The sequence below is a fragment of the Marmota flaviventris genome, chromosome 10, assembly GCF_047511675.1.
Source record: "Marmota flaviventris isolate mMarFla1 chromosome 10, mMarFla1.hap1, whole genome shotgun sequence".
In the NCBI taxonomy this organism is placed as follows: domain Eukaryota; kingdom Metazoa; phylum Chordata; class Mammalia; order Rodentia; family Sciuridae; genus Marmota; species Marmota flaviventris.
The window spans coordinates 63,983,170-65,136,602 of NC_092507.1; the positions used below are offsets into that span (position 1 = coordinate 63,983,170).

The following is a 1,153,433-nucleotide window of genomic DNA, read 5'->3' on the forward strand; positions in this document are numbered from 1 at the left end:
TGAGAAGAAGACTACCTCTAAATAGGAAAGAGAGGTGGGAGGGAAAAAAAGGGAGAAGGGGAGTTGCACGGAAGATGGAAGGAGAACCTCACTGTTATACAGAATACATATATGATGTTGTAATGAGAAAAAGAAAAAAAGTGTGTCACATTAGATTGGATAGAGAGAAAGGAGGGGAGAGGAGGGGAGGAGTAGGGAGGATAGGAAGGGCAGCAGAATAGAATAGACAATATGACTGATGTATGTACATTCCATATATATTATATGTCAAAATACATTCTGCTGTCATGTATGACTAAAAAAAAAACACCTGCTGAAAAGAGAAAAGAACTGTCCCAGAGTAGCAAAGCAAATGTTCTTTAGGAGCAACCATCCCCTGTGCTGAGTGGATGTTAGAAGCAGAATAGGTAGAGTCCCGCTCAGCAAAAAGCAAAACACTGACACTCTTTTCTATAAGCTAGGCAGGCCACGTATGGCATGCCTCACATGTATGGCTTTATTTAATAACCCTTAAGAGGGTGTCCTCTCTTGCTTATGGTGTTGTCTGTAAAATCCTAGCAGTCAAATTGACCCTTCCACACTCAGAAGAGGGAAAAGTGAATGTGGACTGACTCCATAGGACTAGTATACCGGAGGCAAAGCTGAAAGTCCTCACAAGTCTCTGAGAATGTGAGCAGCAAAGGTGAAACAAGAAAGACAGCACCACATTTCCGTGTTTGGAATAAATGAATTTTTAATAACCAGTTTCTTGGTTACACCCTCACTGATACCAATTTTAACAGTCCACACAGTTAAATAAAAATGTACATTTTAAAACATATTTCCAAAACAGTAATTTTTTTTTTGTACCAAAAGGGGGAAAAAAAAAAAAGCCTGGTTACCACTATCACGGTGTATTGTCCATGAACTGAAAGACTTTCCTATTTCAGCAGCAGGTACATGTGTAATTGGGCAGGTAGCAACAGAACAGCAATCCTGACACCCCTTTCTTCATGGTAAATGTCTTTGGGTTGAATCGTAACAATAAAGTAATGAAGCTGGATACCATAAAGCAAAAATGGATACTGATCTCATTATTTTATAGTCGTCCCTTGTGATATATTTATAAAATATTTCTTTCACATGTACAAACAATTTACTACAGATGGGCTTAATTTTGATAGAATCAACTGAAAAAGGTTCTATGTTAATGCAACATTCATTGTAAAGATTCCAGAAACACATGAGTCAAAGTTTCAAATGATAATTCCCACAGTAACTGTAACTCTGCTATACAACATACATAATGGAAGAAAAGTTATCAACATATACCATAGTAGAAAATACTCAGTAAGCAGAAGCAAACTGAGTTATGCTTGCTATGGGAGTCATCACTTTCAACTAGCTGAGAAAATATAAAAATTGAAACCATAAATGCATGCATTATATTTGTATTTAATTCCAATTTTTTGATCCAATTTAATCAGCTTTGCATTCAAACTACACTTTCCTTTCATAAGCTGCATATAAATATCTTTTGTAATTTTAAAATTCACATCATTTGGTTTCTTTTTTTCACACAGGCTGCCTTTGCAGGATGGCATCATTATACCCTGGCCCTCCCTGAAATGTCAGGACATGTCTGCTGGGATCTATTTATCTATATTTCTTTTTTCCCTGAAGGACATGGTGGGGGAGGAGAAAGAGAATAGCAAGGAGAACAAGAATCACATTGAATAGCTTTAAAAGATAAACAAGTAGAACAGAACAGGGGGGCACTGTCACCATTAACTCCCGCCTTAATATCTTCCTAAGCAGAAATAAGAATACCACCACATATTTACAATTTTCCAAAATCTTTAGTCATAACATCATCTCATTTGATCATCACCACAACAACAATATGAGAAAAGGGGGGAAAAAAAAACAAAACACTTCTTTGTTGTTCGGCTCTTTGTGGCTCAAGGAGAATACATATAAGGATGTGCTTTTATATTATCATTTAAACTCTAAGCCATTTAATTGCACTTAAAATATTTCCTAAGTATACTCACTTACATATGCACAGGATTTGCTTATTATTAAAAGCAGAATATACTTTATGTAAAAATATTATGGTTATGAGCTAAACTTAAACATATTTTAAGCTTTTTCCTTTAACTATATTCTGAAAATTCAATAGTGAAAGAGAAAAATTTAATTGCCCTTTGAAACTCTGTCTAGGCAAAATTAATCCTGTATATTATATCCAGCATTACTTTTCCCAGTTTGGTTTTAACTAAGAAGGGCACCTTCTATAGCCTCTGAAGAGGAATCTTTTTACTTTCCAGCAGCCTTTACCATTAGGGTATGTTTCATTATATTCAGGCTAAATTACTTTGGCTCAAGAACAATCATAATTCCTTTACCACTCTAACTAGCTCCACCCCACCATGATGCCTATGACCTTGTGTGTGTGTCTGGAGGGTGATATGCTCAAACTTTGTCTTGCACCACTAAGATGAGGTTATTCAGATTTAAGTTTGTTTTTCTTCCTTTCTAGGTACAAAAAGATCCTTCTTTATATAAATTAGATGTATTTTTTCTTCTTCATTTATATAATGTACCAATAAAAAGATCAATTAAAATATCAGCCAGCAAAAACCTCAAAATTATTTGTCCTAACTATCCTTTGCCTGTGAAAATATAACAATCCTACATGTAACTAAAGTACAATATTTAACTGTTAAAAGGTAAACGAATTCTTAGGAATATTAAGAGGTTTTATTATGAAAGAAGTTTGTCTTCTTGATCTTACTTGTAACTATAAAACTCATCTTTGCAATGAAAAAAGATTAACACATAAATTCTTGAACAAAAACAGATAAAACACATAAAAGTTTCCCTGGGACACGAATACCGAATTTTCAGTCATTCCCTTCCACCCCATATGCAAAAGTTTGAAAAGAAAAATCAGTGTCTGGCATTAATCACAAAGCACAATCTCAATACTATTTCCAGTCATAAAGAAAAACGTGAAGATGACTGGTAGGCTTAAAAATCAGTGATACAGACAAGAGCTCTTGCATCTTATCAAAGGCCAGGAGAGAGGTGATATATCTGTCAGATAAGAAGGACCACAGTGTGTATGTTTCCATGAAAGTCATCTACTTTATGGTACTGTCCTGAGGGAAAGGGTAGATCTAGCCAGTGGGCAAGACTTAGCTTAACCCAAATGAAATAAAGTCCTTGTTGACCTTCTCTTTCAAGGAGAAACTTGAAGAGGAGGTGATCAAGTCTAGAGAATCACAATATGCTTAGAAATGAAAAACAATAATGTATATTTATTTGGGAAGTCAGTATGTGATTTACAAAGGTTGAAAATTTCTCAGATCAACTACTGACAGCAAAAAAGTCCTTAAGATTGTCAGTATTATAGATAAAGGAGCTGATTTTTCTTTTTATTTATAATTAAACCTGAAGAATTTCTGGAGTAACTGATGGCAAAATAATAATACAGGGTGCCGGTGGGGCGGAGGGGGTTATGAAAGATGGTGGAATGAGATGGACATCATTATCCTTGGTACAGTATGACTGCACATATGGTGTGACGCTACATTGTGTACAACCAGACAAATTCAAAGTTGTGCTGCAATTGTGTACAATGAATCAAAATGCATTCTGCTGTCATATATACCTAATTAAAATAAATAAATTAATAAAAAAATAATAATACATTTAAGAATAAACCAAAGGAAAGCTCTGGAAACTACCTAAGGTAAGTGGTCCAATAACAGAAGACTGTTAAATAAATTGTTATAAACTCATACAAGGGATATTATGCAGTCATTCACAATGTATTCTTGAAGAATATCCAAGGAAAATGAAAAGGTAGATAATATACTATAAAATGAAAAGTTATAAAATGGAATATTTTATATGAACTCTACTTTGGGAAAGATATATGCATAATTGGTAGAACATACACAAAATTATTAACAGAAGTTACATCATTTACTGAGAATTTAATGTCTCACAATTTTTTCTTTTCCAAAAGAAAAGAGGGTAAGATTAGAGGAAACTATTATTTTCAAAAAGAATCAATCTACTCTGATCTGTTTGTCCCATTTGTTTCTATGATACACAAAATGAAAAAAATGAAATATATTTATGGCCAATAAGCAATTGCATTACAAATATTTTTTAAGTTATGAAGTCAATAGTTCATTTACATTTAGTTTTCTTATACTTTTTTCCAATTTACACAAGAGTAATGTATTTTAAAAAACACATAATAACAAATTCGTATCCAAGGTTGAAATTTTCAATATATTCTTCTTCATATGTCCTTCAGTTTAAAAAATGAATTTCATATGCTTGATTCCATAAGTTTTGAAGAAAACCATGATAATGAGTGCCCATAATCCCAGAATAAAACCCCCAGGAGGATGCCAGTCTTTCAGCTTCGGTTTCTGCAAAAGAAGGATAACATTGTCAATTTAACAACAGGCAAATAATTCATCAATGGATAAAGCTAATACTAATGGAAAAGAGAAATTTCACTGTCCATGTTTTAAAGGGAAGTAAGTTTAATCAAATTAAATCTATTGGGAGAGCAACAATGGTAAAGACTTCAAACAAAGTAAATATTCCAAAGGGTAAACTGGCTCCTAACAAAGATCCGTTTTAGCTTATATTCTATTTTCTCAATGGGGCTTTCCTTGATTAACCAATTCACCAACTCTCCTCACCAAAGTTATTCAGTAGTCTTATAGTCCTTCTCACTTTTGAGTTGAGATATTCATTAGTTTTTCAGTTTTATCTGTTTCTCCTAGACTATAGTTCCATGAGGGTCACCTTGTTAAATTCCCAGCACTGACCTACCACAGGGCCTGCCACACAAAAGGAACTTGTGTGTCATACTGAATAAATCAGTGCAAGAACAAATGCTACCCAACTTCAGTCATTCCTTCAGATATTCAACAATCACTTGTCTGGAGGCCAGTGTCTTTGATCATGTTTCTCCCTTGATGTAGAATGTTATGCCCTTTCAAAACTCACTATTTCAAGTAATGCCAACTCCTCCAGATTTTTCTTTGAATTCTCATAGTAACTGATCCATAACTATCGACTTTTACTGCTACCTACTTCCAGTTGCCTTTATTGTTTATCTCTATGCAATACAACCTAAGGTCAAAATTCATCTGAGTTCATTTTACATGCCCTTCTCCATTCCCCATCCCACAATACCCAGACAGGTGTCTTCTATGTTTTTTTGCCCAGCAAGGAAGGACCAGTCTTCTCCACTGAGTTAACTTTTCAACAGTCTAATTATGGCCCAATAATTGGAGACTTGTAACAAAAATCTCTTAATGAGTCTACTTATTGAATTATTGGTCAAGATTATACTAGTTATGAGAATCAACTTTCATCAATTCAAAATTAACTTCTCGAACAAGGGAGCCAATAACACCTTAATATCTTAATTTGGATTATAATATTAGAGTTTTAGGAGTTTTTAATCAAATGCTTAATATGAACTGAATTGACACATAGTTTACAATAGTTATATTCTATCTTCATTCCTTTGCCTGTTCTCACCTTCTACCACTTCTTTCAGAAAACTCCCCCAAAATATTATCCATTAAGTCCAATTTTCCTCATGTTACTTTCCATTCAAAAGTCTGCGATGGCTTATGGTCATATGTGTGATAAGGATGATGATAAAAGTTCTTACCCTCTGCTATCTTTTTTGTTTGTTGTTCTATTTAGTTACACATTACAGCAGAATGCATTTTTGACTCATTGTACACAAAACAGAGCACAACTTTTCATTTCTCTGGCTGTACATGATGCAAGGTTGCACCATTCACGCAATCATACACATACATAATGTCCATCTCATACCCTCTGATATCTTAAAGAATAATAAATTCAGCAGTTCTCAAACCATTCAAATAGCAGAGTGCCTGGAAGTCACCGTGCTTTTTGCGTAACACTGTAGCAAACCTTAATTTCAGTAGAAAACCTAGAGTAATTAATGTAAAGCACAGTTGTATTAAAAATAGGTAATGTAAATAAAAATATCAGAAGCATGTGTCAAAGAAAAAACAAGTATGTGAACCATACAGCTTACTACTCTGTTTTTGTCCTGTTTATTTTCTACTAATCAAACAATTGATAAGTCACATGAAAGCACTAAAAATGCTTAAAAACAAAGATTACTTTCCCACAAACTAGAAAAAGATTATCACTAAACATTATTAGTGGAAGCCCACCTTTATATAACAACCTGCAGATGTTCCCTGGGAACCCAGCTTAAGAGCACTGACCTAGGTAGGGAGACAAAGTTCTTATTTCCCCTAACTAGGAGGTTCTGATTTAAAAGACTGGTAATATACCTACTAATATACCCTACTAAAATAAAGTTAACCTTTAATGAGAAACCTGATAGTTTCACTATCTGAAAGTCTGAAAAGCCAGGTCTAAAATCAAGTTAATAGTTGGCCTAGTTTTCTAATTGCTACATACCATGCAAATTATTGCTTTACTCAAAGAAACATAATAATTCTGCTGCTGAAAGAGACTTTAGTTCACTCCTTTTTTCTGCCTGCTGTTTGGGAGCCTTCCATATAGTAAATAGATTAGTTTACTATGTAGCCAAGTTGTGGAACTCATTCCAGCCTCCTCATGGCACACCTCTTTATACTTCTATTTAAATACAATTCCCAGTAAACAACATGACAGAGGTGGAGAAGCACTAAAAATGGTTCAATGCATCCTAGAAGTTTCAATGTTCATATGAAAATCTCTGCAGAGAGGGGAAAATATAGGAACAACCTTGTAAGTAGTGTGTGTTAAGAAATATTTTACCTTTTTTTAAAGTGCCCCCGAATCAGACACAGAAAAGGCAGCATTTGATCCTACTTTAGTTCAGCAGAGTCATATTTGATCACTACCTGCCAGTTACTGGGAACAGTATCACAACCTATCAAACACAGATTAGAGAAGACATTTGTATCTCAGTGGACAGTGAGAAGCATCCACACACTGTTGGCAAATACCAACGTCACCCAAAGAAAAACAAAAATCCAAGGTAGGCTCTATGAGGAAAAATACTCTTATACATGAAGGAGAAATTATATCCTGAAGATGCAGAGGAAATGTCTCCGAATATAATTTAATAAGGAACCAAAATAATGTTTGAGAAAATTTGCACTGGCACAGATTCAGATAATGATACACAAGCAACCAAAACCAAGATAATATTATAAAGAGAAAAAGAATACAAGATACAAAAACAAAGGCTAAGATTAAAAGGAAATTCAGTATTATAATAGCAAAACTAAAATCCACACAGACTAGGGAGGAACATGTTCCCAGAACATCTTTGAGTCTTTCATTTACCCTATTGTGTTAGACTGATGAAAAATTTGTCCCTAATTCTCCATGCATCTCTCTGTCTATACCTTTCCAACATGGTTCCATAGAAGCTTAAATCAAGAATCGACATCCCTACCTCCTTGAATAAGCTGGTATAGTAACTTCTTTTGGCCAACAGAATGTAACACAAGTAACAGTCCATTCCAAGTAAAGCCTCAAGAGGCTTTTATTGCTTCTGCTCTTTCTCAGACCTCCCATGAGAAAAAGCCTGAGCTTCCTGAAGAAAAGATACCATGTAGAGAAGAACTGAGGTCCTCCTGGCCAATAACTAGACAACTCCCAGAAAGACCTGCTAACTAATCCAAAGTTGACCACAGGCTCAAGAGAAAGCAAACAATTGCCCAGCTATATTCAGCCTATATTTCCAACCTCCAGAATCATGAGCTCAATAAATGTTTTAAGTCACTAAGTTTTAGAGTGGTTTGTTATGTATCAAAAGCTATGACATATATCAAATGAGGTGACAATGTGGAAGGCAAAACCTTGATTCTTAAAATCATAATAAAACAGAAAATGTTCCCATATACATTCTTGTAACTTTCTGCAACAACAGTATAAATAAGAATAGTATGAAAGGCAGGTAATTGATGCCCTGTCCACCAGGAACTTTACTGGAATGAGAAAGGTTCATCAAGATAATCCCTTCTGAACTTCTTACAGTGAGAATTCTAGCCTCATTACCAAATCAGCATTAAAGTCCACAACCCAAGTATTTCCACAGGTACCTGACTCATCACTGTTGGACTCAAAGCCATCCATACAAAACACCTGCTGTGCTAAGTTTTGTGAATGTTCTCTACTACTCTCCTCACTAAGGGGATCTGCAATGCTACTCACCCTTACAGTCTTCCTGGAGAGACTCCAGCTGTCACCATGCCAGAAACTGCTCTCAAGGAAATGAAGTGGGGAAATCTGAAACTAACTCACCCAGCTTCACTGTAGCCTCCTTCTCCCGACCAGAGTCTAGAGCTGAAGTCCAGCTCCTTTCCTTTTAAAATTACCAATTAGTGGTAATCAGATGTTGCCCCCTGATGGATAAATGTACATCTCCTAAGATCTTTATGCACTTTATCCATGATAAACCTTCGATGCAGTTAATCTAATCTCTGATTAAGGATGACATTTTCAAATACGACTTTAAGTTTAATAAAGATTGACTAGAGTTTTCCTTAACCATGATTTTAACTTTTCTGTGACAAGAATATCCACTATTAGCAATAATAATTTTTTTCTTAGTTGTAGTTGGACACAATATCTTTATCTTATTTATTTAGTTTTACGTTGTGCTGAGGATCTAACCCAGCGCCTTGCACGTGCTAGGTGAGCACTCTACTGCCGAGCCACAACCCCAGCCCCAGCAATAACTATTTTTTAAATGTTATAAAGGAAATTCTTTTTATTTTGATACACCAATCAGTGAAAAAATATAGTCATGTGTCATCATGCACAAAACAAAAATACATTAAAATATATAAGTCAAAAAAGAGAGCAGATGTGAGATGAGAAATTAAGGATGAATTTGGGGCATGGGCATTAAGAGATGCCAGTTGACTAAATGAACTGAGGTGGGTACAGAAATGGGCCACAAAAAGTGTTGGGGCAGGTGCTGGGGCTCAGAACAAAATATCCCAAAATATGGTGCTTTGACATGCTGGAAGGTATTGGCACCCTGAAGGATTCAAAAGCAAGGTCTCTCTCATCTCCTGTCCAGGATTCCTCTTTCCCCAGGCAGAACCTACAAACCAGAACCACTCTCCCCAAAGTCAGCCCTAACACCTAGAAAGGTCACTCCCTCCCTTCTGCCTCATCCTTGAAGACCTTCATTCCAGAGGGGTCATCCTTCACATTAACTATTAACATTTATTGGCCATTTTACTCTAGAATTTCTGGCCAATCCTATATAACCCTCAGGAAAGAAAGGTAAATTTTCATTATTTGCAGATATTATAATTAGATATCAACACACAACTCTCATAATTACTAAGGATAAATTAGAGAACTCAGATTTGAGATAAATGTTTGAACACTTAATAGAATAAAAGTGAGTCAGAATGCCCAAAGGACTTAAAAACAGCATACTACAGGAACACAGCCACATTAATGTTTATAGCAGCACAATTCACAATAACTAAACTGTGGAACCAACCTAGATGTCCTTCAAAAGATAAATGGATAAAAAAAATGTGGCACATATACACAATGGAATATTACTCAGCAATAAAAGAGAATAAAATCATGGTATTTGCAGGTAAATGGATGGAGTTAGAGAAGATAATGCTAAGTGAAGTTAGCCAATCCCCAAAAACCAAATGCTGAATGTTTTCTTTGATATAAGGAGGCTGATTCATAATGGGGTAGGGAGGTAGAGCATGGGAGGAATAGACGAACTCTAGATAGGGCAGAGGGGTGGGAGAGGAAGGGAGGGGGCATGGGGTTAGAAATGATGGTAGAATATGATGGACATTATTATCCAAAGTACATGTATTTTGAAGACACAAATTCGTGTGAATATATTTTGTATACAACCAGAGATATGAAAAACTGTGCTCTATATGGGTAATAAGAATTGTAATGCATTCCGCTGTTATATACAAATAAAAAATTAATTAAAAAAAAAGAAAGTCAGAAACGGAAAAAAATTCATTCACAATAGTAATAAAAAAGACAAAACGAAATGAAAAAAAAAAAAAAACAAGTGGGAATACCTCTAACATGAAATGTCAAGTACACAATCTATATTCTTCTATAGAAAAGGGTAAACAGTAAACAGTAACAAAAAAGATATTACTCTATAAACAATAATATGATTCTGATGTAAGGACAGAAAGATAAATAAAACAGAACAGAAAGTCAGCAATTACTCCAGTATTCAAGAATTTATATATGACAAAAGAGCTATCACAAATGAGTGTGCAGGGAATATTATTCTTTCCAGTACCCTAACAATGAATAAGAATTTGAAAAAAAAAAATCAGCTTTCTTCCTAACTCAACACTAGAAACACCAAAATACACTTTACATGATTTAGAATTAAATGTAAATACAGAAAATAAAAAGAGATAAAATGTAGAAGAATCTGAACAGTAAAGAAACTTATAAGCCTAAATCTAATGAGTGAAAATAAAAAAATAAAAGATGAAGAGATTTTTAAAACAAATTTTTAAAGATTTGTATTTCACAAGTGTATGTCAAATAAATGGGAAAATGTGACAGGAAAGGAGATAAATGAATTTTCCCCAAGTCAACAAGACATAGGATTTATTAATAAGTGGAACAGGGAAATGAAAATTTTCACAAAATAACAATTACAAATGACAAATTCACATTTGAAAAACTTCAAGTTTCTTAATCAAAATATGTTAAGTATTTCCTCTTTTTAAACTAGTAAATGTTAATTAGGATGGCCAACTTTTCAGAAAAGTAATCTATTAGCATGCTCAGAGGTCTTTAAAATATATTCATTTCTTCTCACTCCTAGATCTAACTTGGAAATGCTGATAAAGGTTTGGCATGACTACTTTTGTCTCAGTCTTATCTACATCACAAAAATCAGAAAAAAACCTTTGTAAATAAAAGGGGAAATACTGTATATCCACATATCAAACAATCATAAAAATGTTTTCAAACCATTTGAATGACTTGGAGAGATGCTTATCCTATAGTAATAAGGATATAAAAACAAGATACAAATTGAATATGAAATATGATCTGTGTTTCTATGACAATATTCAAAGAAGGAAAATACATTAAAGTCTTAGTAGTGTTCCTCTGGGAGAAGTAAGATTTTAGGTGGATTTTAATCTCTTTGCAAAAGGTAGACATATAATGGATATGTACTTTTAAAATTTTGTGGGGGAATATGCAGAAAAGTTTTTATTCAAAGAATACTGAATCTTCACACATTCTTTTCAAAATTGGGAGGTGCACAGCAATAAAACTATTCAGCACTTGATATGCTACTTTAACTAAGAGTAACATGAATAGCATGACAGCAATACAATATGATAAAATGCTTTTTCAGTATGTGTTTAATGATATTGCTGCCATATAACAATATTGCTATTTTTAAAACTACTATATGTAACATTTTAGATATTCTACAATGATTTTACTTACAATCAAATGACAGATTGATATAATTATTACATTTTGTAGTACAGCTGTTATTTGAGGTAAGTTCATATTAAAGTATATCTTATAATTTCATTTGTGTCCATTAAAGTTTCTTATAAAATGACTGATTTTATGCAGTTAAGGTACTCTACTGACTACTATTAAATACACTCCTCCTTTTTTTAACTTTCAAAATAACAACTATAATACAAAGGTGAAAAGCATACATAAAACATTGCAATGTGTCATGAGCAAACACTTAAAAAGCTTAAGGGCTACCTATTATTGAAATGCCTAATATTTCAAATTAAAAAGATAGGTAGTAGCTAAGCAACACTGCACTTCTACTTGTGAATAGTATTCAGGTTTTCCCCTTCATATTGCTGGGAGAACATTACCATATAACTTCAAAATATTTAAGAGATCATAGACTCAAGTATTAAAATTATGTTAAAAAAGAGAAAACAAGGATTTTCAAAATTGGACACAAGTATTAGTAAGCAAATGAAAAATAGGAATTCCTGAGTTTCAATGTTATTCTTTTCTTAAATTATAATCAGTAGCTCAGTTATGCTATACTTTAAGGAAATAAAAAAAATATAAAACAATCTACTAAGGTTCCAGTTATACTTCAAGAAAACAACTGCTTTCAACTATCTAATCGGCGATAGTTTATTAGTATTTCCAGTCCATTTATGCCTTTTACATAAAATATGATTTGTACTCTTCAAATAATATTAATATTATAAATCAAACAGTGGTAGGCAGAATTCTAAGATCACCCCCAAGTTTCCCTCTTCTTGAGGTACATGCCTTATAGAATACTTGTTCCTTGACTTGTTCACTGGACAGGATCAGTGAATATGATGGGTATCCCACCTCAGGGTAGACTGCATTAAATGGCAAAAAAGAAGAAATTCTGAGGATGTAATTAAGGTCTCTAATCAGTTGATTTTCAGTTAATCAAAGAGGAGATTATCATGGGGTAAGGTGGGAGAGCAAGTGGGTGAGGATGTGAAACTAATCAGATGAGTCCATTAAAAGGAGGTCTAGATATGAGGGACAGAATTCAGATAGACAGATATTTTAGAAGCAGTCAAGATGATCTCCTTTTGGTCTTGAAGAACTGAACAGCCATACTGTATAGTGGACCATGGACAAGAGGGAATGGCAGACACGCTTTAGAAACTGAGCTGAGATGGCACCTGGATTAAAGCCTTGAGATCTAAGCAGAAGACCCAACTGAGTCATGCCTAATTCTCCTGACCCATAGAAATTGTGAGATAATAACAGTTTTAAATCACTAAGTTTGTTACAGAGCAAAAGAAAATTAATCCACAAACTTGTCCAACAAAGATGAATATATTAATAGAACATAAAATTATTAATTACATATAATATTTGTTTCTGGGGTGGAAAAACCCTTAAAGTCATTGTTTCATCAGCTTTTTCACCACTGTGTGAAAGGACCTGACCAGAACAATAGGATCCATTCCTCACTGCTTGAGGTGAGGCAGAATAACATGGCCAGGGGAAGCTGCTTACATGATGATCAGAAAGCAGAGAAGAGATCTCCAGCTGCCAGATACAAATATACACCACAAAGCCACATCCCCAATTCCCACTCCTCCAGCCACACCCTACCACTTCAGTTATCACTCAGTTAATCTCTATCAGGGGATTAATTCACTGATTGGGTTAAGGCTCTCAGAACCCAATCATTTCTCCTCTTAACTTTCTTGCATTGTCACATTTGAGCTTTTGGGGGACACCTCACATCCAAACAATAACAGTCATAATATTCAATTTATGTTAAAAAATAGAAAAGAGAATGAAATATTTCAATCTAATTCTTCCTACTCTTCCATACCTATTTATTTTCTAAGTCCTAGATCTAGTATCACCTCTAAGTAAAGTCTATTCTAATATTCCAGCAAGAATTAATTTCTTTTCTGGGCATTAGTTTTGTATCTCACACAATAATTTATGAGTTGATTCCACTATATTCTGATCTGTTTTTGATATTCATATCTAAATTTTATCAAAATATCCTCAGCTTTGAATACAATAAGGCAATCAATTATTATTTTATTATTTCTTTCTTGAAAATAAGAACTATAAAATATTCAAATATGAAAATCATATCAAATGCTAATTTACTAGCCTATGCTTTGGTTTTAATAACAAGAAAAAAATAAGAATTGCAGTAATCAAATAACAATCTATTTTAGGAGTTCACAGTGAGAAGTCATCAGTTAAAAAATATTATTTTAAATGTGTGAAAAACATTTTGAAGCTTGAAATAGATTATCTAATTTTAGTTCTTACTAAGTAACCTATCATTCTCTCAAAGTAAATAATAACATTTCATTTATCAATGGTGTCTGTGTCTGTTCAGAGGTAATTAGAATTGTTACTACCTATGAAGGATTAAATGATACAGGAGTTATCTCTCCATCTAAATAACTAAAAAAATCAGACAAAAATAAGAAAAATTTTCAGACACTGGGACAAGTTGCAGCAGTTTCTTGGATTTTTTTTTTTTTTTTTAATGCTGAGAGAATAGAAAACTAGTCCTTTAATTGCCCCAAGCTTACTGCCTGGAGGCAGTTCCCAAGCTGCAGCAGCATGGGGAGGGAGAGTCAGACAGAACCAACTAATCTTGCTGAGTTGAAAAGACAGAGATTAGAATTCAAGGAGGCTTAGGTGGCTAGAATTTGCAGGGTATACACTACTGGAGTCACAAAGAAAAACAAAATTATTTTTAAAAGTCCAGGGATCTGCAAATGGGGTCTCCTTAAAATTTTAGCAGCTTTCTAATTCTGCACATGCATGACACTAAACTATATATAAGGCCAGGGATGTAGCTCAGTTTTAGAGTATTTGCCTAGCATATGTGAGGTCTTGAGTTCAATCTTCAGACCACTAAAAACAAACAAACAACCTGCAGCTGGTAGAGGGGGGAAAAAAACACCAAAGGCTAAACAACTCCCAGAGCTGGAAAACAGTTCATGTTCACACTTATGGAAGTAGACAGAACTTGTAATACACAGAGCATCAGGTCAAAGCTTATGCTAAATCAGAGTATCAGATATGGTGAGACTCTCAAAAAAAAAAAAAAAGAAAGAAAAAGAAAAAGACTATTCTGGATCTTCCTAACACAAGCTAAAAGCATCCACAAAGAAATCAAAGGGACCCCAGAACAAAATCCATCACTTACTACTTAAAACCAAAAATGCAAAATCCAGCAGCTAACAACAAAAAAATATAAAAATGTAAAAGGCAGGGGGTGGGGTTGCAAGCATGCAAAGAAGCAAGAAAATATGATACACAGCCAGAAGAGAAAAAAATAATTAAAAGACACAGACCCAAAAATAAAAGAATAGATTGAGTGGACAAGACTGTAAAATAGCTATTTTAAATTGGATGCAGAGGAAAATGTGAACATATAAGGAGAGAAACAGAATGTATAAATAAGACCTGTATGGGATTTTCCAAAGCTAAAATATGATATATGATGCAGAAGCTAAAGAGGAATAAATAAAAATGGAGGTAGATCTCATAAAAATCAAAGGGAGATTAGTATAAAAAACGGACCAAGTAGTGGGAGGCAGGGAGGGAGGGGGAAGTGCTAGGGAAGGATATTGACAAAATTGTATTGCTACATTGCATACATGTACAAATACGTAACAATAAATCCCATCATTAAGTACAACTATAATGCACCAATAAAAAATGTGAAAAATATGATATATGAAATGAAAATGCTTTGGATGGAATTAACAGCAGATTGCACACTACAGAAGAAATATCAGAATAGGTAGCAGTAGAAATCATTCTAAAAGAACCACAAGGGGAAAAAAAAGAGGCAAGGAAAAGAATAAACAGAGTCTAAGTGACTACAGCACAATATCAAGTAGGATAACATTTGTACAACCGGATTTCCAAGAGCAAAGAGAGAAAAAGAACTAAAATAAATAATGGTTGAAATTCTTCCAAATTTCAAAAAACTATAAACTATCAAATTTACAAGCTCAATACCAAGCAAACAAAAACTAGAGAAAACCACACAAAGGGACATCACAATCAAAATGCTGAAAAACAATGAAAAATGTTCTTTTTAAATAGACATGACAGTAGAGTGTATTTTGACATATACATATAAGAACTTCCCCTTCTTATGGTTATACATGATGTGGAGTTACACTGGTCATGTATTCATGTATGAACACAGGAAAATTATGTCCAATACATTCTACTGTCTATCCTATTCCCATTACCCATCCCTTCCCTCATTCTCCTTTGTCTAATCCAATGAACTTCTATTCTCCGCCCTAGAAACAAACACAAACAACTTATTGTGTGCTAGCAACCGCATATCAGAGAAAACATTCAGCCTTTGGTTTTTGGGGATTGGTTTATTTCATTTAGAATGATAGTCTCCATTTCCATCTATTTACCAGCACATGTCATATTCATTTTTTATGGCTGAGTAATAGTCTATTGTGGATACATACCACATTTGCTTTATCCATTCATCTGTTAAAGGGCACCTATGTTGGTTCCATAGCTTAGCTACTGTGAATTGAGCTGCTATAAACACTAAGTGCGGCTGCATCACTACAGTATGCTGGTTTTTAAGTCCTTTGGGTATATACTGAGGAGTGGGATAACTGGGTCAAACGATAGTTCCATTCCAAGTTTTCTGAGGAAACTCCATTCTGCTTTCCACAGTGGTGGCACCAATTACCAATCTGCAGCCCCACCAGCAATGTACGAGTGTACCTTTTTCCCCACATCCTCACCAACCTTTACTGTTAACTTATATTCTTGATAATTGCCATTCTGACTGGAGTGAGATGAAATATCAGTGTAGTTTTAATGTGCATTTAAGAGACTATTCTTACAGAACAGGATTTAGCAAACTATAGTACCTGTGCCAGGCACCTGATTTTATAGTTTCACTGGAACACAGCCATGCCGATTAATTTATAGCTTTTCTACTGCAGTTTTCACACTACATCAAAAGTTGAGTAGCTGCAACAAGACCATATCAAATGTATATAGCAGCATAGAGTATAGAAAGGAAAAATTGGAAATATAAATTTCTTATGCTATACTTTAGTATAATAGTAAACAGATAAATTAAAGATGTATAATATAAACTCTAGAGCAACAAAGTGAATTCACTAATAAATTAATAATAGAGATAAAATAGAATCATACCAATAAAACCAAAAGGCAAGAAAAGAAGACAAGGAAACCAAATGGGCAAACGGAAACAACAGCAATATACTTATACCCACACATAATTACGTTAAGCAAAAGGGTCTAAACAATTAAGAGATTATCATACTGAATGAAAACAAAACTTATTGATATGCTGCCTATAAGATACTGATACTTACTTTAAATTTAAAGCAAAACTGGTGCTCACTACAAAACTTTCTGATTATGAATGTATACCAACTAGTCATATTCTTGTCAAATGAAATTTCTTACATGTACACCTAGTTTTACCAATCAGATATAAATGGATCAATGATTTATTATTTTAGTCACATAATAAATATGAGCTGAGTGCCTACCATATGTCAGGCATTGAATTAGGGACTAGACATAATCCTTGGAGTTTACACTGTGGTGAGAGAGATCAACAACCAAATAGTAAAATACAAAAATAATTATAAGTAAAATTCCTTTGCAAAAGCCCTCTGATAGAAGGGATTCTGGTTATTATTTTCTTTCTAAGAGGGTTTGCAAAATTCCTTTGAGCAGCAAGTAGATGTTAGAAGGAACTGATATTTAAATCCCCAAAGAAACCTGCAGAACATTATTCTTTATTTGATTCTGATCTTCAATAGAAATTACCATTTCCTGCCAATTTTAAAATGAATGTAGTAAAAGGGTTAAGTGCTGGTGAATTCTCTTTGCCCAATAATTGGGCAGTAACTAAGTAAGTGATCAATAACACTTCCTTATTTTAACCCATTTGTGTCCTAATAAATAACATTGTGCTCTTAAAAACACTCTTCTAAATATGGAGGAGGAAGGGAGGACTTAAAAGGAGAGAGGAAGAAGAAGAGGAAGTTAACATTAGTCAAAAACCAGTATTTGGGTGGATACCTTGCTCAGTGATAAAGCAGTTGCCTAGCATGCATGAGGCCCTGGGTTCAATCCCCAACACCACATAAAAAATAAACAAAAAGATTTTAAAAAGAAGAAAAAACCAGTATTTGTTGAGTGTCAAGAATATGCCAGATGCTCTAAATACATTATCTTGTAGCAATTCTTCATTGAAGTTATCATTTATCCCAGTTTACCAGATGAAGAAGTAGACTAACAGGTAAGAAAATTTCCCAAGGTAACAAAACTATTAATCTTGGTTTGAACTTAGTTCTGACTCATTCCAAAAGCTTTTTATTTTTTTGGTGGGGGAAGCAGTACTAGGGATTGAACCCATGGGTGCTCCACCACTGAGCCACATTCTCAACCCTCCCCTCCCCTCTTCTCCCCTCCCCTTTCCTTTCTTGAGACAGAGTCTCACTAAGTTGCTAAGGCTGGCCCTAATCCTCAGCCTCCAGAGTTGCTGGTTTTACAGGTATGCATCACTGTGCCCCATGATCAAACTCTTTTGACTATACCACAATGTTTTCTAACTTTAAGACAGACACTTGAAAAGTTGAGAAATGGTAATTTTTTCAAATATCTGAAGATGGTTGGCAGATGGAACCAAGATTGGACTTGTTTTATAAAGCCTTTGGTGCTAGAACTAAAATGAAGGAGTGTAAACTATGAGAGATTGTTTCCCATTAAATATAAGAAAGAATTTTCTAACAAAGCAGTCCTCTAATAGGGATATGAGAGGATTTTCCACCATTTAGAGATGTTTTAATCTATACTTGGCAACCTTTGGTGGGATATAAGAGATTCAAGGGTACCACAGATTTTTAAAAGTCTAGGATTGTCTAACATTGAGATATTATTCTATGAAAACAGTGAAAAATCAGTATGTCTACTATTAGATTTTTCTATAATTGCAAAGCATGAGGAAATTTTCTCAATCTGTAAAAAAAAATGTCAATTACTTGCCACAATTCATTCTACCTGAGAAGTCAAAAAGTACATTAAAACTATATGTAACACAAAAAGAAAAACCCATCAACATATCAAGAACGAATAATGCTTCTTATCAGTAGTAGAATTTTCCTACATGAATAAACAATTAAGGGAAAAATTAAAATGTATATAATGGGCTTCTGTTATTTTCCTGTTTAATAAAGTTAAAGTCCAACTTCTTGTTTTCAAGCAGAATTTTTATAACTTCTTTAATGTGGGTTTCCCTAGAGAATCATCACAATGCTTTCAAGTGTTAAAAGTTCGAGTATGGCATCTTCTCTTTTGAGATATATAGGCTGAAAAACAAATCAGTAAGCCTCCCTCTGTGCTTAAATAAAATCATTCATGGGAGAAAAAAATTTAATTCCTTCAAATTAATTTTTTTGGAACTCTATTTGCTTGTATCAAAAAAGTTCAGACTAAATTTCTTTTAAACTAAATTATCTAAAGTTTGACAGTATATTGTTAATAAAATAGTCACTTTTAGTCACAGCAATCATTATAAAAATGCTTAACATATTTTTACAATAAAAAAATCTTGTAATTATTTTTCATATACTTTACTACTGTATATAATGATCTTTTCCCTAGATAAACACTCTCTATGTGATTTAATCAATAACAATGATCTTCAACAGCTCTTTTCTACTTTTATCCTAGTTGAAGACAGGAGGATAAGGCTTACAGCATATCACAACATCATCTTAGCATAGGCTGAAACAGCCAAATACGATACACCAGAAAAGAAATTAAATAAAAAGTATGAAAATTCTAAAAAATTAATTGTGTGGGGCTAGTAATTTAGCTCAGTGGTAAAGTGCTTGCTGAACATGCAGGAGACCCTGCCTGAATTTGAGCCCCAGCACCACACACACAAACATACATACACACACACACACACACACAGTTGAAATGCCAATTACTATTCTATAAACTTTAATAATTTGAATAATTTTAGTAATATGGAGCTATTTAGGAGAAGAAAAAAATTCAATTAGTGTATAACATATCCATTTATAATTATTACATTTCTCTCTAGCAATGTTATAGGCTGAACAACACTACCTAAAGGTAGACATGTTTAATTATTTCACAAGATTAAGATGTCTGTTGCCACATATTAAGCCAGAAAATTCTTAATTAGACAAAATTAGGAAAAGTGAATACCATTTTGCTTTCACAAGATACTAAGAACCTCAGGTATAGAACTGGTAAATTAAAAAGATAAGCAAACAAAATGAAAAAATTAAATAATATTGATTAAACACTGATAAATACATTTAAATATAAGTTAAAGTAAAATAATCTTTAAAACAAAACTATCTGCTTTTTAAGAAATTAGCAGAAATTATAATCTGAGATAATCAAAAGAATAATACACAAATTACCCATCAAACATGATCCGTATACTAAAATAAAAGTTAATCCTTAAGGTTAAAAATCAAGGGCTAGGGTTGTGGCTCAGTGGTAGAGCGCTTGCCTAGTATGCGTGAGGTACTGGTTTAATCTCCAGCACCACATAAAAAATACCAAATAAAGGTACTGTGTCCATCTATTACTAAAAAAAAAATCTAAAAATCTATTGCTAACGATACGGAATACTTTCATACAAAATAGGAACTTCCTGACATGCATATATCGATTTTAAAGTGAATAACCTCAACTCTTATTGGGAAGCACATTAAGGTGATTTCAGGTCAGTTTAGATGACAGACTAAGTAACTCCTACTTACACTATTTTAGTCTGTTGCAAGTCAGTAAACACTGCTTCATATACAGCATGAAGGGACAGGATTATATTTTAATGACTATATCTAAACACTTTCTATATATTTATGAGAAGAGATTCCCTAGGGCTTTATTTTTGTTTTTCCAGTGATATGTCTGGTACTAATTTTGGTGGATCCCTGGGTTTGACAGGGATCAACTTCATTAAGATGGTCACGTAACAATGAAAGTCAACTGATAAAAGCAACAATATATATTTTTTCTTTTTTTTTTTTTAACTAAGATGTTAATTAGTTAAAAAAAAAAAAAAGAAAAAAAATATTGCACTGTAAATTAAAATCTTCCCACTAGCAGCAGAGGATCCACTGGGGGCATAAGAGGGCATAAGTGGTTTGGTTCTATTTTCTTCACTGTACTTTTTCTTCCTTGTATATTTTCTACCTTAAGAGTGGGTACAAATATATACCTTGAGGACTATCCAAGGAGCATCATTTTCCTATTTCTTGGAGCTGAAAAAGGGCCAACTCTTTATTTCTAGTAGTGTTTTACTTTAATCCACAGAAAGACTACATTTATTCAAAAACCTCCAACGAAGGCCATATTTATGCCTTAACACCACAGTATTAGTCTGTACTTCACCCTTAAGTCAAATATAGTCAGAAAACCCAAGAATACACCACAAGCTATGTAACACAACATAATATAAATGAATACAGAAAAAAAAAATTCTTCCTATTTGGCATATTCACAAAATTACAATGAATTTTAAAAGATCAAAACTCAATTTAAAACTGTCACTGTGATTTTATCATGGCACCTGTTAATATTCCCAGTCTTTTTATTTTTGTATTGAGAGATAGGGTCTCACTAAGTTGCCAAGGCTGGTTGTAAAACTGTAATCCTCCTGCCTGAACCTCCCAAGTCACTAAAATTACAGACGTGTGTCATCATGACAGCTAAAAATATTTTTTTAAAAAAGGAAAAAAAATCTTTATAATATATTCTCTAGGAAGCACTAAAAATTCTCAAAGTTTTTTGTCTTATTAAGATGATGAAACTATAATGTAAAGAGAAGGAAGGTATTTACTACTATTTATCATAATATTCAAAGCAATACAAAGGATCAAATGCCTAATATTCATTAGGGATGTTTACTTTCTAAATGTGACAAACTCTAAATTACTTTGACTTTTAAGAGAAATGTGTATTTTCCTAGATGTTTTTAATTACCAATGGTTTTAGTTGCATGTAGCTAATTCTCAAGTATTCAAGGTCCACTCATGCAAGTTAATGATCATCAAGGTTCTTGGACACTCATTTTTCTTACAAATTTGGATATCCCTTTATCTACTAGGCTGTCCACAGTAATGGAGAACAGATAAAAAAATTAGTACAGGCAATCTTTGGTGAATAAGTTATAGTCTAAACATTTATTTTATTATGTTTTACAAAAATCAGATAATAGTGTTCTTGAAAATCATGTTATAAATGGTAGCTAGCTTACTTGCATAGTTCACAGATGTCTTATATCCTTAAGGTCACTGACCTGTTTGGAATAAATATGGATTCTCAGAATAAGTAATCACATAACCAAAGTGTTTCTTTCAAGTAAATAATCTGCAGGTAATTTTTTTTTAATCTGATGTTATTTTTTCTTTCCTTTTTCTGTTTTTTAAAATATTTTTTAATTTTATTTATTCTAATTTGTTATATATAATAGCAGAACGCAATTCAATTCATATCATACAAATAGAGCACAATTTTTCATGTCTCAGGTTGTACACAAAGTAGATTCACACCATTCATGTTTTCATACATGTATTTAGGGTAATGATGTCCATCTCATTCCACTGTCTTTCCTACCCCCATGGCCCCTCCCTCCCCTTTGACCTATCTAAATTTCATCTATTCCTCCCATACTTAACAACCCCATCCCCCCACAGGTAAAATTTTAAATAAGCAAAGTTATTATTCTTTAGCAACCTTCTCCATCACTTTCTGTATCCATGACTCTTCAAATTTCTACTTGTCTCAAACCTCCTTAAGAAGTCAGGTGCAACTGAGGTAAAGAAAGAAGTTAAAACTAGAATTATAAAAGGGTGATTCTCTTTAGGTCTGTTTTCAAATAAAGGAACTCATCTGCTGAAACACACTGAACTGAATCTGTTGATATTTAGTTCTTTCAAAATATGGTTTAATTAACTAAAACATATATTACACCTGTTGACACTTCAATCACATTTTCTGAGGACAAAGAATGAAATTTTAAGTGTCCAAAAGAAGGGAATGCAGCGTAGTATTCAACAATATTGACTTTAGAGTGAAACTAACCTATATTCAAATTTTGGCCTTACCACTTTAAGATGGAAGACCTTTAACAGACATCTACAGAATATTCCATCCAGCAACAGCTGAATTCACTTTCTTCTCAGTGGCTCATGGAACTTTCACTTGTCCACAAAGCAACTCTTAGCAAATTACAAAAAAAAAAAAAAAAAAAGAATATAATTCCTTGCATCTTATCAGATAATAATGGAATGAAATTAGTAATCAACATGACAAAACACTACAGAAACTATATAAACACATGGAGATTGAACAATACAATTTTGATGATGTAGTGGGTGATAGAAGAAATCAAGGGAGAAATAAAAAAATTCTTAGACTCAAATAAAAATAGTGATACAACATTCCAGAACCTCTGGGACACTATCAAGGCAGATCTAAGAGGAAAGTTTATAGCTATATGAATGACTACATAAACAACTTAATGATGCATCTCAAGGGCCTTGAAAAAGAAGAACAAAACAATTCCAAAATCAGTAGAAGGAAGGAAAAAAATTAAGATCAGACCTAAAAATCAGTTAAAATAACAATAAAAAATACAAAGAACCAATAAAACAAAGAGTTGGTTCTTTGAAAAGATGAATAAGATAGATGAACCATCAGCCAAACTAACCAAAAGAAAGAAAACCTAAATTAACAAAATTAAAGATGTTTTAATAAAAAAACAATATATCAGAAAATGATGTGATGACACATTTATATATGGATCAAACATTTCAAACTTTATATATCTAGAATATATAAAGAACTTAAAAAACTTAACACCAAAAAGATAAAAAAAATCAACCAATTAATAAACTGGCCAAAGAATTAAAGACACTTTTCGAAAGAAGATGAACAAATGGCCAACAAATATATGAAAAAATCAAAATCATCAGCAATTACAGAAATGCAAATCAAAACTACACTGAGATTTCATCTCACATCAGTCAGAATGGCATGGAAAGGAGGTACATTTAAGAGATATTTAAGGAACAGGATGAATAGCAACTAAAACCAACCCATGTGCAAAAAATTATAAAGGAAGAAGGAGGAAGGGACAGAGAGAAGGAAAGAAAGGAGGTAGGAAGGGAGAAAAGGTGTGAATATATCCACCTCATTGCCTCCTCATTAATATCACTATTCTCCTTTTAAAAATCTTCACAAATTTGGTAAAAATGGCAGGAATCTATTTTTATTTTTGGAAAATGTGTAACTAGTCAGGCTCCCATTTTTCATTTTTAATATAAAACAATATATCAGAAAGTTATATGATGACACAGTTATAGATGGATCAAACATTTCAAACTTACATAAAGTTAATGAAATATCATTATTGAAATTTTTGATCATTATTTCCAAACAGTTTCATTTATTCCTCGAGAAGTGACATTTTGGAAGTGATATCATAAGTTATAATATGAAAGCTGGGGTTAACATATTAATTTAAAAATATATCATAGTCAATATTTAAAAACTAGCACACGGCCTCAAAGTAGTTTAATTTTCATTACTTGCCTTACAATTTGAATGAAAATAAATGAACAGTATATTGTTTTTCACTACAGTTTAGTTTTAAAGTTGCTATGGTTAAGGGAAAGCTCTGTAAGATTTTAAAGTAATTTAAGTCAATCCCTAGGCAGAGAGAGTAAATGGACTTGGTAACATTTGTTGAGTTTCCTGATAATGATCATTCAATAGACACATTTTAAGAAAGGTATCAGAGACTTTCTATTTGATAAAACATTTCAGTAAACATTTAGTAAGGATTAGCTATAATGGGTAGACATTACTAGAATAGAAAAACTCTAAAATGTCAAAATGGCTACAGTAGAACAAAATGAGGACTAATCATAAACAAGGATAAAAGAACTGAAAAATTACCCCAATCCATGCCATATAATGACAGAAGCTAGAATTGCAGAATTCAAGACAACATTTCAGATGTAGATAAGTGAGAAGAGACTCTCAATTATAAATAATTTGAAATGTCACAATAATAAGGGGCTGGAATAGACAAACAAAAGTTTCTATGGGCAGAAACTGCCAATAATGACCTGCAGTGAGCCTCAACCTGAGGTGGTATTGTGTTTTGTGTCAGGTGAGGAGTCCAGAAAAGGTGAGGGCACATGTATGTTTTGGGTTTTTTTTGGTTTGGGTTTGTTTTTGGAGTCATGGTGCCTAAGCAGTGCACCTGTGCTACTGGCAACCAGTGTTTGGAAAGACCAAGGATGCCAAACACCCTGCAATACACAGACCAATCCTGCACACTGAAGGAACTATCCTACCCAAATGCCAAGAATGACCCCATGGTAGACAAAAGATGTACCAAGATATTATATAAACTGGTGATGCTGGAAAAAAAATTATCTCTAGGACTAAAAAAAAGAACAGATTAAACAAGACTCTGAAGATAATCTTCCACATTTTAAGCAAGGGCCTAGCAGAAGACAACCAATACTTGCCTACAGAAAACTAAATCCATAATGATATATAGCTCTATAGTAACCTTTTATACAGTTTGTCTGAATAAGAGAGAATAGTAAGATTACACTCTAGCATCATTATGTACAAAGATGCATTTAAAAACAGATCTTGTAATCTACTAACATTGTCAAAATATTGAAAGATTTGTAAGAGGTCCTGTGATCAAAATAGGGGATCCAGAGAAGGCCTTGGAATATGGATAGAAACAGATGAGGGGCAGAGGGACTGCCAGTTCTCCATCAAGGCAGAGTATTCACTGGCATAAGAAATGAAGTTTGGTTTGTTTTTTGTTTTTGTTTTTTTTTTAATTTTTTATTGTTGGTTGTTCAAAACATTACAAATTTCTTGACATATCATATTCCACACTTTGATTCAAGTGGGTTATGAACTCCCACCTTCACCCCATACACAGATTGCAGAATCACATCAGTTACACATCCATTGATTTACATATTGCCATACTAGTGTCTGTTGTGCTCCGCTGCCTTTCCCATCCTCCACCATCCCCCCTCCCCACCTCTCCCCTCCCCTCCCCTCCTCTCTCTCTATCCCCTCCACTGTATAACCCTGAGGGTCTCCTTCCATTTCCATGCAATTTCCCTTCTCTCTCCCTTTCCCTCCCACCTCTCATCCCTGTTAAATGTTAATCTTCTTCTCCTGCTCTTCGTCCCTACTCTGATCTTAGTTACTCTCCTTATATCAAAGAAGACATTTGGCATTTGTTTTTTAGGGATTGGCTAGCTTCACTTAGCATAATCTGCTCTAATGCCATCCATTTCCCTGCAAATTCTATGATTTTGTCATTTTTTAATGCAGAGTAATACTCCATTGTGTATAAATGCCACATTTTTTTAATCCATTCGTCTATTGAAGGGCATCTAGGTTGGTTCCACAGTCTTGCTATTGTGAATTGTGCTGCTATGAACATCGATGTAGCAGTGTCCCTGTAGCATGCTCTTTTTAGGTCTTTAGGGAATAGACCGAGAAGGGGAATAGCTGGGTCAAATGGTGGCTCCATTCCCAGCTTTCCAAGAAATCTCCATACTGCTTTCCAAATTGGCTGCACCAATTTGCAGTCCCACCAGCAATGTACAAGTGTACCCTTTTCCCCACATCCTCGCCAGCACTTGTTGTTGTTTGACTTCCTAATGGCTGCCAATCTTACTGGAGTGAGATGGTATCTTAGGGTGGTTTTGATTTGCATTTCTCTGACTTCTAGAGATGGTGAGCATTTTTTCATGTACTTGTTGATTGACTGTATGTCCTCCTCTGAGAAGTGTCTGTTCAGGTCCTTGGCCCATTTATTGATTGGGTTGTTTGTTCTCTTATTGCCTAATTTTTTGAGTTCTTTGTATACTCTGGATATTAGGGCTCTATCTGAAGTGTGAGGAGTAAAGATTTGTTCCCAGGGTGTAGGCTCCCTATTTACCTCTCTTATTGTTTCTTTTGCTGAGAAAAAACTTTTTAGTTTGAGTAAGTCCCATTTGTTGATTCTTGTTTTTTGTTTTTTTAAGTAAATATAGTTTGTGGCTTTGTTTGCGCAGAGTCTTTGTCTTAGTGGAGAGATCGGAATTACTGAAGATAAAACTATTTCAATATTTTGAGTCCCAGAACTGAATTTCTTACACACCTTGACCCTCCCCCAAAAAATATTGTACCAAAAGATCTCTAATCAAGAGGTTTTAATCATGTGTATATATACTTACATGTATACATGTGTGTGTGTGTGTGTGTGTGTGTGTTTGCTTAATTTAGGAATAGGTTTAGAAAGTAAAGATAAGCTAAATGTAACAAAGGAAAACTATAATCATCAGGACCAAGAACAGAGAGACTCCTGGAGGTTTAATTCAGTACTTAGTATTTACTGAGTTCACACCATGCCTTTGTTCTTTTCATAGAAGTGTACTCTTCTCTAGGCATTTATACCACAAATTTTTATTAAATCATTAGTTTCATTTTTATAACTATGCAACTATTACTTGAGGTTAGCCACAAAATACATCTGACAACATATATTTTATTATATAACTTTTATTACTGATGTTAGTAGCTACTTCATTCTCCTGGTGGCTTAATTTTCTATGTAGTTATCACTAAGTTAACTCTTATATTTAAATGTAACAGTTAACTTAGTGATAACTAATTATACACATCAGATAATTTATCATCATTCCATGAATTCAAGACACCCATTTGGGTGCCCTCCATTGTCTTATCCCAATTTGTACTCTTTACTATTTAAATTCAACATAACTGTTACCCCAAATTCCCTTTACCATCAATCTGGAAATTTCATTAGCATCTCACTTTGATGGAACAATCTCTTGTGCCCTGGATAATACATTACCAGGTTTTTGTTTACTCTTTCATTTAATGAATCATATCTCCAGTAGTTTCTTAAAAAGAAAAAAAAATTCTAAGACCTAGAATATTTTTCCTATATGATTATATTTGCAGGACAATTTGGTAGTTAATGGAATCTTAAGTTGGAAATTATTTCCTCATATAATTTTGAAGATATCACTCCATTACTTTCTTACTTTAAATATTAATAATGAGAAATATGATGAGATTGTGATTCTTATTCCCTTATGGTATTTTTTTCATACTAAAAGATTTTATAAGTTTTTAATATTTCTGCTGTTTTAATTTTTCCAAAATTATGATAATTTGTATAAAATACATTTGTTATTCATTGTTTTGAGTACTCAATGGACCACTGGGTTCTGGAAAAGTTTTCTTGTATTATTTCTTTAATATATTCTCCCCTCCATTTTCTCTTTCTTACTTTTCTAGTACTTTTATTAGTCAGATGTTAGACCCATTGGTATTATCTGAAACAGTGAAGGGTCCGAAATTTCACCCCATTTCCAAGCTAACAAATTGGCCTAACATTTTCATGGACATAGGCAGAATAAAGAAGTTTATTACTCACAGCAGCATGTACTTCATGTTTGTACCAGTTACCCTTTGCCCCCCAAGTCCCACAAGGGCAGTGGAGTAGTAGGCCCAGGTTAAATATTAAGCACACTGTAGGTGTAGGTAACTAACAAATTTATAAGAAGCTGCAACAAACTGTCCAACCTTTCCTTTGGAGATAGCCATTTATTTTACTGGACAGCAACCAAGCCTACCCTTTACCCAAGAGAGTCACTATCACTGTCTTCCAAGGTCGTTCACTATACATCTTATTTATTTATTTATTTGGTACCAAGGATTGAACCCAGAGGTGCTTTACCACTGAGCCACATCCCCAGCCCTTTTTATTTTTCAATTTTGAGACAGGGTCTCGCAAAGTTGCGTTAAGGCCTTGCTACATTGCTAAGGCTGGTTTTTGAACTTGGAATCCTCCCTGCCTCAGCCTCCTGAGCTGCTAGGATTACAAACCTGTGCCACTGGCACGTGCCCAGTTTATATAAACATCTTTGACAAGATGATCCCAAAATCAAAAGCTATCAGTGCCTCTACTAACAAGAGGTATAGATATATAATAGACCCATGGAGTACCAACAGTTATTCCTATATTTTAAAAATCTTTTTCTTGGGCTGTGGATGTAGCTCAGTGGTAGAGTGCTTGCCTAGCATGTATGAGGTCTAGCTTAGATCCCCAATACCACACAAAAAAAAGCAAGCAAGAAAAAGATATCTAATTTTCCTTCTGTTTGTCCTTTTGTTCTACTTTCGAGGATTTCCCTTAACTTCTCCTTCAAATCCTTCTACTGAAATTGTTATTTCTACTCAGATTTTCAACTGCTGAGTTTTTGCTTGTGTCTTGAATACTCCTTTTTGTAAGGGATCCTGGGTCATAAACATCTTCTCATTTCTTTCTTAAGTTGTTACTATTGTTGTTGTTTTCTGTTCCTGGCATTATATGTGTTTGCTAAATTCCCTTTTCTATTTGTTTATACTGATCTTTGTCTTTCATAATGAATATATTCCACAAAAGTCTTATGACCCTTGATTGTATCTTCATAGTTAAAAGGCAATAAAAAAACAGATCATAAGCTCTTCATATATTAGCAATATTAACTAAACACTGGGTTTATGAGTGGGATAAACAGACTGGGACTATTAAACTGAGGTCCTGTAAATTTCAAATGTACTTTTTCTCCACCCTCCCTCCCTGCCCCCCTTATATTTTAAAGTGCTGGGGGAATGAACCCAGGGCCTTGTACTTTCTAAGCAATCACTCTACCACTGAGCTAGAACCACAGCCCTGTACATTATTTTATATTAGAATAGTATCTTTAGTGAAAAATTCTCTAATCTTCTGCCTAACAAAATATAAGCCTGAAGACAGTGTTCTGAGGGCTAAATAGGAAAAGGACAAAGGAGTTCCATTTTAGACCCAACTTTTGAGATGCCTAGTATCTACCATTTTAGGGTTCTGCAGTAAGAGGGCTCCCCTATGATGAAAGTTACAGCTCAGTTTTTCTATTCTGCTAAATTGGTTACCATTTGTATGACTATTTTCTTCTTCCATATTTTTTTGCCTCTCTCACCTGCTAATTCATTTATCTTTTATTTTCTTTGTCTTTTGGAGTTTACACATTTTTTGTATCTTATCTTTCATTTTAGGTTCTAAGAAAGGAAAAGAATAAATGTGTGTTCAATCTGTAATGTTTTAACTAACTTACAAACAAATTTACAAATTGGGGTACAAACTACCAAATTATACTCAGTTTGTACCAATTTATACTCCCCTGCAGCCATACCAATGATTTAATCATTACAACTACTACCTTTCATATCTTTGCTAATCTAAGAGGTTTTTTGTTGTTGTTTATTTAGTTTTGAAGGTATTTTCTGGTTGAAATGAACAATTCTTAGGTCATTAATGAACATCAACACAGTCACTTAGCAATTTGTATTTTGATTTTTTTTTTTTAACATAAGGATCCTGCTATTTTGCTCAGGCTAGTCTCAAAATCATGGGGAAGGAGATCCTCCCACCTCACCTTCTCAAGTAACTAGAACTAAAGTGTGCACCACATGCTTGGCTTTGTATTCCATCTTTTAAGGCATGTCTCTGTAAGTTCTTAACTCCTTCCCCCACCTGCCTTTTTTTTTGTGGTCAATCAGTAAAAGTTCTTTATACACTATATATATATAAAGATGTTAAATACTTGTGGAAAATGTTTGCTTATTTTGATATCTACCTTTTTAATTTTGATATATACAAGTTTTACATTTTTACAAAGTCAGGTGTATAATTTTCCTTTGTAGTTCTTGCCATTATTTTCAGGCTTATAATGACCTTACCTATAAATATTTGCCAGCAATCTTTTATAATTATTTTGATATTTTCCATTTTTTATTAACCTATAATCCAAATAAAATTTACTTTTCCCATGTGTTATAAACAAGAATCTAGTATCCCTCTCCCTACAAAGAGTTAATAATTATCTCAGCTTCATTTACTGAATCTACCATTGAACTGTAATGTCACTTTCACAATTTACATAATCCATATACATATTAGGGTTTCTAGGTCACCTAGGTAATATATCTATTCTCATCTGCTCATAAGATCTACCAAAATTTCTTACATTAGTGTCACTTTCAATATCTAAAAGATACTGACCTAAACATTTAATATCTGCCAGAAGCAACCAAAATTGATTCCTGATACAAAATAAAATAAATAAAAAGACATACATAACTAGATAAGACTAAAGAAAAAGTATTATAATAATAGCTAAATTATGTATATATATATGTGTGTGTGTGTGTGTGTGTGTGTTTTTCATTCATTCATTACTTTTTCATTTCTTTGTATATTTCCTTTTTACTCCAAGTAAAGTTTAAGCAACATCTATATTTGAAACTTATATTACTGTTATGGGCCAAGCTCTATGGGCAATGGCAAAACAGACTCCCTTTTACCCTGAGGCTCCATGTCATGTAAGAAATGCTTCTCCATGGGAACATCCCATCTCTGTACCCATCAACAGTTGTTTAGCACAGCATGTTTGGCAACACAAAATGGCAATTCTTATACAATGTAAAATTGTTTTCTTTTTGGTTCCCATTTTTCTTGGACAATGTACCCTGTCAGAGACTGTGTAGACGTTAATAACCATTATTTAACTTGTATTCAACTAGGGATGTTTTGATCCACTCCTCCTTCTGCTTATGATTTTAGATCTCATGATGCTTTGTTTATGATTTTGAATAAAAGCAATAGCCACTTATGATTAATAAGGTTTTGAACTATAAGAGGTGTACTCAAACCCCAGGAGGGGGTCAAAGGGTGTAGACTTGCAACCTGCCCTTTGGCCTGCCAGCTGGTGGATCCAGACTGTTGGCTGGTGAATAAAGGTTCTGTCTCCTGCTTTAAGATTGACTTTGCAATTTATTATAATCTCACTATAACCACAGACATATGCATATAATGTATACTAACTACATACAGATTTCTCTTTTCAAAAGACTTTTTTGTGTCTTGATTATTTTTAAATCACTAGTTTGTAATTCAATAAACTCTTCCTGGTACTAATTTTTTTTTTTTTTTTTAAGTTGTAGATGGACACACTACCTTTATTTTATTTATTTACTTTTATGTGGTGCAGAGGATTGAACCCAGTGCCTCACATGTGCCTGGCAAGCACTCTGCCGTTAATCCATGACCTCAGCCCCTAATCAATTTTTTTTATGCTTACAAATTAATTGAAATAAATCTATTAATTGCACAAAAACATTTGACCCATCAGCAAGATGGTCAAGAAACCAAAATATCAACTTTTCATAAAAATTCCATATTATATTCAACAGTTTTAAATCTGAATTCAAAATATAAGCTATTTTAAAAGTGGTTTAATTTTCAAATTAATATTCGCAAAGTATATATAAAGTTTACTTATATGGAAAAATCATCTGCTTCTCTCTGTATCTGTTTCAACATAGTACTACATGTTCCTTCCTAGTGAACAAATTTCAAGGAAAAAATAATCACCTTTAAAGAGAAATTACCAACATAAGCATGCGAGGTTTACCAAACCACTTTCTTTGAATGCTGTTTGTTCGTAACATTCTCAGTTCTAATAAGCTTAATAAACTCTTAAAAGGATTAGTTGTACTTTCATATGTGGTAAGGCCCCTTACATCAATAATAGCAATTTACACTTCCTATGATTTGCACCTTTGTATTTTGCTGCAGAACCACTAGACTGCCTAAATTGTTAATATAATGAATGCTACAATTTGCATACCTTCTCAGAAATGTTTAATAAATACTACCATTGTTGGGTATGAAAGGAATCTAAGTTTATTTATATAGCAGGTTTGTTGACAAGCACTTTGGTGACTGTTAGAGATCCCTTAACTCTCTTCTCTGTCAGTCTGAAAGAAACCTACATTCAACATCAGTGATCACCATACTTATTAAAAGTGTACTACAGATAAGACACTCCATCTAATTAATTTTTCAACAACAAAAAAATAAAATTCACCAAACACTTGGGAAGGATTCATATCACATCGACTTACAATATTGAAATAGAAGGAAATATGGGTCAAAGGAGAAAAAAGAAAAGTGAGAAAATCAGAAGACAGAAAAGTCCGAGAAAGAATGATAGCAAAGAGTTGTTCTCTCCTGTTACTCTGGCTTCTTGCTTTAACTTTACCAGAGTTATGCAACCATGTACAGAAAAATGATATGTTGAATATTAATGTGTTGTTCATGCTTTCTCAGTGGTTATCAGAAGAGATAAATGCCAATCCATTTACAACTATAAAAAATTTTTTTGAAGAAATCCTTTCCTACTTCCACATTATTCAAGCAGTGGTCTAAATGTTCTTCTAAGATTTTTATTTTTTTATTTTAGAATAAGTCTTTAATAAATAAAATTTATCTTGTATACATTATGGTATGAAATAGAATTTTAGCTATTTTCCTGCTGAGATAAAATACTATTTTTATCATATATTAAATTTTCAAATATAATAAATTTTGTTCTGGATTCTATAGTGTCTTTTGAGTCATATGTCTTTTGAGACCATTTGTTACTTACAACATCAATTTTGTGGGCTTTACTTGGCATTTTAAAAAATATAAAATGGAACAGGAAAAGAAAATACCAGAGTATACTATACATAATGAGGGTAAATGGGTCATGAAACTTTTGTTTTAACACATGTACACATCCACATCAAGGGCCAAGATGCGTGTAAAATATATTTCTTACTGTGAATCAGAACCAAGAATGCTTCAAATCTACTCCTCCATTATGTTCCATTGATCCATTTGTCTATTCCTTATCTATACCACATTTACCTAATTATATTTGTTTTCAGAAAATATTTTGATGTTTAGTTAAGCAAGTCCCTTCTCCCTTTTATATACTTTATTTGATTATTCTTGGACATATATTCTTACACATAAATCATGTGGTTGTTTTTTCTTAATATTAAAAGAAAACTTGTTTCCATTATAATTAAAATTTCTAATTTGAGGGAACAAATGCTTTTATGATATTGTTTTTCCCTCACCACCACTGGGTAGTTGTAAAGAACCCAATCCATTTCCATGGTTCCTACTATAGGTCATATGGTTTACTTGTTAAATTTAATTGTAATTATTTAATATTCCTTGCATTGCTGTAGCTGAACATTTTTCCCATTTCCATTTCTGTGTGTTTACTGTAAATACAAAGAAGCTGTCAATTATTTAACTTCTATCCTGCTATCTCACCAGTTTCTCTTATTAGTTTTATTGTTTGTAACTTGAATCTTTTGGGTTACTCAGATGTACAATCAATCATATTTGCTAGGACCACTAAAAAAATGGTAAATAATTTGGCAATACCAACTGGTAAATAACGAGAATCCAAACTTGCTCCTGATTGTGGAACAGTTTAAGTATCATATACAAGAAATGAATTAGTCAAAGACTAAAACTCATTCCTCTCTTCTATTTCTCAAGTTGCTCCTCCTAATATAGACACTGTCCCTCCCTGTCCCCTCTCTTGGAATCCTCCATTTCTTCTGCAGCTTCTAAATGGTGCTATCAGTGAGAGTCCTGGGCTTCTAATGCCTGGGTAGTAGAGAAGAGACAAAGAGAGCCTGCCTTGGTTTTCAAAGTACATATCCAACCATTCAAATTCATGTATATATGGAACAATACAAGATGCTGAAAGGAATATCAATCAGTCAAGAATGTCCAGAAAGGGCTGGGGTTTTGGCTCAGTGGAAGAGCGTATGCCTAGCATCTGTAAGGCACCAGGTTCGATCCTCAGCACCACATAAAAATAAATAAAGATATTGTGTCCATATAACACTAAAATATTTTTAAAAAAGAATGTCCAGAAAGATAATCAAACAGGATGTGTACAGCATGCAAACAACTTTATATCAAACAGAAATAATCTATGCTCTAAAACAGGTAAATATGATGCAAGATTATTTTTCATACAAACAGAATCAGGTGGAGGCTAGTTATATACAACAATAATGCTAAATTTAATTGTAATTATTTAATATTTAGATACATTATAGATTAATATAATCTAAATACATCAACTTTTGGCAACATAACTCATACATTTCTTTTGTTTGCTTGTAGTACTGGGGATCAAACCCAGTGTCTCCTGCATGCTAGGCAATCACTCTACCACTAAGCCATGTTCTAGTTCATAACTCATATATTTCTTAAAGACCACTTAAACAACTCATTGGCAACAGTCCCTAAGTTATAGTACAGTCAAAAAAGGGAAATAACAACAGGAATAAATGGAGAATCTGATATTAACAATGACCTTTTCTGACTACTCCTTGAGAAAAAAATTTTGTTCAATAAAAATAAAAATTGAATTTAAAAATTCCTACCCATGCAATATTTCTTAAAGATTGAAATTTTATAAAATTCAGTACTACATAATTTTAATTATAATGTTTATACTTCAGTCTTAAAATTAACAGCCTTTTATACTGAAAAAAAAAAACTAAAATTTTCACCAGGCTCAATATACTTCATCTTTGAATTCACACAGTGTATGACTATAAAACACAGATGTTATATAAACCAGGTTAGTTTATTGGTTCATTCATGCTATAAAAATATTACTGACATTTCAACTGGTCAACCATCTTAAAGGTTAATTCTTATTTCCTCTTCAGATTTTATTCTAGGTGAACTGTTCTAGGCAGATTCTATTTACCTATTCTGAACAAACCACAAACTGTTTCACTGCTCACTCTTACTGTTAAGAACATATTGACTTGCTGCCTGCTCTGCTGTTTAATTCATTTATGCTGAGAGTCAGGCATGAAGACAGAATTTTAAATGTGACATTTGCAGACTGTTAGGTCATTTAAGCTCTGACAACACTGGGGAATTCCTGACATATAAACTGGACCTGATTACCAAGCACAGATGAGCTCCCCAAAGGGGCAAACATCTGACCATTTTTTAAAAATAATTTCTCACAGAATTTTAATACTAAATTTTTATATGGGTGAAAAGATCTATATAGCCAACATTTGAAAGTAAAAGTCCCTGTTTCTTTTAATAAACTCAAACTGCCATTTCTAATCAACCCATATCAGCTAAATAAAATTTCTTTTGAATGAAAAAGACATATAAAAAGACTCACAATAATAACTAATACTCATAAAATTCTAAGAAATTCTAACATGTAATAGGGCTTTTAATATTTCCTATCATCTGTAAGGGTCTAAAAAATCTTCTAGGTGTAAAGGCTATAATGCTAGTCAACAGACCACTTAGAAGTATTAGATTCTGGCCCAGCAGGACAGAGGTTATATGCTGCCAAAATTATAGTACAAAGTCTAAGCTTAAATACTTACAACACTGCCTTTTCTAAAATTATCATTATGTAGAAGGGATGAGAGAGTCATTATAATTGGAAATGAACAAATTGCCCACATGACATTTAGAATTATACTTTACAAGGGTTGATAATGGAGAAGGGTGGAAGAAGTAGGGCAAGATTGTTTTCTCTTTTTAGCTACTCCAAAAAATGACATTGTTTCAGGTCTTTCTCCTTCTCACTAACAAGTACTATACATAATGGTTCAAAATTAAAGTTTTCTAAAATTAAGTTTTGTTATTAAGCAATATACAAAAGATAATTCCAATTACCCTGTATTTCACATAAGTAAGAATTCTAGTGTTGCACAGTAAGTAGCCTTTTAATATTGTGCTTTGAATGAGACTTAACTGTAATAAGTGCAGCCAAAGTAGGGATAGATGGCCTGGAATGCCTTTCAGCTATAGCACAATGATTCTGGGGAAAAACTAACAAAAGCAATTATTTTTCAGAGATTAAAAATCTTGTTTCTTTCAAAAGAATAAAATGAAAAGCAAACCTGGTGTATTATTTCAGCTACAGGAAGTTGTTCAGCATATTTCAAAGGTTCCATTAGATCTTCATCCATCCTGTCTTCCGTATAGCTAGAACAAAAGAAATAAAAAACACAAATCTAAGGCAAATACTATTTTTAAATATGGAAAATATTTAAATATGCCACTAGTGAAATATATTACAATACACATATTTAACATAAGTTTTTGAAATAATCAGTATGTATCAATAATTTTTGAAAACTACCCAATGAAAAATTTTAAATGTCATGACCAAAAATGTATTCAAACTGCAATTATTATAAAATTAGCTAATTTCACCTAAAATTCTCAGTTCCTATCTTTTACTCCGAGTCCTGAAAATGTTGAAGAACCCTCTGGTTCATAGGAGGTAGTTTTTATCAGCATTTAAAGACCTTCAAAACCTGGCTCCAATCTCTTGCAAGCCTTGTCTTTAGCAACACCTTCGCTATATACCAGTCTATTGTTTTAGCCATATCCAACTACTCTCCACCCCAGAGTAGGCCTTCCATCTCCAGAACTCTTACTTTTCCCACACTATTACATCTGTTAGGACCAACCACCAATTCTTTTCTTTGTTTGCTCTTAACAGTCTAGGTATACTATTTTTATCTCCTTAAAGAGAAAAATCATGCTTTTTCTTCTTTGTATATCTAGTGTTCACCATATAATACTCAATGTTTGTTGAATGAATATATGAATAAAATGAAATAAAAACAATTGGTTGTTCATAATTCTTTAATTTTTTTTAGCTGTAGATGGACACAATATCTTTATTTAATTTATTTATTTTATGTGTTGCTGAAGATCTAACTCAGTGCCTCACGCATGAGAGGCAGGCACTCTACCACTGAGCTATAACCCCAGCCCTGATTGTTCATTTTATATGAAAAATATTTCCTTTAAATATATACATTTAAAATTAGATGCAAATTGACATAATACAAATCTAATACAATATAAAATAGTAAAGAACAGGAATAAGAATGTTAGAAAACCTTCCTAAATAAAAAAAAAAATCTGATAAAAGTTTTTTTAAAAAGTTATTGAACTTTTTAGAAATAGCAAACACTAGATTTCAAGATGAGAACTTCACATATTTAAATTTCCTTTCTATTTTTTTCTGTGAATTATACATCAACTTATCAAATTAAAATTAGAATTTAAAAACTTAAAACTTTGAGTTTTCTTGAAAAATATAGACTGGCCCCAAATTTCAATGGCTACAGTAAAGGAATCTGGTAACTTTGGCATCTCTCCCAAGAAAAAGGGCAGATATACAAATAAAGACAAAGTTTTAGACAGGATTAAAGAAATTCAAGTGTATTTTATCTAGGTGAGAGTTTGTGTATATCTTAGGATTAGCATAAAAACGTAACAATTTCGAGAAACTTTGAAAATTCTTACAAATTATGAAAAATAAACTGTCTCAAAACATGTTTTACAGAAGAAGAAGGTAGAAAGAAAGTTGTCAGGGGCTAGGAGGAAGAGCCAATGGGCAGTTATTGTTTCATAATTAGACTTTTAGTTTGCAATATGAAAAAAATTGTAGAGATGGATAGTGACAATACATGATAATGTAAGCATACTTAATACCTGTGGACTGTGTACTTCAAATGGTAAAAATAAACTAAACAAATTAAATTTTATGTTATTTATCTATTACAAGTTGAATTATGTCCCTCTTCCCGTATTCCAGAAGCATATTTTAAAGCACTTACCTCCAGTAACTCAGGATATAACTACATTCATAGACTGTGTCTTCAAAGAGATAATTAAGGTTAAATGGGGTCTTTGGGGTTAGTCCTAGTCAAATATCACAAAGTGTCCTTATAAGAAAAAATTAGGACACACCGAGAGAATAAAGGCCATGTAAAGACAGCAGAAAGGAAAACAGCCATCAAGCAAAGAAGAGAGACCCTAGAAGAAATCAATCCTGCAGACACATCTAGCTTCCAGACTTCAGGAAACACTTTTGTTGTTTACACCACCCAGTTTGTGATACTTTATTATGGCCATCCTAGCAAATCCATATAGTATGTTTTATCACAGATATATAGTCACTCACAAACGAAAACAAAACCAAAAACAAACCAAAACATTGCTCTAAAACATTCCACAATGTACATTTCAAAAGTCTATCCGTGTACAAAAAACAAATGAAGGCAAAAAAAGAAAAAAATTAATTGGACACCATCAAATTCAAAAAACTTTGTGTTTCAAGAACACAATCAAGAAAGTGAAAACACCTATAAAGTGGGAGAAATTTTTTTGCAAATTATCTATCTGAAAAGACATTTATCAAAAATATGTAAATACTATAATTCAGGAATAAAAAGATAAATCATTCATTAAAAGTTTTCCTTCCTCAACCGAATTCTTAAGTAAAACTGACATTGTTTTTTGTTGCTTTCTTTTTTACTGTGATCTTGAGTGGCAAGAATACAGTGACAACTCAGTTTGATGCCACTATCCTAACTCCTGAGAAAGCACCAGCAGTTTCAGTAACTGCTGAAAGAGGTATTAGATCACTAAAAATAATTCTAAAAATACAGAGAAATATGAAAAAGTCACTCTTCATTGACTACTGCAAAAATCTAAAATAACAACATAAAAGATGAATACGTTTTACTCACAAAATATTTCCTTTCACTATAAAAGATAGTTCTTTAGTTACACGAAAGTATTTGAAATTTGGCAATTTGTTTTAAATGTCAAAAAACTGTTAGACATGTGTGTGTGTGTGTGTGTGTGTGTATTTTTTTTGCTAAATCTCTTGAAAGTAAGTTGCAGATATCATGACAGTTCACATCTAAATATTTCAAATACTGAACAACAAAGGATACGTTTGAAAATTTTCTTCCTAACTGCATCTTTTTTCCAAAATCACTCATATGCAATTCATTTGTGATCTTGAGTATCACTATGAACACATGACTTTTTTTACTTAATGCTTCACAATCAACTAAAATGACTGTTCATTTTGAATGTCTTGAAAATGTTGGTCTGTTGTTTTCTTGCTTTATGTGTTGTGGTCAAGAGGTATAATGCCAGCTTGATATTCTTTCCATTTATTTTAACTTTTAATGTGTTTTTAATTTTTATCATTTTTATGTTACTTGCTATTTTTTTACTTGTAGGCTCAGATGGACTTTTTCTCCCTTTTTATTTTAGGTCTAATATTAAGATATTTTGAGTCGGTTTATTCTAAATCAATTCTCCCAGATGCACAGGAGACAGGCATCCTTTCAATATAGAATTTCAGTATTCTACTTCTAAAAAGTTTTTTATTAGATTTTTAAGTACTACTTCTGTTTATTTTTCATTTGTTTTTATAGTTCAAGCATGGAACTAAATATAATAGAGCTTCTCTATCATTTTATCTCTAATCCTTTTTATCTCTCTTATTTCAGTGTCACTTTCTTGACTATTTCATTTCTATTCTCTTTGTCCTTTACTGAACTTTGGGTAATATCTATCTTCCCTTGGGTATCTTGTAATTTAGTTTTCACTTCTAAGATGATTTTTGTCAATTTGCAGAGTTGAGTCAGCTCCTGTTTCACGTACTCTCCTGTTGTTTGTCTATTTCAGCTGTGATTTTTTAAAATATCTGATTCATAGTGCCCTTTTATATTGCAATCGCTTATTTAATACGGGTTATTCATGTTCAAGTATTGCATTTCAGTTTTCCTTTGTTTTGTAGTTTTTCTTTGACATTTTTATTTTTGTTTTCATTTTTTGTGTCTGTGTATACATATAACTTACAAACTAGACTTGATCTTAATTTCCTATTTTATTCTTATAATAACTTCATATAGATGCTGGTTTCTTTTCCTATTGAGGATTATATACATTGGCTCTTTCAGGATTAGTAATGGCAATTTATCTTGAGATGGGGAAAAAAGGAGAGAAGCTGGCTTATTTGGTTTCTCAGTTCAACAGCACCCTCTTCTGTGGCTGTGCTGAAGTGTAGTATCTTTAATAAATGGTACTATTTTGTGTGGTGGCAGTGGAACAGAATTTGTATTGTTTAAATACTAGTTTCCATAAAGCCCTTATCTTCAGTTGTTTTCTTCTTTCCCTTCAGCACTTACATTCCAAGAGGAACCTTTCCCTTTTCAAGATGTCTCCCATCTCACAGAATTGATGCTTTCCCTGAGACTGCCACCTAAGGTCACCCATACTTTCTGATCCATGCTTATAGTACAATTCAGACAGAGAAAACTGCAAATGCTAATTTCAAGTTACATGTGGCTGTCAACCCAAGGAAACTTAATAATTTTTCTCTTGAAAGTCAGTTCTCTTTCTTAAAGTCATCCTAGTATTCCTTTTTAAATAAAAAGGAATTAAAAAAAATTTAATTAATAGTTTGAGGCCTTTCAAGGGACCTTCCTAAAAGGATATCCTTTTTCCATTTTCTCTTTCCATGGTCATTCACTAAGAAGGTTTATTTAAATAATTCAATATGGAAGTAATTTCTGCATTGAAAAAGCCATGAAATCCTAATTTTACTTAATATTTTCCTGTTTTTATAGAAGACAACAAATGAAATTTGTTTACTCTATGAAAGAATTTGAATCCAATACACTAATGCTACCATCGAAAATGAAAACGCAATTAAAATTATGTCCAAATCCTCTGCATAAATAAAATACAGCTGGCAAGTTACAAAGCCTATGAAATTAGTCTTCACAATCCCCTTTTGTGTCCTTTTTCTTTTTCAGAGATGCTCTCAAAATTCTTTCTCCTCTGTGCTATCCAAGTACTGAAATAACACCGTAAAATTATTTATAGTGCCTATTCATAAGGTCATCTCTGACTCAGAAACAGTAAAGTTTTTATTCTATAATACCATATTGAGATCAGATTATTCATGTATAAAATGACAAAGCTTACTGAAGGCTAAAGGCCAAAGCATCTTTCCAAACACAGAAAATAAACCCAACAAAAAGAACAGGAAAGCAAAGATATGATGCTGTTAGATAAAACTAAAAATTAAGATCAATAAACAATTCAAAATATATCTAGAGTAATCCAAAATTATCAGGAAGAAATTTCCTAAACATACCAAAAATAGGAATCCAACACACACTCAGCGTAACCTCTTCAATATGACAGCTCAAAAGAATTACTTGAAACTAAAAGTATACAATATAGAAACTTAATTTATTCTTATGATCTTTTAACAAGGCACAGAAAAGTGTTCATTCCTAAACTGCATTCTTTGATTTTTTTCAAGTAGTTGTATAGTTGCAACACATTGTGCAAGAAATTGACAAATCTGGGGTTCTGATATTCCTAAAAATTTAAAGACACTAAGAGTAAAAAGAACTCTAGTCTACTAGTCAGTGGAGACAAGCACAAAATACTACTAAAACTCCAGAAAAGTCCCAATGGTCAATAAAAATTATTAATTTTTATGAATATAGATTATAGCAATGAGAAAACAATCTAATATATCATCTCTTATGAAACAAAATTCTCCATCCCAAACTCCCTGCATCACCATTCCTTCTAATTAGCAAACTAAAAACTTATAAGTGAAGATAAGAAAATAGGACCTTGATTATAACCTGCTCTAAAGGGCAAAAGGAGGGGCTGAGTTGTGGCTCAGCAGTAGCACATTCACCTAGCATGCACAAGGCCCTGAGTTCGATCCTCAGCACCATATAAAAATAAATAAATAAAAGGTATTGTGTCAAACTACAACTAAAATATTTTTTTAAAAAAAAGCAAAAGAAAGATGGTAAGTCAGGCAGAGGAAGTGTAATATGAGGTAGAAAACAAGAAGTTAACTCCCAAACAATTAAGACTATACTAATTTGTGATCTAACTGTCAAATGTATTTTATTTACTATCAGCTAGCAATATAGTACAAAGAACCTCCCAACAAACTCAGTAAGATGACATAATAAAATCCCAGAAATCCAAGCTCTAGTTCTCATTCAAGGGACATTAAAAGTAACTTCATATCTGGAACAAGTAGAAAGCAGGCTTTCTAAAAGTTCACATAACATGCCAATTTTGTATACATAAGGAACTATCTTTGGAGCCTAACTGTAATCAGCTGAAAGAGCTGAAGGTATCAGAAAAAAATACTGCCAAAATTATTGAGTATTTATCCTGTACTCTATGCTTCTGTTGTTACAGTTGTTTTATTTTTGCCTTCACATATATATCCATGTATACATGAAAAATACATAGAATATGCATATTATTTCATTACTAAATTATACTATGTATTATTACTTGTTTATTCAATTACATAAGGCAAATACATCAATTGCTTTTGTTTGTTTCATGAGCTAAGAATGGCTTTTCCATTTTTAAATTATTGGGGAAAAAAGTCAAAAGAATAAAATTTCATGACAAGTAAAAACTGTACCAAATTCAAATTTCAGGGTTACACTACAACAAAGAGTTGTTATACCACAACATACATGGTCACAACCAAGACCATGTGTGTCTAACAAAGGCTAAACTATTTACTATCTGTTCCTTCATAGAAAGTTTTCCAACCTCTGTGCTAGAATAATTATGTAGAAGGGAGTTTGCTGGGGCACATAATATGCACATTTTAAATTTTGCTAGAAACAACCAAATCATTATCCAGAGTGGCTGTATCAATTTATACTGCCACCAGAAATGTATAATTTACCATTTCCTTTCATCATTACCACTTATTTTTCTACAAGAAAGAATATATTATTTTAATTTCCATTTCCCTACTAAAAACATCTTTGTATGGTCACTGGAAATGAGTCTTTTCTCCATTCCAAATGTGTTATCTTTTGCTTATGTTTCTGTTGGGTTTGTCTTTTTATTAAATCAATGTGCAGTTATTTACATAATCTGTACAGAAATTCTCTGGCATTCATGTTGTCAATCATTTCATCCAGAATTTCTCTTTACCTTTAACTTGGTTTTTGTTGTTGTTGTTGTTTGTTTTTCTACATATTTTAATTTTGTTTCAGCAAATACTGTTGATTTTTTATTAGCTGTGCTTTGGGTTAGCATGACTATTCTCCCTAAATCAAAAAGATATTCTTCAACAGTATTGATGTTTTCTATTTTACATTTGTATCTTTAATCCATTTGTATTTTGTGTTTATGTAAAGTGAAAAAGGGAAATCTATTTATTTTTTTCTGTATGGCAAACCAATTGCTTCAACATGAATTTTTTACTTATCTATCTTTTCCTCCAATTTTTCATAAAAGCTTATCTATTATATATTGTTATGATGGATCTTTGGGGAGCTTTATAATCTGTTACATATTTATTTACCTAACAGAACCAATACAACATTCTTTGAATCACTATGGCTTTAAAAGACAAAGTCTTAGTATCAGAGTAAATGCCTCTCCCACCACAAGTGCCCTTACTCCTTCATCAACCAAATAGCCTTAGCTATCCTTGCTCCTATACTAGTCCATGTGAATTTGATAGCTAGCTTATTATAAAGTTCCATGAAAAACTCCTTAAAGGAACAGAATATGGTAATGGTTAAGTGTGCATTTTTGGAGTCAGCTAGCACTTTCACTTTTTCATTATGTAACAAGATACAAAGCTTTCTGCATCTGTAATCATCTGTAAAATGACTACATAACCCACGGCTATTCTGAGGATTAAATAAGTTTTTAAATTCAAGTGTTTAGAATGGTATTAGGTATTTATTAAACACTGAAAATTTAATCCAAGTTACATTACATTCACAAAGTTATTCGAAGTTATAATTCTCATCTCTAAATATGGTCTGGCCTCTCCATTTAAGTATTCCTTTATGATCTATAACAATTTTATAATTGTCTCCATAAAGATGATCAGCTTTAAAGATCTATACCCAAGTAGATTATAGGTGCTGTTGTTGATGTTTTCCAAAAAGTATATGACATACATAATATGCATATATATATCTATATACAATGTACACATCTAGGTTTCTAAACACATGTTTCAAACAATCTTTTATGCTACTGATTTTAACAATAACATTGAGATCAGAAAAAAATGTTCTGAACACTTTACAGGTATGAAGACTTGCCTTTTTGGTTACTATGAGTCAATATTTGTAAATACTTTATCTTTTTTTAAGCAATATCTTTATTTGCAGAGGATATAATATCATGATATCAAATCACCACTCCACAGAATCAGGGATAAAACTAAAGAATTCATTCGAGTAACTCTTTATGCAATGACATACAAAATAAGTACTCTTTGCATAAACAAACAATAAATAGGGAACATAATGGTAGTGAAAACATTATTTGGGTGCAGCCATAGCTGCCATCTTTTATTTATTTATTTATTACTTTTTATTTTTTAGGTCTAGATGGACACAAGACAATGCCTTTATTTTTATATTGTGCTGAGGATGGAACCCGGGTCCCACCCGTGCTAGGCGACGCTCTACTGCTGAGCCACAATCCCAGCCCTTGAAAACATTATTTATGATAGTAAGTACCTAATCTTGGGAAGGATATTTATTCCCTTACTTTTTAATCTATCAGATCAAGCTTATCTATTATGTTGCTCATATAGTCAGTTTAAAATTATGAAAGGATCTTTTTTCAATTTCTGATAATATGATACTAAAATATTCCAATACAATCGTGAATTCATCAACCTCTTTTATTTGAAGTATGCACACTTGTTTATACAATATTCTGTGGACATGTTTCTGAGTAATTACAAATTTGTATGCTTTTCTCCCTGATGACCTAAATCTTTTACTATTAGTTTATTTCTTTATGCTTGATGATGCTCTTTTCTTGAGTCTATTTTGCCTAATATTAATATACTTATATAAATTTTCTTTTGGTTAGCGGCTGCCTAGTAATAGTTTTTCAGCTATTTAACATCATTAATTTTCTGTCTAGTTACATTTATTTTTAATCCTAATTTGATCTCCATTTTACTGTTATAGTTTAAATTTATTGTGATACAAAATATTATTTTAATTATTTCTGCCTTCTTACTTTGTAATTTTATTTTTTCCTGCTTTTTCTATATTTTATCTACATTCCTTTGTTGCCTTCTCATTGATTTTTCTTAATCCCAAGTTTTTCTCCTGTATGGTCACTGATCTTATTTCCTCTATTTCTATTCATTTTGTGGTCCCTCTCAAAATGTCAACTGTGTCTTTACCTCACTGTCTAATGCTATTATAACATATGACCCTTTTCCCAAAACAACATGAAAAACCTCAAAATAATTTAAAACCAATCACTTCTTCTTCTTACATGATTACTACATATATTAATAATGTTACTTACCCCTAAATAATTATCATCATTGTCATTATTATCATCAAAATTATGAAATACACTCAGTTTTTGCTTGAATTTATTCACATTTTATCAATTTATTAGCTCAGCATTCTTACTTGCAGTCAGATCTCCCTTCTGGCTTTTTTCCTTCTTCAAGAATTACATCTTTTGATCAGGAAGCAGTTTGTGAAAGGAAAGCGAGGAACAGAAAGACGGATAGAGATTGAGAAGATGGCGGCGAATAGAGTGCATCACCCCCGTGTACCGCGTCACTGCGCAGGTGAATAACGAGTTAGAACGGCCAAAAGCTATCTTGTTAGGAATTTCCAGCAAAATTGGGGTGCACCAAAACCTAGAGGAAGGATTTCCATCACCCGAGCATCAGTTACTGGGGCTCAATCTCGAGTGAACCGTGCGCCTGGAGATTCAGGCTGATTGATCGGTGACGTGCCCCGCTGCTAGAGACTGCGGCGCACCGGGAAACGGCGTGTCAGCAACGCAGAGGAACAGTGCTGCAGATTCTGTGGGGTCCTGCCGGCTGTGCCTCAATGTGCTCCGGGCTGAGTTCTGGATTTGAGACAGGGAAAGGAAGCGGTCCAGTTCTATCCTCCACACCGGACAGCCCACCGAGGAAGCCAGCGGCCACCATCTTGGAGAGCTGACATCACCATCGCCAGTTTTCGACAGATTGCAGCACGTTCAGCGATAAAACAGGTGTGTGTCATTTAGACCATCTCCCATACAGCGGGAAATTGCATAAAATCTCTCCCCGGCTTTCCAGGGGCATGATTAACAGAGTGAGCGTGAATAGAGGCGTGGGGAAAGGTAAAGGCACCTGACCTCCAACTCCCCCCTTCCACCAGCGGCGAAAACGAAACCTGTCTCACCAGCTCTCAGAGGAGTGGCTATCGGAGGGAATAAAAACAATGGGGGCCAGTTCCCAATAGCTGCGCTCCACATCCAAGAAACTGCAGGCCCAGAGTGTAGCTTGAACTGCCGAGAGGTATCACACTGGAGAAGGCCTGGCTGGCAGGAGAAGCAAGGTGACTAGAGACCAGGAATAAACCTAAGATAACGGGTTTTGAGAGACACCAGGTGGGGAGGAGGGAGCGGCCTCACACGGATTGTTTCCTACACCCGGAGGGCAAAATCTTGGCCCGGAAGGCACAGCACCACCTACTGGAAGCGAAGAAAATAGAAGCCTAACAGTGCCTTCTTTTTTTCTTTCTTTTTTTAATTGTAATTTTTATTTTACTGCATTTTATTATTTTTTTATCATTTCTTTTTCTTTTCTATTCTATTCTCTTTCTTTCCTCTCTCCCTCTCTCTTTCTTGGTTTGCTTCCTTACCTTTTCCCCATCTTTCCTCTTAAGCATGACCACCCAGATTACATACAACTTACTAAATGCAAATAGATGAATACTACGAATCGGTCTATAGTCCGCCTAAGCCCTTAACTACCCCCAAGTACTCCTGCCTATTCTCTTGTTAATATCTGCCTGCATTTGAGCAACCCCCCAAAGAAGCTAACATATACTAACCTCCATACCATCAAATCAGCCGACCTCAACATAAAATCCTAAGTTCAAACCTCAATTCTCTATATGCCATCAAAATCTGTAGGCCTTTAATGAAACTAATAAATTTACCTTAAATCACAATTAAATCCAACATCTCTAAACATTGTCCCCCAACACAAAGGAGAGATATTGGAACTATAAAAACCAAAACAAATTTAAAGGAGAAAACAGAAACACAGCAGTCAAACAGAGTTGGAAAGTAACGTGAGCACCATGAAAAAACAAGGGAAAAAAGGATTACAAACAATGCAGGACAACTTAAATTCACAGGAGAACCTAGAGGCATCAGAAAAATGGACAGAGAAAGAACTCAAGGCATACCTAACTCAGATGGAACGGATTCTTAGAGAAGACATTAGACAGCAAATCCAAACAATGAAAGTATACTTTGAAAACGAGTTACATAAGCAAATTCAAATGGCAAAGAATGAGCTCTACCAGGAGATAGAGATTTTAAGAAAAAAATCAAACAGTAATCCTAGAAATGCAGGAAAACATAAACCAAATTAAAAACTCAAACGAGAATATTACAAATAGACTAGATCAAATAGAAGTCAGAACATCAGATAATGAAGACAAAGTTTATCAACTTGAAAAGAATATAGTCAACACAGAAAGGATGCTAGAAATCACGAGCAATCCATCCAAGAGATATGGGATGTCATAAAAAAACCAAACTTGAGAGTCATTGGGATAGAAGAAGGTATAGAGGTTCAAACCAAAGGAATGAACAATATATTGAATGAAATAATCTTAGAAAACTTCCCAGATATGAAAGATGGAATGGATTGCCAAATCCTGGAAGCCTACAGGACCCCAAACATACAAAACTGTAATAGACCAACTCCAAGACACATAATTATGAAGATATCCAACTACAGGACAAGGAGAGAATATTAAAAGCTACAAGAGAAAGGAGGCAGATTACATTCAGGGGTAAACCAATTAGGTTAACGGCTGATTTTTCATCACAGACGTTGAAAGCGAGAAGATCCTGGAACAACGTATTTCAAATGCTGAAAAATAATGGATTCCAACCAAGAATACTGTATCCAGCAAAATTAAGCTTCAGATTTGACAATGAAATTAAAATATTTCACGATAAACAAAAGTTAAAAGAATTCGCAGCCAGAAAACCAGCACTGCAAGGCATTTTGAGCAAAACACTACAAGAAGAGGAATTGAAAAACAGCACCCAAAACTAACAGTGGGAGATATCTCAGTAAAGGGAAGGAAAAAAAAATAACCAAAAAGGAAAAACTAGCCATATTAAAATAAATAAATAAATAAGCATGACTGGAAACACAAACCATATATCAATAATAACCTTAAACGTTAATGGCTTAAATTCACCAATCAAGTGACATAGGCTAGTAACCTGGATTAAAAAAACAAATCCAACAATATGCTGCCTTCAGGAGACTCATATGATAGGAAAAGACATACACAGGCTGAAGGTGAAAGGTTGGGAAAAATCATACCACTCACATGGTCAGAGAAATGCAAATCAAAACCACCCTAAGATGCCATCTCACTCTAGTAAGATTGGCAGCCATTATGAAGTCAAACAACAACATGTGCTGGCGAGGATGTGGGAAAAAGGGTACTCTTGTACATTCCTGGTGGGACTGCAAATTGGTGCGGCCAATTTGGAAAGCAGTATGGAGATTCCTGGGAAAGCTGGGAATGGATCCACCATTTGACCCAGCTATTGCCCTTTTCAGACTATTCCCTGAAGACCTTAAAAGAGCGTACTACAGGAATACTGCCACATCGATGTTCATAGCAGCACAATTCACAATAGCTAGACTGTGGAACCAACCCAGATGCCCTTCAATAGATGAATAGATAAAAAAAAAAATGTGGCATTTATACACAATGGAGTATTATGCAGCCCTAAAAAATGACAAAATCATGGAATTTGCAGGGAAATGGATGGCATTCGAGCAGATTATGCTAAGTGAAGCTAGCCAATCCCTAAAAAAACAAATGCCAAATGTCTTCTTTGATATAATGAGAGCAACTAAGAGGAGAGCAGGGAGGAAGAGCAAGAGGAAAATATTAACATTAAACAGAGACATGAGGTGGGAGGGAAAGGGAGAGAAAAGGGAAATTGCATGGAAATGGAAGGAGACCCTCATTGTTATACAAAATTACATATAAGAGGTTGTGAGGGGAAAGGGGAAAAAAAAAACAAGGGAGAGAATTAAATTACAGCAGATGGGGTAGAGAGAGAAGATGGGAGGGGAGGGGAGGAGGGATAGTAGAGGATAGGAAAGGTAGCAGAATACAACAATTACTAATATGGCATTATGTAAAAATGTGGATGTGTAACCGATGTGATTCTGCAATCTGTATTTGGGGTAAAAATGGTAGTTCATAACCCACTTGAATCTAAGGTATGAAATATGATATGTCAAGAGCTTTGTAATGTTTTGAACAACCAATAAAAAAAAAAAGATAATATTTTAATGGTAACCTGACATTCCATAGTATTGACATATTTTTCTTAAATATTTCCCTATCTGACATTTAATTATTTTGTTATTATAAATGATGCTTTTATAAACACACACACACACACAAAAAAAGAATTACATCTTTTAAATGAAATAAAACATTTTTTTCTCTATGTTTGAAATGTTACTTGTTCATTCTTTAATAGTATTTTAGTTGGGTAATAAATTCTAATCTAAGTTATTTTTTCTCAGTACTTTATTAATTTTGGTTTCTACTCTTGCCCATTAAGGTTTTTTTACATCAACATAGTGGTTATCCCATTGTAGATATAGTCAGCCTTCTGTATCCATGGGATATGCATTTGCAGATTCAACTAACCACAGATCAAAAAATATTTGCAAAAAAAAAAAACTGTACTTAACATGCAGACTTTTTCTTCCTTCTAATTCCCTGAACAACACAGCTAACAACTATTTAGACAGCATTTGCAGTGTATTAGCTATTATAAGAAATCTAGAGATGATTTAAAGTACATGAGAGGGTATAAGTGAGTTATATCAAAACCATTTGAGCATATGCTAATTTTAGTATCCATGGTGGGGTAGATCCTAGAAGACAGTGACAGCCTTTGGCTAATTTTTTAAATCCCTTTGTTTGAGGGAAGAGTTTCTAAAATTTTAGTATGAAGTGTGAACTTCTGTATATTCTGCTTTGGAGCTGTTGAACTAACTTTAAAATGCAAAAGAATAAGCCATTATCTCTTTGAGTAACACCTTTTACTTGTTTTATATTTTCATTCTCCTTTGGAACTCTAATTAGTCAACAGTTTCCAATGCTACCTTCATGCCCCATAACCTATCTTTTAAACTTTCCATTTCTTTGTCTTTTTTTCACACTGGGTGCATCTCTTCAAATTTAACTTCTATTTCCCTTCCATTGTGCCTAATCTTACAAAAATTGTTGGAATCTTTTACTCCTTCCTACATATATCCATATCTTCTATGATGTGAATTTGTAGCTCTTTCCAACAAAAGCTAAGGTTGGCTTTGTGATTCCCTCTGCACAACAGGATGCAGCAAAAATAACAGTACTACAATTTGAAATCTAGACTTCAAAAGGTCTTGCAAACTTTTGAGACCTCTGTCTCCGCCATGTGAACTTGCTGAAGCTAAACTCTTAAAGGATAAGAGACCACATGGGAACTGAGTCAACATCAAAAGTCCCAAAAATGTGGATTTCAGAAGCCATCCATTCAACCCAGAGATGACTATGAGTTCTGGAAAGAACCAATAATCTAAAAGAATCATGCTTCTGAACCCACCCTAAATTGTTGGTCCTCAGAATCATAAGCTAAATAGATGTTTGTTATTTAAAGATGCTAAGTTTAGGAACAGTGTATTATGTGTCAATATGTAGAGAACATAATTACTTAACCTATTAATTTTTAAAATTTTAATAACTGTGGTTTTCAAGAAAGGTTTTGGTCTTTTTCAAAGTGCCTGATCATTTTTAATCATCTTGTAATACTTTTGAATTTCTTCATTTCCTTCTTTCATTTTTTAAAATAATTTAAATGGTCATTTCCTATTTTTTGGTTGATAATTCAAATATTAATGTCCTTGTAGGTCTAAGTCTGTTGATTCTTCTATATTGTGGTAGGTGGAATTCTGAGATGGCCTTTAGTATTCTCATCGCCTGGTATTTGTGCCCTATATAATCTGTTTCCTTAAGGATGGGCGGGATTGTAAGGATGACAGATTTCATTCCTATAATAAGGTTATAGTATGTGACAAAGGTGAAGGAATTTTGCAAATATAACTAGGGTCCCAAATCAGTTCATAATGAGTTAATCAGAAGTGAACTGTCCTAGGCAAGCTTGACCTAATCTGGTGATTGATTCATTAAAAGTATCCAGGCCCTTTCTAAAGTCAGAGAAATTCAAAGTGAGAGAGACTGTACTGCTGGCCTTGAAAGAAGCAAACAATCATACAGGAAACTGCTTATGGAAGGCAGCCTAACGGAATTAAGAAATGTTCTTGACTGACACTTGGGAAGAAAATGGGAATTTCAACCATCTACGTGCAAGGCACTGAATGTTATCAATAATACATAAACATGGAAGAGGGATGTCAAGCCTCAGTTGAGATCACAGCATTGGCTAATATTTGATTTCTGCCGGTAAAACTCTGGACAGAAGACCTGGCTAACCCATACCACGCAGACTTCTAAAGTACAGGTACTGTGAGGTAACACTGAGTGCTGTTTTAGACTAAGTTTATAATAGTTTATTGTACAGCAATACAAACTAATACCCTTGTGATGGCTTGTCTTCCCAAAATTGTTTGCAATGTAAGATTATAAGCAATATTTGACTGACCTTAATCTGTGAGGTTCTGAGGAATCTTGATTGAAGGCAATTCCTCCAAACAAAATTTGAATTTGCCTCTGCTTGCTTTGGCTAGCTATCAACCTAATATCACTTCTATTGAATTTCTTGGGCCAAGAAGGAAATTACAACCCTAAACCACGTAAGAATATGATTTTGGTTACATATTTTAAGAGAAACCATTTCCTTTTCTCAACTGTAGCTAAAGCACATCAGAGAAATTTCCATATTTTCTTCCTCTAAAGGTTGTTAAGAGTTTTGTTCTAGTCCCTAATTTGATTTGAGTTTAACCTTGGAAGTTAAGGGTTTTATGCAAAGGCCTTAAACCCAACTATCCACCATAGTTTTTTGTCCTGACCTTTATTATAACTATACTAACTCAGAACTCTAGGTTTCTATCAGCAATTATTACCTTAGGTACCCATACCTTCCCAATTCACTTAATTATTGGGATTTAGCTCCTTAAGTATTCTCCAAGAAATTTCCCTATTGTTCAGCAAAACTCCCTTAGAGCTCCCTCTTTAGAGCTACTATTCAGCAGTAGGCTCTTACAATTAATTTTTGTTCATAAATAAACAGACCAACATCAAGATGAGGCACAAAGTCCCCCCCCTAAAAAGGCATGTTTGAATCAAGATACTGTTGGACACATCATAGAATGAACCAAGAAGGAAATTATAATACTAATCCACATAGGAGCCTGAAACAGGAGACAGACCCCACATACTGATGATACTCTCCTTTCACAGTAAACCTAAAGTGACCTTGCAAAAAGAGATAATCTGTGCTTTGCTGCCAAGGCATGTTTGGAAAAACCAACAGCCACCATCTAGAAACATTGTAAGAAGGTAAGTCCTTGTAGTATCTTTTAGTCAGCTTTCCTGCTGTGACCAAAATATCTGACATGAACGAAGTAGAGGAGGAAAATGTAGAGGTGGAAATTTTATTTTGGCTCACAGTTTCAGAGGTTCAGTCCATGGTCAGCTAACTCCATAGCTGGGGGCCAGAAGTAAGGAAGAACATCATAGAGGTAGGTGTAATGGAGGAAAGCAGCTCAGAACATGGCAACCACAAAGCAGAGAGAGACTTCTGCTGACCAGGGACAAAATAAAACCCCAAGGCATGCCCCCAGTGACCTACTTCCTCCAGTCACTCTATACTACCCAATTAATCTAGATCCAATGAATAGATCCACTAATTAGGTTACACCTCTCACAATCCAATCATTGCACCTCTGAATATTCTTGCATTGTCTCATACATCAGTTTTTGAGAGATACTTCATATTCTAACCATAACATAGTCCCTTAAATAAAGGGGGCTCACCAACTCTAGTTCAATCTGGAAAAAAACAGCAATGCTATTCATAAATCAATGTTGTTTATCTCTATACACCTACTCTTTTGGCAGTGTGGCTATGTATTTAAAAGCATATTTGTGTAATTTATAAATCTAGGTATTTTATAACAAGTTTTTCAGAAAAAACCCAGTCAGCAACAATCTCAAAAGTGAAATCAATTATTCTTTATTATTAATTCACACCATCTATCTCATTTACATTAATTTCTTATTGTAGACAAAGTGAAATATCACATCTCATCCTGAATTCTGAGTATTCTTTTATTGAGAACTGTTTCTTTCTAATGCAATTTCAAACTCAGAATGCCAAAGGCCTTAAAGTCAAGTTGTGTTTTAATATAAGGTAAAATTGGGATTTCTGGCATTCAGTGTTAACTCACTGGCAACTTTTCAGATGTAGATGTAACTTTTGTTATTACCAAAAGTTACCTACTTTCTGGATATTCAAGGTTTTATTATCCTTAAATTAAAAAAAAAGAAAAAAAACTATCTTTAACACTAAAACCATACATGTTTTAATCACTTTCTATGATTTAGGAGATAAGTATTGCAGTATTTGAGCATACTAAACAGAAATAATGATGAATATCACTTACTTTTTTAAAGCTTAAGAGCTTTCCTTTTAGTTAGACATAAGATTTTAAATGTATATGTCATGTTTATGCAAAGCAATTAGAATAGTTACAATTTTATGTCTCACCATATAGCTTATTATCATCTTTTGCAGTACCTTAAGGCCAAAATGCAAAAGATTGTCATGAAACATTCAATATTTAAAACATACAATAGAAATCTAAAATACTTTGTTCCTAACTCTCAATTTTGATGCTCTAAATATGTGCATCTTTGGTATAAAGAAAAAAATATTTTAAAAAATTAGATTAAATAGTTTTAATAAAACCCAGTTTAAACTGCTCACTAACTATTTCTAAATCTTTAACTGGCAATATAGTTCTGATGAAGCAAACTAGGTCCATTACTACTATAATGAACTAAACTTGTATGAGAATAATTAGAAAGATAAAAACATCAAGAAATAAGCATTAAGTCCTAAAACAGAGTTGTATAGATTTTCTGTTTGTCTTGTGGTGCTGGGGATCAAACTCGGGGCCTAGTATATACTAGTATATACTACCACTGAGCTTCATTCCAGCCCCCTAAATAAGAGATTTTAAGAAATTAACTATGGAGGTAAGTGTGAGGATGCCAAAATATAATTGTACGCCAATATTCCACATTTAATAATCATGTTACAAATTCAGGTATCCTGAGATCATATCCTATGAACCCTGCATTTCATTAATTTTTGTTTGTTTTTCATTTCTTGGGAAATAATAGTGCAAAATATTAATCAACATTAGAAACTGATGCCATCAGATAAACAGCAAAGAAAGGCTTTTTATATTAAAGTTAAAATGAAGTTGATCAAATTCATTATAAAAGGCATTCCATAACAATATTATGGTTTCCTTAAGAGATTGTCAGAATAATGTTGCAATTTGATCAAATTAAAGAAAGTACAGAGTATAGAATATTACTCAGTATGATAAAAATTTCACAGATATCATCAGTGAGTTTTCAAGATGGTAGAATAGAGGAGGTCATGTTCCTGGCTGTTCCATGGAGTGAAACAAAGAAAGCAGACAGGCAGCTTCTCCGCAATGTGGGTGAACAAAAGAAAAGTGAGGGGGCTTTACTGAAATTTAAAACTAGACATTCAAAGCAGATTGGGGACTCAACAGGTCGGACATATAAAATAAGGAAGAAATCCCCACTGCCACAGCTGGGTAGGAAGCTCTACCCAGAGAGGTCCCTCCCTGAGCATAGTGGAGGGATAAGGGAACCTGCATTTTTGGGAAGCCCAAGGTATGTCTGGGTACAGAGCGTTTAGAAATCAAGTACATTGCCTGACAAAACTGGATCAATATCCTTACGCTGCTCGATATCCATGTGCGGGAAAAGAAGCAGCTCTCCTCAGGTGGCATGCAGAGGACAAAGGAAGGAACCATTTTGCAGTTACTACATAGGGGCTAGAAGCTGAGGGGGCTGATTCCTGGCAAACCCAAGTTTGGCCAGAAATACAGACCCAGTAAACACAAACTGCATGACATAGAATGTGCTTAAGCAATCAGGAGAAAAATTAAACACGAAGAGACGTTTACACAGGTAACAACTAGTTATGGAAACCTACCCAGCTCTACTCCTCCCGCTGCAACCTAGCTACTTGCAGGACCAGCTGGGAGAGACCAATCTGGCCAGGAACTCAGAAAGGTGAGGACAGGAGAGATTGTTTGGAGACTGAATCCAAGACCAGGAAACATAGGGTCCAAAGGGGACATAGGAGACTAAGAACTGGGTCCCCCACCAAACAAGTGGAACCCTGGGGAGATTTCTGGGATTCAGTCTACCAGCATGGACTAGCAAGTACTGGGCACGGAAGGAACACTGATTTAAAATCTTCAGACCAATTAGCATTCAGCAAAGAGCCTGAAGCCCACTTAAGCTTAAATCCTGCCTCCAGGAATTCTACCTCCAGGATACCTCTCACACTTCAGCAATTCAGAAGGTGGAGAATCATGTCCCAAATAACCCCATCTAAAACTACTGAGAAGGGAAAACAGAATCTTTTAAACTCCAACAGAAAGAATTCTTTAACTTTTCATCAAGATTTTTTTTTAATTCTTTTTTTTCTGCTTAATTGTGACCTTGATGGCATGGATATTTATACATACTCATTTGGTTTTGTTCTCATTTCTAGCATTTTTGAAGCCAGTTATTTTTCATGGATTAATTTTTTGTGAATTAGGATGTTTGATTCGTATATTTTAGTTTTATATATTTTTTATTTTTATGTTATATATTTTTTCTTCTACCTGTTTCCCTTAATTCTCTTTTCTTGTGCTAACAGCCAATCTCTATTTTTCTTTCATTCTTCCTTTAATTTTTTTGCTACTTCTCTCCTCCTCCCTCATAATCATCACATCCTATATCACATCTTTTCTCTCCCTGTCCACCATTTAAAATTATAAACCCTTTTGCAAACTTGCTGTTTTAATTGTAGGCAATAAATGATCATATCATTTCTGTTTATTGTGGTAATTAATACTGTAGATGACATAGTAGAAACTATTTGGTTTAATGCAGAGTATTGTTTTCTTTGGTGGTTATTATTATTTGTCACTCTTTAAAGAGTGAGGTACTAGAAACCTTCAGGAACACTATAAGTCCACAGGATAGAAACTCTACTGCTTCAGATCCATACTGTCAGATGGGTAGACACACAAAACACATGAAAAAGCAAACCAAAATACTCCCAATAACAAACCAAAATACTCCCAATAACAGAATCCACTGACACCACAGTGGAAGAAATGTCGGAGAAGGAGTTTAGAATGTACATAGTTAAACTGATCTGCAAAGTAAAGGACAGTATAAAAAATGAAATCAAAGAGAAAATATAGGAAGTGAAATATCACTTCAATAAAGAGGCAGAGATTCTGGAAAAAAAAAAACAAGCAGAAATCCTCGAAATGAAGGAAACAATAAACCAAATTAAAAATTCAATAGAAAGCATCACCAACAAACTAGACCACTTGGAAGACAGAACCTTAGGCAATAAAGTCAAAATATATAATCTTGAAAACAAAGTTGACCACGGAGAGAAGATGTTAAGAGACAATGAATAGAACTTCCAAGAACTATGGGGTAACATAAAAAGACTAAATTTAAGATACATTGGTATAGATGAAGATACAGAGATACAAACCAAAGAGTGTACAATCTTTTCAATGAAATAATATCAGAAAATTTCCCAAACCTAAAGAATGAAATAGAAAATCAAACACAAGAGGTTTACAGGACCCAAATGTACAAAATTGTAATAGGCCCATACCAAGGCACATTGTAATGAAAATGCCTAATATACAGAATAAGGATAGAATTTTAGAGGCTACGAGAGAAAAATATCAGATTACATATAGGAGGAAACTTATTCAAATCTCAGTTGATTTCTCAACCAAGACCCTCAAAGATAGGAGGTCCTGGAATAACATATACCAAGCTCTGAAAGAAAATGGATGCCAACCAAGAATCCTATATCCAGCAAAATTAAGCTTCAGATATGAAGGTGAAATAAAAACCTTCCATGATAAACAAAAGTTAAAAGAATTTGCAATTAGAAAGCCTACACTACAAAATATTTTCAGCAAAATATTCCATGAGAAGGTAATGAAAAAAAAAAAAGTGAAAATCAGCAAAGGGAGGAACCCAAAGGACGAGGAACACAAATCATGTCTCAGTAATAATCTTGAACATTATGGCCTAAACTCATAATCAAAAGACAGAGACTGGCAGGTTGGATTAAAAAACAAAACCCAACAACATACTGTCTCCAAGAGACTCACCTCATAGACAAAGACTGAAGGTGAAAGGATGGGAAAAAACATATCATTCACATGGATCACATAAAGCAGGGGTTATTATCCTCATATCAGATAAAGTAAATTTTAAGCCAAAGTTAATCATAAGGGACAAAGAAGGCCATTTCATACTACTCAAGGTAATTACACATCAACAAGACAAAATAATCAAAAATATACTCCAAACAATGGAGCATCTATGTATCTCAAATAAACCCTTCTCTATTTCAAGAATCAAATAGACCACAACACAATAGTGCTGGGTAACTTTAATAAGCCTCTGTCACCACTGAATGATTCCTACAAACAAAAACTAAATAAAGAAACTATAGAAGTAAAAGATACAATTGATACTTTAGACTTAACACACACATATATTATGTGAATATATAATATTTCATAGAATATTTCATCTATCAATGACTGAATATGCTTCTCAGCAGCATACAGATCCTTCTCTAATACAGATCATGTTATGCAAGCCATCACATATGTTGGCATACAATTGTAATATTAATATATTACCTTCATATATTTTTAGCATCTGTAGGGTTATTTTGATAGCACCCTTTCCATTGATATTAATTTCTGTGTTTTGGTTTCTTCTTGATTAAACTTGATTTTTATCAAATTTTAGCTATATTATTCTTCTCTATTCCATATATTTTTACTCCTACTCTTACTTTTTCCTTCCTAGTACATTATTTGAAAATAATTTGATTGTATTCTAGCTTCTTTCTGATAGAAATACTTTAAGTTATATATGTTAATTTGGGTACTGTTTCATCCTTGAGATCCTAATATTTTAAGCTTTTATTATCACTTAGTTCAAAGAGCTTTTTCTTTAATTTCCTTGTGCTTTTTCCTTGACCTCTTAGATATTTATAAATATGCTATTTAATCTTGAAATAGTTGACGTGGGGATGGGTTTATATTTATCTTAAGGTGACTGATTTCTAATATAGTAAATCATGCAGGAAACACAGTTTGAATAATTTCAAATTTAAAAAGTAGTAATAGAAATACTTTTTATATTGATTGTATTAGTTACATACATGTCAAATTGATCAAATTCCATACTTCCAATATATGCATTTTATTTTATTTCAATTTTACCTCAATAAAGCTATGGGGGGGAAAATTTCACAGACATGAATTTAAAAACAAAGATGGGGAATAATGGAGCTAGACAGTATTGGTAAATTAATGTCATCTTTAGCTCAAATCAAATTTGTTGATAAGTCTTTGTTTCATGAAGAAACATGTTTCTCTTTCTTATATAAATATTTAATTATTATTCACAGTAACAGAACATGGCCAAATCAAACATGACTGTTATTCAGTCTTCTGCAATTTCTTTTTCATGACAAAATTAACTGTGAAAAGAAAATTTTTAATTACCTCATAGGAATATATCTATTACATTATTAAAAATATATTTTAAATAATACTATATCAATTTAATGAAAACTCACTAAATGACTTTACTTTCAGGTTTTGGTTCCATTTTGGCTTTCTTCTTTAAAGTTTATTGTGAAATTTCAATTTACTAATTAGCAATGACAATGATTGTTTTCCAATAAATTTAACAACAGTGACCCAAAATTTCCATCAATCATAAAGGACATTATTACCAGCAAAAACCTCAGGGCCCCATCTCTTACCAGGTTAATTTCTGTCCCACAATAAAACCTATAGTAGTTGAATATGAATATTATGATATCAACTATGGATATGTAAAATATGTAAAAACCAGGCTAATGATGATTCCTGTCCAAATGGGCCACATATGGTGTTTTAGTCAGCTTTTTCGCCGCTGTGACTAAAAGATCTTACTAGTACAATTGTAGAGGAGGAAAATTTTATTTGTAGGTTCATGGTTTCAGAGGTCTCAGTCCACAGGCAGCCAGCTCCATTCCTCAGGGCTTGAAGTGAGGCTGAACACCATGCAGGAAGAGTGTGGCAGAGGGAAGCAGCTCACATGGTGATCATAGAGCAGAGAAAGAGGGGTCTCCATTTGCCAGATTCAAATACATATACCAAAGCCACGCCCTAATTCCCACCTCCTCCACATACCCTACCACTTCAGTTACCACTCAGTTAATCCTATCAGGGGATTAATTCACTGATCGGGTTAAGATTCTTATAACCCAATCTTTTCTCCTCTGAACCTTCTTGCATTGTTTCACATGTGAGCTTTTGGAGGTGACCTCACATCCAAACCGTAACATATGGCACGGCTGATAAAAATCGAAATTAAGCTATATAAATGGCACTGTAGTATACCAAATAAAGAACATAAAAATCCACTGTGTCTCTTTCACTACACAAGACATCAACATGACTGCAATGAGTTTTAAATGCTTAGTATGCTCATTTTATATACATTATCCCCAATCCTCAAAATTACTCTAGAAGTATCCTTTTAAAGATAAACTATCTGAATTTCAGGAAAACTAAATAAGGCACCTGAAAATACAAAGCAAGTAACTAAACCAAAATATAAATGAAGTCTTATTCACTATCATGCTATTCCTACTATATAGTATTGCGTCAAAGGTTTCATGGAGCGCTAGGATGGGCAACGTGTAACTGAAGAATACTTGGAAACCAGGTAAAATGATATGCCATGATTTCTATAAAAATGACAATTTCTAAAACTGGGATTATAGATTTACATTATTAATATAAATGTCTTCTGTTCCTTGCTTTACCTAATCCTAGTGTTATATATAATATCTTCTAAAAATTCAATCTACTCTTCCCCACAGAAATAAAAATTACTTTACCCTTATTACTAATGAATTACAAATAATCCTCACACATTTTTTTTTTTTGACTCTTGAATTTCTTGGTCAAGTATTTAATAATATCCAAACTAATATAAGAAAATACCAAAAAAGTGATAATTAAAAAGCATCCTATAAATTTACCTATTTTGTGGCTAAAATCACATATGGTTAGATTTCTTACAGCAGATCAACTTACATACACAGAAAAATTCTTATCATTCTTTTCCCATATCTACAAATACATGATATTACTGCCACCTTCTGGTAAAAACACAATTTCCTAATTCATAGATTTCTACAAATGAAAATCCTCCAGATATGAAATAACTAGTTTATAGTAATAAAAGCATAATAGATAATTTAAGCAAATAACTAAAATGTAGTATAAGTAGAATTCTAGCAATAATTAATTTCTATCAGTACATGTGATAAGCTTTCTTGATGTCAAACACTTACTAAGCACTTAACTCTATTTGAAGCAAAGAATTAAGTGCTTTATAAGCAAAATTAAAATTAATTATCTTAAAAACTATATGATTATTATTCTCGTCTTACAGCTGAAAAAAGTTCAAGTACTTTGCCCAAGGTTAAATGGCTAGGAAATGGAGAGGATCTGAATTCACAAGTTGATTCCAATGGCTTTGCTGTTTATTATTAATGCTGTAATATCTCCTATAATGTCAGAGGATAAACATTAAGTTACTTACTTTAACTTATTTAGAACATTAAGGTTTAACTTGATGACATGAAATAATTATTATGGCAATCAGGAGAATCACAGAACATACAGTTAAAAATTTTAAAAAGGAAGCTGTCAGTTGCAGTGGTGACAGCTATCCAGGAGGCTGAGGCAAGAGGATTACAAGTCTGAACCCAGTTTGATCAATTTAGGGAGACACTGTCTCAAAATAAAAAATTAAATTTTAAAAAGACTGGGTATATAGCTGGTGGTAACACCCCCAGGTTCAATCCCAGTACCAGAAGCAGGGGGGCGGGGGGCAGGGGGGGGAAGACTTAAAAAGTTATAGAATGTATGATTTCATCTATTTGATAAGGGAAAAACTAGGGACAGAAAACAGATCAAGGGCTTAAAGAACATAGGGAAAGAGTGGATAGAAAGGGGCATAAAAAAGAGTTCTTGTGGTGATGAACAGATATGGCATTATCCAACTATATGCATTTGTTAAAATTTAGAAATGTAAACTCAAGAAGGTCATTTTACTTAAAGTAAATTATATTTCATTTTTAAAAAGCTGAAAAAATGAGCAAACTTCAACTATGTACAATAATATAAATGAACTACACAAAGGCAATATTAGCAAAAGAAGCAAAACATAGTGTTTAGGAACCCATGCTTAGGGGATAAAACTAAAATGAAGAACAAGAAAATAAATTCCGTAAGAGCTGAGAGAGTGGTTACCTCTGAGTTGGGAGTTGACTGGGTAGAGGAAAAGGCAAAAGGGATATGGAGTTTCTAGTGTATCATCAATTTTCTGTTTCTTTATCTGGTCATTACATGAATATCTGCACTGTGAGAACTTACTTTTAATCATATCCTTTACATATTGTATCCTTTTATACAATTTACAGTTTGTATCTTTTTGGGTTTGTATAATAGAAGAAATGATTTGGTGGAGGTTACTAGGGATTGAACATATGGGCCTTAACCACTGAGCCTTTTCATATTTTATTAAGAGACAGGTTCTCAATGAGTTACTTAGGGCCTCACTAAGTTGCTGAGGCTGGCTTTGAACCTGTGATCCTCCTGCCTCAACCTCCCTAGCTGCTGGGATTACAGGCATGTGCCACCACATCCACCTAGAAACAGATTTATAAGAAAGCAAGCCAAGTTGTTCAGAGTAAATTATGAAAGAATAAAATTAAATACTTAATTTTTAGGAGTGTGGGACATTCCTGGATTTGTATATTGGTATTACTGTTTGTTAGATATGTGACTTTAGGCAGGTTTCTTAACCTTTTTCAGTCTCAGTTTATACACCTATAAAATGGAGAAACTTCACATGCTGCATAAAGTTATCATGTGGATTAAATGAGATTGATTTAAATATCCTTCAGGTATCTGCCTAATTCCAAGTTAACTTCTGGGAGTTCACTTTACTCACATGGAATAGGTCCCAAGCAGTCATATTTTTTGTGTTATATGATTCTTATTACTTCCCAGTTGGACTAGAGGTGGGCACTTGAACGAGCTGAGTTGATCACAAAGTCTTTTGTAAAATTTAGAATGGGCAATGAGCAATTTATTCTTTGGGCTTTATCATGAACAGAGGAGATGTAAATCTCCATAACACTATCAATGAACATCCGCAAAGAAAGTCAAGAAATTGATCTCATCTACAAAAGTATAAAACATAAATAAAATACTTGGGAATAAATTTCACCAAGAAAGTGAAAGATCTGCACACTGAAAACTGTAAAACAAAGATGAAAGAAATTGAAGATATATATAAATGAAAACATCCCACATTCATGAATTTGAGAAAGATGTTAAAATGTCAACACTATCTAAAGCAATCTAAATATTCAATGCAATCTGTATCAAAATTCCAATAATGTTTTTCACGGAAATAGAAAAATCATATTAAAATTTGTATGAAACCACAAAGACCCTCCAAACAACCAAGGCAGCAATAATAATAGTAACCAAGGCAATCTTGAGCTAAAAGAACACAGCTGTGAACATTACAATGGCTGTTTTTAAAATAAATTACAAAGTAACATGGTACTGGTGGAAAAACAGATACACAAACCAATGGAACACAAGAGAAATCTCAGAAATAAATCCATACTCTTATAAAATCAACTAATCTTCAACAAAGGTAACAAGAACACAGAGGAAAAGACAGTGCCTTCAATAAGTAGTGGTGGGAAAATTAGATATCCACATGCAGAAAAATGAAACTGAAACCTTAGCTCATTCCAAATACCAAAGTCAACTTAAAATAGGTTAAAGACTTAAAGACTTAGAACTGCAAAACTACTAGAAGAATTAAAACAAAACAACAACAACAAAAACATTTTGACACTGGTTTTGGCAATGATTTCTTGAATATGATCACAAAAGCACTGGCAACAGAAAGCAAAAACAGGAAAATGAACTGCATCAAATTACATAGCTTCTACACAGCAAAGAAGACAATCAATAGAGGGACTGGGGTTGTAACTCAGTGGTAGAGTGCTCGCTTAGCATGTGTGAGGCACTGGGTTTGATCCTCAATATCACATAGGAAAAAAAGAGAGAGAGAGAGAGAGAGAGAGAAAGAAAGAAAATCAATACTGCAATGAGACTACCTACAGAATGAAAGAAAATACTTGTAAACCATATATCTGATAAAAGGTTAATGTCCAAAATATATAACTCAAATAACTCAATAGTTAAAAATCACCCAATCAAAAAATGAGTAAAGAATCTAAACAGACATATTTCAAAAACATATAAATGGCCAACAGGCATATGAAAAAATGCTCAACATCATAATCATCAGGGAAGTACAAATTAAAGACACAATGAAATGACACTTCACACCTGTTAAAATGATTACTATCAAAAATGCAAAGATATAGATAAAAGGAAATTCTTATGCACTGTTGGTGGGTATGTAAATTAGTACAACTATTACAGAAAATAGTATGAAGTTTCTCAAAAAATTAAAAACAAGGCTTGAGGTTGTGGCTCAGTGGCAGAGTGCTTGCTTCGCATATGTGAGGCACTGGGTTTGATCCTCAGCACCACATTAAAATAAATAAATTAAATAAAGGTATTGTGTCCATCTACAACTAAAACAAATTGAAAAAAATTAAAAAGAAAACTACCAAATAATACAGTAATACCACTTCTGGGTTATATATCCAAAGGAAATGAAATTCAAGTTTGTCAGAGATATTCACAATCCCAAGTTCATTATACCATTAAAACTTTATTTTACTCAATATACCTAAGTTTCAGAAAACAGTAATACTAAAATAATTCTTATTCCATGAAACTACATCAGTCAATTTTATGTATTAATATCTTCTATCATATCTGATTAGTAGTATATACTAGACTATTACACAAAATATTTTTTAAAAAGCCAATTTCAACCAATGGATTATACTGTTTCCTTAAAATATATGTAGAAGTAATATTTTTAAGGCACAACTACCAATTTTAACAATATTGTATTGATATTTTCAAACTAAAGTTTGAAAAAAATACATAAACATTCTAGGCTATAACTTCCTTAACAAAATAGTTGATATCTGATTTTTGGTGAATATGCTGTTCTCTAAATAAGCTTTCATGTAAAGGAAGCCTTTAACAAAATTCAACATCTATTCAAGACAGAAACACTGAAGAATCTAGGGATAGAAGTAAGCTACCCCAGCACCATAAAGGCTATATGTGAAAAACCCAAAGCATAATAAATGGGGAAAAACTGAAAGCATTTTCTTTATAATCTGGAAAAAGAAAAGGATATCCTACCTCACTACTCCTATTTAATATACTACTAGGAATTCTAGCAAGAGCAATTAGGCAAGAGAAGGAAATAAAAGGGATAAAAATAGAAAAAAGTCAAATTATCACTATTTGCACATGATATGATCCTTTATAGAAGATCCAAAAACTTCACCAAAAGATTGCTAGAACTAATAGATTTGGCAAAGTAACAGGCTACAAAATCAACATACAAAAATCAATACCTTTCCTATAAACCAGCAATGAATTCTGCTGAGAACGAAATCAGAAAAGCAATTCCATTCACAATAGGAATAAGTTTAAACTAGGAGGTAAAAGAACTCTACAATGAAAACTATAAAACTTTGAAGAAAGAAATTTAAAACACACAAGATGGAAAAACCTCCATGTTCACAGATAGGCAGAATTAACATTGTTAAAATGGCCATACTATCAAAACAAGATATACAAAATATCTTTTTAAAGGCCAGTGTCAAACAATGGATTACACTGTTTGTAATCCATTGTAAATGCAATGTAAATCCCATCAAAATACAAATGACATTCCTCCCAGAACTAGAAAAAAACAATCCTAAAATTCATTTCGAAGAAATGTAAAATTATGTCATGCAGGAAAATGAATGGAAATGAAGAACATTATGTTAAGCAAAATAAGCCAAACTCCAAAAGGTCATGGATCATATGTTTTCTCTTATATGTGGAAGCTAGAGAAAAAAGGAAAAGAAAGGTGAGAGAAAGGGATCTCATTAAAATGAAAGGGAGATCAGTAGAACAGAGGAAAGCAACCAAGAGGTGAAAGGTAGAAAGGGAAGGGCAAAGTGCCGGGGAGCCAAACTGACCAAATTATATTGTTATATTGTGTATACATACAAATATGTAACAACAAATTCCACCATTATGTACAACTGTAATGCACCAATAAAAAGGGTAGGGGAAAAAAGATTATTAAAAGAACTTCCAATTGTCATTCATAAATACATGTAAATAGAACCTTTATACAATGAGATAATATCTGTAACATTCATGTAAAAAATTCCTGGGAGCACAATGAGAACTAAATTCTCATACATTAGTTGAATAAAGTATACAAGTAAATTTGTTTTAAAAAATGGAGTCTCTTATATTGTCCTATTACCCCTAATGCCTAGACTACAACACTCCTCCTGCCTGAGCTTGGGAATGGCTAAGATTACAGGCCCATGCCACCAGATCCAGCTTAGGAGTTATGAAACTACCTGGTAAACAACCTAAATAAAATTCATCTACAAACACTAGAGGGTGCTCTAATTCAACAATGCTTGCTGTCTGGCTTTAAAGCTTAAAATATTTTCCACAAGAATAAATTAAGATCTCTTCAGCACTAACAATTTTTGCTTTCAAATTAATACATAGAGAAAACTGAAGAGGCAAATTTCCATTCTTCCAGAACATACAACAGAATTCCAGTGTAACAATTTTTTATTGTCCAATCACTATATATTTAATATTGTATGTTGAGAGAACAGAAAATAAGTAAAGCAGTAAAAAGATGGTCCTTGCCTATAAAGGAGATTAATTCAATGTTCGGATGGTTCAGAGAAGGGCAAGGGCAAATATTATCTTTTATAGGATCAAGTTCAAGGAGAATTATAGAATGAATGTAGTAAAAGACATAATACTCATTTGTTAAAGTACAGTTTAGCCATTTTTACAGAGGCAATTTGAAAGCTGTTATTTAAACAAAAAATAAAGGTAATAAATATTGCTGTAGGATTTTAATCTACTGCCTTAACACCTTTTTTAAGACTATAGCAATAGGAAATTGGGAAAGAAAAAATATAAGACTTTGAATACCTAGAACAGGTAGCAATATCAATTCTAAATATTCATAAATAAATAAGTATTTTGTGCTAGTTTCTGGATTTATTCCTACCACATTCTAAGTTCAAATAGAAATCTCTGAAATGTTCAAAACTGTGAGAATTTTATATGTTGCCATTTAACAAGCCAGGGAAGTTCCCTAGAGGATGATATCATGAGACAATAGCATTAGACAATAACAAATTAAGTTATACAGCTAACAAAATATATTGTTACATATTTCAAGAAAGTGGCTATTAATCAAGCCATTATTTAATTTTAATGAGATATTTTTGCCTTCCAGGAAAAAAAGAACATTATAAATATTTCTAAAATTAATTTACCCAAAGTTAACCAATTTCTTTCAACCTGTCTCACACAAATATACATGCACAACAATCCACTCCTCAAAAAGGAAGTATCTGGCTTATAGCTCTCTTATGCCTCTCCCTAATGAATTACCAAGAGTTCCAATAAAGTGAAAAGTATAGTTCTATAATGGCCAGTTAGGGGCAAAGTTTTAGGTCTTAGCAAGTCTCACACTGCATTACTACCAACACTGCATTTTAAAATGCCAACATAATCTTAATCATAATCATAACTTTCCACTAATATTTATTATTAAGTTTTTGTTAATAAATCTGTAAAGCATGTGGCCTATATAAAATGAATATTGGGTAGAAATGTGAAACTACAGACAAACACTAACTTTTATCTCTTGATGTGTTTCATAAAAATTTACAAATTATGAGAATAGACTATTCAAATAACAATATTAGATGAATACCTGCTTTCCATGATTTCTGAATCCTGTTGCAAACCAATAGTTTCTGTTGTAATTTCCACTTTCCGTACACTCCCAAAAAAATCAGTTATCAGGACATTTTTAGGATCCCTCTGAAAAAGATCAGTACGATGTCCAGGAGTAGAAACACAGAGACTTTTGGGACATACCTGAAACTAGGAAAAAAAATACTAATAAATACACACATGCACATATATACATACAACTTTTATTAAATCCAGTGACACAATATAGAAAACTGTAATGTATCTTTAAAACTCTCCAAGCCAGGCATGGTGGCATATGCCTATAATCCTATTGGCTCAGGAGGCTGAGGCAGGAGGATCACAAGTTCAAAGCCAGCCTCAACAACTTACCAAGACCCTAAGCAACTTAGTGAGACCCCATCTCAAAATATAAAATAAAAAGGGCTGAGGAGGTGATTCAGTGGTTAAGGCCCCTGGGTTCAATCCCTGGTACAAAAAAAAAAAAAAAGATCCCCAAATATAAAGAGGCTACTGGTTCTAAAGATTAAAGTCTCATTGGGCACTCCTATCTATAATCCCATCAATTTAAGAGGCTGAGGCTGGAGGATGGCAAGTTTAAGGCCAGTTCAAATTCAAGACCTTGTCTCAAAATAAAAAGGAATGGGAATGTAGCTCAGTGTACCCCTAGTACAATCTCTAGTTTCAGGGGGAAAAATAAATGTCTCATTCCTATTATAATATTTGATATTCTAAAATAACAACTATACAGATATATAGACATCAGAACAATGAAAAAACAGAATTTTTTGTTTGTGTATATCTAAGTCCACTTCAGAAGGGTACTCTCTCTACCTGAATGGTTTTCAGACATTTTGAAATCATGACCCTAGACTCAAAGTTCAAATAAAATGTAACATGATAGCCAAGTACATTAAAAAAAAAAAGATTTAAGTGGAGAAAGTCTGGGTTTCAAGTAGGTGACATATAACCTCCCCAATACCTAACCCCTTGCTCTTGCTGTGCAATTTTGTACCATTTTATAAATCAATTAATTTTGTTTATCAATGATGAAAATAAACCCAAAACACCTCTACAGCCACTCTACTGTTCCAAAGAATATAATGTGAAAACCATTATAAATGGTTCACCACTTATACAGATGCCACAAAAATTTCTGTTAATCTTATATCTGATATTCAACATCAGTGAATTATCAAGAACAGACACAAATTATTCCATTCTGCAAAGCATAAAAAGTATCTGTTTCATAGAGTTCCCACTGTTACCTTCCATAGAGAATTCAAAGAATGATAAAATTTCCTGTAAAGGCTTTATGTCTTAGGTTAGAGATAAATAAAACATAACAGGGTAGGGAAAATGACAGGTTTTACTTCAGAAAAAGATGAATTTCTTATAGTTTGAGGAAGAGAAAAAAAGATATTGTGAGAATTAAGCTATGTTTGAAAAAGTAGTCTTTATAGAAAGGAAAATATAGGAGCAGTGCAGAGATGCATAAAACAATCTATTTTGGCTGAAGCACAGGGTATAGGAAAGACACAATCACAAGCCTACCAATAAGTACTCAGGCCCACAGCACCTCCCACCTGTGAAGACAAGACCAGCTGCATAGGTAATTACCAATAGGAAGGGAAAGAGGTGGGGAAGAACTGAGCATCAAGTTTATGAAACACAAGTGTTCCAAGAAACGTGATAAGCAATTTGAAAAGACTCTCATTTAAGCCTACTAATAGCTCTGAGTATACATCTCCACTTTAAACTAAGGCTCAATGAGATTAAGCAATTTAACTAACATCACATTATCAGTAATCTTTGCCTTCCCTGTTCAGAAAAGGAAAATACAAAATAAATACAAAGAAGGAAATAAGACATAAATTAAAAGCAAAGGAAGGGAAAAAGAAAGAAGCTCAAAAAGGTGAATGCTGGGAGCCATTAGCCAAGTAGGTATGACAATTTCCTTGCCAGCGTACCCCATGTTGCAGTGACACTGAATGTAGGCGACCTTGCTCAAGGACCAAGGTGGATTAGGGTGTTCCCGGTTTAGGTTCCAGGTTTAAGGTTTAAGATTATTCCTGCTGGGAATAGGGCGTATCCTGCTGCCTGAGTTCCCCTTGAGTTCTCACGGGATTTAGACAGTATATTTTGGGAGACAGAAGCCCAGTGGAGGTGAATTTGGGCAGAGAACGTGGATTTCCCCAGAACGTGATTGTAGACGGCTGGTGTGAGTTCGGGAATAAAGAGTTGCTGTTTGAATCTACAAGCTGTGTGGTGGCTCATGATTGTGTGCCCAGCCAGACTGCGGCATTTGTGCCCAGCCAGACTGTGGCAGGTGAAATGTCCAACAGGAAGGACACAACACATGAAAGGTTGAATAAACAAAAGATAAAATAAACAGAGATAAGACTGAAGCCCCAGGTATACTGAATGCCTCTGAGAGCATTCCTGTGAAAGCAATTTGATAGGCTTTATTAGGTACCCCAGCAGAACAAAACAGAAAAAGTAGTCAAATGAGCTTGAGAAACACTGAGAAGTATTACCATACTGTTTGATACTAAAATAAATATACTTCCACTTATTATGAAGTCATTCTTCCCTTCAAGAATGTTTCTCATATCAATCTGATTTCCTTAACCTCTACAATAGAGACCACAAATCCTACATTACTAAGTTTAATTTTCAATAATCCTCCTTACTAACAGAATCTCCATACTCCAGACAGGCTATATGTTTACTATTGAAGAATCACCTGTTATTGCAACTTTTGTCCATCTGCAAGTATTCCATTTCCCTAAAGTGTGCTATATTTCTTTCCCTTCAAACTTAAAAATTTACCTCCTCCAAGAAAAAATGTATTTAAAAGAACTATATACATGTACACTGCTGTTATGTTTATTCATTCATTCAATAAATATTCAATGAGCATCTACAAATAGACCAGGTACATAATCAAGTTAAGTGGTTATTAAGATGCATAAAGCATAGTCCTTACATCTTTTATTTAAGAAGGTTAGACCCAAAGTGGAGGTATTGGGGAATGAAACTGACCAAATTATGTTATGTGCATGTATAATTATATCATAAGGTATCCCACTATTGCATATATTGTGCCAATTAAAAATTAATTTAAAGCCAGTCATGGTGGTGCACACCTGTAATCCCAGCACCTCGGGAGGCGGAAGCAGGAGGATCACGAGTTCAAAGCCAGCCTCAGCAATTCAGCGAAATGCTAAGCAACTCACTGAGACCCTGTCTCTAATAAAATACAAAAAAATAGGGCTGGGGATGTGGCTCAGTGATCTAGTGCCCCTGAGTTCAATCCCTGGTACCAAAAAATTAATAATAACTTAAAAAGTTGAAAAATTAACAAAAAAGAAAACACTTTCTTGTGCAGAAGGGTACATCACAAATCTAAACATTGATATTGTAACAATAAAAGTATAATAAAAGCATATGCAGGAGTTATATATTCACAAAGGAATATTACCTAGAGGGTTCAGAGACTTCATATAACAGGTAACAATTTATAAATGTGCTAACTGCTTTCTATGACATTTAGGGGCTACACACCAAGCCCTCTAATTTTGTGGTTACTGAAACACCCAATATATATGGTACTCAGAATGCAGCTGATTCTCAGTAAATTTTACTGCATACATATAATCCAATAAAAAATAACTATTATTACAAAAATGATATAGAGATATGTCAAATCACTGTACTAGTATACTGCAACAATATGGGCCATTCTGATTGAATTAAGATTAAAAAAGTTATCATTAAATTTTAAAATGGAACTGGGCATATTTGTGCATGCCTACAGTCCCTGCTACTCAGGAGGTTAATGCAGGAGGATGTAGAGTTTCACACAGCAACACCATCTCAAAACAAAAAAAAAAAAAAAGGAGGGGGTAGAGGTTGTACCTCAGTAATGGAGTGCTTAGATCCTAGATTCAATCCCCAGTACCAAAAATATATAGTGGTTTTTTTTTTTAACAGAGGTAAAAGGGAAAGATCAGATATTAGCAAGGAATGTTTATTTAAAAATAAATCACAATTGTGAACAATTAAAAAAATAGTTTCCTCACTCCCACAGAATTTCAATGGAAGAAGTACTTTTTAAATGCATTAGACATTTAAAATATAAAGTTCATATATTTTACACTTTTGAGAATACGTCAAGAATTATATAAAGTATACAATGTAGAATCCAAAAGCAAGACTAAACTTTTAAAGTAACTGGAATTTAGGTAATTATTATTTATTGAAATTAAAGCATCATTGTCATAAGTTTTGTTTTAAAATTCAAATCAAGACTTAACAGGCATCAAAATATATAATCTTAAAACTGAAGTAAATAATTCTATTAAATTTGATAGGCTATAGCAGTCGTTTTCAGAATTTTACTGCAGAACCCCCTTTGTAAAAGAAAATTTACCAAAGAATGTGTTTCTATATAATTAAAAAGATCAATGCAAAGGTGCTGGGCTGATGTGGATAAGAGGGAGCCTGCCTACTCAGTCTCCGTTCCTAAACTCCACAAAAGCAGGAACAGTGTATGCCTATTCATTGGGGAATAGCCACTGATTAGCACTTAGTAAGCACTCAAATGTTTGTGAGTAAATGAGGAAGGTATAAGTTAAAAGAAACAAGAAGAGAAAGTCATTTACACACAGTAATTTATTCAGCCTAGAATTGTTTCAAGCTTTTATTATTCCTGCTTTTCAAAAGCAACTTAAAGTTCATTTAATTAAAAATACATAATCAGCACAGAAAAGTCTGAAAGATTTTTGAGTGAAATTCAACAAATGATGTCAAAAGATTATAGCAGAAGTTGTAGGGCACATAAAAATAGATAACAAAGGTTCCTTTCATTTAGGAGTTTCCCATTAAATAGAAAGGCTTTCACGCTGGTCAATAAAAGATAAACTGTAGGGAAAGGGAGGGGGCATGGGGTAATTAATGATGGTGGAATGTGATGATCATTATTATCCAAAGTACATGTATAAAGACACGAATTGGTGTAAATATACTATGTATACAACCAGAGATATGAAAAAATGTGCTCTTTATATGTAATAAGAATTGTAATGCATTCTGCTCTCATATATAAATTTTAAAAATTTACATTAAAAAAAAAAAAGATAAAATGTAGGGCTGGGGCCGGGGCTGGGGCTCAGTGTTAGAATACTAGCCTAGCATGTGTGAGGCATTGGGTTTGATCCTCAGCACCACATAAAAAAATAAATAAACAAAATTAAATTAAAAAATAATGAAATAAATTTAAAAAAGAAAAACCGTAATAATGGTCACAAAATAAATAAAATTCTATGGAAATTCTGAAAAGGTAAAAAAAAATTCCAAAAGAAAGCATTTGAATAGACGTCTTAGAGAAGATACGTCTGATTTGACCCCAGAAGAATAGATAGAATTTCAAAAGATTAATCTTTAAAAAATTACATTTCTGATAGGGAAAAGAGAATGAGTAAACCAATGAAAACAGGGAAATACCTCAGGAATAGCAAGTTAACTAGGCTGAAGCTTTGGATCTTTTGTGATAAAGAGAAAGATACTAATAGGAAGGAAGATTCAAAACAATTTAACAGGCCATAATTCGACATTAGAAACACTAATCCAGAGGGTTCCAAAGAATAATCAACTTAATTTATCACATTAACATACCTATGTGTTATAATCAAATCAAAGGCATACTTACAAGGTCATACATACTAGTTTCACTAGCTGGATTAATTTCTTCCAAAAATTCCAATACATAAAATGTATACCTGTCCATAAGATGGACTCCAATTGCAGGATCAGGTTGATGCTATGAAAAGAGAAAAAAAAAAGCATATTGTCCAACAGCATCATTGTAACAAAATGCTTAAAATATAATTAAAATTTCCTCTGTGTTAAAAAGTATAAGAATGAAAAATAATAGGAATATTCTAAAACTATTCAAGTGATTTCAGAAATAGTTACACATTCCAAAAATAGTATCATTTACAAATTGGGAAAATATACATACTGAGAGTGAATCTTCTCCGACTTGGCTACTAGCTAGAGCCATTATGTTAGGAGAATAAAATCGTTCATACATGGATGCTCCTTGACAAGTATCAATAATGAATAGTAGCTCATTGTACCTGAAAGAAAAGTGATAATATCTTTTGTCACAGATCATGCTGTATTAATCATACAATAATATTTTTACAATACTTCTATTACATAAGATATTTGTGTTGTCTTAGCTATTTCATTAACTAAAAATGTGGAGTCTTCAATAGAAATTTATCATTTGAAAAGTTAAAGGTATAATCCTATGCAGGGAAACCACCTGAACAGGTAGTAGTTGTGCCTCAACTTAAGTTCTTCTCCCTTGTCAATGTCACATTATTCAGAACCAAGTGAATATTCAACTCAACAACCACTAATTTGGCACTGTCCTAGAAACTGAACGAGGTTCAGAAAAAAAAAAAAAAAATGTGTGGGGAAGAGGAAGGTGACTTAGTCACCATACTCAAAGAGCTTAAAATAAAACTAAATTGAAATGAGGTAAGTGTTACAAACATATATTGCATCTACAATGTCCCTGACATTACGCTGGGGATACAAAAACCCCTGACCTCAAAGAGTTTACAGTCTAACAAAGCAAAGTACTCTATGAGCACTGTGAAAGGAATAGAGGGAGCTGAAAAGAAAAGGTTCACAGAAATGTGATACCTGGCATGGGCAATGAAGGGTGAGCATTATTTTATCTCTTAGGGAAAGAACAGATTCCAACAGAATAAAAAGCACCTAATGTGAACAAAAACAATGTAAAAATTTAGAAAGAGTAAATTTGAGGTATTGCAGAGAAGCTGGTTGTTAAAAAGGTGGGGTAGGGTCAATTTGTAAAGATACCATAGTCTCTTTCAATAAGATTCTGTATATTTGAGGAAGCCACCAAAGTGGTATTTTATTCTCTTTTGTTTTGTTGTTAAGTGAAAGAATAACACAATCAAATCTCTTTTTTAAAAAAATGTAGATAACTGGTGAAGGTGAAAGTAAGAGGTAGATAGGTTTTGGTGGAAGTTTTCCTCAGACATTTGGTCTGAGTAAACAGCTAATAATGCTCCTAGAAAAGGATATATAGAATCTTGAACCACAAAGTCCAAGAGAATGACAGAAGATACAATTAATATGACATATTTGTTCTGCGACAATATTTGTGCAGGATCAGAAACCTCTGAAATTATTAAGGCAGTATAGTAAAATAACTAAAAGCAAGCTCTGTGATCAGACCACTTGGGCATAAATCCTAGCTCTGGCACTATCAGCTGCATAAAGTTTAGTGAGTTACTTAACCTATCTGTGCCTCAGCTTACTCATTTGTTAAAAACTGGAAAATAATAGTACTTATCTCACAGAGTTGCTACTGAAATTAAGATAATTCATGAAAAACACAGTGTCCAGTACCTAATATGCAATAAATTTAAGCACTAGATAAAACAACCAGTACCAAATAAAATTTCCTCTTCAATACTTCCATACATTCTGTTTATATTTCAAAAGTGATAATTTTTGTAGTATGCTTATGTATACATTTCTCTCTTATGTTAGATTTTAAACACTTTGAAGGCAGAATAAGCATCATATTTCCCTTTGTGCCATGTGTACAGAAGGTAACCCATAAGTGCAATCAAGCTAAAAGCAGTTCTATTGTTTACTCTGAGTTCACGTAAGCTCATATATACAACAATTCTCAAATAAAAGAATGCTTACAAAGGACTCTCCCCCAAAAAGGATGCTAAATTACAGGAGAGTTAATTTTAAAACATCGATTTTTTTCATGTTAAGTAATAACCCTTGAGTTTTTCCTTTAAAAAACACAGTTTAATGTATAACAAACAAATTTTAAATATGGAAGAAAAGATCAAAGTAAGGTAAAATTTATTAAATAAGAACTAGGAATCTATCATAAAAAAATAGGTATTTAGGTATTAATTTATTTTATGAAAAGAAATCATTTTCTAATTACCGTCTTTTCTGCCACATTTGTTCAAAAGCATCTGCAAGTTCTATGTTGGTAATTTCTTCAGAATCTTGAAATTTCAAAAAACCATTTCCACCATGTCCTTGTAGGAAGAGTCAAAAAGTCAAGTCAAAAATAGATATATTTTTTTAATTGCAAACTGCACACATCCAAACATGTACACTTACTTCATGCATTGCAAATTTTTAATATCACTTGTTTTATGCTCTAAAATATTTACTATGGAAACAAATAATTTTCTACCATATCAATTAAGAAGAGGATAATGATAGACTATGTAAAAAATAGTAGAGAAATATTGAAGATATGAGTTTTTCTATCATTCAATTCCAGAAACCCATATTTATACTCTTCCACTGGCTCCATTACTACATCCAAAATTTATTCCAGACATAAAATTTTTTCAAATGCCATGTAAACATTTTTGATGAGGAAAGAGTTCAAGACACTAGCTAGTCCCATGATATGACTATACTATTCACAGTGTATATACTTAGAATGTTATTAATACTAGGAACTGCAGTTCTCACCTAGAAATTGACATTTTTACTATCACTGACAATAATCCCATAAGACTTGGCTAAAAGACTGTGACATTCAGTATGTATGAAAGAACCAGTCTGCCTAGATTCAAATCTAGCTGTGCCATTTACTGTGTTATTTTAGGCAAATAATTTAATCTATGCCTCAGTTTCCTCAGCCATAAGTGAGAAACATACCAGCAAGATCACACCTAGTTTGCTTTTATAGTTCCTTTGTGCAGATTACTAAAATTGTACCTTCCACTGAATAAAAACTACAGTAGTTTTGTAGAAAAGATCGACTATTTTAGTGTCTTCCTCTGGATATTATGCATTCTTGTGAGGTCATAAGTGGTTAGTGACTATGCCTATGTGGTGAGGCAGGGGGAATATTCTTCCCTCCTATTAGACACAATTCTGCAGCATGGCATGCAGTTTAATAAGTATAAACATACACTAAATTTTAACTCCCACTTAATCCCAAGCCATATGCTTGTGTGTAAAACCCTTATTACCATATATGGCAGCCCTGAATATTAGCACTTAAATCATCAAGCTGCTATGAGGATGAAATATATGTGTGTGTTATTGTTTTTTGTATTTTTTATTTATATATAAATTTTATGTATGTAAAATTTAGGATATTACATAATGTACAGTAAGTCTTAATAACTATTAGTTATTATCTTTTTTATCACATTATAATTATCAGCCTTTATATTCTCTTACAGAGGTTGGCAACTTTTTTCTATAAACTGTAAATGTTTTAGGATTATGAGCCATGTGGTCTCTGTCACAGCTACTGAACTCTGCTATTATAGGGTGAAAACAGTTGAGAAAAATATGTAAATGAATAGGTGCAACTGTGTCTCAATAAGAATTTTTTCCAAAACAGGCAGACATTCAGGGGTGATAATTTATCAAGCTGTATCTTAAACTATTGGAATGTCTTCTACATCATGAGTTATTCTAAAAAAGAACCCACATAATTAGAAGAAAAATGTGTAAATCTTTTAACACATCAACTAACGTTAGGCTATAAAACTATATTTCATTTTCTTTGCCAACAAAGCATATAATTTTCTTATAATTTTCACATAAGATAAAATGAAAGATTTTGGACTTCATTAATGCTGTTGAGTTAATTTATAAAATAAATAAACAGGATCTAAAAAGTGGTAAATAAATGCAACATGATAAAGAAAAGCCACTAAGCTAGGATCATTACCTACCCTGCCATATGACATCTAAGAAATTATTCTGCAGCTCTTTTACTATCAATTTAATGAAAAGCTCTCTAAAATATTTATTGAATACCTTTTCATAACATTTACTGAATACTACTATAATATTCACATTTACTAAATACTACTATAAGATAGGTACTGATCATAAAAAGATGAAAAACATAATTGATGATTATATCTTAGAATTCAAAATCAATAATTATTGGGACAAGAGATATAAACTAGGGCTTTCTAGGCAACTGGAAACAAAAATCACCTTAGACTTAGAAAGGAAACTCCTGAGCTAACAACAAAAGATAAGCGATAGTCACGTAGGCAAAGTGGATTGAGAGGACGTCATAAGCAAAAGCAACAGTTTAAGTAAATATCTGGAGGACAGAACAGCCAAGAGCTTATACTTAGAAAAAGTGTAAGAATTAAGACTGAAATTAAATAATATGTAAAATCATAACATATTATTATATATAGTATTTAACTATTATATTATGGAGAACATTATGTCCAATAAAGTTCCTTAACATATAGTCAAAAGACTACTACATCTTACATTTCATAAGTATGTTCACAATGCAATTTCATGAACCCACACTCCAGAACAAAACTGAATAAGAATTTTAAGATAAGGTCTAAGTGTCTACATTCAGTTAATCTTTATACTTTATACACACAAAATCTGAGATTCAATCAATAGGAAATCATTTGAAGTTTTAAGCAGAGGACAGACAAATTTGCAACTTCTAATAAACATTTTAAGCAGGATGACTAACAGGAAAACAAAACTGAAAGAGAGATGCTTTAGCAGTGTACAAAGTAAAAGGTAGTAAACTTTACCAAGGCAAGAGTAAAGAGCAAAAGGACAAGAAAACAGCAATAGCACAAAATGTTATAAAGGCTGAGTATTGCTGTTCCAAACTGTTAGAAACAGAAGTACTTCAGATTTCAGATTCGGAAATATTTGCTTCTACATAATTAGATATCTTTGGGATAAGATCCTTGTCTAAAATAAAATAAATTTTATGTTTTAGGTATACGTTACACACATAGCCTGAAGGTAGTTCTATGCATTATTTTTAGTGTGCCTACTTTCTCATGTGAGGTCAGTGTGGAATTTTCTACTGGTGGCATTCACATTGATACTCAAAGTTTGATTTTGAAGCATTTCAGATCTCAGATTTTTTATGAATGCTCAACCTATACCATTTTCAAATGTCATTTCAAATAGTTTTGTATCGTGAGAAGACAAAACTACATGACAAAAAACTATTTTAACCCCAAATCATTTAACGTGTTTAATGCCCATGAATTTCTCTTCAAAGAGTTTCAACATATTATACTAAGAAATCTCTAAATCCTAAAATTACCTGTCATATAAATGAGAATATTGCTTCTATCATCAGAAAGAAGTCGTTTTGACCGAGGAGTACTAGATGGGATCCTCCCAGTTAATACCCGCAAAAAATTTTCCACAGTTACCTTAAGAAAGAAAGAAAGAGAGAGAGACAGAGAGAGAGAGAGAGAGAGATCAGTTGAAATGGAACCTGAAAAAAAAATACCTTAAAGAAAAAATAAGTTAAATCTCATTTTAAAATTTTAAATACTACACAAAATATTGTCTTTAAAAATTATTCAAAAGCACCTGACGTGGTGTCACATGCCTATAATCACATACCTATAATCCCAGCTACTCAAGAGGCTGAAGCAGGAGGATCATCAAGTTTGAGGCTAGACTGGGCAACTTAGTGAGACCCTGTCTCAGGGGGAAAAAAAAAAAAAGGAGTGGGGATATAACTCAGATGTAAAGCACCCCTGGATTCAATCTTCATACTGTAAAAATAAAATAAAAAATATTTACCCAAAAGCTTAAAAATTACTAGTCTGTCTGAATAGGTAATTCTTTGGAAAGACACAAAATATAAGAATTTATACATAAGTACAGTTACATTATTGCAACTTATATGTACAACTACTTAGTCAATAACAAATAATGAAAAAAGTTCTATTAATCATCCCCCAAAATTATGTTTCATTAATTTTTGAATGAATTATGTAAACTTGGATTTCGTTAGGAGCATCTTTATGGGGGAAAGGGGTTGTTCCAGGGACTGAACTCAGAGGCACTCAACAGCTAAGCCATATCCCCAGCCCTATTTTGTATTTTATTTAGAGACAGAGTCTCGCTGAGTTGCTTAGCTCCTGGCTTTTTCTGAGGCTGACTTTGAACTCATGATCCTCCTGCCATAGCCTCCAGAGCCACTGGGATTACAAGCGTGAGCCACCACACCTAGAAGGAGTATCTTTAACATGCAAAAAATTCGTAACACTTTAAACCACATTTCCCAACCTGGAATTTATAGCTCTCTAGAATTCTTTGAGGGCATTATTTAAACCTCCAGAGGGTAAAATGTAAAAATCAAGAGCTAAGTCATATATTATGCATATATAACTTTAAAGAATAGAAAATCAATCCAGCTTTCTTGTGGGACTTTTCTCTACATCATGGGTACATAAATGTGTATGAATATGTATGTATAAGATGTTTAATCTATATTTTGCCCAAGAGACAGCAAAATGTCAATTTTAATAGGACCTCTTGCTGACTAACAAGGAAGAAATATTTTTGGTCAATATTTTAAGGCATCTAAATAAATAAAAAGTCAAATATTCATATACATTTAATTCATTGAAAAATATTTTTAGTATCTACAAAGGACTACATAGGTACTTGCTAGGTACAAAAGAATGTACATTTAGGCTATGTCCTGGAGGAGTTTACAGTTTAGAAGACAGCTATGCTTTTAGAATTGCTTCAGTAAAGATAAAGATACTGTGTCTTACTTTTGGTTAGCTGGTAAAAGAGGAAGAACTATCTAGAAAGACTTCAAAATTTAAACACTGTCATAATCTGTTAAATTTAAAAATTTCAAAGGAAGAAAATATAGTTAAAATAGCATTTTATACACATTTTACTTTTAATTATATATGCATAAAAACACTGGAAGCAAAATAAAAGTGGTTTACTCTCTAAGCAGTGGACATATGGTGTTTTGTTAGTCATTACAATTTTTCCACAATTAATATATTTATAAAAGTACTAAACTTGAAATTGCTGAGCAAAGGTAAAACACAAGTAATAACATTTCCTGTAAAAGAGAAGTAATACATCAAACCTCACTAAAATGCTTTAATTAAAAGCCAATATGAAGTTTCCTATCTTAGAAATACATATGAAACATTCATACTTTAGTAGTTTTACTCATATTATTTCTTTAATATGAACTACAGAGACAAATTACATGAAAGCTCAGCAAAAATTAGGTACTAAATTTAAAGAAAAAGAATAAGACAATTAATGTATTCTTCTGCTGTCTCTAAGACATAAAAGTAATAACATCAGTTCAAAAATTTTGCTGGATTAAACAATTTACCTCATAGCTTCTATAATCCACTTCCACATCATCTCCATACACATTTAGTTCCATATTCTTGTGACTAAACACTGTAGCTGGTTTGGGATTTCTAGGATTGCATGCCATATCATCAGCAAGCATCAGGACAATGTGACTAGGGGAAAAAAAAGTTCCAGTAAATATACTCTTTAAATAAAACCAAAATGTTAAACACAGACATTTTATTTATATCATATAGCAAGTATGTTCGTTCTTTTCCTCATTAAAACTAACTAAATTTTCAACTACATATTTAAAGGGGCCTTAATTATGTTTTTTTTTTTCATATTCTTACATAGCATAAATTTTAAAGTAGAGAAATAGGGCAATTTAGCATGAACTTATGCACAGAACTTGAAGTTGCTAACTTAATTTTTTTTTCCCAAGAGATTACTTTATGTCATATAGCCAAGGGAAGCTAAAGAAACTACACTGTCTTCCCTAATTTTTTTTTTTTAATTTTAGTAACATTAGACATTCTCTAGACTTAAAGAGTTCACATTAAAACAATGATATTCCAAATAACTTAACTTTTAAATTCCCAAAGCATGCAATCCATTAGCATGTGGGATCAGTGTGGCATGAGAACACATTTCCACTCCTCCCTAATTCCAGCTACCATCATCTCTGCACTAGATGTTGGAATATCTCCCTACCTGGTCTCACCCTCTTTTAGTTCATTCTCCTGATAGCCTCCAGAGTGATCTTACTTAAATAAGCCAAAACTTTTCCATTTAAAACCTTCCCAGCTTTTCACATTATAATTAGAGTAAAATTGAAATAATTTACATGGTCTTAAAGGTTCATTTAATCTGGTTTCTGTCTTTAGCCCCTACCAGCCATTGTCACTAGATTCTTTCCACAACTGGGCTTTCTATACCAGAAATACGCCAAGTCTTTCTCACTTTAAGGGCTACTGACCAAACTTAAAGCTTCTTTCCAAACAGATATTCAAATCATTCCAATTAGTTAAGCTACTCATTTTGTTTGACTTTATATACGACATTTATGAATCTGAAATCCCCATCATCTCCCACCATCATTCCATTAGAATATAAGCTCTCAGAGGGACAGTACTCTATCCATCCTATTTACTACTGTCACACAGCCTTAGTAATAAAGCCTCTCATATAGTAGGAATTTAATAAATAATTTTAAGTAAATAAAACATTTTCATTTTTGCAAATCATTTCTTTAAGAGGAAATTTCAAAATACCTCTTACATATTTCTTATCTTGATCCTACCATTAAAACTAGTGAACATGAATCAGGAAATTCTTTATTCTACCATATACTTGTGCTTCCAAAACTTAAGGGAAAAATTAATGTGGCATACATAATTAGTTTGGCAGGAGACAGCAAGAAGAAAATGTTCTGCTGCATATGTTCCAAATACATTAAAGTTCAAAATTGAAACATTGTGATTTTTTCTTGAAAATTGGCTAGATTTCAACTTTGAAATCATTCCAATCCTGCCACATTCAAATATCAGATCTTCAGCTGTTACTGATTCATACTCCCAGAATGATGAAAGTTATTCCTCTTAAAATAGAAAATATATTTTCTTTTTTTGTATCTTAAGATCATTAATTTACATTAAGTTGTTATCAATCCTATAATTTTTATTAAACAAGAATGAACTGATATACAAATGTCAATATTTAAATGAATACATTAAGGCCATGTCATTTGTTTATTGTTAATTTCACTCTATAAAACTAAATGATTATTTAATATCTATATATCAATATTAACCAAAAAGAAGTAGTAATTTTGGCTTAAAATTATAAATTCAATCAACATTTTTCCTGCAGATAATTTTGAGCCTCAGGATAAGTACTATGACCCTTGATCAAACATAATATATCTTAAAAATCATCTTATCTGTAATAATGTGGGTAAATTAGAAAAAGTCAGGAAATGGAATGGATTCCAAAGGTTTAGAAGTCCAACCACATATTCTAGTTCACTGTTTCTGAGATTGTAAAAAAAAAAAAAAAAAAATGCACAGAACTTTTTTTCTGTAGAAAATAAAAATTCTTACTTGGTCTAAGTGCTAATTTTTCTCTATAATGGTACTTAATATATGCATGCAAGTAAGCTACTTAGGTTTGCTATACTTCTTATAAAACTACAGAATCAAGATAAAATTATAAATTAAAATCTAACAAAACTACCAAACTAGAAATACTCTTAAAAACAATAATCCTATTTGAAAGATGATATTATTTTTGCTAAAATGAAATGACTACTGTTATGTTTAAAAGAAGAGCTTCAGGTCTGGTCTTACATTTAATTTCATTCTATATTTTGACATCAACATTACAAATATAATTCAATAACATACGAAATACCTGTTCACAAAAGTACATTGTACAATACACAATTCAAAATTTCTAAGCCTCTGCTTACTGTTAAAGACAATCAGATCCTTATATTTAAGTAAGTTTTTGCCAATAAACATTCCTTGAATGCCAGGTATGAGATCTCACTTACTCCTTAAAATGTATTTTTCAATTAACTATCAAGGTTAGCACCACAGCAATTATTTAAATCTGCACATAATGGGTATCAAATCCATCACTGCTAAAATCAAGACCAAAATAATTTACCTTAAAGACATACTTAGACATGCCTACAAATAACTAACAAGAAGTTGTCTTCTATCTTATTAAAACAAAAACCCCAAAATACAACCAATTCATACAAGAATATGATATTCTTTGGCAAGCCATATGTGATGACTACCATATGTGATGACTCAGCTCTCACACTTTATTCTTTTCAAGCCCCTGTAAAAACTTTTTCACACAACAAAGCATATGTAATGTGGCCTTCTCTCAACTCAAAATAAAAAAAAGTGAGCAACTGTATGGCAAGTTAGTTATATAATAGTTATTTATATAAACAAATGGTTTCCACATTTTTTTAAATCGTACACTACCTATTGGTTAAAAATTTGTGAGGACACACTCATATATACTTATTTATAAGTCATATGTATTTACTTATTAATTATAAAAGACCCATAAAGCATAACTTCTTTCTTTTCTGATAAAAACAAACATAAAGAAAACTATCAATGTGTTTTTCCTTACCATTTGTTGGTATCTACCCTTATCATACTTACAGATTTTTTTAAAGATCATGATTGATATGAAAATAAAATTCTAAAACTTCTCTAAAAATAAGTTTAAAATCCCAATATGAGAAATATACAGAGAGGGGTGATCTAAAATAAATGCTTTTCCATCATTATGTTTGCCAAACACTGAATGAACAGGTAAATCCTGCATTGAAGATGCAAGGCCATTCTTTGACCTGCTTCCTTGAAAATCTTCCTTAACACAATCAGGAACCCAGGGATCAAATGAGTTAAAAAATAAATTCATTTGAATAAATGAACACTCTTTCACAGTTCTTGACCATAAGAGTATAATATTTCAAAAAAAGCATAAATTTTCACTTAAAATAGACTGGTGTTACTTTAACAAAAACTTTTCACTGAATGAAATTTAAATAAATTACTATTTCAGTCAAAATGTTTTTAAATTCTTCCCTTAAAATTGTTTGACATTCTCTAGTCATGCTATTAATCAGATACTACTACGTATAGCATCTTTAGCTGCTGTAGCTAGGATTACTGGGCTCACCTTCATTAATATCAACATTCCAAGCTATAATAACAGCAGAAATTAAAGCAGCAGGAAATATGAGTGTCTTTAGGATCTCTGATGCCCTCTTTAAATCTGGCCCTCTAGGTTTCTGCCTTGTAGACATTGCTTTTTTCACCTTTAACACAAATTATTTAGGATACTCAGCTTCTGCAGCAATGTCATGACTAATGGAACAAAAAAATTCAGCAAATCGAACTAATCAGTAGCTTGATATTAAGGTAATTTACTTTTAGGCTTTTCCTCTTCCTCCTCTTCCATGTCCTAAAGAATCTCCAAATTAATAATTCTTACCACCAATGTACAATGAAACTAATCATAAGAAATATGCTAGCCACCAATGCTAGACCATTTAAATTTTCTGAATTACTTTCAACTTGCCAAATATCAATTAGCCTTCCCAGACTATATGATGCCAGATATCTGATAATTGTATTAAAAATGAAAACTCAGTCAGGCACAGTCGTATATGCCTATAATCCCAGGGATTTGGGAGGCTAAGGCAGGAGGATTTCAAGTTCAAAAGCGGTTTTTAAAGTTCAAGAGCAGCTTCAGACACTTAGTGAGGCCCTAAGCAACTTTAGTGAGACTATATCTAAATAAAAAATAAAAAGGGCTGGAGATGTGGCTCGGTGGTAAAGTGCCTCTGGGTTCAATCCCTACTATCAAAAATTTAAAAAATAAAAACTCAACCACACTGCAGACATGTTATCTATCATACTGACAAATTACATGAGGCTCATATAATTAAATTCATATGTCGTTTAGTATAATAGCTAACATCTAAAAAAATAGGTAACATTTATCAAGCACTTGATATATCTCAAGCAATATACTAATAAGCACATTATATATATTATCTCATATATTATGCCTATGAGAAATGTATTATCACTTCTGTTTTACAGGTTATCAAATTGGTTAAGTAACATGCCCCAGGTCACAGTTATCAAGTTAATGGAGTCTGAATTAAATCCCAGATTTGTTTAATATGAATGTTTCCTTTTAACAAATCTAAAGTACCCTGAAACTATATGAATTGGCATTTAAAAAGATTTAATATGTATTTTATCTCATACTGATAATTTAATTGTCTCAGATGATTAAGTTAGATACATGAACTCATTATCACTGTTCAATATTTATGGCACATATCTAGAATAAAATAGGCCCTTGAAATTCTAAATGGAATTATCCAGAGACCTTAGCAAACTCTCAAATCAAAGAATAGCGGCACTAAAGCATGTAACTCCTCCTATAAGTATAACAAGACATAATGAAAAATTTCAGGGCCTCCTTAAATGTGAAAATCAGAGAACAGAACTTCCAAGAGATGCAGAAGCTAATATTCTAGTCTGTCTCCAATCATTTCGCCAAAGCCATCTTTTCTACAGAAAGAAATAAGGGATACAGGTTGCTCCTGGCCCTGCTCTCATTAGATCTTTTCAGTCACCAAGCCTACCACTTGGTCACAGTCACAACCATCTCTACCAGTAGCTTCTACCCTCATATAATTAAATTCATAATTAAGTCTTCACTGCTTCATCTCTACCTCCAAATGCTCCTGCAATATTTACCACTCTTCCTTGATTGCAGGAAAGGGCAAGTAGCACAGACACCCTTATCCTTTCCTCTTGGGTTTAAAATCAGTATTATGTAGAGAAATTCTCATCCGTCTGTTTTCCATTGCTTAACTCCTAACTAGGTTAATGACTTACTCAAGCACACCAGCTTTAAGATTTGGAATTCAAATCTGCACATTACATTACCAAAATTATAAATTACCATATTTCTTGAATATTTTGGATGGTTCACAGAAATAATCAAAATAAGGAATGTTGTATTCATGAACGTCATTGACCTAGCATAACCTATATTTTGCCAAAATATACAGAATGGAATTTTAAAAATCTGAGTAAAAAAAATCCAACAATGCTTAAAGAATGAGCAACACTAATGTTTTAGTCAGTTTTTTTGCTGCTGTGATTTAATAAGACTCCACCAGAACAACTGCAGAGAAGGAAAAGTTTATTTGGGAGCTCATGATTTCCACAGTCTTAATCTATAGACAGCAGGCTCCATTCCTCAAGGCTCAAGGTGAGGCAGAACATCAAGGCAGAATAATGTGTAGCAGAGGGAAGCAGGTCACATGATGATCAGAAAGCAGAGACAGATCTCTACTCCTCAGATAAAAATATATGCCACAAAGCCATGCCCCAGTGCCCTATCTCCTCTAGCCACGCCCCACCTCTTTAGGCCATGCCCCACCTGCCTTCAGCTACCACCCAATTAATTCCATCAGGTGATTAATTCATTGATTGGGTTAAAGCTCTTATAACCCAATCATATCTTCTCTAAACCTTCTTACATTATCTCACACATGAGCTTTTGGGGGATTCCACATATCCAAACTATAACAGTCCACCCCTGACTCAGAAAAGCTCACTCATCTGACAATGCAAAATATATTCAGTCCATCCCCAAGAGTCCCCATAGTCTCAACTATGAGATTGCTTAAAGTTCCAAGTCTAAAGTCTTCTCTGAGGCTCAAAGCAATCTCACACTGTGTGCTCCTGTAACATTAGAGCAAATTTACAAGTATCCAATATATAATATTACAGAGTCAACATTTCCTTTCAGAAAAATAGGGCATAGAAAGAAGGGATAGGACCAAAGCAAGAATGTAATCCAGCTGGGCAAACATGTCCTGTAGCTCCACGTCTGGCATCTGGTCACATGGTCACATGGCATCATGATGTTCTGTCCAAAGGGCTTGTGTATATCCACTCCTGTACCCTTGTTGGTTGCAGTCCAACTAGCCTTTCTGTTGGCTTGTCTCTGCTCAGTTCCTGCAGCTTTCTTAGAATGATGTCCCATGTTACTAGCAATTCTTTAATCTTGGAGATTTCTGCTCCACACTCTGCCCTCTCAGGGAGTGCCCACAGGGACTCCAACCCTGCTACACTTTGCTTGGCCTCCCAGGCCCTCCTTTGAAATCTTGGTGGAAACCTCCATGATCCCGTAACTCTGGAATACCATGGTTGACACCAAGGTCTGTCACCATCTCAAGCAGTAGCCAAGCCTCCAGGGACCCTGGATGCAGCAGCCTCTGAGTGCCTGGGTAGCTAAACATGTTGAAAAAATTTCCTAGACATCCTTGTGCAAGAAAGGTACCCCACTGGTCTCTTCTCAGAGAGAATTTTTATTTCTACTTCCTTGAGTCTGAGATGGGTGTGGTCTTGCCAGCTCCTGAAATGCCTTCAAGCCATCTGTCTCATTGTCTCATTAGCATTTCTTCAGTGTGTTTAGCAACTGCAATTTCCTTAGGCCCAGTCTTACTCTGGCCTTTCAAGTTTCTCAAATCTTTCTGCTCTGCTTTCTGCTCCTAAATACCACAATAAACTTGGCTGGGAGCCACAGCAATATCCATGCCCCTTCCTGAATGCTATGCTGCCTAGAAATTTCTTCCTCCAGATTATGAAGTCTGTCACTTTTAAAATCAGCCTCACAGAAAGTCTCAGGACATGGGCAAAATGCAGACAACTTTTCAGCTAGATTATAACAATGAAAGGCCTCTACTCCAATAATAGTGTCCTCCTTTTCCTCATGAGCCCTGTTTTCACTGTCCACAGTCCCATTGGCATTCTGGTCTTCTGAGTTCCCATCAGAATCATCCATTAAGCTCTGCTTACAACAATCGAAAGCATTTCCATATCTCAAAATTCATCCAACAAACCCCTATAGCTTTGAACCACACGATCAGGTTAGTCATAGTCATTTGTCACTACCAATTTTTGTTTTAGTCAGTTTTTTCGCCACTGCAACTAAAAGACCCCACCACAATTGTAGAGGAGGAAAAGTTTATTGGGGTTCACAATTTCAGTGTTCTCAATTCATAGACAGCAGACTCCATTCCTCAGGGCTCAAGGTGAGGCAGAACCTCATGGCAGAAGAGTATGGCAAAAGGAAGCAGGTCACGTGATGATTAGCAAGCAGAGAGATCTCCACTTGCCAAATACAAATATATATCCCAAAGCCATGCCCCCAATGCCATACCTTCTATAGCCACACCCTACCTGCCTTCAATTACCACTTAATCCCATCAGTGATCGATTCACTGATTAGGTTAAGACTCTCACAACCCAATCATATCTTCTCTAAACCTTCTTGCATTGTCTCAAACATAAGCTTTTGGGGGACACCTTATATCCAAACCATAACAATTGATTGACTGATTGACTGATTTCAGTAGTTGGAATTTAATCCAGGGGTACTCTATCACTGGGCACCTAGCCCTTTTTAGTTTTATTTTGAGACAGGGTTCACTAAGTTGCCCAGGTTGGCCTCAAATTTATGATTTGCAGGCATGCACCCCTGTAAGCAGCTCAATTCTTTTCCAAAACCCTATTATCAACCTATCTCCCCAACCACCACCTGAACCACCTCTACCTTGTAAATGACCATCATGGACCTCTGTCCTGCAGCCACAGCCAGAGTCACCCCTATCAACATCACCTTGGTGTCACCTGTATCAATGCCACCATTGTACTGAGATAGGAATTTGAGAAAAAGAAAGATATACTGAATCTCAGAAGTACCCTTGAACTGTCCGAAATTAGAAAGTGTCCATGAAACCTTAAAATGCAAAACAAGCAACTCATGAGCAAACCATCTGACTCCTTAGCCCATATCCTTACCTGTAAAAAATTAACATAATGTGAGTGCAATACACAAGCAAAACACATAGAAAACTGGTGTGAAACTGTGTGATTCTGCCCTGACTTCACTTGTAGTTTAGCCCCTACCTACTATCCCTCTAACACCCTTAAACAAAGGGGTACTGCCTCCCCCTGGAGATGGCCTGCATTCTCTCTTGAATGTATATACTTGCTTCTGTTTTCCTAAATAAATCTGTGCTTCTGACTGGCAAGTGCTAAAATTCTTTTCCATCACCTACATCAAGGATCCCACTTGTCCAAAGTCAAGGTCCCTCTCTCTGGAACTCCTCTGGTTACAGCACCAGCTATATGGTGAGGCTACAATTTTCAATGAGTAAACACATTTCTCTATGTAATCTATATATTACAGAGTTACTAAAAACCAAGAGAGATTAGTGCCAGGCACAGAAAGACCTCTATGAGGACAAGTGAACCGTAGAAATTCATTACTACATCAAGAAGCCCTCATAAGAGCAGTTAACCTGGACACAGAAGTGTTGAATTGACATTGTCCAGGCATTTTACAGTTCTGACCTAGATGGGTAAACTTCGGTGTACTTTCTTCCTATTACCTCAGTATTGCTGAAGTGAAGAATCTTCGTGTTAGAAGGTCATTTAACATCCCATTACTCATACACAACTTTATACTCAAAACACTTGAGAATTTCAACTGGAGTGTATGGAAGTAGATTTCAATTTCTTTACATTTGTACTAGTTTTAATTTCTTCATGCTGATATATGCATTAAGTGTAATGATGTAAGTTTTTAGTGTACAATTTCATAAATAATTAGTATGGAAGCAATAAAACAAAATCAAAAAATTCTTTCATAATTCTTGAGTATTTTTTAAACTAAACATGATTTAAATGAAGCACCCAAGTCCTATAGGAATCACAAACAAAAACATATTTCTTATTAAAGACAATTAAACCAAAGCATTCTTAAATTTTTTTGATAAAATTTGGTATGAAGTTACTAAAATAATTAAGAACATGTGAAACAACTTATGATACTGTTTTGTGGAGAAAAAAACACATACATGATTTTCACTGGCCTTTTGATGAAGGTGTAACACCATCCAACCAGACTACTGATGTCTAGCTAAGTCTTATAATAATTAAGTTTCATGAAGAAGCTGGTTGTTGTACTGCTACTGACTATGTTGCAGGCATTAGGAGAACTTCATTGCTTATTGTTCTGGCATTATTAGAAGGTAGAATAAAAACATGAAGATGTAGAATAGTTCAAAAGACAAAAGCAACATAGAACTTTGAACATCAAGGAACTTATGTATTTAAAGAACTATCACCCTAAAACACATCAGTGTTGCAGAGACTTCAATGGTTTTAGAAACATAAGTTGCATTCAACAAAACAGGTTGTTTGACCCTATTATCTTAAAAAATAGAATTTTAAAGTGTACAGTGTAGCTTTTCAAAAAGAAAGTTTTCTGTAGCAGCATAAAGGGAGATTGATATAAAGACATTAATTGCATGATAATTGAAAGACTTGGTAAAAAAAAAAAAAAAAAAACTGATGAAGTTTCCATAATAACTGAGAAGCAGTTTTACAAGTCACAAATATGACAGAAACTCTATGGGCATTTAGCAAAAGAGTCTTCTTGTTCAGCATTTAAAATTTACTTATAATTTGCACCAGCAGACCTTTCCTGAAATCATGCAGTACTGAATCATGTCTTCTTTAAATTTATTCCAATGCCAGAACCTTACCAATACATAAGAAAGTTAAACAAATAGAGTACTGAATACCCAGCATAATACTTGTATGTTTTTAGTATCATATCAAACTAAAACCTTAGGAACTCTGAGTATTTTAGATCTTATGTGGTTTATTCCTTAAGTAATTTCAAACATTGAAAGCAGAACCTACATGGTTATTTACCTGATCATTTCACATTTGTCTCTCACATTCATACCACTACACATCAGGTTTACACCAACTTTGATTCTTGCTGGATTTTTTTTTTCACCAAGTCTTTCAGTTATCATGCAATCGATGTCTTTCTATCAATCTCCCTTTATGCTGCTACAGAAAACTTTCTTTTTGAAAAGCTACATTGTACAGATGCAAGTCTTTAATGTTTCCAGGTTTAAAAAAAAAAAAAAAAAAAAAAAACTTGACACTTAATTTAATGTTTGGAGGATCCAAGATAGCAGGCTAGAGGGAGGCTGCATTCCTAGTCACTCCGTGACCTGGGATTCAAGCAGTGGGAATACTGTCTCTCTGCAAGTTATTAGAGAACCCACAACTGCAGCTCCCATGCAGGAATCTGGCCCCCATCACTCGCCCACATCAGTACCCATGCAGAACCCCCAGCTGCCACTCCCATGTGGACCCCCATCTACCAGTGTGGGGCTTCCTCAGTCACCTCCATCTTGGAACACTGCAACCACTGCCATAGTTGCCTGCAACTGGGGACACTGGACAGGGTCAGGAGACAGCCACCAGCCACAAAACAACTCATAGTTCTTAAGGTTTTAGTTTGATATGAGCAGCATCTCTGGACACACCACCCAATGCTATTGCCCGGCCTAATCTGACACCCCATCTCTGAAAGCAGCCACCTCCATCTTAGGATACCTTTGCCACCAACTTGCGTTAGCCTTGCTACCACCATAACCATCTTTAATTGAGGTAACTCCTAGCTGGGGACACCAGTTGAGGCCTAGAAGCAATATCCAGGTACCTACAGTCCCCTAACATGCCCCTCTCTGTCACAGCCACTAACACGGTACAATGCTTGCATCTATGTAGCCTGTCCGTCCTGACCTGCCTGATATAAAACAGCTCTCTGCGACAGGTGTGCAAGCCCCAGAGGGCAGCTCACAAGGAAAGAGAGGTTCCTGATTGGGAAGTAGAAAGGGAGGGGATGAGCGAGATACAGTTGAGAGACTAAATTAGAGACCATGAATTCTGAGGTCTACAGGTGATATCAGGACATAAGACCAGGCACCCACATCATACAAGCAGGCCCCAAAGGAGATCCTTGGGGTACAGTCCTCGAACAGGAACTGGCAAGTGCTATACCTCACCTCCGAGTTCTGCCTCCAAGACCAACCCTCCCACCCTAATAACTTTCACCATCCCAAGGGTGGAGATACCAGCAAACATCAGACAACCTCACTACTGGATGAGAAGGGAAGCAGGAAAGATACTGAACTCCAATCAGAAACAATCCTTTAGTTTTTCTTCGAGATTTTTTTTTCTTTTTTCTTTTTTTTCCTACTTTTCACACATTACACTACTGATAACTGGAATGTCTGAATAGTATATTACAGTTATGTTACATATTCTTTTAACTTTTACTTTTACTTTTTCTTTTTCTTAATTTTTATGTTTGCTTAATTTTTGTACTCTACTGTCCTCCCACTTACTTGTCTCCCTAAAATCTCTTTCTCTCTTTTTTCCCGCTACTAGCCAACTTCTATTCATTCCTCTTTCATGCTTCTTAAGATCTAATAACTCTATATCCTCACCTCCTACCTCCTTAACATCTCATCCTACACTCCTCTCTTTGTCCACCATTAGAAACTGTTTACATTGTAGATAATAACTGAACTCACCATTTCTGTCCACTGTGACAAAACTGTAAACATCTTAATAGGAGCTTTAAGGCTATATATTGTTTGTAGTGGGATCTGTTAATATTGATCTCCCCTTAAAAGAGAGGTATTGGAACCTTACAGTGACACTATAAACCTATAGGGTAAAAACTGTAACACCTTAGATCCACAGTGCTAGAAGGGAAGACACATGAACAACATGAAAAAACAAGGTAAGAAAGTGCCCCAAACAAACCAAGATACTACATAATTAGAATCCATGGCCAGCAGAGCAGAAGAAATGCCAGAGAAGGAGTTCAGTATGTATATAATTAAAATATTCTGAAAATTAAAGGATAATATAAGTAGAAAGCAAATACAGGCAGCAGCAAAAGATCATTTCGATAAAGAGCTACATAAGCAAATATAGAAAGCAAAGGATTACTTCAATAAGAAGATAGAGATTATGGGAAAAAAACAAACAGAAACCTTAAAATGAAGGAAATAATAAACCAAATTAAAAACTCAATAGATAAGATCAGTTGGAAGACAAAACCTCAGACAATGAAGACAAAATATATAATCTTGAAAATAAAGTTGACCGCACAGTGAAGATGATAAGAAACCAAGAGGAAAACATTCAAGAATTATGGAATAGCATGAAAAGGCCAAATTTAAGAATTATTGAGATAAAGGAAAGCATTGAGTTACAAATCAAAGGAATAAACAATCTATTCAATGAAATAACATTGGAAATTTTTCCAAAAATGAAGAATGAACTGAAAAATTGAATACAAGAGGCTTACAGAACACCAAATATACGAAATCACAATAGATCTATGCTAAGGCACATTAAAATGAAAATGCCTAGCATACCCAGAATAAGGAGAGAATTGTAAAAGCCACAAGAGAAAGGAATCAGATTACATATGGGGGAAGCCTCTTAGGATCTCTGCAGATTTTCTCAATCCAGACCCTCAAAGCTAGAAGAGCCTGGAATAATAATATATACTAAGCTCTGAAAGAAAATGGATGCCAACCAAGAATTTATATCCAGCAAAATTAAGATTTAGATTTGATGATAAAATAAAAAGCTTTCGTGATAAACAAAAGTTAAAAGGATTTACAACTAGAAAGTCTGCACTACAGAACATCCTCAGAAAAATATTCCACCAGGAGGAAGCGAAAAACAACAATGAAAAATCAGCAAAGGGAGGTGTTACACCAAAGGAAAAACCAATCAAAGGAGAAACTAAGTCAAGTTAAAAACCAAAAATAAACCAAAATGAACAGGAATACAAATCATGTCTCAATAATAACCCTGAATGTTAATGGCCTAAAGTCATGAATCAAAAGACATAGACTGGGACTGGGGATGTGGCTCAAGTGGTAGTGTACTCGCCTAGCATGCATGGGGCACTGGGTTCGATTCTCAGCACCACATAAAATCAAAATAAAGATATTGTGTCCACCTAAAACTAAAAAATAAATATTTTTTTTAAAAAAAGACATTGGATTTAAAAAATAAAAGACCCAACAATATGCTGCCTTCAAGACACTCATCTCATAAGAAAAGACATTCATATACTGAAGGTGAAAGGTTGGGAAAAAAGGTTGGGACTGCATAAGCAAGCAGGAGTTTCCATCCTCTTATCAAATAAAGTAGACTTCAAGCCAATGTTTATCAAAAGAAATAAAGAAGGACATTTCATACTGCTTAAGGGAACAAGACATTACAATTATAACTATACATGCCCCAAACAATGAAGCATATACATTCATCAAACAAACTCTTCTCAATTTCAAGAGTCAAATAGACCACAACACAATAATTCTGGGTGACTTTAACACACCTCTTTCACCACTGGATAGATCTTCCAAACGAAAGATAAACAAAGAAACTATAGAACTCAATAATACAATCAATAACTTACACTTAACTAACACATATAGAATATTTCATCCATCAATAAGTGAATACACTTTCTTCTCAGCAGCACACAGATCCTTCTCTAAAACATACCATATATTATGCCACAAAGCAACTCTTAGCAAACACAAAAAAGTAGAGATACTACCCTGCACTCTATCAGATCATAATGGAATGAAATTAGAAATCAATGATAAAATAAAAAACTACTCCAACACCTGGAGACTAAATAATATGATACTGAGTAAACAATGGATGGCAAAGGACATCAAGGAGGAGATTAAAAAATTCTTAAAGGTAAATGAGAACAACGATACAACATATCAAAACTTCAGGGATACTATGAAGGCATTACTAAGTGGAAAGCCCATTACATGGAGTTCATTCCTTAAAAGAGAAAAAGTCCAACAAATAAATGACCTAACATTACATCTCAAAGCTCTAGAAAAAGAAAAATAAACAAACACAAGTAGTAGAAGATAGGAAATAATTAAAATCAGAGATGAAATTGAAACAATTGAAAAAACTGACAAAACAAAATGTTGGTTCTTTGAAAAACTAAATAAAATTGATAAATCCATAGCCATGATAATGAAGAGAAGGAGAGAGACAACTCAAATTACCAAAATCCATAGTGAAAAAGGAAATATCACAACACTAAAGAAATACAGAAGATAATTAGAAATTATTTTGAAAATTTGTACTCCAATAAAATAGAAAATATCAAAGGCGGGGCTGGGATTGTGGCTCAGCAGTAGAGTGCTCGCCTAGCATGTGCGAGGCTCTGGGTTCGATAAAATAAAATAAAGATATTGTGTCCAACTACAACTAAAAAATAAAAAAAAATATTTAAAAAAAAGAAAATACCAAAGGCATTGACAATTTCTACAGTCATATGATTTACCTAGACTGAATCAGGACGATATACACAAGTTAAACAGATCAATTTCAAGCAATGGAATAGAAAACACCATCAAAAGTCTACCAATCAAGAAAAGCCCAGCACTAAACAGATCCATAGCTAAGTTCTACAACACCTTCAAAGAAGAACTAATAACAATACTTCTCAAATTTTCCATGAAATATAAAAAGAGGGAACACTTCCAAACTCATTCTATGAGGCAAATATCACCCTGATTCCAAAACCAGGTAAAGACACATCAAAGAAAGAAAACTTCAGACCAATATCTCCAATGAACATAGATGCAAACATTCTCAATAAAATTCTGAAAAACTGAATACAAAAACATATTAGAAAGATAGTGCACTACAATCAAGTGGGGTTCATCCAAGGGATGCAAAGTTAGTTCAACATACGGAAATCAATATATGTAATTCATCACATCAATAGACTTAAAGATAAGAATCATAGAATCATCTCAATAGATGCAGAAAAAAAACATTTGATAAAATACAGCACCCCTTCATGTTCAAAACACCAGAAAAACTAGAAATAATAGAAACATATCTCAACATTGTAAAAGTTATCTATACTAAGCCCAAGGCCAACATTATTCTAAATGGAGAAAAACAGCCACTTCTATTCATAGTCCTTAAAACTCTAGCCAGAGCAATTAGACAGACAAAGAAATTAAAGGGATATGGATAGGAAAAGAAGAACTCAAAAGTATCACTATTCACTGATGACATGATTCTATACTTAGAGGATTCAAAAAATTCCACCAGAAAACTTCTAGAACAAAAAATAAATTCAGCAAAGTAGCAGGATATAAAATCAATACCCATAAATCAAATGCATTTCTGTACATCAGTAACAAATCCTCTGAAAGAGAAACAACCACATCAACGTTTATAGCAGCACAATTCACAAAAGCTAAATTGTGGAACCACCCTACATATCCTTCAATAGATGAATGGATACAGAAACTGTGGTATATATACACAATGGAATATTACTCAGCATTAAAAGAGAATAAAATCATGGCATTTGCAGGTAAATGGATGGAGTTGGGGAATATCATGCTAAGTGAAGTAAGCCAATCCCAAAAAACCACAGGTGGAATGTTTTCTCTGATAAGTGGATGCTGATCCAGGGCGGGGGTGGAGGCGGTTGTAGCATGGGAGGAATGAAGGAACTTTGGATAGGGCAAAGGGAAGGGAGGGGAAGGAAGAGGGTGTGGGGGTATGGGAAAGATGGTAGAATGAGATGGACATTATTATCTTAAGTACAAATGGTGTGACTCTACTCTGTGTAGAACCAGAGAAATGAAAAACTGTGCTCAATTTGAGTAATATGAAACGCATTCTGCTGTCATGTATAATAAATTAGAACAAATTAATTAATTTAAAAAATAATAATAATTTAATGTTTGGACTTTGAGGTACAACTTAATAGAAAAAGCTTTAAAAAAAATGGGCATTGTACTTCCCATGAAGAATATACACTTTAACTTAGTCAATATGTTTTAAAGATAGAGATATTTTGTTACCTTTACTACAATAACTCTTATCATAAAATTCTGGCAATTTTTAATTTTTTTGCTTTGTTTTATTTTTTGTTTTTGCAGTACTAAGGATTGAACCCGGGTGCTTTACAACTGAGCTACATCTCTAGTCCTTTTTTATTTTTTATTTTGAGACAGGGTCTCACTAAGTTGCTGAAGCTGGCCTCAAATTTGTCATCCTCCTGCCCCAACCTCCTGAATATGTGGGATTACAGGTGTGTACCACTACACTCAGCTTTTGTTATTTTTTGTACTGGAAATTACTCATTATCTATTATCTTTGTTTTTAGTATAATTCTCCTCTCTTCTCAATTCCCTTTTACAAAAAAAAAAAAAAGTGGGATTCTGCTAGTGAATTAAACAGACCCAATGTTTTACATGCCTTGTGAGGTGTGCAATTTAATATCTGGAGACTTGATAATTTGTTTTACTATGTAATTGATAAATCATGATGTGCACTAATGTTAGTTAAACCATATATTTATACTGTCTGGTAATGTGTGATTATAGTTCTGTGGGAAAAATAATTTGTCAGTGTTCACCAGCTTATAAAACCCAATATGAAAGCTAAACATAAATATTGAAATTTTTTTTAAATCTAAACTATTTTCTTGAGTAAATACATATATAAAACATATCACATGTAAGTATTTATCAGTATAAAAAAGTTGACATTTGAACATCTATTTTTGTTAAGCATAATAATTAGAAGTAGGCTAAATCCAAGAAATTAGGTTGGACTTTATTCGCCTGAAAACAAACTCTAAAATATATTTGTAGAGAATGTTCCCTAAAAATATCTGATGGTCATTTGCTTCTTTTCTTTAGAAGACCAGTATGGTTGAGCAAAATTGACAGTTTAGGTGAATTAAGTTCCAAATAATATAGACTTTACTTTCTAAATATCATATCTAAATTTTATGATTTGAAGCCTTAGAAATGAATATAATTTTTAAATTAAGTTAATGGATGAGTGTAGTGCCTTTTAATGAATTAAGTAACTTCCCACTCATGCTCGGGCTAAATTCTTGGAAACTATTAATATAAAACTCTGTGAAATATCTTCTCTCCAAAGAAATCAAATTACATTCATAAATGTTAATTTCACTTATGCTCTCAATACTCTTAAAAGTGTCAGATATAATAATGAGAAAGAACATTCTATCAATTCTCCATTAAATGTCCTCAGAACTTACTTAAAAATATGTATTATTATCACCACTTTCCATGGTGAAATGTCAAATTGGGTCTGACTTATTCTGAAGTCACTCCCACTGCCACCACCCAAGCACTAAATTCCTTTTGGGGGGGCTATAATTTACTCTCCTAACTCTTTCTCTAACTCTATCATGTATCCCCACTACAGTTAAAATTACACACACTGGCAAATGTGTTATAAATAGCAAAGATTCTCAACAGGGACAACTGTCCAGGACTTACTTTCTCTTTCAAGTCAAAGGCTGTAATTGACAGCGAAGTACCCGTGCATTTGTGTGTACACACATGCATATGTCTGTGTGTATGCACATGCAGGAGTGTGTACGTGGGAGACAGTGGGGTGCAAGGTAAACAGAGAGCGAGAGCGAGAGCGAGAGAGAGAGAGAGAGAGAGAGAGAGAGATCCTCCCAAGCTATTCTATTCAGTTCTTCAGGAGACAACTAGAGGAATAAGACTTACATTGGATAGGCAGAATACCCACTTCAGCTTAAAAGATTCATGGCCCACTATTGTTGATAGTCTATATGATAACTCCATAGAAAAAGTTTTCAGAGTTCCTAAAAGGAACAAGTCCAGTTAAAAGAATCATCACACTCAGAGAGGCCCAAAGATATATTTCTCCTAAAGTATTTTATCATTTATTTATCCCAGACCAGTTACAGTTATTTAATTTACACAACTTTACCATAAACATTTCCTTTGGAAATGTGATAAAGACAGAAGTCAAAAGAAAACAAACGTCAAATTCTAATGAAAAGGACTTTTTGTAACCTCTTTACTATATCTTAATATGTACTCTAGTTAGGCTCTTCAATTGCAAGGAATTACTAAAACTAGTTCAAGTAAGAAGGATAACTATCATCCAGGCCCAGTGGTGCAGGTATGTAATTCTAACTACTTGAGAGGCTGAGGCAAAAAGATTACAAATTCGAGGCCAGTCTTGCCAACTTAGCAAGACCCTGTCTCAAATTTTTTCAAAAAATTATTAAAAGGGCTAGGGATATAGCCCAGTCTATAGTAAAGCATACCTCTGGCTTCCATCCGCATTGCTGCAATTAAAAAGAAGTAGAATAGCTATTTAAAAGGCACACAATTTTTACAGTTTTGTGGAAATTCAAGAATGAGGCTTGGGCTGAGATGTAGCTCAGTGGTAGAGTACTTGCCCAGTACCTGTAAGGTCCTAGGTTTAATCCCCAGCACTAGGAAAGGAAAAAAAGAATAGAAAAGAGGGCATCAAACATTCAAAAGTAGTGTTAGACATAAACATTCCATAGTCTATGAAACATTACAGACTTCAAGGTTTTTCCACTAATATGACTTATTTACTATTTCTCCATTCACAACTAATAGGCCTACATTTCTGTCTCATCTACACACAGGTAACTCATCACTGAAAATGGCTAAATTTATAAACCTCCACCATTTTATGACCTTTTTTATATTAATATCCTTTTAGTAATAAACTAATATTTCACATCACTAAATTAATGCCCAATTAGTAAATGCTAGGCCTATGTAATCAAAGTAATTAGAATATGAGACAGGCTGATTCAAAAAACTATAATAAAGTAAGGAGAAAAGAAGCTGGAAATTACTGTTGAGTCAGCCAACCAACAATATTAACCCCATTTAGGCACTTTTCTGTCTCCCATCTTATACATAAGAGAACTAAGGCTGTGAGAGATGAACTTGTCCAAGATGAAAAAACTCATTTTTTTTGACTGTCTCAGGCCATTTTCAAATTTACTGAACAGCTGGTGATGCAGTAAGAAGTAAAACATGTAAGTATGAATCTCAGGCACAGCAAAGATTGCTTTATGTGATAGCAGGTAGAATTCTGAGCGACTGTTCTGGATTAATCTGACCTTTCTGACTTCTCACTCTCTACAGGCTGTGCCAACTGCTAAATTTTGAGATCACCCCAGTGAGAAACTAGAGAATTTTTAAAAAGTAAACTGTAAGCTACTCACTAATATTTTTATCTCATATATTCTTTGTGTTGCTTCCCTGTTAGTCTGATAACAACCTGAAGCAAAAGCCACTTAAGTCATCATTTTTGCCCATCTCTTTCTGGTTTGGCCTAGCTCAAAAACAGAACAATTACTTAAAGTCTCTGACACTAAAACCTATACTCTTAAACACTATGTTAACTCCCTCTTATCTAAGTTGTGGTATCCTTAAGTTTACATAATCCTTGAAAGCTCCTGAATTTTAAACTGGGTTATAGTTTATTTAAAAAAAAAATCATTAAAGAAAGTTATTTTTTTTTTAAAGAGAGAGAGAGAGAGGGAGAGAGAGAGAGAGAGAGAATTTTTTAATATTTATTTTTTTTTTTTAGTTCTCGACGGACACAACATCTTTGTTGTATGTGGTGCTGAGGATCAAACCCGGGCCGCACGCATGCCAGGCGAGCGCGCTACCGCTTGAGCCACATCCCCAGCCCTTAAAGAAAGTTATTTAACAAGGGCATTACAAATACTCAGGAAAGCGAGTTACTGCATGTTCTAACCTAAATACTGGATGTCAAATGCCAATAGGTTTACTTTATGGGGGAATACCACAGTGAAAATAAAAATAATTTGCTCAGCTATCCTCAAGCTGAAATAAATGGGTAGCTCTACAGAAAACTTATAAGAGAAAGCTATGAAGATAGGCTATCGTTAATTTCAGTAAAGTGATCAGACTATTATTTATAACAATAAATCAAGAATATTATCATATGAACAGCAACTTCATAAGTGATATCAACATTTATTTTTATTTTAAATTAATTGCTTTCATTTATCTTTTATTTTTATTATTTCATTTATTTATACTGAATTGGGCAACATAGTATAATATCATTGCTACACTCATTCTAGTATTAGATCTGCTACTGTGCCATTTTTGACTCTAAACATCACTTTATTTCTCAAGTACACATTTTCTCATGTGTAAAATAATGGATTTTTGAGCTATTAATTTTGAAGTTTTGAAGACAATTTTTATGCCAAATTTTTCACATTTGACCTTTAAGTTTAAAAAAAAATTTTTTTACAGGTACAAAGATGTGAAAGGAAGAAAACTATCATTGTTTACACATTTCATAGCTATCAAAAATGAATTTATAGTCATGTTATAAAAAGTAATTAGGCTCAATAAGTTGCTAGAACAATGTTAACTGCATGCATAGCAAGAGAAGTTAGAAAATGTATTGTGGGTATTCGGAGAAAGGTATTATTTACAATATTAACAACAACAAAAAAGATAACTAAAAAATTCTACGAAGGTTTATGGGAAAAAAAATTAAAAATTTCAAAGCTTTATTGGATGCTATAAAAGACATAATTAAATGGAGATATATTTTATTCATAAATGAAAAGATTTAATACCCAAGAAAGCCACTTCTCTCTAAATTCATATACAAACCCATGACAATACAAATCAAAATCCCAACAGGGTTTTTTAAGAACCTGGCATGCTGATTCTAAAATTAATGTGGAAGTGCTGGGGGTACAGCTTAATGGTAGAATGTTTACCTAGGAATTAGAGGTGCTGAGTTCCATCTCCAGCACCTCCCCCCCTCCCCCCCCCAAAAAAAAAAAAAATGCAGAAGAACAAGACCCAAGAAAAGTCCATTGGTAAGAATAAAGTCAAGAAAATCAGATTACCAGGTATGAAAATAGTGTAGCATTTCTCTATTCTTCAACCCAAGACCTTCTTGTCTATTTACTAATAAATAAAATTTCTTCTATGCTCCATAAAACCCCTTCAAGGTCTTCTTAAGTCTTATAAATTGTTGCTACTTATAAACTAAATAAAAGAGCTTAAAGGTAGTAGCCAAAATGTTCTTTTATTTTGTCACTATTCTCCTTAAAGCACATTTCCATTTTCAAACCATACCAAATGTTTCCCTACCCAAGATATACACTTCTCCACCCAGAACATCATGTGGAGTGTCAGACAGATCATCTGCCAACATGAGACTAAAAGGACAGATTGTTCAGAATATATAAGAATCCATATTCAAACACTATTATTTGTATTTTTAAGGAGTATATGAGAAAAAACTGTTGGTAAGTGACAGGAGACAAGAGAAAGAACATTCAAAGGCATGACTTAAAACTATCTTGACAATGTTAGTATGTTGCAAATTATTTTCAAAATATATTCATACAGCTCCAATCCTTTTGTTCATTATAAATGAGGCAAAAACATAAATATATGATTATCAATATATTTGAAAACTATAAAATTAGCTATAGAATAAAATTTTTAGGCTACTTATAAATTATTTTAAAATTCTACAATTGTAATAACTTGAAAAATCAGTCAATTCAAATCCTCTGAAAGAGAAATTAGGAAAACCATCCCATTTACAATAGCCTCAAAAAAAATAAAATAAAATATTTAGGAATCAACAAAAGAGGTAAAAGACCTCTACAATGAAAACTACAGAATGCTAAAGAAATAAATTAAAGAAGACCTTAGAAGATGGAAAGAAAGATCCGCCTTGTTCTTGGGTAGGCAGAATTAACATTGTCAAAATGACCATACTACCAAAAGCACTATACAGATTTAATGCAACCCCAATCCAAATCCCACTGACATTCCTCACAGAAATAGAAAAGGCAATCATGATATTCATCTGGAAAAATAAGAGACCCAGAATAGCCAAAGCAATCCTTAGGAAGAAGAGTGAAGCAGGAGGCATTACTATACCAAACATTAAACTATACTACAGAGCAACACTAACAAAAAACAGTATGGTGTTGGCACCAAAATAGACTTGTAGACCAATGGTACAGAATAGAAGACACAGAGGCAAACCCACATAAATACAGTTATTTCATATTAGACAAAGGCACCAAAAACATATATTGGAGAAAAGATAGCCTCTTCAACAAATGGTGCTGAGAAAACTGGAAATGCATATGCAATAAAATGAAATTAAACCCCAATCTCTCACTATGCACAAAACTCAACTCAAAGTGGATCAAGGACCTAGGAATTGGACCAGAGACCCTGCGCCTAATAGAAGAAAAAGTAGGCCCAAACCTCCATCATGTCAGATTAGGCCACAACTACCTTAACAAGACTCCTATAGCACAAGAAATAAAATCAAGAATCAATAAATGGGATGGACTCAAACTAAAACGTTTCTTCTCAGCAAAAGAAACAATCAGTGAGGTGAATAGAGAGGCTACAGAATGGGAGCAAATTTGTGCCCCCCACACATCAGACAGAGCACTAATCTCTAGGATATATAAAGAACTCAAAAATCTTAACACCAAAAAAACAAATAATCCAGGGTTGTGGTTGTGGCTCAGCAGCAGAGCGCTTCCTAGCACATGCACAGCCCTGGGTTCAATCCTCAGCACCACATAAAAATAAATAAAGGTATGTGTCCAACTACAACTAAAAAATAAATACTAAAAAACAATAATAATAACCCAATCAATAAATGGGCCTGAACAATAAAAGGAACTGAACAGACACTTCTCAGAAGATAATATACAATTAATCAACAAATATATGAAAAATGTTCAACATCTCTAGCAATTAGAGAAATGCAAACCAGCTATAAAGAATACAAACAACAACAAGTGTTGGTGAGGATGTGGGGGAAAAGGCACACTCATACATTGCTGCAAATTGGTGTAGTCACTATGGAAAGCAGTATGGAGATTCCTTGGAAAACTTGGAATGGAACCACAACTTGACCCAAATATCCCATTCCTTGCTTTATACCCAAAGGACTTAAAAACAGCATACTACAGGGACACAGCCACATCAATGTTCATAGCCGCACAATTCACAATAGCTAAATTGTGAAACCAACCTAGACGGACTCCAGCAGATAAATGGATTAAAAAAATGTGGTATATAAACACAATGGAATATTACTCAGCATTAAAAGAGAATAAAATCATGGCATTTGCAGGTAAATGGATGGAGCTGGAAAATATTATGCTAAGTGAAGTAAGCCAATCCCAAAAAATCCAAGGTCGAATGTTTTCTTTGAGATGAGGATGCTGATTCATGATGGGGATAGAGGGAATGTCTGGTAGGAATGGAGGAACTTTAGATAGGGCAAAGCAGAGGGAGGGGAAGGGAGAAGGTATGGGGATAGAAAAGATGGTGAAATGAGATGGAAATTATTACCCTAAGTACATGTATAAAGAAACAAATGGCATGACTCTACTTTGTGTACAACCAGAGACATGAAAAATTGTGCTCTATATGTATAATATGAATTGAAATGTATTCTGCTGTCATATATAACAAATTAGAATAAACTTTTTTTAAAAATTAGTCATTTAAAAAAATACCAGTCAGAAAATACCTCTCTATACAGATTATTTTATGAAGGTTCTACACAGTGAAACAAAATTAAGATATACAGATAGGAAAGGAGCCCAGAGAAGACTCTATAAGTGCCCTAGGTAGGAAGGATAAATGGTCCAAAAAAATGTGAATTACCAAATATTATATAGTTTAAAATGTCACAAGAGACCAAAAAATTGAACATAGTGTGTTGCAATTACAAAGCAATAATGCTGAAGAGCTAGATGGAAATTATGGATTTGTTAGAAAGACAACAGAGATTCACTACAGGCTCTTGATCGTGGGAGTAAAAGAATGAAAGCAGTATGAGAAAGATTATAACAGCTGTGTGTAGGATGAGTTGGAAGGGAAAAGACACTAGAGGAAGGAATAAACAGCTATAAAGCTGCTGAAATACAAAAGCATGTTCAGGTTGAATATCCCTATCTGAAATACTTGGGCCCAGGGATACTCAACCTGGACTCATTATATGTATATATAATGAGCTATCTTGGAGAGGAGAAAGAATCTAAACTCCCAAAATTATTTATGTTTCATATACACCTTACACACATCACCTGCATTTTGTGTTTGCATTTTGACTGCAACCTACTGTAACATAGACTTAGACTCTTCACTTTTGCTTACAAATGTTCAATGGGTGGCTAAAAGCAAGATTAAAGGATTGGTATCTCTCCCTCCACTTTTCATCGTCCTTCTTTGGTCTGAGTCACCCTGGATTCCAGGAATGAGGTTGGATGGATATACATCTTGTGAGGAGTCAAAGCTACTCCCCAGGCAACAGCAACTTTCTTATTGTGGGTAAGTACCCACCTGTTCAATCTGAGACAATGATGAATCCAACCACATGTGATCAAGATCACTAGCGTTGGCACATATGAAAAGCCTCCAGCTATGAAAAACTCCCAACTCTGGCCCTCATTATCCTTTCCACAAAACCTTAGTCATCATTAGCCACTGGAAGACAGAACTAAGAACATGGGCATTTTGTCTTCCCAGTATAGCTACACTAATTCAAGTTCCTTTCATGCTCTTCACCATCACCTTCTCTGGATCGTGAGGCCAGTGGCAGGACGTAAATTGTTAGATGTCCTGAGAGTTGGTCTCTGACTTAGGACTCCAGGAACATTATCATGTAAGGTCAGATGTGGAATTTTCCTCTTTGAAGTATCAATGCTCAAAAAATTTTCAGAATTTGGAACATTTCAGATTTTCAGATTAGGGATGCTCATCCTGTACTATAGCTACAAAGCATGCTGAAATGCAGCATGAAGTACATGAGCATGAAATAATGAAGATTTATACAACAGTAAAAACTATGGAAAAATAAGAAAATTAGGGAGGAATTCCTCATATTTACTTAATTTTCACAACCCCCAGTTACTATATCCAACATGTAGATATGCCTTTTAGAATTTAATTAGGTATCTTTTTAAATTTGTTATTATTATTCATGATAGTATTCATGATAGAATGTATATTGACATATTATACATATATGGAGTATAATTTCCCATTCTTCTGGTTGTACATGATGTGGAATTACATTGGACATGTATTCATATATGCATATAGGAAAATAATGCCCAATTCATTCTACTACCTTTCGTATTCCCATTCCTCCCCCCTTCCTTTCATTCCCCTTTCTCTAATTCAACTTTGGATTAATTAGGTATTTAAATTCTGAATATGTTTAATTATACTAATATCTATAGATTGTCATAAAAATAAAATGAAATAATGTATATTAAAAGAATTCTGTAATTGTGAATGTTCTATAAATATTAATTACTATAATTTCTTAAGGAAGAGATATGTGATTATAATAGAAATGTTCTGTCTATAAAGTTAGACCTGAATTCAAATTCTCACTCTAGTTTTTTCTCAATGCTATTGATAGGTAACATAGATATGAGTGGTACGAACATGAAGTTAAAGGAATAATTCTATCAACTAGGCCCACTATGATGAACCTGCATACTCTCTTCTAAAAAGCAATTTACCTGCAGCCCTACCTAGCTTAAGCCCATAGGATATGTTACATTCCTCAGTAAACAACCTGTTATCTCCAGGAGAAATGCAGCCTGAAAGCCTCTTCCCTACCAATAAGAACACAAATTACCTGTCCATCCCTCATTCCCCTATACACCCCCAGCTGTGACCTTTACACAGAGCAGATTCCAAAACCCGAAAAAGATAATTAGGAAAAAAGTCCCCAAATCATAAAACTGGTTAAGAAAAAGTTTCAATTAGAACAGTCAGAGTGAGCTAGTGACCCAGAATTGCCTTGGATCTTTACCATACACAGTGAGGACTTGAAAAGTCTGACACAATCCTACTATTAGTCAAAAGTCAAGAGGTGGACCTGGGTTGAATTCTTTGGAAACTTCCCAGGGACCCCCAATAAAACTGGTAGCCAAGAGGGACATGCCATCCTTCTCCTCTCTAGGACCCACTCTCTCCCTTAAGAGTGTCCCCCTTTTTCCACTTTATTATTCCTTCTCATAATTCATGTCCACTACTCTGGGCAACATGTCTTAAATCTTTCTGGTATGACTGCAAGAACCAGTAACCAAAGACCAACACAGCTGCCTCAGCTCAGCAGCAGGCCCTTGCTCTGTAACATATATTTAATGAATCTTAAGCAAGTCATTTAATCACCCTAAGCCACCATTTTTTTTAATATCTACATTAGGAAAAGGCTATTATAAAGATTTCAAAGAATACACTAAATAATTCATTATAAAATCTCTGACATGGTCTCTGAATTATGGTGGGTAGTAAATGTGTATTGCAGGAAATGGGAAGGAAGCCAGAAATAGAGATCCGTTTTGACTGTCCTTATTGGAGAGAAAGCCACAAGCATTTACAAACATCCATAATAGCAATGCCCTTCTCCATACTATTATAATAAGAAATTACATGCTGGGCTCAGAGGTGCACACCCTGTAATCCCAGCAACTTGGGAGACTGAGGCGGGAGGATTCTAAGTTCAAAGCCAGCCTCCGCAAATTAGTGAAGCCCTGAGCAACTTCATGAGACCCTGTCTCAAAATAAAATTGTAAAAAGGTCTGAGGATGTGGCTCAGTGGTTTAGCGCCCCCAGGTTTAATCCCTGGTACCAGAAAGAAAAAAAAAAAAAGAAAGAAATCATACTATAAGAGTGCTAAAATATCTTATTAATGCTGTACCTTAGAAAAGGCCAAATCCACAGCAGCTAAAGAACAACAGTTAATTCATATTGCCAGTATGATTTAAAAATCAACAATAATAACAGGCAAATAGTGATTTTTTTTCTTTTTCAACTTACAGAAACATTACTAGAAATCACTAGACTGTCTACATAGCTCCTACACTTATGAAAAATGTTAAATGGGACAAGGGATGAAAAGGAAAAAGTGCATCCAGTGGAAACTTAAGTGGCAGCAAGGTAGGGAATAAATAAGGTTGAAGTTAACTTGCTTAGGCAAGACTCTTATGAACTTCTATCTCGTAAAAGAAACCAGTTTGAAATGTCCTAGTGAAACTGTCCTTCCCATGGATTCCTAAAATAAGAGTTATAGAATAGTTTATGAAATTGACTACAGAGCACTTTAAGCTCTGTGGGATTTGAGAAACATAAGAACATAAACAGTATTGATAAATGTTTCCTTTCCAGTCTAGACTAATGAGGTTCCAATTAGCTAAGAGTCTCTAGCACACTATGCATTCATTCACTAAATTCTGCACAATATAGCAAAGAATGCATCCTAAGGAATGTAAAAACTGTATTACATCCTGTCTTCAAGAAAACAGATCGACATATTTAAGAAAAATGCCATACGAGATATATATAAATAAAAAATTACTTATGCAAGAAGGACCAAGAAAGTTTTAGGAAATTCATGGATTGAATACAGACATCAGAAAACCAGAAAGGAGGGAAGAAGGAAAAAATTGTAGGTGAAAGACTAGTTAAGGCAATTAAATAGGCTAATACAAGCACTGACAAGTAGGAATTGGCTGAAGCCTAGGCAATTGAAATGATCTGAGTGTTAGATTTGGAATGAGATTGTAAAAATATTTTTGGATAGCAGGAAAAAAAAATTAAACCTTATTCTGTAAAGACTAATAGTTTCAAAATAAAGGGAAATGAAGAATTAAAAGTTTAAATTAGGAAAATTAGTCTTGTATAATGATTTAAGTATGAAATATGGAAAAAAAAATAGTGTTAGGTAGGTTAAGAAAAGCTATCAGAGTTAATGATAGAAATAGACAAGTCATCAAACAGTGATAATTATATAAACTCATACCCCCAACTCGAAGTAGAGTTAAATCATGTTTTCAGAAAAATTATGTACATATTTTAAATTTCATTCCCTAAGCTGTTAAACAAAAAAGTTTTTAAAATCTCTCTGAACCTACTACTAAAATGCATTTATTTCCCAGAGTAAACATGTAAAATTAAAATTATCTCCAGAAGAAATGCAGCCTGAAAGCCTTTTTTTATTATTAGTTATTCATGATAGTACTCATGATAGAATGTATATTGACATATTATACATATATGGAGTATAATTTCCCATTCTTCTGGTTGTACATGAGATGGGCGCTATAAATCTGTTCCCTAAACCAGCCTTAATTCTAGAGTTAAAGATATGTATATTTTTCATATAACACAGCCCTACTCATAAGTAAACCACTTTATCCAGTGCTCAAAATAAAAATAGTAATCTATTCAAACACTGGAGGAAAAACTGGCTGTTATACTTTATAAAACACAATACTTATACTATAATTTATATGCTATTTAAAAAGTTTTTCTGAGGTATTTTGGCTCAATTTTTGCTTCACATACAGATTTTAGAACCTATTCTCTGCTTAATGCCCTTTTTCTCTTATCTTAATCATAGTAAGCACACTTGAGGTAGCTAAACCAGGATTTCAGTCAAAACAATTATTTGAGAGCAGAAAAATTAACTAAATATAATGAAACATTTCAGGAAGCTAAAATCGGACAAATAAAAACAAAATCTCCAAGCACTGGGTATGGTTACAGAAAACAAATGTGGGCACCATGTGGAAGAACACAATTCCTGCATGGAACTTAGATATTATTATAGTCAAGCTATAAAGTACTTATGAGGGTTTTACAAGTAGGTATTTTCACTTACCCACAGAACTTTTGTTAGATAGGTAGCTAGACAGACTTGAGCAAGGGAGATAGGGAAAGGAAATTCAGGCTCCACCCCATGGCACTCAGCTTGCCATTACACTGCCCAAGTACCAGCTCCTTACAGTCAGATAGCTCCCTGTCCATCTGAAGAAAATGAATATACTCTAACCTTGGGAAACTGCCAAAATGGCCAAGTTCGGGAGCAGGCACATTAAACTTAGGCAGGAAGGCTATAACCATCCCAAATAAATAATCCTTGGGATGGGAAGAGCCCAAGAAGGCCATAAAAGCCCACAACTCAAAACATAGGAAGCTATCCCTCTCATAAAACTGCCTACTCCATGCTCTCTGGAGCATACTTCCTTTTGGCTAAATAAACCCTTTGCTTTTTCTATTTGTGTCTCTCAACAGAAATCTTTCTTTTGGGAAGATAAGAACCATGGGACTCATTGCCCAATGACACTATTAATATCTCTTTTCCCTGAGTAAATATTTTCAAATAATAATGTAAAATTCTGGCAACATATTTATTAATGTCTTTTTTTATCTTTTAGTTGTAGTTGGACACAATACCTCTATTTTATTTTTATGTGGTGCTGAGATTCAAACCCAGTGCCTCACATGTGCGAGGCGAGTGTTCCAGCACTGAGCCACAACCCCAGCCCTTTATTAATGTCATTAATATCAGATAAACATTTTCTGAAAACCAAACTAATACAATTTAAGGAATATAAGTATTTTTAATTTTAAAATGAAAGCTTGTGTTTGTTATGTATAAGTGATAAAATGTTTCAAAGTCATATATTTTTTATGTAACTTCTGTTGAGTACTTACCTGTGTATTAGACCCTATAGTAGATGCTAGAAATACAAAATGAAATAAAACACAATCCTTGGGGACTGCAAGTGTAGCCTGCCTAGTGTGTCCAAGACCCTGAGTCTGATCTCTAGCACAAAGGAAAAGAAACACAATTCTTGTTCCCTTCAGAGTTTACAACCTAATGAGGAAGACACAAAATACTTAGAACACCCATGTTAACATAAACATTTACACCTGTAGAAGCAAATAAGGGAGTCAGGAAATGCTTTTATAAGAGTCACAAATTGCATGAGTAAAGTAAATTTAGCAAATCAGGTAAAAATTAAAGCTATGCTCTGTCAAAAGCCATCCATGACAAGAATTATACCTGTATATGTGATACAACAAATCAACCTCTTTCTCAGACTTAATTTAATGTAATTTTTAAAAGTTTTAATTTTTTAAGTTTCCAAACTTAAGACTAGTTGCCTTAACTTCCAGATGAATCACAAGAATCAAATTATAGTTTTGTTGGTTTTTCGGGATTAAATGATCTGTTTACACAGAATGTAGTATAGCTTCGTTTCCTGAGTCATATACTACTTGCCTTCTGCTCCAGCAGCATTTTATTCATACCTCCATTTTTTTTTTTATAGCAAGAACTTGAATTCTGCAAAGAAGGAACTATCAGCACCAGGTAAAAGATGAGAAAATAGGCTTAGTATGTGAAGTGATGTAATCAAAATCATCTTAAGCCAAATTTCAAATTCAATCTCACTACAAAAGCTCTTTCTACACAGGTACTAAATAAATCAAATAAATAACTCAATTGACTACAGTTTCTTGTTATCACTGCTTTGTTACTATCAAAAACAAATTTACCAAAGGTAAACGAAATGGAGAGGACATGATCCCAGTGGAGGTGTGGGGTACTGCCTAGTATCTGAACTCCCTCCCTGTAACTTGGAAATGCCCCCACTTTATTAATCTTCATAGAAGAGACAGCCCATAAAAACCAACAATGCCACATACTCCTACCAGTTACTCTTCTTATCTTACCCAGTAAAATCTGGAGATAGCACAAAGTTGGAACAGAAAAGGTTGGATTCTGGTAGAAGGAGGCAGCATCAACATTAAGTTTCCAAAGGCAAAAGGAGCAGCCATGCTGTAGTCAATTCTAGCCTTCCTCAATTTGCAGCCACACTGTTTGTCACAAGACTGGTTTTATGTCAAGATTTCTAGCTATGTCTTTTCTGCTATCTAGTCTTTCTTGTTTCTGACTTTTTAAGGTTATGGCCTTCCCAGGTTTTGAACTAATCAATATATTATCAACAGTCCCTTTTCTCCTAAATCAGTCAGAATTGCCCTGTTACCTGCAATTAAAAATCCTAAGCATTTAGTAAATATATAACACTAAATAATTGTACTTTATCTAATTTTTAAGCTGTATTTTGATTGTTCTTCTATGTAATATGTCATTAATATCTTAAGTAACATCTGCTTTACACATAAAGGTTTGTTCTAACAAGAACAAAAACAATTCAAATAAGGTTTCTTTACCTCTTTCAAAAGAAACACAAAGTATAGTAACAGTCATCTAAGGGTTATCTTCACTGAAGTTCAGAATTAATTAAGACTTCTTACCTGTCAGGAATACCTAGCCTCTTGACACTTCTGTAAACAGAAAGAGTATTTGCAACATGTCGATAATTAAACCAGAATCGGGATGTACACACCTAAAGTATTAAAACAAATATATGATTTTTATGAGTCGAAGTAAGCCATGGATTTACAGAATTATTTTTTTTTAGGTATGACATAGAAATGCCTGAAGAAAGAATGTCAGGTTTAGAAACAAGAAACAGTCAATAAACCATTTCTCTAAAGATAGGCCTTTCATACCATAACAAATACAAAAAGACCATTCAGTTTAAGAGAAAAAATCTTCAAGGAATTTAATCAAATATTGAACCAACATAGTTACACTCAATTTCTGCAATTCTATAAGATCCCTATTTGTAAAAGATTAAATTGTTTAGAATCAAAGAAAATGCCCTTAACCTCTTCACAGAATAGAGAAAATTAGCTACTTTAGGTTGTATATTTGTTTCACTCTTGATTGCTTCCTTATTTGTGAGACATTGAGGATAAGACTAAAACATCCTATACAAAGCAGTTTTAAATATACCTAATACATAATAAGCCCAATGAACTATTAGAAAATAAGAAATAATTCAACACTTAAAAAAAGATTAACTAAAAATGATATCAATGGTTCTAGCAAAATCGTACACTATAACTCAAGAGTTAGTGTCTTGAGAATCCATTATATAGGAGGTAAACAGAGACTAGGGTCAGTTAATAGTGTATCCAAGTGAGCACACTCCTTCTTGTGCTTATACTATATATAATGACAATTTTGAGAATAATATAAATGTTCTTGCCTCTGTCAAATAAAAAGGAACTATATGATATCTTTTAATTAAAGTGAATTTTCATCCTAGAATCCAATAAGGAAAAGACAACAATTTTGATCACATAAAAATATAAAACTCCATATGTCAAAAATACCATTAAAATCCTGGCAAATGAAAAACTCAAAATTATAAGGTATAATTTTCTCAATTATAATTTATTAAGAAAAAATGAACAAACTAATTTTTAAAAAGAGGAAAGGATAAGAACAAGCATTTCATATCAAAAGCATTAAAAATGGACAATGAAATTCAAACTTGCTCACTCGATTTCAGCCATTCTTTAAAAAAAAACAAATCAGATTGATAAATATCAAAAACTCTTCTAATGAATATCATTGTCAAGGATGTGAGGAAATAAGTACTCAGAGCTGACTGATGGATATGTAAAAATTAATATAAACCTTTTAAGAAGGTAATCTGTAATATGCATCAAGTTTGAAAATGTACATATCTTTTCATTTAGCTCATGCAAGTATGCAAAAATATGTACTGAAGGCTTTTCACTATAACATTGCCTGTACTAGCAAAACTAAAAACCAAAGAGCTGGAAAACAAATTACTGTCCAAAAAAAGCTAGCAAAAAAAGATCCACAGGTTCCCTTATTGAAGCAGAAAAAATATATAAAACAATTTACATCTGAATTAATCATAATAAAAACCAATATTTTCATTGCATTTTATGCATACACAAAAGCTTTTTGCATCTATTATACTGTCTAATAAGCAGAAACCTAAAAAACTACCCTCTTTTTCACATCCAATTTATTAGACAGAAAATTAAGATGGGAAAATGGAAAGGACCAGGAAAATACTAACTAATATAAATTGTCAAATATTCACTGAATGGAATTTTTTTAAAAGCAAGGGCATATGGTAATGTCATTTAGAAGACCAGTAGTTTTTTTATAAAGAGAGGACAGATGGGCACGGTGACACATGCAGTTCAGGAGGCTGAGGCAGGAGGCTCACAAGTTCAAAGTCAGCCTTAGCAATTTAGTGAGACCCTAAGCAATTTAACAACACCCTGGGTCAAATTAAAAATTTTTAAAAAGGGCTAGGGATGTGGCTCAGTGGTTAAGCACCTCTGGGTTCAAGCCTCTATACCCAAAATAAAAGAGAGGGAGAGAGAAAGAAAGAAGTGTAGATACAAACATGATTGTACACACTGGAAATTTCTGAAAGGATATACAAGAAACAATTTATAGTGATTACCACTAGAAAATAAAAATGAGGGTCAAAAGGGGTGAAATAATTTTTCAGTTTATACCCTTTCTCACTATACTCTTTCTTCCCATGAATATGGATTATCTTTACAATATTTCTTTTAAAACAGAGTCAGAAATGTTTATGCAAAACAAATTAGAAACCAAAATGAAATCCAACTTTCCTTCTATCTCCCTCTTGTGGCAAAAGTTCCCTCAGTTATTTTACAAGAGTAAAATCTGATCATTGAACCAATACTAACTTCCAATTAATCCAAACTGGGGGGGGGGGGGGGGGGGTAGATTTTTTTTAAAACTATAAACAATGTAACATTGAAAGAATTCATTTTTAGTACTTTCAGTTGGTCCTGTTCACATTTCATAACTTTCCATTTAAGAAAGTTCAATTTATTAAAGTTTCACTATACAGTATTAAGTCTAATGTATAAAATACTGGACAAAATATGAAAACTGAAGTTGTCATGAATTTATACAAATGTCTCTTTTTTTACCCTCTATTCTTCATCTGGAACCCAAGTTACTAAAACTCAAAAGGGACTTGCTTAGAGGGTACCCAAGTGAGGACAGCTTTAATGTAGTAGTAATGTAAGCTAAGCTAATAGGCTCTTAGTTCTAAAAAAGAAGGAATTTGGCAACTGATAGACATTCCCTCTTCTTAGATTTCCTTATAGACTTGTAATAGAAGAGCCCTGATTTTCCGGTAGAACAAATTTATCCTTTCAGTTTGGTAGACCATGTCCTGGCTCCTAATAATTTTCCTCATTTTTTAAGTAGTTATTGAAAACCTCTCTCCTTGTCTCAAGCAGCTTTATTGAAAACCTCTCTCCTTGTCTCAAGCAGCTTTTGTTAAATTCCTTCATAAAATCTCCTATGAGGAATAAGAAGAATATGAGACCATGTTATACTATTCTATTTAATCAGAATAAAATTACAATTGATACGAATATGCATAGCAACCAGTAGATAATTACATACTTTTACAAAACAATTCTTAATAAACTTATAAGGTCTCAAACATTCAAACATTCTACTTTGGTGTTAGTAAAGTTAATTATAGTCTTTTATGTTTGTTCTGCATGTTAGCTGAATTCTTCTACCCACCTCCTTAAAACTCCCACTGCTCTTATAATCTGTGCTCCCATTTTCTTTCCTTTCCAGCATGAGTTAATGGCTCTGAGATGCTGTGCATTCTTTGTTCCCTTTTTCATAAAAATCAGCTTTCTTTCCTGCCTCTTTGAACTTACTCTTTACATTCTTTCTTCTAGTTCATTGCTATCATTTGAATGTGACATCCCAAGTTCATGTGTTACAAACTTAATACCCAATTTCATATGTTGATGATATTTGGAAGCCCTTCAGAGGTAATCAGAATTAAATAAGGTCATCAGGGTGGGAGCATCCCATCCAATGATGGCATCAGAGGAAGAGAGAGACCTGAGCTAGCAAATTCACCTTTCTCACCATGCAACACCCTTTGCCATGACATAATGCAGTAAGAAAGCCATTATCCAATACAGAGGAGATGCCAGGACCATGTTCTTGAACCTTCAAGTCTCAGAAATGTGAGCCAAATCAACCTTTATTCTCTATAAATTATCCAGTCTCTGCTATTTTTTATAGCAAAAGGGAATAGAGTAGGATAACCTTTTTATATCTTTTTTCATTAAGTCAAACTTATTCTATCTTCTAATCATGTAAATGTCATTAAGTAAAACCTCACAAGTGAAACTATCATCCAAATATAAGAAAAGTAAAATTGATAACATGCATTCTGTTCAGGGAATGAAAAAATACAAATTTCTTAATCCAGATAAATTAAAAATGTTAATTCACACAAAGCAGAAATAAGGCAAAAGAAAAAAATAAGCCAATAAACAAATCTTAGTAAGAATCGAACCAATGCAAACTGAGACAAATTTAATTGTTACTCAGCAGCCAAAAAGAAACAAGTTAATGCACAGTTTACTTAGGTTTAGAAGAAAGGGCATAACCTTTCTGGAGACAATCATGTTCCACAACTTAGTATTTTTTGCCTAGGAATTTATCCTAAAGAGAAAATCAGTTAAGCTGTGCACAGTGGAGCACTCCCGTAATCCCAGCTATTTGGGAGGCTAAAGCAAGAGGATCACAAGTTCAAGGCCAGCATGGGCAACTTAGTGAGATCCTGTCTCAAAATTAAAAATAATAAGGGTTAGGGATGCAGCCTACTTGTACAGTGTTGCTAGGTTTAATCCATCAAAAAAGAGAAGAAGAAAAAAAGAGAAAAATCAATCAAGTTCACAAAAATGTATGTAAAACAAAAATATTCAACACAACTATGATTAAATAATGAAAATTTTAGCATCTAAATACTTATCTTCAGATAATGGTACATTCCTAACAGAAACAATACAGCCTATAGAAAGGATACATATCTGCATATCTACCAGCAGAGAAGGTATCCCAAAATAAGCTAAGGTACTGTAAAACAGCAGGTATTTTATAATCCCAGTTATATAAAATCTTGAATCTATTTTATGCTTTATATTTTTCTTCTTTAAATGGAGAGGGGGTTACCAAAATACTGACTCTGAAATATGTGAATTGAAGATATTTCCCCTCTCTTTTTTCCTTTAACTGAGGTAAAATTCACAACATAAAATTAATCTGTCTTCTTTTAAACCTTTCCGTATTATATTTTTGAAGTTTTTACAATTATCATTAACTGTTTTGTAAACAGAAAAAACAATTATAAAAATAAAACAGCATAAATAGAGCAACTATAAACTAATGTTAGACATAGAAGATATATCCACTCATTTCCAGCTTAAAATAATTCTACATTTTATAAAATGCTTCCTTTAACAATAGCAGCCCTAGTTTATTCTTATATTTATTTACAAATTACCGCCTAACAAGTAAATTTAGGGCAAGGAATATTATTAGAATAGTTTTAGTTGATGTGGTCAATTTAAAATATAACCAACTCAAAATAAAGAATTTCTTCTAAAAAAAAAAGAAAGAATAAATTTTATTTTCAAAAATTTGATGCATGCAAAATATTTCAGACACATAACTAATGTGAATGGCAAGGTATACAATTATAGAATATACTTACCAAAACAGCCCAGTTGTTTGTATGGCCACTTCTAAAGAATTGTTCTGCTTGATCCTATCAGTCAAAAACAGCAAAATGATTAAGAAAAAGCTCCAATTTTCCAGATAAAGACTGTTAATGGACAGTGAAGACTCATGGACTTTAATCAATATATGGAAGTTTCTGAAGATACTAGTGTTTGACCTTATGAACAAAATAAAGAACCAACTTAAATAGAAATTAGTACAAGATACTATATTGGGGGGGGGGGGGAAGCCCTAGTTTAAGATACTATGTGGAGGCTGGGAAGAATCCCTAGTTTAAAATACTATGGAAAAATAGCCTTGAACTAGAAATCTGGAGATCTAGATTTCAGTCTTGCTTGAGACTAATTAAGCAGAGTAACCTTAATTAAGATGCTTGACTCCTGGACTGAGTATATAGCTTAGTGGTAGAGTCCTTGCATACCATGTATCAGGTCCTTACATCCTCAGCATCACCAAACAAACAAACAAACAAAACACACACACACACACACACACAAAAGGCGGAGGAAGGGGGGGGGGAGGGGGAACCTCCCTTGATACTCACTCTCTTTCTATGTGAAATCAAAGGATGCCAACTCTATCACAGTGCCATTTTACTGGTCTATAAAGATATGTGTGCCTCTGCTTTAAAAAATTATTAATCATTATACAAATGAAAGTTTATTATAGAAATCACATTTTACTCTTTCCATACCTGAGAACTATTAGAGTGTTCTTTACAGAGAATATAGAATATCTGTTCAAAAGATTTTACAAGATTATCGTTCAAAACTGCAACCTCACCAGAAGGATCACTAGTTCAAGAGCAGCCCCAGCAACTTAAGGAGACCCTGATTCAAATTTAAAAAACAGAAAAGGCTGGGGATGTGGCTTAGGTGTAGAGCATCACTGGGTTCAATCCCCAGTTCTAAAAAAGAAAAACTGCAATTTCACCTCATCATTTTCTTTACCTTATTTTCCTCATTATTATATACCATTAATTCATTTACTATGCATACTATTATTTTCCCATAGGGTGTAAGCTCCAGTAGGTCAGATGCTTTAATTATTTTTCAAAAATTGGCACACAGTAAATTTTGAGTAATTTTTTACTTTTTTATTGGGGGAAGGGGCATGTAACTAGGGGTTGAACCTAGGGGGTGTTCTACCACTGAATTACATCTTTTTTTTTTTTTTTTTTTTTTTTTTTTTGGTGAGACAGGGTCTCACTAAATTGCCCTCTGGAGTAGCTCATATTATAGACATGTATCATCATACCAGGCTTTGAATAGATATCTTTTGAATGAATACATAGTACACAAGCCTTTACTGACAGTGAACAAAACAAGAATCCCCTAGAAAACTGAAACTACATGAATGATGGGTTCAGAATAAGAAACTATTACATAAAAGTTGTACCATAAAACTAAAAATTTCAAAATCTCCTTCTAGATTGTACTCTGATAATCTCTCCATTAAACTCATCACTCTGCAATGAAAATGTTTATGCCAAGAACTTCTCAAATATTAATATTTCACTTTTAGTAATATCATAGTTTTTAATCCCCATAAGAAAAAACTCCCTACTTCCCCAACCAAAACAATCACTACTCAAATTTCTCATAGAAGTCTTTTTAATAATTTAGTAATCATTGCTGTTCATTTATTAAAATCTCTGCAATTATGTTCACTCTTTAATATTGGTCACAATATTAAGTCAGACAGATGTGTTGATGCATCCATAAAAATTGCTGAATTTGGTGGGGCTGGGGCTAGGGCTCAGCAGTAGCACCCTGGCCTGGCGTGTGTGAGGCACTAGGTTTGATTCTCAGCACCATGTATAAATAAATAAAATAAGATCTATCAACAACTAAAATATATATATATATATTTTTTTTTAAAACGACTGAATTTTTGTTTTTGTTTTTGCTGGGGGATATTATTGTAGGACTATTTGTTTTTAAAATATTTTATCTCAAATGCAGCCAAATCTTCCTCATATGCTTTTAATTTTCCATTCGGTTTTTTAAAACTGTGAATGATTTCTCTCATGTCTTGATTCTACATATAACAATTCATATCTTTCCTGTCAAAACTTCATTCACTACCTATTCCTACTATGTGCTGGGCATTTTATTCAAACTCACCAATATATTCGATTGAACACATAGTCTAGCATACTGCCACGTACCATTTCACCCATCTGTTTCACCCATGAATGGCAATAGCGTTATTTAACTCACCAAATGCAGGAATAGCGATTAGAACATAATGCACAACAAATATTAGCTGTTTTAATTATGTGGCTAACAGAAAAATTTCAGGGAGAATAAAATAAAAAGTTCTACTCAAATATGTATGAGTAGAATATACAGTTTTTTCCTCCCCCTACAAACCCTTGTCTATACTATAGTTGTCTATACTATAGTTGCCCAGATGTTGAAGAAAGCAAAGTCCTATAGTGGATAAAGTATTGGCTTAGTAATTTGACGACCTCAGCTAAAATATGACTGGGTGAGATTGATGTAAGTCATTTAGCTCTTAAATGACTTTTCTGATGCAGAAAATGAGACTTGACCCAAAAAATCTCTAATGTACTTTTCAGCCCCAATATTCTTACTTCATTAAGACTTTAGTGAAAATTTTGAGGTGGGAACTCTAATTTTTTTTTTTAGACAATATAGTCATTATAAAGTTATTTAAACTATGTGTAGTTAATGAAGCACCTCATATGTTCCAGGTACCACATAATGTACAGTCTTAGGAAAATCACTAAAAAGCATGCTGTTTCTCTTAAGAATTCCAGCATTTAATAAGGAAGACAAGCATACAAACACATCACTTTACTATGCAACATTCATTTATTCATCACATTCATTGGACATCACGTACCAACCACTGCCCTGAGTGATTAGAATACTATAATGGGCAAAAATAGCCATAGTATTTGCCTTCAATAGGATAGCACATACTAAGCATAAATAAAAATGAACTATATATAACTCCTATAAAGCAAAGAAAATCTCTATAAAAAAAAGTATAACACGGGGACTTGGCAGAAAACATTTCCCTAAAGAAATGGCATTTGGGTTAATCAAAAGATGAAGAAAGGAGGGAAGACAATTCCAAACAGAGGAAATATGGACCAATGGCAGAAGAGAGCTAAAAGGTTTGAGAAACTGAAAGAAGTTTAGTATAACTAGAAATTTGAAAGGAAGAAACAGCAAAAGAATTCTAGATGTAAGCAGGGGGGTCTATGGGTATTGATGAAGATTTTTTTTAATCTGAATTATTTAAGATTTGTTCTTTACCTTTAGAATAGCAGAACAGCATTAATGGATATAACAATGACATTATCAGATGTGGATTTTAAAGTTATTCCAGCTGCAACTTGGAGAACAGATTGGAAAAAAGACTGACTCCTGACAAACCACTTTGGAAATTACTGTATCCTAAGTGAGAAGTATGAAATAACAATACAAAGAATGCATGGTTTGGGGGAATTGGCTCAAAAAAACAAAGGTCGAATGTTTTCTCTGATAGACACATGCTAATTCAAAATAAGGGGGGGGTGGGTAGGGAAGAATATAGAGTTACTTTGGATTCCATAGAAGGGAGTGAAGGGAAGGGAGGGTTTGTGGATAAGAAGGATAGGAGAATGAATCTGACATTATTACTCTATGTACATATATGACTAGATGGCTGGTGTTATTCTGCATCATGTACAACCAGAAGAATAAGAAATTATACTCCATTTATGTATGATGTGTCAAATGCATTCTATTGTCATGTATAACTAATTATAACAAATTTTAAAAGATAGAAAAAAAGAAGAAACAAGTAAAAAACACATAAAGAATACATGGGCTCTAATGGGTAACTATTATATTAGTTGAATGTACCAACTACAACAGTAAAGGGAAAAGTAAGAGACAGGGAAAGGTTCTACAGAGGTTGTTTTTACTGAAACTTAATAAAGGAACAGACAAAAGAAATTGGAGGTATAAAACCTGAAACTGTGAAAAAGCACAGCAACTGTGCAGCTACAAAAAACAACAATGGGGTCAGCCACAATGGCACACACCTGTAGTCCCAGGGACTCAGGAGGCTGATAGGGGAGGATCACAAATTGAAAACTAGCCTCAGCAACTTATGGAGACCCTGTCTCAAAGTTAAGAAAAAAAAAAAAAGGGTGGGGAGCGCTGGGAATGTAACTCAGTATTTAAGCTCCCCCGGTTCCGGGATAGAATCTAACTGAAAAAAAAAAAAAATGGGATTTAATGTAAAGGAGAACAGAAGCCTAAAGGAAACAAAATAAATTACAATAGTATAGACAAGAAACGACCATAGCCTGAATTACACCAGTGAAACTACAGAGGTAAAGTCACTTATAAGAGTTCAGAACACAAAATTTAGCGATAATTAGGACTCCCGGGTATCTAGTTTACCAGCAACACTTTTGGGCTACGAAATACAAGAGAAAAGAGATGTTTAGTTTTTCCTTGCCTGCCTTTCTAAAAGGAGGTGAGATAAAACTTTGGACACTGATTTCCAAACGTCTGCTGACTATCTGGGCCCCTTCATCAGCTGAATATGCAAATCTGAAAATGATGCTAGAGATCAAAATTATAGAACTGAAAAACCATCTGAGTACAGTGTTAGTAAACACATTAAAGAAGGGCGGGGAGGGGGGCGGCGCCTGGAAGGCTAGTATAAAAAAGAGTACCCATCTGACTGTTATCAAAAGAGCCTTGTAGCCGGGTGTGGTGGCGCAAACCTATAATCCCAGCGGGTCCGGAGGCTGAGGCAGGAGGGTCAAAAGTTCCAAGCCAGCCTCGGCAATTTAGCGAAGCTCTAAGCAACTTAGAGAGACCTTGTTTCAAAATTTAAAAAACAAAAAGGGATGTGGATGTGGCTCAGTGATTACGAGTCCCTGGTTCAATCCCTGGTCCAAAAAAAAAAAAGAAAAGAAAGAAAGGAAGAAAGAAAATCCTATTAAGTAGGAGGGAAGTAGGTACTGCACTCCGGTGTTGACATTCACCTGCCAGGAAAGACTGCACACACGTAGGAGTAAAGGCAAGTTCTCCTCTGTCTCCAAGGATTTGATTCCTTTCAATGGCCATTTTTAAAGACTAAAACTGACAGACACGATCCTGTCCGGTTCCCAGGGACACCCTCCCCACCCGCTAGCGCTGGTGAGGTTGAAGATTCCAGGAGGGAGGCTGCTGTCAAACTACTGTGTATAGGACATCTGCTACGCGCTCGCGGCCACTACACAGCCGTCCTCCTACGGCCAACTCATCAAAATAGCCCAATTCCTACCTCGAGCTGACTAGCTGCCAAGCTTCCGAAAAACAAGAGCAACAAGGTGGCCAGGGCAGCCGCCAGCCGGCCGGGAAAGCAGGCGGCGGCCATGCTTGCCGGCTCCGCACTTCCCGTACCTGGAGGGGCGGGACGCGTGCCGTAAAGCAGCGCGGCGGGTGCGCCTGCGTTTTATTTGTTGCGACCTCCTGGAGACCCGCCCTCCGCCTGCTTTTAGGACTCAGCATTTTCAATCAAGTTTTCCCGGGAAATGAAGCGAGAATACTGGGGGATGCTGGGTTTTTAATCCTTAACTGCGTTTTCGATTTTTGTATTATAAAGTAGATGTAATATTTAAGGAAAAAAAAATGAAAGGGGAAAGAACCTATGAATCCACAAATTTTAAAAAGCGATTTCACTTTTTGCATAGTACTGCCAGTTCTTGAGAGTATATGAAGCAGGTTATGGTGGGAAGAACAAGTGTTTTGCCACAAAAGGTGATAAATTTCAAGGGGAGATATGGGTGAATGCTGCAATTCAGAGACTTGAGGCCTAATAGTAGAAGGATGTGAACATGTTTTGCTTCTTTAGTTAATTCTCTAATGTTAGAGCTAAAACCTATCTGAAAGCAACAAAGATCACATAGCTATGTGCCACCATTCTCTATATATACAGTTTTAAATTCTTGTAGTATGACCATGTTTACAAGATGCTTCATAGTCCTTACAATTTTAACATTTAATGGTAACATGAAATTCCATCCATTATTGACGCTTCAAATAAAGAAGGAATTGCCCCTCTATTGAGCAATACAGCTATTCTAAGTTTTACTGAGAAAATAATATTATATAAGGAATATTTTTTTACACTTGGCATTATATCTGTTGAGTTATTTTCTTTTTGTAATTTTCCTCGAATAGGAGTCGTGGGTCAAAATATTTAAAAATGTCTTTAACAAGTACTCAGATGTTGCTTTCCAAAGTATAAAAGCTTGCAATGCTATCAGAATACACAGGCTAACACCAAATTACACCATTTTTTCCTTTAAACTCCTTGATACAAAATGTTACCTCAAGGTTGTTTTACTTCTAATTCTTTGATTACTGTCAAGATCTTGTTATTGTTTCCAAACTATCTGTGTGTCCTCTGATATAAATTTTATGTAAAACATAAATGTCTTTATAAAGCAGTATCATTAACTCTTGCGTATTTTATGCTTTTGTTTTTCCCATTCCCTGTCTCTTTCCCTTTTGTTTCATTTGCTATTGTACTTTATGAGAGGCTTAATGCTAATTACTCAAATTTAGGTTTTATATTATATGAAGCCTAGAAAGTTAATACACTACCAAGAATGCCTTTCATTTACTCATTAATTCAACAAAAACTTATTGAATGATGATAATATACAAGCAAGAAATACTAGAACTTCTTGCACTAATGAACCTCACATTCCTGTAAGAAAAGCAGACAAAAAGAAAAATGAATACAATAAATTCACATAATGATACAAATAGGAGAAAGTGATAGAAAATGGAGAAAGGAGACACTCTTTCAGTGGTGTAGTCAGGAAAAAACTAAGGCAACTGTTTTAGTCAACTTTTTCTCTGGTATGACTAAAGATATGACCAGAGGAGGAAAAGTTTATTTGAGGGCTCATGGTTTCAGAGGTCTTAGTCCACAGAAGGCCAGCTCCATTCTTCAGTGCTTGGGGTGTGGCAGAGGAAAGCAGCTCACATCATGGTGACCAGAAGGCAGAGAGACTCCACTCAACAGATACAAATATATACCCAAAGCCACACTCTGATTCCCACCTCCTACAGCCACACTCTACCACTTCAGTTAATCCCTATAGGGGATTAAATCACTGATTGGATTAAGACTCTTACAACCCAATCATTTCTCTGAACTTTATCATTGTCTCACATGTAAGCTTTTGGGGGACACCTCACATCCAAACCATAACAGTAACATTTGATCCGAGACCCAAATGATGAGAAAGAGCTAGAAAGGCAAATCTCTGAAGGCAGCAGATTTCTAATGTTTAATTTCTTGTTTTCTTTTAATTTTGTGTTTAACTCTTAGTATCTGGAATATACTTTGGTCTGTGCTATAAGTTACTGGTGAATTATCTATTGCTATATACAGGCCACTCAGAACTTTGTGGCATGTCCTCAGAAACTCAGGGTGATGACCAGTACAGGGAGACGTGAGTTTATGGGGGCCAGAAGGCAGAGAGAGAGACTCTCTGCTATACCGACCGGGTACTACTTTTATCAAAATTGGCATCCAACAAAATTTTCTACATACTCCTTACCTTTCTTTTGTCTCATGGTACTCCTTTATTAAGTTCTATTAAGTATAGTATTTCTGGGTATTCTGTTTTCTTTCAATAAAACATGTCTATTTTGAGGCTATTTAGTTTTAAAAGTAATGGGTTTAGCACCTTAATCATTAGCTCTTGGATTAGAATATTCATTGTCATATTAAAAGAAGTAGATTTCTATTCCTCTCTCTTCTCCCCCCCCTCCCCATTTAAACTGTTTTTCAAGTACAGGCAACAGCCATCTTTACCCAGAAATGAAGGACATGTGAACAGTTGTAAACACATTCCCTATTAGAAATACTTTTTATCTATTAAAATATAATATTGTTTATAATTTGTTTGGTTAGAATTATTAGCCATAGTCTGTGTTTAGATAATTTGTTTGGTTAGAATTATTAGCCATAGTCTGGGTTTAGACTGGAATTCCATTCAGTTATTCATTAACTGAAATTATCCTGAAAGTGAATTAATTAAGCATTAATTTTATAACTGAAAGAGAAAATGGGCATCTTATTGATCAAAATTACACTAGGGGTTGGGGTTATGGCTCAGTGGTAGAGTGCTTGCCTAGCACATGTGAGGCACTGGGTTCAATCCTCAACACCACATAAAAATAAATAAATAAAATAAAGTCATTGTGTCCATCTACAACTAAAAGAAAAATATTTTAAAAAATTACACATAGATGCACACATTTCTAGCTTCTTTAATAAAAGTTTTATAGCTGAGCATTATAGTAAGTCACTCCACAAAGTCTGTCCAAGCTGTTTTTACTGATATTCTTCAATCAAATGATAACTAAGGTTGACCTTCCTAATTCCAAGATCCCTAGTGATCATAGATTATTCTTGCCTTCTTCTTTTACCTGTATGGCTTCCTTATCTTTCCTCCCCCACTCCCTTTCCTTTCTGCATCAAGAAAATTACTATGTTATTTTATTCATTCAACAGATACTCATGAAACACTGTTGTGATTTGGGTATGAGATGACCCCCCAAAAGCCCTGTACTAATGCAGGAGGTTAAATTATTAGATTATGATTAGCCAAAACCTAATCAATAGATTAATTCATTTGATGGATTACTAATTTGAATGGTCTAACTGGGTGGTAACTATAGGCAGGTTGGAGGAGGTGGGTCACTGAGGGTGTGCCTTGGGGATTATATCTTGCCCTCTGGCTCCTCCCCCTCTTTTTTGCTTCTCAGCTACCATGAGGTGAGCAGCTTTTCTCTACCATACCCTTTCACCTGTTATGCCTCACCTCAGGCCCAGAAAAATGGTATCAACCCACTATAGACTGAACCTCTGAAACCATAATCCAAAATAAACTTTTCCTCAGGTTTTTTGTCATATGAAGAAAAACTAACAAAAGCACCAGCTGTATACCAGGTGTTGTGCTAGGCACAGGCAACACATAAGAGCAGAGACTGAGCAAGTTCCTGTCCTGACAGAGTTTACAGCCTGGGGGAGCCAAACATTAAAAATAGAAGCATTTAAACAACTGTAAAATACTAGTAGGAAAGTTCCCAGTGGGAGATTCAACCATTTAAAGAAAATCCAGAGTAGGTTTCTCTGAGGAAATGAATTGAGCTGAAATTAACAAGTTACTGAGGCAAAGGAGGAGGACAGGGAAGAGATGACTGTAAAGCAGAGCAAACAATCCTTACAGATCCTTTGTGGAGGAAAGGGGCTTGACTTGTTAGACAAGCTTTTAGAATGGCATTAGTCTTGCAGTTCACAGAAGAGAACAGAGAGTGCTACAAGATAAGGGCTGAATTGCTAAGCAGGTACCACCTCCCTTGAAGGCTAGTTATGAGCCTGGATCCTAAACCCACTGGGAAGTTCCAGAAAGGGAGAGAGCATACTGACTCCAAAGAGGAGAATGGGTGCAGAATTTAGAAGGCTATTGCTACCATCCAGGCAATGGTAGCTTAGACCAGAGTATTAAGAATAGAGATAATGAAAAATGGAGGTAACCAAAAGGGATTTTAAAGTTACAACATCAGAACATGGGGATGGATTCTATTAGGGAAGTCATAAATGACAGTTTCAAAGATGACTTTTGGAGATCTGATCTGGCCTGTACAACTGAATGCACAGTAGGTGTGCCCTTTTTTTTAAAACATAGAGATCACACACATTACCTGTATACAAGTAAAGGATTTGTATACAAGTAAAGTCTGGTTTAAATATTTACCCAGAGCAATTTGGAAGACAAACTCGTGTAAACCTACTGTAAATACTTTTGTGACTAATAAAAAAATGCTAAGAAATAAAATGAGTGGAAAGGATACATTTAATCAGGATCAAAACATGACCCTTGAGAGAGATTTTTCAGTGTGTTTTGTAGTATACATTTAGTTCCTACAGGCAAGTCTGTTTGCTGCAACAGTCAAAACCCAAAGTATTTGATTGAAGCATTTTGTATCAACAGCCAAATATATTTCTTTGGGCAAGATTAAATTCAATTAAAGTAAATTAGATATATAATACAATACAAATAGAAAAATAATTAAAACAAAAGGGTTTTATTCTAGTGTATTTGTATCATTTTCTAGTTCTGATTTTGATACTAGGCCACCTTAAATTCCATTTTCACTTGGCCTGAATATGTTTCTTCCCTGCTTTCAGTGAACCACTTAACAATAGTTTATTATTCTACTGTAATCCATTTCCATCTCATGACCTTCTAATTAGCTTCAAACTAACCCTTAATAACATTGCTGCAATGCAAAAGTAGAACTTGAAAATCCTGTGCTGTCATTAAAATGCCATAGCGACCCGGTCATAAAGTTATGTCAAATGCTTTAGCAGTTCAACGATTGCTTCCTCGTATAGTTCTCTCTTGTCCATCAAGAACCCAGTGGTTCTATTGAAAAAAAGCTAATTGATAAAGAATTCAGTGCTCCATGAGCTGAGAATTTTTTACAAGTGCAGTTGATTTTGTTTAATTGACTTTTAATTATACATCGATTTTATTCATTAAGCATCTGGTGAAATTCTCTAAAATTGCAGGGACATTTAGTAAATATTTTAATGACACCATGTTTTGTAAAGTTTTATAGAAAATTGCTAGATGGATATCATTGTAGGCAGAATAATGGCTCCCTAAAGATATCTGTGTCCGAGCTGAGTGTGGCAGTGCCCTGTAGTCCTAGTGGCTAGGGAGGCTGAGATAAGGGGATCACTAATTCAAAGCCAGCAACTTAGCCAGGCCCTAAGCAATTTAAAGAGAACCTGTCTCAAAAATAAAAAGGGCTGGGGATGTGGCTTAGTGATAAAAGGCACTTGGGTTAAATCCTTGGTATCAAAAAAAAAAGCAAAAAAGTTATCTATGTTCTTATCCCTAGAACTTATGACTATGTTGCCCTACATGGCAAAAGGAAATTTGCAAGTGTGATTTATAGATAGTGAGAGGGAGATATTATACTGGATTATCAGGATTGATCCAGTGTAATCACAGGAGTCATTAAAAGAAGAAGGCAAGGAGGTCAGAGATGTGAAGATGGTAGGAGTGGTCAGAGTGATAAAGTGCCATGAGTTTATTTTCTAGAAGCTGGAAAAGGCAAGAGAATGGATGCTTCCCTAGAGCTTCCAAAAGCAGTGCAGCTCTGCCAACCCATTTTGAACTTTCAACCTCCAGAACTATAATGCATTTGTTTTAAACCACTAAATGTGTGCTTATTTGTTAAGACAGCAATAGGAAACTAATGAAAGTACTTAACCTTTAACAGTGGTTACCTCTTGAGTGAAGATTGGGATCTAAGAGGACTTTTGTTCTCCATTCTTTGTTATTATTTAAAGCTTTGTGTTTTATCATGGATTGACACAGCTTTTTAAGTTAAAAAAATCATTAAAAATAGACATTATGATTGCTGTATGTATATAGGTGACTCTATGACCAGTGTGATTCTGCAATCTGTACAATTAGAAAAATGAGAAATTATACCCCAATGATTCAAATATGAATTGCCAAGATCATTGTAATGTCATGTGTAGCTAATAAAAAAATAAAATTAAAAAAAAACCTTCAAAAAAAATCATTAAAAGAAAAACTAAGCCAGGCTTGGTGATACATACCTGTAATTCCAGTGATTCAGAAGGCTGAAGCAGGAGGATCACAAATTTGAGGACAGCCTCCCCAACTTAGTGAGACTCTGTCTCAAAATTTTAAAAAGAAAAAAAAATTTTAAAGGGCTGGGAATGTAGCTCAGTGATAGAGTGCCCTGATTTCAATCCCCAACACCCCAAAAAATAAAAAGGAAAAACTAGATAACATTAAGTGAGAAAACTAGAAAATTGTACATAGAGTAATTTCTCAACCACAAAAACATAGAAAAAATAAGTTTACTAAAATGTTATCCATTTTTATTTGGGAATTAAGAATATAGGCATTCTATTTTTATTTATCCTTATTCACTGAAGTTATTAACTGATCAGACCTGGGCTAGAGAATGTGCCAGGAAGGAGAACACAGTGGGGAATAAGACACAATTCCTGCCCTCATGGAACTTATATACTGTAGGGAAGCATAAATTTAAAAGATAATTACACATATTATTATTTATATTGTAATAAGTTCAGTGAAGAAGTACAGGTTAACATCCTCATGTACTAGGGCAGCCTAACCTAGTCAAAGAAATTTTTCCAAGTAAACTTCAGCATAGTTTACTAAAGGGTAAGTGGGAATTTGCCAGAGACAATTTTTTTTTTACAAAGAGTATTATCTTCTTTATCATAAAAAGAACAATTTTCATTTTGTTCTAGAAAATAACTGACATTCTTCCTTCCCTTTGTATCTGCTAGGCTGCTCAGTGCTGGAAATGGCCTGCTCTCTCTACTTGATTTAGCCAAATTCAGTTTAATGATCAGACATTTTTTTCTCTCTCAAATACTTCAGTCAAATGAAATATTTAAGCTAATAAATTGAGACTGCTAGACAAAAAAAAAGTAAAATTAAATAATGGTTAATAGCCTCCTTGCCCAGAGCTTACATTAGGAAACTATTAGATTTATGACCTTTTGGTAGTCAATCTATCAAAAAGAGCTTGTGAAACACATTTAATGTTGACCTTAAGGAAAATAAGGCCCAGCTTCCTTGCCAGTTGAAGTTCTTTTTTTATGGGATCAAAATTAAGGAACACAAGTGAAGGAACAAAGGACAAGAATTAGTTTGAAATCCAACCCAAAATACATCAATAAAGGATTTTTTCTCAAAAGAACTTCATAAGTGAAACAGATTTCAATGAATATTAAAAGGAAAGGACTCCAGGTAAGAACTCCAAATATTTGAACATTAGAGACTTTGGTTATAATTCCAAAAATGAGTAGTAATTTTCCACACTAACTTGATACTACCTTTGAGAAGGAGAGGTGAGTATAACATCTCTACAATAAATATGATTATTGATTTTTGTAGTTAATATTATCTCTAGGAAAAGCAAAATGAAAATGTTAAAATAGACTATTAAAAAATACCATTCCCTCAAAAGTCAATAGATAAGAAAAAATGTTATCAATTTAATTTATTATTTTTGTTTGTTGTTTGCTTGCTTTGCAGTATACTGATGTATCTGTGATACTTTAAGCAGTAATGTCCTTTAAGGAGAATCAGGATATATGTGCCTGCGTTTAACAAAAATGCAACATAATGTAGAATTGCCTTATAATGATTATGCTTTAATGAGAAGTTAAATGCTATTGTGACAGGAGATCATCAGCTAATAAGAGAGACTGTAACTAAAGATATCAATGAGAATGTCACTAAAAAATGGAAGACTTGGAGTTTAAATATTCTGGCCACAGATAAAATGAATAAAATATTTAGAATCTGTGATGGGTTGAATAGTTCATGTATACTCAGAACTTCAGAATGTGGTCTTATTTAAAAGCAGGGATTTTTGCAGATGTAATCATGGTAAGGATCAACATAAGCTCCTACTGGTTTAGTGTGGAACCTAAAGCCAATATCTGGTGTCCTGTAAGAAGAAAAGACTCAGATATCAATTACAAAGAAGACCATTTAAACATGAAGGTAAATATTGGAGTGATATAACTACAAACCAAAGACTTCCAGTAACCACCAGAAGCTGGAAAGTTGGTACTAGAAATCAACTTAGGGCCTCATGCATGTTAGGCAACCAAGGGTTCTACCACTGAGTGACACCCTTAGTCTTTTTTATTTTAAGCCACACAATGTATAATAATTTATTGCAGTAGCCCTATAAGACTCAGCTATTTTAGTTCAGTGTTATGCTATCTGCATTCATCACTCCTCCACTTCTTTAACTTTTTCAATGGCAGAAATAGAGACCAACAAAGAAAATTGTTTCTTTTGTGATATTGATAACAATCTGCTCATTTGACAAACATTTCAGCACTGACTCACTTAAGAATGATTTTTTTCCCAGAAGTAACAAAACCCCATTAAAAGGCATTTAAGCCAGAAGGATATTTAATTAATTAAGTAGCAAGACAAGAAAACTAGCATTCCACTGAAAGTTGTTTTCAAGCTTGGTATGCAAACTCAATGATTTCTTCAAAGGCCAAGGTCCTCCTGCTCCATCATCTCAACATTTTTTTTTCTCTTTTTTGAGACTGTTTTTTTTTTTTCTCATTGTAGCATGATGACAGCTGAAACCCCAAATTTCATAGTCTTGCATTATCAGGAAACACAAACTTAGTAACCTCCTAGCAGACACCCATTTGTATTTGACTATGTGGCACATGCCCATTTCTGTACCAATCACCGACAAAGGGGCACAGGCTTAATAGGATTAGTCAAGATAATCACTGTTTGAACCCAAGGACTGGGTAACATTGCTTCAGAAAAGCAGCAAGGGGTTCACAAGGAAGGAGGAAGGACTAGAATTGCTGTATTTAAAAAAAAAAAAAATATATATATATATATATATATATATATATATATATATATATATATATATATATAATTTAATCAGGTGGACATGCATTGCTTTCAAAATAAATACTCTATCTAATCTACAATCAGTGTACTAAGATTCCTATATCCCCACACTTGGCATTCCTTTTATTTTTTTCCATTCTAACAGGGGAAAGTGATAGTTCATTATTTTAATATGTGTTTCTATGATTACTAATATTTTTCACAAGACTTTATATGCTTGTTAATCTTTTGTATTTTCTACTTTGTAAATTGCCTATTTATATTTTTTATTCATTTTTAAGTTGTATTTCCTATTTCATTGTTTACTTGCCGGGGTTCCTTACAAAGTTCAGATATTTAATATTTTGTTGGTTTTAGACATTGACATTTCAAATATGTTCTCCCTATTTTATCATTTGTCTTTCAACTTTGTCCATGTAATCCTTCTTGAACAAAATCTTTAATGTAATAATATTAAAATGTACCTACATCATAGACTTTTGTGTGTACTTTAAATATGATAATGTAGGTAAAATTTTTGACCATGGTGCCAGGTACCAAGTAATAGCTCAATAAATAAATCTCAGCTATTACTTGTTGTAGTTGTTACTCATTTGATCTTACCTATCCCAAGAAAGTTACAACTTTCTTTTGTATCTATCTGTAACAACCTACGCGTATTTCTAATGTATCCCCTGTTATATTCTCTCTCATGATGGACTGATTGAACTCTTTGGAGCAAAGACATCAAGTGCCTTTATTCACCTTCTATTACTAGGACAATGCCAAATGCAGATGTTTTTGTTAAATATATGAACATAAGAGTTTTCAAAGAAATTGAATTAATGAAGAATATTCATCAGGGGAAAGAATAACTAAACACTTTGAAAATGTGTAGACTTAAAAAAATAAATAGAAAATATTTGCAAAAGACACATGCGATGAAGATTTGGGCTTACTTTTTCTTCTATTAGGCACAGGGTCTCTGTTCTAGTGCCTAAATCTTTTATCCACTTTGAGTTGAGTTTTGTGCAGGGTGAGAGATATGGATTTAATCTCATTTTGTTCCATATGGATTTCCAATTTTCCTAGCACCATTTGTTGAATAGCCCTTCTTTTCTCCAGTGAATGTTTTTGGCACCTTTGTCTAATATGAGATAACTGTATTTATATAGGTTTGTCTCTGTGACTTCTATATCATTGTTCTACGTGTATATTTTGGTGCCAGTACCATGATGTTTTTGTTCCTATGGCTCAGTAGTATAGTTTAAGGTCTGGTTTTCTGATGCCTCATGTTTCACTCTTCTTTCTAAGGATTGCTTTGGCTATTCTGGGTCTCTTATTTTTCCAAATGAATTTCATGATTGCTTTTTCTATTTCTATGAAGAAAATCATTGGCATTTTAATAGGAATTGCATTAAATCTGTGTAACGCTTTTGGTAGTATGGCAATTTTGACAATATTAATTCTGTTTATCCATGAGCATGGTAAGTCTTTGCATTTTCTAAGGTCTTCTTCAATTTCTTACTTTAGTCTGTAGTTTTCCTTGTAGAAGACTTTCACCTCTTTTGTTAGATTGATTCCCAAGTATTTTCTTTTTGAGGCTATTGTGAATAGGGTCATTTTCCTAATTTCTCTTTCAGTAAATTCATCACTGATATACAGGAATGCATTTGATTTATAGGTATTGATTTTATATCCTGCTACTTTGCTGAATTCATTTATTAGTTCTAGAAGTTTTCCAGTGGAATTTTTTGGATCTTCTAAATAAAAAAAAAACACATCATTGGCAAATAGTGATAGTTTGAGTTCTTCTTTTCCTATTCATATTCCTTTAATTTCTTTTTCCTGTCTAATTGCTCTAGCTAGAGGTTTAATGTTGACAATGTTGACTAGAAGTGGTAAAAGAGGGCATCCTTGTCTTGTTCTAGTTTTTAGATGGAGTTATTTCAGTTTTTCTCTATTTTGAATGATGCTGGCTTTGGGATTAGCATATATAGCTTTTACAATGTTGAGGTACATTCCTACTATCCCTAATTTTTCTAATGTTTTTCACATGAAGAGGTGCTGTATTTTGTCAAATGCTTTTTCTGCATCTATTGAGATGATCAGATGATTCTTGTCTTTAAGTTTATTGATGTGGTGAATTATGTTTATTGATTTCCATATGTTGGACCAACCTCACATCCCTGGGATGAACCCCACTTGATTGAAGTGCACTATCTTTTTAATATGTTTTTGTATGCAATTTTCCAGAATTTTATTGAGGCCCAAATCTTCACCATGTCAGCCTAGCATCTAACATCCTTAACAAGACTCCTAAAGTGCAAGAAGTAAAATCAAGAAACAATAAATGGTATGCATTCAAATTAAAAAGCTTCTTCTCAGAAAAGGAAACAATACTGTGAAGAGAGAGCCACACACACATCAAATAGAGTACTAATCTCCGGATATATAAGGAACTTAAAAAACTTAACACCAAAAACCAAATAACCTAATCAATAAATGGGCTAAGGAACTGAACAGATACTTCACAGTAGAAGAAATACAATCAATCAATAAATATATGAAAAAATGTTCAACATCTCTAGCAATTAAAGAAATTCAAATCAAAACTACTCTAAGATTTCATTTCACTCCAGTCAGAATGGCAGTTATCAAGAATACAAGCAACAATAAATTTTGGTGAGAATGTGGCTCCTACTTTGCTGATAGGACAGCAAGTTGATGCAACCATTATAGAACGTAATCTGGAAATTTCTCAGAAAACGTGGAATGGAACCACCATTTGATCCAATTATCCCATTCCTAGGTTTATACCCAAAGGACTTAAAATCAGCATACTACAGTGACACAGCCATATCCATATTTATAACAGCTTAATTCACAATAGCTAAACTATGAAACCAACCTAGGTGCCCTTCAACAGAGGAATGGATGAAGAAAATGTGGTATATATACACAATGGAATATTATTCAGCTTTAAAGAAGAATGAAATTATGGCATTTACTGGTAAATGGATGGAGCTGAGAAATATTATGATAAGTAAAATACACCAATCCCAAAAAACCAAAGGCCAAATATTTTCTCTGGTATGAAGATGCTAATTCACAATAAGGGTGGGAGCATTAGGGAAGAATAGAGTTATTCTGGATTAGGCAGAGGACAGTGAAGGGAAGGGAGGAGTATAGGGGTAGGAAGGATAGTAGAATGAATCAGACATTATTACCCTATGTATATATATGCTACAAAACCAGTGTGATTCTACATCATGTACAACCAGAAGAATGAGAAATTATACTCCATTTATGTATGATGGGTCAAAATTCATTCTACTGTCAGGTATAACTAATTAGAACAAATAAAAAATATTTTAAAAATAAATAAATAAAGGGTAAAAATGAGACACATATGGTAAAAGAAAGTATTCAAGACACAGAAGTCATAAAAATCAACAATAAGAAAGTAACCTGATTTTTAAATGAACAATGGTTTGGGGATATACCTCAGTGGTAGAGCATCTCGTAGGCCCAAGGCCCTGGATTTGATCCCCAGTACCTCCATGGGGAAGAAAAAGTAAAAGAGATGGCAAATAAGTATATGAAAAGATGTTTAGCATGATATGTCATTAGAGAAATGTTAATGAAAATAAGAAGATCTCACTACACACTTGTTAGGATGGCCAAAATTCAAATCAATGAAAAATACCAAATGCAGGTCCTTCTGTGGAGCAACTAGAGTTCTCATTCATTGCTGTTGGGAATAAATGATACAGCCACCTTGGAAAGTCAGTTTGACTTTTTCTTACCAAACTACCCTCATCAGACCACTTAGTAATTGCAGTCATTATTTACCCAAATAAATTGAAAACTTATATCCACATGAAACCATGACATGGATGTTTGCAATGGCTTTATTTTTTCTAAATGTATTTTTAGTTGTTGATGGACCTTTATTTTTTATTTATTTATATGCGGTGCTGAGAATCGAACCCAGTTCCTCACACGACAGGCAAGCACTCTGCCACTAAGCCACAACCCCAGCTCACTGCTTTATTTTTAATTGCCAAAACTTGGAAGCAATCAAAGGTTTCTTTCAGTAGTTAAGTGAATAAATAAACTAACCAAATAAATAAATTTCATCCAGACAATGAAGTATAGCACTAAAAATAACTGAGCTATCATGTGATAGAAAGAAATGGAAGAGCCTTAAGTGAATATTATTAAGTGAAAGAAGCTAATCTGAGGAGGCTATACATTATATGACTCTAACCATACAACATTCTAGAAAAGGCAAACTATGGAGAGAATTGAAAGATCAGTGGTGAGCAGAGATTAGAAGATAAGAAGGAATGAAGAGACATAGCACAGAGAATTTTTAGGGCAGCAAAACCATTCTGTATATCACCATGGTAGATACATTTCATTATCTATTTGCTAAAACCCATAGTACAAACAACACCAGGAGTGGACTCTAATTTATATAAAGTATAGACTTTGGGAGATAATTATGTGTTAGTGTAGGTTTACTAATTGTAACAATGTACCATTTCAGTAGGGAATGTTGATAATAGGGGAGGCTATGCATGTGTGAAAACAGGAGGAATGTGATGACTCTACTTTCCATTCAGTTTTGCTGTGAGCTTAAATTATGCTAAAATCAAAGTATTTAAAAATGAAATGCATCTGTTTAAAAGTACAGACCATGTTATTACCACACAAGAATAGACAACTGTTATGAACCAAATTCAGTGAATTAATTTAGAACAACGTGACATGGTATGTCAAAGAAAGCAAAATGAGTCAATTATTAGTAAGCAAAAGGAGACATTTTTAAAAAGATGACTTTATGTGTAATATATAATTTTGACTAAATATTATTTTAACCCTAACAAATATGTTTGACTATCTGCTAACAATGAGCAAGGTGGATGGATTTTAATTGTGAATAAGCAGAGAAATTATAGGGGACAGTTGGCCAAAGGGAGAAGGGGCGAATCCCCACATGCATAATTATTAACTAGACTTTTAGAGTTGGCTATACATCAATGCTAGGCAGATTCATCACTACTGAGAAATTATTCGAGGCTTATAAAAAAATTAATAGCCTGAAGATTCTGCCCGGTAATTAACCTGAATTTACCCAAATGTCAACATTTTGTATAGTTTCCTTGAACATATATGGATCATCTATGCTTAAGTAAATCAGGAGTTTAAGTTTCAGTTTGATAGATTTAGCGTAGACATTGAGGAGAAATTCATGGCCATAATGTTTGTCAGGGAGGTTATAAACTACTGTCTCTGAAGTTGTCTGAGATTACTGTAAAGATTGTATCTTCATAATGGTTTTAGCAGTACAACCTCTTCAGTTGTCATCTAAAATTATATTTTTCCTTGTGTATGCCTTAATTTTCCTATTTGTGCATTTAGTTTTCTTATTGTCTAAAGAGCATATCTAAAAGATGGAGCCCCTAACCTCCCCCAAACCAACATCAATCTTGACCAGAAATGTTTTTCTTGATTTCCTATTTGTTGCATTTCTTAAGTTGAATCCAACAATTGAACATTTTTTCACCATAAGTTCCTATTTATGAAGGTTAATGCTAAGCAAAGCCACTAGAGCCTTGTGGTTTAACCCTTATGGTTAAAAGTGCAACCTCTGAAGTCAAGATCGTGTCAATTTTGCTCTTACCTGGATATTACTAAACTATGTTTCCACGAATAAGTGCTATAATTCTTCTAAACTTTGGTTTTCTCATACATAAAATAGGGATAATAGAAATGCCTACTTCATAGAGTTATGGCTTTAAATGAAATAATTCATGCTAATTAGCCCAGTGTCTGATCATGAGCGCTTGATTAATGTTAATATTATTATTTCCTTCATTTCATTCCCAATTGTTGGCCCTATTGCCCCTCTCCAGCAAATTCTCTACCTTATTGTCTGCCCCAAATAGAAAGCCACATTGGAGGTCCGTGGGGGCAAAAATTATTGTGGTAGTCTGACTTATAACTGCACTACAAAATTTACTGCATTTTAAATTTCATTTAGTTATAAAATAAGCTGTTTTCAATGCTCTTACTATTCCCATAACTTTAAGGAAATTTTTCCAAAATTCAAATTCATATTTCTGATATTTATATCCATCTAAATAGTAGAATAACTGGAGTTAAGTTATAATTTGCATTGCCTGACATCTCTCTCTATAGAGGCATATTCTGGCAAAAATAAATAAATAAACTAAAATTTTCTCCAAAACTACCTCTTTGATAGAATTTCTAATTTTATCTGTCATGTTTGACAGAAAAGCCTAATCTTTTCATGTGTTATTTCAAAAGCTTCTTTGCCAATAAAATAAAAAATGGAGACTGTTTTGAATAGAGAAGTACTCATCAGTGAAAGATATGTAGGGCTATTATACTAGTAAATTTCTGTAGCTGCAGCCTTATTGTTTCAAAAAATATAGTACTGAGGGTATCATTAGAAGTCTCAGAATTAATTTAATCATAATAAAATCCATTTTTACTCCTTTCATGTCAATACCACAAAATGCATATGAATGCTTTTTACATTTTATTTGTTTTTACAGTGGAGCTTTTTGTCATTTGTGTTTAAAGTTGATTTTTTAAAAAAGTAAAGCAAAGCCAGGTGCATGCCTGTAATCTCAGTTGCTCTGGAGGCAAACAAAGGCAGGAAGATTAAGTGGTCAAAGCCAGCCTCAGCAATTTAGTGAGGTGCTAAGCAACTCAGTGAGACCCTGTCTCTAAATAAAATACAAAAAAAAAAAAAAAGAGGAGGCTTGTGAATGTGGCTCAGTGGTTAAGTGCCCCTGAGTTCAATGCCTGGTAACAAAATAATAATAATAATAACAACAACAACAACAGCAGCAGCAGCAGCTTAATATCTCCATATCTTAATATCTCATTCTCTCCATTTTATTTTTTTAAAATAAACAAGGTAATTTTAAACCAGTTTCAAAGGTTCAAAGGGAAATTTTAGACATAATTAGAAAAAATTATCTTGGTGAAAACACAATTCAGACAAGAGGAAGTACTTCCTGACTTATTATTATGTACCAGGTATCCCAGGGAGCCAAGAAGATAAAAAGGTGAATGCAGGGTTCTAAGCTACAAGGGCTTACTGTGCAAGAAGGAAGGCAGAGAGCAACCCTTTGAATAAATAGTAGTATAACAGGGAACTGTAATGTAGGGATATCCAAAATCCTGCTGAAGAACAAAAAATTGTTAATTCTAATTAATCTCTCTAACTCTGGTTCCCCCATGTGTATAATAAAAACTAATATTTACCTTACTCATAGGGTCATTGAAAAGATTAAATTCATTGTATAATAAAGATGAAATGTAGCACAGGATCTGGCATGTGGCAAATACATAATAAGTGTAACTAATTATTATTTTTAAGTATTGATAATATTATTAGGAGAAAGGCTTCACTGAGCAGGCAACATTAGAACTACATGTTCTGGGACAGAAAGAAAGAATAAGAATTTTCTGGTTCATAAGGGCCAATGGGCATTCCAGGCAAAAGGACAGAATCAGGGAAAGTCATACCTCTGGATGAAGGATGAGTAGCCCAAGTAACTGGAAGACAGAATCATTGGCCTGAAAGGTGGGAAATGATGAAGAATCTTGTATTCTACACTGCAGGACTGAACTTCATCCTGCAGACAGTGCACATCTGTCAACAATTTTCAAGCAGCAAAATAACATGATCATATTTATGTTTTAGGAACACAGAGCAATAAAAGGACTAAAGGCAATTTGGAGGCCATGAAAATAGTTTACATGAGAAAATAACAGTTTACCCAGAAGGCTTATTATATGCATATGCTAATTATTTACTGTGTTAGTGAGTTTTTTGTTTCTGTGATTAAAATATCTACAAGAACAACTTAAGGAGGGAAAATTTATTTGGGCTTATGGTTTCGGAGATCACAGTCTATAGTTGGCTGACCTCAAGGCAGAAACGTTATGGTAGAAAACCATAATAGAGGAAAGTTTTTCAGCTCTCGGCAGCCAGAAAGCTCGGGGGTGACTCGGAGGTGGGGGTGGGGGTCCTAGGACTAGTCTTGCTATAGAAGAGTCAATGGCAGACTTGTGAGTCATAAGTTTGTCCTAAAAATCAGTGGTGAGTCACTTAGAGAACACCAGCAGATCAGGTTTTAAGCAGAAAAAAGTGAGACCCAGTCAGAAAGGGAGCATTCATTGAGAAAGGAGGACCAAAGGCAGGGAATTAAGGGAAGAATTGGAGGAAAATACAGGGAGAACAGATGCCACAAACCTCAGGGAGAGACCTAGGAAGAAGAAATAGATGTGGGGTTTCTGAAGTCATGCTAGACCTTTGCTAGAACAATTAAAAATCATTTGCCACAGAAACCCACCAGAGCTAGGCCAGTCAAGTTGCTATAACAATCAATAAAATTATTTTTATTCAACTAGTATGTGTGGATACCTTTATATTTTATCTTTCTGTTTATTTGATTATAAAGATCCATTGTTTCACTTCCTATTATTATTTTATGGTTTCAGTGGGAGAGAATCAATAAGCTAGTGGAAAAGCTTTTAGGCAGTCATTTAAGCTAAAATATGAAAGAAGGGTATGTTTTCCAAAGAGGAGTTGGGGGCAGGGTAGGGCAGGGTAGGGAATTTCAGATATCTGAAAAAAATAGACATCCCAAAGCAAAAAGTTCTGGAGAGATAGTAATTAGATCCATTTAGTGGACCAACTGAGGGTTCTTTTATGAATCTTATAAAGCTAGAAAGCTAGAGATGACAGAATGCAGAGGATTTTAAATGCAAGCCCAATATGTTTGAATCTTCTCCTGTAGGTAGAGAGGAATAGGAAGTAAGGAAGAGACAGGACAAAACTATCATTAATCTGAGGATGTTGTGCAGTGGAATTAGTCTGATGCCTTTTCCCAGTTAGGAAGAGGCCAGGTGAGGACTAGGCTCGATCATTTTCATCTGTCAAGTTTGCATCCAGGCTTAGCTCACAAAATTGAAGAACAAAAACCCTGTAAGATCCTCTGAATCAGAGCCAAGAGAGAGCATTTAAAATCTAATCATTCATTTAAGAAGCAAGATGGAATGTGAAAGCCAAAGTGTACAGCCAAAATAAGATAGAGGTAACCAAGAGATCCAAAGAAGATGGATGAGGCAGGAGAAGATGAGGTTCAGGAAATTCTTTAGTCAGAGCACAAGCACTGAGATAAAAGGCTGTCACAGTCTCGTGGTGAGATTCAGAATGGAGACAGGGGTGCAAATATAAAAGAGATATATCAAAAAATAATGCATGACATTTGATGACTGTTAGAAGTCAATAAATGAAAGAATTTTGAACATAATGATTAGAAAAAATGGTGGTAACTGTAACAGAAATGAATAAAAAATCGGGGGTTGGTTTTGAAAGGTAAAGAAAATATAATAGGTTTGATTGTGGACATGTGATTTTGAGGTGATGGTAGATCCAAGCAGCAATGTCTTTAAAGCCATTGAAATGTGAGATTAGAGGTCGGGACTGGAAATAAGGCACTATTTTATAGATATGCCAAGTGATGGTGTAGAAATACACAAAAATTCAAAGAGGCAAAGGTTAAAAGAGAAAAATAAAGAGCCAAAAACAGGGCTTCTCTGTTTGAGACAAAAGCAGGAATGGAGAAAAAGGATTGGAGAGGAAGGAAAAATTTATAATGTACTAATGGAAGAGGTCAGAAGAAAATTAGAATAGGCTCATGTCTTGGATTCTCAAGAGGAATATACAAATGGCAATGTTCACCAGCTCAGAGCAGAGGGTGTGGATAATAGCTTCAGGGACTCACCAATGTGTCTTCCAGTCTACAGTCTCCTCTTTGACCCATCCCCTGCTCTTCCTCATCTTGCTCAGCTCCCTGTACTTGATCGGAGCATCCCTTGCCTCTAGGGGTAGTAGATGTAAAAAGAAACAGTCAACACTTATATTTTGGATTCCTAAGTAGATTCTAAAAACTGGCAAGTTTTTGAATTGTAAAAAGTTGTGCTCTAGAATAACTGAGGCCTAAGATTTCTTCCAAGAAAGAACCAGAGTAACATCTACTTGCCATCCTCTGAAAAGAATTCAAAAGTGGAAGAAGAAAGCCTAGTGTAGATTCTTATGGGGGGTCTTTACCCTGTCCCCTCCTACAACTGGTCTTTGGGAAGGGTGGTGGACAACAGGCCCACCATGCAAAACTTTGGGGGTGTCTATGAAGAAGACTTGTGTCTGCTTCACATCTGGAGCTTTGGAAGTGATACACAAATGATCTCAGCATAGTCCTTTGGTCCTCAGTGAGATGAAGGCAGTGAAACAGAGCCCTGTGATAGCAATGGGACACTTACAGCTTCAGAGAGGTGAGAGCAATGGCCAGACCATCCCTTGCTTCAGAGAATATATTATACAAAGGAAACATCTATGTCTCAGAGGTCTTAATTAGCCTTCAAAGAGGCCACATCTGAAGATACCAAAGTGGAACATATAAATGAAAAACCAAACGTAAACCCAGTGTTTGCAAGTATGAGCAATTTCCAGCTACATCAGTGAATTCCAGAGCTGAATTCTCTGCTTATCCCATGCCATAATGTTATTTATGACCCTCTAGGCCTTACCTCTACCCACAAAGGATACTCCATCCTGGGGTGAGGGGAAGAGAGGGGAGTACGCTGAACTGCATTTTAACCTAAATTACTGTATTTACCTGAGTTGACCTCAAGTAACAAGATAAAGCTTTCTGCCATCAGGTGGAAACAGGAGCTAGAGGTAGAAATTAATTTTACTTATGGGGGAAATAAAGTGAATTGCCATCTTTGGCACACCTGAGTTTGTGTCTATGAAGCTTCAATGTGTTACAAGTTGTATAAGCCTACAACTATTTTGATCCTTGATTAATCATAATATTCTATTTTTGACGCAGGCCAAAAAGGGCACAAAATTTAAAAAAAATAAGAATAAAATTGTGTCTAAGCAATATGTAACATTGCCACATGGTTATATATGAAGTTATGTATGCCAAAGAAAACATAAATATTGTGTTCTGTCTGTGTACTTGATTTTCATTACTGCTCTTCTAATGATGGCTAGGAACATATCAAATATAATATGTAAGATGAAATTAAGTCAAATATCATTTGATATCTATTCTAAGAATGTAGAGATGAAATATTCCAGAAATAAGTCAATAAAAAGCTTTTGAAATTACTTGGACAAAAGAACTTGGTTTCTATCCCAAAATATCAGATCAGGGAAGAAAATGCTTTTAAAAACCCATTACATTATTCCAACTGAAGGATGTGCATGAAGTGTAGTGATGATTTAGTATAATATTTTTTAAAAAGCATTATGAAGAAAACCTAACTCCATTTACTGCTCTGAATTAATGGCATAGAATACTTAATAAGAAAAAAAAAGCAATGTGCTACTTCAGTGCCAACGTATTGTCAGATTTAATCAATTTAAGATTTGAAGATTTATGCAACCCTAGCTTTCTCAGGTACCCCAATCAGTTAACAGAGGTACAAGGGAGTGAAAATAATAAAAACTAGGTAAAGATTAGTCCTTGGCTCTGACTTTTACTCAGAAGAATTGCTGAAATTCATCACTATTTTGCCACAGACTATCCCAGGAAGCTCAATTATTTTCTACCTCAGTGTTAGTCCTTTATCAAACTGGGGATTTATGAGAGGTTCAGAGTGGCTCTGTTCCCCACTATTTGCTCAGTAGTCCTAATTCTAGGATGTCATCACCAATCCAAATGGGTCTCTTCTCTGTATCTGATTAGTCCCTTCAAGTGCCCATTGTAGAAAACCTTCAATAGGCCAGGCATAGTGATACATACCTGTAAGCCCAGGGACTTGGGAAGCTGAGGCAGGAGGATTGCAAGTTCAAAGTCAGCCTCAGCAATTTAACAATGCCCTAAGCAACTTAGTGAGATCCTGTCTCATAATTAAAAAATAAAACTAGCTGGCGATGTGGCTTGGTGGTTAAGCGCCCCCTGGGTTCAATCCCTGGTACAGAAGAAAACGAAAAAGAAAACCTACAATACATATGTGGATTAGTTTTGCTTCTAGGGACTTTCTGTACTAGGCAAAATGTATTAAAAAGTGCAAAGGCATTCCCACTGCAGAAATACAAAAGAATATATATTCTGCTAAACAAAATTCATGATTCACCAAAGTCTGGAAAAATTCTGCCTGCTGAAGGGGCTTTGAGAATAAGACTTTCATGCTTACAGCCTCTACTAGTCAAATGGCAGGAACTAGTAGGGAGACTCCGGGCCTGCGGGACTCAAATTCATCATTAGTGAACATTTATTTTCTCAATATTTTCTTGTTTTATTATAAACCTGGCTCTCCATTAGATTCATGTTATATTGTGTATGTTCTATACTTCTTGAAATGTTGGGTCTGAAGATACAGTAAAATATGGGATAATTGTCCTCCTTCCCTTACTCCAGGTCATTCTCCTTTTCTTTCCCCTAAAATTCTCTGACATTTTTATCTCATGTCATCTAACTATCCTACACCTTTGCCTTTTCTTTTAAAAATTTTTTATTTGTTCTATTTAGATATATATGACAATAGAGTATATTTCAACATATTATACATTCATGGAGTATAACTTATTCTAATTAGGACTGTATTCTTGTGATTGTACATGATGTGGAGTTACACTGGTCGTGTATTCATAAATGAACATAGGAAAGTTATGTCCAATTCATTCTGCTGTCTTTCCTATTCCCATTCCTCTCCCTTCCCTTCATTCCCCTTTGTCTAATCCAATTAACTACTATTCTTTCCTCTCCATCCCTTATTATGTGTTAGCATCCACATATCAGAGAGAAAATTTGGCCTTTGCTTTTTGGGGATTGGCTTATTTCACTTAGCATGATATTCTCCAGTTCCATCCATTTACCTGCAAATGCCATAATTCCATTCTTATTTATGGCTAATATTTCATTGTACCATATTTTTTATCAGGCACTTCACAGAAGAAGAAATATGAATGCCCAAAAAAATATATGAACAAATGTTCCACATCTCTAGCAATTAGACAAATGCAAATTAAAACTACACTGAGATTCTATCTCACTCTAGTCCAAATGGCAATTATCAATAATACAAGTAACAATAAATGTTGGTGTGGGTATGAGGAAAAAGGTTCACTCATATATTGCTGGTGGGACTGCAAATTGATGCAGCCAGTATGGAAAGCAGGATGGAGATTCATTAGAAAAGTTGGAATGGAATCACCATTGGACCCAGTTATCTCACTCTTCAGTTTATACTCAAAGGACTTAAATTCAGCAAACTATAGTAATGCAGCCATCTCAAAGCTTATTGCAGCTCAACTCACAATATGAAACCAACCTAGGTGCCCTTTGCCTTTTCTTGTTGATGACATCCACCACATTTTAATTCTGGCTCACAACCACACACCTCAACACTACTTCTTTCTTAATTCTTAGTGACTTCAAAATCTGTATGGATGGTTCTTCCAGGACTCTAACCTCTCAATTCCCATACCCCTTTCTTCCATCATCTTGTCTGTCACCTTATATCAGCCACTCATTTCTATGGTATAGCTTAGACCAAAAATTGCAGTCCCATCTAAATTTTCTCCATCCAACTTCCCACCACCACTAATTTTTATTAGAATCCTTTCTCCAAAGATCCCTGACAATATCAAAACCAATAATCCATTGACTCTACTACCTTTCTACTTTCCTTCACCTCATCTAAGATTCTTGAATCCTTCTTTATCTAACTTAACTTCCATGTTCAGTTTGTGTGTGTGTGTGTGCACGCGCACACTTGCACACGCACGTGATGATATCAAATACACGGAGGGCCTCACACATGCTAGGCAAGTGATCTGCTATGAAGTACACCACAAGTTCTTCATGTTCAACTATTATAATTAATTCTCTTATATTCATGCTTACTTCATCATATTGTAGCATACAGTACACATACTTAGCTAAATCCTAACACCTGTTTAAATCCAACTCTCCATCTATAACATCATGCTCATACCCCACATCTAATCCATCACCAAACATGTCTTCAGATTATATCCTGAATATAACGGATTTTTATCACCTCCACCATCATCTCTTTCTAGATTATTGTAATAGCCTCCTAACTGGTTTCTCTGCCCTTGTTCCCTCAAAGCTTATAGCAGCTCAATAGTTCACAATAGCTAAGCTATGGAACCAACATAGTAGCCATAGTAAATTTGTTAACATGCCAGAACATATCATTTTCAACTCTAAACATTCCAATCACTTCACCCAGAGTAAAAGCCAAAATCCTTACAGTGAACAATAAGAGCCTATAAACCAAGATATTTGCACCATATATACGCAGTGGTCCCTTGCTATGTATGGGGGAATTGATTCTAGTCTCCCTCAGAGATACCAAAATATGCAAATGCTTAAATTCCATATATGAAAGGTTGTAGTATTTGTATATATCCTATGCACATTCTCCTGTATATTTTAAATTATCTCTAGATTACTTAAAACCCCTAAACCTTGTAAATAGTTGTTATACTGTATTGTTTAAGGAATAATGACAGGGAGAATTCTGTACATATCCAACACAAAGGCAATTTTGTTTTCAAATGTTTTCCATCCACATTTGGTTGAATCTGCTATTGTGAAACCCATGGGTAGGAAGGCTGACTGTATTGTTCAATGAATGTCTATGAATAAAGGAACCATTTTTTAAAAGTCATCCATAAGGATGCCCTCTCTACACCATCCTTCCTACAAAGTTCAGAGCTCCAGGCTCAAAGCAGAAAATTAACACACTCTCCAGAGCACTGAGGATGACTTTTTAATTTGACTTGAACTCTGTAAAGTCAAGAACCAAGTGTTGGTTATTTTTTTAACCCTATTTCTTAATATAATGTCTGGCTCAGAGTAGACACTCATATATTTGCTGTTTATACTGAAAGTTTTCATATATGAGGGGGAAGAAAGTTGTACATAGAATTAAGAAATTGCTCAGAGAGGTTTGAGAAGTTCCTTAGCCTATACAAAATAAATGAGTACCTGCTGCTACTCATCCTAAAGGACAGTGTGATAATCTCTTATCTGGGAAAGAGTTTCTGCAGAAATTAACACCTGCAATTTAATGTGCCTATTCTTAGGAATTTCCATTTGGGATCCATGTCTAAAATCCCAGTTTGCCTTCTCTGTCCTTGATATTTTAATCTATACAACACTTCTTTTCAAAGTTGGCAAAACAACATAAATTTGTACTTCAGTGTCAGTAGCCTTAGAGTATCACTGCATACTTCTTTTGGATAACCTGTAGTTCTCTCCAAAATGAATTTTATCTATCACAGAGCCTATATTTTAAGTCAATCCATTCTCAATGAGTTCTTCTCAAATGCATTGAAATCTCATTAGAGTGTTTTTGTGTGATATAGTAACAAAGATACTAACAGGGATTTCATTTTACTTTGTAAAATACAAAAATATGTGCTCTATATTTGTAGACAGATACTTTCTGGAAGGAAAAATTAAGGCACACTATTAATAGTGGTTATCCTTTGGCAATGGAATAAATTGTTGGTGCAGGGGAAAAATGTCTTTTTCACTTCTTTACTTTTAAAAGTTTCAAATCCTTGAGTCTATTAATATTTAATCCTTGAGTCTGTTAATATTTTATTAAAAAACATTTATCAAGCACCTAATGCAGGCAAAGTGCCTACTTGGCTCAACCAAACATGTCTGTCATTCAGCAGAAAATAGGACTTCATGTATTTCAACAATGAGAATTAACTTCATGTGCATGTATATTAGAATGGATGAGATAGGAGGAAGAAATCTCAAAAGGGATTTCAGCTCAAAGAACAAGGTCATAAATGCAATTTAGCTTAAGTTCTAGCAAACAGTTAATGTCAGTGAGCCTTTCTCCAGTGCTCCTGAATATGGGACCTGGCTCGGATTTCTTCATCCATCCTTCACAGTGATATGGGAGGTCAGGCTAACTTCTAGTTGTGCTAGACCACATGCTGGCCTCTTCTTTGTACCAGCTAAATGAAAAAAAAAGAGGCCACCTGGTACTCCAAATCCTGCTACTGCACCCTGCTCAGCTCTACTGGGAGTTTCCACCTCCTACAGATTCCCAGAGCACAGCTGAATTTGTACTTTTCTTTGCTCCTAGAGTGGGGAAAAGAAGTCAAACTCTCATTCCATGGTGACAGGACCTCACATGAGCTCAAAATCGACCGTCCCAGTAGGCAGTGGTTATTTATGCTTCCCAAAGTGTATGCCCTTACAACTGGACCTCTTCTCCTTCTAGAGCCCCAACCCAGAGTTCTCTTCAACTTGGGAAAAAATGATTTATTATTTTATGAATTTTGAAAATAGCCTAAACGAAAAAAAATGGTATTAATATTGTTTAGAAACTCTGCAAATACACTTCGTTTCTGTCTTGGCGAATCCATTGAACCCATTCAAGCCTCTGCACGATAATATTAAAGGTTCAGTATTCATTGAGCCCTGGCCAAAATGCTTTACATTTATTAATTCCTTGAATACTCACAACTCAACTCGCTAAGGTAGTAGTATTCGTACTCCCACTGTTGAGATGAGGAAATTAAGGCATTGAGAGTTTGAGTGACTTTCCAAAGAGTTTGAGCAAGTAAGTTTAAGTAAGTAAGCTATAGAGGGTAGAACCAGATAATTTAAACCCCAGCAGGTAGACTGTAGAGAGCCTGTTGTTTGTTTGTCCTTGCCATGCTAAAGATTGAATCTAGGGCCTCACAAACACTCTGCAAATGCTCTACCACTGAGCTACATCCCCAGCCCAAGACTTTCCCCCTTAACTACTGTGTTAAGCTGCCTCTTTTCATCCAAAAATTAAACAGGATTTTCTGTGAATAAAAAAAAAATATGAAGAAGTGGATTTTAATCTATTTCTTTATAAGGCTTTCAAAGTAAGATTTTGGATAGCTAATTTTTATTCCTTCTTAGTTACAAGCAACATCAACACTGGTGTATATATTATCAAGAAAATTTTAATTAAAAAATTCTGAATATTCTACATAGGAACATCATAGCTATAGCACTTTTGTGAAAAACTGAGAAGCGATGGCTAGGGAGTGGCCTAGGCGTAAATTGAATGATAGATGTACAAGGCAAAGAACTGACAGGCAACAGCATCTTTGCTATTGCCCATTGGGCCATGAAATTCCCTGAATTCTCTGCAAGTCACTGGCTAAACACTGAAAACCCACAGTGGAAGGGGGTCTTCTTTATACCGAACAGATTTCCAGTTTAGTAGAGGTGATAGAGAAGTAAGCTGACAATTTCAATAAAATGTGATAAGTACCTCAAATTTGCACAGATTTGAGAACTTGGTCTAAGGAGTTCTTAGAAGGCCTCTTGGTGGAAAAAAAAATGCAAATGCCTAAGCTGAATCTTTAAAGGATGGTTTTAAAATTCCAGGCATATGAGCAAAAGCAAAGAGCTGTGAAACAGCAGTGTGTGTGGTGTGGGGGAGCAGGGGTCAAGTAGATTGTATAAGGCATTTTTGGCCACTGTAAAATACTTTTGGCTTTTTTGTCTGAATGTAATGAGAAGCCACTGGAATGTTTTCAGTAAGGAATGACATGATTAGATTTAATTTTTAACTGGCTCACTCTGTTGCTGAGTTGATAGAGATGGGCAGCAGGAGATGGAAGCAGGATGACCTGTCAGGAGACTATTGCACTAATGTAGTTGAGAAATGGTGATCCTAGGACCAGGGTATGGTGGTGTAGGTGGAAATAAGTGATTAGATTCTGGACCCATTTTGAAGCTAGAACCAATAGGATGTGGAAGATAAAACAAAAGAGAAAAGTAAAGATGACTCAAAGCTTCTGGCCTAAACAACCACAAGGGTTGAGTGGCCATTCACTGAGGTATTAGTCCATTTTCTGCTGCTGAGGTATTAGTCCATTTTTTTTGTTGCTCATAACACAATACTACAGAGTAGGGGCATGAAAAAGAAAAGAATTTGGGGAGTTGGGGTTATGGTTCTGGAGGTCCCAGGTCAAGGGGCTATATCTGGTGATGACCTTCTTGCTTCCAGAATACCCAAGAGATGCAGGCATCACATGGAATAGAGAGGGAGCATGCACATGTGTATGTGTCCTCTTGTCTTTCTCTTTGTACAAAGCCACCATTAGTGACCTTATTTATTCCTAATCACTTACCAAAGTGCCTCTAAACACTATAGGTGGATTAAGTAAGTGTCCACCCTCTCAATGGGCATTAAACTCCAACATGAGTTTTGGAAGGACAAACCATATTTAAACTGTAACAGTAAAGAAGACTTTACAAAGTTGTAGGACAGGGAAAATGATCAGAAATTTGTCTTTGGAGCTCAAATTTGAGGTACCAATTGAACTTTAGGATGGAATTATTGAGTAGACATTATATAGAAGAGTTTCTCTTGTTCAAGTAAAGGTCTAGGCTGGGGAGACAAGTTTGAGAGGACTAAAGGTTCATACATGGCATATAAAGAAGGTCATGAGACGGGATGAGATCGTAAAGGGAGTGGTTCACAGAGACAAAGAAGGGGTCCAAGGACTGAGTCCTGATACTCCCCACAACTCAGCACCAGAGAGATAGAGAAACCAACAAAAGTAAAGGAGTAGTGGGAAAACTGACAGATATATTATTCTGTCACCTCTGAGTTTCTTGCTTTTTTTTTTTTTTCCTTCAGAACCGAATATTGAACCCAGGGGTGTTCTCCCACTGAGCTACATCTCCAACCCTTTTTAAGTTTTATTTTGAGTTAGAGTCTCACTAAGTTTCCCAGGCTGGCCTTGAAATTACCATCTTCCTGACTCAGATTCCTGAGTTAGTGGGATTGCAGCTATACGCCAGAATGCACAGCCTCATTGCTAATTTTATTATTAAATGTTCATATGATTAGTATTATTGATAATCAACAACTGATTCTGGACTCCATCTAACTTTTTCCTACCTCCTTTTAAGGATTCATAAACCCTTTATCCCAAGTATGACCTAAACACAAGGTGAGATAGAATCTCTAAGTAAGAAGTATTTAGTGCTTATAGATGAATGGAGATGAGGGACTAACAGCATATTGGAATCGTCAAGGGTTTGAGAACATGCAGGAGTTTGGTGTAGTAGGTAATGTGGAGCAGATGCTCATTGTAGTCATAGCAGAAACACTGGGGCAATATCAAAATTGTGAGTCTAAATGATTAACCATGGAGATAAGAACTAAGAAAATTCAATTAAAAAACACGAATGTCTAAGTTACCCAATAAAAGATCTCTACATCAATAGTCTCTCTTGAGTTGTGGCTCAGCAATAGAACACTTGCCTAGCATGTGTGAGGCCCTGGGTTCCATCTTCAGCACCACATAAAAATAAATAAATAAAGGTATTGTGACTAACTACAACATATATATATATACACACACATACATACACACATATAAGGAGATATATATATATATATATATATCTCCTTTATTCATGGGGAATACATTGCAAAACCACAACATGTGCCAGAAGCTCTAGATAGTACCACACACTTTACAAACTATATTTTTTCTTATAACACATAGCCATTATAAAGTTTAATTTATAAATTAGTCACAGAAAGAGATTAATAACAATAACTTATCATAGTTCTTAGCAACCTTACAATTTTTTTTTTTTTACGTTGAAAACTTTTGCCTTTTCACTTAAAATAAGCACCTTATAGCTTCTCTTTTGCCAGCTTCATTACCTTTGTGCTTTGGAGCCATTATTAAGTAAAATGAGGGTCACTTGAACACAAGCACTGCAATATTGACAGTCCATCTGAAAATCCAGAGGGCTACTAAATGACTAATGGGGCGTAGTGCACACAAAGTGGACACAACGGACAGAGGGATGATTCACATCCTGAGCAGGAAGGAGAAGGAACATGGAAAATTTCATCGTGCTTCTCAGAATGGCATACAATTAAAACTTATCAATTGCTTATTTCTGGAATTCTCTATTCAATATTTTCAGACCACAGTCACCCTCAGGTAACTGAAACCATGGAAAGAAAAACCACCGATGCGAAGGGACTCCTGTATAGGAAACGTCTGTTGCATTACAACTTCTCTAATGTCATTCTGAATTAGAATCTTAGGAGATTTTTTAGTTGATTTTTTTTAAAAAAGTATGTTGGCAGACATCTTTTTTTAAAATATTTTTTTAGTTGTAGTTGGACACAATATCTTTATTTTATTTATTTTTATGTGGTGCTGAGGATCGAACCCTGTGTCTTGCATGTGCTAGGTGAGCGCTCTACCACTGGGCCACAACCCCAGCCCTCCCAAAATCTCAGTACTGTTTTGCTATTTGTGTATTTATAGAACTAGTAAATAATGTTATTTTAATACTTTGTTGGTATCTATGACAATTTTCACAAATGGTCTATGTTTTCTCTATACATTTTCTGTCTAAACAGATATCTACTTAGTTCTTTAAAGGGAATTAAAGTAATTTTTTTGATGTTTCAGGACAAAATATTCCTACTCGTCTGGCAAAAAAAAGGAACTGGGAGCTAAAAATAACCTAATTGGCTACCTCTGAGGATTAAATAAACTCCCAACTCTCCATTTTCATTGTTTAAAAGACAAATCTAAAGCATTTCATTGAGTTCTTAAAGTTAATTTTCACATTTTGTTCTCATTTCTTTTCCTAAGGTTCAACGAGAAAGTATATTTTAGTTTAAAAGAATCTGCAAAGTAATGACAACAACAAGTAGAATTTAACCCTCTGTGTGATATTTTAGTCAGCACAGGCTATCCATAATAAATAGTAGAAATGTCTGTAGCTAAGAGATTTATTAGGACTTATCATGAAAAACAAATGGTGTACAGGGGCCAGAGATTCTGATTTCTCTGTTATAGAAAAAGTAAGAAAGTTAGTGATCATATTAATGGTAATTACCAAGACTTAGCACCATTTGTGTGCCAGGGACTGTATCTGTATCATTTCTAACTATTATAATAAGTCAACAGGGCAGTTATTTACTTTATCTTTTCTAAAGATAAAGAAATTGAGGCAGAGAAATTAAGCAATGTGCCCAAGGCCACATAACTAATAAGTAACAGCTGGGAACCAAGGCTGCTCTATTTCATTTACAAATAGTTTCAGGCATAGATGCTTTTTCTGCATCACGTAACTCTACAATGTATTACTTCATAAAATAGAAGCTTTTCAGACTTTTCTTATACAATGATTTAACTCAATAATAGTATGTAGTAAGTCAGACTTGAAATCTAGGAACACAAAGTCAATTTAAATATTTTCTTTTGTTTATAATTATTTTACTTTTCCCCTGATTAGGGAGGAACAAAATTAACACTTAGTCCAATGTCTTTTTTGTTGTTATCACTGAGTGGCGGGATTTTCTTTTTTCCTCTTTCCACATTTATTTATTGGTACATTATACTTGTATGTAACAATGGGATTTGTTATTAACATCTTCTTACATACAAACAATATGACAATATAATGTGGCCAATTCCATGCCCCAGCACTTGCCGGTTCCCTACTCCTCCTACCAACTGGTCTCTTTTCTTTACTGATGTCCCTTTGATTTTCATGAGATCCCTGCTTCTGCCCCCACCAACTCTCTTCCTTTTTCCTCTTTAGCCTCCACGTATGAGAGAAAAATATGACCTTTGACCTTCTGAGTTTGCCTTATTTTGCTTAAAAATAATGGTCTCAAGTTCCATCCATTTTCCTGCAAATGGTATAATTTCATTTTTATTTATGGCTGAATAAAACTTAATTATGTATATATGCCATGTTTTCTTTATTCATTCATATGCTGATGGATACCTAGGATGGTTCCATAGTTTTCAATATGTCTTAAAGCTTAATATCACACAATCATTTAAATGCCCATTTGAGTAGTGTCTGGTTTCTTAGATAAACATATATTGTCTCTCAGTCTTCCCCTGTTTCACTCCATAAATGGCTCTCATGATGAGAGCAGAGCATGGCCTAGGTGAGGAAGTGACAGGAAGAAGTTGGGGTCCTCAGGTCTTAGATCTTTTTCTTCCTTTGGCCTACTGGGTAATGGCATTTGTTTTGCTGCTGTTTGACCCAGAGTCACTAGAACCCAAGATCAGCTGCTGGTCAACTCAGGCAAGAGAAAGGGACAATTGTTTCTTGTTCTGACTGGTCAGGCTTACTCAACTGATTTCATAATTATTGGATAGAACCCGTTTCCTTTTGTAAATCTTTCTTCCAGAATCGTGGCAGCATTGTTATCCCCTGTCTGTGATTATCACCACTCCTGTGGCTTATGATCTATTGTCTCAGTATGGGTGAATGGGGGACCCAACAAACCCCCCCCCATGTTGGGATGTTCAGATCCCCAAAATTCTCCTGTCACTGGTGGTACCTTGCAAGACTGGCCTTACTCAGTAGGAGGATCCCATTTTGCACTATTCTACATCCTTTCATGTAGAATCCCATTTTGCAGTGTTCTGCATCCTTTCATGTCAGCTATAAAGGTAAGGCCAACCTGTTCACAGGTATCTGCCGTGTCTCATGGGAGTAGTGAATTTGTAGGAAGGGAAGCATTCAAGTGAAAGACAAGATAACCCCTACAATGTTCTATTCTCCAAGTTGCCTACCTTTCTTGTCTTCCTACTGGTAAAGATCAGTTTAGCCCCTTTCACCTGGGAATAAACCAGAAAAGTATCTTACCAAGTTGGAAAAACTCAGTATTGGAGAATTCAATAATTCTATTCTTAGTAAAGTATTATTTTTTTGTAAACCTTGCACTATTTGTAACCTTCTCTAGCAAGAAAAGGTCTCTCAATACTTTACACCATCCTGTTAGTCATACAAAATGTTGCCAAGACATTTAGGACTCAGATATTTTCTTCCTTCTACTCTAATTCTCAATTTAACTGTGTTTTTGGTTTTGCTGCTGTTATTTATTTCTGTGTAATGAGGTTTCCATTATTATCAATGAGAGTTTGAAAATTTATAAAATTAATACCTTTGGATCATGGCTACTGATATTGTTATTTAATGATAATCTTAATCAGATGTTCTTTGTACAAAACAGTTTTTCACAAAGCAAGCACACAAGGATAAAGTTCAGGCCCAAGAGGGATTTTGACATTAGTTTCTACAAATCTCTTATTTTTCAAATGAAAAAACTGAAACTTGAGGCCCGCTTTATATTGCTAGTTGATTGCAAGATTGTGTCAGGATTCCCTAGTCCTTCAGAGCACTTAGGAAATCATTTGTATAATTATTAATGTATAAACTGAATTTCTCCACCCCAGACACACACACACACACGTGTGCGCGCAATTGAATTCTGTCAGGTTCAGGACTGTTTGTTTTGTTCTCTGCCACAACACCAATGCCAAGCAAAGCTCTTGAACATTATAGGTGCTTAATAAAACATTGTTATATAAAGGAATGAATGAATGGGTGGATGGACTCAATAGAATAGTGCAAATTCACCTGTAATTTGGATACCAGTGTTGGCTTGGGAGACATAAAGCTAAATAAGAGAGGGTACAGAAGACAGGCAGACAGAGAAACATATGGCTACAAAAGCCCAGAGGAATAATTCACTCTGGAAATGATGTTTTCCTGCTTCTGGATTGGTAAGACACCCCTAGGTAATATGGGCTGAAAGCCTAACCCTGGAGTTCTTCATCACTTGGACCCTAGACATAGAGCTCCTCTTAAGAACAGGCACAGCATTTCCCCCTAGACCACAGCATACTGCATTTCTGTTCAGTTTTAGTCTAGAGGAGTGGCTCATAGTAAGTTAAAAATACACCAATGTGTCCACAGTTTCAGCAGAACAGATGACTCACAGTTCAAATCACATGAAGGGAAATAATTATAAGTCAGCTGTGAACTTATTGATTCCAGAATAATTTAAGGCACTAGCCTGCCTGGTTCAATGAAGACATTGGTGGAATCTTCTCCAAATGTGGTCCATAATCATGGGTAGAATTACTTTCCCAGTCTCCTTAGGATCCTTCTGATATTGCTATGTGGTGCTGCAAAGCTGAGGGGTTCCATAATAGTCAGGTTGAAGTCTTTTTCCCATTGAGGAGGGCACCGGAGGAGAGAAATGAGATTCCTTCTCCCCCATGTTTACATTCAAACTTCCAGTCAGTAGGAGTCAGAATTGGTGAGTAAAGCAGTACTCTGAGCTCTTTCTAGCCACTACACAAATTATTGTCAGAACATGTTCTAACCTCTAGTGAGAAAGTGCCAAGTGCCAGTAAAGAAGGATGAATACTTCCCAGGGGCACAAGTCCAACCTATCAAATTATATCACTGTCCTCTCTTTCAGAAGGGTGCCAGACTGGTAACTAACTCCACCATATGACTCAGGTAAGGGTGCATATGCAGTTGTTGATATGGTTGTAGTGGAAATAGAAATAGCTTTATAGAATTAGGTCATCAGTTCTCTCACATTATTGTGGTTAAAATATTTCTAAGTGAATTTCTTCATATATAAATTTATCAATGAGCAGTGACTATCAACAGACTATTATCCATGGGTTAGTTGGACAATACAGGCCTTTTGTATAGAATAACTTCGAATGGAGCTAAATGAAAAGTTAGGTAAATAAGAAAAATAGCATGTCATATCCTAAAGAATGTAGCAGAGATGTTCAGTTTAAAACTCTTTTGTTAATAGAGATTTTAAAATCCTAAAGAACTGGAACAGTAAAGAATTTAAATTCTATGGCAGTCTCAACAACAAGAAGAAGGGATAGTTTTGCTATATAGTTGGTTTTAGCTGACAGAGACAGGCAAAGTGGTCAAGACTTTGAAATTGAATGTATAGAAGTACTAAATCAAATGTATAGAGTTTTTATAACTCCTAGTAGTGGTCAATGTAGAAATAACACAAGAAAGCAAACAAAAAGAGTGCATTGACTTCATTGCATGGAGTACAGAAGTGTAACTGTGAATTGGGATTAAGAAGGAAGGGTTGCTCACAGAGTTTATTTGTACGTACTTGTATACATCATAATATATACATATTCACAATAATGGGGAATGGAGATTCTTGCAAAAGGATGACCAACAGGTAGCAGCAGTGGACATGTAAAATTATAAGCTGTCATTGGTTTGGTCCCAGTTGCACTGGTCCTTGTCCTGTTGTTGATGGCTACCACGAAAGTGGTAAAAGCCGATCAAATCATATTAACCTGTCAGAGAACCCAAGTATTTCATAGAGATCAGTGAACCATACTAATATTTGCATAAATGCAAAAAATAAAGTTATTTTGGTAATGAATAATTTAATTCATTATGTATTCTCAAAGTTCTTAAAAGTGAACTTTACAAACTTCTGACATGGAAAATATTTCTTATTTATCAAGATTCAACATATTTATTGGTTGAATGGTCCAATGGCATATGAAGCAAATGAGAGAGATTACCAGTGGAACCATTCTTTCTTCAATATTTAAAACATTTCCACACTCTAGAGATTCACATCTTTTCAAGAAAACAAGACTTTTGATAGTTCAAAGAAAGGTAAGCCAACAAATCCATGTTTATCAAGAACCAGAGTGACAACTAAAGCTTGAAAATGCCCAATTTGAAGTCATTCAAAAGGACTTAAAATTAGGGAGTTTTTTAAATCCTCGTCCATTATCACCATTTCTTATTTACTTTAAAACACAGAATTAGCTACATGAAGAGAACAAAAAAGTAAATGTGGTGAAGTAGAAGCAGCAAGGACACTCTAAGGGTTGGCTATGGGGAAGACTGATTATCCCTTTTCCACACTCCGTTAATTTCATTTCAGAGTTAAGAGTATGCTACCACATCCTCCTCAAACTCAAATGACAAATTTTTACTACAGTTATAATATTTTTGATGCACTCTCATTCTAGTGTTCCATGTACCTTGTCTCTTAAAAATAGATTTTTTTAAAAAAGATTGAACAAAACACTATAAGATTTTATGAGAAGCAGTTATTTCACGGTGCAGAGATCAAGTAAATCTTTCTTATGAAGATTATTTTTCATCAAGATCCTTGAATCGGGAAGAAATTTAGCCATACAGAATAGGAGAGTGTAATCTAGGAGAGAGCTGAGCCCAAGCAAAGACAAGTAGGCGACAGGCAAAGAACAAATCAGTCTAACTTGAGCTTACAGTGTGGGAAAGGGAAGAAGGGATAATCATGATGAGGGTCTTAAATTTGGGGTCAGAATAAGAAATTTGGGAAGCAATAAACTAGAGAATTCCAAAATCACTCCAATGAATTTGGAGACAGAGAATTAGGGTAATTTTCAACTCTGCACTTTTCAGCACAATTAACCCTCACAATAACTAGATAAATTAAAGATTAAGAAGTCAATTTTTAAAGAGAGAAAAGTGAGGTTCAAGCTAGCTAATACTTGTGTACATAGATACTTGGATAGAAGGTGACAAAGCTGGAGATTATGACCCCACAGCATATGCTCCTTCTACTATGCTACACTGACCCTGTTGTATTGACATCTTTAGTTTAGTAAGCATTCCGTCTGCCATATGACTGTGTCTTTGCTTCCCAAAAACATAGCACATGCTTGGCATATAGCATGTGATCAATAAGTGTCAGCTGAATCAAAGAATGAAAACCTAGCAACCTGTTGTCGTGGTAGAACTAGAGCATGGGAGGGAGGCAAAGGTTTAAGATACTCAAGTTAGGAAGCCTTCTGCTGAGTTGTCACTGGTGTAGCTACAAGATAGAATAGTTGAAAGGCATTTGTCATAAATTCAAATAGCACTTATTGAATACTTTGACTTCAGGCTAAGCAAAAGGGTACTTTTTCTTTCCACTCTTATTAAATGGTTGCTATCAACCCCAAAGAGATCAGATTATTGTCCCAAGAAGCCATCGGGGCCATGTAGGGAAACACCTTCTTTTGAAAGTGTTTGCTCAGAATAACAGAGAGACACAGGAACTACCTCTTCTCCCTTCATATAGTTAACTCCAACATTGAACTTCCAATGTTTTATTAGCATAAAATAATCACAAATAACCATGCTGATTTCTGAAAATTACAAAATGAGTGTTTCTTGGAAGATCAGAGGATCACAATTCAAAATTTCCTTAAAAGGAACATTCCGTGGTTTTGTGATATATCTTCTGGAGATAATAGGACCAATGACCTCTGGTAATCTGTTTGGAGCTTGTAACTTGAAAATAGATTAATTGATGAGTGCCTTTGTTTTGCTCTAAATAATGGAAGTGTAACAGTGGGCAAGTTTTTAGAAAGACATAAAAATGGTCATAAAAACCTTTTTCTGTCCTGTTGACAGTGATTCTGTAAAAACCAGTGACCAGGGACAGCAGGATGGGAAAAATACGTATCACCTAGCACCAATTATCAGGGATTAGTAGACACTGTTTGATTGATTTAAATTACCTCCTGTTTGCCAGCTACAGGCATGAGAGATAATAGTGAAGGCAATTCAAATGCTCAAGCATCAAATTACAGTCACAAAAAGAGAATCTTGTGTCTATAACTTGGTGCAATTAATTCTCCCTCTTTAGTCAATGCTGATGAGCTTTAAAAATTAGAGTCCTAGACAATAATAGAGCAAATAAATTTGAACATATAAAGCATACCAAGTAATGGGGCCATAAATGCTCACAAACAGAAGTAATAAACTTGTTTTAAATTGCCAAAATCATCATTTTAGAGTATTTATTATATACATGACACTGTGATAAGCATTGTAAGGGTACAATCATGAAGAAACATTTTGGGGCTGGGGCAGATAATATAACCAAAGGTACATAAATAAGGTACAAAGCAGAAGAAATGTAAGTAATATTCTAGAGAGAACAAAGGAAGAAATTGCTTAAATCCATTGGGCTAAATAAAGATGGTTCTTATGGAGAAGGTTGCCATTAAGTGGGGCTTTGAAGTTTAGGAAATATTTCACTAAGTGGAAAACAGAAGAAAATATTATATGCTGAGAATCAAGTATAGATTTAGAAGCAAAAAAGTACAGGATGCACGGCTTGTATATGAGTGGTATAGTGGAAGATATGCCTACTGAGATAAACTGGAAGAAGATTATGGAGGGCCTGAAACTTTGTGCTAAAAAATGAGCAGTTTCAGCCAATCTTTCTGTGATGATGGAAATGTTCTATGTATGTACTATCCAATATGGTAGCCACTGGGTGTATGTGACCATCGAGCACTTAAATGTGGCTAATTCAACTAAGAAACTAAAAATTTAATTTATGTAAATACAAGTATCCACAGTGGCTAGCGGGTACCATATTGGGCAGTGCAGATAATGGCCTCCATGTACATTTTTGCACAGGAGAGTGACATGATTAGAAAAGTGCTTTAGTATTAGTTTTGCTTCACACCAATAAAAATTTTATATATATTTGGAGGGATAGTTCTCTGCAAATTACTTACTGCTTATGTAACTCCACAAAATCTTTAGTTTTATGATTTCATCTAGATGGAAAAACAGTGTGAAAGTTAATTAATTGTATTACAGAACAATTAATAGAAGAAATGTAGCTAAATAGCCTTGATAAAAACAGGAGCAGATGGTAAATTCTGGTAAATTTTAAAATTTTCTAACACTCCAATATGAATGGCTTATGACTGTTGAGAAATAACATATTTTATTCCTTGGATGGAAAGATATCTTACTTATCCTAGGCTGATTAATGTATGCATTACTAATACATTGTTCATAAGACATACAGTAAAGACATAAAAATAAGCCATGTAAACACTCGAAAGGGCATTCCGAAATATATGTGAGATTTAAAATTTTCAGGCCTCTAGGTTCACAGAATTGCTATTTGTCAATAATGATAAAAAGGAATAAAAATTCATAATGTGTTGTTTTCTGTGAAAACAAAATTTTTTTAAAAATTCATCTCATTTGTTTGCTTTTGTCTGGTGTGTCTATGGAACTTAAAAAAGCCTTTACTTAAAAGCATATGGCAGAATATTTATGTAAATCAAAATGAAAATGCTTCTCTATTTTACCTGCAGCTTTGAAATTGAAAAATTCCTTGGAATTCAAGTTGATGCCTTATTTACATCTATAGTAGCCAAGTTAGGCTGACCTGTTGACTGATGTAGACTAGATTTGTTGGAATTACAGATTTCCCACCAACAGGTAAAATATTTATGCCAAAGGATGCACATTGAAATTCTAATGAATTTGCAAATATGTTCAGGAAGCAAGTAGAAATTCCTCTCTTCAACTTACACAAGAGGTTGCCCAACATGAAGGCCAAATCTAACATGCAAATTAACTTTGGAGCTCAAATGGCTGCCATACACCAAGGGTTGTGGATGAAAACAGAGAGATGTGGTCAGTAAGCAGTGTATGCCAGGTCCCCTTCAGAGCAAGTTGTCCTGTAGCTCCTCTGGGATGCACAGAGTTCCTCACTGTGTATCTATTTTTGTAAGTTAGTAAGCTGCTTGAGTCCAATTGATTGTCTCCATTCTATCCTCAGACCAAAAACCATGAAGTCATCCTTGATATTTTCTTTTTCTGTCACACACCATACCTCATCTGTCAAGAAATCCTCTTGATTTTATCTTATTCTATGTAGCTAGAGTCTAACCAGTTCTCCCTGGCCTCTGCTGCCAATGTCCCAGTCTGTGCCTCTGCCATTTCTCTCCTAAGTCACAGTAGCCTCCCAACCGTTCTCCCAGCCGCAACCTCTGCTCTTCTACTTATGCTCAAACCCCAAAACAGACAATCCTTTTAGTTAGTTTATGTTAGTCTTGGCTCAAAATTCTTCACTAATTTCTGGATTAATACAGAGTAAAAGTCCAAGAACATACAGCAGTTTACAAGTTCCTGAGTGACTTGGCTCCATTGCTTTCTACTTTTCTCTCCCCATTCCCGCTCCTGCCACATGAGCCTCCTTGCTGTTGCCAGAACATGCCAGAAATATCCACCCTAAGATATTTGAAGTGACTGCTCCCTCAAGTTCTCAAATCTTTGCTGGAAAGTCATCTTCTCAATGAGGCTTTCACTAACTACCGTATTTAAAACTGTAATCAGCAATCTGATTCTCCTTTACTTTTTCTTTCCTCATGGTATTTATCTCTTCCTGACAACCATATGCTATACTAACTTATGACATCTTTTGTTTAAATTCTCCTTCTAGATAGGTGCTCTAGATACGTGTTTTTTCACCTTGTTCCTGGCAGTAGAGCAGGTATATAGTGGGTGCCTGAAACATAGTAGGTGATCAATTCATTGACAGAATGAACACTATCATCAGGAAACACTATTTTTTGTGACTTGTGTAACTTAATTTTGTATTTATAAACTATTATGTTTCTAGACATTAGGAAGACACCGCCTTAGCTAGATTTCCTCAGCACCTAAAGCTACTCTCCAATAAACAAACAAATAAACATAAGTTTGGAATCCCTATAAGTGGCATTAATTCTTTCAAGTCATCAGAGTGCAATTTTAAAAGACTTCAGTATGTTTGTCTTTTAAAGGATTACAATGCTTACTTTTTCCTGTTAGAGTAAGTTCTGAATTACTTTGGCTGAGTCCTAAGCATTCTATAAGTACAGATATAGATATGGGCCAGGCATTGTTCAAAGCACTAGGAATATAAACATTTCTAGGACATAGTCCCTGCCTGTGAGGAGCTAGAAGCAGTGAGAGAGACTCAGCTGTAAACAAAGAATTACCTACATATAATTACCTACATGTTTATAGCAACAATTTGATTCTAAATGCAACAATGAAGTCCCAAGAATTGCAGATTAATTTTGAGAACTGTTCATTAAATGATAAACTAGCATGGAAGAGTTAGGAGGACAAAGAAGGAAATGAAAAGAGTGAGATGGTCTTGGGTCTGAATCCCATACTTCACCACCTTGTATTCTTAATGAGTAACTCCTTATCAAGTATGGTACACATACAGAAAAGCATAGTACCTATTTGTATAGCTGAATGAATTTGCACAAAATTAGCAATCCATGTGACCTTCCCCCAAATCAAGGAAGAAAATGTAAATTTTATATTCCCCCAAATCTCCTTGAGCTCCCTGTCACTTCTCTTTCTTGTTGATAACCATTGTCCTGATTTCTTTCTCCCTGACCCCTGGAGGACTGGAGATTGAACCCAGTGGCTCTCTGAGCTATCTCCACAGTCCATTTTATTTTTTATGTTATTTAATTTTTGCTAAATTGCTTAGGGTCTCACTAAATTGCTGAGATTGGTCTGGAACTTGCAATCCTTCTGCCTCAGCCTCCCAAATTGCTGAGATTATGGGTGTGCACCATTATGCCTGATTTCTAAGGACAGCTTAGTTTTGCCTGTTTTTGCACTTATGTAAATAGAATCATAGAGAATGTATCAATTGTGTCAGATGCTTACTCACTATCATATTTGTGAACCTCATCCATATTGTTATGTATTCTTGTAGACTATTGATTCTTGTTGCTTATGGCCCTGTATTTTGTGAGTGTAATACAGCTTCTTTATATATTTTATAATTGATGGCCATTAGGGTAGTTTCTAATTTGGGGCTATTCCAAATAGTGCTCTGTGAAGGATCTCATACATATCTTTTGGTGAATATATATATTTACCAAACATATGTACATATGTACATATTCAGCTTTAATAGTTATTTACTAATACTTTTCCAGAGTGGTTGTACAAATTGACATTTCCTCAGAGGGTCATGTGAATTTTGATTGCTCTATAGCCTAACTTTGATAACTACTGTCTTTTTCCAATATAACCATTCTGAGGGGTATACAGTGGTATCATGATATTAATTTTCATTTTATATATGATGACTAATAAAGTTATTATTTTTCATTTATTTGTTGACCATTTGAATTTCGACTGGGATATCATCTTTTTTGAAGTGTCTTCTTGAGTCTTTTGTCTATTTTTCTATTGGATCTCTTTTTTTCTTATTGAGTTTTAGAAGTTCTTTATATATTGAGTCCTTCATTGAATATATGTATTAAAAATATTTCACCTTTCAATAGGGTTCCTTTCATTATCTTAATTGTCTTTTGAGGAACAGAAGTTCTTCCTCTTAATGCACTTCAATTTATCATCTTTTCATTATTAACACCTTTAGTGTCCTATTTAAGAAAACTTTACCTGCTGGTTATAAACTTTTTCTCCTCTGTTTTCTTTTAAAAGCTATGAATTTACCTTTTATATTTAGAACTAAAATCACATGGAATTGATTTTTGAGTATTGGGTTAAATCACTCTTTATCAGTGTAATCTAAAATTTAGTTTTGATTTCTTCTATCCAAAAGAGGGAAACAATGCCTGTGTCAACTTATCATGTAGTTTAAATGAGACAACATGATAAAGGGCTTTGTACTTTAAATTCCAAAACGTGTAAAACACTGCATTATACCCTGTGGCAGATGCAAAGATAAATCCCTTGCAAAAGTCACTGATGGCCTATTAAAAGACAGAATTGGGGAAATAATCATTCTGTAAGACAGAATAGAATAAATACCACAACAGAGTCATAAATAAAAGCATGATCATGGAAGAACAGCAAAGGTATAGACAATGGAGCTGGGCACCATGACACGCTGCAACCCAGTGACTCCAAAAGCTGAGGCCTGAGAATCACAAGTTGGAGGCCAGTCTCAGCAATTTACCAAGACTCTGTCTCAAAATAAAAAATAGAAAGGGCTAGTGGTGTAACTCAGTATTAGAGCACCCCTGGGCTCAATCCCTCAGCACTACAAACACAAGAATGGACAGTGGAGGAAAAAGGAATTGTGAAAAAAAAATGACCCAAAGTATGATTAGGCAAGGGAGATGGAAATTAAATTATGATGGAGTTGTTTTAATGTGTAATTTTATCTATTAAGATAAAATTAAGAATAAAAATATAGCTCCTTATTAGAGAGCGTGTGGTAGAACTGGAACTTTCATCAACTCAAAATACAGTTTATGGTACTACAAATGGATCAGATCCTTTTGGAAACTTAAAAAACAAGACCTACAAAATGTGTTTTCCATTTTATCCATCAATTCCACTTTTGGAAATTTATTTTAAGGAATAAACACATGTAGAAAATTATGCACAGAGTTTATACCAGAATTGCTTATAGTAGCATAGCAGTAGAAGCAAAAGTGTAACATAGAGGATATGGTTATATAGTCTATGTCGAAGTATTTTGAGGAGCTCTTATAAACCCATTTTTTAAAATTAGCTATACAGAGCATGGAAATGTGTGTTATTACAGTGTTATGAAAAGCTACGTATCTGGGAGAAAAGCTAGAAGGGGAAGCAGCTAAAATACAAATAGTGTTTGTGCATGGAGACAAAGTTGAAAGAAAGTTTATTTTTAAAACTTTCTGGTTAAGTGCTTTTTTAGTCACATGCATGTTTGTTTGACATTGTCCTTTGTGTACCTGCTGTAACAGTCCTCTTTCACAAATCTGCTTCTTTCATATATTGAAACAAAACATTCATCTATACTTAATTAAGTAAGTTCATCTCTTCCTCTTGAACAGGGAACCCTTTAGTCTTTGTCTTTGTACTTCTAGTTCCAAACAGATTTGGAATATAGAAGGTTATTTCATAAATGTTTGGAGAATGCTTAATTATTGAATAGATAGGTGATGTAGGACTTTCCACATTATAGCTATTTTTTTGTATCAGAAAAAATTATGTTAAAAAATTCTAATCTTTTAAGACATTATAGAAGAGTTTTCAATCTCCTAAACTCTAACCCAAGAAATCCTAGTGATCTTTTGGACCTAGAATCTCGTGTCTGTTCAGTGCAGGGTGAAAAAAAAAAATAGAACATAGGGAACTCTCCCTCTGATTGAAGATTTGTGTTACACAACATTATTCTAGCCAGTGTTTACCCTAAATTTCACAGGCTAGCCTGTACATTCTATATTTACTAAGAAAAGTAAAAGCCTTCTGAAAGACTCCTAAAAAGAACACTTGTAATTAGTATTTTTCTATGCAAAAATGTTTTCAAATTTCTCACAGACACAAATGGTCCGGTGCATTAAAACTTAATAAAGGAAATAGAATAATCAGGAAAGAGATAACTGTTTTCTGTGCTACATGAGAGAAATTCAACACTCACAAGTATAATAATTAGGAATGGTGTCTTGCCTGTACAACCTCTTACACCAAGGATTTTCAAACATAAAAGGACTTTGAGCAATTGAAAAATCCACTGAGATAAATTTGTCACCACAATTGTTTTGGGTAACACATTTTTCTCCAAATATAAAAATAACATCTGCTGAAAAAACAGAAAGGAAGGAAGGAAATTGGGAAAGAAGGATGAAATGACCCTTAGAAAACGGTGAAAGGTCCAAAGAAAACTTGATGATAGGTATTATGATGATGATGCTTTAAGCGATAAGGACATATGGGGCTTAAATGGCAGTTGCACTGACACTTATTGAGAATAACCTTGAAATTAGGTTCTGGGAATCTTGGTTACTTCTTTTACACGAAAGGAATCATACATCCACTACAGATTGTTTTAAATATGACACATGCATAAATTTGTAATAAACTATACCTTATGTATAATTCTTAGGACAATTCCTGATTTATAGCAAGTTTTTATTGTGTGTTACAGCCCAATTTATCATGGCATCATTACTATCAATCAGACTGGTACTTATTTTTTTTAAATATTTATTTTTTAGTTGTACATAATACCTTTATTTTATTTACCTATTTTCGTGTGGTACTGAGGATCGAACCCAGGGCCTCACACATGCTAGGCAAGCACTCTACCGCTCAGCCGCAACTCCAGCCCCAGACTGGTACTTATGATTGATCTCCTTAGGCTCCCATGTGGGGGCAAGGGACTGCAACATGAGAAATAGTTTGCATTTTTTGTCAAAATTGCCACAGTTAGATTATAGATGGCATAAATATCTGTTAGGAGTAGATGAGGGTATGAGCTTTAGGCTCCAACTCTCCTGGAGGGTTGAAGGAGCACTGGCCTGGGTACAGAGTCCTCAGGCCTTCTTTGTGTACATGCATAAATGGTTCCTCCTTACAGACACTTGAATAATAGAGTAGAGCAGGCTGAGATGTGTGTCAGCAACCTGTGTGTCAGCAGTGAGACTTTCTAGGGATGGCTCAGGGAAACATTTCTACCCAAAGTCTCCTCCTCAAGGATGTCCAGCCCTTTGGAAGTCCTACTCATCTTTCCCATGGCCACTTCTATTTCCTCTGCCATTTCCACAGAATAGATCTAGATCCTCAGACCCTGATTCCAAACTGACAAAGTTCATTTTGATTTTCATATTTAATGTGTCATATTTAATGATATATTCACATATGCATGTGTCATATTTAATGATATATTCTTGTTTGTCTTTTTCTTTATATTTTTGTTTTTCTGCTACTTGTTTATCACTCTCTGATGTTGATGTTGTTTATGCATTTTTATTTATTATTGTTCACTTGCACTTCTACTTTTTTTTTCTCCTCCCCCCGACCCCTGCAGCTAGGGATGAAATCCAGGGCCTCAAGCATGCCAGGTAAGCTGAGCGACAGCCCAGCACCTAAGTGCTCTTCTTACATACTCTCCAGCAGAACTAAAGTTCCTTGAAGGCAGCTATCATGTCTGCCTTAGTCACAGTCAGATCTTAAAACCCAGCACACTTTCCCAAAGGGCGACCAGAAGAGACATTTTAAATAAGGCTTCTTTAGTGGACAAGATCTTTTTTATGTTTTAAAACTCAAATGTGCTCAAAATCAAAGTTTCAGCTATTTGAACAGAATTTGAAATGGAGACAACTGTAATTGTAATAAATGTAAATCAATCTTAGTTTGTGTAACCTTATTCAGTCATGACCCATTTATATTTTTATCTATATGCAGTATATTCAGCACAGGGAATGACATATTAGCTTTCTCATGACAAGAACCTATTTAGTGTTCCTTGACCCTTTCCTTCCCTCTCTTCCAAACCCTCAGCCTGGCTTTTAAGCCCTGTATATCCCTCTGAGGGAACACATTCACTTTGTGGAAGTACTTATGAACATCTTACCTTTTTCGCTCATCTCTCTCCACCCTGAGACACACCAAAAAGCACTGTCAGTGCCTAATGCTACACAAATGTTTTTGCTACATCTCCATCTGCTACATTTTTCAGGCTATCTACAATTTGTAGTGCAACAATTTTGTTTTGGTACAGGGGATTGAACTCATAGGCGCTTTACTACTGAGCCACATCCTCAGCCTTTTTAATGTTTTATTTAGAGACAAGGTCTTACTGAGTTGCTTAGGACCTCACTAAATTGTTGAGGCTGGTTTTGAACTCTCAATCCTCCTGCCTTAGCCAAAAGGCTGGGATTACAGGCATGCCCCACCACACCTGGCCATTACTTACCTAGCTATAATAAAAGACACTTAGAATTGTGCATCCATTCAAAGAACCAGGAGAGAGAGATGTGAAATGTGCTCTGCCATATTTTTGTCTGGAAAGGATGGCCTTGAAGACCCCTACAAGAAGGGGTCTCTTCAGTCCTGTGTGCTTCACTTCTACTGTGTCTGCTCACAAAGTAGGCCTTCATACCATGGACCCTGGAACTTTTTAAGTACTGTGTCAAAGTGAAGAGACAGCTCCCACTCCTTCTGTAGCTTAGTCTTAAGTAAGGGAGAAAAGTGAAACCTGGGGCTGTAAGTGATGTGGCACATTCTACGAGCAGACACCAATTTCCATGAATTGAAATACGTGCCTCATTTAAGTCTACCACATGACACAACGTTGACACATGTTTTCACAAGTGTCCTCAAAACTTCATTTACCTTATAAAACTCAACTAATTAATTTTTGAGTTCCCTTTCTTGGGTAAAACAAAGTTTCAGCTATAGTCAAGCTTGATTAGAAGTTGCTTATGTGACAAGACATAGAACAACAACAACAAAAAGTTCCGCAAAGATGAACTTGAAACAGTCTTTTTTGTGTGTGTGGTGGTGGTGGGGGGCGGTACTAGGGACCTAACCCAAAGGCACTTTACCACTGTGCTACATTCCCAGTCATTTAAAAAAAAAATTTTTTTTTAGTTGTAGTTGAACACAATACCTTTATTTTTATTTTTATGTGGTGCTGAGAATGGAACCAAGCGCCTTGGGCATGCTAGGCGAGCACTCTACTACTGAGGCACAACCTTAGCCCTTCCCAGTCCTTTTTTAATGTTTAATTTTTAAGACAGGGTCTCTCTAAATTGCTTAGGCTGGACTTAAACTTGTGATCCTCCTACCTCAGCCTCCCCAGCAGCTGGGATTACAGGCCAGGACCACCTATTTTGAAGCAGTTGGAGTGTTGTTTTCTCTTTCACCCAGGTCCCAGATGCCAGCACCCATCAGAGCATCCTATCTCTCACACAGCCTCCCACAGAGTCAGGCCTTGCATTCAGAAATCATATTCCCAGAGGGCATGGACCATTTCTCCAACAGGCAATGAAAAGATATCTTAATGGAGAAATGAGTCATCTTGGGAGCAAGCAGGAGGATGGGTACACCTTAACAATGGTCTGCAACAGGAAGAGGATCTATTACCCATTATGCCTTAGGCACCCACCTATATTTCTTCATACTTCCCATCAAGGAGGGGGCGTCTAATAACCCATAGGCCACCGACTGCACACTCCTCAGATCTAATTAATGATGCACACCCACTCCACCTACTAAGCCCTTTCCAATTCAAGGGGAATCCAGCACTCTACCACTGCCACCCCTATTCTGCTCCATCTTCCCATTCTTCTAGGTGGAAATAATTAATTGTACTTACTAATCCTTCTATTAATGAAGATTTCAGGCTAACACTAAGGCCTTATACTGAAATGAGCAAGAATTTGTGACACAGGCAGAAAAAAAAAATCGAAACCAGCTAGCAAAACTTTCTTGAAGGGTAACAACACCCGAAATAATAGAATTATTTTAAGAGGGAGGATTCTGAACCATGAATTCCCTTTTCTCCTACCCCCTATCTCTCATGACTGAAAAACCAATAACCTTAAGAATAAATGATAAAATTCTGTGACTATTAGGTGCCCCCCCCCCAAGATCCTAGGGGACTCAGGGTAACTGGGGTGTGTGTGTGTGTGTTGTGTGTGCGCGCGCGCACGTCTGGGAAGGTCTGGAAAAGCAAAAAGGTCTAGAGTTCCAAGTGACCCCGACCCTGTTCCCTTGGACACCTGGTCCCGGGGTGGCTGCGGCCTCGGGGCGGCATGCTCAGGGAAGAGCAGCGCTCTGGCGGCTGTGCAGCACGGAGGGGTGTGCCTGCGAGTTCCCTGCGAGCGCCGGTCCCCACCCCCGCATTCTGTGCCTGCCAGCGCAGCGTGACTGGCCGCCGCCGCAGACCCTGCTCCGGGAGGCGCGGAGCGCAGCGCGCAGAGCAGGGAGGCGGGCGGGCGGGCTGCTGCCTGGCGTCCGCCGCGCTGTCCTCCCTCCTCCTCTCCCTCCGCCCCTCCCCTGGCAGTCGCGCTGCCTGGGAACCTGGGAACCCGGGAAGCCGCCTTGCCGCTGCTCAGAGCCCGCAGCTCGGGAGCGGGGACCAGCATCCAAACCGGGAGACGGGAGCGCGGAGACCACAGCCCTCGGGGGGATAGGTGGAACAGGGCCCTGGTCTGGCAGAGAGTGTGAGAGTGCGCTCCAGATCTAGGGCTGCACTCGTGCGCGCGGACCCCGCCAGTCCCAGCCTCAGCCCCAGCCCAAGTGACCGCAGCCAAGGAACCTCCCCGCCTGCGCCCCAAGGCACGCGTGGTACAACCATGAACACCAACGAAGCCAAGGAGTATCTGGCCCGGAGGGAAATCCCTCAGCTTTTCGAGGTAAGAGGATAGAGCCAACAGAGGGGTAGGAGGAGCTGGAGAGAGAATAGCCGGCGGTTCAGGGTAAGGTACTTGTGCCCTGATACATCTTCCCCGTGCGGGGCACGGAAGTGAAGGCGCCTGCTGAGGCTCACTCGCCCGAGGGTAGTCCCCTTTCCCGTGGTTTGCCGAGGTCGCTATCGGGCGGCTGGGCTTAGAAGCCCGCCTGTCACCGATCAAGTTTCCGTCTCCAGACAGGGTTCTGAAAAGCAGCTGCCCCCTGAGCGCCCCTCGATGTGGACACCCAGGGTGGGTTGCAGAAAGCGGCCTGGCCGCACTCTCTGAGGGCGAGAAGCAGTCAGGCCAGGTGAGTAAATTGTCGCCCAGCGAGAGACAAGGACAAGAAACAGAGAGGTCCAAAGCCCTAGTCCCTCTACATGCTAAGGGTCCGGACCCCTGGAGAGAGGGGAAAGATGGGCGGAAGCAGCTCTCCCTAGGTACAGCTTGGAGGAGAGGGATGAAGATGCAAAAAACGAATCCCAGCCCATCAAGTGCAGCACTACCTCCCGGGTGGCAGGCACCCAAAGGTGCTGTGCGCTTTCGGTGAATGAACTCCTGAGCACGTTTTGCCTTTGCCTTGGAAGGAATGGTTCCCCTCGCTTGCCCCAGAAGCTGCAGCTTTTCCCCATCGCTGGCCAACCCACCTAGAGATAGCGGGTCGGGAAGGGAGCGGCGAGACGGGCGTGACTCCTGTTGCTGTCCTCAGACCGCATCACAGCATCATCTGCACCAGGGACCTGGCAGGTGGAGGGACTTTGAGAATGTGAGAGAAGAGGTTTGAGAAATGAGCTAAAGGAACCTTGGTTAGTTCTAAGCCACAGCCTCCGTCTGGGGTTTTTCTATTCTTCTCTCCATATTTGAATTTTTTTAAAAAAATTGCTAAATCCTAAATGCTTTTGCTTACATTAAAAAAGAAAACAAAAAAGAATGGAACAGAGCCAAGCTTCTCTGTAGGCAGAGCATTGAAAGAGGAAATTCATTCACTGCAAACCTGGCCTCCCAATTCTAAAACCAAAATGATAGACTGATGAACTAAAAGTCATGAGTTTGTATTTTTCCTGTTTGGCGGATTTGTTCGGTTAAGAGGAATTTAAAATACTACTGGGGAAAATAATTTTGCCCCAATTTCCCCAACTATCTTTAAAATGGGCTGCCATAATTACATATCTTCCTTTTCTCTCACCTCTGTAAGTCACTGTTTTCAGGTCAAAGTCAAGATTTACAGGTAAACCTGAGTTCAAGCCTGGCATATGAAGCCCAAATCTAGCAAGTGTGTTATTCCTGTATGAAAGTAATCAGGTGGTGTTGCATAAGGATAGGTCTTAAGAATGTTTGGGAATTGTAAGAGTTTTGTTGTTGTTGTTGCTGTTAATTTTCAAACGATAAATATGGAGATGAAAAGCTGATGGATTTTAAAAATTGCAGATGTTACTACTGAGATCAATTTTATTTCTACACTTCTTAAAAAGTAATATGTAGGAGAGCCACCTGATTGCAAAATACTGCTAAATAGTAGTCATTTTTCTTTATGAATGTGGGTACTGTTTTTCTTCCTTGATGAAAGGCAACTCCAGAGAATCTGGGTAGTTAGTTCATGAAAATCTATGCTGCATATGAAAATAAGTGATTGCTGGTGTTCCTTGTTCAGGTTTGAGGCTTTTCATTGACTTTTCTGAATATGAATGGAACAATTTTAAGTAATGAGACCAGAAAAAGAAGACCACTTGCTTAGGTGAAATGCAGTAATACAGTGTACTTAGAATCAATCCTGGACAATAGGAAGATGGAAGGAGACTGATGGTGACCTCAAAGGCTCCATCCTTCCAGTAAAATGCATCTGTGCTGTGCACAGTACAAGAGAATAGCAAAATCTGGCAGTTCTCCATGTGATGACTGTAGACAGCAAAACCAAATACTTTAGGTTTCTAAACTGGATTTTCTTCATCAAAACCACAATATTCCAGGTATGTGAAGTTTAACAATTAGGTATCTATCAAACCCTGAAATGTGGACATCAGACACCATTATAGGCCAAGTGAGTGTTGAATTTACATATTACCAAACAATTAGATATAACTGACTTTTTCAGAATTTTTCCAGATGTGACACATCACTTAGGCTAAATGAGATATGGTGTATCTCTGGTAGGTTCATATATGAAATACATTTCTATCTTTAGATTAATTTTTTTTCAAAAAATTACTTTCTCACGATTTCATCATAATTTTTTTTGGGGGGGGGCTGGGTTACCCAGGATTAAACGCAGGGGCACTCAACTCACTGAGCCATATCCCCAGGCTTATTTTGTATTTTATTTAGAGACAGGGTCTCACTGAGTTGCTTAGCACCTCGCTTTTGCTGAGGCTGGCTTTGAACTTGTGATCCTTTTTCCTCAGCCTTCAAGCTCCTGGGATAACAGGTGTGTGCCACTGTGCCCAGCATGAAATCTTAATTTTTTATCACTTTATGTGATCTATTTTGATCTCATACCTTAGAGCAGAGCTTTGGCAATTAATTTTAATACTGTGGAAAGTCAAATTGGATTATTCAAGTTCTCAAAATATTAATTCAGAGACTGAATAATAATGTTTACTGGTTAACTTTAATTCCTATTAGTGGTTAGCTATTCAATGACTGAGGAATGGAACCCATTGTCTCCTTTTTAGAATTTATGCCCTTATGTCATTTTTGTTTGGAAAGTTAGAAATGAACATTTCCCAGTCAGAAAAGCTTCAATTGATTGTGTTCTCTTATTTGAGGCATTAGTAAAAGGCAAAACTAAAAGACATGATCTTGAGTGATTCATATTGTAGTTGGATTATGAATGGTGCATAGAGAATATGGTATTTTATGACATTTTTGCAAGATGCGCAGAAGCAATGTATGGGTTTTGGAATCAGAAACTGAGTTGGAATCCTGGGCCTAGGAGTCTTTAGCTGAGTAAACTTGAGTAAGTCATTAACATTTCTGAGCAGCAATTTACTACTCTTAAAAATGGGGATAATAGTGCCTCACAGGGCTGAGATTACAATGGGTAAAATAGTGCATGAAAGACACAGAGGTCTTTCTGCATTGATTTGTCTGTTTCTGGCTCATTGTATAGGAAGAGTGCAGGAAGCTTAACTGCCACATCTGGATATACAGCAAGATCGCAACACAAACTGGATATAGATACCTAGCTTATTTTTTTGCTCCTTCAGCACCTAAACTCATCCGATGGAGTTTCATACTCTAACCCACTCTACATAGGATTTCAGAAAACAAATGTATCCAGTAAGAATTGTCCACCATTATGGGCAAAATTTGCAATTTGAAAGTAAAATATTGTATTTAGGAAAGCTGTTAACCTTTCCAAGAGTGTATGTTTTGTACATTAATAGCATATATTGGTAACTATAATCACCTGATTTTTCCATGAGAAACCTGAAAGAAATGTTTTGCATATCAGTCATTTTCCAAGGAGTCAGCATTTCCAAACTAGTAGCATTTAAATACATGTGGCATCTCACACAACATAAACAGAAAAAGTAATAGCATCAAATCTTGTTTCCCTCTCTTTCTGTGTAATCTCAGTAGATATTGTGGTTGCTTGTTGCATAGAAAATAACATCATTTTTTTCTCAGACTTCAATTTTTTGAATCACACTCAGACTTAAATGTTGAATGATTTTTTTTTTCCTAATCAGAAAAAAAAAAATTATTATGCACCCACTACCTGCCAGTTAAAGTGTTAGATGTAGAGGTCTGGAAGAAAAAAAAAATGAAACCTACTCTGTGTCATTTAAAAGCTTATAGTTTAGAAGAGACAAGAAACACAGCAACCAGTGTTTTCAGTATAAATAACAAGCGTGATATTTTATGCCAAGTACCATGGGAACACAGAAGAGGGGGACCACAGGCCAACCTAGGGGCTCAGGAAACACTTCCTGATAATAATGATGATGGTAATATCTAATCCCACTAAAATTTGTGCAGTTTACTACAGGTCAGGAACTTACTATGCACTGTACAAATATTTTATTTGAAAAATTCTTTACAATCCTTCTGGGCACCAGGGCATACACCTGTAATCCCAGCAGTTTGGGAGGCTGAGACAGGAGCATCACGAGTTCAAAGCCAGCCTCAGCAATTTAGCAAGGCCCTAAGCAACTCAGCGAGACCCTGTCTCTAAAATAAAAAAAAAAAAAAAAAAAAAAGACTAGGGATGTGGCATAGTGTTTAAGTACCCCTGAGTTCAATCCCTGCATATATACAATCCCTGTGAGGTAGATATTATTACATCCATTTTGCAGAAGATACTAGGGCTTAGAAATTTAAAAGATGAGTAGGAGTAAGATAAATAATGCCTCAGGCATTTTTACATCCTGCATTTTGTCTCACTTTGATAGGACTTTTCTATTTTAAACTATGTAGTTGCCTGAATTATTTAAAAGGCAGAGAATGCTGAGCTGATATCATTTGGTCATCAGGAACTTAAGGGATTATCCTAATTGCTCAATTTCAACTTTTTTAAAATTAAAAATAAACATTAAGGACAAAACAAATAATTCACAGATGGGACATAATAGTATTTTATCAAAGGTGGTTTAAAAACATATTTTATTGGTATGTATATTTTTGTATTTCAGAGCCTTTTGAATGGACTGATGTGTTCTAAGCCAGAAGACCCAGTAGAATATTTGGAAAGTTGTTTACAGAAAGTGAAGGAACTAGGTGGCTGTGACAAGGTGAAGTGGGATACATTTGTCAGCCAGGAGAAGAAGATCTTACCTCCACTAAATGGAGGACAGTCACGAAGATCCTTCCTAAGAAATGGTAATGTATATGTAGAATAATAGCCAGTTTACAGGTAGAGCAGTTCTCTTTAAAACATGCCATATGGACTGTAAGCAGTAATTTATTGGGTTTATAAATGGCTGGAAGGCTATGAAGCCCTGGAATATGATTAATCTCTTTCTGCTACTAATGCTAATCGCCTTCATGATAAGACAAACACAATTACATACCATTGTCCAGCAATTTGCTAAAGACTTAATGAAATTTTATATTACTGACTTCGTTATTTTGCAAAATGAATTACATTAAAAACCAATGGATTATTTTAAATTGCAAGTAAGCTTTTTCCAACTACATGAGTAGAATACTGATAAAATTGGTAGTTATTACATAACCACTCACCATTTGTCATTAGCTAGAAAGAGATTTAGCTTATTAATATGTTTCCAAGTCCAGAGTTCATATTAATGCATCTGAATAAATGAATGTAAAGTTTATGCTAGTTTATTCAATAAGGATTTGTTAGGCAGCTGTCTAATGCAATGTATTAGAGTAGGCATTTGGGTGCTATAAAAGAAGGAGAAGAAATAAACTTGTTTCAATTTAGGAGTAGTTTATAATTAAGAACTGGAGTTTGTTAGACAAGAGGTGCTATTTGTTTCTGAAATATGTACTTCTCAAAACCATGAATTGGACATGAGCCAACTAGCCTTTCAGGCTCTAGATGAGTTGTGATGTATAGTAGTTTGTAAAAAGTAGAATCAATTCCAATCAGGGGAAACAAATTCTTTTCCAGTGGCCAAGATCATTATATTTTCAAAACTTAAACTGTTTTAAAAATTGTACCACAAAAAGTTTTCAGCTAAACCAACAAAATTTGAAGTGGAAACAATTCTATTTGCAATTAATATGTAGAGGAAACAAACCTTAGTTTGTTTAACCTTATTCAGTGATGACCCACTTAGATTTTATTTGAATGTGGTATGGGAAAAAGTCATGGTGTGATAATTTTTAAGAAGCACAAGCAGAAAATGGAAAGTAAAAGTACCATTTCCTCAAAAACAGTACTAAAGGGCAGAAGAGTCCTTCTCTGTCTATGCAGGAATCAATGCCAGGTAATGCCAGGTTTTACTGGAAGGTGATGTGACTCCCTCCCAAATTTTCCAATGTCATTGAAAAACAATTGAAATATCTGATGTTGTTATTTAAAACTAACTTCAGAAACTCTCAAAAGTTCTAACAGACCCCACAAAACAAGAAATAATTAGAAAATAATTTGGTGTGACCATAAGGTAATAAGATTCGTGATCAGAAGTCAGGTGTGGTGGTGCACACATGTAATCTTAGCTTCTTAGGAGGCGGAGGCAGGAGGATTACATATTTAAGGCTATTTTGTCAATTTAGCAGAACTGTGTAATCAAATAAAAAGTAAAAAGGGCTGGGAATGCAGCTCAGTGGTAAAGTGCCCCTGGGTTCAACCCCCAATACAAAAAAATAAACTAGCTCTCAGAATCAGCAATTGACTTCATCACTCTACAAGGCTTCTCACGCCAATTCATCTTAGATAGATGGTAAAACATCCCTCACTACATACTAAACCATGTCATTACATTCTGTGGTAAGTCCTAAGGTTGAGGTCATGTCTTCCTGTGCTTACAAAATTAAATTTGTACTGAATATTTCAATTTGACTCTTAGAACCATTACAATTCTACAGAGATTTTTATTCTTTGCATAGAGTTTACTCCTAGACCCAGTTCCTGGCTAATAACAGGTGTCAGTTCCAAACTGAAAAATTTATTCTTTGTAAATTATGAGGTTGCTGGTTCACTGAGAACAGTGTAGGATACACAGAGTAGGGAGTAAATAAGATTGATATTTAGGGCCCCAATTCAAACTTAACAGTTTAGGTTTGGCACCTTTGTTGGCTACAGTCACCAGAGTGACTTTAGCCAGTTATTGCTATAGCACACTTTGCACATTATTGCTTTTGGGTGAGCAAAATTATATTTTAGTGGGCTTTTAAAGTTTATACACCTTCCCAAAATGGCTAACTTATTTCCAGAGGTGTTATCATGCTAATAAAATTTGGCCCAATGTTCAATACATACCTCATGCCCTTGTTAGATCAAGTAAGGTAAATATGGGGAATTCTTTTCCTAAATCTTAAAGCACTGCTAAAACTTCAGATAGTTCTGGATTTAGTCTAATGTATTTTTATATTTTAAGAATTAAATCTAAGAGGTTATGACCTTCAATTATAGGTAAACTGCTCTCAGACTGGGTATAAAAAGTGTTTTCGATACACTTAAGCCTTGATACTGTTTCTTGGCTTGATAATATGTAGAAACCAGGCAAGCTAACAGTGGGGACTAAACTAGAAAACAGAACTAGATAGTCAAGTAGAAATTTTACAAAAATATCAAGGTGAACAAAACACATCTATGGGATTATATTGGGTTCATAAATAGCCAGTTTGGAACTCTTGAGTTAGCAAGATAAACTAATATGGCAGTAGGTATAACTGTTATCAAAATAAAATTGCTTGCTAATTTTAGGGTTTCCACACCTTCTAATGCTTTACTATATTTTCCAGCCAGAGATCTTTTCATTAGTAATCAGATAAGCCTTTCTATGTACTAGGGTGACAAGAATGTTATACTCTAATGTCCTATTACTGGAATATATGCTAAAAGATGGAAATTGTTTTCTAAACTGATTTATTTTGTAATAATAAAATTTTGTCTTATGAAATGCTTTACACATTTGTGCTTTGTCAATTTTAGCTATAATTTGTGCACTAGGTTATTAAGTTCAACAACATTGCTAACTGTTCAGTAACTTAAAACAAAATGATGATTTTCAAAAATAGATTACTCATGAAAGTTTTGCATAAATATTGATGTAGATATGCTAACATATAATTATCCAAAAAAGTGTTCTATGACATAAAACATTTTTATTATCTAAGCAATTGCTTTCGTAAATTAGAATATAATAAAGCAACAATAAATTATTGGTTGACAGTTCTTAACATGTTAAATGTGAGACAACCATCCTTTTTTCCCTGTCATATGCATATAACTGAACAGATAATAATCTATGAATAAGAGTTCTAGTTGCAAACATTCATAGTTATCTTCTGAAATATCTCATTGTCTATTCAACATGTTGAAAACCAAATACACCCTATTTGCATTAAAACTGCCACTCACATCTCCTTTTCTTTTTCCTATAAAGTCAGTCAGTGAGTCAGTGGTGCAATAAAATAACCATTTCTTGAGATGACTGTGTACCAGATATTCTTTTAGGACTCATTGTGGCCACCAAAAAAAGAACAGGCATGGTACCTGCCCTCAGGGAGCTTACAGTCTGGCAATGAAATCAGGCATTCAACATATAATTGCTATAGCAATGAGTGCTGTGGGAAATAATACGTGGTGGACTAGACCAGTGAGCTGACCAGTGGACTGGATACAGTATAGATGGGGTTCAGGATAAGCTTCCTGTGAATATGCTAATACTTCAAGTGAATATTCTAAGCTTCAAGTGATATGCTAATACTTGGAGACAAAAAGTTGAGTGTGTGATGGCTAGAGAAGGATGGAAGAGATTGCAGATATTTCTGAGGTAGAGAAAGAAGGTGTGATATGGTCAGGAGTGAAAGAAGCCCAGTAGTTCTGGAACAGAAGGTAGAGCAGAGGAACACTACATGAAATGCAGATTTTTGGACTTGAGACCTAGAAATTGTTGCTAAGCCATCATCCCCTTTGATTTCTTGTGTCCTGAACCATGTCTTTACATGCAGCCTCTCATTTCCATTCCCCTTACTACTACTCTAGCCCAAACCCTCATTTCTCACCTTTGTATTGCTTTAACAGCCTCCTACTCACTGCTCTTCTGCTTAGTCTTTCCCTATTCAAACCCATTCTAGCCACCAGCAGATTAAGTTTTCTAAAATTGTGTGCCTTCTCTAGCCCCCAGAACCTCTGCTGAATTTACAACAGATCAAAGCTAAACCTTTTACCTTGATATTCAATGCTATTCACACTGTGGCCACACTTAAGCTACCCATCTTATCTTCTGGGTTTTCTCTATAGAAAACTATTTTAGTAAGGTGTTCTCTTTCTTATGGATTCAGCAAATGTTTATTGGGCACTGGTTACCTGTCAAACTAGATGCCAGGGATGCAGAGTTCCAAATAATAGGTAAGGTCCCCACTATTGTGGAACTTATGGTCTAGTAGAAGAAAAACCATGAATGAAATGGAAAACTTTCAGTTGGTGAAGAGCATTAGTAATAGCCTTAAGAGTCACTGGTTGGGGGGGCTACACTAGTTTAGAAAGTCAGCAAGGTGCTCTTACAAGAGGAGGTATTTAAGCTGAGGTGTGAATGACAGTCAGCCAGCCAAGGACCAACAGAGAAGGAGCATTTCAGACAACAGATTGGACGGGTAAATGTGGAAGCAGGCAGAAAAGTCAAGTAGTCAGAGTAAAAGACTGGGAATAAATGGGAATAAGTGGGCAAAGTGAGAGAAGAGAGTAATCAAGGATAATGCTTAGAGTTTGGTCTTACGTTAACTAAAGCTATTGAACTTCAAGGCAGAGCAGGTTACTGTTGTCAGTGCCTTATCTGACATGGCCTTTCCCATCGTTTTCTACAGACTATCCACTGTCATCTGTATACTCATCCACTCCTTTCATGAAACTAAAGTGAGCCCAGAGGGGTGGTGATCAGTAGTCTCATTCAGTTTATCAGCAGAGAATGGAAAGATCTGATTGATACACCTGAGGAGATGTGAGTTTTATGCTCTGCTTAGATATGGTAGCCACCCTCGTAGAACCCCTCAGGGTGGTCTATTTTCTTCTTTTCTGCAGGGGCTGTTTGGGTAGTTAGGGCTTCTCTGAGCCTTCTGAGATACTGACACATGGAGTGAAGAAAGAGAGAGCCATAAACTACATATTGATAATTGCCTGATTTGGGTTTGTTAGGACTGATTTCTGTCCTGTTGAATATGTCAATTGTATTTTCTGAGTCTTTGTATCGCGTGCACCAACTGAGATATACTTTCTAGATTTTTATCTCTGTGTTTGCCTTTAAAAATAATGGTCCTGCCTCTTTCGCAAGTCCTTTCCTACCACTCCAGATCAAATGGATTTACCCATTCATCTATCTACTGTGGTGTTTACCATGAGAGATTTTCATTTTAGCAGTTCTCCTGCCTCATGTGCACACAGCTGTCAGATATAAGCATAGGAGCTCTAGCTTATAAGCACTGAAGATACAGGATGACATCTTATTCTTCTACTGAATCATCCTTAGTACATTAACATGCCTGGCAATAAAAGGCAAATATCTGCTACTGTCATATATGTAAAGTTAAATCACCATATTTACATCTTTAAGTCAAATAAATTAAATATAATAAATACTGGAAAAATAAAAGTAAATAATGTTGAAAACATTCCACGTATATAAATTGCTTGCACCCTTCCACCTAATTGGTAACCAACCCTAATTTTTTGTTCATTATGCTACCAAACCATTCCACTAGACCTCCAGGGTTCCTGGATCATACTGAGTACACACATGTGCATTTGTAGAATGAATGAAATATATGATGCATAAGCACTGGCTCCACAGGCAGCTACAGATGGTTTTGAAGGTTATGTACTGCAAAACTCCAGAGAATACTTTTTGCAGAGGCCAGGATATACACAACCTACCAAGCAAGACTAGGCAGTGTTTGAGAAGGTCTCTGTAGGCCAGGGGGTGGCCAAGTCTAGTTCAATGCTGTTTTAACGAATAAAGTTTTATTGGAACACTCATTTGTTTACCTATTGTCTATGACTGCATTCATGCTATCATGACTGAGTGGAGTACAAGATCATCTGGCTTTCAGAGTGCAAAATATTGTCTGTCTGGCCCTTTATGAAAATGTTTGCTGGCCACTTGGAAAGTCTTCTCATTAATAAAATTCCGTCTACTCATAGTTTAAATGTGAAAAGTGTTTTGTTTTGCTTTTTTCCCTTTTCAAAGTTATCTTACTCTTTTGCAGTAATGCCTGAAAATTCAAACTTTCCATATCGGCGGTATGATCGACTCCCTCCAATCCATCAATTCTCCATAGAAAGTGACACGGATCTCTCTGAGACTGCAGAGTTAATTGAGGAGTATGAGGTTTTTGATCCTACCAGACCTCGTCCAAAAATCATTCTTGTCATAGGTATGAGAACAGAAAGCAAAATTCTCTACTATTGCTAATTTTGTTTATATTTTTACATTTTAAAAAATGCCAATTATGTATCATATTTGAAATGCTTAGCTGAATAATGATGAGGTATAGAAACAAAGGTTCAAGGGAAAATTGAAATATTTTTAAAATAATTTTCAATAAAACAAGTTGTTATAATGTAACCTAATGCTTATTGAATTTTCTTAGATTTCTATTACAATGTCATAGGAATTCTTTATAATGAATTCAAAGCATCTCTTCAAGATTTATTGCTCTGTGGTTTTATTTATTTAATCTTTACTAAGATTACATTAGATATTTTCTAAGTATGATGTTTTTCCCTTTAAATCAGCAAATTGAAATTTTATTCACTTAACTTCAGAGGGAAAAGTAAATAATAATATGTTGGTAAGGATTCATATAAATGAACTTCCTTGTGGCAAACTGGTACTTACAATAAAATTTAAATTTCCATGTTATTAGACAAGCAAATAAAAAGAACAGTGTTTTATACAGCATAAGACATCTGAGGATTAACCAAAATAACAAAGATAACCATTCATTTTTAAAATTACCACTGTGAATCTTACACTGAATACAAAAAATATCAGCCTGATGCCATTTCACAAGGAATAGATAATGAAAATGTTTTAAGTAGTTTTGCAAAATGCATTTTTTTCTCACTCTTGCAAATTCTAACTTTCTCAAAATCTATGAAAATCATGAAGAGTCCTGTGAACAAGCAACATATATAGTCATTGTATCACTTTCCAATTTAACTGGGCCTTCATGGAGATGATCAAAAGCAAATATGTAGTGTGAAATGTTCTAACCAGTAACTATTAACAGAAAACTAAATGTATACAGCTCCCAGGCTGAGAAGTAGTGCTCCAGAGAACATAATGAAGATGGCAACTAGCATACAAGCATGCGCATAAACGACTGAGCTATATAGCAAGAACTTAGGTTGACCAATGTTTACGTTTATGTTAATTAGTAGTGAAATTTGTACATTGCAAAATGAAATGACAAATATATTTCTCCCCAAATTGTTAACAGTATTGCTGGAAGAGATTTAAAAATCAGCTGAGGGTGTAGTAGCTCTGTGGTGGTACAAGGCTCTAGGTTTTATCCCCAGAGCATTGCAAAGAAGCAAACAAGCAAAAACAAAACAAAACAAGAAGAGGCAGAAGAAATCAGCTCTCAAAAAAGTCAAAATATTTGTATGGCTTATTATAGCCATTATTATACCATAAACCTCTGTTTTTGCAAATGGAATACTTTTCTGTGTCTAGAAATTTGGAGTTCTTACCCAGAAGGCAAGGAAATAACTAAGAGAGAGCTATAGGTAAAGTGTAATGGAATTCTCTTACCATTTCCTGGTTTAAAGGTGGACTGAATATATTCCTTCAATTTTGTTTTTCTTGTTGCTATTAGTAAAGTTATTGGTGATTATAAACAAGATGAATAAATGGAAGTTTGGTTGTCCATGAAAATGGTATAAGACCAAGTTGCTCTTGTATAAAACGGCACATATGATTTTTTGTTTATTGTGAATTTTATATGAAAATGACTAAAATATTTTAATAAATTAAATTTTTGGAGAAGGTGTAAAACCCTCATATCTCACCTCTTTCACAGTTCTTTTTTGTTTGGTGAAATCAGCTTACTTCTCTGGATTTGATTCTGGTTACAGATTTACATGCTGTACATTTTGCATATTATAAGAGTGACACAGAACCAATGTGAATACATAATATTTAAATGATTGAGACAAGGCAGGGAAAAAAGATTCTTAATTTTTCTAAGAAAACTAGAGCAATTTTAAGACTTTCTGGGGAATTATAAAATAATTGTACCTAAATCTTACAAATTTTAATTCCATCCAGAAAAATGTATGTGGGAGAAGGTACAGAGGCCCACATAGTATTACATCTAAATAAACAAAATTTCCCTTCTGGCACTACAGATTTATTTTAAACTGGTCTTCTTGGTACAGATATGAATTCCTTTTATGTGAATGTAATCATAAAATCTCAGAGTTAATATTAACTAGAGATGAATAGAACAAAACAGCTCATTCTGGCTTTAGAGAAAAGAAAATAAAATTAATTTGTTAGCAAGTTTCAGTAATCAAACTCATCTAATAAATTAGTGTTATTTTCTATCAGTTTTGTCAGTCTTATTTTGTTATTGTTATTGTTGTCTGATATTGCCTCTATTATTTAACAAAATAAAAATTTTTTCCTTGAAGTTTTCATAACTTTCTCAATGTGTTTGATTTTTAAAAATTCAAAGGAATTTGTAGGCTCTGAATTTGATGGTTTCTGAGATCAAGCATGGAAATATCTATATCCTGAATTTTGCTTTTTCAGATTAAACCAGATTGGATTTGTCAATGGTGTTGATCATATTATATTTTTCTTGAAGCCAATCCTTGAATAGCCTGTGATAATAGATCAAAAGCAACTATTTGGAACCTTACTTTTTTGTTGCTGTTTGGTGCTTTTTTTGTTTTTGTTTTTGATTTTTCTTGTACCAGGGATTGAGACAGGGTCTCACTAAGTTGCTTAGAGCCTTACTAAATTGCTGAGGCTGGCTTTGAACTTGCAATCCTCCTGCTTCAGCCTCCTGAGCCATTGGGATTATAGGTGTGAACCACCACACCTGGTTTGGAATTTACTTTTGAATTGCAAAGTAAAGAATTTAATCTGGTAGAAGCAGAGGTGGTTTATGATATTAAGTGTAGACAGATAGAATGTATAGTATCTTAGAGAATGGTCAAAAATATTAATAAATTCCTATATTAAGTTTAATAAAGCAATAAAAAAAGCGAAAGCTAGATATTATTTGGTGCATTGTTTGGTTCTGGGGCTCAGAAATGGTTCTAGTCATATTAGTTGATCTTATAATTCTGCCAACCAAATCTGCCCACTCAGAAATTCTCTTCACACAAGAAAAGTAACTTTAAGTTTTACTTATATTATTTGAAAGGATAAAAAATACTTATTAAATGCATAGATATAAAATGACTTCAATATGCAAAAACTTTGACATTAGTAGAAAAAAATATGAATTCACTTTTCTTTTGATTTGATTATTATTTTTAATATTGCTTAATAATTATAATTATGTTTCGGTGGATATTACTAATACATATCACTACTTTTAGGCATTGAATTTTTAAAATATATTTTTGTTGGTACAAATTATAATTATACATAATATTGGGATTCATTATGCCATATTTGTACATACAAATAACATAATTTGAACAATCTCCTTCCCCAGTACTTCCCTTTCCTCTCGTCCTCTCTCTCTTACCTGCTTGCTCTACTGATCTCCCTTCCATTATTATTATTATTTTTATTATTATTAATTAGTGAATTATACATATAAGCAGGATTCATTATAGTATGTTCATACATGGGTGCAGCAAAATTTGGTAGATTTTGTATCCTGGTACTTCCCTATTCCCTGTCCTCTTCCCTTCCTCTTGATCTCTTTCCTTTACTCTATTGGTCTTCTTTCTATTTTCCTGCAATCCCTTCTTTATTATTATTATTACTATTACTTTTTTTTCACTTTCTGTTTAGCTTCTGCATAAGAGAGAAAACATTTGACCTTTGACTTTCTGAGTCTGGCTTAGTTCACCTAGCATGATGTGCTCCAATTCCATCCATTTACCAGCAAATGACATAATTCTCATTCTTTATAGCTGAGTAAAACTCCTTTGTATATATATACACCACATTTTCTTTATCCATTCATCTATTGATGGGTATGTAAGCTGGTCCCATAACTTGCCTATAGTGAATTGCTGTAAACATTGTAATGCATGTATCACGACATTATGCTGATTTTAGTCTTTTGGATAAATACCAAGGAGTAAGATAGCTGAGTCACAAGTGGTTCCATTCCTAGTCTTTTGAGGAACCTCCATACTGATTTCCATAGTGGTTATGCTAATTTACAATCCTTTGTTTCTTTTTCTCTACATCCTCTCTAGCATTTATTGTTGTCTTCTTGATGACTGCTATTCTGACTGGGGTGAGATCAAATCTCAGTATAGTTTTCATTTGCATCTCTCTGATTTCTAAGAATGTTGGACATTCATATATGTTTTAGCCATTTGTATTTCTTCTTTAAAAAAGGTCTGTTTAGATCTTTTGTTTGTTTATTAATTGGGTTATTTGGTTTTTTTGGTGTTAAGTTTTTTGAGTTCTTTATATATTCAGGATATTAATTCCCTGTTAGAAAAGTGGCTGGCAAAGAGTTTTCTCCCATTCAGTAGGCTCCTTTTCATGCTCTTAATTGTTTTCTTTGCTGTGCAGAAGTCTCTTAATTTTATACTATCCTATTTATTAATTCTCAGTATTGTTTCTTGATATTTAGGAATTTATTAAGGAAGTTGTTTCCTGTGCCAATATGTTGGAGTATTGACCCTATGTTTTCTACTTATTAGGCATTGAATTTTTTAACTGTTTTTCTTACATTCAATAATGCATGCTCAATTCTTTGAAAATATCTCATTTGATATTGCCATCAAATAATTACAGATGGGGTGATTGCCATATATTTTATTTTAAAATTTATTCTAACTATAGAATCTAGTTTGTCTAGGTTGTTTACAAAACTAAATTAACTAAAAATTAGCCTAATATTTGAAAATAAAATCTGAGATATATTTTGTGATTCTTTTGTTATTTGTTTTTAAAAAGTGAATAGCAACTACTTTTCAAAAATAAATAAAAGATGATTAATATTCAGTTATGTTGCAAAATGTTGATATTTCATACAATTGTATTACAAACTCAAAATTATTAGTTCTATGAATATTTTCTACCTTGAGGACCTTCTCCATTCAGTGTGCATATTCTTTGCATAAAATTTTAATTCAAAGGAAATAAGGCAAGGATATGCATGTGCAAACAGATTTCAAGAAAAGATTTAAATATGTCATGTTTATTGGTGTACCTTTGGTTTAAAAATAATTGCTACATTTTACCAGATTACATGGTAACTCTTTGTTGGCATGAAACACATTTCCATTATTTTGATCATTGTCTTTTGAAACCCATAGGTTTTTCTTTGATTACAGAGGGGAAAACTATAAGATTTTACATAGAATAATAATCACAGTTTCTGTTAACTGCATTAGTTAAAAAATTTGTAAATTGATTTTGTTTTGTGCTTGTGTGCTAGGGATTGGACCCAGGAATTTGTGCAAGCTAAGCAGGCACTGTACCACCGAGCTAAATATCCCCAGCCTAATTGTTTATATACTAAGATAGGTAGAGGGGGAAAACATCTCCTTCACCTAATATAGTTGGTTAAGACATCTGCACCCTTTCCTTGGATAAGTCTGCACTTGCTCTGCATTCAAAAGAAAAGTAGCACTGAGAATGTCACAAATGAAACAGCTACCCACTCTGTTACTGGTGATCCAGAACCCTCATCTCAGATTAAAGTAGTAGTTGTATAAAAAGAAGTTTCTTATTATATCCTAAAGTCACAGTTTTGCCTCTTTTGAATAATAGGTGGTCCAGGAAGTGGAAAGGGTACTCAGAGTTTGAAAATTGCAGAACGATATGGATTCCAGTACATTTCAGTGGGAGAATTATTAAGAAAGAAGATCCACAGCACCAGCAGTAATAGGAAATGGAGTCTTATTGCCAAGATAATTACAAATGGAGAATTGGCCCCACAGGTACTGTTATACAATTTGCTTCTATTCTGCAAAAATTTTGTACCAGTTATGAATATACTAAGTTTAACTGTGGTTTCTTTTCATGTTTTTTTTCTTTATAAAAGGAAACAACTATCACAGAGATAAAACAAAAATTGATGCAAATACCTGATGAAGAGGGCATTGTTATTGATGGATTTCCAAGAGACGTTGCCCAGGCACTTTCTTTTGAGGACCAAGTAAGACTGTCTCTTTATATTTTAAACGACCTACTTTTTGCTTAAAATTTTCAGATTTTTTTTTAAAAAGATTTCTTGGAAGAATTGCTGTTTTTTAATGAATTCTGGTCTGGAACAAGCAAATCCATCAGTATGGGTTGGCAGAGGGTTATTTCCTTGGCAAATGCTTAAAAATCAAAGATTGTCTTCTCTGCCAAAAAGAGATGAACACTAATAATAGAATTCATTATTTTTATTAAATGCAAAGCTTTATAAAATTAATTTCAAAATACTTTTCCTAAGATTGCTTTTTTATACTTAATTACTAAAAATAAGCCTTATTCAGTAATGTCCAGAGACATAAAAACATCGCCTTGTACTTACATTCTTGCCAAATGAGGAAACTCTTTTTATTGGGTTGTAAAATATTGAACTTCTTACCTTTAGTAAGATAGGGTTTGTTTGCCAAAATATACTCAAAATTGAGTAGACCATGCCTGCTCAACACCTATTGCATCTATTTTAAAGGGAAATAAATAAAATATTTACATATCTGTTTAATCTTTATAAAGCTCATATGACTGATTTTTCCTTAGATATTTTTAATTAAAAAAAGTAATATATGCTATACAAATTTTATTCATTCTAGAAACAGTGAAAATCCATGAATACCCTCTTTTCATCCACTGCCCCTCCACTGCTAAAAAATAAAAGTATTGTTAAATTTGTTATATACTATTCCGGGATTTTTTCTAGAGTTATACACATATACACACAAGCACATCCACACATGAGCACTTGCTCATACATAAATGAATTTTAAATAGTCATACCTATTTCCAAATTGTCCTCCAGAAACACTTTCCCTGGTTAGATTCTCATCAATGTTGAATGAGAATACCTATTATTCCTGACCCTTTTCAGCCAGATAGTATTCATATTTAAAATTTCTACCAACCTTACAAGTGAGAAATTGCATTTCAGGCCAGGCATGGTGGCACACGTATGTAATCCCAGTGGCTTGGGAGGCTGAGACATCAGGATTGCGAGTTTAAAGCCAGCCCCTCAGCAAAAGCAAGGTGCTAAACAACTCAGTGAGACCCTGTCTCTCAATAAAATACAAAAAAATAGGGTTGGGGATGTAGTTCATTGTTGAGTGCTGCTGAGTTCAATTCCTGGTACAAAAAAAATTGCATTTCATTTTTTAATTTACATTATTTGGGTTACTTTCAAGGTTAGTATACATTCATATACTCAGTAACCATTTGTATTTCTTCCTTATGTGAATTGCCTGCTCTCCTTCTCCCATTTTTCTACAGACTTATTTTCCTTTTCTTATTTAGTTGAAGGAGCTTTTAATATGTTGCAGATATTGTATCAGACAAGGTTAGGTGAAATAAGAAGTCTCATATAAAAGAAACCTGGAATTGGCCAGTTCAAGGCCAGAAGTAGCTTTATAAAGCATACCTGAACACTCCAGTTCACTGTTTAAGAATACCTATTGTTTGGGAACATCTTTCTCTCTTCCTCTGGTTTCCCCTTCACCTTAATGATGTTCAGTCAGTTTAAGGGTTTAGTCTATTTGCCATGGCCTTTCTGAGGAGAGGGACAAATAGCATCAGTTTTTTTTTTCATTGCTATTGCTGCCATGTCATTTTTGTTGCAAATGGGTGTGCTGTAATAACCCATCCATGTGATTCTTGGCTAAGCATGACAGCCAGGCAGACATACATCATCACCTAAATCTGGTCTACGCCCAGTATTCAATGAGCTGAACTTGGTAGGCACCAACAGATGAACCTACTTGATTCTTTCTTTCTCTGTTGCTTTATTTGTTTGTTTGTTTTGTAGGGCTGGGATTAAACCCAGGGCATCGGCATGCTAAGCAAGTTCTCTACCACTGAGCTATACCTCCAGTCCCCCTCTACTGCTTTGTAACATGCTATGTCGTGTACCTCTCTTTTTCTCTGGGTAATAACTTGGGCAGAACCCGTGGCTCTTCTGATCAATTATAAAACCCTAACAAATAATCTCATTTTAGCTATTAAAATGTTTCATCCCATCTAAATCAAAATTTCAGTTTCTTATTCAACTTAACATACCTCTGCCATCACCAGCGTGGGCTTGGTTCAGGTTCAGAAACATAGAGTATCAGAATTCTGCAGTTCTGCCTCCTGTAACTTGCAGTAAAGTTCTTTTACAGTCTGCATAGGAGTGATGGGTTAAGATCACAGTACTCATTTGGGAACACCTGTCAGCAAATTCTTTCTTAGGGGGAGGGAGTGCTGGGGATTGAACCTGGGGGTGCTCTACTACTGTGCTTTACCCCCAGTCTTTTAAAATTTTATTTTGAGACATGTTCTCATGAAGTTGCTGAAGTTGACCTTGAATTTACAATCCTCCTGTCTCGTCCTCTGGAATAACTAGGATTACAGGCATTTACTATCACACCTGGCTCTGTCGGCAAATTCTCTAGGATAATCTGCTACCTCTGTGTAGAGGGTGCAGTCACTTGCATTTATTGTTCTTGATCATGCTTTTGAGGTTGAAAAAATCCAAACTTAACAACTTCTTAGATTGGCATTGTAGCTGCCTAGAGTTTCTTGGCCCATGGACAGTATAGTGCTCCCTGAGGTTGGTGCTGCCTTTAGTGATCCTAGAGGGTTCTGCAGGTGCAGAGGCAAAGCCAAGGTGTCTACACAAAGTGTTGGGGTCAGCCCCATAATACTCCACACTATATGTAGGGAAGCTCCTGTGGTGTCTTGTTTTTTCTGCTACCACTTCTGATAACACATGTCAGGGATTGTTGCATCAGTTCTCTAGTTCTCTGACACCATTTGGTTGTCTAAGAGTCTGATTCAACTCAGACATTAACCATACACAGTTAACATAGACCACACAGGTTAAGGCTCAGTCCCACCTGTCTACTGTTGTCTCAGACACTGCTTGTAAGTCCCAGCAATCACCTGCACCAATGATTAACTGATTACAAATCAGAGGTTCCAACAATGCCCTCCACAGGTGGGATGATTCATTGGAGTGACTCACAGAAGTCAAGATAAACTTTATTTGTATTTACTGGTTTATTACAAAGGGCACAACTCAGGAACAGCCAAGTGGAAGAAATGTAAAGGGCAAGGAGTATGGGTAGTACTGGGCATGGTGATGCATACCAGTAAATCTCAGCAACTCAGCAGTCAGGCAGTCAGAAGCAGGAGGATCTCAAGTTGGAGGCCAACCTCAACAACTCAGCAAGATCTATCTCAAAAAACAAAAAAATTAAAGTAAGGGCTAGGGATATAACTCAGTGGTAAAGAGTTCCTAAGTTCAGTACCAAAAAAATAGGAATAGGGGTAGGTGTGCAGAGTTTCTATATCCTCTTTAGGCATGCCACTGTCCCAGAAGTTCAATATAATCACCAGTTTTCAAGCTCTCTAAACCTCTTGGTTAGAGTTACAGAATCTAATCTCTACCTCCTTCCCCCCATTGGAGGTCAGGAGTAGACCTGAAAGTTCCCACTCTAATCCTCTTTGGTCCTTCTGGCCAGCCTCATTCTTAGGCTATCTAATCCTATCCTCCAGTCACTTTATTAGCATAGGCACAGTGTGGTTAGAAGGTACTTTATGAATAACAGGAGATATTCCTGTCATCCAAGCCATCCCAAGGCTTTTGGAGGCCAGTACCAGGAACAAATACTATATATTTTTACTATACCACCATTCCTCATTGGCTTTCTTTAATTTAGTTTTTTTTTTAAACTTACACACACATGCACCTAGGCAGACATTTTCCCCAGATCCTCATAGGTTCAGGATGAAAGAAGAGGTGGATTTCTGATGGCAGCCATATGTAGGTGATGGTATAGCCATTATAAGGAAAAGACTTAACACTGAAGTGTCTCAGAGAATAAAGCAGTGTTTTTCTCTTAGGTAATAGTCTCCATGTAAACAGTCCAGATTGGCTGGAAGCTTTTTCCTTCAGGTCATTTAGCAATCATGATTCCTTCCCAGTTGTTATTCTGCCATTTCCTAGGACACTGGAATTGTCATCTGTAAGGTTGAAACAGGGCTGCCATCACATATGAGTTCCAGCTGGCATATGAGGGGAAGAGAAGTGAAGGTCTGAAGCCCCAGATCTGGGGGTGACATCCATCATTTCTGCTCACATGGCATGGTCAAGAAGTTAGCCATGCTGCAATTGTGAAAATTCTAAAGAAGACTAGAAAATATGGTCCATCTGGGCAGCCAGGTGCCTGGCCACAGCTTCATTACTGTGGAAAGTTTGGGATAAGTGCTGTGCATGGTGTTATCTGTTCTTCCCACTGACTTCTCATCCCAAGAGCTGAAGTCTCCTAGCCTGGGGCCCAGCATTTCAAGAAAGGAAGAGGAAATAAGACTCCCTGGCTACACTTATGGGATTTGTGTAGTAGTTCATTTCTATCTGAAAAATATATTCTCACATTTGACCTGATTATTAAAACATGGTAACAGATAGTGAGGGGGAAAGCATCAAGGTAGGCAAGAGTACAAAGTCCAAGGTCTTTTCACTACCAACTAAACATATTGCTCAGCCAAGATTTTACTAGGTGACCTAGAGCTCCCAGTGAAAATCCAGGCAATGTTTTGTTTTGTTTTGTTTTAAGGTTTAGAATTTCAGATTCCATGGGGTGCAAATGGAGAAAAAAGCTGGATTCCCAAAGTGGGGATTTGTAAACCAAACAAACAGTGAAGTTGAAACCAATAAGAACTCTATGGTGCTGTCATTGAAAACATGGGCAAGACCCTAGATCAAATCTCTAATAGACAAAACCCCTAATTTCAAAAACCCCACAAACTGATAGTAATTAACAGCATAGTCAATCCTCTGGCCCCAACTGATTTTCTGGTTTCATGTATCTATCTGCACATTCTGTATGCTGCACTACCTCTTATTCAGTGACCTGCTCCTGCCGTTTCCTCATTGCCCTTCCTATCGTCTCATAACTTGGTTTTTTCACTGTGCATTATTGACATATGCAGACCTACCTGATCCATAATGATACATCAATATCATATTTTATTAGTAGATATCCCAGTTCCTTTAAAATCTTGGCTGTTACCAAGCAAGGTTACCATGACCAACAACCTTTTGTACATCTCCCTTTGCATATATCAAAGAGATTTCTAAGGAATATTTCTGCAAATGAATATTTTAAGCTAGAAAAAAATCTGTGCTAGAAAATGTTTATATAACCCATATAAATAGATATTATGTAGTTTTGAGTCTTTGTTTTAGATTTTGTTATTAAAAGGCAGTATTTAAAATTTATGATTACTTTTTTCCTATTTCCCCACAACTCATTAATACATAATTCCAGCCCTTTTTATTTTAGACTATCTGATGGATTAGAAAAGTTTCTGTATTGCTATTTGCATTTGCATTTTACTAATTATTAGTGAACTCAAACATTAAGAAATGTATTTATCAATCATTTGTATTTCCTCTTTTGGGAATTCATTAACTTTACCCACCACCCTGATTCCTATTAGATTGTCTGATTTTTTTAAATTGGTTTGAACTTCCCAGATACTAATTCTTTGCTGTATATCTTATAATATTTTCTTTTATTTATATCTTCTTCAGTTATGTTTAAGACATATTTTGTCCTACACAAATTCAAAATTCTGCTATGGAAAATATATCAGTATTTTCACCTTGACTTTTTATTTAGTTCTTAAGAAAGTGTTCCCTATAGTCTCATAAAAATATTTCATATTTTTCTAGTTATTATTAGTTCTTCTTTGATGATTCAGGTATTTATTTGCATCAATTTTTGTATATAGCATGAAGTAGAGATAGAATTTTATGGTATATTTTAAATGGAAATTTTAAAAAGTATCGGTGGTACAGAGATCATTTGCTGACTTCTACACCTTGTCCCCTATTAGAAGGACTTATTCCTATACAGACACGGGTCTGCTTATGGTTTCCCTATTTCATTTCTCTTGTCTGTTTATGTATTTCCAGTATAGTACTTTCAACTGATGAAATATAAATCATATCCTGATATCAAGCCTCTCCTGCTATGGTTTGAGTAGCTGAAATTTCTGTGAACTTTTAAGAGGTGGGGCCCTATAGGAGGTCTGTAGGTCACTGGGGTGGGATAGCGGGACCCCAGCTAGTCCTCTCTCTTCCTGGCTTGTGATGTGAGCACTTGTTCCAATATATGCTCCTGTTGTGATGTGACAACCTCACTAGAGACCCAAACCAATGGAGCCACTGATCTTGAGTTTGAGCCTCTAAAACCATAAGCCAAAATAAGCCTCTCTTCACAAATTATCCGTGTCAGGTATTTTTTATGGTGACACAGACCTGACTGATATACCACTCCTTCTTCTAAGTTGGCTACATTTTTCTACATTTATTTTTTTTTCATAAATTTATTCTCAATTTTGTAGACCTGGAAAAATCTGTTGAAATTCAGTTTAAATTTCAATATTTTATAGACAGGAGACAGATTAATTTTCAGAGAACATCTTCTCATCACTCCATTTAGATCTAGTTTTACATTCTTCATTAATTGAAGTTTTATGGTTTTCCACATAAAAGTCTGTATAATATTTTTGTTAGTTATGTTGCTAGTAGTTTATAGTTTTTCTACTACTATGCACAAATGATTTTTTTTCTAATCGGTTCTTCTTAGTGCTCAACTGATCTTTATGGAATTCTTGATTGTGTTTGTGGGTGTGTCTGTTTGTCTGTCTTCCCAACAAGCTTCTGTTCTGTTCTCTCTAGGGCAGAGCTGACTCATTTTTGTTGTAAGTGTCCCTCCTTTCTTCTTCCCTTCACTACCACCCTGAGGACCCTCACACCTACCCTGCCAACTTAGGATGTTCCTTTACTATGTTTAGTCTTAGTAGATGTATGTTGATTTGAGGTGGTAAATAAATATTAGTGCCATGGACATCCAGGCAAAGGGATGATTTGAGCAGCTTTGTAAAAAGTAATCTTCAGTTTCTCGGATCCTCATGTAAGTCAGAGGAGATAATTATAATGCCAGTGGAATAGTGGTTTTCGACTCTCATTTACTCTGTGCTCTTGGCTAACTTTCTGACCCTTTGAAGCCTCGGTGTTTTCCTTTGAAGAATGAGGATAGTGATGCCTCACAGGATTGTGGGGAAGACTGAGTAAGGTACAATACCTACAGTTCTTGGCACAGTGTGTGCCTCATAGTAAACACCCAAGAAAATTAAGTGGCTATTACTGTTACTTCATTTTAAGGATAAAAACTTGGGATGGGGATATAGTTCAGTTAGTAGAGTGCTTGACTTGCATGCATAAGGCCCTGGGTTCAATCCCCAGCACCACAAAGCCTTTGAAGGCAAAGGTCTAGACTCCTTCTAGGGGCTGTTTTTTAAATTGATTGATAAATCCCTCACAGGCAACTTGAGGTATTAAGGCTACGTAGGACAGCTCAGCTTTTATTCTGTGTTTGAGGTTCCACCTAAGCCTTTGTTTGAAGAAAGTTTTCCACTGCTAAAAATGTCTGGAAATCACTCCAGAGACCTGTCAGCTGGAGCCCAGGGGACATTCATGCTGCTGGGCAGGAGGCATTTTGAAGTCCACTAATTAGCACATCCTGTCTCCCCAATCCTTCGTCCCTTTCCTGCTCCTGAAGCAAAAAAAGAATTAATAATTGATTATTTGAAGCCAGAGGTGATGATAATCCAGAGTTACAAAATGAGCCCATGGTAAGAGAAGTAAATCTGAGGAAGTAGGTGCTAAGCACCAGACACTGGTGCTGTGGTTTAAATATGTGATCTTATTTAATGCCAGACCTCTGAGGGGGCTGCTGACCTCTGAATGGACAGTCCTGGTCCTCCTGGTTGCAGGGAGTCACTGCTCCTTTCACTATAGTCTCCCTTGAACTCTGCTTCCTAAGAACTTGTCCCCAAAGCAATCTGATTCGATTGTCCACGTGGACAACCACAGATGCTCTCCAGCATATATCTTGGGTTTACATATTTAAACAAAAACAAAACTCCGTCCATTCTGTGTAAGTTTTCCTCCCTAGGAGTTGATCATGCATCACTGCCTCCTTCCCTGTCCCAATTAGGCCTTTGCATCTACACCCATGTGATTTTTCACATGCACTGTGGTTTGCTGTCCCTGGCTGCCTTGTTAGCAGACCTTTCTTGAAGATCCCGATTTTTTTTTCTTCAAAGTATATATAATTTTTTTCTATTTCTATGACTCAATATGATGAAGATCCAGACTTTTATTTTCTACTGTATCTATAGTTATTATACTGATGGATGTAAAACTGAGTTTTCAACTATGCCTAAATTTTTTATTCTACTTTTTGGTACAGGCCAAGTATATTATTGTTAGAATATTATTTATATTCGAACACATATTTTATCATTAATTTTTATCTAGTTATCACCTCCTACTCCCCAACACTAGCTGCTATTATTCCACTTTATAGGTCAGGAAACTGAGGATCAAACAAGTTAAGTGACTTGTCTACAGCTACCTGCAAGGCAAGAGCAGAACTAGGATTCCACCCTTGGGGCCATTATGGACTGTAGAACACAAGCTCTTTCTGAACTTGAGATCACCCACAGGCAACCTTCAGACTGAATGTGGGCTTCAGACCATTCTTAAATAATGTGCGCCAAATTTTAAAATTGGAAGATTACAAAATGAGATTTTTGCTTTTCTTGAAAATTTTGAGGACTTGGCAGCTCTGAGCCCACATTCTTACATCTGAGTAGGATGCATTGTTAGGCAGAGCAGGTGCTCCTGAGTTCACTTCCATTGCCCAACGGCAGCCCAGCCCTCCTCTCCATCACCAGCCTGGGCCTTATGAAGGCCTTTTAGGCCTTTTCATCCCTTAAAGCCCCACCTGTCCTCCGCTCATCTCAGCCATGACCCTGTGTTGCCAGAACCGAGTCCAAAAGGCTGCTCGGTATTCCCTGCCTACCTGTCCTGCCTGTGTGTTGGGATGCTGTTACTTCACTATCAGTACAGCCTGGGCCTGAACATGAAGAGGACTACACAGTTCCCCTGTGTCAGGCTGTGCCCTGCAGTGCTTCTCCAGTTCTCCAGGATTCTCCTAAAGACTCAGCCTGTTGGAAAGCAGTCTTTGCCTATGTCTGTCACACATCTATGAAGGACAGGTCTAGTTATTTACTTGTTTGATGTGGGGAAGGAGAGAAAAATAACAAATTAATTGAACAGATATCGAGAATTTGCCCTGTGCCAGACATTGTTCTGAACCATGTATGTTCGTCTATTAATATATATTAATCCTCAAAACAATTCCATGATATAAACAAAAAGTTCTTATTTTACTTATGAGGAAATGGAGACTGTGTTTACAGAGACCAGGGAATCTGCTCAAAGTCATACAGTTATCATAAAGTACAGAGGGGATCTGAACCCAGGCATTTTAAGTGGATACTTCATGAAACTTTAGTCTTAACCACCACCCACATTCTTAGAAAAGATTAATCTGCCAGAATATTCCCTAGTTTTATTATTGCAATGTTATTTTTATAACTTAAAATTGGGTTATGAATGTGGCTCAGTGTGGAGTGCTTACCTAGCACATGTGAGGCCCTGTGTTCAATCCCTAGCTCTGGGGGAAAAAAATTGGGGGAGTATAACCTAAAATCCACTCATACTAAATGAAATAAAAAATGATAGCAAAAAAGGTTTGGATGATGGAGTAAGAGGTACATATGACACAAATATAGTACATTTAAAGATATTAGTTAATTCTAGCAAGACAATAAAATGAATGGGAAAGAGAAGAGAACTGGGAGGTCCATAATGGTCCAGATCACAAAATGATGAGGGTATCTCAGGAAAAGATGAGAGCTTTTTCATTGAGAAATTTAATTTAATAATAGGTGTTCATTGAGTGGCTTATAGGCTATGATACTTTTTTTGAAATAGGTGAATAAGTACATGTGCCCTTATGGTGAAAATATGTGCATAATAGGGTATACATGGGTACAAAGTTTAGTGTGTAGTCTCTCTTATGTTTTTATTTTAAACTTTAATTTTGAATAAAGAACACATTTTCATATCTGAACATTTTAAGGACATAAAATTTCATACTCTGGAAACTCTTTCCTACTCCATTAGTTAACTTCTAGAATACAATGTATCATTCCAGTGATAGTTTATACAAAGAAATGTGCATTTAGATTTTCTCCCGCCTTTTTTTTTTTTACTTAATTTATTTGGATAGTGATCTCCATACTTTTTTGATCATACATATCATCAGTAAAAATGGTTTCAGCATTAGCCCCTAATGTACATTATAATGTAAATTATAAAACATAGTATTTAAGAGGGTGAGATTAAGGTAAAATAATAATTTCAGCAATTCATATTTTACTACAGAAACTATTTGTTTCATTCTCTAACATATGTTAAGCCTAATGTTATTTAAAATGAAACACCATTTTGAAGGAACAGTTAAAGCTTTACAAGTCTCAAAGATTTGATTTAAAACTAAACTGACTTTGTAGTGATAGGAGATTTTAATTGTTGTTTTGCCACATAAAGTACCTCACAAAGAAGTGTAGCCCTACCTAGATGACTAGAGACTGACATACTGGTGACCACAGTCAGTATATGTTCAAAAGGCTGGTGAAGCTTAATTAAAACAACAACAAAAACCTTCAAAAGTAAATTGAAACAGAGACGTAATATTTCATCATGCATCCCATTTCATCATCTCGAACAATCTTCCTGAGTGCTCACATTTATGGAATCACAGGCAAGGGGGTTAAACATGTCTATCCATAACACTCAGGATGGTTTGGGAATAACTAAAACAATATCCTCTTTAACACAAATTCAAACTCTTGTTTAAAGCAGCCGTTACTATGAATCTTTGGTTTTCTGAGGTATGTTTTCACAGTGTTGAGGTATAATGTTCACAGTCAAAGTACTGATTCTTAGCAATAATGGGCACAAAGCAGGTTTATCTGGATTGTAGTGGAGTGGCAATAGAGAGAGAGGTAGTGGGGAGAGGACTGTAAAGCCTCCCTGAGACATCTTACATGCCACTCTTTTGCATATGCATTCCTTTGGGCTTTTTTCTTTCTTATTTATTTGTCTGTTCATTTACTTTTCTGGTGCTGGGTTTGAACCCAGGGCCACCTGCATGCAAAACATGGTGCTATATCACTGAGCTATATACCCACTGCCTGCACTCAGGTTTCTTGAGTAAGGAAGAAAGGTCTCCAGGACTTGTGCTTGGGTAGGTTGTGGCCCGTGAGCAAACATAGCCCTTGTGGACTCCATTCATCACACATTGTGAGATAAAAGAGGGTAAGATGTGATGGAGCAGGCATGTGTGACTATCTGCTGGTTGTTTTGTTTTTTTGTGGGTTTTGTTGTTGTTGTTGTTGTTGTTTTGTTTTGTTTTCCTCTAGCATCTATAATGTAGTCTGAGCTTTACCATTTAAAAAGTATTTAAAAATAGATAAGTACTGAGTTTGACTGAGATTGTATAAATGAAAAAAGCTCAACTAAATAAATATTTTTTCTTTAATAAAAAAAATCTTAGATTGATAAAAGAAATGAATTCTCAGAGGGCTGTCATCATCCTAGTTGCATAGTGAATTGATTTGACAGACTCATAATTTGATTTGCTGTCTCTAAGGGGGACAAATTTTATTTGCTCCTAAGGGGGAATGATTTAATTTTAATTATGCAATATTTTTCCGAAGCATTAGCATGTTCATGCAACATATTTTTAAAAAATGTTGATGCTTTCCCTGGAACTAATGACTTAGAAACTTGTTTATAATTATTTAATAATTAGGTTTTGAAATTGAGAATATATTAGAAGATAATTATTCATTTATTTTTCTTGCAATGTGTTATGATACAATAAAAGATCATTAAAATTAAAAGACTGATGAGATAATTATAATTGTCCCATGTAAACTTTGTACAAAGATAAAATCAGAGTTGTTTTTTACTTTGTCATATATATTACATACATATATCAAATCACTGCATAAACTTAGTGGCTTAAAACAATAGCTATTTATAACTTCACATGTGTTTATGGAACAGAAAATCAAGAACTGCTCAGCTGGTTGATTTTGACTCAGGGTCTCCTGTGAGGTTGCATTTACAAGGGGCTGGGGTCACCCAGAAGTTTTTACTCATCTGTGGATTGCTTGATTTCTGGAGACTCAAACAGCTGGGAGTTGGAACAGCTTCAGTTCCTCAGGCATCTCTTATCATTGCATATATGACTATCTGCTGGTTTTTTGTTGTTGTTGTTGTGGTTGAAGCCCAGGGTAGCTGGGCTTCACAGCAGCTCAGGTCTCCAAAGAGAGCCCTGTCAACTTTTCTAACCTAGCTTCAAACTGCTATTTCTACCACTAAGTAAAAATGTATTCAAGGGAAGGGGAATTAGGATCTACCCCACCCCCTGCAAATAGGAGGAATGTCAAACAAACAAATAAATAAACCTTATTGACATGTTTTAAATCACTACACCATGAAGCTCAACAAGTAATTACCTGCTCTTTCTTCTCCTTGCTTTCTGCCCATTCTTTCCATCTCTTCCTTTCATTTCCTTTCTTGCTAATCTTTTCATGCCAGGTTCTCACTCCTGTCTACTCAGACTTTTAGAGTCTTCTCTTATCTAACTTCCTTGTTCTTATTCTCTTCATATTCATTCTATCTTATACCACATACAGATTAATATTTCTAAAACACTACTCATTGATTCACTCTTCTGATTAAAAGCCATCTAATTGTCCACAAACGTGTTTCCCCCTTTGTGGTTTGAATCAGAATCTGGTACATGTCTTATTTTAAAATGTGGACTCTTCATGTCCCATCACAGAATTACTTGAATTAGAACTTCTGGCGCAAGTGGGGGGCGGGGAGGTCCCATGAATCTACAAATTTACAAGTTAACAGCCTTTAGTAAAGTTGATTCTTAAACACATGAAAATGCAAATTTTAATTTAGTATTTACCAGCAGGCAGCAGTGATTCTCACCCATTTTTGTCGTGGTTTATGGTGCAGGTGGTCTGTTGGTAATAACAGTGAAGTACAGATATGAGAGCACACTCACAGTTACCCTACATTTCCACTGGATAGTTTTCATACTTCTTGCCTTCTGTGGGAGAAAAATTCCTTAAAATATGAGGCATTTCACAGAAGATGTGTTCCATATACTCGTGTGAATTAGGCTCATGGAACTGTGTCTCCACAGAACCCCTGCCCCATGCAGTGGGGTCTGAGATGTATGTGACCATCTATCACCATGCTTGCTCCTCAATGTTTCTGTCTTCAGTAGTCTTCTCCCCACCCACCCACCCCCACCCCCGGCAGGGGCACTTTTCTATCAAGCTACATTCGCAATTCTTTCTATTTTTTATTTTGAGATAGGGTCTCACTAATTTGCCCATACTGGTCTCAAATTTGCAATTCCCCTGCCTCAGCATCCCAAATAACTGGGATTACAGCTGTGTGTGTGCCACGATGATAAACTGTTCCATAGTCTTTTTCTTTTTTCTTTTCTCTTTTTTAAACTGCTTCTCTACTCTCACCCTGTCTTGAACACCTTCCCTTAGGGAGGTCAATTTTTGGAGACTTCTCTCTACCTTTGCTTATTCAGGAAATTATGTTCCAACACTCAGGTTCCAACAGAAACACAGTGGCACACTCCGATAGGTTACACAGAACAGTGTTTAATCAAGGTGCTCAGAGGTCATGAGGAAGCAACAGGTGTTCACAGGATACCTTTAAAAAGATGCGCACAGGACATGAGGACACTGTAAATGGTAGTTCAGAACTATAGGCTAGTAGCAGGGAAATCTGTTTCCATTTCCAAGACCTGTAGGTTCAAGAAGGGGAAATTGTTTTACTTGAGTCTCCTCAAAAGAACAAATGCAGGAAGAGAATTGTGTACAGGATCCTTGACCTTTAGTAGAGAGAGGGAGCCAGCCTCTGGTGATACCACAAGATGAGAACCAAAGGCATAAGTATCCAGGCTTTTCTCTCCTCTCTTTCTTGGATGTCCTGCTCATGTTCACCATTGGCCCAAGATAGCAGGAAACCAGAGGTCAGAAGAACCTGCTGGTGCATTCCAGAAGAGTCACCCCCCCCAGGGCACAGAGGTGAAAAGAAAATGGAGAGCCAAGCTAGAGGGAAAACCCTCAACTCAGTTACAGACTCAGTAAAGGTGGACACTCTCATCAGCTTTTGTGTTTCTCAAAGCTCTACCATGTGCTACCTGATAGTAGTTACCCAGTAAATATATCTTCATTCTTTTGTGCCAGGGGACCTTCGTTTCATTTCCCCAGAGTACTTGATAAGGATGAGTGACACAAGGCTTTCCCAGCACTCACATTTTTGTATTTTCTGCTCAGTGATTCACTCAAACAGAAACTATTTTATTTCTTTAATTTCCAGGCCCAATTCACTTATGTCTTTAACAGAAAAGGACAGTTCCTTGAGAAAATGCAGATATAGCTATAATTTGAGTATCCTAAGTAATTACCAAACAAAAAAAATTTTTTTTTTCAAATTCAACTAGCTGTCCTGTATTTTGGAAGTCCAAGATACTATTCTCAGATCTACCAATTTAGCCTTACTGCATATAAGCACACTGCATTCTGTGAACAGTGAATAAGTGTACAAACGTGCTCTCGTCTTATGAGAAAATGTCATCAACAATTCGCAATTTCTAAAATTAGTAACAATTGTTTATACCACAGAAGGATTCCTACCTTTACAGAAAAATGCAAGTGGGATTTTTGTTATTTGAATAGACATGAACATACTTCATTTTTACAAGAGATTCTTTTAAAATATAAAGATATGGGCTGAAAGTAAAGGGACAGAAAAATATTCACCATGCAAACACGTAAGAAAGCTAAAGTAACTTTACTCCTATTAAAGAGAACTTCAAGACAAAGAGTATTACCAGGGACAGGAATATTTCATAATGAAAAAAGGGTCAATTCATCAGACCCCTTTGAATACAAAGACACACAAATTGTAAATATGCACATACCTAATAAAATTTTCAAAATTATATGTACAATTATTTTTAAAAGTTTTCAAAGTGGTTTAATAAAAAATTGATCAAAATAGACAAATTCATACTTACATTGGAAATTTTTTTAGTTGTCAGTGGACCTTTATTTATTTTTATGCAATGCTGAGAATCGAACCCAGTGCCTCACATATTCTAGACAAGCACTCTACCAGTGAGCCACAACCCATCCCCTTCTCACATATTTAATATAATAATTAGACAAAATATCAGTAAAGAGATAGAAGATTTGAAGGATAGACACATCTGGAACACTATATCCAACCACACAACAGGGTTCTCAAGTACATATGTACAATCTCTAAGGTGAGCAAGGCCATTAAACAAGTCTCAATACATTTCAAAAGCTTGAAGTCATGTAGAGTGTGTTCTTTGACCACGATGGCAGAAAAAAGCATTTGACTACATTCAACATCAGTTCATGAAAAGGCCCAGCAAACTGGGAATAGAAGGGAAATGTTTCAATCTGATTTTTTTTAAAAATCTGCAACAAAACCTATAGTTAGGGGCTGGGGTTATGGCTCAGTGGTACAGTGCTTGCCTAGCATGTGTGAGGCACTGGGTTTGATCCTCAGCGCCACATAAAAATAAATAAATAAAGGTATAAAGTCCATCTACAAGTAAAAAATATATTTTTTTAAAAAACCCTTGATTGATTTTGGTGCTAGGGCTTGAACCCAGGGCCGTGCACACTGAGCCACACCACTGAGCTACCCCCCAGCCCTAACATTATATTTAATGGTGAAACACTATGTGTTTCTCTCCTAAAATTGGGAACTGGAAAGATGTACTCTCTTTCTACTTCTATCTATGGTTGTGCTAGAAGTTCTAAATAGAACAAAGGCAAGAAACATAAATAAAGATAATAAACATAGGAAAGGAAGAAGTAAATCTGTGCTTGTGAATTACATTGTTGTTTACAAAGAAAATCCTAAGGGATCTAAAAAATGACTATCAAAACTACTTAACAAGATCACAGAATGCAGGGCCAATGTATAAATCAACTGTATCTCAACAGATTAGCAACAAATTTCTAAATATTACAAAAGCAAGGTAAGTTACCTTTAGGTTATTGTTCAATTTAACTTTCCATGATAGTTTTTTAAATTATTGAGTTATTCACTTGAAAAATAAAACATCTTTTCTAATACCATTGTTCCAATACATAGTCATGGGTACTTGCTAAATATGTAGGTGGGATAGAGGGTAATATGCTTATGTTTGCATCAGAAAAGTGGGTAGTGACTAATTTTCTAATATGGTGAGTAGCCCTTAATTATTATATTTAATCTGTGTGAAGTCCTTGGCTAATTTTTTTTCCTTTTCTGTGAGTCATGACATAAAGAAAATTTTCCCATTCATGCTTTAAATAATGCTCTCTATAAATACATAGAGTCATAGGAAAACAGCTCAGTTACAAATTTTAGAGGCTACTTTAACTTGCGTCTGGTAACTGGTGGTGCCTGCCTCTCAGGGTGCCTGAGTCATTATAAAAACAATACTAGGCAAGCTTAAGCATTCTCTCCATCAGCTGATACCAAAAATGTACAGCTTTTGCCATATGGAGATTCTTGGGATTTAAAAAAAGACTTTTTAAAGAAAGAAACTAAAGACTGATTCCAGTGTTTTTTCCTCCCAATTATTCTATGTCTGAGCAGTATAAAAAGATGGGAATAGTCTCAAAGGACCAGGGTTTACCGGTCAGAAGAACTTCTCTGGAGTTAAATCCAAAAGCACTTTGAACAGTGTATGACATATAAAAGTGAATTTTTGCTTTCCCAAATGGCCTATTTTGAAGGAGAAAGAACAGTTTTATAAGTTCTCCTGTGTTTATTTCTAGATCTTTTTTTTCTTAATAGTCATCTCTTCATAAAACATTTCCCAAGCATGTTTTTAAATAGTATATTGTCTGATTCTTCCCTGCTGAGTACATGTATTTGTGTCTAAGAAAATAATTTTGAATTATATGTGGGGAAAATATCTCCTTAAAAGGACCAATATTTAAGTGTTAGAGCAAATTATCAGAGCCAACCATTCATTTTTCTTGTCTGGAAATTTTTAGGAATTCTTTAGTATTATTTTGTATACCTTAATTATAAAGAATATGAATATTATTTAGTATATTTACTGAGTGAATGATTGCATAAATGAGTAAGAGAATAACAGAATGGATGGTGGTCTAAAATCTCTAGTGGGCCTTCTCATATCTGAAGGTCTTTGCTTTCTATTAAAATTTAACAATGAGGGCTGGGATTGTGGCTTAGTAGTATGGTGCTTGCCTAGCATGTGTGAGACATTGGGTTCGATCCTCAGCACCACATAAAAAAATAAATAAACAAAATAAAGGTATTATTTACAATTAAAAACATTTTTTAAAAATTTAACAATAAATGTTTTGGAAATTCATCAAGATATGTTTAACTTGAATTTTCAAATATTCTAATAAATGGTATTATTCAGTTAACTTGTGTTATCTATGTGTATATGTATGTGTATAAATATATGTGCGTATAGATACATAAATATACACAGTGGGAGAGGAGAGGAAAGGAAAGAAATATTTGGGAAAATTTTCTAGCTCAGATTAATTAATTAATTTCTTCCCAAATCATTCATACATTTCCAAAAATAAGAAAACAATAAAGCACTAAACTAATGATTTAAAAATATCCTGTGAGAGTGGTTATACTTCAGTGCTCTTGCTCCCTATTAGGGAAGAATGGAAAAGGCCAAGACAGATGTGACTGTGGCCACCTCAGACTGAAAATCTGGGTTTGACTCAGTGGCATCAGCACTATTTGAAAAGACCCATTCTCACAATAGCTTTTGGTTAAAGGGCCTTGGACAATTATCCATTTATTAATGGGAAGGCAACTAAAGATTAGCTTGCCAAAAATGCTAAGTAGAGCATTGAAGATGGGCATCAACAATGTTAGGAATTAGCTTCTTTGATTTTAATAAAAATACCTCTTCTGTCCACCAATGCTTAGCATTAAAAATTCAATTAACCAGGTATGGAACATATCAGAAACGTGTTCACCACCATTTGTGTGTATGTGCATGTGTGTGTTACTCATTGTAGTTCTAGATTGAGACTACAGCTAATTTTTATGTGTGTCTTAAGGAGCCACCTCACCAGTGGTGGCAGAAAAATTTTCTTATGTATCACCTTTAAATGTTAATTGTTCTTCTGACCTGCTCTACTGAGGAGGATTCTGAGGCTGTATCCAGAGAACTGTGATAATTAGCAGAGATGATTCTCTGCCCATCTCCAGATAGAAACCCTCCTGGAAAGAGCCACTCACCTAGTGTAGGAGAGTTAAACACTTTGAATTCCCATCTTGTGTTCTAGAACCCTGAATTTTCCAAACATTTATTATATCTTCATAGGAAAATGACAAACCTCTACCCTCTTACTGAAAGTGGGATTGCATTTGAAGGCACATGGGGTAGGATGGGAAATGATGGATATTCTTTCTTTCTTTTTTTATTTATATATGACAGCAGAATGCATTACAATTCTTATTACACATATAGAGCACAATTTTTCATATCTCTGGTTGTATACATAGTATATTCACACCAATTCATGTCTTCATACCTGTACTTTGGATAATAATGATCATCACATTCCACCATCATTTCTAACCCCATGCCTCTTCCCTTCCCCTCCAACCCCTCTGCCCTATCTAGAGTCTATCTATTCCTCCCATGCTCCCTCTCCCTATTCCACTATGAATCAGCCTCCTTATATCAAAAAAAACATTCAGCATTTGGTTTTTTGGGATTGTCTAACTTTACTTAGCATTATATTCTCTAATTCCATCCATTTACCTGAAAATGCCATGATTTTATTCTCTTATATTGCTGAGTAGTATTCCATTGTGTATATATGCCACGTTTTTTAATCCATTCATCTATTGAAGGGCATCTAGGTTGGTTCCACAGTTTAGCTATTTTGAATTGTGCTGCTATAAACATTGATGTGGTTGTATCCCTGTAGTATGGTGTTTTGAAGTCCTTTGGGTATAGACCGGGGAGAGGGATAGCTGGGTGAAATGGTGGTTCCATTCCGAATTTTCCAAGAAATTTCCATACTGCTTTCCATATTGACTGCTTGCAGTCCCACCAGCAGTGTATGAGTGTACCTTTTCCCCCACATCCTCGCCAACACTTATTGTTGTTTGTATGCATAATAGCTGCCATTCTGACTGGAGTCAGAGGAAAGAAATTAAAGGGATACACATAAGAAAAAGAAGAACTCAATTTGGCACTATTTGCTGATGATAGAATTCTCTACCTAGAAGATCCTAAAAGTTCTACCAGAAAACTTGCAGAACTGGTGGCTCTTCTTGATTATTGGAATCCAAATTTCATACATCCTGCTGGTCTCTTCACTGGGTAGTCTCTCTGGTTTGCTTGCTATTCTAGATATGATAATTATGAAGCCATCAATTTTTAAAATGAACATTGAAATCATTACATTATTTATTGTGTCAGTAATTTATAGCTAGATGCCAGATTATGAACTACTTTTTAAATACAAGATACAACTCTTACATGTCAGATGCTTGGTATAGTACACAATAAAATCTCAACAAGTAGGGGTTGGGGATGTAGCTCAGAGGAAAAGCACTTGCTTGTCTTCAATTCCCAGCACTGAAAAAAAATAAAATAAAAGTCTTACCAAGTGAATGAGTGAGTGTTTGAGTAATAGAAGGATAGTTTTATTTTATTATTTTATTATCAAGATTTCTCATAGACCTCTTTTTGCCTACGATGACTTAGACTGGGATATAACTTCTTTTCTTTCTCTCCGTCCTAAACTTGCCACAGGAAGAGCAGAGCCATAGAGGGTTGCTGGGGAAAGAAGTCATCCTATGTGGTTATGTGGTGCTCACATGGACCATACTCTTGCACATCTCCAGGCCTTTTCTGTATCTCTCGTGTACTCTGTGCAGGCTCCATTTTGGAGCTGCATTCCGAAATAGTGAACTCAGCACACAATTCTACTATATTGAGACAACATTTTATGTATCTGCTTCCATGATGGATTGGGAAGTTCATGGAGGCAGGAACTATGTCTTTTCCATTTTGATCTCTTTCATCTTTTTTTGGTAGTTGGCTTATACTAGATGCTCAATAAATGTTGTCCTGAAGCAGACAGTTAAAAATGCATTTCCAGGTACCACTAGAACCCTACTTGTCAGAAAAGTTTTAAAAAGAAAAAGAAATGAATAGAAGACTAGTCTTCTATAAAACTTGTTTTAACAAGTTTAGACACATGAAACAATAAAATGAGTCTTCCTTGAAATGTCCTCATACTTAGGCAGTACAATAAGATATTGATAGCAAGAGATTCTGAAGATGTGTTCCCACACTCTGGATGGAATTTCTTTGGGTTTCACTAATTACTGATTGTTTAATTACTTAATTTATTTGTAGTACTGAGGATGGAAGCTAGGACCTCAAGCATGACAGGCAAGTGCTCTATCAGTGAGTTATATCCCTCACCCGGTGTATCCTGTGTATTTTGTTTTTATAATAAACAGGGTTTTGTGCTTGCCTCACATACACAAGGCCCTGGATTCAATCCCCAGCACCAAAAAAAAAAAAAAAAAGAAAGAAAGAAAAGAAAAAGAAAGGAAGGAAGGAAGGAACAGGGTCTTACTATGTTGTCCAGGCTGACCTCAGGCTCACAATCCTCCTGCCTCAGACTCCTGAGTAGATGGAATTATAGTCACATACTCACATACTAGCACACTAGCTAGACTGTTTTATGGATTTTTGTGCATGTGTGTGTGTGTGTGTGTGTGTGTGTGTGACAGAGAGAGAGAGAGAGAGAGAGAGAGAGAAAGCACACACACGTGCACGCTGAGGCTCAAACCCAGGACCTGACACTTGCTAGGCAAGCATTCTAATACTGAACCACACCCTAGCCCCTGACCTTATTGCTTCAAATACTGAGTTTGAAATAATTTTTTTCAATCATTATCGGTAGAAGGAAAAGAGTTATTCTGAGATAAGCTAAGCAGAGAGATAATGTCTAATGAATACAGTGGATACCATCACTCCTTCTCCAGCTATTAATAATTTAGTAGTCTTTTCTGAATTTCTTTTCTGATTTTCTTTGGAGACAGTCTTTGTTTTTGAGTGAGTGCTAAGCAATAAATGTGACTAAGTGTGAAATATAACTATATTAGGCATGCATCTTCTTTGAAAGTGTTAACTTCTTTCAGCCACAAAAATTGGGATAACTTATACCCAAGAAAATGATACCAGTTTTCTTTGGAATGACACAAAAGTTTATTTTTTAAAAAAAGAAGAAGAAGAAAGAGAAAGAAAGGAACTTTTATCTAAATTCCTAATGGAAATCTTTTATACACTGTAATGACATTTTGGGGGTGAGTTTTCAGCCTATTTTCTATTCAATAAATTTGTGCACAGAGTATTAATGGAACCATCACACAATTTTTCATCTATTTTCTATTCTCGTAATATCAGTTCACATGTAATACACTCTTGAATTTCATTTTCCTCCAAGAAATGCTTTTAAAAGATTTGAAAATGTGCTTCTTTCTTTAAGAATTTCTCAACCACTTTTCTAATACTTCCTTTGAATGAATGCAGTATGCCTCAAAGCATAAAATCTAGTCGTCTAAAATAGGTAGTAGTTCAGGGAGAAAGATGATTTTCTTCTTAAAATGAGTAGATTTTGGCTTATTTGATGAGACTACAAACATATATTTAGCTCTGAGAGGGTTTTTAAAAAACTAATTGTTGTACAATGGATCAAACAGGGACTTGGGCCACGTGACCTTTAAGGATCTTCCTAATCTTCTTTGATTCCATGAATTTATGAACATAGTAGATGATATAAGTCAGGTTTGTGTTCACACACCAATGACAAGTGTACCTGTTGCTGACATTGTGGGTTTAAATGTTAAATAGTTGAAAGGAAGCAAGGTAGAGAGGGCCTGGCTTAGAAATTGGCTAAAAAGTGAGCCAAACATCCCTCAGCATCTCTAGTGATTTTCTTGGTGGGGCTGGGCAGCATCACCCAACAATAGCTTCCAATTATTTAAATACTTCTTAATATGTAGGGTTTTCTTCTGTCTAATCAGTCATGCATCACATGTGCTAGTGATGAAGAGTCCATAAACTGAACTCTGTGAACCAGGCAGGCATGGCTTACCCCAGAGACGACATATTTCTGGACTCTTCTCACTGGACTTCATTTCTCCCTCTCCTTCAAGCTCAGAAAGTCCTTTTGTTCAATATTTCTTTGCTTTGCTTTTGTTTTTGTTTGTTTGATTTTTGAGATTGGCTTCATTATATTGCCCAGGCTGGCCTGGAACTTGAGATTTTCCTGCCTCAGCCTCCTGAGTAGCTGGGATTATGGGTGCATGCTACCACACCCAGCTAGTCTTCCTGTTCCATTTCAGTGCTGGTTACCTCATTCTGGCACCTATAGTTCTCTGTATTTCCTAAATGATCATTAAAATAAAGCACATCTATAAAGATAATATTAAGAATAATGATCATGTTTTACTTTGTATTTTACTTGACCTCTTCTCTTAAGGATCACATCATTATAGACAGTTCAGACTCATTAGCTCTTCCAGATGATCTGCTTGCTTCCAGTGTCTCCTCACACAATCTGCCTCCTGCACTACCATAGACTCTCCTTCCAAAGTACAAAATAAAATATGATACTCCCATGTGTTTAAGACAATGCCAGCCCATCTAGTCACAGCCTAACTTTCCATAACTTCAATTTCTAGCTTATAATAGGATCTTTGTGAATACTAGACAAATGAATAAATAATCAAAGGAAATAGTTGCCTGGATAGGCAATTAGATGGAATAAAAGAACACTGGGGGAAAAAAAACAGCAGTGTAAGTTACTTATTGTCAACCTGATATATATTAAATAAAAACTTCTTTAAATTCTTACATCTTGCCATTCTGATGTACCCCAGCTGCTTTTATTGAACATTTGCATGTTAAAATCAAATGGCAGAAATGTTCTTTTCATAAGCTAACTTTAAGGAAATATTTTTGAAGCTATTAATGATATGCTCTGTTTAGCAGATATGATTAATTCGGCTTGTGACAAATTGTGGAAGGAACAGAGTAACCTAGATAACTACTTCCCCAAAGTAAGAGATCACCAATTGGGTAGAATATGGTGCTTTACGTACTAGACATCTCCCTAAGTGAAACAGGCAGTATTTTTTTTGTATTTAATCACTTCGCTCCACTTTGGATTTTTTATTGTTGTTATTGTTATCTTTTTAAGACTCTGCACCTCACTAAGCTCCTGTCCTGACCTCTTACAACGTAAAGCAGAGGTTAAAATCCAGTTTCCTGGGTCCCATCACCACCTCTGAAGAGTGGAGCTCACAAGCGCATTTCTGACAAGCTTCCAAGGACAATTAGACTAGAGGAGCAGGTGCAGAGTGCCCTTTCAAAGACATTCCTGCAGAGTCTCCTTCACATCCACATCAGAGTTTTCCTCAACAAAACAGATACTGCTTAATCCACACAATTTCCCATGATTAGAATAGTAATGGGACGGGAAATGGTATTTATCCTGGAGAAAAGAAGACTTAAGGAGAATATGTTAACTGATACCAGGTGTTTTAATTGCCATATGGTAATAGCCCTCCTTCTTACTCTTGTTTTCATAATCATTTTGCTTATTATATTGTATTATAATTGTATATTTTAAAGTGATTTTTAATTGACAAAACCGTATATATTTATTATGTACAACATGGTGTTTTGAAACATAACTCCATTGTGGAATGGCTCAAGGAAGCTCATTAATATATGCATCACCTCACATACTTTTCAGTTTTTGTGGTGAGAATCCTTAGAAGCTACTCTCATCTATTTCATGAATATACTGCATTATTAATTAGTCACCATGTTGTTCAATTTATTTTTCCTAACTAAAATTTTATATCCTTTGACCACCATCTCCATAGTCTGTCTCCATGCATAATTCTCTCTTTATCTCAATTACTAAAATATGAGCTTCCTATGACCAGGAAAAAAAAAATGTCTTACTCCTTCTTTTATTATCAGGATCTAATTCTTAGTGGAAACCACTGGAAACGTGAAAGAGTAAAATGGTATCTGGGGAGCAACCAAATCCTGTCAGTCTACTTCCAACATGATCTAAGTCAAATATGTGAGAGATGACCACCAACAGCAAAAACATCCTTTATTGTGAAACTTTGTTTCCAAATTTTGTATCTGAATCCCAGAAGAAATCCTTTAGTTTGGGTTAGAGACAACCTGAAGCCCAGGGCCAAAGCAGGTCAGATGGTCTTCTCCAATCCCAATCTCGAAGCCACCTGACCTTGGATTGTCTTATTCTTGTCACAGACATGTTGATCCAAACATCACATAGAGTTGAAGACAGGAACTAGAGCAGAGAACCACAATCTCTGTCTGTGATTGGCGGCCCAGTGCAGGCCTTCTGAGAATTAAGTCCAGCAGATCTCACCAGTTCTGCAGAAAAATGCAAGTTCATAAAATCAGATAAGCATAAGCAAGGGAGAGAGGGAGGGAGGGAGAGGAAGGAAAGGGAGGCAGAGAGAGAGAGAGAGAGAGAGAGAGAGAGAGAGAGAGAGAGAGAGAGGGTTAACTTTCTAGCCTCTTGGAAATAAGAGTGAAGCAAACAATCCCTCTGCCTAGTGCTACATAGCATAGTGAAATGTCTTCCTCTCGCCAACTTTAGCCACACTTTCTGTCCTCAAAAGCGAAGAGAGGAGGATGCAGAAGAATGAGAGGGAAGACTGGCTTTTCTGAGAGATTAATATTCTAATTATTGTTCTTATAGGACCAGGGGGTCTTAATAACTCAGGCCATACAGCTTATAACCAAGCCAGTGTGATCGTAGAGCCCATGCGTGTTACTGACAGACAGGAGACAAAGAAAACAGATGACATAACTTCCTGTTTGCCAGGATTCCAGTTCCTTTGTTCTGGTGTCCAGAATCTTCCACCTGTAAACATCAAATTTAATTGGGAAAAATCTAATTAAGACATCTAATCAAAATCTACTTGTTTCCACTCTCTTGGAAAGGAATTGTGTAACTGTTTATCTCCTCTTATGGAGGATGATATCTGAAAGATTCTCATCCTGTGAGCCGCATGCCTCAAGCTAAATTGAGTGTTATGTTCCTCCAAAGGCCACTGCCTGCCTTTCTGTGTGGATTCTTGTTCTTTTGGAAGGACAGCTCTTCCCTCCTCTTTTTTCTCTGGTCAATCCTTTATCGTCAGAGCTTGCCTCAGTTGCGAGTTCCTCATGGGAGCCTTGGATGACCTCCCTGTGAAGGCTGAATCTCCCAGTTTTTTTGTTTTCACAGTATAAGCTGTTCTATCTCTGCCTTGTGGCCCCCTACAACATAATATTTTGACTCTTATTTGTGATACTCTTTGATTGAGGTTTCCTCTTCCAATTGGCCAAGCTCCATAAGTGCAAGGACATGCCTCATTGTGTTCACTGTTCATCTTTGGTGCCCAGAATCAAATCAGGCACATAGGCACAGAGGTTATAAGTATGCTGTTCAACAAATGATCGCAAATTTGCTCCAATGGTTATATAACCTTGTTAACATTTGGTATTGTTAATCTTCCAGATTTTTTCCACTCTAGTTTGTGTATGTACTTTCCATTTGCATTATCTGGATTTTTAATGATGACATGAGCATCATTTATTAGTCATTTATCTGTCCTTTTTTTGTAAAAATACCTGTTCGAATCTCTTGCCCATATTTCTGTTGTTTTCTCTTTTTCTTACTGATTTGAAAGATTTTTTTTTTCATGTTTTTGAAACAAACCCTTGGTTGGTTATACATATTGGAAATATTTTCTCCAAGTGGCTAGCTAATGTTTTCATATTCTTAATGGTGTGTTTTAATAAGTAAGAGTGATTTTAAATTGTAAAGCAGTCAAATTTAGCAAATGTTTCTTATATTGTTAGGTTTTTTTTTAATCCTATTTAAGAAATCCTTGTCTACCCTAACCTCTAGAAGCCATTTTCCTATATTTTATCTTCTTGAATTCTTATCACTTTACCTTTCACATTTAGACTGAAAAATTATTTTGAAATAAATTTGTGTATCATTTAATATTATCATATAATGTAATATCTGTTTTCTATGTGGACATCCACTTGATCCAGCACTGTGAATTGAAGACTGTGCTTTTCCTAACGTGTTGTAGAGCCGTCTTTGCCATGAATAGCATAGCTTGGGGTAGTGGATCCGTCTTAGGTTTCTCTCTTCTGTGCAATGGTCTGCTTCACTTCTCCTACCACCCTCTCTTCATGGTTATAGATTTGAAGTGAGTCACACTATCTGGCAATGAGTTCTATCACTTATTTTCAAGATTGCCTTGAAAATGTCCTGACTATCCTTGGATCTCTACATTTCCAAATCAATTTCAAGATTAACTTTAAATTTTAAACAACAACAACAAAAAAAGTCATCTAGATCTAGAGTTTTCTTTGAGAGTTCTGGAAATATCTTTCAAAAACATCAGACTATTCTGACTTTCTATTTTTAACCAATTTTAAAGAGTTGTATTTTTTTAGAAAACTTTCCATTTCATGTAAATTTTTCAATTTGTTTTCATATTCTTAATATCCTCTGCTATCATCTTAATATCTGTGGAATTTTATTTAGAGATGCATTCCTTTTTGTTCTCAATCCTTATTTGTCCTTTCTCTTTTTCTTAATTACTTTCACCAGGGATTATCAACTTTATTAGTTTTCCAAAGAACCCATCCCTTAGCTATTTTATTTTATATTTCATTAATTTCTACTCTTATCTTTTTATATAATTTTATATAATTTCTACTCTTTTCCTTCATTTTCTTTTTTAGTAAGCCTAAAAGATCTAACTTTTCTCTAGCCATTTTGAGATGGATGCCTAAGTCACTGATTTTCTTCTTCGTTTTTCCCCTAATGAAAGCATCTAAGGCAGTAAATGCTTCTGCAGCTGTGGTTTAGCTACATCACACATGACTTGGAATGTCATGTTTTGTTATTATTTAATTAAATATTTTCTATTTATATTGTGAATTTTTTGACCCAGAAATTATATTAAAGTATTGTTTAATTTCCAAACAAGATTTTCTGGTTTTTTAAAATTTATTTATACATTCATTTATTCATTTATGGTGCTGAATATTGAACCCAGGAACTCATGCATGCTAAGCAAGCTCCGCTCCTGAGATATACCCCAGCCTCTATTTTTTTTTCATTAACACGGAGCTTATGTCTACTATAGTCATCGAAGATACTCTGTGATTTCAATCATTTGAGATTTATTGAAACTTTCTTTATGGCTCAGAATATGTTAAATTTTTATAGATTTTATGTGTTTTAAAAGACTTTTTATTCAACTCAAATACTATTATAAAAACATGAAGCAATTTGTTAATTATGTTGAAATCTGTATCCTTACTGTTTTTTTTTTTTTCTGTTTGTTCTATCAGTTAGTTGGAAAGATATATTAAAATCTCCCATTATGATTATGGGTTTGAGAGTCTCTGCTAGTTCTGTCCAAGTTTGGCTTTATATCCTTTGGGTTTAGATTATTACGTCATGCATTTTAAGAGTGTTTTATTTTTTCTTGGAAATTGAACCTTCTATTATATTGAAATGGCATTCTTTAGCTATAGTAATACTTCTTTCTCTGAGGTCCTCTACTTGGTCTGATGTTTGTGTAGTTTTACCAGCTTTCCACTGGTGAGTGTTCTCATGGCGTGCTTTTTCCCTACCTTATTTTAGCTTTGCTGCATTTTTATATTTAAAGTGTACTGCTATATCAAGCTGTTCTGATGTCCTCTATGTATTCCCTCAATCAACTTTTTACTTGGCCATTTCTGGTTATATTTTTATTTTTTAATTTCTGTGCATTTATTTATGTTGTGTGTGTGTGTGTGTGTGTGAGAGAGAGAGAGAGAGAGAGAGAGAGAGAGAGAGAGAGAAGTTAGTTTTGTGCCAGTTGATGTGCTGCAACTCCCTGTATCTCTTTGGCCTCTGCCCTGAGACACATACAGCCATACATACTCAGTGTGAGAGTAGGAGGAGGTGGCGTGCCAGAAGGCAACTCTTGACCAAGAGGGGATGGGATCTGATGAATAAAATCTCCTCATATTTGTCCCTCAGAAGATCTAGCAGCACAGAGACCCAGTGTCCTGCAGCAGTGACTTATTTGATACTTGCATTGACTTTGACTGGCTCTTCTTTGAACTCTTGCTGGACCCTGACCCAGCCAACCACAAGCAGGCAATCTCTTGTCCTGGTTTTGCTTTCTTTTTCCCTCCTCTGCTCACTTCCTCCCTCCTTCTCTTCCTTTCTTCCTTCTTTCCTTCCTTCCTTTCTTTCTGGTACTGGAGATGAACCTTGGATCCTATGCATGCTAAGCAGGCTCTCTACCACTGAACCACACGCCCTGCCTTCAGGTTTTGCTTTCAAGAGGAGCCCAGGTTAAGACACTATCTTATGAACAGCAAACAGTTTTTTGTTTTTGTTTTTGGTTTTTTTTTTAATCCAATCTACTTCTGTTTTCTAATAACAACATTCAGTCTTTTCAAATTTAATGCAATATCTTATGACTTGGTTTTAAATCTATTATTTTACATGTTATTTTCTATTTGTCCACCCATTTTGTTTTTCTTTTTCTTGTTTTTTTAAATTAAATAATTTTCATTTTTAAATTTTAGATTGCTCACTATATTTTTTTTGTGGTGGTGGGGGGAGGGTACCAGGGATGAAACTCAGAGGCACACAACCACTGAGCCACATCCCCAGTCCTATTTTGTATTTTATTTAGAGACAGAGTCTCACTGAGTGTCTTAGCACCTCGCTTTTGCTGAGGCTGGCTTTGAACTCTCAATCTTCCTGCCTCAGCCTCCCGAGCCACTGGTATTACAGGCATGCACCAACATGCCCGGCTGTTATTTTTTTTAATACAATATTTTAATGCTTATTTAGAGCAGGGATCAGCAAATGAAGGGGCATGTGCCAATACTATGGGATTGATCACCATAATGTAACGAGGACTTGAGTTGGTTCTAAACAGGCTTTAGTCCTGTGAAGGTTGATTCACATACCCTTAGAGGGTATATATAGCCTTTCACTGGGCTAACCAAAGCCTTTCCTGGGTACAGGGTGGTACTTTCTAAAGCCCTTCCTCTATGGTGGGCCATATGGTCCAGTTTTTGTCCCTTGGCCTATGGTCTACTGAAAGCTCTGCTTAGAAATTATCTCCTTGTTAAATGTTAGTGAATCTAGCTCTCCATCTTTTCCCCCCCTTTTATAATGATCTAGTCTAGCTTTTATGATGATAGTATGTGTTCAATAAATGTTTAATGGGTAAAGTAGTAGTAATTTATTTTACATTTTTCCTGTAGGCAGAACAGAGAAGCAAATTTTAGCCCCGTGTTAGAAACTTCCCAGTTAGATTCAAGGAGTGATGAAAGGGTCTGATAACTAAGTACCCATTACAAGAAATGCTCAAGGCAGAACATTGGAGTTTAAATGTTCACGTTTTAAAATCATTAGTCAGGAGACCATGGAGATGATTACAGGTTTTGCATTAATTAGGGTTAGATAACCTCCAAGTTTTCCCCATATTTTAGCTTCTGTGATTCCTGTTTTTATTTCCACTCGGATCTTCCTTTTTCTTTAATATTGTGCTTCCTGGTTTCTGACAGTGTAGCTGATCTGAATTACTGAGCCTAGGCCCTCTCAACATATCTTCTTCAAGAACAGAGCAGTCAAAAGCATTCACAGTCAAAACAGGGAGAATCAGAATGAGCTCACTTTGCAGCATGACGCAGGGAATACAGGGAATCACTGATTCTTTTTAACAGAACGGTGGTTCAAATAAGGGCTTGAAAAGTGGGTAGAAGAAGATTGAATTGTCTGTGTAACAACTGACTTACTTGATTCAATGGGAGAAACACATCAGCAATTCAGAAATTTACTGTCATGTAGACAAAAGAGATAGCTCTGTTATTGCTCTTATGTATGTCTTTATTCTCATTCATTTAGTCAGCTTTGTTATGTTGGGACCTTATGACTTCCCAACATGTCACAAGTGGATTTCATGAACATTTTCTAGGGTTTGAAATGGAATGGTGTCTGCTTTTTTTTTTTTTTTAAGTTTGGGAAAAAAACAAGCATTTAATATTTTCCAATAACAATGGAGCACTGCTGAAGAGCATACGGTGATAATGAGTGGATGTATGTGGGGTATGGGAGCTACTAGGAATCAGATGAGCATGCTTATGTCTGGGGTCACTCTGCAGGGTAATCAGCTCCTTATCCTTAGTTGCTATAGTAGCCAGCTTTATGTTTAAATTTTTTTTTTTAATTCACAAGTGGTTTTGTTTATGATTTTTTGTGTGTTTTTTTATTTTTTTATTTTTTTGTTATTGTTGTTTGTTTTTTGCTGTGCTGGGTACTGAACCCAGGACTTCACACATGCTAGATAAGCTTTTCTTTCTTTTTTTTTTAAATTTTTTATTGTTGGTTGTTCAAAACATTACATAGTTCTTGACATATCATATTTCACACTTTGATTCAAGTGGGTTATGAACTCCCATTTTTACCCCATATACAGATTGCAGAATCACATCAGTTACACATCCATTGATTTACATATTGCCATACTAGTGTCTGTTGTGTTCTGCTGCCTTTCCTATCCTCTACTATCCCCCCTCCCCTCCCCTCTTCTCTCTCTACCCCCTCTACTGTCATTCATTTCTCCCCCTTGTATTATTTTTCCCTTTCCCCTCACTTCCTCTTGTATGTACTTTTGTATAACCCTGAGGGTCTCCTTCCGTTTCCATGCAATTTCCTTCTCTCTCCCTTTCCCTCCCACCTCTCATCCCTGTTTAATGTTAATCTTCTTCTCCTGCTCTTCGTCCCTACTCTGTTCTTAGTTACTCTCCTTATATCAAAGAAGACATTTGGCATTTGTTTTTTAGGGATTGGCTAGCTTCACTTAGCATAATCTGCTCTAATGCCATCCATTTCCCTGCAAATTCTATGATTTTGTCATTTTTTAATGCAGAGTAATACTCCATTGTGTATAAATGCCACATTTTTTTTTATCCATTCGTCTATTGAAGGGCATCTAGGTTGGTTCCACAGTCTTGCTATTGTGAATTGAGCTGCTATGAACATCGATGTAGCAGTGTCCCTGTAGCATGCTCTTTTTAGGTCTTTAGGGAATAGACCGAGAAGGGGAATAGCTGGGTCAAATGGTGGCTCCATTCCCAGCTTTCCAAGAAATCTCCATACTGCTTTCCAAATTGGCTGCACCAATTTGCAGTCCCACCAGCAATGTACAAGTGTACCCTTTTCCCCACATCCTCGCCAGCACTTGTTGTTGTTTGACTTCATAATGGCTGCCAATCTTACTGGAGTGAGATGGTATCTTAGGGTGGTTTTGATTTGCATTTCTCTGACTGCTAGAGATGGTGAGCATTTTTTCATGTACTTGTTGATTGACTGTATGTCCTCCTCTGAGAGGTGTCTGTTCAGGTCCTTGGCCCATTTGTTGATTGGGTTGTTTGTTATCTTATTGTCTAATTTTTTGAGTTCTTTGTATACTCTGGATATTAGGGCTGTATCTGAAGTGTGAGGAGTAAAGATTTGTTCCCAAGATGTAGGCTCCCTATTTACCTCTCTTATTGTTTCTTTTCCTGAGAAAAAACTTTTTAGTTTGAGTAAGTCCCATTTGTTGATTCTAGTTATTAACTTTTGTGCTATGGGTGTCCTATTGAGGAATTTGGAGCCCGACCCCACTGTATGTAGATCGTAGCCAACTTTTTCTTCTATCAGACGGCGTGTCTCTGATTTGATATCAAGCTCCTTGATCCATTTTGAATTAACTTTTGTGCATGGTGAGAGAAAGGGATTCAGTTTCATTTTGTTGCAAATGGATTTCCAGTTTTCCCAGCACCATTTGTTGAAGATGCTATCCTTCCTCCATTGCATGCTTTTAGCCCCTTTATCAAATATAAGATAGTTGTAGTTTTGTGGATTGGTTTCTGTGTCCTCTATTCTGTACCATTGGTCCACCCACCTGTTTTGGTACCAGTACCATGCTGTTTTTGTTACTATTGCTCTGTAGTATAGTTTGAAGTCTGGTATCGCTATACCGCCTGATTCACACTTCCTGCTTAGCATTGTTTTTGCTATTCTGGGTCTTTTATTTTTCCATATGAATTTCATGATTGCTTTCTCTATTTCTACAAGAAATGCCGTTGGGATTTTGATTGGCATTGCATTAAACCTATAGAGAACTTTGGGTAATATCGCCATTTTGATGATGTTAGTTCTGCCTATCCATGAACTAGTATAAAGATGGGTATATTTTTCCATCTTCTAAGATCTTCTTCTATTTCTCTCTTTAGGGTTCTGTAGTTTTCATTGTATAAGTCTTTCACGTCTTTTGTTAGGTTGATTCCCAAGTATTTTATTTTTTTTTTGAAGATATTGTAAATGGAGTGGTTGTCCTCATTTCCATTTCAGAGGATTTGTCGCTGATATACAGGAATGCCTTTGATTTATGCGTGTTGATTTTATATCCTGCCACTTTGCTGAATTCATTTATTAGCTCTAATAGTTTCTTTGTAGACCCTTTTGGGTCTGCTAGGTATAGAATCATGTCACCTGAAAATAGTGATAATTTAAGTTCTTCTTTTCCTATTTTTATGCCTTTAATTTCTTTCGTCTGTCTAATTGCTCTGGCCAGTGTTTCGAGAACTATGTTGAACAGAAGTGGAGAGAGAGGGCATCCCTGTCTTGCTCCAGATTTTAGAGGGAATGCCTTCAATTTTTCTCCATTCAGAATGATGCTAGCCTGAGGCTTAGCATAGATTGCTTTTACAATATTGAGGTATGTTCCTGTTATCCCTAGTTTTTCTAGAGTTTTGAACATAAAGGGATGCTGTACTTTGTTGAATGCTTTTTCCGCGTCTATCGAGATGATCATATGGTTCTTATTTTTAAGTCTATTGATGTGGTGAATAACATTTATTGATTTCCGTATATTGAACCAGCCTTGCATCCCAGGGATGAATCCTACTTGATCATGGTGCACAATTTTTTTGATATGTTTTTGTATCCGATTCGCCAGATTTTATTGAGGATTTTTGCATCTAGGTTCATTAGAGATATTGGTCTGTAGTTTTCTTTCTTTGAAGTGTCTTTGTCTGGTTTAGGAATCAGGGTGATGTTGGCCTTGTAGAATGAATTTGGAAGTTCTCCCTCTTTTTCTATTTCCTGAAGTAGCTTGAAAAGTATTGGTATTAGTTCCTCTTTAAAGGTTTTGTAAAACTCTGCTGTATACCCATCCGGTCCTGGGCTTTTCTTAGTTGGTAGTCTTTTGATGGTTTCTTCTATTTCCTCAATTGATATTGGTCTGTTTAGGTTGTCTATATCCTCCTGACTCAGTCTGGGCAGATCATATGACTTAAGAAATTTATCTATGCCTTCACTATCTTCTAATTTATTGGAGTGTAAGGATTCAAAATAATTTTTGATTATCTTCTGTATTTCTGAAGTGTCTGTTGTGATATTGCCTTTTTCATCCCGTATGCTAGTAATTTGAGTTCTCTCTCTTCTTCTCTTCACTAGCATGGCTAAGGGTCTGTCGATTTTGTTTATTTTTTCAAAGAACCAACTTTTAGTTTTGTCAATTTTTTCAATTGTTTCTTTTGTTTAGATTTCATTAATTTCAGCTCTGATTTTAATTATTTCTTGACTTCTACTTCTTTTGCTGTTGTTTTGCTCTTCTTTTTCTAGGATTTTGAGATGAAGTATGAGATCATTTATTTGTTGGTTTTTTCTTTTTTTAAGGAATGAACTCCAAGCAATGAATTTTCCTCTTAGAACTGCTTTCACTGTGTCACATAGATTCTGATATGTTGTGTCTGTGTTTTCATTTATCTCTAAGAATTTTTTTAATTTCCTCCTTGATGTCTTCTATAACCCATTGATCATTCAGTAACCTATTGTTCATTCTCCAAGTGATGTATGCTTTTTCCTTCCTTCTTTTATCGTTGATTTTCAGTTTCATTCCATTATGATCAGATAAGATGCATGGTGTTATCTCTACTCCTTTATATTGTCTAAGAGTTGCCCTGTGACATAATATATGATCTATTTTTGAGAAGGATCCATGTGCTGCTGAGAAAAAAGTGTAACTGCTTGATGTTGGGTGGTATATTCTATATATGTCAATTAAGTCTAGGTTATTAATTGTGTTATTGAGTTCTATAGTTTCCTTATTCAACTTTTGTTTGGAAGATCTGTCCAGTGGCGAGAGAGGTGTGTTGAAGTCTCCCATGATTATTGTATGGTGGTCTATTAGACTCTTGAACTTGAGAAGAGTTTGTTTGATGAACATAGCTGCACCATTGTTTGGGGCATAAATATTTATGATTGTTATGTCTTGTTGGTGTATGGTTCCCTTAAGCAGTATGTAGTGTCCCTCTTTATCCCTTTTGATTAACTTTGGCTTGAAATCTATTTTATTTGATATGAGTATGGACACTCCTGCTTGTCCGAAGTCCATATGAGTGATATGATTTTTCCCAACCTTTCACCTTCAGCCTATGTATGTCTTTTCCTATCAAATGCGTCTCCTGTAGGCAGCATATTGTTGGGTCTTGTTTTGTGATCCATTCTACTAGCCTGTGTCTCTTAATGGGTGAGTTTAAGCCATTAACATTTAGGGTTATTATTGAGATATGGGTTGTTCTTCCAGCCATATTTGTTTATTTATGTTACTAAACATGGTTTGTTTTCCTCTTTGATTATTTCCCCCCCCCCTTTACTGTCCTACCTCCCACTGTTGGTTTTCATTGTTATTTTCCATTTCCTCTTCCTGTAATGTTTTGCCGAGGATGTTTTGAAGAGATGGTTTTCTAGCTGCAAATTCTTTTAACTTTTGTTTATCGTGGAAGGTTTTAATTTCATCTTCCATCCTGAAGCTTAATTTCGCTGGATACACAATTCTTGGTTGGAATCCATTTTCTTTCAGTGTTTGAAATATGTTATTCCAGGATCTTCTAGCTTTCAGAGTCTGTGTTGAAAGATCAGCTGTTATCCTGATTGGCTTACCCCTAAATGTAATCTGCTTCCTTTCTCTTGTAGCTTTTAAAATTCTCTCCTTATTCTGTATGTTGGGCATCTTCATTATAATGTGTCTAGGTGTGGATCTCTTATGATTTTGCACATTCGGCGTCCTGTAGGCTTCTAGGATTTGGGATTCTGTCTCATTCTTCAAGTCTGGGAAGTTTTCTCGTATTATTTCCTTGAATAGATTGCTCATTCCTTTGGTTTGGAGTTCTGTACCTTCCTGTATCCCAATGACTCTTTAGTTTGGTCTCTTAATGTTATCCCATATTTCTTGGATGTTCTGCTCATGGTTTCTTAACAGTCTTGCTGAGCTGTCTATGTTCTTTTCCATTTGAAATACTTTGTCTTCATTGTCTGATGTTCTATCTTCTAAGTGTTCTACTCTGCTGGTAGTATTCTCCATTGAGGTTTTAAGTTGGTTTATTGCTTCCTGCATTTCTAGGATTTCTGTTTGTTTGTTTTTTATAACCTCTATCTCCCTGTATAGTTGATCCTTTGCTTCCTGGATTTGTTTGTGTAATTCATTGTCGAAGTGATCTTTCATTGTCTGATTTTGCTGTCTAATGTCTTCCTTGATACTCCAGATCATCTGAAGCATGTATATCCTGAATTCTTTATCTGACATTCCATCTGCTGCAGCTGTTACCTCTTCTAAAGTTGAGTTGACCTGCATTGCTTGTGGTCCTTTCTTTCCTTGTCTTTTCATACTGCTTGTGTTTCTTTCTGCTTGGTGAAACTGTTGTGTTTTTGAAATGTTTTTTCCCCCATATATTTATATTGCTCTTGTATAGTTGAAAAGTCTCCCTTGCAGGGTCGGGCGGCGGTCTGCCTACCTTGCAGGTGCGGACGGGGGCTCTGCTCTTCCCCTCCTCCAATTGGTGTGAGGTGTCTACCACGCCCGCGGACCCCTGGGCCTGTCCTGCTGGTCGGTCGCAGGTCTGCCTACCTTGCAGGCGTGGGCGGTGGCTCTGCTCTGCCCTTACTCCAATTGGGGTGACATGTCTACCACGCCGGCGGGTCGCTGGGCTTATTCCGGGCGCGGAAGGCGGCTCTGCTCTGCCCTTACTCCAATTGGGGTGTCGTGACTACCACGCCGGCAGGTCACTGGGCCTGTTCTGGGCGTGGGCGGCGGCTCTGCTCTGCCCCTAGTCCAATTGGGGTGACGTGTGTACCACGCCGGCAGGCCGCTGATCCGCCTGTCTGTCGCAGGTCTGCCTACCTTGCAGGCGCGGGCGGCGGCTCTGCCCTGCCCCTCCTACCACACCCGTGTACCACTGGGTCTCAGGTCTGCCCACCTTGCGGGCGCGGGTGGCCTAGATAAGCTTTTCTATACTGAATTACATTCCCAGCCATATTTTTTATTTATATCAAGGAAAGACAGCAAATTATCCACAATTAAGAAATTAAATAATTTTGCATATTCCCTTCCAGATCATTTTTGTCAGAGCTGAAGTTTAATTCATCCAGAAAAAAAAAAATTCTTACATATGCCATTCAATTTTTTTTTTTTACTTATTGATAGACCTTTATTTTATTTATTTATATGCAGTGCTGAGAATCGAACCCAGTGCCTCACACATGCTAGGCAAGTGCGCAAGACCCTCAGCAATTTAGGAAGTCCCTGTCTCAAATTAAAAACTAAAAAGAGCTGGACTCAGTGGTAAAGCATCCCTGGATTCAATCCCCAGGTTCTCATTGTCTCAGGTTTTGGTTTCAGCTACTACCTTCTGTTGATGGATTCCAAATTGTCTCTAGTACTATAAAACCCAATAGTAAGAGATAAAGTATAGTGATGACTACATATATAAGGCTACCTCTGACCTCATCATGTTATAAAGAAACACCTAAATTGCAGTCTGAAACAAAATGCAAAATGTATTAACATAAACCATTAAATTTGTTTTAAGTGCAAAAGGCAATAATTTTTAGATGCAAGACATTTTTATCTGCATCCAGTACTGATCTGGTAGCTCAGGGTATTGGGTTTCTTTTTTGATTGCTATTGTATCTAACTATACCAATATTATCAAATAAAAACAATATTACATTGTATTTGTCAGAGATTGTCTTCTAGAATTTAGTTAAAGTAAATTTTAAAATGTTTTCTTTATTTTATCAGGAAATGTTAAATATTACTGAAAATTATATTAAATATGAATTTTATGATATAATAGTCAATAAGAAAAAGTTTTAACTTTATGTAATCTCTTCATCATATATCCTACAAAAATTATGTGTGATTTTCAAAATTTTTCAAGCTTCTCAAAAGTGATTTACATGCTTTTAATAACTGGGAAATACATAAGTACCATGTCACAAGTTTCCCCCTTATTTTATAGCTGAGAAACCGGGGTTCAAAGGAATTGAACAGTATGGGTCAGAACAAACCTAATATATGGCAGATTCTAGATTAATATTCAGGATGATCTGATTCTAAAATTCATATTCTTAATCACTCTTTCTAGTGATTTCTTGTGGCTATGCTTATACAGCAGTGAGAATGTGGGAGGGAAGTCCGAGTGGTGTCTCAATCCTAACCCTAATCAATAACCAGTGGTGATAGTTAAATAGACTGAAATTTTGATAAGAAAGACTCAAAGGTGATGCTAAATGTTGGAGGCTTCTAGCTGAGAGGTTTGGGAAAGGAGTATTGCTACAATAAAAATAAACTAACAAATAAATAGGACAGGAATTTGATTTAGGTAGAAAAGTATGAGATTAATTTTGACCTTAGTAAATCAAAGTTAGATTAAGGCGTGCAAATAGCACTGTCACAGACACTTGAAAATACAGAGCTGAGAGACTGTTCAAAGTCAGGACTAAAAGTGTAGATTTGGAATCCATCAACAGAAGGTAGTAGCTGAAACCAAAACACTGGACAATGAGAACCTAGAGAAGGAAAAACATGTGATCTAAGCCTTGGAAAACACCTCCTCTTGGGTATTTGAGAAGGAAAAAATGTAAGCAGAAGGAAAAAATAACAAAATAAAAAAATAAGTTAAAGAAGAACCAAGACCACTCAATCTCCTGAAAACCAAAAAAAAAAAAAGTCTAAACAAGGCTGAAATTTGTTGAATTTATTTTGTGTGAATTATTTAACTTCATAATCACTCAGGGATGTAGATTTCATACCTCTCTATTGACAAATGAGAGAACACAAAAGCTTAGCAAGTTTAAGCCATATGCCCATTACTTGGCTGTTAAGGAGTTTTGGGTCAAAAACTGGAATCCATATCTCCCAGCTTCTGGAGACAAGTGGTCTCCACAGTGCACAAAGTAAAATATTGTGGTGTGTGAAAAAATCTTAAAAATTCTGATGATTGACTGGGTACAGTGGCACACACCTGCAATCCCAGTGACTTGGGAGGCTGAGGCAGGAAGATCACAGGTTCAGGCCAGCCTCAGCAACTTAACAAGACCCTCAGCAATTTAGGGAGACCCTGTCCAAATTAAAAAATAAAAAGAGCTGGAGGTATGGTTCAATGGTAAAGTACCCCTGGGTTCAATCCCCAGTCCCCCCAAGAGGAGTGTATCTCATACACTCAAGAGGAGTGTATCTCATTCTTTAAAAATTTTGTTTTTGAATGTATTTATAATGTGATCTTATGTTAGTATGGTAATGGACACATATCAGATCTACATGCATAATTTATAAGTACATGTTCATTGGGGTATATGCTCAAAAAGTTTATTACTGTGAAGATGCATTTAAAATTTTTGTAAAAGACATATTGAGTTTTTAAAAAAGAAGTTCTTTGATTTGGCAGCAGCTAAATTTGGTATAACATTAAATGTGTCATAAATAAAGATAACTATTTTAGAAAAAAAATGGAGAATATTGCTTCAAACAACTATGCAAGACTGCTTTTTGCCTTGTCTCATACTCAATAACAAACTGTATTTACTTCATCTGGTCATATTATCTTTTAAATTCAAACTAGTTTAATTTAGTTAAAATTGGTATTTTCAGGAATTCATGAAGGGCTTTGGGCCATTTGCTGCTTTGTGTTAGTAGAAGGAACAGAGAAGGCCTTGGACCAAGCAGACATAGTTCAAATACCAACTTTTACTTTATTGACCATGTGATCTCAGACAGGTTCTTAGTTTCTCTGAGGTTCAGTTTGCTCATCTATAAAATGGAGATAATGTTCATTTTATAAATTGCTGCAAAGTTTATAGTATTATAAAGAAATGGTTTGGCATTGGGCTTGGCATACAGTAGATAATTTTAAAATGGTAGGAAATAGAAATAGTAGCTGTAGACAACATTGTGGCCCAAAAGTCATTTCTCCTCTAAAATCAGATTGCACATAGTTTTGACAAAGTTTGTCCTATATTATTCTTAATTCAAGCTGGAAATTTATATGAGCATAGACTAAAAAGTGTTCCATAAATTCTGTAGGACAACTGCATATAGCCAGGTGGGTGGGGGATGCCATTTACATGGACTATGATTGGAATAGCTGCCCCTGGTATGTGTAGAGTGGCAGCCCAGGAGATATGCTGGTAAAAACTAGAGGGCCAAATACATGGCAGCCACAAGGCCAAGGGAAATGAATGCCAGGCCCACGCACGTGTTGGTGGGATACTGAATGCCTCTCTGCTCGTCCAATGCTCTCCACAGATCTGCACCCCTGACCTGGTGGTTTTCCTGGCTTGTGCCAACCAGAGGCTCAAGGAAAGATTACTGAAGCGTGCAGAACAACAGGGACGTCCAGACGACAATCTCAAAGCTACCCAAAGAAGACTAATGAATTTCAAGCAGAACGCAGCTCCATTGGTTAAATACTTCCAGGAGAAGGGGCTCATCATGACAGTAAGTTAGTTCTGCTCTTAGTGTCCACAAAAGAATGACCTGTCAGATTTCTAATTATCCTATGTTCTCATATAGAAATCCCTTTTGCTCTTAAAAGTGGTTTTTGGTGAAGTGTAAAACCAATCAAGAAAATCAATCATTTTTACCTGTTTGCCTTATTAAGACATAATGATTTTTTTAAAAGTCAGTTTGTGAAAGGTGATAAATTCTAACCTCGTCTACAATTCTGTAGTCCCTGAGTAAAAGAGTGTTTTTAAATGATTACTGGGGGTTGTTTTAAGCAATTCTTGCCCAACTTCTTAAATCTTTTGTCTTTGAAAATGTCACAAAATGGTAAGATTTATAAACAACAGTTGGCATAGTTTTAGAGTATATTTGGATTGTAAGTTTTGTTTATTGTGCTACCTAAAGAAATGAGATTCTGATTTGAGAAAAAAAAAATTCTGAGGGTTTGACTTGTCATAAAAAGTGATGATATATTAAAATGGGAGTCATTAATCTTTCTGCTCATTTATCAAATGCAAATATTAACAGATATAATACAGAAATCAGTGTTTTCCTAAATGTTTAGTTTGTTTTCTAGTTAATGGTATTCCATGTGCCAAGGAAAGATGACACTGAATCATTAGTTAATTCAGTTTTTAGAAATAAAAGGCTTAGCTCAATTGATGATTTCCCGCAATATCAGTTTCCAGTATTAAATCACAGGGAAACAAACAAGATTGTAAGCCATCTGAAGGAAGTTCTGTACAGGAAACCACAAAACCACAGCAGTTCCATGAGAGCAGAACCCTCCTCTCAGCCCTGACCTCTTCCCACCAGAACAAAGACCCTTGCGGGGGGGGGGGGGGGGGGTCACAAGCCCCCATAGAGAATTCTGTGAAACCAATGCATGTGTATCCCAATAAAATACACAGACATTTTCCACATTTAAGTAAATCAACTGACGCCCATCCACAGAGCCGCTGTAACCTTACAACTCCTGGGTTAAAACTTTCTTCATTAGACTAGGATGCCCTTAGACCTGAAAGAGACAGTCATGACATTTGAATAATGATCTTTTTGCAGTCTCAAAATATTCATTACATTTTGCTCTTTGAGTCAAAGTTGTCATGTCAGAGAGTTGTAAATTTGATCTGAAAATTATTCACAATGCCAGAGTTCATTTTTTGGTTTAAAACAGAGTAATAATAAAAATTGAGTAATAGGAAAGATTTAGGAAAATCAAGGAAAACATTTCTGTGGCTATTTTTGGTTGGGGGTTGTTGTGTATGTGTGTGTTTTCTCACCAATTACCACCACTGACTTCTGCATTGTATCATGAAAAAAAGAAATTTACCCTGTAGATCAAACCCCAACTGCAGTCTGAAAAGCCAGAGTTTTAATTGATGTTTGCAAGGCTTGAAGGTATTACCAGAGTGTTTCTGATTACTCCCTGCTTGTCACATTCGTCATCACAAGCAGAGCAGATTTCCCAAATGAATGCAGAGTGGGGATTGTTAATTCACTAATATTTTGCATGGAGGTGAAATGCCATTGCCTCTAATTGAGGGAGTCAATAACAATGTGGATGACAGCCTGTAACCTCACTGCTGAGACCAAATGAGCTTTAAGATAAACACCTCTAATTACCGGGAGAAGACTTGCCTTGGAAAGTCACCTTTTGGAAAGCAGTGAATACAGGCTAGGCTCTGGGGAATATAATTTGAAAAACAGTCTGACAAAGAAGCTGGTACTGCATCCTGAAACACTTGTTCTCTTTCAGAACTCAGATCATAGTTCGCTTTCGAAATTGAAGTGCATTTGATAGATCTTCTGCTTTTAAAAATGAGTTAAATATAAAAATAGTCATCCTGTGAATCACATGAATGTTAATATTTTAATAAAAAATCTGCAAGTTAATAGATTAAACCCAAATATATCCTTTTCCCTGTGGTCTCTCCACTGCCTGCCTTTGCTTCTGCCTGCTGCTCCTAGTGATTCATTTATTCATTTAGTAAATGTTAATTGAGAACCAAGATACTCTGTTAGATGCTAGGTAGGCAAAGCTAAATAAATAAGGGGTAAGGATCTTTGCTTTATTCACTGACATATTCTGAGCACCTGGAGTAGTACCTGCCCAACACATAATAACCCCTCCAAAAGTGAACTTGGCTTATAGTCTGTGGGAAAAGAGATACTAAATGATGGATTATCCAGTGTGATGATTGTGGAGTTATTAGGTGAGAGTGATTATTGAGTGTGAGAACGAGCATGGTTTCCTCACATATGTCATGCACTGTGTTAGGGACCAGAAGTCACTGTAGTGAGTAGAATAAACTTTCCCCACTCAGAATAAGAGGAATCATTTATCTCCAAAGAAGCCTTTTAAGAACCACAGGGACCATGTCTGTCCTTAATCCAGCTGAGAAATTTCATTTTGGTACTCGACTTCCTAGGGCTTTGGAGTCTCAACCCTCTCAACTGCAATCTCGACTCCACTGCCATTTAATAATTTCACGATGCCCACAAGGTGCTAAACTTGCTGTAAATTGTAGAGGATGTTACCAACATGGCAATGCTGTGGAGGTCAAATGAGAGAATGCATGTAACGTGATAATGGGTGGCAGTGCAGACACTGCCTGAGATGCACCATGCAGCCTCAGATTCCAGCTGTACCACCTGCCACCTGTGTGGCCTCCTGCAGGTTGCTTATCTTCTCTGTGACTTATCTGTAAAATGGACACAACCACCAAACCTATGCTCATGTGATTTCAAGGAGTAATGGATGTCCAGTGCTTAGAATGATGTTTGAAACATTGTAAGGGTAATTTGTTAATTAATATTATTTTATAGTTTTTGCATTTCTTCCTCTCAGTTCCTTCGCTTTCTCATGCTCATCTTCTGGAAACTATAATTACCATTGACAATTTCGTACTCTTTGAGGGAACTCTGTTGCCTTTTCTCTCATAGATAGATTATTGAATAAATCTAACATTCATAATTTAGGCTGTAAAAACTTCATGCCAAATTTACTTTTCTTTAAAAGTGTTTGTTAATCAGTTTTAAAATTGATCCAGTGTTTTCTTGAACTTCTATATTGCTGATGCAATCAAGCTATATGATGACTGTGTCTGAATAATGTAGTTTAATTGCAACAGATATCAGTCAATTCATTCTTTTTTTCTTTTTTACTTCATCATTGATTGGGCACTTGTTGATGGATTTGACTAAAGAATTAACTTCTTATTTTTTAGAAATATTTTTCCTAATTTTTGTATGTGTGTTAAAAATATCCCTTTGACTGAAGAGAAAAATCTAATAATAACAGCCAGGAAAAACGTGCTGTTGCCTGACTACTGTATCTTGTTGTCATGATTCCCGTCACATGGATCTCTTCATTTCTATTATTATGTTCTGTATACAGCATGAATTTAAATAACATGAAATCATAAAGCTTCTGTATTAGGGAATTCTGCATAGAATCTTCTCTGACATGTTTATGTGTTGTTTTTAACTTATCATCGTATTGGATAAAATTTCTTCTCGTATCTTTTATGGTTTTATGTTAATAATTAAAGATAAGGATGTGGTGAGTTGGTCAGATGTTATTCATGGGAATTTGAGTATTACTGAAACAAGGAAAGTTGCCTACTTAGCGTTACCAAGTGAGCTGTGCCTCATGACATTTTGGGGGACTTGAATTTTATAAAATTACAAAATTCTTGAATAATAATTTCCCTTTAGTAGAAATTCTTTAAAGCCGCAATAAAAGTGTCTATTTTTTAAATGTGATTTTTTAATCTTTATTTTTAAAAGCGTTTTTAAATTTTTTTTTTTAGTTATACACAGACACAATATCTTTATTTTGTTTATTTATTTTTATGTGGTACTGAGGATTGAACCCACACACTCTGCCACTGAGCCACAACCCCATCCCTTAAAAACTTTTTAAAACAAAATTTGTCTTTCTTTTAGTCATGCTTGGGTGGGTCTTTTGTTTTTGTTGTTGTTGTTTTGTTTTTGCGGTGCTAAGGATCAAACTCGGGGCCTCACACTTTTTAGGTAACAGGGAGCCATAATCCCCAGCCCAAGGCTTTGTAAGCTTGAAGCATTCTTTTGAAAATAAATGCAGTTTTGTTTATTTTTTGAAAAAGGAGTCTTTTTAAATGCTTGGAAAATGATAGGACAAGATGTAATGAATCTGCTATTTTTCAAAATATATTCAAAGCTTTACACCATTGAATGTTCCATTAAACTGGAAAAACAGGCCACTCTGCAGGGAAATGGCTGCACAGTTGTGTACATTGAACAAATGCTTCTTAAACGTGGGTGATAGTTAGTGAACAGCCACAGTTAACTTCAGACTGTGAAGTAAGCAAATGGTCATTTTCCTTCAGGACTTTTTGTAGGAGGAAGCAGAGAAGTATACTTAAAATGAGAAGGAAGCTGTAGTCACAGGATGTACAGAGAGGCTGACTAACTCATAGCCACGTTTACCAGCTGCAGCTCTTCAGGCAGGAAAGGTATGGGCTGAAAAATATCAAAATCAAGGTTGTTTCTTATTCACCAACACCAATTTTTCTGCCGAAGTAAACCCGGGCTATAGCAGGGCCCTATACTCCCTAATTTCAGTATTTACTAGATCAGAGAAAATATTTTTTTTTAATGGGGCTAGGATGAACTTGGATTTTTTAGTTTCACAAAGCGAAGGCATTGGAAGAAAAGAACCACTTACTCTTGCTGTTGTTTAAAAGGGATATTTCTAACACAAAAAGATTGAGGAATGGTATTTCTCCAGTTTCTAAACAAATGTTTGGCTGTTACAAAAACTACTAACATCTAACTTATTTTTTCTCATTTTGCTGAGGATTAGGGAACATTTCATTACAAACTAGCATTGGTGCTTGGGAACCACAACATAGAAGACACACTCTTGTGGAAACCTCCTGCATTTATTCTTTAGACATCCACCCTGAGTCCCAGAAAACCCCACTGGCAGGACAATTTTTAATTTGCCCCATATCACTTCCTTAAAATTTTAAACTTACCACTGAAACTAAGTCACATCCCATCAGCCACTCCTACCAAAAGAAAAATAAGCAAGAATAGTAAATTAATATAGACAGAACTGCTGAATAATTATTTGTTAATTAACTTCAAGTGTCATAGGAATCCACACTAATATCTAAAACACAAGTACACTCATTCCGAAACTCCCAGCGCACAGCCAATGGTTAGTCAGGAGTATTGATACACAGAAAAACAAAGAAAGGAAGGAAAAAAGAAAGCTTAGGAAGTAATAAATAGAAATTGCATAAACCTGTAGGAGCTATCTAAATTTTTTATTTTCTTTTGGTACTGAGGATTGAACAACCCTGGGGCGCTTTAACACTGAGCTACATCCCCAACCCTTTTTATTTTTATTTTATTTTTTAAAATTTTGAGACAGAGTGTTTATAAGTTGCTTAAGGCCTCACTAAGTTGCTGAGGCTATCCTCAAATCCTCCTGCCTCAGCCTCAGGAGCAATCTAAATTTAAGAAAGGCAAAGAAACTTGGTAACAGCTTGCCCCAAAAAAACCCATCCTCTTAAAATTACTAGAAGGAAATTTTTGTTGGTGATTCTCAATAGGTAAGAGGTTGGTGAATTTTCAGTGTGCAGCTAACATAGTGAAGCTGTTCCCTTTAAGCAGTACCACTTTCCTATCTTGTTTAAACATCTACTGTGATGTAATCAAAAGTCCCCACTAATCCCTATTCATTGGACTTAGTAACTAAGAAAAGAGTCAAGGAGAAGTCTTCAAAGCTTGATAAAGGATAGACTATGGAGGTATTCTGGAAGATACTTGGATGATGGTGGTGTACATGTGCACCTAGATATCTGGCCCTCTCGATTGTTTTCCAGTTGCCCATAATATTTTTAAATTAAGTAAACAGTACTTTCTGGCATGAAACCCAGTACTGATAGAACCTTGAGTAAACAGCAGATTATTAAGGAACTGCCTTGTCCAGGCAACAGGCATTTATCAAATCCTACAGTGTGCAGAGCTGGGGAGAGGATGTTGCCCTCAGAAAAGTATTATTGTTCACTTCTGGAGGGTAACAGCTCTGTGCATTGCTTGGTGCAACCCTTTAATTCACTTATTTACATTTTATTCCTAGTTTTAAATACTCCAGAAGTAAATTGAAAAGCAAATCTGATTACTTTCATAAACTGTCATTATTGTGGGCTCTAGAAACTGAAATACTATGATGCCAGTTTTATTTTCTGATCTTTTACATAAAAAGGAAAATAAAAGCACTGAGAAATAAAGCCCTTTGCACACCCAGTGCCAACCCACATACAGCAAAGTAACAACCACAGTCCTGGGGAGCACATCGTGCTAGTTCCTAAACAGCATTGAAACAGAACAAGCAGATAATATATTTATAGCTCATTCTGGCGTTCTGTCTCAGAAACCAGCAAACGCCCTGACTCACAACTTTTCCGTTCCCAAAGCTCGCTCAGTATCAGTCATATTCACACTCAGCAGGCAGAGAGCAAACCAGATGACTCAGTGAATGCATCTCCTTTCGAAGTTGGAAATTGAAATGGGAAATGGACGCACCCCTGTTGTCAGCTCTGAGGGTAAGAGCTGGCGTGCCAACAAGCACAGTGTTCTTGTGGTGTGTGATACAGGCACGGTGAGGAGAGCTTGAAGAATAAACACGCTCCCTGCCCTGGAAGGATGGAAAATGTTTTTCTGTTCATTTTCTTACTACAGACACTCATGAAATCAAGTCCAAAAAGTCTCTTGATCAGCCTCTTAATTATCTGAAGTATGAGGCAAAGCCCTCACATGATAACTGTGAAATAAATCATCTAGACCAAAACAAGTAATATTCAAATGAACACATTAGGAAGATTCGTGTTAAGAAAATTCCAGTTTTGCCTCACACAGTGGCACATGCCCGTAATCTTCCAGCAACTGGGGAGGCTGAGGTAGGAGGATTACAAGTTCTAAGCCAGCTTGAGCAACTTAGCATGACCCTGTCTCAAAATAAAAAACAAAGGGTTAGAGATGTAGCTCAGTGATAAAGCCTCCTAGATCCAACCCTTAGTACCACAAAAAAAAAAAAGAAAGAAAAGAAAAAAAAAAAAGAAAATCCCAGGGCCAAGACCTGATATTGACAGGTCTAGGTAAGAATAGTACATTAGTTAAGGCTTATGTATTTCTATGGAACTGGCTTTGATAACAGCTGATCTTTATAAGTTTTTTTTTAATAATAATAAAAAAAGATCGGTATATAGCTGGTAGCTGAATGTCAAGTCCTACTGACAGCTTCCTTTAAACTCTCATTCAACCCTATAGATTCTGACAGGAAAACACACATACCCGCCCCCCACCAAATATTCAGCTGGTTGGTTCTTCAGGAAACACCATAATCAGAACAATAGCTAGCAATAGTGTCAATGAACATTCCAGACTCCTAAAATTAGGTCTTTATTAACTATAAAATGTTATAGTGAGCCTTATTGGAAACATGAGTAAGAAAAGATTTTTGGTGAAATTATCCTACTAGATATTTTTCTTAATAAATCTTAGTAATATTTTTGGCAAGATTATCTTACTAATTTTTTTTTCATGTTTAAAGCTAAATGAATTGAAATTGACCAATATCTTTAAAGAAAGATGCCACTGTAAATTAAGTGAACCTCCCCCTGAAAGAGAAGACAAAAGAACGGGCATTTAAGGTTCCCTAGTCAGGAAAATACAAGAAAAGAATATGAATAGACAATGCCTTAAGAAAACGATAGCTAACAATTCTGAGTGCTTAGGATGTGCCTGGTACTGTTCCAAATGCTTCACCGTAGCTCATTATTTTGCACCAAACCTCCATAAGGCAGGCATTAGCATCATCTGCATTTTCTAAAGGAGGAGGCTAAAGCACATGCAAGGGTAGCTTGCCCAAGATTGCACCAAGAGCAGTGAGGCTCCTGATCCAGAGGCGACACCTGTAACCCACCCCTGTGTTTCCCCCTCCTTAGCACAGGACTAGCACAGGGCACTGGATCTTGGAGAGAAGCTCTTCCTCAATGCTTCCCCAGGCATTTATTCCCTGATATGCATCTCTGTTCAGCTGTAATCTCTTGATTTCATCTTTTCAGAAAAGAATAAATGAGAAAATTAATTCTATTGCTAAATTACATTGAGAGGCCTTTTTTTAAAAAGTCATTTTTACTAGATAATAGATGAAAAATAATTAAGATAATTCATAAAATTGATTAATTTGGGCCCACATAACAAGCAAGGAAGTTTTACCGCAAATACCAATCATTGAGCCTTGTATTTCTATTTATCTGTGTAATGCTATCTCTTTTTCTTACCCAGTCAGTTCTACTAGCCTGCTGTAAGACCTGACTCCAATTCTGCAGCAGGAAAAACAATGTCCTTCTCAATTCTTCAGTCGCGTACTTAGCTCATCTTCCCATTATGATGGTCCTTTCTTAGTCATTCATTCAATTTTATTGAAGGCCTGTGTGCTCATGGTGTCCTTTTCATCAGACAGCAGTGGTCCTTCTTTCATTCAACAACCATCTGTTGACATGCCAATCAAGCTTTCCCTCCTTGGTCCCTATAGGGAACACAGGGATGAGGCAGAGCCACATCCTGCCTTCATGAATCTTGTACTGTAGGTGCACAGACGATGTGGATAAACAATTTCAACAGCACAGGAAAGGGCGTGTGTACCACACAGAGGAGGAACGGGCCCCAAGAATCAGGGCAGGGGAGCATCACTTCAGGAAAGATGAGGGAAGGCTCTCCTGGAAACATTGCCCTTGAGAGGCAGGAAAGGGGTGGAACCCAGAAACAGAGAAGAAAGGCATCATGGTGCAAATAATGAACTACAGTGAAGCATTTGGAACAGTACCAGGCACATCCGAAGCACTCAGAATTGTTAGCTATTGTTTCTTAAGGCATTGTCTCTTCATATTCTTTTCTTGTATTTTCCTGTCTAGTAAACCTTCAGCATGCCGTGATAATTAGAATGGAGAGGGACAAGTACCCTGGGACCCACTGGGAAGGTGCTGAAGAGCTAGGCTGAGTAGTAAGGTTGCTCCATGGGCAGAAGCCAGCTCTAAAACCTCTAAGCAAAGGACTGACATAACTAGGAATATTAAGGTGGTAGCTGTGTGTAAACAATGCTTAGAGGAAGCATCCAGAAGGAGCTGAATTGCAATGGTGACAAGGTTTTACTTCTCGGTAGGGTAGGAGCCACAAACATCTAGAGCCCACCACAAGTGTGGCAGTAACTGAGATAGTGCTCTAAGGAAAAACAGCACTTGTTAATCACCTGCATACAAGGTATAATGTAAATTTTATCAATTTAACCACTTGGATTTCCCATCTGGATAGTGTTCACAGTAGAACTGAAAGGAAAGGGGATAGGAAATGAAAAGTAATATACTGTAGTCCCCCTCATCTGCAGAGGATGCATGGCTAGACCCCAGTGGATTCCTGAAACCCTGGATAGCACCAAACCCTATGTATACTGTTTTTTTCCATATGTACATACCCAGGATAGGGTCTAATTTATAAATTAGGAAAAAAAAATAAATAAATTAGGTACAGTAATAGGTTAACAGGCCAGTCATGGTGGCACATGCCTATAATCCCCCCAGCTCAGGAGGCTGAGGCAGGAGGATTGCGAGTTCAAAGCCAGCCTCAGCAAAAGCAAAGCGCTAAGCAACTTAGTGGGATCCTGTCTCTAAGTAAAATACAAAATAGGGGTAGGGATATGGCTCAGTGGTCAAATGCCCCTGAGTTCAATTTCTGGTACTTCCCCGCAAAGAGATTAACAGCAAAAACTAGACAAGTATAGCAATATGCTGTAATAAAATTGCTAGAGTCACTATTCTTGTTCTTTAGGGCCATTACTAAGTAAAATGAAGATTACTTGAGCAGCAGCTGTGTGGTATTACAGTAGTGTGATACTGGAGATGGCCACCAAGTGACTTCAGGACAGGTAGTATGGATATGACAGACAAAGGGCAGCTTGTGTCCCAGGTAGGGAGGAGTAGAATAATGTGAACTCTCATCACACTTTTCAGAAGGTCATGCTTTGATGGGGCTTCGGTTGTGGCTCAGTGGTAGAGCGCTCAGCTAGCATGTGCAAGGCGCTGGGTTCAATCCTCAGCACCGCATAAACATAAATCAAAAAATAAATAAATAAAGGTATTGTGTCCAACTACAACTAAAAAAAAATATTGAAAAAAAAAAGAAGGGCATGCTTTGAAACTTATGAATTGCTTCTGCCTGGAACTTTCCATTTTATATTATTGAGTTGTGGTTCACTGTGGGTCACTGAAACTACAGAAAGCAAAACCAGGGTTAAAGGGGCAGGGAGTCTGACATGGTAAAGTACTATAAAGTGACATTACTAACAGCAGAGTTAACTGAATCCCGAATTATTCTTTCCATAAATGATTGTTTCAGAATGATTCATTGGCTGAAAAAATTAATGAACTAAGTCAAACATTGTCTGGAACCATTCATTTTCATGACAGGCCTATATATCTTATAACTGTGAAGACATATTCCATTAAAGTACTACCGAGTAATTAATTATCACCAGAAATAAAAGGCTTATATTTGTTGTGATGTGTTTCAGTACAAGTCAGAGAATAACTGAACAGTTATGGTTCAAATAGGTTTATTTCATTTGTGTCAAAATAAGCTTAAGGACAGATAATCCAGGACTGATTCCATGACTAAATGGCATAATCAAGGATCCCAACTCCTACCTTTTTGTTCTACCATCTTTGATGTTTTCTCATTGTGACAAAATAGCTGTTGCTGCTGTCATCATCAAGCCCACCTTCCATACAAGACAAAGATGTTTAGACAAAGGGATAATTAGCCACACCTATTACCCTTCATAAGGAAAGCAAAAGCTCTCTCCCTCTTCCTCCCTCACGGACTCACACTTTAGTCTTATCAGTAGGAATAGGGTGAAATGTTCTCCCTAGCCTTTAAGAGAAGGTACAACATGGAATATTGATGGTCCTCAAATTACAATAATATGATTTCATTTGTTTTTCATTTTACGATGGTATGAAAAGTGATATGTCTTCAAAAAAAAAATAGCATCTCCAGTCTAGCATTTTGATCTTTTCCTGACTACCCACATGTGGCATAACACCCTCTTGTGATGCTGGACAGTGGCACTCAGCCACAGATCCCAGTCAGTCACATGAACTTGAGGGTAAATAACCTGCTCTACAGTATGTTGTGTAGCTAAGCCATGGTATTAAGTAGGTTAGTATACAATCATCCTGGTGACAGACCCCTAAGGATACCAAACTGTAGATGCTCAAGTCCCTCGCATAAAGTGGCACAGTATTTGCTTATAACCTACAGACACCCTCCAGTACACTTCAAGTCACCCTCAGTATTACTTATAATACTAATACAATGTAAATACTATGTAAGTAGTAGTTGTACTATATTTTTTAGGGAACAATGGCAAAATGAAGGTCTATACATGTTCAGTACAGGTATAATTTTTTTTCCAATCCATGGTTGGTTGAATATGTGGACTTAAAATCATAGATTTAGAGGACTGACTATATTAAATTTATTTGACATATTTTCAACTTATGGGTTTATCAGAATGTAACCCCATCATAAGTTAAGGACATCTGTATTTAACTTTGCAGCTTCTGACATAGAAGAAAGCAAAAGCAAAAGAAGCTAGAATAAATGTTGAGTGAGGTAACCCATAATAACCACTGCAAGGTTTAAAAGAAAAATGTCCTTATTTTTCTGTTTAAAAAAGACCTAGTGAAACACTTGCACAAATAATTCTACCAAAAACAGTTAAAATAGAGAGTATGTCTAATAATAAGACAACAATGGCTACTTTTCAAAAAGCACCTTTCCTATGCAAGGGTCTTTACTCACTTTATTATACCTAATTCTCACAGAAGTCCTTGAAGGTTAATGAAGAAACAGAGATTCAAAGAGTTTCAAGAGCATGCAGAAGGTCCCACCATAGCCAGTAAGTAAGGGAGCTGATGCTTGACGTGGGTCCTATCTCACAGTCAAGAACCAAGGACTGAGCCAGAACTTGTGTCTTATCCAAGTTAAACCCCCTTCTCAAAGCAGTCAGAAAATATACTGAGAATGCCACACTAATGTGACCTGCAAGACATTACTGAGTATTCTTGAGCAAACAGTGAGTGATGAATTGGAGAACTCCAACCGGAAACAGTTTGGGAGTTCCAGTGAGGAATCCTAAAGGGAATGCTTCTTATAGGGCAAACATGGAAGTAAAGCAAGAAAATATTTAATTGGTTACAGGTACATTTGCCTTATTGGGTCTATCCTGCTGGAGAGTTCCTAGTTACATAAGTTGATTGGCCTCTGGCCTCTGTTAGTCTGTCTTTCTTTCTTTTTTTTTTTTTTTTTTTTGGTATCAGGGATTTAACCAAGGGGCACTTAAGCTCTAAGCCATATCCTCAGCCCTTTTTATATTTTATTTTGAGAGAAGGTCTTGCTGGGTTACTTAGGGCTTCGTTAAGTTGCTGAGGCTGAACTTGAACTCAGGATCCTCCTACCTCAGCCTCCCAAGCTGCTGGGAGTACAGGCTGACTAGTAGTCTTAAGTTTCATTTTTCTTTAATATAGACATTTATAGGAAATAGTCCAACTTATGTTTCACTTATATTTGCAAATCAAACAGAGTTGACATCACTGATGAAGTCTAAGTGGCTTTGTTCAGGGATTCTTCAGGCCTGATCTCTATTTTTATTTACTCTGACGTAAGTAACTATTATTATTACAAAGAAATTTAATTCTAGAACTGGAGAAAAACTGACATATTCTATCAAATGCTGTGTTACTTTACACATGTTCACCTCTTTCAATTACTCAGTCCTGTAAGGTAGGTATTAAAATTACTTGAAGTCTTATATGTACCAGGTGTTTCTTCTAAGATTCCTCATTTCAGGTAAAGATGAGGACTTGCTGTCCTTCCTGGGATAAATCAAAAAGTGCCCACCTGACTCTGCTAACTCATTCCATGTGTCACTCTGTCATTGCTTCTTTTACCTGGTCTTCCCTACCTCGTGCTTAAGCTACCTGCTATTTTCTCCTGTAGGACTGGCTTCCCTCATCTGTCACTTTGCCTCCCAGCTGGACTCTGGAAGGCTCTTCCTCAGGGACAGCACCAAGGAAAGTTCTTCTACCTAACTTAACCTGAACTATCAGTTGGAACACAGGCAGATGTGTGGATATGCCCCTGCTCTGAAGGAGGCTGCGCAGAAGGGGAGGAGAGGAGCTAATGACAGAGGGATGTGCGGAGGGCTTTGAGGTGGGGTAAACTGCCCCTGTCCTCCCCTTCACAGCTCCAAGGTGCTAGGTAAACTGAGAACATACTAGATGGAGGCTCCTCCATGCATTCAAAGATGTAATCAGGCACTTGAAATTTCTGAGTGAAGAGTCTTAGTCCTTATGAAGCACAGGATTGGAAATGGGAATGGGGGATGGAAAAAACAGAATCAAGGGATGAGCAGCCAGGCAAGGAATGGGGAAGAAAGTCGTTTCATCTTAACTATTCCAATTTCTTGTTGATTTCCTCTCCTCCTTAATTAAGGAATTTAATTTAGCACAGCATAAAATAACTTTGAAAATATACTCATTTATCAATGTCTTTGTAGGCAATTGTTTTGAGATTCCTAGCTAATGTGAAGGACTCACAGATTAATGACAATGTTGATTTGGGGCTTTCAGAGCTCCTGTGTGAGATGACAAAACAACTCTGACTTTAAGAAGATTCTGTAGAAAGGCAACCTGAATGTGTCCAAGGTGTAACATGGTGTAGGCTGTCCTCTTCAGCAACCTGTGAGCAGATCTAATGCAGCCAGCCAGGGGCAGGTGTGCAGTGTGCATTGAACTAACACACACACACTGGGTTGGGTCGCATGAATTCATTCTGAGAGCGAACAAGAACTTGTTTTGACTTCATTCATTTCGACTGAATACATAGCTTTTCAATAATATTTTAAATTCGGGCTTTCAAAAATGCATGCTTTTTCCCTATGGTCTGGCCTCTAACTGTTGCCAATTCACAGGTTATTTGAAGGTGTCAGCAACCGAGAGAGATTTCTCAGAAAATAACATAAAGAGTGTTGTTTCAAATAATTTCCACAATTGCGGTTAAATTCAGGATCAAGGAGAAAAACTAAAAATAATGGATTAGTGAGGGGTAAAGAAAATCTTGTTTCTTACCTGAAAATATCAAAAAAGTGTTATGCCTTGTGAGATGATTTTTTTCTGTTTATTCTGAAACTTCTGTTTAAAAATCTAAACATAGATATCACCATCACTTGGTATATACAGGATAATGTTTATTTTTAGTGTTTCTACCAAGTCTTTAAGAGTTCATATGTTCATGACAAATTAATTTTGGTAGAAGTTCAAAAAGATGATATCATCCATTACAACTGAATCATTAATGCAGCAGTAATTTCCAATTAAACTCTGTCTCAGATCTTGTAGAACTTTAGGTAAAACCCTCTGGTCATATGAACACTCATATTGTTCATTTCATCAACACAATCCGGGGAGATCCGGGCTGACTGATCCGCGCTGCCCGCCCCGCGGCTACAGATGGCGGGGCACCACCGAGAAGCGACCAGCAAGCAGGAAGAAACATTGCTGCAGATTCTGTGGGATCCTGCCAGCTGAGCACCCACTGAGCCCCGGGCTGAGTCCGGGATTTCAGACGGGGAAGGAAGCGGTACAGTTTTATCCCCCACAACGGAAACCCCACCAAGGAAACCAGCGGCCACCATCTTGGAGAGCTGAAGTAACCACCGCCACTCTCCGACAGATTGCAACAATAAAACAGGTGTGTGTTACTCAGCTCAGCTCCCATACAGCGGGGAATTCGCATAAAATCTTTCCTAGGCTTTCTGGGGGAGGGATTATCAGAGCGAGCCTGCATAAATACGCGGGGAAAACTAGAGACACCTGACCTTCAACTCCCCCTCCCATCAGCGGCGAAAACGAAACCTGTCTAGCCAGCGCTGGGGGAGGGGCAAGCGGAAAAAATCAAAACAATAGAGTGATGGGGTTCCCAATAGACACCCTCCACACCCAACAAACGGCAGGCCCAGAGTACAGTTTGAACTGCCGAGAAGCATCACTCAGGGGAAATCTGGTCTAGCAGGAGAAACCAGGGGACTAGAGGCCAGACCCTCGCAACTGGGCGGCTGGAGACCGCCCGCCCGCAGGCGACAGCCCACCCGCTGCCCCTGCGACTGGGCGGCTGGAGACCACACGCCCGCCGGCGACCGACCGCTCGACTGGGCGGCTAGAGATCGCCTGCACGCTGGCGACAGCCCACCCGCTGACCGGCAAGGAGCCTGGGGCCAGCCATAGCAGAGAGGTGACGTCACTGGAGCTCAGCCATCGGAATTCTTTCCCAGCGGATTCCACTTTAGCAGGCATAGTCTACCAACACAAAGGAGAGACAACAGAGATATACAAAACCAAAACAAATCTATAGAAGAGAGCAGAAACACAGCAATCAAATAGAGCTGGAAAGTAACGTGAACATCATGAAAAAACAAGGGAAAGAAGGATTACAAACAATGCAGGACAACTTAATTCTACAGGAGGACCTAGAAGCATCAGAAACAGGGATAGGGAAAGAACTCAAGGCATACCTAACTCAGATGGAAAGGAATATTAGAGAAGACATGAGGCAGCAAGTCCAAGCAATAAAAGTATATTTTGAAAATGAATTAAACAAACAAAATTCAAATGGCAAAGAACGAGCTTTACCAGGAGATAGAGATCTTAAAAAAAATCAAACAGTAATCCTAGAAATGCAGGAAACTATAAACCAAATTAAAAACTCAAACGAGAATATTACAAATAGACTAGATCAAGTAGAAGTCAGAACATCAGATAATGAAGACAAAGTTTATCAACTTGAAAAGAATATAGTCAACACAGAAAAGATGCTTAAATCCCATGAGCAATCTATTCAAGAGATATGGGATGTCATAAAAAAAACCAAATTTGAGAGTCATCGGGATAGAAGAAGGCATAGAGATTCAAACCAAAGGAATGGACAACATATTAAATGAAATAATTCTAGAAAACTTCCCAGAGATGAAAGATGGAATGGATTGCCAAATCCTGGAAGCCTACAGGACCCCAAACATTCAAAACCATAATAGACCAACTCCAAGACATATAATTATGAAGATAGCCAACATACAGAACAAGGAGAGAATATTAAAAGCTACAAGAGAAAGGAGGCAGATTACATTCAGGGGTAAACCAATTAGGTTAACGACTGATTTTTCATCACAGACTTTGAAAGCGAGAAGATCCTGGAACAATGTATTTCAAACGCTGAAAAATAATGGTTTCCAACCAAGAATACTGTATCCAGCAAAATTAAGCTTCAGATTTGACAATGAAATTAAAATCTTTCATGATAAACAAAAGCTAAAAGAATTTGCAGCCAGAAAACCAGCACTGCAAAGCATTTTGAGCAAAATACTACAAGAAGAGGAATTGAAAAATAGTGCCCAAAACTAACAGCGGGAGGTATCTCAGTAAAGGGGGAGGAAAATAACCAAAAAGTAAAAACTAGCCAAACTAAAATAAATAAATAAATAAACATGACTGGAAGTACAAATCATATTTCAATTGTAACCTTAAATGTTAATGGCCTAAACTCACCAATCAAGAGACATAGGCTAGTAACCTGGATCAAAAAAACAAATCCAACAATATGCTGCCTTCAGGAGACTCATGTGATAGGAAAAGACATACACAGGCTGAAGGTAAAAGGTTGGGAAAAATCATACCACTCGCATGGCCCTCGGAAGCAAGCAGGAGTGGCCATACTCATATCAAATAAAATCAACTTCAAACCTAAGTTAATCAAAAGGGATAAAGAAGGACACTATATACTGTTAAAAGGAACCATCCACCAACAAGACATAACAATTATCAATTTATATGCACCAAACAATGGAGCTGCAACGTTCATAAAACAAACTCTCCTCAAGTTCAAGAGTCAAATAGACTACAACACAATAATTATGGGTGACTTCAACACACCGCTCTCGCCATTAGACAGATCCTCTAGACAAAAACTGAATAAAGAAACTATAGAACTCAACAGCACAATCAATAACCTAGACTTAACCGACATATATAGAATATATCAACCATCATCAAGTGGATACACGTTCTTCTCAGCAGCACATGGATCCTACTCAAAGATAGACCATATATTATGCCATAGGGCAACTCTTAGTAAATATAAAGGTGTGGAGATAATACCATGCACCATATCTGATCATAATGGAATGAAACTGGAAATCAATGATAAAAGAAGGAATGAAAAATCCTACATCACATGGAAAATGAACAATATGCTACTGAATGATCAATGGGTTACAGAAGACATAAAGGAGGAGATAAAAAATTCTTAGAGACAAATGACAATACAGACACAACATACCGGAATCTATGGGACACAATGAAAGCAGTTTTAAGAGGGAAATTCATTTCTTGGAGTTCTTTCCTCAAAAAAAGAAAAAACCAACAAATAAATGAACTCACACTACACCTCAAAAACCTAGAAAAGGAAGAGCAAAACAACAGCAAATGTAGTAGAAGACAAGAAATAATTAAAATTAGAGCAGAAATCAACGAAATTGAAACAAAAAAAACCATTGAAAAAATTGATAAAACTAAAAGTTGGTTCTTTGAAAAAATAAATAAGATCGACAGGCCCTTAGCCATGCTAACAAAGAGAAGAAGAGAGAGAACTCAAATTACTAACATACGGGATGAAAAAGGCAATATCACAACAGACACTACAGAAATACAGAAGATAATTAGAAAGTATTTTGAAACCCTATATTCCAATAAAATAGAAGATAGTGAAGATATCGATAAATTTCTTAAGTCATACGATCTGTCCAGATTGAGTCAGGAAGACACACACAATTTAAACAGACCAATAACAAAGGAAGAAATAGAAGAAGCCATCAAAAGACTACCAACCAAAAAAAGCCCTGTACTGGATGGGTATTCAGCGGAGTTCTACAAAACCTTCAAAGAAGAATTAATACCAATACTTTTCAAGCTATTTCAAGAAATAGAAAAAGAAGGAGCTCTTCCAAATTCATTCTATGAGGCCAACATCACCCTGATCCCGAAACCAGACAAAGACACTTCAAAGAAAGAAAACTACAGACCAATATCTCTAATGAACTTGGATGCAAAAATTCTCAATAAAATCCTGGCGAATCGAATACAAAAGCATATCAAAAAAATTGTGCACCATGATCAAGTAGGATTCATCCCTGGGATGCAAGGCTGGTTCAATATACGGAAATCAATAAATGCTATTCACCACATCAATAGACTTAAAGACAAGAACCATATGATCATCTCGATAGATGCAGAAAAAGCATTCGACAAAGTACAGCATCCCTTTATGTTCAAAACACTAGAAAAATTAGGGATAACAGGAACTTACCTCAACATTGTAAAAGCTATATATGCTAAACCTCAGGCTAGCATCATCCTAAATGGAGAAAAACTGAAGGCATTCCCTCTAAAATCTGGAACAAGACAGGGATGCCCTCTCTCACCACTTCTATTCAATTTAATTCTTGAAATACTAGCCAGAGCAATTAGACAGACAAAAGAAATTAAAGGCATAAAAATAGGAAAAGAAGAACTTAAATTATCGCTATTTGCAGATGACATGGTAATATATTTAACAGACCCAAAAGGGTCTACAAAGAAACTGCTAGAGTTAATAAATGAATTCAGCAAAGTGGCAGGATATAAAATCAACACAAATAAATCAAAGGCATTCCTGTATATCAGCAACAAAACTTCTGAAATGGAAATGAGGAAAACCACTCCATTCACAATACCCTCAAAGAAAATAAGATACTTGGGAATCAACCTAACAAAAGAGGTGAAAGGTTTATATAATGAAAACTACAGAACCCTAAAGAGAGAGATAGAAGAAGATCTTAGAAGATGGAAAAATGTACCCTGTTCATGGATAGGCAGAACTAACATCATCAAAATGGCGATATTACCCAAAGTTCTCTACAGGTTTAATGCGATGCCAATCAAAATCCCAATGGCATTTCTTGTAGAAATAGATAAAGCAATCATGAAATTCATATGGAAAAACAAAATACCCAGAATAGCAAAAGCAATTCTAAGCAGGAAGTGTGAATCTGGAGGTATAGCGATACCAGAGTTCAAACTGTACTACAAAGCAATAGTAACAAAAACAGCATGGTACTGGTACCAAAACAGGTGGGTGGACCAATGGTACAGAATAGAGGACACAGAAACCAATCCACAAAATTACAACTTTCTTATATTTGATAAAGGGGCCAAAAACATGCAATGGAGGAAGGATAGCATCTTCAACAAATGGTGCTGGGAAAATTGGAAATCCATATGCAACAAAATGAAACTGAATCCCTTTCTCTCGCCATGCACAAAAGTTAACTCAAAATGGATCAAGGAGCTAGATATCAAATCAGAGACTCTGCGTCTGATAGAAGAAAAAGTTGGCTACGATCTACATACTGTGGGGTCGGGCTCCAAATTCCTGAATAGGACACCCATAGCCCAAGAGTTAATAACAAGAATAAACAAATGGGACTTACTCAAACTAAAAAGTTTTTTCTCAGCAAGAGAAACAATAAGAGAGGTAAATAGAGAGCCTACATCCTGGGAACAAATTTTTACCCCTCACACTTCAGATAGAGCCCTAATATCCAGAATATACAAAGAACTCAAAAAATTAAACAATAAGATAACAAATAACCCAATCAACAAATGGGCCAAGGACCTGAACAGACACTTCACAGAGGAGGACATACAATCAATCAACAAGTACATGAAAAAATGCTCACCATCTCTAGCTGTCAGAGAAATGCAAATCAAAACCACCCTAAGATACCATCTCACTCCAGTAAGATTGGCAGCCATTATGAAGTCAAACAACAATAAGTGTTGGCGAGGATGTGGGGAAAAGGGTACACTTGTACACTGCTGGTGGGACTGCAAATTGGTGAGGCCAATTTGGAAAGCAGTATGGAGATTCCTGGGAAAGCTGGGAATGGATCCACCATTTGACCCAGCTATCGCCCTTCTCGGACTATTCCCTGATGATCTTAAAAGAGCGTACTATAGGGATACTGCCACATCAATGATCATAGCGGCACAATTCACAATAGCTAGACTGTGGAACCAACCTAGATGTCCTTCAATAGATGAATGGATAAAAAAAATGTGGCATCTATACACAGTGGAGTATTACGCAGCACTAAAAAATGACAAAATCATAGAATTTGCAGGGAAATGGATGGCATTAGAGCAGATTATGCTAAGCAAAGCTAGCCAATCCTTTAAAAACAAATGCCAAATGTCTTCTTTGATATAAAGAGAGCAACTAAGAACAGAACAGGGAGGAAGAGCATGAGGAAAAGATTAACATTAAACAAAGACGAGTGGGGGGAGAGAAAGGGAGAGAGAAGGGAAAGCATATGGAAATGGTAGGAGACCCTCAATGTTACACAAAATTACATATAAGAGGTTGTGAGGGGAAAGGGGGGGGGAACAAGGGAGAGAATTGAACAACAGCAGATGAGGTAGAGAGCGAAGATGGGAGGGGAGGGGAGGGTGGATAGTAGGGGATAGGAAAAGTAGCAGAATACAACAGTCACTAATATGCCATTATGTAAAAATGTGAGTGTGTAACCGATGTGATTCTGCAATTTGTATTTGGGGTAAAAATGGGAGTTCATAACCCAATTGAGTCAAATGTATGAAAGATGATATATCATGAGCTTTGTAATGTTTTGAACAACCAATAAAAAAATAAAAAAAAAGAATAACAGAAGGAAAGGAAAAAAAAGAAAAAAAAACACAATCCGAATTCCCCAAATCCTGAAATTTAACAATATCAACCAATCAATTTTCTAAAATTGCTTAAGTAGGCAATGCTATAATGGTTCTGCTCTACTCTCTATTTGGTGAAATGATAGCCGCAATTTAAACTGTAAGAGAAGAAATGTAGGAAATTGCAGCTTTCTCACATTTTCACATTTTCTTCAGTTACTTGCAGTTATACAAAGATTGCATTCTCTTGAGCTAGTGACTGCTTGCCCACGCCCTGCCATTTCCCCAATGTCCTGATTAACCCCACTGCTCTGCCTTGACCATCATATATGGTATGGCTGCTGGAGGCCACACTAATCAGGACAGACACTCCACCTTTGAACTCCCATAACACCTAATTTTGATCCCATCAAGGATACTGTATGATCCCATACAGTATTTCTACTTCTTCATGATTCTTCTTTCTTGCTATCATAATTTTACTGTCTATATAATTTCATTATCTACTTTCTTCTTTGCAGTTCTTTTTTCATCGTCAATATTTTATTTTCAGCATCTGGCTTTGAGATCACTAATTCACCTTCAGTCTATATTTACTACATGAATAGACATATTAGTGCAGCATAAAATAACTTTGAAAATATACTCATTTATCAATGTCTTTGTAGGCGATTGTTTTGAGATTCCTAGCTAATGTGAAGGACTCATCAACTGTATAATAACCCTCATTAAGTGTGTGTGTGTTTGTATAAGTGTGTGTGCACACACTCCCAATACCTAAGAGGGAAGAAAGAGCACAAAACTAAAAAATAAATAAGTAAAAGTAAAAAGATATTTTAGCTTGAAAACCTTCTTTCACATATTCTCTGAAGTTGATCCTAGGCAATACCTGGATTCCTATTCTTCATATTGCCATAAATTTGCTCTGTTTTTCTTTTAAGTCTTAGAACTCTTGGTTCAAAATTTAAATCTTAAATTGCACATCAAATTTTGATTAAATTTTTATTCCACTCTCTTATAAGGTAAATTAGAATTCCTCAAATAATGACAATTTCAGATGTTATATAAGATATGTTGTACAATGTCACTGAAACAAAGCTCCATGAGGTTTTTTAAAATTATTATTATTATTATTATTATTATTATTATTATTATTACTACTACTACTACTACTACTACTACTTGTGTATGGCACTGGGGATTGAACTTAAGGGTACTTACCCACTGAGCCACATCCCCAGCCCTTTTTATTTTTTTATTTGGAGACACAATTTTGCTAATTGCTATTGCTTCACTAAGTTGCTGAGGCTGGCCTCAAATTTGGGATCCTCCAGCTCCACCCTCCTGAGTTGTTGGCTTTCAAGGCATGTACCACTTTGACCAACAAGGGAAAGTATTTTTTAAAATATTTTTTAGTTGTAGATGGGTACAATATCTTTATTTTATTTATTTATATATGGTGCTGATGATAGAACCCAGTGCTTCATATGTGCTAGGTAAGCGCTCTACCACTACAGCCCCAGCTGTACAGGGAAAATATTTTGACTGATTTCTTTACCATTATATCCCAAACTCCTGTAATGCTGCCTGGCATATAGTAGATACTTAATATGCATTTGTTGAATGAAAAGTAAATTTAACCCAACATCCTAATCACATCTTAACTTTGGAAATATATGATAAGAATTTAGAACAAAAGTGAGCATGACCAGTCAAGCGAAAGCAGCACCACCTACTGAGAGAGAAAAACAGGGCCAGGGATTAAAACTCAGAAGTCAGAGGCAGAGAGATCATTGGAGGCCACTCACCAGCTCTTGACCTTGCATAAGTCACTGAACTCTCAGGGCCTCATTTCTACTCTCTGAAAAGTACATCTCACTATTTCTACCTCACAGGTCAACGGTGAGGACTGATGAGAAAGGGTGGTAAGAGCATCTGGCGTAGTGCCCTGTGCAGAGCAGGCATTGGTCAGAAGCCACTGTGGCTGCTCTTATGATTGGATGACACTGCCCCTGTACTGGCCACAGGTTTTAGCAGTGCTATAGCTACCATGTGCCTTGGGTACTTTCTCATCTTGACTATTGCATTGTGTTGGATTTCTGACAGAGAGAGATTCCTGTATTCCAGTGACAATTTTTAAATCTCAATAAGGTGATTTCTGCAGCTCCTATGAAATAATGAACTGAGAAAATTGAACAGAACTTAACAATCAAAAGAAGTGTTGCCAAACCTGTCACCCACTGTAAAAGTCCTTCAAGAGTGTTTTCTTTTTCTTTTCTTTTTTTTTTTTTTGGCTCTTGGTATTGATTTTCTCTCTCCTTTCTTCTCCAATTTTACTTTCATTCTCTCTGCTGACAGTCACCCTTTCTCCCTCTCCTTGGAAGGTTTCAGTAGACAGCAAGAATGTAAGATCTGGCTTCCAGTTTCATAATTTTTCACGCCTGTTCCACTTAAAATCTGGCTCAAATTCTAATATAATTGCTGAAATCCCATGTTGTAGAAGTGCTGCAAGGGACTCAATGATAAATATGATACTAAACACAATGTAATGTGATATTATTGATGGACCAGGGATGGCTTTGTAGACACAAAGATCAGAGCTTGAATCCTGGCAAGTTTCTGAATATCTCTAAGCTGAATTATCTTTATCTATAAAATGAGGGTGGAAATAACCAACTTGCAAGATTAATTGAGGATTAGAGATAATATGGATAAAGTATTTATATCACATGGGTAGCTAAATAAATGTATCTGTAGTTATTGATATATGTAACCGATATTCTAGGACCCAGAACACTTAGAAAAATGAATCCACAAAATATGCTAAATAACGAGTACGGGGGCTGGGGATATAGCTCAGTTGGTAGAGTGCCTGCCTCACATGCGTAAGGCCCTGGGTTCAATCCCCAGCACCACAAAATGAAGAAGAAGGAGAAGGAGAAGAAGAAGTAAGAACTTACATTTATTGAGTACTTCAAAATACTGGACAATATCCTACAGATACATTTAGGAAGATGGCATGTGCCTTGGGATAAATTCTTCTGTCACATGCTCAATCTAAGGTATATCTATTCAAAGTGTGGGGTTCCATGGGAAAACTGAAAATCCAGTTTTGAAAGCTACTTACTCATTACTTTTTAAAATGACTAAATCAAGAGACAACACTAACAGCTACTTATTTTAATGGAGACATTTTTCAGAAGAAATGTCAACCACAAATCTGTCTTGGCAGATGCATGCCATGTTATTTTCTATCATTTTACTTCTCAACATTGGCAAGAAGGAGCTGCCTGTAGGATGAGCAGCTTTCAAGTTTTTATCAAAAGGAGGAGAAATGGAGTCTGTTTACTTCCATTTCTAATTCTTTTTTATATAAAAAATGTTATACTTCCTCTTAAGACAAATAATATTTATGGAGGTGTGTGTGTGTGTTTGTGTGTGCGCACACGCACCCCCATGTGCTTCTGTGTCGGTGGGTGTTGAAGTGAGGAATGCAGAAGAGTGTGAGGAGAAATAAAAAATTCAGCATTATTCTGCAACTCAGAAATAAGCACTGTTAACATTTTGAATTTTTATGCACTGTTTTTCCATGATATTTTAACAATATGATAGTTGAAATCGTTTTGTACTTTGTTTTTAAATTTTTTGATCTTAAAATTATACCATGAGCATGATTTTGCAAGACATCAGTTCTGTAATTTGCCCTCTAGAAGTCTCCTTAGTAATGACCCAGTGTTTCTACTTCACTGAATTTGCATGAGGCTCGAATTAAAGAACATCTGAATCCTTTGGAAGTCACTTATAAAGCACACAAATGAAGTTTTTATTTGTTCTGATCCCCTTGTCTTGGGAGTTGAAAAGTTCATATCTATTAAGCATCATGTCACACAACCTCTGAAGATCTCTTTGGGGATCTAGAACAGAGTCAAGACAACTCCTGAGCCCAGATAGTTTACACTTGGATCCCAGGGACAAAGCTAAAATTTGAAAACGTTAAGGAAACAGAGATTAAGCTTTCTTTTTGACTACAAGTAGAACTTTGCCTTATTTAAAGAGTCCTCTGATCTTGAATTCCTTCTATCCTTGGCTCTTGCCATTTTAAAATGAGTCATGCTTCAGAGCATTATTTTTTTCTTACCTCATACACAATTATAATTTTAACCACAATAATGTGATTTGCCAGTTGAATAGTAAGTTTCCTATCCCCATCCAAAAAAAAAAGAGAGAGAGAGAGAAAACAAAAAGCCTATTTTTATAAACTCAGATTACTTATAATGATTGGTTTAAATAAAAACCAATGTTTACTGAAGAAAAAAACTTCAGTAAAAAATATTTTTAATAAATCCCCTTAAGATAAGGGGAATTTTTGCACAATTAACACATTAGCATGGAAAATTCATGTGTTTAGTTATGCCTGGAAGGTGTTCTTAAGAATTATCTTTTCCTTTGTCATTTTTTACAAATCTTTCTACTATAATACATATTCTGTTGACAATCTGGGGGAAATGAACAAAAATTATCAAAAACTGCATATGTTGAAGATTAAAAAAAAAAAACAGTAAGTCAGCCAGAACAAATAAGTGAAAAAATGGGAGAATTCAGTATAAATACAGCAATGTGATTTATACAGGAAACCATTGAAATATTTTCCATAAGGGAGAAGTGCATAGTGAGCTTATTTGAACCTTTTGTAAAACCTCTCCCTGGGCAGCTCACCAGCTTTACTTCCCGTTGTTTATTTGGTTTCATGGTTTGTCAAGCAACTGTCAAATTCAGTGTCAATGTTTTCTTTTTCTCCCTCAATAAAGTCTACCAGGAATTAATGACGTCGAAATGTGTCCAAAACTAAACAATATTGTCTGAGCCAGGAATTGAATTAATAGACCAAGGGTTGAGATATTAGCTGAGTCACAGGGATAGATTGGTATTGGGACCAAGTGGGATTTAGCAAAATTCAGAAGATGCAAGAATAGCAGAAGGAAAAGGAAAAGATCCAGACAAATTATCAGTAAAGAAGAGAGAAATGGATTTCTTAGAGCCAGCCCACTGAAGGCACTAGGTTGTTCATCCATTCATTAACTCAATAAGTATACTTTGCCATTGGAGAATGGATTGTTATTGAAGGAAGGGAGGTCAAGGAGGAGAAGGTGATCAGAGATACAAGAGAAAAGGAGAATTAGAGATCTGAGAAGCTAAAATTTTAAAAAATGTGTTCCAGAGAGAGAAAGGAGTCAACTAGACAGTTGATTCTCTGAGAAGTTAAGCAAGATGAGGACTGCAAAAAGCCTGTTCATTTTGACAGTTGGGAGGAAGTTCATGAATTTCATCGTCCATTGCTTGTTTGGTGGATAGACAGATACAGACACCAGATTGGAGTAGGCAGAGAAGTGGGAAGTGAGAAAATGGAGTTGGGTGGGTAGGTGTAGAAAACTCAAGACGTATGACTGTGAAAGAGAGAAGAAAAATAAGGCAGCAGTTAGAGTGGCAGGTGCAATTAAGGGAAGAGTTTGGGGAGGGGGAGACTTGAGCAGTGCTTCATTGCTGGTAGAAGGCACACATTTGAGAAGCAAAGACTGACTCTGAACCTGTGAACGTAAGCAGCCTTATTTAAAAGTCTAGAATAATTTCAACAAATATATGGTGTCCTTGTAAGGCAGGGATCAAGAACAAACAAGATAAGCTCTCTGCATTTTAAAAGCTGCATTTTAGTGGAGACTCACTCCTAGGAAGGATGTGTAAGGGCAAGAGGCAGGAGACCACATCATTAATATATGCCAGAATACAGTCAACAAGATTTCTAGAAACGTAAGTAAGATCAAGGTCAGCCCACATGCATACATTACAGTGCAAATGCTCTCTTCCAGCCTGGTCCCCTCCTGTTCCCAAACGTGCCTCCCATGCTCTGCTCTCTCACATGAGTTGCCCTTGCTCTTCCATCCTCCTTTCAGATCCTACTTGTTGCTGTTGCTTATTATTTCACCTGTTTTCCAAGCTCCTCCAGCTACTATCATCTCCTGTCTTAGAGTTGCTTCACTACTGAACACTTGCACCCCACATTTTGGCTCTTAAGGATTTGCTGTAAGGCAGTGAGGGATTAGGAGAGGAGCACCTGCCTGAGTCTCAAGATGACCTGAATCAGATCCAGCTTTCTCACTCACTACCTGTAAGACCTGGAAAGTTCTGTACTTAGTTTCTCTTTCTGTGTTGTTGCAATCCCAGATCTGCTATGGCATCTATAGCAGATTCCTTAACCTACCTGTGCCATTGCATGAAAGGATTTCTAACTGGTATCTGATTCATAGAACTGTTAAGAAGAGTGGGGCAATGGAATGAGGGAATAAAATGCTTAGGAAACACCAGGCATAGAGTAAGTACTATGTAAATATTTAATGTGTTGTCTTCTTTACTGTCATGTATGATACAGTAAAAGATATTTACTTAAAATATTTGCTACTCACCCTCTACCAATATTAATGATATTTCTAGATAATTTCACTGGTAAACACAATGTTTTAATTTTTAAAAACTTTTTTTTACATTCCTTTGAGGCTTTTTTTTTAAATTATGTGATTTTTAAAGGGTTGTATTTTGTATGCTTCCTCAATTGTAGTTCAATACTACACTACTCTAAAACTGCCAAGCATATCAAATGACCTGGAATGTCACAAAGCATGAGTTACCAGAAAAACTACAATGACCTCAGTCTAGACTTCCTTCATAGCCTATACTTTCTTATCCAACACATGAGAAACAAAAACTACAAATGATTGAGTAATAAAGTTACAAATTATGTAAATGATATATTTTTTTAAAAAATACTCAATAAAACTTGTTCGATAAGCAAGACATTAAGAGTCAATGCAACTGGGCACAGTGGCACATGCCTGTAATCCCAGCAGCTTGGGAGGCTGAGGCAGGAGGATTGCAAGTTCAAAGCCAGCCTTAGCAATGGTGAGGCACTAAGCAACTCAGTGAGACCCTGTCTCTAAGTAAAATACAAAATAAGGCTGGGGATGTGGCTCAGTGATGGAGTGTCCCTGAGTTCAATCCCCAATTCCAAAGGAAAAAAAGAAAAAAAGTCAATGCAAAGAAGAAATAAAAATGATCAACATACATTATAAAAGCTTTTTACTAATCATCAGAAAAAATCGAATCAACAATAAGACTGCATTTTTATATGTGCCAAGTTAAAAGAGATCGTGTTAAGACATAATATTTGTTCTTGACTGATAATAAAAATTGTTGCCACCTTGCAAAGTAATTGGGTAATATGAATTGCCTTGCAATATGCACACTCTTTGATTTTAATCCTAGAAATCTGTCCTGATGCCATAACCATAGATGAGGATAAGTGTTTACAAAAAAGAATATTCATCAAATGCACACTCATTTCCTTGGTGATCTTGCTCCTTCTATTTATAAATTCTCGATATGCTGCTGACTCCTAAATTTATCTCTTTAAGCCCAACTTCTGCCTTGAGCTCTGGATTCATATGTGCAACTTCACATTGACAATCTCCACTTGGATGTCTTATGGGCACCCTGAAATGCATAATTGATCTCCTGCCTCCTGATCCCCCCACCCCTCGCCTTATAAACCTCTCTTCCCAGTCTTCTCCATTTCAGTCGCTAGCACCTCAGTCCTATGATAGTTTGAACCATAAACTTTGAAATCTTTGATTCCTTTCAAGCCTCATATCCCCCTCCTCCAATCTGTGGACAAACCCACTGTCTCTTCCTTCAAACAATATCTCAATCCTAGCGCACTCACAGCCTCCTCCACTACAGGTCACCCACCTCTCTCCTGGATTTTGGTGATAGCTTCCTAACTGGTCCTCCTGCTTCCAACCTTGCCCACCAGCAGACTAGTCACATAATAGCCTGAGGCCCCTGTGTGATGAGGTGTCTTGTCCTGACTGACCTCTTCAACTCTCATTTCCTCTTTGTTTATTCTACTTCTCTCACCTTCCTCCCCGACTGTTCTCAGGCACAGTTGCCCTTCAGGACCTGGATTTATTGCTCCCTGTGTTGGACACTCTTCCCTGATATGCCTGTGGCTTCAGGTCTTCCTGCCAATGTTACCTCCTCATTAAGATCTTCCTTTCCTAATTCTCCTTCCCTGTCCCAAACCCCTTTTCTGTTTCATTTTTTTCTCCAGGACTTTTTTTTTTTTTTTGCTGGGGGTAGGAGGGGGGTGGGATGGGATGGGTTGATGATTACCGGGGATTGAACTCAGAGCCACATCCCCAGCTCTATTTTGTATTTTATTTAGAGACAGGGTCTCACTGAGTTGCTTCACTTCACTAAATTGCTGAGGCTGGCTTTGAACTCACAATCCTCCTGCCTCAGCCTCCAAGGCCACTGAGATTACAGGTATGCACCACAGCGCCTGGCTCTCCACGACATTTTATACTCTAGTATACATTTAGTTAATTTTGTTCATTGTCAACCTCTCCCCTATTAGGTTGCAAAACTCCACGAAGGCAGAGAATTTGGTCTTTTTTTTTTTTTTTTGTCTTTTTTATATGTATGACAATATCTTAATCCTAGAATAGTGCATGGTAGGTGTTCAATAAATATTTATTGAATGAGTCAATACATTTACAAGAGCAAAAAAGAAGAAAAAGAAATAGAGTGCAAGAGTAGGATAATAGGGACTTTTTGTTTGTTTTGTTTTCTTCTCTGATAATGGGGATTGAACTTAGGCACTTTATCTCTGAGCTAGATCTCCAACCCATTTTATTTTTCGTTTACAAGCAAGCTCTCACTAACTTGAAGAATAGAATAATTGTTAAGTATATCATAGTACATCTAGAAAGGAAATGATTAGGAACATTTTTAAAGATCACATTTTCAAAGCTATTTAATATCACAGAAATGTAAAAAAATAAAAATCAGCTTAAAAGAGTATACTTATTTTTAATCTTGAAGGAAGTATAACAAAATATTAACTCTGGTGTTTTCTAGGTCTTAAGCTTACAACCTTTTTTATTCACTTTTATTTCCAAATATGCATATAAACCTTGCTTTTAAAATTGGAGGATTATTTTTTTCAAAAGCCATACTACTCAGATGGTTTTTCAAAAACCACTTAATGAAAAGAAGATCATCATCATAGCTTCTATCAATGATATCAAGAGACTTTATCTACAAGTGCCCTTAAGAAGAAAACTAAATAATCAAATTTGTAGTCAAATAGGTTCAGATCCTACCTAGTAGTTTTAGCCTCCATTTTTTGAACTAGGTTAACAAGGCCTCCAGAGAACTTCTCTACAGATTAAATGAGATTCAGTATATAAAAACATTTGGTCTGGTGCTGCCTACCTTGTAAGCCCTCAGTAATTTGTAGGTACTAGTTTTTGTTTTTGTTTTAGTTATCATTATTATCACTCATTTACTTAGCAACCTTTAACTGTAATATGGATATGGTTATTACACTTACAGAGATCGATAATTTGTCCAAGTTCACATGCAAGTGAACAGCAGATCTGGAATTTGTTCTGTGTCTGCTTAGATGCAAAGCCCATGCTCATTCTACCTTTAGCCAAGTATAGTAGTATGTTTTCTGTTATTAAAACAAAACATCTGAGGCTGGACAACGTGTAAAGAAAAGAGATGTATTTATTGAGCTCACAGTTTTTGAAGCTGAAAGTCCAAGCTGCATGGTGCTCACTCTGGCAAGGACCCCCACTAGTCATACCACATCATGGCGGGTAGCATCATGGCAGGAATGTGTGAGAGGGAGAACTCACATGAAGAGAGAGGAAGCCAGGGACAGGAGAGGGGCCAGTCTTCTCCTTTTGTAACAACCCTCTCCCAAGAACTAAGCAGAGTCCCACAAGATTTACACTAATTCCTTTCCAGGACAGCACCCTCAATCACCTAATTACTTCTCACTTGGTCCCACCTCTTAAAGGTTCCACACCACCTTCCAACACCACCACACCGAGGACCAGCCTCCCAACACATGAGCCTTTGGGGGATACAAAAACCATACCCCAAACCTTAACACCTAGGATTAATAGATACAAAGTTTTATTTTCACTGTGAGTACCAAAGAATAAGTTTCAAATTAACTATTCTCAGCTGCTTTATTTTTGATGCTGTGCCTTGGATGAATGTGTGAACAAGAACCACATGTCTTGGAGTTAAATTATCAGGACAAAATCTGTGGTTTTAACTTATGGGCACTTTTACTCCTCAAAAAGGTCAATTCATAATGATAATGACTATGGTAAAGTGCTGGTAAATTAGTGATTTAAAATGGACTTTTAGCTTATATATTTTTTATTTTATTATTGTTTAATTAAAATTAGACAAAATAGTGGGTTCGTTTTGGTATATTTGCATAGGCACATAACAAAATTTCGTCAGTTTCATGGCCCGTTACCTCACCTTTCCTTCCTTCCCTCTCCACCCTCCCTGATCCCCCCTCTCTACTAGAGTCCCTTCTTTTTTCATGAAAACCCCCTTTTCTCCCTTTTTTTCTATCTTTCACATATGAGAGAAAATGTATGATCCTTGACTTTCTGAGTCTGGCTTATTTCACTTAACATGATATTCTCAAGTTTCATCCATTTTCCTGCAAATAACATCATTTTGTTATCTTCTTTATAACTGAATAAACTTCTTTATAACTTCTTTATAACTGAATAAAGCTCCAGTATGTTTGTGTGTGTATGTATATATGTATGTATGTGTATATGTGTGTGTGTGTGTGTGTGTATATATATATATATATATATATATATATATATATATATATATATATATATCACTTTTCTTTATCCATTCACCTGTTGACAGACACTCAGACTGGTTCCATAATTTGGCTATTATCAATTATGCTGCTATAAATGTGGGTATGACTGCATCATTATAGTATGCTGATTTTGGTTCTTTTGGATGAATACCAAAGAGTGGTATAGCTGCATCATAAGGTAGTTCTATTCCTAGGCTTTTGAGGGACCTCTGTACTGATTTCCATAGTAGTTGTACTAATACAATCCCACCAGTAGTGAGTAAGTGTTCCTTTTTCTACACATCCTCACCAGCATTTATTATTAGTAGTATTCTTGATGATTACCATTCTAACTGGAGGGAGTAAAATCTCTGTGTGATTTTGATTTGCATTTCCTTGAATGCTTCAAAATATTGAACTTTTTTTCATTATTTTTTGGCCACTTATATTTCTTTTTTTGAGAAATATCTGTTTACAGTTCATTTTCCCATTTATTAAATGAGCTATTTGGTGGTTTTGGTTGGTTGCTTGTTTTTGCATTTGGTTTTTAAGGGATTTTTTGAGATTTTTATATATATTCTAGACATTAATTTTCTGTCAGAAGAGTAGTTGGCAAAGGTTTTCGCCTATTCTGTAGGTTCTCTGTTCACATTTAACTTGATAATTTTTTTGCACAGAAGCTTTTTAATTTTTATGCCATCCTATTTATTAATTCTTGGTATTACTTCCTGAGATATAGGAGTTTTTTGAGGAAGTCCTTGCTGTGCCTATATGTTGGAGTGTTGTTTTCTTCTAGCAGTTGCAAAGTTTCTAGTCAAATTCCTAGCTTTTTCATGCACTTTGAGTTGACTTTTTTATAGGGTGAGATATAGGGATCTAGTCTCTTTTATCTATGGATATCTGGTTTACCCAGCAATATTTGTTTTAAAAAGGCTGTCTTTTCTCCAATTTATGTTTTTTGGCATCTTTGTCAAGGATCAGATGATCATACCTGTATGAGTTTGTCTCTTTGTTTATTATTTTTCCCTGGTCTATGATTTTGTTTTTATGCCAGTGTCATGCTGTTTTTGTTACTATTGGCTTATATACTTTCTGAGCAGAGGGCTTAGTGTTTTTTCCCTATTTCTTAAATAATGGCAGTGATGTGTTAGTTTTCACCCATCATTGTTTTTTGTTGTTGTTGTTGTTTTGTTTTTTTAATATTTGTTTTTTAGTTGTAGTTGGACACAATACCTTTATTTTGTTTATTTATTTTTATGTGGTGCTGAGGATCGAACCCAGGGCCTCGCACGTGCTAGACGAGCTCTCTACCGCTGAGCCACAACCCCAGCCCTCACCCATCATTGTTAAACATCAGTGATGTATCCATGAGGACTATTGTCACACATCAGAAATGCTGAAGCTCTGCAACTACTTTCTATTGGTGTCAGAAGTTAATTATTTGGAGTCTGGGGTTGTAGCTCAATGGTAGAGCGCTTGCCTCACACATGAGGCACTGGGTTTGATCCTCAGCACCACATAAAAATATATAAATAAATAAATAAAAGGTATTGTGTTCATCTACAACTAAAAATATTTTTTTTTTTAAAGAAAGAGCCAATTGAACATATGCCTTAAAAAAAAAGAAGTTAATTATTTGGTTCTAAAATAACTTTGGCTCCAAAGTTACTTTTTCTCAAGAAAACTTGTGAAATGTATTATAGAACTTTCCTTTTTTCCTTCTGATTGAAACATGTGATAATATTTTAATAGCTATATATGCATTTCTAAAAATTAATAAAATATAATCTTAATTTAATGATCAAGCTCCATTTAGCAATCAAAGGTGGTTATGCATCTCTCCCTAGTCAGCCCATGTTAGTGCCAGTTCTATGCAAGTCTACCAAATGCTTGGTTCATTGAAATGGTGCTCATTTTCATCCTTATTAAATTAACTTTATTCAAAGGAAAATTTTATCTGTTTTACAGATAAGATTGTTGAGGCTCAGGGAGGCTAAATTACTTTTCTAAAATCTGATAGTTGCGTTTAAAGCCAGGATTCAAACCAAGATCTACCTAAATTCAAAGCCTGTTCTCTCTCCAATAGACCATCTCAAGTTTATTCAATAGAGCATATATTTTAGATTTTAGCAAACTCTAGTTTCAAAATTTAGAGAAAAATACAAATATTTCTAAGGAAGTGTTACATTAGTAAATTGGGTTTTTTTCCTATGAAAAAGGTGTTACTTTTATTTTTTCCCTAATTTTCTTCTTTAAATAAATAATATATACATCTGTCTCGTAATGCTATAGGTTTTCCAAAATTATCCAAGTTAGTAGGGTTGTCTTTTACCATCCTAGTCTATCATCATATGTTTTTGATTTCCTGTATCAATTAAACCTGAGAGTCATGTTAATTTTCATCTCTACCATTTGTATATCTGAAAATAAAATGTGACCACACTGCTGTTTATGTAATATGCATTATGTAAAAATGGTAAATGCAAATTGTTTTAATAAGAACCTTTGTTGTGCTGCCTATAATCCCAGTGGCTTAGGAGACTAATCAGTTCAATGCCAGCCTCATGAATTTATCGAGGTGCTAAGCAACTCAGTGAGACCCTGTCTCTAAATAGAATACAAAATAGAGCTGGGGATGTGACTCAGTGGATGAATGCCCCTGAGTTCAATCCCTGGTACCAAAAAAAGAAAAAAGGAAAAAAAAAAAGAACCTCTAACATGATAATTATTTGTAGTATAAGAAAATAGTGTTTTATTTCAGAAGTAATTATTACTTTGAAAAGGTAATGAACATTCATGTAGTCTCAAGAAGCATTTTGTTAAAAGCACTAAGGATAAATTCATCATCAATTATTTAAGGAAGATAGACAAATTTTAGTGTTTAGATGGCAGCCATGCCCTTCCACAGAACACCATGAAGCCACTGCTTTTGCCATGACACAGCGGTTACATTTGCTTTGAGAAAGCCAGATCATTTCTCCACGTTGCTTCTCTTCCTGAAATAGCTTCCAGTGCTGCTGGGAGAAAGTTCTTGTGTCCTTGCAGACTGAGGTTGCAGGGACAGGAGCTGGCCTTGAGAGTCCTGAACTACAGACTAGGCAGATGCCCTCTTGAGGGCTCAGGGCCCAGCCTGCAGGTTCTCACCTGCTCACACTTGTCCAAGCAACTGGTACACAGCTTTTGTCTTCACACCTCACCTCCAGCCCCGTGGAGAATTCCCGCAGTGAGCTTGGCTGCCTGACACTCTTTCCCATAGGTCAATGAAAAGAGATGAAGCTCCACCTCTCAAAGCTGAAATGAAGCAAATTCCACCTCCCAGCCTCTAAAAAATCTTCCCCATGTTCTCTCTGTCTCAGAAATTCTCAGGGAGCCTCAAACTCCATAGTTTCTCTCAATGTAAACTTCCACATCACGTTGTAGAAGCTACAAACAGGCTTGTAAAGAATTTGGATCACAGTTTATTTTCCAACTTCATGTATGACAACTGTTAATAATGTTTTCATGATTGGACTTTAAAGACTTCAAAGATGAATCAAAAGCAGGCCAAACAATGCAGACCGGCCACCTGCAAGCCCCATGTGAGGGACCCTTCCTCACAGCAGGGCACTATTTCAAAATAGCCTCCTTCATCCTTTTTTCCAGCTCTGCTTTCTTCTTTTTAAATCATATGTGAGGCTGCAGTTCACATTTCCTTACCTACTGACTCCATCCATGCTGAACCAGAGGGTGTGGGCATAGGGAGACTATAATTATCCATACTCTCTTTCCATTCACAAGTCCTCACATAGTCAGGGGCTTCTCTCTTGCAGTCAGGATTCTGCTTTGGTTCTCATTCATAACAACGTGTTTTTAGTCCTAACTATCGTCCTCACATGGCCAGAAACTCTTGTTGGCACCACTTAGGGTCTTCCAAGAATGTATTTATGTGGTACTTTGAAGGAATAGTCCTACCTTCTTCAAGAGCTGACTGTCTAGGCTATTTTCTGGGCCAAAGAGGGGCACAGACACAACCTTATAATTTTCTCTGAATCCTAGAGATTCAGCCCCAACGGTGCTGTTTGGAAAGCTGGTTTTAAAGGAGGTAGTAAAAGCAACAGGTTTGGAAGTCAACCCAATAGCGGACCTTCTGGCAAACCCTGCCTGTTGAGGTCCTCTGATGTGGCTCCTTTTTATTCTCATTGACATTCAAGGGTGAATCAAGCCCTGCAGCATCTGATAATCCACTTGAGAGTAGGTGCAAAGAACGTGGGACTCTATCTAACTCAGGTCCTCTTGTGTTTAGATGTTCACGCTGACCTCTGATTCACCAGCTATTAGAGCACTTAACCTTCTATTGGGGTCAGTTTGCTTCTCTATAAAACAGAAATTAACTCCTACTCTGTTTAAAAGGATCTAAACAGATTGCTTGTGCAAGAAACCTGGCATTTTATTTTACCTCTCCATATTTAGTGAGCTAACTTAAGAATAACAGAGGGAAAAGGAGTAAAATTTATAGTTGACTCTTGATATTTATTAACATTCTTTGGAAAGATCCATTGTGAGAAAGGAAAAAGGTCAAAGGAACAGAATTACCTGACTGACTTAGTCCTATCCAGGCTGCTTGACCCCCTCAGAGATGAGAGTGGGGAGACCTGCACTCCTCCTTGAGGGTATATGTCCATCTGAACATTTGGATATATTTTTCATATTTTTTATTAGTGCATTATAGTTACACATAAGATCTGAGTTCATTTTGACATAATAACACAAACATGGACAATTTGCTTCTATTCAGTTCCCAGTGCTTCCCTTTTTCTCCATTTCTCTCTCCCCATTTCCTTTCCTCTACTGGCCTTCCTTCTATTAATAGATATATTAATAGCAGTATTAATTAAATATATCTAAATATAATTATATACAGATATATTAATTATATAATTATATATACATATATAAATACATAATTATATAAATACAATAATATAGATATATTAATTAAATATAATAATATAGATATATTAATTAAATTAGTGCTTTATTTAATCAGTGCTTTATAGGTATACATAAAGGTGAAATTGACTATTGTATGTTCATATAGGTAAATAGGAAGTTTGGAAAATTTTATTCCATCATTCCACCTTTTCCTATCCCTCTTCCCTCCTCATAAATCCCCTTCCCCTCTCCACTGATCTGTTTTCTATTTTCATGGGATTCTCCCTGCCCCACCACTTGATTCTTTTTTTCCCCCTTATTTTGGTCTGACTTTTGCATTTTGGAGAAAACATTCAACCCTTGATTTTCTGGGTCTGGCTTTTTTCATTGAGCATGATGTTCTTCAGTTCCAACATTTGGATTTTTTTCTTATCTGCTTCTGATTTTTTCCCTGCCATTTTTGTGTTAGCTTTCCATTACTGTGACAAAATGTCTGAGAAAAAAATTATAAAAGGACAAAAGGTTTGTTTGGACTCATGGTTTCAGAGGTTTCAGCCCGTAGTCACTTGGCTCCTGTTTGTGGGCCTGTGGCAAGGCAGAACATGATATGAGGAAGCACATGGTACAGCAAAGTTTCTTACCTCCTTGCAGCCAGGATGCAAAAAGAGAGAGGGACAGGAGCTGGAGATAGCATTTAAGGGCACTCCTCAAACTAGGCCCCACCTTCCAAGAGCCCATTAAATTATAAATCCATGGATGAATTAATCCATTGACAAGACCAGAGACCTCATGATCCAGTCACTTTCAAAGGCCCCACCTCTGAACACTGCTGCCTTAGGGACCATGCCTTCAATACATGAGCTTTTGGGGGATGTTTCAGATCCAAATCATAACAATTCTTAACCCTAATCCATACTAATGCAGCATGTGCTGATATCCCGTGCTTATCTTTGATATATTTCTTCAAATAATAAGCCATACTCTTCATACATTTTTAACCACTATCACAGGAACTTGAGTAATAGCACTAGCTTTAAAAGAAAAAAAAAACATTCCTTTGAAATTTTACAATGAATTTTATAAAACTGCTTTACAAAATTCTAAAAATTGGGGGGAGAAGGAAGATGGCGGCGAGGGGAGTGCATTGTCCCCGTGTGCTGCTTCACTGTGTGGGAGTATGACAAGTCAGGACGGCTAAAGGATATTTTGTTAGGAATTTCCAGCAATAGTGGGGTGCTCCGGAACCTGGAGGAAGGATTTCCATCGCACGAGGATCGGCTACGGGGACTCAAACGCGAGAGGTTTGTCGCACGGAGGGTAACACTGCTTATTCAGCAAATCGCCCCGCGGCTAAAGTCTGGGATAGAGACGCAGGGTTACAGCGCTGCAGTTTCTGCCAGCCGCGCAAGCACCGTACTCAGGGCTGAATTCTGGGTTCGAGACGGGGGAAGGAAGCGGTCCATCTCGGTTCTCCACACCGGTCAGACCACAGAGGAGGCCAGCAGCCACCATGTTGGTAAACTGACGTCACCACCGCTGTTTTCGACTGACCGCAGCTCATTCAGCCATAGAACAGGTAATTTCAGGCTGCAATTCGCCTGCGGCTTGCAGACAGATTACTAGGGCTCAGCGCCTGGGTGCTTCTTAGAACCTGATCTTATCAAAGTGAATACGGGGCTGCCGAGTTCCGGCTCCCGGAACTGAGCCCGCGGGGACTGCTTCTTGGAGCTTACATTTATAGGAGCTTACACCGAGCACGGAGTGGCCGAGTTCCGGCTCCCAGAACTTCCCTGGCCCGGGGCTAGGAGCCCGCGGAAACTGCTTCTCGGTCCGGGTCCTGCTGAGGGCCGGTCAGGACTCACCCGGTGCTTTGGTTGCCCGGCAAGGGGAACGAAATGCTGCCATTCGCATAGGATACCAACATGGCAGAGATCTGATGTCTGCAGAAAGCGGCGGAGGAGGGAACTTCATCAATAACAGTGGTGACATAAGCAGTTGGTCTCCTGGTAGGGGGGGTGAGGCACAGTCACCCGAGTCTCCTCAATTTGTCGTGGAGCCAGAGGGAAGGAGCCGGGCCGCCGCCAGCGCCCGGAGCAGGCCCAGCGGCTCGCCAGCGTGGTGACCGCGTGACCCCAATTGGAGAGGGGGCGGAGCGGAGCCGCCAGCCGCAACCGCAAGGTGGGCAGACCCGCGACCCAGTGGTACATGGGCGTGGTAGGAGGGGCAGGGCAGAGCCGCAGTTCGCACTTGCAAGGTAAACAGACCTGTGTCAGCCTGGCGGGTCAGGCCCAGTGGCCTGCGAGTGTGGTACACACGTCACCCCAACTGGAGTAGGGGCAGAGCAGATCCTTCTCCCACGCCCGGATCAGGCCCTGCCGGTGTGGTGGTCACGTGACCCCAATTGGAGTGGGGGCGGAGCGGAACTGCCACCCGTGCCCGCAGGGTGAGCAGACCAGTGATCAACCTGCAGATCAGGCCCAGGGGTCCGCAGGCGTGGTAGGAGGGGCAGGGCAGATCCGCCGCCCGCGCCTCCAAGGTAGGCAGACCTACAACAGACCGGCGGATCAGGCCCAGGAGCCTGCCGGCGTGGTACAAACACCACCCTAATTGGAGTAGTGGCAGAGCAGAGTCGCTGCCCGTGCCAGGAACAGGCCCAGCGTCCTGCAGGCGGGGTAGCCATGACACCCTAATTGGAGTAGGGGCAGAGCAGAGCCTCCACCCGTGCCCGAAAGGTGGGCAGATCTGCGACCGACCAGCGGGACAGGCCCAGTGGCCTGCCGGTACGACAGACACGTCACCCCATTTGCAGTAGGGGCAGAGTAGAGCCGCTGCCCGCGCCTGCAGGGTAGGCAAACCTGCTACCGACCGGCGGATCAGGCCCGGTGGCCTGCCGGCGTGGTACACTCGTCACCCCAATTGGAGTAGGGGCAGAACAGAGCCGCCGCCAGCTCCCAGAACAGGCCCAGTGACCTGCCGGCGTGGTAGCCACGACACCCCAATTGGAATAAGGAGAGAGCACAGCCACCGCCCGCACCTGCAGGAAAGATACGCAAGCAGTATGAAAAGACAAGGAAAGAAAGGACCACAAGCAATGCAGGTCAACGCAACTTTAGAAGAGGTAACAGCTGCAGCAGATGGAATGTCAGATAAAGAATTCAGGATATACATGCTTCAGATGACCTGGAGTATCAAGGAAGACATTAAACAGCAAAATCAGACAATGAAAGATCACTTCGACAACGAATTACGCAAACAAATCCAGGAAGCAAAGGATCAACTATACAGGGAGATAGAGGTTATAAAAAACAAACAAACAGAAATCCTAGAAATGCAGGAAGCAATAAACCAACTTAAAAACTCAATGGAGAATACTACCAGCAGAGTAGAACACTTAGAAGATAGAACATCAGACAATGAAGACAAAGTATTTCAACTGGAAAAGAACATAGACAGCTCAGCAAGACTGTTAAGAAACCATGAGCAGAACATCCAAGAAATATGGGATAACATTAAGAGACCAAACTTAAGAGTCATTGGGATACAGGAAGGTACAGAGCTCCAAACCAAAGGAATGAGAAGTCTATTCAATGAAATAATACAAGAAAACTTCCCAGACTTGAAGAATGAGACAGAACCCCAAATCCTAGAAGCCTACAGGACGCCGAATGTGCAAAATCATAAGAGATCCACACCTAGACACATCATAATGAAGATGCCCAACATACAGAATAAGGAGAGAATTTTAAAAGCTACAAGAGAAAGGAAGCAGATTACATTTAGGGGTAAGCCAATCAGGATAACAGCTGATCTGTCAACACAGACTCTGAAAGCTAGAAGATCCTGGAATAACATATTTCAAACACTGAAAGAAAATGGGTTCCAACCAAGAATTGTGTATCCAGCGAAATTAAGCTTCAGGATGGAGGATGAAATTAAAACCTTCCACGATAAACAAAAGTTTAAAGAATTCGCAGCTAGAAAACCATCTCTTCAAAACATCCTCGCCAAAGCATTACAGGAAGAGGAAATGGAAAATAATAATGAAAACCAACAGTGGGAGGTAGGACAGTAAAGGGGGGGGGGAATAATCAAGGAGGAAAACAAACCATGTTTAGTAACAGAAATAAACAAATATGGCTGGAAGAACAACCCATATCTCAATAATAACCCTAAATGTTAATGGCTTAAACTCACCAATTAAGAGACACAGGCTAGTAGAATGGATCACAAAACAAGACCCAACAATATGCTGCCTACAGGAGACGCATTTGATAGGAAAAGACATACATAGGCTGAAGGTGAAAGGTTGGGAAAAATCATATCACTCATATGGACTTCGGAAACAAGCAGGAGTGTCCATACTCATATCAAATAAAATAGATTTCAAGCCAAAGTTAATCAAAAGAGATAAAGAGGGACACTACATACTGCTTAAGGGAACCATACAACAACAAGACATAACAATCATAAATATTTATGCCCCAAACAATGGTGCAGCTATGTTCGTCAAACAAACTCTTCTCAAGTTCAAGAGTCTAATAGATCACCATACCATAATCATGGGAGACTTCAACACACCTCTCTCGCCACTGGACAGATCTTCCAAACAAAAGTTGAATAAGGAAACTATAGAACTCAATAACACTATTAATAACCTAGACCTAATTGACATATATAGAATATACCACCCAACATCAAGCAGTTACACTTTTTTCTCAGCAGCACATGGATCCTTCTCAAAAATAGATCATATATTATGTCACAGGGCAACTCTTAGACAATATAAAGGAGTAGAGATAATACCATGCATCTTATCTGATCATAATGGAATGAAACTGAAAATCAACGATAAAAGAAGGAAGGAAAAAGCATACATCACTTGGAGAATGAACAATAGGTTACTGAATGATCAATGGGTTATAGAAGACATCAAGAAGGAAATTAAAAAATTCTTAGAGATAAATGAAAACACAGACACAACATATCGGAATCTATGGGACACATTGAAAGCAGTTTTAAGAGGAAAATTCATTGCTTGGAGTTCATTCCTTAAAAAAAGAAAAAACCAACAAATAAATGATCTCATACTTCATCTCAAAATCCTTGAAAAAGAAGAGCAAAACAACAGCAAAAGAAGTAGAAGGCAAGAAATAATTAAAATCAGAGCTGAAATTAATGAAATCGAAACAAAAGAAACAATTGAAAAAATTGACAAAACTAAAAGTTGGTTCTTTGAAAAAATAAACAAAATCGACAGACCCTTAGCGATGCTAGCGAAGAGAAGAAGAGAGAGAACTCAAATTACTAGCATACGGGATGAAAAAGGCAATATCACAACAGACACTTCAGAAATACAGAAGATAATCAAAAACTATTTTGAATCCTTATACTCCAACAAATTAGAAGATAGTGAAGGCATAGATAAATTTCTTAAGTCATATGATCTGCCCAGATTGAGTCAGGAGGATATAGAAAACCTAAACAGACCAATATCAATTGAGGAAATAGAAGAAACCATAAAAAGACTTCCAACTAAGAAAAGCCCAGGTCCAGATGGGTATACAGCAGAATTTTACAAAACCTTTAAAGAAGAACTAATACCAATACTTTTCAAGCTACTTCAGGAAATAGAAAAGGAGGGAGAACTTCCAAATTCATTCTATGAGGCCAACATCACCCTGATACCTAAACCAGACAAAGACACTTCAAAGAAAGAAAACTACAGACCAATATCTCTAATGAACCTAGATGCAAAAATCCTCAATAAAATTCTGGCGAATCGGATACAAAAACATATCAAAAAAATTGTACACCATGATCAAGTAGGATTCATCCCAGGGATGCAAGGCTGGTTCAATATACGGAAATCAATAAATGTTATTCACCACATCAATAGACTTAAAAATAAGAACCATATGATCATCTCGATAGATGCGGAAAAAGCATTTGACAAAGTACAGCATCCCTTTATGTTCAAAACTCTAGAAAAACTAGGGATAACAGGAACATACCTCAATATTGTAAAAGCAATCTATGCTAAGCCTCAGGCTAGCATCATTCTGAATGGAGAAAAACTGAAGGCATTCCCTCTAAAATCTGGAACTAGACAGGGATGCCCTCTCTCTCCACTTCTGTTCAACATAGTTCTCGAAACACTGGCCAGAGCAATTAGACAGACGAAAGAAATTAAAGGCATAAAAATAGGAAAAGAAGAACTTAAATTATCACTATTCGCAGATGATATGATTCTATACCTAGCAGACCCAAAAGGCTCTACAAAGAAACTATTAGAGCTAATAAATGAATTCAGCAAAGTGGCAGGATATAAAATCAACACGCATAAATCAAAGGCATTCCTGTATATCAGCGACAAATCCTCTGAAATGGAAATGAGGACAACCACTCCATTCAAAATATCTTCAAAAAAAATAAAATACTTGGGAATCAACCTAACAAAAGAGGTGAAAGACTTATACAATGAAAACTACAGAACCCTAAAGAGAGAAATAGAAGAAGATCTTAGAAGATGGAAAAATATACCCTGTTCATGGATAGGCAGAACTAACATCATCAAAATGGCGATATTACCAAAAGTTCTCTATAGGTTTAATGCAATGCCAATCAAAATCCCAATGGCATTTCTTGTAGAAATAGAGAAAGCAATCATGAAATTCATATGGAATAATAAAAGACCCAGAATAGCAAAAACAATGCTAAGCAGGAAGTGTGAATCAGGCGGTATAGCGATACCAGACTTCAAACTATACTACAGAGCAATAGTAACAAAAACAGCATGGTACTGGTACCAAAACAGGCGGGTGGACCAATGGTACAGAATAGAGGACACAGAAACCAATCCACAAAACTACAACTATCTTATATTTGATAAAGGGTCTAAAAGCATGCAATGGAGGAAGGATAGCATCTTCAACAAATGGTGCTGGGAAAACTGGAAATCCATATGCAACAAAATGAAACTGAATCCCTTTCTCTCGCCATGCACAAAAGTGAATTCAAAATGGATCAAGGAGCTTGATATCAAATCAGAGACACGGCGTCTGATAGAAGAAAAAGTTGGCTACGATCTACATACTGTGGGGTCGGGCTCCAAATTCCTCAATAGGACACCCATAGCACAAAAGTTAATAACTAGAATCAACAAATGGGACTTACTCAAACTAAAAAGTTTTTTCTCAGCAAAAGAAACAATAAGAGAGGTAAATAGGGAGCCTACACCCTGGGAACAAATCTTTACTCCTCACACTTCAGATAGAGCCCTAATATCCAGAGTATACAAAGAACTCAAAAAATTAGACAATAAGAAAACAAACAACCCAATCAACAAATGGGCCAAGGACCTGAACAGACACTTCTCAGAGGAGGACATACAGTCAATCAACAAGTACATGAAAAAATGCTCAACATCTCTAGCTGTCAGAGAAATGCAAATCAAAACCACCCTAAGATACCATCTCACTCCAGTAAGATTGGCAGCCATTAGGAAGTCAAACAACAACAAGTGCTGGCGAGGATGTGGGGAAAAGGGTACACTTGTACATTGCTGGTGGGACTGCAGATTGGTGCAGCCAATTTGGAAAGCAGTATGGAGATTTCTTGGAAAGCTGGGAATGGAGCCACCATTTGACCCAGCTATTCCCCTTCTTGGTCTATTCCCTAAAGACCTAAAAAGAGCATGCTACAGGGACACTGCTACATCGATGTTCATAGCAGCACAGTTCACAATAGCAAGACTGTGGAACCAACCTAGATGCCCTTCAATAGACGAATGGATAAAAAAAATGTGGCATTTATACACAATGGAGTATTACTCTGCATTAAAAAATGACAAAATCATAGAATTTACAGGGAAATGGATGGCATTAGAGCAGATTATTCTAAGTGAAGCTAGCCAATCCCTAAAAAACAAATGCCAAATGTCTTCTTTGATATAAGGAGAGTAACTAAGAACAGTGTAGGGACGAAGAACAGGAGAAGAAGATTAACATTTAACAGGGATGAGAGGTGGGAGTGAAAGGGAGAGAGAAGGGAAATTGCATGGTAATGGAAGGAGACCCTCAGGGTTATACAGTGGAGGAGGTAGAGAGAGAGGAGGGGAGGGGAGGGGAGAGGTGGGGAGGGGGGAGGGTGGAGGATGGGAAAGGCAGCGGAGCACAACAGACACTAGTATGGCAATTTGTAAATCAATGGATGTGTAACTGATGTGATTCTGCAATCTGTGTATGGGGTGAAGGTGGGAGTTCATAACCCACTTGAATCAAAGTGTGGAATATGATATGTCAAGAAATTTGTAATGTTTTGAACAACCCACAATAAAAATTAAAAAAAAAAAATTCTAAAAATTGTACAATGCAGAGAGAAATGCATGCCATTTTCTCTTTCACAGTAACAATCATAAAAATTCAGGGACATTATCCAATCATAATAATCTTTTTGTGAGCACTTAACCTACCAAAATTTAGACATTCAGAGACTTCCATGTGCCACCCTCACCTCTCTGATGTAAAAAATGATTAATCTTCAGCACAGCACTCTGGGGAATTTTTAAAAAGACATCTTTAACAAATGGATATGTGGTTAAATCTCTGTAGTTAATATTCTAAAACAGAAGTATGACTCTTAGTCATTTTTAATATATTTGACTTACTAAAGTCAAAATAACAGTGAGTCAATATGTGTTTCCAGACCCTATTCTCTCTTTGATCAAAAAAAAAAAAAAAAAAAGTATCTACCAACTCACTCTTAAGACCTCAAAATTACTCATGTAAAATGCAGCACTGGGTAAACTTAAGGAAGTCTTTTGACACCTGGTTGTCCCTCAGCAAAAATCTTTAGCTACAATTTCCAAACATTTTAATTTTATTTGAAAATAAAATATAAATAATATAATATGTGTGTGCATATAAGATGAATGTATCTTATAAATGTGATTGAGTACCCAATTTCTGTACTTAGAATTTTAGCATTGACCAATTAAAAATTCCACAAGAACATCCTTTTAGCAGCTGCTTTGTGTTCTATTGTAAGATTCTGTCTAATATGCTTACCCATTCTTTTATTATTTAATGTTCAGCTTTCCAGTTTTGTACCATTAGAAAGATGTGACAAGCATCTTTTTTTTTTCTATGTCAATTTTTTTTTTTTTTTTGTATCAGGGATTGAACCCTGGGGAAGTCAACCATTGAGCCACATTCCCAGCATTTTTTATTTTTTATTTTGATATCAAATCTCACTAAGTTGCTTAGGGCATCACTAAATTGCTGACGCTGGTTTGAACTGGCGATCCTCCTGCCTCAGCCTCCTGAGCTGCTGGGATTACAGGCAAGTGCCATCAGGTCTGGTCCATATCAATGCTTTTAATTCTTTTTTCAGAATTATTTCCAAGAAGTGAAACTTATAGTTCTTCAGACTCTGGAAACATATTGCAAAATTACTTTCAGAAGAAACTTGTGCAGGCTGGGGATATAGCTCAGATGACAGAGTGCTTGCCTTGCGTGCACAAAGCCCTGGGTTCAATTCCCAACACCACAATAAAAAAATACATAAATAAAATTAAATTAACTCATGGCAACTTATATGTCTACCATCTGTGAAGGAAGCATTCCCACTTTATATCACCCTGGCCAGCCTGGGCATTAGCACTTTAAAACACATTTTATAGTGGAGGCATAGTCTTCCAAGACGTTACAAACCACTTCATGCAACCCTTAATTCAACATAGAAGTTGTCTTCCCCCTAGTGTTGTACTGGGAGGTTCCTTGAGGTGGACTCTAGTATCCATCATTATACTCCCAGTGCCTCACAAACAATGACTTGTTGTGTTAATGGGTGAATATATGAATAACCACCTAGTTGAATAAGCATTCTTCTTTTTTTTTAACACAGCACATTTACTTTATTTATTTTTTTAATGTGGATCCAACCCCGTGGCTCATGCACGCTAGTCGAGCGCTCTACCACTGAGCCTGAACCCCAGCAAAATAGGCATTTTTTATAGTCAACCAATTGCCATATGATTATTCAAAATTTGTGTGCTTCCTGAGGTAAACTGTAAATGCTTTTGAAGTGAGCATATTCTGTATTTTAAAAATAAGCTCCTGAGTCTTCAACATTACACTGTAATCAATATCAGAAGTCTATTTAATAATATTTATAAATATTTTTCTAACTACCATCAAAGAGTCCCAAGAAGCTTTATGTATGTCTTTCAACCCATAATATATATATATATATATATATATATATATATATATATATATATATATATATATATGATAAATGGGTCTTTTCTGAGATTTCCACTTAGAAGATTATTATTTCCCAATTGAATGAATTCTAGCTCAGAGCCTATGAACATTCATCTGAAATTATTTTGGTGTCTCAGTTTCTTTATTAAAGCATGTGCCAAAAATGTAGAATTTAGTTTTAGCTGCATATTTGCCTACCATTCTCAGTACTCTCTCATAAAAATTCAAAATGGATATGCAAATCTCTTTTAAAACTCAAATCCCTCCAAAAAAGCTGCTGTCATTTTGTCCTTGGACAGTTCCCAGCGTTTTTTTTTTTTTTTTTTTTGTTAGCCAAGCAAAATGCCCTTGGGCTTGCTTTCATTTTTTCTCTTTCCCTGTTTGAGGTAAAGTGACCAATTAATTCTTCAAGTGGTTAACATAAAATCCTCCCAAAGAAGAATTTTCTTTTGGGTTAAGTTTCTCTATGTCTTTTTCAGTTCAGTTTTTTTTTTTAATACCAATTGAGATAAAACTATCTTTAAAAACCAAGATAAGGAAGCCACAAGATTAAGGTGATCAATATCTCTTTCAAAAACACATTTTTCATAAGACTCCTTTTCTATAAGGTTTGTGTTAAGGACAGAGCGTGTAATAGGCTTAAAAGAAAGTCTATTGAGAAAACAGTTAACACATTCAATGTTTACTAAATCTATTTAATTCCTTAATTTTAATTATATTTAAATATAAATATAAATTTAAATATAATTTTAATTATATTAGTAAGTACATTCTTATCAAACTGTTAAAATCAATTACTCCGCTTCTTGACAGGGTCCTTAGGTAGACTTGGGTCACCATTTACTTTGTTACGGTGCCAGGTGATGAACTAAGTGACTCATTATCTCATTTTAGTCTTCTCAATAATGCCATATTATATGGCATTATTCGTCTCACTTTATATTGTAGATGAAGAAACCCAGGCTGAAGAGACTTGGAAATACTTGATCAAGTCATTTGCCTAAAGTGCAAGAGTGTTCTGATTCAAGACAGGTCAGACCTTGTACTCAGAGTGCTTCAAGATAACACAAAGTATCTCAAATCAACGGCCTCATGCAGGATCACCAAAATATTTTATCTGGCATGCCAAACTTGATCAGCAGCCCACTTGGATGCTTTTCTGAGGCAGGTGAATGATTGAAGCTCTATCAGAGTGGTGGTCACTTACTGTCATTATCTGTCGGAAAAGGAGGTGATAACATGCATGCCTTCCAGATCTAAAAGAAATAGTATTAGAGCAAGTGGAAGTGAGAACTAACAGCTTGAGAGTCACATTTCCCTGGGATGTCCCGTACCCCAACCACATTCTTCTCATGTTCGTTTTTTAAATGTGGAAAGTGATTTTCTTTTTACAGTTTGTTGGTCACAAATATTTGAATGGACAATGTTTCCAGCTGTTGTGCAAAGCAGTCTTCTAGATCCCCTGTGCAATAGTTTTTCTCTTGAGTGGGACCCATTGGATCATATCCATGCTAGCCTGGCCACTTCTTCCCTATGTCCACAATAGATTGCAACTGTTCAGAGAGGCATCAATAATCAAACAGACCCAAAGTGTTGGTTCCATACTAGAGATGGTGCAATGATCTGAAATTTGGAAGGCTGGCATTCACTCATTCCTCCCACTTGTTCCATGTGTGACCTAATGACTGATGTTCTGAACCTGTTTTGTCATCTGTGATAATGGATCAATCATGTTACTATTTATTTCACTAGACTGCTGTGATGCTCAAGAGCAAGAATTCAGGTATAAATGTAAACTATCAAGAGCTGTGTTTTCCCTATTAGAGATTGTTGCAAAGTTATGAATTTTTGTTTAAGATATAGCAGTTTCTTATGAAAACCACAGCAGCAAATGTCATGCTCCAGTGTTAAGCCCATCCACCACAGCTTCAGACTGCTGGTGCTGCGTGAAAACTCAAAGGGGACACCACTGGTTTATGTCACTTGCAACTCCAGATACCGGACAGTAATTAGGGAATATGACAATAATTTAATATAAAGTCTACAGCCACACAGTTCAGGCTCCATCCTTTTCTCATTCAAGCCCGACAGCCTACTCTTACCAGCCACTGAAGAAAGGGAGCCTACCAAGTCTATGGTTGATGCAAAACCAAGCTAAAAAGCAAAAACTTCACTGCAATCAATGCCCAAAACACTGTTGTTGGTTTTTTTGGTTTGTTTATTTGTTTATTTTTTTAATTATGAATGATTTGATCAGTGGTACATGGAGCTATTCCTGTAAATCTTCTCTGATTTTTTTTTTCCTCTTTGACTTCTGGAAAGAACCAGTCACATTTTTATGTTATATTTACTAGGGAGGTTGTGCAATGTCAACCAAAGTTAAAAAAAAAAAAAAAAGATACAGAAGAAATAAGAAACAGAAGTTCCACTTTCACTGAGTGGCACATTAAATAGCATTGTTATGTACTAAAGCTAAATAAGCATATATCATGCTACTTGAGTGTTTCAAGCAACACAATAATCACTTGCCCCAAAAGTCTGAAGCAGCTCCTGTCTCTGTCTCTGATGGACTAGTTCTTGCCACGACATGCGACTAAGTCATTCAGGTCACCCCAGGTGAATTTGGGTTAGTGCAAAATAACCACACCCAGACAGAAAAAAATATATTTGGGGGGGGGGGTGGTTCTTCAGCCACAGCTCCTCTGCTCCAGCTCCCATAAGGGAGGTAAAGGAGGCAGACAAAAGAGGAGGCCCATGCCTGAAACCACCCTATTTAATCGAGGAGAAAGCACTCTAAAAAGTTCCACCCCAGTGAGGCAAGGGGATCAGGTTTCAGGAGGCTGACTCTAGCTTCGAGATGTCTTGTGGTCAGCAGACAGACAGACATCTTGGAAAGCCACTCCCATCTCAGGTGCTATGTGGTGATCCCACACAGAGTGAATGAAAAGGACACACACATGCACAGCCCAGACACAGCAGCAATGACAGTCCAGTGTCGTCCCCCAGCACCACAAAAAAAAAAAAAACAAAAAAAAGATATTCCTTTGTGTACCTTTTACAGAATGCCCACACACTCTTTAAGATGAACTTGAATGTCACATCTGCAGGAACCTTTCCTTCTTTGGGTTTCTATAGCAACCTGTAAATACTCCCTTGATAGGACTTATCATGTTGTTTTATTAATAGTGTTTTTCTAAAGAGTGTTTTTCTTTCTTATCACAAAATAATTGTATTCAAATTTTTATTTGCATCCTTGACATCAGGGTAATTTGTCATCATTAAAACCACTCTTGAAGCTCTCGGTTTTCCAGAACACATCAACTTCAATTCCATGCAGGCTGTTTGGGAGATAGCACTTTAAAAGTTTATGCAGAGGGTTGACGGTATGGCTCAATGATAGAGGACTTACCTCACATGCTCAGGGCACTGGGTTCAATCCCCAACACCATACATACAAAAAAAGTCAAAAATCCATGTAGGATGCTATCAATGAAAATTTTTCCAACTCTTAAATACTCATTTGAAAGATATTTAATTTTTTTTTTCATTCTTCCTATGAGTGCATATCGGTGATCTCATCAATGTGACTATGTACAGCGTTGTTTTAGGCTTTAAATTGTTAAATACATTACAAAATAAAAGGGCAAAAATCAGGCATCTGCACAATTTAAATAATAAGAGTAAAGCAATCATCCATATAACCACTGTCAGCCCCAAAATAGAACATTAGCAATACATTTGAAGCCCTGTGAGCAATCTTCCCAGATCTCACAACCCCCTCCCCACCCTATGGCAACTATTTTGAATATTTCTTTGCATATCTGCCTCTCCCAGCTTCCTGAAGACCAAGCTATGCCTTTTTCTTTGTTATCTCCAACACCTGGCATATGGTAAATGTTCCATTCATATTTAAACAATGAACTGTCAAGATAGGGAAAAATATGCCATATGGTACTATGAAAATACAATGTAGTAAGGAAAAGTGAGTCATGCGGAGCGTTCATCTGGGAAGGATTCCTTGAGGAAGTGTCTTGTGGACTACATCTTATTAAAGAAGATCAGAGAAACTTCCCATTTCTGCTCAGAACGTAGAGATCAGGAAAGAACTTCACTCCCACTATTACAAAAACAACAAAAATATCCAGACAAACTGCAAGTTCCTGACTGTCCTTGAATATGCTGCAAAACTGAGGTCTGGGGCAACCAACTAGCCAGAAATTTGAGGTAAGACAGGCATCTGCAAGAAGAGGCTTACTGGGCAGATATAGCTAGATATGAGAAGACTTCAGGTGGAAAAGTTCACAATGAGAGACTGCAAAGACTCTTAGTTGGCTACACAAAGGGGTGAGGACAACCTCCTGCAGGCTTTTTCCTTGGATACCAGCCACCAAGTGCTCACAAAGAAAATTGGTGAGGACCCTCAGGAGGCTCCCACTGTGGTGCAGGTCTGTGGGGGGAAAATAGCAGGTGCTGTGGGGGTAATGTGACCCCCTTCCTGGCCCCTTCTCTATCTCATCTATAGGGGGAAAACCCTAAGGAGTAGAAGAGAGAAGAACCTCATCTCAGGAAACTGGCAAAACCCAAGAGCAGCTGAAAGAAAAGAACAGGGAGAAAAAAGAGATTCTGTTCCTGGATGAGGGCAGAAATGCTGCTGGTCCCAGAAATGCAGCTGTGGGAAGGGCTGGTGCATTAAAAAGGCCACGCCCTGAAACCTAAGGTCTCAAAGCCCACGTATCATTGAGACTCAATCAGAGAAACAGAGGATGCCTCCCGACCCCCAGCACCAGGACAAACAGCAGTGCCCAGCCAGTGACTATGGAACCCAGGTAGCAGAGTTGTGAGGATGTGGGGACAGACCCCCTCTGAGGCACAGCACAAAGAAAAGGCTCAGAGTGGAGCAAATACTGAGAAAAAAAATCTCTGAAACATTATTCTAAACACAAGGTATCTCTGGAGAAATCTGAAGCCTTGGTGCCCTGAAGGTAATCGTAATAGCAAGAAACCTTAAATCCGGCTTAAGTCCTTAACTCCTGACTTCACTCCTTAATCCAGGCTCAAATACAGAAGCCTGAGCCAGAGGAAGGGCAGGCCCATTTCCAAACATAAAAACTATCCACATCACCCCCAACACAAGGTGTCTGGCTTTCAACAAGAATGATGGGTCATACTAAATGGCAAAAAAAGGGAAATACTGCCAGGATACAAAGCGGTACTAGAACCAGATATGACACAGATGTTTGAATAATCGGAAAAGGAATTTAACGTAACTATGATAACGTTAAAAACATGAATGGAAAGGATGTCCACACGCAAGATCAGATGGGCACTTTCAGCAGAGAGATGGAAGATAAGAAAGAACTAGATGGGAATGCTAGAAATGAAAATCACAGTACGAGATGAAGAATGTCTAACAAGTTCTCCAGTTGACTCAACACAGCCAAGGTAAGAATGGAAGAACTTCCAGACGGGTCAGGTTTAGAAATTACCCAAACTGAAATACAGACGAGTGGGGGAGACAAAAAAAAGAGAACAAATAGAACTGAACGTACCAAATGGTCTAACATGATGGGTATCCCAGGAGAAAGAAAGAAGAGACAGAATGAGGCAAAAGAATTTAAATTCAATTTAAATTGAGGAAACAATGTTCCAAAAATTAAAGATGAACACCAAACACGATACAAGAAACTCAGAGAACACCAGAGCGCACAGTAAATACAAAAACAAAATCTCAAATGTCATAATAAAACTGCTGTAAACAAGAGACAGCGAAAATACTGAAGGCAGACAGAGAAATAGAGGGGAAAAAATAAAAATCACAGCACACTTCATGTTAGAAAACCTATAAGCCACAAGACAATGAGGTAACTTATTAAAAAGGCAAAATGCAAAAAATCAGCCGAGAATTATGTACTCAGTGAGAGTATCTTCAAAAATGAAGAAATAAGGATTTGTCAAAAAAACAAAGAAAAACGGAGCGCCTTCATAACCTGCAGAGCTACAATACAAGAAACCTTAGAGGAATTTTTTCAGGTAAAGGAATATGACATCAGTCAGAAAATTAAGCCTGCACAAAGAAACAAAGAGAGCTTGAAATGCAATAAATGAGGGTAAAGGAAAATCCATTTTTCTTGTTTTTAATTAATCAAAAAGAAAACTGTCTAAAGAAAAATTAGTAGGTACATATCTTGTGTTTATGGCCTTTGTAAAAGTTAAATGTTTGACAATATAAATTGTAAAATGTTAAAAAATATAAAATGTGTGTGCCGAAAGGGTGCAAGGGAGGAAATGGGAACATAGTGTGGTAAGGTCCCTTGCTTCGTGCCAAGCATTGTCACAGTATTTGAAGGTGAACTCTGATTGATTAAAGATGCATGTTAGCCAAGTTGGACTGATGAAGGAACTGGAGAGATGTTGTCAAGTGAAGGGAGGGGAGGGCATGTGTGTGTGTGTGTGTGTGTGTGTGTGTGTGTGTGTGCAGGTGGAACTCAGAATGCTCGCCAGCAAAGATATCGGAGCTGTTAGGACTAGGGTTGGTGCTACTGAAGTGTTAGGTATCTAGGGCAGCAAATTGCAGTGGATTAGATCAGAGAAGAGGTATGATAGGCAGTGTTTAGGGCCGGTTATTGCTCCAGTTGCTCTTTATGAGATGGATATAGTTTTACAATCTCAGGATGTCTAAGCAGAAATGCACCACAGCAAGCACAGAAAAGAACACAGTGCGCTTTCTCCGGGATCCCATTTGCCTATGCAGCAACATCCCACAATCTTGTGGCCTGAACATGTTGTGTGCCCTTTAACTTTTGTGGGTGTGGGGTGACCCAGCATGAGAAAGTCTAGTGGTTAAACAGGAAGGACAATGTGTGGCAAAGACCTCTAGTTTTGGGTGAGCTGTGGCAGAAAGCTTCAGATGCTATCTCACCACGGATATCTGCCCCTGGCAATGGACAACGTTGGCTTCTTCAGTACTCCTACTGTGGGTCACAGAGAGCATTAGTCATCGTCATTATCACAAACCCTATAAAGGAAAGGGCTCACAATTTCATTGCTTCCTTTGGATTTAGATGGCCTGCAGAAGATCATCAGAGTTTCCCAAGGGAAAACACTCTGCATAGTCTTAAAAGGCCACCGATTATCACATCTAGGATCCTTTGTTACTAGTGATCCAGGTAACCTTCGTGGTGGCAGCAGGAAACCCTGCAGTAAATTGTAGGCGGAACAGCATGTTTTAAGTCATAAGCTTGTGACTTAACTTGTGACTCAACTTGTGACTCCCGTAACTCCAAAACAGGGAGCCCAAATAAAATAAATGAAAGGGACAGAAACAAAAGGTATAATAACACTTCTCCATGCCTTTATTGCATAGGCACTTCTCAGATTATAACTTTTACATGACAGGAACCTAAAAAATCATAAGTAATGTATCTGGGTCAGTGCTTAAAGTAGGCATGTCACACTGGCCTGCCTTGAAAACCACTGGAATGTAAAGCATATTTGATTATTACTTGTGGGAAGACTGGGTTTTAAATCTGTTTCTGTAGCACGTCAACAGCTCTCCGGGATCCAAAGAACTAATAATTATTAATGACAGCATCCTGAAGGTTCCCATTGAGCCCACAGAGTAAAGTGGTTCAAACTGTTAAGAAGGCAGACTCTAAATGGACCAGCTGAAAGGGGACGGCTGTGAGGGCACAGTTCCTGTTTGGCATCCTCCCCAGCAGGGCTGATGAGGAAGGAACTGCTGAGTGGACCATCAGTCACCTTCATCCCTGAGGTTAGAAGGAAAATGCAATAACATGCAAAACCCAGCCCAGAGCACTCAGAGTTTCACCTCAAGATAATAATAGGTCATATTTCTCAAACACTTGCCCAGCACCAGACACTTTGCTAAGCATTTTACAGCCAAATCATCACAAAACCCCTGTGAGGTCAGCACTACTGTTATCTCTGTTTTTCCAGACTAGCAGCTGAGGTCACACAACCAGTAAGTGATGAAGCCAGGTCTAGAACCAGAGACTGACACTGGAGCCTGAACATCGAGCTAGTTGCCCTCTCCCTCTCACTATGTTTTGTCTGGAGACCAGCCACTCAGTTCCTCAAATATGTCCACAGCACTTACTAAACACAAGTACTGGGTTAAGACCCTGGGGATACTGTGGGCATATTTACTCCTTTAATCCACAAGCATTTATTGAGCACCGCCTCAGTGCCAGGCACTGTGCTGAGCACTGGGGGCACAAACATGGCTAAGACATGGGAAAGCTCAGACAAGTAAATTAGCAGTCCTCAATACCATGCACAGTCATGGCGGCGGTATGCCGCATAGAAGATCAGCGAAATCTCCAGGAAGAGGTGGACCTGAGCTTAGAAATGAAGGAAAAATGAGGCTTAGCTGGGCAAGGACGGGAGATCCAGGCTTCTAGCCAGAAAGAGTGTGGAGTGGATATGGTCAGGAAACAGGAAACAGTTGATCTTAGAATGAGGTGAGACTGCAAATCCTAACTCTTTCAATTTAATTCCATCAAGACATTAAGGTTGAAATTCTCTCAGAACATTAACAGAGGAAAATTTCCCTTTCTTAAGCCACAGATTCAGTTTTTCTCTTGCTATAGACTGAATGTGTCCCCCGAAATTCATATATTGAAGCCTAATCTCCATTGTGATGGTATTTGGAAATGGGGCCCTTGGGAAGTAATTCATGCCTTTATAAGAGATGTCAGAGCTGCTTCCAGACAGCTGTGAGCTGAGCAGCTCGGCCCCTCCACGCCTCCCCACCGTGATGTTCTGCCTTACCACAGGCCCATGGCAACAGAGCCAGCCAACCATGGACTGAAAACCCTGAAACTATGAGCCAAAATACATCTTTCCTCCTCTAAGTTGCTTTTTCATGTTTTGCTAGTCATGACAACTGTACAAGGAACATAGTTTTGGAGCAGACTGATGTCAAGATCAATGGAAGAGTGGCACTATACCAGTAAATGATGTGTAACAGACCTACGTGACCCACGTCTGTGCTATTGGTGATATTGTTAGGGCAAACCAAAGCACCCTTCTGTCACTGTAAAGGCAGGCCAGCAGCTAGCTGGAAGACTCTTCTGGGCCTCTTTAGAAAAGTATGATTATGTTAATGTTGCAAGCACAGTGTTTACTCCTTTGGAATATGGTTCATATGGGTTTTTTGAAGAGAAAGGTATATGTAAATATCTAAAAAAGAGCATCTAAAGTGTACCATACTTTGTTCTGGCCTCTGGAATGAACAGTAAGCAACAGAGACAACAGTACTTATTATGCAAAAAAATAATCTGCAATAATTTGGTAGTGATTGAGTGAGAGGATTTCATATTCTTCGACTGAACACTAGTGAGATTACCCAAGGATTTGCAGAGGTAACAAAATGTGAGCTTACAAACCAGCCACTCAGTGACACCAGGGGAATTCACCCCAAATGTGGGGAGGTACTCACAACTTTGGAAATCACTAAAGGGCTGCTGGGATAAGTTCCCTCATCACATTTTCCTTTGTTTCAAAGAATGCTCTGTGTCCATGACACCTGTCTGTTGCTGTAGGACCAGGGCAGGCCTCTTCTTCACAGCACAGAGATGAGAAGGTAGACAAAGACAAGGGCCTGGGTCCTAACCATGAGCTGCATTTACACTGCATTCTTGATGCCCTGGCTCAAAACCCCGTGGTGAGGTGAGCCCAGGCCAACTCCTTGGCACCCTTTTGACCTTCCCTTGGAGAGACCTTTGGTGGCACAATTAACCTAAGTTAACTTTTTCTGTTTGCCAATGTTTTTATTCCCTTGCTTTGCTATTTCTATGAAGGTATTTTCTCAATTGTGAAACTGGCTATAAAGAGGTGGATTTCTAGAGTTCAGGCCTGGAATGCATGCATGCTCCTGGATCAGTGGTGTCAAGAGAGATGTGTTTGAGTAGCTGGCTGCAGAGGACCGGGTGTATTAGCAGGAAGCTGTGCACTGTGGGTAGGTTTTAGTCAATTGTTTTGTCCTTTAAGGTACATTTTAATCTGCTGTCAAAATCCTGACTCAGGCTTCATCCTGTGGTGCATTTCCTGATGGCAATAATCTTGAAGTCATTCTCGTCTTATTAGTATCTCTAGGCTACTGGAACATTTCATGTAAGAGAAAAAAAAATACTTGAATTTCTTATTCATGTTGATTTTAAGAATAATATTTTAAAAAGTTTTCAGTACTGTTAAAAAAGGGGGGACCCCAAATAGCTTGTTTCTCCCTTCCACCGAGTAGGGAAGAAGTGAGAAGGTGGTCACTAGGAACCAGGAAATTGGCTCTCACCAGACATTGAATCTGCCAGTGCCTTGATCTTAGACTTCTCAACCTTCAGAACTGTGAGAAATAAACTTTTGTTATTTATAAGCCACTGAGTCTATGACATTTTGTTATGGCTGCCATAAGGGGCTAAGAGAGTCCAGATTCTAAGAATCCATTTTTCTTTCTTTTTTTAAAATATTTTTTTAGTTGGAGATGGACACACAGTATCTTTATTTATTTGTATGTGGTGCTGAGGACCGAACCCAGTGCCTTACACATGCGAGGCAAGTGCGCTACCGCTGAGCTACAACCCCAGCCCTGAATCCATTCATTTCTTTAACAAATAATTTAAACAGGCCAACTGCAAACAAGATACTGTGCTCAACAGCAGAGGTTACAAAGAAAAACAAAGAACAGTCCTACTTTTCCGAGACATCATTTACAGAAGGGCAAGACAGGCATGCCACCAGGCAGTTACGAAATCTGTCTTTACCAAGCTTACAACAGTGTGGCATCCTTGACTTCGCAAGAGTTCACTTAACTGAACTCTGAACAAAAGAAATTCTGAGCAATCTTCCTTCAGCTCTTAAATTTGGAGGTGCCCAAGTAACTCTATCTTATCATTATCCCCGTTCTACTGTTATTACCCACTAGAGCTCTCAACATTCTCCACCATTGTATATATTTATCCGAATTCTGGAAAGAGCTCTATTATCCCAAAGAACTAACATCTTATTAAGCAAAATACATTCCATGTTAATGTGGAAACAACCTCAGCGAGAACACTAGATAGCATTAAAATATGCAAAGGAATCAATTAATGAGAAAAAAACTAACAGCCAATTATTAAATTTCAGGGAGTGCTCACCATGTACATGCTGCCTCCCCCACAAGCCCTTCAGCACAGGGAGATGCTGGACAGGCAGGTGGTAACTGTTCCAAGGCCCGAAGTATCCCAGGCAGCTGTTTTCACCAGTGACTCCTCCAAGAACTTTAGTAAAACAGATTTTTCAGGCACCCTTTCATTACACTTTTTTTTTTTGCATAAAGATGGAGATAAAATATAAGAGGCTATCAAGTCTTTTCAATCCTTTCCTTCATAAACTAGATAGACCCAGTTATGTCCCATTTTCTCATAAGACTCATTTTCTAATCCTTTAATTTGGGAAGGGGAGGGTCTGTGTTTAAGGATTTTGCTCAAAGTAGATGACTGTGTCATATGATAGTAACAGACTTCAGTGAAATAATAGATTTTAATAATTTTAATATTGCTATTTCTTCTAAGGATATAATGCACATTTTTGTATTTTTAGTACATTTTATGCCACTAACCATCTTAAGTTATTAACATCTTATAGTCTCAGTTTTCTCAAATGTTAACCAAATAAAAATGGATACTTGAGGGGCTGGGATTGTGGCTCAGCGGTAGAGCGCTCGCCTGGCAAGGGCGGGACCCGGGTTCGATCCTCAGCACCACATAAAAATAAAGGCATTGTATTGTGTCCATCTACACCTAAAAGTAAATATTTTTAAAAATGGATTCTTGATGCTTTTCACAGATATTCCATTCCTCAAATTCCATGATGTTGTGATATTATCATTAATAATGTCATTAGTAGTAAAATAGTATACCTTCAGCTAGTATTACAGGATTCTTGAGACACCTGTCATCTTGATCCTAAAAGCTGCCCAATTTATTGCAAAAAGTAAAACTCTTATACAGACAACCCACTTATGAGCCTTAAAAGAAATGCAAAAAGAATAGTAAATATGTCCTTCAGTTCACTTACCATGACTAAATACTTTATTCCTAAAATGCAATTTAGTACCATATGAGAAAACCCATTTTTATTATACATCAACAAAATGATTAGAAAAATATTATGGTGAATATATGAATATATTGCTCCAAAAGACATTTGCTAAACTTATAAATTTATCTAGAGTTTTTGAAAATTAAAGCTCAAGAATAAATGGTTCTTTCTAAATAATGTTTACTTAAAATTAAGAGTCACTATACCTAGCAAAGACACATTTTCAAACAAAGCAAGGGTATGCTTTATTGCACTCAAGCTTGCTATATTTTTAAATAATTCTATCATTGTGATGTCATAAAAAGTGGGAATCAATAATGAAATGAAGAGTGAAAAAAAATTACTATTTGCAAACCATTTATAGATCCAAGGTAATAAAAGCTCTTTGTGGTGATCTAGAAAATTGGTCATAAAATGAACAGTAATGAAGAAAAAAAAGGGGATTTCATTTTCTATTTTATGGAAATATTAAATATCTGCTATTTATGCTAATATGGCATTCTCTAGCTCTGCATAAATAAAATAACCAAAACTTAATGGGAGAAATAAAAGGCAATTTGAATAAAAGCCAATGTGTGCCTGACTCCTGACCTTAATATTTAATAACACTCAAAGTTGTGCAATTCCAAGCAAAATATCAAAATGTTAAAAACTTAAAAGAATAACTATAAAATGCAAAATATAGGTGTACGTTAAACCAAGTATTTTTTAAATGATGACAATGTTCTGGAGAATGATTCTCTGTCAACATAAAGAAAAACAACTGAGTAAAACATCATACCATAGGCCACAATAAACTCCAGCTGAATGACACAGTTAAAGTGTGTGTGTGTGTGTGTGTGTGTGTGTGTGTGTTTAATGCAGTGGTATGGTTGTTCAATTCTTAAGGAGAATATATTTCCATTTACCATTAGGCCAGTAATAATAGGTAGATGAATTATATTATTAAAATGTTAAAAATATATCACACTGGAGATACAATGAAATGATCACAAAGGTATTATAGTTACCTTCATGTCTGAAGTTAGAATTTAAAGAAAAGTCACAAGCACAGGACAGGCCCTTGTTATACAGATGAACATGAACAGATGGTTTTTAGAAAAACAATGTTCCCACTTGGCAGGTTTTCAAGAAAATATTAATCACCAAAATAAGCAGCGCCATTTCACAACTAATTAAATTATCAAAAATAGTGAAGCTTTACATTGACAGCTATACAGTGTAGTCACAAATTGCAGAAAGCTATATAAATTTTAAACTATCATTCTGGAAGATGGTTGTCGTATATAACAAAATCCTTCAAAATGACCATAATCCTTTTTATGCAGCAATATTTCCAGATGTAGGAATGATGATAATTAAAGCCATTATCCCTTTTGGAACCTACTTAAGTACACCTGTGCAAAACACTTTATGGATATTATTTCACATCCTTACTAAAATACTACAGGTGAACATCACTGACCATGTTTTAAAGATGAGGAAACCAAGATCCAGAAAGGTTAGATAAATCAACTGAGTTAGGGAGATCCAAATATTGTTTTACCCAACCTCTTTCTACCACCTTATACTACCCCTGAAACAGGGCAATGAAAAATAAATAAAAAGAGAAGACAAGAACAAACAAAGGAGAAGAGGAAGGAAATAAAATGAAGGAATTTTTGGACTAGTTTTCTTGCTTCGTGATGTAAACCAGAAATAATCCAATGCCCAACAGTCACTTTGGAAGTGAATTGAAAGTATAGAATGGCATCCATCAGATTGGTATCCATCAGAAAGAACAGACCCCTTGAATGCAGCAGTACTTGCAGGTTTACGTAATGATGATACTACAAATGATAACAAATTAGTAAATAGCAGGACTGTGGAGAATTTGGGGGTTGTGGAATAGAGAGGTCTTGGAGTAAGCTGGAAGTGAGTTGTCTGGCTGAAACTCCTGGCTCTGCCCTCAGTGGATGCAGGGACGTAGGTTAAACTCTTGAACTTTCTATTCTTCAGTTTCCTCCCTGTAAAATGGACCAGGATAGAAAGAATATTGTCCACTTCACAGGGATGTTTGTGAACAGAATGAGTGGGTGGATGCTGTTGTGGTCTGGATGTGGGTTGTCTCTATTAAAACTCATGCTGGGATTAATTCCCCAATGTTAAGCATAAAAAAAGGAGGTGGGACCTTAAAGAGATGGCACCTAGTGCAAGGTGGCTAAAGAATGACCACTCTTGTGAAGAAATTAATGCTGGTCTTGTAGAATGGGTTGTGTCTTGCAGGAGTGGATTAGGTCCCAAGAGAACAGGTCATTATCAAAGAGCAGGCCTGGCTCCTCCTCATTCTCTTGCTTCCTCATTGGCCACGTGATCTCTTTTCTATGCACTTAGAACCCATGATGCCATCATTTATATTATGATGTAGCCAGAACGCCCACACCTGGGGCCAAACAGCTGGATTTATTACCCTAAAACTGTGAGCTAACTAAACCTCTTTTCTTTATAAATTACCAGCTGCAGGTGTTTTGATACAGGAACACAAAATGGACTAAGACGAGTGCCAAGCACTTGGAACAATACCTGACCTGTGTGTGATAAATGGAAAAGAATGCAAAATGTGGGATCTCATGGATTATATGTAAAAATGGGCCATAAAGTCAGAAAACTATTTTGTTTTAGGTTGAAAAACCCTGAATTTATTTTTTTTGTAACATTCGCAAATACAATTTGTGTGTATATAAGTTCCTTTTCAAGAAATCATTTATTATTTATTTGTATTGGTGTGTTATGATTATACATAATAGTGGGATTTATTATACAATATTCATAATTTGATCAATCTCATTCCTCTTCCTTTTCCCTCTCCTCCCTCCCTTTGATCTGCTTGCTGTATTCTACTGATCTCCTTTCTATTATTATTTATTACTACTATTATTTTAATCAGTACACTATAAATAAATATGTCACTTATGATATATAAATATATATATATATATATATATAATCATGTATAAGTATTAATATACACATACATGCATATACATATACACCCATAGGATTCATTGTGTTGTATTCATATATGGACATGGCATAAATTTGGTATATTTCATTCCCCAGTACTTCCCCATGCCCTCCCCCATCCCTCTTGATACCCGTCCTCTACTCTATTGGTTTTCCTTCTAGCAAATATAATTTTTGGCAAAGGTAGCATTGTGTCAAGGTCTTATACACAGACTGTAAATGCAAAAATCAAACAGCAATACTCTTAATGGGTTCAAAAGATAATGGATATACTAAGGAAGTCATAATGACTATCACTATTTTATATACCTTCCTTAGCAAATATTTATGCCAAAAAAATGTGTACACTTCACAAATTCCCATAAAAGGCAACTAGTTGAGAAATAGAACTTGGAATCTCATCGTGACCTACTTAATGCCACATAATGTAGAGGAGAAAACAAAGTCTAGAGGCCATTTAAAATGTAGTGGGAATTTGACGCCTAATAGTAAAATCTGGCCAAAATACATTATTGTGGATTAGAAAAGGTGGAGGGGACAAAAATAGAAATGTACACATTGTAAAATCTCAGTTTAATGTTAGGAAGACGGATTATCACTGATATAGGAGGAAGCTGCTCTGTTCTGAGCATCCTACCCACTTAATAGCATATGTTAATCAACAAATATTTGTGACTATTATACTTATTCCTAGTGCTATAATACACAATAACAAAAAGCTATAATAAACAGCCAATTCATATTATAATAAAACTTCTCTAGGCATTTATTGTTCAATAATTTCTGCTATACTAATTATATTATTTATAAAGGAGATCAAATTTGGTTCAGAATTATGCCCTCCTTTTACTGATTCAATTTAAAATCCTCGAATATACTTTATATGGATATAAAATCAAATGATGAAATGTTAAGATTTAATTTCAAATAAAATTTAATCAGAAGTGGGATGCTCATTACTATAGTTAATCTTGCCTTTAAATGTTTATTGGAAATGACTTTCATTTTATTCCTAGTTTTTAACATTAAGTAAACATTTAACTCAGATTAAGCATGATTGTTAGACTCCCTTTGTGTTTATTTCCTCTCCTTCCTAAGAGCTCACTGACAGATGACAAAGGGATAAAAATTGTACAAACTGGGGCTGGAATTGTAGCTCAGTGGTAGAGCGCTTGCCTGGCATGTGTGAGGGTTCGATCCTCAGCACCACATAAAAATAAATAAATAAAATAAAGATATTGTGTCCATCTACAACTAAAAAAAAAATTAAAGAAAATGTAGAAACCAACAGACAACAATAGCAAAAGAAACCATTCATGAACAAAAGATATGTTTTGGGGAGACAGAAAACAGATGGGACACAAGAGACTGACTTAACAGGGAAAAGAAAGTCAGTTTTAAATGTATAAAAGGAGGTGATAAACAAGGATTAAAAAAAATCAAAAACTTGAAAAGGATCAGGATCTGGATGCCCCAGCTACATGAGGAAATAAAGATGAAGACCAACATCAAATTGAAAATTAGCATATAGAAGAGTTGGCTTTTCTCTGCCATTATACATTATTGTGGCCAAAATACAATATTGTCGATTAGAAAAGTTAGAGGGGACAAAAACAGAAATGCACACATTGTAAAGTATGTGCACACCCATGCACAGAATAGTGTCTCAGGCCCTTCACCTAGGAAGAGTTCAGAGGGCTTTTGTTCACAGAAACTTAACCAAGAAAGATTCAAGATGCAAAAACACAGAGTGTGATCATTTGCTGAGGCCACCCTAACCTACTACCACAAACTGGGTGGCTTAAACAACATAAGCTTATTTCCTCACACCTGTGGAGGCTTCAAGTGTACAATCAAGGCGTTGGCTGAGTTGCTTTTTTGTTGTTGTTGTTATTGTTGTTGGCTTTTTTTTTTTGCAGGGCGGGGAGGGGTTCCAGGGATTGACTCAGGGGTGCCTAACCACTGAGCAACATCCCCAGCCCTTTTATATATTTTATTAGCGACAGGGTCTCTCTGAGTTGCTTAGGGCCTCAAAGTTGCAGAGGCTGGGTTTGAACCCAAGCTCCTCCTGCCTCAGCCTCCTGAGTAGCTGGGATTACAAGCATGCACCACCATGCTTGGCCTTTCAGGTTGGTTTCTTCTGTAGCCTCTTTCCTTGGTTTGCAGATGGATGTCTTCTCATGTGTCCCACATGGTGTCTTCTCTCTGTGAGCTTCTGCGTCCTCATCTACTCTTCCTATAAGGACACTGGACATTGGATTAAGGCCCACCCACATGAGCTCATTTTACCTTAATTGTCTCTTGAAAACCTTTATTTCCCAAAACAGTCATGTTCTGAGATGTTGAGGATGAGGACTTCAACACATGAACTTGTGGGGGGACACAATTCAATTCATAACACCAAAGACAGCACCCAAATGAGAGAGGCTAAAAGTAGATTGAGATCCTTCTCACAGGCTCTCAGACCACAGCCTCCTGCCCTACCCCAGCATAGCACCAGTGCTCAAGAGCCTGTCTCTTGACTGAAAATGAGAATACACCTCTCTGATGGAGAAACCAGGGGGCCCCAGTGAAATGCATCCTGATGTTTGGGAGGTCTTTTGACCAAATGGCCTCACTCATGAATGTGCATAGTCAACCAAAAAGCCTTTTAAGGAAAGCTACCCACATGAAAGAGGGTGTACTATAAACCACGGGGGGAAAAATAAACCTAGAAGAGAGAGATGCAGGAGGAGAAAACATTAACACTCTAGTTACATTTTTCAGAGAAATATGAGGAAGTGGTGTCACCATAAAATAGGAACAGGATGTCATAAAATAAGATCAATCATTTAATGGAAAATACTAATACAATATTATTGGGAGATTAAAACAATGAGAGGTGGAAAGTGGTGTAAAAAACAAATCCTAAAATTGAGAAATCAAGAAATATCAATTCAAAGTATATTATTTATAATGGCAATTACTTCCAGAAGAAACAGCTGAAGTAAAAATTGAATTTCTCTGTAAGAGACAGTAGACTGCTATATTTCATTAAGCCTTTTCATGCCTTATTCTTTTTCCTTTAATAGATATATTACTTTCATTTAATTATTTTTAAGAAGACTTTTTGAAATAGTCATAAACTTGCTTAATATAATAGCTATGTCCCTGGCAATCTGTATACTAATTTTTGTAAATCAATCAACATTATCTTTGAGCCTTTAGTAAACCAGACAAACTATTTTAGGCTCTATGAAGAAATATAGAGTGTTACAAGAAGTCAGTGGCTTTCAAGAGTCTATATTTTTTTTCTTGGATGATGTTATAGGGCAGCGTATTCCAAACACGAAATAAGAGTAACCATCTGGCAATGTCTCTGAACTTGAGAGGAGATGGTGTAGCTTCAGTCCTTGGAGGAGAGAGTTGAGCACTAAGAAGAAGCTTGTGTTTAAGTCAAGTGGTGTAAGGACTCTGGTGGAAGTAACAGGAATGACACAGCAGTTGAGGGAGGCAGCTCATGTGTGGTTATGAGATGGGTAGCAAACAGATTGGCGGCAGCACAAGATTTGTGTTGGCAAAAGAGGGAAATAAGTATGAAAGAGTCTGGACAGGCTATGAAGTAGATCTTATCTGATAGGAAGTAATAATCGTCAAACATTTTTAGCAAGATGTAGGCAAGATCAGTGATACGTGGTATGCTATGACCAGAAGACCAAATCAGAGGTTAGGGAGGACCTCTGGTTATGTAATGGTTATTGCAATATTCCAGCTAGGAGATAAGAGTGACTTTAACTAGACCAGTGGCAGTGGATATTAGAACATCAAGGATGGGGGGAAAAAAAACAACTCAGAGATCTACATTTTTATCTCTAAAGAACATTAAATATTATTGTCACTGGAAATTTCTAGAATGTCATTTTAATGAACCAGACAAGACTGTTATTTTACTAAAGTGACAAAGTCAAGCAAAGAAACTTAAGGATTTAATTAGTATTTAGAGTATGTTTGTGGATAAAAATACCATATGCACTAGGCATTCTAAAATGTAAAACACTTAGAAAAGTAACTTAAGGATTCTTATCATTGCTCTCCTAAACCCCAGGGAGACTCCCAAGTTGGAAACCATTGATTAGACCCAGAATGTCTCCCTTTATAGGTGAAAAAATTTAATCAAATGCATCCTAAACATATTCTTAGTTATTAGTAGAACAGAATCAAAATGAACCTCAGAACTTCTGAGCACAAAAGGACTTGGTGTCTGAAGAGTAACCCTTTCAGAAAACAGCTGAGTCTTTTAAAAAGCAAACGGTGATCCCCTCATTTATTTTCTAGACTGGCTTTTCCATTAGTAAAAGGTTGCTTAAAGCAAGATAACCATTATTTCTAGGTTAACATTGTCTACTGAAACCACCACCTGAATACTATTTTCAAACATATATTTCATAGCTACTTCTTAATGTCCTCTGATTTTAAGCAAGAAGAAGCATTTCTGTTTCCTGATCCACGAGGACATAATGACACATTACCAGTCACATTATTAAAAGTCCCATTGTCATACACATATGAAAGTGGGGCTTTAGCAGAGTCATGAATTTTTTTTTCTTCCATAAATCTGCAAATAGAATATCACAAGTGTTGGTCATTAACTGCTTATCCAGACCAGCCTTGCTGGTTTCCATAGTGACATACATATTTTATAGTTCAAGTCAAGCTGCTAGATTATCAGATGTTTGTCCTTAAGAGGAAGGAAAAGTGAAACAGCAGTCACAGGGTCTTTGTTCTATATATGTTCAATGTTAAATGCTGCATTTAGGGAGCACATCAATCTGTGTATTCTGAATTACCATCACCCCAAACTTGCTGACTCTCTGTCAGCATTTAGGTAGAGCCTTTGCCACCAAATCTTTAACATCTGAGTAACTCAAAGCCACATAAAAGATCCTGGATCTTGCCTTTCTTTTTTTGCACTAACCAATGGAAAACTATAATAATTAGAATGAAATGAGGGAGAAATACTTTTGAAATCGTGTCAGCTATATAAAGCCTGACACTTAAAAGAACTAGTATACACTACTGAAAATAAAGTGTAGCAAGAACAAAATCTATTTTTAAAAAAAAATTTAAAAGGCTGATTACAGCCTTGAACTTCACTTGACCAAAAGGAGAATGTGAAGTATTTATGCCTTTTTGGTGGGTTCACTGGAAAGGTTGCTGTTGCAACGGACAGGCTGAGTCACCAACCACAAATAAAGGAAGCAAATTCAGAATAATCGGAGAATGCAGAGGAAAGAAGAGAAGAATGAGGGGACTGGGTCAAAAAAGAACTAATTCATGGAATTAGGACCAACCTGTCTGAGAAACAGGAGGCTTAGTAATAACCACAGAGCATAATTAAGGATCTGTAGAGCCTGTGATGTGGAGTGTAGTAACTGACTTCTTTGACTGAATGCAAACCTGGATTGCAAAGGACTGTATTTGAGAGTTGTTATGGTTTGGATCTGGAATGTGCCCTGAAAGCTCTTACGTTGAAGAGTTGGTAACCAACTCAGCAGTGTTCAGAGGTGGGGACTCGGGGAAGTTATAGGATCATGACAGCTCTGACTGAAAGACACTGCACTACGAATGAAAGACACCACAGGACACAAATCACCGGAAAGGTTCCACTTTATTACAAAAGGCTGTGGGCTTATATAGGTCTAAGGAGAGGTGGCAAGGCTTAGGTAAATGATGGGTCACCTGTTTATTGGTAAGTTCTTCCAGATGTCAATTCCGGAGCCCGAGAAGTTAGTTCTTATTGGGGCTAAGGTTTCCCGCCAGCGGGATTTGAATATTGGCGCCCGCGGGAGAATTGGCACCGTTGGGAAAGGAAGAGGCAGGAAGAGAAGCTCCTCAGGCACCATGTTGGGGTTTTTGGGGTGTGGCTGCCATTATACCTTTTCCCAACACTGACTTCATCTGTGGATTAATAATTTGTTGGAATTATTGAGAGGTGGTGGAAACTGTAAGACGTTGAAGGATCCTTGAGGACATGTGCTTGGGACTATATCTTGTTCCTGGTCCCTTCGCCTCTCTCTGCTTTCCTACTTCTCAGGGGAGCAGTTTTGCCCAACCACTCCCTCTCTACCATGATGCTCTCTGTCTCACCACTGGCTCATAGCAATAGAGCCAGCCGACTATAGACTGAAACCTCTAGAACTGTGAGCCCAAATAAATCATTCTCCTTTAAGTTGTTTATGCCAGGTAATTTGGTCACAATGCCAAAAAAAAAAACTAACACAAGGGCCCTGTAATGTCTCAAGCTTATCCCAATGATGCTTTTCTGGTATTTCCAGAGGGTGACTATAGAATTCCTCTGACATGATATGCTATTGGTTAAAGTCAACACATCTGCCAGAAAGAAGAAAAAGGTGGAGATAATGAGAAACTGGGGCATTCAATTGTAAAACATGTCAGAAAGATGTTTGCAAATTCCTATCTCTAATGCTGGGAAAGGAAGTGGATAAATCTATAGCTACCAGAACAGTGTCCAGGCCCCGTTGATAGGAAAGACAGTAGCATTCTCTGGGGCAAAGATATTGCCTAAAACAGCAGAAGTACTAAATTACATGAGTGCAGAAAAGTGGCAAGAGTCTAGATTGAGTAGAGAGAAGACAAAAGTGAAAAAAAAGAAAGACAGACTACAGTTTTAACCTTTTTTTTAGAAATTGATAGTATGATTAATAAGGAATTTGCATAAATTTAGGAGGTAAAATAATTGCAAATTATAAGTGCTTTAATTAAATATCATTAGTATGATATCATGGTTTCTCTAAAATTCTTTTTAAAAGAATATAATTTCATGTCAGGTAGATATCAGCAGGAATGTATCCAAATTCAGAAGTAAAAAGAGGGCTCAGCTCTATGTTCAGGGTCTGTTTAACACTAGCATTCCATGTTTTGGTGAAGGTCGCCCGTTACCAAAGATAATTTGATAAGACATTTGCAAAATATTAAGAAATTCATTCTGTTCTTGTCCAACTTTCCTACCTAGTTAAAATCAGTTATACTTTATCATTAAAAAGTTACTTTAGCATGATCTCTAATAGTGTGAAATACCTATGCCACGCATTCATAAAAAATTCCCCATAATTGCACTATTTGTCATAGTTTATAAAACAAAGAAGTGGAAGTTTTGACCAGAGCACATGTTTCACTATGTGAAAATTGTTTTTCCAGACTAGTCCATATGTGTGGGATGACCTCATTACTCACTATCAGTACACAGTCAACTATAATATAAAACTGTTTCCCTGGACACTTAGGTAAGAGTGAAAAAATCCATTTTAGCTTCGTTTATGATAAAAAAAAAAACAGCCTACTCCTATACAAAATGACAAGTCCAGACCACTTGTAAGGAGTAAAAGAAAGAAATCAATAGATGGGAATAAACATTGACCCAGAGAGAGGATAAAAATCAACAGTAGGTCCAAAAAAGAATAAAGGTTTTTACTTCCAATTTGGAAAAAAAAAAAAAAGGATATAAAAACAATGGCAAAAAGGGCTTGAAAAAGCTCTTCAGATTTTTGTTCTTTTTAATTTATATCTATTTTAATAGCATGCTTCCTTAGATTTAAAGGTGAAAAAGCTAAGAATAAAAATAAAGAAATTAAGATAATAAAGACCAAGTGAAGCCTTAATAAGAATACTTTAAAAAGTACATGTTCAGTCGCTTTGGAAAAACAATAGATTATTTGTGTCTGTGTATTTTAAAGAGAGCTCTGGAAATATTTAGCCATTGTTTATCTGTTTACTTAAAAGCTGCATTGTTATCAAAATTTTTATCAAAATAACACATTGGCATGCTTTAAACTGAGTTGGATTCCTTAGCAGCAGAGCTTTTGATGAGCTCTGTTCAACAAGTGCTCTCAGGAGATACCTGTCATTGAGTGAGAGAAATAGGAGAGGACAGAGAAAGGGGCCAGGCACAAAGAAATGGGTTCAGAAGCCTAGCTTCAACCTGATGGCACAAGCAACTCTGAGAGGTGACTTACAGAAAAGGCCCAGGGGTTGCTGCTCCCAGGCAGCACCCATAAGTAAGAGCAGACAGTCCTCTAGGAAGGATGCAAGAGTGAGCTGTTAGTAGTCAACATGTAACTACTGGGGGATAGGTGCACTAACCTGGTGTGTGTGTATTTATCTATCTCAGTATATTCTTCATGCAGAAATGTCTTTGGGCTGTTGATGTTGCACAGTTCCTGTCCATAGTAGTTATGCAATTAATATCTAATGAATGAATGAACACATGGATAGATGCTACAGAGAAGACCTTGAAGAACTCAACAATAATAGCTAGCATTTATAAAACAGGCATGATGCATGTATTCTTTTCATCAGACATGAACTTTTTATCATCACTATTGTATAGCTGCAGAAACAGAGATGGCTAGGTTTTCCAGAGCCACATAGCTGGTCTGATGTCTGAACTCTCACATTTAACCTCTTCAGTATACCAAATGCTCAAAAATGAGGAGATGAAATAAACAGGATAAACAGACTTTGAAAACTAATGTCTTCAGTCATTTCTGGTTTCAGGGGGTGGCTTTATTTTCCTGTTAGAATTAAATGTTGTATTCCCCTCCTTTTAAAAGGATAGGTATATTGGTTCCAACATGGTCCTTGGATAAAAAGTAGGCATTCTAGATTCCTTGGATCATACAGAGTGGCTGAAATATCCAGAAGATTCTTCATATTTTTGTCTCTGCTATATGAAAGATTAACCACTGACAATGCACAAATATAATTATACATTCTAAATTGGTTGTTTGTGTTTCGGCCTGGCTGTAGTTAAAAATATGGTGTGAATGTTATTGGAAGGATGAGACTAAAATAGATGTTAATTTTTCAGGATTCCTCCAAGGCACAAGTTTCCAAACTCAAAATCTCATGAATCGAATGTGAAAAGTCTCTAATGCATTTGGGGCCCTTCTAATGAATTGCTTAGTTCTTCTTTGGGGTAATTACTGATTTGTTCTGTGCCATATATGAGATAACTGATGTAAAGTTTAAACCAAATTTCCTTTATAATTTATTTGATGTGTTTAAGAAAAAATAACATTTTAAATGAATACTAACATTACCTTAAAATGAAATAAGCATTTGGCTGCTTACAAATTTTTTTCAAATTTATTTATTTTTACTGGTGCATTATAATACATAATATGATTCATAATGCCATATTTGTACATACACATAATTTGATCAGTTTCCTTCTGTAGTACCTTCCCTTTCCCTCCCTCTGATCCCCTTGCTCTACTCTACAGATCTCCCTTTCATCATCATCATCACCATTTTAACTAGTGCATTATGTTTATACACACACACACATAGGATTCATCGTGCTATATTTGTACATGGATATAGTGTCATTTGGTAGACTTTGTACCCCTGCCTCTGCTCCTCCTTCCCTCTCAATCCCCTTCCTCTACTCTCTTGGTCTCCCTACTATTGTTTATCATACTCCCAAATCTTTAAAAAAATTTTGTACCTGAATATCAAAAAGAGAGAAAACCTGTATTGATTTCTGTCCCGTGTGTGTTCGGGGGATTGTGTTCACTCTCTCACTGTCATTCAGTTGTGCTAATTGTGAATCCAAATCTGCACACTCATAATAATGGCTCTGACTTTTCTGACAAGACAGCTAAGTACGTCATGGTTTTATGCCAAAAGGAAATGGCCTTTTAGTGGCCAAAGGAACAACTGTGGTTTGGGGTGTTTTTTTTTTTTTTCCATAATCCATGGAAACCTGTTCTAGTCATCTAGTTGTTAATGTCATTTGCTGTAGTTTCTCACTTCCAATTCCTCACTTTGCCTCTGATCTCTCATTTTGCCCTTCCAACCAGGAAATAGTGGTGATATTTCTTATGTTTTTTGAAACTCAGAAAAGCATTCAGGATACTACAGTTACTACCAACTTTCAAAGTGAACACGGAAATTCAGCCTGGTTCTTAGCCCATGATTTTTGTAATACCTTACACTTCTTTTTGAGGCAAAAGCATTAAGATAATGACTTATTTATTCCCTTGCAGAGCACCCCTTTTAGGTAAGTGACTGCTTGGTTCAAAACAGACTATTGCAAAGGGAAAGCCAGGCATGGTGGTGTAATGGTCTGTGGCTCTTGCAGCTTTACTTTCCTCTATTGTTGTTATAATGGTAAATACGAAGCCAGTGCAAGGATGGGGCTGCAAAAAGAAGCACTGATGAGACCTAAGAAGTTGTCAGCAAATAAATCATCTGGGGCTTATAAAAATTTATCCTATGTTAAATACTTCCAGAGAATGGTATTCTACATTGACAACTACTTTCCCTTCCCCATTATAGTAATAGGCAACACTTTTCGAGGTAGGTTTGCTGTATGCCAACTTCTCCACTAATAATGGATTCTCCTACTTAACCCTTTCAGTGGTCCACATGCACGTGACACAAGCTCTGCTGTTATTATCACCTCTATCAATGAGGAAAGAGGTTTGTGGATCAGTCAGTCACTCCTCTGATTCATGCAGCCAGTTGTGGTAGGGCTGGGATTTGAACCTCGATAGTCTGCCTCTAGTGTCCTACCCTACATCTTACCACTTCCTTTCTGTCTTGCCTGTGTTCAGAGTAAAGCAATACAGTATTGTGAATATTATTAAGAAACTGATTTCCCCAGCCAGGTTTTTAAAAATGGTGTGCTCTGGTTGTTTACTTTCTGACTCATAGATTGTTATCAAATAAAGAACATCTTTACTAAATCTTGTGTGGCAGCCCCAGACTCAAACAAGGATCTTTATAGGCTCTTTTAACTCTGTAAGCATAAGAATCCTGTTTTCCTGAACAACGAACCCCCAGTGCATGGCATGTAGTGGGTATTCAATAAGTGCTTTCTTTAAAAAAAATTGTAGTTGTAGATGGACAAAATGCCTTTATTTTATTTGTTTAATTTTATGTGGTGCTGAGGATCGAACCCAGTGCCTCACACATGCTAGGCAAGCGCTTTACCACTGAGCTACAACCCCAGACCAGTAAGTGCTTTTTTAAATGAATGAATCCATAGAAGTTCCCACAAACTTAATAGTGTCACTCACTCCTCACTCATCTTTAATGGAAGCTCCTGACTGGTCAGGGAGAAGGGTTCATAAGAGTGAAGATACTATTTGCCGTATTATGTGACACTGAAGGAAAGCATCTTTGCATAGTACCCTCAACAAATGTCAGGCACTCAAATATTTGTTGAGCTACCCTTAGGAACTTACTGTGAGCTTTTATATACTCAAGAATTTGCTGGGAAATGTACTGAGAAACTGTGACTCTCATAGCTTTTAAGAGACACAGGACCTAAGACTACCCAGGACACAAAAATTTTAAACCTGTTTCTCAATAATATTCTCTTATACCATAATTGGAGGGGGGGGGAAGCAATTATGAGGGTCCTCTCTCCCCCCAGCTTCTCCCACAGTGAAGGCTCCCAGTGAAGGAGGGAGAAAAGAGGATCAAAGAGATTAGAGCATGGTGCAGATTCCCTACCCTGCTGGAGGAAGGATGGATTCTCTTAGGATAAGGATGGAACTTTTTCTGGAAGGAAAGGGGTCCTGAAGCTATGATAAGTTGTCTAGATGTCCTGCAAAGCTGCTTTGTCATTCTGTAAAAGCTGGCATATTGCTTGTTTTCATGTGATCAGGTTCACCTCACTCCACAAAGACTAAAGTTTGCATTTGAAATCTGCATTAATTTTGTTTTTCTCAGGCTTAGCTTTTTGTTCTTGAGGCCCCTAACAGATTCTAGTTGGCTTCTGTCTCCATCATCAACCACATGCACCAAGCAGGATCTTCTCTAATAATGTGAAGGAGTCTGTTTCTTTGCAAATACTACACACCGTGGATACTTACGTAAACTCATCAATCTCGGTCTCTTTTAGGAAGAGGTTGATCATGTCTGTGCTTCCAGCAGTGAAAATACAAACAGCAGCTGGCTGGTCCTGAGGTCACAGGAGGCTCAGCAGTTCTTAGGATGCTGAGCTCACGTTGCTTTGAGTGAAGTCACAGCTTCGTAGACCAGAATCTCTAAATGCTGATGTCTCTGGGAGGCTAAGAAATATTTCTTTCAAGGGTTCAAGCATATCTGAAAACAAAAAGGATAGAGGCATATTTAAAAACCTCAATGAGCAAAAAAAAAAAAAAATAGTGAAGAAGGCAGAGCCAAGACAGACATGGACAAGTTTCCTTGGAATGCAATGGAGGCTTATTATTCATCTGTACCTCCCACTCACTCCTCTTCTTTCTCTCTACTGGGGAAATTCAACTACTGCCTGAAAGATCCATCAAAACCATTCCCACTCAGCAAGACCATCACTAGCCACATGCATAACTGAATTTGCTGAGTGTGTTTGACTGAATCATATATGACTGATAAAATTAATTTCTGTATATTCCACTTTAGTTCAATTCAACAGGTAAAATGGAGGTGTTACTTGTGGATGTAATCTCATTTTCTACATGTTGCTTCTTGTCAAAGGTCTAACCATTTCAGCAAAGCAATAAGAAGAGTAATTATCCCTGCAGCTGAGTCAGTTAAATTCACATGAAGTCTAAGCATCAGAAACATTTATAAGGATTTTTTAAAATCCATTTGCACATTAATTTTCTTCCTCTACCCATGGATCTAAACGTAAATCCCATTACTACAAATCTGATTTCTATTCTCACAATTTTTCCTCTTCTTCCTGCTGCATTTATATTTTTCCTAAAAATTGGGGCAAAATGTCTCAATTACCCAAGGCCTAATGTCTATCTAGTTGTTAAACAAGCCTCCACTGTATAATTACTTTTTATCATCAAGCCTCTCATGGCCATCTTGCTAATAAGTCAATTATTTTGAATCAAGATCAGTTTGTTTGGGGGGGGTAACCTGGTACAAACAACATTACCACAAAGTATTAGACCTGGGGATAATGTGTCAAGGCAAAAATGAGGATGGGTATTTAAATGACTCTGAGTTGGAAAATTACCATCAAGCTAAAAATAAGAAAGAGAGAGAAACAGGATAACTAAGTCACAGAATTTTTTCCCCAGACTTAAAATAGTTTAATTCTTAAAAATGCAAACATTATAGCAAGACAGACTGGGGTTCTTATCCAGATCCTTTTCTTTGCTAGATTTATGACTTTAAGGAACTACCTTTCTTAGCCAACTATTTCCTTAGGAAAGTAATACCTCCAGTTGTTCTGAAATTTAACTGCGATGTTTACAAAGTGCATTGCTTGTTACCTGGCATACAGTAGGGCTTAATAAATGTTAACCACTGTTATGCACATGAACTCAACTGTCATATTTCTGTGTGTACAGCACAACACCCACTTACTACATGCATGTTGAGAGCCACAGCCGATCGGAATGGCCCCTGGCATTTTGCCAGAAGTAATGGTTGAGAGGTGAGCCATTAAGATGATGCTGGATTGATTCAATTGTATATAGACCCCTGCTGTCTGCCTAGGCACCTGCTACTTTGGAGTTCTCGAGGGGATTTCCTGGGGAGTTCACATTGGTTGATGAAGTTCCCGTGGAGGGAGTTCCAGAGAAGGGCCACGTGGGTGGTGTTCGGTGGGGGGAGTTTGGAAATAAAGTTTGTTCCTGCTTGAGTGGCTCGTGATTTGTGCCCAGCCAGACTGCGGCACATGCCCAGAGATTTCAGGTAGAAAGTGGTTAACTACCAAAGTAAAAATCCAAAATATTCAAATAATCTCAGAAAGAGAATATCAAGAGTTTAAGAAGGGCCCCCCCCTCAATTCCCTCAAAGACTTTAAGCCTTTCACACCTTTATTCCTTCTCACTGCAGCCCCTACCCCTGCAGAGCCCCTCCTTTCCATGCTACAATTTGCAGGTCTCATTTGCTCAGAACCTGACACCTGCTTCAGCATCCCTGGGAACTCCCTGACCACCCCATGACCTCACTCACACCACAGCAGTACCCTTCCCTGTCACCAGGAGACCCTGCACACACCTCCATGCAGCCCTTTCCACACTGAGCTGTTACCAAGGATTTGATTATCATCCTAACTGACCTTAAACTGCTTGAGAGCAAAGTCTTTGCCATGTTTGACTGAATTGAATTTAATTATTTTCCCAATGTCACACTTACTTCCTGTACACTGTGTAATGGGGAAACATTAGCAAGAGTCCTCTAGCAACTATTTTACTATCCCAGGTGATTATTCACTATTTTTTTAAATATCTTTATTTTATTTATTTATTTTTATGTGCTGCTGAGGATCGAATCCAGGGCCTCACACGTGCTAGGCGTGTGCTCTACTGCTGAGCCACAACCTCTGCCCCTGATTACTCACTATTAAAATGTTTTCATACATGTTAAATGCCGTCCTAAAGATTTGCAAAGAGAAAGACAGATGCTCATAGTAGCAATACTGGATGTGTGTATTAACTTAAAAGAAATTTAATTTAAAATCCAAACCCTTTTTCTACTTTGTTAGTAATGTTTTTCATTATATTGTCCTGTATTCCAATTGCAAAATATTCTTCCCTTAGTTTTCCATTTTCTAAGCTGGTCTCTGATTACATTTGCCCTCCATGGCATCTTCCATATAATTATAAACCATTTATATTTGGCCTTCGTAGCTTAAAAGAAGACAAACTTATTAATTAATTAATTAATTAATTAATTTTGTATTTCCAGGAATGAAACCCAGAGCCTCATGCGCCCTAGGCAGGAGAATCTTTTAAAAATAAAAGGATGGGGGCTGGTGATGTGGCTCAGTGGTAGAGTGCTTGCCTTAGCATGCCTAAGGCCCTGGGTTTGATTCCCCTGCAAAATAAAAAATATAAATATAAATAGAGGGCTGGGGACATAGCTCAGTTGGTTGAGTGCTTGCCTTGCATGCACAAGGTTCAATCCCTAGCACCACCAAAAAAAAAAAAAATGGATAGAGCTGGGGTGGGGCAGTTCACTTATAGAGCACTTGCCTACTATGTACAAGGTCCTGGGTTCAATCCCCAGCGTTACAAAAAATTAAATTAAAAGAATGCGACATCTCAACTAAGAAAAATAATAATAAAAGGAAATAGAAAAGAACAAAAGAAAACAGAATGAATGTGATCATTTAGGACCTAAATTAGCCCCTAGTCACACGTCTGGTGCCTTGGCAGCACAGTGGGTTTGTCAGACTTTCAGGGTGCCACTTAGAACTCTGTAGCAGGGAGACACTTGGGCTTTAGAGAGAACAGAGCCTGTAATTAGGAAAGGTACCAAATGTCACATGAGGCTGAAATCTGGCTTCTTTAGTGAGAAGCTTTCTTGGCAAAGGTTTAAATCCTTACCCCACTACTTTGTAGTTTTGCAAAGCTTCAAATTGCTGGAATCCTGGGAGGAGAGAAGAAGAGAAAAGGGGAAGGGAAGAGGGCTTTTTAATTAATTTAATTTTCTAGTTAATCCAGTTTGTCAAGTGTTTGTTGTCTAACTGCTGCTGGGCTCAGAATTCGGGTAGGTGCAGTAGAGAAAATTAGGAAATGCAAGATGTAATTGTTGTATAACCAGCATATTTTTTTTTCTCAGTTTACTCCTTTTAACCTTTTATTTACCAAGTCTTTTTTTAATTACTTTGGTCTCCATTGGTGAATTAACGAGTCTAGAAAAGCTAGTGTAATTTAATCTTCCTTCCGTGTATCTCTAGTGCCCCAGTACTATGCCTGGCATGAAGTACTTGTTCAATAAATCTTTGTTGAATTGAATTGCATAATGTAGCTGGTGTAAGAGATTGGATAAAATCTATGTTGATTCTAAGACATGTTCTAAAATTTTATTTATTTGACAAGATCTATTGTATCAACCTACTTTCTGGGCAACAAATCTTTTTCTTTGTTAACTTTTGAGTAAGAAGCAATGTATTATCAGCATCATTTTAATATTTTAAATTCTGTTGGCATTTACTAAACAGGGGTTTATTTTAGCTACATTCTTTAGAATATATATGCATCTTTTATGTGCTTTTTGTAACAACTTAGTTTTAAAAGTGGCTTTCATAGCACCCACAGATCATGGAGTAGCATCTCAGGGACTTGATGTCGATTCATGATCTGGGCATTGGTCGGATTAAGGATGTTTGCTTTGGGGCTGCAGCTGAGTCAGCAAAATAATCAGCCTCTGCAGCTGCCCACCGTTCAGCTAAAGAACCATTCCAGACTGAGCTACCCACCACTGATTTGACTTTTTTGTACTTTAGTCCTTCTCTCTCAATAGCACCCTCCCACATGGCCTAAGACCCAACTCGTCTCTTGTGGATGATCTGGCTTCGGACCCACCATTCCCTAAGGAGACATCCAGAGCAAGGAGCTCTGGAAATGGAGGCTTCAGTATTTCCTCTAATCAGAGGAGCCATGGAGAGCAGAAGCCATGACTGAGCTATGGGAAGGGGTGGTTCAGCTGAGCCTATGTCCATGGACACTGGTGGATGGAACCTGGAGACAGAACCAGGGGCACTTCTCCAGGAAGTGCCAGACCAGGGAAGGGCCTCCATTGGAAATCTGTTCTCCCATGTTGGGGAGACCCTTAGGAGGGAGGTGTACTGCTCTTCCTCTGATTCCTGATGGGGATTTGATAATGATGAAAGGGGAAAAACAGACCACACGAGATGATCTCAGTCCTCTCAATAAATTAAAAATCAGGATTGTTTGCAGAGAGAAGTTTTAGAAGACTGCTGTGGAGTACAACTAGAGTCAACAATAGACAAAGAGAACTCTTTTAGGAGCTGGGAAGTCATCTGCCTCTTACTGTCAACTTAGCCTGCCCTTGCCTCTCCTGAAGCTCCTGGCCAGCCTTGAGGGAAGTTCTGCCAACAGCCACAGCCATCCAGCTGGGCACAGTGTCATGCAGAGAAATAAAATGTTCTACTATGTTCCCCAAACAGGGAATAAGATAAAGAATGTGTATTTTGCACCTGGACCTGGCTTGGCTTCTAAGGGTTCTTGGAGTTCCATTTTACAGTACTTCTAAGAGACCTCTTCATCTTGCAAGTCCCCAGCTAAGATCTAAGGCTGCCCCCATGAAGCTGAGAGCTGATCCTGACAGCCTTGGCAGCTGGTAGGGCTCACACTTGATGTGAACAGATGTGGATTTAGATCCTGACTCTGCCACTACATAACCGTGTACAGAGTAACTTAATCTCTTAAAGGCTTAGTTTTGTTTTTGTTCCGAGGTGCTGGGGATTGAATGCAGGGCCTCCTCACGCTAGGCAAGCACTCTACCATTGAGCTCTATTCCCAACCCAGAGGCTTAGTTTTGAATCTGTAAAATGAGAGTGATACATCTTTTATAATGTTATTATAGTGACTGAGTAATTAAAATGTAGAATGCAAACTTCTAATGCAGCATGTGGCACATAGTGGTTGCTCAATGAACATCAGTGTTATCTGGTACTTTATTTAGAGCTTTGTTAGTGCTGAGTGCTGACAAGATTCTGGAAAATGTTCTCTGAGATAAATCTTGTAAGAATATTCAAAATCATCTTGAATTAGCCCTCTTTTCTAGGTTTCTATAGTAAAACTAGCTCAAAGTTACTACATTTTTAAAGCTTCAAGTTCAGAGAGAATCTTTTTTTAAATTTCATAAATATAACAATTTTCTATGGAATCTTTTTATTGTGTTGACTGTTCTCAACAAATTTTCTAGATGCTGTTTATATTCTGAATATCCAGTGAAATAAAAATTCTGTGCAGAAGGCTAAGAAAATAAATCTTTCACTCAGCTATCCACAACTTTCAAGTATTCTGTATCCATCTCTTTGCATACAACCATGTCTATTTTTTGTTAAATCCTTACTATTTTTTAAATTTTATTTTTTATTCTAATTTGTTATATATGACAGAAGAATGCATTACAATTCATATTACACATATAGAGCACACTTTTTCATATCTCTGGTTGTATACAAAGTATATTCATACCAATTTGTGTCTTCATACATGTACTTAGGGTATTTCATTCTGTTAAAAAAAAAAGAATAAGTTCTACAGAACTTGGTTCCATAGGGTCACACACAGGAAAACATAGGGCTTGTCAAAACATAGGGTTGCTTTGGCTTTCTCAGAGACCGTCCCTACCCACCCCACACACCATGCAGGTATTTATCTTTCAAGTTTTATGATTAATTATGAAGCTTTAGAAATATGCTTCTGCTAAGTAATACCAATGGTCATTACCCCATCACTGATAATGACATATTTCACTCCAGGCACCATGAGATTTTAATGTATTATTATTTTAGTGCTAGCTCCAATTTGGGGTTGAAGAAAAATAAGAATACTTCAAAGAGAACACCAACAATCAGTCTTTTAGAGACACATCTCCAAACATTAAAAAAGAGAATATTTGAAGGGCTAGGGGTTTTTTTTTTGTTTGTTTTTTGTGGGATTTTTGTTGTTGTTGTTGTTTAGTTTGGTCTGGTTTGGTTTTTTGGCATATTGAGGGATCTCCAGCAGCAAATGACAGAAACCACTGGTGGAGAGTATGCTTAATTGAAATCCCCTGTATGAATCAAGGGAGAAGTAAAAATTTCAAGAAGCTCATTTGATGCTTAGAGAATGATGCTTAAGGGAAATATAAAACTGAAATAATACTAAAAATAGAGCCATTTATTTCCTCTTCAACTGATGAAGAAGATAAAAAATGAGACAGACCTAAGTTTAATCAAAGATGCAATCATGAAGCAAAAACTGAATTTGTACCATCCTATTGGAGTCCATTAGTATTTTATGGACCTATTGTTGCTGGCTATCAGGGGTAAGAGTATGGAAAGCCCTGTCCAGGTGGAGGTAATTTGGGCAGCCTATTGGGTTCTGAAAATCAGAGGCAAGAAAATAAAAACTCATTTCTGCCACTAAAAATGCAAATCATCATTGCTGCTTCTTGCTCCTTGGGTAGTGAATAATTTTACTCCCTCTACTATGCTATAATTTCCTTTCCTAATCTAGATCTATTGTGTATGCTTTTGAAAGCTGTTACATCATTTGTTATTCAAATTAAAACATGTGTTTTGAGTAAACTAGGGAATTTGGTAAGCATTTCATTTTCAAATGTCCAATTGACCTCTTCAGCCTACCTGCATTAAATGACATAAAACAGATCCTACTGACCTACTGACCTACTGACCATGAATTTTTTCCCTTAGAATAAGAAAAGTCTTTACCTAAGATTGGTAGGCATTAAATAACAATCATCTAAAACCTAAAATTCCCATCTAAATCACAGAATGGCGGAACTAGGAGCAACTTCAGACCTCATCTGCTCTATTGCCACATAATCATCTCCCCCTGAAACTTTTTCTGACCCATGATATATAAATGAATTTTCCTTCCTAGGAACTCTCATTGATCTTTACCTATACTGCTCCTTCAGCATTAACACTTCTTCTATCTTTTATATTTTAAAGTTAGCATCCTAGATTCTTTTAATTCAAAAACTTTTTTTTGTACTTGTAGATTGACAGCATGCCTTTATTTTATATGCTTATTTTTGTATGCGGTGCTAAGGATCAAACCCCATGCCTCACACATGCTAGGCAAGCACTCTGCCACTAAGTCATAGCCCCAGCCCCTCAAAAACCTTTCCTTAAAAAAAAAATTACTACTTGTGTTTCAACATACTGTTTGAAATCCTAAAGCCCCCATCCCATTTATTGATTCTTGATTTTACTTCTTGTGCTTTAGGAGTCCCATTGAGGAATTCAGTTCCTAAGCTGACATGATGGAGATTTGGGCCTACATTTTTTTCTACTAGGCACAGGGTCTCTGGTCTACTGCCTACGTCCTTGATCCACTTTGATTTGAATTTGGCACAGGGTGAGAGGTAGGGGTTAATTTCATTTTGTTACATACAGATTTCCAGTTTTCCCTGCACCATTTGTTGAAGAGGCTATCTTTTCTCCAATGTATGTTTATGGCGTCTTTGTCTAGTATGAGTTAACTGTATTTATGTGGGTTTGTCTCTGTGTCTTCTGTTCTGGACCATTGGTCAAGAATGCCTTGGTGTGTGTTAGGACTTCACAGTTTAGGCCCTAGTGACATTTTAAATGGTCTAATTCTTTGTCGGAGCTAGGCTTTCCTATATTTAGCAGCATCCCTGGCAAGTAGTCTCTCCATTCCTGCAAGTGTTAACAACCAAAAATGTCTCCTGACATTGCCACAATTCTTAGGGGATTGGGGATCACTCCTAGTTAAGAACATGTGGATATAGTTCATGCAAAACAAATAATACATAAAATGTTTAATGATTTAAATGTTTGATTCATTTTGTAAAAACCTTTGCAAATTACATGACAATTTTGTGATAACATTCAATCAGAATGTTTCTCAGGGTCCCCATGGCATGATATTTACTAAAAGAAGGTAGAGTTCCATGGCAGTCTGGAGTTGTAGAAGTGGAATGTTGTAGAAAATGAGGAAACCTATTGTAATTTCCTGGTTCTAATGTGGGAGTGTATTGGCTTCAATGACATCTGCATAATCCCAGAGTTGGGCTGACTATGTGAATGTCGTCTGCACTCTTCATAGCTCCATGTTCATCTGTCCAAGGTGATCAGTTGAAGAGTCTATCCTAGCACACAGTAGCTACTCAAAAAACATTTGTTAAATGATTTCAAGAATCGTGTTGTACATTTGCCTCTTGGATTGGGCAATCAAGTACTTTAGTACTCAAAATATCCTTGTTCATGATGTCCACTCTAACCACTCCTATTCAATATAGTACTAGAAATACTAGCCAGACCAATAAGGAAAGAAAAGGGATAAAAATTGGAAAGGAATGGCTGGGGTTGTAGCTCAGTGGTAGAGTGCTTGCCTTGATTGCATGAGGTACTGGGTTTGATCCTCAGCACCACATAAAAATAAATAAATAAAAGTAAAGATATAGTGTCCATCTATAGCTAAAAAAAATATTTTAAGATAATTGGAAAGGAAGAAGTCAAGTTATCACTGTTTTCAGATGACATGGTCTTATGCTTAGAAGGTCCAAATACAAACAGCCAACAAATAAAAATAGTCTTCAACATCTTTAGCAATTAGGGAAATGCAAATCAAAACTACGCTGAAGCTGCATGCGGTGGCACACACCTATAATCCCTGTAGCTTGCAAAGCCAGCCCAGCAAAAGTGAGGTGCTAAGCAACTCAGTAAGACCCTGCCTCTAAATAAAATACAAAATAGGGCTCGGGAATGTGGCTCAGTGGTCAAGTGCCCTTGAGTTCAATCTTGGGTGCCCCAAAAGAAAAAAAAAAAAAAACACTAAGATTTCATCTCACACCAATCAGAATGGCAGAATGGTGGTCATCAAGAATACAAACAATAATAAGCGCTGGACAGGATGTAAAGAAAAAAGGAACACTTTTACATTTTTAGTGGAATTGTAAATTAGTACAACCACTGTGGAAATCAGAACCAAGGTTCTTCAAAAGGCCAAGCATGGAACCACCATACGACCCAACTATACTACTCTTCTGTATTTATCCTAAAGAATTAAAGTCATCTTATGATAACAATACATGCATACCATGCTTATAGCACCACAATTCATAATCACCAGATTATGGAACCAGTCTAGGTGTCCGTCAATGGATGAACAGATAAAGAAAATGTAATATATATATACACAATGGAGTTTCATTCAGACATAATGAAGAATGAAATTATGTAATTTACAGGAAAATGGATGGAACTTGAAAAACACTACGCTAAGTGAAATAAGCCCAACTCAGAAAATCAAGAGTCTGTTTTTTCTCTCATATGAGGAAGCTAGAGAGGAAAAAGGAAAATAAAGTTGGGGGGAATCTCATGAAATTGAAATCTAGATGGGTAAAGTGAGGAAAGGGACTAGGAGAAAAGAAGAGGAGAGAGAAAGGAGAAATATTAAGGAATGATATTGGCCAAATTATATTGTTATATTGTGTGCGTGTATGAATATATAACAACAAATCCCATCAATATATACACTTATAATGCACCAATAAAAATAAGAAAATAAAAATGTTTTAAAAATCCAAAGCTATGGTGTTGAGAAAACAGCATGGGCATTAGCTCAGGGAGGAAAAAGAGTGGCGGCAGCATTGGGGCAGGACATGAGGGACTTCTAGTATTTCTGCTAAGATCCTGTTTTTTTATTTTCTTGATGAAATGTTTACTTTGTGACAATTTATTAAACAATACAAATTGTATGCTTTTCTGAAATTTTATTGCACATCAAATATGTTTTAAACAATAATAATAAACATAAAAAGTGGGGGAAAAAGAATCTTTTTGTAAGTTCTTTAAACCCATTGACAGAATTGGAACATGCTTGGAGGTCTGTAAAATCTGAGTTAGTGAACTTTAATTTTTCCTAAGTATCATCTTTCCCTCATGACTGTGTTTTAACAGTAAGGAAAGGTGAGGAAATAAATGTCTAACTTAGATTTCCCAAATTTCTCTCACAAGAAAAAACAAAACACTTCAATAGAAAAAAATATAAAGGAATAAACCACTTGAATCTGAACTATCTTCAAGATAATATTTAATATTAAAAGCTAGGAGGTCAGGAGGATAGGCCTGTCCTGGGCCCAGAGATACATGGTGAGCCACCCTGTGCTAGGGTTCCTTATTTACCAAAGCGTGGCTTCACAGCCCAACATCAGGGTACATATAGGCTTGAGGCTGCCACCCCACAAAACTGGGATATCACTGCTTATATCAAGGGACAACAATAAAGACCTGGTAAGATATCATCAAGGTCCATGTGGGCCTGGCTGCACCAAAGGTATCTCTATTCGGGGTGCTAATAGTTATCCTGTTCCTGAGGTAACAGGGAGTCTTGTATGGGGTTGCCTATCTCTTTTTTCTCCTACTAACAGCCAACTTCTTATGATTACCTTCTCAATAGTCATATAATCTAATACTTCCGTATTCTAAATCCTACCTCATAAACATCTCAGGAAACCCCCAGGCCCCCTTCTATCATTAGAAACTGTAAACCATTATGCAAATCTATTGACTATAAGATAGAAGATAACCAAGCTCACTCTTTTTGATTATAGTGAAAAAACCGTAAATGTAAAAACAGAAGCTAACTGATATATGGCTGCATGTTGGGTGCACTGAGTGCCATAATGTTGATCTCTCCCTTAAAAGTGAGGTATTGGTAAGCTGTAGGGACACTATAAGACAATAGGGCAGAACTGTCATACCTCAGATCTACACTACAAGAGAGGAAGACTCATAGGCATGAAAAAACAAGGGAGGAAAGTGCCCCAAACAAACCAAGATACTACAACAATAGAATCCATAGATAGCAAAGCAGAGAAGGAGTTCAGAATATACATAACTAAGATGATTTGGGAATTAAAGAATGACCCAAGTGAGCAGATACATGCAAAAATAGATCATTCCAACAAAGAGATAAAGGAGCAAATACAAGTTGCAAGAGATTACTTCAAGAAAGAGATACTGAAAAAAATAGAAATTCTCAAAAGAAACAATAAGCCAATTAAAAAACTCAATAGATACCATCACCAACAGACCAGATCACTTGGAAGTTAGGACCTCAGACAATGAAGACAAAATATACAATCTTGAAAATAAAGTTGACCTCACAGTGAAACTAGTAAGAAACCATGAGCATAATATTCAAGAATTATAGGATACCATCAAAATACCAAATTTAAGGTAAGGGCAAGGTTGAGAATAACTAACAAATGTTGTGAAGCACCTTTCCTTCTGTAAACTTGGAGAGGTAGGAGGTAAAATAAGAGAGAGCCACTATGAAAAACTTGTAGGAGAAGGTTGACCTAACTGAAGTTACTCCCATCAAAAGCATGTAGAAACCAACTCGAAGTCTAATAGAGTCTTTTAGGGAGGAATAAAACACCTCATTGTACTCTTGTATATTCTAAATTCATCTCTTTGGTGTCCTTTTCTGATGGAATTCAACAAGAAACCACATAACAATGGGACTTATCATGCAGCCTACAGTATATGTCTCACCAAAAGGTGAAAGACGGAGAAAGGAGCCAATATGGCAGCCATTGGTTACATGAGGTCACTGAGTATTTGAAATGTGTCTAGTCTGAATTGAGGTGTGCTTTGTGTTAAATAGACATTAGATTCCAAAGAATTACTAGGACAAAGAAAATGAACATGAAATATCTAATAATAATTATTTTCTTTGCAAATTATGTTGGTAATCATTGGGTTAAATGAAAATATATTAAAATTAATTTCTCTATTTGTTTAAAAAAAAGAAGTAAAGGAGAACAAGGTAACATATTCTATATCTTGATGGTAGTACTATATATCTATAAAATGTTGTCATTTTTTATATTTGTGTTATCAAAATTCATATAGCTATAAAACTAAATGGAGTAAATTGTACCATATATAAATTATACTTCAACAAACATGACTTTAAAAATAAATCTAGTTCATGAAGTGTTTTAACAGTATTGGGCACATACTAACCACCTGATAAATAATGGCTATTATTATGATTCATTAAAACAACCAGCATCAAGCTGTTTCATAGTGGGGTAGGGAGGGCGAGCATGGGAGGAATAGACAAACTCTAGATAGGGCAAAGGAGTGGGAAGGGAAAGGAGGGGGCATAGGGTTAGAAATGATGGTGGAATGTGATAGACATGATTATCCAAAGTACAGGTATGAAGACATGAATGGTGTGAATATACTTTGTATACAAGAGATATGAAAAATTGTGCTCTTTATATGTAATATGAATTGTAATGCATTCCATTGTCTCATATAACAAATCAGAATTTTTTTAAAAAAGATTAAAAACTAATGGATTGAGACTTCTACCCCTTAACAAAATGGAATAAAAAGAGATTGAATTTTCCCTCCCACATGAAATGATCAAAAGTTAAATAAGCAAATAAATACATAAACATGAAAAATTATTTAAAAATAATTTTCAAGACACTGGACATCAAACAATGAAGAGATCCTGAGAGAAAGGAATTAGGTGCAGCGAGCCCTGTGCTTGCCTCAGTTGACTGGCTAGAGAGTTTTCATTCTGCATTGCCAGGGAAAAAGGAGCCCTGGGGAGTCTGGTGGACGTGTGTGTTGAGGAGATGGAGCCGCGAGTCCAAGAGACTAAGGTGGTTTGAGTTCATAGAACCAAAATATCAGAGATAAGAGCACAGCACAGAGAGTTCTGGAGATAAGCTGAGGGCCTCCCTCCTCCAGTATTCAGCAAAGTCCTATTCAGTGAATCCACATGAGGAAATTACCTGAAACCAAGAAAGAACTCCCTGAAAGGGTAAGAAGGAACATTACCTGGTGCTCACACCAGGCTTGGACTTATGCATCTTTCTTCCAGCCAGAGTAGAAAACCTCTTCATTGACAAGACTCTGAAGAGTGGACCAAGAAAAGTCTTCCCTTACTGTTAGTAAGAAACAAATAACCCTAAATTCAATAGTTTTCTGGTCCAGCCTAACAAATCTTAAAATCAAGACTTGAAAGATTGAACTGTTTCCAAGTAATTAAATTACATTCCTGAGCAAAGCTTAAGAATATTTATAGTAATACAAAAATATCCAACACACAACAAGGTCCAAATGTCAATGCTTGACATCCAAAAAAAAAAAAAAAAAGGACCAGGCATAAAAGAAAAAACAATTCTCCATAATGAGAGGTAAAAATCAATCAGAACTGATGTAAATGTTAGAATTAGCAAAGAAGAATGTTGAAATAGCTATTATAATTTAATTTCAATATTGAAACAATTAAATTCATGAAAAACAATTTTTACAAAAAGACTTAGGGCTGGGGGTATAGCGACCTAAGTGTAGTAGAGTATTTACTTAACTAACATGTGCAAGCTCTATCCCCAGAAACACACATACACACACAGATTCAAATCAAACATCTAGAGATGAAAACTACAATGTCTAAGATGAAAAATTACTGGGTGGGATTCAAAATATATACCTGCAATGGAATTCTACTGAGTAATGAAAGGGAATTAACTACAGATATAACATTGATGACCCTCAAAATAATTGGGCTGAGTGAAAGAATCCAGACAAAAAAGATTGCATATTTTTCATTTTATATGAAATTCTAGAAAATGCAAATAATTTAGCAGAAAGCAGATCCATGGTGCCTGATAGGAAAAATTATTCTAAACTTTGGGGAGTGATAGATAATTTTCACTATTTTGATTTTATGATTATTTCCCAGGTATGTATAGATACCAAAATTTAGACAATCTGTACACTACAGAGACATGCAGCTTGTTGTATATTGATTATAATTCAATAATGTGATTTTTAACAAAAAAGAAAGATGTATTTTAAACACTTGAACCTCTTGGGAAACAGCAATTTTGTGCATATAGCCACATTATTTTAAGATATTCAAAATTTTGTAAATGTTATGGAATGGTAAAATAAATATTTAATTTTTGTTACATCTAAGTCTATAGTGTTCACAAACCATATCTGTAATATAGTATTTGTTGTATTCAGGACAGTATCTTAAATTTGATTTGGAGGGGGTTATGCTGGGCACAGTCATACACATCTATAATCCCAGCTACTCAGCAGTCTAAGAGAGGAGGCTGGCAAGTTTGAGGACAGTCTGGTCAACTTAGCAAGATTGTCTTGAAATAAAATTTGAAAAAGTGCTGGGAGTATAGCTCTGTGGTAGAATGCTTGGCTAGCAAGTGCAAAGCCCTGGGTTTGATCTCCAATACCTGCGGGGGGGAAACTTTGCTTTGTATGTGAAGACAATATGGTATGCACTTTTCTTATCCTTAAGTGAATATACATTTACTTCCTAATGCCCTTCTTTATTTGATATGAAATCTGGACTTAAAAACTCTCTAAATGTCTGATTGAAGACTTGAGTGCCTTATTTCCTTTGTCTTTCTTCATCACAGATACAGTTGTGCAATGCACATTCATTATGTTTGGGGATGAACTGATTTATGTATACTCACATTCCACATTTGTCTGTCCTGATTTCCCCCAGTTTGATGCTGACCGAGACGAGGATGAGGTGTTCTATGACATCAGTATGGCAGTTGACAGCAAATTATTTCCCAACAAAGAAAATGCAGCAGGTAAGTTGCTACGTCCTTTGGGCAACAATACACCGTGATCACCTGCCAAATGTCATACTTTGTATTAATGGGTAAAGCCCAACAAATTGCTGTAAGCTTAAAGGACAGCCCTCGTTCTTTCTGGTTTAAAAATAAAGGGATAGACCAAAATAGAATGGAAGGGTTATAAATCTGTCCTTTGCAGTTTGTTAACGTTTTTCTTCCTGTCGTTGCACATCTAAATTAGCAGGTAGTCACAACGTAATAGGAAAAAAAATCTAAACTAATCCATATACTTTGTGCAACAATTAAAAGTTATAATTCCTCCAAGACTCCCCCAGCCTAAAAGGGTTTTTTCTATATTGCCTGAGTAAAGCACTTCCATCCCAATCCACAGCTCCTGTGGGTCCTGCCCCTTCCCTTCTTTAGCACTCCCACCTAGGAGTTTGCCTAAGACAGGTGGCACTCACGGTTCTCTATTCTCTATTCTGACTCTGGTCCAACTCACTGCCCATATAGCTTCACCTACCAGTTCTAAGTAGATGATTCTCTTTCTTTTTTAAAAATAGCACAGAACTTTTGGGTTTTACCTTTTGAGGCCAAAACTCAGAAGAAAGGTCAAGACTGAGAACAACATTATTTTTATAATAAAGTTTTTATTATGTACACAACTGTATTCAAATGAAATGCCCACTCTTCAAACAGCACGCTCTGGCTTTTCCATGAGCCCCCAGAAGAGTGTAAGTTGAGCCTCTGAGAAACAGTTCTTTATCCAGGAAGGAGACTGGGTGAGTGTGAATATGTGTGTGAGTGAGTGTGTGCGGAAAACCTTCTGATCCCATGGCATGTAGCTAGCTCTTCTGAAGCCACACATCCTTCCTTGCCTTCAACACTGCTGGTCCCAGAGACGGGCTCAGCCTGGGGCAGCTGTAAACCAGCCACTCACCCTCCATCTTATTCTTCTGAGAAGAATCGATGAAGGCTTGCCACTCTGCTGGGTAAAAACATTTATAGACATTGATCTTCCCAATGTGTTTCAGAGTATCCTGATAGCAATTCTTCCCATTCCCAGCCAAGGCCTCATATCCCTCCCCATGGCTCTCCACCATGTATTGTATGTACTCAATGAGGCCCTAAGACAGGATGTTTTCTTTCTTCTCTGGATGCTGGCTTTGCCTCCATGTCATTTTGTACATGGGTTTCTACACAAGCTCCTAGGACTCTCCTCTACGCTTGATTCCATGGCCCTCACCTTTCTCTTATGGAGAGGCACCACCTTCATAGGGATCATTGGCCAATTCATCTTGGCCAGCTTCTGTCTCATCAATTTGGTATGGTCACAAGCACGGAGGAAACGGGGGCACATTAGACCTGCAATGCTGCCTTCCGTCTAGCATTTTGGTTCAGGTGCTTCTGCTCTGAGCTTTGCCCTTGGACATCATGCTAACCACAGCAACAGCTGCACACATAGTGCTATCTCACCCTTCAAATCTTGGTCTCAGTCTTGACCTTTCTTCAGAGTTATGGCCTCAAAAGTTAAAAAAAAGTTCTGAGCTATGAAGTACAAGGCAAAACACTTAAAATTTTAAACCACCATTTGAAGCGACCTAAGTGTAGCTGCCAAGAATGGAAGAATTATAAGAAGAAAGAGATGGAGATCTTTCTGGGCAGACCAGCAGAGCACAGATAACTGATGCAAACTCAGCTGTCTAATTTTCTAGTGATATTTCCTGCCTGTTGCAGGAAAGATGGAATATTGAGAACTGTGTTGCATCTTGTAAATAAGACTACTGTTGCTCTGAAAAAGAAAATGCTACGATTCCTGTGCCTTTTAAGTTAATATTTTATTTAGAACATAATTTTAGAAATAAGAACAAGTCTCTAGCTGCTAGATATCCTTAGTTTGCTAATACGGTAGAGTGGAGGAGCTGAATTTTGCTGCCCGCTCTTTACAACTTCGTAGCACCTTATGGCTCACTAGTGGCATTTCTCCAAAGTAGCTTTGTCCTGAAGTCCTACAACGGTGCTGGCTTCTGACAACAAAACAAAACAAACCCTTCAATGACCTTCCTGCAGGCTGGGCACTGGTGTTCCTCACATAGCAGAAAGCCACAAATCCCTAGCTTTCCCACTGTGCAGGGCATCACCTCCATCCCTCACCCATATCAGTTTCTTGTGGTTCCTTCAATGGCTCCAGTACCTTCCTTCTGTAGCTGTTTTGCACCTGTTTTCCCAGTTGCTCAGGAAACTTGTCTTCATTATATCCCTCCACTCTTCCAACTCTATAGTCTTATCCTTCACCTGGCTAGATCCTGGCCTCAGTACAAGAGTGATTTATTCAAGGAGCCTCTCAGACACCATTCCAGACTTGTTTAAGCCCTTGCATAATGTCCTGTGCTTTTCCTGCACGATTTTTAGGTACAGGATTGTTGGTTAAGCAGCAGTTTCCTTTATTAAAGCATAAGATTTCATGAGGACACACAGAAAGAAAAACAGAGAACCAGGGAGGGTTTGATGCCCAGTGTGAATCTCATAAGAGAGGGTACATAAGGTCTTCCTTTTCCAGTTGGCCACCTCAGCTGGGCCACCATCTAAGCATGGGATTTACAGGCACACCAAGTCTTTGCTCCCAAGCTGAGGGCTAACCTTTTCCCATAGGCTGCCATGGCTCCAAATTTTCAGTTTCATCTGCAGTTTCTGCTCTATGGAGTCCTCCATTAGGACTTCTGGAAGAGCCATCTGGCCACATCAATCAATCTCTCTGGCCCTACATTTTCTTATCTATAAAGAGGAAATATATGCATTTAAAAAAAAATAGGCAGAACTCATCTAGGTTAATTTCAATTCCTAGGTGTAATTCATATTTTGTTCAGAGTTGATGGTTGTACTTGGAAGTGGTTGGCTTCAATAGCAACTTTTTATAAAAGGGACTGAGATTTATTTTTTAAAGGAAATAATAGCACCTACCTCATAGGATTGTTGCCAAGAGTGAATGATTTCTATGTGTAAAACGTGGCTGCCACACTAAAAAGGCTATATATGTGGTAGTATTTTTGCTAAGGACTTGAGGGCTCATACAAATTTCCCTCCCTCTTTTTCCTGTATTTTCTTCTACTCTCTTCTCCCTGCCTCTTTTCCTCTTTCCCAACCCTTGTCCTGAAGTATTGAAATAATCCACCCCCCCTCCCCTTCTCACCCAGAACCATCCTGCAACACCCAGATCCCTCCAGGAGCTCACTTCCTGGTTCCAAATACTCAGGATATTTTTCCAAATAATATTTTTCTCTTCCTCAAAGGAATTCTGACACAAAAGCATTGCTAACACTTTCCATGACTGTTGAAATTAGAGCAGGATTCTTAGTGCCTGATGCAGTCGGGCATTTACAAGGAGGTACTTCGTGTTATTAGAGTAAGTGAATGAGAGCAGGATCTGCAAAGGTAAAGTGTAAACATCCTTTTCTTTACTCTCATTCAGGATGTATGCACAGAATGCATTTCATTTCTAAGCTGCGTTTTTTTAGATTCAGGGATGAAACGCAACCTCCTCTTACAGAGCAGCCTGCAGTTAATGGAAATTGGAGCAAGGGAGAGCCTGCTTTCCCTGGAGGACTGAATGGAGGATTGGAGGGGTTTTATTTACCTGCACCTGTCACTGTTCAGGAAGCACTCAAAGTGGAAGGAGAATTCCTAAAACTTTTGACTAACAATCCACCAGGAGGAAAAAAGTCTCTAACATTGTCTCAGGAAGCAATGCATTTAGTCTCTAGTACCTCTAAAGCCAATCTGTCTCATCTTCCATTTAAATTAAAGGAGACAACCTGAAAATAATATTTCCGAAGACCATACCACATCTAAAACTAGTGACGCTAAGTCTTCCCTGTGGGGTTCTACATTTCAGCTAAGACCTTTCCATACTATCTATAGAACAGATATTTTTAAATCTGAAAAGAAATCGAGAAATTCAAAATCAGGAGAAATGAAAACCACACTATCACTTTTTCAAAATGCCCTGATTTTGCTGTCTTTTTTTGAGTAACAAGATCATTTGCAGTTGTTTTACGTGTTAATTTGCCCATTGAAAGAATGCAAAAGTGTGTACATATGTCTGTATTTACCTCCTTGTTTCACATGCCAAATGGTGGACTATTATTAAAGGTCCCATTTTGAGCATACCAAGCAACAAATGCTAAAAGAAAAAAAGAAAGCTTTTCAATCATTATCTGAGCTGCTGATGATATCCTTTGTCTATTGCCTCCTGATGTATTAATGCTGCTGTTGCCAGGAGCAACAATGTGTCGAGAAATTTTATCCCTTAATGATATATTGAAATTTCTGTTAAAAGCACTTGATTAGGAAAGCCAATCTCTTCTTCCTATTATAAGCAGGAGTTTTTCTTAAACAAAAAAAAATCTTTTCATTCTGCTATTGTCAAAGATAATTTCCTAATAAACTTGCTTCAGTATCAAATATTCATATGTGGTATCTGTTAACTAGGTTTTTGAAGAGCCCTTCAGGTTGTACTTTTTGAAAACAATTGAAAGAACTGTTTCCAGTTAAACAAAATAAGTAGGACACAGGCACTAAGAGAAGCTATACATTTAATAAGATTCTGTGCTCAAATTGTGTTTCTCATGCCACATGAATCATTCTAAATAAAGCTGATTTGAAGGTAGTGTTTGAATCCACCTACCTATCACCATGTCACTAGACAGTGGTAGATAACAGCCACATTGAGGAAGTAATGACAGCTAAACAAAATTCATATTACCTTTAATGATGCTACCAATAGCAGCAATGGAACATTGATGGTCATGGTTTTGAACAAGACTCCTTAATTCCACTTGTGACCCTGCCATTTTCACAGTCATCCCAAGATCGAGCTCACTGAGAATTATCACTGATCCTCATTTTCTCAGAATGCAGAATAGACAGTATACCCCTCCAGGTCCTCTCCTGTAGAGACTGAAAGGTAATATTTATAAAGCTATTTGGAGGCAGTGGTGGAGTATGTTCGAAGGAATTAGAGCTAAGGGCCATGCCTTTGATCTCACATACTTTCTGTATTGACCTTCACCAAGTTATTTAACTTCTCTGCATCTCGTTTTCTTCTCTTCTAAAATGACAGAGTGGGATTCTGCAAAATTTTGGTTCTAAAATATCTATGACATATAATGAAAAAAAAAATTGCAATTTACTTCTAACATCTTTACTGCCTTTAACACATAAATGTAAGCTGACTTTCAGACTGGGCTTTGAGACAGTCAAGTATTTTGTCCCCAAGATACACTTACAAAATTCTTTATTTGAAAAATACCAAAGCACAATGATAGAAAAATTACATATAATCCCACTCATTTTAAAAAGGTACACATAAAAATTAAAGTTTCCCACTTCATGCTCTAGTCTTACCCTCTTGGTATCAAGGGGCAAAGACTTCCCAGTGCCATTCTACCAACTGCCTCATTAGCAACAGAATTGGCCAAGGCTGCTCCAGTGATGTGACTGGCAACTAGCATCAGTAGAGTTGTTCTGAACACACCTGTGCCACTACACATGTCAACTCTGCATCAGTTGACTTCTCCAGAATGGCTTGATGGTTCAAGGATCTCCATATGGGAAAACTTTATCTTGTTTTTAAAATTTTTTGAAGACAGAAACAGTGGTGTTGCTGCTTAGCACTTGGTCATGGTAATAGATGGGGGTAGGGGGGCGCTAAAGATAAGAGAGCAAAGAGAAAAGCAGAATGAGGACACACCTTGGCTCTCAATTTTTTTTTTTTTTTTGGTACCTGGGATTGAACTCAGGGACACTCAACCACCAAGCCACATCCCAAGCCCTATTTTGTATTTTATTTAAAGACAGGGTCTCGCTGAGTTGCTTAGCACCTCGCAGTTGCTGAGGCTGGCTTTGAACTCATGATTCTCCTGTCTCAGTCCCGAAAGCCACTGGGATCACAGGCATGCACCACCGCACCAGGAAGTCTTGGCTCCTGTTTTGGGAGAGTACAGAGGCAACATCTCTGGGACAGGTCCATGTCTGAGAAGTGTGCGAGATGCTTGATATTTTGTGAAAAGCTATTTTCACTAAATATTACTCATACAATAGTCTAACCAGGAATTATTCAGCAAGGCCACATTTATAATAAAATATGAATTTGTTCGTTATTTTACAGGATACATAATATTTTAGATTATGGTAATATAAATCTTTTAGATTTTGTATCTATTTTCCTTCCTGGTAAGGTGATGTATATTTTGAGATGATGTATATTTTGAATTATTAAATGAGAACTATGAATAAATTGTGCTTCAGAAGCCCCTTTGTGAAAATCAGTGGTTTAAGTTTGGGAAGAAATAGATAAGTGATTTAATGTAACCTATAATACCCAGGAGAGCAATATTTCTATTAAAAAATTAAGTTAATCTCATTTTTCTCACCTTCAGAGACTGAGGTGACCCCAAAGGCTTGAGGGAAAACATCTCAGGTTTTTCTGGAGTGGGCAGATTCAGCCCATCTTATTTCTGGAAAACTCTTGCTCTTCTCCCACTCCATATGTGGTGTTCCTTCTGCCTTAGTTACTCTAGCACATCTTGAAGCTATTTCTCCTGGACAAATCACATTTTGCCCTGAGTGTTCATGTTCACAGATCAGCTCCTTATGAAGAATCCCAACTCCACCACTTCCTCTACTAGTCACACTTGACTCACTCTTCTTGATTTCTGAATCTTGCTGTTGACAAATCATTCTCCACAGTACTGTCATATTCTTAGGGGTGGACACAGTGCCCTGAGTATCTGCATCTTCAATCTCCAGCTCAAATGCAGTTCCTGGCAGATGGGAAGCATCTAGAAATGTTTGTGAATTTAATAGAATCCTAGAACAATATGGAAACCCAAGAGGGGATTTCTTTCTTTAGAAACAGCCTCCAACAGCTAATTTTTCCTTTTCTAAATTTAGGTTCAAGTGACTTTGATCCTTCAATGATGTTGGACACTGGAGAGATCATTGATACAGGATCTGATTATGAAGATCAGGTAATATAAATCTAAAACTATTTCTCTATTTAAATGTTTCTAATATTAGCCTTTGTGATTTTTTTGTGAAAAATAGAATTATAAGACTTCATTTTGTGAAATCCTTGTGGGTAACTTATAACATATTTCATGATAAATCATAGTAGCCTACAGCTTTCTTTCACCATTTGGCTCTTTGACCCTCCCTTATCTATAGACCCAAAGTAGCAGTTAATTAAGGAAAGATTTGTGGTTGGAAGTTATTTGAGACAGAAGTAAGTTTCTCTTGCCCAAGAATTTGCCCGCTTCTATCCTTCCCACTAATAGATAGGTAATATGTATGAGAATCAGCTATGGGCTCAGGGCTCTGCCAGTCTATTTCTAACCTTTCAATTGGAATAATGACTGAGGAAAACATGGCTAAAAAATAAATATATGTTCTCTTTGAATAAGACTGAAGAACTTTATCTGGGTCATTTTCCCTCTCTGCAGAAGAACTCTCTTTCTTGCTGTATTTTAATGACCCAAAATAGTTGGCAAATGATCCAACTTCTAATTAGCTATTTTTGAAAAAGGATAATGTCTGAAACTCCCCCCAACATCCATCAGTGCTCCTTACCAGTGGCTGAAAACTAAGTGAATATGTTCTAATGAGGGTTTTTTGTTCCCATTTTAAACTGATACGCATCGCAAATAGAGCAAAGAGATCTGACCAGTGTCCATACATAATAATCAACTGTACATTTTGTATTTTCATGAACATCAAGCTTCTTCCTTATATCACGAAACAAGGAGAAAATATTGCCAAGTGTATAATATCTACCAAATATTTATGGTAGTTTTTAATATTTATCAAGTACTCACTACATGCACAACATTATGCTGAGTTCCTTATATTATTTCATTAATTCTTCACGGTATCTCTAAAGAGTAGGAATTTTTATTTCTACTTCACAGAAAAGAAAACTTAAACAAGAAGAATAATTAGGTCAAGGTTAAACAAGTGGTTTCACAGTGGGAATGTGAACTTGAGGCACATTCCCCAACACCCACACTCTAGTGCCTCCGTCCTAGCCTCCAAAGAGGTTGTTCAATGATACATTTTTGGAGCCTTTTCAGTCTCTGACTCGTAAGGCCTCAGCAGAAGCAAATGCCAAACAACCACTCATCATGTGAACCTAAAATTATAGACTGCACAAAGAATTGACATATAACAAGACAGGCAGCAACAAATGGGAGGCTTCACACCCCCAGGAGCTAGAAATAACAGAAAAAAAATCTGAAGGAAATCTTAATAGAGGAATATTTAGAACATTCAAAGAAATAAAGGGAAGGTTCAAAACCATGAAACAAGTCCATGAAAGAATGGAAAGGAACAGACAGGAAAAGGGAAGAAATAGACCACACAACTAACAAGTTACAGAGTCAGAAATCAAACTTGGATCTGCCTGCCACCAAAAATCTATTTTCTTCTACCACTCCAGGAAAGCCATGATGAGAGTCACTGGTAATCTATTGCTAATTCTGTTCAGCACTTTTTAGTTATCTTTCTTGACATTTACTGCATTTGACACTGTAATCCAGGAGTCACCAAACTGTTTCTTTGAAGAACCAGCTTTTCAATATTTCAGACTTTGCTCACCATATAGTCTCTGTTGTACCTACTCAAATCCCATCATTGTTGCACAAAGCAGCCATAAAAATATGTAAACTAACTAGCATGACTGTGTCCCCACAAAAATTTATGGGTACTGAAATCTGAACTCCACGTAATTTTCACATGATTTGTGTGTGTGTGTGTGTGTGTGTATGAAGCAGAATGCATTACAATTCTTATTACATATATACAGCACAATTTTTCATATCTCTGGTTGTATACATAGTATATTCACACCAACTTGTGTCTTCATACCTGTACTTTGGATAATATTGATCATCACATTCCACTATCATTAATTACCCCATGCCCCCTCCCTTTCCCTCCAACCCCTCTGCCCTATCTAGAGTCCATCTATTCCTCCCATGCTCCCACTCCCCACATGATTTATTTCAACCTTTAAAATGTCACATTTTCAGCTAAGAGGCTGTACACAAGTAGGCAGCAGAACAGATCTGACCTGCAGGCCGTTAATCCATGGGCCTCTGCCATAAGCCATTCCCCTGTCCTTGACATTCTACTCTCCCTTAATTCCTAATATTTCTAGAGTCTTTAATATTCTTCTTAGTGCTTCACATTAATTACCTAATTTCATCCTCAGAACACTCTAGGAAATACATATTTATGCTATTATTCCAGTTTTAATGAGGAAACAGGTGCAGAGAAATTAAGCAGTTAATTCAAATCCACCCAGCTGATAAGAGGTTCAAACCCAGAGATCTGATTCCAGAGCCAGGATCAGGGAAAATAGACTCGGTTGTGCGGGGGTAGAAAATAAAACTGAAAATCTGAGTGCTTTCCTTCCAGAGGTCCTTTTATAAGTGAGTCCAAAGGGATCATGGATGGGGAGAAGAGCTTGAGGGTGATGCACCTGCTCTTAACTGCACATGAGCTCGCCTCATGGTCAGGGGCAGCCCTAGTTGCTGGCTCTACGACCATGCAAGGAGCCTGGAAAATGGAGCTTCCTAATGTGCCCAAGGAGAGAGAGATGGGTTTAGTGAACACCAAGTCAGCCTTCACTGCAAAGCTCTGTTCAGGCTGCAGCACCTCCTTACTAACGCTCTCCCTCTCTCCTACTTCTCTGTTCATTCATTCCTGGCTTCCTTTCTGAACTCTCCATTGGTCCATTATTCAAATGTGGGCGTTCCCCAACATCCTGGTAGTGGCCCCCTTTTTTTTTTTCACTGCACACATTCTCCTTTGAGAAGCTCAGTAACAACCATGGTCCCGGCTTCACATGGAATTCCTTGGTAAGCTCCTGTCATGTCTACCTACTACATAGCACTGGTGAGATTTCCCATGTGCATTTCAAACTTACACGTCCAAAACTGAGCTCACCATCTTCCCCCACAAAATCTGTTCTTCCTTCTGTTTTCTCTATTTCAGTAAATGATACCACCATCCCCCCAGCTGCCCAAGCCAGAAACAAGGGTGTTTTCCTAGCCTCTCTCCTTCCCTGTGTCCATTTGGTCAGTTCCGTACAGGAATTGCTCCAACCCTCTCCAATTCCACTACCCCTTCCTTGGTTCACACCCTCAGCCTTCCTCCCTAGGACCACAGGGACAACCTTCTAACCAGTCTCCCTGCCCCAGTCTTCTCATTCCTAAAATGATCTTGTGAAAGCAGACTCAGTCACGGCATTCCACTACTTAAAACCCTTCTTGGCTCCTTGATTTCAGAATTCAATCAGAACCTCTAAGCATAATACATGAAAATGTACAAAGCAGTATCTGACCCCTACATTCCTCTCCACCCACATCCTTGCAACACCAAAGCATTTGCAGTTCCTTGAAGTGAGGTATGCTTTGCAGTCCCTTCCCTTTTTAGGGAAGCTTCCCCAGCTCCATCACCTCTATCCCAGATAATCCCTATTTGTGCACCATCAGGACCAAGTTTCCCTTCAGAAAGCCCTTCTCTTGCTACATGTTGCGTTCACCTTCTTCAGGGGCCATGGCACCTGAGGTTGTGATATTTTAATGCAGGACATAGACTGGGCTCTGCTCTGTGTATCACACTGCCTGCCACACAGCTGGGTATATGGCATACGCTCAATAAATGTCCACTTTTTTGAAAGCCAAGGAAATGAATTTTAGTTCTTTACTTAACTTGTGATTTGGGGGGTAACTTACTGAGCCTCTTTTGCATCTCTCTTAGAAAGTCATGACAGTTCCCTCACTTTGAAGAACTGCTGTGCAAGGAAGGGAGCACAACTGAGCTTGTGTAGAACAACTGTTCGAAAATATAACTCCCTCCCTGCCTTCCCCCAGATCTGACTCAAACAGAACTTTTCAGGCCCCAGTGGTCTCCTGGAGATAACAAAGGCCCCCACTTCTTCAGCTAAGTGGATACTAATTGTCTGAGCACTTCCACTTTTTGGACCCAGATGCAAGGAGCTTAGAAATTGCCACTTTGTCCTAAGAACAAGTAAAAAGCTGAACATGCTGAAAAATCAACCCTGCTTATATCCTTCAGAGAAGTAAGGTTGTAGTCCAAACATACCTCACTAACCCTAAAGAGATAGAGAGGCACATCACAACTTAGCTCGAGAGACAGAAACCCACCAACAGAAACTTCATGGGAACCAGTGCTAGGGTAGGAAGAAATGAATAATTACAAGTGCTAGAGGCTCAGTGTGGACGAATCCAAGAGCTTAAAAACCCCACAGGGACCCAGTCTTGGAAGCCCCCACACCTTTGTGAGAGTCACCTCCAGGAGCTCCATCAGGTGATCGCAGTGAACATCAGAAAAAAATCCTGTCAATCTTCAGGCAGAAAGAGAAGAAAAAAAATTCTGAAATATGCCTGAGCATTCTATTCTTCTTAACAAATCCTACTGTCAAAAGAAATTATTTTACCAGAGCTCAACCTACCTGGAGAAACAGAAGTCCCCAGAGGGATTTTAAAAACAAGAATCACTGGTGAAGTTCACAGTCCAGGTGCACAGGCTCACCAGAAAACTAAAACTAAGATAGGCCTATAGAATGTTCCTCCCCTCCCCTACTTTACAAATACATTACAAAATACTATTTATTACAGTTCCTTTTACCCAGTATATCATATCCATCTATCAATTGAAAATTATAAGGCATACCAAAAGGCAAAAAACACAGTTTGAATAGACTGACCAAACATCAGAACTAGAGTCATATATGGCTGCAATGTGAGATTCTCGAACCAGGAATTTTTTTAAAAAACTTATAGTTAATATGCTAAAGGCTTTAATGAAAAAGAAAGTAAAGGACAACATGCTGGATAATGTAAGCAGAGAGATGGGAATTATAATAAAGAATCAGAAAGAAGTACTAGAGATTAAAAAAAAAAAAAACACTGGAATAGAAATGAACAATACCACTGATGGGTTCTTTAGTCAGCTGGATACAGCTGAATAAAGAATCTCTGAGCTTGAGGATTTGACAATAGAAACTTCCAAAATTAAAATACAGAGGAAAAAAATGAATAACTGAATATCCAATAACTGTGGAACAGTTACAAAAGGTATAATATATGCATAGTGGAAATACAGGAAGGAAAATAAAGAGAAAGGAACAAAAGCAATTTTCAAAGCCACAACGTCTGTGAAATTCCACCAAGTTAATGCCAGACACTAAACTGCAGATCCACAAAGCCCAGAGAATGTCAAGCCAAGGATAAATGCCAAAAAACCAAACTACACCTAGACCTATCATATTCAAACTGCACAGTATTGAAGAAAAAAAATCTTGAAAGAAACTATCGGGGCAAACACCTTACCTATATGACAGTAAAAAATAACAATTACACCTGACTTCTTCTCAGAAGCCATGCAAACAAAAAGAGAATGGAGTATTTGGTGGGGAAGGGGGGTATGTGCACTATACCAACCCAGAATTCTATACCTCACAAAATCGCCCTTGAAAAATAAAGGAAAAGATAAACTTTCTCAGACAAGCAAGAATTGAGGAATTTGTGGCTAGTAAACCTGTCTTAAAAACAATGTTAAGAGAAATTCTTTAGAGAAAAGGAAACTATAGACATAGCTCAGAAACTGAAATCTTCACGAAGAAAGGAAGAGATCTGTTATAGTTTGATCTTTAATATTCCCTGAATCTCATGTACTAAATAATGCAGGAATATTCAGAGGTAAAAATGATTATAAGAGCTATAACCTCAGAAGCAGATTAATCCATTTGATGGATTAGTAATTTGAATGGACCGCTGGCTGGCAATTGAAAGAAGTTAGGTAAGTAGGTTTAGGCAAGACTGAAAGGTTAGGCATGGCTGGAAGAACTGGGTCACTGGGGCATGCCCTTGGGGAATGACATCCTGTCCCTGGCCTTGCAGGCTCCCTCCCCTACCTCTTTCTCCCTCCTTCCTTCCCTCCCTATCCCCGCCCTGCTTCCTAGCTGCATTGAACTGAGCAGATTTCCTCTACCCATGCCCTTCTTCCATGGTGTTCTGCCTCATCTGGGGCCCAGAGCAATGAAGGTAGCTGATCATGGACTGAACCTCTGAAACTGTGAACACAAGATAAACTTTTCTTCCCCTAAGTGTTCTTGTCAGGTATTTTGGTCACACCAGCAAAAAGTTAACTAACACAACATAAGAGAATGAATAAGTAAAGATTAAATGGAAACTTGTGGGGCTGGGGTTGTGGCTCAGTGGTAGAGCACTCCCCTAGCATGTGTGAGGCACTGGGTTCAATCCTCAGCACCACATAAAAATAAAATAAAGGTATTGTATCCACCTACACCTAAAAATATATTTTTTTCAAAATATTTCATATTTTCAAATATATATATAAAATATATTTTTTCAATATATATATTGAAAAAAATAGAAACTTGCTTTTCTTATTCTTAGTGGATCTAACAGCATTTTGTTTAAAATAATAACAAACTATTTAACTATGTGTGCTTATATAGATATAATCACACCCCTCGTGTCTTCTTCAGAATCCCGCTCTATAAACAGGTATTGCATTTCCTTTCTCAAGGCTCTCACCCTAAAAGTATCTTTCTCTATTTGCAAAATTCTCTACCTCTACTTTGAAGAAAGAAAGAGTTGTCAACAGTGCCAAGTGTCTTTCTCATCGCTTTCCTTTAAAATCAACTCCTCTGATGCTAAGTTTCTCACCTCCCATTTTGCCCTATAAACCAATTTCATTTCCCAGTTCTCCCAATATCTGGGGCTGAAGACACAATGACATTTGTGCTTTCTTAAAACTCTGGATTCCCTTGGCTTATGCCACTTATATAGTGATTATTTCTTTATTTCTTCCCCTAACATGATTTTCTTCCTCTGTCCTTCCCTTAAAATGTTGCATTCACCAAGCTCCATCCTAGGCTCTCTTCTCTCACTTTACAGCCCTTCATCCATGCTCAGGCTTTCAACTTTATTAGTTTCTTATTCATGCAACTAATATTGAGAAAATTTAATGTGCCAGACTCTATATGAGGTGCTGGGATACAATGATGAGCAAAAGAAAGCACAGTTCCTGTAGTCATTTATATCAACAGATATAAATGATAATGGAATAACCAACAAATAGAGTTAAAACTGGCAAGTTCTTGGAAGAAGAAGTGAATGCGGCCATGGGTAGATGTGGCCAGTGAATGAGGAGAGGCTTCTCTAAGACAAGAGATGCTCCAATTGAGATGTGAAAGTAAGAGGCAGCCAGGTATGTGTAAGAAAGTGAGAGAACAGGAAAGAATGGAGGGAAGAGCTGGGGATGTTCAGAAGAGGAAGTAGCAGCGTGGAAGCAGGAAGAAGCACAGCATCTGACCAAAGGCCAGTGTAGCTGTACTGCAGGAGGAGGAAGAAGGTGTGAAATGAGCCTGGACAGGAGGGCTTTGCAGAGCAGCTTGGGTGTATGGGCACCTATGAGCAGTGTTGTGGGTCTTTGCCAGGGGAGGGGCTGGTTTTTTGATTGGATGGAGGGAGCAAAAGAGTGTGCTGACATAATTATACTCGCTTTTTTAAAAAGGTTGTTCTGGGGGCTGGGGTTGTGGCTCAGTTAGTAGAGTGCTGGCCTAGCATGTGTGAGGCACTGGGTTCAATCCTCAGCACCGCATAAAAATAAATAAATAAAATAAAGGTATTATATCCATCTATAACTAAAAAAATAATAATAATAATAATTAAAAAAATATTATTCTGAACCAGGTGTGATCCCAGCTAGTATTTAGGAGGCTGAGGCAGGAGGATCACTTGAGCCAAGAAGTTCAAAGTTCAAGGCCAGCAGGGGCAACATAGTAGACCTTGTCTCAAAAAAAAAAAAAAAAAAAAAGATTGCTCTGGCTGCAATGTTGAGAATAGGTTGGAGGAGGACAAGAATGAATCTAGGAAGTCCATTGGTCCATAGAAGAGATGACAGGTGGCACTGGAGTGTGGAGGAATGGAAAGAAAGTACTTGAGAGACAAAACCCACAGGACTTCATATTATAATGGATATGGGAGCTGAGGGGAGCTGTTCAAGATGACACCTGGCCTTTTAACTTGTGCAGCTGGGTGGATGATGGTGGCATTCACTGAGGAAGAACACTAGGAGAATGCCAGTTCTGCAAGGAAAGAGCTCGAATGTAATTTTAGACACGCTGAGTTCAAAGTGCCTTAACACATTCAAGTTGAGAATTCAAGTAAGCAATTAAATATACAGATCTGGCATTCAAAGGAAAGATACAGGCTAGAAGAACCTTTTGAATACAGACAGGACTTGAAGCTGTAAGTGAGGATGAGAAAGAGAACGAGCAGAATTGAGAAGAGAACCAGTTCTGTAGCTGAGCGCTGAGGAAATTCAAAGGCTTGTTGGAGAAGGAGGGCCTCCGGCAGCAAAAAGGATGCAGAAGAAACTGTTAGAGTGAAGGAGGGAAGTCTGTGGAACTTGGTGTTCCAAAAGCCAAGGAAAACAGTTCTTCATGAAGCCGGGAGCATCAGGATGAGGAAGAGGGAGACTAGGAGATAGCCATTGTGCATAGAAATGTGGAGGAAATTGTTGACCTTACAAAGAGGGCATTTGTTTGTAATGGAAGACAAGCAAGTTTCAAACTCATAGGAAGGATCTCCTCATTAGGGAGAAGGAGAATACCAAAGAGAGAGAAAACCTCATCTGGAGGCTGTGAGGCTAGGGTCTAAAGCACATGAAGAGAGGTTGCTCAGAGACCAGAAGAAATCCTGCTAGGATCATCTTAAATCCTGTTGTTTCTTCCTTGTGATCTTCTCTAATAAGTAAAATAAACATTAATTTCTTGCCACTGAACACCTAAAGCTCTTGAGGTTATACCTTAGCACTTGATTGTATTTAATTTTGTACTTCATTATATACCAACTCATATAATTCCCTGTGGTCTCCTGCATGCATCTACATGACTATGGAGCCAGATAGGCCTGGTTCAAATTGTAGGTTTCAAGTTTCCTAACCCTTTCAAGTCTGAATTTCTTCATCTATTAAGTGGATACAACTTGCAGACTATGGATCAAAATAGATGATCTGTGTAAAAGCTCCTGACACTGTAGAACATCCAGTAAATACTACTTCTTTCTTTTCTTCTCAGGAGGGAACACCCTATCATAGACTTCCTTTGTATCCACTGTATTGTGACAGGGACACAGTAGGAATCCAAATAGACTTAGTGAATAAAATCAAAAGACCACATTCCCTAGCCATAACAGATGATAGCTTTTATTGTGTGGAGTGTGTGTGTGTGTGTGTGTATGTGTGTGTGTGTGTATAACTGAATTTCCATAGTGACATTCTAAATCAAGAAACATTACATTTAACTAAAGCATGTGGTAAGTTGTATTTGTATGGCTGATCTAAAATAGTACCATTCCCTCACGGTTTGTGCTTGTTATCCCAGTGACACAAGAGGTTAACACAGGAGGATTGCAAGTTCAAGGTCAGCCTCAGCAACTTAGCCAGACCCTGTCTCAAAATAAAAATAAGGACCGGGACAGTAGCTCAGTGGTAAAGTGCCCTTGGGTTCAATCCCCAGTAAAGGATGAAATATTACCATTCCCAAGGCAGTATACTCCAGTAATACAGCACGGATAATAATTTAGAGACTTAGTGAATTGTAGCTTACACACTGAGTCTAAGTGGTAAGTCAGGTTTTTGTGGTATGTCCTACAAGGATCAGCTGACATCGAAAAGCTGGAGTGCCCAGGTTGCCTCTCAGCTCTGCAGGAAGCACTTGTACTTGCTGGAGAAAGCTGCTGATGGCATGTTGCAGTGATGAGAGCTGGGACGTTAGAGAGAAACAGAGGTCAGGAGGATGCAAGTCTATTTTTCTCCAAACACTAAAACAATAATACCTGCTGCAAATTCGGGCAGCCAGTACTTCCTGACTGTCTTCACAGGCCATGGGGAGTTAGAACTAATTGATTCTGCAAGAAGAAAGACAAATCCCAATTTCAAACCTCATAAAATTCATAAGGATATATTTTCACCATTCTTGACTGCTAAGTTAAGGGTGTGCTTCATATTTTCAGAGTAAATATTAAACAGTGATATGATGTCACTTAGGTTGCCAGTTCTGAGCCAGGGATTTAATATATTTCCACACTCTGAAGACATCAAGTAAATGCCTTATCACTATGTTTGTCAGGCATGCCCCATCACAGGAATATAGGAAAAACCTTTGCAGAACAGATAGAATGAGAACTGATAGATTTTTTTTTTATTTCAGAGCAGTAGGTTATGCTCCAAGGGTAAAAGTATATGAAGAATTGATCAGAAGAGACTGTTTGCTTTTCTCTTTTCAAAAATCTTATTATTCTTGTCAGACAATTTTTATACTTAATTTCATGGGCTCCTGTAACATCTTATTAACCAGAGTAACCTTGAATGTCATGTCATTCTGAAAGCAAAATGAAAATATTTGTGATAACACAATAGTATCACAGCCTAATAAAGAAAAGAAAATAGAACTTGTGTATGGCCCCTCATCTTGTGTGTCTTGGAGCCTTAAAAGACAGTAAATGATTGCTAATGGGAAACTAAATAACCTAGGATTATTATGTGTTTACAGAAGTAAGGATCAGGGCTGTGCAAAACTTGAAAACCCAGTCTAATAGCAAACGAGAATCTGCACAGACTTAAATATGGAGGAAGGAGATGGGTGTAATGAGGTCACTCTCTGCTCCCTGGAGGCAATTGCCAAGGAGCAGTTACCATTGCCCACCTGTGACAAATCTCTCTTACATCCTGTTGGGTTTTGGTCACACTGTGTGTCCTCATTTTAATTTTCTGTTGGATCCATGCTTTTATTAGGGACAGTGGTTGTGGCTAGATCAAATGGAGACTCCCAGGACTGGGGCTCCTACATGAGTTTGAGTTCCCATCTGTCTGCCTTTTAGTGGCTTTATACTGTTGCTACAATTGCTTCTCTGACCTCAGTTTCCAAATCTATAAAATGAAGACAATAGTGGGAAGATTAAGGAGTTAATTACTGTCAAGGCATTCTTTCAAATGCACAGCACTACACATATAGTTACACAAACACATAAAGTCTTAATATGATGAGCATTGTAAATTTCTCATTTGAATCTAGATAAATATATATTATAGAACAGCTTTAATCACTTATGATTTTAAAAGGACTCCCTTATAAATATATTAAATAACCACACAAAGAGGACAAAAATAATAAATAGTGCAAGTGAAGAATTTATGTGGAATTCCAGTGTCATCCTGAAAATTTACTCTCCTAACACTTGCTCCTCTTCCTGTTGTGGACTTATCACATGCATTTTGACTATTTGTGTGTCTTTCTCCCCCACTAGATTATACCTATGGACATGGACAATGTATACTCCATGCTAATTCCTCAAATTCTTGCACAATAACTGACAAATTATAGGAGGGCAATTCAAAACTATTTGCCCCATTAAACAGAATGAAGAAGTCTGATGTTCTGTAAACTGTAAACAAAGAACAGGTGGTAAAACAGATTAAGTGGCAATGATGATTCTTTTTAAATTTACTTGTTTTCAAAGGAGGGTACCTAGGATATTGGAGGACTCTGAAAGCAAAAAGTGGTTGATCTGGTAGAAAGGGCTAAGAGGTGTGTGTGTGTGTGTGTGTAAAACATAAACACTCTCCACCACCATCCAGAAACAACTAAATACAGCCTCCACCTGCCTGCATCAATACCAGAAATCCTACACCTGGGAATCTACCAGAGGTTGATAATTTCACTAGAAGTTCTCTCCCAATTTTTCAACATTAACTTAACATCTATCAAAAGTTACTCAGCTGAATAAAATTTCTATCATCTTAGAACATTGTTAATTATACAATCCTTCTTAGCTTTAGATTCACACCAGTGAAAAGCATTGTATTATCAAATATTAAAAATTTAGGAGTTTTCTTTTAAGAGACAACTCTATTGTACAATAGAAACATATTAAATTATTGTTGGCTGTTGGCCCTGCAGTATGGATAAATTCCTTATCAGTAAGCAGAGGTGGTGGTTTATGGTGGTTGAGACCACGGGCTAGGGGGCTCAGACTCCCTGTGTTTGAGGTCTAGTTCTCCCCATTACTAATTGTATGATCATTTACTTCTGTGTCAAAGTTTTCCTCACTTGCAAACTGAGAGTTCTGTAAGGATTAAATTAGATAACACAGAACAATAATAATGAGAACATACTGAGTACCTACTCCAAGTCAAGAACAATGCTAAGCACTGTACAATTAACAACCCTAGCCCTGGCTCCCTGAGTGGAACAGTGGACATTGGAAAACCTGGGAACCACAGGTTTCCTTTGAATCCGGAGCTTAGAAGGAATGTATCAGAATTCATTTAGCTCTTCAATGATTTTTCTAGAACTTCTCACAAGATCAGGAGTGGGAATGGACCCAGAGGGGAACATATTGGACAGACCTTTGAGGTACACCATGTGGTGCTGGGTTTGGGCTTTTTGTTTGCTTGTCTTCTTTAATTTAGAATCTTGATGACTCAGGAGGAACACGATTGGTTCTAAATAGTAAATGCAACAGTCTCCCTTTAAAACCACTTTGCTTTTTAATTAATCTTATCTTGGGGAAACCAGCAGGGAATACAACCTAAAACTTCCAGTGTTTTACTCTGTGTTTGTAACCTTGAAGAAAGTAGAAATCAACAGTTTTTATTAAGTGCCTATTTCAGAGTGCTCATGATCTGGTTTAATCTTTACCACGATTCTTTGAGGAAAAACATTATCCCCAAGGTCACAGCTAATAAGGTCTTTACTCCAAGTTCATCACTTCCCAGTAAGCTATGTTGCTACCCCAGAATCTATAACAACTACCTTCCCACCAAAAAAGAAAAAAAAAAAAGAATATAAAAATCTAGCTTTTTTTTTTTTACTCTAGTATTGTATTTTACTCAAGATGAATCATAGGAATTCATCTCTTTGCAGGTTTATAAAATAAGCAAGCCATATACAGATGTCTAAGACTAAGAAATATCAAGTCTGGAATTGCTTGTCTTTCAATGTATAATACACTTCCATTTCCTTGTTATTTTCTTAAATTTAATAACTTTTTTCTTATTTATAAAATCAAAACTACATGGTTTGGATAATTTGGAAAATGACAAAAAGCATAAAGAGGAAAATTAACATTAAATTATGGAGTTGTTCTTGACTGACAGATATTAATAAAGTTATAATCAGATGGATAAAGGGAAAAGGTTCATCAAAGGGTATAAAGTTTCAGTTAGAAAGAAGCTTTAGTGATCTATTGTACAGAATGGTGACTACCATAAATAATAATGCATTGTAGATTTCAAATTTGCTTAAATAGTAGATTTTAAATATTTTTTCTACAAAAGAAATGGTAGGTATGGGAGATGATGGATTTTTTAGCCTGATTAGCCTGATTTAATCATGTTATTTCATAAGCTTATGTGAAGACATCATATTGTACCCCATGAATATATACAATTATTATTTATCAACTTAAAATAAAATTTTTATAAGTTATAGTAGGATTTCCCATGTCATAAAATAATTCATGTAACACATTTTAATGGCAGTATAAAATATAATTCTATAGGAATACTATATTTATTTTCATCATTCACCTCCTGCATAGCCTATTTTTCTTTTCATCTACTCAGTGTTATCAAGAATCATACCCTGACATATCATTACATATAAACTTTTCTTAAATTCCTGATTGTTATTCTAGGAGTAATAAGGGTGAAGGGTTTAAAGGTTAAAATTGTAATATTCTTGCTTCTTTCTAATCAGAAATACCTCAGAAATAAAGCAAGGTTTGTGTGTGTGTGTGTATTTAATAGGCTGAAGAATTCTACAGGGAAGATTTTTAGATAAACCTGCTTGTTTAAATGGTTTGCAAAAAGACCTGTTTATATGGGGCTAGGGTTGTGGCTCAGTGTTAGAGTGTTCACCTACCATGCATGAAGCACTGGGTTCAATCCTCAGCACCACATAAATGTAAAATAAAGATATTGTGTCCACCTAGAACTAAAAAATGAATATTTTTTTAAAAAGAGAGAGAGCTGGGATTATGGCTTAGTGGTAGAGCACTTGCCTAGCATGTGTGAGGCACTGGGTTTGATCCTCAGCACCACATAAAAATAAATAAAATAAAAAAATTCATCAACAATTAATAAAAAATACTTTTTTAAAAAAAGACCTGTTGCAATCGGGAAGATGGCGGCGAGGGGAGTGCATTGCTCCAGTGTGCTGTGTCACTGTGTGGGAGTATGACAAGTCAGGACAGCTAAAGGCTATCTTGTTAGGAATTTCCAGCAATAGTGGGGTGCTCCGGAACCTGGAGGAAGGATTTCCATCGCACGAGGATCGGCTACGGGGACTCAAACGCGACAGATTTGTCGCACGGAGGGTAACACTGCTTATTCAGCAAATTGCCCCGCAGCTAGAGTCTGCAGCGCGCGCTGGGAAATGAGGAGATAGCGGCGCAGGGATACAGCGTGGCAGTTTCTGCCAGCCGTGCAAGCACCGTACTCAGGGCTGAATTCTGGGTTCGAGACGGGGGAAGGAAGCTGTCCATTTCGGTTCTCCACACCGGTCAGACCACAGAGGAGGCCAGCGGCCACCATGTTGGAGAGCTGACGTCACCATCCCTGTTTTCGACTGACCGCAGCTCATTCAGCCATAGAACAGGTAATTTCAGGCTGCCATTCGCCTGCGGCTTGCGGACAGATTGTTCAGGCTCAGTGCCTGGGTGCTTCTTAGAGCCTGCTCTTATCGGAGCATGCACTGAGCGCGGGGCGGCCGAGTTCCGGCTCCCGGAACTGCCCTGGCCCAGGGCTAGGGAGCCCGCGGAGGCTGCTTCTTGGAGCCTGCTCTTATCAGAGCATACACCGAGCACGGAGCGGCCGAGTTCCGGCTCCCGGAACTGCCCTGGCCCAGGGCTAGGAGCCCGCGGAAACTGCTTCTCGGTCCGGGTCCTGCTGAGGGCCGGTCAGGACTCCCCCGTTGCTTTGGTTGCCCGGCAAGGGGAACGAAATGCTGCCATTCGCATAGGATACCAACATGGCAGAGATCTGATGTCATCAGAAAGCGGCGGAGGAGAGAACTTCATCAATACCAGCGGCAACAGAAACAGTTGGTCTCCTGGTAGGGGGGGTGAGGCACAGACACCCGAGTCTCTCTCAATTTGTCGTGGAGACAGAGGGGAGGAGCCGGGCCGCCGCCAGCGCCCAGAGCAGGCCCAGCGGCTCGCCAGCGTGGTGATCGCGTGACCCCAATTGGAGAGGGGGCGGAGCGGAGCCGCCACCCGCGCCTGCAAGGTGGGCAGACCCGCGACCCAGTGGTACACGGGCGTGGTAGGAGGGGCAGGGCAGAGCCGCCGCCCGCGCCTGCAAGGTAAGCAGACCTGTGACAGACTGGCGGGTCAGGCCCAGCGGCCTGCCAGCGTGGTACACACATCACCCCAACTGGAGTAGGGGCAGAGCAGATCCTTCGCCCGCGCCCGGATCAGGCCCTGCCGGTGTGGTGGTCACGTGACCCCAATTGGAGTGGGGGTGGAGCGGAACCGCCACCCGTGCCCGCAGGGTGAGCAGACCTGTGACCAACCTGCAGATCAGGCCCAGTGGTCCGCAGGCGTGGTAGGAGGGGCAGGGCAGAGCCGCCGCCCGCGCCTGCAAGGTAGGCAGACCTGCGACAGACCGGCGGATCAGGCCCAGGAGCCTGCCGGCGTGGTACACACGTCACCCCAATTGGAGTAGGGGCAGAGCAGAGCCACCACCCGTGCCCGAAAGGTGGGCAGACCTGCGACCGACCAGCGGGACAGGCCCAGTGGCCTGCCGGTACGACAGACACGTCACCCCATTTGGAGTAGGGGCAGAGCAGAGCCACCGCCCGCGCCTGCAGGGTAGGCAAACCTGCAACCGACCGGCGGATCAGGCCCGGTGGCCTGCCGGCGTGGTACACTCATCACCCCAATTGGAGTAGGGGCAGAACAGAGCCGCCGCCAGCGCCCAGAACAGGCCCAGTGACCTGCCGGCGTGGTAGTCACAACACCCCAATTGGAATAAGGAGAGAGCAGAGCCGCTGCCCGCACCTGCAAGAAAGAAACGCAAGCAGTATGAAAAGACAAGGAAAGAAAGGACCACAAGCAATGCAGGTCAACGCAAATTTAGAAGAGGTAACAGCTGCAGGAGATGGAATGTCAGATAAAGAATTCAGGATATACATGCTTCAGATGATCTGGAGTATCAAGGAAGACATTAGACAGCAAAATCAGACAATGAAAGATCACTTCGACAATGAATTACACAAACAAATCCAGGAAGCAAAGGATCAACTATACAGGGAGATAGAGGTTATAAAAAACAAACAAACCGAAATACTATAAATGCAGGAAGCAATAAACCAACTTAAAAACTCAATGGAGAATACTACCAGCAGAGTAGAACACTTAGAAGATAGAACATCAGACAACGAAGACAAAGTATTTCAACTGGAAAAGAACTGTTTCTTAACAGCAAGACTGTTAAGAAACCATGAGCAGAACATCCAAGAAATATGGGATAACATTAAGAGACCAAACTAAAGAGTCATTAGGATACAGGAAGGTACAGAACTCCTAACCAAAGGAATGAGCAGTCTATTCAATGAAATAATACGAGAAAACTTCCCAGACTTGAAGAATGAGACAGAATCCCAAATCGTAGAAGCCTACAGGATGCCGCATGTGCAAAATCATAAGAGATCCACACCTAGACACATTATAATGAAGATGCCCAACATACAGAATCAGGAGAGAATTTTAAAAGCTACAAGAGAAAGGAAGCAGATTACATTTAGGGGTAAGCCAATCAGGATAACAGCTGCTCTTTCAACACAGACTCTGAAAGCTAGAAGATCCTGGAATAACATATTTCAAACACTGAAAGAAAATGGGTTCCAACCAAGAATTGTGTATCCAGATTAAGCTTCAGGATGGAAGATGAAATTCAAACCTTCCACGATTAACAAAAGTTAAAAGAATTTGCAGCTAGAAAACCATCTCTTCAAAACATCCTCAGCAAAACATTACAGGAAGAGGAAATGGAAAATAACAATGAAAACCAACAGTGGGAGGTAGGACAGTAAAGGGGGGGAAAATAATCAAAGAGGAAAACAAACCATGTTTAGTAACAGAAATAAACAAATATGGCTGGAAGTACAACCCATATCTCAATAATAACCCTAAATGTTAATGGCTTAAACTCACCAATTAAGAGACACAGGCTAGTAGAATGGATCACAAAACAAGACCCAACAATATGCTGCCTACAGGAGATGCATTTGATAGGAAAAGACATACATAGGCTGAAGGTGAAAGGTTGGGAAAAATCACATCACTCATATGGACTTCGGAAACAAGCAGGAGTGTCCATACTCATATCAAATAAAATAGATTTCAAGCCAAAGTTAATCAAAAGGGATAAAGAGGGACACTACATATTGCTTAAGGGAACCATACACCAACAAGACATAACAATCATAAATATTTATGCCCCAAACAATGGTGCAGCTATGTTCATCAAACAAACTCTTCTCAAGTTCAAGAGTCTAATAGACCACCATACAATAATCATGGGAGACTTCAACACACCTCTCTCGCCACTGGACAGATCTTCCAAACAAAAGTTGAATAAGGAAACTATAGAACTCAATAACACAATTAATAACCTAGACTTAATTGACATATATAGAATATACCACCCAACATCAAGCAGTTACACTTTTTTCTCAGCAGCACATGGATCCTTCTCAAAAATAGATCATATATTATGTCACAGGGCAACTCTTAGACAATATAAAGGAGTAGAGATAACACCATGCATCTTATCTGATCATAATGGAATGAAACTGAAAATCAACGATAAAAGAAGGAAGGAAAAAGCATACATCACTTGGAGAATGAACAATAGGTTACTGAATGATCAATGGGTTATAGAAGACATCAAGGAGGAAATTAAAAAATTCTTAGAGATAAATGAAAACACAGACACAACATATCGGAATCTATGGGACACATTGAAAGCAGTTCTAAGAGGAAAATTCATTGCTTGGAGTTCATTCCTTAAAAAAAGAAAAAACCAACAAATAAATGATCTCATACTTCATCTCAAAATCCTAGAAAAAGAAGAGCAAAACAACAGCAAAAGAAGTAGAAGGCAAGAAATAATTAAAATCAGAGCTGAAATTAATGAAATCGAAACAAAAGAAACAATTGAAAAAATTGACAAAACTAAAAGTTGGTTCTTTGAAAAAATAAACAAAATCGACAGACCCTTAGCCATGCTAGCGAAGAGAAGAAGAGAGAGAACTCAAATTACTAGCATACGGGATGAAAAAGGCAATATCACAGCAGACACTTCAGAAATACAGAAGATAATCAAAAACTATTTTGAATCCTTATACTCCAATAAATTAGAAGATAGTGAAGGCATAGATAAATTTCTTAAGTCATATGATCTGCCCAGATTGAGTCAGGAGGATATAGACAACCTAAACAGACCAATATCTATTGAGGAAATAGAAGAAACCATAAAAAGACTACCAACTAAGAAAAGCCCAGGACCGGATGGGTATACAGCAGAGTTTTACAAAACCTTTAAAGAAGAACTAATACCAATACTTTTCAAGCTACTTCAGGAAATAGAAAAAGAGGGAGAACTTCCAAATTCATTCTATGAGGCCAACATCACCCTGATACCTAAACCAGACAAAGACACTTCAAAGAAAGAAAACTACAGACCAATATCTCTAATGAACCTAGATGCAAAAATCCTCAATAAAATTCTGGCGAATCGGATACAAAAACATATCAAAAAAATTGTGCACCATGATCAAATAGGATTCATCCCTGGGATGCAAGGCTGGTTCAATATACGGAAATCAATAAATGTTATTCACCACATCAATAGACTTAAAAATAAGAACCATATGATCATCTCGATAGATGTGGAAAAAGCATTCGACAAAGTACAGCATCCCTTTATGTTCAAAACTCTAGAAAAACTAGGGATAACAGGAACATACCTCAATATTGTAAAAGCAATCTATGCTAAGCCTCAGGCTAGCATCATTCTGAATGGAGAAAAATTGAAGGCATTCCCTCTAAAATCTGGAACAAGACAGGGATGCCCTCTCTCACCACTTCTGTTCAACATAGTTCTCGAAACACTGGCCAGAGCAATTAGACAGACGAAAAAAATTAAAGGCATCAAAATAGGAAAAGAAGAACTTAAATTATCACTATTCACAGATGACATGATTCTATACCTAGCAGACCCAAAAGGGTCTACAAAGAAACTATTAGAGCTAATAAATGAATTCAGCAAAGTGGCAGGATATAAAATCAACACGCATAAATCAAAGGCATTCCTGTATATCAGCGACAAATCCTCTGAAATGGAAATGAGGACAACCACTCCATTCACAATATCTTCAAAAAAAATAAAATACTTGGGAATCAACCTAACAAAAGAAGTGAAAGACTTATACAATGAAAACTACAGAACCCTAAAGAGAGAAATAGAAGAAGATCTTAGAAGATGGAAAAATATACCCTGTTCATGGATAGGCAGAACTAACATCATCAAAATGGCGATATTACCAAAAGTTCTCTATAGGTTTAATGCAATGCCAATCAAAATCCCAACGGCATTTCTTGTAGAAATAGAGAAAGCAATCATGAAATTCATATGGAAAAATAAACGACCCAGAATAGCAAAAACAATGCTAAGCAGGAAGTGTGAATCAGGTGGTATAGCGATACCAGACTTCAAACTATACTACAGAGCAATAGTAACAAAAACAGCATGGTACTGGTACCAAAACAGGTGGGTGGACCAATGGTACAGAATAGAGGACACAGAAACCAATCCACAAAACTACAACTATCTTATATTTGATAAAGGGGCTAAAAGCATGCAATGGAGGAAGGATAGCATCTTTAACAAATGGTGCTGGGAAAACTGGAAATCCATATGCAACAAAATGAAACTGAATCCCTTTCTCTCTCCATGCACAAAAGTTAATTCAAAATGGATCAAGGAGCTTGATATCAAATCAGAGACACGCCGTCTGATAGAAGAAAAAGTTGGCTACGATCTACATACGGTGTTGTCGGGCTCCAAATTCCTCAATAGGACACCCATAGCACAAAAGTTAATAACTAGAATCAACAAATGGGACTTACTCAAACTAAAAAGTTTTTTCTCAGCAAAAGAAACAATAAGAGAGGTAAATAGGGAGCCTACACCCTGGGAACAAATCTTTACTCCTCACACTTCAGATAGAGCCCTAATATCCAGAGTATACAAAGAACTCAAAAAATTAGACAATAAGAGAACAAACAACCCAATCAACAAATGGGCCAAGGACCTGAACAGACACTTCTCAGAGGAGGACATACAGTCAATCAACAAGTACATGAAAAAATGCTCACCATCTCTAGCTGTCAGAGAAATGCAAATCAAAACCACCCTAAGATACCATCTCACTCCAGTAAGATTGGCAGCCATTATGAAGTCAAACAACAACAAGTGCTGGCGAGGATGTGGGGAAAAGGGTACACTTGTACATTGCTGGTGGGACTGCAAATTGGTGCAGCCAATTTGGAAAGCAGTATGGAGATTTCTTGGAAAGCTGGGAATGGAGCCACCATTTGACCCAGCTATTCCCCTTCTCGGTCTATTCCCTAAAGACCTAAAAAGAGCATGCTACAGGGACACTGCTACATCGATGTTCATAGCAGCACAATTCACAATAGCAAGACTGTGGAACCAACCTAGATGCCCTTCAATAGACGAATGGATAAAAAAAAAAATGTGGCATTTATACACAATGGAGTATTACTCTGCATTAAAAAATGACAAAATCATAGAATTTGCAGGGAAATGGATGGCATTAGAGCAGATTATGCTATGTGAAGCTAGCCAATCCCTAAAAAACAAATGCCAAATGTCTTCTTTGATATAAGGAGAGTAACTAAGAACAGAGTAGGGACGAAGAGCATGAGAAGAAGATTAACATTAAACAGGGATGAGAGGTGGGAGGGAAAGGGAGAGAGAAGGGAAATTGCATGGAAATGGAAGGAGACCCTCAGGGTTATACAGTGGAGGGGTAGAGAGATAGGAGGGGAGGGGAGGGGAGAGGAGGGGAGGGGGGATGGTGGAGGATGGGAAAGGCAGCGGAGCACAACAGACACTAGTATGGCAATATGTAAATCAATGGATGTGTAACTGATGTGATTCTGCAATCTGTGTATGGGGTGAAGGTGGGAGTTCATAACCCACTTGGGTCAAAGTGTGGAATATGATATGTCAAGAAATTTGTAATGTTTTGAACAACCAACAATAAAAAATTAAAAAAAAAACTGTTATACTAGGTCCAATTTAGTCTCACATGACACAGGAGGCACTACATTAAATGCTAGCATATCTGCAGTCCTTTGATCAATAAGCTAGTCCTCCAACATAGCAGCCACTGTGTGACAGACAGGTGAGAGGATGCCTCTAGGGAGAGCAGCAGAACCTCCATGCTTTTTCTACAAAATGAGTCCAGTCCTACAGTATCATTCAAAATATCTAAGACATCTTGTCATTTCCAAGCACACATCTGTCTTAAATTCTTCAAGCTTGCACCCCAAACACCTGCATTAATTTTCTTCTGGCCTCACTGTGATCTGTGTGAGGAAACTTGGTTTTACAAGAACAAAAGAAATTTGTAAAAGCAAAACTAGAAAACGTTCATAAGGCATTTCAGAAAAACTAAAAAGCTGTAGAGAATGCTTTACCCACTTCCCAGGTTAAGAAATAAAACTGCAAATAATTGTATCTTCCATTCCTCTGCACCTCCCCAGAGGTTTCCACAGTTCTGAATCCAGTGTTCACCAACCCCACAGGGGTCTATATTTCTACTGTGTGTGTAGGTATATTTCTGGAAGGCAATTTCCAGGAAAGCACACACTTGGTTCACTTCTGTATCATCGACACCTAAAACAATATCCAGCTTATGGCAGGTATTCAAGAAATAAATAAACAATATGTTCATAAGCAATATAAGGTTTTTTTTTCATGTTTTTGGATCCCTTATAAATTTGCCCATGTTGCCCATTTTCCTCTGCAACTTGATTTTCTTGTTCATTCCTTGCAGATCATGTAACTCTGCTTCCCATATTTTCATTGCCATGCAGCATTCCAATTAAGACCATACCATAGTGTAATTCTCTGTCCTTCCAATGGTGGCCTTGAGTTGGCTCCAATTTTGTTGTTGTTGTTGTTGTTGTTGTTACCAGGGATTGAACTCAGCAGTGCTTAACCACTGAGCCATGACTCCAGCCTTTTGTGTGTGTGTGTGTGTGTGTGTGTGTGTGTATTTTATTAAAGACAAGGACTTGCTGAGTTGCTTAGGGCCTCACTGAGTTGCTGAGACTGTCTTTGAACTTGTGATCCTTCTGCCTCAGCCTCCTGAGCTACTGGGATTACAAGCCTGTGTCACCACACTCAGCCTAGTAGTCTCCCATTTTTAATGTCTTTAATTAGGTACAATGAATGTTCTGATAATGTCTTCTTGTTAAACTGAGTAAAGAGCTTCTCTACAACAAACACCAGGAGAGAAAGTAGAAAGGGTCTGTGGCTCCTGCCTCTGCTACATCTCTGCTGGGTGAATGGGAACTTAGGTAGTACTCAGCCCTCTGGGCGTCAGCTTACTCACAAGTGAAATGAGGCTCATTGGCTAGCTGGTCTTTTCAATGCATTTGTGCATCTTTGACTTTATTGTATATTTCCCAACTCCTCTAATTGAATTGATCCTTTTTTAATATTTAAATATAATAATTATATATCAAAGATAATTGGATTTATGAAATTGTGACTTCCAACAATTATACTACACTTGGTGCATATGCCTCAATTCTGAATTAGAAACAACTTTAGCAACATTGGTATCATAGTTAGGAAAGGGATATAGATGTCTTCTATGTAATCTTTCTGTATTTTCTTAAATCAGTTTGGTTCCATGGCCTTTTCATTATAGATACTAGAAGTTCTTTTCAAAAATGGTATGGGAAGGCCCATCTTCCTGACTTCTGGAGTCCCACTAGAGTCTGTAAAGGCTCATCTCACCCAAACAGTTTGAAGAAAAGGCTTCTAGTCTTTAGCTCTGTGTGGTCAACACAAAATGCTAATTGATCAAGCCTGCGTGATCCACTCAAAAGCAAGCTGTCCTGCTTACAGCACCCATGCTACCGTGACCAGCTGGACCAGCCACCCTCCTGTTAAACCTACCAGAGGTCCTGTAATGTCCTGGGACATTGGACAGTGTGGGAATAGGGCTCAGGTCTCCTTTCCTTTGCTAAAGGAAATGTTGATTCATTCGCTCTCCTCAGCCCCCACTCCTGGTAGCACAAACTCTTGGACAATATTACCCCATTCACCCCAAGACCCTGGTCTCCAGTTCTCTCTGGAATAAACCAACAGCAGAAAATGCAACATGATTACTTTTTCAACAGATACTTGGTTATCTTTATTTCTAGAAGTTTTCCTCACTTTTATCTGTTTTTGTTTACTCTGTAATGACTATGCTCAAATAGCATATTTAAATTTTGTAGGTCAAACCATAACTATCTGATTGATTTTTATGTTTTCTAAAGAAATTTAACAGATTTCTACAAAGTTAAATTAATATGTATTACCAAAAAAAAAAAAAATCGTTATCTGGCAAAGTCAAGTTGCATGGGTAGCACTTTCACCTGCACCTGCCCAGAGTGGAATGTTGTGACTGACTCCATCTGGCACACAGCATTGGATGACCGGCACACTTTGAGTGGGTGGAGGTTATATTTTAAAGGGAGACATTCTCTCTCAAATGTTTTTTTTTTCTTTTTGGGGGAATTTAACTTATAGGCTTAAATTTTACCAAGAGTGAAGTTATCAAATTCCATCGTTACTCTGAGAGCCTCCAGCAAGCTGTTGAGCCACGTTGCCCTCCTTTTGCTCTATGGTGGAAAGCTGCCAAAGCAAGAACAGTCCCAGCACTGGAAGTGGGTCAGGCATTACGCTAAGCACTTCATGTACTTTATCCATACCAGAGCCGCTCTGTCTGACCAGTGTTACTAAGCCCATTTCATAGACAAAGAAATTGAGACACACAGTGTGTAAAATTGTTTGGCCAATGTAAAACACCGAGTTATTGCCAAAGCAGGACTTGAGCCAGATGCCGCTGTCTCCAAAATTGCAAAGGTGTGAATGTGTGCGTCTCACAAAACCCACATGCCGAAAGCCAATCACTAATGTGATGGTGTTAGGAGATGAGGCCTCTGGAAGGTGAACAGATCATGAGGGCTGAGCCCTCATAAATGAGATTAGTGTCCTTGTAATAGAAGCTCAAGCCCTCGCCAGATGTCATATCTGCTGATGCTTTGATCTTGGGCTTCCCAGCCTCCAGTTCCGTGATAGATAAATTGGTTATAAGCCACCCAGTCTGTGACATTTTGTTATAGCAGCCTGGTCAGACTAAAACAAAATCCATTTCTCTAAATCCAATAGTCTAAGCTCCAGCTGCACATTAGAAGCATCTAGGGAGTTGGTAAAGCCACCCTGTATCCAAGCCCCACCCTGGAAAGTCTGATTTAATAGGTCTGGGAGTGAAGCCTGAGCAAAATTATGTTCTAAAAGCTTCTCGAGGGATTCTAATGTGCACCTTGGGTGAGACTCACTGCCACTGGCCAAGAAGGATAAATGCGGAAAGGGATCAAGAGTGCAAAATCAGCAGAGCAGAAGCAGCAGGAGCACTGGTTTCCAAAATGTAAGAAAGTATGGTCTTTTCAAATCGGTTTAAATGTGAAGAAAATATGCTAATTCGAGAAGATATAGACCTTATATCTGGGTAAGTGGGTGCCTGGGATTTTGCAGTTTCCATACAGCTATTCAGCTCAGCCTTAACCAGCAACAGCAGGCAGAGCCTGTGGCAGAGAACCACAAGGGGAGCGCCTATAACAGCAATGCCTCAGTAGTAAATGTGCGTGGTAATAGTTTTCAGGGAGCTGTAAAGACTAGACTCTACCACTGCAGTTGTTTTCCCAGCTAAATGAACTCTTTGGGGGATTTTTTTTTTCCAGTGGTTTTGCACCCCTGCTTAAGGGCACTAGTTTCTGATCTCACAAGAAAATGGAAGTAAACCCCGTTCAGACTGCAGCTCTGACCTCAGATCAGGGAAAAGTTTCATGTAGCACCTGCACAAGGAGAAATGTCTCAGGAAGTTAGAAGACTGTGTCTGTTAACACCTTGCTGGAGAAGAAAACTAACTCCACAGGGATGATTTCCCCATCACCTAAGTGGAACCAGGGCTAGTAGGTGAGTAAGGTTGACCATACAGAGAGTGTGTGCCAAAGATAGAGACACAAAGAACAAGGATGAGCTGCAGTTCCAGGAAGGGCAGCCAACCTTTCTGAATGCCCGGGTCTTTCCCAATTTTAAAGCTGAGAGTCCCACATCCTTGGATTCCACTTACCTGTGGGTTAACAGAGATGGTGGGACCCCCTACCTCCTGACAACCCTGTAGAATGGGGAGGCAGCAGAGCACAGTGTATCACAAAGGCTGCAAGCCTGGTCTCTCCTGCCCCATGCAGCCTCTTTGGGGGAAGCAGTAAACTCCCTGTGTGCACCTGTTTGAGCCCCTTTCTAGGGTCTGGGGTGTCTTAGTCTCTGTGTACTGTCTGACATTCCTGTAGCAGATTCCTAAAAAAAAGGTCAATATAGGGCTGGGGTTCTGGCTCAGTGGTGGAACACTTGCCTAGCATGTGTGAGGCACTGGGTTCAACCCTCAACACCACAAAAAATAAATAAACAAAATAAAGGTATTGTGTCCATATACAACTAAAAAAAAAAAAGGCAATGTAATGTCAAGGTTTTTAAAAGTTTTCCATTGCTGAATGGCTTTGTTCTCTCCTCCTAATTTTCTGATAATTTGCCTGAATCTAATCCTACACCTTTCCTGACAATGTTGGAGGCGCTGGGTCATTGTCTTCTATCTTGCTGGGGTGCAGAATCTGAAGCTGTTCTAAATGTCAGACTTGTTTCTCTCAGACATCTCTGGAAGTTTTTAAAGATTCTTTTTTCACGCCTGGTGTTCTGAAGTGTCCCAGTGAGGTGCCTTCACGTGGATCTTTTCTCATTCACGGGCCTGGGCATTTGGTGTGACCTTTCGATGCAGAGATTCAGAGCCTTTAACCCTGGAACATTTTACAGAATTTCTTTTTTCTTTGCTTTTTTTCTATTCTCAGCTATTTCTGTTCTTGCGTTTTAGAATCCAGTGTTAAGCTTCCTGAATTAATCCTTTCATTCTCCCCCGCCCCACTTCATATTCTTTGTTCTGCTTTCTGGGAAATTCCTTAAATTCTCCTTAGCCAACTACTCTATCAAATTTAATTCAGCTATCATATTTTACTTTTTAAGAGCCCTTCTTGTCTAACTGTTCCTTTCCCACACTCTGCTGTTTTTACTTCATAGATCTAATAGCTTCTCATATATTTCTGAGAAAAAATAATATTTAGATTGCTTTTTAATAATCTTCATCTCTTACATTATTTTTATTTTCTTAGGATTATTTCAACTCTTATTTCCAACTCTTCCTTTCCTACTCAAAGATTTCCTCCTAAATTTTGAGATCCATGGTCATTCACTTATATTAAAAATGAGACAAGCAAACAGCTCTGGATGTGTGGGGGTTGCTGGAGTAGGAGGCTCATCCAAAGGTGGATAATTAGTGCAGCATGATTAGGCAGGGTATTGTTAATCATGTAACGAATTACCACAAACTTAGTGATTTAAAGTAACACAAATTTATCATTTAACAGTTCTGCAGGACAGAAGTTCTGAAGCCAACATGTCGGCAGGAGCCCCTTCCTCCTATAGGCTCCTAGGGGAGAATCCATTTCCCTGCCTTTCCCAGCTTCTAGAAGCTGCTGCACTCCTGAGCTTGTGCCTCCCTCTATCATCTTAAAGCTAGCAGATAGTCTCCTCAAGTCTTTCTCCACTACCGCCCACATACACACACAAATGCTTCATTTTATCCCCATTTTGACTGACCTCCTGCCTCTCTCTCTCTAGCATCCCTATGATACACTCTGTCCCCAGATAATCAGGAAAATCTCTCCATCTCAAATCCTTAATCACCTCCGTAAAGTTCCTTTTTCCGTAGAAGACAACATATAGCTTCTGAGGATTAGGCAATGGACTTCTTTGAGGGGCCATTATTCACCCTGCCACAAGCAAAGATTGGTCATTTCTCAGTAGACCCCTCAATGCCAAAACGTAGAGATGTTCCTGTTGTTGTTTTTCCCAAACTACCTACATGTCTTACGTAGGGAATAGGATCCTGGTTTTTGGTTTCATGAATACAAGACGAGTTAGTGATTCAACTGCCCACAAGCAAATTTTAATAGTTTTCAGACTTTAACCTCCCTCCTGAGTGCTAAGACCTGAGGCCTTTGTCTCCTACACTACCTTGTTCCCTTTCTTCAAAGAACACAAGTAAGCTTATTAAAACATAGATCTAATTTTATCACTCTCTTCCTTTAAAACCCTTTAATGGTTTTGCCCTTAAGATTAATTTTAAGCTCCTTTCCTGGGTTATAAGTTCCTAAATGGTTAGGCCCCTTATTGCCTCTCCAGTCTATAAACAATTTTGAGGAATTCTACATTTTCCCTATTACAGTAGGTTAGGGGAATTGTTATTGCCAATTTATTTCTCTGAATGGCCTACAACCACCCCTAACCACCCCAGTAGACTGGAAGATCCCAAAGGCCATTGTCTTCATCCATTCATTCATTAACCCAATGACTCTTTAACCTGAAGGAACATCAGCTCCCCTGGGTCATGGTTTCTTATTCAAGAGGTCTGAGGTAAGGTCTGAGAATTTGTATTTCTAACAAGTTCTAACAATCAGGTGATACTGATTGTCCACACTTTGAGAATCATGGTTTAACAAATATTCATGGAGTATTGCCTTGTTCACCTCTATATCCCTAGCAGCTAATATGGTGTCTAGCACAGAGTAGGGCCTCATTATCATAAATGGTGGCCATCATTATGAATAAAAAGAGTTGAACATGAAGCAGAAAGGAAAGATACTCTTTAAACTTTTCCTATTTTAGCTTCTGAATCATTAAATTGCATTTCATCATATTTTAAAGAAATAGAGCATGTAGGGGCTGGGGTTGTGGCTCAGTGGTAGAGTGCTCGCTTAGCATGCTTGAGGCACTGAGTTTGATTCTCCATACCACATAAATGTAAAATAAAGATATTGTGTCCACTTAAAATACTAAAAAATAAATATTAAAAAAAATAGAGCATGTACTCTTTAATCCAGTATAATGCAAGTACCAAGGAGAAACATTGGCATTCAGGGAAACCTGTTAAGGCTCTAGATCTTATGGTCTTAGGATAAGAAGAGAACATCACTTTAGGCTCAAGATACACATAGTATCTTAGATATATGACAGTTTTAGAACTTGCCCAAGAATACAAATTTTATTAATAAAGTAGTCATTGAGGCAAAAACAAAGAAATTTTCAAATACAGTGACTAGGACTGGTAGACACTAATAACATGATCCAGACGTTATGGGTCACCATAATCACAAAATAAGAAAAGGTATAGATAAGCGATTATATTATTGCTAGCTTTGTTGCAAAAGAGAAATCAAATGAAGAGCATTTCGAATAATAGTCATGTCACAGCAAATATACAAAGCAAGACAAAGAATGAATTTTTACATACAAATGCACTCTTTCCTTTTTATAAAACCTCAATTAAGACTACAACATACATTTATTTTTTCCAAACATTGGTCCCAATAAAAAATGAAAGAAATATCATCTTCACTGTCTTTTGGAAGTTCATTTGCCAATCCTAAAAATATACTGTATTTCATCTTGGTTTAAAATGATTCAGAGGGGTATTGAAAAATGTTTGAGAAATATTGTTTGAAATAGAAAATTGAACATTTTCTTAGTAGGGGGACAAATGATAGTCTTTAGTAAAGCATTTCTGACTTCCCACTAAGAACGTTTCTTGTTTTCCCACACCCTCTTATCCTGTTCAAAAGTCATCAACAAGAGAGTAGGTGGTCTACATTATCCACTACAGTAGCTTCTTGCAGTAGCCTCCACTCAAGAAGGTGATGAGGCCAAGGTGTTTTTCCCTGCCTTGACCTTGGTTAAGTAGGCGAGCACTCTACCACTGAGCCACAATCCCAGCCCCACCTTGGTTAAGTAGGAATGACACATTCTAGGTTCCTAACTAATATTTTGTCAAATGGACAGACAGATGGAAGGATGACTGGATAGATGAGTGAATGAATGAATTTTATGTTTAAATTTTGTGCTTGAGCAAAACATGTTCAATATGTTCTAGAAATTATAAAATATACTTAAAAGGAAAATCATCTTTAACCAGGCACCTAATTTTAAGCTATCTAATATGTTAACACAAGTTTTTATTAAAATTCTTACACACATGTTTTTATAAAACTGGGTCACAGTATACCAACTGTTTAGTTGCCTATTCATAGAATGTTATGAATTTTTCAATATTAATATACTTCCTTAACACCACTTTTGAATAGCTGCATAAAAGTAGTAAAAACACCATTATTTGAATGTTTTGCATGTTTTCTAAGTCTCAATTTCAGAGTCACATTCAATAACTACAGTGACATTGTTTTCTGTGCTTTAAAATCACAAGACTGGGGGCTGAGGCTATAGTTGAGTGGTAGAGCACTTGCCTAGCATATGTGAGGCACTGGGTTCAATCCTCAGCACCATATAAAAATAAATAAAACAAAAGTATTATATCCATCTACAAATATATATATATATATATATATATATATATATATATATATATATATAAAAATCACAAGACTGGATTATTGAAAATACTCTTTGGGTAGGTTAAGATAATTATTACTAATAACTTGAACCTGCTTTAATAAACAAAAGTAATTTGTACCAATTCTGTATAAATTAGGACCTCTGCAATGCTTATGACTAGTTTAATTATGCTGCCTTATTTGCAATTTAGTACCAAATTCCTTTCTTTATTAAACTCAAAGGTTCCACACTCTAATGTGATTATCATAAAAATGTATTCAATGAGTAAGCTAATTCTACTAATTCAGTTAGTAGAACATTTCAAAGAAGTCCTAGAAGCTATGGTAGTTGGAGGGTGACCTTCTCTTAATATTTGAAAGAGTGCTGATAACTAGCACCCTCCTCCTCCTCTCTGCCTGACTTCTGAATCGTGGTGAGGTCCCCAAAGTACTGTCTTTGTCTTCTCCCCCTCCTAGGAGAAATGAGTGAGGGGCCAGAGATCAGCATTACTGGTTCAATAACAAATTTGGTTCCCATTGATTGAGTGCTTTATGTTTTTTTGTATATCATCTCATTTGATTCAAGAAAATATCAATTATGTCAATTCAGCAAGCACATATTGAACACCTACTGAACATCAGGCACTATGCTAGATTTGGAGGCTACAAAACTTATTTAAGATTCACTTTGTCCTTGCTTTCAATGATGCCAGTCTCCTGGGAAAGACCAGAATTGCAAAAACATTCCTTCATTATGTGAGTGTCTTAGATAAGATTCTTTAGTTTGCAAGTCAATTTAAAAAAAAAAACTGTTTAACCTAGCTTCAGCAAAAAGGTAAATTTATTACAGAGCTTTCAAAATATCTCATAAAACCAAGAAAAAGTGCACCTGAGCCCCAGAGACAGTGTGGAGCCAGGTGCTGAAAGGCCATTAAGAATTTCCCTGTATTGTATGTGTGCACCCTTCTATGCATTAACTCATTTTCCTCTGTGCAGGCCTGTTTCTTCTCCTAGTCACATTTCCATGGTGGTAAAAGTATCTACCAACTGGTCTGCCCAGCAGAGAGCCCTGTCCCTCACAGTCTAAATTCCTGGAAAGAATACTAATTGTCCAAGCTTGGTGCAGGTGCATTCCTGATCCAATCCCCTGGGGCCAGCATCACATTACAGAGGAAGGGTGGGTGCTGGGAAGAGTCCTGAGGTTTCTACCAGGTTGAGAAATTGTAGCCATGTTATTAAAATGGTGAGGGAACCACACTCATTCTGCCTTCCACGTTCGTTCAAGGCACTATGAAAGATGAAAAGATGAATAAAGTATACGACTAACTCTAATATAGGGCAGAGCTTGAAGTACACATCATCACAGAGATCCAACACTCTCTGTGAGCACATCAGAGGGTGGAATTAATACCAGTGGGAGGTAGAAGATTGACTCAAATTCAAGCTTCAAATGAGTCTTTTAACAAGAGGAGTTGAGTAGGTAGGTAGAAGTCATTCTAAGTAAAGGTAACAGGTTGAATCAATGACAGCGCATACCCAGGGACATATGGAGGCAGACAGTGACACAGATGAGCCTGGAGATAGGCTGGTACAGGTCAGAAGGGCCTTGTGAGCTGTAGCAGTAGAAGGTCCCTGGCAGTCTTAAGCAGGAAGATACCCTCAGATCTGCATTTTAAGAATATAATGTTGGGCTGGGGATGTGGCTCAAGCGGTAGCGCGCTCGCCTGGCATGCGTGTGGCCCGAGTTCGATCCTCAGCACCACATACAAACAAAGATGCTGTGTCTGCCTAAAACTAACTAACTAAATAAATTAATTAACATTAAAAAATTCTCTGTCTCTCTCTCTCTCTCTCTCTCACTCACTCTATCTTAAAAAAAAAAGAATATAATGTTGCCACCTCGGGGAGAATGGACAGAAGTAGGAACTGGTTTGGGGGGAGGGCATGGATGGGGCAGAGGCAGAGGGAATAATAAGAGAACAAATAATCAGAACAAGGGAGAGTGGCTTCTCAGGGTCTTGAGTCCCTCTGGTTCCAGGATTGAGTTCTGCGGATGGTCTCTGGAAGCTCTTTTGCCAAGAAAGGAGGTGCTGACTTTGTGCCCCTCTTGGAAAGAGGGAACTGCCCCTTCCATTGTTGGCTGGCTGCCCGTCTGAATCCTGATGCCATTTTCCAACCCTCGCCCCTCTTCTTATATTTTTTCTCATTCATGAAAATGAAGAGATGCCACGGCAGGGTCATGTAGAGACAGAATGTTGACACCAGACAAGGGGAAAAAAAAAAAAAGCAACAGATCAAGATTACCTTTTTTTTAAAAGCTTGCTGCAAATTTCAGTAGATGAAAAATGTGTATCTGCAATTCATTGAAGGCAATGAGTAGTCTGTTCTTGAGTTGCCATGGCAACTGCTCAATTAAGTTAAAAAAATGAAGAAGTAAATGTACTATAGTTGCTCTTGAACCTAACATCCCTTTTTAAAAAAAAAAGAAAAGAAAAAGAAAATAATACATTTAGTGGGTTATTTTCCACAAGGTTTTCCTAAGACGTTGCATTTCTTCTCTCTGCCTTTTAACCAGCAAGTCCTAGTCACCCACTTTGTGCTGAGCTGAATGCTGGAGCAGTCCTTTCTGGTTAGGAGCCTCAGGTTTCACCTCAGAATGCTCTTTGATAACCTTTGCGACAAAGAATTTTAAGGCGGTGGAGTGGAGCCTGTATCAGAGGAGTAGGTGGCAATAGTGGGTGGTTTCTAGCACTGGATTGGAGCCCAAACCTATTTTATAACCTTAAACAAGAGACATGATTTTTCTGAAGACATGAGTAAAACATCGCCTGCCTTGACATAGTAAGAATGTAATAACACTGCATTTGGACGAGAACTGACTGTTTACAAAACAATTTGGATGTCTCATTTCCTCTTAGCAACCTACTCTGGAGTGGCCGTTGTTCTCCACACGGTAGAACAAAACCTCCAGGTTCATGCTCTGCATGGAATCCACAGTGATCTTTATAAAAACACAACACAGATTATGTCACAACCCAGCTTGCTGCCCCTCCAGTGTCCTCCTGATTGTCCTGGGATAAAACCCAAGGCCCTACTGTGGCCCACGAGGCTCTGCCAGGTACCTTGTGCACCCTCCCCACAGCTCCGAGCCTCAGCCTCTCCAAGGTGGGAGTGGCTCCTCCTTTGAACATTGGCATCAGCTAAGTGCTCTTCCTGGGGTATTCTTGTCTTTGCCCACCACCCACCTTCCTCTTTTCCCTACTTGGCCAACAGAGGCTACTCCCCAATCCCAGTCCAGATCAGAGCTCCTGTATTAATTTTCCCAGAACTCTGCATTTTATGTACATCCATTTTAATATACATTTAATTAAATGCTTAATATCAATCTCTTTAAGTAAACACCAAGCTCTGTAAGGACTGGGACATTGTCCCCCCAGCCTAGGCATAGTTCCTGACAGAGTGGGCCCTCAGCGTTGAGTAAGGGCTCATTTGCATTCCCCAAAGCACACAGAGAAGACTGGACCCAATCCCAATACTTTTTCTAACATTGCATTGCCAGTAGTTGTGATGAAAATATTCTCCATCTTGTAAAGCATCACATTCATTTTGGACATTGAAATTTCAAAAAAATACAGTGGTTTCTGTGGGATGATATTACTTTGGATTTGGACATACAACATATACTAACTCTTGCGATACATACTAACATACACTTGCGTAAAAATAGTATCTAGTTTCCTTATTTATTAATTGATGGATGGAGCAAAGCACATGAAATCTCTATACAGTCCTGTCTGGTATGGTTAAGGATCAGTGTTAAGGATACACTGACCAGTGTATCATTTCCTTCTTTGTAATGTAGATGCTCTTGATCCGTTCTCCCCAGGATTTCTGGGGACATATTTACAACCACAAGAATCCCTCTTTCCATCCCTTACACTTTTGTTTTATACAGGGCCTGTAGAACAAGAGCGCCCTGTATATCTAAGGCTGATGACTTATAAATGTGATTTCATGAAACTGATGTTCAAAGGTAAAAAATTTTTTTGCAACAAAATATAACTACAGATCATTAGTTCACATATGGTAATTCCATAGCTGATTTTTTCTCTAAAATAATTACAAATGTGTCAAATCCTTGACATAATCTCCTCCATACTTACTCCTCTTCAGAGCCATTAATTCTTTAATTGTGTACATATACAGAAAAGACATGAAGAGGCATTGATGAGAGGACTGATTCTAGACTTCAGAATATTCCCATTATTCTTTAAGGGTTTGGTGTCTTGTAACTTTAGGTTCGGGAGACTGCTCTGAACTCATAAGTTATGTCTGAGAAGACCTGCCCTGCACCTCTCCTGGGGGCGAGCAGTTTCATCATAGATTTGTAGTTTCCTTCTTTTCACACCTCACCCATCCTCACCACCTTATCCTCATGTAAGCAGGAAAGGAATGGGGCGGGGGGGGGGGGGGGGGGGTTCTTCTGCTGCAAATCAACAAAGGAAGCAAAGCAGCAGTGACCTCTCCAGAATGTTGACAGACAAGGCATAAAGCACTGGGGTAGGCTCAGGGGCAGGGGACTTAGAGGACTGGCCTAAGTTCACACAGCAAGTTCCCAGCTTATAAATGGAGTGTGTGTTTATTCAGACTGCCATGGGGACTGAGGCTGTGAGATTGCAGCCTCTGACTGATACCACAGAGGTGTATTTGCAAAACCTGTAAAGTTGATTTGCTTTCTTTCCCCATACTTTCTTTATTTTCTATTCTGAATACTTAAAAAAGTGGTGAGGAGTGGTGATAAAACTTCACCTCAGGATGGACAACTGTTGGCTCATATTGTAACTTTGTACAGATTAGAAAAACACCCCCATCCAAGCATCCACATCTGTTGGGGGCCCATAGGTTAGTGAGATTCATTCCCACTTGGCCCCTTGGCCAAGAATATTTGTGCCGTGTACAATGCAGATCTACACATGGCTGGCAGCTGTGATTCAGAGACAGCCCCATGGAGACAGGGATGCCTTCTCTCAGTCCTGGGGATCCAGTTCTCCATTCTGAATGCCCCAGCTTTGAAGGGTTAACTCTTAAGTAGATTTGTCTTATCCAAGCCTCTATTATTTCTCCTTCTGACGGTTGCATCTTTTCTCTGTACTGCATTATGTATGAAGGACTTCTAGACATAGAAAAGAGCAGACCAGTTTCCTTGGCTCTTGTACCTGCTGCTGTTTTGATGGTGGGTTGAATGTGTGCTTTCCAGATGATGTCATTGTGACTTTTAAACATTCCCCAAATACTCTTTGCCAAAAGCTTTTCAAAAGCCAGAAAAATGTTTCTCTTTACCTCCTGTGGAGTTTTGTGCTAAGATTTTAAGACAAAGAGAAGACACAAAGGCTGGCTTCCAAGTACAACATATTTCCAGGAAGCCCACAGCCAGGCGAGGTCACTCTGGAAACCACCCTGTAGCTGTCCTCTGCGTTGTCTTGGGGAAATTATAGCAGAGCTGAAAAAGAAAGGGCAAAAGTCCTTGGGCTAAAGGATTTTTCAAATGTCATTTCAAAGTAAGAAATGCTATATGTTTAGTTAAGTGCTGCCGTGTCACTACGTGGAACTTCGTGACCTAAAACAGCATCCATTTATTATTTCTCTTGATACAGTAAGGTTGGACACTGGGTTGGACATTAGGTGGTTCTTCTGATTAAGGCGGGGCATGGCTGATCTCAGTCACTCCCACCTCCACAGTGTTATGGTTAGTTTTATGTGTTAACTTTGCTAAGCTGTGTACCCAGTTATTTAAACAAATCCTTACCTAGGTTTTGCTGTGAAGATGTTTTGTAGATGTGACTAACATCTACAATTGGTTGACATTAAGTACAGATTATCCTCCATAACCTGGGGGGAACCTCATCCAATCAGGTGAAACTGAGGTTCCCCACGAAAGAGGGAATTTTGTGCTTTGCCATTGTCAGTTCCTGACAGACTTTCCAGCCTACCAACCTGCCCTATGGATTTCAGACTTGTCTAACCACAATTGTGCAATAAATCTCATAGGTAGAAACAGAGACGTGGACGTAGACATAAATAGACAAGTGGCTCTGTTTTTCTGATAGAACCCTACTCAATACATGTGGCCAGCTGCTGGGTCTGCCAGGGCCTTGGTGGTCTGGGACGACCTCCACTAGAATAACTCAAATTTCTCTCCACGTCATCTCTCATCCATTTTGGAATCTGCACACCATCACCTCTTCTTCTTCCCTTTTTTTATTTTTTGTAGTTGCAGGTGGTCAGCATGTTTTTATTTTATTTGTTTGTTTTTTTTTAATGTGGTTCTAAGGTTCAAACCCAGTGCCTCACATATGCTAGGCAAGTGTTCTGCCACTGAGCTGCAGCTCCAGCCTCTTCTTCATTCCATTGACTGGCACAGGTTCAAGCACAGGGAAAAATAGTCACCTCTAAATGAGAAGATTCTGCAAAATAACAGTGCAGGAAAGCATGAAAATTTGAGATTGTGGTTGCCATTGCTCTACCAAGGAGAGTTTGGTACAATGGTGCAGAAAAGGACAAATGTCAAAACTCTCTTTAAAACACCAATATGCCTTTCCTTCTCTTAAGGTACGTAAAACTGTAAAGTGAAAAATTCATAGCTTTAATCCATTTCATCCCACTGTCCCAGATGTAAATCACCTATCAAAACTTAAATATAGGGGCTGTGGCTGTGGCTCAGTGGTAGCACACTTGCCTGGCATGTGTGAGGCACTGGGTTCGATTCTCAGCACCACATATAAGTAAATAAAATAGAGATCTATCAACAACTAAAAAAAATTTTAAAACTTAAGTATAATATATGATGATATATAGCATAGAATTATATTAATAACATAATTATGCTATAATAAAATAATTATAGTATTAATACATATCAATCAATATAATAAGATATAGATGCTAGATTATGATTTCCAACCTATTTTAATGTGCTTGTGTCAATTTCCTTGAAATATTTTCAGAACTGAAAACTTGGGACTTAATAGAGTAATGTTCTCACTTCTCTTTTTTGTGTGTGGTGCTGGGGGTCTAACACAGGGCTTTGAGCATGCCAGACAGACACTTCACTTTACCACTGAGCCACATCCCCAGCCCCTAATGTTCTCACTTCTAAGTGAAGAATAATAAAGCCAATGTTGTGCTATTAGCATAAGATAATAAGAGAGCTGTGACAGCATCTGTTGTAGTACCTAGCAGGAATTCAATAAGTGATGCTTTTTTCTGCCAGCAACCCTTGAGTACCTACTGCATGCAAGGAAAAACAGGGCAAAATATATTGGAGGCACAGGACTAGAATATGCATGAATAAAAACTAATTTGAATAGAAAATAATTATTTGACAAGTTTGGTCTCTGTGGTGATTCAAGTACAGCTTTTCAATTTGCAAGAGAACGTATACCTTATGGATACAAATACAATATAACTGCCATAATTTGTCTTCATGATTTTGAATTTTCTTATTTTAAGGTCATAAATATTTTTATATATACATACAAACGTGTGTGTATGTGTGTGTGTGTGTGTGTGTTAATAGAGAAAAGATGTCTGGGCTCCCAGCTTGGAAGGTTCTCTTCCATCATCAATTGTCCCCATCACTGTGTGCCTGGCAAGGCAGCACATCATGGTGGGTGCACATGGCAAGGCGCAGCCCCCTGTATCATGAGCCAGAGAGCAAAGGGAAGAAAAAGAGTTCAGCGTCCCACAGTCCCTTTCAAAGGCATGTTGAGGATGAACTAAAGACTTTGCACTAGGCAAAGACATTCAAGCTCCAAACTATAGCAGACTACATCATTTCTTTCTTTTTCTTTTCCTTTTCTTTTTTCTTTCTTTCTTTCTTTTTTTTTTTTTTTTTTTTTTTTGGTGGGGAGGGTACCAGGGATTAAACCCAGGAGTGCTTAACCACTGAGCCACATCTCCAGCCCTTTTTAAGGTTTTATTTAAAGACAGGGTCTCACTAGGTTGCTGAGAGCATCTCTGAGTTGCTGAGGCTGGCTTTGAACTTGTGATCCTCCTGCTTCAATCTCCCGAGCCGCTGGGATTGAGGGTGTGCACACGGTGCCCAGCTCAAACTACATTTCTTGATGGGGGAGTAAGAAGATTCTGGAAGAGCATGTGGGACCATAAATACTGTGATAGCCATTGTATACCATACTACATACTCTCTAAACTTCATTGTAGCCCTCACAAGAGAAGGAATGGGGCCATCCCTTTGGGGTTTTATTATTATTATTATTATTATTATTATTATTATTATTATCACATACTAATTGTACAGATTCAAGGGATTCACAATGATAATTATGTATATGCATGCATCATACACTGATCCTGTTCTTCCCTCTCTCCATACCTCCATACCTCTAGCACCCTTCCTAGTCCCTAGTAATCACTCTTCTACTTTCAGGTCTTTTTTTTTTTCAGTTTCTACATATGAGAGAGAACATGTAATACTTTTCCTTCTGTGCCCAGCTGATTTCACTTAAAGCAATGTCCTCTAGTTCCATCATTTTGCAGCAAATTACAGGATTTCATTCTTCTGTATGGCTGAATAGTAGCCTATGTGTATATATGCCATATTTTTTCTATTCATTCATCTGTGGGCAAGCACCTGAGCTGATTACACATCTTAGTTATTGTATTGTTATTGTATTATTGTACTACTTACCACTGTAGTATACCTGGGCATTCAGGTACCTCTTTAGTATGTTGACTTTATTCTTTAGATATGTGCCCAAGAGTAGACTAGCTGGATCACATTGTAGTTCTACTTTAATTTCTTTTTAAAAATATTTTTTAGTTATTGATGGACCTTTATTTTATTCATTTATTTATATGTGGTGCTGAGAATCAAACCCAGTACCTCACACACACTAGGCAAGTGCTCTACCTCTGAGCCACAACCCCAGCCCAAAACATTCTCTTTTTTGGTGGTGCTGGGATTGAACCCAGGGCTAGGCAAGACTCAACCAACTGAGCTATTTCCCCAGCCTTACTTTAATTTCTTGAAGACTCTCCGTACTGCTTTCAATCATAGCTGTACTAATTTACGTTTCCACCAGCAGCGATGTATAAGGGTTCCTTTTACTCCACATCCTCATAAGCATTTGTTATGTGAGGGGATTTTGTTTGTGTTTTTATTTTTATTTGAAAATAGACATTTTGATTGGGGTGAAGAGGGTATCTTCTTGTAGTCTTGATTTGCATTTCCATGATGGCTAATAATAAATATTGAGCATTTTTTTTCATATATTTATTAAGCATTTGTGTATCTTCTTTTGAGAAGTCTTACCCAGATCATTTTCCCACTTTTAATTGGATTACTTGTTTTTGGTTACGGGTTTTGTTTGTTTGTTTGTTTGTTTGTAGTACTTTACCTATTTATGATATTAACTCTATGCCAGATGAATAGCTGGAAAATATTTTCTCCCATTCTGCAGGTTATCTCTTCACTCTGTTGAATGTTTCCTTTTCTGTGAGGAAACATTTTAGTTTGATGAAATCTCATTTGTCAATTTTTGAGTCCTATCCAAAAACTCACTGCCTGTACCAATATCTTGAAGTGTTCTCCCTATATTTTTCTGTAGTAGTTTCAGGTCTTACATTAATGTCTTTGATAGATTTTTAGTTGATTTTTTTACAAATACAAAAACGAGAGACCAGATCTCTCATTTTTGAGAGATAGGGGTCAAGTTTCAATCTTCTTCATGTGGATATTGAATTCTACCTACACCATTTGTTAAAAGAGACTGTTCTGGGGCTGGGGATGTGGCTCAAGCAGTAACGCGCTCGCCTGGCATGCTCAGGGCGCTAGGTTCGATCCTCAGCACCACATAAAATAAAATAAAGACGTTGTGTCCACCGAAAACTGAAAAATAAATATTAAAAAATTCTCTCTCTCTCTCTCTCTTTAAAAAAAACAAAGAGACTGTTCTTTCTTCATTGTGTGCTTGGCACCTTTGTTAACATCAGTTGTAGATACATGGGTTTATATCTGGGTTCTCTATTCTGTTTCTGTGCTCCAATTTTTATGCCAATACCATGCTGGTTTTGTTACTATGGCTCTGTAGTATGTCTTGAAATCAGGTATTGTGATGCCTCCAGCTTTGCCATTTTTGCTCAAGATTGTTTTGGCTATTTTGTGCTTCCACGTGATTTTTAGAATGTTTTCTCTGATTCCGTGAAAAATGTCATTGTGTTTTTTTGATGAGGTACATGGCTTTGGATGGTATGGACATTTTAACATCCACTTTTCCAATCCAGGAACATGGGAGATCTTTCCACCATTAAGGATCTTCTTCAATTTATCTCTTTGGTGTTTTGTGATTTTCACTTTCTCAGCTAATTGTATTCCTAGGGTTGTGTGGGGAAGGGTGAGTCGATTATGAACAGTATTGCTTTCATGATTTTATTCTCAGCAAACTATTATTGGTGTTTAGAAAAGACACTGATTTTTTTATGCTGACTTTATATCCTACTACTTCACCGAATTCATTATTAGTTCTAATAGTCTTTTGGTGGAGTATTCAGATTTTTCTATGTAAAGAGGCATATCATCTATACTTGCACCATCATTCACCCAAGAAAGGATTTTGCAGTTGTGGGTAAGTTCAACAGGGTTCAGTGACCTTGCTTGCGCTTGCGAGTAACCTAACTAAAAATGTCATAAACAATTAAAAATGCTTTCACCCGTCCCAGGGTTAGCCCAGCCATGATACAGGGTTACACACAGCTCATCTGCCCTCCTCCCTTCATGGAAGCAAGGTGGTGTGGCTTCAAACATGGCATCTCCCACAACCACTTGCAAAACTTAGAAGGGAAGAGTAAGGCTGATTCTCCCCATGCATGTCTTTCTTTTTAAATAGGGAAATTTTTCTTTCTTTCAAAGCCTCTCAAAGATTACTTTTCATATCCTCTTGGCCAATCTAGAGATTGTTTCTAGTGGGAATAACACTTTCTATAACTTGCCTCTTTGATTCCCAAGTCCATCCTGAATGTCATCTTTGGTATCTCTTGGGCTCAAAGCCCAATGGCTATTAATTAACACTGCCCCACTCTCACTCAGCCTCACCCTCTGGAATCTCAGGGAATTGAAAACAGACATTCAGGTGGAGGAATGAGGAAAGTGGGAGACGTAGCAGCAAGGTTGAACTGGATTGTATATTTAGGAGTGGTCGATGGAAAGGTAGAAATCTGTTCATTGCATGTATAATGGTGATGATCATGAAGTAATTTAGACTGCAGAGAAAGCACTAGGGTACACCTGTGAACCTAGCTGGGGAGCCAGAGGGAAGAGAAATGGAGGAGGGGTTGTGAGAGTCCTTCTGTCCTGCACTTGCTCCCCTCATCCAGATGGACCTCCTCTTTTGCTCTTCTTTTTAAAGAAAGTTGGTGACAAAATTACAACTACCTTATATTAGACAAAGGTGCTAAAAGCGTGCACTGGAGAAAGGATAGCATCTTCAACAAATGGTGCTGGGAGAACTGGAAATCCATTTGCAACAAAATGAAATTGAATCCCTTTCTCTCACCTTGCACAAAAGTTAACTCAAAATGGATCAAGGAGCTTGATATCAAACCAGAAACTCTGTGTCTAATAGAAGAAAAAGTTGGCTCTAATCTCCATCTCATGGGGTCAGGCTCCAAATTCCTCAATAGGATACCTATAGCACAAGAGTTAAAACCAAGAATCAACAAATGGGACTTACTCAAACTAAAAAGTTTTTTCTCAGCAAGAGAAACAATAAGAGAGGTAAATAGGGAGCCTACATCCTGGGAACAAATTTTTACCCCTCACACTTCAGATAGAGCCCTAATATCCAGAATATACAAAGAACTCAAAAAATTAAACAACAAGAAAACAAATAACCCAATCAACAAATGGGCCAAGGACCTGAACAGACACTTCTCAGAGGAGGACATACAATCAATCAACAAATACACGAAAAAATGCTCACCATCTCTAGCAATCAGAGAAATGCACATTAAAACCACTCTAAGATACCATCTCACTCCAGTAAGAATGGCAGCCATTATGAAGTCAAACAACAACAAGTGCTGGTGAGGATGTGGAGAAAAGGGTACACTTGTACATTGCTGGTGGGACTGCAAATTGGTGTGGCCAATTTGGAAAGCAGTATGGAGATTCCTTGGAAAGCTGGGAATGGAACCACCATTCGACCCAGCTATTCCCCTTCTCAGACTATTCCCAAAAGTTCTAAAAAGAGCATACTACAGGGATACAGCTACATCAATGTTCATAGCAGCACAATTCACAATAGCTAGACTGTGGAACCAACCTAGATGCCCTTCAATAGATGAATGGATTAAAAAAATGTGGCATTTATACACAATGGAATATTAGCACTAAAAAACAACAAAAATCATGGCATTTGCAGGGAAATGGATGGCATTAGAGCAGATTATGCTAAGTGAAGTTAGCCAATCCCTAAAAAATAAATGCCAAATGTCTTCTTTGATATAAAGGAGGTGACTCAAAACAGCAGGGAGGAAGAGCATGAGAAGAAGATCACCATTAAGCAGGGACAAGAGGTGGGAGAGAATAGGAGAGAGAAGGGGAATTGCGCAGAAGATGGAAGGAGACCCTCATTGTTATATAAAATTACATATAAGAGGATGTGAGGGGGACGGGAAAAAAGAGAGAAATGAGTTACAGTACATGGGGTAGAGAGAGATGATGGGAGGGGAGGGGAGGGGAGGGGGGATAGGAAGGGGATAGGAAAGGCAGCAGAATACAACAGACACTAGTATGGCAGTATGTATAAACGTGGCTGTATAACCAATGTGATACTGCAATCTGTACAAGTGGGAAAAATAAGAATTCATACCCCATTTGAATCAAATGTATGATATATGATATGTCAAGATCAATGTAATGTTTTGAGCAACCAATAAAAAAAAAAAGAAAGAAAGTTGGTGAGAGAAAGGATAATAAACTTAGGTAATGTTTTGTTCCCTGAAAAACACACGAACACACATAGAACATGTTTTATTCTAATACTCTGATTCCCACTTTGCTGAGAGTGTGTATATAGCCCCCAAAAGTTCTAAAAGCAAGCCTTATAATTCCCAGTGATTGAAACTAAGCTTTGCCATTTTCTGTTTTACAATGAAATAAAGGCCAAATCACTCTCCTTTGGAAGCTTCTAGTCAGATGTGATTTTATGACCAACATTAACTTTAAATGGGAAGAAATCTGAATGGGAACTAAATCTCTTCCCTTTAAACCACCAGCTTCACAAAGCTCTTCTTGACCAGGCTGCCACATGGTAGATGAGGACAAAAGAAAAGTGTTCCTTTCATGATTTTCTAGCAGAGAGTCAAGTTGACACATATTTGAGATGGTGAAACAGGAATTTATAGGAAAACAGTGAGGAATTTTTTTTTCTTTAAAATTTCTTATTAGAGACACCAACATTTCAATTTATACATAAAAGAAGAAAACTGCCTCTTCTAGAGAACTAGGTCTGTAAACCACTGTTTAAAGCAGCTCATGCGGAGAACCTACAATTTAATACGACTGAAGAAAGGTTAGCCTCGCATCCACTCCATTCTTCATCCCTGTTTACTCAATTATACAAGTACTTCCACAGCAAGCAGACCTCTAATTGTGTATACTTCAGTGAATGAGAAATGGGACTTGCTGCAGAATAAATTCTTGGGTGTAACTAAATTACATACCACTTCCCATTCTTTTTTTTTTTCAGATTTCCCATTACTTTAAATGAAAACATGCTTTGAAAAGAACTATAAAAACACTCAAAACATTTTTCAAGAGCAGTTTCCTTCTCCCTTCTGATAAAAATGGAGTTATGTTTTTATTTTTCAATACTCTCCTGCTGAAGATCAAGGGACTTCAAAAACCTCCTTCACAGCTAACTAGTAAAACTTGAAAATTTCATTCTCAAATCATCTGATAAGCATGACTTGACTTTGATTTCTCTTTCTCTATTAGCTAATGAACCCCCTCACCTTTATTTCTATATAGATGGCACCATGAGTGTTTATGATCCTTTCCCTTGGGAGCTTCACACAACCACCTGTCATCTCAATTCACGGGGGAGCTACAGGAGAAAGGCAGAATACAGGCCTGCCACTCAGGAAACTAACCAACCCCTGGCCTCCTGTGTAAGCCCCATATCATCCTCTGCAACACAGCTTACTTATCTGAAACACAGAGAATATCAAACCTGCCTACCTCCTAGTGTTTCCTGAAATCACATTCATGTTAAAATCACTCTCAATACCATCTAAGTAACAGTTCCAGCCATCATTCCTAAAACTGTTTACCTGTGAGGTGTTTCAGTGGTTTTTTTAAAAAACAGGCATAATGGAAAGAATCCAAAAAATTCAATTTCAGTTTGCAAAATAGGGAAATAACTCAGTAACCTTTTATTTGGGTTTGTCTTCAGTATTATTTTGTCGAGATTCTGCTCCTCGATGAAATGGACCCTTACAAGAGCTACTGAACATTCTGTGTCCCACCATGGGTCACACTGCTCTGCTGTTACTTATAACCAAAGACAAGTCGCTAGACCAATCTAAATGGAAATCTAGGAAAATCATATGCTAGCATTTTGTGGTTCGTGATTTTTTAGAATTTGTGCTATTTGCTTGGTGCTAATTGAAGAAAAGACATTGTCTCAAAAACTAGGAATATGTTTGAAATCCCTTTTTTTATGTTTTTGTTTTATTTGTGTTTTGTTTTTCCTTTTGAAAAACAAAAACATAGTGGGTATCAGAAGGAAAAAGCAGTCTTTTTTATGTTGCTTTTGGTTTGGTTTTGCAGCATTTGTGAATTTTAGGGCAAGAAATTAATCTTAATTGTAAAATTTTGTTGTCAAGTAAGCCTCTTTCTCGTAATGCCATTTGAGGCCCACGAAATACAAACACTGGCTAATACCAACAAGGTACTCTGAACAGGAAAGACAGCCCCCAAATGACTTACTATTTCCTTCTCCTTCCCAGGGGAGCTTTGATTCTGTGATTCCCTGAAAGTATTTTTAAAAATCAAAGCTATCTAAATAAGGAAGGACAGCAGGCATATGTAAATACATGATCCCCACCTCTGAACGCATTAAGAGGACTCTGCAGAGACTGTAATGATTAATATCAGAATGAGAATTAAACTCTGCCCCCTCCTGGGACATTGGACGAGCAAGCACATCCCATCCAGTGGCTTCTTACAACTCCAGTTACCCCCATTCCCCATCCACAGGGCTGCGATGAGGATCAAGTGAGATCACATCTGCAAACACCTTTTCAGGGATATAAAGCACTATTTGAATGTCAGCTTCTTATTATGATATAATCTGCTTGTGGCAATGCCATGTGACGTTGCTCCTTTAATGAGAAGCACCCACTACTCTGTAATCAAAGCAGCTCCATAAACAGTTCATTACCAAACCCAGGTTCACAATTTTGTCCCACAGAAAAACCAATGTCGGAGAGAAGAGTGTTAGGGAGAAAGATTTTATTCTGTGTCCTAGGAACAGAGAAGTGGGAACCCAAGCTCACCAAGCAACCTCTCCATTCCAAGGAGCTTGAGGAGTTACCGATAGATATAGGATAGGGGGATAAGATGAGGGAGACACAGGCTAATAGAGGGAAGAAAAGTCACGTCTTTTCTGGGAATAGGCAAAACTCTTCCAGGACCACAGCTGTCGCCTCTTTTTGCTCTTTCCATGGCCTGGTGTCTCTATGCCTGGTGACTAGTAGGTGTCTTTTCCTTGAAGGGGGAGGATAGAGGATAAGCATGTCTAGGTCAAATCAACCCTGTTTTACAGTTAGGACAAACCATTTCCCATATAATCAACATGTCTCCATGCAAAGCCGAATAGAATCTGACCCAAAGGTTAAGTAAGGTAGCAAAGGAGATACAATATGAAGACAGAAATGGCAAGCCTTTTATCCCATTCTAGTCACCTATCAGGGCCAAGTGAAGAGTCAGTTTGGGGGCAAACGTGGCCATTAGGTCTCTGAATAGTAACCTAGACAACTGTTATCATCATAACCCACACATCCGAGGTATTACCTACAACAAGGAGATGAATATGTATTACCAGCTGTGAGACCTTCAATATTAGTGATTTTTAAGTCAACTAAGAGCAAGTGAAGCTAGAGGGTCTATTTAGCTTTCTCCTCAGTAACAGTTTCTTAAATTGGTGAACTTATCTGTGTTTCTAAGTAGTTCTGTTTTGTCCTCCTTCACATAAAATTCAATAATTCCAGGCACTGTTAATGACCACCAGACTTCCATATCTTCAGATAGAGGTGATAGGCACTGTGATCCCTCAGGAAAACAAATATACACCAATTATCTGCTCTTCCTACAGATCATAACTAGAATCCAGCTTTGTAGAAATAGTTTCTTGCCTGCACATCCACACAAGAAAGTAAAGTTGAATGTGGATTTCTTTTGCTTTCCTTGTGGCTCTGGGTTAACTATAGAATCAGGGATAGGATCAAAATCTGAGGTCCAAATCCACAGTTTCCCTCACAAAGCCACTAATCCAACCTTGAGGTTCTGAATGCGCCCTTTCAATCAGTTTCTAAATCTCTTCCCCCACAAGTAAACAACATGTTACCCAATAAACAGCAGCGAAAATATGCAGCCAGCTGAATTGCTTTGGTACTGTAGCTGCAGCTTGCCCCACCTGGGCTGGTATTGATGGCATCATTGCAGTCTGTGTACTGGCTCCATACCTAGGAGCCCTAAGTGGCACTTACATAGAATCTGTGCCTATATTTATACTCTACCAGTTCAGAAGAGTTAGTATCCCACTCCACGACGCCCTAAACTAGGAAAGTCAGCTTTGTCTCATTGAACCCACAAAGCCTAAATCTATAAGGCAGCCTCAAGGTGACCAAAGACCTTAAGTGTAAAAGGCTAAATGGAGCATTTGCCTAGGAAGAGGCCATTGCACAGAGAAGCACTCACAGCTCTCAGTGGAAATCGGTGGCCCAAGCATTGTGATTCCTGTAGTTATACCTCACTGAAGATGAAGCGCTAAAGCAACTGGGCACAAACATCTTACTGGATGTGTCCTGAATAAGGCTATTCCTTTCCTCCATATCCAGCTGACATTCTGAAATCAATTAGCATTCAAAATTAATGCCTTTCATGCATAATACACCTAGCATTAAAATAAAATTTTAAAAACCCAAGATGAAGTGTTTCCACGGCAGTTTGGCATTTTTATACCAAAATCAGAAGTGTTTGTCATTCACCCCTCTTTTATATGCATAGGTGTGTGTGTGTGTTTACAATGCCCAGTTGATTTTATTTGCGAAAGAGTCACACTGCAATCATGCGGTGAATTAAGAGTCACTGGAAAATAATTCCCTCCAGTCAAATACCCCATCCACCTGGACTTTCATGTCAGGGTACCACATTCCTAAGAACTAATGATGGTTACATTTATGCCCTAGAAACCTATTAATTATCGATGAATTAATGGAAATAAAGCTGTGTTTCATTCAAAGAATGTGGGCAACTAGAGTAGAAGGCTGTGAATAAGAGTTTTGGATTAAAAACAGGTCAGCCTCCAGAAGCCAGATAAAAGTGAGGTAGGCCCCTTTATATTATGGTACCTTGTTTTAATGAATTCAGCTTAACCTTGGTCAAACTCCCAAGATAAGATAACATGTACAAGAAAAATCAGATATAGCTTAGCTTGTGCAATGGGTATAATCTGATAATCTAACAATTATATTAAAAGGTAAAGGAGAGAACTCAGGTTTTCCTCTTAACATTACCTAGAAGTATTCAACAACTGTTTGACAAGCAACAGACAGATTCTGATTAAATAATCTTTTTCTAGCCAATATTATTGAGCCTCTTACTGTGCAGCTGCATCTTAGACAAACATATTAATTGCTTTAAATAGGTCTCTGGGGTAGGTCCTCTTCCCCAGAAGCAGTGCCTGAGACAGACATTTTTGTGCAAGTGTGCTGTTAGTTTGTGCTCTCAGAAGAGGGGACGGAGACGCAGGATTAGGCAGGGTACATGCTAAGCAAAGATGTGGTCCTGGCACCTTCCCACAGGGATCCCCGGGACACAGATTACACCATGGAGTCATCCCAACTTGAGGCAAGGGCCATATTTTTGTGAGCTTTTAGCAGCCAGGGGCCAGGAGAGAAATGGGACACCAGCAACATCCACTATGGCAGCTACGCTAAAGGGACTAAATCTATAGCAGCCAAATAAGGGAGTAAGAGGTATGATTCTCATTCCATCCCCGACCTCACCAAGAACATGATGGTATGGCCACAGACCTCTCTAAACATCAGTCGCCTCAGCTGTAAAATGGGAGATGGGAAAAGCAGGTAGGGTAGGGTCCATTTGATCATCCCTACACTCCCACTTTGAAGAGCAATGAATTCAACAAGGGAACTGGTGGGGAGGCTTACTGAGGAGTAATGATGTTCTTTCTATTCCTGGAAGGGAATTAATTGATGTAATTGTGTCCCTGAATGACTGCATCATTAAAAGCTCTTCTCTACCTGGAATAGCTTGGGGAAACACGGGCAAATCTAAGAAGACAAGCAGTAAAGTTACCCTGAAGACATATATACTAAAAAGGATGGCAAGACTCTGACTTTAAACAAAGCGCTTTCATGGCAGTTTACCTCAAGGGAGCATTAGTGCAACCAGACAACCTCATTTAACTGACTCCCACATCAAAGTGAATTAGAGGCAAGAGGCTGGGATGAAGTGACAGCAAGAGGCTGTCCCTGCAAAAGGGTATATCCTCTGTGGAGAGCAACTGGGCAAAAATTTATAGAAATTTTAAATACATTTATTCTGTGACCACATGGTCCTCTCTCTCTTGGAATTTATTCTATAGGAGTAAGAGTGTGAAATGACATTTGTATAATTTTATTCTCTGGGCCACTTTGCCAAAAGTAGTCAAAGATTGAAAACAATTCAATAGCCCATCGTTAAAGGGGCTGTTAAAAAACAATGACGACTATGGCACCAATCATAAAATAGAAAGCTATGTAACCTAGAACCTTCTCTACTGAGAACATTCTATATTGACATGGACAGTTGTCAATAACACATTGATTTGTGAAAAAGCAAGGGGGAAGAATAGTATGTTGCAGAAGTATATATCCTATTATGATATGATAGTATTATGTCATATCCAGGTGTAATTAAAATATCCTTCTTTTACAGAAGAAATGGAAGTCATCAGAATACATATGTTTATATCAAGTATATCCCTGGCTATGTAGAAGTTGTTTTTTGTGTACCTAGAAAGAAACTTCTGTACACAACCATCTATAAGGGGTGAGGAAGTGGGACAATAAAATAGATGAAGACATAGGTCGGAATGAGAAAACTTTCTGAATTTTTTCCCCAAACACCTCGGACTACTCTGTAAGGAAAATGGAGCATCTTGTTAGAAATAAAATGAAAAATTTAAAGCATCAGCAAAAGCTGGCCACTCCAGCTTTCCTTATTTCATGCTCTGGCTCAGGGATTGGCAGAGTACGGTCAGTGATGAGATAGTTGTGACAAAGACCATGTGGCCCACAATACTGCAAAGCTTTACTATCTGTCCCTTTACCAGAAATCTTGGCAATCCTCGCTTTAAACTGTAGAGTTATTCATAAAACAGCTGTGACCACATCTATCCATTGATGTGGATAAAATCCTTCTGACACTGAAGGATTTTGTCTTTTTGAGGTCAGATTTCTATCCACAGTTTATACACCAAGAGAGACTGGATACTGCACTAGGTACAAAGAGAACGTGGACAAATGGCCCCGGTTTTAAACCTGAGCTCTGTCCCTCACCATTGTGTGACCTTCATCAGCATAACTTCTAGCATTCTCAGATTCTTGTCTCTGCTATGTTGTCCCTTGTAGAGTTTTTTGGAAGTTTATATATGTTATTGTTAACCAGGAGCTTAAATAGTAACTGTTAGTAGTATCATCTAATATTGTGATTTTTTTTTTTAAACAGGGTGATGACCAGTTAAATGTATTTGGAGAGGACACCATGGGAGGTGAGTTTCCTTTATTGATCAAACCAAAGAGGTCACTTCAATAGCTTGAAACAATTAAACATCAACTAATAGCTAGTAAAATGTCAACAGTGTGTACTTTTCCCTTGGCCAGGGAATATGGATCTTGCTTTTCGTGGCCCATGTGATAAACCAAAGGGATTCATTACTAAGAGATGCATTTCCTAAACGCCCAGAGAACATGGCTCCCAAGGTGCTCAATGAAAAGAGGATGCTTTGGTCAAAAATACTTGGGAAACACTTACCATTCAGTCTCCATTGGAAGATTCACATGTGTAATATCATAACAAGGCCCCCACAAGTTCCAGTAAAGAGAGCTGTCTAACTTTAATTTGGCATTCTTCAACTTATTTGGAATACAAAACTAAACTCTTTCCTATATAGTGGTTACGATTCTGCAGTGTACCTTTGGGACCCAACCCAACCTACACCAAGATTATACTGCTTTGTGATTTTTATCATATCAAAAGTCTCATCAAACTAAAATATTCATCCCAAGTTAGCTATAAATGTAATTGAAAACAGATAAAACTATGTGGATTGGGAACTGTTAAAAAAAGAAAAGGGCCGGGCACAGTGGCACAAGCCTGTAATCCCAGCAGCTCCAGGGGCTGAAGCAGGAGGATCACAAGTTCAAAGCCAAACTCAGCAATTTAGCAAGGCCCTAAGCAATTCAGGGAGATCCTGTCTCTAAATAAAATACTAAAAAGAAAAAAGGTCTGGGGATGTGGCTCAGTGTTTAAGTGTCCCTGAGTTCAATCCCCGGTACTGGGAGCAAAAAAAAAAAAAAAGAAAGAAAAAAGTTCATGATTGTTCTAGGTAAAATATTTCCATTTTGTAAGAAAAGTTATCCTTAAAATTCATGGAAATATTTTAGTTTTGATTGTGAACACATGCAAATAAGTGATTTGGTTTTTTAAATAACCCAGTCCTAACCCTGCATTGATCCATGAACATGAGGTGGCCGATACAGTGTCATTTGATGATAATGGCAATAGCAATATGTGAAAATCACAGTTACCAAATGATATCATTGTGATCCATGGAGAAAGGCACATAAACAGGAACCATATCTTAGCTGTCACTTAGCTAAGTACAAATAAGCAAAAGTCTGTCTCAACTGGATAGGGGTGACTGATTGCTTCATTAAGTTTCCTTTCTTCCTGGTTATAAAATTAACATACACTCACTGTGAAATTTTTTTTAAGGAAGGAACTAAGAGCTATCTAAAATATTATGACCTATAAATAGTCGTGGCTATCATTCTAGTGTATTTCGTTTCAGTGTATTGTCTACATAACTATTTTTGCATAGTTGAGAATACATGTAGACATACAGATATCTCCAAATCTTTGTACATATCGTAACACAATCTGTTTCCATGTCATTAAAAACACTGTAAAACTTAATTTGTAATGACTGCATTGTATGAATTGTACCATCATTAACTAAACACTAACTTTTAAAAAACTGAAATAGGATATGATCATATTTAAGAAAAAAAAAAGACCTACAAGAACGATGGTCATTTTTCTAGACTACAAATAGATTCACAGTTACTCAACTTCATGAAGTAAGCTGGCAGGTGGGAAAGCATGAGATGACCACCTCATCCCACAAGTTAGGGACACCATATCTTTATATATGTGGGAGGAGGTAGAACTGTCACTCAGTCAATGGTGGAGTCCTGCAAATATGTAGCATTATGTATATAAAAAGTACTATCTCAGTTTTGCTAAAAAATAATGTTTATAACTGTCAAAATAATGAGCTATCTTTCAAAAGTAGTTATCATCTGCATAAAATATAAAATGTAAGCCAGACTCCTATCAATTCATTTTAAGAATGAAAATGGCCATTTTATCACTAAGATAGAAAATAAAAACCTACAACCTCTCCAAGTACTCACACCCATCCATCATTTTAGTCAACTCATACCCTGAGGACTGGCAAAAGCGGCCACTCCCAGGACCCAGGAAAGAGCCTAGAACTCCACTTGGACCACAGCTCAGGACTGACTCCATCAGGTCCTGCCCTTCTGTCCTGGACCCTCCCTACTTAGACAGCTTCTCCAGGAACCTCAGCCCAGGATCTGAAATGCACATCCAAGGGCTGGACCTCCAAAAAAAAAAACATCAAACATCTCTGAACTCTAGTTCACTTTAAAATTCCAAGCAAGTTTTCATCCTACATCATGATACATTAATGTCCACTCAGTTGCCTTGCAAATTTGAAGAGTATCTCCCTTAGCATAAGAATTAGCAAGAATAATAAATTATTCAAAACTATCTTCAGTTACTGTATCAGCACTCACATCTGTCTGACTCAGGGAAGAATCTAGCCTCAGATGCATCTAAAAACCTGACTACAAATATTAGCTCTTCCTAACCACAGCCCCCATTGTTAACACCCACCACTTCACTGTAGAATTTTACCTGGCTTGGATTTGCCTAAGTACATCAAGGAAATGCTTCTAGAAGTCAGTGGAATTCTTGCCACCATTTTGATTTTTACACTACTGATACATGTATTATTAAATTTTTTTTGTAAACTGACTCACTGTTTTTAATTACTTATTTTAAAAGAAATTTTATATCACCACGTTAAGTGGAAAATAGCATTATTTACTGTGAAATAAAACTTGTTTTTTTAATATTGTCTTCAAATACCATATTTTAATTCTTCTCTGTTAAAAGGGAGATTATCCATTGTGAAAAAATGTGAAATAATACCAAACTGAGATACTTAGAAAGACTTAAAAACAAGTTTTAAATTTAGCTTTGTGATTCATACTATTTAATATCATCTGTTTTACCACCTAAAAGTAATAGTGCATGTGAAAATAAAAATATATTGCCTGGATCTGGGAATAAGGCTGAAATGGTTATCAGTGCCTATTAATAGCAACCTATTAAGGCATCTACTCAGCTTTGAGCTTCTAATCAAGCAAAACTCTGTAAGGTTTGAATTTTACATGACATGAGTGAAATCAGGGTTCCAATGTAGTACTTCTTGCAATTAACTTATATTGTTCTTATTTTTAAGGCTTCATAGAAGATTTGAGGAAATGTAAAATTATTTTCATGATGGGTGAGTAATAACCCTCAAATTTTCTAATACAATTGCTAATAATAACAAATCAGTAGCAAAAAAAGAAGAAAAAATGGCAATTCATTTATCACTGTTGAGAAGTCATGTTTGCTTTTTGGTCAAAATAACCCCTAGGAGGTTTTCAGATTATGGCTTGCACTTATGCAGTTTTATATTCCTTTTGGCCTTGTGTCTTTTCAGCATAGAAAAAGCAGGATTCAGAAACATCAAACCCCTGAGTTTAGCTCTACAATTACAAAGTACGTCATTACAAGGACAAGGGGATGCTGAACGTTAGTGTCTAAGACACACCTTTTCTGTTTGAACACCAACCCTCTCCTTTTTAAACTAAATGCATCAATGACCACTATGCAAATATACTTCCATAGCCACACCCTGTATTCTACACAGCTAAAGACAATCTAAAGTGGGGCTAGGGTGTAGTTTAGTGGTAGTGCCTGTGCAAAACCCTGGGTTTTCAGCACCAGGAAAAAAAAAAAAGCCAAGAAAAGCACAGATATTGTCAGAACGCCTCCCAAAACTTATGCGCTTTCTGCTAATCATAAAAATTATATTTTTAAAAGTACACCTGCCTGTACATTTAAAAAAAAATATCTATTTATATTCAGAAATAATGAAAAGATCCACACCTCTTCAATGAGTGGGAAGAGAGTAGTTGTCAGCACCACAGAAATGTAATCAGATAAACTTTGAATCTTGCATACTAACTCCAGGACGCCTACATGAAAATCTGAGTAAATCTGTCTCATTGTCAGACATGGAATCTGAACCAGAGAAGCTAAGAGATTTGGTCAAGGTCATTCAACCAACTGGTGGAAGGAGGGGACAGCTTAAAAGAAGTCCCTGGTTCCAGGGTTCCCCACTGCACCACAGGGTCATGTTGGCTGTTGTCCTGAACAGCTGCCTCATACATCCAGCCATTTGAGAAACATTTCTTGAATCCTGGACCCATCTGGGCAGTGAGCAGGACTCATGGAGTTTCTATCCCAGAGGAAGAGAATAATTAAAATATCACAAACCTTGAAAAGTGTTAGGAAAGAAATGAAAAGCTAAAATTGGACAATCGGAGCAAAGCATTTGGAGTAAAAGTGGGTGATGACTTCAGAGAGGGTGACCTGGGAAGACTTTCCTAAGGAGGCAACATTTAAATGGAGAAGGAAGGACCAGAGGCTAGGCATGTAGCTCAGGCCTAGAGTACTTGCCTAGCATGCATGACACCTGGGTTCAATCCCCAGCACCACATACACTAAAAAGAACTTGAAGGAGAGGCTGGACCAGAGAAGGGTCCAATGGGAGGCGAGAGGGGAAATTCTAGTCCAAGAGAATAGCACCTCTCAAGCAGTGGGAATTCCTGAGACCTGCCTTAGTGCAATTTCTCATCTGCATGCCTCTAGTTGATCTAAACCTTGGGAACTGGATGGACTCTTTTCACACTTACTTTGTATTCTTTTCAAAAAGTAAAAGTATATTTCTTATTTCCCTTGCTGAGGAGGAACTCATCGTAATTTCAAAGTTGTGCTTATAGATTACTAAAATTTTCTTTCCACATAAATTTTATTTATCAATTTTCTTGGCTGCAGACAAATACACAATGTATTATATTTTCTGTGCAGCTCTTATGTTAGAAAACCTAAATTAAGAAATTTTAATTTAAATTATGGAGAAACCTTTGAAACTCCATATGTAGACATTCAGAATAGGAATCCTTTATTATCATAGAGAAATCTTTCCTTTTAAAAAAGTGGTCCAAAAAAGCTTCTATCAATAATACAGCCTGTTGTGTTGTTGTTACTGTCTCCAGTAGTAATGTTTCAGATTTATCCACTGTTTATCATTCATAGTTGGATTTTGAAATATATTTTCAAATGTCACTTCTATCTGTCTAGGAATAACTAAAGACCTTGGCTTACCTGTTCTGAAGTTGTGTGCCCTTTAGAAAGTCAAACAGCACAATATAAAATCTTTGACATTAGACAAAGCTTGAGACACTCAAAGATCCACAGACCACACTGAGAACCGGTGCTCTGAGCAAGAGGTTTTTCTTGCATGTAATTGAACATTCCTGTATTTCAACTTATTGGTCAGTCACTACTATGGTAAAATGATCTGAGCCTACTATTTAGGTAGAAGGTACAAAGCCTCTGTGATATGAGGGAAATGACTTCTACATTCCAAAAATCAAGGCCTTGATCCCAAATTCTTCCTTGACAGATGGCAGAATGGATTTGGGGGGCTTCATTATCACAGGTCACTTTGAAGCTTGTAAAAACTCTCAGGATGTCATAGACACACCCATAGCCATTTCAGTGATTTTTTTTCTTTTTTATTATTAATTTTTTATTTTTTTAATTAATTATACATGATGTTAGAATGAATTTATGCACCTTGATATATCATATATAGATGGGATACAATTTCTCATTTTTCTGAGTGTACATGTTGCAGAATCATATTGGTCATGCAATCACATATATACATAAAGTAATAATGTCTGTTTCGTTCTACTATCTTTCCTGTCCCCACTTCTCCCTCCTTCCCCTCATATTACTTCCCTTCACCTAATCTAAGGTAATGCTGTATTTCCCTAGTGTCCCCCTCCTTATTGTGAATTGGCATCCACATATTAGAGAAAACACTTGGCCTCTGATTTTTGGGGATTGGCTTACTTCACTTAGCATGATATTCTCCAACTCCATCCATTTACTGACAAATGCCATAATTTCATTCTTCTTTAAGGCTGAGTAATATTCCATTGAATATATTTATCACATTTCATTTCAGTGAATTTTAATAAACAAAAATCAGGTGATTTCCATGGAACTCTTGTGGTTTTGTCTATATAAGATGGCTGAATTTTTCCATTTTTAAATTATTGTCTTGACATCTACAAGAACCACAGTAGTATTAGCCAGAGCCTAGCTTGACATTCTCACTGTTATTCCTCAGATAAAATTAATATTCTTAAAGCACTCACCCCATGTTTTAAACTATTGATTTTATTTATTAGTTTTCTTGGCACGCAGAAGACAAAAGTTTCCTTTTGTCTGCAGAAAGGTCCAAACTCTTAGACCAACTAAGACTCTCCTGACGGGCCTCAGTGTGTCCTTATCATTTCCTACCACATCCTCTTGTTAGTCTTGAACTCCAACCCCACCTGTATCCCTGCTCTCTCCCAAGCTTGCTTTTTTGTCAATCCTTGCACTTGAAATGTCTTCTCCCCTATCCAATCATGCCCCAAGTTCAGGTTTAAGTTATAGCTCCTTGAGAAGTCTTCTCTAATCACAAGCCTTTCTCCTCTGGGCTCCTCCATCCCTTGAGTCTTTCTGGCTACTTCTGATACCTTATAATGACTATGAAAAAATATATTTGTTGGAATAATGAAATCTTGAGGAAGCAGTGCGGTTCGTTTCCATAACAACAAAAATAGCAACTGAAAGTCCTGGACTGGAACTGACAGGCAGGTTGTGCTGCTCTGACTATTTCTTGCAGGATGGTTTTCAGGTTAATTGTGAGCCTTCTCAGATGCTCCATGAAATGCTACCCTCTCACTGATGACAAGCAACTCTTACCCTAAGCTGGCTCATTTGCAAGGCAAAAGTTACCAAGTGGGGAGCTGATGGCAGGGGCCACCATCCATCAGGAAAAAATGTTCAGGGAAAGTGTTCCATCTGCACCAAAAGGACAGGCCACATGAGCCTAGATGGCCTCTGAGTGTTGTGTGAATGTCACCCTTTTTGTTCTTGAAGAAAGCCACTCAATAGCTGTTTAGAAAAATACCTTTCAAAGAACAGAGCACACACAGAGGGTAGTGCCAGACTAATCACAAGGGTTGAAAGAGTTCTCTGAGCTTTGGTTGCCTCCACACAAGATACAAGAACCTGTGCTGGTGTTCAAGCTGGGCCTCAATCATTGCTGAGAGTATAAAAATTATTTGGAAAATGGAGAAATATGCTTTAAAGACCCTCATTGTGTCTCACTAACAGGTGACTAGTTTTCCACCACCTTTTTTGTTGCATTTCTTTCTCTCCTTCCTTCCTGTCTTCTCTTGATTATTATTGGCTTCTTTTCCTCTTCTCCATTTTCATTGCCTGCCTATGTCCAAAATGTGACATAACCTGAATTCCCATTAATTCATAGCCAGAGCCCGGATACAAGTGCTATAATGTGGAGCACACATCTGACTAATCAGGTGAGCTGTGATGTTAATGGCATAATGATCAAGACATCATTCAATGGCCGTAGCTTCCAGTGTGTCAGGGACACAGATGGCCTTGTGTATGCTGGCATTGGTGCTATGAAAAATTGTTTTTAAGTAGTCAGCTTTGAGAGGTGTACTGATAAATATTTTATGTTACTCTGTGCATTGTTAGCCACTGCACAAATGGTCCTACTTATTTTCCTGAAGAAAACTGGAGAAATAAAAATTTTGACCTAAAACTCAGCATCACAATGCCTGCATTTATTTCATTATAGCCCTGTTGTCATTTCATTATTGCCCTATTATGAAAGAACTATGGATTAATTTTTTTTAATATCTTTAGTTGTAGATGGACACAATACCTTCATTTTCTTTATTTATTTCTTATGTGGTGCTGAGGATTGAACCATATGCCTTACACATGCTAGGCAAGTGCTCTACCACTGAACTATAACCCCAGCCCTATGAATTATTTTTTTTAGAAGTAGTTACTTGGGGCTTAGCATGGACACTTTTTATTTAATTGACTCACATGTTTAGAAAATTAAATTCAATTTTTATTCAATGAAATTAACTTTTACTAATATAAATATGGGGGGAAATCTGATTGTTTGACTAGGTGTGTCTGTAAGAGAAACCAGCATCGAGCACTGAACGCAGGCCAGGCACTCTACAAAGCACTTTCTGACGCTGACTTACTGCCTGCCTATATCCACCCTATGGAGAAAATGCCAGTGCCTTTCTGAATTTTCAAGATCAAATCACCTGTTAATAAGTAGTATATCTGGAGCTTGAAATAGTTTAACACTGGGCTGGGGTTGTAGCTCAGTGGTAGAGTGCTCGCCTAGCATGCATGAGGCCCTGGGTTCGATCTTCAGCACCACATAAATGTAAAATAAAGACATTGTGTCCACCTAAAAATAAAAAATAAATACTTTTTTTAAAAAAAGAAATAGTTTAACACTGGCAACAAATGCTGCCGGTTGTCTTTCTTGAAGAGACTGGTTTTATTTACAGTCAAGGAAATGTCTGCCAGATACTCAAATCTGAAAACCCACAGTTTGTCTGCTAAATGGTCTTTTGAAAAGTAGAAATGATATTCAGTGAAGAAAGTGACTAGTTGAGCAACTTAGTCACACAAGTGCCTTTCCTTGAGGAAATCATTATTCCTAGCTGGGAGCTTTATGCATACTTCCCATTTTGTCAAAAAAAGAATATTTTAAATGATATGCACCTAAGAGTGAAAAATAAAATTAATCTCTTTTACTGCTTCATCAAGATGTTGTTAGGTAACATACATCCCTCCTTCTTTCCTTTCACTCCAAATGCGGAGTAGTGAAGAATGCAATGGCTGGCACACTGGACACTAATGATTCACCAGTTTCACCATCATGCCTTCTGCACCATTCACGGAAAGCCAATCATTTCTTGCTGTTATAATGGAAATAAGGAACCTCCAGTGTCTGGAGGCCACACTGGTAGAACTACAAGCTGGGGTAATTGGGAGGGGGTGGGATGTTCAGTAGGTATACAGGGGACAGAAACAAAACCCAGGCTTAGCATTTTGGGGATCTTAGAGGGGAAGAGTCCCATGTGCCATTTTCACTTGTCCTTTTGAAAGCACAGTTGTGAGGAAGGGATCATGGGGAACAGGGTGCAGCTTCAGAAAGCCTCTTTCTGTTGTCTCCTGGAGGCTGGGTGCTTCTGAAAGTTTCTCTGTACCCAGTGGCACCAGGCATGTCTGAAAAGAAGAAAAGCCTGTGCCTTTGTCAGAAGGTGGAAGAAGAAAGCAGCAGAAGGGCCAACAGGAGGCCCAAGGCTGGGTTAGATGGAAGCAGGGGAGCACCTCAGGGGGCCAACAGCACCAGGACTGGAAGAAGAGCAAAGAAACAGCCCCGACGTGGAGACCGAACTGTAAACTGGACTGTCCACATTGTCAGAAATCACTGGATTGAACTGAGAAACTCAGACTGGACTTGGCTGAGTTTCTATTATGAAGTGAAACCAGATGGCTCTCGAACAAGCCTGAGCTGATGGTTAATTTTCGGTAAGAACTTGCTTGGGTCGGGGGAACCCAGGTAACCAGTAAAACATTATGTCTGGGTGTGTCTCTGAGGATGTTTCCAGGAGAGATTGGCATTTGAGTCTGTGAGCTGAATCTAAATTAGGGAAGACCTGCCTGCATCCAATCTGTTGAGGGCCCAGGTAGAACAAAAAGGCAGAGCAAAGGTAATTTTTCTCCTGGATATGGGTCATCCAGTTTCTCCTGCCCTCAGACATCAGAAGTCCAGATTTTGTTTTCTCTTTCCACATTTTTTATTATTGCATTATATTTATACGTAATGACGGGGTTTGTTTTTACCTATTTGTGTTTGCATGTAATCAAACAACAGAATTTGGTCAGTGTCACTCCCCAGCACTTTCCCCCTCACTCCTCCTATATTGTTAGTTGTAGATGGACACAATACCTTTATTTTGTTTATTTAGTTTTTTTTTTTTTTTCCTGTGGTGCTGGAGAACAAACCCACTGCCTCCCATGTGCTGGGCAAGCGCTCTACCACTAAGCCACAACCACAGCCCTATTATTTGTATTCTTGATGACTGCCTATCTGACTGATGTGAGATGAAATCTCAGTTTAGTTTTGATTTGTATTTCCCTAGTTGTTAAAGATGTTGAAGATTTTTTTCACTTACTTGTTGGCTACTTGTATTTCTTCTTTTGAGAAGCATCTATTTGATTCATTGGCTCATTTATTTATTTATTTTATTGAACAATATAAAGCATTTATTGAATATCTGTCAGATGCCAAGATCTCTTCTTAGTGGGGACAAATGAGGAATGAGCTTCAGATGCTCACAGCAGGAACACATAAGCTGTCCAGGGTTAGGGCTGACTTCATGGGCAAGTGGCCTGTGAAGTCCCAGGGCCGACGTTCATGAGGCCTTACACTTGTTTCCATGTTCTGCTGTAACTCTCTTGAAATTCTTAATTATTTTATTATTGAACTAGTGTTTTTAAGTGAATCAGATGGGGCTGTGGAGCCCAAGCAAACATAGAGCAGATAGAGGGCTGGCAAAGTAAGGCATAGGCCTCACACCCAAAGATGCTGTCCTCATCATCCCCGGCTGCCCTAACAAAATGCCACAGACTAGATGGCTTCAACAACAGGAATCTGTCACTGTTCTGGAGGCTAAGAGTCCAAGATCAAGGTGCTGGCCCATTCAGTTCCTGGTGAGGGTTCTCTTCCTGGTTTTTAGACCACCACCACTTCTTGCTGTGTCCTCACATGTGGGATGGAGAGAGAGAGAGAGAGAGTTAGCTCAATCTCTGGGGTCTCTTTAAAGGACATGAATCCTTGTGGGTCAGAGTTCCAGCCCTATGGCCTCCTTTAACTTTAATAACTTCCTTCAAATAAACTATCATGGAGTTAGGGCTTCAACACACTTGGAGAAGAAACATCTAACTTCATTGGAAAATCAACCTACCTTTGTTTATTATAGTAAAAAAAATGGAAACAAGAAAAGAGATTGTTAGTTAAGTACTTGTATAAGCACTTAATTGAAGCTTACATAGTCATTCAGTATTCTACGTTCCAAGTTTCCTCCATGATCTGGAAAAGGCCATGATATGTGGAAAGAATAGCACACAGTCTTAGGTATGTACAAAATTTATTGACAACTATGTAAATAAAAGACCTCTGATTGGCTCATTTATTAATTAAATTATTATTTTTTTTTGTTTAAGGTTTTTCTTTTAGTTCTTTATATATCTGTATACTAATCCTCTGTCAGAAGAATGGCTGGAAATATTTTTTCTCCCATTCTATAGGTTCACTTTTCATGTACCTAATTGTTTCCTTTGCTGCGTGGCAGCTTTTAATTTTAATGTCATCTTATTAATTAACTCTTTACATTATTTCCTGAGCTTTAGGGATCTTATTGAGAAAGTCATTGCCTGTACTTATATGTTGGAGTGTTGACCCTACATTTTCTTCTAGGAGTTGCATAGTTTCTGTTTTATTATTATTATTATTATTATTATTATTATTATTTCAGTTGTAGATGGACACAATACCTATAATTTTATTTATTTCTTTATGTAGTGCTGAGCATCGAACCCAGTGCCCCACACATGTTAGGCAAGCGCTCTACCACTGAGCCACAACCCCAGCCCTTAGTTTCTGTTCTAATTCCTAGGTCTTTGATCCATTTTGAGTTGATTTTTGTGCAGGGTGAAAAAGAAGGAGCAAGTCTCATTCTTTTACATGTGGCTAGCTAGTTTTTTCTAACACTGTCTTTTCTCCAATGTATGCTTTTGGCTCCATTGTGAAGGATCCAATGACTATAGATGTGTGGGTTTGTCTGTGTCTTCTATTCTATACCATTGGTCTATGCGTCTGCCAGCATCATATAATTTTTGTTACTACAGCTCTGTAGTGTAATTTGAAGTCAGGTATTGTGATGCCGCCAGCATTGCTTTTTGGCTTAGTGTTGCTTTGGCTCTTTGGGTCTTTTATTCTTCCAAATAATATGAGGACTGTTTCTTCTAGTTCTGTGAAGGATGTCATTGGTACCTTAATGGGGATTGCATTGAATATGTATATTGCTTTTGGTAGTGTGGCCATTTTAAGAATATTAATTTTACCTATCCATGAACATGGAACGTCTTTCCATCTTTTGACTTCTTCAATTTCTTCCTTCAGTGTTCTATAGTTTTCATTGTAGAGGTCTTTCACCTTGGTTAGATTTATTCCTAGGTTTTTGTTTTGGTTTGGTTTGGTTTGGCTTGGGGTGTTGTTGCTGTTGTTGATTTTTAGGCTATTGTGAACAGAATTGTTTTCCTGATTTTTATTCTCAGCAGATTCACTGTTGGTTTACAAGAAGGCTACTGATTTTGTAACCTGCTACTTTTCTAAATTTGTTTATCAGCACCATTGTGAAGGATCCGATAACTATAGATGTGTGGGTTTGTCTTGTCTTCTATTCTGTACCATTGGTCTAATGTGTCTGCCAGCATCATATAGTTTTTGGTGAAGTTTTTTGGATTTTCTAAATTTAGGATCTATAATCTGTGATAATCAGAGGAGTCCAGGTTCTTGAGCCTTCGAACTTCAGAACTTACATCAGCAACTCCCCCCTACAAGATCATAGGCTTTTATGCTCAAAACTGCACAACACCCCTGGTTCCCCTGCTTCTCCATCCTGAGGTGGCCTACTCTGCAGCATCTGGGTCTCCAAGATTGAGTGAGCCAAAGCCTATCAAAAATTCCCTCTTACATATCTATATATGCCTTTATTAGATCTGTTTCTCTGGAGAACCCTGACAAATACAGCTGGGTTCATGAAGAGAATTAAGTCTCCATCTGACACCAAGCCATTTGACTTGGTCCACCTGAAGCATTGTCCTTGGGCCAAACTCAGATACAGGATCACCCAGCTTTTTCTCTTCTAAAGGGGTACAGACACTAAGGGTCCCTATAAAGAAGAAGAGACATTGGCCAGCTTTCCAGGGGAGCCTCAAATGCATTACAAACCAATAAGAACTCTCTCTAATGTTGGGAAAAGGTGGACACCGTGTGCTGACAGTAAACCTACTTAATTATATGAACTTTACACTGCAGAAAGGCTCCAAGTGATGCTAAATTAGGATGCAACAATTTCTTAATTTAATCAAGCCAAATTAATAAGCCCTTATCAAGGCTCACTACTCAAGGAACTATGAGATTCAAAAGGACATAAAACAGTCCTTGGGACACTGCAAAACACTGCAGTTGTTGTATATTATTTTTAGGTTCTTAAATTATTTCCTTGAAGAAATGTTGCTAAGTTAATTAAGAGTTCTCCAAAGGGAAAATTATTACTAGAGGGAGAACAGCACAAGTCTGAGTTTACATGGCACCAGGAGTAGAGACCTTGCACTCACTGCCTCCCTAAGTGTTGGATAAAATCTTTTTGGAAGCACTATTAACTTGCCCACTGAGCTGCCGGGTGAAGTTTTAGGGACTTGGTTCACTAAAGGCTAATCAAATGTATTCAACAAAATAGCAGTACCCAGCACTGAAAAGGAAAAAACACCAAAATCTTGTGTCAAGGGAATTTGAATTTCTCTCTCTCTCTCTCTCTCTCTCTCTCTCTCTCTCTACTGGGAATTGAGCCCAGAGGCACATTTGAGCCACATTTCCAGTCCTTTTGATTATTTTATTTTAAGGCAGGATCTCATCTAAGTTGTTTAGGGTCTGGCAAAATTGCTGAGGCTGGCCTCAAACTTATGATCCTCCTACCTCATTCTTCTGAGTTGCTGGGATTACAGACATGTGCCACCACACCCTGTTTTAATTTCTCTTAAAATGGCAAAATATCATTTGTTCTCTGTCCACCTTACACTTGAGCAGCCCATGAGTTAATCCATTGCTAATTATTCTCTTACTGGAATACTTAACACAACTGAGACACAGCTCCAAGAAAGTAAAGTATGAAGGCAGTTAATAAGTCAAAGTCCCATTCTCTACTCCCCAAATATTCATTTAATTATCTAATAACAATATTAAAATTAACACATACAAAAGTGATTTACTATGCCCCAGATTCTATGCTGTCTTTATACATATTAACTTGTTTGATCCTCACATTAATCTTAAGTATTCCTATCGTCTCCATTTTACAGAGGAAGAATTGAGGCTCAAAAAGGTTAAGTAAGTTTCCTAAGTGTTATGGTTTAGATATGAGGTGTCCCCCAAAAGCTCCTGTATATGCAGGAATATTCAGAGGTGAAATGATTAGATCATGAGAGCTGTAGCCTACTCATTCCATCCTAGTTTGAATGGACTGAGTGATAACTGTAGGCAGGTGGGTCACTAAGGGCGTGCCCTGCAACGGTTGTTCTTCCTGGGACCCTTTCCCCTCTCTCTCTGCTTCCAGACCCTGCCCTGAGCTGAGCATCTTTCCTCTGCCTTCCCCCATGATGTCCTGCCTCACCTTGAGCCCAGAGCAAGGAGTCGGCCGTCCACAGACTGACACCTCTGAAACTCTGAGGCCCAAATAAACTTTTCCTCCTCTAAGTTGATCTTGTTGGATATTTTGGTCACAGCAAAACAAAAGCTGACTCAGACTCTAGGGCAAAGAGTTAATAAGTGACCAAGGTAAGGTTCAGAAGGCTCAGAGCGGAGTTTCAGAGACTTCAAAGCTCATGCTCTGAAAGTGTCTGTAGATATTGAGGATGAGTTTGTGGGAGTATAGTGGGTTAAGGAAGGGTTTCCCATATTTATTTGAAGAAATACCTCAATTTTCTATTTTGTTTTGTTGCTATATTAGCTAGCTATTGATGTCTGAAAACAAAGACAAAATAATAAGATAAGAAATGAATATTAATGAAACAGACCTCTGAGTGCCCCAGCCATGTTTCTCCCAATTATGTGACATATTATCTTCAAAATAAGAAACAATTTGGATTCAGAAAAGTGCCCTGAACCATCATTTTCACTCCCCACACAAGCTCATTGAGTTCAGAATATACACCACGTTGTTCACTAAAAAGACATATCGTGGGCACCTGTTGTGTGAGCATTACCAAAACTATTTCAGAAGCCAGGTGTGGGGCACCCACCTGTAATTCCAGTAACTCAGGAGACTGAGGCAGGGGGATTCCAAGTTCAAGTCCAACCTGAGCAACTCAGTAAGACCCTGTCTCAAAATAAAAAATTTTAGGGCTGGGGATGTAGCTCAGTAATAAATCCCCCTGGGTTCAATCCCAGTACCAAAAATATAAAAATAAAAAGACCCAAGTTCAAAACAATTTCATAAGGGCAACAATGAACAAATGTTTGAGAATGTGATGCTGGGTATATCTGAGGGGACCTGGTCATTCTGGAATGTTCATAGCAGTTTGGATGGAGTACCTCAGTTACATATTGATCTTTACCAATACCATATAGTATGAAGGAGGAATAAAAAAGACAGCCTAGACCAGGGATATATAAACTTAAAGGGGACTGCCTAAACTGCTGTAATGATAAATATGGATCTCTCTGCTAAATTAAATTCTTCCACTAAATATATATGCTTTGGGGTGAATTGCATATTTGACACATTGAGTTTCTGCTATGCACCAGCAATGTGATAGGTCTAAGCTTGCACAGATGAAAGACAAGAGCTCCCTAAGCTCAAGAGGCTCGTCTTGCAGAGGGGAAAACAGCACAGCTGGCACATGCAGTGACCAAGGCCTGGACCTGGGGAGGAAGACTGCAGCGGGGGCAAGTCAGAGCCAAGTCCTAAGGAAGAAAAGGCCAAGTTGCAAGTGGGAAGAAAGCTGGGATGGATACCCTGTAGGAAGAGGGAGCAGCGTGTGCAAGAGGAAGCCTCAGAGGTGAGACGGATGGAAAGAGCTGGAGACCAGGCAAAGTCCAGGATGTGAGAGCCGTGAGACCAGACTGAGAAGTGTGAACTTCATCGAGTGGCAGCAGGAAGCCATCAGGGCCTCTGTTCAGTCATACAGCGACAAATTCAGATTTCCAAAAGAAAAGAGCACTCTGGCAGCGGTGAGAGGAAGTTCTGGCTGTAACAGAGAGGCCAGTCATAGGCCATCAGACGGCCATTCATGGAAGGAAAGGGAGGCAATTGAGGTGAGTGAGAAAAAAATAGGTCCAAGAGATTCCAGGAGATAAAATCAATAGGGCACAGCTATCCGTTGTGTGTAGAGGTGAATGAGAAGAATTATGCATGACTCAGAAGTGGCTGGTGTGGACAACCACGTGGACAGAGGTGCCATTCAAGGACTAAGGGATGTGGAGAAGAAAGGGGTTTTGAGAGAGAGATGAAGAATTCAGTGTTAAACGTGCTACCATTGAGATGCTTATGGGACATCCTCTGTTGGTGTCCATTAAACAAGAAATGTTTGAGATCCTATACCCAAAATACACGTTCTGGCTGTAGACACGTGTGGATTTCACCAGGGTATCCATGATGGGTGAAGCCAAACACTAGCAAGAGATCACCCAGCGAGGTTCGTAGAGTGAAGCTAGAGACAGGTGGAGACCTGGAGCCTTTGAAGCTCCTGTTCAGAGCCAGAGGAGGAAGAAGAGAGAGACAAAGGGACTAGCAAGAGCCAATGGCATCATACGTAGAAGGTGAAGCAGGAAATAGAAGAGCTAAACAAAATGTAATGAAGATAATCCGTTGGATTTGGCAACTAAAGCATTATTGGGGGCTTTAATGAAAGAAGTTCCAGTAGAAGAGAAATAACTGAAAGCCATGGGTTAAGGGACAGCTGGAGGTTAAGGAGAACAAGGATATGAACAGACTATACTTTCAAGAAACTTGACTCTGAAAGAAAAGACTTAGGGAGCATTAAAGGGAAGGGAAGGTCAAAGGTGGACTATTTTTTAAAATGAGAGATGCAAGCATATGTGCATAAAGAGAAGCAGCACAGGCTCAAGGCCAGATGCCAGCTTCCCCAGGAACTGGCTGCTATGAGACCTTGGGTAATGTCTTTACACCCACTGTTCCTCCGTCTTCTCACCTGGCATGTAGACTGATGATAGTATGTAGGTCACAGAGGGCAATGTGAAGATGAGCTAGTTAACAGTACTCATTTTTTTTAAGAGACAGAAGAGAGAGAGAATTTTTTAATATTTATTTTTCAGTTTTCGGTGGACACAACACCTTTATTTTATTTTATGTGGTGCTGAGGATCGAACCCAGCGCCCGTGCATGCCAGGCAAGCGCTTTACTGCTTGAGCCACATCCCCAGCCCCAACAGTACTCTTATAAATAATTCCACAAGCCTGGCCCAGTGGCACCCCACTCTCTGGAGGCTGAGACAGGAGGATTTCAAGTTTGAGACCAGCCTCAGCAACTTAGTGAGACCCTAAGCATCTCCAAATAAAAAGATTTATAAAACAAAAATAACTGGGGATGTAGCTCAGTGGTAAAGCACCTCTGGGTTCAATCCCTAGCACCACACACAAAAAAGTATTCAACAGTCATGGGCTGTCATGTTAACAATCATGTTCAGATTCTGAGTGAGAGGAGACAACCAATAAGAGGAAGAGGATCCTGAGAAAAGGGGGAAGAGGATGGATCAAAGTGACTTGGAAGGAGAAAGGATATCCACAAGATTTCTTTTTTTTTTTTTTTTTAGTTGTTGATAGACCTTTATTTTATTTATTTATGTGCGGTGCTGAGAATAGAACCCAGTGCCTCACTGAGCAAGCGCTCCACCACTGAGCCCCAACCCCAGCCCCAAGATGGGGTTTTGAGGTTGGGAAAGTGCCAGTGTCAAGTCTGTTGATGTTCCATATTAAAATTAACCCTCCTGCAGGGCGCAATGGCACACACCTGTAATCCCAGCAACTCAGAAGGCTGAGACAGGCTGATCCCAAGTTCAAGGCCAACCTCAGCAATTTAGCAAGGCCCTAAGCAACTTAACGGGACCCTGTCTCAAAGTAAAAAATAAAAGATGGGCTGGGTTCAATGAACTGGTGTTCAATTGAACACCCCTAGGTTCAATCCCTGGTACAAAAAAAAAAAGAAGAAAAGAAAAAGTAACCCTCCTTCCCTAAGGGCTGAGCTGTTGTTACCTGGTGATTCATCTATACCAGCTGTAGTTGGCTAAGTTCAGAGCTGGCTGAAATCAGAGTATCTCTCGGGCTTTAGGCCTAAGCTGCCTGGCCACTGCTATAAACTGCTGCTCTAGTTGACACATTCCTGCAGTTATTTACAACAACTCCATAAGAGGTCATTTTACTATAGAAGATATTTTCTTTTCTTTTTTTTCTTCTTTTTGCCTTGAAGAATGAAGCAGAGTAACAAGCCAACAACTCTGGAGATAGCAGCCATCTTAACCTTTACAATACAACACCCCACCACTTAGTGAGGCCCTGACCAACTTAGAGAGATCCTCTTTCAAAATAGAAATTAAAAAGGATGGGGGTGTAGCTCAGCAGTAAAGCACCCCTGGGTCCCATCCCCAGTATGAAAAAAAAAATAGAATATAACGTTCACACAGTATTTTCCTTCCAATTTTCTCCAGGTTTCTCTGAATCAAGAATCTCAGGGTCTTTCTAACTGCAAATAAGATATATTTAAACCAACCATCAAGTGGTCAAGGCAATGAAAGATTCTTTCTTTTTGTAACAGAATTCAGCTCTCTTGCTTTAACATGATTTATATTCCTGTGACCCCGGTGGATTTTTTTTTTTTTTCATATTTGTTTGTGTGATAGACCCTGGAGGAGCTATTCCTCATGGTCTTGCCATGCTCTGAGGAATGCCATCTTCTAAGAAGTGACCCCATGTTGGTGTCACACTCCTGCCCATCAACACCACCCAGTGCTCTCAGGAACCTACATAGTCTAGCGACATATTTCCCTGTTTGGACTTTCTCTTGTGATAATGCTTGGGAGCAGGTGTGGTCAGAGCAGCATGTAGAACACACTCTGGTGTCTGGGTGGAGCTTTCACAGCAGGCCTGAGATGGACCTGCAGTCTCACATTTGTTGTTGAAAAAGGAAGAGACTATTCAGCCCTGAGACGCCTGGCCAAAGTCAGCCAGCTGACTCCTGGGATCTGCCCAGGGAGCCCTTCTACTCATCACTCATTTGAGGGCAATGATGACCAGGTGATTGGAGGGAGGTTTTTTGCTAAATATCCTAGAAATCAGGGATTATGCTGTTTTCTACTTTCTTTTCTTCCTTTGTTGTTCCTAAAGCATTTATCAGGATGCCTAGAACTTGGTATGTCTTTAGAAGGAATGGAATGGAATAGAATAGAATAGAACGGAAGGGAAGGAAAGAGAGCTCAAAATCACTGCTCTCAATTCTCCAGAGCTCAGTTACAGCTGATAACAAGTTGTTGTCAGAGGAATTACATTAGGGCTGGGGTTGTGGCTCAGCGGTGGAGCGCTCGCCTAGCATGCTTGAGGCCCTGGGTTCAATCCTCAGCACCACATAAAAATAAGTAAATAAAATAAAGGTATTGTGTCCAACTACAACTAAAAAATAAATACAAAAAAGGAATTACATTATTAATAACTAATAATCATCTTAAAACAATTACATTGAGAGCAGAACTTTGAGGTACATTATGAAGTTCAGCTGTAAGTACTGATCATGACTGAGAGACTTCTCTGGGTGAGTCCCAGGTGAGCGATATGGAATCTTTATAAAGCCTTCTTAACTCCTTCCCACAAAACAATAACTAGGGATGGCTTCTGGTAAAGTATGCTGAGTCAAGTCAAGTTCTAGCCCACCACCATGTAGCTAACTTAATGTCAGGAGCAAAGTAAAAATATAAAACAAATAGCTACCAAACGATTACTCCCATATTGTCTCATAGTTACTCTTTTAATCCCACAGGCTTTTAAAAATATTTTTCGAAAAGGAGAAAGTAGGGATGGGAGGATGCAAACAAACAAACAAAAAAAAAAGATTTGCATTTGAAACAGCTCAGGCCAAAAAAATTGTAGCCCTGTTTTCAAGTCCTCTCCAAAGAAGGAAGGATCCTGAATTAAAACATTAACCCCAGCATGGCACGACATCACTGAAGGATGGGAAAGCAGAGGCTGGGCCCATTTACTCCTCTCTGCCAGGAGAAGTGCAGAACTCACAGAGAATTCAGCTGAATTCCCCAAGTAATTCAGGTAATGAATCCTGGGTGTCATTGACTCATAATCAACCAGTCTTGATTTCAATACCTCAAATGCTAGGATATTCACTATTCTATGAATCATGTTAGAACCAATAACAATTGGTCCTATTTGGAGTCTGTATCAGTTAGGATTTTGTTTAGCTGAAAGTTTTTTTTAAAACAATAACTATAGCTTAACAAGGTAGAGGTTTCTCTTTCATGTAAAATTCTAGATACAAGAGGTAGTAGGAGTGGTATAACAGGCTACATAGTCTCAGAGACTATATAGTTGCTCTTCTGTGTGGTTTTTGCAAAGTCATCTTATGTCCCAAAATGACTGATGAAGCTCCAGCTAAGTTCACTAAGCAGGAAAGAAAATGAAAGAAAGAAAGAAACCTCCTTCTTCCTTTTAAGGACACATCCTAGAAGTTGGATTCACCATTTCCAATTTATATCCCATTGGTCCAAAGGACATTTTTATCTTCAAGGAGGTTATTTAATGTAGTCTGTATTCCAGGTAGCTATTTTCCCACATAAAAATCATAGAAAGAAATCATAAAAAGGAGAAAATGGAGATCATGTTTCTACAATTAAATCTAATGCAAGCCTCTTCCTCTGGCTGCAGGAAAAGTCAGTTTGACTTAGAAAAAAAAAAAAGTTTTAGTTTCAACCTTCCCTGGTAGGGTTGAGCTCAACAAAATAATAGAAGGAAGGTATTTGTGGAGTGAGGGCTACCACCACGACAGCAACAGAACTGAGCTGAGCATCCCAGAGCCAGCAGGCCACACTCAAAGCCAGAACAAAGCAAGAATGCAGAGACTGCTGCCCAGCGGTGAAACTGCTTCTATTGGGGCTTCCAACAGCTCCTACTTGGTCACCCACCACAGCCCCAGGAATGCCACCCACTTTCCCTTCCTCTCCACTGTGGTGTAGGCCAACTCAGGTGAGTAGTCCTGGTGGAGCCCCTGTGGGAGGCACTGGATGCTCCAGCTTGGTCTCCCCTGCAGGCAAGAGGGCCTGCTTCTGCTGAATAGTGCCATACGTAAGAAGGTCCTCCAAAGAGTCCATAACTGCTCTGTCAGCTGCTCCTCCACATAGTCCAGTCCTGCCTGGAGAGCAGCGCAGAACACACCAGCTCTGAGCATCACAGCCCTTCACATATTTAAAGATATGTACCTTTCCTGTGGTTCATGTCTTGAAAACAGCCAGCTTCTCCAAACCAGCTTCTCACGAGCTCCCTGAGAGTAAGGTGCTGCCTTCTCCTCTTTGTGCCACAGTACTTAAATACAGTGTCTAGCTCATACGGAATCTCCATATTCACTTACAGAATTAATTAGGAAATTCTTCTTTATCATTTCCCCCTTTTGTGTCTCTTTATACACCTGCAGCCAAATTCTGTCTTGGTCAGGGCTGGGGATGGAGCTCAGTTGTAGAGAGCTTGCCCATCATGCTTGATCCCTGGGCTTGGTCCCCAGCACTTCAAAAAAAGAAAAAGAGGAAAAAAAAAAAAGATTGGTCAGAATATTTTTTAACTTAAATATTTCTTTCCTTTTTACAAAAATAAAATATCTTTATTCTAGGACACATATATCAACAACAATAATGAATCGCCCAACATTCCAATGCCTGAGGAGAAATGGTATTAGTATTTTTATTTGTATTCCTCTTAGATTTCTTTCCTATGCATATATTTATTAAATATACATTTTTCATTAAAATGAGGTCATGCAATTTTAACACCTACTTTTTGTACTTAACAAAATCTCTGCAGCTTCTTTCCAAGATAGTTTATCTGAATATACCATGCCACTTTTAATTAAATTTAACTGATACACAAAAATAAAAATTATAGACATTCATGGGTACTCTGCAATATTTCAATACATATATGTTGTGTATACTACATCAGTTTTAAGTTTTGTTTAATTGAAATAGAAAAGTGAAAAAGTGCACAAATCATAATAGTTCAGTTTGATGAAATTTCACTGGAAATGTCATGATAAATTGAACATGACCAGTACCCATAAGCCTCTTTAGTGCCCTCTTCTAATCACTGTCCTCTGCAAGGGTGACCAGAGACACTTCTAAAATTTTTATAAATGGCTGGGCATACTGGCGCTCACGTAATCCCACCTGCTCAGGAGGCTGCAGCAGGAGGATTGCAGGTTCAAAGCCAGCCTTAGTAATTTAGCAAGGCCCTAAGCAATTTAGCAACATCCTATCTCAAAATTAAAACAGCCGTGGATGTGGCTCAAAGGTTAAGTTCTTCTAGGTTCAATACCTGGTACCATAGGAAAAAAAAAAAGTAAACTTGTCTTGATGTGGTATATAAGATAAGTGATCGTGTGTATGTGTGTGTGTGTCTGTGTGTCTGTGTGTCACAAGGGGATATATCATATATTCTTATATCTGTCTTCTTTCAGTATATCATTTTAATGACCACATACTGTTCCTTTGCATTGATCTATTATAACTTATTAAGTTTAATTCCTATTCCACATACTGTTTTTTCTAATTTTTGCTTTCATTTAAAATGCTGTAATTAATGTCTATGAAAATAAAACAATAATTTGTTTACCTTTAGAATGAATTCATAAGTATAAAAACTTTTAAGAAGTTATTTTACATTGCCAAATTGCTCTTTGAAAGGTCCTACTGATTTTATTCCCATCACAATGCAGAAGTCTTCCAGTTTCCATGGTGTTGCCCAGAATTGAACACAAAACCTCAGACGTAATCCAACATCCACCACAAATGTCCCCATCTGCCTTACACAGCCTCATTTCCTTTTACTGTAGATAGATAGACTGCAAGCACAAACATTTTCCAAGTTCTCTGACAAAGACAAAAACATGAATGATAACGCTAGAAATGACCTTGGAGTAATAACAAGCTTATTTTCAGCCAGGCAACCTTATTTTGAGATGAAAACGCAGATGCTCAAAGAGGTAGAACATCAGAGCAGATTCCCAGTGAAAACCAGACATAGAAAAAAGGGTTACAAAGAAACAAAAAGTGTCTGGCAGTTACCTTTGGGGACTAGGACTGTTTTTCTTTTCTACTTTTCCAAATTAATCTAAGTCTTCAATAAGAAGTATGTATTTCTTTCACAGTAGAGAAAATATATATCTTCAAAAGAAAAACAGAATAGAAAGGACAGGCTAGGTTATGAATTTTCTATTATATTCATTCAGTACTTGCCTAAGAACCCAGTGTGAAGTGATCTACAAAATAGGGGGGGAAAGGTTCGTATATTTAAGAAAACATATATTTAAGAGGCAGCACATTCTAGAGCAATGAATTCTAAAAAACTGGAAGAGCCAAACAAGCAGGGCCCGACTGAAGCAACTTTTAAAGGTTCCGGTTTCCATAGGTTTGAAAAGATAAATATACTTGGTGAGTTGGGTCTGAACCAAGCCCAGAGACCTCTGGGTAAAGAAACCAAGGACAGGTGTCTTGATGGTGTTTTCTTGGGGGTCAGTTTATGGCTCTTGTCCCTGTCCCTATTTGGAAATGAGGTTAGGGTATGATGGGATGAGGGTAGAGTGCAGGTGCAACATTAGAAATGCTCAGAAACCACTCCATGGTGCCTGCTGTTTCCTGTCACCTGAGACCTGAACCCTCCTTTCATCTGACCACCTAAAGGGCAGAGTCAGGGCATCCTGTTTCAGAGACATGTCTTAATGAGACATTTCACTTAGTCTCTGTGGCTGTGGTAGGTTTTTGACTAAATATATCAAAACCGTAGACTCACCTGTCAGAACAGAGATACAACATTATCCTTCCCAGATAACAAACGATGGGGCCCTGATAGTGTTACAGATTTAACAAATAAAAATATAAGACCCTGTATGTTTTCACTCATACGTGGAAGTCAGAGGGGAAAAGGTGAGGAATTAAGGGGATGGGAATCTCATGAAAATAGAAGGGAAACCAGTGACTAGAGAAGGAATCAGGAGGGGAGTGTGAGGTAATGAGGAATTAAATTGACCAAATTATGTTATTTCCCTTACAAATATGTCACAATGAATTTCACTATTATGTATAATTGTAATGAACCAATTAATTTTTAAAAAAGAAAACCCAATTTGAAATCTATGCATGTGTGTGTTAAATTTGAATTTTAGAATAACACTGGTGGTATTTCATGTAATGATGTGCCAAGCAATATTTAACTGAGCATCCTGTATTTCTTCTGGCAACCACATGGGGACATGATGAAAGCCTGGCTCCTGGCGGCCACTCGTACCGCCTGGCGTTGTGTGGGTGTATTTCTGAACAGCAGGTCTGTCTGATTTCCAGCAAGAAGGGCTGGGAGGGCTTTTGGAGGGGAGCTTTAGAATTTAATGGTACGGAGACATAGTTGGTCCTTGGCACAGTTTTTTTTTTTTTTTTTTTTTACAACTATTATTTGGTTACCAATAGTACCTGTTTCAAATAATTGTAAAAATCAAATGAATTATTACAAATAAAACATTTATTACTTAATGTGTCATTATGCCAGAAGCATGGTAAACCAGAAACTTTTATCTGAATGGTATGTAGAAACTTCTCAAACACATTGGGTCCGCAGACCGCATCACTGATGCTAGAGAACTCACTGTGCCACAACTCTTCTCTTCAGCTTGATACTGAAATATCAGAAAGTCCCCCCTCCCATCTGCAACAGAGAGGAATGGCTCATCTTTTAATAAGGCTGTAAGGAGTTTTATTAACTATCATAACAATTAGTCATTCATGGTAGAACCATTATCTCAGCATTATTACATTGTAAATATGAAAAGAAAGATCAGCTCAGCCTCCCTGCAGTGACCATCAGGGAGTTCACAGCAAATTGCCTTTCTTAGATTATCTAGTCTAGAAGCTCCAAATCAGGCTAATCATCAGAATTGCCTAGGGAATGTTTTGTAAAGATTATCTTTTTTAATAATGAAAATACTTCAAACGTACAACAAAGCTGAAAGCATTTTACAGTAAACACTGGCGTACCCACCACCTAGATTCTGCCATTAACATTTTACTGTATTTTGTTTTATCAAATTATCTGTCCCTCTGTCCATCCATCAGTATCTCTTTTCTTCTTAAAAATTTCAAAGTAGGGGCTGGGGTTGTGGCTCAGTGGTAGAGTGCTTGCCTCACTTTCATCTGTTGATCTATTTCCTACTACATATCAGGCACTGATAAGTAACACAGTTGGCTATCAAGAAGTTTCCAGCCCTATTTAAAGTTCTTCCATATAACCTTCAGCTGACCCTATCACTGGCACTTCAACACATTCACAAATAACCTGAAGCAGTCGGTGCCTTTCAAAACTAATAGAGTTGTTGTCTGTGAGGATAAAGCTCCATTTTTCTTAACTGCTTCTGGTCAGAGAGATTCAGTTACCAGCAACAGTCTGCAGAAACTCAGCATACTGGTGCAGCTCATCCTAGATGCAGGATGTTTAAAGTGATTCATGAGCCCAGACTGCCTGGGGGTCATTCCTTGGGCACCATGGGCTCATGGTCTGACAGCATTAATAGCTTTTCTCTGGAAAGGATCATTCAGTCTCAAAAACCTGAACCCAGCGTTGGGACCATTTTCATTTAGAGAGAAAACTGTTTCAAGGGGCAGAAATATGATAGATTTTTTTAAAACAAATCCTGAATATTATCTAGAAACAGGATGGCTGGTTTTGCAAAAGACATTTAATATCTCACGAGCTATGACTATGAAGAGTATCCATCTTTAAAGATGTTAAAATAGTACCACTATTTTTTTTAAATGCTGTGTAAAATGACGGGGTGTTTGAGCTAGGAAAACTTTCAAGCTTTCACCCCTGCTGGCTGCCTCATTTTACAGACAGTAATTGTGTCAGGGTGTATTTCACTGGCCAGCTACTCTTCAAGCACAGACACGTATCACCTCATTTTGTCCTCACAACCCACAGGCCATCTCCACTCTGTAACTGAAGAGGTTGAAGCTCAAAGAGGATACAGGAACCTGGAACTCAATGGAACAGGGTTGTCATTTTGGTGGGGCCACAAGGCTCCTAGACAGTGGCACTAATTAACAGTTACCTGGGCCCTTGCCCAAGGTGTGGGGACAGTGAAGTAAAGCAATTTCTTCTCTCTGTGACCTTAGCCTGGCTCAGGCCGTAAGCCAGAGGAAGAGAGGGTTACCAAGTGTTTGTCAGTGGTTCCAAAGGTTGCTAAGGAATCAAAGATATGAAAGAGTAGGAGAAAGCTGTCGAATAATATGATGGTGATTCAACCCCGGTGAACTTTGGAAGCTCAATTTCAGAGAATGATGAGAGTAAAAATAGCATCAAGAAGAGAGGGAGTCAATGAGTGGGAAAATAATGAGGAAAGAAAATAATTTTCATCTTCTAGTGAATAAGAGGATTAAAATATCTGTTAAAAGTGAGAAGAATAAGACTGGCGCAGTGGTGCATGCCTGTAATCGCAGAGGCTCGGGTGACTAAGGCAGGAGGATCAAAGGTTCAAAGCCAGCCTCAGCAACTCAGTGAGGCCCTAAGCAACTCAGTGAGACCCTGTCTCAAAATAAAATACAAAAAAAGGTTGAGGATGTAGCTCAGTGTTTAAGTGCCCCTGGGTTCAATCCCCAGTACCAAAAAGAAGAAGAATATGTTTGAAGACAATGGGGAAATATTAGAATCCATTCATGGACACCTAATTCTTTCATTTGTTTGGTTATTTGGTGTTTTCTTTGTTTTGTTTTGGTACTGGGGATTGAACCCAGGGGCACTTTACCACTGAGCCACATCCCCAGCCCTTTTCTTTTTTCTTTTTAATGTTTGAGATAGGGTCTCCGGAAGTCTGTGTTGGGTTTTTCTTCGCTTACAGCTCTGCCTTACTCTGTCTCATTTTGATAGAGGACTATTAATAAGAATTTATATGGAATCTCTGTATATATCCCGCCACATACCCTTGCTGTCAATATTTGCCCCTTTCCCATCTCAAGAAGGTAACCAAGCTTTGAAGTTCCATTTGTTGACTTTCTTGTTACTGAGTAAAAAAACAAAAGTTACCAGATATACGGATGACAACTTGCAGAGACAGATTCATTTAGAAAAGCAGAAACACATTCAAAGGAGAATGTGTTTACCTCAAGGGAGAGACATCTTTCAGGGTAAAACAAGGAACACATATTCAAGGGAGGATGTAGGCCATCTCCAGAGAGAGACAGCAACACCTTGGTGTGGGATGTTAGTATTCCCAGAGGGACCCTAGAAGGGACTGGACTACAGGAGGAATCAAGGGCCAAGTTATACAAATTTTCCCTGCCATTATGTATTGCCCTCCTGTCACTTCTTGCAGAAAAGTGCATGGGTCAAGAATGAGGGCCAAGGGCACAGGCTAAGGATGTGGAGTGGGCTGCTCACCAATACTTACTTTGCATTTCAAAGTTTTGTGGGCAATTCCTGCATTCCAAGGGCTTTTGGGCACTTCTCTTTTGAGACTCAATCTATCTTTCCTCTTCTATATCCCCAAATTCATATCCCAACTCTTGGTGGTCTTCCTTACCACAATTCCCCTGTTTGGCAATTGCTTACCCTTCCCCTGCCTGGGTGTAGAGTCCCCCTCCCAGGGCTGTTTACAGGCTCAGAGCCAGCCCTGTCACACAGCTGTGATAGGGGTCACCTGCCATCTTCCCTTCTCTGGTAGAAAGACCCAGCTCTGAATCTTTTTGTTCCCAGAGCTTTGCCTAGTGTCAGACCCCTTAATAGCTGACCAGCAAATGTTTTTCAAACAAAGAGCTGAATTAATATGCCTTGTGCTTAATTCCAGGTTGCACCAAGCAGTTAAAAGATACAGTAAAATATCAACAAAGGACATAATAACCAGCTCTGTGCCACTGCTATGGAAAGCATGTAAAAATAAAGGTGTAAACCAAACTTAAGTGCATGCATTAGTTTGTGCTTGGGATTCCGCCGATTTCTACCTGACATCTTTATTTGCCTGAACTTTCTCTCGGAGCCCAGAATGTGCTATAACATGCCAGCCTTGTTATAACATTTCATCCTTTTTCCCGGAGGCCAAGTACCTGCAATAACTGTGTAGGAGGCAAGAGCTGTCTTTAAGAGAGAATTTTACCCATAAATAAAAAGCAAAGAGGAAGGGGTGACCCAGGTGGACATGCTGAGGTGACACAGATCATTTCAGTTCCACCTCAAAGAACAGCAGGTGCCTGGGCTCACAAGCCCCCTATTCTGTCCTCTCTCTTCCTTCTGTAGACCCAGGGGGAGTGAGAGGCTGAGCCCTAGGGTAGGACTTCACACCACTTATACTTTTAAGCACCTGTGGTCTTACGTGGGAGATTTTTTAAAAATTACATTTGAAATTGAGAATAAAGGTTTTTCTACCTTTTTTTCCCCCTGAAATATTAGGGACAGACCTCTTCAAAATGGAATTTCATAGTCTAGACTCTGTGTGGTCACCCCGTGTGGCACTATGCACAGGTCTGCTCAGGCGTAGGAGCCTGGAGTTAAGGATACAGTAACAATCCTCGAGATGGCAGGCACTGGGATGGCTCCGTGTCTGTCAGCAGTCATCTTGTCACCAGAGAACACAGCCCACTCATTCCGAGATGTGGTTCCTCAAAGATTTTTTTTCCATGTAACAAATTATCCTGGAGGGATATCAAAGCCACATTGTTTTTTATTTAGAAGTCTTAAGTTAAGACCTCAGAGACATGTTAGTGACAGTATATGAGAATTCATGTTTCCACCAGCAGTTTTTTTGTGCTTTTATTGCAGTGAGAAAATCGCTTTGTTCCCCAGTTTGGAGCCAAGGGAAGAATCAAGCCATTGTATAGATTGCTTAAAATTCCACTGTGCTACACCATTTGGCCAAAAAAAAAGCTAAGAATTTGCAGCTGTTGCTCGAAAGGTTTCTAACTGGGACTGGGGCGGGGTGTGGGGAGGGGTTGCTGTTTAACACACAGCTGTTGTTAATTTGAGTTGAAGTTTTTTTTAATTGCCTTTGTATCCATATTTATTAAATAACATTTTAGAGGAGCAAAAACTATAATAGTCATATTAGTAGGAGGCTGCAGGAAGAAAATAATTGGAACACAACATTTTTGCCTTGTAAGCCAAGTCTGAAAATACCTTTTCCACATGACCAGCTAGCTACCAGCCTTCCCAGGAAAAGAGTTTCCAGGTAAATCCGACCCACAGAAGCCCCACGGCGGCGTCTGCAGGAGCTCAGCTGCTTGCTCCTCTTAGTCATTTATCTGGAAGCACTCCTTCCCCTGAGTGGCCTTCTCTTGTTCCTACACTCTGTGTTCCTATTATATCAGGAGGCAGGAGTCTAGTGCTTGGAGCAAACGTAGCATTAGCTGGGAATTGGCTGCTCCTTTAAGTGGTCTGCATTATTTTTGCAAGGTTCTGTAATTGCTGTTTTCCTATTGCATGTAGCCCATCCAGGACAATATACTCTGAGGGGCCTAAACCCTCCCCACTTGGCAGCTGTATGGACGAGCAGAAGATAGAAAACATGGACCTTTCTACTAATGAAAGACACATCTTAATGTCCTTTAATAGAGAAGTTTGAACTAACCCAAGAAAAGAGTTTTTTATAGGATGAGATAAATCAGTCAATTTGCAGAATAAGTCATAAATCCTAACATGCTAAAATTTCAGTTGTGATTTTGCATTTTTATTAATGTTAAATATTCCCCTTAAATAGGAAAAAAAAAACCCTGCAATTCATCAGACATTTATGAAGCACCTGCCATGTGCAAAGTGCTGAACTGGGTCCTGAAGGTACCCAGAGAAGTCTCTGGGACAGAGGGTCTGGTGAGGGACCCAGGCACCTTGGAAAACAGGCAGAAGCACTAGATGCCATTGGCATCCTGCCCAACAGAGCTGAGGGTGGGAGATGGTTCCTGCAAGAGGAGAAACACCCAAGCTGGACCTAAGGATGAGAAGAGTCTGCATAGTTAGAAAAAAAGCATGAATGGGGAAAGGAGATTCAGTGTGTAGCTGAACACACACGCCATGGGTATATATGTGGACTACAGAGTGAAATATTATTTAGCCTAAAGAAACAGAGAAATCCTACCACTTGGCAACAGATAACATGGGTGAGCTTAAAGGACATATGCTAAGTGAAAGGAGCCAGGCACAGAGAGACAAATACTGAATTATCACATTTATATGTGAAACCTAAAAAAGTCAAATGCACAGAAATAGAGAACAGAATGATGGTTGCTGGGGGCTGAGGGGGGGAAGTGGAGAGAGATTGATCCAAAGGTGATCAACTTTCAGTTATAAGGAAAATAAGTTGTAGAGACCCAGTGTACAGCACAATAACTATAGTTAACAGCAGGGTATTTTATACTTGAAACTAGCCAAGAAAATAGAGGTTACATGTCTTCACTTGAAAAAAGAAATGGTAGCTATGGGGGCGATAGAGGCGTTAATAACATCACTGAGGTTATTTACCATACAGCATGCATCAGATCATCACACTGCATACCTTAATTTATACAGTTTTGCCAATTTAACCTTAATAAAGCTTGGGAATAAAAAAAAGAGGAAGAAGGAGGGCATTTCAAGCCCAGGACCAGGGAGAGCCAGTTTGGTGACTGGGTAAAGTATGTCTTCTTAGAGGAACTGTGGTTAGACATGATGATGTTGGGCGAGGCAAGAAATAGGGAAAGATTTAACATTTCAAGAAACGAAAGAGCTTATTATCCTAATTTGATCACTACACATTGTATATATGTATCAAATTATCACACTGTATCCCATAAAGGTGTACAAATATTATATCTCAGTTTTAAAAAGAAATGGATTAAGGAAAAGATGAGAAGTAGAGTGGGACTTGATTCTGGAGTGTGGAAGTGCCCCTACAAATAGCTTGGATTTTATTGTGTGGGGCATGGGGAGCTACTGAGTGCTATGGAGCTGGAGAATGACATGCTTTTCAGGTAAATCATCCTATGAGCAGGTCTGTTGGACCCCAGAGCCTAAACCATTCCCACATGCAGAGGTGGAACAATTGCCATTTGCCAATCAGAGAACATGAGGGCCCAAACTGTGACTGGTGAGAATCTGGCCACAGAGAGGAAGAGAGAAGGGAACACCTCTGATGCTTACTAGCTATGTAACCCAGAGCAATGGAAGTACTTTCTTCGTGCCTTCATTTCCCATCTGGGCATAATAACAGTGTCTGCCTCTGAAGCCTATTTTAAATTAATGCATATAAAGTGCTTGGAACAGTAACTGGTACAGTAAGCATTTGGCAAACATTAGCTATGATTATTTTCAGATGTAAAATTCTACGATTTAGCAACTAATAGCACTTGGCAGGGTAGGGAAAGGAGTCAAATATCTAGTGTTCATCAAAGAAATATGGAAGGCACTCCAAATTAATAATAATAGTCGGGTGCAGCCGCACATGCCTGTAATCCCAGTGGCTCGGGAGGCTGAGACAGGAGGATCATGAATTCAAAGCCAGCTTCAGCAAAAGCAAGGCCCTAAGCAACTCAGTGAGACCCTGTCTCTAAATAAAATACAAAGTAGGGCCGGGTGCAGCTGGGGTTGTGGCTCAGCATAGAGTGCTTGCCTGGCATGTGTGAGGCCCTGGGTTTGATCTTCAGCACCACATAAAAATAAATAAATTAAATAAAAGTATTGTGTCCAACTACAACTAAAAAAATAAATATTTAAATAAATAATAGGGCTGGGGATGTGGCTCAGTGGTCAAGTGCCCCTGAGTTCAATCCCTGGTATCAAAAAAAAAAAAAAAGAATAGCTAGAAAAAATAGAGAAAAATTATGTTGAGGAATACCTATAGAATACCTATAGTCTTCAAAATTGTCAAGGAGTCCCAGAAAAACTGCTCCTTACTGAAGGAGACCAGAAGGACATGACAGCAGAAGACAATGTGTGGCTCTGAACTCAGTCTGTTGGCTTCAAAGAACATTGAGTCCGTAGGACAATTTGAAATTCAAACAAGGTCTGAAGTTATGTGAGAAGATATGCTTGTTTCCTTGCTTTTAGGAAATGACACTCAAACGTACCTGTCTGATCCACAACAATGTTTCAGAATGTCCTTTGTTCCTCGATTATGAATCTGTAAGGTTATGATTGTTTGCAAATAAAAATAATTTATTCTCAAAATTAACAGCTGGTATTCCCTAAGTACTCACTAAGTATCAGGTCTGTGACCAGTACTTTGCACCTGAGCAGGTTCAATTCCCCAGGAAACCTCTCATACTCCCGTCTATACTAGTAGAGCCCAGGTATAGGACTCTGTGCCCCTGCAGCAGCTGAACCCTCTGCCTCACACACTTGCAACTGCTGTAGCCACTGCTGTGGCTTGTCACTAGTACCTGCCCCCTCCACGGACCAGGAGCTCTTTAAGGCTGAGGACTGTACTATACTCTCCATTTGTATCCATGGCGCCCAGCACAGCTCCTGCTTCATCCCAAGTCCTCAGCACATACTTGGTGAGTGAAGCACTGAGGCTTGCCCACCGTGGTGGCCACAGACACAAGGGAGGCACCAGACTTGGGATGTATATCTGACATATAACTTTTTTTTCAAGGTGGCCCTGGCTCTGGCAAAGGCACACAGTGTGAAAAACTGGTGGAAAAATATGGATTCACACACCTCTCAACTGGTGAGCTCCTGCGTAAAGAACTGGCATCAACATCTGAAAGAAGCAAATTGATCAGAGACATCATGGAACGTGGCGACCTGGTGCCCTCAGTAAGCAATATCAGGAAACTTCTGCCTTCCTTGGTGGCAGAGGTGCTGGGACCTGTTGGGGGGAGTCTGAGCTGCCACAACAAAGAAACCCAGAGGGACAGACAGCAGCTGTTTTCTCTCTCTGACAATCCAGAGGCAGGCAGGTCTACGCAGACAATCCACTTGCCTCTCTGTGTTTGCTTCACCAGCCCCCAAATTGTTACCCTGGCTCATACTTTCCCCCAAATCCAGGCCCCACTTAAGAGTTAAAAATCTTCACAACAGCGGTAAATGTGGTTCAGCCTAGAATTAAAAACCTCCCCCAAAACAGAAAATAACCTTTTGGTCTAGTTCTAGCGAGTGTAATAACATTATCTTAACATTTGTTGTCTTCCTTGTGGAATTTAAGTAAAAATGTCCCTTCTTTCTATCTTTTTTTTTTCTTTTTGAATTACTATTCATCTCTGAGAAGCCAGATGCCATGGCAAAAAAAGAAAAAAAAAATCCGTTCTTGCATACTATGTTCCTTGCTGGGCTCTGTACTTTGGGCTTGTACAATGCAGTCCCTATTGTATAAAGTTTGCCATGTCCTCCTCCACCAGCTGGAGTCTTTACCACCTGGAAGCCGGCATGGTCCTCATGAAAGAAAAGTAGACCCTTGCAGCTGGCCCTAGATGACCCCCTTGCAACCACTCACTCTTTCCCCGCCATCGATTCTTTTCTACAGAAACCAAAGTGATTTTTTAAAAAAAACGTTTATCAAATTAGCTGTTCCTTTCCTCAGAATCTTCAAACCCAGGTTCCTGCCCATAGCTCTGGCTTCCAGCTACTCTCCACTGTTATGGCCCACCCCCACCTTACCTGCTGCCACCAGCCCCTGGCCTCCAAGTTGTTCCTCCCATAGCTCAGGCTGTTCTTGCCCCAGGGTCTTTGCACAGGTCTTCTCTCAGCCCCAAGGGCTCCTCCTTTATATATTCACACAGTTTGCTCTTTTAATTCAGATCTCTGCAAATGTCACAACTGATCAAAGAGGCTTTCCCTGACCATCCCATCTAAAATCGCATCTCCAGCTTGCTTTTCTCTTTGTCTTGCTTTAATTTGTGCCTGGAAGTTATCTTTAGCTCACTATCATGTATTTATTGTCTGTTTTCCCCATTAGACTATAAACTTCATGAGGAGTTAGTTATTCATAATTATCTAGGGAGGATTCTGACTACACTTAGATGCCTACATTCCCCATGCCCTGCCAAAGGCCAGGCAGCAGGGAATGCCTCTGCCTCCTCAGAAGGCAGCTGAGTGCATTTTTCCTGTACTTTTCCCCCAAACTCCTCCCTTATGGCCCATAAGCACTAATTAGATACAGATTTTGAATGGAGAAAATGATATCGCTGGAAAATGCTAGTCACATCTACGGAAAGTCTTTTCAAGTTGGTGCGTGTCAAGTTGTATAAAATATGTACTGGAAAAAATGAACAGTGAGCCAGGTGTGGCGGTGCATGCCTGTAATCCCAGCGGCTCGGGAGGCTGAGACAGGAGGATCGCGAGTTCAAAGCCAGCCTCAACAAAAAGCGAGGCACTAAAACAACTCAGTGAGACCCTGTATCTAAATAAAATACAAAAAATAGGGCTGGGGATGTGGCTCAGTGGTCGAGTGCACCTGAGTGCAATCCCCTGTACCTCCCCCCCCAAAAAAAATTAACAGTGAAATATATTTTATTCCATATTTGGTCTAGTTTTAAATTACCATGATTTCCTAATGCGTAGAGTGCTGCCATTTGAAGTAGGGCTACTATAGTTCATGTACTCTAAGATATCATTGTTTTAAGACCCCCGAGTTGAATATAAAAGTAAGAATGCACTAGTAAGAAAAAGAAAGGGGAAAAAAAAAAAGCTAACCATTATGCTATGACCCAGCACACTGATTTTAAGATACCTACCCATTTAATAGACGTTAAAATATGTGTACAGGGAGTGAGACTAGGAATTGATAAAATATGGGATGTTGCTGTCTGCAGTTGATCTTGTCTGAACCTTCCTCCCTCCTTCAGTGGGATGACTGAAGGAGATTCTGGGAATTCTAGGGCTGTTCATCTCGGGTCTGACCATTCTCTCCCTGCTCCAGGGCATCGTTCTGGAGCTCCTGAAGGAGGCTATGGTGACCAGCCTCAGCAACACCAAGGGCTTCTTGATTGACGGCTACCCTCGGGAAGTGAAGCAAGGGCAAGAGTTCGGACGCAGGGTGAGCTGTGGTGATGGGGATCATTCTAGAAGAAAAACAGGGGACATCATCATTTCGGTTGGGGAGTAAATTCAAAGTCTGTTCCTTTCCCAATTACGTTAATCAACCTTTCCATTTTGAATGGCAAAAACTCAACTCAAACTGGCCAAAAAAAAGAAAGCGGTGGGAGGGCGTAGGGAGGGGGTCTACTGACTTAAATAACTAAAATGCCCAGTAGCAGTTCAGTCTTGGCTGGATCTGGGTATTCAGATTTCAATGGTCTTTCGCTCTCTCTTTCCCTCTCTCTCGGATTTTTTTCCCATTTGTGTTGGCCTCGTTTTCTTCCTGTTCTAGTCTCATATCCTACCATCTAAGCGACTTCACACAAAAGTGTTTCTGTTTCCCAGAGGTTCCAGCAAAAGTTTTGTTATCCTGGATTAGATCGATCAGAGAGCCGTTTACTATGGCCAAGGGAAAGGTGAGGGAAGGCGCTGACCCATTGTGGAGGACCTCAGCCAGGAGGGGATGGGGGCACCACACCTGAGCCACATAGACTGAGCAAGAAAAAGCAAATTACCACAGGAAAAGTAGGGGTACCCTTACACAAGAAGACAGGGGAATGGATGCCAGTCAGGCAGAATCAAAAATACACACAGCTCCATCTCCCATCATCCAAGCTCCCCTACTCCTACACTCTCCTACTAAAGATGGTGGGTCAGGGACACTCCCATAGGAATGGTAAATACCATCCCAGCTGCCAGGCATTGAACCGACTCTGAGCTGGGTCCTGTGCTACACAGTATATGCATTGCTGGTAACTTTACAAAGTCCAGGCAAGAAGGGTACAATTGTCCCAGTTAGAACCTACAAGAAATTCATATTTAAATTTATTTATTTACTTATTTACTACTGGGGATTGAACCCAGGGGCACTTTGCCACTGAACTACATCCCAGCCCTTTTTATTTTTTTTATTTTGAGACAGAGTCTCACTAAGTTGCTGAAGGTGGCCTCAAACTTTTAAGCCTCCTCCCTTAGTGCTGGGATTACAGGCTTGTGCCAGCAAAATCCATACCTACGTAATTATCTCCTTAGAATAGTTTTACAATATTTTCAAATGCATTCTTTCATTTGATGGTTTTAGAAATAACCTTTTTAGATAGATGGGGTTATTGTCCTATTATTAAAGGTAATGAATTAAGCCCAGAGAAGTTTAATGACTTGTCCATGATCACACAGCAGATGACAACTTTCTAGTAAATGACAACTGCTGATAGGAAAGATTTGGAGAGAACCACCCGTAACCTCCTCTAACACTGCAGCATTGATTAAGGCGATTTGTGCTTACGTGTCTCCTGGGATTTATTTTGAGCTCTCTCTGACCCTATTTTATGTAGCTTCCCTACATGGTATCTCAACTATCCACCTTCCCCTGAATTTCCTACTTGCAACCAGAATCAAAGAAAATTCTTCAGGTCCAGCTGGTGAAGGCAGGCATAGGTTGGGGAGGGCCGGGAAAGTAGTTTTGTGTAGTGGAGCCTTATGACTAGATAGATTCTGGGCAGTCCTTAGTGGGGGACCCTCATGCACCAGAATTCTAATGAGCTTCTTTTCACAAAATAAATCACTTTAAAAGTGCAAGCCTCATTATATACTGACTAGTTTTTGACAAAATGGAATTGGGAGAATTGTTCTGCTTTTTATAATTATGGCAAAATATACATCATAAAATTTTACCATCTTAGCCATTTTAAAGTATATCATTCACTGGAACCAACTACATTCCTAGTGTTGTTCATCATCTCCAGAACTCTTTCATCCTGCAACTCCATACTCATTAAACAGAGTTTCCCCCTTCCCTCTCCCGTCCCCCCCAACACACACAACCCCTGGAAACCACCATTCTACTTCCTGTCTGTAAATTTGACTACTCTAGCTTCCCCCTATAAGTAGAAGTAGTAGACTTATCCCCTTGTGACTGGTTTGTTTCACTTAGCAAAATGTCCTCAAGGTTCATTCTTCTTGGAGTACATGTTAGACTCTCCTCCCTTTTCCAGGTTGAATAACGTCCCATTGGCCATAGTAAATGGTTCTGTGATAGGCTCACAACCTAATCCAGGATAATGAAGCTCAGCTCTGGGACTTTTGCTGGACCTGTTGGGAACAGAAATACTTTATTGTGAGGTCCCTTGGATGGTAGAATATAAGACTAGAATAGGAAGAAAATGAGGCCAACATGAATGGAAAAAAAGCTAAAGGAGGGAGAGAGTAAGACCATCATTGGACAAATCTGAGTACCCAGATCCAACCAAGTCTGAACTACCTACCAGTGAATATACCATGTTCTGTTTGTTTATCATCCTTCTGTGGAGATTTGGGTGGCTTCCAACTTTTGGCTAATGTAATTAATGATGCTTTGACTATGTGTGCACAAATATTTGTCCAGGTTCCAACTTTCATTTCTTTTGTGTATTCCCACAAGTGGAATTGATTGATCATATGGTAATTTTATTTTTAATTTTTGAAGAACTGCCACACTATCTGTGTATAGACATATTGCCAGCCAAGGTGGCTGCATCACTTTACATAATGAAAAATAATAATTTCTCCTCTCCTCACCCACACTTGTTATTTTCTGGGGTTTTTTGTTCCTTTGTTTGTTTGATGGTAGCCATCTTGTCCATCATGGATATGAGATGGTATCTCATTGAGGTTTTGATTTGCATTTTCCCCAATGATTAGTGATATTGAGCATCTTTTCGTGGGCTTTCTGGCCATTTGCATATCTTCTTTGGAGAACTATTCTTTACCCATTTTTGAATCAGGTTGTTTGCCTTTATTGTTATGTTATAGAGGTTTTTTTGTTTTGTTTTGTTCTGTTTTTGTTTTTGTTTTGTTAGCAGGGATTGAACCCAGGGATGCTTAACCACTGAGCCACATTTTTATTTTTTTTTTTATTTTTTTTTTTAGTTTTGAGACAGGGTCTCACTAAGTTGCTGAGGCTGACCTTGAACCCGTGATCCTCCTTTCCTCGTCCTCCTGAGTCTCTGGGATTCCAGGTGTACACCACCATGCCCAGCTGTTATAGGAGTTCTTTATATATTATAGATATTAACTCTTTATCAGATTTAAGACTTTGCACATATTTTCCCCAGTTTCACTCTTTTGATTGTGCCCTTTTGCATAGAAGTTTTCAATTTTGAAGTAGCCTAACTTACCTATTTTTACTTTTCTTGCCTGTTAGTCAGCTTTCCATTGCTATTACAAAATACCTGAGAAAGTCAACTTAAAGGAGGAAAGATTTATTTCAGCTCACAGTTTTATAGATTTCAGTCCGTGGTCGCTTGGCTCCATTGATTCTAGGCCTGTGGTAAGGCAGAACAGCATGGTGGGTAGGATGTGGGAGAACAAAGCTGCCTACTTCATGATAGCTAGAAAGCAGGAGCAGTGAGAGGTAGAAGCAGGCTGTGAACAATTTAATGAAGAACAGGGGTATTTTTCCTATACCACTTTAGAAGCAGAGCCTGTGTAAGGCTTGGGGTTTGAGGGGTCTCCAGAGGCAAGGACAATGTGGTCCAGTAGTCAAGGGATTGACAATGTGGAAACACATGCAAGAGAAGATGCCTTCCAACTGCTGCAGGGTCCAGGCTTTAGGGTGGAGAGTACCCTACCAGGGGATTTCACATTTTCTCTGTGAACTTAAGGTCAGAGGAGTCTGAGAGAGCCCCGGGAAGTCAGGACAGGTCATGCACTTGCTTTGAAATGCTGGGAAATAGAAGTCTTTGCAAATTGCTCTCAGAGGTAGTAAACTATTTGTTTGAAACCCTCAAACTGTTAAGGATAAAATACATAGTCGGTCTCTCCTCTCCTTCAGCTACTGGGTGCAAACAACACAAAATTATCATCCTGTCCTTCTTTTGAAGCTTTTAAAACTAGATCCAGAGGCAAATCCCGGAATTTAGACCGATGGTCTTCTAAATCATTCTGAGCAGTAACAGCACTGTTGGGATCCATGTAAGGTTACATCTTTGAAGCACATCACTCATAAGGTCTGGACTCAGAAAATATGGAATTTTACCTCTGCCAAATATTAGTATGACCTGGGCAAGTCACTCAACTTCCTCTTCAGCCAAGTATTATCCAGTTTAGGATCACTCATTTTTTAACCACACTTCATACAAACCTTAAAATCTCTACTTCATGACCTCTCCCTCTATGGCTTACAGCCCAATGAAGCGTTCAGGGCTCTTTGTCGCCAATTGTTCTGCTCCCAGACTTTGGCTACATAGAAATTGAGATCATCCATGCAATCCTTTCTAAAGTAAAGCGAAACCCTCCTCCCATTGGGGCCCCATTCAGACACATTTCAGGATATGGGAGAAAAGAAACCTAACTGGTACTAAAGGTGAGAGAATCACCAGCCTGAGACTAGACAGTTTCAACCAATGCAAAACTTCATGATATCATTTCCAAAAAACATACAAGCATCCCGTTTCACTACTGAACTACGAAGACAGTCTTTTACTGCTGGGAGGAGCTTACAAAGATCAAGAGTGACACTGGTTAGTCCCCAGATACAATGACTTTAGAAGATTATATCAGTTAAGCAGGACATAAGAGAACATGGCTCTCCACAGTTGGGTGGTGCGCAGGTGCTTTAATCCTGACCAGAAAAACAAAGAACCTACAAACAGAAGGAGCTCCTGTAGACATTTTTATGTCCTGCAGGGGCCCATCGTTTGGACAGCCTCCTCCAAATTACAGGCAAGAAATTAATTTGCAATTTGGCAATGATAAATATAGACAATTGATTTTCTCCAAAGTTGCAGAGTAATCAGCTTGGCAGAGAGCAGAGTGAGGGTTTCTTGTCCATGCATCAGGTCTACAACTGCATTTGAAGCCCAATCAGGTCTGTAAGTGGTTTCAAACAGACTACAGAAGCAGCCTCACCAGCCTTTCTGCAGTCACAGAGATTGATGCAAACCATTTGTATTCTGAGAAAATCCAGCTCAGTTAATTAGACTGACATATTTGCATAGCTATAGCGGAGATGCGAGGTCCTTTGAGGACTTAGCTAACTGTATATGACATAGTGAAAGATAAAACAAACTCAAGTCTGTGTGTGCTTTCTCTATTACCTTCCTATCTTCTATCCCTGAGGCTCACACACACACACACACATACACACACACACACACACACACACACACACCCCAGGCTCCTTTTCCCCCACTAAATCAACAATCTGTGCCTTCACTTTCCAGTATGATATGCTGGGGAAGCGTGTGAGAGAAGGGACAGAAGGGATGTGAAGGCAGAGCTGGGCTTTCTGATCACCTTCCCAGTGAGAACCTGCTTACAATGGCTTTGGTCTAACAGGCCTGTACTCAGAGCCTGGCTTGGCAACTCACTGACCCACAGGCAAGTCACTTAACTTTGCAGATCTCCATTTCCTTTTCTATGAAGTAGGATGAAAATAAATGTAGGTTGAAAATCAATCCGTCAGTGAGTATTGGAAAGATGGGGATGGAGTCCTTGAAAAGTGCCTTTTTCCATTTATAAACCTGAGCATGATATTCAATTAATTGTTAAAATTAAATAATATTTTTTCCAGCTATAGAAATAAAAATAATGTGGCTGGGTGTGGTGGTGCATACCTGTAATCCCAGAAACTTGGCAGGTGAAAGCAGGAGGAACACAAGTTTGAAGCCAGCTTCAGCAACTTAGCAAGACCCTGTTTCAAAATAAAAACTAGAAATAGAAAGGGCTTTGGATGTAGCTCAGTGGTAAAGCAACCCAACTTCAATCCCTAGTAAAACTTTCTTAATCATATAAAAATCATGTTTTGTGCATATATAAATATGACACAGGAAATTTCACCTTTATGCACAAGAGAACCAATCAAATATATATATATATATATATATATATATATATATATATATATATATATGCAAAAGGAAGTCTAGTAGAGAAAGGAGAGTGGGGGAAGGGAGGAACGACCAGAAGGAAAGGGAGGATCATGAGCTGAAATTGAATTCCATGTGTGTATGAGTTTATTGGGAGGAACCCAACTACTGTATGTAACTATAGAGCTCTAATAAAAAATAATAAAAATAAAAAATCATATGAATATGAAACAATATGCAAAACTATAAAACAAAGAATAATTAACCACTGATTAACATTTTGATGTATGTTCTTCCAGTCTTTGTTCTGCCATTGTTATATAGTTAAAATCATACAAAATATAAGAATAATAGCCATTATTTTTTGAACACTTACAACATACTGAACCAAATGCTTTACATATACCATTTGATTAATCCTTAATGATCCTATTCAGTAGGTGTCATTACCCCCATTTTATAGATTATCGTCTCTAAGAAGGCTGTGCACTTAGTCTAGCTGCCTGGGGGGAAACTGAAACACTTTCCTGTTGTAACTCCATCCCCTGCTAACAACAGCCAAGATGAACACATAGGTATTGAAAGTAAAAGGCGGGGCAGAAGAGGAGCAGCGGCCTGCTGAGAGGCAGAGCCGCCCCCTCCCCCTGCGCCGGCAAGGTAGAGGGAACTGGGACCATCCACAGAGCAGGCCCAGCGGCCTGCTGAGGGGCAGAGCCGCACCCCACCCCCTGCGCCTGCCAGGTAGGCGGAACTGTGACCACTGACAGAAAAGGCCCAGTGGCCCACGGTGGGACAGAGCTTCCAATCACTCCTGAAAGGTAGGCGGGCCTGCAGCCCACCGGAAGAAGAGGAGCACTGGCCTGCTGAAAGGCAGAGCCGCCCCCCACCCCCCGCGCCTGCCAGGTAGGCGGAACTGTGACCACCAACAGAAAAGGCCCAGTGGCCCGTGGCGGGACAGAGCTTCCAATCACTCCTGCAAGGTAGGCGGGCCTGTGACCCACCGGCAGAAGAGGAGCAGCGGCCTGCTCAGAGGCAGAGCCGGCCCCTCCCCCTGCGCCGGCAAGGTAGAGGGAACTGGGACCACCCACAGAGCAGGCCCAGCGGCCTGCTGAGGGGCAGAGCCGCCCCCCACCCCCGCGCCTACAAGGTAGGCAGAACTGTGACCACTGACAGAAAAGGCCCAGTGGCCCACGGCGGGACAGAGCTTCCAATCACTCCTACAAGGTAGGCGGGCCTGCAGCCCACCGGAAGAAGAGGAGCACTGGCCTGCTGAGAGGCAGAGCCGCCCCCCACCCCCCGCGCCTGCCAGGTAGGCGGAACTGTGACCACCAACAGAAAAGGCCCAGTGGCCCGTGGCGGGACAGAGCTTCCAATCACTCCTGCAAAGTAGGCGGGCCTGCGACCCACCGGCACAAGAGGAGCAGCGGCCTGCTAAAAGGCAGTGTTGCCCCCTCCACCTGCGCCGGCAAGGTAGACGGAACTGTGACCACCCACAGAACAGGCCCAGCGGCCTGCTGAGAGGCAGAGCCGCCCCCCACCCCCCGCGCCTGCCAGGTAGGCGGAACTGTGACCACCGACAGAAAAGGCCCAGGGGCCCGCGGAGGGGCAGAGCTTCCAATCACTCCTGCAAGGTAGGCGGGCCTGCAACCCACCGGCAGACGAGGAGCAGCGGCCTGCTGAGAGGCAGAGCCACCCCCTCCCCCCGCGCCTTCAAGGTAGACGGAACTGTGACCACCATCAGAACAGGCCAGACCTGCAACCGACAGACAGAACAGGCCCAGTGGCCTGAGGAAGGGTAGAGCCGCCCCGCCCCCCGCGCCTGCAAGGTAGGCGGACCTGCGACCCACTGGCAGAACAGCCCCAGAGGCCTGCAGAGGGGCAGTGCCGCTGCCTGCACCTGCAAAGTAGGCAGAACTGCAACCACCGACAGAACAAGCCTAGCGGCCCGCAGAGGGACAGAGCCGCCACCCGCGCCTGCAAGGTAGGCGGACCTGCTACCGACCGGCAGAGCAGGCCCAGTGGCCTGCCGGCGTGGTAGGCACATTGCCCCAATTGGAGGAGGGGCAGAGCCGCTGCCCGCGCTTGCGAGGGAGACTTTGCAACTATACAAGACCAATATAAATATATAGGGGGAAAATTCAATAGCACAACAGTTTCACCAAGTAGAAAGGAACGCGAACAGTATGAAGAGACAAGGAAAGAAAGGACCACAAGCAATGCAGGTCAACTCAACTTTAGAAGAGGTAATAGCTGCAGCAGATGGAATGTCAGATAAAGAATTCAGGATATACATGCTTCAGATGATCTGGAGTCTCAAGGAAGACATCAGACAGCAAAATCAGACAATGAAAGATCACTTCAACAATGAATTACATAAACAAATCCAAGAAGCAAAAGATCAACTATACAGGGAGATAGAGGTTATAAAAAACAAACAAACAGAAATCCTAGAAATGCAGGAAGCAATAAACCAACTTAAAAACTCAATTGAGAATACTACCAGCAGAGTAGAACACTTAGAAGATAGAACATCAGACAATGAAGATAAAGTATTTCAACTTGAAAAGAACATAGACAGCTCAGCAAGACTGTTAAGAAACCATGAGCAGAACATCCAAGAAATATGGGATAACATCAAGAGACCAAATTTAAGAGTCATTGGGATACAGGAAGGGACAGAGTTTCAAACCAAAGGAATGAGCAATCTATTCAATGAAATAATACGAGAAAACTTCCCAGACTTGAAGAATGAGACAGAATCCCAAATCCTAGAAGCCTACAGGACGCCGAATGTGCAAAATCATAAGAGACCCACACCTAGACACATTATAATCAAGATGCCCAACATACAGAATAAGGAGAGAATTTTAAAAGCTACAAGAGAAAGGAAGCAGATCACATTTAGGGGTAAGCCAATCAGGATAACAGCTGATCTGTCAACACAGACTCTGAAAGCTAGAAGATCCTGGAATAACATATTTCAAACACTGAAAGAAAATGGGTTCCAACCAAGAATTGTGTTTCCAGCAAAATTAAGCTTCAGGATGGAAGATGAAATTAAAACCTTCCACGATAAACAAAAGTTAAAAGAATTTGCAGCTAGAAAACCATCTCTTCTAAACATCCTTGGCAAAACATTACAGGAAGAGGAAATGGAAAATAACAATGAAAACCAACAGTGGGAGGTAGGACAGTAAAGGGGGAAAAATAATCAAAGAGGAAAACAAACCATGTTTAGTATCATAAATAAACAAATATGGCTGGAAGAACAACCCATATCTCAATAATAACCCTAAATGTTAATGGCTTAAACTCACCAATCAAGAGACACAGGCTAGTAGAATGGATCACAAAACAAGACCCAACAATATGCTGCCTACAGGAGACGCATTTGATAGGAAAAGACATACATAGGCTGAAGGTGAAAGGTTGGGAAAAATCATATCACTCATATGGACTTCGGAAACAAGCAGGAGTGTCCATACTCATATCAAATAAAATAGATTTCAAGCCAAAGTTAATCAAAAGGGATAAAGAGGGACACTACATACTGCTTAAGGGAACCATACACCAACAAGACATAACAATCATAAATATATATGCCCCAAACAATGGTGCAGCTATGTTCATCAAACAAACTCTTCTCAAGTTCAAGAGTCTAATAGACCACCATACAATAATCATGGGAGACTTCAACACACCTCTCTCGCCACTGGACAGATCTTCCAAACAAAAGTTGAATAAGGAAACTATAGAACTCAATAACACAATTAATAACCTAGACTTAATTGACATATATAGAATATACCACCCAACATCAAGCAGTTACACTTTTTTCTCAGCAGCACATGGATCCTTCTCAAAAATAGATCATATATTATGTCACAGGGAAACTCTTAGACAATACAAAGGAGTAGAGATAATACCATGCATCCTATCTGATCATAATGGAATGGAGCTGAAAATCAACGATAAAAGAAGGAAGGAAAAAGCATACATCACTTGGAGAATGAACAATAGGTTACTGAATGATCAATGGGTTATAGAAGACATCAAGGAGGAAATTAAAAAATTCTTAGAGATTAATGAAAACACTGACACAACATATCGGAATCTATGGGACACATTGAAAGCAGTTCTAAGAGGAAAATTCATTGCTTGGAGTTCATTCCTTAAAAAAAGAAAAAACCAACAAATAAATGATCTCATACTTCATCTCAAAATCCTAGAAAAAGAAGAGCAAAACAACAGCAAAAGAAGTAGAAGGCAAGAAATAATTAAAATCAGAGCTGAAATTAATGAAATCAAAACAAAAGAAACAATTGAAAAAATTGACAAAACCAAAAGTTGGTTCTTTGAAAAAATAAACAAAATCGACAGACCCTTAGCCATGCTAGCTAAGAGAAGAAGAGAGAGAACTCAAATTACTAGCATACGGGATGAAAAAGGCAATATCACAACAGACACTTCAGATATACAGAAGATAATCAAAAATTATTTTGAATCCTTATACTCCAATAAATTAGAAGATAGTGAAGGCATCGATAAATTTCTTAAGTCATATGATCTGCCCAGATTGAGTCAGGAGGATATAGACAACCTAAACAGACCAATATCAATTGAGGAAATAGAAGAAACCATCAGAAGACTACCAACTAAGAAAAGCCCAGGACCGGATGGGTATACAGCAGAGTTTTACAAAACCTTTAAAGAGGAACTAATACCAATACTTTTCAAGCTACTTCAGGAAATAGAAAAAGAGGGAGAACTTCCAAATTCATTCTATGAGGCCAACATCACCCTGATACCTAAACCAGACAAAGACACTTCAAAGAAAGAAAACTACAGACCAATATCTCTAATGAACCTAGATGCAAAGATCCTCAATAAAATTCTGGCGAATCGGATACAAAAACATATCAAAAAAAATTGTGCACCATGATCAAGTAGGATTCATCCCTGGGATGCAAGGCTGGTTCAATATACGGAAATCAATAAATGTTATTCACCACATCAATAGACTTAAAAATAAGAACCATATGATCATCTCGATAGATGCGGAAAAAGCATTCGACAAAGTACAGCATCCCTTTATGTTCAAAACTCTAGAAAAACTAGGGATAACAGGAACATACCTCAATATTGTAAAAGCAATCTATGCTAAGCCTCAGGCTAGCATCATTCTGAATGGAGAAAAATTGAAGGCATTCCCTCTAAAATCTGGAACAAGACAGGGATGCCCTCTCTCACCACTTCTGTTCAACATAGTTCTCGAAACACTGGCCAGAGCAATTAGACAGATGAAAGAAATTAAAGGCATCAAAATAGGAAAAGAAGAACTTAAATTATCACTATTTGCAGATGACATGATTCTATACCTAGCAGACCCAAAAGGGTCTACAAAGAAACTATTAGAGCTAATAAATGAATTCAGCAAAGTGGCAGGATATAAAATCAACACGCATAAATCAAAGGCATTCCTGTATATCAGCGACAAATCCTCTGAAATGGAAATGAGGACAACCACTCCATTCACAATATCTTCAAAAAAAATAAAATACTTGGGAATCAACCTAACAAAAGAGGTGAAAGACCTATACAATGAAAACTACAGAACCCTAAAGAGAGAAATAGAAGAAGATCTTAGAAGATGGAAAAATATACCCTGTTCATGGATAGGCAGAACTAACATCATCAAAATGGCGATATTACCAAAAGTTCTCTATAGATTTAATGCAATGCCAATCAAAATCCCAACGGCATTTCTTGTAGAAATAGAGAAAGCAATCATGAAATTCATATGGAAAAATAAACGACCCAGAATAGCAAAAACAACTCTAAGCAGGAAGTGTGAATCAGGCGGTATAGCGATACCAGACTTCAAACTATACTACAGAGCAATAGTAACAAAAACAGCATGGTACTGGTACCAAAACAGGCAGGTGGACCAATGGTACAGAATAGAGGACACAGAAACCAATCCACAAAACTACAACTACCTTATATTTGATAAAGGGGCTAAAAGCATGCAATGGAGGAAGGATAGCATCTTCAACAAATGGTGCTGGGAAAACTGGAAATCCATATGCAACAAAATGAAACTGAATCCCTTTCTCTCGCCATGCACAAAAGTTAATTCAAAATGGGTCAAGGAGCTTGATATCAAATCAGAGACACGCCGTCTGATAGAAGAAAAAGTTGGCTACGATCTACATACTGTGGGGTCGGGCTCCAAATTCCTCAATAGGACACCCATAGCACAAAAGTTAATAACTAGAATCAACAAATGGGACTTACTCAAACTAAAAAGTTTTTTCTCAGCAAAAGAAACAATAAGAGAGGTAAATAGAGAGCCTACATCCTGGGAAGAAATCTTTACTCCTCACACTTCAGATAGAGCCCTAATATCCAGAGTATACAAAGAACTCAAAAAATTAGACAATAAGAGAACAAACAACCCAATCAACAAATGGGCCAAGGACCTGAACAGACACTTCTCAGAGGAGGACATACAATCAATCAACAAGTACATGAAAAAATGCTCACCATCTCTAGCAGTCAGAGAAATGCAAATCAAAACCACCCTAAGATACCATCTCACTCCAGTTAGATTGGCAGCCATTATGAAGTCAAACAACAACAAGTGCTGGCGAGGATGTGGGGAAAAGGGTACACTTGTACACTGCTGGTGGGACTGCAAATTGGTGCAGCCAATTTGGAAAGCAGTATGGAGATTTCTTGGAAAGCTGGGAATGGAGCCACCATTTGACCCAGCTATTCCCCTTCTCGGTCTATTCCCTAAAGACCTAAAAAGAGCATGCTACAGGGACACTGCTACATCGATGTTCATAGCAGCACAATTCACAATAGCAAGACTGTGGAACCAACCTAGATGCCCTTCAATAGATGAATGGATAAAAAAAATGTGGCATTTATACACAATGGAGTATTACTCTGCATTAAAAAATGACAAAATCATAGAATTTACAGGGAAATGGATGGCACTAGAGCAGATTATGCTAAGTGAAGCTAGCCAATCCCTAAAAAACAAATGCCAAATGTCTTCTTTGATATAAGGAGAGTAACTAAGAACAGAGTAGGATCGAAGAGCACGAGAAGAAGATTAACATTAAACAGGGATGAGAGGTGGGAGGGAAAGGGAGAGAGAAGGGAAATTGCATGGAAATGGAAGGTCCCTCAGAGTTATACAAAAGTACATACAAGAGGAAGTGAGGGGAAAGGGAAAAATAATACAAGGGGGACAAATGAATGTCAGTAGAGGGGGCAGAGAGAGAAGAGGGGAGGGGAGGGGAGGGGGGATAGTAGAGGATAGGAAAGGCAGCAGAACACAACAGACACTAGTATGGCAATATGTAAATCAATGGATGTGTAACTGATGTAATTCTGCAATCTGTATATGGGGTAAAAATGGGAGATCATAACCCACTTGAATCAAAGTGTGAAATATGATATATCAAGAACTATGTAATGTTTTGAACAGCCAACAATAAAAAATTAAAAAAAAAAAAAAAAGAAAGTAAAAGGCGGAGGCCTGCTCTGGGTTCTTCTCTCCCAGGAGACTGAGCTACAATTCTGTCTTTAGCTGGAACATGAACATGATATTCCTGGGTGTGTGAATGATGGCATTACTGTCCCTCTGCCTGACTATTCCTCACTCCCATTGGACTTCATGGGCAGAAACATTAGTTTTGTTCACATATGTAATCTAAGCTGTAGTCTCTTAACAGAAACTTTGAGTCTAGCCAAGGGACTGTGTAGTTGCTTGGGTCCAGTTGCTTGTGATTGTGGGGAGCCTTGAGAGCCACTTTGGATTTTCTACTTGAGATTCTCCCACTCTTCTGACTTCTGTTCACTGCAGAATATTTGTCTGTGTGATGGTGGTGTCAGGGGTCGAAGAGATGGTGGGCAATGGAAGGGGAGCGTTTCCTCTAGGGCAGTGTCCTTCAGACATATGGGAATGACCCAGAGATTCCTTCCTCAGGGAGGTTCCCCAAGGGGCTGTACCTCTGAGTGGGAATCACAGAAATGGGTTTTGTGGCTTTGTTGTCAGTCATTGTGGGGATGTAAGTAAGCATGCTGGAGCCTGCACCTCAGGCTAAAAGCCAAAGTGGGGCTTCTGACTCTGTATAAACCCAAATCTGACCAATGGGATTTTACAGCTCAAAGGATATATATGTTGCAAAGGCCTACATCAAATAATGTTAGCCCCCAATTATGTAGTGTTTGACATAGACACTTTACATGCATGAACTCATTTACCCTCACTATACTCCTGAGAGGCAGAAACTAGGGTTAAATTCATTGTAAAATGAAAGAACTGGGCTGGGGATGTAGCTCAGTTGATAGAGTGCTTGCCTCGCATGAACAAGACCTCTGGGTTCAGTCCCCAGCACCCCCCCACACACACAAATAATAATAATAATAATTGGCAAATCTTACTGTATGTTAATTGTACCTCAATAAAATTGACACAAAAATTATTTTTTTAAAAAAACATGAAGAAACCATTTGGGTCAGAGAGTTGTTCTCCACAGAAGAGAGTTCCTAGGTGCATGGAGAGTTCCTGCCCATTGGTAAACATGGCCTAACCTGTAATCCCACTCCACTGGAGGAAAACTGAGGTGGGGGTCAGAGGAGAGCAGGCAAACATCCCTCCCTCCACTTGCTGGGATTACCAAGGCCAAACCATTGTTCCAAGCCCACTGAGGAGTACAAGGACAAGTGCTGATCCCAATTGAATATCAAAAGGCAGTGAGAGCCAGATTCTGAAAAATAGGCAACACCATGCATGCCAAGTCCCCACTTCCTTTCCCTCCATCCCATCTTCTTCTCCTGCCTCTGTGTGCCCACTGAGCATCTTGCCTGAGGCCTATTCTGAAAGCCCTGGCTCTTCACAAGGGTGAAGTTACAAGGCTTTTGAGGTAAATGCAGGTGGCTCAGGCCTGTCATTAACTAGTTCTTACTGACATTAAGCAAATTAACTCTTTGGAGCTCCCATTTCCACGACTTAAAGTGGAGATAGTAATACCTCCCAGCAGGGGTGCTAATGGGTCTAGAGATGGTTGTCTCTAAAGCCCTTAGCTGAGTCCATTCAGCTGCTGAAATGTTGTTAGAGGATCCCAATAGCCTTCTGTTCTAGAACACCAGATCCCAGTCAATGAGAATCGGCCCCAAAGCACCAAAGAGGCAGAGAGATCCAGGACTACACAGACTACAATTTCCTAGGGACTTACTGCAGAAGTATGGTCCCAAGTACCGGTAAGACCAGGTGGATCCCCATGATTTGGGTCAGGAAGACAGGGCCTATAAAATGGCTGCATCCAAACCAGAATGTACCTGGCTAATCTTCAGCTAATATGAAAGAAAAAGGCCAGGGTCTGGTTTAAGTGCTGCATACCTCTTCAGTGGTTTTGTTTATTTATAGAATGCTGGGAGACTACATAAAGAAAAGTGACCAGGGTGACTCAGAGGCCACCATGGGAGTTACGACTCAAAGTAGCTGCAATCAGTTCAAGCTGAATCCTTACACCTTTGAAGGACATTTGGGCTCCAGTGGAGGGTCCCTGATACCAAAGGCAATGAAGAATCCAAAGATGTGGTGACAGAATTCCAGGGAAGCAGGCAGGGTGATGGTATCAGGGCCTTCGTACAGACAAGGGCAGAGTTCTCTGTTCTCTTGCCCACTTGATGTTAGTGGTAAACCACGGTGTGGTGGACAAAAGGCATAACTAGCAGCCAGAGAACTACTCCAATGGACTTTGTAAAGTTACATATTAAAGCATCTTGAAAAAACAAAACATTTCAAAGATTTTAGTAATAAAATTAAAATGTGGCGCGGGTCCCTTTCAAATGGAATGTGATGGCTTGACAGCTTTGTGCAGAAGAGAGCACTGATTACAGGAAAGAGAGGTCAAGCCCCAGAGTTTCAGCCCAAGGAAATGGCTGGGTAGGGCAGCTTCTCAAACTCTCAGGCTGTGAAGCATCACCTACGGGTCTTGGTCAGGTGCTGGGCCTGAGACTGCTTCTAACAAGCCCCCTAATTATATGCTGATGATCCACCCACCACACTTAAGAATCAAAGCAGCCTCTTTGCCCAGCACTTACTTTAGTCCAGAGGGTCATTAATGCCAGCTCCCACTTAGATACACATAATCTCTCTTTGTGCCTGAATGATTCCAGAATTGTCTTTCCAGCCCCCAAGAATGGCCTGAAAGGGACCCACACAGGAACTGTTTCAGGGAGACCTCTGTGACTGAACTGTGGACTGCCTCCCACACTCGCCCTCTGCTGGTGAACAGGGATCATTTTCTCCCCAACTCTCACTCAGCCTTTCTTGCTGTTCAAATGCTCATTTTTCCCTTCCAATACTACAGACAGAAAAATATGACATGCTCCAGAGGCTTGTTTCATTCTTGTACATTTTGGAGAATTTCTCCACTCTGCTCCTTAAAGGACCTTCCACCCTCAGGGGTGAGTGTGGATAAAACCCTTGTGGCAGCTCATGTTTCTCTGTGTGTCCTAAAAGTCTTCCTGTGCCCCAGCTTTCTTCCTGCCCGACTCCAGGTACTTTCTGTAGGGAAGTGACAAGCCTGCATTCACTCACAGCCTGGGCATGGCCAAATCAGGGGAGCAATGGCTTCTTTTGATCCATTGAGGTTGGGGTGAGTTGTGGAGTCATATATGGTATAATCCAGAGACAACAGAAACAGATCCGTTAAGAGAATAGGGAGCCGGGCATGGTGACACATGCCTGTAATTCAGAGACCTGGGAGGTTAAGGGAGAAGTATGGAAAATTCAAGGCCAGCCTGGGCAACTTAGCAAGACCCTGTCTCAAAGTATAAAGGACCAGGGATGTAGCTCAGTGGTAGAGCACCCCTGAGTTCAATCCCCAGTGCAAAAGAAAGACACACAGAGAGAGAGATGGGGAAATGGAGAAGTTCAAGTTACAGATTATATTATCATTAGTCATTCATTTAAACATAATCTCCTTTTATGTGCAAGAATTTGGACAGGAAACAGGTTTCTTAGCCCCTACCCACTAAGATCAGACCTCACTAGTGGAAATAAGCATAATAGCTAAGCTTTGTGCTTACTATTTGCTATATGCCAAGCAGTGTACTTACATTACCTTCATTTTCTTTAATCTTCACAACAATCTTATGACCACCCTTATTGTACAAATGAGAAATTCAAGATGCAAAGACATTAGGTGACACTTTAGTGAATCATAAAGTCTAGTGGTTTAATAGAACAGCTAGTTATTATTGCTCATGGCTCTGAAGTTTGATGGGCTCAGCTGGCAAGTTCTCATGTGGGGTCCCTAACATCACAGCAGTCAGGTAGTGGCCAAGGCTGGGTGTGCATGTCTGGGGCTGAGGATGGGCTGGGGGTTAGCTGGCATCTCTGCCCATGTGGCCTCTCCACATAGCTAGCTCGGACCTCACCACTTGGCAGTGACAAGGTAGATAGACACTGAGATGGTTGCTGACTTCCCCTACAGCAAGTATTCCACAAAACCAAGCAGAAATCACAAAATTCCTTAGAATCTATATAATAGTATGTGGCATTATACCATTATATTCTGTTGGTCAAAACAGTTATAAATCAGCTCAGAGGGTAGAGGAATAGACTTTACATATCAATAAAGCTTCAAGGGGTAGAGGAATAGACTTTACATATCAATAAAGGAATAGCTTACAAGTAAAGCAAGGTAAGGAATTAATCAAGTCCATCTTGGAGATAAATCACTGTACCAGGATTTGGCCCTAAACAGCCTGACTCCAATCTTTGCATGCTCAGCCATTATGCTCCCTTCACCCCTACACAGTATCTACTGGTGGCTAGAAGAAGTTGTAATGGTGGTATGGAGAAGAGAAGTGATTATCACTGACTCAGAAGGTCAGGGAAGGTTCCTCATAGGAGCAAATATCACACCCCACCCCACCCCTTCAGTGTGAAGGCAGACTGTCTGCAGTGGGAAACATATTATCCCGGCATTGTGTGCCATGATCTTAAAGCTGAGGACAAGAAACAGCTCTTAGACAGCATACAGAAAGGGACTGACCCGGAAATGAGGAACCCTAAAGTCTAATCCCTGCTGTGCCTTGATATCATTCTGGGCTCTTGAGAGGACCCAGAAGGCCAAGAAATGAAAGAGATGAGGGCCCCAAGCCTCTCAGGACATCAGCAGAGTGGAACTTCTGACGATCTGTGCTCTGCTCCATCCACCTCAGATCAGAGACCCACACTTGGTGATCTGCATGGACTGCTCGGCAGACACCATGACCAACCGTCTGCTCCAAAGGAGCCAGAGCAGCCCGCGCATGGACGACGCCTCCAAGACCATCGCCAAGCGTCTGGAAACCTACTACAGAGCATCCATTCCTGTGATCGCCTACTATGAGACGAAAACACAACTACGGAAGGTGAGTCATTTCACGCCCTCCCCCGACCCCCAAAATGAGCCATTTGCCCCTTTTCAAGAAAAAAGTCTGGGAAAGATGGTTATGGGATCTGGAACTGCATGCAACTGCACAATTGGGCCAAGATATGAGCTCCTGACTTTCTTCACCATTGTCTCAATCAAAAACAGTTATCTGTTATATAAACTAACAAAACTTGGTCACAGATGCCATTATACTTGCTGAAAACTGCCTTTTCCAAGAGAGAATGGGTGGGACATAAAGTCTCTGCTGTGGACTCTGGATGACCTCGGCTAGACAGGATTATCTGAAAGGTCTCTTCTAGATCCAAGATGTGATGCCTTCGAGTTCTAGAGTTTACATAGTTCATGATTGGCACTTGGCTCCTTTGCCTCAATTTCTTGCAATAATTAATATTCTGGGGAGAAGCAGCGTATGGGGCCAGGGAAGCAGGTAATAGGTGAAAGAGGGGAGATGCCGTGGGGAGGTGGTAGTTTCAACTTAATGTTCATGAGTTGTCACCAAAGCTCAGGCACCATCATTAATACAGGTATTTGGTAAACTGGTTGGTCCCTTTGCTTCACTCATTCCATGGCTGTGTGTCAGGTGCCCATGTTCCACACGTTGCTCTAGTTGTTTAGACACAGTTCTTGCCTACATAGCTTAAAGGGTTAGTTGGGAGATTGACACACCTGGGATTACAGGATAGGTTCAAAGCAAGCACAGAATGCCTCTTCTCTAGTCTGAGGAAAGGTATCCAGGAAGGCCGCCTGAGAAGTACCAGGCAGAGTGTCCACCAGGTGCTGTGTGGGGAACAGGGCACTCCATGCCGAGGACACCCCGAGTGAAAAGGTCAAGAGGGACACATCACTCCACTTGACTGTGAAACACACCAGGAAAACAGGGACAAAGATGGGTGTGGAGAGGAGAGCAAGGACTAGATCAAGAGGAACCACTAATTGCCCTTTGGGTGATGGGAACTACCAGAGGGGGCAGATGGAATCAGGGCTCCAATCTAAAAGCTCACCCTATTGCCTTGGGCAGAAAGGATACAAGAAGGTAAGGCTAGGATGCCCCCGGGAAGCTGTGGGAGATGTCCGGAACAAAATCCTGAGGCCTTCCAACCAGGTGAGAGAGTGGGGCTCTGCCTCTTGCTAATCATAGGACTTAGAGGCACCAAACAATAAACAGTCAGACTTGTCTCAGAGATGACACTGTCAATTCCTTGGGAAAAACCACTGGGAATGAATTCATATCTTCTAAACCTGCAATGGTCCACTCTCCAGAATACTAAGAAGCCCTGGATATACTGAAAGGTGCCTCTTAATATAACTCGGGATATCAAATGCTTCCTGGAATGCTTCATGTAACCTCTTATTGCCACATAAAGTGAAGACTAAAATCTTCAAAAATAAACAAAAAGTGCATCATATAAGAGCGCAGTCTTAAAAATTCAGGGTTGAAAAGGCCTTTCCAGATAGGTCTTCTAGTGATTTTGTGCAGCCTGGAACACACACAGAATTTTCCAGGTAGAAAGGAATTTCATACTCTTTCAAGATGCATAAAGATGAGAACATCTCTAAGGAATTCGGGGTTTAAACTAATCTCAGAGTCAGAAAATCCCTTTTCTCTCTCTTAAATTGTTCCAACCTGAATTCTACAGATTCACAAATGACTGGCACATGGACACAGGGCTAACAGATCTAAGAGAAATCTGACTTCTGGAATCCACCTTGGAACTTTCTTAAATTCTGAGTTTCTAATGGGAAAGGAAAATTCCAGTCCCCTTCAGATCATCTCTTCAGCTTCCCCTGCATTTTGGAGATGCTGGCAGCGGGGTCTATAGTGAGGTAACATTTATGAGCCACTCTGCAAATATGTAAAACAGACTCCAGCCCTTGAGCCTCCTGGGGGACTGCCAGGAGAAGCTGCTCTGTCCCTCTGCCTGAGCGTGCGGCTCTCTGCCACCCATGCAGATAAAGCCAGAACTTATTACACTCCTGGGGATAGGAGTGTGTGGCACAGGTATACCCCAGGTTTCTGCTTTCGACCTCTCTCATAAAGGAAAGCCTTGCTTACCCTCTGGAAAAGAGGACTTTCTCCATCTTATCCCTTCCTCCATGCACTTCAGGCAGACGCCATCAACCCAGTGGTGGCAGAATCTGGACTCAGCAGCACAGAGCAACCCAGTGGACTAGAGTCGCCCACAGGAGGAAGCTTTCTTTCACTGTGACTGAGAGAATTTATTATTGAATAAATAACTGAGGTGTAGCATTCTGGGTGAAAAGCACCAATGCTAGCCAAACACTCCCTGGTGGAGTCATCAAAAAGCCCCTGACCCAGTTTGGGAACTTTGGTGAGTCATTTCATTGTTTAGCCTCTCAGTTTCTCTTCTTAAAATAAAGTGGGTAGACAGAACATACTCTCCTGGAATTCTCCAAGTCTATCACTCTACAATTCTTGGGGAAAATTTTTTTTTAAATCTAATTACAAAAGTAATTAATGCTTATTCTAGTAGAAAACAGCTGGGTACAGTAGTGCACCTATAGTCCCAGCAATGCAGGAGGCTGAGGCAGGAGGATTGCAAACTCTCAGTTAGTCTGAGTAACTTAGTAAGATCCTGTCTCAAACTTTCCTTCCTTCCTTCCTTCCTTCCTTCCTTCCTTCCTTCCTTCCCTCCTTCCCTCCTTCCCTCCTTCCTTCCTTCCTTCCTTCCTTCCCTCAGTGATTGAACCCAGGGGCATTTAACCACTGAACCACATCCCCAGTTCTTTTTTTTTTTTTTTTTTTTTTGAGACAGGGTCTCGCTAAGTTGTTTAGAATCTTGCTAAATTGCAGACACCAGCTTTGAACTTGCAGTCCTCTTGCCTGGAATTACAGGTGCACGCCACCACGCCCAGATTGCTGTGAGTTTTTAAAGCATGATTGTGACTATAGAGAATATCAATCTGGACTCCTTGTGGGTAATAGGCACCCAACCCAGCTGGTCTGACCTGAAATGCAAGGAATGCCACCAAATGCCGACAGCAGGCCCTAGAGCGGTGGGACCAGATTTAGCAAGCTCCCAGCTGAAGCTCCCAGCTGAAGCCCTCTCAAACATTTCTTTCCCTTCTTCTTTAGAATATGGTCACCTAACCATTTCCACATTCCCATGTTTCCCTGACAATCTCTGATTCCCAGTTCCAAATCCCCAAGGGAAATTTTCTGATGGGCTTTGCTCTACTTAGGATCTAACTGATCCTATTAGGTAGGGACAAGCAGGTTGTCACCGGGGCTTTTCCAAGCTCCTGTGGGTGGGGACAAGGAATTCCCAGAAAAGGAGGGCTTGTGAGCTGAAAGAAACCACAGAGAATCTCTGTACCTGAGAGGTACAGAATTGCATAAATTGGTATTTACAGCCTCCCTTTTGTCTAAGCACAAAAGTAAGCAACTACACATTGTTTAAGAAAGAAACTAAAATATTTGAGCATAAAGACTAAAATTATCCAGGATTCTTCCACCCAAAGATAATCATTAATGAACATCATGATATAATTTCTTATGCTTGTTTTTCTCCATTTTTACATATGATTTGCATGTTGCATAATTAGCCTAGACACACCTCAGGCCATAGATAAAGAGGGCCTGATAACAGGTGAGATCTTACCTTGGGTTACCTCTTACTTTTAATCATTTAAGAAAATAAAAAGAGAACAGTCATTCATTAAATGTGGGGTTTACAGATAGAGAAAATCAAGTTCCTTTGGCAACTCTGCCTCTGTAAAGGAGAGAATAAGCTTTTGTTGAGCTGCTCTTTGGCTGCCATGTCCCCCTTGACAAACAGTGTGGCCAAGTTTAGTCTCCTGACACTGCAGTGCTCAGTGTTGTTCCGGGTGGTCATTCAGCCTGACTGGATGTACTGTGAACTGAGGGAGAAGGAGGGAGGAATGCAGTTTCCAGTAATAGGGAAAAAGTGAAAGTAGAAAATCCAGTTTCACCTTGGATGCAAAATCCACTTGAGAATTCATAAAGTTAGGGTCTAGTAGTAGCAAAGAGAAAACCCCAAATTACTTTTTGCCTTGATTTATCTGTTTTGAATTCTTAATTTTGATTGTTCTCCCAATTGATTAAAGTAACTCTAACTTTTAGTTCAATTTATCTGTGTACATCTGAGAATGTCATTGTGATGGCTTTATACACAAATGAGAGTTTCACTGGATATAAAATCTAGGTCATAATTATTTGTCTAGCGTAAAGCACTTGAATTTACACACATGAGACCCTGGGTTCAATCTTCAGTACCAAAAAAATAACAATTAAATTTTTTTAAAAAGTAATTATTTTTCTACCAAAAGATAGTAAACATTGCTCCCTTGTTTTCAAGTATTCAGTGTTGCAGAGGAAAAGGCAGAGACAAATTTGGAAGTAAACTTGTTCAACTTTTTTTCAAATTTTTAAAAATTTTCTTCAGGTCATGCAGGAATTGTGTCCAGATATAAGTCTGTTTTTGTTGATTTTTAATAGCACTGATGACACTTTTTATAACTCCAAAAAGACTTCTCTAATTAGCTTTGTTTTGTTATTATTGTTGAACTTGTTGTTTCTGTTGTTGATGATAGTTTTGGTTTTGGTTTTGCATTACCCAGGAATCAACCCCAGCACCTTGTTCATGCAAGCCAAGTATTCTACCACTGAATACACCCAGTCCTATTTTGAGTACTTTTATGTACCATTGCTCCTTATTTTTCCTCAGGAACACACCATTCATAGATCTCCATTATTTGCCTCCCATAAAAGCACAGTTCAACAGAAATATAATGTGAGTCATTTGAAATTTTCTACTAGCCACAGTAAACAGTAAACAAAAACAACAGATTTTATCAACTTTTGGTGTGTATTTAACATTTACAGCACATCTCAGTTCAGAAAAGCCACATTTCAAGTACTCATGAGTTACACGTGGCAAGTAACTTCTATATCAGAGAGTATAGTTCTACATTTAGACCTACACTGCTATTATTTTACCATCTGCTTTCTAGGAAAAATCCCACATTTGTCTTCAACATTTTTTTTTAAATTTTTTTAATTGTTGATGGACCTTTATTTTATTCATTTATTTATATGCAGTGCTGAGAATTGAACCCAATACCTCACACATGTGAGGCAAGCACTCTATCGCTGAGCCATATCCGCAGCCTTGTCTTCAACATTATTGATCCAATTGTTTACATCATTCCTGATCTCTAGCCAATATTGATTTTAGTTCTCATGTGTATTTTATTACCTTAGCTCATTCTTTTTCCCACATGCTGTTGTTTTTCCAGCCTAAGCCCATTCTTATTTCATGATTTCCTGATCTTGTTTCATACCAACCATGTCCTCTTACATACTATTTAAGCTAGCAACAGAATACATTAATTGATCTTCCTGTGTGTTTTTATAGCACTCTATTTTTTTTGTCTGTGTCTATCATGCTTTGTTGTAATTACTTCTTTACTTCTTATATCTACCAACAGAAAGTAAATGCTCTGGTACAAGAGTTATGTCTGTCTTGTTCACAGATTTATCACCTCTGTAGAACAGTACCTGGCACAAGAGCAGAAAAATGTATGTTGTATTATTTATTGTTGAATCAAGGTATTTGATTTCAAATTTTTCCAATTTCTGTATTACATGGTTTTCAGAAGTGTTATCTCCTTCTGAATTGTGCATCTTTGCCTTTTTCTGTGGTATTTTTCAGAAACACTAGTCTGTTTTAAGTTTACTTTTGGGATCTGGTTATGTATTATTATATAACAAAGTACCCAAAATCCGGTAGCACAAAACAACAACCATCATTTGATACTCATGGTTTCCATGTCTCAGAAACTTGGGGAAAATATCATGATGTTTGCAGCTTCTGCTGAAATAACCTGAAATGGCCAGGGAGACAGATTCAAAAGGCTTGGAGTCACAACAACAGGAGCTGACTTGTCCACTCCAGAAAGAGTTCTTCTGGCACCTTAGCTGGAACTATTAACCTGAGCACCTATGTATGATGTTTCTAGGATGGTCTGTATTTCCTATATAGCATCACTCTTGGGGTCCAAAGGTAGAGCCCAACTGAGAGCATCCCATGACGACATATTCCAAGGGACCATGGTGGGGATTCACGTGGCATTGCTTCAACTGCATTTTACTGATTACAAGCAAATTGCAAAGGACAGCCCAGGTTCAAGGAGAGAGAGATTATACTTTCTCTCTTGATGAGGGAGGGCAAAGTCTCATTTAGAAGTGTATGTGAAATGGGATATATTATTGCAGCCATCTTTGAAAACTAAAATCTGCCACATCCCCCAATTCAAGTGTGGAGGGGAAGGGGAACCCCCCAGACCTGCTATGAACACAAAGGATATGCAGATCATCTTTAGTGTGATCATCCTTAGTGCAGATCATCTTTATGTGCCTCAACTCCTGGTGGCCCTCAGTACTAGTCATGCTCAGATCTCCCCCGGAAGCAAGTGAGGGTGTATGGCTCCCTCTGCAGCTGCCAGTGTCTGAGAGGCTTTCACCAACATGGAATTGCCGGGCTGAGGTATGGCAAGCAGGGGCCTCAGCCCCCATGTGCTTGCTCCCAGATATAGTCCCGTTTGTCCTCCTGTACTTGGGATGATCCTTCAGGTTTTAGATGGCCCCCCTCTCCCTCGTCAGTTGTTCTTTTGGTAATTACAGTCTTAAATTGGATACAGAAGAAAGATGTACTGTTTGGGCGCAAGGAAACTCTCCCCTTCAAAAGTCAGTTTACTTGGCAGAAGGACAGATGCTTGTTATTCTGGACATTTACTGAGTCAGAAGCACATCATGCCTATGCAAGGCCCTAGGTTGGATCCCCAGAACCAAAAGGAGAGAAATTGGGAAAGAGATCATGGGGTCTAGTTCCATTGGCAATAGGTAACAGTCCAAGTTTTCAAAACTCCTATGACTGTTGACCTTTTTCTGGATTTTCACTGGTGTTTTAGTAGGAAGCTGGCAGAGGCTGTATCAGGGGATGCTTGCAGGCCCCCACACAAGGTGTGGGTAGAAACATTTCCCTAGAGAGTTTCTGAAGATCAGAGGTTAGAGAGGAGAGCATTAACAGGTGACTCAGTGGTCCTACCTGTGTTTAAACTGTCAAGTGTTCACATTAGTGACGGGGATTAGATTTATTTCAGATTTTTTTTTTCAGATTACTTAAGTAATCTTATAATTACTATATTATTACTATACTTATAATTACTATATTATAATTACTATAAGTGAAACGTACAGAGGTGCGTGTGTGTGTGAGCACGTACCCATTGCATAAACTCCTTTCAACTCTACTCCCCTCATATAACCAAAGTGAACAGTTCACCGTGCATCTTCCTACCCTCCTCATGATCTCCTCTTCCCCTCCATGCCCCACCCCACCTTGCACACGCACCCATTCTCTTTCTCTCTTTGACGTCAATCTACTATGTGCACACACATACCCCGGTGGTAAGGGATTCTAATTTCATAAAAATATTTCCATCCCATACACATTTCTCTAAACATCTCTAGGTCAATACATATCACGTTGATGTTTCTTTTTGAAGAGTTTTATAATATGGCATAACATAGATATTCTATGGTTTTTCAACTAAGTTGTTCCTAGTTTAATTTGTCTTTGTCTATTACTAACAACAATGCAGTGAACAAACATCCTTCATTTGACTTTTTTTCTTTTCCTAGAAAAGACTGCTGAGTGATTTTAAATAGAGATTTTTTAAAAATTCGTTTCTACTTTCTTTCCTCTCTATATTTCCCTAAGAAGAGTGCTTTGAAATATAAAAAGGCTTTGGTACTTCCCAGTTTCTTGATGTTTGGCCTCTTTTATCTCTTTTATGTCCCACCTCAGCCAATTTACTTACCAGTTTAGGAGTCTGAAGGCATCTGAGTTTTTTTGTTTGTTTGTTTTTGTTTTTTTAGAATTTTTTAATATTTATTTTTCAGTTTTTGGTGGACACAACATCTTTATTTTATGTGGTGCTGAGGATGGAACCCAGCGCCCAGCTCATGCCAGGCAAGCGTGTTACCGCTTGAGCCACATCCCCAGCCCCGCATCCGAGTTTTTAATCTGGATCTGCTCTGGTTGAAACTAGCAGCCCAGATTTGAACACAGTGCGTGTGCATACCACTTATCCAGTACAGAGAACTGTGTGTTAGGAGACTGACTTAGAGGAGCCCTGATATTCTGTTCCCTCACTTGACTTGACAAGTTAAGCATAAATCTTCACCCTGTTTCTGGGAGACTTAAGGAATTCCTTCTTCATGACCCTGCTTAGCCTTTTCTCTGCCCCCTCCTGTCCTGCTCTTCAGATCTTCCCTAGATTCCTGCAGAGACCTTTGGGTTCCCTGCAAAGTTCACTGCACCCTGGGGGTCCTGTGACCTGAGTTGTGTTACTGAGTGCTGTCGCCTCCCAGAAGAGCTTACAGAAGAGAATCCCAGCCTTTGTGCTCATCTGAACACGTTTTCGACTTTGTTCCTCTGATGTCACTTTAATCATATGGTGGGTTTTGCCTTCGCCTGTCTCCAGGTAGCCCCTTCAAGCTAGCCCCTTCACTTGAACTCAAAACCTCTCCAGGAGCTACTGTCCTGGCTCTACCAGCAGAGAGTGAGTGCCTTCCTAGAGAAACTCCTTCACACAGTCAGCAGACATTTATTGGGCATATCTCCTGGCTAAGGCTTGCTGGGAACTCAAAGAGAAAAAAGCATGTGAAACTCCGTATCCACAGCAAGCTGAAAGTGAAATAATAGAGTTTACAGAATGCTTTAGGTCTTGGGGGACATAGAGCTTGGGCCTAGGGAGGTAGGAAAAGGCTTTAGAATCTGGATTCTGAAGGGTGAATAGAAGTTCCTGGCAGATGGAGAAGAGGACACAAAGGCACTAACGCGAGAAAGAGCCTGGTAACACTGGCACAGGATACAGTGCCAAACAGATGAATTAAAGTAGTGGCAGATTAGATGAAAAGGCAAGGTCAAAGCCAGTCTTCAAAGGACTGAAGAATCCTCCTTCATCCAATAAATTTGCTAGACCAGCACTGCCTGTAGAAATATAAAATTGGTCACATATGTAATTTAATTTTTTTCTAGTACAAGTCAAAGGCCACATAATGAGGTTTTGGTCAACAATATAATGCATGTTCAACAATGATCAGATAATCCCAGCTACTCGGGATGGCAATGCAAGGCTAGCCTGGGCAACTTAGCAAGACCCTGTCTCAAAATAAAAAGTAAAAATAAGAGGCTTCGGTGACTGGGGCTATGGTTCAATGGTAGAGTGCTTGCCTAGCATGTATGAGGCACTGGGTTCGATTCCCAGCACCACATAAAATATAAATAAATAAAATAAAGGTATTGTGTTCATCTACAATTAAAAAAAATAAAATTTAAATAAAAGGGCCAGGGATGTAACTCAGAAGTAGAATCTGCTTAGCATGCTTAAGGCCCTGGGTTCAATTCCCACTATCCAAAAAAGAAAAGAAAAAAAAAAAAAAAAAAAAAACAAAGACTATATGGCCTAGTTTATATAAATATAATCTATGATATTTGCAAAATATCCCTGATGACATATCTCAGAATGTTGTTAAAGCATTGCAGTATAGTCACATAAACAAAAAATAAGAAGCAACAGATGGAATTAATTTATATATTTATTTAACTCCATACACTTTATTTTTATTTATATATTTTATTATCATTTCAACAAGTAATCAATATAAAAATTATTAATGAAATTTTTCTATATTTTTTTGAAAAATTTTCTATATTTTTTTGAAATTTTTTCTATATTTTTGAAATGTGTCTTCAAAATCTGTTATTCTGGGCATATTTCAATCCAGATTCAAATTTTCATCGGAGGGGCTGGGGTTGTAGCTCAGTGGTAGATGCTTGCCTAGCATGTGTGAGGCACTGGGTTCGAGACTCAGTACTACATAGAAATAAATAAATGAAACAAAGGTCCACTGACAACTAATATATATATATTCATCAGAAATACTAGAATCATTATATTTGTAAAATTGACAGTTGGAAAGGTAGATTTCACATGCCCAAGTTGTTCCAAACGTATTTTTAAATTTCATGATAACAGAATTAAACATCAGTTTTTGAACTTGTTTAATTTTAATTGTACCAAAAATCTGGATCCTTGGTTATATTATTCACACTTCTAGTGGTTTAAAGCCACATTTAACTGGTGACTCCCACATGACATGGTCCTAGCCTGTCATAGGAAGTGTGATGTGAATGCTGGAGGGAACCAGTAGGAAGCTATGCACAGGAAAAATGAGCAGATGTGTTCTAGAAAGTCACTGTTATAAAGGATGGATGTTCTTTTCATATCTGTGAAAAGATCTGTTTGAGAGTTAAAACTTAAGACAGAATGGAAAGGAGGTGGAGAAAGAAGGAAAAACAGTACCTTGAGACACTGTCAATGGACACATTTCAAGTGCTTTGGAAAGTCCTGTTCACAGAGAAGCCATTGACGTGCAGATTATAAATCAACCTTATGTTTTTGCTGTGTGTTGTCTAAGTCTCTCTGAAACAAGGTATGTAGAGTCCTCCTCCTTTCTATAGCCTTGAGCATGAGGGGAAATCTGTGGTCTGACTGGACATGGGAAGTGGATAGCTCCCCAGGAGCAGCCTGTCACATTACCTTTGCTTTTGAAAAACACGTCTAATTATGTTCCCCAGATGCGCACAGGGACCGCAGAGCCCAACTGTTATCCTCTGATCTCGAGGGTTCCCTGTGGTGTGAAGTGGTGTCTGGTTTAACAGAGGACAGGATAAAAAGATGGTGGTGACAGACAACAATCCTAATCCACTCCAAGACAGCTTGGGTTTGTCCCAGAAAACCCGTGAAAAACAAAAATAAAACTCAAAGTTTTGAGCAGTGTGGGAAATCTAGGAAGAACACAATTAGATTTGGTCAGTGTTTGAACCAGCCAACTGTTATATGAGTTACAAATTCATAGAGGAGACAAAATGTGCAGGTTTCAAAGTAGTGTACCTGCTGTCTTAATTTAACACCATGTTCTGCTGACTGCTCTACTTTTTCTTCAAGAAGTTGGGTGAAAACATGAAAATTTACTGTCTCCTGTCCATTTGTTTGTGACTTGTTAATAAAAACAAACAAGCAAACAAAAACCAAAAAGACCCTTTTTCCTATACTGATAAGGAGAGCCTGGTGACATAGTGCACACCTGTAATCCCAGCTGCTCAGGAGGCTGAGACAGGAGGATCATGAGTTCAAAGCCAGCCTCAGCAATGATGAGGCACTAAGCAACTCAGAGAGACCTTGTCTCTAAACAAAATACAAAAAAAGGGCTGGGAATGTGACTTAGAGGTTGAGTGCCGCTGAGTTCAATCCCTGGTACCAAAAGAAAAAAAAAAAAAAAGAACACTGAACACTTCACTGAATCAGGACACCACTTGTTAAAGGGTTTTGTAGCAAGTCTCAGACCAAAAAGGATAAATTCTTAGAAGCAAATCTGTCAACCTGGTTTTTAATTAAATACATACAATGAAATACATTAAAACCTTATAAACTTTTACTTTGCTGATTCACAGAGATCTTTTAGGGAAAGGGCATGAGGAAATTTACTTTTGACTATTCTTGGGAAGAGAGGGTTGCTGTTAGTATGATGAGCGCTGACTACAGCAAACACACTCCCTGTGCTGGAGGACATTCTAAATTTTCAAGTTTGCACAGCCACTGAGAAGTCTCATTCACATAAAACAATCAGTATGCTAATTACACAAGATTCTCTGTTCACAGAACACTTGAAACACTAGCACCTTGTTAGCTAACCGTTAAAATCTGCTGAAGCTGTAAGCATCAAGAGAATAGTTTCTCACTTGAATCAAATTGTGAAATATGATATATCAAGAACTATGTAATGTTTTGAACAGCCAACAATAAAAAAAAAAAAAAAAGAGAATAGTTTCTGTAACTTAGAAAGCACTGGTTAGTTGGTTCTTTTCCATTTTCTTTGAATTGCAGTTATATGTTGAAATATAAGAGCCACTTACTTTTTCTCTTAAATTATTCTCCATGCGGGAATTAGAGATTCTGAAAGAGTCGAGGTAACATGTGAAGAACTAAAGGAGAAATATGGAGAGGAGACAAAAGGCTCTGGTCTTACCCAGTCAGCTGGATTCTCTTTTGCTTCTTAAAAATCCATTCCAGGAATCCAGCCTTTCTCACTACACACACACACACACACACACACACACACACACACACACAAACACAAAACCCTTGTGTGAGGAAAAAAGAAGTTGCCTCATTGCCTCTCGAATTTTATTCCCAAACTTTGCTTCATAGGTCTAAGGAGGGTCCTAGATTGCCTAATAGAATTCCCACTCCCCTTTTCCATCTAGAAAGCTTCATTATTTAAACCTCTGTATGTTTGGAGGTTCCACAGAGACAAGCACTGTAGTCTCTTGTTGGGTGGCCAGAAGCAGTTTTATTTAATTAAATAAATCCAGTTAATACTTAAATTACTTAAATAATTAAATAAACATTTAACCCATAAAGCACAATGAGAAGGAAGGGGTGGAAATAGAAGTGAGTCCAGCGAAAGCTCTGGAGACCAGCCACCAGCTTCCCCCCAAACACCTGCCCTGACCTGGTTGGTAAGATCCTACTGAGGAACCTCCGGACCCTCAGAGAATCACACAGTCCCTCCAGACTCTGTGCTCAGTGGCCTTCTGTGCTGGAACCAGGTTGCCTGGTTTTAATGAGAGAGAATCCCTATCCTACCATGAAGTCCAGGATGTGGGCCACAAGACAGGCTCCTAAGAGCATAATTCTGCCCCCACAACAGCTCATTTCTGTGAGGAAAGGAAGAGGCAATGTGAAAATAGTGGACACCATCTTTCACTCAACCTCCTATCTACTAGAGCCAGGCCCTGGGAATTACAAAGGTGACTAACGTCCTCAGAACTTAATGTCTAGCTGGACGTTGGCAAAGATTCTCTGCTTGACCAATCTTCAGTCAGGCTCCTAACCCTTCTTTTAGACCCATGTGTGTTCTTCCATATAAAAAACAATTTTAGCCACGAATTCTGCTAAATCAGTATAGCAAAAGTCCCCCACCCCCACAATCACTGCGGATATCTGATCAGGTTCCTTATTCCCCGCCTCCCCACCCTCACACCTGTGATGTCTGATCATGCAGGCTTGTCTTCAGCAAGAGTTGTTAGGTTTAGTGAGTCTCCCTGGTCTTGATGTTACTCTTAGTAATTTTATATCCACTGACCATCCCCCTTAACATGAATTCTTACTTACCCATGCTGTATTCAGAGTTGAGCCCAGTGTCTCTCCCTCACTGCAGAATCCCATTGCTGTGGTTCCTATACTTATCACAATGGTCCTGAATAAAGTCTTCCTTATTATGATTTAATAAATATCATTGAGTAATTTTTTTCTTTAATGACATACAGATATTTGGGCTAATGCTGGGTTATAGCTGTCCAAGAAGTAAAAAGTTGAACCTCATAGTGAATTGCAACCAGCTGAATGTGTCAAAGGAGCTGTTAGTTCTTTGTGGTGGTAAAAGAAGGAAGGTAACACACTGGATTAAAAGGTTGTTACGATGAACAACTGTGTTTTCAACTACAAGGAATCCTGGATAATGGTCAATCCAAATGATGTGAGTGTAATATAGAACTAACAACTTATCAATTACCAAAAAAAAAAAAAATGGAGAAAACTAGAGCGGACTTAATCAGTGTTCTTTGAAAATTTTTTCTTTTCTACTAAAACCAGTGTTCAGAAAAACATGATGCATTATTTGATGGGAGTTAAGAATATGGGAATCATCAGGCTTGGTGGTGCATGGCATCTATAATCCCAGCGATTAGGGGTCTGAAGCAGGAAGATCACAAGTTCAAGGCCAGCCTGGGCAGTTTAGTGAGATCCTGCCTCAAAAATAGGTTGGGGGTGCAGCTCAGAGGTAGAGTACTCCTGGGTTCAGCCCCCAGTACCACAAACAAAAAGGAAATCATGGGCATGGGTTTCTTTTTGAAGGAAGACAACTTGGGAAATGCATATATACACATGGTTGGAGAGTTTTGGTTAGTATTGATTACAGAAGATGGACTGGCAGAAGAACTATTTCAAAACTAGTTAGTAGAAATAGAACCATGATACACGAGTTAAATCAGGGGATTAGTAGAGTTTAGTAAGACACTGGAGAACAGATAAAGAAGATGCTGCTGCGAAATACTGTCAACATTGTGAGGCCCAGAACAGGGTTGGGGTTTGTCCAGATGGAGCTGAGGGCATCACCGAGGCCAAAAAAGTTTTCATTACAGGCACCCACCAATTAGGTAATGAATAAGGAGAAAACTCAACACGTAGTTGAAGCAGATGGTGACCTGAGGTCAATCCCTAGTCTAATTAGCTTCCACTTCTGGTAAACATCTGAAGTGGATTTTGGAAAATGTGTGCACCAAGGACAAAGAATTGGATCACTAAGGCCAAGAACTTGCATTATTCACCAAATAACTGTACTGAATGTTTGTGTTCCTACAAATTCCTGGGGACCAGAAACCTGATATATTTCCCAATACAGAACCTGATCTTCTCCCCAACTCTTCCACTGCATGTTTTGGCCCCATGAAAACAGTCTGCTTCGACAGCTTACCCTTCCTAGCCCAATTGCACCAACATTATCCTGGCCTTCTGGGTGCCTCTGGTGCTTGGTCAGGCCCCACTTCCTGTAGATGTTACCTGTATGATGGAACAGATCTTAAGCGATGGGTGCTATAGATGTTAGCAAAGAGGAAAGGGCAGTGCCTTCAGGCCCAGAAAACCAGCTCCTCTTCCTCCTTCCTCTGTCGTTGGCTCCGTGGGGAATCAACAATCTCCAAGCAAACTCAGCACTTGAGTATCTCCACATGAAGTCTTAGCTTTTGCTTTCTTTTCCACATACTACCCCTCAACCCCTTCTCCTGCCCTAATCCCACCCCACGTGCTTCAGACCACTCAGAAGCTTCATTTTAGGTAACTCCAAAATATGTCTGTGACCTCTAACAATACTTTGCATAAACAGGGCACTGAGTTTGTTGCTATTATTGTTTTAAATAGACTTTGTACTTTAGAGCAGTTCTAGGTTCACAGCAAAATCAAACATGAAATAGAATCTGCAAATACCACCCCACTATGATCTCCTCAACTAACACCTCCCACCAGATTGGTAATTTGTTATAATAGATCAACCTACATTGACACATCATTATCATCCAAAGTCTAGGGTTTATAACAATACTCCTAGCGTTGCACGTTATATGAGTCTGGGTCAATTTATAGTTGCAACTATACAGTTATGTGCCCTTTCAGATTGGCTTCTGTCATTTGGTAACATGATTGTTTCCTCTGTGTCTTTCACAGCTTGATGGCTCATTTCTTTTTAGGGCTGAATAATATTCTACCCGTTTGTTTACCAAATACTGAAAGACATCTCAGTTAATTTTTTAGTATTGTCAATTATGAATAAAGCTGCTATAACATCCATGTGTAGGTTTTTGTGTGGATTTAAGTTTTCAACTCATTTAGGTAAACACCCAGGAATGCAACTGATGGATATATTTCAATAAACTGCAATGTCTCCCAAAGCGCCTCTATCATTTTTTCATCCCTGCCAGCAGTGAGAGAGTGTTGTGGTCGCTGTACATTCTAGTCAACTATTTGGTGTTTGGAATTTAGTTTAGGAATTCTGATACCTAGTGGTAGCTCACTGTTGTTGTTTTTTTTTCTCATTGTTATGACCAAATAAATGTTTTCCACTGCAGAGCCAAACTATTGAATACCACTGAGTTGTAATGGTGTGCTTTGATCATATCTACTGATTCTTCATCTCATTTCTAATTTTTCCCCCATTGGTACTATGTTCCTTTTCCATGTCTGTCAGGGTTTTGTTTTGTTTTTTTTCCTATGAAGGTATTCTTTTTTTTTTTTTTTTTGAAACAATTACTCTTCACTCTGTGGATTATTTATAATATATATGTATATGTATACATATACATTATATATATATATTAGTTGTTGATGTGCCTTTATTTTTTACTTATTTACATGTGGTGTTGAGGATCGAACTCAGTGCCTCACACATGCCAGGCAAGTGCTCTGCCACTGAGCTACAACCCCAGCCCCTCTCTTATGTTTTTAAATTTTGCCAAGCAAAAGTAGGTAATCTTTTTTTTCCCCCATTATTAAAAATTTACTTTAGCTGGGTATGGTGGCACATGATTGTAATCCCACCTACTCAAAGATCTGAGACTGAAGGATCACAAGTTCAAGTGTTCAAGTCCAGCCTGGACAACTTGGTGAAACCCTGTCTCAAAAAAAGGGGTGGGGGATGGGGATGTAGCTTGTTGAGTGGTAGAGCACCTGTGGGTTCAATCTCCAGTATCGGGGGAAAGAAATCTCATTTACAAACATGTCTTAAGACTTTCTCTTTTTTCCTTTTAAATATAGATAAATGCAGAAGGAACGCCAGAAGAAGTTTTTCTTCAGCTCTGCACAGCTATTGACTCTATTTTCTGAAGGCGAAAAATGCATGTATGTTCAGAATGGAGACAAAAAAACATTAGAAGGTTCATCTTTTAACATGATGTTTCAAGTTAAGCCTTGTGTCCCCCCAAATCGTGACATCACTGTTTGCTTCCCAGCTAGAGTCGTGTGAGAGGTGTCTGGAAACCATGCACGGTGTACTTGGGACCATCAGCCTCTTCACACACACAGCTGCCCTTGCTCCAGCACACACACCTATCATGTAGGCTGCACCTCAGGGCAAGGTCAGGTCGTGACAGTGCAGTGCAGGGACTTGTCTGATCAGTTGGTTCTAGTCTCATCAGAAAAGGAGCCAGCATCCCTCACTCCCCATCACATCTTCCTCCTTCTCCCAAAAATTTATATGCCGTTCCCTGATGAAGGTCCTCAACAAGGAGGCAGGCTTGGGCACACCTTCCTCTGGTAGCTGGCTGATTCTTCACTTCCCATCCACTAGTGGCTCAAAACCAGAGTGGGATGATTAGACAATGCCATGTATAGCATATATAGAAGCATCAAGAGAGTAAAATTTGATTGAAATTTCTTAAAATGTGAAATTGTATAGCTTTTCCAAGATGGCAAAAACCCAGGCCAAGGGTAACCAATGTTACCCATCAGTAACACTGGTTATTTATTCTCTATTTAGCTACTTGGAATATTTTCAAAATGGCTAAGAGAACAAATCTGATCGCTGTGTAATCTCAACTCCTCTGTACACGGTGGTGGTACATTTCAGCAATTATAAATTAACAATTTAAAATTATAAACTGACCAAAGTAAAAGCATCGGATGATTTGTTATTCATTTCTTAGACAAATAACCATCTTATAATTTTGATTCCAAGTTATCATTCACTTGCAGACAAGTAAAAAATACAGTAACAATAACAAAAACTGAATGGGTGGGAGGAGCATGTTAATAAGCAGGTGTCTTACAGATTCCAATGTTGTATTTGTTTCATGTGGGCCCTTTCCTGGGGTTTGCAAACCTTGCATCAAATCAGTGAAGTTCAGGTTCTCTTTTGTGCGCAGTTGTCAAATCAGAGCTTCTATATTCTATTGAAATAACTGTATCTTCCACTCAGTCACTACAAAAGACCAGAGTTTCAGTTTGCATGATTTTTTTTTCTTCAATGGTTGTGCAAATAAGGATCCATTTCGACAAAATTGTATTTTTAAAGTCATTTTTTTCTTGAAATGGATATGTACAAATAAAATAAATGGAAGACAGGATAACTCTTTCTCTATTTATTTAACTCACATCATTCTGGAAAGCATTTGAAGCCTTATTCCAAACAGAATTAGAAGCAAATACAGTAATAGCTGAGATTTATGATCCGTTTATATGGTTTTAATTTTGGCCACAGACCAGATTTGAGCTATTACAAAGAGAATACTTAACGTATTCGTGATACATGGTAATTTTCATATTTCCTTTTTCTCTAACATTCGTTCTTAAACAGAAATGTCAGTGTTTGCTAGAAGAAATTAAATTTCTTTGGTTACAATTACACTTCTATTAACAGAAAGGGTGCAGCATGTTCCCACAACTCACACAATTGTCAAATACTTTATTACCGCCCCAAGTTGTCACACTTCTATAGGGAAGCCTAAAGAGTATTTGAGTGAAGGAGAAAAAATTACAGAATGAAAGTTATCAGTTGTGCCAGAAAACATAAAATGACTCTTTGTAGGGATTAACATTCTTCCAAAACATACCATAGATTGGCAAACACAGTCCGTGCCCACCAGAGCTTTGACAGTGTGGGTAAGGGAAATGAGACAGCAAAGAGGCAGACAGGCCCAGCCAATGGCTTTTATGGCTATAGTCGGTAGCCATTATGAAAAATCAGCAGAGGTAAATGGCTCTACCCCTGAAAAGTACCTGGTCTATTACTAAAACACATTTTACTTGTTTGAATGGCTTGAAAAGTCATCATTACCTTAAAGTCATAGGATTTTAAAACAGGAAAGGACCTCTGCTTAGCAAAAGGCCATATATGTATGTGGACACATCCAAACACAATCCAAACTCCTTTATGATGAGCTATACTCAAGGCCACACCTGAACTGACCTTGCACCCTCTCTGACCCTATCAGCTACTACTTTCCTCCTGCTCATTTGGCTCAAGCTTCACTGGCCATCACAATGCTGCTGAGCACACCAAGCTCCTTCCTGGCTCAGAGCCCTCCCTTGCTGTCCTTCTGCCTCTTCCCACAGATCATCCCCACAGCAAAGTTCCTCACTCTATTCAGGTCTCTGACATTCTAATATACTCTTGTCATGGAAGCTTTCCTTGATTATTTTATATAAAATGGCAATGTTCCACATCCTCCCATTATTATTTTTCTTCAAGCCGTATTTTTCTTCACAGCATGTATCTCTGCTATAAGTACTTTTTAAAACTTTGTTTATTGCTTTTCTTCTACATTAGTCTAGAAGCTTCATAAGGGCAGGGCTTTGTTTCCCCAGTCCCACACAGGACTAAAGGGCTAACATACTTAACATTCTCTGTACCTCCAGTTTGCTCATCCGTGCAGTGGAGATCATGATAGTGACCAACCTCAGAGAGGAGTTGTGGGGATCAAACAAGTTACTGGTTCCTAGAGCTCAATGAAACATGGCTGTCAACAGAGTGCTTCACTTCCACAACTGGACTAAGACCCAGAAGTTCCACTCTAGTGTCTTTCCACTATTCTCACAAAACATTACAGACTGGGAATCCAGAGAGATGACCTAACTGAGATGGCATATTGGACTAAAACCTTCTTAGCCATTCAGGGTAGAACCATATCCTCCAGATAAGGGAGGAGGCAACTCCCCTGTCTTCTCAGGTCCTGTGAAGGGCTCTCCTGATACAAGCCCTGTAGGAATCAGGCACACTCAGGTATTGGGGCTGACTCCTAACTTCCTAGAGAAAAAAAAAATGTAGCTCACCAAAACTTTGGTCATACAACCAACAAATATTTATGGAGAATCTTTAAAAGTCAGGCCCTACACACACAAAAAGACATGGATGGTCTCTGCTCTCATGAAGCTAAATATGACACAACTTCCAAAAATCCACTAATCTGCTATATAAACTAAGAAAAAAAAAGGTTTTATTTCTGGGATCATATGAACAGCAGTACATTTTCATCAAGGTAAACAATTTCAAACAAATACTTTATGGCCTGGAAAGAACAATGCCTCCATAATCTTATGGAAAAAAAAAAAAAAGCTACTTATAATCTGGAGACTCCCAGTTTCATCCAGTGCACCTAGAATAATGGACTTCCAACCTATCATCCACAGTAAGAAACAGTTTATACAGAACATCCACACTTCTTATAACTGAAAAATAAATTCCACAAAACAATTAACATGTGATACTATTTTCCCTATTTTTAAAAAATGTTCCTCACTCCTCAGTAAATTGTTATGTTCTGTGATTTAATTTAAACAAAAGGGGAAGGGGAGAATATGGTCAAAGTATACTACTAAGTAAGTGAGAAGCACCCAACATGCATATGTGTTTTCCTAATTCACAAGAGCAAAATCTTTTAGTGCTTTCCCCCCATCCATGCATAGGCTTCTCTCCTGTGCTACAAACCCAGACATATGCTCAGGTTTATATTCCAGCTACCACATAAACCAGCCCCACACAGCTCCACTCCTATTACTTCAGGGATACCTGACACAACAGGAATATTCTTACTCAGGACAGTGAGGCAGACACTGAGTCTGGACTGATCTGTCTAGGTTAAAGTCAAGCATCACCACTTTATTAATTATATGACCTTGGGCAAGTTATTTAATGGCTCTCTGGCTAGACAGGATACTAAATGAACCTGTCTCATTGGATTGCAGAGAATTAAATTAGTTAGTATATACTTGCTTGGCACATAGTAAGTGCTATGTCAGTGTTTGTCACACCAAAGGAAACCTCTTCTGCCTAAACCTTATAGCAGTGATTTTAGGCATCATTAAAAGTTTCTTCAGTCATTAGTAATTAATTTGAGAATAATATATACCAGGAAACAGATCTGACCTACTGAGAACTACTTAATAAGCAATATTTTAATAAGTAGATCTCCAATCTACTTGTTTTTTAGTAGCCAATATTTCTGTGTAGACAGATGGAAGTCTACGTGCAAATGACAGCCCTGCCTATTCCTGCAACCCTCAACAACAAAACACAACCTTTGCTACTACTATCCTTTAGAACCTCTTAAAGCCAGGAGGACTAATTGCTTTGAGCTGAAGAATTCAAAATAAACACACCTTCTGTTCAGGCAGAAAATAATCCTCTTTAACACCAAAAAGTCTTCTTTGCCCTTGAAAATGCATTCAACTGAGTTATTTTGTCTATTCTATTTATATAACAATTATACCACTCATTGCCCTCTTCCAAAGAACAGTTCATTCTTCATGGAATTTTGAATAGATCTGAATGGTTTTCCAAAACTAACTGGTACTATTTCTATACAAACACAGAAGTTACAGAATTTCCCAACAAGTGCTACTGTCTTGCCTAACTACAGGTTGAAGGCAGATCTTCTGGCATATGCACATAACATTTAATATAAAAATGTCTAGAATGCTAACAATTCCCCTCTTCCACTCACTAATAATTTCAGGGTGAGAAGTTCATCAATTTTTCTTTCTGATTATGATATATTGTATCAACATCACCAATGATCCTTAATTAATATATTACTTTAAAATTCTCATATTTCTATATTTAAAATTTCATTACTTAATTTAAAAAACTTAGGGTAGATTTTTAATACCCTGCTATGTATTGAAGAGAGCTAATAAATAACATTCCTTAGATTTAAAAATACAAAAAACCAAGCAACTCCAAAAATTAGATCTGGAATAATATACTTAATCCATCTTGGAATATTTATACTATCTTTTCCCAGTTAACAATACTTTCCAGGAAACCACCTGTTTAAATCCACGGGACTTATTTTCACCAAAAACAATTAAGAGTAGAGCTGGGGATGTGGCTTAGTGGTAGAGCACTTGCACAGCATGCATGAGGGCCTTGGGTTCAATCCCCAGCATCAGGATGGCGGGAAGCATCTAGAATAAAATATCTCAACTTTTCACATCTAGGCATTTGTAACTGCCTTTTTCTTTAACCACAGTCTCTCTTTCCTTTTTGTAAACACTTTAACTGTTTTAGCACATACTAATTGAAAAGACTACCATCTTTTACAGATGTCAAGTATTTTCCCTAATATATTCTTTACTCTTTATAAAGGACAGAAAAAAACCAGTTTTCTGGTTTTAACATTGGTAAAAAATCCAAATCTAACCAAAAGGAAATCACAACAAGCATTCTATAATATAAACAGACAGTATCCACATAGTTTATTTCTCACAGTTCTCCTGACAAATGAACATTATTCAAGAACATACTGTATACACAGATAAGAAGAAACATACAAAATGTTTTAAATGATGCACAACAAAATCCAGCAGTATAAAAGAATGCATGTGAACTCTTGCTCACTGCGCAGACTAAATTTAATCACATGTTTAAATAGTAATAAAAATACAATCTTTTATGGATCTTGTGCAGACTACAAAAGAGGGAAATTATTACCATATATATGATTTTTATATTAGGCAGTTTTCTTTGATGAGTTGTACAGACAACTCCAAATACAGAGGCAGAAGGCTGTGTATTTTAAAGGAATTAATGTTGTGAATTAGAGACTTTACACAGTTACTACCACTGGCACTTTTCACCATAGTTTGTACACATCACATGATCATCTTATATAACATTACATTTAAAAAATATATCTGAGTGACAATTTCATAACATTCACACACCATGAGCTGGTTAAGGAAGCAATGCCACAATTGCCTCCTGTAGTGCTTCACTGTTGGTAATAAGGACAATTCATTGTGGTTAAAAGAAATTAGATATCAATATGGGGAAGCAGCTCTGATTTACTAAAGGCCAACAATGGCCACCACTGGGACAGTGAGTTCTTTTAGAGCATAGATCCTAGAAGCAAACACCATCATTGGTTAAAACTTTGTCTAAAGAAGTCAGTTTCTGTGCTGAAAACTATTTTCACAAAACTGAAAGCTACTTAACTGTTTTAATATAAATACTTTGTCTTCTCATTATCATATTTATGACCAAGTTCTTTGAAACCTTTGGAATTTACTCTTGCTTTAATGTGTGCTCTCATTTCCATCTCACCCATTTAAGATCGCCACCTAAAAGGCTTTTAGTGGTGAAAAATTCACCAGGGAAACCCTTTGCTCACCAGGAATGTTCAACTGCTGAACGTGATCTAGAGCCACAACAGTGCAGAGCTGTACTTGACGAGAACACTCAGGAAGCTCCCATGCTGTGAGTGTCATTTTAGGGAAAGCAGAGAATCTTTCCAAACTGTGCACATAATTAACAATGATACCATTGCTATGTGTTGAAGAGGACTAGTAAATGATGTTCTCTTCCATGTCATCTGTTTGCTGGAAAGTAGTTTGGATCAAGGTAATTATAACTGGTGCCCTGGGACACACAGTAGTCTCTGTCTAAGAATGTCTCTGACCTATAAATAGGTTCTAATTGGTGATCTTCCTTGTGAATATCTGTTTCATGTAGGCTGAAAAGAAAAAAAAAAACACACACACACAAACTCATCATTACATGGCACTGGATGCATTTTGCCTACATACTACAAAACTTTTTCAGTTCTACCTACTTAAATCCATTCAGCTATTAAAATGTTTAATAGAAAGCTATTTGAGATGGTACAATTAAAATGTTTTAATTGCTTAGAACAAAATTCAACAAAAGTATGGTTACTGTTTTAAAGAAGTTTGGAGATCAAATTTACTGGCTGAGAAGACGTTTACTTGCCACAATTTAAAGTAAAAAATGAAGAAAACACTTACCAATCTGAACAAGAGTCACAGAAGTCCAAAGACATTTCTGGAGGACAATCCTGGCAATGCCATCGAACACCCTGGATAGGTTCTATGCCACAGTTATCACACTATAACAGATTCAGTGGGAAAAAGTATTAAGCTATATTGCTTTACCTCTTTCATTTTCTGCTGGGAAAACATGACAATGCACATAGATGCCTTCTCTTCATCCCCTACCCACTAGAAAGTTGCCGAATGTAGTAGAGGTAAGCAGCTGGGCACATGGTGCATGCCTGTAATCTCAGCTACTTGGAAGTATGAAGCAGGAAGATTGCCAAAGTCAAGGCCAGCCTCAGAAACTTATTGAGATCCTGTCTCAAAAATAAAAAATTTAAAAAGGGCTGGGAATGTAGCTCACTGGTAGAATGCCCCTGGGTTCAATCCCCAGTACTGGGGTGGAGGTTGCTAGTGGATGCAAACTAGGTAAAGGGTCTGTCTATCCACTTGAGAGCAAGATACAGGTGGGTGCCAGGTATACCAGCACATGCCTCCAACTACTCCAGAGGCTGAGGCAGAGGTTCAAAAGTTCAAAGCCAGCCTTTCTCTAAAAATAAAATACAAAAAGGGCTGGGGGTATGGCTCAGTGGTAGAGGCCCCCTGGTTTCAATCCCAAATACTCCCAACCCAGCCAAAAAAACAAAACAAAACAACAACAACAAAAAAAAAACCCACAGGTGAGTGAGAGGAGCATTATAAGGAATAACTTTCAATGTACTATAATTTAAGAAGTTTTTAATCATCTCAAACTCAGCCATTTTGTTCTTAGTAACCATTATTTTAAAGGTACCTCAGACCAGTGTGTGATGATTGTGAACACTGACTTCATTCCATAGTTAAAATTATCCCAAAACTATCCAGACTGTTTTAACAGTACTACCATAACTACCATAACTCAGGCAACTACAAAATGTTCTCTGAATTCTTTATCTTATTGAAGCCCAAAAGAACCTGATAACCAATGCTCATCATGACTAAGAGGCAGATTCAGCTCTTTCTCAATGTGGTGGCACTGTGATAGCCCTCAGTACTTTCCGTGGAATTTTGAAAAGCCAAGTCAATCATGTTTTTAGATTCTATGATCATCAGGCCAACTATGGTGGCTAACAGACTGGCCAACAAGTCGTGGCTGGGTCCTAGAACAAAATAATGACAAGTAGCAAGTTTCCTCTCAAAAAGGCAAGAGCTGCCAGTTAGGAAAACCTGTAACGGAGGATCAAGAGGGAAAATCATTTAATATAGTATAGCTGATGGCTACTCCAGAGACAGAAGTATAATTTTGTTTTCAACTTAGGTGATCAGTCACAGTGTATACCAAGACTTTAAGTATACTGCCAACAGAAATACCAACATCAAGTTTATGGTTTCATTACTTCCTCTAATTTTACCAAATACAGTCAATTATAATGCTGAAAGTTTTCTCAAACCTGTCAATCTCTCCCTCTTTCCACAGGTTATTCTTTTATCTAAATTACTAAAGGAATCTTTAAGCTATCTCCTTGCCTCCAGTCTTGCCTTCTTCTAATTCATTCTCCATAAAATATGACCAGGATGATCTTTCCCTCCCCCTCACTTACATATATTTTTAATTACATGAATAAGACACACAAATAGATTATTGTCTTACAAAATTTAAAAACAGTCAGTGACTATTTCTCAAAGCCCACTGTATTCCTAAAATTATCAAAGCTAAGAGTTAAGTCATTTAAATTATTTTTCTCACATTACTCTCTACTTAAAAGTCTTTCAGTAACTCCCCAACCTCTTAGGATGGTTTAAACTCCTTGGCAAAACTTCCCCAAAGCCTCTGACTACTCTCCAATATGCATTCTTAGTCGTGTTCAATTATTTCATTTGTTCAGCATCTTTAAATTCTTTATGAGAATGAAAACAGCATAAGGGCAGCAACTGAGTCCCCCTTGTATATTCCTGAATCTCTAGCACTTAGCAAAGTGCCTGGAACATAATGGGCATTTCCAAATATCGTGGAATGAGTGAATGTATTTCAATTAGCTTCTCCAAAAAAAAAAAAGCTGAGGTAACTCAACCTGAAGTGAAGGGAGGGCAGGGGATTCTGGTCCATGAACAGCAGCAACAAAAAGATAGACAAAAACTTCTCATATTCTACCTCAACTTATAGACAACTGTATGTTTTCTTCTCTACACTGAATCATAAGCCTCTTGACATCATGAACTGGGGCATACCACTTCTATAAAAGAATACGAGAGATAAACTGAACTAATAAGCTGAAATTTTCCCTGAATGCTTAGAGGTTTTAGATTTTTCCCACTCCAGAAACCACTTTAAGTATCTCTTATCAATAGTAAGAATTTACCTTGAAGCCCACATGTTGCACAAATCCACTTTCAGCTTGCATTTGCTGAAGTTTCTGCTTCTTTAACTTTTTAAACTGTAACAGTTCTTTATATTCAGGTAAATTCCTATACATGATAGGAATACTTTCTTCATCCTATTAAAAAATAGAACAAAATAGAAAACAAAAATGTTAGTTTGATAATTAAAATAAACAAGTGTAAGAAATACAGATATAAATTTTCTATTGATAAGATTTTTTCACTTTTAAGATACCTCATTGTAGATTAGTGCTGCTGTTAACAATATTTTGTAGAGGGCTTTTTAATGCAATACTGATGCTGACTACTTCATAATGTAGGAAGAAGGGGAACATGATATGATTCTACCCATGTCATACACTACGACAAACCTAATCCCATCTCTACGTATTCATGGCTTCTTATGATCTACTACTGAGAACACTACTCATTATCCTGAACAACTTCAACTTGCAAATACCCAATCCTCTACTTCTAGCCTCTATCCTTAAGTTCTACTACAATGACATTCATCTTCACCCTTTATAAGTCTCCCATTCTGAGAATCCTTAGACCTTGCTGTCAACTAGAAATGTTTTGCCTCCAAAATATTAAATTTAGATGTCTTACCTACAGTGTTACTTTCTACTTTTCTCAAACTCTCCTCCCAAATAGGCTGCCCCTGCCCTTTTAAACTTTACTAGAATTACACTCTGCCACCCATTCCTTTCCTTTGATCCCTAATAGCTGAGTCCATGGTCACCAATTGCTTAACTGCATTTCCAATTCACTGACCCCCAAGGTCCATTGATTTCCAATCCTGGACAACCTAACTCCTATCCCTTTCATTCCACCTGTTAGGTTATTATTAACTACCATGTTTATTTTCCCATCAAGGACACTGACGCTTATAAAAGCTGTAACACATGTCCAGAGTCATACAATTAATTAGTTGTAGAGTTGGATGATTTAAACCCAGAGTTTCTGACAACTTTAGCAGCTCAAGACAGAAATCTAAGACTTATTCTTATTTTTTTACTCCCTCCTATCTAATCCAACAACCTCTGTCACTACCTAATACTATCTAAAATTTCTCTCAAATCAGTCCTCTAGTATCCACTCCCTCCCCCCCTTCCCCCATCATTACTTAAATCTCCTAGTAATTTCCTAACTATGGACATCATAAAGTCCAAAGTCCTCAGCTGGATAAAAGATGATTTAGTTTCACACTTCACTACCTTATTTCTCTCTCTCATCCATTTCAAATTCTTATCAACTAAAGTTGTTAAATAATAGGTATTATCTATTTCACCACTCAGAAAGATAATCTAAGTAATAGTATATACTAACAAGTATGATGTGACCCAAATAATAACATAATTAAGAAATTTTATAATAAAATATATTAAATTCAGATGTTTAAAACAAATGAAGAGTACAAAAACTAAAGTTTTTAAGTTTGCATTTTAAATCTAAGGATCTGGCTATCTAGTCTAAGATTAAGAAAAGTTAAACCATCTCATACTCAGTTGAATAGCCACTATAAAAGGAAAGAAAATAACAAAAAGTTGGCAAGAATGTAAAATGTGTGTTGCAGCTGCCTGGAAAACAGTATGGTGGTTCCTCAAACATTAACAGAATTGCCATATGATCTAGCAATACCACTTATGGATACACATCTTAAAAAATTGAAAGCAAGAACTCAAACTGATATTTGTACACCCATGCTCATAGCAACATTATTCACAACAGCCAAAAGATGGAAGCAACCCAAGTATCCATCAAATGAATGGATAAACTGTGTTATGCACATAAAATGAATTATTATTTAGCCTTAAAAAAGAAAGAGGCCTGTGAGTGTAGTTCAATGCTAGAGCATTTGCCTAGCATGTGCAAGATCCTGGGTTCAATCTCTAGTACAAAGAAAAGGGGAAAGAAATTGTGGTACCTGCTGCAAAATGGATGAATTTTGAAGATATTATATTATGTAAGATATGTCATTCACAAGAGGACAAATTTTGTATAAGTAAGTGCCCCTCAGTATCCACAGAGACTTGGTTTCAGGACCAACCAAAATCTAAAGATGCTCAAGTCCCTTATATTAAAAAAAAAAAAAAAGATGTAGTATTTATATATAACCTATGCATATCCTCCTATTTATACAAAATCTCTAGATTATTTATAATACTAATATAATGTAAATGCTAGGTAAGTAGTTGCATACTATATTGTTTTAGGGAATGGTAAGAGAAATGAGTCTCTATATGATAAATATAGACATAATTTTTCCCTCACAAATATTTTCAGTTTGAAGTTAGCTGAATCCACAGCTATAGAAGGTCATCTATTTGCCTCCATTTATCTGAGGTACCTAGAACAGTCAGTCAAATCCATGAAGAGGAGAACTAGAATCAGTGAGGGTAAGCAAAAGCACAACGGTCTAAGCTGAATTTTAATAAAAAATACAAACTAACAGCCAGGCACTATGGAGCATGTCTATAATCTCAGCAACTCAGGAGGCTGAGGCAGGAGAATCACAAGTTTGAGGCCAGCCCCAGCAACTTAGCAAGACACTGTCTCTAAATAAAATTTAAAAAAACGGGGGCGGGGGGCTGGGGATATGGGGATGTGGCTTAGTGATTAAGAGCCCCTGGGTTTGATCCCCGGTACCAAAAAAAAAAAAAAATCCTTATGATTATGTTTTTCATCCTTAAACAAAAATGTAACATATTTCCCAGCTCTGTCCACTAAATTGACACTAAAAACAATAATTAACCCAGAAGCAAGTAATATTCCTCAAGTCAGGATATAGTCTCCAAATGCCATTTTCTAATAGAAGAAAGCAAGACTATCTGCATGTCTGAGGCAGCATATATACACGATGAGCTTAAATGTTCCTTGTTGAAACAGATTATAAGGAAGCTATCAAATGCTACTGGTCTTATCATAAGAACTCAGAAGCCAACTTGGATAGGCAACAAGTGACAAGAGATAGGCCAACCTGAGACAATAACATTACATATATTAAGTCCAATAGTTCAGAAAATTACAAATTTTTAAATAAATTTTATTAGTCATCTTTGGAACATAGAAGAGGATAAATTTGAACACAAGAAAATAAAGGCCAAATTTGATAGGTATCCTGCCATTTCTATATGTACCTCAGTGTACCAAATAACAGTTGATAGTAGGGTTTACTTTATAGAATATTCCATAAATACAAGATCAATTCTCAAGACCTCCTATCAGATTTACAGAAAATTCAAGGAACAGAGAAATAGGCTAAATGACACAAAAGAGATGCAATCAATAAAATCAACACAGGGCAAACTATCCAGTTCTCCAACAAAAATAATGTACAAGGACAAAAGAAAAAAGACTTATTAAGAAACTAAACTTTCTGCAATTTACTGTCTTTATTTAGATCTAAGTTCAGATAAATATTCTGAGATGACAGGGGAAATGGGAACACTCACTAATTTCATTATACAGAGAACCACTTTTTCCTTTTCTTTCTTTTCTTTTTTTTTTTTGGTACCAGAGATTGAACTCAGGGACATGCGACCACTGAGCTACATCCCCAGCCCTATTATCTTTTATTTTGAACTTGTTCCAAAATAATTCAGGCTGGAGTTGGGGTAGATGAAAAGCAGATTGCCAAAAGTTGTAACTATTTAAGTTGAGTGATAGGAGCATGTGGGTTTATTATACTGTTCATACTGTTCTCTTTTCTTATGTATATGTTTGAAATTTTCTTGTAAAAAGATTTAAAACACACTCTTTAAAAAAAAATCACTTTAAATATGACTTGTTAGAAGAAATCAATATTCTCTGAAGAATAGGAATAATTGGAAAATCCTGATACTTTCATAGTGCACTCTAATCTGTATTATAATTGAACAGATAACTTACTGAGGCTTCTTCAATAGCAGTGTTCATGTGGCTATGGAAACAGGATCGGTCATCATCTTCATCCATATACACTGGTGGTTCGTGTGAAGTCATGAAAGTGGAAGGTTTAAAGAGATGTTTATTAAGGGGGTGTTGTCGTCTGCTTGTTGAAGACTAGATGAGAAAACAAATTTTTAGATGAGATAAGAGAAAAGCATTAAAAGAATCAAAACTGTAAGTATTACTTCCAGCAACATCAGAAGGATTTCACTTCTGTCCTTTCACATACCCTTTTATATTATCTAGATTTTTAAAGCACCACTAGCCTTTACAAAAAAGAAAGAGAAAAAAAAAAACCTATACCAGAAATGTAGGTGAAATCCCCAACAATGGAATAATTGACCACATGTTCAGTACTTAGCTTATATTTGTATCCTCAGCATTAATCACTTTTGCATTCAAATGTTGACTGCACTGAACTCCTCTTACAATCTTTGTGTAGTGGGGGCAGGGGGGAGTACTGGGGATTTAAACTGAAGGGTGACTATCTAGTAGAAGGAAAATTTCTATCACTAGATGAATGTATGAAAATAATTACCTTACACTGCTTATTTTATGCCAATATAATTTAATCCTCACAGCATTCCTATAAAGTACTTACTATTACCACCAATTGATATACAGGGAGGTTAAGTTTCTTGTTCAGTGTGTTGCAGCTACAGTGTTAGAACCAGGGTTACAAACTAGGCCTGTGCGGTGTCAAGAAACTTACTCTCCCCCACTGTGAGGACTGCCTTTCATGATCAATTGCACAAATATAAAGAACAATCTGAAAGAATAATATAAGCTACATGGAGAACAATCATTTCCCCCATTTTAAAATTTCAACTCTGACCACTGTAAAAAATTATTGTGATCACAGTTGTGCTAGTCATAGTTAAAATGTATGTTAACTTACAACACAGTACATCCAAACAAATGGACACATTTAGGTTTCTCCAGTATTCCTCTGGTTATCATCATCCAGATAACTGTAAAAGTTTAAGGTGCAAAACACGACACACCTATAAAGTTAGCTTAGAAATTATTCATGAAAATTAGAGCTGTCAGGGAGAACACTGGTTATCTAAAATTATAGAATAAACTCTTCACATCTAATAAGGGTAAATGCTTATTTGGGGGGGGGGTTCCAAACTGTTTTAAACAACTGCCATATTGAAACAAGCCTCAAAAGCTTGGTAAAAATAACTTTTAAAAACTTGTAAAACATGAAGCTATATAGACATATTAAATTACATAAATAGTTCACTTCCATTAGGAAAGGCTACAAAACTGATATATTGATATACTCTTTAGTTTTTCTTTATGTGAAGAATGGCAGTGTTGGGGGAGGGGAAATATCCGAACAATTTAGGAAATAAAAGAAATTCAATTAGCTACTTTTCTTTTTTCCAATTACAACAAAAAGCTGGCTACAATTTAATCTACTATTCTGAACCAAAAAAAAAAAAACAAACAAACAGTAGCTTTTTTTTTTTTTACCATAGAAAAACAGAAGGACTGAGAAGAAACAAAGCTCAGTGGTAGAGTGCTTGCTAGCATGTGTGAGGCCCTGGGCTCAATCCCTAGTTACACACACACACACACACACACACACACACACACACGCACAACAGAAAAGAATTATGGAAAGGGCATGGTATCAGAAACAGTGAATAATGGTTCTCAGATTTATTAGCTACCTGACCAGAAAAAAAGGTTATTACAGAATAATACCTGATCCAAGGGTCTCAAAAGTAAGAATAATTGCTACTTTTTTAGGGATGGTACCAGGGATTGAACTCAGGGGCATTCAGCCACTGAGCCATATCCCCAGTCCTATTTTGTATTTTATTTAGAGACAGGGTCACACTGAGTTGCTTAACATCTTGCTTTTGCTGAGGCTGGCTTTGAACTTGCAATCCTCCTGCCTCATCCTCTCTAGCAGCTAGGATTACAGGTGTGTGCTACCATGCCTGGCTAACTGCTACTTATTAACATTATTTTCAGTGAAGTGAAGGTAAGAATATTACTTACATTTCTACAATTGCAGTGATGATAAGTAAAATATCTTAACAAACATTTCTATTTTGAGATTTATGCACCAGAGCTACAAAATAAATTGTACAAACATCCTAAAAGCTTTAACCTCAAAGGCCTTTCTAATACAGTTTCAATATAAAGTTTTTCAAGTAGCACTCATTTGTATTACGTCCAAGAAAATAATGAAGAAGCATTAAGGCTCATTAATTTTTTTAAAGGAATACTATTTTGCATTTATGCCCAATATAATAAAATGCTTATAATGAACAAAATTTTAAAAATAAAATAATTCTATTTGACAAATAAGCACATTTTTACATAGCAATTCTGATTTACTGAATTTAATCTAGGGTTTGCTTTCATCTATTTTCTTTTTACCTTTCTGGAGTATATATATAAGTTTGGTGTTCTGCCTGGGACTGGAATGCCAGCTTTAGTTAGCTTTATGAAATACTTCTGTACCCGACTGGCAACCTAAGGAAATATGACAATCCTTTTAAAATAATGAGATGACATGCAATACTTGAGTAAATTTAAATGTACATGTATAACTAATGCTAACAATTTAAAACCATCATAAATCTAGAAATAACGTCAAATTGGCACCAAATACATTTTTATTTTAAAATCTAGACAAAAAAAAATAATCTGAGTAAATTTAGATTTGTTTGATCCAAAGCAACACATATATTTTCAACTTGTGAACATCCATGCTTGTAGGATAAAAACGTATCTATTAATATATATGGGAATGTGAAGTAAGAACCTACAAGATAACATTTTTATAAAGGAAACAAGGGAATACTAAAGCAATGTTTTAAATCTATTAACAGTCTAACCAAAAAGTACATAAATTAATACACTTAAAAAGCATTCAAAAGTTACTAAGTCTACTATATTTTTACTTTTTAATAACCAAAACAAGATTATCTCAAGTTGTTTCTGTAATCAATATGAAAATATATAATGCTGCAGCCAATATGGAAACAGTATGGAGATTCCTTGGAAAACTGGGAATGGAACCACCATTTGATCCAGCTATCCTACTCCTTAGTCTATACCCAAAGGACTTAAAAACAGCATACTACATGGACACAGCCACATCAATGTTTATAGCAGCACAATTCACAATAGCAGAACTGTGGAACCAACCTAGATCCCATCAGTTGATGAATGGATAAAAAAATGTTGTATATACACCCAATGGAATACTATTAAGCATTAAAAGAGAATAAAATCATGGCATTTGCAGGTAAATGAATGGGTGAAGTTGGAGAATATAATGCTAAGTGAAGTTAACCAATACTTAAAAAAAAAAAAAATGCTGAATGTTTTCTCTGATACAAGGAGGCTGATTCATAATGGGGTTGGGAGAGTATGGGAGGATCAGATGAACTCTAGAGAGAGCAATGGGGGAGAGGGGCTGAGCTGTGGCTCAGCTGTGCCTGGCATGTGTTAGGCACTGGGTTCCATCTTCAGCACCTCATAAACATAAAATAAAATAAAGGCATTGCGTCCATCTACAACTAAAAAAGAAAATTTAAAAAGCGGGAGGAAGGAGAAGAGAGGGGGCACGGGGATAGGGAAGACAATAGAATGAGCTGGACATCATTACCCTAAGTACATGTATAAAATCATGAATGGTGTGACACTACTTTGTATACAACCAGAGATATGAAAAATTGTGCTGTATATGTGTAATATGAATTGTAATGCATCCTGTTGTCATATATAACGAGTAAAACTGTAAAAAAAAAAAAAAAAAAAAAAAAACACTAAAAAAAATAAGCCAGACTTAGGAAAAGTAAAATATATAATGCTAATAACTTTTTTTTAAAACACCATATATGATTGTATTCTACAGACAGAATAATATGGCAGATCTGATGTCAGCTGGATTATTCTTCATAATAAAACTAACAGAAACATGCTGATGATCTGCAGCCATCTCTTCAATTACCTGTTTTGCTGTTCTGTTACCCAGCTCATCTGCAATCTTCTGCCAACGTCGGGATTCTACTTCTTCAGGGGGGTATTTCAGAAGTAGCTGTTCAAGTTTTTTCTAAGCCAAACCCAAGACCAAATTTTTAAAAAAGTAGTAAATTAAAATCAGTGAATTTCTAAATAAATACACTAACATTTCATTTCAAAGTATAATATTCCTTTCCCAACTTTGGGGATTATGCTACTAGAAACTGTCAGAGTAAGAAAAATTTCTAGTTAGAACTGAAGGGTTCCCAGAGAAAATGAGATTAAAGAAAACACCTATGAAAGATCTTATAAAGGTTTTCTATTCACTTCAGTAAAAAAGACAAGACCAGAAAATAAATTAAACAAACTGAGAAATGAGTAAATCCTATCATATAATATGTATACATCTTAGTGATTTCCACTGATTATCTTTTCTTGCTAAAATATGTCAGACTCTCCCTTATAGTTTTAAGAAAAACACATATAAATTCTTCAAATTTAGAATATTAAAAGAAGCTTTTCCCTCTTTTATGTGGTCCTCCTAATTTTATTGAAGATAATGGTATCTTTATTTTTTTTTTCCTACAAGTTTTTTTATAAACTGCCAAACTGATTATAGCTGTGAGGTTAATATGAGACAGAGATGTGTTTCAAACTTTGCCAATAAACAACCCTCATCATATGCCAAAACATAACAGAGCACTCTGGCTTTTGCTTTATCAGCTTCTCCCCACACACACAAATAATAATAATAAAACAACCTTCCTCATATGCCAAAACATAACAAAACACTCTGGCTTTGCTTTATCAGCTTCTCCCCACAACAAAATTTAAAAATGTACTTGGAGCTTTCTCCCTCTTCCAAAGGTACATTACAAAAACATCCACTTTACGGGACTGGGGTTGTGGCTCAGTGGAAAAGCACCTGCCTAGCATGTGTGAGGCACCAGGTTCAATCCTCAGGACCACATAAAAATGGATAAACAAAATGGTGTCCATCTACAACTAAAAAAGAAATTCTTACCAAAAAAAAAAAAAAAAAACCACCACACACACACTTTATTTCATCCATTTCTATCTCCCTTTCAAAACCCAGGTTTCTTCCTTAAAAATTATCTCTAAACAAGAATTCGTATATCCTAAAAATCCAAAATTCTTGAAATGTGCAAAAAAGGCATACAAAAATGCCTAAATATTTTAAAATCAATATTTAAAAGGGATGACATTCAATAATACACACTTGACTCATAATACCGATTAATAATGGTAACAGTTTATGGGTTGTTTTAAAACCTACACAGTTTAGAAATATCTATTACCTGTTCTTCAACAGTCCATAACTGGTTAAATGTTTCAGGTTTGGTATCATCACAGAGGCGTCCTCTTATCATCTGTATAATAAAATAAGGCTTTTTTCAAATGGGAAATAACACAGTCAAATAACAAAAATTGTGGGACTTCTTATGAATCCCAAAATAAATCTGGTAAATTTATTTTTTAATAATGTATACCTAAGCTTTACTATTCAAATTCTTATATTTCATTTGGTTTGTTTGTTTGTTTATTTATTACTCTTAGTAATGCTGTCATAAACATGCTAATAATTCCTTTTTTAAAAAAGGAAATGTGGATTCAAAATGTAGCATGTCTAACAGTGAAAAGATCAGGATTGAACTCCCGGTCACATTTCACAATATACACTTTACTAGGCACAATACATGTAAAGACCCACTTAATCCTCACAATACCCATTGTAACATTAACTATATATATATATATATATATATATATATATATATATATATATATATATATATATATATATATTTTTTTTTTTTTTTTTTAAAGTACTGGGGATTGAATCCAGGAACACTTTACCACTGAGTTACATCTCCAGCTCTTTTTATTTTGAGACTGGGTCTCACTAAGTTGCCGACACTGGCCTCGAACTTGTGATTCCCCTGTCTCAGCCTCCAGAATTCCTGGGATTATAGATATATGCCACCATGCTGACCTTAGTTACATTTAATAAGAATTGCAGCCTAGAGATTTTAACAAAAACAACACCCAAAGTTTAACAGCTAGTAAGTTTAGACACCAATCCAGGTTCTGCTTAACTTCAAGGTGGATATCCTTACCATTATCTTCTTCTAAAACACTGCTTTAACCAGGTAATCCCAGCAACTCAAAAGGCTGAGGCGGGAGGATCACAAGTTAGAGGCCAGTCTCAGGAACTTACTTAGGAAGACCTTGTCTCAAAGTAAAATATAAAAAAGGACTAGGGATCATAGCTCAGTGGTAAAATGCCCCTGGATTCAATTCCTAGTACCCCCCAACCCCGCAAAAAAAAAAAAAAAGACTGCCTTAATTTTAGAACACAAACTAGCAAAATATTAAAATATTGTATCCAAAACTCAAATTTTCCTACTTCAATATTTAATATTGCTTACCTGAGGACGACTGTTTGAGCCTTCTGGACCATCACTCAAAGGCAACATAGAGTATGAAAGGGACTCTCCATCCTTCTTAGGATCTAAAGGACTTTTTGGTCTAGCAGGTAAACCTACTAAAAACAAAACCATGTACAGAATTGTTAAAGCAAGGCATTGCCATATGTTTCTTTAGTTAAATTCTTATCATGTGATTTCTTACCTTTATCAAAAACTAACTTAACTCTCCTAGTATGTCTTTTACGATTTTTAAATTCTCTTTCAAAGTTCCCAAGGCTATTGGTATATTGGTCCCATATAATCTCAGGCAACTGCACAACTCTCTGTGGATATGGAAGCCCTATATCAGCCTGGAAAAAAGATGAAACAAAGAAAAACAAAGGGAAAACCTAAATTTACTTCAAGAAACAATCAAATATACTCAAATTTTCAGATGACCCCACCTTCTAATTACCAGTGAAGCATTTCCATGCACTAACAGGATCCAATGAATAATAAAGCTAGTTAAGATAATATAGCCCAGATATTAAATGCTAAAGATATTAAATGCTAAAATGATGACAAGGAAAAATGAATTTGGCAAAAAATAAGTACTCCTTAAAGACATAGTTCTAAATATCAACCATACAGACATATTGTACCATCATCACTAACACATTTAAACATAAATGCCAAGGCAAAAATGTATCTAAGAATAGAGTATAAAATGTGTTGACCATAACAAATAAAATATGACACACAGAATTAATTTTAAATACAACCCATATTTATGACTTCTTTGTACACAATGAATTATTTTCACAAATTATGACTTTTTTTTTTTGCAGTGCTGAAGAGCAAACCCATGGCCTTGTGCATCCAAATCACATGTTCTATCACTGAGCTAAATCCCAGACCCAAATTATCACACATACCTCTCCCCCATACCCCACCCAGTACTGGGGATTGAACATAGGGGTACTCTATCACTGAGCATCCCTACTTCTTTTTTCACTTAACCACTGAGCAACATCCCCAGCGCTTTTTTGCATTTTATTTAGAGACAAGGTCTCACTGAGTTGCTTAGGACCTTGCTAAGTTGCTAAGGCTAGCTTCGAACTCTCGATTCTTCTGCCTCAGCCACCAGATGGAGCCCCTGGGATTACAGGCATGCACCACTGCACTGTAATCTCAGTTGCAAATTTCACTTTTAAAAAGAAAGAATTACAGGGCTGGAGCTGTAGCTCAGTGGCAGAGCACTTTTCTGACAGATACAAGGATTGACAGACACAAGATATATGACAAAGCAAAGATAGTAAAATGTTACTTGTAAAATACAGGTGATGGGTCTAAGTGTGTTAATTATACAAAACTTTCAATTTTTCTATGTGTTTAAAATTTTCTATATTAAAATAAGGGGAAATCATCATAAATTATAAAACTGACAAGCAAAATTCTTATGACACAAAATTCTTAATTTTTATTTTGCTTACAACATATTGCATCATCACCATCAAAAAACTACAGATTATTCTAAGGTCCAACTTTTACAAAATTAGAGGATGGAGTATTTTAAAATAATGATGGTAATATCAAACAAAACTAACAAGTCATATATATTCCCTGCATCCTATATACCAATATATCCCAAGTTTCACTAATTTCACACTGGAAATTTTTAGATGTCCCCAAACTAACAATCATATCAATAACTAACATGGTATACCTAAAGAATACACATGTATAAATACAGAACAATGAAAGACTTAAACCTCTACATCAAATCTAGTGGGGAAATTTCTTCTAAAGAACATAATCTTTCATGTTATTAATGTGTCTGAATTTAAAACACTTCTGAATATCTTTGTAAAAAAATTCTTGTACACTCAGAAAAATGAGAAATTATATCCCATCTGATTCAAATGTATGTCAAGATCATTGTACTGTCACATGTAACTAAAACAAATAAATAAAGAAAAGAAAAAGAAGTATCAAATAATCAAGTGCATACAAATCTAGCATATATGCCTAATAGCATCTTTTTGCCTACTTAGAAATATAATTAAAATAAGATTAAGGTTAATGTTTTTATTAATATTTACTTTTCTAACATTAATTTGTTATAAAATACCACTATAAGTACAATATCTTTGTTCACCAGCAATCTTGCTATTAACAAGGCAAAATTGATAAACATTTAAGGGGACTCTATTTAACACAGAAAGTATAATACAGCTCTAAAGTCTTAGAAGTTTTAACAAACCAATATATAGATTCCACATCTATTTTGAAATTTAACATTTTTTGAAAGCATGGAAAGAAGGTTTGCCAAGTAAATAATAGAGCTAGAGGGGCTGGAGTTATGGCTCAGCAGAAGAGCGTTCGCCTAGCACATGCAAGGCCCTGGGTTCAATACTCAGCACCACATATAAATAAATAAAATAGGGGCTGGTATTGTGGCTCAGCGGTAGAGTGCTTACCTGGGACATGAAAGGACCGAGGTTCGATCCTCAGCACCACATAAAAATAAATAAATAAAATAAAGATATTGTGTCCAACTACAACTAAAAAATAAATCGTTTTTAAAAATAAATAAATAGGGCTGGGGCTGTGGCTCAGAGGTAGAGTGCCCACCTACATGTGTGAGGCACTGGGTTTGATTCCCCAGCACCACATACAAATAAAATAAAGATATTGTGTCCACTTATAACCAAAAAATAAATATTTAAATAAATAAAACAAAGGTATTGTGTCCAACTACAACTAAAAACTAAATATATATTTTAAAAAATAATAGAGCTAGAAAAATACAAATACTAAGTTAATACATGTAATGAAATGAAGTCCCCAAGGTTGTTGCCCAACATCTGGTAGACAACACTTTTGTAATTTGGTAAGGGGAAGTAACTAGTAAAAGGTACTAAGTCATATTGTACGAAACAAGGTTTTCTTTTTTTCCAAAGTCATTCCATTTTAATCTTTCCACACAATATAATATTATGCCTCTCAAATTTATTGAGCTAGGCTCAGGGCACATTACAAGCTTAGTTGTACAGCATTTGCCTGTAATGCACAAAGCCTTAGATTTGATCCCCAACACAGTGCCAAAAAATAAACTAACTAAATAAAAATTACTAAATAAAAAAATTTTGAGCAATTAGTGGTTCCCTAATGGAAGGTACTTATTATGTTAATGTGCAAAGTCAACACAAACAAAAGCAGTTAATAAATTTTGAAGTATTTTTTCTTTTAGTTTTACTAACTCTGAAGCCCTGAAAGAAGAAAAAAGAAAATACTAACATGAGACTACTAACAGAAAGAACTAGAAAAATGAATAAGAAATAGGACAAGCTCCATAAAAGCTCATATCTATTTTCAGTTATGTAAATTTCACTGTGTGTTAAGTAGGTATAGAAGAAGATGGTTCTACCTTCAGTAATATGGTTAATTATAGAAGGGGAGAAAATTAAACTTTTAAAAAAGCAAATACTCATATAGAAGAAAACAAATTTTAAGTAATTGTCAAAAATATCTTAATGAATATTAAGAAATACCAATGTATACCTTCTTCTGGAGTTTTTCCACAAATCCAATAGGATTCTTCAATGCTTCTCTCTGGTGTTTGCCTAAACTTTCAAGGTCTTGGACTGCTTGAGAACGCTGAGCCTCAAGTACAGCAATTGTCTGTAGTAATCTCTGGTAACTACAGAGAAAAACATCTCACTAAAATTTTCAAGTAACAACAATATGTAAAAACTGAGTTCAAGCCATGATCTACTATTAAGGCACACAATCTTTTCAAAGTTACCTGAAAGAGTTTAGTAAAACATATTACTGGGAATAAATGAGGTCTTCCTGAGTTACGTAGTACCTAGTCAGAAAACATCAGTTAGAGAAAGCAAAGCCTTCTTCCCCCATCAGTAGCTTTTAATTCTTGAATCTTGAACAAGTACAAAAAAATAAGAAAGTATTCTGACTTTTCAACAATCAGAGTGGTTAAGAAACTGCTAAATAAAAATCATAAAATTTCATCTAGGAAGGATCACCAAATCCAGCTACTTTGTTGTACTCTGTTGGAATATGGGATCTCAAGGCACATTTTCTTAGCCAGAGTCACAGGATAGTGTCACATAATTCAGACATGATCTCAAGTCTCATGGTTCTCACTTACTCTTTCTACTATACCCCTCCCTCATTTTAAAGATTTACTTTTCTATCAACAATTAGCACTTTTTCCCCCTTAGCATTTATGATAAAGACAAATATCTTTAAGTTAATGGGCATTTATAGAGAAGTCATTATTTTTACTTCTCTCCCTGCAAAGTTTTATTTAGCACAGCTAAAATAGTATTTTGCCTATATAAATCTATCACTTGTCACTATCCTGAAATCTCACTCTAGTTCATATATACTAATTAATTCATTCTCATTCATAGTCTTTCAGCATAAGTTGTACTACCCTTCTGACTAATGTCTAATTTCGCATGTCAATATACATTTAGAAACATATTAACACAAAATCCCTGAATATCCAAACACATTTTATAAAAAGCATCAAGAAAAAGTCACTCCAAGTTCACTTTAAAATAAACAATTAAGTCCTTAAAATATGGCAAAGCTTTTTCTTTATGGCGTCAAATGCATCTTGTTTCCCATTAGACTGTATGCTCCATAATGGCAAACTCGTCTGTTCTGTTCACCATTTTGTTTAGCCAAGTATAACATACTTCCCAGCATCTAGATGCTCATGAGTATTTATTGAATGAAGAAATGAATGGACTGATACTTTGTGCAATCAAATTTTGCTTACATCTTATAAAATCAAAAGTAAACTGAATCTTAAATTCAGAAGTCAGCAAATGGACAGAAATATCAAAGGTAAAACAATACAACTTTGAGGTTCAGAGCCATAATTGAACTGCAACATAATATTCTCTTTAAAAAAAACTTTCTTATTCCCCTGCGTAAAACTCATCTTATTCTTCAAGTCTTTGTTAACTAATCTCAATACAATGTTTAATCATTAACGTAAAACTGCTAACACTGAAGGGTAAGCTTCCTCTGGGAAGGTTAGGGCTCTTCTAAATTACTCCTAGATAAGTTATAGAAGTTAAGACTAAACTCATTAAGGCTCCTTTTTAAAAAATTTATTAATTTTTTGGATTTCAAGTCTATTTAAAATGAGTGGTATCAATAGCATTAAATTCAAAAGCTTTTTTCATATAGTATTAGAAAGCAACCCAGAAAATGAGAACTGGAGCTAAGCTTCCTTTTTTGCTTTGGGAAGTATGAAGTACATACAAACCCAGCCTCCATGGCTGGTTGTACTCCATCAGCTCCCCCAAGGTTCAATCTCAGGGCAATGGTATTGAGCTGAGTACCAGAAGCTATCCTCTCTACAACACTCTATTAAGCAGCTCATCTAGAACTCCTATTCCACTAGATGGATACAAAGAAGACCCATCATGGTGTGTCTACCCCTGTTTAAAAGAGGAGTTGTAGTTTCATATCACTTTTTAAAAAGTTCTGAGCTTATTAAGTTTTCAGCAAATTTCAATAGGGAAAGTAATAATGAATGAGGCACAAGAAAGAATGGAATTGTAAAAAAAAAAAAAAAAAGAGCTAATATTTAAAAAGAAGTTAGTTACAAAGACAGCTGTCCTTTGTTATGTTTAGAGCAAACTGACACTGGGAAGAAAGGCCTATAATTGATGTCAATAAATTATAACAACTTTAATGTATGTAAATTACTCCACAATAAATCTGACTTTGAAAAACATTCACATATGGAAAGAATCATAAAAAACAGGAATGACATCTAGAAAACAAGTTAAAAACAGTCTATTTTCAATTCTCTCCCTCCACCCACTCCACTCTCAAAACTACAGAAGTTGATCCAGTCACAGATCCATGGCAAGACTTGTTCATTAATTCAACAATTACTAAGAAAACAAGGTACTATCCTAAAAGTTATCTAATTACTAAGATAAATCAGGCATGGAACTTAGGTATAACAAAAGAGCTATAATTACACCAAAGAAGAAGCAAAGGAATTGGATGGGAATTTTAATGGGCCAGGATTGGTCATATTAAGAAACATGTACTGGAGGATCTATCACACTAGTACATCTCTTTTTGTGTAGCTGTTCAAAACTCTCTGAATTAAAAATTTAAAAACAAAACAACTCTGGCCCAAATTAACAAGGGAATACTGTATGCCTCAAAACTATACAACACAACTGCCAATGTATTCAGTTTGCTCTGAGACAAAGACTAATAGGTTCATAAATAGACAAAGGTGGATAAGATACTATGTAAGAAGAAATAGAAGAAACTATGTAAGAAGAAATAGCTGGGGATACAGCTCAGTTGGTAGAGTGCTTGCCTCCCATGCTCAAGGTCCTGGGCTCAATCCCCAGCACCACAAAATAATAAGTAAATAAATAAAGTTAACAAATATATATATGAAATAGCAACAGTGGCTGGGCACTATAATTTCAGGTGGCATTCATCCATAATCTCAGACACTAGGGAGGTTAAGGCAGAAGGATCGAGAGTTTGGGGTCAGCCTTAGCAATTTGGTGAGTCCCTCAGAAATTTATTAAGACCCAGTCTCAGATAAAAAATAAATAAAAAAGGTTAAATACACGGCTCAGTGGTAAAGTGCCGCTGGTTCAATTCCCAGTACAAAAAAAGAGAAAGAAATAGCAATAGTGCCTAACATTTACTGAACATTTACGGTATACACTATATGCTAGACATTTTCTTATCTTAAGTCTCAAACTTTTGAGATGGGTATTATTATCCTTATTCTAAAGATAAGCACTCATTAAGTAACTTGACAAGATCATACCAGCTATTTAGGGTGGAGCTGTGGTGGATGAGGGCAATGATTAAAGACTAAGAATATTTAGTGAAAAAATGAAAACTTCCAGAACAATATTATTTCAAGTTTTATTTAATGAACAGCTATGAAGAAAAGGAAATAGTTTTGTCTTATAAGGACAAAGGGTCAAACCAGGAGCAAACTGTGATAAAGGCACAATACAAATAAAAACCTTGTCTCAGTCAAAACCAATAAAAGATAGCAGGATAAGCACCCAATCACCAAAGATGTTCCTCCAGATATTTAAAGGAAATTTGAAAACATTAAAAATCTGAAAACTCTTCTATGTCAATAAAACATGCTACTTTCACTTATGCTATTCACTTAATCAAGTAAGAAAATAACTTAAAAAATTCTATATGCTTTTGCACAGATGCAAATACAATTATAACATTCCCATAAGGTCAACTTTGCATTAAAATGATACATCATCTATTTCTAAAGCTGAATCTCTGAATCTTACACAATACTAAGGATATTGAGCTTATCTGTGGCAAAGTGTTTACTTTTGTTTCACTGCCTTCAACATGGACATTAGTTTTTATACTGTAGAATTATATTTGGCTAAAATACAAATGCCCTTATAAATATATCTATGCTATTTTCACTACTTTTCAGTATCTAAGTCTGCTTGAGTTTTTATTTATTTCTGTGATTATAAAAACATTTATATATTAAAAAAATATAGGTAAAAATCCTGATATCTGGGCCTGGGGTTGTGGCTCAGTGGTAGAGTGCTTGCCTCATATGTGTGAGGCACTAGGTTCAATTCTCAGCACTGCATAAAAATAAATGAATAAAATAAAGGTCCATCAACAACTAAAAAAAAATTTTTTTTAAATCCTGATATCTGAGACTATCAAGGAATTAGTAACTTGAAGTTAATTTTATTGTCTAATATCTAGGAAGTAATATTATATACACAGCAATCAATAAGGCAAGGGAGAAGGAGGAGGGTAGGATAAAGTGAAAGGGGAAAGGACAACGGAAAAAAATTATTTTCAACTGCTTCATAATCTTTTTCAAAGAATCAATTCCCATTTCTATGGTAGAAATAAATCTTAGTATTATAGAGGCAATTGTAATTCTAAAAGACAAATGAAACATTTTTTAAAATCCAAATTAGAAACATACGGCCAAAAAAATTGATAGAATTCTTCAAAAGTCATTAAATCATGTCATTAAATACAAAAAGACAGAAGTCTATCTATATGTATAATGGACAGAGTCAAGTAGCTGCAACAGAAACCACACTTATTTAATTTACAAAGGCTAAAATATTTACTATATGGCCCTTTAAGTAAAGGTTTTTTAACCCTTGTTCTACAACATCTATAAAAGGTATGACAAGGAAATGTAATGCACAATTTTGGATTAGTTTCTACAAGAGGAAAAATAGTTATATAATATTTATGGAGATAAATAAAAAAAATTTAAAGAAAGATTGTGGATGAAACCATTTTATTGTACCAATGTTAAATTGCTGAAGTACGATAATGATATTTAAACATACTAAAATGTAAGAGCATTAAGTCTACAAGAGCCAGGGTGCAGCTCAGTGGCAGAGCATTTGCCTTGCATATGTGAGGCTTGGGTTCAATTCTTACACACACACACACACACACACACACACAGAGGCTGCAGTCATTACTTTTTTCCCTCCCTGTGGTACATGCCAGGAAATGCCATAGATCTGCACCCCAGCTCCTCCCCTGCATTTCAAAAACATTTTAGACAAGTAGCCCAAGCTAGCCTTGAACTTGCAATCCTCATGCCTCAGCCTCCCAAGTAGTCTACAACCTATTTTTATGAGGCTTGACAACAACAACAAAATAAATAATTATACAAGATGGGAGGGAAGAGATAACGAAAAGAAGACAACAAATATTAAGTTGTTGACAAGTGATAAATTTAAATTAAAGATATACAGATGCTTATATTACTCTAACTTTTCCAAGTTTTATAATTTTCTTAAATAAAAACATATGAAGGGCTGGGGTTGTGGCTCATAAGTAGAGCACTTGCCTAGCATGCGTGAGGCACTGGGTTTGATCCTCAGCACCACATAAATATAAAACAAAGATATTGTGGTCCACCTATAACTAAAAAAATAAATATTTTTTAAAAAACATATGAAAAAGTGTTTCATCATACTTTGCTAGTAGAAAAGGCAGTTGATTGCCCTATGAACACTGAGAACAGCCAGATGAAGTTAGATGTCATAAGAATTAATGCACTTGTTTAACTACTTTGTAAGAAGAAAAGGCAAAGAGGTTTAGAAAAACTTAGGATCAGATGAGTTAACTAATGATTTTACAAGTGTGTACATTGTACAGGTACATACAGGTGAACAAAAGGAAATAAGAAAAATAAGTAAAGATATATGCTGGATATCATTCAACAGGACAAAACTATGTAAACTGATTTTTAAGAATAAAAATGAGAACACTGTAAAAATAACAAATTCCGGCCAATCTAGCAATTTACCCATTTAAAACAATTCGGGGGTGGTGGTGGTGCCTGAATTTACTCTAACTACCCCACAATTTCAATCAAGAGTAGTATTTTAACTTTCTGCAAAATAATGAACTCACAAAGTATATACATGATTTCAAGTATACAGAACACAAAATTTAAGAATCATCTATTTGGTGAAATAGGAGCTGCATAATATGATACTTTCTACTCCTTTACGAAAGAAAAAATTCTATGGGAACTGGAAAAATCATATTACCTAGGTGGCTCAAAAAAATAAAGCAGGATTAAAGTTTATGACAGGGGTCCTAGACTGATATACAACCCCATCCACCCCACACGCCACCCCACAAAAACATGCAATCCTTTCTAAAGGAATGCATCTTCCTTTATCCTAGGCCTCAAAGATGAACCATATGCAATTTCCCAAAGAAAGCAAACAGCTCACATTCAACAAGCATATAAAGAAAGCAAGACACAAAGAATAAGAAGATAGGCAAGAAAATATCTTCAAAGAATAGGAAGCTACAAAAACTGAGTATGTAACTGAAAAGGAAGCATATAAAAATGTATAATAACTAAAACTAAATGCTCAGCAGGGACAAATTTCTACTTCTGGAAAATACAGACTAGGCAAATTAAAGACAAACTCTCCAATGAAAACAACCAATAAAAGGCTGGAAAATATTATAAAAGTCTTAAAAGCATCAAAGAGCTAAGAAAATTGTGAGTTATTACAAGGTCAAGAGCCAAGGGAAGATAAAAAACAGAATGATAAAGATAAAGAATGTTTTATCTTTCACCCTGAAGCAATTTTTCTGACACAGAAGAGGAGGCTGAGAGGCTGAGCAATGCTTTTGACAGCCTAAAACTGCAGAGGATCAAAGGTGGTGTCCAGGGCCTAACAAAGGCAGAGGCTCTGAGAAACCAGTCCTTACCTAGGACTGGGATCCTGAATGCCCTCTACAAATAAATCTGGATAAGAAGGAAATAAATAGTTCTTTCTGGGTGGAATAGAACATCTGTGACACAACCAGTAAGGCTAAAAAGGCAATCCAGACATTGAGGAACTCTTGAAAATACACAGGGAAAATCAGCCTGGTTTAAATAGAAGAATTCAGTCAGTGACATAAACATTTTTGTACTTTTATGCCAAAGTAAATTCCTCTTAGTTCCAAATTCCTGGTGAACTAGCAAGTTCTCATTCACTTACCCATTAATTCTTTTACTGAATAAAATATTATATTAAGCATTGAGAATATAATGGTGGTAAAAACAGAAAAGGGCCTTTTCCTGTATCAGTCAGGGAAGCAACATAAAAAAGTAAATATGAGGTGTTCAGTGCTGTAGAAAAAAGTGCACAAAGGCTGGGGTTGTGGCTCAGTGGTATTGTGCTCACCTAGCATGCAAGAGGTACTGGGTTCGATCCTTAGCACCACATAAATGTAAAATAAAGATATTGTGTCCACTTAAAACTAAAAAAAAAAATATTAAAAGAAAGAAAGAAGCACACAATATGAGAGGGCATCAGATAAAATCTTTGTGAATCAGAGACAGTTACCTAAAATAATTTCAACTGAGACCAGAAAGAAGACAGAGAAATAGCTGGAAAAGGGAGTAGCAAGGAAAAAGTTCAAGCGTTGTTCCTAATAGAAGGGACATTATGCACAAATGCTTCTGGGCAAAGCATGACACTTTAGAACAGAAAGAAGTTTGGTGCAACTGGTAATGAAGAAAGACTTAATACTCAAAAGGAAGAAAGGGATCAATTACACAGGGTTCTGTAAAGCCAAGACTTGACTTGCTATGAAGGAGTTAAGCTGGGGAACAACAAAAACATTGCAAAAATCATTCACATCAGAAAGAGAATGGATTAGAGTGAAGCAAGGCTCTAAAGGAGGACCAATTAATGAGTTGTTGTAATAACCTGGGGACAGACAGACTATATTAAGATACTATATTGAGATAGTAAAAAGGAGACACAAAGAGGCAAATGGGTAAACTTGAGATTTACGATATGACCTCTACGGCACCTGGTGACTGTTTAAAAAAAAAAAATTACAGAAACTGAAAAAAGTATTCCAAAAAGGAGAGTAACACTACGAAACATACTGTAAATGAAAAATCAATGAGATGAATCCATTGGACTTCATACAAAGATACTAGTGAGTCACCTCAGTGGATTAATGGACAACTAGATTGATAACAGCTAGATATCAATGGTTTTAGAGAAAATGAAAATGAACAGAGTACACATGGAAAGTAGAATCAATTTATTCAAGAAATTTAACTGTGAAGAGAATAAGTAGAATAGTATTTGCAAAAGTAAATGATATGAAATGATTTTTTTAAAAAATGTTTTAGTTGTAGATGCACACAATACCTTTATTTATTTATCTTTATGTGGTGCTGAGGATCAAACCCAGTGCCTCACCCATGCTAGGTGAGTGCTCTACCACTAAGCCATAACCCCAGCCCTGAAATGATTTTTATTTTTTTGGTACTAGATTGAACCCATGGACACTTTGTCATTGAGCTAGAGTCCCCCTCTATTTTTTGAGACAAGATTTCACTAAGTTGCTTAGGACCTCACTAAATTGCTGAGACTGACATCAAACTTGCTAACCTCCTGCCTTAGCCTCCCGAGTCACTGGGATTATAGGCGTGCACCATTGTGCCTGGCAAAATTATGATTTTTAAATGAGGAAAGATTTAAGTGCTGATGGGAAAGTGGTGATTAGAAAGGATGATTAATGCAAAATCAGTCAAAAGTAAAAATAAATAGAACAAGATACCTAAAAAGCAGGGGATGGGACCCAACTCCATGACAGAAGGATTAACCTCCAATGGAGACAGAGTCCTTCCCACCCACATGTTTAAAAATAACTATCATCATTTTTCATTGAAGATTTAGTATTTATAAGATACTACGATACCAGTAGTTCTATAATTATTTTTACCCTTTAAATATTAAGGAACAAGCCAGGAATGGTGGTGCATACCTGAAATCCCAGCTACTTGGGAGGATGATGCAAGAGGATCCCAAGTTCAAGGCCAGGCTCAGGAATTTTCTGAGACCCTGTCTCAAAATGAAAATTTAAAGGGCTGGAGTTGTGGCTCAATGGTAAAGTGCCCATGGGTTCAATCCCCAGTACTAAAATAAATAAATAAATAAATAAAAGATAAACAAAACTTCAAGATTTCATGTGGGGGATCTGAACCTAGCTAAGTCTGACTTCCAAGAGCATAATTGATAGGCTATTATATATGCTTACATAGGATAGGTACACATGCAGATATACATGTAGGTTTCCTGGCAAGACGTTGGCTGAAGAAGTTCAGTTCTATTGCCTTTTACTTTCTCTATGAAGCAGAAGTCAGTTCATCTTGTGGCTTAATAAGAATAAAGAAGATTTTATATGTGATACAAAAGCGAATTATGAACCTAAGAGGCCCCCAAATATAATTAATTGGAAACTCTGTTTACCAGGCTACCAATATGAAGAAGTGTGAGAAATTTCCTCTTCCATTTCTCAAAAGGAAAGGCATTGGGAGAAGAGAGGAAAAAAATGTTGATGAGAAAGCTAAGCACTTAAAGAACAGGACATTGCCAGGGCCTGGTGGTACACACACGTAACCCCAGTGATTCAGGAGGCTCAGGAGAAATGCAACTTTTGAGACCAGCCTCAGCAATTTAGCAAGACCCAGTCTTAAAAATAAAACAAGAAAGTGCTGGGGATATAGCTCAGTGGTAAGGCAACCCTGGGTTCAATCCCCAGTACCAAAAAGAAAAAAAGCAAGATCAGGGAATATATGTCTATGTCAGTGACCAGTTGTCCATCTATTCAGAATAAAGCAACAGCAGCCCACAGTGCATACTGGCTAATGGATAAAATTAAAAAATCTATAGTCCTAAAGCACTGGCTTTAACCAAAAGTAATTACCCCAGCACTGAAATACTTGTTTATTGGCTTGTGTTTGGGTAGTGCTGGGGATCAAACTTCAGGATCTTGAATGTGCTAGGTATTCTACCACTGAGCCACACCCCCAGCCAAGCACTGAAATGCTTGGAACCTTAAGTCACAAGTAACCAAGAAGGATCTCATTATGTTTCAATGGCTGTTTTCAAAGTCCTGGATTCAAATGATCCTCCTGCCTTAGCTTTGCAAATAGTTGGGAAGGCAGGTGCCACCATGCCTGACAACTTATACTTAATTAAACACAATTTATGCAGTTATGGACACAATCAATACTTTTACATTATTTATGAGCATAATTAGCAGGGCACTGTAATTTTTCATTCACTTTCGAGGTTGTGTGAAATTAGTCAAACTCAGGACTGAACACAGATTAAAAATCACATGTCTAGCAAAGAAAAAAATAATTCTAGAGCTTGCCTAATTCTTCAAGATACTGTCAACTCAAGTTTCTTCTAGACTACTTAGACAATAAAAAAAATTATATTTGCACAAACAGTACCTATTTTCAAATTAATCATCAGAAAACCTGCAAGATTTCAACAGTTTCTTAGAATCAAGGAAATGATGAAAGATATTCTCAGGGACCTATCTCTGCTATGTTCTCTTTCCAAAATAATATCTTTCTCCAAAAAAGTAAAGATGTTATTTCTCTTCTACCCCCACAAAATGTAGGGCCACAGCAACATCTTAAAAGTGAAAGAAGTCTATAAGGGCAGGCGGTTTCTCAAAGTGATCCAAGGACCATCTTTATACATATCCTCACGATGAAAAATTAAACCTCCAAGTACCTATTCCCTATCCCAAATTTTCTAAAAGCATTTGAGTAGAGACCTAGGAATCTACATTTTTAACAAGACAATATAAAATTCATACAGACTAAAGTTTTTTCCCCTCAAACTCTTTAGTTTGTATGAACTTAACCAAATGTCAGTTTATATGCTTTTTATTTCAGTATCAAATTCTGAACAGGGAAAGGGAAGAAACCTTGGTGATCTCAGCAAATACTTTCTTATTGACGTAATTAATTTATGTTGTTTGTTTCACCAATTGTTTGTCATCATTCCACACTGAACTTCATGTGATGACACCTAATACTTTGTTTTTATCTCTTTTTACAAAAAGAAAATCTCCAGAAAAATTAATAAACCTGAAAGACAAATGCACACAAAATATACATAGACTTGTAACAAATTATTTATAATACACACATTTCATTAAAGTAGGTGACCCAATTGTTGATATAGCCCAAGTAGTCAACATTCCTTTAACATAAAGAAGGGACTTCTTACATATTTCCTGAATGAATGAACAAATATCAATTGGGAAAAATCTATTCCAGATGCATTACATCACTTAAAATTCTTAGAAACTCTTTTCAGAAAAATAATCTGTTTTACATAGATCTTAAACTAATTTGAGAATAAATCTATATCAACTAATATAATCTTTGATAATTAAAGACACTTCTGATTTTTATTTTCAGTACTGAGATTTTGCCCGAGCCTTAAGCATGCTAGGAAAGTGCTCTACTAAGACACAGAAGCCAATTATTAGTCAAAAATAATTATTATCTAAAAATTTAAATTAATTCTACAAGATATATTTTACTGTTGACTTTCAGCATACAAAGATTAAATGCATGAAGATTAAAGAAAACTGTATTAGATATTAAACAGTAAGTTCTTCAAAATAAGGCTAAATAAACAATCAAAACAACATATTTCTATAAACCCCTCTTATATAACTTTTTGGAATGACAGTTTAAAATTATACTTTGCTGTTTGCTTATAAATATTTTAAGAATGTTTTATTATTATTATAGCTTATAATAAAATTATACTGAATAAATATTAAGAGCTGGATACTTAACTCAGTGATACAGCATTTACCTGTAATGCATGAAACCCTGAGTTCAATTTCTAACACCACAAAAAAATCAGAAGGCATCTGATTTTAATTAGATATCAAATTAAAGATATGCTTTTCCCTAGGCAAGTGTGATGGAACACATCTGTAATATTCACAATGAGTCAGGAGACTGAGGCAGGAGGATCACAAGTTCAAGGCCAGCCCAGGCAACTTAGTTTCAGAAGAAAAAGTAAAAAGGCCTAGGGATGTAGTTCAGAGGTAGAGCAGCCCTAGGTTAAATCCCTTGTACCGCTTAAAAAAACAAACAATGAAAAACCTTTTTCTAAAGCTAAATAAAAAGAAATGCATAACAAAAATATTTCAATTGAAAAACCAACTTAACATGTCTCTTTTTAACTTCAAACTTTGGTCTCAATATGACATCTTAAATAGTTTCTAAAATTATTCTATATATAGCAATGGTTCAAACCAGGAATCATTTGCAGAGCTTTAAAAATAATAATAATACAGATGACTGAGATTCAACAATTAAATCAGATTCTCTGGGGTGAGTCAGGCTAGGCATTCCTATACTTTTACAATATACCAATGATTTCTAATAGGTAGCCAGATTTCAGAATTATTATGCTATGTTAATTTTAAAAATAAATACAAGGGGCTGGCATGTGCAAGGCTCTGAGTTCAATCCTCAGCACTACCAAAAGAAAAAAATATAGTAAAAAGAAATATATTCATTAGGAATTACCAATAGTTCATTCTCTTTACACTTAGAAAAGAAACTGCTAGACTGGGGATGTGGCTCAAGTGGTAGCGCGCTCGCCTGGCATGCGTGCGGCCCGGGTTCGATCCTCAGCACCACATACAAACAAAAATGTTGTGTCCGCCGATAACTAAAAAATAAATATTAAAATTCTCTCTCTCTCTCTCTCTTTAAAAAAAAGAAAAAGAAAGAAACTGCTATTTACAGTTGAGATAAAAGAACCAACTAAAACCTAAGAAGTAAAGGCAATGTATAACTGCAGTATAATTTTAGGAGACAGGTACTGAGGTCTGAACCCAGGGTCACTCTACTACTGAACTATATCCCCAGATCTAAGTTGCTTAGGGCCTCACTAATTTGCTGAGGCTGGCCCCAAACTTTCTAACCTCCTGCCTCAGTCTTCCAAGCCGCTGAGGATACAGGTATGCGTCCCAGTCCCAGACTGCAGTACAATTTTCTTTGTGAGCCACACACAGTGACATGTGCCTATAATGAGTGACTCATGAAGGTGAGGAAGGAGGTTCAAAAGTTCAGAGCCAGCATCAGCAACTTAGCAAGGCTCTGTCTTAAAATCAAAAATAAAAAGGACTGGAGATATAATTCAGGGGTAGAGTGCCTCTGGTCTCAATCCCCAGTATCAAAAACAAAAACAACTTTATAAGATATATTTTTAAAGCCTCCATAAATCAAGAAAACAAAATTATTTTGTCATGACCAGAAGTAATATTTCTAGTAAGCCACGTAAGAACAGGCAATTCAAGCAATTCAATCCCCTATGTTCTGTATCCATTTCCTGGCTCTCATACCTTGCTGAATATGTTTACTTCTGAACGTAAGTATATCTGAGCTTAGTTTATTAAAGATGTTCAATAGGCACTTGATAGTAACGGTTCACTCCATTTACACTTTACCACATTCCTAATGCCACCTATATTGTTTCGGATAAAATTTAACTAAAAAAATGTTGTTATTGTTTATAGTAATATTTTCCATTTTAGTTATTTCACACACACACTCTTTAAGCTAGAACTTATAGGACAAAACTTTTCACTTAGATAGCTTTGAATGAAAAAATCATAAAAGTAAAAATATAATCTAGTGGGCTGGGGCTATGGCTCAGTATAGAGCTTGCCTAGCATGTTTAAGATGCTGGGTTCAATCCTCAGACCACATAAAAATAAATAAAATAAAGGTACTGTTGTCTACAACTAAAAAATATAAAAAATTAATAATATATATAATCTAGTTAGAAAAAAATTAGCATATTAAAGAGAGGAACATTAGTAATATTTTTAACAAAAATCAATGATAAACCAGGAGAGGTGGCACACTCCTATAATCTCAGTGGCTCTGGAGGCTGAGGCAAGAGGATTGCAAGTTCAGAGCAAACCTCAGCAAAAAAGCAAGGCACTTAGCAACTCAGTGAGACCCTGTCTCTAAATAAAAAATACAAAATAACAGGGTTGGGGATACTGCTCAGTGGTTGAGTGCCCCTGAGTTTAATTCCCCAAAAGAATCAATGTTAAAAAGTCTCCTATCAAAGAGAACCCAGGATTAGATTGCTTCACTGTTGAATTCAACCAAACATGTAAAAAAGAAGACTCATTCTCCAACTCTTCCAAAAAAAATTGAAGAAAGAATACTTACAAACTTAATTTACAAGGCCAGCATTATTCTGATAACAATGCCAGATGATACTACAAAAAAAGAAAATTAAAGGCCAATATCATTGATGAACTACAGATGCAAAAATGCTCAAGAAAATACTAGCAAACCAAATTCAACAGCACATTTAAATGATCATTCCCACCATGATAAAGTGGGATTATTCACCAAGTTCAAGGATGATGGTTCAACATACACAAATCTGTAAATGTGAAGTACCACATTAACAGAATGAAGACAAATGACATAAACATCTCAATAGATGTAGAAAAAGCATTTAATAAAACTCAGGATTCTCTCAGGAGAAACATTCTCAACAAATTAGGTATAGAGGAAATGTACCTCAACACAGTAAAAGCCACATATAAAAGACATCTAACATCCTACTCAATGTGAGAAGCTGAAAGCTTTTCCTCTAAGATCAGGAACAAAAGAAACGATGCCCACTCTTGCCACTTATATAACTGTAGTACCTAGCTAGAGCAAATAGGTAATAAAAAGAAATAAAAGGCATCTAAATTTGAAAGAAAAATGTTAAACTGTTAGATACCACAACCTTATACATAAAAAACTCTAAAGCCTACCTACCAACTTGCACACGCGCGCGCGCGCACACACACATACACACAGAACAGTTGAGAACAAATTAATTCAATCAAAGTGAAGGATATAAAACCAGCATACAGGACTGGGGGTGTAGCTCAGTGATAAAAACACTAGATGCCTAGCATGTGTGAGGTGTGTGTTAAATCCTCAACACTTAAAACAAACAAACAAACAACAGCCAACAGCACCATTATCTTCTAACAATGAACTATCAAAAAAAAAAAAAAAATCAAGAAAATACTCCCTTTTAACAATATATGTATTTTAAATGCTTAGGAATAAGTTTAACCAAGAAGGTGAAAGGCCCATATACTGAAAAAAAGTATAATATTAATGAAAGAAATTGAAGACACAAAGAATTAACATTGTTAAAATGTCTATACTACTCAAAGTGAAGCACAGATTCAATGTAATCCTTACTAAAATTCCAATGTCATTTTTTTTACAAACAGAGAAAAAAATAATAATCCTAAATTTTGTATGGAAACACAAAAGACCCCAAATAACCAAAGAAATCTTGGACAAAAAGAACAAAAGTCAGAGCCATAACATGGACATCAAAATACACTACAAAGCTATCATAATAGCATACTACTGACATAAAAAAAAATAGACAGATCAATGAACAGAGAGCCCAGAAATAAATCCATGTGTTCAGAAAGGAGTTTCTTTAACAAAGGATGTTGGGAAAACTAAATATCTACAAGTAGAAGAAATTAGAGGCTCATCATATATAAAAGTCAATTAGCCAATCCCAAAAATCCAAATACCAAATGTTTTCTTTGATTGAAGGAGGTTGATTCATAATGGGGGAAGGGATTAGAAGAATTCTAGATAGGACAATGGGGAGGGAGTAAAAGGGATGGGGTATGGGGATAGGAAAGATGGTGGAATGAGATGGACATCATTACTATAAGTACATGTATGAAGACACAAATGGTGTGACTCTACTTTGTGAACAATCAGATACATGAAAAATTGTGCTTTAATAGTGTAGTATAAATTGCAATGCATTCTGCTGTCATATATAACATTAAAATTTAAAAAAATAAATTTAAAAAATCAACTAAAAATGGGTTAAAAGTATAAACATAAGGCTTGAAATTGAAAAATTAACAGAAGAAAACGTAAGGAAAAAGCTCCCTGACACTGGTCTGAATGATGATTTTTGGACATGTCTCTAAAAGTAGAAGAAACAAAAGTGAACACAGACAATTGGGAATACATCAAACTAAAAATCTTCTTCTGTACAGGGCTGGGAATATAGCTGAGTGGTAGAGCCTAGCATGTGTGAGGCCCTGGATTCAATTGCCAGTACCACAAAAATAAATAAGTTTCTGTACAGCAAAGGAAACAAACATTCAAATAAATACAAATCTATAGAATGGAAGAAAATATTTGCAAACCATACATTTGATATGAGGTTAGTAGCCAAATATGTAAGAAAACAACCCAATAAAAAGTAGGTAAAGGCCAGATGAGGTGGCATACCTGTAATCCAGTTACCCAGGAGGCTGTCAAGGACAATCACAAGTTCAAGGCCAGCCTGGGCAATTTAGAGACCCTGTCTCAAAATAAATAAGGCTTGGGGGTGTGGCTCAGTAGTAGAGAATCCCTGTTAAATTTCCAGTACAAAACAAAAAGCAAAGAACCTGAAAAGACATTTCTCAAAAGATGGCCAAGTATCTGAAAAATGCTCAACATCAGTAATCATGAGGGAAATACAGATCACAACCACACTGAGGTACCACCTCCCTCAAGAATGATTATTAACAGAGAGATAAAAGGGGCTGTAATCATGATCGGTGGTAGACCACTTGGCTAATGTGTGAGGCACTGACTTTGATCCTCAGCACCACATAAGAAATAAATAAAATAAAGATATTGTGTCTATCTACAACTGAAAAATCTAAAAAAGAAAGAAAGAAAAAAGGTAAGTATAAGGAGAATAAGGAAACCTAGGTATACCATGATGGGAATCTAATTACTACAGCCATTATAAAAAACTATTTGGAGGGTCTTCAAAAAATTAAAAACAGAATTACCAGATGATCCAGCAATTCCATTACTATGAGTATGTATCCAAAAAATAAAATTAGTGTGTCAAGGAGGTTTCACCCTTCCATGTTCACTGCAGCATTATTCGTGATGGCCAAGATACAGAATCAATCCAAGGGTCCATATACAGATTAATAAAAAATTAAAAAAACCTGATACATGTGCACAATAGAAAATAATTACTCAGTCTTTAAAAAGAGGAAATCCTGCCATTTGTGACAATATAGATTAATCTTGAGGACAATGTGTTTAGGAAATAAGCTAGGCACACAATAACAAATACCATATGATCTCACACAAGATTAAAAATTCCTGGGCTGTGGTTGTGGCTCAGTGGTAGATCACTCACCGAGCACGTGCAAGGCTCTGGGTTCGATCCTTAGCACCACATAAAAATAAATAAAGATATTGTGTCCATCTACAACTAAAAAAAAAAAAAAAAAGAATTCCTAATCCCCAAAATTCAAAATGTTACAAGATCAGAACTTATTGATCCCTGACATGATGTCAGAAGTGGGGAAATTTATACCTGACCTTGTTTGATAAAAGAACTAAAAATACTATATAAAGTTACCTTCAGGTTATGTGTACAACATACGTATAAAACACAAATTCTGTGTTTAGACTTGGGTTCTATCTTCACTATAAATATCTACATATAAAATCCAAAATCTGAAACCCTTTTGGTCCTAAAATTACAGATAAGGGATATTCAACTTGAATGTAGAATCAAAATAAAGTTAAAATTCACAGAAGCAGAGAATAGAATACTGTTTATCAGGGGCTGGTGGGCAGGAAGATTAGGTGTTTAAAGGATAGAGACTTTTAAATATATAAGAAGAATAAGTTCAAGAGATATATAATTTAGTGACTACAGTTACATATACTTTAAGATCATCAATGGTAGATTTTAAGTGTTCTCACCACAAAAAATAAGTACATGAGGTAGTGCATATATTAGCTTGATTTAGCTATTCCATACTGTATATATTATTTCAAAACACCATGATGAAAACCAGAAAAATATGCAATGTTTGCCAATTAAAACTAAATTTAAAAAATAAAAACCTTATTTTTCATAACTAAAATAACGGAAAAATTATTGATGCCACGGAGTGTGTCCTAATATAAAAAATGTCTGATGATCTTTATTTTAATCAATTCTTTAGGTTGTAAGTTACATTTTGCCTTAGTGAATCATTAAGACATCATTTGCCTGCTAGTAACATCTTCATACTTAATAAGTCTTTAGAACTAAACACAAAAGTCTAATAAAAGAGAAGATAGGGATCACTCTTCCACCCCCAGAAAAATGCAAGAATAATTGACATTTCACTGAAATAAAAACTTGTTTTCACATGTATTCAGCTGTTATACTTTCACATTCTTTTTCAGGGGAGGGGTTACTGAAGAGTTCAATCCTTATTTTTTTTTTAAAAGACAAGGTCTCACTAAGTTGCCAAGTGCCTCACTTTTGCTAAGGCTGGCTTTGAAGGCTCGATCCTCCCGTCCCCCAAGTTGCCGGGATTACTGGCGTGTGCCACCACACTCAGCTTACTTTCACATTCTAACCACAAAATAAACTTTAAAAAACAGGTCTTAAATGATTTTATTGGAATCAAGAGAAATAAAGTTCATTGTTCTTCCTTATTTCCCTCTCTTTAAAAAAAGGGGGGAGGGGAGCTGAGGCTCAGTGGTAATGTGCTTGCCTTGTATGTGTGAGGCACTGGGTTTAATCCTCTGCACCACATAAAAATAAATAAAGATACTGTGTGTTCATCTCCAACTAAATAAATATTTTTAAAAATTAAGGGGTTTTGGCTCAGCGGTAGAGCGCTTGCGTTACACGTGCGAGACCTTGGGTTCGATACTTAGCACCACATACAAAAAAAAAAAAAAAAAAAAACAAGTAAAATAAAGGTTTTGTGTCCAACTACAACTAAAAAATAAATAAAACAAAAAAGGGGGAATGTTAAACCCTCTTCTCAAGCATATATAATGACTTTTACTTTTTCTACCCCCCCCCCCCCCCCCCCCCCCCCCCCGGTACTGACAATTAAACCAAGGTGCTTTACCACTGAGCTACATTCACAGTCCTTTTTATTTTATTGAGTCAGGGTCTCAATAAGTTGCTTAGGGTCTCACGAGGTTTGTTGAGGCTGGCTTGACTTGCAATCCTCCTGCCTCAGCCTCTTGTGCCACTGGGATTACATATATGTGCCACACAGCCTGGCTAAAGTTTTTCTGTGAGTAGCTGGGTAGACACAGAGGAACCAAACTAGTTCATCTCTAGTGTTACTATACCAGTGTGAGGAAGAGAAAATGGGTAAAGAGACTTTTTAAAGGGAAATATGAAATTAAGATATTCCCTTATTAGTATAAAATAAAGATGCCCAGCTAACGACCTTTCCCTGTCTCCTGAACTCCATTACCTGCAACACTTCCTGGCCCCATACCAACATACACCCGAGTGTTATTTCTACTTGATATGCTAAAAAGGGTTAACCTATATACTGACTGTTCACCTAGACTGAACACAATTTTTGAAACTAGGATCCCTTTCAATATACTCCATAATGCATTTTTTGTTTGTTTTAACTGGGGATTGAACCCAGGGGCACTTAACCACTGAGCCATGTTCCCAGCCCATTTTTTGTATATAAGACAGGGTCTTAGTGAGTTGCTTAGGGCTTTGCGAAATTGCTGAGGCTGGCTTTGAGCTTGTGATACTCCTGCCTCAGCCTCTAGAGCCACTGGGATTATAGGTCTGCTCTACTGTGCCCCGCAATATTGCATTTTCACTTTCAAAAATTTCAAAGGGCAGGGCTGGGGTTGTTGCTCAGTGGTACAGAGCTCACCTAGCATGCATGAGACACTGTGTTCGATCCTCAGCACCATTTAATATAAAATATTGTGTCCATCTAAAACTAAAAAATAAATATTTAAAAAAATTTCAAAGGGCAAAAGAAACAGTTAAAGCTCTGCACTAACCCAAATGTGTAAGCTACCCCCCCACCAAAGTTTTGAGTAATGAATAGAAAATTATTTTTAGGGAGGGGGAGAAAATTATTTTTAAATGTACAACTTAACTAAGATCTTGCAGTAATCGGTATTGATTAATGACATGGCACTAATAAATAAAAAATAGAAAATGAATGTGCTTTTCAAAACCTGATTATTTATTCACTGAATGTTTCTGAAAGTAGCTTGCCAAGACATAGCCAATGTTGTAAGATGGACTAGAGTCTACACTTAAGAGAAAAATATTAAGCAAAATTATCAAATAGCAACTATAGGTACCACATTATCATAAATATTGGAACTAGAAATTAACCACTTCAAGGATAAGCTCTGGGGCTGAGGTTATAGCTCAATGGTAGAGCATTTGCCCAGCATGCACAAGATCCTGGATTCAATCCCCAGTGAGTCAAGAGGGATAAGAACAACCTCTTCACCAGGAGTGGTGGCACATGCCTATAATTCCAGTAGCTCAGAAGGCTGAGGCGGGAGGATCACAAGCTCAAAACCAGCCGCAGCAACTCAGCAAAGTCCCAAGCAACATAGGAAGATCCAGTCTCTAAACAAAATATATATATGTATATATAGTTATCAAGGGACTTTACATTGCATTGAATCTGTATATTACTTTTGGTAATATGGCCATTTTGACAATTATCTTTTTTAAAAATATTTTTATTAGTTATTAATGGACCTTTATTTTATTTATATGTGGTGCTGAGAATCGCACCCCGTGCCTCACTCATGCTAGGCAAGCACTCTACCACCGAGCCACAACCCCAGCCCCTAAATGAAATATACTTTTTAAAAGGGCTGGGAATGTGGCTTGGTGGTTAAGCATGCCTGGGTTCAATCTCTGTTACCAAAAAACAAACAAACAAAAAACAACCACCTCTTCATCTCACAATTTAGAATATGAATTTCAAAAAGATTAAAAACTTCTTCACAATGGCTAAGACCCATGCTGTCTCTTGACTGTACAGCTTAATGAGAAAAAGCTGCTTTTTATTATTTTTTTTATTTCTTTATTCTATTTGGTTAAAGTTCTTTTTAAAATTCCTTATAACATCTTCATTAAATTTTATTATTAAAATATTTTCTGGTGCACACCTATAATCCCAGCGGCTTAGGAGGCTGAGGAAAGAGGATCATGAGTTCAAAGCCAGCCTTAGTACTTAGCAAGGCCCTACGGAACTCAGCAAGACCGACTCTAAATAAAATATGAAAAAGGGCTGGGATGTGGCTCAATGGTTGAACAACCCTGGGTTTGATCTCTGGTATCCCCCACAAAATTTCTTATCCTATAACACAAAGTACATAAATGTGAAACATAATTCCAACACCATAAAATAAAGTTATTTTAATCCATTAAGAAAAAATAAATTTTAATAGGTTTTGACATAATGTAACTCAAAATACAGTACATTACTATTTACATTTCTTGTTCTTGGAATGAATGTCTCACTGTTCTTATAATGAAAACTTCACTTTTGAAAGAGATTTAGATAGATATTATAAGGTAATTAATCATGCAAAAAATCTTTAGAAAGTCGATTTTTATCTAATAATATAGCCCTTTAAAAATTCTAAATGGTCAGGAATGCTTCCCTCCTCAGCCCTTGCAGAAATCATGATTTTTTTTTCCCTCCAAAACTATTTTTTTTTAAATATCTAGTGTTCCTATTTGTTATCACTATCATTAGTATTGCTGGCTTCAAAGCTTCTCAGTATCAAGAATATTCACAATTCTCTAATCCCCAAAACCACTTTGGAGCTCTTCTTATGACAATGGTCATATTTTAAATGTCAGTCCAATTATAATACATCATACAATGTGGTGAAAGGCAATTCAAGTTATCAAGTGAATAACAGCTGAGCCCTGTTGTTTCTCTAAGTGTACTACTAGGATTCTACAACCTGTCTACTTCAACAGAATCTGATATTAACTTTAAAAACCTTCCCTAAATTGTAAGGCAAAAAATTGATTCATCTGTAACTGTCCCTTCCTCGTTAAAAACAATGGCTTCCGTATCATTTTTTTTCTCTAAAGTACTTCTACTGGTAAAACAAATAAAAATTGTGGGGCATGTGCCTATGTATACCCACTTATAAATTATTCTACTGTACTTAAATACATTATACATTATTAACATATAGAAAAAAAACCCTGTAAGAATGAGAAAAAACATACAAATCACATTTTCTTCCTATCTCCCAGATTACCTCAACCATACACTAGTAGGCACATAATCCCTTCACAATTTGTTTTTATATTTTTATTGTGGAAAAATTTACATAATATAAAATTTACCATTTTAACGATTTCAAATGAAGAGTACAATTCCATGGCATTTAGTACATTTACAATGTTGTAGAACTATCTAGTTCCAAAACATTTTCATCATCCGAAAAGGTAACCCTATACTGACTAAACAACCTCTTTTCATTCTCTGCCTAATCTGCAGCCCCTGTAAACCATTATCTGCTCTCTATCTTTATAAATGTCTATTCTGGTTATTTCATACATATATAATCATATGACCTATTGTGTCTCAATTTTTTCATTAATATTGTGTTCTAGATTCATACATGTTATAACATGTAGGGTACCTTACTTCATTTTATGGCTGAATAATATTTCATTATACAAATAATATTTATTTTGTGTATCCATTCATCAGTTAATGGACATTGATTTATTTCCACCTTTGACTACTGCGAATTGTGCTACTAGTAACACATGTGCACAAGTTTTTGTTTAAAAGCCTATTTTTAATTCTTTGGTATATATATTTAAAAATGGAATTCTTAGGGCATAAGGAATTCTACCCTTGATTTATTAAGGGATCACTACACAAGAGGTACACTATTGTGCATGCCTGTGAGCAATACATATGAGTCTCATATCCTATTTTATAGACAACTAACTGATCAAGATCATAATTTGATAAAAAAAAAAGAATCATAATTTGACTCAAAGATCAAATGGTCCATAATGGTCCTGTTTTGGCAATCTACATTGCCCATTAATCTTTTTAATTTTGTTTCTTTTTTCAATAACCCTAACCCTAACAATTGATAACCTTACCCAGGATGGATACTTAATCTACAGGAACTAATCGTGCTTAGTCAACAACCAGGTTCCCTTTAGAGAATGTCAAGAGGCTCCTGGAATGAAAGGGCATATGAATAGACTTGGTACTATGACAAGCACTATAGGATCTCAATGTTATCTGCAAATGAAGTTACCAGAAAAAGGAGGAGGAATGTGTGCAAAATAAATAATAAATGAAAATCTCTCTCTCTCTCTCTCTATATATATATATACACACACACACACACACGTGTGTGTGTGTGTGTGTGTGTAACACTGGCAGGTTACAATTGCATGAGGCTTGGACTACACTCTATGTTCTGACCTTGAATGCTTATATATTTAAATACAGCATGCCCCATTAATATGAAGAATTATTACACATTAATGAAAAAATAAAATCCATTTTGCTTGGGCTACCCACAAACTTACTAAAACAAGCTTTGACTACCTTAACTATGTTTATTTTCCTTGCTGGTTTTAAATAGCTTAGAGATTCCTTTCTAGTTGCTGAAAATGAATACCTTCCACAGGAAATTTTAAAAGAATCTGTCAGTATATTTAAATTACATTTTCAGAGCTATCCACCTCCTGAAGACTAGGAGTCTTATGGGAACAGAGCCTGAAATAGGACCTTTCAATCTGTCCCTAGTGTTTGCTTTTCTACACCAATGCAACAAAATTACTGACTATTCTCTTAAAACAGGAAGCTGAATCCAACAATATTGTGGATAAGTTACTATAAAAGTTTCATATTAATCAAGAAAAAATCCTGACCACCAGTCAGATCAAGATTCACATACTTTCTCCACTCCAGAATTTTAGAGCACTCATTCTGTGAAACATCTAAAACACTCACCTCCTATTTTGGTATTGGAAATACACCAGTTTCATGTAATAGAGCCAAGTTAGTAATTACTGATTATAAATTAATAGTGTAACAAGCAATATAGCCACACTGTATCTATTAAACCCTGTGTGTGCTGTTTTTCATAGTAACTCCAAAGGCACAAAATGTCTTTTACATTTCACAGTAAATCTAATCAAAATTAAGAGTTTACACAGAGAAAGTTGAGTACTATCCTCTAAATAAAAATCATTACCATGCATTAAAAAGGCATTTACTTTCTTTCAAGTCCTTCAAATCAATAAAGACAGCCTCAACCGAATTCTTACTATTCTGTAAGCTTTTTAAATGTATTGCAAATTCTAAGACTATAAAAATACATTAACAAACATAAATACATTTTACAATATAATGATTTCTTTGGGGTTTGATATTAACAACTGAACTTAAATTTCTTATATTGCCATAACAAAACTTTACTATCAAGTAACATACCTCAGACAACCCACCCCTAAATATGAGACTCCCCCATACCTTTCTCCATACCTAAGTTTAATGAACTATGTGAATCATTATATAGCTTACTCATCTTTTATTTTGGAAGATTTAAAGCCCAGATTTTTTCAAATTAAAAAAATCATCATAAACACTATATAAGTTCAAATCTTGAAGGTCAAACCAATAGTATTATAAAGCTTCTACTATGAGAAGCATGTTATATGTTTCAAAGGAGGATAAGGCTTCAAATTTCCCCACTGATCCATTACCCAACTAGAAAGACATATTCCCTCAAAAAGTGTGAGGTCTATTGGACACATTCAGTCAATTATAATTTCCTATGAGAGACCACACAAAAAATTAAATAATCAGTCTGGGAAAGAAAAGAAAGATTTCTCAGAAAATATGTCTAAATTGAGATGCTCCTTTCCCTTTGTAGACAAAGAGCAATAACTAGGGGAATGTGATAAAGTAGACCAGAGCGGGCAATTAGGCATATGAGAAGGTCCCAAGTAAAAGAACAATATTCTAAAAAATAAATAAATAAAACAAGAAATTAAGCTTTAGTCTGGTTAGAATGTAGGGTGAGAGGCAGACAGTGAAAGAATGTTTAAAAATGCAATAAAACTGGGCATATTAACACCTATAATTCCAGCTACCTGGGAGGCTGAGGCAGGAGGACCACAAGTTTAAAATCAGACTGGGCAGTGCCACAGGTGATGACAAATGCCTGTAATCCCAGCAGCTGGGGGGCGAAGGCAGAAGTTCAAAGCTAGCTTCGGCAACTTAGTGAGGCCCTAAAGCAACTTAGAGAGACCTTGTCTTTAAATAAAATATTAAAAATGTTTAGAGATATGGCTCAGCAGTTATGATATGGCTCAGATTGAATTACCAGGATCCAATCCCTGGTAGAAAAACAAAACAAAACAAACAAAATCGGCCTGTGCAACTTTGTGAGAACTTGTCTGAAAATAAAAAATAAACAGGGCTGGGGATATAGCTCAGTGGTAGAGAACCCCTGGGATCAATCCCCAGTACAACCAAAAATAGGGGGGGGGGGGGTCATGCAATGATTCATTTTAAAGAGAAGATTTTATTCTAAGACATTTACTTTAAAATATAGGAATCCTTTGGGAAAGTAGTCAACAAGCACCTCAGAAAGCAGATAAGAAAGCATTTACAATAATCAATAAAGAAAGGATAGTGATCTAAATTTAAGAAAAGGAAATGGAGCTGAATCAATAAAACTGGTGGGACAGGGGGTTGAAAGAATACTTCTTTTGTCTTGACTGCCAATTTAAGGAAAATGTGCTATATATTGAGTGTGGGTGTGCAGGAAGCAATGATAAATACATTATCCATTACAAATACACTGGTATTGCATGACATCGAAATGGTCCATCCAGTTCATGGTCTGATGTTTGAGAATAATCTGTGGTAGGAATATACACTTGGAAACCCATCAGCATATGGGCGGTCATTTAAGCCTCAACTTCAAGTCAGTGAGAACATCCAGAGAAAAGCATGCAAAGTTAGAAGAAAGCCAGTAACTGAAACCTAAGCAGTATCAAAAGTGAGAAGGGCAAAGAAAAAAGTAAATTCAAATTCATGTATAAAGCACACTAACTAGAATTACAGAAATCAAAGAGCGGCAACATACATTTATATAGAGAAAATTTACAATAACAAAGTTAAAAGTATTTGCTCAGCATTATACTGACAGCTAAAAATAGTAAATGGAAGGGGTTGGACTGCTCTACAAATCTGATCCAATTGTTTTGCCTTTGTAAATAATTTAAAAATAAAACTGAAATACATAGTCTAGATTTAAATGAGATAGCATCCTAAAAATGAAGACATTATGTTGTTATGATTGATACTTTCAAAAGAACACTATATATGTCATAAAATATGTTTCACTTTAACTTGGTTCTTGATGTACACATGTATATTCTGAAATGTTCATTAAGAAACTGTTTCAAATAGAACAGTAGTTACCAGGGGCCAGGGACCTAAAGCACTAGAAGGTATGGAAAGAAGACAATGTAGACAGGATGCAGTTGGACAACAGTAACTTCTCTACAGTTCTATATCACAGTAGGGTAACTATGTCTGACAAAAACTATATAATTCAAAATAGCTAGTAGAGAAAAATTTTTAATGTTTTCAACACTATGAAGTAAGTATTTGAAGTAATGAATATACCAAGTACTCTGATCTGTTTCTTATTCACAGTATACATGTATTGAAATATCACACTGTACCAATAAATATGTACACTTACATGTCCATTAAAAAGGAAGCCAGGTGTGGTGGCACACACCTGTAATCCCAGCAACTTGGGAGGCTGAGTCAGGAGCATTGCAAGTTCAAAGCCAGCCTCAGCAAAGCAAGGTGCAAAGCAACTCAGTGAGATCCTATTTCCAAATAAAATACAAAATAGGGCTGGGAATGTGGTTCAGTGGCCGAGTGCCCAAGTTCAGTCCCCTAGTACCTCCACCACTAAAAAAACAAAAAGGAAAAAAAAAAAAAAGAGCTCAGTGTGATGGCACATGCCCTATCCCAGCTAACTCTGAAGGCTGAGGCCAGGAGGATTTTGAGTCCAAAGCCAGCTAGTCAACTTAGCAATACCCTATGTCAAAATAAAAAATAAAAGGGCTAGAGATGTAGCTCAGTGGTAGAGTACTTGCCTAAAATGAATGAGGCTCTAGGTTCAATTCCTAGTATTTATAAATGAATGAGTGAATGAATAAATAAATATACTTCAGTTTGGGCAGTAATATTTTTAATCTTACTTGCTACCCTCATTACCAGTAAACTGTTGGCATGAACCTTTCTCTCCAACTAGAAGTTTAAACATAAAATTGTCTTATGCTCTTATATTTTGTGAACCTTTATTTAAAAATATATGACTGTATTAAAAAAAGAGGAATGATAATGTAGAACAAATGGAAAGTAGCAAAGAGAAAAGATGAATCAACTTTTCCCACTTAAATGGTAACAACTGCAGTACCAGGGAAAAGTTAATTTTTTCAAAATACTCTACATAGTTTTTATTTAAAAAGAAAATTATTTACCAGAAACTGGACTAAATTGTTAAGTAATATAATATAGCTTTCTGAAATTATATAGCAAATATGGCCTAGCAAAAAGTCCTGAAGAACCCATGAAAAAATACATTACTCCTTAATCTCTTGGGATGACATTTTGGAACCTAGTAAACACTGTTTCATATTTTCTTTTGAGTCATTTTCTCTTTCACTCTTTCTCATCAAGCCATATCTCAACCAGTACACCAGTTTTACTTCTGCTGCAACCAGAGCAACACCTGATCAACATTAACTAAAAAAAATTTAAAGTTGACTTCATGTTTTTAAATTAAAATTCCTTTTATTCCAGTTCTTCTGACTTCAACTTCTTTATACGACAGTTGTTCAAATGAATTTTTAAGGTATAAACAAAAGTTAGCCTTCAATGTCACAGGTGTGTCAACAACAACAAAAAATTTTCCAGGGCTGAGAATATAACTCAGAGCACTTACTTAGAGGTCCTAGGCGTGATATGATAATTATAGTTGTTATTACCACCACCTGGTCAAACTGCAGGCTGGGAGAACAGTATAATAGGAAGGAAACATACCTAGTATATATTAAAATTAAAGAGTGCCAGGTGTGGTGGCGCAACTCCAAAGGCTGAGATAGGGAGATCTCAAGTTGAAGTTCAACCTGGGCAACTTAGTGAGAACTTGTCTCAAAACAAAATAAAAAAGGCTACAGATATAGCTCAGAGGTAGAGTGGCCCTGAATTTGATAACCACAAATCACTACCACAACCCCCAATTAATTCAGACACATCTCCTTGCAGTAATGACAGAAAGTCTGAAACCAAATGATTTTCCTGTTCTATACAACTAGAAAACTGGAGAAAATACAGAAATAACTATTTTCTGATATTGGGCAACAAATAGTTCACAAATGTGATCTGTGAGAGGGAAGAAATAAATGAGAAAGGTCTACGATTACCCTTATTTTCCACTTGGAAAGATACTCGGTACTAAGGAACAATAAGATGTCTTGCACAGACAGAAAACAGTTTGGGGAAGCTGAAGCAGCTAGAATATGTGGGACAGAGCACCAAAGAAGAAGAAATAACAAAGAAAAAGACAGCACAGAATCTGCATAGAGCCTTTGGCTGAATACAAAGATCCATGCACATAAAATGAAACTTCACAGACCAAACAAAGAATAATTATCATGGAGCTATATACCAAACAACTAGAAGCCTTCAACCAGCCAGAATTAAGACTCTTCATATAACACACAGAAAAGTCATGACATAAAAATAAGGTAAGGCTAAATGAGTCCTAGAGTAAATCTCCCCCAACAAAGCTAAAAGCATAAGCCTAACAGAACCAAGCTTATTCCCAAATAAATGACCTGTCGGAAAAAATGTCAACATTTTTTAAAGAGAATAAAATCCAGCCAGTTGGATCCAGGAGGCTGAGGCAGGAGGATTGCAAGTCCAAGGCCAGCCTCAGTAATTTAGCAAGGCCATGTCTTAAAAAAAATATGAAAGGGGGGGGGGGGCTGAGGATGCAGAGGAGTGATAAAGTATCTTTGAGTTCAATTCCCAAAAGAAAAAAAAGAACTCTAGACCCTCAACAACACATTCATGGTGTCTATTGTCCAACACAAGATTACCAGACAATTGAAAATTAAATCACAATATACTACAGAAAATGTTACCAACTAGCTACACACGGTGGCACACACCTATAATCTCAGCAAGTCAGGGGGGCTAAACAACAAGATGGTAAGTTTGAGGCCAGCTTCAGTAACTTAGTGAGACCCTACCTCAAAAATAAAAATAAAAAGGGCTGGGGGTGTATTTCAGTGATAAAGTACCCTCGGGTTCAATCCCTGACACAAAAGAAAGGAAAAGAGGGGAAATAAAAGGAAAAAGAAAAGAAAACCCTGCCTACTAAGAAGACCCTGAACAAATTATTACTCAGTCTTCTCTGGCCACTTGCAGCATTTCCCTATGTTAAAGTCAGAGATTTAAGAGGCAGAAGCAGCCTTCCATAATAATAACTTTAAAAAAAAAAGGAAGTAAACAAAGATCCCACTAAAAAGTAAGACAAAGAAGAATAAGTTGTCACAAGACAGATCTTTCCATTTGTAACTACTACACATTATGCATCTAATGACCCAAATCATCACAAAAATAGTATATATGGAATACACTAGTTACTAATATATAATAAATACAACATTTTTGAGCCTGCTTATGAAATTGAAAATACACACACACACACACTGGTTTTTACCCCCAGTTTCTAACACAGAATTCCCAAGATCCATAATTTCCTGACTGAAAGGAGTGACTAACAAAGAACTCCAAATCCTTTAGAACTTTCTTGGTAGTAAGAGCAACTTTTGTCCTAATAAAGTGACTCTTGGCGGGCTCCTGGCAAGACCAAACCATGATTAGAAATCTGGAACTTTCAGTCTCAAATTTGTCCTCTGGGTAGGCAAAAAAAAGTTAGAAATTGATTATTAGGCTCCATAAAAGACAGCATTTGGAGGACTTCTAGGTTGGTGAACAAACCTAGGGGATGTGAGGGTGTCGCATCCAAACTCCACAGTGAAATAAAGCTCCCATACTTAGGACCAGATTTTGCCTTGCCTCATGTATCTCTTATCTATTTTAAAATATTCTTTGTAGTCAGGCATGGTGGTGCATGCCTATAACTCCCTAAATGGTAAGTTTGAGGCCAGCTTCAGTAACTTAGTGAGACCCTACCTCAAAAATAAAAATATTTATTTTTAAATATTAAAAATATTTAATATTTAAATTAGCTAGGGAGGCTGAGGCAGGAGGATCCACACTTCAGAGTCAGCCTCGGCAAAAGCAAAGTGCTAAGAAACTCAGGATGACCCTATCTCTAAATAAAAAATACAAAATAGGGCTGGGGATGTGGCTCAGTGGTTGAGTGCCCCTGAATTCAATCCCTGGTACAATTTAAAAAAAAAAAAAAAAACTCTTTGTTATTAATCAGCAATAAATAAAATGTATTCCTGTGCTCTATGAGCTGCTCTAGTCCAGGGTAACCTGATTTTAAAGCCAAGTCAGACAGAAATTATGGGTAACCTAAGGACCTGTTAATAATTGGTGTCTAAAATATAGAGCAACCTGGTGGACTGAGGCCTCAACATGTAGGTCAGCATTAACTCCAATTATTGTTAAGAAATTTAACTGGAACTATAGGATATTCAGTAGTCAGAGAATTGGTCTAAAAGGGAAAAATCGTCTATACATCTGGTCAGAGAAGTGTTGAGTATAAAGATAGCTGATTTTTCCTATATATTTTCCTATATATTCATCTGCTGTCAGAAGAAGTACTAAACATGATGTAAGTATAGAAGGCAAAATAGTGGGTTGTTTCCATTATACTACTTAATACAAAATAGGGCTGAGGATGACTCAGTGGTTGAGTGTCCCCCAGTACCAATACAAAACAAAAAAAACAGAAACTGTTCAGTGTATCAGCAAAATCATGAGACACAATTCTGACATAGTTGGTTATTCTGATTCAAAGAAAACTAAAAGCAATCAATTAAAGAGTTACTATATGAAAGTATCATGACAGTGCAAGTGACTAGTGAAAAGTAAACACAAATGAAGAAAAGAAAATAATAAGAAGCCACAGAAAAAAAAATATAAAAAGAAAATAGCCAAAAAACACTGTAATTGAAGGGGCAATTCTGGCAATGATATCAGAGAAGTAACACTACAAAATCTCTGTCAACGAAGATGGTCCTCAATCAAGAAAAGGTTAAATTATACTTCAGTACAAATATATTTGGATTACAACAAAGAATCACTTTTAGAAATCACTCATATTAGTTGAAATAAAAGATGCTGGCATTCAAAGGAAAAGGCAAAGAATTCACAGAATGTTTGAGTATTCAATGGTTTATCCCTTTTAAATGAAAAATTTTATACTTAAGGCAGCTACCTCCCTCCTCCCATTAATCTTTGTGCCAAATAACTTGAGCTGAATCTTGCTATTCTATAATTTTCTCCAATGAGTTGAGAAAGTTATGAGTCTACTCTAGTAACCTCTGACTTTAGTATAACTACTGCATTCTAAAATTCCCCAGAATATTCTTCTCAAGTTAGCCAAACCCTTTATTTGAAGTTAAGGTATGGGTTATAGTTTTTTTAATTTTCCCACTTTTGTTCTTCACAGACCCACTACCAAGATATTCTTTAAAACAGTGAATATGAAAGTTATTTCATTCAATAAATAAAGCAGGTTACTTACCTATAATGCTGACTCTCTGACAGATAAAAACCAGATCATCATGACTAATTAGAGTCTAACCACTGGATAAAGAATTCTTGAAAACTGAGTCCAAGATCTGCTCAATGAGGATTCTCAACCCTGAAACCCAAAAGTCCATGGAGGAAGTCCTCACTGGATGACGTACGTAAATATAGCTCAGACCAGGAATTAGAAGACAGAAGTTTGATCCTATTTCTTCCACTGATTTGATACTTTGCTCATTTTTGCACTACTGGGGATGTCTCAGGCATGCTAGGCAAGTACTCTATCACTGAGCTAAACCCTAGCCCTCAGTGAATATACCATGAATAACCTAAATTAATGAGTTAGGAAATGTGGATTGTATAATGCCACCTATCCTATGTCAAATGAGAAACTATATGAAATTGCTTCAATAATTTACAATATAGATGTAAAATTATCTGTGGCAGAATAATTCCTCTAGTGCTCTTTCTCTCTAAGGAAATCTATCCCTAGTGAATTTTCCTGAACCCTTAAAAGAAATTATTTTGACCAATAGCAAAAGTAGATTCTTAAAAAGCAAACTTATAAAAATTAGTATAAATTTTCTCTATTCAGGTTCTGAAATTGATGAAAATATCATAGCTCTCAACTAGTAAGTAAGCATGATACAACAGAAGGTCAATTTGTAATTATTTGGTGTTTATAAATGGCTGAAAAATAACATTCTCATCTGGAAACTATCTGAGTAATACACTTAGATAAGCAATAACTATCTTAAGACATTTGGATAAATTTATATAGTGGTACAAATGTTAGCAATCTGTTATCAATGAGTTAACTCTTTGCAAGGTCCTAACAATCTAGATAGAACCCCTATATTCGACTTTTCAATACTCTGAATTATTACAATACATACCAAAGACCCTTAACTGAAGCTATTCAAGGCCTTTCAAATAAAAATAACGTTGCACAATGAGAATTAAGTATCAAATGACCAAATCAAATTTTCATTTGAACACTTATTTTCTAGTGATTACCTTCTAAACTGAAAGAAAAGTTCTGAATATTAAAGCCCAGGACCGAAAATCTTCCATATCTGCACTTCCTAAAGCCGGAACTTCAAAACTCAAGAGATCCATTTCAGGGATTCTGATTCAAAATCAGCAAAAGGTCAATTCCCAAACAGAAAGAGCAACCACAGTTAGGTAAATGATCTCAGTCAAGTGAGCCCTCTAGGCCACAAAAGGAGTCACTAAGCATCATTTAACTTTAACAGAATCTGCCAACCTTGTAGATCAGAGAGCTTTGAGAGAAACTGTATTTCTTTTGATCATCTACTAAAATGATACACAGCTGGAATCTGCCACAAAAAGATTCTCTCTGGTCTCTTTGCCACAGTTCGCCATTTTAATATATAAAAGCATAATATGGGTAAATGTGTTAAAGAGAGATAGCACATTAAAAGGCAACAAGGTAAGTACCCAGAGTATCTGCAGGTTCATTTTCCTGGCCCATACCCTAATTTACCATGTATTGGGTTTAAGATTAGACTCAACACACAGTATCTTTTCAAACATTTACAAGTCACAAAATAACCTTATATGTGATGGCCTTGCAAATGAGATGGATAAATTAAAGGCTGAATGCCAGGATAGGTGGCTGCTGGTTAAATGATCACTTAGTTTAGAGGAAAATTTTTTATTTTAGCTGAGTAAAGTAGGGCTTCCTGCCTCTAGGCAAAAAATTATCTTCTATTAACAAGCTATTTTTAAAATGGGCTATCAGGAAGTACTACTCATTCCCTTCTAGTAGAGACAATCATGGTTAGTCTGGACAGTGCTTGATTCTCAGTTTCAAAGTACAATTATCTAGAGAACTTTTCTAGCATAAGACTAAGGAAAAAAGAAATATTTGACAGCGTATGTATTAATGCATGTTTATTAAAATAAAATAATCCACTGACCCCAAATGCCTTAAAAAAAAAAAAAAAACCCTAATGGCTTTTAACATTATAAACTTTTCAAACTGCCATAAACTTGAGACTTGAAAGCATGACACAGGTATCACATTGCTATTTAACAAGGGTAACTTGGGTAAAAAGAGCTAATATTATATCCAATTATCTCTGGGTTCTAGACAAAAAGCACAGAAATGGGAGTATGCAAGAGAAGAAAGGTACTTTAATGAAAGAAATTACCCTCTTTCAATTTTCCTAAATTCATCTCTAACCAATATGCTAATCATGATGCTATCTCTCCATCTTATTTGTCCCAATTTTCTTCCTTGAAAAAACAAAAGTTAAAAATGAAGTATCATATTGTACCATCTTCAAAAGATTTGAAGCATGGCAAATAGGCAAGATTGAGTGATTGATTTTCCCCCCAAGGTTACCCAATAAAGTATTAATTTGAGAATACTGTCCAAAGTAACCAACACACAAATTCCAAAGGACTCTGCATATTTGAAGGAAGCCATGAAACCATATTGCTCTAATCTAAAGATGAACATGGATGAAGATGGAATATCACCTTTTGATATTATAGACAATATCTTTAGGTAATTTTTTATGGGAACACATTCTTTAGAATCATCATCAGGAAATCTCTTACAAAATACTACAGTGACTATTAATGGAAAAATATTTTCCAAGATCTACTGATGATCTACCAGCCAAGACTTAAGAGAAAGAAACAATGAAAATCAAATAATAAAACAAATAAAGTAACATTTTATACAATTGGGGATGTAGTTCCGTAGTAGAGCACTTGCCTAACATGTGCCAGCCCCTGGGTTTGATCCACAGAATAGAGAAGTTTGGGGGTGATAAACTTTAAGACAGGTGTGGTGGTGCACACCTACTTAGAAAGCTGAGGCAAAATGATCACTTGAGCCCACAAGTTTTAAGAGCAGTCTGTGCAACATAGCAAGACCCTGTGAGAAAAAATCATTTTTGGTACTTCCTCAACAAATTTGTTTTGCATCCTTGTATTTGTAGATTAAACACCTCTACTTTTAAAAATTGATACTATATATGAATAGTAATAACTTAATTCTTGTTTTTAAATTTTCATTTATACAATTATGATGTTTTTCTATCTCAAATTAGACTTCAAACATTTCAAATACATGAGATTCCTAACATTTTTTAAAAGTAAATTTATAAAACTCTCAAATAATATGAACTCTTCATTAAATCCAGTATTAAACATTATTTTAAAAGCAAACAAAAATTTTTTTCAAAAAAAGAAACCTACTAGGTAGGTCATCAAATTACCCTATACAAATCTGAATCATCTCTTAGGCATGGCCAAAAATGTATCATGTCCCATAACCAGGATTTGATACTTTGATCTGAACATAATGGAGTCTGGCAATTGTCACAACAAAAACACTAGAAAGGGTTCTCAATATCAAAGTATTTTTGCACAGCTAATACAATCTGATTATAAGTTTAAAAGCCTACCATTTAAAAATAAAGGTAATTAACTTATTAAATAAGCTTTTTACTGTTGTTGATCACAGTATTTATGATGAGCATTGTTTGTTATAGTTTCTTAGCTTCTTTTAGGATTATTAAGACAGAATTAACTCCAATTCACTTGTGTTACTTTCCAGAATACTTTAAAGTAATTCTAAGCAAAACTGTAAAAAATTTGGACATAGAATTCTTTATTTAGAAAAGTGTCTTTTTAAGTAAAGACTAAGAAGTGATGATATTTTGAAATAGTCTTCCCTTATATTTACTATTAGGAAAAGTTGTGTCAAACAATTTTATGTAAACTAGAGAACAGATAATAACTCTAGCTAATGAGCTAATTATAACATACTATTAACTGTCATGGTATTAACAGTAATATCTAATTTTCTAAGTCACAGAAATCAAAGATAATGCATAAAGCACAATTTTTAAAACCAAAATTTTAATTGGGATTTAAATGTAAGCAACTAAGATAAAAGGAGATTTCTAGCTTGCCAGATTTCCCATATCTGGATGATGTGTACACACACATTATTTGTTCTATACTATCTAAAGGAATAGATTATTACATAAAATTCTACAGCTATAAAACAAATTATATTGTGGTAAGTCAAGATGTTCCCATTTTATAAATTACCCTAAATGGTTTAAAACTTAAGAAAAAATAATAACACTATCATTCATGTTTCTACGTCTTTTCTTGTATATGTGAAATACCAGCAAAACTGTGTTGTCATAGGGAGGAGTAATAAACTTGAGTTTTAAAGTCTTCAGATTTTTTTTAAGAGTTAAAAATAATCATTATGCTAAACCAAAACTTTTAGTTAAAGCATTAATTTTATCTGTAATAAAAATGTACTATGAATAGAATGTATGAATAAATAGTGAAAACTGGGGGAATAATAAACAAAGCAGAATTCATGGTTACCATATTTACACATACTCTTTGTTGTGTTTCAGTGCCACATGATCTGATTCAAAGTAATAAACATCAGGATCATCATCTTCCTCTTCTGTAATGTGCTGATTGGCACTCTCTTTGGCAGATGGCAAATGTCCAATATTAAGTCTTGTCTCTGAGGGTTGCTTACTTAGTCCTTCACTTCCATAGTTTTGAGAGTCACAACATATAGCTTTTTCATTTTGAGAAATTTCATCAGGATTTGTGGGAGACTCACTTACATTATCACTAACAGGTGCATTTGTTTCATTGGAACTATGATTATTCTCCTCAAATTGTCCATTTTCTCTGCAAGGAGAACCATTTTTAGTGGGACTACCTCTGGTAGGGACCGCCCTTCGTGGTGAAGTTCGCAGGGTATAGCGATGTTCTTGAGGCTCTGATAAAGACATCATCTGAGATGAAACACAATCTAGAACAGAAGATGAATCTAGTTCTCCAGAGACTGGCATACTCTCAAGATTTGTGTCCAGGATGTTACTGGTGTTTTCATTACACTGCTCTTTTGAGGCACTGCTATCTCCCACCACATCTACTTCCTCCTCAGAATCCCTTAAAAATGACTGAATTTCAGAAATGGGGCCTGAAGCTGGCTCAGTAGTCAGCTGATTAACATGTTCCACAGGCAGGCAGGTAGTTAATATTTTGTGGTCCTCCAACTTGACCTGCACTTCTGAATTTGTGCAAGGCACGTTATGGTCTATATAACTGTCCTCCTTCCTACTATCAAGGAACATTGATGTTTTGGTTTCTGAATCCCCATTTTCAGCTAATGATTTTTCCTGCAACACATAGGAACCAGTGCTATTTTGTTTAGTGTTCCCATCGGGTTGACAGTCATCACAGTTTATAACAGCTGAATCACTGTCATCAACACCATTGACAGCCAAATAGCCTGTGATTTCTTCAACTACTGTAGAATTAAGTGGCCCTTCCTCATTGAGATTCACCTTTTTAATTTCCCCTTTCTCACAATCATCCAGTATAAGACATCGACAAGCTCGTTTAGTCCCTTGAAAATCTGCATCATTGTCCACTACTGTACTCCTCTGTTCTACTGACTCCTTGTCTGATTTTATAGGTGAATCTTCTTCTGAACTGTTGGGTGCTTCTGATCTAAGACAACGCTTAATTCTTTTTAAAACTGGTGATACAGGTTCTGTTTGCCTTCTCTCACAATTTTCTATGGCCTGCCTTTCTATGTTATCCTTTTCTGAAGAAGAAAGTCCTCTTTTCCTAGGGCTTACCCATGATTCTCGAGTACTTTGCTGTTTTAAATCAGTGGTTCTTCCATTATTGTTTCCTTTCTGAATTTGTACAGGCTCTGGTCTCTTCTTTGGTGATCTTGATCGCACTTGGGAATGAGAAGAGATTTCTTCAGGGTGAGCAATGCTACGATTCCTTAATGTTCTACCACAAAAAGATTCATCCAAGCCGTTTAACCCCACTGTTGATCTTGTAACACGAGTAGATCGGGAAGCAGCCATACTATGGCAAGTCCCTACAATACGGTCATCATGATCCACTCATTGGGAAACCTTCAAAAACGTAAACAAAATAATGAGAAAAAGGTAATAGTTAATATACCTAAAACAAAAGTTTATAAAGCCATAATTTTTTATTGTAAGTATAGCCAACATTAATAAATTATGAGACAAAAGTTCTTTTATTTCCAATGATATGAATTACAGCTAACAATTATATGGAACAATTAATATGTGCCAGGAATCATCTTATTTGTTTAACACACACTAACTCACAAGAACTCAGGTGCTTCTATCACTCCTAATCTACAAATGAGGAGACTGAAGCACCATTTGAGTAATCTGCTCAAAGTCATACAGCTAGTAAGTGGCACTGCAGGGCTCTAGAGACCATGCGTTTAGCCTGCCTCACCATTTATTTCTCTCAGACAAGCACCAAATATCCAGAAACAAAAAATCTATCTTAAAAGATGAGATTTCATCTTGGTTACTAAAATAATAATCTTAAATTTATATAACAGCTATCTTGCAAAAACTATTTCAATCATTTCTAAGATTCTCTCAAAACATTCTTAGGAGATAGAAAGGCAGACTGTTCTTTATAATTTGCTCTTACTAACATACATTTCAGGTCAAATTCCTCCATAAGAATCTATTTGTATCCAAAAAATTTTGGTTGTAGTAGAGGTTTTTTTGGTAATTAAATAGATGGAAAGAAATCACAATCTTAGTTTGTACTGGCTAACACCAAAATAAAACAAAGTCTTCCTAGTCTCCAGAAGAGAAGCCATAAACCAGAAAGTGAAAGGAAGTATTCTAAAAGCATAGAAGGAAATGGGAAAGAAGCCTCTGAGCAAATATTTACATTTAAGACATCAGAAGTATACACATAACCCTACCCTTTCCCTCTTTGAACTCCTGTGTATATAGAGTATGTCAGTTTTAACGCATGGTTTATGACATGAAACAAGTTTTCTGATGCTTGATGTTTCCAAGAGATCAATGTGAGGAATAATGAATAAAAGCCCTGATGATCCATATGGATAAACTCTGAAAGATTTAATGATAGCTTCCAAAGGCTCCCCGATTGAGCACAATAAAGGAACTGTTAACATCTCATGTCTCCATTACCTACTCTTCAGTCTTTCATAAGATACTTTGTAACTTAACTGCAGGATGGTTAGAGAAAGAGGCCAATCGTGGCCATAATACAAAGTTCCAGAGTTTGCTCCTGCCTTTTGCCACCCTTCTACAGCCTCCCTCAAGTATAACCCTCCAAATGCCCTCCTAGCCATTTCCCTTGGCAAATCAAACACAATCTCTTCTTTGTCTCAACTAGAAGAATCTAACAATGGAAAGGTCAGAATTACAGAAGACACTGCAACATGTACCATATACAAAAAAGAAACTTCAAAAGGATATTGTCTCTTCCTGCTGACACAGAGATGTAAGAAAAAAAGGGTTCTGTATCCCTGTTTCTGGATGCCTTCAAATGAATTTTGAGAAAAGTGGCCTGTTAAACTATGTTATGTTGGTTGAATTTTAGTTTTGTTTTAGAGTATGGCATACTTTCAAATTTTTAATTAACATATTTTAAAAAGCTTACAAGACTCATAAAACCAACCCTGGAACTAAAGCATAGTAATTTGTTCTAGATACTTTTGTAGTAATCAAGTGAACAGTAAGAATGGGGCACATCAACCAGAAATTAGAAAGTTTCTTATAGTAAACTTTTACTGTTTGGAAATTCCTTACAGAGATTTGTGATACACCATAAATTTCTGCTTATAATTACAATAAATTTAAGTTAAACTTCAAATGATATTTTAAAAGAACATACACTAAAAAATAGTAAAAGAAATTTATTTCGCGTAACCCAAATCGAAAGCTATCAAATTTGAAGATTAAATATTAAGTACCCATATACATTTACAAATAAAAACTAACAGTAATTTTTATTGAAAAAAACCTAATGCAAATAACTTCAATGTAAACTTGATTATAATTTATGGTTCAAAACTAATATTGACAATAGTAATATTTTACAAACATACACAAAGAATGTTAATTTTTACTTTTAAAATGCGAGGCCAATTAAAGGTGCAGAAATCTCTTAAATGACTCCATTAATAGGACTTCCTAACTTCTCCTTTCTTTCCACACCAAACTGAATAGAAACAATATCTGTTCTGCAGTACAACTTCCCAAAAAGAGACTAGTTTGTATTTTGGATGAAATAAAACTATTATTATTAGTACTCAAAATTACTTATACAGTGTGTGTTTCTGTGTATCATTACAAAATACCTATAATGAGGGCCTATATTATCTCTTCACCATTTCCATGATGATAATATTGAAACGTTCATTACTGTAAAAGATTTACACTTCTTTTTGCGTCTTCGGCTCCCTAAAATTTTTTTATTCCATTCAGTAACTACAATGAAGTCCAAGTTTTAAGGTTCTTAAGGTTGGCATTTAAAGAGAACCTATTTAAAACAAGGGTCTTTTGGTAAACTCTTACAACTCCAAATGTAACCTGAACTGAACATGATGGCACACACCTGTAATTCCAGCTACTCAGAAGGCTGAGGCATGAGAACAGTCTGGGCAACTCAAGAAGAAAAGAAAAAAGAAAAAATTACAAGGACTGAGATGTGCTTCAGTGGTAAAAATGCCCATTACTGCAAAAACAAATAAATACTGAAAAAATATTCAAATGTAACCTGAAAAGCACCATTAACGGAAACTCTTACAAACTTACTAAAAATGCAGAATGGGGGCTTAGAAGTATAGTTCAACAGTAAAATACTTGTCTAGAATGCTGGAGACCATGGGTTTGATTCTCAGAAAATGTGGGACTGTGAGGTCCCGCCCCAAACCTACCACTGAATCAGATTCCCAGATGATTCATGTATATATTAGAGGATGAGATTACTAAACTCAAGACAGTATTCTAATAATATAATCCATTAAGTTTCAAACCAAATTATTTACTTATAATATACCCCTTAATTCTTTACTGGACACTAATTATTCAAAAACATTTATAAATAAAGCCATGATCTCTCTGGCTACAGAAGCATTAAAGAGAAGTCTGTAAAAATCTTCTAACTTGGGCTGGGATTATGGCTCAGTGACAGAGCGCTGGTCTCACATATGTGATGCACTGGGTTTAATCCTCAACACCATATAAAAATAAATAAACAAAATAAAGATATTGTGCCCATGTATAACTAAAAAAAAATTTTTTTTAAATCTTGTAACTTCAATTAACACATTACATACACTTAAGGCAATAAATTGTTACAATTATGAAGAGTAGACTTTAATAAAAATATAACTAATCTTCCCTCTAATTTTTTTTTTCCTTCTGCTCTATGCATTTTCCTTCATATCTTTTCTCTTTTGGATAAGTATATTTAAAGGTACACATTTTCTGTAATTATCTGATAAACTGAATACAAAATTCAATAAGCAAAAAGGGACCAAAAATGTCTACATTACTCAGTGTTGTTTTCCTCATTTTAGCTGCATAACACAGTTACTGAAGAATCCAGTAAAGAGGACTGAATCACGAATTTATATTCCTGCCAAATATTAAGTGGCTAAGGAGAAGATAGACAATGAAAACCTTAGCCAGTACCCATTTGGAAATAGATATTTAATCACCCTGGTTTTAAAATTAAGGGAAATTATTAAGTTAACACATTCATATGGGGAAAATCCAATCCATGAAAATCATGGAAAAAAAATAATCTAATAGACTGAAGATTTTTCAGTTACCCACCAATTAATCAACAGTGGCACTTTCTGGAAGACAGGTAAGAGAATAATCAATCACTAGAATTAAACAGACTCTCTAACCAGTCTTCTCCGTCCTATTCAGTTTTCATTCTATCAAAGGGCCTATTTAAGGAGGGCTACTTTATTCATATTAATCTCCAAATCCTACACCTAATTCCACAAAACTCATTTATTTAACACTGAACCACAAACTTGAGCCAATTATGCCCAAATCTGACTGTGATATTCTGAAACATTACCAGCTGTTTAAAATCATAATTTCCAGCCCCTGTGATCATACTTAAACTCATCAGTAAGAATTAAAAGGAATAATAACTTTTAATAAGAAAGGCCAATATAATGAAATACTGCTCCAGCTATTACATTTACTTAAAAGAGAGAAATCTCAAAAAGCTATTTCAAAAACACTGCCTGTAACTATTCATTCCTACTACTATTATCACTAAAGTTGTTACCATTTATTTTGGGAATCGAGGAGTTGGCAATCCTCTGTTAACACCAATGTTCTGATTGTTGTATATATTATTATAATATTTTAGTAAGTGAACAATTTTTAGGTATCTGATCATGATACTGGTATACGTTCATGTATTAAAACCAAAGTAAGAGCTGGGGTTGTAGCTCAGCGGTAGAGCGCTTGCCTAGCATGTGCGAGGTGCTGGGTTTGATCCTCAGCACCATATAAAAATAAATAAATAAAATGAAGGTATTGTGTCCAACTATAACTAAAAAATATATATATATATATACACACACACACAAAGTAAAAGGAAAAAAAACATGAGAGTTGGGGGAAGTGTCACCAATATGATTATTTTTCTACCTGACTAGAATGTAACTGTTTTAATAATGTTCAGGCTATGCTTGCCAGGTAAGGTAATGCGCACCTATAATCACAGCAACTAGGGAGAGGCTGAGAAAGAAAGACTGCAAGTTCAAGACAAGGCTGGGCAACTTGGCAAGACGTATCTCAAAGTAAAAATAAATAGGGATAGGGATGTCGCTCAGTGTAGAGTGCCCCTGGGTTCAATACTAAGTATTGGGGCGGGGGCGGGTGGGCAGTGTTCCACGCTGAGCTCGTCATACAATTCCTTGAAGACAAATTATCTTAGCTGGGAAATTACCACTATAAGGTAGAAGAGTGATACCTGGGGACCTATTTATACACTTCAACTTAAAAAGTTCTTAATATTCACCTCTGTAAAGTCTAGAAACTCTGATATATACTGTCTTACATAAAGAAAATTCTTCCTTCTCTGCCATTAAGAGACAGATACACGACAAATAGTTCGAAGTGAGTATACACTTGAAAAATTAACTGAGGAGAAACAGAAGTCAAAGATTTTCACAATGTTATTGAAATATCTAGGGTGCCAAAAGATAGGATGTTTGTGCCTTCTTGCCCCAGTACTGGGGATTGAACCCAGGGCATACTTTACTACCAAGCTATATCACCAGTTTAATTTTTTTTTTTTTTTTTTTTTTTTTTTTTTTGAGACAGGGTCTTGATAAGTTAGTTGCTTTGGATGGCCTCTAACTTACAATCCTCCTGCCTCAGCCTCCAGAGTAGTTGGGATTACAGTTGTGAACCACAATGCCTGGCTCAAAGATCCTTGGTTTATTGGTCTAGACATTCCAAAATACTGATGGAAAGAGTGGAAAAATATTTCATCCCTATAGCATTTCCCTCCTATAAATACCTCATCAGACTTTAGTCTTCTACACAGTATGAAAATAGTCTGTCCCCTCAAAAAAAAGAAAGAAAAGAAATCAGACTAAAGTTGTCTTCACTACTGCAAAACTAAATAACTTACCTGTACAACCAAAGATCTATCATTGTGGAAATATTATCTCTTTTCCATATATCCTGAAGGAGTTGAAGCTATGATCTAGAATAGAGCTTAAGCTTCAGGGTTTCAGACTCTCAGCTTCAGCCATGGAGAATACTAGAAACTCTTAAACTCCTTTCTTTAAAATAAAATAATAAAAAAAGAATTAAAGAAGGAAATTAATTTATGCTAATAGATTTACTCCTATGATGAGAGGACACAGCAGGTAATGAATCTCTTTATATGACATCTTCGGGGCTTCTTGATAACTGAAGCCAGGTTACTAAGAAACTAGGATTTTTAGAAATCAACAAAAACAAACAAACCTTCAAAATACACCAAATCCATACAACTTAGTTTGAATCAAAATATGACTTGGTTCTTGTTATAAAGTTCTGCTCTAAGGCGGGTTTTTTTTTTTTTTTTAGGTGACCTAAGGATTGTCCTTGATAGGACTTCTCATATCAGAATTTATAATCTCTTACTCTTATTCTAGAGGATTTTGTTCCAAATATAAAAAAACTTGGGAACTGAGCATAAAAACTATTTAGGTTATACATACCAAAGAATCAACCAAGTCTTCTACACCTACAGAAAAATCTTCATATTTATTAAAGTGCTAGATACTCATTTATTAAAAGAAATTTCTACTATTTTTGACATGTAGATTTTCAACAAGGACAAAAATAATAAGGATTTTCTGGGCTGAGTACCCAGTTAGCCAGATATTTAATTAACCTAAATCATTCCAATTCTTGGAACAGTCTGTTAATTACAGCTTTACTAATGTGTTATGATATCCTTTTCAGAAGATATAATCTGGCTAAATGAGTTATTATGAGTGCCCATCTGCAGACAAAGAGTACCAGGAAAAAGACCGGCAGATGTTTATGATACAGTGTCACTTTATGATAAGCATAAAACTACATATTCTAAAAGTGATACTATTTTCAGTGAAGAATTATAATTTAGAGACTGATGCAATTATCAATAATTGTAAAGTAGGGTTACTGCCTAGTAAAATTATATTACTGTTTTAGAATGGAATAGGATTAAATGTTTCTTCTCTTGGAGGTGGCCAGTTCCACCCACCTTGGAGCATTCCTTCCATTTTACTCAATAAATTTTTTATGCTTTTTATTAAAAAAACAGGGGGAAATACAGTTAATATTTATTATATACAGATGTAACTTCTTCCAGTTTTGCCTTGTAGAGTCTTGGAAAAGCACAAAAAAGGAAAACTGGCTGAATTTAATAGTTCACTACTATGTTAAAAAAATTTTTCTAGCCAGGCACAGTAGTACACGCCACTACTCCCAGCAAGGGAGCTGAGGCAAAAAGATTGCAAGAATGAGGCCAGCCTTAGCAATTTAGTGAGACCCTAATTAACTTGGTGAAATACTCTTTCAAAATAAAAAATAAAATGGGCTAGGGATACAGCTCAGTGGTCAAGTACTCCTGGGTTCAATCCCCAGTACCAAAAAAAAACACACACACACACACACACACACACAAAAAAAAAAAAAGAAACTTTTTTTTAAATAAAAAGATTTTTTTAAAATCTTCTAAATTAACATGAGGAGGGAAAGCACAGTGAAAACATGAAGTACTACTAACTTTAAAATTCACTCTTCTTATACCAAAGACTCAAAACGACAACTCCTCTGTACTCGACCCTGAAACCTTTCATAAACATTACATTCTAGAGTGTGTGATGGTGGTAGCACCCATCAGAGGCAAAAGTAACCTACAAATTAAAATGTGTTTTTAAACATACATGGATGTGCCTGTCCTAGCACTCTATCAAGTTCTAGTCAACAATATTACCACCCTTGTTGAAGAGAGTTCACTTCAAGAACATCATCCTGAAGAACATCATACCAGAAGAGTGTAAGTGCAATTGTTATTTTTACAGAAGGACTGATACTTACAGCTGACTTCTACCAATATTAAGACAGATAGGATCCTGAGGGCATATTTCATAAAAGCCTGATTCACTGAAAAAGAGACTTCAATTACTTCTAACTCGATCCCACCTGGCCTTAATTAAGATTACGTTTTGTTCTTACCTTTTTTAAAAGTGTTTCGCCTAGTATTTGAATCCCAAGCGTCTGTATTTATCTGTCATCACTGTTAATGTCCATGTTACATTGAGACTTCAGGTATGAATTATTTATATGGTTGTACTAGCACAACTTGGTATCTGTGAAGGGAAACCACAATGTCACTATGGCTGTGTTACTGTTTACAGATGTGTGGATAAAAGTGATAATATTTCTAAATACTTACATAGGACATTTCATTTTCTAATAAATTTCATAAATAATTATCTATATTTAGCCATGAAATATGTGATATTTTCAACAGAGTAAGATGATTTGTTAACACATTCTCACAAATTCTTCTCAGAGTATGCCGCAGTCCGGCTGCAGCAAAATAACCGGGGGGGGGGGGGGTGACTAGCAACTTGTGTACATTGATGCAGCAGGAGTGGGAGCCATTTATTGTAGGACCGGAGCGGTATATATACATTCCACACAGTTGATCTTAATTAACATAAACTCGATACAGCAGTCAACCAATAAGGAATCTCCACACTTAATGGCTCGCTGGCGTTACTTCACAAACCACTCCCTCTGGCATTTTGCCAGGCGCCATCTTGACTTGTTTACAGACTCTAACAAGAGTACCCATAAGCAAGTTTTCTAAATTTAATTCTAAATTAAAACTCCTGCAGAGAGATCCTCATTGAGTATCAGTGTAGAAATACTTCATTTTCTAAGGCTGTAACAACTCTGACATTAAAATAAAGCACTTTTTTTGTTTTATTATAATATCTAAGAACTAACTAAATACGTGACATCTTTTATTTTTTCAGTACCAGGGACTGAACCCAGGAGTGGCTCTCTACCACTGAGCTACAACTCCTGCCCTGTTCATTTTTTCTTTTGAAACAGGGTCTTGGCTTAGGGCCTTGAACTCATGATCCTCCTTCCTCAGCCTTCTCTGGTCACTAGGATTAAAAGTGAGAATCACCATGCCCAGCTGTATATCTTTTAATGTACTCCTTTCACCTTAGACTATACCTTTTGTAGGACTAATATGTCAAAGTATTTTAGAAATAAGCAGAAATTAAATGTTATTTAAAATCAATTAAGGAGTTATGGGTGTAGCTCAACTTATATTCAAGACTTTGGGTTCAAAACCCAGCACCCTAATACTAAACAGAAATGTAACTATACAAACATACCTTTAAAATAAACTTCATAAAAACAAATTTGGCTGATTACAAATCTGAGAAATATATTCATGTGACTACAATGATGAGGAAAAGCCTTATATACTTTCATTTAGGCCCAGCTACTCAGGAACCTAAGGCAGGAAGATGGTTGAGCCCAGAAGCTAGGGGCCATCCTGGGTAACACAGAATGACTCCATCTCAAAAACAAAACACAATAATAACAAAACCTTAAGTTATTTTAATCAGCTTAAAACTAGAAAAAATGAGTGACTGAAAAATGCTCATTCATATACATCAAAATAAGCCTTTGAAAGACATTTTAAAATGATTCACCAGGTGTGCTGCTCCAAATTCCTATATGATAAAAACAAAGAGTAAAAATCCATGAGGAAAATGCAGATATCGTTGTTTGTAGATAATTCTTGACAAAATTGTTTTCAAATGTTAAAAACTAACCTTAACTAACACCATAAAAAATTAACCCAAGAGGGGCAGTGGCTTGCACACCTGTAGCCCCAGCTCAGGAGGCTGAGGCAGGAGGATCTCCAAGTTCAAAACCAGCCTCAGCAAAAGTGAAGTGCTCAGAAGCTCAGTGAGACCCTGTCTCTAAATAAAAAATACAAACTAGGGCTGGGAATGTAGTTCGGTGGTCCACTGCCCCTGAGTTTAATCCCAGGTATCAAATAAACAAACAAACAAACAACCCAAATCTAAGTAATCATAAATTTAACAATTTTAAAAAATTTTTATGCTATGAGAGCCAAAACTCATAGCACCTACATTACACTCTTCGTTTCATACACTATAAATTTCAAACTTAAGCTTTCCACAAAAATACTATGTGTTTTCTGGGACAGATAAACTACTTTATGTTATGACAAATTATAACAATTTTTCATTTGCATTATTTAAGCATAGTAACTTTGTTCTAGAAATTTAAAAAATCTAGCTATTTTATCTTTTTAAAATATACAAAACAAAATGAACTACTTATGTCCTCTTCCTAAAGCCTTCTTATTTTATTTATTCCTTGCTACAGACAGAGCTTTGCTTGTTTTCACTAATAAAATTCACTGACTATTCAACCATTCAACAGCAGATCTAAAAACCAATCTTCACTAAAAAAGAATTACTTTTCCTACTACTTTCAGTCTAACACTGGTACCACTGTGCTAACTAGATTACAGGATCTCAGATTCATGGCACACATGGATCACTTCAAAAGTGTACAGAAAATCTCACTAGAAAATATCAGTTCTGGTCATATAGCAAAGTTATGAACCACACCATATACTATAAAACTATAAAGTCCAAGCTAAAGGTAACCTAAATTATGAGACACTACAAAAATTTTGTGGTATTTTCTTATGAGATTGGGGTGGGGGGAAGAAAGGTTATACTATAGACTCATATTTAGTGTCTAATTCTGGTTGTTATAGATGAAAATACACTAAATTTGTATACTATGCTATTGCCTTAACAGGTTTTTTCTTTTTCTTTCTTTCTTTCTTTTTTTTTTTTTTTTTTTTTTTTAATGTGCTAGGGATTGAATCCATGGCTTTACACATTACTAGGCAAGTGACTACCAATGAGCTAGTCCCCAGTCCCCTACCCTATGATTTTAAAAGAAATTGAGAGATATTTAAACCAGGTAAGATAGTGGAATCCTGTAATCCTACCTACTCAGGAGGCTGAATCAGGACAATCAAAAGTTCAATACCAGCCTGGAAAATTTTTAGCTAGACCTGTCTCAAAATAAAATTTTAAAAGGGCAGGGGGTGTAGCTAAGTGGTACAGTGCTTGCCTTGCCTAGTCTATGTAAGGCCCTAGGTTCAAGCCCCAGAACTTCAAAGAAAATCCAGTCAACTGTAAAAAGCATCAACATCATGTTAAAACAGAAACACCTTTCCTAGACAACATTTCACAGTTACTTGCTATAAAAAGCTGAACCAAAGTTTTATTAAGTACAAATTATGATCACAGAGCCCACTGTCCTGGCCCCCTGAATTGTTTAGAATCACAGGTTCTGTTTTGGATGATGTCTACAGATTTTTAGAAATAAGTCTATTTCTGGTCAACAGAAAGTAGAAAGTATCAGGATATGGTGGGAGGAGATGGACATGTGATTCTGTCATCAATGAACAAGCCACTTTGTCTATCTTTGTTTTGTTTTGTTTTGTTTTTTTCATCAGCAAAATGGCAGACAATATCTGCCTACAACCTCACCGGGCTGTTGTAAAGTTCAGAAAAAAAGAGCAAGTCTGTGAGATACTTTTGTATGTTTGTTATCAAACTTTAGTAGGCTAAGAAATTCCTGAAGCCAACATCCCCAAATATCGAGATTCAGCAGGTCTGGACATGAACACATAAATTTTCATTTTAATTAGGTACTTCAAGTCATTCCAATGTAGAATGAAGATCATACTTTACATAAGATTCTCCTAAAACCTTAGTGTTCCTTAACCTAGTTATGTATTTAAAATGCATATTTCTAAACTTCATCCTTAAAACTCCAGATCAGAAAATAGAGCATAAAAATCTTTATTTTATCAAATGCTATAAGTGATTCAGATGTACGTGAGACATGATCCATCTTTTTAGAAAATCTGCACTATATTCTTCCTCCAAAATATTTCTCAAATTGTTCTCCACCTCTGTAATATCATCACCTGTGACCATCCTGCATCATCTTGTATGTTAACTAGCCCAAATGCCCTCTAATTATTTCCTCTACTTTGTCCCTTAAAATGCAGTCTACAGAGTGGCCAGGATGCATACCTAATTATCTCACCTTCCTGTCTAAAAACTTTTCCAAGGGACTTCCACTTCTGGCCAACAGAGAGTAACGGGCAAGATTTTCATGCTCCCACCTGAAACAACTAAAAATCTGTGCAAAGTGTATGAAAATGTTTTCACACACTTAGAAGAAGAAAGGAAAAAAAAAATCTTAGAAGATCTACAAAGGTTACCGTTAAACCTCGAGCTGAATATGGATCCATATCCAAGAAAAACCTAACCATAAGCAAGACTCCACTGAAAAAATGTATAACAACTGAAGAGTTGCCAGCCCAGTGGTATATACCTGTAGTTCAGCTACTTGGAAGACCAAGGTAGGAGGATTTCAAGTTTGAGGTTAGCCTGGGCAACTAAGCAACTCCCTGTCTCACAATAAAAAATAAAAGGAGGGCTGGGGTTGTGGCTTAATGATAGAGTGCTTGCCCAACACTCACATGTTTGAATCTCAACACCACATAAAAATAAATAAATAAAGTCACTATTTTAATAAATAAATAGATAGATAGATAAGTTAGGAAAATTGGTGTATGCCTGTAATCCCTGTGGCTCCAGAGGCTGAAGCAAGAGGATTACAAGTTCAAAGCCAGCCTCAGCAATTTATCAAGGCCCTAAGCAACATAGCAAGAACACCTGTCTCAAAGTTAAAAAAAAAAAAAAAAAAGAGGTTGGGATGTAGTTATATGGTAAAGTTCACTCAATCCCCAGTACAAAAAAAAAGAATATGTTCTAAAAAATGTTTAAAGCATTTTAGCTATTTGGAAACAATTGGGAAGAATAATAATCAGTGAATTTAAAAGGATTTAAATAATATAAATGATGATAACAATTGATTTCAATTAGAAAATAATAATAAAGATGTCTCAAAAATCTCTAAGCTAGGCATGGTGGTGAATGTCTGTAATTCCAGGAATCAGGAGGCTAAGGGAAAACCATTCCAAATTCCAGACCAGCCTCAGCAATTTAGGGAGATCCTGTCTCAAAAAAAAAAAAAAAGGAGGCTGGAGATGTAGCTCAGTGGTAGATTGGCACTAAATTCAATCCTTAGTAACACACATACAATATCTCCAAATACTTGGAAATATATAATATGCTTTGTTAACATAATAATCTATAATTTAGAAAAAAAAAAAAAAAAAAAAAGGTGCTGAGTGTGGTGACACACACCTTTATCCCAAAAACTCAGGAGGCTGAGGCAGGATTACAAATTCAGGATTACAGGGCTGGGGATACAGCTCAACTGGTAGAGTGCTTACACAAGGCCCTGAGTTAAATCTCCAGCACCACCACCACCACAACAACAATAAAAGTTTAGGATTACAACCAGAGCAATTTAGTAAGGCTCTAAGCAACTTAGTGAGACCCTGTCTCAAAATATAAAATAAAAAATACTGGAGATGTAGCTCAGGCAATCCCCAGTACCAGGGGGGAAAAAGAAAAGAGGGAAAGAAAGGTCTCAATGACTTCAGTTTACACCATAAAAAAACTAATAAAGAAAGGATAAAATAACCCATATAAATAGAAGAAAAATGAAATAATAATGAACAGAAATAGAAATAGAACAGAAATGAAATGGAAAACAGAGAAAAATTCATAAGCCCAAAGCTGACTCATTAAGAAAAAACAATAAAATTGAGTCTGGGATTATAGCTCAGTGATAGAGCATATGGTTAGCATGTATGAGGTCCTGGGTTCAAAGCCCACCACAAAAATCAATAAAATTGAGGCTGGGGTTACAGCTCAGTGACAGAGCATATGCTTAGCATGTATGAGGCCCTGGGTTCAAAGCCCACTGCCCCACACCCCATACACACACTAAAAACCAATAAAACTGATAAATCTCTAGCCAGACTAATCAGAGGAAAAGTACAAATTATCAGTATTAATAAAGAAATGATATTAATATAGATTCTGTAAATATTTCTGAAGGCTTTATTCATATTTTAATAGAAAATTATTCTAACAAGAGTAACAAGAGCATTCAATGGGCAATGAACAATCTTTTCAATAAATAGTACTGGGACAACTGGTTATTCACATGCAATAAACAATAAAGTTGAACTCCTACCTCATACCATATATAAAAATTAATTCAAAGTACATTAAAGATTAAATTTAAGAGTTAAAATGATAACATTATTTGTTATGCTAAAAGCATGAACAATAAGGACAAATACTCTATATGATTCTACTTATATGAGGTATCTACAGTGTTAAATTCATAGACACAGAAAGCAGAATAGGAACTGTCACAGAGAAAAGGGAATTATAGTTTAGTGAGTAAAGAGTTTTAGTACAGCGATAAAGAAAAAAATTCTGGAAACAGCAGTGATAGTTACAGTTATACAACAACGTGAATATACTTAATGTCACTAAACTCTACAGTTATAAAACAGTTAAAATGGTAAATTTTTTGAAAACTGTATTCTAATACAAATTTAAAACATTAACAAAGCACAAGGAACCGAAGAAAAATACAGATAAATTGAAATCATCAAAATTAAACCTAGCTAGGTATAATGGTATAAGCCTGTGGTCCCAGCTACTATGGAGGCTAAATCAGAATTACTTGAGCCCAGGAGTTGGAACCCAGCCTGAACAACACAGCAATACCCTGTTTCAAAAAATAAAAAATACATAAAACCTTTCATTGTTTCATGAACTCAAAAAAGGTAACACTTGGGCTGGGGTTGTGGCTCAGTAGTAGAGTGCTCACCACGCACGTGCAAGACCCTGGGTTCGAGCCTCAGCACCACATAAAAATAAGTAAGTGAAATAAAGGTATTGTGTCTAACTACAACTAAAAAACAAACATTAAAAAAAAAGGTAACTCGGGGCTGGGGATGTGGCTCAAGCGGTAGCGCGCTCACCTTGCATGCGTGCGGCCCGGGTTCGATCCTCAGCACCACATACAAAGAAAGATGTTGTGTCCGCCGAAAACTAAAAAATAAACACTAAAAATTTCTCTCTCTCTCTCTCACTCACTCAAAAAAAAAAAAAAGGTAACACTTATTCTATTTTATGGAATGAAGCATTGCCCAATACTAGAATAAAAAATAAAGCAAATTAAGATATTCAAATTAAATTGTTTTAATCTTGCTTCTTAAGCAATCTAGTGTCCAACAAAGGGACTCAAAGAAAAATGCTAAACTTGTAACAGCCCTTAAGGAATACAGGAGACAATTATTCATAACAGTCAGAAAGTGGAAATAACCCAAATATTCATCAACTACTGAATTAAAAAAAAAAGTATATTGATATAAAGAAATTCAGTCATTAAAAGGAAAGAGATACTAATATATGCTACACCATTGATGAACTTTAAAAACAACATGATAAGAAAACAGTCACAAAAGCCTACATATTATGATTCCATTTATATGAAATGTCCAAAATAGAAAAAGAAAGTTGCTGAGACTCTGTGAGGGAAGAAATGGTAGAAAATAAATGAGGATTCTTTAGAGTGATGAAAATGTTCTGCAGTGCTTTATGAGTATACTAAAAATCACTGAATTTTAAAATTTTAAAAGGATTTTAAATTTTAAAAGGAGGAATTTTGCCAGGTGCAGTGGGGCATATTATAATCCCAGAAACTCAGGAAGCTAAAGCAGAAGAATTTCAAGTTCAAGGCCAGCCTCAGCAACTTAATAGGACCCCCATTTCAAAATAAAATGAGCTAGAGATATAACTCAGTGATAAAGTGCCTCTGGGTTCAATATCCAGTCCCACCTCACCTCCCCAAAATAATGAATTTTATAATATGTATTAATCTCAGGGGATTTTGTGTTTGGTATTAAATTCCAGGCTTCAGGCACACTAGGCAAACACTTTTCCATTGAGTTACATCCCCAACCCTTTATCAATTTTTTTAACTTATTTAGGTACTGGAATTGAAATTGAAATCAGGGGTGCCTTACCACTGAGCTATATTCCTAGTCCTTTTAATTTTTTTATTTATGAACAATAAGGACAAATACTCTATATGATTCTACTTATATGAGGTATCTACATATAAGTAGAATCATATAGAGCTAGGTTGCTATGGCTTAAGTTGCTAAGGCTGATCTCAAACTTGCAATCCTCCTGCCTCAGTTGCCTAAGTCACCGAAATTACAGGAATGTGCCAATATGCCTGGTTTTTCATTTTTAAAAAGAAAATATTAGCCATGTGGGGTGGTGCATGCCTGTAATCCCAGCAGCTCAAGGGACTGAGGCAGGAGGATTGAGGTGCAACTTCAAAACCAACCTCAACAATTTAGCGAGGCCCAAAGCAAGGGTGGGGGATATAGCTAAAACATCCCTGGGTTCGATCCTCACTACCACCAAAAAAAAAGAAAGAAAAGGAAGAGAGGAAGGGAAGGAAGGAAAAGAAATGTACTATGGAAGGAAGACAGGAAGGAAGGAAAAAAAAAACCCATACCATTCCAGAAACTTTCTTAGAATACAATGGGGATTGGGGCAGAGGACCTCATCAGTCAGTTAAGCAGGACTATCCTAACTTGTGCAACTCGAGCCATATTTTTCAAGCTTCCTTGAGCTCGTTCCATCTGTAAAATGAAGAGGCTAATTTTTAAAATGTATTTAAAAAATTGATTTGTAATATATATTAATGAGCAATATTTATAACTGGTCCCCCAGAATCTACCTTTGTTCTCCTTCCATTTCTATACTCTACAAGTAACCACTAACTTGACTTTCAATCCCAGATTAGCTTTAGCTAGTTTTTGAATTTGACATAAATAGAACTGTACCATATGTACATATAAAAAAAATGTTTTTTAAATGAGTATACAAAATTATACCTGGTCTTTCCATCTCTACGTATTCTAAATCCTCCCTAATAGCTAACTAGATCTGAACTGCAAATGTTAGGTGAGGAAAGATGGAAGGTAAAGAAGCTTGAGATGTAAATAAATAGTTTTAGTCTTGCTATTATTATACCACCCTTGGAACACTTAAAAATACATACCTCTACATTGTGATAATTCATCAACTATATATTTATTATTTATTCCCCTCTCTTAATGTATATTGTACTTCAATGGAGAAAAGAAAAATTATAAAAATTTAGGGCTGGGGATGTGGCTCAAGCGGTAGCATGCTCGCCTGGCATGCACGGGGCGCTGAGTTCGATCCTCAGCACCATATAAAAGAAATAAAGATGTTGTGTCCACCGAAAACTAAAAAATAAATATTGGGAAAAAAAAAATGTAGCTAAGTATCACAATCATTTGTAGCACTTACAAAAAAAAAGGTAACAGGAATTTCTAATTCCAAAAGTCTGGAATTCAGTTCAGTTGTAATCTATTTTTGTAATTTTAAAGTTTTATAATTTTTCATTTTTCCATTGACGTACAATATACATTAAGAGAGGGGAATAAATAATAGATACATAGTTGATGAATTATCACAATGTAGAGGTATGTATTTTTAAGTGTTCCAAGGGTGGTATAATAATAGAAGACTAAAAGTATTTATTTACATCTCAAGCTTCTTTACCTTCCATCTTTCCTCACCTAACATTTACCTTGCCCTCATAATCACATTATCAGATGCAACCAACCACCTCTTCCAAGACACTATACTGCCAGTGAACCCTATGCATAGCTCTTACCATACCACTGTGAATTTGTAGTATTTTTCAAAACTTTGTTAAGAACATTTTATTAAATTATATCCTAGAGAAACAGAAGAAAGTAAAGCTACTCTAGTCAGAAGTAAGTACAGTGACTGTATGACGGCTTGCCTACCCTTCCTCAAACTATCCCCCTAGTTGTTTGAAAATTATTATTTATTATATTCATCCATTCAGTTTTCTGCTTCATTTACCAAAACTATTTTAATAGAAGATTATTCTTATTTTTTATTTCCATTGTGCCTAGAAATTCATTAAGCATTATTATTGGGACATTATTCAAACTAAGAGTAAATATGGGGGATAAATCAATAAAGGGGGGGAATAAATATGTAGAAGCCCTAAAATAGAAAAGGACTTGGAATGTCAAAGGAACTGAAATGAGGCCAAAGAGGCTAAAACTTAGTGGGTATGAGTTCTCAAGGTGCCAGACCATGAAGGCTGTAGCAAAAACTTGATTTATATTTGCTTTTATGGTTTTATTTTGATTATTTATTCTACCAAAGAATTTTAAACAGAACAATGCTGAGGATTGAACCCAAGACCACTATACTGCTAAGCTACATTGCCATCCTTTTTAATTTTTTGATACAGAGTTTCACTAAATTCAAGGCTGGCCTTGAACTTGTAACCTCCTGCCTCAGCCTCCCAAGTCACTGAGAACACAGGTGCACAACACTGCACCTGGCTTCTTATACTCAAAGATCATTTTGACTGCTGTGTGCACTCAAGTATAATGGAAACGGAACAAATGTATGATAATAAATGTGAATGGGGGAATAAAAGAAAAAAGTCATATGGTCCAATTTTGTTCTTTCCATTCATTCAACAAACATTCAAAGGGACCAATTATGGCCTTGGCACTGTTCTAGGCACTGAGAATGCAATGGGGAACAAAAAGTTCCTGCTTTCACAAAGCTTTCACTTTGTATGAACAAATAAAATATATGTTATGACAGGTGAGAAGTGCTACAAAAAAATAAATAAAGCAAGGTAAAACAAAGAAGAGTAAGATGGTGTTAGGAAGGAATTCTAATGGCCTAACATTTATACTGCAATCATGTAGGGCCTGATAAGCCATAATAAAGATAGCATTTTATATGAGATGAAAGACACTGAATAATTTTTTTTTAGTTGTAACTGGACGCGATACTTTATTTTTGTTTTTATTTTTTAATGTGGTGCTGAGGCTCAAACCCAGCGCCTTGCACATACTAGGCAAGCACTCTACCACTGAGCCATAACCTCAACCCCTACTGGAGAATTCTTATCAAGAGAATAACATGATCTGGCAGAGAATGGAATGCAGACAGCAAAAAAAGTTTTAAAAAATGGAAGATGGTTTGGAAGGCTATAATTGCCATAGGAGAAATAATGGTAAAGTTATTAGTGGAAGAGATAAGAAATTATCCACTTCAATTTAGATTTTGAAAGCAAGCCCAAGAGAATTCACTAATACACTGTCTCTGGGTGGGGATGGTGCAGGGGAGGGAAACAAAGATTCTTACACACTTTACCTCCACCAGGCAGTATTCTTCAAGGTTCTATCCTAGTCTTCTTCCTGTTCCTACTCCTTCATCACTGTACTTCACTTTAGTTTCCCTAAATCTAAAAGGAAAGTTTCTACATTTCTCTTGATCTTCGGTTCTATATATCCAACTGCCTGCCAGACTCAATAAGAATCTAGAATTTACTTGTTCAAAACAATTCACCAATGGGTATACAGCAGAATTTTACAAAACCTTTAAAGAAGAACTAATACCAATACTTTTCAAGCTACTTCAGGAAATAGAAAAGGAGGGAGAACTTCCAAATTCATTCTATGAGGCCAACATCACCCTGATACCTAAACCAGACAAAGACACTTCAAAGAAAGAAAACTACAGACCAATATCTCTAATGAACCTAGATGCAAAAATCCTCAATAAAATTCTGGCGAATCGGATACAAAAACATATCAAAAAAATTGTGCACCATGATCAAGTAGGATTCATCCCTGGGATGCAAGGCTGGTTCAGTATACGGAAATCAATAAATGTTATTCACCACATCAATAGACTTAAAAATAAGAACCATATGATCACCTCGATAGATGCGGAAAAAGCATTCGACAAAGTACAGCATCCCTTTATGTTCAAAACTCTAGAAAAACTAGGGATAACAGGAACATACCTCAATATTGTAAAAGCAATCTATGCTAAGCCTCAGGCTAGCATCATTCTGAATGGAGAAAAACTGAAGGCATTCCCTCTAAAATCTGGAACAAGACAGGGATGCCCTCTCTCTCCACTTCTGTTCAACATAGTTCTCGAAACATTGGCCAGAGCAATTAGACAGACGAAAAAAATTAAAGGCATAAAAATAGGAAAAGAAGAACTTAAATTATCACTATTTGCAGATGATATGATTCTATACCTAGCAGACCCAAAAGGGTCTACAAAGAAACTATTAGAGCTAATAAATGAATTCAGCAAAGTGGCAGGATATAAAATCAACACGCATAAATCAAAGGCATTCCTGTATATCAGCGACAAATCCTCTGAAATGGAAATGAGGACAACCACTCCATTCAAAATATCTTCAAAAAAAATAAAATACTTGGGAATCAACCTAACAAAAGAGGTGAAAGACTTATACAATGAAAACTACAGAACCCTAAAGAGAGAAATAGAAGAAGATCTTAGAAGATGGAAAAATATACCCTGTTCATGGATAGGCAGAACTAACATCATCAAAATGGCGATATTACCAAAAGTTCTCTATAGGTTTAATGCAATGCCAATCAAAATCCCAAGGGCATTTCTTGTAGAAATAGAGAAAGCAATCATGAAATTCATATGGAAAAATAAACGACCCAGAATAGCAAAAACAATGCTAAGCAGGAAGTGTGAATCCGGCGGTATAGCGATACCAGACTTCAAACTATACTACAGAGCAATAGTAACAAAAACAGCATGGTACTGGTACCAAAACAGGCGGGTGGACCAATGGTACAGAATAGAGGACACAGAAACCAATCCACAAAACTACAACTTTCTTATATCTGATAAAGGGGCTAAAAACATGCAATGGAGGAAGGATAGCATCTTCAACAAATGGTGCTGGGAAAACTGGAAATCCATATGCAACAAAATGAAACTGAATCCCTTTCTCTCGCCATGCACAAAAGTTAATTCAAAATGGATCAAGGAGCTTGATATCAAATCAGAGACGCGCCGTCTGATAGAAGAAAAAGTTGGCTACGATCTACAGTCGGTGGGGTCGGGCTCCAAATTCCTCAATAGGACACCCATAGCACAAAAGTTAATAACTAGAATCAACAAATGGGACTTACTCAAACTAAAAAGTTTTTTCTCAGGAAAAGAAACAATAAGAGAGGTAAATAGGGAGCCTACACCCTGGGAACAAATCTTTACTCCTCACACTTCAGATAGAGCCCTAATATCCAGAGTATACAAAGAACTCAAAAAATTAGACAATAAGAGAACAAACAACCCAATCAACAAATGGGCCAAGGACCTGAACAGACACTTCTCAGAGGAGGACATACAGTCAATCAACAAGTACATGAAAAAATGCTCAACATCTCTAGCTGTCAGAGAAATGCAAATCAAAACCACCCTAAGATACCATCTCACTCCAGTAAGATTGGCAGCCATTAAGAAGTCAAACAACAACAAGTGCTGGCGAGGATGTGGGGAAAAGGGTACACTTGTACATTGCTGGTGGGACTGCAGATCGGTGCAGCCAATTTGGAAAGCAGTATGGAGATTTCTTGGAAAGTTGGGAATGGAGCCACCATTTGACCCAGCTATTCCCCTTCTTGGTCTATTCCCTAAAGACCTAAAAAGGGCATGCTACAGGGACACTGCTACATCGATGTTCATAGCAGCACAGTTCACAATAGCAAGACTGTGGAACCAACCTAGATGCCCTTCAATAGACGAATGGATAAAAAAAATGTGGCATTTATACACAATGGAGTATTACTCTGCATTAAAAAATGACAAAATCATAGAATTTACAGGGAAATGGATGGCATTAGAGCAGATTATGCTAAGTGAAGCTAGCCAATCCCTAAAAAACAAATGCCAAATGTCTTCTTTGATATAAGGAGGGTAACTAAGAACAGAGTAGGGATGAAGAGCAGGAGAAGAAGATTAACATTTAACAGGGATGAGAGGTGGGAGGGAAAGGGAGAGAGAAGGGAAATTGCATGGTAATGGAAGGAGACCCTCAGGGTTATACAGTGGAGGAGGTAGAGAGAGAGGAGGGGAGGGGAGGGGAGAGGTGGGGAGGGTGGAGGACGGGAAAGGCAGGGGAGCACAACAGACACTAGTATGGCAATTTGTAAATCAATGGATGTGTAACTGATGTGATTCTGCAATCTGGGTATGGGGTGAAGGTGGGAGTTCATAACCCACTTGAATCAAAGTGTGGAATATGATATGTCAAGAAATTTGTAATGTTTTGAACAACCCACAATAAAAAATTTAAAAAAAAAAAAACACAATTCACCATCTTCCCTTCAACCCCAGCCCAGAACTAAGTATTTAAATAACTGACCTTACAAAATACCCTACATTCCAAAGCAAAACCCTATGAATAACCTTTTTAATTTCCTAGTCCCTGGTCACCATATATACATATCTGATCATTAATAATACTTTTTACTGGGGGGATAGAGGTACATAATATGCACTTCATAATGTCAAAGTACAAAAGTTAAAAAAAAAATTTATTTCTCTGAAAGATCAGTTTCCTGAGATAAAAATTCTCCCTTGACCCTGTCAATGCCTTTCATATCATCTTCCCCTTTTGATGCATTTTTCAAAATCTGCTACCCCCATTTTTTCTTTTTTCTTTGCATTACAGGGGATTGAACCTAGGGATGCTTTACAACTAAACTACATCCCTAACCTTCTTTTATTTTTTATTTTAAGAGAAGGTCACTAAGTTGCTTAGGGCCTCAGTAAACTGCTGAGGCTGGCCTGGAACCTGTGATCTTACTGCCTCAACCTCCTGAGTCACTAGGATTATATACGCATGTACTTCCATACCCAACCATATTTTTCAATATCTCCCTACCGCTATAGACTCTTGCTTAGACTGGAACAACAGTTTCATATAAGGTCTCCTACATCAAATCTTGTTCCTATTCACACCATGATGCAACTCTTGTCTAATCATATCAGCACTCTCCTGCTTTAAACTCTTGAATGACTCTCTATGACAAAGCCCTACCCTAACATTTTCAGTTTCATCTTTGCCAACTCCCCAGCAATGCCTTCAGTCTCAAACTATTTTGAGTTCTTCTGCATTCCTTCTTACCCTTCATGTTTTTTCCTGAACTTTTTTCTACGTAGAACAATATGGTTTCCTGCCCATCCCTCACATTCTATTCAGCTAAGTAAACCTCTACCTTTTCTGTTTCATAATAATATTAATATATTGATGTTACTAATATATGCTAAGCACTTCATACTTCAAGGACCCGAACACAAGCCTTTCATATCATTTAATACTCATAATTACTATCAGATCCTACTTTACTGATGATGAGATACACTGAGAAGTTAACTTGCCCAAGGTCAAAGAACTAGAGATAGAAGACTCTACAGAGAAAGTTTTCTTAAGGATTAGATATCTTATCTTATTTGACATTACTTTATCATTACAGTTCTCCCTTCAGAACAACACTATAATAACACCTTTCAGATTTCCAGTAAACTTTGTAAAAGACACACCCTATCTCTATTTTTGCCATTATATCCCTGGCACTAAATATTGTGCATGGAACATTTTCAGCACTTTAATGGTGATCAACAAATGAACTGCAACAGCAAACATTAAGATGTGAACGTTTGCCAGACACGGTAGTGCATACCTATAATCCCAGTAGTTCAGGAGGCTGAGACAGGAGGATCACAAGTTCAAAGCCAACCTCAGCAAAAGCGAGGCTCTAAGCAACTCAGTGATATCCTGTCTATAAATAAAATACAAACTAGGGCTGGGGATATGGCCCAGTGGTTGAGTGCCCCTGATACCCTGATAACCCCCCCCCCCAAAATTGTGAACATTCCATACCAGGTACTTTAAGAATATGTATTATCTCATACAACTAACTACCCTCTGATATACTCTCTATATTTTTATTTGAATGGTGAGAAAAACTGATGTGATTTGCCCAAGGTCTCAGTGTTCACTGGTACTAAAGTAGGAATGCAAACCCGGGAAGTCTTATCATTAGAATATACAAATGTGTAGGTGGGTAGATGGAAGACAGAAGGAAGGACTTCATGGCACCTGTTTTGATCACTCAGAAGCCTTTTTAATTTCCTAAAGAGCTGAGGTTGTTTGTTTGGTACTAGGGATTGAACCCAGAGGCCTTCTACCACTGAGCTATAGGTATATCCCTAGCCCTTTTCATTTTATTTGGGACAAAGTCTTGTTAAATTACCCAAATTGGCTTTGAACTTGAGATCCTCCTGCCTCAGTCTTACAAACTGTTGGGATTACAGACACTGGGCCATCACACCTGGACATTTGTTTTTTGTTGAGGTTTAAAGAAATAACTTCTAGGTAAGAAAAATTTTATTTCAAACATTATCTCCATCATCAAAAGCTGTAGAATCTGGTTGGAAAGAACAAGAAAAAAAATTTTTTTAAGTGGTAGTAATATAAGATTATGTTATTTCCAAAATGTATCTTAAAACATAGGTCTAGTAAATCGGTTTTTTTTTTCCTTAAGAAGCAAAAATAACTCATACATATAATTTGACCTGGATAAGAACAATAAGAACATAAAAACAAACACTTCCATAGGTTGGGGTCATAGATCAGTGACTTACCTACATGCACAAGGCCCTGACATCAATTCCCAACATAGCAAAACAAACCACAACAAAAATTACACATTAATGATTATTAACAATTTTTCTCTTTATTTTTCTCAATATCTTCCAGGATTCAACAAGAGAATAGTACCTAACCCACACAGCTGCTGGGGTACAGATAATACAATGTTTGTACATTTGTAAATCTTGTTATTTTCCCAAAGCTTCACAAATTCAACTTCACAGATGAATTACCAGTAGAAAAAAAAATCTTTTGTTCTTAAAAACATAAACCTTTAAACCAAGACCGTTTGAAAACTTGAGATCCTTCTGCCTCAGCCTTCCAAGTCACTAGGATTACAGGCATGTGCCACCATGCCCAGTTCTAAAAGTGAATTTCTAATTTTAAAAAAAGAAGAAAATTATATGTTTATAAACATAAACATACATAAACACATATAAATGAATGTTGCCCCATTTTACAACAATAGAGGGAAATGTAAACGGTCATCATGTCAAAGGTACTTGGGTTAAGAAATATTGTAAAATTTTCCATTATTTTTCCAAGTTCCAAAATGTATTGTGGGCTTGGTGCAGTGGCACACACCTATAATCCCAGCAACTAGGGAGGCTGAGACAGGAGGATTCCAAGTTCAAGACTAGCTTAGGTAACTTAGTGAGACCCTATCTCAAAATAAAAAATAAAAAGGGCTGAGGATGTAGCTCTGTGGTAGAGTGCCCCTGGATTCAATCCTTGGTACCACAAAAACAAAAGCAATAAAAACAAAGAAAGAAAGAAAAGAAATGTACTGTGGAAGGAAGAGAGGGAGGGAAGGAAGAAAGAAGAAGGGAGAAAACCTCCATACAGTTCCAAAATTTTTCTTTGACTATATTGGCAATTTCTATTTTCTTAGACTCAGCATCAAAAAACTTCATCCAGCAATATTTAAAGCTGGTATTTTTTCACTTCTGGGTCCATCAGCCTTTTGCCATGGGCTTATAAAGTCATTATAGTTTTGTACTTCAGTTTGACATAAGCTCCTTACAAGGGCAAAAATAAAAGAGTAGTTTTTCTTTTCCAGAGGTGAAATCTAAAGTTAGCCTCTATTAGCTAAATCAGTCAGACTCCAGGAATCTAGTGGTAAACAAACCATAACTGTTCTTAAGTATATATCAACAGAGCATGTTTATTTCTGCAGTACAAATTCTGGCCTATAGAGGAAAATAAAGAAACCTAAGAAGACTGGGATAAAAGACATTTGAAAACATTGGAAATGCACAAAACCCTGTCTGAAAAATTCTGTAACATGAATTAAAGATGATATGTCTGTAAGGTATAGATGTGTCCAGTGCATATATTTGAGAAGCATTTAGTATTGTGAAAAAACAAGTATGGATTCCAATCTCAACTGAAGAACCTTCGTGTTGTGTGACCTTAAGTAATTAACCTCTGATATCCATTCCTCATTGTCAAACACTGGGAAAGCATTCCTACCTCATGGAATTGTCCTAAGAATTAAGCCAAATAAATTATATCAAGTAGCCATAATGTAATAGTATAAAATCAAGAAATGTAATAATGATTACTAACATTTATTATAGAAAATATGCCAGACACTATACTTTATATGCATTATCTAATTTAAAACTCTCAAAACCATATGATGGTTCTTAAGACTGTTATTCTCCTCATATTACAGAAAAGAAAACCAAGGCTTATAAAAGTACTTTATCGAACATTACATAGCTAATTAGGTGGCAGAACAGAGAGTCTTAATTACTCTGCTGATGCCATGGTTTGCAATAACAAAGCACATTTTTATATCTTCATAATAATCTCAAAAGTAAATAGGCAAGCATCATCGTCATTTCCCTTTATATGGCAAGAGACTCAAGGAATGTCAACGATCACACAACTAACAGAGCCAGAGCCAGAGACAGAGCCTGAACCTGAACTTAGGTCTTCCCCTTTTTTTTTTTCCCCCTTTTTGGAGGTAGTAGAGATTGAACCCGTGTGCTTATACATGCTAGGCAAGCCCTCTACCACTGAGCTACACCCCCAGCTTGGACCTCAATCCCTAAACCAGAATTCAATCCATGAGACTAGTACCTCTGCATTATAAAAATAATTCTATAAACACTTTAAAAGAAGAATTTCCCTGGAAAGATGGTGGAATGAGATGAACATCATTACCCTAGGGACATATATGATTGCACAAATGGTACATCTCTACACCGTGTACAACCAGAGAATTGAAATGTTGCACTCCGTTTATGTATGATGAATTGAAATGCATTCTGCTGTCATGTACAACTAAGTAAAACAAATAATTTTTTTTTAAAAAAGATGGTTAAGAAAAAAAAGGAAGGTAGATAGATCTGGAGGAAAAAAAAAAGAGAGATATTATGTGAGCTATATTAAAACTTTTCCAGGCATAATAGTACTCACCTATAATCCCAGCTACTCAGGAGACTAAAATAGGAAGATCACAAGTTAAAGGCAAGTAATTTAGCAAGACCCTTTCCCAAAATAAATTTTTTTTAAAAAACAGGCTAGCCCTAGGCAATTTGGTACATGCCTATAATCCCAGGGACTTGGGAAGCTGAGGCATAATTCCAAGTTCAAGGGAGGCCTCAGCAACTTAGTGAGGTCCTAAGCAACTCAATGAGATCCTGTCTTAAACTAAAAAATAAAAAGAGCTGGCGGGGGGCGGCGGAGGGGGCGGGGCTCAGTGGCTGTAAGGAACATATTTAGCTGATGCCTCATATGTTCTGTAGCTATCAGTAGGGAGCATGCTGAGTGGACCACTTGGGTATAACCAGAAACATCCATGGGCGTAATCAATGAACGTTGAGCTCAGCACCAATATAAACTAAAAGCACAAGACCACCTGCAGCTGCATAGGGAGAACACTGATACACCATCCTGTCATCCGAATGGGCTGGAAGAAACCACCAGAGGACATTTACCTTTCAGCTACCAGAAGTCGCGTGGCCTTGGAGATATTCCAGGACTTGTGGTTATCCTTCGGATTGATTTTAATTATTAATTGAAGTGTTCACTGTATTTAATATCTGTGTGATTGCATTAGAATTATTGCTGTGTGATGTCAGTGTGATCTTAATATACATATTGCACTGAAAGACAATCCGCCTCCAAGTTATTATACAAGTAAGCCACTCACCACAGTGGCAAAGCATCCTGGTATCAAAAAAAATTCCTTCCAGTGGCAGTCAACATTTGAGATAATCAGTAATGAATTCATACTATTTCTATGAAACTTGTGAGAAAAGCTCAGTGCTAATCAGAAGCCAAAGAGAAGATATTTTAACAGGTCTATTGCTGTTTTCTGTGGTAAGTTTCTTGTTTAATGAAAGACATCATTTAAACAGACAACTAGAGATGAGGGCTGGGGTTGTGGCTCAGCGGTAGAGTGCTCGTCTTGCACGTGGGAGGCCCTGGGTTCGATCCTCAGCACCACATAAAAATAGATAAATAAAATAAAGGTATTGTGTACAACTAAAAAAAAATTTTTTTAAAAAAACTAGAGATGATAATTTTATACTTCTTGGTAAGCCATTCAGTATTTCCTACAAAGTCATTCCCTATCTTTATTCAAGGAAAGGAAAAAATTATCATTTTTGGACCTGAACACAGGTACCATATAAGGCCTTGATACTAAAAGTACCTGTCACATTTATTTCCTAGCAGTTATTTTCTACAATAGAAAATTTAAGAAGCAAGTCAAACAATTAATACTGGTAAACTGTTTTTTGGTAAACTGGTTTTCTGTTATAGCAACTCAAATGGACTTGGTGATAGCTGATAAAACAGAAAGCCAAATAGACAAGACTCTCTCCAGTAACAAAAAATAAAACTAAAATTTACAGTGGTCAAGCAACAGAAGGAAGCCAACTACTTCAATTTAGCTCTGCCTGAAGCAAATAAACATCTGGACTTTTCATTTTCATAAGCAAAAATAAGAAAATTGGTGGCACATGCCTACAATACAGCAACTCACTAGGCTAAGGTAAGGAGGATGACAAGTTCGGGGCCAGCCTGGGCAACTCATGAGATCCTGTCATAAAAGAAAAAAAATAAGAGGCTAGGGTTGTGCCTCAGTACTAAAGCACTTGCCTAGCATTACCTAGGCCTTAAATTGCAACTCTCAGCACTGCCAAACAGGCCAACTTAAAAAAAAAAAAAAAACTATGTTTTTTTTAAGCCAGGTACAGATAATAAATGATTATTTATCTGTCCCAAAACACTCAATGGTTTTTGTCAAGACAACAATCAAGTACAAGATTTAAGATTAGAAAAAGCCTTGAAAGCAAATGAAATAATCAAGAGACAAATCAAGATAAATACTTATAACAAAGTAGGATATTTTTATCATTCCTCTCTAACAGGACAGCATTCTCCCAGAAATAAGTTTTGATATCAATGTCAAGGTCTGAATACCAAAATACAGAGACCTTCAATTTTATCAGATAAATAGCTTCCTCTAAATTCTTGTATTTTTTTTTTTACTATCATTTCATAGAGTATGAAATATTTTCACCAGCATGCTAATTAATCTCTAAGCTAGCCTACCCACCACCTCTAAGATAAAGGATGGGGCTGGTGATGTAGCTTAGTGGTAGAATGCGCCTAACATATGCTGAGGCCCTGGGTACAATTTCCAGCATCACACAAAAAATTAAAAATTAAATTAAATTAAAAATTTAAGGGCTGGGGATGTGGCTCAAGCGGTAGTGCGCTCACCTGGCATGCGTGCGGCCCGGGTTCGATCCTCAGCACCACATACAAACAAAGATGTTGTGTCCGCCGAAAACTAAAAAATAAATATTAAAAAATTCTCTCTCTCTCTAAAAAAAAAAAAAAAAAAAAAAAAAAATTTAAAAAGTTGAATAACAATCTGTAGAGGAGGAAAAGGAACTGGGCGCGGTGGCACACACTTGTAATCCCAACCACTTGGGAGGTTAATGCAGGAGGATGGCAAGTTCGATGTCAGCCTCAGCAATTTAGCAAACCTTAAGCAACTCAGGGAGACCCTGCCCCAAAATAAAAAAATAAAAAGGACTGGGGATATAGTTCAGTGGCTAAGCGCCTGAGTTGAATCCCAAGTATCCCCACCAAAAAAAAAAGGGAAAGAAAAGGAGCTCCTGATCTAATTTTCCCAAAAACATAACTGCCAAAACATCATATATAGTCAATTCTCATAACTCATGGTGGTTATACTCTAGTCACCACAAACCCTGAATTAGCTGATATAGACACTAACGGAAAATACGGGTTAAATTCCTGTGAGCCTCTGGTCAAAACATTTTTGTCAAGCTATAAACATATATTATCATTTTATATGTTTTTATTTAAAAACACCTTACCCAATTAATTTATATAGTTGATTCACTGATTAACACTGAACTCACAGTCAAAAGTACTTGGCTGAATAAAACTTAATATATCTAACACATGAATTTTCTTCAAAACTTCCTCGTACTTGGGATCTACACAGAACTTTAGCTCTACATTTAGGGATGCTTTCTTCTTCCCGGATTCTTCCCGCCTTGGTGCTAGTGATTGAACCCAGGTCCTTTTGCTTGATAGGGAAGCACTATAGCATTCTCCACCCCTTTGGGGGTCACTTTAAACAGTGAAATCGATTCCAAAGAAAGCACCAAAGTGGGAAAGACATGGCATTTAATTCACTTCACAAAGGATACTTGTTTACAATATGAGAGCTGAAAACTAGAAGGCTGAGCGTCACCTTGTTTAACCTTAGTTAGGAATGTGCACATCAGGGGATTCAAATTTCATCATTCTGCACATGTCCAAGAATGACAATAAAAGCACCAGGAGTAATGATTTTGGGGTTAGGAATAATTTTAGGGAGTAGATGAGTTTACAATCAGAACTCACAAATAATAAGTCAACTGTATTTACATCATAATCATTAGTTTTACCTACACATCTTGACTTCTGATTACAAAATTATGTGGAAACATTATTTATCTCAATGCTGATCAGAAGTATTCACACTATTTCTGTAACAAATGAAGCTTCTGAAAAAAGTTGTGAGGGGAAAAAAAGAAAACACAGGATGGCTCCTTCCCATAATCCCAGCTATTTGGAAGACTAAGACAGAAGGATCCCAAATTTCAGGCCAGGATCCAAGTGAGACCCTGCCTCAAAATTTAAAACATAAAACCCAAAAAAAAAAAAAAAAAAAAAAATTATGGGGATGTAGCTCAGAGGTAGAGTGCTCTTGGGTTGAATCCCCTACATGGCAAAAAAAGTAATGAATATTCTTGTACATTATAATTATACATCTGTGTCCCTGATTATTTCCTTACAACAAAGTTATTGGATCAAAGAACAGGAAGTTTTTTTTAGGTATTTGATGGACAATGTCAAGCTGCTTTTAAGATAAAAGTGTACTGGTTGCCAGGTATTGTGGCACACACCTATAAACCCAGCTACTCAGGAGAGTCACCAAGTTTGAGGCCAGTCTTTGGCAACTTAGCAAGACCCTGTCTCAAAGTTTTAAAAAGAGGGCGAGGTGGACATATAGCTCAGTATTAGAATGCCTGCATAGCAAGTGTGAAGCTCTGAGGAACTGTTGCAAAATTAAAGGAGACTAGTGAGACAAAATCATTAAATGATCCTTGCTTTTAAAAAGCTATAAAAGCAATTATTAGCATGATTTTAAAATTTTGATTATTAACTATAAACTAGATAATAGCATTAAATTAATGTCATATTTCTGGATTTTAAACATTGTAAGTATAGTTAGGAAATAACCTAGTTCTTAGAGAAAACAGTCTGATGGTATCCTGGATCCAATTCTATTACATGGAATAATTCATTACTGCCTTTCATTACCTGAAAAATAACTGCCCCACCCCTTCTTCACTCATTCTGGCAAAGTCTATTCTTTTCCACAATAAGAACTCTCAATTTCTTCAACAGTACTCAAACACTTCATCATTCTAATTACTCTCCTCTTGATCAATCCAATTTTTCATTTCCTTATTCTTTTAAGTATAGCTTTCAGAAGCAAAGACAACACTGTAAATGTGTTTTAACCAATGTGGAATATATATTATATCCCTCATTATGGGCAGAATCCTATTAGTGCAGCCTGGTACTTTGTTTATTTGGGGGTTTTCTTTTTTAAGCAACTAACACTGTTGGATGTCTGAGATTATACAAAACCAAACTCCAGAAAATGTCTACTGAATTCATCTAGTTCTTCCTCCAAATTTTAATTTTCTCTTCTCAGTTCCCACACCATTAAAGTTTTAAAACAAAAAAACTTCCTCTGAAGCTTTTAACCAAGTCATCATTCCTTCCTTCCTTTGAAACTCCCATCTTTGACTACCTCCATTTCCTCCTGAGAAAAAAATTTTCAAGTTTCTCTATAGGCAAATTCATTAACTCTCATTCAGATAATTTTAATCTACAGTTTTATATCTCTAGCCCCAATCTCCAGCCCCAACTTCACATTTAAAACCAGCATATTCTGCAGGGTGCAGTGTTACACACCTATAATCCCAGCAGCTTGGAGGATGAGGCAGAGGGATTCACAAGTTCAAAGCCAGCCACAGCAATTTAGCAAGGCCCTAATCAACTTGGCAAGACCCTGTCTCAAAATAAAAAATAAAAAGGGCTGGGTATGTGGCTCAGTGATTAAAACGCCCCTGGATTCAATCCCTAATAGCAAAAAAAACCCCAGCATATTCTGAACTCTCAACCTAGATGTCCTCAAATTACCTTGTATTCAACAAGTACAAAACTCTAGTTACTTTCTTTCTATTCTCCCACCAAAGTTATTTTACCCTCCCACCAAAGTTATCTCCTCTTTATATCAACAGTCTCAGTGACAAATATCTACTTATCCAAACTCAAAAACACAAGACATCTTAAATCATCCCTTCTTCTAACAATATACAATCAACAAACTCTAGTCATTCTACCTCCACAAATGGAAATGACTTTCCACTCTTTCATCCCATTTAAACAAGTAAAGCCTAAGTGGTCCAATGTATTCTTTATTAGTCCTGACCAATTTTTCTTTTTTCTCTTTTGCAGTACTGAGCATCAAAACTAGGGAAAAACTTGGCAATCCTCCTGCCTCAGCCTCCTGAGTCACTGGCATGGGCCACTGACCTGACTAATTTTTCAAACAGAAGAAGTAGTAGCAAAAGCATAAAAAAACAAACAATGAAAAAGAAACGATTTTCCCTCATCTTCAATTCTTGGAAAACTTATTCCTCAAAACTCACTCCAATAATCCATCAGAATTAACTCCTCTTGGTGCACGCCTATAATCCCAACAACTCAGGAGACTGAAGAAGGAGTATCACAAGTTTGAGGCCAGCCTGGGCAACACAGCAAGACTGTCTCAAAAGAAAAAGTAAAAAACAGGTAAGAAGCATACCACTGGGTAAAGTGCCCCTGGGTTCAATCTCAGGTACTGTCAAAAACGTTTTTTTAAAAAGCAACTTACAAAACACTCAAAATAAGAAAGGCCTTAAACTTGAACTCAAAAGAAACCAAAGGGCACTGTCTTGAAGTTCTACTGATACAGAGGCAATTTTTATTAAAAGTTTCACTGTGTCCATCTCTAGAGAGAGGAAAAACTACATGGAAATATACATCTTCAAGATCAGTTTCAGACTGATACACAGCCTACCAAGAGATGGTTAACTCAAGTATATCACACTAATCTCAACTAGCTTGAGAAAGCAAAATTGTTCCCTCAATTCAATCTTCAAGACAAATTAGTATTAAATACTAAAATTAAGTTCATCAAAACCATGATATTGCTGGGTGCAGCTGCACACACCTGTAATCCCAGCCACTTGAGAGGCTGAGACTAGGATTTCAAGTTCAAGGTCAGCCTCAGCAATTTAGCAAGGCCCTAAGCAACTTAGCAAAACCCTATCTCAAACAATAAAAAGGGGTGGAGATGTGACTCCATGGCAAAGCACCCTGGGTTAAATTCCCAGTTCAAACAAAAAAGAGAGAGAGATCAATATTGATGTGTTCAGTTTTAAAATGATTGTCTATATGTTTTCTTTAAGTTCTTAAATGCTTAAGAGAAGTTTAACAATGTAGTCTTATGACACTAAATTTAAAAGAGGCTTATCACTTGAGTTTAAAAGTATTTGGTTTGCTTAATAAGTGACACTGGAACATTTAAGAGAATTTGTGACTCACAATATTTATAAGTTTCATTAACTAAATTAATTTGAAAGTGTTGATATTTGTCAATTAAACTCAGTAAAGCTAGGGAAAAAACAAAGTTAAGTACTAAGGAAAATCCTGCTTGTTGAAATTTTACGTTTATTTCATGAGGCATATCAACTGTTTAAAAATATAATAAAACAGAATATTAAATGTGTAAGGAATGCAATTAGTACTTCTAATAGCTAACATTCATACACCATTTTCTAGTGTTCAACTTGTTCTAAGCACTTTATAATATAAACTCATTTATTCATCAAATATACATTGAGGATCTACCACAAAGTAGGCATCAGTGAACAGAACAGTCCCAGCCTTCAAGGATCTTACATGGTACTGAGAAGAGACAAATTTCAGGTGTAAGTACTATTAAGAAAAACAAACCAGACAAAGTGAAGGATTGGGTATCTTCATGAAGGTCACACCAGGTTACACAATTCACATGGAAGTCTATGTAAATGATGCATGCCCCTTAGAAACTTCCTCAGAGAGTTGGCACTGCTGCACATGCCTGTAATACCAGAGACTTGGGAGACTGAGGCAAGAGTACATCAAATTCAAAGCCAGCCTCAGCAAATTAGCGAATCCCTAAGCAACTTTGCGAGATCCTGTCTTGAAATAAAAAATAAAAAGGGCTGGAGAATTAGCTCAATGGTAGGGTGTACCTGGGTTCAATCCCCAGTACAAAAAAAAGAAAAGCCCCTTAAAAACTCATCAGAGCCAGGTGTGGTGGCGCAAGCCTGTAATCCAGGCGACTGTCTCTTAAGGCAGGAGTACTGAGAGTTCAAAACCAGCCTCAGCAACTTAAGGAGGCATTTAGCAACTCAGAAAAAGGCTGGGGGATGGGGCTCAGCGGTTAAGCATCCCTGGACTGGTTCAATCCCCAGTATAAAAACAAAACCGTTGAGCTGGGGTTGTGGCTCAGCGGTAGAGCACTTGCCTGGCAACCTGCGAGGCTCTGGCTTCGATCCTCAGCACCACATAAAAATAAATAAATAAAATGAAGGTATTGTGTCCAACTACAACTATATTTTAAAAAAACCTTCCTCAAAGACAATCTCTCTACATGATATAAAATGTGAACCTGAGAAATGAGGGAGAAATGGATGCAATATTTGGGAAGAAAACAAGTACAAAGGCCATTTAAAGGATATTTTAAGGAAGATTTAATCCATTCAAATGGAATTATTAGGATTAATCAGTATTCTTACTTTATTTTAAATTTGTTACATTAACAGAATAAAATATGTAAATTGAACTTGGAGATTAGTTTTTTGTTTTGTTTTTGACATGGGGTCTTATGTCACTCAGGTTGGTTTGTAATTCCTGGGCTCAAGCAATCCCCAGGCTCCCTCAAAGATAAGGCTGCAAGCATATACCACCAGCTTGAGATCATTTTACTTTATGATTTTAATCACTCCTTGTAGCCTCTGTGTGTGTGTGTGTGTGTGTGTGTGTGTGGTGTTGGGGATTGAACCCAGGGCCTTATACATGTGAGTCAAGAACTATACCAACTGAGCTATGCCCCCAGCCCCTCCATGTAGTCTTTTAAACCAAATGTAAATAAAAGAAACATACTGACATTTCTTTGCTAAGTAACTCACTGGAATTGGCAATCTAATTTATTTAATTAAACTAAATATTCTATCATATAACACAACATGGAATAAAATCTTTCCTCTTTTAATCAAGCAATTTTTATTCCCAAAGTAGTTGAAACAAATACATAAAAAATTATATGTAACTTCAATAAAGTTTTTATTTCAAATGTAGACATTCTCAATTAAGTTGAGCATGGCTCACCATTTTTAGCTTTATTTGTATCCAAATATATCAGTAAACGTTGAGGAAAATTTTTCCTCTTTAAAGAGGTTTTTTTAGTCAGCACAGTGGCACACACCTATAATCCCAGCAACTCAAGACGTTCCAAGAAAGCCTCTGTCAAGTGAAAAATAAAAAGAACTGGGGATGCAGTTCAGTGGTAAAACACCCCTAGATCTCCAGTACCAAAAATACAAAAACAACAACCTCACCTCCTCCCCCGCAAAAAACAGGATTTTGTTATTTTTACTTTTTCCCTTTTAGAATGAAAATCATTCTCCCACACATAAGAAAAGCAAAGCTGGACTTCAGTAGTTCTCACTACTCAGCGTTATATGAGCAACGAACAGGCTTTTCTCCTTTTTTACCGATCTTACTTTTAATTTAGCCAAAACTTTTAATCAAGCAATAAAAACTGCTTGATTAAAAGAGGAAAGATTTTATTCCATGTTGTGTTATATGATAGAGTATTTTTCTTAAGTATTTTTCATTAGTTAAATATAAAGTATTTTTACGCACATAATCATCTACAAAATTTACAGAAAATAAAACAAAGCAGAATATATAGAATACCCTCAAAGACTTCTTAGGAACAGATGATTTTATTGCTGCAGTTCAAAGAATAATTTTTTTTTTTTTACTGGTGAAAGCCAAGATGAACACATTTGAGCTAAATGGTAGCCTTATTAAAAAGTTCTTGTCTTATTATTGAAATTTCAGTTTTATGTTAAGTGAAATTTAAAAGACTGCTCATGAAAAAGATTGCTTTTGAAATAATAATTCCAAAATCTTCTATTAAACAGGTAAAAGGCACCTCCATAACTTTAAAATATTTATGGCAGTCTCAATAGTTTAATTTTAAGGGCTATTATACTACATGTGGCTGTTATACATACACCATTTATCATTAACACCCTCTAAACAGTGAGAATTATAGACTTGAATGTGTGGCACTGCCCCCATGTTATCCTGGTAATGGAGCAGGATGCTGTCACACCTGTGTAGTACTAATATAACAACATTTCCACCATGGCATACAATCCAATTATCTAAAACAATGACTATCAAACCCCTAAACAATAGGTAATTTATAAATAAACTTGTATATTCAGAAGACTCTGCAAGCATTTTTTGGCAAACCTTAACTTACTCAGACCTCTAGCCTCGCCCTTACTGAAGCACAAGATTTTGGATTAATCATTAGTTATATACCATTAATTACATGGGAATTCTTGACATTTTTTTGAAATTTAATTTTATTAGAAATTACATACATGGAAGTCATAATTTCTTTAGATTACTTATTAATTTTTCTAACCTCAATGAAAATATTTTTTTTTTTAGTTGCTGATGAACCTTTATTTTATTTATTTATACGTGGTGCTGAGAATCAAACCCCATGACTCACACATGCTAGGCCACCACTGAGCCACAACCCAGGCCCTCAATGGAAAATTTTTTGTGATTTTTTTGGAGGGTGGGGTGGACTAAGGATTGAACTCTGGGGCACTTAACCACAGAGCCACATCCCCAGCCCTTTTTTGTAGTTTATTTAGAGACAGGGTCTCATTGAGTTGCTTAGGGTCTTGCTGAGTTGCTAAGGCTGGCTTTGAACTCCCAATTCTCCTGCCTCAGCCTCCCAGCCACTAGGATTACAGGTGTGCACCACCACACCCAGCAAATTTTTTGTAATTTTAGTAACAGGTTTTATTAGGAGTTTTCTATTAATACTGATTGCTTTCACTAACTGTGGGCATTGCCAAACTTTTTTCTGGAACTTTCTGAAATCCACTCCAAGATGACTTAGTTACTACTTTGATTTCCATCATTTCAATTTCTAGCTGAGAGGCATGGACTTCCCACTCAGACATTTGTCACTTACTAGCTGTGTATAAACTTTTCTGATCTTCCATTTCCACTTAATGAACACCTATTTTACATCAAGTAACTATGCACTCTAGGCATAAGTAGACTATACTAGATCTATAATAAGAAAAACAAAGCTTAATGATAAGTAACTTCTTAAAGTTACAGAGTTCATAAGGGCTAGAAACAGGATTTAAAATCAGGTCTGATTCCAAGCCCACATTCTTTTTACTGTACTATAAAAAAGTGACTATAAAACTGCACACATAATCCTAGCTATTCAGGAGCCTGGGCCAGAAGGATTCCAGATTCTAGGCTGGCCTGGCAACTCAGCAAGATCCTATCTCAAAATAAAATAAGAAAGGCTGGGGACATAGGCTAGTGGTAGATTGCCTTCCTATATAAGCGAAGCACTGGGTTCAGTCCCTAGCACCACAAAAAATATCAAGATTCATATCACTTTAGGGCTGGGGATACAGCTCAGTTGGTAGAGTGCTTGCCTCACATGAACAAGGCCCTGGGTTCCATCCCCAGCACCAAAAAAAAAAAAAAAAAAAAAAAAAATTCATATTACTTTAATTCCTGTCAGTCAGAGAAAATGATGTGAATGGACAGAAATTAAAATCTAGAATACTAGGCTGGGGATGTAGCTTAGTGACAAAGCACTTGCCTAGCATGGGTGACACCATGGATTCAATACCTAGTATCACAAAAAAAAAAAAAAAAAGAAAGAAAGAAAGAAAAAGAAACTAGAATACCAGTAACTTCCCCCCCCCCCAGTTTCTTAAAATTAAAAAAGTTCATACATAAAGGTTTACAGTTAGGTTTTTATCCCTAAGGTGAAGACTGCTAAAATGCATTAGCTTCCTTCCTTCCTCCCTCCCTCCCTCTCTCCCTCCTTTCTTTCTTTCTTTCTTTTTGTACCAGGGATAGAACCCACTGAGCCCATCCCCAGCCCTATTTATTTATTTATTTTGAGACAGGTTCTTCCTAAGTTGCTTAAGGCCTTGCTAAATACCTGAGCTGGTGCTGCCTTAGCCTCCCGAACTGCAGGGATTACAGGTGTGCACCAACATGCCCAGCACTAGCTCATTTAAAAAAAAAAAAAAAAAAAATCAATAGGCTTAGGATAGGAATGACTTAAAACACACAGATAACAAGTGATATCTTTTTGAGTGAAAAAAAAAAATGTTCTAAAATTGCACTATCATGATGGTTGTGAGGTAGAACAGAAAAGAAATAAAAGCTGAGTGAAATAAAAGCTGCCTGTAATCCCAGCCACTAAAATGAAAAGTGAAAAAGGCAGGGATGTGGCTCAATAGTAGAGTACCACCCACCAGAGTTCAATTCCCAGAAGAAAGGAAGAAAAAAGAAAGGGAGGGGAAAAGAATAAAGAAAAAATTTAAAAGGTAGAAAGATTACAAAAGAAAAGACAAGTAAGCGATAACTTAAATCTGAATGTCTTTTGCTAAATTCCTCATACCTTCACTCCCAAACCCTGAATTCCTCCCAGTCTGTCACGCCCACGTTTCTGGGAAATCTACAGATCTTTACTCACAATCTTAAAGTTACTGAAAATTCCCATACTTATGAAAATCTTAATTTTCATAATGACACCTGCATTTTTAAAACAGACTAAGCAAAGACAGATACAAAACCTATAATATAGAGTACTTTCCCAATGATATCTATTAATCAGATCATAGAGAAGTCATCAACTTAAGAACTGCCAAACCACCATAAACTATCTTGTAACCACCCAGACTGATGTCATCCCGGAATACTTTCCCATGCCCACTCCTCATCAACTATCCTATAAAAGAACATGATACCCCAAAAGGACTTCTCACTAACTCTCCTGAGAGCCTGTATTCTCCCTTGAATGTGCACTCCCTGTTTTCCTAAATAAATCTCTGTGCCTCAGTATGTGATTTGTGCTGAAATTCATTTCTGTAACAAACACCAAAGATCCCACTGTACTAAGGTGAGGTCTCCTTCTCTGGGACCTTGTTACTTTAGTTGAATCCCAAAGTGTAATTTTAGTACAGGAGGTGGGGCACCTCAAAGTACAGAACTGCACTATGGTCTTCTTTAATAGATCAATATGATACTTATCACTGCATTTTTTTTTTTAAATTGAGGGGGTCTCACTATTATGCCCAGGCTGACCCTGAACTCCTGCCTCAACCTTCTCAGTAGTTAGAACTACAGATGCACACCACCATGCCAGGATGTATTCAAAATTTTATCTGAAACACTAACCAACAAAAGCTGTCTTACTAAAACGAGTCACAAAAACAAACTTACAGCATAACAAAAGAGTTTGGACACATAATACTTTGATGAATAATTTAAGAAATTTCTATTTTTCAAATCCAAGTATTCGCATGTGTGGTGGCACATACCTATAATCCCATGATTCAGGGGGATGGGAGGATTGCAAATTCAAGGCCAGACTGGGCAATTTAGTGAGACTCTGTCTCAAAATAAAAAATAAAAAAGAGTTGAGGATAAAGCTCACTGGTTAAGGGCCCCCATATTCAATCCCTAGTACCAAAAAAAAAAAAAAAGACACAAGTATTCAGATCACAGCTACTTCCAGCTGTGATTGTTCTGGTGAATGTAACACCTGGAGGAAAATTCAAAAATCACTGGAAAATGTGGTCCAAAAACATGTACATGCTGGTACAAAGACACATACACACAAAAATGGACTTGAATACAGCACCTCAAAATCACAAGAGCAGAGTCAAATTGCTTAGATTCATATGTCAAACCCTGCATTTAGCACCTATAGGACATGAGCAAAATATTAACCTCTCTGCTCCAATTTGCTTATTTGTAGAATAAGGGTAACCGTAATATTACTTGTAATAGTGTAGCAAGGACTAATGATAATAATAAATTCAATGGTTAGTATGTAGCTAGCACAAAGCCAACGTTCAATAAATTATTAGTATTACTGTTATAATAGTTTTTAAACTAATCTAAGCTAGTCTATTTCAACTTTCAATATACATATAATCTGCCCAAATAGTGGTTGCAAAATGTGATACTCCGACCTACTAAATTTGAAATTCTAAGGGTGGAGTCTGGAAAATCTATTTTTAAAACAAACCATCCAGGTGATCATGAAACATACTAAACTTGGAGGACTACTACCTGACAGTTACAAATGAATTAGATAGACTTTAGTCAAAGTACACTAAATACAGATAGAAAAGTATATACCTATATATGTGGCAAAGGTCAAATTGGAAAATGTTCTGACCAGTTCGCCAGCTAAGTAAAGCATTTATTCAAATTGATAAGTAACTCTATAACCAATAGAAAATTCAGTTACTCTCCCCTCCTCATTCTTCATGAGATACTATTCTCATAAAAAGTCCCCCTAAAATCAGGCATTTAAAATCTCCACGTTGCTGGGTGTAGTAGTACACATCTGTAATCAGCAACACAGGAAGCTAAGGCAGGAGGATCCCAAGTTCTGTCTCAATTTTTTAAAAAATAGATAAAAAGGGATGGGGATGTAACTCAGTGGTAAAGTGCCTCTGGTTCAATCCCCAGTACCAATAAACAAACAACAACAAAGTCTAAAATCAAAGATGATTTGATTTTAGATTTGATTTTCACCCTCACAGTAGTTCTTGAAAACTATGAATGCCATCAGAAAATTCTAAACTGGAAGTCTTATAAGATCTCCAGGTAGAAATCAGACTGAATTCTAGAATTTCTCAGGATACAAGGTGAAGACACCAAAGAGCAGTTAAATGCCACCAACAAATGCTGAGCAAAAATAAGCAGACACAAATCAGTAAACACTGTATGACTCCAAGTTCAAAAGCAAAGAAAAAGCCAGGCGAAGTGGTGCATGCCTATAATCTAAGCAGCTCCAGAGGCTGAGGAAGGAGGATTGCAAGTTGAAAGCCAGCCTCAGCAATACAATGAAGGCCCGAGTAATTTAGTGAGACCTTGTCTAAAAATAAAAAATCAAAAGGGCTGGGGATGTGGAGTGGTTAAGTACCACTAAATTCAATCCCTGGAGCCAAAAAAAAGAAAGAAGGGAAACAAAATTATTCTTCAATCCTATACACCGAAACAGTGGTTTCCTTGTAGCAGGCAGAAATGACTAATGATCAGATGAAGCACTCAATTCTCTGTGTTTCTATTTTTTGCTTTTTCTTTGTGAGTATAACCAAGCGAGCCAATTTAAACCATTTTTTTTCTTTCTTTCTTTTTGTAGTTGTAGATGGACAAAATGCCTTTATTTATTTTTATGTAGTGCTAAGCATCGAACCCAGTGCCTCACACATGCTAAGCAAGTGCTCTGCCACTGAGCTACAACTCCAGCCCCTAATAGCATTATTTCATTTTATGAAACATGTAAACCTGCTTTCTAATGGGAAAGTGTGTAATAGCTTAATCTATTTTTCTTGAACTTCTTTCTGATCAATCCAAAAAGTATGTAACTAGTAAGGAAGGTAAAGAATGTCAGAATATGGGGGCTGAGGCTGGGGCTCAGCAGTAGAGCGTTCACCTACTATGTGCGAGGGCCTGGGTTCAATCCTCAGCACCACATAAATAAATAAATAAAGATATTGTGTCCAACTAAAAAGTAAATATCAAAAAAAAAAAAAAGAATGCCAGAATATAATTAGTAACCCAATTTCCTAGGTCATTTAAGTGACATTTTGTAAGAGCCACTCATCCCTTATGGGTATCAGAATCCAAAAGGTAGAAATTGTTTTCTAATCCCTTTAAATGCCATCACAATCCAAGATAGAAGGATATTTTATCATATCAAGTTTTTCATCTGAAGTTCTCTTTAGGTTATCTCCAAGCACAAGACACATTTTATTTTCAAATATTTATTATTGTTTCACATTCACAAACTCACTTAAATCTGATCTTTTCTTATTAGCATTAATCACAACAATCTGTACACAACAGAAAATGTCAAAGTCATCATTTAATAAAATAGCAGATTTGGAGTCATCACAGTTTTATAATGTAAATAAGTATACTACCTCTTTTTTATCAATTATTTTAAGAAATTCAGTAATTCATAAAAAAGGTCTGGGAATGTGATTCGGTGGCAGAGCCTCTGGCATATGTGAGGCCACAGATTATATTCCCAACTCTGCAAAAAAATATATAATAAATAAAGGGAAAAAACACATACCAATAAACCATAAGCACCTTTTTGGAAGTACTGAGGATTATTGAACCCAGGGGGCTTTACCATTGAGTTACATTCCCAGATCTTTTTATTTTTTCTTTTAATTTTAAGACAGCCCTCACTAAGTTGCTTAGGGCCTCAATATACTGTCAAGGCTAGCTTTCAACCTGCAATTCTCCAGCCTCAGCCTCCTCAGTGTCTGGGATTAGAGGCAGGAGCCACAGGGCCCAACCAAAAAATAAGTACTTTCAATATTAAAAATTATGAATATCCTCCTAATACTCACCCAAAGTTTCATGTTATTCAATTTTTAAATTTCAGTAAATGCATCACACTGCCATTCTTAACAAAGAAGGTATTATGAATATACAGCCTGAGTCCTACTAATTAAAATTTTTTCACTCTGTATATTAAAAAATGTCAAGCTGTGTACTACTATTTAATATACACCCTAAATTGATCTTAGAATTTAATTTCTCTAATTCTTCAATATCTACCAGAGCACTTTTTCTCTTTAGAGCCTCTAGTACTATATTCTTTAGTTTCACATTTTATCTCTGTTCAAAAAATTGCTACTAAAATTCTTTTTTTTTAATGTTGAGGAAAACCCAGAACCTTGTGCATGATTAACATGAACTCTACCCCCAGCTAAAAATATTTTAAATCTTAGCTAAGAAAAGAAATTGTAAAACATTGTTTTATAAAGAATGAGCTTTATTATCCTCTACTTATAAAGTGTTCCTAACAAATCAGTAAGAAAACATCGACCTTAATAGAAGAAAACCAAGGCAAAAGAGTAAACATGCCATATGAATATTCTAAAAATATTAATACTTCTTAAAATTTAGGATAAAAATCAACAGTGTAGAGCATAAAGTCTTTTAATGTAAAAATGAAATGTAACAAAACTTTGGGAAAATAAAGCACTTTGTTGAGATAATCACCAATTTAGAGGAAAACATTTAGATTCTCATCTTACAGAAGTGCCAGATGAAATAAAAGTTAACTATATCAAATCAGTATTAATTTTTTACATTTCTGGAGACAGGAAGAATTCCATAAAATCAGCAGAACAAAAGTATATTAAGATATTTGAGTACATAAGCTTTAAAACTGTTTTAATCATAAGAATTCACAAGAGAAATATGTATTAAGCATAATATGTTTTACTTTAGTAATTAAAGTGGCACAACATGTCATGTCATACATACTATTAAATTTTTATAAATATTTAATGTTGACAATGTATGGAATAATACTCACACCAATGAGAATGTATTCCTTTGAAAAATACTGTGGCAATATGTTCAAAAGACTTCAAAATGTACCTAGAAATCATTTCTGGCAATATTTAATTAGAAAAGCTAATACTACATGCAAGAAACACTAGGTATAAATGTTTTCTCATTTACATATGCAAAAAATTAGAATAGTGGAATGACATGACACATCTACAAAGAAGATCGTATCATCATTTTTTAATATTCTTTTTAGTTGTTGATTGAGCCACGACCCCAGCCCTCTCATGAGTCTTAATAACCACCATTATAAATGATAACATGAGGGCTGGGGTTGTGGCTCAGAAGTAGAAAACTTGTCTAGCATGTGTTAGGTACTGGGTGCGATTCTCAGCACCACATATAAATAAGTAAATAAAATAAAGGTCAATCAACAGTTTAAAAAATATTTTAAAAAAAGAAAAAAAAAAAGGACTCATGAGACTAGGCCAGGCAAGGTGGAGCATGCCTGTAACCCCCATGACTCTGGACCCTGAGGAAGGAGGATCTCCAAGTTCAAGGCCAGCCTGGGCAACTTAGAGAGATATCCTTTCAAATTTTTTAAAAATCTTAAAAAAAAAAAAAGGCGGGGCACCATGGTAGTGCATACCTGTAATCCCAGTGGCTCAGTAGGGTGTGACAGTAGTATCACAAGTAGAAAGCCAGTCTCAAGAATTTAACAAGGCCCTGAAGCAACTTACCTTGTCTCAAACTTTAAAAAAAAAAAAAAAAGGAAGAAAGAAATCTATCTATCTATCTATATTTATATTTATATTGGCTTAGGATGTGGCTAGTGATTAAGCACCTCTGGGGTGGAATCCCAGTATCAAAAAAAAAAAAAAAGGGGGGGGGGCCAGGACATGAAGTAAAGCATTTTATCTCCAAGTGTGTAAATACTAATAAAAAGTATGTTGATTCCTAAGATTTAAAGGCCTCAAGCCAGACTTCGAAATCATTACAATACATTCACATACTTTATACCTAAGTCAAATACTATCACCACTACTGAAGGAATACAAAGTTAAAAATAACAAATTAAAATAAAAGACCAGTGAAAAGGTCAGCAAAGCAACAAGAAAATCTGCAGTAAAATGAAACATTTCTCACCACTGGACAATCTAGGTGAGCTAAGGATAGAGATTTAATATTAGGGTTCAGACTATAGAACTAAATCAATAAACAGGTCATTTCTGAATTCTAACTATCTGATTTGCTAATTTATTCATTAGCAAATGTGTTAGTTGTTTAAGGAATTGTTTATTACTGACAGGAAAATGAACTAGAGCCTTATTTGGGAAACAATCCCTTGAAATATTAAGTAAGTAAGTAAACAGATAAATAGATAAAAGCAATAAAATAAAACAAAGGAAATTCCATACACAAAAAGCCCTTTTTATTTGGCATCATCAGATAAGAAGCTCCACACTTGAATTTTCACAAAACTTTAAATGTTTATAACAACCTTTTCAAGAGGCACCACACAACTTATTACTTTTTTAAAATATTTTTTAGTTGTAGATGAACACAATACCTTTATTTTTTTTAATGTATTTTTATGTGGTGCTGAGAATCAAACCCAGTGCTTCACAAGTGCTAGGCAAGCCCTCTACTACTGAGCCACAATCCCAGCCCAACTTATTACATTCTTAAAGAAATTAGAATAAAAATTTATGATTAAGGTCATGATTGTGACAAATGGACTACTATGTACAATACTGTGATTTCCTCTGGAGTTAATGATGATAGGAATATATGTTTTTATGTAATGATCTTTAAACACTCTTCTTCTATAGTTCCATCTACTTTTTAAATAATTCCTTCTTTTCCCTTGAAATAAGATGACACTTCAGTTGTGAGTATATTTAACCCAATGACTAACACTGTGGGCTTTCATCTGTGGGTTAATTTCTTTTTTTTTTTAATTTATATTTTTTAATATCTTTATTTTGTTGTTTGTTTATTTTTATGTGGTGCTGAGGATCGAACCCAGTGCCTCACATGTGAGAGGCAAGCGCTCTGCCACTGAGTCACAACCCAGGCCTGTGGGTTAATTTCAATTAGCAATTTCTGAATAAAGACCACAGACTTACTGTATATTTAGGACCAACTATCATTTTCTTCTTTTTAAAAAATTTAAATTTGGGGCTGGGGATGTGGCTCAAGCGGTAGCGCGCTCGCCTGGCATGAGTGCGGCCCAGGTTCGATCCTCAGCACCACATACAAACAAAGATGTTGTGTCCACCAATAACTAAAAGAAATAAATATTTAAAAAAAAAAAAAATTTAAATTTATTTATTTATTTTTGCAGTACTGAGGATTGAACCCAGGGTCCCACACATGTTAGGTAAACACTCTACCACTGAGTTACATCCTTAGCAAACTTTTCTTCCCTTTTTTTTTGGTTATACAGAAGATTGAACCCAGAGGCACTCTGTAGTGTGATATATCCTTACTACACACAAACACATTTTTTTTTTTTTTGGAGACAGGATCTCCCCAAGTTGCCCAGGCTGGCCTCCAACTTGCAAACCTCCTGTCTTGGTCTCCTGAGAAGCTGGGATTACAGGTGTGCACCATAGTGCCCAACCTCCTTTTTTGAGACAAGATCTCAACAATGGCCCACTATTAGACTGTATCACCCAGTGTTGTCACAACCGTCTTAGTTTAAGTACACTCTATAACGTTCACGTAACAATTAAATCAATCATATTTTTCAGAATGTATCCTCCTCTCTAAGCAATGAATAACTGCTTGTGTTATTTTGAACACTCAGAGACCTTTTTTTTTGCATTACAATTCTTAATACACTTTTATACCACAATTTATCATATCTCTGATTATATATAAGGTATATTGACACCAAATTCACATCTTCATACATGTATTTTGTATAATGATGAAGGTCTCAGAGACCTTTTTATATCCAGGATCTATGCTGTTTCAAATGGCTGGGATCACTAGCACTCAATAAACAGTGGCTGAATCACTGACTCTAAATTACAAATATACTTATTGAAAAAAAAAGTAATAATAATCGGGAAACTGAATCAGGAGGATCACAAATTCAGGGCCAGCCTGTGTAACTTACCAAGGCCCTCAGCAACTTAGTAAGAAGATATCTCAAAATAAAATTTCAAAAATGGCTACAGATGTAGCTCATTAGTAAAGTGCCCCTGGGTTAAATCCCCAGTACCACACACAAAAAAAGTAATAATAACTAGTTTGATCAATTATGCAACGATATTCTCAACTCACTTATCTCTGACAAATTGAAAATTACCTATATAAATGAGAAAGAAAATCTAAAAAGAAAAAAACAGATCAGACGGAAAGGGCAGGTTCAAACAAAAGACCTAAGTCCATATTTTCATGGTTTTAGACTTAAAGTTTTGAAAGATATTTACCAATAGTTTTTTTTAAGTAGAATGACAATGGTTATCCGAATATTAATTACAGAAATTTGCACCACAGTATCTATAATATTTATATTAAACACTCAATGAAAATGGGTCTTTTAGCAATTATTCCTTGTAGATAACTCCAAATTGAATTTTCATATGAAATTAGTTTTTTTTAAGCACCTGCACCTTTTTTAAGCACCTGCGCCTCTTTTTTAAGCAACTTAATATTTCTGGCCATGTAATTATTACAATATTCTTGCACACTGATTCAAGAAGTAATCAATAAAATCATATATATATAAAATCTTTATTTTTATTTTTTATTATTTTTTTTATGTGGTGCCAGAGATCAAACCCACACAGTGCCTTACACATGCTAGGCAAGGCTCTACAACTGAGCCATAACCCCAGCCCTCATATTCATGATATGTATGATGAGTTATACAGAATAAATAAATAAATACACTTCAATAAGTTAGAAATTTTGAAAATTAGCATGGTGCCAGACTAAAGAAAACATTCACGGGAGGATAAAATCAGTAATACATTATCATTTTTATTAATTTCTTCCCATCGCTGAAGCTTTTTAGATCTCATTACTTCTGTGAGTTAATAATAAGAAAATAAAAATTGTTGTTTAAGTTTTACTCAAGAAAACTAAAACCACGTAAATACTTCTATCTTCCTTGGGTTTTCTCAGAATATTTTTACAAAGAACCTCAAATACATTAGTGTCTGTAAAAGACTGGCAATTTTTAAGACCTACTACCAAAAGCAGTTTACAACACAAAATTGTAAGAGTAAGGAATATATAGTATTGATCTGAGGCACACAAGACTACCAAAGACCCAATTACTATGCTAAACTAATGTAGATATCTTTGCAATGGCCACTCCAAAGAGTGTGATCTTTAAACCCACTATAATTTCCACAATTTCCTACTTCTAAAAATAGTAATAAAATGTACTTAACAAGTGTTATTTAACCTAATGGCTTTAATAAGGAAAAAATTCACAAAAGTTTCAATTAAATATCAACTTCAGTTATTTTTATTACAGGTACCATCTAGTAATTCTGGAAATAGCCTGGAGAAACATCTAAAACAATTATTTAAGAGGAAAAAACTGCCTCAAATACTCTTTCCAAATTCTGTTCAAGTTTCCCTCAAACCATTATGCACATGCCTATTCTTGACTGTGACTTGTGTATTATGTATTACTCTTTTCTCTGCAATTTCTATAATTCAATTTCATTATCACCCAATATTCCATATCATCTTTCTCTCTTTCCCACATCACACCTCAACACTTGCTTCTTTCTGTTCCTCAACATTCCTACTTGATCTATTACAATAAAAAAAAAAAATGCCTAAAGAGTATATACATTTTTAAACATAACAGATGTTATAGATAATATTACTGATAAAAGTTTTGGGGTGAAAGAACACAAAAACCAACCACAAAATGATAGCTTTTTAGCAACTTTTAATTTAAATAGATGTTTTTGTACTTCTGTTATCTACAACTCTTCAGTTGAGCTCACTAATCCAGTCATAACTATTATTTTAATTAAGCTGATAAGCTTCGTAAAAAACCCCTACAGACATGCTTGAGTTACAATTTAGAATATGTAAGTAACATACCATATAAAAATAAATATATGAGCTAGTAGCAGTGGTGCCTATAATACCAGCAACTGGTGAGCTTGAGGCAGGAAGTTTTAGGCCCATCTCAGCAATTAAGTCAAAAAAAAAAAAAAAAGAAAGAAAAAGAAAAAAGGGCTGGGATGTAGTAGCTCAGTGATTAAGTGCCCAAGGGTTCAACTCCCAGTACCTCCCCCAAAAAGTAAATACATAACATAAAACTTCAACATAAAAATATGAAACTCAAGTGATTTTTTAAACCTTTGTTTTATACGGACTTTCTTTTGTGCCAAACTACCAACACACTAAAATCATTTCCACTGCAAAAATAATAGGACTATAATTAGAGATATTTTCACATCACTACACTAGCAAAACACTTTTCTTTTGAACTTAGAAAGCATGTATACATGAGTCCTAAAAATAGGCATATATAACTAGATAAAAATTTAACAGAGTAGAAAATCTGCTGATTGTTATTGTTGGGGTAGTATACATAAAACAATCCCCTCCACTTTCTCCCCTTCATTAAAAAAAAAACTAAAAAAAAAAAAACTAAAGTAAATCATAAAAACATCCACAAACAGTGGGTACTTAGTGGAGCAGATATAAGAGTAAAAAAGGGAACTTGGTGGCAATGGCAATATGAAACAGGGGGAGGTTCCACTCTCTGAATCTCTCTATAGCAAGTGTAGGGACAAACAACTCTATTTATTTATTTATTTATTTATTTGGATACAGGGAATGAAACCCAGGGATGCTTTACCACTGAGACATGTCCCCAGCCCTTTTTATTTTGAAACCAGAGTCTCTCTAAATTGCCCAGGCTGGCCTCGAACTTATGATCCTTCTGTTTCAGCCTCCCAAGTCTCTGAGATTACAAACTTGCAGCTTTACTTTTATAGTCTAAAAAAGACAAAAGTACCAAATTATCTGATTAGTTTAATTCCCCACTCCAAATACTACATAAAATTCAAACATTGCTAAAGGATACTAAAAACACATGCATAAGGTAGAATTATTTGTGAGGGGATATGAGAGGACTAGAGAGAAAATAATTTCAAACTCACTTATGAAAAAAATGAGCTCAAACTTTGCAAAGTTCATGAGAAATATGCTTTTAATTAAAAATTTGGCCTAAAATAATCCATTTCCTTAAACATGTAACCTAAAATAACCATCCCTGAATATCAAGGGTGGCAATCTCAGAAAAGTTGTAATCAAAACCATACGGATAATTTCCAGTTAATAATCACATACATAATGATGAAAAGAATGATTTTATTCTGATCTCAAGTAGTGTCAGAAATTGTAAAGGAATCTCCAAACACTGCTAAAAGTTATTGTAAATATGAAGTCTCAGAGATGAGGAAGTTATTAATGGCCATATAAATGGGAGTAAATGATACCCAGAGAGAAGAGATGGACGGAGTTCTGTTATAGGCGACTGGAGAAAGGTACTACGGCAGAAAGAGTGACAGAATGGTTAACAACAGATCTGGAATACTTCAGAAAATGGCAACAAAGCGAAAAACTGACAAGAACGTTTGAAAGTAAGATGAACGGTATCCAATGGGATCGTCACGTCGTACGAGCACGGCTCCGGACTTCCACTGAGTGGGACGGGGGAAGAACTATCACTGCGCGGGGAACTGCCCGGGCTGAAGGGTGCAAAGGATTCTGCAGGTGGCGGAGCACACGCAGGGGGTGGGAAGGACTGTGCCGCCTCAATAGGGCCACTGTATTCCCTTCAAGATTAGGGGAAGCTGACACAGCACGTTTCCCAGCACCAAGAGGCACACGCCCGAGGCCCCTCCCTAACAACTTGCCTTGTAGAAAGAGTTGCGGGTCCCAGGCCCCCGGAACCCAAGGCTTCGCCATCCAGGACAACTGCTCTGCCAACAACGTCCCGCGAGAATCGAGAGATCTCGCGATACATACTAGCATCTCGCGAGCCTCCTCTAGAACCAACATGGCGGTAAGGAAAAAGCAGTATTTCGGAACTTAAAAAGTGCTTTTATTAACGACTGAAGAACGTGCAAAATACAGAAAAAACAGGAAGTATTTTCCACCTTATGTGTCTCCTCCTAACCTCCTAGAAAAGAAGAACAGCAGCAAGCCATCCCAAAACCTTCGACAATCACGGTTATACTAGAAAGTCCAACCCTATAACTCAGTCTGCTTGCCTGTCACGTGGAAGATTTTCAGCGTGTCCGTCACGTGGGCCGCCAAGGAGCGGGCGCGCGCCCGTCGCCCTCCCAAGAGCCCTCCCCGCCCCCTTTCGCCCGCGCACACGTGCGCGCGCACCCCCGCCCCACGTGGGGGCTTCGCCGTCGCCGTCGCCGCAGCAGCCTCCAGCCCACCCCCTCCCAGCATTTGGCTCCAAATCCGGGTCCCAGAGCAGATCATTTCAACCCCCGCCCTCCCCCTTTCTTCTCCCTCCCCCGAGTCTGGCCCCCACCACGTGCCCCGAGCGCCTGCTCACCTTCCGCGCGGGGCCGGGCGTGACGGGCCACTCCGGGAGGCGCCGCTACCGTGGCCGCTCTCTGCTCCCGCCACGGCACTTGCTTGACTGGCTGCCGCCGCAGGAAGCTCGACAGCGGCGCCGCGGCGCTTCCAGGTGGGTCCCCGCCTCCCGCTCCTGCCACTTCCCGCAGCACCAGCGGCTCCTTCCGGTCCCCTCCTTTCTCCTCCTGTTTGGGACCGGCAGGCAGCGGCGGCGGCGGCGGCGGCTGCGGCTGCGGCTGCAGGCGCGCTCACTGCACCGCCTGCTGGTAATCGTGGCCTGTGCAGCGCCCACGGGCAGAGGGCTGCCGAGGCCCGCCCTCTCGGCGGGTTCCCGCCCTTGGGCGAGGGTTGGTCTTCTGAGGGCAGGACCCAGTCCATCCCCTGCAGTGGTCTGTCCTGTCACTACTCAAGGAGATACCGCCTCTTTTCTCCACTGTTGAACGACTGCTTCATCCTAACCTTTGGTTTCTTTTGAGAATCTAAGCCCTAGCTCCCTTGGTAGTGTGGTATATTTTAAATACTTCTGCCTACCTCATCGCTAACGGGACGACCTCCCTAGCTCACCTCCAAGGTTTTCTGGCTCTCATCACAGCACGCAAGCTCCAACCTTTGCGCTTGCTGTTCTCTCCAGCTAGAGCACTTCCCCCAGATTTAACTCATAGATGTTCGATGCGCATTTCAGGTACCTTTTCAGAGGTCACTATCAGAGAGCTTCCGGAAGAGCGTATCTCCAGGTCACTACTTATCCACTTTCTACCTTCATACAATTATCACTTCCAGACATTACTTGCAAATGTCTTCCTCACCAAGCATGTAGTATTTTTTTTTATTTTTTTTAGTTGCCAATGGATTTTTCACTTTATTTATATGTGGTGCTGAGGATCGAACCCAGGGCCTCACACATACTAGGCAAGTGCTCTGCCACTGAACCACAATCCCAGTCCGGTATTTTTAAAAGCAGAATCTAGTAACTTTAGGGGAGGGGGGTACCAGAAATTGAACTCAAGTGCACTCAACCACTGAGCCACATCACCAGTCCTATTTTGTATTTTATTTAGAGACAGGGTCTCACTGAGCTGCTTGGAGCCTCTCTGTTGCTGAGGCTTGCATTGAACTCGCATCCTCCTGCCTCAGGCTTCCCAGCCACTGAGATTAGGGGCCTGCACCATGGGGCCTGGCTTGGATTTAGTAACTTTTGTTCGTTGCTTTATTCCCAGAACCATGGCACAAAACAGGGCTCAATAAATACTCTCAAAAATTTCTAGGTAGGGGGCTGTGGGTAATAACTCAGTGGTAGAGCACTTGCGTAGTATATGCAAGGCCCTGGGTTTGATCCCCAGCACTACCAAAAAAAAAAAAACATTAAAAAGCTATATTGCTGGGTGTGATAGTACCCAGTGACTGGAAAGGATGAGGCCAGATTGGGCAATTTAGCTATAACCTGCCTCAAAATAAAAAAGAACTGGGGATATCACTTGGTGGTAGAGTGCTTGCTTAATAAGTTCCAGGCCCTGGATTTAATCCCAGCACTGTGTGGCAGGATGGTGCATGCCTGTAATCCTAGTGGCTCTGGAGGCTGAGACAGGAGGATCACAAGTTCAAAACCAGTCTCAGCAATTTAATGAGGCCCTAAGCAACTTAGCAAGACCCTATCTCAAAAAGGACTGAAGATGTGGCTCAGTGTTAAGTGCTCCTGGGTTCAATCCCCATACCAAAAATTATTTTATATATATATATATATATATATATATATATATATATATATATGTAAATCATTTTACATATATATATTTATAAATATAAATCTCCAGGCAAAACGTGGTGGTCCCACCTACTTGAGTCAAGGCCAGTCTAGGCCACTTAGAGAGAGCCTGCCTCAGAATAAAACTTAAAAGGGGAGGTGGATTGTTGGGGGTGTAGATCAGTACTTGCCTTGCATGTGCAGGCCCTGTGTTCAATCCCTAGCCCCATCCCCAACCCCCCAAAATATCCAATGCATCTACCAACCATATTGAGCATACAAATAAGTCCAACACATAATTGCTTCCTTTATGAGCTGTGGAAAACTCAACTTCCTTCACTGTCTGTAATTAGAAGACATATTCCAAAAATATCAAACCCAGTGATAAAAGACATAAAGTGGTACTCTCTTACAGTTGTCAAGTATTGCTTTTCTTTTCCTTATCTCCGAAGCAATTTTTTCAGGCAAATGGATTTGTGTGCCTTCTTTAAACATGGCTAATAAAAGTTACTCAGTGGTTGAAATGGCTCCTGTATTTGTTTTAGTTTCCATTTCAAAACAGCATCTGCCTCAAGGGTACATTTTTATGTTGAGAAATACATTTATTTATCTATCTAACCTATCTATCACTGTATTGCCTAGGCTGGCATTGAAGTCCTGGGCTCAAGAGATTCCCCACCTCAGCCTCCTGAGTAACTGGACTACAGAGAGGCCTGCATACCAGGCTCAGGAAGCTTTCCTTCAGTCTACTTGGTGCTAGTAGCAACATGGTTTCCCTATCTTGCTCTGTGTACTTACAGAGCCAAATTCTACGTAACATGACCACAATAATTGTGGCTTTCTGAGTCTTGTGTGTCCAGCCATATACTTTATATTACATCCCTGTGGAGGCCAAGGCAAGAGGATCATAAGTTTGAGGCCAGCCTGGGCAATTTAGTGAGATTCTGTCTCAAACAATAAAAAGCTGGGGATATAGCTCACTGGTAAAGCACCCCTGGGTTCAGTCTCCAGTACAACAAATAATATTTCCAGAGAGACCACATCCACTAACTAATCAATGCATGGATAAAAGTCCCAACCTACTTACTGCTTATCTCAGCTTGAGACAATCCTCAAGGATCATCATATTTACAGAATTGTAGGATCAGCTGAGGTACTCCATTGTAACTTCTCCCTCTACCTAGCATGTGCAAGGTCTTAGGTTCCATCCCCAACATGACTAAATGTATATCCATAACCACTGTTAACCTTGCTTGTGAATGCCCCATCCTAACTAAGGTATAGTCCTGTATGACTGTTGTTATTTTCATCTACAATCATAGAACTCTGAAGATCTGATTCGATTTGTTTTGTTTTTTTATGCTGGTGATTGAACCCAGGCTTCATAAAATATACTTCCATCCCAGAATATTGAAGAGAGAAAATACTTTAAAATCAAATAATGTAAAGGTTTGTACAATATTTTCTGAAACACTGGCATTCCTATTACAATCTCAGCCTAATACTTGAACCAAATAAAAGAGAGCCTAGAAGTGGGCAAAAAGCTCACGTTTCTCTCAGTCCCCTACTATAACATGTAAGGCACTGCCTTAGAATCCCCTTTGAAAAATCACTAATATAGTTCATTCTTCCTTTCAACATATGCCAAGTACTGTCAAGTACTGTGGATGAAAAGCCCAGGTCATTGGGGTTGTGGGTGTCGCTCAGTGATAGATCACTTCCCTTGCATGCATGAAGCCCTGGGTTCCATCCTTTGCACCATAATTTTTTTTTTTTTTTAATCTGGCTACACTGGCACATGCCTGTAATTGGTTTGATCATTTCCTTTGTGTGTCTGGATATTTGTAGGGCTGAAGCTCTATAATTGGGTAGTTGATTGAATTTGTGAGCATGTGAAAGAAAGCCTAGGATTCCTGACTTGGGTGACTAGGGAAATAGAGGTGTCATTGATGACCACAGAAAATACTAAAGTAGGAGCAAGTTTAGCATGGAAATGATGTGTTCCATTAAGGGTATACCAAGTTTAAGATAACTCTAGTATATCCAAATGAAGCTGCCTAGGAGTCTAATCTGGAAGTTAACTGGAACCTTGGATATAAATGTGGTGGTGGGGGTGGTATGAAGAAAACACAAAGAATTTTAGAAAAAACAAAGTCTTGAGAAATACTGACATTTTTATAGGCAAGGAAAGTGAAAAACAGAACTGAGGGACTAGAACAGTAAAAGAAAAACTGGATAAAGTAGTACCCCAAACAAAAGGGATGAGGAAATTTGAAAAAAGGAATCATCAACATTAACATATTAGACAAATTTACCAGACACTTAGTTTGTGTTACAGACCACATTAAGCTATGGGGGTGAACAAGACAAAACCCTTTTCTTTGGTGCTTATTATATAGTTGGGAAGATATGGTTGTACATCACCAAAATGATTAATATATTTAGCATGTGTTAAAAATTTGTACATTATTTGTTTCTAGGAAAGTACTTATTTCTAAGAAACTTTTTGTGGTTTATGAAAAACTCGGTATACAGATTAAAAAAATAATTAAAATAGGAAAATCGGGGGGAAAAGAAAACAGAAGAAAAATAATGCATAAACATATATGCTCTAAGGTCCTAAACACTTGATTTAGGATTTCTAGCAGGTGTTACAAGGAAAAACAAGATCAGTTATAACAGTCTCAATATCCATATAGATAATAAAACAATTTGCCCAATGGAGGCATTACTATTCCCAATAGTAAAAAGAAGATAAATTCCTCCCATAGTATCTCCTAAAGACAAGATCATGTGACCAGTATTCTCAACAGCATCTTTCTAGTAAATCCAACAATTAATTTGATGGGATCCTTTAATACATCTTTCACTCTAGGCTGAAAGCAATTCAGCTTTGAAAAGATGATAAGCATACCCTAGGAAAGAAACTTCATCTTAGTAAAAGGAAATATTTAAGAAACATTTAAAGGAATAAATTAATTATACATTATTCAAATGATCCTCCATTCATTTAGCTGATGTGATCCATAAAACATGAGTCTTCTGGGTCTCAACTAATTCCTGGAGAACCAAATCAGTTTTGCTTTCAAAACGTAAAAGATTTAGAACTAATCCCTGCCTCCCCACAATTCATTTACTGGTAAAGAATCTTTTGAAAAAGTCCCTCAAAAGGAGAACTAGGGGCTGTGGGTATAGCTCAGTGACAGAACATGTGCTTAGCATGCATGAGGCCCTGGGTTCAATCCTCAGCACTGAAAAGAAAAAACAACCACAAAATCTATTAATTGAAAAGTTGAACAGTAACTTTACAATGGATCAATTAGGCCCTCATCACCCAAACCACTGATCAATCTTCTTATCATTACCAGTGAAACATATTGTGCAAGCCCTCCTCCTTTCCTCTTGCTTCACCAGGCTAATCAAATCAATAAACTCTTAAATTGATAACTCCCAATGAGCTGTGCTTCCTGTAATGCATATTCTTGTGTAGTTCCCTTCCTACACAAAGATGGCAGAAATGGCATTGTGCCAATTCTTGTTATAACTCCTTAGAAGCCTACAGCATTTATTTTTACCCTCTTGGAACTCAGCTACCATAAATTATGCTATCTTGTTGGAGAGAAGTCACATGGAGAGACCCTAGTGGGTGAGATCATGGGGAAAGAAAGGCCTTAAGAGAGATGAATTCTGCACCTTGGTCAACTTGAACACCAACACGCCAGTCCAGTGAGAAGTTTTTATTGATATTCCAGTATAGCTTCACCATCAACTGAATGCACCTTGATGAGTGAATCTGGTCAACACCACAAGGAACACACACAGAATTGTTAAAAATAATAATTTTTTTATCAGTTAAATTTTGAGATACTGTTTTATGCTTTTTGTTTTGTTCTTGTACCAGGGATTAAACCAGGGGCACTTAACCCCTGAGCCACATCCTCAGCCCTTCTTATTCTTTATTTTGAGGCAGTGTCTTGCTCAGTTATTTAGGGCTTTGCTAAATTGCAAGGCTGACCTCAAATTTGAGATCTTCCTCCTAAATTCCTGGGATTACAGGCATGTACAACCACACCCAGCTATAAAAGATAGTCTTAAGCCTGAATGGCATCATGCCTAGTGTTGAACTATCCCTGCTGTCACGTTCACATAGCCTCACATTTATGTACACAGGTTTGTAGCAGAATTTAATGTGGGCAAGAGACAAAGAGCTGAAGGAACTTGAACCCAAAAGGGCTTGTCTAATTAATCTATATCTGGAGAGCTGCTATCATAAATCATGCTTCCATAATTTTGCTAAATTTACACATTTCTGACATGAATCAAGGTTATTATCTGTATTGGAATCCTTGACTTTCTGCCACTGGTGACAAATGAATAGTACTGTAGGACTATAGAACTGGCAGGACATGTTAGTTGCACCAAAAGCTAGGAAGATGGATACTATACCTTCACAATGTACTTTGTATCTAATACAGCATTTAGTTTCAGAACAAACCAATGAAATAAATATTCATTTTGCAGATAAGGAAACCAAGGCCAGAGAACTTGCCAAGGCCTTATAGATGTTGGCAGGACTTAGTATTCAAGTACAAGCAATCTCAGTATGTTACACTGATTAGGTTACCTTATTTACACTTCCCTGTAGCCACACCTTTTGCCATGTGACCTCCCCCTACACACACACACACACACACACACACACACACACACAAGGAATTGAACCTAGAAGCAATTTACCATTGAGCTACATCCTCACTTCTTTTTTATTTTTTGAGACAAAGCCTTGCTAAATTGTCAAGGCTAGCTTCCAATTTGTGATCTTCATTTCTCAGCCTCCTTAGTCACTGGAACAAGCATGCACCACTATACCCAGCTTGCCATTTGACTTGGCAGTTCCTCTCACTGAAAGTAGAATCTATTTCCCTGTTCCTTGATTCTGAGATCAACCTCTAACTTGCTTTAGCCAATGACATGTTAATAGATGTGACACATATATTGGCTTGAAAATGACTTGCTCCTCTGCTATACAGAGAACACATCTGGGTTAGTCTGCTGAAGAATACAAGAAACAGCCAATTTGCTCCAGTCATCTCAGGAGAAGTCAGCCAGATCAGTCAATCCCAAGAAAAATCAGTAAACCCAGGAAAGGTCAGCAGATGCATCAGTGGGAATGGGCCAAAGTCTGATTAGCCACAAACTTATAAAATAAATTCTTCTTACACACCACTGAAATTTAGCAAAAACTGATAAACTAACTCAGGAGCCTATACTTTTTTCATACTTTTTTTCAGGGGTGGAGTATACTGGGGATTCAACTCGGGGGTGCTTTACCACTGAGCTAAGTCCCCAGCCCTTTTTATTTTTTATTTTGAGACAGGGTCTTGCTAAGTTGCTCAGGCTGTCCTCAAACTTGGGGTCTTCCTGCCTTAGCCTCCAGAGTCACTGGGATTACAGGTGTGCACCACCACACCCAGCTGGAGCCCGTATTTCTAATGACTATTCATGCCGCTTTTCAAATTGTTGAGTTTTAGATGACTGACGTATGAGTACATATATCTAGTACAGTTAGAAAGATACATTAAAGCTAGTAAAATATACTGGAGAATCATCTTAAAAGATGGGATAGTGAGGTACAGTGGTACACTCCTGTAATCCCAGCCACTTAGGAGGCTGAGACAGGATTGCAAGTTTGAGAACAGCCTGGGCAATTTAGCCAGATATCCTGTCCAAAAAACTAAAAATAATAGGACTGGGGATATAGCTCAGTGGTAGGGTGCCTCTGGCCTCAATCCCCTGTACAAACAATAAAAACATTTTTAAAAGGTAGTTGGGTTGTTATTAAGATAGTTTAATAATAGTCCATTTTTCTTTTCTTTCTTTTTTTTTTTTTTTTTTTTTTTTGGTGGTATTGTGGATCAAATATCAAACCCAGGGCTTCACACATGCTAGGCAAGTCCTGTACCACTGAGCTACCTAGAAAAATAGTAATTCTTTTTTTTTTTTTCATAGAGAATTAATTCCCCTTCCCAGTGCCATCATTCAAAATAGTAATAAATATATTCAAATTGACCATTGAGGGTCAGAGAAATAGCTAAGACATAAGGAAATTGCCTTTCTGATGTAACTAATACAAATAATATCCTAAAGTTTGTTATGAAAATAGTAATGAGTGCTAATAAGTCATATATATGGGGAAAGTAATTTAAGCAGGGTAACAAAGATAGAAGCCAGATAGATCTGAAAAGGAAAGAGGGCATAAAGTGGAATTAAAGGGTATAGACTGTCACCAGCTGTCGGGCTGGCAACTAAAAAACCACACAAACACAAAAATACCTTTTTGGGGGGTCAGAGATGGCTCTGAGACCTCAGGTGTCAGGTCCCACACTGAAGGCAAGGGGAGCAAGGGAGGCAAGAGAGAGAACACACCTGAAACCCCCTATGTATTGGGGAAAAGCCATTCATAGAATATAAGGCAAGGGATTGGGTTTCAAAGGGTGGAGTCTGGCTTGGTGATGTCTTGTGGTCAGCAGATTGATTGACATCTTGGAAAGCCACACCCATCTCAGGTGCTGTGTGGGATCACAGGCAGAAAAGGCACACCGCCCAATCAGGCAGCAATGTCAGGCCAGTCCCCTCATACTGCTCAATGTGCACAGCTCATACACACAGCCCATGGATGGTCTGCAACAATAGACTGGATACAAAACTTTGTAAATAAAAAAGAAGAAACAGGTGTGGCAGGTTGTTCTAGAGAATATTCATTTCCTTGGCTCGAAATGAGGGAATTTCCCCTGAAGGAAAGGCAAGGTGCTAGTGAAGAGGGAGAGTTAAGAAGCACTGTAGCACGAAGGATTGATAATTGATTTTTAAAAACATAGCAGAAAGTGTAGGGCATTGAAACTAATTAAATGAAGTCAGGCATAGTGGTACACACCTATAATCCCAGTCCTATGCTACTCAGGAGGCCGAGGCAGGATTACAAATTTGAGGCCAGCATGTGCAACTGAGCAAGAGCCTATCTCAAAATAAAAACAAAAGGGGCTAGGGGTGTAGCTCAGCAGTAGAGCACTTACCTGGCATACACAGAGCCCTGAGTTCAATTTCCAGCACTGCAAAAAAAGAAGAAGAAAAAAAAAAAAACTAAATGAAAAAATGAATTGCCAAGGAAGACAGGAAAAGAGAAAGAGTCCCCCTTTGTCAATTATACTTTAATAAAGCGGAGGAGGGAGAAGCCCCTTCTTTCTCTAATCTGGAAAGATATTAAGAGGTGGCAATGAAAGGAAGACAAAGGAGTAATGTTTCAGTCTTAGCAAAATAGAGGTCAGGTTATTTAATGAAGCCAGGAGAAGAGTAAGACTATGGAGAACTATAATGGTAGTATGCTATCCTAGGAAATTGACAAAGGATCACTAAAAATATCACTAAGCATTGAGAACTAAACTGAATGCAAAACTAAATATTATAAAATTACCAAGTAAAAGTATGGAGATATTGTTAAATTATCTTCCCACCTTCCTAAATATTATACAATTACCATGTAAACTTCTATATTTCAGCATATATTTCCTAACAAGGGCTTTCTTCTACATACTAGTTTTCACACTCAAGAAACTTAACACTGAGGCAGGGCAGAGTGGCACTTGCCTGTAATCCCAACAATGTGGGAGACTGAGGCAGGAGGATTACAGGTTCAAAACCAGCCTGAGCAATTTGGCAAGACCCTGTCTCAAAATAAAAAATTTTTAAAAAGGCTGGGAGAAGAGGTAGTTCAGTAGTCCTATGCCTCTGAATTCAATCTTCAGTAACACCAAACAAAAAATTTAACATTTATATTATTTTATCTAAGATCTAAAATCTATCCCATTTCAGCATATATAATGTATATAATTGAATTTCTCAAACTCTTCCAATTATTGTTCCTTATAATCTGCTCCCTCCCATCCAGAACCAAATTAAGAACCAGATATTGCATTTTGTTGTCACCTTCTCTTAATCTTCATCTTTTTTTTTTTTTTTTTTTTTGGTACCACTGATTGAACCCAGAGGCACTTAACCACTGAGCCACATCACCAGCTCTTTTTATTCTTTGAGACAGGGTCTCGCTAAGTTGCTGAAGGCTTCACTAAGTTGCTAAGGCTGGCTTTGAACTTGGCAATCCTCCTATCTCAGCCTCCTGAGCTTCTGACATTATAGGCATGTGCCACCATGTCTGGCCATCTAGCCTCTTTTATGTCTATCATAACACAAAATTTTTGAAGAGTCCAGAGCAGCTGTGTTTGTACAACATGCCTTTAAAATTTTTATCTTGCTTTCCCTCATGATTAGATTCATATTAAACCTTACTGGGAAGATCCTACACAGATAATGCTGTGTCCTTAGAAGTTATGTATTTTGAAAAGAAGAAAGAATAACAGATTACATCACTGAGTGCCAACTATGTTCAGTACTGTGTTCATATAATAATATGTAACAATAAATGTAATTATTATAATCCCATGATTGAGTATGGCAGACAGATTTGTTCAGACTTCTCTCAAGAAAACACTTGCTGTCAGCTCCTGCATTTAGAAATCTGACAGCTCCCTTGACTCCTCCGGGGTCAAGCTGAGTTTCTTTTCCAGATAGTCGCTAGTCAGTGACAAAATAAGGCCTACTTATAGTACAAAGACAAAGCCATTTCTGAAATCTTAGCTCCAGATGTCCTTAGCGGGTTGGCAGAGGCTATCAGGTCTGCATCATTCTGATAGCTCTTGGTCAATCCTGCTTAATCTAATAATATTCTTTCCTTCGTTTTTTTCCCAAGGGATGGTACTGGTTATTACAATTATGGACTCCACCATGCTAAGTACACACTCTACCACTGAGCTATGTGCACCATCCCATTCCTCCACAACAAATTGTATGCGCTGTTAACATCTCAGTATCTGCTTCCTGGGAAATCCAAGGTACAGCATTCTCACTTAACAAAGAAAACTGAAGATGAAAGAAGTTTAAATATTGTTCCAAATCACAGATAGAGCCAGGCGCAATGGAACATGCCTGTAATCCCAACAGTTTGTAAAGCTGAGGCAAGGAAGATCATGAGTTCAAAGCCAGCCTCACCAACTTAGTGAGGCCTCAGCAACTCACTGAGAACCTGCCTCTAAAGAAAATAATAAAATTCAAAAAAGAGCTGAGGATGTGGCTCAGTAGTTGAGCGCCCCTGGATTCAACCTCAATACCAAAAAAAAAAAAAAAAAAAAAAAAAAAATTTAAATTTAAATCATAGTTGGAAGGTAACAGCAACTAGGATTTGAATTTAGGCAAAGTGACTAAAAAACTAATCACTTTCATATTAGAAATCAAAGTACTTTAAATACATAGGCTCTCACTATCCTTTGACTACAATTTTCCATTAGCTAAAAAGGCATAGTGCTACCACTTATTACGTATTTTGACAATCATAATGTAAAAAATTGAATGAACTCTTTTTTGGGGGGCGGGAGGTAACTGGGGATTGTACTCAAAGGATTGTACCACTGAGCCACATCCCAGACCCATTTTTTTTTTTTTTTGAGATAAGTATCTTGCTAAGTTGCCATGACTGGCCTCAAATTTGTGATCCTCCTGCCTCAGCCTCCTAAATTGCTGGAATTACGGGCATGCACCACCATACCCAGTGGGACTAGTATTCTCTATTATATTCCTTTTTTAAAAAATATATTTTTTTAAGTTGTTGATAGACCTTTATTTATATGCAGTGCTGCGAATCAAATCCAGTGCCTCAAATATGCCAAGCAAGTGTGCTACCACTGAGCCACAGCCACAGCCCCAATGCCCTTTTTTTAATAATTTCATTTTTTTATATTCTTATGTGGTGCTGAGGATTGAACCCAGTGCCTCATGCATGCTAGACAAGAGCCTGCCACTGAGTCACAATTCCTGCCCTATTGTATTTCAATAATACATTACTATAAATGAATGTGATGCCATAACCAGTTTCAAGGGAATTCATTAGGGAATAATATATTGTAGTGAATAAAAGCACTGGTATGACGTCACATTGATTTAAGTTGGAATCCCAAACTGCCACTTCTTTGTTATATAACTTTGGGCAAGACACTTAGCCTATATCATAGAATTGTTGCGAATATTAGACATAAGGAAAGCACATTAGTAGAGTGACTAAAACATTGTTAAGTGTTCAATGGCAAATGCTATTAAAAACAAACCTTTTTAAATTTAAATAAGTGCCAAGCATTATACTAAATTCTGGTGATTTAAACACAGATCAAAACCATCTGATTGTACACAATGGATACATGTATCAAATATTACATGGCACTAAATTAATATGTATAAATTTTATGTTTTTAAGTATCAGTAAAAAATTTTAAAAAATCATTCAACCCTTGAGGAGAATCACAGTATGATTATGAGGAAGAAGAAAACTAAAACCTTTTTTTAAAATTTTCAAGCCGGCGCAGTGGCACATGCCTATAATCCTAGCTGAGGATTATAATAATCTGAAGGCTGAGGTAGGAGGATCGATTTAAAGCGAGCCTCAGCAACTCAGCAAAGCTTTAAGCAACACAGTAAGACCCCATCTCTAAATAAAATATTTCAGAAAGGAGCTGGGGTTGTGGCTCAGTGGTTATGTACCCTGGGTTCAATCCCAGGTACCAAAAAAATTCAAATGGATCTTAAACAGCTGATTAATAAACTCATTAAAAACAATAAAACTTTACTGATGGGATTGGGGCTGTGGCTCAGTAGTAGAGCGATTGCTTGGTAAGCATGAGGCACTGGGTTCCATCCTCAGCACCGCATAAATATAAAGATATTTAAAAAAAAAAACTTTCCTGAATGATGTCCATATTTCTGAAAAGAATTACTAAAAAGGCATTAATATTAACAAATTCTATACCCTTTAACTTTAATATCTATCAAATAAATTCAATATTCAATTATATAATTATAAGTCATTTTTATTGAACTAATTTTTAACAATATCACTTTAAATGGTGGCAGCTGCCTCAAACTGAAACAAAGACATCAAGAATGTTATCCAACATCCTCAATGTTATCCAGTATGCTTTCAGAGTATAGTTAAACTTTTAACATTACATAATCAAGCAAATAGTGGTGCATACTACATTATTCAAAAAGACTTTATGCATTTCATTAAAAAAATCATTTTGTAAGTGGCTTCAGCTTTATCAACAATCTCATTGACACATTCCACACTTCATGCTTGCAAAATGAAAGGTGGCCTAAAACTAACTCTAAGGATTTTTACTTACTGACATTAATGAACACTATCCAGGGTTGTAGGAATTGAAGTTTAACATTTTACAATATAAGCAGCAATAAGTTACTGATATCGGCTGACAAGTTCCACTCAAACTAAATATATCTTTGATACATTCAAAAGACATTTTGCACGTTTTAATATGCTAGTTTATATGGTGCAGTGCAAAAGAAGTGACACCCTAATGTTTCCTGAGCTTTGGGAAATTAACAACTTTCTGACTACTACTCTTAATTTAAAATAGGCTCTTTGTTATACCAAGCCATCTCAAAACTATACAATTAAATTAGGATTTTGGAGAACTGAAAAGATTGGTCAGTTATGCTAACACAGAGTAATGAAAAAGTTTTCAAAGCAAAAAATATTTACAACACTACAAAGGATATACAGGATCTGCGTGTAGTAAAAAGATCAAAGACAGCCTACTGATTACCAATCAATCACAACTGTCCCTTCTGTTTCAAAAATATTACACTTAAAGACTTATATGGTAAGTTATTTAGCATTAAATACACCAACCTGTAGTATATTACACATTTTAACATTTTTCATAATGCCCAGTAAGACAGAATAAATGGGATAAAAGATGAAAAAAAATCAAGAAAAAACATGCTTTAAGGAATGTTTTTGAATGTGTATGTCAAGGGAAGTGAAAATGATTTCTCATTAGAACTCCCTATATCCTCCAGATTACAAAGATCGTGTTTCTACTTCAATTTTTTCTTCTGCTTGTAGTATGTCAGGATCAACATGAACAACTGGAGGTCGTAGGATAACTTCAGGTCCTCCACCATATATAGACTGCAGAAAATTCCATGTTTCTTCGGAAATTTGACCAGAATCTGCTCCTAAAATTATGAGTACATAGAGCAAATAATGTTTACAAACATATATATTCATATTGGACATGCTTTTATAATGCACCCACCAGCACAAGTCATCTAGAAATAAATGAGAACTTCTGAAACATCAATCTTCAGACTACCAACTTGTATTGTACAATTTGATAATAATAATTTGATTATATTGTAAAAAAAAATTGATTATAAATAACTGATAAAATAATTGTGCCTGAAATAATTTTCATAACTTGCAATGTATGTCTATTAGAGATGCTTTTTCCCAGCTCCTTTCAATAGCTTTACAATCTTTTTTCAGATTAAAATAAACAAATAAACACTGACTGCTTTCCAACTATTTTGTCTTAGTTCTAGCACGAATAACATTCTTTTTTTCCTCTTCTATTCTTGTAGTACTGGGGGTTGAACCCATGGCAAAATATTATTGAGCTATATCCCTAGCCACTGTTATCTTATTTTGACACACTCTCACTAAGTTACGTAGATTGTCTTCAAATGTAATCCTTCTATTACAGTCTCCTCGGTATCTGGAATTACAGGCATGCACTGCCATACCTGGCTAAGTAAAGGTTTTATTATTAATAAAACTTACCTTGCCTGAGCATCACATTACCACATTTAGTGACTGCAATTTTAGTATTGTCAATAGGACCTGGAGGATCTAAGTTCAAAGGAAAAAAGATTTATCAAAATGCATACGTCAAACAAATTTAACAAATATTTACATAATTCTGTGCATGAAATGATTGAGAGCTGTAACCAAATAATCAAACTGTTTACAAATTATTACAGTTTCTACCTAAGGTAAAGATTCTTTCTGAGTTTCTTCCTTTTTGGGTTTTATTTTTCCCAAAATAGCTCTAGGAAAGAAGGTAAGAGAGGTTCATTAACCTTCCCAAAGTCTGGTAGAATTATTTCTTAACTCTCCATTTAGGGATTGCAGATCAAAATGTTATCTTTAATGTTATCAAAGAACAATTCCTTTGTAACTTCTTCCCCTAGTTCAGAGGACTGAAACCACTGGTCTTCTACTACTGAGCTATATCCGCAGCTTTATTTTGAAACAGCGTCTCATTCAATTGCCTAGGCTAGCCTTGAACTTGCAATCCTCCTACCTAAGTCTCTTGAGTAACTGGATTAAAGACTGTACCATCATGTTCAATTAATTCCATTGTAATTTAAAAAGAAATTTTAAACAATTCTCAATTTGTTTCAGATAGTCATTGAAGCAAATTTAAAAATAAGAATTATAAAATTTAAAAAATATATTCTCTCTTAATTTAAGAAAAAATGTCTTAGCTAGACATAGTGGTACATGCCTGTTATCTCAGTGACTTGGGAGATTGATGCAGGAGGATTCAAAGTTTAACCCAACAACTTAACACAGGCCTTAGCATCTTAGCAAGACTGTCTCAAAATAAAAAAGGATGTAGTTCAGTGGTAAAGCACCCATGGGTTCAATCCCTGATAACCCCCACACACACATACACAAAAAAAATGCAGCAGCTTTGAAATAGGCACAATATCAGAATAGAAGAAATTAATTATTTTAATTGTATTACAGAAGAATAGGCAATTTTTCCCCCTTTGGTGGTACTAGGTATTGAATCCAGTGGTGCTCTTCCACTGAGCTACATCTCCAGCCCCTTTAATTTTTTGAGACAGGGTCTCACTAAGCTGCTTAGGCTGACAAACTTTTCTCTGCCACAGTCTCCTAAATCACTGGGATTACAGACATCCACCACCACACCCAGATAGGCAAACTGCTTTAATATCTATAAGGTCTTTCTGCTTTTACATAATATAATTTTAGCTTAAAAAAAACCCAGAATTCAAACTATGCATATTGAGTTGCAAGCTTTTTACATATATCAAGAACATCTAACTATGAAATCATTGTTATTTTTTTAAAATATTTATTTTTTAGGTGTAGATGGACACAGCACAATGCCTTTATTTTTTTATGTGGTGCTGAGGATCGAACCCAGGTCCCACCTGTGCTAGGTGAGCGCTCTACCGCTGAGCCACAATCCCAGCTCTGAAATTATTAATATTACAACATAAAATTATTTTAAAGTTATACAAAGTATTTCACTGTATTGGATAAACCATAATCAATCTTTTACTGCTATAATTTATTAAATTCTTCAATAATAAGATCACAGGCTGGTAGGCTGGGGTTGTAGCCCACTGGTGGAGCATTTGCCTAGCATGTGTGAGGCAATGGGTTCAATTCTTAGCATTACATATAAATAAATAAAATAAAGGTCCATAGACAACTAATAATAATAATACTGCTGAGCACGGTGGCAGACACCTATAATTACAGAGACTTGGCAGTCTGAGGCAGGAGGATCTGAAGTTCAAGGCTAGCCTAGGCAATTCAGTGAGACACTGTCTCAAAAATAAAAAGGAGTGGGGATATAGCTCATTGGTAGAACACTCTGGGTTCAATCCCTGGTACTGAAAAAAAAAAAAAAAAAAATCAGACTAATTGACTCATTTTGTTCAGTTCTTTTATTCTTGCTGTGAATATGCTATAATTCATAAAATGTTTACCCATTTGTTTACTGTAATGCTGGAGATAGAACCCAGGATCTCATGCTTCCTAGGGAAGCATTCTACCACTGAGATAATCTCTAAGCCAATAAAACAGGCTTATAAATCCCACCCCTCCACCCCCAATCAAAACAAGAATATAGCCAGGCATGGTGGTACACATCTGTGATCCCAGCAACTCAGGTGGCTGAGGAAGGAGTATCACAAGTTCAAGGCCAACTTCAGTAACTTAGATGGCCTGTCTCAAAATAAAAAGGGCTGGGGGCATAGTTGAGTGGTAAAGAGGCCATGGCTTCAATCCCCAGTACCAAACAAACAAACAAATAGAAACCAAAGAATATAAATTAGAATGTAAGTTCTCTGAGGTCAGGGGTCTTTTTTTCTTTTGCAATAAGTATTTCTCAGACACTCAAGATACTTGTTAAATGAATAAACAGTTACCAAAAAATTCAGTTAACCACTCACCTCCATCTTTACCCTTCACAAAACTCTCCCATTCTCTAAACCACTGCATACTTATGCAATAAAATGTCGCTGGAGAGTCTTCCTCTTGGAATGCTCTGTTAAGCTACAGAAAGGAAAAAAATCAGTCATCTTTAATCCACAACTTGCAAAGTCACAAAACAGTAAAATCATTCCACTTCAGTATCTGATAAGGCCAATTTCTCATACACATATAGAGTATGGTACCACAATAAATGTACACTGATGCTAAGTATCTTAGTATTATGATATGTGGTAGAAATTATTAATAAACAATTCTAGTTTGTGTCTCAAAATTTAACAAAATGGGTACAGAAGTCTGTATAAGTGGAAATGATCAAAGTAAAATCTTCGAACAGTAACTACACAACAATAACACATACTTCTTAAAACTCTGATGTGTAAACTTTAACAACATCTAAACTTTGCTTTTGTTCAATTAAGATACTGGTGAACAATCTGCTATTACCAACACAATGTGGCAAAGAATACTCTTGTAGGGCTGGGGTTGTGGCTCAGGGCACCAAAGAATACTTTTGTAGGACTGGGGTTGTGGCTCAGGGGTAGAGCACTTGCCTAGCACATGTGAGGCACTGGTTCAATCCTTAGCACCACATAAAAAATAATTAAATTGCATACATATAAAAAAGAATATTCTTGTACATGTTATTTCACAGGCAATATATATGTGGTACGTATATGTAAATTCTCAAAAGTAGAGGAATTATCCCTAAACATGTTTCACTTCCTCCACTAGCCCTAAGGCCTAAGGAATGAGTATGTGACCCACAATAGGCACAACTCTATTAGAAATGGAATTCTTCAAGAGAATAACCTAATGGCTAGAATGGAGTCACTTTGACATCAATTTTGGTTAGCATACATACCCAGGGCTACCTTGATTTTCAAACTTTTGGATGTCTGATTATTCCGTTTTTTTTTCAATAAATTATTTTTCTGCTTAAATTAATCAGTCTGGCCCCCCACTGCTGGCAACTAAAAAAACCCAACTGATAGAAAAACTGGTATAGAAAGAGCAGTACAGGTAGCAGAGCCTCAGCAAAATGAAGAGTATTTGGGAATTTATCTAATTACAGTAGTATTTCATGATGGGTAACTAAAAGCCCATGGTATGTACTAACTGGACAAAGACAAGTTCAGATTATGTCATCCCCTTAATTAAACAGAAACCCTGCAACTGTCCCCAAAGATCCTTATCATAGCCCAGAAGTACCTCCCATGATCTGACTTTACATTCTAATTTTTTCTTTCTCCATTTCTACATGTAATCACATTAATCTCTTTGTTTTCCTAGAACTAATCAAATAACATTCACATCTCTCAAGGATTTTGCACTGGCTATCCCTTCTTTCAGCAGGTATTGAAATGACTGTGTCTCTCTCGTCCTTTAATTTTTTGTTTAAATGTCACCTCTCATTGAGTCCTATCTTGATTATTCTCTTTAAAATTGCAACTTGTTTCATCCCCTCATACTATAATCCTGATCTCTTACCCTATTCCTTTTTCCATAATATATGATTTTTAATATACAACATTTATTTATTTATTAAATGTAGGTTCTTTGAGGGAAAGGATCTTTCTAAGACAAAAAGTATCTGCTTAACAATGAACAATGAAAGGGAATAAAAGATGCTGTGAGCTGGTAGTGATGGCCCAGCTATTTGGGAGGCTGAACCAGAAGGACTGCAAGGATCTTAAGTTTGAGACAAGCCTCAGTAACTTAGTAAGACCCTGTCTCAAAATAAAAAAATAAAATGGGTCAAAAATGTATTTCAGGGGTAAAGCATTCCTGGGTTCAATCCCAAGTATCTAAAAGACGTGCGTGTGTGTGTGTGTGTGCGCACGTGCGTGCCTGTGTGTGTGAGAGAGAGAGAAAAAAATGCTGTGGCTATCTTTTCTACAGAAATTAAGGCATATTTATCTCAAGGCATGGAATTAGAGTTAGTGCTTTCTGTGATTTACAGATTGCATAAAGAAAGATGAGATTTCTCAAAGATGCTGAATTAATTATAGCATTTATTAAATACACCATTACCAGATTTGGACACTTCTTTCAGGACTTTATCATTGATAAAGATAAGTTTCTTTGATAAAGATTAGTAAGTTTCTTCCTGATACATCTAGGAGGGGGCTTTTTAAAATTTAAGCACAATAACTCCATTAACTTAATAACATGCATTTTTCCCCCATCCAATTTTGGGAAATTTCTCAAAACTACGGCACTAGTAGGGCACATATAATCCCAATGACTCAGTAGGTTGAGACAGGAGGATCACTGTATGCCAGTACTATTTTTATACGAACACACGTGGTTTGTTAAAAAGGGGGTATATTTAAAAAACAAACAAACAAAAACCTAGTGTTATGGAGTAATCACAGATTTTCCTTTTGTAGGGGAGGGCACAGTGCTGGGGATCAAACCCAAGGCCTCATTGCTCTACCACTGAGGTATATATTTTCATTTTTAAAAATAGCTTTATTGGGCTAGGGTTGTGGCTCAGCGGTAGAGCGCTTGCCTAGCACGTGCGAGGCCCTGGGTTCGATCCTCAGCACCACATAAAAAATAAAATAAAAGGTGTTGTGTACAACTACAACTAAAAAATAAAATATTTTTAAAAATAGCTTTATTGCTAAGTGCAGTGGCACACACCTATAATCCTAGTAACTTGGGAAACAGAGGTAGAAGGATCTTAAGTTTGAGACCAGCCTGGGCAACTCAGCAAGCCCCTGTCTCAATTTTTAAAAAGAGTTAGGGACATAGCTCAATGGTAGAATGGCCCTGGGTTTGATCCTTAGGGGTCGGGGGAATAAAAGCTAACAACAAAAATTAAAATGGATTTATTGATATAATCAACCCAATGTTACTGGGAAGTTCAGTGATTTTTCAGTAAATTTAGTTGTGCAATCTTCACCAAAATCCAGTTTCCAATATCTCCAAAACACTAATCAGTTTACAATCACTCTACTGCTCTTAGCTCTAGAAACCACTGATCTAATAATTTATCTTTGTATTTTTCCCCCCTCTTCAGAAATTCCTTATAAATAAAATTAGGTATCAGTCATTTTTATGTCTTTTACTTTTTTTTTTTTTTTTTTACCTTTATTTATCTTTATATGGTGCTGAGGATCAAACCCAGGGCCTCACACATGCTAGGCGAACACTCTACCACTGAGCCACAACCCCAGCCCCCTGTCTTTTACTTGATATAATGTTTCTGAAATTCATTCATGTTGTCACATGCATCAGTAATCCATTATTTTTTTATTGCTGAATAGTCTTCCAATGTATGACTATAACACATTTTGTTCACGCATATGCCACCTGCTGGATATTTCAATTGTTTATAATTTGGGGCAACTAATAAGTTCATTTTACAGGTTCTATGTGAATGTAAACTGACGTTTCTGGAGTGAAAACCTAGGAGTAGATTGTTGGGTCAGATGCTAAATGCTGAATCTAAGAAATTACCAAACTGCTTATCATGTAGCCTGCTGTACTTTGCATTCTCATCATTAATAGTCACCTGAGAATTCCCTACTATATACTATGCACATGCTTATTAGTCATACTTTCTTAGTAGTAATGTCTATTAAAATCTTGCATCTATTTTTAAATTGAAATGTTTGCCTACTTACTCACTTGTATGAGTTCTTCATGTAATTTGGATATAGTGCTCTGGTGACATGTGATTTAGGCTTTGGGTCTACTATCTTACCACACAATGTTTCTCTCAGTACCACCAATCTTGGATTTACTGAACATCTCATTCATTGACTAACATCCACATTGCTTCTGATCATGGAATTAATTCATTATGTACAAAGGAAAAAACATCTCATATTCTAAGATTAATTACCGTACCATGTGTTATCACCCAAAATCTGCTGGCCTATCAAATACTTTTTTTTTTTTTTTTAACTTTGTGATAACATTTTGTGAGCTTGGTACTATCCTACATGATGTGGTATATGCTCTGTAAAGAGACCAATATGTGGTGCCTTTTCTTATTCACTCCCAGTTCTGGGGACCAGAAATCCAAAATCAAAAACTGGGCTCGCTGTGAAGCTCTACAGGACATTTCACTCCCCACCTCCTCAAGATTCTGCCTTGTAGCTGCATTGCTCCAATCTATGCCACTGTCTTCACATGGCTTTCACCTCTTTCTTCATGTATCTTTCTGCTGTCTGTCTCTTGATAGGGACACTTACTAAATTTAGGGTCCACACAGATTAATTCAGAATAATTTTACCCTGAAATCCTTATCTGTGCAAAGACTCTTTGTTTTTCAAATAAGGTCATATTCATCAATAAGATCAATTCATAGAGCTTGAAGCATGGAAGTATATTTTTGAGAACCACCATTCAACCCACTATAGGCATTATTAGTACTTCTATACCCAGAGCTTAAAAATTAATAGACAGCTAGAGAAATCTAACAGATACATGACTACTAAGGATTCATACACTTTAGTAAGGAAGGTCTGGGTTGCTTTCCCAGGAAAACATCCACAACCAGCTGAAGTGCTAGATGAGAACACAGGGTATATGAAATGGATAATGATTAGTTGAAGTCACATATTTCTTCCTTGTACATATTTATAAACATGAACATTTGAAATAATTTTTTCCATTCTTTCATCCGATTAATATTATAAGGTGTAACTGTGGTGGTTAATATAAGTTTTTTTTGTTTTGTTTTCTTTTTTGGTGCTGGGGGTTGAACACAGGGCCTTGTGCGTGCTAGGCAAGTGCTCTATCACTGAGTTACATCCCAATCCCTTAGTATTCCTTAGATTATAAAAAAAATATTTTTAACTGCATTGGCTGAACTAAAAGATAAATGACAACAGCTAGAAATGGATATAGTAACTGATGGAACTTGCCATCTCACAAATTAGGGAAAGAATCAATACAACATGTACTAGTATATGAGCTAGGTGTATCATGTCAAGTAGAAGGATGATACTGTTGCTACTATTTATATGGATATGGAAGGGCATATGGAAGCTGAGTTGACAAAGGATCAAACTGTAGTGTATTATCTATTAAGGAGCATCATTTCCATTTATTCTATACTCTCTCTCTGTTTTGTTTTGTTTTGGTGGAGGAGTTAACCAGGGATTGAACTCAGGAGCATTCAATCACTGAGCCACATCCCCAGCCCTATTTTCTACTTTATGTTTAGAGACAGGGTCTCACTGAGTTGCTTAGCACCTCACTTTTGCTGAGACTGGCTTTGAACTCGAAATCCTCTTGCCTCAGCCTCCCAAGCTCCTGGGATTACTCAATAATAAATAAATAAATAAATATTCAACTAATACTTGTTTTCATAGATTCAAGAAGCAAATGAGTCCTGAGTAAAATTAAGAAATCCACACCTCCAATATCTTCTCTAAGTACGTATTTCTTTACTTTAGACAAGCCCCCTTACCCACTCAAACCCTGAATCAAAAGAGAAGAAGGTAAGGGCTGGGATTGTGGCTCAGTGGTAGAGCGCTTGCTGAGCACTTGTGAGGCACTGGGTTCAATTCTTAGCACCACATAAAGTAAATAAATAATTTTTTTTTAAAGAGAGAGAGAAGCAGGTGGGCTGGGAAGATAGCTCAGTTGTAAAGCACTTACCCAGCATGCAAGAGGCCCTGAGTTCAATTCCCATCACCACATAATAACTAAATAACAACAATAATAAAATGATTTAAACAAAACAAAAAGAGAGGGGCTGGGGATGTGGCTCAAGCGGTAGCGTGCTCGCTTGGCATGCGTGCAGCCCGGGTTCGATCCTCAGCACCACATACAAACAAAGATGTTATGTCTGCCAAAAAATAAAAAATATTAAAATTTAAAAAAAAAAGAGAGAAGCAGGTGTGTTTTTACACATATGGTACACAGTATGGAACACACAGGACATTTAACTTTAGTCTGCTCAACATCTTCTCTCCCACTTTATTAAAAAATCCATTCAGAAACAGATTGATACCAGGGAGCGATATTGGCCAAATTATATTGCTATATTGTGTGCATGTACGAATACATAAGAACAAATCCAGTCATTATGTACAACTGTAATGCACCAATGAAAAAAATGTGGTGGCAAAAATAAATAAACAGATGATAACATGAAAGGCAAACTCCAAGAGACCTAGGACAGAGGCAAAACGACAAGAGGATCTATCTCATCATGAATGTGGAAAACCTGTCTCCCAAGAACAGGTTTCAGAATATGCTAGATGAACTCAAACAAAAGGAAGACAGAAAAGGAGCAGCTTAGTTTTTTGCAAAAGCAAGAATCATTTCTAGAGAAGTGAGAATAATGTTAATATTTAATTTTAGTCCTGAGACTAAAAAGTCTTGGTTTCATCACTTGGACTGATATTAAGAGCTTTCCGTAGTTCCCATTCCCTCTAATGCTAGATGTTCTGTTAAATTATCTCAGTAGCTTTTTAGAATCAATTTGCTATGTATTCATTCTTTAGGAAGTAGGATTGCATATGCATAAAATGATTGCAGGAAAGTTGTGAGATTAGTGAAATAAACAGTTTAGCCTTAAGCAGTTTCATTGCAGGACTTTGCTTCTGTTACTCTATTTTACAGAAGCTGTTATTGCTAGTAGTTCTCTGTTGCCATTTGAAATCAGAAGAAACTGGTCTGGAGGCAGTGAAGCTAGTTTACATACATTTTCTCCTGCAATAGCTAAAGCAATATCCCATATTAAGAAATGCAAATCATTTTCATAAAATTGTTTCTAACAGTAAGAAAAGCAATTCATTTTCTTTGGCATATTATCTCTTCCAATATTGTCCCAGTAGGATTATCAATAAACATGCCTCTCAGGTAAACTAAACTTTAGATTGTATTAAAATAGTTGGAGCTGTGTTATAGCAATACTTTAAAAAGATCTCTTGCTACCTAGACATCTGGAATTCACTGGTCCTTGTCTACAAAAACTGTTAATTCAGTATTTTTTTAAAAAAAAACTTTGTTTCTTTGCACAGTGCTGGAAATTGAACTCAGCTTTTCACATGCTAGGCAATCAATCTACCATTAAGCTACATCCTCAGCCCTTTTTATTTTGAGACAAGATCTTGCTAAGTTGCAAGGCTGGCCTTAAACTTTCAATTCCCCTGCCTCAGCTCCCTGAGTAGATGAGGTTACAGGAATGTACCACAACAACTGGCTTTGTTCAGTTTTTTCATTCTGTGACTAAATTTTCTGCTGTTTACAATCAAGGAATGTTTCATAATATACTATGAGGAAACAGTATATTTGTAAATACAGAGTTCCCGAAAGACAAAACAGCATTATATTTCATAGAAGAATGGAAGTTGAGAATGCCAGCTGGGTATTCTATAGACAATACTAACGAGGAATTTTCCATTTTAATTAGGAGATATCTTATAGTTACAATACCTAAAACAAAATGTATTGCCCAATCCATAAAAACAAAAGCCCACAAAGTAAAACTTAACTCACTAAAATTCCAGTGAAGGCCTTAAGTCATCACTGTTAGGTACCCAGAACACTTGAAATCTATTACAACACTTTCATTCAACCATTTTGTTAATTGTCAGATCTTCATCTTTATCCTACATCATTTACAATTTGAAAAGCATTACTTTTTTTACCCGAATAAATATTTCCAGTTCAGTTTTTCTTCTTTTTTCAATTTTCTCTGCCTCAATTTGGCAAGTATGACAAATGTACAGATGGTTGACAGCTGGTCCTCCTCCATACCTAAAGCATGAAGAATTTAAGAATTAAAATTATAGCAATCTCAAAGCTGATGTTTTACCACATAGTTTCTAGTTTTTTAGTCAATAGCTAAATACCCAGTTAAGAATAAATCCTCACAGGAAAATTCTCAAAGTAATATAAAAAATGTTTTTAAATTACAAGTTCCTGATATTATGTTTATTAGAATAAAAACTTTACCAATGTATTGCCTATGCTGCCTTATCCATAGTTCAACTTTCCCTTGTTCTACCAAATGTTCGCAGCAACAACCACAAAAGGGTTTTCAAAAATTAACATATAAAATAAACAGTCACAGTCAAGTTTTAATCAAATGAAGGTTTCCCCTATTCTCTCAAAGAAAGGATTCCTGGCATGGATTTAATATTTAAAGAAAACATAATTGGTAAGAACATTAGAGTACAAAATATTTTTTAAGATTTAAAACTTTAAAATTTCAGAGTAAGAATATTCAATTTTGGGAGTGCACACATAAGTAAAATTTTAGTGGTGAGTATAGGCAATATCTTTTAAATAAAGTACTTCGGTATGATAAGTATATCTTCACAAACAGATATTTAGAATATGAAAATCAGAATAAATCATCTAGACTAGAGCCACACTAGCTATAAAGTTTGCCTATTCACACTTCAAAATAAATAAATGAATGAAAAAGAGGTATGCAACATAAAGCAAAAGAAGCATCTGGGAAATAATCCAGTCCCCCTTTAGCTACTTTTAAGTAGTTTTCACAATAATACATTGTCTGCTTTTAAAAACAAACCTGCAAAGTGTGGAAGGTAGAGAAGGAGCAAGGAAGTACTGGGGAGTGATAATGGCTACATTACATTGTTGTGTTGTGTACATGTATGAATATGTAACAACAAATCCCATTATTATCTACAACTATATGCAACAATTAAAAAATGTGAAAGAAAAATAAATAAAAACAAACCTGCTATACAAGTTATCCCAAATGTTCTGAGGCAGCATCAAAACCAAGTCTTCAATATAACTAGCTTTTCGTGGAGGAACACCTAAAAATATTTTTGACAGGTCAGCTTCATTCTTTAATTCCTTTCAAAGGTTAAACTCATTTTTAATGACTGCTGACTGACTGGTCAATCATTATTCTCAAGCCTCCCCTCCCAAAAAGTAAAAAGTATTTTCAGCCAGGCATGGTGGTACATTCCTATAATTCCAGCAGCTCAGGAGGCTGAGGAAGGAAGACAGAGAGTTCAAAGCCAGCCTCAGCAAAAGAGAGGGGTTAAAAAACAGTGAGACCCTGTCTCTAAATAAAATACAAAATAGGGATGGGGATGTGGCTCAGTGGTTGAGTGCTCCTGAGTTCAATCCCCAGTACCAAAAAAATATGTGTGTGTGTGTGTGTGTGTGTGTGTGTATATATATTTTAAGTTATTATCCTTTCTAAAGAAGAATGTATACCTTGAAATTCATAAGGAGTTTTTGTTTGTTTGTTTGTTTGTTTGTTTTTAAGTCAATGCTGGGGATTGAACTCAGGGCCTTGTGCTATGGAACATGTGCTCTACTACTGAGGCCCACAAATATTTTGTGGGGTTTAAGTTTCTATATCCAATATAAGATATTCCCATTTCTTGTTGTTTCACTATAAATATAATTAGCAAGAATATTGAGTCTTCAATCAAAGGTTAATCAAAACACCAAAGGTCCTATTTATTCTAGGAATAAACATTAATTTAGCTAATTACAAGGATATAAGTTATGTTTAACACATATGAAGCTTTCTTGTTTAACCCCAAATAAATTTCCATATTTAGGAAAAGAGCCAGCTATTCATTTAGATAAAAGGGATAAGAACTACAGGTACAGGTGGCAGCTGAAATCACTAGTACAGAAATAACTCTCAGGCTCTAGCACAGGGTTTTAAACAGGTACTCAATAAATAAAATGTTTAACAGGCCCATAATTAGAGAGACAAGGCCAAATTTTGAAAACCTAATGGAATTAAATGCATTAAGGTAGAATGCAGATAGAGAAATAAGAAATAAATAGAACAGGAAAATTCTTGGCTTATTCCTAATTTGCAAATTATTTAACAACAAACTTCTACCACTACTTTGCAGACAAGATTTCTTACCTCCGTGAATACAGAGAAAGTCATTATTTGATATAGGGCCAGGTTCAGCAAAGGTCTTAAATTTATTCAGCCACTGTCGAGAAATATAAAACTGAAGGAGGCTAGGTTCCATTATATTCAACAAATTTGATATCCTTCGCCTCTCTTTTTGTGCCTCTTCACTGCTCTTCCTTTTAAAGACAATAATTCATTAAGTCCAATATGTATTTTACTACATTAGACTAGTAGAGTGATTTTTTTCCCTTCCTTATTAGACTCCCAAACATACTAATTCTGTAGATCTCCTCAAGCCTTGGTAATTCCAAGAGAAACATACTTTGCATCACCTCTCAAATACATTTTACACCCCTAAAGGAGATGTTATATATTAACTACTGGTGTCCACAATACTGACACATGGTAAGCATTCACATATTTGTTAATAAGATCAAGCTAAATACCTAATTAGTATCCCTGTTACAGTAGCTAGCATTTTTTTTCATAAAATACTAAAGAATTTTATACTAATACCTCCTTAATCAGCCGTTTTAGCAGGAAAGTTGATATTTAATTCTGATTTATTAAAACCAATCTTTCTAAAACAAAATACATCCTTTGTCCTTCTTATTTATGTTAACATTCTCTAAACAAAGCCTCATTCTATAGAAAACTTTTTACTTTATTTTACTCTAACGAGAATAGAGCAGTTTCTTATCTTTACTGAGCAATCCAACTGAAAAATCTTAGAAGTCACTAATAACTCCAAAGAGTGAAATAAATGTTCTCTCATTATTTGTAAACTAGTTTATATATGAGATAATGACTTCCATTACCTATAGAAAAGAACATAAGCTTCTGCATTTTGTACGGTAGATTCTGAAACTTCAGTAACACTCTGATCATCAAATTCATACCACAGGTTATTTAAATTGTTTCGGCAGTAGGCTATATAGTGTCCACCTGTATTTAAGGGAAAAAAAATCACTATGGTAATACAATTAACACAAAATGGAGGATAAACTTTTTCTATCTCCAGTGTCTAGCATAGCAGCTACAATATACAGCAAGAACTGTGATCTTATTTTTTAATATGTATCATCATCACCACTGCTTGAGAAAACAAAAACACATAAAATTAATCTTTAAAAACCCAGTATAAAAATTATCAAGCTAAAGTCCTTACTATTATCTTATACAATATAATTTCAAATATTCCAAACACCTTAGTAAAAAATATTCCATTCCCTAAAACTGATGTTTTTTGACTACCACATAATAATTGTACATATTTATGGAGCAGAGAGTGATGATTCAATAAGTACATATATACAATGAGCAACAATCAAATTGGGGTAATAAGCATTTCCATTTCCTTATACATTTATCATTTTTTTATACTGGGAGTCTGACATGTTTTTAATAACCAGCAGTAAAATCTACTTTTAGTTTTTTTTTTCCTTTCCAAGAACACCTTATTTAAGCAATTAATTCAATTGTATTCAGACACAATTTTTTAAATCTAAAAACAAACGTCAAACCTATATACTTACTACTTGCAGTCCCATGATGACAAATGACTGACAGAAGATCATATGTCACAATCTGAGTTGGACTATCCTTAGCAAGAAATGGCTGAAGATCAAGGCCTTCTAGTGGAAATGAAACATGGGTGCTGATTTTGGTGGAAAACATCAGTTCGTGTCGGAATCTTTTCAGATGGATACATAAAATCTAAAACAGAATAAAATAAAAAACCCTTATTTGCCATTACAAAAGACTAAAAAGCATTCCAAAATGATAAAACTTAGGACATTAAGATTTTTATTCTACAAGCAAGTAATTGTGGTGTTTGATTGAAGTAAAATTATAAATAAAGTTAAGTTTCATTTAGCTAAAAATTTTTTATTAAGCTATAATATTATTAAATATTCATACTGAACTATGTGTCAAGGTTAAATATCAACCGCATTATAAAGTCATAACCTGAAATGTAGAAACATGATTCTTCCAAAGTTCACTGTTACTTGTTTTTCTAATTTTTCACTTTATACCTGTCAAGTTCCTACAATGTCTAATTATACTATGTCCATCATAGTATACTGTTGAGGGCACTTAAGATATTCAACCCAATATTTTGGAAATAAATAATCCAAATAAGGTATGCACAGCAACTGGTCAGCAGAACCACTTCAATCTTCAAATGTGCTATGAGAATTTATTACTATGTTGTGTTTCATTAATGCTTTACCACATAAAATAAAATGAGTTAAAGTCCATACCTCAGGAAACTTTTGTACTTTACAAAACTTTACTCCATTTCTCAACCTATGACGAAAAAAAAAAAAAACTCAATGATATCTACAAACAATTTAGTATATTTAGGGCTGGAAATGTAGTTCAGTGATATAATGCCTGTCTAGCATGTATGAGGCCAAGGGTTCAATCGCCACTTTCACACACACACAAAAAAAGGCTTGCCAAAAAAAATTAGTATATTTAAATATACAACAAAAATATTTTAGAAATTGCAGAGATTAAATGTTATCAGATTGAAAAAGCTCACTATTGGATTCTCTTACATATTTACACACTAAAGACTCAAATAATCAAAATCAAAATGTTGAAGTGCCTTATTATGAAAAATAACCTAAACCAAGACATCCATAACAAAACTACAGGGAGTTCTGTAATCCTTGGATTTAAAAAAAAATTTTTTTTTTTTAAACAAATGTGCTGCTGTCTATGGCCTGGCTAACCCTTTATGACAAGCAGATAGCAAGTAAAACTGCATAAAACAAAATCCCAAATTTATAAAATTTGTAATTCCAGTCAATATATTAAACCTTTCTTCTGCCTTTTTTTTTTTTTTCTTTTGGGTACCAAGGATTGAACTCAGGGGTAATTGGCCACTGAGCCACATCCCCAGCCCTATTTTGTACTTTATTTAGAGAGTTGCTTAGTGCCTCGTTTTTGCTGAGGCTGGCTTTGAATTAGCAATCCTCCTGCCTCACCCTCCCTAGCCATTGGGATTTCAAGTGTGCGCCACCACGTTTTTTTTTTTTTTTTTTTTTTGAGACAGTCTTGCCATGTTGTGCAGGCTGACCTCAAATCCCTGGTCTCAAGTAATCATCCTCTTCCTCCTTAGCCTCACAAGTAACTGGGACTACAGTTTAGATTACCATATCTGGCTCAAAAAAAAAATTTTTTTTTTTGGGGGGGGGGATGGGGGTCCTGGGGAGTGAACCCCGGGGCACTCAACTACTGAGCCATATCTTCTGTCCTTCCTATTTTTAACTTTGGAAGGATCTAAGTTACCAAAGCTGGCCTTGAATTTGCAATCCTCCTGCCTCAGCCTCCCAAATTGCTGGAATTACAGGTGTCACCATGCCCAGACTCAAAACCTTTATTCATAAATGTAGGAAAATCTTGAGATAAAAGACGGTTATTATTAATAATCAATATTGATATACACTTGAGAGATCTTTCTTTGAGATTTGAGGGTAAATGCAAGGAATGTTCCTCTTTTCATTAATTTTTTTCCTAGCCTGTTTTGCTTTGCAATGAAGGATCCTCTCCAGGCCAACTTCCTCTTCAGCTGTCAGCTAGGGCTTCAAGGACAAACTGATAAAATCTTTCCAAAAGTATAAGGCATCTTTTTCATCTTTATTAATCAAAGAGTGCACCATTCATTTCTCATGAAAAAGACCAACAGCTGCAGATCAAGGTTTCTTTGGATTACTGCCAAAAGCCAAAAGTCTATATAATTAAAATACTAGATTTTATTAAGAAGTCCTTTTTTTTTTTTTTAACAGAATCAGAAAAAAAAAAAAAAAATTGTGGGTTGGGGTTGTGACTCAGCGGTAGAGCGCTCGCCTCACACATGCGAGACCCTAAGTTCGATCCTCAGCACCACATAAAAATAAGTGAAATAAAGGTGTTGTGTCCAACAACAATTAAAAAATAAAAATATTTTTTTAAAAATGTTACCTCTACCTAAAAATAATTGCCTTGGGAGGCTTTAATATCTTGATTAGTAGTAGGAGGATCTCAAGTTCTAGACTAGCCCTGCCAACATAGAGAAAACTGTCTCAAAATAAAATTTTAAAAGGTTAGCATTGTAGCGAAGTGGTAGAGCACTTGCCTAGTATAAGTAAGGGCCTGGGTTCTATCCCCAATATCCCATGCCACTCCCCACAAAAAATATGCCTTTATCAAGTCTCTAATCACTTTGTTCTGACTTACTACCAAGAGGTGTTAAAAGTCTGAATTTATAACAGGGTAGAAAAGGCAGCTGGACTAGGCTCAGTATCTAATAATCCCAACTACTCAGGAGCTGAGGATAACAAGTTCAATGCCCACTTGGGCAACTTAGTGAGACCCTGTATAAATATAAAAGAAAAAGGGTTGGGATTTTAGCTCACAGATAGAATGCTCCTGGATTAAATGCCCAGCACTTAAAAAAAAAAAAAAAGAAAAGAAAAAGAAAAACAAATTGATAAGACAGCTAGTAGTAGATATAAATAAAATCAGGCCTAAGTGTTCTATACTGCATTATAACATCAAAATTGGTACAACCTTTCTAAATTTTATGGAGATGTGAAACTAGACACATTTCATTTAATATTAAACTGGTAACCCAGAAGAGCATATTGACTTATTTTAGAAAATATTTAATGCAAATTCACATACTTATTTCATGCCTTAAAATACTTTTAATATCTTATATGAATTTATTCAACTTCTTAAATTTTTACCTTAATTTTTACAAAACAACTAATCTGTTATTACTAGACCTAAGCTTTCTGGCTGATACTTTTCTGAATATACTGTCAAGTATAACTATCTAGTCCCAATTCAAATAACTAAGAGAAATACAAACTATAAAATTAAAAGTATTATCAATGTCACTTACTTTTTGCATTTTTCACAACTGTACATATTGTCACCTGCAAACAGAACAGATCTAGTCATTCCTCTCTAATTACAGTAAATTACTTTCTTTTGGTTCTGCAATTCTTTGATTTTGCCAGCTGCTGATCTCATAGCACAATAAAACAGGATTTTATTCACTCTTTTAGTCTCTGCTCCCGAGTTGGCTCATAAGGTTTACCTTACCTAAAACATCCTTCAAACTCCCTCTATTTTTAATCTTGAAGACCTACCTCAAATAACATCCTTTTCGTTTATTCACTGAATGAAATTTAGTGACATTCTGTCTTAATAGTCTTTCAAGACACTGAACACACAAAAATAGTGAAGGAACTTAAACGATGTGGAGTTCATAGACAATTCAAGATATACAAATTTTCAGTTATTTTGGTTGAGTTTTTCCTTTTTTAAATATCAGAACACCTTTAAGACATATTATCTGGTACTATAGGAATTTGTATAAATTCCTTCAGAATATGACTTTTCTTATTATATTTATACTGCCATGGTAGATACTGGCCATTATGCCAGTATGGGCAAGTATTATTTAAGCTGCTCTGAAACTACCCATAGATATAATTACACTTCTTACCTTTTAATTCATCTCTGGCAAAGAAGGCAGCAAGACAATCTTGCAAGGTTACTACTGGACCCCAAAACCAGCTAGGGACACATGAGACAACAAACCTGAAACATCATTGACAGAAAAAAAAGGAAGTGTTCTGCCAGTACAGCAGAAACAGCAGTTTCAACAATCGGTTTTAACGAGGAAAATACATACATACCTCTTCACATATTCCATGAAAAAAGCTATCCAGCCTTGTGGAGCATAGGCTTCACCACATGATCCTGCTTTGACTATAGAAGTTGGATGACTCGTTGAATGTAGCTTAGCAAGGTCTTCCTTGCCAGGAATTGGCAAGGACAGATCTTGAAAGGTCTCGAGGGTTACAGATACCTAAAATTGTTTTGTGTTTTAAAAAATGGAATAAAAATAATCCAGCACAAGCATTTATAAAGTTAGATTTCAGACTCCAAAGATCAAAGCAAGATATAATAAGCAAACTCAAACAAAAATCCATACTACTTTTATAGTAGTAATAGCAAAAAAAACACTTATTCTGTACCAGTGCTGTTCCAAATTTAATTTTCATGAAAACCTTGGATAGTGGCCATTGGCAACCCCATTACAGTCATTGATATTGCAGTACCAAGATGTACCCCAAATCCAGCCACAATCGTTTGAAGTCCAAGATCTCACTATGTTGCTCTCAAGGCTGATCTCAAACTCCTGAGCTCAAGTGATCTTTCCACTTCTGCCTCTCAACCAGCTGGGACTACAGGCTGATAATAATCTTTAAATTCTGTTTTGTTTTGTTTTTTTTTTAATAGGAAGATACAAAACCTGGCATCTAATTTTAAGCAAAATCATGCATCACTTAACAATGGGAATGCATTATGAAAAAGCATTGTTTCAGGTGATCTCATCATTGGCATAAATTATAAGAAATGATGTGATTCTAATTTACACCCTGGTTACTGTCTCTGAATTGACATTATATTATCTGAGCATTAATCTTAACATGGGAAAATATTTACAAGCCAGAAGTAAAATCAAATGTTAAGATATACCGTCACTGCCTTGTGCCTATGAATAGCAAGCTTCCCAGCATGCTAATTTCATCAGCTTTGGCAGAATATACATGTGTTACCAATTCCTGTTGCTGAACAACTTCTCACCTTTATGTGTAACCCAAATAGATGAAGAACTTAGTAATGTTCATGCCTGTCCAATGATAGGTCAAGACCCATTCTTTAGAAAAAGCTGCTTCTGTTAGCTCCAAAAAGTAAATTCTATTCATAGAATCAATTTATATTGATGCAAACATGAGAAATGTATGCATGATCAAGAGCAGCAATAAGAAGGAACCAAACATTTCATACCATTTTTTCAAGTTTTTAAAAAAGAGCATTTGACAGAAATTTTCAATTTTCTGTGTTTTCTCATTCCCTCATACTCACCCTATCACAAGTCAGACACTGCACTGAACTAATGATTGTTCCATCAAATATGTCTGAAATAACACTTCTGTATTTCTTATGCTGTTTTTTTCTCTTTGGAGATGCAGACTGAGCTAGGATTGAAAAACAAGTGTAGAACATTAAAAAAAAAAAAAAAAAAATTCAAAGTAGTTTCTTTAACATTCTTCTCCAGAAGGTTTCACAGTAAAAACTATAATAGAGAAATTTTCAAAATACCCTTCGAAAGCATTAAACAGTTAAACCAATCAGACAAGATTTAAGCTCATTGTTTAAAAAAAAAAAAAAAAAAAAAGTATTTTATACTTGGCCACCACAAATGTACATACGGAAAAATAAAAAAATTCTGAATTAGCACAATATTCAAGTCATGTTTTTTCACTGCAAAATGAAGAGTTTAGCCTCATCACTGGGAAATTTACATCTGTTATGAAGGTCAAAAGAAGAGGAAGAGGTTAGAAGTAGAGAAACAAAAGCTAAAGATGAAATAGGAGGCTTCAGTCTGTCCATTTTTATTTCAGAATAATTCTGCTTTTACTTGTTTTTGTTACCAAGTAAAGCTTTATATGAAGAAAGGGTTCAATTATTAAGCTGAGAGCCCTTTATATATTTCTGGATACAAGTCCTTTATCAGCTATATAATTTGCAAATATCTCCTCCTAATATTACCTTTTCTTTCTCCTAACAATGTCCTTTGCCAAGAATTTTTTATTTTTTTATGGATTGTGTTTTTGATGTCTTCAAGAATTCTGCCTAAGCCAAGATCATAAAGACTTTCTCCTACGGTTGCTTCTACCATTTTTAAAGTTTCACAGTTTTTAATACTGGAATTCTCAGACATAGTAAGTGGGAATGCAGAATGATAAGGCACTCTGAGAAACAGTTTAGCAGTTTTGCACAATGTTAAGCATAAAATGAAAATAAAATTCACTAACTCAAGTTCTAGATATTTATCCTAGACAAACAAAAGCATGTCCAGACAAAATCCTATACACAAATGTTTACAGCAGCATTATTCATAATTGGCCCAAACTGAAAACAATTCAAAAGTCCCTCAAGGGGTTACTGAATAAACAGTGTATAGTTTTACAATGAGATATAACTCAATAATAAAAAGGAACGAACCTGGACATGCAATAATGCAACTGATTTCTCAAATATATCATGCTAAGTGAATGAATACTGTTTGAAAGCGTACATACTATATGATTTCATTTCTAGGATGTTCCAGGGAAAAGGAAAACAATAGGAAAAGAGAAGGATGTAGGATCATTACAAAGGAGTAATATGAGGATATTCTTTGGGGTATTAGAATTGTTCTGTAGTCTGTTTTTGAAAACATGTACCTGTGCATGTGCTAAAACTCATCATACTCTACACACACACACAAAATTCGACTGTTAATTTTAAAAAGAATATTCCAAACACACAAAGATTTAATCATGGTTGTGTAGATATCTGTCAATATTAGAAGGTCAAATAATATTTCTTAATTAACACTTTAAATTATTAAAATCAGCATTCTAAATTAAAACCCAAAGCAATGGAATTTGAATAAGGGAAACTTTTTACCTTTTTTGTGTGTGGATGCCAATCCTGGCCACAAATTCCCTGATTTAGGAGGGCTTGCTGATAAACGTGGATTAACACCTTCATTTGACGGAAGGCTCTGTGGTGTAGACAGGTCATTCAAATGGACATCAGTGACATATTCTGTAATATTTAAAATTTATATTTTACCTTAAATAGTAAAATTATTGCACATGTCCAATGCTGATTTTATACATATGCATATTATATATTTAATTTTTATTTTATTTTTTGGTACAGGAGTTGGACTCAAGGATGCTTTAACACTGAGCTACCTCCTCAGCCCTTCTAATGTTTTATTTTGAGACAGGGTCTCACTAAGTTGCCTAGAGCCTAAATTGCTGAGGCTGGCCTCAAATTTGTAATTCTGCCTCAGCCTTCCTAGTCACTGGGATTACAGGCATGTGCCACTGTGTCTAGTCCATTTAAATGTTTAATTACATTTAAAGGTTTCTTAGATTGATGTTTTGAATAAAATTCACTTTAACAAATGTCAAGTCAATTATTTGAAAAACAAAATGCTTGTTGAGAAAATAGCAGTGCTTTTCTACCTAGGAATCTAATTAATGTTTATAATACATTACTGTTTTGTAAGCATTTCAGGAAGTGAGCAGTGAAAATAAAGCCAAAGAAGATCTTATTTGTCCAAATTTAGTAATTTAAAAAAAAAAAAAAAAAAAAAAACCACAAGCTGGGCACAGTGGTGCATGCCTGTAAATCCCAGTAACTCAGGAGACTTGAGGAGAATTCCAAGTTTGAGGCCAACCTCAACAAATTGGCAGGATGCTACCTCAAAATAAAAAAATACAGAGAGCTAGGGATGCAGCGAGTACCACCATACCCAAATGAAAGGTTTTTTAAAGTAGGAGAAAAAGAGATTTTCCCCTCCCCCAGGAATAAAATACTAATCAAAATCAGATAAGAAATCCAGGCATAAAATAATCATCATGTCTGTCCTTACTGTGATACAAGGAAAAACACCTTTTCATTAGGAAAAGATCTTTTTCTCTGATACTAGGGATTCAACCTAAGGACACTTTACTTCTGAGCTACATCCCCAGTCCTTTTTACCTTTCATTTTTAGACAAGATCTTACTAAATCGCTCAGGTTGGTCTCAAATTTGCGATCCTCCTACCTCAGCCTTTACAGTGGCTGCAATTATAAATGTGTACCACCACACTGGCCTCAGGAAAGATCTTTTGTAGAACCAAATTACAAAATCAATCAAGAAAACACCAGTTCCATGACCACTATTTGATAGTTTGTTGTTGGATTCCTAGATCCTAATGCATATTCCAAAGTAAGGAACTATGCTCAATGAATACTTGAATGAAAATTAAAAAAAGGAATTGTTGATAAGAGACCCTGAGATGGAATGCCCACAGGGATTTTTCCAGACAGTATAAATTAATTTTTCACATAGGCATTTCTCAATATGTCAATCAGGATTCATCAGACTGTATAATATTGGGGGTAAAAGATTCACTCTAGGACTTTCTATAGGAAAATCAATTAATGTGATCTAGGTTAGGAGTTGGCAAGATTTTCCTGTAAATGGACAGATAAAAAATATTTTAGGTTTTGCATACCATATGGTCTTCATCACATTTTTTCATCAAGGCTTTAAAATATGTAAATAATCAGGGCTGGGGTTATGGCTTAGTGGCAGAGCACTTGCCTCACACATGTGAGGCATGGGGTTTGATCCTCAGCACCACATAAAAACAAATAAACAAAATAAAAATATTATGCTTATATATAACTAAAAAAAATTTTTTTAAAGTATGTAAATAATCAAACCCCAATTTAAGTTTTACCTAGTTTCTATACAAAAGAAAAAACCTATTATTAAGCAATAAAGTACACTATGTCCTTCAATTAGCTTATTAGGGCTTCTGACAAGAAAGGGCTAGACAGCAGTACAGGCCGTCTTTCAGAACTGAAATTTCATACATTTATTGACTAAACAACTTCTACACAAGGTCAATATAATTAAAGAGGATAATACTCCTAATTTTACTGACTAGAAGGTATACATAATATACACAGGAGAACCCTAAGTCTTCTTAAGGCTAAGGAAATATTATTCCTCCAGAACAAATTTTGGAATAATTTGAATACCTAAACAAATTGTTTAGTAGCTCTCACTCTTCAGTATTATACAGAAGACAAACTTTTTGATATTTGTGGTCATTTATCTTAAATACCACATTACAACAAATTTACTTTTTTGGGGGGGAGGGGGGGAGGGTACTGAAAATTGAACCCACAGGCCCTTAACCACTGAATCACATCCCCAGCCCTTTTTTATATTTTATTTAGAGACAGGGTCTTGCTAGGTTGCTTTAGGGCCTTGCTAAGTTGCTGAAGCTGATCTTGACCTTGCAATCCTCCTGCCTCAGCCTCCAGAGCCCTTGGGATTACGAGTGTGTGCCACCATACCCAGCACAAGTTGCCTCTTAAAGGCATAAATGTAACCTGTAATCCCAGTGACTTGGGAAGCAAGAGAATCACAAGTTCTAGGCCTTGGCAACTTACCAAGACCCTGTCTCAACAAAATAAAAAGGGGCTAGGGATACAGCTCAGTTGGTAGAGTGCTTGCCTCGCATGCACAAGGTCCTATGTTCAATCCCCAGCATCACCAAAATAATTTAAAAAATTAAAATAAAAATGGCTGGGATGTAGTTCAGTGCTCAGGGTCCCTGGATTTAATTGATTCAATTGTATATGTGTGTGTGTGCATGTGTGTGTGTGTGTGTGTGTGTGTGTGTGTGTGAGAGAGAGAGAGAGAGAGAGAGAGAGAGAGAGAAAGAAAGAGGGGGAGAGAGAGAGATGAATGTTATATGCAAAGCAATTTAACTATCATCTGGCTACTTGCTCCTTCTCAAAGGAATACTGAGCAATAATATAGCATGATTTCTTGTAACAGGGTTCACTGAACTGCTACACTAAAACATATCTGATATGACATCAATGACAGCAATCTGAAACTAATAGTGTCTATAACTAGAGAATTGTAATTTGGGTTATTTGGCATTTTCCCAGTGTCTCAACAGAATTTGCTTATAATAAGGCTGTGGATATAGCTTAGTGGTAGAGCACTTGCTTACCATATATGAAAGCCCAGAGTCTGATCTCCAACATGGCAACAAAAAAAGAAAAAAAAAAAAAAAAAGAAAAGCTTATACCAAACTCTGAGGAGCCCAATTTTCTACTAGACTTCTCTTGAATCTTTATTTCAAAACAAATATGACTTAACTTCTTTTATGGTACTGGAGCTACATTACCAGTTCTTCCTATTTTTACTTTGAGATAGGATCTCCCTATGTTGCTTGGGCTGGCCTGAAACTTGCAATTCTCCCTCAGCTTCCCAAGTAGCTGAGATTACTGGTATGTGCTGCTATGCCCAGTAAGATGACGTTCTTACACTATTAAATAACCCACAAAATTCCTCTTATCCTCAGGTGCCATAATTTTGTGACTTTAAATTAAAGCTCACATGCAAATATCACTAAATTAAGTCTACTAATTAGAAAATAACAATTACTTAAGCACTCGTTATCTACAAATGAAATACTATCATTTTCATGATCAAATTATTAAATTATCACCTGAAGTTCTGCCATGTATTTGCACTTTGACAGTTTCCTGGTTGTTCAAGTCGAATGTTTCAGACACAGAGTCTCTATCTTTATCTAATTCTCCTTCAGAATTTACTTTATTAATCTTATTGCACATCTTCTCTTTTTGCCAATCTTTTGACATTTCTGAATTGTTCTCATCATCCTGAATTAACATTGTTGTTTCATTATTATCTTCAGAAAAGCCATTTCTGGAGCCATTTTCATTTTCTGTTTTATCACTGCTGCTACAAGATTCACAAGACTGAAAATCTACATCTGACTGACTCTTTTCTTCTTCCATGGTCTCCTCAGTAGTTACGGTTTGAGGATCTTCCTCTACTTCCATGACCTGCTCTTTCAGTTCTTCATGAAGCAGATCCATTAAACATCGAAGGAATTCCTGAGCATCCTAATATATCAACAAGATAGTTACAACTTTATTATGTGTACATAGGAACTTAAAGGAAAATAATCAACATAGATTTTAAATATAGAACATTAAATTAAGGAAATAACAATTTGTGTAGAATGGCAATAGAGAGATGGAAAACACTAAGTTCTAAAAAGTTATATAAATAAAACAGAAGTTTCAATAAACTAAAGATGATCTGGATGTCAGCTTTTATTAGTGCTGCTATTAATAAACCATAGAAAATTACATAGAAAACATGTGATAATCAGAATTCCTCATGTGATAATCAGAATTCAGATAGATATACTAAACATGAATATTATATAAGTTTTGCTTAAGCTTTATCCAATATTGTACTGTATTTCCTTGATCAACTGAAGTGCTTATTGGACCCTAACTCACAGCACCAAATTATAACCATTGGTGTCCCAGAAATCTGCATGGGAAAAAATGAACAGAGGATGCAAGGGGTGTAGTTCAGAAGTAGAGTGCTTACCTAACATGTGTGAGGCCCTGAGCTTGATCCCCATCATCACACACACACCAAAAAAAAATTAGTAAAAAGAATGATAGTAATAAAAAATAAAGTGTGAGGACCATGTATAAATATTAAAGATATTATTAAAAATTACAATAATTGAAACTACCACATGATAACAATCCAAAAAAAGACCAGTCAATGAAATGAATTAGAAAGCCCAGAGACAGCTAAGAGTATAGCTCAGTGGTAGAGAACTTATCTAGCATGTACAGCAACACCACACAAAGACCAGAAATAGACCCTGACATATATTAATATAAGCATGAAAAAATTAACAAAGAAATTTTTTAATCAGATAGGAATTCTTTCATTTATACAATTTGGTACAATTTTTTAGCTGTTTGAAAAAAATAAAATTTGGGTCATATTGCAATATAAAGTAAGTGCCTCGTGTAATGAATCATAAAAGGATAAAATATTGAAAAATGTATCTGCTCTCTGGATGTGGAACTTGAAACTAGAAGCACTTAGAAGAAATACACATTTACCCACACTCAAAGTTTCTAGAAAAATATACACATATCACAAAACTGAAAGTTGTAAAAAATATAAACAATAAACATGATAAAGGGTTACTATTCTTGGCAAATACAGACACAAGGAGCAATAACCAAAAAAAAAAAAAAAGGACAAATAAAAAAAGCATAATAGCCTTTTCCAAACTTATTAAGGATTATGAAAATTATGAATGAAAAGCAATAGACTTACTTGTTGAGAATACCCCCGAAAAGTTGGATTTACAGTTTTAATTCCTTGAAATAGATTAGTAGGCACAACAGATCCTGGCCTGAGGAAGAAATCATTTTGAAAAAGAAATTTTTAATTTTTACTTTAGAAATTAAAAATCAAGAACTCAAACTGATAAACTGAAAAGTGTTTTTAATGTTTTAAAAAAACTCATTCTAAACTATCCAGCATTATGTTCCACAGGCTCATCAAAACATTTTATCACTGATGTTTTAAGTGACACTGTACTGCTCTTTTCTCAATTAAGTGATCATATTTCTTTTTTTATCATATTTCACTGTATTTTTAAAAAATGCAATTTCCTGAGTAGTTCTAAAACAAAATTAACATATTACAGCAAATATTATTGCCCTATAACTAAATTTTAGAACAAACTGACACATTCAGGGAGACATCCATAAAGGTGTGGTAGTGCATGCCTGCAATCCCAGCAATTCAGGAGGCTGAGGCAGGAGAATCACAAGTTCAAGGCCAGCCTTAGAAACCTATTGAGACTCTAAAAATAAAAAAGAACTGAGGAAGCAGCTCCATGGTAAAGCACCCCTGAGTTCAATCCCTAGTACTGATAAATAAAGATATCCATGGTCTGATTTTGGCATTGTGAGACTGCTACTCCTGCATTATAACTCACAAATTTTGGTAATAGCAGTATTAGCAGTTCAGCACTCCAGATGCTTCTAAACTTTTAAACTGAACACTCCTTTATTTGGGTGTTAAGTTTCAAATGTAACATGCCTGAAACTTAACTGAACTGCCATGAATGTCTATCTTCTACTTTTTCCCACTCCAAAAAATAGGCCTGCATCCTTTTAATATTTATAAAACTCATTTAGAAATATAATAAGAAAAATAAATAAAGTACATACCTGCTCTTATGCCACAATTCTGTCATTAGTTTGAGATAACTTTTACAAATGGCTGGTTTCTTATCTGTTCTAGCTAGTCCGCCACAATCAAGAAAAAACTGTGTCAAAGGTGGGCTAATTAAAAAAAGAGAAAGGTTAGAGTGGAATCAAGCTTTTCTTTTTTAACAATCCAAGGGTATTTTAATTTTTTTATAACTATTATGCCACGAATTCATAGGAAACAGGTTCTAGCAGTTCAGACTCCTTTCTACTAGTTCTCACAAAGCATGCTTCTCTAGGTGCAGAAGATTGGCACGTCTGCTGAGCTCAGGTACCTTCTCTTTGGCTTCCTTCTTTTTCTGATCATTTTCTTTTACATTTCAGGAAGCTGTCTCAGCTCTTAAGAGTGCTTAAAATTCTCAATATGCATATTAATTTCCTTGGCAAGAATCTTGCCTTTAACTTGCTTGTTTTATACAATGCCAATAGCACACTGAATAACACTGTAGACTCTGACAGTTTTGCCATGGTAACATCTGTGGGGCATTCCTTTTTGAATAGTACCCCTGCCTTTAATGTCTACAATATCACCTTTATAAATTCATGGACATGATCAAAAGAACAATTCCAAGTGTTCTAAAAGACCTAAAGAACATATACTGTGTGCCTTTCCTCTTGTCCTTTGTGTTTGTAATTTTGATGAGTTACTGGAAGATTGCAGATCTGGCTGAAAGCAGAATCAAATTACTGATTAATTTTTGGTCACTTAATGAATTGATAGCACATACATCCCTATATCGATTATTTCCTTTTATGGAACTCAACCCATTCAAATCAGATTTAGCTCAACCATATCATTCCTCCATGCTGCCAGATCCAGTTAATGCCCTTTCAGTTCTCTCTCAGTAACATCTGTCATAGGTAACTACCCTTCATTCTTAAACAAACCTTCTCTTGACTACTGTAATTCTCTTTACCTCTCAGACAACTCCTTTTCTCATTTTATTTGTTCTTTCTGCTCTCAGGCATAAAAATATTTTTAGTATATATAAAGGATGCTATAATTTTTCTTTCCTAAATATACTCTTATTCTTGGACAATCTGAAATTCCCACCCATACTCCAGTGATGGTCATATTTATATAAAGTCAACCAACTTATCTAAACTCCATTTACAGCAAATGCTCAAAATGATGGCTGTTACCATTTCAAATTTAACATGCTTGAAATTTAACTTTCAAGTCAATCTCTTCCTTCTCCTTCTACATTCTAGTATGTGGTAATGTTACACGTTGATGATGATGAAGTTAACAATCTTTTATGAGTTTGATTAGCTTCTATGATTCTATTCAGTTACAGGAAAAAGGAAAAGGACCAGATCCAGACCTGCAATAAATTGACTACCCTATGAAGACACCTGGATAGCCAGTAAATTATCCTTTGCAACATTGTAATTTTATCATCCATATCTTTCCCAATGAAATCGAAGATGAAAAGTAAATTTGTGGAATTGGTATTGTGCAGTAATCAACAAAAGATCTAGAGCAACAAATGTACACACAAAAATCCCAGATTCTGAATTCTACTCTAACATTTACTATAAGCTGGTAATCTTTTTTTTTTTTTTAAATATGGAACACTTCATGAATTTGTGTATCACCCTTGCACAGGGGCCATGTTAATCTTCTCTGTACTGTTCCAATTTTAGTATATATACTGGTTATGCAAGCACACTAATGAGCTGACAACCATGGCAAAATTATTTAACCTTCTGTGGTACACTTTCTTATGAGTATTAAAAAAAAAAAAAAAAACATCAACCTACAATCCTTTCATCATATAATTACATTATTAACCTTACAGTCTCCTCCCTTTGTCCACTGACTCTAATCAAACCATATCAATCAATCATTATAAGAATGTCTCTAATTCATCCACTCTTTTCTTACCACCCTAGATGGTGCAAACCACCACAATTTCTTGCCTAAATCACTACAGTTTCCTAGCTGGTCTTCCAAATTCCATTCTCTTCCCCCTCCAATCCACATGGCAATCATTCTAAAATGTAAACTGGATTATTTAGCTATCCACTGTAAAAATTCTCCAATTGTTTTACTTCACTAAGCATAAGACCTAAATCCTTCATGTGGTCTATGTTACCTGGACCCATGCTATTTACCCCCACGATTATCATACTCCTATCACAAATTTTCTTCCAGTTCCTCAAAAGTGTCGAGGCTGCTTACCAAATATTCATCTTTCTGTGCTGAATGTTCTCCCTACCCTTTATACAACCAGCTCATACTCATTCTTCAAGTTCCAGACCAAATCTCACTTCATCAAAGAGGTATTCTCTGATTATTTAATAAAAATTATTATTTTTTATTCCATTGGGTTATGGAACATAATGTAATTGGAACATAAGAGAACTAACAGTAAAGTGTTAATAGAGGGTTATGACTACTAAAAACAAGGTTACTCTGGGAAGAAATATACTTATGTTTAGTCTCCAATCACTATTCTAAAATTCAATCCAGTACAACGTCAAAATCAATGATTATGAATTCTGGTCCTTACTTAATACCTCTACATCTAAGAGTAATAACTGCCCTTTCTACTTTGTATGATTTAGGAAAAAAAAATTTTGAATGCTTTGTTAGTGAGGTTTCCACTTCCAGGGAAAAAAAATATTTTCATAGGATTTCTAAACTAAAAGTGATCTGAGGGATTAATTACTTCAAGCTCTTTATTTTCTATATGTTAAAAAAAAAAAAAAAAAAAACTGCCTATAGTCTATGCCAGGACCAAAAGTGTTGGAAAACTATAGACATGCAGACAGTTACCCCATTTGAACAACAATGGATTGTGTTCTAACCCAGATCTTTGCCTACTCTATTTTGGGAGTTAGTCTACTATTGCAATAGCATGGTTTTCTGCTCAAAGAGTAACTTTTTAAAACTATACACGCACACACACACACAAAAAAAATTAAGTTACTTCTTACCAGTTAGAAAGAGCCTGCAAAGCTGCATTCATATAACAAGTATTTCCAATATTTTTCAAACCTGTAAGACCTATTGGGAAAAAATAAAAATTCCTCATTTAAAAACACAAAAGATACTCAGTTAGTCATCAAAACAGTTTGATGACAATGCAAAAAACTCATGTAATGAGAAACAATAAAAATCTTTTCTCTCCATTTCCATGTGTAACACTAAAGCAGTATTTGTTAGCTTGAGCCATAAAAAACTGCCAAAGTTCAAACTACACAACATCAATTTCCTGTGGTTCAAGCCAAGACAATAAAGCAGACACTGGATAAATTTCTCTCTTCCATGTATCTTCAAGTTCACAGTAGGCAGCAGAATGGTGAGCATAGCTGCCTTCCATTTACACTCAAGTTCACTTACATTACTTTATCACATTATTAAAAGATGAAATAGAGATGCAGGATGAAGCTCAGTGCACATGCTAGGCAAACGCTATGTCACTAAAACTACATTTCTTACCTGGAAATTTAAACTTCTAAGAATCTCTAAAACACAGCTGAATTAGTAACAGTTGTCAACAGTATCCAATAAAATAATACTGTGGGCTGAATTAATGGATTAAAACAGAAGTGTATGAAATATATATTATTTCTAGTAATGTTAAACTTATAACAAAGTGTTAATCCCCATTTTATTATTTTAATATATACTAAATATACACCTAAAAACAATTATAAAATAGAAAATTTGAAGTTTTTACCATGAGCTATAGACCTAAAAGAACACAAAAAACGTGAGACTTATTCTCATGTAGGGGTTGAAGTAAGGGAGTGAGGGGGGCAAAGGTCTATCATAATCACCTCGTTTTCCAAATGAATGTTGTCCCTTAGAAGTTCTAAGGGGATACACGAATATTTCCCCACCAACTGACAGGTTAAAAATTTAAAAATGGGTTGAGAACTACTGTTCAAATAGATATCAAAAGGCACATTAGCAAAAGGTCATAAGGCCCAACTGTAAAAGAGTCATTAGGATCCCAGCTTTGGTAAAGTAATTCCAGAGAAACCAAAAGTTTGCTTTATTTCCAAATACATAATAGAACATGTTTCTGAACTCTCTTTTTGTAATTATCTCCATTCCCACACCTCTAAATTTTGAAATTTTCACATTACATATTTTCCTTAAGTAACAAGCAGCCAAACAAAAAAGGGGTGTTACACAGGAGAATTATGTTACCTCTTGCCTTAAGTTCATCTTCTTCTTCCACTTCTATATCCAGATCATCAAATACAGCAACCAGAGGAGTTTTCAGCGTTGTGTTACTAGGTATTTTAAAATCCTTATAGCAAAAAGATATAGCAAACTTGAATAAATCCTTAGGGTAAAAAAAAACCTTTAATTTTAACTTATACAATTACTAGTAGATGTTATTTTAATAGAACCCTAAGAATTTGTGGTATTAGCAATTATTCTAAAATTGACATTTAATTTTGAAGGAAATATACATCTATGCTAATTAATAGCATATCATCTTGGTTTTATTAATATTTGAACTTATATAAAGTTACCTTTTATAACTGACTTTCCTAAATTTAAACTCAATAATTGAGTAATATCATATCTCAATTAAAATAAGACCTCCAAAATGTACTATCCTGCATTGTCTTTTCAGATCTTTCTAACTTTTGCAAGAAAAACGTGCAAAATTTTTCATCATAACAAATCAACATTTGTAGATTTCAAATATATTTTTTCTTAATATATATTACTATACTTAGCTTGCACACTCTTATGCTTATTAGTCAAAAAAGTATTTAAATAACAAAATTCCAACATTATTTCCCAAGAATTGGCTTAACTCAGACATTGCAAGTGATGACCTGTTGGCCAAATGCTAGCCTACAGTTAAAAAGAAAGACCCAAAAAAAAAGAAAGAAAATTTGAGCTTAAGTTTAAAATATCAGGAAAGTGCACATAAAGAACAGAATTTTCAATCTGTCTTTTAATATCATAAGATCAAGGCACATTGAACTCATTCAACAACAATCAAATAGAGGACAGGAATACCATAATGCATTTAGCATGTACTCTGGATCTCCAACTTAAAAGCCTTATCACATCTTTCCAATGCAGGCATATGTACTTATACCCACCCACTTATATCTTTACTTTCCTTTCTGGTATCTATAGATACTGAAAATTTGAATAGGTTTCATATTTTTGCTTGTATTTATAAAATAATTGTTTTATAAAAATGGTACATGTTCACTTCAATCTGAAAAAATCTTAATGACATTTGCAAGGTTTCCAATGTTTTATTATTAATACTTAGGTGAACTGAATTCAAACAGCCTATAAATTCTGCACTTCTAAAGAAGTTTATAAAAATAACTTTTCTTCTGAATAATAAAATATTCCAATTCATCAGGAAGCTGTATGAAATTAAGTATCAGTACACTTATTCTACCAGATTCAAAATTCATTAGAATTTTCAATCTTAATCTATTTTGGCAGAAATGGGAACAGATTGGCTGGGGTTGTGGCTCAGCAGTAGAGCGCTCACCTAGCACGTGCAAGGCCCTGGGTTCAATCCTCTGCACCACATAAAAATAAATAAATAAAAAGGTATTGATCCAATACAACTAAAAAATAAAAAAAGAAATGGGAACAGATATCTTATTTAATTTACTTTTAGTAAGTAATGCTAATAATAACTTTGCTTTTATAAACTGTGATCAGTTTCTTACATGATTAAAATTTTAGTCAGCACATCACATCACACTTTTGTTAATAATGTAAGAATCAAAAAAACTTATTTTCGGGGCTGGGGATGTGGCTCAAGCAGTAACGCACTCGCCTGGCATGTGCAGGGCGCTGGGTTCAATCCTCAGCACCACATACAAATAAAATAAAGAAGTTATGTCCACCGAAAACTGAAAAATAAATATTAAAAAATATTCCCTCTTTCTCTCCTCTCTCTCTTTAAAAAAAAACTTATTTTCAAAGTATTAAAGCTTTTGAAATATATTAAACACTTGTGAATAATAAGTAGGTACTTGTGGAAGAAATAGTAATGGTGATAATTTATTGGAACCATTCCATGTCAATCTGGCAATGCAACAAACATTCCCTGTCTAAAATCTACTTATCTTAGGTTATAGTGTGTAAGGCAAGCAATTTATTGTCACAAATGTCAAGCATCAAAATATGATACAAAGATACAACAGAAAAATCTGAGTTGGCATCAAGAACAAATTTAGAACCAGGCATGGCAGCGCACTCCTGTAATACCAGAGACTCAGGAGGCTGAGACAGCAGAATGGCAAGTTTGAGGCCAGCCTCAGCAACTGAGCAAGGCCCTCAGCAACTTAATGAGACTCTCTCTCAAAAAAATAATAATTAAATGGGCTGGGGATGTGGCTCAGTGGTAAAATACCCCTGGGTTAAATCCTAGTACCACACACACATAAAGAAAGGAACCATAATACAAATGCAACATATCTTTTACAACACACATAAGGAAAAAGAAGCCTCAAGGTTAATCAAATCTAATCAAATGATAATCAGAATAAGTTCGCAGTTAACTGTTATAATTTCCTTTTTCTTATTTTTATATGACTGGAAATTATGAAAATTAGGTGATCAATCTTCACAAGTCTATACATGTACTCTAAGTCTCTTGATCCAAAGGGAGAAAAATCTCTAATTTAAGACATACTATATTTCATTATATTCTATCTAATTTTCAATAATTAGTAAAACATTCACAATAATAAAAATGGAGGTAGAGAGGGGAGGGAATAAGGAAAAGGGAACTGAATTAGTACCTTCCATTCTCTAGCAAAGAAGGCCTACCATCCTACAATCAGATTTGCTAGAAATAAAATAAATACTTAAATCATTTTCTTTTCAGATCATTAGGTACTTTTCCATCTTATTTGTTTTTAATCAATACTTTCCTTTTTTTCCCATATTTTTCATTGGTATTTTATTTTGAGATAAGGTCTAAGTTGCCCTAGCAGGCCTCAAACTTACAATCCTCCTGCCTCAGCCTCCCGAATAGCTGAAGTAATAGGCGTGTGTCACCATGCCTGGCCTGCTTTTCCATCTTCTGACAGGTGGGTTTCAATCTCATCTTTATCTATCACTCTATACTCCTCCCAAAAAGGAGAAGTGACACATTGCAGACATTTTTAGAATATGAGTAGGTTAGGAAGGCTTCCTTTTCAAATTTCAACCACATGAAAATTTTTGAAACTGCTAACTATTTGATATCTTAACTAAATGGGTTTAAATTACCTGGACACTGTTTTCCTGTGTTTGCTGAGGTTGTCTTACATGAGGCAATGAAGGCTGAGTTCCTAATTTTCTATCCAAAAATACTTCTTTGCTGCAAGCATAACACCAGACTCGAAGAGTGGTGAGGTTCACAGTTAGATAATGCTTTGTCTCCTGTATAATTTCACAGGAGAGGGAGAAGAGGAACCACAATTAGATATACTTGAAAATATTTCTTCAAAAGATCACAGAAGATAAACTGCTGGCCTTTGATGATTTGTGATATACCCAAAAGAGCTAATCTAGAAACTCAAAAAAACTGTTCTTCCAATAAACTGCTAAAGCATAGTGAATAGTAACAATACCTAAGTCCATTAGAAGTTACTCTATAATCCATTTCCCCCCACTATTCATTATATAAAGATAAATGGGAAAATGTAAAAGTATAAGACTACTCTACAGTCAGCAAAGTAAGTAGAATATAAGAAATAATGAAACTGGGGATGCAGCTCAGTGATTAAAAACACATTTGAGGCTCTGGTTCAATACGCAGCACTGCCCCCCACCCCCCTCCAAAAACAAAAAGGGAAAGAAGGAGAAAAAAATGATAGACAATAGCAAGTAACTATTCTAGGAACTGAGAACAGCAAAATAACAAAACTAACATGAATCAAAGCACACAACAGCAAAACAGCTCAAGCAATAGGGAATGAGATCTTGAATAAATAAAACTCCAGTCTTTCTCAAGTTAAATTCTGCAAAAGAATTTTAGCCCTGCCTGCAGAAAATGATGTGAGTGACTAATTTCTTGTTCTCCCAAGGCACACATAGCAAGTACCATTCTAGCTTCACAGAAGCAAATTATGTATAATGATGCCTTGCAGTTCTGAGTATTTCGGCTTAATTAATTCTCTTGAGACTTACTTTGTTCATCTTAAGACACAGTTTGTTCGAGAAACTTGTAGTTTAGTATGTGAAATCTACCTAATACTATAAAAGATGCATGCCAGGGCTGGAGATGAGGCTCAGCGGTAGAATGTTTGCCTAGCATGTGCAAGGACCTGGGTTCAATCCCCAACACCACCAAAAAACAAACAAACAAACAAACATGTTAATAATTGAAAGATGCATGCCAGAGTTACACGGGAAGCACCAAACAGAGCAAAACAAAGACGACACCAGTTAGGTGACAGGAAAAGGCAATACAATATGAATCGAAATATAAAGCTAGCTAGACCATGTCATATACTTACATATTGCTCCGATTTCAAAATCCATAACCTCCTAATATTCCAGCCATGAGTATTAAGGCACCTCAATATACCTGGATGCATACTTAAATAAGTATTCTCTGAATTTAGGTTCATTCTAATATTGGTCTTCTTTGCAATTCCCCTCCCTACTTACCAGGACACTTTTAACTCATTAAAAAAAAAAAGACCAAACTTGAATTATGACTTGAATTAATAATGCTCTATTGACTTTTTCTTTCTTTCAGCCATCTTAAAAATTGTCTCAAAAAGCTTATGGGTATTGCTCAATGGTACAGTGGTAGAGCACAACAAGCTCAGAATATGCAAGGTCCCAGGTTCAATCCCTAGCACGCGCACATGCACGCGTGTGTACACACACACACACACACATTTACATTCTACACTGTCTCAAAACAAGTTTTTTTTTTTAAAAAGTTTTGTATTAAAATATATTATATACATACCTGAGAATGTATGGTGCTGTGATCTACTTGTGATTCACCACAGCCAACATATGAACATCTATTCTATAAATAATCATACAAGAAGGAAAGTATTTTATAACATGAGAATGTATAATAGCATTAAAACCATATTTACAACAAGATCTTAATTACATGTTTCAATGATTACTTTTCATAGTAATTTAACTTAAAGGTACCAGGTACAAAATGAAACCAGAATATATATCTCTAAGTTGAAAATTATGTCACCTCTAATAAAAGGCAAGCATAAAATATCTCAGTGACTAAAAACTCTGTAAGAGCCTTCTAAGTTAAAATTCTTCCAAAATTTAAAGTTTAGTATTTTGTTATCAAATAGTGATGTCTTAAAACCATGCTCATTTATGAAATTCTAAAGTGTCAAAATTTTTTTTGGTTATCATTATTCAGATCTACATTTATACTATCAAAATTTTCAAGGAAAAAAAAAAATATATATATATATATATACACACACACATACCTCCAGGCATGCCCAAAGATTTGGTCCTCTGACTTTACAATCCTGACAAGTACCCTAATGAAAGGAAATTTAAAAAGACAAAATTTGTTATATTGACACAGCCAAAGATATACAATTCTCTAATAACATCATACATTTTTAAAATGAGGATTCATAAATAATATTTTATTAAAATGCACATTTGGGAGAAAAGCCAAGTATGATTTTTTTTTAAGAAAGATTGACATCTTACATGAGATTTTTGTATCAAATCTTCTTTTGTTATTTCACCAACTGAATCCAAATGTGGACAATGATTTCGAAAAGCTGACATTTTGTTAGAATTTTTTTCCTGTTTCCCAAGGCTTTCCAAATGAGGCAGTATCTACGGAAAAGTGACCCAAAAATTTTAATAAGAAAATGCTAACATACTAAAAATCATTGGGAGTGAAAAATAACATATGAATGATAAGTTCACAAGTTTGCCCTGCAAGAGTATATTTTCAAACATCCCAAGATAAGTTTTATAATTGAAATTAATCTGAACATTGGAAATTTCTCTATCTAAACATCTTATTAAATTGACACCCATGGATAAATTGGTTCTCCATGACTTTTCCTGATCTTTCCTCCTTCCCTTTTCACTTTTTTAAAAATATTTTTTTAGTTGTAAATGGACATAATACCTTTATTTTGTTTTATTTGCTTTTATGAAATGCTCAGGATCGAACCCAGCACCTCACACGTGTGAAGCAAGTGCTTTAAAACTGAGCCACAACCCCAACCCCCATTTCACTTTTTATAGATAAATAAAAGGGAGGAAATTCAAATTACCCACTTCTGAAGCATTTTTATCCTTTTTTTTTTTTTTTAAGATTAATCCTTTGGCTGGAATAAAAATTGAAAAGAAATGTCAAATGAATCTTATTGCAGTGGCATACACCTATAATTCCACCAACTTGGGAGGCTGAGTCCGGAATATCACAAATTCAAGGTCAACCTCTGCAACTTAGCAAGACCCTGTCTCAAACAAAAAGAAAGGAAAAAATAAAAAAGGCAGCAGCAGCAACAGCTCTTTCTGTTTCCTTTTGTAGTTTTGCCTACTCCTGTATCAATCAGTGAATATGTGAACAATTTGAAGTCTTGCCATTTCTTTATATTCCCATCCCAGGCAACTATCAGAATACCTGCCACATGAAGGAGCTTGATGAACGTGGCTTTAACCAAAGCCCATTTCAAGTTTTGTTTGTGCTTCTGGTGACATATCCAACAAATCATTGCCAAATCCAAGTATCGCCCCCATGGTTTCTTTAGTTGTTTGTTTGTTTTTTTGTTATCAGAGATTGATTCCAGGGGTGCTTAACCACTGAGCCACATCCTCAGCACCTCCCCACACCCATTCCCATTTTTTTTTTTTTTTTTTTTTTTTTGGTGGTGCTGAAGATTGAACCCAGGGCCATGTGCATGTGAGGCAAGCACTCTACCAACTGAGCTAAATCCCAAGCCCATTTTTTTTTTTTTTAAATTTAGAGGCAGAGTCTCGCTGAGTTGCTTAGGGCCTCGCTAAGTAGCTGAGGCTGGCTTTGAACTCACAATCCTCCTGCCTCAGCCTCCCAGCTGCTGGGATTATGGACATGTATCACTGTACCTGGCTATCCCTCCATGTTTTCTTCTAAGAGTTTTATAGCTTTAACTCTTTATGTTTAAATCTTTAAAATATCTGAGTTAGTTTTTGTACAGGGTAGGACCCCAATTTTATTCTTTTGCTTGTACTTATACAGTTTGCCCAAAGTCACATTGAAAAGAATGTGCTGCTAGGTGTGGTGGTGCACAACTATAATTCCAGGTATTCCAGGGGCAGGAGAATCACAAGTGCAAGCTTGGCAACTTAGCAAGACCCTGTCTCAAAATAAAATTAAAAAAAGGGGCCCTATCAGGTCCCCTCTAGCCCTGAAAGAGTTCTGTTTCTATTTACACTTGAATAAATCCTACTCACTCACTCATCCTTGTCTGTGGATTTCTCTTCAAAAAAATAAAAATAAATTCAATAAAATAAAGAGCTTAGAGGATGTAGCTCAGAGGCCCCAGGTTCAATCCCCAGTATCACAAAAATAAAAAATAAAGACACTACCTTTATTCTTTATTGTTTGCTTACAATGAGTTTCCAGAATCTATTTTGTTCCACTATCTGTTAATAGGATAATAATCTGAGTACAGAGGCTATAGACATTATTTTGATATTTTATAGTTACAAAATATACCTCCTCACTATTCCCTTTTAGTTTCCTTGACTATTCTCTGAATATACTAGAAAATATAAATTTTGCCTTTTATTTCCCAATATTGATACCAATTATTTAATTTGGCATTTTAATGCATTTACTAGAACTGGTAATACAACACAGAATACAAAAATGATCATGGACATCCCCACCAATTTCCCATTTTTAATGGTTCTGATGTTTAAGATACTTGCTATCACTTCCTTGTCCATTTAGTTAGAAATGTTTTTAGGCAGGGGTGCAGTGGTAATCCCAGCAAATCTAATTTCAGTGATTCTAATCCCAAGGACCAGGGAGGCTAAGGCAGGGAAGGAAGATCCTAAATTCAAGATCAGCCTCAACAACTTAATGAGAGGCCTGAGAGGCCTCATCAATTTAGTGAGACTCCCAACAACTTAGGAGGATGCTGTCTCAAAATAAAATATAAAAAGGACTGGGCCACAGTGAATCCCACCATTATGTACATCCATAACAATGGGGTCCTAATTAGAGTAAGACATGTTCCATGCTTGTACAATTATATCAAAATGTCTACTGTCATGTATAATTAAAAAAGAATGAAAAAAAAAAAAAAGGAACAGGATGTAGCTCAGTAAAGCACCAGGAGTTCAAACCCCACTACCAAAAAGGGGCGGGGGGGTGGGGGTGGAGACTTGATGGGGCTGGGAATGTAGCTCAGTATGCACAAGGCCCTAGGTTTGCTATGCAGCATCAAAAAAAGTGCAGGGGGCGGGGGAGAGGAGTCTTAATGAACTTTATCAAATGCCCTCTCCACAGCTACTCACAGCTCACTATATATTACTTGCTTCATTTGCTGATATGACCTATTTATTAACAGATTTCGTACTTAACGATGCTTGCATTGATGCAATATACCCTATGCGTCAAAATGTATTATTAATCTGTTGCTTCATGCTTATATTCTATTGGCTAGTATTGTATTTAAAGATTTTTGTCTTTCTACACATAAATGATATTTACCTATTCTGGTAGCATTTTTATCACAGAATGCATTGGGTAGTTTTGCATCATCAATGGTGGAGAGTAGCCATCATTATTATGATGATGTGTTCTTCATAAGTTAAATGAAACTCAACTGTAAAACCATCTGCTACGATGCCTTTTTCAAGGACCAGTCTCTAATTATCTTTTCAATCCATCAATGGAAATTGATCATTTCAAGTTTTTTAATCTTTTGGGTAAATTTCACTCATATTTTTCTATACCACCATCCATTTCCTCTTGAAATAACTTTTGAGATCATAGCATTACATGTATATTCTCAAGTAAATCTGGAAAAAAATGATTCTGTTAATCTCTCCTATATTTTTGAAGAGTATATGGTATTTCCCTCCTTCCTAATCTTACATATTTATACTCCATTCTTTTCCCTTCTTTAAAAGGTTTACCTAGTTCCTTGATCTTTGCAAAGAACCAGGTTTGGGATTGATTTATTCTTTCCACTATTTTTGCTCTGCTTCCAATTCCATTAAATAGTTTTATCTTTAATCCTCATATCCTAATTTTGGTTTTCTTAATCTCTAAAGGTGAGGACTGAACCCTTTTTCACTTAATTAATAAAAGTATTTAAACCAACCTAGATGAAGTGGCTCATGCCTAGAATTCCAGCAACTAGAGAAGCTGAGGCAAGTAGGATCACAAGTTTGCAGCCAGTTTCAGCAATTTAGAAAGACCCTCAGCAACTTATAGAGAACCTACCTCAAAATAAAAATAAAAAGGACTGGGGATTTACTTAATTCAGTGGTAAAGTGGCCCTAGGTTCAATCCACTTCCCAAAAAAAAGCATTTAAACCAAACATTTTCAAGCATAGCATAGTGGTTGGGTTGTATACGGTTGGTACACCTGTTGTTCCTGTTATTCAAGAAGGTGAGGCAAGAGGGTCACCAGCCCAGGAGTTTAGGACAGTTTGAGCAATATAACAAGACCCATCTCAAATAAGAAAAAAACCAAAAACCCAACTATTCATTTCCTTCTAAGTACAACTTCTGCTGCTTGCCAGTGAAATGGAACTGTTCTCACTGCTTTCTAAATAATGCTCTGAATGCTGTCTCAAAGGAAAGAAATAGGGTCAGTGAATTAAAAAGAAACTTTCAAAAAGATGAATAATTTTTTTTTAAGTTTCAAGTTAAAAAAAAAAAGCTAAAGTTCTCTTTATTCTGCTACTTAAAGAGAATTGAAAGAGAATCAGTGCGTGTAAATAAAAGGTAACAAATTTGTAGCAAGGCTACAGTGCGTGTAAATAAAAGGTAACAAATTTGTAGCAAGGCTAAATAGTATTCCATATAATTAAATACAATGCTATGAAAATAGAAGGTCCTTAGTTATCTAGTTGTATTAAGTATATTCACTATGTTAACAAAATGATTCTTATATTTGACAAGGATTTATTGAAAGAAAGTACTTAGATTCAGCAGGACAAGACAAAATTTCTTAGTTACTTCAATTCCTTCTCAAAGTACACATCAAAAGAATGTATTCTTCACACAGAATAAGGCATATCTATTTTCATTCTAGTCTCACAATTGTCAGGGGAGATAGGTATTAAGATACTAAACATCAAAACAGTGAAAACTATCTTAGTCCACAGCATAGATCCCACAAAACTCAGATTCCCTCAAAAATACAAGCCTGTGGCTCACAGATTGGGAATCACCAAGGAAGCACAAGAAAATCCAAAATTTACATGGAAATTAAGATTTTTCCATAATTTGATCTCATTTTTATCCTTATGTTAGTTTTTTATTTTACGGAGGGTTTTTTTGTTTGTTTGTTTTAATTTGGTATAGAAGACTGAACCCAGGGGTCCTCTTCCACTCAGCTCCATCACCATTCTTTTTTATTTATCTATTTTGAGACAGAGTCTAAGTTGCAGAGGCCAGTCTCAAACTTGCAATCGTCCTGCCTCAGTCTAAGCCAAGTAGCTAGGATTACGCATGTGCCACTGTACCTCACCTGTTCTTACTTTTACAATCTTACATAAATTTTAGATAAAAAGTTCTTTTAGATTTTTTTTTTATTTTTAGAAGTTGTAGATGGACAACATACATTTATTTGTTCATTTTTACGTGGTGCTGAAGATCAAACCCAGTGCCTCAAACATGCTAGGCAAGTACTCTGCCACTGAGCTACCGCCCCAGCCCTCACATAGCTTTTTCTATCTATCCTAACTGGATTATTGAAGTTCTCATCCATAACAGTGACAATAAATATCAAGTGAAATTTTTTCCAGATGGAAATTATTGCATTCATTGGCTCTATAATATACAGCTTTGGGGGCTCAACTGCCCATCTGCACTTAAGGAGCTTTAAAACTACTTCTGAAGATACTGCTTTTAATGGAGGGTAATATTCTAGTGCTAAAATCTTCAAGTTTCAGTCTTGGAAAAAAACAATTTGGGTGTGGAGGGTCTTGAAGATTGAACCCCAGATTTACCACTAAGCTACATCCCCAGTCCCTTTTTTTATGAGACTCAGTGACAATGCGTCCCTGCGTTCAATCCACAGTATCAAACACAGTCTCACTAAACCAGCCTTAAACTTTTAATCCTCCTGCCTCAGCCTCTAGAGGAGCTGGGATTACAGGCTGGTACCACCACAACTGGCTCAATCCTGAAATTCTGTTCTACCATCCTATAATAGCAGACAACCAGATACTAAAATTTTAATATAGGAAAAGCACAGGGACCCATGCTATTAATATTTTGGATATACATAAAGGCATGGTAACCCACTGAGAGTCTTTTAATATTGAGAAACTAAGTCATTCCATGGCTTAGTCTCTTCCAAAAACTCAAGTAATTCATTAAAAAAAAAAAAAAATCAGTCTCCACAAGGGCTGGGGGTATATAGCTCACTGGTAGAGCACTTGCCTAGCTCTTATGAGACCTGGGTTCAATTCCCAGCACCACAATACACATAAACACAAAATCAAAATCAAATTCATGTGACAGAGAAAAAAAATTATGTCAGGAAGACTATTAACTATTTAATAGATATAGGTAAGATTAATATAAATCCAGCAGAGGTCTTTATTAGCATATGGCAGAAGTGCTAAATCCTTTTTTGTTGTTTATTTTCAGATGGGATCTCGCTATGCTGCCCAGACTGGCCCCAAACTCCTGGGTCCATGTGATCCTCTTTCTTTAGCCTCCAAAGTAGTTGGAACTATAGGCACAGACCACTATGCCCAGCTACAACTATTCAATATTTTTAACCAAAATATCACTAAAGTTACAGAAAGCAGGCTACTGAAAACTGATTGTAAGCTTAAAATCATAAACATTAGTTGCTAAAGTATTTACGAAAACAAGCTAAATTGACAAGGTGACACATGCCTGTAATCCTCAGAAGGTTGAGATAGAAGGATCACAAGTTCAAGACCAGCCTAAGCAATTTAGCAAGACCCTGTCTCAAAACAAAAAATGAGGGGCTAAGGATGTAACTTAGTTGTAGAGAGTGCTTGAGTTCAATCCCTAGTACCAAAAAAAAAAAAAAAAACTACCATGTAAAGTAAGGCTTTAAACTGGGCACAATGGCACACTCCTATAATCCGAGTCATTCAAAAGGAGGAAGTAGGAAGACTTCAAATTCAAGGTCAGACCCCATCTCAAAATAAAAAGATCTGGGGATTGTAGCTCAGTGACAGTGCGCCCCTGCATTCAATCCACAGTACCAAAAAAGTTAAAAATTAAAAATAAAATGAGTCCACAAAAAAGGGATTCAAGTATTTGGATTCTAGATCATAAAAGATATATGAAACAATGAAATTCTTACTCAAGGGCTAGGGATGTAGCTCAGTGGTAAAGCACTTGCCTTGTATACTCAAGGCCCTGGGTTCAATCTCCAGCACCGCAAAAAAAAAAAAGAGAGAGAGAAATTCTTACTTAATTATCAGCAGAAAATGTTTTAGAATAAAGTGGATAGCTGGTTTAAGTGCATTCATTATATCTTAGCACTTATAAAGGGCTTAAAAGAGAATGATAATAGTATTTAATAAATAAATGATAACTATTATAAGGAACAAATGAAAGCAAGGAAGTGAACACACACACACACAAAAAAAAAAAATTGCAGAACTTGATACATGTGTCCTAATTATTTGAACATTATCACCAAAGAGGAAGTCTTTCTTTTCTGTAAATCCAATCAATTGTGAAAATTTTGATTCCGATATAGATAAATTTTCAAAGAAGCAAGTTGTTCTCCATAATTGTTGCACAGGTTAGACAATCAACTGTCATAAATGTTTCATGAACAGCATTTTACAATAAAAACTCAAGATTCTGTGATTATAGAAAAATTGATTTATCAATAGTTTTAGCTTAGACTGATTCTAACAGTTCCAACTAATTTAACTAGTTCAAGGGTATAGAAGAACATTTTGAATATTATACTTCAAAATTATATTAATAGCAAGAATACAATGACTCATCTTTCCATAATTATCATAGAATAAAACTGCTATCCAATAAAGGTAAGCCAAAAAAAAAAAAAAACTGATTATCAGTGAAGAGTGTAATAACAAGTAGAAAAACATATTTCATTTTGAATCAAACCACAGTAAGTATTTGTGGAGACATTTTAACCTATGAAATCTGCTGACAAGCTTTTTTTTCAGTAATAGGCATTGAAGATTGAAGTTAACAAACATCTTAAAGAACCATGTTTCTTGTTCTTTAAACATTTTTGTAGAATGAGAAGATTACAGTCTCACAAACAGTCCTAAAATTTTTACCCAATCATTCTTTTCACTCAAACCATAACAAAGAAATTCAGTAATAATTTATTTCCCTCTTTCTAGAAAGATGTGTCATTGGTCCTCAATAGTCTAATTAATGAGAGCTTTATTAAGAAAACTACATTGTTGATTAGCTGATTCTTTACCTACAACCTACCTGTTCTAGAATCTAATCTTTTGTTTTTATAATCTAATATTAACAGTGCCACATTAATCATCCTAAAACATAGCTGCAATACGGCAAAACTTACAAGAAATAAAATCCCTTGAGATTTATAAATCTCAATTAGCATTTCCTACAAAGAAAAAAAATCTGTTCAATGAATGACAAAGCATGGCCAATTCTAATATTATCTAAATAATCATGACAAACCTCAGAAAGAGAAAATATGAATACAACAGAGTTCTAATAAGAGGCTCAAATAAGATTATGTTAACTTCCATCCCAAGTCTCACTTCTGAGTAAGATAGAGGGTTAATAAGAAAGAGTACACTGGCATTAAGGGATAGTCATTAAAAATACTTATGTATGCTATGTAGGAACATGGAAAAACAAATGCAATCAACCATATTCAAGTGAAAACTACTTGAAGAAAAAGTTTGTCAACCCAGGTGTGGTACCAACTAGTGAAGTTAAGGCAGGATAATTCCAAGTTCAAATTCTCTTTCATAATTTTATAAACAATTAAAAACTATTTCGTGTTACATTCGGTCCCATATTTTCACCATATACTGTATTTAAGGACTGTGCCAAGCCCTGCAAAGAGACTAATTCAACAAAAGCTTACAATTAAGTATGGGCTAAGCATTATAAAATCTGGCGGAAAGGGGGCTTGAAAAATAGCTCAGTGATAGAGCTCTTGCATAGGATGTGCAAGGCCCTGGGTTCCATCCTCAGCAAGCGCGCACACGCACACACACACACACACACAACCCGACAAAAAAAGTGGAGCAGGAGTGCCAGCATTGTTCTATTCTCTATCCTATTATCTTTTGAGAAGCCATCTACACTCTATTGCTACTATCCTCAACACCCTGCAATTCTTTTGTTCTTCTGACATAACTAATTTGACGTCAGTTCTCTATCACAAGCTATCTAACTTTCAAACCTCAGTACCATCTTATGATTCCCTGCTTACTGTCAGTTACCAAATTCTACTGTTTTTCACCACTTCACAGCCCACACTTCTAGAACATAAGCTAAATTCAGGCTTTCATTTCACAGCTGGATTATTCAAAAGAATGCCTGTTAATAGACAGAGTTGCTACCTGGCCCCATATCCTTCCAACTTACCTCAGTTTTCAATTGTAACTTGTTTGGGAAGTTTCTAGGAGCACAAACAGCCTCCTACCTCAACCATTTCTCTGCTTCTCTCCTCAGTTCTCCAGCACCTTAAAAGCTTGCTTAGTTCTAACCAGATCAACTGGGATATGCAGGGAGTATTTCAGGGGCACTCTCAATCAGTAACGACTGAGGGTAGGTAGAAAAACAGCAAGGCCCCATGCCATTGGCAAGATAATTCTGAGGCAGTTACACAAAAGTCTCCATAGTTTTATGCCCTTGGTTATCCATTCATTATTGGCTTTTTTCCCTTTTCTGACCTTATTCCCTCATTTACACTTTCTGGCATCTCATCTATATCCATATTGTCATCTTAAGGTCTGAGTTCAATCTATGCTTCAGAGAAGTCCCAAAAGTGATGCTGTCTGTTATATGCATGTATTAATTCCCAACAATATATACAATGAATACATGTCAATTTAAAAAAAAAAATTGACAGTGTCAAGATTATCTTAACCTGAAGCCACCCAACAAATCTTTTAGTCTATCTTCTCCTAATTACAGCTCATTCTGCATCATGTGGATCACATCTCTTCTGGTCAAATACCTTGAAAGAAGTTCTTCTTAGTTTAATTCCTATTACTTACATAAATCATAAATTATTATCAACCAAACCGTTATTCTGATCTTTTCACAAATATGACTTATAAAAACCCATTAAGCATTCATACTTGAAATGTCCTCTAGGTCATTGGTATGGGGATGGTGAGGGCCAGCAAACAAACAAAAAAACCACCCTCCAATGTTCACCTGTCCAAAACCTTTCAAAGCTCATCATGCTGGTAATGTGTAGCTCAGTGGTAGAGAGCTTTCCTAGCATGTGTGAGGCCCTTGAGTTCAATTCCCAGCACCATGAAAAAGGGGAAAAAAAAAAAAAACACCTCATTCACCTCAAATATTACTATTTCCACCAAGGCCCAATCACATGTAATTGTGTCCCTCACCCAAATTCTCAAGAATTTTTATAATTACCAATAAGGCACTTACTGCAGTTGTATAAAAACAAACTACTTTGCTTGAGTACAAGATCTTGGAGTACAGAAACCATGTTCCACTCTTTATTATTTTTCAAAGGGCTTTGCCCTCAGACTCAATTACTGACCAATTACTTAGTTGTCTTTTTTTGTTGTTGTTGTTGTTGTTATGTTTTGTTTTGGCCAGACTGAACCCAGGGCATCGTGGAAACTAGGCAAGCACTCCACCATTAAGCTATATCCCCAACCCTTTCTATTTTGAGACAGCCTTACTAAATTTCTGAGGCTGATCTTGAACTTGTGATCCTTCTGCTTCAACCTCCCAAGTAGCTGGGATTACAGATGTGTGCCCAGTGACCTACTCAAGTCTTTTAAAATAACATTTAAATGCAACATTTATTTTGATATATGTGTTATTTCTTAAATACCACTAGTATTTAAGTATTCTTAAAATACCAATTCTCATTTATATATATAAATGTATGTATGTGTATATATATACACACACTATATTGCACATAATACTAATTGTCATATATACATTCTCACACACACACACACACACACACACACACACACACACTATATTGCACATAAATCCAAGTATCTTCTTATAGATAATTAAACCAACAGCACTTATCTCAGGCTCTTTTTGGAACTTTCCTACTTATTAAAATGCTCCTGCAATCACATGTAGATTTTTTAAAGTTTTAATAAAATAGAGCTGTTACTCATTCCTTTCTTTAAAAAAATAAATAAAAGACATTTCACATTTCTCACCAAAAACTTTTCAGCATATTACAGAGTTCATTTTCCCGCAGTCTGTTTTATGTGATAGGTCAGTCACAGTGCTCCAATCTTAAACTATTTGAATTCCAATTTACATCAAGGCAGCTGCTTTGGCAACATTATTTCAGGCTTAAAAGAAATTCTGATCCTTACACAATCTTGAAATGCTTCTGACATGGGGAAAGACTATTTCTTAACATTCTTCGGAAGATTGGCATGATCAAATAAGACTGTGCAAGTGAAAGGTCACTGAAAATTCTAGTAGTAATACAAAATATAAGAACTATCATTTCCATAACACTATTTTTAAATCACCTATTTATTACCATCTAATTCCACTGAACTGCAGTTATGTAAAAATATTTGTTTATTGATAAATTATATAGAAAAATTTTTAAAAAGAGCTAAAAAACACACAAAACTGAAAGTTGACAATAAACTAGATCAAAAACAAGAAGCAATCATAACTATAGCACACCTCTGGCACACAAGTCAAATATTTTAATCCAGGAATACTTTTTGTACTCTTTCTTCCCCCTTTTGTGGTACTGGGGATTGAACACAGGGGTACTGAATTACATTCCCAGTTCCTTTTATTTTCTGAGACACAAACTGGACAAGTTGTTGCAGCTGGACCTCAAACTTGCAAATCCTCCTGCCTTGTCTTTTTATTCAATCCTGACAAAGTAAATGAAATAACATAAAATTCCCAGCATAGTGTAACTTACTTTTTCTTAAAATTATCATTTTTTCAATAAGATTCCAATTCTTCCCTTATTTACAGTAACAGCATGAAATCACTAACAATATTTATATTGGGTTCAAATTAAATAGCCCGCTACGAACATGATTTGGTCAGACCTTCGAGATGATACAGTTATGCCATCTCGATCAGAAATGGAAAGAGGCCAGCCTCATTACTTTTTGTAAGACAGCTTCCTTTAAGAAAAAAAAATACGATGAATTGAAAAATTCTATAATTCCGCATTTCTATTATGCAAAAATCTAGAAATTCCTGTAGTAAAATTCATCTTTTAATTCTCTGCTCTTGCCAAGATTTCACCCTCCAGCTCAATTTTTAATGCTGATTATATGAAAGCGGAAAGTCCCCAAAATATTTGAGTGCGAAAGAGTGTTTTTGTTATTTCAGAAATATTTAAAAGCGTGGGAAATCAAACATTATGGAAATTTGCTCCAAACAAAAGCTGCTGATGGACAGACGGTAAGACTGGACTTGACCCAAACAAAACACGATCTAAGAAAAATTCCAGGGACGGTGACACTTCGGTTTTCTCCTTCAACAATGAATAACGGGGCCGCCCAAACGGGTCTGGCCGCCCCAATAGCGCCGCAAAACGAAACCCAGAACTGGAACCGGCGCGCTGCGGGGCTTTCAATGGCCCGCGCCCATTGGGAGGGGCTCGCCGCCAGGTGGGGAAAGCCAGCAAAGGAACAGAGACCCTCTCCACTGCCCACCTCACCCCTCCCGCCTCCAGCTTCCAAGGGAGCGCCCCCTGGGGACCCTCTCTCAAATTAACTACCGGTTCTCGAGCGCCGCCAACCCCTGGTGGAGGGGCCACCAGGTTATTTCTGCAACGCACAGTATAGAAGGGCCGAAGCCTTACCCCGAGAGCATACCTCTACCCCTGACCAAGAAAAGGAGGCCGCTATAGTGGACACAGACCCGGCGCGCGGGAGCGAGAACCGAGCCCGGCCCTGGAAGCAGGCGAGGAGCCCTAGGAGCCCGCGCCCCTCCCAGACAGCGCCGCGCTCACCTCCGCGGCCTTTCCCGCGGGCCCCGCCAGCACAGCCAACAGTGGCCTGTGGCCGCACCTCTGCAAATGCCTCTATTCCTCCCCCCGTCTTCGGAGAGAAGCGATGTCGTGTCAAGAGGGCCAGAAAACGGCTCCGCAGCGTTGCCCGCAGGGTCCCCGCCTTCCGAGCCGGCCACTTCCCGCAGCAGCCGCAGCTTCTTCCGGTGTCTCTGCGGCCGCCGCAGGCGTCTCGGGCGTCTCGAGCGGGCAGGGCGGGGCTGTGCGGAGAGCCGGCCGAGGGGCGGGGCCGTGGAGCCAGGCCCAGGTGCAGAGACCCAGGCCTGCCCTTGCCTCCAGCTTCAGGGGCAGCCAGCTGTACATATTGTGCAGTATTTTAAGTCGTGGAGCATTTTTCGTTTTTTTATACATATTCTCCCGCTCTTTTACAGTTACACTACACTATCATTAAGCCTTGTCTTAATGCATTACAGAATCAGCATTAAGATTGACCACTGAATGACCTGAGGTTTGCGACCTCATACAAAGAAATTTTAGACTTACCTCAATTCGGCTGTATTCCCTCCTCTCCTATTTCTTCTCCTAACTTCTTTCGGACTTAGATTCTCTGGAAGCAACTGTATTTCTCTTTTTACACATATGCAAAGAAGAAATTCATCTCTACCATTTTTCCCTAGGCCAATCAAGATCAAATGAAATATTCATTAAAACCTTAGTATTTGCTTAGTGTCTAGAGCTTTGGAGGAGACTTGCCTTCTACTTATGTAACTGTTAAAATTATTTCGATTGATCTTTGAATATGTGAATAAAAACCATTAAATTAACAAAAGTTGTTAAAATTGCCAGCTTCAGTCTGTCTGATTACCTCTAACTCTTTGATCTCTACCTGGGAGCATGTACTCAAGTGTTGTGTAAGACATTCGGTATTCTTCAGGAGAAGGGAGAAAATATGGAAATTTCTACTTATATTTATTTTATAGTAAAAAAAATGGAAAAAAGAAATGATCATGCGAAATTCTACATAGGGCTTGACAGTAGGCCTTTATTCTTACCACAAATGATTACCTATCCTAGGTTCATTGAGAGGGAATACAAGTTTCACAATTTGGAACATGGTACTGCCACTTTTCCTTTATCTTCACTGTGTTTCAAAATACTGCATTTTACATGCTACAGGATGTCAGCAATATGGTGGTTAATTTTTATTTTATTAAACATCTAGTTGTTTATAATATGTATATATACTGTTCTGTGAGGAGATAAGGGAAGAATCATAAAAATCACTTGTTCTGAAGCCTAATGAGGTGGCTCATGTCTGTAATCCCAGTGGCTCCAGAGGCCAAGACAGGAGAATCACAAGTTCAAAACCGGCCTCAGCAACTCAGTAAGACCCTGTCTCTAAACAAAATAAAAAAAAGATAAGGCTGGGAATGTAGCTCAGTGGCTGGGTACCCCTGAGTTCAATCCCTAGTCCCCCCCCCCCCCCCCCCGCAAAAAAAAATCACTTGTTCCAAATGTTTTGGGAGGCAAAGTCTTGAAAAATTCTCTGATTTAAAAGAGTTTCTCTTTTTTCTTTTTTTTTTTTTAATTTCTTTTATCTTTCCCAGTACTGGAGATTGAACCCAGAGGTGCTTTATCTTTGAGCCACATTCCCAGCCCTTTTTATTTTTTATTGTGAGACTGGATCTAAGTTGCTTAGGGCCTTGCTTAGTTGCTGAGGCTAGCTAGCCTCAGCCTCCAAAATCACTGGGATTACACCATGATGCCTGGCTTAATTTAAATTAGTTTTATAGGTTTATTCAAATAAAAACAAGTGTTCTAAACCGGGTGGGCACATGTCTGTAATCCCAGAGGCTGGGGAAGCTGAAGCAGTAGGATCGAGGGTTCAAAGCCAGCCTCAGCAAAAAGTGAGGCACTAAGCAACTCCGTGAGACCCTAGCAGTATACAAAAGACAAGAGCTGGGAATGTGGCTCAGTGGTTGAGTGCCCCTGAGTTCAATCCCTGGTACTAAAAAAAAAAAAAAAAATAAGTGTTGGGCTGGGACTATAATTCAGTTGGTAGAGTGCTTACCTCACATGCACAAGGCCCTGGGTTCAATCCTCAGCACCACACACACACACACACACACAAAAAAAAAGTGTAGTAAATCTTCTGACTTTTACTGTGATAACTATTGATTTTTGTAATGTGCTACCTAACAAAAAAAAATTAATGTCTTCAAAGTAAAACAGATATTTTTTAAATGACTGGGACATAAGTGCATTTGAAAGATCTGAGTGTTGAAAAAAAGTTTGAAAAATGGGGTGTGGAAATGATTTCATCATTAAGTAAATTATGTTTAAATTAGTTTTATAGGTTTAGTCAAATAAAAACTTATTTCTGTCTCAAAAGATATGCCTAAGATATGGAAAGTCAAATCAGCAAATGGAAGTTATTTGAAATACATATAATTGATAAGATGCATATACATAAATGTATTGTATTTCCTCAAATCTAACCACCAGGTACAGTGGCCCATGTCTGCAATTCCAGTCGCTCGGGAAGCTGAGAAAGGACTTTTGCAAGTTCTACGACAGGTTCAGCAACTTCATGAGACCCAATCTCAAAAGAAAAAATACAAAAAGGTGGGGGTGTTGCTTCATGCTAAAGTTCCAGAGTTCAAGAATTCAATCTCCAATGCCACAAAAAAGAAGGAAGGAAGGGAAAAGAAAAAGACAGATAACCAAACAGAAAAACAAGCAAAGTCACCTCTCCCAAAATTCCTGCATTGAAAATTTATTATGATATGCTCATCTTACAGTGTTCTAGCATATTCAATTAAGCCCCCAAATCCCCCCACAACCCTGCTTAGTAACTAAGGTCCTTTATAGCTTACCTGTCCTAGAGGGGTTCCAGGGCACTATTCAGGGAAGGCAAATGATGTATCCATTCAAAGCAGATATGAATGGTGCCTAGGTGAGAATAGGCAAATATCTCTCATAAGGACACCATGTCAAGTCCTTGCAAGGGAATGGTCTTCATGAAGCAAATGCACTCTGACATAATTCAATACTTCTGCCAATTTTATCTTCCACAGATTCCCACAATCTCACTTCATGCCTGGGTATTTACATTTTAATCTTTTATCATTCTCCAGAATTCTTAATTCTTTACCCTTCTTCAAATAGTATAAATGTATGTATATATGTATATATATTTTTTTGTGTGTGTGTGTGTGTGTGTGTGTGTGTTTACGGAGTACTGAGGTTTGAATCCAGGAACATTCTACTTCTGAGTTACATCCTCAGCCCATTTAATTAATTAATTAATTAATTTTGAGATAGGGTTTCATTAAGCTGCCCAGGCTGGCCTCAAATTCATGATACTCCTTCCTCTGCCTCCCCAGTAGCTAGGATTAGAGGCATGTGCCATCATGACAGGCTCAAACGATATCTCTTGATAGATTATAAGGGAGCGCACTCTCAATGGGAATTAAACCATTCAGCTGCTCTCTCTGAGAGAAGAAAGCATTCATTCCATCATGTGCATATTCAGCTGAGTCACACTGATTCTGTAGTGGAATTCTTGAGGGGCCATTTTGAGAAATAAACCAATTAACAAAATCTCCTCTTGAGAGAAAAAATATTACATATCCCACAGTGTAGATGCTCAGTTGTGTTACACTGGTTCTGAAGTGGAATTCCAGAGGAGCCATTTGTGGAGAATACAATATGAATTGTATGACCTAAAGTTATGCATAAGACCCGATACTGAAGTCTCTGTTAATGCAAGGAGGGGGGAAAAAAGAAATGACAGGAAGACAAGGAGGAGAAAACGAAGGTTAGAAAGAGGGAGGGTGGAAGGAATATAATTGAATGCTCATTTCAAAACAAATGCCTTCTCATTTTTGCAACTGAGTAATGACAATTTATAACAACAATGCAAAAAACATACTTTTAAGGGGAGGCAAAAGGGGGCTGGGGTGTCACTTGGTGGTAATATGCTTAGATTGTGCAAGCCCTGAGTTTGATCTCCAGAACCACCAAGAAAAAGAAGGGATAGGATCTTGCTATGTGGCCCAGGCTGGCCTCAAACTCCTGAGCTCAAGGGATCCTTCTGCCTCAGCTTCCTGAGTAGCTGGGACTATAGGCATGTGCCCCTCTGCCAGCAAAAATATACATTTTGATGTTCATGTACCTGAGACTTCATAAGCTTATACAAATGCCATTCCTGAGTCAGGTATACTTTTCCAGGTACTCCCATTCCCTTTCCTTCATTTACTTCCTGGCTCATTCCTACCTAATATTTCCTGTTTAACATAGTTCTATTCACTTCATTGTTCCCATCTTAGCATCCTGTTTGTTTCCTTCAGATCATTTATTATAATATTTAAGTATTTTAAGGGTTTTTTTTTTGTATGCTTAGTTTTTTGCCTATTTGAACTTAAGTTCAATGAGAACAGTCATTATTTGTTTATCCACAATAGCACGAGAGTCTACCATGAAAGCACTCAAATATCTCAAATAGGGGTGGTTTTGCCCTCTCAAGGTGGTAAATGACAATATCCCTGGGGAAGAGTAGGGCAAGAAGGAATTGGTCACATTCCTTGATGTGCTATTTTGAACTAAATTTAAACTGACTCCTTATAACATGTTTTTTGGTTATAAGTGCCAGATAAACTATTTATTTTTCTTTAGTTGCTAAACAAGATAGGTTTTATGGGGGCAAACAAAAAACAACTTTCTTCTTTCTTACTGTGGTCCCCAAAAATCTCTGAAAATCTCTCTGTACTCCTAGGACAAAATCTTAGGCAAAAACTTTAGCTTTTCCAATTAGTCTCATATAATGAAAAGTCCTCCAGTAATTTATTCAAAAATTTAAAACCCTAGTATTAAAAAACCCTGTCTAGCTGGGCACGGTTGTGTATGCCTGTAATCCCAGTGACTCAGGAGGCTGAGGCAGGAGGATCACAAGTTCAAAGCCAGCCTTAGCAACTTAGAGAGGCACTAAGCAACTTAGCAAGATCCTAGCCCAAATTAAAAAAAAAACAAAAAAGAGCTGAGGATGTGGCAAACAAACAAACAAAAAAACCTGACTGGTACCATGTCAAAATTCCCAGACTTGCCAGGCCTGGTAGCGCATGCCTGTAATCCCAGAGGCTCAGGAGGCTGAGGCAGGAAGATTGAGAGTTCAAAGCCAGCCTCAGCAAAAGTGAGGTGCTAAGCAACTCAGTGAAACCCTGTCTCTAAATAAAATACAAAATAGGGCTGGGATGGGATGTGGCTCAGTAGTTGAGTATCTGAGCTCAATCCCTGGTATTCCCCGACCAAAAAAAAAAAAAAAAAAAATCCCAGACTTACAAAACTCAAAAATTCTCTGCTGCTCCTCCCGCTCTCCCTGGCTGACCAGCTTTGCTTTTCCTTTTTTTTTTTCTTTTTCTTTTTTAGTACCTGGGTTTGAACTTGGAGGCTCTCTAACCACTGAGCCACATCCCCAGCCCTATTTTGTATTTTATTTAGAGACAGGGTCTCACTCAGTTGCTTAGCATCTCACCATTGACTCGCGATCTTTCTGCCTCAGCCTCCCGAGCCACTAGGATGACAGACATGTGCCACTGCGCCAAGCCTAGCTTTTCATTTTGTGCCCATCCAGGGTGGGAGAAGTCAAGAACAGAAAGAATCTTTCTGGACGGGAGTAGTTTTTTTTAGCTTGGTGTCACTTCCCTCTGAGTACAGCTGTCTTAAGAAGATGCTTTTTCTTGTGAAGTTGAGGCTCAGTGATTTATCCTTCTGAGGGGCCACTGAAGACATACATTTCAGTCCTCTGGTTCTTGGGGACCCATCCCTTTTTTCTTATGATACTGGGATGAAACCCAGAACTCTAGGCTTGCTAGGCAAGCACTCTCCAGTGAAGCTACATCCCTCAGGTCAACAGCCTTGTTTAAGAGGACCCACCTGAATGGGGTCTCTTACATGGGGCCCTCACTTTGTCTACTTTAAATGAAGATATGTATCTCACACTACATATATGAAGCGTGGGCTATTCCTAATCAGTCCTGTGAGCATTTTCTGCTCAGAAGCTTTGGTCTCTTGACATAAGACTTTTCAAATATGAGCCAATTATTAGGTTTCATTTGCTAAGATTCTAATGGATATGTGTCATCCTTTCCAAATGGTCCTCTTGAAGCCTTTTGGAGACGGTTTGAGATGAGGGAGAAGCACCAACTTTTTTCACCCCCATAAACTACCACATAGTGGTAGCTTAATTTGGATGTAGAAGCATTTGGCATTGACATTTGAGGCCCCTGCCAAGAATCTGTTACCATCTGTTCACTTTTAGAATAATGGTTTGGGTTCTGTAGCTCAGGGTTTCTAAAAAATTACACTGTTGATATTCTGCATCAAAGAAATCTTTGCTGCTGGGGGTGGTTCCTATGCCTTGTAGGATCTGAATGTTTCACAGCATTTTGGTCTTTGCGCACTACTTGCTAGAAGCACTTCCTCCCATTTGTGTTTGTCACACAAACACAAATGTCTCTAAACATTATGAAACGTCCCCCAGGAAGCAAAATCAGTGAGAATCATTGCTGTAACTGAGGCTAATTTTTTTTAAGCTTGGAAGCAAATTTTTGTCACACACACGTCAAGTAGAGCACTAATCTCTGGGATATATAAAGAACTCAGAAAATTTACCACCAAAAAAACAAACAACCCAATCAATAAATGGACTAAGGAGCTGAACAGACACTTCTCAGAAGAAGATATACAATCCATCAACAAATATATGAAAAATTGTTCAACATCTCTAGTAATTAGAGAAATGCAAATCAAAACTACTCTAAAATTTCTCACACCAGAATGGCAGTTATCAAGAATACAAACAACAATAAGTGTTGAAATTGCCCTCTCTTAAAAGTGAACTCATTTAATTGACGTCTCATCATTTAATGGACGTCTCCTAGGAGAAGGCTTTTGAGGCTTCTCCAGTCTGTGTAAGCTTTTCCTTTTGATTGTATTCCTTAACATATTCTCTAGTGATGTGATTACTGCTGGTTATGCAATACATTGTAATGTCATTATTCTGTACTTTTCCATGTCCTGAACCAAACTGTGAGCAGGGATTTTCCTTACTAATTCTAGTATTTCCAGCATTCAGCATAGTACACGATACAAGGTAGGAGATAAACAAATTGATAATCTTATTTTTAAAAGAAGACAAATATTTCTTAATTTCTTTATATTTTCCAATATAAAGAAATTAAGAAATATTTCCAGCCGAGAGTAGTGGCTCACACCTGTAACCCCAGCAACGTGGGAGGCTGCGGCAAAAGAACCACAAGAAGGAGGCCAGTCTTAGCAAGTTTGGGCCCAGCCTCAGCAACTTAGCGTCTCAAAATAAAAAACAAAGCCAGGTATGATGGCACACGCTTGTAATCCCAGTGGCTCCAGTGGCTGAGTCAGGAGGATTGAGTTCAAAGCCAGCTTCAGCAATATAGGGAGTCCCTAAATAGCTCAGTGAGACCCTATTGCTAAATAAAATATAAAAAAGGGCTGGGATGTGGCTCAATGGTTATATACTTGTGGATATAATCCCCAATACCAAAAATAAAAATAAATAAATAGAAATAGAAATTAAAAAGTGGTTGGAGGCAGGGAGGGAGGAGGGAAATGCTGGGAAGTAATATTGGTCAAATTATATTGTTATATTATGTGCATGTATGAATATGTAACAAGAAATCACATCAATATGTATAATTATAATGTACCAATTAAAAAAAACAAGATATATGTTCTAATTTGAAGAAATAGTAATTGTCTTGCCTTTTTCTAAATTTCCTTTATTTAAATACATAGAAGATGCAACTTTTTCAAACCAAATATATTTACGTAACACATAAATAATTTATATTTATTTACTTTTTATGTGAGGCAGAATCTTGCTATGTTGCTCATGTTGGCCCCAAATGCCTGGACTCAAGAGATCTTCCTGCCTCAGTCTCCTAAGTAGCTGGAACTAAAGGTGAAGCCATCTTGCCCAGCTTTCAAACTGAATTTAGCAATGGCACATAGTTTTCTAGACTTCTGTGGTGTCATAGGATTTTTTTTTGAAATGCAAAACATGAACTCTTATTTCCATGTAGTTTAACTTAAATTTTATTATTTATATTAAAGTAACTTCTGAGAAAACACATATACCTTTACTCTTACTAGAAAAATGCATACATTGTGTATTATTTATTTTACACTAGTATATAAATACCCCCCAGTATAACACAATGGCTCTTATTGGAGTAGCATAGCATTTTCACAAATGCTGAGACAGTGCAGTGAATCATGGTCTAGAAAATTTTCTGGCCTTAGATCTCCAGCTTTTACACTTTTTGGCAGTAATTTAAACTCAAGGGTGCTTTATTACTGGCCATGTCCTCAGCCTTTTATATTTTTTTTAATTTTGAGACAGGGTCTCCCTAAATTGCTGAAGCTGGCCCTGAACTTGCTAAGGCAGGCCTCTAATAGGTGATCCTCCTGCCTCAGCCTCCCAAGTTGCTGAGGTTACAAGTGAAGAGAAGAAGAGAGGAGGAAAGGAAGAAGTAATAATTTGTTTTGGCAACAGCTTACTTGAGATATAATTCACATACAGTTCACTGATTTAAAGTGAATTCAATTGTTTTCAGTGTATTCAGATTTGTGTAACCATCACCAGAAACATTTTCACCACTCCCCCAAAAGTTCTGCGCCCTTTAACAGTCACTTCCATTTCTCCCTATCTTCCCAGCCCTAAACGGCCACAGATTTACTTCATGTCTGTGAATTTCCCAAGTGTGGAAATTTCCTGTAAGTAGAATCATATTGTATGTGGTCTTTTATGACTAACTTATTTAGCATAATATTTTCTAACCTTGTTCACTTTATAGCATTTATTTATCAGTATATGATTCATTTTCATGGCCAAATAATATTTCATTATGTGACTATAACATGTTCATCACTTAATGGACACTTTGGGTTGTTTCCACTTTTTTTTTTTTTTTTTTTAGTTGTAGATGGACAGAATGCCTTTATTTTATTTTATGTGGTGTTAAGGATCGAACCCAGTGCCTCACGCATGCTAGGCAAGCTCTCTGCCACTGAGCTACAACCCCAGCCCCTGTTTCCACTTTTTGACCATTAAGAATAATGCTGCTGCTGGACTTGGTGGCACATGCGTGTAATCCCAGCAGTTTGGGAGGCTGAGGCAGGTGGATGGAGAGTTCAAAGCCAGCCTCAGCAATGGCAAGGTGCCAACCCTGTCTCTAAATAAAATACAAAATAGGTTTTAGTGGTTGAATATCCCTGAGTTCAATCCCTAGTACTCAAAAAATAATGATAATAATAATGCTGCTATGCATATTTGTATACAAGATTTTTGTGTGGATGTATGTTTTCGTGCCTCTTGAGTATTGACTAGGAATGTAATTTCCAGGTTATATGGTTATTCTATGTGCAACTTTTTTAAATTTTTTTTTTTTTTTTAGTTTTAGATGGACACAGTATCTATTTTTCTGTGGTGCTGAGGAGCAAACCCAGTGCCTCCCCCATGCAAGGCAAGTGCTCTACCACTGAGTTACAGTCCCAGCCCTATGTGCAACATTTTTGAGGAACTAACTCTATTTGGATGTGTATGTACCACTCTAATATGGATGGATGGTTTTTATTAACATCTGGAACCATACTCTGACTTCCAGATGCCTTTGGTTGGCTTAGTTCTGATTTGTACATGCATCGTGAAAAACGCTTGGGTAAATGATGAGAAAAAAGATAAGAATAGCTGGGAGGTAACAAAGAAGGGACTGGGGAAATAAAAATGGCCTTAAAAATTCCAGTTTCTTCAAGTCTCAAGAACTCCATTATTTCATAAGTGCAAAAATATTTTCAGGTAGAACTAATTCTGTGCATTTTTAGTTATTATCCCCCTAGTAACATCACTTTGGAATTATCATTCTCCCTATTTTCCCTTTGGCTAAATTTTGAAAACAGGATTCTTTATTCTTGTTCCTTTTACAGGAATAATAGCATTTGCTCTCATAGTTCAGTTATCCTTAAAAAATTATGTTGGCTTTTTACCACAAATATGCTCAGCCACTGTAACTCTCAAATCTGTGGTTCTGATGAATATTGTGGCTCAGGACTGCACATAGAAACAGCATCTTGGGTTTTGTTTGTTCTCCTATACCATTTACTTTACTATTTATTACACAGAGCCTGAGAGCAGAGACTTATCCCACATAATTAGTCATTATTTTTTGGTTGTCTAATTTCATGGGAAACATAAGCTAAAGAGAAATTGAAATCAATAATAAATGCATAATTTATACGGATTTGGTATGCCTTTTAACTTCACTCATTTGAGGGCTGAGGGTCTAGGTAGAAGGTTTTTTTGTTGTTGTTTTTGGTTCTGGGGATTGAACCCAGGGCTTCATGCATCTAAGCATCTGCAGTACCATGGAGGTACATACTGAGCCCAGAAGTTCTTAATTTGGGAAAACATGATTGGTTTCAAATTATCATTTATTACATATATACATATATATGTATATGTGTGTATATGTATGTATGTGTGTGTATATATATATATATATATATATATATATATATATATATATATTTTTTTTTTTTTTTTTTTGTACCAGGGATTGAACCCAGGGGTCTTGACCACTGAGCCACATCCCCAGCCCATTCTATTTTTTGAGAGACAGGGTCTGGTTAAGTTGCTTAGGGCCTTGCTAAATTTTTTTAAAAATTTTTTTATTGTTGGTTGTTCAAAACATTACATAGTTCTTGATATATCATATTTCACACTTTGATTCAAGTGGGTTATGAACTCCCATTTTTACCCCATATACAGATTGCAGAATCACATCAGTTACACATCCATTGATTTACATATTGCCATACTAGTGTCTGTTGTGTTCTGCTGCCTTTCCTATCCTCTACTATCCCCCCTCCCCTCCCCTCCCCTCCCCTCTTCTCTCTCTACCCCCTCTACTGTCATTCATTTCTCCCCCTTGTATTATTTTTCCCTTTCCCCTCACTTCCTCTTGTATGTACTTTTGTATAACCCTGAGGGTCTCCTTCCATTTCCATGCAATTTCCCTTCTCTCTCCCTTTCCCTCCCACTTCTCATCCCTATTTAATGTTAATCTTCTTCTCCTGCTCTTCGTTCCTACTCTGTTCTTAGTTACTCTCCTTATATCAAAGAAGACATTTGGCATTTGTTTTTTAGGGATTGGCTAGCTTCACTTAGCATAACCTGCTCTAATAGGGCCTTGCTAAATTGAGGCTGGCCTCAAACTTACAACCCTCCTTTCTCAGACTTCCTAGCTGCTGGGATTACAGGTTTGTGCCACCGCGCCTGATTTATACCTAGTTTTTGGTACTGGGAACTGAACCAGGGGTGTTTAACCAATGAGCTACAACTCCAGCCCTTTTATTTTTTTATTTATTTTTAGACAGGGTCTCAGTTGTTTAGGGCCTTGCTAAATTGCTGAGGGGGATTTCAAATTTGCCATCCTCCTGACTCAGCATCCGGAATCTCTGGGATTACAGGCATGTACCACCTCGCCCAGCACCCAGCTAGTTTTTTGTTTTAATAATATATAAGTAAATCTTTGCATTTTTCTAGGGAAAGTCTCCATAGTTTTCACCAGATATTCAGAACATTCCTAGATCCCCTAAAAGGTTACCAACTACAATTCTAGTTTTAGACATGCTTGTAAAAAGATGCAATTCTAGATTTCACATCCAGCTGGAAAGCCTGAAAGCCTCTACCCGAAACAAAAATGGCGGGAGCCGCTTCATACGTACCCCTTCACGTAGAAAGGCTAGAAGGCCCCCTCCACTTTTCCTTCACTTTCCCACTCGTGACCCCGGAAGGAATCCGCCTTGGGCAGTCAGGCCGCTACATCTCACAGCCAGGCTGCAGCCGCGAAGCGGGCGTGGGCAGGCTGCACCTGGCCTGAGGCGCCAGGTACAAGGGTGGAGGGCGACGCCGCAGAGAAGGATCGCGGCACCGTAGGCGTCGCGGGGCGGTGCGAGGCAGGGCGGGGCGGGGCGGGGTCCGTACTGCAGCACCCGCTTTTGCAGTCTGGACTAGGTGTGGGGTGCAGAAACCCAGAGCAGGAGGCCCCTTCGCCTGATCAAGATCCGCAAGGAGAGCGCCGAGTCAGAGTGGCCCGCAGCAGGTTTGGGCAGTGTGGTCAGCCCACCCGGGAGGGAGCCCCTTTCAGATCCTCTTGTTAAAGAAAAAGAGCAGCAGAGAGCGCCGTGGGGGCTCCGGACCGAACGCTGGAGGTGGGGTAGCTGGCTCCGAGGTTCCGCTTGGATGCTTGTGAGCAGGCAGTGGGTTTAGGATGTGGAAGATTGTTGCTTTGAAGGTGGTTTCAGAGAATCATTTAACACTGAGGGTTGTGTCATCGGGTGCCTTCTTGTAATTGAAATTCTGGTGTTTTTGGAAGGAGGACTTCAAGAGATCTTGTTCTTGCTCAGACTTACAGACCATTATTACTGTCATTGCCATTTTATTATCGTTGTAACTAAGCATTTTTCGCTGCCTTTAAAGTATCTTCTAAGAGTTCAGTTGTATAGATTTATGTTTCACGTCGGATTTTCATGATATTTAAGACTTCCTTGCTTTGTAAAGTCAAAGTAGAATTTTAGGATGTGTAAAATCAGACTGTACATTGATTTTTGGTAATATTTTAGACTCCTCTTACAAATTTGAATAATCATGAAACTGCTTTCATGTTTATTTTAACTATACTTCTGAAAGCAACTAAAATGTTTATAGTTTTTTTTTTAAGTTAGTTAATAATCATTAAACTTAAGAGTCCACTTCTGCAGAGATTTTCAACGAAGGGAAATAAAGTATCTAGAATGCAAAAATAAAGATTTGTCAGAATTCTTCAAGAGACTTATTCTGCAGCAGGTTGAAGTGTTTTTTTTTTTTTTTTTTTTTATTTCTTATCTGCTTAAACTTTTGAAATGCTTTATTGTGGAAAATTTTGAACTACTCTTTTTTTTTTTTTTTTGCAGTTCAGTAATATAGATCCAGAATCTATTTAAATAGTAAAAATGCTCAACAACAACAAATCTCCCAATAATTCTGGAGGCTGAAACAGAGAATAGCAAATTGGAGGCCAGTTCAGCTTGAGATCCTGTCTCAAAATTAAAAAAAAAAAAAAGAGAGAGAGATGGGGGTGTAAAGTACCCCTGAGTCCAATCCCCAGTACCAAAAAAAAAAAAAAAAAGAGTCAATTTTTAGGGGAGGGACAAAAATAAATGTGCTTTCCCTCCCTTTTACAGTAATATTTTAGTGGGTTTTGGATGTGCCTTCAGAGCATCATTTAGCACAATATCAATTATTATAGAAAAAGAACAGCCATGGTTCCTTCCCAACCCTCCTACATTCCTGACCTTATTTTCCACAGAAATATTTTTCACTGGCTTAACTGTTGGTTCATGATTTCCTCTGTATTTCTCAAATTATTGTGTAATATTACAGTTTGTTGGCTGGAATAATATACTTCAATAAAACTAATTATACTGAGTCTTAAAGTAATTAAAACATGGGTAGGGGGAATCAAGGGTACATTGCAGTGTGACTAGTAAGGATTAAGGTATGTATCAGTAGGAGTATCCTACCCTGAGAAGTGTTACTGTGTTTTATTTGAAAGGAAACCACTACTTAATCAGTGGTTTTGACACTTCTGAAAAGAGAGTTAGTACAAGGGGATGATCTGCTGGAGTTTAGAAAAACACAGAGATATATGCGGAAATAAAAGACTTCAAGGAAAATATAGCAAAAAAAAAAAAAAAAAACTTCTATATGGGGATCATTGGTAATTTTTATTTTCTCCTTGAAAATATACAGCACTGTCCAAAGAAAATAAATACTAAATTTGGCTGGTATAAATATCCTGGTCACCAGAAAAGATTACTCTCTTGTTTACTAGAGATGGTTCTCATGTTTTTTCTTTTTTTGAATGAAATGTTCCTCAGGACCCTTTGATCTTATGCTCACTAGGCAACCTTTTTTGACTGATTAATTTAGCTTTCTACAATCTTCTTTTATAGAGTATGTTTTGTAGCATGTATAAATATTTTGATCACTAGATGAGTATTTCTCAATTATAAATGAATGCATGTGACCTTTAGTGGATGTTCAACTGTATACACCAATAAAATTGAGTTTCTAGGTCTATGAAGCAGAGATCCAGACCCTGAGCCCTCATGTTCTTATGAGGGGCCTACTACCTTAAGGACCTCTCTGAGTGACATCTGCCTCCTCTTTAAAAATCTGACTTTTTGGGGGCTGGGTTTGTGAGTCAGAGATAGAGCACTTGCTTAGCACATGTGAGGTACTGGATTCGATCCTCAGCACCACATAAAAAAATAAAGTTACTATATCCATATACAACTAAAATTATTTTAAAAAATAAATAAAAAATAAAAATCGGACTTTTTGTGACTGGGTACATGGTTCCTGCCTGGAGTTCCAGCTACTGGAGAGGCTACACACTTGAGTCCAGAAGTTATAGGTCAACCTGGGCAACCTAGAGAAACCCATCTCTTGGAGGAAAAAAAAAAAAAGTAGACATCTGATTTTCCCTTCAAGAGAAAGAGCACACATTAAAACAGTATCAAAAAAACATAACACGTATTTGGTATTTCTTTGAAAAAATTTTTAAATGAATCAGTAGAGGAATAAATGCAGGAGTTCTGAGGTTTAGTTAGTGAATTCTGAGTTTTTTGTTGTTGTTGTTGGTACCAGTGATTGAACTGAATCATGGAGCCACATCCACAGCCCTGTTTTGTATTTATTTAGAGACTGAGTGTCACTGAAAGTTGCTTAGCGCTTTGCTTTTTGCTGAGGCTGGCCAGCCGCTTGGATTACAGGTATGCCATCACCTAGCCCAGCTCTGAGATTTTTTTCTAGCCGCAGAAGTCTGTTTCAGATTCCATTCAGCAACTCCCTACTTCAAGTGTTATGTGAAGGAAATCAATAGGAAGAAGTAGATTTTAAATTATTATCTAAAGTAGTTTTTTTTTTTTTTTTTTTTTTGGAGTACTGGTGATTGAACCCAGGGTCTTACACATATTAGACAAGCACCATACCACTGAATTACATCCCTGTCCCTTTGAAACAAGATCTCACTAAGTTGTCTAGGCTGTCCTTGAATTACCCATCCTTGTGCCTCAGCCTCTCAAGTAACTGGGATTATAGGTATGTGTGACTGTACCAGCTAAGTGCTGATAAATTTATTTACTCAGAGATGAGAGAATCTAGAGCTTGTAATTTTCTAAGGAAAATTTACTACCTGAATTCAAAGTTTAAATCTAGATAATTTTCTTTCTGAGGATTTAACTCAGGGACACTTTACCAGTAAGCTATATCCCCAGTCCATTTATTTGTTTATTTATTTATTTTATTATTTGTTTTTAGTTGTAGATGAACACAGTACCTTTATTTTATTTATTTTATGTGGTGCTGAAGATTGAACCCAGTGCCTCACACATGCTAGGCAAGTGTGCTACCACTGATCTACAACCACAGCCCCCCTAGTCCTTTTATTTTACATTTTGCAATAGATTCTCATTAACTTGCTGGTGATCTCTCTAAATTGCTAAGGCTGGTCTTGAATTTGTGATCTTCTTGCCTCAGCCTCCCAAGCTGTTGGGATTACAGATGTGTTCCACTATGCCCTGCTATAGATCATTTTCATCACTTCTGGGCCTTTTGGCTAAGATTAAGTGCAAATCTAGCTTATTTTCTATTTTGATGCCTTGGTGATTAATAAATATAATAAATATAATTTCAGCTCAATTGTAAATGATAAATAATTAACTCCCCTAGAAAAGGCTGGTAGTTTTAATTTGTATCTTTCATTGGTAAAGTAACCAAAAATCTTTGTGACTAATAAGTTCTTAATGTTTCAATTAATGTAGATTACAAGAGGAGTCATGTCAGAAGAAACAGTAAGGGAATCACAGTTTTCCTTGAAGACAGCAGCATTAAGAGTGTTTGATCTTCCTCTGTCTTGGTACAATTCTCTTTCTCAGGTAAACAAAATAAATAAATACATAGATGAATGATAAGTTTATTGCTCAGAGCATATTTTGTTTCCAGTATTTCAGTTTCAGTTGGAAATTTTACTTTTTGATACTGTGAATCAAACATAGGGCCTCACACATGCCAAGTAGGCATTCTACCCCTAAGCTACATCCTCCAACCCCTGAGATTTTTATATGGTATTTTTCAGAATGTTTATTAATATAAAACCTACTTGATTTGTATTATTTCCTGTTTTGTTTTTGGTTTTATTTAGTTACTAAAAAATGCATAACTTAAAATTGTTTTTTCTATCTTAAGTGAATTTATGCAGTCTATTTCTATTATTTTCAAAAGACTTATTCTCACCATTAGAGTCCTTTTAATTGTATTGTAGTAAAAAGACATATAATATAAAATTTGCCATTTTGACCATTTTTAAGTATACAGTTCAGTAGCATTAAGAATGGTCATGCTGTGCAACCAATTTCCAGAACTTTTTCATCTTGTAAAACTCAAAACTATAATTATTTGTCAACACTTACCCATACCTCTTGATGCTCTTGACAGCCAGTAGTCATGTTATGTCTTCATTTTCATTTGCCTTAAGTATTTTGTAATTTCCCTTGTGATTTCTTCTTTGATCCATTGGTTGTTTGAGCGTGAGTTTAATTTACACAATTAGGAAAGTTTTCAGTTTTACCTCTTATTGATTTCACTTCATCCTGTTGTGGTTAGAAAAGATAATTTTGTATGATGGATGTCTTTTTAAATCTATTAAGACTTAATTTGTGGTCTAATATCTGGGCTACATGGGAAAATGTTGCACATGCATGTGAGAAGCATATATATATATATATATATATATATATTGATGTTGTTGAATAGAGTGCTCTTTATGTTAGAGCTAAGGGGTTTATTTACTGTGATAAATTTTTTATTACTCCTTCTTTTTTTTTTCTTTAACACAATGCCTTTATTTTTTTTTTTTTTAATGTGGTGCTGAGGATCGAACCCGGGTCCCTCCCATGCTAGGCGAGCGCTCAACCGCTGAGCCACAATCCCAGCCCTACCCCTTCATTTTTTTTAAGTTTTTTTTTTTTTTTGTAGTTGTAGATGGGCAGAATGCTTTTATTTTATTTATTTTTATGTGGTGCTAAGGATAGAACCCAGTGCCTCACACATACTAGACAAGTGCTCTACCACCGAGCTACAGCCTCAGACCCCCAGTAGAGTGTATTTTGACATATTATATATACATGAAGTATAACTTACTCTAATTGGGATCCCATTCTTGTGCTTGTACATGATGTGGAGTTTCACATCATGTAGGAAAGTTATGTTCAATTCATTCCACTCTTTCCTATTCCTATTCCCCTTCCTTTCCCTTTATTCCTCTTGTCTAATCCACTGAACTTCTGTTCCCCATCTTCTTCTTATGTGTTGGCATCCACATATTTATATGGGTTTGTCTCTGTCTTCTATTCTGTTCCGTTGGTCTTCATGTCTGTTTTGGTGCTGATGCTATGCTGTTTTTGTTATTGTAGCTCTGTAGTATAATTTAATGCCTGGTATTATGAAGCTTCCCGCTTCACTTTCCTTGCAAAGGATTGCTTTGGCTATTCTGGGCCTCTTATTTTTTCTAAATGAATTTCATGACTGCTTTTTTCTATTTCTGTGAAGAACATTATCAGAACCTTAATAGGAATTGCATTAAATCTGTATAGTGCTTTTGGTAGTATATCCATTATGATAATATTAGTTCTGTCTATCTGAGAACATGGAAGATCTTTCATCTTCTAAGATCTTCTTCAATTTCTTTCTTTAATGTTCTGTAGTTTTCAATATAGTTTTCACCTCTTTTGTTAGATTGATCACCAGATATTTTCTTTATTTTTTGAGCTTATTGTGAATGGGATAGTTTTCCAAATTTCTCTTTCAGCTGATTCATCATTGGTGTATAAGAACACAATTGATTTATGGGTGTTCATTTTATATTATGCTACTTTGCTGAATTCATTTATGAGTTCTAGAAGTTTTCTGAAGGAATTTTTGGGTCTTCTAAATATAGGATCATGTCTTTGGCAAATAGGGATAGTTTGAGCTCTTCTATTCCTATTTGTATTCCTTTAATTTCTTTCTTGGGCCTAATTGCTCTGGCTAGAGTTTCAAGGACTATGTTGAATAGAAATGGGAAAAGAGGGCATCCCTGTCTTGTTCCAGTTTTTAGAAGGACTGCTTTCAATCCTTTTAGAGTGATGTTGGCCTTGGGTTTAATGTATATAGCTTTTACAATGTTGAGGTATGTTTCTATTATCCCTAGTTCTTCTAGTGTTTTGAACATGAATGGACACTGTCTTTTGTCAAATGCTTTTTCTGCATCTATTGAGATAATCATGTGATTCTTGTCTTTAAATGTAATGATGTGGTAAATTACGTTTATTGATTTCCATAAGTTGAACCAACCTTGTGTCCCTGGGATGAACCCCACTTGATCATAGTGCATTGTCTTTTTAATATGTTATTATATGTGATTTGCCAGTATTTTATTAAGAATCTTTGTATCTATCTTCATCAGGCATATTGGTCTGAAGTTTTCTTTCTTTTAATGTGTCTTTGTCTGGTTTTGGTATCAGGATTATACTAGCTTCATAGGCTGAGTTTGGGTTTCCTTCTTTTCTCTTCTATTTCATGAAATAATTTGAGAAGGACTGGTGTTAGTTCTTCATTGAAGGTCTGGTGGAACTCAGCTGAGAGTCCTGGGCTTTTCCTTTTTGGTAGGCTTTTGATGGTGTCTTCAGTTTCATTGCTTGAAATTGATCTGTTTCAATCTTTGGTTACTATTTCCATGGGATATTTTTCCTTTCACTCACTTTGGATATTGAGACCCCCTGAAATGGGGTCTCAATACATTGCCCAGGCTGGTCTCTTAACTCCTGGGCTCAAGTGATCCTCATGCCTTAGCCTCCTGAATAGCTGGGACTACAGGTGCACACCAGCAAGCCTGGCTAAAAACAAAAGTTGTACATATTAAAAGTTGTACATATTAATCGGGTATCGTAATGTTTTGATGGCATGTATACACTGTATAATATTTAAGTCAGGTTAAACCTCTTTCCTCAAACTTTTATCATTTCTTAATGGTGAAAACATACAAAATCTTTCCATCTTGCTTGTTTTTTTTTTTTTTCTTTTGTACTAGGGATTGAATCCAGTGGTGCTTAACCACTGAGCCACATCCCCAGCCCTTTTTATTTTGAAATAGTCATTAGCATGCTTAGGAACTTGCTAATTCGCTGAAGTGGCTTTCGACTTGTGATCCTTTTTTTCTTAGCTTCCTGAGTTGCTGGGATTATACATGTGTGCCATCATGCCTGGCCTTTCTTGCTTTTTGAAACATGTAATTGTTGCCTGTGGTCACTCTACAATAGCACACCAGAACTTCTTACTCTTATCTAACTACAACTTATTACTCATTGATCAATCTTTCTCCTTCCCTTCCTTTTTCTCTTCTCTTCCCAGCCTCTGGTAACCACTGTTCTACTTTCAACTACTAAGCGATCATCTTTTTTTAGATTCCACATATACAATCTTTCTGTGCCTAGTGTTTCACTTAATATAATGATGCCCAGTTTCACCCATGTTATTATTATATGAAATGATAGGATTTTGTTCTTTTTAATGGATTAGTAATATTCCATTGTGTACCACATTTTCTATAACCATTTATCAGTTGATAAGACACTTAGGTTGTTTTCATTTCATGACTGTTGTGAATTATACTGTAGTAAATATGGGAGTACAGTTGTCTCTTCAACATATGATTTATTTCCTTCAGATATGTACCTAATAGTGGGATTGCTAGATCATATTGTAGTTATGTTTTTAATTTTTTTTAAGAGAGAGAGAGAGAGACAATTTTTTTTTAAAATTTTAATATTTTATTTTTTAGTTATTGGCTGACACAACATCTTTGTTTGTATGTGGTGCTGAGGATCGAACCCGGGCCGCACGCATGCCAGGCGAGCGCGCTACCACTTGAGCCACATCCCAGCCCGAGAGAATTTTTTTAATATTTATTTTTTAATTTTTGGCAGACACAACATCTTTATCTTTATGTGGTGCTGAGGATTGAACCCATGCCCCGCACGTGCCAGGCAAGCAGGCTACCGCTTGAGCCACATCCCCAGCCCCTGTTTTTAATTTTTTTGAGGAAACTCCATACTGATTTCCATAATTGCTGTACCAGTTTACATTTCCACCAACAGAGTGCAAAAAGTGTTCCTTTTTCACTACCCCCTTGCTAGCATTTGTTATCTTTTGTGTTTTTGAAGATGTTCTTTTGGGCTGGGGATGTGGCTCAAGTGATAGCGCACTCGCCTGGCATGCGCGGGGCGCTGGGTTGGATCCTCAACACCACATAAAAATAAAAAATAAAGATATTGTGTCCACCTAGGGCTGGAGTTGTGGCTCAGTGGTAGAGTGCTCATCTAGCATGCGCAAGGCCCTAGGTTCGATCCTCAGCACCACATAAAAATAAATAAATAAAATAAAAAATATTTTTTAAAAAAGATATTGTATCCACCTAAAACTAAAAAAATAAATATTTTTTTAAAAAAAGAAAATGTTCTCTTTTTTTGGAACTGGGAATTGAACCTGGACCTTCTAGTTCTACCTTTGAGCTGCATCCCCAGCCATTTTTAATTTTTTTATTTTAAGACAGGGTCCAAGTTACCAGGGCTGATTTCAAACTTGCAGTCTTCTTGCCTTCAGCCTCCATTAGTTGCTAAGATTACAGGGATCTTAATTGCACCTGCTGACAATAGCCATTTTTACTGGAGTGAGGTGATAGCTTACTGTAGTTTTTTTTTGTTTGTTTGTTTGCTTGCTTATTTTTTTATGCTGGAGATTGAATACAGGGCTTCACGTAGTAGGCAAATGCTCTACCACTGCACTATACCCCAAGTCTCTCATTGTGATTTTGATTTGCATTTCGTAGATGATTCCTAGTGTTATTTCTTTGTTTTTGTGGTGCTGAGGATTGAACGTCCAGGAGCCACATCCCCAGCCCTTATCTTTGATGAAAGTTCTTGCTAAGTTGCTAAGGCTGGCCTGAACTTGCAGTCCTACTGCCTCAAGTAGACTCCCAAGTAGCTGAGATTATGGCCATCTTTTGAGAAATGTCTGTTTAGGTCTTTCATGTTATATTTTGTTTTCTAGTCCTGAGAATTGAGTCCAGGGCTTCATGAATGCTTGGCTTCTGCTCTACCACAAAGATACACCCATAGCCCTATATTGTCCATATTTTAACTGAGTTGGCTTTTTTTGATACTGATTGGGTTTTTTGTTGTTGTTGTTGTTCTAATTAGTTATACATGACAGTAGTGATACTGAGTTTTTGAGTTCCATACTCTGGATATGAGCCCTTGTCAGCTGTTAGTTTGCAAGTATTTGTTCTGTACCATAGGTTATCTTTTCCCTCTGATGATTATTTCCTTTGCTATGCAGAAACTTCTAGTTTGATGTGATCCCATTTTGCATTTGTTCTATGCCTTTCAGGTCTTGACCAGAAAACCTTTGCTCATTCCAATATCCTGAAACATTTCCCTTATGTTTTTCTGTAGTCATTTCATAGTTTCAAGGCAAAATGGAGTGGCTCTTCAGTGCACTGATCCTCCTTACTCAGGCCTTTTTGCAACTAGTGTAACTGATGAGAGATAGGGGTCTAGTTTCATTCCTTTGCATGTGGATACCTAGTTTTCCCGGCACCATTTCACTGAAAACATTGTCCTTTCTTCTGTGTATGTTCTTAGCACTTTTTTCAAAAAACAGCTGACTGTAATTGTACATGTTTACCTTTAGGTTCTCTATTCTGTTCCATTAGTCTTTGTGTCTATTTTTAATGCCAAAAACCATTCTGTTTTGATTATGACAGGTTTGCAGTATATTTTGAAGTCAGGTAGTATAATGCTTATTGCTTAGTTCCTTTTCCTCAAGATTACTTTGGATATTTGGGGGTTTTGTGGTTCTGTACAAATTTTAAGATTGTTTTTCTAGTTATGTGAAGAATATCTTTGGTATTTTATTTATTGCATTAAATCTGTAGATTGCTTTGGGTAGCATGGTCATTTTAGCAATATTTATTCGTCCAATTTGTTAACATAGAATGTTTTTCAACTTTTTAATGTCCTCTTCAAATTTTTTCATCTTTTAAAAATTTTTTTTGTCCACTGAGCCACATCCCCAACCTTTTTTCTTTTTTGTTTTGAGACAGGGCCTCCCTAAGTTGTTGAGACTGTCTTTGAATTTGTGATCCTCATGCCTCAGCCTCCACACTTCCTGGGATTACAGGCTTGAACCAGCACCCAGCTCATCAGAGTTTTATAGTTTTTGTTGTAGAGATATTTTCTCTTTGGTTAAATTTATTTTTAAGTTTTTTTTTTTTTTTTTTTTTTGATAGCTCTTGTAAATCAGGTTGCTTTCTTGATCTCTATTTCAGGTAATTAGCTATTGACATATAATAGTGCTGAAGATTTTTAAATTTTGATTTTATATCCTGCAAATTTCTAAATTGTTTATTGGTTCTAGTAGTTTTTTGGTGGAGTCTTTGGGGTTTTCTTTATATACAATCACATCATCTGCAAACAGTGACAATTTGACTTCCTTTTTGCCAACTTGGTTGCCCTTTATCTCTTCTGTCTGATTGTTCTGGCTACTGTATTGAACAAAAGTGGTGAAAGTGGTTATCCTTGGCTTGTTCCAGATCTTAGAAAGCTTTCAATTTTTTTTTTTTAGTACATATTAGCTGTTGGCTTATTATGTATGTCCTTTGTTATGTTGATATATATTCTTTCAAAACATCCTTCAGTGTTTTTGTCATTAGGGGTGTTGACTTTTATCAGATGCTTTTTTTGCATCTCTTAAGATGATCATGTGAGTTCTGTGTTTCAATCTGTTGGTGTGATTTATTGTGTTTATTGATTCATATACTTTGAGGTATCCTTGCATCCCTGGGATGAACCCCACTTGATGATAGTGAAAACAAAACTTTTGTGTGTGGTACTGGGGATTGAACCCAGGGCCTCACATATTCTAGGCAAGTAGTCCACCACTGAGCTATATCCCTCACCCTTTTTAATTTTTATTTTGAGACAGGGTCTTATTAAGTTACCCAGCCTGGCCTTGAATTTTTGATCCTCCTTACTCAGCCTCTGGAGTAGCTAGGATTACAGGCATGACCATCATGCCTGATTTTTGTATTTCTTTATGATTTAACCTTGCTAAATGAGGCTAGGGATATAGCTCAGTTGGAAGAGGGCTTGCCTCCCATGCACAGGCCCTGGGTTCAATCCCTGGCACTACCAAAAAAAAAAAAAAACACCCTACCAAAGGGTATGTGTCCATAATTTGTCCTTTTGAGTTATTAAATGTGTTAGCTTGTAACTGTTCATAATAATCTATAATGATTCTTTGTATTTCTGTGCTGTCAGTTGTAATGTGTCTGATTTTATTGGAGTATTGCTATGGATTGGATAAGTATCCCTCAAAGGTCCATGTGGCAAAGGCTTGCTTCCTAGCTTTATGGTGCTTTTGGGAGGTGGTAGGGCCTTTAGGAGGTGAGTACATATGAGAGGTCTCTGTCTCTTGACTTCCTTTTTGCCATCTTGGTTGCCCTTGGTATGCCTTTGAAGAGGACTGTGGGACCCAGTTCTTTGTTCTGGTTCACTCCTCTGACCATGAAGTAAGTGGTTTTGCTGCTACTATGATCTGCTGCTTCACCCAAAGCAATGGGGCCAACTGATCATGTATTGAAACCTTAAAACTATGAGCCAAAATAAATTTTTTATATATTTATTATCTTAGATATTATCCATATCTTAGATAATGGAACACTAACTTAAGTTTTCTCTATTTTTCTTAGTCTGTCAATTTTATATATCTTTTGAAAGAACTAGCTCTCTGATGGCTCTTTAGTATTTATGTTTTCTTTCTCCCTCTGTTGCATTTATTTCTTGTCTGATCTTTGATTTTTTTCCTTCTACTAATTTTGGGTTTGGTCTGTTCTTGTTTTTCTTATTCCTTGAGATGTGCTGGTAGGTGGTGGTTGTTTGGTTGTTGTTGTCGTAACTGAGATCTTTCTTCTCTTTATTTTTTTTTTTTTTCAGTACTGGGCATTGAACCCAGTGGTGTTCTACCACTGAGCCACATCCCCAACCATTTTTATTTTTTTATTTTGAGACGGTCTTGCTGAGTTACCCAGGCTGGCCTTGAATGAGGTCCTCCTGCCTCAGCCTCCCAAGTCACTAGGATTACAGTGTGTGATACCTATTCTCTTTCTTGATGTAGACATTGATATCTATAAACCTATCCTACTGCTTTTGCTACTATATCCCATGTGTTTTTACGTTGTTTCTTCATTTCTCCCCCCAGGAAATTTTAAATATTTTTTATTTCTTCCTCAGTCTATTGGTTATTCAAGAGTAAGTTGTTTAATTTTCATGTATTTGTGTTTTCTGAAGTTTTTCTTGTTCTTGATTACTAGTTTTATTGCATTGTGCTCAGAAAAGATGCTCAATATGATTTCAATTTTTAAAGATTTGTTGAGACTTTTTTTTTTGGTCTATCACATGATCTGTCCTGGAGAATGTTCCATGTACTCATGAGAAAAATGTATATTTCAGATGGAATGTTCTGTTAGGTTCATTTGTTCTAGGATACAATTTAGCTCTATTTTTTCTAGTTTGATTTTCTGTCTGGATGACCTGGGTTCAAAAAGTTGAGAACCAGCCATTTGTCTGACTTTAGTTTTTTGCTGTGAGGTTGGTAGTGACACTTTTTCCAGCTGTGTTCCAATCTGTTAGCTTTATTTTATAGTTTCTCTGCATTTTAGATGAATAGTAGAGTCTGTCCCCTGAGAGAAAGTTAATTACTTCTTGATATGATATTAGTACTTAGTCCTCATACAACTGTATCTGTCACAGTGTTTTGTAATTATTTGCCAATATATCTGTCTCAACTGTGAGTTATTATACTATTTGATGGAAGCAACATCTGTGACCTCTATATACTAAATGTTTCCTAATCAGTGGTAGGCACTTAGTATATGTTGAATAGAATTACAAGAAGATTTTAATTCATAGCACATTCCTGGTACTTTGTAAGATTCAGAGTATCTTATTTGAGTATCAAATATTTGATTTGTTGAATAATTCATGAATAAAATGGCTTATTTATATGGTATTTAGAAATTGAGTTAACTTTTGTTGGCTTAGATTTCCAGGTAATTTTTTAAAAATTGGGTCAGTTTAAAAGTTTGATTTATGGGGGTTGGGTAAGGAAGAATGAATGAACTTTGGATTGGGTAGAGGGGAGTGGGGGGAGGGGAAAGGATATCGGGGTGGGAAGGATGATGGAATGAGACAGACATTATTACCCTATATACATGTATGATTACACTACACTACCAGTGTGACGCTGCACCATGTACAGCCAGAGGAATGAGGAGTTGTGCTCTATTTGTTTATAATGTGTCAAAATGCATTCTACTGTCATGTATAACTAATAGAACAGATTTTTTAAAAGTTTGATTTAGGGGCTAGGGTTATGGCTCAGTGGTAGAGTGCTCACCTACCATGCATTAGGCACTGGGTTTGATCCTTAGCACCACATAAAAATAAAACAAAGATATAGTGTCCACCTAAAACTAAAAAAATAAATATTTAAAAATAAATAAATAGAAGTTTGCTTTAATCATTTCTGTAATAAAAAATCTTGTTTGATACAGCTTCAGTTGCATGGTTTAATTATTACTTGCTCAAAAAAGATTCACAGTGTTGAATTATTTTGTTCTCCCAACTTTGGGGCCATATTTTTTGTTTGAGAACCTCAGAAAAGTAATAAATTATTATATTAAAAATTTTCTTTACATCAAACTGTTATTTGTAAAAGAGTAAAATTGTATTCTCCTTGTAATATTTATAAGTAGTTTAGATTAAGAGTGAATTTAGTATTATGCTTTTATTTTTATTGGACAAATAAAAAAGATTTTTTTTCAAACTAACTGCGTCTTTTCCAGATCAAATTTTCGCCGGTAGCTAAAAAGTTGTTTGTTGTAACTGCAGTGAGTGCTATATCTGTAGTTTTTCTGGCCCATCACTTTAAAAGAAAACGTGGAAAGAAGAAAGGAAAAATATTACCATGGGAACCAGAGCACCTCTTACTGGAGTACACTAAAAGAGCAGCATCAGACAAAGGTATGTGAAAATAGCTGAACCAAGTCCACAGAAGAAATTTCTTGTGTAAATCATGGATGAAATACAGGGATTTCAGCATTTCAGTCTTCAAAATTTTTTCCTTAATATTTAACTTGTAAGTAATTAAACATTTTAGAAAGACTAGAAAATATAGAAAAGTAAACAGAAAAAATTAAAATCACTTGAAATTCTACTGCACAGAAATAGCTACTGATAGTGCTTTAGTGTGTCTTTCCATTTGTATTTGTACCTAATTATATTGAGGTATAAAATTTGCTGTTATCTATAAGTAAATTTGTATTAAGAATAGCTTTCCAGGTCTATAAAAATATATCTGTACTATCATTTTTATATATAATTTGGGTTAAATTTGTACAAATGTACCCTAATCTATTTAAGCATTTCCATTGTTGTTCATTGTGGTATGTTCATGGTTTTCTTATTTTGCACACATTTTTTTATTTCCTCAGAATCTTTAGTTGTAGAAGAATTGCTGAATTTTAAAGAATTTATAACTTTTGTTAGAGATATGGTACATATTGCTAAATTGTAGGAATAAAAATACTTTCTTGAACATGCTAGAATTTTCAGATTTTTATTTAGTGTATGATATGCTTTCATGATGCATTTGTCCAGCACATAAGAAGCAACAATTTGCACTAAGCACAGTGAACACTGCAGTAGTGATTGCTATCATTCATTGAAATTTTATTAGATTTTAGACAGATGCTGTATACTTGGTGCTTTATTTAACTTTATAGCAGTCCTGTGAATTAGGACTACAAAACTCTTTGTGATTGTTCGCTTTTATATATAAAGGAAAATTGAGATAAGTAAAAGTTAAGTGATTTATCCAAGGTTGTATAATTTTAAAGTACTGGGATTTGAATCTAGAAGTGTCTTACCTGGTCTGTTAAGAAAAACTTAGATATGCCATCTGCCCCAGAAAAATGGATAGATGGATGGAGGAGAGAGATGTATAAAAAACTGAATGTAATACAATGTGGGTAAGGTTTAGATATAATTCAGGAAAGGAATTGCTTTGTTATAATGTACAGTTTGAAGTTTAATAGTTGTTAGTGGTTTCATAGTGATTATAATAGACCATTCAAATTTTCTTGATTAATTAGGTGAACTGACTCTTAATTTCAGAAGCAAATTTTAGTAGCTTTAAAAACATTAGAGGGGCTGGGATTGTGGCTCAGCAGTAGAGCACTCGCCTAGCACGTGGGAGGCCCTGGGTTCGATCCTCAGCACCACATAAAAATAAGTAAATAAAATAAAGATATCGTTTCCAGTTACAAACAAAAAATAAATATTAAAAAAAAATTAGAGATGGTGGGCTGCGGTTGTAGCTCAGTGGTAGAGCACTTACCTTACACATGTAAGACACAGGTTTTGATCCTCAGCACCACACAAAAATAAAATAAAGATATTGTGTCCATCTACACCTAAAAATATTTTAAAAATGATTAGAGATATAAATATTAATACTATTGTAATTTGATAATTTGTTCAGGTGAATGGAGTATGTTTTAAAAATTAGAAGCTTTCTGAATGAATATAATATAAATTTCAAATTTTACATGAAAATTATTATTAAAATTATTGATACTTTAAATATTTGTATGTTTGTTAATAGGTTCAAGTTGTTCCAGTAGTAGACAGAATTTGACATTATCTTTAAGTTCCACCAAAGACAAAGGATCTCAGTCTTGTAACTTTGCTAATGGAGGACTTTTCAGTAAATACTCAGGTTCTGCACAGAGTTTGGCTTCTGTAAGTAAAAACCTATATTTATTATTATTATTATTATTATTATTATTATAACATTTGTTGTATGTCTCTTCTTATATATTAGTTTAAGTGTCACACACTTAACAGCTCTTTGTATAGAAAGAACCTTATCAAATCAGCTGGTTAATTTGTTTTCTTCAGGCAGGTAAAAGTATTTTTTGGCTAAATATTTCAGACAGTTTGGTTCCAGGTTTCTTTGAGTGAGTGTTATAGTTCATAGGATCCTATGAGAGTGGTTTTGATGTGAAAGCAATGCTTCAAAATTAGATGCTATACAAGAAGCTGATTGATGTAGCCAGACTTTGTGCTAAGTTACAAAAATCCCTTGATGAGCCTACTTAAGGAAAAGCATTTGGCAAGTGTGGGGTTCCTTACCTCCTCTTTTGCAGCGTTCATATTGTATTATCTAATAGGTGGAAGACTTCCTGAAATCCTTAATATAATATTTTTTAAAAATATTTTTTAGTTGTCCAATGGACCTTTATTTTATTTATTTATATGTGGTGCTGAGAAGTGAACCCAGTGCCTCGCACATGCTAGGCAGGCACTCTACCACTGAGCCACCACCCCAGCCCCTAAATCCTTAATATAATATTGATTGACAAGTGAGGAATAAAGTTTATATATCTTTAAAATTTTTATTTATTTATTTCTTGTACTAGAGATTGAACCCAGGGGCTCTGAGATACACCCCCCAGTCCTTTTTTTTTTTTCAAGATAGGGTCTCACTAATTTGCTTAGGGCCTTGCTAAGTTGCTGAGGCTGGCCTCAAACTTGTAATCCTCTTGCCTCAACCTCCTTAGTACCTGATACTACAGGCATGTACCACCATGCCCAGTAAAAATATAATTTTTTAAAGGCTTATGAGTAGGAACATCTAGATCAAAGACCTGTAGACTTTCTGTGCTATGAAATTGAACAGGATAATAAAGAGTATACCTATAGTTCAGTGTCAGAAATACCTATTTAGAAATTTTTCAATTGAAATTTGAAACTTTTATTTTTAACTAGAATTAGACATGGGGAATTTCATGATAGTAATATAACAAGTTTTCAGAATCACTTTACTGTACTTCTTCAGCAAGCCTCATCATTTTCCTGCCAGGGGTATAAACCCAGATTTCTGCCTGGATTTTCTGCCCTGTAGTCAGTAGGTTATGAGTGCCTAAATTATGGTCATGTTAACAGAAGTAGAAAGGAGAAAAAAGGATCTAGAAATGCTTAGTCACTGGATATGAAAGACGTGGGAAGACCTGTTGGAGATGACTTCCTGTTTTTTTTTGTTGTTGTTGTTGTTGTTGTTGTTTGTTTGATAAATTATGGGAATTGGAAATATTAGTGAACTTGGGAGGAGGAGGAATTTTTGTTGTGGGAAGATGCTGAACTTCTTTTTATGATGTAGTCAATTTGAGATGCCAGCAGAAAACCAGGTGGAATCAACTAGTAGGCAGAAGAAAAGATAGATCTGGATTACTCAAAAGAAAACATAATTGGAATTAGGGATTTGTAATTCATTTGCATAGAGGTGATTGAAATATGATGTAGTGGACCTTGCTAAGGTTGAAGAGTATGTACAATAATGATACACACTTTTAATTCTCATTTGGCAAAGAGTCAGCATTGTCAAACATTCTAAAAGGGAAATAAGCTAGATAACATTATAAAAATAACTGCCTCATGCTTATGGAAATAACTGATTTATATTCAAAATATTGTTCTACTTATGTATTTTTGAGCAAACAGAGACTCAGAATATTTAGGGTCATATGAATCCTAATTTTGCTTGAATATAATCAGAATTATTTCTTCAGGTGAAAATTGCATTGATTGTTTCCCCTGCTATAGGATTTATGTAAATAATTAATAAATATAAATAAATATAGTATTCTAGAGAGATTTTAAAGGAACTTTTATTAATCTTACTTTTAGGTCCAGAGTGTCAATTCCTGCCATAGCTGTGCTTGTGGCAATTCTAATTCCTGGGACAAAGCGGATGAAGATGATGTTAAACTTGTAAATATTCCTGTGACCACTCCTGAGAACTTATACTTAATGGGTAAGAATAACATGATAAAGTTTTAAGATATTGAGTTTTGAAACTAAAACAACTGAATTGTTTTAAGAAGAGCAACTATAATTTTAAAATGTTGTATCTGTTGAATCTAGTCTATATAGCATCACCAGTTTATTAATTTCCTGATGGTGCTGTAACAAAATACTAAAAATGTGGTGCCTTAAAATAGTTGCAATTTATTCACACAGAGTTCTGGAGGCCAGAAGTCTGAAGTCTTTATCACTGAGATGAAATCAAGGTGGAGGCCTATGGGAGAGTTCATTCCTTGTCTCTTTCAGTTTCTAGTGACTGCTAGCCTTCCTTGGCTTGTGGCCACATTACTCCACCTCTGCCTCGGGTCTTTCTGTTGCATTCTCTGTGGACATTAAATCTCCCTTCACGTCTCTTAAAAGGACACTTGTGCCAAGTATGGTAGAGCATACCTGTAATTTCAGCAGCTTGAGAGGCTGAGGCAGGAGGACTTCAAGTTCAAGGCCAGCCTCAGCAATTTAGCAAGGCCCTAAGCAACTCAATGAGACCCTGTCTCTAAATAAGATATAATAAAAGCCTGGGATGTAGGGATGTAGCTTAGTGGTTAAACACCCCTGGGATCAATCCCCAATACCAAAAAAAAAAAAAAAAAAAGGACACTTGTAATTGAATTTAGGGTCCACCAGGTAATCTAAGACAATCTCATTAGGATCCTTACCTTAATTACATCTGCAAAGATACTTTTTTTCACATAAGGTAGAACAGATTCTGGTTAGAACTTGCTGTTTTTATGTAGCGATCATTAAGCCTACTACATTAAGCTAACCTAATAATCTATCTTCTCTAATAATCTATCCAAATCCACTTTACTTCATCTGCTATCATTTGTATTCTTCCTATATCCAGAGAAATTAAGCAGAAAGAAAATCTTCTGTGTATCCCATCTCAGTGTTACTCTTGACTTGACCACAAGCATGTCTAGGGAGCCTCACTGGAGCCTTGTGTAGGGAGGGAACAACAACAAAAAACCCTGAACAACAAAAAACCCTGAACCTGCTATTGAATCAGAACATTCAAGTGCTTTTCCTTCCCTAATATTTTGCACTGTATTTTAGGCCACATTCCTTTTAAATAAAAAATAACCCCTAAAATCTTTGATGTGGCCCTGGAGAGCAGTACAAGGGTTGTCTTAGTAAAAGGCTGTGTGCTTTTAGGGTATTCCCATGGTCTGGAATAGTTAGGCTATATCACCTCCAGTGGTATTACAGTGGGGGTTTCTGCAAAGGGTAAGGAAGAATACTTCTTTTACCATTTTCTCCAAAGGTCACCAAAGAATTAAGCTCACTCTGTTTCTAGATAACTCTGTCTAGTAAATCTTCAGTCACAGATTCTGTTAGAATACTCAGCACTTAAATTGAAGAAAAGTAGAGCAATACCAGATAAGCTGCAATGAGGTTTGCTGTATTATAAAATTTGAATTGGTAGGAGCCCTGTGGGTCACCTAATCTAATCACTTCTATATTTTTGCTTAAATTCCCTTTCCAAAACTGACATTCTAAAAAGATCTGTGACTTGTCTAGTAGCATATCCTGTAATCCCAGCATCTTGGCAGCCTGTGGCAGGAGAACCATGAGTTGAAAAGCAGCCTCAGCAACTTAGCGAGACCCTGTCTCAAAATAAAAAATGTAAAAAAGGACTGGGGATGTGGCTCAATGGTTGATCCCCCGCTGGGTTCAATCCCCAAAACCAAAAAAAAAAGAAAAAGTCTGGTGACTTATATTTGACGTCCTGTTATAAAACTGATGAGATATGGTGGTCTGGGTCATGTTCCACAATGAAGTGGAACCACAGTACTTCCCAAGGAGTCATCTGTTATCTTTGGACAACTCTGATCTTAGGTAATTTTCCTGTGTTCAGCCAAAATAATTGGACAGATAGATAGGGGATAGTGTAAGGAAAGGAAAAATAGTGTAGAGTTAGATAGCTTACAGAAAAGAGGATAGATATAATTGTCATTGCCTACCCCAAATGAGTACTAGAGATTGAAGAGTGTGGTGGTGGTGGGGTACCACTGAGGGTACACCCTCAGACCTTTTTATATAATTTATTTTGAGACAGAACCTCACTAAGTTTCATAGGTTGGCCTTGAAATTGGGATCCTCCTGCCTCAGCCTCCAAAGTAGTTAGGATCACAGGTGTACTCTACTGTGCCTGGCTACAATTATCTTTATATATATATATATATATATATATATATATATATTAGTTATAGATGTACACAATATCTTTATTTTATTCACTTGCTTTTTTTTTTATGTGGTACTGAGGATTGAATCCAGGACCTCACATGTGTGAGGCAAGTGCTCTACCCCTAAGCTACAACTCAATCCACCTACAATTATCTTTTAAGTGCATAAGATTTTTAGAATGAAAAAATCAAAAGCATGATATTTGCTACAGAAAAATCAAACAAGGATAAGTTCTACATTGCATGTGAAGATGATTTTGTTTCATGTTCTGCATTCTACAGATGATTAAAGAAATGCCTTTAGAGGAGAGGTAGTCTTTATGTAAATATTCTAAAAAAATCTTGAGTATGACTTGTCCAGATTCTTAAGGAACTTTTAAATATTTTTTCTTAATGCAGAAAAGTTGAAGTTTTAATATATTTTAGTTTTGGTTGAAGTGCATAATAACTTTGGCCAGCATGTTTTTTTTTTTTTAACTTGGAGAAAAAGAGGTGTACATTCACCCCCCCACCCCTCTCCCACCCCCCCAGTGGCTCAGTGGTAGAGCGCTCGCCTGACATGTGCAAAGCCCTGGGTTCAAACCTCAGCACCACATAAAAATAAATAAAATAAAGATATTGTGTCCAACTACAAGTAAAAAATAAATATTAAAAAAAATTCTCAGTTGGCCATTTTCTTTTCTGATTTTTGATTGACTAGAACTGAACTGCAAACTCAGTATATTGGGGAATTTAAATCCTACTCTGAAATAATAGGAGTATAAAATTATTCTTTAATGCCAAATTTGCATTAGACTGTGCTATTGAAGATAACTCTATGAAAACATTTCAGACCCCAAATAATTTTATTTTGACATTGGTCTTACTCACTTACCATTATTGTGTTCCTACTTTTAGGTATGGAATTGTTTGAAGAGGCATTGCGTCGATGGGAACAAGCTCTAACCTTTCGCAATAGACAGGCTGAAGATGAAGCCTGCGGTTCCATTAAACTGGGTGCTGGGGATGCCATTGCTGAAGAAAGTGTAGATGTAAGGGTGATTTATTGATGAGGAAGAATCAAACTGGTTTTTTTTGTTGTTGTTGTTGTTTTTTGTAGCTGTAGATGGACAAAATGCCTTTATTTTATTTATTTTTATGTGGTGCTAAGGATCAAATCCAGTGCCTCACATATGCTAGGCGAGTGCTTTGCCACTGAACTACAGCTCCAGCCCTCAAACTGTTTTTTTTTTTTTTAATATTTATTTTTTAGTTGTGGTTGGACACAGTACCTTTATTTTATTTATTTGTTTTTATGTGTTGCTGAGGATTGAACCCAGTGCCTCATGCGTGCTAGACAAGCGCTTTACCACTGAGCTACACCCCCAGCCTCTCAAACGTTTTTTTAATGTTGATTCAGTGTATCTGCTTTCAGTGGCATCGACTGGACCTTTTTATCATTCTCTTGGGATTGTGTGGGATATTTCTTGTTGGGTGTTTTCTGTTCAGTTAGTTGCCATTCATCAAGTTTCTTACTTTCCTAGGATAGTTAAGTAGACAGAAATGTTCTTTTTTTTTTTCTTTTTTGCAGTTCTGGGGATTGAACCCAGGACCTCAAGCATGCTAGGCAAGTGCTCTATCACTGGGCTCTATTGCCAGCTCAGCAAATAAGATTTCTTTTTTTTTTAATATTTATTTTTTTAGTTGTAGTTGGATACAATATCTTTAATTAATTTATTTATTTTTACGTGGTGCTGAGGATCGAATCCAGGGCCTCGCCTGTGCTAGGCTAGTGCTCTACCGCTGAGCCACACCCCCAGCCCTAGCAAATAAGATTTCTAAAGGAACTTTTTAAAATCTGTCTTGTGCATTGGGTTTAATTATATGCTATTATAATTCATAAAAGTAAATAATACATAGAAGTAAAACTAGATTGGTCCTTAATGATCATTTAGGTAGATTAGTAGTTCTCAAACTTGAGCATACATCAGAATCACCTGGAGAAGTTGTTAAAACACAGATTTATGGCCAGTGTTTATAATACTGTAGAATTGAGGTGGATCATGGGATTTGCATTTTTAATAATTATGCTGCTGGTTCAGGGACCTTATTCAAGAACCCCTGATCTAGTCGAACTCCTCAATTTTACAGATAATGAAACTCAATCCCTGATAACTGAGATAATTTTGCCAAATTAACTAGAATCCAGGCCTCATGATTTCTATAGCGCCCTTTTTACTGCCTAACAGTAGGCTGGTGTTTGTTTTCATTTTGGTTTTTGGCGGTACTGGGGATTGAACTCTACCACTAAGCCACATCCCTAGCCCTTTTATTTTTTGAGACAGGGTTTCACGAAGTTGCTGACATGGGCCTCAACTTGTTTCTGCCTCAGACTTTCGAGTAACTAGAATTATAGGCATTACAGGCATGTGTCACCATGCTTAACTAACAGTTTTATATATTTATATATCCTGCTTTTTGCCTGCATTAAGTAAACATCTTCTATGTTTAGAATTTTAACATTAGAATCTAATTTGTTCTATTCTCTCTTTGTAGGATATTATTAGTACTGAATTCATCCATAAACTTGAAGCTCTGCTACAAAGAGCATATCGTCTCCAAGAGGAGTTTGAAGCTACCCTTGGGGGGTCTGATCCTAATTCCCTTGCTAATGATACTGGTAAGATGGATCTTTTGTTTGGTTTTTATGAAGTATATGATTTTCTTCTTTTATATTCTTGAAATCACTTGGTTATTAATACATTTGTCTTTTGTACCAATAAGTTAGATATTTAGTTTCTAGATATTTAGATATTTTAGATATTTAGTTAAAATAGCCAAGAGGGGCTGGGGCAGGAGCTCAGTGGTATCACACTGCCTGGCATATGTGAGGCATTGGGTTTGATTCTCAGCACTGCATACAAGTAAATAAAGGTCTATCAACAACTAAAAATAGGAAGGAAGGAAGGAAGGAAGGAAGGAAGGAGGGAAGGAAGGAAGGAAGGAGGGAAGGAAGGAAGGAAGGAGCCAAGAGAAAAAAGTTCTAATCTGTGTGTGTACACTAAGGATTGAACCCAGGGTCATTCAACTACTGAGTTACATCTGGCCCTTTTTTTTTGGTGGGGAGGTACCAGCGATTGAACTCAGGGGCACTCGGCCACTGAGCCACATTCCCAGCCCTATTTTATATTTTATTTAGAGACAGAATCTCACTGAGTTGCTTAGCACCTCGCTGTTGCTGAGGCTGGCTTTGAACTCGTGATCCTCCTATCTCAGCATTCCAAGCTGCTGAGATTACAGGCATGCGCTACTGTGCCAGGGCCCTTTTTATTTCGAAAGGGTTTTCTAAGTTGCTGAGTCTGGCCTTGAACTTGTGATCTTTCTGCCCCAGCATCCTCAGTTGCTGGGATTACAGGTGTGTGTCACCAAGCCCAACTCTAAGAAAAGGATTCTTGTTTTTTTTGGTGGTCCCAGGGATCAAACCCAGGGCTTCATGCATACTAGGCAGTCCTGAGAGAAGGAATTTTAAAATAATTCAAATGTAAAATGAAAATAGAACAACTGGAAACTCTAGGAAAGTGGTAAGAATCAACAGAAAGAAGTAGGAAAAAATTATAAATATAAGGAGGGAAAAAGAACCCTAATCCTATCCCTAAGCCTAACTCTGAGACTTTTAAGGTCTTACACTAGGAATGTTTTGTCTACTGTTCTACCTGCAGTTCTTCCAGCCTCATGATAAGGATTATGTAGGTGTGTAGTTGGTCTTGGATGTGCATCTCAGAGTTGATGCTATTTGGAATGCCCCAAATGTTTTTATCTATAGCTTCTTTAGAGGTTGATAGGGTCTAACTCAGTTTCTTCAGATTATAAAGATTTCTTGGGTACTTCCCCATAACATCTACTTTAGGTGCATATTGCCTCTAGACAGAAAGACCCCTGGACCAGTTGCTTAATTTGGGGAGTCTTCAAGTTGTTTCTGAGGAAATTATTATTAGTTTGAAATACTAAAAAGATAGGATGTTTAGAACAGGACCCATAGTCAATCCAGACATTCAGTTAACTTAGGTTTGGAATGAGTTCCTCAGCCCACTCACGTCTTAACCCAGCTGTCATTGGCTATTAGACTAGCTTGCTTCTTGCAGCATTGAAGGGCCTTTGCCTGCTTTTGTCTTGGAGAGTACATAGATAAATAATAATTACAAAGCTATTACATTTTATTCCTTCTTAAGACTTGTTTGGATATTGCAGGTTTCCATTTTCGAACTTTTGGATTGAAAGAACTGACTACTATGGCTAAGTAAGGAGTAGCTTTATTATATCTCTTATTTGATATTAATCAAAATTATTTAGAAGTCATTTAACTTTCCTCATTCTCCAAGTCCAAATTCATTTTATACATTTAATTTGTATTATTGGCAGGCAAGTTATATTAGTAGTCATACATAAAGAGAGCCTCACAAATGCCTTCAGAGGCTCAGGGGTGAGTCTAAACCAAGTTTTATTCTGACTTTAGTGAATACTTCATTGTTTTGGAATCTGCTTTGTCTTACTTAATGAAATTAATTTATTCTCTCTTAATAACTTTTTTTTTGAGACAAAGTTTCCCTAAGTTGCCCATACTAGCCTTTAACTTTCAATTCTTGTTTGTCAACCTCTGGAGTGGCTGGAATTACAGAAGTGTGCCACAGTGCCTGGCTCTCTTAAGAATTTGGTAGGGGGCTGGGGATGTGGCTCAAGCGGTAGCGCGTTCGCCTGGCATGCGTGCGGCCCGGGTTTGATCCTCAGCACCACATACAAAGATGTGTCCGCCGAAAGCTAAAAAAAATAAATATTAAAATTCTCTCTCTCTCTCTTTAAAAAAAAAAGAATTTGGTAAGCTTTCAAGGTTGGAATATTTGTTAGCCACCATTTTGTGTGTGTGTGTGTGTGTGTGTTTTACTGGAAATTAAATTCAGGGTGCTCTCTAAGCAACATCCCAAGTTCTTTTTATATTTTATTCTGAGACAAGGTCTTGCTAAGTTGACTAGGCTGTTCTTAACCTTGTGATCCTATGCCTCAGTCTCTCTGGTCTCTGGGATTAGAGGCATGCGCCACCACACCTAGCCTATTACGTTATTTATAAGCTCTTAAGCACCCCAAATTCTGGCCTAAACAATAATTGTTCTATTCCTCTTATTATAGAAGTCAGACAATTTCTGGCAAATGAAATGAAGATTTGACTCAGTTCTCTAATAATGAAAGTATTTACTGACTTGTGAGGGTTAGTATTAGGTATGATGTGTTGAAATCACTAGGGGGCAGCACATTTATCTACATTTTGGATGCCTATGACTCATAAATGCCATTCAGTAGCTTGTAGCACTGGGAGTTAAATTTAGGTCATCACTTGTTCTGGCAACGTTTTGTGTACACCTGCTACTGTAACTCAGTGATAGAAAGCATGAAAATTATACACAGAAGATTTAAATAGATTTAAATCATTAGCATGAATTTAAATCCATTAAGATTTCATTCATTTAAGATTTAAATTCATTAGAATGAATCTCCATTACTGTTAAGTTCTTTTAGTTAATAGCTAAATACTAAGTGGATTTGTAGTTTCTGTTTTTCAGAAGCTTATATTTTGTTACAATTTTTGGAGATTCTACCAAGAACCTTCAATATGATTTCAGTGATAGATTAGGAACATGGACTTTTTTGTTGTTGTTCTAATTACTTATATATGACAGTAGAATGCATATTGACACATCATCCATAAATGGAGTATAACTTCTCATTTTTCTGGTTGTATATGATGTAGAATTACCCTGGTCATGTAGTCATATATTCACATAGGGTCATAATTTCTGATTCATTCCATTATCCTTCCTACTCCTGTACCTCCTCCCCTTCCTTCACTTCCCTCTGCCTAATCCAAAGAACCTCTATTTTTCCCTAAGCCCACCCCCCCCTTATTGTGAATCAGCATCCACATATCAGAGAAAACATTCAGCCTTTGGTTCTTTGAGATTGGCTCATTTCACTTAGCATGATATTCTCCAGCTCCAAGCATTTACTGGCAAATGCCATAATTTTATTCTTCTTTAAGGCTAAGTAATATTCCATTGTGTATATATACACCACATTTTCTTCATCCATTCATCTGTAGAAGGGCATCTAAGTTGGTTCCATAGTTGAGCTGTTGTGAACTGAGCTGTTGTAAACATTGATGTGGCTGCATCACTGAGGTATGCTGATTTTAAGTCCTTTGTGTATAAACCGAAAAGTGGGATAGCTGAGTCAAATGGTATGGTTTCATTCCAAGTTTTCTGAGGGAACTCTGTGCTGCTTTCCAGAGTGGTTTCACCAATTTACAGTCCCACCAGCAATGTCTGAGAGTACCTTTTTCCTGCCAACATATATTGTGGCTTGTCTTCTTGGTAATTGCCATTATGACTAGAGTGAGATGAAATCTTAAAGTAGTTTTGATTTGCATTTCTCTAATTGCTAGAGATGTTGAAAATTTTTCCATATATTTGTTGTTCAGTTGTATTTTTTCTTCTATGAAATGACTGAAGAACATGAACTTTGAAGGCAACCTAATATAGCTTCAACTCCTGGCTCTTGTACTTGCTATGAAAACTTAAGCAAGCCTTGACCTTTGTTAGACTGCTTCTTCAATATAAGATGCAGGGCTATACTAGATTAACTCTGTAGAATTGTGGGGATTAAATGAGATAGCATGTATTGTGTTTAGCACAGACAAAGTGACCACTTTGTTATTGATTTATTATTGAAATCATATTCTAGGTGTTTAAAGGGGCCTATTGTGAGATGATTTAAGAATTACATGGTTACAGGTAAATGGAAGTAACTTGTTCATTACTTCTTTTTTAAATATTTTTTTAGTGATCAATGGACCTTTAAATTTACTTATTTATGTATGGTGGGAAGAATACAGTACCTCATACATGCTAGGCAAGTGCTCTACCACTGAGCTACAACCCCAACCCTCATTCCTTCTTTTATTATGATGATGTTGGATCATTTTTAGACAAAATTCATTTATGGGAATAAATTTGATTTTATATTATCTTAGTAGCATATATTTGCATTTACTGAAATAAGATATTTAAGTCACATTGAAAGTTATTTATTTGGGAAAGTAAAACAAGATATTAAATCTTCTTTTCCTCTCTTAGGAAAAAAAATGTCATCTGAAGGATTTGCAAAAGTGATTATGTATAGCTAAAAGTATTGGCTTTCCTTGATATCTGCTCTTGTCATGCATAGGAGGAAAACAAAAAATGATAATGGGGGGCTGGGGATGTGGCTCAAGCGGTAGCGTGCTCGCCTGGCATGCATGGGGCCAGGGTTCGATCCTCAGCACCACATACAAACAAAGATGTTGTGTCCACTGAAAACTAAAGAATAAATTAAAAATTAAAAAAAAAATGATAATGGATATACTTCCTCCTGGTAGTACATCTATTAATTTAGTAAATTCTGTCAATTCTCCCTCTATAATACAACTGTCATTCATTCTTTTTTTTCTGCTTCTTCATTAATATTTTGCTTGGATTTAATCATTCTGTTTGTACCCCTTCCTATAGTAGTGCATCTACATCTTATTCCTGGGTCTGACTTATTTCATGTAGCCTGAAATATACTTTTTTCAAAATGTCTAATTATTTCTTAAGCCCCTGGATATCTTAGTTCTAGGAAGTCCAGGTTAAAAATAGATCCTATTAAAGGAAATGATATATACTGGAATTGCATCTTCCTTATTGATTAGATTTTTTGGAGTATGTTTGTTGACTTTATTTTTAAAAAATATATATATTATAGTTATACATATTTGGGTTCATTTTGACATAATTTTATAAGCATGAATATAATTTGCTCTTGGTGTACAGCTCCTGTTTTGTCACTCAGCCAAATTGGACAAAGTCTCTTCCAACTGAAATTTCTAAGATTTTAGTTGTATAATCAACTCCAGGTTTTTAGTAAAATTTCCTCTTTTTCCATTCTTCTGCTGATGCTGTTCCTTTGCATAGTTCATCATACTCTGAACCTTCCTCTTTTGCCTATAAAACATAATTGTCTTCAAAGCTATTTCTTCCATGCATTTATATCTGCATTTCAAGCTAAAGTAAACCCCTCTTACCTTCAGTAAACCCCTCTGTTCCTTCATAATGGCATTGGTGGTCTTTGGGGTACCATCTGCCTTTGGGCTCTGGATAAATTGAGAACACAAGAAGTATTTAAATTTTTTTTAAAAAAATTAAGTTATAGTATTAACTTTCTAAAATTCTTTTTCCTAATACCTAGATTGACCAATGTGGTCAGTCTTCCTACAATACCTTCTGTTCACTTTATAAAATTTTGTGGAGAAGAGCTGGGAATGCAGAGCAGATAGCTAGCATACTTACCAGTCAGCTGTTTAGGGATCCCCTGCCTGCCTTACAATTCTTGGCAATACTCTGTTAAACAGAGGAGAGTGAGATCCAGCACAAAAGTAATAGTTATGCAGACCCAGAATTTTCTCTAGAAGGTCTGACAGAGAGAGAGAGAGAGAGAGAACGAGAACTAGTGTGCAATGAAAGCCATGCAGTGAACAATAACTGTATCTTATTTTTTTCTAAATCCTTAATGGTACTCAGGTTCTCAGCATTAGCTAAGTTACTCTTCCCACAGGGAGTGGTAATGAAGAGGTAAAGGTGCAACTTAAAATGTAAATCAGTATAATATACTTTTAAAAACTTTTGGACCTATAAATATACTTTTTTCAAAATGTCTAATTATTTCTGTAAACCCCTGAATATCTCAGTTCCAGGAAGTCCAAGTTTAAAATAGGTTCTATTAAAGGAAGTAATATATACTGGAATTGCATCTTCCTTATTGATTAGATTTTTTGGAGTATGTCTGTTGACTTTATTTTTTAAAAATATGTATTATAGTTATACATAATATTTGGGTTCATTTTGACATATAATTTGCTCTAATTCAGTCCCCAATGCTTCTCCTTTTTATTCCCTCCTCACTCCCCGGATCCCTTTCCTCTCCTGATCTTTTGTATCATTTACAGTTTTTTGTTTTTGGGTTTTTTTTGTTTGTTTGTTTTTTGGTACTAAGGATTGAACTCAGGGGCACTTGACCACTGAGCCACATCGCCAACCCTATTTTGTATTTTATTTAGAGACAGTACTTAGTACCTCACTTTTGCTGAAGCTTTCTTTGAACTTGAGATCCTCTTGGGTAAGCCTCCTGAGCTGCTGGGATTACAGGTGTGCGCCATCATGCCTGGCTAGTTTTTTTTTTTTTTTTTTTTAATTAGTGCATTATAGCTATACATAAAAGTGAAATTCACTATGGTATATTCATATAGGTACCTAGAATAATTTGATCAGTTTCATTCCATTGTTCCTCCCTTTCCCCTTCTCTCTCCCTCCCCCTCAATCTCCTTCCTCTACTCCACCGATCTTTCTTCTATTTTCATGGAATTCTGACCCCTCCCTCTTTTTTCTTACTTTGGTCTAGCTGGGTCTGACTTATTTCATGTAGCCTGATGTTCTCCAGTCCCATCCATTTACCAACAAAATTTCATTCTTTATGAATGAGTAAAACTCCATTGTGTATATATACCACATTTCCTTTATTCAGTCATCTGTTGACGGCCATCTGGACTGGTTCTATAAACTTGGCTATTGTGAATTGCACTGCTATAAACACTGAAGTGACTGTGGCCCTATATAACATGCCAATTTTAGTTTTTTTGGATAAATACCAAGGAGTGGGATCGCTGGTTTCTATGGTTGTTTCATTCCTAGTTGTTTTTGTTTATTTGTTTTGGTACCAGGGATTGAACCCAGAGGTGTTTAACCACTGAGTCACATCCCCAGCCCTGTTTATTTTTTATTTTGAGATAGGTTTCACTAAGTTGCTTAGGGCCTCACTAAGTTACTGAGGCTGATCTCAGCCCTCCTCTCTCAGCCTCCTTATTTGCTGTGATTACAGGTGTGTGCCACCACAGGTGACTCCATAATATACTTTTTGAAGAATGGATAGAAGTCCCATATGAACTAGGAAGGTGGTAGGTATTTAAAGGTTTCCTCAATTGGTGTTGAATACTTAAAGCAGTATGATTATAATTATTTCTGTACATATTTAGTCTGTTATACTAGACATTAAATTCCTTGTGGGCGGAACACATATTTAGTTTTTCTGTTATGTTCGATGCCTGATAATGTTGCATCAATGTACTATATATATTAATAGGTCTGTGGAGGTTTTTTTTTTTTTTTTTTTTTGTACCTCATATTGAACTCAGGGACGTTTAACCATTGAGTAACATCCCCAGCCCCTGTTTTGTATTTTATTTAGAGACAGGGTCTCACTGAGTTCCTTAAGGCCTCACTAAGTTGCTAAGACTAGCTTTGAACTTGTGATCCTACTGCCTCAGCCTCCCAAGCTGCTGAGATTACAGGTGTGTACCACCACGCCCGGCAGGTCTATGGATCTTATCAAGGTGTTTATCAGAATCACTGTGGAGCTTTTATTTTATTTTATTTTTTTAAATGTATCAATTATTTAATTTGGTTCTTGGTAAGTCATATAGAACACCAATTTATGGGAATATATTCCAATTGTTAGAGCAAAACCAGTTTCATATAGCTCTGGAACTGAGGAGTAGCTTCGATTTTGAGTAAAATTTGTGACTCCACAGCTTTCTGATCAATCTTTTTTTTTTAACTGCCCCAAACTATTTATTGAATTTGATTCCAGTATAATTTTTAAACTTCTTTCTCAACAGGAGTCATAAGAGAAATGTCAGTTTTATTAAAATTACAAATTTATAAGAACATCTAAAAACACATGGTATTAGTAAAAGCTATGCCATTTCAAAAGATTGTTATTGCTTCTCTGTCCTCAAGAGACTGCTGTTGCTCTGTGCATCATTATGTAACCCATTTCCATTTCCCAATTGAAAATAAATTGACGCAGGCAGTGATCAGTGTTCTAATGTTAGGCACTTCCTTGACTTCATTGATCTTCATGGATAGAGAAGGATCTAAGTACAGGAATATGACAACACAATCACAAGTATTTGGAAGGGCACTGGAAGTATTTTTGGAAAAATGGAGAAGCCAATGATTCACTCTGCCTTGGGTGGATGAATAAAAGCGCAGGTCATTTTGAGGGTGGGGCTTCATTAAGAGTGCATGAGATAGGCATGATTCCTTGCCTTGGTTACATTTTCGAGATAAATGTTAGTGATGTCCTAAAAATAATCTTCCCCTTTGCAATCCGAGTTTGGATGCCACAGTCACTTGTAGGGTATAAAAATATGTAAATATCCTCCTGCACATTGGTCACAGGACATCCATACCCCAGAAACACCTCATCAGGAAGCAGACATCAATCTTCAGTTGTCATTGCTTTAAAGTCATTGAAGCCAAACGAGACTACAGTTGATCTTTAAGACTGCTGGTGCACTGTATCCAAACAAAATCACAGCAACAAGGAGATGAACTAAAGCTAGCTTCAAGAGAGACTTCATGACACCAGACCAACAACAGCCTTAGAACACAAAGACAAAAAAAAAAAAAGCTCTGATCAATCTTGTACTGCACTATAATCTCATATTTCTTTTTTCTCTGTGTCAAAGATTTTACCTTCCTAGTGTCTGGGCTTCTACAACTACTACTTCTTGAAATAAGCACCAATGAGGTGTTTTAGGATTTTTGTATTGCTGATATTGATCTCTGGAGGTGGTGATAACGAATTTCTGGTGTGTTCCATGCAGAGGAACTTGATTGAGGGAAAAAAGTCCCATCACAAGTAGCAAGCCACCACTCAGTTGTTTTAGCAAAACTGCTCTCTTGCCTCTGTGGCACCCAGTGAGGATGATCAAGATGGTGATGCTGGCTTGCAGTTTTCTCACGTGCTGCATCAAGGGTTTTTTGCCTTGGCTCAACAGCTTTTGTGGTACATCTTAGTAGGATAGTATCTAGGCATTTGTAAAGCTTAACCACGCTGGTACTACCATTCTTGTCACCACCAGCTGGTTTTGTGAAGTAGCAAGAACCTTCTCCTTCTCCTTCTCTTCAAGCTTGGAGGTAGCAGCTGAGTACTTCCTCTTGTACATGGATGGCCTTTCAAGAACACCTAACAGATCTGGACTATCTGCCAATTTCTCAAACCAGGACAGGGTTTCAGCTGCAATGGGGCTTCCCTTTCTTGGGTTCCTTACCCTTAAGGTCACGCTTTTTAACCTTGCCAACTGCATCAGCCTTCTTGGCTCCAGGTTTCTTCTCCTAAGTGTCTGGCTTCTCAGCTGTTTCACCCACCATTTTGTGATATGGGAAAGAGAACTGCAGCTTCTAATAAACAGCATCCAAGGCTTTGATTCACACCTACTGAAATTGAAACTTTGGAGTTGAGGCTATGAAATAGATGTATTTCATAGTTTAGCAGTGGATTCTCATTTGCATTACTACTTAAGGGTCCTTGAAATAATACTTGAATGATAGATGTACACATGATAGTTGGATAGATAGATAAAATGGTAATATTAGATTTTCTGCAATAAGTTTATTAGTATTATAATTTTAGCTGCAGTTAAATTTAAGTGTGGTGGTTGACAATGGACAGCTGCTGCTAGAAGATTATAAAATTTAGAGTCATGGGAATAAAATTTAGTCTTGAGGTTTAAAGTTAATAAATTAAGCTCTATTGCTAAGGCAAAACTTGAAATAGTTACTACAAGGACTGATATTTTTAGGTATAGTGGTATACTTACAAGTGGAGTATTCATGGGGTAATATTATTAGAGATAAAAGAATCCAGTGAAAATGCTGCCAATTGCATATCAACGCAGAACTTTAATTTTAGTGAAGTAGAAATGTAGCCAAAACTAATTTCTCTACTGGTATGAAGAAACTATAACATATGGTTCATATCTATTTTCATTTAAGCCTCCAATTTATAGTTACAATAAATTAAGACACCAAATTACTAAATATTACCAAATATTCTCTAATGTTGATGCCAATAAGTTTATTTCTCTGTAAAAAAAGATTGAAAATGTACAGACTGGGGATATAGCTCATTTGGTAGAGTGCTTGCCTCACATGCACAAGACCCTGGATTTAATCCCTAGTACCATGTGCATGCACGTGTGTATACACACACACACACACACACATACACACGCACAAACTGAAAATGTATTGATGCTTTTTTTCCTTTCCTCTTTTCCACTAGGTAAGGTTTCTTGGTGGTGGTTGAGTTTGTTTTGTTTTGTTTTCATTTTTTAATTTTTTGTAGTTGTAGTTGGACAGCATATCCTTATTTTATGTGGTGCTGAGGATCCAACCCAGTGCCTCACACGTGCTAGGCAAGTGCTCTGCCACTGAGCAACAGTGGTTTTGTTTTTTAAAGTTTCCATGCCTAGCTGGCGTTGAAATTCCAGCTCCTTGGGAGGCTGAGGAGACAGAGGCATTGAGAGTTCAAGGCCAGTCTAGACAAACATAGTGAGATCCCCCCATTAAAAAAAAAAAAAAATTCATGTTTTTTCTTCTCTTCAAAAATGAAAGCTCAAACATAAAAATGTAGTATTGTGGCTGGTGTCTGTCTCTGGACCCAGTGCCGTGTCCCCAGGTGCAGGCTACCACTTGTAGGGGACTATGGCAGGGTTGCAGTGCCCTAAGATGGAGGCAACTGGGGGAGCCCCACATTGGTAGATGGGGGTCCACGTGGCCACGGGAATTCCTGTGCCTGGGCTATGGCTGGGATTCCTATGCCGGTGCTAATGTTGGTAGTCCTACTCGGGCACCTGGATGTCCTGCATGGACAAGTGGCCAGGAGTCTTACGCTGAGGCCTCCAGACATAAAAGTGTATAGAATATGTTTTAAAATTTTATCACATACTAATGTTTTGCCAAATATATTTAAGATTTTCTAAACAAAGAATTATCATTGCAGTTGGGGCTGGGGTTGTGGCTCAGTGATAAAGTGCTTGCCTGGCATGTGTGAGGCACTGGATTTGGTTCTCAGCACCACATATAAACAAACAAATAAATAAAGGCCCATCAATAACTAATAAAAAATTTAAAAAAAAGAATTGTTATTGCAGGTATAGTTGAAGGAACCTATGAAATTTCTCAAATTTGGTTTCTTTTTCCAGAGATATTGTTTTGGTGTTTATCATAAACCTGGACTTACATTTATATACATTTATAGATAATGCTCCAGTGTTCTTCATTGTGTTTTTTTATGTACATTTACAGGGCTCCCCCAAGATATTAATGTGGTAATGAATCATTAGTGGTCATGAAATCAGTTCAATGAGTTGCAGCCAACATTAAAATAAATGTACAGGTACATATACACTCCATTATGCATCTATACAGACATACACATATAACACATACATACAAGTATACATATATATTCATACATGCATGCATATATTGTTTTATGAAATTTGTTTCATTTAGATATCCATGTATCTGTGTCTACTGGTTCCAAAATGTGTTTCTTACTTTGCATCATAGACAAATAAGAATGACAAATATTGCTGTAAATGTAGAATTGATAACGTGGTCAATTATTCAAGTATTTAGCCCTACTATATATGTTAAATTATTAAGGTCTGTTTGGTTGTACCAAGATTTTTAATTTTTTTTAACAGTACTAGCGATTAAGTTTAACATATAACCTCCCTTTTTTGAAATTTTTATATCAAACAAGGTAATAAGTTGTCCAGGCTGGCTTTGAAATTCTCTTGTGTCAGCCTTCATATTTTTAATTTTAATGTTTAACCACATTTATCAATCTTTTCTTTATGGTCTGCACATTCTGTGTATTATTTAGAAGGTATAATAATATATGTATCTGTGTTTTCTTTGGAAAGTTTTTTTTTTTTTTTTTTTTAAATACTGTGGGTTGAACCCAGGGGACTCTACCACCAAGCTGCATCCCCAGTCCTTTTTATTTTGAAGCAGTGTGTCACTAAGTTACTAAGGCTGGCCTCAAACTTGGGATTCTTTTGTATCAACCTTCCTAATTGCTAGGATTATATGTGTACACCCACCCCCCTTCTTTGGAATGTTTTAAAGTTTTGTTTTTCATATTTAAATCTTCAATCCTCCAAAAGTTTATTTTTTTAATGTGTAGTACTGTTTTGTTTTTAACATTTGAATAGCTCAGTACTACTCACTGAGTAATATATTCTTTTCTCATTGATTTTAAATGTTCATTCTGTCATATGTCAAGTCTCCTTGTACGTGTGTTTCTTCTGGGCTTTCTTTTTTGTTGTGTTAGTGTGTCCATTCTTGCATTGGTTCACAGTGTTTTAATTATTGTAGTTTTATATCTCATAATAAAATTTGAAACCTATCTGGGCATAGTGGTACATGCCTGTAATCCTAGCTACTTGCCTGTAATCTTAGCTACTTGGAGGCTGAGTCAGAAGAATTGCAATTTGGAGTTCAGTCTTGGCAACTTAGAAAGACCTTGTCTCAAAATTTTAATAAAAGGGGGGCTAGGCTGGGGATATAGCTCAGTGGTAGAGTGCCCCTGAATTCAATCCCCAGTATCACAAAAGAAAGTAAGTCCATTCACTTGTCTTTTTTTAATATTTTTTTTTTACTATTCTTAGCCCATTGCTTTTCCATGTGAAGTTTAGGACAGCTTGTCAAATTTCATGAAACACTCTCTTAGGATTTGATTATTACATTGCATTTATAGCTCAGCTGTGGGAGAATATGTATTTTTATAGTATTAGTCTTTCTAGCTAGGAACATGAAATGGTTCTTTATTTAGATATTCATTTATATCTTTCATAATACTTTATCATTTGTACAATAAAGGTCTTATACATCTGTTTTCCTAAGTTCCTTATAGTTCCATTGTCTTGTTTTTCTTTCAGTAATGGATATTGAATCCAGGACCTCATGCATACTAGGCAAATGCTCTATAATTGAGCAACCCGCCCAGCCCTTTATTTTTTTTCAAATTTTGGGACAGGGTCTTGCTATATTGCTGGCCTCAAACTCCTCCTGCCTCAGCTTCCTGAGTAAGTGGGTTGGATCGCAGTCATGTAATCCTACCCACTTACTTTACCCACTTTGCCAACTGATTGTCATTTTAAATGGTATTTTTAAGTTTTATAATTTTTATTGTTAGTACCCAAAATGTTTTAAATTTTTGCATTGAAATGTTAAAAGCCCTTGTGAACTATAATTCTACTACTAGGAATTTGTCATGGGTTCTTTTGAAAGTTTTATTTAAACCACATATTATCTATGAATTTATTTTTTTCTTTTCTTTTTTTTTTTTTTTGAGGGGTACTAAGGATTGAACTCAGGAGCACTCAACCATTGAGCCACATCCCCAGTCCTATTTTGTACTTTTATTTAGAGATAGGGTCTCACTGAGTTGCTTAGTGCCTCACTTTTGCTGAGGCTGGCTTTGAACTTGTGATCCTCTCGCCTCAGCCTTCCAAGACGCTGGGATTATAGGCATGCACCATCATACTGGCATGTTCATTTTTTGCTAACACTTATGCTTTCATATCCCCCTGCCAATCTTATTGTTCTGTTTTTTCCCCCCTGTGGTACTAGGGATTGAAATTTAGGAGCACTTTACCCCTGTGCTACATCCCTAGTCCATTTTTTTCTCGCGGGGGGACCGGGCATTCTAGAGATTGAACTCAGGGGCACTCAATCACTGAGCCACATCCCCAGCCCTATTTTTTATTTTCATTTAGAGATAGAGTCTCACTGAGTTGCTTAGAGCCTCACCATTGCTATATTACTAAAAGCCAGCTTAGGCTGGCTTTGAACTCCTGATACTCCTGTCTCAGCCTCCCCAGCTTCTGAGATTACAGGATTGCACCACTGCACCCAGCCATCCCCAACCCTTTTTTAAAATTTCTAGACAGAGTCTCACTAAGTTTGGTTTGCTCCTGTTTTTTTTCCTAAAATTATCTGAAGATCTGTGAAGTTTGGAGACCCAAATATCATAAGTAAAAAAAGTATTTTTATGCATGATTATTTTTCTTTAATGAGTAAATAATTTTGTAAACTTTGAATAGTAGGCCATAATTGGTGATGAATTCAAAAATGTTTGTTTTATTACTTTAATTCAAAAAACACATTTATTCTACATATTCATATAATTTATACATATCAAATATATAATAAAAGTATATATTCATATCTTACAGTAAACAGAAATTTATGTTATTTGAATTTTTTTGTAGCAAATAGACTTTAGTTGCTCATAACAACTAATGTGAGATTGTAGAATTTGAGATTACAATTTAACACAAAGGAATGATTTATACTTTGGTGACTTTTGTTATTGTCATATGTATGTAGAATATGTGTTATGTATCTGTTATGTAGGATACATGTTTGGGTAGTTTATTTCAGTAAAAGCAATACATGTTTGGGTAGTTTATTTCAGATAAGCATGTTTAGGAATTAAGTGGGTTCTGTTGTTCTTGTTGTTTTGTTTAGGTTGGTTTTGTTTGTTTGTTTTTTTGCAATGCTAGGGGTTAAACCCAGGGCCTCATGAATGCTAGGCAAAGTGCTTTACCACTGAGGTACATCTAAAGCCTCAAGATGGTTCTGTACTCATTTTGGTTAGGCTATTTGGGTAGGACCTAACTGCTGAATTTAATACCAATTTAAAAATAAACCTGATTAACAACAGATGGAGTTTGTTCATAGTTCTTGGAGGACATTATTTAGTTGATATAGTTTACATGAATGAAGTTCAAGCTTATTAGTATATACTTTAGTTTCTTTCTAAAATTAATTTGGCTTCATATTTTATGTGCTTATATTTTCTACAAAGAGTAGTGTGTATTTGCAATAGCAGTGTTAGCAGGCAACTTTGAAGCCATAATATGATATATTTTTTTTTTTTTGTTGGCAGAAGCAAAGGACTTTGAGATTCTTTTATACTGATGTGTAGGAACAAATTTAGACCTTAAAAACAAATGAGGAATTTTTATAGCTTAAAAGCATTGCTTTGAATATTTCAGATATTAGGCCTCTTTATAATATGTTTTTTTAACAGAATGAACTCACAGAATCTTATGTCTGGGATATTTATTTCTGGAGGGACAAAAATAAAGATCTCATCCCTGCCTTTAGGCAACTAGAGTTGTTTAAGGATGAATTAAAAATTATATAGCACATTGGAGTAAGCAATAATGATGTGTTTTTAAAGTTCATGGAAACATGAAAGAAAAGCGTATGATTATTTTATTTTATTTTTTTTAATTTTTTATTGTGGGTTGTTGAAAACATTACAAATTTCTTGACATATCATATTCCACACTTTGATTCACGTGGGTTATGAACTCCCACCTTCACCCCATATACAGACTGCAGAATCACATCAGTTACACATCCATTGATTTACAAATTGCCATACTAGTGTCTGTTGTGCTCCACTGCCTTTCCCATCCTCCACCCTCCACCCTCCCCACCTCTCCCCTCCCCTCCCCTCCTCTCTCTCTACCTCCTCCACTGTATAACCCTGAGGGTCTCCTTCCATTACCATGCAATTTTCCTTCTCTCTCCCTTTCCCTCCCACCTCTCATCCCTGTTAAATGTTAATCTTCTTCTCCTGCTCTTCGTCCCTACACTGTTCTTAGTTACTCTCCTTATATCAAAGAAGACATTTGGCATTTGTTTTTTAGGGATTGGCTAGCTTCACTTAGCATAATCTGCTCTAATGCCATCCATTTCCCTGTAAATTGTATGATTTTGTCATTTTTTAATGCAGAGTAATACTCCATTGTGTATAAATGCCACATTTTTTTTATCCATTCGTCTATTGAAGGGCATCTAGGTTGGTTCCACAGTCTTGCTATTGTGAACTGTGCTGCTATGAACATCGATGTAGCAGTGTCCCTGTAGCATGCTCTTTTTAGGTCTTTAGGGAATAGACCAAGAAGGGGAATAGCTGGGTCAAATGGTGGCTCCATTCCCAGCTTTCCAAGAAATCTCCATACTGCTTTCCAAATTGGCTGCACCAATCTGCAGTCCCACCAGCAATGTACAAGTGTACCCTTTTCCCCACATCCTCGCCAGCACTTGTTGTTGTTTGACTTCCTAATGGCTGCCAATCTTACTGGAGTGAGATGGTATCTTAGGGTGGTTTTGATTTGCATTTCTCTGACAGCTAGAGATGTTGAGCATTTTTTCATGTACTTGTTGATTGACTGTATGTCCTCCTCTGAGAAGTGTCTGTTCAGGTCCTTGGCCCATTTGTTGATTGGGTTGTTTGTTTTCTTATTGTCTAATTTTTTGAGTTCTTTGTATACTCTAGATATTAGGGCTCTATCTGAAGTGTGAGGAGTAAAGATTTGTTCCCAGGGTGTAGGCTCCCTATTTACCTCTCTTATTGTTTCTTTTGCTGAGAAAAACTTTTTAGTTTGAGTAAGTCCCATTTGTTGATACCAGTTATTAACTTTTGTGCTATGGGTGTCCTATTGAGGAATTTGGAGCCCGACCCCACCGACTGTAGATCGTAGCCAACTTTTTCTTCTATCAGACGGCGCGTCTCTGATTTGATATCAAGCTCCTTGATCCATTTTGAATTCACTTTTGTGCATGGCGAGAGAAAGGGATTCAGTTTCATTTTGTTGCATATAGATTTCCAGTTTTCCCAGCACCATTTGTTGAAGATGCTATCCTTCCTCCATTGCATACTTTTAGCCCCTTTATTAAATATAAGATAGTTGTAGTTTTGTGGATTGGTTTCTGTGTCCTCTATTCTGTACCATTGGTCCACCCGCCTGTTTTGGTACCAGTACCATGCTGTTTTTGTTACTATTGCTCTGTAGTATAGTTTGAAGTCTGGTATCGCTATACCGCCTGATTCACACTTCCTGCTTAGCATTGTTTTTGCTATTCTGGGTCGTTTATTTTTCCATATGAATTTCATGATTGCTTTCTCTATTTCTACAAGAAATGCCGTTGGGATTTTGATTGGCATTGCATTAAACCTATAGAGAACTTTTGGTAATATCGCCATTTTGATGATGTTAGTTCTGCCTATCCATGAACAGGGTATATTTTTCCATCTTCTAAGATCTTCTTCTATTTCTCTCTTTAGGGTTCTGTAGTTTTCATTGTATAAGTCTTTCACCTCTTTTGTTAGGTTGATTCCCAAGTATTTTATTTTTTTTGAAGATATTTTGAATGGAGTGGTTGTCCTCATTTCCATTTCAGAGGATTTGTCGCTGATATACAGGAATGCCTTTGATTTATGCGTGTTGATTTTATATCCTGCCACTTTGCTGAATTCATTTATTAGCTCTAATAGTTTCTTTGTAGACCCTTTTGGGTCTGCTAGGTATAGAATCATATCATCTGCAAATAGTGATAATTTAAGTTCTTCTTTTCCTATTTTGATGCCTTTAATTTCTTTCGTGTGTCTAATTGCTCTGGCCAGTGTTTCGAGAACTATGTTGAACAGAAGTGGAGAGAGAGGGCATCCCTGTCTAGTTCCAGATTTTAGAGGGAATGCCTTCAGTTTTTCTCCATTCAGAATGATGCTAGCCTGAGGCTTAGCATAGATTGCTTTTACAATATTGAGGTATGTTCCTGTTATCCCTAGTTTTTCTAGAGTTTTGAACATAAAGGGATGCTGTACTTTGTCAAATGCTTTTTCCGCATCTATCGAGATGATCATATGGTTCTTATTTTTAAGTCTATTGATGTGGTGAATAACATTTATTGATTTCCGTATATTGAACCAGCCTTGCATCCCAGGGATGAATCCTACTTGATCATGGTGTACAATGTTTTTGACATGTTTTTGTATCCGATTCGCCAGAATTTTATTGAGGATTTTTGCATCTAGGTTCATTAGAGATATTGGTCTGTAGTTTTCTTTCTTTGAAGTGTCTTTGTCTGGTTTAGGTATCAGGGTGATGGTGGCCTCATAGAATGAATTTGGAAGTTCTCCCTCCTTTTCTATTTCCTGAAGTAGCTTGAAAAGTATTGGTATTAGTTCTTCTTTAAAGGTTTTGTAAAATTCTGCTGTATACCCATCTGGACCTGGGCTTTTCTTAGTTGGTAGTCTTTTTATGGTTTCTTCTATTTCCTCAATTGATATTGGTCTGTTTAGGTTTTCTATATCCTCCTGACTCAATCTGGGCAGATCATATGACTTAAGAAATTTATCTATGCCTTCACTATCTTCTAATTTATTGGAGTATAAGGATTCAAAATAGTTTTTGATTATCTTCTGTATTTCTGAAGTGTCTGTTGTGATATTGCCTTTTTCATCCCGTATGCTAGTAATTTGAGTTCTCTCTCTTCTTCTCTTCGCTAGCATCGCTAAGGGTCTGTCGATTTTGTTTATTTTTTCAAAGAACCAACTTTTAGTTTTGTCAATTTTTTCAATTGTTTCTTTTGTTTCGATTTCATTAATTTCAGCTCTGATTTTAATTATTTCTTGCCTTCTACTTCTTTTGCTGTTGTTTTGCTCTTCTTTTTCAAGGATTTTGAGATGAAGTATGAGATCATTTATTTGTTGGTTTTTTCTTTTTTTAAGGAATGAACTCCAAGCAATGAATTTTCCTCTTAGAACTGCTTTCAATGTGTCCCATAGATTCCGATATGTTGTGTCTGTGTTTTCATTTATCTCTAAGAATTTTTTGATTTCCTTCTTGATGTCTTCTATAACCCATTGATCATTCAGTAACCTATTGTTCATTCTCCAAGTGATGTATGCTTTTTCCTTCCTTCTTTTATCGTTGATTTTCAGTTTCATTCCATTATGATCAGATAAGATGCATGGTATTATCTCTACTCCTTTATATTGTCTAAGAGTTGCCCTGTGACATAATATATGATCTATTTTTGAGAAGGATCCATGTGCTGCTGAGAAAAAAGTGTAACTGCTTGATGTTGGGTGGTATATTCTATATATGTCAATTAGGTCTAGGTTATTAATAGTGTTATTGAGTTCTATAGTTTCCTTATTCAACTTTTGTTTGGAAGATCTGTCCAGTGGCGAGAGAGGTGTGTTGAAGTCTCCCATGATTATGGTATGGTGGTCTATTAGACTCTTGAACTTGAGAAGAGTTTGTTTGACGAACATAGCTGCACCATTGTTTGGGGCATAAATATTTATGATTGTTATGTCTTGTTGGTGTATGGTTCCCTTAAGCAGTATGTAGTGTCCCTCTTTATCTCTTTTGATTAACTTTGGCTTGAAATCTATTTTATTTGATATGAGTATGGACACTCCTGCTTGTTTCCGAAGTCCATATGAGTGATATGATTTTTCCCAACCTTTCACCTTCAGCCTATGTATGTCCTTTCCTATCAAATGCGTCTCCTGTAGGCAGCATATTGTTGGGTCTTGTTTTGTGATCCATTCTACTAGTCTGTGTCTCTTAATTGGTGAGTTTAAGCCATTAACATTTAGGGTTATTATTGAGATATGGGTTGTTCTTCCAGCCATATTTGTTTATTTCTGTTACTAAACATGGTTTGTTTTCCTCTTTGATTATTCCCCCCCCCCCCTTTACTGTCCTACCTCCCACTGTTGGTTTTCATTGTTATTTTCCATTTCCTCTTCCTGTAATGCTTTGGCGAGGATGTTTTGAAGAGATGGTTTTCTAGCTGCGAATTCTTTAAACTTTTGTTTATCGTGGAAGGTTTTAATTTCATCCTCCATCCTGAAGCTTAATTTCGCAGGATACACAATTCTTGGTTGGAACCCATTTTCTTTCAGTGTTTGAAATATGTTATTCCAGGATCTTCTAGCTTTCAGAGTCTATGTTGACAGATCAGCTGTTATCCTGATTGGCTTACCCCTAAATGTAATCTGCTTCCTTTCTCTTGTAGCTTTTAAAATTCTCTCCTTATTCTGTACGTTGGGCATCTTCATTATAATGTGTCTAGGTGTGGATCTCTTATGATTTTGCACATTCGGCGTCCTGTAGGCTTCTAGGATTTGGGATTCTGTCTCATTCTTCAAGTCTGGGAAGTTTTCTTGTATTATTTCATTGAATAGACTTCTCATTCCTTTGGTTTGGAGCTCTGTACCTTCCTGTATCCCAATGACTCTTAAGTTTGGTCTCTTAATGTTATCCCATATTTCTTGGATGTTCTGCTCATGGTTTCTTAACAGTCTTGCTGAGCTGTCTATGTTCTTTTCCAGTTGAAATACTTTGTCTTCATTGTCTGATGTTCTATCTTCTAAGTGTTCTACTCTGCTGGTAGTATTCTCCATTGAGTTTTTAAGTTGGTTTATTGCTTCCTGCATTTCTAGGATTTCTGTTTGTTTGTTTTTTATAACCTCTATCTCCCTGTATAGTTGATCCTTTGCTTCCTGGATTTGTTTGCGTAATTCGTTGTCGAAGTGATCTTTCATTGTCTGATTTTGCTGTTTAATGTCTTCCTTGATACTCCAGATCATCTGAAGCATGTATATCCTGAATTCTTTATCTGACATTCCATCTGCTGCAGCTGTTACCTCTTCTAAAGTTGCGTTGACCTGCATTGCTTGTGGTCCTTTCTTTCCTTGTCTTTTCATACTGCTTGCGTATCTTTCCTGCAGGTGCGGGCGGCGGCTCTGCTCTCTCCTTATTCCAATTGGGGTGTCGTGGCTACCACGCCGGCAGGTCACTGGGCCTGTTCTGGGAGCTGGCGGCGGCTCTGTTCTGCCCCTACTCCAATTGGGGTGACGTGTGTACCACACTGGCAGGCCACTGGGCCTGACCCACCAGGCTGTCACAGGTCTGTTTACCTTGCACGCTCTCATTCGTCACAGCGCGAACCGCGGCTCTGCCCTGCCCCTCCTACCACGCCCATGTACCACTGGGTCGCGGGTCTGCCCACCTTGCGGTTGCAGGTGGCGGCTCCGCTCCGCCCCCTCTCCAATTGGGGTCACGCGGTCACCACGCTGGCGAGCCGCTGGGCCTGCTCCAGGCGCTGGCGGCGGCCCGGCTCCTTCCCTCTGGCTCGACGACAAATTGAGGAGACTCAGGTGACTGTGCCTCACCCCCCCTACCAGGAGACCAACTGCTTATGTCACCACTGGTATTGATGAAGTTCCCTCCTCCGCCGCTTTCTGCAGACATCAGATCTCTGCCATGTTGGTATCCTATGCGAATGGCAGCATTTCGTTCCCCTTGCCGGGCAACCAAAGCACCGGGTGAGTCCTGACCGGCCCTCAGCAGGACCCAGACCGAGAAGCAGTTTCCACGGGCTCCTAGCCCCAGGCCAGGGAAGTTCCGGGAGCCGGAACTCGGCCGCTCCGTGCTCGGTGTAAGCTCCTATAGATGTAAGCTCCAAGAAGCAGTCCCCGCGGGCTCAGTTCCGGGAGCCGTAATTCGGCTGCTTAGTGCTTGTTGTATGCTCTGGTAGGAGCAGGGTCCAAGAAGCAGCCTCTGCAGGCTCAGCAGCCCTGGGCCAGGGCGGTTCCGGAGCCGGAACTCGGCCGCCCCGCGCTCGGTATTCACTCCGATAAGATCAGGTTCTAAGAAGCACCCAGGCGCTGAGCCCTAGCAATCTGTCTGCAAGCCGCAGGCGAATTGCAGCCTGAAATTACCTGTTCTATGGCTGAATGAGCTGCGGTCAGTCGAAAACAGGGGTGGTGACGTCAGTTTACCAACATGGTGGCTGCTGGCCTCCTCTGTGGTCTGACCGGTGTGGAGAACCGAGATGGACCGCTTCCTTCCCCCGTCTCGAACCCAGAATTCAGCCCTGAGTACGGTGCTTGCGCGGCTGGCAGAAACTCTATTTTATTTTTTTAAAGAGAGAGAGAGAGAAGAGAGAGAGAATTTTTTTAATATTTATTTTTAAATTTTCGGTGGACGCAACATCTTTATTTTATTTTTTTTATGTGGTGCTGAGGATCGAACCCAGCGCCCTGCGCTTGCCAGGTGAGTGCGTTACTGCTTGAGCCACATCCCTAGCCCAGAAAAGCGTATGATTATTGATGGGAATGCTCAAGGGAAGGCTTCACAGAAGAAGTGGCCCTTAAAGACACATGATTTGTCCACCAGGAAAACAGTTAAGGAAAGTACATTGCAGATGGGAACAACTGGATCAAGGTGTAGAGTGCAGCCCATTCAGGCAACTACAAATGGTTTAATATATTATGAGAACACAGTATATTTGAAAGAATGGTAGGAGATAATGTAGAAAGATGGGCAGGAGATAAATCATGAAGGTGCCTTTAGGCAAGAGGAAGCCATGGAAGAGTATAAGAAGTCATAATCAACTTTATATATTTGAAGGAAATTCTAGAAGGATGACCAGTACAGTTTAAATATTTTATTCATGTGTCTTATAATTTCTTTTCATATACTATTTTTTTAAGCCAGTGCAGCATTCTCCAAGGGAAAATTAAAGATGTTTTGTAGCCTAGTCCTGACTGCACAAATTCTCTGGCAGAGAACAGGAAGAGCTATAGAGTGGGACCTCCTGACCACTAGAGAGACATTGTTCTTTTTTGGTAAGCAGCCAGAGAGACCATTTAGGAATAGTGAATGAACTTGGCTGCAAGAGGAAAGACCTCAACTTATTATCTTGCATCAAATAGCAGCCCAGAGTTGATGCTCTAAGACCTTCTCTTCCTTTCCTGCAGAATCATTGTGTAAGAGAATAAACTCCCTGTGGGTTTATTTTTAGGGAGTTATATGAATTGCAGGCTTAAGTTGTATACTCAGGTCTCTAAATATACATGGTACAAACTGCACAGCAGATGAGAAATTTTGCTTAGTAATTTCCATCATAATCTTCATTTCAAAGGGCATAATAATGCCCCCAAATGAAGCCTAACTGGTGTTACTTATGCAAGTCAAAAATAGGCTCAGAAGAGACAGCAGTACAATGAAAATTGCTGGGGTCCCCCAAATAACGTTGCCTGATATTTGCTTTTGCCTCATTTATATTCAAGTTATATTTTCATAACTTGAATTTCTATGTCTAGGACTACACTAGACCATACAAGTTCTCTGTATGATTTAGAAAAAGGTCCACATAAACCTTCTTTGGAAGGTCATCTTTGTGCTTTAAAAAAAAAAAAATTCATCATCCTCCAGAAAGATTCAGGCTTGATATTTGGACTGGATTTCTCCCACTATTTGTCCCCTTGGCCAAGAGTCTTTATGTAACGTACAGATTGACCAACTGTACTTAGTTACCCTAGAAAAGTCTCTATAACTTTAGCCTTAATCTTAATTTCTTCTTGTTTCAGTCACTTATCTTTCCTTCTAAAAAGAAAAAAATAGAAAATTCTGTAACTCCTTTAAAATGTGAGTGGCTCTCTTTCTTTTTCTCCTGTTACTCAACATTGACAGCTGTATCACAGTTGTTACATTGGCCAGTCATGGTAGTATGAAAGTTTTGATAAATAGGGAAAGCCAGATAAAACTGTAGTGGAAATCTCCTTTTGGGAAGTGTCATAGTGGTAGGCTATTTTTGGACATGTATTATCATTTCACATAGGTGAAACTCCATAAATCTTAACAATCAAGAACTGATTAGTTCTGCAAGGTATTGTGATGTACACCTATAAATTCAGCAACACAGGGGACTAAGGCAGGAAGACTGCAAGTTCAAGGCCAGCCATAGCAACATAGTGATACCCTAACTCAAAAAAATAAACAGGACAGGGGATGTAAATCAGTGGTAGAGTACCCTATGTTCAATTCCCAGTATTACACACACACACACACACACACACACACACACACACAACCCACCCTATCAGTTCTCTTTCATTCCAGTTGGTCTCATTGTCACTTTGCAATATTGTGAGGCACCTTGAGAATAAAACATCAAAGAAAACATGGATCTGTGTGCAGAGTGACAATGAGATCTTATTTCTCTCACTTGATAAAATTGTTGTTTTTACTTTTGTATTCAACTTTGTTCTTTCTTTCAGACTATACCATTTAAAACAAATCAAAAAATTAATCACAATGTACATGGACAGATTGTCTTAACAAAATACACAAAGAGCAGCAGTAGTTTTCTAGACTTTCAGTTATTGAAGCAAATCATAGCAGACTGTTTGCAAAATACTTGTTGGCAGCCGGAACTTGTCTGTTTTTAATAAAGCTATAGAAAGGACAAGGTTCCAAATCATTTTTAAATGGCTAAAAACTGTCTAGAGAATAGCTGCTGACATAGAAGTCAGATGACACTGAGACATCTGGCAGGCTTCCTCTCCTTGATGGTGTTGTAAAATCTACAGTGGACAGCCTGGGTTTTAAGAGAGGAGTGGCATCTTTGGAATCTCCACTAGAGACTGCTGAAGTTAAAATAGACCCAGTGCCTTCCAAGTGACAGAAAATAGAATGTGCCTAGGGATAGCAAAAGTGAGACACAGAAAAACACAAGGGGATTAGTCTAAGGAAATAGATGCCGGCCTAAAGTTCCAAATTCTGGGACTGAAGTGTTTTCTAGGTTTCTTTTTTATAACTTTTAAAGCAAATCCTTCTTTGGAAAAACTTAAGTAGTATGTGAATTATGAGGTTGTGAAAGAAGTAAGAAGGCTTGAATCCAGTCAGATTTTTGGCCTAAAATAGGTGACAATTTAGTTAAAAGTAAACATGACAGTTTCAGTGTTCTTCCAAAAAAGAACATTGTTTATGTCTGTGTATGAATGTTTTAAAAGTTCTGGGTGATAAGTAAAAAAATATTTAATAAATTTTATATCACTAATTTTAAAAGATTGCCAGTAAACAAACAAAAAAACACTACTGAGGGCCTTTGGAGTAATTGTAATTGTGGTGCATTTTAATGTATAATTACCCAGTTTGAGGAATGCTTTGTTTTAGGGACTTCTAAGATTAATTATCATTAATAAAGTGCAAAACTATGTGTGTCAAGTTTATAAAATAGTATCATAAGCTTAATTTAAGAAATTAAATATAGGTTTAATTTACAATACTAGAAAATATATACAGGGCTCTGAAAACAAGTTAAAATCATATTACAGGCGGAATGATCCAGAAGAAATAAATAAAAGACTCTTTAATGATTTTCATGTCCAGGGGATGGTCACTTTATAATAACACATATTAGTCTATAAAAACCAACCTTTAAGTGTTTATAATATGTTCAGTAGTCTCCTGAGAACTGTAGAAATTATCAGAAGAAAAAAGAAAAAGTCTTGCCACTCAAGTTGCTTCGGTCTAGCTGAACAGACACTATAATATTCTGTATTATATATTCAGACACTAGATATTTTAAAATATAATTTATTAAAGGGCACATACATACTTTTAAGTAACAAAGAGTTTCTGGTTTCTAACATTTACATACACTTACTCACTAAATTCTCATACAATTCTGTGAGGTAGATTTAATCCCATTTTACAAATGAGAACAGTTTGGAACGGAAAAGATGAGAAAGTTTCCCAAGGTCATACAGCTAATAAGCAGCAAAGTCAGAATTTGAATCCAAACTGGCTCTAATAACCATGATTTTAACACTTTTTCTATATTGCCTTACATAAAAGCAGCAAGTTAGATAATTTTTGGAGGATGTGTGCCAGAGGATAATACTTGAGCTGAGTATTGAAAAAAGAATGTGAATTCTCAGGTAGCATGGACAAGAAAGTAGGAGAGTAGTTGTTTTGTTTTGTTTTGTTTCCGTACTGGGGATTGAACCCAGGACCTTATACATGGTAGGCAAGTGCGCTGAGATCTATCCCCAACCCTTTAGGAGAGTAGTTTATATAGAGAGAAGATGCAGGAGAAACAGAGGATTGTGTAAAATATCCATATGGTAATATGTAATATAATAACAGCACAAATTATATTGTCCTCACCATATACCAAGTACAGTGCCTCTACAGACTCTTATCCTTGCCACAACTCTATAAATCAGTACAGTTATCTTCAGTTTGCCTAGATAGTAAATTTGCTGCTAAAAGTAGCAAATCTAGGATCAGGGTACAGTTGTTGGCTGGTTGACTCCAAAGCTAAAACTTTTACCTGTGCATTACTATGCAAGTAGAAGTGTGGTGAATATATTATATCCTCAGATAGAGCTGAGGGACTTTTATTTAATTAATGGAAAATAACATTAGATAGGTTGGGTGGCCAGTGATTATGAACAGTTTTGAAAACCAGACAAAAAGCCATTTGGTTAGAAAATGGCTGTTTTGTTCTAAGTACAATAAAATGTTTATTGTTCCATAATGGGCTATTCCTACTTATCATGTGTTACATGTGTTAAATAAATATTCTGTGAAAGCACTTAGCAGAATACTTGGGCAGATATTAGTTACTCAGGAAATGTGAGTTGTATCATAATCTTCTAAAGAACATATAAACTCCTTCCTTGTACTGTAGATGAAAAAGTGATGCTCTAAAGGCTGTGTCCACCAGAAATATATGGACCACAGTTGTTACTTTAAAACTTCTAACCACGTTAAAACTAAAAAAGAAACAGGTAAAATTAATTTTAATAATATATTTTTATACCAAGTGTGTATTAATGAGATATATTTTGTTCATCAAAGTCCACTGTGCATTTTACACTTAACAGCACATTTCATGTTGTTTTCGATTTTTTTTTTTTTTTTTTTTTTGCTGTATGACTGAAAGATCTGACAAGAACAATTTTAGAGAAGGAAAAGTTTATTTGAGGACTCATGGATTTATAGGTCTCAGTCCTTAGTCAGTCCATTTCTCCTGGCTCAAGGTGAGGCAGAACATCATGGTGGAACAGCATGGTGGAGGAAGGCAGGTTAGGACACGGCCACCAAGGACAGGGAGAGAGACTCCACTTGCCAGATACAAAATGTGTACCCCAATGGCACACCCCAGTGACCCCCACCTCCTCCAGTCACAGCTTGCTTGCCTTCAGTTACCACTCAGTTAATCCCTATCAGGGGATTAATTCACTGATTGGGTTAAGACTCTCATAACCCAGTCATTTCACCTCTGAGTATATGATGGGTATTGTCTCACACATCAACTTTTGGGAGACATCTAACATCTAAACCATAACAGATGTGCTTCATAGGCATGTATGGCTACTGTACTGGATACCACAATTTTGTGGTTTTATGGTATGGAATTTGGTGTCAGATGACCTGAGTTTAAATCCTACCATTGTATTTCCTAACTCTGTGTGTATGTACCGGTTACTTAACCTGTTTGTGCCTTAGCTTATTGAGATATAAAATAAGCAAATTAATATCATATACTTAAGGGGCTGGGGATATGGCTCAAGCGGTAGCGTGCTCGCCTGGCATGCGTGCGGCCCCGGGTTCAATCCTCAGCACCACATACAAACAAAGATGTTGTGTCCGCCGAAAACTAAAAAAATAAATATTAAAATTCTAATTCTAATATATATATATATATATATCATATACTTCAAAGGGTTGTTTTGAGAACTAAATGAGGTAATATATGCAAAGCATGTAACTTGGTATCTGGAAAGTAGTAAATGCAAAATAAATGCTTATTTTAATAATTCCATCAGTATTTATTGTTGACCTTAATTAGTAAGCATTCTTTAGTTCCAGTGTCTTTTCCTTCCTGAAGATATTTCATTTTCCTCACCTAAACATGCCTACCTAAATTAGGCCAGGTGGCACACACTATAGTCCCAGCTATTCAGAACATTGAGGCAGAATGATGATGGCCTGAGTTTAGGAATTTCAGGCCAGCCTGGGCAACATAGAAGGCTTCATCTCAAAATAAGTAGATTAATAGGGAACATTCCCACTTAAAATTCTAAACCCACCACTACATTGCAAAGAAGAATTGATGAGCTGGGAGAAAAAATGCTGAGTGGTATAAGCTTGGCATGATATACTACTGCTACTGCTAAGCCTTCCCCTATAAGGTGCAGGTGATTTTTCAGTTTGCTCCTATACTAAACAGACTAATCAGGTGTTTTGGCTTTTTGAACCTAACACCATTATAGATGCTTCCTCAATCGGAAAAAAAAAATTTCACATCTAGTAGCAATTTTCAGCTTTTATGAAATAGAGAAAGCATTCTTTTTCTTATCCTCCTTTCCCCTCACTTCAAAGTTCTGATTGAACCTTTTCTGCTCTCAGCCATTTGGGACCAAGCTGTATAATCAATATTGTTTTCTTTCCTGCTATTTATATCCTTAGAGGAAAGTGCTCTCTACCCCAAGTAAAAAGTACACTGACTTATTACACCTTCTTTGTAATTATCATGTAGATCAAAACATAAAATGTTGCCCACTCCCTGTGCCTCCTTCTAATAAATACCCATTTCACTTCCCCACAGAACTACAGGCCTGTTCCTCACTCTCAGTTTTCTAGCTTTCCTTCGTATTTACCAGTGAAGTGTTTAGCCCTGATCACAATAGTTTACTTTTGCCTGTTCATGAGTTTCATCTGAATGATGTCATGTGTATAATTCTTCGCAAGATTCATCCCTATCCTTGCATGTAGCAGCAGTTCATTTTCATTGTTTCATTGAATGAATACTCTAGTTCATTTATGTATTCTATAGCAGATGGATAGGTTTTTATTCCAGTTTGAGGATATTATGAATAGTATTCTTATGAACATTCTTTTGTACATAAGCATGCTTTTCTATAAAACAAATCCAAGGGTAGAATTGCTAGGACATAGAAAATGAAATCTTGAACTTTGGTAGAATAAAGTCCAACTTTCCAAAGTGGTTCTACCAAATGATGTTTCCACCAGTGGTGTGTGAGAATTTCCATTGCTATATATCTTTGAAATAATTGCCATTTTTTCCAATATATCTCACTGTGGGTTTAGCATTTTTTTCCACTAAGAAAAATTTAGTAAGTAGTTTCTAAAAATATTGACTAAGATGAAACCTTTGGTTTTTAAATTTTGCTGCTTTCCCTGTCTCTCAGAACCACAAGTGTTGATACTTCTTTTTAAAAAATATTTTGTTTTGGTTGTAGTTGGACACAATACCTTTATTTTTATGTGGTTTTGAGGATCAAACCTAGTACCCCACATGTGCTAGGTGAGCGATCTATCGCTGAGCCACATCCCCAGCTTGTGTTGATACTTTTTAGAAAGAGCATTTTAAATTTTAACTGGAAAAATAAAAGCAGCTAGTTTGGGATATTGCCCAAGATTCTTTCTTTATACTTTTTAATAGGTTTCTCTAAAAAACAGATGTGTTATTTCTCTTCATAATTAATAAGTTGCCATTCCAGGAATCACAATAATTACTGATATAAGAGGTATGGTTTGTGGTTTGTAGAGTAGGATTTAATGAGTAAATCTTTCTAGTCCCTCTGGAATTGAGCTATTTTTTTTTTGTAAGCTTTTTTTTTTTTTTTTTTAAGTACAATCATGGTAACAGATCTGGATGATACTGAATGGCTGTTACTGTTGACTGAAATAAAACAGACTTTTAACAGCTCATGGGTAATGTCTTAAAGGTAGAATGACAAAAGAGAAATGTCTGTGTCCCATTCTGAAAATAGCAAAAGGCAAGAGGCATATGGAACCAAAAGTGACTTCATTGTAAATTTAATCCTACTGTAAAAGCTTTGGCATAATGAAAATTGTGTCTTGATTTCTTTTTTGCACAGGTAATACTAAGAATGGAAAATAATTAAGACAAAGTTTTGAAGGTTGTAATTGCTGATTTTGTAAATAATCTCAAAGTGTGTGAATGAGTTTTTTAAGTCATACATTAATTGAAAAGAAAATTATGAGAATTTTTCCAAAACTGAGGATGTAAAGATACCAGTTTTGTAGCTGTTTAGAAGTGTAAATTAATCATATTGGTTTTTTAAAAAATATTTTTAGTTGTAGGTAGACAGAGTACCTTTATTTTATTTTTTATGTCGTGCTAAAGATTGAACCCAGTACTTCACATGTGTGAGACAAGTGCTCTACCACTGAGCTACAACCCCAGCCCAATCACGTTGTATTATTCTCTATCATGTTGTATTATTCTCTAGTTTGGTAGAAAACTGTAAGTTTCTAAAATAATTGTGAAATACAGTGATTTAACCTTAGACTTTGTCTTCTTATCAGTCATTTAGTAGAAGTAGTAGGATTTTTTTTTTTTTTTTTTTTTTTTGAGACATGGTCTTGCTTTTGTTGCCAAGCCTGGCCTCAAACTCCTGGGCTCAATAATACTTCTGCCTCACTCTCCTGAGTAGCTAGGATTATAAGTGTGGATCACTTATAAGTAGAAGGATTGTAAATGTTAAGTATGGTTACTTATTCATTTATTGCTTTTAGTACTGGGGATTGAACTTAGGGGTGCTCTACCACTAAGCTATGTCCCCAGCCCTTTTCATTTTTTTTTTTTTTTTTTTTTTTATTTTGAGACAGGGTCTCATTAAGTTGCTCATGCTGGCCTCAAATTTCAAATCTTCCTTTCTTAGCCTACTTAGTAGTTGGGTTTATGGTATGCACCACTGTGCCTGGTTGAGTTTAGTACTTTGAAATAATTGATGTAAACTTCATCTGAAAACAGTAATAATTAAACTTAGAAGGTAATAAATAGTTAAAATGTAGAATCTTGTTCTACCAAAAGGAAATTAGGGGAAAATATCCAAATGTGTGGTTATTTTTGATTCTTAATAGGAGTGAATTTTGTATCAGTTGTGGCTTATTCTCTCTTCTGCTTGACTTAAAACTTGGAACATAATTAGTTGCACAACTTTTGAATTTAAACTAAGTTTATAGTTTGACTTTCAACAAACAAACTATATTTCCCTATATTATCACAAATGGTATTTAGAGATGTTAAAGAGAACTTGAAAGATTTCTGGTAAAGGTAATGAATTTTATTTAGAGATGAATGATAGAATGGAAATTTAGATAAATGAAAACAAAGATTTCTGGTTTTTTTTTTTTTTTAAAGAAGGTAGTTCTTACCAGATGCAGTGACACACACCTATAATCCCAGCTAGTTATGAGGTTGAAACTGGAGGATTGCAAGTTAGAGGCCATCCTCAGCAACTGGGAGACTTGCTCTCTCAGAATAAAAAATTTAAAAATACCTGTAATCCCAGAGATTCAGGAGGTTGAGACAGGAGAATTGCGAGTTCAAAGCCAGCCTCAGCAACAGTGAGGCAGTAAACAACTCAGTGAGACCCTGACTCTAAATAAAATACAAAATAGGGCTGGGGATGTGGCTCAGTGGTCCAGTATCCCTGAGTAAATCCCCGGTACCAAATAAATAAATAGATAGGTAGATAGAACTAGTGAGCTGGAGGTGTTGTGCAGTGGTAGAGCACTCCTGGGTTCAATCGCCAGTGTTTCCCCACCCACTTTCAAAAAGTGAAATTCTCTTTACAACACTTTCTTCTCTGCTTGGCAGTATTTTATAATTAGTTAAATAGTGAATATGCTTTGATTATTGTCAGGTTATATCCAATTGATTTGTTTTGTTTTTTTTTTTAGATTCTAGTAGTCTAAATAAAAATGAGTGGGAGAAAACTATGAAAAGTGAAATATGGCAGAGACAAAGTGTATCTATTCATTTCTGAACTTTTCACCTTTTTCACTTTTAAGACAAAGATACAGACACTACTGTAAAGGGAAACGTGGATGACTTTGGCCTGCGAGACACTTCCAGCGTTGCATCAACTGATTCCTTTGCTTCGGTAGCAGAGGTAGGAAGGACATGTATATTCCTAAATATTCTTAGTGAAAATTTTTCTTTCTTTTTCAGCAAGAGTACAATTTTTCCATTGTACTATAATTTCATTTTGGTTACCATTTATCTAGCACCATTTATTAATATGGGGGATACCAGGATACAGGGATATAAACTCCCACAGGATCTTATAGTCTCTATAAGGAGGTGGTTGTATAAACACATTCTCTAAATGAGCACTTTCATAGGCTGAGACATATGAAGTTATCTTAATGGAAAACAATTTTCATCTTATTTAAAAAGTTTTTAAAAATTCAGATTTTTTTTAGTTCACAAATAATACTTGTAGATATTTGATCCAAGGAAGTGATCAGATTCAAAGATGTGTGTATAAAAATGTTCACTGACATTTTAATAATAATGAAAAACTGAAAGCAATACAATGCCCAATAGTGGATATCTATTACTTGAAATATTTTCAGCCATAAATGTTTTTGATAACTTTTAATAGCATGGTAATATATCTTAAGTGAAAAGTATGGAAAGTTTTATATAGAGCATATGATTATAATTTTGTAAAAAGAAAAATGTGGTATATTATACAAATATATAGGCACAGGAATAAAGCTAGATATAAATTCACTAATGTGTAAATGTTGGTGATCATTGAACACCCATAAATGTGTGGGTCATTTATTTTCTACTGAGACCTCTTGTAAAGAGGTCAGCTTTTTATAATTTTTTAACCTTAAAACAATATAAGGGGCTGGGATTGTGGCTCAGCTATAGGGTGCTCCCCTAGCACATGGGAGGCCCTGGGTTGGATCCTCAGGACCACATAAAAATAAATAAAATAAATATATTGTGTCCAGTTACAACCAAAAAATAAATATTTTTAAAAATCACATATTACCAGTTTTACCTCATAATATCTGCATTTTTATGAGATTTGTGGTATTGTCTTTTTTCATTTAAACTGTATTATGTATCTTCAATGATGTGAGAATTTACTTTGTGTCCTAAACCTTGATTCTCCCTTTTTTAAAGCAGTACTAATCTACAGTCTCTTTCTTTCTTTTTCTTTTTCTTTTTTTTTTTTTAGTTGTCAATGGGCCCTTATTTGTTTATTTATGTGTGGTGCTGAGATTTAAGCGGAGTGCCTCATACATGCTAGGTGAGCACTCTACCACTGAGCTACAACCCCAGTCCTACAGTCTTTTTCATCCTTTAAAGATTTTTCTGTGTATTTTAACCATTACTAACAGTGTCACCTCCTGAATTATTTTCATTTTAAAAAAATTTATTTGTTCTAATTAGTTGTACATGACAGTATAACAGGCAGGCATAAGCCACTAAGTTTGGTAGTTAAGTACACTTAAAACAATTCTCATGGAAAACAAAATGTATGAATATACATAAGAAGAACTCAGTATCCAAGAAACATCCTAGGAGTGCTAGAAGGGAATAAAAGTATGATCTCTGAATACAAATGTTCCAAATTAAATTTTTTTATGTTATAAGAAATGTTCGTTAAATTATTTTAAATTACATTTACTATATGTGAAGCACTTAATTAGGGAAAACTGTTATAATGGGGAAGGTTATTAAGAAAATAAGATCAAAAATCTTTGGGAAGTAAAACAGCGTTTGAGCATATAAGAATTTTATGCAGAGTTATCAGAAAGAACTGGATGGCATAGCTCAGTTGTAGAGTACTTGCATGCACAAGGCACTTGATTCAGTCCACAGCACAAGGGGATGGGAAGAATTAGCAGAAAGATTTCTTGCCTGTTTAAAATAGTTCTGCACATAAGCTTTTCTCTAAGCTTGTCAATCATTTGTGAAACTGATTAATAAGATTTCCCTATATAAGCTTTGCTGAACATTGATTTGTAACCACAGTTGAAAAGTCTTTCTTTTCTAAAGTATAGCAGACACTTGGCTTTCAAAAAAAAAAAAAAAAAAAAAGTCTTTTCTTCTTTTTTTATATAATAGCTTCATAGAGATGTAAGTCACATGCCAATTAATGCAGCCTCTTGAAGTGTACAGTTCAATGATTTTTAGTATATTCACAGAGTTGTGCAAACAATGCTACATTTTAATTCCAGAATATTTTTATTATCCCTAAAATAAACATGCACCTAGCAGCACCTCAAAAAAAAAAAGGAAGAAAGAAAGAAAAGAAAATGTCTAATAATCTCCTTCACAAACCCCAAAATCAAAATTATCAAAATCAAAATTTTCAGAACTCCAAAAACAGGCCGGGTGCAATGGAGCACAACACCTGTAAATCCAGCAACTTGGGAGGCTGAGGCAGAAGGATCATGAGTTCAAAGCCAGCCTCAGCAACTTAGCAAGACTCTAAGCAATAATTTAGCAAGAACTTGTCTCAAAATAAAAAATGGACTAGTTATGTGGCTCAGTGGTTAAGTATCCCTGGGTTCAATCCCTGGTACTAAACAAAACAAAACAAAAAAAAAAAAACCTAAAAACTGAGAATAGACTAGCAAAATTTCAGAGTATTTATTTAAGAAAAATGGTAGACTTCTTATAAGAGCTTTGTACATTTTTATTCTGCTCAGTTCCTATCTCTCTCTTTCTATCTGTGGTAGTGTTGAAAACCAAATATTGTAATTATGGTTGGGAAAAACAGTCTGGCAGCCACTGGAAGGAACTTAAGGGCATTGACACTTCCCGAAAGACCCATCCCTAGAGAACTGACAGTCGGACCTCTATAGCAGCTCCTTGCTAATTCCATTCTCAGGTCTTATCTTTATGTGACCTAATTTGGAGTTCACTCTGTGCACAAAGTCCCTTTTTAAAAAGAATCAGTGGCAGTTGTTTACCATCACAGGTACCTGAAGTGATAATACCAGATGGAGCAAAAGAGAAACTCACTAAGAACCTTAAAAGGAAAAACTGGGCAATGAGATGTTCAAAAGAGGCTTTGGAAAACTCCATCATATTCCTGGAAATCCAGAAAGTCACATGCACATATAGTGCTATGCACACAGCTAGGAAGAAACATAGACATCCCTAGTCCCTCACCTCTGGCTGACCTTGATATTCTGTACAATCAGGAAATATAACTTAAGTCATACAAAAGAAAAAAAATATTGATTAATTAGACTTTATTAAAATTGAACTTTTGTGCCTCAAAGGACACCAACAAAAAGTGTAAAGATAACAGAATAGGAGAAAATATTTGTAAATTATATATCTGATAAAGAGCTTGTATTTAGGACTGTTTTTTCTAGTTCTCTGAAGAATGTCATTAGTATTTTAATGGGAATTGCCTTGAATCTATATATTGCTTTTGGTAATGTGGCCATTTTAACAGTATTAATTCTGCTTATCTGTGAACATGGGAGGTATTTCCATCTGAGGTCCTCTTCAATTTCTTTCTTTAGCGTTCTGTTGTTTTCATTGTAGAGGTATTTCACCTCCTTGGTTAGATTTATTCCTAAATTGTGTTATTTTAGTGTTTTGTTTTGTTTTGTTTTGTTCTGTTTGCAGCTATTGTGAATGGAATTGTTTTCCTGATTTTTTTCTCAGCAGATTCATTACTGGTATTTAGGAAAGTTACTGGTTTTCATATGTTGATTTTGCAACCTGCTACTTTGATGAATTTATTAGCACTAGCAATCTTTTGGTGGCGTTTTTTTGATCTTCCAAGTATAGGATTATATCATCTGCTAACAGTAATAATTTGACTTCTTCCATTCCTATTTTTATCCTTTTTATTTTCTTTCTCTTGCCTAATTTCTCTGACAAGAGTTTGTATTTAGAATGTGTAAAGAAATTTTATAACTCAATAATAAATGAATAAATAACCCAATTTAAAAATGGGCATCCAGGCCAGATGTGGTGGTGCACGCCTGTAATCCCAGTGATTTGGGAGGCTGAAACATGAGTATCACAAGTTCAAAGCCAGCCTGAGCAACTTAATAAGACCCTCAGCAACTTAGTTAGACTCTGTCTCAAAATAAAAAATGGGCTGGGGATATGGTTCAGCGGTAAAGGGCTCCTGGGTTCAATCTTCAGTACCAAAAAAAAAAAAAAAAAGCATCCAGGTGGTGCTTGCCTATAAATCCCAGCTACTTGGGAGACTGAGGTAAGAGGATCACAAGTTCAAGCCCAGCTTGAGATATTCGACAAGACTCTATCTCAAAATAAAAAAGGGCTAAGGTGGGTAGTTCAGTGGAAGAGTGCTCCTGGAATTAATCCTCAGTACCAAAAAATAAAATAATTTTTTAAAAAGGCAAAGCGATTAAATAGACTTTCTCAAAAGAAAATATACAAATGGTCTATAAAAATGAAAAAATATTTAGCATCATTAGTTATTTGAGAATTCAGATCAATTCACATCCACTCTGGTAGATGTATTCAAAAAGATGGACAAGAAGAGTTGTTATTAAAAATAAGTAAAAATATGAAGTCTGTTACATTGCTGATCATATTAGAAAATGGGCAGCCACTGTAAGATAGTCTGGAAGTTCCCTAAAAAGTAAAACAAAGTAACCATCTGACCCTCTCATTCCTAGGGGTATACCAGGAGAATTGAAAACATCTATCTACACAAAACTTTATACACAAATATTCATAGCAGCTATACTCATGATAGCCAAAATTTTAAAACAAATGTCCATCAGTTGTGAGGAATGGATAAACAAAATATGGTATACATTCATACAATGGGATTTTATTCAGCTATAAAAACAAGTGAAGTACTAATATAGGCTACATCATGATTGAACCTTGAAAACATTATACTAAGTGAAAGAAGCCAGACACAAAAGGACACATATTGTTTGATTTCATTTATATGGAGTAGGGAACTCCATAGAGCCTGCAAATAGATAGTGGTTTCCAGGATATAGGGATTGAGAGATATAGGATTGAGAGAGATTACTGAAAGGTAGGGGGTTTCTTGGTGGAGTGATAAAAATGTTCTCAAATTAGAAAATAGTGCTTGTTGCATAACTCTGAATATACCAAAAGCACTGAGTTGTATGCTTTAAAAGGGTGAATTTTGTGATATGTGAATTGTATCTCAGTAAAACTATTATTTAAAAGAAAATGTAGCTAGACACAGTGATACATACCTGTAATCCCACCTACATAGGAGACAAGGTAGAAGATTGTGACTTTGAGGCAGCCTGGGAAATATAGCAAAACCTGTCTCAAAATAAAATCAAAAGGGCTGGGGCCAGGCATGATGGTGCACACTTGTAATCCCAGCTACTTGAACGACAGAGGCAGGAGGATCACAAGTTGAAAGCCAGCCTTGGTAATTTGTCTCAAAAAAAAAAGAGGATTGGGGATGTAGCTCACTGGTAAAGAGCTGATCCCCAGTATCACCCCCCCAAAACAAAACAAAAAAAATAAAAAACAATGGGGAGATTGGGAATGGGAATGTAGCTTAGTGAGAGAGCACTTGCCTAGCATGGGCAAGACCCTGGATTCCCCAGTAACACAAGGGGGAAAAAAGTGCAGTGTATCATTAAATGGATCACTTCATATTGAAAAATAAAATTACTCTAGAGGGTTTTTGTTAAGTTGGCTCCTCTATAGTATTTGCAGTTATTTTTTAAATGAACTGTCAGAAGGCTGGAATTTGTAGAGTTGTTTTGCTAGCCAGAAGAACATGACTTTGAGTTACACAAAGTTTAATCAAAGCTAAATATAAGGCAGAATTTCTTAGAATAGCCAAGTCAAGCTTATTTCCATGTTTTTGTAGAAAGTTTTGCTTCATGAGTTATACTTTTAAGTACTCTTTGGATGATAAAAATCCTTCTCCTCCTCCTCCTCATCCTTCTCTCTGTCTCTCTCTCAACACTACTGGGGATTGAACCCAGGCTTTGCACATGTTAGACAAATGCTCTACCACTGAGCCAACCCTTTTTATTGTATTTTGAGACAGAGTTTTGCTAAATTGCCCAGGCTGTGGTCAAACTTATGATCCTCCTGCATCCTGCCTCAATCTCCCAAGTAACTTGAACTACAGGCAATGAACTACCACACCTAGCTTCTCTCTCTTTTTCTAATGCATCCTGTTCAGTTATTATTATTGATAAATAATAAGATGTTGCTTATTTATGTACCCTGTGAATTTAAATGTTTGGATTCAAAATGAACGAAGCTTCTTAACAAAATTTTACTCCTGAACAACTGAATTTTGAAGTAAATTAGGTTTTATTAGCTATAAAATGTTAGTGAAGATTTTGTTTTAATCAAATTTAGTGTATTTTGATAATAGGGAAATCCCATTTTTTTCTTTTAGTTCCTCCTGTTATATCAGTGTCAACTGTGTTAACACTGTATTCCTAGCTTGCAGAACACAGAGAAATACGGCATACCTACAGCCTGGAATCTTTTTGCCGCTGCCCTTTTTATGAAGAAGCCATGCATTTAGTTGAAGAAGGAAAAATTTACTCCAGAGTACTGAGGTACCTCTCCTGTTTAGTGTCTGTTTATGGAAAATATTAAGTTGCTGTTACTATGTTTGTGTGGTATTTACTGAAACTATGTTTATGAGAATAAAGAAAAATGTTTTCGGTCCAGGTAGAAAAGAAGTTCTTTCACATGTTCTGTCAGTATAGGGAAGATATATATTTTATGTTGAGGTCCTGAGGTTTAGCCTTGTTTGAGTTCATATTTGTACTCAGCTTGACCTTGAATGAAGTTTAACAGTTGTCTTCCCTATTTATTACACAGAACTGAAATGTTGGAGTGCCTGGGAGACAGTGATTTTCTTGCCAAACTTCATTGTATTCGACAGGCTTTTCAGGTATTTTTTCAAACATTAAGTGACTTTACCTACCACTCATCTTCACCCTTTTGATATAAAGCTTACTAGGGTATATTTTTCCTCCCTGCTACTTGGTTTCCATTTGTCATTGTACTTTTCTGTGGCTTCCCAGGTCCACTGCACTTTGTCAAATCAGTAATAGTATTTTGATTCTATAAGTATCTAAAAATGACTGCTTAAGAGCTGGGCATGGTGGTGAACACCTGTAATCCTAACAACCCAGGAAGTTGAGGCAAGAGTATCCCAAGTTTGAGGCCAGCCTCAGTAATTTAGCAAGACTCTGTCTCAAAATAAAAAATAAAAAGGGCTGGGGGATATAGCACAGTGGTAAAGCACCCCTGGGTTAAATCCCCAGTACCTAATTCCCTCAAAAAAAGCTGAGCTTGTAGCTCAGTGAACCCCTGAGTTCAGTCCCCTGATACTGCTCAAAAAGGGTTGAGGCTGTTTAAAAATCATCCTTGTTATTATCAATTGGTTTGTATTTTAGGGTTTTTAAAAGTCATTTTCTAAAAAGAAATGAAATCTTATATTTGGGGACTGTATAAATTTATTTTAGACTTTTTGATTATATTGAACAAAATCTAATTTCAGATTTATCTCCCTTTAATATTTTTTTTGTTCATAGGTCTCAAAGAGCTTTTTATTTTAGTAAATGTGGACTTTTTTAATTTAGTAAATGTAATGTATTAGCTATATTAAGGTTATTTATGTGTGGATGTGCTATAAAGTTGGATGTCCAATTTTATTATAGGTCTCTTTTTACTTTGTTTGGGATGGATATTTTTTCAGGTGATTCTTTCAGAAACAGCCAACAGGATATTCCTTGCAGAGAGTGGAAGGAAAATTTTGTCAGCTTTAATTGTGAAAGCACGAAAGGTAAACTTCTTTTGCTAGCAAGTTTTTTTATTATTATTTTCATTTAACTGAAGATTAAAGTACATTAGTTTTTTAATGGTTGAAAAGTTTTTGTAGATAGTTGCAAAGGTTCACATATTAAAAATAATCTAGGGGCTGGGGTTGTAGCTCAGTCGCAGAGCACTTGCCTATCATATATGAGGCACTGGGTTCAATCCTTAGCACCACATACAAATAAATAAAAAATAAAGGTACATCAACAACTCAAAAATATTTTTAAAAATAATAATAATCTAAAGCTGGTTGCGGTGGAGCACGCCTGTAATCTCAGCGGCTTAGGAGGCTGAGGCAGGAGGAATGTGAGTTCAAAGCCAGCCTTAGCAATAGCAAGACACTAAGCAACTCAGTGAGACCCTGTCTGTAAATTAAATATAATATAGGGCTGGGGATGTGGCTGGTGGTCGAGTGCCCCTGAGTTCAATCCCTAGTACTCCCCCCAAAAAATAATAATCTAAGCCAAGCTGTGCATAGTGACACAAATCTATAATCCCAGCAACTGGGGAAACTGAGGGAAGAGGATTGCAAGGCCAGCCCGGGCAACTTAGTGAGAACTTGTCTCAAAATTAAAAAATAAAATGGCTAGGGATGTGGCTCAGTAGTTAAGCACACCTGGGTTCAACCCCTGGTACTAAAAAAAGAAAAAGAAAAAGAAAAAAAACTAGGGATATAGCTCAGTGGCAGAGCATCCCTGGATTGAATCCCCAGTACCACAAAATTATCATCATCATCATCATCATCATCATCATCTAAACTGGACACGGTGGCTCATGCCTGTAATCCCAGCTGCTTTAGAAGCTGAGGCAGGAAGACCTCAAGTTTGCGACCAGCCTGGACAATTTAGTGAGACACTGTCTCAAAAAGGAGTGTGAAAGTAGCTAAATGATAAGTACTTACCCAAGATGCTTACCTAGGTTCAATCCCCAGCACCTCAAAATAATAGTAAAATCATCATCATCATCATCATCATCATCATCCAAAGAACATTGATTTCTACTTGGGTTGTTATTTCCTATGTATAATATCCATACTTTTTTGACTAAGTTGTTTTGCATGAATTATTCCCAATTTGCCATAAAGTTTGTGATTGTCATGGTAAGATCATCATTAGATCTGCTATTATAGCCACCACTGTTATTATGACTAATAATACCTCTTCTTTTACCTTCCTTAATCCTGTTCAGGAAGAAGGTTAAAGGACAGAATATTCAGAAATCTGGAATACAAATAGAAATGCCTCTTACTTATCTTCATAGGACTGAATAAAGTAGATACAAGGACAGAACTTCATTCAGACTATAAGGAATCACTTTATTTTATGCAGTTTGTCTAGATGATGAGAGAAAAATAAAATAAAAAGGGCCTTCCTTGAATCATTTGCATGTACTTGGTTAAGTATTAAGTAAACATAAGGTGATATTAACTACTTGTAATTCCCAGTGTAAATCTTGTGTTCTTTCTTGGCCTTCTCATAGCAGATAAAACCAGGGATTTGAACTTGAGTTCTTCCAAAACGAGAGGAACCACAAAAGCATCTCATAATGGCTGCTAAAACATATTTTCATCTTAAAGACTGACCAAAATAGGCATACATATTTGAGTAATAAACAGTTTGATTTGACTTTTTATTACCATTCTCATTCTTGACTTCTGAAAAATATTAGAAAAACAAAATAGTAAATGAAATAAATGTGCATACCTTGAAAAATTATTTCAATTCAGTTACTTAAAATAATTAAGATTCAGCAAACTTACTTGAAAAGTAACTTATTTATTTTGTAGGCTTGAGTTTAGGATTAAAATGTGTTTTCATCTGCAGAATCCAAAGAAGTTTGAAGATGTTTTTGATGAAATGATGTATTTTTTAGAGCAAACTGATCACTGGGCTAGTACTGAAATGGAACTTGCTGCCAGAGGGGTAAATTCAAAATTTTTATAATTTCTAAACTTTTCTTCATTATTTGTGCATGTTTATATGAGTTGAGGCCTTTGTTTCATTGTTAAGTGATAGTAAAATCAATTTTGTGGTGGTAGGGCAGTGTTCTGACAGAGTCATAAACAATAGAAACTGTACTTTTTTATACTTGGGCCAATTGTGGTAAACAACTTTTAAAAAACCTTCGTTTCCTCTATTCACCCCTCTTTCCTTCCTCCTTTCTTTTCTACCTTCTTTCCATCTAAAAGTCAGTTGGCAATCTCCAGCAAGGCAGTAATGGTGTCCTATGCAAGTGGTTTCAGATAAGACAATAGTCTGCTCAGTGGAGCTGGGGATTGGTTACAAGAATTGAACAAATAAATTTATTGAGAAGAATCAGAGGCAGATTCTTACTGTTGGAGAAGGAAGGTATAAAAAGTCAAGATTAGAATTGGAGCTATCAGTGTGAATTTATAGATTCTAATATATATTATTGTAGAAATAAATATAAATAGAAAAATTTGCATGTACATAAATAATATTTCCTAGCCCTGTCCATTGAGAGGATCTGGAAGCAACAATATTACAAAAAAAAAAAATTATTCTCGGCACACAGATCTTGGATTTCTAATGACCACATTCCACTAAAAACAAAATAGGACTCCTTGGGAAAATAACTTATTTCAGTGCTGAGACAGAAAGAGCACATGATAAGCCTGGAGCATCTTATTGTAGTAGCTTAAAGAATGAATTTAAAAGGCACCAAAAGGCATTCTAAGCAGGAAAAAACAGGTTTATAACATAGAGGCATAATTTTTCCTTCTATTGTGTTCCTTTATTCAATGAATGGGATCAGTATCCTTTCTGTTCTATAAGCCAGAAACCTCAGTCTCATCCTTTACCCTTCCCTGGTCCTCTCCCACTTTTTCATATTCATCTCTAAGTTTTGTCAATTTTATCTCTTAAATATATTTTAATTTCTTCAACTTTTCTCTATTTCTGTCTCTACTATCTTGGCCTAAGTGTCTGTTACCTTTCTTCTGACCCACCTCAGAATCTTTTGTGTTCCCTGATTCCCTGCCTAGCCCCCAACTCCCACCACCACTTTACTCTTTCCATTCTCTGTTCCACTTTCTACACTGTCACCAAAATGATCTTTAAAAAATACAGTTGGAGCTGGGTGTGGTGGTGCATACCTGTACTCCCAGTGACTCAGGAGGCTGAAGCAGGAGGATCACAAATTCAAAGCCAGCCTCAGCAACTTAGCAAGGTCCTAAGCCACGTAGTAAGACCCTGTCTCAAAATAAATAAATAAAAAGTGATGGGGATGTGGCTCAGTGGTTAAGCACCCCGGGTTAGATCACGAGTACAATCAATCAATCAATCAATCAATCATGGGTCTCTCTCTTCTATCATCCCCAATCCCATCCTGTACCCCAAATATTGTGAGAATGAAATGGAATCTCATTCACATGGGCCATAAATCCCTGCAGGATCCAGCCTTTCATTCTTGGATCTTGCCACTCTCTTGTAGAGTGCTACACCATTCTTTCAATGATTTCTTTCAATTCAACACCATTTTGTTCCTTCTCACCTTAAAGTCTCTGATAAGAATTTTTTCTACCTGGGAAGCCTCATTCCCCAAGAAAAGCTCTGTCTGGCATCCAACTTAAAATCAAAATCTCCATTTTTGACTCTCATGTACTTTCTCATTTATTGTGCTTGTCAGAGTTTGTCATTGGATGTTTGTGAGATTATTTTGTTGCTGTTTTCCCGACTAGACAAAAGGCATCAGTTTGCTTACTGTAGAAGTCTAAGCATTTAGTCTAGCATATGTTATATAACAATCTATATGAAGGAATGAAAATCAGGAGGTTTGTGATCTGGTGGGAAGATAAGTAGATATACCAATAACTAAGTAACAAAGTAGAATGAACATTATGGATGATCTAATGGAAGCCTGAAAAGAACTCATAAAATAAAGAGTAATGAGAAATTAATTGTACTTGATGAGATCCAGGAAGGAGCAGCTTCCATGTGAATTGTAATTTCTGGGGGTGATATTTCATATTTAACTCTTCTCTTCATCTCTGTGAGAAATACAATCAGATTTGACTCAGAAAACAGAAAACCTTGCTGTTACCCAAGTATGAAACCTTGACTCAGACTTTATTCCATCTCTCTGTAATAATAATTTATGTTTTAATTCCCAATGTAATGCAGGTGAAAAATCTAAATTTTTATGATGTTGTTCTGGATTTTATATTAATGGATTCTTTTGAAGACCTAGAAAACCCACCAACATCCATACAGAATGTAGTAAATAATCGCTGGCTGAACTCTTCCTTCAAAGAAACTGTAAGTGGAGTTAGGGATGTAGCTCAAGTGGTAGCGAGCTTGCCTGGCATGCATGAGGCACTGGGTTTGATCCTCAGCACCACATAAAAATAAAATAAAGATATTGTGACTACCTAAAAAACCTAAAAAATAAATACTTTTTTTAAAAAAAAGAAACTGTAAGTGGTGATTTTCCTTTCTTAGCCATTTAAATTTTATAAGAAAATGATCAGAACTGAGGAAAACAATAAAATTTACATATATATATCTGCCTGTGGAATGACTACCGTGGAAACTGAGCTCATTCTCTGATAGTAGAATCAGATATGTATATATATATCACACCTTCAGATGAGTTTCTCCTTTTGACCCTTTTACCAGTCCTAGCCTTGATCTGGTAAACCTCATATTTCTTCAGATCTCTAAAGAAACTCAGACTTCAGATAGTTCAGGCCTAACAAAAAAAAATCATCTGTAATGCAAATGGCTGAAAGACTAGACTAAAATATGGAAGTTATAGTTTTTTTAAATGACAATGTATATTTTTAAGAGGAAAATAGAGATATTTATATTCCTAAATATTATCAAAAGTTTGGAGAAGCTGGTTATGATGGCACAAGCCTGTAATCCCAGCAAATGAGGAGGCAGTGGCAGAAGGATGACAAGTTTGAAGTCAGCCTCAGCACCTTAATGAGACTGTCTAAAAATAAAAAGGCCTGGGCTGGGCACAGTGCACATGCCTGTAATCCCAGTGGCTTGGGAAACTGAAACAGGAGGATCTTGAGTTCAAAGCCAGCCTCAGCAAAAACAAGGTGCTAAGCAACTCAGTGAAACCCTGGCTCTAAATAAAATACAAAATAGGGCTGGGGATGTGGCTCAGTGGTTAAGTGCTCCTGGGTTCAATCCCTGGTACCAAAAATAAAATAAAATAAAAAGATCTGGAGATATAGTTTAGTGATAAAGTGCCCAATTTCAATCCCCAGTACAAGGTAGAGGGTGGGGGGAGCAGAAAAATAGAGAAAGAAAGAAAATTATGAGAGAAAAAATTGGCAGCTGTAAAAATAAGATAGGCTCAAGCCATATTTTATACTTTGAATATTCTCAGTCTGTTTATTATATTTAATTCTCTGACCTTGATTTTTGATGGGCTTTAAATATGCATCTAGAAGTAAGTTAGTTCCTATTGGCAGTTTCACAATTATTTTGAAATTTCCTCATTATTCATTTTTGTGTTGGGGATTGAACCCAGGGCCTTGTGCATGGTAGATAATGTAGTCTCCCACTGAATTACAACCCTAACCTTCATATTAAGTTTTAAAGTATTTTTAGTTTTTGAAGTATTTTTATAAATCTACCTTCTTCTGATTTAAATTTTTTTAATCATAGGAAGTATGTGTTCTTCATTTCTGGAATTTGTTTGGTAAAGTGACCTTCATCAAAGTTAGGTCATGCAAGAGTAGAGTCAGAATTCTTCAGAATGTGCTGTATAAGTTTATTTTATTTATTTATTTATTTGTTGTCCTATCATGGTTATAATTTCATACTTCTTAAATAAAAATGTTTACTCACAAATATTTCCTTTTTTTGAAGGAAAAAGTACTACTTTGTTTCATTTTTACACATGGAACATTTGTTTATGTATGTGCATCTATACACATATATTTTCATTTTTCCCCTCAGAATATAAGATAAGAACTCTTAAGAATTTAATTGTAATTGAAGCATCAGATTAAACCTTTTTTCTTTAGGGGTTATATATTTAAATTTTAAATTTGTAAAAATGAAGTATCTTTTTATTAAAGTTTACAAGCAATATAAGGAACCTGGACTAAATAAGAAATTATAAATGGGACATTTTATTACCCTGAACTTTGAATTATAATAAAAATCACCCTTTTCTAAAAGGAAATGTTGGTGTAGCTATAAATTTAATCTTGTCTTTCTCTTCTGCATGTATTTAGGCTGTGGCTTCAAGTTGTTGGTCAGTGCTGAAACAGAAAAGGGAACAGATGAAGGTAAAACCCATTATTCCCTAATTTCCTGTCTTAGTGCATTTTCTGTTGCTAAAACAGAATACCTGAGACTCACTAATTTGTAAGGAAAGAAGTTTATTCAGTTCATGGTTCTGAAATGGTAAGTCTAAGATCTGCCAGCTATGCTGGTGAGATGCTTCAACTCAGGATGGAAAGCAGAACATGCAGGCCCATAGGGAAGAGGCAAAACACCAGGGACAGCCTTACTTTATAATAGTATGTTCTCATGATAATTAATGCAGTCTGACTAGACTTGAGAAAGGCACTAATCCATCACATGGGCAGCACCTCCATGACCAAGGAACCTCCCATTAGGCCTTACCTCCCAGCACTGCTGCATTAAGAACCAAACCACAACATGAATTTGGTGGGGACAAACCATAGCAGCTATTTTGTGAAACAATTTGAGGATCTTATCAATAAAATATGTCAGTTCTCATATAAGGAAGGCAGCTAATAATAGGGACTATCCCTCAAGCTTGATGAGTGACTTATTGGTACTGGGTCCTTTTTTTGAATGCCTTCTCCCTTTTCCTTAATGTTCTGTATAATTCAGTATAGCAAGTATTGAGGCATATGTGAGATTTCAACTAAAGATATTTAGGGTTAGAATAGCTCTAATAGGGCTTTTATGTTTTTTTTTTTTTTTAGTTTAATGATATTATTTTTAAAAATTAGTAATATAGTGGTCTCTCCTTCATATAATCCAACTGAGAATTAATGATTTGATTCTAATAGCTGCTTTATTTAGTTCTAGGTACTTACCCCAAAAGTCTCAAAAGTTTGTAGCCCATTTCATCCACTACATATTGCTCTCACCATACAGTACTGGTGACTAAAGACATAAACTCTGAAATGAGATTCAGATGCTACTTATTAACAATGTGACCTTGGGCAAGTTGCTTAACCTCTGTGTGCCTCAATTCCCTTGTCTCTAAAAAGAGGATAATAATAGTATCTACCTCATAGGATTGTTTTTTGTTTTGTTTTGTTGAGACAGAATCTAGTTATGTTGCTAAGGCTGACTTCCAACTTGGTTATCCTCCTTCCTCAACCTCCCAAGAAGCTGGAATCAAAAAGTGTGCTACCACACCCAGTTCCTCATGGGATTTGTTGTGAATATACAATGTAAAGTGCTCAATAGTGCTTAGCATAGTGCATTATGCAAATATTGCCCATTTCTATATTATTTGCTCAAGGACCTATAATATTTTATCATCCATATTTTTAATTCAGTATTTATTAATAATTGATAATGCCAGGAATGTAATCCTCACAGTATCTTCAATACGTGCTGTTAGAAATAATTTTAGTTGGAGGTGGAATTGTAGCTCAGGTGCAAGGCCCTGAATTCAATCCCCAGCACCACCAAAGAAAGAATTCCAGAGACCCTATATTTGAATAATTCTTATTTCAGATTTTTCCAGAAGCCCTATATTTTAAACAGGTTCTGCATTAGTCCATTTGTCATCTTTTGTGTTGTTACCAAAGTACCCAATAAGAATAACTTAGAGGAGGGAAAGTTTATTTGGGGCTCACAATTTCAGTGGTCTCAGTACATAGATGGCCAACTCCATTTCTCTGGGCCTAAGATGAGGCAGAGACATCTTTTAGACATTATCAGGGAAGGACCTAGCTCAAGGTGGGATTAGGAAGATTGGGGTACGGGCCCCACAGGGAACATGCACCCTTTAGGACATACCCCAGTGACCTATTTCCTCCAGCCATGCCCCACCTGTTTACAGTTACCACCTCGTTAGTCCATTCAAACTACGGTGAGACTGATTAGGTGACAGCTCTCACAGTCTTAATTATTTCACTTCTAAACATTCCTACAGTAACACAGGAACTTTTGAGGGGATACCTCACATTCAAATCATAACGTGTTTCCTAAATGATTATTATAAATGATAATGTTTGAAACTGGTTTAGCACTAGAAAACAGATTTTTGTAGACTGTGATTCTCATACTAGCTAGCACAATCATGGCAAATACCAACCATTAGCTGACCTTCAGTTTTCCCATTTGCAAAATGGAGTTAATGTCTACTTTTTAAAACTACTGTCAGTATGAAATGAGATAATATCAATGATATAACAAATTTAATTTAAACATAAAGTTAAAAGTAATCTTAAAAGATTTTAATAAGCAACAGTTTCCATAATGATAGTAATAGCATCATTACCAATAGTTCTGTTTTCTCCTCCTTTCCCTCCAATCCAGTACTGGGGATTGAGCCCAGGAACTCACACTTGCTAGGCAAGTACTCAACCACTGCACTACATCACCAGCCCTGTTTCCTACTTCTTAGAGTAAATACTATGCTTCATTCTAGTCTTCTTTCAATATCCACAAATACCTATAAATCTCACCCTTGGAAGAACTATTTTCTATGTATGGAATGTAAAACTTCCCTTTATACTTAAATAAATCTAATCTACTATTGAGTTCGGCTCTCAATGTTCCTTGCCAAAGTGAATCTTTTCTGTTTGAGCCCACACTAATTTCTCACTTCTCGAACTCCTAAAACACTTGAGTCTGTATCATTTAGAATTTTAATATATGTAGAACATGTTTTAGACTAGAATAAACTCAGTAAATGCCTGATAACTTTCCATCCTTCACCACTAGCTAGCTGGTATGCTGTAGCTGGTTGTTTAACATCCCAAATATCACTTTTCACATACTTACAATGATGGTAACATGATCTGTTTTGCCAAGAATGTTTTAGCAAACTAACTAGAATGTAGCATACTATCCAGAATACAGTGGGTACTCTTTGTTAAATTATAACTGCTGCTGTCATGTTTTTTAAACTGAGGTTTAAAAGATTGTCCTGGAGACTGTAAAATAAAAAAACAACTCCTCCAAAAGACAGAATTTTTTTAATATTTATTTTTTAGTTGTAGTTGGACACAACACCTTTATTTCACTTGTTTATTTTTGTATGTGGTGCTGAGGATCGAACCGAGGGTCCCGCACGTGCAAGGCGAGCACTCCACCACTGAGCCACAACCCCAGCCCCAAAAGACAAAATCTTAAGGCATAATTATCCCAATCAGTGCTTTATGACAGATCCCACAGGATGATATTTAACAAAGGACATTCAGAAAGTTATTAATAAACAGTTTCCTAAAACATAAACATATGTATTGATAGTTCATAAGAAGAAGCAATTACACAATTCAATTTTTAATATTGGATTTCTTAACTAAAGGTTAGGATTCTAGTAAAAATAACTTAATAACTAATCATTTGAACTCTTTTTAATCTTTTTCATTAATACCATTAAGTGATTTAGTAAGGCTTTTAAATACTCAAGAATACTCCTAAAGTTTATATGGCTAAGGAACTGTAACATTCTTGTTTTTGCTTATTTACAACACAGCATGATTGCTTTCTTTTTTTTTTAAAGATTTTTTCCTTAAAAATTTTTTTTTAGTTGTAGATAGACACAATACCTTTATTTAATTTGTTTATTTTCATATAGTGCTGAGGATTGAACCCAGTGCTTCATACATGCTGAGCCACAACTCCAGCCCCATGATTGGTTTTGTTTGTTTGTTTTAATGAAGTACAGATTGAGCATCCCTAATTTGAAAATGAAAAATTCAAAATGCTCTCAAATTGAAACTTTCTGAGAGCTGACATGATGGTACAAGTAGAAATTTTCACAATGTATTTCATGTGACAGGTTGCAGTCAAAATGAAAGTACACCAAAAATATTATGAAAACTTACTTTCAGGCTGTGTTTATAAGGTGTGTATAAAGTACAAATGAATTTCAAGCATAAACTTCCATTCTATCCCCAAGATATCTCATTATGTATATTCACATATTCTAAAATGTAGCCAAGTGTGGTGGTGCATGCCTGTTATCACAGCTGCTCAGGAGGAGGCAGGAGGATCACAAATTCAAGGCCAGCCTTTGCAACTTAGCTAGACCCTCTCTCAAAATAAAAAGGGCTAGGGATTTAGATCAGTGGTAAAGCACCCTCAGGATTCAATCCCCAGTTCCAAAAAATAGAGAAGAGGGGATTCGGGAGAGAAAGAAAGAAAAACCACTTTTCTCAGCATATCTGGAATACTACTGGTTAGGATATGAAATCACTCTTTGACTCTGAAAGTTACTTCTAAGTTTATTAATTTTTTTAATAGACTGACTCATGATTGACTCTTGGCTTACCCTCAAAAAGAGCTGATCATATAATAGATAACAATTTCAGTTTCTCTGCTAGAGGAAGTAAGTACAAGACAAAATAACTATTCTTTTTTTACTTCCCAACAGATCCCAGATGGATTTTTTGCCCATTTTTATGCCATTTGTGAGCACATAAGCCCTGTCCTCGCTTGGGGCTTTTTGGGTCCTAGAAATTCTCTTTATGATTTATGTTGCTTCTTTAAGGTATGTTCAGTTATTGATATATTGATTTATTGCTTTTTTAGTGAATCAAAAAGTGGATAAGGGGGCTGGGGTTGTGGCTCAGCAGTAGAGTGCTTGCCTATCATGTGTGAGGCACTGGGTTCAATCCTCGGCACCTCATAAAAATAAAATAAAGGTTATTGTGTCCACCTACCACTAAAAAACAAATATTTTTTTTAAAAAGGGATAAGGTTTTATTCTGTTTTGGTTTTGCTTGTAGAAGAAAGAATTTTATTTAAATGTGAAGTTATACAGGTTACCTAAATTCAGGTGACCAATTTGAATTAGTGACATTTTATAGTAATGTTGTTATTAAAATGAACCAGTGCTTTATAGATTTGGTGCCTTAGTGTAGAATAGGTTCACTGAGTCCATTCGCCTTATCAATTCTTTCTGTCATGGTCTTGCATGGTGTTACAGTGTTACAGTGGAATTCATGTAGTTTGTTCTTCATGCCTAGATACTTGAAATTTATAAACAAGCGATATTTTTATTGCAGTAAGTTATTTTCTCCCCACTTTTTAAAAATTGGTGCATTATAATTGTTCATGCTAATGGGATTTGATGGTCCATATTTGTATATGTACACAATACACAATATAACAGTACAATTTATCCAATATAATTTGTTCCAAGCATTTTCCCCCTCCTAGTGCAGTAAGTTCTGATATGAACGATAAAATCCAAGTTGTGAGAAATAACATGGGAGTTTAAAGTTGTATCCTAATGTCAGACGATTATGTTTGCCAAAACACACAGTAAAGTTCATTGAAGAATTATCTCTTCGGCAAAGTGCCAAAGGAGTGTCTCTATTCAATAAGGTGTAGGCTGAGTTTCAAGGAGCAATTAAAAGTAAACATAATTGAATATGAATTTTAAAGTTTGGGTGTTTCATTATATATTCATTTTTGAATTAAGTTACTATGTTTATGTGCTATTGATACAATATTTATATAAATAATTTAGGAAATGTTTATTTTACTGTCATTTAGAACTCATTAATTTTTAACTAGGTTACTTGCCCTCCCAGATGTAATGTATGTATTTTAATTGAAAAAATTGAGCTGCGAATTAAATCTGTCATTAATGAACAGTCTGACTTAGGGGAAAAATAATCCTTTTGTCTATAAAATGACGGGACTTCACAGGTTGATTGCTAATTACCCTTGTGAATATAAAAATCCAGTGAACCTATATGTCTTCTTAGTACTTAATATTTGATTTCTAGAGGATATAAATTATATATTCCTGCTTTTTTCTTTGGAATTACTTTCTTTTCATCATGACCTTGCAATTGAAATTTACAATTTATAGTATACTTAATAGTAGTATACTATTAAAAAGAATAGTATACTACCCATTTAAGTAAATGTACTTAAATGAGTGTCAGGGGTTAGGGATTTAGCTCGGTGGCACAGTTTTTGCCTAGCATGCTTGAGGCCTAAGTTTGGTCCTTAGGCCTGGGGGGAGGGGGAGATGAGTTTCAAAATAAGTATCAACTTAGGTAAAACATTCTTCTAGGTCTTTCTCTGATTTGAGGCCTGAATTTATTTTTATTTTTTGTGTCTTAAGGGGTTTTGTACAGAAGAATACACATTTAATAATTATTTATGATTATTGAAAATAGTTTATTCTTCTCCTAAAGTAGTACCAGTACTCAGAGGAAACAATGAAGGAAAGGCTAATAAATAGCCCCTCACATTTATACATGCTTTAGGGTTTGCAGGCACTTCTCTTAGATTTCTTTTTAATCATTATATCAGCCCTGAGTAGTAAATTGGATGGGTGGTATTATCTTATATTTATCTGTCAAAAAGAAAATGGGACCCAAAAAAAGGTTACATGGCTTGTTCAAGGTCCCTTTTCCAATGAGATGTGAAATCATCCCTGGAGTTCAGATGTTCTGACTCCTGATATAATGCTAGTTATAATGTTAGTAACTCTTTAGATTTAATATAATTTTGGTCTAATACATGCCAATTTGTTTTGTGTTCATTCTCCAGAATCAAGTTATTTTCTTTCTCAAAGACATTTTTGATTTTGAGAAGGTGCGCTATTCAAGTATAGAGACTTTGGCTGAAGACCTCATGCAGTTACTCATTCGCCGCATGGAACTTTTAATGGCCTATCTTGGAGCAGATGCCCTGAGACACACGAGTAGCTGTTTAAGTGGTCATGGTCATGTTATATCCAGTGGGCTATTGGAAGCCAAAGTACAATAAGTACCATAAGAATCATACATTTTGAGAGTGGTATAAAATATTTTAAGGTAACTATTGATTTTGTAATATGTATTACAGAATTGGTGGATGTGGACTCAGGGAGGGGAAAAAATCTAGTAAAGAATGAATGAATAAGTACTGTACTTATACAGAAATTCTTTGCATCCCTGTGTAGTATATTCAGAGCAGCTTTTTAATAATCTAGGTAGTAATTTAAGTTGTGAATTGTGAATTCTATAGGAATATTGCTTAATTTGAAGCCAATACTTGGGAGTTAATTGATTTATCATCTTCAAGCTGTCAGAAATGTCCAGTGTCATACTTAAAAGGTTTGTTTTTATTCTTTGCACCTTGAAAATATACATTTTAGCCAAGTCCTTCATGGTCCACATATGCAAGAATATATTACAACACCTTTGTGGTCCATACATAGAAGAATATATTACTCCTAGTGTCAATATGTTTAACTGCCTGAAAACGTGTTTTTTAACTGTAAAGTTATTCATTTGTTAGATCAAATTTAGGCAGTAGTGGCATTTAATGTGTACTGCTTATATTATTGCCTGTACATTTGTTTATGTATTTCAATCAGAGAAATTGTAATCACTGAATATCAATATAAAACATTTAGATGAATTGACACTTGAGAAGTTTACAACTTGTAACTTTATGTTAGATTAATTGTAGTTTCCAAAATATGTTAACTGTTGGTCCTATGAATTACAATACAGAGACTGAAGTACTTTAATCTTTTAATAGTTAGAACATTTTTCTCTTGAATTAATATTGATTCAAAAGATAGCATTTGTTTACTAAGAAAAGCAATTTAAAACATACCCTTTATAAATGTAATTTTGAGACTGACTCCCAACACCTGAGGTATTCAAACTTGGTAACAGTAAAATAATTTCTCTTTTATTCTTCCACAAAACAAGTTTTTAGTTACTCTCATAGGGGACTCAGCACACTGGGAATTTGTTATAGTATGCCCATATTTTTAAGATGTTCATACTTTGAGTCATAGGTTTTTTTGTTGTTATTCTTTGTTTGCAGTGCTGGGATTGAACTCAGGGGTGCTTTACTACTGAGCTACATTCCTAGCCCTTTTTTAAAAAAAATATTCTTATTTTGAGGCAGAGTCTCGCTAAGTTGCTGAGGCTGGCCTTGAACTTGAGATCCTCCTGTCTCAATCTCCCAAGTAGCTGGATTACAGGCATAAGATACTGCACCCCACCGAATCTTGGTGAGGTTTTAAAGAATTTTTTTTTCTTTTTTTTCCTCTGGTAAAGAACAAAATATTTTTAATGATATGGAAGTATATTCTGTGTCCTCTATGACAAGTGTATGAACAAGTGGGTTGTTCTTGAGTGAGGCTTTTCAGAGTGTATTAGATATTTTTAGAATTGCATTAATTTTGTTCCTAAGTCATATACCACTTGTTTGGAGTGGCTGACTCTATCAGTGGGTTAAATTTGTTGCTTTTGCTCCCTGAAGTGGTCTTTATACATTTTAGGAGTGAATTACACAAAAGGATCTAAAATGCATTTTTTAAAAATGCATTTTTAGATTAAAGTGCCTAGTTTCAGATTAATGAATAGAAAATGAAAAGTGAAAAGGAATAATTTTTAAGTATTAAAATTTATGTGCCACAATAATTTAAATCAATTACAAAATATGAAATTCAGAATCATACAATTTTTGCATGTACTGTATAGGTTAGAACATTAAATATATGAAATATTACTCTAATTGTTCTTGAGTATATAACTCCTTTGTGTCTTAGTTTTGTTTTGTTTTCAGTTTGGGGGATCAAACTCAGGGCCTCATACATGCTAGGCAAATGCTCTGCTGCTGAGCTACATCCCCAGTCCTCTTACACAGATTTTTAAATTAACAATTGCCTAGTCATAATTCTCACTGATGGAGGAGTATTAGAAGTACGAAAATGGAAAATTCCATTATATAACATTTTACTTTTCATTTAGTATTGAGTTTTTTCACCCTCTTGTTGAGGTATCACTGGCTTTGAATGATGCACACATACACATATGTGCGTGTGTTCATTCCCATTACCTCGTGGGCAGGGCAGTTATCACTTCTACTAATTTACTCAACTGAGGCTAAATGTTTTATGCCATGATTTTTATTTATGAACAAAAGCTATGAGTGAACTTACTATTTTATTTAAGAAAGATACTGTTTGAACTCAATTTGGAAGAATTGCACTGTTTAATAATGCTGCTATTAGATAACCATGGGGAATTTATTTCATCAGACAAGGTGAATGGAGTTCTAGGAGATATTTGGGTCTCTCCTCTCCTCTCCCCTCCCCCATACCACCACCTCTCTCACATTTCAATTTATTAAATCAGAAAAAATTGCCCATCTTCAGGAGGTTAATTTTTCAAATTCAGTGCTTGATTTTGATGATTAGTTTTTGATCAGTTCTGTAGCTACAACATTACAAAGAAGCTTTCTTTGTGGCCTTTTAACAAAAGGGATAAGAGTAACCAAATAGAATTTCAGGGCAATAAATGTAGGAAAAGTCTATTGTATGTGAAGAAACATGACTTTTTTGAAAAGTAAACATTTTCTAAAAAGAATATTTCTGACTGCAGAAGGGTACTGAGATATACATGCCTCTTTTTATTTGCCTTAAAACTGGATTAAGCAGCAAAGGCAATGCTTTAAAAAATAAAATAACACTTAAATTAGTCTAAAGCCTTTCAGGGTAAAACCCATCAACTTACTCCTGGTGGTATTGTCAGGAAAGTACAGTTAACCACCATGAGTCCCTTCATTCACTCCCTTTTATGTAAGTTAAAACAGGGCCTTGGATTAGTCAGTTCTGAGAAAATGACTTTTCCTCCTCTTTTCTGGAAGAAAAAAATAAGTGTTCAGATGATTTACATGTTACTTTTTAAAAATTTTTTCTAGTTTGGTTTGTCTGCATTTCTTTTTTTTTTTTTTTTACATCTAACAAAGTAGTTACTTTTTACCCAGAGGTTAACGATATGTTACTAAAATGTCAAAATTGAACTAACTTTTTAAAAGCTAAGTTTTTCATACTGTTATAGTCAGCTCCAAAGAACTTTCTCTTTCTCATAAAGTAGCATTCAATCATTTGCATCAATTTAGAATCAGTTTTATTAATTTGTTGTTAGATGACTGTAAAAAGTATTCACAAATGTTTCTTGCCTCAAGATGTAATATTTTCTACTTATTCCCAAAAGAGTTATTATTTGCATTACAAAGGAATTATTAGTTTATTGTTCCTTTAAGCCTAGGAAACAGGAATGCCAAAGTAACATTTAATGTACTTCTCTGTGAAATTTCATAATCAGAAATTTTTAAATATGTTTATAACCCATTTGCTTTTATTTTAATATGCACATGTATTTAGAAATTGGTTGGGTTGTAAATTTCAAAGTGACTGTAAGAATTAGGCTGAATTCAATTTTTTTTTAACTTGGATAAATCAGATTAATATAAGTATGTGAGATTTAATAAAAATTTATATTATCTGTGAAAAATAGAAATAAGGACATCTTTACCTTGTTCCTAATGGTTATGTCACTGTTTTGGTCTAGTTTGAGAACAACCATGTTTTAGCTTTACTTGGTTGATATCAGTAAATGTATTTATTTCTTAAATGTAAGAACTGAATTAATTTGTGTAAAAATAAAACACTACAGTAGCAGAAAAAAATAGCATTGGCTCTTTAGCCAAAATAAGCACTATGACATGGATGTATTTCTATAACTGCCAAATAAAAAAGTGACTGTACACCTAGGAAATGTATTGCATACTTTAAACAATGTTTATGTATAATTGGAAGGTCACAATTGTCTCATTAAACTCTACGCTATGAGAGCTTTCCATCTGTATATCACCACATATATACATATATATATATGTGTGTGTGTGTGTGTGTGTGTATATATATACACACACACACATGGAGAACATAGACAGCTGTAGAAGCATTGAAATTGAATGTAAAGGTGTGTCTCTTTATGTACTAATGTGGGGGGAAAGGGTAGTTTTGTGATGAATAAAGTCAAAGTACTTGTGTTTTAATTAAAGTGTTGCAGTGGGTAATGCCATCAAGCATAATATAAATTTATCAAACTGATACATGTGCATCCATCCCTCTTCAGATTTCAACCTCCTTTCTCCTGACATCTTGAGAAGGGTTTAGATACATTTAGTCAAGGAGAGAGATGCTGCCAACAGATGGCAGAAAGGATTCACCTGGACACAAAAACACTATTCTTAATTTGAGACTTTAAACAAATAGGTTTGTTATAAAGTAATTAAGCATATGTTACATAGATAAATAGGTAGTTATATAATTATGCAGTCAGTTATTTATTTATTTATTTATTTATTTATAGTGCTGGGATTAAAACCAGGGTCTCTTGAATGCTTGAACACTCTCCAGCTGAGCTGCATACTAGCCATTATGTAAAAAAAAAAAAAAAAAAAAAAGTTTCAAACTTTTCAATTGAAGTATATTACTTAATAAGCAAATCATACAAACATTGAGTCTTTCCATTCTGGTTATAGGGTTAGAGTAGAATGGGGACCCAAATTGGTATTTCTGTCTCATTTACTGTTTTCCATGTCATTTCTGTCATATTCTTTGTTGTCTCATGCATCCTCTTGATCCTACTGTCTGAACTTAATATTTTGCCCTTTAAACATCTCTCTCTGAATTCTTATGTGCATATAAAATGCTTCTCTGCGAGCATCTCGCTATTCTGTTATAACATTATTTGTAGGATTTATTTTTATTTTTTTTATCCACTGTCTTTTTTACTGTTCTTATGCTGCTTTTGACTTGTTTTTTTCTTTAGTGTTTTTTCCTATTCCCTATGTTCTCTGATTCCTTACCCTGCCACTTTTTTCCCCTTGATCCCTTGCTGTCCTATGCTATTGATATTTCTGATCAGGCCGCACAAGCTCTTTGGTCTGCTGAAGTTCTAAACAGTGAAAAATCACACAGTAACCTTCATCATTTGGGCAGGGATGGGCTGGATTTCAGAAGAGAAAAGAAAAAGAGCAAACCTTCCTTCTATGACACTTTTTATTCTTTACTTAAAAGCCACAGCAAAGCAACTGATACATCAAATATCTCCTCAGCATTTTGCTTTTTTTATGTGTGTCATAGAAGCCTTTCACAAAGTACATTTATATATAGGAAATTACAGGACTGATAATTTGCTATGTTTGAAATAACACCATAGTTCTTGACTCTAGAGAAGCATTTTACCATCTGAAAGCAATTGGAATATATAACTTATCAAACTTTGTAAATTGTTTTTAGTAATACTTAGAGAAAACTTATCAAACTTTGTAAATTGTTTTTAGTAATACTTAGAGAATGGTTCCAGTAACTTTGAAAAAGTATGAAGTATTTTCCAGGTGTGGTGGTGCATGCCTATAATCCCAGTGACCCAGGATGCTAAGGCAGGAGGATTGCAAATTCAAGGCCAGCCGTAGCAACTTATTGAGGGCCTAAGTAATTTAGCAACACACTGTCTCAAAATAAAAAGGGCTGGGAATGTGACTCAGTTTGTTAAGCTCCCCTAAGTTCAATCCACAGTACTAAAAAATAAAATAAATGATGGGGATGTAGCTTAATGGTAGAATGCCCCTGGGTTCAGTCCCCAGTACCAAAAAAAAAGAAAAAAAAATGAAGTACTTAATATGTGATATAAAGTAGGTTAAAGCAAATATTTCCTTCCCTTTTTTTCTCCTTTGTTTGAGACAGTCTCACTGTGTTTCCCAGACTGGTTACAAATTCCTGGGCTCAAGTGATCCTCCTTCATCAGCTTCCTGAGTAGCCTCTTTCACCACTCCTGGCTTTTAGGACCATCATGGCCTCAAGACCTTTAGTTAGCAGGAATGGCATGATGACCCTACTTTGGGTACAATCAGAGAAGTAAAAAATTGTGCTCTATCTGTATACAATGAATCAAAGAGCAGTCTATTGTCATGTATAACTGATTAGAATGAATAAATAAATAAATGAAGATCTTTAGTTAAAATATGGATTCACTGGATATCCCAAGATATCTTGGTCCAAAAACTACACCCTTAAGTCATTTTCTGGGATTTCTAGTCCCTTACTTTTGTTTTTCTTTCATTACCCTTTTTTTTCTTTTAAATATTATTGTTGTTGGACACAATAGCTTTACTTATATTTTTAATTTTTATGTGGTGCTGAGGATCGAACCCAGTGCCTCACACATGCTAGGCAAGCGCTCTACCACTAAGCTACAGCCCCAGCTCCTGTTTCATGGCCCTTTTAAAGGAGAAAACAACTTAGATATGAAAGCAATGAGTACGTAATCTCCCTAGGTTTTACTAAGCTTGTACCCAATCTTTTTGTACATGTCCTCGCCACACCTAGGTTGATGGTAATTTTTGTAAGCTATTTGCCTTTATTAAGTCTTTTCAAAGTATTCAACTTAGGTCTTATAAAGATTATAACAGTCTTTTAACTTTAATATATGATTTCAAAGGGGGCCAGGAGTATAGCTCAGTGGTACAGAACTTGCCTAAAATGTTTTTTAACATTCTTGATTTGATCCCAGCACCATGAAAAAAAGAAAAAGCTCTGATACAGTCAAGATTGACAACAAATTCAGCTGGTTCATGATAGATATGTCAGGAATACTTATACAATTTGACAAATCTTGGATTTCTTGTAATTTTCTCAATTTTAGCCTATTAAAACTTAGCCCCTGACCACCCCTGCCAGCACTACCAGTCTTCCCCTCTGAGTGAAGGACAGCTCTCTTCTTCAGCTCAAGAGCCAAAAACCTCTTTTCATTTCACTTCATAGCCTGTTACAAGTTCTACCTAAAAATGTACCAAGATAAAAAAATGAGCCAAGCCATATGTCACTACCTTCACAGCTATCACCTTGATTCATATCCCTATTATCCCACATCCTGATTCCTGTGGAAGTCTCTCAATTGCTTCCTCACTTGTCCCATTTAGTAAATTTTCAGCACATCAGCTGAGATGAACATGTTACAAGCAGTCATGTCACCAGTTTGTTCAAAACCCACCATGGCCACCCATCTTAGAGTAAAAAGCAAAGTCCTTACACTATACAAAAAGGGTTTTTTTAAAAAAATATTTTTTAGTTTTCAGCGGACATAACATCTTTGTTTGTATGTGATGCTGAGGATCGAACCCGGGCCGCACGCATGCCAGGCGAGCGCGTTACCGCTTGAGCCACATCCCAGCCCTACAGAAAGGGTTTTACCCTCATCCCCTGCCCCAGCCCACCTCTTGTTATTTTACTCCTCATGTACTCAAGCTTCACCCACACAAGCCTCCTTGGTCCTTCTCTGGGCCTTTGTACCTCTCCTTGGTCCAGTCTTCAGATGTTTACATGGCTCACTGCCTGCTACAGTCTGGATATGGTTTACAATATTCAAAAGTTCATGTGTTGTGGACTGGGATTGTGGCTTAGCGGTAGAACACATGCCTCACTTGTGTGAGGCACTGGGTTCAATTCTCAGCACTGCATATAAATAAATGAATAAAAACTGAAAGATTCATATAAAAAAAAAGTTCATGTGTTGGAAGTTTGGTCCCCATACAATGTTAAGAGGTAGTGGAACCTTTAAGAGGTAGGGCTTAGTGAGAGATCATTATTGGTCCACCCTACACTCTGGCTCCCTGTCTCACTGTGTGATCTCACCCTCTCCCACAAACTCTGTGCCATTGTGATGCCATCTGTCATGATGTCCTCACCAGAGCTAAACTTTGCCCTGAAACTTCAGAACTGTGAGCTAAATAAACCTCCTTTCTTTATGGTTATCTGGCCTCAGATATTTTGTTACAGTAATAGGAAATGAACTAATACATTGCCTCACTTTTAATAGTTTTACTCACTTGAGGCTTTCTCTAGTTGCTCTATCTAAACTTATAACATTCACTCCTCACCCATTCTCGATGGTCCCTACTTTCCTGCTCATTTTATAAATATTGCATATCACTAAGTACTACGAATGTCATTTATTTGCTTATCCGTCTTCTATTAGAATTTATGTTCCACGAGAATGGGAACTTAATTTTGTTCCTGCTGTATCTTCAGTATCTAAAACTGATAATTTGTTGAAAGGGTGATGAATTGGTGAGTAAGTAGGCCTTGCAGGCTGTGGGTAGTTTTCAGCATTTTTTAGAAAGAATGGAGAGCTTTTTTAATATAGTGAATCTGTTGAGAAACACAAAATTAGAAAGTTCCTATTCAGTTTTTTAAATCACAAAAATGTATAGTTATAAATTGATATGAATAGAGAGGAAAAGGATGGGATGAGCACATACAGATATTGTAAACCATATCCAGACTGTAGCAGGCAGTGAGCCATGTAAACATGAGGAAGTGATATTTAAGTGGTGATTCCAAAGGATATGTGGAAGTTAGGTGAAGAATGGGGGAAGAGGATGTCATGCTGAAGGAATAACTTGTGAAAAGCCGTTCAGCCAGAATGACCATGAACTAACTAAGGCCAAGGTGAGGATACTGAAGGGAGCCCAGGGACAAGCTAAATAATACCAACCACCGATCACTATCTGTATTTAACCATTTTAATTGCCAACTTAGAGCTTCACTGAGGAATGAATATGTTACCTGTCTTTTTTTTATTTGTTCTTTTTAGTTATATGTGAAAGTAGAATGTATTTTGACATATTATACATACATGGCATATAATTTCCCATTCTTGTTGTTGTACATGATGTGGAGTTTATTCATGTATGAACATAGGAAAATTATATTCCATTCATTTTACTTTTTTCTATTCCCATCCTCCTTCTCTTCCCTTCATTCACCCTTGTCTAATCCAAAGTACTTGTATTCCTCCCCACCCCCAGCCTTATTGTGTGTTAGCATCCGTATATCAGAGAGAACATTTGGCCTTTGTTTTTTGGGGATTGGCTTATTTCACTTAGCATGATAGTCTCCAGTTCCATCCATTTACCAACAGGTGCCATGATTTCATTCCTCTTTATGGATGAGTAGAGCTAGGGTTGTGGTTCTGTGGTAGAGCCAGCACTAGCCTAGCACGTGTGAGGCATTGGGTTCAATTCTCAGCACCACATATAAATAAGTAAATAAAATAAAGAAAATAATTATTCCATTGTGTATCTATACTGGATTTTCCTTATCCATTCATCTGTTGAAGGGCACCTAGTTTGGTTGCCTTACTCATCTTAAAAGAATTTTCATCCTGTTAAACCTTTATCTCTCACCGTGCACAAAACTCAACTCAAAGTGATCAAGGACCTAAGAATTACCAGAGACCTTGCACCTAATAGAAGAAAAAGTAGGCCCAAATCTCCATTATGTGGGATTAGGCCCCAACTTTCTTAATAAGACACCCATAGCGCAAGAATTAAAACCAAGAATCAATAAATGGGATGGATTCCAACTAAAAAGCTTCTTCTCAGCAAAAAAAAAAAAAAAACAATCAGTGAGGTGAATAGGGATCCTGCAGCTTGGGAGCAAGTTTTTACCACCTGCACATCAGATAGAGCACTAACTCTAGGGTATATAAAGAACTCAAAAAGCTAGGCACCGAAAAAATAAATAACCCCATCAATAAATGGGCCAAGGACCTGAACAGACACTTCTCAGAAGATGATATACAATCAACAAATATATGAAAAAATGTTCAACATCTGTAGCAATTAGAGAAAGGCAAATCAAAACATCTCACTCCAGTCACAATGGCAGCTATTATGAAGACAAACAACAATAAGTGTTGGCGAGGATGTAGGGAGAAAGGTACACTCATACATTGCTGGTGGGACTGCAAATTGGTGCAGCCAATCTGGAAAGCAGCATGGAGATTCCTTGGAAAACTGGGAGTGGAACCACCATTTGACCCAGCTATCTCTCTCCTCGGCCAATACCCAAAGGACTTAAAAACAGCACACTACAGAGAGTCAGCCATATCAATGTGTATAGCAGCACAATTCATAATAGCTAAATTGTGGAACCAACCCAGATGCTCTTCAGTAGATGAACGGATAGGGAAACTTTGGTATATATACACAATGGAACAATTACTTAGCATTAAAAGAGAATAAAATCATGGCATTTGCAGGTAAATGGATGGAGTTGGAGAATATAATGCTAAGTGAAGTAAGCCAATCCCCAAAAAACAAAGGCCGAATGTTTTCTTTGAGGATGCTGGCTCATAATGGCAATGGCGGGAGCATGGTAGGAATGGAGGAACTTTAGATAGGGCAAAGGTGAGGGAGGGAGCAAGAGGGTAAGAATGATGGTGGAATGAGTTATACATCATTACCCTAAGCACATTTATGAAGACACGAATGGTGTGAAAATACTTTGTGTACAACCAGTGATTTGAAAAATTGTGCTCTATATGTGTAATATGAAATGAATTGCATTCTGCCATCATTAATAACAAATTAGAATAAATAAATAACTTAATAAAGAAAAAAAAAGAATTTTCATCCTGATAAATAGTGTGGGAATGGGGATGGGAAACAGATATATTTATGAGCAAAAGGTCTTTTGACATCCCTGAAATATGACCTGAGTACTGCTAGGAGCCTGAAGTTGCAAGTAGTTACCTTTGTTCTTGGTGTATCTGTCTGGATATCAGTTTGATTTTTTTTTTTAATTTAAAATGTATTAATCTCCCCCACCAAAAAAAAAAAATGCCTCTTCTGGATGTGTATTTCACAATCTAATATGATGTTGTCTGATGGATTTAATTCACAGGCTAGTGATCCAAGTTGAAAAAAAATGGGGGATGGCTAATACTCACAGATGCCTTTATGAACGTTTAGGAAAACCAGAGATGATTTGCCTTCAGTTAAGGAAGAGTGAAAATTACTACAAAACACACATACAAAAATTAATTATATTCTTCTTCCTTCTCCAACTTTTTTTCTATCAACTTATTGGAGTTAAAAACCAGAGCTCAAGAAAAAGAGAACAATAAACTGATGAAGTGTTCTGGGGTTGTCCAACCAGGCTCTCGGTAACAGAGAAAAGCTGATCAAAAGTCAAAGCTAGGACTGAGCTATAGCTCCATTGCTCAGTTGGTGAAGTGCTTGCCTTGCATGCACAAGGCCCTGGGTTCAATCCCCAGCACCACAAATAACAACAACAACAACAATAATATAATAGCTTCCCTATTTGATTAGAAGTGAAAACAGGTTGCTGAGTGTGGTGGTGCACGCCTGTAACCCCAGCGGCTCAGGAGGCTGAAGGATCGTGAATTCAAAGCCAGCCTCAGCAACTTGGCCAGACACTTAGCAACTCAGGGAGACCCTGTCTCTAAATAAAATACAAAAAAGGGCTGGGGATGTGATGTGGCTCAGTGGCTAAGCGCCCCTGGGTTCAATCCCTGATACAAAAAAAAAAAAAAAAAAAAAAAAAGTAGGTAGAAAAATGAGAGAAGTGGGTCTCGGGCAAACAGGTTGTAAGGAAGCAGTCTAGGGATGATCATTCTAGCATCATTCCTTTCCCATGGGACAGGCAGCCTCACTTCTCTGGGCCCTGCTGTAGGTGGAGGCAGGCCCAAGGTTGGGGATCAGTTCAGGCACTCATGGCCGGGCAACAGGCAAGTTCTGGCGGAAAGTTGGCAGCCACCGCCCGCTCGCTCGCCTTTCAGGACTCTCCACCCTTCTCTGGGTGATACGGTGGGGGTGGGGGGGTGGGGGAACTGGCCTTGTGTTTTGGAACAGCTGCAGCCGGCGCTGGGCCCGTCTGGAATGCGGGAACAGGCTGCGCACCAGGACTTTTATGGAAACTTGCTGCTGGGGACGGCGGCGGCGGTGGCGGCAGCCAGAGGGCTCCCAGCGACTGGAGTAGCAGTGGCTGCGGTCAGAACTCCCAGACCCCTACCCACACACAAGCGCCGGACGCGCACAATCTCTCCGCACTCAAAGAGGACCTAAGCTTGTCACCAGTTCCTGAAGGGTAAGAGGGTTTGGGGTAACGTGGAATGGGGGTGGTGAAGACCGAGGTGTCGGGTCCCCTGGCGCTTGTGGAAGCAGCGGCAGCAAAGAGGCGCTCCGGGCGCCCAGGCTCCAGGCCGGCTCCGCTGCAGCACTAGAGCGCACCGGGTTCCATCCAGCTGTAAGTAGGCTTCGGTTTCCGGCCAGAAGGCTGCGACCCTCGGGGCTGCGTCTTGTGGGCTCGGGTTGGCCTCGCCATCTCGGTGTTCCTGCCTCTGGCTTCTGATTGCGATTCCCTGCTCCCCTCCCTTGCTTCTTCTCTGCCTTGCCTTGTCGGTCGTGTTTTGGATGCTCTCCTGTACTACTGCAGGAAAAGAGTGGGTGCCTGTCCCCTTGCTTGTCCCTTTGGGGTCCGAGAGGATAAAGTTCACTGCGATCCCCCGCCACGCGCCCCAGCGGTCTACGTCTCCACCAGCAGTGCCATTATTTAAGAATCATTCCTGATCGGCCCCTATGGAGGCTGGGAATGAAATATGTGATTTAACAGCCTATCATCTCCAAAACTGTTTTTTTGTTGTTGTTGGTGGTGGGGGATGGTGGGTTTTTTTTTTTTTTAAGTCTAACCGACGTGGGATGCTGGAGATCGAGCAAATAGAGCTCAAAGTTGAAGAGAAGAATGTAGTAACCTCTTGAGAAGTCCCTTGTCTATATATGCATTTGATAACGCCAACTGGTCTTTGTAAACTGGAAACGTTCTATAAATACTAAAGATTTATTATTATTGGCATTTGCAAGAAAAGTAATCAAATTGAGTGTTTAGTTGGTTATTGCAATGACTTCAAGATATTTATTTTATATTTATTAAAGGCTACAACGTGAACAAAGAGTTGGGAGAGAGAGATAACACGGTAAAAATAGCATTAGGATATGTCCTAACAAAATGTCTGTCCTTGAGAAAGAGGCAGGTGGAGAAAAGAAGTAAACCATAGAAAGAAGTTAGTTATCTGACCAAAGCGATGAGAACATCATTCATCAGCTAAATTTTGTTAATGAGTTCATATAATACGGGCCCACTGGTCTTCGAGTCATAACATAAGTATGTGGTGGATACTGTGATTAAATAATTTTGAGTATTTAAACCAACTTAGTCACACATTATTGAGTGGACCGCATAATTTGCACCCCTAAAATCCTTTTATGGGTTAAATTGTTGCCATAAGGAAACTTGAAATATAGATATCTGAAGTTCTTTTGAGTTTTAGAGTATTGCTAAGGGAAAAAAAAATGTGTAATCAAATGAAGGAAAGGGTTTTTAGAGGAAGGTATATTTTGTATAAATGAACTTTGATTATTGATGTAACTGGTTTAAGCTTCTTCTTCCTCACAGCTATTAGCACCTATTTCTGAAGGTATTTTATATTTTGGTGATGCTTCCATGAATAATTTTTTGAAATAGTGTGAAGTTCTTTATTCTACCTGCCAACAACTCATTTAAAGAGCCCTAAGCAAAAACCACAACAAAATTATTTTAAATCCAGTTTTCCTTTATATGGTTACTGATGTAATCCAGTTTTAATTGGCAATTTTCACTTTCAAATCCATTTTCAATTAAAATAGTGAGTAGCAATTTTTCCTGCTCACTTTAAAATGAGAATCTGTGCTATTTTTGAAAATTTGACATGTAAGGCAGATCATTGTCAAAATGTATGTCATCTTGAGATGACTATATTTAGCACCAACAAAGGAATGCATTATCTAGGTTTTTGAACAGTATTTTTCCCCTAAAATTTCACTTGAAGTATTTAGGTTAAGGTTTTACTCATGAATAAAATGAAAACTAAATATGTATGTTTGGAAGAGAATTGGGGATTGAGATTGCTTACAACCAAAGTGGCATGGAATAATATACTTTGTTCATTAAAAAAATTAAACTGTTATTTTGAAAAGCCCTAGAATAAAAAAAAATATTCAAATATACATGAGAGGGGCCTAGCATGTGCGAAGCACTAGGTTCGATTCTCAGCACCATACAAATACAATAAAGGTCCATCAACAACTAAAAAAATTTTTTTTAATAAAAATAAACATGAGAGTTGTATATAGGAGATGGGCAGTTGTCTAAAAGTTTTTGCAGAAAAGAGATCTTTTAGCATATTTTATAATTTTGTACATCACACACAAAAAATCATACACACAAAAAAATCTTGGTAGTTTATAATTCAGAGGGAGAATGACTTACAAACATTTCTTAACAATTTCACGTATTTCTTTTCTTATTTATTCAATCTGTAGTTCATATCACCTGTGAAGTTTCCTTCATGGTCTCTCTTCTGATTTTCTAATTGCATAGTTACATATTACACATATTTGAAATTGTTATATTTTATTCTTTTACATAAATATTCAATGTTTAGTTTGACTTAATCTATGGTCCTGTACTTGTGTGTGTGTATATGTGTGTGTATATGTATGACTTGTGCTGTGGATTGAACCCAGGGCTTGTGCATGCTAAGCAAATGCTCCAACACTTGTATATATTTTGTACATTCTAGGGTAGGCAGATTTCATATACATATATATATATATATATATATATATACACACACACACACACACATACATACACACATATACATATATACATACATATACATATATATACACATACACACACACACACATATATTTTCTTAAGTTGTAGATGGTCACAATATCTTTATTTTTATGTGGTGCTGGGGATTGAACCCAGGGTCTCACACATGCAAGGCAGGTGCTCTACCACTGAGCTACAGCCCCAGCCCTAGGGTAAGCAGATTTTAACCCAGAAATTTACCTTAACTCGTAGTTATTACTTGTGTTATAAAGTTAATACAACTATATTATACTTATGGTTAAAATTTATGCATAACATGGGGCTGGGATTGTGGCTCGGCGGTAGAGTGCTCCCTTAACATGGGCAGGACCTGGGTTCAATTCTCAGCACCACATTAAAAAAAAAAAAAAGGCATTGTGTTGTGTTCATCTACAAAAAAAAAAAAAAAAAGATTCATTCTCTCTCTCTCTCCCCCCCCCACCCCTCTCTCTCTCTTTCTCCCCTAAAAAAATTATGCAGAACATAAAAAGGTGTTCTCATAATCTGACACTTCTGTTGTTAGTATTTTCTAGTCTTTTCTGCTTACAAAGGATTTTTTCCGCTTGTATTGTCATATCTCAATGAAAGCATCTTGGAAAGCATCTGATGTAGTAGCTTCCATCTAGTAAGTGCTCAACAGTTCAACAGATTCTTTATTCCTCCTTTTTTTTTTTCCCTCCAGACATCTCTTCCTCTTTGTTCTCAAATTAGAAGATAATTGGGTGGGACTCCATAGGTAGGTTTTGAGGTTAGTGAGATTTGCTCCCGCCTTCCTCTCTGTGCTCCTTTCCTATCCTTTCTTCCTCTTTGATTCTTTCTTTTTCTGATCAAATTGGGTCTCCCCTTTGTCCCTTTCCATTTTCTCACTGTGTTCCATTCATTTAGATAATGGAACCACAAATTGAAAATCAAAAGAAATTTCTAAGCCATAGAAATGCCTAAATATTGGTACTTTTTACATTAAAATATGGATTTACATTCTGTCTTGAAAAACTGGAAAATCTGGGCAAAATTGGGGCAACATTTCTACATAGTAGCAACACTTTGGAACCAAGCAGTGGTTGCCCTAGACAGGGTATACATTCTCCATTTGACATAGTCTCCATGATCCCCTATTGTTTTACAACTAATCATACTCATTTATGTTACCTTCAGTTGCATTACATAGCATTTATATTACCTGGCCCTAGACACTTGAATATGCAGTTCCCTGATCTGGTATGTATTAGGGCAAGTCTGAAGGAAGGATGATATGATAGAAAGTCTGCTGGGCTTAGAACTGGGTGCTTGTACCTTACATGTTTTTGTGACTCCTAGAGCTTGCTATAAATAGAAGTTAAGTACTTATTTACCATTCTTCTGCCTCCTTACCCCACTGACTTGTTTGGAGACACAGGTCTAGGTCTTCTAATTCCCAGCTATGTTTTTCAGTGAAAGATCATCTTCCACTTTGTAGAGAGGCTGAAGAGGCCCAGACTCCTCCAGCAGTTATCACGGCCATTTGCTTGGAAAGACAACTTCCTGAAGCCCCAGGTTACTGATTGTTTGTCTATGATATTTAGAATAACCCGCCCCCTTTTATCTTCTACTATTATTTAGTTAGCTATCATGAGCCTTCCTTTTGTAGATGTCAATCATATCTTATTTGGGCTGTTTTAGATCCACAGTTTTTCTGTTATTTGTCATTCATCAAATATAAATTGAGCTTGTACTTGATATTGTGTGAAACACTAAGGATACTGAGAGGATTGAGCAATTCTTATCTTTCAGGGCTCATAGTATGGTGAATATACTTTGAAAAGTATCATATATAGTTTTATGAAAGCAAATATTATATATAATTGTTAGAGAAGAATGTCAAAGCAGGTTGAAAGTAAGATTCTTGGTTTTCAGTGAGGAATTGTGTATTGGTAGGAAGGAAAATTCTCACTATTTCAATAGGTAAAATTAGATCTTATTTCATATTTTTAAGTTGTGATGAAGTTTATGAAGGATTTTCCAATTTTTTTTAGTTGCTGATGGACCTTTATTTTATTTATTTATATGCGGTGCTGAGAATCGAACCCAGAGCCTCACATACGTCACGAAAGTGAGCTACCTCTGAGTCACAGCCCCACCCCCTATGATGGGTTTTGTAGCTTAATTTTTAAAGAATAAAGTTGCAACTTTGTTAAATAGATACAGTGAAGTTATATTTATGTTTCTTGCACAAGTAAAAAATGATAAAAAATTAGGATTGCATTTTATGAAGCTATAAACAATTTGTTGTTTATTCCAAAGACTGTAAGAATTAGGTTTTAACATTTACTTGAAGTACATAGTTAAGTGTTTGAATTAAACCTTTCTTAAAAGTTGAGATGAAGAATTTGCTTGAGTTCAATGGAATACAGATTTAATGTGCAAAAGAACTGAACAGACACTTCACAGAAGAAGAAATACGAATGGTCAACAAATATATGAAAAATGTTCAAAAATCACTAGCAATTACAGAAATGCAAATTAAAACTACACTGAGATTTTATCTCTTTCCAGTCAGAATGGCAATTATCAAGAAGACAGATAACAATGTTGGCGAGGATGTGGGGAGAAAGGTACATTCATACATTGCTGGTGGGACTAAAAATTGGTGAAACCACTGGGAAAAGCAGTATGCGGATTCCTCAAAAAACTTGAAACGGAACCATCATTTGACCCAGTTATCCCACTCCTCAGTTTATACCCAAAGAACTTAAAATCAGCATACTATAGTGATACAGCCATATCAATGTTCATAGCAGCTCAATTCACAATAGCTAATCTATGGATCCAACATAGGTGCCCTTTAACAGATAAATGGATAAAGAAAATATGAGATATATATATATGAATATTATTCAGCCTTAAATAAGAATGAAATTGGGCTGTGGTTGTGACTCAGCAGTAGAGCGCTCGCCTAGCACGTGCAAGGGCCTGGGTTCGATCCTCAGCACCACATAAAAATAAACAAATAAAGATATTGAGTCCAACTACAACTAAAAAATAAATTTTAAAAAAAGAAGAAGAATGAAATTATGGTATTTGCCAGTAAATGGATAGAACTGGAGGTTATTATGCTAAGTGAAATAAGCCAATCCCCAAAATTAAAGACTGAATGTTCTCTCTGATATGTGGATGGTGACTCAAAATAGGTGAGGAGAGGGGCATTGGAGGTTCACCAGATTGGACAGGGGGGAGTAGGGGGAATGGTGGGGGGATGGGAAGGGGAAAGGCAGTAGAATGAATTGGACATAACTTTCCTATGTTCATATATGAATACACGACCAATGTAACTACATATCATGTACAATCACAAAAATGGGAAATTATATTCCATGATATATGGTATGTCAAAATACGTTTTACTGCCAGGCGTGATGGTGCATGCCTGTAATCCCAGCTGCTCAGGGAGGCTGAGGCAGGAGGATCACGTGTTCAAAGCCAGCCTCAGCAAAACAAGGCACTAAGCAACTCAGTGAGACCCTGTCTTTAAATAAAATACTAAATAGGGCTGGAGATGTGGCTCAGTTCTTGAGTGCCCCTGAGTTCAATCCCCAGTGCCAAAAACAACAATAACAAAAATTCTATTGTCATGTATAACTAAAAAGAACAAATAAAAATATATTTCAAATTTTTAAAAATGCAGATTTAAAACAGTCACTATCTTGACAATTCTATTCTCCTTGCAAAAGGAGATAATAATACAGTGAAACAGCTATTTTAAATAATAGAGAGCTATGATTTCAAATTCTTTTGATTCTTGCATTATTTGCTATTCTTGAAATATTTCAATTGCATATCTAAAAAGTGAAGGGAAATTAATAAAAATTATGAAAATTAGAAGTTAAACATAGATGTAAAGAAATTCTATAACTGAATCATTAACATGCATATTTTAAGAAAAATTTGTTATGGATGGCAGTGCTCAGTGGTAAAATATGTACTTAGTATGAATGTGGCCTTGGGTTCAATCCCCAGTAGCCTCCCAAAAATATGTTATATTTACTGTTACATTCTACTATTAGACTTATTCTCTCATGGCTTGACTTCATATCTTAATATCTTACCTGGAAATTATTTTATTCTAGAAACATTTTATCAAGCAATTAAGTCATTTTTAAAAACTTCTCAAAGCCTATTTTTCATAAGTACAATGAAAATTGATACCAACATTAATATTGCCATTGAGCATGTTATTTACATATGTGTAATGTTTCATGTACTTAAAATAGGTAATAATATTGAATGACAGAGTGACTAAGTTAAGAAACCTGGAATCTAGTTCCTTGTTCCACTACTCAGCAGCTTGTAACCTTGGATAAGTCGTTGAATATCTTTCTGCCTCTCATTTCTTTATATGGTAAATGAAGGGGTTGAATTGTTGAACTAGATGATTTGTAAGGTTCTTAGAAAATGAGTTCTAAAATTCCATGATTCTTAATCTATGCACAACCAGACCCAAAATTTAATTTTGCAAGGGAAGGTACTGGAAATTGAACCCAGGGGATCTTTGCCACTGAGCTACATTCTGGGCCCATTTTTTATTTTGAGATAGGGTCTTGCTAAGTTGCTCAGGGCCTCACTAAATTGCTGAGGCTGGTCTTGAACTTGTGATCCTCCTGCCTCAATCTCCCAAGTCTCTGGGATGACAGGTGCAAGCCACCATGCCTGGCCTCAAATAAATTTTGGCAGGCAATAAAACCTGTTCAAAACAGTTCATTTTCTGACTTAAACATACTTTTAAATTTAATCTCAATGGTAACCCATTTGGCTCCAACTAGAAATCTTGTTTTTTAGGGGGGTTCTTTTCTTTTTTTTTTTTTTTTTTTATTGCTTTTGTGATACTAGAGATTGAATCCAGAGACACACTGGCACTAAGCTACACTCTCAGCGCCGCCTCCCCATTTTTTTCTAATTTCTTTAATTTTGAGAGAGGGACTCACTAAGTTGCTGAGGTTTTCTAATTTCTTTAATTTTGAGAGAGGGTTTCACTAAGTTGCCTCAGCCTCCCCAGTCACTGGGAGTACAGGTTACAGGTGTATAACCGAAGAACGAACCCAGAGGGGTTAAACCACTAAGCCACATCCCAAGCCCCTTCCCCCTCACCTTTTTTTTTTTTTTTTTTTTTTGAGACAGGGTCTTGCTAAATTGCTGAAGCTGGTCTTGGAACTTGCATCCTTCTGTCTCAGCCTCCCAAGTCCCTGGGATTATAAGCATGCACCATGACACCCAGCTTGGGTTCATTCTTTTTTTTTTTTTTAGTTGCAGATGGATACAATACCTTTATTTTTTATGGGGTGCTGAGGATCGAATTCAGTGTTTCACAATGTGTGAAGTGAGCACTCTACCACTGATCTATAACCCCAGTCCTTGGGTTCATTCTTGGCAGTAGTTATCTCCTCACTTCTATCCCTTCAAATCAAATTGATCAAAGTTCTTTCTATAGTGTCCCCACTACAACGTAAGTTTCACAAAGGGACTTTGTCTTTTTGTTCACTTTCATATCCCTAGAGCCTAGGATAGTTGCCTGGCATATAGTAGGAGATTAATAAATTTGTTAATATGGGTCGCCATGTCCTTTCAATTCCACTCCTAAAATGTCTATTCTGACTTTTCATTCCTAATGCTACTATCATAATTCAGTTCCTTGCCTTCTCTTGCCAAGATCATTGTATTTGCTCTCCTCTTACTAGCCTTTCCCCATTTTACTCCATTCTCTGCGCTGCTAGAACAGTCTTTTATTTTTTACCCTCCTAGAATACATACAGATTAACTCATGCTCCGGCTTAAAAAATCTTTGTTGCAGGCTGGTCTAGCATGTGTGAGGCACTGGGTTTGATTCTCATCACTGCATATAAATAAATGAATGAAATAAAAGTCAATCAACATCTTAAAAATATTTTAAAGAAATCTTTGCACCCATTGCCTATAGTATCAAGTCTAAAGTTTTTATTATTATGGCATTCAGCAATCTTTCTAGCCAGTGCCCAGCCTATATTTCACATTTAGCTATAATCATTGGACAATTCATAGCTCCACAAACTTGCAAATTCTCAGGCATTAGTAGTTTTGTTAATATTGGTTCTTCTGTTTATGTGCCTAACTTCCTTTTCTACTTTGTGAAATCCTACTTATTCTTTAACTCATGTCATCATCTCTTTGAAACCTTTTTAACTGAATCCATTCCTTAACCACACTGTACTCTTTTCCATGTTTCTATAGCTCTGCTATAATATTGCTATTATAGCACCTAAGACTTTGTATTATAACAATCAGTTGTGGTCCTGTCTATTTTTCTCACCAAAGATACTTGATTTATAATAAGGGTTTATCTCTTATTCATTTTTATTCATAAGGGCATAATGTTTGGCACATGGTAGATTCTTCTCAGAAAGATACTGTCTTATAAAGATCTAATCTGTCAAATTTGAAAAAAATGCAACTCTTTTGATAAATCACATACAGCCTATATTAGTATTGCAATATTTCCTATAAACTCTGGTGAATATTTTACCTTCATTTAACATGAATATTTAATATGATAGACTAGCTTACTAAATCCATTTATCATCCCATCTTTTATCATCCTTAACTGTGACCAAACTCTTATTGATGAACCACATTCAACCTTACCCTTTGGTTAGTGTTTAATTATATTTCTGTCTTTCTTTCATGTGTGTGCAGACATTAACCTTATTATTATTATTTTTTCTTTTTTGGCACTCAACTGCTAAGTCACATCCCCAGCCCTATTTTGTATTTTATTAGAGACAGGGTCTCACTGAGCTGCTTAGTGCCTCGATGTTGCTGAGGCTAGCTTTGAACTCTCGATTCTCCTGTCTCAGCTGCTGGGATTACAAAGGTATGCGCCACCATGACTGGCTTAATTTTATTCTTTTTTAAAATATTTTTTTTAGTTGTAGATAGACAATATCTTTATTTATTTTTACGTGGTGCTGAGGAACGAACCCAGTGCCTCACGTGTGCAAGGCGGGCACTCTACCACTGAGCTACAGCCCTACCCCTGAGCTATAGCCCCAGCCCAATTTTATTCTTTTTTTTTTTTTTTCAATGTTTATAGCAGCAAAATTTATAATAGCTAATTTGTGAAACCAGGCTAGATGCTCTTCAATAGATGAGTGGATTAAGAAACTGTGGTATATATACACAATGGAATATTATTCAGCATAAAAAGAGAATAAAATTAGGACATTTGCAGATAGATGGCTGCAGATGGAGAATATTATGCTAAATGAAGTAAGCCAATTTCCCAAAAAAGCAAAAGTCAGATGTTTTTTTCTTATATTAGAATGCTGATCCACAAAGGGGATGGGGGAGAGCATGGGAGGAATAGCAGAACTTTAGATAAGGCAAAGGGGATACATGGAAAGGGAAGGGGCATGGGGGTAAGAAAGATGGTGAAATGAGATGGGCATCATTACCCTAAGGACATGTATAAAGACACAAATGGTGTGACACTACTTTATGTACAACCCATGGAAAATTGTACTCTATGTGTACTAGGAACTGAAATACATTCTGCTGTGATATATAACAAAGAAGAATGAATAAATAATTTTTAAAAATGTCCTAGGAAGGGCTGGGGTGGCTCAAGTGGTAGCGCGCTCGCCTGGCATGCGTACGGCCTGGGTTCGATTCTCAGCACCACATACATACAAAGATGTTGTGTCCGCCAAGAACTTAGAGGTGAAAAATTTGCCACATAGGTGCATGTCTGTGGTTTGGATACTCAATACAGCCAAATATCAATATGTGTGTGTGTTGCTTCTTTTTGAAGTTTAAAAACCATTTTTGTCTTTCTAGAGGACCCGGTGTTCTCTTGAGGACCTCAAGGCACCAGAGATAGAGGGAGGCACAGGCTGCTCAGAATCACCTAGGCCTTTTTCCAAATTTTATTCTTGATGACAATTCATCTAGTCTGCCTGAGCTTTCATTTAGAAGTGCAGGTGGGACTGAATTGTTATGTTGCTGCTGCCCCTTTAAGGTGGCCAAGAACATTGCATGTGCCTACTCAGAAGAAAAATTATTTAACACTAGCTTCAAAAAAAACCTATGAGATTTCAGATATAAAATCTTTTGGCTTCTTATACTGAGTTTAAGAAATTGTTAAACTGATTTTCACTTTGCATTCTAAAATACTGTGAATAAATGTATAGTGTAACCACTTCCTTTCTAGCATGACAAACTTGATCTGATAGGATGTTCTTGTCTGTAATTCAGCAGATCTCAAATGTTCTTTTAGAACTCTTGGGAGTTCACCTGAGTGTGGTGGGGCATGCTTGTAATTCCAGCTATTCAATGACTTGGGAGGCTAAAACAGGAAGACCACAAGTTCAAAGCCAGCCTCAGCAATTTACCAAGACCCTGAGCTGGGGCTATGGCTCAATGGTAGAGCATTTGCCTAACACACTGAGGCCCTGGATTCAATTCCTAGTACCTCCAAAAATAAATAAAATAATAATGATGATGATGATGATGATGTCATTACTTATCAAAGCCTTAAGCAGCTTAGTGAGACCTTGTCTCAAACCCAAAACATAAAAAGGGCTGAGGATGTAGTTCAGTAGTAAAAGTTTCTGAGTTCAATCTTCAGAACCAAACAAAACCCTGGGAGTCCCCTGGACCCTTTAAGAATCAATGAAGTCCTTCCTTCTCCAAATATATATCTGTATGATATTATGTTTTCTTTGTAGATTTAATTCAAAACAATATATTGCAATAGTTTGAATGTAGAAGCAGATAAAGCCAGAATTAAAGAGACTTATTAAAATGTAAAACAGTGCCGCTCTCTCTGATTAATTTTTTTTGGAAAATATAGTTATTTTTCATAAAATCTTTTCATGTTTATAACAATGAGGTTTGCTATTTTTATATTTTTAGGATAAAAGGTCTATTATTTTATTTTTATATAATAGCAATGAGCAATCCAAAAATAAAAATTTTAAATGATACTACTATTGTTATTTTAAAGTTTCTAATACATTACATATCTACAAAAATAATTCATATAAGTAAAATTTGTCTAGGATCCTCAGTAATAGGCCCACACCTTAGCCCTGCACCCCCCAAATTTGAAGCCCCCTCTTGTAATTCGTAGCTTTTCTTTCAGAAGGCACATTTTTTTTTAACATCACACAGTTTATTTTTCTATGTGTTTATAAACTTTCACATTATCTAATTAAACATTTTATAAACTAAAAGTGTAATAAGTCTTATTATACTTTTGTAATTATATTTTATCTCATCTAGACTTTGACCTCTATGAGAACAGGTATTTTACCCTATTCATCATTATATTATGTAGTACTGTATCTAGAAGACAGAAAGATGGTCAAAATGTATCTTTTGTGGTATCAGGCATTAACAGGGGCACTCTCCACTGAGCTACATCCCCAACCTTTTTTATTTTTTGTCTAAGTTTCCCAGGCCTCAAACTTGCAATCCTTCTACCTCACCTTCCCAAGTAGCAGAAATTACAGGTGTGTGCCACAGTGGCTGGAAATAAATGTTTCTCAAATTAATATTTATCCATTTTAACTAATTTAATCTCTGCTCATTTATTATTTTTTTAATATTTGTTTTTCAGTTGTAGTTGGACACAATACCTTTTTTTTTTTTTTTACTTATTTATTTATTTTTATGTGTGCTGAGGATCCAACCCATGGCCTCACACTTGTTAGGCGAGTGCTCTACCACTGAGCCACAACCCCAGCCTTCATTTATTCTTAATTCTATCATACTTACCTGCTTTAGATTGATGAAATAATAGGCAAACTAACTAGTGTATGTGACATATAGGAGTTCAATTGTTAGTTTTCCAACCTTTTCTTTTATACAGTGTAGACAGCAACTCTAGGCTTTTTTTTTTTTTTTTTTGGTACCAGGGATTGAATCCCGGAACACTTTACCACTGAGCCACATCCCTGACTCTTTTTTTGTATTTTATTTAGAGACAGTGTCTTGCTGAGCTGCTTAGAGCCTCACCAAGTTGCTGAGGATGCCTTTGAACTTGCATTCCTTCTAATCTTTTTAAAAATGTATTGTAGATCCTTACATTTTACTTATATGTGTAAGTTTTCACTACTTTATTAATGACTTCATCAGATAATAACTTGTCATCTGGGTAAGTACTGAGCGGGTATGGGGATTTCACCTAGCTGCAATTTACTACTGAGCTACATCCCCAACCCTTTTTAAAATTTTTTAGACAGAGTCTCACTAAGGGTCTTGCTAAGTTACTGAGGCATACCTATAACTTCACCTCCTGTGTCAGTCTCCTGAGCTGCTGGAATTACAGGCAAATGCCACTGCACCTGGCTTCAACTTTAAGTAAATGGTTACACTAAAGTCATTTCAAGAGAAAATGGAAGGCACTGGTGGGGACATAATTCTGAATGGATAGGAGGATGTACCTCATATTATAGCCTAGGATGTGGTAGGAACAGCTGGAATATAAAGTATGATTTAAGCCATCTTTAAAGATATATTGCGCTGAAATAAGTGTTGCATAAAACAAAAAAAAACATTTTGTATTGCTTAAGACAGTGGAGAAAGCTGATTATTGTTGAAGCTTGGTGATGGATATATGGGTGTTTATTAGAGTAGTCTCTTTAATTTTGCATGTCTGAAAATTTCCATAATAAAAAGGTAAAGAAAGTAGATTTGGCTGATACATCTAAGATGTTGAATATTATAATTTTTTAAAATGTATATACTAGGACTGGGGATTTAGCTCAGTGGTAGAGGCTTGTCTAGCTAGACAAAGGGTTCAATTCCCAGCACCAAAAAAATATATATATACACACACACACACGAGATAAACCTAAAAACCTAAGTACAGATAGAAGTCTTTTAGATACTAAAGAGAGAGGTGGTGAAAATTCATGACAATGATTGAAACTGCATATGCCATTTATTTTGATTTTTTTCATAATATACATTTTACCAATATAATTATAATCATTTACATTGTTTTTTGTTTCTTTTTTTGGAGCGGGGATGCTGGAGATTGAACTCAAAGGACTCAACCCCTGAGCCACAACCCCAGCCCTATTTTGTATTTTATTTAGAGACAGGGTCTCCCTGAATTGCTTAGTGCATCGCTTTTTCTGAGGCTGGCTTGGAACTCAATATTCTCCTGCCTCAGCAGCCTCAGGCACTGGGATTCCAGGCTTGTGTCACCACACCGAGCAACATTTTTGACATCTATTATGTTCAAGGTACAGTCCCTAGTTGACTGATCTAAGAGAGGGAGACACTTTTGGGAGAGTTCTGAATGATAGTGTCTGTCTAGAAGAGAAAGCATTATGAAGTGATATGTAGAAAGACTAGTAGGGGACAGAAAGCCAGGGGAAAAAGATGAACTGTGCTCACAAGTGATGTGATTATCTGTGTATGTAGAAAATCTGATGGAATCTTAAAAAACAAAAACAACAACAACAACAAAAAAAAACAGAAATAAGTGAACTACTTTAGTAGAGTTTCAGTATATAATATCACAATACAAAAATTGTAGTTCTATATATTAGCAACAATCAATCACCATTGAAATTTTTCAAAAAGCATTTATTGTAGTGCAGTGGTTTGAATGTGGTTTGTCAACCCAATGTTCTTGTGTTAGAGGCTTGGTCCTCAGTGATGTGGTAGAGGTGATGTATTTGGGCCAGTTGGGAGGTCCTTAGGTCACTGGGAGTATGCCCTAAAAAAAAAGGATTAGTAGTTCTCATGGGACCCTGAGTTATTTTTGGCAGAGTAGGTTGTTTAAAAGCCTAAACCTGATCCTTGAATTGCTCACTGGCTTCCTGTCTTGTGATGTTATCTCTCACTCTTACACGTGCTTCTGCCATGATACCATCTACTATTAGGACCTCACCAGAGACAGAACCAGTGGGGCCACCAGATCTTGGACTTTCAGCCTCCACAACTATAAGCTAAATAAGTTCCTTTTTTTATACCCAGCTTCAGGTATTTTGTCACAGTGATTAAAAATGGACTAATACAAGTAGCATCGACCAATATTAGTTTATGGAGAAATTTGGCAGAAAGATGTGGAAGACCTGCATATTGAAAAGTACAAATCTGTCTACAGATTCAATGCAATCTCAATAAAAATCCTAGCAGTTATTTTTTTTTTCTCTGCTGTGCAACACACTTCAGTTCCAGCAGCCTAATGACACAGAGGCCAGGCAATGGTTCGGGGTCACAGTTGGCTCTAGCATAGGACACTATAAGAGGCCCAGGGGGATGGGCCTCCTAGCAAGATATTTTGTGGACATTGAGCAACTGATTCTATAGTTTATGTAGAGAGGGGGAAAGATCCAAAATAATCAACACAATTTTTTTTTTTTTTTTTTTGTGTGTGTGTGTGTGATACTGGGATTGAACCCAAGGACACTTTGCCACTAAGCCACATGCTCTGTCCTTTTTTAGATTTTTTTTTTTTTTTTTTTTTGAGACAGGGTCTCACTAATTTGCTGAGGTTGGCCTTGAACTTGCAATCCTCCTGCCTCCACCTCCCAAATCCTTCAGATTATAGGCATGTATGACAGCATCCAGCTCTAACATAGTCTTTAAGGAGAACAACAAAGCTATAGGACTGATATCACTGGACTTAAAGATATACAGTAGTCTCTTCTTATCTGCAAGGGATATGCTCCAAGACCCCAGCAGATCTCTGAGACCACAGATAGTACTGAACCTTATACACAGTATGGTTTTTCCTTTACATATATGTCTGTGATATAGCTTAATTTATGTTAGACACTATAAGAGGCTAACAATGATAACAAATAATAAACTGAATGATGATAATAATATACTATAAAAAAAGTTATGTGAATTGGGTCTCTTTCAAATTCGCTTATTGTTCTCTATTTCCCTTCTTGTGATGATGTGAGATATGATGCCTACATGGTGAGATGAAATGAGGTGAATAATGTAGGCATTGTGATGCAGCATTGGGCTACTACACAAGGGTAACTTGAACACAAGCACTGAGATACTGCAATAGTCGATGTGATAATCCAGACAGCTACTGAGTGACTAACAAATGGTAGTGTAATGTATATATACTGTGGATATGCTGGACAAAAGAATGATTCATATCTTGAGCAGAATGCAGTAGGACAGCACAAGATTTCATCATGCTACTCAGAATGACATATAATTTAAAACTTATAAGTTATTTATTTCTGGAATTTTCCATTTAATATGTTCAGATGGTGGTTGACTATGGATAACTGAAACTGTGGAAGGTGAAACTGCAGGTAAGGGGGAAATGTTGAACTATAAAGCCACAGTAACCAAGACAGTATGGCATTGATGAAACAATATACAAATAGATCTTTGGACAGAATAAAATTTTCAGAAATAGACCCACATAAATATATTTGACTTATCTTTGACAAAGGAGAAAAATCAATACAAAGGAGAAAAGACTGTCTTTTCCATAAATGGTGCTGGAACAACTGGATATCCACATGCAAAAAAAAAAAAAAAAAGACTCTGGCCACAGACCTTATACCCTTCACAAAACTTAACTCAAAATAGATGTAAAACACAGAACTATAAAACCCCTAGAAGAAGGTGGGTGTGATAGCACATATCTATAATCCCAACGGCTTGGGAGGCTGAGGCAGGAGGATTGCAAGTTCAAAGCCAGCCTCAGCACAAGTGAGGTGCTAAGCAACTCAGTGAGACCCTGTCTCTAAATAAAACACAAAATAGGACTGGGGATGTGGCCCAGTGGCAAGTGCCCCTGAGTTCAATCCTTGGTACCAAAAAAAAAAAAACAACCCTAGAAGATAATTACATAGGCAAGTCTAGATGACCTCCAGTTTGGTATTGTCTTTTTAGATATAATACCAAAGGTACAATCTGTGAAAGAAAGAACCAATAAGCTGGACTTCTGTAAAATTTAAAATTTCTACTATGTGAAGAATGAATCATCAGAGAGAAAGAGAGAAGTAGTAGCTTAATATTGCATCACAATGTATACATTATTCACCTCACTTCATCTCATCATGTAACTATTGTATAGACTGGGAGAAAATATTTGCAAACGGTATATCAGAGAAAAGACTGTTATCTAAAGTATACAAAGAACTCTTCAGACTCAACAATAAGAACACAGCCTGACTAAAAAAATCAGCCAAAAACCTTACGGAGACCCACTAAAGAAAATACACAAATTGCAAATAAGGATATGAAAAGATGCTTAACACACATGTCATCAGAAAGATGCCAACTAAAATGACAATGAGATACCATTCTGCACTATTAGAATGGTTGAAATCCAGAACACTTAGAACCTGAAGCATGAGAAAGGATGTAGGGCAACATGAATTTTCATTTTATTTATTATTGCCAAAATTTGGAAGCAACTAAAATGCTGTTCAGTAGAAAGATGGATAAATAAAATGGTACATCCAGACAAGAATATAGAGCACCTGCTTAACACATATAAGACATTGCATTTGATCTCATAAAAATAAATAAATAAAATAAAGTTATTATGTCCATCTACAACTAAAAATAATTAAAAAAGAACTATCAAGTCGTTTCGTAGTGGAAACTTAAATGCATATTACTCAGTGATAGAAATCAATATGAGGGCTGGGGTTGTGGCTCAGCAGTAGAGCGCTCACCTTGCACATGTGAGACCCTGGGTTCGATCCTCAGCACCACATAAAAATAAATAAGTGAAATAAAGGTATTGTGTCCAACTACAACTAAAAAATAAATATTAAAAAAAAGAAAGAAATCAATATGAGGGGAGAAGGATGTAGCTCAATGGTAGCGCACTTGCCTAGCACGTGTGAGGCTCTGAGTTAAATCACAGGGCTGCAAGGGAAAAAACGGTTTTGGAATGTGAGACACCATGGGTTTGACCTCCAGCACCACAACCTCTTCAACCACTCCGAAAAAGAAGAAAAAGAAAAAGCAGTAGCAGCAGATGTCAAACTGTAAAATACAATAGTTTTAACTATATGACATTCTGGAAAAGGCAAAACTAAAGAGACTGTAAAAACAGCAGAGGTTGCTATGGGGAAGAGGGAGTATGTGTGGGTAGAGCACAGAGGATTATTAGAACAGTGAAACTATTTGGTATGCTACTATAAGGGTGGATACATGCCAAACCATAAGATATACACCAGGAGTGAGCCATATGTAAACAGTAGACTCTGGTGTCAATATAGTTTAACAAATGGGAGATAGGGAGGCTGTCCATGTGTGGGGATAGGTATATTTGGGGAATATTTGTAATTTGCACTCAATTTTGCTATGAATCTAAGCTGCTCTAAAAAATAAAGCCTATCAAAAAATAAAATAGCCAGATATGGTGGTGAGCATCTGTAGTCCCACCTACTTAGAAAGCGGTGGCCAGTCACTTGAGCCTAGGAGTTTGAGACCAGCCTGGACATCATAGGGAGACCCTGTCTATAAATAAATAAATAAAATCTGCTGGGATTACAAGTGGGCACCATCACACCCAGCAGTTTTATGTCATATATATTATATATATATATATTAAATATTGCTGGACACACATAAACCATGATTATTATGTTCATTTAAAGTAGAATATACAAAACAAGATAGAGAAACCATGTTGCCTTTTTTTTGTATCTCTAGTCCTAACATAGACCTAGCACCAAGCAGATTCAAGGAAAGCTTCCTGAACCTAGTATGCAGGCCTCTCTGTAATCCAGTTACTCTGAAGGCTGATGCAAGAGAATCACTTAAGCCCAGGAGTTTGAGATCAGCCTGGACAACATAGTAAGACCCCATCTCAAAAAAAAAAAAAAAAGATAACAGATTTTTTAAAGCAAAATCCAAAGTCCAATTAAGAGTTAAACTTTACATAAAAAAAGATAACAGAATTATTTTTAAAGCAAAATCCAAAGTCCAATTAAGAGATAAACTTTACATATAAAAACATAAATAGGTTGAAAGTAAAATAGAAAATTATGCACAATGCAAACTGTAAAGCTGAAAAAGTTGGTGTAGTTATTTTAATATCAGTTAAATTCAACACAAGGAAGAGGGAAATTTGATACTAACTAAAGGATCAATTCTAAAAGAAGATGTTGCAATCATAATGGGTACATGTTTCAAAGAACCTGAAATTACATGAAACAAAAATGGTGTAATTAAAAGGAATAATAAAAAATTTTTTATATTGAAGAATATATCTACATGACCAGTCATCTTAATCGATTTAATATTTATAGAATAATACACTAAATAATTATAGAATACAAATTTTTCAAGCGTGCTTGATATGTTCACCAAGCTATTTTAGGACATTAACTTTCTGGGATTTTTTTTAATACCATACACCTTGTATTTTACATACCCTGATTCTTGAGAAAAGATGTTGAAGGTTATCACAACTCAGTACTAGCATACATTTTTTGAGGGGAAAATGATATGCTATTTCTACTTATAAAAATACATAACACATTAAAAATAAAATTATTAAAATTCTTGTACAATATTCAAATGTTTTACAGGTGCAAAAATATACAAAGCTGTATCAGTGCAAAACCAAACTGAGCAAACATGAATGATATTTCCCAAAAGGCCGAGGTAAGTCTCAAAAATTAAAAAATAAAAAGATGGAAAACAGCAAGAATATGATACATGATTTAAGTTTTAAACTTTAAAGCTTGAACTTCTGCCTTTTTTCATTTTCATCTAATTTACTGAAATTAGTCTTGGTAACTTTTAAGCAAGAGATGTCAAATCTGATTTTTTTTTTTTTTTCTGGTACTGGGGCTTGAACCCAGGGGTACTTACACACTGAACCATATCCCAGCCTCTTTCTTTCTTTCTTTTTTTTTTAAATATTTTTTAGTTGTTTATAGACCTTTATTTTATTTACTTACTTATATGTGGTGCTGAGAATCGAACCCAGTGCCTCACACATGCGAGGCAAGCACTCTGCTGCTGAGCTACAACTCCAGCCCCCAGCCCTTTTTTTATATTTTATTTAGAGACAGGATCTCACTGAGTTGCTGAAGCTGGCTTTGAATCCATGATCCTCCTACCTCAGCCTCCTGAGCACCACCCCGCTGGGCCAAATCTGAATTTTTATTAATGGAATAGGATAATAAAATACAGGTTGCTTCTCATTTGGCTTCAGTATTTGATATTTATATTTTACTGACCTTCAGCTTATGTAGATCGGTACGCACAAATGGAGCTTCTTTACTAAGGCAGTTTATATGGATAGAATTTACATTAATGAATATTTATATTAATAAAATGTATCTCATATTTTCTATAATTTCATTTTTATACTTAAGTTGTAGATAGTATCTAATCAGGTTATGATAATGCAAAGAAGGTTTTAAAACTCATTTCTATTTTCTGTTTCAATAAGTATTTTTTATATTGCTTATTCTTATCTTTACCTAATTTCTTCCTATCTTTTGTTTTTTAAACTTTCTTCTCTTTATTTTCTTCTAACGAAGATTCTGCTTTCTTCATCTAAACCTGTCCCAAAATCCTATGTGCCAAAACTTGGCAAGGGTGATGTAAAGGATAAGTTTGAAGCCATGCAGAAAGCCAGGGAAGAAAGAAATCAAAGGAGATCTAGAGACGAAAAGCAAAGAAGAAAAGAACAATATATTAGAGAGAGAGAATGGAACAGGAGAAAGCAGGAGGTTACTTTATTTTATTTTATTCTATGCAAATATTAATTTTCATCTTTTAAATTTACATTTTACTTATTATTCATAGTTACATTTCATATTTATTATAATTAAAATACTTTAATATGTTTGTAAGCTAATTTAAACTCTACATAGACAGTAGTCTCTCCTTATCTGCAGGTTTGCTTTCCACTGTTTCAGTTATCTAAAGTCAACCAGCCTGAAAAATATTAAATGGAAAATTCCAGAAAAAATAATTTTTAATTTTTTAATAAATTTTATTAATTATATTGTTATAATTGTTCAACTTTATAATTACTGTCAATTTCTTACTATTCCTAACTTATAAATTAAACTTTATCATAGGTGTGTAAATACAGTAAAAACCACAGTATGTGTATATATATGGCACTCAGTACTATCTGCAGTTTCAGGAATCCATTGGGAGTCTTAAAAGATATCTCCTGCAGATGAGGGAGGACTACTATAATATGATTTAGTCTAATTTAAACATGTTTATCTTAATTTATTTTACCATCTAGATTAAAGAGATGCTTGCTTCTGATGATGAGGAAGAGGTAACTTCTAAAGTAGAAAAGGCTTATGTCCCAAAGCTAACAGGTAAGAAACTTGAGGGGTAAATGGTAAAAGAAATTACAAAAGAAAGAAACATAACAAAGTATTAATTTTTTTAAAAAAATGTATTCTTAGGGACTGTTAAAGGTAAATTTGCTGAAATGGAGAAACAAAGACAAGAGGAACAAAGGAAGAGAATGGAGGAGGAACGAAAACGCAGAATTGAACAGGATATGTTAGAAAAGAGGAAAATACAGCGTGAATTAGCAAAAAGAGCTGAGCAGGTATACACTAAATATTAAGTTGGTATTTTCTTCTGAAACTACTGTATAAAGAAAGACTAATCAGTATGTTGCCTACTTAAAACATTTTAATATAATATAAGCCTAATAATAGCAGCTAACCTAAAAATAATATCTTAAATAAAATATTGAATATCAGATGCCTAGAAGGATACAGGTAAAATGCGCTTTTCTTTTTCTTTCTTTTCTTTCTTTTTCTTTTTTTTTTAGTACTAGAGATTTAATTCAGGGTCTCACATATTCCAAACAAGCACTACATCCCCAACCCTAGAATGTGCCATTTTAAGGTGAAACATTGAGATGATTTTTGTTGTATGATCTTATGATTCTGTCCATGTTCCTTACATAGTCCACATTTCTAATTTTTCTTGACACATTAGAGGATTTTACAAAGATGTAAGACAATTTCACACATAACCTGTTTACATCGGGTGCGTGCTCACACACACAGATACACACAAATGCTGGATTTTTTAATAGCAAAACATTTAAAAAAAAATTAGGGCTGGAATTGTGGCTCAACAGTGGAGTGCTCACCTAGCACGTGCGAGGCCCTGGGTTCGATTCTCAGCACCACATAAAAATAAATAAATAAAGATATTGTGTCCAACTACAACTAAAAAATAAATATTAAAAAAATATTTTTTTTTAGTTGTCAATGGACCTTTATTTTAGTCATTTATCTGTGGTGCTGAGAATCAACCCAATGCCTCACACATGCTAGGAAAGCGCTCTGCCACTGATCCACAACTCTACCCACCAACAGCAAAAATTTTAAATGCTGGGTTTTAAATTTTTTTAGATGTTTTAATGGACCTTATTTTATTTATTTATATGTGGTGCTGAGAATCGAACCCAGTACCTCATATATGCTAGGCAAGCACTCTACTACCACTGAGCCACAACCTCAGCCCCTAAATGCTGTTTTTTAAAAGCAATTATTTAAGTACCTTAAATCTATTGAAATGCTTCCTTCTGTTTCTACTAACTTTTTCAAAAGTATATTGAAAGTAAAACATGCCAAACTTGCATATCAAAGAAATTTATTTACTCTGATTTTGCAAATAACCACTTCTATGGCAAAAATAGCCACAGAATGACATATGTTAGGTAAGCTATGAAAAAGAATGGGAGCCAGATATGGTGGCCATGCCTGAAATCCCAGTGACTCAGGAGGCTGAGACAGAAGGATTGGGAGTTCAAAGCCAGCCTCAGCAAAAGCAGGGCACCAAGTAACTCAGTGAGACTCTGTCCCTAAATAAAATACAAAAGATGGCTGGAGATGTGGCCCAGTGGCCAAGTGCCCCCTGAGTTCAATCCCCAGTACAAAAAAAAAAAAAGGGAATTTCCTATATTTTATTACTTTGTACCTCCTTTTCTGAAGAAAGAATGTTATATGCTTTACTACTGCCCCTTCTAGTAAATAAAAATTATCATTCATTTTATAATGAAATTTTATAAGGAAATAAAATTATAACATGAGAATTAATATAAATATATAGTATAGATATATAATAATATAAGCATATATAAATATATATCTTTAATTATATTAGCAGTATTATAAATTATAAAATAAAAGAATAAAAAATAAATATATAATCCAAATATATGGTATTTGGCAGAAAGTAGTATGTACATGGGCTCTTCTTTTATATTATTTTACAGCACTGATTGTTTTATACTCTTTCTGGCTCACTTTCAACTTCAAGAATGGAATATTTAGACAGTAGTTTTTCAAAAACTGTTTTTTGAAAATACTTTCTTTGAAAACATTGCAAATACTTGCTACGTGGATAGGGTGTCAGTTTTTTTGTTTTGTTTTGTTTTGTTTTTGTGGTGCTGGGGATTGAACCCAGAGCCTTGTGCATCCAAGGCAAGCACTCTACCAAGTGAACTATATCCCCAGCCCAAGAGAATCTTGGTTAATAAAATTTTGACCTATTAAATTAAGGACATGTAGGTGGTATAAATTATTAATAGTAAAAATCTTGTAAATATGTAAGTCTAATTTAAAAACCTAAGTACATTTCCACTCAAATATGATATAATTTAATGTATCTTTCAATATAAGAAGTACAAGATTGTACAGATAATCAAAAAGAGTCTTAATGTTTGTTTACAAAGTCCACTTGTATAAATCCATATGCAAGAATGCTATAAAAGGAGCCTAGTGTGGTGGTGCACACCTATAATTTCAGCTACTTGGGGAGGCTGAGGCAAGAGGATTCTAAGTTGGAAGACAGGCTAGGCAATTTAGCAAAACCTTGTCTCAAAGTAAAATTTTAAAAAAGTGTTAGGAATATAACTAACAGGCAGAATGCTCCTGGGTTCAATCCCCAGTAACACCAGGATTGGGAGGAGAGATGCTATAAAAGGGATTCCAGAGTTTGGGAGATGGCTGAATGAGTGACAGCCAAGATAATTACCAGTTCTGAGATTCTAGGATATTATAAAGAATTAAAAATGAATGTGCCTTGTGTATTGTTAGAGATGAAGACTGACAGAATTTGAGGGAAATCTTGATTTGGGATTATCTGGTTATCTATAATGATACATTAATGGATAAAATTAAAGTCTGTCGATTTAGAAAAAGAACAGTTTTGGTTGAAGTAGGGTATCTTCAAAAGAAAGGAGAGAAAGAAGGAAGGTGATTTGGGAAGAAAGGAGTTTGCTTTCAAAGCAAAATAAATAGGAAGCAGCTTTTTAATGGTGGCTTCTGAAAGTCAACACCATAATTGAACATCAGAAAATCTGTTCTCTGTGAATATACCAACAATTTATGGTAATGGTTTGAAATGCACAAATTAAAAGAAATCTCCAAATAATAACCTAAGAAAGATCTGGGAAGATTGTAGAATACACCAAATTTGGGATTAAGAAATTTAGCATTTCTTGGGACTGGGGCTGTAGCTCTGTGGCAGAGTGCTTGCCTAGCATATGTGAGGCACTGGGTTCGATCCTTAGCACCACATAAAAATAAACAAATAAAATAAAGACATGTTGTCCACTTACAGCTACCAAAAGAAAAAAAAAAGAAATTTAGCATTTCTCTTTCCTATAATCTCAATATTTGGCTTCTTACCATATCTTCTGAATCTTTTTATTGAGAGATTAACATGATTTTTTAATCATGTTGACTAACATGATCAATATTCTTTTGAAGACAAGTTATTTTTTAATTATTTTATTATAGATTTATTAAAACTTTTCTTATATTTTTTAGTATATTTCTCTCATATGTGGAAGCTGGAAAGGAAGAAGGAAAAGAAAGATGGGGGTGGACCTCATAATATCAAAGGGAGATCAGTAGAGGAAAGGGACCAAGGGGTTGGGAGATAGGGAAGTAGGGGGGACAGTCTTGGGGAGTGATATTAGTCCAATTATATTGTTATATTGTGTGCATGTACAAATATTTAACAATAAATCCCATCAGTATGTAAACTATAATGCACCAGTAAAATATGGAAAAATATTTTTTCTTAATATAACAAACATTCAATAAAATGTTCACTCTTACTTAGGACATCAGTGTAACAAGTAATTCTGTAACAAGCAAATTATTCTGAACAAAATATTTTTGTAGTGTGTAAGATTATTCTGAATAACCCATTTCAATTATTAAAGTATAAAAACAGACTTTCAAGAAATGAACCATTTGGGTGCTGGAGATATAGTTCCATTGGTAGAGTGCTTGCCTCACATGCAATAGGCCCTGGGTTCCATCTCCAGCACCATAAAAAAAAAAAAATGAACCATTTGTTCAGAATAATTTAGTAACTTAGTTTTTAAGAAATTGGGTATCCAAATAAAATCTCTTTATTCCTTGATAGAGAATATTGAAAAGGAAAGTCAAGTGAGAGAACAGGTATTTAATGTGTCCACCTGTCCAGTTCCTAATATAAGCCAGAATACAATAAAAATTCCCTTAAATTGCATGAGGAACAACCACTGTCAAACTTTCATTGTTTTTTTTTAAATATATTTTTTAAGGTATAGATGGACACAATACCTTTATTTATTTATTTATTTTTAAAGATTTTTTTTCTAGTTGTTGATGAACCTTTATTTCATTTATTTGTATGTGGTGCTAAGAATCGAACCCAGTACTTCATATATGCTAGGAAAGTGCTCTACCACTGAGCTACAACCTCAGCCCCTTATTTATTTATTTTTATGTGGTGCAGAGGATCAAACCCAGAGCTTCACACTTGATAGGCAAGTGCTTACAACCCCCGCCCACTCCCATTGGTTTTACAATAAAATTAAAACAATAAACAATTTGAATTTTTACTATTGGTTTTGATTTTCCTATTGCTTGTATTTCCTTTTCCTGAGATCTCAAACATTACATTATTTAAATCAACCTTCTCCTTTCAATTTTCAGTTTGCCAAGGTACATTAGTCTGCCCCTCAAACTAATCTAATTATGTTTTTAAAAGAGTAATAGTCAATTGAGCTTCCACTCGTGTGTGTGTGTGTGTGTGTGTGTGTGTGTGTGTGTGTGTGCTTGTAGTACTAGGAATTGACTCATGGGTGCTTTGCCTCTGAGCTACGTCTTCAGCACTTTTTATTTTTTTGAGACAGGGTCTTGCTAAATTGCTGAGGCTAGCATCAAACTTGCACCCTCCTCTCTCAGCCTCTTGAGTTGCTGGGATTATAGGTGTGCACCATCAGGCTCAGCGAGCTCCTACTTTTTAAACGAAGGCATTTCCTACTTAGATCTGGTCAAAATATATAGAAAATGCGATGGCCAGAATTGCTTTCCCTTCTAAACTAGCCTACATGGTTTTACCATACTTTATTGTTGTGACAGTTGTGTTTTTGCCATTTGTTTATGTTGTATAATATAATCATGACAATTATTTGATTGCTAATGATAGGTTTTTTTTCCTTTTGCCAGGGCAGGAACAGAGAATGGAGTAGTTTTTCTGTGTATGTCAGTTTAAATTGTTAATTAAATTGATAACTGCTGGTTGTAAACTCAAAGCCAGGTCAAAAGAGTTTGGTCCATTATTCAATTTCCAGATTTACAAAGTAGGCTTAACTTAATTTTTTCTTAATATGCTGTTCCTTGAAATTTATATAAATTTCAAAATGCAAAAGCCAGTATAAGGTTTAATCTCCATTTGAAAGGACATTTGGCTAATTTGGAGCAATATAAAAAATATTTCAAAAGTTATAAATTTGAAAAATTACCATAAACCACAATTAAATTACTTTTCAGTTTTATATTTAAAGGAAACAAGCAGAAATCCAATGTAATGTAATGATATGAAATTCTCATTCAATATAGATTGAGGACATAAACAATACGGGAACTGAAACAACATCAGAGGTAAACAGACATTTCCTTTAATGAAACATTCAACTTCAATTATCTTATTCACAAATTTTCTTGTAATCTAAGAAAATATGAAAAGGACTTTGTATTTAACTCTTTATTATAAACACAAAAGAAGGATGTTTTATGAAAGCAAGTTCATACTTTTGCACTTTCAAACACTCTAGTGTTTTTTAAGAAAAGTATGTTTTTGCTCTCATAGTTAGAAGGACAAGTCTCAGTTTCAGTATTAGATACTCTGCCAAGACTATATATTTCTTGAACCGCTACTAACAGTTCAGATTGTTGAAATCTAACACTGTAAAAGGTAGTTTTCTTTTAATTATTTGTCTTCTTTCCTCAGAGTTCCTGATAGTTTGTGTTTCAGTTTTCATATGCGAGTACAGAGTGCAGTGTGTATTACCATGTATCAACAAGCACAAAAATTTTAATAATTCCTTTTTATCTAACAAAGAAAGTTAAAAATCAATCAAACAATCTGATGGTGTGCCTACAACCACAGCCACATGAATTGGAAAAATTTTACTTTAGGGATGTGCGTTATATTTTATAACTCTTCTCTATTTTTCTAAAAAGAGGGAATAATAGATTATATAGTGGAACTAATTAAAATCAATTTCAAAAAAATTTTAATAAGATTAAATACTAAAGTATATTAAAAACACTTAATAAATCACTTGTATATCTTGTAGGGTTTTTTTCCTCATTAAATACTAATTATATTAAGTATTTTAAAAACTTGCATGGTGAGGAAAAATTATATAATTTTGTGTGTGTTTAGACTGAATCTATACACCATCAAATTGATTTAAAGTGCACTCACATGTTCATTACCTTTTTGTGGGATTAGTGCATGGAGAGCTAAATTCAGGCAGTGTCACTACAGTTTTATCTGATTACCTATTTAACTCTGTCTTCTAGGAAATAGAATGCTTCTCAACCTTGTCAGCAATGGATTTCAATAAGATTAACTCACAATGCACAGTGAATATTGAGAAACATATTTAATAGTAACTAGTAAAAATAATTTTTTGTTCTTTATAGTAACACTGATGGCAATGTAATGAAATTCACCAATGATGGAGGTAAAGTCCCCAAAACCCTGAATATTTATTATGAAGTTTTATGCTAATTATCTATCTTATAAAATAGGAAGGAGACGATTCACTACTTATAACAGTGGTACCTGTCAAATCATACAAAACAGCTGGAAAAATAAAAAAGAATTTTGAGGATCTAGAAAAAGAAGAGGAGGAGAAAGAAAGGATTAAGTGTGAAGAAGATAAAAGAATAAGACATGAAGAACAACGACGATCTCTCAAGGAAGCAAAATGTCTTTCATTACTCATGGTAATTTTATTATTTTAAGGAACATATCAAAATAGTTAAGTTGGCAGCATTCCATTTTGTAACTAACAGGTGTGTTTTCATAGGATGATGAAATGGAAAGTGAGGCAAAAAAAGAATCACTTTTTCCTGGAAAATTGAAGCTAACTTTTGAAGAATTGGAGCGTCAACGACAAGAAACCAGAAAAAAGCAAGCTGAAGAGGAAGCAAGACAACGTTTAGAAGAGGAGAAGCGTGCTTTTGAAGAAGCAAGGCGGCAAATGGTAAATATATATACTTAAACCTTATGTTTAGTATTAGAGAAACTAACTAGCTTTAGATTAGGTTCATTACCACAAATTCAAGATTTTCTATATCAAAGGACATGGCTGGATGCAATGGTACATTCCTGTAATTCCAGCAACTTGGGAAGCTGAGACAGGAGGATCACTAGTTTGAAGCCAGCCTCAGCAATTTAGCAAGACCCTGCCTCAAAATAAAAGGAGTTGGGGATATAGCTCAGTGGGAAAACACTCCTGTATTCAATCCCCCAAAAAAGAAAACACTGCTGGGCCCGGTGGCACATGCTTGTAATCCCAGTGGTTTGGAAGGCTGAGGCAGGATGATCTCAAGTTCAAAGCCAGCCTCAGCAACTGGTAAGGCACTAAGCAACTCAGTGAGACCCTGTCTCTAAATATAATACAAATTTATGGAGCTGTGGCTCAGTGATCAAGTACCCCTGAGTTCAATCCCAGGTACAAAAAAAAAAAAGAAAGAAAACAGTGTCTGATTTTGAGACTGTATACATATCCTATATATAAAATTCATCTGTACTGTTTTCAAGTTTTCACCTGGTGGCATTTTATCCAATACACATATATAGAAACGTGCAAAATACTCAATGAACCTAATTTCTCTCTATCTGTTGGTTCAGCCTGCAATGTATTAATGGCCTGGTTGCAGGACATTTTCAGGTCTAATTATAAAGGTACATTTGGTTTCAGTCCAGCTTTTCAAATATTTGACTTATTGAAATAACATTTTACTAAGGAATATGCAGTTTGTAGGGTTTGAGCATGTGTGTATATGATGTAGTGATTAAGAGCATGGATTTTGGAGCCAGACTGCCTGGATTTAGATCTCAACTGCTTATAACTCTGTAAACATGGCCATGTTATTAAACTCTCTATGTCTTACCCATGTTCATTGGTAAAATGGCAAAAATGATAGTGCTTCTTTTTTTTTTTCTTGGACTAGGGATTGAATAAAGGTGTTTTACCACCAAACAATATTTCCAGTCCTTTTTATTTTGAGACAGGGTTTCACTAAGTTTGTTAAAGTTGGGCTCAAACTTGTGATCCTCCTGCCTCAGCCTCCCAACTCGTGTGGATCACAGGCATGGGTCACTATGCCCAGCTGTGCTTCCTTCTTAAATTATTAAATGAGTTAATATCTAGAAAGCACCTAAAATAGGATTTGGCATATACTAGGTGTTTTTAAAATGTTAACTATTATTATTATGGTATTAATAGATTTATCAGTAAAAATAAAATTAAAATAAGAAAAAAACACAAATTTCAAATTTAATTTTAAGAATTTGAAAATGGAAGCCAGGTACAGTGGTGCACCTCTGTATTCCCAGCCGCACAGGAGGCTGTGGCAGAAGGATCGCAAGTTCAAAACCAGCCTCAGCAAAAACAAGGCACCAAGCAGCTCAGTGAGACCCTGTCTCTAAATAAAATACAAAAGAGGGCTGGGGACATATGTGGCTCAGTGGTTGAGTGCACCGGAGTTCAGTCCTCGATATCCACACTCACCCCGCAAAAAGAATTTAAAAATGGAACATCTGTAATTTTTAAAGTGACCACAAACTTTTTTCTTTTTTTTTTTGACCACATCTTTCTTGATCAGCTTTTATTAACAATATCTAAATATTACATTGCAAAAATTTTTATTTCGTACACATTTGAAAATATTTCTACTTTGGGGGCAATTCTAGTTACATAATACTTACATAATTTAGACATCATTGATAGTCATCTTAACAAAGAAATAGAAATGGCTAATTAACTGAATAAATAACAATATTAAATTAATAAATTAAAATCATGAAACTTGAATCTTCTTTTTTTCTTTCTTTATTATTTGGGGTACTTGGGATTGAGCTCAGGGGCACTCAGCCACTGAGCCACATCCCAGCCCTATTTTGTATTTTATTTAGAGACAGGGTCTCACTGAGTTGCTTAGCGTCTCGCTGTGGCTGAGGCTGGCTTTGAACTTGTGATCCTCCTGCCTCAGCCTCCTGAGCCACTGGGATTACAGGTGTGTGCCACTACACCCGGCATGAAACTTGAATTTTATATAAAATAGTTCCAAATAATAATCTTTAACCTGACAAGTATATGGAAAAGTTCCATAGTTTATATTAAAAAAATCCATAAAAATTACAAAATGTGTACTTTAAACTGGGCACTGTGGTTCCTGCCTGTAATCCCAGCAACTCAGGAGGCAGAAGCTGGAGGATGGCAAGTTCAAAGCCAGCCTCAAAAAATTATTGAGGTTTGGCTGGGGATGTGGTTCAAGTGGTAGCGTGCTTGCCTGGCATGCATGAGGAACTGGGCTCGATCCTCAACACCACATAAAAATAAAATGAAGATATTGTGTCCACCTAAAACTAAAAATAAATATTAAAAAAAGTATTGAGGCAATAAAGTAACTTATCCAGATCCTATCTTAAAATAAAATATAAAAGGACTGGGTATGTAGGTCAGTGGTTAAGTGCCCCTGAGTTCAATCCCCAGTATTAAAAAAAAAAAAAACTCTGTTAAGTTATATTTGCACCTCAATTTAAGTACATAAACACACATCGTATGCTTGCAATGGGAGAGTTAATATTCAGGGTGACCCTTTCAAACATTTTTAAATATTCCATTTTATTTATTTAAAAATTTGATTTGAGAGGCTGGGGCTTTAGCTCAGTGGCAGAGCACTTGCCTAGCACATGTGAGGCACTGGCCACTGAGCACCACATAAAAAGAAATAAAATACAGGTATGCTGTCCATCTACAACTACAAAAAAAAAAAAAAAAAATTTAAAAGACTTGATTTTTTTTTTTTTTTAGTTTTAGGTGGACATACTATCTTTATATTTATGTGGTGGTGAGGCTCGAACCTGTTCCTCATGCATGCTAGGCAGGCACTCTACCATTGAGCCACAACCCCAGCCCCTAAAAAGACTTGATTTGATTGGGAAGTTTTATTCAACTTGAGTACATCTTTATTTGGAATTTCTCCAAATTGAAGATTTTATCATATAAGACATTAAAAAGGAATGAGATTTTGATCAAGTGCATTAAGGGCATAGAAACACTACTGTGCAAAACAGCTAATTCTGTGCTTTTTGATTGATAATTCATTGCTATTTTTAATGAACCTTAATTCTTAGTAATGAATCGTTTCTTTGCTTAGGTAAATGAAGATGAGGAAAACCAAGACACAGAAAAAAAATTTCAAGTATACCGTCCTGGTAAACTCAAACTCAGTTTTGAAGAAATGGAAAGGCAAAGGAGAGAAGATGAAAAAAGGAAAGCAGAAGAAGAAGCCCGAAGGAGAATAGAGGAAGAAAAGAAGGCATTTGCTGAAGCACGAAGAAGCATGGTAAGACGGAACCTAATTGGAAAATGCCATTAGCATTCAGCTTTTAGAGCATGTTAAACAGAAATCATCAGACTTTGGGGAGTATCCTGTTTTTTTCTGGAACTGGTGCCAAGAGTAGAAATGGCAAATATGGGTTTTTTTTTTCTTTAGTTGTCAATGGGCCTTTACTTTACTTATTTATATGTGGTGCTGAAACTCAAACCCACTGCCTCACATGTTAGGCAAGAGCTCTACCACTGAGCTACAACCCCAGTCCTGGCAAATAGGTTTTAAAGTCTTTCGTGAAATAATATCAGTCAATTGAAGTTATTTACTTGAATTTACTTTTGAGAAGGTTCTGCTTAATTACCATGCCTGGTATAAAGGACTGAAAAGTACCTTCCTTCTATGGGAAGTTACGTTTTCCAGAACTGGGTGTCTAAGGAAGAAGCAGGGAGTCTCCTCCCTACCCTTCCTCCTCCTTTCTCTCCATTCCCTCCTCCTGTCTTTTTCCATACTACCTCTATCCCTCCTTCATTCATTTTTTCATTTTAGTTTTCCTCCTATCCAATGTATATTAAATGACTGTAATCATTTTAATCAGTTATTTAATTTTTCCAAATTGCTCACCTATCACTTGGGATATTGTGATCTAACTTAACTGTCACAAAATTGGTATTTTTCAATTGTAAAATTGTATGGTTACATGACAAACTATTTTCAAACAATTTGACACACGACTACACCCCCTTCTTGAAATATTTTAGTTGGCTTTAGTGATGTAATAACTTGGTTTTTTTTCTCCAGTTGAGTTTCAAGCATATTTGTCTAGGTGTCCATTTGGTGTAATCACCCACCCAGATGCTCAAATCAGAAACTTGAAAGACTAAAAACATATCTTTTCATGCCTGAAATCCAGTCAGTCACTAAGTCTCATTTATTCTATCTTCTCAATTACTCTAAAATCTGTTAGCTTTCCCTTTGCAATTACTATAATTTGGGTTATTGTTATTCCTTGCTTAGGACCAATTCCTTATTTACTTTCTTTCTTACCTTTAATCCAATCTTTCCTATAATGCCAGGAGCAGGTTTTTTTTTTTTCTCTTCCCTGTCCTTGTTGTCCTCCTTCTCCTGCTCCCCCTCTTCTTCTTTTGCAGTGCTGGCTGAACGAAGGGTCTTGTGCCTCCTAGGCAAGTGATCTACCACTGAGTTACACCCCTTAATCCATGGAGTGATCTTTTTTATTTTTTTTTAATTTTTTAAAATTGTTGATAGATCTTTATTTATTTGTTTATTTATGTGTAGTGCTGAGAATCGAACCCAGTGCCTCACACATGCCAGGCAAGTGCGCTACTACTGAGCCCCAGCCCTAGGCCCATGGCATAATCTTTCTGTTAAAAAAAAAAAAAAAAAAAGCCAAGCATGCTGGTGCTGATTTGTAATCCCAGTTACTCAGGAGGCTGAAGCAGAAGGATCAAAAGATCACAATTTAGGGAGACCCTGTCACTAAATCAAAAATAAGGGCTATAGTTCGTTCAACAGTAAAGCACCCATGGGTACAATCGTAGTACTTGGATACTTTTGCTTAAAATTTTTCTACTTCCCAAAGCAAAAATCCCAAAACTTTAAATAAATATATATTTATTTATAATCTTATTCTTATATATCTCTCCAGTTTCATTTCTTGATCTATCTTAATCTTCCATCTTTGTTCTAGTTATACTAAATTTCATTCATTTCTTCCAAGTGAGAACCACTAGGCTTTCACAAATACTGTCTGAAACATGTCCCTTTCTCCTTTCCCTATGCTCTGCTATTTCCTATTTATAACCTTCCATTGCCTTTAAGAAGCCTTTCTATGTATTCCTATGGCAATTAATACTCCCCTAAAATAGCACTAATACGTATTATTATATATGGCTGTATCTCTCAGTGAGGATGAGACTATCCATCAGACATGTGGCACAGCGCCTAGCATAACAGACTTTCAATAAATGGATTTTTGTTTTGTTTTGTTTGTTTTGGTACTGCGGATTGAACCCAGGGATACTTTGCCACTGAACTGCATTTTGAGACAAGGTCTCACTAAATGGCTTCAGGCCTTGCTAAATTGCTGAGGCTGGCCTTGAATTCACAATCCTCCTGCCTCAACCTCCCAAACTGCTGGGATTATAAGCATGTATTACTGTGCCTGACTCAATAAATGTTTTAAATATCAGTGATATTGAAATGATCTTGTGTGCATCAGATAATCCCTAATTAATAAATGGTTTCTACATAGAGAATACACATGGTAAAAGCACTTAATTTTTGGATAATAAGCAGGTTGAGATGTAGTAGTGAAGTATGAAGATCAGTAGACCTAGTCAAGGAGGTGTTTTTTTTAGGCCTACACTGTCTTTTAACCATGATTTACTAATAGAAAAAGTTCAGGGAAGGAAAAAAGGCATGAAACCAAAACAAAGTTTCCTAGAGACATTTTTGAATTGAGAGACAAATTTCTTCATTAGTGTTTCTTATTCAGGATCAAATATTGTAATTGCATGCTATGATTCAGTTCGTTCATACATTAAATAAAAAATTGGGGGCAATATTTGGATTTTTGAAACCATTTAAACATTGTTTGAGAGTTGGATTAGTTCTGTGGTAAAGTTTGGGTGTAAAGCCTTGATAAAATTTAGATCAAATAAATGAGCCTCTCTCATTCTCTTATGTCTATTTTTATTGGTGCATTATAATTGTACATAACAGTGGGATTTGTTATAATAAATGCATACAAGCACATAATAAAACAGTATGATTTGATAAATCTCATTTTCCAGTACCTCTCCTTTCCTTCTCCTCCCTCCCCAATTCCCTTCTTCTACTGGTCTCCCTTCTATTTTTTTTTTTAATTTGTTCTAATTAGTTATACGTCCTGTGACTATTGCAATCACAGAGACAGAGTTCAGATCAGTAGTGTATGTATATGCCATCAGGTGACAGAAAAACACACTTAGATAATTCTTTTTCATGGTAAAATATATTCCAAGTTAACAAAAGCAAACTTTCTATTTGCAATTTAGAATTGCCTTATATAGGGAATGATAATGTAAGAATAAAACTACCATGATGTTAGTTAGATTCACAGCTGTTTCCAAACTTTGTTTAGTCCTCATGACACCTATATGAAAGTTATCGCAGATAATGAAACTCAGAGAGGATAGGTTCTTGCCCAAGGTCACAGCCAAATGGCAGGTATTTATTTAAACTACTAATTTAATTAATTATCCAGGTAAATTCATGAAATTACAAAAAGGGTAGTGTAAGTTATTTATAATCTTATTAGAAATTTTTGAAGTTTGAATTCCAGCTTTATCACTTTGTATTTATTGTAACTTTGCACAAGTTACTTTTCAGTGCCTCCGTTTCTTCATTTGTAAAATGAAGATATTAATAATAGCTTTTATAAGGCTGCAGTGTTAAATAAATAAGTCATCATATGTAAAGTGCCTAACTGGCATCTCTAAGTATTAACTATTATTATTTCTTTAAAGTTAACCTGGCAGTAAATAAATCAATACAATAAAATTATAGCATTAAGAGTTTTCTCCCCTGATTATGAGGAGCTCATGATGGGTTGGTTAACTAATTCACTCAGAGAAGACTATAACTGAAATTTTCTATTTGATTCATTCTAGTACTGGGGACTGAAGCCATGGATGCTTTTCACCTAGCATACATGAGGCAATGGGTTCAAACCTCAGAACCACATAAAAATGAAATAAAGATAGTGTCCACCTACAACTAAAAAAATAACTATTTTTAAAGGTGTCATATTATTAATATCAAATCCAAATTTCTCATAGTATAAAGGAAAATTACTGTGTTCACTGGAAGGGAGAATAGAAGGTTATCAGTTTAGTTTCTTCATAACCACAAAATACCTGTCTTTAATTTTCTAAATATTTCTCCCTTGTTTATTGTGTTAAACTTTTTTGAAGAGAATTTATGATCTCCTGTTTTTTTTTTCTTGTTGTTGTTGTTGTAGATGGACACACTACCTTTATTTTATTTATTTATGTGTGCTAGGCAAGTGCTACAACCCCAGCCCCAATCTCCTTTTTTTGTTTTTTTTTTTTCCCCAAGTTCAATGTGAAACCTTTCTATTCAAGTAATCCCAATTTCTACAAGAAATATTCCCTTTTTAGCCTATATAATTCTGGCAAACTTAATAAAGGAATTATTTCAAATAGGTAGTAGATGATGACTCCTCAGAAATATATAAAACATTCTCTCAAGAATCTCTTACACCGGGAAAACTGGAAATAAATTTTGAGGAATTATTAAAACAAAAAATGGAAGAAGAAAAACGGCGAACAGAGGAGGAACGGAAGTATAAACTAGAAATGGAGAAACAGGAATTTGAACAACTGAGGCAAGAAATGGGAGAGGTAAGGTTTTAAGAAACATCTATATACTATTTATACTTAGGTATATTACTTATATTACCTTATAGGAAGTAACCTTATATTATTCACATAAAGGATACTCAACAAACTTCTATGGGGCATATATGTGGTACAGGCTTCAGCAGTTATATGTACTTTTGGTCTGCTGTAACTCCCTCCTTGCTAGTTTAAATGTATATCTATATCTATCTATATGATACAGTGATGAAGAGAAGCACTATAGTTCCTTAAGTAAAAAATTTTCCTACATAGCTCAAAATTATCTGGGTACACCATGATTGTGAACTGTTGTTCTAAAGTACTATATTTAATATATTATTTTTCCTTGAAACAAATAGCATACTAATAAATTTAATAGAAAAACTACAGGACCATGGATACTATTAGGGCCATCAGTTTCACTAAGTGTATTTTTATTTTTTGATGCTGCTGGGCATTGAATTGAGGAGCTCATACAAAACATACTCTCTTTGAGATACATCCCCAGCCCTACTGGCATGTATTTGAATCATTTTGTTTTACTAAATTATTCTAAAATGTAACTGTGATGATGTTAAATATGTTAGTATGGTCTTTTTAGTGGGGTACCAGGGATTGAACGCAGGGGCACTCAACCACTGAGCCACATCCCCAGCCCTATTTTGTATTTTATTCACTGAGTTGCTTAGCACCTCACTGTTGCTGAGGCTGGTTTGAACTCCTGATCCTTCTGCCTCAGCCTCCTGAGCCACTAGGATTACTGGTGTGTACCACAGCTCCTAATTTTAAAAATATATGTATATATTACACACAGGGCCAGTTTTATGGGATGCAACTTGTGTACTCACAGGATCCCATGTTCCGAATACTACATATGATTCAATGCTCTAAGATTGCCATATTGAAAAATCTTAATTTTTATCTTTGAATTTGTGTTGATTGGACAATGAAATGTGTGCTAGGGCATTGGCACTTTGGCTTACCCATGCTTCCTGCTGTCTCCCTATCACACTGGAATGGGCTCTCAGAAGCCTCCTTCCCAAGGTTTGTCTAACCTTCCCTGTGCCTGGCTACTGTCATACTCAGTGTGGGAGGGTCAGGTTGCTTAGGTGGCAGAAGGCAAGAGAAGAGAGGGCCCCTGGATGTGTCAGGCCATGTTTGAATAGGGGTAAGGTGAGCATTGACTGTCGCAGTCTTTGATTGGCAATGCCATGGCATGACTGGCAGGTGACTTAGTGGCATCCTCTTATCAACTTCTGATCGAAGAACTGAATCTCTACACAGAGGTTGTAGTTTCCTGGAAGTTGCCTGTTTGTCACAGGTTGGGGCAGTAGGTTTTGAGAAGCTTTACTCCTCTGCTTTGGCTGTGGCTCAGCAAATTATATAGCTAGCTCTGAGAATATAAATACCATATAAATAGAAATTATGATTAAAATACCATGAATATGATGTAGGAAATTCTTTCCCTCACTTCTCCCAAAACTTAGTAGCAATTATTTAATGAAGAAAGCTGAAAATAGTCTAGGAGAACTTAGTATTTAATGGAGCTATAGTTATTATTAATACATGGAAAATTAATGGTCAGACATTCTAATGCTATCAAATTACTATACCCTACTATGTCCAGGAGTTTTGTTATTTGTTTTTGCAGTGTTGGGAATGGGACTGTCCCAGGATTTGCACAAGCTAGGCAAGTGTTCTACATTCCCAGCCCTTTGTTTTAGACAGGGTCTCACTATAAATTGCTTAGGCTGGTCTCAAATTTGTGATCCTCCTGCCTCATCCTCTGGAGTTACTGGGATTATAGGCATGTGCCACCAAGTCTGGCACTCTGGACTTTTAAGAAAATCATGCCCAGTGGGGTAAGCAAGTAGGCAAAAAGCCTAAACCAAATTCATAGCTGATTTCTAGCCCAATGTTGTTTCAGTTCTATTTTTTGCCTTCCCCTAAACAATCTTCTTATAATTCCTAGTAAAAATTAATCTTGCCATGCATATGTTAGTTTTAGCAGGTTAATGTGGAATGTTAGAGGCGTTTAGTTATATTCCCTGACAAATATATTTTACATGGAATAAAATGTTTTCTAAATATATAGTGCCACTTTAAGTAAATTTGGACATTGTGTTGAAGAAACAGCTAATTTAAGTTTTATTTTTGATTTCAAATAAGAAATTATGCAAACTAGAGGTCCCCTATCTTGTCTGAAGTTTTCCTTTCTTTGGCCAGTCATCATCTGAAAACATTAAATTCCAGAAATAAGCAATTCACAAGTTTTAAACTCTGCAACATTCTATATAGTGCAATGTAATCTGTCACTGACCCACTCCATTCTGCCTGGAATAGGAATCATCCCATTGTCCAGCAATCCTTGTGATATGATTTGTAGTCTCCTCTAGTATCAGATTGACTATCACATGACAGCAGTGCTTGCTTACATAATAATGGGTCCAAAACACAAGAGTAGTGATGATTTGGATATGCCAGAGAAGCTGTAAAGAGCTTCCTTTAAGTGAAAAAGTAAAAGTTTTTGACTTAATAAGAAAAAGATTTGTTTGCTGAAATTGCTAAGAATGAATAAGAAAAAAACCCCATACATATAGGATTCAGTACTATTTGTGGCTTCAGGTATCTCCTGGGCATCTTGGTACATATCCTTGCAGATAGGAGGGAGAACAACTATAATTTGCTGGTATTCAACATATAAAATTTATTTTTTTCTGAAGGAAGAAGAAGAAAATGAAACCTTTGGAATGAGCAGAGAATATGAAGAATTAATCAAATTAAAAAGAAGTGGTTCTATTCAAGCTAAAAACCTAAAAAGCAAGTTTGAAAAAATTGGGCAGTTGTCTGAAAAAGAAATACAGAAAAAAATAGAAGAAGAACGAGCAAGGAGGAGAGCAATTGACCTTGAAATTAAAGAGCGAGAAGCAGAAAACTTCCACGAGGTATATACTTTTATATTTACCAGTTATGGTACAATAATGATAATGAATTTAACAGATATAACACTGCCTCTGAAATGTTTTAGTACTTAAAAAAAAAAGGACTTACAACTAACCACTGACATATATAATAATCTGGAAACAAAATAGCAAAAGCACATTAAGATCTAGCATTGTTTCAGAATGGCCTTTCTCAGTATTAAACCTATAGAGATCAACTGGTTTAATCTAAGCAAAAGTGGTTAAAAAATATTGGTGTGTTTTAGTTCAATTAGTATAACCCAGTTTATTCAAGTTAAACCCCAGAGATTATTCATATTAACATTCATGTTTTATAGATGAAGCTATAAAGCCATATGATATGACCAAAATCACAGCATAATTCAACGGAAGAGCCTTAATTAGAATTCTGAGGACATGAAATTGAGGTATCTTCATACATAAAATAAGGAGTCAAATCATTGACCTGTAATGTCCCTTCCTATTTCAGCCTCTTCCATAAGTGTGCATTAAAATAGAATCTAGATTTTTTTTCCTGCCAGAATTCTATAATATTTAAAATATATGCCTAAAAATACATTTTCAAATATTCAAGTAGCAAACAGGTATGAGAAGTTGGGTCTTTAGAAGAGACTTAAGGATGGAACGAAATTATGTGTTAATTACTGAAACTATAACAATTATCAAGGCAAGCATAGAATGAAGACAATGAAGATGTAAGCACAGGTGAGATGAACATGTATTTTTTCTTAAACTGGGGATTGAGCCCAGGGGTGCTATACACTAAGCTACATTCTCAACTCTATTATTTTCAGTGTCTTGCCAAAATTGTTGAGTGTGGTCTCAAACTTGTAATCCTTCTGCCTCAGCCTTGGATTGCTGGGATTACAGGTGTGCATCACTGTACCTGGCCCATGTAGATGTCATGTGAGCTGGGCATGATGGCCAAGCAGGAGATGGCTGAGGCAGGAGGATCCTAAGTTCAAAGCCAGCCTCAACAACTTAGGGAAGACAATTTAGCAAAACTCAAAAAATAAGGGTTGGGGATGTGATTCAAAGCCACCTAAAGGGATTTTTAAAACGTGGAGTTAACACCAGACATTCTTTTAGTTACATAATGTTGAAATTAAAGGTGGGCTAGGATATAGGCATTAAAAATGAGTGCCCGATGTTTCAGGATCTGCTGTAGACACTGGTACTACCTTAGCGACTAAACTTGTCATTTCTTTTCATGTATCACTTAGAGACAGAGGTGAAGATGGCAAACAATTACTGAATGCTGGCAAATAAAAGCTTGAGGTTAATGAAGTAGGGGTAAGGGAAATAAATTTGTAACCACCACTCCTAATGTGGGACCCTGAGTTGTTTTAGGGAAAGTGTGCAAGCCAAATGAGATGTGACTGTGCTTTAATAGGTTTTATATTTAGTGTTATGGGATCAAATTGGAAGGATTGATGTCTAGGAGAGGCTTAACAGCGCTGAGCAAACATTCACACCGAATGTAAAGGTTGCATAAAAGTTGCAGGTAAGGACACTCCAGATTGAGGAAACAATGACTCAACAGAGGCTATAAATAAAATTTGGGGAATGGAAAATAGGGCTATAATGCAAGGTTCATAGAATAATGGGTGACAGGTTACAAACCTGTAAAAGCAGATTATGGGTAGTGTAAACGCCTTTTTAAACTTACATCAACTATTTTCTGGGAAATGTTAATAAACAAATTTTTAGGACAGTAAAAGACTGTTTATGAAAGAATTCTGAGATCATGATGGATGAACTGGAAAATATGTACAAAGGCATTAAGTTTAGTCCAGGGGAGAAAAGTAGATCAAACTTGTAACAAAACTATTGCTTTTAGGGAAGGTGGTTGCTGAGGAGCCTAATATTACACTGATTACCAATAAAACCAGACATTGCTAGAGAAATCAATTCTGATGAGGCAAGATGAATAAATTGTTTCGAATAAGGTAAAGGCAGTCTGAAAAATTGGTCCTAAACTTAGGTAAATGGGAAGGTCTAATGTACTGTTAACTTTGCTGAAGGGAGTAGATTAAAGCCAAATCAACATGTACTTGCTTCCTTTGAGTTGCTAGCAAGAATAGAACCTGAGCAATCCTGTCTATCCCTACAAAATATGCAGGCAAGATAAAAATAATGTAGGTGACTTTTTGTTTTATTGCTATTATTGGATCTTCAATGTGAGATTAGGACAGGATGGAATTCAATACATCAGGATGTTCTGAATGGTGTTTCCTGCAAAGGACATGGAAGTCCCTCCAATCATACTTTTCTGAATCAAAGATCATTGAGGTAGCCTTTAAAAATCTACTAACATAATTTTGGTAGAGTGCAATTAAAAGCGAGGACCCTTGTTATAGCAATCCCTTTTCCAAATCTGATCATTTGACTAGTTTCTCTTTTAGAAAATGTTCAACATCTTTCAAAGTCTCATTCATGTGTACTTCCCCAAAGAATTCCATTCCAGCTCCTGTAGCAAGCACTTCATCTGTATCACTCATTTGGTATTTAAACCAATTGAACACCTACCTTAGCCTTATCTGACTTCATAATTAAAGTATTCCAAGGCAAACGCATTGCTTAACTGTGCTGAAGGTGTCAGTGCCTTATAAATAATGTACCTAGATAAGCATTCATTCCATTCAACAGGATACAGGTTTTTCCCAGAAACCTGAACCTTGCTTTTCAGGGATCCAAGAAGAGATGACATTGTATTTAAGTGAATGTTCATTCACTTTCTCCCAGTTAGCTTATGAGAAATTTTTACTTGTTCAAACTTATAGAAAACCCGTTGATAACATACTTTTTAACCTAATAATACAACTGGATTCAAACACAGAAAAACTACTCAATTTTCTTTTACTTCCTACTCCCCCCCATTAGAACAAGGGTGCAACACCTTAAACTGATATAAAACCAAGACTTTCATATAGCTGTCTTCACAAATTCTTTAGCTGGCTATGGGTACCCTGAAGCAACTACCCACAGTATTATTAAATGGTTTTCAGATAAACCCACAAATGCCTAGAAATCAAGAGTCAACTACTATAGTACTTTAGAGAGTATGGATTAACTGAACCCCACTCTAAGACCACCCTCAAGTGACATCACTATCAAATTGGCCCTTTCCTAGACTCATACTGATACTGCTCTTAAATCACTAATTATACCCATTTCTTCCAACACTTAGCTTTACACAGATGAACTACACATTTGACCTTAATCCCTTCTTTATGCTACATATACTGTCGTTTAAGTTTCCCATTTCTACTTGTAACACCTTTCTCTACCATTTGACCAGGATTTGGATGGAATTCATCTCTAGGATACAGGCCTAAGATGGGTAAAGAAGGAAAAATCAAACAAGAAATAACATAAATTATATTCTTTGTTATAGGGTGGGAGACTTGCGTGGGAAAGGAAGTTTTACTAATCGTGAAAGGTGTAGTACTATATTCTGACCTTTTTTGTATTATTCAGTAACATCAAAAACAAGCCATTGTTGGTTGGGTAAAATAGGCTGGCATTCCAGTGATATTGTGTGATCTTTACACTGGGAGAACAGGATCATAATTAAGAATGCTTTGCTGAACATGGTGGTAAATGCCTGTAAACCCAGTGGCCTGGGAGGGTGAGGCATGAGGATAGCAAGTTTGAGGCCAGTCTCAGCAATTTAGTGAGACCCAAACTCAAAAAATAAAAAGGGGTGGGAGGAGTATAGCTCAGTGGTAAAGCACCCCTAGGCTCAATCTCCAGTACCAACTATCAGTTTTTTTTAATTATAGGGCAGTAAAACAATCCTGTCTAGGAGAGCACATGCATACCAATGACGTGAATCACTTTGTGCCTATACACAACTATTAACACTTCAGTTCTTAATTTTTTTTTTTTTTGGGTCTTAGACACAATACCTTTGTTTTGTTTATTCATTTTTATGTGGTGCTAAAGATCCAACCCAGTGCCTCACGTGCTAGGCAGGTGCTCTACCACTGAGCCAAACCCCAGCTTGTTTTTAGAAAACAAGCAATTGTTACTCTTGGCCCATTTTCTTGAAGGAAGAAGATGTTGATATAAAGCCTGCAAAAAAAAGTGAAGCTCCATTTACTCATAAAGTGAATATGAAAGCAAGATTTGAACAAATGGCTAAAGCAAGGGAAGAAGAAGAACAAAGAAGAATTGAAGAACAAAAGTTTCTACGAATGCAGTTTGAACAAAAAGAAATTGATGCAGCACTACAAAAGGTACTAGGCTTACATATTTTTTAAAAAATTTTTTCTAAGGATGCTTTTAAATACCATAATTTTATGAAGAGGAATTTACAGAATGTTTTAATAGCTTTCAAGTAATTGGAATAATGTGTACTTAATAATAAGTGTACATTATTTACTTTCACCTTCAAAATTCTACTACTATACCGCCGCTTTGAAAATACTGATATTATAAATGCCATCCTGACTGCATTTATTTTAATACAGAAAAGAGAAGAGGAGGAAGAGGAGGAGGGTAGCATCATGAATGGCTCCACGATTGAAGATGAAGAGCAAACCAGATCAGGAGCTCCGTGGTTCAAGAAGCCTCTGAAAAACACCTCAGTTGTAGATAGTGAGCCAGTCAGATTTACTGTTAAAGTAACAGGAGAACCCAAACCAGAAATCACATGGTGGTTTGAAGGAGAAATACTGCAGGATGGGGAAGACTATCAATATATTGAAAGAGGAGAAACTTACTGCCTTTACTTACCAGAAACTTTCCCAGAGGATGGAGGAGAGTATATGTGTAAAGCAGTCAACAATAAAGGCTCTGCAGCTAGTACCTGTATTCTTACCATTGAAAGTAAGAATTAATCATCTTTTAATCTTTTTATTCTATTAAAAGTTTTTTCCTATTAAAAAAATTATTTTTCTTTTTCTCTTTTTTAGCTGATGACTACTAGGGTACCTTCTCAACTTGGAACTTTCTCTATCTACAACTTTCTTTCTTCCTACTTTCTGTGGCAGTACCAAAAAGGATACCAGAAGTACCACTCTGTTGACTTCTTAATTCCTTTTCATAAGTCTTCAAAACACAAACTCTTATTACAGAATATTGTTTTTCAATTGAATATCAGATTTATCAACATATTCTACAATATGTATTTTAGCAGTCAATAAAATATATTTATGAGAGTGGGAAATTGATTCAATTATTCTATCAGAACCTAATTACAAGGGTGGTAGTATATTTCCCATATTCATAGCAGTTATGTTTTTAAAAAGTAAACATTATTTTGCATGAATTATCTTTTAGTGAGCTTTTATACCTAAAATTAGTCAGAAGTAGACTGAGACAACTAATTAGGAATCAATTTGAGTTAGTTTGTTTTCTTAGAGGAACAGAATTCTGAATGTTGTAGTTTTAGAGTCTTTCTGAAAAGAGGGGGAATAAGATCATTCTTTTCATGGAAAAGGGAGAACATGCAGAAAAACAAAAGTTTAAGAAAGAATTTATGGAAAACAGACACCAGAAAAAACCTAATAAGAAACCACTATCTATACATTGTTCTGAGTGTTAGGGATACTAGAAAGCCTTTAATTAAAAATACTAGTCTATTTGTAAATAACTAGTTATGTTCTGTCATTAAGTTGTTTTTATATTTTAATTTTCTGGAAGACAGATTTATTTTACAATGTAAACCCATAATAAAGTAACTTGTATATTAAAGAAAAAAGTCTTTCCTTGGTTTAAAGATTCCTACAAGCAGATGTTTACCCTTATCATTAGAATTCTTACCCACAATAATCCTTTAAAGACAGTCAAGACAAAATTCTTTTTCCTGAGTATTAAATGCATAAAGACACAAAGTACTCTCTTATAATTCAAAGTACATTTATTTATTTTTTTTATTGAGGAGACCAAAATGAATACAAAATTACAGCAAGCATACGTCCTTTTACATACAGTGTCATTAAAGCAAACTCTAAACCACAGTTTGTAAAGTATTCAATTTACCTCAAGTCCAAGCTGCATCTCCCTAAGACACTGTTCCCATCACAGTAGCCATTTTAAGCCAATCTTCTTTTTACACACGGGTAGTTTCTGTAGAGAACACTTTTCTCAGGACGAAAATGCATCGAGCATGCATAAGAAAAAATATATATATATATATTCGCAAATACATTTAAGAGTTTTCTTTAGGGGTATTACTGAAGAAAATAAAACTCTGGGATTTATTTGCTTTTTAAAAGCACCAATTTAAAAATCCCTCAAAAGTTTTATTGTGGTAAGAAAAATCAAGTGACTGTTCAAATAAAACGTAAGGTTATTTTCAGAGTCAAATTATATTTAACTAGGTATTGTTAAAAAGCATTTTTAAATGAGGCAGAATTTGCAGAAAAAAAAAAGTAAAACATCCTCACTGATTAGTAAACTCTACTACATTATTCTAGACAACAGATAACTTTTTAGGTAGAAGATTCTACTGGCAGAGCATCCAAACAAATACTGTTACTTAGTAATATACTCCTATTTCTTTCTAAGTCACTCTGCTACACCTAACCAAACCTGCCATTATGAATAAACCTCAAAGATATTTGTTTAAGGATACGTTTTACAATGTTAATAAACAACTAGTATCAAATCACTAGTCTTAGTATTAAACCATTTTCATTAGTTAAAAAACTATACTTATTTCTAAACAAAACAAAAAAAACAAAAAACATCAAACTATAGAATTCTAAGTATCACAACACTAAGATGTTTTAAAAACACATTGTCAAGTTTTTGCTCAAGTGCTAATCAAATCAATCAGTTAAATTTCAATCTAAACATTTTTTTTCCCCTACCACCACTAAGATCCATTATCATTTCAAACCATCTGGCTCACCTTTTCTGCTTTCCCTTTATTTCAAAATTATGGAAAGGTTAGCGCCATTTTTAAAAAATGCTTATTTTATCAAGAAGGCTTATGAATTAAAAAATTCTCATGAGATAGCAACAATGCCACAATATCTATTAGCATTCATCTATATTTTCTTTTATAAAAATGCAAACTACAACTAACCAAAACTTGACAGGCTCTTAAAGTCAAGAGCCCCTTTGTATTATCAAATTTTAACATAACTAGCATTGACTATCAAACACACATAAGCATAAATGTGGTGCAGTAACTTAAGAAATTTAACAGTTCATGGAACATTTAAGATCAAGTGAATAGCACTTTAAAATGAAAAGTGATCAAAAGCAGGTACATTACACCCTATACCATATTATGTATGGGAATACATTTCATATTTCTCAATTATGATTTGCCAATTTTACCTTCTACATTGAGCCCTTCTATGGTCCATGCTCATCGGCTCACCAATGGCATACACTCAAAGGATTCCTCTTTATGGGTAACTATCTCAGGACCTGATTTTATGAGCTATGATTTGGTGCTTGCAGCATCTTCAGCACTGTGTGTGAAAATGAAGGCAGTATTTTTGAATATTTTTCTTTGATGTAGAGATAAGCAGGAGTTTTAAAAGGATCAGCACATTTTAGAAATTGAATAAACAAAACTGGTATGATGCTGCTTTAATACAATCATCTTAACTCAAAATTATGTACCAGTTAAAATCATCTATAAGAACACACAAACACTTAAAACTGGCAAAAATAAAATAAATGCAGCGTCAGTTATTAAAATATTATAAGTCAGAAAAATATTGGTTGCTACACAGATTATGAAAGGTTATTTGCTATACAGTTAACATTTCACTGATGCACATGCCTTTTATCAAAACATACTGCCAGTATTTCATAATTTTTTCTTTTCAGCATTTGTTATGAAAACAGACTTGTCTAAGAAAAAAAAATGATAATAAAAACTGTCCCATAATGTTCTTATTGATTTATTATAGTTCAAGAATAAGAAAAAAGAAAATAAAGAAACCATAGCTTTGGAGGGCAAAGAAAATGTCGTGTCAATCATAAACAGACTGTGAAGGCTGTTGAAGTTTCTGACCAACCGATTTCCTAAATTTTGAAAACTATGCAACTGTCCTTTCTTAACTGCAACAATTTTATATTTTGGGGAAAAATGCAAAAGATTTGCATGTAGATCAGTTATAGCAGCAATCTACATTACTTTTGTTTTAATAAAAAAATTAAAATGAAAAACATAACCCAGAAATGTACAGTTGCTTGAACAACTTAACAGACTTTCCACTAAAATGGTAGCATAACAAAATACATTTTGGGGTAGCAGCAGCAGATTGCTTTTGAGTACACAACCACAAAAACCTCACAGGGACAACATTAATGTACTGAAATATTTATTTATATATGTCCTTAGGTTGTGCTTACCTGTGCTTTTTGCAGCAGAACCTAAGGTGGAAGGTCTGGGAAGGCACTGTGAAGTATAAATAATTGCACTGTTTGCAATTAATAAAGATTTTAAACCTTAAATGAATCAAAATCAACAGCCTCCAATTTGTGAGTTATGATACTGAATCCAACTGAACTATTTCTTCAGTTTTAATTAATAAATGCACCACTTTCCTAAAAGATCATCTACACAACAGAATCATGCAAAATACTCAAATTTTCATGTCAATACCCTAATCTTAAAGATAATAGATTAACTAACTCCTTAACTATTAAACTTCAAACTAGTACTACACATCCATATCTAAATAAGGGTAAGGGAAATCACTCTAGGTTATATAAAACAATCAAAAACATTTCAAAATATCTAAAATGAACTGTACTGCTATTTTCCTCTACAGGTAATCTCAACATTTTGTTCTTGCACATCTTCCTTTACAGTATATTCAAAGCAACAAATGGTGCTCCCCACCAATGACAGAAAATATATTTATGGTGTTAAAAGTGCTACATTGCTTATTATTTGCAAGCTGAGAACCACTTCTGTCTTACACATTTCAAGTTTTTCATATTAATATACGATATGCATATTTTAACCAAAAAACAATATTTTAGGAGCACCAATAATACTGTTCAATTTTGTTAATGATCAAGTTTTCTTTAGCTATAGCTAAAGCATATCAAAAATACTTACCCATTAAGCTCACTTAGAAAAAAAAAAAAAACAGAACTATGTATTATTCTATGTTAAGCAATTATAGTTTTCCAAGATATTAGCACTGTATTCCAACATAATATTCACACAAAATATGGCATTTGCATTATGTGGAACATTGACAAAAAGATACTGTTGCAGTTCATCAATTTGTCATTCTGATGTACTTACAGTGCAATGCTCCTTGAAGGAACACAATCAAGGATGATACACAGCACAGTCCTCCTCACCCCTACAGAGCTAGTTCTATACTGGCTGGATCAAACCTGCACTTCAACAGACAATGGCAAGACAGACTGTATTTGCATGTAGTCTATAAATATGCAAAGAGCCAACAAATATGCAAAGAATAAAACAATGGATTTCAACAAAATATCAGAACTTCAGCATGAGTGTTAAAGAGTAATAAAATGATTTCAAGTACATAAAAAAATTAAGTTGATTCAATGATTGGACTTGTGCATTTACAAAACAAAGCTTATCTATACTGCAAAAATAAAAAAAGAGAAAAAAGAAAAAAACTTGAACGTTTCCATACCCCAATTATGTTTCAATGGCAGATGCAATGTAGCTATACTTTTTGCATACTACTCGCTTTTCTACCCTAAATTTAGAAAGAAACACACTAATATTATATACATCGAAAGAGTTACTTTACATGAAAAAAAAAGTCATTATACTACTCAAATTCACTATCTGAAAACTGTTTAAAATTAGTTATGCTGAAACAGTCTTGGAAATCAAGTAAATATCAAATTAAGAACAGAAAGGTTAACTGTTATAGCAGCAGTACAGGTCTGAAACAGTGGTCATGTATAAAAGGAAATTTTACTGTTAATGCAATGGAAGTATGCCAAAAGATCATTGTACACACATGCAGTTTTTAATCAAACAGAAGGGAAAAAAATGAAGATATCAGGATTACTTGTGCTGAAATAGCCAAATACAATAAATGGAAAAGTCTCCAATCTACCACTATACTGCAACGGGGAAAAAACATGCCAGTGTTTAAAAACTCAATAATTCACGGGGAAAGCTTACATATTTGTGTATATGTATCTTATCATTGCTAAGAAATTACGAATTCTTTAAATACCCACATATCCAACTTACCGACACAGGAGGTTTCATATCATTTATTGTAAAGCACAAAACAGGCATTTTTAAAAGTGAAAGTATACATTGAAAAAGTACATTTATATCACAAAGCATTGACCACATAATAGTTGCAAATACATTTGCTGGAATGTGTACATCTACACTAAACACTAAAAACAAACCAATTTTCATTTCTACACAGAAATATTAACCTCCTATCAGTAGTGATAGATATTTTGTACATTTTCAAAAAAAAAAAAAAAAAGAAAAAGAAAAAGAAAAAAAAGGGAAAAAAAAAAACTACTTTAAACCAAAAACAAAATTAAGATCTTCATCAAGTCGTCTGCATCCATATATTTAACAAAGGTTTTTTTCCCCCACACAATGAAGCAAATACTGTATTGTCCACTTCTTATTATTGGCCCTGTGCAGAAGAGATACATAAGAAATACACAAAAAGTTAAAGAAAATCCTTTAAATGGAGCTAATTCAGGAGTGAATCCTTTAAGAAAGAAAAATTGGTTAATATAAATGTTGGTGGCTTCTTGCATGATTTGCAAATCCCTGGGGGGAAGAAAATTTATTTTTAAATCAAAGGCATTGTAGAAATATTCAGCACTCAGATGCCAGAAAGAATTATTTAAAATAAAAAACAAGAAACCCCCCAAACAAAACAAAAAACCAAATATACAACATTTCAGTTATAGTCTGCCAGATGAAAATAAAAAAGATAAACAATCCCAAACAGACAAAACAGTAAACATGCAGAAAACATGATTGGGGGGGGGGGGGGGAATCAACAAATTAGTATATTTATTTATTATACCTGAGGTGCTGGAGGATGCTGTGGCATTCCCTGGGGACTTGTCTGGGCATAATAAGCTGCTTGTTGTCTATAGTACTCAGCCCAGGCCGCACTATAATCTGGTTGACCACCTGGTGGAGCCCCAGTAGGAGCAGGAACTGCTTGACCTTTAAGAAAACAGAACAACCTTGTTGCTGCAACCATAATTAAAAGCCCAGAAGAATCTCATTTTCTAACAAAAACAATACCTTGCTTCTTGTAATATTCCTCCCAAGCCTTTGAATAATCTTGTGTCTGCCCTTGTTGACCTAAAAAAATCCCCCTATATTTTAATATAAAATTATATCCACTGTAAGTACAGGTTATAATGACAAAGCAGAGGGTCAGAATTCTGCCTGTTTATCTTAAATATTCATTAGTGTTGAAACTACCCTGAAAAAAAAAAAAAAAAACAACCCCTCCTCTTTTCTTAGTCTTATGTTAATCATGGATTTTTAGAAGGCATCACTATTAATTAAAAACAAATACATGCCAAAATCCACATAGCCTTAAGTAAAGGTAAAAATTCAGGCATAATACTTGAATCAATTCCAGAGTTAAACTGTTACTGTTCCGAATAAGTTTCAAAAGTACTTCAAGTTAAGTAGTCTGTAAACCTTGGGATGGTGCCCTGGTAGTGATGGCAAACAGAGGGTAAAAGAGAGAAAATTCTCTATTTTTTTGGTTGTTTCTCTGTTTGGATTCATCTGTTATACAACTGGTCTTGAAATTCAAGCCCTCAACAGAGAATTACAAAAAATATTTATAAAAAACACTTAAAGGCCATGACAGACTCAATGTTTAAATTACAACCAAAAATTATTAAAAATAACTTGGCAAATAACACAAAAAATTAGATCAACGAAACACAATACTCATGAGGAGCAGATCTTTCTTTAGGCAAGATGACTTTTCTGAATTATAAGATTAAAGAGACACTGAATGGGCTCTGAAAATATAATTATAAAAGATTTTCTGAATAAATATATTGTGCATGTTAAGGACACTGCTGAGTATATTTGGAGGAAAAATTATCTGCAACTTACTTTGTAATTGTCCATGTACAAAAAACATTAAATACAAAGGGATATGAATCACTTTTTAAAAATGGTGAAACTGGGTATTTGCTGTACCCCCCACCGCCTCAATTTTCTGAAAGTGGGAAATTTTCAAAATAGAAAACACAGCTGGGCAGTGGTGTGTGCCTGTAATCCCAGCTACTTGGGAGGCTGAGGCAGGAGGATCACAGGAGGTCAGCCTGGGAAACTTAGGAAGGTCCTGTCTCAGAAAACAAAGGGCTGGGGATATAGCTCAGTAGTGGAAAACCTGCTTAGCATCTAGGCCACACACACACACACACACACAAGCAGCAAGGAGAAACAAGGACATGTTTTCTTAATCATAGCTCCTACACATGAACACTTGGTTCTATTACATAATTACATAGAAAAAATACTGGAGCATTATATAGGAAGCTATTTTTATGTTTGCTGGATGTTTCCAAAAAGGCAACTTTATGTAGTTTAAGAAAGTAGTAGCCACCATTATAAAATTGTAACAATTAAAAAGCCACTGAATGAATAAAATTTTAAGTTATAACCATTAACCTTAAAAATGAATAAAAACCCTTTCTTTGGGCAACAGAGAAAAATTTACTACAAAAAATTCTCAATATTTCTTTTTCTTCCATAAATAACTATTTCCAAAAGCGAGTTTAACATTTTGACTTTTATAAGGAGACAAGTCAAACAAGTTTCAATATTTGCAAAACAAATACCAGGTAGTAAAGGCAATAAAAACACATCTCTTTCATCCTTGGAAACAAACCTTGTTAAGAGAGCAATAATTCCCACTTACAAGTTTACAAAATGAACAAAACTTCATTGTAAGACATGCTTAGGTTGCTTGCTTGCTTATTTATTTATGGTGCTGGGGATTGAACCCAGGGCCTTAGTGCATGTGAGGCAAGCACTCTACCAACTGAGCTATATCCCCAGTTCATAACAAGATGTTAAACAGACATGTGCAGAAAAAACTCATTAGACTCAAATATTCCCTAACACCGCCCCCAAACCCAAGTATCTGATGAAAAACTAGAAGTAAGGTGTTAGACTCAAAGAAAAATATTTGTTAAGTAAGTTGTCAACATTTTACATTTCAATCTGAAACATACGTTAAAAAAAAAAAAAAAAACTATTTCGGCTGGGGTTGTGGCTCAGTGGTAGAGTACTTGCCTAGCACATGTAAGGCATTGCTTTTGATCCTCAGCACCATGTAAAAATGAAGAAAATAAAAGGTATTATCTCCATCTACAACTAAAAGGAAAGAAAAACTCATTTCACCTTTCCCGCCCAAAGGCCAAATGTTACTCATTTTGCCAAGTTAAGAAGACAAAAGAACTCTTCCTATTTAATGTACCTAAGACTTGGCTCTCTACCTCCAGTACTTCCGTTTCTTTTTATGAGTAACAACTTTCTACTATAGTCGAAGAATCACCCTTCCTTGAACAGTGTGTAGCACTCAATTATTTCTCCATATATCCTCCCACAATTCCTCTTGCTCCTTCTTCAGGCTTGATACCAGATGGCTAGTGTTCTGAGTCCATCATATCAGTGCTTAACATCAGAAGGGCTTTTCTATTTTTTAGAAAAATATTTATTGTAGATGAACTCACAGTATATTTATTTTTATGTGGTGCTGAGGATTGAATCCAGTGCCTCAAACATACGAGACAAGCACTTTGCCACTGAGCTATAGCCTCAGCCCCAGAAGGGCCTTTTTTCCCAAAATGATTTCACTTACCCTGCTCCAAAACAGAAATTATCTCTCTAGTTTGAAACCTTATTTGTTCTCTTATGGAGTATTTGCTAATTAGTTAAACTCTCTAGAATCTCATTTTTAAGAATTTAATCACCTGAGTTTCTTTGGGGGAAAAAACTCCAATGTCATAGCCTGCCTAGTTTGGTAAAGAGTACTGGATGGGAAATCAAGGGAACTAGGAAATCTGAAGTCTTGGAAAATCTAGACCAACTGAAGGGTTAACAAGGAAGTGGGTTGTGAGTAAAGATTTTTATCTCCAATATTATCATTCCTTTTCCTCCTGCCATTTATGATACTTGATGACTGAACTATATTTAAAGTCTCTTATTTGTGGATACCCTAAAAAGAGCCTGAGGATTATACCTAGAAGAAATCAGAGTAGTTAAGCAAAGGTCATTTACAAAAAAAACTGTCATAGGAAAAAATAAATTGACATCCCTATCATATAATAAAAATATGTTCATTAAACATGCGACTAAATTATCTAGTCTTAATTTCTTTAAAAAGTACATTAAATGGGCGAAGTGTTATACACAGTGGCTTGGGAGGCTGAGTTTAAGGTTGGCCTGAGCAACTCAGAGAGGCCCTAAGTAACTCAGTGTAACCTTGTCTCTAAATAAGACATATGGCTCAGTGACTTAAGTGCCTGTGGTTCAATCCTGGGTACAAAAAAAAAAGGTGGGGAGACACATATGAAGGGGCTGAGGGTTGTGGCACAGTATTACAGCCCAACCTGGATTCAATCCCTAACACAACCCAAAACAATTACATGAGAGGCAAATGCCCAACCAGTCTATACAATCTAACATAATATCTACAGAACGATGATTTTAAAAAAAGGATGGCAGGGAAACAGTAGTAAATGAAAAATTACAACAAAGGCAAGTTAAAATGCCTACACTTTTATAGTAATAATCAGAAATCAAAGTACTCACTTTGGGCATGTAAAATATAAAACAACTCAACAGAAAACTTTTTAGCGGTTGTGTTGCCAAGAAGCAGTAGGATATAATAAAGCACAAAAGCCAAACTCATCCCCCAATAATTACCAAGTCATTAAAAGGTCTTTGTTTTTACCCACTTGGTAACAATATAGGAACATGTCTGGCATGGTGTGAAAAAAGAAGTTTGAACTAATGTATTTTAACCTCAACATGCTTAATTCTTTAAAATGATAAAGTTATTATATTAAATTTAAGGTGGATATAGGTCCTAACCACTGTGTTGCCAGGGCATGATTATTCACAGCATGCCCATTCACATAATAAATTATGTGGTCACACTAAGAAGAGTATATTATTTAGGATTAAAGCTAAACAACTTCTTAATGCAGTTGCTATAGATGTGTCTAAGCTAAGCTAGGTCACAAAAACAAAATAAATCTGAGAAATCCTTAGGAATGACACACAGCATGACACTCTTTTCAAGGTCATTCTAACTGGAAAAATTAATCTTCCTTAAACAGCAATCAGCCAAGCCTGGTGGCCTACATCTTTAATCCCACTGACTTTGGGGCTGAAGCAAACAGAGGACTGTAAATTTGAGGTTAATTGGCAATATACTGAGACCCTGCCTCAAAAACAAAAAAATTTTCAAAAGGGCTAGATAGGTAGCTCAATGGTAGAGGGCTTGCCTAGCCAGCATAAGGGCCTACATTCAATCCCTAGTACCACAAAACCAAACCAAACAACTAACCAAGAATTAGCTTTGCAGAAATCTTTAGAAAACACTGAAATTTATACTTAAAACCACAAGTAGACTATCTTACAACAAAATTCTACCTTTTTCTGTGCCAGTGAAGGATGGGCAAATTTATCTGTTTAGCTTTCATTTGTGAATTTCATTTTTGATAACTGACTGTGGTAATGGTATGTTACTTTAAAAAGAATTATAAGCCAAAGCATCTGAAAAACAACAGTCTAGAAGTATAGTACCAGGTTCTAAATGGTCCCTAAAAACATAAAATTTGTGAAATAGGTTTGGGACTCAAGACCTTGTGAAGTAAAATTCAGATTCTATCTCAATCTGTACAAGTGAACTGTTAGTGAAGAGAAAGCTCTTTTCCTTTGCATGGCAGTTTGATTTTTCAAATATATCATTTCATTTGACTAACAATTGTATCCTTTTAGATCAGGTCTCCTAGCTCCTATGCTCTAAATGCACTCTCAATATGCACCACTATGCTAGGCACATGGCTTTATGTAAGCTATAGTTATTGAAGGAAAAAGCTTTTTTCTAGGTGACTTATTTTCCCTTTTTCATATATACCAGTGTTATTTAAGTAATTCCCTTCTCTGTAGGTTACTTCTTACCTGGTTTACTGTTTATTGGGTGGTGGTGCTGGGATCAAACCTAGGACCTTGTACATGCTAAGCAAGTATTCTTCCCTGAGCTTCCTCAGACCTTACCTGCTATTTTGCAGCGAAAATGATAGCACACACAACCAACTTCTGCTTGGTGCTCAGAAATATAACTTCATATCATTTATGCTAGTTATAAAGGTTAACTGGCCTTTGACAAAAGTTCAGCAATATTCAAAGTCATATATGCCAGTGAGAAAAATTCTAGTTACAAATAAAAACTGATTAACAAATGCATTTCCTTGTTAATAACTACAGATTTTAAGATTTATTTTTGTTTGTGTGGTGCTGGGGATTGAACTCATGATTTTGCATGTTAGGCAAGTGCTCTACCACTATGCTGCAAACCCAGACCATATGTAAGAATTATTTGTAGTGGCTGAAGATCCAGTTATTTTATAATGTAATTTTGGTAATTATTCCCCTCAATATTACAATAATTAATGAATCAAAATTATAAGGACACACACACACATATATATATTTAAATATACACAACATACCCATTTTCTTGTAGTACTCTTCCCAAGCCTTGGTATAATCAACCTGTCCAGCTGGAGCTGGATTTTGCTGATCTCCTTGTTAAAGAAAAACAACAAAAAAGTAAGATTAAAAGTTTTTAAAGGCTATTTTGAGCCTTTCCTTCTGCTTCTTGGAGTGTAGGAATTGGCAGTGGACTATGATGGAGCAGTAAGGTAGAAGGGAGTTGCTGTGTGATAGTGGCGTTGTCCCTGCTAGTGTCAAAGACAGAAGATGATGGGGCTAGAGATATAGCCCAGGTGGTAGGAGTGCTAGCCTTGCGAGGACAAAGCCCTGCATTTAATCACCACACACACAAGCGCGCACACACATATACAACAGAAGATGGTGTAAGATTGAGATATTGGACAGATAACACTGGTTATTATATATATATATGCGCAAACTGACGTCAAATAAGAAAATATATTGAGGATACTTGATTCTCACCATATAGGAAAAAAATTTTTTAAAGTTGTAGATGGACAGCATGCCTTTACTTGTTTAGTTTTATATGCAGTGCTAAGGATCGAACCCAGTGCCTCACACATGCAGGTATGAGAGCAGGGGGTATCACAGATTAAACTCAGGGGCACTCATAAATTTAGGTGCTTTGCCGCTGAGCTACACAGCCCAAGCCCTTACCATTTTTAAATATGAAAAGGGAAAACACTTTAAAGAACTATTCCTAGTTGTTTTTTTTTCCTTTTGGGTGGGAGGGATATTAGGGTTTAAACCCAGGATGTACCACTGAACTGAGCTACACTCCATAGCCCTAGACAAGGTCTTACTGCCTAGGCTGGCCTCCAGCCTCAACTTCCCAAGTAGCTGAGATTATAGGTGTGTACCACCATGCCCAAATATTTCCTAGTTTTGTCTGCCGAAAAAAACTAGATGTAATGACACCTCAGTAGCAATATGCGTACAATTTGGTTTCTAAATGTCATCCTTCATTAAAGTGAAATCATGCCAGGCATGGTGCTGTGTTGGCTATAATCCCAAAGACTCCAGAGGTCAAGGCAGGAGGATTCCAAGCTCCAGGACAGCCTCTTCAATTTTATGAAACCCTGTCTCAAAGAATTAAAAAAGAAGGTCTGGGGAGGTGGCTGAGTGATAAAGACTGCCCCTGAGCTTAACCTATGATACCCTCTGCCCTCCACCAAAGGAAATCAGGAACCTTTGTAGAAATGGCTAGAGCCCGAAAACATAAAATCAACATCTTATTGTGCCAGAAAATAAGAAAAGTGTTTAAAGAATTATAGGCACTTCAAAAGGATACAGGAGCCACCTTGAAGATACTACTGACTGGCCCAATTTAGGACAATCTGATTATTAAAATAATAAAAAATGATTTAAAAAAATACAAAAGGAACCCATATCGATATAAAGAATTAAATAGGATAAAAGGGAAAGCTCTTTATGATAAAATATCAACTAATAAATGTACAAGTATAAAATAAAAATTATCATCACCATGCTAGTATTAAAAGCAGACATTATTAATGAAGGCTGTTTGATAGAAGTTTGACAAAGAACAGTATAATCTCAATATAATGCCCCCAGAAAATACTAATTAATTTTAAGAGAAAAATGGTAGTATCATGGCCCAAAAACCTAACACACATCAATCAATATGACCAAATGGTCAAGCTTACTGTCACCAGATATGGAAGATTTAAACATTTTGATTCCTGTTCAAAGTATAAACATCACTGCATAGTTCCTTGAGTTTTCTTGTCAAGTAAGCATTACCTTATGGTCAACAGAAAAGATTGAATAGGCCAGGCATAGTGGTGCACACCTGTAATCCCAGTTACTTGAGAAGCTGAGGCAGGAGGATCGCTGGAGCCCAGGTTTTCAAGACCTGCCTAGGCAACACAGCGAGAATCCATCTCAAAAAAGAAAAGGTCAAAGGGACCTAGATTGGCAATCTTTTAACAAAACACAAGTCTGCACTCTACTATATAACAGAGGGAAAAAAAATTTAAAAGGAACGAGGAACAATTTCAGATTGGGAAGAGTATGTTATATTACCAAATGGGATCCTGCATCAGGAGAGAAAGTATTAGGACAATTGGTGAAATCTAAATAAAGGCAGCACATTGGGACAGTAAAGATATATTAACGTTGGGAGACTAATTTTCAGGGCTCTATAACGAAATGATGACAGTAAACATGGACACATATATGAGAGGGTAATGGAGTAGGTGGAGATAAAACAACAACTTGGCTATCTATGTGATCCTGATTTTGTTCTTATGAAAACTTTCAAATTATTTCAAAGTAACTTAATTTAAGAATGCAAAATCTATAGCACTGAAGTTATAACTGAATTTAATGTTAGAAACTTTACGTATTATACAGTGATACACTTCATATATAATTTTGAATGTTTTGGCTTTTAAATACAAAATAAATTGTTTAGTTACCATAGTTACCTTGTCCATTAGTCTGGGTTGTAGTTGGTGCACCTGCAGGAGCTGCAGGTGGTGGCTGTGCTTGCTGTTGGTAATAGTGAGCATAATAAGCAGCCCAAGCTGCTGAATTTGGATCCGTTCCTGCCTTAGCTGGAATAAACACAAGGTTCAAGGTTTATATCCAAAGTCCATCATCTCTTTACTCTCTCACATAGATGCAGCTTTCTGACAAATAAACCCCTCAATCAACAATAAAGAGTAAATGGAAACTTTCAAATTTTCTAATATTTTTGTTAGCTTCTATTATAGAAAATTGAGACTCAGTGATTGACTTTCAAGGTTACAAAATTACTTGAGCAGCAGAATTGAGACATGAACTTGGATCCAATGCTTCAAACCCAATGCTTTATCTAAAACTATCTTGGTGCCCTTGTTCTTCTAAACCAGTTTAGCTCAAATGCAACAGTTCTATCTGGAAAATGATTAAAGGAAAAAAGATTTCTAGGGGCAATTTGTATAAGAAGGAAGCAATTATTTTAGAACTATGACTCATGTCTTGCCCTGTTTTCCAGGAGGAAATAGAAATCTTAGAAACAGAGTAACCACATTTCATTCTATTTCACAGGAGGTATCATAAACTTGATGTTACTGCCCTAATGGAAATGTATTCATTCTCTAGAATCTTTAGGATGGTCAAAGCTTTTAAGCACAGCACAACATTCAACAACATGTTTGATGACACAAATCTAGCTATCTTTCTTATTCTAGCCCTATATCTCTCTTTTGTCAATACCTCTCTAATACCCAAGTTCTAGCCACAACAAATTGTTTGTACTTTTCTAAAGTCACCATGATTGGGCCTTTTGTCCTAAGTCTCCTCTGCACTTGGCTCATCTTCATTCACCTCTCATAAATCAACTAATATGTGATGTGAAGTTTGAAACCTTTTGGTCAGCCAACAGAAGTCCTCTTATTGATTCTGTGCTTTGTAATAAATTAAAAATGTTATATAAATACTTTTTATTATTTTATATCTATAATAATATATTTCCTTAGCCAGAGTCTATATCCAATCTGTTCAGCCTTTATTCCAAAGCAGCAGCAATTCTCAACTGTGGAACTTGAGAAAAAAGGGGCAGTATTTCTAGAAAAAGAAAATTATAACATACTGTATTAGTCACCCCCCAAATCTTTCCCAAGTGCTCAATGTACCACACTTTGATATGTCAATACTGTAATTATCTGCATGCCTACTAATATAAATATAAATATTTTACTTGATACAATATCTGGATAGAGAAATTAAGATAGAACAAACTTTTTTTTTTTCTGAGCTGGGTTCTTGTTCAGTTGCCCAGGTTGGTCTCGAACTCCTGGGTTCAAGTGATCCTCCCACCTCAGCGCCAGGCAGATAAAACAAACTTTAACAAGCAACACTTACACTTCTTCATGTGTAAACCATAAAAAGAAAACCAGTCTCACAGTTACTGTATCTAATATGTACTGAAAACTAACTATTCATTCAACATAACATCCATTCATTTATCATCATTTTGTAGGTAAGAAAAAGGGTTTAGAGGGGTTCAAAAGCTTCCTCAATGTCCCACAATCATTAAGTTTCAGAACTAGTACTGTTCTAGATTTGTTTAATCCTGTAGTCCAAGTTCTTGACCACTACACAAATGTTGACAGATCATTTTACAGAATACTGACAGTAAAATATTACAGTAAATAAACAGTAAAGTATAACAGTCTAATAAAAGCAACATCTAATCCAGAGACTCAGGAACAACTAATAAACCTGAGGTGAGCCAACTAGCTGTCACCTTTTAGCTAAATGGGTTACTTATGTACCAAAAGCAATGCTGGAAGCCATATTCACTGATTAGGGCTTATAGTATATTTATAGTGGACTTCATTACTACTCCATGTGGGAAACAGACAATGATACAAAGATCACTTTTCACTCCTATTGTTTTTTTTTTAATCATGCTACTCACCCAAAACAGTGCTCATAGGTATAATCCTGAAACGCAGTGACAAAATATATAAATGTGCCCCTTAATCTGCTCAAACTCTTGACTTGTTCCTTGGTAATCACACCATTCCAAATAGGTTCCAAAGAAAATGCTTTTAATTTTTAAAAGATGGACTATGACTGTTCTAGAGCAAATAATTTTTTTATGCTACACCTGTATGTACCCCGTAAATCCTTCAATCACAGTGCTGCTTACACTGGGAGTACATTCTTTAGCTTTGGGACATTTGTGCAAACTCAACTTTGTATAACCAGATGCTAGAAGTGAATTTGTTCCTTAAGTGAGTAGAAACTGTGGTTTTGGTGACTGTCATGTCATCAGATTCCACAGAGCAAACTTCCTATAAAATGAAGGTGTTTTATAACATGGGAGCACATTTAAATACAAAAATACTTAACCAAATTTAATTAAATAATTTCATTTTAATAAATTGTGTTAATTTTTTTCTTTCAATAAATATACATTGTGCATAAAGAAATCCATAATTCAGGATACATTCTCTTAAACTACTCCAGTGGAAAATGTTCAAAAAGTAGGTAGAGCAGTTAAAAAAAAAAAAATCATTTATAAATGACACGTGGTTTTGAAGAATGCCTATTTGCCCAATATGAAATGCAAACCATATGGTATGGCAAAATCAAGAGACAAGAATGCATATTAAAAAAAATCCAGATTTGAATGAGAAAATAAGTATAATTAGAGTTCCAGCATGCAATTATTATGTTAAGTTGTCCTATCATGAATACTAACACAGACAGCTCATGTAAGCTTATTTGAGAACTGGGAAGTGAAAGCTCAAGTATTTAACACTTTATTAGACCCTTAAATAATCTTATAAACAGGAATTTTAAAAAAATTTTTTGTGGACAAATTACAATTAACACACCATAAACATTTGATACACTGGTATCTAAAATCAAAGCCACTGTATTTCTTTCTGTGTAGCTTTTGGCTGTTAGCACTCTTATCAATTTAGAAGTAGAGAAAGCCCAAAAAGTTTCATGAAAGCGGAAATCATTTCAGTCTTATACACTGTGGTAGAAGCAATGCCTAATATTCTGTAAAGAGTGAACACAATGCATGCAAATGTGAAGTCAAACAGAAAACTTAATATAACAAGGGATAGTAGACAGATACAGATAACACAAAAATAATGTTATCCTTTACCTGGATCAGGAGGAGCCTGTTGCTGCCAATGTGGATATGCATTTCCCCACCCCTGAGGAGCATATGGGGCTGGAGGACCACTGAAAAGAAAATCAATATAAAAATACAATTTACCAAAACTTAAAATCTTTATGAAAAAGTCCAGAACCAAATGTAGTACTTACTGAGGAGCTGGGCCAGGTGGTCCAGGATTATAAGGTGCAGGGTTGTATGGTCCCATTGGAGTTCCAGGCCCTGGAGGCCCAGGAGGCCCATGGGGGCCTGGGACACCATGGGGCCCATGGGGTACAGGGGGCCCTAAAGGATTTACTGGGCCCTGCAAAATAAAACCAAGATAACACAAAACATTCAGAAAAAGAGTGATGGTCAAAATAACACAAAGGCCAAATAATCTTACAGTTCTGTCCTCTTATATATACCAGTAACAAATTTTAGTTTTATTCCCTTCTTCATTCTTATTGCAAAATATTTGTACTTGTCATATCGAGACATAATTCACAAAAATAGCACTAACAAATGAATTCAAGAACTGATATAGTTTCTAATCAATTCTTTTGAGAGAGTTCTGTATCTCCATTGCAACTTGATTTACCATATTAATCACAAACACTTCTCAGATAATTATTCCCATTTTTTTCTGCATTTACTCTATCTTTACTCCCCTAAATCAACAACCATCCTGATGAGATATACCCCCCCAAATGTTTAAATTCTATAATGTGAATAAAATTACATATGAAGTTTACTAATTCTCTCTCAAACTAAAATCTGCCACATAACCTTTTTATTTCTGTACCTGGAATCCCATTTAGAACAATAATTCTTTTTTCCTTCTTAAATATCATTTCTAAATAGCAGGAAAATTCCACTTACAATTGATAAATCAGAATTTTTATATCCATATTGTGCCAGATAATAATTAAAGTTTAGCCAATTTCTTCCCCTTTAAAAAAATTTTTTTTAGATGCTGACGGACCTTTATTTATATGTGGTGCTGAGAATTGAACCCAGTCCCTCATACATGATAGGCAAGTGCTCTACCACTGAACCACAACCCAGCCCACTTATTTCTTTTGTTGACAAGTCAACTTGGAAAGACATTTGATTTAAATGCCTAAAACCCTCCTTTCTCAGTTAATACCAACTCATCATGGGCTGGGGTTGTAGCTCAGTGGTAGAGAGCTTGCCCAGCATATGTGAGGCCATGGGTTCGATCCCCAGCATAAAAAGAAATAAACAAAATAAAGGTATTATATCCAGCTACAACTAAAATATAAAAACAAAAAACAAGAAATGAGACTTTTTGGACATGTATTAATTTACTTCGGTTAATTTTCTCACTAAGAAACAGGGAAACAGTTTCATGACCTTTTAAGCCCCTTATTAACTTGCCTCTAATTGCCATCATCCCTCACATCAATTAATAGTTAACAGAAAGAAAAAAGGAAACATTTTACAGGGCAAAGTTCTAGGCATTTTTAAGTGAAGCATACTCATTTTTAATCTCTTCATGTCTATGAACTAGGTACTGTTATCTTCATTTTATAGGAGGAAACTGAGACACAGAATAATTTCTTCAGGCCACACAGTTAATGTGTCACGGGATTTTTAATCCACGTAGTTAAGTCATAATCAGTTTTATAACTTAAAAAAATTTAAAAACTGATTATACAAAAAAGGTTCTCTAAGTGTCTATTTCTCCATGAATCCAACAGAAATCTTGACCCACACTTGCTAGGTTAGTAAAATAAAAAATTATAATGTGCTATTCATTTTCTGCTTTGGCATTAAACCTCTGTTATTACTGAGTCCAGAACTATTCATTTTTAGAACGAATACACTTATCCATACCATAGAACTTATTAAAAAAATACAAATAGTCTTCATTCTAAAACCTGTATGATTGCGATCCAATCCAAAACCCAGAATTTATACCTTGTGTTATGAAGTGGGAGATCCACTGAATTTATCTTTTTTTGCCTCACCAGGCATGGGTATATACTTAGGACCTTTATAAACACTTTATTTTCATTACGAACTCCCTTCAGCTATGTTTCACAACTTTTCACCAAAACTAACACTGTATCTGCAGCTAATACATCTCTTATCTGAGTACACTCAACTATAAGGTGGTTGGTAAGCACCTTTAACTGTATATTTTATTAATTATTTCCATTGCCAGAAGCCTTCTATTAAGAAACCTATACTTTAGTATAATTAGTATAACGGTACACTTTCTTATGATGCATCTGAATTAATGCTTTACATAAATTAGAAATTTAAAGCATACTCACACCAATCTTTTCTTCTATGAGTTGCCGAGCATAGTCTATTTGCTGTGGAGTGCCACGAATTGTAAATAATTTCATATTAGGGTCTGCATTAGGTGGAGGATTTCTCTGAAGTTCTATTCTTGCACCAGACTGTTGGCTTATGCTTTTTATGGTTTCACCTCCTAAAATCAAAAGATATTAATTTTAGGTTCAAAGGATATAAAACATACTATTCAAAACAAAATGGTCACTATTAAATAGCCATAAAAATTTTGGGGGCACTACCCTGACAATATTCTAGTAGGATTTTCATTTATTCTACATTTCAATTACATGAAGCATTTCATGTTTTAAAACTGTATTAAAGTTCACTTAAAATTACACACTCTTTAATGTGTATAATAACTTACCAATGCAAAAAAACTAACACATTTCTAAACATAAAACTTTTTAAAAAATTATTATTTATTAGTTATGGGTGAACACAATATCTTTATTTTACATTTACGTGGTGCTGAGGATCAAACCCAGTACCTCATGCATGTTAGGCTAGAGCTCTATCTCTGAGCCACAATCCCCACATAAAACTTTTTAACAATATGTGGTTCAGGAAAAAACAAAGTAAACTAAGAAAGAAACCCACTCAAACCACTTTTTTTGTGGAAAAAAAAAAATTGGGGGGTGGTGGTGCCAGGGATTGAACCCAAGACCTTATGCACGCGAGGCAAGCACTCTACTAAGAGAGTTTGGGCTATATCCCCAAACCACTCTATGAGTCAAGTTTCTTATACCAATAAGTTTCTGGTCCCCCTCTCTATAGGAGCCAATTAATATCAAATCCTACTCTTTTTCTGTAAGTATACATAAAATACTTCATTTGTTTTATTATTACATTAATATAAGCATATTTTATTGAAATTTTATTAAAATTTAGCCAAAGAGAAAAATTACTGCTACCTGTTTACTAAAGCATCAGAAATACTATCCAGAAAAACTGTTGTGTGTTAAATATTAAAAAAATTTTAATACATTGCCTTTTCCTATTATTAATCCAGTCTTCCCGGTTGGCACAATGAAATTAAATTCCTGTAGTCCACCAGGTGGTCCCATGTTCCAGTTGCCTTGACCTCTACCTCTTCCTCGACCACCAGGTCCAGGTCCACCAGGATTACCAGCCTAAGGAGGGAAAAGACAAGAAGTCAGCATAGAAATGAACATTTTTTTTCTATGACAAAATTATTTTCTCCAACTCTCTATTATCAAACCAGAAATTTAGAGACCAGTTCAGAAATAATTTGACAAAAACAATAACTTTTTTTTATACTGGGTGAATAAGGGAGGATACTTATTCTGCTCCAAGAGGTTACTCCCTTAAAGCAGTTTACACTTTCTAGTGATTAATAAAGTAATATCAAGTGGACTATAATACAAAATATAAGGGGCACTTTCAGATATAAAGGAAAATACTTCTCCAATGCAAACAAAATGAAATATTAACTTTCTATCAAACCTGAACACTTCGAAGAAGGTCTGTAATAATTTCTGCAGCATGTTGACATCGGTCTGGGGGTCCTGTTATTTGTGCTATTCTATCAGGTGTTGTTCCATCATCTTTGAAACAAATTGAAATTAAACATTAAATGCATGTCAAAACTAGCTGTTCCTTGCATGCACAAGGCCCTGGGTTCAATCCCTAGCACCACCAAAAAAACCCCCAACCCCCCCAAACTAGCTGTTACCAATACTTAAAAGATTAAATATATGTACTCACCTGGCTTAAACTGAATTCGAACACCAGCATCATTCTGTATTTTTTTGATCATCTCTCCATTTCTTCCTATTACAATGCCAACAGCAAATCTTGGAATCGGAACCTTATGTAAAGAAAACAAAGTATACATATAAAAAGAAATTTCCCCAGAATTAATCTGCATCAAATCACAACAGGATATATATCAAATATATATCCAGTACAGTAATAAGATACAGAACACAGTCTGGTAAAGTATAAAGTAAAAAAGGGATAAAATGTTAAAGAAGGCTATCTAACCCCAAACAGGAAAAACACTACTATATTTATATATTACCATACAACCATTTCTGATTGGTTTCTTTACTTACATCAATCCCTTCATTTCCTCCTATTCTTGACCCGTACTCATTTCGAACTTCTCTGAAACCACCTTGATCACGAATTAATTCTAACACCATTTCCTTGGCTTGCTAAAGTAGAAAAACATAGATGACTTAAAAAGCCGGTCTTAAAACATTTTAATTCTTCATGTGTCTAAACCCATCCAACCCCTTAATAAAGGATAAAGTGAAGTTTACTTGAACTTTGTATGGGTCGCCTGTAATCCTAAGAGGCTTATCAGCACCAGTGTTCTGAGGCCCATCTTGAATCATAACCATTTTAACTCCAGCCCGTTCCTATTAAAATAATAAAAATTCTATGAGTCAATAAAAGGGGAAAGGAAAAGGAAAAAAAAAACTAGCTTCAAAACAGATTAAAAGCTTTAACGTTTTACAATATAATCATACCTGAAGTTGTTTAATAGTCTCTCCTCCCTTTCCAATAACTAATCCTGCCTTGCTAGCTGGAATCATGATTTCTTGAACCGCATTTCCAGGTCCATCACCATGATGAAATCCAGGAGCTGGTCTTCCTTTTTCAACAATCTGATCTAGTAACCGTTTTGCCGATCTGTTAAATTCATATAAAATAATGAAGTTTAGCATACCCAAGTTTACCCAAAAAGAGACATCATATATCAAGTAATCCTATTCTAATAGATGCTTCAAGTTACTTACTATACTTTTAATTATAAAATGCCCAAGAGCCAAGATTGAGACTTGGCAATAAAACTTAGATTCTTTGTTTACTTCCTTCACCTGGGTAAGACTCTACTACTGAGCTACATCCCTAACTGGCCATTTTTGTTTCATTAAGGTACCCAGTTTGGCCTTGAATTTGCAACCAGTGTTTCTGCCTCAGCCGTTTGCATGGCTGGAATCACAAGTGGGTCACCACTATGTAATAAATTTCTAGATATATGACTTATTTTTGAGAACAGTCCAAAAGTTTTCAAGAAGTGCTCAAATTCTAAAGTTATCTCAGAATTTAGCTGATTCCTCAAAAAATTAAATTATTGAATTTCCTTTGGTGCTGGGGATTAAACCAAAGGCCTAAGGCATATTAAAGCAGAAGCTCTAAACTGAGATACATCCCAGCCCATTTACACTTTAAAATCACAATTCTGCTCACTTAATCTGACTTTACTTCATTTAAATCCATAAAAATAGCATATATCAAATAAATAACATCATTTCTTAGGTGCTATAAAGCAAATCAAAGCAGGACAAAAAGAATGTAAGCATGTGCACATGTACATACAAAACAGATAAAGGAGGCCTCAAGAATGAAGACATGTTGGGGTTGGGGCTGTGGCTCTGGCTCAGTGGAAGAGCACTTGCCTAGAATGTGTAAGAATTACACATTCGATTCTCTGCACCACTTATCAATAAATAAAATAAAGATCCATTGACCAAAAAAGAATGAAGACATAATTTAGAAAAAGTACTGAAAATGTTGGAAAATATAAAACTCATGGCATATAAACTCATTTATCACATGTAATTTAAAAGACTAAATGAAGTCATCTATTGAGCATGCATTGATATATTTTTTAGGGCATTTCCATGTTTTAAGGCCTAGAAGACAAAGCAGAACCACTAAGAAAAATCAGATAAGTTGGTGCCTCAAAAATCAAATAAATCTAGTATTTCAAGGAGGTTCACTGTGTCAAATACTGCTGACAGGCTGAAGGATATGGTGGCACACTGTAATGCTGGAAAAAGAAATTTCAGCAGAATGGTTGGAATGATGAGTTCAAGAGAAAATGAAAATGAATAAATGATAACCTAAGCATAGCAACTCTTAAGGGACCTTTGCTAATCAGATAAATATAATGTGAGGCTTCAAAGATGTTTTGTTAAGATGGATAGACTTTCAACCTGTTATTAGAAATTACCTTAAAAAAGGAAAAAACTACTGATGTAGGAGAAAGTCAGTTGAATTGTAAGGATAAGCAAGATCTGTATCTGAGTACTGTGCATATAGAGTAGAAATGAAGACTGTTAAAGTTTTAGTGGAAAAATGAGGTAGAAAACTTCCTAATATTTTGTTTCTATGTTCTTGCTAAATGAACTTCGGTGGGAAAGAAGGGGTTTGATGCTGAAGATTTGAAATGGGCAGTGGATCTACTTGAGTTGAGCTTAATGGTTATGAGTTTTATGTAACACCAGTCAGTGTGGTTGTATGTATTTTTCTCCAGGCCCCAAAGTAGAGATTGCAGTAGATACAAAATTGGTTTTAGTCATTTTCTGTGTTCCATGGCTCAGAGAGTGAACCCTAATCAAGAAAGACATGAGGTATAAATTTTGAAGAGTTAAATTTCAGGAAAGGGGAGAGGAAGACAATGGTGTTGAAGCAGTTTAAGAGCAAAGACAAAGTTCAGAGTCTTCATGTTATTACTCTAAGTAGACTTAAGATTTTCATACTTACTGGACAGATTCAGGTGTTCCAGTTAACATACAAGACCTTTCTGGAAGGCCACCACTGTCTACAAATAAAATAAAATTTTAGGTCAAGAAAATAGTAACAAGTTGCATCATTATAACTAGCAGCTTAAAAATAATACACTTTGAAAATACCAAGAAAATAATTACCAGGAGCTATCTGTATTTTGCATCCAGATTCTTGCTGTATGCGTGAGATCTGTTCACCTCCTCTCCCAATTACTAGTTAAAAAAAAAATAAATTATTTGCCGAAAGAATACAAAGTATGCTTCATGTTTTCAAAACTTAAACATAAGTTACTTACTAAATCCAACCATTCCATCTGGAACTTTGTATTCTTCTGTCATTACAGATCTGCTAAGAAATAAGAGTAACTAAAAATTTCCTTCAAGAAAAGATAATGTTTATATATAAAAGGTAATCTAAATTTAAGTGTAATGCTTCCTAATGGCTTAAACTAAGGTTCCAAGCACATAATTTTGGCAAAATATGGTCTTATTCTTTGTGTAGTATAGTTAAATTAAGAATCTTAAATAAAGTGATACCTATTAAATGAGGAAGAGATGGTGAACTGAATAGTCTAAAGGCATGAATGGCAAAGGAGTTAGGATGAAGAGTTCAGGAAATGTCACTTTAATTCACCTTAGCTCTTCTAAAATGTAATCTATTCCACCTGTTTTGCCAAATCTCAAATGGATCTCTCTCAATAACAAACAAAACAAACAAAAGACCCCATCCCTTTGTGTCGTCTTCCAAATAGAAGGAAATAAACTACATATGCAAAAAAATATATTGACATATATTCACTAAACATTAACTTATGTTTGTATATATAGTTCAATTCACACTTGCAAAATACTTTTAAAAAAGCTTTTGACTATACCTTTGTTGCTGATGCATCGGTGGTAACTGTGTTCCAAAAGCTATCAAAAAATTAAATAAAAATTCAAAATTTACTTTTACTTATATATTTAACAACAATCAAATTAGACATTCTAAACTTCCCCTGATGCAAGAACATTCTGGAGAGAATACAATTTTATGTAGATGATTTCAATCAACATTGACAACTGATGAGAAAGACAGTGAAAGGGCAAATATATTAACAAAAAGCACAAAACTTTCCTTATCCAAGTGATACAAGCATAGATTAAGAAATAGAACAGTTAAATGACATTTATAATAGCCTAGAAATCAATCTTTATATATGCCTGGCCATGAGGACTGCTAAAAGGAATAAAATATAAATAAAGGAAAGGCATATATTTACAAGGGAATTCAGGCTTCACATTCTAAAAGACCAATCAAATTTCAAAAAAACTCACTAAAAATAGAAATAAGCCCTCAATATTAAAATTCAGGTACTTTTAAAACCCAGTTTAAATTAATACTTACAGTCATTCTGAGGAGCAACTTTCTTAGCATCTGGTTGATCTGAAAAATTAAGAGTGTTTCAATTTTTGCCAGTAAGGACAAAGCTCCTCCCGCCAAAGAGTAAATAGTTATAAACATTTATTAAAAATCTGGTAGAATGGTTTATTACTTGAACCAAAATTGCCAAACCTCAACTTACTCCCAATAATCTAACGAAAAACTAGTCTTTCATTATCCTTGTGTTTAAAAAATGCACAGACATCATAAAAAAACCTTTCATTATATCAAATCACTGACCTTAATGTGTTAAGACACTTTAGAATGATATATAAGACAAAGTATCTTGATTACTAGCAAAATATCACATGCTATTGGCTAATGATGCTTCCACTGTAGGTACTAAAAACCAGGTGGGGGGAGGGTGGGCTATCGAAATGTAAAAATCTGATATATCCAAAGTTGAGTGTATTTGACAGTGACCACAAAACTAGATTCAAAAAGGAAAAGAAAAAAAATCACATTACAAGGCAATCTCAATCTAAACTGTTCTATTATCTGTAAACATTTCACTGTGTAAAACTTCAGAATTCAAAGCAGCTACATGACTATCTTTATCTAAATCCATTAGAGATGAACACAATGCATACCTTACAACAGACAACCTATAGCTGATTGAATTATCTTCTCCTCCCCCCTTCAAATTTAAATGATTAAACATAAAATAAAGATTGTTGTGCAGCAAAAATTCAGACACAATCCAAAAGAAAGTTTGTGTCCATTTAAGAATCCACTGGTTTATTTCACGTTTACATACTAAACACAGGTAATAAATAAAAATTCCTGCCTTTAAAAGGAGAGGGCATTCCCTCCCAGTGTGTTGTACTGCTCGGACTTGTCCAAGAGCCATCTACACATAAAATAAAAAGAATACATTACATACAACATCTGAAGCATCATTAGCTCATTTTTTTTTTAAATATTAAAAACCTCACTACAAATATGAAAGACACTTAAATAAGAGGAAACCAAGTACTCCTGGTCAAAGCTACAAATACATTCTATAGGCTTGGTCAGAATCCTCCTTTAAAAAAAAGGGCCAAAGAAAGTGTATCAAAATTTATAATCAACCCTAAAACAAAAAATATACAGATTTCTAAGTTCAGAAGCTTCAACAATTATTTTTTTAAAATAGAAAATTATAAATCCACTGTTTTAATCCACATTTAAAATTAAACCTGAAACACAAAATAACATAAAAGTGTTACACCAGGGTAGCAAACTACAGAAACCTTAATCTGTAAAACGAAACCTGAAATAGTAAAATGATGAAAATACAGCATATAAAAATTCATTCACATAAGAAAAAAACAGTAAAGTGTTTCCTAAACTATTTATAGTTTTGTTTTCAGTATTAATGAGAAGTCTGTGCAAACTGTCAATCTGGCACAATGCTAAGAGGGAAAAATCAACTTGTTTTCTACTAAGACAAAACTTTCTAGTTGAATCAAATTTTACCTACCTTGTCTAGGTCTCCCTTTCCCCACTTTACTTTTGAAGCTAATATAAACCTTACAATTTTAGGAATCATAACAAATATTGAAAATAATTTCAACTAAATGCTTTCTGAAACAATTAAAATTACTTATGGCTATAACTTACCTCCATCTTCTAAAGGTCTTTTTTGTCCCCCATAACCATAGTCATTTGAATTTAATGATGTACCAGCATCACCCCCAATTTTTGCTGCAATCTTAAAAAACAAAAACACACCATTACCAAGGATAGCAACACAAACTACTATAAATTATTCAGCTCACAAAAGCAAAGTCACTTGATACAATGGCAAACTAAAACCATAGTTCAAATTTATCAATATCATTAATACTTCACAGAGTTAACAACCAATCATGGTCTGAAATGAAGCTTCCAATACATCCATATAAGAATTAACAAAGTAGCTGAAATCAGTCATCGTTAAGGAAAAAGACTAGTTTTGAAGAAAATATGGATCCTAATGCTATCTTTCCACAGTTTTTCCCCATGGCTTTTAAAGATGTTTGTGATCACAGAGCATGTGACCACTTCTAGGACTGTAGTACTATGGTGCTTAATTAAATGGTTAGTAGACACATGTGGTTACTGAGTACTTAAATTGTGGTCAGTCCAAACCGGCATGCTTTGTAAGTGTAAAATATGCACTTGGGATACTGAAAAACTGCAATTAATGGAAGAATATAAAACATCTGAAAAGTTTATGTTAAACACACATTGGAAGGATAATATTTTGTGTATGTTGGGTCAAACAAAATACAGAGCTTGCATTATATTTCCACCAGACAATGTTATTCTAAGAGTAAATGCTGGAGCCTAGGGAGCTCTAGTCTAAGAAAATCTTAGCTAGAAAATCATAATTCTGTTTAAAAGGCTTTCCTCATGATGGTGCACTCCCAGTGGCCCAGGAGGCTAAGGCAGAAGGATCCCAGGTTCAAAGCCAGCCCCGGCAATTTAGGCCTTAAGCAACTTAGCCAGACTTTGTCTCAAAATAAAAAATGGCTCAGGACGTGCCTTAGTTGTTAAGTACCCCTAGATTCAATCTCTCAAAAAAGCCATTCTCTTAAATAAGTGTTAATTTTAAGAGTGGGGCAACCAGTGTGCCTGTAATCCCAGCTACTTGAGAGGCTGAGGTAGGAGAATCTCAATTCAAGGCATCTTAATGAGATCCTGTCTCAAAATAAAAGGGCTGGGGTACAGTGCATACCCAGCATGTACAAGGCCTTAGGTTTAATCCCTAGTATCCTCTGCCACCCACAAAGAGTGGGACAGCCAGTGCATTCCTGTAATTGCTGTTACTCAGAAGGCTGAGGCAGGAGGATTACAAATCTGGGGCCAGTCTAGGCAATTTAGCAAGATCCTATCTTAACAACAACAAAACGGCTGGGAATTTGGCTCAGTGGTAGAACAGTTAAGTGGTGATGGGGCACACAATTTTATTTGACTAAACCAACTCCATATAAGAAATACCAGCTTGAAGTTACAAACAGGGCACAGCCAATGGGCATTTATTGCATTCTTCTATGAAAAGAAAAATGGAACTATTATTACCGGCAAAGGTCAAACTCCACAATACTCTGTATTATACTCATCATTAAAGATGTGTGAAACTTATGAGGGTTTATTATATCATTTTAACTTTGTGTCTGAAATCATCCATGTTAAAAAAAAAAAAAAAAAAAAAAACTGCTGGGTGACTGAAATTCCCAAGAGATCCTGATGTGGGATTAAAAGAACTAAACCAACTGCTTCACATTTGTGTATAATTAGGACACTGGAGAGGCTGAGTATATTCAAGGATATTGGTGTCTTAAATCAAATATGGATCACTTAAAGCCAGTATGTATCGTATTCCACATAATAACTATCTTTCCAGGTTTCCTAGATTTACCTTTTCCTCATCCATAAATGCAAATACCTACAACACAGGGCATATTATTAAAATGCATGCACATAATTTGATTTCCCTGATTCTAAAGCTTTGATGAATGCAAACTTCCTTATCCATTTTTCATTTTTCCCCCCCTAAGAAGCCTACTTTCATCTTTGGGCATACAATTTAATCTTATTTCCTTCCTCAAAGTTTCCCTAATCATACTTGAACTCCTTCAGTCTCAAAACATTTAGCACTTTAAGAACTTAAACAGTAAATGGCATTTACAAAGCTCTGAATTTGCAAAGCAACTCACCTTGAACTTTAAGGAACTTCCACAGAAAGAATACTTACTTGTACATAATTTACTAAACATTTCTAATCATGGAATGGTTCTACAACTATGCATATGAAAATGAAAGTTGATACTTAGTTCGCTTAAAGAACCAGTAATATTTCAAAAACTGAGAGTAAATACAAAGACATTAAAGATTTTAGTATAAATATTAAGAGATTTGATCAAATATATTTTCTAAGTTATTACAAAGAGGGTTAATTTAAAAGATGGAATTCCTAAAAACCAACTAACTTCCCGATATACTCAATTCTATACATTAAGTGTGGGAACTTCTTACTTTGAAAATATACAAAAATAATCCAAGCATACAATAAGCAGATCACCAGTATGTAAAGGGGAACAGTGAGAGGAAGGAGGGTAGGGAAAGTGGAAGCATAGGGATTGAAATGGAACAAATTATATTCCATGCATAGGTGCATATCAAAATGAACTCCACTATCATATATAGCTATAATGCACTAATAATAACATTGAATAATCCAAACTTTCTACTTGGACCCTACTCTACTCTGCTTTCATACATATATGTATGTTTTAAGCATTTCCACCTTCTTCACTGGCCATCCCTAAAATCCAAGAATTTTGAAGTTGATAGGAAACTCTACAGATTAGTAATTTTTTTTAGTTGTTGATAGACCTTTATTCTGTTTATGTGGTGCTGAGGATCAAACCGAGTGCCTCACACTTGCTAGGCAAGTGCTCTACCACTGAGCCCCAATTTTAGTTTTTTAAAAAAGCCATTTCTCAGAAGATAACTATCTAAATGCCAACTTTCAGTCCACTACATGCCTCTTATGTTTTTGGGTGGAGACATGGAACTGATCTTATTTTCTTTCTAAAACTGTCATTTACCACATTTGCATATAATGAAATGGTAAAAAAGTCTCTCTACACCTACCTTGTGGCAAGATGGCAAAAATCAAATTAATCAACAAGATATGTTTAACTCTGAGTTTAATATGTAGCATAGCCTCAACAAATTGCTAGTTATCATGACAAATCAGCATACATATGATTCAAATTTAAGGCAGGGTCCACAAATATTTGATTTAAAAAATGCATTTGGGTCAAATATAGTTGCATTCTACTTGTGAAAAATGTGCCTGGAGACCAACAAGATATACAACTTCTGTAGACGTAGGATCTGATATAGCTAATAACATGCATTTTTAAAGAATATATTATTGTCAAAACAAAATTTGATCACAACATTTCTAATTCATTGATTTAATTCAGAAAGTATTGAGTACCAACTATTGGCAAGGTCTTATGGGAGTCCATAGTCATAAACCTGAAATGTCAGATATGATGGACACCTGCAGTATTACACCACCATTTTCTTATTACCACAATCAAGCTTATTAGCAACCCAACGTCTATCATCTGATCCATCTGTATTTTTCTCACCTCTTTCCACCTTCCTTGCTCCACTCAATACTATGTTCCAAAAACTTCACTCTTGGGTTCTGGCCATTCCCAAAATCCTTATACCTTTGCACATGATGCTTTTTCTTTATTGCCCAAACTCATTCTCCAATGCCTTGGACAACCCCTTATCCCGTATTCCTTTACAGTTCCTGACTCACAGCAGAAATGCTTTATGAGAACAAGCTGATGAATTAAGTGTCCATATTTTGTCTATAGGCGTATAAACGAAAACATTAAATGCAGAAATTCTGTTACTTGCCTTTGGTTCTCGGACTATATCACAGATTCTAAAAAGTGAGAGAATCCAATTCATACCTTAAAATAATTTCCAGTCTCTGGCTGAGGATATAGCTCAGTGGTAGGGACCTTGCCCAGGCATGTGAGGTTCCATCCCCAGCACCAAGTGCAAAAAAAACAAAAACAAAAAACCCCTATGTCTATGAATAGTGTGGCACAAAATACTAGTTTTAATAAAGACTGCTAAGTCTTCCAACCCAATCTTATTTAAAACTTGCTAACAGTGTTTCTGTTTGGTACATAAATGTTTCAACTGCTTTTTAAAAAAATACTCTGTAGTTCAAAAAATGCACAGCTAGTTTTAATGATGAACTTTTGTTCACTATAGATTTTGATTTTTGCCTCAATCCTGCTGGTAGGTAAAAAGTTAATGAAGTGAACTCCTAACCATCAAAACTGGTTTCCACTTACCGTTTGCCTGACACTGGTCTAAAATGCCTAGCACCCAGTACATATTCCGACCTTAATTAGAGACTACACCGCACCAATATCACATATTTTAAAGCATAAGCGCATCAGGGGACATCTAAAAAGAACATTCAAGTTAAGTAACCTTCCAGGTTCCGGGAGCACATAAACGATTTTTTAAAATGGCTTTAGCCTGGGAAAGAAGTGCCTTCAGGGCAAATGTACGCACCTACGTAATACAAAAAGAGGTCTGGTCAATTTACGACTCTGAACAGAGAGGCAGATTCAAATTGAAACCGCGGGTATAATGGGCCTGAGGCCATTTTGAGAAAGGAGGAAGGACTCACACACAAATCCCGCCCAAAGGAAGGGTGCTTGGTGCTTTCTAGAATCGCTTCCTTGTAGAAATGAAGGTGAACGTTACCGAAAGCTGCTTTAATTGGGAGGGAGAGCTCAAAAGAGCTGGAAGCTGAAAAGACTGCTTTAATGACAAATCCCTTCCCTTACTACCTGAGACTCCTGTAGACGGACCCTAGCCCTATCCCAAACTAATTACCAGAACCTTCCATCCTATTGTGTAAAATTACACGCGCTTCATACCATGAAAAAAGGCATTCGTTCTAAGTAAGAGGGAGGGGAGGCTGAGCTAACTTGTTGGAAGTGCTAGTACTGCAGAACTGGGCGAGACTTAATGCCATCTCTGAGTACCATGCGTTGGAGTTCCAACGCTAAGAACACAAAACTTGAGTTCTGGTCTCCGGTCGCTATTATCAACGTAGAACAACGTGAATCTTCTCAAATTTCAGCCCGGAAGAGCACCTCTTTCCTCTTCCTCACGCTGGAAGAGATAGCGGCCTACACAGTCAGCGGGCCAATTACCGTGGGCTTTCGGGAACTCGCCGCGCGATCCAGACTTACCTGCCGGGCTCTCTGCAGCGCATCTTTGAAAGCATCGTTAACTCCTCCTCCACCACCGCCGCCACCACCACCACCAGCTGACCCAGAGGAGGGTGGAGGCACTGTTGAATAGTCTGCCATGGCTACACTACAAGAGCCGCTGCCGCTTCTTCACAGAGACCTCTTCTCAGCTAACTGCTAAGAAAGGAAGAAAATGGCGACCGTCGAGCTTCTATCACATTCTTGCGCGACCATCGTGCCGTAAAGGGGCGGAGACTGAAAGATGGAAATCCCGCGATGTTTCTGAGGCGACGTGCTGCCGTGGGGGGTGGGGCTGAGAAAGAAGGAGCAGCAGAGAGCGTCGCGAGAACTGGGTTTGAAGTTTCGCGAGAATATGGTTTATCTTGGCGCCTCCTTTCCGCGCGTTGTTGGGGTGAGGCTGGGTAATTGTTCCTTCGGGTTGGTGGGTAGAACTGGCGCGGAGGCGGCCGTTGGGTTTGGGTTGCAGAAAGCTTGAAGGAAAAAGTGTAACTGTTGCTTACCAGCCGCTGCCTCTGGAAGGTAGTGCGGAAAAATTTCCGCCAGGGGTTATTCTGTGTATCTGCGAGGAAGGGCTTGACGCCGAGGGGCGTGACGACAACGCAGCAGTGTCTCGAGAGCACCGCGGCCCGGAGAGCGCCTGAGAGAAGCGCGCCCCGGACGCCGTGCGGCTATGCTTCTGAAAACGCCTGCCTGGCTTAGTGGAAACCCAGCATGATTTTCAGGGTAGTAAAACGTCCCTGTATTTACCTCTAGGCTGTCAAGATTTTGGAGTTTTATCACAACTGGGGATGAACTGAGGTTGGAAGTCTATTAATTATCGAACTGATTTCCACGTTTTTTTAAGTTAGTGAATGAGCAGGCTGACAATGACTATCTGTTGAAAACGCGATTACTTATAAAAATCAGTGTTAATCAGAATTGATTATATAGGTTGTGGGTCCCTGACCATTTTTATTGAGGTCCTTATAATTAACATCCGTTTCTTGCCCAGAATTGATTTTGTGGCTTCTGAGACTATTTTTCCCATTCATCTGTGTGTACTCAAATGTAAGGTCATGTTCGGATTGTCATCCCTGGACTAATTGAATTTTGGGGGGGCAGGGGCAATTTATATTAATATATTTACCAAATAATTTCAGATTTTTTCTTTTCAGAACTTAGCAAGCATATTTTATTTATTAATAGTAGCAGTAGTTCCAGAGACAAGTTAGGGTATTTTACAAGTCATTCTGTTCGCACTTGAATGTACCACAATGGTTTCTTATTCTGTTTCCCAAACTTCCTTCTAGTTAACAAAATGAGGTAAAATGAACTTCTTCAACTTTGTGGTACTTTGGTCTTCCGTGAATTAATCTAAGAATATAAAAAGGTATAGGAATGTAACCCAGTGGCAAAAAGCCTGTGGTTCTCAACCCCTAGTACCAAAAAAAAAAGTTTTTTTTTGTTTTTTTTTAAGTGGAAATTATATTTGGGAAAGCAGTTAATGTATTAGACTACAGTATATCAACAAACTATAAAAGCAGTGTTGGGTGTATTGCTGAACAGAAACTTCATATTTTTAGTTGTCTAACAAATATTTATTAATGAGTAATTGTTTTTTTTCATGTTTTATTAATTAGATACCAGTTAGGCCTTCTGGTCAACATAATTTACCAGAGTTATATAATTTACCCCCCCAAACAACCTTTATTTCATGTATATTTTAGTTTTATTTAGATATTGAAAGTAAGAACTTCTCTGTACACACACGTATACATATATATGTACATATGTATTTCATATGTATATATATATATTTTTTTTTTTTGATAGAGGTATGGATATGCTAGAATGGGAAGAAGTTGGAATCAGTCTAGACGAGGATTTCTCACCTTCAGCACTACTGGCATTTTAGACCAGAAAAATCTTTGTTTTGCTGTACTGTTCTAATATTCTAGTATGTTTGGCAGCTTCCTTGTCTTTTCCCTACAGATGCCAGCGCCCCCCTTTGGCCTATCACCAGTTGTGACAACCCGAAATAGATACAGACATTGCTTGTATGCCTTGGGCAAAATTACCCCTTATTGATAAGTACTGGTCATCCTTGGTTTCTGTTTCTGCCTCTTCTCTACATCCAGAAAGACCCTATTGACTGTAATGCCAATGCATATTCTAAATTTCATTACTTTTGCCCCTACTGCTCCCACCCTAACACAAGTTACCATCACTTCATTTCTGGATGGTTAAGCAGCATTTTAGTTGATTTCTCTGCTTCTGCTCTTACATATCTTAAATTTGCTTTTTAAAAAATTATGAAATTTGGTACAGAAATTTATGGTAATACATACGGTTTCAAAAGTAACAAGCACCCATGTATCCATTCTATAGGAATATTATCCAAGAAATAAACCATTATGGGTATTTTTGAAGCTTGAGAGGTACCTCTTCCTGATGATTTTACAATTCATTCCTTATACAGAAGGTTAATATTTTTTTTTTTTTAGAAAACAAATCAGGTCTCGCCTATATATTTCCAATTGCATTTTAAATTCTCTTCTTAGAATGGCCTGGGGGTTCCATGTAATTGGGCCACTGTGTCTAAAACTAACTCCACTCCAAGTATTTGTCTGCTTTGCTATTCAAGAACTTCCTGCCTGTGGAACCTTGTACTTGTTTTTTTTCCTTTGCCAATATGCTCTTCAGGTGCTACTCCTTAGACCATTCTGATCTTGCCATTCTGTACTTACTGTCTGATACCATGTTCTCTTTATGGCATTTATCTGAAATAATTTTTTGTTTCACGTGTAAACTTCTTTATGCCTCTCTTTCATTAAAACATAAATTTCTAGAGAGCAGGGATTTTGTCTCTACCTAGCTTATAGTTTTGGCACTCTGTATTTGTTGAATGAATGCATGCTGAAAAAAACTCAGCTTTTCCATTTTAGGTGTCCCCCCCCCCCTTAGTACTAGAGATTGAATCCAGGATGTTCAACCACTGAGCCACCTACCCCTTTTAATTTTTTAATTTTGAGACACAGTCTGGCTAAGTTGCTTAGAACCTCACTAAATTGCTGAGACTGGCGATCCTCCTGCATGGGCCTCCCAAGTTGCTGGGATTACAGGCATGTGCCACTGCACCTGGCTTAGTTGATTTTTTGATGTTGGGCAGGTGGCTTAATATGTGTTTCTGATTTCACATCTACATAGTGATCATAATCTACTTTATCATCCTTGAATGAGCTATATCTGTAAGCTCTTCAGAAATCATAAAGTGCTATGCAAATGGAAGTTAAAATATGCAATTTGCATATTTTAAATATGGCTCAAATATAAATTGTGGCTCAATGGTAGAGTACTCGTCTAGCACATGTGAGGCGCTGGGTTCAATCTTCAGCACCACATAAAAATAAATAAATAAAGGCTACAACTAAAAAAAATATTTTTAAAAATGCAGTTTATTTTTTGGTATTGCATGATCAGGAAAAAATAAGCATGTAGTCCACTTAATATATACAAGTATATTTAAATACTTTTGGTAAAACAAAATCCTGCAAAGTCAACCAAATTGTGGGAAAACTATGAATTTTTTTTTTTTATATACTGGGGTTTAAGCCCAGGGACACTTTACCGCATCTCCAATCCTTTTTATTTTTTATTTTGAGACAAGATCTTGTTAAGTTTCTGAGGCTGGCCATGAATTTATGATTTTCTTGCTTCAGCCTCCCAAGTCACTTGGATTATGGGCATAAGCCAGTGTGCCAGTTTGCTAGTGATTTACCTAAGCTGAATATGTGTTAGTTTTGAGTTCATACACTCTTCTCAAAGCTATTTATACTCTTCTTTGTTCTAGCTTAATTTTATTGAAACTGATAAAATCATCTTGACTGCTTATTCCCCTTTCCAGTGTAAATCTTCTTAAAAATGGGAATATGAAAAATAAAAAAGAAAAATTAAAAACCAACAAGAAAAAAACGAACCTATCATGGGCATATCACAATAATCTAAAATTGGTTTATCGTGCTTTGAGAGATTAGCTGAATATCCGGCTGAAGTATGTTTGATGATTACACTCTTTATCAAGGAAATTTTAAAATCAATTTTTAAAACTCTGGCATTAGTCTGAAAAAATAATTCTTTTAATATTAAAAAATTAACTTCTGATAAGTATTCCATATTTTCTCCTCAGGATGAAGGAAAAATCAGTAGTTCTGAACTTATAAAAGTCTAATAGCGGGCTGGGACTGTGGCTCAGCAGTAGCGCACTTGCCTGGCATGTGTGAGGCACTAGGTTCGATTCTCAGCACCACGTATAAATAAATCAAGATCTATCAACAACTAAGAAAAATTTTTTTTAAGAAAAGTCTAATATCATATAAATTGCCAAATAATAGAATAAAAGGGTAAATAAAAGTTGGATTATTAAATATACTAGAAAGTTTCTTCCTTTTACTTTCTAATATTGCTTACCAAATTGATTCATTCTTAGTACAGCTTTTCACTGTTAGGATTTTTTAAGACTGTGTGGAATATTGATAGATTGTTATTTATACCTTGTTATTTATACCTAATGGTGAAAAGTAACCCATTATGGTTTTTGAACAGGCATTTTAGAATGGCAAAATTGTCTAGCTTTCCTGCCTCATTTTATATCCACATACATTTGATAGGTTTTAGCCAGAAAGCTCTCTTATAACCTTATACTCTTATGTTATAGTCTGTTATTGAAACCAATTCTGTTTTTCCTGTCTACAATCCCAACAGATACAGACAGGAAAATGTGAGAATTGCAGCCACTTTAAAGTGATGGTCCAGGATGTTATTCAGATATTTGATTATTAGGTGGGTGATTAATCTTTGTGACTTTGATCTCCATGCTGTTTGAGTTTCTAGGATTTTATTTTAGACTATGGTGTGAATGGAAGCAGGAGATATTTTGTATTTTAAAGGACAAAGTTGTTAACACAAATTGTAACTAACTTTGGAACATTGTAGGGAATAGCAGTTTGATCAGTGTCTGAAACTGGAGGCAGCCCAATGTTGTGGAAAAGATTCTGGCTTTGGTCCCAGAGGATCTAGAATCAAGGGTGTATGCCCTTTGGTAGGTTACAAGTTCTTTCTTTCACTGGCATAACATTAAGAGAGGGTAACATTTTAATCTGTTTCTTAAAAGTAGCTATCAGTAAAAGAATACAATTTTTGCCTTTGAGAAATTGCTTAGCCAGACTATGTGGTACATGCCTGTAATCTCAGCAATTTGGGAAGCTGAGCGAGGAGGATCAAAAGATGGAGACCCCAGCCTCAGCAACTTAGAGCAGGACCCTGTCTCAAAGTAAAAATTTAAAAAAGGGCTAGAGATGTATGTCAGTGTCTAAGTCTTACTTTACCACTGAAAAAGAAAAAGAAATTGTTGTAGTATCATCTCACCCTGAGTTCCCAGAAATTTCTTTTCTGATTTGGATGCCAAATTTGAGTGTCCTAATTGAAGAGCTATTAGAGGACTGAAGATTACTATGATGTTGCTAATGACCATTGATTTACTCTAAATCCAGCTGTTTACTGTTAATCATTCCACATATTCCTAACTATGGAGCCCTTGAGCTATTGTATATTTTCTCTATAAGAAACTGATCTTTGACTTCTATTTTACTGTTGTATGGTAATTCCCTATTTTTTCCAAAAAGCTTGTCTGAAACTCTAAATTAGGGATTTCTATTCATTCTCCTGTGCTGTATCATGGTAGTTTACCATTGTATCATTTGCTGTTTATTTGGAATTCCCACTTGGTCATAATGTCCAAAACACTGATAGTAATAGTGTATACCGTATAATGGTCATTGTTCTGAGTTTTTTAAGTGGACTAGTTTATTTGTTCTCATAAGAGGCTTTATGAGATAGAGGATATTAATATCTCTCATTTTGCTGAGGTATAGGTATATTAACTTGCCCAGGGTAACATATTAGTGTAAGAGCTGCAAGCTGCAATTTGAATTGGGCAGCCTGACTTGAAAGAAAGGAATTGTCTGTAAAAAGATGGGTAAGAAAATGAATGTCTTTGTAATTTCTAGTATATGGTTCATGAATTAGCATTTTTATTTGAATCTTTAAAATATTTACATTCATTTTTAATCAAGACCTAGACCAAAATTCTTCATGAGAAGGCAGCTCTTTATATAAGGAAAAAATAATGGATTTAATTTGCAAAATTTAATGAACTCATGTCACATGATATAATCCTGTTTTCTATTGTTACATTGGATGGGTTATTAAAGTATATAACACTTTATATGGTATGTTTCTGTATATGCCTACATATGTAGTCTGCCCTCTGTGGATTTTGCATTTGTGGATTCAACCAACCATGGATCAGAAATAATCAGAAAAAAAATTCTGTCTTTATAGAACATACGCAGACTTTTTTCCTTGTCATTATTTCTGAACAATACAATATTGCAACTATTTACATAGCATTTACAATTAGGTATTATTAATAATCCAGAGATGACTTAAAAAAAAAAAAAAAAAAAATATATATATATATATATATATATATATATATATATATATATATGTATATGTATATGTATATATGAAGGGACTGGATATATAGCTCAGTGTTAGAGCACATACCCAAATCTATATCTATATACAGGGGGATATGTATATAGGTTATATGCAAATACTAAATACCATTTTATATGAATATTCTTGAATTTTAGTATCTGAGGGGGATCTCGTAACCAATCCTCAAATACTGAGGGATGTCTATATATATATATATTAGTGTTATTTTTCAGATATGTTACTTAGGGGTTGATAATGTTTGTAGTCTATTATAAAATAGTCTTTTTAAGGCAAGGATCAGACTGATTACTTTTTTCCCATGTTACCACACAGCACCAATAATGCTGTGTGGTAACATGGGAAGACAGTATCTGTACTGTTTTTCTGCATATCAGATATCTTTAGAAAATATTCCAACTTCCAGAGATCAGACTCTTGAGAATTCTGAGTAAAATTCTTTATAGTTTATCTTTTAGAACTGTTAATGCTTGAAACAAAGGTCCTTTGTGAAAACATGACACACTTTTTTCTGCTTCTTGGGACCTTTCTATGAAGGTAGAAGGAATATCTAGTGGGTAGCCAAAATGTCATTTCTAGCTGTACAGTGTTCTTCACGTCTAATGAGAGAAAGAACTTCTTTCTATATCATACAAAAGGGCTTCTTTGAATATATGTATGTTTTGTTTGGCTAGCTGCATATAGCTGTTGGTAGGATCTGTCCTTTAACCAAGATCAAAGAAGCTACAACACAGCATCATTATTTAGGAAATTGAAAAGTTCAGAGCTTTCTGCCCTTACTGGTATGGTAGGACATAACACTCACAGCTTCCCATTACTTAGGGTTATAATGCTAGGTTGAAATTTTCGGGCCCTTCAGAGCATCTGTCTCAAAAAACTGGCCTTAACACCCATTTCTTGAGTAATTTTAGCTAAATTGTATGCCAGGCCGTCCTGATATATATATATATAAACTTTAATTTACTTTAAATTGGTCCTGTATTAACCCCAGTGTGTTTCCAAACCTGTGTCTGCTTAGCTATCTATAAGACTTTTATTTTGCACGTTTTCTAAAAACAAAATGTCTACAGGCAGGCATGGTGGCACATGCCTGTAATTTTAGTGACTCCAGAGGTTGAGGCAGGAGGATCACAAGTTTGAGGACAGCCTCAGCAACTCGGTGAGACACTGTTTTAAAATAAAAAGGGCTAGGGATGTGGCTTGGTAGTTAAGACCCCTGGGTTAAATCCTCAGTACCAAAAACAAACAAACAAAAACCTTTAATATGTTTATTCCTTTTCTCTCTTAATTTTGTGGTCAAAACATTATTTTTTCCCTTCCCTATTGGATATTAATATACCAGTTCCTTTTATTTCTTCTATTACATTTTTTAAAACTTTGGCTAAAAAAAAATCCAGATTAAAATGATCATTTGGAGGGGGAGTGGTAGAACACTTGTTTAAGCATGCACAGCCCCCCTGGATTCAAATCCCAGCACAGGGTGGACACACACATACACACATCTTTTTCCCTTTCTCCTCTTCTCCCCTCCCCCACTCCCTTGTTTTTTTTCATGAAACCTAACCTGACTAACCTATTTTGGTGATATTTTAGTTAGTATTGTCTGCAGTGGCAAGAGAGAGCTTTTTTTAAGAACTTGAGGGTATGGGCTGGGATTGTGGCTCAGTGGTAGAGGAGTTGCCTAGCACATGTGAGGCACTGGGTTTGGTCCTCAGCACCACATAAAAATAAATAAATGAAATAAAGGTATTGTGTTCATCTACAACCAAATAAATAAATAAATAAAAACTTGAAGATAGGGGTTATAGGAGGAGGAGGAGGTAAAGCATTTCATTGGTGTAAAGCATTTGGCCTAAAATGCACAAGGCCCTAGGTTTGATTCCCAGCATTCCAAGACAAAAATCAAAACAACCCCCCCACACACAAAAAAAAATAAGGAAGAGTTGGTTCCAATCCATACTCCCAGACACTGATTTAATTGGTCTGTATTTAAATCTTTAAAAGTTTCTGAAATTAATCCTGGTTAAATGCAGGCCAAGAAACTCTGAAGTTTTAAGTTCTCTTAGACTTTTGCTTATAGTTTGTTTCTAGTTGTTAGGGGTGTATAGTCTCAAGGTCTAGAAGCATTTTCTGTTTTTAAATTGTTAAAATAACTAAATGGCTCCAGTACCCTGGGTTCCCACATAAACAAACTGAAACCTAACTGTAGTCTTAACTAGACAGAAACCGTTTACTAACCTCTAACTAGGGACTTTCCACTGGCATAAGCCAAATAAAGCTTCTGCTCCATCTTAGCCAATCATATATTTTCTTTGCCTTGTATCTGTGCTTATCTTAGAAAAGGCATTCCCTGTGGCCTTCATTTTGAAGCTGCCTGCTTTTTTATTTTTTAGATGATTCTTAAAAAATTTAAGGTGCCAAAATTTATATTTTGAGAGCCTTTCAACTTTTTGTAATGTAGGTTAGGGTAGTGTTTCTTAACCAAAAACTACCAGTGTCATCTTTTGAAGTGCAGACAACAGCCCTACTGAATCATGTTTTGAGGAATCTGCATTTCTTATTTTTTAGAAAGGGAGCATTATTCGTATGCTCATGAAAATCTGAAAACTTCCCTTTTACACAAAAAGTACTTAATAAATGTTTGGACAGTTAAACTGAGTTAAATTTTGTTCCCCAAGATAAATTATAGTAAATGTTTTGAATACAAGGATCTTGTCCTTATTCCTTTCTCTTTAAAAAGGACTGCTCAAAGACTGGGTCTTAACTCTTTGGTATGCCCAGTAGAGCTTAGTGCTTTTATGTTGGCAAAATCTTAATAACTATTAAGTTGAATTCCTTATTATCTCCTACTTATCATTTTCTTACAAATTTAAAGCTCAGCAAATTTTAGAATATATGGTTATGAATATTGAGGGCATTTGAGGCAAGATGGCACTGGAGGGTGACTTCACTCAAATTTTTCTTAAAATATGAGTTTTGGAAAATCCATTTCTTTTGTTTTACGGTAGAGGAAACAGTGACCCAGATTGCTTGAGTGTCTTGTATAAAGTGACAAAATTACTTACAGAGCCAATGCTAGATTCCTATTCAATGCTCTTTATTTCATGAGTTGTCTTCTATATGAAGCAGCAGTTTTGGGATGAAGGAGATTTTCTCATTAAGTACAAGAAGAAGAAGAATCTGTGCAGAACAAGAAGCATCTTGTTTTTTGTAATCAGGACGTCTGTCTTTACTTACAGCATTTCCTTTTGGAAATAGATTATTGAAATACTGAAGATCTTTACCAAGTGAAATAAAATCCTTAACTGGGTGGGTATAAGATTTAAGACTCACTTGGGATAACAGTTGTGTTGTTTTTAGTAGAACTTTGCTTCTGTGCTGACATTTCCATGTCTATTTATAGCAGTGATCTCTTTGGAATTTGCCTTCTGATTTTGTTTGCTATTTTATGTTACTTCACATTAACTGATGGCCTCACTTCATTTTAAAAAATCTATTTGAAGGAATATGAACTTGAGAGGAAAAAGGAATTAAATGTTTTAGAAGCATCTGAAATTAGAGTTTTCCTGTAGTTTATCATCATCATTTATGCTACATTATCTAATTGTAGCAACTAAGGATATAACACTAATTTTTCAAGATAAAATTTATTAAAAATAAATTTTAGAAGTATATGAAGCTTAAAATAAACGTTTTTCCCAGACAACTATTATTTTTTCATTTCTTCTAAACTCTGATCCTTAAGTATGTGCTTAGAAAAAGATCAAGAGATTTAAATTGGAGCTGAACTCTGAAGGGCAAGAGGATTCTTATTCAACTGAGAATTAACATAAAGCTTGCTTATTAGTGTATTAATTTATTCAATCCAATAAAAATACTGGCGATCCAGAAGTGAACACAATAAGCAAGTATTCCATCTTTCTGGCACATATTCTAATTGAGTGAATATTGAATGAAATCATGAATCACTTTGCAGATTATTTATTTGCTTTTAGGCATTTATTAAGCAGTGGATTGAAAAGTTGAAGTAGGAAAAGTTTAATGACCAGGTGGATCATTCATTAAACATTTATTCCCTAATGTAAGTTAAATTATTTGAAAAAATATCTCATGTATGCTAATCAATGTCATTCTGATTGTCATTTTGATGTTTGTAACCCTGAGAAAAGGCCTCAGATTGCTATCTATGTCACATCTGGGTACCTTCATCTTAGGTCAGTGCTACTAAGTTCCAGTGACAGTACCGGCCTTAATCTTTTTGCACACTAAAGTTCTAGTTTTTGTTTATTGTCCTTCACTCTAGAGTGGAAACTCTAGTGTACCTTGTGTATTTTAGTACTACTATATCAGAAAATCAAGTATGCCATATGGTAAATGTTAGTAAAAGGTACATTAATCTTTGACCACTCAAAATACTCCCTATTCATGTCTACCTGCATCTAACCTTCATCCAGACTTTTCAAACAATAAAAATCTGATATTCTCTTTTCAGGAAGACCTGTCAGTTTAGCTTGTCTACTAGTGTACTCCATTTGTTTCTCTACTCCTTTTTCAGCGTCTTACTTCCTGGCCTTAACTTTTTATCATTCACTTTGCTAATTCTCAACTCATACTCACCTCTCTTAATATGTCCACTCTTAATTTGCGGCCATTAAACAGTTTCAGATAGACTTGGAGTCAGATAAACTTCAGTTCACCATTTGTTACTTAAGTGACCTTGCAAAGGTATTAACCTTTTTTTTTTAGTTTGTTTGCTTTTCAGTTACCTGAGCATTGTTATTAAATGAAATGGTTACATCCAGATATTTTTGACTCCAAGTAATGAAAACTCTTAAGTTGCTTAAGTAATAATAGAAAGTACAGGAGTGACCCTAAAGCTGATTGAGTTAGCAACTCAACAGTTTTATGACGTATCCATATTTTTTTTTTCATCTTTGTCCTCTGCCATCCTCAGCTTACTTGCTTAGCTTTCCCAATCTCTACTGAAGCATTGCCATAGTTCCAGGTACTATACAGTCATAACTGTTAAATGGAAGAAAAAAGTTTCTTCTACCAGTATACATTCCCCTTATCCTAGCCCTGACTACCAGCCAGATTATCCCTGTCTTGACTAGAACTGAGTCACAGGTTTTATGCTTGCAAGTGTCATACTGGCTTTTGAATAATTTAGAACTGAGTCACACAGGTTTGTGCTTGCAAGGATCATACTTGCTTTTGAATAATTAAGACTCACCTCCTGGGATGAATGAGAAACCCCACTTTGCTAGTAATAGTTATTACTACTACTACGTTTATGAATCCTTGGATCCAATCCTTGAACTTCTAAACAAAACAAAACAAAATAACCCTTCATTCATTCTAGTACTTTCTTTAAGTGTCATGGTTTTAGTTTTACCTCTATTCCTCTTATTTGTTTCCTTCTGTCTGGACTATTTCTTGATTACCAGACTCTTTTCCAACTGCATACTAGACATTTTCATGCATTTTGAACTTAGTATTTCCTATACTGAACTCCCCAACTTCCCTGCGTTCTCCTCTAATTCAGTAAATAGCTGAAGCTGAAAAACCTTGGTGTCATTATTATTTCTCACACATCCCACATCTGATTCATCAGGAAATCCTATTGACTATCTTTAAAGTATATGCAGAAGTTGACCACTTCTCACGACATCCTCTGCTATATCATGTTCCAAACCATCTGAATTATTACAGTGCATTCTTTTTTAATATTCATTTTTTAGGTATAGATGGACACAATGCCTTTATTTCATTTACTTATTTTTATGTGGTGTTGAGGATCAAACCCAGGACCTTGCCTGTGCTAGGTGAGCGCTCTACCCCTGAGCTACAACCCCAGCCCCTACAGTGCATTCTTATGGTCTTCTGCTCTTCCTACTAACCATTCCCATTCTTTTTTTATTTTTTGTTTTAACCTTTATTTTATTTATTTTTATGTAGTGCTGAGACTCGAACCCAGGGCCCCACACATGCTAGACAAGCTCTCTACCGCTAAGCCACAACCTCAGACCATCTTTCCCATTCTGTTTTTTTTTTAATATTTATTTTTTAGTTGTAGCTGGACACAATATCTTTATTTTATTTTTATGTGGTGCTGAGGATCTAACCCAGGGCCTCGCACGTGCTAGGTGAATGCTCTACCACTGAGCCACAATCCCAACCCCACTCATTCTGTTGTTAACATAGACTCCAAAGTGATCCTGTCATTCCCGCTGTCCCCCCACCCAGTATCAGAAATTGAACCCAGGAATGCTTATCCACTGAGTCATATCCCCAGCCCTTTTTGGTGTTTTTGTTTGTTTGTTTGAGACAGAGTCTAACTAAATTGCTTAGGGCCTCACTAATTTTCTAATGCTGTCTTTGAACTTGTGACCCTGCTGCCTAGCTTCAGCCTCTGGAGTCACTGGATTACAAGTATGTACTGCCATGCCTCACAAACCATCATTATTCTTATCAAGCATTCTACTTTATTCTCAACTTCTTAGAAATAGGTGGCTTTTTAAAAAAAATTTTTTTGTAAAGGGTCACAATACCTTTATTTATTTTTATGTGGTGCTGAGTATTGAACCCAGTGTGAGGCAGGCACTCTACCACTGAGATACAGCCACAGCCCCAGAAATAGAAGCCTTTTAAAAACATTTTTAAGAGAAAATTTATAGCATTTATGAACTTGGTCTTTCTAATCCTTTTGCCTTCAAACTTACAAATTTGTCTTTATTTCCTTTTGCTCTCAGACCCAACTTCTAATTTTGTGCAGATCTCACCTACTCATACTTAACAAGTCTTCTCTGAGATATTACCTGATTACTTATTTTCCTAATGTATCTAAAATATTTTTATATATCTCATCTTTTTTTAATCATTTACTTCCTCTCTTGACCATCATAAAACCTCTTTTATCCCCTTGTTATTATAATTCTTTATTCTTTCCTTAGGACAACTTTTTTGAAATACTAAATTTATTATTTCATTTTCTTTGTACTGTTCAGTTCACTGCTATCTCATTTTTCTTTTATTGCTTACAATTCCATCTACCTTAAAATTATTGTAAAAGAGTAAATGAATTTATATGTGTATTTTTAGAATACTTTTAGAATAATTTTTGCGTAGTTGTATGATTAGCTACTACTACTGAAACCAAAATCATTCTAACCTCCAAGAATAACTTTCATATCACCCTTGACTTCCCTATGTTCTTCATAAAATGCTTTCCTCCCTTTGGTTTTTGGGACACTAGTAGTATCAGGGTGTTTTCAATTGCAAGTAATAGAATCTTTTAACAAAAAGTCCAGTGATAGGCAGCTCATTTAGAGATGCAACAACACTATAAGAGAACCTAACTTTTTGCTGTATATTCTGCCATAATTACTGTGTCACAGATACCTACTTTCAGGGTTATAAGATAGCAAGCATTGTATTTTCATCATTCAAAACCTGGAAGGTAATGCTGGGGTTTCTGCTAGGATTTTTCTTTCAGGGAGGAAAATCTCCCCCACAGTTCCCCAGATCATTTCTCTTACATCTTACTGGGCACCAGTTACTGGCAAAAGAAAATGTGATTACTATGATTGACTTCAACCAACATGAACCAATTCCCAGAGACTGGAGAAAACTTCTACCTTCCTTGAGTCACTTACTTTATTCCTGGAAGAAATTAGATAGCTGTTAGCCAGAAAGAAGATATGAATGGCTGATTCACCTGGTTAATCTCTAATGATTCCTTAGTTTTTTCATGTTTTCGCTTTACTGATGTGATCTATACATACTGGTCTTCTCGTTCTGTCTTTGATTCTTTCCAAAAGTCATTTCTTTTCACACTTAAAAATATCACTCGTGATGATTCTTTCTATTTTTTTTTGTTTTTTATCTCTAGCTATTTCTTTCTAAGCTTCAGTTCAGAATATCTGTTTTGTGGACACCTTCATCCACATTTAATTTAAGTGAATATTCACTAAGTTTTGGGGAGTGAAAAATAAATCTTGCACTATACAGTTAGGCATTTTTGTTGGAGGAATTAGCTAGAGAAACAGGTTATTACAACACAGTAGTACTTAGAAAGGCAATCAAACAATAAAACTTTCCAAATAGAAGTAGCATAGATGAAGGGGCTGTTAATAGAGCCATAGGCCTGTTTATAATGGAACTTGTCTTTCCCTTCAAACATTGTCCTGTATTCTGCATTTTCATGAAAACATAGCTGTGCACAACTTTATTCACTCCAGAAACTGGTAATCTGAAATCCTTCCTTACCTATATAACCAGCCAATTGGCAAAATGTATAGATTCTACTTCTTATTTAAAATTTTTTGGTCTTTATATCATGGTCATTGTACTTTAGGTCTCAATTACTAATTTCTGATTTATTCACTCAGTGAAAGTTCATTGAGCAGCAGTATATTGTAAAGGTTTTATTCTGTTGGCTCTAGGAGGAAAAAGAGAGAGAAAGAATAAAACAAGATCTCTCAGGGAGGTTTCAACCCAGTGGATAAACCAGCATGGTGGCACAGTCCTATCATCCCAGCAACTCAAAAGGAGGATTGCAGAGACCAGCCTCAGCAATTTAACAAGAGTGTCTCAAAATAAAATAAAAAGGGTTGGGGGTATAGCTTGGTAATAGAGCAGAACACTTCTGGGTTCAATCCTCAATATTGCAAAACAAAACAAAATAAAAAACCCATAGTGAGTAAGGCATCAGTAAACCATTATTTAGAGTTTTTTTTTTTGTTGTTGTTTTTGTTTTTTTTGGTGGTAGTGATAGAATTGAGCTATAGGGTAAAAGTGGATCAGGGGAACCCAACCCACAGTACAACTAGAGTAACAGTACAACTAGAGTAACAAAGCAGAAATAAACTAGGTGAAGAGTTTCTGGAGTGGGGAAGAGGGGATACACCTACATACACACAACCTGTTTGCTTTATCTATAACAAATGTCACTTCAAAGGCACAGCCCTTGGTGCCTGTGAACTTAATGTTGCTCAGAAATAATTTTTAAAAACTTATAATTTAGAAGATTCTTAATTATGGCACATCATTATATAGTTGATCATCATTTCTTGCCAATTCTGTATTTACAAATTTACCTAATAAACAAAATGTATTTTTATCCCCAAATCAATACTGAAGGTGTTCTGAGGTCATTTCCAGATATGTGGGTACAAGAGTAGCAATTTGAGCCTTATGAATCAGCTAAGGTTGAATGAGTTAGCACTGTGCATTCTTGTTTCGGCTCTTGTACTGTAAATGAGTCTCTTTTTCTGTAGTCTATTTAGTGAAATCTTTTTTTTTTTACATCTTTCTGCTTTTTTGGTGATATCGCTATTTAAAATGGCTCCCAACCACAGTGTTGAGGTGCTGTCTAATATTCCTAAGTGCAAGAAGCCTATATTTTGTGAATCCAGATGTTGTGGCCCAGAATTGTAATCTCAACAAGTCAGGAGGCCGAGGCAGAATTGCAAGTTTGAGGTCAGCCTGAACAAGTTAGTGAGATCCTGTCTCAAAATAACAAAAAAGCCTGGAGTTGTAGCTCTGTGGCGGAAAGCTTGCCTACTTGTGCAGGGACCTGGGTTCAATTCCCAGTACTGCCTCCTATAGTCTGATGTGCCTTATGGATATTTATGTTAAATAAGCTTGTTTAGGCTCATGACTTACAGTGCTGTTGGCTATGAGTTAATGTCAATAAATTAACAATATATATTGAATAAGGTATTTTAAAATAGTATTACTGGTTGGTAGAAGAAAATGTGATCAATCTGTCAGGAATCTAACTGTATTTCCTTAGGGATAATGATTCAGAATTTGCTAATTCAGCATCCCCTGCAATTTTATCAAATGTAAGTATGGCAGATAATGTGAATCGACTGCTTTCAGGGTAAATGTGACTTTTGGGAAATGGCCAAAGTCATTTATGGCCAGGACTGAGGAGTTTGATGGGAATGGTTAAATTAAGCAAAACAGTATGAATATTAAGTAGTGTTTCTCAGAGTTTTGTTTTCTACCAAGGATTGAACACAGGGGTGTGTAACCACTCAGTTACATCCCCAGCTCTTTTTATTTATCTGGAGACAGAGTGTCCCTAAGTTACTTAGATCCTTGCTAAATTGCTAAGGCTGGCCTTGAATTTTCAGTCCACCTGCCTTACCCTCCCAAGTCTCTGGGATTACAGACATGTGCCACCATACCCAGCTTTCTCAGTTTTTTTTGTAACATATGTACTGTCTTTTGATAAACATCTTATCTGATACCTCAAATATTCTAATATAGTCTCCTTAGCAGACATGTCTAGTTAAGAATTAGGGTGCTGGGGTTGTGGCTCAGTGGTAGAGTGCTCATCTAGCACACGTGAGGCACTGGGTTCCATCCTCACCACCACATGGAATAAATATGACTAAAAGTATTGTGTCCATCTACAACTTAAAAAAAAAAAGAATTAGTCTACAAATTTTATTTCATCATTGACCTAGCAAGAAGACTTTGACCTTTCATTTTCTGAATTCTTATAGTGAAAACCAGAGTTTTAGAAAAATTTGCCAGATTCAATAAAATTTTATTGTATTTAATGCTTTTTTTTAGACTACCCTATTCTTCCATCAAGAATAGTTTATATAAAGCAGGAGTCAGCAAACATGGCCTGTTAAGGGCCAGACAGTATGTGTTTTAGGCTTTGTGGGCCATACAGTCTCTGCTTCAACTATTTTAACACTACCACTATATAGCAAAAGCATCAACAGACAGTAGTAGTTTTTGATATATTTAATTTAAACCTCTTGAGAGCAAGGGACTATGTCTCATACTATTTTATCCTTCCTGGCACAAGCAACAGTTTAACATAATTGGGTCTTGATAAGGTTTGCCTTGATATGCTGATTTAGTACAGATAACAAAAAGACTTTTTTTAAGTATTAAAAACTCAAATATTAAACTCATCCACTTAACATTACTTTAAAAACCCTAATTTTTAAATCTATAAATATCCTACTCTAGGCAGTAGTAGTAATTTGAGCTCATTGTAATTTGAATTAGGCAGTCAGTAACCTGCTTTTATAGTAGTTGATAAATATTATAGAACATGTTGGCTTATTTTTATAAATGTTCTAATAGTTATTTTTGGTAACTGTCAATAAAGTCTTTGAATCGTTAAGGGTCATAATAGGAGTGGTTTCATTATGTCTTCAGGATGTAACATAAAGATAATTCACAGTTAAAATTCAATACTAATTTAAGTTAAAAGAAATCATTTTACAGTTGTAAACGATTGAAGACTTAAACTTGTTAGATAATCAGTTTGTTACTATCTTAGCTAAGAGCTTAACAGTTCAGTGAAATAGCAGCATATTTTCTTCCCCTGCCTCACCTCTTGTGCTACAGACATTTTTCTCCCTTTTTCTCTGTACTATTTATCTTAGGAGCTGCTGGTTTCACTTTGACCACATACTACTTTCTTCTGACCATCCAGTTAAGATGCCTTCTCTATCCATGTATGACAAATTCAAAAAAGGAAAGTGAAAATCACATAAAGTTCTAGTGTTGCTTTAATTGGAACATTATGAAAGTATTTGTCAACTGAACCTATATAAATAGAACCATTCCTATTAGTTTACTTTAAATATAAATCTTCATTTTTTGTGTAAAAGGAAAAATAAAATACTATAAGTAAAAATGCAAGTGAGAATTATATATATGAGATAAATTCATAGGCTAAGATTTCTGAAAAATTGGTTCATTAGAATGGTGATTAGAAAAAAATCTGTATATCTTTACTTTGTATACAGTAGCCATTAGTCACATGAGGTTGTGAAGCTTCTTAAATGTACTATTCAAATTGAAATGTTGTATAAATGTAAAACAACCTTCTTGATTCAAAGATTTAGTCCCCAAAGAGGCATGTAAAATTGTCTCACTGAAAATTTGTATATTACATGTTCTTGGATTTACTGGGTTAAATAAAATATATTATGAAAATTAATGTCACAATTTTTTTTTACTTTTAATCTAGTGAAGCTATAATTTCTTTTGACTTCTAATTCACTGTTAAAAATTAGTGTAAAGAAAACATTTTAAGTGTTTTTCAAAATGGTAGGAAACTTTATTAGCTGACCTGTATTTACTGGCTCTCTTATAAACTTGTCTGTGACTTATTAGGATACACTTAAATGTATTTAATAATAATTTTAATGTCACAGAATAAATCAGAGCTATACTCCAAAAAAGGAAATATATATATTTTAAGTATAAAATATTTCTGACCCCGGAGTATCTACAGATAACTAGTAGTTTTAATAAAATTCTTAAAGCAATATTACTTTTACCTTAGTTTTTAAAAGCATATACTTTTAAAAATATATATTTATTTGTTTATGTATCTTTAGTTTTAGGTGGACACATTATTTTGTTTTTATGTGGTGCTGAGGACGGAACCCAGGGCCTCATACATGCTAGGCAAGCACTCTCCCACTGAGCCACAACCCCAGCCCAAAACGCATATACTTTTAAATTTTTAAATTTTCATTTTAGTTATTTGTTTTTGAAGACCATTAAATCAGTAATGTATAAAAAGTGTGTATATTATAATGCTTTGTGTAGGGAAAGTATTATAAAATAAACAATAAGACAGTATTGAAGTTGGAAAACTGGGCTGGTAATGTAGCACTTCAGTGTAGAACACTTGCCTAGCACATGCAAAGCTTGAATTCAATCCCCAATACTGAAAAAGAAAAGAAAATTAAAGTACTGAGAAATTTAGGTTAGTTTGACATCTTTTATTCATGCTTTTAGAAAACTTAAAAATATTAATGAAATTTTAAGATCCTTTCACTTTACTAAGAAAACCAAAGAAGTAATTTCACTGGATTCAAAATAGATTGTGGTTTCAGTTTTTAAAGACCAAACCATTGAATTAGCACTTTTCTATTTTTATTTTATTTTTTGCAGTACTAGGAATGGAACCCAGGGCCTCTTGCATGGTAGGTAGGCAAATACTCTACAGCTATGTCCCCAGTTCTTGAAGTAACAAGAGCTACTTTTTTTTTTTTTTTTTTTTTTTTGAAGAATATGAACAAGCAGTCATCAAACAAAATGACTTTCAAAACTCAACATTTGGCCATAACTTTTTCTGTCAACTTCCTAAGGCAAGCCTCCCTAAACTTCTTTTAACTGGACTAGTTTTTTTGCTATATGGAATACATTTTATGATTTTTTTTACCTGTGGACTTTTGTGTTCTTGGTACAAATTGCAAACTCCCTCCTGCTTCCTTTCTTTTAAAATCTAGCAATCTTTCAAGATCTTCCTCATCTTTTTTGTGCTATGGCTGCTTGAACCCAGGGCCTTATACATGCTAAGCACATGTTCTATCACTAAGCTATACCTGCAGCCCTTATATTTTTCTTTTCTGAAGCTTTTCACATCTTCACCATTCCAGCCAAGATGAGCATGATAATCAACATTTGTACAATATTTCACTTTTTCATAAAGCCCTGTCATAATATTTTCTCAGTCTTTATGTCAGTCCAGTGAGGTAGATGGTGTTAGCTATTTATAGAGGAGAGAATTGAGACTCAAGAGAAATACATGACTTCTATAACTCATATGGGTAACTACATACCAAAGCTAAGCGTACTGAACCAAATCCTTATTCCAAGTTTTATGCTTTTTCCTCTATGCTGTGATTGTCTCCCAACACCCATGATAGTTAAATAGCATTTATTTGTTCACTTTATTGAATTTTATTGTTAGCTATAAGCTTGAAAAGATGTTTAGATCTTTTTTAAAAAAATATTTTTAGTTGTAGGTGGACATAATATCTTTATTTAATTTTTATGTGGTGCTGAGGTTTGAACCCAGTGCCTCATGTGTGCTAGGCAAGCACTCTACCACTGAGCTACAACCCCAGCCCCCAATGTTTAGATCTTTTGATGCCTATAGAGAATAAATGGAAAAGGAGAGATGAATACATTTCTTCTTGATACAGTCATGCATTGTTTAGTGATGGAGATATCTTCTGAGAAATTATATTTCGGTGATTTTCATCATTGTATGAATGTCAATGAATGTATTTCCATAAACTAAGATGGCTGTGATATAACTAAATGATTTATAATCTTAAAGGACTACTGTCACATATGCGGTTCAGTCCATTGTTGACTGAATTATCTCTCTCTTTTTTTTTTGTATCCAGGAACTCAGGGCTACTCGACTACTGAGCCACATCCCCAGCCCTATTTTGTATTTTATTTAGAGATGTGGTCTCACTGAGTTGCTTAGCACCTTGCATTTATTTCTGAGGCTGGCTTTGAACTTGTGATCCTCCTTTCTCAGTCTCCCCAGCCTCTGGGATTACAAGTATGCACCACCACACCCTGCTGAAGTATCATTTTTGTTTGGTTTGGTACTGGGGATTGAATTTCTCTATCCCCCACCCCCAAAATTTGTGATTACAACCAGGGCAAATTTTATAGTTATTTTAATTATTGTGCTCAAAGTCAAGCTTTTCCATAGGAATGAGAATTTAGAGTTCAAGTTCCAAACTTACATCAAGTATTTGCTCTACAGAAATCCTTGACAGTGATGCCTCTTTGTGCTTAAAGTCTCTTAAGGAAAGTATAACTTGTAGAAGACAGTAATTATTAGATGAACTGTAATTTTATTTTAGGTAATTATTTAGATATCTGAAAAACAAGCCGTAGATTTGAATAAATGCAACCTCATACTCCTTAATCTTGAGGGAATATTAGAACAATGTCTATTATTGAGGTATTATTAGAACAATGGAAGTGTTTTATAAACTATAAAGTATTATATAAATGGTATCATGGGGAAGGCTAGAATTTCTTTTTTTGACACTGTGAGACTAAAATTCTGAAATAGAGGTCTGAAAAAGGCACTGGACAGTGACATGATCTTGCAGGATGTCTGAGTACTTTGAGGGTGAATCTGGTATTCACTTTAATGCTTTATGGCAAGTTAAACTTCCTGAGTGAAAGGAGACTATTTTTGGTATTGGGGATTGAATCCAGGGGTGCTTAACCACTGTGCTACATTCTGTAGCCCCTTTCATTTTTTATTTTGAGACAGGGTCTTGCCAAGTTGCTTAGGGCTTCACTAAGTTGATGAGGCTGCCTTTGAACTTGCATTCTTCCTGCCTCAGCTCCCCAAACTGCTACCACTACCTTATTTTTACTTTTTAAATTCTTTTTATTTTTTTGTAGTTGTAGATGGACAGAATGCCTTTATTTTATTTATTTTTATGTGGTACTAAGGATCGAACCCTGTGCCTCACACATGCTAGGCAAGCACTCTACCACTGAGCTACATCCCCAGCCCTTATTTTTACTTTTAAAAACACATTTATTGAATAAACTTTGATCTTATCTCTTCTCCATTTTCCCTAAAGGCTGTTACTGCTGTTTCCTTTGTAGACTCTTCCTATTTCTGTCATGATAATTATTTTCAAAGATACTTATTCCTTCCCTATAAAAAAATTCCCACAATTTATCTCATAAATACTTGAATGGCCAAAATTTAATCTAACGGGACTATGTAATGGTTTTTCAACACAGTGGTAGACAAAACAGCTTAGTCTGAAAAAGTGAGTGCAAGAATAGATGTCTCCAATGTACTATTTAATAATCACATTGATCCACTACCCCCATTTTATCTATTTTCAGTAACTATATTTATATATATAATTTTTTTTATCTTTTAACTATTTTACATGGATATATAATTATTTTTGTCTTTGAACTTTTTTATCTGGATACATAATTATTTTTATCTTTGAATTGTTTCCTATGGATAAAATTCCAGGTGTGATGTTTATGGAGCATCTAAATATCATATTTAATGGCTTCTTAATGACTGTTGCCAAATGTTTGAAAGAATTATTTATAAAAATTTACAAAGCTGTGAGTATGCAGGTACCTGCTCATTTTACCAAAACCTAGCCAGACTGTTTTATTTTATTTTATTTTGTGGTCTTAAAACATGATTATATCTGCTTCCTTGTTAACTTGAAATACCCAAATGACTGAATCAGATAAGTTTTTTTCTTAATCCCAGCATTATCTAATAGAACAATTTCATGTTTTTTATAGACAATAATGTCAGTGCTCCTTTGGTAATGAATATTTAAAGAAATTTCATTGGAAATTTTTATTTTTTTTATCTGCTTTAGATACTGAACCATGTACTGAATTCCAACCTGAAAGCGTGCTTTTTAAAAATAGAAATCTTTCAGTGACTTTCAATATTAGTATTTTTCCCTAAATATTCTGGATTTAAAAGGTATCTTTTGCCATTAATTATTCCTTGATAAGAATAAAAACCTTGCTAACTACCTGACAGATCTTTGTAACCTGTACTGTTAAATAAATGTTAGAAATGTCTAATGCCACGGTGTTTTTAGAGAGTTTTGAGAAACCAGAAATCATAGCTGTTACAATGTACAAAGATGAGCCATTCAGAAAGAAGTGCTGAGTCATCATTGTTGGCCTATACTGTGTGTGTGTGTATAAAATTACCATTTCTTCAAAGATTAACACATGGTTATCTCCTTTTTGTTGTTATTTTTGTTGGTGGTACTGGGGATTGAACCCAGGGACATTCTACCACAGAGCTATATATCCCCAGCTCTTTTTTAAAATTTTGAGACAGGGCTGGCTGGTCTGGAAGTTGTGAACCTCCTACCTCAGCCTCCCAAGTAGCTGGGATTATAGGTGTGTGTGCCACCACACCTGACCTTTTCATTATATTCTAAACATATATGTCTATTTTCTAGTAAAGTGTTTTGTTTTGTTTTGTTTTGGGGTGTGTGTGTGTGTGTGTGTGTGTGTGTGTTACTAGGATTGAACCCAGGAACTGGCACATGCTAGGACAGCACTCTGAGGTATACCTCAGACCTCATAGTTTTTTTCCCCCATGTTTATAGACACTGACTATGAACTGGATACAATTCTTTTGAAATTTTCTTATTAATCTATTTTTTTCAATATTCTATTAGAAATGGGGGGGATCAGTTATAGAGTACTTGCCTAATATGTGAAGCCTAGGGTTTGATCCCCAAGCACCACAGAAACCAAACCAAACCACCCACCAGTGCTCCCACCAAAAAAAGAAAAAAGAAATGGGAAAATTTTTTAAAAGATGAGAAAACCATACAGATAAAAGATGTTATATACATGAAAATGTCTCAAAATATTAAAAAATATGAGAAAACAGGCATCAGAGGATATATAAATATGAATGTTGTTATTTAAACGTTGTTAATAAAAAACAAAAATTATAGAAAATAACCATCAATACTCATAGAAGAAAGGAATAGGAGTATAGACTAACATTTAACAGAATTACCTAAACTGGTATGATGGAGAGATTTTTTTTTTCTCTGTGTTTTCCAAAATCTTTGTCAATGAGTATGTATTTCTAATTAGGGGAAATGTATTTGAAAAGGAAAACATATTTCCAGCCCTTTTATTTTTATTTTTATTTTTTTTTTAAATATTTATTTATTTATTTATTTTTAGTTTTCGGCAGACACAACATCTTTGTTTGTATGTGGTGCTGAGGATCGAACCCGGGCCGCACGCATGCCAGGCGAGCGCGCTACCGCTTGAGCCACATCCCCAGCCCCAGCCAGCCCTTTTAAATAGCATATCTAGATTTTAGTTTGATCTTAATAAGGAATATGAGTATGTATTATCTGTAACCTGATACTTTTTTCCTAACTTTCCTGCATTACAAAAATTCTTTAGTGACCCCAGGAGTGGGGATGTGGGGGTGAGTCTAATGCTGTTTTAGTTTAAATTAATAGTAAATTCAGGTATTAAGTTTTTACAAAAAATACTGGTTTCCTAGAGCTGTTAACTCTTGTATACTACAAAAAATCAAAAAGCTAGTTCAGATCATTTAAGTCTTCATTTTAAAATACTGCTTTTTAACTTTATGATAGTCTTTTTACAATGTAAAATTGATATACTAATTTGAGTTTCTGATTGATAAACCCCAGGAATTTTTTTAAATGAAGCAAATTATTTGAAAAATTTTTAAAAACCTATATTTTAGTATTGTATGTTTTACAATTAAATGACTTAAAATTAAAATACCTAAAATAAGTTCAAGGCACTTGTATAAGTAACTTGATAACATGGAATGCTTAATGGCTGTAATTTTTTTTTGTGGCTTTTTCATCTAGAATGGAGTAAATAAATATGTGGTTATAACATTCCATGTTGAAATACTGGGTTTGTTAAATCTACTTAGCCTCTTAAATAGGAAATAAAAATGATAGAGCCAGAAGGAAAATGAATAGTTAATCACGGAGGAGGAGAAAACATAGCTCAGTACTTTGACTAGAGGCAGCTGGGAAAGTGACGTCCTGTAGCATTTGCTGTTCTAGAAAGTACAGAGACACGTAGTGAAAATGGGAGGATCCAGAAGGAGGCCGTCTCTTGTGTAGTGTATATTTATCTGTAAGTGAGCTGTTGGGAAGGAATTAAACACGGACGGAGACGCTGTCTGCTTGCTGCCTTAAGACAGCTAGCCAAATTGCTGATTTGCTTTAACTTTTAAAGTACCCAGCTTGGTTTATTTTTCTTAGAATCATATTGCTAAGACTGGGGACGCTGTTTTCTTTCACAAAGGGAAATCTAAGTTCATTTCAAGGCATTCGAAATGGGGAAAGACTATTATTGCATTTTGGGAATTGAAAAAGGAGCTTCCGATGAAGATATTAAAAAGGCTTACCGAAAACAAGCCCTCAAATTTCATCCAGACAAGAACAAATCTCCTCAAGCAGAGGAAAAATTTAAAGAGGTCGCAGAAGCTTATGAAGTGTTGAGTGATCCTAAAAAGAGAGAAATATATGATCAGTTTGGGGAAGAAGGTAAGTATTTTGTGTGTATCTTTTTGTTTCTTCATCTCTTTCCTTTCTTAGACTTGTGGTTATCATTAAATTAGATCCTCAGACATGTCAAAAATAAACAAGTAATAGATAAAAACAAGATTTCATCCCTGATTATATGAATGAGTATTGCATAGCTATGAATGAAATGTCCTTGTTTGCCTTTTATGGGGGATTTTAGCATTTTGTATTATACATACTCTACCATTAGACTTTTGTTGTTAACATTGTATATTTAAATAGAAACCTTAAATTCCCATACCCACCAATGAATTTTGTCAAAAGTCTTATGCAACCTGTTTTGTTTTCTGATGTATTTTCTGCCAGAATCAATAATGATTTAAAAAATTTTTAAGATTACATGTTCAAATTCTGGGTACTTTATCTTTTATTCACACAAACAAAAAGAAGATTTTTTTTTTTTTTTGCCTTTCTTAAAGCAAGGCTAGTTTAGACTGAACAAGACAAAGTCGTCTGTCTTAGAAGCAGAAGGCGCAGGCATTTAGCTTCTAGTTGTTTTTGGCATTTTGCCTGGAGAGGAAAGAATTTTCCTGATGTCATAAAATACCAGAACAAGTTTTTAGCTTAATTGTAAACAGTAATTGTGTGCCAAGAAAAATGAGATCCCAGAAATACAGTTTTTGACCTAAAATGGCCACCTAGTTAGAACAATTACTGATTTTCTTTTAGGTAACAATTCCTTCTGAAATTTTACTATCTAGGTGTAGAGGAAAGCATGACAACTTCCCTTTTCTCTCTATGCCATACTTTTGTTTCTTACATTGTGTGATCAGAAATTAATGAACACCATAAATAGGGATAATTTATGATTCTCCTTTTATCATTCTGGATTTTAAATCAGGTTTATCATATCTCTCTCTCTCTCTCTCTCTCTCTCTCTCTTTCTATATATATATATATATATATATATATATATATATATATATATATAAAAAACAATAAAGTAAAACTATTTTAAATTGCTAATTAACAACAACAACAAAAAAAAACCTTTTAATTCCTACAATTCCTGGTATATTTTCAAAATTTAAAATCGATATTTTATTATTAGTTTTTGTCTCAGAATGTTTTTTAAATTATTGTAGCTATGAAAACTTTTGTTATCCCTTTGCTTTCTGTATTGCATTTTAACATCAGATTTTGCTAATTAGAAATATATTCTTAAAATAGAGCCAAGCAGAGACTTATCATTTTGAATTAAACAAATTAAATGGAGACAAGCAGGGTGATTGTGTTTAAAGGGTTTTTACCTCTTGTCTTGTTTTTCATTTTCGTCTGTAAGTTGCCAAAATTGAAGTTTATGCTGATTGCTTTGATGTGGTGAGGATCTGCAATGTGAGGTCTTGTAAATATAAAGGGACAAAATAGTGCATATTCCCTATGGCCATACTACTCAAAATACCATGATTTGGTTCATTTCAAAAGCTAAGCAGGATTTTGAGATACTATCAGTAATCTACTACTCTTTTTGAAGGAGTTATTTTATAATTTTGTAAAGAAATCTGTGAACATGGAGTGGCACTGTAAATTCACATGAAAGAATAGATATTCACTGCTTTAAACCTAAGGTATTTGGCTGCATCTATCTCATTGATTGCTCAAGTTTATCTGTGACAAAGCCATAGGGATTCAGGTTTATTAAGGATATTTGTCTTCAGAATTTTCAAATCACCAAATGGTACAGTTTTCTTGGCTATATTACTACTTCTTTTTTTAAATATTGTTTTTTAGTTGTAGATGAACATAATACCTTTATTTTATTTATTTATATATTATTTATTTATTTTTATATGGTGCCGAGGCTTGAACCTAGTACCTCACACATACCAGGCAAGCACTGTACTACTGAGCCACAACCCCAGCCCTTGTATTACTTCTTAATAGTGCTTTTCTTGAGTAATTTGTTTTTTCCAAGTTTGATTTTTATTGATCATCATCAGTGAGTGAATTTTTAAAAACAAAATGAGGATCATCTATATGCCTTGAATCTTTTTGTTGTTGTTGTTTCTAATTCAGATAATTGGTATAAGCTATAGAAAGAAAGAGTGGGGAGAGAATATGTTTTTTTATAAACATTGAACTATTCACAAATGTTCCATAGTTATAGATTACTTGAAAATACAGTTAAATGAAGGTATTTGAATTATTTTTTTTAGAATTATTCTTCCTTCAAAGAGAAGTATCATATTTATTATTTGACCTTACTCAGAATATCTCATTAATTTAGGGGATGGGAATGTAGCTCAATGATGGATAGGTGCTGGGTTTGATCCTGAGCAGCTCATCCCCTTTAGATACACTGTGAAAGTGTGGGAAAACATTTTTTTCTTGGCTTTTTATTACTCTGTCTGGCCTGCAGGCCTGGTTTCATAGGTTTCTTTAGTAGTAACAAAATACTGAATTTTAGGACTATGGAGACACTATCAGTTTACTGGATATTCTTTTCCCCCACTTTTAATTATTATATTCTTGGAGCTGGTACAGTAGAAGTAAAGAATCATGAAATTTAGTTGTTACTAAATATATGTATTTAGGAATTAAGAGAATCATTGTGTTCTGAAAAATCTCTAATCTGTAACTTAAAATGCTTTAATTAAAAAAGAAAATGGACAGAGATAGAGATGTTTTAGCTAGGCAGGATGGCACAGGCCTGTAATATCCTCCCAGTAACTTGAGAGGTTGGGGCAAGAGGATTGCAAGGTGAGGCCAGCCTTAGCAACTTGGTAAGACCCTGTCTCAAAACAAAAAGGGCCTGGGATGTAGCTCAGTGGTAAGGTTCCCCTGGTTTCAACCCTCAGTATCCCACCCAAAAAAAGATATTTTAAACTTAACCTATTTATGACTCAACAGTTCTACTCTTAGGAATCTTAATCTATAAAGGAGAAACAAAAACATATTACACAAGACGTACCTAAAAGTCCATAGCACCATTATTTGTAACAGCGCTAAATAGAAAACATCAAAAGTAGCATCAATTAGTTAGTGAATAAAGAAAATGTTTGACCCAGCTATTCTTCTTCTGGGACTATACCCAAAGGACCTAGAAACAGCATATTACAAGGACATAACCACATCAATCTTTATAGCAGCACAATTCACAATAGCTAAACTGTGGAGCCAACCTAGATGTCCTTCAGGGGATGAATGGATAAAAAAAAATGTGGCATTTATACACAATGGAATATTACTCAGCAATAAAAAATAATAAGATCATGGCATTTGCAGGGAAATGGATGGCATTAGAGCAGATTATGCTAAGTGAAGTTAGCCAATCCCAAAAAAACAAATGCAGAATGTCTTCTCTGATATAAGGGGGGTGACTCAAAATGGGGTTGGGAGGGAAAGGGAGGAAGATCACCTCTAGATAGGGAATGGGGGTGAGGAAAGGAAGGGAGAAGGGGAATAGCATGGATGGTGAAAGGAGACTCTCATCATTATACAAAATACATGTATGAAGATGTGAATTTATAATCAGAGATATGACAAATGATTGTATAATGGTGTATTAAGAACTATAATGCAAAATAAATAAATTTTAAAAATAAAAAAGTAAATGTAAAAAAAAAAAGAAAATGTATATACATCAATGAGATACTATTTAGTAGTTAAAAGGACCATTTTACTGAAACATGCTACAATATGAATGAACCTCAAAAAGTGCCAACTGAAAGAAGCCATTATGAAAGATTACATAGTATATGATTCCATTTGTATGAAATATTTGGAAAAGGCAAATTCATAGAGAAAAAAGCAGATCTTCTTGCCTAGGGATGAAGGTAGGAATAGGGATTAGCTACAAATAGGAACTGGAGAACTCTTTGGAATTATGGAAATGTTCCATAAGTGGTTTGTTGATGGTACAAAACATATTTACAAAGAGTGAATTTTAGGGTATGTAATCAATTTTTAAAAAATAAATTTTCTCCGTAGTTAAATCCTTTGAAAGCAAAAAACAGAACCACAGAAATTTAGGACTGGAATTTGAACCACTCTCTCCCAAAAGTTTTAGGTGTAGTTCTGAATAGTCCAGTGAATGTTAACAGAGGTTTGCATTAAAAGATTAAAAAAAAAAAAAAAAAGATTTCTAATAACATCATTCTAGTGCTCTAGCATGTTTCTAATAACATCATTCTAATGCTCTAGCATGTCATTTTCTTTATGCCTTCCATATTTTGTTTATTGCTTACAGTTTACTCAATTTCCTTCAAGTACTAAAAAGTGATGTTTATATGATTAAATTTACATTTAGTTTATTAATCTTTATGCTAGCTTCTTCTCTTTAACTTATATGTTTAATCAATTGAATCTCTTTGGTATTTATCATTACATATTCTAAAATATGTAAGTCAATTGGATTTTTGTGAATTAAACTTTAAAGGATCTCATTATTCTATAACTCTAAAGTCTTGTTGTAAGTCTGGATTTTTACATATTAGATCTCCTTAATGTAAGAGTTATTTAAATAGTATCATTTTTTCCTTGAAATTGTAATTCTTCTCCAGTATTTCTTCTTTTGATAATCTTTTAATCAAGTTAACTAGCTAGTGGAAGTCATTGCTATGGACAGTATTCCCAATAAATATTTGTTTTTAGATAGCAAATTTGTTGGTTGGTTTTAAAAATAATAGCAGACCTACTAATAGGCAAATGTTTTAGAATGCATTCCTTGATCACACAAAGAGATGATGGTATCTAGAAAATATTTTGAATGGAAGAAGAAATCCAGTTGAATATTAAAGTTTTCCATTAACAGTTAAACTGCACATGATTAACTATAGTTGATGACATGCTTGTTATAATTCAAGTGCTATATTGCAAATGATACTTACATAATAATTCATGTTGTATAATAGTGGCATGAATTTTGATAGAATTTTCTCAGCTTTGTAGTAGCTTTGTTCTTTATCTGAGCCACATAATTGACCATTTAATATCTAGGAAAACCTCAAAGCTGCATTGGAGGCTTTTTGTCAGTTTTGATAAATAATACTTCAGACTATGTATGAATCTTTTTAGGGATTCAGTAATCCTGACAGAGTTACCATTTTTGGCAGAGTGGGGAGAGGTTTTAGGGAAAGCCAAACCCATGATGTAATAACTTAAAATGTTATTCTTTCCATGAATTCATTATGGCTCCAAAGCATTTAGACTTTTTGGCTTGTAGAAAGTTAGATTAAAAAGCTAATTTAACCAATTTTCTTAACTTTTTTCAAATTTTTTCCCTTGTACTAGTTGGGATTGAACCTAGGACCTTAGACATGACAGGCAAGCACTGTACCACTGATCTACATCTCCAGCCCCTAATTTACTTACTCTCCAATAAATAATTATACTCTATGAATCTGTGTGATGAAGGATAAAATTATTGAAATAATTTAAGCATTCATTTTAGTTACTTGGTTATAACCTTGAGTTATATATGTATTCTTTCATTTAAAGAAATATGTCATTAGCTTTTAACATGGGGAATATAATTGTACTAGTAAAATTTATAAAAGGGAAGCTGGGCACAGTGGCACATGTCTTTAATATTAGCAACTTGGATTATTTTATTTTATTTTTGGAACTAGGTGTCAAACCCAGGATCTCTAACATGCTATGCATAGTACCCTATCTCTGAGCTACACCCCACCTATTCCCAGCTACTTGGGAGGGAGAGTCAGAAAAATCTCAAGTTCAAAGGCCAGCCTGGACAACTTACTGAGACCTTGTCCCAAAATAAAAAGGGCTGGGTATGTTGCTCAGTGGTAGATTGACACTGCACTGGGTTCAATCCCCAGTACTGCCCCCCCCCCAAAAAAAAAAAGCCAAGCACAGTGATAACACGACTGTAATCCCAGCAGCTCAGAAGGATTTTAAGTTTGTGGTTAGCCTGGTCCATTCAGTGAAACCCTGTCTCAGAATAAAAAGGGCTGTAGATGTAGTTCAATGGTAAAGTGCCCTTGGCATCAGTTCCCAGTCCAAAAATAAATAAATAAATACACAAATACACACACACACATACACATATGAGTTTTGGGTGAACTGCATATTAAAAGTTATTATCTAGCATATTCTTGTCATTGAGTTTTTACAAGGAATTTCTCTAACTGCTATTTGGTTATATCCTTCAATTTTGACATTTTCAGAGTATTAGATCTCTTGAGATTTCTATTCATGGATAAAGGTAAAAATTTAGACATGAGTTGAGACTGTTTGATGGTATAGAATACATATATACCTTTTAATGGAAGAAGCCAATATGGAATAAGAAATATGCTCTCCCTTTGAGAGCATGCAGAGTATTTCCAGTGGAACTTTAAATTATTTTGTGCATTTATCAGTTTTATAGTCTTATTTTCCTCCTGGTTCCCTTGGTTAGGAATTCCCATAAGGTTGCCTCAGAGACTTTGCTGATTTTAATCTCAGTATCAACCCCTTAAAAGATCACTATGCTGTTGTTTTATTGGTTTTAGTAGAATCTTTCTTTAGCATATAGTAGAAAATGCTTTTTCAAATATATGTAATCTTTTGTAAGCTACATCTTACTTAGTTGAGCCTCCGAGCAAAATGTCACTATACTGCAGTCTGAAGTGGGTTGTCCACAATAGACAAAAATAACCAGTCAAAATCCATTTACATGGGAGGAATATTTACAGCTCTTGATTTTAGTCTTGTTTTTAGAATAAAATTATGATGATATATGCCTAAATAAACAAATTTTGGTATTAAGGTATAAGAACCTTAGGCTGGGTGTGGTGGCACATACCTGTAATCCCAGCTACTCTGGAGGCTGAAGCAGTTTAATCTCAAATTCAAGTCTAGCCTGGGCAATTTAGCCAGACCTTATCTCAAATTACAAAATGAAAAGGAGTGGGATTTAGCCCAGGGGTAGAACACCCCTGGGTTCAGTCCACAGTACTACAAAAACAATTTAAATGTGTCTAAAAAACCATTTGTCATAGTGTGTCCTCATTGTTGGAATTTTTTTCCTCTCTGCCATAGAGTTTCTTTCTTTCTTAAACAGTAAAAGATGGCCTGAAATAAAGTTAGTATGTATATGGAACTATATATTATTAATTGTATTTATTGATTATAATGGTACTTAAACTTCAGATTTTGCATTGATTACTAAACACCTTTCAACTGAAAAATTTTAAAAACTTATATTTGTATACTTCAGTATGCCAAACCAGTAGTTTATGAGATAAAGGATTCTTAAATTTTTTCTTACTCATTATAAAACAAATACTCGGGAATAAATTATTATTATATTTGTATGTATGTGTAGTATTGAGTGAGGATTAAACCAAAGCCTCAAACATGATAGGCAAACTTTCAACCATTGAGCTACATCCCCAGCCCAGGAATAAAGTATTAAAGCTAAAAATTTGGAGGAAGAATTTGAAAGTTAGAAATTTAACTTGGGATGGAATTTTTAGAAGGTATTTAGTTATTTGTATTTAGATATAATTATATTTATGACCGTTATTAATAAATTGCAACCCAATTTGGCCAAAGTTTCTGAGCATTATAGTTTTTGAAAGTTTAACTGTCAAAGAGTTGCAAACATTTTGTAATCATGTTTATCTCTTCACATAGGGTTGAAAGGAGGAGCAGGAGGTACTGATGGACAAGGAGGTACCTTCCGGTACACCTTTCATGGTGATCCTCATGCCACATTTGCAGCATTTTTTGGAGGTTCCAACCCCTTTGAAATCTTCTTTGGAAGACGGATGGGTGGTGGTAGAGATTCAGAAGAAATGGAAATAGATGGAGATCCTTTTAGTGCCTTTGGATTCAGCATGAATGGATATCCAAGAGACAGGAATTCTGTGGGGCCATCCCGTCTCAAACAAGATCCTCCAGTTATTCATGAACTTAGAGTATCACTTGAAGAAATATACAATGGTTGCACCAAACGGATGAAGATTTCTCGGAAAAGGTTAAACCCTGATGGAAGGAGTTATAGAACTGAGGACAAAATTCTCACCATTGAGATTAAAAAAGGGTGGAAAGAAGGCACCAAAATTACTTTTCCAAGGGAAGGAGATGAAACACCAAATAGTATTCCAGCAGACATTGTTTTTATTATTAAAGACAAAGATCACCCCAAATTTAAAAGAGATGGATCAAATATAATTTATAATGCTAAAATTAGTTTACGGGAGGTAAGTTAATAGGACCTAGGATTCTGAAACCAAACATATTTATGCAGCTGATTGATCTTAGGGAGTAATCTAAGGGACAGCTAACATTTATTTTGTACTTATTGTATCTTTTTTATGGTAATCCTTATAACAACTCTCTGAGCTAGTACTACCTTTAATCTCTTTTATGAAATTGTATTTTCTAAGTTTAATTATTTAATCATTTAAATGTCAATTTTAAGTGCAAACTGAATTATGTATGATGAGACCTTAATACTAGATTAACTCTATTCTGTTTTTACAATTGTTGTTTATAAGATTTGCCCTGAAATCTCATCACCTTAATCCATTTATAAGATGTGTTCTAAAATTATTAATTTGGAGTAATAATGGTATAACAAAGTATTAAAATCATAATGTATATTTTATAGTAATTATTACATAGTAAATAATAACATAATAGTAGTACTTCAGTATAGTTCTTGAGTTCTTATTTGCACTATTTCTCAAAGTAGATTATAACCCATGAAATATGGCCAAGACAATTTTAGGTCCTGCCTAAAATTCTCAAGTGGCTCTACATAATTTCTACATTAAAGTCTAAACTTGACTTAAAAATAAAAGGTCATTTTAAAATTTGACTTCTACCTAAAGATGTTCTCCCTGAGTTTGCTCTGTTATTATTATTTTGTGTAATTCTTATCATAGTCTCACCTCTATGCAGCACTATTGTTCTTCAACTTTTCTCAGTACCTACAACTAGTCCAAGGCTTAGCTCCAGCTTTCTAGGGTGATAATGTGAATGCCCTTTTTCTCACAAAAGACCTCTGTGCTCCGACTATAATTACTAGTTTGCTTGTAAGTTTCTGTGAGCTACTTGTGCTTTCCTGAGGTGGCGTCTTTGTTCATGGTCTCTCTGTGGTTCAGTAGGAATTGTGTAGCATGTAGTAGATAGTAAATATTTGTTGACTAAAACAAGTGTACTCTTCTTATCCTGTGGTTTTATAGAGAAATAGGTATTGCTCCCATCTTGGTCTTTCCAGTTCTAAGCCTTCTTCCTTTCTTGCATTCCAATTTCTGCGTCTTGATTGTTGTAATAGAAACTTCAGTTTATCCATTTCATACCAAAGCATTGTGAAAGGCATCCTTTACTTTTCCTTTCCCTTTTTCTTAACTTTTCCCATCTTTTGTAACATCTCTGATTATAAATGTCTTGAAGATTTTTTCTTTTCTTTCTTTTTTTTTCCTGAAGGATTTTTCTAATGGGAAAAAAGTTTTGTAACTATTATTATTCTTTAGGAAGTTAAAATTTTACCTTAATAATATTTTTTTTACTACTTGGTAATATGTTTACTTAAATTTTTTAAAAGTTTTAGGTTTTGTTAACTATTTTATTTTGTGCATTTTAGGCATTGTGTGGCTGTTCAATTAATGTGCCAACAATGGATGGAAGAAACATACCTATGTCAATAAATGATATTGTGAAACCTGGCATGAGAAGAAGAATTATTGGATACGGGCTGCCATTTCCAAAAAATCCTGACCAACGTGGTGACCTTCTAATAGAATTTGAGGTGTCCTTCCCAGATACTATATCTTCATCATCCAAAGAAGTTCTTAGAAAACATCTTCCTGCCTCATAGAATGAAGAACTTTGTTACCCATATTTTGATAAGGCACTGAAAATATAAAAGGACTGGCAGTTTACTGATGTAGATGTGAATTCTGTATAAAAATGTGTAAATTCTTCTGAGGGCTCATTAAATTGCATGAATAGAGAGAGACGGGTCAAATAAATAGGCAAAAGGGATTTTTACAGTTAGAGACGAAGAGAAAACTACTCACTGTATTTTATTTCTCCCAAATCAGAAATATTAGTATTTTGCTTATATATAAAAGTTGGTTTTGTGAAGTCAGCAGATATATTTCTAATAAAGTTTTAGACAATCCAAGTACTTTATTTCTTACATCTTTAGATAACCAGTATTATTAGGTTCTCATTTATAAGTCACCCTGAAATGCTTGAGGGCTAAATGTTTGAGGGCTAATACCAACCAGTAAAAGAACATATTGGTGAATATGTTTCGCCATTTTGATTTTTGAAGTATGTGGTAACATTTCTTAACATGGTTGTAAGGTTTTTAAAAGCAGACCTTTTCTTCATAAAATAAAATGAATGGCAATTTATCTCCTCTGGAAATCCCAATTGCCTGAATTACTGATATTTTAGAAATAGACTTTTTAAATGCCATATGTAATTTTATGCAAGTTAGCTATATATCTTGGGCTTAATAAATTATCGGCTCATTTTGTTGTCCACTAGTTTAAAATAATTTGTTTAGTAAGAAATGTGTTTTTAGAGGAAACACTGTTACTTGGAATTAATTTCCAATTACACAGTCTTCTATAACTTACTTATATATGCTATATAATATACCTTATATAATTTCCCTAAAAAAGAATAAACTATGGTAGTTGAACCAAAATATAGGAAATATAAACACTAACTGCTGCTTATGGTCAGTATTGCTACTACTTGTTATGCACATAAATATTTTACTTTTTCATATGTATAGATTGCATTTCTTAGGTTTTTTAAAATATATTTGCGTTTAAAAATTATTTTGTCTTCTAATGTTTTGAGAAGTTTTTGGTTTAAAAAAAAAAAAAAAAACTTCCCAGCCAGTTATGATGGCACATGCCTGTAATCCCTGTGACTCAGGAAGCTGAGGCAGGAGGATTGCAAGGCCAGCCTCAGCAATTTAGTGAGGACATAAGCAACTTAGTGAGACCTGTCTCAAAATAAAAAGACTGGGGATATGGCTCAATGGTAAAGTGCCCCTGGGTTCAATCCCTAATACAAAACAAAAACAAACTAATAAAAACAAAACCACTTTCCATAATGATGAGACACACACACACTACACACACACACAATTGGATTCTCTCACCTTTTAGTAGAATTGAAATCTTTCATTATAAATAGGTTATAATAAGTACATACCTTATAACTTTATTGAGAGAGAATTTATATACCATAATACAGTTTACTTTTTTATGTATATGTGGTGAGGAATGGACCCAGGACCTCTCGTGCAATATAAGCACACATTCTACCACTAAGCTATACCACTGACCTGTTAGTTTACTCCTCTTCCCCTGCTTTGTGTGTGAGAGTGGCACTGAAACTAGGCAAGTGCTCTCCATTAAATATATTCCCAGCCCATATTTGCCCTTTTAAAGTGCACAGTTCAGTATTTTTAGTATGATCATATAGTTGTGCCATCTTCATTAATTCCACAATATGTTCATCACCCCCCAGAGAAACCCTATGTCCTTGGCAGTCATTTCCCATTTTTTCCTTCTTCTAACCACTGACAAACACTAATCTACTAATCTGATCGATTTGTCTATCTGGATATTTCATATAAATGGAATAAAATAATGTGTGGCTTTCTTTTGTCTGATTAATTTAGCTCAGCAAAGATCCATATGTGTTGTGTCATCTATCGGTATTTTTTTTCCATTATGTGGCAAATAACATTTCATTATATGTGTATGTCACATTTTGTTTGTGCATGTGTGCACTACTGGGGATGAACCCAGGAGCTCTCCACCCCTGAGCTACTTTCTCAGTCCTTTGATTTTTTTGTTTTGAGATCTGGAATCATTAAGTTGCCAAGGCTGACCTTGAACTTGTGATTTTACTACCTCAGCCTCCCACATAGCTAGGATTATTGTTTTGTGCCATCATGCCTAGTATATTTTGTTTATCTGTTAAGGTGGGTGTTTGGGGGCATTTGTTTTATTTCCACTTACTGGTTATTCTGAATGATGCTGCTATTGACATTTGTGTGCAAACTTCTGTGTGGACATAACTTTTCAATTATCTTGGGCATATACCTTAAAGTAGAATTGTTGGAAATAACCATATACTTTGATTGCAAAAGGAAGATACTTGAAAAAAATGCAAAGATTTGAGCTAATCATACTTGCTCTATTTAATTCATAAATTCTTTATAACTTTCTTTCTCTGAATAACAGTTAAAGTACTCTTGGGGCACTGCAGTGGGTGAAATGCCCTAGGGAAGTGTGAACACCTTGGGAATTTTCTTATAGTCTTAAAAAGCTGGAAGTGAAAAGCATTGTTGTGGTGGGTGTGATTTCTATTTTAAACCCACACTTAATGCAATTTTCTTCCAGGTAAAATAAAGGATTTATAGGTTAGATATGTGAATAGTCTTTGTGTTAAATTTTTTTTTTTTAAGTAGAGAATTATCCTAAGTAGTAAAATAATAAATCTACATTGTTATACAGTGTACTAATCTATCTCTCTCTTCTCTTAAGGAGATACTAATAATGCCTTATCATAGAGTAAGTGCCCAATTTTTACTTATCAAACATTGATTTAATAGCAGTAATATAAGTAAAGTTTAATTTATTATTTTTTTTAATTATGAGAGTATTTTGATTTTAAAATATTCTCTTGAACCAATTTTGAATAGCTGGAATAGTTATGAGGTACTGTAGATCCCAGTAAGCTAAGTGATAAAGATACTTATCTTTCCTACAAGAAAAACCACATTACTTATGGTTAAAAGAACAACCATAGACCAAGATCATTGATGGCTTGCCAAAAAAAAAAAAAAAAAACATTTTGTTTGGCCAGCTCGATAGTTTAAAAAACATTTTTTAATTAGGCTGTTTCTAGGCAAGGCATACACTTCTGCCACTGACCTACCATTCTCTATTGTGTTATATAAAGCTGTCATGCATGTTCAGTTCATTTGTCTCTGACATCTGAAAGCATCTGAGTTTGTGACCCCTACTTTAGCTCATCACTTCTGCCTATTACTACCTTCTCTTGGAAGCAAGGAATTGAAAATGCTCCTGCTTCTTTATTTTTAGTAAACTGTCATTAGAATAGTTATGATGGGTATAATTATAATTCATATATATGTTCATCATAACATATATATGATTGAACTCAGTAAATGGCTTAGAAATGATATATTCTCATATTTCAAGAACTATGTACTTAACCTCCCAGAGTTAAGAATAAATGGACATCATCCTTAATTTAAAAACAATTTTTTGGACTGGGGTTGTAGCTCAGCAGTAGAGTGCTTGCCTCGCATGTGGAAGGCACTGGGCTTGATCCTTAGCACCACATATAAATAAAATAAAGGTATTGTGTCCATCTACAACCAAAAAATATTAACATTTTTTTCTCAATAATGTATAATGCAGTATACCGCCTATATGTCATGGGGGTGTGTGTGTGTGTGTGTGTGTTTGTGCTTTCTCCTTTATGGAAACACAAAAATGTTGCTTGTTATTGTTTGATAATAGCTTCATCAAAATTTGGATGAGTAGATGAATGTTATAGATTAAATATCTCAATATTTTTAACATTTCCTCTTTTTTCCCCCTGTGATTTTAGTTCATAAAATTCATAAAACTTTTTGAGTGGGAAAGAATTTTAGAAATCACATTTTCTATATGAAGAAGTAAAAACCAGGGAAGCTAAGTGAGTTGTCTGCAGTTAAAGACCAAGTTGTAAAGGAACTCAGAATTTGTCTCTTTCTCAGTGCCATGTTTTTCCCCAGTGTGCCATTAATGTCTCCTGTTGTTAAATTTCCAAGAACAGAGAAAAATGTTTTAAAGTTTGTTTGCTATTTATTTGTATAGTCTAATTTAGCATGTATATTTGAAATATTTTGAATAATTTATGAAGACAGAATATAAAGTCACAACTTATGAGACACTAATTACAGAATGGGTTATTTTTATTTGTGTGTGTCGTGCTGGGGTATCAAACTTAGGACCTCACACATGCTAGGTATGGGGTTCTGCCACTGATCTTCAGCCCTTTTTAAATTTTTATTTTAAGACACAGTCTTGCTAAATTGTCCAGGCTGGCCTTGAATTTGCAATCCTCATAAATCTGAAAAGTTAGGATTGTAGGCATGAACTATCATGTAGGTTCAAAAACATTTTTAAAGGAAACTAATAGCAACAATATTAGGAGGGACCCTTGATTAATTTTTAAAAACTGTACCCCAAAATTATTTCTAAAGTGCTATAAGGCCATATTTGAAGTTTCATATAAGCCATATAAGATTTTTGAAAGAAAGATAGTATCTATGTGAAATTATATCAGTGTACACAAAAGAGGGAGGAGGGAAGGAAGAAAAAAGCTTGCAGAATTTATCAGAAAAGTTTATAATGAATAATAATCTATAGAACCTCTATATTCATTTGCAAATAGAGTAATCTCTCTCAATCTAAAAATTTGTTGGTACATCTCCATTAAAATATTAGTTTGTGTGACTACAGTTCTTAAGCTATTGAGATCATTTTGAAAAGAGAAAACTTGGAGTTTGGACAAAGAAAATGATAGTAAATGGTAGAAGCAAATGAAAAAAATTCAGATGCAGCCTTAAATGTTATGAAATCAGAGACAAAGAACGTTCTTAGTGTTTCTGTTAAAGGGATGGCACTAAAATGAATACCAGGTCCCTCCTTTCCCTTTTTCCTCTCTCAGAATCTTGAAGTGTCGGGTGTGATGAATTTATTTGTTTCTCAACTTTTTTTTTTATTATTATTTGGGGGGCGTGTACCAGGGATTGAACTCAGGGGTACTTGACCCCTGAGCCATATCCCCAGCCCTATTTTGTATTTTATTAGAGACAGGGTCTCAAAGAGTTGCTTAGCACCTGCTAAATTGCTGAGGCTGGCTTTGAATTTGGCAATCCTCATTAAGTCAGCCTCTGAGCCGCTGGGATTATAGGCGTGTTCCACGCGCCTGGCCTTTTTTTTTTTTTTATAATCATTTTTTTACATGACAGTATATTTTGAAATATTACACATACACATAAGTATAATTGTTTCAGTTAAGGTCCCATTATTGTGGTTGTACATGATGTGGAGTTACATTGGTCATGTATTTCTATATGAGGACAGGAAAGATATGTCCAATTCATTCTAATCTTTCCTATTACCATACCCCCTCCCTTCCCTTCATTTCCCTTTGTCTAATCCAATGAATTTCTAATCTCCCCCTCCCTTATTATGGGTTAAAAAGACTAATTTAGGTCAGGTGCAGTGGCACATGCCTATAATCCCAGCAGCTTGGGAGGCTGAGGCAGGAGGATAGCCAGTTCAAAGCCAGCCTCAGATATTTAGCGAGGCATTTAGCAACTCATTGAGACCTTGTCTCTAAACAAAAAAAATTTTTTAAAAAGGCTGGGAGTATGGCTCAGTGGTTGAGCCCCCATGGGTTCAATCCTCAGTACCAAAAAAAAAAAAAAAAAAAAGACTAATTTAGAATTATTAATAGATACAAGTCATCTTATTTAATATTTTTTCTTGTTAAATATGATGTGTTTAAATATTAAGATCAGCCATTGGCTAGAAATCCTAATTTTGTGGTGGTGTGAAATTTTAAAATTTACCAGTTATTAATACAAAATAGTTTTACATGTAGTTTTGATCATTATAACAGGCTCAAATTGTTTTAAAAACTATGTGTAGTTAAAAAAATGGAGACTATTGCTATGTAAATCTCAATTTCTTTACATAGGCTTTGTTATACATGCTTTAAAATGTGTACATGTTATTGAGTTAAACTATTTTCAGCTGGATGTGGTGGCGCACACCTGAAATCCCAGCTATTCAGGAGGCTGAGGCCAGCCTAGGCAATTTAGTGAGACCCTGTCTCAAAATAAAAAATAAAAAGGGCTGGGAATGTTGCTCAGTAGCAGAGTGCTTGCCTAGATGTCTGAGGCCATAGTTTTGATTCCCAGCACTCCAAATAAATAAACAAAATATTTTCAGAGAAGCAATTTATTTTAGCAACTCTGGATACTGGTCCCCACCCACCTCTGGAACTTGTTATTTACTTCTTCAGTGATTGTAAGAATTTTTTTAGTAAAGCCTATTTTACCTTCACAGTGTGAAGCCTATGATGTTCCTCTTCAGGTGAAGCAACTTTGGGTGTTCACACAGTAACCCTGAGATGGCAGTGGTTTTGATAAGGTTCTGTTTGAAGCTTTATGTTTCCTTGACCACATCTAGATGTTAATCTCCATTAGTTGCTAACTGATTATTTACTGCTTTCAACAAGCCCTGGCATATACGTTGCTCTATACACAGCAAATTTGGACTTCTTTGAAAGGGTAATACTGAAATTTTGTTTGAGATTTGCTCTGACCCTAGGAGGGCTCCTCCCAGCTGTCTGTTTCTCTTTGAAGTGATTGGTATACCAACTGCCCTGATCTGATCATGACATATTGTATACATTTATTGAAATGTCATTCTCTATCTTAAATGTGCACAATAGTTATATAATTCAGTTAAAGACATAAACATTTAAAGAGATAAGTCATTTTTTGGACAACAATATGCGGTAAGAAAAAGATGAAAATTGGATAGAAACTGAGTGGAGAGGGAAGCGGAGTGCTACTTTTAGGTAGAATAGTCAAAGAAAGCCTCTCTGGAAAAAGACATGAGCACTCAGACCTCAATAAAGCAAATAGTGTAGCTGCTGGAAGATTGGTAGAAAACCATTTAAGGAAAAAGGAACAGCAATAGCAAAAGACCTGCAATGGGCTGCTTGTGATGATGCATGCCTGCAACCCCAGTTACTCATGAGGCTGCGGAAGGATTGCGCATTTGAAGCTAGCCTCAGGAATTTAGCAAGACACTCAACAATTTAGAGGACCTTGTCTCAAATTAATAAAAAAAGGATTGGGGATGTAGCTCAGTGGTAAAGTGCCCTGGATTCAATCCCTAATACAAGAAAAGAAAAAAAAAAAAAAAAAGAGTCCTGCAATGAAATACTTTATTGGGAAAAGGAAAGATACATTTAATCAAGTTTAATTAAGACTTTTTATCAAATTTTCAAATCTTATTGATATATTTCCTAATATAAATCAAGTGGCAAAGAAGATAATGTAAAACAAAAAGAAAATTGGACTACATTATGTCAAGTGTTGGCTTCTGGTCCTGGCTCTTACTCTGCCACATTTCTTTTCAGGCTTGTTTTCCATATTAATGGAAAATACTTATATATAATTCCTAACAGAATATATGATACTATAAAGAATTCTGGAGATGGACAAATGACATTCACAGAAGAGTTAAATTATGTTGAATTAAAAATTTAGAGCTGGGTGTAGGAGTGTGTGCCTGTAGTTCCAGTTTTGCAGGAGGCAAAACTGAGCTCAGGAGTTCAAGGCCAACCTGGGCAACAAGGCAAGACCCTGTCTCAAAAAAAAAAAAAAAAAAAAAAAGACTATTTTTACATGTGAACTATCAACTATAATACAATTGTTAGCCTACTACTGATAAACAGAAAATAAACAGCTACAAACACACACATGGTGTGTGATGTTTAGGGATGTATGATTCCCAATAACTGATTTGCAATACGGAAAGAAACTTGGTCACTTATTCCTGTTACCTCCTTTGTAGTTTCCTGGGGCTGTGGGGACCTCAGGTTAGGAGCCACTAGGCTTGCTTTGACTATAATTTTGTACCTGCTATTTGCTAACCATGACATTAGATAAGATCCATCCTTGAGAATATGAACCTGCCTTTAGAAATCATACCATAACTCAGAAAAACAGACTACAGTAAAATTTTATTTGTTTATGTGGGTGGGTTTTTTTTTTACTTTTTAATTATGAGCCATAAATTTATTTGTTTCATTAACAACTTTAGGAGGTTTCATAAGTAAATATCCTAACACAAACAACTAATAATGTTTGGGTAGAAAAGAATAATTTATGTTCTTTATAATGGTAATAGTAAATAATACATGAAATTTTAATTAGGTAATGTTACTTTTTTTATAATACTTGGAAACAAACTATTTACTTATAAGTGGTTTTCGAAAACTGGTACAGGGAACAAGAATAGAAAGTTAGTTTGCCCATCTCTCTGACTTATTCTTAACCAGCCCTCATTTTTTCCCTGAATGGTGTTACTAGGGAGAACAGTTATGGAAGTTTAGAAACTTAAAAATACCTACATATTAATTAGCTTGTTAGAGTTCACATTTTCAAATATCAATCCACATCATAACTTCATAAAAACTTAATAAGCCATAAAATTTTCATGAATAAGTAAAACTATTCTTTAATTCAACAGAAATAAAAATTCTTAAGTATCTGGCTATCTTCTAGAATTACAGCCCTATAACAACATATAAAAATGTTTTGGTCACCAATGGATAGCATATATAGTGGTGGTCACATAACATTATAAGAGAGCAAAAACTTCCTATCTAATATTTTTACTCTACCTTTTCTTAGATGCTTACACAAATACACTATTGTGTTCCAATTGCCTCCAGTTTCAATTTGTAGCCTAAGAGCAGTAGACTCTACCATGTGTCCACATATGTGGTTATATATGTGGTTATACCTTCTAGGTACAAAATTGCCTGGTGATTCATTTCTCAGAACAAATACCCTTAAAATTAAAAAAAAAAAAAAAATTGAAACACATTTTGCTAATTTGCCAAGGCTGTTCTCAAACTTGCAATCGTTCTGCTTTAGCACCTGAGAAGCTGTGATCACAGGTATGCCACTGTGCCTGACCATCCAGAACATATCCTCAGTGTTAAGTGATGCAGGTTTGTATGTAAAATATAGCAGCATTTTGAGGGCTATCTGGTGTTCTTTTTATTCTCTGTAATTAAGAATATATTTTACATTATCATCTAATTGCTTATATTGTGTGTGAATGTGTTTTTATTAGTTTGAACAATGTGAAATTACAGAACTGGCATGTAGCTCAGTGAAAGAACACTTGCCTATCATGTGCAAGGCTGAGTTTGATCCACAGTACTGCAAAACAACAACAAACATATATGAAATTACAACTGTTCAACTTTTTCTATTGAAAAGCTAGTATGAGCAGGGCATTTGTGTGTACCTATAGTCCCAGCTACTTGTGATGCTGAAGAAGAGTATTGCTTAAGCCCAGTAGCTCAATACCAGCCTGGGCAACATAGCAGATCCCATCTCAAAAAACAACAAAACAATAAAAATAGCAACATGGAATTATCTTTTTTGACCTTCAAATATAATTGTATATGCAGATATGTATATAAAATGAAAGTTTAATAAAGCATTACTCACCCTTCCTACATGGAATTACTCTGATATTTTTTATTGTATTCTAGTCATTTTTTAAAATTGTGCTTGCTCCACTACATTTTTCATGATCTACATGTAGGAAATAGCTCTACAGCTTGAAGAATTCTAGGAATTCTTATAAGGATATAAAAGTAACAATTGCTAAAATTGAATACTATTGTCAATTTGTTTAATTACTTTTTAAACTTAACTAGAAGGTTATTATTTGATTGTGAGAACAGCAGTAGATATAGCTACTTTTTGGTCATGAGACAAATTCTAATAAAAGACTATTATTATTTGTAGTAGTAGTAGCAATATTAGGGATGGAATTCGGGGATGCTGCCCCACTAAGCTACATTCTGATCCCTTTTTAGTTTGAGACAGGATCTCTCTAAGTTGCCCAGACTGACCTCCAACTTGGGTTCCTTTTGCCTCAGCCTCCCAGGTTGCTGGGATTACAGATGTGGATACCACATCCAGCAAGATCATTATTTTTATTTATTTATAGATTGGAATTCATTTCTATTAACTTCAGATAATTATAAATAGAAAATAAATCTGTATTAAATTTGTCATCTTTGAAGGCACATATCTGCTATGACAAACATTCAGAATTTAAATTCTCATTTATATTTTAGTAAACCTATGTTAGTAATCCTTTTTAAAAATTAAATTAACAGGGGTTGGGGTTGTGGCTCACTTAGCATGTGTGGGGTGCTGGGTTTGATACTCAGCACCACATAAAAATAAAATGAAGGTATTGTGTCCAACTACAACTAAATCAAAAATTTTTTTAAAAAAATTAAATTTACAAATCAAAGACTGAAAGTCTTATGTAAAGAGATGGATGTTTTTTAGTAAGAAATATGTTGTTTCTCTTAGATTATTATTTATTATTAACATTATTAATTTTGAGTTCAGAATGAATTTGAGCATGATTCTGATGGGTTACTTTACCTTGAAAATAGGAAAGGTAACTTAAATGAAGTACAACTTTTTTGTTTATTTATTTATTGGTACTGAGGTTTGAACTGGGAGCACTCTACCACTGAGCTGCATCCCCAGTCCTTTTTTTTTTGAGACAGGGCCTCCCTCACCAAGTTGCTGAAGCTGGTCTCAAACTTGTGATTCTCCTGACTCAGCCTCCCAAGTATCTGGGAGTACAGGACGTACCACTCACTTTAAACATTTTTTTAAAGTTACCTTAAATTTTAAGTTAACTTAAGGCAGTGGTTAAGTGGTGCCTGGGGTTCTGTGCCTCTGGGCTCATCTCTTTCCAAGTCCTTAAATTAACTTAAATTTTTTTGCATTCTGTTTGCTAGCAGCACAACTATTTCTCTCAGAATTATTTGTGAAAAAAAAATGCCACTAAAAGTATTTGACTGAATTCTATTTTCATATTATTTCTTAATTTTATGGTTATCATCATCAGTGACCACAAACATAATGCAGGGTAAAATATGTTTCTCAAGCTGGGAACAATGGTGCACACTGGTAGTAATCCCAGCAGCTCTGGAGGCTGAAGCAGGAGAATCACAAGTTCAAAGCCAGCCTCAGCAACTGCAAGACACTAAGCAACTAAGTGAGATCCTGCCTCTAATAAAATACAAAGTAGGGCTGGGGATGTGGCTCAGTGGTTGAGTGCCCCTGAGTTCAACCCCCAGTATCCTCCCACAAAAAAAAAAAAATATATATATATATATATATTTCTCAAGTTGAAGTTGCTATAGTTAGTAGTTTTAATTTGTAAACATTTGGTGTAATCTTAATGTTTTAGGTGACTGTGCATAGCATTTATGTGTAGCCTGTTGTAATTCATGGACCTTTAGGTAATGATCCTCTTTATTAATGCTGGTTCAGTATAAAGTGTACTTCTGGGATAAAATGAGCCACATACATATATCTCTAAGGTAACTGAAGAAATGGTCTGATAAATCTTATAAGAAAATTAATCAAAGGGAGATCAGTAGAGGAAAGGGACCAAGGGGTAAGGGAGGGTGAAAGTGTTGGGGAGTGATATTGGCCAAATTATGTTGCTATACTGTGTGCATGAAAAATATGTAACAACAAATCCCATCATTATGTATAACTATAATGTACTAATAAAAATGTGGAAAACAAGAAATCAAAAAAAAGTGTTAAAAATTATTAGAAAATATAAATTAAGTGGTATATATGTGTGTATGTCAGGAAAATACATTTTCAGAAAAACTAAAATCATTTTTTTTTTTTTGGAAAAATAGTAGAGCATGAATTGATTCCATCAATGTATCTGGAAGATATTAGGCATGGTAGGTTAAACACATAGTGGAATTTAAACTGTTCATGGTTATTATAAAGAAGTATACTTCTCATTTCTTATTTTCCACTCAGAACACAGAATAAATTTATAGTTATTTCAATGTATTACCTCTTTTAAAGATATTAGGGCCTAAAATAGTGTCTGGCTCACTAATAAATATTAGCCACTACTAGTCATGGCATCTCTTTGTTTGGAAATAGACTTGAAATTTTAGTTTCTGACCTCAATTACCAGAATTGATTCATTCAATATTAATTAAAACATTTCAAAAGGAACTATATACCAAAAATTAGATTCATGAGAATTTGAAATCTTCTAGTTTCTAGACAAGACAGGAAAGCAGCTGGAGCTGCAAGCTCCCTCCAAAGTCAGCCCCACAGAAACTATAGAGCTAGATGGAATGAGGAGGAACCCTGTAGAGACTTAAGGCTCTTTTGAACTGGTGTGAAATGTTAAAGTTGATAGGTGGCAGGCTGGGGAGAGGATTGGTTGGAGGAAAGCTTTTTAGGTTAGCTCTTGACTTCTTCCAGCATTATCTTGTTAATATACATCAACTTCAGTCTCATTGCCACAGTTGGAAGCCACAGCCCAGGCTGCTGATGTGGATAACTGCAGAGTGTCAGAGTAATGCAAGAAGCTTTGGTGACAACAGGTGTTGGGGAAAATCAATGCATACTGATTTGTAGTTCTTTAGCAGTTTTTGGATAGTCATTCCTCTTTATCTTTTCTTTCCAAAGCCCTTGGGCTGGTGAATTATTTTTCCCAATGATGATTCTCACTAAGGATTTAAAGGCAAAACTCTGACAAAGGAGTTGCCTAGCAAGTAAGCAGCAAAACAGAATGATCAGCAGTGTTAAGATGGTGTCTGTGGGGCTGGAGTTGTGACTCAGCAGTAGAGCGCCTGCCTAGCATGTGCCTGGGTTCGATCCTTGGCACCACATAAAAATAAATAAATAAAATAAAGGTATTGTGTTCAACTACAACTAAAAAAATAAATATTTAAAAAGTGGGGGGAAAAGATGGTGTCTGGGGTTGTGGGCTCATCTCTTCCCCAACCCCATCATTAATAATTTAGGGCCCTTGGGCCCTTGTTGTATGTCTTTCCTTAATCTACCTTATCAGCTAGAACAGCCAGAGGAATGTGGCCAAAGTAAATAGATACTAGACCATTTTTCTTTCCATGCAAAGTGGACAAACAGGTGAACTGCCCTAAATTGGAGGGATTTCCCATCCCCATGTCCTTCAGGATTACCTATGAGTATAATGCAGCAGCTGTCCAATTCTGGTTGTGCCAGCATGTGGTGTTAGACCCAGCTTGTGCTTTACCTCTTTACTAGTCATCAATTGAGCCTACCCTTGCATTTCTATTTAATAATGTAATACATTATTCCATAAATTCCATTAATAATGGTGTGTGCATGTTTCAACTTTAAGATTTGGTTGACCAAGTAATCAATTCATGGGGAGTTAGCTCTGGTTGAATAATCACTTAGAATTCCATGATGAAGTCAGTCTCTACAGCAAGACTTCTTTTCAAAGGGAAAATGTCTGTTGGCAGCAAAACTTATACCCTTACTCCAAAGTTCTAGGGCTCTGCACCCTGATTCTTTCCATAAGCTTTGACACAGTCTCCAAATGGCTATGCTATAACATTTCAGGCACCCTTGAGAGAAACGTTGAAAAATGAGCAAGAGGCTATCAGGCTGCCATGTTGGGAAAGTGCTTTCCAGGATATCCATGAGCAAAGGGGATAGTGCTGTTTAGGAAACTGCCAGCACTTTAATAGGCTCCAGGTATGGGATTTGATTTGGGAATTGGTGGGGAACTGGTGCTGAGTATACACTATCCTAAGGAATTTATATTTTATCTTAGAAGCCAGTGGCTCACAAACTTCAGTGTGCATCTGTGCAATCTGGAGCACTAGTGAAAACATGAATTGTGGGTTTCTTAGGTGAGACCTGAGAGTTTACATTTGTAAAATCACTGGACAATGCTGCTGCTGAATATCTGGGAACCACATTTTAAGCACTATTGGTATAAGCAATGAAAAATAAACAGTTTTAAACAGGAAAAAGTAACATAATTAGGCCTTAAGTTTACTAAAAGATCCATTCCAGGTAGGGGTCTGGCAGATAAATAGGAAAGATAGAGCACAGAAGAAATCAGACAACTGGAAAATAATTTTTTAAATGATTGTTTAGATTAAAGGATTTGAGTTAAAACTAGCAATGGATTAGGAAGTAGGGGAAATAACTAATTTCAACAAGTATTTAGTACTTATTAAATGTCAGGCATCATGTCTAAATACACTCTGGATTTTTTTCAAAGTATTTGAGATCTTGGCAGAGAAGAAAGTATGAGAATGGGATATACATTTTTTGGGGAAATATATATGGAATTTAATCTTCAGAAAGAAAAAGTCTTTCAAACTTAGAACCAGATATCAGCAAAGTGAAATAGTTTTTTAAACAACCACAAGGCTAATGATATCCTTAAATTTCTATTTAAGTAGGAAGAATCCATTTTTACCTCCTGAATGATACTGATTGATAAAAGGTATAGTTCCATACTTTAAAAATTTTAAATTGACACATTAAAAACTGTACATTTTTATGGGGTATCATATATAGTTTTAATTCCATTGAGGGTACTGGGGATTGAAAACTCAGGGGCACTTAACCACTGAGTCACATCCCCAGTTCTATTTTGTATTTTATTTAGACAAGATCTCACTGAGCTGCTTAGTGCCTTGCCATTGCTGAAACTGGCTTTGAACTTGAAATCCTCCAGTTTCAGCCTACTGAGCCTCTGGTATTACAGGCATGTGCTACTGATTCCAACTAGTTCCATAGTTTTTAGTTTGAATCACACAATTACATCACTTTTGTATGTAAAGGAATCAGATCAGCAGTCCAACTCAGCTCTTTTTTTTTTTTTTTAAGCAAGTTGGGAAAATGCTGCCTAGAGCTGCTAAATGACTTGTCTGTAAGCTAATGGGTAGTAGAGCTTAGACTAGGTGTCCTCATTGCCAAACATGTGTTCTACATCAATCAGATTGTTAGTTATTACAAATTATTAAATTAAAATAAAAACTTCCTCCTAGTATTTCTTACCATTTATAATCTGGTATCAACCTATGTTTTCAGTTTTATATATTGAAGCATCAATTGTAGACACATTTGTAATGCAAGCCATAAACATTTACTAAAGTTTCACCTCTGCAGAAAGAATGTACAGCAATTTTTCTCTTCATGTAGTTCTCATTGGACTTACATCTTCTACCTGTCAAATAAAGGTCCAACTCACATGTGAAACATTTCTGATCTCTTTTATCAGATCCATTTTTTCTTCATTTTGCTACTTCTTTGTAGAGCTTATTATAATCATCTTTGTATAATTAATGATTATGTTAATCTTTCTCACTGGATTGTGCATTCTGGAAAACTGACTTTTTTCTCCTTCCTTCCTTCTTTCCTTTTTTCCTTCCTTCCTTTCTGTATATGGTGCTAGAGATTGAAACCAGGGCCTTGTGCTCGCTAAGCACTTTACCATTGAGCTACATTCCCAGCCCATTTACTTGTTTTTTGTTGTTGTTGTTTTCTAAATTTCAAGACAGGTCTCATTAAATTGTCTAGGCTGGTCTCAAACTTAGGATCCTTCGGCATCAACTTCCTGGGTATCTGGGATTATTATTATTATCAGGGTGTGTACTTTTAAACTTTTTTTTTATAATCTAAAATGGTTAGAACAGAATGTTTTGATTAATTATTTTGAATAACTTAAATGTATATGTTCAGAGAGCCTGTTTTCAAAGTTTAAGAGTTTGATGAAATATGCCATATGAAAACTATTATCAAGCCAGGTGCAGTGGTGCATGCCTGTGGTTCCAGCTACTAGGGAGGTGGAGGCAGGAGGATCCCAAATTCAAGGCCATCCTGAACAATTTAGCAAGGCCCTGTCTCAAAATAAAAAGGACTTGTGATATAGTTCAGAAGAACATTACTGAGTTCAATCCTGAGTTCCAAAAAAGAAGGAGGAGGAGGAGCAACCAGAAAAAAGAAAAAGAAAAAGAGATAAAGAACATCTTAAAGATGTCTCAAAATTAAATTGAAAAGGGCTGGGCATGTAGCTCAGTGTTAGAGTGCCCCAGTATTTAATCCCCAGTACCACAAAACAAACAAAATGAAAAAGCTATTATCAACTACAGAAAATGTATTTTATTCAGAATTTACTACAGGATCTTAGAGCATGTCATTTAATTTTAATTATGAATATCTATTATAGATGATTATTTCTTATTCATCTACTATGTTCTAGGTACTATACCACCTGATCTATAAATCTTAATATTATCCCTATGAAGTAAATATCTTTAAGTTTAAAGTATTAGCCAAGAAAGATTGAAAGAATTGCCCCAAATCATAGTCAACTACTATGTCACACCATGATGACTTGAACCAAATCTCTTAATCTAAAACTCAAGTTCTTTTTTTTAGTGCATTTTAATTATACAGAATAATGAATTCATTGTGGCATATTCATATATGCAAATAACATACTTTGATCATATCTACTCCTATTGCCCCCCTTTACTTTCTATCCCCCTGAATACTCTAATAGTTTCTCTGCTAATACTCTAATAGTTTCTCTTCTTCTCTAATAGTTCCTCTGCTTCTTTCCTGTCATCTCCCCATTGTCCCCAAGGGGGTCATGTAAGGGAAAACATGAGATATTTGTCTTTCCAAGTCTGGCTTGTACTGCTTAACATTACAATCTCCAGTTTCATCCATGAAATCGTGGCATGATTTCATTCTTCTTTGTGCCTAGGTATGTATATCACATATTCTTTATCCTTTCATCCATCGATGGGCACCAAGTCTGATTCTGTAACTTGTCTATTGTGAATTATTCCATGATTAACATGAGTATGCAAGTATCTCTATAGTATTCCTACTTTAATTCCTTCAGTAATCCCATGGGAGTGAGATTACTGAGGCGCCTCCATACTGATTTTCTGAGGTGCCTCCATACTGATTTCCATATTGACTGTACTAATTTTCATTCCTACCAACACTGTATAAGGATTCTTTTTATTGTAAAATGTTGAGAGCCACAGCCGAAGGGGCCACAGCCAAGGGGCCACAGCCAAGGGGCCCCAGCAAACTTCCAGCTGCCGGCTGATGATTGGCTCACAGCGGCCCCAGCAACATCTAGCTGATTGGCTCCTCTGCGTTGATGCTCATTGGGCTGTTTCCCTGCCCTTTCAGACCACGGAGCTGCTCATTGGGGTACTTTTTTGGCTCCGCCCACGTGACCCAGCCAATCGGCCTCAAGAGCAGGAGGATTGTGGGAGGTGGAGAGAGAGGCTTGTGTTGTTGGAGAGAGAGGCTTGTGGAAAGCCGGTGGTGGCAGTTGGGGCTCCGAGGGTTTTTCCTGAGAGGCTGTTTTGTTTGGCCTGTGTGGTTCTAAAAATAAAGTTAGTTTCTTTTGACAAGTGGCTCCTGATTGTGCCCAGCCAGACTGCGGCAGTAAAACTCATGTTCTTTATTAGTATTCTGTACAGTGTCCCTTATTTATAATAGTTGTGAAAAATATAGGAAGTGATACATCTCTGCTCTGATCTTATTCCCTTATAACTGTTATTCTCTGTTGGCAGGGAAGCAGCCAGGAATTGAAATCAGGGACACTTAACCACTGAGCCACATCCCCAAGCCCTTTTATTTTTTATTTTGAGACAGAGTCTTGATAAATTGCTTAGGGCCTCACTAAATTGCTGAGGCTGGCCTTGACCTTGAGATCTACCTGCCTCAGCCTCTCAAACTACTGGGATTATAGTTGTATGCCATCATGCCCGGCTTCTCCTTTTTTTTTTTTTTTTAAATACATAAACTCAGAGTAGTGGTACATATCTGAAATCTCAGCTACTTGAGAGACTGAGGCAGAAGAATCACAAGTTTGAGGCCATCCATGGTAACTTAGATCTTGTCTCAAGGAAAACAAAGAGGGGTGGGTGTAGTTCAGAGGTAGCATTACTTGACTAATGTGTATGAGATCCTGGGTTAAACTCCAAGTACTACAAAAACTCAAACCATTTCCATTTGTTTATTAACTTTTGAACAAAAGAAAGTAGAAAGCAGGATGCCCACTCAAAAATTCTGTTTGGATTTTCAGATTATCTTTGTCCCATGTAAATCATCATTGTCTTCATTCTGCTTCATAGATATAAATTTAGTTCTGCTTTTGCTAAAATTACAGCAAAACTTAAGTTATGTTATTTTGAGTTACTGAGGTTATATTAGAAGGATTAATTTTCAGATCAAATTCTAATTTAAAAAACTTACTGGGTAAGTTCATTGTTCTAAAATTACCAAATGTGGCAAATGGATGGAACAAGAGAATATTATGCTAAGTGAAATAAACCAATCCCCCAAAACCAAAAGCCAAATGTTTTCTCTGATAAGTGGATACTGATCCATAGTGGGGCAGGGAAGAGACAAGAATGAAGGAACTTTGGTTTGTATAGAGGTGAGTGGGGGAGTGGTGTGGCTGTGGGGATGGGAAGGACGGTATAATGAGACAGACTTTAATTATTACCCTATACACATGTATGATTACACTACAGGAATGACTATGCACCACGTACAGCCAGAGGAATGAGAAGTTGTGCTCCATTTGAGTACAATAGTCAAAATGAATTTTACTATAAAATAAATTAATAAAAAAAGAAAAGAAAAAAACTATTTTTGGATACATTTACTAGTATAATTTCTGCAACAAAATGGTGGAACAAAGTGAAAAGTATTTGACTATGTTTAAGAACCTATCATTTGCATTTATTTCAAGTTTATAATGGAACAGCTGGGAAAACAATCATCACCAGCTAATGATTCCAAATTGTTGACAATCTTCTACCTTTTCCCCAATAAATGGAAAGCAGATTGACCCCAAATTTCATATTATTGTGATTTGGATTTAAAATGTTCTGGAAGTCTCCTGTTGAAATCATGGTCTCCAATTCAGCAAGGTTCAGGGTGGGGTTTTCTAGAAATGCCTGGACCATGAGGGCTCTGACCTCATCAGACCATTGCTGAATGGACTACTGGGAGTAGGACCTAGCTGGAGGAAGCACATTATTATGGGTATTCTCTGGAAAAGTTTATCTTCTCCCTGGACACTTTCTCTTTCCCTCTCTGTCTCTCTTTCTCTGCTTTCTGGCTGCCATGAGACAGCAGCTTTTCTCCGCCTCATCTAGGCCCAGAACAATATAGCCAGCCCACCATTCATAGAAACCTCTGTAACCATGAACCAAAATAAACCTTTCCTTGTTTAAGTTGTGCATGTCATATATTTTGGTCACAACAACAAAAAGCTGACTAACACAATATTTTTGATCTGTAATAGAAGTATTAAAAACATCTATTATGAGATGTTTATTTTTTTCTTAAGGGGAAATTTTCTTAAGAAATTTCATTTCTTTTTTGTCATTGCTATGTTTTGATTTTAAAAATGATTGCAATGATTACTTTCAGAAGCTTTAGGTTATTATTTTTATTGAAATATTTATTTTGGTCAGGTGTGGTGGTGCCTGCTTGTAATCCCAGCAACTTGGGAGGTTGAACCAGGAGGATCCTAAATTCAAGGCTAGCCTTGGCACTCTAGTGAGATCCTGTCTCAAAGTAAAATAAAAAGGGCTGGGATGTAGCTTGGTAGTAGAGAATCCCTGGGTTAATCTCCAGTACTACACACACACACACACACACACACACACACACACACACACTTGTTTTAATCAACTATTTTGGGCTTGTATAAAGAAAATCATTTGCCCAACTCTGAAAGAATCCTCTATGGCTTACATGTGAGCCAGTTACTATTTTAGTTTTGTATATGGATCTTGAATGATTAAAATCATGTGATCTTTTGATTGTAGCTACTCTCTAAACCTCATGCAGTTTTCCATATTTATGTCATGGTAAAAACTTATATTAAATTAGCTTACTGTTCACATTTATTGGGCCACAACCTTGGAGATGCAAAGTGACACGGACTCTATGCCAGAATGTTTCTTCCAGGTGTACATAAATGAGATAATGCAGATAATACTGAGCACTGGGCCAGACACATAGTAGGTTCTCAATGAGCTCAATAATTACCTATTTATTATTAACTTTATTCTTCACATGGTATCATTTCATTTCCTTTTCCTTTTTCCAGTTTTCTATTCCCAGTTATTCCTATCAAATTTTTTATCTGAATTTCAGGTAAAAGTTATTTCCTCCCCCATTTGCCATTGTCAGTTTTTCATTGTTGCCATGGAATTCTGAAACCTGCTATCTTTAGTCCTAAGGAAAACAGCATATGGTTTAACAAATCCTGTGTTTATTTTCCCTGAAGTATTTGCTTACTGGATACATACATAACAGGGTTGAGGGGAGACTGAAGGAGGATGATCAATGTGGTATTGTTCCAGAATTCCTAATGTTACACATTGTAATTAGAGGCTATATTTGCTGGGAAAAATAGGTTAGTAAATTTATCTTATGATTCATTTGATGGCTACATGTTTTGTCTTTGGCAGACATGTAAGGTATTAATTCTACAATTTCAGAAATAAATTACTTATGTTTGTTTTCATAGTTGATACTTTAATGCTGTTAGAAATACCAAATGTTAAAAAATAGAAATATTACATATTGATAATCTAGGATAAGCCTAGAGGTAAAGTGAAGACCTAGTTCCCCTTCCCCTTCCCCTTCCCATTCTACTTCCCCTTCCCCTTCCCCTTCCACTTCCACTTCTTTTTTTTTTTTTTTTTTTTGGCAATGCTGGGGATCACACCCAGGGCCTTGTACATTCCAGGCAAGTGTTCTGACACTGTGCTGTATATCACCAACCCAATAATGTTGATTAATTATATTTAATTTACTTACTTTAGGTAGTAACAAAGGTCAGTCTATTTTATTCAATCATATGTACTGATATATAGATATGTAATAGGAACGTCTTTTGCCTGTGGTTATGGATAACACTGGATCAAGCTATTTTTTTCTTCAGGTTCTTTCCTAGGAGATGGAGATCATTTATGGATGGATGTTTCCTTCAAGCAAATGCCACTTTACTTTTTAAGGTGATTCTCTCTACAGAACTTTCTAATCCCTTATCTCCTTGAACTTTGGGATAGAAATAGCCCTGGGGTATTATACTGTATGTTCTGGTTATATCCTGACCACCACCTGCCTATTCTCTTTATTAAATCATCACAAAATACCTTAAATCTGTTTCCTGCTGTGATCATGCTCAATACAGTTGGTTCCTTAAGTGAGAAAATACAGCAAAAGTGGACTTGATATAGGCCTTGATGAACACTTTCACTTTCTAGGCAAGGAAAAACAGCATTTAGAAATTAAAGGGATTTGAAAAAGAGTATAGAAACTGACCTTTATACCCTATATCAATACTGTTGTTCTTTTAATATTTTTTGACATAGCTCAAAAGCATTCTTCTCTTTGAAGTTTTTCTTAATTTAACAACTCCTGTGTTCCCTCATGTTCCCAGATGTTGATAATGTATTTTATGATGACTCACTTCTACTTTTCTTTAATTAAACTTCTCTTAGCTTTTAACCCATACAATACATTGTGAAGTTGTTTGGCTTTGATGGGAATGCATCATTTACTTTTTTTTTCTTCTTTACTCTTTTCTCATTAGTACAGGATTAAGCAATACTGTTTAGTGCTATGGCAATCATGGCTTGAAAGGCAAATTCAAGACTTAAGATCCTATGAGTTATGATTCAAAATCATTGGATGAACCAGATTATGTTTATATTGCTTTTTTTTTTGGTGGGGGAAGGGGGAAACTGGTTACTTTACCACAGAGCTATACCCTCAGTCCTTTTTAATTTTTTTATTTTGAGACAGTGTCTTACTAAGTTTCTTAGGGCCTTGCTAAATTGCTGAAGGCTGATCTCAAACATGCAATCCTCCTGCCTCAGTCCCTGAGCCACTGGGATTATAGGCAAGTACCACCACACCTGACTATTTACATCACTATTTTAAGACACAAAAAACATAAAACAAAAAGTTATCCTAAAGAATTTATAGACTCCTTTATCTTCCCCAAGTATATTTGTTAATTCTAATTTGAGAAACATGCATTTTCAGGGCTGAATTGATGTGAGACATTAGGGAAAAGGACAAAGTGTGGCATGAGGACTCATGATGTCTGACTTGGGTCACTGAGTGCATTGAAGTTCTGTTTACTTCAGCCAGGAGAGGAAAAAAGACTATATGTTCTGGAAAAAAGGATGAGGTCAGTTTTGTACAATCTCAATTTGTGTTTCCTGTAGAACATTCCCTTCCTTTTGGTGTGAGCTGGAAGTATCAGTTTGGAAATCTACACTATGAAACCAAAGTGAGTAGAAACAGTCATTCAGAGAGAACACGTGGAGTAAAAGGGGAAGATGGCCAAGGAAAAATAGCCTTGTGAACACACTTCCTGGAGAGCAGAAGTTAGCAAAGTTGTGGATAGGGAGCAAAAAGGAAGGGAAGCATAAATTTCGAGAGGCAAAATTCAAGAATTACACTCCAGTTAGGGTGGCAACCAGCAAGAATACAAAAAGGAATAAATGCCGAAGAGGATGTAGAGAAAAATGAAAACTGTTGGTGGAACTGTAAATTAGTACAAACACTATGGAAATCAGTATGGAAGTTCCTCAAAAGACTAGGACTAGGTTGGGCATGGTGGCGCACACCTGTAATCCCACATCCCAGGGGCTTCAGAGACTGAGACAGGAGAATTGTGAGTTCAAAGCCAGCCTCAGCAACTTCGAGGCACTAAGCAACTCAGTGAGACCCTGTCTCTAATAAAATACAAAATAGGGCTGGGGATGTGGTTCAGTAGTTGAGTACCCCTGAGTTCAGTCCCTGATACCAAACAAACAAATTAAAAAAAAAATAGACTAGGACTAGAACCACCATATGACCCCCTTATATTACTCCTTGATATTTATCCTCAAGAATTAAAATCAGTATATTGTAATGACACATGCATACCCGTGTTTATAGAAGCACAATTCACAATAGCCAGACTATGGAACCAGACTAGGAGTCTGTCTATGAATGAATTGATAAAGAAAATGTGATATATATACACAATGAAGCTTCAGCCATCAAGAAGAATGAAATTATGCCATTTGAAGGAACATAGATGGAAGTGGAAACTGTTAAGTCAAGTGAAATAAACCAAACTGATAAACTCAAGGGTTGTATATTTTCTTTCATATATAGAAGCTAGAGAAGAAAAAGGAAAATAAAGGTGTTTGTGTGTGTGTGTGTGTGTGTGTGGGAGATCTTATAAAAAAGGGTGGGGGACTGAGGAATGATATTGGTCAAATTCTATTGTTACATTGTGTGTGTTCAAATTCATAACGAGGAATCTCAACATTATGTACAACTATAATGCACCAATAAAATTTTTTTTAAAACAGGTTTTCAAATATGTATAGTAAAAAAAGATTCAAGAAGAATGAAAATGTCAACACAGTCAGATGCATTTAGAGTTCAAGACTGAAAACAGTTCGTTGTATTTGGTGATTAAGAGGTACTGACCATAGTAAGTACAATTTCAGTGGAGCCAAGGGGCAAAGTCTGATCACAGTGAGTCTAAAAGCAAAGAAATGAGGAAATGCAACTAATAATTCAAGACTCTTTTGCCTTGCTGTGAAAAACGCAGCCAGAGGGAACCCCAAGGATAGACGGCTTGAAAATAACATAATAATGTTGACCATCTGTGGCACCAACTGGTGAGAAGCAGCACAATAGGTAGATTAAAAATAGAGCTCCTTGAGGAGGGGAGAGATCACATCAAGGGTCAAATGAAAAGATTTCTTCCTAGCTTGGAGGAGTTTACAGACAAGGGATGGAAAATTGAGGTCCCTCATGCCTCACAAGGAATGGTCTCAATTTTCTCTGTGGAAAGAAAAGGAAGGTCCTCTGTAGAGAGAAGGGCAGAGTTGGGGCAAATGATTTGAGAGAGAAACCAGCCCAGGGAAAAGTACAAAGCACTACTGAGAGGTGCCAAGACCTGCCTGCAGGTGTGTGATTATGAACTGAATATGTCACCAATTTCGAGGTTATATGACTTCTCCCTTCTAACTGTACTCTATAAGGCGTTGAGAAAGCAGATGAAGGTTGAGTTCCACTTAAATCCCTATCCCCAAAGGCCCAGGCCTAGGGACCCAAAGGAGAGCGGCCAAACCATCTAGCAAACACTAGAAATTCTGAAAAGCACAGAAATGCCAGCATGTTTATATTCTAAGACGTATTGTTGGGAAGCGTCAGCATCCGAGGCCTTCGCGGAAATCGAGTTTTTCCGGAGGAAGCATAAACCGGGAGAGAGGCTGAGGGACTGCGCACAACTTTCCTTCTCTCCAGATTCACACCGAGGGAACGAAGGAGAGCGGTTGGTCCGGTCCAGGTGCCTGCTCCTCCACAGGGAGGAGGGGGCCCTAACCCGGCACTGCCAGGCGGAAGAGCCGTTGCCATTGGTCCAGCGGCGGCTTTTACCTGCTTGGAGCCCCGGGGGCCCCAAGCGCAAAGTCCGCGGCGCTGGGCCAAGGAGCCGGCGACTGGCAGCGCAGGTGCGCCCACGCCCTCGGCCAGGCAAGATGCCGCTGGGGCTGCGGGGAAAGAAGAAGGCTAAGTCCAAGGAGACCGCTCGGCTGGTGGAGGGCGAGCAGGCGGGCGCGGGCGTCGGGAGCCTCCCAGATCCCCCGGTTCCCGCACGCAGGCTGGTCTTCCATACGCAGCTGGCGCACGGCAGCGCCACGGGCCGGGTGGAGGATTTCTCCAGCATCCGTGAGCTCTACGAGAAGATCGCCGGCGTGTTTGAGATCTCGCCGTCGGAGGTAAGGGTCAGATGCTCAGCCTCTCCTTCCTGCGGTCGGCCGTGCCCGGTCGGCTTAAATTGGCTCAGACTGGTTGAGCAGCTTTCCCTAAACCCTCGGTCGCACGCACGCAGGGTGGAGTCCTCCGGGAGCGCCTCAGGGACCGAGAGAGGGAAGAGGAAAGGCACGTCCCAGGACCGGAGAAAGTCACATTCCCCACGCTCCGAGATCTAGCCTGTGGGAAACTGGGGCGAGGCGACTTTTCTTCTTCCTCATGTAAATGAGTTGGCTTTAGAAGTCCCAGATTCAGCCGCTCAGGATTCCCAGAGTCAAAGATCTGGCTGGGCAAATTAATACCCTTCATCTCAACTGGACTTTACCCTCCAGATTCCTCTGTAGGCGTGAGAGTGTTGCTGGGCCTCGGCCCAAAGTAAGGGATAGGGGCGCGAGGGTGGGGGGAGATTGGAGTGTCTTCCAGGCGATCACCAACCAAGGCCCGTGTTACCTCTCATTTGTCACTTCCAACATCAACACCAGAAACGGTGGTATTTCTCAGAAGTTTTTAAAAGCTGGGCTGTTATTTCAAGGGGGGGGGGGCATGTTTTTTAAAAAATCATACTTAACTATGTGTGACTAGTTTACGCAGTTTACACGGGGGAGCTGAGCTTTAACTTTTACATCCTAAACTTGAAAAGGACCTGAGAAATTTAATTCCAATGTGTGCTTGCCGGGAACTGGAGTTTGACGTAGGAGTGCTCGCAAAAGCACTAGTTTATGAGGGCTTTTTTATGTGACCACGTTGTGCTTATCCAAGAGATCAAACTGTAAAATGTACTTGTGAGAACTTAGCTCGAGAAAATATTTTGTGTACATTTCTAGGAAAAGCACAGGATTTTGTTGCCTTGGACTTCTGTGTGTAAAGAGCTGCCATTGAGTGGCATAGGGTAACATCTAGATATCCTTTCTTTAATTTGTTGTTTGATTTTTTTTTTTTTAATTAGTTGTTTGTCAAGTCTATTTAAGCGAAATTGAGGTCAAGGCAAAATTCCAAAAAGATGTGAAAGAGAACATAAAGCGTAACTCTTTGTTCTTTCGGTTTTCAAGTACTAAGGGCTAAATCACAAACCCATTTTGTAAACTATTTATATTTACATGAGACACTAATAAAACTACTTTTACAAGGGACTTTTCAACTAAAAAAAAAAACCCACTTTTTAAATTTTTATTTTAGTGGTACTGACAATTGGACCTAGATCCTTGCTCTTGTCACTGAACTATCCCCGCCACCCCCACCCTTTTTATTTTATTTTAATTTTTTTGTACCAAATATTGAACCCAGGGGAACTTAATAACTGAGCCACATTCACAGTCCTTTTTACATTTTTTAAAAATTTTGAGACAGGATCTTGCTAAGTTGCTTAGGGCTTTGCTAAATTGAGGCTGATTTTGAACTTGATTTTCCTGCCTCAAGCCTCCTGAGTTATTGGGATCACAGGCATGAGCAACCACACTGGCTGTCTTTCCCTTTTTTGAAATTTTGAGACAATGTCTCCCTAAGTTGCAAGAAGCTGGCCTCCAACTTGCCATCTTCCTGACTCATCTTCCCAAGTAGCTGGGATTAGAAGCAAGTGCCCCTATGCCCAATGTTAAAAAGCACTTTTGAAAAAGGATCTCATAAAAATTGAAGGGAGACCAGAAAGGTAGAGGAAGGGGACTTGGAAGAGAGAGGAGTGGAGGGGAAGGGAAGGTACTGGGGCCTGAAATAGATAAATTATGCATGTGCTTGTACCAATTTGTCACAGTGAATTCTACTATGATGTATAATTATTATGCACCAATAAATATTTAAAAATTTGAATCATAGATAAACCAAGAATTATTTTTTTAATGTAAGTATGTCCTATGCAATGTTAGAAATACTGATATATAATAAACAAGAGTATTCATTTATTTGGGAAAACAAAAGTGCATTTGAAGGAACAATTCCCTTTGATCTTCTCTAGGTGAGGTAGGTGGCAGGTTAATGAGATAAACTTGAATGTGGAGCTTGGCTCTACCATATGCTAGTGTGTGGCCTTGAACAAGTTTAACCTCTCTCATTTTCAGTTAACTATAAAGTACAGATAAGGTTATCTATCTTGAAGGATATTGTGAAGACTGGACTTTGTATATAAACCTATCAGATTGCTTGGCATATGATTAGTGCTCAATGAATTGTAATTAATATTATTAATGCTTAACAGTTAAATGATAAACTGAGGTATAAAGAGATTGGGTCTTGGGTAAGGTCATGTAGCTTACTAAAAAAAAAAAAGAAAAAAGAAAACAAAAAGCAGAGCTGTTATTTATTCTTGGATCTTATTTCTATAGTGGTAAGATTGTTAACATACTTAACTGACAGCTTTAAATGTCTCTCCTGTGATCAAGGACACCATTCTGGTTTCTTTATATTAACAGTTTTCTTCATCAATATATATGACATTATTCTGAGCTCAAGATGTATGATTTTTTTTCAATCTACTTAATCCCTAAGGTGGAAGTATTATTATTAATATCTGCTTCATAGAGAGGAAATGAAAGCTTTCAAATTCAGAACTGTTTTAGAATTGCACATAGTAAATGGTAAAGCCTGGAAGTCCATTTTTTTTTCTGACTCCAAAGTCCATGATGTTTTATTGTTTCCCAATTTTTCCAGTGTCTCCTATTTTAGCAGCCATGTTCAATATTTTCAGTTTCCAGTGCACTGATTAGCAAGATAAAATTCCAAACTAATGAACATAAGGTGTTTTGATGTGCTGTATCAATGTTCATAAACGTGTGTATGTGTTTGTATATGTTTAATTTTTTTTAGTTTTAAATGGACACATATCTTTATTTATTTTTATGTGGTGCTGAGGATTGAACTGAGTACTTCACATGTGCAAGGCAAGTGCTCTACCACTGAGTCACAACCCCAGCCCCATAAGTATATTTTATTGCCCTAATATATGTATATTAGCATGATTATGTGCATACCCAACATTAATAGATTAAAAATAGTTATGGGCTGGGGTGATGACTCAGCAGTAAAGTACTTGACTAGCATATGTGAGGCCCTGGGTTCAATTCTCAACACCACATATAAATAAAAGTTCTGTTGGCAACTAAAAAAATTTTTAAAAAATAGTTAATAAATATGTGCAGGATACTTGCCTAGCATGCTTGAGGCCCTGGGTTCAATCTGAAATGAGGCAAGCAAAGAATTACAAGTCATAGATACTGAAAATTGTCCCATTCACAGATGCCATAGTTCTAGAAAACATTGCAGTAAATTTTCACAAATTCCAGAAAATAAGTAAAGCTAGCAAGTTATAGCATATGACCTCAAAGTAAAAAAATAATTTTTTTATATACTAGCAATGAATAACTAGAAAATGAAAATTGAAAACGAATACCATTTACAAGAGCCCAAAAAACAAATGTGGGACTGTAACTTGGTGGTAGAGCTATTGTCTAGCATGCCCAAGCCTTGGGTTTTATTCCCAGCATAGAAAAAAAAAAAATCTAGGTTTAATCTAACAAAATATATACATGATCTGTAAGAGAATTCCAGCTCTAGAATGTTAGGCTTCATTGGCGCACTATTTTGTGGGACAAAGTGTTGCCTGGCTCTTCAATTAAAAAAATAAATAAACCAATTAAGACCTTTAAAAAAATATGTGCAGGATAAACCTTTGGCCATCATTGTATAGTATGCCTTAAGTTTCTCAGTAGTTAACTTTGAAACAAAAGTTAGTTATTAAAATCAAATTCACACCAGAGAGATTCCATTCATTTTCCCATTCTCCTAGCAAGAGGAATAGTGATGCAAATAGTTTTTGAGATATCAGTGCATATGAAACAGAATATTTCCCTCTTAAAAGGATTGAATAGATAGTTAACTTGGAAGGCCTGCCTTTTCTCAAGGGACGTGGCTGTAAGGATATAAATGGAACTTTATAGAGAGAAATGTACTTTTTTTTTGGGGGGGGGTGGAGTACCAGGGATTGAACACAGGGGTGCTTAACCACTGAGCTACATCCCCAGCCCTTATTATTTTTTATTTTGAGACAGGGTTTTGCTAAGTTGCTTAAGGCTTTGTGAAGTTTCTGAGGCTGGCTTTGAATTTGTGATCCTCTTGTCCCAGCCTCCCAATCCTCTGGGATTACAGGTGTGAGCCAACTCACCCAGATAGGAGCTGGATACTCTTTACTGAGGGAAAAGAACAGGATTGGATGTCAGATGGGGCACATTCAGATAAATTTCTGGGACCCATAATGTGCCCATACCTGTGCTAGGTGTGTAGTCAGCAGTTTGGTCACTTTTTACCCTCATGAAAATTCTTCTCATTTTATAGTTGTGCCAAATGAGGTGGTGAGCTGGCCCAGAATCACTCAGATTATGGTAGAGCTGGAATTTGAATTTAGGTTTCCTGGTTTCAAGGAACCAGCTGGAAAATTCTTAGTAACTGCTTTCAAATTCCAAATACAAACCTGGGAAAACCTTCTTTTTAGACAAATAGTTTTCAACTCAAAATGATGTTTCTGTGAAATTGACAGTTGTGGATTTCAACTGTTTCATGGTCCCTGAAGGGAGAAGCTAATGAAGCCTGTGAATCTCTTAAGATTTGTTACCAATGCTGGCAGGTTGCAGTCTTTTGTGATCATTACATTGAAACAGATGGTCAATTATGCAGAAATCCCATATATCTGATGTCTTTTTTTCTAAAACAACTAAATGAGCAATTCAGTAAAAAGAGAAAAAAGAGAAAGTAAATTAATCTTATCTAAAAAATAGTTATAACATAAAATGCAGGAGCAATTTTTCAGAAAGTTTAATACCATCTTTTAAAATATTCAGGTTACATAAAAGAGTTGAGTCATTATTTATGACTATAGCTCTTAAGCATAGTCATAAATTTTGTTGAAGAGGCGTTTTGAATATTTGACTACTGTAATTATTTGGCAAGTAGTTTGTGCCATGACATGTTTTCTTCACTTAAATTTTTATTTTGAGGCAAGATTGTAGGAAAAGATAATGAATTGAAAAGCTTTTAAAGAAATAAATCAGTTTTGTAGTTAGAAGCTTGACATGTCCAGTATCTAAAAACTCAGACTCAGTTTCTTTATAGAATTCAGATATTATTTCCTTTTGACTTGGTTATAACACGTTGAGTATCACTTATCTGAAATGCTTGGGACCAGAAATGTTTTGGATTTCACATATTTTTAAATTTTGGAATATTACCATATACAAAATGAAATGTCTTAGGGATGGGACCCAAGTGGTAAATATGAAATTCATTTATGTTTTCTATATACTTTATACACATAGCCTGAAGGTACTATTATACAATATTTAAAAAAAATTTTTAGTTGTAGATGGACACAATATCTTTATTTTATTTATTTATTTTTATGTGGTGCTGAGGATCGATTCCAGTGCCTCACATATGTGAGGCAAGTACTCTAGCACTGAGCTACAACCCCAGCCTCCTATTATACAATATTTTTAACCTATATATTGACTATGACACACCATATAAAGTCAGTGATGAATTTTCCATTTCTGGCATTATATCATCACTCAAAAAGTTATAGATTTTGGAGTACTTCAAATAAGATTAGGAAAGCTCAACCAATATGAGTTTGTGTATATTAGACACCAAACAATTCATTGAATGAATAAATGAATCATTCAGTGATTCATTCTCTTGACATGTAAGGTAGATAAATAGAACAGCATAGTTGGGATGCAGAGAAGACAAAAGATGTGATTTGTTGTTGTTGTTAAGGATTTCACTGTATTGCCCAATCTGGCCTCGAATTCCTGTGCTCAAGTAATCATCCTGCTTCAGCTCAGATTACATAGATGTGCCACCACACCTGGCAAGAGCTGTGGTTTTAAAAATTTAAAATTTTGTGTGTGCAAACATGTTATTATTTCTCTTAACCCAATCAACCTTCCCTTGATACTGGTTCCCATCCTCCGCACCCCATTTCTCCTTAATAGCAAAACTCTTCCAAAGCTGCTGTCTCCAATGAGATGTGTTTTGTATCTCATTCTTTGATCAAAACCTCCATAGATTCCCATCTCACTTTGAACAAAAATCCTGTGATGGCTCTAGGCCCTGTTATTACCACTCTGCTATTATTGTTCCAATGCTGGCAGGATGCTCTAACTAGTGTGGCTACCGGGCTAGTCCTTGAACACTGGAGCCTGAGGGTTTTTGTATTGGCTCTTGTCTCTGCCAGAACCTCTTCCTACAGAATGCTCTTTTTAAAATCTGCATCGTGTCATGTTGGCAAGGCTGAAATTAATCATCCAATCTAGATGAATAGCAAGCCCATTCCCTTCTCCACTTAATTTTTCTCTATGAAGTATCTCCACTTAATTTTTCTCTATGACTTACTTTGTTTATTACTTTATTACTTACTTTGTTTGTTTGTCCCCTTACCCCCAGTAGAATATAAAGCACCATAAGGCAGTAAGTTTTGTCTTTTGTGTTTACTGATATAGCCCCAAGGGCTTAGAACTATACCTGGAACATCCTTGGAGCTCAAAAAATAATTGCTGAATAAAAGAATCCTCACAAATTCTGTACTTAAATTCTGTATCTTTAACATAAAGCTTTACTATTGATTGTAACACTGACATCTTATGTAGGTATTAACTTTTTTATATTGTAGAGGGGAAAGAGACTTGTCTTATTGGGGAGGGGTATGAGGACATTCATATCTTGTTTTAAGTTTTAAATAAAATATTTAAGATGTACAATATTTGATATGCATGTAAAGTGAGTAATTATGTCATACTAATTGACATATCCATCTTAGAAATACAAAGTTGGAGGCTCTGTTAGCAAGCAAAGTTGCTTCCGAAATGAGTTACAGCATATGGGGAGCTGCCTTGTGAGGCTTCCCAGAAACTGCTTCTCGTTCTACACTTGTTGGCACCAGCACTGAGTGTGTATGGAAATCAATACTGTGTATTTATGTGGCACTTCTGAAGAATATGAAATGTTCTTCAGATTTTACCATTTCCCAGCAATGCACATAACTGGCAAATGAAACTGTTGTCTCTTTGGTTCACAAATGGAAGCTCAAGGAAGAATGGAGAAAGATGGAGTCCATTGACTTGCATGTAGCCCCCAGAAGCAACAACAAACCCACAAAAAGAGGGGATCAGAAATTTTGGTGTGAATATCACCATTGACCTCTAAGTAAGCCCAGTAAAATGGAGTGGAAAGAGCATAAGAGAAAAGCAGCCCCTGGCATCCGGGAGTTGGCCTGACACTCCTGGGTGGGTGTTGGTGTTCTCCCATTGCACATAAACAATTCCATAGAATGTTGGCATCAGGTAAAAATGCTGTGTGACTGTGGTAGTGTGTCCCACCTTGTAAACAGGTTTACTAAGACACTTGGTCATGAGATTGACCCTCCTTCCTGACAGCACTCTCTCTACAGCAAACTTGTGCTTCTTTGAACTTTCCCCCAATTCACCAAACACTAAGGCCAAACTTTTTCTTAGGCATTTGTCTGTGGTGTTTGTGAGATATTTCCAGGGCCTTGCACTACCCCTGAGCTACATCCCCAGTCCCTCTTTCTCCCCAGGATTGCCCATGGAATGCAGTCTCCCTGTAGAGCGCTTGGTGTTTATTGCAAGGAGCAATAAACTTCAGGTGAGAAATCCCTGGTGATCTTTGACTAATGAGTATTGACAGTTGTCATTGCTGGGTTATTGTAATTTTGTAAAGAGGCACTTTGAATTTGGTTTTCCTGATTTCATCTGTCTTCTATTTTAATATTTTGGAGCTTTGATCATATCAATTTCCTCAAAAGCTTCCAGGGCAGTGAGGCACAGTGGCACTCTGGAGGCCAAGGCAGGAGAATCGCAAGTTCAAGGCCAGCCTCCTCAGCAACTTAGTGAGACCTATCTCAAAATAAAAAGTTAAAAAGCACTAGGGATGTACCTCAGTAATAAAGCATTTCTGGGTTCAGTCCGTAGCATCAAAAGTGGAAAAACAAAAAACAAAACCACACACACACACACACACACACACACACACACACACACACACATTCCAGGCTTCTAGTTTCTTGTCAATACTATGACTCTCCATGCCCAAGCAAAACAATTTCTCATATTCCTTGCTTGAATCCTATACTATGGTAGCTGCTGCCACCACTGCTTTTGACAATCCCTTCATTACAGTTCAGAATATTTAAGTGTTTAATTCCTCTGTGCCTTTTCTCATGCTGTTCTTTGTTTCTTAGTATAGTCTGTACTTGTCTTTCCAATCTCAACTGTCATTTCCTCCAAGAAACCATCCTGTGAACCTATCAGTCTAGATAGCTGCAGGTGTACAAGTTTGAACGTAGCACCAGCCCACTGAATTGAATTTAGTTTCTCCTTTATCTCTTCCAGAGGGCTGGGACTTTTTTTCTCTCTTAAAAATCTTGTTCCCTAAACTGGGAATGGAACCACCATTTGACCCAGCTATTCTGCTCCTCGGTTTATACCTAAAGAACTTAAAAACAGCATACTACAGGGACACAGCCACATCAATGTTTATAGCAGCACAATCCACAATAGCTAAATTGTGGAACCAATCTAGATGTCTTTCAGTAGATGAATGGATAAAAAATGGGGTATATATACACAATGGACTATTACTCAGCATTAAAAGAGAAAAAAATCATGGCATTTGCAGGTAAATGGATGGAGTTGGAGAATATTATGCTAAGTGAAGTAAGCCAATACCCAAAAACCAAATGCCAAATGTTTTCTCTGATATAAGGATGCTGATTTATAATAGGGATGTCAGTGGGGAGCACGGGAGGAATAGACGAACTTTAGATAGGGAGAAGGGGAGGGAGTATAATGGAGGGGCCATGGGGTTAGGAAAGATGGTGGAATGAGATGGACATCATTACCCCAAATACATGTATGAAGACACAAATGGTGTGACTCTACTTTGTGTACAACCAGAGACATGAAAAATTGTGCTCGGTATGTGTAATATGAATTGAATTGTATTCTGATTTCATATAATACAAATTAGATTTTTAAAAAAAGTATACAAAAATAAATCTTGTTCCCCAAATCAATAGATGGTTAGCCGCTCCATAAAAGTTTACTAAATAAAAGTATATGAGTGATACAATAGGCAGTGAAGCTGACAATGTAGATGATAGTTCAAGGTTGTCTAAATGTCCTAGTAATTGTACAAATTTTATTCTGTAGACGGTGTGAATAACTCAGATGTTTTTCAGAAGAGGTAATGATGCTCGCTCGATGTATATTTTATAAAGGAAAACACAACCAACCATCCATTAGCTATGTTTTCTTTATAAATAATATTTGACTTGAATTGAATGTAGTGATATTTTCTGGATTTGTCTAGTATCATTTCAGAAGTTATAAATATGTTACAGTTATTATGTATGCTCAATATATCCCTATGAGCATTAGCTTCATTTTTTGTATAAAAATTTCAAGCAAGAACAACATGACTCATTTTGAGAAGTAGGAGGAAAATCTAACCAGCTGTCTTCTAGACCTCATTGCTCTAAGGAAGGTAAGAAATAGATAAGCCTGCTTCATCTTGTGCTATACCTCCTCTGAAGTAGGTATATGAACAACCCCAGAGTAAACTGGAACCCTTGGGCTGGGTAGTCCCCTCTTCAATCCCCAGATACCCTTCAGGCTGAAAGCTGGCCCTGTCATCTCCTCACCCAGCTGGTGTCCTCTTCACTTTCCCTTGCTTCTCAAACCATCTTGAGTGGAGTGGAAGGCTCTTGCAGGTTTCAAGAGATGGAGACACTCAGGTAACTGTGGGCAATTTATATGTATTTACCTGTCTGTTTGGGCTGCTGTAATGAACTGTTGTAAATCAAATGACTAATAAACAAATTTATTTATCCCAGTAGTGGAGACTGGGAAGTCCTAGATTGAAATGCTAGTAGATTTGGTATCTGGTGAAGGACCCTTTTTGGTTCATAGATGATGCCTTTTGCTGTGTTCTCACAAGGCAGAAGGGACAAGGGAGCTCTTTGGAGCCTCTTATATGGGCATCAATCCCATTCATGAGGGCTCCAGCCTTATGACCTAACCACCTCCCAAAAATTATTACCTTGGGAGTTAGGATTTAACATGGATTTTAACATATGTATTTTTGGAGAACACAAACATTGTTTATACCAGTTAATATTATTAGGATATAGAGGGAGGTAAGGAAACCCAGGACAGCTTCTGCACCTGCACAGTTAGGTTCCATGGACAACAGGAACATGGTTCCTCCTGCCCAGATTAAAGTAGTAGCTGTATATGCTGGAGAAACAAGAGTAAGTCTAGTTGCTTCTTCTGTCTCTTCCAGCTCAGTCTTCTTCTCTCTGGTGACTATCACTTCTGAATGATTCTTTCTTCACATACTTTTTTTTTTTTTTAACTTTACCCCTCCAAGACTCTTTTTGCTTTGTCTCTTTGTCTTTATGTTTCTCTGCCTTTTTGATTTCTGTGCCTTTCTTTGTGTGTCTCAAACAAAGTCTCTAAGAGAGAGTCTGTTGTGTCAGGAAGCAGTACTGGTGGGATAGGCCCCTCAAGTGTGGGCTCATCTCTGTTCCAGCTTGTGAGGTCATATGGTATGAAGACTGTGTACATGACAGGTATTCAGAGACTTACTGAACTGGGGAAATGTAAATGTCAGATACCTTCAGTGGCCTGTCTAGAACATGAAATTATAGTCTGTTCTTTGTGACTTTTATGCGTCGTTTTCCTCTTTACCTGGAACTCTTTCCCATGTTCTTTTCTGTCAACTCTTACTTAGGCTATAAAACTCAAGAGTCACTACCCAAAGCCTTCGCTCCTCCTCAGGGCTGGGTTCCATGCCTTTTCTCTGAGCTTCTATGACTCTCTTCCATGAGACTGAGAGCTGCTCTGGGCAGGGGCTGGCAGTTGGTGTGCAGTAAAACTTTTTATTACAGAAACTTTAAATATATGCTAAAGTAAGAAAATAGTGTAATTAACTTCCATGTGCCCAGATGCAACAGTTATCAACATGAGCCAACATTTATTCTTTTCATATCCAATTTAAAAAGTTTTTATTATTAAATTTAACACAAGTAAGGCAAAGCACATAAAACAACTTAATGGATAGGTTGAACACTCTTGTAAATCATACATGTGTTAGGATATAGATAGCTTGGCAGCCACCTGAGAACCTTTTATGTGGTCCTTCCACCTGTCCCCTAAGAATAACTACTATCTTGACTTATGGTAATGAATCCTGCACTTTTTTTCTCAAAGTATACTTTCTTTTTTTTTCTTTTTAATATTTTTTAGTTCTCAATGGACTTTACTGTGTTTATTTATATATGGTGCTGAGAATTGAACCCAGTGCCTCACATATGCTAGGCAAGCACTCTACCACTGAGCCGCAATCCCAGCACTCAAAGTATACTTTCTTTTAAAAATTTTTTTGTTGTTGTTGTGGATGGATCTTTATTTAATTTACTTACATGTAGTGCTGAGGATCAAACCCAGTGCCTCACACATGCTAGGAAAGCGCTCTATCACTGAGCCACAACCCCAGCCCCTCAAAGTGTACTTTCTTAAACATAATATTTTAGATTTCTTTTAGATATTTCTTTTGAGTCTCTCTCAATCTATAGTTCACCCTTGCTCTTTCCCCCTTCCCAATGTATTTGTTGAAGAAGCCAGATCTTTTATCCTGTATGGTTTTTCATACTTTGTTTTTTGTTGTTTAAATTCCTGTAGTATAATTAAGCATTCATCATCATTGTATTTCTTATACTTTGATAGTTGTATCTTCAGGCTTAATCCAGTGAGTTCTTTTTTACCTCCTGTTGAGACATGTCAAAAGTATAGTTAAAATTTTGTGCTGATTGAATGAATGAATAAAATCAACAGAGAAAATAGGGTACGTCTTACCTTTTACAATATTGTATGTATCTCTGCTGGAATAGACTCCGTACCATTTGAAAAGTTCCTTGCATATTCTGTGTTTCAGTGTTTGCATAGTAAAATAGTTGTGATTTTATTTTGTTCTTTTCCTTTCGGTACTGGGGTTTGAATTCAGGAATGCTCTCCCAATGAGCTACATGCCCAGTCCTTTTTATTTTTGTATTCTGAGATAGGGTCTTGTTAAATTGCCTAGGCCAACCTTAAACTTGCAATCCTCTTGAGTCAGTCTCCCAATAGTTTGGATTACAGGTATGTAACACTGCACCCAGCTGTAGCTATGTTATTTTACAGCCTTCTGAGCATAAAGCTAGAACTATCTATTTTACCAGTCACACCCTTGGCAAAGCCAGTTGGACTCTTTTCTGAATCTGAATGCTGGCAGAATTTTAATTCTTCAAAAGAATTCTCTGGAGATATATTTATTTCTGCTATGTTTGTGAAGAATCAAGTACAGGAAGAGAAAACCATAAAGCTCTCTAATAAAAAAGGTGTTTATCATACAAAAAAATTTCTGCTTATTTGTACATGTTATGAATTTGTAACAGGATAGACTAATTATAATACAGTTTTAAAATATTTTTAACTTTTGTGGTACTGGGGGGTTAAACCATGCTTGGAAAGTGCTCTACCCTAAAGCACTTTTTAAAATTTTATTTTGAGACAGGATCTTGTTAAGTTGCTCATATTGGCCTCAAATTTGTGATTCTCTTGCTTGAGCCTCCAAAGTAGAAGGGATTGCAGGTGTGTGCCACCAGACCCAGCATTGAATAAGTCTTTTAAGTAGAAGGTACACATATTGAGCCTGTTTAGTCTTACCATTCATTAGAAATTCTTGAGTACTAACCTGTTTTGGTCACTGTTCCAAATCTTGGAATTCATTAGTGAACAAAATAGACAAAGTTCCTGCTAGCATGGAACTTAGGTTCAAGTCTTCCCTTCTCTGAGATAGTTTTATTTCTTGAGTCAATGCCATACCAGCCAGACAGTACAGTGAGCATTTGTTGGCCTATTGTCTGTTGTCCAAGCTCTTATGAATACAGGGTTTCTCTTTACATACACATTTCTTTCATTGTAAGAAAAATGGACCTAGAAGATTTTGTTAAGCAGAGGAGACATAAATATGTTTATGTCTTTTTGCTGGAAAACCCTTCATCATTTATTTGGTCACTCCTAATACTGTCTCTGCACCCTGTGCTCTGAAACCTCTTATATGTGGAAGATAACATAGTGGTTAGAAGTGTCACTAACTGTGAGAGCTTGAGCACATTCCTGGCTGCTCATTGTTTCTGTTCCTCATCTGTAAAATGGGGCCAATGATGAGGCTCATTATAAAAGGTCGTTGTGAGGAGCATATGAAATTATGTATGTTTGATCAGTACCTGATATATAGTAGGTATTTGTGAAGTGTTATAATTCTAGAGTTGAAAGGGTTTTTATTGTAATTTAACTTTTTTTTTTTTACTTATTTATCAAATAAACAACATTTCTAATTATTTTTAAGTGTTTTTAAACAGCTTTATTGAGCTATAATTCACGTATCACATAATTTACCCATTAAAAGCATTCAGTCCTAATCCCAGTTATTTGGGAGGCTGAGTTTGAGGCCAGCCTCAGCAATTTAGTGAGAGCCTGTTTCAAAACAAAAATAAAAAGAGCTGGGGCTGTAGCTCAGTGATCCAGGGACTCTAGGTTCAATTCCCAGGACTGCAAAGGAACGAACAAACAAGGTATATAATCCAGTGTTTTTTAGTATGTTCACAGAGATGTGCAGCCATCACCTCAATCAATTTTAGAGCACTTTTATCACCCCAAAAGAAATGAATAACCATTTATTCCCAATCCTCCGTCCTCCTAGCCTCTCCCCACCCCTAAGCTCTCTGGCCCCAGATGATATTTATCGACTTTTGATCTTTATATATTTACATATTTATAACTTCCCCATCCCCAATATAACTTGTAACTAATTTTTATGGAAGGCATGTACTTATCTGGGTGCTTGCTATTAGTTCAGCTCTATGTCAGAAATACAAAGGTGAAAAGACAGCCCCCTCCTCCAGCGGAGTTGGGTTTAAAAAGACAAGTGACATGACAAACTAGTGCAAGGTTTCCTAAAAGTGCCTAGAAAAATGTCTTCTGTTCTCAAATAACTTTGGGAAATGTATTTTGTAAATTCATAGTACGTATCAAAGACTCAAGAAATCTAGTAAAAGTTAAAAAATCTAAGAATCTTGGTGTTTATCATTTCCCACATTTGTTTAACTATGGAACTCTCCATTTCTCCCCTGCATAACACTCCTTAGGCCAATATTTTGAGGCCTATAATTTTTTAAACTATTGATTAAAAAAAAACACAACTCTTTATCAATTGTTTTATTTTATAATAAAAGTTCCCTATTTATGATACTTTTTAATGTTCCAATTAGTAAAGGCTTCTCTTTAACTCATTTAGATCAGCTGTGCCAGGTAGTTTCCATTTGATTCACATCCTCTACTGATCTTTGGATTGTTTGTTCATGTCACCATCCAACTTTGGGCAGGTCTTCTGCTTAACTGTGCCTCAGTTTCTTCATATGAATAGAGGGCAAGTGGACCAGAGCAGTGGTGTCCAAAGCTTGTTGTAGCTCAAAATCACCTGGTCATCCTTTTAAAGAACATAAGTTTCTGGGCCTTACCCTTACAGCTTTGAACAAAGGTCTGAGAATGTTCTAAAAAAAAAAAAAAAAAAAAAAATATATATATATATATATATATATATATATATATATATATATATATATATATACACACACACACACACATATATATATATATATATATATACACACACATATATATATATTTTTAATATTTTTTTAGTTATAGGTGGACACAATATCTTTATTTTATTTTTATGTGGTGCTGAGGATCAAACCCAGTGCCTCACTCATGCGAGGCGAGCGTTTTCCCTCTGAGCCACAACCCCAGCCCTATATTTATTTTTAAAATTTGTTCTTTTTAGTAGAGTCATGTATAAATATTTTGACTTATTTATACAAACATGGAGTATAAAAACTTCCCTGATAGCATTAGGTAGCTGGCCTGTCACCCGTTTGTAGATGAAGTCCTTTTCAAGTGGGTGGAACATTGAAATCCTTGAAATGGTAGAGACCCTGGTGTAATTTAAGTGCTCATTTGGAGAGCACTTCATTCTTTTTAGAAAAGTGCTGGACAGAGAGCTTAAAACTGAAGTGCTAATAATAGTTTCTGTCAATTAGAGATAAATACTAAATGCATTTAAAGTGTTTTTGAACTCCGTGAGGAATTTTAGAAAATATAATTCCATGCATGTAATTCAGTAAGGTACAGTAATATAAACTTGAGATTAAAGTGTTTAAGTATGTTAGCTGTATTTTTTGCTTTTCTGACATCAAATGTAATTCTTGAAAATTTGGCATGGTGGTATCACATAAGCTCTTTCGTTGTTGCTTCAAAGCTTTTGAACATAGGGAGGATAGTTGTAATTAGTTTCTTAAAGTCTATTTCTATTCCAACCTAGTTTCATCTCTTGACTCTGTCTTGGTATGAATTGCAACCTTCCTGTGAGAGCTTCCTCTTCCATCCATCTGTTGGTTCTCAGTTAATGAGAATATCCATAATGTTTGACCAGTGTGACCACCAAAGGAAAGTGATCTCCCTGCTTCTGTGTTTCATTCAATCACTCAAGCTACTAACAGAAATTACTCTCCATAGAACACAAAAGCAGAGCTGCATGGTAAATGACATCATTTTAATTTAAAAAATAATGATGTATGTGGTAAAAATTTTAAAAATGTGGGTCACCTAGAACCACAATTCCCTCATTCTTTTCCAAAGAAGTATTTGCTATGTCTACTTTCTTTTCTGAATTTCTGAAATTCTTTTAAATGCATTTATGTGACAATATGTGCATATCTCTGGATATTACCTTCCCCTATGCTTTTATTTTAAAGCCCAATTAGAAGCATGTTGTACATCTGTTCTTTACAGTTGGTAGTGGCAGAAGAGGAGTGGATCTAAGAAAGAGATGCTGAAGCATGAGAATGGCAGTTAATGGCAGCCTGCAGTGTACTGAGGGCCATTGGGGGGTACTTTATTCAAGGAGAGCTGCTATTATGTCTTCAGTGGTGATGAGCTAAATTTTAATGGTTTCTAAGAAGTCCACATGTCTCCTGAAGGGGTTTCCTGTACTACTACTTTTGCTTCCCTGTTTACCTGAGGATAAACTCCCATCACCTGGGATAACCAAAAGTGTTCCTTGAAATGAAGTACTCAAGGAGAAGTAACTAATTAGCAAATTATTATGGTCCAGATGCTTGTTGAGATAGACAAAGAAAAGTGAAGTGAGGGTGGATGGCTCTGTCACTGCTTCTTTGGGATCCAAGAAACTCAGGAATTCTAGCTGTGCTCTTTGGAATGTGCAGAGTGTTCTGAGGTTTTAGTGATGAAAATGTGGAGCGGGAAGTTGAGCCTTGGATATGACTAATATCAAGGAGATTCTGTGGCTTCTCTGGGTATATAAAAGGCCAGAAGAGACCTTAGAGCTTGTCAGTGATAGAATATTTGCTTTTAGAAACTCTATGACCCTCTGTTACTAGTAGCTAGGAGACTTAACAACTCAAGCATTCAGAAAATGTATTTGCTGTGTATAAAAATCTCCCTGGAGAAAAATCAAAGCGTAAAGTGGCCTCTAAGGGATACACAGTATCAAAGTTGAGGAAATGTTAATTCTGTATGCTTTCTTAAAATGATTTACACATCTGTATATTGTGTTCATCTAGTGGTGGTTATAGGATTGGCATTAACCGCATGCCTTTCATGATCAAGGGCAGAACCTAAACTTAACCTCTTGAAGCTGCTCTCATTTGACAATGGCCATGTGTTCTGGGTGTGGTTCATTTTGGTGGCTGGTCATGATTTTCATTGTTTCTTCTCTCTTTCTGTATTCGTTGAACTTTCCCCTTCCTAGCTTAGTTTGTCTGCCTCTATGTAGATCAAAGTGGGGGATGGAAAACATATCTTGAGAATTAAGAAAAGAATTGTTGTTGGGCTGGGTATCTGGCTCAGTGCTTAAGCACTCCTGGGTTCAATCCCTGGTACCAAAGAGAGAGAGAGGGGGTGGGAGGAGAGATGTTGTAATTGTTGTTGACTACTTCTATCACCCTTATGTATGCTATCTTATCAGAAATTAATTCTTAACAGAACCCCCAGAAATGACTAAAATCCATAGATTAGACAACCGGAGCTCAGATTACAAGTAAATTACACAAGTCACGCAGTCCAGAGGGATGACTTTGACCTTAGGCCTGTCTGAATCCAAAGTCCATGCTCTTTCCTTTACACAATTAAAAAAAAATTTTTTAGTCATAGCTGTACACAATATTGTTTATTTATTTATTTTTTGTGGTGCTGAGGATCGAACCCAGCACCTCACATGTGCTAGGCAAGTGCTCTACCACTAAGCCACAACCCTAATCCTACACAGATATTCTTAATCTTATGTCCAGAGTTCCTTTCTAGTGAGTTTTAAATGATAACACCTTTACTACCCTGAAATGAAAAGAATATTATGTATAAACATAATTTAAAATATGTTCCTTAACTCTAATATTAGAGAGAAATATAGCTTTCAATATACAAATATTTAGGAAAAGTATCCTTGGAGACATAATGAAGTAGTCAAGTGCTTGTATCTATTTTCAGTGAAAATTTTGGATTTATAAAGAGTAAAATTAGGACAATATTCAATATTCAACCAAATGTTAATGTTTCTTTTTCTTTACATGTGACTTTTTGAAATAGGTATAAGAAACATTTGTTCATGTTCACAGAATTACCATAATGTAGCAACAATCGAAGCAGATTAATAAACATGTTTTATGTTAAAAATTCAATATCTTGAACAGCATTGCTGTCAGTGACTTGCTTTTATGAAATGATGAGCAAATCTTGGTAAGTTCTGCACAAACTGGTACAGTCTTTCCTTGAGTTACATGGTAATTGCAGTCCAGAAAAATTAAGAACAAAAATGAGTTAATTTGTAACACAGAATTAGGGTCTAGGCTTAAATAATAAATAGTGTTTTCCTCACTCTCAGTATGAATGTCAAGTAGGACATTTGAAAATCATGTGGAATGCAAAAGAGTTTTTCACTTGGCCAGGCTTCTCAAGTATTGCAATTCATAAAGTATCTTGGCCCCTTTCCAGTTTTCCCCAAATATAAACGATGTCACAAAATCATACAACCAAAAAAGCCCTCACAAAATTTCAACCTGTTTTCTTAGAGAATAGTATCACTCCAGTCCCTCCTCTGCAACAGTGCTTTATCCTGGTTACCTGGGATTAAGTAATTGCCTTACACTTGAAGACAGGAAATAGAACTCCTGTTGGTTTTATCCTTTTAGTTTTAGGATCAATTTTACAGGATTATAATTTGCAAGTGGAGCACATAATTGTTTAAATTGGTGATGTGACAAGCTTTTGTAATGTTTTGAGGTGTCAGATGTTGCTATGGCTTTGGAGAGGCTTACAGAGTCTGGTGGCAGATGGACAGTCAGGGTGGCATGATAGAGGAGCACAGCCTTCGAGGTCAGATGGGGAGGTGAGTTTCAGAGGAGGATGGCATGTCATGGATTTGACTCCTGGAGATTCCACCATCTGGCCTCAATTTTCTCCCAGCTAAAATGTACAAAAAACACCTGCATTATAGGATGTTGTGAGAATTAAATGAAATAGCATATTAGGTGTCCAGAACAATGGTTTAATAAAATGCTAGTTCTCTTTCCCTTAAATAGAATGCTGGATGAAACTAATATTTAAATATTTTCCTTGTAATTTTTCTACTCTAGACCCACACAGTTTTCATTTTCCACCCTTTGCCTAAGCCCAGAAAACAAGGAAGACAAGCTTAAAAGCATATCTCTATATACAGTCTTCAAACTAATATGTCTCAGTGTGGAATTTTGTGTTGTAGTAACTATTCTGGACTCTTCTGGTGAGGGCTTCTTCAGTAAAATTTAGTATAAACCTAGTCAACAAAGTTAAGAATCTCAGTTAAACCTGAAAAATTAAATAAATAAGTAAATATTCCAGTTCATCCAGAATTGTTTTGTATATTTGTTCAAGTTTATTCCCCTAAGCCAAAAATGACTCTTTATATGTATTTCTTTGCTTCATATTTCAGGGCATAGAGAGTACCTGTGACAGAATTTGTCTCAACATTTAGGGCTGATTTTCACTTTTCCCCACATTAAGTCTCCTAGAGTCTTGTTTATTGTGTGTAAGTCATGGGACATTGATATATTCTCCCAAGAAATGCAGGACTGGGGCATTTTTAGAAGGTGACTTTGGTACCAAGGGATAGAGGAAGAATTCAGCCACTGCCTTTCCTCAACACCAAGTCATATGATTTTTCACATCCTGAAATGGGAGCATGCTTATTTGATCAGTTTAATAGGAAATATAGTATAAATATGTGACCATATATATAATTTATGTTCCAAGCCCAGACACTTCAGAGAATAAAAGGAATGGTATTTATAATTACTTTGGGATGACAGGGAAACTGGGGCTAGAAGTTATCCTACTTATAACCAATAAGTTATAACCAATAAAACCAACACATTTCTTGCCTGCTAGAAAAGGAAAAAGAAGAAAAATATAAAGTGAGAAAGTTTATCATACCTTTGTCAATTAGGCACCAATAATATATGAGCCTATTTCCTGGGCAGTGAGGGAGGTTTCAAGGCGTTTGGGAAGGGCAGTGCACATGGTCATAAAAATAGAAGCAGGTAGTAAGGGCGCGGTGTCAGTACCCAGCCTGGAGCCAGGGGACTGGTACTCCTCGTCCTGGCTGTGTTGTGGTGACACATTCCTGGGAGTTGAGGATGGAGCCCCAAGGTAGCCTGCCAACTTCTTTGGGAAGTCTCCTGATCCTGCCTGGTCTCCCTGCCTGGTCGTCTCTCCCACTTCTCTAAGTTCTTTGCCTCCCTCAAAACCAGGAATCCCACAGCCTGGAGTGGCAGTAAAGTGGGCCAGCAGAGGGTGGGATCAGCTGTCTGGTGAGAGTGGGATCAGGGAGCTGGTAATAAACAACTCACAGCAAAGGACAGTCTTTCAGCCAGGGTTGTATCTGAGTATCTCTGAGCCTCTGACAGAGTTCTATTCTTGGCAGCTTCTTTTCACCTTATTCTCTGTACCCATGGCTCTCTGTCCCCAAGGCCGGTGGTGGTTCAAAACCAAGTAACCCCAAGCCTAGAAGAATCCTCACACACAGTCCTGATGGAGGGAAAGTTGTGCATCAGTCCCACCAGCTCTACCCATAGGTTTACTTTCTGTGCTTTCCAACTTTCTAATGAACAGTTTGAGTCTAAGGTGGTCAGTGAATTTGACTCTACTCCCTGCCCCAGAGTTCTTTGTCACCTGTCATCTAGCAAATTCTGTAGTACCATTTCCTAGCGTTTCTCATGAATCCGCTTCACCCTGTGCCCTCTGCCTCTGATAGTTTCTCTAGTGACCTGTTTTTCTTCCATAAAGTATTCATCTTTCTGTCAGAATTTCTGTTCTGGAGAACAGTAAGGAATAGACTGTCTTCCCCCATTGCTCATCTGTTTTTTTTTTCTTTTTCTGAACTGCTGGGGTTCAAACTCACAGTTCTACTGCTGAGCTGCACCCCAGCCCCCTGCCGCTCCATGTTGACACCTGAATGGCTCATCATGCCTGCTTTCCAGTTTTCCATGATTCATTTGGGTGGTTTTTAAATATCACATGCTCCTTAGGCATTTCATTATAAGGGTTTAAGTCAGCCTCTTAGGCTAATTGGAACACAGTGCAATATAAGCATTCTACCAAACAAATTAGAATGTTTTGTTAAGGATCTTTTTGAGATAAATGGCAATATTTTACAAACTGTTAGTGTATTTGTTTAGCTAACTGAAAAAGGTTATTTCACAAATCTCTTTACTGAAAATTATAATTTATTATATTCATTATTATTTTACAAAACACCCTACTGTTCTAGTCTCTCTGTTTAGGTTTTCTCCTCTCTTTACTGTCAAATAGGCGAAGGCTTTTTAAAGAAGATAAATGGTCAGAAAGCTGGAAAATTTGAGACAACAGCTGACAAGGGGGAATAGCAATGATTTATGATGTCTTTAAAATTGGCATGTAACCTTACAGCATTATTAGACTAGGATAAGCTCAGACATCTCTGACTGCAAGAATATTGTGGGAGAGGTGATATATATAGCTACACACATTTGATTTATCTTACTTGTTGGTTTAGTGTCTGGGTCATGTCCACAAAGGAAGACTGAAACCTCTCTGTACTTTTAACCTTTTTTAATGTCTCAAGAATTGCTTTGCAATTTTGATTTTCTTGGATACATAGTTGTTTTGATTAGATTCCAGCAACCCCCTTCCCGCCAAAAAATATTTTTTCAGTTATTCTGGGAAGTCATTTAGTAGATTAAAAATATAAACTAGACTATGTCTTTCATTTGGGGGTTGGGTAGAATTCTTTTGTTATACTATTTTGGTCATTAAAAACACTGAAAAAAAAAAGTAGTTGTACTGGAGAAGAAAGAGTATGAAGAATGATTCACTTTTTATTTAAGGCTTACCACTGCTGACCTAGGGCAGCTAATTTAGAAGTGAATCATTTATAGAAAGTTCTACCCAGTTCGAGGCAGGGCTTTATACAATATCCTCATGAAGGTCTAAATAGAGCATACAGTATCATGTTTCTAAATATCTGTCTTGTTGCCAATTTTATATCTTTTCCAAGCTGTGAAACTTGTTTCTAGATGACTGCAGCTATTGTCAAGGTGAAGGTAAAGGCATTGGATATATAAAATGATATGTATTTTAAAACAAATCTTAGAAATATAGTATATATATTGTATTGGAAAATAATAAGCATGAGAATTTCAATGTCTATGTTTATAATACAAAGAAATAAATGTAACCAGTCAGTTTTAAAATTTTTTAACTGGAAGAAGTATTTAAAAAATTTATTGACAGTGATTCAAATTAAACAGTAATATATTTTTGCTGTTTTGATATTTGTGAAGCCATATAATATGTTTAACTTTTAGATTCCCTTTACAAATAGTTTTTTTTTTTTTGTACCAGGGATTGAACCCAGAGGTGCTCAATCACTAAACCACATACCATCCCTGTATATTTTTTTGAGATAGGGTCTCACTAAATTGGTTAGGGCCTCACTAAGTTGCTGAGGCTGGTCTGAAATTTGAGATCCTCCTGCCTCAGTTTCCTGAGTTGCTGGGGTTATAGGTATGTACCACAGTGCCTGGCTACAAATAGCTTCTTTTGCAAGCTGTCTTATTCTTTTTAGGTAGCAGGTGATTTATGAAATAAACACTTTATTTGACTCAATGTAGAGCATAAAACTATATAGTCTCTGCCTTCCAGGAGTTTTAAATTCAAAATTGAGTTTATATTTGCATGGCAGCTAGTGTCATGGGTTAGAAGAAGTCCCTAACCTGGATTCTAGTTTTGAGTGCCATTAACTAGCTATGTGAACTTAGCTCTCTTAATGAGTTAGAGTTGATTTTCTTTTCTGCATAGGGCATAGGGATACTTTCTTTCATGCCTGACTTATAAGAATTAGTTGAGCTAGGCATTAGAAAGTAACAAGTGTCCTGGATGATGATCCTTAGATGTCAGAAAAGCACTTCAGGGAAAAGAGCTTAAATTTGGACAACCAGTGTTGAAGTTCCACTTGCATTATGTGACCCTACACAACCATTTTCTCTAAGCCATTACGAGCTGTAAAAAATAGGTAGGACTGGGTATATAGCTCAGTGGTAGAGTATGTGGTTATCATTCATGTGTGAAATCTGCGTTCAATCTACCCAGCATCAAAAAAAAAAAAAAAAAAAAAAAATGGTACAAAGGTTGACCAGCCTTTATCTGAAATGCTTGGAACCAGAAGTGTTTTAGATTCCAGAATTCCATTTTTTTTTCATTTTGGAATATTTCCATATGCATAATAAAGTAGTTGGAGGTTGGGACCCAGGTCTACCCTGAAAATTCATTTATATTTCATATACTCTGTATACACATAGACTGATGGTATTTCATACAGTTTCATGCAATTTTAAATATTTTTGTGAATGAAACTAAGTTTGCGTTGTGGAGTATTTCACCTTTGGCACCATGGTGGTTCAACAAGAATTTTTGGATTTTCAAATATTTTGGATTTTGCATTTCAGTCTAGGGATGTTCTGTGACCTAGAACTGTAAGGTTAAATGAAGTAAATGTGCAAGTAGCTGATTGCACACAAGTAATCATCGTTTCTTGTACCTTAATAATTAATATTCTTTTTATCCTTGCAGAACTTCATCTCCCCATTTTTTGCTTTCACAGTAGTTTAGTGGAAGTGGGAACCAGTATTCAAAATGCAGTCTGTGAATATAATTGAAAAAGTTTGAGTTATAAAAGTTCCTATATACAACACCTTTACCAAATATTTTGGTATTGTGTAGCTTATGACACTCTAAGATTTTTGGAAGTATTTGAGTAATGTAGTTCTTTACATGTGACATGGCTGGGGATGATCTTGTCTCTTCAAGTACTCAAGGTAAGTGAGTAATCTTCCCCACCCCCAATAATTATTTCATTCTTAAATTCAAGTTGGTTTTAATTTTTACTATTTTAAGGGCAATTACCTAGTTGGAGGAAAATAACATTTTTTTTTTTCTCTTTGAGAAAGCATTTTTGAGGCTTAAATAAGAACAGCCCAGATAAAACCTTAGTCATTAACAAAGGAAACATAACCCAAGTGTTTTCTTTTTATATGTAAAGATGTGATAATAACTCCTGAGGAAAGTAAGGTCTAGTTAATATTATACTAGGCTTATTATTATGTAGTTTCTTTATTTTCTATAATGATTTTGACTGATATTTGTATAATGCTTATTTGAGATAAAGTGTACAAAGGAAGCTTCCTGGGAAGATTGAGATAAATGAAAGTCATCGTATAAAAATTTACCAGTGGGCTAGGGTTGTACTCAGTGGTAGAGCTCTCGCCTAGCATGTGCGAAGCCCTTGGTTGGATCCTCAGCACCACATAAAAATAAATAAAGTAAAGGTATTATGTCCAACTACAACTAAAAAAAAAATCTTTACTAGTACTTCCACTTTTGGCAGTTGTAAGGTAACTGTCCTGATTACTTGTATTTATTTATTAAAAGTATTTTTAGTTGTAGATTGACACAATACCTTTTATTTGTTTATTTATTTTCATGTGGTGCTGAGGATTAAACCCAGTGCCTCACACATGCCAGGCAGTGCTCTACTGCAGAGCCACAAGCCTAGCCCTAGTTACTTGTATTTAAAATCACATCCACGATTAACATTAATTCCAGCTGAACAAGCTCATATTTTTTTTTTGCAGATATCTTTGGAACATGTAGATTATTTGGCCAGCTCAGTTTCTATTTAAGGAAAACATTAAACAAACGAAATTTGGAAATGGACTTCCTGAAGTTTCAAAAATGATTTTGAGCCAGGAATGGTGGTGCACACCTGTAATTCCAGTGGCTATTGAGGCTGAGGCAGGAGGATCACAGGTTTGAAGTCAGCCTCAGCAGCTTAGGGAGGCCCTAAGCAACTTAGCCAGACCTTGTCTCAAAAAAAAAAAAAAAAAAAAAAAAAGCTATGTTTGGGAATGTGCATCAGCATCCCTGAATTCAATTCCCAGTACCAAAAAGAGAAAATACTGTCCATGAGTTATCTTTCAACAAAAAGTTGAAGGAGGGCTGGGCCTCTAGCTCAGTGGCAAGTGCTTGCCTAGCATGTGTGAGGCACCACATTTGATCCTCAGCACCACACAAAAATAAAAAACAAATAAAATAAAGGCATGCTGTCCATCTACAACTATAAAGAAAAGTTGAAGGATAATGGGTAATACAGTTTATGGGGAAAAAATGGAATTTATCCTAGTTATGATATTAAAAAAGGAGAAAACTGTAATATCTTCAGCAAAAGTCATGCAATTTAAGCTCTCAAGCATATTATTGTTTAGGAAGCAGGTGCTTATTTCAGGAATAATGATAAAAACTTTCAGAGTTTATAAAATACTTTTTATATATAGTCTTTTATTGAATTTTTGTAATAATTCTGTGATGTAGCCCAAGCTTTACTAATGTCATGATATACGTGTGGATCCAGGAGGCCGAAAGACTTGTAACATACAGAATTGGGACTAGGCCCAGGTTCCTACCTTTTAATCCATTATTTTTGTCTCTTGTCTTTCCTTTTATATTTCTTCTGTTTACCAATCATTATAAGGACAAGATAATTCCTAAGAGATTGATTGATTTTACTGATATTTAAAGTAAGGGGGAGGAACTGACTGTTAGAGGATATAGAATAAGACTAGGAGGGAGAATATGAGGTACTATAGATACATAGTACCTCAGTGCATTAAAAGAAACACAATTTACCATGCGCTTTACAAAATTTTTTTAAAGGGTAAAATGAGATAAATGGAACTTTTAAATTGTGAAGAATTCTAAAGATACAAGGAATCATTATTCTATCAGGAATCTTTTAGTTGAAAGCAACAGAAAATCCCACCTAGAAAAGCTTAGTGAAATAATTGGCTTATGTGACTGAGTATTCTGGGATAAGCCTGTACATCAGATGGTATGTTTTCAGCTGAAAGTAACAGAAAATTACCTCCTCAAGCTGGCTAAAACAAGATAGTTTATTATTTTGCATAAAAGAGAGTTAGTCATCAAGGATCTAGGCATACTCCATTTCTTTGGTTTTCCATTTTTGGCTTTGGTTACTTTCTCAGCTAACAATAAGACAGTGATGCCTCAATGGTAGTGAAAGTTTCTAGACCACTTCCAGATAAAGCAATATCCTGGGGGGGGGGGGGAAGGGGTTGTCTCCTTTTTCTTTATATATCTTAAGAGCAAAAGAACTTTCCAGAAGCTTTCTGGACGTCCTCTTCTCATGGCTTATTGGCTAGTATTGAGACATACATCTGTCTACTCCTAGATCACTACTTAGACTAGCTAAATGTTATGCCTGGAACAGGGGATGTGAATACTTTTCCTCCTAAGCTCATGGGAGGTATATATACTGAGGGTTGTATTATTAGGGAAAAGAGTGGAGTGCTGATTGTATTTAGGTAAGATGGGAATCCAGAGTCTTTGTCCACTCTGTCAGCTTTATCTCAGGCTCACTCTATGGTTTGTGAGCTGGAGTTGGGGAAGTGGAGGGAGCAGGGATGGAGAGGCATGGGAGGTGTGCCACCTTTTAATAGCTTCTGTGGAAAACAAAAGATTCTTTCTCCAGAAACCCCAACAAATTTTTTCTTGAATCTTCTTGGACTAAATTGGATTATGACTTAATCAAGCCATTAAATGTATTAAGTTTAATCATGACTCAATCTCAATGGAACTAAGGGTGGGGTCACTCCCAAACTGCCCTGTGGCTTAAATGGAGAAGTTGCCAGAGGAAAATCAAGCGAAGGGGAATGGTTCTGTAGCTATTGGTAACCAGTATAGTAATGACAATTCAAGGCCCTCCATCTTGTAACCCCAAGGGCAATAGCTTTCTACTTTTATTAATCTCTCTCTCACTATACATAAGACAGTGATAGGCATGTGAAGGACAATAAGATAAAAATCCATGTCAACTAAAAGTTTACAAATTAGCATGTGGTAGCCCTATAAGAGTAGTATAAAATCTAATAGGTATGTAGAAAATGAAGAAAGAACATTATTCTAGGATAGTAGTGGATAAAATTAGTTTAGGCTTCATTGGGTGGGGAAGGTGTTGACAGACATATAGAAGTTGGGTTCAAGGTATGGCATTTTTTGCCTGAGAAAATGATATGATCAGATATAAAGAAATGGGAAAACACAAAGTATAATATTAATAAAGACATGCAATTTTACAACTGATCTGTCTATATATGGTTAATGAATACTTTGTGGCTTGCTAGTTTAAATTGAGAAAAGACATAAGAGTAAATACATACCAGATCTTAAAAGCCTAATACAGGGGCTAAAGTTGTGGCTCAGTGTAGAGCACTTGCCTTGCAAGTGTGAGGAACTGGGTTCAATCCTAGCACTACAAATAAATAAATAAATAAATAAAGGCACTGAGTCTATATACAACTAAAAAAAAAAAAAGCCTAATACAAAAATGTGAACTATATTTATATGTTTAAATTATAATATTTTGGTTATGTTAGGTTATATAATTAAACTATAAATTAAATTAATTTCACATATTTCTATTTACTTTGTTGTTCTTTATTTAAAAAATTTTTTATGGACCTTTATTTTATTTATTTATATATGGTGCTGAGAATTGGACCCAGTGCCCCACATGTGCAAGGCAAGTGTTTCACCACTGAGCCATAACCCCAGCTCTTTTTCTTTATTTTTAAAAATTCTTTTTATTACTATTTTAAAAATTTTGAGACAGTATCTTGCTAAGTCACTGAGGGTCTTGTTAAATTACCGAGGCTGGCCTTGAACTTGAGATCTTCTTGCCTCAGCCTTCCAAGTCACTGGGATGACAGGTGTGTGCCACCACACCTGACTTTACTTTTTTAATGTGGCTATTAGAAAATGTAAAATTATGTGGCTAACATTATATTTCTTTTGGGAAATACCACTCTAAAAAATGAAAAATCATGAAAAAGAATCCATTTTTCTTATGAAAATAGGCAATGATGATGGTAAAGCACCTAATACAAATACCCCAGAATGTGTTGAGGATTTCATGAAAAACATAGAAGTTATTTATTATATGTAATGGATCAGTCGTTTTCTTTATATTGCATGATACCTTGCCATGCATTTGCTTTCCTAATCTTTTTGAATTTAATTTATTTCCCAGAGTGTAAAAGATAAAAGGTATTACATTTACTGCCTTTTATCTAACATATTTTTAATTTGGAAGCACACATTTCCTAGAGGAATGTTTTTACAACATTACCAACTCACTGTTTCTTTTCTTTTCTATCATGTTTCCTTCAGTTTTACTTATCTATCTATCTATCTATCTTTGGTGTTGGAGATTGAGCCCAGGGCCTCATGCATGCTAAGTATGAGCTCTACCACTGAGCTATACCCCCAGCCCTTATGCTTCTTTTCAACAGTAAACATTGACTCTTGTGTGTTAATTGGATAAAGTCACAATTTTCTCATCCACAAAATGAGGATAATAAAATCTAGCATGCATGTGTGCCATGTTAGATGAGGTAAGTGAATATGCTATGTTAGACATTGTAGGAGAGAGAAGAATGACTAAGATCCCCCTCTCTCAGCAGAGTTAGAGTGACAAATACGTGTGTTAAACTGAGTGGACTTCAGACAAGGTGACTCAGTCACTCAAAGGAAGCGATAGATTTTATATTACATGAGCAAAATGGAAAGAGTGATTATTAGGTTTAGACTCCACCTGGGCAGTCACATAGGGGTGGAGTGGGTTGTTCAGGCAGGCATTTTAGATTTTGAATACAGTAACTATATGAGAGTTTAGGAAAATTCATGGTATGTATTTTAGGTTCCTTTTGGTTTAAATATTTATGGATTTTATTATATTACATTTGGCTCTTTATTGCCTTACTGTACCTCAGTGGACCATCTACCAGCCTGGGAATTCCTCCTGTATAGGGATTATGATATTCATCTGTGTCCAGCACAGAACTTGGCAAAAACCAGGTATTAAATGGGTATTTAATGAGTAGATGAATGACTAAAAACTGTGAAGCCTTTAAAAGATGGTGTAGCGCTATATTTTTTAGTTCAAAATATAGTATCTATGACGATATTTTGAATTACTTTTCTTCTTTCTTTCTTTTTTCTTTTCTTTTTTTTTTTTTTTTGGTACTGGGGAATAAATCCAAGGGTGCTTTACCACTGAGTTACATCCTTGGATCCTTTAGTTTTTTATTTTGAGACGGGGACTTGCAAAATTGCTGAGGCTGGCCTTGAACTTGTTATCCTCCTGCTTTAGACTCCCAAATTGCTGGGACCATTGTGCACCACTGTGCCTGGCAAATCCAGGTTTTTTTTTTTTTTTTTTTTTTTTTGGTGCTAGAGATTGAACCCAGGCCTCATGCATGCAAGGCAGGTGTTCTGCTGCTGAGGTGTATTCCCAGCCCTGTGTTTGAATTTCTAGACCTTTGTCACATACTTAGAGATATCTTTGCTGAAAGATGTGCATATATATAGAGTGAGTGGTAGATTCTTATTCTCACGTGATGAACTGCTGCTCAGAAGTCTTGGAGCTTTAATTACCTGCTGCTAAAGGAGGGCTTTTACTTCACCTCCTAGTGGCCATCACGTTTCTGTGAGTTTTCAATACAACTTCCCTTTGATCTCTGTTCAGTGAAGGATATAGCTGGCTCCACTCCTTTTATTAAAAAAAAAAAAAAAAAAAGAAGAAGAAGAAGAAGAAGCCTGCCTGCCAACTTCTGGCTGCTTGGAAAGGAGTGTTATTCTGCAGGGGAGGAAGCATAATGGCAAAGGGTTCTATCTACAGGAAATCCAATGTTTGCTCTGCAGAGAGACATGTGATAAATTGAAAGAAAGGAAGTGGCTTAGTAACTAGAAGGTCAGTTTGTGTGAGATTTCCTTTTTTGGGTTTCCTCCTATCCTGTTTATATCATTATGTTTTAATCTTTTATTTCCTATTTAACTGTGAAGTTGCTTTCATGTTAGGGGTGTTTGAGATATGCTTTGAATATGATTGACAGATTCACTGAAAAAAAGCACAAGGAGAGAACTGTTTGTTATTTCTTCTCACTTCCCACGATTTTGAGAAAGGAGTTCAGAAAAGCTGTGAATAATCGCTTTCCCCTCCAACCACTTAAATTGGTTTTTGTCAATGGACTGATTATGTCATTGATTTTACAATTACAAAAAGAAGCCATTCTTGGCCTACCTAACTTTTTACCCGCTGGGAATATTACAGTTTTTACAGTAGAGGATATTTGTAAAAACTTATTGGGCACAAGGCTGAATGTATTTTACCCATTCTAGGAACACAGAGAGTTAAATGAAAGGCTCCGGAAAGACCAGGGTGTAAAGAGGAAAGGGTGGGGCATTAGTTTTTCCCTTAGGCATTCACTGTTGTATGTGCAGGGGTCTTTTCCTTGCCTAATTCCTTTGTTGACCTTGTAAACTTTTAATTGTGTAGCAGAGAAAGCTTTGTTTTATGAAGCTCTTCTAAATTAGGCACAATTATTACTATTATTTTTGGGGTATGGGGGATTGAACCCAGCACACTTTTACTACTGAGCTATATCCCTGTCCTTTTTATTTATTTATTTCTATTTTGAGAAAGGATCTTGCTAAATTGCCAAGGCTGGACTCAAACTTGGGATCCTCCTCTTGCCTCAGCTGCCTAAATTGCTGGAATGCCAGGCATATGCCACCACGCCTGGCTAAATCAGACACATTTGACATGGCCTAAAAAGCCATTTGATAAATAGGAATTGCCCCCTGATTTTGAGCTTCATGAGGATTATGGAGGTGTTAAGGCTTAGGGTTCTGGTGAGAACTAGGAATGGTGTAAAACTCAGGGATACAGGGGGGGTTGAGAGTTGAGGGCTGGAGAGAGGCTTTGGGATGAAGGTGCTGATCTGGGTGTGGTCTTATAACAGTGGGCCACTTTATTATCTGAATATAGTCCTTGTTGCTCTGCCACTTCTTATTTTTAAGATGTGTTTCTTTCTCTTCCTCTCACCCTCCCTGTTCCTAATCACCCCCTCATCCTAATCTCAGGGGAAACAGAATTATCATTTCTCTCCATCAAGGGAAGGGTTATCTGTCCTTGAGCACACACCCGTCACAGGAACAAAGTAATTCACGCTTGAGGATGGCACCAGAAGATATAAGAAATGACTGTCTTTAAATGAACAAGTGAATTACAACTCTAGACAGAAAATGTAGCCTTTGAATCATCTTTTAAAAACAAGTCTGTTCCCGCTGATGGGGAGAATCACAGCCTCTGGGACAGGAGTCCCCTGCTTTTCTCCTTTGCTACCAAAGCAATACAACTTCTTTTTTCTTTTTCAAAACCTTGTCTTCATTATTGGATTGGCATGGGGATGAGGACTCAGCTTTTGCTAACAGTGACACATTAAACCAGTGACAAATTCTCAGCCTTTCCTCTCTTCCATAATTTTGTATTTGGACTCCCAAATTACCCAGATTATGGTTAACATAATTAAGAGTGGCACTGCATATTTTAGTAAAATAAGTCATATTTCTGAAGGAAAATGAAGTCCTATAGAGATTTGCCAAACATAAGGAGTCTCTTTAAAGTGTTCATGCAGTGTTCTGTTAAGCTACTTTTTTGGTTACCTTTTTACTATCCTGTGAATTTGGATAAATTTCTTTAACTCCTCCAAACCTCAGTCCTCCTTTTTAAAGTTAAGGGATTGGATTTTTCAGTCTTTAAGTTTTAATTTAGCCCTAAAACATTTCTACTTTTCACACCTCATTCACTAATGGTTTTTTTTTTTTTTTTTTTTGGTACTGGGGGTTGAACCCAGTGACATGTTGCCACTCAGTTTCATCTCCAGCTTTTTTTATTTTTTTATTTTGAAACAGAGTGTTACTAAGTTGCTTATGGCCTCACTGAGTTTCTGAGACTGGTTTTGAACTTGGAATCCTCCTGACTCAGCCTCCCGAGTTGCTGGGATTACAGGTGGTACACCACTATGTCCAGCCATGAAAAAATTTTTTTAAGCATTGTAATGCAAGATAAATAAAAAATTTCTTTTTAAAAAATATATTTACCAGTTTTCACATGTGGGTTTGCCTGTATTTTCATTGCCATGTGTGTATCATGCAGAATATGCGTTATGCAGATCTTTGGGAATATAGTCTTTTCAACCTTGTAAATAGCAGATCTTATAGTTGAAAACACTTTGAAGGTGAAGAATCTCACCTCGAATCCTTGGCTTTGACAAGTACTGACTTTGTGACTTTAGACAACCTAGCTTTCTAAGCCTCAATTTCCTGTTTGTGATATGGAAATAACATGGTACTTTATAAAGCTACTGTCAGGCCTATGGGAAACAGTACATGTTACCTAATGTCTCTATATGAAAATGAGTTTCAGATTTTGTCCAGCCAGCATACAAACATGTTTTATGTGTAGATTTAGACATCATAAATTTAGGACTATTTCACTCAATGTTTATCAAATAAGTTAATGACCAGAATATTTTTCTAATAGAAACTAACTTAATATATTTCTTTCTCTTTGTAGATCTTATATTGTACTTTAAACACACCTAAAATTGACATGGAAAAACTCCTAGGAGGGCAATTAGGTCTTGAAGATTTTATATTTGCCCATGTGAAAGGACTAAAAAAAGAAGTGAATGTGTATAAATCTGAGGATTCACTTGGACTCACCATTACAGATAATGGTGTTGGCTATGCTTTTATCAAGGTAAGTTAAAAAGCAAACCAAAACAGTGTGACCTAATTGAAGTTAACATTTAAGAAAAATCTACCAGGTCAATGACAGTTAGAAATGATCTTCAGAGTGAGAGGCAGCTCAGCAGGCATGCATCAATTGGTAATGTTAGTTTTACTTTCATTTAAAAAAAATGTTCAAAGACATAATTTTTTGTTTACCCTTCCTTTGAATTTCTTCCCTTTGGTTTAAACTTCCTCTAGAATATAGAACTTACTGAAAAAGAAAGACTGTTCCTGGTGCCTATTCATTATCCATGTAAGTTTTTCCAGGTTTGCAGCTCTAAAATCAGATGACATCCATGCTGACATCCAGTGATGAGGGTTACTTTTAACTGCACAGATTTTCAGCTATCTTATTTACTTCTTTAAAATTGCTCTTCAAAATTACACAAACGGTATAATTTCTCTGTTTAAATACAAAGAAAGTAATATAGAGAGACAAAGGCAAGAGAAAGAAGTTTGAAATGGCACAAAATTTTTACGAACTCAGGAGTAGTAAAAAGGTAGATGCCTCTTTAAAATAGTTCTGTTGTAATGAGGACAGTTGTCACCTGACATCTGTGGGGAGATTGGGGATGCTGAATCTTCAGATGCTTACATCTTGCATACGTTATTTGCATATAACTTATGGACATTCTCCTACATACTTTCAATCATCTGTAGATTACTTATAATTCTTATAAAATTTAAATGTTATGTAAATAGTTGTTGTATTGTTTGGGGAATAATGACAAGTAAAAAAAATCTGTACTTGGTCAATACAGAAGCATTTTTTTTTTTCTTTTGAAATGGTTTCCTGCTATGTTGCCCAGTCTAGCTATGAAATTCTGGGATCAGATGATCCTCCTAGCTTGGAGTTACCATTAATTGTAATAATAACAGCTGACTTATATCAAATGCTTACCATGTAATAGGCACTTGGCATACATTTTTTAATTTAGATATCACAATAATTCTATTTGTTGATATTATATTTTTTCTTTTTTATTTATTTTTATGTTGAGGTGTAAGAACTTTTTTCTTTTTTCTTTCTTTTTGTTTTTGTTTTTTTGGTACCAGTAGTTATAGTACCAGTTGTTACATATAAGTGTAGTACAGGATTGAACCTAGGGGCACTTAACCACTGAGTCACATCCCCAGCCCTTTATATTTTTTATTTTGAGACAGGATCTCGATAAATTGCTTAGGGCCTTGCTAAATTTCTGAGGCTGGCCTTGAACTTGCAATCCTTCTGCCTCAGCCTCCTGAGTTGGGATTACAGGCATGTGCCACAGCACCTGGCTGAGATGTAACAAATTTTTAATGTACAGCTTTAATGAATGTTTACATCATAACACTTGTGTACCTATCACACAGATCAATGGAAATTGTATTTCTACTGCTCTGAAGCCTTTCTGTGCTCCTTCTCAGTAAATACTCTCCTCTCCACCCCTTTGGGGAGAGTTGTAGCCCTCTTTTGACTTCTGTCACTATTTGCTTCTTGAAGTTTATACACTCTATTTTTTCTGACTTCTTTTGTTCAACATGATGTCTGTGAGATTTGTCCACAGGAAGGTAATATTAGCAACTCTTATCTTGCAGATGTAAAAATAGGATCAGGAAGGTTAAAGTAACTTGCCCAAAGTTGTACAGCTGGAAAAATTCAGGATATGAATCCCAAGAAGCCTCACAGTGGGCCTGGAATTTCTGTGCACTGAGCTAAGAATTAGTGGTAGGCTGCATGCAGCACAGCATGTTGCATGTCTTTATTTTGTCCAAATCTTGATTTGCTGATGCATTGTCATCATTAAAGAAATAGTCTTAGGAAAGTTATCTTCCTAACTAAATGATGCTTCAACTACCCACTTGATAGAATGGCTATTTTTAGCTCTGCAAAAGATATGACTGTGCTGAAGGTTGAGTGGGTGACCAAATGGAAAATCTGTGAGTTGGGAAAGTCATGTGGGATTATCCAAGGGAAGCTCAGGACATGAGGCATATGCAGCAGTGACTTTCTAATGTCAGCAGAGAAGGGCTTGGAAGTTTTGCAAATATGTGTGGATTTTTTAAATGTTAGCCTCTGACGTTTGTAGCTCGCATTTCTTTCTTTCTTTTTTTTTTAATGCCTTGTCTAACATGTGCCTGCCTTAGAGTACTAGTCATTAACCCTGTGGAGACCAAGAACCTGGTAGCAAAGGAGAAAGTGGAACACAATCCAAACAGCAAACATGGAGTTCACTTTAAAAGAGAGATTCATATCATATTGTATACTTAGTTTATAAAAATTTTAAAAATGGGATCATTTCAAACATACAAAAACAGCATAAACATATAAAGAACTCTTGTATATCATTTACCTAAATATCCAGTTTCTACATTTGCTTTATTTTCTCTTATATACATTTGTGTGTGTGTTAGTATGTATATGTGTGTGTATATATGTACACATATATATGTAGTACTTGGGATATATAACATTTATATAATACTTTAAAACTAAGCTGTAGTTTACATTTCAGCTTCAACAGTTTTCCTAATAGTGTCCATTTTCCCTAGTACAGGTTTAATCCAGGGTCATGATTTTCGTTTGTTATGTCTTTTTAGTCTTTTAAAAATTATTATAATTATTAACACAGTAATTGTACAAATTAATGGGCATTACTGTGACATTCCATACATGTATATGTTGAACTCTGATAATGTCCTCCCTGCTTCTCCTACCCTACCCCAACTCCCTTTCTGGACTTTCATAGTCCTACTTTCAGGTCATCTATTTTTCATTTCTACATATGAGAGATAATATGATATTTGTCTTTTTTTGTGTGTATAGCTTATTTCATTTAGTCATGATGTTCCACCCATTTTCCTGAAAACGGCAGGATTTTATTTTTCTTTATGACTGAATATTACTCCATTGTGTCTGTGTATTTTTTTTAATCTATTCATCTATTGATGGGCATCTAGGCTAATTCCATCTCTTACTATTTTGAATTGTGCCACAATAGACATGGTGTGAAGTTATTTCTTTTGTATGCTGACTTCATTTCCTTGGGTTATATATCCAGGAGTGGGATAGCTAGATGATATGGTAGTTCTATTTTTACTTCCTTGAGGATCCTCCATACTGTTTTCCATAGTGACTGTACAAATTTACATTCCTACAAACAGTATATAAGGGTGCCTTTTTTCCTACAACCTCACCAACATTTTTTTTCCCATACTGGAAATTGACCCCAGGAGTGCTCTACCACTGAACTACATTACCAGGCCTATTTATTTTTATTTTGAAGCAGAGTTTCTCTTAAGTTGCCAGGATTAGACTGTAACCTGTGATCCTTCTGCTTCAGCCTCCTGAGTAGTTGGTGTGTAACCCTGCACCTGGCTTACTTTTTTGATAGTGGCTGTTCTAACTGGGATGAGATGAAATCTCAATGTTGTTTTGATTTGCGTTTCCCTGATGGCTAAAGATATTGATCATTCTCATATATTTATTGGACATTTGTACTTACATTTGTGAAGTGTGTTTTCAGATCATTTGCCCATTTATTGGTTGGATTATTATTTTTTTCTTATTGTTGTTGTTAAGTTTTTTTGATTTTTTTTTTTTTTTTTTTGGTGTGTACCAGGGATTGAACCTAGGGATGCTTGACAACTGAGCCACATCCCAGTCCCCACTCCTCTTTTTGAGATAGAGTCTCACTAGGTTGCATAGGGCCTTGCTAAGTTTCTGAGACTGGTCTTGAATTGCCATCCTTCTGCCTCAACATCCTGAGTTGCTGGAATAACAGGCATGTGCCGCTGTGTTTGACTTGAGTTATAGTAACCTTATGTCAGCTGAATAGCTGCCAAAGTTTTTCTCCTATCCTGTAGTTTGTCTCTTTATTTTCCTTTGCTGTTTGGAAACTTTTAAATTTGCTTTAATCCCATTTGTCAAATTTTGCCTGTTTCTTGGTCTGTTGGGTTCCTAACCAGGAAATCATTATCTGTGCCAATATTTTGAAGGGTTTCTCCTGTGTTTTGTTCTAGTAGTTTCAAAACATCATATCTTATAGTAAGGGCTTTGATCCATTTTGGGCAAGGTGAGAGATAGGGATCTAGGGATCTATATGGACTAGTTTGAGGAATATTAGTGTTTATTCTTTTTTAAAAGTCTGATAAAATTTAGCAGTGAATTCATCTTGTTCTGGACTTTCCTTTGTTGGGATACTTTTTATTACTGCTTCATATCATTATTTGTTATTGCTCTATTTTTTAAAATATCCTCTTGGTTCAATTTTGGAAGGGCCTACATTTCCAGAAATTTGTCCATTTCTTCTAGATTTTCCAATTTGTTAACATAACTTTTCAAAATATCATATATATATATATATATATATATATATATATATATATATATATATATACATGTATATATATGATTTTGTGTGTGTGGTGGTACTGGGGATTGGAACCAGGTGTGCTCTACTACAGAGCTCTACATTTCAAGCCATTTTATTTTTTATTTTGAGACAGGATCTCACTAAGTTGTCAAGGCTGGGCTCAAATTTGTGATCCTCCTGCCTCGGTCTCCTGAGTACCTGAGGTTATAGGTATGTGCCACTGCTCCTGGCTTTCTTCAGTGACTCATTATTTAATACTATGTTCAATTTTCATGTGCTTTTATTTCTGCCTCTCCTTTTTTGGGAGGGGGTATCAGGGATTGAATTCAGGGGCACTTGGCCACTGAGCCACATCCCCAATCCTATTTTATTTTTATTTTTTTTAAGTTTCTTTTTTTTAATTGGCTGTTCAAAACATTACAAAGCTCTTGACATATCATATTTCATACATTTGATTCAAGTGGGTTATGAACCCCAATCCTATTTTGAATTTTATTTAGACACTGGGTGCTCGGCTATAATTTCTGCAGCTTCTCTTGCTGCTGATTTTGTTTCCTTCCACTGTGATCAGATAAGATGTAAGAAATTATTACATTTTTTTGAATTTGTTAAGACTTGCTTTATAGAATAATAAACAATCTGTTTTGGGAAAGGTTCTATGGGCTGATGAAAAGAATGTGTGTTATGCAGCTCTTGGGTGGAATATTCTATAGATGTCTATTAAGTCCATTTGATCTATCATATAACTTAAATCTGATGTTTCTTTGTTGATTTTTTTTTTTGTCTAAATGATCTATTTATTGGTGATAGTAGTATATTGAAGTTACCCATGTTATTTATTGGGACCTATTTTACTTTTGATGTCTACTGGTATTTTTTTTTAATGAAATTGGATGTTCTGATGTTAGTGCATATGTATTTATAATTTTTATATCTTATTCCCTTGATCAGTAGATAGTGAAGTGACCTTTTTTGTCTCTTAACTGATTTTGTCTGAAAGTCTATTTTGTCATATATAATTACAGCTATTCCTACTTGCTTTCACATTCCATTTGCTTGGAATATCCTTTTCTATACTTTCACTTTGTAGGTTAGGTAAGTTTCCTATATGCAGCTGTGTTAGTCAACTTTTTTTTTGCTGTGACCAAAATACTTGGCATAAACAACTTGAGGAGTAAATGTTTATTTTGGCTTATGGTTTCAAAGGTTTCAGTTCAGGGTTGGACAGTTTTGTTGCTTTGGGCCTGAGATGAGCCAGAACACCATGGTGGACGGGCATGGCAGAGAAAATCTGCTCAGTTCTTGGAGTGGTGGTGGTGGTGGAGGAATTGGATAGAAAATAAACCCTTCCGGGACACACTCCTATGACCTGCTTCCTCCAATCACATCCCAACTGCTTACAGTTTTTATATCCTTCTAGTAGTCCTTTAAATTATTAACCCATCAAACAGATTCATCTGCTAATGAGAGTATTGTCCTCATGATCCAATTATTTCCCTAAAGCCCCACACCTGGACATGGCTATTGTAGGGACTAGATCTTAAACAGATGAACTTTGGAGAGACATTGTAGATTCAAACTGTAATAGCAGTGTATTATTGGGTCTTGTGTCCCCTGCTCCCTCCCAGACAGGGTCTTGGTTTTTAATCTATCAGATGGTCTGTGTCTTTTTATTGGAGAATTAAGACCAATCAGAGTTATTGAAAGTTATATGATCATTTATATGTTATATGCTTACTTAATGCTTTTCATGGAAGGTATTTTTTCTTCTTATTTATTCTGAAGGCTAACCTTGCTGGGTATAGTATTTTTGGTTGGCAATTATTTTCTTTAAAGACTTGAAATGTATTGTTTCATGTACTCCCGGCCTTCAGAGTTTCTGGTAAGAAATCTTCTGTTAGTCTAATGGATTTGTCTTGAAACGTGATTTGGTGCTTCTCTTTCGCAGCTTTTAATATTCTTTATTTCTTCTGTAGTTTTGGAAATTTAAGTATAATATATTGTGGATATGTTCTTTTCTGGTTATGTTTATTTGGAGTTCTAAATGCCTCCTATACTTGGATGTCCAAGTCTTTCCTAAGATATGGGACATTTTCTGCTATTATTTCACTGGCTATGTTTTCTGTATCCATGGATGCTTGATCTTTTAATGCTGTCCCAGAGATCTTGTATGCTCTCTTCATTCATCTATTCTTTTTTTTTCTTTAGTACTATGAACATTAAGAAGTGACAGATTACCTTGTTTGTTCTTATTTCTTGTCCATCTATGTTGAGATTATGTTATGCTCGAATTCGGGACCCCCGAAGACTACCAGAGACCCAAGATCGATGTAAGCAGCAAAGAGGTGTTTATTGCAAGCTAGCTCGGTCCTCCGCACGCACACAAAGCAACTGGTGACGCTGAGAGACCCCGAGCCCAGGGTTTGCAGCATTTTTATACATTCTTTGGAGAGGGCAGGGACTTCACATACATCATAGCAAATCATCACACACCGCGGGAAAATCAAATAACAACTCTAAAACATGATTAGCACATTCACTGGCGGGAACAAGTTGGATAGGGGTGATTGGTCAGTACAAAAGGGGTATTCGTTTGAACTGATTGGTTTAAGCCAAGAGGGGTGTACGTGCTGAACTACATGGTTTCCCAACAGGTTATCAACTACCATAAACTACTGGGAGGGTCATCTGGCATCCCAGGTATTTCCCTGTCTCATGCTGATTGGTGGCTGCTAGGGGGTTGCTATGGATCTCCACCTAGCCTGACTGAGTCAGGGACACCTGGCGCAGCAGATCTCTCCTGTTATTTGTAGATAAACAACTTTGCAGGGTAGGAATGTGCCTAGGAGTGCTCTGTGGGTTTTTCCAAGGACAAAGGTTATGTCCCTTCCTTGGACAGGCTTTGCTCTGAGGTAGAGGCTGGTTTTTCGATATGCACATCTGTTGGGGTCAGTATCTCTTCTGTTTTTATGGTATGCATTTTTCTTAAGCCAGTGTGACTGCAGTGGTTTGTCATATAGTATGTTTATTTCTAATCTGACTCCATAGTGTAATCTCCCTGTAGCTTGTTTGGTTGTGATTTGTGGATTAGGGCACAGAGCATACCATATTGAATTTGAAAAGATACACTATCTCAGCAAGACTTGTAAGAGTGGAGAATTCTTGTACTTCAGATAGATATGGTATAGATAGCAGAGTATGTGGGATGTGACCTCTGGGTACTTCAATTTTGGGAGTGGTAGCCTCTATCTGGAGTTGGGGTTTTCCATAAGTACTGTTGATGGCAGTAGCACTATTATTTGAAAGTGATTTTGATGCTGATTTTTTCAGTGTTGTTGAAGAGCCTGAAGCTCCTGTCTTCTTATTGGAGACTGAACTTGGAATGACAACTTCTCCTCTGTGGGACTCATCTTCAGATATAATAGCCCTGCATGATCTGACCAGGTGTGGCCAAGAATGATGTAGAGGATCTACATAGATGTAATGACATTGTGTTTTTCTTCTCTAATATGACTGTGGGAATAACACAGGATACAGTCCAGGATACAGTCCCCAGTCTTCCTTATCTGTGCACACCTAGTATGGAAGGTCAGTTGAGAGCTTATGTCCCCCTTTTCTTTAAGCAGAAGTGTCTGCCAGGATCTTAGCAGGACTGGGTTATGGTTGGTGCTGGGCTTAATTCTTCTCATCTGAGCTGGGAATGTTGTCAGAGACATCAGCACTTCCCTGATGCATCTGAATCCCTGGGTTCAATTTCTCAGCATTGGAAAAAATAAAAGAGAGAGAGAAAGAGAGAAATAATTAAAACTACCTAAAAACAAAAAGAGAATGGATAGGGAAAATGATACTAAAAATAAAAGGGAAAAACATGAGAAAGAAAAAAAAGGAAAAATTAAAAATGAAACAAAAGTAAGGAAAAAAAGATAGAATAGAGAACAACAACAACAAATTCCTCCAAGGCACTCAAACATGTTTCTTACTAGGACTTCTAAGGTTGGAATTCACCAGGTATGGGGATAGTAGTGTGGTTCAACTACTGCTTGCTATAGTTCCTCTCAGCTCTTGCCAAGTGAGTTTGGGGTGGTATCCAGGTTGTGCCCTGGGTATCTTGCTGAATAGGTTGAGGCAGAATGTTGATCTTGAAGGGGTATATATATTCTCTCACAAGGCTTTTAGTCTGTGTGCCTGGGGGCGTGGCGATTGTTGGAACCACAACAAGCCCTTCTCCTCAGCTGAATTTTGGTAGAATGTGGTCTGTGCCAGGTGTATGTTTGCTTCTGAGGGTTTTAATCTTTGTGCTGGGTGGCCTGGTGAATGGCAAAACTGTAGCGGATCCCCAGAATTTCTCCAAGGGTAGGGGGAGCAATTGAACCACTGAGTTCTGAACTGAAAGGGATGATACAAGGACTTGGCAGTCAGCTAGCCTTCATCCTGGCACCTTCAGACCTGGTCATGCAGAAGTACACTCGATTGGTTTTGTTCATGTTGTAGAGGTCAGAATTGCTGAACTGCTGTGCCCTCCACTCCTTCTAGTTGCAGCTGGGTGGAGACACTCCCTTAAGCCTCACTTGTCTCATGTGGCCACTGCCCATCTAGTCAGTGCAGCAAATGTCCACCGGAACCCTGAGATGTGATTATACAAGATTTTCTGACCCCCAGAGCAGTTTGGTCTCTGACAGTAGGACCCATCTCAAGGGCTCCTAGCTAAAGCACTGTTTGCTGAGGTGAATTTCTTCTCTAAAGCTAACTTGTAATGCATAGTCCTTGTCACCTATTTATTTAAGTTGTTTGTCCGTAGGGTGCTGTCCTCTGTGCCATATTGCAACTTTTTCTCTTTCACCTTTACACCCTTGGAAGGGAGAGTCCCCTTTCCCCAGCTGAGCTTCCAGACACTGGGAATTCTCTTGTTGTGTTATTATCCCTACTCTCTGGCTTTCACCAGGTTTTGTTTCCTTTGCTGTCAATTTACAATGTTCATGCATAGCCACTAACCCCAAAAGCAGTTACACAACTGTTGCTTTGTTTCCACCCCTGGGAGGAGAAAACTAGTACTGGGTGTCACTATTATGTTATCTTGAGCCTTCAGGGTTTTTTTCTTTCTAGTCTTTTAAAATTTAGAATAGTTCCTTAGCTTTTTGAGAGATATCCTTTAATTTGAGTTTTACTGATGTTTCCTCATGTTAGAGACAGGTTGTGCATTTTGGGAAGGAGAATTACATTAAATACTGCTGTGTCCTCAGTGTACCACAGTCAGAAGGTGCTTGATGTTGGTTTGTCTCGTTATTTATGATGTTAATTTTTGTCACTTGTCTAAAGTGGAGTCCACCCATCTTTTCACTGCAAAGGTATTGTATTTTCCTTTGTAATTAATAAATAATGGTGGGGAGATAATTTGAGATTATGAAAATATCTTATTCCCTTACTCACAATCCACACATCTAGCATCTGTTGATATATCTTGCTTGAATCAATTTTTCCTATGATGGTTGCAAAATGAGGTTTTCCCAATGCCATCATTCTTTATATATTTCTTAGAAAACATTCTATTTTAAAAAGCTGTCATTACTTATTTACTTATTTATTTATTAGCATGAGTACATTATTTCTTATTTTATTCAATGGGTTGTAAGCTAGCACTATAATTGATTTTGATGCTCAATTTTCCTGAGATTTGGCCTGTGGGAATCCTGTTGGCTCTTTCAATGTGGCTTCCATCATTTAACAGAGCAATTCCTTACTTTCTGGCACAAGATGTTCTAGGCTCATCTTATGTCTTCCTTTTCCCAGGCCCAGACTCAACAATTTCTCTAAGGAACTCTGATTTTTTAAAATGATATTTCAAATTCAAGTTCTGTTATGAGTTGTACTCTTTCATTGCTACTGGAGTTTTATTATTTCTAGGTCTTTTCAGTGATAACATTAGAAAAACATGTTTATGCTGGGCATGGTGGTACATGCCTGTAACCCCAGCAACTCAGAAGGTAGAGGCAGGAGGATTGCAAGTTCAAAGCCAGCCTCAGCAATTTAGTGAATCCCTAAGCAACTCAGTGAGACCCTGTCTCTAAATAAAATACAGAAAAGGGACGGGAGATGTGACTCAGTGATTAAGTGCCTCTGGGTTGAATCCCTAGTACCAAAAGCAAACAAACAAACAAAACAAAACAAAGAAAAACATGTTTATTAGAAATGATGAATTCATAATTATGCTTCATTCTCATGTCAAGGTTATTCCTTGGCTTTTCTATAAAAATATTTACTTTGAAATTTTTTCAAACAAATACTCATTTACTTAGTCCTGTAATTTATACCAACCAGTTTCAGTATTGCTATATCCATAATACTCTGAAAAATAAACCTATTGAGAAGAGTTCAAGATCTGAATGCACTCATTTTGTTTTAGATTATGTGTGTGTATGTGTGTATAAATTATATAGAGTTGAAGTTTTGTATTCCCAAGTTACTTGGAATAGTTTTTTCCTACTTTCCCCTACCTCAGGTGACTATGCTCTTCAATTGAAGTACTATTGAGTCCATTTGCTTCTGTTTGTTTTTTCCTCATCCCTGTTTAGCTAATTTTATTTTCTGAATACAAAAAATATTATATGATTCAAAAAAATCAGAACTATATTAAAAGATATATTCAAAGATGTACCATTTCTTCTCCTACTCCTTCTACTCAATTAGCTTCCCCCACTTCTTAGAAGTAATCAGTTTTATTCATTTCTGATGTATCCTTCCTGTGATTCTTATCTTGGCCAAAATAAGCAGAAAAAAAAAAGGAATGTGCATGAGTTTGCATGCTATCCTTGTGCAGGGACCATGCTTGTCTCTTCTGTATGATTACAATTTCAGTGTATACAGTACTGAAATAAATACTTAATGTGCTTTTAATAGTAGCTGGAAGTAAGAGTAGGTCAAAGTAAGAGTAGAACAGTAATAGGATTCAAGGGCAAGGGGCAGGACTCCAGATTGGGGAGGCAGTACAGTGTAATGAATAAAGCTGGGACTGTAGAATCAGACAAGCCTGTGACGCTGGGAAAGTCATTGAACCTTTCTGAATCTTCTCTCAAATATTAGAACCTATCTTATAGGGTTATTTGAGATATAAAGATAATACATGAAAATACCTGACAGTGTTCTTAATTGGTAGCTAATACTTTAATCATAAAACTAGTAACAATAAATCATTACATAATTAGGAGAGAGAGAGAGAGAGAGAGAGAGAGAGAGAGAGAGAGAGAGAGAGAGAGAGAGAAATGGCAGATAGATGCTTTCTGTAGTTTTCCACAATTCTCACAGGTGAAACTCCTCAGGTGAAAAGACAGTGGACCTAAACAGTCATGATTTTAACATCCAGGTCTCAACATTTCCCAGGACAAAAAGTATATACATAACTTCATTAGAAAATTTAAAGAATGCTTATAATGAAACCAATTTCTAGTCTAGTCTGAGACAGGAACTGGAAAATATGTCCTGTAAAGGGCCAGATAGTAAATATTTTGTGCTTTGTGGGTTGTACAGCCTCTGTTGCAACTACTCAATTATGTCAACGACTTAGTCACCATAGCCATGGGCAATACTTGAGTGAGTATGGGTGTTTCCCTGTGGGACCAACCTTACTTACAGATACTGTGATTTAGGTTTCATATAATTTTCACATTATAAATATTGTTTTGATTTTTAAAAACCATTCAAAAAAGAGTAAAAACCAGCTGAGGTAAGTGGTACATGCCTGTTGATCCCAGAGACTTGGAAGGCCAAGGGAGGAGGACTGTGTTTGAGGCCAGCCTCAGCAACTTATTGAGTCCTTGTCTCAAAATAAAAAATAAAAAGGACTGGGGATGTAGGTTGGTGATAGAGCACCCCTGGGTTCAGTCCCCATTGCTACCTCATTCTTCATTCTACCTATTTAGGAGGCTAAGTTCCAGGTAACCCATTCTATAAATAATCAATGTCTCCAAGTTTGCTTCTAAATCTGGCCCAACTTCTTGTTTTTCTCTCTAAGTTTCTCATACTGATTTTCCCTTCTTTCATCCCAGATTCTCTGCCTGGATTCTCACCCTGCTGTCTGCTCTGACTCCTGGTAACTGCCTTTCCTCCTTTGGTCTGGGTCCTCTTCTAGTGACAGTTATACCTACTCAGTAGCCCGGGCAATGAGAAATTGCTATTACTCCAACCTTTATTTCAGGAGTAAGGGTGAGGTCTTTTACTTATTAATTTTATATAATGCTTATTTTTAATAAACTCATAAAAATAAGTCTGAAAAAGTAAAAATAGCATGTGGTAGAACACTGAAATTTGCATGGTATAATTAATCAAATATAAAATAGTTTCAAGCTATATCAAGAGATAAATTAGAATAAAAGGTAAGAAAACAGTCCAAGTTAAATTCTTTAATACCTTTAAAATGGTTATGTAACAGCATGTTTAAATTTTTTTCTTTAGACTCTAATCTGTTGCTTAATCTTGTTTATTTTTCTGTGGCAGTTTAGAAAATGTAGTTGTATTGAATGGTATGTTCTGATTACTTTTGTTTTTGTTAACTATGGAAGTCTAATAAGGATTTCTAATAAAACAATGCCAGATTATGCAATTTCTGGTTTCTTTGCTTTATAATTAACAATTTGTCATGATAAATAATAAACTCTGTTTAAATTGGTATTATTTTCCATTTGCATGTAGTGTGCTAATACTGTAACAATGAACATAGCAAAATTCTTAAAATTTAAGTGTAAAAAAGGAAATCTACTCACATTTTTCATAAAAAAATCCCAACCTTCTCAGGTTCATCTTTTATAACTTTTTTTTTTTGATGATGGTATCATGGAGATGCTGAGGTACATGAGATCAGTTTCTCTCATTGGACACAATGATCAATCAGAAGATGTTACACGTCCATGTGGCAAGGATGGGGAATACACCAGCTTTTTTGAAGTAGCAGCAGCACCTGACGTTTGTCCTGTCATTCCTGTGAAGGATTTGTGACTCCTGAGGCAGCTGATGGCCTTTATTTTGACCCACTTCTTGTCACTGTGGAAGTACTTGTACATTCATGCAGGAGTGTTACCCTTGCATAGTTTTCTAGAGCTCTTGTCCCTAAAATCCTTTCAGAAATTCTTGGTGCCATCTTAGGAGCCTGTATGAGTCAGGATTCTATAGAGGAACAGAATCAACAGGAAGTATAAGTGGGATCAGTGGTGCTATACTAGACTGAAGGCTTCTGGAGAATCACTGGCAGAGTCAGTTGATTGCAGCAGCAATCAAAAACCTATTCAAGAAGAATCAAGCTTGCATCTGCTGCTGCTTCCTTGCTCTTCCAACTTACATTCCATCCAATTCATGGTCCTATTGGATGGTGCCACTCATGCGTAGGGAGGGTCTCCACTTCAGTTGATTATCCCACATGCTAAGATACATCCTCATTGATACACCCGAAAACCTCTTACTCATTGGCATTTCTTAATCCAATCAAGTTGACAATTCAAATTAACCATTACAGGACCTTAGATCTAATACTGAGACTCTATATAACCGATGCATTATAGAGAAGATTGAAGAAAGATGAGTTTCACGTTTCTACTTTAGTCTTGAGTTCTCATCTAAAATAGACCAAGGAAGAACAATAGTATAAAATCACTCTTACTGACTCCCAAATGATAACCACACTTATCTCTTATTACGTGTCAGTCTTCTTAGTCAAGATCATACCATTTGAATCTTTGCATTTGTAAATAAGGTTTAAAAAATGTAGCCAATAGAAAAATCTTAAGCTTTATATTTCTGTAGTGGGTCTCATGTTGAAATGATTCAACAATCATTTACAGAAGGATTTTCTGTGCAGGCATTGTGCCATGTAAAGGACTACAATGATGTGTAAGACTCTCTGTCCCCAAGGATATCACAATTTAGCTATGGTAAGTGAGAAGAAAAGGAGCAACTGCACTGTGATTTGTTGAATCTAGGACATCACTTGGTTTTCCTCAAGCCTCCGTCTTCCTGATCTACCAAAAATGTTGTTAGAATTAAATTAAATAGCAAGTGTAAAGTGCTTAGCTTAAAGCTCAGTGTATATAGCAAAAGTATTGTAGAAGATGACAGTGGCACCTTACTCATTCCTGTGGGAGGAAGTTAGGGAAAGCTTCCCAGAGGACGAGGTAACTGTGAGGTAATTGAATTCTGAATGATAAAGAAGATGAAGAATGATTGGCAGTTAGATGGTATGGTTTTTTATTGTTTGGTCTTCCTTCTTTAACTGAGCCTTAGCTGTATTGTTAGTATGTCAATACAATGGATATAATATGTCAGGAGCATGAAAAGTAATGCCACAGAGTTATTTTTTATAACATCATCAATTTTCTTTCTTTCAGAGAATTAAAGATGGTAGCATTATTGACTCAGTTAAAACAATCTGTGTGGGGGATCATATTGAATCCATAAATGGAGAAAATATCGTTGGGTGGCGTCACTATGAAGTTGCTAAGAAGTTAAAGGAATTAAAAAAAGAGGAACTCTTTACCTTGAAGTTAATAGAACCCAAGAAGGCATTTGGTAAGTTTTGTGTGGGTGTGCGCGTACACGAATCATCTCTTCCTTTCATCTAACTTTTCAAGGAAACGAGTACTGTTATGTGATGCCATGTGCTTTTAGTATTTCATCTTATCTAACACATCAACTTGGGACATAGAGAATGACAGAGCGCTGTGCTTACAGGGACAGCAACTACTGAAGGAGGAAAAATAAAGCCTTGTAGAAGGACATTTTCTAAACAAACATTTGGAATGACAAAGACTAATGTCTAGTGACTAAATTTGATGTGGCTGTTCCAATCTCTGAGAATAGCACATTGTATTGTTTTCATTTTGCTGAGCAGTAAGATTTTTGATTGAGCACTTTAAACCATAATAACTGTTGTTCATGGACCTCAGCAGCAAAAAGTTTTAGTTATACACAGAATTGGTATTTAAAATAGTTATCTAGTCTATTTTAAAGACCTCCTTCACCTCTACTTTTCCTCCATTGGCATTTTGAATTTGGCAGCTTGGAACAGTATGAAATTACTCCCTGGTTGATGTGACATCTGTACTTGCCTAGTTTTAGCCAAGGCAGCTGTATTACAACTGTCGTTCAAACCCCCAGGGCCATCTCATCTACATGAGAATGTGCCAGCTTCCCTCTCACTACCCAGCACTATTTTAATAAGCCAGATGAAGGCCTTGTGTTCACCAGTGTTAAAATATCTTTGGCAGAATCATTCCAAGCCTGCCCTTACTCATCCGTGACCCCACCCACCCCATGTTCTTTCCTTTGCTCACAGAACACAAATATGCCTTCTAGTTGTTTCTAATGCCATTTTCTCAAGGCAGTTAGTGAAAGTGGTGGGAGAATGTAGTGGGTCCGGGGAATCACATTTTCCTTGTTTTAGCAAGTAAGCTACATCTATGGAATCAGGAAGTTTTCTCTGCTCCCACAATTCTGTGCCACTTAATGGAGATATAGTAAAGGTTACATTGCTTGTGGGAGATGGAGTTCCATAGCAGGTATAAGAAAAGAGTGCCTTCTGCCTGTGCTGCACCTTGAGGGAGCACTCTAGGAAGCTGCTGTGATTCTGCCTGGTACCTGCAGCATCTGCTCTCCCTCCTACAAAAGAAGGCCAGTGGCCCCCAGGCTGCTCTCCAGCAGCTTCTTTTGGAAGGTCTTCGTTTGGTAGTCCAGCTCCCCCGATGGCGTGGCATATGGACTAATAGGGCAAAGGAGATTTGAGATAAATATTCTTATTTGATTTAGGTTTTTTTGTAAATTAAAGCTATTCTCTTAGTACAACTGAAGAAATATGAACTCTTCCTATATTTTTTTCTAACATATATTGTGTTTTCCAGAGTTAGTTATTTTCAGTTATTTCCTGTTTATGCATATATATCTTTTGGTTCTTTTATCTTTGTAGAAAGTTGCTATTTGTCTGAGTGTTACAGATGTTATTGTATTTAGCCATTATTGTCCTATAATTATAGTTCTCTCTTTGATATCAGAGACATGTGACGTAGTTAATGTACTTACTTAAGTATCTAGCTACTATTGAACCTGCTCCTTATTGTCTAGTGAATTTCACAGATATATCTGAGATGCACCCTGGCTAGGATTTTTTGGATAGGGGTATGTATTTCAGTATCTCAAATTCTGTTGGTGCTGTGGGCTAGGATACCTGGAGATTGATTTTGGAGCAGTGATAGCTTTTTGTTTTCAAGCCTACTAGTCTACATTTTTCCTCTGTGGCTTGACCCTTGACTCTAGCCCTAGCCTTAGAAGAAAGCTTTACTGCTTTGCCCATCCTCTAGCCCTTAATTTTGTTACTTTTCTTTTTGCTTCTGGGATAAAGGCAAAGCTGGTCTGTTTCTCATCCTCTGGCTTCATCCCAATGCTTAGTTCTTTGCCAGGGAGGGAGATTATATCAGAAGGTACTTGGGGGATCAGGCTTCCCCCAATTCTCTTGGTTGCAATCTTATCTTTTGCTATGTTTCCTTCCTTTCTCCTTGTATTTTCTAGCATTATCATTGACTCAGGGCCAAAAATTCAAATTTCATAACCTTTTATTAATTATCTGCCTCTCTATTATCTAGAATTTCTACTAGGAAACAGGGTCAGTCTAAGTCAGGAAGGTTTTTTTTTTTTTTTTTTTTTTTTTTGTACCAGGGATTGAACCCGGAGGGGCTTAACCAGTGAACCACATCCCTAACTTTGCAACAGGAGCTTGCAAAATTGCTTAGGGTTTTACTAAATTGCTGAGGCTGGCTTTGAAATTTTGATCCTCTTGCCTCAGCCTCCCAAGCTGCCGGGATTACAGGTATGCACCACCGCACCTGGCCCATTTCTAGGATCTTACCAAGAACAGTCAGAAGTGGCCACATACTCCAGTATTTTGATATTTTCCTACCAACTTCCCTACAGGTTTAGGCAGGAGAGGCATGTGAGTGAACTATATCCTCAAATACTTTGTTCTGCCATGGCATAATAAGGATTGTGAGCACAACATCTTTATAGCAAATAGGGGAATCCTTACTACCTGATTCCATTTCCATATTTTAGGACCACTACTTCCACATTCCACTTCTAGAGGCCCTATATATGTTAAGATTCACTATGTAATTTAAGGGAAAAGCATTTGTTGGAAATCTACCAGGTAGGTCTCAAACAAAAATAGTTGATCAAGCCTTGGGAAAGTCAGTAACTTTCAGGGATGTGTATACCAGGAAGCTTTAATGGCATAGGATTGATGGACTTCCCTCCAATGATTTTTCATGTCACTCTACATAGGATTCAAATTCCTAGAATGTGGGGGAACTGATTATGTCATTTGCCCATCCTGAAACTGGGGAAGGCAGACTATGTGATTGATAGCTCTACCAAAATCACACAGAACAGAGAGGGGGAAGTTTCCTTTTGGGTAGGAAAAAAGCAGCAGATGCCCAGCTTATCCTTTATCCTACACTGTTACTCCTTGTTTTGAAGGCAGAGCAGTGTTGGTTTTCTTTTAACCTTGAATCTGACTCTAGCCAAGCTGTCTGCAAATATTAGAATAGATCTGGAGAGAAGAGGATATTGTCAACGGCTTTGGATATCTGTCCTTAAGGATTTCATTTTTATGCTATGAATAGAGTGCCACATAAATAGGTGTTTGGCAGTGAACTAGCTAGAGATGATGACAGCAACAAACACTGTTTCTGGGAAAGAGTAAAACCTAATTTTTCTTGGTGCTGGCCATGGGATTTTGAGGCTACAGATTTGGACTGTACTTCTGGGAAGTCCTTCACTTTTGTATCCCACACATGATTTGCTGAGAATCTCCTGTGTTCCAGGTGTTCTGATAGGTGCAATGGAGCCTAAGAAGGAAACCCAAGTTCCTGCTTTTTGAGGAGCTCACAGTCCAATAGGTAGTTATGGACTGAATTGTATCCTACAAAATTCGTATGTTGAAATGCTAATCACCAGTCCTTCTGAATGAGACCGCATTTGGAGTTAGGGCCTTTAAAGAGGCAATTATGTTAGAATGAGGTCATTAGGGTGGACTCTAACCCATTCTGACTCGTGTATCTATGAGAAGTGGCAATTTGGACACAGACACACTTAGAGGAAGAATGCTATTTGAAAATGAAGTTAGGCATTTATTTATAAGCAAAGGAGAGTGGCTTCAGAAGAAACCAGTGCTGGGGACACCTTAATCTTGTACTTCTAGCCTCAGAACTATGAGAAAATAAACTTATATTGTTGAAGCCACCCATTTTGAAAATTAACACAGAGGCCAATAGGCAAGGATAAAAAAGTACAATGCCAGGTCTTTGGTAGGGGAAGTAGATCTTGAACTCCCTAACAACCCAGAATGGACTGGTACTTTAGCAGTTGTCTGGCCCTGGACAAGTGGCAAGAACATACTGATATTTCAGCTCAACACTTCTTGAGCATTTAGAATATACTGGTATTAGGGTGCTAATTACCCTGGATAATAATAGTCACCGTTACTGAGAACCTACTGTACACCATGACCACATTACGTACTTAGTACATGCTGAATAAGATCCAGATCTTATTCCAGTGAGAGGAAATAGACATGAAAAGAAAGACGTTCAATAAAGGGTTTAGGTGTATGAAAGTGGGAGGCATCAAGTCTACATAAGGAATTTTCCCTACTGAAGGGATTTGAGAAAGAAATCAGGAAAATAACTCCATTCACAGTAGCTTCAGCAGCAGTTGCCACACTACCACTTAGGAATAAATCTAACCAAGGAAACACCTCTACAAGGGAAATTACAGAACAATGGAAAAAGAAGATGACACTGGAAGATGATCAGACCCCCTCCTCCCTACCCCTGCATGTTTATGGATAGGCTGAATTAATATTGTTAAAATGATTGCTGGGAGCAGTGGCACATGCCTATAATCCCAGTGCCTCTGGAGACTAAGGTATATGGATGACATATTCAAGGACAATCTCAGCAATTTAGCAAGACTTTCAGCAGCTTAGTGGGATCTTATCTCAAAATAAAAAGGGCTAGGAATGTAGCTCAGTGATAAAGCTCGCTTGGACTCAGTCCCCAGTACTGAGGAAAAATAAAAAGCTATATTATCAAAAGTGATCTGCAGATTCAATGCAATCCCCATCAAAATATCAATGACATTCTTCACAGAACTAGAAAAAGTAATCCTAAAATTCATATAGAGGAACAAAGACACAGAATAGCCAAAGCAATCCTGAGCAAAAAGACCAATGCTAGAGGCATCACAATACCCAGTTTCAAATGATACTACAGAGCTATAGTAACAAAAACAACATGGTACTGGTGTAAAAACAGACACATAGACCAATAGAATAGAATACAAGACACAGAGACAAACTCACACATCTGCGGTTACCTGATTCTTGACAAAGGTGCCAAAATACATTGGAGAAAAGACAGCCTTTTAACAAATGATGTGGGGAAAACTGGATATCTATATGTAGAAGAATGAAACTAGATCCCTGTCTCTCACCCTGCACAAAAGTCAACTCAAAATGGATAAAAAATCTAGGTATTAGATCAGAAATTTTGCAACTGCTAGAAGAAAACAGAGAAAATTCTTCATGGTATAGGCACAGGCAACAACTTCCTGAGTAGGACCTCTAAAGCTCAGGATATAATGCCAAGAATCAATAAATGGGAAGGCAATAGGAGATATTAGGGAGTGGAATTGATGAAATTATGTTATATGCATGTATGACTATAGTGTAATGAAAATAACTATCCTGTATGATTAATATACATGAAAAGAAATTTTAAAAAGGGATTTGAGCTGAATCTGAGAAGATGAGTAGGTGCTTTCTCTGTGGGCAGTTGGGGAAGGTTTTCATTGGGAGTAGGAACAGAATGAGCACAGGTGCAGAGGTACGGAAGAGTGTCATATATTTAGGGATATCATGGATGCCTGTGTTTTTGGAATAGATTATAGGTAGTGCTGTCACAAGAGATGAAGCTCAAGTATCAGTAGGGGCCAAATTATCAAGGACATTCTATATGAATATAAAGAGTGGGCAATGGAGAACACATAAAGGGTTTAGGCAATGGGGTTAATGAGTGATTCTCCTACATTGGTAGTGGAAGCCATGCAAATAGATGCAGTCCCTCAGAGTGCTATGAGAAAAAGATGGAAACCAGAGCTGTGGGGGACACCTGCACTAAAGGGCTAGGAAGAGGAGGAGCTGGCCTAGTGAATGGCCCCACATGGAAGATGCAGCATATAAAACAAACCACTTGTCTCAAGAGCAGATGCTCCATCGTAGCTTTCCAAAGTTGGCTTTGGGGCTCTGAGGGAGAATGAAAGGCCATTTAAAAAGATACCCTTAGAATCTCTTGTGTTGGTCAGAGTTTAAATCACTGTTTTCAGCTAGTGCATCTCAACCAGTGTGTTTAGAGTGCAAAGCGGAAGAGTTGAAAATAACACAGTGCTTTGTACTAAGTGAGGGTAAATATTGTTTTTCACATGTATGTGTGTTTCAGTTTCACCATATATGTTTGTGTTTATGGAATTCAATATAAGGCATATATTTCTTACTATGAATCAGCCAAATAAAACAACCCCCCCCCCTAAACAAAGACAAAAAACTGGTTTAAATGACTTCCCTATTGAAAATTTGTTGCTTTGTGGAAATCTTTCCCATACCTAGCATGGTTTCTCCTGGTCAGCTGCATTCTGATCCAGATTTTCCTTCTTCCAGCCCATGAGGTGATGGCAGCCTTCCCAGTTCTTATCAAGTATCAGCTGGAATGTCTCTAGTGGTATTTTTTAGGGCATGGCTCACTTCCTTTCCCCTTTTGCTGATGAAAGGAATATGTCTTCACAATGAGCTCAACCCTGCAATTCACCCTGTGAACCTAGATTTTCCCAAGGCTATGTGAATCCACTCTTCCATGTAAATGACCCAAAGACCGGACTAGTCCGACTGGTTCATTTTCATATGAGACCTCTTAATTGCAGCATAAGAACTATTAAACCTATGAAATTTTGATTTCGTTTTGCTTAAATGAGTTTTGAGTCCATGTATCCTGGAGAATTTGCCCAATTTGTAATTGTTTTCCTTTATGGAAGGAGGTCTGTGAAAGGAGGCCTGGAACATTTCTGTTTTCAAAATCGGCAAGGGAACTGAAAGAAAACACTTACCTCCTAAGACATTTGTTTTGAGGTTAGATTTTGCAGCGGAACTGTGATGCCTTCTTTTAGAGCCTTCATTTCTGTGCTGTGTATCCATCAGATTAGGATGTTAAGTATGTGAAGTGCGTTTCAGTCCTTTGAGTCATTCGCAGCTGGAAGTGTTGGACTTCATCTTCCCAATTCGGCTTAACTGATGTACTTGTTTCAAAAGCTGAGCTTACTTGTCATTAGAAAATAAACTTTAGATTTTAAGTTTTATATGACATTTTAGGAAGATATTTTAAACATTTAAAAAATACTTTTTACTATTTATGTTATTTCTAGCAAAAAAAATTCAACCAACAATTACTTTTTCTTTTCATATATTCTGACTTCTATAAAATATATTGGAGAATGTGAAACAAGTGACAAAAGACAGAAAATGCAGTGGTTAAGCCTGCAAGCTCTGCCAGATCAAGGCTGTGTGATAATTTGACATTGAATAAGTAAGCAGAACACTCTGTGCCTTGGTTTCCTCACACAAAAAATGAAAATGATAATAGTATTTAACACATTTGACTGTTGTGAAGATTGAGTTATTACACAAGATAAAATCATAGAATAGTCCTTGGCAAATAGTAAGTCTTCAATTAAAAAAAGTAAACTGTTGGTGCATGCTTGGGAGGCTGAGGCAGGAGGATCACAAGTTCAAAGCCAGCCACAGAACTTAGTGAGGCCCTAAGCAACTTAGTGAGACTCTGACTCTTCATAAAATATAAAAAAGGGCTGAGGATGTGGCTCATTGGTCCTGGGTTCAATCCCTGGTACCAAAAAAAAAAAAAAAAAAAAAAAATTAAACTGTTATTATCACAGGTTGAGCACCCCAAATCCAAAAATCTTAACTTTTTGATTACTGGCATGATGCCATAAATGGAAAAACTACCCTGACCTTGTGTGATGGGTTGCCATCAAAAGTGTATTAAAAATATTATATAAAATTACCTTCAGGCTTTGCATATAAGGGTTCCATGCCCCAAATATCTCATTTTATATATATACAAATATTCCAAAATCTGAAAAAAATCTGGTCCCAAGCATTTCAAATAAGGGATACTCAACCTATGCCATCATGGTGAAGGTGTAGGCTTTTCTTTAAGACCTAATTTGAGAAACAGGAGAAACCCACATGAACCAGGAAAAACACTGTGGGTGAGTTGATGATTAGCAAGTATTTGTTGAAAACTCTGACACTGTTTCAGATTCAGGAAGATAGCTGAAAATATCCCATCTCAAATCACATAATGAAATATATCAGGATATCACAATAGTGGCTGCCATTTACTTTTCCAAGTAGGAAAAGTAATTCTAAGTAGGAAACCATTTAAACCTCACAGCCAACTATAAATGAAAGCAGTTTGCTGTAGGTTTTAGGTGATGAACGAAGGAGGTAGGCTTCCTAGCCACTCGGCCAGCCTCTGGGGCCAGCTCTCTGACAGCTGTTATGGATGAGCCAATGTGTTGCTGTCCTCAAGGGGCTTACAGTTTACATAAAGAGACAGATACATTAGGAATGTATAATTTTGTTCCTAGTGATGGCTACTGTTTATTGCATGCTTTTTAGAAACAATGATGTGATATATGAAGAATAGATTCTGACCCAAGCTGCCTGGGTTTGATTGCTTTCTCTGCTGCGTTTATTAGCTATGTGATCTCAGGTATTAGTTAACCTTTCTATGCCTATTTACTTATACATGAATTATTGTGAGGATTAAATGAATCAATACATGTAAGGTTCTTAGAACATTGCTGGGTACATAGTGACACATAAATATAAACCACTGCTATTAAGACTACCGCTATTGTGGCCCCATTTAATCCTCATGGTGTTCCAACGAAGGTTTTCCAGACAAGTCAACTGGAGCTTGGGTGGTTAACTAACTTGCTAAGGTCACCCAGAGGGGACTGGAAGTACAGGGATAGCACTCCAGTCCTGTTTGTTTCAAGCTTAAGCTCTTAGCATTTTGTATTACTGTCTCTTCAGAATATAGTGCAGATCATGATATTTGCTGTAAAGCAGATTTAAACAAAATGCAGTTCATATGAGAACTCTTTTATCCATTATGGAGAGGGAGCCTAAGTCTTAGAGAGTGGTGGAGTGGACAGAAGGTTAAAAAGGAGCTTCCACAAAGAGAGAGCCATGGGAGAGATGATTTATGGCAGCATCAAGGACCAGTGTCCCATTCATAACAGGATGGCTTCTAGAATGGAATAGGGAGGGATATTAGAGCTTTAAGAGCTGATCTGAAATTTTGGGGTCAGCCTTTGAGTGGACACTCTGACTTGTTTGTAGAGCTTCATGATGGACTTCATGATGGACTGAGTGCAACATCAGCCCTCTGAATCTTGGGAGGGAGAAGAACTTCCCAAACAAAACCAAGATTAAAATTCCCACCAAACTTCCAGCATGGGGGTTTAGGGTCATGTACAATTTGACACTTTTTATATCTAGAATTGTATAGTTAAATTTAAAATCCAGTAAAGAAATTTAAATGGGTGTTCAGAGAGGAGAAAGATATGAATAGGCTGGACTCTGAGAAAGATTCCTGGAGAAAATTGCACTTGAATTTGGCCTTAGAGGATGTGATGGAAATTACATACAAGGAAGGTTTCCTGGACAGCGAAGAGCCTAGCTGTGGCAAAGCAGCTTACAAAATCATACTATGGCCATGTTAAAAGAAGTGCTTTGAAAACTAGGTGGGGAACACAAGGTTGTTTTAGAGAGGATAGGGAATCATTTAGACATTAGAATTGAAGAATGATGTATGAAATATGTTTTGGAGAATTAAGCCTGGAAGACCAATGTGGCTATATTTGGCTAGAGGATAAACCATGTAAGATGCTGTTGTGACAGTCTAGGAGGAAATGATAAGGGTGGGGGCCATGGGCAGCAGTGGGGATTCCAAGGGCAGAAAGAAGCCAGGGTAGAGTAGGGATAAAAGCTGGATTGATGACCCTTAGAGGAAGAGGACAGGAGAGAAAGTTCAGGAGCAAATGTCACTTCCAAGATTTCTATTCTGGGAGCCTGGGATAACGATGATGCTATAATTGGAAATGAGGCAGTTGGGATGTAGAGAAGGTTTGGGGACAGTGAGGGAGAGAGGTTCAAGGTTTGGATGCATTGTGTGGCACTCTTAGATACTGGTCAAGTTTAAAGTGCTTACAATGACAGGTTTGGGGGTGGCAGAACATGTCCCTTAATCATCTTTTATGTAGTAGAGTTTATTCTGGTCTTCTCATACCCAGCTAGAAATTGGTTTGGAGTTTGCTTTGGAGATCTCGTGGGAGAAGATGAATGAGGAGCCAGGTTCCCTCTTGTGGGATATGGCAGATGTGTTGGATGAATCCTGATTATAACTGACAAATGCATTTTCAGTGTAAGACCAGCTGGATACCTGAGTATGGACTCTTTCTATTCTAGTCTCATCTAAAAATACTTCATTAAACACTTACAATATAATCTGAAAAAAGTAAAATTATTGTAACCTATAGTACTAAAAATATTGTAAACTATATTTTCCAAGACATTTTCCTGAATGATGATTATGATTGATTTCTTGGAACTATAATGTATTTTAGGGAGCATTTGGAACTAATAACAACCATGAGTAGAAAGAAGCTACTAATTTTCAACTACTTTTAAAATTAGTAATTAAAATTGAGTGTGGGATAAAGAGTAAACAATGATGCTAAATACAAGTGGCTTCTTTAATATGACTGAATCATATGAGTACAATGTGACTTATTGAAAAATAACAATTATGACAATAATGAATATTCAGAGACTATTTTTATTGTGGGACTTTTCATATAATTGTAGGAAAAAAGATTTAAGAGATGATGCTCAAAATTGTAGCCAGATTGTGTTCTGAAAAACTTAAGCAGAGAAGCAATTCCTTTTATGTATTGAAAAATGTTTGTGATATATTAAGTGAAAAGATTATAGAACAAGGTACAGTAATATCCCATTTTTGTAAAAACTATCTTTAATGTAGAAGAAAAACAATTTTCCCTGTATGTCTATCAAAATGTTAACTGGTTATCCTTTAGTGGTAAGTGTATGGATGACTTTATTTAGGGATTTTTGGAGTTTTTAAATTTTTAAATATCAAATGAACATTTTAACTTTTATAACCAGAAAATGGTTATTTTCAAAAAGAAGGTTAGCATTCTAGGAAATGGGAGAAACTATGCCATTCTGTAAAATAGTGTTTTTATGGTTTTCAACTCTATCACTGAACAATTTTCTTTAATATTATTGCAAACAGTTCCATGTTACAAGTGGAATATTACATCTATCAACTCTTCAAATTGTCAGGATCTGTTTTGGTAACTGCTTAACTTTTAAAAGTCTTGGGGGAAAATATATGCAATAAACCAGTCATAAAGACAAAACAATAATTTTTATTTCTTGAGTTCTCATATAAAATTTTGTTGGCGACTAAAATGAGTAAAAAAGTAAAAATAAATTATTTTAGCTGTTACTCTTTTAAGAAGAGCGATTCTTTATTTTCTTCAAATTGGAGTCCAGGGGTTTGTGATCTGTTTTTGTAACATATTCCTCTCTGGATTAAAGCTACCAACATTCGCCCCAGAAATACACATTAACTTTTGCTTAAAATTTTAGGGAGTTATAAAATGGGGTTGGCATTTTCTCATATGATGCACTTTAACTCAAGAACAACATGATTTCAGGCACAGTTTTCCACTTTTGATACTTGCCAGGCACTGCTCAGTCTCATCAAGGGAATGATTCAGAGCCAACTTTGTGTCCTTGTGGGTTCACTCTTGTGTTGATGGCTCTTTTTATCCAACAGACAGCAAGTAACATCCTCTTGCTGGTGGAACAGTACTTGCCTACTTTTTCTTGCTTTTTATCTGTCCCAGCACAACTGCTAGCTGTATTTTTAAAAAGCCTATTCTAGAGAAGTCTGAGAAATATTGGAGAGAGGAGGGACACATGGAAAAAGGAAATGTATGGTTCAATTTTAAGTCCTAGGACACAAGCTAGATTTTGTCAGCTATTCAGAGAAGCAGATACGTATGATGGTGGTGGATATAGGGAAAGGAGCATGTGAACTTTATATGGACCATGCTATTGGTGTGTGTGTCCATGCATTGGAAAGTCTTTTTAGATGGATTGCTTCACTACTTGGACAGACTTCTGTATCTGCAAGGTGTCTTTCAGTTGAAGACAGTGGAAAACCCTGCCAAAACTGGCTTAAGCAGGAAGGGGAATTATAAGTCAACAGTCCTTGAGTGGTGCTGGCATCAGCAAGGCTCCTTGGAGAGCCCACATGATGGGATCAGGATCCTGTGTCTTGCCCATTCTCTCTGCCCTGCTGCTTGATGTTTCAGCTCCATCATTCAGGTCGGCACCATGCTGTGTCCCAGGATGGCCGTCAGCAGTTGCTGGGACCATATGCTTCTTTATGCAAGCAGAGCAGGAAAGGGAGTGTCCTTGTTTTTTTTATCATTTCTAGTAAAAGACCAGAGAGATTCATGCTGCCCACCTCTGGGACAGTCACTGTGATGAAGGGGTCTACTGACATGGCCCATTCATGTGACCCATCCCTGAAGCTGAGAGCAGTCAGTTTCCCCTGAACCACAATAATCTTTAAGTGACCACTGGGTACTGAGAAGATGAGCAATTAATATTAGTTCTGATGACAGTTCATAATTTTTAAGAATACAAAATCAAGTGGTGACTTGGGTTAGACCTGCCTGGCCTTATATTCCAACTCTGCCCACTTACCTGTTATCTATGACCCTGTGAAATCATCCCACTTTTCTAAGCGTTGTTTTCTTTTATTATAAAATAAGGATAATAACAATACCTATCTCGTATTAGTGTTAGAAGGATTAAATGAAAGAACATATAAAGATTTATCTGTTGCCTGGGCTATATTAAATACTTAGTCAAGCTATTACTTTATATTGACTTTCCCCAATGATTTACATTAGTATTCCTAGGTGAATTATAGTGTGTGTGTGTGTGTGTGTGTGTGTGTGTATTTATTCCTTTGAAATAAAGTTGTAACTTTGAACTACCTTTTTACAGCCTTGGCCCAAGAGTACTGTCCTTCATGTCCAAGTCCTTTGATCTGGTGCCCTGCACACCAAGCTTCTCATATATCCAGTGGGAAGGAAATTTTAATGAGCCATTTCCAGGAGGGCCAGAGAACTAGTGAACTGAGAATCTTCCAGATGGGAGGGACTCTGAAATTCTCCACTCCTTGCTTTGGTAGTCTAGGACCTTGCTGAACCTGTGGCCTACAACACTTGATTCTCTGTTCCTTTTCCCACTTGCTGTTCTTGCCCTAGGTGGTTGAGTCTTTGTTTGGACATTACTTTTTCCAGGAAGTCTCAGGCTCGATGAGGAAGAAGCATGGGAGTCCACCTGACCCTCTGATACCTATGGATTTACATGGTTAAGAGTATGAACTTTAGAATTAGAGGACTTGGGTTAACATCCCAGCTTCTCTGTTTACAAACCACGCGAACTTGAAGTGCGAGTCCCTTTTCTGTAAAACGATACACATTTACAGCTTAGCTTAAGCACTCATGTACGGAATAATGCTTTCAGCTCTGTGTAAAATCACTCCTATACCTATGGATTAAACTGATGTGATGACATCTGCTCCTTGTCAGTTTGGTTAGTGTGAATCATTCTCTGAGATTCAGATTAGCACTGAGAACCCTGAAAAAAACAAGCAATTCTGGGCTCGCAAAGCTTGAGAATCCTTGGTGTATACATGCTGTAAAGTCCTCCCTGAGTTGCTATCTGGCCACCTTTTAATGTTTCTCTTGGTGCTATGTAAGTCGAGATGGAAACTATGGAAATCAATTGTTGAATTTGGTGAGGTAACTGAATTCACCCTACATGGGTGATCAGGGGAGTGGACTATGTGTTTCCTTTTCCGGGTTGGAATGGAGATATGTCTGGTCACTTGCCCATAAGTTTTATAAAACTAATGAGGGACAAAGAGACTGCAGGGTCCTGGGATTTCACTCTATTATTAGGTTCTTAAGTTACCCTTTTTCTTCTCTCTGTCTATAAGTCCTCCCACCAATGAGATGGACAGTGGAGGTCTCCACTGTGGAATGTCCCATGGGGGGCGGGGTCAGGCTTAAACTTGTCCACTTTGGGGAATCTGTGAGACAGTAGGAGAATCACTTATTGTTTCTATCCTGCTCTAAAAGGAAGGGAACAGTCATAGTGTTTCATAGAAGCAAGAAATAAAGTTAAATAAAAAAGAGATCTTTGCTCCTAATATTTGAAGTGACAACTTGAACATTTGGAAAGGGACCTTTTTGCATGTTTCTTGTTTTCAGAGAGAAAACCAATGTAAACGGTGTTGTTATGGAGGGAGTGGAAGAGCAGATCTCTCTCTCCCCAGACTGAAATTCATCCAGCATTCTGTTAACATGAGCCGGCTGCTGGGCTGAGCACCTTCTATGCATCAGTCCCTTGAGTGCTTAAACAAAGCTGTATGTAGAGGATGTTTTATAGATAAGGACTTACTCCTCAAGTTCACATAACTTATAAATGAAGGAACTAGGCATTAACTCAGGTATTCTGATTCTGAATTTCATGCTCTTAACCACTACTCTGTGGACAACACTATAGATTTGGCCAGAATCTATAATTTTGTTATAGAATAATTTTGTTACATAATCTGTAAATTTTCTCCTGGGGCACACCATGATATATCAGCCATCAGAATGCAATTGAGAACATCACTCGGGGCATTGCAATACCACAGTTGAAAACACTGTGAAGGTAGAGATGATCAGACCTCAGTCATAAAGTCCTTGCAAGATGTCTTAAAAGGGTCAGATAATGTTTTTGAAAAGTCAGAAAAATAAGGGGGGGGGGTGTCTCTACTTTCAGCTGAAATCTAATGAGAAATAGTAGAACAAGTTTTATCACAATTTTGAACTGCAGGTGATTCATTTGCTTCCTGTCACCAAAATGCCACTAATTTTTCTCTCCCTCTTTCTTTTCATGCATGACATCCAGTTCATTGCAGTGTGGCCCTTTATAGCTATTTCTAAATCTTCCCAAGGGTTTCACATGTGCCTGGAAGTCTAATCCTGTTAGGCACCCCTGTTGACCTCTGTATCATAAGTATTCCATTCTCTGCTTTGAGCATTTTGGGGTCATCTTTCTCTCTTTCCCTCTGTGGTGCTGTGGATTGAATTGGGATCTTGTGCATGCTAGCCAAGCACTCTGTCTCTGAGCTACATCCCTAGTCCATGGGCCATCTCTTGTTCACTGAGCAACAAGAGATGTTGGATACAGCCCTATCATTTGTGCCCACCTTCTGTTAAAGTTGTGTTCACTGTCCCTGCTCTGCCAGTAATGCTTCATACTCCAGGCCAACTGGGGCCCTCATACTGTGCAGAAGTGGGGAGAAGAATGCCCAGCCTCCCCCATGTGTCAACCTTTGTCATTGAGAATCTAAACCATGTTGCATGCACTTTTCCTGAAATAGTGCTTTTTACTTCTCTCTGTACTTCCTCCTTTTCTAAGATATAGGTACAGTTTTTTATGGGGGTGAGGTGGGGACTAGACACAGATACATTACTGCCTTCCCCATTTTCTCACTCCCAATGCCTGAGCCTTGCTATATAGCAGAGACTGGGAGTTTGTGTGTTTATTAAAAATGTCAATTAAAATAGAGCCTCATAAAGAATGATACGTGTACATATAAATGTTTTAATTTAAAGCATAGAAATATACATTTTTTTTTACCACTCTTGATGGAGAAGACTTTTTCTTGGAGTAAAGGACACAAATTAGAGGTCTATGAAGTCTTTCTTATATAATCACAATGTTAATGCATATCTGTGAGCTCCTTTCATTTTTAAAAACCAGACATGTGAAATGATGGATGTTTAAAGATTTTTTTTACTAATCTCTTAGAATCGTCTTGCCCACACCTTTTTTTTTTTTTTTAAATAACTCTTATGGAGTCATTCCAAAGCAGTCAACCTAGTTTTTGGAGCAATAATAACTCCTCATTTCACACTCATTTCATCAGCTCATGCATTTTTAAATTAAATCAGAATAAAAATTACAATTGCCACAAGAAAACGTGGGGACAAATATGACAGCTTCTTGATGATATGCAGTTCAACTGTGGGAGCAGCCAGGTATCCACAAGCTGGGAGTGTTCCGGTGCCCTTAGTGACCCAGGCCTGGCAGGGACCCTATGTTTGCTGGTGGAGTGGGGAGAACCAATGAACTTAGTGAATCTGCAGGCTGGTTATTTGTATCTGCGGTGTAAACCACATCCCCTCTTAGGTCAGCCCTGTGAAAGGCATCATGCAGACCCATTCACATGAAGTAACTGATTTAGGGTGCAGCTTCGCTAGTCAGACAAGCTTAAGCAGGCCAGCATTCCCTAAAGTAGAGCAGACAATTAACATTCAGAATTTTTAAAACATTCCCAGAACACAAAACCTGTTTTTTTTCCCTTGCGGGTGAACAAGAGAATCCTTCTGTTTTCATGTATAAACAGGTCGACTTATGTACCTGAACCACAGGATCATGGAGAAAACTGGCCGCTCTTTCCTTGGAGGTTAAAAACTGTCCTTCTGGAGCCCAGTGCAAGCCAGAATTTAAAATTTAGCTTCTGCTTTGGTGCCCCCAAGTGGTTAGTGTGAGCATGCCACTTTCAAGAGGAAGATGGTTTAGTAAATACATAATGATTAAAAAAATCTGGGATGAATAGACAGAATGCAGAATTTTTAGGGTAAAGTGATACTTCTGTTCGAAGCTACAATGGTGGATGTATGTCATTATACATATATCCAAATCTATAGGATATACAATACCAAGAGTTAACCCTAATGTGAGCTATGGTCTCTGGGTGAAAATGGTGTACCAGCTGGGTATGGTGGTACATACCTGTAATCCCAGAGACTGAGGAGATTGAGGTGGGAGGATTATAAGTTCAAGGTCAGCCTCAGCAACTTAGCAAAGCCTTAAGTAGCTAGACCCTGACTCAAAATTAAAAAGGGCTAGGGATATAGCTCAGTGGTAAAGTGCCCCTGGGTTTAATTCAATTCCCACTACAAAAAAGTAAAAAATACACAGACGCACACACAAGCACACACACACACACACACACACACACACACCAGTATAGATTCATCCATGGTTACAATGTGCTGCTGTGGTGGGGGTTGCTGATGATGGAGGAGGCTGTGCGTGTGTGAGGGGGTAGGGATATATAGGAAATTTGTATTCTTAATGCTCAATTTTACTGTGAACATAAAACTGCTCTAAATATAGTTTATTACTTTAAAAAATCTTGTATTTTACATACATTTTTCCTTCTGGGTACTGGTAAGAGCAAGTAAGAGCAAGAAAAGATAGAGACATTGTCCAGGGAGGCCAGCTGAGTTCTTAAGTGGGAAGCCCTATAGTCCTATGTCTGAGTCCTTAGTTTTATAAATATCAGAAACCTTATTTTTTTCCCCCAATGAATTCAGAGTTGTTCAAATTTCCAGGAATACATCATGCTCACAAAATTTACAAGAGACACTTTGATAAGTCATAATGCCAATAAATTGCCTTACAATTAGAAATATATATGTAGCAGTTGACCAAAGCATGTGTTATCTGAGTAGTTTATTTTATACCTTGTAGGAATTTTTTTTGGGAAGACAACTATACTGAATAGGTTGCTTGGTGAAATCACAGTGGGCTGGTGTGTCTGTGTGTGCCCATGTGCTGTTTGTTTAATGGTTAGTGCTGTTATGCTGAGACTATCTTCATCACTTTAGGGATGTGTGTGACTCTGGCGTGGGAACACTTAAGTCACTAGGCGGTACAGAATCCTGGAAGGTGCTGATGACAGACCAACCCAGTCTTTTTCTTTGGATGCTCTTTGTCGAGCATCTGGGAATCCTTTCTTCCCTCAGGGAATAGGGTGAGTGGCAAGGCAACTGCTGGAGGCTTGTTGATAAAGCTTTAGTTTTCTGAGAACCTGTTTGGTCCCCAGGACTAGCATTTGGGTGTTAACCAAAACTTTTTAGCCACCATTTACAGTTTTTTTTTTTTTTTTTTTTGCTTAGGGGGAGCTGTTCTACTTATTGCATGATCAATTTTTTATACTTTCATTCTCAGAGGAAAACTTATGTTTTGGTGACTCTATCCCCAAATGCAATGTAAAATTAATATGCAAAATCTTTAATCACCTTGGGATATATTCCCAATACCAATGCAGTACTTGGCTAAAAGTGGGGTTTATTCTAGTTTCCAAATTTGTAAGAATGCCTTTGTGCAGGCACTTGAGGTCTGTGTCTTGGGAGTTTTGCATGGACCTTGTTACCTGCTTGCACTTATCAGCTGGTCCTGTGAGTCTCCGGAGCTCAGTCTCCAGCTCTGGGTGCAGCATCCTCTCCATACTTCTTCCTCACCCCTGGGGACATGGGAAATATCTGCAGAGATTATAAACTGGTGGCCTGTGTTTGAAATCTGATCTCTTATTTTTGCCAATACATTATTTTAAAATGTTTAACTTAATTACCCAATCTGAAAAAATCAGGAAATTCATGCAAACTCTTGAGTATCCAGTTTCTCTGCAAAACAATAAATCTGGCTTAGTAGGGTCCACATTTCCATTCTTAGCAGGGCAGGAAGTGTTGGAGTGCTCTGGATATGGCACACTTCTTCCAATCATCCTCACTCCCTACCCTTTCCTTTCACTTGGGATTGGGGGTGGGTGAGTGACTTAGTGCATTGCAAAAACAAAAAGAAAACACAAAACAAACATAAGGAAAAGGGCAGCTTCTCATGGACTACTCCTCCCTGTTCTGGTCCCTGCTGTCTGTGGGGGAATTCCTCCCTTGGAACTGCTCCCAGCCTACTTTTCTTTAGACTCTCTCTCTCTATGAATTATCTTTAAATTTATCCTTGTGTTGGCTGGAGTGAGGTTGATTAAAGCATGTTGACTTTGGAATCACAAGACCTGGTTTTGAATCCCAGCTACACTTCTTACTGAGTTCAGTTACCTCATTTTTAAAATGAGGGTGATAGTATTCCTGAGAGGGTGGTATGAATATTAAATAGGATTGTGTACATAATGCATCAAGTGGAGGTTTGGTACACAAATAATAGTGCCTTTGTTTCTCTCTTCTGTTAAGACATGGTTCTTTCCCATCTTCACGACCTGGATGAAGTCCAATGCTACTTTTTGGCTACTCACAGCTCTTTGCTCTTATAACAAAGCCAACTGTTCTACTTTGTCTTCCTTAGAACTTCTAATTTTTCTTTCTTTCTTTTCCTTTCTCTCTCTCTCTCTTTTTGGTACTGGTGATTGAACACAGGGGTGCTTAATCACTAAACTACATCCCTATCCCTTTTTATTTTTTATTTTGAGACAGGGACTTGCTAAGTTGCTGATGCTGGCTTTGAACTTTTGCTCCTCCTGCCTCAGGCTCCTGAGTTTCTGACATTACAGGCATGCACCACTGTGCCTGCCTTCCAACCTTTCTTATTGGTACACTTTACATATTCCCTCTTTTTGTAGGTACAAAAAGAATAATGAGAATAATGAATGACAGATGAATTTTTTTTTTTTTAGGTAATTCTGTAAGAAGGCATACCTTTTGTCAAATCTCTACAATAACTTTTGTGATGGAAACTGTGTTTGCTTTTGCGGCAATCTGTTGGAATTCTTTCTGAATATAAATGTACACACACACACACATACACATAAAACTTTCTCCCCTCATTATATGTTTATAGAGATAGAACCAAGATCAAAAGCTGGAAAGTCTTCAGCAGACAAAATTGGAACTGCAAGAGGAACCCTTCGTCTGAGATCTAACGGTCCTGCCACCATGGAAGAAATGGTATGTTCTGTTCATTTGATTCCTGTTTTGCTTGGAAATGTATAGATACCCTGTACTTAGGTCCTGGGGGAATGAAAGGTTTGATCTGGAGGTAAATGGCAACCGACAGACCTGGTAGAGTCAAAAGCATTTTGAAAATGAGATTTGAGGAGGCATGTGAACAAAACCCACACAGTAGCACCTGGTCATTTTGAGCCTTTACGTGTTCATTGCTGAGCATACTGCCTGGTGTGTTGCCGAAGGCCATTACTGTTTCTTGAACAAGTGAACAAGCCCGAGTGGAAGAAATACATTTAAGAGAATGGAAGAACAGTGGGAAGGAACTGGCAGTGGGCAGTGAGGAGAAGGCCAGCCCTGCTTTCTGCTGGAGGCTGTGAGGGAAAATGAGCAGACTTGAAGCAGCTTGAAAAGGAAACAGGGAGAGCAGGATGTCCCTTCTAATAGTTAACATAATAAATATTTGTTAAGCACCTGCTATGTATTAGGTGCTAGGATGAAAAAGAATTCTTAAAATCTGTCGGAGGAGGTAGGAAAGATTTATTTAAAATGAAACATCCAAAAATTCCATCCCTGTTTGCATAGCCTGCTTAATTAAATAGGCCAATTAAAAAATAGCTGATAATGAGAGGAAAAAGCGGTTTTGGGGCTAATATTAAATTTGATACAAATGACTTGTAATCTAGTTTCAAGGATTGAAGTATTTAAAGGATTTATAGGATTTGAAACAAATCATCCCCTTACAACCTGACACAAATTCTGAACACTGAGTGGTATTCTGTTTGCATTCCTCATACTTTATTCATTGTTGGGTCTGCACAGTCCAGATGCTGGTGATATAAAGATGGATAAAGGCCTTGCTCCTCCTCTAAGGGAGAGTGGCGTGACAAGAAGCCATTATGAACCAGCTGAACAGGGCTTTGCACAAGGTACACAGTGACACAAAGAAAGGGCTGACCAGTAGCTGTCAGGTCTGGGGAAAGAAAGGATATCAGCAAGTTTCCTTCAAGAAAAAAATGATGAAGTTCATGCAAGATGGGGAGAAGCCTATCTTAGACATGACACAATGATGGGCTTGGAGAGCTGGTAAGCTGTTCCTGAGATAGAAGTGTGGGTACTGGAAGTACCTGGTGGGGAATGAGGGTGATGAGGCTGGAGGAATTGGCTGGAGTCTGGATGCAAGAGGGCTTATGAGAACTGGGGAGCAATGCAGTCAGTTTTGTGTTAGAGAAAAATCCCTTGGTTTGAGGGGATGGATTGTTAAGCAGGATGGATTTGAGAGGGTGATGGCAAGGGGGGTAAAAGGAAGCTTCTGTGCATAAGAAAAGATGAGGAATAGACTCAGGCAAACAGTGTGGCCAGACAAGAGGTGATAGATCAAGAGCTATGCAGGAGTTAGAGTGGCAAACTGTTGTGTGTGGCAGAGTACTGATACTTGTTATGGCAACTTAGAGTGAGGCTGTGTAGATAGATACAAATGTTAATGCCTGAGTTACTTTGTATATCCTGATGCTTTACACAGATAATTCAAAAATAATACACTATAATGAAGGCATTAGCAATATATTAGGTCTGTTACTGTTTTTAAGCTTAGTGCTTGTAAATAAAAATGTATGGGGCCTGGGTTGTAGCTCAGTGTTAGAGTGCTTACCTAACATATACAGCCAGAAGGAAAAAAAAAAAATAAAACATTGTACTGTTGATCTCCTTAAGGAGATAAACATAAATTTTTATTTGCTATAAAATACATAACTTTAATAAATTTTGAAAATACAAAGCAACAAATACTTATAACAATATTGAAAATAATGTGAAATTCTGAAAATCTGACTAATGGTGAAATCTACATTTGGACCTGTAGTTGAGTATTAAATGTCTTTGGGCCATTTCTTTTCAGGTGTGAAGAAAACCAAGAATAGTCTGAACATGTAATAAATAAGACTTACCAAATATTTTAAAAGAATTTTAAAAATAATCATGCTTTTTACTGAAAATTTTAACAGTTTTAGGAAGAACAAAATCGGTGTCATTAGTTCATAAAACGCAAACTATGTTAAGAACATTATCTCATAAGTATCTCATTCTTATAAAATTTTCTTTTTTGGTGTTTTTATAATGTGTATGATATATTAATATGGTAATATGTATATGTAATTAATAAAAATATGCACAATACAATTAAATAAAAAGTAAGTAAAAACAGTAGAAGTTTAGAAGTATTTTACTGTTGGGGTGAGCCATCAAGAGTTTGGAGACCCTGGTTTAGACAATAAAGACCAAAGTCCTTTTAGTGCACAAAGGACCCCTTAAGGTCGAATCATGCTGTTGTTGTGTTCTCCAGTGACACAGGGCTTCTCACAGTTCTGTAGTATGCAAAGCCTACAACCTCACGTAGACTATGCATATCTTTTGCCTTCTGCTTCAAGTGCCCCTCTTCTTGTCCAACTTGGACAGCATAATTCTGAAGTCACCTTCTTTCTGAAGTCTTCCATATCTCTTAGATAAATTTGCTTCCTCCCCATAGTGCCTTTGTACCATTTATGTCCTTTATAATTGTTACATAGTCATTTATTTTTACTTTGATCTCCCCATCTAGATAGTAAGCTACTTTGGAACTGTGTTCCCAGCTTTTCTTTTTTGAATCCATAACATTTAAAGCTAACACTAAAAGCAAATATTTACTGTGTTGATTTATATTTAGTTACAGAGCACATTCTTGAGATATTTTCACTAAAATAAGCTGAAGAACATCACCATGAGTTGACTTCACATCAAATTTTCCCCTGACAATCAAGATATTTCATTATAAAAATATAATGTCTTATTTCTCTCGTTTTTGATAAAGCCCTCTGAAACCAAAGCAAAGGCAATCGAAAAGGTTGATGATCTTCTTGAACTGTACATGGGAATTCGAGATATTGATTTAGGTAAGAATATGCTTTTTAAAAATAAACCTTGATAAGAAATTGTATTTCAAACTGCATAGTCACCAGAAACACACAGCTAGGAACAATGCAGACCCTTCTCTTGGCATGGCAGCACCTCCAGCTTTCTGTGCCTGGTTTGCTTGGCAGCTCCATTTTCTGCAGGCTTGTTCCCAACCTTGCCAGCATCAGCTTTTCCTTTTTTCCATCTGGGCATCTTCTCTCTCTTCTTTGCAGAGTATTTTTAGGCTTGGTCTCTGGCTTTGGAGGAGCAGGTTTAACAGACAACCTTGTGGATCTTTTCTGGATTTCCCATTATCTTGGCTTTATCTCTCCATCCCTTCAGCCTTTCTCTTGGAAAAGGTGGCAACAGCAATGGGACTTTGGTGCTGGCTTTGCTCAGTCTGAGGATCCTTCTCACTGCTTCTCTCTGCTCTAAGAATATGCTATCTTCAGAAGTCTCCTATCTTCTAATTTGATGAAATCTAGTGCTTATTTATGTCTTATTTATATATCCAATTGTGCCTTTCAAGATTAAAAAGTATTTGTAGAATCATGAAAAGAATAATGAGTATAAAGATAAGTCAACTTTTAAAAATTTTAGGTTTCTTTTTTCTTTTTTTGGGTGTGTTTTTAGGGATTAAACCCAGTGATGCTCTGTCACTGAGCTATATCTCCAGCCCAGCCCCTTAAAAAAGTTTTTTTTTTCATAAACTTGTGATTGCCCTGCCTCTGGTAATTCTTAACCTATATATTGTGAATGATATTGCCTGTTATTTTATGAATAAAAATATCTATGAAAATAATTTTGTGATTCAAATAAATGGTTTTATTAGCTGATTTTTCCATATGTACATTGATACAATTGTATATTATGATATTAAAGTTGTGTACAGTTTAATGAGGTTCCTTAAACCCTCTGAACAATTAATCAGAAATAAAGAGAAGGGGTTGGGGATGTGGCTCAATGGCAGAGCACTTGACTGGCATATGTGAAGCAACATTAAAAAACAAAAAGAAGACAGACACTTGACACATGACTGATAAGCATTTGAGCAGTTGGATTTCTCTGTGTTTATTAGGTCATTATTAAGATGTCAAGGTCATGATTTGTCAGTTAAAATCCTATCAGTTGCAAATAACTACAAACAAAAATGAAGCCAAACCAAACCAAATAAAACCCCTAACTCTGTCTTGAGGAACAAAAGGGAGAAGTTTTAGATTCTTACAACTGAAAAGTTAAGAGATAGCTTTCAAGAATGGCTAGATCCAGAGTTATAACGGTGTCATCAGAATATGTTTTTTTGGGGCTGGGGTTGTGGCTTAGCCATAGAGCGCTTGCCTAGCACGTGCGGGGCCCCGGGTTCAATCCTCAGCACCACATATAAAGAAAATAAAGGTATCGTGTCCAACTACAACTAAAAAAAATAAATATTAAAAAAAAGAATATATTTTCTCTTCTGGCAATTCTGGCTTCATTCCGTGTCCCTATGGTATCCCCTGGAAGCATCAGGCTGTCCCTCATGAAACCAAAATGATTGCAACAGCTCCACTCTCCCCATCCTCTTAGCATCAAGCACAATGGGAAAGATGGAGGGGCAAGTCATTGGAACAAAATGCCAAAGATTGTCTTGGGTTGGCAGTCCCTGAGAACAGGGGATGGTTAGTTCTGGGCCAAATGCTCTATCTCTGGAGCTGAGAGTATCCTGAAATACAAGGGTCAAGATTGAGAAAGGCCTGGTTCTTTCCTTGTGGTTGCAGGGTACAGTTTGTGCCTGCATGCACTGATGCGTGTGTGCATTTGAATCAGGTGCTGAATACATTTTCTAAAGTCAAGGACTTGCCTATTTTGTTTACCTGCTACCAGGTAGAGAATTTGAAGTTCATTCATCCTTATCTATTCAATTTCCACTTATTTTAAATTTTTCTTATAGAATTGTCAAAAGACAAAATGAAAACAAATGTACTTTCAAGTCTTAATTGGTTTTTATTTGCAGTTCTAGAATTGAAAATTGGGTAGCATCTTATTTTATAAAATAGAAGGAAGAATGTTTTAATGAGCTGAACAGAGGAGACTGGCTTCATAGACAGGAAAGGGCTGAAGAAAGCAAAACAACAAATACAAGTGGTCATTCCAAGTTTACTTGCCTCATAAAGGCTATATCAGGGGACTTCCTTGTCATACCAGCAAAAACTGGCTTGTTTTAGGATTTGGCTATTATTTCTCACCGTGATTTCTTGGAAGATGAGATGAATAATTTAGTTTTGGCTTGTCGGTATGGGGCTTCAGCATGAGTGATCCCGTTTTGGTTTCATCTGTTGGGCCTAGTGCAAAGAACTCAGTCCAAACCAAGGTCCATTTTATTTACAGATTTTATACTTATTTTTTCTTGCCTGTCCAAACTTTAAAAATTTCTATAGTAGGATATATAAATGAAGTCTGTAACTGAAAAACACTCATGCTAGTTTCTTGATCCTTGAAGAAAAATACAAAACTCACAATTCTAGAAGTTCACACAGGGCACTAAACATCCCTCACAAATTCCTTGTAAATAAATTAGTAATCTCTTTGGTAAATAAATTAGCAATCTCTTTGTAAGGATAATTAATCATCTGTAGCAAATTCCTCCAGTTACTATGACACATTATCATTATAATGATTAGCAATGTGATCAGTCACTTAGGAAGGAAAAGTGTTAGGAAAATAATTATTTGAAGAATGTTTTAAATTAGGGCTTTCTACTATTCAGATATTATTAGCATGAAATATAAATCACAAATGTGAGACTTATTTAACAGATTAATGAATATATTTACTTCTATGTATTCCTAGTATTTCTTGACTTTCAGAAATGTTATTTCTTAATGCAAATTACATTGATATCACATTATTCTGGAATTATGTAAGTTAAAAAATTTTTTTTAAAAAATAGCATAATAATAAAGTGATTGAAAACACTGTCCTTAAAAAGAAAAAGTAATTAGGGTATATTTATTATTTGAAAATAGAAATGAATTCAAATGAATTTTTGTAGGAAGTTAACTCTGAAGATGAATGTGCTTTATTTGGTTGTAAAGTTAAGGTGTGAACTGTGATTTTTCAACCAACCAGTTGCAACAACAAAAAAAGGTCCTAGAAGATTTTGAGTCTATGAGGTTTTATCTAAATTGACCTAACTTAATGGGAAATTGTATCATATAAGTTTTTTCCCCCTCTTCCTCTTCTTCTTTCCCTTCTCTTCCTCCCCCTTCTCCTTCTTCCCTTTCTTTTGATGTTGGGGGTTGAAGCCAGGGCTTTGCCCATGCTAGGAAAGTACCCTACCACCGAGTGACACCCCCAGCTTCAGATTTCACCCTTTAAATGGTTGAATTATACAGTGTGTGAATTATATCTCAATAAAGCTTGTTTTTTTAAAAGAAAAAAAGAATATATTCTATATTGGCTATGTTTTTGGTGTTTAACTCATGCGAATTGTTTTAAATGGTTGATACTTATGAAAAGTCTTAAGGAGTATAAATGTTGAAGACCTTCCATGGAGTGAGATACAGTTACAGATTTTATGGTCAAGTTAACAGTGATGACTAATCTTTATCTAAGTACTGCTGTTTGCCTTTTTGTAGGTTTGAATGCTGAGATTCAGAGAAGTTCTGCAACTTGCCCTAAATTAACTAACAAGTTAGAACTAAGATTTAATTCTAGGACTTTGCTACTAAGATTTTAAGCCATGGAGTAATTTAAAAATATCTAATAATTATGTTTAAATATTTAAAAACTTAATGAAAACTATATTGGCCTATGTCATCAAACTAGATTTGTCATTAATAGTAAAATGAAAGTTCAGGGGTGGTGATGATATAAGATATTTTCAGAATGGCCATGAGAGGTCAGCACTTAGCTGCTATGTGTGGTATAAAAGCTACTTTCAGTGGAATTTTTTTTTGCCAAACTGTATTCAAGTATTATACTACGATATATTGCAGATCTATTTCAGTTAACAGATAAAAATCATTTCAGTACTGTCTTATGTTAATGTATTATATAAGCTATACAGTGTATTAATATATAAGAAAACTTTTTCATTGTGCTGAAGTTTTTTTTTGGCCTCTCTCTCTCTCTCTCTCTCTCTCTCTCTCTCTCTCTCTCTCTGTCTCTCTCTCTCTGTCTTTTGGTACTGAGGATTGAACCCAGGGACACTTAATCACTAAGTCACATCCCAAGCCTTTGTAAAATTTTTAATTTTGAGACAGGGTCTATCACTAAGTTGCTTAGGGCCTTGTTAAGTTGCTGAGGCTGGCCTTAAACTTACAATTCTCCTGCCTCAGCCTCCTGAGTTGCTGGCATTATAGGCGCGTGCCACCATGCCCAGCTGGATTTTCTCTTAAAGCAGAGCTGTAATCTTTTATCAAAAAGGATAAAATTATAACATTCATTTCTCCTATAAGGATGTTTAAACATTATGTTTATATATTAGCAAAAATTTATAACATGTTCAAGTGCAGTTTTCAATTACAGTATTTCTAGCACAATTATGAAGCTGCCTAATTAGTATTTTTTTGCCACTTCTATAGTACCTCTCTCAAAGTAAATACTGAAAAATGTTGAGAGGCACAAAAGTACAGAATTCACAGGGAGTATGAATTCTGATTTCATTACTTTGAAGCTTTAACCTTTGGGCAAATTATTAAGCTTTGATTTTCATATCTGTAAAAAGGGCACAATAAAAACAAACTCATAGGATTGCTAAGTCATCAAATTAAATAATGTTTATAAAATTCCTGTTACATCATAAATAACATATGCAACTATTATCATTCTCAGCAATTATCACTAATAATTATTAGTAGCAATAACAATAGAGGGGTGGAGTTAGAAAATACAGGACTGCATATCTGGAGGTATGAGAAACTGTGGGACTGCATTGGATGTGGGGGTTTTCCTCCATTTTTCTTCTATGTCAGAATGAGTGCATGAGTGAGATTATACATTTTGCCGCAAAGATGTAGTATGGACATCTTGAAGCAGTATTTTTTCTCATTTTATAATTAGGAAACAAAAGCAGCGATTCTGTAAGTTAAAGCAGGCCAGGTCCACAGCACATTCCTGAGCTCAGTGCACTAGACAATACTGCTGAGTTCCTGGAGGTATAAAAAAACAATGTACCAAATGGGCCAAGGGTTTTTCCCTCTTTACAGTTGTGTGTGTGTGTGTGTGTGTGTGTGTGTGTGTGTGTGTGTGTGTATTAATGGAGGGAGGGAGATAGATAGATAGATAGATTGATTGATTGATTCCAAGTCCATCAGTGAATGCCTACATGGATTATTCCAACCCTTAAAATCATCATCTATACTGTTGTTTCTGCTTCTGAATAGTCTATACATTTTCTTATGTCTTTTGTCTGTGTGCATTTTATTTCTTTTTCAACTAGATTTCTTCTTCCATATATTTTACTCTTAAGTTTTTAGGCAATTGACTCAGTAAATGCTATTTGTCGGACCTATAAGAAATAGTTAAAAGGTAGATTAAGCAAAATTCCGAACTTGAGTCTTATTTCAGTTATACTTAACATTTATGTTTTGGCTGCTCTTCTTTCACATCTTAGCTATGGGTCCAGAGTTTTGGGCTTCACTTCCTCTAAGCATGCTAGCTGTGCCAACTTGCACAGTATTTTAAAAAATATTTATTTTTTAATTTTTAGGTGGATGCAATATCTTTATTTTATTTTTATGTGGTTCTAAGGATTGAACCCAGTGCCTCATGCATGCTAGGTGAACACTCTACCATTGAGCCACAACCCCAACCCCCAATATGCACAATATTTAAGTTTAATTACAAAACCTCCTTTGTCTCTACCCATCCACCAGTATTTGCTACATGTAAGACACTGAACTAGTTCCTGTGGGCATGAAAAACTGAGTAAGCTAATCAAGATCTACTGGAAATTTTATTCCTTAGTAGGATAGAAAACAATACATAAAAATAAGATCAGTGTAGATTTTAAGACTTGAGCAATGTTGAATATGCACTATAAGATCTTTTATTAATGTTATTTTTAATGCATTTCAACTATACAAAATAATGGGTTTCACTGTGGCATATTCATACATGCATATAATATCTACTAATCCAGTACCTTCTCTTACCCTTTCCTTTTCCTTCCCTAGTTCCTTTCCTCTTTTCTAACATTGTCCATTCTACTTTCACAGTCAACACACCCAACCCTATATTCCACATATGAGGGAAGACCTGCAATACTGTCTTTCTGAGTCTGGTTTATTTCACTTAACATTATAATCTCCAGTTTCATCTATTTTTCTGCAAATGGTATGATTTCATTCTTCTTTATGGATGAATAATATTCCACTGTGAATATATACACCAATTTTCTTTATCTGTTCATCCGCTGACAACTAGCATGTAGGCTGTTTCTATAATTCTGTTGTTATGAATTTGTACTGTAAGATCTTATTACTTCAGTATTGCTTGGGGATAAATACCACCTGGGAGTTGTTGAAAGGGAAAAATCTCAGGCATAACTGCAAAACTATTGAAGCAGAATCTGTATTTTATCAAGATTGTAGTTAGATTGTTTGCACCTTTAGTATGAAAAATGCCTGCAGAAGGGTTTAGAGAATTCAGATATGACTTCCATTTGTGGACAAAGAGTTTCATCGAGGAGAGGGCCTTCAAGGAGGGAAAGGATTTTGATGGTGGAGCTGGTGACTAGGAGATTATCCAAGGCAAAGACAGAAGGATTAAAAATAGCATTTTGAGTAATCATATTTTTGAGGGCATAGCATTAGTGTAGAGGAGTAGGGTCATTTGGGATCCAGAGGTGCTTCAGATCAGAATGACAAACTAGGGTTTAGAGTTTTGAAGAAGTTGGTGACACAAGGAATATTTTTATATATGGGGATGAGAAAGACAAGAGGTGGAACAGAGCTTCCTTGTCCTTTTGTTCTATTATCTATGGAATCAGAGCTGTGCTTTAGGAAGAAGAGTTTAATGTGCCCATGTGGAATGGGCTGATGACAAGACTTAGAGATGAAGTAAATGGCATGATGGCAGTGGGAATGAAATGGAAAGGATCAGATAGAGCAATTACAAAGGTAGAACAAAGGAGAGGCAGTATTGGTTCACAGGCTGAAGGACTGGGAGAAGAGGAAGATAACAAGAGAGAGCTTACCATACTGAGGACAATGGTGGAAACAGGAGAAAGGGTAGCCGTTTCTGAAGGGGTAGATGATGTTTGGTTTCTGGATCTGCTGCTTGAGATGCTAATGGCACACATAGGAAGGATTGCTCACCACTTATTCAGACATGGGAGGGTGGGACTCAGGAGAAGTTGGGGGTGGAAGCAAAGGTCTGGGGCTTCTCTGCAGCAAGGTCTTGTTTACACAGGGATTGCAGATCAGTTCACCAAGGCAGGACATCTAAGGAGGAGAGAGACGCAGATGGAACCTCCAGGATTGTGGGGAATATGGATGGAGTACACTTTTCTGAGCATTTGGTTTCTTTTTTGAGGGAGCTTTTATCTTTTCTTGAACATAGTACTAAGACTTCCTGTTGAAAGAGATAAAGCACCGGTTATAGATATTAGGGATTCCTTAATGGTTTAGAAAATAATTTCCCAAGTACAGCTACTTAGTACTCATGAGAAATTTTTTTCCTCTCCTATTTGAATTTCTGTACTATGTTTTAAAAAGTTTTTATTCATTGTCTGCATAGAGGTTTCTCCCAATATTCTACTATTGTAGTTTTAAAACATAAAGCATAGTTGAAAGATGTTTTAGTGAATTCTTCTCCATTTGTCATCTAGATTCCGCCATTAATATTTTACTAAAGGGATTAAAGCTCAGTGGTAGAGTGTTGGTCCAGTGTGTGTGATGCTATGGGTTCGATCCTCAGTACCAGTGGAAAATTTTCTTTTACTAAAAGGCTTGGAGTGTAGTTCAGTGGTAGAGTACTTGCCTTGCTGCACAAGGTTCTGGGTTCCACCTCTAATAATGCATACACACACAATTGTTTTTTTTGTTTTTTGTTTTGATGGTGCTGGGGATTGAACCCAGGGCCTTGTGCATGCAAGGCAAGCACTTTACCAATGAGCTATATCCCCCATCCTCACATTTTTGTTTTACTATAATTAGTTTATTATTTATTTTTAAAAATATTTATTTACTTATTTATTTTAGTTATAGTTGGACACAATACCTTTGTTTTATTTATTTTATGTGGTGCTGAGGATCCAACCCAGGGCCTCACATGTGCTAGGCACATGTTGTACTACTGAGCCACATTCCCAGCCCCTAGTTTATTATTTCTACTTATCTATTCCATGTATAGATTTTTGTAAAAATGTAGTTGTGATTATAATGTAAAATGTATATAACTTCTTTTTTCAGTAAATACTAAGAGAGAATATTTCCCCAAGGGATTACAAATTGTTCATAAACATTAAAATTATTTCAAAATATTTCATCAAGTATTTCACCCATACATTTCATTGAAGTAGAGATTACTTATTACTTCTACATTTTAGATTTATTTGATACTTAATTATACCTTTATGCTAAATTATTTTCTATTTTTTTCTTATTTTATTTTATTTTTTTTGTTACTGGGGGTTGGACTCAGGGCTTTCGGTATGCTGCATGCATACTTCCTCTGAGCTCCAAATCCAACCCAAGATTTTATTTTTAAAGTATAGATTCCCAAGGGTGGAAATGTTATGTAGATTAATGGATATGACATTTTTGAGGATTTTGTCACTTGTTTCCAAATTGTTTTTCAATATTCAAATTTATAAAGTCAAACCAGTATTTTGGAATATTGGTTTTAATACCTCCTGCCTAATCTTGCCATATGCTTTAAAAATAGGAAAAGTTTTAGTAAACTTGGGAGCTTCAGAAGAGTCTGAGTAACTTGGCAGGATCTGTGGCTGGAGCAGTTCACTATAGCCGAGGACCTCCCTCCTTTTTGAAGTACTTCTGGTTAATGATCAATCAAGAGCACTTTGGGTCATGGTTGAGAGGTGAAGGAGGGTGATCACAATTAAGAGAAAAGATTCAATTCCTCTTCTTTATTACTGTTTTTTTCCCCTTTAATGGAAACTATCCCAAACTTACGAAGAGTTACATGTGAAGTGCAAAGACATTTTTGTCTTGAACCATTTGAGAATAAGTTACCTTACTGATATCCCATTGTCCCCCAATAAGTTTTGTGTATTTCCTATAACAAAGGTGTTCCCCTATTGAACCAGAATATAATCAACCAAATAATGAAAATAATGATGAGACATTATTGCCATCCAATATTTATTCCTATTCATGTTTCATCAAGTTCTTTATAGGTATGATAGCAAAAGAGTGTGTTAAAAAATAATATGTTGCGTTTACATACCATGCTGAGTCAACTTGAATAGTTATCCCTTATTTATTTGATTGTCATGACCTTGATACTTTGGAGGGTAAAAGCAAGTTATTTTGTAGAATAACTTTCTCCATCTTGTTTTGTCCAATCTTTTTTCCCCATAATTACATTCAGGCTGCACTTCTTTGGCAGGAGTACCACACATGTGATACTGTATTCTTTTTGTTACATCTTAGATAGTTAATGACTCTTGGGAGGCTGGGAAGGGGTGTACTACAAGGTTTTCTTTCAGAATATCTTGTTCTGCACATAGGAATGCTGGAGGTTCCCAAACAATTAGCTTCAAGGTAGGAGAGAGGTCGGTGGGTGACAGCTGCCAAACTGGTGTAGTAGACAGATTGTTGAAAAAAATGTCTTTGCTACCTTGAGAAGTGAAAATGGGTATCCTCATGTTTTAATTTGCCTAGGAATATATGATATGTATGCATGCTACATTTGGAAAGCACTTCCTGGGATAATTTTTCTCAGTCCTATGATGCTATCTCATTTATCCTTAATTGTCTTTGACAGCCACCACAATGTTTGAAGCTGGAAAGGACAAAAATAATCCAGATGAATTTGCCACGGCACTTGATGAAACTCTTGGAGACTTTGCATTCCCAGATGAATTTGTCTTTGATGTTTGGGGAGCCATTGGTGATGCTAAACAAGGAGGATTTTGATGTGGATGATCTATCTCTGAAGAAATGAACTATTGTTCTTAAAAAAAAATCTGTATAAGAATTCTTTTAGACATCTTCATGAACTCTGGTTTAGTTTTATGTGTATGGAATCAAGTCTGAAATACAATTGGTAATTTTGATTTCTCAATACTCTTTATTGCAATTGTTTTTATAGTTTGTATAAGTTACTTGATATGACTGATTTTAATATTCATTTGGAAGTTTTTAAAAGAAATATTTAAGGAGTATTTTTACATAAACTTTTTTTTCTCCCCATTAATATCATGTTTAGTTTTCCGCATTAAGAACTTGATTGCAACAGCTTTGTAGATTTTGTTTTGCAAAATCTTAATGTAATGATAATTAGGATAGGAGTATAATTACCTCAGAACATCTTCATTCTGTTATGCTAGTTTGAATAGAATGTTTTCTGAAAATGAAATGTGAATTATGCCTACCATAGGTCTAGAAGCATTGTTTTTGGCTCACTGAGTAAGTGAAGGAAGATTTCTTTGGTCTGCTATTTTCTATGACATACTTTCTCTCTTTGTGAAACAAAGATTCATTTTCCTTTTTGCTTTTTTGTAGTTGCTCTTAAAACTTGTAGTTGAGTCTGTTGTGTGTATACATTTGCATGGGTGTAAGAGGCAGGGAGGGTAGAATCACTTGTATTTGATTTTTTTTTTGCAGTTCTTAGAATATTATTTCTTTTTTCCACTTATAACTACTTTTATGTTACTCTTTATGAGCACTCCAGGGAAGGTTTTATATTCTATGTAGCACTTTCCTTTTGAAAAGTATTTACTCAGAAAATCACTATGTTTGAGAATATTTTTTTGGGAGGGGTTAAGCAGCAATCCTTTTCAGCCTCCTAAACTTTAGAGGAGATATTATCTGAAATAGGTTTCCTCCTAGTAGAAATAAAGGAGAAAGGGGAACTAGGGAATGTATTAGCCTATTATTTTGGAGTTCTTACACACTCCCTCTAACCCTTACATTATTTAGGAAATTGAGGGTAAATGACAGTCTTATCACTCTTTTTTTGGCATTTATTGATGTAAAGGAAATGAAAATGAGTGGTTTCAACATAGATCATTTAATAAGGCAGAGCATGGTGTGACCAAGTGTGCTTCTAAGTGTTCAATGAGAACTGCTGTGCACTGTCCCAGGAATCAGAAATAATCCCTTGTGAGGGAGGCATTCTAGGAAATCAGGAGTAGTGCTCTTTTCATGCTGAGTTTTTGCTTAGATAACTCTGTTGTCCTCTGGTAAAAGGTTTCTTTTGCTGCCATCTACTCCCCTGTCATGTGATGTTAATGCTGTGAAGCTAATATTAATCTGAAATGGGCACAGAGCTGTTTTAGCCATTAGTATGTAACCAAAGTACCTTAAAGAATATGGATTGTTTTATTGTTCTTGCCTTTAAGATAGGATCCAGCTCAGTCTGCAATCTGTCAGTACTCATTTAATGGGTTTCTTTTGGAGGTTCCCAAAGTACCTATTATTGTCTTTTTTTTTTTTTTTTTAATAACAGGGATTGAACTCAGGGGCACTTGACCACTGAGCCATATCCCCAGCCCTGTTTTGTATTTTATTTAGAGACAGGGTCTCACTGAGTTGCTTTGTGCCTTGCTTTTGCTGAGGCTGGCTTTGAACTCGAAATCCTCTTGCCTCAGCCTCCCAAGCTGCTGGGATTATAGACATGTGCCACTGCGCCTGGCACTATTATGTCTTAATACCACTTATCTTATACAAAAAAAGCTGATATTTTTAGGAATAGGAAAGTTGTTATATGATTTAGGAGACCCATAGAAACATTTTAAACAACAAAAATATAATTTTTTGGGCTGAGAATATAGCTCAGTTGGTAAAGAGTGCTTGCCTCACATGCACAAGGCCCTGGGTTCAATCCCCAGCAAACCCCCACCCCCTCCAACAAATTTCTTGGAACTATATGTTAGATTTGAAATGATTCATTGTTTTATCATTATTTTTCAAAAAGATATATATATATATTTTTTGAGACAGGTCTTGCTGCATTGTGCAAGCTGATCTTGTACTTGTGGTTTCCAAGCAATCCTACTGTCTCTGAATAGCTGAGACTTACAGGCACATGGCACCATGCTCCACTGATTTATTGTTTATTATTGATGGATGACAGTTTCTCCTTTTCTGGGCATGCATGAAGACTGAAACTTGACGCTGTGGTTTATGGGATGTATTCTTAGCAATGATCTTTCTAGAACTTTGATGTAAGGTACATCCATGTACAGCTTGGTTATTCTTGTCCCTGTTCAAAGGGATATTGTTCTTTTTGAGGACTTCAGCTGGGCTCAAGTGCTTTGTATACTAATGGGTTTTTCCTTGAAATGTTCTTAACTCTAACATCTATTGATAACAAGGTCATCTTTTATGTCATTTTGTTCCCATACCTGAAAATACATCTATTTGTGAACTTTTTGCAACTCACTGTGCAGAAAAAGGAGTAGACTTTATTTTTAGTGCAGTCACATAATTGTGGGCTACTCTGCTGCTGGTGCTACTATGGGGCAAATCATTGTTTTGAAACATTCATTTAATTAGTGCCACTAGACATTTTCAGGACTCTCATTTTCTCTGCAGTTTTTTTTTTCCCAATGAAGGATGGTTATTTTATTTGTTCATGATTTCCTCTCATTGCAAGACAGCATCTTCTCTTAGTGGCCACTAAGAGCACACAATGTGTTTTCTTTGATTGTGGCAGAAAATATGGATGATGATTGAACCGGGCCTTGAACATAGCTGGGTCCTGATCAGATGTACACATTATGATGATTACAAATAGATATATTTTGAGCTTCTGTGATGTTTCAGAACGTAATTATATAATTTCATGACGTGAAACTTTACGAATTCAATTATAAAAGCAATAATCTGTTAACTTCTGGAGCTGCTATATCCAATATTATAATGTGACTGAAAATGAAAAAGAGATAAAAGTCTTCCCAAATGATGTACAATTTACAATGTTCCCTCTCTAATTTGAGCAAATAGACATTTTTTCAAGGAAAGTATACTTCATGAGCCCATGTTATTGCTCATCTTCCTGGTCTCCTGTGGTTATCATTGCCTATCTAGAATTAGCATATTTGCTAAATGAATTTCATCTGCAAAATGGAGTTTTCAACATAATGGCCCTTCTAAATAGAGCATAGTTATCCACCAAAGATGTAAGAGATTGATCATATAATGGCTTTTTCACTCTCTGATGCATCTAAAAATAGATACCAAATAGATTAGAGTATTGCTATTACTCTGGTGGAGGTACTAGGTTAGAAGGCAGGTTAAGTGTTTTACCAAAGCTATTAGTGAGTAAAGAGAGAGGTGATAATATTCGACTTACAGTCCCAAGTACTAGTGCCCTGTTTAAAATACACAATTATTTTCTTGAAAAAGATTAAAGGAGATAACAAAGTAGTTACAAGTCCTTATATATATCACGATTATAAAATGTTTCTTAATTTGTGAACTATATAAAGTGGTATAGCCTGTATTATTAAGTGAAAACTTAGTTTCAAGAAATGATTCCTGGTTATTATCTGCTAGAAGGGTGGAAGGTAAATATGACATTCTTATTTCAATCAGAGATAGTAAGTCTCTATAAGACTTAAGTATAGCTATAAATATTTTTGAAGCAGTAACAAAAAAGAAGAAATTTGTTGGTTTGATTTAACATTTAATATTTTGAATCATTTGTGCCATACAAAAATATAGGTAGAATATTCTATTTTTTTTAAAAGGTTTTTCTCATTTGTAAAAATCATAACATGTACTTAATGTTTTTGAGATTGGATTTTGGGGATCTACTAATCAATTGTGAATTTTATTTTGATACTGTTCTAGGATATATTGTTTATTATATTTCTACTTATAGATGTGAAATTTAGTTGTGCGTTGATCAAAAAATAAATTATTTGTTATATGTAATTTTGTAATATTTCTTATATTTAAAATATGCTCCCTTAAAAACCTTTTTATGAAACAAAGGATGAATATTTTTGTCATTGAAAAGATTTGGAGTTTTTCAAAAGGTCAAGGGTTGTATGTTTTCTCTCATGTGGAAGGTAGAGAGGAAAAAAGAAAAGAAGGATGGGGGATGAATCTCATGAAAATTTGATGAAGATCAGAGGAAGGGGACCAGGGTGAGGGAGGAGAAGGGGGAAAGGGGAAATACTAGGAAATGACAATGACCAAATTATATTGTTATATTTTGTGTATGTATGAATAGGTAACAACAAATTCTACCATTATGTTCAATTAAAATGTACCAATAAAAATGTGGGAAAAAAAGCAAGAAGAAAAAAAAGGTTTGAGATTTAATAATCTTAGAGTTTTTAATATTGCCCTTATAAATGACAGGACTAGCGCTGTGATTGTTCAGCCTATTATGTATGTTGGTATATTTTTTTCTTAACATTATTTTATGTCAGGTATAATCTCTAAGGTCTCTAACTTTAAAATCCCCAAATTGTTTGCTTAGATTCAGGGAAAATAAGTACTGCTATAATATAATAGTAGCAAGTGGTTTCAGTTATAAGATGAAAGCTTCTCAGAGTGATGCTTTCTCCTTTATTCCTCCATTTAACAAATTTCATGGCAGAAGATTCTGAACAATTGTGTGAGTAAATAAGTGGAACTATCAGTGCATAGCTCTTAGGTTACATCTTTTGGATTTATTATCTCCTTGGTATATTCTGAAGACCTTATAAAAGCTATTAGAAATCCACACAAATACTACATTAATTCCAAAGGTTGGGTAAATCAGACCAGGAATCTGCATTTGGAAACATCCTCCAAGTGATTCTAATGGAGGTGAATCATGGATCTTTACTTTGAGGTCTTTGAAGGTTCTGGCCTATCTCTAGAGTAAGGATATGACTTTGAGAGCTCATGCTCTATCAAGGTAAGCAGAGACATAGAAATTATTTCTAATACAAACAGGTAAGTGCTATATGGGCATAAGATTATGTGGAAGAAAGCTGTATGTGACAGCAGGATTTTTTTTTAATTTTACAAATTAAAAAATTAATTTTTTAATTTTTAATATTTTTTAAATTTAAAAGTAGCTGACTTTTTAAATTTTTAAAAATTTTTATTAGTTGTTGATGAATTTTTATTTTATTTTATTTTATTTGTATGTGGTGCTGAGAATTGAACCCAGTATGTCACACATGCTAGGCAAGCACTCTACCACTGAGCCACAACCCCAGTCCCAAGTAGCTGATTTTTATAATATAATTTGTTTGCTAGAAGAATTTTTTAACCTTAGTTGAATAGACTTCTTGATTGACACTATGGATTAACCCATGAGATTGACTTTGTCTCAGTTTACATATAGTATTTAATGCTTACTGATGATACAAATAAACATTGGTTATTTATTTACCCTTGTTAGTATTTTATCCTCTTCTAGTTTTGCAGGTTATAATCCTCTGAAACAATCAATGGTTTCCAAAGAACAGTTTTGCTTTTAGTAGAATGGAATTCACATGCATGATAAGATTGGCCTCTCTAATGACAGTAATATCAGTGGGTCTAAGCTTGAGAAAGTGGTACATGAATTCTCCTTGTATAGATTTTTTTCTTAGTCTTCCTTCATGAAGTGGGTAAATATTGGACATGTGTTATTCTTTATTATCTTATGTGTCATTTAAAAATATGTGGGAAACAATGTTTCTGATTTTTAAAAATTATAGACCCAATGAAAAAATAAAATCACAAGATATTTTGCAAGATGTGAAAAATTAAAAATTATAGACCCAATGAATACATTTAACTTTGGAAGAATGGTTTTCTTAAAAGTTAGAATTTCTGTGCCCATGGAGGTCAGATAACCTATCATAAACATAATTTGTTTTAATTTTATTTTATAACTTTTCAGAGAAAACTAAACAAATATAAAAATGAAATAAACCGAAGACTCACTCTCTTCCCCATAAAACAAGACACTATCTTTTCTGCAGTGGCACCAAAGGACAATGAGGGAATAAAATCCTCAATGTTTAAGGAATGGTGAGAGAAACTTGTGATATTTTAGCTTTGGTTGAAGGATGAGGGGAACATGGTAGCCATCTTCCTCTCCTTCCTCTATTTTACTATTTCTATTAAATGCATCTTCAACTTACATGTTACTTTGCTGACTCTCTCTTCTCTATTCAACCTCCATCCATGGGAACTCCTATATCACTCTCTCTCTCTCTCTCTCTGTATGTTGTAGATGGACACAATATTACTTTATTTATTTATTTATTTTTATGTTGCGCAGAGGGTCAAACCCTGTGCCTCACACATACCAGGCAAGTGCTCTACCAATGAGCCACAAACCCAGCCCCTCTACCTTCTTTTCTTAGGTGACTCATCTGTTCTTGTGCCTTTTAATGTTTAATATTAATAATCCCTAAATTCATACCTCTTGTTCAGACCTCTCCTCTGAGCTCCAAACTCAGATATTTGTCTCTTAATACCTCCACTTGATGTCCTGAAACTTTACCCTCCTATTCAGGATGAAGCTTTAGCTTTTTCTTAAAAGTCTTGTTTTCTAGACTGGAGATGTAGCTTAGTGGGCCAGCACTTGCTTACTATATGTGGGACCCTGGGTTGGAGTCCCCATCGTTGCCCAAAACAAACATCTCCTCTACCCCGGAAAAAAACCCCGAACCAACCAAACAAACAAAGTCTTGTTTTCCTTACATAGGAAGTGATATCACAATTCACCTCACTGTTCCTTCATCTACCCCACCAAATTCATCAGCTAGTCCTTTTCATTGTATTTCCCAAAATATTTCTCAGATATGTCCATTTCTTTCAAGTTTTGCTATCATCTCTTTAATCCACACCTCATTCCTTATCTGGGCTGCAGCAACAGACACTGAGTTGGCACCCTTCTATTCCTGCCCTCCCAGTGTAGACTTCACATAGTAATAAACATTTATGGCAAGACACGAGTGTTCAGCTTATTTAAAAAATGAAAATGTAAATGTGTCTCTTTTTTCTTCTCTGGAAGTGTTTGATGGTAAGACCTTTCTGTCTTACCAATTCTATTAAATGCATCTTCAACTTACAATATTTTATGATGGGTTTATTGGGATGTAACCCAATAAGTAAGTTGAGGAACTTCAGATACATATAAAATGTGTGTATGTGTATGGATATGAGGAGATTTATTATAGGAATTGGCTCTTGTGGTTTGGGAGGCTGAGAAGTCCTACAATCTGTTCTGTGAATTTGGAGAACCAGGAAAGCTGATTCCCTTTGAGTCTAAAGATCTGAGAATAGGCTGGAGAGGGGTGGTGGTAAGTCCTGGTCTGGCTTTGCAAGTCTGAGAACCAGGAGCACCTCGCTGTCCAAGGACAGGAGAGAATGGATGTCCCAGCTCAAGTGAGAGAGGGAATTCACCCTTCCTGTGGCCGTTTGTTCTATTCAGGCCTTCAGTGGATTGGATGGTGGTCACCCACGTTGGGACATTCATTTGCTTACACAGTTCACCAATTCAAAAGCTGATTTCTTCTGGAAACACCCTCCCAGACACACCTAGAAATAATACCAGCTACTTGCATGACCAGGTCCTTGTCATCCTTCAGTCATGAGTTTAAATGACACTTCTTGCCAAGCACAGTGGCACAAACCTGTAATCCCATTGGCTCCCAAGGCTTAGGCAGGAGGATTGCAAGTTCAATACCAGCCTCAGCAACTAAGCAAGGCCCTAAGCAATTTAGCAATTTAACAAGACTCTATCTCAAAAATAAAAAGGGGCTGGGGATGTGGCTCAGTGGTTAAGTAATCCCTGGTACAAAAAAAAAAAAAAAAGTATACAAAAGCCTAGAAGCTTTTCTTGACCCTCTCCTTATTCTTTATAATCTTGATTTCAGCTTTTGTTTTTTGTTTCCACAGTAACACATCATTATTTGTAATTCTTTTTATCAGTATGCTTTTATTCTATAGCATTCTCTACTAGAATATAGGCTTCTGAGGGATGGCATTGTTTCTGTCTTTCTCAGGATTGCAGGCCCAGCACTTAGCATGGAGCCTGGAGAATGTTAAACACTATGTGGGTATTATTGGTGAAAGATATCTACAAATATTTGCATGCTTACTGTGTGCCCAGTTGCAGAAAATGGGCCACCCGACCTCATCTTTAGCAACCTCTTGATTTAGGTCATAATTACTCCCACCTTGAAGAAGCAGGTCCTGAGAAATTAAATCACTTACTCTAGGGTACATATTTGGTTAGTGGAAGACAGGATTTGAACACAGTTTTGAGCTTAAGTCGTGAGCTCTCTCAGAAGCTGATTCTGTTAATATTTTACCAGAACAATGTAAAATGTACTAGTCACTCAACCGAAGAAAGTTTTGTAGGGAATGAAAGCCTGGAGAGCAAGGTTAGAGATTCAATTAACTCTTCTCCTGAGCCTGCATAAGGAACAGCTCCCTAGAGGTCAGGCCAAGAGGAAGCAGATTTACACAACCAAATAACTGATCTTAGGATAGAAACCATATGCTGAAGGTTTTTAGTGATTCTTTAGGTTAAAAAAAATAAAATTAGTAATAATTAAGCCTAGAATTTTTATTTAACAATGTGGTCACTGGCATAATAAATTCTTGCTGGAATGACTAAAAAGATTTAAAAAAGTACTGATCATTTTTTCTTAATTTTTAATTGATGCATTATAATTATACATAATAGTGGGATTCACAGTGACACATTGGTACATGCACATAACATAATTTATTTGCTCAGTTTCATTCCTGGTATCTCCCCTTGCCCTCCCCATTTCCCTCCCTTTGGTCCCTTTCCTCTGCTTACCACTGACCATTTCTTGAAAAACAAGGACTGGCCGTAGAAATCTTTCAAATCTTCTGGATAAACTGATTTCATGGTTTAATTGATTTGACTTGGGATGTGGGTATTTTGCTTTCTGGACTCATTATTGTTTTGCTTGTGTTTCAGAAAACTATTAAGGGTAATTGTGTTCATTAATCTTTTTTGATAGTATGAGAGAGAAAAAATTTAAAAGTAGCAGCTGATTACCAAATACCCTTTGTATCATTTACTGTTTGAAAATGGCATTAGCATTTGAGGTCTCATGGCCCATGGAATCTTATTGTTAATTACTTAAAAAAAACTTAAAAGTTCTAAGGAATAAATTGGGAAGTTATATTGCGTTAGAAGGCCCGTTTCTGTACTAAAACTAATTTGTATGCTGAAGGGGGCAAGTTTATAGAAATGATTACAATTCCCCTAATATATTCTGACTTGATAATTTCCTATACATAAAATTGGTCAATTTCAACAATACCTTGTGAGTTAATAACCAGGATTATTTGTAAGGCTTCTCTCTCTCAGTATTAGATCCAAAATAAGACTATTTGTATCTGTTGATTTAAAAAAAGAACTTAATTATGTTCCTTTCCAGAGGATCAAATATTCATTTATAATAGAGATATGTGTTTATTGAATTCCAATTTAAATGAGGGTAGGGGAACTTCTGAAGTAGGAAGGTGGATTGAAATAGAGTGGTATGTTAAAGAGCGATCATTCAAATTTCTATGGAGTATGTCTGTGTCTCTCCTTTTCAACTTTATTGATAAACATCATTAATCACTTTAGTTTAATTTTTAAAAATAAATTAATGGGATTCCAGAGTTTCCTATACATGATTAAAAGGAGATCACCACTCTTACAGCCCCAAATCACCCAATTTAGCACAAGTGAATTCACTAGACTCATTTTTTTTCTACCTTGGATGACCAGTAGGTGGCACTACCTGTCCTGACTTGAACTTCAAGTCGATCTTTCTCTTGTGAACCTCAACAGCAAGGCGGTATTTTTTATTTTCTTGTACCCATTCTGATTTGTCCAGTGTAATCTTTGAGCTCATCTGTGATGCTATTAAGTATGGCTCCTTGACAGCTAAGGTGTCTTTGATACTCAGATATTTCCTGAAACTTGGGGATTGTATTATGTGGTCCCAGAGGCTATTCTGGGTGAACGAGTAATTCTACCAAATTGACTGAGTTCCTCTAGACTTGAGAGGCGAAGAAAATGACTGAGCACTGAAGTGCTGCAGAGGTGATTATGGTTAATATTCTGTGAAAGTTAGATGACTTCATGTCAAGCATAAAATTAAATAGGTACATTAAAAGCAGTTCATAACTTCAAAACTTTTAAATGGGGTTCAAGCAAACAGAAAATTGTGAATTAAATTGTTCTTTGCTTGAATAACTAAAACAAGTCGAGCGTCTTTGCCTTAAGTAATAATCATGAAAAGACTTTATATCCATTAAGATAGAATTCTGACCAAATGTTGATTCATATATTACTGTTTTAATGACTGTCAGTTGAATTTTTATTTTTTCTAATGTTTTTCACGTTTAATTTACCACCGCTTTTGAGCTACAACACTGGTATATGTCACAGGATATTTTCCTTTTGTTAATTGGAAATTAGTTCTAGTTTCACCTGATGCTACTTGAGAGACTCATTATCTACTTGTAAATGACATTCATTAGAAACAAGAATTTTTTAAAGTTGGAATTGTGATAGTTTCCTATAATCATAACAATATAGAACTGCTTTCTTGTAGACTGTGTTTGCCATTTTGTGGTCCAGAGCTTATATGAGTGATTTCCTGCCACTGTATGAGATAATCTTGCCCATGAGGGAAGCAGCTGAATAACAAATGAAAGCTCCAATTTAGAAAGTTTTCTCTGGGCTTTATAATTGGTCATGATATGATAGAGGCTAACAGGGAGTAGCAGAGATATTAAAGGGAAAGTTGAAAGGAAACAGTGGTTTCTAGAGAATTTCCTTTTACTATAACCTGTGGAAAAGTCCTGCTGTGAGCATTGATCTTATTTTAAATGTCTGAATTCTTTGTGTTACTTTGATAATAAGGACTTCATAATCTCTAGAATTTAGTAATTGGCTCCAGGAATAAGAGCATGGACAATTAGATAGTGAATGTCAGGCATTAAATTATTGTTTGATTTATTAACATCACTGATTTATGGTCACTTTTACACTACCGCTTATTTTCTTAGTCCACGGTGTTTTATTAGGTATGGCATGTTCTTCCTAATTGAAACCAAATACCTCAAACAAATGTTGATCTTGGATTTTAGTAGCGTATTAGAGACTCTGTTTTTCTGATTGACAGTCACAGGGACCTATCTATGTGCTTCAATTCCTATAGCTCTTGAGAATCATGACTCATCTCTTTGAGGGCACAAAGAGCCCTGGGATTACAGGCGCTTAAAAATTTTTTAAATCTTTTGTTCCTATATGATTGATGGTTCACTTGAAAGAACTGTATTAGGCTCATATTATTACAGAGTATCTTAATGAAAAGGATATAGACAAATATCTGATCTACGTGAGCAAATGACTTTTTTTGCCTCCCTCTTGCCTAGACTAAAACATCTTCCCAATGAATTATATATATTTTTCTAAATTGTATTTTATGAATAATGTTAAATGATAGTGATGTTTTTCTTTTTGTTCTCTAAAAACTGGATGCTTATTCTCCTTTGCTTCTTTTAGTCACTGACTCAGTATAATTCCATCCCCAACGGTTTGATTGTTGGGGCACTAGTTCAGCCAGAAAAGATATTTTCTCTTTTGTTTTGAGAATTATGGATAATATAATGTTTTAAATGTCTTATGTACCAAAAGATTTATCCTGCTGTGAATCTCTTGATTCTAAGATATAATGGCAGTGATTAAGTGAAAATATTGTTGCTGTCATTTAACATATAGCAGAACAAGACCTGCACATGGGACTTCATTTTGGTAAGATAATGCTGTAGAACATTTTCAGTTTTTGGAAAACTCTGGGATCTTCCAACTTATGCCTCCTGCAACATGGTGGCAAAATCTTTTGTTTATTATAGATTCCTTTCTCTTCTTTTTTCATTTTAGAGTCTTTCACCATCTTTAACAGGTGAGAGAAATTGTTAATGTATGTAAACATATAGAATTAAGTTATAAATGAAGTGAAAAATGGCTCATAATGGCAGATAATATTGCATTGCACTTAAAGAAATGGGTTGAGTCATTATAGTCTTGGATACTGGACTAGCTCCATCACCCACAGGTTAGATAAATTACTTAACTCCTTCAAAGTTCCATTTCCTCATCCATAAATAGCATTAATAATACTTGATTGCTGTAAAATTGTTGTAAGGGTCACATTAAATAATATACCTAAGGCACTTAGCACAGGATCTGGAACATAGTAAATATTTAATAAGTTTTTTTATTACTACCGTTGATACACCTCCAGGCAGACATTGAGTTTTCAAAAGTTGATGGAGAGGTTTCTGAATATGGTGGCTGTTGGCTAGAAGTGCTTGATTTGTCTTCTCCCACCTTCCTATTTGAATAATCTTGAAGTACACTCAAAACTAGAATATTGAGCAACAATTTGCCTTATGTGAGAAATAATTTTTACCAACCAACTATAGATAACACACATAAATTTTCTGGAAAAAAATTACCCAGATTGATTCAACATGAGTAGAAAATCTGAATTTTTCGTGTCATATAGGAAGGAATTCCCCTTATCTCCCAAATGATGCTATGTGTAGAGAGTTAGAAAAGGTAATTTATTTTTGGAAAAAAGATAATTACTGCTTCATAGAAACTGTTGTAAAGCATAGGGGCATCATGTTAAAATTTTATCAGTTAGTTTATAAATGTTGTATGATGCTGCTATAAAATTTGATAAAACGTTTTGTGTACTTGTATAGAGATTTAAATGGAAAAAGAAATCACCAGGATGGAGCATCATTAAAATACTGTATTCAAAAGACATTTAATGCCATGAGAAAATGTACACTGCTTAGTGAAAAAGGAGGGCATATAACTTTGTATTTAACAGAATTCCTTTGGTGAGTAAAAAAAAATTAAAGAAAGATAATGATATAAATATTAATAGTAAAATCTATGTAGTACATGTGGGCGAGTTTTATGGTTTTCCTTATGCATGTGTCTGTTTTCCAAATTTTCTACAATGAGTACTTATTACTTATATTGTGTGTGTGTTTGTATTTTTTTTTTTTTTTTTGAAAGAGTGTTACCTGGGGTTGAAGCCAGGGGTGCTTAATCATACAGCCACATCCCCAGCCCCAGCCCTTTTTATTTTTTTATTTTTAAAACAGGGTCTCATCAAGTTGCTTAGGGTCTTGCTAAGTTGCTGAGGCTAGCTTTGAACTTGGAATCCTCCTGCCAGAACCTCCTGAGCTTGCTGGGATTATAGGCAGGCACCACTGCACCTGGCCCAGAAAAGACATATTTTTAAAGACAAGATGATGGCTAAATCAAAATGGAGGCATAAAGAACAGCATAAATTGATATTGTTTATGCAAATGATTGGCTAGACAATTTCACATGACTAACTTGTCCTCAGCTTTGGAAGTTTTCTCCTTTACCTCTTTTTTTCCTTTATTTTCTATTTAGTCCCTTAAAGTTAATTTTTAAAAACACTGGAAGTTGTGAAAGATACTTGATCATGACTATAGCAGTATTTTTTAGGTGATATTTTAATGTTGATTAACATTAATATTAATATTCCTGTGTATTATTATTTTTTTGCCTATTAGCTATAATGTGACAAAGATGGCAGAAGACTAATTTACTGAAAATTCAGTAGCAAGTAACTTACATTAAAAGTTTAGTGGATGTAAATGCAAATTCAATACATTAGTTAGAAAATACTGTTGGACATTTAAAAACTGGTCTAATACATCAAAGCAGGAAAATCTTATGTGCTAGATTAGATTTTATGTTTCCAAACTAACAGGTAATTTAGAGTTTTATAAGGGTATCTCTTTGTACATAATAGACACTTAAATAACAATGAAAAAAAACTTTTTTTTTTTTTGGTAACTTTGTTTATACTTCACTCATTCCATGCCCCAAAGAAATTTCATCAAACAGGATTCTGCATTATTTGTTCTCCCTTGTGTTCTTAGTCTTAACAGATAATATTCCCTTAGTGAATGAGGTCATTATAACTTTGTCTAATGTTCTACATCTTCTAATATTTATTTATATTACTTGAATTTTAAAATCATTTAGTATTATAATTAAAAATTTTATCAGGAATTTGTGGTTAATATTAGTCCTGCATATTAATTAAATATTAGTAATAAATACATAAAATTTAAATATTTCATTGTTGAGAGGAGAGAGATAAAAGTACACTAATTAAAAATATTCAAATTCTAAAGACATTGTAAAGAAGAAAAATTAACTGAGATTTTAATAAAGATAAACTGATTTTTTATTACTTTAATTCCAATTTGTTATGTATGACAGGAGAATGCATTCATATTATACATATACAGCACAATTTTTCATATCTGTGGTTATACACAAATTAGAGTCACACCATTCATGTGTACTTAGAGTAATGATGTCCATCTCATTCTGTAAATTAATATTTTAATGTGCATACTTCCAATAATATCTCTGTTTAGTTATATATTTTAACAAATTGTGATCACATTAAACATATATTTTAGACCATGTTTTTTTATTTAAAAAAAGTGTAGAAAGCACTTCTAGTGTTATAAATATTCTTCTACAACATTATTTTAATGATCATTATTTAATCTGATGACTATCATAATTTATATATACTGAAAAAAGTTTGTTAAAATGGCTTGTTGGTATTATAAATAAATATGGTGAAAGAATTTTTTCCATTGAAGAAATAGAAAACCCTTTAAAGATTACACACTCAAAAATGTCATCAATTTATCATCAGAAAAGATAATTTTTCATTACTTATTTTATCCAAACAGAAAACTTGATTTTTGTTATATTTATTTTCATAAATTTATACACTATGAAGAAAGAGAAATTGAGGCATGTGAAAGATGAAAACTTATTATAGGGTTTATCAAGAAATGTGTGTTTTTTTTAAATTTTGTTGTTGTTATATGGGGGTTGAACCTAAAGTTGCTCTACCACTGAGCTACATCCATAGTACTTTTTATTTTTTGGAGAAAGTCTAGCTGAGTTGCTGAGTCTGGCCTCAAACTTGTCATTCTCCTATCTCAACCTTATGAGTTGCTGGGATTATTAGCATATGCCACTGCTCCTATCAGAGAAAATTTTAGAAGGTTAATTGCAAAGAATGAAATGCTATGCAGAATTAGAAGATGGTCCCCAGTGATTCCCATCTTCTGGTATTCATGCCTTTGTATTCTTTCTTTGAGTGTGGGCTAGACTTAATGACTTGGTTCTTGCCAATAGAATATGCTGAGGTAATGGACTATTACTTCTGTGATTAGGTTACAAAATATAATGGCTTCTGTTTTACTAGCATATTCTTTCTTTTGTCTGCCTAGCTTGCATACTTTGATGAAGGAAGCTGCCATGAGGGCAACCTCTGACCCCTGGCCAGCAAGTAACCAAGGTTCTTAGTTCAACAGGTTGCAAGGGATTGACTTCTATGAGCAAGTACTGAGTGAGACTGGGAAGTCAATCCTTCCCCAGTCAAACCTTCAGACGAGACTGAAGACCCTGGATTGACACCTTGATGGAGGGACAAGAAGCAGAGGACCCAGATAAGCTGTGCCCAGACTCATTTACCATGTAAACTGAGATAATAAATGAGTATTGTTTTAAGCTGCTAAGTTTTGGGGTAACTTGTAATGCAGCAATATAACATAATAGATTTGACTAGAAAGAAGAGGCAAGAACAAAGGAAAAAATGCAAAAGATGCTTATCCTCAATTACACAAAATATTTTGACTTTTAGTTTTTCAAGGCATCTTTTGCTGAACAGATAATACTATTTTTTTAATTATTTAAAATCTATTTAATAATATAATACTTTTAAAAGAAAAGCCCACAAATATGGAAAAGTTCAAGATAAAAATAAAATCAACTTGATTTTACTGCTTAGATATAACTACAATTATTATTTTGGTGTACATTTTTCTGTTTTCTCTATGAAATAAAGATTATATTCTGATAGTGTTTTGTCTCCTGTCTTCTAACCTTATCATACATTATAGACATTTTCCACTTCACATTCTTTCACATCTTTTAAATGACTGCCTGGTTGCCAGTAGAATGATATATTATTACCATTTATTTAACCAAGCCTCTACTATTATTCATTTAATGCTATATTTAAATATATGCTCTTTGTATAAATAAAGTTTACATGGATGACAGTTATGTTTTATTTCAGGCTTTGCTTTATCTCAAAGATGTAAGGGATAAATTTTCAGAGGACATAATTTTTAAAGCCAGTCCTCCCAGGCAGACTGCATATTACTTTCTATAAGATCTCATTAGGGTCATTTCTGAACTGTGTTAGTAGAAGGGTCTTAGATAAATGAACCAAGTTGCTACAAGTGGTGGCAAGTTTGGGAAATGTTAAGCATCTATGACCTTATCATTTAAACAGATCTTAGACTTCAGGGGGAAAGCTATGACATCTTTTAAAATGTAGTAGCTATAAAGCCACAGAGAAATATTAGAATAAAATAAAATACCTGCTGCTTTGGCAGAGCTGGCAGAATCAAGCAGCTAATCTATGTCAGTGGGACTGAGATCCCTCTACAACCAGTAGGGGCACATATTTGGTTTTATCATTTGACAGAGAAATAATATGTGTAATATTTTTCATCCGTTCTCCTTCTTGTTTCATCTTTTTTTTGTTATCTAAAGTAAGTTTCGCAACCAATAAAAAAATAAAAAAAAATAAAGTAAGTTTCAAAATAGATGTTTAAACATTAAAAACAAAAGAAAACAAAAAACACCTACCAGAATTTCCTAAATTACTATCTTCCTAAACATTTCATCCTAGACTGCATTGGTTTTTGGCAAGTGTTTTTTTTTTTTTTTTCCAAGTTGGATGTACATAAAATGCCAGCAACTTAAAAGTGATTAATTCAGACTTTTTTCATTCATTTCAAAATACATTTCATTTCATGTAAGAAATAAATTAAAATATGTATAGTCATGCATCTGATGATGTGTTTTGTCCTAGAATCTAGATGATTTGTTAATGCCTCACCCAGTCCTAAATTGCTATGAATTTATGATTTCATTAGTATGAGTGGTTAGAAAATTACTGGGTGGGTGACATCTCACCTCATGGTTAATAGTCTTCATTCTGGTCTGAACACATGTCAATTCTAATGAACTTGCCCTTTCTGTGTCCATTTCCTAGTGAGCTGACCCTGTGTCTAGACAATTGACTGTGCTGATTCTTTGAGACAGAATATTGGAGTTTGAAGGTTCTCAAGGCACTTTTTGCAGATGCAGAAGTCTAAACCCTATGTCTTGGGCTAGCAGTCTTCTCTTGTTCTAAAAGCTTTGAGAAGAAGGTTTTATTTAATTTGTACACCAATTGTATCAACAGTGAAATTTTTGGGTTTCTTCCCAGGAAATGTCTAATAAGAGGAGATTTTTTTTTGATTGCTGTGTATTTACTTATCTATGTAAGAATTTTTGTGGCTTTGAAGGAGTGTCTAACTTCTGTTTGCATCAGAATTCCCATAATGCCACATATAAAGCAAAGCTGATCTTGCATTTCTAAGCAAAACTGAAGTTGACATAAATCTTAATGTGTATGTGTTTCAAATTTTTGCAAGCTGAAAAATAATGCCCGAGCATGTGAAGGTGGTAGAAACTAATACCAGAAAAGGACAATTTGAAATAAATATTATTTCTCCCTAATGAACGTAGAAAAGTCATTTACTAGCTCTTTAGGGAAAAAAAAAAAAAAAAAGGAAAAGTTGGGTGTGTGGGGAACTTAATGAGAGTTCTTAAATATCCAGTTTTTGGTATGTTCTATTTCCATAGGGAATAATGCAAGTATTTTTAAAATTAGGAAAGCATGTCAGGCCTTGGGAACCTGCCTTCATGTAATCCAGAGGTGGTCATGGAGTCTTAGCCTCTGTACCTAACAAACCTGTAAATAGGCCACATCACATCCCTGGATAGCAGTGTCTCTTTTTTTCTTCTGCTCCCTCTGCTAAAATAATTTTCTACATATATCCATTCTTTTAATTTCAGAAATTTATTAAGCACCTATTCTTAGGTCTGCATTTCATCAGTTGCTGGGGACTTAAAGGCAGGATTCCTGCTCTTAGGGAAGCCCAACCCTGAGACCTCATCCTGACTCTAACCCTCAGCGCTGGCCCAGAAGATAGGCCTTGTCATTGTTCTAGGCATCATTCCCACAGTCCTAGAGATCAGTTTATTTTTTACCCTGGCATTTTGTTAGCTGATGCTTGTAATTTAAGTGCCCTTTATACCTTTTCGGTCCTCATTTTCCTTACCCAGGCAAGTAAGGGAAATTTGGTAAATGCAAATTTGTCTCTTTGTCTATTTGGTAAATGCAAAAAATAGTAAGAGTTTTATCAGAATGGATCTTAACTCTGAATTAATGTCACACTAATGTCTTAGTTAAGTTTATGCATTCCCTGAGGACTAAATCGAAGTCTAATTTACATGTAGACTTCCAATTACTATGTTATAAGAGATACAAGTATAAATGACATTCCTAATTGCTATAGAAGGAATTGTTAGGTATTTGGGACTAAAAAGTACTTCTATTAAATTCTAGACAAAGTATATAAATTATTAAGAAAAGGTTTAGAGAAGACTTCATTTTAAAATGTAATGGATATAACTTTTACCAGTGTGGGAAGGTCAGCTCTCTGCCTCAGTTTCTTCATCTTCATTATTGGGATCATAACATTAACCTCTGGATAAGGTTGCCTGGGGATTAAATGAGGTAGAGGAAGGAATGGAAAGCAGAGGCTTTGACTAAGGCTCTGACCACTTACACCCATGCTGGGCCTTCCAGTGACTGGCATTCCTACTTATCCAACAGCACACACAGCTGGGATGTAGACTGTAGTTGCTCTCAGGAAAGACAATGGTCTGTGGTGGACTCAGCTCAGCTTTCCTTCTCTCAAGAGGTCAACAGCTTTGTGTTCTTCTGGACATCAATCATAAGGGGCCAATGCTCTGAAAACCGTGGTTGACTCTCATAGTATGGGCATTTTAAAAAAATGTAAAATGTTTAACGGTATTATTCCATGTACTGAGGAAACAAATAATGGCATGAAGCTCCCAAGAAACCAGGAATATTTTTATGTGAATTTATATAAGAAACTGAGCTATTGTCCAAGGTCCTCACATCTTTCAAGATCAGATTAAATTCTTCTTGATCTCCATTTCCAGGGCCAATAACAGGCAAAGAGATGCTCATGTTTGAGTTTTCTCCTCTAATTCCTCATGGCTTTGTTTTACATTTTCTGATGTCTGGGAGCTATGTTTAAGTCTAGAGCTCAGCCCCCTTATCCATTCTTACAAAATATGTAACCATATATAGAATCATATGATTGTGGTCATTTATCTGAAGATCTGAGGTGTCCTGCTGCTCCTCATGCAGCCTTATGCCATTTTGCTGGGTCTGCCTCTGCTTTCTACTCAGGGCTCTTCAAAGTACAGCTCCTACTTTGATTACCTTAGTTGGCATGAGGCTCTGTGGAGTAGAATCCTTTCCTCCTTACAGCTTCACTCATAGGATGGTGACCCTGTTAGAATGGCTCACCTGGATCCCACAGCCTATCTGCCATTTGTCACTCATCAGTAATGTGTCTATATGTTTGTGCCAAATGGTTGCATGTAGGTGTTGGGCATATCATTTGTACAATCCATAAATGTGGCTTGATGGGTGTATGTACTTGAGGTTTCCTTGTAGTAGATAAAATGACCAGCAAGCCTCAGAACCCAACAGAGTGGGTCCCATTCCCACAAAAACCTCTGTCCTTACTAAGCTTTATGAGTTTTAACTTTATACCCATGGATGTACTCTGCCTTTCATTGTTGTCTGCTGTAGTCTATTAGTTAAGAAAAGCCCGAAGTTTACCCCACTTAAAAAAACTTGTGCATATTTTATTCACTCTAAATTTGTCTCCACTTAAACTTTAAGCATTTGTCTTTTTCTTTATTATGTTCCAGATCTTAGAGAATAAATTTGGTATACTTCAATATTTCATAGGCACTGATCTTTTCTACTTTTGGCTTTGACTAATACATACTGAATAATGCTGATCTGGTGTTCTCTTACAGCACCATTGTGGGAACCTTATAGATAGCCAATATTTTCTCCTCGCCCAGCTACTTTCATGTCAATTCCATTTGCTAATGGAATTGATATTAGAGAGGGAGGCAACTGCTCATTTTCTTCCTTGCTGGATTATGTTAAAGAAATGCTGACATGATGTTTTGAAAGTTAAGAGATTCTTTGTAATCTCTTAAAAATTTTACAATAAAGAAGATGTGGAGGTTTTAATCTCTTCTAATTGGTAAGCTAAAATATTGGATCATGAGCAGTCTTCATTTTGGTGATACAACTAGGCACTATTTGGAACCAGGAATGTAACACTATTTTCACTTTCTCTCTTCATGATCACTGGATTCTCTCAATTTGCCCTTCTCCTCCCCGCTAGAAACCTCACACATTACCCAAAAGTTAAGTTCTGGAGTAAAGAGTGAATTGCACTACTGGGGTATGTAGTCAGTGCTCCCAGGATCTGGATTTTAGGTTTAAATTTCTAACTTTTAGAAAATACTTATTGAACATCTACCATGTATATTCAAGGTGCTATACTCGGTACTGGAAGTATAAGAAAGAAATAGAAAGACTTCTATCCTCAAGGGTCTTATAGTTTAGAGTTCAGACAAGATGTGAGAGTCACAAGATGGCTGTAATGCAGAGCAGAGAACAGTAACTTTCCGAGAGACACACAGTCACAGGGGCCAAAAAGAAGTGAACAAGTATATCCCACTGAAAGGAGGGGAGAGTTCTTAGGTAGAATCTTAAGTGGAACTTTAAACAGTGGCAAGCAATGGGGCAGGGAAATAATTCAAGGCAAAGGGCAAGACATAGAGGTGGAAGTGTAGAGTAGGTATGAGAGCAAGTAATTGTGTGAAGAAAGGAGTGGAGTTTCAGTCTGCAAAGGTAGGTTGTGTCCAATCCAGAAGGACCTTCAGGAGGACTTTTAAGATGGCTGAATAGGAAGACCAGGTGGTGGCTGCTCATTGTTGGGCCTCCTCCCATAGCTCTCCGACACCATTCTGCTGCTCCAGAATGAAGGCCTATTCATCACACTGCACCAAGCCTTCGGCAATTTGGGCAAATGAAGAGGAGACAGACAGGGTCTCACTAAATTGCTGAGGCTGGTAGTCCTCCTACCTCAACCTGCTGAGTCACTGGGATTACAGGCTGGATAAATGATAAGAGAATGAAGATCTACAGTGATTGAATCTGTTTGGGCTTACCCTATGAAGCAAGAAGGAAGACATCTGTACTTCTTCACAAGGTTCTTCTCAATGTCCATTTCAGTTACAAGGTCCTCAACATAAAGAAGGGGAAAGTTCAGAAGCACACCATAGAATATTCATTACATTGTTGGCTGCTGAGAAGAAACAGGCTGCTTTTACCTATCCTGAGCTGAGAGCATCTAGATTTTGATTGGATTGTTGCCAGAGCTCATTAGCATAGTGTACCCTGACCTGGAATAGGGAACAGGAAAATGACCAGAACTTACTGGGACCTGAACGGGAGATGAGTTCTTGACAATATTGTCTACACCTGGATAAGAAGTCAGAAGGCTGATCCACCTATATCAAGAACCTTTGAGAGCAAATTCTCAAGTTCAAATTGAAGGAAATTGAATAGAGGAAAACGTGTGGGTGACCTGACTTTATCATGGAACCTGAAGACTTTGATTCTGAAGACAAAGAGGTATTAAACTGGGACATTAATGACATGAAACTGCCACAGAATGTGAAAAAGACCGACTGGTTCCAGGAGTGGCCAGATTCCTATGTGAAGCACATATACAGCTCAGAAGACAGGAATGCACAGCGGCACCTGAGCAGCTGGGCCATGCGCAACACTAACAACCACAACTCTCGCATCCTCAAGAAGTCCTGTCTGGGTGTGGTGGTGTGCGGCCACAACTGCTCTACCAAGGAGGGGCGCAAGGTCTACCTGAGACCTGTAATCTGTGACAAAGCCCGGCAGAAGCAGCAGAAGAAAAGTTGTCCCAACTGTAATGGGCCTTTGAAGCTGATTCCTTGCCGAGGCCATGGGGGCTTCCCCGTCACCAACTTCTGGAGACACGATGGACGCTTCATATTCTTCCAGTCAAAGGGAGAGCATGATCATCAAAAGCCAGAAACCAAGTTAGAAGCTGAGGCAAGAAGAGCAATGAAGAAAGTGCATGGGGCACCTGCCTCTGTCTCCCTAAAGCTGAAGGGGAACCCAGGATCCAAGTCTCTTCCAGGTGAAACACAAAGTCAGGGAAGTTTACCTTTAACTTGGTCATTCCAGGAAGGTGTCCAATTGCCTGGCAGTTACAGTGGACATTTAATAGCTAACACTCTCCAGCCGAATTCACTGAATGATTGCTTATCCTTCTCCAAGAGTTATGGTTCAGGGGGAACCACTGATCTGGCAGACCCGACTTCCACCTTAGACCCCACTAAGCTGTATGAAAAATGCAGATTTTCCAGTAATAGGATCTACAATAGTGGAGACCTGTTTCAGCCTTCTGCCTCTGGAGTCTACTCAGATTATGACAATCTGCAAGCATGGAATAAAAACGCTGCTTTGGGGAGAAGCCCTCTCAATGACAACTATTGTCCCAATTATCCTTTTCCTCTGACCAGCTGGCCTTGTGACTTCTTTCCTTCCCAGAATTCTTTGGAGAACTTTCCCCAGCAGATTCCCCTGGAACCACCTGCTGCCAAAACTAGCTGCCACCCATTATGGCCAAATCCAGGGGGCGAGCTTTATGAAGAGAAAGTGCCTGTGGATTTCAACAGCTACGTTCCTTCTCTCGCTTACCATCCACCACAGGAAGACCCCTTTCTGTTCACCTACACCCCCCCATCCTCACCAGCAATGCTCCCTGCCAGGCAAGAGCACCAAGTGGGATTTTGAGGAAGAAATGACATATATGGGTTTGGATCATTGCAATAATGAAATGCTTCTAAACCTCTGTCCTTTAAGATGACTTAAATTTTTCGACAATCCCTTCCCTCCTGCAAAAAACAAACCCCCCCCCAAAAAAAAAAACCCAAAAAACAAAAAAACAAAAACAAAACAAACAAACAAACAAAAACTACTTTGAGAAATGGCTGGAAGAATTTCCTTAGGAAGCAGCTTTTAAAACATAACTACAGATAAATGGGAATCACAACAAGTGGTAGGCAAAACATTTTTCATGCAAATAATCTTTTTGCCTCCTCCACCCTAATGCTTCCATCCTCAGTAAGGACTAGAAATTTACCCAGCCTGTTGTGTGAAATGCCCTCTGATCTCCCCACCCCACACTCATTGTTTGGGGCTTTTAGCACCTCTGCTACCTATTGGGTTTCATTGTCACAGACACATATCAAATGGAGCAAAGATGTGAAGAGTCCACCTGCTTAGGATCTCCTCCATGCCTTCTTTTTCATAACAAAAAATGACAGAACCCAGAAACAGAGGGTAGAAAGAGCTGCAGAAGTATATAAAGATAGTCTAGAATTGATATATTTAATACTTTGTTTAGTAATCAAATTCATTTATAAAGTATATATTTTCTAGTTGATTTCTAAGACTTGTCAAGACAAGAAGCATGAACTAACTCCATAAAGGACAGCAAAACTAAATGGACACATGAAGAGAATTCCAGTGTTCTCCTACATTACTCACGTCCTTCTCCCTCCTCCTCGCTGACTACACCTTTTAAAGGGATTCGATTCTGTCCGATTTATGTTTATTCTTTATGGCACTTAGCTCAGTGCCAAGTTCATAATATGTAAGAACTGTTTGCTTAGAAAAGTATCTTTGGGGACTGGGTATGTTGCTCAATGCTGAGGTGTATTTAGAACGCACAAGTCCTTGGGTTCAATCCTCAGTACCGAAGAATAAGAAAGAAAAGTCTGTACAGTTAACATGGTCATGATTAGCTAGCCATATTTGAATGCCAGTTCCTCCTCTTTGCTGAAGTGTGTTAATGCAAACAAATAAGTATTTTTAAAAATAGATGATTTTTTTTTATTTGTAACAAACGCACGTGATATAAAATTAAAAAGTAAAAAAGAAAAAAAAAAAAGATGGCTGAATAGAGAGGGTCGCTTTCCTGGCTGCTCTGGGGCATGGAACCAAGAAAACAGGCAGCTTCTCAGCAAGGTGGGTGAAAAGAAAAGGTTGGGAGGACTTTACTGGAATTTAAGTCTGGACATTCAAAGCAGATTGGGGACTCAAAGCTTGGATATAATGAATAAGGAAAAAAATCCCCAGTGCTACAGCTGCTACTGTAGCTGGAGGCACCAGCCAGAGAAGTCCCCCCAGAGCAGAGTGGAGGGATAAGGGAATTAAAAGAACCTGCGCTTTTTAGGAGCCCTAGGCATGTCTGATATGGAGAATTTAGAGATCAAAGACACTGCCTGACTCAGCTGAAAGGTGTGCTGCACAATATCCTTGTGCTGCAAAGAAGCCGCCATCTCTCTTGGCTGTGTGTGGAGGATAGAGGGAGGAACCATTTTGCAGTGAGGGTCGGGGGCTGGCAGCTAAGGGAGCCAATTCCTGGCAAATCTGAGTTTGGCCTGAAATACAGGTATGGCAAACCCACACTGCACGACATAGAGTGTGCCCAGGAGTGACCAGGAGAAAATCGAATGTGTAGAGAGGTTTATGCAGGGGACAACTCGTGGTGGAAACCCACCTAGCACTTCTTTCCCTCCAATCTGGTTGCTTGCAGGACTGACTGGATGAGACACGCCTGGCAGGGAATTTGAAAGCGCAGGGGCAGGAGAGATGGAGTTTGGAGACTGAACCTGAGACCAGGAAATGTGGGGTCTGCGGGTAATCTGGGTAATCTAGTAGTCTGACAATTGGTTCCTCCACCACAGGAGTGGAAGCCAGGGGAGATCCCTGGGGTGCAGTCTTCCAGATAGACTGGCAATTTCTGGGCCCTGGAGGTGTGGTAATTAAAATCTCCAGACCAGCTGGTAGTATTCAGTGAAGAGCCTAGACCTAGAGCCCACCTAAGCCTGAACCCTACCTGCAGGATTTCTACCCATGGGATTACTTCTCTCACTCCGGCAATTCAGAGGGTGGAACATCAACACTCTAGATGATCCCATATAATACTGCTGAGAAGCTTAGAATCTTTTGAACTCCAATGGAAACAATTCTTTAACTTTTCATTGAGATTTTTTCTTTTTTGTTTGTTTTCTTTTTCTTTTCTCTATTTAATTTTGACCTTAATGATCCATGGACATTTATACATACTCATATTTTGTTTTTTTTTTTCTCATTTCTAGCAGTTTTGAAACCTGTTATTTTTCATGGATCAGTTTTTTGAGGAATAGAATGTTTGATTAGTATATTTCAGTTTTGTATTCTTTTATTTTTAATTAAAAATTATTTTATATACATATATATTTCTCCCACCTGTTTCCCTTGATTCTTTTTCCCTTTTCTCCCACTAACAGCTAATCTCTATTGTTCTCTCTTTCACTCTTCCTTTAATTTTTTACTACCATCTTCTCTCCTCCTTCCTCATAATCATCACATCCTATACCACTTCTGTTCTCTTCCTGTTCACCATTTGAAATTGTAAACTCTTTTGCAAACTTATTGTTTGTAATGTAGGCAATAACTTATCATATAATTTCTGTTTACTGTGTCAGTTAACAATGTAGATTTCCTAGCAGGAACTATTTAATGCTGTATATTGTTTGCATTGGTTGTTATTATTTGTCTCCCTCTCAATGGTAAGGTGCTAGAAACCTTCAGCAACACTATAAGTCCACAGGGTAGAAACTCTACTGCTTCAGTTCCATACTGTTAAATCAGTGGACACAAAAACAACATGAAAAAACAAGGGAACAAATCACCCCAAACAAACCAAGATACTCTAATAACAGAGTCAATCAAACACCACAGTGGAACTGAGTGTCAGAGAAGGAGTTTTAGAATATACATAATTAAACTGACCTGTGAGGTAAAGGATGATGTAAGGAGGGAAATCAGAGGGAAAATATTGGAAGTGAAAGATCACTTCTATAAAGAGATAGATTCTGAAAAAATCAGAAGTTGTCAAAATGAAGGAATCAATAAACCAAATTAAAAATTCAATTGAAAACATCACCAACAGACTAGATCACTTGGAAGACAGAGTTTCAGCCAATGAAGACAAAATATGTAATCTTGAAAGCAAAGGTGACCATGGAAAAAAGATGCTAAGAGATCATGAGTAGAATTCCCAAGAAGTATGGGATAACCTGAAAAGACCAAACTTAAGATTTATTGGTATAGATGAAGGCTCAGAGATATAAATGAAAGAAACAAGCGATTTTTCAATGAAATAATATCAGATAATTTCCCAAACCTAAAGAACAAGATGGAAAATCAAATATATGAGGCTTACAGGACCCCAAATATACAAAATTACAACAGACTCACACCAAGGCACATTATTATGAAAGTGCCTAACATACAGAATAAGAATTTTAAAGACTGCCAGAGAAAAATGACAGGTAATATTTAGAGGGACACCAATATAGATATCAGCTGATCTCTCAACCCAGACCCTCAAAGCTAGGAAGTCTTAGAATAATAATATATACCAAGCTCTGAAAGAAAATGAAGGCCAGCTAAGAATACTATACCCCAGCAAAATTAAGCTTTAGAATTGATGATGAAATAAAAACCTTCCATGATAAACAAAAGTTAAAAGAATTCACAACTAGAAAGCCTGCACTATAAAACATACTCAAAGATATTTCACGAGAAGAAATGAAAAATAAAAGTGAAAACCAGCAAAGGGAGGAACTACACTAAAAAATCAGGGAATCAATGGAGAAACTAATTCAAATTCAAAATCAGAAATAAATCAAAATGACAGGTAATAAAAATCATATCACAATAAAAACATTAAATGTAAATGGCACAAACTCATCAATCAAAAGACATAAACGGAAGATTGGATTAAAAACCAAGGCCTAACAATATGCTGCTTCCAAAAGACTATTACCTCATAGGCAAAGACATTCACAGACTGAAGGTAAAAGGATGGGAAAAAACATTATTCACATGGATCTTGTAAATAAACAGGGATTTCTATTCTCATATCAAATTAAGTGAACTTTAAGCCAGAGTTAATCAGAGGGCCAAAGAAGAGCATTTCATACTGTAGTGGCACCTCCTTCTCCACAGAAAATCTTAACTGGGCTTCTCCAGAAACCTTCATCATAGCTGATTTTAGGACTGTCAGCAAAAGAGTCTCTACAAAAGAGTTCAATGTACATAAATTTCCTGTTTTCCTGATGGTGGATTTTACTTGGCCATTGGCCTGAAGAAATCAGCACTTCAGGTGCTGCCACCACCCCCTTACTAATTTTTCACAAACATTTATCCAGTATAGTAGTTTGTAGAAGTGTGTTTGCAAATACAAAGTATGATAAAAAAAAGATAAATCCTTTAACAAGGCTTCTGGCCTTGAGCTGGGCTTCACAGAGATGTCTACATTTCTAAGATAAGAGAATTTACCAATTGGGCTCCATGGTAACAGCTGGCAGGGGGAGGAAAGAAAGGGGAGAAGAAGCTCTCCCCTTCTCAGGTGTTGTCCTTGAAGGGTTAACTTGCCCAGAACACTGAAAGAAAAAGCTGCTTTTATGTGGACTTCTGTAGACTGTGAACTTCTGAGCTCCTTCCCTTATATGCTGGGTATAAAATTATGAAACTATCTGAACTCAGGGTTCAGGGCATTAGTTGATTACAGTGAAAACTGTGCCCTCTGAATCTGGCTTCAGCCAAATAAAACTGTTTCCTGCTATCTTCAGTGCCTTGCCTTATCTGTCCTCTACAACAATACTGAGTAAAGGAATTATACATCACAATACACAAAATTGTAAATCTTTATGCCCCAAACAATGGAGCATCTACATACAAACAAACCCTTCTCAATTTCAAGAATCAAATAGACCACAACACAATGATATTGGGTGACTTTAACACACCTCTCTCACCACTGGCTAGATCCTTCAAACAAAAACTAAATAAAGAATATATATGCCTCAGTCTGGCTGGGCACAAATCACGAGCCACTGAAGCAGGAACAAACTTTATTTCTGAACTCCACCAGCACACTCCACACACGCTCCTGGGAAAAAATGCCGAACCACGCCACACGGCTCCTCCCGGGACACACTACTCCAACAGGAAATCCCTCCTCCTGAATTCCCTCCTACCGCACTTCCCCAACCAATGGGAACTTTCCTGGAGTCCCCATGAGAGCTCCAAAGTAGCAGGCCTAGGCAGACAGCAGGGGTCTACTCTCCAATTGAATGCGCATCTTAACATAATCATTATCATCTCAATGGCTTGCTGGGGTCACCTTTCAACCAAAAATGCCATGCGTCATTCCTACTTGGCTTTGGCTCTCAGCATATATAGAATTAAGAAATACAATTAATAATTTAGACTCAACATACATATATAGAATATTTCATCCATTGGTGACTGAAGACACTTTCTTTTCAGCAGCACATGGATCCTTCTCTAAAATAGGCCATATCTTAGGAAACAAAGCAATTTTTAGCAAATAAAAAAATAGAGATAATACCTTGCATCCTATCAGGTCATAATGGAATGAAATCAACAATAAAATAAAAAATAAGATCTACTCTAACATCAGGAGACTAAATAATGTACTATTAAATGACAAGTGGATAGTAGAAGAAATCAGGGATGAAATAAAAAATACTTAGAGGTAAATGAGAAATGATACAACATATCAGAATCTCTGAACACTATGAAAGCAGTGTTAAAAGGAAAGTTCATTGCTTTGAGCTCATTCATTAAAAGAATAGAGAGCCAATGAACAAATAACCTAACATTACATTTCAAAGCCCTAGAAAAAGGAGAACAAATCAGCACAAAAAGCAGTAGAAAACAGAAAATAATTAAAATCAGAGCTGAAATCAATGAAATTGAAACCGAAGAAATAATCCAAAAAATTGACAAAACAAAAAGTAAGTTCTTTGAAAAAATATACAAAATTAATAAACCCATAGCCACACTAATAAAGGGAAAGAGAGAGAAAACAAATTACTAAACTTTGTGATGAAAAAAGAAATATCATCATGGACACTTGAAATGCAGATGATAATCAGAAACTACTTTGAAAATCTATACTCCAATAAAATAGAAAATCTTGAAGACATCAACAAATTTCTAGAGACATATGACCTACTCAAATTGAAAAAGGAGGACATAGGAAAATTTAAACAGATCAATTTCAAGCAATGAAATTGAAGATGCCATCAAAAACCTACCAACAACAACAACAAAAAGCCCAGGACCAGATGGATTCTCAGCAGAGTTCTCCCAGACCTTCAAAGAAGAATTTATACCAATACTTCTCTAATTATTCCATAAAATAGAACAGAAGGAAAACCCTTCCAAACTCATTCTGGGAAGCTGGTATCACCCTGATATCAAAACCAGACAAAGACACATCAAGGAAAGAAAACTCCAGACCAATATTGAATGAACATAGATGCAATATGAACATAGATGCAAATATTCTTAATAAAATACTGGCAAATTACATACAAATCATACTAAAAAGACAGTGCACCATGATCAAGTGGCATACAGACATCAATAAATGTAATTCATCATATCAATACACTTGTGGGGAAAAAGGTACACTCATACATTGCTGGTGGGACTGCAAATTGGTGAAACCACTGTGGAAAGAGTATGGAGATTTCTTGGAAAACTTGGAATGGAACCACCATTTGACCCGGTTATCCCACTCATTGGCACACTGCCACATCAATGTTTATTGCAGCTCAATTCACAATAGCTAAACTATGGAAACAACCCAGGTGTCCTTCAACAGGTGAATGGATAAAGAAAATGTTGTATACATACACAATGGAATATTGCTCAGCCATAAACAAAATGACTTTATGACATTTGCCAGTAAATGGATGGAACTGGAGACTATTATGCTAAGTGAAATACCATACCCAAAAAACCAAAGATTGTTCTCTCTGATATGATGATGATAACACACAACAAGGGATGGGAGAGGAAGAATAGAAGTTCGTTGGATTAGACAGAGGGAAATAAAGGGAAGGGAGGAGGATAGGAATAGGAAAGGCAGTAGCATGAATTGGACATAACTTTTCTATGTACATATATGAATATACTATACTGTCATGTATATCTAAAAAGAACAATTAAAAAAAATAACTTGAATGCCTTGCAGTCACCACTCAAGTAGGTAGAAACTTGCTTATAATTTTGGGGTATATAACCTAGTTAGGTTTTACATATAAAATCACAATATTTTTTGTATGGTTTTAAAATAGGCTACATTTTCCATGACTACAACTATTGTGTAAATTGATGAAGAGAATGCTTGATTTGTTTGGAACTTTACCAAGAGTTGTTCTCTTGGACTAGGGCTGTAGCTCAGTGGTAGAGCACTTGCCTACCATGTGTGAGCCACTGGTTCGATTGTTAGCACCACATAAAAAATAAGTTAGTAAAGATATTGTGTGTCCTGCTATAACAACAACAACAACAACAAAGAGTTGTTTTCGTGGTTTCATATTACCCAAAGACCATGCTGTTTTTGGTATTGGAACTGCCAGTGCAGTACACCTAAATCAGCAAGCCCACATATATGTCAAATTCCCACTGTGTGTGGAGACATTTACTACTTATATGGTATAGCTGTGTCTGAGCCTGTTGGCATACACATTGTTTTAGTATAAATATAATTATTTTCATTTCTCCTTTGTATTATAGTCAAGGCATTGGGTTGTTTTTAAAATAATAATATGTGTAGGTAGGTTATAATTTTCTTGGGGAGTTCTGGGGGTTGAACTCAGAGGCACTTTACCACGGAGCTACATCTCCATCCCTTTTTAGTTTTTATCTTGAGGCGGGATCTCGCTAAATTATTGAGGTTGGCCTTGAACTTGTGATCCTCCGGCCTCAGCTCCCAAATCACTGGGATTACAGGTGTGCACCAATATGCCTGGCTCAGGTTATAATTTTTCATGAATTCAGTTTTAAGACAGTAAAGGTAATATGAAGAATATTTGCCACTGAAAGAGTTGGGGCATCACAGATTGAGAACCACTGAGGTCAGACATGAGTGTTGTGAAATCTGTAAAGAGCAGATTTCTTTCTGCAGGAAAACCCCAGAGTTATTCACTTTCCCTGAAGGGTTTGTAGGCTAGGAGGGCATAACTCCTGGGCCTGGTATGAAAGAGGTATTGAATTATTCAAGAGACTATCATCTGTGAGTTAGGAATCAAGAACCCTGACCTAATTTACTGAAAGATTTGGACTTTTTGGGTGACTGCCTTTATTTTTTTTTAAGTTAATTTTTGTCCTTTTGGCTGGAGAATGCTGTGCTTTTTCATTTGAGGGAACAACTATGGCAAAAAAAAAAAGTAAAGAAAAAAACTTCTTAATTAAGTTTATTTTTTTCCTTGGGAAAAATACCAGGCGGGGGCTGGGGTTTTGGCTCACAATAGAATACTCCCCTGGCACATGCGAGGCCCCGGGTTTGATCGTCAGCACCACATAAAAATAAATAAATAAAAATGAAGGTATTGTGTCCAACTACAATTAAAAAATAAATATTAAAAAAAAGAAAAAGAAAAATGCAAGGTGGAAGGTAAAATAAGAACTGTACTAGACTTTCACATAGAAATCCCCAAGGCTCCCTTTAATGATTACTGGTAACCATGTAAAGGCTGAAATGAGGAGAAAGCTGGAACCAGGGAGGTTTGGACAAAATGTCCTGATCTGCTGAGCTTCCTTCAGGACCACTTTCTTTACGTAACTGAGGACTCTGCCCTTGGTGTAGAAGGAGGTGTGTGACAGCCCATTATTAGCAATGTTACTTTTGCCAGCCAGTCACATAAGAAATTGCTGGACAGTAGGTAAAAAAAAAGTGCTTTCTTTGGATTTGAGAGATCTTGCAGCCAGAAGATAGGGCCAACTCTAGGCAGCCCACTCTGCTTGATTTCACGTATCCTTTCTTGAAGAGAGCAAGTTTTTTGTTCTAGACACTCAGGCTCATTCTGTGTGGTGACTGTCATTAGAGAAAGGCCTTCTTACCCACCTTGGATCCTCTCTGTGTTGGATCCCATCCCTCTTGTCCCAGTGGCTCTTTGGACCTGGAATGCTGCTTAAGGGACTAGCTTCCTGGTTTCCTGTCTCTGTCTTGGATTATTGGTCAATCAGGATGGAGAAAGGAAGGATGACAAAGTGCCTGTGGGTCTTTCAGGAAGGATATTTACTCCTTCGTACAGGCTGTCTAGTGGAGTGTTTAAGAGCCTCCTCTTTGACATCAGATAGCCTGGATTTAAAATCCGGCTGTATGATGCACAGTGTGACTTAAACTCTGTGTCAGTTTCCTCACTGATAAGACAGGAACTATAATAACATCCAATCTTCAGTGTTATTGCTATGATAAAATGGGTTAATATGCATAAGAAGGAAGGGAGGGGAAGTTTTATACTACACTCAGACATTTAAACAGAAAAAACATTTTGTTTGTCAGTTTCCTCACTGTTGAACTTAATTGACTTCTTCATTTTCAGATAGTGGGATTAGGAGATTAGCTGGATAAATGCAAAGCACAAGGAGTCATTGGTTTGGGCTATAGATTCAGAGGTTGAGCTTGTTAAAGTCTTTATTCCAGGTGGACTCATCTTAGCTGAGACAAATTAGTAAGACTGGTAAGAAATGATTATTTTGTGAAGTATCATTACTTTTATTTATTCAGAAAGTATAATATTGTGCACCTCCAAGCCCCTAAACTCTGTGGTAAATCCTGTGGTCACACTGGTGAACAAGACAAAGTGGGGAGAGAGATTATAAACAAACATGTAAAAAGTAAACCAGATAAGGTTATATAGTATAAACACTTTGGAAATGATAAAACTAAATTTATGCAATATCTGGTGACTGGAAAAGGCAATTACTTTTGTTAACGGGGCCCGAGAAGGTCTCCTCACCCTGGAGCTGGGTAAAGAATGTAGCAATATGGAGGAAACATTGCAGGTACAATAAACAGCAAGCGTGAGGACCAATAGACGTAGCCCTAGTTATCTGTTTTTTCTTGTGTTAGCTTCAGCAGTGTGACTTTCAGGGAATTAGTTTCAGGGAATTAAGTTGTGGAATTTATAAGCATAGGGATTTTTCATAATACTTTCTAATTCTTACACTCTGTAAAGTTTATAGTAATATCTTCTTTTTCACTACCAATGTAATGTTGTTTTCTCCCTTCTTTTCTTAGTCAGTGTGAGAGGGGGTTTGGCAATTTTGTTGGATTTTTTCCTAAGAATCAGCTTTACATTTTATTGATTTTTAAAATTGGTTTTGTTACTGATTTATTGAGTTCTGTTTTTTTAATTGGTTCCTTCTTTCCTTCTTTTCTAGATTTTTTTTTTTGGGGGTGGGGTGGATGGGTGGGTACCAGGGATTAAACTCAGTGACACTCAACCACTGAGCCACATCCCCAATCCTTTTTTTGTATTTTATTTAGAGACAGGGTCTCACTGAATTGTTTAGCTCCTCACTATTGCTGAGGTTGGCTTTGAACTCTCGATCCTCCTGCCTCAATTTCCCGAGCTGCTGGGATTATAAGCATGCACCACTGTGCTGGGTTCTAGTTTCTTAATATAGAGACTTTGATCATTTTTGAGAATTTTCTTATTTTCTAATATAAGTATTTAGTGCTCCAAAATCCCCCCCCCCCCCGCCAAATTCTGTTTTAGTGGTATACCACAAATTGTGGTATCCTGTGTTCAATTCAAGTTTTTTGGTTGAAAGGCACACATCTGGAAATGAGGGTACTTCCTCTTTTGCTAGGCCTACATTATGCAGAATTGTGCTAATTGGAAGCTCACACTCTCCTCTCCAATCTCTTGGCAGGGAGACAAGATAAGGATCTAAATGAACTCTGTGCCATTTCCACAGAGGCTTCTTCCCTTACTGAAGGATGATCCATGAGATTGGCTTTCTCAGTTTTTCCTCTGTGTTCCTAGCCGAGTGAGGTTTGTGGAAACAACTCTGTAGGTTTGCCCACTGGCTTGTGGCTTCTGGGATTCCACATTCTTGTCATGGCTCCCACTAAGCCTCTAGCAATTTGTTAAAAATTTCAGTTGAATTCTGTGGGGAGCGTGCTATGTCATTAACATAGGCAAAACATGTTTGTGTCTTTCCAGAATTCAAAGGCTACACTGTGAATTCACAGGCTACACTAGCCGTACACTGAATATTTGTGGATCACTTACCTAGCAGTCATCAGCTGGACAATCACAGGTTCTCTTATTCTAATCTTATTTTCTGATGTCTATAACACTCAAGTCACATATCCCATTTCACACAATTATATAATCTCCTTGTTCATTAAGGAGATTAGTATTGATTGAAGGAAGCTGGATGCTATTCATCAAAACAACGGGAGAATGACCTTGAAGGCATTTCACAGGTCTTTGTCATGCCCTTCATGGGCCCAGGTCTTGAGGGCAGAAGGATTTCGAGAGACCCCAGTATGCCCCTGGGACCTGGAGCTCAGGGGTCCCTGTCTCAAGTCTCCGTTCCTAGTGTTCCAGCATGGTACTTCCTACGAGCAGGCCTAGGTGAAGCTCAGGCTGCTGCTCTGCAGGGCGAAAGTGCCCATTTGGTACTGACTCCACAGGTGCATAGAGTGTAGGTATTGTGGATGCATGACTTCCTCCACCTGGATTTCAAAGGATGCCTTGGACAGCCTCAGGGAGCAAACAGTGAACTATTGTGGGGGCAGAGCCACCTCAAAGAGTTCCCACTAGGGCGATGCCTCATGGAGCCTGGGAGAGGGATTCCCTAAAGATTCCAGACCTGTAAGTGTCACCAGCAATCAGTTTCAGCATAACAAGCACTTATGGAGGGGGGCAACCTCACAGAGGAGAGCCTTTCTCCTCTGCAATCGCTTTGGATTCCAGAAACAAGATGGATAAACATCTTATGACAAGAGTCAAAAATAAGCCTAGGTGAGAGGAACTTTCTTATCTGACCAGGACCTGCCTGGCAAATCCTGAGGAAATGGTCCATCAGACCATGCTTGGATCATCTGCTTTGGCAGCTGTGCAGTTCCTCCACTTATGAGGACTCCCAAATGCCACTGCCCTCATTCCACTTTCTATAAATCTTCAAAGGCATTGACAGTCTCTTGAAGATAGGACTAAAGACATAGATCCCCTTGTCTTCCAAGTGCAGCTGCACTGTATTAAAATTCCTTTTTTTTAAAGAAATTTATTTGTTCTCTTTTTAGTTATACATGAAAGTAGAGTGTATTTTGATATATCATGTATACATGGAGTGTAACCTCCCATGCTGTGGTTGTACATGATGTGGAGTTACATTGTTGTGTATTCATATATGAACATAGGAAAGTTATGTCTGATTCATTCTACTGTCTTTCCTATTCCCATTCCCCCACGCTTCCCTTCATTCCCCTTTGTCTAATCCAATGAACTTCTATTCTGGCTGCAGCTGCTTCCCTCTTTCCCCCATTGTGTGTTAGGATCCACATATCAAAGAGAACATTCAACTTTTGGTTTTTGGGATTGGCTTATTTCATCTAGCATGATAGTCTCTAGATCCATCCATTTACTGGCAAATGCCTTAAAGTCATTCTTCTTAAAGTTCCTTTTATGTTTTTCACTATTGTCATTGCTGTTTGAATTAGGGTGAGGGGAAGGATCTGATTTGTTGTATCCCCAGAGCCCGGTCTTTTAATACCAGCCCTGGAGAGCTGCAGGCCTGTGGCTTTATGATTGAGAGCTCAAATATGGGCTGTGCGCAGCGAAGTCATGGCAGTCTATTGTCTTAAGTCTAGTTGAGCTACCACCTGGATAATTCATAAAGATCTGAATCTTATTTCTCACAATTCTGGTGGTTGTATAGACTAAGATCAAGGCTTTGGAATTTGGTGAGGGCCTTTTTACTGCATCCTTATATAGGAGAAAGTTGTCTGGCAAGCAGGGATGAATGTTATGTTCTCACATGGCCCAAGATCAGAAGAGAAAGAATGCACTCTTGCCATTTTTTTTTCTTGCAGTACCGAGGATTGAACCTAGGGCCTCATACATGCTAGGCAACCACTCTACCACTGCACTACATTTCTAGTCTTCTTATTTTTGAGAGAAGATCTGTCTAGATTGCCTAGCCTGGTCTCAAACTTGTGATCCTCCTGCCTCAGCTTCCTGAGTCCCTGGGATTACAGTGCCTCTGGGCCTGGCTCTGTCAGTCATTTTTATAGCAGCATGAATCCATGTAGGAAGTCAGAGCCCTTATGCCTAAACACTCCCATTAGACCCCACCTTCCAACACTGTAGCATTGGGGATTAAATTTCCAATATATGAATTTTAGGGAACACACTCATACCATAGCATTTTATTGTTGGCTTCCAAAATTCATGTTTTCCTCATATGCAGAATACATTCATTTCATCTCAGTATCCCCGAAAGATCAACCTGCTCTATCAACATCTCAAAATTCTTAAGTCCTGATTATAAATCAGTTATGGGTCACACTCAAAGTATGATTCTTCCTGAGGAAAATTGCTCTCAGCTGTGTTAGGGATACCAGGGTGCCACAAGGAATCAAAGGCATGCTCTGAAGTAGGTCAGCAAGGCCAGTTTTAGTTCTGCAGAAGGGTGTGCTACAGCAGTAAGTCTGGCAAGCAAAACACATTTAGGAAGGCAGTTTGCCTGCTGTTATCCCTAAAGCAGCACTGCCCCTTACTCTGATAGGAGGATTGGCTTATTTTTAAATTGGGGATGGCAAAGTTGTAGTTATAGTTGGAAGTGGATACATGTTAAGGAGCTTAAAAATGGCTACATTTTAACCATATGGTTTCTACAGTAAACATGTTTGTGTGTTACATTATGGGTTTATCTTTGATAGAAAATAAAACATTAACTTACAGCTGGGAGACTATGAAATCAAATAAAATATGTGTTTCCAAAATATAATGGTGGACCAGACTTAGGAAAAACATTCTCATTTCAAAAGGGAGAAACAGGAAATAAGGGAGGAGAAAGGGTCCTAAGTAATGAAAAACTCAACAGGGAAGCAACATTAAATCTTAAGACTTGAATATAACCTTTTGGACTCCATGTTCCCACTTTCCAGATATGCTGGGCTGGTGGTTGGGCTTCACAATCTCAAGCAGCCCCACCCTATGGCTTTGAAGGGCATAGCCCATGCTTCAGCTCTCAATGCACAGAAGTCGCACACCTGTGGCTTACCTAAGTTGGTGACAGCTCTACATGCCTGACGGAAGAATCATTGCGCCTTTTCCCAAATCTGGTGTGCAAATTAAACAGAAGCTGAATTTTATTTCCTGGGCTTATTTTACTTTTAACAGGAAGAAAAAGTTTCCTTGAATCCTTTTGTAATTTCTCCTTTCTACTCTCTTTTTACTTCCTGTTTTTGTCCCCAAGAATCATGGATTTGCTCTCTGTCAGTGGAGATTGGTTTGCATTTTATAGATTTTTATATAAATGGAAACCTACAGTATATATTTTGATTGCCATCACTCAGGAAATTATTTCAAGATTAATCCATGTTACTGTATCAGTAGTTTATTTTTATTTTGAGTAATATTATTTATATTTTTTATTCACTCACCTATTAATGGATACTTGGGTTGCTTTACATTTTGGCCATATACAAATAAAAGTACTATGAACATTTGTGTATGAGTCTTTATACATATGGTCATAGGCTTTAGTTGCTCTTGAGTGAATAACCAGGAGTGGAATGGAAGGAACACTTAGTAGGAATATACTTTTTAAGAAAATACCAAACTATTTTCCATAGTAGTTGCATCATTTATAGCCAGCACTATGTAAGAATTTGAGTTACTTGACGTCTTACCATCTCTTGCTGTGGTCAGCCATACATTTTATCTGTTCTGGTGCAGTGATATTGCATTGTCATTTTAATTTGAATTTCTATAATGACTAGTAAAGTTGAACATCTTTTCATGTACTTTTTTGTCATTCCTATATCCTCTTTGGTGAAGTCTCTTTTAAAATCTCTTGCCTGTGTATTCATACACCTTTTACTTTCTTATTATTGAGTTTTTAGAGTACTTTATTTCATATAAAAGATCTTTATCACATGCAATTTCTAATATTTCTAAATATCATCTCAGTCTTCTTTGCTTTTTGGGTTATTTCCAAGAATGTTATTTAGTTTTCAAATATTTTTGAGCTTTCTAGCTATCTTTCTGTTATTGATTTATAATTTAATTCATCTGTGGTCAGAACACAGTCTTTGTGTGACTTGAATTCTTTGAAATTTAGCGAAGCTTGTTTTTGTGGTCCAGAGTTTAAGCCATATCTTGATGCCTTGAACTTGAAATGAAGTGTTTTCTTTTGTTGGCTGTAGTGTTCTACAAATATCAACTACAAATTAGCTGACAGTTGCATTAGTTTCCTGGGGTTACTGGGACAAATTGCCAAAAAGTGAGCATCTTAAAACAAAAGAAATTTATTTTCTGATAGTTCTGGAGGCTAGAAATTAAAAATCAACACATTGGTAGATTCATGCTTGTCTCCAGGGGAAGAATTTATTTTTCATCTCTTCCTGGCTTGTGGTGGTCGCCAGCAACCCTTGGCTTGAAGACCTGTCCGTCTGACCTCTACTTCCAATGTCATGTGGCATTCTTCCTGGCTGTGTCTTAATTTACCTCTTCTTCTGAATATTTTAATCTGGTGTTGAGACTTACTTCTCTGAGAAAATATTTCTTTTCAAATATTACTCTCATTGACCATGCCCCTGGCTACCCAAGAGCTCTGATAGAGATGTACAACAAGATTAATATTATTTTCATGCCTGCTAACAGAACATCCATTCTGTAGTTCATGAAACATGTAGTAATTTTGACTTCCAAGACTTGTTATTTTTGAAAGAAATGTTATAAGGACACAGTTGATCTATCTAGTGATTCCGCTAATGGATGAGAGTAAAGTCCATTGAAAATCTGGAAAGACTTACCACTCTTTGTGGCATTAAGAACACCTGTGATTCACGAGAAGAGAAAAAAGTATCAAAAATAACAGGAGTTATTGTGAATGACTTTGAAGAATTCAAAACTTTAGTGGATGAGGTAATGGAAGATGTTGTAGAAATAGTAAAGAACTAGAATTAGAAGTGGAAGAGTCTGAAAAAGTGACCGAATTGCTGCAATCTCATAATGAAACTAACAGATAAGTAGTTGCTTCTTATGCATGAATAAAAAAAAGTTGTTTCCTGAGATGGAATCTGTTCCTGGTGAAGAAGCTTTGAACATTGTAGGAATAATAACAAAGGACTTAGAACATTACATAAACTTAGCTTTTTAAGCAGTGCAGGGTTTGGGAAGATTGATCCTGACTACAAAAGAAGTTCTATGGTGAACAAAGTGCTACCAAACAGCATTGCATGCTACAGAGAAATATCTCATGAAAGGTATAGTCAACAAATGTGGCAAACTTCATTGTTGACTTATTTTAAGAAACAGCTAACAGGTACCCCAATCTTTAGCAACTACCACCCTGATCAGTCAGCAGTATCAACATGGAGGTCAGACCTCCACCAGCAAAAATGTTACAACCTGCCGAAGACTCAGATGATCCTTAGCATTTTTTAGCAATAAGGAATTTTAAAATTAAGGTATGTAGACCTAATACTACTGCATACTTAGACTACAATATAGTATTAACCTAACTTTGATGTACACTGGGAGCAAAAAGTTTGTGTGACTCACTTCATGTTCTTATTCACTTTACAGTCATGTCCTGACACTGAACGTACAATATCTCTGAGATATCCCTACATTTGTTTTTATCAAGTATCAAGAGGTATTGAAATTTGACTATAATCTGTGCTTTATTTATTCTCATAGTTCTATCCATTTTGTTATTTGTGTTCTATTATTAGGTGCATAAGCTTTGATGATTGTTGTCCTTTGAGGAACTGATCCATTTTTCATTATGAAATGACTCTCCTTGTCCCTGATAATATTGTTTGTTCTAAATTCTACTTTGTTTGATGTTAGTAAAGCCACTGAAGATTTCATGGATTAATGTGATCTTACAGATTTTCTTATATCCTTTTACTTTAAGCTCTCAGCTTAAAAAGGAAACTTAGAAAGAGAGATTTTCCAGGACAAATAAGTTTTTCAGGAATATGCAAAGGATTGCAATCCAGGATATGCATGAGCAGAGAAGTAGCCTTTCTGTGTCTAGGCTTCTGACATAGCAAACTGTGAGCTAATAAATGGGTGCTGTTTTAAGCTGCTAACTTTTAGTAATTTATTATGCGGCAAATAAAACTAACGTACCATAGCTGAATGAAGTTGGATCCATTCCAGATATGCCCATGATGAATTTGCTATTGCTCTGTTTGCCATAAGGAATTGAATCCTTGGGAGTAGAGTTAAAGCCCTGTAGAACTGCCACTTCTCTCGTATCTGAGGAGATCCTTCTTATAGGGTCAGTATTGGTGATCCTGGCTATTCTTATGTCAAAGAATACAGACCTTACTGAGTGCCTACACATAAAATGCTACCACAACCATATTATGCTTTTTACTTACATTATCTCTTTTAATCTCCACCACAATCTTGTGATATGTTAATTATGTCCATTTTATATATGAAGATATGGAAGATCAGAGAGTTTAAGGAATGGATCCAAGTTCAGTCGGCTATTGTTTATTAATGTTATTTGTTGCCTAATACATTACTATAAACTTAGTAGTTTAGGAGAGGAAGTGGAGAAAAAGGAACACTTTTTTTTCTCCCACTGTTGGTGGGACTGTAAATTGGCACAATCATTATAGAAATCAGTGTGGAGGTTCCTCAGAAGACCAGGCACAGAACTACCATGTGACCTAGGTATACCACTCTTTGACATTTATCCTAAAGAATTAAAGTCATCATGCTATGGTGACACATGCATATGCATGGTTATAGCAGCACAATTCACAATAGACAAACTATGGAATCAACCTAGGTTTGAATCCTAGGAATGAAGTTTTATTCAGCTACAAATAAAAAATGAAATTATGTCATTTGCAGGAAAATGGATGGAACTAGAGACCATCATGTTAAGTGAAATAAGCCAAACTCAGAAGGTCAAGGGTTGTATGTTTTCTCTCATATGTGGAATCTACAGAGGAAAAGGAAAAGAAAAGCTGGGTGGGGATGGCAGGGATCTCATGAAAATCAAAGGAAGATCAGTGGAGGAAAGAGACCAATGGGTGAGAGGTGGGAAGGGAGAGAGAAGTGCTAGGAAGTGATATTGGCCAAGTTATATTGTTATATTGTGTGAATGTATGAATACATAGCAACACATCCCATCATTATGTACAACTCTAATGCACCAACAAAAAAATGAAACAACAATAATAACAATTTAGCAGCTTAAAGAAACACCCATTTATTAACTCACAGTTGGAAGCCTGGTCACGGAGAAGGTAGAATCTTTGCTCATGTTCTCATGAGTCTGAAGTCTGGTGTTGGCCAAGTTGCATTTTTTTTTTTTTGGAGGCTTTGGGGAAGAATATGCTTCCAAGATCATTCTTGTTGGTGGTGAATTTCTGTGGGTGTGGGACTTAAGTCCTTGTGTTTTTGCTAGCTGTCATTTGGGTCTGCTCTCAACTCCTAGAAGCCACTTACACTATTCTTTTTTTTGCCACATGGCTCCCTACACTTCCAAATCTGGTAACAGAGACTCTCCTTTGTGTTGAATTCCCTCTTATGCTTCAAATCTTTTACAAAGGTTTATATGATTAGGTGCAGGATCCACGGAAGAAATGAATTTCCTCCAAGAATTGACTCAAAGGATCTGGGTTCCTTCTTTCGTGTGTCTTAGAATCCTTTCCTTCTGGGAACACAGACAGGAAAACAGATGAGCGAGAACATAGTGGAAAGAGAAGAGGAAGGATTTTGTGGGACATGTTATTGATAGGAATGATGGGTTGCTTTTCACTTCTACCCAAATCCCATTGTTCCAAACTCAGTTAGATGACTCTGAACTTAACTGTAAGGGCAACCAGGAAATGTAATATTTCTTTGTTTTCAGGAAGAGGTGATGAGAATTGAAATCATCCAGCTAATAGGCCACTGGTTAATTTCTGCTTAGCCTCATAACTCTTAAAACCATCCTGGAATAGACAGGGAGCTTACCACTTGAATTTGACCAATCTTCTCTATAGGTTCATTTTCCTCTTCTTCTGCCTCCCCCAACTTCTCACATTCCAGCAACAGCAATGTGTTCTATTCCTTGAATTATCTTTCATGCCTTCTGGTTTTGTACTGTGTCATTGAGTGGAACTATGTACCTCAGAAACAACTTCCAAATATGGTTCTATATTAGGGTGGGTCACAAGAGAAATTTGTTGAAGATTTGGAAGGTGAAAGTGATACAGCTAGCTTCATGCTCAGGAGGCAGTGAGGGCTCAGGGCTGGCTTACTTAAGAGGTGGGAGCAGCCTCTTGATCCACAGCTTCTCCATCTCTTGCCAGGTTTCTCCCTTCAACTTCTCTGAGTCCTGGGCCAGGAGTGGGTGCATTCTGAGGTAAAGGATACCAAAGCATCTGCATAGTTAAAGACAGATGCTGCTTTCAGTTTGTTTTGTAGTTCCAACTTGTCCTTACAGGTTCTTGTTTGTTGTCACAGGGTCTGATGTGTACTTACTATTCCATTATTTATGTCCAGATTTTTTTTTTCGAGCCTGCTGACCTATAGTGACTTCAGAACAACCACCAGACACAGAGGCAAGCACTTTCTCTTGCTTTCTTCATCAACTCTGTTTTCATTGTCTCTGGTCAGTGATTTTTCTCTGATTCTTTGTCTTTCTTCCAGGTTTGTACTTCTCTAGCTTTTCCTATAATTGCAGAATGTTTAATATCCACAAAAAATATCTTATTCCCATACCTGTCATGGAATTCTTCTCCCTATTGACTGAGCCCAACAGAAGTCTTTAAGTCTTTGTATGTGCACCTTCCTTTATCTGGAAAGTCTTTTTCCTTATCTTGCTGTATTGCAATCCATACTGCAGGGATAGGCTCAAATTCTATCTCTTTTTTTTTCTGGTTGTATATAAAGTATATTCACACCAGTTTGTGTCTTTATACATGTACTTTGGATAATAATGATCATCACATTCCACCATAATTTCTAACTCCATACGCCCTCCCTTACCCTCCCACCCCTTTGCCCTATCTAGAGTTCGTCTATTCCTCCCATGCTCCCTCTCCTTATCCCACTATGAATCAGCCTCCTTATATCAGAGAAAACATTTGGCATTTATTTTTTGGGACTGGATAACTTCACTTAGCATTATTCAACTTAGCATTCTTCAACTCCATCCATTTACCTGCAAATAACATGATTTTATTCTCTTTTATTGCTGAGTTATATTCCATTGTGTATATATGATACTTTTTTTTATCCATTCATCTACTGAAGGGCATCTAGGTTGGTTCCACAGTTTAGCTATTGTGAATTATGCTGCTATAAACATTGATGTGGCTGTCCCTGTAGTATGCTGTTTTTAAGTTCGTGTGTATAGACCGAGGAGAGGGATAGCTGGGTCAAATGGTGGTTCCATTCCAAGTTTTCCAAGGAATCTCCATACTGCTTCCCATATTGGCTGCACCAATTTGCAGCCCCACCAACAGTGTATGAGTGTACCTTTTTCTCTGCATCCTTGCCAACACTTATTGTTGTTTGTCTTCATAATAGCTGCCATTCTGACTGGAGTGAGATGAAATCTTAGAGTGGTTTTGATTTGCATTTCTCTAATTGCTAGAGATGTTGAACATTTTTTCACATATTTTTTGATTGGTTGTATATCATCTTCTGAGAAGTGTCTATTCAGGTCCTTGGCCCATTTATTGATTGGGTTATTAGTTTTTTTTGGTGTTTAGCTTTTTGAGTTCATTATATACCCTAGAGATTAGTGCTCTATCTGATGTGTGAGGGTCCCTCTCTTTTCTTAGTGTGACACTGATCCTCTTAAATAATACCATTGCTTATTCCTCTGAAATTTTATAGGATTCTTGAATATACTTCTGTTAGGAGCTTCTCCTATTTTATAATACCTTTATTAAGGTCATTGTATTTCCAAGTCCTAACAAAACATTAGGCTTATAAAAAGTTAAAATTTGCAGAATGACTAAACTAAAAAATATAAATATTTAAAAAGAATTGTTTAATAACAACCTTGAATTTCTATCCTTGAGGAAAAGTAGATTTAGTTGGAGAAATTATAGTAATAGTATTTCCCTTTGCCCTTGCCAGAGTTGTAGAGTAAATAGCATACACAGGTTTACAGATTTGTAATGACTTATTTGGAGTTATGTAGGTAATCAGAACTCAAACCCCCTAACTCTGTTTTGATAAAGCTAAGGACTTTGGAGGAGATTCAGAAAGGGATTGTGGGAAAGTTGAATATTTAAAAATTGAGAGTAAGATGAAAGTTGAGTAATAATGTGGAGAAAAATCCCTAGCATTTTGAAAACTGCACTACTTTAAGAAAGTTCAAAAAAATAGGAGTAGAAATAATGTATGATCTTTTTAGATAGCTATCATGAATCTCTCTAGTATTTTTATGATTTGCTGTACAGCTTATTATTAATTCTTGTCATCTATTCATCCATCCATCCATCTATCTATCAAGGTAGCCAATCATTTATTTATCATATGTTTCTTAGTATGGTTTTCAGGTTCTTGCTAGACATCAGACAGATAGGAAAAGCCTTTTCACTCTAAGGGTTCATATAGTTGAGGAGTTGGGCGGAGGAAAGAAAGGGGCACGTGCGCGCGCACACACACACACACACTGTGCAATAATGGGTAGAGGTATGTGCTTATTATTGTAGGTAGGACCATCTTCATCCTTCAACTACAGGGATCCAGTCCTGGAATTACATTTCCTTAAGAACAGGCTTCTCCTTAGTCTGCTAATGATAGGTGCTCAGGTGAGATTTGGAAGATGGAAGGGAAGAAATGGCTATTATTTTACAGCAGATTTGCAGGTATCAGCAGATGGCAGGTATGGGTTTTGCCCATGGCTATTGAGCATTCTCCTGGGATTATTGATGGTGCCTCCCAGTAGCTTTGGTGAGTTCCTAAGGTTTGCCAATTTCATTGAATCTTTAAAATCCCTGCACTTGGAGGTGTACTGAAGTGATATTCTAGACCTTTCGTTCCTATTCTCTAGTAATGGTATAAACATCTATTTCCCTGTACCAACCTTTTTCTAATTGAAAATGTCTAGTGTGGCTTCTGTTTTTATGATCAAATCCTGCATGACACAGGACAGCAAAAATCCTCAGCATTTGAGAATACCATTTTCATAGTTCGGAGGATGTTGCAGTCCATGGGATATTTATTCCTGTGAGAGGTAGGTGGGTCTGAATTGACAGTCTTTAGTTATGCTGAATTGTGATGGAAGACAACATATTGCAGTTAGGCAGCTTTGGGATGTAAAGTGTTTAATCCAGGACCTACTAACTCAGGGATACGTGTCTTGGTTCTTAATTTATCCACAGAATTTTATTCTAAACATAGGAACATTTATTTTTTGAGAATGGTCTATCCTCAGACTGTCTTTCTTTATATACAGAGATTATGGGACTATTTTTTAAATGTTTATTTTTTAGATTTAGTTGGACACAATATCTTTATTTTACGTATTTATATGTGGTGCTGAGGATTGAACCCAGGGCCTCACTCATGCTAGGTGAGAAGTCTGCCACTGAGCCACAACCCCAGCCCTATGGAACCATTTTTAGCTAGTATAATTATGAAAGACTAGGAAGAGAACTTTAATTCCAAAAGAAGGTGTGTAATATAAAGTGTTTAATTTTAAAAAAGAACAGTTCAAAACTTTAAAAAAATTGGAAATCTTCAGGTACACAAAATGTGGAGAAAACCCAAAGCCAGAGAGACAGGGGAAGTGAAGCTGAAGTAGACCTTGGGGATGGTGAAGCCAAATAAAGTCCTTGTTGGCTAGGACCTGGTATCTGAATACACAAAGTTAGGAGGTAATGTCTCAGGACTGCAATGTAGGAAACTGGGTCTGAGATTTCTGCATATAGAGCAAGGAGCCTCCAGGCAGCTCTAGGGTCAGTGTGGTTGGACAGTAGGTAGAGTGTGTGTAGGACCAAAAAGCCCCATGGAGCCTGGAAAGAACATTCTGGCTTTGAGAGTGGGTTAAGGAAGCCAGGGTAGGTGTGGGAGACCAGGAAGAGATATGGCAGTGTTCTCCAGCCAGAAGAAGATGGTGACATGGTGGAAATGGTAGAGATAGAGAGAAGTGAGTGGCTTCAAGAGGTTTTTGGGAAAGGAGATCTCAGGAGTTGGAAATGGGTTGGATGCAGAGGATGAAAAACTATCATTTCATGAAATTCTTTTGTGAGTGAATCAGATGATTCTAATATAGCAAATAATGAAACAAAAAATCCAGACATGGTTGTACAACCTGGACTATAAATAGATTTCTCTTTGAAGAAGGCAATTTTGGAAAGGATAAAACATGTGTAGGCATTAAGTTTTTCTTTTTTTAAAAAATATTTATTCTTAAGTTGTTTTTTTTTTTAAGGTGGACACAATATCTTTATTTTACATTTACGTGGTGCTGAGGATGGAACCAGTGCCTCGTGCATGTTAGGTGAGCACTCTACCACTGAGCCACAACCCAGCCCGGCATTAAGTTTTTCAATATAGTTGCAGAATTAATTTTAAAATCATACCAAGCCTCAACTTCAGAGCATGTAAATAAGACATGAATATTAAAGTAGGTTATTATTTGAATGATTAACACTTGATCAAATAAAGTAATTTATACTGGTAGGAAAAATAAATTGCAGTGAGTTTAGATTGAAATGAAGCCCAATTAAAACTCTGAGCACTACTGGAGGGGATAGCTGAGAATTAATCACAATGTGATGAAGAAGGAATGTTTGGGGATAGTGTTTTAAATTTTTAAAATATATTTATTAAGATGATTCAGTGGTACAATTAAGTTCTTTTGGCATTATGAAATCCAACATTTTGAAATATTTCCCTCGGCAATTCTATTTATTATAATTTTTATAGTCTTGAAGAGATTCTCTTATCAGAAGTTTTTCATGCATTTGTGTTTTTTGATAGAGGACTTACTTGATTAAGAACATAGAGATATTATGGACTTTGATTTAGTAAATACTTTTGAGCTCCTACTAACTGCTAGACCCTGTGTTTTGATCTTGGATAAATGGTAGTGAATGAAATAGCAAGATTCCTAGGCACAAGAAGCTAGTGTAGAAGAGATTTAAGCAAATAAATTCACACGGCAATGCATCTTTGTAAAGAATAGCCCATGCTTTAAAGGCAAGAGAAGGGTCAAAAGAGAGAATGGTGTGAGAGACTGGCTTCCCACTGAATGGCTAGGGAAGCTCTCTGTCCAAGGCAGGATCACTCTTAGGCTGGGACCTGAAAGGAGGCAGTTAACTGATGGATGTGTTGAGGGGGCTAAAGCACTTGGAGTGAAGGGCTGGACACAGGAAAGAGTGTGTTCAATGAATAGGAAGAAGGTCAGTGTGGCTGGAAAGTTTGAGTGAATGGACTTTTTTTTTTTTTTTTTTTTTAAGTGGCTGGCAATAAATCAAGGCAGTTAGATGGTTGGGGAGAAGAATTGGAGGAGAGGAGGCAAATCAGAGTTAATTTGAAGCTCCATTAAGGAACCCAGATTTCTACACTAAAACCCTGGCTCTTGCTTAAGCATCACTTTCCCCCCTCATGTACATTTTTTTAATGCACTCTTATCTGTCATTTGATCAAGGAAATGCATACTTTCTCTAAGTCAGCATTAGATTATCTGAAAGTGAAAATGCCTTGTCTGATTACTCTTGTTCAGTCATCTGATTGCAGGAGAACATTTTGTGTTGCATGGTGATGTGGTGCTGGTCACTTCTGGCTTGGCTAATTTTATATTCATAACAACTAATGAGAAAGTTTGTGTGTGTGAAGAAGGATCGTGGGAAAAACTGTTGCAATCTTATAATTAACTCTTGGTTCTCTTTGTTCAAATAGAGTTTTTATTTTTATTTTATTTTATTATTATTATCGTTTTGGAGTGCTGAGGATCAAACTCAGGGTCTTGTACATGTTGGCAAGTGCTCTACCCCTCAGCTACCTCCCCAGACCAATAGTGCTCTTTTTTCAAAACACATGAGAGATTTTTGTTTATGAAGGCCTCTGTGATTTTCCTAATTACTGTAAATTTTTCTATCATGCACTAAAATGCTACACCATCATCAAACAGAGTTACAATGTTTTGCATTACTCTGTCATTAACTGTCACAAACAATTTTTTGTCTTTTCCAAGTCTTTCTTTTTTTTTTTTTTTTTAGTCTTTGTATCTTCTGTTTTCAAGATATATTTTTTATTCTTCCTAGAATGTTCATTAGGTAAATTTGGTAGAGTCCATTTGAGACCATGGCAGTAAGGCTGAGTGACATAGTGGAAATGGCACTGGCATTGTCACCAGAGTTGGACACATCTGGGTAGGAATTCTAACCCCGTTATTTACTTACTATGTCATTTTTGGTTAGTTACATACATTTTAGATGTCAGTCTTCTCATTTGTAAAATGGGGATAATAATCTCTTCCTTGTACGGCTGGCAAGATTAAATGTGATGATATGTAATAAAGTCCAGCATAGTGTCTAATGCCTGGTGCATGCTCAGCTGAGCGTGGTCTTTGGTAGATCAGGTAGCACTTAGAATTGTATTTCAAATAGTAGAAATAGGTTTGCACTGGTCTTCTGTGCTCTTTTATTGTGTTTCTTTGTGTCTGAGGATACTTATTTACTTTCACTTGGGATAGAAGAAGAAAGGTTTGCATGGTAGAAGAAGATTGGTTGTGGCCAAGAGGGAGCAGCAAAACGTCATGTTAACTTTATCAGAAGGCTCTGAAGCTGGGTTGTGTTGGTAAGGAAAGCCCAGGCCAAACTTGGGGAAGAAAACATGGTTGGAACCTAAATTGAAAAGCATAATCCAAGTTGGGTGCAATGGTGCATGGCTCCTCAGTAGCACAGGAGGCTGAGGCAGGAGGATTGCAAGTTCAAAGCCAGTCTGAACCACTTAGTGAGGCCCGGAGCAACTAGTGAGACCCTGTCTTGTTGGAATGTGGCTCATTGGTTAAGTGCTCTGGGTTCAATCCCCAGTACAAAACAAAACAAATACACAAACCCCCAAAAACATAATCCAGGGCTATAGACAAAAAATCAATTTGTTCAAACAATATTGTTTGAGAAATTTCCATGTGTCAGATAACATGCGAAATCAGTGTTCACCAAAGCGGAGCACAATACTGCAGGGAATTTATTATGTACAGAGGGAGCCCCATAATTACAAGGCAGTGTGATTAAGTACTCTCATAGAGGAGCAAAGTAAGGAAAGAGTGCAGGGATTTGAGAGTGTGGAGGGTGGATGGTCACAGATGTTCATTATGAATTTCTGGAAGAGAGATGGAACACAGTGTCCAGGAAAGCCACACCTGAGCCAAGAGTGAAATGAAAAGTTTGACAGTCAAATAACCAACAGGAAGATAAATTCTGGGTCAACTGGTGAAGATGTGTCTGCATCACTTATTTCTGGTCCTTAAAGAGGGAAAGAAGCAAAGCAAGCAAGGTAATGAGGCTGGATATTATACACGTGTGGGATGATCTCTGGGGGGGGCAATACTTGAAGAACTGGGAGCTGCTGCCTGATCACCAGAACTGAACTTTGATCTCACTTTCATGGACTCCAAGCAGAAGTTATTTAAATGGTGCTAATGACCTGAAATAGTTCACATGTAATTTCTATTGGATGTAGCTGAGAACGGGATAAGATTGGCCTACAGAATAATAAAAGTTTCTGCTGATTTTGTGAGAAGGGAAAAATGACTGAGCTTTCATTCACTAGAAATTTGAGTGGACTGTGTATTTGGGAACATTTTTGAAAGTTGGCTAAGTATTCTAAATCTTAACTGGAATTTAATTTCCTCACTGGGGAATTTTTTTTTTTTTGGTAGTTGGGGTCAGGGGCTTCAGAGCTACAGTAAACTATTTTATAGTGTTCTCCTTGCTTAGCAATGTTTGCCTTTATAGAGGTAGCATGAATGTGCCCTCCAGCTGTTGATGTACAAGAAGGTACATAACACACCAGTGGGATCTGGGGACCAGTCATTACTGCAGTTCTGGTTATTGTCATTCCATTCAATTTTTTTCTTTAAAACACACTCTCAGGAGACCCATCTGTGTGATTGGGGAAGGATGTAGCTGAGAAAGTATGGGATTTACTAGAAACTAGACACATTTACTATCTTTCTCTGTAGCCAGGATTTGTTGGTTTGATTTCCTCGTAAGGATTCACTTGAGGATAAGCAGTAACACTAACTGGTGTTTACATTGTGATTTCAGAATTATTGCATTACACAATTTTTCTCAAGCATCATAATTCTGGGAAATTGAGGATTTATGTAGCAAATACTTTGTTTCTTCCTATAATTTATTCCTCTATTTCCTATAGGCCGTATTCCTACATTTTATGGTCAAAACCAATTAAGTCAGTAAAAATCTGGAAAGTATTTATAAAGTAATGCAGAAAGTACTTACTAGTTTTGAATTTGCAAAATTTGTTAATGTAACTTAACAACCACTGTGGGATTTAAAAATCACCATTTTTTTTTGGCATAGAGAACTCTGTTATCTGGTTTGTTTTAAGCTGCTAAGTTTTGGGGGTGATTTGTTATGCAACCCATAACTGAAACAGTGAATCAAATGGCATCTGGTTCCTGGTAGATGACTGGGGTCTTGTTCAAGTACTTAATCTCAGCTCAGCCTGAGAGCAAGCCAGGAGCTACTTATTTTTTCTTTTTTTTTAAAGAGAGAGAGAGAGAGAGAGAGAATTTTAATATTTGTTTTTTAGTTTTCGGCGGACACAACATCTTTGTTTATATATGGTGCTGAGGATCGAACCTGGGCAGCACGCATGCCAGGCGAGCGCGCTACCGCTTGAGCCACATCCCCAGCCCCAGGAGCTGCTTCTTAAAAGGTGAAACTTAAGAGTTACCAACAGAGGAGGAATCCAGGGCTCTTTGTTGTGATTCTTTTATTAGGGGCTGTTAGAGACTCCATACCACATCTTCATTCAGTGCAGATACTTGGACTTACCCTGGATTTACTGGTGGAGGACCAAGTGGCAGGATGGAGTTTATCCAAACTTGGATCTTGCTTGGAGATGACTCTAGCTCTGGCCTTGTACAAAACTAGCAGCTATAGAACTGGTAGGTCCATGGGTCAGGGCAGCACATCCAGATTCAGTATTAGTTGCCTCCAAACAATGTGCATGCTTTCCTGGGCTTATAATTTGTATCCCCAATGGCAGTTTATGGTCCTTTGTGTCCTTTTTATGTTGTTACTGTCATGTTAGGATTTGGACCTAGTTCGAAGAGTAGTGGTTAGGACTAAGGTCAGAACATATGTATCCATAAACATGAATATTTACATGAATATACATGTTAAAATGTACACAAAAACATTTATAACATGTGAGGTTCTCTATAAGGAAAATTTAGTGTAAGATGCATAGCTATCATTTGGATAAAATATAGATCATACATACGCAAATGAATGTACATAACATATATGTAAATTTATATGTGAATATATAAATGTTTATGTCAATACATATATAACTATGCATTGAATGATATACTTTTTGTATAGAAAGTCTTCCATTTTAGGGGTTGTGTCAGGCTTAGAACAAAATTTACAGCTGGTATTGGGTTAGGGTAAGGGTAAAACACATATCCACATATATGAATATTTGTAGAAAAATATGCATGAAAATATATACAAACACTTATATAAGTATTTGTTTTTACATACAGATTAATTTCATATTATGTGAATTGTTACAATTGGGTCTACTCCTTGGGTACGAATGTGCCAATGAGTATACATGGACATATATGCCAATTCATATGTGAAAATGTAAATGGAGATGTCTACATAGGTATGAATATTTATAAAATCATATATGAGTTTTAATAAAAATTACCTCATGGCTACTGTTAGTGTTAGGATTTGGACCTAGTCAGAGGTAGGGTTAGGGTTAGGGTTAGGGTTAGAACATATATATCCATAAATAAGAATGTTTATATGAATAGACATGTCAAAATATACACAGAAGCACTTAAATTATATGTGGTTCTGTACATGGAAAAATTTAGAGTAAAATGGATAGCTATGGCTTTGATAAAATATATGGCCTGCAAAATAAGCAAATGAACAAACATGAATATATACTTAAATTGCTATGTGAATATGTGAATATTTATGTCAATACATGTATAAATAAGCATTAAATTATATGTGTTTTTGTATAGAACGGCTATCATGGTAGGGGTTGTGTCAGGCATAGAAGAAAGATTAGGGCTAGTGTTAGGGTTTGGGTTAGGGGTATATTCACATATATGAATTTTTATATAAAAAAGGTGAAAATATACACAAAAACATGGATAGCTATTTGTTTTTAGATGTTGATGAATTTCATAATGAGTGTGTATGCAAATGTGTGTATATGGACATATAAGTCATTTCATTTGTGAAAATGTAAATACGAGTTAAAAATATGAATATTCATGTAAATATATATGATTTTAAATAAATATTGACTAATGGCTACTGTTAGTGTTAGGATTTGAACCTAGTCAGACAGTAAGGTTAGGGTTAGGGTTAGGGTTAGAATATATGTATCCATAAATATGAATCTTTATATGAATAGACATGTAAAAATATACACAGAAACACTTAAAACATATGGGGAAATTTAGAGTAAGATGCATAACTAGTTTGGATAAAATATAGTGCATGCATAAATAAATGAATGGGTGTGAACATATATGTATATTTATATGTGAATATATAAATATTTATGTCAACACATGTATAAGTATGCAATAAATTATATCCATTTTTGTATAGCAGCAGGGGCTCCAAGGTAGGGGTTGTGCAAGGCTTAGGAGCAAGTTTAGGGCTAGCATTAGGGGCAGGGTTAGGAGAAAAACATACATATTTATGTATATAAATTTTTGTGTGAGAATCTATACAAAAACATGTATAAGTATTTGTCTTTATATACAGATGAATTTCATGACACATGCTTGTTTTTGGTTGGGTCTACTCATAGGGTAAGAATATGCAAACGAGTGAATATAAACATATGCCACTTTATATGCAAAAATGTGAATGTAGATATTAACATAAGTATGTATAGTCATAGAAACATATAAGATTTTTAATAAGAATCATCTCATGGCTTCCATTAGTTGTTAGGGTTTGGACCAAGTTAGAAGGTAGTGTTAGGGTTAGGGTTAGAACATATATATCAATAAATATGAATATTTATATGAATATATATGAAAAATATGCATGGAAACCTTTAAAACATATGTGTTCCTGTGTATGGAAAAATTTAGGGTAAGATGCAAAGCTACATTTAGATAAAATACAGGGCATGTGTATGCAAATGAATAAATATGATCTTATATGTAAATTTATATGTGACTATATGAATATTTATGTCAATACATGTATAAATATGCACTGAATTGTATACGTTTTTGTATGGTAGGGCATCCATGGTAGGGCTTGGATCATGGTTGGGAGTAAGATAAGGGTTAGCGTTAGGGTTAAGGTTAGGGTTAGAACATCCGTGTTTCCCTATATGAATTTTTGTATGAAAATATATCTTAGAGAACATCCCATTTATTCCCAGATTGAACCTTAACTTACTTTAGCTAAAAAAGTACAAAGAATCAAAATAGAGCCACTTTCTATCTTAGTGGTGTGCTCAGGTTTGAAGATTAAATGAAATAATTATGGACTTTTTCTATCTATGCTTCCCTCAAATTTTTAAGTGCTTCTTCTATCTTGGCTATAATTTTCTATGCATTTTGTTTTAGTCAGCTTTTCCACTCTTGTGATTAAAAGAATCAAACAGAACAATCGTAGAGGAGGAAAAGTTTATTCAGGAGCTCACGGTTTCAGAGGTCTCAGTCCATAGGCAGCTGGTTCCATTCTTTAAGGCTCGAAGTCAGGCTGAACTTCACAGCAGAAGAGTGTGGTGGAGGGAAGCAGCTCACATGGTGATCAGACAGCAGGATGCCTCTTTCATATTCTCCTGACAGAAGTGATTCATCTTCTTTTTATTATTTATTCATCAAGATAACATTTTGTTTGGTTTCTCTTGTGAAATTCATAATCTTCTACTTTGTGCAGATTGGTACTTATGTGTATACAATTCATATCCTTCTAAAGTTTATGAAACTCAAAGTTGGGGTCTGTTTCTTATTGAATATTGGGCTTTCTCTGTATCAATGAAGCACAGGAGCAGCAATAACCAAACCTCTAAATAACAGTGGTTTCATCAAGATAGAAGTATGTTTTTCTCATATAAAACTCAAAAGAAAAGCTGTCCAATGCTGGAATAGTGGCTCTTGCTCTGAAAGTCCTTAAGGATGCAAATTCCACTCCTTCCAGGTCACCATTCCCCCATCTCAAGTACTGTCCTCGGCTTCAAGGTGGCAGTATGATTGTTTCAGAAGAAAGAAAGTGGGGAGAGACAAGGATAAGGGTGCTAACAGTAGGCATCAGCTATTTCCATAGAAAGATCCCTGGAAGCTGCTCATGTGGCACTTCTATTTGTGTCCCACTTGTAGAACTTAGGCACATGCACACACCTAGCTTCAAGGGAAAATGCAGTCTTAATTTTTATTGACTCTCTTTGTCAGCTTTCTGTCACTGTGAAAAAATACTGGTGATAATCACTTAAATGGAGGAGAGACTCATTTTGGCTCATGGTTTCAGTCTGAGGTCAGTTGGCTCCATTGCTTCTGAACCTGTGGTGAGATAGAGCATCATGGCAGGGAATGCATGGTGTAGCAAAGTTGCTCATCTCAGGGTACCAGGGACACAAAGAGAGAAAGAAGAAGTGGCCATGGTCTCAATATCCCCTTCAAGGTCATGCCCTCATGATCTAACTTCCTTTCACTAGGCTCCACCTACTAAAGGGTCCACCACCTCCTAGTAACTCCACAGGTCAGCAACCAAGCCTTTAGCCTTTGGGGCACATATAAGATCCAACCCATAACAGCTGTCTTGTGCCTAGCTGTCGACAAAGGTGAGAACTAATATTGGGTGACAAATTTCAGTTTCTGTTATAGCCTTAAAGTATCTACCATGGGCACTTATTCCAGGCTAATTCTTTTCTTCTTTTTCTGTTTTAGTTATAGATGGATACAATATCTTTACTGTTTATTTGTTTTTATGTGGTGCTGAGGACTGAACCCAGGGCCTCACATGTGCAAGGCAAGTGCTCTGCAACTGAGCCACAACCCCAGACCCCCAGGTTAATTAATTAGTATTGCCACCTTGAAGCCGAGGACAGTACTTGAGATGGGGGAATGGTGACCGGAAGGAGTAGAACTTGCATCCTTAAGGACTTTCAGAGCAAGAGGCACTATTGGAGCACTGGACTGATTTCCTTTTTTGTTTTATATGAGAAAAACATGATGAACTTTTAGCAGGTAAGTAACACTGAACTCACACTTATTTGTTGGGTAGTGGATATAGTGGGAATTTTATTCACCATATATTTGCTTGTTATCTTTAAGGGAGATAAGAAAAATAATTAAAGAACTCTTATCTTTTATCTTTTAAACTCTTCAAACTTAAGGATTGCAAGTTTTAGTAGTCATTTAGTTGCTAGGAAAAGAAGACTTTTCTGTTAGACTTCTCAGCTTGTCTTTTTCATCATTTTCCCTTCTCTCACTCACCCTTCTCCACAGTGATAAAGACTTTACTCAGTTCTTCCTCACCAGAACTGTTCCCAAGCTTCCCTGTATCACAAGATGCCCCTGTCCTCAGCTCCTCTACAGACTCATCGCCACAAAACAAAAACAAAAACAAAACAAAACAAACCTCTTAAAAGAACATGCTGGTGGCACCATCAAGTTTTAGGCCAGCTGGTTGTTTTACATAAAAGAGATAAAAGAGCATTTGTAATTTTAAGGTACTAAAAATATTGGGGCATTAAGTCTCTGCTATTGCATTTGCTCCCCAATTTCTTCTTATTGCACTCAGATCTTTGTAAATGCCGGAGCCCATCCATAAGTCCTGAGTCTGGATCTATTTTCACCAAATGTTTCCCCTGGGTCTGCAGTAGCATTCTCTGCTCCCCTCTGCACCCTCCACCACATCTTCCACACATACTGTCTACTTCTGTTTCTCCAAACTTTGAGGAAATAGTCACTCCTTCACAAAGAAAAGTCTGAGGTTTCTGCATGATCCCATCGATATTTAAAATACTCCATCAAGTCACTAAGACGCTCATGACCAACAAATATAGAAACTTCTGGTTTTAGAATGTGGGGAATCACCCTGAAGATTAATTTTGTGAAAAGCTTGAAATAAAAAGAGATGTCTGTTGGAAGTGGCACTTAAAAAGTGTCTTGTCGTTCGATTTTTCATTTGTACATGTTTCCCTCCCTTTGGACTCTACATATCATGAAGACCATAAGTAGCTGATGGATATTTTTTTAGTTATAAAATGAAGCAAATTTGCCAATAATTGCAATAAATTAAGACATTGATGTTGACATAGGATTTGTTTTACCATGGCATGAGATTTTCACAAAAGAAATAAGCACTGTATAGGCCTGCATTCATCCATCCATCCATCCATCCATTCATCTTGCAAATACTTACTGAGCACCAACCAAGTCCCCAGCACTTGGTTGGTTACTTGTATTCAGTAGATACTAGGATATGGTAGTTGGTAATATTGGTATACTGTTAGGTATAGCACAGCAGACAAAGATAGACAAAGAACCAATAACTACAAAATAAGGTGAATGCTTCTTGGGGAAGCACAGATTGCTCTTGGAGTAGTTGAGGGGGCATTTAACCTAGTTTTTATGGAGCTCTCACATACACATACCTCATATGAGCCTCTCTGAGACTTAGGCAATGAGTAGTTCAGGAATTATTCTTCTCATTTACCGATGAGATATTACATTCAGAAAGATTAGCAAGACTTCAGATCCCTGGGCTGAGCCCTAGGCTTGTGACTCCAATGCACCCAACATATTCCCTGCTGCTTTATGCAGTAGCTGGAGTGCTGAGGGTATGAGGCTTGTGGCTGTGTTGCATCTGCTCCCAGTCTTTGTGGTACCCTCATTCCAAGCTGACAACTCCCATTGGGATCGATTAATTAGTTCTTGGCATCCACTGAAGACCTGGAAGCTTTGAGAGTGTTCTGACAGGCATGGCACTAAATGCTCTTTAACTAGCATTGGTAATCCAGCGTTCCTGCTGGGAGCAGCCTTGGCAATTAGGGAAGGGACCAGGGGATCCTTCAGTCTAACACAGAAGCTACAGAGGCTCAGCCATGCAGTCTTATTTGGAGGAGTCATAATGCAGCAGCCTGCTTAGTCTGTTTTCCTGTTCTATTAAATAAATGTCAGACAAAACATTCATTTCATTTCACTTTAAGTTTAGTATCACAAAGTTGAATAGAGGAATGAATACCACAGAAAATTTGCAGAATTAACATGGCAGAAAAATTTCCCTTTTTCTTCTGTCTACCCCAACTGCCTGCTCTTCTCTGATTTTTCCAGAAGAACTCCTCTCCTTTCTTACAAATTTTTGAACCTGTTGAAAATTTCTTAATGCAGAACCTTCAAGAAATATGAAACTCTAGTAAACTGAGGTGGAGATAATTGTTGCCTTGGTTAGTAGTGCAGTAGATAGATCAGGAGACATTGGAGTCAATCTGTGTTGTTATCTCAGTACAACGGTTAATCTGGTTATTATCTTGATTGGATAAAGAGATGCCTAAAATTAAGAGGCTTCTAAGTGTGTCGATGAGGGAGTTTCCAAGAATGATTGGCAAGGGACAGCAACCAGAGAGGGAGACCCATCCTAAATGTGCACTGCATTGTCTAATAGGCGTATGTGTGTGTGTGTATGTGTGTGTGTGTGTATGTGTGTGTGTGTGTGTGTGTGTGTGTGTGTGTGTGTAGGGGGCTGGATGGAACAAAAAAGTGGAAGGACGAGGAAGCCATTGCAGAGGCAAGCTCCATTCATCTTGAGAGGGTGCTTCAACCGCTTCTGGGACCCCCTGAGGACATCAGTCTCTATCTACTTCATTCTTCCAAAGCCAACTCTGACCAAACTCTCCAGGTAGTTTTCCAGACCTTCAGCCCTGAAATGGGGCTACATTTCTGGTCCTTCTGAAGTTCCAACTTCTTGGATTAAGCAGCTACTGGTTCCTCTGGCTTTGCAGCCTGCAGATGGCCATTGTGGGACTATCCCACTTCTTCTTCTTCTTTTTTGTTCCACAAAGTTGTGAAAATTTAACGAGATACTATAAGTGGAAGGGTATTTTTCAGGTCAGGGGAAAAAATTCAAACAGAATATCTAAGCATTGCCTTCCCCTGCCCCTGGTACTGGGGATTAAACCCAGGGCCTTGAACATATTAGGTGAGCACTAAGCTACATCCCCAGTGTACCTTATTATGAGACAAAGTCTCATTAAAATTGCCCAGGCCAGCCTCAAACTTCGATCTTCTTGCTTCAGTCTCCCCAGTGAGTGGGATTACAAGGAGGGATTACAAGCATGTGCCATCATGCCCAGTGTTTGCTTATTTTGTTTCTGCTGAATTTATTTATTTATTCTAATTTGTTATATATGACAGTAGAATGCATTTCAATTCATAGTATACATGTAGAGCACAATTTTTCATGCCTCTGGTTGTACACAAAGTAGAGCTACACTGTTAGTGTCTTCATACATGTACTTGGGTTAATGATGTCCATCTCATTCCATCGTCTTTTCTATCTCCCTGCCCCCTCCCCTTCCCTCCTTCTTCTATGCCCTATCTAAAGTTCCTCCATTCCTCCCATGTTTCCCTCCTCTCATCCCCATTATGGATCAGCATCTTAATATCAGAGAAAACATTTGGCATTTGTTTTTTGGGGATTGTCTTACTTCACTTAGCATAATATTCTCCAACTCCATCCATTTACCTGCAAATGCATTGATTTTGTTCTCTTTCAATGCTGAGTAATATTCCATTGTGTATATGTACCACAGTTTCTTTATTCATCTACTGAAGGGCATCTAGGTTGGTTCCACAATTTAGCTATTGTGAATTATGCTGCTATAAACAAAATGAAGACATGTATGAAGACATGGATGGTGTGACTTTACTTTGTGTACAACCAGAGACACGTGGCTGTTTCACTATAGTATGCTGTTTTTAAGTCCTTTGGGTATAAACCAAGGAGTGGGATAGCTGGGTCAAGTAGTGGTGGCATTTCAAGTTTTCCAAGGAATCTCAATACTGCTTTTCAGATTGGTTGCATCAATTTGCAGTCTTATCTGCAATGTGTGAGTGTGCCTTTTCCTCCACATCCTTGCCAACACTTGTTTGTATTCTTAATAGCTGCCATTCTGACTGGAGTTAGATGAAAACTTAGAGTAGTTTTGATTTGAAGATCTCTAATTGCTAGAGATTTTGAACATTTTTTCATATATTTGTTGGTTGATTGTATATCATCTTGTGGGAAGTGTCTGTTCAGTTCCTTGACCCATTTATTGATTAGGTTATTTTTTTTTGGTGTTAAGGTTTTTGAGTCTGTTATATATCCTAGAGATTAGTGCTCTATTTGCTGTGCCTGTGGTAAAAATTTGCTCCTATGCTGCAGGATCTCTGTTCATCTCACTGATTGTTTCTTTTGCTGAGAAGCTTTTCAATTTGAATCCATCCCATTTATTTATTCTTAATTTTATTTCTTATAGGGGTCTTATTAAGGAAGTTGGGGCCTAATCTGACATGATAAAGATTTGGTCCTACTTTTTAATCTATTAGGCTCACGGTCTCTGGTTTAATTCCTAGGTCCTCGATCTATTTTGAGTTGAGTTTTGTACATAGTGAGAGATAGGGGCTTAATTTCATTTTGTTGCATCTAGATTTCCAGTTTTCCTAGCACCATTTGTTGAAGAGGTCATCCTTTCTCCAATATATGTTTTTGGCACCTTTTTTCTGGTATGAGATAACTGTATTCATGTGGGTTTGTATCTGTGTCCTCTATTCTGTATTATTGGTCCACAAATCTATTTTGGTGCCAATACCATGCCATTTTTGTTACTATTACTCTTTAGTATAGTTTAAGGTCTGGTATAATGATGCTACTTGCTTCATGCTTCTTGCTAAGGATTGCTTTAGGTATTCTGGGTTTCTTATTTTTCCAGATGAATTTCATGATTGCTTTTTCTATTTCTATGAGGAATGTCATTGGGATTTTTATTGGAATTGCATTAAATCTGTGTAGTGCTTTTGGTAGTATAGTCATTTTGACAATTTTAATTCTGCCTATCCAAGGACAAGGTAGATCTTTGCATCTTCCAAGGTCTTTTTTAGTTTCTTTCTTTTAGCATTCTGTAGTTTTCATTGTAGAGGTTTTTCACCTCTTTCGTTAAGTTGATGGTTCCAAGTATGGTTTTTTTTTTTTTTTTTTGAGGGTATTGTAAATGGGATACTTTTTCTAGTTTCTCTTTCAGAGGATTTGTCACTGATGTACAGAAAAGCCTTTGATTTAAGGGTGTTGACTTTATATCATGCTACTTTGCTAAATTCATTTATTAGTTCTAAAAGTTTTCTGGTGGAATTTTTTGATCCTCTAGGTATAGAATCATATCGTTGGCAAATAGTGCTAATTTGAGTTCTTTTCCTGTCTGTGTCCCTTTAATTTCTTTCATTTGTCTAATTGCTCTGACTAGAGTTTCAAGAACTATGTGAAATAGAAGTGGTGAAAGAGAGCATCCCTGTCTTGTTCCAGTTTTTAGAGGGAATGCTTTTAATTTCTTCTCCATCTAGAATGATGTTGGCCTGGGGCTTAGCATAAATAGGTTTTACAAAGTTGAGATATGTTCCTGTTATCCCTAGTTTTTCTAGTGTTTTGAACATGAAGGGGTGCTGTATTTTGTCGAATGCTTTTTCTGCATGTATTGAGATGATCATATATATGATTCTTATCTTTAAGTCCATTGATGTGATGAATTACATTTATTGATTTCTGTATGTTGAACCAAGCTTGCACCCCTGGGATGAACCCCACTTGATCATGGTGCACTATCTTTTTGATATCTTTTTGTATTCGATTTTCTGGAATTTTTATTGAGAATTTTTGCATCTATGTTCATTAGAGATATTGGTCTGAAGTTTTCTTTCTTTAATGTGTCTTTGCCTGATTTTGTGTCTTTGCCTAATCCTGTAAGCCAATATAAGAAATCCCCTTTTTATAATCATATATATATATATATATATATATATATATATATATATATATATAATCATATATATATGTATGTGTATATGTGTGTGTATATATATGTATATATACATATATATATGTATATATATATATATGTATATATACATATATATATGTATATATATATATATATATATATATATATATATTCCTAACTAATATATCTGCATTTTCATTTTCTAGTTATGTAAGTTAGGAAACACAATAACTTCCTTGAGACACATAGGATAGTTGTGAGGATTAAAGGAAAGTAGTCACATAATAAACCTAGTGTAGAGCCTGGCACATAATTGGCCCTCAGTAAATAGGAAAGGTGATGGAATGAAATTAGAAATCAATGATAAAATAAAAATTAGAAGCTACTCTAACACCTGGAGACTAAATAATACACTACTAAATGATGAATAGATAGCAGAATAAATAAGGGATAAAATAAAAAATACTTAGAGGTAAATGAGAACTGATACAACATATCAAAATCTCTGGGACACTATGACAGTGTTAAGAGAAAAGTTCATTGCACTGAGCTCATTCATTAAAAGAATAGAAAGTAAACAAATAAATGATCTAACATTACATCTCAAAGCCCTAGGAGGGGAAAAACAAATCAACACCCAAAGCAGTAGAAAACAGGAAATAATTATAATCAGAGCTGAAATCAATGACATTGAAACAAAAGAAACAATTGGAAAAATTGACAAAACAAAAAGTTGGTTCTTTAAAAAAATGTTTATAACAGCTCATTTCACATTGCACCAACCTAGGTGCCTTTCAATAGATGAATGGATAAATAAAATATGGTATATATACACAATGGAATATTACTCAGCTTTAAAGAAGAATGAAATTATGGCATTTGCCGGTAAATGGATGGAGCTGGAGGATATCATGCTAAACGAAATAGCCTATCCCTCACAACCAAAGGCCGAATGTTTTTTTCTGATATGCAGATGCTAATTTATATAATAAGGTGGGGCAGCTACGGAAGAATAGAATACATGACCTGTGTAGCTCTACATCATGTACAACCAGAAGAATGAGAATTTATACTCCATTTATGTATGTTGTGTCAAAATGCATTCTATTGTCATGTATAGCTAATTAGAACAAATTAAAAAAAATAAGTACCTTTTAATTTTAAAAATAAACCCTCTTCTTTCCAAGGCTCAGTGAAAACTTTATATCTCCTTTAAATTTGACCTTTCTGGCAATGCCAGTTCCTCTGGGATTTTGCCATGATTTTACATTTCTTAATTTTTGTTTCCCCAAAGTTACTATATTTAGGATTATTTAATCTGCAAATACTTATAATATTAATTTACAATCTAACTGGGCAGACAGGAAATAGGTAGCAGGATTAGACATAACAAGTGTCTATTAGCAATGTAAACAGTTGGTGCTAGAGGATTTCAGATTAAGAAAAATATGACCATGGGCTGTGATTTTTGAGGAATTAAGTAGACATAGTCAATAATTTACACTTGGATGGGCTAGATGGGGAGGGTTGAATCTGGCTAGGTAGAAACATCAGCCAGGGGCTGATGAAAATGACTAGATTTTAGATATTGTTGCAAAACACAGGACATTTCCAGTGGTTATGGAAATAGATCAGAGTCCAAGAAAATAACTGTGAAAAAGGCCAAGATAAGTATCAAGGTGTCCCAAGAGGTAAGTAGTGCCTACTGATGGGGACTTTGGGGATGTTAATTTTCGAAAGTTGGGTCAGACAGTCAGTCCTCAGCTGTCTTTTTTTTTTTTTTTTTTTGGTATCGGGGATTGAACCCAGGAATGCTTAACCACCAAGCCACATCCCCAGCTCATTTTTTATTTTATTTTTTATTTTGAGACAGGGTCTCGCTGAGTTTCTTAGGAACTCGCTAAGTTCTGAGGCTGACTTTGAACTTGTGATCCTCCTGTCTTAGCCTCCTAGGCATGTGCCATTTCACCTAGTTCTCAGCTATCTTAATGATACGTCCTTTAGCAGGAGATTTGGGGGATTAAGTGCAGTCAGTGGAGGGTGTTAGGCTCTGAGGCTGTGATGCTGTGGTGCTGGGGTGAGACATAGTGTACGTGATTCTAAGATTACTTGCATGTTAGGACACTGTTTTCCAAAGATCATTGGCCACCCACTTCAAAATCACCTAGAATGCTTGGGAAAAGTACAGAGAACTGGAATATCTGGGGCAGAGCCTGAGGCTATTTTAAATAGGGGCTGGGCAGGGCAGGGTTGGGATGGGGTCTTGTGTGCTTTAAAGTTAAAGAACATTGGATAATTTATATTGGAAGCTGGACTTTAGGGCCAGGTCAGAGTTGTGAAGCAATGGGTTCTGTGGAAAAGCTGGCTTTTCCTCATTCCATGAAGAGGGATTGTCAGGAAGCCTGGTTACAGTGCAAACAAATTTTGGGAACAAGTCTTTTATCCTGGAAGTGGGATTGGAAGGTCTCAGTCTGGAAAGAGAGTGGAGGATTTTGGAATAAGAATTAAAGCAGAGCGAATCCCACAGACAAGAAATGGAGGAGGGGGATTGGGCAAGATGTGATAAAATATTTGCAAGAGGGTTGTTGGCCTACCTCCATTTTCCCAACTTGACTGTGGCTCTCTAAGGACTGAGCACGTACATTCTTCATTCTTATTTCTTTTGTACTGACAAAAATTTGCTTTTATATATTTATCAAATAAATTAATAAATAAAGGCAAGACTGGACTAGTGGCAAGGGTGACTCTGTGGTCTGGAGTTACCTTAAATTCTCTTGACTTAGTTCACATTTGATCCGGTGACTTGAGACTAGGGCTGCATTTGAAGTTTTCAAGTTGGCGAGACACAGGAACCAGGAAGACCCAAAACAGGCTGAACCTAGAACCACGATACTTTTTTTTAGGGTGTTTTCTGGAAGAAGATATGGTCTGAATTGAAGGTATGGTTGGATTCAATTCAATCCAATTCACCATATTGACAGGGCATCTACGCTGTGCAATGACATGCAGTGGTGAGTAAAATACAGTTCTTGCCCTGGAGGGGACCAACCAGTAGACATGACTGAAGTACAGTGTCATGGGGGATGTTGAAAGGGAAATTGCCTGGTGAAAAAAATTTTTTTTTTCATGCAGTACTGGGATATTGAACTCAGGACTTTATAAATAGTAGGCAAGCACTATACCACTGAGCCACATCCCCAACCTTTGTTTTTGTATTTTACTTAGAGTAGGTCTCACTGAGTTGCTTAGGACCTCACTAAATTGCTGAGGCTGGCTTTGAACTCAAAATCCTCCTGCCTCAGCCTCCAGAGCCTCTGGGATTATAGGTGTGTGCCACCACAGCTGAGCAATTTTTTTTCCAGTTTACGCTTTTGATTTAGCTTGATGCTATGAGTTAAAATAGCCTTTATTATCTCTTTCCTCTCTCAATTCTCTAGCCTGTAACTTAAATTAGGGCATCTCAGGATTCTTCTCTTATCAAGGGCATTATCTGTACTGTTCATTGGGACAGTACTGTACACTGGAATAACTCATTTAAATGACAAAACCCCAAGACCATTTATGTCACATGCAAAACTCCTTTAGTGTAGGAGCTTTTTTTGGTATCATAGTGACAAAAATGATGTTTCTTTAAAAACTCAACCAAAACAGTGTGGGTTGAAAAACAAAATGTTCAGACCCCTATTATTGTACTCCTCCTCCATTCAGACAGGGTCTGATTAGAAAGAAGTCCAGCATTCTTGATGAATTAATCTGTATTTTAGCATGATATCAACAATTAACAAAAAGAGTCACCTATACTATGCTTCCACCCTTGGAGAACTTATGATTTATTGATGGAAAAAATAAGACATTTATTCACTTTTTGCCCATTCAAGAACTTTCTAAAACAGATTTCTTTCTTCTTTCTTTCTTTCTTCCTTCTTTTTCTTTCTTTCTTTATTTTTATTGGTGCATTATAATTATACATAGTAGTAGGATTCATGGTTACATATTTGTACATGTACATAATATAACCACATAATTTGGTTAATATATGCTGATTTCTTTCTGCTAAAGAAAATAGACTGTGATGATAGGAGCTTATCACATAATTTGGGAAACAGATGCTTTCTGAACACTGAGCCAGCACCACTCCTTAGAAGATGAAAGAGTGAGGAGCTGCATGAGTGACGGCAGCATCAGTTCATGGATCCTGTCTGTCCATGTGGCCCGTGATGGCCCTTCCCACCCTGGGGAATCTTCCATTTGCCAGCCTCTTTGAATTGCACCTTCTTTTTTTGCAGAGGGCTCCATCAGGAAGGCAGCTGTTGTGTGTCTACTTGAAAGACAGGGAAATGGTGTGATTATGTGCAAGGGATGTCTACTGTACCAGGAGAATGATGGGAGGGATTTATTTGTACAGCCCTTTGTACAGAAAGAGTTCTTTTTTAAAAATTTTTTTTTAGTTGTAGATGGATACAATATCTTTATTTATTTTCATTTATTTATTTATGTATTTTTATGTGGTGCTGAGGATCTAATCCAGGGCCTCATGTGTGCAAGGCAAGTGCTCTACCACTGAGTTACAATCCCAGCCCCAGAACTACAACCCCAGCCCCAGAAAGAGTTCTGAGCTCCAAAATCAAGAGTATTAAAGAGAATGCTTTTCTGCCATGATATTTACTTTTGTAAAAGATGTCAGAAAACAAAAATAAATTTGTAGCAGATAAATCATTGTGTGCTGGATACATCAATAGCATGAATTGTGGAATCCATACTATGTTATTTACTCTTTCAGGGGAACATGTGGTTTCCAAGTGGTTTCTTGTCTTTGTGGCCTTCAACCAGTCTTGCTCTTTTGTACTGAGGGTCATCTTATTATCTCTACCACAGCCCTGAGTCTGAGCAAAACTCCATGTGTTGACCTGTTCTGACCTTGGAAGTTCTGTTCTTGGAAGTGAATATAGTGATGGGTGTGGGGAAGTGGAGAAGTTTATCAGGAAAACTTTATTTGTAAGAATTCCATTTTTTTAGTATTTAAAGATTATTTATTCATTTGTTCCAGAACATTGCTTAAGTTATAGAATAAGCAGTTATTAAGGGTAATATTTAGTCATGATCATTTATTGGTTAATTTACTTTTTTAAATTCTTTTTAGGTCTTCCTGACAGAAGAGTGTATTTTGACATATTATACATACATGGAGTACAACTTAAAAGAATTCCAATATAAATGTGGATCTCATAATGGAAAGAGGATGTTTTTGAACAGGTTTGAAGAATAAGTGTGTGAGAATATGTGAGCCCCAGACCCATGGAGTTGCTGATTTGTATCATCATTCTGCCTTTGAGTCTGAAATAGAAACTTATCTATTGGGATTTGTGGACTCATGCTGCTGATGGTACATGGTAATGCTTCAGTATGGGAAGATTTTCTCTGTGTGTGGTAACTCAGCCTTCTTCCTTTCCAGATATTTTTTTTTCCTTCTATGCTTTGATGTTGAAAAGTCTGGTGAGGAGTGTGTTGAGAGACACATCTTCAAAGAATGTCCATATGCCCAGCAATACCATATTTCACATAATCCTCTTAAGAATGCTCATCTTCTGATAAGGCTGTGCAGAAGAGTTGTAAATCTCAATCAAACGAGACCTTACTGCATTGCACATCAGAAAAAAGCTAAAAACTCAAAGAACTGCTGTTCTTTATATTTCAGGAAACTTTGTGTAATAACACTAATTTTTTAAAAAGAGTCTCATTCTGAAAAGAAAACAAAAAATTGCAGGTGGAACCCTTTCCTATCACACTAGCTTCAACCACTGAGACACGGCTGCCCTCCAGGTGCCTTGCTTGCTGGGATGGATATTAGGCAAAATGGTAATGGAAGAAGGAAGGCAGATTATTCAAGTGTAGAGGAGGAAACTACAAGGAGCAAATACAGTTGGTCCTCCACATCCAGTTCTGCCACCATGGATTCAACCAGCCATGGGTCCAAATCATTCAGAAAAAGAAATTGTGCCTGAACCAAGCATAAATGGCCATTTTTTCCTTGTCATTCCCTGAACAATCTGAAGGGGGGATGTCTGGACACCTATTCCTTCCCTCTCCTCCTGTGGGTCCCTGATTTTGGTGTGACTAAGTCTTGGTCTTCTATCTAGGCCATGACTCACATCAAGCCACCCCTCTTCCCCAGGGTGCTTCTGGCTCTACATTTTCCCTTGTCTCTTCAGATCCACTGGTGGAAGGCCCCATGCTTATTGCTAGTCCTTCTGGGCTTTCTCAGCCCATGCTGGGTACTTTCACCTTGCCTTTTAAATAATACAATTATTTAAAACAATACAATTTCACTCCTTTAAAATAATACAAATATTAAATGAGTTTCCTTTACTCTTCTGGATGTGCCATACCTTTCTTGCTGAAATTTTGACTCTATCTGTCCTGTCCTCTCTTGCCCAGAGCCAACTGGTGTTTATTCAATTGCTGTTTTTTTTTTTTTCATCTAGCCCAAGGAAACTCAGGTTTCGAGGGTCCTATTTAGTGTATAGTCCAGTATCAGATGCTACAACCATTTCTCATAAATAGTTGTGTAGTCTTTAATTATATTTGGTTGCAGGAATTCATTGCCTCTTAAGGCAACAGTATTCAATCATTCAATTCATTCAGTGAACATTTTCTCCCTACCATGGGCTAAATATACTGTGTTTGTCTCCTATATCAAGAAGCTCCAGCAAGAAGATTTTAACCTATTAAAAAAAAAAACAATTTGGATACAAAGTGGTATGTGTTGTTTCAAAGATATTCACAAGTGCTATGAGATTATGGGCAAGCAATCACCAAGTTCTGTCTTGGGCTGTCAGAAAAATTTTCCCAGGTAAGGTAGTGTATAAGATGCAATGTGGAGGAGAAGTAAACTTTTTTACTGAGCAAACAAGACAAGCTGGAGGACGAGAACAAGAGGGGACAAGTGCCTTGACATTTAAGAGTGCTCAATGTGTTGGAGTGGTGACAAGTGAGCATGGCTCACGAGTCCAAGGGTGGCAGGACACAATTCTTCCTCATATGCATTCCGGATCTACCAATACCGCGCCTGTGCACAATGAGGAGTGTTCCACCTGACGACAAGTGTATAATCCGTACAGTCCCCTCCCTTCTCCTAAAGCAGCAGCTACCCTTTCATGGGGTATAGCACTATTGCCTCTATCTTAGAGATTAGGAAATTGAGGACTTAGAGAAAGCTCAGTTAGCAAGTGGTGGAGTTAGGATTCCAACCCAGGTTGTCTGATCCCAGACTCTGTGTGTGAAGTCACTGTGTCTTTCTGCTGCCTCCCTCCACATAGATTCAAGAACCTGAACCATCCTCATGGTTACTCTCAGGTTGCCTTCTGGCTGTCAATATTCCTCCTGAGTGAGGAAGTATAGAATCCATTGCAACATTAAAGTGATTGCTTGACCAGGGCAGGACACACTAGGAATAGTGTCTCCATTGGTCCTGAGGCCATTCTCCCAATGACAGAGCCATAGACCATGTGGCCTTCATGCTGTCACATCTTGTAGGTAAAGATCAGTCCATAGTCAGCCAATGCTACTAAGTCAGCTAGGACCCCTTTGTCTGTATGATCTCTACTTCTTTTAAAGGTCTCAGTTTTAATGTCCCTTTTTGAAGCTTATTCTTGTTTAGATCCTCCTGCTCTATGGCATCAGAGCACTTCTTACTTTCCTAAGTATAAGGCCTATCACTGCTATGATACTAGTTTATTTAGTAGCCTCTGTTTTCCCAGATAGATTTTTAAGCTCTACTTGGACAGAGGCCTTGTCTTGACTGCTGTGGAACGCCCCCTCTTTAGCATCAGGTAAATATTCAGTGTTAAATGAATACTTGCTTTCCATGCACGCTATTGTCTACATCCTCCTTGACCCTCATACCACTGTCTTCATTTATGACAGTGCTGATTAATTTTGTCTATTTTGAGCTTTCGTGGAATCAAACAGTATGTGCTTTTGTGTTTGGCTTCTCTAGTTCAATATATCATTTATACTATTTTTAATTCGCTTCCTATCAGATTCTGGGATGGTTCCCAGGATTTCCCATGGTAAATATGCAACATCTAAACTTCTAGAGTGGAATTTATGGATTTTCCTCCCATGATTCGTTTATGTTACACTGCATAACTGACTTTAAAGAGTTTTTCTATGGTGGGTCACACATAATTGTATGATGCCTTTTGAAGCAGAATTTTATTTGGCTGGAAGCAGCTACCAAGAAAATTGGAGTCTTAGCCCACTAATGACAAGCAATTGAATCCTTCATTCAACAACAACAACAAAAAAAGAGCTTGGAAGTGGACTTGGAAGACCTCAACCTGGCTAACTCCTGATTTCAACCTTTTAAATCTGGAGCAGGAACCTAGATGCCAGGCTGAACTTCTGACCTGAAAAAGTGTGCACTAGTAGGTGGCATTTTTTTTTAAGCTGATAAATTTGTGGTGATTTGTTACTCAGCAATAGAAAACCAAGACAGTCCCCCAACTCTTTACTAGTTTGTATGTAGCAATCCGATAAAACAAATTGCCTCATTATGTAAACTTTTGCAGCTATTTTATTACAGAGGACTCATCAGGAAATTACATTGTTCAAAACTTGAGATTTTATGGATGTTTTCTTAGGATTGCTTTCTGGCCAAAATGAACTTTTGGTTATACCACTTTCATCATATTTCAAGAATAAAATGAGTCAATCATAGTAGTGTTTTTTTTTTCTTTCTTTCTTTCCTCTTTCAGACAGTTAGCTCAACTGTCAAGAGCTCTGCGTTAACCTGGCAACACAGAAGTGCTGAAGCCAGGGACTCATTGGTCAGTGGTTTGAAATCTGGTCTGTCAGTTATTAATGATGTGCAGGGACAAGTCACATACACCTTATGATAGCAAGTTCTTCATTTGTGAGTTGGGCTCAGCAGTGCTACCTGTGAGGCCTGGGGATGCAGTGCATATAGAGAGTACTATTCACTTCTCCACATTTTCTCCTTCATTTATCCTTACTTCTTTATCTTTATTTTTTTAGGGTATAATTTTACAGAAAGACATTAAAAATAAAGGAGACAAAACAGAAAGAAAAGCCTTTTGGGTTTCATTGTTGGCTTTTTTATGAATCCACTTGTTTATAAAGCTACCTGGTACCTTAAGGAACATCAAGAAGGAATATTTCCTACCCCAAGGAGACTGACATTCAAGGGAAGACTGGGTAGGTTTACCTATACCATCTTATTTTTGTGTGTCCTCAGTATTCTCTTTTGCTGACTATAAGGGTGTGGTTCCTGCAGGAAGTGGGATTGCTCTAGTGTATTTTATAAGACTGGTGAAGCAATCTTTCCACTGTGACCCATCCTTGGAAGGGAAAATGGGAATGAGGAAGGGGGATATGTATTTTTTTCAAGGTAGGGGCTCTTGAGTGACAGCTCTCACTACTTGTGTACAGGAATGTTTTTGTAATAGAGCCCATAAACACAACATTCATGACTGCTTTGTAGGATGGAAAAATCAATGAGTAGATGGAAAGAAATCATCATCATGTACAAATGCCATGGCTAGTGTCAGCTGCACAGCAGAGACATGGGCTTGATAGAGGGGCTGTTGAAAATACTCAGTTAAAAAAAAAACAACAACAACAACCAAAAAATAAATTTTAGTTTTTCTAATTGGTAACCCAAACACATAGATGAAAGACAGTCTTATGTGGTTGAATTTGCTGTTGTTCAAAATTTTACAAAGCTTAGAAGATCTATTTTTTTCACCCTAAAACCAGTGGAATTCTTATGTTTCACTTGGGAATTGCGTTTGAATTCTGAATACAGATGTGTGTTTTTGTCTTAATTTCCCATCAACACAGATGTTTACTTCAGAGAGACAATCATTCTAGATGCTTCCTGGACTTTCACCCAAGTTTTTCACAGAAATATTGTCTTGTACTATTTTGTAATAGAGCAGCTGCTGGTGTCTTTTACACTTTTTGGAAAGTTCCTTAAAGTTTTTTTTTTTTTCTTGTGGAGGTTTAAATCTACATGTGGGATCATTTTATTTTAGTGTTAGAATATCTTCTCTTTGAAAAGAATTTAGATAACTACTGTAAGTTGAGGGGCAGAAAAGAGAGAGTGATATTGCTGCTATAGATTGATATCATGGTAAAATGGGGATGACCTTGGAATAACAAAATCTCTTTTTTGTTTTATAGCAGAGAGAAGAGGTTTAGTCTCTGATGATGGATGTGGTTTCCAGTATTAGATAATTTATATTCCTCACTCTGTAAAGCTTTCTAAACTTTAAGTGAAACAAACGGAATCCTTTAATAATCAATATGAAAGCATTTGATTCAAGATAATGCAGGGTCACAGTACGATCCATAAATGTTTTATCTTTCTAATTTTTATCTGTTCTCTTCGCATCAAGTTAGAATGATAGAGAGATCTTCATCCAGGGTTTAAATTCAGAGTTTCTTACAGTGAGATTGGTATGTGTGTTTGAGGAAGATTTTGGAAAGATTTGGAACAACTGATGCTTTCTGAGAAGTTCCACCAGGGATGCTTTTTTTTTTTTTTTGCTACTCTTACCTATACACATTTTTCCTGTAGCAATTCTTAGTCTCTCTGATACATTTGAGTTGATGAATGTGAGCCATCTGCTCTAAGAAGAACCTGGTTTTACTTCCTGGATATATTTTCTTAATTAAATTGAATTAATTGATTTACATATTCCAACTTTGTTGAGGTATAACAAATAAAAATGTACACTCAAAGTGTGTGATGTAATATTTTGAGGCATTTATTTATGCACATTGTGAAATGATTGCCATGACCAAGCTAATTAACATATTTATTACCTCATGGTTAACTGCCCATCTTTTGTGGTACGTGTATTTAACTCTTAGCCAACTTCAAGTAGTCGATACGTTATTAACTATGGTCACCATGCTTTTGCACCAGTCTCCAGAACATGTTCATCTTGTTACTTCAACTTTGCACCCTTTGATCATCATTTCCCTGTTTCCTCTAGCCCCTCCCCTTCTTCCACACTATGTTTCTTTGAATTTGACTTTTTAAGATCCCACATGTCATTGAGATCATGCAGCACTTGCTTTTCTGGTCTGCCTATTTCACATGGTATAATGAATGTCTTCCAGGTTTATCCCTGTTGAGGCCAAGGGAAGAATAGTTTTCTTTTTTTTAGTCTTAGTAATATTCCATTGTAATCAGAGTTTCTATTGGTTGAGAACTTCAGAAAGACTAAAGCGAAGATTGATGTTTGAAATAATGGATAACATAAAACACAGACCTCTTCTTCAATGTCCTCTTCATTAGAATAAGAAGAAACTCTTTATTTAGCTTGAAAAAAAATGCTTAAGGAAAATGCTGCCCACTCAGAAGGTAATAACTTATGAAACTCATTATTTTAAGAGGCTGGATATATGAATATGGTCAAGGAACTATAATGAGATTATTGAGGGAAATGGATGATTTGGGGCAAATGCAAAGCTTCTGAAGTTGGTCCTGTGAGGGATGACTTATAGAATGTGAAAGGTGTCACTGTTGGCTTAGGACTGAAAGGGCAGAACACTGGTCTTACCCACCAGGATATATGTTATTATTATTTTTTGCTGAGGATTGTACCCAGGGCCTCACACATGCTAAGCAAGAGCTCTGCCACTGAAATACACCCCCAGCAGGAAAATTTTAAAGATGGCAATTTTGTGACTGTGTGCTTCTAAGCCTATATAAAAAAATGAGACCATAAAATAGAATGCTTATAATTATGTCAGTATTTTTGAAGAAGTGGAGCATGTAGCATAATTCTCCATCGTGAGTCAACTCTGACATCTTGAGGTTTTGATGGTTTTCTGCATCCCTTAATGGTTGTATTGGTGAAGTTTTCAAAGAAAAGTAACCCCATCTGGCTCTTGGTTCTGTGTAGTTTGTTTGATTGTTTGATAAATACCTCTTTTTAATACAAATTTTATTGGGTTATTGCATTGCCTCCACAACATTGAGATTTTGGACACCCATGGTGATTAGAAGCCAGTGCTGTCACTGCGGAAGATGAGCTTGTAAGGCTCCTCAGGAATTCAGTAATCTTTAAGATGGCTGGATGTAGTGAATATAGTAATGACCAAGGTCAAGCAGATCTGACTTTGTATCTGACTTTAGAGGAGTTATTACGGCTTCCTAATTTGGTTTCCTCACTTAAAGTGCAGAGACAATAGCTACTTAATTAGGCTATAGTGAGGGTTAGAGGCAGTCTATTCAAAGTGCCCAATACACAGTAGAAACTCTCTTTTCAATGGGTTTTAGTGAAGGGGTTGGGGGTTGTTCAATGAAAATATTTTTGCTTAAAAGTGACTTACTATTATCATAAAAAATCAAGGAAACATAGACAAACACAAAAAAGAAAACATTCTATAACCCCAACACTGTTAATCTTTTAGTGGGTAACATTTTTTCCGATTTATATCTTTAGTACATGGTAGTGTAAATCTTTTAATCATTAAGTGTTTTAGTGAGTCAAGTTAAATGATTGTATAGCATTTTATTGTATGGGGGTATCATGATTTATTTAATTAATCCTTTATTTTTGTCTCCTTTTTACTGTTGCAAATATCCTTGAATGTGCATTTTTGTTCATATGCATTGTTATGTACCTAGAATAAGTTTATTAAATGACTGGGTTAAAAATGTGTACATTTAAAGGTATGATATGACTTCTTAATTTTCTTGTCAAATATTGCATCCATATACTTTCCTACCCTGAGTGGATGAAAGGGTCCATTTCCCTTTAATTTTTCCAAACTTTGAGAAGAAAAAGTGGTATGTTATTTGACTTATTTTTAAACTGCTAGTGATATTAAATTTTATTTATTGATCTTTTTCTTTTCTGAATTGTCTTTGACCTTTATTTTTCGGATGACATGCTTGTCTTTTTAATTTTATTTTAAAATTTAGAACTTTTTGTATCTTTGAACTACTGACCTTTTGTCTGGAAATTTTTGTAAGGCATTTCCACATGCCCCAGTATAAACTGAGTTTTGATTGTTTAGAAGTTTTACATCACGACCACGCCAAGCCTTTCTAATTAAAATCTCTCTGAATATCTCTCTCTGCCTTTAAAGAACTTTTCACTGCAAGAATAATTATTTACTTACACTTTCCTCTAATTTGGAAGTGAATGAATTATTGATCATAATGTAGTAATTTCCTCAAAAATACAACTGAATTTAATTTGCTAATGTCATGCCATTTGACACTAATTAAGATTTTATTTTTATCTTTCCATTATTTATCCCTTTCATTTATTTTTCATTTCTTGGTTTATATTTCCAGAATTGAAAAAATAATGGAAATAACAACCATCCTCTTCTTATTACTGATATTAAGATGGGAATGTCTTCACTTTCTGTTAGGTTGGATATGGTTCTTATCTTTGGATGTTTGGATGGATATTCTTTGTCTAGATTTCTAAAGTTATTTTAAAGTGTTGATGTTTAATTTGATGAAAGAGTATTGACTTCTTTGAATGAGGATAAAATGAAATGAGGCAAAATCATGAATGAGACAAAGATATTGATAAAATAGACATTGATAAAAAGATAAGCCACCCAAACACTTGAAAATTATGAACACTAATGCACAATATCTTCACAATATAAGATACAGATATTGATTGCAATTTGTTTTTTTTAATTTTCCTCATTTTTATTGGTGAATTTTAATTGTACATAGTGGAGGGATTTGTTGTTACATAGTTATAAATGTACACAATGTAATGGTACTAATTTGACCAATATAATTCTTCAGTATTTTCCCTTTCCCTTCCCTCTTTTCTCTTCCTGGTCTTTTTAAAAAAAATTAATTGACTTTATTTTTTTAAATACACAACAGCGGAATGCATTACAATTCTTATTACACATGTAGAGCACAATTTTTCATATCTTGTATATAAAGTGTGTTCGCGCCAATTCATGTCTTTATACATGTACTTTTTTTGCATTACAATTCTTATTACACATATATATCACAATTTTTCATATCTCTGTATATAAAGTAGGTTGACACCCAATTCGTGTCTTCATACATGTACTTTGGATAATGATGTCCATCACATTCCACCATCCTTGCTAATTCCCTGCCTCCTCCCTTCCCCTCCCAACCCTTTTGATTGCAATTTGAAGAAATAAAGAGATTCACAGTCTAGTAGGTTAAGAACAGGATATTTTATTTTATTTATTTATTTTTTTATTAATTTTTTATTGTTGGCTGTTCAAAACATTACATAGTTCTTGATATATCATATTTCACAATTTGATTCAAGTGGGTTATGAGCTCCCATTTTTACCCCATATACAGATTGCAGAATCACATCAGTTACACATCCATTGATTTACATATTGCCATACTAGTGTCTGTTGTATTCTGCTGCCTTTCCTATCCTCTACTATCCCCCCTCCTCTCCCCTCCCCTCCCCTCTTCTCTCTCTGCCCCCTCTACTGACATTCGTTTGTCCCCCTTGTATTATTTTTCCCCTTCCCCTCACTTCCTCTTGTATGTACTTTTGTATAACTCTGAGGGTCTCCTTCCATTTCCATGCATTTTCCCTTCTCTCTCCCTTTCCCTCCCACCTCTCATCCCTGTTTAATGTTAATCTTCTTCTCATGCTCTTCGACCCTACTCTGTTCTTAGTTACTCTCCTTATATCAAAGAAGACATTTGGCATTTGTTTTTTAGGGATTGGCTAGCTTCACTTAGCATAATCTGCTCTAATGCCATCCATTTCCCTGTAAATTCTATGATTTTGTCATTTTTTAATGCAGAGTAATACTCCATTGTGTATAAATGCCACATTTTTTTTTATCCATTCATCCATTGAAGGGCATCTAGGTTGGTTCCACAGTCTAGCTATTGTGAATTGTGCTGCTATGAACATCGATGTAGCAGTGTCCCTGTAGCATGCTCTATTTAGGTCTTTAGGGAATAGACCGAGAAGGGGAATAGCTGGGTCAAATGGTGGCTCCATTCCCAGCTTTCCAAGAAATCTCCATACTGCTTTCCAAATTGGCTGCACCAATTTGCAGTCCCACCAGCAATGTACAAGTGTACCCTTTTCCCCACATCCTTGCCAGCACTTGTTGTTGTTTGACTTCATAATGGCTGCCAATCTAACTGGAGTGAGATGGTATCTTAGGGTGGTTTTGATTTGCATTTCTCTGACTGCTAGAGATGGTGAGCATTTTTTCATGTACTTGTTGATTGATTGTATGTCCTCCTCTGAGAAGTGTCTGTTCAGGTCCTTGGCCCATTTGTTGATTGGGTTGTTTGTTCTCTTATTGTCTAATTTTTTGAGTTCTTTGTATACTCTGGATATTAGGGCTCTATCTGAAGTGTGAGGAGTAAAGATTTGTTCCCAGGATGTAGGCTCTCTATTTACCTCTCTTATTGTATCTTTTGCTGAGAAAAAACTTTTTAGTTTGAGTAAGTCCCATTTGTTGATTCTAGTTATTAACTTTAAGAACAGGATATTTTAGATGGTAAATTATCTAAATTAATAGAGCCCTTTGTTGAACTGTTATTTGTTCTTGGAAATAGATCTTACTTGATTACAGTCCATTATTTTATTTAATAAATAATTTGAATAGTTAATATTTTTAAGATTTTTTTTCTATTGCTATATACATTAGGAATTCCGCCACCTCCCCAAGGAATGTACTAGCTTCATAAAATTGATTGATAAAAATTCTCTCATCTTCTGTAACTCCAGAACAGTATAAATAGAGGAATGACTGATTTCTGAAGACTTGAAAGAAATCAATAGTCCTGGGAAATTTCAAGTATGCCTCCTGGTGGGGTGCACAGAGGCATTCTTTGACTGCTGTTTAGTGTCAAGCTCAATTGAATCAATCCTCAATTAGGAGTAAAGGCAACATAGAAAGTGAAAAGATAGGGTTAGAGCTGTATAACACCAGTTGTCTCAGTCCATCTTCTGTCGTTGTAACAAAAATACCTGAGACTGGGTAATTTATAAAGATTAGAAGTTTATTTGGCTCATAGTTTTGGAGGCAGGGAGATCCAAGAGCATGCTGTGGACATCAGCTCAACATCTGCTGGGGTCCTTCTTGCTACATCATAAGGCAGAGGACATCGCGTGGTGAGTCAGAGTAAGCATGTTAGCTTGGGTCTCACTTCTTATAAAGCCACTAATGCCACCTTGGAGGCTCTACCCTCATGACCTCATCTAATTGCAGTTACTCCTCCAAAGGCCCCACCTCTAAATAACATTAACATGCTAATTTGTAGATTAGGTTTCCAACACTTGAAACTTGCGGGGACACACTTCAACCACAGCGTCAGGAAATGTCTCTGAAATAAAATTCTCTCTTCCCTCTAATTTCACCCATAACTACCAGCTATCAGTTTCCTTTGCTGTTGCTTCTTTTCTGAACAATGGAAAGAAATATGTCTCTTCTCTATTTTTTCCCTGTCTAAACAACAACAACAAAAAAATGAATATAGTACCACACAGTAACCAAAAATGAGTAATTTCAGAATGTGCACACTTGACTCTCACACTTCTTTTGTATGTGATAGGTGATACAGAGTCATGGTTAAGAGTGTGGCTCCTGATAGCCGAACCCCTTTCACTTGTGGAACGGGACTCTTAACCATACCTAATCTTGACTGTGAGGATTAACTGAATGAATATTTGCTAAGATTTCAGCACTGTATCTGAGACATAGTAAGTACTAGTAGTAATAGCCCTTGTGAATATTATTATTATTATTTCATTTAACAAATATCTTGGAATTTAGCTGATTTGTAGTAGCATCTTTATCTTGCAAGTGGATTTTGGGTTAAAGGGAATAGAAGGTGGTCTTGAGTTTCTGCTTGAGGTCAGCATGCTCCAGGCTAGTTTTGCCTCTATGTCTTAGCTCTTTCTTTTTAAATGTCCTCTAGCACCCATGTCCTAGCCTTTGTGATAAGTGCCCTTATTATTAGCACCTGCAAGCTTTTCATGTCTTCTCCCAATTAGAATGAACTATTTCTTTCTTCACCCTGAACACTGCATCTGAACGTATGTATGTAACTGCATTTTTAAATAATATCAACAGTTCTTGAACTCTTACCACACAGTAACCCAAGTGCTAAGTACTGAGTGTATAAACTGTAAGCCTCATAATAACCATCTGAGGTTGATGCTTTCATATTTACTGTTTTACAACATGTTATTGCATATCTTATGAATCCTTATACCCCCAGAGCTTACACTCAAGCACTTATGGGTTCTTCATAATGGTCGATCTATGACACTCCCTCCCACAGTGTCCTTTTTCATTTTTCTGGAGATATTGCTTTCTTCTCTTAGTGCTCTCTGCTTGTTTCATGCCTGCTGGCACTTGCTCTGGCTCTTTACCTCTCTTCAGTGCTTCATCTTCTGCTAGAAAACTTGTCCTAGCGCAGAAGAACCCTCATAAGGAGCTCCTAGCTGGGTGGGCTTCAGTCTGTGTGAATAAGAGAGAAATAGCTGCAGAGAGATATGATCTAAATTTTAGTTTTCAGTGTTCATTGCAGCTGTGCGTTTGCACAGCCATTTCATCTGCCTTGAGGAAGTATTCTTCCTTTAGATGTCAGCTTTTGCTGCCTGCTTCCCTTGCCCCTACCCTTGTTTCTGCCATAGCCCTGATGTTCTCCTTGTCTGTGCCCCTTCCTGTCGGCTCCTTGAGGCGGAACCTTGTGTTCTGCAACTCTGTAACTCCAGTACCCACACATAACCAGTATTCCCCAAATACTCATTAAGTTAACAGAAACAAGGTTTTCATGTTGCTAGGTCCTAGAGTACTGTTTATAGATTGTTTTAGGAAAAATGTAGATTAAACAAATATTTATGGACTGACTTGGGAATCTAACCCCCAGGTACAACAGGCTTCTAGGGCAAAAAAATTATGGGATGCTCATGTTTATTTTTAAGTAGTAAAATGTTCACCCTACTGCCTGCCAAATGCTGAAGGATTCATTGTATTCTTTTCAGGTTGGCCTAACTCCTTTGCTCAGTGGAAGTCCTATGCCCTTGGGAGAGGATCTGGCTGCCTTTGAATAGAAGATATTGGAGCAACACTAATAAATTTCAGAGTGAATGCAATTTGCGTGTGCAATAGCGTATTCCTATAATTTAGAGTTTCCGGAGTGACTGTAGGCTCCAAAGGTAGAGTTCATCCCTCAATCATTTCCACATAGTACCACGCTATTGCCAAGCTCTGACCCTTTAGATGTCTCAAACACCACCCAGAGAGTTCTGGAAATAAACCTATTCAATTGGTAGTATCATTTCACAATATTAATAGTTTGTGATTCTCTGGTGGGGATATGTAGTTGGCTTATTGTCTCATAAAGAACATCCTCATTTTCTTTTTCCACAAGTGTGAATTTTTCAGCAATGATGTAGCATTGGTAAGTTAAATTTAATCAAAATTTCCTAGGATTTTTCTTGCTGAGGAGTGAATCACCAGGGGTTTTATTTTTTGATGGATTATGGAAGGAACATCTGTGCATTTTCAAGTTTGTGGTATGCAATCAACATGCTGTGAGACTTTTGAGAGGTAATTTTGTTTCTTTTCTTGCTTGTTACAATCTCTTGTCAACATCTAATTTGAGCTTCCTCTTTCCTTCATGCCTTTGTACTTTGGGCTGCAGGACACAGCACTTGACATGATCCTGGATGTGCCCTGCACAGTTGTTCCACCAAAATTATTATATAGAAGGGATGTAGAATGGTCATCTGTTTGGAATAAAGGACTAGACCTTGACCTTGGAGTTTTGTTTGTATACCAAGCCCACCATTTTTACATAGAAGGTGGGCTATTCTCTGATGGTAACTCCAGACTTCTAGTAATTTAGGCCAAGACCCCAGTCATCCTTTTCTTTTCTGTGTTCAATCCTTCCGCTAATTTGGTAACCCCTCCCTCAAACATATCCAAAATTGCATCCCTTCCTCTCAACTTCACAGCAACCACTGTGGTCCAAGATGCCAGCATCTCTTGCTGAGATTGTTTACAATAACCTAAGGGATCTCCCTACTTGCACCTGTGCGCCCACAAGCTGACTTTTGAGCCTCATCTCATTCTCACACAGTCAGCCTCATGATCCTGCTAAGACAGAAGACAGATCACATAACTCTGCAGAAAACTCTCTGGAAAACTTTCCATTTTCACTCAGAAGACAAAAACCAAAAAACAAAACAAAAGAACAGTCCTTGAAATGTCTGGAAAGGTCCCATATCACCAGGACTTCTGTTACCTCCTAACTCCTTTCTTAGTTTCTTGGCTCACTCTGTTCTAACCACACTGTCCTCCTTGCTGTCCTTTGCATATACCTGAAGTGTTCATGGTCTTCATCTGGGTACCCAGATGGACTTCTCTTGTCTTCCTCAACAGGTCCCTTCTCTTACCTGCCATCTCTACTAGTGAATTGCTGGTGCTGAAACATTGTAGTGGCTATCATCTATAGTCCTGATATGTGCCTTTGCTCACCAAAAGAGGGACCTGGAGGAGACGCATAGCCAATCAAAATGAAAGTGACAGTGCTCTTCTCTTAGGAGGACAATATCATTTATATTTGGATTTTTAACTGAGGAAAACCAATTGAAACTATAAATTATGACATAATTATGACATAATTCTAATTTACTACTCCTTGCATATCTTTTCTTGTTGCTGATAGGAAATTTAGTTACATAATCACTGTTTCTACTAAAAATTGACTCCATTTTTAAAATATTTTTTTATATGGCTGAGTGGAGTAGGCAGAATAATGGCCCCCAAAGAGTTCATGAATATGTTGCAGTATTCCAGGAACCTGTGAATATGTTGCCTTACATGGCGAAAGTCACTTTGTAAATGTACTTAATCTAAGATCTTGAGATGGAGAGATTATCTTGGATTATTTGGGTGATTCAATGGAACCACAGGAATTCTTAGAAGTAGAAGGTGAGTGGTGAGAGAGGGAGAGGCAGAGGAGATACAATGATAAAAGCAGAGGTTACAGAAGCAGAGGCCTTTGCTGGAAGGAGCCATGAGCCAAAGAATGTAGGCAGCCTCCAGAAGCTGGAGAAGCAAGGACAGAGGCTCTGCCAAGGCTTCTAGAAGGAACACAGTCTGCCGACACCTTGAACTTAGCCTTGTGAGTCCCTTTTTAAGATTTTCTCCAGAACTGCAAGAGAATATATTTGTGATGTCTTATAATTAATTGTTAAAACAACAATAGGAAACTAGATCATTGGGCTCTTAGTAAAAAAAAAACAACAACATGAATTTCCTCCCTTTAACATGGAATTTAGTGATAGGTTATTTCAGATGCTATCCAGGGAGCTCTCTCACTTTAAGATATTATGTTTAGGGCAAGACCTCCAAGAATCTTGCAAGCCCTGGACAGGAACTTCAACCCTAGTGTTCTGTCTGTCCATCTTAGAATGTGTAAGAATCATTCGCTCAGTTCATCAATACCATCCACAATTCTGGGCTTCAGATGTGAACAAGAAGAAAACCTGCTGCCTTCTTGGAACCTAATGCAGCAGGGTAGGCAGACAACAGGGTATGCACAATGAGAGGAGGAGATGGGGGCAGCTCATGAGCTTGGATGAGGAGCCAAAAAGGCTTCTCTGAAGATGTAATCTCTCTGAACTGAGTTTTGTTAAGTGTTATTACCCAGGAACTTGTTAATGAGGGGTATCTCTCTGGCCTACAACCTCAGAGAATCTTAGTGGCAGATCCCTAAATCCATATGCCACACAGCCTGGGAGGTGGTTCTGATACAAGTGGATTTATAGAAGGGTATAATTTTTTTTCTAACTTTCACTAAATGGGCCTCTGATGTTGGACTTCGATATATTGCTAATGCAGGAAACTCAAATCAAGAATACCCTCACAAAGATGTTGTAATTCTTTGTGATGCTTAACAAAAACATAGTTGCAATAACTTAGGTCTGTTCTACCCACATCTTCATGGCTCTTGAATGATTCAGGGGGAAACTTTGGATGGGATATGGTTAGAAGCAGTTTGGGAAGTTCCCTTCTAAAGGTCAAATAATATGAGGACAAGCTTCCATAGAAGCTGAAGAATGGTCAAACCCTTCCTTCCTTAAGTCCTCCACCAGGTCCCACCAACTTCCTGACCCCAACACCACTGCTTTCCAAGAAAACAGAACTTCTTAAACCTTTGGAAGAAATTTGAGCCAAGGATACCTCTAACCCCTGTTTCTAGCTTCTCTGCAATACTTCCCATACTCTAAACCATAGACAAATTACTTAGATCTTCTTACTAGGATGCAGGGTAATATAGTGAAAATGAAACTAGCCTTATTAATGGATATTTACCTATATTGCAAAGTATTTAATTACTAGGTGTTCAGAAAACAAAATCCTATCCCCGTTCCATAGAGATTCACAATCTAGTAGGGGAGATGAATAATTTGAATTACAAGGCAGTAAGTAAAATGATAGAGGAATTCATAGGATGCTGTGGGGACAAGAGTTGAGATGTCTCACTTGGAATGAAGGCTTGTAGAAAGATAAGCCCTTGTTTGGGACATGGAGGATGTGAACAAATTAGATGGGGAGGAAGATGTTGTTGGGACACTTCATTTTCCTCTCTTATATTCTGTGTTTCATTTCTACTGTGTCTTCCCATACTGTATCTGTAGACAGTAGGTTAGTGGTCTGATAGAATCACTATTTACTTAATATACCTTTATACCACAATTTATCATATCTCTGTATATAAGATATTTTGACACTACTACTACTACTACTACTACTAATAATAATAAAGCTAATGTAAAAATAAATAAATAAATAAAATCACTATTTACTTATCTTCACTAACTTCTTGTTTGATTGGAATGAAAATATCACTCAGTACTGGACTGGATGACCTATATCAGCAATTTGCTCAGGGTTTCTGAGTAGATCATGAGAAGTAGATATATTTATTTTCAAAAGTCTTGCCCTTTGAGGTGAGTCTCAATCAATCCAGTAACTTTGTTAGAAGTATCCTCAGTGTACACTGGTTATTTGGGGCTGCAGTTTGGGCAGGGTGGATAACCACAGATGTGGGTATCTATCTATGGAGCAGTCTGTTAGAGAATAGTCAGGTATCCTTGCTTAGTCCCTAAACAACCACAACTCTTTCCCATCTCCCCCTTACCTCTTTTTTATTTAAATGCTTATTAACAAATGTACTGATTCCTTTCATAATATCATGAAAACCTAGACTCTAAGAAAATACATGTGATTAGACAAAAAAGGATTATGTGGGAATTCTCAGAAACATTTCCCACCACCTCTCTGGCTGATAAAAATCATCTTTAGTCTAAGTGAAACAAAACTTCTCCCTCCAAAGATTTCTTTCTTTCTTTTTGCAGATGAGAAGCTAAGTTGATACATAGGAAAGTTCTTAGAAAAGGAAGACTAGGTGAAGGGAAGAAAAATCTTTTGGGCACTGGAGGAATGGTGGAATATTTTTCCCTGAAGCTTTCGAGGAGAGAGATTTTTGTCATACCTGTAGAAAAGGAGCAAAGGGGGCAGAAGAACAGAGAGTATTTTAGTAAATGCTTTTATGAATTGTGTGTTTGAATGTCTTTGAATAATATGAATAAAACATGGGATTTAATAATTGTCTATTTGTCTTTACTTATTTATTTAGGCTATTTTGGTGCTTTTTTGAATGTAACAAAGTTTTGGGATGAAATCACATTACAGGCACATATGCATCCTCATTCAATTCTATAAATTCAGTACTGAGGAAATTATGGAGCAGTCCCACTCTAGCCTAATTGTAAGCTCCAGGTTAAGTGTGTATTCTGGTGACCGAAACAGATATTTCTCAAAAGAAGATATACAAATGACCAACAACTGTATTATAAATACAGAAAACCACTAATCATCAGGAAAATGCACCTCAAAACCACCATGAAATAGCATCATCCCACTTAGGATGGCTATTATCAAAAAGACAAAAAATAAATGCTGGCGTGGTGGCTGAGAGAGTGAAACTCTCATATACTGTTGGTGGAAATGTAAATTAGCTGGGCTATTATGGAATACAGTATGAAGGTTTCTAAAAAAACTAGAAATAGAAATGTCACATGATCTAGCAATCCTACTCCTGGGCATATATCCAAGGGGCATGAAGCCTGAATATCAGAGACACCTGTGCTCTCATGTTTATTGCAGCACTATTTACAATGTCAAGATGAAATCAACTAAGGTTTTGTTGACTCATGAATGGATAAAGAAAATGTGGTATAGATGCATAGTGGAATATTGTGCAGTCACAAAATGCATAAAATTTTGTCATTTGCAGCAACATGGATGGAACTGAAGGGCAGACAAATAGAGCATGTTCTTACTTATATATAGATGCTAGAAAGTTGATCCCATAGACGTAGAGAGTATAGAATAGTGGTTATCAGAACCTGGGAAGGGTGTAAAGGTAGAAGAATAGAGAGAGGAAGGTTCATGTACTTAGGGGTGAAATTGAACAGGAGGAATAATTTCTCACATTCTGTAGCACAGATTAACTATGGTTGGTAACAATTAACTAACTCTTTCAAAATAATAGGTGAAAGGATTTTGAATGTTCTCAAAACAAGGAAATGAAAAGATAAATATCTGAGATGACAGATATACCCTTCATCCTGATCTCATCATGATACATTGTGTGTATTGAAATGTCATACTGCACCCTATAAATATAAACAACTACTATGTATCAATTAAAAATAAAAATATATTAAGAAGGAATATTTGTTTGGGGGTCTGGATTACTGAAATAGTCTCTGCATCACTTTCTTCTCCATTTTTTTTTGCATTCTGTAACCACATTGTTCTTAATATATAAATTAGTTTATATCATTTCTTGCTTAAATCTTTTAATGGTTTCCCTATTGGCATAAGTGCTATAGGCTGCATTCTATTTCCCCCAGATTCATACTAACTCTTAGTATTTCAGAATGTACTTGGGATAGGATCTTTAAAGAGGTAATTAAATTAAAATGAGTTCATTAGAGTAGATCCTAATCCACTATGACTTCTGTCCCTATAAACAGAGGAAACTAGGACAAAAACAGGTATAGAGAGGAAAGACCATATAAGACAGAGGGATAACATGGTCATTTGCAAGCAAAAGAGAGATGCCTCAGTATAAACCAACTCAATATTCATGAGAAAATAAATTTCTGTTGTTAAAACCACCTAATCAGGGGAACTTTGTTATGACAGCTCTAGAAAACAAATATTGTAAGTAAAATAAAAATTTTTATATTTTTTGGTGTTTTACTTGAAATTGAACCCAGGGATACTTTACCACTGAGCTGCATCCTCATCCTTATTATTTTTTGAGTCAGAGTCTCACAAAGTTGCCCAGGCTAGCCTTGAACTTGTGATCCTCCTGCCTTAGCCTCTCTAGTTGCTCGGATTACTGGTGTGCATCACTGTGCCTGGCCAATATTCTCTCTCTCTCTCTCTCTTTTTTTTTTTTTTACTGTTCATAAAGCTCTACAATTAGGTCCTGCCTATATTTCTCTCGCTTTTTAAACCCCAGGCTTTGTTGTCTTCTAGAAATTCCTTGCTGGCGGGACTATTTTAAGCATCTGAGTTTTTGCACTCATGGGTCCCTGGATCTGAAGTCACTATTCCCTCACCCCCCTTCCACCCTTACACATTTGTGTAACTAGTTTACTTCTATCCTTCCTGTCTCAGTGTAATTATCACCGTGACTGTCTCTATTCTCCTGACTCATCTGTAGGTGCATGCAAGCATGTGTGTATGCATGTCAGCATGTGTGTATGCATGTCAGTAGTTTTATCTCAGTTCCATGTTGGGTTTTTCTGTAATACTTAACACATAGTCTGCAATTATTTTGTTTTGCTTGTAGCAGTGGTGTTAGCCCAATAGAGGCAGAGACTCCTTTGGTTTTATTCATGATTTATTTTCATACAAGTTCATCAATTCTTGACAGATACTTAATGAGTAAGTGAATATAAAAGAGTTTTAAAGACCATCTATGTTTTTACCATCACCATCTATGACTAAAGCCCCTTTTGATGTGACTGCCTAATATCCCCCAGTTTCCCACATATCTGTCCATCTTTACCACGATGAAGCTCCAGCTCTGTTCTATCCTGTCCATCACTGAATTCCTATGGTCACTCAGAGCCTTGCCAGGGGATTATTACACCTTGGTAAATCTTAGAGCTCAGCAGAGGTCAGTCTAGGACAAAGGGGATAAATACCTTTTTTTTTTCTATTTGTCTTGCCTAAAATGTCCACAATTAAAGATTTTATAGACTAGGCTCTTTGAAAATAAGCTGATCTCATAAACCAAACTACTGCTGAGAAATTACTACTACTGTACTAAAGAAAATCCAGCTGATCTCTCTTATTCTAAATGTACTTTCCCCCAACCCCCTCAGATCCAGGGCTTTGGCTGTTACTTTTCCACTGGACACCATTCTTAGAATTTTGCTTCTGATGGGCACAAATTTAACTCCCTTTACTATTACATGGGCTATTAATATTCCATGACACGTGCATTTTTTTGGAATACAATTCTTTTAGTTTTTTGGCATTTATCTGGCATTAGTGCTATTTAATTACACAAATAATAAACCTTTATCTGTTTATATTATGATGAACTGCTTTCTTTGTCCTTTCCATGTGATTGGGAGATCTTTGAGGGCAAGAATATATTCTGCATTTTTCAATTAATTTTTCTTTCCAGTTATTTCTTAATTGCAACTTGGAATGTTTTATTACAGCTTGAACTCTGTTGCTGGGTGGCAGCATGAAGCAATTGGTATGTGCTGACCTAGTTAGAGCTGCTGGACTTGGGCAGAGAGCAGACTTTCCTCTGAATCTATGCTTAGGCTGGTTACCCCACCTCTGTCTCTCATCACACACTGAATTTATGATCTTTGTGATACCCTCTGTTCCTGACTCATTCCTAATCCATCATGGGTGGTGAATGTACACTTGATGAATAAATACGTGAGGGTGTGTGTAAATGCCTCAAATACCTCTTGTGCTGGTTTTAAAAAAATTCCCTGTAACTGAAGCTCTTCCTTAAAGTATTAAGTATCACTTGAGAAGATCCAGATGAAGCCATGCATAAGGATGCATGCATGTAGTCCAGCCACTTGGAAGGCTGATATGAGGATTGCTTGAGCCCAGGAGTTGAAGGCCAGCCTGGATAACATAGTGACATCCCAACTCAAAAATAAAATAAAAAACCAAACCACAGCAACAACAACAACAACAACAACCAAAAACAAAAACAAAAATGAAAATACAAAGAAAAACAACAACAAAAAAAAAATCCAAAAACCCAGAAGAGAGAAGAAGATGGTGCAGTTGAAAAGCCCTTACCTCAAAGAGATACCACTATCTTTTGTTAGCAGAGGATAGGTCTGTAATTTGGAGCAGATACAATTTGATAAGAGAGGGGAGGAGGGGGGATTAAAAGGTCTTTTCTCACAATGTCAGATTGGAATGATCTGCTGGTGGGGATCTCTGGGTGATCAGGGAAAAATCACTAAGAACATCCTGAGCACTGGATAAGATTGTGGCATTACTGAAAGAGGGGAGCCAAAGAGGAAGAAAAGGTATTGCTAGAGATCAGTTACAAGTTTCAAGGGTTTGCCTAGAGAACCTGTTGATTCTGCCCACAGCAAAGCTTATATTTGTAATGAGACTCACGAGTACAGTGAAAACATTTTTACTAACTGCAGAGAGTCACTCGGTGGCCTATGAGATTCCAACTGCCTAATTTACTTTCCATTTTAGGAAATGGTATTAAAGGAGGACCAAGGTCATTCTAGAAATAAAGAATCAAACAAAACAACAAAATAGAAAATACCCTTGGTCTGCTTATCAGCTTACAGGGCTCTCATAAACCAAAGACTTATTTACTTTGCTCTGTGTGGAGCAGAACAGACAAATAATAGTAAGAGTTTGCACACAATACTTCATAGTATATAAAGCACATTCCTGTACATCTTGTCTATATTTCAATAAGGCTGATAGGCCTGTTGTTATCCCCCATTTAGAAAGAGGGATGGTGGAGCTTGGAGATATCGTTGGACTTGCACATGTTTATACTACTGGTAAAGGTGGAAGTAAAGACCAGAACCCAGGTCTTCTTGGCTTGCCAGCTGTGTGGTCTTCTGAGCAACCTGCCTTGCAAACTTTCCTAGGATTGTGGCTATGGCCCAGCTGTCCAGGGTGCTCTATTCCTTACCATTCTGACTGGAATATTTCCAGAATTACTTCTTGCATGAAATTTTGACCATGTCAAAGTTATTTGTTTAAATAAAGGTTGCAAAGATTTAGAAGAAAGTAAATTACAACTTCTATTTCTCAAATCTAGTGGTCATGAAGGTTTTCATGGCCATTGCTGAATGATAATTATGCATTGTCTGCTCAGGAACAAAGACAGCTTAGAGTGCTGAGAGGCATTTGTGCTGCCTGTAGAAATGTGAAGCACTCTTCTTACCTTCACCAAGTTGTGCCTCTTAGGTTGTTGTAATCTTGGAAAGAGATTTATCTATGGAGTATACAGCATTTTTAGGTTGAAACTTGACTTTTTTCAGTAAGTGTTTTTCAGGGTGGTCTATGATCAGTGGGTGGTTCTTACCACTGCGTCAGTATAAGGCTAGCTCCACTTATTTCAAGTAATTATAATTATTGATGATTTTAATAATGAGTGTCAAGTATTGAATGCTATCTCTACCACACGCAGTATATATATATATATATGTATATATATATATATGTGTGTGTGTGTGTGTGTATACACACACACACACATATATGTTTATACCTATCTATAGCTATATCTATATATATATCTATAAATGATAAGACAATGGGATTATATATTATATAATATTTAATTCTGAAAAACATCAGCTTTTTTATATTCCACCTATGAGTGAGATCATGTGCTACTTATCTTTTTGGGCCTGGCTTATGCCATTTACTATCATGATTTAATCTTGGTAAGGCTATGTGTCTAGAAAAGTGTCCATTTCTCTTAGGTTATCAGATTTGTTGATAGTTGTTCATAATAATCTCTGATGAATCTGTGTATTTATTTGGTGTTAGCTGCCATGTCTCCCTTTTCATTTCTGATTTTATTTCAGTCTTCTCTCAATTGTTATAGTCTAAGGGTATATCTCTTTTTCTTTTTAAAGAACAGTTCTTTATTTCATTTATATTTTGTATTTTTTCCTTTTTAGTCTGCATTTAACTTATTTCTGCTCTGATCTTTATTTTTTTCTTTTCTCTTTCTAGGCTTCTCTCCTTCCTGGCCCTAGTCTTTATTATGTTATTTCCTTCCTTCTACTAATTTCAGGTTTGGTTTGGGATACAACAAAAGCAATGCTAAGAAGGAAGTTTAAAGCAATAAATTTATATCAAAAAGCAGAAAGTTCTCAAATCAACACCAATTAATGCATCTCAAGAAACTACTTGCTTTTTAAATTAGACTCTGAAAGTTGTTTGCAATAACTTCTAGTCTGATTTCCTATATGAGTAATTTCTTCCAAGAAGCAATTTGAACCTTTGGGAATATCTGGCTCAACACACCATCAGCACAGCTGGACTTAGACAAAGTTGTGTGGACAAGGCAGCTGTGGTGGAGAGAACTGGGCTTGGACTCCATTTCCTCCAGGGAACCTGCTGTAAGTTCCAACCTATGCATGAAGTCACCTGTTTTATTAATTATTGCCTTGATATCTCTAATTCGAACTTGTGTGTGTAACCTAAGATTTGGCTGCATGCATGATGGATCACAAATCCTCTTCCAATCTAAAGTGAACCTTAAAAACATTTAAATGGGACTGGGGTTGTGGCTCAGCGGTAGAGCACTTGCCTAGCATGTGTGAGGCACTGGGTTCGATTCTTAGCACCGCATATAAATAAATGAATAAAATAAAGGTTGATCAACATCTAAAAAAATTTTTAAAAACCATCTAAATGGAAGACCTTGAATTCCTAACCCATGCAATGTGAGTATGTTGTCATCAGAATTTTTATTTGAATAATTATCCTTTTTTTTTTTGGTGGAGAGAATGGGAGAGCTTGGGTTTCTTATAGAGCAGGTTATGAAGAAGGCTGCTTTTCACTAGTCTTTTAAGAATTTCTAAAACCATCACTAAAACCAAACTGTGTTGCAGGTCTATTTCATGGATGTTTTGGGGGCAATAGGGATTGTTACATCTCAACATAAAGAAATGTAAACAGGTTAAGAGTTGAACATTAGGTATCATTATGCTCAAGTTCTCTGGCCACCCACCCACTGGTGTCTCCTCAGGTCCCTGGCTCAGACTGCTTCTGTGTCCCAGCACCTGCCTTCTTTATTCCATGTCAGTAGCCCACATTTTTGTCTTCCCCACCTTGCACAAGGTCACAAAAGATTTTTGTTAATTTAATTGGCCTTTATAATAAAATTATTTTCAACCTCTTCTTTCGAGGATTGGTCCCAGGTGGAGGTGGTGGGATTTATCTTTAATAACAAGGCAAGTTCTCTGAGGTGTTATCCTGAAGGAGAAGGAGTTTACTGTGGGGGAGAATTTTTCATTGTTGTTTGTCCTCAGAACGATTGGTTTCCTATACGAGTATCTACCTGCTATTCTCCCTATAGTCCATGCAGCAAACAGAAGGATCATTCTGAATGCAAGTGAAATTCTTTCTCTCCTCTTTTCCTTAAAACTTTTTAGATCTCAGGTAAAATTCAGAGTTCTTCATGTGGATTTCAGGGCCCTATGAGCTGCTGTTTGGGTTCCCCTCTGACCTCTGGCCTTCCATGACCTATTCCTCACTGTGCACCAGCCATGGTGGCTTCTTGGGATCTGCCAAGCTCCTTAACACCTCAGGGCCTTTGCAGTTCCCCTGGACTACCTGCAGCTCCCCCTCACTTCCCACAGGTCTGCTGCAATATCTCAGAATCAGGGAGACCTCTGTGGCCACTTTTTAAAATTGCACCCCTCTGCTGTTCTGTGTACTAACACATTGTTATTTGACCATTTCTACAATCACACATTTGTTTTTTGTCTCCCTACACGACAATGACAACTCTGAGTATACAGTGTTGCTCCTTTCTTTTCTGTCCATCTGTTCTTCTCACATATCCTAGAACAGTATGTTGCACATGGTAAGCTTTGGTGCATTATTTGTTGAATAAGTAAATGTAAGCAGTCATAGTTATTTCTTGAGCACCTGCATGTAGTAGAGTCTGTGGTATCTATCTCTGAAGATTATGTTTTGAAAATTTGTTATACAAAGATCCTTCCTGAAAGCAGAGTGCTCCCCAAACTCAAAGCATTGTTACTGCATGCTCCCCATAGCCTCTCTGTTTTTCTCCCTTCTAGGCGCCCTGAGGCCCATTGCTGTGAGTCAGGAGTTGGTAGATGTTTTCTGTGAAGGGCCAGATGGCAAATATTTCAGGTATCATGGTCCATACTGTCTCCATGTCAGCTACTCAATGCCATGTGGGTACTGCAGCATAGAAGTGGTGCACAAGGGAATGAGTGTGGCCTACAAGCCAGTGTGTGCTGACCCCTAAGCAAAGAATTAGTGCTTTCACCAATCACCCCCAAATTCCTTAGTTGGAGCACAGTATGATACCTTTCTTGCATGATGGGAAGGCTTCATTTATCTAAACCAATTGACTAGCAGAGGAGTTTCAGAAATCTACAAAAGAGAAGATCACTTTGAGGGAGTGGAAGTTTTCCATTTAACCACCCAAATATATTTATCATGTTTGAAGAAGGCCATCCAGCTTGAGTAAGGTCACCCTATCAATCTAAAGAGACTTTAAATGCAAAACAAATGGGATAACCACCAGGTCATTCTAATTTCCACTAAGTTCAAAGTGGTTTGTGAAGTAAAATGCATCATGATTGGACTTTATGCATGGATCTGTGAGGATGTGCACCTGTGTCAGCTCTAGGGCTGCATTTACCAACACTGTCATCCAGCACACAGAAAGTGTGTCGTTGACTACCACCCTAGTGCTGGCAGGTTACAGCTGAGAGTCAAATTCCCAGTCACTTATCTTCTAGTTTGTTTTTCAGGGCTTTATTTGCCAGTAAAAGCTGTGTTTAGTAAGCAGGCTAGGTAACACCGCTGAGTTTCTGGATCTGTTGATTGACTCAAATTTTTGCAGCCATAGAAGTTGTATTAATTTGTTAGGTCATAGGGAGTCAGTAGGTTCCATATGTTCAGTGTCTAATGCCAAGTCTGTTAATTTGAAACATACTGGTATCATGCAGGGCCAGGACAAATTTTTGGCCACTCAATATGCAGTGGATATGTGTAGTGTTTCTTCATTTACAAAAAATGCTAAGGGAAAAAAGAACCTATGAATCAGAGTATTTCATAAAACTGAATTTCCACATATAGGTTACAGAAAAAAAGTGCCTCATTAGTAAGATGCTTTTGTATTCTGCTGACTAAAAATCAAAAACATATTTACAAAATGTTCCATAGCGTTTTCAGGATTCCAAGTTTAGTCTGGACTATGTGTTACTATTTTTCAAATTTAGTGTTTATTCTTCTTGAGTGATAATCAACTTTTAAGATGGTGTCTCCTGATGAAACTGTGTAATACCACTTTAGAGATTTAATTTCTTTGGTTTGATACAGAATGGACTTTCTTATCACAAGCCTAAATTAAAACACAGTTCAGAAGCACACGCTTGGTAAGAAGAAGAGGACTTAGGCTGTGCTAGAAAGGAAAATTTATTTTGAAATACTGTCCCGTCCAGTTACAGGGAAAAATGGGCAAAAGCGTTTTGTGGAAGAAAATTACACTCTTAGCTTGAATAAAAATAGTAATAAATGATTCCAAAGAGTTCTAAGGTTATCTCTTGTCTGGTTTTTTGTCTTTGGCACATTGCATTTGTTCCTCAGCAAGAGGGGAAAAATTGTTTTATTGCTTGGAAAAGAAATTTCCATATATATCTAATCACAAGATTACAAATACAGACATTTCAAATAGAATTTTATCTGTCAGACTGATCATTCACCAAGTCTCAAGTTGTTTTTCCTTTCTCTTCCTCTCTCCTTCATTTCTTCTTCCCTTTCCCTCCTCCTTTTTCTCCTTGTTTTGCTTGAATATTTTATTTAAAATACAAACATTCAACAAATATTTATCTTAACATGAGATTTTAACATAGCTAGACAATCCACAGAGTGTGGATTAGATGCAAAGGCAGGTGGTTTAGTTAACATGCCCTTCCTATTTCTAGAATAAGATGCATTACGTAAAACCTTGATTGTTTTTGCCTTTTATATCCAAGTTCATTCTATTATGTTAGTATCAGCAGATGGGTTTAATTTGAGCAGTTTTTCATTTGGACCACCTCATGCCTTTTTCTAGGAGCCAAAAATTAGAGTGAGATCATAGAAGGGATTGCATAAATGCTACTCATTAGGGTTATTTAAGAACTTGAGTGGATATGCCCAGTGGATGATAAAATTAGGAAATAAACAATGTTTAAACATCATCAAAAAACATTACCAGATCTCTTTTCTCTATAATATCTCTGGGTATTATAGTAAGAGCTAAATAATTTATTTCCATTGTCTGGAATTTAAATTTTAGGACAGATAAATTTTATAGGCCAATGTAACCTTTCAACTTGTGAGTATTTTAAATAATATCTATCATTTTGGTTTATAGGCTTAATAGCACTTTCATTTTTATTTATTAATTTGTTTGTCAGGTCAACCTTTGAAACACGTTGCTCCTGGTTTACTGAAATAGCAGCCCCCGGGGCTGGGGCTGTAGCTCAGTGGTAGAGCACTTGCCTAGTATGGGTGAGGCCCTGGGTTCGATTCTCAGCACCACATATAAATAAAAATAAAGGTCCGTTGACAACTAAGAAAAAAAAAAAAGAAATAGTAGCCCCCAAAGGTTAATTCAGTCATTTAATCAGGAGTAAAACTGGAATTGGAAGTCAGATGGAGACTGACAGTAAAAACATGAGTACTAGATTGTGACTGAGTACATTCTCTGTGAATTATTTTAGAATGAACGTGAAGTGGTAGCCTCTCCAAACTAGCTTTCATCTAATGAAAACATTCACAATAGCTCAAAGATTTCATTCCTGTCATGGATAGTTACCTAACATAACATACCACTAAAAGTTACAATTATGAAAAGCTGATATATATCATCGTTCCTTCTTAAACAAAACAAAGAAAAATAGTTTCAGTTAAATTTTCCACTTTGAAAACTATTTGTTGAATCATGTTGTTGCTATTAAATTGGAAGATACCCATGGTAGTTGTTACTTCTGGGCACTGGCATCTGATTCTGTCTCCCTGTGGTCACATGGGAGGAGAAACTTTCTGCTCCTGTGAGGCCGGGTATGGCCATGTGACACACTCTTGCCAATGAAATATAAGGAGAGGGGACATCTGTGGGGAAACAGTTGAGAATTGGGTTTGTTTCGCCAGCTCTCTTTTTCTTTGGCAGGGGTGTAAGTCCATGTTGAGACGGAGATGTCATTAAACTGAGGCAGCTGGAATGCCCAGCCAACATATGGAGGACAGCTGCCCTGGAGAGTGTCCTGGATCAATGATGGGCTGTGTTTCAACGAGAACTAAACTTTTTTTGTTTTGAGTGCCTAGAATTTTGGAATTGTTTGTTACTGCCGCAACCTAGTTAGTCGGTGCTGACCAACTCAAAATGAAACTGAAATGTATTGAGCTAACATAGCTTCTTTAATTCCTAAAAGGTTCCCACTGAGCTATGGAATGCAATGGTGCTCCGTTTAGCATGCTCTTTTCCTCCTTCACAATCCCCCAAATCAATATTCTTGAACACCGTTGACTATAATATATTCAAGTTATTGAATAATTTTTATAGAGTCTGGAAAGATGGACATTTTTATGTTCTGGATTTGAGGTGTACTCTGGAAGCTCATGATTAGATTATGAAAGTTGTAACCCAATTAGTGGATTATTCTATCCGATGGCTTACTAATTTGAAAGGATGACTGTACTGGGTGATACCTCTAGGCAGGTAGGGTGGAGCGGGAGGAAGTGGGTCACCAGAAAGGCATGCCTTTGGGGTTTATATTTTGCTCTTTGTACCTTGCTTGCTCTCTTCTGGTCACCATGAACTGAGCAGATTTCTTCCCCCGCAACCTTTCACTATGATGTTTTGCCACTTCTCAGGCCCAGAGCGATGGAGTTGGCGGACTATGTACTAAGCCCTCTGAAACCATGAGGCCCAAATAAGCTTTTTCTCCTTTAAGTTTCTCTCATCAGATACTTTGGTCACAGTGATGAACAGCTGACTTGCACATAATTGTTCAAATATTAAATTTTTCTTCTTTGAGGTCACACCAATTGAGAATGATCATTTAAAAAACCCGACCAATCTATCAATTTCATCTGACCATTAATTACCAATAAATTATCTTTTAAGGTGAAATATATTTGCGTATGGATCAATTCAAAGTTTATTGACTGTGTGTGTGTGTGTGTGTGTGTACAGATACTGTTTATATGCTATACATGTAATTATATTTGAGAATTAAAAGTGATAGTGAATATTTTCTATAGTTTTAATTATACATAGAGTGCTATACAAAGAAATGATCATTCTAGAGGGTTTCTGCTTTTCAGAGGAGAGGTAGTAAACTAGATCATAAGCTCCATGTTTATAGTGACTGTACATATTTAAGCTCTTTATCCCTGAAGCTTATAGTTCCAGGCATATAGCAGGGACTTAAATATTTGTAGAACAAATTCATATAGATGTGCTCTCACAAAATATGAATGGAAGAGTGTGGGTGCCTACAAGGACTCCCACCTTGCTAAAGCACCTGGGAAGTGAGACTTTGTTACATTGATGAATGGATGTTGTGGAGGATGAGATCACTCTACGTGGATTACAGGAAAAGTATTGCACTTGGAATCCGATGATGTAGGTTCACATTTTTTGATAATTTACCACCTTAGAAATGTTAGTTGTCTATTTTAATACTCAGTTTTCCCATAGGAGAGGGAGCCAGTGATCTGCCTCAGAGTACTTTAACTTGGGATGTATTTGGAATCTCTTGATTATATGAAACTTTATGGAGTTGCATACATTCATATACATATCAGTTTTTCTAAAGCTGAGAGTGAAGAATAAGTTTACCTTATTCTCAAAGAGGATAATGAACTAAAAATGGTTAGCAATAATTGATGTAAGGCTGATATCATCAAGCTTCTAAATACTTGAGTGGAGAGAGTAGAATTTGGGAATGAGGATATACATTTGTTTCTATATCTCCATTTATTTTGTTTTGTATCCTAAGTGGCTAATCCCGATGACCAATTTTGAATGCAGAAAAAGAAAATCACTACAAGTCATCAATGATGACATTGTGAACATCTGTAAGCTACATGTGGTTTTCAAAGTCTATTGTGGAACCAGTATCATGATTATCCCCTTGAATGGATTTGAACAATGATTCAGAGCTAGGTGATCTGAATTAATTGGTCAGGAACTCCCTTTTCCCTCAGAGAAAGTGACTGTTCCTGACTTTTGTTTCTATTAGCACCTAGTTTTCCTAGGTTTCCAGGTTCTGGGAAGTTGTTGTTTCCCCACATGCTACTGACCAGCTGGCATCTCTACCCACACCGCCCGCTGTCTGAGTCCAGGTATTCATATCCTATGTTAAGGATATGCTCATACTGCTCCTATAATAAGGGAAAGGTGGGTGGGGGTCCAACCCCAGGAGAGCAGCATTTTGGTATACCCAGTTCTGCTCCAGTCCTGAGTGCTACAGGAGGCTGCAGAGACAGAGACTCCCTCATCCTGGGACCAGTGACTTCCAACCTGCTCCAAAGTGATATTTTCTGGAGCCTATATCACAACTCCATCTCAGTTAAAAATGTAACACCAATAACAAAACTGTGTGGTAGATAACCTCCTCCCTTCTCCAGCAAACGGGTCTTAGGGTACTTAGCTGACTTGTCGTAGGTTATAATTGGGAGCCCAGAAATCAAATACCAGTCACACAACTCAAGCCTGGGAATCTCCATCCCAAAACTTGCCTCCTCACCTTATTTTATAGTTTTGAGCTCTTTTCCTCATGTTTAAGACACATATGAAATAATCAAGGGTCTTGGAGGGAAGAGATACAGAAAAGTTACTGTGTATTATGAATCAGATTAATATACTTCAAAAGATGTAAGTAAATTGTGGGATTTCTTTAAGTTAATTTTTTTAAGCTGTGGGTGTACCTACCATGAATGCAATTTGCTCAGGAATTAATATATGAAACAACTGCTTTTAGATACTGGATAACAGGCAGTACAGGATAATATCTTTAAAAAAAAGAATTAGCTAAACTTTATGATGATATGGGATTTCTACCTAGACAGCCTGAGTAAACCTCAAAAAACCCAACAAATAACCCAGCTGCCTGTCAAAAAAACCTAACACTCTTAAAGAAGGCTTTAAAATGTATACATGTAATAGCATAATGCTGATAATGTCAATTCAATCAGAATTTACTAGACTGTGAAGAAGCAGGTAAATATGACACATAACCAGAAGAAAGTTAGTGAATATAATCAGGCACAGAATGGCAGAGATGATGGAATTAATAAACAAAATCATTTTATAAATATATTCACAGAATTAAAGGTTTTGTGTAGGTAATGATCTCAGTAGGGTTGCAGATGACTTATGAATTAGTCAGCTTTCCATCACTATAACAAAATACCTGAGATAATCAACTTACAAATAAGAAAGGTTTATTTTGGCTCATAGCTTTAGAGATTTCAATCCATGGTCAGGTAGCCTTTGGCCAAGCAGCCCATATCATGGCAGGAGCATGTGGCAGAGCAAGCTGCTCACCTCATGGTGGTCAGGAAGAAAAAAAAAAGCATGAAAGTGGTGTTCCATTGTCCCTTTTGAAAGGGTACCTCAATGACCTAAATCTGCCACTGTCCCCACTTTTCAAAGAATTCTACCACCTTCCAATAGTGCCTGGCTGAGGACCAAGACTATTTCATGAGCCTTTGGAGCATATTCCAAATCCAAACTATAGTGATTATCATCTGTCAGAGTTATAATTAGAACTCTGAAGTTAATGCTGCCATGCCTTGTCTTTATATTGTGCCAAGACCCCAAATTCATCAATATAGTCATCTCTGAAGATTTAGATTTCATTCCAATATTGAGAACTTTCTGCTTTGTGCTCATACTTATATTCCATTTCTTATAACTTTTTCTATTGTGTCTTTTAGAAATTTATTTTCTTCTGTGAAGTCCCTACTCTTTTTGAACACCTCTGTAATATACTATCTCTATCATTTGTTTTTACAGAAACCTGCCTTTAATGATAGAAACATTGTCTCTCTTTCAGGGCCTCCAGGATATTCTTTCACTCTAAAGATATCACAAGAGATGTGTGTATGTGTGTGTGTGAGAGAGAGAGGGATAGAGAGAGGGATAGAGAGAGAGGGAGGAGTGAGCACTAGAACAGATTAGTTGCAGAAACAAATGCACCCCAAATTTGGCTTGAACAGAGAAATTTATTTTTTGCTTATATTGTAGTCTTAGGTAGATAAAAAAAGAAAACCTTGAGGGATATTTCAATATTTCAAGGGAAAAATATATGACTAAGGGTTTGGCTTCTTTTTGCTCTTGCCAAATTCTTGACTTGCTAAACATATCAGCTCTGACAGCTGAATTATTGGTCCTGATTCAACAAACATGGCAACTGCCCTAACTGAATCTTCATCCCTGGTCCAGATAAATATGGCAGCTCTGTTGATATTATTTCCAGTCCCTGAACTCCCAACCACTCTGGGTCCATGGATCCTGTTGATCACATGAATTGCACTGACCTTGATTGTATTGGTGGGTTCCTTGTCCTAGATCTGCCTCTATCTTCCAGATCCCTGATGCTGGCTCTACTAGCTATACCAGCTCTGCCAGCCATATTTCAGCCTATGATATAAGACTTAAACTATTATACTAGGTCAGGAAAAAATATATCCATTTTGCTAAGATGTGAACTTCTATTTTGGGATGCATAAAGCACAATTTTTTTGTTAAATATAAACAATTTGCTGATTGTAATAGCGTGATCAATTGTGTCTCCCAAAGGCAGAAATTATAATAAATTTTCTTTTGTGTACATTGTGTTGCCTTATTGAATGTATTTTTGACTAGAGAGGATTTCTTTTCTAGATTAGATGTTTCTGAGAACTGATTCCTTTGTTGTAATTTTACTCAGCTAATGATTAGAAGAATGTTCCACAAACTAGATTCTAGCACTGTACATTTCAAATCTTATTTTCCTTATACTTCTGGTGCTGGAAGTCGCAGGACATGTTTGCATCACAATGTGGCCTCTGGCAGTGCATCTTAATGTCATGATGCTTGGTGGGCTGCAGGAGTGTTTCTGCTCTTCAATGACGGGCAATAATTGATGATACATGGAAGTGACTAGAGACCACATAAATATACCCCTATAAATCCCCAGCAAATGTATCTCCAATTCAGTGTTCCCTTAATTGGATTAAGAAATATAGGCAACATATTCTATTCTTCTTCATTCTCTCCCTTTTCTTCCTTTCTTTTTTTACTCCCACGTCTGACGGGTAATTACTGATGTCTAAGGTTTGGGGAAATACAATCTTGTGTGGTGATATGAAACACAATCACCACACTTCATGTCTAACTTTTATAAAATTCTGATTTATTTTATAAAAATGACTCACTCTGGAACACATTGTGAAGGACCCTGAAGTTTAAGCTTTCTTAGCTTAAATCATCTCCCCAGGGATATTGCACAGGAGAACGAGAGGGAGGTGTTAAAACAGAAGTCCAAAGCAAGAGAAATGATGGTGAAAAGCCAACCATGAAGAGTTCCAAGAAAGAAATAGCCACCAGCAGCACGTGCCACAGAGAAACTGAACAGGAACAGGACCAGAAGGAATCCTGATAGATACGAGGTTATTGCTGACTCATTGTACATGAGCAAATATTCTATTATTTTGCATTTCCTCTTTCACTCCATCTAAAATGGTTCCAGAACTTATAGGAATAAGGAAGATAATAATATTTGCGGGAAAACTGATGATATCTTTAGATGAGAGAGGCTTTGTAAATTCTGGCTTTTAAGAATGTGTCCTAAGAAATTTTGGGAAGCAATTCTGTCACAAAGGAGATGGGTGTCTTGTTTGAGTACAGAACCTGGTAGCTGTTCTCTATAGATCCAGCCCCACTGAACAAAGGGTGGTACCAGGGTTTTATGGATTTTACCTCACAACAAATATCCTTGAAACATGTTGACTATTTCACCCCTTATACCTAGTATTTTTCATTTCTACCAGTGTCACTAAAGTCCTTTAAAAAATACTTTTACTTTTACCCTCATCACATTTGTATTTTCCCTCCCTCTTGTGAATATGAATCATAATTTTAATAGCAGTTTAATTGTCATTTTAATGTCACTTTCTGCTAATTCAATCCTCCCCATAATTTTTGGCTCCATTTATATTATTGGATTGTTTTCCCTCTTGGTGGTAGGTCATACATTACTGGTAATTGTTGATTGGATGCCGGACTTATTTTAGGTTTTTGGGTGCAAGGATTGGTCATCTTCTTTTAAATGGTGTTGCACCTTGCTCTGGCATATAGTTAAGTTACTTGGAAACAGTTTGGTCCTTTTAAAGCTTGCTTTAAGCTTCCTTCGGACACAGCCATGGCAGTATTTAGTCTAGAGCTCATTTCATCTTACTGCTAAGGAGGTATTATTCTGAGGACTCTACCCAGTACCCTGGATATTAGAATGTCTTTCCATTTCAGCTGGTGGGAACACAGTATATTCCAAGCCCTGTATGATTTCAGAGAATTGTTTGGTCTACTGGTTCTTTTCCTGGCCTGGGGCATTTTCCTCTCATGCATGCCAAGATGTTCTATTGCAACTGTCAAGACTGGAGGGGACCCCCCCCCCCCCCCGCACTCTCTGTGCTACTCTCTTGTTTTTTTGTATTCTTTCCCACATATTCTACTTTTCTTGGCTTCTCTGTACTTTAATCTCTGTCTCTCCAACCCAGCAATACCATTGATCTCTGATGGCCCATTCCTTTTCTGTGCTGCAGCTGAAAATTCTTCTAGGCAGTAAGTAGGGCTTACCTCATCTATTTCTATTTTCCCAGGGTTCAAGTCTCATGCCACCTATTGTATAATGTTTGAAGACGACTTCCCCCTGCCCCCACCTATTTTGTTTGGCCTTCTAGTTTTTTAAGGGGTAAACTGGTTTTTGCTAAACCATTAAGACTGGAAGTAATGGTTCCCAATATATTGATTTCTGTTTGATGACTAAGAGTAATACATTTCTACACAAATAATAAATGGAATTCATTATTTCTCAAACACATTAACAAAGGCCTGCCATGAAAATAACTTGTTTTCTACCTATTTCCACAATAGAATATTTTTCTTCTCATTATAACTATTTCTTTTAAATGATGGAGCAGATTTTCGTTAAGATGTGCGAAAAAGCTGATTAAAAGATTAAAAATTCACTTTTGATAATCCTTGACTTCTTAAAAAAATCTCTGACAAATAATTAGTTTTTGCTGCAGCTTTTACTTCAAGTTTTTCCTTGATTATAAAATGTGTTGTTGAACATATGCATCTTGGTTCATCCAGCTATTTTCCTCCTGTGTTATTATAATCTGTTAAAAAAATAAACAACACATCCGGTCAATGTGAAATCATTTTAATTTGATTGTGTTCTCTGATTACGAATGTACGGAAATGAAGTTTAAATTACAAACCAGCAGCTTTCTGCCTACCATGGTTCCACTATTTGTACACACAACTCTGCCTGTGGTTGATTGTAGAAGGGAGCAGCAGAGAGATTCTGAGGCTGTCATCTCTGCTCACGGTGACAGAATTGCAGAAATGTGTGTTGAAACTGAAGGGAAACATTACTAAAAATTGAACTGAAGAATATCCACATAGAATATTTATTTTTATATTATACTCTTTTAGAAACAAATTTAAAGGAATATAATCTTCCTGCCTTAGCTGTTTTTATTCAGAAATTTCAGAGTGAAAAATTTACTCCTAATTTTGAAGAAATTTCAGGTTATAAGAGATTGAAATTTTACTAAGGAATCATGACAAAGGAATGCCCCATTGGCCAGACATGCAAAATTCTCCTTTGTCAAATGTGTGTTGAAGGCCTACTATGTGTGAGGTACAGCGTTGACACTAGAGAGTTAAAATTAACCAATCAGCCAACCAATCTTTCTTTGTCAAAGAGAAATGACTATTTTGAATTTTATTGCCTTTTAGTATTTACTTAGCATTAAACAGCGTGCTTGGTTTCCTTGGATTTATAGAACAACATAGGACAGAAGGCAATTCTTCATATGACAAAAATTGACTTTTAAGGTTCTGTTTTCATCTACACTACTACATTAATCTTGGTTTCCTCCTTTTTTTAAAAATATTTTTTTAGTTTTAGTTGGACACAATGCCTTTATTTTATTTATTTTTATGTGGTGCTGAGGATCGAACCCAGCGCCTCGCACGTGCTAGACGAGCGCTCCATGGCTAAGCCACAAGCCCAGCCCCAGTTTCCTCCTTTTTTGACCCTCCAAAAAAGAATACGTTTCCATTAGCTATACGTGCAAATAAAACTACATTAATATATATATATATATACACACACACACATATTTATGTGTGTGTATATATACATACATACACACAGACATATATATGTATATATAAAATTTGGTTTAAAGGTACTGGACTATCTTGCCATGATTCTACTGGATTGTATTCAAGTCTGTTTTTACCCTGGTCATAACCTTATTGTGTCTTGATTTCATTTATAACTACCCAGTCTTGACCTATAATCTTTCATCAGCTTTCTGTTTGCTTGGCTTCCAGTTTGAGCCCTAGCTCAACTAAACTCTTTTGGCTCTTGAACCTTCTGCATCACTTCCCAGTCAATGCTTTGCTCACTCCTGGCACAGAAGCTTATTTGGGTGGCATCCTGTGGTGGCAACTTATGACTCATCCCCTTACCCCACCCACCACCAGTCTGAGGAAATGTAGCTGTGCATGTGGAAGGGTCCTGCAGCCAGAATCAGGTAAATGCTTCTACCTTTGTTCTTCCAAAGGGACTTGGTACTTACAAATACTTTTTTTGTTGCTTAAGGTCATTATTTCTTATGAGCGCCGTTGTGCCATGTACACTGCATTTATTGAAGGCCTCACAACTTGGCAGTGAAGAGTGGAAGAATAGAATCTCAGCTCACTGTGAACAATCTCATAGATGATTTTAGTTAGTTTGGCTACAACACTTTTAAACCATCAGATTCTGTTTAAAAATCAGTCTTCCTCTAGGCACATTCTTTAAACTTCACATCTATTAAAGCATTTTCACAATAGTGAAAAGACCACTAGTTTAGATTTATTACTCGTTTTCTTAGACACCCCCTCCCACTAATAAAATAAATCTGGAGAATTTAATCAGGAGAATTGAATCATCAAGAATCTTACTAGAGTAAATTTATAATGAGTAGTTATTAAGAAATACTAGTCATTTAATTGACTAGTCCTGGGGAGAAATTTAGTTATCCTTATAAAGAAGGAGAGGCAGGGAGTTATAGAAAGAGGCAAATATGACTTGCCCTGAGTAAGAAAGGCTAATTCTTGACCTTCTAGAGTGAAGTGATTCTGTTGTCATCCTAGGTTTTATCTCAAAAATGTGTATGGGTCTTGTGAAATACTCTAAAATACATGTTAGTACACAGCATGTTTTAAATTATTTACAATTTAGTAAGATTATCATTCCAGAAAAATGTTCCATGGTAGTCCTGTGATTATTTTGTAGCCCTGGCATATCATCAAGTATCCTCATGAAAATTAGAATCTTAGTTTGAGAAGCTTTGGCAAGCACTGAAGAACATTGATTACGGAATTAGACTGACCTAGCCTGAATACTGACTTTTTCTTTCTAAGTAGGCATGTTACTCAATTTCTTTGAACTTGATCTCCTTTAGGATAAAATGGGGATTCTAGGAGATGGAGATAAGATAACGTGTGTCTAGCTAGCACCTTACTGAGAACCTGTTTTAATATACCCCTCAATTTGCAGATGAAGATTATTTATAGACTTCTTGAGGTTGGGGTCCTTGTATGTTCAGACAATGCCTGGCACCTAGGAAAACAAAATAAATCATAAATGAACTAGTAAAGCAAGAGCTCATTATTTAGTGATCTAAGACAGATTAACGTATGCATAGAAGCTTAACACAGTGCTGGGATACATTAGTTCTTCACAAATATTTCTGATAATTGCCTGATTTGGCAAGTGATTTTGCTTAATGCTCATCTTTGGAAAGTAAGAACTGAACAGAATATAAGTAATTCCACATCAAAACTTTGGAAATTGTCTTCTGCTGTTCACTTGTGAGAAATACCTAAAAAAATGCTGATGTAGAAAATTAAACAAAACAAATGAATACATGGATAGTGAAGACCCTTATACCCACTGCTCAGATCAAGAAGCAGAGCTTTAAGCTCTTGTGTGCCACATCTCAGTTCATTTCCTTCCCTCCCCTAAAGAAACCATTGACTTTTATCAGGTAAATATTTCCTTGCATTTCTTTATGGTTTTACCTTTAAGGTTCATTCCTACATAAAATAGTTAAATCTTGCCAAATAAAAAAAGAGATGTGTTGGAGATCTTTTAGTCTGCAAGTGCCTCTTTCATTCCCTTAAAAGTTATCTTTGGAAGAACTGGGTTATTTTGTTGACCTCTAGAATTTCCCATGTAGAGTTAACTGATTGCACAATAAAAATTATGGTGCACTTCAGCTGTTCCTTTGTTTCCTGTAAATTGGCAGATAGATCCAGTGAAATCAGACTGTTGTTCTCATTCTTGGACAAACCTCTGATTGGAGTTGTTATTATTATTTTTTCATTAGAAAGTGCATCACAAAACTGGAAATCCATATGTAGCAAAATGAAATTACATCCCTATCTCTCACCACACACAAAACTCAACTCAAAGTGGATTAAGGACCTAGGAATCAAACCAGAGGCTCTTTGTCTAATAGAAGAAAAAGTAGGCCCTAATCTTCATCATGTGGGATTAGGTTGAAAATTCCTTAATAAGACTCTTATAGCACAAGAATTAAAACCAAGAATCAATAAATGGGATGGATTCAAACTAAAAAGTTTCCTCTCAGCAAAAGAAACAATCTGTGAGGTGAACAGAGAGCCTGGGAGCAAATTTTTACCCCTCACACATCAGATAGAGCACTAATCTCTAGGATATATAAAGAACTCAAAAAGTTAAGCACCAAAAACAAAACAAAACAAAACAAAAAACAAAAAACAACCCAATCAATAAATGGGCCAAGGAACTGAACAGACACTTCTCAAAAGAGGATATACAATCAATCAACAAATACATGAAAAAAATGTTCATCATTTCTAGTAGAGTAGTTTTGATTTGCATTCTCTAAGATTTCATCTCACTCCAGTCAGAATGGCAGCTATTATGAAAACAAACAACAATAAGTGTTGGCGAGGATGTGGGGAGAAAGGTACACTCATACATTGCTGGTGGGACTGCAAATTGGTGCAGTCAATATGGAAAGCAGTATGGAGATTTCTTGGAAAATTGGGAATGGAATCACCATTTGACCCAGCTATCCCTCTCCTCGGTTTATACCCAAAGGACTTAAAAACAGCATACTACAGGGACTCCTCGGTTTATACCCAAAGGACTTAAAAACAGCATACTACAGGGACACAGTCACATCAATCTTTATAGCAGCACAATTCACAATAGCTAAACTGTGGAGCCAATCTAGATGCCCTTCAGTAGATGAATGGATTAAAAAAATGTGGCATATATACACAATGGAATTTTACTCAGCAATAAAAGAGAATAAAATCATGGCATTTGCAGCTAAATGGATGGTGTTGGAGAAGATAATGCCAATTCCAAAAAAACAAATCCCGAATATTTTCTCTGATATAAGGAGGCTGACTCATAGTAGGGTAGGGAAGGGGGAGCATGGGAGGAATAGACAAACTCTAGATAAGGCAGAGGGGTGGGAGGGAAAGGGAAGGGTCAGGAGGTTAGCAAGGATGGTGGAATGTGATAGACATCATTATCCAAAGTACATGTATGAAGACACGAATTGGTGTGAACATAATTTATATACAACCAGAAGTATGAAAAATTGTGCTAAATATGTGTAATAAGAATTGTAATGCATTCTGCTGTTGTTTATTTTTTTTAAAAAATCAATAAAAAAGAAATTATAAAAAACTAAAAATTAAACATAAATTTTACCATGTTAAAAAAAAGAAAGTGCATCACATCTAGTTTCTGTTTTCCTTGATGTTGACAATGGTTGAGGCTCAGTGCCTCAACTTATTTAATTTAGTAATTTGAATGGACATATTCTAATTCTGCAATTTAATTTTCATTTCACAATTGCAATACTTTTATAAATACTTCCCCTCCTCAACTATTTGGTTGACATGTGTTTCAATTTATATAGGAAAGGCAGGAAAAATCCTTTAATCTCTTATTAAGGTTAGATTCCACCTCTTCTTTTATAACCATTATTCAAAATAAAAAACATGGTTCTCTATTATCTTATGATTTAAAGGATTACTATGGACTCACCAATTTAACCATACTTGATGTTTATAAATCCATTTTTTTGCTTTATTGAAAGCAAAGATTATCTTTAATGAAATTCTTTGCTTTATTGATGCTCAGATTATTCCATCTTTGACTAGTGAATTCAGGTTGGTTCTCAAATCCTTTGCTGCCTGATAGGTCAAAACAGGTCCATGTTCCTCATGTACGTTTCCTGTTACTGACTTGGAATTAGCAAGTTCTTCAAGAAACTGGTCTCTTTTTTATGGTGTCACAGGGCAGGTACTAGGGATTGAACTCAGGGGCACTTGATTACTGAGTCACCTCCCAGCCCTATTTTGTATTTTATTTAGAGACAGGGTCTCACTGAGTTGCTTAGCGCCTTGTGGTTGCTGAGGCTGGCTTTGAATTTGTGATTCTCCTGTCTCAGCCTCCTGAGCCACTGGGATTACAGGTGTGTGCCACTGTGCCTGGCTATAAGAAACTGTCTTCTTTTAATGGGAATTAATTGCACTGTCATGAATTTTGCTACTGTCTTGATTAGTTTCTAGGATTCTTAAGTGAACAGTTGGGATATACACATACAATGTGTGTGTGCATGTTGTGTGTTATACACACATAGGTTTTTTTAATTAAAATAAAATGCCTTGCTGGACTGTTTCAGGTTCAGTGCCTGTTTTCTGTATACAAGCATTTTGCCTGAGAAAGCATAGAGAAACTAGTTAATGATATGCTAGCTGGCTATAGAAGCACTATGTAAAATGATGAATAACAAGGATTTCAAATACTTGATACAACAACACACAATTACCTCTAATATGTATATAATGTTATTGTTATGGTTTGGATGTGGGGTGTCCCCCAAAAGCTCACATGTGAAACAATGCAAGAAGGTTCAGAGAAGAAAAGTTTACATTATGAGATCCTTAACCCAATCATTGAATTAATTATCTGATGGAATTAAGTGAGTGGTAACTAAAGGTATGTGGGGAGTGGCTGGAGGAGTTGGGGCATTGGGCATGTGGCTTTAGGGTATATATTTTGTGTCTGTACAGTGGGAGTCTCTATCTCTGCTTTCTGATCATCATGTGAGCTGCTTCCCTTTGCTACGCTCTTCCACATGATGTTCTACCTCATCTTGAGCCCCGAGGAATGGAGCCTGTTGTCTAAGGACTGAGACTTCTGAAACCGTGAGTCCCCAAATAAATTTTCCTCCTCTAAAATTGTTCTGGTCAGATCTTTTAGTCACAGCACTGAAAGAGCTGACTAAAACAATTATCAACAGGTCATCATTTCTACATACTTTAAACTTCTGAACGTTCAAGTAGAAAATATAGAAAAACTATAAGGACGTTTAGAATAAGCTAGACTTTATTTTTGTGATTCAAATTAATAGTAACATGCTTTATAACAGTATTATACATGCTCTGGCAATAAATAGTAATTAGTAAGATCTCTGGGTGCTTGTTCATCCTTTCATCCCCAGTACCTAGTCTAATGGATTTAGGAGGAACAGAGTGCTTGACTAACATTTGTGAGGTAAGTATTGCTGGTAATATACAGTGAGAACATTGGTAGAACTGTTGAGTTTCCTTGGCCTCATCTTAAGAACATTATATGTGGGCATTAACATTAGTTTTACACACTTTATTGATTCTGTATACCTATGAAAACAACTTAATTATAAGATTTTAAAACCTATCAAAGGCCTTAGCCTAAGAAATAATATTAAGAGGTTATTAATATCATCATTGATGTCTGTAATTTTCCTAATTCATTCTTTGTATGAATTGTACTTTGTATTTTTTCATTACATCATAAAGGTTAATTCGGTAAAAGAGATGATAGAAATGTGCTTAAGACTGACAATAACTAAAAATTAAAAGATAATGTTGATGAATACATTCTGTTAATCATGATAAAGTTACATTGCTAACATCTTAAAATTTTCATTAAATAGCTTAACACCCCAGAAGGTAGTCATTCTGAAAAATCATGTAAAATTAGACCATCAATCACCTGGAAGATTTTTAGAAATTATTTTATTCTTTGACTTTTTTAGATAGTGTAGAAATTTTTCTTTGGTCTTTGCAATGATATTATTGAATTTAAACATTAGTTAGCCATCTTCTTTATTTCTTTCAGCTAGGAGAATATGTCTTTGTTTTTATTTGATAATTTCATACATTCTGGCACTTTTTCTAGTGGGAAGCCACAAAATGATACATTTTGATATTGATGAAGCAGAAAAAGGGAGCAAAAGAGGGGAATGGTAGTCTCACCATGTGTAAAAGTTGAAGGAAAAGTTAACTTTTCCCATTGTCTTTGCATTTAAATATTCCCTGTAGTGAGATTGCATCAACAGTGGGCCAGATATCTGTTGTTTTACTATTCAAAGAGAAGGACAGCTATTTGTCTGCAGAGCTCAGGAACCCAGAATTTAATTATTTCCATCAGAGTCCTATGTTTCCCTGGAAGCTCTATGTTTATACATCTCAAAATAACTTAAAATAACTTTTAATTAAGTAAGATCATATCAACAACTGAAACTCAAAAGCATTTATTCTAGTCTGAAGTGAGTCTGCTGAAGGATATACCTGGCTAGCAAAATGTTTTATTTGAGCTGTTTACTGTTAGAAAATATTGAATTTATCAATGTTAAAAAGGTATGAGTTTAAAAAACCCTCAAGTATGGATTTCTGGCATCTCCTAAAACATTATGCTATTTGACAATATTGGACCCACTTTTTTTTGGTTAAAACTATTGACTGGAAGTGAACACCTGAGTTACTCTATCATTTGGTCTCCCTAATACTGAGACTGAGCATTTTACTCTTTATCAGGACAGAAATGAAATATTTCTTGTATACTTGTCTCTAGTATCAGTGGCAAAGTAAAAGACCAAGAAGTTCACATATATCAAGAAAAATTGGAGAGTACAAAAGAAAATATTTTGTGTGTATGCAAATATGAGAAAATATCTTTTTCAAAGTATATCTGTTTTGGAAGAATACAGCTCAAGAGGGTCATTAAGAAGCAAACCATTCTAGGCCTATGACTGATACAAGGTAAAAATAATTGATAAAAAGAGCAACCTAGTGGCTGGGGTTGTGGCTTAGTGGCCACAGTTGTGGTTGTGGTTGTGGCTCGCTTGGCTTGCACATGTGGAAGGACTGGGTTTGATCCTCAGCGCCACATAAAAATAAACAAACAAAATCAAGATACTGTGTCCATCTATAACTAAAAAATTTTTTAAGTATTTAAAAAGAGAAACCTAAAGACCTGATTAAGCAACTGAAATTACAATAGGCTTGTTTTGGAATATTGGTAAATAGGTACAGATAATTTAAAATGCAGTTATGATAATTGAAAAGTATTGGCCAGATATCAAAACTTTTTGGAGATGGGGAGTTTGTGAGATTAAGGGTTGAATGCAGCAGAAATTGTGTCCTAAACAGAATTAAGCATTTACAGATATAAGCTACTTAGAAATAATGTGCCTTGGAATGTTGAAGGTATGGAGATATTTGTAGAGTTTTAAAAACTTGTACCTGATGAAAACACAGATATAAATAGTACCACCTAGTAGCCTACATTTACTTTAGTATTGATGAAAATTCAAATGTGACTGAAAAATCTTTGAATATAGTACCCACTTCTTTCTTTCTTTTATTTTTTTAAAGAGCACTCTTTAATAAAAAGTTTAATATATAATGGTCAAAATTAGCTAAGTGCTGGGGCTCCTCTAATAGGCAGCACTAAATTGCATTTATTTTAATATTGTGAAATTTAAATTAACGAGACAGTATTTTTTAAGAATGTGAGACTGAATTGCATTCATTTTATGACATCCATCAAGATTGCTTTTGGTAAAACGTCAAATATAGCATGTACAATGGGATGAATGTGCCTGGTGCACATCATGGACAGTTTAATCACAACGACTTGGATCCCTATTGATAGTCTGTTAAAGATTCATTTTAAATTTTTGAATAAGGGACGGGTGAGGAGGGACCATGAGGTAGATGGTCAAGGGTTAGTGAGGCCGGAAGTGAGTGTAATAAAGTTTCTCTGGGGAGGCCAGGGGGCGGAGAAAGTTAGAGCGGCAACTTAAGCAGGCAGTGGCGTGATCCGCAACCAGACTGGCCCGCGGTGCGGTGCGGAGACTCCATGAGGCCCTGGACATGAACAAGCTGAGTGGAGGCGGCGGGCGCAGGACTCAGGTGGAAGGGGGCCAGCTGAGGGGCGAGGAGTGGACCCGCCACGGGAGCTTTGTCAATAAGCCCACGAGGGGCTGGCTGCATCCCAACGACAAAGTCATGGGACCCGGGGTTTCCTACTTGGTTCGGTACATGGGCTGTGTGGAGGTCCTGCAGTCGATGCGTGCCCTTGACTTCAATACCCGGACTCAGGTCACCAGGGAGGCCATCAGTCTGGTGTGTGAGGCTGTGCCGGGTGCTAAGGGGGCAACAAGGAGGAGAAAGCCCTGCAGCCGCCCACTCAGCTCTATCCTGGGGAGGAGTAACCTGAAATTTGCTGGAATGCCAATCACTCTCACCGTCTCCACCAGCAGCCTCAATCTCATGGCCGCAGACTGCAAACAGATCATTGCCAACCACCACATGCAGTCTATCTCATTTGCGTCCAGCGGGGATCCGGACACAGCTGAGTATGTCGCCTATGTTGCCAAAGATCCTGTGAATCAGAGAGCCTGCCACATACTGGAATGTCCAGAAGGGCTCGCCCAGGATGTCATCAGCACTATTGGCCAGGCTTTCGAGTTGCGCTTCAAACAATACCTCAGGAACCCACCCAAGCTGGTCACCCCTCATGACAGGATGGCTGGTTTTGATGGCTCCGCTTGGGATGAGGAGGAGGAAGAGCCACCTGACCATCAGTACTATAATGACTTTCCTGGGAAGGAGCCCCCTCTAGGGGGGGTGGTAGACATGAGGCTTCGGGAAGGAGCCCCTTCAGGAGTTGCTCGCCCCACTCCACCCAGTGTCCAGACCTCTAGCCACCTGGGAGCTACACTGCCTGCCGGGCAGTCTGCCGGGGGAGACCCAGAAGTCCGTAAACAGATACCACTTCCACCCCCCTGCCCAGGTAGAGAGCTCTTCGATGATCCCTCCTATGTCAATGTCCAGAACCTAGACAAGGCCCGGCAAGCAGGGGGTGGGGCTGGGCCCCCCAATCCTGCTGTCAATGGCAGTGTACCCCTGGACCTCTTTGATATGAAACCCTTTGAAGATGCTCTTCGGGTACCTCCCCAACCCCAGTCCATGTCCATGGCTGAACAGCTCCAAGGGGAGCCCTGGTTCCATGGGAAGCTGAATCGGCGGGAGGCAGAGGCGCTGCTTCAGCTCAACGGGTGTGTGGGGGGGACTTCCTGGTGCGAGAGAGCACGACCACACCTGGCCAGTACGTGCTCACTGGCCTGCAGAGTGGGCAGCCCAAGCACCTGCTTCTGGTGGATCCTGAGGGTGTGGTTCGGACAAAGGATCACCGCTTTGAGAGTGTCAGTCATCTCATCAGCTACCACATGGACAATCATTTGCCCATCATCTCTGCGGGTAGCGAACTGTGTCTACAGCAACCTGTGGAGCTGAAACTGTGATCCTTCCCAGCCTCTCTCCCAGAAGATGCTCTCCAACCCCCTCCACCTTCCTTCCTAACTCTCAGGAACTCACTTGGGAGTGTTCTGTGGGGCTTGGCCTTGGGTAGGAGCTGGGTGTAGTGTGGACTCTGGGTTTAGTATCCAGCTGAGGGAGGATTTGTCAGGAGCCTGGGGGTAGAGCCCTGCTTCTCCCCAAACCTCACCAAAGTATTAATGTACAGAGTGGCCTCCTTGCCTGGGCCTTTCCTGTGCCAGTCTGATGTTCCCTTCCTCAAGAAGGCAGGTGCTTGTAATGGAATACGCCCTGTGGTGATAAGCCCAGTGAAGCAATCAACCTTCTGGGGAAGCGGAAACAAATCACACCTCTGGTCCACCCTGGGCTTCAGGGTACCCCTGACCCCTCTCAGTCCCCCTCTGCCCTAGTGTTTAAACTTTGTGCCTTTGACCATCTCCTAGGTCTGAAGATATTTTATGCAAAGAGGCCCCTGAATTCAAGGATAGGGGTGTTGACACCTTTTTGGCTTTTGGAACCCTGCCCTCTTCTTGTTCAGCATCCCTCCAGTTTGGGATGGGAGAACAGAGGCAGGGCTGGCAGCTGTATCCCCTCTCCCTGGGGATACAAAACCCTTAGAGATTGCTCCAGAGCCCCCCTACCGGCCAGGGGGTAGTTGGACCCCTCCCCTGCTCAGTGCCTCCTGGCTGGGGCCCCTCCGCACAAGGGGTCTGTATATACATTTCGTAAGCTCCGCCTTTTCTCTGTTGCATGCATGTTTTACTCTACAGCCAAAGTAGCCCTTCGTCCTGTAGCTCCACCCTGCCTCCCCATCTGTGGCAGTGCTGTGGCAGTGCGGGTGGCTGAATTTGGGCCTCCTGTACATACAGTAAACTGACCCAGGTGGGTTTTGTGGAGGCGGGAACAGGGGTATTAAGACTCTAAGGCATTGGACAATTCCCAAATACTATCTGTAGATTTGGAACTGCATTCAGTTTTTACTTTATATGCATATACTTTAGGGCTATAGATTTATTTTCCTAATCTTGTTTTCCATGGCTTTTGAGCACAAAATGATGATAATCGATTACATTTATATATCACCTCTTTGACTTTTCCAAGTCCTTTTACAATTGGCATTTTTCTCAGAGGTAACTAGGACTGGCAGCATTTTTTTTTTTTTTTTTTTTTTTAATGTAAGACCTGCAGCAGAAACTGATTTAGTCTTGGGACTGAGTTTGGGTCCCTTACCGTGAGGCTGGGAAGTGTGGCTGAGTATTGGTACAATGTCACGAAGTGGTAGCTTAAAACCTCCAGGTGTGTAGCATCTTTTAGGCGCGACCCTGGTGAGACGGACGGAAACCGGCCCTGCGGGCTCTTCAGGCCTGGGGATCCGGGAGGATCACTGTTAAATTCTGGCCACTGCCTCTTTTTGTTTGGATGTTTCCATGGGTCTCAGTTATACCAAAGGGAAAGTCTTCATTAAAGTCTGTATTTCTTTAAAAAAAATAAATTTTTGAATAAAATTACTGTTCACTTTATCTGAGAAAAATTCTGACTTGGCACAAAGAGTGGACTAAAGACATGGCATTTCTGATTGTCATTATAATTTTAAAAATCTCTTGGAAATAATTCTTTGTAAGTATTTGTGTGCAGTCTCAATAGAGGGGATTCATTCTGCTCATTCTTTGTGGAGGTATTTCAAGAGAATTGATTAGATAAAATTAAATATCAAAGCACCATTTCATTACCCCCAATATTGGACTTTTCATAGACTATGTTGGAAAACAAGGCTTTGGTTTGACGCTGAACTGAGGCTTGCTGCTTTCTGTACCCAAATAGACCCCTTGGGGCTGCTTCCTTCCTGCCTTCAAAATAGAATCTTGTCTACTCAGCAGCATGAGCGACCATTCCATGTTCATCAACTCAGTAAACAAAGAAGCAGAGAAAACCACTGGAAGATAAGAACCAAACCTATATTACTCTTTAAAATCAATTTTTAAAATTATGTATTTAATAAATAGGAAATAATATACAAAGAATAATGGTAAAAAATCTATGTACTTACTATTCAGCTTTTAAAAAAATATGACTTGAATATGGTTTGTTTCCCAAATGTTCAGGTACTAGAATCTGGGTCCCTGGTGTGTTGATGTTGAGGGATGGTGGGACCTCTAAGAGGTGGGTCCCAGTGGAAGGTGATAAGGTCATAGGGGTGCCACATTCTTGGAGGGGATTAATATGGTTCTCTCAGGACCAGGTTAGTTTCCATGAGAATGGATTGTTATAAAGTGAAGCCACCATACATGCTTGGCCTTCTCTACATTTGCAACTGTTTCTTTCTTTGTTTCTCTGCCATATTGTTTTTTTTTTTAAACCAAGAACTCATTTAATCATCAGATAATTTTTATGACATAAACAAATTCACAGGAAAACAGTTACCAAAATCAACATAAGTAGAAATAGAAAATCTTAATAACCTTGTATGTATTTAAGAAATTGAATTCATAATAAGAAATTTTCCTATACACAAAAAATCCTGTTTCTATTCTCTTACACATTTAAGAAAACAATACCAATTTTACATAAATTCTTTCAGAAAATAGAGATTTATATTGAAAGTTGGACTGCTTCCTACCACACTTTGATATCAAAACTTCACAGAAATATTGCAAGTGAAGAAAATTATAGGTCATCACTTCTCAAGAACATTGGTACAAAAATTCTAAATAAAAGAGTTTTAATATAAATTGAGCAAAATATTAAAAGGACACTATACTCTGACCAAGTGAAATACAGGGTTGGCCTAACATTAAAAAAGTAAATTAATGCCCTTTACCTTATTAACAGAATACAGGAGAAAAATCATATGGTCTTTTCCACACACGTAGTAAAAAATACTGTAGAATATCCAATATCCACAAAAAAACCTCATCAAACCAAGGGTAGAATTAAACTTCTTGAGTCTAATAAAAGCCAACAAACCCTACAGCTAACATTATACTTAGTGGCAAAAGATATCCGTTTTCTCTGCCATATTGTGATGTAGCAAAGGAGGGACCTTGTCAGATGCCAGTGCCATGCTGTTTGGAATTTCCAGCTTCCAGATTCATGGGCTAAATAGACCATTTTTCTTTATAAAGTACTTAACCTCAGATATTTTGTTGTACCAATACAAAAAGGATGACGAGACCCTCCCACCCCCCACACAATATGATGCCTGATATATGTATTGTTCAGGGTTTTCCAGAACAGATTCAATAAAAGATTTTATATATATTTAAAGATGTGTTGCTTTGGACATTTTCAAAGTAACATATACTGATTTTCTTGTTCCTTTTGTTTTTCCCTCTGTGTATAAATGTTATGGAGACATCATTAAATGAAACTTTGAAAACTAACAAAAGTTTAAATTCATACAATAAGATCAGATATTATTTTTGAAAAAGAGGAAGTAAAGACAAGGTATCTTAGATTGTGCACATGAATCAAGATTTGTAAGACATTTATTTTCTTTTTTGGCATTGGTTAAGGTTGTGTTAACTCTCTTGGGACCAACTTTGCTCAAATTTCATAAATATTCTGGTAATAACTGTGTCAGCACCAGGAATTTATAGCAAAATAATCCTGTTTTCTAACAAAGATTAAAACAGATTGATTTGTGTTTTATACTTTTTAAAAATGATTCACTTTACTTGCCAACTTGATGACTTTTCCAGCTGCTGTTGATTCAGAAGATTCTAAATTACTGGTGTATCAGTTCTCGACCCAGAAAATGGTGTAGATAATATAATAAAAGTGTATGTATTTTCGACTTTGGAATTTTCAAGTATCCTTTCTTCCTTTCCTGCCTGAATCTTTCTGAATTGTGGCCCCTTTATTGTAAACCTTGGACAACTATGTAAACTCTCAAAAACTCAGTTTTCTCATTTGGAAAATGGAATAACAAATAAGAGTAACTAATTTATAGTATTGCTGCCAGAGATAAATGAGGCAATCATGAAAGATATTAGGTATATTTCTGGTACATGATAAGTACTTCATAAATGGACATGATTTTTGTTACTATTTGTACAGTAGCTGAAGTGGCATGGAGTTGAGGACACTGAATTAAGAAGAGAAAGGACAATGTTTTGAGTAGGCTGTACATGTAGACAGTAAAGTCACCCAAGATGATGGCAGGAGGAAAACCATGGTTTGCAATGTCTTTGGTTTAGTCAGGAAGAGGCAGATGGAAGCAGTGTGTTGGCAGTGATGAAGAATAAGAGAGGTACAATCCATATAGGAGCAGACATTTTGCCTGAAGGAGGAAGAGAAAAGATCTGAATAACAGCATTGGGAACTAGAGAAAGGTGGATCCAAACACCCAAGCCTGATGGATATGGCAGAATGGGTGTTGGACCCTGAGAGGCTGCAGAGGAGGCAGGGAGTTGGAAGACGTTGAGGATGTCGTAAAGCTCTGAGTTTCTCTAAGACACAATAAATAAGTTTTAGAGAGAAGAGAGAAGTATCATTGGTTTGAAGGAAAGAGGCCCCAAGCAAAATGAGGACGAGACTGTGGGAGAGGAGAGCTGACAGGAGGGAATTGTATTTTGGATGACGATCAAGAATAATAAAGAGAGTGAAGCACAAGGCTTCCAGAAAGAAATAAAACTGTTTTGTGGTTCCCATCAAGATGGAGAAATCAACTTGAAGAAACTATAAAATGAGGCTGAGGCTCTCTTGAATAGTGGGGTGTGGTGGTTGCAGGGAGGCAGACTTCAGTGAGAAGAAGGAGGGAAATTTCTAAACTCTACTGTTGCCCCTTCCCCATTTCCTTGGGAGGATGTCTCCCCATCAGAGAAATTGTGAGCAATGCCTACAAGTAGTAACAGAGTAGCAGAAAAGCTCTGCTGGGGAGAGGGTGGAAAGCAGCCATGGAGTGGCCAGTTGCCCTCCCTTGGACCTTCACACCTCCAGCCCTTCTCCTTCCAAAGGCCCAGAGACGATGGAATTACAATGCCAGGAGACTATCTTGTGCCAATGTGGTTTCTTCCCAAGCACTGAAGGGTGGAAACCTTATTCCAAGGATCTGTCTGGTGGAAGGGCGGCAAAACAGTGTCAATAATAGTTTTCTCTGCCACAGGCTCTCCACCCTCCCTCCTTGCATCCCCTGTCATTTAACTCACTGGAACTGACAGCCCTCTGAGCCATTCTCATTGCACAATACTGAACAGAATCATATCTACTACCATTCTGCCCAGAAGCAGACAAAACAAAACAAAACAAGACAGACACAAGCCCCCCCGCCTCCCACAATAGCTTTATATGCCAATAAACATTTTCGGCATAAAATTGCTCACGATGCTCTCATTATTTTTTCATGTCTGTGGGATTTATTGTAATAACTACGTTTCTACGTTTTTGTTCCTGATAGTGGGTAAACTGTATTCATCTTTTTAAATTTCATTATGTACTTTTTGATGAGAATAACTTGGAGTTTATCAATTTTGTCAATGTTTTCAAAGAACCATTTTTTGGCTTTGTTAGTTTTTTTTTTCTTTTGTCTCTTTTCTGTTAGGTTCATCTTTGTTGTTACTTCAGTTGTTTTCTTACTTTGCCTTACTCTGATTTCTATTGTTATTATTCCAGCTTCTTTCCACAGGATCTTAGGTCATTGATTTGAGCCTTTTCTAGCTCACTTAGTCTTCGCTGGCCACTGCCTTACACTCAGTGGAAGTTCAAAACACATCACAGTTATCTCAGCATTCCTGCTCCCCTGCCACTCCTCAGTCAGACCACTGGGAAATGTCCCGTGCGTCTCAAGGGGGAACTCCCTTAGCTCTTCTAGCCTGCCCCAATCATCAGCGGACAACTCCTATGCACTTGGTGAATGTCCTTGGAAATATTGTGTGGCTGAATTCATACATATTCTGTGTCTAAACCTCCTGGTGATTCTAATTCACCATGTTGTCATATGTGCAATTAAAGGTTCAAATGGTCTATCAGTTATCTATTGCTCTGTAACAAACTATCCTCAAAACAGTGACTTGAACATCAGACTCATCATGATTCTAGTAGATGTGGCAGTTTTACTTCACATGATATTAGTTGAGATCATTCATGTGGCTGAATTCAGCTGGTGGTTGGGCTGGGTTAGAAGTTCCAAGAGAGCCTCTCTCCTAGTTTGGGGGCTTTTATATTCCTATGGTATTTGTTTTTCCAGGATTCCTTCATATGACCTCTAAGTCTAGCAGTCTCACCTGAATTTCCTTATGTCATGGCTTCTGGGTACCAGTAAGGACTGTTCTGAAAGGATGAGCCCCAATATGCAAGCACATTTCTGAGGTCTGCTTGCATAACACTCGAAACTACCTTGACCAAAGCTAGGCACATTCTAGCCTAGAAAGTTTAGTTTATTGTGGGATATACATAATTTTTTCCTTATTTCTTGAGATTTATAATATTATTCTTTCTCCTATTACTCAGCAAGGAATGAAACTACTGTAGATATCTTCTGTCTTAGAAAATGCTATTCATTCTCTTATTTGGTCCTTTTAAATTTCTTGGTATTTTTAGCTATCTGATAAGTACATAACAAATAAAAAAATGAAAAAAGAGTTATGATTTTCTTTTATTTTTAGGGTTAGTATGAAAGCTAACATTCTGTATCCAGAACCTGAGTAGAACTGTTGTTCACTACTTTATATCTCATATTTTCTCACCTGTACTTAACACTTCGGGACCCCATAACTTTCCCTCTTACACTAAGTAGGAGATCTCATCTATGACAATATAGAGGAAAGAAACCAATAGAGGAGATTTTTCACTTCAACTTCAAGTCACTAGATCTACAAATGCAGCTAATATATACCTAACATAATATAAACAAATACACCTTATTTTCTTATAACTAAACATTTAATAAACTCTTTATCTGTAAATCTCTCAAGTCCTACTTTATCTGCCACATGCTACTTTCTCTCAATTTTGGTCTAGATGTTTCTTCATCAGGATAATCTCTAGTTATTTACACTGTGTCATGTTCTGTTCCTTGGTGCTCCTATTTCAACCAGTCTGTCTGCATCACTGACCATATCATTGCACATTGCATTTTCCTGTTAGCCTGTGTGGCATCCCCATACCTTGGCATGAACACACTAGACCATAATCCTCATGAGGTAGAAATTATGGCTCTTTATCAGTTCTATCCCTACATCAAGCATGGTACCCAACACTCCATGTGTATACAATGATAGTGTGTTAAGTGAATGGATGTATGAATAATACACCTCTTATTTAAAACGTGTGTGTGTGTGTGTGTGTGTGTATAAATGCACAACAATAAACTGAACAACATGTGCCATTCAGAACAGTATTTTGGGGTCAGGTATACCAAGAATTTAAAATATGTGTGAATATATTTATTATCAATATGAAACAAGAATAAGAAAATAAATAAGAACCAAGGGAAACAATACAGAATAAAGAGTATAATACAGAAATAAGGTATAAACAAACTGAGATTTCATCTAGGACATAGCAGAAGAAGGAATTAGGAAAGAAAAGATATTTTCTGTTAGAAATGTATCTAGAGGGACCAAGATGAATATGGAGGGAAAATGAAATAAAGCCTAAGAGATAAAAGAGGACAGTGCAAATATTCACTTAATAGGATTTATAGAAGAAGAAAAGATAATAAGATAATTTGAAGGAAATAATGATTTGGTTTCCACTGTTAAGATGAACACTCTCAACTTGAAAGAGATCTTCTAGGGCCAAACAGGCGAGATAATAAAATATCCTCATTCAGACATTAAATAGTGAAATTTAGGAACAAAAAGAAAGAAAAAATTCCAGAAATTTCCCCAAAGAGCAGATTTTATACAAAAAAATGAACAGAATTGTCTCCATATTTCTTAACACTAACATGAGACAGAATGACGAAGTACTATTTTTTAAGGTAATGAAAAAAATTCTGAACTAGATTTTTAAAAATCCAGCTAAATAGTCATTCAATTGTGATAAAAAGTAATAAAAAGTACTCTTAGCTTTTAAGGCCTTATGCAAACCCTTACCAAAGACTCTTGGAGAAAGTTCTGAAATCAGAGGTAATATAGGAGACAAGAGTAATCAAATAGCATATAAGTTTATTGTGAAAAATAAAATCTAGTACTAAAATAGTAAAAAAAATGAAAGCACAAATATAATAAACCAAGATTAGATTAAGAAAATATGATCCAAGAATGTATGATCTACTTAGATACATTTAAAACAAAAAGAGATTGAGAATAAAAGATGAAAACAAAAATATGCCAGCCAACCATGAGTTGGAAGAAAGTTATGTATCTTAATAATTGACAAAAATAATTTAAGGCAGTACAATGTCATATTTTAAAAATGTATTTTATGTACAATAAAAGGGAGAATAGATGAAAATGTCACTATTATAAATATAGATGTAATCAAAAATCCAAATCAGAATGTATAAAGCAACATATGATAGAACTTTGAGGAAAAACAGCTAAATTAGAGGTAGAGATTTTAACACTGTCCTTTTAGAAGCTAATAAACAATTTAAAAGTAGAAAGTCTATTTTAAACCCTATAATGTAATTAATAAGCTTATTCTATTAAATATATGGAAGACTATGTAATAAGCAAAATGTACATGTTCTTGAGCAATCAAGAATTATTAAAAAGTATAACTTGTAGAAGGCCACAGAAGTTTCATCAGATCCCAAATGTTCTTTGATATCAATTTTTTAATATAATTCATTTTAATAAAATATAGTTAAAAAAGACAAAACCAAAACCAAACCCCCACAGCCCACCATATATTTGGAAACTTTATATTATGAAATAATTGTTGGATTAAAAAAGAAACCATGAAGGAAATTAAGAAACACTTAAAACTCAAATGTAATGAAAAAACTGTTCTCGATATTTATGAGGCTTGAATCTTAATGAATGGAATATTGATGAAGTACTAAATTTGTAGGAGATTTATAGCTTTAAATAGAACCAATAGGAAATAAGAGGTTAAAAAATGAATAAGAATAGCATTCAATTCAGAAAATCCAAGAGCAAATCCAAAGAAGTGAACCCAAAGAACATAACAGAGATCAAAGCAGAAATAAATGAAATGTAAGAAATATAATGGAGAGGCTACAATTGTAGCTCAGTGGTAGAGCACTTGCCTGGCATGTGTGAGGCACTAGTTTTGATCCTCAGCACCACATAAAAATAAATAAAATAAAGGTATGTATTGTGTCTGTCTACAATAAAAAAAAAGAGTTTCTGAAAAGTTTGACAATATAATCATATCTTGGACAATATTGATAGGGAAAGATTCATACAAGCACAGAACAAGAAAAGGCACATGTAGAAGCTTCATGTCTTTATTTGTGTGGCCTTTATGGAAAGGATTTGTCTGAGAGCCACAGAATGGTTCATCTTGTTCTTCTATTAAGATTCTGCTCTGCTGAGGTTGTTCTTCCCTGGGAATTCATGGGGACACAGATTTGTACATACCCTGTGCCTGTCTGGAGACTCCTGTTTACATAACCCTCAGATCTTCCTTTCATAGATTTTTCCAATAGTGTTTCTTCCCAGGCAACACTGAAAAGATGTATTATGGGCTTTCCTGACTGAAAGAAAGCTGCTTTTCACTTTCCTAACAAGTATAGATGGAAAAAAAAAATTGACAGACCAGACTTGCATACAAGAGAATGTACTGATTTATTTTGGTAAAGAAACAACTGGAAAAGTAGTTGTATTTAAAGTCACCACCTAAGTTTATGAAAATCCACTGTCATTTTCCAAGTTTCCATCTGTCTTCTGCACAGATTAAATGGAGATGGAATAGAAATCACTATGTGTGCATCCTTCAAGTCCCTTAGGATGTAACTAATTCCAGTAATTCCTCTTGAAGTACAGTTCTAGAAATTAATAAAGCAGTTGCTGGTTTTTGTGTCCCTGAGTTACTGAAGCAATTTTAATGGACAAAAGCTTTGAGGCTGAATCTCAAATTTTATGGCCATTCTCCGATCATTTAACATTTGTTTGTTGAAACACCTTCCATGTGAGCTGTGTAATGACTTCTGCTTTGATCTGAACCCAGGAACAGGAGAGAAAGCCCTGGTGAGACTCTTACCACCTTCTTGAGAGTAATGAACTTATAATACTTAGTTATCTTTGACTTTGTTCTCAACGAAGGCAGGGACCCAGAAGTTCCCACTAATCAGATCCTTAACTCTCTGGTGAAATTCAATTCAGTGAGTTATGGCAACTTGCAAATAAACACAAACCAAATGAAAGGCACACTGAGATCCCAAGGAAGAAATATTCGTGAGCCAAGATGGTTTTGTGGTATGGTTTACACCCAAAAATGCCACTTCAGACTCAATAAGAATATAGGCAAGAATGTCCAACACCAGGTTTAAAGGATTCCTTTCTCTCCTGGCCTGGGCAGGCCCGTCTAGCATGTTTTCCCAAAGCATCATGTTGGCCTCTTTCTCCCCAATTCTTCAGATATCTATAAGAAGGACAAACTGTTTGTACACAGATAAAATCCCATATCACTTGAATCTACCATCCTTTTCATTTTATCATGGTATTCTTTTGAATCTTCAAGACAACAACCTTTCCCTCTGTGTCTCATTTGAGTTAACCACTAATGCCCTCATCTCAAAGGGTTTTTGGCTACTCTTGGCTACAAACTCCTCTTGCATCCTGGAAATACATCCAGCACCCCCAGAGGTAACAATCAGGGGGTCTGTTGCCTCCATTCAGCAAAGAATTGAAGAACAAGACACAGAGATAGCAAGCAAGCAGCAGGTTTATTATAAAAGCAACAGTGACAGACTTCTAAGAGAAGGGGCCCTGGAGCTGGAAGTCTGGTGGGGATGTTTTGGTTTGTTCTTTTTATGGTTCCTGGAATTTCCATGTCTCATACCCTGTCCATGCTCTCCTCACTATTCACTGGTGCTCTTGTGTCCACATATCTGTTTTAGTTTTTCCTATTGGATCCCTCATTAGGAGCACGAGTACAAAAGTGTCTGTCTGCTTGGGTCCTCCACTCCTGTTCATGAGAACTTTTGGCAATCAGGAAGTTGACCTCATTGGAAGACCCTCTCCTTGCTCCTTTGGTCTGGCCCTACCCCTGACTTCCTTACTTGCCAACTGGCCTGGGGTGCCTAGGCATTTCTTTGTTTCCTTCATGATCATTGCAAATGCCTCCTCCTGGACTCAGCCTTTTCCTCCAAGACCTGCTCCTACATTTTCATCTGATTTTTCCTACCTTTTGTGTGGGATTTGATAATTTTACTCCAGGTCAGCCCAAGATTGTACATTGGTCTTCTTTCAATATAAAAACATCAGAGTTCCATTAATCCAACCTGTCTGTAACTGAGCAGATGCTACCCTCTGTTTATAAATACCTTTTAGAGGCAGTCTTTTTCTCAGTTTCTTGAATGCCAGAATAGAAAACAACACTGTTTGTTTCTTACCTTAGCTTTTTTTGACACCATGAAGCTGCTGACAGTTTTAAGAATAAGAATATTGCTAGGATAACTAGAAATAATAGTGGAATCATTTACATTTCCACACCTTGATTTTTGGATTCCTGAATCATAGCTCAAATTCAGGAATTCTATAGTGGTGTATTTATTGGCTTTTCACAACTGTGGCAAAACACATGAGAATTAACTTCAAAGGAGGAAAGTCTATTTTGGTTCATGATTTTGAAGGTCTCCGTTCAAGGTCCATTGGTCTCACTGCTTTTGGACCCAGTGGCGAGGCAGTGTGTCATGGCAGGAGCACAGGTGAAGAAAGCTGCTTGCCTCCTGGCACCTGGGAAACCTGGGAAATGGGGAGGGGGCAGGGAGGCAGGAAGGGGTCCTTCAAGGACACATTCCCAGGGAAATGACTTTCTTCACTGGTCACCACCTCCTGAAATTTCAACCACCTCCCAATAGCACCACAGACTAGTTACCAAGGCCTTTAATACATGGGCCTTTGGGGACATTTTCAAACCACAGGGGGTGGCTACTAATTCAGAGAAAATACTACATCCTTAATCCCATCACATAAGAGCCACTAAATGCTGCCATTTAGTTTGTACTATTACTAAATATTCAAAAGATTATCCCACAATTGTAGTAGGCTAGCAGTTTCAGAGTGATGGGGGAAAAAGTTAAGGATGTAGAATTCTGTGAGCATGAGCCTCTTGGCAGACTTCATTTACCGTGAAATGAGTTCCCTGGTTAAAGGTAACACTGGGAGGATAATGTCAGGGAGTAGAGCACAATCATTCAGGGCTGGAAAGGCAAATTTATATTCAGAGAGCCTATTCTATGAGAAGAAAGTTCTGGTTTTTATTTAATAATCCTAGGTAATTAACCTGCCACAAGTTTCTTGCTAGTTCTCCAGGTGAATGGTGACATCTCGAGGGCTCAGTGTTGGTCTGTACTGTTGGCAGCTTTGACATTTCTAAAGCTGTCATAAGTAAATAGTCCTTGGTGAGTAAATCTCATATTGTTGTATTCATGTAAAACCTTCATTCTTTTGTTCATGGGTCCATTGGGGAAAAGACAGTGAGAGCCACTGAATGGTTCATTTGCTGTCTACTTACAAGATTATCCTCTGCTGAGGTGCATATTTATACGCCCTCTGACCATTTGGAGATATTTTCCTTCATACCCTTCAGAACTTCAGTTAACATTTTCCAGTTGTGCTTATTCTAAGGGAGGACTGCAAGGATGTATTCCTGGCTCTGCCAACTGAGAAAAACTGATGATGGTCTTCAATAACAGATGTAGGGACAAAGACATTTGATGGATCAGTAGCAGCATACTGAGCATGTATTGATTTGCTTCAGTAAACAAAATAATCTCTGCAACAGCGGTTGTGATTGGTGTCACCACCTGATTAAACTTATGAAAATCTCATTTTCCTAGATCTGTCTTCTATATGGGCCAAATTACGTGAGTTGAATGGGAATGTGGCAGGAATCACTACCTGTGCATACTTAAGTCCTTTATGATGTAAACAATCACTGAATTTTCTTCAGAAACCCAGTATTGTTTTTTAGGCATTCATTTAGTTTTTCCTAATATATTAGCTCTCATTCCTTGGGATGGTTATAAATGAATAAATTCTGAAGATCTAATGTTCATTTAAAAAAAAGAAATAAAAGAAACTGAAGTTTTTCTTTTAAAAGAACATTAAATTGAAAACCTCTAATAAAGCTGGTCAGGAAAAAAGAAAACACAAATTATTAGTATTAGGCATGAAATAAAAGAAATCATTACAGCTCTTCTGGACACTTGGACAACTTTACACCACTACATTAGAAACAGACTAAATGAACAATTTTTTTTTGAAATAAAAACACCACACATACATAGATTTGGAGAATATACTTGTAAGTCATGTTTCTAATAAGGTACTCTTGTCATAAATAAAGACAAAAATATAAAAAATATAGAAACAACTCTTACATTTCATTAATAAAAAGACAATTTAAGAAATGGGCACAGTATCAGTATAGACATTTCCCTAAAGAAGACATATTAATGCCTGATAAGTACATGAAAAGATGCCCAACATAGTTAGTCATCAAGGAAACAATTTAAATCAAAAGAGGTACCTTTCACATTCACTATAAAAGCTGTCATAAAAATGATGGGCAATTACAAATATTGAAAAGCACGTGGAGAAATCAGAACCTTGATACATTGCTGGTGGGAATGTTCTCTACTGCCCTTGAGTTAGGTGTGTGATGCCATTGCTAGGGCTCTACTCCACCAAGTGCAGCTACTTGAGAAAACAGCTTGGCATTCCCTCAAAGGGCACATATATAGTTACTATCTGATCCAGAAATTTTCCTCCTATGTTTGTTAGTATTTAATCATGATGACGATAGCTCTCTCAGTGACCTCTTTAATGTCTTTGTTCAAAGCCATTTGGGATCTGTTGACTTCAAGGAGAACTAGTTGCAATCCTTGAGTTTCATTTTAAATGTCAATTATATGAAGACCGAAACTTGGAAATTTGTAAAGTATGGCAAAATATTCTTCAAAAAGATGAAAACATCTCTGGAAAAATAGTTTGTTTTCCATGTTGGTGCCAAAGAGAAATGGGGTAATGTAATCTGGATATTTACTGGCATTAGATTCTAATCTGTGGAAGTCAAAAAATGACACGATAGAGAGTTAGCTGATTGATATCATGGCAAGTGATTATGGAAAGCAGTTTGTGCTCTGTGGGGGGGGAAAAAGAAACTTCTGAAGACAGAAGTGAGTTCTGAGATCTCTTTATGTGTTTGCCAGTGTTTTCGATGACATTGCTATTTGTTTCTATGGTTGTCATAACTTTCTCCATTGTTGGAGGTAGGATTTCATAACACCACTAAATATTTTTCATGTTTAAAAATTAGAGTCAAATAGTTATGATTACTTTTACTTTTTCATTACTAAACTAATGAAAAAAATTTTAACCAGGGTTTCTATTTCAAGTCCCTAAATTTATTTTAAAAATAGAGTAGAAAGGTAAACTTCTTTGAATTAATAAAAATGATTATCTGTTTAAATAAGCATTTTTAAAGTTTATTTATTAGTTCTAATCATTTATTCACGACAGTAGAAAGCTCTTTGATTCATTGTACACAAATGGAGCAGAATTTTTCACTTCGTTGGTTGTGCATGAAGTAGAGTCACACCATTTGAGCAATCATACATGTACCTAGGGTAATGATGTCTATCCCATTCCACTGTCTTTTCTATCCCTTCCCCTTCCCCCTCCCCTTTGCCCCATCCAAAGTTCCTCCACTTATCCCATGCCCCCTCCATATGGATTAGCACACACTTATCAGAGAAAAATTCAGCTCTTGGTTTTTTGAGATTGGCTTATTTCACTTAGCATGATATTCTGCAACTCCATCCATTTACCTGCAAATGCCATGATTTTATTCTCTTTTAATGCTGAGTAATATACCATTGTGTATATATACACCACAGTTTCTTTATCCATTCATCTACTGAAGGGCATCTAGGTTGGTTCCACAATTTAGCTATTGTGAATTGTGCTGCTATGAACATTGATGTGGCTGCATCCCTGTAGTATGTGTTTTTAAGTCCTTAGAGTATAAACAGAGGAGTGGGATAGCTGGGTCAAATGGTCGTTCTATTACAAATTTTCTAAGGAATCTCCATGCTGCTTTCCAGATTGGTTGCACCAATTTGCAGTCCCACCAGCAATGTATGAGTGTGCTTTTCCCTCTACATCCTCGCCAACACTTATTGTTTATTTTCTGATAATTGCCATTCTGACTGGAATGAGATGAAATCTTAAAGTAGTTTTGGCTCGCATTTCTCTAATTACTAGAGATGTTGAACATTTTTTCATATATTTGTTGACTGATTTTATTTTTTCTTCTGAGAAGTGTCTGTTTAGCTCCTTAGTCCATTTATTGATTGGGTTGATTTTTTGTGTGTGTTAAGTTCTTGAGTTTTTTATATATCTTAGAGATTAGTGCTCTATCTGATGTGCATGTAACAAAAATTTGTTCCCAAATTGTAGACTCTCTGTTCACCTCATTGGTTGTTTCTTTTGCTGAGAAGAACATTTTTAGTTTGAATCCATCCCATTTATTGATTCTTGATTTTATTTCTTGCACTTTAGGAGTCTTGTTAAGCAAGTGGGGGCCTAATCTGACATGATGAAGATTTGGGCCTACTTTTTCTTCTATTAGGCATAGGACCTCTGTCTTAGTGCCTAAGTCTTTGATCAACTTGGGGTTAAATTTCATGCAAGGTGAGAGATAGGGGTTTAGTTTCATTTTGCTGCAAGTGGATTGCCAGATTTTCCAGCACCATTTTTTGAAGAGGCTATCTTTTCTCCAATACTTTTGGCACCTTTGTATAGTACGAGATAACTGTATTTATGTAGGTTTGTCTCTGTGTCTTCTATTCTGTACCATTGGTCTACATGTCTATTTTGGTGCCAATACCATGACATTTTTGGTTTGTAGTATAGTTTAAGGTCTGGTATAGTGATGCTATCTGCTTCACTCTTCTTGCTAAGGATTGCTTCGGCTATTCTGGGTCTCCTAATTTTCAAAATAAATTTCATGATCACTTTTTCTATTTCTAATAAAGAATGATGTTGGGATTTTAATTTGAATCATATTGAGTCTGCATAGCACTTTGGGTAGTATGGTCATTTTGACAATATTGATTCTGTGTATCCAAAAGCATGGGAGATCTTTTCACCTTCTAAGGTCTTCAATTTCTTTCTTTAGTGTTCTATAGTTTTCATTGTAGAGGTCTTTCACCTCTCTTGTTAGATTGATTTCCAAGTATTTAATTTTTTTGAGGCTATTGTGAATGGGGTAGGTTTCCTAATTTCTCTTTCAGAGGATTCATCAGTGATATATAGAATGCATTTGATTCATGGCTATTGATTTTATATCTTGCTACTTTGCTGAATTCATTTACTAATTCTAGAAGTTTTCTGGTGAAATTTTTTGGATCCTTTAAGTATAGAATCATGTCATCAGCAAATAATGAGAGTTTGAATTCTTCTTTTCCTATATGTATCCCTTTAGTTTCTTTTATCTAATTGCTCTGGCAATTAGAGTTTCAAGGATAACGTTGAATACAGTTTTTAGAGGAAATGCTTCCAGTGTTTCTCCATTTAGGATGATGTTGGTCTTAGTTTTTTTTTTTTACAATGTTGAGGTATGTTCCTACTATCCCTGGTTTTTCTAGTGTTTAGAATATGAAAGGGTGCTGTGTTTTGTCAAATGCTTTCTCTGCATCAATTGATATAATCATACGATTTTTATCTTTAAGTCTTTTGATGTGATGGATTATGTTTATTGATTTCCGTATGTTGAACCAAACTTGCATCCCTGGAATAAACCCCACTTGATCATGGTAAATATTTTTTAAATATGTTTTTGTATGAGATTTTTCAAAATTTTATTGAGAATTTTGGCATCAATGCTCATCAGGGATATTGATCTGAAATTTTCTTTCCTTGATGTGTCTCTGCCTGTTTTTGGTATCAGGATGATACTAGCCTTGTAGAAATGAATTTGGAAGGTTTCCCTCCTTTTCTATTTCATGGAATAATTTGAGGAGTATTAGTATTAATTCGTTGAAGGTCTTGTAGAACTCGGCTGAGAATTCATCTGGTCCTGGGCTTTTCTTGGTTAGTAGGCTTTTGATGGCATCTTCTATTTCCTTGCTTGAAATTGATCTGTTTAAGTTGTATATGTCCTCCTGGTTTTGTTTGGGTAGGTCATTTGCCTCTGGAAATTTGTTGGTGTCTTTAAGGTTTTATATTTTACTGGAATATAAATTTTCAAAGTAGTTCCTAATTATCTTCTGTATTTCAATAGTGTCTATTATGATATTTCCTTTTTCATTATGAATTTTAGTAATTTGAGTTTTCTCTCTCCTTCTTTTCGTTAGGATGGCTAAGGTTTTTTCAATTTCTTTTATTTTTTTCAAAGAACGAACTTCTTGTTTTGTCAGTTTTTTGAATTGTTTCTTTTGTTTCCTTGCTTTCAGCCCAAATTTTAATTATTTCCTGTCTTCTACTTCTGTTGGTGTTGATTTGTTCCTCTTTTTCTAGGGCTTTCAGATGCAATGTCAGGTCATTTGTTTGTTGACTTTTTCTTCTTTTAATGAATGAGCTGAATGCAATGAACTTTCCTCTTAGTACTGCCTTAATAGTGTCTCAGAGATTTTGATATGTTGTATCAAAGTTCTCATTTACCTCTAAGAATTTTTTTTTTATTTCCTCCCTGATGTCTTCTGTTATCTATACATCATTCAATAGTGTATTACTTATTCTCCAGGTGTTGGAGTAGCTTCTATTTTTATTTTATCATTGATTTATAATTTCATTCCACTATGGTCAGATAGAATGCAGGGTAGTATCTCTATTTTTTTTTTTTTTTGTATTTGCTAAGACTTGCTTTGTGGCATGGCATAATATATGGTCTATCTTGGAGAAGGATCCATGTGGTGCTGAGAAAAAAGTGTATTTGCTTGTTAATGGATGGAATGTTCTATATATGTCTGTTAAGTCTAATTTATTGATTGTTTTATTGAATTATATAGTTTTTTTGTTTAGTTTTTTTTTTTTTTTGAAGATATATCCAGTGGTGAGAGAGGTGTATTAAAGTCACCTAGTATTATTGTGTTATGGTCTATTTGATTCTTAAAGTTGAAAAGGGTTTGTTTGATATCTATAGATACCCCATTGCTTGGGGCATAGATATTTATGATTGTTTTGTCTTGTTGATGTATGAATCCTTTAAGCAGTACCAAATGTCCTTCTTTATTCCTTCTCACTAACTTTGGTTAGAAGTTCACTTTATCTGATATGAGGATGGAAACCGCTGCTTCTTTATGTGGTCCATGTGAGTGGCACATTTTTTCCCATCCTTTCACCTTTAGTCTGTGAATGTCTTTTACTATAAGGTGAGTCTCTTGAAGGCAGCATATTGTTGAGTCCTTTTTTTTAAATCTAATCTTTTAGTCTATATCTTTTAATTGGTGAGTTTAGGCCATTGACATTCAGGGTTATTATTGAGACACGGTTTGTATGCCTGGTCATTTTGGTTTATTTTTGGTTTTTAACTTGACTTGGTTTCTCCTTTGATTGGCTTTTCCTTTAGTGTAGTTCCTCCCTTTGCAGATTTACATTGTTGTTTTTCATTTCCTCCTATGTAATATTTTGCCAAAGATGTTCTGTAGTTCTGGCTTTCTTGCTGTAAATTCTTTTAATTTTTGTTTTATCATTGGAGGTTTTTATTTCATCGTCAAATCTAAAACTTAATTTTGCTGGATATAAGATTCTGGGTTGGCATCATTTTCCTTCAGAGATTGGTATTTGTTGTTCCAGGATCTCCTGGCTTTGAGGGTTTGGGTTGAAAAATCTGCTGAAATCCGAATTGGTCTTCCCCTGTATGTAATCTGATTCTGCTCTCTTGTGGCCTTTAAAATTCTATCCTTATTCTGTATGCTAGGGATTTTCCTTATAATGTGTCTTGGTGTAGATCTGTTTTGATTTTGTACATTTGGTGTCCTATAAGCCTCTTGTATTTGATTTTCCAATTATTTCTTCATGTTTGGGAAATTTTCTGATGTTATTTCATTGAAGAGAGTGTGCATTTCTTTGGTTTGAATCTCTGTGTCTTCTTCTATTTCAATAAAACTTAGATTTGGTCTTTTCATGTTATCCCATAATTCTTGGATGTTCAGTCCATGGTTTCTTCCCATCTTCACTGTGTGGTCAATTTTATTTTCAAGATTGTATATTTTGTCTTCATTGTCTGAAGTTCTATCTTCCAAGTGATTTAGTCTGTTGGTGATACTTTCTATTAAGTTTTTTTTTAATTTGGTTTATTGTTTCCTTCATTTTAAGGATTTCTTTTTTTTTTCTTTCAGAATCCTATCTCTTTCTTGAAGTAATCTTTTGCTATCTGTATTTGCTCTCTTATCTCTTCGTTGGTGTGATCAATGTATTTGCTCACTTAGGTCATTCTTTAATTTGCAAGTCATTTTAATTATGTAAATTTTGAACTCCTTCCCTGACAGTTACTCTACTGAACTGTCAATGGATTCTATTGTTGTAGTATCTTGGTTTGTTTGGAGCAATCAAAGAAGCCAATCAAAGCCAATCAAAAACCAAGTCAAGTTAAAAACCAAAATCTTTTATTTTTCATGTTATCTATATGTCTTCCTCTTTTGCAGTGCAGATCTGTGGTATTGCAGCTTCTACCTTATAATCTTGCGGTGTCCCTGCAGGTTACCAATACCTCACCTTTCAGGGGGATATCAATGTTTACAGCATCCAATGCAAGAAATATGCAGCCATAAGTCAATTAGTTTCTATTTTGACATTTACATTTTGTCACTATAAACAGAAATGACGAGTCCAATTATCCTCTATCATATAGCCAGTAGGTTTGCATAAGCATTTATGGTTTCTAATGGTGGACAGGTGGGGGGAGGTTGGCTGTGATGTTTTTGAGGTAGGATGTGAGAATATAGAGGTATTAGATTATAGAACTAGTGAAAGGGTAATCAAAAGAAGTTGGCTGTTAGCAGGAGAAAAAAGAGAGAGGCAACACCATGCAAGGCTCCATGTTGCCTCTGCAACAGGATGGTGTCTATTAGCACACCTAGTAGGGATGCCTCTGATGCAGCTGGGCTCATGGAGACCTTGGTGATGTTGTTCCTAGATGGAAGTGGCCATGTCCCTAGTTGGTGGTGGCAGTAGCATCAAGGCTGTAGGTACAGATTTCAAGGGCCCAGTCAGTGTCCCAAGGTGAAAGCTTCCCTAGCTAAAGGTGGTGGAGGTGGCAGAAGAGGTAACCCAAGATAGTGGTGGAGGTGTTCCAAGCTGGAGGCAACTGCTTTCGGAGATGGGGCTGGAAAGATGGGCTGTATGATGGTGTTGGGTGGCCTATTTGGTGATGCTGCAGTGTGGCATGCGGTGCTGCAATGGGTAGCTGCCTCTTGGCCTTTTCTGATGTCCCATGGTGGAGATTACCATGTAGGGAGGGCTATGACAGTAGCTGCAATGTTCCAAGATGGAGGCAGTTTGGGTGGAGCCATACATTGGTGAACAGGGAACCGCAGTATGGTGTTTCTCTCTGGCAGTGGGCTGGGCTGCATGGTAGGTCAGGCCTTTCCCTAAATATTTTTATTGTGATGTAATGGCTGTTTATATTAATGATTATTTGATAGTAGAACTGAATACTTGAGTTTTCTTTTTTTAATTTGAATCATTTTGAATTAGGACTTTTTCATGACTCAGGCTGTTTAACAAATTCTTTAATTTTACTTTCTGGATGCTTACATGTGAAGCTGAGCTTTCACTTTAAGATAACTTTTAGGTGAAATATAATAGAATGTCCTATATCTAAAACTATTATCTTTGAAGAATGTTTCTATTTACTGGTTTAATAAGGTAATATGTTTTGCAACGATAGGCTAGTTTATCATCATCTCTTTGGAAATTAGTTCCTAATGAGTAACCTCCCCCCCACCATCAGCCTTGTAAGCATGTAGACTATGAAGAACTTTTCAGAAAAAAGTTAAGGTTTTATAAAATTTTCATGTGCTACCTTGAGAAATTGCTGACGTGAGATGCAAGAAGAAAAACAGTGTCTTCCTAAATTAACCTAAGACAAAAATCTTTCTCTGTGAAATCCTTTGAAACAAAAATTTAGAAATATTTCTCTTGAAGAATATAAATAGAAAATATAAGGCAATGAAATGATTTATATGTGTTATCCAAAGGGAAATATGTTAGCATTAAGAATGCATTTTTAAATTTAAAATCTACCAAAATATATTGTCCAAAGCAAATGTGTGCTAGATAGATATTTGATGTTCTTAGTAAATGAATTGCCAAATCATCTAGATTCTGGTAAGTGGAGTTGCTCATGTAATAGTATAAGCAGAACCATGCATTTCTTAAAGAGCAGATCGACCAGTCCCCAGCCCTGCTTCCCCCTCACTCTCTCCCTTCTTGCTCATCCTCTTTCCTTTCTTGTTCTCTTCTTCCCACACTCTCTATTTTCTTTTCTTTCTTTTTCTCTTCCTCTCTCTCCTTTTCCTTCCATTTCTCTCTGAACCTCTCCCCTCACTTGTCCTCTCTTCCTCTTTTCTCTTGCTTGCTCCCTTTCTTTTTCCCCTTGTTCTTTTCTCCCTGTGTCCCTTACTGGGAGTTGCCCCAGCTCCAAAGACTAACTTCCCCATCCTCCAAGAAGAGCCATCCAATGGTGAGCCCTGCTGGCTCACATGATCCTTACCCACCAATCAGACTAGCCCTGCTGGCTCACCTGATCCTTACCCACCAATCAAAAAGCACCCCATGCCAACTGTCAGACCACCCCCGGCTCTATAAATATGCAGAGCTGCCTCAATAAACGGGCATTTTCTCCAACGGCAAGCCTTGATCGATCTTTTATCCCTCCCTTTCTCTCTCCCTGTCTTCTTTCATCTCTTTCTCTTCCTCCTGATTTCTCTCTTTGGTCTGTGAGCTGGTTGTGCTGACAACATGGCCAGGATTCTACAAGGAGACAGGTGACCCCAATCTATCTGTTGTAGAAGTTTAAATGGGGAGAAACTGCCAGGTGTGGCAGGGTGGGGTGGGGTGAGCAGGGTTCTTTTTCCTGAAGGTGAATGTGCCTCCCAGGAAGAACCTTTCCCAAAGGAAGAGAATCGAGGCATATTGATAGGTCAGTGTGCATTACTTGTATTTAGGGAGGGCTGTATGATTTTTACAAGTTTAGAACATGAAAACTCAGAATATTTAGACTACAGTGAAAAAATGACATAAAATAGATCAGGACAGTGGAGGAAATCTCAAAAAGTGAGTTAGTCCCAGTATTTTTTTTTACCATTTTTTTCACCAGTTCTAATCCTCACAATTCCTTATTAAGATACTGTTGCTCCTAATTCATTAAAACTATCTGGTTGCTTGCTTGTGTTCTTCCCTTTCCTGGCCCCTCTGCCCACCTGTTCTTCTCACTTCTCATTGCTCAGCTATCAATTCACCTCTTGCAGTTCACACTAACTTCTCCAAGTAAATGAATTTCTTCCAGCTTTGTGATTCTATAACTATTTGCATAATGCTAATTATAGTTTGTCCCTTAAGAATGGGGATTGTGTCTTATATTTACTTTTTTCACAGTTGACAAATCATAAAGGAAGAACTTGATCTTCATTCATTCATGTGTACTTATGGAGCTCTTCCTTTTTGCTGAATCTACATCTGGAGAAGAAAACCAAGGCATATTTTTTTTTCCTCTCAAACTGTTGACTTCAGTGGTACCACTTTTCTAATATCCCAAAGGGGATCTCAGTGAAATAGCTCTTTTACTTATTAATTGCTCCCTTTTTAACAGCCTCCTTTTCCTTGGAACTCAGGTCTTAGTTACTATGCTATGCGGGAAGAGGATGAGCTCAGCTATAAATTCAGAATCACATCTCCCACAAGCTCTGATCAGCATCCTTGGGCCAGATTTGGTGGCAAGTCAGGATACGATTTTCCTCTATAAAATCTTCTTGATTCCCTAATGTAAATAGTTTTCTTCTGGGTCCACCTGGTCCTCTACCCACAGTTGATCCTAAAGAATAGATCCCAAACTAAATTCTAAAGTCAACAAAATGGGAGTCCCCCACATAGGAACTCCTGGCACAGTTATTGGAAACATTTCTACATAACTGGGAATTTTTTATACCTTTTTATTTTGTTTATTTATTTTTATGTGGTTCTAAGGATCAAACCTAGGGCCTCACACTTGTGAAGTGAGCCCTCTACTGCTGTGCCACAACCCCAGCCCCATAAATGGGAATTCTAAAGCAATTTTCTTGAGATCTTTTTGCAAACAGAACCATATCCTCAATGCTAAGTTCAGTCTCTAGCACACCGTAGGAACTACATTAATACTTGTTGATCGAATAAATCAATTTATAATCTTTTTTGCATAAAGATGCTTTCTCCCTCATTATATAATGGACTTCACTTCCCAACATTTTAATCCACTGTGAAGTACTTCTACTGACCGTCCACTAGAGGCAGCACCACTGCCTGTGTGGCAGCTTTGCTGGCTCATATTCCCAGCACACCCTTTAAGAGATCTATCAGCTTCTTGTGTGAAAATCTTCACGCTCATAGAGATAACATCCTGTTACATCCTTCGTGAAGGATTGAGGAGGAGCCAATATTTATTTTTTAGTATTTGGTGGGCATTTCAGGCTATAAATTGCCTCTTTGAATCCTTACAGCAACACTGTAAGAAGGGTTAAATCCTCACTGTTTTAGTGAATGAGAGAACTGAAGCTCTTGCCATGGTTGGGAAATTTCCCCAGGTCTCAATAGCCCTAGTAAGCAACTGAACCACCATATGGAGTCAGGTCTGCCTTAACCTAGCGTACATGCTCTGTGGAAACACACATCTTCCACACAGTGCTCCCAGGAAGGTATTTCTTCCTCTGTGGATCCAGAACAGACCAGGAAGCTCTGGACTCCATGAACACTAACTTTAAAGAACCAAATAATTCCAAACTTAAAATAAGTATGAGTTCAGAAACTACTTTAGTAATACTGAATAGTAAATTCCTATGGTTCTGGATGATAAGAACCATATGATATAAAGGAATGAAGAAAATATTCAAAAAGAACCAAAATAATGGAAATTAAATAATTGAAAGGTAAATACACATTCATAGGGCATGGTGCCGACATTGATATCTGTTTATTTAATTTAGGTCTTAAATGCTAGGATGCGAATCATCACTGTATTTTAAGACTATTGAAATTCTGAATATCCAGGCTGTGCAAGATTACACTTGTACTCTCAGCAACTCAGGAGGCTTAGGCAGGAGGATCTCAAGGTGAAAGCCAGCCTCAACAACTCAGTGAGATTCTATGCAACTTAGTGAGACCCTGTCTCAAAATAAAAAAAATAAAATAAAAAGGCTGGGGATGTGTCTCAGTTGTTTAAGTATTCAGAACCCAGTACACCCCCCCCCCAAAAAAGGAAAAGAAATCCTGAATATGCAGCATATAATGGATTATATTGTATTTTGTAGATCATTTCACTGAGTGGTTATTGAAGTTATGAAGTTGGCATAAAAGGATGTGAAGCCCTGTGGCTTTAAAAAATGTTTTACTTAATACATAATCAGGAAAATAAGTTTTATTTAAATTTTTTGATTAGCATCTATTAATTGTACCTATGGAGTACACTGTGATATTTCCACATGTGCATATGATGAGCACTGATCAAATTCAACTTCCTTTTGCCTCTCGCCTCCCTTCCTCTTTTAATCTCTAATCAACATTTAGGGCAGCTTTTTTTTTTTTAGCTTGCACATATGAGAGAGAACATTTCATACTTATATTATGAATATATTTTAATGTCCATTTATCCAGTCTATGTCTTTTAATTGCAGAATTTAGTCCATTTATATTCAGGGATATTTTCAGTAAGTAAGGACTTATTCCTGTCATTCTATGTCTGCCTTATTTCACTCAACATAATGTCCTCCAGTTTCATCTACTTTACTTCAAATGACAGAATTTCATTCTTTTTATGACTGAATAATATTCCACTGTGTATATATACTACAATTTCTTCATCCATAGAGATGGGAAACAAAAGCAACTCTTAATAAATGTATGGTTTATTCTGGAGAAATACCCATGTGCTGATGAAAAGAATGTATATTGTGCGGTTGTTGGTTGAAATGTTCTGTAAATGTCTCTTAAGTCCATTTGATCTATAGTATGGTTTAGCTCTGATTTTTTTGTTGTTATTTGGATGATCTATTCATCAATAAAAATGGTATGTTGAAGACACCTACTATAATTGTATTGGAGCCCTTCTCTCTCTGTAAGTACAATAGTGTTTATTTTATAAAATTGGATGAACTAATATCAGGTGCATCCAGATTTATAATCATCATATCTTATTGAATTAATCCGTTGATCATTATATAGTGACTTTCTTTGTCTCATCTTACAGTTGTTATATTAAAGTCTATTTTGTTAACTATAATTACAGCTACTCCTATTTGCTTTAGGTTTCTATTTGTTTGGAATATAACTTTCCATCTTTGTGTGTCTTTACTGGTTAAGTGAGCTTTCTGGAGACAACACATTACTGAGTCTTGTTTATTATATTTTAGTGTCCATTCATCCAATCTATGTCTTTTAATTGCAGAATTTAGTCTGTTTATTTCAGGGATATTATCAGTAAGTAAAGACTTACTTCTGTCATTTTGTTGATTTTCTCCTAATTGTTTTGAATGTACTTTGTTTTTTGTCTTTGATTCTCATTTATCTTTGTTTTGTATGGTGGTTCACGAATCCTTAATTCGTTTCTATTTTGTGTGTGTGTGTGCTCTCCTAGTAGGATTTATACTTTCACATATTTTCATGGTAGCAGTTATCTTTCTTTCACTTTCTTTTTACTTAATGAGTCTCTTAAGCATCTTCTGTAAGGCCAATCTGGTAGTCATGAGTTCTTTCAGTTTTTTCTTATCTTGGAAGGTCTTTATTTCTCTTTAACTCTTGAAGGCGACCCTACTAGGTTACTATTCTTGGTTGGCAGTAGTTTTCTTTCATGACAATGGATATATTATTCTATATATAGAAATTTCTGGCCTATGTGGTTTCTGCTGAGAAACTTGTTGTTCTTGGCATACCCTAAAATGTGACTTGGTGCCTTTAATCTTCGGGTTTTAGAATTCTTTTTTTTTTTTTGTCTTGTACTTTTATTCAGTTTGATTATAATATGATGTGGTGAAGATCTTTTCTGGTCATGGTTATTTGGGATCTTATAGGCTTCTTATATGTGGGTGTCCATAATCTTTCCCAAGATAAGGTAAGTTTTCTGCTATTATTTCATTGAATAAGTTTTTTTTTTTGTGCCCTTAACTTTTTCTGTCTCCTTTAGCTCTTCCAAAAGTGCAGATATTTGTTCATTTGATGGTATTGAAGAGGTCTTGAATGCTCTCTTTATCTTTTTTTTCCTTTTATCTGATTGGGATATTTCAAAAGACCTATCTTCAAGTTCATGCATCCTTTCTTTCAAGTGATCTAGTTTGTTGTTGAGGTTTTCAACTGTATTTTTTTTTTAAATTGGACTTATTAAGCCCTTCATTTCCAACATTTATGTTTGGTTCTTTTTCAAAACCCCTATATCTTTGCTGAATTTCTATCATAGTCTTCTTAATTTCATTTAATTATCTATATTTTCTTAGCTCTCATTGGACTTTTAAACAAATATCCTTTTACATTTTTTATAATTTTACTCATTTCTTTGGGATCTGTAGCTAGAGAGTTACTACATTCCTTTGAAGGTATCATGTTACCTTGCTTTTTCACAATTCTTGTGTTTCTGTATTATTTGTGCATCTAGTGAATCAGTTATCTCTACCACTAACTCTGTTGTTGTTGTGGGTGACCTTCTTAGTGTCTTGGGTGTTGGTTTTGTTTTCAATGTTGGTTCTATTTCCAACTGGACACTATTGTGTAGACTCCCTATAGCTTTCTTGGCTGTAATTAATGACTTTGGGCATAATTCATACTGAGGCAGAGTTGGAGAGACCCATTGTCTCTGCAGGCCTTGCAAGAGTGGGGTCACTAGTGGCTCAGGTATGTATGGTATAGGCAACAATGGGTGTGGGGTACTACTTATTGTGTAGTTATTCCTATATTGGAAGTGGTGACCCCAATGTGATGACAGAAGTTGCTTCAGGCGCTATTGATGTTAGCTCTACTACCAGCAAGGGTCCCTAGCACTGGTAGCACTAAGAGTGGTGAAGGGCTTAAAGCACCTATCCCCTGGCAAGGCAATGGTATAGGCTCAGAAGCTACATGGGGAGAGGCAGTGTTGGGTACCATAGCACCCTTTCTGTGGATCACATCCAGCCCTGAAAGCAATATGTGTTCAGATTCAGAGAAGGGGCAGGGTGACAGCCCAGATTGCATAGGTAGGGTGGCAGTAGGAACTGCAGCATTTGTCTCTGCTGGAGCCAATATTGTTCTCTTGGCCATTTCAGTGTCAGTGCACATCTCTGAATTGGGCAGCAACTGGTTTTTCTACCAACCCCTGTATCTATAGTGTGAACCCCTGGGAGCAGGGCAGTGACTGGAACCATGGCAAAACTCTTCTCAACTTCGTTTCCTACACATGCTGTGGGGTGGAACAATGGCTGGAGTAAGAGTTGCTTAGAGCCCTCTCAGCATGTACCTCTGGGCAGGGGAGCAGCAGGAAACTTGGATGTTCCCTGCCAGTCTTTTCAGAAACAATTGCCTAAGTAAAGGAGCGGGTCTGGGTCTGGGAGTGAGAACCACGTGGGGGCACCTGCCTTCAGTTCTTGTTGAGTCCACACATGGTTATCCATGTGCCTGCTCTCAGGGAAAGTGCCCAGATCTCCTGCTTTCAAGGATGGTGCCTGCTCTCTCCCAACCCTGCTATTTGTACATCAGGCCCTGTAGCTCAGGACACCTAGTAGAATTGGTTAAAAGACAATGTCCTGGGTTAGATTGGATTTTCAGTGAGGTTGATTGTGAGGTTCCAGAGATGGGAATACTTAGGGGGTTCTGACAGTAGAGCAGCCCAAATTCAGACCAGGCAGCTTGGGGATTAACTGGGAGAGGATATGAGACCCTTCTCCAAAGCAAAGCTGTTGTGCAGGTTTCAGGATGCTTAACTAGCTGGCTGCAAACCTGAGAGGACTGTGACATTTCCCAGTGGCTTGGTTGCCAGAATTTGCACAGATAGAATTGCTGGGACTCTTGCATTTGTTGTTATGCCTTTGCAGGGGAGTCTCTTCCTCCCCCATCTGTGGAATTAGGGATGCAGTTGCCATGGTGTTTTTTTTTTCTTTTATTAAGTTGTTTATTGTGCCAGGTCTCTGAATCTCACGTAGTTTCAGTGTTTCTCTTGCTGATTTCCAGTGTTCTCCCACAGCCATTCACCTCAAAATGCAGTTATAAACCTGTGACTGTGGTTCTTCTTTGTGGAGAAGGAGGCAAATACTAGCACCTCTCTTCAGCCATCTTGAATCTCCTGGAAAACCAGCTTTGACATTTCTGTAATTTATTTTCTGTTATGGTGAAAGGAAGAACTGAAGCACAGGATATTAGGTTATTAAATCCAATTTTGTTTTTTCTTTTAACAGAGGCACAAACTGAGGCACAAGTTTCCTAAAATGACTTATTTGGTTATATAGTTCACTAATATGGAGCTGGGGCTAGTTTTAAATCCTTGGCTTCTTGACCCAGTCTTCTTAATATTTAAAAGATTTATGTGGTTTTCAACTAAGGGATAAAATGTAAAGACTTGTTCTTTATATAGTTAAAGATTAAAAATAAAATTAAGATAAATCTCACAAATTCCTGTACACTGGAAAGATAGTGCATTTCATTTTTATTACTTGACTCAATAGACATTCATTAGCTTTGCTTCCTTTCCAATTTGGCTTAGACTCAATGATCAATTATTTTGACTGTTCTCAACCATCCTCCTCAATTCCTGTAAGGCATTTACTGTCAATCTCACCCCTTTTCCAGGCCCATAGCTAGAGATCAATGATCTGTTTTCTTGATTAATGTTCCTGGGTTTCTGAGAAGTACTCAAGAAAGTTGCATAACCGTGTCATTGGTGTCATTACCAGCCATGTGTGCCAAGCTCATTTGGGCCTCATGATGCTTAGCAATTCTTTAATTCATCCTTGAGTTTTAGCTGATGAATTGGTGTTTCCTCTTTTACAAAAAACATCTGCATTATCAAATAAGCATTCTTTCAGTTTTATCCCTAATCAGTGCTGATATTATATATGCTGTCTCATCTTTCCTTACTTCCTTAGAGGAAGCATGGGAATGGAAGAGCAGGAGCACTGGGATAGACTGAGCATCTCAGTTCTTCAATCAGGTGTGTGGCTTTTAAGCAAGTTACATGTTCTGTACCTAAATTTCTTCTCTGTGAAACGAGGCCATTACTGCCTTTACCACACAGGCTTGACATGAGGAGTAACAACAGGCATAAAGAGCATGGGACTTAGCACAAAAGAAATGTGCAAGCTAGCAAGACTAGCTCCTTGTTTGTATATTTCTAGATGATGAAAATGATACATTTATACAGATACCTCTCATTCTGATTAATTCCATATTTTTATATTCTTTCTCTGACACTGAGAAACCTGGCCTCCTTTAATCTTAATATATTTACTTATGTAATCAACTTTCTTGAATATAAGTAATGTGGTCTATTAACCATTACTCCTTCCTTTCACCAATTTCTTCTAGCACATTCAGTCTCCAATACCGTCTGCCAGTCATCTCCTTCCCATGGAAGTCCTGCTTTTATCTTGCCATGGTCTCCTGTAACCCATGTCAGGCTATTCTCTCCCTATTTGCATATGCTTCTCTCTCCACCCTGCTTGGGCACTGACTTCCAACATTGGGACTTCTTGCATACACACCCTCCTTATCACCCATGGAGCCTGACACCTCACACCAGTCTGTTTCTTTTTGTTGATGCCTCCTTCACCTTGATTAGGCTTGGAAGCCTCCCTCTGAGTCTCCCTGAAGTCTGTTTGCCTTCCTTATCCTATCTTGCCTCCATGTGATTGCCTCCCTGTCCTATTCGGGTTTTGACACACCACAACAACCGGCCTCTTTGAGTGGACCCTCTTCTCCCCCTGGCTGTGTTCTGAGATTATATATATATATATATTTTTTTTTTTCAGGACCATGATGGCTGCCTCCTATTTTCAGCAAAAACTCTATTTTTGTGTTCTTACCAATGGCTTTAGAGCTGAATTTTTCAGAGAAGAAAGGGGAATGAATGTAAGTGGACAATTGTACTCACTGGAATTCAATCCTAATTCTGCTGTCTCCAGTGCTGACCAGCCTCTGACCATCTTGCCAGCTCATTGACTCATTTGTCTTGCCAGTTCATCCTGGTTTCTTATTAATTCCTGCTTGTGATTTGCTTGACCCTGATCTGTACACATTAAAGCACGCCTGTGGATTACCCTCCCACACCCCCTCCAGGCTGCTGGATGGCAGTTCAAGTTCCAGTTTCCTCTGACTTAAGCTGCTTCAGCAGCAACCACAGCCATTCTCAGGAGAATAAGGGTGAGTAGTCCCAAAGTAAGTCATCTCTGAGGGGTGGCTGTTGAAACCCCAGGAGTAGAAAAAGTTATCCCAGGAAAGAGTGAATAAAAGAAGACCAAAGAATATCTTGGGGGGGGGTTGTTTATGTGTTTATATTTAAGGTCCCAGAAGGAAAGAAAGACCAGGAATTACAGAATAGGTGTCTTGGACTAATACACAGCCTGAAAAAACTGAAGGCGTGGTTCTAGCCGACTTTTTAGATATAATTTGCCTCAAGGCTGTGTCCTTGAACAGTTTAGATTGGAAGAGTAGCAATATTATTATAAAGCAGGAGTAAACTAAGAAATATGAAATTATAGAATGACTTCTTACAGTAAGAATGACTCAGTAGGCTGAGTCAAACCAAATGATTCATGAATGCAGCCTGTCAGATCATCTGTCAACCATTATGTCTGACTTTGGAGGGCAGGGTCAGTGGAAGGGAGTCTTGCCTCTTCTGTCTTAGCTAACTGGATAGATGGACATTCTGAGAGTAACAGTCATAGTTCATTACAAAAAAGTCTTCAGGAAGAGACCCCCTTATTCAGAAAGAGAGACCTTGTTTATTCAAATGCAAATTCTCTGGAAACATGGGAGTATGTCTGCCCATCTTGTTCACCCTTGTACCCCAGCATTGAACACAACTGCGTATTGCATGCACTCAGTAAGTACTTGGGAAATGAGTCAAGATCCATCTGCACTTCTTTGAGAAGTCATCACCTGATGAGGAGTTGAATAGATGGTGATAGAAGCCACTTCAGAAATGTTTAAAAAGATTTTTTTTTTAATAATATTGGGAAGACGATCATGACTTAAAAAATTTCCAAGAAAACATCAAGGAACATCACTATGTGGTATATGTGGTCAATATGATTCTCTCTCTCTTTTTTTTTTTTTTTGCTGTGGATTTCTTTCACAGAAATAGATACTCAGGCCTGAGGGCAAAAAAAAAGTCAGTGTAAATAATAAATAATTGAGTCTGATGGGAAAATGGGGGCTGGTTCAAAATAAAATAAAATAAAATGCTAATATCTCTAAAGCTCTTCCCCACCCCCCTTCCTCTAACCTGTTGCCAAGGCTACCTGCCTCCTGGGAGTGGTTCCTCCCTGCAGGGAGTTGAGGGGCTGTTAATGAAGTACTTCTAGGGAGCTCCTTTCCAGACAGAAAGACACCCTTGGAAGCTTCCCTTTGGCCCACCTTTGGTCACTAATTATATAGGCAAGATAAAGGGAAAAGGAGGGCATGAGAACAAAGGAACTCCAAACTGTATAAAGGGACAGTGAGCCTCCACTTCCTTGGACACCCAGCTCTGGGATCCCCTTCTCTGTGGAGAAGTTTATTCCTAACCTATCTTTAAAATAAAAACAAAAACAAAAACAAAAAACTTTCTTTCTACACATTTCTCAGTGTTCAATTTTCACATCTGGGGAGACAGAACTCAGCCCTGATTGATTCTCATCACTGGTATGAATACTATTAGATATGGAAAATGTCAAATCCCAATACAGTGAGGCCTGGGGAAAGGGAGTGAAGAGAAAGCCATACATTGATAGCATTGATCCTTTTCCAGGACATTCTTTCTTAGTGACAAGACAAGCCCAGGGGAGGAAATATCCATCCAAGCCTCGACTGGCAGTCTCTAGGAAGAAGCCAAAGTATTTTTTAATTAATTTATTTATTCTAATTAGGTATATATGACAACAGAATACATTTTGGTTCGTTGTACACAATTGCAGTACAACTTTTCATTTCTCTGGTTGTACATGATGTAGCCTCACACCATATGTGCAGTCATACATGTACCCAGGGTAATGATGTCCATCTCATTCCACCATCTTTCCTGCCCCCAAGTCCCCTTTCCCTTCCCTCCCTCCTCTTTGCCCAATCAAAGTTCCTTCATTTTTCCCACCCCTGTACCCCCATTGTGGATCAGCATCTACTTATCAGAGAGAACATTTGGCCTTTGGTTTTTTGGGATTGGAAGCCAAAGTATTGACCCTTCCCCAAATAAGTCCTTTCTTAGTGACAGTACAATGAGTCCCTGGAGGGATAGAGATAAATACGTCAATCCCAGACCCTCCATCTGGCCCACTGACTGCTGATTCCAGACCCTCTGTTAGACACACTCTGGCAATAATTGGGTCACCTCTTAGTATAACCTATATAAGCCCAGTCCCATCCTTTGTCCAGTGGCTCATTTTCCACCAGGAAAGTAGGTCCATCAGAGGCATGACTCTGTTCCTGAATAAAGGCTTTTGGCTGATCCATGGAGTTTACATCTGGCCTGGTCTTTTTGTGCTAACAAATACTAAGCTGTGTTTATCCTTCAAATCTTTCCTAGTAGGGAAGGCAATAAATTACCTAAGAAACAGGTGGCTGGATGTCATCACAATTTTTGAAATACTTTTAGAAGCAAGTAGATACTAGTGTGGCAAAATACCTGAGGAATAATATATAACTAATTTGTTGAGCCTGGAGATGCATTCTGTCTAGAAAATCAATGTGCTGACTGAGTCTTCCCTCACACAGCAAAGTGTCAAGTAATTATGGTAATAAAATCACAACCACTTATGAGAAAGATACTACAGTAATTAAGTAATTCAGTAATAATACAACTTTCAGGGAATTGAATGAGAGCTACAATAAGGTGGTCTTTTTTATCACAAAAGTTTCCCTCATTTTTAGATTCATCAGACAACTATGTTTTTCAACAGTTTGAAGTTTCATGAAAACAAGAAAGATACTAAAATTTATTTAGAATATATTGTGTGTTTAGAAGTAACCCTATCTAATCATAAGAAGTTTATCTTGCTACTGAGAAAAATATAGTTAAGGATTGATGGTGTGTTCTTTTTTTTTTTTTAAGAGAGAGTGAGAGAGGGAGAGAGAGAGAAAGAGAGAATTTTAATACTTAATTTTTTTTTTTAGTTATCAGCGGACACAACATCTTTGTTTGTATGTGGTGCTGAGGATCGAACCCGGGCTGCACGCATGCTAGGCGAGCGCGCTACCACTTGAACCACATCCCCAGCCCTGATGGTGTGTTCTTCACTTAAAGGAATCAGTTATAAGAATGCCCTCATGGTTAAAGGTATGACTTGAGGACAGACAGACCTGGGTTTAAATCTTGGCTTGTGTTTTTTTTCTAGCTGGATTTTTGGATGAATTATCTAATATCTTTTAGCCTAAATTTACTCATCAGCAAACTGGATTTAATAGTATTACTTATCTCATTGAGATGTTTTGGAGCATTCAATGAGATGATGTATAGAAAGCACTTAACAATACTTGGCACTTAATAAGTGCTAAATCAATATTAATATTCTTTATTACAGGAGGATTTGTCACAGATTTCTGTCAATTGCTGTGCTCTACTTAAATGAATCAATTTAGGGCTGGTGGTATAGCTCAGTGGTAGAGTACTTGCTTAGAATGCCGGGCTTAATGAATCCCCAGCTTAATCCCCAGCAAAACACATACACACGCATGTGTGCGCACTCACACATGTAAATGAGAGTCAATTTACATGGAGCTTTCTAGGAACTTAGATGTTAGAGAAGGCAAGCAATATAGGTGGAAGAATAACAATCTTTATTCAATTTAACCTATGGACATGTGGTTCTTGATGGGAGTGGAGTAGGATATTGCTTTCCAGGCGGATACATTTTAGAAATATGTGGGCTGTTTTCAGGACAGAGGTACCCCTTGCTAAGAAGGTCTTGAATAATAGGTTGTAGGCCCAGAAGAGCTTTTGTGGACAGGGGGTATTGGGCCTGATTTGGGAAGGTGTTAGGATCTTTGAGATGAATGTCAACTGGTGGGCAGGAAATGGTGGAGTGGGTGTGGATATCCCATACAATCTGGTCAACCAGGTTAGTATGGTATTTCATGTCAGCCTCACAAGTGGAGCAGAATGGCCAGTCTTTTGCCAAAAGGGCCAGAAAAGATGAACAGGCTAGAGCTGGGGCCTGACTGATGCCAGGAGCCCATATGTTGATTGTTGTATTGAATTTAGAGAGAATATCTTGGCCGAGCAAAGGAACTGGACATTGGGGCATAACTAGGAACGTCTGAGAGATTGGGAAGTTGTCTATGGAACAGAATAATAGGAGAGTCTTTCTTGGATAGATGGTCTTTCCTCCTATCCTGACAATAGGAGAGGTGTTTGCCCCCAGAATTCTGTCAGGACTGAGAAGGTAGCCCTGGTGTCAAGGAGAAAGTCAACCTTGTGTTCATCCACCTGAATCTGCACCCTGGGTTCCTGTCTATCGATCATTACGGCCGGGGACAAGGACCCAAGGCACCGTCAATCGATTGCCATGCCCAGAAGTTCAGAGGGTTCCCTGGCCATAGGCCTCCTATGGGATCTAGGACAGTCAGAGCCCCAATGATCTTGTTGTTGACATTTAGGGCATGGAGTACGCGGAGTGCGTGGTGCGGGGCATGCCCTGGCCCAATATCCCTCCTTGCCACACTTGAAGTAGGCACCTAGGGGGGTTTTCGGTGATGGGCGGACACCTGAGGAAGCACCCTGCAGGGCCTGGGCGAGCATCTGAAATTTCTCAGTCTAGGGGGTGGCAGGGCCATGTTCGAGCTTTTTTAGTTTGGCCCAGATGTCGGGGTAGCTCTGCGAGAGGAAATATGTCATAAGGACATGACTGCCATCCCAGGTTTTGTCACCAATGAAAGAACGATCAAGGCTTGCTGTTGGAGAAAATACCTGTTTATTGAGGAACAGCTCTGCATATTTATAGAGCCGGGGGCGGTTTGACAGTTATGACAGTTTAATGGTTGAATGGTTTGACAGTTGGCTGGAGTGCTTCCTGATTGGTGGGTAAGGATCATGTGAGCGAGCAGGGCTCACCATTGGGCAGCTCTTCTTGGGGGATGGGGAAGTTAGTCTTTGGAACCGGGGTGACTCCCAACAGTATACACATTCTGGTTAAAGATCTCTAAGTGAATGATATCTACCTACCTTTCACAGTGTAAGGAATAGTGTTGACATTATTCATGTAAAATCTGAAGAGTGATAACTGATTTCACAATGGCAGCAATATTTTGAATGAAACATGAAGATTTGTTCTATGTTTTTATGTAATTAATATTTATTCAGCATAATGACTTGGAACGATATCTAATGAAATAAATGGTTGATAATATGTTGATTCCCCAACACAGAAGAAGGAAAAGGGTTTTTTATCTTTTAAATTTTTTATTTACTTATTTATTAATTTTATTCTTTTTAGGTATACATGACAGTAGAATATATTTTTACATATCATATATACATGTAATATAACATATTAGCATCCCATTCTTGTGGTTATACATGATATGGAATTTCACTGGTCATGTGTTCATATATGAACATAGGAAATTTATGTCCAATTCATTCTACTGTCTTTCCTATTCTCTTCTGCCCTCCCTTCCCTTTATTCCCCTTTGTCTAATCCACTGAACTTCTATTCTCCCCAGCCCCCCTTATTGTGTATTAGCATCTGCTTATCAAAGAGAACATTCGACCTTTGGGTTTTGGGACTGGCTTATTTCACTTAGCATGATAGTCTCCAGTTTCATTCATTTATCTGCAAGAGTCATAAAGTCATTCTTCTTTAAAGCTCAATAATATTCCATTGTGTATATATACTATATTTTCTTTATCCCTTCATCTGTTGAAGGGCACCTTGGATGATTCTGTAGCTTAGCCACTGTGAATTGAGCTACTATAAACATTGATGTGGCAGCATCACTGTAATATGCTGATTTTAAGTCCTTTGGTTATATGCCATGGAGTGGGATAACTGGGTCCTGTGGTGGTTCCATTCCAAGTTTTCTGTGGAATCTCTATATTACTTCCAGAGTGATTGCACCAATTTGCAGTCCCACCAACAATGTAGGAGTGAACCTTTTAGCCCACAACCTTGCCAACATTTATTGTTATTTGTATTCTCAATAAATGCCATTCATACTGAAGTGAGATAAGATCTTAGTGTAGTTTTAATCTGCACTTCTCTACTTGCTAGAGATGTTGAACATTTTTTTTCATATATTTTTTGACCACTCGTATTTCTTCTGTATTCATATTTCTTCTTGTTCAGTTCTGTATTCATATTTCTTCTTGTTCAGTTCCTTTTCCTATTTATTGATTGGGTTATTATTATTATTATTATTTTTCTTTTGGTGTTAAGTTTTTTTAGCCCTTTGTATAACCTGGAGATTAATGCTCTATCTGAGGTGCAGGTGGCAAAGATTTTCTCCCAATCTGTAGGCTTTCTCTTCACACTCTTGATTGTTTCTTTTGCTGTGAAGAAGCTTTTTAGTTTGATGCCATCTCATTTATTGATTTTTTAATTTTACTTCTTGCACTTTAGGAGTCTTACTGAGGATGTCAGTTACTCAGATTACATGATGAAGATTTGGGCCTACTTTTTCTTCTAGTTGGTGCAGGGTCTCTGGTATAATGCCTAGGTTCTTGATTCACTTTGAGTTAGTTTTGTGCAGGGTGAGAGAGAGGGATTCAATTTCATTCAATTACATATGAATTTCTAGTTTATCTAGTATCATTTGTTGAAGAGACTTTTTTTCCCCTCCAATGTATATTTATGATTCCTTTGTCTAAGATGAGGTAACTGTATTTGTGTGGGTTTATCTAATCTGTGTATTCTAATCTGTATCATTGGTCTTCATGTCTGTTTTGGTGCCAATACCATGCTATTTTTGTTACTATGGCTCTGAATTATAATTTACGTTATGGTATTGTGATGTCTCCTGCTTCACTTTTTTCACTAAGGATTGCTTTGGCTGTTCTGGGTCTCTAATTTTTCCAAATTAACTACATGATTGCCTTTTCTATTTCTGTGAAGAACATCATTGAATTTTAATAGAAATTGCATTAAATCTGTATAACACTTTTGGGAGTATGGCCATTTTGACAGTAATAATTCTGCCTATCTAAACACATGGGAGATCTTTTCATCTTCTAAGGTCTTCTTCAATTTCTTTCTTTAGTGTCCTGTAGTTTTCATTGCAGAGGTCTTTCACATCTTTTTGTTAGATTGATTCCCAAGTATTTTATTTTTGAGGCTATTGTGAATGGAATAGTTTTCTGATATCTCTTTCAGCTGATTCATCATTGGTGCATAGGAATGCCATTGGTTTATGAGTGTTAATTTTATATCTTGCTACTTTTCTGAATTTGTTTATGAGTTCTACTAGTTTTCTGGTGAAGTTTTTTGGGTCTTCTAAATATAGGATGATGTTATCAGCAAATAGAGATAGTTTGAGCTCTTCTTTTCTTATTTGTATCCCTTTAATTGTTTCTTTAAAAATTCTTACCTGTAAAGTTGAGAATTCCTTTACTCTATTTATTCAACATTTATTGAGGGTCTGTTATGGTCATTCTGCCTCATCTAATCATCTAATCTAATGATTGGCACATAATAGGTGCTTGATGAATGTATTTTAGATGATGGATTGATGCATGCATGGTAGCTGAATAATGCATATATGACCTCTGCTCTCTATGAGCTTATACTTTAGTGGGTCAAATAGGTGGACTGGAGGAAAAAAAATGGAAATATCAAAGTAAAACCCAATAACTTGCACAATTATTACTAATGTTGTTGAATATCTTTTCATGTGTTTTTTGATATTTGTATGTATTCTCTTGAGAAATATCTCTTGAAAATTTTTGCTCAATTTTTAATCAAATTTTTGTATCTGCTGTTGGGCTGTAAGAGTTTGTTATTTATTTTGTATGCTATACCATTCTCAACTATACAACTTGCAAATACTTTTTCCCCTTCTGTGATGAAAAAAATTTAGTTTTGATGAAGTCTAATTATTTTTCTTTTGTCATATCTGCTTTTGGAATCATGTGAAATATATCATTGCCAAATCAAAGGTACTGAAGATTTACTCCTAAGCTTTCTAATATTTTTATAGTTTTAACTCATATTTTGGCATTTGATCCATTTTGAGTTAATTTTTGTGCATGGTAAGAGGTAAGGAGCTAACTTTATTTTTTTGAGTGTGACTATCCAGTTGTCCCCAAATCATTTGTGAAAGAGACTATTCTTTCCTTTATTCAATGGTGATGAAACTCCTGTTAGAAATCATTAAACATAGATATATGAATTTTATTCAATGGTGATGAAACTCCTGTTAGAAATCATTAAACATAGATATATGAATTTATTTCTGGCATATAAATACTATTTTATTGATTTGTATCTCTAGCCTTATACTAGTATGCTACTTTTGACTACTATAGATTTGTGAAGTTTTGAAATTAGGAAGTATAAGTCTTCTTACTCATTTTTTCCCTCAAGGTTGTTTTCATTATTCAGGGTTCATTGCTATTTAATATTATTATTTTTCTCTTTTTACTGATTTTTTAAAAAATAAATTACAGCATAATGGATTGCAATTCTTATTATACATATACAGCACAATTTTTCATATCTCTGGTCGTATATAAAATATGTTGACACAATTTGTATCTTCAGACATGTACATTGGATAATGATGTCTATCACATTCCACCATCCTTGCTAACCTCCTGACCCCTCCTTTTCCCTCCCACCCCTCTGCCCTATCTAGGGTTCATCTATTCCTCCCATGCTCCCCCTCCCTACCCCACTATGAATCAACCTCCTTATATCAGAGAAAACATTCGGGATTTGTTTTTTGGAGATTGGCTAACTTCACTTAGCATTATCTTCTCCAATGCCATACATTTACCTGCAAATGCCATGATTTTATTCTCTTTTATTGCTAAGTAAAATTCCATTGTGTATATAGGCTACATTTTTTAAATCCATTCATCTACTGAAGGGCATCTTTAATACCAACTTTACATTTCTGAAAAAAATTATTGGGGTATCATAGGTACCAATTCTGTAGATTGCTTTGGGGGCTGTTTTCATCATACAATATTGTCTTCCAATTTGTGAACATAGTATATATTTTCTTTTTTTTTTATATACCTTAAAAATCTTTATTAATGAATGTTTTGAAATAAAACTATTCTAATAAAGCTCATTCAAAATTAAAGTACCATGTAGATTTAGTGCTATGCTACTTATCTTCAGTATGATCCATTTTATTTTTATTTTTATTTTTATTTTTTTTTAATTTTTTATTGTGGGTTGTTCAAAACATTACAAATTTCTTGACATATCATATTCCACACTTTGATTCAAGTGGATTATGAACTCCCACCTTCACCCCATACACAGATTGCAGAATCACATCAGTTACACATCCATTGATTTACAAATTGCCATACTAGTGTCTGTTGTGCTCCGCTGCCTTTCCCATCCTCCACCCTCCCCCCTCCCCACCTCTCCCCTCCCCTCCCCTCCTCTCTCTCTACCTCCTCCACTGTATAACCCTGAGGGTCTCCTTCCATTACCATGCAATTTTCCTTCTCTCTCCCTTTCCCTCCCACCTCTCATCCCTGTTAAATGTTAATCTTCTTCTCCTGCTCTTCGTCCCTACACTGTTCTTAGTTACTCTCCTTATATCAAAGAAGACATTTGGCATTTGTTTTTTAGGGATTGGCTAGCTTCACTTAGCATAATCTGCTCTAATGCCATCCATTTCCCTGTAAATTGTATGATTTTGTCATTTTTTAATGCAGAGTAATACTCCATTGTGTATAAATGCCACATTTTTTTAATCCATTCGTCTATTGAAGGGCATCTAGGTTGGTTCCACAGTCTTGCTATTGTGAACTGTGCTGCTATGAACATCGATGTAGCAGTGTCCCTGTAGCATGCTCTTTTTAGGTCTTTAGGGAATAGACCAAGAAGGGGAATAGCTGGGTCAAATGGTGGCTCCATTCCCAGCTTTCCAAGAAATCTCCATACTGCTTTCCAAATTGGCTGCACCAATCTGCAGTCCCACCAGCAATGTACAAGTGTACCCTTTTCCCCACATCCTCGCCAGCACTTGTTGTTGTTTGACTTCATAATGGCTGCCAATTTTACTGGAGTGAGATGGTATCTTAGGGTGGTTTTGATTTGCATTTCTCTGACAGCTAGAGATGTTGAGCATTTTTTCATGTACTTGTTGATTGACTGTATGTCCTCCTCTGAGAAGTGTCTGTTCAGGTCCTTGGCCCATTTGTTGATTGGGTTGTTTGTTCTCTTATTGTCTAATTTTTTGAGTTCTTTGTATACTCTGGATATTAGGGCTCTATCTGAAGTGTGAGGAGTAAAGATTTGTTCCCAGGGTGTAGGCTCCCTATTTACCTCTCTTATTGTTTCTTTTGCTGAGAAAAAACTTTTTAGTTTGAGTAAGTCCCATTTGTTGATTCTAGTTATTAACTTTTGTGCTATGGGTGTCCTATTGAGGAATTTGGAGCCCGACCCCACCGACTGTAGATCGTAGCCAACTTTTTCTTCTATCAGATGGCGCGTCTCTGATTTGATATCAAGCTCCTTGATCCATTTTGAATTCACTTTTGTGCATGGCGAGAGAAAGGGATTCAGTTTCATTTTGTTGCATATGGATTTCCAGTTTTCCCAGCACCATTTGTTGAAGATGCTATCCTTCCTCCATTGCATGCTTTTAGCCCCTTTATCAAATATAAGATAGTTGTAGTTTTGTGGATTGGTTTCTGTGTCCTCTATTCTGTACCATTGGTCCACCCGCCTGTTTTGGTACCAGTACCATGCTGTTTTTGTTACTATTGCTCTGTAGTATAGTTTGAAGTCTGGTATCGCTATACCGCCTGATTCACACTTCCTGCTTAGCATTGTTTTTGCTATTCTGGGTCTTTTATTTTTCCATATGAATTTCATGATTGCTTTCTCTATTTCTACAAGAAATGCCGTTGGGATTTTGATTGGCATTGCATTAAACCTATAGAGAACTTTTGGTAATATCGCCATTTTGATGATGTTAGTTCTGCCTATCCATGAACAGGGTATATTTTTCCATCTTCTAAGATCTTCTTCTATTTCTCTCTTTAGGGTTCTGTAGTTTTCATTGTATAAGTCTTTCACCTCTTTTGTTAGGTTGATTCCCAAGTATTTTATTTTTTTTGAAGATATTGTGAATGGAGTGATTGTCCTCATTTCCATTTCAGAGGATTTGTCGCTGATATACAGGAATGCCTTTGATTTATGCGTGTTGATTTTATATCCTGCCACTTTGCTGAATTCATTTATTAGCTCTAATAGTTTCTTTGTAGACCCTTTTGGGTCTGCTAGGTATAGAATCATATCATCTGCAAATAGTGATAATTTAAGTTCTTCTTTTCCTATTTTTATGCCTTTAATTTCTTTCGTCTGTCTAATTGCTCTGGCCAGTGTTTCGAGAACTATGTTGAACAGAAGTGGAGAGAGAGGGCATCCCTGTCTTGTTCCAGATTTTAGAGGGAATGCCTTCAGTGTTTCTCCATTCAGAATGATGCTAGCCTGAGGCTTAGCATAGATTGCTTTTACAATATTGAGGAATGTTCCTGTTATCCCTAGTTTTTCTAGAGTTTTGAACATAAAGGGATGCTGTACTTTGTCGAATGCTTTTTCTGCATCTATCGAGATGATCATATGGTTCTTATTTTTAAGTCTATTGATGTGGTGAATAACATTTATTGATTTCCGTATATTGAACCAGCCTTGCATCCCAGGGATGAATCCTACTTGATCATGGTGTACAATTTTTTTGATATGTTTTTGTATCCGATTCGCCAGAATTTTATTGAGGATTTTTGCATCTAGGTTCATTAGAGATATTGGTCTGTAGTTTTCTTTCTTTGAAGTGTCTTTGTCTGGTTTAGGTATCAGGGTAATGTTGGCCTCATAGAATGAATTTGGAAGTTTTCCCTCCTTTTCTATTTCCTGAAGTAGCTTGAAAAGTATTGGTATTAGTTCTTCTTTAAAGGTTTTGTAAAATTCTGCTGTATACCCATCTGGACCTGGGCTTTTCTTAGTTGGTAGTCTTTTTATGGTTTCTTCTATTTCCTCAATTGATATTGGTCTGTTTAGGTTTTCTATATCCTCCTGACTCAATCTGGGCAGATCATATGACTTAAGAAATTTATCTATGCCTTCACTATCTTCTAATTTGTTGGAGTATAAGGATTCAAAATAGTTTTTGATTATCTTCTGTATTTCTGAAGTGTCTGTTGTGATATTGCCTTTTTCATCCCGTATGCTAGTAATTTGAGTTCTCTCTCTTCTTCTCTTCGCTAGCATCGCTAAGGGTCTGTCGATTTTGTTTATTTTTTCAAAGAACCAACTTTTAGTTTTGTCAATTTTTTCAATTGTTTCTTTTGTTTCGATTTCATTAATTTCAGCTCTGATTTTAATTATTTCTTGCCTTCTACTTTTTTGCTGTTGTTTTGCTCTTCTTTTTCAAGGATTTTGAGATGAAGTATGAGATCATTTATTTGTTGGTTTTTTCTTTTTTAAATGAATGATCTCCAAGCAATGAATTTTCCTCTTAGAACTGCTTTCAATGTGTCCCATAGATTCCGATATGTTGTGTCTGTGGTTTCATTAATCTCTAAGAATTTTTTAATTTCCTTCTTGATGTCTTCTATAACCCATTGATCATTCAGTAACCTATTGTTCATTCTCCAAGTGATGTATGCTTTTTCCTTCCTTCTTTTATCGTTGATTTTCAGTTTCATTCCATTATGATCAGATAAGATGCATGGTATTATCTCTACTCCTTTATATTGTCTAAGAGTTGCCCTGTGACATAATATATGATCTATTTTTGAGAAGGATCCATGTGCTGCTGAGAAAAAAGTGTAACTGCTTGATGTTGGGTGGTATACTCTATATATGTCAATTAAGTCTAGGTTATTAATAGTGTTATTGAGTTCTATAGTTTCCTTATTCAACTTTTGTTTGGAAGATCTGTCCAGTGGCGAGAGAGGTGTGTTGAAGTCTCCCATGATTATGGTATGGTGGTCTATTAGACTCTTGAACTTGAGAAGAGTTTGTTTGACGAACATAGCTGCACCATTGTTTGGGGCATAAATATTTATGATTGTTATGTCTTGTTGGTGAATGGTTCCCTTAAGCAGTATGTAGTGTCCCTCTTTATCTCTTTTGATTAACTTTGGCTTGAAATCTATTTTATTTGATATGAGTATGGACACTCCTGCTTGTTTCCGAAGTCCATATGAGTGATATGATTTTTCCCAACCTTTCACCTTCAGCCTATGTATGTCTTTTCCTATCAAATGCGTCTCCTGTAGGCAGCATATTGATGGGTCTTCTTTTGTGATCCATTCTATTAGCCTGTGTCTCTTAATTGGTGAGTTTAAGCCATTAACATTTAGGGTTATTATTGAGATATGGGTTGTTCTTCCAGCCATATTTGTTTATTTCTGTTACTAAACATGGTTTGTTTTCCTCTTTGATTATTCCCCCCCCCCCTTTACTGTCCTACCTCCCACTGTTGGTTTTCATTGTTATTTTCCATTTCCTCTTCCTGTAATGCTTTGGCGAGGATGTTTTGAAGAGATGGTTTTCTAGCTGCGTATTCTTTAAACTTTTGTTTATCGTGGAAGGTTTTAATTTCATCCTCCATCCTGAAGCTTAATTGCGCTGGATACACAATTCTTGGTTGGAACCCATTTTCTTTCAGTGTTTGAAATATGTTATTCCAGGATCTTCTAGCTTTCAGAGTCTGTGTTGAAAGATCAGCTGTTATCCTGATTGGCTTACCCCTAAATGTAATCTGCTTCCTTTCTCTTGTAGCTTTTAAAATTCTCTCCTTATTCTGTATGTTGGGCATCTTCATTATAATGTGTCTAGGTGTGGATCTCTTATGATTTTGCACATTTGGCGTCCTGTAGGCTTCTAGGATTTGGGATTCTGTCTCATTCTTCAAGTCTGGGAAGTTTTCTTGTATTATTTCATTGAATAGACTTCTCATTCCTTTGGTTTGGAGCTCTGTACCTTCCTGTATCCCAATGACTCTTAAGTTTGGTCTCTTAATGTTATCCCATATTTCTTGGATGTTCTGCTCATGGTTTCTTAACAGTCTTGCTGAGCTGTCTATGTTCTTTTCCAGTTGAAATACTTTGTCTTCATTGTCTGATGTTCTATCTTCTAAGTGTTCTACTCTGCTGGTAGTATTCTCCATTGAGTTTTTAATTTGGTTTATTGCTTCCTGCATTTCTAGGATTTCTGTTTGTTTGTTTTTTATAACCTCTATCTCCCTGTATAGTTGATCCTTTGCTTCCTGGATTTGTTTGCGTAATTCGTTGTCGAAGTGATCTTTCATTGTCTGATTTTGCTGTTTAATGTCTTCCTTGATACTCCAGATCATCTGAAGCATGTATATCCTGAATTCTTTATCTGACATTCCATCTGCTGCAGCTGTTACCTCTTCTAAAGTTGCGTTGACCTGCATTGCTTGTGGTCCTTTCTTTCCTTGTCTTTTCATACTGCTTGCGTATCTTTCCTGCAGGTGCGGGCGGCGGCTCTGCTCTCTCCTTATTCCAATTGGGGTGTCGTGGCTACCACGCCGGCAGGTCACTGGGCCTGTTCTGGGAGCTGGCGGCGGCTCTGTTCTGCCCCTACTCCAATTGGGGTGACGAGTGTACCACGCCGGCAGGCCACCGGGCCTGATCCGCCGGTCGGTTGCAGGTTTGCCTACCCTGCAGGCGCGGGAGGCGGCTCTACTCTGCCCCTACTCCAAATGGGGTGACGTGTCTGTCGTACCGGCAGGGCACTGGGCCTGTCCCGCTGGTCGGTCGCAGATCTGCCCACCTTTCGGGCACGGGTAGAGGCTCTGCTCTGCCCCTACTCCAATTGGGGTGTCGTGACTACCCCGCCTCAGGACGCTGGGCCTGTTCCTGGCATGGGCGGCGACTCTGCTCTGCCACTACTCCAATTAGGGTGGTGTTTGTACCACGCCGGCAGGCTCTTGGGCCTGATCCGCCGGTCTGTTGTAGGTCTGCCTACCTTGGAGGCGCGGGCGGCGGATCTGCCCTGCCCCTCCTACCACGCCTGCGGACCCCTGGGCCTGATCTGCAGGTTGATCACTGGTCTGCTCACCCTGCGGGCACGGGTGGCAGTTCCGCTCCGCCCCCACTCCAATTGGGGTCACGTGACCACCACACCGGCAGGGCCTGATCTGGGCGTGGGAGAAGGATCTGCTCTGCCCCTACTCCAGTTGGGGTGACGTGTGTACCACACTGGCAGGCCACTGGGCCTGACCCGCCAGGCTGTCACAGGTCTGTTTACCTTGCAAGCGCGAACCGCGGCTCTGCCCCGCCCCTTCTACCATGCCCATGTACCACTGGGTCGCGGGTCTGCCCACCTTGCGGTTGCGGGTGGCGGCTCCGCTCCGCCCCCTCTCCAATTGGGGTCACGCGGTCACCACGCTGGCGAGCCGCTGGGCCTGCTCCGGGCGCTGGCGGCGGCCCGGCTCCTTCCCTCTGGCTCGAAGACAAATTGAGGAGACTCGGGTGACTGTGCCTCACCCCCCCTACCAGGAGACCAACTGCTTATGTCACCGCTGGTATTGATGAAGTTCCCTCCTCCGCCGCTTTCTGCAGACATCAGATCTCTGCCATGTTGGTATCCTATGCGAATGGCAGCATTTCGTTCCCCTTGCCGGGCAACCAAAGCACCGGGTGAGTCCTGACCGGCCCTCTGCAGGACCCGGACCGAGAAGCAGTTTCCGCAGGCTCCTAGCCCCGGGCCAGGGAAGTTCCGGGAGCCGGAACTCGGCCGCTCCGTGCTCGGTGTAAGCTCCTATAAATGTAAGCTCCAAGAAGCAGTCCCCGCGGGCTCAGTTCCGGGAGCCGTAATTCGGCTGCTTAGTGCTTGTTGTATGCTCTGATTGGAGCAGGGTCCAAGAAGCAGCCTCCGCAGGCTCAGCAGCCCTGGGCCAGGGCGGTTCCGGGGCGGTTCCCGGACGGTTCCGGGAGCCGGAACTCGGCCGCCCCGCGCTCGGTATTCACTCCGATAAGATCAGGTTCTAAGAAGCACCCAGGCGCTGAGCCCTAGCAATCTGTCTGCAAGCCGCAGGCGAATTGCAGCCTGAAATTACCTGTTCTATGGCTGAATGAGCTGCGGTCAGTCGAAAACAGGGGTGGTGACGTCAGTTTACCAACTTGGTGGCTGCTGGCCTCCTCTGTGGTCTGACCGGTGTGGAGAACCGAGATGGACCGCTTCCTTCCCCCGTCTCGAACCCAGAATTCAGCCCTGAGTACGGTGCTTGCGCGGCTGGCAGAAACTGCAGCGCTGTAACCCTGCGTCTCTATCCCAGCGCGCTGCAGATTCTAGCCGCAGGGCGATTTGCTGAATAAGCAGTTTTACCCTCCGTGCGACAAACCTCTCGCGTTTGAGTCCCCGTAGCTGATCCTCGTGCGATGGAAATCCTTCCTCCAGGTTCCGGAGCACCCCACTATTGCTGGAAATTCCTAACAAGATATCCTTTAGCCGTCCTGACTTGTCATACTCCCACACAGTGAAGCAGCACACAGGGGCAATGCACTCCCCTCGCCGCCATCTTCCCATAGTATATATTTTCATTTGCTTATGTCTTTTAAAATTTCTTTAGCTTTGTTTATAGTTCTCAGTGTGCAGACTTGAACCTACTTGGTTAACTTTATTTCTTAGTATTTTATTGTTTTAATGCTTCTATAAATGTAATTATTTTATTTCCTTTATAGATTGTTCAGTGCTATGAGTAGAAATATAACTTATTATTGTTGTTGATCTTGTATACTGCTAGTTTCCTGAATTTGTTTTTTATTTTTAATAGCTTTTTAGATGGATTCTCTGGGATTTTTCTATCGACAATACACTATCATCCATGAATAGGTATACTTGTATTATTTTTTTCTAATTTGGATGGAGTTTATTTATTCTCTATTACCTTATTTTTCTGATTAGAATTTCCAGTGAAATTTTGACTAGAAATGATAAAAAAAGGAATTCTTGTCTTATTTCTTATCTTAGGGAAACAGTTTTCAAATTTTTGGTGTGATTTGCTGTTTTTTTTTTTTTTTAAAATAAATACCTTTTATAGTGCTGAGGAAGTCCCTTTTTATATTCCTAGTTTTTCCTTTTTTTTTTTTTAGCATTTTTATCATTTTGTTGGATTTTGTGAAATGCTTTTAGTGTGTCTTAGTTCTTTTGTGTTTTCATATAAAAATACCAAAAAATGGTGGCTTACAGAAATTTGTTTCTCACAGTTCTAGAGGTTGAGAAGCACAAGATGAAGAAGCTAGAAGACTCACTGATGAGTGTCCATTTTCTAGTTTATAGAAGATGTATCTTCTCTCGTATTCATATTGAAGAAGGAGAAAACTCTGGCCTCTTCATCCCCTTATAGGGACACTGGTTCCATTCATGAGGCCTTCATCCTCATGAAATGATCACTTCCTGCAGGCTCCACTTCTTAATACTATTGCATCGGACATTAGGTTTCAACCTATGAATTTTTTTGGAGACTCAACATTTAGTCCATGTGTATCAATTGAGTCATAGTGTATCAACTGAGATGAAGTGTCTTTTCTTCCTTTTATTTATATGGCATATTATGTTGATTATTTTTCATATGCATCATTTTCATGTGATTTAAACTTTCATGTTGAATATAATATCTCATTCATGCATTTCTGGAGTAAATCCCACTTGGCGATGTTGCATTATCATTTTAATGTGTTGATGGGTTCAATTTGCTCTTTTTTTTGAGAATTTTGCACCTATATTCATAAAACATGTTGATCCATAGATTTCTTCTAATATCTTTGTCTTGTTATCTTGATAATGCTACACTCATAGAATAAGTGAGGAAGTCTTCCTTTCTTATAAGTTTTGGAACAATTGATACTACTTGTTTAGATTCTTGGTAGAATTCATCAGTAAAGCCATTATTTTCTGGACTTTTCATTGTTGAGTTTGTTTTGATTACTAATTTAATCTTTTTTATTTATTCTAGGTCTATTCAGATTTTCTATTTCTTTTTAAATAAATTTTAGTAGTTTGTGTGTTTCTAGGATTTTGCTCATTTTATCTACAATATTTTGTTTGTGTGCAATTATTTGTACTATTCTCTTATATTCCTTTTTAATTTATGTAAAGACAGGATTAATGTTTCTATTTTCACTTTTAATTTCAGTGTTTTGAATCTCATTTCTTTTTTCTTAGTCTACCTAAAAACTTGCCAATTTTGTTAATCTTTTCAAACAATCAATTTTTGGTTTTATTAAGTTCTCTATTATTTTATATTCTCTATTTTATTTATCCTTGCTCTAACCTAGCCTTCATTATTTTCTTCTTTATGCTAATTTTGGGTTTAGTTTGCTCTTTTTTCCTCTTTTTCTCAGGATACAAATTTAGATTATTAATTTGAGAAATCTATAAATTTCCTTCTGACCACTGCTTTTGCTGCATGCCATAACTTATGGCAGGTTTTGCTTTGGTTTCATTTGCCTCAAATATTTCCTGATTTCCATTGAGAGTTTTTTTCTCTTGTTATTTTCAAGATTTTCTCTTTTCCTTTGATAGTTTGATTATAATGTGCCTTGGTGCAATTCTTTTTGAATTTACCCTAATTTGAGTTTATGAAGCTTCTTGGATGTGTAAATTCATGTATTTCATCACATTTGGGAAATTTTTAGCCATTATTTCTTCAAATAGTCTTTCCCCCTTTCTGTTTCTCTGCTTCTTTTGGGACTCTATTTGTATGTGTTGGTGTGCTTGGTTATGTCTCTTGGGCCTCTTCATTTTTTACCATTCCCTTTTCTTCTTCCTAGGCTGGATAATCTCATTTTAAAATTTGTGGATTTTTTTTTCCTCTACCAGGGAATGAACTTGGGGGCACTTGACCACTGAACCACACCCACAGCCCTATTCTGTATTTTATTTAGAGATAGGGTCTCACTGAATTGCTTAGCACCTCATTTTTGCTGAGGCTGGCTTTGAAATCTTGGTCCTCCTGCCTAAGTCTCCTGAGCTGCTGGGATTACAGGGATGCACCACTGTGCCCGTTTTTTGGATTCTTTTTAATGCCTGGTCTAATCTACTTTTTAACTTTTTAGTGACGTTTTCATTTTGGTTATTGTACTTTTTAGATCCAGAGTTTTTTTTTTATTTCTTCTTATAATTTCTGTTTATTCACAATCTCAATTGAAACATCATTCTCTTGGTTTCCTTTAGTTCTTTCTCTGTGGCTTATAATTCTTTGAACATATTTAAGATGGTTGACTTAAGGTCTTTGTCTAGAAAGTCCAATGTCTGAGCTTCTTTGGGGACCATGTGTATTAATTTATTTTTTCACTGTGAATGAGTTCTATTTTCTTGTTTCTCTGCATGCTTGTAATTTTTGTTGTTGTTGTTGAAAACCCAACATTTTGATGGTACATTGTGTTGACAATGGAAACAAAATTCTCCTCTTTCCCTCACATGCTGCTTGTTGTGGGTTGTTAGTTGTTTTTAGATAGCTATATTCTTTGTTGTGTGTGATAACTGAAGTCTCTGTTCTGACAGCTAGTGATTTGACAAAGATTTCCTTAAACACTGAAACTCTGCAGCTTTTTCATTAAGCATTCTTCTGGCTGTTGGACATTTCTTTCTTTTCAACAATGCTGGGATCAAACCCACGACCTTGCACATGCATTTTTAAAATGAATTCTAAAGTTCCAAACAAAGCAGTTCTGTTATCTTTGAACAATTTATTCATTTTTATTTTTTGTGTGTGAAGGGACAGCTGGTTTTGTGGTGACACCTGTTCTTATTTTTATCTTTTAATCAGGGATTTTTGAAAAAAGTCCAATTTATGCTGAATTATGGTATCCAGGGATATAAGATCCTAATCCCTGGACCCTGTAAATGTTGTCTTATAAAGAAAAAGTATCTTTGCAGTTGTTAAGAATGATCTTCACAAGAGAAGATTACCCTGGAATATCTAGGAAGGACTTAAATACCATCACATGAAACCAAGTAAGAGGTAGGATGAGGAAGATTTTAAAAACACACCAAGGAGAGTCAATGTAACCACAGAGGCACATATTGGCATCATGTGGCCACAAATCACAAAATGCCAGAAGCCACCAGAACCTGGAAGATGCATAAATCAGATTCTTCCTCAGAGCCTCTGGAGGGAGTCTTGCTTAGACATAGCCTTGATTTTGGCTTGATTTCTGACTTCTGGTCTCCAGAAATTTGACAGAACAAAATTTCTGTTGTTTTAAGCCATCACATTTGTGGTAGTTGACCACCACAGCAGTTTACTACTATAGCAGCCTTGAAAACTAACACCACTTTTCCCATATTACTGGATTATTTTATTTCATCTATGCCTGCCCTCCAAAGGAAGATACCTTTAGGTATTACAACTTGACTTTTGTTCTATATATGATTTACTTCACACACATACTAGATACACACAAACCCATACAGCATAGCTGTAACTGGCAATCTTCTCTTAAAGAAGAAAAAAAAACCCATTAATTTAATCTTTGACTTGGCATCTGTTCAAAGGGCATTCCATTATATACCCTATATGTTTAGTACAGACTAGAGGGAAGATTCAAAATATTTATTTGATGTTTAGCCTAAGTAAAAAGGAGCCCAGTATAAATCACAGATCTGAACATCACTGTATTTTGTTAAGACAATATGTAGTATAATAATTATAATTTGATGTGATAAATATTATAATAGAACAATAACAAAAACCTTTGCAACACAGAAAAGGGAACTGATGCAGAGGGAAAACAGAGATGACCTCTCAAGAATATCTCATTTGGATTAAATCTAAAAGGATTATAGAATTTTCTAGGCAGGAAATGCATGAATATGGAACTCAATGTGCAGAGACACTGAAATGTCAAAAGGTGTAATTTATTTGTGTGCTGTAATGGGAAATTTTGTTTAGCTGGAAGGTAGGAGATAGGGAGTAATGGGTGATGATGCTGGAAAGGTAGGTTGGACACAAACTGTTAATGGCCTTGAATGTTTGATAAATAATTTGATGATTAATCTAATCTGTAGGAAACTGAGAGACAGTAGAAATTTCTAAGCAGAGAAGAAAGATCGTGTTGGAGGTAGTGTGGATAATGGACTGGATGAGTGAGTTAGAGGTAAGAGAAGTTAACAACTTGAACTAAAACATTGGTCATGGAGATGGATTTGGAGATTAGATTGGAAAGAAAACATCCATGGAGATTTGACAGTGACTTATTGGATTTCAGAGGGGGCTAGTATAGAGGGTGATAGCAAGGAAGAAGTTAATAATACTTACTATGGATTAACCACTTATTTCTTCCTGAAATCTATTGAAGTTCTAAATTAAGATGTGATGGTGGTTGAGAAATAATTAGGGTTAGTTGAGGTCATGAAGGTGAGGCCCCCCATGATGGGATTAGTGTCTCTAAAAGAAGAGATACCAAAGAGCTTGTTCTTCCTTCACCATAGGAAGACACAGCAAGAAGGTGCCATCTGTAAGGTAGGATGAAAACCCTCACCAGAAACTAAACACTAGACCCTGATATTGGACTTTTCTGTTTCTAGAACTTCAAGAAAATACATTTGCTGATGGCTCATATGTAATTATAAATGTTATTAGCTTTTGATATGCTTAGAAGATGAAAGTTGATTATGAATTTTTTTTTGAGAAACATAATGATGTTGGAATACAAAGTCTGGAAATTGAGATGATTACCATTATTGACTTGATTAGTTCCAGGGAGTGATGGATAAACATTTGCAGTCAGAATTCAATTATTCTGAATATTTGCAATCTCACATAATTAAATATTTGGGTTGGGGAGCCAGGGCTACAACCCTGTCCTTAAATGTCAACAATTTATGTGTGTATTTATTAATAAAAATATAATTGCTTGTCATTTTAACAGGATGTTTATATGTATTCTCAAATAGTTTTAGAGACCATTTGTTTTTATATCACTGGCCAGGAAAGCATAAATACATGTAGTTATTGAAGTTGTTTAAGCATTCTCTTATTCTTGCTATATATAAATGATTATGGAAAAAATCTATAAAAATTATCCCCCTGAATAACTAAATGGGAACATAGTTTGTTTCTGAATAGGATAAAACATATGTCATTAATAATATAATGTAATCTTGGATATTGCTCCTTTTGCTATCAAGTCTTCAGATTTTAGAGTTATTCCTAAATATTTTTTTTCCCTTATGTCTCTGCAAAAGTTGAGCAGTGGAGTGCCTAGTCATTTATAGTTATGCTTTAAATTATTGACATTACATTACTTTAATTTTTTTATTTTTAATTTGTTCTAAGTTGTTATGCATAACAGCAGAATGCATTTATTTGTCAGAAATAGAAGAATGGCAAAAAAAGACTGAAAGTATCTTAGTGATTTATGACATGTAGTCATTTAAAGGTCTAAGCTGCCTTTATTTGGTTTTTTTAAGTACCTATGTATATTACTACATTTTAATAGCTAAATTCTCACTGTATAATTTTATGTTGCTGTTGTAACAAATTACTATGAACATAGAGACTTAAGAAATAAAAATTTGTAATAAAAGACCAAAGTCCAAGATGGGATTTGCTGAGTTAAAAATCAAGGTGTGGGTAGTGCTGCATTACTTCTGGAGACTTTGGGGAGAATCTGTTTCCATGATTCTAGCTGCATTCTGTAGCTCATGGCCCCACTTCTCCATCTTCCATCTATAAGTTTAAACCTTTCTTTTGATGTCATCTCTTTTGTTCTCATACTTTTAAAAATTTTTTGAGATGGGTGTCTCACCATGTTTCCAAGGTTGTTCTCAAATTCCTGAGCTCAGGTGATCCTCCTGCCTCCGCCTTCCCAACAGGTGGGACTAGAGGCATGTCCCATGGTCTCTGACTTTATTCAGATTTTTCTGCTTTGATCTGACTGTCTGCTTTGATCTTATTTATTCAAGGTCCTTTGTGATTACACTCAGCCTTCTCAGATAATACAGAATAATCTCATTCAAGTTTGACTGATTAACAAGTGTATTTCATCTGGAACCTAATTTTCTCTTGTCATGTAAGATAACTGTTTTAGTGAGTCTTTCTTTGCTGTGACCATATGACCTTACAAGAACAATTTTAGAGGAGGAAAAGTTTATCTGGTGCTCATGCTTTCAGAGGTCTCAGTCTATAGACAGCTGACTACATTATTCTGGGGCATGAATTAGGCAGAACATCAAGGCAGAAGGGCATGGCAGAGGAAGGCCACTCAGGACATAACAATCAGGAAGCAGAGAGAGACTCTGCTTACCAGGGACAAAATATATGCCCCCAAAGCCATGTCCCCAGTGACCCACCTCCTCCAACCACAACTTACCTGCCTACACCCAATTAATCCCTATAGGAGGATTAATGCACTGATTAGGTTAAGACTCTCATAACCCAATCATTTCATCTCTAAATTTTCTTGCATTGTTTCACACTTGAGCTTTTGGGGACACCTTATATCTGAACTGTAACAATAACGTATTTACACATTCTTGAAATTAGGAAATAGTAATTTAAACATTTTTTCAAAATTTTATCTATCTATCTATCTATTTATTTATTTAATTAATTTATTTTATTGTAATTATACACAGTATTTGGGTTCATTCTGACAAAATCATACATGCAAGGAAGTTGATTTCAATCCTCATACCCCCATTCTCCCTCCTCTACTAAACTAACTTCCTTTCTTCTACATATACATAAGGGTAAAATTCCCTTTGATACCTTTACCTATGAATATAACAAGATTTTATTAAATTCATTCAATTTTCTTCCATTCCTTTCCTTCCTCCTTCACTCTCATTCTCCTTCTTTAACTCCACTGATCTTTCCTGTATCTTTATGATATCTGATTTCCTCCCCAACCACCATCTTTCCCTTATTTTGCTCTAGTTTCCACAGATGAGAGAAAACATTAGACCTTTGATTTTCTGAGTCTGGCTTATTTTGCTTAGCATGACTTTCTCCATTCCCATTTATTTACCAGTAAATGCCATTATTTAATTCTTTTTTATGGCTGAGAAAAACTACATTGTGTATATACCAAATTTTTTTAATCTATTCATCTATTGATGGGCACCTGGGTTGACTCCATAATTTGGCTATTGTAAATTGTGCTGCTATAGACATTGAAGTGACTGTATCACCATAATATGTTGATTTTTAATCTTCTGGATAAATACCAAGGAGTGGGTAACTGAGTCATATGGTGGTTCTATTCCTAGTTTTTAGAGGCAGCTCCACACCGCTTTTCAGAGTGGTTGCCTTAATTTGCAGTCTCACCAACAAGGTATGAGTGTACCTTTTTCCTTATATTGTCATCAGCATTTATTATTATTATTTGTGTTCTTGATAATTGCCATTCTGACTGGAGTGAGATAAAATCTTAGTATTATTTTGATTTGCAGGAAATGATCATTTTTGGGTGCCATTATTGTGCCTACCACATCTATCAAAATATTTTAAAAGGTAAATTTGGGATAGAAATTATACAAGTATAAATGGTCGCATACATTATTTCCTGCTCAAATTCATATTAAGTATACCACTGGCTAGCTCATTTAAAAAGTAGCCACCAAATTCTGGCGAAATAATGGAAAAAGAAAAAGAAATTGATAAGGTTTTTTTTTTTTTTGTTTGTTTCTGCAGTACTGGGATTGAATGCAGGGCCTCACGCATGCTAGGCAAGCATTGTACAAGAGGTATCTTGCATGTTACAAATGTTTGTGACTATTTACTTTGTTTCTGTTAGAGTTTCTATGGGGGAGGATCTGCTTTATTTCCCTTTCTCAAATGTTATATACTAAATGAATGAGTATATTTCAAATATTATAATTTTTATAACGACACAAGAAATGTATCTGTTTATCTCCAAAATTTAATTCACTTTTTGAACTTGTGTTATGTAATTAACAGTGTGCTAGGCTCTAAGGAAGAAGGCAGAGTATGGACGGAAAACAGAATTTTAGCAACAATCCCGGTCTTCAGGTAGTTCACAATTTAGTGGGAGAGGTCAATGTAAAAAATGTAAAAAATGTTTACATTCCTGCATGAGAAGTGTTAGGGAGTTGGGGTGCAGAGCACAGGGAAAGTCCGAAGAAGCAGCAAATTTTCTGACTTTCTGGGGCTACTCAGAGGGGCTGACAGGTGACCTGAATCATTGTTTGGAAGGAAGTTGTCCAGGCAGAGAATTGGGCCACCCTATTCCAGGCAAATGGGTAATCACAGGCAAATGGGAAAGAACTTGTAGCATGTAGTATTTGAATAGAAGCAAAAATAAATATACCATTTGTTTTGTTTATTTGAAGTGCCAACAAACTAACAAAGAAGTCTTATTTAGAGTGCTATCATATAAACTATCATTTTTTATGCTAATTAATAATAGTAAAATATATCAAATAGCTATGATAGAACAATGGGCGGTATAGAAGGATTGCTTAGTTCTGTCACTAATTGGCTATATGATATGGGGCAAGTTCATTTCTTGGTACTTTAAGAGGACTGGAATAGATGGATTTTAAATTTGTTCTGGCCTAACATTCTGCAAAGCAAAACAAACAAGTAACTGACTTTACAGATTCTCTTTTGACTGAGAAGTCTGGCAAAACTAATCATATCATTTAGACTGGTTCCTGTGTGTGGAAGCAAATAGAGACACTCTGCTTATTGTTTCCATATGGCCTATTGGTAGCCTTCATAAGACATTTTGCCTGGAAACTTCCCCTCAAATATTGCACAGAATAGAGAATTGAAACAGTATGTTTCAATGAAACATTTCTTAGGGTGGTTTTCAAATGTGTGTGAAAAACCTGATTTATTCATGTTTTCTGTCATCTATTTTACTTTCATCCTTTCTCAAATATCTTTCACACAGATGAAGGCTCTGTTAAATATATTTGATCCCATTTGGATTTGCTTTCTGATCTTTCCCCCAGGAGTCCATGAGGAGGGCAGAATAAGTGGTTCTTTGAAATTTGGCATAGCTTCACATGTGCCAAAGTTGGCTATATTGGAGTCCTTGGCTGCTCCTTTTTCCTTACTACCTAAAGACTTCTTGACCAATGTTTTTGACTTTTTGACTTTCATTCTTGTAACTTTTGTAGACATTTTCTGCTGGGAACATTGTATAAAAGCTGCTGGCTTCACCATGGCCTGTCATGGAAGGCTAAATCTCAAATATTCATAGTGGTGGCTTGGGGATACTTTCAGGGGAGTTTGGTCTATGATGAAGATCTGTGCCATTGTTTGTTCCACTGAAATACATGGAATATAATTTAGTGAAAGAAAGTCTAGAAACCTATAGTTACAATTTACCATTGTAGATCTCATTAGTAATAGCACATGTCATTATTGCTGCAAAGGGGAAGGAAGGCTCAATTTTATGTTTTTCAAAGGTATGTGGCTTCTATTGTTGAAAACTATCCTGAGCTAATTTAATGGCACTTTAGTTTTAGGTTTCTTTGGTAACTAATGATTACCGCCAAAAAATTTCAGGTAGGTAAGGGTTAACTATTTGCCTACAGCCTTGCCATAAGGTTCTTATGAAATACGCCTTAGTCCAAACTGGGCCTCAAAAGTAGGTACTTGTTAAACAAACATTTGGTAGTCAATAGGCACACAATATGTCACAGATTTAGTATTGGTGAAGGTTAGGTTTTTGATCTTTATGATGTTTTGAAACCACTTTACAAGAGTGATTCTCTTCAGGGAGACACAATAACACTTTAGAGGCAGGATTCTGTTTCTCTTACAGTTGATATTAGGCAACCAGAAATCCTCCCATAACTTGACCCAGGACCAGTTAGAATTCAAGCCACAGATTCCATCTTTAGGGATTGAGGCCAGAAGTCTCACTAGATTCTTTTACTCTTTCATGCTGGGGGCAGTGAAGGTCTCTAAAATATTTGGGCCAATCTATGTATTTTGAATGCTTTAAACACACCACACAAGAACATATTTCTAACATTCCTTTTTCTAACTAATAAGCCATAGATTTCACCAATAAAAGTCCTATTTAGACTTAATTATGTGAACCAATAAAATATGTGCTGACAACTGGTAATACTGGTAACAGAAGCACTTGCAATAGCTATGTTGAGTGTAGCCTTCAGGTATATAGCCAGCTGACCTCCTCTGAAGCACAGATTCCTGATTAGAGCATCTAATTGCACCTGGCTTGTTATTTGACCTAATAAATGACCACACTAAACCACACTATCTACGCTGAAGTCTTTTAAAGAAAATTATAGACTACTACTGTGTGTTAGTTACTTCACTAACTATTACCTGTGTGTGTGTGTGTGTGTGTGTGTTAGTTCACACTATTACCTGTGTGTTAGTTCCCTATTGCTGTTGTAAATTATCACAGGCAAACTTGGTGTGTTGAACAATACAAATTTATTATCTTACAGTTCTGGAAGAAACTGAATTCAAGGTATTGGTAAGCTGTGTACTTTCTGGAGGATCTGGAGGAGAATATGTTTCCTTGCTTTTTCAGCTTCTGGATGCTACCCTCATGCCTCCTTCTTTAAAGCCAGCAGTAGCTGGTGGAGTCTCTCTTATGTTGCACCACTCTGGTTCTCTGCTTTCATCATCGCATCTCCTTCTCAGACTCTTCTGGTCCCTCTTTTCTTTTATAGATACCCTTCTGATCACATTGGGCACACCTTCAATTATCCAGAATAATGTCCCCTGTGTCAAAATTTTTTAACTTAATTACACCTGTATAGTTCTATTTACAGGTTTTGTGCATTAGGTTAGGGACATGTTTCGGAGCTATGATTCTGCCTATATTCTGCTAACATTTTGAGGTATTTCATTTAGGATAATTTTAATTTAATTTCAATGATGGAGCAAGCCTAAGAGTAACAATAGGAATGATATGGGCTTTGGACCTGAGAAATCATGTTGTAAATCATGGCTCTTTACCCAACAAGTTGTAAGACATAGGAAAGAAAAAATGGAATACTAAATATGTACCTTACAGAATTGCTGTGAAGATGAAATGATATAATGAAGAAAAAAGACCTGATCCAGAGCCTGACATATAAGATACATTCAATAAAAGGTAACTAAAGTAGTCATTATGATCATCAATATAACTTTAAAGCTATAAAGACCATCAAAGATCATTGTGTTTAGTGATTTTCTACTTCTTGCAGTAGCAGAATTACATTTTTATAGTGTCAAATAAAATCTTTTGCAAAACTTCATGAAGACCCTCAATCCATATAAAAATAACAGTAGTAGATATCCAGTAGGTGGTATGAGTTTTCTCCTCTTTCCTTTCTATTTCCTCCCTTTCTTCCTCTTCCCTTCTCTCCCTCTATTCCTATTTCTCTTCCTTCTTTATTCTCCCTTACTTCTCTTCCACTTTCTCTTTTTCTTCTTTCTCTACTTTTTTTAGCAGATAATTCTTTGCTGTTTCCAGAGCCTGTGTTCTCAATAGTCCTAGGATAACCACTAAAGCCAAGGCTCTAGTCTGAACTCTCAGTTTACCCTGGAAGGAGGGTAAGAGACTTCCAAGCCGCACAGCTACTCAGGCATCAGAATTCACTACTCCTGTTTTCCAGCCCAATACTCATCTTCCATATCACATTGAGGTGGGTAGGAAAACTCTTATAGGAATGAAGAATTTTGGAAAGTTTAATTGAGGCAAGTATCCTTAATGATGGCAAAAGTAAAGGGAGATTTTCTTCCCCACAGAATCTGATCTCGTGTATTGCAAAAACAGTACTCAGAAGTACAGAATCTGGCCCTTCATCAACACCACATAAAAGGAATGTTGTTTGTGAAAGTACTAGATTAGAAACAGCTTCTCTTCAGCATAGCAGTATTAGCAATTTTGTTTGAAGCCTGGGGTTCTCCACAAAGATTTAGGGTTTTGAGTTTGGGTTCCAGAGAGCTGGGCTCTGATGAAAATCTTGGAACTGTATTGGGAGGACAAAGCAAATAGTAGCAATGCAGAGCATGGCCTCTGCTGCTGCCCAAGGAGGCTCAGAGTCCAGATGTCTTTATTTTGAACTTCCCTTCCAACTCTGAGAGAACTCTTTCTTCCAGGCACTCTGAGGTGTTACAAAAGAGACAGCATAAACCGCCTGCTAATCATGCTTTAAAACAGTCCTAGTCTAGCCACAGCCCAGAAACACAAAACTTCTTTCCATTCTGACTTTAAAAAACAACACTCCAAACAAATATTCCGGACTTTGTTTGAAATTAGAACATAACTGATAGGGTACTGGTCTTAAAGAAGATGGCACTTAGTGTCAGAGACATTTTTTAATTATTTAATTATTTCATGAGTGAATATAAACACGGACACAGACTTGCATGTTTTTCATGGTCATTCTCAATGTTGCTTGGGGTTGTACTTTATGTATGTGAGCAAAAAATGTGTCTATTATATGGACAATAAATTCAGTCCACAAAGCTATGCAAAGGCACAGATATCAGATGAATGTTGGAATGTTTAGCAAGAAAACTAATGGTGGGCGGATTCCTTTGCCTAAAGAACTGGCTTGTTTAGTGAAAAACAAAAACACAAAAACATCCTGTACCCCAAACTATCCACTTGAGTGCTTCGATCTACTTCTCACTCTGACTCACTGTATTGTTTGGGCCACTTATGGCTGAGGAATTTTCTGGGAGAGGTGGCTGGTGAAGAACTTGAGACTAGGTTTCATAAAAACTCATTGTCAATTTATCAATCCTTATTTATTTGGAGGAGCAATCTAGTATAGTATAGTAATGCAAAAAGCATAAACTTGGGCGCTTGTTTAGCTGGACTTAGGTTGTGCCAGCTTTAGCTCTGAGCCTTTGCAACCTAACAACTTCAGGAAAGTTCTCTTATCTGCAAGATAATCGTACATGCTTTGCCTGGCTTTTGAAGTTTAAGTGCAATACGGATGTGAAACTGTTTTGTGAGATATCATAAAATGTTAGTCTTGTTTATCTATTATATGCCCAACACCCACCTTAGTTAGATAATGCTCTTCCAGCTCTCTCTGTATTTTACATTTACAGCTGTTCTGATGTGTTACTTTCGTCTCAGAAGTGGTGGTATGTTTCCTTTATTCCTTTTATGTGTGGTCTGCTTTAAGCTTCTTCTTGTTGTCTCTTATTTGTAAGATCTGGATTAATCCTTCATGGGTAATTTTGCCCTTATATAATCATTCCAATGCTATAGAGTTTCTTCACATCTTTTAACTTGGATGAAAAATTTCTGTTCAACTCCACCTTGGCTTTGTCTTTTGAATTTTGTCTGTCTCCTTGGAAACTGTTTCTTTTGTCTTTTTTCCCCTGAGCTATTTCCTTTATCCTAAGTAAGAACAATTCAAAATGAATGTGGAACAGGAGGGAGAAAGCCCTCCAAGTAGAGCTATAAAACAGTTTATTATGGAAATAAAAACATCAGTAGGGATTATTTATAGTAGTACATCTAAGAAAATAATTGGTAGGAAAATAGTTATAAGTTATGTTTCTGATATGTCTAAAAACATAGCAAATATTCAAAAAACATTTGACATTTATAAGATAAGGGAACAAAGAGGAAAAATGATATCCAATGGATTGGAATCTAAAATTAAAAATTTATATTAGAAAAGATACAGATATGCTAAAGAAGAGAGGTCTATTCTATACATGAAATACCTAGGTAGAAATCCACTGTAAGGTTGGCATACACTGTTTAAAATTATAATTAAGATAAAAATGAGAGCTGGGCATGGTGGCACATGCCTGTAATCCCAGCAGCTTGGGAGGCTGAGGCAGGAGGATCGCAAGTTCAAAGCCAGCCTCTGCAATTTAGCAAGGCCCTAAGCAACTCAGTGAGGCCCTGTCTCTAAATAAAAAATAAAAAGGGCTGGGGATGTAGCTCAGTGGTAAAGCACCCCTGGTGTCAATCCCTGGTACAAAAAAAAAAAAAAAAAAAAAAAAGAATAAAAATGAGAGTATCATAGGCAAATTACCATTTTGAGATCATAATAAGATACTATATACTATATGAACAGACAGGAAAAAAGCAATTAATATGCTTCTAATTTAAAATATAACATTGGCATGAGGTTGGATGTCATAGTCAGGAATGTTTCAACTGTAGCAACATATGTTGGGAGTCAGTCAGACTAAATCAAGAGCATTTAACAAAGAGGTTCAACTTGCACTGTTGATTGTTTCATTTTCCAATAGGTATGAGAATTGACTTGGTTAATAAGTATCTTTATGACAAATTGGGACTTTGTTATCTTAGTATATTTTTGGTGCCCTGATCTCTGGGGTGTAAGGCAGCTCTAGCCATAAGAGAAGTAAATATTTGAAGGCACATTATATAAGATAACATATGTAATCACTTAGTATAAGTTTTTGGATAAGAATTAACAAATTCTTAGAGCTTCAGTTTATCACAGTGTATGTGAAAATGCCAGTTTTCCTCCATCTTAGACTTTTACTGAAGTCAAACTATTATGCATTTAACAAAACACAGAACTTTCCTTGTTTGTTAAATATAAAATATTTTGCTTAATTTTACATTTGTTCGGTTATTAATAAAGATGGACTTTTTAACAAAGAGGGATTTTGGTTTTCTTTTTTCTTTATTTAATTTCCTTTTCTTGAACTTTATATATTTTTCTATTGTTGTATCTATATCAACCAACTTAAAATAACTCCTTTTATATAAGTCTATCAAATATTTGTGAATTTAATTTTTGAATATTTTTTGAGGTTTGTCATTTGCTTAAAATTTTCTTCTGTTATTTTCTGATATACAGACATTTTATGATTTCCAACTCTGGTACCTTGCTTAGGAAGCCCTGCCTCCTCATTCTTTTTGATGATATTCATCTATAAAAGTATAATGTTTGTGGATGTTTGAGAAGGCAGAGTTTCTCAACTTTCTTTTTGTTTTTAACACTTTTTAATCAATAAAAATACACCTTGGACTAAAAATATAAAATGTACACTGCAGAGAGAAAACTGAATTTCAGAAAAGTAATGAAACTGGCTAAATGATTCCCAGTAATTTTGTCTTGATGTCTTAGATCCTAGAATTCTGAAACAATCAGCAAAAGAACTGGATAAAAGCCCTAATTGGGTGGTCTTTGAACAGTCTTGGAAGAACTAGAGCAGAAAGAATGATGATGGATAAATATGGTTTTAATCTTCAAAAAGGGGAAGACAGAAATTCTTCAGATTATAGACTGACAGGCTTGGTTTCAATCTCAAGAAAATTTCCAGAATGTATCGTTGAAACAACGTGTGATGTGTTCACTAGAATCAGTATGTATTCATTAAGACCCAGAATCAGTGTGTATTCATTAAGACATTTCATATCAACCTATATTAGTCTTTTCTTTTATTGAAAATGTGGATAAAGAGATATTTTATATGATATGTTTCTCATCACATTCTTATAAATATAACGGATAAATGTGAATTGGATATTTGTAAAATTAGATGACTGTGTACCTGTTGGATAGACTGTATCTACAGTATCTATAAATGCATCATTTGAGTCTGAAGGAAATAATGGCAAAATTCTTTACTAGTTTAAAATTTTTCAAATTTATCACTGACCTCAGAATAGGTGTTTAGGCTTAATAATAAGAATTATTAAAAATAATAAATAAATTCTAAAAATAAGAATTTGCATAGGGTAAGTAGTAGGAATATATTACATAAAATAATTGACATAATAATACAGTCTAAGCAAGATCTACTGAGATTAAGCCTGGAAAAAAATGTAAATTATATTTATTCCCTAAATAAATTGTGAAATTATTATATTAAAGAAATATGGCTGAGGTGTCCATCTAAAAATTATTTGAAGATGCCAGTAACTTTAATGTGAATCAACATGTGGTCACTGTGAAAACCAGCTCTATTAGTGGTCCTATTAGTAAGAGTGCAGTGTCCAGAACGAGGAGAGCAGTAGTCATTGTTCATATAATATTGGTCAAATTGCACATGGCGTGTTGTGGGGCCAAGAATTAATCATGAAAAAAAGAGAATTTGGTGCATAGCAAGAGAGGAAAGGAACAGGATTGGGAAATAGAAACCATGCTACAGGAGACAGTTGAAGATAGGTGAGAAGTCTCAGGAAAAAACAAAGTTGTCTTCAAACATCTGAAGAGCTATCATATTGCAAATACAGAATTAGGTCAAATGGAAGGAGGTTATAAGGTGATAGGTTTTGGTTTTTATTTTAAATATTTTTTTTAGTTGTAGTTGGACACAATACCTTTATTTAATATATTTATTTATTTTTATGGGGTACTGAGGATTGAACCCAGCTCCTCACACATGCTAGGCAAGCGCTGTACCGCTGAGCTACAACCGTAGCCCCAATGTAGTAGGTTTTGTATGAACATAATGAAGGATCCCATAGAGTACTTCTGAATTGGTGAAGCAAGTGTATAAGCATGCGCTAGACAGTTGTTCAGCCAGGAATGCTACAGAGGGATGAATAGTTTTTTAGCTGACACTTTTAAATCTGAGATTCTCATTTAATAAACTTCTCAGTTTTTTTTTTTTTAAAGCCTACAAGAGCATTGAAAGGCATTGCTTAAGTCTTCTGGCTTCATCTAATAAGGAGGCAGGATGCATTTATGGCACGTCTGACTGATCACTTTCAGCAGGGAACTCTAAGTAAACTTATTCAAAACTTGTCCCTGGAACCATCCTGTGCTGACCAGAGCTCTGGGTCATATCATAACTTCAGTTTTTTTTGTTGCTGATTCTGTAACCATGTTCATTTGAAAGATGACCAATAAAAACCAAATTTTGCAAAGTGGTAAGTATGACAAATTTGGAAAATAGTTCAAGGTAACAAGTTTATATTCTTTAGCCTGAAGCAAATCTTAATTAACTTAAGCCTGAAGCGATCTTAATTTCTGTTTTTAGTTTTAGTCACTGTGGCTTTAGCATTTAATTTATTTGATCATTTCAGTTACCTTAGTTTCCTGAACAACAACAACAACAACAACAAAAACCATGTACTTTGGGAACTTCAGTTTAAATAATTGAGGCCATAATGACTGAGAGTAGTTCACAGTGGCTTCTTAATGTCACTCATTGGGGAAGGCTGGAGGGGACATGACACATCTATCTCTCTTGGCTAAGCAATGCATTTTCTTCCTGTTTTTTGTTCGGGGAGGAATGGATAAAAGTCATTATATTTTGAGGGTTAAGGATAATTTGTGAGGACTTGTAATAATCAGACTTGTGTTACTATGGCAAAATGCCAGACACAGACTAATTATGAAGAAGGTGATTTTTATTCAACTCCCAGATTTGGAGGTTCAAAATGCAAGATCAGGTGGCCCCGCTGGTTTGAGTTCTAGGAGTGTAGCAGATGGCAGCACAACACGTTGGGTGTGCAAGTAGGGGCACATTCACATCTCGAACAGGAGCAGAGAGAAAAAGAGGATGGGTGGAGCTAGATTTGCTCCTCTCGTAAAAATTCTCTTTCAAGAATTCAAGGGGTCATAGGAGAATTACCAAGGACCTCAGTAACCTTAGGACCTCCCACTAAAACATTTCCCAAAATTCTACTCGTTCCTGACAGAACTACCCAAAGGAACCAGTCTTTAATCACAGTGACTCCGTGGAAGCCATAAACCATCGTGAGGAAAAAAAAAAAAAAAAAAAGAATAAACAAAAAGAGAACCCCCACCCATCCAGAGCACAAAGTGGCTGGATTTGAGTGCTGGCCTGACCACTTTTCTAAGAAGTGGTGGGCTCCCTACATCTCTCTTGTTTTCCTCAGCCCTGCCATTTCAATCCTTCCTGATTCTCTTTTAAGAGGTCATTGTCTAGTGGAGCAGGCGGACAAATAATTGTCCACACTAGTAACATGGTATATGAGTGATCCCTCTAAGCCCAATTACCTAACTAACCCTCTCTCCTTGTTTCCATTTCATGACATACTTTCACATGGGAGATATAAATAGAGAAAGGCATAGTATTATGGGACAAATCACATTTCCCCCCAAGACATATTGAAGTCCTAGCCCTCAATATCTGTGAATGTGACCCAATTTGGAAACAGGATGTTCATAGATGATATCATATTGAATTAGAGTTGGTCAAAATGATATCATACTGAATTAGAGTTGGCCCTAATCCATTGATGAGTATCCTTATAAGAAGATAATTTGGTGGGGCTGGGGCTGGGGCTCAGTGGTAGAGCATTCTCCTAGCACGAGCGAAGCCCTGGGTTCGATCCTCAGCACCTCATAAAAATAAATAAATAAAATAAGGGTATTGTGTCAACTACAAATAAAAAAAATATTAAAAAAAGAAGAAAATTTGGTCCTAGATACAAAGATGACAGCCATGTGAAGACAGAGACAGAGATTGAAGCTGATGAAACATTATTTCTAGGGGTGTCTATTAGGGGGTTTCCAGAAAAGATTAGCATGTGAACTGGTAAACTGAGGAAATATCATTTCTACCAATGTAGGTGGGTGTTGTTCAATCTGTTAAGAGCATGACTAGAAGGAAAAGGTGGAGGAATAGTGAATTTACTTTCTGCTTAGCTAGGACATCTGTTTTGTCTTGTCCTTGGACCCTAGAATTTTATGTGTGTGTTTGTATGTGTCTTACACTGCTTTCCTTCAATCCATACTGTAGAGCTCATTTAAAGAATAGTAATTCTTTCTTTTCGTTTGTGCTGTAAGGTTAGAAGTATTTGAGTATATTTTTCATATTCAGAGCAACAGAAAAGAACTTCAGGAGAACCAAGAATCCTGGAAATGGCCAAATAGATTCTTAAGTGCAAGCATAGGATGGGTTCAATTATTTATTATTAGATGCTCTAAGAGGTTATTCCATTCTGACTACATTTCTTCTCTTCTTTATCTCTCTCTGTTTATTTCTCTGAAAATAACCTTTAGGCCATATACCTTTTTTCTACTGTCAAAAGCTTAGTGTGAGATGTAATATATATATATATATTTTTTTTTTCTTTTTTTCAAATGAAAGTTATGTATTCTTTTGAGGGGCCAATAATAATAAAACTGAAAAGTTTTATAATGAAACTGGAGGTTTTGATGGAGAATGGCATTATCAGGGAGTACTTCTGGTTGGGTGGTCAAAGAAGTAGAATTAGCAGATAAAATACAGAACTCCCAATGTTAAAACTGAATTTCAGAAGAATAATAATTTTTTTTTTAGTATTAGACTGTTCCAAATATTGCACAGGATATACTTATCCTAAGTATTATTTAATGTGTATCACAAATATAAATATTCCTTGGGGACCTACATATCATAGTAATACTGATTATGGTATAATAATGTACTCTAGAGAATGGATTATAATGTTATAAGAGTGTAAGGAGGGAGATAAGTTAGGAGATTACTGCAGCAACCAGGGAGGAGAGGATGGTGGCTGGGGATCTAGTATTAGCAGTAGAGATGGAGAGACATGAACTGATTCTGTGTGTGTTGTAGACAGAGACAACATAAATTGCTGATGGACTTGGGGATAAGAACTCTACCACTACTCTTAGCATAAAAGCCCATGATCCAGTGTTTGGCACTTATAAACATTCAATAAATTCCAGGTTTACCAGCTTTGTTAGACATTATGTATAATGTAGGAATGCCATGGAATTATTAAAATGCTTTGGCAACAAATAAAAAACAAACAAAAAAATGCTTTGGCAATTTTTAGGTAAGAGAAAAACAACACTAAAATTTATTTAATCTTATTCTATAGCCTCAAATCTCTAGGGCAAATTCATAGAATAGTATGTGCTAAATGTGTGACAGCTGATTAATCACTGTCTTTTTCAAGCATGGAGAAATAACATAAAACTAACATAAAATTCTGTACATTCAAATTTATAAAGTAGATTTACATCTGAAGATGAAAAGGTGACCTTTTGTTTTGATAACACAGATGAAGAAGCAAAATCCGACAGAATCTGGGCTGGTAATGCTACAAGTAAGCCACAGTGATTCTCTGTAGTGGCATTCTCTCCCAAGGACAGCAATAAAACAACCTCTGGAGATGAGGGCAACAACCATTAGCCAGCTCTGCTCTAGAGGGAGTTCCAGGCATTCTTTTCCTGCCCTTAATTCTTCCCTCGAGAAGGAGAAGCTCTGTCTGGTCAAGGCTGAAATGGGTCACATAAGGAGGCATTAATAAAAGGCTTACCAAACAATGAGTCAGAGTTCTCTCTTTTATAGGATTTGTCCTCTTGCATTTCTTCTTTCCATGCTCTTGGTGTCTAGGGAATCTGAATCAGAATGAAGCCTTAGGAATAAGAGCATTCTCTTGCCTTTTCCCTCTTTCTTTTTCTTTCCTTAGAATGGGAAGATTCTGACAGCCACGGCTAAGGGAAAGGGTTATGGACTTGGTTGCTGAAAGCCTATAGTTAGCTAAACCTTGTGCTAAATGGGCTAAAGGGACCCTTAAAGCTTACAAGGCACAACTTAGCTCACTGAAGTAAAGGAGCTATAAGAATTGGAGTTGAAACTTACCGACAATAGACATGCTTTTACTTAAAATAAGTGTGAGCAGTTTGTAAAGCAGAAAGAGCATAAGATCTAGTAAGTCTTGTTGAGTTTCAGCTCAGCCATACTCCAATTTGGGCATTAAACACATTTTCTAAACTGTCTGAGCCTGAGTTTCTTCCTTTATACAATGAGCATAAAGATGATCATCTTCAGTACTGTTGAGAGAATGCAGTGAGAAAATGAACAGGACAGCTTGTATGTAGCACACCTGGGTCTGCCCATTATGACAGGCACATGATACATTGTTGCTATTACCACTATAAAACACACAAAAAAACACAAATGAGTTCCTAGTTAACTTTTTTTTTCTTGGATTCAAGAGAAAATGGGACTTTTAGAAAATAATTGAAAGAAAGGATTTTGTAAATCAGTTTAGAGATAACATCATCTTATAGGGAACATATATGTACAAAAAAAGAAACAGGATATCTCAATTCCAAAGCTATATCTTAGGGAGTCTTTCTTTTAGAGTAATTCTTCTGGGTCACATTTCATGGTTAATGGGGGTAAATTAGGAAAACAACTTTAGGATAGAATTAAGGAATTTCAATAGCATCTGGATTAATATAAGTTGTTTTTAGTCTTAAAAATAAGCATAAGATAATATCAATGGGCCCTTTGGTTACTCTCACAGAAGTAGAGAGTGGTAGGGGCTATATATATATTTGTATGTAATAATATACAGACTTTACTCAGAAAGAGATCTTTGTCACCATTGATGTTTTAAGGTTCTTGGTAATGTTAGAAGTGACAGTTATCAATGTGTATTTATTAGTACAAATTTCAATGGAGTGACCCTTTAATTCAATAGGAGAAACTAACAAAAGCCATTCCATTCCTGAGAACAAGATTAGCTAGAGTTGCGTAGCTCCCCTTGTTTTTCAGCCTTCCTTCAGGCCTGTGGTTGAGCATGTCATTGACCTTGTTGTCTCCTGTGGGACATGAGCAGAGTGAAGGTGTGGTACTTCCTCACTTGGTCTATAAGACATTTCATGTGGCTCCTCCATGGCCTTTCCCAATGGATCCCATGGGATGGGGGATATGCAAGTGACTACAGAAACTTATACTGAAGATAAAAATGCATCTGCAAGCCTAGATTCCCGAATGCTAGGTGGAAAAGATCCACCACCTTCCTCAACCCCACCAACCTGTCAATTCTGGATTTGGCTGAGAAAAGAAAACAAACCAACAACGTCAACAACAGCAACAACAAAACATTTTTTTTAAAAAAATTTGAATCATTAGTTTGTTCTTTGTGTTTTCATCTACTTTAAATTTTGGTAAAGATGGTGCTTTAAGTTCATTCTTTGATGTTTTCCATACACTTCAAATACATAACAAGAAGAAAAAATATATTTAAAACATTAAAAAGGTACAGCTTGAAACAAAATATCCAGAAATTAGAATGAAGAATACATGAATATGAAAAAAAGAAACAAGAACCTTGGAAATAAAAAATGTAAGAATCAAAGTGAACATTCAACAGAGAGGATAAATCTACATTGGTTTTAGTTGAAAGGGAATAAATGGATTGAATTCAACAATGAGGAACTCAACTATAAAGCACAGAGAAACAATGAGTTTTTAAAAGCATAAAGAAGCAGTATCAGAGAAATGAAAGAAGGGATGACTTTAATATACATTTAATAGGAGTTTTAGAAGAAGATAGAAAGATGGATGGTGGAGAAGCATTTATTAGAGAAATAACGGATGAGATTTGAGGAAAGGCATGAGTCTTTGTATTAAAAGAGCACTCTGAACACCAAATGAGAGAATAGGAACAAATGCACATTGTGAAGGAACTGTAAAACATTAATTATGCAGGGAAACCTCAAGAGTTATCAAAGAAAAAGGAGGCTTACCTACAAAGGAACAGACATCAGGTAACTGTAGAGTCCTCATCAGCAACAATAGATTTCCAGGTGACAGTAGAGTAAGATCTTTAACGAAGTGGGAGAAAATAGCTGTCAATCTAAACTTCAATCTGGCTTAGCGATTACTGAGGTGAAGACAATGTAAGAAAGTTTATTACCAACAGGCACTTGTTATACCTTGACAAGCAGAAAAGTGAACACAGAGGAAGGCTCAGGATACAAGAATTAATAGTGAAGTAGGATTTGCTAAAAGTATGTAAATAAATGCAATTAATTAGTGACTGTGAAAGTAACTTTATTTATTAAAAAGAATGCAAAAAGTTCAAAGTAGCAATAATAAGAGAGAAACTTAGAGGAGTCATATCATATTCAATTATTGTTTGTGATAGAGACACTAAATAGGTCTAATTTATGGTATTAATTGGTAAGTATTAATTAAATAACTTAGTTTCTAAAACTCAGTGGTTCAATGTGGTTTATGTACTTTTCTTTCTTTCTTTTCTTTTTTTTAAACCGCACACATTGATGGAAATAACCCAGTTCTCAATATGTCAAGCAAGTAGCACTCTTGTAAATATCTTTTATACATGTGAATGTAAATATTTACAGTACTCCCTCCTTATCAGTGGGCAATACATTCCAACATCCCCAGTGGAAGCCTGGGACTGCAGATAGTACTGAACAGTATGTACTGTTTACTATGTTTTTTGCTATAGTGACAAACTTCTGATAAAGCATAAATTGAAAATTAGGCACAGTAAGAGAATAACGACAATAACTAATAATCAAATAGAGCCCTTTAAGCAAAATACTTTAATAAAATTGCCATCATCACTACTCTTGTGCTTTTAAGTTATTATTAAGTGAAATAACGGTTACTTGAACACAAGCACTCTTGACACTATGACAGTTGATTTGAGAGCTGAGAAGACTACCAAGTAACAAATGGGGATACAGTGTGAATATACTGGACAGAGATGTGCTTCACACCCTGGGATGGACGCAACAGCATAGAACAGAATTTCATCACGCTGCTCACATTGGTGTGCAGTTTAAAACTTACGAATTGTTTATTTCTGGAATTTTCCATTTAATATTTTTGACCCACTTGACTAGGGTAACTGAAACCATGAAAAGTGAAATCTTGGATAAAGGAAGAAGCACTGTACTTTATCACATTACAATGCCAATTCAGCTCATTTGATGATGTATATTCCAGTTGGTGGGTGAGAAAGATGGCAGTAGTATTTTTGTTTCATGGTATTATTTAGTGACCCAGATTGATAAACACTCTAAGTCTTTCAACCACATCCCCTCTGCCCCCAGACATTGACATACAGATGGCTGAGGTAGTAGGAATAGAAGTTTTAATGGACCAAATGTGGGTGTGACTGTCCTCACTTCTATATACATTGCAGGTGGCTAGACTGTAGCTTAGTTACACAGTCACACCTATCCAACTTCAGGGGGGAATAGAAAAATAAATTTAGCTGTATGCTCAGGAGAAAAGGGGAATGGATTTTGTAAAGAGTTAGCCAGTCTTTTTCACAAACATGTATTTTAATAATTACAAGTGACATCAAATAAAGTTATAATCTACAACTTCCAAACTTGCAGAAGAAAAACAGGGACCACAGACATCTTATTCATCCAACAGAAGGCAGAAAAGGCAAAAATATCATGAAACGATAATGGCAGAGAGAATTAAACATAAAATGGCAGAATTCATTCCAAATATGTCAGTCATCACAGGAAATGTAAATACATTAAGCACATATAGTAGGTCTATGTGGTTGGATTAAAACAGTTCAGCTCTATGTGATGCTTATAAAATAGACAAGTAAATTCATAAAGTTTGAAAATTAATGGCATAAAAAATATGTACTGGGATAATATTAACAAAAATAAATCTTGGGTTAGCAAGGTTAGTATTATTCAAAACAAATTTTGAAGCAATCATTTATAAGAATAAAAAATGTTAAATTTATTTTCACTGTTTTATTAAAAGGATCATGACACTCTAGAACTATATCACTTTTCCATTCTGATGTCTATTCTAAAAATAAGGGGAAATAACCATTTTAGAAATAAAATTTTCTTTAGTTAAAGTGTTCTAAAATTTTTAATGTCTTTCTACTTGAGTTAATAAGCATTATTACCTCTGAAAAATGAACTCCAAACAGAAGCACAGAACTCATTAAATGCAGAACCCTTATCTAACCTTATTCTTTCATATCTAATTCATCCTCTGGTTATGGTTTGAATGAACTAGACCCAATTTTTAAAAATTAAATGTCATGTACTTTGGTCATAATCACAAAATTCTAAGTACAATCCAAAGACGCTTAGTCAGGGATAAGATTCATGTTTTTTTTTTAGAAAGAGTCAATGTAAAAGTTCTGGAGAAAAGTCATTTTCTTATTTCTCCTTCAGGAGTTCACTGCTACATTTAAACACATATTTATTCATTTTTACTGTAGTTCACTTATGAACTCTTACTGAGCACTTCACATAAGCTAAGCACTGTTAAGAAGTAGGCATGTGAAGACTATGAGGTCTAGTTCCTTCCTTCCAGACATGGGGAGACCAATGTGGGAGACAGAAAAGTTCGTATTACAATGTGGAATGGGACACACCAGGATAAAAGAAGTTCATGGTGCTGGGCAAACTGGGGCAGAGAGGCAGGTATTTCTAAAAGTAGAAGCCAATTAATCTAAATAAACCAGATTTGCTTGATTTTGGTTGGCTTGCTGTTGCTGTTTGAATTGATAACTACTACAGAAAGTAAAGAGGACCATGCCCAAAAGTCTAGGCAGTTGCTCATACAAACGTCTTTGACTAGCTATTTAGAATCAGAATAGATCAGTTTTAACACCTTCTGAAGGAACACCTCTGTCACTAAGACTTTTCTAAAGTCTTCAGCTACAAATGGAAAACAGGCATCTTGGGAACAAATGGACCAGTACATGTGAGCTTCTCTTAGTTTCTTTGCTTAGTCATTGTTTCTTATATTTTGAGGTCTCAAAGAGCCATGTGAGTCAACGAACCACATGTAACCAAGGACAGAAGGTTCCAGCTGAAGGCTGCCTTTTATTTGCTTTCACAATATTAAAACAAACGATTGTAAGAATCTTAAAGATAGAGAAAGATGGACGGATGGACAGAGTTTCTTCATTTCATCTAGGGGCTAAAATATCTTTCCTCCTTCAACCTTTACTCACTTTCAGAAATTCTTCTCTTGTATGAAACGTGCTCATTCTGCTAGAGATTTGTTCCAGTTATTTATTGTTGTGTAATAAACCACACCAAGCTTAGTGGCTTAAAATGACGTTGCTCATTTTGCTTACAAATCTGAGACTTGGGCAGGACCTGCTGGGGATGACTGTTCTCTTTCCACAGAATGCCATCTGGGGGACTTTGGGGCTTCTTTCAAGTCTTCTTTCAAGATGGCTTACTCCATGACCAGCAAGTTGGTGCTGACTGTTGGCTGGTAACTCAGCTGGGAAATAGGGCTGGAGGCCTTAAACCTCTCCAGCAGGATGCTTGGATATTCTTAAGTCATGGTAGCTAGATTCCTAGAGCAACGTGTTCTAAGAGTTGAGAAATAGAACTGCCACTCTACTAAAACCTGGACCCAGAAACTGTTGCAGTGTTATTTCCATAATCTATTGGAATTAATAGATTATCTATCTATTAATCTGCACAAAGGCAAAAATCTGACATTACTTCTGCATTGTTAAGCACAAGGAGGGCCAATGATGAGAGGGGAAAGTCACACAGAGGAATAGATGGGCTAGGAGGATAAATCCATGTATACCAGGTTACTACTTCCATAAATGATTTTTTTACTGCATTTTGATTGATACTGCCTTTCCCAAGGAAAAATACATGGAGACAGAGATAAAGGATGGGAAAGATTCCCTTTGGGTCATTCTCAGTGGATGCATATTCTAGAAGCAGTTGCTTTGGTCTCTGTCCTTCCTAGCCTTTTGTTTTTGCCTAACTTTGGAATCCAGTTTTGTTTCTCACTATTTATTTCTTTGTGTTCATTTCTGAAAATAGTGATTGCTTTTTCTCCATTCATTTAGTTCACCAAGTTAACTCTTTCATTTCTCTCTTTTATTTTTTCATATATACTTCTCTGTAATTTAAATAAGTTACAGATATGGTGATTTTTTTTTTTTTTGGTTATCACATTTGTCTTGTAGAGGAGAAGGCAAGTGATTGCTTCATCATGGGGAAATGGCAAATGGTGATACCTTGTCACCTGGAACCAAAAAGCATTTTCTTGTTAGAATAATTTATTGTATCAGGCAACTGATACTATTGTGATATTCAGATACATTAAGCATACTTATGCTTCATTTGTACATTGTATTTCTTTGTCAGTTTTAAACTTATGAAGAGGTTAAGGAGCATTGGTTAATTTCACAAATGTTCTTGCCCACAAGGGGAGTCTTAAATTAGCCCAAATATAAAATTAGACTAATTGTTTTAAAACTAATCTAAATATAAAAATACTTTAAGACATTGAATAAGTATCTTAAAACTTTTCATTGACAATACATTTATTTTTGGATACTTACTTTGGTCTTAATTTACCAAAATGATGGTATGATTCGTTTCTAAGGAAGAAAAAAGTAATTTTCTTTCTATCTCCGTTTTCCTCACTTTTTTCTTAAATAACAAATTACACAAAAGCAAAAAGATAACAAGATAACAAGGTTGTTTCACATCATTATCTGCTGAAGGTCAGGTTCTAGAAGTACATGTTCCAATTTTCTTGCTACTTATGTTCAAAATGGAAAGCTTTAGATTAGAATCTCAGAGTTAAGATCCTTATTAGCTAAAAACACACATTATTTTTCTCTGTATAGCTTATACTTTGGTGGTACATGGGGATACACTTGATTGGCAGAACAGGAGAATAAGTATCCCTTGCTAAATCTATTCCACAGCTCAAAAACTGGAGCTGGATCTGGGTGATAATTAGATTTTTAGCATGGACCATTTGCTATGTAACTTAGCTTTATAGGTCAAGTTCAACTATTCTCTATAGATAAATAAGCCTATGATGTTAGAATATAGAAAAATTCATGTCTTAAACCATATATCTTTTTAAATATCATGACCAAAATGAGAATTTTGTAAATACATAGAAGATGTGATTGGTGAGAGGATCATTCATTCATTTACTTACCAAACATTTGTCAAATAGCTATTTGAGGTAGTTTGGGGCTCTCTGATGCTCTGATGGGGTCCAATAAATAGTACCCTTTTTCTTAACCAGGTTATGGACAAATTTGTTCAATATGTAGTCAAATATTTATTGACTGCCTTTTATACTCGAGGCACTGTTCTGAAAGCTGGGATGTAATCAGTGAACAAAACAGACACAAATTCCTTGTTTTGTGGTAGTTACTAAGAATATGTAGAATACAAAGGCTTGTCTGTGTTAATAATAAAGATTGGTAGAATAAATAGTTTCATGTGTGATTCAAATTTTGCCTGTAAATAGAGTCATGTGACTAGTCAGAATTCCCATCCATTTCCTGTCAATGCTGGACTGAGGCCACCATGCATGGCGAAGACCTGTGCCAATAGCTAGCTCCAAAGAAGAAGAAAGTGGGCAGCATGCCAAATTATTCCCAAATTCATCAGTCTGATAAACTATTCCTTATCTTCTGGAGTGAACTGAGCAAAGAGAAGCAAATTAAGGGAGGTTTCATGGAGTGTTAGAGACGTAGGGTAATCATGCTTCATTCGAATTGTAATTGTTGGAGATTATATTCTTAATTGATTATGATGGACTGTACCAACTCCAAGGCCAGGTCAGAAGCAAAGGGCAGCAAGCTTATACTCCATAGAATCATACAAATAAGAGAAATATTCAACGCAAAACCCCATTTTTCAGGTCAGATCAAATCCACAGTGCTTACTAGATAGCAAGGATGCATATTGTGATAATGTCTTGTGCTGGACACCAACCGATGGAATAAAAACATCTTGAAAACACACCCTATCCCTCAGGGGATTTTCGTCTACTGGGAAACAGATATTTAGCAATAACAGAGCTATAGTAGAGTTTGAAGAGTGTCTCTGGGAAGTACTTTGATGGAATTGTGAGGGCTTCCTATAGAAAGGCATTTGAGCTATCACATATTACTGGGGTTATTATTCTTATGCCTCTTTTAATAGGTCATTGTAATGAATTTATTTTTTATGCCATAAGCCATTAAAGCCAGAAAACACATCTTAGCCACAGGTATTCAAGAAATTTTCTCCAGTGAATGATCAGTAAATTCACGATGGGACTCTCTGTTGAAGTGGGTATAATATCTAATATCTCCTGTACATTGTTTTGCCTAGTATAAATTGTAGTGGTGACATTTCCATTCCTGGTCCTACCTATGATCATAACATAAGAGGATTACTCTAGTCACATATCTGCCTTGTCCATGAATTTGATTATTCATTTATGTATCCTCATTATTTGTTTATTTTCTTAGTATTTGTTATTTGTAGCTCTTCTTCTAGGAAAGGAAGGCATTTCTATGAGAATGGTTATATAGACTTTGGTACAGAGGGAGGCAAATAGGAGCTGTTACATTTTTGCAGCTGTTTCTATGAACAATTTGGGAGTATCAAACTTGAATATGCTTTTCCAACTCTTGCTATTTTACTTTGTGTCTCTTTCTGAGATCTTATGAGCTATGTATAATTTGAATAGCACAAATATAATGAGAAACAGATCAGAATAGTTCAACTAAGTTTTTTTTTTTTTTAGAAAAAAAATCTGTAGCTATTCCTTCCAAATTCTAATGTCTATCAACTGTGGAAGATTTCAGGCACTATTTATTTACTCAGTGGCCCCAAATAACAAATGGAAAATATATGAATGGCTTTCTAGAATCCCAAAGGGTTCTAAGTTTTCAAGAACTTGAATGTGTGACTGAAGATTTGGCAAAACCAACAACTAGTGCCGGCAAATGCAGAAATACTGAAAACCCCATTTCCACACTATCTTTCTGACTGAATTGGCCATCTTTGCAACTGTGACTCTGGTCTGAGCTGGCAAAACTTGTCCTGGTTTCTCTTTACATGGAGATCAATGTTTCACTTGTGTGGCTTGGCTCCTGCTGAAATGTGTTTAAAGTGTTGGATGAAGTTCTTAAGTTTGAGGATATGTGAACTGAAACTGATAAAAAGGCATATTGATGGGACTTCACTTATTTCTTCTCAAGTTCTACAGCCCTGTGGTATAATTCCTGCTATGCTGGGTGTAGTCTCCCATTCTTTTTTTTTTTAATTCAAAACTCTAGAGTTCTTGTCAAAGAGATTTTTAATCTGTTTTACATGTGCAGTCTCTTAAAAGGATGCTTTTGTATTCTATGTCCTGATGACATGGAACTCAAATACTAGTTTCTAAAGCAAAGCAAACATTTTCCAATGTAATTTGGAATCCCACATAATTCTATGGAACATTTAGGAAGTGTTAGTATGGATGTTATCAATCACAGAGTAAAATTTGATAGGTTAGTGGTTTTATTACACTAAAATGCTCCAAATAATAAATGCAAAGAAATGCCATCAGGGTTCTCTACCAAGACTACCAAGGGATTCCCAGTCCTTTTGCATATTCATGACATTGCTTCATGGGAATGATGTGCCTGTAATTTTGTGTTCTTTAGAGCGGTGGTTCTTGATAAGAGGCTGATTTTGCTCCCCTTTATCCCGGGGGACCATTGCAACAACTAGAGACATTTTTGGTTATCATATCTGGTGGCGGTGCAAATCAAGAGGTGCGGACAGTGTTGGGTGGCAAGTGGTGTCTACTATAAGAGGTCTGGGATATTGCTAAATATCCTGTAGCTCACAGAACTGCCTCCTTTATAAGAAAAGAATTGCCTGGCCCCAAATATCAATCCAGGTTGGAAAACTGGTCTAGTCATAACTAAGAAGCCATCCTGATTGTTGTTCTCAGTGAGTTTTTCCATTCATATGGGGTGTGGGGAGGAAGTTTGCTATAGCAGTCATTTAAACTAAACAATTTTCAATGTAAACAGGCATTTCTATGTTTCTTCTGAGATAAATGAAGCTTCAATAAAATCTATTAAGGGTGAGAATCCTACCAAAGGTGACAATTACCAAGTAGAGAATAGGGTTTTCAGGTCTTGGTTCTCAGGTTACATATCACTCGTTGCCTAGAGAAATGGCCTTGTGGCAATATCCAGCAGGTATTCAGCAATATTGAATGCCAATTTGGGGGCATTTACAATTAATCAGGCATTATAGGGGCTTGTCAGATTTGAAATTCTTGTGTTGTAATGATAAATGTACTATACACATCTACGTGGACATGGAGATCTAAAGAGCTCCACCATGCTAGCTGCTTCAGCTTGAAGGTTAACATACACACACACACACTCTCTCTCTCTTTTATATATATATATATATATATATATATATATATATATATATATATATATATATATATATATATATTTTAGTTGTAGATGGACACAGTATCTTTATTTATTTATTTATATGTGGTGCTGAGGATCGAACCTAGAGCCTCACCCATGCGAGGCAAGCGCTCTACCACTAATCCCCAGTCCACACATATATCTTAAGTCTTTCCTCACCTCTTTATTCCCAGTGCCACCCCCACCTCAAGTTTTATTTTTTACATTTCATCTACATTACAATAAGTAGTTTCCTTTTTGGTCTTCCACTTTTATTTCTATAACTTGGTATAAATCAACCTTCTTAAAGGTTGATTTTGAACCTGTTGGTCCTCTGCTTGAAACCCTTCAATTTGTACAGCATTATTTACCCAGTAAGACTCTAATTCCTGTTATTCAACAATCTCCCTGTGCTGTTCTTCATTTGTCTTTCAAGCATGTCTTTCTGTTGCTCTTCGTATATCCTGTGTTCCAGCCAGAACCACTGGCCATTTCCCTAGAGTTCTGCACTCTCCTGCCTTAGGTGTTTTAACTTGCTCTGTTTCCTTTGCAAGGAACATCCTATTACTGCCCATGCAAGTCCCACCTTTCTATGACGATCAGGTCAAATGTGCTGCCTCCAAGTCTCTTTAGCTGGAAATTCTCTGCCTCCTCTGAACTCTCCTTGTTCTGAACTTCTTTTTTCCTCTTGATATAAAATATTTTTGCTCTTGAATTATAAGATATGTGTTAGTCTTTTACAAAGGAAAGAAGAAAGGAAGGAAAGAAGGAAGGAAGAAGGATTAACGGAAAGAAGAAAGGAATAAAGTCCTGGTTAAGTAGGAATATGGTGTGGATCAGAGCTCCTTAAATTTTATATTTTTTTAAATTTTTTTTATTATTAGTTGTTCAAAACATTACAAAACTCTTGAAATATCATATTTCATACATTTGATTCAAGCAGATTATGAAATCCCATTTTTACCCTGTATACAAATTGCAGATTCACATCGGTTACACATCCACTTTTTTACGTACTGCCATACTAGTGTCTGTTGTATTCTGTTGCCCTTCCTATCCTCTACTATCCCCCCTCCCCTCCCTTCCCCTCCCATCTTCTCTCTCTACCCCATCTACTGTAATTCATTTCTCTCTCTTGTTTTTTCCCCTTTCCCCTCACTGCCTCTTATATGCAATTTTGTATAACAATGAGGGTCTCCTTCTTTTACCATGCAATTTCCCTTCTCTCTCTCTTTCCCTCCCACCTCTCATCCCTGTTTAATGGTGATCTTCTTCTCATGCTCTTCCTCCCTATTCTGTTCTTAATTGCTCTCCTTATATCAAAGATGACATTTGGCATTTGATTTTTAGGGATTGGATAGCTTCACTTAGCATAATCTGCTCTAGTGCCATCCATTTCCCTGAAAATTCCACGATTTGTCATTTTTTAGTGCAGAGTAATACTCCATTGTGTATAAATGCCACATTTTTTTTTTAACCATTCATCTATTGAAGGGCATCTAGGTTGGTTCCAAAGTCTAGCTATTGTGAATTGTGCTGCTATGAACATCGTTGTAGCAGTATCCCTATAGTACGCTCTTTTAAGGTCTTTAGGGAATAGTAAAAGAAGGGGAATAGCTGGGTCAAATGGTGGTTCCATTCCCAGCTTTCCAAGGAATCCCCACACTGCTTTCCAAATTGGCCTCACCAATTTGCAGTCCCTCCAGCAATGTACAAGTGTACACTTTCCCCCACATCCTCGCCAGCACTTGTTGTTGTTTGACTTCATAATGGCTGCCAATCTTACTGGAGTGAGATGGTATCTTAGGGTGGTTTTGATTTTCATTTCTCTGACTGCTAGAGATGGTGAGCATTTTTGCATGTACTTGTTGATTGATTGTATGTCCTCCTCTGAGAAGTGTCTGTTCAGGTCCTTGGTCCATTTGTAGATTGGGTTATTTGTTATCTTATTGTTTAATTCTTTGAGTTCTTTGTATACTCTGGATATTAGGGCTCTATCTGAAGTGTGAGGAGTAAAAATTTATTCCCAGGATGTAGGCTCCCTATTTACCTCTCTTATTGTTTCTCTTGCTGAGAAAAAAACTTTTTAGTTTAAGTAAGTCCCATTTGTTGATTCTTGTTATTAACTCTTGTGCTATGGGTGTCCTGTTAAGGAATTTGGAGCCCGACCCCACAATATGTAGATCGGAGCCAACTTTTTCTTCTATCAGACGCAGAGTCTCTGATTTGATATCAAGCTCCTTGATCCATTTTGAGTTAACTTTTGTGAATGGCGAGAGAAGGGGATTCAGTTTCATTTTGTTGCATATGGATTTCCAGTTTTCCCAGCACCATTTGTTGAAGATGCTATCCTTCCTCCATTGCATGCTTTTAGCCCCTTTATCAAATATAAGATAGTTGTAACTTTGTGGATTAGTCTCTGTGTCCTCTATTCTGTACCATTGGTCCACCCACCTGTTTTGGTACCAGTACCATGCTGTTTTTGTTACTATTGCTCTGTAGTATAGTTTGAAGTCTGGTATCGCTATACCGCCTGATTCACACTTCCTGCTTAGCATTGTTTTTGCTATTCTGGGTCTTTTATTTTTCCATATGAATTTCATGATTGCTTTCTCTATTTCTACAAGAAATGCCGTTGGGATTTTGATTGGCATTGCATTAAACCTATAGAGAACTTTTGGTAATATCGCCCTTTTGATGATGTTAGTTCTGCCTATTCATGAACAGGGTATATTTATCCATCTTCTAAGATCTTCTATTTCTCTCTTTAGGGTTCTGTAGTTTCATTGTATAAATCTTTCACCTCTTTTGTTAGGTTGATTCCCAAGTATTTTATTTTTTTTTGAGGATATTGTGAATGGGGTGTTTTTCCTCATTTCCGTTTCAGAAGTTTTGTCGCTGATATACAGGAATGCCTTTGATTTATGCGTGTTGATTTTATATCCTGCCACTTTGCTGAATTCATTTATTAATTCTAGTAGTTTCTTTGTAGACCCTTTTGGGTCTGTTAGATATATTATCATATCATCCACAAATAGTGATAATTTAAGTTCTTCTTTTCCTATTTTTATGCCTTTAATTTCTTTCGTCTGTCTAATTGCTCTGGCCAGTGTTTCGAGAACTATATTGAATAGAAGTGGTGATAGAGGGCATCCCTGTCTTGTTCCAGATTTTAGAGGGAATACCTTCAATTTTTCTCCATTCAGAATGATGCTAGCCTGAGGCTTAGCATAGATAGCTTTTACAATGTTGAGGTAAGTTCCTGTTATCCCTAGTTTTTCATAAAGGGATGCTGTACTTTGTCAAATGCTTTTTCTGTGTCTATCGAGATGATCGTATGGTTCTTATCTTTAAGTCTATTGATGTGGTGAATAACGTTTATTGATTTCCATATATTGAACCATCTTTGCATCCCAGGGATGAATCCTACTTGATCATGGTGCACAATATTTTTGATGTGCTTTTGTATCCGATTCGCCAGAATTTTATTGAGGATTTTTGCATCTAGGTTCATTAGAGATATTGGTCTGTAGTTTCCTTTCTTTGAGGTGTCTTTGTCTGGTTTCAGAATCAGGGTGATGTTGGCCTCATAGAATGAATTTGGAAGAGCTTCCTCTTTTTCTATTTCCTGAAATAACTTGAAAAGTATTGGTATTAATTTTTCTTTAAAGGTTTTTTAAAACTCCGCTGTATACCCATCCGGTCCTGGGCTTTTCTTGGTTGGTAGTCTTTTGATTGCTTCTTCTATTTCATCCATTGATATTGGTCTGTTCAAATTGTGTGTATCCTCCTCACTCAGTCTGGGCAAATCATATGACTTAAGAAATTTATCGATGTCTTCACTATCTTCTATTTTATTGGAATATAGGGTTTCAAAATAATTTCTAATTGTCTTCTGTATTTCTGTAGCATCTGTTGTGATATTGCCTTTTTCATCCCATATGTTAGTAATTTGAATTCTCTCTCTTCTTCTCTTCATTAGCATGGCTAAGGGTCTGTCAATCTTATTTATTTTTTTGAAGAACCAACTTTTAGTTTTGTCAATTTTTTCAATAGTTTCTTTGTTTCAATTTCATTGATTTCTGCTCTGATTTTAATTATTTCTTGCCTTCTGCTACATTTGCTGTTGTTTTGCTCTTCCTCTTCTAGGGCTTTGAGATGAAGTGTGAGCTCATTTATTTGTTGATTTTTTCTTTTTTTGAGGAATGACCTCTCGGCGATGAATTTCCCTCTTAAAACTGCTTTCATTGTGTCCCATAGATTCCAATATGTTGTGTCTGTATTTTCATTTATCTCTAAGAATTTTTTGATTTCCTCCTTTATGTCTTCTGTAATCCATTGATCATTCAGTAGCATATTGTTCATTTTCCATGTGATGTAGGATTTTTCCTTCCTTCTTTTATCATTGGTTTCCAGTTTCATTCCATTATGATCAGATAAAATGCATGGTATTATCTCCACCCCTTTATATCTACTGAGGGTTGCCCTATGGCATAATATATGATCTATTTTTGAGAAGGATCTATGTGCTACTGAAAAAAAAGTATATCCACTTGATGATGGTTGATATATTCTATATATGTCAGTTAAGTGTAGGTTATTGATTGTGTTATTGAGTTCTATAGTTTCTTTATTCAACTTTTGTTTGGAGGATCTGTCCAATGGTGAGAGAGGTATGTTGAAGTCACCCATAATTATTGTGTTGTGGTCTATTTGATTCTTGAACTTGAGGAGAGTTTGTTTTATGAACGTCACAGCACCATTATTTGGTGCATAAATATTGATAATTATTATGTCTTGTTGGTGAATGGTTCCTTTTAACAGTATATATGTCCTTCCTTATCCCTTTTGGTTAACTTAGTCTTGAAGTCGATTTTATTCGATATGAAGATGGCCACCCCTGCTTGCTCATGAGGACCGTGTGCGTGGTATGTTTTTTCCCAACCTTTCACCTTCAGCCTGTGTATGTCTGTTCCAATCAGATATGTCTCCTGGAGGCAGCATATTGTTGGATTTGTTTTTTTAATCCATGTTACCAGCCTATGTCGCTTTATTGGTTAGTTTAAGCCATTAACGTTTAGAGTTACTATTGATATATGGTTTGTACTTCCAGCCATGTTTGATTATGTATCTTTTTTTTTTTTAATTTGGTTCGTTTCCCCATGATTAGCTGTCCCCCTGCCCTCTGGCTTTACTGAGGTACTTCCCACTGTTGGTTTTGGTTATTGTTTTTCATTTCTTCCTCGTGTAGTGTTTTGCTCAAGATGCTTTGCAATGCTGGTTTTCTGGCTGCAAATTCTTTTAACTTTTGTTTATCATGAAAGATTTTTATTTCATTGTCATACCTGAAGCTTAATTTTGCTGGATACAGAATTCTTGTTTGGCATCCATTGTCTTTCAGTGTTTGAAATACGTTGTTCCAGGATCTTCTCGCTTTCAGCGTCTGTGATGAAAAATCCGTTGTTAACCTTATTGGTTTACCCCTGAATGTAATGTGCCTCCTTTCTCTTGTAGCTTTTAATATTTTCTCTTTGTTCTGTATATTGGATATCTTCATAACAATGTGTCTTGGTGTTGGTCTACTGTGATTTTGTATGCTCGGTGTCCTGTATGCATCTACAATTTGTACACCCGTTTCCTTTTTTATATCTGGAAAGTTTTCTATAATTATTTCATTCAACAGGTTGCTCATTCCCTTGGTTTGAACCTCTATACCTTCCTCTATCCCGATGACTCTTAAGTTTGTTTTTTTTATGTTATCCCATATCTCTTGGATGTTTTTCTCGTGTTTTTTTTTACTAGCCTTTCTGAGTTGGCTAGACTCTTTTCAAGATGATATATTTTGTCTTCATTATCTGATGTTCTGGCTTCTACTTGCTCTACTCTGTTAGTGAAACTCTCATTTGAGTTTTTAATTTGGTTTATATTTTCCTTCATTTCTAGAATTATTGTTTGATTTTTTTAATAATCTCTATCTCCTGATAAAGATGCTTATTTGCTTCTTTTATCTGTTTATGTAATTCATTTTCAATATGTTCTTTCATTGTTTGAATTTGCTGTCTCATATCCTCTTTAAGATTCTATTCCATCTGTCTAAGGTATTCCTTGAGTTCTTTATTTGATCATTTTTCTGATGCCTCTAGGTCCTCCTGAATATATAGGCTGTCCTGCATTGTTTGTACTCCTTTTCTTCCTTGCTTTTTCATGTTGCTCATGTTACTTCTTGTTCCGTTTGACTGCTGAGTTACTGTTTACTCCTATAAATTTATTTAGTTTTGTGTGTCTCTGGGGTCTCTCTTTTGTGATGGGAGACTATGACTAGAGATGATGAGTTTTGTTGCATTTTAATGCAGATTCATTTGTTTCCTAAACTGTGTACGGATTCTGATGGCATATAGTGGTCTGTGGTTTGGTCTTGGGACTTATATTTACGTCGAATGATGTGATGGTATTGAGGGGTATTGAGGTTGGTATCTCTTGGCAACCTTGGAAGGTTGCTCTATTGACGAGGGATATTAACAGGAGAATGGTCTGGAATATTTGGGGGTAGCTAGGGACTTGGTAGCACTATACAATGCCTCGGAACATTGACCTATACATATTTAGTAAATTACACATAAACAGCGTCGTGATGCTTGGGAGGAAAGGTATTAGAAGGGAAAGGAAAAGTCACTAAAGAGAATGAGAGTAGACAGATAGAATTCAAGGAAAGGGGAATAAGGAAATTGAAAAGAATGAAAAGACAAAATAAAAAATTAGAAAAGAAAAAAGAAAACATTAAAAAAAAAATAAAAAAAATAAAAATAAAAATAAAAAATAATAAAAAAATAAAAACAAATAAACAAATAAAAAAAAAACCCAAATAAAAAAAAATTTAAAAATGCAGTCTTAAAGTTCGATTAACTTCTCTTCCAGTAGGTGAGCTGTGCCCATCGGGCCAAGCTTCTCCTCTCAATACGTGGGAACCAATCACTGCAGCAGTTCCTCCTCCCCGACTGGGTGGGTCTTTAATCCTGAGTGCCTAGGGCCCTTTCTTGTGTCTAGTCACTTCCCCACTATTCCTCCAGCCAGGCCCCGCTCACTGGTGTCGCTCACCACAATACTGGCTACACGCCAGGTCTGCTGCTCCCGGGAGCCCTATTTTCTTGAGCGACTGGGCACACTCTCCCTGTTTGCCATTCCCTCAGACCCTAAGGTTGTGGAGCTTGGGGCTGAGAACCCTCAGCGTATTTTGTTTGCCCTCCAGTAGCCACACCCCTGGGGAGCTGGTTCAAGAGACCTCAGTTGTCAGTGCTGGTGGGAGCGGTACCTGGGGGTCCACGCCGTGGGTCCTTCGCCGCTCCTGATTCCCTCAGGCTGACTTTCGCGCTCACAGGAGAGCTGGGAGGGGCCCTTGAGGTTTCCCTGCTGTGTGGAGAGGGAGGGCTAGGGGGTTACACACCTGCCGCCGCTGGTTTCAATGAAGTTATCTCCTCCTCCGCATTCTGGTGACATCAGTTCTCTGCCATGGTTGTATCCCATGTGAATGGTGACAGTTCGTTCCCTTTGCCGGGTGACCGATGCAACGGGTGGGTCCTGACCGGCTCTACCAAGCCCCGCCTCAATCCTGTGGCCACTGCCTATGAAGGCTCTGTTGGTGTTAACCTCCACAGGTTTAGAAGGGCCGACAAGTTGTTTCAGCGGGATCATTTAGCGTTGAGTCACAGTGGTTTGTCTGCGAGACGCAGGCGAACAGGAGCCTGAATGCAGCCGATCCGGGCTCAGTGTGTGTTCTGAGAGGCGCAGACTGTTCGCCCCAGATCCATGTTAGCTCAGCATTGCCTAGTGATCCTGAGCAAACAGAAGGTTTAAGACTCCCTATGCCCGCGCAGCTGAAGAAGTCAGAGACTTGATCTCTCTGTGACTGCCACCATGTTGGATCTCAACCATTTTTTTTTTTTAATGAAGTCTTTAAATTTTAAATGCATGCAAATCACCAGGAATCCTGTGGAAACAGATTCTGATTGAGTAGGTCTGGCTGGGGACTGGGATTCTGCTTTTCTAAGAGATTTGCATCTTACTGTTGCTGCTGCTGCTGATCATCATCATCATAATCATCATCATCATCATCATCATCTTGCTGCAGGTTAGCTGCAAGAAACTGGCAAGTTCTATTGTGCTAAGCAAATCTGTAATTTGGATATTACGATTTTGGGTTGCATTTTGGGCCTGTCACTTCCTGGCAAGGTGGTCTTATATAAGTCAATTTCACTAAGCTCTAGCTTTATCTGGAAAAATGAGGGTAATGACACGTCTGTCAGTCTCTGTTGCCTCTGGTTTGGCGCCACTGCAACTTGTAACTTGCTACATGCTCATGTAGAGTCCTGAAAGCCACTAGCCAGCTAGAAGAAATTCTAGATTTTGGTTTCAAACTCCCTCTCAGTTATTAGGAGTAGCTTGATAATGATGTTCTATGGATAGTGTCTGGGTTGGGAAAATCTTGGTATCAGGGGTTCTTAGGTGAATTTCAGACTTTAGTCCTCCCACCCAAACTTTATCATGGGTGGTTGAGTTCTAGATGGTCTTCTACTCTGGAATCTTATTTTCCCTTAGACAGCCACTGCTCTATAACCTAGTTGTGGTCCATCTCTTATCTCCTGCTCCTCTCTGCATCATCTAAGGCACGGATATGCAGAAGCCTTTGTTGCCTATGCTTCTCCAGTTCTCAGGTAGACTTCTGTAATGTTGAACTGCACTATGATTAGAGGGTAATAACTTATTTAATTGTAGGCTTGAATGTTTACTATGAGCCAGAACTCTATTCAGTCCCAATTAGTTTTATACATTTTCTTAATTAACTCCCTGTTTCCTGAGGTCAGTTCTGGCTACAGCATTATCAATATTACAAAGTTTTAATGTTTGTGGATTGAAAAAAATTAATGATTGTGAAAATTCTCTTTAAGCAAAGAGCTAAAACAATGTCTTATTTATTTACTTACTTACTTACTTACTTATTTTTTTATGGTGCTGGGGATTGAACCCAGAGCCTTGTGCATGCAAGGCAAGCACTCTACTGACTGAGCTATATCCCTAGCCCTAATGTCATTTATTTTGTGTTAGAGTGTACATATAATAATGTATATTAAGTTTAAAAATGTCTAAATAAATCTATTTCTTGACTTTTTTGTGTCTCAAAGGCTCTTTCTTCAAAGTGATAAGGGTTCAAAATAGAAAAAATATTCAGTAATAAATGTCTGATCTAAGAATACTGTTACAATTAAGGATGCCTTTGTGCATAGATGAAGCATGTCTTGATGGAAATCTACATGTATTTTCATTCATGCATATCTTTGGAGAGAAGTTATCATAATACTTCAAAATAGGCATCATTAGGGAGTCTCATGGTAGGAAAGTCATTGTGGTGGTTCCTGGCTGAAAAGATAAAAATCTTAGCAACTAGAGGTTTCTTATGACCTATAAATTCTTTTGAGAGGGGTGTGATTATCAGGTAAATTGCCATAATTTTGAGAATTAACAAGCAGAACACAAAAGGAAAGAAAGAACACCAGGCAGGAAAATCTTCAGGATGGAAAGTGAGGAAAAATGTCATTGAGAATGGGCCTCTGCATTCTGGTTGGCAGGGGGAAGTGTGGTCTTTGAAGATATGCCTGGCATAACAGGTGAAGCATACCTATGTCTCTGGAGGGAGGAACTGAAAATTAAGGGCATGTTTTGGGAATGGATTATCTGAGTCATTAGGCTTCCACAACAAAATATCATAAACTGTGTGGCTTAAATAACAAAAAACTTATTTTCTTATAGTTCTGGAGGGTGAAGTTCAAGATCAGGGTACCAGCATAGTTGGATTCTGATGAGGCTCTTTACTTGGCTTGTAGATGGTTGTCTTCTTGCTGTGCATTCACAGGGGGAGAAACTGGGGGTGTGGGGAGAGTTACAGTTCTTTGGTGTCTCTTTTTGTAAGGGCACTAATTCCATCATGAGGGCCCCCTCTAAAGACCTCATCTAAACTATTTATCCCCCAAAGGCCACATCTCTAAATACCACCACGCTGGTATATGTGAAGGCAGCCTTGAGCATCCCATTGTTAAGGCTTCAGCATCTAAATTTGGGGGGAAACAATTGATTCATAGCAAGTGTCATCATGGGAAATGCAAACAGATACTCATCCCCTCATTTTCTACTTCTAAACTGTCCTTCAAATAGTGAAAGTTTGCTGAACTCATGGCTCAGATGCCTTTAATTCTTCACTGTTCACACGGTGTAATTTATATTTAAATGTGGAACTCTTTGAGTAACCAAACCAATAAAACTCCCAAATGTGTGCCAGTGTGCAGATTTTAACCATCCATCATGTGCTTCCAGATTTGTCTTTTAGTTGCCACCTCATTCATCACAGGGGTTGAAGGGACTTTTCTGAGCTATTGGAAATGGACCATCTCTTACTTCATGGGATGGTGTTTCCCTTGTAGGGAAGGAGTTGTGACTTAAATCCCATTAGCATATTTTAAACCGTATTTCACAGCCATATATTTAAACATAGAAGAAATTGTTCAGCGTGTGGCTTCAGAAGCTTGCTCCTCACCAGAAGGAATACCTTATTATGATATCTGAACTCTGGCTGAGCCATGAACCTTGATGGTGTAGGATTAATTCACCATGTATGAAAGTTAATCACTGTGACCATCTCCTTGTCCAGATTAACTAAAAATGAGATTTTATGTGAAGGTTGTTTAGTTATAATAGTAGTGTTCTCTGTAGTTAAAATGCTGTTTCAAATCAGTAGATGTTTTGCTACTTGATTTGGTTTGAGGATTTACTTTCATTCAGCTGTAGAGTTTATCATGGGCAGGTATTTATTAAAACACAATAAATTTATGCTACAGGTAAAATCCTGTAAGTGGGGGAATGATTACTTCCCAAAAGTTTTCTACTCCCTGGCATCTTCCCTCATTTAAGTTAGCAATAAGAAAAATCACTCAGCAGTATGTGTTTAGACCAAAGTATTTGCTTGTCTTGTGCATAATCATAAGAGAGGAGGTGTCTGACCACCACAAGTTTGCTATTTTCTCTCTCTGTTCCATTCTATAAAAAGCACATTGTTCACAAATTAATTTCTTATAGTCTGACCCATAATTCATGTTTCATATTTTTGCTACATATGGTTTTTACCTACCTGCTATGCCACTTTTGTCATGTATCGAAATTAAAAATTTATTTCCACACTGTAATGCGTTATATCTTAAATGTCTCAAGAAGGCCAATATACTAAAGGCTTTGTTGCCAACCTGTGGAGCTACTTGGCAGTTATGTAAGTTTTAGGAGGTGGGACATGCCCAACATTTCCAAGACATCACTGACTGAAATCTCTGAAACCAAGGCCAAAATAAAGCTTTCTTCATTTTAAGTTGTTTACCCAGGTATTTTGTCACAGTGACAGAAAACTAACATGCATACATACCATGTTTTCCTAAGGATAACTAAAACACATTTCACAAAACTATATTTATACATTATTTATTTTTTAAGATTTTTTGTAGTTGTAGATGGACAGCATGACTTTATTTTATCTGTGTATTTTCATGTGGTGCTAAGGATTAATCACAGTGCCTTATACATGCCAGGTAAGTGCTCTGTCACTGAGCTACAGCCTTAGCCCCTATGTATATATTCTTATAACCCTCTCAATGTAACTAAATGTAGCAAATATATGTAACTTTGTATAAGAAAAAATGCAAGATCTTATGCAAGGCTTAAGCAAGTCTTAATAGTAAGGAAAACAAGCAAACAATTTATTGCCAATGGTAATGCTAAAACATATTAAGCATCTACTATGTGTTGAGCTCTTCATATACATAATAAAATTGCAAAGCAATTCTTATCTTTACTTTCTTTATAATTAGAAGCACAGAAGTTATGAAACCTCTCCTCTATCACTGCTACTATGGAACAGATTAGATATGAACTACCAATTTTCTCATTTTGAAGTCCGAATCTCTAGTCATTTCCTTATCTATGCAAAATGGGAGAAGTTGAAAGCATCTCATATATTTTTAATTTGTGAAGTACTTGTTTCAGAAGAGAAAAATACTTTACAGACATGTAGAAACAGATAGTTGTAGGTAATAAAAATGTAGGTGAAAAATTGGTGAGTAAAATTTCCAAAAGCAAGTGAATAAGGTAAAAATATTAAAGAAATTCAACACCCTGATTCCAATGGTATCCTAAACCAGTAAAATGCACAGATTGTACATTCTTTTTTAAAAAATATTTTTCTTTATTTGTAGATGAAAACAGTGACTTTATTTTATTTATTTATTTTTATGTGGTGCTAAGGATTGAACCCAGTGGTCACACATGCTAGGCAAGCACTCAACCATTGAGCTACAACCCCAGCCCAGATTGTACTTTCTTAAAATGTTCAATGATTAAGTCAAAGCCTTAAAAGAAAAGCACTATGAGAATGGAAATAATTCTAAAAGTGGTAACAATAGTCCATGTAGAATTAATGCTTAATAGGTCTTAAGTGGTGAGTTTGAGTCTTTCCATAATACCATTAAAATTTCACAACAACCCAAGAGAGAGGTAGAATGGAAGAAGCTATATGAGATCACAAATCTCAGTTTTTTAGCCTTCTCCTATGTTTGGTTGCTTGGGGAAGGAGAATACTCCAAGGAAATGATCAATGTATAACTCAGGCTTTGGTCCAAAATCCATGAGTCATCAACTTTCCTGGTAGTCTGGTTTGGACAGTGTGGAAACCTCAAAGATAACTTTACCTGTCTCTCTGATGGTCAAAAGCAGAGCCAACCTAACTCATTTATTACCAATTCTTCTCCGATATTGACCATGGTTTTATCAGTCTTCTAAGAGTATGAATTACCATCTCAGTTCTATATGTCTGAGGTAAGACTAAACAATGACTTTTAAAATATGCCAAACTGGGCCCCATGACACCGCACCCTGGAGTTCTGGAGAGAGAGCCAGCCCACGCCCACATGGAGAGCCACTCCACACTGGGATTCCTTATTCACCAAAATGTGGCTCCACAGCCCAACATCAGGGTACACACAGGCTTGAGGCTGCCACCACCATGAAACTAGCGCCGCTTCTATCAAGGAACAACAATAAGGACCTGGTAAAATGTCACCAAGGTCCCTCTGGGCCTGGCTGCACCAGAGGCTTTTCTACTGGGGTGTTAAAAGTTATCCTGTTGCTGAGGTAACAGGGAGTCTTGCATGAGGTTTTCTATCTCTTGTTTCTCCTACTAACAGCCAACTTCTTATGATTACCCTGTCACTAGTCATGTAATCTAATACCTCCATATTCTCACATCCTACCTCATAAACATCTCAGCCAACCCTCCAGGCCCCACTTCCACTCTCAGAAACTATAAACCATTACACAAACCTATTGACTATATAGTAGAGGATAACTGAACTCATCATTTGTGATTATAGTAACAAAACTGTAAATGTTAAAAGAGAAGCTAACTGATATGTGGCTGTATGTTGGGTACATTGAATGCTGTAATATTGATTTCTCCCTTAAAAGTGAGGTATTGGTAACCTTTAGGGACACTATAACACAATAGAGCAGACACTGTAATACCTCAGATCTACACTGCAAGAGAGGAAGACACATAGACATCATGAAAAAACAAGGGAGGAAAGTGCCCCAAACAAACCAAGATACTACAATAATAGAATCCATAGGTAGTGCAGTAGGTGAAATGTCAGAGAAGGAGTTCAGAACATACATAACTAAAATGATTTGGGAATTAAAGAACAACCTAGATGAGCAGATACAGGCAAAAATTGATCACTCCTACAAAGAGATAAGAGAATAAATACAGATTGCAAGAGATTACTTCAAGAAAGAGAGATACTGAAAACAAACAAACAGAAATCCTCAGAATGAAAGAAACAATAAGCCAATTATAAAAACTTAATAGATAGCATCACCAATGGACTAGATCACTTGGAAGACAGAACCTCAGACAGTGAAGACAAAATATACAATATTGAAAATAAAGTTGACCTCACAGTGAAGATGGTAAGAAACCATGAGCAGAACATCCAAGTATTGTGAAATACCAACAAAAGACCAAATTTAAGATTTATTGGAATAGAGGAAGGTTCAGAGATTCAAACCAAAGGAATGTAGAATCTCTTCAATGAAATAACATCAGAAAATTTCCCAAACATGAAGAATGAATTAGAAAATCAAATACAAGAGGCCTATAGGACACCAAAAGTACAAAATTACAACAGATATACACCAAGACACTAGTATGGCAATATGTAAATCAATGGATGTGTAACTGATGTGATTCTGCAATCTGTATACGGGGTAAAAATGGGAGTTCATAACCCACTTGAATCAAAGTGTGAAATATGATATATCAAGAACTATGTAATGTTTTGAACAACCAACAATACAAAATTAAAAAAAAGAAAATGCCTAGCATGCAGAATAAGGATAGAATCTTAAAACCTGCAAGAGAGAGGAATCACATCACATATAGGGGGAGACCAATTTATACCTCAGCAGATTTTTCAACCCAGACCCTCAAAGCCAGAGGATCCTGGAACAACATATATCAAGCTCTGAAGGAAAAGGGATGCCAACCAATAATCTTATATCCAGCAAAATTAAGCTTCAAATTTGATGGTGAAATACAAACCTTCCATGATAAACAAAAGTGAAAAGAATTTACAGCAAGAAAGCCTGCACTACAGAACATTCTTGGTAAAATATTCCACAAAGAGGAAATTGAAACAACAATGAAAATCTGCAAAGAAAAGAACTACAATAAAGGAAAAGCCAACCAAAAGAGAATAGTCCAGCTAAATATTAAAAATAAACAAAAAATGACCAGTAATACAAATCATGTCTTAATAATGGTCCTAAATGTTAAAGGCTTAAACTTACCAATGAGAAGACATAGGCTGATAGATTGGATTTAAAAAAGACCAAACAATATTCTGCCTTCAAGAGACTCATGTCATAGGAAAAGATGCCCACAGACTGAAGGTGAAAGGTTGGGATAAAAATACCATTCACATGGTCTATATAAATAAGCAGAGGTTTCCATCCTCATATCAAATAAAGTAGACTTCAAGCCAAAGTTAACCAAAAGGGGTAAAGATGGACATTTCATACAGCTTAAGGGAACCATACATCAACACCACATAACACTTATAAATATATGTGCCCCAAACAATGGAGCATCAACGTTCATCAATCAAACTTCTCAAGTTCGAGAGTCAAGTAGACCACAACACAATAATTCTGGATGGCCTAACCCACCTCTTTCACCACTGGGTAGATCTTTCAAACAAAAGCTAAACAAAGAAACTATAGAACTCAGTAATACAATCAATAACTTACCATATATATATATATATATATATATATATATATATATATATATATATATAATCATCAACAAGCAAATACACTTTCTTCTCAGCAGCACATGGATCCTTCTCTAAAATAGACCATTTATTATGCCACAAAACAAATCTTAGTAAATACAAAAAGTAGAGATACTACCCTGCATTCTATCAGAGCACAATGGAATGAAATTAGAAATCAACTATCAATCAATTATAAAAAAATAAAAGCTACTCCAACACCTAGAGACTAAATAATATGCTATTGAATAAACAATGGATTGCAAAAAATATCAAGGAGGAGATTAAAAAATTCTTAGAGGTAAATGAGATCACCGATACAACATATCAAAATCTCTGGGACACTATGAAGGCAATTCTAAGAGGAAAGTTGATTGCTTAAAAGAAGAAAAAGTCAACAAATAAATGACCTAACATTACATCTCAAAGCTCTAGAAAAAGAAGAACAAAGCAGTAGAAGATAGGAAATAACTAAAATCAGAGCTGAAGTCAATGAAATTGAACAAAAGAAACAATTAAAAAAAAACTGACAAAAGTTGGTTCTTTGAGAAAATAAATAAAATTGATAAACAATTAGCCATGCTAATGAAGAGGAGAGAGAAAACTCAAATTACTAACATTCCTGATAAAAAAGGAAATATTATGATGGACACTACAGAAATACAGAAAACAATTAGAAATTATTTTGAAAATTTGTACTCCAATAAAATAGAAAATATCAAAGGCATCGACAAATTTCTAGAGGCATATGATATGCCCCAAATAAATCAGGTTGATATACACAATTTAAACAGATCAATTTCAAGCAAGGAAATAGAGGAAGCCATCAGAAGACTACCAACCAAGAAAAACCCAGGACCAGATGGATACACAGCTGAGTTCTACAAGATCTTTAAAGAAGAACTAACACCAATACTTCTCAAACTATTTCATGAAATATAAAAAGAGGGAACACTTCCAAACACATTCTATGACGCCAATATCACCCTGATTCCAAAACCAGACAAAGACACATCAAAGAAAGAAAACTTCAGACCAATATCTCTAATGAACATAAATGCAAAAATTCTCAATAAAATTCTGGCAAATTGAATACAAAAACATATAAAAATGATAGTGCACCATGATCAAGTAGAGTTCATCCCAGGGATGCAAGGTTGGTTAAACATACTGAAATCCATAAATGTAATTCATCACATTAATAGGCTCAAAGATAAAAATCATATGATCATCTCAATATATGCAGAAAAAGCATTTGGTAAAATGCAGCATCTCTTCATGTTTAAAGTGCTAGAAAAACTAGGGATAACAGGAACATACTTCTTTTTTTTTGCACTTTTTAATAATATGAAATTATGTTTTATTTCTATCTCCATATTTTTTTCTTTTTATTATTAGTTGTTCAAAACATTACATAGCTCTTGACATATCATATTTCATACACTTGATTCAAGTGGGTTATGAACTCCCATTTTTTCCCTGTATACAGATTGCAGAATCACATCGGTTACACATCCACTTTTTTACATATTGCCATACTAGTGACTGTTGTATTCTGCTGCCTTTCCTATCCTCTACTATCCCCCCTCCTCTCCCCTCCCCTCCCATCTTCTCTCTCTACCCCATCTACTGTAATTCATTTCTCCCCCTTGTTTTTTTCCCCTTTCCCCTCACTTCCTCTTATATGTAATTTTGTATAACGATGAGGGTCTCCTTCCATTTCCATGCAATTTCCCTTCTCTCTCCCTTTCCCTCCCACCTCTCATCCTTGTTTAATGTTAATCTTCTTCTCATGCTCTTCCTCCCTGCTCTGTTCTTAGTTGCTCTCCTTATATCAAATAAGACATTTGGCATTTGTTTTTTAGGGATTGGCTAGCTTCACTTAGCATAATCTGCTCTAGTGCCATCCATTTCTCTGCAAATGCCATGATTTTGTCATTTTTTAGTGCTGAGAAATACTCCATTGTCATACTTCAACATTGTAAACCTAATTTATGCTAAGCTCCAGGCCAACATCATTCTAAATGAAGAAAAATTGAAAGCATTCCCTCTAAAAACTGGACCAAGACAGGGATGCCCTCTTTTACCACCTCTATTTACAAAGTTCTTGAAACTCTAGCCAGAGCAATCAGACAGACAAAAGAAATTAAAGGGATATGGATAGGAAAAGAAGAACTAAAATTATCACTATTTGCAGATGATATGATTCTATACCTAGAAGACCCAAAACATTCCACCAGAAATCTCCTAGAACTAATAAATCCATTCTGCAAAGTAGCTGGACATAAAATCAACCCCCCAAAATCAAAGGCATTTCTGAATATCAGTAACAAATCTGCTAAAAGAGAAACTAGGAAAACACCCCATTTACAATAGGCTCAAAAATGTTGGGAATAAAATTAATGAAGGAGGTGAAAGACCTCTACAATGAAAACTACAACATGCTAAAGAAAGAAATTAAAGAAGACCTTAAAAGATGGAAAGATATACCTGTTTCTTGGATAGGCAGAATTAATATTGTCAAAATAACCATACCACCAAAAGCACTATACAGATTGAATGCAATCCCAATCAAAATCCCAATGACATATCTCATAGAAATAGAAAAAGCAACCATGAAGTTCATTGGGAAAATAGGAGACTTAGAGTAGCCAAAGCAATCCTTAGCAAGAAGAGTGAAGCAGGTAGCATCACTATTCCAGACCTTAAACTACACTACAGAGCAATAGTCACAAAACCAGCATGGTATTGGCACCATAATAGACCTATAGACCAATGGTACAGAATAGAAGACACAGAGTCTTACCCACATAACTACAGTTATCTTATATTAGACAAAGGCACCAAAATCGTTTATTAGAGAAAAGATCGCCTCTTCAACAAATGGTGCTAGGAAAACTGGAAATCCACATGTAACAAAATGAAATTAAACCTCTATCTCTCACCATGCACAAAACTCAACTCAAAGTGGGTCAAGGACCTAGGAATTAAACCAGAGACCTTGCACATAATGGAAGAAAGAGTAGGCCCAAATATCCATCATGTCAAATTAGGCCCCAACTTTCTTAATAAGACTCCTGTAGCACAAAATTAAAACAGAATCAATAAATGGGATGGATTCAAACTAAAAAAGCTTCTTCTCAACAAAAGAAATAATCAGTGAGGTTAACAGAGACATCAGATAGAGCACCAATCTCTAGAATACATAAAGAACTCAAAAACCTTAACACCAAAAAACCACACACCCCCCAAAAAACCCCCAAACAAAAAACAAACAAGAAACAACAACAAAAACCAAATAACCCAATCAATAAATGGGCTAAGGAATGAATGAACAGACACTTCTCAGAAGAGGATATATAATCAATCAACAAACATGAAAAAATGTTCAACATCTCTAGCAATTAGAGAAATGCAAATCAAAACTACTCTAAGATTTCATCTCACTTCAGTCAGAATGGCAGCTATTAAGAATACAAACAATAATAATTGTTGGCGAGGATGTGGGGCAAAAGGAACACTCATAACTTTCTGGTGGGACTGCAAATTGGTGCAGCCAATCTGAAAAGCAATATGGAGATTCCTTGGAAAACTTGGAATGGAACCACTATTTGATCCACTATCCCACTCCTTGGTTTATACCCAAAGGACTTAAAATCAGCATATCTTAGTGACACAGCCATATCAATGTTTATAGGAGCTCAATTCATAATAACTAGACTATGGAACCAATCTAGGAGACCCTCAATAGATGAATGGATAAAGAAAATATGGTATATATACTCAATGGAATATTACTCAGCCTCAATACAGAATAAAATTATGAAATTTGCCAGTAAATGGTTGGAGTTGGAGAATATCATGCTAAGCAAAATAAGCCAATCCCTTAAAACCAAAGGCCAAATGTTTTCTCTAATTTGAGGATGCTAATTCACAATAAGGAAGGGGGCACTAGGGAAGAATAGCGTTACCTTAGATTAAGTAGAAGGGAAGGGAGGGGATTGGGGATAGGAAAGATAATATAATGAAACAGACATTATTACTGTCTGTGTATATATACATGTCATACTGCATGACCAATATGATTCTGTAACATGTACACTCAGAAAAGTGAGAAATTATATCCCATCTATGTATGATATATCAAAGTGAATAAATGCATTCTATTGTCATGTATAACTAATTAAAACAAATAAAAAATTTTAAAAATGTTATAGTGAAAAAAATGTGGTTAGAAGTTCTTGTTTGAGGTTTAGAATTAGTTTGTTGTAGTTAAACACTCCTGTAGATAGTTTCATCAAGATTTTCATTACTTAGTACCATTTCCTACACCCTTCTTTGGCTTATTCTTTTCTATTCTATGAGCATCTAAATAACTAAAATTTCATTCCAGGAACATAAAGACTGACTCTGTGATCTTTCAGCTTAAGACACACACTCTCACACTAAACAATTTTTTATTTAATAAATTGTTTCTACTACATTTTGGATGTACATTGTCCCACAACCACCCATGTGCAGAAGAGTTGGTACCCAGGGTGGCAATATTGTGAGGTGTTACGGACCTTTAGGCAGTGGCATGTAGTGGGAGTTCTTTGCATCACTGGTAGCATGTCACCCGAACACTGGCTCTTGCCTGTGTGCTTTGCTTCCTGACTCATGAGGTGAGTGGTTTCCTCTGATGCATACTCCTGCCATGGTGGGCTGTCTTCACCAGAGACCCCAAGCAATGAGGCCACTTGATTTTGGACTAGAACCTCTAGAACCATGAGCCCAAATCAGCCTTTTCTCTTTATAAGTTAATTGCCTCAGTTATTTTATTACAGTGACAGAAAACTGAGAAATATGATTTCTGTGATCAGCAATTAATTGATAGCAATATTTTTAGTTTCTTTTTTATTGAAGTAAAATACACATTAAAATGAAATTTATCATTTTAATCATTATAAAGTATACAATTCAGTGGCAATTTTCATCACCCCAAAGGGATGATGTATACATTAAGCAGTCACTCTCTATTCCCCACTTCTTCTAGCTCTTGGTAACCACTAATCTCTCTGTCTTATGGATTTGACTGTTCTGAACATTTCATATAAATTAATCATACAACATGTGGTCTTTTGTTTTTTGCTTCACTTAGCTTTCACTTAGCATCATGTTTTTGAGGTTTGCCCATGTTGTAGCATATCAAATTCATTCTTTTTTATGGTTAAATAATAGTATTCCATTGTAAAGACACGCCACATTTTGTTTATCCATTTATCATCTGATGGGAATTTGAATTATTTCCACCATTTGCTATTGTGAATAGTGCTACTGTAAATCTTCATGTATATGTTTTTGTTTTCGATTCTCTTGGGTATATACCCAGGATTGGATTTGCCGGGTCATATGGTATTTCCACATTTAGCTTATTGAGAAACTGCCAAATTGTTTTTCACAGCAGCTGTACTGTTTCACATTTTTACCATTAATGTATAATGGCTCCAATTTCTTCTGCTTTCTCCAACATTTGTTATTTTCCATTTATTTGATTACAACCACCCTAGTGGGTATAAATTGATATCTTTTTGTGGTTTTGATTTGAATTTCCTTGATGACTAATGACATTGAGCATTTTTCCATGTACTTGCTGACTATTTTTATATTTTCTTTAGATAAATGTCTATTCCAGTACTTTACTCCTTTTAAAAGTTGGGTTGTTTCTTTTGTTGTTGTTGTTGTTGATTTGTAAGACTTCTTTATATATTCTTATTTACACATATTATTTGCACATTTTTTCCATTCTGTGATTTTTTTTTCACTCTCTGTGATGAACAAAAGTTTGATGTCCTTTGATGAACAAAAGAACAAAAGCTTGTAATTTTTTTTAAAGAGAGAGAGAGAATTTTTTAATATTTTTTTTTTTTTTAGTTTTTTTTCAGTGGACACAACATCTTTATTTTTTTATTTTTATGTGGTGCTGAGGATTGAACCCAGCGCCCTGTGCATGCCAGGCAAGTGTGCTACCGCTTGAGCCACATCCCCAGCCCAAAAGCTTGCAATTTTGCTGACGTCCAACTTACCTATTTTTCTTTGTTTCTCTGTGCTTTCGATATCATGTCTAGAAATCATTGCGAAACCCAAGTTAGTAAAGATTTACCCCTGTGTTTTCTTTTATGATTATTATGTTTAACTAAAGTTTTAAATATAGTAGCTTAAAGTTTTAGTTCTTAAATTTAGGTTTTTGATTCATTGGAGTTAATTTTTATTTATGAAATCCAACTTCATTCTTTTGCATGTAGTTGTCCCAGCGCCATTTATTTAAGTCTCTTCTTTTCTCATTGAATGGTCTTGGCAATCATGTCAAAAATCAATTTGCCCTGGATATGAGGGCTTACTTCTGGACTCTCCATTCCATTTTATTGGTCTACATATATATCTTTTTGCCAATATTCTAGCTGTTTTGATTAGTGTAGCTTTGTATCAAATGGCTTTGTATCAAGTTTTGAAATTGGAGATGATACTGTCTTTGGTTTTGCTTTCTTTTACTGAGTAAATTAGTGAAATTCTCTGTCGTCAGATTCTGTTTTCCTTTCTCTCTTATTTTGTTTGTGGTTGGGCCATAAAACAGTTAATAGCTGTGTGAGAGGGCTCTTGAGGTGGGTGCATGAAAAGGAAGGAGAAAGCAAGTGCTCTACCACTGAGCTATATCCCCAGCCTGGAATTTTATACCTTTAAGGTTTGGATCTAGAGTGCCTTTCAAAGGCTCATGTGTTGAGGGCTTGGTCCTCAGTGCAGCAATGTTCAGAGGAGGGACTTTAGGAAAGTTATAGATCATGAGAACTCTGACCTTATCAATGGATTGAAGGATCCATAGTTGAATGGATTGTTGGAAGGTGGTGGAAATTGTAGGAGGTAGAACCTAATTGAAGGGAGTGAGTCCTACGTGGATGCCCTTGGGGAATATATCTTGTCTTTAGTCCCTTTCCTTCTCTCTCTCCCTCTCCTTTTAAGTGTCATGAAGTGAGCAGCTTTGCACTGCCATACTTTTATGCCAAGATGTTCTGTCTTACCATATGCCCAGAAACAATGGAGCCAGCCAACCATAATTGAAACCTCTCAAACTGTGAGCCAAAAATAAGTTTTTTCTCTCTTTGTTTTTTAAGTGTTTTGTCATAGCAATGAGAAGCTAGCACATACATCTATACAGTACACTATACATTTTTATGCATGTTTGTTTATGAAACCATGTTGCTCTTTCTCTAAGATGACTTCCTTGAAATGTGATGGCTGAGTAATAGGACAAGCATTCTTAAAAATATGATCAGATTTCCAATATATTGTTACCAGCTTTCACCTGGATTAAAGATATATGAAAGGCTGACAGTAGCGCCAACAATGTCTTAAAGGGTTCTGTAGTTTATCTATTCTGTACTTTATCTTTTCCCAATATAATGATGATATTTTAATTTACAAATGATAATTGAAACATTCTTTTTCTCCTGTTGTTTCCTCTCTTCCCTCTCATCTCCTGGTGAAAGATCATGTACCTGAAGTCTAGTTCTTCAGGTAAGTCTTCTCACCATGTCTCACAATCTTTCTTGATTCCTTTTTCCCTGTCCCACCTGTAGAAATAGATACCCATTTGTGTAGTGCTTCTTTCTTCTGGCCATAGTCTTTAGAGGTCTCTCTCATATGTCCTTTTCTTACTTCTTTCCAGTTATTTGCCTTCTTGTGTTTGAGAAAGAATGCGATTCTTACTTATTGCTGTATTCCCAATTGTTGAAAAACTGCCTAAATGAAAGAAATAGCACTGGATAAGATTTTCTAGTGAGAGAGTGGGGATTAAACAGAGATGAAACTAAAATAAGATTGCTAGCATGAATAGTAATTAATGATTCCTATAAATTATACTAAGTATAATTACTAAAACTAATATGGTCAAGAAGTGTATTATTTGTATATATTTGAAAAAAAAAAGAAAGGAGGATTGGCTCTTTCAGAGGTGGATGTAGTTTAGAAACTTTGTTGTTTTTACAAAGTGGAAATATTACTGAAGAAAACAGCAGAAGTATAGTGAACAGATGAGACAAAATATTACTTCCTAAGAGAATATTTAAAGAATGCTCTAAGGTTAAAGCTTAAAAGACATTGAGGTTTCTCAGAGTTCACTAGTGGAGTGATAGAAGAGATACATATTTACTTGTAGTTTTAAAGTGAACTTTAATAGAAATGAAGCAAGAGAAAAAAATTTAAAAATATATTATTTTTATGTTTTAACAAAATGAACTTTTTATTCAATTATTTATAACTATAATTATGCAAAGTAAGCTCTACAAATATATGTTCTTCAGGTTTTTTTTTTTTTTTTTGGTGGTGATGGGGACTGAAAGGGAGGGACTTGTACATGAAAGGCAAGCACTCTATCAACTGAGCTATATTCCCAGTCCTGTTCCTTCGTTCTTTTATCAGTTCACATTCTTAAATGTGGCATAAATGATATTACTCATATTTATTAATAACCTGATAACATTATTATTGAGTTGTATTTTTTCAGAAAATCTTTTTCATTCAAGTCAACTGATTCTTTGGCTGCCTTGTCATAGCTGCCAAGATCTCTGGTGCTGTGTTAATGATCTGGTTGAAAATTCCTGCAGAGCTCCCATGCACCTCAATGTGAAAGTCACAGTAGGTATAAGTGGGTGCTGAGATGGTCAAATAAGAAGTGTCCATCAAACTGATCTTACCTGTGGATGGGAGGAGGCACAATCATTCACTCCCCATCATGAGTCCTGCTGAAACACTGGGGAATTACGAAATGGCAATAGAGGGAAATAAAACTTTGATACCAGAACCCATCCTTAATGTAGAAGATGATTATATGGGAATAGATAAAGTGTTCTTTAAGTAAAAGAAGTTGAACAGAGTAACTCATATTTTCCAGTTTTCCTAAGAGTCAAGTACCTCGATTTCATTTGCTGAGGATGGTAGTGTTATGATTAATATATAGCAAGTCATCAGGTCTTGGATTTACACCTGCCTCTGTGTTAGTTTATGGTACAATCTTGTTAATATGGTCATTTCTTTGGAACAGAAATGACCTTCCTGCTGTCTCTTGCACAATTACATATCAAGCGGAGATGGCTGAACCAATTTAATATGCTGTTTGCTCTTTCAAGCACTGGAAAAATTTGGCTCAACATCCCATGCTGATCCTCCTTAAGTATTTTGGATTCCTTGACAGTGATGCTGTTTGGGGTTCTCATTAAGTAGAAATTTATTTTGACAGGTAGGTGCAGTTTCATTGCCATTAACCTATTTATGATCCTCTAAAAGTATCTTGTAGTAACTCTTTCAGACATTTGGAATTCATTTTAAAATTTAAGAAATTTTAGCCATCTAACCAAGACTGTTCCAATGATTTAAGACAGTACAGAAAGAGCTTTGATCTGGGGTGAGACTCACGACTAAGCAGGGTTTTCATGGAATGGGTAGCACTGGTTGTCCAGAGGAAGAGATACTAAATATATGTCTTTTTCAGTGTTTTTCTAAATGTTCTTGATTGAGTGAACTAAATTTATGTGTTCCTTATGAAATTCTACATATAATTGTATAATAATTTAAAGGGAAGGCATAGGAAAAAATAACCTATATGTTACCACAGTGACATAAATGATCATTTCTTTTGCATTTAAGAAACAATTCCACAACATCAGCTGTGGCATCTTTTACTTAACATTCAGTTTCCTATACACATAGACTTTTGGACCAAGATTGTTCTAATTGTACTGTAATTTTTAATTCATGTTATAATCTTACAGTTTAATGAATAAAGCAATAGATCATCTGGATTGTCAAGATTTAGATGCTAATGATGCTACATGAGACAGTTGTATGTTGACTGCTTTTTCCTTTGTACTCTCATGCTGATTTAACAGCTGATGTATGGACGTGATCTGCTGTTACATTGAGCATCTTCCTTCCATACTGGTCTGGTTACATTGGGTACTTCCTGTGGACAGTTGATATGTGGTAGGCATTCAATGAGTATTAGCTTATTGGATGAGTAGGGCAGGATAATTTATTAGGACATTAAAGTCTAAATTACTAACAACTGGAAGATCATGCTTTCCTCTATATTTACTTTCCAAAAGATGCTTTGGAAGTTACTTATTTTAGCAGAAATTCCAAGACCTCAATTGAACTTATTGGAAAATATTGAAGTCAATATGACAAAGATCAACTATTAAATAAAGACAAAGTCCCAACAGGGAATGTCTTAGAAGGTATAATTTTAATTTTACTTAGGAAAATATTAAGGAAAATACAAACTTATTTTGAGTTCTTACCAGGAGAATGAGATGTCATTTTTTCTTGGCTGATGAAAAGTTTTTGGAATTCATGTCAATTCTGGCCAGATTTTATGAATATACTAAAAACCATGGAATTGTACACTTGAAATGCTGAATTTTGTGATATGTGAATTATAACTTAATACAAAAGAATATTAAAATGGAAATGATATAAACATGTGAGAACAGTCATATATTGCAACATTAATGGTTAAACTAATGAATTAGCTTAGTAAGATTCAAATTTCGTGCTATTTCAGAGGTATTTTAGCAATCTCAATGGAAGGATAGCTTATTAAAATTAAAGCCATGCAAAAGGTACATACTATTAGTATAGGTATTTTTTGTTTATTTGTCTATTCGCAGATAGATCAACTCAGGGTCTCATCCACACCAGGAAAGTGTTCTACCACCGAATTACACTTCAGTTCCACTGCTTATGGTATTTTAGTGATAACATTCAAATCAAACAAATGCTTTCAAGCAATACAGTCTAATAGTTGAGCTACTTTGTGCAACAAGAGACCACAAAGCTCTAGAAACTAGAAATTTTGATATTTTCATTACAAAGTTTCCATTTACTAACAAGAGTGGCAAAGTACTTTGTAAAAAGCTGCATAACTCAAAATTAAGGTATCGTTAACAATGTTAGTTAAGCAGAATGATCCACAAAATGAAAAA

The 1,153,433-nt window shown here is 36.5% G+C and overlaps 9 protein-coding genes, 3 non-coding genes and 5 pseudogenes across 48 annotated transcripts; 7 read left to right on the plus strand and 10 right to left on the minus strand.

Annotated features, from left to right (window-relative positions):
* Window positions 1–707: 707 nt before the first annotated feature.
* Window positions 708–123,213, minus strand: Pigk (phosphatidylinositol glycan anchor biosynthesis class K). The gene is made up of 11 exons (XM_027935160.2): window positions 123,107–123,213; window positions 117,780–117,833; window positions 112,627–112,718; window positions 81,115–81,250; window positions 79,051–79,162; window positions 75,907–76,003; window positions 73,915–74,032; window positions 73,603–73,713; window positions 67,888–68,060; window positions 36,502–36,586; window positions 708–4,430 (listed from the first exon to the last, which is right to left on the minus strand). Exons 1-11 carry the CDS (start codon window positions 123,197–123,199, stop codon window positions 4,314–4,316), a joined length of 1,188 nt encoding a protein of 395 aa, XP_027790961.1. The 5' UTR covers window positions 123,200–123,213; the 3' UTR covers window positions 708–4,313.
* A 47,919-nt stretch (window positions 123,214–171,132) lies between these two features.
* Window positions 171,133–444,239, plus strand: Ak5 (adenylate kinase 5). The gene is made up of 14 exons (XM_027935266.2): window positions 171,133–171,192; window positions 175,860–176,046; window positions 182,065–182,232; window positions 187,782–187,951; window positions 188,056–188,169; window positions 228,049–228,240; window positions 317,207–317,297; window positions 324,234–324,310; window positions 374,304–374,346; window positions 377,410–377,454; window positions 406,853–407,016; window positions 409,118–409,234; window positions 427,377–427,568; window positions 444,071–444,239. The coding sequence occupies exons 1-14, from the start codon at window positions 171,133–171,135 to the stop codon at window positions 444,137–444,139; spliced, it is 1,689 nt and encodes a 562-aa protein (XP_027791067.2). The 3' UTR covers window positions 444,140–444,239.
* Zzz3 (zinc finger ZZ-type containing 3) lies at window positions 299,472–555,935 on the minus strand. 16 transcript variants are annotated; one of them, XR_011708863.1, is made up of 20 exons: window positions 555,191–555,287; window positions 512,487–512,620; window positions 510,403–510,556; window positions 503,281–504,836; window positions 467,356–467,494; window positions 464,015–464,162; window positions 463,813–463,928; window positions 462,682–462,753; window positions 461,352–461,453; window positions 459,770–459,865; window positions 457,331–457,483; window positions 453,421–453,555; window positions 451,055–451,155; window positions 414,870–414,946; window positions 408,933–409,259; window positions 406,918–406,960; window positions 402,237–402,923; window positions 401,220–401,299; window positions 397,323–397,421; window positions 393,668–395,769 (listed from the first exon to the last, which is right to left on the minus strand). XR_011708863.1 is itself a non-coding variant. In XM_071617951.1 (14 exons), exons 4-14 carry the CDS (start codon window positions 504,783–504,785, stop codon window positions 395,697–395,699), a joined length of 2,640 nt encoding a protein of 879 aa, XP_071474052.1. In that variant the 5' UTR covers window positions 504,786–504,836; window positions 510,403–510,556; window positions 512,487–512,620; window positions 555,191–555,287; the 3' UTR covers window positions 393,668–395,696. The 16 variants fall into 16 exon arrangements, 7 of the variants coding, with proteins under 7 accessions (XP_071474052.1, XP_071474053.1, XP_027790959.1 ...); XR_011708865.1 differs by lacking the exons at window positions 397,323–397,421; window positions 401,220–401,299 and adding an exon at window positions 401,400–401,535 and having other exon boundaries at window positions 402,790–402,923; XR_011708862.1 differs by lacking the exons at window positions 397,323–397,421; window positions 401,220–401,299 and having other exon boundaries at window positions 401,400–402,923.
* LOC139707325 (nucleolar protein 16 pseudogene) lies at window positions 318,128–320,015 on the minus strand (annotated as a pseudogene).
* Window positions 555,936–568,556: 12,621 nt separating the features above from the next.
* Window positions 568,557–631,669, minus strand: Usp33 (ubiquitin specific peptidase 33). Of its 5 annotated transcripts, none has more exons than XM_071617955.1 (24): window positions 631,585–631,669; window positions 607,097–607,228; window positions 606,865–606,918; window positions 606,363–606,425; window positions 604,667–604,819; window positions 601,604–601,706; window positions 600,382–600,451; window positions 597,400–597,513; window positions 596,495–596,573; window positions 594,822–595,242; window positions 591,192–591,332; window positions 589,602–589,714; window positions 588,365–588,537; window positions 588,172–588,266; window positions 587,563–587,596; window positions 584,930–584,975; window positions 584,201–584,381; window positions 583,484–583,610; window positions 582,672–582,841; window positions 581,508–581,589; window positions 580,447–580,555; window positions 572,785–572,887; window positions 570,353–570,421; window positions 568,557–569,748 (listed from the first exon to the last, which is right to left on the minus strand). In XM_071617955.1, the coding sequence occupies exons 2-24, from the start codon at window positions 607,175–607,177 to the stop codon at window positions 569,591–569,593; spliced, it is 2,739 nt and encodes a 912-aa protein (XP_071474056.1). In that variant the 5' UTR covers window positions 607,178–607,228; window positions 631,585–631,669; the 3' UTR covers window positions 568,557–569,590. The 5 variants fall into 5 exon arrangements, with proteins under 5 accessions (XP_071474056.1, XP_034492406.1, XP_071474058.1 ...); XM_034636515.2 differs by lacking the exon at window positions 631,585–631,669 and adding an exon at window positions 619,823–619,963 and having other exon boundaries at window positions 588,172–588,242; XM_071617957.1 differs by lacking the exon at window positions 631,585–631,669 and adding an exon at window positions 619,823–619,963.
* LOC114092623 (large ribosomal subunit protein eL21-like) lies at window positions 597,520–598,067 on the minus strand (annotated as a pseudogene).
* LOC114092691 (U6 spliceosomal RNA) lies at window positions 599,003–599,109 on the minus strand. Its single transcript, XR_003582772.2, has one exon. It is a non-coding gene; the product is annotated as a U6 spliceosomal RNA (small nuclear RNA).
* Window positions 631,670–631,676: 7 nt separating the features above from the next.
* On the plus strand, window positions 631,677–711,233 carry Miga1 (mitoguardin 1). Of its 3 annotated transcripts, none has more exons than XM_027935230.2 (16): window positions 631,677–631,747; window positions 635,725–635,838; window positions 645,903–646,080; window positions 647,723–647,859; window positions 649,807–649,933; window positions 653,067–653,200; window positions 654,705–654,828; window positions 686,650–686,750; window positions 693,065–693,183; window positions 693,452–693,524; window positions 694,335–694,421; window positions 696,277–696,375; window positions 698,596–698,730; window positions 700,671–700,724; window positions 705,032–705,148; window positions 707,170–711,233. In XM_027935230.2, the coding sequence occupies exons 2-16, from the start codon at window positions 635,740–635,742 to the stop codon at window positions 707,386–707,388; spliced, it is 1,803 nt and encodes a 600-aa protein (XP_027791031.1). In that variant the 5' UTR covers window positions 631,677–631,747; window positions 635,725–635,739; the 3' UTR covers window positions 707,389–711,233. The 3 variants fall into 3 exon arrangements, with proteins under 3 accessions (XP_027791031.1, XP_071474059.1, XP_071474060.1); XM_071617958.1 differs by lacking the exon at window positions 631,677–631,747 and adding an exon at window positions 631,873–632,070; XM_071617959.1 differs by lacking the exon at window positions 631,677–631,747 and adding an exon at window positions 631,873–631,961.
* LOC114092671 (large ribosomal subunit protein eL6 pseudogene) lies at window positions 662,718–664,480 on the minus strand (annotated as a pseudogene).
* Window positions 711,234–719,237: 8,004 nt separating the features above from the next.
* Nexn (nexilin F-actin binding protein) lies at window positions 719,238–763,424 on the plus strand. 4 transcript variants are annotated; one of them, XM_071618753.1, is made up of 13 exons: window positions 719,238–719,371; window positions 735,235–735,282; window positions 738,532–738,607; window positions 740,217–740,295; window positions 740,386–740,534; window positions 745,849–745,890; window positions 747,049–747,246; window positions 747,330–747,506; window positions 750,691–750,879; window positions 755,094–755,291; window positions 758,012–758,233; window positions 762,307–762,492; window positions 762,727–763,424. In XM_071618753.1, the coding sequence occupies exons 3-13, from the start codon at window positions 738,581–738,583 to the stop codon at window positions 763,093–763,095; spliced, it is 1,836 nt and encodes a 611-aa protein (XP_071474854.1). In that variant the 5' UTR covers window positions 719,238–719,371; window positions 735,235–735,282; window positions 738,532–738,580; the 3' UTR covers window positions 763,096–763,424. The 4 variants fall into 4 exon arrangements, with proteins under 4 accessions (XP_071474854.1, XP_071474851.1, XP_071474852.1 ...); XM_071618750.1 differs by lacking the exon at window positions 745,849–745,890; XM_071618751.1 differs by lacking the exons at window positions 735,235–735,282; window positions 745,849–745,890.
* On the minus strand, window positions 734,154–734,286 carry LOC114092705 (small nucleolar RNA SNORA42/SNORA80 family). The gene has a single exon (XR_003582785.1). It is a non-coding gene; the product is annotated as a small nucleolar RNA SNORA42/SNORA80 family (small nucleolar RNA).
* A 675-nt stretch (window positions 763,425–764,099) lies between the features above and the next one.
* Window positions 764,100–795,869, minus strand: Fubp1 (far upstream element binding protein 1). 12 transcript variants are annotated; one of them, XR_011708869.1, is made up of 23 exons: window positions 795,636–795,869; window positions 790,462–790,552; window positions 789,647–789,709; window positions 788,824–788,862; window positions 788,312–788,351; window positions 787,733–787,785; window positions 787,578–787,649; window positions 787,414–787,471; window positions 785,391–785,553; window positions 785,181–785,279; window positions 784,971–785,072; window positions 784,621–784,723; window positions 784,360–784,460; window positions 783,884–784,025; window positions 782,871–783,031; window positions 780,741–780,892; window positions 780,577–780,656; window positions 777,383–777,520; window positions 774,938–775,012; window positions 769,237–769,382; window positions 767,484–768,834; window positions 766,577–766,622; window positions 764,100–765,684 (listed from the first exon to the last, which is right to left on the minus strand). XR_011708869.1 is itself a non-coding variant. In XM_071617961.1 (21 exons), the coding sequence occupies exons 1-21, from the start codon at window positions 795,753–795,755 to the stop codon at window positions 768,826–768,828; spliced, it is 2,004 nt and encodes a 667-aa protein (XP_071474062.1). In that variant the 5' UTR covers window positions 795,756–795,869; the 3' UTR covers window positions 764,100–768,825. The 12 variants fall into 12 exon arrangements, 8 of the variants coding, with proteins under 8 accessions (XP_071474062.1, XP_071474061.1, XP_071474064.1 ...); XR_011708867.1 differs by having other exon boundaries at window positions 764,100–766,622; XR_011708868.1 differs by having other exon boundaries at window positions 766,577–768,834.
* Window positions 795,870–795,969: 100 nt separating this feature from the next.
* On the plus strand, window positions 795,970–837,230 carry Dnajb4 (DnaJ heat shock protein family (Hsp40) member B4). Of its 2 annotated transcripts, XM_071617969.1 has the most exons (4): window positions 795,970–796,047; window positions 820,863–821,104; window positions 828,725–829,293; window positions 830,682–837,230. In XM_071617969.1, exons 2-4 carry the CDS (start codon window positions 820,894–820,896, stop codon window positions 830,913–830,915), a joined length of 1,014 nt encoding a protein of 337 aa, XP_071474070.1. In that variant the 5' UTR covers window positions 795,970–796,047; window positions 820,863–820,893; the 3' UTR covers window positions 830,916–837,230. The 2 variants fall into 2 exon arrangements, with proteins under 2 accessions (XP_071474070.1, XP_027791070.1); XM_027935269.3 differs by lacking the exon at window positions 795,970–796,047 and having other exon boundaries at window positions 820,299–821,104.
* Window positions 837,231–855,130: 17,900 nt separating this feature from the next.
* On the plus strand, window positions 855,131–939,536 carry Gipc2 (GIPC PDZ domain containing family member 2). Its single transcript, XM_027935238.2, has 6 exons — window positions 855,131–855,631; window positions 887,907–888,092; window positions 902,847–903,027; window positions 922,454–922,560; window positions 925,403–925,484; window positions 935,419–939,536. The coding sequence occupies exons 1-6, from the start codon at window positions 855,392–855,394 to the stop codon at window positions 935,568–935,570; spliced, it is 948 nt and encodes a 315-aa protein (XP_027791039.2). The 5' UTR covers window positions 855,131–855,391; the 3' UTR covers window positions 935,571–939,536.
* On the minus strand, window positions 899,249–899,353 carry LOC114092694 (U6 spliceosomal RNA). The gene has a single exon (XR_003582775.2). It is a non-coding gene; the product is annotated as a U6 spliceosomal RNA (small nuclear RNA).
* A 17,825-nt stretch (window positions 939,537–957,361) lies between the features above and the next one.
* On the plus strand, window positions 957,362–958,698 carry LOC114092536 (chorion-specific transcription factor GCMa pseudogene; annotated as a pseudogene).
* Window positions 958,699–1,046,975: 88,277 nt separating this feature from the next.
* On the plus strand, window positions 1,046,976–1,048,668 carry LOC114092594 (SHC-transforming protein 1 pseudogene; annotated as a pseudogene).
* Window positions 1,048,669–1,153,433: the final 104,765 nt, after the last annotated feature.

Coding starts and splice junctions, on each gene's coding strand:
- Nexn (XM_071618753.1), top strand. CDS start 738,581: ATGAATGATATTTCCCAAAAGGCCGAG. Junction 740,296..740,385: donor TTATGTCCCAAAGCTAACAG/GTAAGAAACTTG, acceptor ATGTATTCTTAG/GGACTGTTAAAGGTAAATTT. Junction 750,880..755,093: donor CTGAAGCACGAAGAAGCATG/GTAAGACGGAAC, acceptor TATTTCAAATAG/GTAGTAGATGATGACTCCTC.
- Zzz3 (XM_027935158.2), bottom strand. CDS start 504,785: ATGGCTGCTTCCCGATCTACTCGTGTTACAAGATCAACAGTGGGGTTA. Junction 462,754..463,812: donor GCTCAAACAGTCGTCCTCAG/GTAAGCAATATT, acceptor TTTATTATACAG/ATGATAAGAGGACGCCTCTG. Junction 453,556..457,330: donor CTGCTATTGAAGAAGCCTCA/GTAAGTTATCTG, acceptor ATTTTTTAATAG/GATGAAGAAAGTATTCCTAT.
- Ak5 (XM_027935266.2), top strand. CDS start 171,133: ATGAACACCAACGAAGCCAAGGAGTATCTGGCCCGGAGGGAAATCCCT. Junction 171,193..175,859: donor AAATCCCTCAGCTTTTCGAG/GTAAGAGGATAG, acceptor TTTGTATTTCAG/AGCCTTTTGAATGGACTGAT. Junction 409,235..427,376: donor GGCAAGAGTTCGGACGCAGG/GTGAGCTGTGGT, acceptor CATCCACCTCAG/ATCAGAGACCCACACTTGGT.
- Dnajb4 (XM_071617969.1), top strand. CDS start 820,894: ATGGGGAAAGACTATTATTGCATTTTGGGAATTGAAAAAGGAGCTTCC. Junction 821,105..828,724: donor TGATCAGTTTGGGGAAGAAG/GTAAGTATTTTG, acceptor CTCTTCACATAG/GGTTGAAAGGAGGAGCAGGA. Junction 829,294..830,681: donor CTAAAATTAGTTTACGGGAG/GTAAGTTAATAG, acceptor TGTGCATTTTAG/GCATTGTGTGGCTGTTCAAT.
- Pigk (XM_027935160.2), bottom strand. CDS start 123,199: ATGGCCGCCGCCTGCTTTCCCGGCCGGCTGGCGGCTGCCCTGGCCACC. Junction 112,719..117,779: donor CAAACAACTGGGCTGTTTTG/GTAAGTATATTC, acceptor TTAATACTTTAG/GTGTGTACATCCCGATTCTG. Junction 79,163..81,114: donor TGGATTATAGAAGCTATGAG/GTAAATTGTTTA, acceptor TTCTTTCTTAAG/GTAACTGTGGAAAATTTTTT.
- Gipc2 (XM_027935238.2), top strand. CDS start 855,392: ATGCCGCTGGGGCTGCGGGGAAAGAAGAAGGCTAAGTCCAAGGAGACC. Junction 855,632..887,906: donor TTGAGATCTCGCCGTCGGAG/GTAAGGGTCAGA, acceptor TTCTCTTTGTAG/ATCTTATATTGTACTTTAAA. Junction 888,093..902,846: donor TTGGCTATGCTTTTATCAAG/GTAAGTTAAAAA, acceptor TCTTTCTTTCAG/AGAATTAAAGATGGTAGCAT.
- Fubp1 (XM_071617960.1), bottom strand. CDS start 795,755: ATGGCAGACTATTCAACAGTGCCTCCACCCTCCTCTGGGTCAGCTGGT. Junction 787,786..788,311: donor CCGATGCATCAGCAACAAAG/GTATAGTCAAAA, acceptor CTTATTTCTTAG/CAGATCTGTAATGACAGAAG. Junction 784,026..784,359: donor ACCTTCTTCGAAGTGTTCAG/GTTTGATAGAAA, acceptor TTCCCTCCTTAG/GCTGGTAATCCTGGTGGACC.
- Miga1 (XM_027935230.2), top strand. CDS start 635,740: ATGTCAGAAGAAACAGTAAGGGAATCACAGTTTTCCTTGAAGACAGCA. Junction 686,751..693,064: donor CCTTTGCTTCGGTAGCAGAG/GTAGGAAGGACA, acceptor CTGTATTCCTAG/CTTGCAGAACACAGAGAAAT. Junction 693,184..693,451: donor ATTTACTCCAGAGTACTGAG/GTACCTCTCCTG, acceptor TTTATTACACAG/AACTGAAATGTTGGAGTGCC.
- Usp33 (XM_071617955.1), bottom strand. CDS start 607,177: ATGTCAGCTTTTCGAAATCATTGTCCACATTTGGATTCAGTTGGTGAA. Junction 597,514..600,381: donor TTGCAGGCTCTTTCTAACTG/GTAAGAAGTAAC, acceptor TTTTTTAATTAG/CCCACCTTTGACACAGTTTT. Junction 584,382..584,929: donor AAGTACAAAAGTTTCCTGAG/GTATGGACTTTA, acceptor ATTCTGTTTTAG/ATTTTATGTATCCATCTGAA.